The 1,153,433-nt window shown below is 46.2% G+C and overlaps 1 protein-coding gene and 2 long non-coding RNA genes across 7 annotated transcripts; 1 reads left to right on the top strand and 2 right to left on the bottom strand.

The window, feature by feature from the left end:
• Window positions 1–34,567: 34,567 nt before the first annotated feature.
• Window positions 34,568–52,650, bottom strand: LOC144784815 (uncharacterized). The gene is made up of 2 exons (XR_013601705.1): window positions 52,526–52,650; window positions 34,568–35,624 (listed from the first exon to the last, which is right to left on the bottom strand). It is a non-coding gene; the product is annotated as an uncharacterized LOC144784815 (long non-coding RNA).
• Window positions 52,650–641,647, top strand: DMAP1 (DNA methyltransferase 1 associated protein 1). 5 transcript variants are annotated; one of them, XM_078663550.1, is made up of 12 exons: window positions 52,650–52,724; window positions 126,432–126,483; window positions 156,517–156,626; window positions 157,055–157,146; window positions 164,904–165,099; window positions 195,331–195,489; window positions 219,008–219,175; window positions 276,554–276,739; window positions 317,438–317,509; window positions 381,114–381,186; window positions 381,848–382,125; window positions 477,643–478,598. In XM_078663550.1, the coding sequence occupies exons 3-12, from the start codon at window positions 156,525–156,527 to the stop codon at window positions 477,730–477,732; spliced, it is 1,416 nt and encodes a 471-aa protein (XP_078519676.1). In that variant the 5' UTR covers window positions 52,650–52,724; window positions 126,432–126,483; window positions 156,517–156,524; the 3' UTR covers window positions 477,733–478,598. The 5 variants fall into 5 exon arrangements, with proteins under 5 accessions (XP_078519676.1, XP_078519597.1, XP_078519829.1 ...); XM_078663471.1 differs by having other exon boundaries at window positions 52,682–52,794; XM_078663703.1 differs by lacking the exon at window positions 477,643–478,598 and adding an exon at window positions 641,090–641,647 and having other exon boundaries at window positions 52,691–52,794.
• On the bottom strand, window positions 297,367–378,031 carry LOC144784870 (uncharacterized). Its single transcript, XR_013601713.1, has 4 exons — window positions 377,333–378,031; window positions 371,841–371,961; window positions 298,116–298,191; window positions 297,367–297,598 (listed from the first exon to the last, which is right to left on the bottom strand). It is a non-coding gene; the product is annotated as an uncharacterized LOC144784870 (long non-coding RNA).
• Window positions 641,648–1,153,433: the final 511,786 nt, after the last annotated feature.

A 1,153,433-nucleotide genomic window follows, 5' to 3' on the forward strand; every position in this document is an offset into this window, starting at 1 on the left:
ACCAGGGGTGCACCTGCCACTTTGCATCTTAACCTACTGCAGTGGGAAGAGATCCTAGACTTGATTTTTTGTTGCGTTTGACCTACGTATAATTGGCTACATGGGCACCGAATGATGTAAATGACTCCAGTAGAATTACAGTTGGTATAGTGTTTAAGATTAAATGTTCGTCCCTCGTGGGCAAATGTTTTGGTCTGAATTGTAGTGTCACACGCAGTACACGCGCCGCATCTGTAATGGCCAATTACAGGGGGCAAGTTCCAGAGTGATGTTAAAGTTGGTTGGCTCACTGGTTCCAAGTACGAGTGGACCACCATGTCCCTTATGTTTTTGGCTCTCTTAAAGGAGTGGAGAGGCAGTTCTGTTTGGTTAATGACATCAGCAACCAAAGGCCAGTTTTGGTTAATAATCTTCTTTATGTCGTTGCTGCGCGTGGAAAAAGTCGTGACACAAATGACACGGTCAGTTGAGGCACGTGATGAGTTTTCTGGATTAAGTAGGGAATCTCGGGGATTATACCACGCCCGTTTTCTGGCTCGTTTAACCCTCCTGGTCGGGTACCCCGTGAACTTTTGTTTTTAATTCACTCCTTGGTATAGATAATAGGATGAATTGTCGTCCTTACCATGTACTAAAGCTAAAATATTTTCTCTCATAGACTGGCCCCTTCCTTCCCCCCCCGTGTGTGACGTCCTGATGAAGACCCCGTGAAAGGACTTTAATCAGCCTGCTGTTAGGGGTCGAAACGTCGACTTTTCTTTGTTGATATTCCGGCACACCCCCGATCAATCTAGCAATCAAATGTGCCTGGTGAATGTGATCTATTGACAATGTTGTGATTTTGGCCTGATAATTTGGCCTTTGCATTATAATTACCCTTACATTGTCACTAAACTTGCAATACTTTGGTTACCTTTTTATACTGTGTTAACTTTCTATTTTCTCATCACTCTTTTGAGCACTCCTTTCCCTTTCCCCTTGTTTCCCTTCCCCCTTCGGGGCTTGCTAAATATAAAATTTATGTATTGTTACTGTTATTGACAATCACGCAGTTTTTGGTAATAAATCACCATTACCAATCCAGAATTTTTTCTTAAATTTTTTTGTTTAATTGTTCTTAACCATGTTCTAGTGTATGCTATTGACAATACACCACCCTTACGGGGACCCTTCTACATATGTACCACATAGCGCCCAGGTCCCCGTGACTATATGGGTTTAACCCCCCTTTTTGTAAGAATGGTATTTGTGGGCATAGGGTTTCGTGGCGAGAGGCATTTGATGTGTCTTTCCATGCGAGCTAGGTGCTCAGACAGTTCGGCCATATACATCAGGTTCACTATTGAGAAAGTGGGGGAATTAATGATAGAGTTGGCCTATACATGCTGTTCAGGGCAAGGGGGTTGTGGGTCGTTGGGAATGTGCATAGTATTACTACATGTTTCATTCTTTGTGTGGACTATAGGGTGTGTGTTCAGAGTGCACCCTAGTGTTTTGGGGTATTGATTGGGTGGTGGCTGAAGGTAGGTTGGGGTTTTTGGGGGCAGGCCCCTCTGGATTCGTAGTTTGCTTGGGGAGGGGAGATCGGGAGAGGTAACCTGGTTAGTGGGTTGTTCATTTGGTTTTTGAGCTGAGGTCTAAAGCTGGTGATGGTGTTGGGTGTAGCTCTGGCAGATGTGATGTGGTTGGTAGAGTGGTCTGTTATGAGGGAGAGAAGGGTCTGGAAGAAGTCATGAAGGATATGGGTGGTAGGCACAAGGGAGCATGTTGTTAGGGTGGAGTGTCTGTTGGAGGTGTGGACTGAGTGTGAGCTTCTGGTGATTCTCGTGTGTGTTGTTCCCTGTGATGTGCCCTGGAGATCAGGTTGGGCTGTAGTTGGATCGTTAGCAGTATTGGAGGTGGAGTTGCATAGCATTGAGAATATGCATTCAAATGAGGTTATTATCATTGGCATTTATCATGACATTGCTGTATCTGTCTTTTGTTATTGCAGCATTTCCTTTGAAGGTGGTTGGGTTGGAAATCAGGAGTTTGTGCCCATGTGGGATGTTCGTGGCATTTGTAATTCGTAGGTGGTTTGCTAGATTTGTTTACCATTTGACCTGGCAGGTAGTGTAGAAGATTAAATCAGTTTTCTCTTGTCCCTTTGATGTGTTGTAGTAAAGGTCTGTTATGAGTGTTCCGGGTGTTGTTTGAGTAGTTTATGTTTGAAGATTTTTGTGGCGCTAGCTGAGAGGGGGGGTAAGTGATGGAGAAAGAGTATTGGGTGTGGGGTTTCAGGTTGTGAGTGTTTTGGGGAGAGGGTTTCTGTGGAGGTCTGCAAGTGCTGCCATGCAGTTTGTTGTCATCTTCTTAATTTTAACGGGGTCTCTCTTGGGCATCAAGACTAGTGACGAGAAATTGGAAAGTGGATCTCAGTGACTGAGATCCACCCCTCGTGGGTGGGGGTGAAGCACCTAACTTGGGGCTCTGTAGTTTAAGGATAGGGACCGATCTTATTGCTTGTGATGTGGGGTGTCTAATAGATTCCCTGTATTCTCCCTTAGGTTCTGGAGGCTCAAGTATTATGAATGCAGATTTTGTTTAGGGGGTGATAATGGTAAATTACCTATTGCTAATTTGTAGTTGGTAGGACCAACAGGATCAGTAATAGCGAGTGTCTTTTCGATGGGTCATTGACCTAGTAATGATTTGAGGTGGATAGGTACAGCAGGACTGTGAGGTAGTATTGGTATTGCAGAGAGGCAGACCACTCCAAGACCGCCACTGCTCTGTATGCAGTATTGAAGCCTCTTAAAGGGTCACAGGAACGTCACTTTTTGTGATAACCCATGGCGCAGGAGCCTGCTCCAAATTTACAAGGCAGCACTAAAACAAATTTTTTTGGGCTTAATCTGCCTCGTAAATATTGTTCCCTTTAACACCGTTTTCTGCATCAATGGGGTATTCAATGGGTGTTGCTTGGGGTGTTCCCAGCAACATCCATGGTTTTTTACACTGTCCCAGAATTGCGAGAAATCATAAATGTGAGACAGCGTCAAAAACATACACCTCCTCAGAGGAGTCGTAAGGGAGGCACAACGAGGAGAAACATCTTTATTTCTCCTTGTTTTTCGTGTTTCTATGTGTGCTACATTCAGCAGCACTCGTCCTGGCCTCTTCACAATGTTTTTAGATAGCAAGTAGATTGTGGCTGCGTGTTGCACCACTCACGTTCAGGTATCCACATGTAAGTCTGCAGCAGTTAAGTGGGAGGCTCTCACCGCTATTGAGACCATATGATTAGCTGGAGCTCTCGCAGCTCTGGGGCAATTAGAGTGAGCAGGAGGGTCTTTGCAGCCCCTCTCATTGCCAGACTCCAAAAGTTAGGACTGCGACCTTTCCGTCCCATGAAACTGTACCCACACTCACTGTTTGCAGGAGACCACAGTGTGTGACCCTGATCAGCAGGGGTCCTCTTGATGAGTGGGAGGGTCTTGTCATTCTGGGTGGTGTATAGCCACTGCACTGCTTCATCATGTGCTGCAGCAATCCTCTGCCAACTACCTCAGTCCCTCTGTAGCTGGTAACCAGGGGGCATATTACCAACGATTAGCGATATTTATCACTAACGAGGCTTAGCAACTAATTTTTTATCGCTAAGCATCGCCGGAAATTATCGCAAAGATAACTTGCTATTAGCAAGGTTTATCTCACAAGTGATAAAAATCCTTGCGCTAACTGCCAAATAAGAGATTATTGCTGGAAAACCAACGATAATCTCTCGAAGTTTGGCGTTAGCTTGATGATAGGGGCTCACAAACTTAGCCATGATATCCACCTTCCATAGAATATCATGGCTAAGTCAGGAAAATACCAGGTGTAAAAAAAGCAGTGCTAACCGCGGTTAGCGCTGCTTTTTTTATCACTAACAGGGTTAGTGAAATCCTTGGTAATAGGAGAAATGTCGCTGAACAACATTTCTCCTATTATTTTTCTCTGGAATGCCCCCTTTGCATCTCATTAAAGATGCAAGGGGAAGCTTAGAGAAAAAGGGTGCTAACATGGGAATTTGCGTGTTAGCACCCTGTTGCTGATAGGGAGATAATTTTATCTCTGCTTTCTTGGCTTTTAAAGCCAAAAAAGCGGAGATAAATCCCTTGATAATATGCCCCAAGGTGACATGTCCCGTCTTCAGCTCCTTGACGACACTTGGACTCTTTTCAAGCCACCCCGGTCTGGCACAGCCTGATCGTGCATCCGATTACTCAGGAGAGAAGCCCAATTGAACAGGGGTAAGATAGCCGGTACCTGGATTGCAGCCCCTCTTGGACAGCCGAACTTCTCATTCAGCCTACCAGGTATATGCAGTATATTTTATTCAAGCAGGGAGCACTCGACTCCGGTGAAGTGGGGTTCAGAAGTATGAGAACATGTGGATATAAAACTCCTTCTCCAATCCCTTCTGTGGGTGCTTTGTGAATCCAGAACGGTCCTCTTGTCTGGTAAGTGGACTTTGTGAATGAGGGAAATTTTGATGATGGATTGGTGGCTGGGGCATATCAGGTGTTGCACCAATGGTGACCCCGGCCCACTGGAGCTCCTAAAAACACCCCTGCTCCCTAGCTCATCTGTACCTCAAAAGGAATCTGCTTACAGTCCAACAGTGTGAATATCAATTAAAACCAGCATGTTCCAGGAGTATCCAAATCTCTTAAAACATCACCATACATTCCTATTATTTCTCTTACTCACAGTGTACATCTGCAACATTCGTTGATTTTCCCATCCGAGAGATCTCGAACGACCAAGTTTACCATGGACACCCTCATTCCTGATACGCAATGAATATGAGGCTTTGTTCTGCTCATTAAATCATCCATTCTTGCCAAGATTCCCTTTCTTAGGTCTCACTATCTCTGATACACAATACTTCTTTTTCTAGCTATGAAATCAAGAAAACACACCTGCATGGGAAAAGAACATGCAGAGCGAGGAAAAATACATTTCAGGTTTAGAAATAAAGGTCTAGTCAAGTTCAATTTAATTCATTATTTTCAATGTGCACTTCAAGTACATGATTATATGAGCATGCATAATGTCAAAATAAATGCAAAGTGTGAATACTGAATTCATGATTACATATGCAGTGTACTTTCAATAAATACAGTGTATCTTGAAATACAAGTGTAAATGTGAATGAGAACTAAAAATCTTCATGTGAAGCTAAACATTAGAGCACACGCGTATATAAGTCTCTATAGGCATATTTACAAGCCTCTAGCGCTGTCAGTGCGTCACTTTTTTAAAATACTGGTGGCGCACACTCTGGTGCTCCATATTTACAAAGCCACGAAAAGCCCCCCTGCACGGCTTTTCATGGCCTTGTAACTACGGCCCCGTTTCACGCAGCACTTTGCATGAAAGGGTGTGCCATGGGTATTGCTGTGGGTATTTACATGCAACACTCATGGATTCTGCCACATTCCCGGATTCACAACGTTTCGTCAGAATCCTAGGCCTCCCCAGGAGAGGTGTAAGGAGGCACAACAAGGAGAAATACTTTTATTTCTCCTTGCTTTGTCCTCTTTCTATGTGTGCCTCATTCTGTAGCACACATAGAAAGAGGAGAACACCTCTTGTTTTTGAGCAGGAGGGTGTCCCTTCCTGCACAAAAACAATCATCCCTGCAACGCAGGCCCTCTTGCACTATTGTGCAAGAGGGCCTGCATTGGTGCATGGCAGCCGATTGTGCGCCAGCGCTGGGGAAAGCTCAGGGATATGTCATGTTGTTGTAAATATGACACATCCCTGTGCTTTGAAAGTGATGCAGCGTGGCGCAGCCAAATGGCTTGCGGCACTACGCTGCTTTACTTTCTTGTAAATAAGGCCCCTAGTTTATACAGTGAGTACACCTCAGTAACATGTTTTCAGTGCTTCACTTAACATTAATAAAGTTAAGGAACACATTTCAAACCTTTTGCACTGGTTTTGTGACGCTAACCATCGCAAATTTTTTTTGTTGCTATTTTCTTTCCAGACAAAACTTGTTTTGCTCTGGAAAGCCCCCTCTAAGTAGCGCAAAGCAACGCAAAGCAGTGCTTTGCGTTACTTTGCGCCAAGGGGGCGTTACATGGGTGGTGCATGGGCGTTCCCATGCAACCACCCATGCCTTTTGACGCAAAACCATATTTACAAAGATTTGCACACATGGTTTTGCGCCAAAACTTAACGTCCCTTCAAAGGAGTCGCTCACCGCAGAAATGCTTTCATTTCTCTGTGCTTTTCCAACTGTGCATACATGCTGCATTGGGCAGCACATACGCAAAGTGGGAAAAGCTTTGCATCGTGCCTAGCATAGTATTTTGTACAGGAAGGGTACAGCACTAACGTGTGTGCATGGCGCATAGCAGCTGAAATCAGTGCCGGCCCAAGTGAAAGGGGAGGAGAGATGGCGCTCTCCTGCTCCCTACCTGTCGTACAAAGTAGTGCAGCTCGCAGGGGCTGCGCTGCGTAACTTTAAAAAAAATCTCCTACACAGATTATTCAGTGTCAGGTACACATAAAAAATGCTTCAGTGACATGTAGGGGTGGAGCCTAAATGACGCTGCACCAACAACACAAGAGAATAGACACGAATGTGCCGTATTGCCTTAAATACAGCGCATTCCTGTCTTTTCCCTGTCACGCCGTGCAACGCAGCACGGTGACAAGCTGCACTGCGTGCCGTGGCCATAAATAAGCCCCCAGGAGTCTACCCCCCTGAATCGGTCCTGTTGACACATCAAGATAATAGGGCTTCATTCATATTGAATACAGTAAAACTTTGCTTTTGTGTCTCTCCAGTATCAGTTACATACATCGCACAATTATTAATTTGCGGAATCTCTTTCCACTCAAACATGAATCCGCACTGGACATAGCTACATATCCTACACCTCTCCGCTCACAGCATCATCACCAAATGAATGGTAACATTTGTTGTGCTTTGAAGGTGCAGCAGTGTGACTGCATTATTTCGAGTTTGGCCTCAGCAGCCGCACGTGCTCCTGAGCTCAGAACCAAGGGCCCTCATTTATGAAAAGTGACGCATCGCTGCGTGAAAACAGCGATGCGTCACTTTTCACTGCGCACTCCTTGCGACATGAGTGATGCGTCATATTTAATGTATGGCGCATCATGTCGCAAGGAGTTACAGATACGTCAGTATTTCTGACGTATCTGTAAGCGCAAAAGTCACGCATTGCTGGGGTGTGTCACAAAAGTGACGCAACTCCAGCAATGCGTCCTATCACATGGGGAAAGCCCCATGTGAAAGGGCTTGCTTCAGTCTTATGCCTGCTGTGAGGCAGGCGCAAGATTTTGACGCAACAGCGTCCCAAAAGTGATGCAGTGAAATCTCATAGATTTCACTGCGTCACTATTACGAGGCTTTTTACGTGTGAACGCCCCTTTTGCATACATTATACCTGACGCAGGTATAATGTAGCGCAGGGGTTTAAAAAGTGACGCATCTACCTAGATGCGTCACTTTTTAAATATGGCGCAACAAGGCGCATTTTTTACGCAGCTGGTGCGTCACAAAAAGTGACGCACCGGCGGCGCAAAACTCACGCAAGGCCTCATAAATGAGGGCCAAGGAGCGGGATCCGGTTGACTCTGGAGCGGGAACAGAGGCCACAGCTGAGCCTGTGTTATGTTTCCAATCGAGTTCACGTCGCCTACTGCACATGCGCGCTACGCACAACGGCACAGCCACGTCCGTATAAAAATCGTCATACCCACAGTCCTTTTGTTGGGAATAGCATCATACCCACAATCCTTTGGCCCATATCTGCATACCCACAATGCATTTACCAGAGTTTCGCTATTTAATTAATTTTGTTTAGTATTTTATATTCTTAGTAAATGTGAGCTTGTCTTTAACAAAAGTATATATAGGAGTTACATTTGTCGCCCTACCTTTCTAAAGTATATATACTTCTGAGAAAACAGGCAATATCGCTCTTCAGAAAAACAAAATGGCCGACGCGCTTTCTGGCAAATCACTTGCACCCTGTGTGGCAGTGATATGTCTAGCGCACCGTTGAAATGTTTGGAGAATTGTTTGCATCTTTCCGCAGACAATCCATTTAATCGTCTGAAAAAATAGTTCTTGTTACATAATAGGTTGTTTTTCTAGTAAGAAATATTAGTCAGTGGTGTAGGTATTAAACAATTTTAATGTTATCAGAGCAGCGGACCCAAAGCCGGTTCCAGGGTTTTTGGGCCCCGGGCGAAGGCGAATGTGCGAGGCCTCTGTTTAACAACAAACATTTGCAATGCAATAGGTCTCGCATTTGTGATAGTTTGAGCTATTGGCATTGTAAAGGACAATGCCTTTTATTTATGTTTTGAATACCTGATAGCTATTCGTAAAAGAGGTGCAGTAACTGTCAGCCTTGCTTCTAGTAAGCAATGACTACAAGTACAAAGCGTTTGTTTACGCACCACTTGTTGTTGGTATGTTCCGATACTATAGTTTGTCTTTATATATAACGCCTTGACTATATATATTCAAAACAGTTAATGCTTGTGCACTCTTGGGAGTGAACTAATGTTAAAGAGCAGACGCACAAGAACAAATGTCACTTTCAGCCTGTCACCTCTAGTGTATAACACAGAGTACACAAGCAAAACTTTGAACAAATGTTCCAGTATTCAGTAATGTTAGCATCCATGTACCTTTTTCCAAACACAGGTGTGGCAGTTATTTTTTAAAAGCATTTAAGGGTGTTGCTCGCAAGTTCAAAAACAACCTTAAAATAAGTGAGACAATAAAAGCTATGCGCTTGTTATTTAGAGCCACCGTCATTTTTGTTGCCCTCTCTTCACTCACTCGAGGAAGTTGGCATGAATGAAAGAGGGGTGCTGTCTTGTGGCAATTGTTGTGGGACCCCCATTTGAAGGAGTGTTACTGTTAATATTGAGCCCAGGCCTTTAAGCGACATGTTAAAATACCATATTTACTTCCTTCTGTAGAACTCTTTTTAAATGCCTGTTACAAAAAAGAAATGCCTCTTGAAAGGCATTATTTAAACAGGATGTAGATCACAGATGCCATATAGTGATTAGGTAAAATATACAGCATAAGGCAGGCGATTTCTAGATGCCCCTAATTCAAAGTCGAGATAGTCTGAAAAACGGGGGTGAATTGATGTGAGGTCAAAAAGCACAGGCTCCAGTAGGGAGAAACAGGCCTTTGACTTATGAACACAAATTTCACGCCAGATATTTCAATGCTAGGCCTTACGGACTGCCCAATCTACACACTTGTAGTAGCTATGCTGGTTAACATAAACCTATTTCATATATCTTATATATTTTTTTTTTTTCTATAATGCCAATCAGATTGACTAAATGAATGGTGCCAGTTGAAAGGCTGTGTGTCTCTCTTCTAATTGGTTTTAGGATATATGTTTTAGGGGCATCTGAAAAGCTGCGTCTTTTTGTTCTTATTTACATTTTCAAATTGCACACCTTGCGTATGAAGCTAAACAAATTTTTTAAACATTACCCCTACATATGTACGGTTTGCAATTCAAAAATGTAAATAAGGACGAAAAGACACGCTGCTTTTCAGATGCGCTGTAACGCACATTTCCAAAAAAACAATTAGAAGAGAGACACACATTCTTTCAATGCGCACAAACGCACCCATAAACATGAAAGTTTAAAGAAACAAGCCAATACATTTTCATTAGGTATAAACATGGCGTAGAATGCAAAGGCTGTAATAGCTTAGCTGACAACAGAAAGACAACTGCCTTACAACTTGCAAAAAGTCACTGATAACATGTCTCTCTCTTTCATTTGCTAAACTCTTACAGTATTTTCATTATAGATCACATTTAGATCTAATGTAAAAGTATCGCTGCCTTTCAATTAGCACAAATGATCTGCGAAATGTGAGTGTAAAACTACAAGCAGATACACTTTTTCCATTCAACTTTGTGTTAGTGCCTTTGCAAAAAGTATCTGCTAGTTTATTTAAACTTTTACATTAAACATGCATCACGTTTTCATTTTTTCTATTACACGGTCACTTTTGATGCCAGAGACTAAAATGTACATAAAAAACACCAGATGTGGGTTTGTAAATACCAAACTTATTTACATCTTTTAAAGTAGGGTCCTGTCTTGGTGGGAAGCTTCCCATCCTGGGATTTATGGAAATTCACTGAATGTTGATGTTCCCAAATGCAGTTCAGGAGGGTGATAACAATCTTTACAGCTATGCTTCTCCTTTCACAACAGAACTAAAAACTATTCCGGCCTCTTCCATCTGTCAATCCTCCCTCCTGCTGGTAACTGTGGGGCATATTACCAACAACTAGCGATAATTATCGCTATGTTGGCTTAGCGGCAATATTCTTATCGCCGTGCTGCGGCGATTTTTATCGCTTAGGAACCTTGCTATTATCAACGTTTATCTCCTAAGCGATAAAAATCGGCAGAAATGCATGAATATCGCTGAAAAGTCAGCGATATTCATGCATTACCGAGCTAATGCTCTTAGCCATGTTATCCAGCCAATATTGGATAACATGGCAAAGAACTGCTCAGGGCAGGTGTTAGTTTTTGGAGATATTCGCGCTTAGCGCGAATATCTCCAAAATTGGTAATAGGAGATAGCGATGTTACCGACTGTTTCCAGTCGCTAACATCTTGGCACGCCCACTTTGCATTTCATTAGTAATAAATTTCACTGACATGCAAAGCGGGGCCCAAGATGGTCGCTATCTCCTACTAGCTGTCGCTAACTGGTGTTCATCGTTGACCTGTGTTTTGTGTTTTTTTAGCTTTAACGATGGAGCTACATTTTCGCCTTTAAGTAAACATGTTGAGCGACCCAGATATTATAATCAAGCGTCTTCCGCAGGATGCTCCGAGGGAAAGGGTTCAAGTTCCCCAAATGTGCTGAAATATCCAGAGGAGCGAAGAGACAGAAAGGCACAGGCAGACAGTAACAGAACAGAAAACAAGAACTAAAAGAGTCCCCGTCAGAACACATAAAGACCATAAAAACCAATAGCGGAATGAGACAGTAGTTAGTCCCTGCTGCCTGGGAGGAACTGAAAAGAAAAAGGAGGGACAAAGAGGCAGGACTGATCACTAGCAAGCAAGGATTTTAAAGGGCACTGAAACAAACAAATGAGATGCAGGGGGATGGCTTTAAGCCAACATGAGAAATTACTAAAGGTCTCGAATGCTCGACCTAAAAATGACGCCGTCAGGGCTCTGGAAGTTGCTTTGTGTTGACTTTTCCTGACCACAGTTCCTGCTCTCAGGCTCCCACAAGCACCTCTTTTACAGCTCATATCGTGCTGACGGTGTAAGAATTGCTTGGGGGCTCAGAGTTAAAATTGTGGGGGTGCTAAAGTGCTGGACCAAAGGCGTCCCGCTGTGCCTCTGAATGGGCAACAGGCCTAACTGCAGGACAAACCTGCAAAATGTGTTTCACTGCAGCTGTGACAAGAGGAAGTGTCTCCCTACCCTAGGCCTTTCCACACCATCCCTGAGAGGCCAGGGAGGGTGGTCCCTCCCATGGGCCCAAGTGTTACAAGACACCTATCTTTCAATTGGATTAGCAGGGCACATGTGGTGTGTTGCACTTCAGCGGGCCCCATGCTGGCAGGCTGAGTGCGAGACCCTGGGCAGCTGCACACACTACCCATGCCTTGCACCGGCCCTGAGCGGACACAACGAGCGTGAGGGTATCGATTCACTGCCAACAGACTTGATCAGGCGGCGGACTCCCCCAAGCCATATTTACTAACACTTGCTTGCGATTTGCAAAGCAATGTAACACAACGCAGCGCCTTGTGCTTCATGGCATTACATTTCATTCTGGGAGGGCTCTGTGGGTGAAGCATGTGCTTTCCCCTGTGTCCACCCATAGATTTCACGCAATCCAAGATTTACAATGGTTTCTATACCTGGGATTGCGTGAAATCAATATGTCCCCCAGAGGATGGCTAATGAGTAATAAAGTCTTTTTTTCTCATGTCCTCTTTCTGTGTGTGCTGCATTCTGTAGCACCCATAGAAACACAAACATGCCTTGAGAAACTTTTTTTTTGTGCTGGAGGGTATCGCTTGCAGCACAGAAAAAATTATGCTTGTAACGCACGGTGCAAGGGTGCCTACCTTGCGTAGCCACTGAGGTTCCGGTTAGCTTATGTGTGACATTTCCATGGTTGGTATGTGCTTTTGTGTGGCATTTCATTGCCTGATGTGTGACACTGTGAGTGACACTTTATCACAAATCAAGCAAAGTAGGTGTGGCTGTGTAATAAGGTTAATTTAGTAATTACTTTTTTTGTGCAACGTAAAGGCCTAGAAAAGCCCATGAACTCTTGAAATACAACTAATGTAGGAAAGTTTCTAGTCTTCCTCCTTCACTTCACTACCCTCGGAACATTGTGGCAACATGAAAAAAATACTTGTTGTTTGTTGACAGTAGTTTAGTTTGGTAATGCTGTATGTCTTGAGCAATATTAATTGTAAATATATACACACTGCCTGTTAGCTGTAACATTTCTCCATTGTTTGTCACACAGGATGAGAGCAAATGACAAGAAAACCTCCCTCTGTATGTACAATTGGGTAGTGCTGAATACAGCATTCTTCAGTTACGCATTCATGGTTACGCTAAATGTGATCTTAGTATTGCAGTGAGGGGTTTATTTTTACCATTGTTTAGTCAAAGAATGTACTGCCTAAACATATGTTTTACTTCAGTGTCACAGAGTATTAGTGGACTTAGGTAAGAAAGGAGATGCTATGACAAATGAAAGGACGTTGAAGTAGGAACGCTATTGGCTGAGTTGCTGGGAGTGCTTATCACATGTTTAGGCATTACATTACACTTTTTGTAAATCTGCGGCGGCTAAAAAATATGCCACGCTGCGCCATATTACAGAGTGACTCCTCTAGGCAGATACGTCGCTTTGTAAACACTATCGCTGCATTACACCTGCGACAGGGATAATGTATGCAGGGTGGGCGTTCCGGCTCAGAAAAGGCTTGTGGAAGTGTCGCAGTCACTGCAACACTTCTACTGCCTCACTGCATCAAATTCTCATGCCTGCTTAAAGCAGGCATAAGGAGCGATGGAAGCCTTTTCACATGGGGCTTGCCCCATATGAAATGACACATTGCTGAAGTTGTGTCTGTTTCCAGACACACTCTAACAATGCGCCATTTTTGCGCCGACAGATACATCAAGATTCGGGACATATCTGTCAATCCTTGCAACATGGAGTGCCGTACAGTAAATACGGCGCATCCATTTTGTCGCAAAGAAGGTACACTGGAAAGTGTAAAATGGCTATTTTACCGCCACAATGCAATACTTTCTTAAATGAGGCCCCAGGTCTTTGCAGTGCAGCAACCTGGCGCTAAGCCCAACTCTGCAGTCATCTGTTTGCTGTATGCGGGGTGAAACAGCTTTGCTCCTGATTGAACTCATTAATTAAGGTGCTACCATTTTTTAATAAATAACTGCTATATGCAGAATGATTTAACATGCAGTTTAAAAGAGAAAATTATATGCATTTTAAATGAGCAAGCTGCAATAGGCAGCCATAGCTATTAGTATACAGCACAGAAATGCAATAATACAAGTTTTCTTTAACTAGAAGTGAACGCAATATTGCAGAAAAAGGCTCAATAAAATGTAGAGACTTGACATGTTAGTTATACCTGCAGAATGTACGTATTTTAATAAATGTATTATTTTACAAAGCAATATATTATTTGCAACAATTACATTTCTGGTCATCACCATGCTTCACATAATGCTTGAATAGAATAGATGTACATTTTAGAACAGTATTTCTTCTTAGTGTAAATGAACTTCATTACTAAACAGTATTTTGCAAGGTGGTGTTTCGCTTCTTAAGCAAAGTTCATTGATTACACAGTGAAACATTTGACAGTAGGTGAAACTATGTTCGATGCCCATGGGAACAGAGGTTTATGAATAAGAAGCCACATACATAAGATGTCTGTAACAAACTTTGTGGCTTATTTATAAGCCCATTGCGCCACCAGTGCGCCGTTGGTGCGTACATTTTTTTGATGTACGAGCGGCGCAGAGTCCCTGCCCATATTTAGAAGGCCACATAAAGCCCCCCTGTGTGGATTTAATTGCCTTGTAAATATGGCCCCCTATCACGCATTACTCTGTGTGAAAGGGACGTTCCATGGGTATTGCTGTGGGTGTTCCCACATAGCGTCCATGGAACCTGATGCATTCCCAGACTTACAAGGTTTTGTAAACCTGTAAATACGTCCTATTCCTACTCCTCCCCAGGGAAGGCAGAAGGGAGACATAACGAGGAGAAATACCTTTATTTCTCCTCTTTTTTCCTTTTTCTAAGTGTGCTGCATTCTGCAGCACAAAAGAAAGAGGAAAATACCTCTCATGATTGCTTTTGTACAGGAAGATGCCCCTTGAAGATGCACCATGGCGCAAGGGTGCCTGCGTTAGCACTTGGAAGCCCATTGTGCACCAGCGCAGGGGAAAAGGACACAAATGAGCAGTATCTTGTAGATATAGCGCATTCCTGCCTTTTTCTTTTGATGCACAGCAGCATAGCAGGAAGGCTTACTGTGCAACAGTGCATCAAAATATTACAAATGAGGCCCCTAGATTCTCAACAACTAGGGATCTCACTTTCACTGCAGCTGAAATTAGGTAAGGTACGAAGTGACGATTTGAAGCCGTTAACAATGAAGAACATCTTAGTGAGTCATAGTGGCTCAAGAAGCCTAACGGCTGCCAGCTTAGTGGCCCAGACCTAATTTCCTTTGTCTCCAATGATAATAAATAACCCGATCAGAGCTATGACATCACTAACAATGACTGGCACCGAAGAAGAGAGGGGCTTATTTAAAGGTCCATTACGGCGCCTGGGCATCATTATTTTGGATGCATCGGTGGCTCAGTGTGCCTGGCCCCCTTTCACTTATTACTCTGCATGAAAGGGGCGTTTCATGGGTGTTGCTATGGGTGTTCTCACGCAACATCCATGGAACCTGACGCATTCCCAGATTTACAAGGTTTTGCAAACCTGGCACTGCATCAGATTCGTACACCTCCCCGGGAGAGGCGAAATGGAGGCGCAACAGGGACAAATACCTTTACTTCTCCTCGTTTTTCCTTTTTCTATGTGTGCTGCCTCTTCATGCACAAAACAATCACCCCTACAATGCAGACACCCTTGCACCATGGTGTAAGGGTGCCTGTGTTGGCACATGACAGCCCAAAGTACAGGAATACAAATTATTCCGGTTCAGGGAAGACATGGCGTGGCAGTTCGGTCTGGACTGTTCTCATGAGGCACAGGGTCAAGACTGATTTGCATATGGATATGTCTGAACTGGGGTGGCGTGGTGAGCAAAATAACTATGGATTAAACCCAGATCTGTGACTGGGGGTGAATGTTTGACAATGTTCAACATTCCATCCATCATCGTTTTGTGTTGCATGCGCCATATCTATACCTGCCCTTTTTCTTTTGTGTCACGGCAGCGCAGCAGGAAGGCGTGTTGTGCTGCTTTGCATCAAAATATTGTAAATGAGACCCTTTGTGCTAAAACTTTGCAAGCTGCATGTTATTCTGTTTGAAAGTGAGAGCTGAATTCGCTCTAAGAGGAACGTAGCTGTCTGAGGAGAAGGAAAGACCTGCTACACAGTTTTCAACAATATTTTTGTCTTTTATATCAGTGCATTTTCCCAATTAGTTTCAATCAATCAATGTTTTTTTTAAGTGCAACTACTTGCCCAAAAGGGTCTCAAGCTGCTGTGAGGGAGAGGGGCACTCGCAGCTCCTGGATGTTCATTCGATTCATCGAGGAGCCAGGTCTTGAGGTCCTTCAAGAATTTGGTGATTGGTGATATCTGTCAGAGGAGAAGAGGGAGGATGATCCATGCCTTGGCCACGAGGGAGGATGATGGAGAAAGTATATGTAAAGAAACTTGCTCGGATGCAGCCCTCTCGAAATAACATGTAACATTAATCAATATGTTTGTAAGTACTAATAATTACACCACACAAACTTTTAGTATCTAGGGAAAGCTTCCCTATGTGCTTTTACTAACAGTAACCAGAGGTTCCTAAAATGGCCGTCGAAAACGAGAGAACCTTTCTGCGAATGCTTCTACAAAATCTATGTAGTGTGACATATCTATGCTTTTGGTGGGAATTCTTCTCAGCTGCGCAGTAGTGCCTAAGATAACGCACATGCTTCTGCTCGAAATAAACTTTGTATGTTCTGCTTAACTATTAATGCTATCTATACTAATATAATAAAGAGAGAGCCCAAACCATTGAGGCGGGTAATCTCAGGAACCACAGCACCAATCACAACACCCAATACAGCGTTGGAAAGGGCAGTTGCAGCAGAAGGGCATAGGCTATGCAGACGCCCACCATATACATTTAAAAGGTAAAAGAACCATGCCAGCAAAGTAGTCCCTTGTGGGCGTGTCTGCATTGTGCTGTAGGTGTGTGCTGGGGGGCGTGATAATCGCTGGGGGCATTCCGTCACGAGTGTTGTTTTTTCTTCCAAGGTTCTATACATTCCTGCTCCCTTTAAATAGTAATTCAGTGGAGGTCCCATTCTTTTAGAACCACCCCAAGCACAGTTATGGGCAAAAATACAACTAAAAGGCCCTGCAAAGCATTATGGGATAAGATTAGCATCATTATTAGCATTCATGAAAGGGTTTCAATGTTTTTGAATTTTACTAATCAGGGACATCTTGGGACGACGAGGTGAACTGCAGCTTGATGTATCATATTTTAAATGCTATTGCATTTCCCTTATCAGGGACATCTAGGGACCATGAGGTGAACTGCAGCTTGATGTATAATATTTTAAATGCTATTGCATTTGCCTCATCGGGGACAACTGGGGACGACGAGGTGAACTGCAGCTCTTTGTAGAATTATTTGGATACTATAATATTCACTTCCCACTGCTAATCTCGTCCCATAATGCTTTGCAGGGGCTTGATCTCAAAATCATCACCTCTCTCACTGCTTGCTGGAAGCTAATTTCACTTTTGTGAAAGGACTATATGCATTTTAGCATGTAGAAATACTTGTTATTTTACCTTGAATATATGAGGTTTCTGTTTTAATAATTGGAAATCTGACGGAACGAAATATTGCGGATTTATTGTACCAAGTTTGTGCCAATTCCGCCCACCCCTACTTTAAATACCCCTGCACTCCATAATCATAACCCACCCTTACTCTATAAAATACCCCAACACCCTTAAACACTAACCCATCTTAACCCTATAAATATACCCTGTACCCCAAAACCCAAGCCTATCCCTAAACCCTAAAAATACCCCTGTACCCCAAAACCCAAACCTACCCCTGAACCCTAAAATACCACTGTACCCCAAAACCCAAACCTAGCCCATAACCCTTAAAATACCTCTGTACCCCAAAACCCAAACCTACCCCATAACCCTAAAAATACCCATGTACCCCAAAACCAGCCCAGAACCCTGAAATACCCCTGCATCCCAAAACCCAAACCTAGCCCATAGCCCTAAAAATACCCCTGTACCCCAAATACCAAACCTAGCCCTGAACCCTTAAAATACCCCTGTACCCCAAAACCCAAACCTACCCTTGAACCCTAAAAATACCCCTATACCCACACCTAGCCCTGAACCCTAAAAATACCCCTGTACCCCATAACCCAAAACTATATCTGAATCCTTAAAATACCCAAACACCCCAAAACATATACCTCAGTACCCCAAAACATATACCCCTATACCCATACTTGCCTTATCCAAACATTAAAAAAAAACATGCTTTTATCATTCATGCATTTACAACGAATTTCGTTGTAAATGTATGCATGGTAAAAGCATATAAAATGTAATGCCACGCGTTATAATGGCATTGCGGAGTCATGGTACTTTCGTAATGAAAGTATGCGGAGTGATGGTATGCGGAAAGAAAGTTGCGGAATAATGGGTGTTTACCCTCCCCATAAGTACATTGGTGGCACGGCGGCCCACATCTCCAGCAACATACTCATATTTTTTCACCACCGATTGGAAAAATGCACAGGTCTCTCTCATTGATGCCCAGCACCGACATACACTTTTAGACACACCTCCCACCACAAGTTCTAGAATTGCGAACTTTAGAGATGGGGAGCTACGTTCGAATCTCGGCATCAGCTCAACATCCTGTGATTCCAGGCAAATCGCTTTGTCTCCCCGTGCCTACCACAAATGAATGTGTTCTTCTGTAATGTAAATTGTGCTCATGCCATGTTGTCGAGTTCGCGCTATATAATATTGCAAGGAAAATAAAGTAGGGAAACTCGAGTTCACACACTACTGAACGCGCACTCTTAAGTGCATCAGCAGTGCACTATGAATCGGAGCGTTTCACAGGCCTGTCACAGATAAGAAATGCTATCAAAACGAAATCCTACGAAACAATATACTACTGGCCGGCAGCAATTCATACCCGGACAACGTTGGGACGGGCTGCTAGTAGTTAAAATAAAGTAATGGGGTTAGTGTAGAAGCAAGTCGTATACAGTACATTGTCTTTCTTTGACTTTATTAATAGTTCGTATTTGGGCCTGAAGTGTGTCTGAAAACTCCATTATGAAATCGCTGCATATGCGCCATCGAAAACTGAAATTCTTGAAGCCCTGTTATTGAACGGCAGCCAAATACCATCTTACCCGCGATGTGCCTGGGAATCTAACGTTGGGACCTGCAGAAAGGAAGAAATACTGACTGCATTTAATACATTGTGTATGAATTGAAACTAATATTGCTGGGTGGAATAAAAATCATGGGAAAGTAAACTATGTGCGGGAACATTGATCAATTACATTGAATAGAAATTATCTCATACTGGTATGGTGTGATGACCTCTCCTTGTCTTTCTGACCAATCAAATGAAGGGGATACGCGAATCTGCAACACTGGGGGCTGGTACATACCCTGGAAATTGGTATAACTAAGGTAGGCTTAGTCAGTTAGATTGTCCGACTTGACCTGTCACTGATCCAACGTATGCTGAAGGAGATCGTGGATGCCGCACACAGAGGGCTGATTGAGCACTCTGAAAGAAGAATCGGGAGATTCCTATTTTAGATGAATCTGTCATCTCGAAGGGGAATGAGAATAGCTGCAGAGAGGGGTGCGATCGAGCCCTCTGAAAGGAGAAGGAACACCCTCCTGTCCTGGTCTTCTTGATGCGCTGTACCATAGCCAGGGAGAGCTGGGCTGAGTGGAGGGATCTTTGTAGGCAGGTCCAATATTGTGGAGGGCTTTGTGGGCGTTTCAATGCTTTTCCCATTTTCTTGTTGGTTGTGGCTTTTGCTGCTGCTGTTTGTCTTGCCTTACTATTGATGATTGATTTTGACAGATTGCTACGGCAACCGTGTCCTGTTTTACTCCAAATACTGAGAAATGGCTGAGTTTCATGAACTACTCTTTATGGGGAGTTCTACTGCCTTGATCTGACCTTTGGACATTATGCTCTCATATCTCAGTCTTTTCTGTTGATTACAAACTCTTCATGGGTTCTACTGTCTTAAAATTCTGCTCCGGATCTTCAGAATAGGAAATCTTTCCTTTATGGAACAAGTTTGATGCACTATTTGATGATTTGTTCTAAACATTCTTTTTTGATGAGATGTCTGTAAACTTACTTGATTCTTTTGACTAACTTGAATAAAATAACAAAAAGATACCTTCTTACCTCTTTATGAGAAATAAAGCTTTTAAAATTATTCCAAACTCTCATCATTGACTGAACTTAAAACTAGTATTAATGCAATTTGTTTTGTGATGTTGAAATACCTCCTGATTCAAAATACAGTGGCAAAGATCCGTCACCTGAGGCAATTATCTGAAGAAACCAGCATGGGACCAGGCCGTAACCTTGTAAGTGGTAGTGAAAGGAAAGATTTAACCATATTTATTTAAATGTTGCCTCTCATCTATGATATCACTTCTTTAGGACGTCAGCCTACCTAGCCTGCCTGTTGCACCCTCTGTCTTGGGATGGCATCTGTGACACATTAGCATTGTAAGAAATCTGTAGGGGCTTATTTACAAGCCCATTGCGCTACCAGTATGTCACTTTTCCCCATATTAAAATTGATGTACCGGCGGCACAAGGGGCTTGTAGATAAGACCCATTAATGGAGGACAAGGCTGCGTGTGGGGCAGAGCCATTATAGGTGCAGCTTATAGAGTGGCTCTTGAGCCTATGGGTGTGAGTTATGTTATGTTATTTTAAAATAAATTTGTAAAGCGCACGTACACCGGAGTGGTTTCATGATGCTACTTTGATTGATACCCAAGTCCTGGAGTTATTCAAAAAGCCTGTTGGAATAGTCACGTTTTAAGAAGGCTTCTAAAGCCAGGGAGATTGGTGCAAAAGCGAATTTCAGAGGGGAGGGAGTTCCAGAACATGGAGGCCAAAAAAAGCAAACCTGGCACCACCAGTGCGCTTCAATTTAAAAGAGGGAATAGACAAAAGTTTCTTGTGGGCTTAGCGGAGATTGCGTGTGGGGGCGTACTTGTTAATCAAATTGTTCATGAATTTAGGGCTTCTTCCATTGAGTGACTTAAAAATAAGACACCCCTCCTTGAAGGCACAGTGCTGAACAACCAGAAGCCAATGAAGTTTACTTAGAAGAGGAGTGACATGATGGTGCCTATGTTGATGAACAATCAGACGTGCGGCCTGATTATTACACCAAGGCTCTTGGCCGAGAAAGATGGAGAGGGGGACTGGCCCAGTTCCCTGGGCCAGAAATGAGGGCCCCAGGGATTTTTGGAAATACCACCTGTTCAAACCAACTCGGTCTTATCCAGATTAAGTTTTAGATGGTTACTGTTCATCCACTGACTAATGAACAGCATGGTAGACTTAAAGGCATGGACCGACTCCGAGGAGATGCTGATGGAAAAGATACGTTGAAAATCATCAGCATAGTTAAATGTACAAACTTGACGCTCTTTCAGGGCTCCGACAAGAGGGAGAAGGTAAAGATTGAATTACAGGGGAGAAAGTGAGGAGCCCTGAGGGACTCCACAAGAAATTCTGATTCTAGGGGCAGTAAACTGGGCAGTACACACTGCTTGGGAGCGATTTTCCAAAAAGGAGCTGATCCAGCCCAGAGCAGGTCCCGAAATTCTCTCGTCCCTCACACGGTTGACCAAAAGATTATGGTCAACCGTGTCAAAGGCAGCGGAAAGATCAAGCAAGACAAGAGCTTGCGAGGAACCACCATCGACCTCACTGCGGAGAGTATGTAAGGATTATCACCTCTGTAGAATGAGCTGGGGGGAAACCTACTTAGTGGGGATCAAGAAATTCAGATTCCTCCAGGAAATCAATGAGACATCTCATAACATAGGCTTCCAAAACCTTATCTAGGTAAGGAAAAAGGGAGATTGGACGATAGTTTGTTAAAATTTGTAGATCAGTGCCCACCTTCTTCAAAAGGGGGACAACGATTGCCTCCTTGAAAGTTGCAGGGACGATGCCCTGGGACAGCGACTCATTTAAAAGATTGAGGGCAGGACTGGAGAGGGCAGTGAAAATTTCCTTCAAGACGCTAGGAGGGCAGCAATCAGTGGGGGAACCAGATTTAACTTTAGAGAGAAGGTCCACGAAGGTGTGCTCACAAATAGTAGGGAATTGAGTAAAGGTGCTATGATTTCGTGTGGCACAAGAGCTAAAATCCAGATTTTGGCAAATCGGAATACTGGACTTAATTTTTTTAATTATATCAATAAAGAAGAGATTCAATGAGTTGCAAAAGGTTTGGGAAGGGGTAGGCTTGATTGAGTTTGTGTCAGGGTTAGACAACTCATTCAAAATGGAGAAAATCTCCTTCGAACGATTAGTTGCAGACGGGATTTTAGAAGAAAAGTATGCCCCTTTGGTAGTCAAAATAGACTTTTTATATGTTTTCAAGGTGTTCAGGTAAGACCATTTGTCTTCAGATAGATAATTACATCTCCACTTTCTTTCCAATTGCCGCAAAGCTAGTTTTTGATTTGTCAGCTCAGTGGAGAACTATTTTCGAGCGTCATGGCGATGAGTGGCGTGGATCTTCCTGGGGGGTGCAAACTTATCCCTAGCAGCCAGTAACCAGGTAGTGAACTGTGCATCCGCCCAGTTAATAGAAGAGTTAACAGGAGGAATAGAGTTAGCAAGTGAATCAAGAAATGAGAATTTCTCAATCTTATTCCAGTTTCTGCGTTTGCCCCCTCCTAAACTGGGGGTTTTGGTTGAGAGATTATCGTGGATAGTGAATTTAATTGCACGGTGATCTGAACATGTACATGGTGAGACTGATACAGGGGACATAGTGATGTTAACTGTCCAGACCTGGTCAAGAATATGCCCCTTGATATGTGTGGCCGAGGACACCTGTTGTGTAAAGTTCAGTCCTGTGAATAGCTCGGAAAGTTCCGCCGATTGGGGGCCATCAGAAGTTTCATTGGCCCAATAATTAAAATCACCAATCAGCAGGACTTTCCCATAATTAGTGACTAAGGGGCATATTATCAAGAAACAGCGTTAAAATTATCGCTGTTTTAGCGACAGAAAACTGTAGCTAAAGCGGCGATAATGGGCTTGAGAATAGGCCCTTGAGGATTCCAATAGAGGCCCATGTTCTGGTGTTTTCTGCCGCTAAACCGGCGACAATTTTAACGATGTGCTTGATAATATGCCCCTCAATGCGCTACCTGTTCACCCAAAGAATGAGGGAAGAGGGGCATCCTCTGAGAAGGCCTATAGAGCAGGACGCCTAGGGGCAGCATCCGATTCTAATTCAAATTTTACCACCAGATTATCTATTACAGAAAGATCTAGCGGAGTTAGAACAGTACATTTTCAGTAATGGCGTGTGATGACAGATACACCTCTGCCAACTTTCCCCTGGGGACAGTTGGCTTGGAGCATGTGGTAATCAGGTGGTAGTGCAGCAAGGATGTCTGGTGATGGCTCCTGGGATGACCTGGTTTCAGTAAGCAGAAGGAGATCTGGCTGCTCGAATTTGAGCAACAAAAAAAATGTCAATCTGGTGCTTCACCATCGAGTGGGTGTTCATATATATATATTTTTTTTAACACACTTTTTTATTGATTTTCCAAACAGTACAACGTATGCAACCTACAGTTGTGACCACACAAGATCTCAGCACAAATTACTCTATTTCCACATCAACGAATGTAATCTTGGCTCTTCCACCCATTGTGAGCAACAATGCGTCAGACCAATACAATCAGAAGGTGCAATGTTCATATTACAGGTCTTGACATGTTTGATCAGTGCTCGACAGGCTTGCTCTCCTTTCTATCCAGTTTAACAAACAAGGTCTGAGCATTCTATAGTGTCCAACTAAACCCTCAGAATTCAAACACTGTCCCAACTACCCTCTAACGGGTGTTCATTTATATATAACAGAAAACTTCCGAGCACCGTTGCCCTCTTGAGTCTGGAGGAAACCAGTTCTATGGGTACCACAGATTTAAGGAAAAGCTGTTATGGATGCCAGAATCCCCTGTGTGTAGATCATTTAGCCAATTATGTCAGACTTGTATTGCAAAATCAGAGGGGCCCATATAAATTATCTGTTTGAAGGAACATGGCACCCTTTCAATACCACCATCTATGGTCCAATACTGTCCAACAAGAGGAGAATTGGTTTAGAACGAATAACGAGTAGCGGATAACGAATAAAAAGAAACACCCATCCTTCATGAAGAGTTCAACTTATAAAAGTGTGCAGTGATAATTCAAAAGTAATGCTTGTAGCAGCGCAACTTTGTCTGAAGAGAACAGATAAAGCTCAGTGCTGGAAATAATGTTACAAGTGTCACTAAAACACTAAGTAATATAGGTTTAAAAAGGGACAAATATAGTATAACAATAATGAAAATGGAGTTTTTTTTTGCAGTGTTACATAGCAAAACTTGACCCAAAAGTATTGGAGCACTTTACATGAGCACCAGTTCCATTACACAAGGCCACAATCATATTTTAAACGAAACAAAAGGGGATGATGGAAGGAGCGTTTGAGCAAATCAAACACTCACCCCCAGTCAACTGATCTGGGTTTAATCCATCACCATTCTTTAGCCCACTCAGCCACCCCAGTCCAGACATGGCCATATGCAAATCAGTCTGCCCCAGTGCCTCATGGGAACTGCCAAGCCACGTCTTCCCTGGACCAGAAACAAGCATCCTGGGACCGGTTTCGGATTCATAATCCTCATCAGCCAGGCATTCTTGAATCCAGTGGGCAAGGGACTCACATCTGAGCATACCCTGCCAAATTAGGGCGAACAAAGCGAAACAAAAGGGGATGATGGACGGAGCGTTTGAGCAAATTAAACACTCACCCCCAGTCAACTGATCTGGGTTTAATCCATCACCATTCTTTAGCCCACTCAGCCACCCCAGTTCAGACATGGCCATATGCAAATCAGTCTGACCCTGTGCCTCATGGGAACAGTCCAGCCCGAACTGCCAAGCCATGTCTTCCCTGGACCGGAAACAAGCATCCTGGGACCGGTTTCGGATTCATAATCCTCATCAGGCAGGCTATCTTGAATCAAGTGAGCAAGGGACTCACGTCTGAGCATACCCTGCCAATTTAGGGCGAACATAGTCAAACAAAAGGGGATGATGGACGGAACGTTTGAGCAAATCAAACACTCACCCCTAGTCAACTGATCTGGGTTTAATCCATCACTATTCTTTAGCCCACTCAGCCACCCCAGTTCAGACATGGCCATATGCAAATCAGTCTGACCCTGTGCCTCATGGGAACAGTTCAGCCCGAACTGCCAAGCCATGTCTTCCCTGGACCTGAAACAAGCATCCTGGTACCGGTTTCGGATTCATTATCCTCATCAGCAAGGCTAGCTTGAATCCAGTGGCCAAGTGAGCAAGGGACTCACGTCTGAGCATACACTGCCAACTTAGGGCGAACAAAGCGAAACAATGCTTGTTTCCAGTCCAGGGAGGACCTGGCTTAGCAGTTCGGGCTGGACTGTTCCCATGGGGAACAGGGTCAAGACAGATTTGCATATGGCTGGGTTCAAACTGGAAAGGCATGGTGAGCCAAAAAAACGATGGATTTAGGCCCAGATCTCTGTACTGGGGTGAATGTATGACATTGTTCTGCATTCTGTCCATCACCTGTTGTTTTTGCCACAATCATATTTTAGGAACAGGGAGATCGAGGGCCTTGTTTATGGGATTGGTAGCGCAGGTCAGAGAGGCAAGTAACCTTTCTGAGATGTCCTGCACCATAGAAAAAGGGGCAGGAATGCACTGTATTTATCCAATACGTTACATTCCTGTCCTTTCCCCCTACACTGACACTGTTTCAGTAGCCTACCACCAATGCAGGCACCCTTGCGACATGGCAGGAAAGATTGTCTTTGTGCAGGAAAGGGCATCTTCCTGCACAAAAACAATTAGTGGAGGTGCTTTCCTCCTTCCATGTGTGCTGCAGAATGAAGCACACAGAAAGAGGACAAAACAAGTAGAAAAAAAGATATTTCTCTTGTTACGCCTGCCCTGGGGAGGTGTAATATTTTGACCCATTCCCAGTTAACAAGTCCTTTCAAATCTGGGAATGCGTCAAACCCATTGGAGTTACATGGGAACACCCACCGCAACGCCCATGGAACGCCTCCCTTGCGTAGAGTTAGGCAACACAGCGATTTGGGCTTCATTGCCTTCCCCAGGATTTATGAGGCCTCTCAAAGCCACGCAATGTGGTTATGCATGGAATCATAAATCTGACTCATAGCCTTGCGTCGCTCATGGACCACCTTGCATGGTGCAAATGTGATGCAAGGTTCTAATAAATAAGTCCCTCAGTTATTTGCCCAGAATCACAGGTTGTTGAGTCGACAGCAAAACTTGAACATGGGTCTCCAGTTCCAAAGTTTCCAGCTATGGCCTTAAAGCTCCATAGCTAAAACTTATTGCACAAGAGTTTCGCTCTATTGACATGTTAATTATAATTATCATGCCAAAGATTATGTCTGCGGTAGAAACTGTGGGGCATATTACCAACAACTAGCAATATTTATCGCTAAATGGGCTTAGCAAGTATTTTTTTAACACCAAGCATCGCCGGATATTATCGCAGAGATAACGTGCTATTAGCAGCGTTTATCTCTAAAGCGGCGATAATCACATATCGCCCGCCTTGGTAATATGCCCCTGTATTCTCCTCCCTTTCATTTCCGCCACTCAACCTCCTTCATCAATCTGGGTAAAGAAGCCTGAACAATTATTTAATTTTCTGTTGTGTTGTGATGCTGCAGAAGAGTAAAAGTGTGTCATATCAAGCGCTTCGATACCTCGTCAGGGGTAGTAAGCACTATACAAATGCAATTACAATACAATACAATTCAATCTTTACAGATATTTCTGCTCTCTCCCCGTCATAAAATGTATTACAGCTGCCTTGCTACACTGTGCTACATGAAATATTATTAAATATTGAAATATGGCCCACAATTTTGGGAGCCAAAATGGCTTTATTTTAGGCGTCTCCCTATAAATTTGAAAATGTTGGCATGTATAGAAGAGTGTGTTGATGGAAAACTAGGATAAGGTGACCAGGCGTCCCGGGATAGCCAGACAGTCCTGGTTCACTATCAGTCCCTGCAAACTTTTGCAATTGTAGCACAACACCCAGTTTTCACCCAAACATTTTGGGGGGAGGGGGAATTGGAGTCTCATGTGTTCCAGACAGTGATGTATTAGTTAGCAGACGTTATGAGAAAGGAATGTAATTAACATGGATGTGAAATTTGTATTTACTAACCACAGTACCATTGCTTATTTTTTTCTATGCTATTGTCAATTAAGTCATCCCTAACCAATGCACAAGACACACAGACCACAGTATGGGTATTTCAGGAAAGACTTTGTGCAGTCTTTTCCTAATTATTTATACTCTCTGCCACTCCCGGCCTTGAACGTTGTGTGGATTACATCCGGGTGTCCTGGTTGCAAGGTAGTGGCCAGGTAGCTCACTACATACTGATATTCGTGACACCTTTCCTGGCTCACCCTGTATCACCACATTGTGCTCAATTGACAGCTGGCCACCAGTCTTTTTTGGAGCCACCATGCTTCACTTCTTGGTGGAGTAAGGCAGTTCTCCTCAGCAGCATTGTTGCCTTCACCTTTGCTCCGATTACCAGCCGCCATCTCCTTCTCACGTTCCAGATTCATATGGGGTGTGGAACTTCCGATCTGGACATCAAGCCTTTAGAAGCACCGTGCCCCCATGACCCAATTCCCATAAACGGGCTCCGTGTGGCCCGCTTGCTTTGTCATTGTTGCTTTTCGTCCGACCATGCATTCCACTCAGGTCATAGTTGGGCAGTGACCACTCAGGGTGTGCAAGAATGGTATCCCGCCTATGTCCTTTCACCATCATCGCCCATGGTCAGTATCTGATGGTGCAGTCAGGAGTTCCCCTATACTCTTAAGAAATGGGTAAGGGCAATCTCAGGACTTTATTCAAAGTTCGCGTAAAGCGTTCCCCATCTCCATTCTCCTGTGGCAACTGTGGAGTGAGGTGTCTGTGTTTTATCCCAAGATGTTTCAGAAATTCTATTCCTTGAAATGGTGGGCTGTTATCAGTCCGGATCTCCTCTGGAAGCCCAACCACTAAAATCTTGTCACGTGCAGGATGTACAATCTTGAAAGTAGTCGACTCCACTAATTCCACAACCGAGTAACTGATAGGCGCCCAACAGGAACATTTCCAAAATTCAAGCTAGCCTTTTGTCAAAGAATGTCATTCATCTCTTCTGTGATTACTGGCACTGAGGCTTCAGGACTGCTGGTTACCGGAGATGCCTAGCACCTTTGAACCAACTCATCCACTACTGATTCGGGACACCTTATCCCAGAGACAGCTTTTTGTTTTGGCAACCTCCATGCACCAGCTTGTCCACATGATGGAACAATTCTGATGGGGTGCCTATGTGGCACTCTCTCAGCACCGTCAGAGGTAGAACAGTGTTTGTACCTGATCCTCCATAGATGCATCAGCCTTTCCATTGTCCAATCCCCACAGCCCCCACTGGTTTGCAACAGATTCCAGGCTCCGTTTTGCAGAGTCTCCCTGACCTTTTTCAGCACTGCATCTCTTCCAGTGGCCCGACTGATATCCCTGAGACTCAGAGCCTTCGGTCATGCTCCTTGTATCACCAGCCGCATATATTCCTCCACAGCACCAGGGAGGCTGAGAAGGCCGGATTATGCCGCTACACTGAGCTAGCAGCTCGGCCCGGCAAGGCAGCTGCGCAGGTGGGCTGCGGTGGAGAGAAAACAGTGATGCGCTCCACAGGCTCCAGGTGGCGTGTGTGATCGGAAGCAGCCCAGGGCCCTCCTCATCGCCAAATGTGTTGGGTCCTCCAGGTGGGTCCCACAGCATCAATCAATACACAACGCACACGAACCACGGTCTGGGTATTGCAGGAAAGACCACGGGGCATATTACCAAGGGTGGCGATAGGCAATTATCGCCGGTTTAGCAGCCGTTTTCGGCCGCTAAGCGGCGATAATTCTATCGCTCTATTAGCAAGCTGTCGCTAACTGATGTTAGCGCCAGCTTTTAGGCGATAGCGAGCAGTTTGGGGCCGGCTTTGCATGTCAGCGATATTTATCGCTAATGACATGCAAAGTGGGCGTACCCAACCTGTTAGCGACTGAAAGCAGTCGCTAACATCATTATCGACTATTAGCAAGGCAGGTTGTCGCGATGGAAATATTCCCGCTATCACCAAAAACCAACACCTGCTCAGACCAGTTCCTAGCCATGTTATCCAATGGGAGGTGGATAACATGGCTAAGAGCATTTCGTCGCTAATGTGTGAATATCGCTATATTCTCAGCGATATTCACGCATTTCGCCGCAAATTTAAGCACAATGGAGAAAAACTTTGCTAACAGCATGTTTTCTCCGCTAACATATCCAGCGATAAAAAAATTGTCGCTAAATATCGCTACTTGTTGGTAATACGCCCCTACATTCCCCCTTTTCTCATTTATTTATACCCTCGGCCGTGCCTGGCCTTGATGATTGCTTGCATTACATCGGAGTGTCCTGGTCACAATGTAGTGGCTGGGTGTCCTACTACAAGATTTACAAAGACATGCAAGGGCTGGTGTTCACGGCTTTGTAAGAAAAAGTAAAGAAATGAAAGTATTGCAAAGCGTTGCATTACCACGTTTAGCAGAGGCGTTCCATGGGTAAAGGCTGGGCACTCATGCATCCACCCGTGGATTGTGACACAATTCCAGATTTAATAACGTCAGTAATCCTGGGAGTGTGTTAAAATGGTGTGCTTCCCTGACCTAGGTCTCCTTGTTCCTTTCTTTTCGATGCATGAAGCACTGAGCATCAAGCATAGTTACAGGAAAATGCATTTAAGGATTGTTTTTATGCAGGAAGGTACCCATTCCTGCACAAAAACAATCCATCCCATAACATAGGCCCCCTTGCACCATGGCGCAAAGCTGTCTGCGGGTTAGGCAGCGCACCAGCATTTGGAGACAGCACAAATGCACCATATCTTAGCAGATATAATGCATTTCTGCTGTCTCCTTTTCACGCAGCGCAACAAGTTGCCTTGCTGGGCTGCATTTTGAGAAAGCTTATTAAATCTGGTCCCAGGTGATGGAGCTGAATACCAAAGGGTATTTTTACTTACAATTCACGCAACACAGGGCAGCTGCTGCACTGCGTTGGTGAAAGGGAGATTGCAGAAATACATCAAATCAACTAAGATATGGCACATTTCTGCTGTCTCCTAGCACTGGTGCACTGTGTGCTGTCCAGCACCAACATAGGCACTCTTGCACCATAGGGAAAGGGTGCCGGTGTTACAGAAAGTTTTTGTGCAAGAAAGGATACCTTGCTGCACAAAAACAGTTCTTTTAAAAGGAAGTAAGAAGGTCAAATAAAAATACTTCTGTTTATGCCTGGTCCAGGAAGGGGCCTACCTGAGTCAGGTGTAACAAGGAGAAATAAAGATATTTCTCCTCGTTACGCATGGTTCAGGGAGGCATAGCACTTTGGCTCGTTCCCAGGTTGACACGTCTTTATAAATCTGGGAATGTGCTAAAATCCAAATCTGGTTAATTTATTTATTTATTTAATTTATATGGCGCGGGGTCTCTAAGCGCTGTCTGTCCAGATTACGTGATAAGATGTTACATTCACTTGAAACCAGCTGCGCACCTAAGATCTGCTCCATGCTTGTGTAAACAATACAGTTTTTAGTTTTTTCCTGAAGGAAAGTAGGTTACTTTCCTTCCTGAGCTCTGGGTCCAGTTTGTTCCAAAAAGCTGGGAGCGTGTTGGAAAACGCACGGCCCCCCACCGTGGTCAATTTGAAGCGGGATTGGGACAGAAGAGTGGCGTCCGACGAACGCAAAGTCCTACCCGGTGTGTAGGGGGATAATCGGGATTTCAGGTATTTTGGTGCTTTGCCATACCGAGCCTTGTGAGCGATACACAGTCCTTTGAAGACAATTCTCTGACGAATTGGAAGCCAGTGCAGCTCCTGCATCAGGGGAGAGGCATGAGCAGTCCTGGGTTTTTTGAATATCAGCCTAGCAGCATCATTCATCACTCCCTGTAGTTTGTCCAGCAGCCGCTGTGGCAAACCTAAATATAGGGAGTTCCCGTAGTCCAGCCTTGCCAGAATTGTGGCTGAAACCACGTGTCTCAAAGTAGGGAATGAGAGAAGGGCAGAGATCTTCCTTAGTTGTCTTAGGAGGCCTATGCAGGTGCCTACTACGGTGGTAACTTGTTTTTCCATGGACAATTTATTATCCACGTATAGGCCTAAGCTTTTAACCGCAACTGCCGGTTTTGGTGGTGCGCCCAGCTCTTTAGGCCAAAATTTCTCGCTCCAAGGGTTACCCGAGGTGGAGATGGGCAACACTTCCGTCTTATCCGGATTGACTTTCAGAGAGTTCTCGGACATCCAATTGACTGTGGTTTTCAGTATATCCTGTAGCCTAGTGGATGCTCCCGGACCATCATCCAACCGGATGATTATCTGGGTGTCATCGGCATAGTTATACACTAGGCAGTCCATCCTATTCAGGTTCCGGTGTTAACCTGGGCTTCTATGGGAATTCACAAGAGCATATTAATCCCATTATCGCCGCTTTATCGGCAGTTTCCTGCCGATAAAAGCGGCAATAATGCATCGCTTGATAATATGGCCCGTAGTTGCCCTGGCCCTGTTAGAAGGGGGAAAGAAAGCAAGTAGAATGGGGTTGACTTTTATTGCCTTTAATTATCAACATCACCAAGGGTGCTGTATTGGGTGAACGGCCTTGAAAAATCAGCTCTACAACAGGCGAGGTGCAATACAGCTATCTTCTAAGCTCTGTGCTTAGCTGCAGCGTTAAACTTAAACCGCAATATCCTTACACCATAAATCACGCAGCTCACTAACCACGGGAACTGAAAAGTGACATATGTTGAAGCACACATGGCGATATAAACTTCTGTTTGCCACATCGGTAGCTCGTGCCGCAGCAAAACGCGTCCTTTGCCGTGTACCCGTCTCCATGCAGAGCACATAGGTTATTTCCCTCAAATCACTATTATCAGTAGTGTGCTGCTGGGCACCTTCTAGTGTCTCAGCAGGCACTTGTTTTACCTGCCTTGAGGGCTGGACAAATTTGTACCCCTGGATACTACCTCACCGCGCCGGTAGCAACCTTGATGACTGTCTGTCTACAGGTGCTCCTTCCCTCCCATTTTTGCAGGCTCACTGGGCAAACTATAAACCCATACCAGCATAATACCTATTGGGGTACAGTTTACAGTGCATAAAGATTGTAATACGCACCACATAGAATTAGTAATCACCTTTTCTCTTTAATAATTTGAGTGTAGAAGAGATCTTTCTAGGTCCTGATGAGAAGCCAGGGGACGGTTTTGAAACATGTCAACACAGGAAGTACGGCCCATTGAAGCATCGTACCTCCCTCTCATTCCCTATTTTAACAATAACGGCCATAGGAACATTAAAATGTCCGCAGAGCCAGGTATTTTTTAATTATATACCACTTTCACCCACTTCTGACCCGTCCACTCACACTCCTACACCACACATAGTATTGTCCCATTACCAGTGCTCCCGCGTAGTGGTAGGTCATAGCACACCCGTCCCACAGCGGGGCAGGAAGACCCCAATGATGAAGCAGGCCACCAAGGGTCCTTTTAGTGGGTGAGGGGTATTTTAACAAAGCTGTGTGCTTTCAATCAGTGTAGAAGACACACAAAGTCTGGAGGAACACTTCTCTCTATTTCTTGATCGGTGGATCCCTTAGTTTGATACATATTGACTAGAGGAGGACATATCCACCTCTTATGCTCTGTAAGCATTACCTCTTCACTCACCCCTTAGGTTATTTGAGGTGTGACTGCTGCCTGCAGAGGTGACTGCTGATGCCACCAGCCACTTCTCTGTCAGATGCGGCAGTGCAGTGAGGAGAAGCCACACACTTGAGGGTGGTGGCCCAATGGTGCTCAATCAGGAGATCGGAGGCCCATGAAGTGTGCCTGCATATCATGTAGCCCAGAGGGACACTATTAGCCACTGCCGCAGATGTCCTGAGGCCGCACCTGACTGATGTGAGTGGGTTAACTGAACAGTACTGGAAAGAGACGGTGCAGCCTGGCTGGTGGTACTTTGCCATCTGTGTGGGCTTTGGACTGGTGATGTGACACTCCGCCAACAGTGCGACTGGGCCTGCATTTACCGCAGGTGTCCTAAGGCCGCACCTGCAACGAATGCCCCAAGCAATCTGCTGCATAGCTGCCAGCATGGGTCCGCAGCCTGAGTGCAGCTACCCTCGGCCTCAAAGAGGGATAGCTGCAGCGTCATCTAGTGGCTGTTCCGTGGCACCAGCATCCCCAGCCTTCATGCAGCAATTAAGAAAGGCTGTCATGACCACTGTAGTGCCACATGGCACATTATCGCACCGCTCCTGGACAATATCCCACACCGGCACCTACAGCCTAGCAGCACCCGAGAGAGCCAAACGGGCCCGCAGCACAAGGAAAACTGCAGTGTCCTCTCTGAAACCGCCCACAGTGCCACACCACACCCTGAGCTGCCAAACAAGGAAACAAAGACCCCGTACATAGTAAAACACAGAGAACAAGCCAAGTGCAACACATCCATAGAGTACTACCTGTCACCCACAAGAAAGAATGAGAGACTGCACAAGTGGACTGCCTATTTCCTAATGAGGAGAAGGACCAAATACCCAAAGCAAAGAAAGCCCTGCTAGACATCTAGCACGCCACCAGGACCACTGTGAGCAGCATGCTCAACCCCCAACAGCTGTCTGTTGCCAGAGCGTTCGCAAAGATGGTGCCACCCATCCCCTAGCAGTTGCCTGCCGCCTCCGCAAGGAAAGAAGAACAGGCATACAGAGAGCCAGCCAAGAGCACCCTCCAAGAGGAGGCACCCAGCATACCCCAGAGACGATAGGGGAGTAGAGGCCTAACACTGCCCGAATGCAGAGGGGAGAACCTCTTCACCAGCACTGCCATAAAACTATGTTGTTCATCGGCCGCTTATAGGCAGAAGCTCAGCCGCACATCCCCAAGTGGCAAGCTGCCACCACCGCAACACGGAGAAGAGAATGTGTCCTCCTACACAATGCCTCAAGATTGAGTTACCAGTGGCCCAATACAGGCAAGAGGAGAGTTGCACACTCCAAGTGGCAAGCCACTACCACAGCTCCATACTGCTTGCAGAAGTCTTTCCCAGAAGAGGGAACACCCGGAGTAGGAGTTTCAAGAATTTCCCTGGAGACAAGTGGATGGACGCCACCCAGGAGGGAGAAGAGAGGAGAACAACTGAAGTCTCGTCTGTATGGTCCAGAGACCATTGAAGGTAGAAAGGCCCTCTTAACCTATTTGGAAGATGGTGCATGCACTGCACACAGAGGAATAATTCAAAAGAAGAGTGACAATACCATCAACAGGAAGAACCGGACGAATACAGGTGCGCTGGAGAGAACAACAAGGAGAAGTATGAGGACTTGTACCACTACAAGCCAAGTGCACAATGTCAAATGAGAAATGAACTTGATGTGATGATTTACAAATCATCAGAGAGACGACTGAAAGAGCGTAAACATTTCCTATAAAATTAAGCATTACTAATGGCAAACCTACCTGGGCTTCAGACATAAATCTGCATTTAAAAGTGACACGCAGACATTTGATGCTGCAAAATGAAAATACGAGGCTTTGATATTCACAGGCTTTAGTCAGACGCTTTCTACTTAATAAATCATCTAAACAAACACACAATTAATTCATAGTTTGATTTAATGTGGCTAGTTTAGATTTTGTCCTCATGGGATTTTAATTTGCAAAAATGGTAAATGTGTGCAGTAGTAGAATATAGTTGGACTGAATTAAAACTTTTTTTAGTTTAAAATGCTTTATTGAATTGAAATACAAGATATAAAAAACAAAATATCATGTAACAGCAGAGGTCAGATGATAAGATATTCAGAAAAATTTGGAGGAGCTAGTAGGACAATATTATGATGGTAGAAGTATAAAATGATGACAAAATGTACTATCAAAGCTAATACCTGGACAAATGCAATTTTAAGGTTTTTATAAAAGAGGGAAGGAAAGGGAAAAAAGAGGAAAGAGGGAGAGACAGAAATGAGGAAGTAAGAAACAGCAGCTAACCAATCAATTACAGTATGAAAGAAGGATAACATAATCTTGTTAAAACAGTTCCTAACAGTGTGCATAAAAGGGAAGTCAAACAGGCGACCTGGAAAGAAAGATTGTGAGTGGTGACCAAAGAATGTCCTTTTTAATCAATAGGAGTGTAGAAGTAGCAAATGCACGATCCAGTCTGTGATGATGACATTGCAGGTTCCACGAGGCTTGATATGAAACTCTTAAAGTGTCCTTCCAATTGGTGGTGATAATCTGAAGAGTAATGGCTATAAACAAATCAATGAACTTACCAACGTTTCTCTGAGCGCCCCAAATAGGAGAAGAGCGGCCCAGAAAAACATGAACAACCTCAAAGGGAACATTAGTAGATAAAATCTCATTAAACTTTCTCCAGATAGGAGACCAAAAAGTCTTAACCATGCGACAGAGAAAGAACATATGGAAAAAATCACTGGTAGTGGGAGGACAGGACCAACATTTTGGAGTATCCAATCACTTGAACTTATGCAGCTCTGCTGGAGTGAGGAAAAGCCTATTGTAAAAATAATAGGGGGTATGTGTAGTACTTGCAGAGCTTAAGGAGGTATGAATCTTTATCCAAATAGAATTCCAAGTGAAAAGCGAAAATTCATGTGCAAGATTTTCCTCACAGAATAGTTCAGTTCTGGATTTGGTCCTAAGAACGAGTGAATGAGACTACATCTTGTATATGTGTGAGGCCTTAGATTGAGTAGACAAGTCCAGGGAGAGAGAAGGTGGCTGAAAACGTATTCCAAGGTAACTAGAACAGAAAAAAAAAGTTAAGAGAAAGATAAAAATATAAATAAACAAGCATTTGCAATGCAATAGGTCTCGCATTAGGAAATTTTGAGCTATTGGTATTGTAAATGACACATTTTTACGGGCTCGGCGACGTCACCACTTCGTCAGAAGTGGGGAGGAGCTGCGAGCCGTATTGTAGCGGGTTTCTGGCTCATGCTGGAAAGATTCTTCTTTGCTCGTGCATTTGCAGTGCTTTATTTTATAATCTGAATGGCGATTGGTCCTCCTCGCGGTGCTGTTTTATTAGTAGTCTTGATGCGATAGGGCACATGTAATGTTCGTCCGCCATTTTTGGCATTTTCTGTGCGGTTTCGCGCACGGCCGTCCATAAATATCAATTAGGAGGTGCTGTAATGGAATCCAGATGCTGTGGGCGCGTTCACCATTTTGCAGTGCGTTTGGTGGGCGCGTGCAAGCTCCAGCAGTTCCTAAGAGCGTATTCTTTTCAGTACCACCACCCCCACCAGTACTACAGCCACCAGTACTACCACTATCACCACCACCAGTACCACGACCACTAGTACTATCACTACCAGTACTACCACAACCAGTACCACCACCACCACCACCACCAGTACTACCACCACCACTACTACCACCACAACCACCACCACCAGTACTACCACCACCACCAGTACTACCACCACCACCAGTACTACCACCACCACCAGTACTACGGCCAGCAGTACCACCACCACCAATGCTACTGCTACCAGTGCTACCAGTACCACCACCACCACCAGTACTACCGTTACCAGTACTACCGTTACCAGTACCACCACCAGTACCACCACCACCAGTACCACCACCTCCAGTACCACCACCTCCAGTACCACCACCTCCAGTACCACCACCACTAGTACCACCAGTACCACCACCACCAGTACCACCAGTACCACCACCACCAGTACCACCACCACCAGTACCACCACCACTGCTACTGCTACCAGTACTACCACCACCACCAGTACCACGAATACCAGTACTACCACCACCAGTACTGCCACTACCAGTACTACCACCACCAGTACTGTCACCACCAGTACTATCACTACCAGTACTACCACAACCACTACCAGCACCACCACTACAACCACCACCAACAGTACTACCAGTACTACCGCCATCAGTACTACCACTACTGCAGCCACCAGTACTACCACTACCACCACCACTACCAGTACTACCACTACCAGTACTACCACTACCAGTACTACCACTACCAGTACCACTACCAGTACCACTACCAGTACTACCACCATCAGTACTACCAGTACTATAACCACCAGTACTACCACTACTACAGCCACCAGTACTACCACTACCACCACCACCAGTACTGCCAGTACCACCACCACCACCAGTACTACGGGCAGCAGTACCACCACCACCAGTACTACTGTTACCAGTACCACCACCACCAGTACTACCACCACCACCAGTACTACCACCACCAGTACTACCACCACCAGTACCAGTACCACCACCAGTACCACTACCACCAGTAATACGGCCAGCAGGACCACCACCAGTACTACCACCACCAGTACCACCACCACCACCACTATCAGTACCACCACTAGTACTACCAGTACTACCACCACCAGTACCACCACCACCAGTACCACCACCACCAGTACTTCCACTACCACCACCACCACCAGTACTACCACCACCAGTACAACCACTACTACAGCCACCAGTACTACCACTACTACAGCCACCAGTACTACCACTACTACAGCCATCAGTACTACCACTACTACAGCCACCAGTACTACAGCCACCAGTACTACAGCCACCAGTACTACCACTACTACAGCCACCAGTACTACCACTACTACCGCCACCAGTACTACGACCACCACCAGTACTACCACTACCAGTACTACCACTACCACCAGTACCACCATCACCAGTACCACCACTACCAGTACTACCACTACCACCAGTACCACCACCACCAGTACCACCACCACCAGTACCACCACCACCAGTACCACCACCACCACCAGTACCACCAGTACCACCACCACCAGTACCACCACCAGTACTACCAGTACTACAGCCACCAGTTCTACCACTAGCACCACCACCAGTACTACCACTACCAGTACTACCACTACCAGTACTACCACTACCAGTACTACCACTACCAGTACTACCACTACCAGTACTACCACTACCAGTACTACCAGTACTACCACTACCACTACCACTACCACCACCACCAGTAATACGGCCAGCAGTACCACCACCACTAGCACTACCACCACCAGTACTACCACTACCAGTACCACCACCTCCAGTACTACCACCACCACTAGTACTACCACTACCACCACCACCAGTACTACCACTACCACCACCACCACCACCACCAGTACTACCACTACCAGTACCACCACCAGTCCTACAAACATCAGTACTACCAACACCAGTACTACCACCACCACCACCACTACTACCACTACCAGTACTACCACCACCACCACCAGTACTACCACCATCAGTACTACCACCACCACCACTACCACCTCCAGTACTACCACTACTACGGCCACCAGTACTACAGCCACCAGTACTACCACTACTACCACCTCCAGTACTACCACTACTACTGCCACCACCAGTACCACAACCACCAGTACCACCACCACCAGTACCACCACCACTACCAGTACCAGTACTACCACTACCAGTACTACCACCACCACCAGTACTACCACCACCACCAGTACTACCACCACCACCAGTACCACCACCACCACCAGTACCACCACCACCACCAGTACCACCACCACCACCACCACCACCAGTACCAGTACCACCACCACCAGTACTACCACCACCAGTACCACCACCTACAGTACTACCACTACTACAATTACCAGTACCACCACCACCAGTACTACCACTACCACCACCAGTACTACCACCACCAGTACTACCAGTACTACCACCATCAGTACTACCAGTACCACCACCACCACCAGTACCACCACCACCAGTACCACCACCACCAGTACTACCACTACTACCACCATCAGTACTACCAGCACCAGTACTACCAGTACTACCAGCACCAGTAATACCACTACCGCCTCCAGTACTACCACGGCCACCAGTACTACCACTACTACAGCCACCACTACTACAGCCACCACTACTACAGCCACCAGTACTACCACTACTACAGCCACCAGTACTACCACTACTACAGCCACCAGTACTACAGCCACCAGTACTACAGCCACCAGTACTACCAGTACTACAGCCACCAGTACTACCACTACTACAGCCACCAGTACTACCACTACTACAGCCACCAGTACTACCACTACTACAGCCACCAGTACTACCACTACTACAGCCACCAGTAGTACAGCCACCAGTACTACCACTACTACAGCCACCAGTACTACCACTACTACAGCCACCAGTACTACCACTACTACCGCCACCAGTACTACCACCACCACCGCCACCAGTACTACCACCACCACCACCACCACCACCACCACCACCACTACTACCACCACCACCACCACCACCACCAGTACTACCACCACCACCACCACCAGTACTACCACCACCACCACCACCACCAGTACTACCACCACCACCACCACCACCACCAGTACTACCACCACCACCACCAGTACTACCACCACCACCAGTACTACCACCACCACCACTACCACCACCACCAGTACTACCACTACCACCACCAGTACTACCACTACCACCACCACCACCAGTACTACCACTACCACCACTACTACCACTACCACCAGTACCACCACCACCAGTACCACCACCACCAGTACCACCACCACCAGTACCACCACCACCAGTACCACCACCACCAGTACCACCACCACCAGTACCACCACCACCAGTACCACCACCACCAGTACCACCACCACCAGTACCACCACCACCAGTACTACCACTACCACCACTACTACCACTACCACCAGTACCACCACCACCAGTACCACCACCACCAGTACCACCACCACCAGTACCACCACCACCACCACCAGTACTACCACCACCACCACCACCAGTACTACCACCACCACCACCACCACCAGTACTACCACCACCACCACCAGTACTACCACTACCACCAGTACTACCACCACCACCAGTACTACCACCACCACCACCACCAGTACTACCACTACCACCACTACTACCACCACCACCAGTACCACCACCACCAGTACCACCACCACCAGTACCACCACCACCAGTACCACCACCAGTACTACCACTACCAGTACCACCACCGCCAGTACCACCACCAGTACTACCACCACCAGTACTACCACCACCAGTACTACCACCACCAGTACTACCACCACCAGTACCACCACCAGTAGTACCACTACCAGTACCACCACCACCAATACTACCACCACCACCAGTACGACCAGTACTACAGCCACCAGTACTACCACTACCACCACCACCAGTACTACCAGTACCACGACCACCAGTACTACCACTACCAGTACCACTACCACCACCACCAATACTACCACCACCAGTACTACCACTACTACCACCATCAGTACTACCACCACCAGTACTACCAGTACCACCACCACCACCATCAGTACTACCAGCACCAGTAATACCACTACCACCTCCAGTACTACCACTACTACAGCCACCAGTACTACCACTACTACAGCCACCAGTACTACCACTACTACAGCCACCAGTACTACCACTACTACAACCAGCAGTACTACCACTACTACAGCCAGCAGTACTACCACTACTACAGCCAGCAGTACTACCACTACTACAGCCAGCAGTACTACCACTACTACAGCCACCAGTACTACCACTCCTACAGCCACCAGTACTACAGCCACCAGTACTACCACTACTACTACCACTACTACAGCCACCAGTGCTACCACTACTACAGCCACCAGTACTACCACTACTACAGCCACCAGTACTACAGCCACCAGTACTACCACTACTACAGCCACCAGTACTACCACCACCACCAGTACTACCACCACCAGTACTACCACTACCACCACCAGTACTACCACTACCACCACCACCAGTACTACCACTACCACCACCACCAGTACTACCACTACCACCACCAGTACTACCACTACCACCACCACCAGTACTACCACTACCACCACCACCAGTACTACCACTACCACCAGTACTACCACTACCACCACCACCACTACTACCACCACCACCACCACTACTACCACCACCACCACTACCACCACCACCAGTACTACCACTACCACCACCACCAGTAGTACCACTACCACCAGTACTACCACTACTACCACTACCACCACCACCAGTACTACCACCACCACCACCAGTACTACCACCACCACCAGTACTACCACCACCACCACCACCACCAGTACTACCACCACCACCACCAGTACTACCACCACCACCACTACCACCACCACCAGTACTACCACTACCACCACCACCACCAGTACCACCACCACCAGTACCACCACCACCAGTACCACCACCACCAGTACCACCACCACCAGTACCACCACCACCAGCACCACCACCGCCAGTACCACCACCGCCAGTACCACCACCGCCAGTACCACCACCACCAGTACCACCACCACCAGTACCACCACCACCAGTACCACCACCACCAGTACTACCACCACCAGTACTGCCAGTACTACCACCAGTACTACCACCACCACCAGTACCACCACCGCCAGTACCACCACCAGTACTACCACCACCAGTACTACCACCACCAGTACTACCACCACCAGTACTACCACCACCAGTACTACCACCACCAGTACTACCACCACCAGTACCACCACCACCAGTACCACCACCACCAGTACCACCACTACTACCAGTACCACCACCACCACCAGTAGTACCACTACCAGTACCACCACCACCAATACTACCACTACCACCACCACCACCAGTACTACAGCCACCAGTACTACCACTACCACCACCAGTACTACCAGTAGCACGACCACCAGTACTACCACTACCACCACCACCACCACCACCACTACTACCACCACCAGTACCACCACCACCAGTACCACCACCACCAGTACCACCACCAGTACCACCACCACCAGTACCACCACCAATACTACCACTACCACCACCAGTACTACCAGTACTACAGCCACCAGTACCACCACCACCAGTACCACCACCACCAATACTACCACTACCACTACCCCCACCAGTACTACCAGTACTACAGCCACCAGTACTACCACTACCACCACCACCAGTACTACCAGTACCACGACCACCAGTACTACCAGTACCAGTACTACCACTACTACAGCCACCAGTACTACCACCACCACCAGTACTACCAGTACCACGACCACCAGTACTACCACTACCAGTACTACCAGTACCACTACCACCACCACCAGTACCACCACCACCAGTACCACCACTACCACCACCCCCACCAGTACTACCAGTACCACCACCACTAGCACTACCGGTACCACCACCAGTACCACCACCACTAGCACTACCGGTACCACCACCAGTACCACCACTACCAGTACCACCGCCACCAGTACCACCGCCACCAGTACCACCGCCACCAGTACCACCGCCACCAGTACCACCGCCACCAGTACCACCGCCACCAGTACCACCGCCACCAGTACCACCACTACTACAACCAGCAGTACCACCACTACTACAACCAGCAGTACTACCACTACTACAACCAGCAGTACTACCACTACTACAACCAGCAGTACTACCACTACTACAACCAGCAGTACTACCACTACTACAACCAGCAGTACTACCACTACTACAGCCACCAGTACTACCACTACTACAGCCACCAGTACTACCACTACTACAGCCACCAGTACTACCACTACTACAGCCACCAGTACTACCACTACTACAGCCACCAGTACTACCACTACTACAGCCACCAGTACTACCACTACTACAGCCACCAGTACTACCACTACTACAGCCACCAGTACTACCACTACTACAGCCACCAGTACTACCACTACTACAGCCACCAGTACTACCACTACCACCACCACCAGTACTACCGGTACCACTACCAGTACTACCACTACCAGTACTACCACTACCAGTACTACCACTACCAGTACTACCACTACCAGTACTACCACCACCACCACTACCAGTACCAGTACCAGTACTACCAGTACTACCACTACCACCACCAGTACTACAGGCACCAGTACTACCACTACCACCACCAGTACTACCACCACCACCAGTACTACCACCACCACCAGTACTACCACCACCACCACCACCTCCAGTACTACCACTACCAGTACCACCACCACCAGTACCAGTACTACCAGTAACACCACCACCAGTACTACCACTACCAGTACCACCACCACCAGTACTACCACTACCAGTACCACCACCACCAGTACCACCACTACTACCACCATCAGTACTACCAGTATTACAACCAGCAGTACAACCACTACTACAGCCATCAGTACTACCACTACTACAGCCACCAGTACTACCACTACTACAGCCACCAGTACTACCACTACCACCACCACCAGCACCACCACCACCACCACTACTACCACTACCACTACCACTACCACTACCACTACCACTACCACTACCACTACCACTACCACTACCAGTACCACCACCACCACCACCACCACCAGTACTACCACTACTACAGCCACCAGTACTACCACTACCACCACTACCACCACAACCAGTACTACCACTACCACCCTCACCAGTACTACCACCACCAGTACCACCACCACTACAGGCACCAGTACTACCACTAACACCACCACCAGTCACTGGCATTTAAAATGCCAATAGCTCAAGCTCTCACAACTGCGAGACCTCACAAGAAGGACATCACAGGCAGCAGCTGTGCAAGCTTCTTACACTCACAAGGAGACCACAGGCAGCAGAGGTGCAAGCTTCTCACACTCGCAAGAAGGACATCACAAGCAGCAGTGGTGCAAGCTTCCCTTACACACTCACAGCAGGTACTGTGCCAAGGCAGCGCAGCAGGTGTAGTACCACCAGTGTGGCGTACCTACCATTGTGCAGCAGGTGCAGTGGCACCAGTGCGCCTCATTGGTGTAACACACTCACCACTACACACACTCACCCCCACAGACTCACCATCACACACTCACCACTACACACACAACCACATACACAACAACACACCACCAGCCGTCACTGCACGCTATCACCAGGGCCAAACACCATCAGCCATCAATGCACACTTTCACAAACAACAAACACCACCAGGCGTACAACACCAGCCGTCAGTGCATCCTTTTACAAGGCGCACTCACCTGCAACCAACAGTGCACCCTTTCACCAAACACACACACCATCAGCCATCTGTGCACGCTTTTACTAACTACACACCAACCAGCCATCAGTGCACCCTTCCACAAGGCACACACACCTCCAGCTGGCAGTGCAGTACTTTACCAAGCACACACACCACCAGCCATCAGTGCACAATTTCTACAGGCAGTCACGGCCATCAGTACATGCATCGATTGTTACACATCCACAATTAAGTATTGTAGCAATCTCAGTATGGTACACTTTAGTTTTAAACATATTCATGTAAAAGCACAGCATGCCACCATTGCTACAATTACAATCTAACACACATAATTCCACTACACACCACATTAACACACTCCATAACACTTAGCAAAAATACATTACCATTTACAATGCCATTAGCTCAAACTCAAATAAATCCGAGCCCGATTGCATTTCTAATGCTGGTTTATTAATGTGTTGGTTTTGAAAATAGCGAAATTATTAGCTTTGTCATTTACAATGCCAATAGTTTAAATTTTGCAAATGTGAAACCTATAGCATTTGTAATGCAATAGGTGTTGTATTTACGTGACTTAGATGTATTGATATTACAAATAACAATGGTTTTTACATTTTTTAATAATTAATACTTAAATAAAAGCTATTGTAATTTATAATGGCAATAGCTTAAACTTTTGTAAATAATTTTTGTGAAGCTTTTGTTAATTGTATTTTATTGTGACGAAAATCCAAGCACAGAAGTGAAATAACATCTTTGTGACATTTGTAATAAAGCTTGAAACATTGAGAGAACATATTTGAACCAGTTGTTGATTGGTTGCACAGTTGATGCGGTGGTGGTGCGGAGTGATGTTGTGGCGGCGACGAGTGATGCTGTGGCGTTCAGTGATGCTGTGGTAGCGCCTAGTAATGTTGTATTTCCCCTGAGTGATGCTGTGGTGGTGCTGAGTGATGCTGTGGTTGTGCTGAAATGCTGTGGTGAAGCGATAGATAGAGGGCAGGGCGATAGATAGATAGAGTGAGGGAGGGCGATGGAGGGAGGGCGATAGATAACATCGAATTCTGGTCCGAAAATCTGTCCCATCTATATGAAGAATGCTGGCTCTTGGGGGATGTGCCGGATTCCTGGAGAAGCTCGCTTTTACACCCAATCCATAAGAAGGGGCCTAAATCAGATCCGTCCAACTACAGACGGATTGCCCTCTTGGACATCGAGGGCAATGCCTATGCTAGTGCAATACGGACGGACCTCGCAGATTGGGCACGTGAAGGTCTTTTGCCTTTCTGCCAAACTGGCTTCAGACCCGGGTCTTCGACCGTGGATAACATCACTGCACTCTCCTATTTGGCCTATCAAGCTCGCCTGCTTCATCGATTACACTGCCGCTTTCGGTGGGGTAGACCGTGCAATTTTATGGAGAAAGCTGGCACAATGGAACATCAATTCGACCCTGCTAAGAGCAATTCAGTCACTCTATCAAAAAACGTGGGTTAGAATTAAACTCTCGAGTGATTCCGCATCTGAGAAGATCGACACGGACCGAGGCCTAAAGCAAGGGTGCGTGTTGGCGCCACTGCTGTTCAATCTGTATACAGCAGATATGGAGACAGCCCTGTTGGGGGCAGCCCTAGCAACCCCAAGGATTGGGGGGGGGGGTCAAAATCCAGTTTATGCAGTACGCTGACTATCTGGTACTCCTGGATCACACTAAAATAGGACTACAAAAGATGCTGACCGCCCTGGCAACATACAACAACGAAACTGGTTGGTGACAAATCCTTCCAAATCAAAAATAGTTATTTTTGGGCACAACCCACATAAAAAACGAGCAAAATGGAATCTTTGTCATCTCTCCTTGGAAAGCACACAACGATATACCTACCTGGGAGTCTGCTACCACAAGTCAGGTCTCTCCGGCGCCCAGTTAAAGAAAATCCAAGGCAAAGGGAAAACCATCACTTATGCACTCTGCAAATTACAAGCTTCCTTACACAGCCCAACTACAACGGCCATTCGAAGAGTATTAAAGGCTAAACTAATGCCGGCCCTCAACTACGCTTAGCAAGCGTACCCGGGCAAACTCAACAAGGAACTTGAAAAAATTCATTGCAGAGCATACAAGAGAATATTTCATCTACCGAAGTGCACTAGAAACACCCTTATCCGCTTAGAATTCTCGCTCAACCAACAAAATCTGGAAGAGATCGCGGCCATAAGTAAATACTATTATCTTGCTACAGCCGCTAAAGATTAAGACACTTAAGCGCTTAGAGACCCCTGGGTTATAATGCGCTATATAAATCAAATAAATAAATAAATAAGGCAGGTTTGAAATATATCTTTATGGAGCCCGGGAATCCTTGGTCAGCTACCCTTACCGCGGCAAAAGTTCGCCTCAACCTGGTCACTGAGCTTTGGGACCCCGAACTAGTCAACTACACGGCGATTAAAAACGCAATCAAGAAACCAGTTCGGGCTCGCTCCCGCGAATTGGACTTTGAGTCATTAGCGATAAGAGACCTGCACGAGACCTTATGCCTGCCGCACATTGTGTATAATCCCAAACACCATCTCACGCAGGCTGTGGGCGGCACAGCTCTCCATAAGATTCTAGTCTACAGACTACACCCATCCAAGAGACACGGTCTAAGTTGATGGCCACTCAGGGCTTAAATGAATAGAGACTCCGTAGATGCACAGACTATTTCGCCAACACATTCCCGGTTTTAACTTTTGTAAAAAAAAAAAATTATACGTTTGTTTTAATGTAATGGTTTTGAGTAACCAAACAATAAAAGTTATTCATTCATTCAATTGTGGAACAATCTCCATTTTAAAGGGTGCGAGACGCCCCATCATACTAGGGGGTAGGGTGCTCCAATTGGCCAGATGTCCCTTGATTTTCCAGAGAAGAAGACTAATGTTGCTATCCCAGAACGCACTAGGGTCTCTATTTATGTACAACCCCAGGTATCTGAGTGACCCTTACATATCAGAGTTTCTGGGACGTCGAGGGTAAATCTGGCGGGGTGCCCAACAGTGGGATTATGGCTGACCTGCCCCAGCTTACTCTTAGACTAGATGAATATCTTTAGATCTCCAGCATGTGCATCAGACGTGGTGGGATTGATCGGTTTGAGTGCTTGATATATAACAGGACTCTGCCCACGTATTGAGAGATTCGATCTCCCACCACACCCTCTCATCTCAGTCCCCAAAGTTGGGCATTCATCCTGATCCATACTGCCAGGGGTTCTATTACTAGGGTGAATAAAAAGAGGAGAGGAGACAACCTTGCCGGCTGACATTGCGGCAGTGTACGGGCACACATTTTGAACAGGGAAGAGCCGGGATCTAAAATGAAAGTAACTGGAAACGTAAAATGTAACGTAACTAGAAAAATGTGTAAAGCGCTCTGATACCTGATTCGAGTCTAGTTCGCGCTATATAAAACTCTGCAAAATAAAAAAATAAAAAATCTCAAATTGTTCTGTATTGGGTGCCAGCTGCATATTCAGTGCCGAACTGTGCCCGTGAATTCTGCATTTGTGTTAGTCCTGCATTTAAGACGGAGTAGAAGAGCATTGGGCACAAAAATGCAAATACAACAACATGAATGGATGACCTCCTCAACACACGTGGCAGGCCAAATTGAGATAATTGGATGTGGAAAGGGGATTTCAAACAATGTTAGTCTTGAGATATCTGGTTGTGGAAATGGACTTTCAAACCCTTTATGAAAGATGTGGAACACTGGAAATGTGTCTCCCACTTTATTCCAGAAGTAGTTTACCGTGCCAGGTATGCAAGTCATAAATTGAAAGCGGTGCATTGGCATCACGTAAGGGGTGTCTGAAGCAAGAGTCCCCAATTTAAGCTTGGGAAGTACATGCTATGCAGAAATGAGTTTCTAATCTGAGACCAGGCCATTCAACTCAATAAACGTCCAGTTGTCTGTTTTTTAATGAAAATTCAGTGGAAATTTGTGTTTACGAGAGGCGACGGGGACAAACAACCACCAACTTCTTGTGCAGAGAAAAAAAATCTGCAAATTTCATTTTAGACATATAGTCTGAGGGGAAAGAGCGGCGGAAACCCACATGGACAGAACCCTCTGTGTTCCAGGGCGCGCGGCCGGGCCCTAGCTGCCCCAACTGGGCTGCGGCAGGAACCTTTAACAAGCCCAAGCTGCTCCAACTGGGCTGCGGCTGGAACCTTTAACAAGGAGCCTGCTCGCTCCCGAGGCAATACTCCAGGGGAGTGAACTCACGAGAAAAGGCGAGACATGCAGCCACCAGTAGCCATTTGCAGGCTACTTTTTTAAAAGGACACCAAGAAAAGCCAATGCAGAGCGTGGGAGGAGTTAGACCCCACAATTAAAGACAACAAATCGCCTAAAAGCGCATGCGCTGTAGGCTCGACCTAAAAAGGAATGACTTACAACAGAATCCTTATCAGGAAGTGCAACGAGAATAAGTAGCTCCGTACCTCCAGACTTACGCACTACCAGGGTGGAAATTCCGCACCCCTTTCGAAAGGGAAGTGTGGGAGGTCACTAGAGTACAAGGATTATGATAACTGTTTGGAGAGGAGAATCAGCAGTGTCAAGGAGCATCTCCTGAATCAAACAACAGTCCGGCAGTCATGGCCAGGAAAGTGATGACACATACGCTGAGGATGCTTACCTCAGCACCAGCCATGACACTGTGCCAGCAAATGCCCGATATGGAAAAGGTAAATCCATAGGAAACCCCCGAGAGCTGCCAGCAGCTCAGGCGAACAACAGCGAAGACTAGCCCATGAGACAGGGCTCGATTGGCCACAGCCATAAGTATAGACTCCGGTCTAATCTCGCACCTATCCAAAGACTCAAGCACTTTGTGGAGCATCAATTCCATAGTCGTATGAATCAATAAATGAATAGTCGTATGGTAATTCCTGTTATTTTAATTTTTTTCACATCAATAAAGATTGGAAGGGATACAGAGTGCCACCAGGCCTCTACCAAACAATATGTCACGCAAGCTCGGCCTGACTTTATAAATAAATGCTGGGAGTTTGCTTGTTGCCAATCGGTGATGCCAGCATATAGTATCCGTATGTATCATTGCCAGTGGTGTATGTGGGGCATGTGAGTGCCCTAGTATCAATGCCCAACTCTTTGCCAAGTCTTAAAGACAGCAGCCTCAAGCTGGACTCTCTTATCACCAATTTGAACACTTGGATCACTAATGCAATTGATGCATTAGCCCCCCTTAGACCTATAAAGACCTTTAGGGCCTCACCTGCAGCCCCCTGGTACTCTGACGAACTAAGTCAACAAAAACCGCTCTGTAAAATACTGGAAAGGCGCTGGAGATCTGGGTATTCCACAGAATGCAAATTGGCGTACCGTAAGGCCCTTAAAGACTACCGAAAACAAATCATTGGGCACAAAAGAGGTTTCTTAGCGGAGAAAATCAATAAAGCTAGCAATGCCCCACGAGAAATTTTTTCTATCGTTAGATCCTTCACTGACCCTCAGGCCCTGATTCGACAACAATGTACTTCTCAAGAGCTCCGTTCCCAGTTGTCCGAATTTTTTGAGGACAAGATTGCCCAGATACAGGCCTCATTCCCATCAGCGAGAACACCAATCACACTGAGAATTATACTGAAATCACTACGTCAGGTCCTATCCTCGCTGACTTTGATATTATATCGGAAGAGGCCTCCTTACAGGAGCTGCTAAGATGCAGATCTGGATCCCTGGCCAGTAAAACAATTTTAAGCCTTGGCCCCACTCATCAATCCCCACCTTAACACAATATGGAACGCTTCCCTCAGCACAGGCCATTACCCGAAAGAATGGAAACAGGCCTACCTTGTTCCCCTTTAAAAAAAAGCCAACTCCGACCCTGGTAATCCAGTTAATTACAGGCCAATATCCCTCCTCCCGGCCCCGGCTAAGATACTTGAACGGCTCGCCCATCAGCAAATTGCGAGTTTCATTGAGACCCATGACCTTTTTCACGATTCCCAACATGGTTTTCACAAAGGATACAGTACGGAGTCAGCCCTCATAGATATGGCGGACTCTGTACGATGGGCTCTAGATAGAGGATCGCGAGCGGTGTTGGTGCTGCTGGATTTATCAGCAGCATTCGACACCGTCTCTCACCCAATCCTACTGGATCGTCTGAAAACCAATGTCCTCAACTGGATCAGCTCCTTCTTATCAAACCGCACTCAACTAGTGCACCCCCCCCCTTTTAAGTCCTCCCCCAAGCCATTGAAATGGGGTGTTCCCCAGGGCTCTTCATTAAGCCCCCTACTTTTCAATGTTTATTTTCCCCAGTTAGCTGAGATGATTTCTAAAAACCGGCATCAAAACTACATCCTATGCTGATGATATTCAACTGCTTTTTACTTTTGATAACCCCTCCACTAACACTTTTGATCCCCTCAAATCCTGTATCCGAGACATTGCTCACTGGATGGATCGCAACTCTTTGAGATTGAATGCCACTAAGACGGAAGTGCTATTTTTAATCAACCTTCTCCTCTCTACCCTAACATCTGGTGGCCGGTTGATCTGAGCCTAGCCCCTATCCCTAAAGACTCAGTTAGGAACCTTGGAGTTCGCTGGGACCAACAGCTATCCTTGCGCTGTCAAGTCCAATTAGGTCATTCCAAATTTTTTTCCAAAGCTTTGCCACCACCGTTGATCAGATCAGGGATCTTTTGAGGAAAGGTGTGCAATTTGCCTGGTTGCTTGAGTGCAACGCTGCTTTTGATTCCATCAAGCAAGCAATAGGTAAGATGCCCACTCTTGGCCACTGTGATACCAAGAACAAGACTGTCCTAACAACCAACGCCAGCTTATATGGCCTTGGAGCAGTGCTCTCTCAAGTGGATTGTATTGAGGAGAAAGTTGTTGCATTCGCCTCTAGAACACTAAAGAAACCCGAACAACAGTACTCATGCATTGAGAGGGAGGCCATTGTGTGGGCAATAAAGCATAAATTCTACCTTTGGGGCATACCCTTCTTAGTAAGGTTAGACCATCGCCCTTTGGTTCAAGTGTTCTCGTATGCAGAGAGTGAAAGATTAACACCCAGACTTAAACGCAGGAGTGAAGGTTTGGAAGAATTTAATTTTCAAGTACCATATCTTCCGGGCTCTACCAACAAGACAGTGGACTGTTTATCAAGATTACCCATTGAAAGTCACAAAGACATTCTAGACAAGGAAACTGTTTGAATTTGCTGGGTTAAAGAGTCTGCCATTCAAGAACTTGAATGGGAACAAGCCTTGTCAGAAGACGTGTTGTTTCCTATTGTAGTTGATTTTGTTGTTAAGGGGTGGCCTGACTGCAAGAAACTAGACCCGAATGTATTGCCTTTCTGATCCGGTACAAAGGGGATGGTGATGGACGGAGCATCAGAACCAATCAAACACTCACACCCAGTCAAAAGATCTGGGTTTGATCCATCACCGTTCTTTAGCACACTCTGCAACCTACTTCTCTCATGATAATTTTAATTAAAATAAGGATATTTTTAGGCTGCAGGCTTACTAGTTGCTTACTCTACTAATCTACATAAAACTGCTGACATGTCTGAACTGGGGTGGCAGAGTGGGCTAAAGAACGGTGATGGATCAAACCCTGATCCTAAATAGGGCGTAAACCTCAATCACCACAGGCAACCAGGCCTTTCAATTACACAAATAGCAAACAAAATAAGAAACCAGCATTACAACGGCCACGTTATGTGAAGCATTTATCCTTATGCTTTGAAACGCATCCATGAAAACTGCCAGTGTTTTAGAAGATGTGTTGCTCTGCACACTACACAGCTTGGAGAACGTGAACAGGATTCAACAATAGAGCACACATCCATTTAGTAATGAAAGCTCACTACAAGTTGCAAGGACACAAGTAATGCTCAACAATATACAATATTCACATAAATAAATGTGTTTAGCCTTCTTTGATTGACAACTTTTCAGTAGATCGAAAACTGTTCCTTTTGGTCGAGAATCTTGAATACACGCAGGTGCATTTGGAACCAACATGGGAGAATATACGGGCAGTAATTTATTTTTCCTTACGGCGAAGAACTTGCTGGTAAAACACATTTTTTTAGGCTTTCTGCAATTTTCCACAACTTACACAGGCACGCACTACGTCACACATACACAAAAATACACATGCTCAAACACAAAAGGTGCATATTAAACAAGCAGGCATGCTGATACAAACATCAAACACACATCATAAACACACATTGCAACGCAGGCATTCATTATAACACGTACGAAGCACACACATGCAGGGAGCTGCGTCTGAATTTGCCCCCTTAATAAAAACTCGTGCTTTCCAAAAAATGAGGAAGCTGGTCTGGGACGGACATTGAGCAGCTGGGACCGAGAGCGGAGGATCGATGCTGCTCTTTTTTAACAGCTGCAGTACTTACCTGAGTATACGCTGGAATCGATGAAGGAAGTGGAGTTGGAAAAATAAAGAGACCGATGCCAATCCATCTGTCCCTTTAATGGCCATTGCACTCACGGCAGTCGTCGTTCTTGCCGCAGAACAATGACGTCACTTCCGGCGCTCCCGGATGTGTGTAGGCTTTTGCTAGAGGAATTCACCGGCTTCCGGTATATGAAAAGGTGAGAGTGCTGCTCTCCATTGAGGATCTGCGGTTCGCGTCCCAGCCAGCCGGCAGACTGATGGTTTACAGTAGGTGATTTTGGCATTGTGTTCGAGGCAGCTGTGCTTTTAAAAAATGCATTTTAGTATTGTGATGGAGTGAATTCGGCAGTCACCATGACGACAAAGCTTGTTTTCCTTTGCAAGACCTATTCCTCGGGCCATGAGCAGGTCTGTAGGTCTGTCCGCAGTTGTTTAAAGAGTCTAACAATCGGATTCCACTAAACTATGGGGCAGATTTATTTTAACTGGCGCATCCCCAGGGATGCGCCAGTTAATGTGCGCCACAGCTCCGCATGCGGCGCACCATGGGGCAAAACGGCACAGATGCGTGACGCATCTGTGCCGTAAAGGTGGCGCATCCCGCGACGCAGCTCCAGCAAGGCTCGGGGGTGCCCCATCTTCACAATGCTGCGTCAAGACCGACGCCTGCTTCAAGCAGGCGCAGGGTTTTGACGCAGCATTGGCCTGAAAGTGACTAGGTGAAATCTTATCTGCGCAGGAACGCCCCTCCCCCCCCCACCCCACTGCGCAGGAACGCCTCCTTATGGCGCAGGGCTTTACAACGTGACGCATTTCCTAGATGCGTCACGTTGTAAATAGGGCGCATTGTTTGCGCCGCCGTTGCGTCAAATAAAGTGACGCAATTGCGGCGCAAAGAGGCGCAAGGGCCTCATAAATCTGCCCCTATGTGTTTATGGAAATCCTCTAAGAAGGAAGTGCAGCCTGGGGGTACAGAAAGTATCATATCACAGCAGTGCCTCCCGGCATTCCGCATTCAAAAAAAGTTTTGGGGTATGTAGGGCTTTTGGATTTTAGGGCGTACATGGTCATTTTAGGGTTGAGGGTGGGTTAGTGTTTTGGGGGGCAGGTGTAATTTAAGGGTTTAGAACATGTTTGTGTTTGGGGTGCGAGGGTTAATTTTAGGGTGTGTTTGGGTTTTAGGGTACAAGGGTAGGGTTTAGGGTGTGTTTGTGTTTGGTGTGCAAGGGTTAATTTGGGGGTTCAGGGTGTGTTTGGGTTTTGGGGTGCAAGGGTTAATTTGGGGGTCCAGGGTGTGTTTGGGTTTTGGGGTGCCAGGGTTAGTGTTAGGGTTTAGGGTGTGTTTGGGTTTGGTGTGCAAGGGTTAATTTGGGGGTTCAGGGTGTGTTTGGGTTTTGGGGTGCCAGTTCTAATTTTAGGGTTTGGGGTGCAAGGGTTAATTTGGGGGTTCAGGGTGTTTTTGGGTTTTGGGGTGCCAGGGTTAATTTTAGGGTTTAGGGTGTGTTTGGGTTTGGGGTGCAAGGGTTAATTTGGGGGTTCAGGGTGTGTTTGGGTTTTGGGGTGCCAGGGTTAATTTTAGAGTTTAGGGTGTGTTTGGGTTTTGGGGTGCAAGGGTTAATTTAGGGTTTAGGGTGTGTTTGGGTTTTGGGGTGCAAGGGTTAATTTGGGGGTTCAGGGTGTGTTTGGGTTTTGGGGTGCCAGGGTTAATATTGGGGTTCAGGGTGTGTTTGGGTTTTGGGGTGCAAGGGTTAATTTGGGGATTCAGGGTGTGTTTGGGTTTTGGGGCTCCCAGCTGCAGGAGGTCAGAAGTTTACCTGCAATTCATTGTGCAATCATCCAACAGTTTGCATTTTTCTGGAAAACTGAAACCAAAGTGGTGGACGAGCTCTTTAAATAGACAAACAATTCCAATCACCAGACGCAAAAACATCTTATTGAAAACACAATAGTACCTTTGAAGTATTCAAATGCTTATTTTCAAATCACCCCAAAGTCATCAGGAACAATGTCATCTTGTAAAGTTATCGGAGAGTCATTTACAAGTCATCATCAGGAATAATGACACCTTCTGAAGTCAGCAGATACTAATTTTCAAGTCCTCCTTAAATCATCACGAATAATGACACCTACTAGAGTCATCAGGTACTCCTTTTCAAGTCATCTTTTAATCATCACGAATAATGACACCTACTAAAGTCATCAGATACTCATTTTCAAGTCATCCTCAAATCATCAGGCTGAGCTTCTGCAGCTTGATGATGACTTCAAGAGCTTGATGATGTCTGATGACGTTTAAATGACTTCTAAGGTAGTTGGATGATCATCCAATGACTCTGGGATGGCTTCTAAACTAATTCTGTTTGACCTGGGAAGGGTTAGGTCACAGCCCTGCTAAGTACCACGCATCAGGCTTTAGACTAACCTATTTGAGGGTGGTGGTCTACATCACCACACTGAAATGCAAAAGTCACGCATAATGGCTAATAGCGCCTCCTCAGCTGTTGAGCAGAGCGCTAGTAATAATGCACCAATGTCTCGGCATGTACATTTTTAGGTCGAGCATTCAAGACCTCTTGTATATTCTTTAGTATATACTTATATGTTAGTACTAGCAGCACGTCCCGACGTTGTCCGGGTATGAATTGCTGCTGCCAGTAGTATATTGTTTTGCAGGATTTCGTTTTGATAGCATTTCTTATCTGTGACAGGCCTGTGAAACGCTCCGATTCACAGTGCACTGTTGATGTTATTTTGATATAATACTCTCGGCCTTTGCTGCAGACCCCAGGTCTGAAACCATGCCTTATTATGTCATGGTAATTTGTAGAGTGCACATACACTGAACAACCTCTTAGTGCTGAGTAACTGTCTCAACACGGCTCAGGATACTTAGTAATAGGCTTGTTTAAAGAGCCAAGTCTAAGGCATCTGTCTGAACTTCCCATAATTTGTGGTGGTACTGAATTCCAAAGGCAGGGTGTTCCAGACATGAGGAGCAGTGACTGAGAACCTGACTACACCTGTCATATTCCTCTTCCATTGAGGCACCACTAAAAAGTGTAAATGGATGGATCAAGGGAATACTTATGAATCAGGGATTTAATAAAAGCTGGACTTTTCATGTGCAACGCTTTGAATATTGTGCAACATGTTTTGAGTGGATCTCTCTGCAGCCAGTGAAGGACTTTTTTCACATAAGAAATATGGCAATGTTTGGGGAGCTGATAGCCTGGTTTTGGATCAACTGAAGCCTCCGCTTAAGGTGTTTAGGAAGATCCAAATAAAGAGAATTGGCATTGTCAATTCTCAATATGACCAAAGCTATCATAACTTGGACCAAGTCTTCGGTAGTAAGGTATTTCTTGATCTTCTTAATTCTGGGAAGTTAGGAAAAGCAAAACAATATCACTGAGCCCGGTTGTAGGTTCAGAGATAGAGCCTCTTCAATAATGAAGCCAAGACTTTTTACCAACTGCTTTGGAGGGGAGGGGTCTACCTGGACAACTGCAGCCGTGAATTGCTGGCGACCCTGTATCATTTGAAATTAGTAAAGGGAAAGTGGATTACTTAAGAAGTGCCTGAAGCGGAGGGTGGTCCGCGTCTCTATTGGCCACGTGTGAAATAATGACACTTGTTGATTAAGCACGGCCCCGATTGAGTGTGCTCTGGACAGCCGTTGGAGAATAAGTTTTGGTTGAAATAGTAGTTTCCTATTCACCCTTGTCCTGAGGAGGCCAAGATCCCTGGAGGCTGAAACGCATCCGCGTCGACAGTTGATTCTCGACAAGAGAAGTTTGTTGATATTGTGTACCTGAGTATTTGTTTGGTTAAACACAAGTTTGAAGTTAAGTTCATATATTTCTCTTGAACCCATAGTGTTTCTACACCACTTCCTCTTAGTGGACTTCCTGATTGAATAGGGGGACACTGCCCGTGATTCTAATAATAATTCCTCTGGGGTGAAAATAGAATTGTTTTATGTACTTATTTTCTGACTTTTGTGACATATTTTATGCTGCTTGTGATTCCAAAATTGTAGATATAGGTTTGTCCTGTGTTTACAGATAAATATGTATATATGTACACTTGATATAATAAAGAATGTGATTTGGTTAAAAAATAGTACTATCAGTCTTGAAGTACAGATTACTACAAATAAAATTAGTAATCATGATGATGACCAGTTTTGTGATCATTGTATAGTAATGTGTTAAGTAAACTGTAGAATTGCTTTCTGTTAGTTTGGGAATTAACCAACCCCGACTTGTTTTGATTGTTGGTATTAATCCCTCCCAACTACTTTGTGCTCCTTTTGAAGCTTGGAGGGGAGGGAGGGCATCTCATTCGGTCAGAACAAAGGACTGCAAATGTTGATCTAAATTTCGGTGACTCCGATCTCTGTTTTGTCAGAATTTAGTTTCAGATGATTGCTGTTCATCCAATCACAGATGAACAGCATTGTATCTTGGACATTTAACTTCGAATTAGGTGTGCTATCAATCGTGAAGAGGAGTTGCATAATATAAGCATAACTACATTTTTTTTTACTTTTTTTGTTTTTGAGAGAGTGAACCCAGGAGCGTATATATAAATTAAAAAGAAGAGGTGAAAAAGAAGACCCACAATTCAATTGTCCTTCAGTAGAATTGAGGGGGTGAGGGGGTCTAACTGAGATCTGTCCTTCGGAAAAGAGATGATCCAGTTGATTGCTGAGTCCTGCAAAATTGTCAGGTAAAAGGTTATGGTCAACTGTGCCAAAGCCCGCTGACAGATCGAGGAGTACTAGCGCATGAGAGTTGTCTTTATCCACTTCCTCTCATATGCCATCTACTACCTAGAGCAGGGGTACTCAAAGTACGGCCCGCGGGCCAGTAGCGGCCCGGCAAGCCTTCAGTGGCATCCCGCGGAGCTTGAGACATCGCACCTGTGTGTGTGTTTTTTTTAACTTCAGTAAACACCTCTGTAGCAGCAGTGCGTCAGAGACACTGCTCTGTGGGGGCCTGGGCGATTCCAGCCACAGTCAAGAGTGGAGCTGCAGGGGCGCTAAGAGGTGAACAAAGCCTCATCAACAAACAAATGGTCGATTAAAGACGTGTGAAGTACTGGGGTGCCCGGGAGGCTGTGTCAGCCCATGCTGTATTAATTGTCAGTGCTCCACTGCGTAAATTTAAATCCGCCTTCGGCCTCTGTAGTCCACTATCAGACGCTCTTTACCCTTTGTCACACTCTTGGAGATTCCTGCTTTTTCACTTCGACATTTTTTCAGTCTTTCTTTTCCTCCTCCTTTCCCCTTTGTGGGTTTTCCCTCATTTGATTTTGGAACTGTCTGAAGAGGAAAAATAGGTGCCTGTCCCAAAAAACACTCCCCCCCCCCCCCCCTCCCCCCCCCCGCCCATCCAAAAAGAAACTACATGCTCAAATTAAGCACTGCTGCTGCCCATGTTATTTTAGTTATTATGTCTGTAATGGAAACTTGCACTGCTGCTTCTGGTAGTGAACTGGTGCGGTATGTGCAGGGACACTGGAATTATGCGGCAGGGAAGAAACAATTTATACTTCTTGGTTTACGATCTTACGTGGCAAGAAAAGGCACATCATGCGGTATAACGGAGCACATTTGGTGCTAGTGTTACTCATTATTTTGTCATTTTTACACATGAACAATATCAAGGAAAATATTTCACCTCATAAGTCCCAAGGCTGACACACAGGGGAGAGGGGGGAAAGGGGGAAGGGGGGAGGACAGCAGGAGCTGGGTGAGGTGGGAGGGCAGAGCAGGGAGTAAGAGCCCGGGTGAGGGAGGGGGGAGGGCAGAGCAGGGAGTGAGAGCCCGGGTGAGGGAGGTGGGAGGGCAGAGCAGGGAGTGAGAGCTGGGTGAGGTGGGAGGGCAGAGCAGGGAGTGAGAGCCCGGGTGAGGTGGGAGGGCGGAGCAGGGAGTGAGAGCCCGGGTGAGGGAGGTGGGAGGGCAGAGCAGGGAGTGAGAGCCCGGGTGAAGGAGGTGGGAGGGCAGAGGAGGGAGTGAGAGCCCTGGTGAGGGAGGTGGGAGGGCAGAGCAGGGAGTGAGAGCCCGGGTGAGGTGGGAGGGCAGAGCAGGGAGTGAGAGCCCGGGTGAGGGAGGTGGGAGGGCAGAGCAGGGAGTGAGAGCCCGGGTGAGGGAGGTGGGAGGGCAGAGCAGGGAGTGAGAGCTGGGTGAGGTGGGAGGGCAGAGCAGGGAGTGAGAGCCCGGGTGAGGTGGAAGGGCAGAGCAGGGAGTGGAGAGCCCGGGTGAGGGAGGTGGGAGGGCAGAGCAGGGAGTGAGAGCCCGGGTGAGGGAGGTAGGAGGGCAGAGGAGGGAGTGAGAGCCCTGGTGAGGGAGGTAGGAGGGCAGAGGAGAGAGTGAGAGCCCTGGTGAGGGAGGTGGGAGGGCAGAGCAGGGAGTGAGAGCCCGGGTGAGGTGGGAGGGCAGAGCAGGGAGTGAGAGCCCGGGTGAGGTAGGAGGGCAGAGCAGGGAGTGGAGAGCCCGGGTGAGGGAGGTGGGAGGGCAGAGCAGGGAGTGAGAGCCCGGGTGAGGGAGGTGGGAGGGCAGAGCAGGGAGTGAGAGCCCTGGTGAGGGAGGTGGGAGGGCAGAGCAGGGAGTGAGAGCCCTGTGAGGTGGGAGGGCAGAGTAGGGAGTGAGATCCCGGGTGAGGGAGGTGGGAGGGCAGAGCAGGGAGTGAGAGCCGGGTGAGGTGGGAGGGCAGCAGTGAGTGAGAGCCGGGTGAGGTGACGGAGGGCAGCAGGGAGTTAGAGCCGGGTGAGGTGACTGAGGGCAGCAGGGAGTGAGAGCTGGGTGAGGTGGGAGGGCCGCAGGGAGTGAGAGCCGGGTGAGGTGAGACCGATAGAGATAGAGACAGATAAAGACATATAGAGGCAGAGACAGCTAGAGACAGGGACAGACTGAGCTAGATAGGGTCAAAGACAGGGACAGACAGAGACAGATAGAGGCAGAGACAGATAGAGGTAGAGACATACAGCGATAGAGACAGACAGAGAGAGAGACAGACAGAGAGACAGAGGGAGAGAGGGAGACAGACAGAGGGAGACAGACAAAGGGAGGGAGACAGACAGAGGGAGGGAGACAGACAGAGGGAGAGAGGGAGACAGACAGAGGGAGAGAGGGAGACAGACAGAGGGAGAGAGGGAGACAGAGAGGGAGGGAGACAGACAGAGAGGGAGGGAGATAGAGGGAGATGGAAAGTGGGACACAGATAGAGGGATACAGACGGAGGGAAGGAAAGAGAGGGAGGGAGACAGAGAGAAAGAGAGGTAAGACAGAGAGAGACAGAGGGAGAGAGACAGAGGGAGACAGAGAAGGAGGGAGCGAGGGAGAGAGATAGGAGGGAGACAGAGAGAGGGAGGGAGAGAGATGTGTGTGTATGCTGGTCTGTTGGCTCAGTGGATGAATGCGTCAGTTGCAGGGGCCTGTGTTCAACTTCATGGTCACAGTTTTTTTCTTTGCTCCAGCCCCTTCCCCCTCCCCCACTGACCCCGCCTCCACAGGTGCGGCCCTCGGCCACAAACCACACTGTAAATTTGGCCCCTGAGAGAAAGTTTGTGAGTATCCATGACCTAGAGGATCACTTCCTATGTCGAGTGAGCTGAACAAAAACGTGCTTGGGATCAAAGAATTCTGAAGACTCTATAAAGGGGCAGAGATGACAAGCTACATGTGTCTCAAATAATTTTGCCAAATTGGGGAGGAGAGAGATTGGCTGATAGTTTTTCAGGTTGAGGGGGTCCTCACTTGCTTAACTACAAGCGCCTTTTTAAAGGAACTGGCGACTATGCCTTGATAGAAAGACAGATTAGGAAGAGGTAATGCCAGTCTGGAAAACCGGTAAATAACATTTTTAAAACTCTTGGAGGACAGCTGTTGTTTTTGAGCCTGATTTAGCTTTTGTCAGTAACTCTATTAAATCCACTTTACTGATTTCAGGGAAGGACGAAAGCCGACCAAGTCCTCCCTATCCTAAAAAAAACCTTCACTGGACCCAGCCTCTCCTGACAATTTCAGACCTATCTCCAACATCTCGCTATTAGCTAAAGTATTGGAGAAATGTGTACAACAGCAACTAAGCCGCCACATCAACAACTTCCACCTACTCGATGACTTTCAATCTGGATTCAGGCCGGGACACAGCACTGAAACCACTATGCTCCACATTGTTGAGGATGCGCTCCAAGCCCTAGACCAAGGCAAACCCTGCCTTCTTATACTCTTAGATCTATCCTCCGCCTTCGATACGGTCAACTATGACAAACTAATTGAACGCCTTAAACTCAAAATGGGCCTGGATGGTGTGGTCCTAGAATGGTTCCTCCATAACCGTTCTCAGAGATTCCTCATCAACGGCAACCTATCAGCTCCCACCCCGGTCTTGGTTGGATTCCCCCAAGGCTCAACCCTGTCCCCCACCCTCTTTAATCTTTACTTAGAGCCACTTACCAAAGTTCTTCGCACCGCCAACATCTCTTACCATATCTAGGCGGATGATACCCAAATATACATCAATAGCTCTTCTCTCGATGAGATCCTCTCTCTGAATGAGACCCTGAAACGGACTGTCCAATGGCTAGCCGCTAACCAACTCAAACTCAATGCAAAGAAAACTGAATTTCTCCTTATCTCCCCTTCAAAAGCCAGCCCGGAGATTCAGAAGTGGATCAAGGCCATCACCGCCCTAAACTGCCCGCCAACCATTGTGGACTCTGCCAAATCCCTGGGCATAATCCTTGACTGTAACCTGAATATGCAAGACCACATCAACGCGATGGCCAAAGCAGCCAGATTCCACCTGAGTTACATATGGAAGCTGAAACCTTTCATCGATGCTCCTGACCTAAAAATGACAGTTCAAGCTCTAGTCGTCTCTAGATTGGAATATGGGTGTTCCACCCTTACCGGTCTACACAAGATCTCTTTAGCACCTCTAAAAGCCTGCCTCAACGCAGCAGCCAGACTACTCACTGGCACCAGAAAATTCGACCGCATCTCTCCACACATGAAAGCGTTGAATTGGCTCTCGATAGAAGCCAGAATACACAAACTCCCCTGCCTATCTGGCACAGAAACTAGTGGTATCTGGAGGAAGCAGAAATTCCCCGTCCGCCAGAAACCTCTTACTCCAACCTACCTTTTTTCAGAAAAAAAGAATCTACAATAGGGCGTTCACTGGGGCCGCACCAAGAATTTGGAACGCTTTCCCACCCGACATCAGAAAAATCACTTCCCTTGCACCCTTCAAGAAGGAGGCGAAAACCTTCCTCATGGGTAAATTCCTCGTTTAATCCCTGCCCTCGCCCACCACATTTTGCCTGACGAATCTAAGACTATCACTCCAGAAAGAAGCTAAGACTATTGCCTCCTCCCCTGATCAACAATTATCCCGCAAAGAATATGAGGGAAGCTGTTTTTTACTGTTTCTAACTATGATTGTAATCATTTACATGTGGGAGTAAGGATAAGATGTGTTATTATTTCTCTGCATTTTATGTTGGTTTGTAGACCTTGTATACCATGTAACGCGCTCTGATATCCTCAAGGGTCAAGTTCGCGCTCTATAAAACACTAAAATAAATAAATAATACATAAATTACCTCCATTTCTATGTCGAATAGCAAAATATTATGCAGGGGATTAAAATGAATAATCTTTTTGATGGTCTCCATTTTTAAGATAAAGAATTGAAAGACTCGCAGAGATTTTGAGAGGGTGTGATGGGTAAAGTGATACCATCAGAATTTGAAAGTTCAGAGAACATTTTTAAAAATCTCTTTTGTATTTGTTTTGGCAATTCAAGATCTTCCAATTAAAAAACCTAGTTTTAGCTTGCCCGATCAATTGTTTATACTCTTTAAGATGTTGTATGAAGGTGTTATGAGATCAGGAGAGTAATTGTTGTGCCATTTTCATTAAATGTCAGAAAGTCAACAAAAAGGACATTTGGAGCGAAAAAGAAACAGTGTGATTTAAGGTACTTAGAGGTATTTATGTTTATATATTTGTTAGTACAGGATTCCAGCCTCTAACTCCTTAAATTGAATCCCCCCCTTGTGATATATATTTTCATTCGTTGTAGCACCACATTTCCAGTTGAGCTAATTTTAGTTCATCTGAAAATCATTTATTGGCATCATGAGCATTGCTGGCCTCCACTAGCCATTCTGTGATTGCTTCCTCAAAGTCATCTATATCTTTCTTAGATGATAGCAATACTTTTTCCACTAGTTGCAAAATAACATCAGATCAGTTCAAGACAAATTCCTGGATAAAATACCATGACAGCTCAGGGCTTATTGGAAGATGGGGTTTGACAATGATGAGGGGATCAGCCAATGATCTGAGCATACACAGGGTGCAATTCTTAGCAGGGCTTGTAAATTCCACTCGACCGCTCGCATTAGCGAGCTTAATTTAATGAGGGCGAGCTGTGTTTAGGTCCTACTCGCCCTTTCTGGAGAGTAGGAAGACAAACTAACTTTTGTCTTCTGTCTCTGAAAACGGAGCAAATGTGACAAGATAACAAGGTTTAAAGGCATTTTTATTACTCGCAAAGTGAATGAGCAATAAAGATGTCTTAAAATTTGGTTATCTTGTCACATTTACTCCGCTTTCAGAGACTGAGGTTAAGTAGGTTGCAGGTGGGTTGTGGAGATTTTTCATGGTTCTAGACCTGCAGGACTAGTACGATTCTTTTGGATTTTTCGAGCCCTGCTTAGGTTCCTCAAGGGGAAATTCTGTGGTCCAAATGTTATCCAGGGTAAAGCCTTTAAAATGCGTAGGCTGATATACCTGCTGTTCTAAGTTTAAATTACTGAGGGTATCGATGAGGTCAGCTGTTTGCTGCCCACCTTTTTCCCCGTTGGCCCTATAATTAAGATCACCAATTAGCAGTACATTGGCTTGGTGGATAAGGGTGAGATTGACTGTGCACACAATAATTTTCCTTTTCTTTGACGACACTCTTCTGTTGTTTAATAAGATTGACCAGGGGGACCAAGAGTGTCTTTTGCAAGACCCTCTCTCTCTATTTGTTGTTACCAAGGGTGAGATTGAGTCTGCTAGAATTTGAGGAAAATTTTGCTTGTAATCAGGAGGTCTATATAAGAGTGCGCATGTCAAGGAAATAGTAAGAAATTCAAGTTTAATTATCAAATTCCCCACTGATGGCAGGTTTAGTGAAGTCAATGCCCAGGGCATGTTGTTTGGGGTTAAGGATAACAGGTTTGCATGTTAATTTTGTCCTTAGGACAAGTAGGCCAATAGATCTGATATTGGGGGTCAGCTTTTTGATTTTGTCAATGCATGTCTTGTTTTGCTATGGGTTTTGTAAACCTTTTTGGGAGTTTCCAGGCTTTCACCATTATTAAAAACAAGCATTGGAAATGCAATAGGGCTCGCATTAGGAAAGTTTGAGCTATTGGTCTTATAAATGATTTTTTTTTATTTATGTGTTATATTTTAAAATAGCTAAATTAATAGCTTTGTCATTTACAATGCCAATAGTTATAACTTTTGCAAATGTGACACCTATAGCATTTGTAATGCAACATGTTTTGTATTTACGTGACTTAGATGTATTAATATTACAAATAACAATGGCTTTTAATTTTTTTAAATAATTAATACTTAAATAATTTATTTAATTTGTAATGGCAATAGCTTAAACTTTTGTAAATAACTTTTGTGAAGATTATGATCAGTGTTTTTTATTGTGACGAAAATCCAAGAACAAAAGTGAAATATTAACATCTTTTTGTGATTTGTAATAAAGCGTGAAAGCTTGAAAACAGCTTGAAACATTGAAAGAACATATTTGAACCAGTCATGCTGTGGTTGCGCTGAGTCATGCTGTGGTTGCGCTGAGTCATGGTGTGGTTGCGCTGAGTCATGGTGTGGTTGCGCTGAGTCATGGTGTGGTGGTGCTGAGTGATGCTGTGGTTGCGCTGAGTGATGCTGTGGTTGCGCTGAGTGGTGTGTGCATCGGTGGAGCTTAGTGGGTGCATTGGTGGAGCTGTTTGGTGTGTGCATTGGTGGAGCTTAGTTGGAGCATCGGTGGAGCTGTGTGGTGGGTGCATCAGTGGAGCTGTGTGGTGGGTGCATCGGTGGAGCTGTGTGGTGGGTGCATCGGTGGAGCTGTGTGGTGGGTGCATCGGTGGAGCTGTGTGGTGGGTGCATCGGTGGAGCTGTGTGGTGGGTGCATCGGTGGAGCTGTGTGGTGGGTGCCTCGGTGGAGCTGTGCGGTGGGGGCATCGGTGGAGCTGTGCGGTGGGGGCATCGGTGGAGCTGTGCGGTGGGGGCATCGGTGGAGCTGGGTGGTGGGGGCATCGGTGGAGCTGGGTGGTGGGTGCATCGGTGGAGCTGTGTGGTGGGGCATCGGTGGAGCTGTATGGTGGGTGCATCGGTGGAGCTGTGTCGGTTGAGCTGTGTGGTGGGGGCATCGGTGGAGCTGGGTGGTGGGTGCATCGGTGGAGCTGTGTCGGTGGAGCTGTGTGGTGGGGCATCGGTGGTGGTGGGTGCATCGGTGGAGCTGTGTTGGTGGAGCTGTGTGGTGGTTGCATCAGTGGAGCTGTGTGGTGTTGCATCAGTGGAGCTGTGTGGTGGGTGCATCGGTGGAGCTGTGTGGTGGGTGCATCGGTGGAGCTGTGTGGTGGGTGCATCGGTGGAGCTGTGTGGTGGGTGCATCGGTGGAGCTGTGTGGTGGGTGCCTCGGTGGAGCTGTGTGGTGGGTGCCTCGGTGGAGCTGTGTGGTGGGTGCATCAGTGGAGCTGTGTCGGTTGAGCTGTGTGGTAGGGGCATCGGTGGAGCTGTGTGGTGGTTGCATCAGTGGAGCTGTGTTGTGGGTGCATCAGTGGAGCTGTGTGGTGGGTGCATCGGTGGAGCTGTGTGGTGGGTGCATCGGTGGAGCTGTGTGGTGGGTGCATCGGTGGAGCTGTGTGGTGGGTGCATCGGTGGAGCTGTGTGGTGGGTGCACCGGTGGAGCTGGGTGGTGGGTGCATCGGTGGAGCTGGGTGGTGGGTGCATCGGTGGAGCTGGGTGTATCTGTAGAGCTGTGTGGTGGGTGCATCTGTGGAGCTGTGTGGTGGGTGCCTCGGTGGAGCTGTGTGGTGGGTGCCTCGGTGGAGCTGTGTGGTGGGTGCCTCGGTGGAGCTGTGTGGTGGGTGCCTCGGTGGAGCTGTGTGGTGGGTGCCTCGGTGGAGCTGTGTGGTGGGTGCATCGGTGGAGCTGTGTCGGTGGAGTTGGGTGGTGGTTGCATCGGTGGAGCTGGGTGGTGGGTGCATCGGTGGAGCTATGTGGTGGGTGCATCGGTGGATCTGTGTCGGTGGAGCTGGGTGGTGGGTGCCTTGGTGGAGCTGTATGGTGGGTGCCTCGGTGGAGCTGTGTGGTGGGTGTATCGGTGGAGCTGTGTCGGTGGAGCTGGGTGGTGAGTGCATTGGTGGAGCTGTGTGGTGGGTGCATCGATGATGCTGTGTGGTGGGTGCATCGGTGGAGCTGTGTGGTGGTTGCATCGGTGGAGCTATGTGGTGGGTGCATCAGTGGAGCTGTGTGGTGGGTGCCTCGGTGGAGCTGTATGGTGGGTGCCTCGGTGGAGCTGTGTGGTGGGTGCATCAGTGGAGCTGTGTCGGTTGAGCTGTGTGGTAGGGGCATCGGTGGAGCTGTGTGGTGGTTGCGTCAGTGGAGCTGTGTTGTGGGTGCATCGGTGGAGCTGTGTGGTGGGGGCATCGGTGGATCTGTGTCAGTGGAGCTAGGTGGTGGGTGCATCGGTGGAGCTGTGTCGGTGGAGCTGGGTGGTGGTTGCATCGGTGGAGCTGGGTGGTGGGTGCATCGGTGGAGCTGTGTGGTGGGTGCCTTGGTGGAGCTGTATGGTGGGTGCATCGGTGGAGCTGTGTCGGTTGAGATGTGTGGTGGGGGCATCGGTGGAGCTGGGTGGTGGGTGCATCGGTGGAGCTGTGTCGGTGGAGCTGTGTGGTGGGGCATCGGTGGAGCTGGGTGGTGGGTGCATCGGTGGAGCTGTGTTGGTGGAGCTGTGTGGTGTTGCATCAGTGGAGGTGTGTGGTGGGTGCATCGGTGGAGCTGTGTGGTGGGTGAATCGGTGGAGCTGTGTGGTGGGTGAATCGGTGGAGCTGTGTGGTGGGTGAATCGGTGGAGCTGTGTGGTGGGTGCCTCGGTGGAGTTTTGTGGTGGGTACATCGGTGGAGCTGTGTGGTGGGTGCCTCGGTGGAGCTTTGTGGTGAGTACATCGGTGCAGCTGTGCGGTGGGTGCATCGGTGGAGCTGTGCGGTGGGTGCATCAATGGAGCTGTGTGGTGGGTGCATCGATGGAGCTGTGTGGTGGGTGTATCGATGGAGCTGTGTGGTGGGGGCATTGGTGGATCTGTGTCGGTGGAGCTGGGTGGTGGGTGCCTTGGTGGAGCTGTGTGGTGGTTGCATCGGTGGAGCTGTGTGGTGGGTGCATCAGTGGAGCTGTGTGGTGGGTGCATCAGTGGAGCTGTATGGTGGGTGCCTCGGTGGAGCTGTGTGGTGGGTGCCTCGGTGGAGCTGTGTGGTGGGTGCATCGGTGGAGCTGTGTGGTGGGTGCATCAGTGGAGCTGTGTGGTGGGTGCCTCGGTGGAGCTGTGTGGTGGGTGCCTCGGTGGAGCTGTGTGGTGGGTGCATCGGTGGAGCTGTGTGGTGGGTGCATCAGTGGAGCTGTGTCAGTTGAGCTGTGTGGTAGGGGCATCGGTGGAGCTGTGTGGTGGTTGCATCGGTGGAGCTGTGTGGTGGGTGCATCGGTGGAGCTGGGTGGTGGGTGCATCGGTGGAGCTGGGTGGTGGGTGCATCGGTGGAGCTGGGTGGTGGGTGCATCGGTGGAGCTGGGTGGTGGGTGCATCGGTGGTGGAGCTGGGTGGTGGGTGCATCGGTGGAGCTGGGTGGTGGGTGCATCGGTGGAGCTGTGTGGTGGGTGCATCGGTGGAGCTGTGTGGTGGGTGCCTCGGTGGAGCTGTGTGGTGGGTGCCTCGGTGGAGCTGTGTGGTGGGTGCCTCGGTGGAGCTGTGTGGTGGGTGCCTCGGTGGAGCTGTGTGGTGGGTGCCTCGGTGGAGCTGGGCGGTGGGGGCATCGGTGGAGCTGTGTGGTGGGTGCATCGGTGGAGCTGTGTGGTGGGTGCATCGGTGGAGCTGTGTGGTGGGTGCATCGGTGGAGCTGTGTGGTGGGTGCATCGGTGGAGCTGTGTGGTGGGTGCATCGGTGGAGCTGTGTGGTGGGTGCATCGGTGGAGCTGTATGGTGGGTGCATGGATGGAGCTGTATGGTGGGGGCATCGGTGGAGCTGTGTGGTGGGTGCATCGGTGGAGCTGTGTGGTGGGTGCATCGGTGGAGCTGTGTGGCGGGTGCATGGATGGAGCTGTATGGTGGGTGCATCGGTGGAGCTGTCGGTTGAGCTGTGTGGTGGGTGCATCGGTGGAGCTGTGTGGTGGGTGCATCGGTGGAGCTGTGTGGTGGGTGCATCGGTGGAGCTGTGTCGGTTGAGCTGTGTGGTGGGGGCATCGGTGGAGCTGTGTGGTGGGTGCATCGGTGGAGCTGTGTGGTGGGTGCCTCGGTGGAGCTGTGTGGTGGGTGCCTCGGTGGAGCTTTGTGGTGGGTGCCTCGGTGGAGCTAGGCGGTGGGTGCATCGGTGGAGCTGTGTGGTGGGGGCATCGGTGGAGCTGTGTGGTGGGTGCATCGGTGGAGCTGTGTGGTGGGTGCATCGGTGGAGCTGTGTGGTGGGTGCATCGGTGGAGCTGTGTGGTGGGTGCATCGGTGGAGCTGTGTGGTGGGTGCATGGATGGAGCTGTATGGTGGGGGCATCGGTGGAGCTGTGTGGTGGGTGCATCGGTGGAGCTGTGTGGTGGGTGCATCGGTGGAGCTGTGTGGCGGGTGCATCGGTGGAGCTGTGTGGCGGGTGCATGGATGGAGCTGTATGGTGGGTGCATCGGTGGAGCTGTGTCGGTTGAGCTGTGTGGTGGGGGCATCGGTGGAGCTGTGTGGTGGGTGCATCGGTGGAGCTGTGTCGGTGGAGCTGTGTGGTGGGGCATCGGTGGAGCTGGGTGGTGGGTGCATCGGTGGAGCTGTGTTGGTGGAGCTGTGTGGTGGTTGCATCAGTGGAGGTGTGTGGTGGGTGCATCTGTGGAGCTGTGTGGTGGGTGCATCAGTGGAGCTGTGTCGGTTGAGCTGTGTGGTAGGGGCATCGGTGGAGCTGTGTGGTGGTTGCATCAGTGGAGCTGTGTGGTGGGTGCATCGGTGGAGCTGTGTGGTGGGTGCATCGGTGGAGCTGTGTGGTGGGTGCATCGGTGGAGCTGTGTGGTGGGTGCATCGGTGGAGCTGTGTGGTGGGTGCATCGGTGGAGCTGTGTGGTGGGTGCATCGGTGGAGCTGTGTGGTGGGTGCATCGGTGGAGCTGGGTGTATCTGTGGAGCTGTGTGGTGGGTGCATCGGTGGAGCTGTGTGGTGGGTGCATCGGTGGAGCTGTGTGGTGGGTGCATCGGTGGAGCTGTGTGGTGGGTGCATCGGTGGAGCTGTGTGGTGGGTGCATCGGTGGAGCTGTGTGGTGGGTGCATCGGTGGAGCTGTGTGGTGGGTGCATCGGTGGAGCTGTGTGGTGGGTGCCTCGGTGGAGCTGTGTAGTGGGTGTCTCGGTGGAGCTATGTGGTGGGTGTCTCGGTGGAGCTGTGTGGTGGGTGCCTTGGTGGAGCTGTGTGGTGGGTGCCTTGGTGGAGCTGTGTGGTGGGTGCCTTGGTGGAGCTGTGTGGTGGGTGCCTTGGTGGAGCTGTGTGGTGGGTGCCTTGGTGGAGCTGTGTGGTGGGTGCCTTGGTGGAGCTGTGTGGTGGGTGCCTTGGTGGAGCTGTGTGGTGGGTGCCTCGGTGGAGCTGTGTGGTGGGTGCATCGGTGAAGCTGTGTCGGTGGAGCTGGGTGGTGGGTGCCTTGGTGGAGCTGTGTGGTGGGTGCCTCGGTGGAGCTGTGTGGTGGGTGCATCGGTGGAGCTATGTGGTGGGTGCATCGGTGGATCTGTGTCGGTGGAGCTGGGTGGTGGGTGCCTTGGTGGAGCTGTATGGTGGGTGCCTCGGTGGAGCTGTGTGGTGGGTGCCTCAGTGGAGCTGTGTGGTGGGTGTATCGGTGGAGCTGTGTCGGTGGAGCTGGGTGGTGGGTGCATCGGTGGAGCTGGGTGGTGGGTGCATCGGTGGAGCTGTCAGTGGAGCTGTGTGGTGGCTGCATCAGTGGAGCTGTGTGGTGGGTGCATCGGTGAAGCTGTGTGGTGGGTCGTTCGCTGGAGCTGTCTGGTGGGTGCCTCGGTGGAGCTGCGTGGTGGGTGCATCGGTGGAGCTGTGTGGTGGGTGCATTGGTGGAGCTTATTTGGAGCATCGGTGGAGCTGTGTGGTGGGTGCATCGGTGGAGCTGTGTGGTGGGTGCATCAGTGGAGCGATGTGGTGGGTGCATCGGTGGAGCTGTGTCATTGGAGCTGGGTGGTGGGTGCATCGGTGGAGCTGGGTGGTGGGTGCATCGGTGGAGCTGTGTGGTGGGTGCATCGGTGGAGCTGTGTCGGTGGAGCTGGGTGGTGGTTGCATCGGTGGAGCTGGGTGGTGTGTGCATCGGTGGAGCTGTGTGGTGGGTGCATCGGTGGATCTGTGTCGGTGGAGCTGGGTGGTGGGTGCATCGGTGGAGCTGGGTGGTGGGTGCATCGGTGGAGCTGTGTGGTGGGTGTATCGGTGGAGCTGTGTGGTGGGTGCATCGGTTAAGCTGTGTGGTGGGTGCATCGGTGGAGCTGTGTGGTGGGTACATCGGTGGAGCTGTGTGGTGGGTGCCTCGGTGGAGCTTTGTGGTGGGTGCATCGGTGGAGCTGTGCGGTGGGTGCTTCGGTGGAGCTGTGCGGTGGGTGCTTCGGTGGAGCTGGGTGGTGGGGGCATCAGTGGAGCTGGGTGGTGGGGGCATCAGTGGAGCTGTGTGGTGGGTGCATCGATGGAGCTGTGTGGTGGGTGCATCGGTGGAGCTGTGTGGTGGGTGCCTTGGTGGAGGTGTATGGTGGGTGCATCGGTGGAGCTGTGTCGGTTGAGCTGTGTGGTGGGGGCATCGGTGGAGCTGGGTGGTGGGTGCATCGGTGGAGCTGTGTCGGTGGAGCTGTGTGGTGGGTGCATCGGTGGAGCTGTGTGGTGGGTGCATCGGTAGAGCTGTGTTGTGGGTGCCTCGTGGAGCTTTGTGGTGGGTGCATCGGTGGAGCTGTGCGGTGGGTGCATCGGTGGAGCTGTGAGGTGGGTGCTTCGATGGAGCTGTGTCGGTTGACATGTGTGGTGGGGGCATCGGTGGAGCTGGGTGGTGGGTGCATCGGTGGAGCTGTGTCGGTGGAGCTGTGTGGTGGGGCATCGGTGGAGCTGGGTGGTGGGTGCCTTGGTGGAGCTGTGTGGTGGGGGCATCGGTGGAGCTGTGTCGGTGGAGCTGGGTGGTGTTTGCATCGGTGGAGCTGTGTGGTGGGTGCATCGGTGGAGCTGTGTGGTGGGTGCATCGGTGGAGCTGTATGGTGGGTGCATCGGTGGAGCTGTGTCGGTTGAGATGTGTGGTGTGGGCATCGGTGGAGCTGGGTGGTGGGTGCATCGGTGGAGCTGTGTGGTGGGGCATCGGTGGAACTGGGTGGTGGGTGCATCAGTGGAGCTGTGTTGGTGGAGCTGTGTGGTGTTGCATCAGTGGAGGTGTGTGGTGGGTGCATCGGTGGAGCTGTGTGGTGGGTGCATCGGTGGAGCTGTGTGGTGGGTGCCTCGGTGGAGCTGTGTGGTGGGTGCCTCGGTGGAGCTGTGCGGTGGGTGCATCGGTGGAGCTGTGCGGTGGGTGCATCGGTGGAGCTGTGCGGTGGGTGCATCGATGGAGCTGTGTGGTGGGTGCATCGATGGAGCTGTGTGGTGGGGGCATCGGTGGATCTGTGTCGGTGGAGCTGGGTGGTGGGTGCCTTGGTGGAGCTGTGTGGTGGTTGCATCGGTGGAGCTGTGTGGTGGGTGCATCAGTGGAGCTGTGTGGTGGGTGCTTCGTGGAGCTGTATGGTGGGTGCCTCGGTGGAGCTGTGTGGTGGGTGCCTCGGTGGAGCTGTGTGGTGGGTGCATCGGTGGAGCTGTGTGGTGGGTGCATCGGTGGAGCTGTGTGGTGGGTGCCTCGGTGGAGCTGTGTGGTAGGTGCCTCGGTGGAGCTGTGTGGTGGTTGCATCGGTGGAGCTGTGTGGTGGGTGCATCAGTGGAGCTGTGTGGTGGGTGCTTCGTGGAGCTGTATGGTGGGTGCCTCGGTGGAGCTGTGTGGTGGGTGCATCAGTGGAGCTGTGTCAGTTGAGCCGGGTTGGTAGGGGCATCGGTGGAGCTGTGTGGTGGTTGCATCGGTGGAGCTGTGTCGGTGGAGCTGTGTGGTGGGTGCATCGGTGGAGCTGTGTGGTGGGTGCATCGGTGGAGCTGTGTGGTGGGTGCCTCGGTGGAGCTGTGTGGTGGGTGCCTCGGTGGAGCTGTGTGGTGGGTGCCTCGGTGGAGCTGTGTGGTGGGTGCCTCGGTGGAGCTGTGTGGTGGGTGCCTCGGTGGAGCTGTGTGGTGGGTGCCTCGGTGGAGCTGTGTGGTGGGTGCCTCGGTGGAGCTGTGTGGTGGGTGCCTCGGTGGAGCTGTGTGGTGGGTGCCTCGGTGGAGCTGTGTGGTGGGTGCATCGGTGGAGCTGTGTGGTGGGTGCATCGGTGGAGCTGTGTCGGTGGAGCTGGGTGGTGGTTGCATCGGTGGAGCTGTGTGGTGGGTGCATCGGTGGAGCTATGTGGTGGGTGCATCGGTGGATCGGTGTCGGTGGAGCTGGGTGGTGGGTGCCTTGGTGGAGCTGTATGGTGGGTGCCTCGGTGGAGCTGTGTGGTGGGTGCTTCGGTGGAGCTGTGTGGTGGGTGCATCGGGGGAGCTGTGTGGTGGGTGCATCGGTGGAGCTGTGTCGGTGGAGCTGTGTGGTGGGTGCATCGGTGGAGCTGTGTGGTGGGTGCATCAGTGGAGCTGTGTGGTGGGTGCATCGGTGGATCTGTGTCAGTGGAGCTGTGTGGTGAGTGCTTCGGTGGAGCTGTGTGGTGGGTGCTTCAGTGGAGCTGTGTGGTAGGTGCATCTGTGGAGCTGTGTGGTGGGTGCATCGGTGGAGCTGTGTGGTGGGTGCCTCGGTGGAGCTGTGTGGTGGGTGCCTCGGTGGAGCTGTGTGGTGGGTGCCTCGGTGGAGCTGTGTGGTGGGTGCATCGGTGGAGCTGTGTGGTGGGTGCATCGGTGGAGCTGTGTCGGTGGAGCTGGGTGCATCGGTTGTGCTGTGTGGTGGGTGCATCGGTGGATCTGTGTCGGTGGAGCTGGGTGGTGGGTGCCTTGGTGGAGCTGTATGGTGGGTGCCTCGGTGGAGCTGTGTGGTGGGTGCCTCGGTGGAGCTGTGTGGTGGGTGCATCGGTGGAGCTGTGTCGGTGGAGCTGGGTGGTGGGTGCATCGGTGGAGCTGTGTCGGTGGAGCTGTGTGGTGGGTGCATCGGTGGAGCTGTGTGGTGGGTGCATCGGTGAAGCTGTGTGGTGGGTCGTTCGCTGGAGCTGTCTGGTGGGTGCCTCGGTGGAGCTGCGTGGTGGGTGCATCGGTGGAGCTGTGTGGTGGGTGCATTGGTGGAGCTTATTTGGAGCATCGGTGGAGCTGTGTGTTGGGTGCATCGGTGGAGCTGTGTGGTGGGTGCATCAGTGGAGCGGTGTGGTGGGTGCATCGGTGGAGTTGTGTCATTGGAGCTGTGTGCTGGGTGCATCGGTGGAGCTGGGTGGTGGGTGCATCGGTGGAGCTGTGTCGGTGGAGCTGGGTGGTGGTTGCATCGGTGGAGCTGGGTGGTGTGTGCATCGGTGGAGCTGTGTGGTGGGTGCATCGGTGGATCTGTGTGGTGGGTGCATCGGTGGAGCTATGTGGTGGGTGCATCGGTGGATCTGTGTCGGTGGAGCTGGGTGGTGGGTGCCTTGGTGGAGCTGTATGGTGGGTGCCTCGGTGGAGCTGTGTGGTGGGTGCCTCAGTGGAGCTGTGTGGTGGGTGTATCGGTGGAGCTGTGTCGGTGGAGCTGGGTGGTGGGTGCATCGGTGGAGCTGGGTGGTGGGTGCATCGGTGGAGCTGTGTCAGTGGAGCTGTGTGGTGGCTGCATCAGTGGAGCTGTGTGGTGGGTGCCTCGGTGGAGCTGTGTGGTGGGTGCCTCGGTGGAGCTGTGTGGTGGGTGCCTCGGTGGAGCTGTGTGGTGGGTGCCTCGGTGGAGCTGTGTGGTGGGTGCATCGGTGGAGCTGTGTGGTGGGTGCTTCGGTGGAGCTGTGTGGTGGGTGCATCGGGGGAGCTGTGTGGTGGGTGCATCGGTGGAGCTGTGTCGGTGGAGCTGTGTGGTGGGTGCATCGGTGGAGCTGTGTGGTGGGTGCATCGGTGGAGCTGTGTGGTGGGTGCATCGGTGGATCTGTGTCGGTGGAGCTGTGTGGTGAGTGCTTCGGTGGAGCTGTGTGGTGGGTGCTTCAGTGGAGCTGTGTGGTAGGTGCATCTGTGGAGCTGTGTGGTGGGTGCATCGGTGGAGCTGTGTGGTGGGTGCCTCGGTGGAGCTGTGTGGTGGGTGCCTCGGTGGAGCTGTGTGGTGGGTGCCTCGGTGGAGCTGTGTGGTGGGTGCCTCGGTGGAGCTGTGTGGTGGGTGCATCGGTGGAGCTGTGTGGTGGGTGCATCGGTGGAGCTGTGTCGGTGGAGCTGGGTGCATCGGTTGTGCTGTGTGGTGGGTGCATCGGTGGATCTGTGTCGGTGGAGCTGGGTGGTGGGTGCCTTGGTGGAGCTGTATGGTGGGTGCCTCGGTGGACCTGTGTGGTGGGTGCCTCGGTGGAGCTGTGTGGTGGGTGCCTCGGTGGAGCTGTGTGGTGGGTGCATCGGTGGAGCTGTGTCGGTGGAGCTGGGTGGTGGTTGCATCGGTTGAGCTGGGTGGTGGGTGCATCGGTGGAGCTGTGTCGGTGGAGCTGTGTGGTGGGTGCATCGGTGGAGCTGTGTGGTGGGTGCATCGGTGAAGCTGTGTGGTGGGTCGTTCGGTGGAGCTGTGTGGTGGTTGCCTCGGTGGAGCCGCGTGGTGGGTGCATCGGTGGAGCTGTGTGGTGGGTGCATTGGTGGAGCTTAGTTGGAGCATCGGTGGAGCTGTGTGGTGGGTGCATCGGTGAAGCTGTGTGGTGGGTGCATTGGTGGAGCTTATTTGGAGCATCGGTGGAGCTGTGTTGGGTGCATCGGTGGAGCTGTGTGGTGGGGGCATCGGTGGAGCTGGGTGGTGGGGGCATCGGTGGAGCTGGGTGGTGGGGGCATCGGTGGAGCTGTGTGGTGGGTGCATCGATGGAGCTGTGTGGTGGGTCGTTCGCTGGAGCTGTCTGGTGGGTGCCTCGGTGGAGCTGCGTGGTGGGTGCATCGGTGGAGCTGTGTGGTGGGTGCATTGGTGGAGCTTATTTGGAGCATCGGTGGAGCTGTGTTGGGTGCATCGGTGGAGCTGTGTGGTGGGTGCATCAGTGGAGCGGTGTGGTGGGTGCTTCGGTGGAGCTGTGTCATTGGAGCTGTGTGCTGGGTGCATCGGTGGAGCTGGGTGGTGGGTGCATCGGTGGAGCTGTGTCGGTGGAGCTGGGTGGTGGTTGCATCGGTGGAGCTGGGTGGTGTGTGCATCGGTGGAGCTGTGTGGTGGGTGCATCGGTGGATCTGTGTCGGTGGAGCTGGGTGGTGGGTGCCTTGGTGGAGCTGTGTGGTGGGTGCCTTGGTGGAGCTGTATGGTGGGTGCCTTGGTGGAGCTGTATGGTGGGTGCCTCGGTGGAGCTGTGTGGTGGGTGCATCGGTGGAGCTGTGTGGTGGGTGCATCGGTGGAGCTGTGTCGGTGGAGCTGGGTGGTGGTTGCATCGGTGGAGCTGGGTGGTGGGTGCATCGGTGGAGCTTAGTGGGTGCATTGGTGGAGCTGTTTGGTGTGTGCATTGGTGGAGCTTAGTTGGAGCATCGGTGGAGCTGTGTGGTGGGTGTATCGGTGGAGCTGTGTGGTGGGTGTATCGGTGGAGCTGTGTGGTGGGTGCATCGGTGGAGCTGTGTGGTGGGTGCATCGGTGGAGCTGTGTGGTGGGTGCATCGGTGGAGCTGTGTGGTGGGTGCATCGGTGGAGCTGTGTGGTGGGTGCCTCGGTGGAGCTGTGTGGTGGGTGCCTCGGTGGAGCTGTGTGGTGGGTGCCTCGGTGGAGCTGTGTGGTTGGTGCATCGGTGGAGCTTTGTGGTGGGTGCATCGGTGGAGCTTTGTGGTGGGTGCATCGGTGGAGCTTTGCGGTGGGTGCATCGGTGGAGCTGTGCGGTGGGGGCATCGGTGGAGCTGGGTGGTGGGGGCATCGGTGGAGCTGTGTGGTGGGGGCATCGGTGGAGCTGTGTGGTGGGTGCATCGATGGAGCTGTGTGGTGGGTGCATCGGTGGAGCTGTGTGGTGGGTGCCTTGGTGGAGCTGTATGGTGGGTGCATCGGTGGAGCTGTGTCGGTTGAGCTGTGTGGTGGGGGCATCGGTGGAGCTGGGTGGTGGGTGCATCGGTGGAGCTGTGTCGGTGGAGCTGTGTGGTGGGGCATCGGTGGAGCTGTGTGGTGGGGCATCGGTGGAGCTGTGTGGTGGGTGCATCGGTGGAGCTGTGTGGTGGGTGCATCGGTGGAGCTGTGTTGTGGGTGCCTCGTGGAGCTTTGTGGTGGGTGCATCGGTGGAGCTGTGCGGTGGGTGCATCGGTGGAGCTGTGCGGTGGGTGCATCGGTGGAGCTGTGCGGTGGGTGCATCGGTGGAGCTGTGCGGTGGGTGCATCGATGGAGCTGTGCGGTGGGTGCATCGATGGAGCTGTGCGGCGGGTGCATGGATGGAGCTGTGTGGTGGGTGCATCGGTGGATCTGTGTCAGTGGAGCTGGGTGGTGGGTGCCTTGGTGGAGCTGTGTGGTGGGTGCATCGGTGGAGCTGTGTCGGTGGAGCTGTGTGGTGGTTGCATCGGTGAAGCTGGGTGGTGGGTGCATCGTTGGAGCTGTGTGGTGGGTGCCGTGGTGGAGCTGTATGGTGGGTGCATCGGTGGAGCTGTGTCGGTTGAGATGTGTGGTGGGGGCATCGGTGGAGCTGTGTCGGTGGAGCTGTGTGGTGGGGCATCGGTGGAGCTGGGTGGTGGGTGCATCGGTGGAGCTGTGTTGGTGGAGCTGTGTGGTGTTGCATCAGTGGAGGTGTGTGGTGGGTGCATCGGTGGAGCTGTGTGGTGGGTGCATCGGTGGAGCTGTGTGGTGGGTGCATCGGTGGAGCTGTGCGGTGGGTGCATCGGTGGAGCTGTGCGGTGGGTGCATCGGTGGAGCTGTGCGGTGGGTGCATCGGTGGAGCTGTGCGGTGGGTGCATCGGTGGAGCTGTGCGGTGGGTGCATCGATGGAGCTGTGCGGTGGGTGCATCGATGGAGCTGTGTGGTGGGTGTATCGATGGAGCCGTGTGGTGGGGCATCGGTGGATCTGTGTCGGTGGAGCTGGGTGGTGGGTGCCTCGGTGGAGCTGTGTGGTGGGTGCATCGGTGGAGCTGTGTGGTGGGTGCATCGGTGGAGCTGTGTGGTGGGTGCCTCGGAGCTGTGTGGTAGGTGCCTCGGTGGAGCTGTGTGGTGGTTGCATCGGTGGAGCTGTGTGGTGGGTGCATCAGTGGAGCTGTGTGGTGGGTGCTTCGTGGAGCTGTATGGTGGGTGCCTCGGTGGAGCTGTGTGGTGGGTGCATCAGTGGAGCTGTGTCAGTTGAGCTGTGTGGTAGGGGCATCGGTGGAGCTGTGTGGTGGTTGCATCGGTGGAGCTGTGTGGTGGTTGCATCGGTGGAGCTGTGTGGTGGGTGCATCGGTGGAGCTGTGTGGTGGGTGCATCGGTGGAGCTGTGTCGGTGGAGCTGTGTGGTGGGTGCATCGGTGGAGCTGTGTGGTGGGTGCATCGGTGGATCTGTGTCGGTGGAGCTGTGTGGTGGGTGCCTCGGTGGAGCTGTGTGGTGGGTGCCTCGGTGGAGCTGTGTGGTGGGTGCCTCGGTGGAGCTGTGTGGTGGGTGCCTCGGTGGAGCTGTGTGGTGGGTGCCTCGGTGGAGCTGTGTGGTGGGTGCCTCGGTGGAGCTGTGTGGTGGGTGCCTCGGTGGAGCTGTGTGGTGGGTGCCTCGGTGGAGCTGTGTGGTGGGTGCATCGGTGGATCTGTGTCGGTGGAGCTGGGTGGTGGGTGCCTTGGTGGAGCTGTGTGGTGGGTGCCTCGGTGGAGCTGTGTGGTGGGTGCCTCAGTGGAGCTGTGTGGTGGGTGTATCGGTGGAGCTGTGTCGGTGGAGCTGGGTGGTGGGTGCATCGGTGGAGCTGGGTGGTGGGTGCATCGGTGGAGCTGTGTCAGTGGAGCTGTGTGGTGGCTGCATCAGTGGAGCTGTGTGGTGGGTGCCTCGGTGGAGCTGTGTGGTGGGTGCCTCGGTGGAGCTGTGTGGTGGGTGCCTCGGTGGAGCTGTGTGGTGGGTGCCTCGGTGGAGCTGTGTGGTGGGTGCCTCGGTGGAGCTGTGTGGTGGGTGCCTCGGTGGAGCTGTGTGGTGGGTGCCTCGGTGGAGCTGTGTGGTGGGTGCCTCGGTGGAGCTGTGTGGTGGGTGCTTCGGTGGAGCTGTGTGGTGGGTGCATCGGGGGAGCTGTGTGGTGGGTGCATCGGTAGAGCTGTGTCGGTGGAGCTGTGTGGTGGGTGCATCGGTGGAGCTGTGTGGTGGGTGCATCGGTGGATCTGTGTCGGTGGAGCTGTGTGGTGGGTGCTTCGGTGGAGCTGTGTGGTGGGTGCTTCGGTGGAGCTGTGTGGTGGGTGCTTCGGTGGAGCTGTGTGGTAGGTGCATCTGTGGAGCTGTGTGGTGGGTGCATCGGTGGAGCTGTGTGGTGGGTGCATCGGTGGAGCTGTGTGGTGGGTGCCTAGGTGGAGCTGTGTGGTGGGTGCCTCGGTGGAGCTGTGTGGTGGGTGCCTCGGTGGAGCTGTGTGGTGGGTGCCTCGGTGGAGCTGTGTGGTGGGTGCCTCGGTGGAGCTGTGTGGTGGGTGCATCGGTGGAGCTGTGTGGTGGGTGCATCGGTGGAGCTGTCGGTGGAGCTGGGTGCATCGGTTGTGCTGTGTGGTGGGTGCATCGGTGGATCTGTGTCGGTGGAGCTGGGTGGTGGGTGCCTTGGTGGAGCTGTATGGTGGGTGCCTCGGTGGAGCTGTGTGGTGGGTGCCTCGGTGGAGCTGTGTGGTGGGTGCATCGGTGGAGCTGTGTCGGTGGAGCTGGGTGGTGGTTGCATCGGTGGAGCTGGGTGGTGGGTGCATCGGTGGAGCTGTGTCGGTGGAGCTGTGTGGTGGGTGCATCGGTGGAGCTGTGTGGTGGGTGCATCGGTGAAGCTGTGTGGTGGGTCGTTCGGTGGAGCTGTGTGGTGGTTGCCTCGGTGGAGCTGCGTGGTGGGTGCATCGGTGGAGCTGTGTGGTGGGTGCATTGGTGGAGCTTAGTTGGAGCATCGGTGGAGCTGTGTGGTGGGTGCCTCGGTGGAGCTGTGTGGTGGGTGCATCAGTGGAGCGGTGTGGTGGGTGCATAGGTGGAGCTTTGTCGTTGGAGCTGTGTGGTGGGTGCATCGGTGGAGCTGGGTGGTGGGTGCATCGGTCGAGCTGTGTAGTGGGTGCATCGGTAGAGCTGTGTCGGTGGAGCTGGGTGGTGGTTGCATCGGTGGAGCTGGGTGGTGGGTGTATCGGTGGAGCTGGGTGGTGGGTGCATCGGTGGAGCTGTGTCGGTGGAGCTGGGTGGTGGGTGCCTTGGTGGAGCTGTATGGTGGGTGCCTCGGTGGAGCTGTGTGGTGGGTGCATCGGTGGAGCTGTGTGGTGGGTGCATCGGTGGAGCTGTGTCGGTGGAGCTGGGTGGTGGTTGCATCGGTGGAGCTGGGTGGTGGGTGCATCGGTGGAGCTGTGTCGGTGGAGCTGTGTGGTGGCTGCATCGGTGGAGCTGTGTGGTGGGTGCATTGGTGAAGCTGTGTGGTGGGTGCCTCGGAGCTGCGTGGTGTGTGCATCGGTGGAGCTGCGTGGTGTGTGCATCGGTGGAGCTGCGTGGTGGGTGCATCGGTGGAGGTGGGTGCATCGGTGGATCTGTGTCAGTGGAGCTGGGTGGTGGGTGCCTTGGTGGAGCTGTGTAGATGGAGCTGTGTGGTGGCTGCATCTGTTGAGCTGTGTGGTGGGTGCATCTGTTGAGCTGTGTGGTGGGTGCTTTGGTTATTTTCTTTCTATTTTGTAAAGGAGTCAGGTAAACGGAGCTACCAGGGAATATACAGCAACTACCTTTTTGCACTCTAGGATCAAAATGTGCTATAAGGTGTCTGAAAGTTGGGATGTTGACGCTATACAAAGGACAGGACCTATACTAATATCCAGAGAATAAAACATTCAAGTCTTTTTAGCTTAAAGGCTAGCTCAAGCCCGGCTCATTCCTCCTTCGGGGAGTCAAAAAGCTCTAAAATGTATAGACGCAATATGCAGGCACTACGCAAAATACCAATAAATAAACAAATAAATATATAAATTAAGAAATGTGTCTAGCTTGTAAACAACGCCGCGTGGCATATCTAGCTTTCTTCAATCGCTGCAGGCTATGCAAGTGATAGGACGTGACTGGAGGGCTACATGTTGGTGCTATACAAAGCACCGATACCTACAATAGTAATATAATATAGTATACCAAAAAGTGAGTACTTGCTGCTCTGGAACGTCTAAGTGCTCTGAAGTTTTCGAACGGCAAATTGTTAGCCCTATACCAAATAGGAGCACACATTTGAAGAAAATACATTTTGATGTCTCCTCTGTGATAGTACAGCACTCCGCCTCTCTTACCTAACACTCACAGACAGCCACGCCAACACAGTCTGCGAGTTCCATTAGGGTTTTTGATAGAGGAAATATGTCGTTTTTATTTGTAACACATTTAGATATATGCCTGCATTTATTTCTACGAAGCCCTGCTTCTGGCAATCGAACAGTGTACATTTCAAGCCAACAATCGAAGCCATTGTAGAAAAAAACAAGCAGAGTCTGCGCTGCACATTATCAGTCTGTCATATTTTGCTAAAGCACTGAAATTTATAAGCAGCAATGTGCAGGAGGTGGTGTGGGGGTGTGGGAGGAAAACTGCAAGCCGCGAAGGGTGGCGAAGCCCTGAATTGTTTTGCAAACAAAGGGAGGGAGCGGAGACGACCACCTCTGTTTCTGAGCATCTGAATAATTAAGCACCGAGTCAGGGAAACCCTGACAGACTGTAAAACTGAAGCAGTGGAAGAGGACAAGTCCTGGTGGCGAAAGATGGGAGTCAACATTTGAGAAAACAAGTTAAACAAGTTTTAAAAGGAGACGAAACTGAAAGTACGGCCGGCGGGCTGGCCGGCCGTGAATAATTAGGAGGTGAGAAACGCGCTGGGAGGGCTGCCTTTGATGTGGTAATGGCAGGCAGGCAGGCGGCTGGTGGCATTGTGCACGCGCTTTTTAGGGCTTGCGCTTGCGCAATGACCTAAAAAGCACATGCACGGCAAGGAATCGCCAGTGGTGGTTAAAGTCTGGATAAGCCATAATAGAGCTTCGCCAGCTATGCGCAGAGGTGCATCAGCAGGCGAGCCCTAAAAACATTGACAAAAATCGATAATGTTTGGTCTCAAAATGCACACATTGACACAGTAGTCCCTGGCACTCAACAAAACTACTTTGTGTGCTGATATGCTCTTTGTTAAAGAATGGAAGCCAGTCGATGAATACGTGGACAGAGAGATAGAATTTTCTCAAAAACAAAAGGTCTTAGTTATCTCCAGACCTGTTTTGGGGCCCAATTTTGCTGCTGCTTAGACGCTGGCCCACTTCTGGTCTCTGTGGCATGTAGCTCCTCGCATAAAGATCAGCAAACTAACCCAATTGTCTATGTGCTTTTGCCCTTCTGCTGTCTGGCATGTGCAGAATGCCACCCAGCCTCTACCACTAAATGTTGCACACTGAAAACCGGAGAGCGGGGTGCGGCCCAAAGATATAAATAAAAGTGGAGTACGCTCATGGTTCACTTGGCGACCATCATAGGACATTGTATGTTTCCAGTTATTTAGACCAAAACTGTACCTTTAAAACGAAAGGATGCAGACCTCACAGCATGTAGCTCTGGTTGTGAAAGCCAGTGCGTCAACCTTGGTTGTTTTTACGCTCCCCCTTCTGTTCTCTGTGGAATTTAGCAGCTCATCACATGAAAGCCAGCACAAACGCACTAGTTATCTATGTGCTCTCACCCATGTGCTTTCTGTAGCATGTAGGTCCTCACTTGAAAAACAACACCCAAGCCCTGGAAGCCTGTAAAGAGGGGGAAATTCACAGAGGCGTTGAGTTCCTTTTAATAGAAGTTTATTGGCAAGAGCCCACAGGGTTGCCTCTGGTTTGCAGCCGCAAACTGACCTGTAGTAGCATTTGGAACCCACAGGGCGAATGAGCAGCTAGGGGCCATAAATCAAAGCACAATAATTCTTTTTGCAGGGTTATCCCATAACTTTTTGCTTCTTCCTCCTATTTTTGTCTTGACCTGCTGTTGTTTTAGGACTCTGGACACTTTACTACTGCTGATCAGTGCTAAAGTGCCTATGCTCTCTGTGTAAAATGTGTTATGGATTGGTGTTTCCACGATTGGCCTATTTGATTTATGTGTCAGTCCATAGGAAAGTGCACTGCGCGTGCCAGGGTCCATAAATCAAATGCTGTTGGTGGGCTGCAGCACTGGATTGTGCCACCCGCGCAAACAGCCCGTAAAGTGTAACTCTGGCCTTTCATTGCAGAGCCCATGTGCTGTCTGGGCCTGCCATGTCGACTTGGCAAGTACACCCACTTGTCGGTTCCTAAACCTTCCCTTTTTTACATGTTAGTCACCCCTAAGGTAGGCCCAAGGTACCCCTGTGGACAGGGTGCATTGTATGTGAAAGGTAGGACATGCCCTGGTGTGCGTTTCATGTCCTGATAGTGAATTACAGCCTCCTTCATTTTTCACTGTTGCAAGGCTCCCTGTTCCCCATAGGCCAGAGTGGGCAGCTGATTATAACATCTTATAATCCTAACTGACTCCGGGACATGGTAGAAATTTGAGTTTAGTATGCCTGAACTCAGAATGATGAAATACATCTTTTAGTGCAGTTGCTTTTAACATTCTGTGTTTGAAAATACCAATTTTAGAAAGTATGTATTTTCTTGCCTACCTATCCAGCTTGCCTCTGTGAGGTTGTGTATTGAGTTTCTGGTTTGTGAGTGACACAGGCTGGGGTGGCTCCAGGAGAGAGGGTGAGTCAGCACTTGGCTGAATAGACACATCTACATGTAAAGTGGTGGGAGGGGGAGCACCTGGGACCTGAATAGGGATGTGCCTGCCTTCCAAAATGCTGGCTCCACCTCCTGTGGTGCATCTGATGTCCCTGGCCTACACTGTCAAAGGAAAAGCAGGAGTCTTGTCAACAAAGTGCTCCAAGACTAACCAGAACTTATTTGGACTAGGTACAGGACCCTCTGACTTTAGAGGACAAAGGAATTGCTGGTATAAATATTGGGGCCCATACCCCAAGACTTTAGAACTCGCTGGTATCAAGGAATCTGCCAAGAAGAAGAGCTGGAAAAGCTGCCAGGAGGAGTACTGCCCCATTGCTGTGCTTTGTTGGGTTGGCCTGCGCGCTGCTGCTTCTGCCTTGGGCAGTGAAAGGACTGGATCGAACTTTCTTTACTTGTGCTGATTATCTCCAAGGGCCTGAAATTGAGCTGGCCTCCTGTTCAGGAGTCTCAAGGACTGCAAAGGCTTCACCAACCTCTGGGTATCACTCCTTGAACCGCTGTTTCAGTTGCCTCAGAGGAGAGGGAACCATAACCGACTCTGTCACCGACTCTGTCACCGACTCTGTCACCGACTCTGTCACCGACTCTGTCACCGACTCTGTCACCGACTCCGTCGCTGGCTTGGTGTCCTGAAGGCACCGCAGACCGCACCGTCCACATCTTGCACTGCAACACTGGTCTCACCGACGACAGCCGCCGCCGCCACCGAGCTGCTGCTTGCACCGTAACCTGTGGACACTGCAGCCCGCACCGCCTCGCTTCACTTCGCTGGTCTGATCTCACCGACATGGTCGCCGCTGGCTTGACACCCGTGACCGCCTTGTCACGCACAGCTGTCTGGCTTGGCCAATGCCAATTCCCGCCAACCGACCCTGTCGCCTGCATCGCAACCTGCCAGCACCGCGTCGAGCACCGCACGCCTTGGTCTCACTGATGCCGTCTGGACGATCGTCACCGAGCCTCTGACTGCACCGCATCGAGAGGACACAGCACCCTGCACCGCTTCCACTTAGCATCTTATCCGCGACGGACGCCACGACCGTCTCGCACCAGCGCGTAAACCGCAATGATAAAGGTACTGTTACCTAGTCTGTTCCCGCTGTTGCTCACCCGTACCGAAGCGGTCAGCTGGAACTGCGAGACTCTGTATTTTCAGCATTGCGGTAGGCTCGGACCGAGCTACCGACTCGTATGAACTGTGTTTTCAATGTATTTTTGCAATTTAAAGACATCTTGTGAACTATATATTTTTAAAGTACTGTATAGTGGATTTCTAATCGTATCTGGTCTTGTTTTAAGTATATAAAAATATTGGATATTTTTCTAAACTGGTGTGGTGTCCTTTTGTAATGCTTACACTGTGTTACTGTTGGTTATGTGCAAATGCTTTACACACTTCCTCTAAGATAAGCCTGCCCAACTAGAGACCCCCATTTCTAACACTCTTTAACACACATTGCTCAGGCGCGTGAACAAGCCCGAGTCATCAGATAGAATAACAACAACTTCATTACCTAAACACTGTTACATCTCCTTCCCCTTTACAAAAGAACAAGAACCGTAGTATACTTGCCTAATGAGGGAAATGTCTTTGTACTTGCAGGCATTGCAGCATTGCTTGACGTTCTACTTACAGTGTCCATCTCATTTTGTATTGTTTCCCCAATAGCTGAGCATTGATCCACCTCAACCTCCTGGGGCATATCTGCAACAGCAGAATGAGGTATAGTACACCCTGCCTTAGTGTTGTAAGGCCTGCTGTAGAGGTGACTTACCTATACCACATGTAGTGTTTTGCAGGCATGGCACACAGGGATGTCAACTCTTCATTTTTCTCTGCACCAAGACACGTAGGCTGTAGTGACAGTCTGCATGAGCTTGGTGAGGGGCGCTTATGGTGCCACAATTCATGCTGCAGCCCTTATGGACCCTCTTTAGTCACAATCCCTAGCTGCCAGAGTACCATTTACAAGGGACTTGCATGGAGCCTAAAGTGGTCCCAATTGTGTAACAAATGTTCAGTTAGGGAAAGAGCACCGGTGCTGGGAACCTGGAGAACACTGGTGCTGGGGACCTGGTTAGCAGAAAGCCAACACCATTTCAGTCAAAGTTGCATCTGCTGTTTGTGGGGGAAATGGGGTAGTGAACTTGTAGGACACTCCACATTCAGTCTGTGTTTCAGATAACCAGACATGAGGTTTGTACCTCTAACACCACCTCCTTAGGGAAAACCACTCTTGTAAAGATGACAATGACGACCCTTGCCCCTGCAGGAGCAGTAGTAGTGCCATGAGGAATTGTTTTAGGGTACCTCGTAGCAGGAGCACTACTACCAGCACAAATCTGTTCCCTTTTGAAGCTGAAGGGTCAAGGGGAGCGACAAAGTCCTTTCAAAGGGTACCCAACCACTGGAAGTAGAATTCAGGGGGCCTTTAGATGACCACCTGCATTGCCACTGACTTGGCAGGTGGCACGGAGTTTCCAAACTTCTTCACCTTTTGAGACATGTTTGGCCAGTAGAAGTGGCTGACTAGCTGCCTACTCCATGTTCTGCTCTGGTCAAGACGCCTAGTTCGGGGGATGTTATGCCAATATGATGATGATAATAAATTCTTTATTCGGAATTTCAGATTTAGAAATCCATAAAAGCAGTGTTAATACATACAATTTTTCATTTAAAAAGAATTTTCAGCATAAGATTTTTACGATACAATGAGTTTTAGTATGCAAAAATTATTTTTACAGTACAAATTAAATGCATTAGTTATATTGACAAGTTTTTCCTGTGCCTAAATATGCATTTCAAGAAGTTAAGAACATGATAGCAGGTGGTTTCTGTGTCTAGATACTGTAAGTATAACATAGCTGGACGACACTGCTTAAATCCCCAAGATTTTAACAAAGACAATAACCACAATTTACGGTGTTCTTTATAAAATTTACAGAACAAAGCTACATGTATAGTGGTTTGTACTGAAGTTTCGTCACAAGGACAGGGGGGTAGGGGCATGACCCAAGAGTTCCTTTTAGGAAAGGCTACTAGCCTATGAAATAAATTTAATCTGAATCTCGTCAGAAGGAAACGGTCAAATATGCTCATTTCAAGGTTTAAATAGGGCTGAATAGTAAGAGTAGTCTGGATCATTATAGCGTGTTGGACAGAAGGCTTGCCCGATTCGATAAGAAGTCTCAAATTATCTAAGTGACCCAGAGATTTCACTAATATTTTCCGGAGTGAGGTAATAAATCTCCAAACCTAGGTCAGTGAGAAAGTTCTTAATATAGGCTAGCCATTTTATTTTTTGAGAATGGTCCAATGCCATGGCGTCTGCCACTATCCTTTTTGTCAACACGTTTTTTTCCGAGGTCCAGATACGCCGCCATAGGAGCAGCGGCTGAATTCTTGCCAGATCCTCAAGATATGGGGTGCCTAGTTCTACATGGCACGCATATGTTGAGGATCTCTTTGGGGCCATCAGGAGAAACCTAAAAAAAGCGTTTTCTGCAGCCTGTAGGGCAGAAACATCTGTATGGCCCCAAACGCCAGCCCCATACAGTGCTGTTGACTGGCATTTAGCTCTGTATATTTTTAATAGTTCTAGGGGTGGGCGTTTGCCCAGTTTTTGTGTGAAGGAAACCAAGGCTGCTATGGCTCTCTTGAAACAATGTTTCCTGGCTTCAACTGCCGCCTTCCAAGACAGTTTATAGTCTATCGTAATGCCCAGGTAACCATAATCAGAAGTAAATTCTATTTTTTGTTTTTTTTAGCACTAAGTCTTTGGGCTGCTTCCTCCCTGTGCCTGCCGTCATAACAAAAGTCTTTGTCACATTTATGTGGAGATCAAGATTGCCCATAAACGAAGAATATCTACTGAGAACCTTCTGGAGTTCACGAGGGGTCCGTGCCAGCAGGACGGCGTCATCTGCGTGGAGTAGAGCGGGAATCGGGCGTTGTTTTGCCTGTGGGGGGTCCTGGGCACCCCTCAAAAGCTCGACCTCTAGGCTGTTAGTATAGAAGGAGAATAAGAAGGGCGCCAGGACGCATCCTTGGCTGAATCCACGCTACACTCTGAATGACGTCGATAGCTCGCCCTTTGTGCCAAAACGGACTCTCGCGGAAGGCTTAGAATACAACTCCCTCAAAAAGTTTTAAGAGTGGCGAATCTACCCCCATTTGAGACAGCACTGACCATGGTTTTTCGTGGGAGACACAGTCAAATGCGGCAGACAGATCCACATAGACCATGTAGAGTCTGTCTTGCTTTGCATGTAAGTATTTTCCCATGATAATGGAGAGGTTAAGGGCCTGTTCCACTGTCCCGAAGCCCTCCCGGAAACCAAATTGCAAATCAGAGAGAATGCATCTCTCCTCTACCCATTGCTGTAATCGCTCCAGTATTACCCTGCCTGCTATCTTGCCCAATGAATCCAACAGGGATATCGGGCTATAGCAGGCAGGGTCCTGGCGATTTCCCTTTTTAAAAATCGGGACCATCACAGACCTTGTCCAAGACTCCAAGAGTCCTTTCTTTGCGGCTGCCGTGCATACCCTGGTAAGGATGGGGGCCCAAAGGTCTGTGTTGTGTTTAAAAAGGTCTGCCGGGACTCCATCCGGGCCAGGGGCTTTTCCATTTTTAGTTGCTTTTAAGGCCAGAAGGATCCCCGGGGTTTCAAACTCTATTTGGATGGGATACATAACATCTGGAAGTGTTTCTCGTTCAACTTCTTGGTTTGTTGCCCGCTTTTGGAAGATTTTGGAAAAGTGGGATACCCATTCTGTCTCATCTATGGCTACTTCAATTTTTGAGGTCTTATCATCTGCCAAGAATGGGGTTCTCACTACTCTCCAAAATGCTTCACTGTTTCTTTCTTGGGCACTAGAGTGGAGTTCGTCCCATAGGGCCTGCTTTAGTTCCGCCTTTCTCTTCTTCCTTGTTACAAGGTACTCATTTCTTAGGATGGCAATTTGATGGGGATCTCTATCGTCTTTGTTTAGTGCTAATTTAAGTTTATTATGAGCCTGGGTGCAATCGTGATTGAACCAGCCTTTATCGCTCCGGGGTCGAGTACTTGGTCTTGCTGTAAGTAAAGTTTTTATTTTTTCCATAATTATGGAAAAATTGCTAAGTACCTCCTCGTCCCCCGTCGTTAAGTCTAGGCATTTCATAAACTGGGAGTAAGTGGCTTTTATCAACTCTTCTGTAAGTTCTCCGGGGTTTATCTTCCCCCATTTTATTGTAAAACCGTTTAATTGGCCCAGACTTAAGTTGTTCTGAGTCAGTGCCTTAGCTATTATTTGGGGTAAGGACCGTTGTTGGATTAAGTTCAATTCCAATTTAAGAACAGAATGATCGCTTAAAGTGTTTGGGATGACTTCAAAAAGTTTAACCCTAGTTTGAAGGCCTGCAGATATTAAGATGTAGTCGACCGTTGACGAAAACCCCCTTCCCACATAAGTTGGTTCTAGGTTATTCGTGCTACCGTCTGGGGTATTAACTATCTGGAGGTCCAGATCTGATAGAAGATCGTTCATTAAGATACCATATTTAGTATGGGAAAAGTGAAAGAGGGGATTACCCTCCTCGGTCATCATCCCAGCACAATTTTTCTCCAACTTCTTACAATAATGGAGGTTAAAGTCCCCCGCCCATATGAAGAAGACAGGACCCTTTTCACCTTTTTTTCCCTTAGGGTAGATAGTTTCTCATGTAGGTTTGCTATCGCCCTCAATAACTGTTGTTCCTCGAGATTATTATAGAAATTTATGAGGATAACTTGCTCATTTTTAGGTAGGGAAAGGCTAAGAATCTGAAAGTTATCGTCCAATTGGATTGTCGTTATTTTTATTTGCTGGATGGTATTAGCTATATGGATATTTAAACCTCCCTTTGGCCTGCCTTTGGGTCCTACCAGGGCTGGGGAGAAATACGTCTTAAAGCCTAGGAGGTGATGTTCTGTCGATGTCCATGTCTCCTGAAGGCAGACTATTTGGTGTCTACCCACAAGGTTCATGATGCTCCCATCTTCGATCTTTGGGCGTAGTCCGGCGATGTTCCAGGAGACTATGTCCAGATGTGAACAATCGCCCTCGGGGGTGTTCTCGCTTTGGGTGTCAGCACTTTGGGAGTTATGGGAGGTGTTAGACTTTTCTGGATTGTGGCACCCAGGGTCTGTTGGCTGTAGTAGTCAGTCTACTGACTCTAAGCCGCTGTACGTGTTTGTTAGTGGGATTCCATTCCAGCCCTCCCATCGTAGTGGTTCTCTATAATTCCCCCTCTGATATGGCTCTCTCCACTCGTCCCTTCCTCTTCCCCGATAGCAAGGACCCACTGTGTACCACGGTCCATCATTTGGGGAGGTACCATCCGACAATTTTGGCGGATAAAAAAAAGGAGAGGCGCTTTGTGCTGATTTCCCCCCCCCCCCCCCATTTAGACTAAATTCCTCCCCTGAGCAGATGTGCTCTACTATTCTGGGATCTTCAAAAGTGATAAGGATACAGTCTCCCTGTATTGTTTTTTTCCCATGGCCCACCCAGGGAGCTCTTCTAACCATCAGGATTCTTGCTGAACAATAGGGCGGAGGTGGGCGATTAATGCTGAGCCAATGTTGGATTTTATTTTTAAGCGACCAGTTAGGTTCGGAATTTTGATCCACCAGTTCTGGGACGCCAGTCATAATGACAACAAATGGACTTGCTTCTGGGGGAAGGGTAACTGGGCGTGTTACGGCCATTGGTTGTCTCTCCCTCTCACTGTTTGTTTGTGATTGTTTTGTTTTCGTAGCTATGTTTGTATTTTGGCGGGGGGTAGTGTTTGGTCTATGTGAGGGATTTTGTAATATATTTTCAATTGGTTTGTTCTTGACCACTGGGATATTTGTGGACTTGGCTACCGCTGCCAATGATGGAGTCAGATTTTTCGATTGGGGAGTGGGAGTTGAAGAAGGCAACTTGGCTACCGCTGCTTTATGTGGCTCCTGGATTATATTAGATTTTTGAGTTGGTTTCATCAGAGTTAAAAGATCGGCTATCGCTGTTTCCAACTTTGTTAGTCTAGCTTGGATGGGTGAGAAAGTTTGTTGTAGCAGGTCACTAATTTTTGTTAAGAGTTCGGTATTATAATTGTGGTCTAGCTCGTTTAGTTGTGGGGCGTTGGGTACTATTTCCAAGCTGGTAGAGGGTGTAGTATCATGAGTGTGGTGTATCATCACTATATGCCTATTCTGGTTTTCCAGCAGAGGGGGGCTAGGTGTGTTCTCTATGGTTTCCGTTACGGATGCTATTGTTTTATCTGTAGTTATAACATTAGCATCTACAGGTTTCTTTTTCTTTACTGCGCCCTCCCTCCTCCCTCTTGCCTGTCTTACCTCTTCCGGAGTGGGTTGGGGAGCTAAATCTGGAGTCTTCTCTAAGTCGGAATTTGATTGTGAATCCGAAAATTGTGAGACCGATAGGGCCACTGTGTTAGGAAGGCTCTGTCTTTTACTCCCGCCCTCACTCTGTTTTCCCTCACTATGGGAGACTGGCGTTCTTATATTTGCCAGGTGTCCCATAGAGGATCTTCTAGCCTCTAAGAGGTCTTGCGATACTCTACGTTCAATGAGTGAGATGCTCTGATCTATGAAAGAATTTGCTCTTGTGATGAAACTATCTATAGGACCGGTAAGTTGCCTATTTTTTTCTGCGGTTTTACTTCTGGTTCCCCTCGGAGACATGGTAGAAAATATAACAACGTTAATAATTAATTATAAGATCTTGACTATTACTAGTGGGGCTAAATCCCAGCAGGGGTTGGAGGTGTGGGCCGGCCCGGCCCTAATCGGCCTCTAACGGCCTAAAACGGCCCGCTCTTTGCCCGGTCTTCGCCCCGGGCTGCGTCCCGGGCTGCGGGAGGGTAGGGCTCTAATATAGGGGGACGGTAGGGGCGGTGGGCGGGACAGCAGGGAGAGCGGACCGGAAGCTGGGAGTCGGTCACGCAGGGACTCCTGGGATTTGGAGTCCCTGCAACACTCGCAGCCCCGCTGTGTGCCTGGCCCAGTTCTGAACTCCTTGGTTCCCTTTAGGAGAGATGTGCAGCCCCTTGCGCCACCAGGCGCTGCGGCGCCCGCGAAGCGGGTGCGGCGAGGTCCGGCGCTGGGAAGGGCGAAACTCTCCTCCTGCCGGTGTCTCCACAGAGTAGAAGGTAAAAATGTCCAGTGATCCCACGGTGGAAAGGCGGAGTTAGGTTATTTAAAAGAGTCCAAGGGGCGGTGGGCGGGACAGCAGGGAGAGCGGACCGGAAGCTGGGAGTCGGTCACGCAGGGACTCCTGGGATTTGGAGTCCCTGCAACACTCGCAGCCCCGCTGTGTGTCTGGCCCAGTTCTGAACTCCTTGGTTCCCTTTAGGAGAGATGTGCAGCCCCTTGCGCCACCAGGCGCTGCGGCGCCCGCGAAGCGGGTGCGGCGAGGTCCGGCGCTGGGAAGGGCGAAACTCTCCTCCTGCCGGTGTCTCCACAGAGTAGAAGGTAAAAATGTCCAGTGATCCCACCGTATGCCAATATGAGGAGAAACTCTGAACTGCTGAGGCACTACCACTCTCCTGGGGGCACCAGGTTTGAGGTCTCTAGCCTCAGTGTACAGGAGCCCTTCCTCCCAATAGGTCCTGTGAGAGCCGTTGACATCTCCCTTTTCCTATACAGCAGCTTGCTGTTGCATGCTTTCAAGAGTAGGCTAGATCTTCAGCCTTTGGAACAACTGTCTAGGGGGTCCCTCTTGCCCTAGGAACTTTGCCATGTAAGGCCTAGTTCCTGGGGTCTCAGTTCCCTCTGAGGCTGACCGGTCTTCTCCCTGAGGTCAGGAGACATGAGCTGATGGCTCTTCAGAAGTTGATTTCCCAGACTTCTTAACTTTCCTTTTGGAGGGTTTAGCCATTGTTTCAGGCTTCAACACTTCTTTTTCACCCTGGGCCTTGCACTGTGTCTGGGTTAATAGGCACACCCAGTCAGGGATTCCTAAAATGGCTACATGGGACCTAAGCTCGACCTCAGCCCAAGCAGAGGACTCCAGGTCATTCCCTAGCAGATATCCCATAGGAATTGCATACTATACCACCACCTGTTTGAGGCTAGGGCACGCCAAGGATCCCACCTGAAGACTTGCCAATCCAGTGCTAGCTGGAGAAGCACTAGGGGATCCTTTTTGAGACAGGTAAAGGAAAAAATGAGGCTGGTAGAGTCTCCAGTTCAGTGTCCAGTCTGTTTACTGTTGCTGCACCATTCCTTTTTGGGATCCCTATTCTTACCTTGGTTCCCAGTTTTTAGTTGTGAAGAGTATTGCGGGCCACTCTTCTGAGTAGGGTTTTAGGGGACTTTGAAGACTCCTTTACTTTTTTTTTAAATATATAACTCTTTTTATCTTAATGAAAAACAAACAAACATGGCAATAAGAGCAATACAGTAGGATATGTGTTCAAGGAGGAAGGAAAGTGCATTACAGTACAGTACAAAGAATCATTAGTGCTGGGGGGGCAGGGGAGAAGTCAGAGTAAAAAAACATAGAGGCTAAACAGTACTAGGAATGCCAGGGTCAGGGGGAAAGAGGAACATCCGGAATATCTACAAGGGGAGGTGTGCATATATCTCCACGGTAGGAGTTCCATTGACCCCAGATTTTCCCCCATTTCCTGGGTCTGCCTCGCGCCACATACACCGTCTTTTCTCTAAACATACACCAGTCCATGTTCTCCTTCCATACCGAGACCGCGGGCGGCCTCTGGGAACCCCACAACTGCGCAATGTCTCTCTTGGCAACCATATTCCCAAGGGTCGCCCACTGCGTCTGTGCCACATTATAGTCATTCGGTTCTCATACATTCAACAGACAACGCCTGGCCTCCGGCAACAGCGCGACACCCGTGACCTCCTCCATCACAGCATGCACTCGCTTCCAAAATACAACCACCTCCGAACACTCCCAAATTATATGTAGGAAAGTACCAAGTAAACCACAACCACGTTTACACAACCCATCCACAGAATAGCCCATACGAATCAGGCGAGGGCCAGTCACATAAACCCGATGGAGGATCTTAAGCTGGACGAGTCGGAGACGGGCCGAGATCGCGATCTCCTTAGGAGAGGATATCGCCGATTGCCAGTCCTCGTCATCCAACTCTAGACCGTCACTGGTCCAGACGTCCCTGAGCTGTGCAAGCAGGTCCGCTCGATCGTTGATCAGTTTCTTGTATATCAAAGAAATAGTGCTGTCGGGCACGTAGCCATCGAGCACCCAATCTTCAAGTGGGGATGATTCCGGGAAGTCAATACCCTCAGGAAAAACCGAGCTCAACGCGTGGTGAATCTGCGCATAGCGAAAGAATTCCCTGTCACTCAGCTTATATTCTACTTTCAACGCCTCAAAAGTCTTAATCCTGCCCTTGACCCAGAGATCGTTCACCCTACTAATACCAATCATATCCCACTTCTCGAATCCTTTCGTCTTCCACAGGTTACCCAATCTTTCAGACGCATAGAGCGGAGTCGCCCGGGTCAGTCGATCCCTCCATCCCATTGCCGCATTCGCGCAGTGCCACACTCGTACCGCTATCTTAGTAGGTCCCGAAAGTTTCCCCACCGCAGACTTCGAGTAAAGCGCCCTGTTATAATCCCCACCCGGTAGCAACCACTTGTCCATCTCAAAGGCAGGATTTAACGCTGGGCCATACATTCCATGATTGATCGCTCCCAGCTGAGAGGCCCAATAATATCGTCTGATATCCGGAAGTGCAATACCGCCGTCATACCAGGGAAGCGTCAGTTTAGCGAGGGCAATACGCGAACGCCCATCCCATATCCTCTGCAAACTCTCCACCTTCCGAAAGTAGCTCGCCGGAATTACGTCAAACGTGTTCTGAAACGCGTATAAAAACCGCGGTAAGGACATCATTTTGAAAAGAGCTGCACGCTCGAGGGGGGATAGCGGCAACCTGCGCCAGACCACAACGCCAGATTTTAACCGTTGGAGCGGAGAAAGCGGATTACGCTCGTAGCGAATCACGGGGTCCAAAGTTATTAAGACACCCAGATACTTGAATCCCATCTGCGTTACCTGGATGGGACACCCGCGCGGTAAAGGAGGGGGGTCACCCGAGAGCACATACACGCAGGACTTGGTCCAATTAATCACAAGGCCGGAGTTCCTTCCAAACAAGTTTAGCACATCAAACAATACAATCAACGATTTTCGAGGCGACGTGAGGTACAACAAAATGTCGTCTGCATAAAGCGATTTGCGATCCTCAAATTCCGGGGACCACTGAATACCCCTCATCGATGGCTCCCATCACAACCATTATTTTATACAAAACAAGGGAACCCAAAGGTATAGCACTAGGGACCTTGGGCAGTAACGTATTACAAAAAACAGGGGTCCCTAGTAGTTCAGGGATCTTTCGCAAAAATGATAGACATACGCTCAATAGTATGTATGACCTTTGTCCAGCCGGACAGGAATTTTAATTAAAGTGATAAGCAAGAATAAAGAGGATTTTTTACACAGTGGGTGCAGCCAGCAACCCACAGGGGACAAGACAAAACAGGGGGATGGGGTTAGAACGAACAAGGCGGTCTGTATACTAGTAGTTCAGTGAACAGACAAAAATACATTTTAGAAGCATCATTGTATACAATTTATACTTTTCATTTTACATATGACGCTAAAATGTCGACGGCGTTTCGATGCCTATTGTGAAATGAGTGGCATCATCTACAGGACAGAGAATAAAAACGCTTGTCTTGAAAATCTTTAGGCAATTTTTTGGCCTACACATATATATATACATACACATTTTCGGGAAAAAAGGGGGAGAAAAAATGAAAACAAAGGTAAGAACTAGCATTAGCATGTAACATATCTGACCATCCAAAACAAAAGTGTGTTTTCCATGTGCAACAGATGGCAATTAAAATCAAGTGTAGTCACATGCGATTTCCGGCGCAGTGGGGGGACTGGTGGGGACATTGCATGAAATAAAATGAACGAATTGTTTTTCAGTTACTGTGCCTAAGTATATACAAGAGAAACACGTGAAGTGAAATGACGCGTTTAGGATCATGGCGTTTCATGCCGTCAGTGCCGGGCGGGTCTGTGATGCGCAAATACGTCTCACTGCATTGAAATGAAAGGTGACGTGCAGGTTGTTTCAGAGTGCATGGTTGGCGCGGGCACCCGGGCAAGCTTATTTAAGATTCCGCGGTGAGGTCTCGAGTGAGATCAACATGCTGCGCGGTAGTGAACAAACGGTTAAATGACATGCTTATCGTGCGATTTACCAGATTTAGGTCCAAACATTGTTTATTTCCAGGGGGCGGTGCCCAATATCAGGGGACATATGGTGGGGTACTCCAATTATCTGAGCATTTTCCTGCCAAAAAGCGGGTAGAGAGGGGTAAATACGAGGGTTAAAGTGAAAATTGAATCGCATAATAAGTACACGCAATATAATTACCAAACCAGGGCAAGAAAGCCTCTTCATAGGAGACCGGACCGATCGTGTCTCACTAGGGAAAATAGTTGAAATTAATATATATTACAGTTACGGCTACTAAAGGGTTTTAAAGTTTCAGGAAGAGGCGAGAGAGCTACGCTTTAGCGAGTACTTACTTCCTGGTTGGGTTGCTCGATGGCAATTCTGGGCTCAGATGGGCGGGGATCGCTGGAGTGCTCGTGGGTGAAGTGAAGATAAAGTGGTGTTTGGAAATAGACAAGGGACTCAGCATGTGGTGTTTGGAAATAGACAAGGGACTCAGCATGGTCAGCACGGCGGCCATATTGGAGTGGCTTTCGGACAGTGTGGGGGACATTTTGGTGTGGGTAAGTGGTGAGTTTAAGTGACATTTATATTATGCAGAATATTTACATGGTTACGTATTTACAAAGATGCACAAAATAAAATCAAGAGACATTTGTATGTAGGAAGTAAGGATTACGATAAAATTCATTTGTTCACAGGAGGGATGCCCAATCTTCAAGGCGATTAAGTCCTGTATGGATACTGTTGGTACGCAATATCCAATAAAGTTCCTCCTTATTCAGTAATTGCGATACATCTGCTCCCCGAGGGGGTGGTTTTACCATGGTGATGATTGTCCAAGTTAAGTCATTTTCAGTATGGCCTTTGTCCTTAAAATGTTCAACGAGGGGAGCATTAGGGGTGTTGCATCGGATTCTGCTTCGGTGTTGTCCGATGCACAACTTTACCTTTTGGCTAGTTTGACCGACATATATCAACAAGCATGGACAAAATATGGCATACACTACATTGGAAGAATTACAATTAGTGAAGTGCTTTCTCTCAAAGGTGATTGTGTCGTAGGTAAATGTTTTTCCTTCAATGGTGAAGTCACATACTACACAGCTACCGCATTTAACATGGCCTGTTAGTGCCGGTAAACCCCATGCATCGTTGATTGTAGTTTTTAGGTTAGGTTGTGGTAGGGATGCCCTTACCAAGTGATCTTTTACGTTTTTTGCTCGCTTGAAGGCAAAAATAGGGTGCTCCAGATTTAATGTACCTTCGTTTAACACAGGCCAGTGTTTAAGGACACTTTTCCTTATGGCATTGGAAGCTGGGGTGAAGGTGGTCACGCACACAAGTCTATCCTGATTTTTCTTTTGTTTTGGTTCTAGCAAGGTTTCTCTGGGGCAGTACCAAGCCCTTTTGAGAGAACGCCGTACTAGCTTTTGCGGGTATCCCCTATTTCTGAGCTTATTGCTCAGGGTTCTGGCCTCCGAGAAATAGTCCTGTTTAAAATAGCAGTTTCTGCATATGCGGAGGAATTGTGAGAATGGGAGCGAGTCTCTGAGGGCCCGGGGATGGTGACTGCTATAGTTCAACAAGGTGTTTCGTTCAGTGGGTTTTCTGTGGAGGCTGGTGGTCAAGCGGCCCTCTGTGTGTTTGATTTCTAAGTCAAGGAAGGGTATCGAATCTTTGCTCGTGGCCAGTGTGTATTTCAAGCCGTTACTGTTGTTGTTTAACCAATGTAATAGGTGTGTTATCGATTCGAATGATTCGCTCCATATCATAAAGATATCATCAATGTATCGTTTCCACAGGGCAATGCCACTGTGGAAAGGATTTGATTCGGTCAATATACAGGATGTCTCTAGATTATCCATGTACAGAATAGCCAGGTTGGGGGCAAAAATAGCCCCCATAGATGTACCGCATACCTGTCCATAGAACTGTCCCTCGAAGAGAAAGAAATTTTTGGTAAGGCAAATCTCCAATAATTGGAGGATAAATAGAGACGGAACATTGTGTGGGCGCGGGCGTGTGTTGAGAACTTTTTCAATCACGCGTAGTGATTCGTATTGTGGAATGTTGGTATATAAAGATTTCACATCCAGCGTACACATGGTGCTGGATGTGGGATCAAAAGGGTATTCCTCAACCATATTAATCATTGACATGCTGTCTCTGATATAACACAAGGTCTCAGGGACAAATGGTTTGATAAAATAGTCAATATAGTGCCCGAGGGGCTCCAGGACAGAGCCGCACCCCGAGACTATTGGGCGACCAGGTGGAGATTCACAATTCTTGTGAATCTTGGGTAAGCAGTAGATAACTGGTACCCGGGGAGCCTTAGTATTAAGGAACTCATGTTCCTTCTTGGAAAGGTATCCCTGTTCTAGGGCATCATTAGTAACCTCGGAAATCAGTTTCTGTATTTCTTCTGTGGGATTACGTGGTAGTTTGCAGTAGTGTTCGGTATTAGCGAGTTGGCGATGGATCTCATTTTTGTAGTTATCCATCTCCTGAATCACAATACCCCCTCCCTTGTCAGCTGGTTTTATTACTTTCACTTTCACGGTTGCACCTACACACTATTTCTCCTTCCTAGCCAGGCATGTCTGACCACCCCCCCCTCTACACTCTCGGGTACATAAATAAAATTCTAGGAGGCCCATCACTCCTCTCTGATTCCTCTGAAACACCAACTGAGACGGGTACCACAGTAGTAGAGGAACTAGAGAAAATAAAGAAAAAGGAAGTAAGACTAACATTAATGATAAAACTCCTTACAGACTATCTCAAAGCCAACATAATACCAGTCGGTCTCCAAATTCGAAATATTCCGGGGGTCTTCACGGACAACTCGAAGTATTTAAACGGATTTAGCTACATTAGCACAACCTGTTCCAGGCACTGGATGGTGCTTGGAATTGATATCGCTACAGAGGAGCTGGAAAAAGTCATTGTTGAAATTCGTGACCTAGAACAACAACTTAAAGATAAGAACACCAATACTGACGCTAAGAAACTTCTCGAAAAAATAACCAAAACTATTGAGGAATTCCACAAACTTGAATTTAACAAGAAAGCCACCAAAGTCAAAAAAGACATTAAAAACTTCTCACAGGAAAGAGCATACCCTTACTTAAATAAGGAATATTATATCAACCGTTCATATAGTTGCCCTCAAAACCAAAGACCTTGGGGAAGGTTCAACAGAAAACAAAACTTTGTAGGTTTTTCTGACAGCTCGGGGGACTCATCTGAACAATCAGATCCAAGTGATAGCCCAGGTCCCTCCCATAGGAATTTTTTAGGGCGAGGCAGAGGCCAACCAGAACCCCCAGGGGCAGGGAGAGGCAAACAGCCACAGAGATGGCCCAATCGCCAGAATCCTTCAGGCGAACGGTTCACCCGTCGACAACACTACCAATGGTAGACGGTAGCCAAATTCCTGTTCCCCAAAATGATGAAATGTACCAATTTTTAATCTTGCCTCACATGAGCTTTCGGGTAATGAATTGTCATTACTCACAAAAGGTCTTTCATTTGTCCCAACTATTCGCCCTAACTTGATTGATGCTCAAACCGAGCTCTTAAGATTTTTCAGAAAGATCAGACTTCACAGTTTTTTCCTGTTTAACCCTACCCCCATTAAGCATTCGAACACTCCTTTTAAACCACCATCGAAATTTTCACCTACCGGCAGCATGGTCCCCCCGGAAATACCAACCTTTGAGAAACTTGTTCTCAACGACCTTGCCGCTTTAGAAAAACAAAAATCATTTATTCCGTACAATATCACAATTGAAGAAAAGAAAGCCCTGACCACCTTGAAAAATAACCCCTCCATTGTAATAAAACCAGCTGACAAGGGAGGGTGTATTGTGATTCAGGAGATGGATAACTACAAAAATGAGATCCATCGCCAACTCGCTAATACCGAACACTACTGCAAACTACCACGTAATCCCACAGAAGAAATACAGAAACTGATTTCCGAGGTTACTAATGATGCCCTAGAACAGGGATACCTTTCCAAGAAGGAACATGAGTTCCTTAATACTAAGGCTCCCCGGGTACCAGTTATCTACTGCTTACCCAAGATTCACAAGAATTGTGAATCTCCACCTGGTCGCCCAATAGTCTCGGGGTACGGCTCTGTCCTGGAGCCCCTCGGGCACTATATTGACTATTTTATCAAACCATTTGTCCCTGAGACCTTGTGTTATATCAGAGACAGCATGTCAATGATTAATATGGTTGAGGAATACCCTTTTGATCCCACATCCAGCACCATGTGTACGCTGGATGTGGAATCTTTATATACCAACATTCCACAATACGAATCACTACGCGTGATTGAAAAAGTTCTCAACACACGCCCGCGCCCACACAATGTTCCGTCTCTATTTATCCTCCAATTATTGGAGATTTGCCTTACCAAAAATGTCTTTCTCTTCGAGGGACAGTTCCATGGACAGGTACGCGGTACATCTATGGGGGCTATTTTTGCCCCCAACCTGGCTATTCTGTACATGGATAATCTAGAGACATCCTGTATATTGACCGAATCCAATCCTTTCCACAGTGGCATTGCCCTGTGGAAACGATACATTGATGATATCTTTATGATATGGAGCGAATCATTCGAATCGATAACACACCTATTACATTGGTTAAACAACAACAGTAACGGCTTGAAATACACACTGGCCACGAGCAAAGATTCGATACCCTTCCTTGACTTAGAAATCAAACACACAGAGGGCCGCTTGACCACCAGCCTCCACAGAAAACCCACTGAACGAAACACCTTGTTGAACTATAGCAGTCCCCATCCCCGGGCCCTCAGAGACTCGCTCCCATTCTCGCAATTCCTCTGCATACGCAGAAACTGCTATTTTAAACAGGACTATTTCTCTGAGGCCAGAACCCTGAGCAATAAGCTCAGAAATAGGGGATACCCGCGAAAGCTAGTACGGCGTTCTCTCAAAAGGGCTTGGTACTGCCCCAGAGAAACCTTGCTAGAACCAAAACAAAAGAAAAATCAGGATAGACTTGTGTGCGTGACCACCTTCACGCCAGCTTCCAATGCCATAAGGAAAAGTGTCCTTAAACACTGGCCTGTGTTAAACGCAGGTACATTAAATCTGGAGCACCCTATTTTTGCCTTCAAGCGAGCAAAAATCTTAAAAGATCACTTGGTAAGGGCATCCCTACCACAACCTAACCTAAAAACTACAATCAACGATGTATGGGGTTTACCGGCACTAACAGGCCATGTTAAATGCGGTAGCTGTGTAGTATGTGACTTCACCATTGAAGGAAAAACATTTACCTACGACACAATCACCTTTGAGAGAAAGCACTTCACTAATTGTAATTCTTCCAATGTAGTGTATGCCATGCTTGTTGATATATATCGGTCAAACTAGCCAAAAGGTAAAGTTGCGCATCGGACAACACCGAAGCAGAATCCGATGCAACACCCCTAATGCTCCCCTCGTTGAACATTTTAAGGACAAAGGCCATACTGAAAATGACTTAACTTGGACAATCATCACCATGGTAAAACCACCACCTCGGGGAGCAGATGTATCGCAATTACTGAATAAGGAGGAACTTCATTGGATATTGCGTACCAACAGTATCCATACAGGACTTAATCGCTTTGAAGATTGGGCATCCCTCCTATGAACAAATGAATTTTATCGTAATGCTTACTTCCTTTATACAAATGTCTCTTGATTTTATTTTGTGCATCTTTGTAAATACGTAACCATGTAAATATTCTGCATAATATAAATGTCACTTAAACTCACCACTTACTCACACCAAAATGTCCCCCACACTGTCCGAAACCCACTCCAATATGGCCGCCGTACTGACCATGCTGAGTCCCTTGTCTATTTCTAAACACCACATGCTGAGTCCCTTGTCTATTTCTAAACACCACTTTATCTTCACTTCACCCACGAGCACTCCAGCGATCCCCGCCCATCTGAGCCCAGAATTGCCATCGAGCAACCCAACCAGGAAGTAAGTACTCGCTAAAGCGTAGCTCTCTCGCCTCTTCCTGAAACTTTAAAACCCTTTAGTAGCTGTAACTGTAATATAAATTAATTTCAACTATTTTCCCTAGTGAGACACGATCGGTTCGGTCTCCTATGAAGAGGCTTTCTTGCCCTGGTTTGGTAATTATATTGCGTGTACTTTATTATGCGATTCAATTTTCACTTTAACCCTCGTATTTACCCCTCTCTACCTGCTTTTTGGCAGGAAAATGCTCAGATAATTGAGTACCCCACCATATGTCCCCTGATATTGGGCACCGCCCCCTGGAAATAAACAATGTTTGGACCTAAATCTGGTAAATCGCACGATAAGCATGTCATTTAACCGTTTGTTCACTACCGCGCAGCATGTTGATCTCACTCGAGACCTCACCGCGGAATCTTAAATAAGCTTGCCTGGGTGCCCGCGCCAACCGTGCACTCTGAAACAACCTGCACGTCACCTTTCATTTCAATGCAGTGAGACGTATTTGCGCATCACAGACCCGCCCGGCACTGACGGCATGAAACGCCATGATCCTAAACCGCGTCATTTCACTTCACGTGCTTCTCTTGTATATACTTAGACACAGTAACTGTAAAACAATTCGTTCATTTTATTTCATGCAATGTCCCCACCAGTCCCCCCACTGCGCCGGAAATCGCATGTGACTTCACTTGATTTTAATTGCCATCTGTTGCACATGGAAAACACACTTTTGTTTTGGATGGTCAGATATGTTACATGCTAATGCTAGTTCTTACCCTTGTTTTCATTTTTCCTCCCCCTTTTTTCCGAAAATTTGTATGTATATATATATATATATGTGTAGGCCAAAAAATTGCCTAAAGATTTTCAAGACAAGCGTTTTTATTCTCTGTCCTGAAGATGATGCCACTCATTTCACAATAGGCATCGAAACGTCGTCGACATTTTAGCGTCATATGTAAAATGAAAAGTGTATAAATTGTATACAATGATGCTTCTAAAATGTATTTTTGTCTGTTCACTGAACTACTAGTATACAGACCGCCGTGTTCGTTCTAACCCCATCCCCCTGTTTTGTCTTGTCCCCTGTGGGTTGCTGGCTGCACCCACTGTGTAAAAAATCCTCTTTATTCTTGCTTATCACTTTAATTAAAATTCCTGTCCGGCTGGACAAAGGTCATACATACTATTGAGCGTATGTCTATCATTTTTGCGAAAGATCCCTGAACTACTAGGGACCCCTGTTTTTTGTAATACATCCCATCACAACCAGGCAGCTAGAGGTTCCAAGGCAAGGGCAAAAAGAAGCGGAGACAACAGACATCCCTGCCGCGTACCCCTCCCGAGAACAAAGGGCTTAGAAACCCGACCATTCACGACAATCTGCGCCAGTGGTACCTCATACAAAAGTTTCACTCAGCCAATGAAACCAGGACCAAAGCCAAACTTCGCAAGGACAGCCCAAAGGTACGGCCATTACACTGTATCAAAGGCCATCGTAGCGTCTAGAAAAGCCAAGATAGCCGGCTCACTCAGTGACGCTGCTCTCGCGAGAACGCCATGCAAACGTCTCAAGTTCAGTGCTGTATTGCGATGCGGAATGAAACCGGTTTGGTCTGGATGAATCAAGTCACTGATTACCTTTATTAAGCGGTTGGCCAGCAACTTTGCGAGGATCTTAGGTTCCGCGTTCAGAATCGAAATGGGCCTGTAGGACGCACAGCAATCCCGAGGCTTCCCTTCCTTATGAATCACCACAATGGTCGCTAGACGCTGATCACGAGGAAGGGAGCCAATGTCTCGCGATTCCAGAAACATATCACGAAGATACAACGCCATTTTGTCAGGACACAGCTTGTAAAGCTCAATGGGGAGACCATTAGGGCCCATAGCTTTCCCCGAATGGACAGAACAAATAGCGAGTGTCACCTCGTCCACTGAAAGGGCTGCGTCCAGCAAGTCCCTGTCCGAATCTGACAGACAAGGCAACACAATGTCTCGCAACAGTAAATGGGAGTCTGCCTCAGGTCTAACGGAGACTGGGGAATACACATCTCGAAAATGCTCAGCAAAACTCTCAACAATCTCAACAGGGTCAGTTACTCGCACTCCATCAGTTTTCTCAATCACAGGAACAACACGACTCGCCCTCTCCTTTCTATCTAACCACGCAATCAGTTTCCCAGCCTTATCCCCCACATCATACAGCCGTCCCTGTTGCTCTCTTCTCATAACTTTAGCGACGTCTGTTACCAACGCCCTATAATCAAGTTGTTTGAGACTGAGGACATGAACCTTATCACGAGTAATAGGCAGCTCCAAATCCCCTTCCAGCTCAGCTATTTCGGTCTCGAGGCGGACCACCGCCTCATTTTTGCTTTTCTTGGCACCAGCAATTAACGATAGTGCCTGTCCACGGATAACCGTCTTAAATGCCTCCCACAGTGAAACAGAAGAGGACACAGACCCCTCGTTCTCAGCAAAATACTGATCCAGAGACTTGACCAACACGGATTTTGGGGTCACGGAGATACCGGGGATTAATCGGGGCCACCCGTCCCCCAGCACCCATCCTCGTGTCCATCAGGAGCCACAGTGGGGAGTGATCCGAAATACCTCGAGCCAGATGTCTAACCTTCCTAACTGACGAGGCCTGTGCTGCAGGCATCAAGACATAATCTAGTCTGGAGTGACTACCGTGGGCACCCGAATGGAAGGTGTATTGTGCCTGTCCCGGATGCATCAACCTCCAACAGTCTACCAGTCCCAGCGTCTCTAGAAAGCCGCTCAACCAAGACTGCGATCTCGTGAGGTCCCTGGGGGGATAGCAATCTTCTCTACCAGAGACGACAGAATTGAAATCTCCACCCATCACCAGGATGCCATCTGGAAGCCCCAGAACTACCCGCCCCAAATCAGCAAAAGTCATGGTCTGTAGACCAGGTGGGACATATACAGAAAGCAGTGACACAGTCTTCCCCTCCCACCTACCAGTGAGAGCAGCATAGCGCCCCCTGTCGTCAAGAACCAGTAGTGAACCCAGAATGTGCAGCAAGACGATATCCTCGCCGATTCCTGGCGTAACAAGTGTTCCCGATCAAGTGTGTCTCTTGCAATAACACTACATCTGGGGAGAGGCGTCTCAACAGTTGCATCACCACCCCATGTTTTTTCCTATCCCCCAACCCATTAACATTCCAACACAGTAGTTTCAACCCTCTACCCCCCCATCCCCAAAGAGAATGCAGAACCCACCCCATAGCGAACACAACACCCAGTTCCAGAAGTAAAACGATGCGTTGCCTTGAGAAGAAAAGAAACACACCCAAACACGCCCTCCCACCCCCCAACAGAAGCCCGTTACAACCCCCCCCATCCTGCACCCCTGCGTTAGACTCAAAAGCCACCCCAACTTGCAGTGTGCCTGTCGCCCTAACATTAAACTAGTCTACAAAAAGAAACAGGAAAGAGTCCCATCCCCCCCGCCACCCCTGGGTATCGCACCATAAGTCACGCGATTATAAAAGGCATTGAACCACAGCTGTATGTTATGCACAATGTTCGGAAACCGGAAACTACTTCTCATTCTTGCTCCGACGGGCCGCCTTCAGCTCCACCAGAATGCTCTGTGCGATCACGCCGCGTAGTCAATGTATCAAGCCAGTCACTCCCTCTCTCAGGGCGGTCAAAGAAAAACGTCCGATCCTCATATTCAATACGCAGCCGGGTAGGGAAAAGCATCGCGTATTTCAAATCCATGTCCCTCAGTCGGCGCTTCACCCCCTGAAACCCCATCCTTTGCTTCTGAACGAACTGGGTGAAGTCCGGATAGAAGCTCACCATAGTGTTCTCGTACTTCACAGGGCCACCTACCCGCGATGCCTGCAGGATAGTGTCTCTATCTCTAAAGTTGAAAATTCTGGCGATGATCGGCCGCGGAGGGGCACCCGGCTTCGGCTTCCCACCCGGCACTCTGTGCGCACGTTCCACCGCAAAGAATTGACTCAGACCTCTGGGTGATTTAGGATGAGGTCCTCCACAAGGAGATCTGCAGCGGGTTCTTCCGATTTTTCAGGGACCCCGATAATACGTACATTATTGCGTCCAGCCCGACTTTCAAAATCCTCCAGCCGACGGGCAAAGAGATCGTTGGAGGATCGTAAATTGCGAACCTACGTCTGTAGGTCGGACACATCAGTCTTGAGGCTGGAGTTCTTCAAATCTAGGGATTTGACCTTCTCGTTAGTCTTTGATAAGTCCGCTCTGATCAAGTTGATGTCGATGGCCACAGTGTCAAGCTTAAGGGCAAGAGTCTTCATACCAGCAATGTCGCCCATGACATCCTGTAGAGTTAAATCGACAAACGCGGTAGGGCCTTCACTTGCTTCTTCCAGTGTCTTACTCGCGACACCGGGGGACCCTTTGGACTGGGTATAACGATCCATAACATGCGTTTGAATAGTACCCCCCCCGGTGAGTGGTCTTGGTCTTTCGTTTCTCGCTGTCTGGTCTGCCCACCATATTTGGCACTGTGCCCCCAAGGGGCCTTCGGGACCTGGTAAAAATGGCTCCTAACGATTCACACACCGGAGTCCCCAAAAGCGAATTTCAGCAGTTATATCGCAGCTACCATAAACACGCGGCCGTCGGCACACGATGAATACACGGGGGTCCAGCTGCACCTCAGGCTACCAGATCAGTCTTAAGAAGGAAAAGGCCCAAGACCCAACAAGCATTGGAAATGCAATAGGTCTCGCATTAGAAAAGTTGTAGTTATTGGTCTTGTAAATGACATATTTTATTTATTTGTTGGTTTTTAAAATTGCTAAATTGATGGCTTTGTCATTTACAATGCCAATAGTTATAACTTTCGCGAATGTGACACCTATAGCATTTGGAATGCAACATGTTTTGTATTTACGTCACTTAGATGGCAGCTCTGGTCGTTAGGCCACATCTCTAGAGAGCAGGAGAGTGCAGCAGGGGAGAGAAGCACAGCAATGCAATAGGTCTCGCATTAGGAAAGTTTGAGCTATTGGTATTGTAAAGGACACATTTTTTATTTATGTGCTTGTTTTGAAAATAGCGAAATTAATAGCTTTGTTATTTACAATGGCAATAGTTTTATCTTTCGCAAATGTGACACCTATTGTAACACAATATGTGTTGTGAGGGTGAGTGAGGGGTTGAGGGTGAGTGAGGGTGAGGGGTTGAGGGTGAGTGAGGGTGAGGGGTTGAGGGTGAGGGGGTGAGTGAGGGTGAGGGTGAGGGGTTGAGGGTGAGTGAGGGTGAGGGGTTGAGGGTGAGTGAGGGGTTGAGGGTGAGTGAGGGTGAGGGGTTGAGGGTGAGTGAGGGTGAGGGGTTGAGGGTGAGTGAGGGTGAGTGAGGGTGAGGGGTTGAGGGTGGGTGAGGGTGAGTGAGGGTGAGGGTGAGTGAGGGTGAGGTTGAGGGTGAGGGGTTGAGGGTGAGGGGTTGAGGGTGAGTGAGAGTAAGGGTGAGTGAGGGGTTGAGGGTGAGTGAGGGGTTGAGGGTGAGTGAGGGGTTGAGGGTGAGTGGGGGTTGAGGGTGAGTGGGGGTTGAGGGTGAGTGAGGGTGAGGGGTTGAGGGTGAGTAAGGGTGAGGGTGAGTGAGGGTGAGGGTGAGGGTGAGTGAGGGTGAGGGTGAGGGTGAGTGAGGGTGAGGGTGAGTGAGGGTGAGTGAGGGTGGGTGAGGGTAAGTGAGGGTGAGTGAGGGTGAGTGAGGATGGGTGAGGGTGAGTGAGGGTGAGTGAGGGTGAGTGAGGGTGAGGGTGAGTGAGGGTGAGTGAGGGTGAGTGAGGGTGAGTGAGGGTGAGGGTGGTTGAGGGTGGGTGTGGGTGAGTGAGGGTGAGGGGTTGAGGGTGAGTGAGGGTGAGGGGTTGAGGGTGAGTGAGGGTGAGGGGTTGAGGGTGAGGGGTTGAGAGTGAGGGTGAGGGGTTGAGGGTGAGTGAGGGTGAGGGGTTGAGGGTGAGGGTGAGTGAGGGTGAGGGTGAGTGAGGGTGGGTGAGGGTGAGTGAGGGTGAGTGAGGGTGAGGGTGGGTGAGGGTGAGTGAGGGTGAGTGAGGGTGAGTGAGGGTTAGTGAGGGTGAGTGAGGGTGAGTGAGGGTGAGGGTGAGTGAGGGTGAGTGAGGGTGAGTGAGGGTGAGTGAGGGTGAGGGTGAGTGAGGGTGAGTGAGGGTGGGTGAGGGTGGGGGTGGGTGAGGGTGGGTGAGTGAGGGTGAGGGTGAGTGAGGGTGAGGGGTTGAGGGTGAGGGGTTGAGGGTGAGGAGGTGAGGGGTTGAGGGTGGGTGAGAGGTTGAGGGTGGGTGAGGGGTTGAGGGTGGGTGAGGGGTTGAGGGTGAGTGAGGGTGAGTGAGGGTGAGGGTGAGTGAGGGTGTGGGTGAGTGAGGGTGAGGGGTTGAGGGTGAGGGAGGGTGAGTGAGGGTGAGTGAGGGTGAGGGGTTGAGGGTGAGTGAGGGTGAGTGAGGTGAGGGTGAGGGGTTGAGGGTGGGTGAGAGGTTGAGGGTGGGTGAGGGGTTGAGGGTGGGTGAGGGGTTGAGGGTGAGTGAGAGTGAGGGTGAGGGGTTGAGGGTGAGTGAGGGTGAGTGAGGGTGAGTGAGGGTGAGGGGTTGAGGGTGAGGGGTTGAGGGTGAGGGGTTGAGGGTGAGGGGTTGAGGGTGAGGGTGAGTGAGGGTGAGTGAGGGTGAGTGAGAGTGAGGGTGAGGGTGAGTGAGGGTGAGTGAGGGTGGGTGAGGGTGGGTGAGTGAGGGTGAGGGTGAGTGAGGGTGAGGGGTTGAGGGTGAGGGGTTGAGGGTGAGGAGGTGAGGGTGAGGGGTTGAGGGTGGGTGAGAGGTTGAGGGTGGGTGAGGGGTTGAGGGTGGGTGAGGGGTTGAAGGTGGGTGAGGGTGAGTGAGGGTGAGTGAGGGTGTGGGTGAGTGAGGGAGGGTGAGTGAGGGTGAGTGAGGGTGAGGGGTTGAGGGTGAGTGAGGGTGAGTGAGGTGAGGGTGAGGGGTTGAGGGTGGGTGAGAGGTTGAGGGTGGGTGAGGGGTTGAGGGTGGGTGAGGGGTTGAGGGAGGGTGAGGGTGAGGGTGAGTGAGGGTGAGGGTTGAGGGTGAGTGAGGGTGAGTGAGGGTGAGTGAGGGTGAGGGGTTGAGGGTGAGTGAGGGTGAGGGGTTGAGGGTGAGGGGTTGAGGGTGAGGGTGAGTGAGGGTGAGGGTGAGTGAGGGTGAGGGTGAGTGAGGGTGAGGGTGAGTGAGGGTGAGGGTGAGTGAGGGTGAGGGTGAGGGGTTGAGGGAGGGTGAGTGAGGGTGAGTGAGGGTGAGGGGTTGAGGGTGAGTGAGGGTGAGTGAGGGTGAGGGTGAGTGAGGGTGAGGGGTTGAGGGTGAGTGAGGGTGAGTGAGGGTGAGGGGTTGAGGGTGAGTGAGGGTGAGGGGTTGAGGGTGAGTGAGGGTGAGGGGTTGAGGGTGAGTGAGGGTGAGGGTGAGTGAGGGTGAGGGGTTGAGGGTGAGTGAGGGGTTGAGGGTGAGGGGTTGAGGTGAGTGAGGGTGAGGGTGAGTGAGGGTGAGGGGTTGAGGGTGAGGGTGAGTGAGGGTGAAGTGAATGTACACACAAACTGTGCCTACAACAGTAAATGCATTCCTTTAGAGAACACACACTTAGAGTATACAAAACATGGCGCACACCTGCGGGCATAGTCACAAATAGGCACCCATACAGTCTGCGAGTACAGCAGACGCATGCACACAGCAGAAGGCAGCCTGCATAGAAAGACACGAGTGGAGCGCACACGCAGGGACATTCACAGCGTCCACATGCACAGAGCGGGGTCACAGCTGACGCGGCGCTCGTGCAGGATACAACACACATGATTGAAGAGAGAGACAACTTGGAGGAATGCTTGTAGGTGTGTGTGTAGACGATGAGGGTGTGAAGCAGCAGGAATTTAATCTCCTATTTTTTTATATGAAATGTTGAGTTGCCCATAAAACCGTGTCTTGTTAAAAGGGTTATAAAAATAGTTATGATTAAAATCCGTGACTCGCTCAGTTTTCTGATTGACATTGTATCAGCTGGGATAGATAGTCAAAGCTGTCTAGTAGAAACTTCCAGTAAATTAGTATCGGGAGAGGCGGCATAACATGTTTATTCGCTCTGCATAGGAGCTCTTTAGATGATGCAGTCTAATAAAAAAAATAGAGGTTTGCCAATGACATTTTGCTCCAAATTCAAAGATACAGCTAACTGCTGATTTACCTTAATCAGTGACACGGTGAAGCATGAACGCATGCGGTAATGACGGAAATGCAGTTCTTGACCTGAGTTACAGTTTCACGTTTCTTACTGGGGGTTGTTTTGCAACTTTACAGATTGGAATAATAATAATCCACTTTGCTGAACAATATAACATGTGAATTCACCACGAACCTATTGCAACTCGGTGTAAAAAGATAAAATCCCAAATCAAGACACAAGTATTGTTGCAAAAGGTGGTGTGAAGCAGCAGGAAAATACAGCACCAACCCTAACGAAAACGAGTCAAAAGAAACACGAGAGACGGCGGAGGGCATTGCTGTGGGGAGGGGGGAGGAGAAATGCGACACGGCGGGCAGGGGAGGGGGCGGAGCGGGTAAAAAAAAAACAAGACGGAGAGAAGGCAGAGAAGGGGAGGGGGGAGGAGAAATGCGACACGGCGGGCAGGGGAGGGGGCGGAGCGGGTAGAGCGGCATGTGGGTGTGAAGCAGCTGGGGCCTTTGAAGTGAAGCTAAGCTTCACTTCAAAAGGTGTGGGAGGAATGCGGCTGAGGGAACAGACGGCGATTTGGTGATGTGCACGCGCATTTTAGGTCAATGCGCAAGCGCATTGACCTAAAAGCCACGGGCACAGCACCAAATCGCCGCAGTTAGGTAAACTTTGTTTAAAGCCCTATAGTCTCGCTCTGCTCAATGCGCATGCGCATTGACAGGCGAGACCTAAAAACGAAACCGAAAGTCAACTCCAAGGCAGTGATCAGAGCCCCGCTGGCCGTTGTTGTTCAACTACTGCCTGGGCACTTTAGCAACTCGTGCTCCGGGTAACTCCATGGGGCGGGCCGCAAAAGTTCAAAGTGTCGTAGTTGCGGTTCCCGGAGTCCAAATCAATTTCTGAAAGCAGCTATTATATCAGCTGGGTTGCATCTTCAATAACCCGTCTTCGAAATCAGGATATAATTCAGGATAGTTGCGGGAGGTGGCGAGGGTCTCGGGAGCCCTGTGTTCACACGGCCCTCTCGGATGCACGCGAAGCTCCTCCCCCCAGACTCTTTACTTTTATCTTTTAGAATATTCACCCACTTTGCCCTGGGAGGTTTAGTAACCCTTTTCTTTTGGTCACCCCCCAATAGTTGCAATTGTGGTGACCCTAGCCTTGACCCAGTGGTCTGCCATCTTTACCAATTCTTGTGGAGAAATAGGACCTACGTCACCAAGTATTTATGCAACCTTAAAGAAACACAGTTACTGAACAGATGTTCTTTCATAATAAAATTATGCAGTTCATCATAGTATTGCAACTGACTGCCTTTGAACCAACCACCCAAGGCTTTTACTGAAAATCTACAAAATCAACCCAGGACTGACTTGAGGTTTTCGGAGTCCCCCTGAACATAATTCCGTACTCTTCAGTGGTGAGTACAAAGCCCTCAATCAAGGTACTACCCTTCTGTCTCTGCACTTACCAGAGAACAGTTCCCAAAGTAGGGAGCCCAATATTTCGGGCTGAGTCTTCTTGGGAAGGGTATGCCCAGACGTGGGTCCCGTGCTCACTACGCCACTGGAGTCAAGCTATCCAAGCTGATGACGACTGATAGCCAAAAACCTTTCTTAGGATGCTTGATTCCGGTTGATAAAGATCAATTTAAAATGGTCAGGCGATTTGCGTTAATTGTTTCCTAAGTTAAATTTGCCCGGCGTAAAACGCCTCTAATACCATACGAAGTTACTCAATAAAGAGGCAGGCGCTGGAGACTGGAAGACAGGAAACAAGTTTTATTCCGACGGAGTGGAACACATCAGATCGGACAACAAGGTATCGTCTCGAGGTGCTCTCTCAACCTCTCTGAGACCTGGTCTTTTATACACTGGTTCAAGACATGTGAACATCCTTTATTACAACAGGGACATTGTAGAGCATGAGAACGACATCACCGGTATCCCCCCAGTTCCGGCCCCTTCCAACACATGACAACAGTAGAGACCCTTTCCCATCAGATGATTGGGAGGGGCTATCACGCAGCTGAGTGTTCTGCCGGTCTCTTTGGAATGTGTGCGCCTGATCGAATCTCCGGGGGTGGGGATGTCATGATCAATAGTGGTCTCTTTCAGGAGAGGCGAGTGCATACAGTAGTGCGCAATAAATTGTATCCTCGGGCTAAAGGATGACCAGTGGTCAGTGCTGACGTGTAGGCTCAGAGGAAGGGTCATCAAAGGAGGGGTATTCATGGACGGAAAGGAGGTGCTGGTCAGGCGCGGGATGTGATTCCCTCCGACAGAGCTATGGGAGGGGAGGGTTCATGACTTGTGCATGTGAGCATGGGGGCAGCCAGGGTGCGCGGGGAAGGCTTGCAAGGTTCAGGGAAATGTGCTGACGGGCGATCGTGAACAGGGAGACCATGGCACCTAAAATGGCTGTCGTGTGTGTTCATACGTGAGTCTGCAAGATGGCGTAGATGATGTTCACTACACGAACTAAAATTCCACAGTCCTCCCTTTAACATGTCTCGCCAGCTTGTCAGTTTGGATCAATCCCCATGAGACCACGCACCTCTACCTCGTATAGAGGGCTCATGCGCTCAGGTTTAAAGTTCAAAGTCTTAGAGCACATACAGTTGGAAATAAGTGCACATAAAGGTGGTAAGCATTGAATACCTAAACAACATCCACATAGTATCATGATTGGTATCAATAAAAACGTGAACAGTCTCCATCCCCAGGTCTTTAAAGTGTCCCAGAACCAGCCTCCAAGCGACCATCCTTCCTGTTCCTGGTGAACCTCCGAGGACAGTCTGTGGAGGTGTTCGATCGCTTTATAGACTGAAGGTGAGTTATCTGGCACGTAGGTGCAACAGCTGGAGCCGATGACACGGCATGCACCTCCACGGTCGGCCAGAACCACATCTAAAACAAGACGGTTTTGAAGAGCCACCAGGCGGACTGCCTGAAGTTCAGCCGTGTTGTTGGCGAGGACGCCAGCGGTGATGTTGATGGTTGTTTCTAATGCTTGAGTTAGGTGTCGGATTGCGCGGCTATTGGCCATTGGTCCCCACAGAGGAACAAGTCCCTTTGCTGCATCCAGGAACTGTGCTCCGGTGGAGTCGGCCTGTTCAACATCTCCAGCGCGCTTTTGCCGGTGGTGGTTGGCTGGGGCCACATACGTGGGAGGAAGAATGAAGGCGATGTAGCACGTAACCTTACAGCCTTTTGGAAGCCACGTGTAAGCTTTGGTGCCACAAACAAAGTACATATTCGGGGAAGCAACAAAGGAAGGGGGGTCAGCTGAGGCCAATTGTTTGGTGATGCGGCAAGAACTGTGACCCACCAGCTGTGTTCCTTGTCCTTCGAGGCATACGAGTCCTGTGACATTGATGACGGACAGGGCCGCAGTCAGGGTGGCAGCCGTTTGTTTCCGCAGGTGAGAGAAGGTGGATCTGGCTGGATTGTGGAGCACTTGCATTTCGACCCTTTCTTTGGCAGGGATGTTCGTAAGGAAGGTTGAACCTGAAATTGCGGGACAAAAGGGCTTTCCTGTGTTGTTCAGCCAGAACCCATAGTAGAAGTGCGACACTGTCTGACCAGAAGCGGCGTTGTCCTTGTGGCTTTCTTGCATGAGGATCAACCAGGCGAGGCAGGAGCCGTGAACTGAGAAAGGTGAAGGAATAAAGGGGATGGAGTGTCCAGTAGCATGTGGGAGCAACCCACAGATCCAGCAGTTTGTGGCATTTGCAGCAAGGTTGTGCTGGTGTTCCAGAATTCCCTACGCCTTTCTCGAAGCTGAGGTGAAAGGGTGATCAGGTGGTGCTCTTTCACGGTGGTCGGCTGGACAGTGGTCGGCAACATTTGGTGAGCGGGCGTGCTTTCCTCCAGGATCCAGAAGGAAGTCATGAGGAGGAGGCAGAACAGAGAGATAACGAAGAAAGCGATTGTCTTTGATTTGTGCAATTTGGCAGTTTTTGGATTCCTATAGTGGGTATTTCCTGTTGCTTTCGATGTCTTCTTATCTGGCGCTTCCATCATCTTCTTATCTGGCGCTTCCATCATCTTCAAGGTGCTCGGTAGTGGGCAGAACCACAGACTTAGTTTAGCTTCTCTCCAGGTAACCCTTGGTTGCTTTGGGTCACCGTTCTGAGACTTTTAACCTAGTCGGTGGCCTACTTAGCCGAAGCTCCCTCCTTTCGACGTAGGAAATACCCTTCTCGAGATGGCACAGTGGGATCAGAGTGTTTTGAAAGTTCAAGTGCCTCGGTATCAGGATAACAGTTCAGTGATGGTCGGTCTTTGTTCAGGAGCTCTTCTTGGGTGCTGACGTTGTCTGTCGTGGCCAGGGTTGAGGAAACCTTTTTGCAGTGGTGGGCGTGCAGCCAGTGCTTCTTCTTCTCCACTTGAAGAGCTGTCCGAGTGGTGATCAGTACTTGCCAGGGGCCCGTCCACCGGGGTTCCAGACTCTTCGCTCGTTGGAAATTCCGGATTAGGACGTAGTCACCCGGTTGGATATCGTGACCGGGACCCCTGGAAGCATCGGGGATGGCCTGCTGCACCTGTTGATGAATGACAGACAATGTCTTAGTTAACTTGTACAAATAATCTGACAGCAGGACGTCGGGGACGTCATGAATGGAGGTTGGTTTGGGGGCAGTCCAGAGGTTCATAGGCCGCCCAAACACAACTTCGTAGGGGGTCAAGTGATGCTTAGTGGGGGTGGAGCGCATCGATAGTAATGCCAGTGGAAGGGCATCTGGCCACTTAAGTCCTGTGGTGGCCACTATTTTTGACAGTTTCAGTTTCAGTGTAGCGTTGTGTCGCTCAACCAGGCCAGCGGATTGGGGGTGGAAGACCGCATGGAACCTTTGTTTGACCCCCAACCCCTTCAGGATAAGTTGGATAACTTCAGCTATGAAGTGGGGGCCATTGTCGCTCCATAAAATTCGACAAAGGCCGTAGCGAGGGAAAAACTCCTTCAGTAGTACTTTGGCAGTAGTCATGGCAGTGTTATCACGGGTCGGATAGGCTTCCACCCATTTGCTGAAGGCACATACAATGACTAATACGTACTTCAAGCCTTGGCACCTCTCTAGCTGGATGTAATCCATCTGGAGGACCTCAAAGGGGTGGTCGGGGATCCCAAACCCTCCCCGGGGTACCACAGTTCCTTTCCCGGGGTTGTGTTGTAAGCAGATACGGCATTGTTGGACTAGGCGTTTGGCTGAGTCGGGGATCTTGCCGTTGTGCCAGACTTTGGAAATGAGTTCGATCATGGGGGCAGAACCTATGTGTGCAGGGGAGTGTGCCATTGTCAGTATGGGGATCAAGTATGCATCAGGCAGCAACCATTTGTTTGTGTCCTTTGTCCGCCAGCAGCCTTCATCGTCCCTCAGACCCACCCGTGCCCACTCAGTCAGTTCGTGTGGTGTGCTGGTCGATTGGATTTCCCTGATCGTTTCCCTGGCGTCGGTCCATTTTTCTGCCTCTGACCCTGTCACATATATGCGTGTCGTGGCCCTATTCTCAGCTGTGGTTCGGGCAGTGATGTCGGCTAGTGCGTTTCCCTGTCCAACTAAATCTGTCACCTTCTTGGGTGCCTGACATTTGATCACTGCTAATCGTGTGGGGAGAAGGACTGCTTCAATCAGGGCGGAGACTAAATCTCCGTGAAGGATGGGTGTGCCATGGGACGTCAGGAATCCCCTTTCCCTCCACAGGATCCCAAAATGATGAACCACTCCGAAGGCGTATTGGCTGTCCGTGTAAATGTTCGCCGTGGTTCCTGCTGCTATGATACATGCTCGTGTGAGGGCAATTAGTTCTGCTGCCTGTGCTGATCGTTGTATGATGCAAGCTGTTTCAACTACTGTTCGAGCAGTCGTTACCGCATAGGCAGCAGAAGTGGTGCCGTCTGGGAGTTTGATGCAGGAGCCATCTACCCATAGTTCTCCGTCAGGGTCTGTGAAAGCAATGTCTCGGAGGTCAACTCTACTCCTAGTCTGTTCGTCCGTGAGGGTCACACAGTCGTGTATAGGGGGCACATCGAGGTCATTTTCGGGCAAGGGTAACAGTGTAGCAGGATTCAATGTCGTGCATCTCTTCAGAGTGATGTGGGGCGCAAGTAAAGTCAATTCGTATCCTGTCAGTCGTGCACTAGTCAGATGTTGAGTCTTTGTCTGGTTCAAAAGCGTGTCAACTGCATGGGGTACTAATACTGTGAGAGGGTTCGAAAGGACAATTCCCTCACTCTGTCGGATAGAGACAGCAGCAGCGGCTACTGCTCGAAGACAGGCTGGTAGAGCTCTGGCGACTGGGTCAAGAGTGGCAGAGAAGTAGGCACAAGGGTGCTGTTTGGCGCCGATGGACTGGGTCAGAACGGACAATGCGCATCCCTCCCTTTCGTGAGTGTAGAGGGAGAAGGGTTTGGAGTAATCTGGTGTTCCTAGAACGGGTGCCGAGCAAAGGGCATCTCGAGTCCACGGGAGTGGGAACGGAACATCTTTGGCCAACAGGGAAAGTAGGGGTTTTATAATGAGACTGAAATTTGGTAGCCATTGTCGGCAGAAAGAAGTAAGGCCGACTAATGAACGGACTTGCTTCTGTGTTCTTGGAATAGGGGTGTCTAGGATGGTTTGGATTCGGTCGGGTGTAAGTTTTCTCCCTTCTTTGGACAGGAGATGACCTAGGTATGTTACTTGGGACTGACAGAACTGCAGTTTCTTTTTGGAGACTTTGTGGCCATTCTCCGCGAGAAAGTGCAAGAGTTGGATAGTGGCTGTGATTGCAAGTGGAGTGGTGTCGGCCGCCAAAAGGATATCATCGACATATTGGATCAACACCACTCCATCTGGTAGCTGGATGGCGTCCAGCTGCCTTTTGAGGGCCTGGCTGTAAATGCTGGGACTTTCAGTGTAGCCCAGGGGAGCTCTACAAAATCGGTATGAACGGTTTTTTAAAGTGAAGCCGAAGAGATAACGGCTGTCTGAATGGATGGGGATAGAGAAAAATGCATTTTTAAGATCTATAACGGTGAAGGTGGTGGCAGTGGACGGGATGAGTCAGAATGGTGGCGATGTCCGAGACTACAGGGTACTGTGGCACCAGCACTTTGTTGACTTCTCGTAGGTCGATGATGAAGCGGTACGCTTTCTCATCCCCCTCACCTTGCTTCTTAACAATGGGTAGGATAGGACTATTGCAGACATTACTAACCACTTCCTCTACCACTCCTGCATCTACCAAGGACTGAATAATCGCCACCAATGCCTTCTCGCCTTCGGGCGATATCCGGTACTGTGGGAGTGTCGTGGGTCTGTCCTCGTCCCTGCCCTCCAGTTTTGGGGCCATTTGCCATGTCCCTCGTCTCTTTATTTCTAATCAGTTCCCGAAGGGCTGGGCACTGAGACTTCCAATGTCCAAATTCTTTACAAAATGCACATTGGTTCTCATCAAGGTCGGTTCGTGGAGCGCCAGGGGCGGGGTTGCGGTCTCTAGGGGTCGAATTCCTAGGGGCATTCGACTGGTAGTTCCCCCTATACCGTTCCCTCCCTGTGGTCACTCCCTGTAGTTGTGCAATCATTACTCGTTCCTTTAGGTCCTTTTTCTTTTTCTCAGTTGCCCTTTCGTTCTCATTCTTTTGGTGTTCGTAATACTGAGCCATCTGAAGGATAGCTGCAGGTTTAGAGGCTCCCCAACTACTTTCGCTAATCTGTAACTTTTGGGAGACCTCTTGTGATAGCCCCTTTACGTAGTTCTGCACGAATAGGTGTTGTCCGGTTGCGGTGGTCATGTCTTGGCCACTGTAGTCTGAGAACACTGTTTCAAATCGTGAGAAGTATTCTGATACGTCCTCCTGAGGTTTCTGGCGGCAGGCCGTGACTATCGACCAGTCTACCTTCTTTTCTGGAACAAACGTTTTTAACTTCTGCACTATTTTGTCGGGGAGTTCCAGTATGTCTTTTAAAGGTTTCTTTCCGGGCTCTCGCTGCCTATCTAGTTCATCGAGTTTTGCCCAGGTGTGTCCGAACAGCTCCGCGTGGTCAGCTCTCCGGATTTGCTTCCACACGTCAGCCGGCAGACACAACCCGAAAAACAAATCCATGTCCACTAGAGTCATTATAGTTGAGCCCAAGGCTGTGCCTAATTCGGTATAGAATGCTGTAGGGTTTTTTCTTAAATCGGGCAGGGTTTGTCTAAAAGTTAAAATATCTTGCCGATCCCATGGTTGGTAAACCCAGTTGTACACAACCCTCCCTTTGGCATCTGCATGGTTGATATCATCGTTTGTTCCCTGACCTCTTGGGGGAACCCAATAGGGGGCGGCTTCTCTGATAGGCATCATAGTGTTGGCTGCTCCTAGTGAAGGCTCAATCGTCTCAGGGACTGTGAGCTTGACCTCTGGTTTCTGCTCCGCGAGGTGGCGGAAGACCTCAAGCGTTTGCATGAAAAGGTCCGTCACATCGCTTTCAGCCCCATCTCCGACATCAACCTTTCTATATAGAGCCGTCACTTTAGCAGGACCCTTAGTCTGGTACCTATCCTCATACGCGTTCAGGGTGTGGTAGCTGAACCGTAAAATAAAATGCCGTCTGTGACTACCGGCATGTGAGTTGTGTATATTCATCGTATATTCTTCACTCTCCTTCCGTTCTACCAGGGTTTTTGCTATTTGGTCGATTCCATCCCGCTCATCTTTGCTCAACCTATTTGGTCTGGCTGTTAACTGTTTGCCAGTCTCAAGTTCATCTGGTGTTGTTACCGATGCGGCTGGTGCGAAGACCGTAAGAGTCGGGGCACTAGCGCTAGGGTTACCCTCGACTGGATTCTGGACTGGTGAGTGTTGTGCTAGAGGCTGGCAGGGAGCATAAGGAGGAGGCATGTAGATCATTGGAGGACCGAGCAGTAACTCGTCATTTGCCCGTTGTTTAGAGGGCATCTCCGGGTAGAGCGTAGGAGTGGTCCTGACAGGGCATTGACCGGTCAGTCCTGATTCTTGCGTTTGTTTAACTTCCTCTCTTCTTCTTATTTCTTCATCTAGTTCTTTTGCGGCCAGATGGGCTGCTTTTCGTAATTCTTTCACTGTTTTTGCTTCCTCTCTTTTCCTGCGATGCTCTGCTTCTCTGCGCCACATGCCGATACTATCGAGCATATTGGGCGTTGCCTTATTTATTTTTACAGCTGTTTCTAGTGTTTTTATTTTATTTTCATCAAACGAACCTATCAGTGGCCACTGGCTTTCAGGATCCTTTTTTGTATATTTATGCCATAACTTACTATAAGCTATAGCGACTAGTCCTTGCTTAGTAAACCTGTCCTTATTAGGGGTGCCCTCCAGCGGAGCTGGATGGTTCATCTCCAATAAGCGGTCTGGGTTGACCCAACTATGAGCCAATGGGGAGAAGATAGGCATGACGGATTACCATGGGGGGGCCAAAGCCTGCACTACCTATCTTTTCACTATTTGCAAAGACTGGACAGAATATTCTATTCTACACTATTTGCAAACAGAGAATACCTCCCGAAAGACCCAATTCCAAACAGTCAATGTTTGGTCAAACAATCAATCAATGAGGAACGTAATAGGTACGACGTGTTAAAGGTTTGCGTTACCTACCCTTCACTCTCTGCAAAGGGAGAGAGAATATTCCTATTCTTCCCCGTTTGCAGGCAGAGAAGATCCCTAAGAGAACCAACTTCGAACAATTCAATGCTCGATTCAATCAATCAATCAATGGGGAGAAAAAAAGAATAGGCACGACGTGTTAAAGTTTTGCGTTGCCTACTCTCCCCTATCTGCAAAGACTAAACCGAGTATGGCGATTCTGTGTTTGTTTGCAAATAGAGAATTTCTCAGAGACAAATAAGTAATACTAGTATTATCAAACAATCAATCAATCAATTTCGCAATTTGTCGTGTGTCACGACCTTACCCGGACCGCATGGACAGTTTCTCGTCTTCCGCTTCCAGCGCCCGATCGTCCTCTACTCTCTGTTGCTATCGCGGCACTCCTGGTGGTTCCCAGTCAGGACCGTAGATCACTCGGGAGAGGTCTGCTCGGAATCAGTGAAGTTCAGATGATCGGCTGTCAGACGAGGGTCTATCGGACAGGAGCTCTTCCGATCGTTGCAGTCATTCACTCTGTCGTCGGGACCTCTCCCACTGGATCCACGTGTCGCTGATGGGCCCCGCGTTTGGGACGCCAATTGATAAAGATCAATTTAAAATGGTCAGGCGATTTGCATTAATTGTTTCCTAAGTTAAATTTGCCCGGCGTAAAACGCCTCTAATACCATACGAAGTTACTCAATAAAGAGGCAGGCGCTGGAGACTGGAAGACAGGAAACAAGTTTTATTCCGACGGAGTGGAACACATCAGATCGGACAACAAGGTATCGTCTCGAGGTGCTCTCTCAACCTCTCTGAGACCTGGTCTTTTATACACTGGTTCAAGACATGTGAACGTCCTTTATTACAACAGGGACATTGTAGAGCATGAGAACGACATCACCGGCATCCCCCCAGTTCCGGCCCCTTCCAACACATGACAACAGTAGAGACCCTTTCCCCTCAGATGATTGGGAGGGGCTATCACGCAGCTGAGTGTTCTGCCGGTCTCTTTGGAATGTGTGCGCCTGATCGAATCTCCGGGGGTGGGGATGTCATGATCAATAGTGGTCTCTTTCAGGAGAGGCGAGTGCATACAGTAGTGGGCAATAAACTGTATCCTCGGGATAAAGGATGACCAGTGGTCAGTGCTGACGTGTAGGCTCAGAGGAAGGGTCATCAAAGGAGGGGTATTCATGGACGGAAAGGAGGTGCTGGTCAGGCGCGGGGTGTGATTCCCTGCGACAGAGCTATGGGAGGGGAGGGTTCATGACTTGTGCATGTGAGCGCGGGGGCAGCCAGGGTGCGCGGGGAAGGCTTGCAAGGTTCATGGAAATGTGCTGACGGGCGATCGTGAACAGGGAGACCATGGCACCTAAAATGGCTATCGTGTGTGTTCATACGTGAGTCTGCAAGATGGCGTAGATGATGTTCACTACACGAACTAAAATTCCACACGGTCCAGGGAAAATGTGGTTTGGCAGTTCGGGCTGGACTATTCCCATGAGGCACAGTGTCAAGACTGATTTGCATATGGCCATGTCTGAACTTGGGTGGCGAGGTGAGCAAAATAACGATGGATTAAACCCAGATCTGTGACTGGGGGTGAATATTTTGCCAATGTGCAACTTTCCGTCCATCATCTTGTGTGTTTTGAGTCTTCTCATTCTACAGGCTCTCTCGAAAGCTGTAAACTTTTTGGTGATATTACCGTCTGTGTATTTGGAGACAATCCCTTTGGGGATTTTAGCGTCAAAGGTTTCCTCTCTATCCCTAGGTATTATTTTGCTGTCACCATTCATGGATGCTAAACCCATGTCAGCCCTTTTCCATTCTATGGCCAGTATCCTGTCCTCGAGAGCTAGTCTTTTGGTCAATCTCTCCAGAAGAGTTTCCTCCTTAGTGAGATCTTCATTGTACCTTGAGCAACCTGAGCTATTCTCAGTAGAGGCGGGGGCGGGCTCCTGCTACATTGGGTCGGTAGTTGGATACAGGTACCACAACCATTCTTTCGAGTTGAGGAGGATCATTTCCATCCTCGCTATCACTTTCCCAACTCTGATCTTCAGGGTTGGAAGGCTCATCTGTGGGAGGGGAGTATGAACTCTGCTAACAGCTTCTAAGCATTGCAGCAGAAGGGTATGAGCCAGTTTTAATCTGGTATCCCTTACAGAGGGTCCTTAACTGCGAGTATTTAAGTTGCTGGAAGGGTGTCAGGTGTGAGAAAGTGCCATCTTTCTGCATGGTTGCCCCCACTTTTTGCTGAATTGCTAATGCACTTTGACTGAGTGTGCCCAGAGCTCCTGCTAATCCGGTACCCAGGGCCTCTGTACTTTCTATAAAACTGCATTGAAGCATAAATGCCAATTGGCATCTCTGGCCACAGGTCAGCCCCTGGTAATGGTACCACAGGTACCCAGGGCACTGTGACCAGAGAAGGCTTCTAAGGGCTGCAGCACTTATTGTGCCCTTAGAGGTCCTGTATCATTACACTCACACACTGCCTATGCAGGCTGCATGATATGGTGCAGAACAAAGTGAAGTCGACATGGCACACATGCCATGCCTGCAACCCACTGCCCTGGCATAGGTCAGTCACCCCTCTGGCTGGGTGCACTATACCAGTGGTGAGGGTACAAGTGCATGAGCCCTGTGCCCCTACAGTGTCTCATTCCATTCTTAGATATTGTAAGTGCAGTGCTGCCATTAAGAGTATATGGTGCTGGGAGTTTTTCATTTTTCTAAAACCAGATTTTATTGGTATATAGTATATCAATAATTTACAGTATAAGCTTTGCCTATAGTATTTTCAGTTGTGCTGAGTTTGTCATTACGAACTCCACAGTACCATAATGGCTACACTGAACAGTTTGGTATCAAACTTCTTAGCAAATGAAACCCATGAAAAATACACACATAGGGCATCTTAGGGATGCTTCCTGAAAACGTACCTACCACTAGTGTCCAGACTGAGTGGCTGCTTTCAGCTGTCACCAGCAGACATGTTTCTGGACCCCCTGGGTCGAGAGCCTGCTGCTCTCTGTGGCTTGAAACAATACACATCCTGGGACGAGTTGCCAAGCCTCCCCCCCCCCCCCCCCCCCCAGGATGGGCAGGGTTCACGAAGGGGAAGCTTCAAAGTCTTGCCTCCTTTGTGAGCCTCCCCAGATCACTTGCTGCTTTCAGCAACTGGTCCCCACTGGTTCTGACCCCTACTTTGGGCAGGAGAACTGGCAGGAAAAACAAGTGAACAAGAGAGGTGTCCCCATTTCTGCTAAATCCAACCCTCAGATGGGGGAGGCGAGGGGAAGCCCAACTCCCAGTCCACGGCATCTTGAAGATGGGGGGATTCCGCCAAACAGGGACAGGCTCATGCTCCACTCCTACTGGAGGGTGGCATAATAGGGGGTGTACCCACCCCAGGGAAGGGACCCAATGGTCCCTACCTTTCACTTGTAACGCCTCTAAATCTAGTATTTAGGGGCACCCCTGAACCTTGCTTTCTCAGACAAGAAGAAACTACAAGAAGAATGACCGAACAGCCATACAGCAACTAACAAGAGGAAGATGCCCACTGACTTGGCCTCAGCCCTATCGGCCTGTCTCCCTGCCCGAACCTGCTCCTGCGAAATCCCAGTGTGTCCTGCAGCCAACAACCTCGAAAACCACAGAGGACCTGCCTGCCTTCAACTACAAAGGCCGGACACCCCGAATCTGCCCCACTCTGCATCCGCCGCCCACGGGCCGTGCTCGAGAGGGCAAACCCTGCGAGGAGATCACCCCAGCGATCCTGACCCGAGTCCCCGTGACCCGCCTCCAGCCAACGGCTGCAGTCTAAATCCAGAAGGCCCCCCCAACTACGACCAGGAGCTGGTAAGCAGATCTGACCCCAAAAGGCACCCCTGACATACTGAGCCAGCTTCTGACATCAGGTCAAGGTCCTTAACCACTTCCCCTGAGATACTCATTATTCTATTAAAGTTGGGACCTTTTAGGGGGTGAAAATCGAACAAAATTCAAACAAACTTCTGGTCCTAACTCTAGTAAATTATTAAATTCTAAAAAAACAAAAACTCTGGCTTAACCAAGGCCCTAATAGTTAATTTTAGACATTTAGAAACATCAATCATGCAATTTAACCAAAGGCAATATTTGGATTAGCTCATGTAGTCATTTATTGACCAAGTGGTATCAGCAAATGCAAAGTTGTAGACCTCAGTGCACTATGTAGAGAGTCTAGTGGATCCCCAATTGGTTTATAGCAGCTTAAGTAGATAGCACTAACTCTCTCATTTGTGGTAGTGTGGCTCAGCAGTTAGGCTTATCAGAGGGTATTGCAAAGCATTTGTTGTACTCACAGAGGCAATAAATGAGACACACACTTAAAGAATACATCTGGGACCAAATTAAAAACATAAAATGTATTTTTGTATATGTTGTAAAACCAAGAACTTCGTTTAAACTAAGTACTGTTTTTGTTATCAATTTTGACAGGTAAGTAAACTTTTGAAAGTTGTGCGCCCAATGCGATCCTATGAAAGGAAGTGTCATATATGCATAGAGGTAAGTACAGTCGGTTTCAGGGGTTCACCTTCTCTGTTTCAGGTTGTAATGGGCCCAGGTCGAAAGTCCTACCAGCAGTCTTCGGGGAAGGACCAGGTTTAGCCAGGAGCAGGGTGCTGGTGAGGTTGGTAGATGTGTGCTACGCAGAAGAGAGGCACCTGAAAAAAGGCTGCGCAGGGGATCTTGGGGACAAGTCTGAGAGCTCCCAAATGGGGGCTTGGGTTTAAAGGGTCTTGTAGCAGGTTTGCACAGCCCGTTCTTCGATACAGAGTAACTAGTTCGGCTGGGCTGGATGCGCAAAGGTGTTCCTCGCAGTTAGGGACTAACAGCTGGCAGGAGCAAAATCAGGGCAACTGGGTACTTACAAAGTGTGTCTCAGTGATGCCGATTTCCCTCCACGGCTGCTCGGTCATGGTGGTCTGGATTGGACTCTCAATGTTGTTGTTTGTTGCAGCGCTTACAGTACCCCGGAGATTGATGCTGCATGGCTCAGGTTAGTCTAAGGGAGACTGGAGACGATTTTTGAGGTCCTGCCAGGCATGGCCGTGGTAGATGTCCAGCTTTCAGGAAGAGTCACTGTTTCGAGTGTTAAGAGAGTTGTAATGAGGCAGGGTTTCTCTCCAGAAAGCCCATAGCTCTTCTGCTGCTTTCGCCAGGCAGTGACTCATCTTCATCACTCTTCATTCACTCACAAAAATGGTTTAATTGACAACTTATTTATTGATTACTAGCCAACATGCTTTCACGACACTACACAACAAATTGCGCTGGTCTGTTGATGGTTATCATGTCGCCAAACTCTTATTAGAAATGGAATCACTGAATATTACTCAATAATCAACAAAAGAATGACCATTCAATATTAGATCTTTTAAGGAATGAAAGTAATTCCTAAGCACATCATGTACTGCGTTACTGTGAAAGCTGTTTGTAAAGAACTGGTAACCTACAGATGAACCGCGATTTATAATTCATTCTAGTACTTGTAAGGACCCAACGAAGCAACTGTAGTGTTGTGAAACACGTTTTGGGCAGTAATAAATAAATAAGTAATCCATTAAAACTTTTTTTATGAGGGAGAATCTTAAAGTTTTGACTATTTTCATTGACTCAAACCCAGTCTGTCTCTTGTGCAGTTGGTCTGTTTAACAGAGACTCCTGAGAGTACCGCAGGTGTGCTCCTGAACTGGAGCCGATCACATTTGCTGAAGCAGCTGAAGTGTGCCTTAGCAGATTACGGTGTCAAGATCTCACTCGTAAGCCTGTGGTCACTTGGATGGACAGAGCCCAAATGGATTCTTCCACCGCAGCCATGGTACTTGTCGAGAGTGTGCTAGAGCAAAGTGATAAGCTGAATAAGAGACTTTTTGTCAAATTGTGTCAGAATGGCCATCTTACTGGTTAGCCCCTGGCACTTGCCAAACATGTGCTAGTGTGCTACGCCGCTGTAAGTGAAAATGCTGCCTTCTAGACAAATTGGTGCCTGAGTGAATGTATGGTTCCCTTAGACGTTGACCGGAGTGCACTGCTGAACTGTGAAGCCCTAAAAGTGGCACAACTGTTGCCACCTGGCCGGGAGACTAAAAAGGTGACTACATGACCTCTCTCTTTCCAGACCTTTTGATGATTGTTCCAATTTGTACAAACATCATGTATGTTGTTATTTTAAACAATGGATTTTCATGCTTGTGCTTCTGCCCTTCTCCCCCTGTCATGGCCTTTATTCACAACTTGGTTTCTAGTCTCTATGATATATAAGTGAAAAGTAACCACTTCTTGTGTACAGTGTGCGCTGCCTACCCCACCCACATCCTTTTGTTATCAGCATTGACTGGTGCACTCCTCAGAACCCAGCATGCAAGTTGAATGCACAGCGGACCAAGCATTTAACACTGGCGTGTTAAGTATACTTGGTTCCACCCACTAACAATTTGTGATACGGATCATGGGCGATATGACAGCATAGAATAATATTCTTGAGTTATTTAATCATTTTTTCCTCGCCTGGCCAGATCAATGACTACCTCACCCCCACATAGCACGGCCAGTGGTAGATTTCAACTTTAAACTCAGCTGTTGAACGTTTTAGGTTCTGGAGCAAAGGAGCAATTCACTTTATATCCATATTTGTGTCCCTTTCTAAGTCCAAAGTCTATCTTGTAGCCCTTGGCCTATGAACAAGAAGTTCCACCCCCTCTCTTGCTTTCTCTGAGACCTTTTTGTTATCTCTCCAAAGGGGCTGATTGGGTCATAAACTAGTGGGACTTCTAGTGACATAACTTCACATGGAGGATGTTGCCTGCTGGAGTTCAGTTAGGTGGTCTTTAGTTGTGGGAAGTAGACACATACTGTAAGTTTCTGGAGTTCAGTAAGGTGGTCTTTGGACTGTGGGACTTGTGTGCTGTAGGTGGCTGTAGTTCATATTCAGGTGGTCTTTGGTTGTAGGAAGTAGACATGTTCTGTATTGTCCGGAGTTCACATTCAGGTTGTCTTCGTTTGTGGGAAGTAGACATGAGCTGTTGCTATTCCACTGCCCAGTCTTGCTGCTGTTAATTGCATCAGGTGCGTTTTCCACCAGCATGGAGCAGAGTATTTAGGTAGGGAAACTTTTAATTTCATTAGCCATTGTAACCTCCCAAGATGCAAATCAAATCAGACGTCTTTGGCAGCTGACAAGTCCATGTATTGGTTATTTCAAATTTTTCTGTTAGCTGAGCCCTTTTCTGTAAATGTGGCAGCAAAATTGAGGGAAGAATCACTTTTGACACTTTTGATCTCTTAAGCCTTTGTGCCTTTCTTACATTCTTTCATTTACTTACAGGTGCCCTGGAACAGAGACTTGCGCAGTTCTCACTGAACTAAACCACATAAAGGTGAGTTTTGGACTCAAGGTAAATGGTGAGCGGGCAGTGAGCCTGTCCTAGTAAACTCAAAGCCTAGGTACATTTTCCTTTCTTATGTGGACTGATGCACCATTGTGTTGTGTGCCCCGTTGTGAAGATTCCTTTTCTTTTTTAAGTGCCCTCTGTTCAGCAGCGAGGCATTTTGAGAAAAAGTCAAAGCAGTGCCCCAAGTATTAAAGGCATTGTTATCGAAAGCTCTCCTTTTTAATGTGTTTGAAAGACCTTTGAATTTAGGCACTGGTACACAGATTAAGAGTATAGGCTTTATCCAGATTCCCGTAACATCGAGAGGGAACTGCCAGATAGCTCACAACGGTCACTTATAATACTGTTCCCTCACAGAATCCTCACGACACACGAAGCATGGAGAACTGTTCCACACCTTATGTCTCGTGAAGAAGACTTGAAGGAGTCTGAATGCAACACATCTCCCTTCTCATATTAACCATTAAAAGTAGTAAGCTAAGAGGCGAGTATAAAACAATAAAACAGAAACCGAAAGGAACAGATAAAACATCAAAGCAAAAACAAAAAAGAATATACATCTAAGAACACTCCCATGCGATATCTATACATACACATATGCCTTGAAAGTGTGTGCAGATAGGCATACACACATATATGCATAACATTAACATGAAATGTAAAAGTGCAAAAAATATAACATATCATTGCACAAAAGATCCTGCATTGCACGTAACACTGCACCTCAGGGATGGGTTCACTCCATGACATAATAATCATGACAAATCGGCTTCTGCCTAACTCTTGTAGACTGATGCACCGAATCACTTTCACTGTGCCTTTTACTTCTTCGTTCTCCTTGCCTCCTTTCATTCTGCATACCCTCTTCTCCCCCCACATAAACATCGTCAACAACGTCACCCTCCATTCTACTCCTCAACCTGCAGTCTACCATCATTTTCTGCACAGTTCGGCGTGTTAACCTTCACTCAGTAATGCAGTGTATGGGTAACTTTTTCACCTGTAACGAATCGGAGAATTTAGCCAACCCTCTGTCTTCTCTGCGTCCTTTCCTTACAACCACCCATCCACCCATGGCAAACCCTTTACCAACTCCATCAACATTCTCTGCCCAGTTTTGCCTTTCCACTCCTTTGGACACCAGCCCTCTTACTTTCCTTCCACACATAACCCCGAAAAGCACCTTTTCCGTGACACTGTTGATGGTGGTGTGATGAGCCAATACCAATTTCTCACTTCCCTGTTCAACTGATGACCCTATAGGTGCCCAGGGCATAGGGGCCACCAAGGCCTACCAGGGGCTGCAGCATATCTAGCAAGGTACAGTAGGAAAACACTTAGTGTAGGTAAGTGCACCACTTACACCTCACTAGCAGTCATGTCTGACACAGGAAAAGCCTCAGGGTCTACTCCTGTGACAGTTGACCTTACCCAGGCAACTTTCAGCTATGACAAACTAACCCGAAAGGACTTGGTTGCCTTGTGCAAATCAAGAGGGTTAAAAAGGGGCAGAAGTCCCACCTGCCAAATCCTGGTAGGCATCCTAGAGCAGGATGACTTAGAAAGGGCGAAGGAAGCTTCCCTAGAGACAGGAAATGGAGGGAACCCCCCTGTAACTGACCCCCCTCAGGAGGAAGATGAGGAAGAAGAAGAGGAGGAGGAGGACTCAGAAGTTGAAGACTTAGAAGATCAGGATCCGAGGGGTAGCCAGGTCCCAGTTGCCAGGCTTAGCCAGGCCAACTTAGACCTACTGGGGAATGGAGAGGGCCAGCACCTCCCCAGATCCCACCATGTTATTCTCCCAGGCAACAGAAGAGTGAGATCTCCCTCAGGGGACTCTCATATTTCTAGTGCCTCCAGAGAATCACAGAGAGGCATGACTGCTTCTCAAAAGCTAGAGCATAGGGCCAGAATGAGGGCTGTCAAACTCCAGATAGAGAGGGAGGAGGTAGCCTTGGCTCAAGCTAGACTTGCCTTGGCAAGAGAGCAGAAATTAAGTGGCTTAGATGCCACTGGTGGCAGCAAATTTCCAAGAGAAAAAGACAGGGGCTATGACAATAGAAACCTGACAAAAATTGTGCCCCCCTTCAAAGAAGGGGATGACATCCACAAATGGATGACTGCTCTTGAGAGAGCCTGCATGGTACAGCAGGTTCCTGAGGATCAGTGGGCAGCAATTTTATGGTACTCCTTTTCTGAGAAAGGGAGGGACAGGCTCCTCACAGTTAGACCTGAGGATGCCAAAAACTACTCTGTTTTGAAGAGTGCTCTTATTGAAGGGTTTGGCCTAACCACTGAGCAATACAGGTTGTTGTTCAGAGACACCCAAAAAGCACAGACTCAAGACTGGACTGATTTCGTTGAGTGTGCCACTAAGGCTTTGGAGGGTTGGTTGCAGGGAAGTAAAGTTTCAGACTATACAGGATTGTACAATCTTATGATGAGAGAACAGATCCTTAATAACTGTACAAACCAGCTGTTGCATCAATACCTTATTGACTCTGATCTGACCTCTCCCCAAGAATTGGGAAAGAAGGCGGACAAATGGGTCAGAACAAGGATTAAGCAGAAACCCCAGAAACAAGGTGGTGACCAGAAGAAAACAGACCAGAAGGGTGGTAATCAGAAAGATAAAGAAAAAGACCAGAAGTCTTCAGGCCCCCAAACTAATAGTAAGGAGGGTGGTTCCCAAAATGGAAACAAGAAGAAGAAGAACAAAGGTCCAAAGACACCTTGGTGTAATACCTGCAAATCAGTTTCACACTGGGGCAGTGAGTGCACCAAGGCAAATCCAGTCCCCACCACTCCAGCTCCTAAAGCAACTGCAACCCCAAGTACAGTAAGCAGTGGTGGAACACAGTCCAAGGGTGTAGCTGGGTTGACCCTGGGTATTGAAGTAGGATCTGGCCTAGTCAGAATCCCTACACAGGCAGTTCTCCTGTATGATGTGGACATTGAGTTGCCCACTGCAGTAAGCCCCAGTAACCTGGGCAAATACAGGCAGACTCCCTTAATTAATGAGAAACTGGCTCAGGCCTACAGGGACACATGTGCCAGTGTCACAATGGTGACACCTGACTTTGTGGACCCTGGACAGATTGTACTAGGTGAGAGTTACCTAGTGACCAATGCAAGCAACTGCACTACTTCCCATAGTGTAGCAGTTGTGAACTTCTCCTGGGGAGGGGTCCATGGCCTAAAGAAAGTTGTTGTGAGTGCAGACCTTCCAGTAGACTGTCTGTTAGGCAATGATCTTGAAAGCTCAGCATGGTCAGAAGTGGAGTACAGGACTCATGCAGAAATGCTAGGGATTTCAGAGCATGTCCTTGCCATGACAAGGGCTCAGGCTAAGAAGTGCCTTCCTGAACCAGTGGTGGATCTTGGAACAATAGACCAACCACAACCCAAGAGAAGGAGCAAGAGAGGAAAGGCTGAGCCTTCCACCTTGCCCCAGGTTGAGGATCAAGTTTCAGAGGAAACTGATTCTGCAGTCCAAGAGGAGACTGTCTCTGAGGAGCTTGAACCTGACCAGGTTGAGTTTCTGGGGACAGGGGGACCCTCAAGGGCAGACCTGAGGCAGGCTCAATTAGATTGCCCTTCCCTTGAACCCCTCAGACAGCAGGCTGCTGCTGAGGCTGCTGGGGATGCCCAAGGTACCCATACTGTGTATTGGGATGATGGACTCCTTTACTCAGAGGCTAGAGACCCCAAGCCTGGCATGACCAGGAGGTTGGTCATACCTCTGCAGTTTAGGGGGTTCCTTCTTACCTTGGCCCATGATATTCCCCTTGCAGGACACTTAGGCCAGAACAAGACGTGGGACAGGCTTGTTTCACACTTTCACTGGCCTCACATGTCAGAAAATGTCAAGGAGTTTTGTCGCTCCTGTGTCACTTGCCAAGCCAGTGGTAAGTCAGGTGGCACAACAAAGGCCCCCCTAATACCATTACCTGTGGTGGGAGTTCCCTTTGAAAGAGTTGGAATTGATATTGTGGGTCCAATGGACCCCCAAACAGCATCTGGGAACAGATTTATACTGGTGGTAGTGGATCATGCCACCAGGTATCCAGAGGCTATTCCCCTAAGGACCACCACAGCACCTGTGGTGGCAAAAGCCCTCATTGCAGTTTTCTCAAGAGTGGGCTTTCCAAAGGAGGTACTATCAGATAGAGGCACAAATTTTATGTCTAGCTATCTGAAAGCAATGTGGAAGGAATGTGGGGTAAACTATAAGTTTACCACCCCATATCATCCACAGTGCAATGGGCTTGTGGAGAGATTTAACAAGACCCTTAAAGGCATGATAAAAGGATTACCAGAGAAGCTCAGGCGGAAATGGGACATTCTTTTACCCTGCCTGCTCTTTGCTTACAGAGAGGTCCCACAGAAGGGGGTTGGCTACAGCCCTTTTGAACTTTTGTTTGGCCACCCTGTGAGGGGTCCATTGTGTTTGGTGAAGGAAGGATGGGAGTTACCTCTCAAACAACCCAAACTAGACATAGTGGACTATGTACTTGGTCTCCGCTCCAGGATGGCTGAGTACATGGAAAGAGCATCCAAAAACCTGGAGGCCAGCCAAGAATTACAGAAAGCTTGGCATGACCAAAAGGCTGTACTGGTAGAGTTCCAACCAGGACAGAAGGTGTGGGTACTGGAGCCAGTGGCTCCAGCAGCACTCCAGGACAAATGGAGTGGACCCTATCCTATCATTGAAAAGAAGGGAGAAGTCACCTACTTGGTGGACTTTGGAACACCCAGGAGCCCTCACAGGGTAATCCATGTGAATCGCTTGAAAGCCTTTGTAGACAGGGAGGACATGAGCTTGCTCATGGCCACAAATGGGGATCAGGAGGAAGAGAGTGACCCTCTCCCAGACCTGCTTTCTCAGAACCCTGATGATGGTTCAGTTGATGGAGTAGCCTTGGCAGGCAGCCTCACTGACCAGCAACAGATGGACTGCAGACAAGTTTTGCAGGCCCACAGGCATTTGTTTTCACTCACACCCAGCCAGACTGACTGGTGTACCCATGTAGTGGACACTGGTGACAGTCTGCCTGTGAAGAATAAGATCTACAGGCAACCTGACCATGTCAGGGATTGCATCAAGGCTGAGGTGCAAAAGATGTTGGAGCTTGGAGTGATTGAGCCATCAGAGAGCCCATGGGCCAGCCCAGTAGTCCTGGTGCCAAAACCTCATACCCAAGATGGAAAGAGAGAAATTAGGTTTTGCGTGGATTACAGGGGCCTCAATGCTGTCACTAGGACAGATGCTCACCCCATTCCAAGAGCAGATGAGCTCATTGACAGATTGGCTTCTGCCAAGTTTCTGAGCACATTCGATCTGACAGCTGGCTACTGGCAAATCAGACTAGCTGAGGAGTCAAAAGCCAAAACAGCATTCTCTACCCCTAGTGGTCATTATCAGTTTGTGGTAATGCCCTTTGGTTTGAAGAATGCACCTGCCACTTTCCAAAGGTTGGTGAACCAAGTCCTTACTGGGTTGGATGACTTTTGCGCAGCATATCTAGATGATATTGCTGTCTTTAGCTCCACCTGGGAGGATCACCTGATCCACCTGAAGAGAGTTTTGGAGGCCCTGCAGAAGGCAGGCCTAACTATCAAGGCCACTAAGTGCCAGATAGGGCAGAGTAAGGTTGTATACCTGGGCCACCTAGTAGGTGGAGGCCAGGTACAGCCACTGGAGAGCAAAATCCAGGCCATACAGGACTGGGCTCCTCCAGTTACCCAGACACAAGTCAGAGCCTTCTTGGGCCTGACTGGGTATTACAGGAAGTTTGTGAAGAACTATGGGTCTATAGTGACACCATTAAATGACTTGACATCCAAGAAGATGCCAAAAAAGGTTCAGTGGACAGTTAGCTGTCAGAAGGCATTTGATGACCTGAAGGCCATGTGCTCTGCACCTATCCTGAAGAGTCCTGACTACTCCAAACAGTTCATTGTACAGACAGATGCTTCTGAGTTGGGGGTGGGAGCTGTGCTCTCACAACTTAATCAAGATGGTCAAGACCAGCCTATTGCTTTCATTAGCAGAAGGCTGACCCATAGAGAGAAATGTTGGTCAGCCATTGAGAGGGAGGCCTTTGCTGTGGTTTGGGCATTAAAGAAGTTGAGGTCCTACTTGTTTGGAACTCACTTCCTGGTGCAGACAGACCATAAGCCCCTCTTATGGCTCAATCAGATGAAGGGTGAAAATCCCAAACTGCTCAGGTGGTCCATTTCCCTACAGGGGATGGACTTTACAGTGGAGCACCGCCCAGGGACTGACCATGGTAATGCAGATGGTCTCTCCCGGTACTTCCACTTAGAACATGAAGACTTATCTGGTCAAGGTTAGTTTAATGTCCCTGCGTTTGGGGGGGGGGGGTTGTGTAGGAAAGTAGGGTCTGCTATCCTATGGTCACCCCAAATTTTTGCTTCACTGGTTTTCGACTACTGAGGCTGTGGGCCTGCTGATCAGACCCCCAGCCTGCTGTTCTCTCACTAAATTACTGACACATGTGCTATAGGCACATACCACAATTGGAAATGGACTCCTTGTCAGCCCCTGTGTAATGCACTATAGGTGCCCAGGGCATAGGGGCCACCAAGGCCTACCAGGGGCTGCAGCATATCTTTTGCCACCCCTGGCTGGTTCTTAAATTGACACAACTGGCTGATCACTCAGCTGGGGTAAGGTGGTGTAATCACCCCTTGCTTAGATATAGTATACCTATATCTAAACCTATATCTGGACACATGTAAACCTGTGAGCCACTCCTATGGAAAGCCTCATCAATCCTGGAGGCAGAGTGCGTGGTTTTATGTGAGATGGAGCTCTAGCATGAGCTGAGCCTGTCTGCAGCTGTCGGGAACAACTCCCTAAGCTGTTTCAGGATAATGCCATACCATATACTCTTAAGTGCCTTATAATCCTCGCGGTTAAATAGCAACTTTGGTTTGGCTTTATCAAAACATGTCGTGTAAGGTGTCATACGATTTGGAATACTATCCCCTCGCCAGTTCTGGCGACGGGGATAGCATTCCACCCCTCTAGAGGGGTAGGACATGTTGCTTTACTTAAATGCGGTTAATTTCTCCAAAGACCTTAAGATCCACAAAATGGATGCCTCTGCCACAGACAAATGTCTGGACCCCTGCAGTTGACCGAAACTCGACCAAATGGGGCCTGGACAAAGGGTTTCCTGTCACAGGAGGGTGTCACCGCCCTCCAGACAGGAGATAGTGGATTGTAGCAGGGAGGTTTGAAAGAAACCAGACACTGCTTGGGGCGCACAAGGCTGCCCCTTGCATAATCCGGCCAAACCGGTTCTGGGGCACTCCAGCCCTCGTGCTAGGGCGGCCTGGATCAAAGGAAGGGGGTGTATCCACCCACTTCCTGGGTCCCACCCATAGGGGGGGACCTAGCAGGTAATCACGCCCCCCAGATTCGAATAAGAGTGGGAGCAGTGCCAATGCACATCAGATTTCCTGGAAGAAACATTAGAAACGAAACTCTGGACCCTTCGACCTCCATCTCAACGTGGAAGCCCGAAGAATCTCCCTTGTGGTCAAGGAGTGACCACCCTGCAGCAGCAGGCACCATCCAGCCCTCGACGTCTACTTAGTTGCAGTTCCCGCCGGAACTCGAGCGACTGAGATCGACGAGATCAAGCTTGCCTGCCTTCCAACAGCCCGATCCACAGTCCCTGCAGAGCTGAGACCCGTGGAGGCGACCGGAAGCGTGGGACACGCCATCTTGAATTGACCACGAGACGCTGACCGTGCAGCCCACGAGTGACCCTCGAAGCTGTGCACCGGGGTTTGAGAAGCCCCCACCCTGAGCTACTCCTGAGCCGAAGTTCAGCCCTCCACACTCGACGAGTGCTGCGTGGGGCCCTTCTGCTCCATTTGGCTCAACGCGTTGGCCCGGTCACTTGCCAGTTGGCTAGTGGTCCCTGTGCCTACGAAACTACGAAGAAGACTCGTGAATCTGGTTGCTCCAGATCCACACCAGCTCCCCTGAAAAGGAGCCCCCACTCTGACCTTCCTGGTTCGAGTGAGAAGCAATCTCCCGGTTCCGCGTGGATTGCTCTTGCCAAGTGTTGTTTGCTCCAAACTTGAAGCCGACAGCGCCGACGGTGAGAGCCTGCGTGGGACAGATCGTGACCTGCTCCTGGACGTCGCAGATGCCCCAGAGCCCACGTGACAGCGGAGAGAAGCTCCTCGACGACCACCTGATTGCGCCCGACATTGCCTGGTTCCGTCCTGGTTCCACCCTGGTCACTGCTGAGTGACCCAGACTCTGTCCCCTCTGCTTTCAGGTACCCTTCGACTTGAGTCCACCCTTGGACTCCACCGGACACTTCATCTTCAACCCGCCTGCAGCCCATTCAGCTTCAAGCACCAAGAGCCTGCGTGTCAAAACCCGACGCCACTTCAACCCTGTGCACCCACTTCCTGTGGGTGAGGTAACTTTGCTCCGCCGGTGTTCCCACACTGGTGCACATCTCTAGGGTCTGTGTGTTAAGTTTTGTTCCTCTAGGTTCAGCGGAAGTGTCCTTAAACTTTAACTTTACAACTTTTACGCACCATTGGTTAACATTGGTGCATGCGTGCGCTTTCCGCACATCTCCCGAATCCCGAGGGCCATTCCCGACTTCAGCATTGCTTGTCCTGACTGCTCCCAGCGATTCCCTAGGCCCTAGGCCTAACCACTGCTCGAGTGGCATCTCTTATACCACTTGTTTAGTATATGGTTTGAGTGGCCCCCTGCCCTCATCCATAATTGTGCAACTTTGTATGTTTAAACAGTGCTTTTGATTTAACGCTTGTGCCCCTTTATTCATAAAGAATACTGGGGATTGTTTTTAGTAATAAATACATATATTTTTATAATATATACTTGTGTGGTGTCCTTTCGTTTGGTACTACAGGATTGTATGTGGTAAAACAGCTCGCTTAACACGACCTCTTAAGTTAAGCCTTTAGGCTGCTTAGTCCATGCTACCCCTAGGATAGCTTGTCTAATAAGGTTGACTTACAACCAGACACCATAAGGGATTGTTTGGTCTGATAATAGGTGGTTCCAGAATTGGAAACATCACCTATCAGGCCAACTTCTCACAATGTGCATGATAAACAGTCTCTTGTTGCCCTTTCCAGTATTCTGACCTTACCCTGCGCTTGGTTGCCCTCATACCAGCAAGACCCTCATGTGCCAGATTTATTGTATGACTCCTTCACCCCTCTGGTGCAACCAATAGTTCCAAAAAACAATGGGAGAGGTAGGGAATTACAGGAACACTCTCTTGATCCCCAATAATATGACAATAAACAAAGGAAGAGAGGTTAATGTCTCTTGTAAGCCACTTAGATGGAGCCAAAAGACTCGAGAAGTTCACACCCTATTTGGGTTTGAAAAGAAAGCCCTCACACACCGACCTAGTCAGTGTCATGCTTCATCATCGGGCCCCACCGAAGAGACCTAATGCCTCTTCGGTGTGCTGCGACGCCAGGAGACTGCGGAGCTGGTATTGTGTGATGGGTGTGTTGAAGGGTTAAATTAAACTTAAAAGTGTCTAAAGGGTATCTAAAAAAAGTTTATTAATGATCCCTAGGACACAATAAAAAGAGTTCTATGTGTCTGAATTGTAAAGCCAAGGTAATGGATGGTTTAATTCAGAAATAACTTAGTCAACATGTTTCAGCCTTAGTGTTGGTTTAAATTTACCTAGGCATTCATCAGGACAATGTTAAACCCTGGCGGTATGGACTCTCTAATCGTCCACCCTAACCTGGGGACGTGAAAGTGAAAATGAAAAAAGTGTTTAAAGTGCATAAAAATTGGAAGAGCAATTGCTCATTCCGAAAAATCACTCCTAGTTATGGAGTGTCTTGGCACCTGTGGAACAAGAAGACGGACAGACATATAAGACAAACAAACAATTATTTGTAAAGCTATGCCATAGCGCCTTTCCGTTCAGGGTGCTCCAAGTAAGTGGCAGCAAATGTGTTCCCAGACTAACTACTAGAATTAAACACCATCCGCATACCCTCTAGGGATGATAAATCTAGTTCTGGGAAGTGTAGTGACGATAGTGATTTAAAAAAGCCGTGAATGGCTTGCAGGGGATTAAAATCACGTGGTGTAGGTGTTTCAGAGGATCAATGGACAAAGAGTCAGTGACCCACACACATCAGTTTGATATAAAGGAACATATCTCACTTTAAAGTTAGGCGCTATCTGCACCATGGGTCTCAGGAGGGGGGTTGGAGTGTCCCTGGCACATCCTAAGGAAAAAGAAAATAGGCTAGAAACATTCGGAATCGCGTTCAACTTAGCTTCATTGCGTGGTATTGTCCGATCGTCATTGCAGCATTACTCACGCCCTCAGCATTCGCAGCCCGCTTGTACACCTCGTACTTCCTCAACCGGACCCCGACGATGGAGAACGGGGCCGGTGGGGACGTTTAAAAAGGCTGAGTAACGTTGTTGGCGCTCTTCCGGGTGGGCGTGGCTGCACCTGAGCGAGGCCGGGGTGTGCTTCCCCGCGGGCGGGGTTTGACGAAAAAGAGGCTTGGTTGCGCTCGTGAGGCTTGACGAAAACGAGGCTTGGTTGCGCTCGTGTTCGTGTGGGAAATTGCATTGTGTCTCCAAAGGGAGGCTTGGATCAATGGGCCAATCAGTGATTTCGAGAATGTCAACAAGACGGCATGCAACAATCAAATGCCTCTTGGCTGTTCGAAATACAATCGTTTTTATCATGAATGGAAGTGATTTTGTCTGGGCTTCATTAATTTTGGTTCAGATCTGCAAATATCAGTGTAGGTGGGAGCGCAGAGTCAACATAATGTTCACTGAATGGTGGTATATATTCATAAGGATCCAAAGGTCCATTTGAAATGTTCAACAGCAGAATGTTAATTTGTTGTGCGCTACTGATCAGACGGGTCTTTTAGGTACTCATTTCTCATAAATTTCTCTTATTTAGAAAAAATATTTTTTGTAAGATTTTTTTCAGGAATTGTTCATGACCTAGTGTTCATTAATATGCGGGGGACCATCAGTTTAGTACTGTATTCCACGGAATATCATCATTGAGCCCAATGATGTTGGTACCTAGACGGTACACCCACCGCTGTTCTTTCTCAAAGAGCCTGCTAGTGATATTTGTGGTACCAGTGATTTTTTCAATTATTGTCCATTTCATATCATTTGGGGTATGGTTATGTTCCAAATAGTGTCGGCTCAGTTTAGTTGTAGCTTTTTTGCATCGGATATTACTCCGATGCTCACCAATGCGCTGTTTCGCTTTTCTTGTTGTCATTCCGATGTAACGTAAGGAACAGGGACATGTTATTAAGTATATCACATTGTTTGAGTTGCAGTTGGTGTGTGCAACTTGTGTCCAGATTTTTCCTGTTTCCAATGAAAGTGATTTTGAAGTTTCTGTTAGGTGACATATGCTACAGTCTGAGCAGGGATAATTCCCTGTAATGGGGGGAAGGCCCCATGCTGTAGTGACTGAGGGTGTATGAGGGTCATTCTTCTGTTTCGGGCGGGTGTGAACCAGGGCATCTCTTAAGCTCCGGCCTTTTTTGAAAGAAAACATTGGTTTTTCCCAGTCTTTTTTTGCTGATTTTATGATACTCCAATGCTTGTTTATGGTTTTTTTCATATAGTTTGACAGCCCATTAAATGTTGTCACACAAGTGAGTGGTACCAGGTCTTGGCTGTTGGTTTTTTCTTCTAGCAAGACTTCTCTCGGCTGATTTCTAGCTCTCTTAAAGCCCTTGTTAAGGATTGCAGGAGGATATCCTCTTGTCTTTTAGTTTTTCAGTTAGACTCGAGGCTTGTTCCTTGAAGTCAGTAATGCTACTACAATTACGCCTTAACCTAAGGTATTGCCCATAAGGCAGGTTCTCTTTTAGGGGGCGTGGATGAAAGCTGCTGAATTCTAATAGATTGTTCTTTGCTGTTGGTTTATGATGAGTTTTAGTGGTTAGACAAGTGCCAGATATCGTAATTAGTACATCCAGGAAGACAATGTCAGTTTTACTTGTGGTGTTGGTAAATCTTAAATTGTTGTCTAGGGTATTGATCCACATCAGAAAGGCTTCCAGATTACTCTCACTGCCTGTCCATAACAGCAAGATGTCGTCAATGTAACGTTTCCACAAAAGCATTGACGAGCCAAATTTCGCAGTTGGAGGAAGGATGTGTTGGGCTTCAAACTCCGCCACATATAGCCCAGCCACACTAGGGGCAAAGGTACTACCCATCGAAGTCCCTGAGCATTGAAGGAACAACTTGTCCTTGAAAGAGAAAAAATTCTCTTTGAGTGCTATTGTTGCACAATCAATAATGAATTTTTTCGGTGTTTGATATTTCCATTCAATTGAGTCCAGTGCCTTACCCAGGACTTTGATGGTATCGTCCTGGGGGATGCTTGTATATAAGCTTTCCACATCCAGGGTCACTAACGTGACTGAATTGACCTCGAATGTGATGTCTGCCAGGAGACGTAGTAGACTTTTAGTATCTCTCAGATAGGAAGGGGTTGTCTGTACCAAAGGCTTTAAGAATTGGTCACAGAACCTTGAAAGAGGTTCCAGAAGTGATCCAATGCCGGATACTATTGGGCGACCTGGTGGTGGTAGACGGTTCTTATGTAATTTGGGTAGTGTGTAAAAATATGGGATGATATTTTCATTGGTATTCAGAAATTCTGCTTCATTTTTAGAGATGTGTCCATTATCTTCAGCTTGTTTGACTAAAGCGGTAATCCTTTTAGTCAGGTCAGTAGAGGGATCAGTCATTAATGAGATATAATTCCTGTTGTCATTCAGAAGATCTTCACAGGTTTTTTCATAGTCACTTGTATTTTGTATGACAATACCACCGCCTTTATCGGCCGGTTTTATGGTTATTGAATTGTCATTTTGTAGAGCTTCTAGTGCCTTGTATTCCGCAGTCGTGAAATTCCCGAATACTTTGGGGTTCTGGCTGGCCTCCAAATCCTTAAACACTGCCTGTTCAAAAGCAGTGATGGCTGCTGGTACCGTATAAGGAGGAGGAGTAAATGTTGAATTGGGTCTCAGCCCAGTATCTCCTTTCCTATTCGCTTCGTTAGGGTCTGTTTTTCCTTCAAAAAATGCCTTTAATTTCAGTTTCCGAAAAAATCCGGCAAGTTCACAATGGAGTCTAAATTTGTCGGGTCTGGCTGTAGGGACGAAACCTAGGCCTTTTTCTAGAACCTGGTTCTCAATTGGTGACAGGACTCGTTTGGACAAGTTGGTTACTAAACTTACAGTCCGCTCGTTCCTGGTTGTTGGGCGCTGCTGCGCGTGTGGTTCGACACCGAGTCGTCCTCGGTCCAGGAGACTCTGTTGTTGTTGCCTCTCCTCCTGCCCCTTCCCCTCCGGCCGCTCTCTAAAAAAGGCGGTCTGTATTGGTTTTGGAATTGGATTGGGGGCATAAAAGCTGGATTCCAACCCATGAAAGGGTATTGGGGTTGATGGTAAGGGTAGGGGGCTGGGCCCATCTCCATTTGTGGTGGTTGCCAATGTTGATGGTAATTCGGGTTGCCAGGTCTCCCTCTGTTATTCCTATTCCCACGGTTCCCTCTTCTTCTTGTTTTCTGGGAGGAATCATTGCTCGATCCGCTGGTGTCGGAGGAGTTATCATCTGATTGATCTGATTTGTTTGTGTTTCTGACTGGGGGGACGAAAGTGGCTGCAGAGTAAGGATATACTGTTTCAAAAGCAAATTTTTTTAGATCTTTTTGGAATTTTGTAGCTTTTGATTGCATTAGATTGTCCTTATACTCGTTCATTTCTTTATTTATTTCGTCCAACCTTTTCTTATAGCCAGTTATTGTGGCTTTGAAGGTGGATTCAGTCTCTCTGATTTCAATCAATAATGCCTCAGATAATCTGAAAGCTGTTTTTATAATTAAGACCAACCAGTCACGCGTGCAATGCCATGCGATCATGGCCCAATCTTTTCTGAAGGTTGCATCATTGAGGAAGATGCGAGGGGCATTGGTGACTAGTAGGCCCCTCGGTGCTGTATTTGCAATGAGATATTGTTTCATGATAGTACCATGTAAGATCGTCCGAATATGTTCGCGCTTTTTTTCTGTGAGATTTTCCCATTCTGTGGTATTAGCTATGGCTTGGGAAATATGTGGGTCTGCAAATAGAGTAGGGTCGGACATTAGTTCCTCTATTTCAGATTCCGAGTATGTTAAGCCTAAGTTCGCCATGATGAGATCAGGGCAAAGAGGTAAAACAGGCAATGATACGAGATGAGTTATCTTGCCTGAAATAAAAACAGACTCTCACAGCTGTGCGCTGCTAAGGTACAAAAAACAATGGGAGAGGTAGGGAATTACAGGAACACTCTCTTGATCCCCAATAATATGACAATAAACAAAGGAAGAGAGGTTAATGTCTCTTGTAAGCCACTTAGATGGAGCCAAAAGACTCGAGAAGTTCACACCCTATTTGGGTTTGAAAAGAAAGCCCTCACACACCGACCTAGTCAGTGTCATGCTTCATCATCGGGCCCCACCGAAGAGACCTAATGCCTCTTCGGTGTGCTGCGACGCCAGGAAACTGCGGAGCTGGTATTGTGTGATGGGTGTGTTGAAGGGTTAAATTAAACTTAAGTGTCTAAAGGGTATCTAAAAAAAGTTTATTAATGATCCCTAGGACACAATAAAAAGAGTTCTATGTGTCTGAATTGTAAAGCCAAGGTAATGGATGGTTTAATTCAGAAATAACTTAGTCAACATGTTTCAGCCTTAGTGTTGGTTTAAATTTACCTAGGCATTCATCAGGACAATGTTAAACCCCGGCGGTATGGACTCTCTAATCGTCCACCCTAACCTGGGGACGTGAAAGTGAAAATGAAAAAAGTGTTTAAAGTGCATAAAAATTGGAAGAGCAATTGCTCATTCCGAAAAATCACTCCTAGTTATGGAGTGTCTTGGCACCTGTGGAACAAGAACACGGACAGACATATAAGACAAACAAACAATTATTTGTAAAGCTATGCCATAGCGCCTTTCCGTTGGAGCACCCTGAACGGAAAGGCGCTATGGCATAGCTTTACAAATAATTGTTTGTTTGTCTTATATGTCTGTCCGTCTTCTTGTTCCACAGGTGCCAAGACACTCCATAACTAGGAGTGATTTTTCGGAATGAGCAATTGCTCTTCCAATTTTTATGCACTTTAAACACTTTTTTCATTTTCACTTTCACGTCCCCAGGTTAGGGTGGACGATTAGAGAGTCCATACCGCCGGGGTTTAACATTGTCCTGATGAATGCCTAGGTAAATTTAAACCAACACTAAGGCTGAAACATGTTGACTAAGTTATTTCTGAATTAAACCATCCATTACCTTGGCTTTACAATTCAGACACATAGAACTCTTTTTATTGTGTCCTAGGGATCATTAATAAACTTTTTTTAGATACCCTTTAGACACTTTTAAGTTTAATTTAACCCTTCAACACACTCATCACACAATACCAGCTCCGCAGTCTCCTGGCGTCGCAGCACACCGAAGAGGCATTAGGTCTCTTCGGTGGGGCCCGATGATGAAGCATGACACTGACTAGGTCGGTGTGTGAGGGCTTTCTTTTCAAACCCAAATAGGGTGTGAACTTCTCGAGTCTTTTGGCTCCATCTAAGTGGCTTACAAGAGACATTAACCTCTCTTCCTTTGTTTATTGTCATATTATTGGGGATCAAGAGAGTGTTCCTGTAATTCCCTACCTCTCCCATTGTTTTTTGTACCTTAGCAGCGCACAGCTGTGAGAGTCTGTTTTTATTTCAGGCAAGATAACTCATCTCGTATCATTGCCTGTTTTACCTCTTTGCCCTGATCTCATCATGGCGAACTTAGGCTTAACATACTCGGAATCTGAAATAGAGGAACTAATGTCCGACCCTACTCTATTTGCAGACCCACATATTTCCCAAGCCATAGCTAATACCACAGAATGGGAAAATCTCACAGAAAAAAAGCGCGAACATATTCGGACGATCTTACATGGTACTATCATGAAACAATATCTCATTGCAAATACAGCACCGAGGGGCCTACTAGTCACCAATGCCCCTCGCATCTTCCTCAATGATGCAACCTTCAGAAAAGATTGGGCCATGATCGCATGGCATTGCACGCGTGACTGGCTGGTCTTAATTATAAAAACAGCTTTCAGATTATCTGAGGCATTATTGATTGAAATCAGAGAGACTGAATCCACCTTCAAAGCCACAATAACTGGCTATAAGAAAAGGTTGGACGAAATAAATAAAGAAATGAACGAGTATAAGGACAATCTAATGCAATCAAAAGCTACAAAATTCCAAAAAGATCTAAAAAAATTTGCTTTTGAAACAGTATATCCTTACTCTGCAGCCACTTTCGTCCCCCCTGTCAGAAACACAAACAAATCAGATCAATCAGATGATAACTCCTCCGACACCAGCGGATCGAGCAATGATTCCTCCCAGAAAACAAGAAGAAGAGGGAACCGTGGGAATAGGAATAACAGAGGGAGACCTGGCAACCCGAATTACCATCAACATTGGCAACCACCACAAATGGAGATGGGCCCAGCCCCCTACCCTTACCATCAACCCCAATACCCTTTCATGGGTTGGAATCCAGCTTTTATGCCCCCAATCCAATTCCAAAACCAATACAGACCGCCTTTTTTAGAGAGCGGCCGGAGGGGAAGGGGCAGGAGGAGAGGCAACAACAACAGAGTCTCCTGGACCGAGGACGACTCGGTGTCGAACCACACGCGCAGCAGCGCCCAAAAACCAGGAACGAGCGGACTGTAAGTTTAGTAACCAACTTGTCCAAACGAGTCCTGTCACCAATTGAGAACCAGGTTCTAGAAAAAGGCCTAGGTTTCGTCCCTACAGCCAGACCCGACAAATTTAGACTCCATTGTGAACTTGCCGGATTTTTTCGGAAACTGAAATTAAAGGCATTTTTTGAAGGAAAAACAGACCCTAACGAAGCGAATAGGAAAGGAGATACTGGGCTGAGACCCAATTCAACATTTACTCCTCCTCCTTATACGGTACCAGCAGCCATCACTGCTTTTGAACAGGCAGTGTTTAAGGATTTGGAGGCCAGCCAGAACCCCAAAGTATTCGGGAATTTCACGACTGCGGAATACAAGGCACTAGAAGCTCTACAAAATGACAATTCAATAACCATAAAACCGGCCGATAAAGGCGGTGGTATTGTCATACAAAATACAAGTGACTATGAAAAAACCTGTGAAGATCTTCTGAATGACAACAGGAATTATATCTCATTAATGACTGATCCCTCTACTGACCTGACTAAAAGGATTACCGCTTTAGTCAAACAAGCTGAAGATAATGGACACATCTCTAAAAATGAAGCAGAATTTCTGAATACCAATGAAAATATCATCCCATATTTTTACACACTACCCAAATTACATAAGAACCGTCTACCACCACCAGGTCGCCCAATAGTATCCGGCATTGGATCACTTCTGGAACCTCTTTCAAGGTTCTGTGACCAATTCTTAAAGCCTTTGGTACAGACAACCCCTTCCTATCTGAGAGATACTAAAAGTCTACTACGTCTCCTGGCAGACATCACATTCGAGGTCAATTCAGTCACGTTAGTGACCCTGGATGTGGAAAGCTTATATACAAGCATCCCCCAGGACGATACCATCAAAGTCCTGGGTAAGGCACTGGACTCAATTGAATGGAAATATCAAACACCGAAAAAATTCATTATTGATTGTGCAACAATAGCACTCAAAGAGAATTTTTTCTCTTTCAAGGACAAGTTGTTCCTTCAATACTCAGGGACTTCGATGGGTAGTACCTTTGCCCCTAGTGTGGCTGGGCTATATGTGGCGGAGTTTGAAGCCCAACACATCCTTCCTCCAACTGCGAAATTTGGCTCGTCAATGCTTTTGTGGAAACGTTACATTGACGACATCTTGCTGTTATGGACAGGCAGTGAGAGTAATCTGGAAGCCTTTCTGATGTGGATCAATACCCTAGACAACAATTTAAGATTTACCAACACCACAAGTAAAACTGACATTGTCTTCCTGGATGTACTAATTACGATATCTGGCACTTGTCTAACCACTAAAACTCATCATAAACCAACAGCAAAGAACAATCTATTAGAATTCAGCAGCTTTCATCCACGCCCCCTAAAAGAGAACCTGCCTTATGGGCAATACCTTAGGTTAAGGCGTAATTGTAGTAGCATTACTGACTTCAAGGAACAAGCCTCGAGTCTAACTGAAAAACTAAAAGACAGAGGATATCCTCCTGCAATCCTTAACAAGGGCTTTAAGAGAGCTAGAAATCAGCCGAGAGAAGTCTTGCTAGAAGAAAAAACCAACAGCCAAGACCTGGTACCACTCACTTGTGTGACAACATTTAATGGGCTGTCAAACTATATGAAAAAAACCATAAACAAGCATTGGAGTATCATAAAATCAGCAAAAAAAGACTGGGAAAAACCAATGTTTTCTTTCAAAAAAGGCCGGAGCTTAAGAGATGCCCTGGTTCACACCCGCCCGAAACAGAAGAATGACCCTCATACACCCTCAGTCACTACAGCATGGGGCCTTCCCCCCATTACAGGGCATTATCCCTGCTCAGACTGTAGCATATGTCACCTAACAGAAACTTCAAAATCCCTTTCATTGGAAACAGGAAAAATCTGGACACAAGTTGCACACACCAACTGCAACTCAAACAATGTGATATACTTAATAACATGTCCCTGTTCCTTACGTTACATCGGAATGACAACAAGAAAAGTGAAACAGCGCATTGGTGAGCATCGGAGTAATATCCGATGCAAAAAAGCTACAACTAAACTGAGCCGACACTATTTGGAACATAACCATACCCCAAATGATATGAAATGGACAATAATTGAAAAAATCACTGATACCACAAACATCACTAGCAGGCTCTTTGAGAAAGAACAACGGTGGGTGTACCGTCTAGGTACCAACATCATTGGGCTCAATGATGATATTCCGTGGAATACAGTACTAAACTGATGGTCCCCCGCATATTAATGAACACTAGGTCATGAACAATTCCTGAAAAAAATCTTACAAAAAATATTTTTTCTAAATAAGAGAAATTTATGAGAAATGAGTACCTAAAAGACCCGTCTGATCAGTAGCGCACAACAAATTAACATTCTGCTGTTGAACATTTCAAATGGACCTTTGGATCCTTATGAATATATACCACCATTCAGTGAACATTATGTTGACTCTGCGCTCCCACCTACACTGATATTTGCAGATCTGAACCAAAATTAATGAAGCCCAGACAAAATCACTTCCATTCATGATAAAAACGATTGTATTTCGAACATCCAAGAGGCATTTGATTGTTGCATGCCGTCTTGTTGACATTCTCGAAATCACTGATTGGCCCATTGATCCAAGCCTCCCTTTGGAGACACAATGCAATTTCCCACACGAACACGAGCGCAACCAAGCCTCGTTTTCGTCAAGCCTCACGAGCGCAACCAAGCCTCGTTTTCGTCAAACCCCGCCCGCGGGGAAGCACACCCCGGCCTCGCTCAGGTGCAGCCACGCCCACCCGGAAGAGCGCCAACAACGTTACTCAGCCTTTTTAAACGTCCCCACCGGCCCCGTTCTCCATCGTCGGGGTCCGGTTGAGGAAGCACGAGGTGTACAAGCGGGCTGCGAGTGCTGAGGGCGTGAGTAATGCTGCAATGACGATCGGACAATACCACGCAATGAAGCTAAGTTGAACGCGATTCCGAATGTTTCTAGCCTATTTTCTTTTTCCTTAGGATGTGCCAGGGACACTCCAACCCCCCTCCTGAGACCCATGGTGCAGATAGCGCCTAACTTTAAAGTGAGATATGTTCCTTTATATCAAACTGATGTGTGTGGGTCACTGACTCTTTGTCCATTGATCCTCTGAAACACCTACACCACGTGATTTTAATCCCCTGCAAGCCATTCACGGCTTTTTTAAATCACTATCGTCACTACACTTCCCAGAACTAGATTTATCATCCCTAGAGGGTATGCGGATGGTGTTTAATTCTAGTAGTTAGTCTGGGAACACATTTGCTGCCACTTACTTGGAGCACCCTGAACGGAAAGGCGCTATGGCATAGCTTTACAAATAATTGTTTGTTTGTCTTATATGTCTGTCCGTCTTCTTGTTCCACAGGTGCCAAGACACTCCATAACTAGGAGTGATTTTTCAGAATGAGCAATTGCTCTTCCAATTTTTATGCACTTTAAACACTTTTTTCATTTTCACTTTCACGTCCCCAGGTTAGGGTGGACGATTAGAGAGTCCATACCGCCGGGGTTTAACATTGTCCTGATGAATGCCTAGGTAAATTTAAACCAACACTAAGGCTGAAACATGTTGACTAAGTTATTTCTGAATTAAACCATCCATTACCTTGGCTTTACAATTCAGACACATAGAACTCTTTTTATTGTGTCCTAGGGATCATTAATAAACTTTTTTTAGATACCCTTTAGACACTTTTAAGTTTAATTTAACCCTTCAACACACCCATCACACAATACCAGCTCCGCAGTCTCCTGGTTTCGCAGCACACCGAAGAGGCATTAGGTCTCTTCGGTGGGGCCCGATGATGAAGCATGACACTGACTAGGTCGGTGTGTGAGGGCTTTCTTTTCAAACCCAAATAGGGTGTGAACTTCTCGAGTCTTTTGGCTCCATCTAAGTGGCTTGCAACCAATAGTTCACCTCTTAAAAACCATCTCACCAATGACAGACAACTCTGTATCAGCATTCCTGAACGACGCGGCCATATCAGATGCTTTAACCTTGGCTGGCCATCCCTTGAACAAATACTCCTTCCCCTCCTGTAATAATGCATCCTCCCTAACTGCCTGTACACACTCCAGGTGTGATATCCGACCCTCTGTGAGCACATCCACACTAGCCACATGCCAATGCTCCTCCTCCTCAACTCTCTCATTCTCATTTTTCACTAGTCATCTAGACAAACAGTCGGCAACTACATTTTTCCTACCTGGCACATACTCCATTCTGAAAGTATATTCGATTAATCTCAAAACCCACTTATTATTCCTCGACGAAACATGTCCTGTTCCTTTCCTTGTAAACACCCCCCACCAAGGGTCAATGGTCAGTGCAGATCACCAAGTCTGCCGCACACTAACTTTCGGAGGTGACACACACCCCACCAGCACGCCAAACCTTCACCTTCAATGATGGAATATGACAACTGTGACCACCTGAAAGGCCTTGAGGCATAGGCTATGGTCACTTCCTTTCCATCCCTTTGTTGGAGGAATACTGCTCCTAAACCTACACCACTCTCATCAGTACTTATAATGCATTATTTCTAGTGTCAAAAAGCATCAAGGCTGGAGCCAGTGCAATACATTTTTTTATAATGTCAAATTCCTTCTGACATTCCATATCCCATTTGAATATAAAAATTGTTGCCATGAGTTTCCTCATGGATACAATTTTGTCAGCAAACATAGGAGCGAAGCAAGACTAGTACTCTTCTGCTCCCAGAAATGACCTCAAATAGCCTTTGTTAAGAGAAGCTGGTGCCTCCTCAATGGCCCTTACCAACTTCAATTTGGGCGCCACCCCATTCTCACTCAACCAGTGTCCCAAATATTCTACGGCGTCCACTCCGATCTTGCACTTTTCCCGCCTAATTGTCAACCTACATTCCTGCAAAATCTTCAACACTCTTCACAAAACACCCCATCATGCTGTTCCACATCCCAACCAAAAACCTGGATGTCGTCTTGGAAGTAAGTCACCTTTTCTACATCCTTGAATAGTTTATGCAGGCCCTTTGAAATACTGCTGCAGCGGATGCCAGTTCAAACGGCATACGTTTGAACCGATGTACTCCTTCAGTGGTGACAAAGGATGTGAGAGGGCGTGGTACCGTATGCAGTTCGATCTTGTGATATGTTGATGGCAAATCCAGCGTAGGGAAAAATGTAGCTCGTTTAACTGTCATCGACATATCACCTATGTTGGGAAGGGGAGGTTGTTTGATCCAAATCCATTTGTTTAGGTCACGCAAATTCACGCACATCTGCAAATCCCCATGAATTTCTTTGGCTAAACCCACCAGAGGCAACCACTCAGAAGCTTTAATCTCTTCAATGACTGCATCTTGACATAACCTCAGCATTTCCTTCTTCAAGGGTTCTCTCATCACCATCGATATCCCTTGTGGTTTGTGCGCAATAGGACATACCCCTCCTTCAAGATAATTTTGTGTGCAAACCCCTTTAACAAACCTAACCTTTCATGGAGACCTGCTGGAAATTCACCCTCCCTCTTGGTCTCGCTCACCACGTCCACATTGGTCAAAGCCCCCAACACTTGGTCAGGATGATTGGGGTCTAATCTGATCTTAAGTTCTCTGTGCTGTGACCAACCCAACAAATTTGACCCATACTCAACCCCATACACTTTAGAAAGCGACCTTTCACCTTTAAACTCTAGCATACCCATCCAGTAACACACCAAATGAATGGACTCCTAAGCTACAAGCTTGATGTCAGGAGGAAATAGTTTTTTCCCCAGGAAATTTTCCTCCCCACTAATGTGTAACAGGCTCCAGAATCTGCCATAATGCACACCTACACCCCGTCGACAGTGATTCCACAAAATGGATGATCTCACCAGCGCAACTTCCACCTCGCTCACTTCTAGCAGAAATTGTTCCTGCAAACCTTGTTTCACTTTCTCATCATGCAACAAGGTAATACCTCTTGCCAGCAGAAAGATTGGTTTGATACCCATTTCCTTTACAAACCCTAGCAAAATGTCCCTTCATTTTACACCTTCTGCACACCTGACACACAGCCAGACATGTAGGATCAGTTGCTACATGCCCTCTCTGTGAGAAAGTGCAAACTTTCTTGCATGGTATGCCCCCACTTTTTGTTGAATTGCTGATGTGCTTTGACTGAGTGTTCCCTGGGCTCCTGCCAATCAGGTCCACAGGGCCTGTGTTCCTTCAGCCACTGGTAAATGGTACCCTAGGTACCCAGGGCACTGTGACCAGAGAAGACCCCTAAGGGCTGCAGCATGTATTGTGCCACCCTTAGGGGCCCTGTACCCTGACACACACACACCCTGCCTTTGCAGGCTGAGTATCTTGGGACACATTCCTGTGTGCCATGCCCACAAACACACTGCCCTGGCATACATCAGTCACCCCTCTAGCTGGGTGCACTATGCCAGTGGTGTGGGCACAGGTGCATGAGCCCTATGCCCCTACAGTACCCAGGGCCATTCCTGGGCACTGTAAGTGTAGTGATGCCATCATTAAGAGTATATGGTGCTGGGAGGTTGTCATTACGAACTCCACAGCACCATGATGGCTACACTGAAGACTGAGAATTTTGATATCAAACTTCTAAGCACATTAAACTCACACTAATGCCAGTGTGGGATTTAATGCCAAATGCACTACAGTGGGCATCTAAAGATGCCCCCTGAAATCTAACCAACTCCCAGTGTCCTGCCTGCGTGGCTGCCGCGGCTGCCACCACCATACATTTATTTTATTTTATTTTATTTTGAAAGTTTTATATAGCGCGAACAAGATCTTTGCAGATATCAGAGCGCTTTACAAGGGCATGGGGGTAAAAAATACAAAGTAATAAAGCGTATATACAGAGTAATATATGAGGTAGTTAGGTACAAGGTGCTAGTTACATAGGTGGGATAAAGGACATGAGGTAGGTAACAGGTGAGGTAGTGTCGGTACACAGTGTATAGACAGACAATTGCGTCAATAGTATAAAGTGCAATAATAAGGAGCATATACTTGCTTAAGCGTGTTTAGAATATTTAGAGTTTAAAGGAGGGTACAGTTGAGGTAGGTGTGAGCAGGGTGTATAGTCCCACAGGTGCGAGAGTAGTAAGGACCTGTAAGGACTAAGTAAGTAAGGACTAAGTACATGTTTCCGGACTCCTAGGTCGAGAGCTTGCCGCTCTCAGGGGCCTGAAACAATGCACATCTTGGGACGAGGAGCCAAGCCTTCTTCCCCAGGGTGGGCAGGGGAAGCTTCAAAGGCATGCCGCCTTTTGTGAGCTTCCCCAGGCCCCTTGCTGTACTCAGCAACTGGCCCCCACCAGATCTGACCCCCACTCTGGCGGGAAGGCAGGCGGGAAACCCTAGGTGAGGAAAGGGGGTGTGCCAGCCTGTGCTAAATCCACCCCTCAGGTGGGAGAGGCGAGGTGAAGCACAACTCCGGGCTACTACCATCTTGAGGATGGGGAGCCCTGCCCAATCCGAACTAGGCTCCTGCCCCCCTCCCACAAGAGAGGAGCAGGATAAGGGGGTGTATTCACCCCAGGACAGAGACCCATTGCTCTCTGCCCTTGCCCTACCTGTAACACCACTAAATTTAGTATTTAGGGGCACCCTGAACCTTCCTTCCTCAAATCCCTATCTCAAAACAAGAAGAAGAACAAGAAAACCTGCCGTGCAAAAAGGCAAGAGGACAACACTAACTGACTTGGCCCCAGAAACCTACAGGCCTGTTGATCCTTGAACCCGCCCGGCGTCTCCTGCAGACAGCAACCTCGTGCAGAACTCCCCACTAAGTTGCACAAAAAATGCTCTGCCAACAGAGACCTCCTATATTTTTGGGTGAAATAACAAGTATCTCTGTCTTTATATGCTAAAATGCATATATTCATTTCACAAAAGGGAACGTATTAATTTAGCAAGCAGTGAGAGAGGTGATGATTTTGTGATCCTCCTTAACCTAGGGAGAGAACCAAGCTGATGCCTTGGAAACAAAGGCAAATACAACAGTTGATGGACAGAATGTAGAACAATGTCATACATTCACCCCAGTATAGAGATCTGGGCCCAAATCCATAGTTTTTTTGCACTCCACACCACCCCAGTTCAGACATGGCCATATGCAAATCAGTCTTGACCATGTGCCTCATGGGAACGGTCCAGCCCGAACTGCTAAGCCATGTCTTTCCTGGACTGGAATCAAGCATCCTAGGACTGGTTTCTGGCTATCAGCCGTCATCAGCCAGGATAGCTTGATTCCAGTGGTGTGGAGAGCATGGGACTCACGTCTGAGCATACCCGTCCCACTCGGGGTGACAAATGCAAAAACAACAGTTGATGGACAGAATGCAGAACATTGTCATTCATTCACCCCAGTACAGAGATGTGGGCCTCACAAGTCAAATGCAAAAGCATTGAAATGATTACATCAAGCTGCAGTTCCACTAGTCGTTACTAGATGTCCCTCACAAGTCAAATGCAAAAGCATTGAAACCCTGAGCTGAGTACTAATACTAGAAATTCTACAAAGAGCTGAACTGCAGCTTCATGAAGGGGTTTCAATTCTTTTGTATTTGACTCGTGAGGGACATCTAGTAATGACTAGAGGAACTGCAGCTTGATTCAAATCTTTTGCATTTGACTCGTGAGGGACACCTAGTAACGACGAGTTGAACTGCAGCTCTTTGTAGAATTATGTTGATATTGGATACTATAATATTCACTGCCCACTGCTAATCTCATCCCATAATGCTTTGCAGGGCCTTTGGTTGGGATTGTATTTTTGCCCATAATAACTGTGCTTGTGGTGGTCCTAAGAGGATGAGACCACCACTGAATTGTTCAGTATTAAACTCTTTGTGTTCAAGGCATCTGCTTGGTCCTCCCCCTAGGTTAGGAGGGACCTCAAAATCAACACTTCTCTCATTGCCTGATTTTTTTCAATTTCAGAGTTCATGTTTGTGAGTTGGTTACATGCTGTTTAACATGTAAAGTTGTTTATCAAAGCATTTATGGGGTAAGTTTAGAAGCTGGCTACTCTCCTTGACTACGTGTTTGCTGCATACTCAGTCTGGGACTCCCAGACTGGGACTCCCATGAGCAGTGGTACTGCTAAAACCGCGACAACCCCTGGTGCCAGCCAGGAACCACGAATCCAGCACACTCTGCACCCGCCGAGCCTGGCCCGTGCCCGAGTGGACAAAGACACTGAGGACGTCGCCCCGGTGACTGTCACCCGGACTCCAGTGCCCAAAGACCCTCCTCGACAATCCTGATGACGCCTTCAACCTCACAACCAAGGGACCCCTCCATCCGCGACAAGCTGAGGGTAAGATTTCCCGATGTCCAAAGAGACACCTGCACCCGGTGCTCCACGGCCCCCTGTGCCCAACTCATGGGTGTCTATCTATCCTCTAAGATCCCGACTTACCTCTCGAAGCAGTGGTCACACCTGAAGAATTTCCATCCCCGAGCCTGCAGCCTTTGTTTAATTTCCAATTCTCCCATTGAATAACATTGGGTGCCCAAAAGCACCCTGCACCCAGCCGCTCGAGTGTCACTGGAAGTGCAGTAACTACCCTAGTCTACTCCCCACTTGCCCTGTGTAAGTGACCAGGAGCTCTGCTCCCTCAGCCTGCTTGGCCTGCCTGCTAGCAGCCACCACCTGAAGGCCCCCTATCCTCCATAGGATTACATTGGGCATACTCTCTCTGCACCCAGCTGCCCCTGTGTCGGTGAGGGTGTAACAACTTTACCTACCTGACCCTGGGAGACCCCTGAGTCTATGCCCAGAACCTTAACTATACCAGTCGAGTACTTACCCAAAAGCCGATAACTCATATTTCTTCCATAGGGTAACATTGATTGGTTTCACTTAGAAGAATTTCCAAGTGTGGAGTTTTGAAACTTTAAAATATTCATCTAAAATCAGCCGAACAACAAATTCCGATTTACTAACCTGTTATCAGGAGAGATCCCAGTGCTGTATCTTTCAGCCCTGTGGTACAAAAGGGGGTGGTGATGGACGGAGCATCTGAACCAATCAAACACTCGCACCCAGTCAACAGATCTGGGTTTAATCCATCACTGTTCTGCCACCCCAGTTCGGACATGGCCATATGCAAATCAGTCTGACCCTGTGCCTCATGGGAACAGTCCAGCCCGAACTGCCAAGCCATGCCTTCCCTGGACCGGAAACAAGCTTCCTAGGACAGGTTTCTGGCATTTCAGCAATCTTCAGCCAGGCTTTCTTGAATCCAGTGGCAAAGTGAGCAAGGGACTCATGTCTGAGCATACCCTGCCAACTTTCAGCCCAGCACTGAACCTGAAAAGTAATTATAACAGTGGTCTACTGTTAACTCAATTTTCCTCTATAGGAAACCATTGTCTGGTTTTCTCCAGAAAAGCTTCTAAGTGTCCAATTTCTAAAACTACAAATATTCCTTAGAAATTGCCTGTATGACTTAAAAGCATTATTTCAATTGTTTACAGGAGATACACCAGTGCTGGATCCAGGATCCAACACTGAGTAAGAAAAAGTAACAATAACATTACTTATCTGCTAAGTGAGTTTCCTCCCATAGGATAACATTGGTGATTCTATGTGAAAAAGTTTCGAAGTGTCAACTTTTAAAATACAATAAAATTCCTTAAAAATCACTGTAACCAAAACTCTTTTACTCAATTGTTTACAGGAGATGTCCCTGGACTGAATCTAGGATCCAGTCCTGTGGTTAGAAAAGTAATCTGCAAAGTAACTAATTGCATGTAACTAGAAATTCCCATTGAGCTCAATGTTATATTACGTTTGAAATTGTGTTGCCTAGTGCAACAACTGTAGCTATTGTATAGTCTATTGCCTATTTGAAAAGTATTTAACTAAAGTAACTCATTCTTAGAAAGTATATTTTGATACCTATTGTTGATTCTAAAATAAAACAACTATATATTTTCATACAAATAATTGGCCTAGAGTTCAGTTCTTGAGTGTGGGAGACCATTTGCTGACAGGGTGTACAGCAAATGCTTTACACTTTCCTCTGATACTGCCTTACTGCTCGACCAAGCTACTACTACGGAGAGTAAGGTTATATCTAACTTTAGCCTCTGCCAAACCTCTGGGGACTGGGGACTCTGTGCACACTGTGCCTTACTTTGGTCCAGTATATATAGAGCCACTTTCTTACACTCTCCACTCGCACTTGTAACTTATCAATGGCTTTCCTGCACCCCAACAGCTTTTCCTCTGAGAATCTGTCACTTCCTCTTCTCTCTAGATGTCTTATAAACAAAACTTTGAACCCCTTCCAGTCTCATCACATATCCAGCCGCCATCTCCTCATCCCTTCTTCCATGCTCTCTGACCTTTTATCAATTTCCTGAGCTTTTTGTAGAGTTGAGCCCTTCGTGTCCAACAACGTTTCTTAAACCCTTTTTTATCCTTTGATTTTTGCACTAATTGGTCTCGTAACATTTCGTCAAGCAACCTGTGTAATTGCAGGTAGGTGCTAACAACCTAAGCGCAGCTACAAAGTTGTCATACTCTCCTGGCATCTGCTTTCTTTTCAAGAGCTTATAGCGCTCCACCACCTCATTCTTTTTTTCCTAAAGTTTAGATCCAATTGCTGCATTGCTATCTCATTGTCGCCTCCATCTGAATCCTCATCACCTCCATCTGGTAGTGGTGACAAACGCTTTAAAATGCTTCTACCCCCAAACATTGCTTGAGCATGGCTAATTTCCGTGATGCAGAAAATACTTCACCACCCACAGCGTCCACATATGCCTGGAACCCTACCTTCCCGTCATCCTGTATTGTGCTTGGCTCCCCTGGCATGTACAAAAACAATGCTGGTGCCATTAGCCCTTCCATTGCCCCAATAAGATTGATACAACTAAAATAAAGATAAGAATTGAAATGCCCAATCTTAAAGAGGCCAAAAAGTAAGTGGACTTACACAGATGGTGTGTGCATCACCACGAATCGGCACCAAAAATGACAACCTGTTACACTGAAGCCAAAGTGTATCTGAGCCTTTACAAGTGGTGAATCCAAGCCTACTGATTGCCACGGGTACATATACTGCTGAAATGTCCCCGTGGTTTGGCAAACTTCACATTGTAAAGCATTGCGATCAGTCCAAAGCTTTCAAATGTCCATCAGGATTCGCCTTTGCACCATGCTTTCTAGTAGAATTACAGCTTGTTGCACTTCAGCCATCGGAGTGTGCGTCATTTCAAATGGCCCCTCGGCAACGCCACCATCAGCAAAGCTCTGTCTGTCAGAATTTGTAGTTAAAGTATGACTGCGGAAATCCTCATCTCCATTTCTGTCTATATGTCTCTATGTCTCCATGTCTTCTGTTGTCCAGAACCTTGATGTCCAGGTTCTGCTCTGAATGCTGTGCTTTGAGTTGGTTCAGAGGCTGCATGGGAAGCTCGTGTCTCTTGGTGGGCTGAATAAAGCAGAACATACTTGTCTCTGGTCTTGCCTGTGGCTTCATTTATAACATCTTCTCACACAGCAGCTGGGCTAGACGTTGTATTTAAAGTTCCAAAACTCAACATACATTGCACGCGAGTAAAATGGTATCCTGGTAGCAAGAAGGCACACAAAGCTAGGTGTGATAAGGTATAGTTTGCACATCTCTCTCTGCTTCCCTCATCGCATTCTTAGGACCACACAGTGCCTTTGGCTTCCATTTCCCATATCTCAATGGAAGTGGGAACTGCTGCTGGGTGACCCCAGAGGCACCAGGGAGAGCCTGACTCCTAATAGATGAGTCCTTGGCTTCCAAAGTGGTGCTCATTTTGAATCTTTCTACGGGGGAATTGGAGTTGTGGTTATCCAAGACTCAGCATTTACCCTTGATTTATACTTCAGTCTAATTACATTCTGTCACATTGGTATAATACTAGTTTATGTGGCCTTTTAGCAGCACGTTGTAAATAAAAGTGCCCTTGTTTATATACCTTACCAGAGCAATAATTAAAAATAAGCTGGATCTTTTGATTACCTTTTTGCTGGGGCATCTGAAGTGTAGTGAGAGACTCCATTCACCATTACTCTAATTACACCACTTTTTTTGTATGACTATTTTATTTCCTTTCCAGTCTAAAAAATGACGACGGGCTCAGATGTTCGCGATATTCTGGACCTTGGAGGTGGGGAATCAGAAACCACTGGAATCATCAACAAAAGGGACATTATAAATGCTGACAAGGTAAAGTGATTGCCCGGCATATGCAGCTTCTTTTTCCGCCACTTTGTGTTCACCTCAGCTTCAACTATACATACACAGCTGTTTGGGTGGACGTTTTCGTTATTTCTTTTCATAAGTCAGTTGTAGACATTTGTGTATACTGATCCCTGTTACTATTAACTTATTTAAATAACTTGTTTAGAAAAGTGATGAGTGCATGGTTAATCTCTGCTGTTGAAATGTTTGTGCACTGCAAGTTCCATGAGCTTGTGCACTGTCGTTGGGGCTTGATTGGTGTCAGTGATCTGCAGCAAAAGAAGTGCCTTCAGAAACTGCTTCATTTATCTTAATTCTTGGAGTGGTTTGTTAATCATCAGTTTATGTGACTTGTTGTGTAAGTTAGGTGATTGTGTGTTCTGGTCAAGTTTTTCATCTCTTTTCTTTTGTAGAAAAGATCAAAGAAATCCTCAGAAACGTTGACCTTCAAGAGGCCGGAAGGAATGCACAGAGAGGTTTATGCTCTTTTGTACTCTGACAACAAGTAAGTGTGAGCTACTCTGTTTTTAAAGGAATTCAGTGCATGTCTTTATGGTGAATGTATCCGTACAATGTAAAGTGGCACCATAGAAGCTTATTAGACTTAAGGCCTTATTCCGAGTTTAGCGGGCCATGGACTGCAGTGCCGGCGGTCTACTGCCGTATTATTGGTTGTGCAGATGGGCTTTGTGAAGGCCGTGGCTGAACCGCTGAGACCGCCAGCAGACCGCCGGGCTTGCGGTTGGGGAAAGGCAGTTGCCAAAGGGCGTCACAGACTGACTGACTGACTGAAATATTTATAAAGTGCACAATTGCAGAGGCGTCTTGGCGCTATGAGAATGTGAGAGGCGGAACCGCAAAGAAGATTAGAGTTACTTGAAGAGCCAGGTTTTTATATTTTTCCTAAAAAGCGTACGGCAGTTCTGAAGTTGAAATTGGATGGGGAGGGAATTCCCTAATTTAGCTGCTTGGAATGAAAAACATTTTCCTCCCCATCTTAATCTTTTTGTCCTCGGAAGATGTACCAGTCCAGTGTCAGTAGATATAAGACAACTCGATGGAACATAACGAGGAAATCGAGATTGTAAATCCATTGCCCCTTCTCCATAGAGGGCTTTATGAATTACGCAGAGGGCTTTAAACTCCACCCGCTGTCTCACTGGAAGCCAGTGAAGTTGCTTTATATTGGCAGAGGTGGGGTGGTGTTTAGGTAAATTAAGCAGTACTCGTGCTGCTGGATTTTGCAGTTATTGGAGTTTAATGAGCTGCCGTTTTCCAGCGCCTAGGTAGAGGGCATTACAATAGTCTATTCTAGATAGCACTAAAGCTCCTACCACCGTTTTCCTCCGAGAAAAAGGAATGAAAGGAAGAATCTTTCGTAGAACCCTCAACGTGAAGAAGCAGGCTGAAACACTTGGTTTATCTGAGAGGCAAGTGTTAAATATTTGTCGATCAGAAAACCAAGGTTCCGAGCCTTGGGCACCGGAGCCGGGCAAGTTCCGGCTTCGACGGGCCACCATGATTGGCTCCAAATTCTGACCAAATTTTATCATCTCAGTTTTTTCAGTATTGAGTTTTAAGAAGTTAGTATTCATCCAAGACATCAGTGATGTAATGCAATTGCAAAACCGTTTGGCTGTCATGTCCCCATGTTGCGTGACAGACCACTAGCTGCGTGTCATCAGTGTAGGGGAGTTGCACCTCCGTCCGTATTACGAGTTGCCTTTTTTAATGAGCTGATTACGGCGATTCGACCACCAGCTGTAAGTTTGTGCTACCAAAGGATTTAGGTCCGTACACACCCCTTTCTTGTTCTTCCAGCCTTCGACATGGATCCCTTTCTCCAGGTCCCCCTTCACAGCAGGATCTTCACCCCGAGGAATACGAACTTGTTTGCGGCGATCTACATGAGTCCTTTTCGTACCGTATAACCATTGTCAGGACGGTCTTCATACGGGCCGGAGTCCGGCAATAGGTACATGGTATTTTTTCACATGTATCATGCATGTGTGTGCATCTGAGACATATACAGTTGAAATGCACACAAAGGCATCAATATATTTGGAAAAAGTACTCACCACTGCCGCAAGATCTCTGCAGCTACACTGCCGGTGCCGTGGTCAACTCATAATACAGAGGTTTATAGACTGACAGCGCTGTAGGCTACAAGCGGACACAGTTTTCAGGCGGTCGGACCGCCAAACTCTGACTCAGGCCCTTAGACATGCATGTAAGTATTAACCTTTTTTGTTCATTTGTCTTTTTGAGCAAATTGTTTAAATCAGGGAGAGCAAAACTATTTGAAGTAACAAAAAAGAGCACATAAACACGGCATCAAAAGTGAGACTGCTAATAAAAATGCCCTTCTCAAAAATGTTCGGATGCAGTCAACCTTTGGTGAATAGACACAAAAAAACAAATCCTGCAAAGGAGAAAAAATTGCTGCAAAAGCCCAGAAAACAAAGCTGGAATGAAACGAGACCATATTGATGTATTTGGGCAATTTCAACGGGGCTACAGACATAAGGCACAACTGTGGAACTCTCACACTTGTCGCCAGGTGAAGTTTTACCACCTTCCTCCACACTTCTGAGTTCTCAAGTGTGGCTCAAATTGCCACCCTTGAATCTTGACAGGTGAGATGCTTTGGATCTGCCTGGGAGACAGCACAATTAAATGCAGACTACTCTGAGACTGGCGACTGCATTCTCCAAGTCAACTAAACTGCTATTCCTCTCAAGTGACTTGTGTATTTAAAATCCTTAAGCTCCTTAGCGGAGTGACAATGTTTTGTCGATACCTCTGCTCTGCATGGAGTAAAGTTGGTAAATGCAACTGAACAGGCTCGAGGGTTAGAACGGCCAAAATGGCCCAAGAAGCAGAGTCTGATTTGATAGCAAAGTGTGTTTACATCTAGCTTTTTTCAGTAGTAGTCCATTTCAGCAGGCTTAAACATTTTGCAAATGTATAGAGTTTCGCTAATCCCCCTTCACCCTAATCTTAATTTGTATTGCTTTATCAAAGCAAATGGTGATTATTTTTATTATTCCTTTTTTTCAACATGGTTATATTTGTAATGCATTGATAATCTATTATGAGCCTTGAATATGGCAGTCAGAATAATTTAGATTCCATTGGCAATTATACCTGCAACGATAATTGTCTGCTGATTCGGAGCCATATTACCTAAGATGATTATCTTGGTAAGTATCTACTGATATCGATGGTGGCAGCCGAGATCATTGCTTGCCAACTAAATATATGGAAAGGCGTATCTCAGTCCTGCAGTCCACAAGCAAGTCTGGAACGCGTTTCATTGGTGTCCGTCATACCATCTGGCATATGTGTCATACCATCCAAGACTTCTCATGCTAGCAAGGATCGTAGTGCTGTGAAGCTATTGGTTAACAAAAGTTAGCACCTAAAGAGCTTCACATCTAACCCTCTCCTTTACTCCGCGACCGCTTTGCTTTTCTGCCAGTTCCATATCGCTCTAAACTGTGGCTGTGATCAGCTTGAATGACCTCAAATGGGGTCAGATAACCACATTACTGACAATGGACTTCCGGAAATATTAACGTTTTATCCTTTTTTTCCACTGCTTTCAGTGGTTTTGTGTTCCCTCACCCTTTTGCATAGCATGCTTTTTGGGTGCAAATGCCATACATTTTTCTTGGCCTCACTACCCTGTCTTCTCCACGGTCCGAGCATTGGAGAAAAATACAAAGGGCACACAAAAGCCTGAAACTGAAAGTCAAATCATTGATGTTAGTGGCTTGGAAAACTCTTCGTGTGCTCTCTCTCCGTGATGTGTATTTGCACTTGCAGCCTAATGTAAAAAATAATACCTTGCCTTCCCGCATCAGAGCTATATTGTACGGGGTTTATTTTGCTTGCAAAGATTCTGAGGCCATTGGTCTTTTTTTAGTGTTTTTCTTTTTTAAGTAGTTGTTTTTTTAAAAGGTCTGCACATTTATTTGTGTATGTCGTAATTTCATGCGCTGAATGGGAGATCCAAATCTGCTCCCAAGCGAGATGTGATTCCCCCCAATCTCCCTGTGGAGAGTCAGGAGAACAAGGGGTCCTTGGTCGTTTCATTTGCCGTGGTATGTAGGATCCTGAGACTCCAGTGTTGAACGGTGGTACCCAGGGTGGCTACGGACCATTCATATTGCACTATTGTCTGCAGAGAGCATCTACAAATGGATCGGTGCACATCCGAAATCCCTTGGGGCAATACACTCCACTTATTTTTATTTATTGATTTAAATTCTGAGACTTGAGCGTTTGAAGTAACAGCACTATTACACCACTGTACAAATGATTGCATAGATAGTACATAAACAACAGATAGAGAGCGCAGTGAAATCATTGTGTTAATTAGCCCATTTCTCTCCACATCAGAGATCAACAATTCATTATAATATTCAATAATGTATCCTATGTCAGGATGTCCTGAACAGAATATCGTAACCAATATCGTGCCACACAAACATCTAGTCATAAATAACGATGCTAAAAATATAATCTACCTATACTTATAATGGTAATTACAAAAATATTGGAACAAAAATATTGTTGGTACCAATATTGTTACAAATACAAACCTATTGATTTTCATATTATATACAGTATAAAATAGTAAATCTAAAATATTTTAACGTCTAACATTAATGTAATGCAAAGTAAATGTTTTTCTTGATTTATATAAACATACTCCTAAACACACACATATACATATATATGAGGTAACTATTAATAAAAAATATATATTTTAATTTAAATTACATTTTTAAATTTGTTTTTTAATTTACTATTATAAAAAGCATATATATATATATATATATATATAGATATAGATATATATATAGATATATATATAGATATATATAGATATATATAGATATATATAGATATATCGTATGCAGGATAGAAACTTTATTAGTCCAATGGCCTCGAATTCTTACCCCTGGTAGTTACGTTCCTCGGCTTAGATTTTTTGAGGTTGGTTTGTTTTGTTAGAGCACGCGAGGATAGAGAGCATCCATTGGTCCACATTCACATGTATCGTATCCATGTGGACCCTTTATGTCTATTATTAAACAGCGCACAGAAGGAGTTAGTTCACAGAGGCATAAGGACAGTTCTTAGACATAGACACTGATAAATCGCAAAAGCTTGAGTGAATTGTAACTCATCCTTTAGATTCACTGCCGTTTATAATTTTATTTGTCTTATAATGATTAATCTAGTATTTTCTCAAACACTGAAAGTATTTCCTTTAACAACATGTATATATATTTTTGTGCACTGTCATTCAGTAATGAGCACCTTCTATGTCTATGATGTGTTTGGTTACCAAGGCAACAAAGAAAAAAGGAAATGGTGGTTGTTTGTATATATGTGTCACCCACAGAACTGTACTAGCAGTGATCAAGGTGGTCCTGCCGCCGAAAGGCGCCTGTCTTTTTTTAAATAAACATCTTGTATGCCAAATTACTCACGGAGTCGGTGCCTGCAAAATAAATATATATATATATATATATATATATATATATATATATATATATATATATATATATATATATATATATATATATATATATATATATATATATATATATATATATATATACATACATACACATCTTGTGTTAATAGTTTTTATGCTCCACAAATCTCGGTTAGGACTCAGCAAGACTGTCACGGGCGGTCCAAGTCGGGTTACCGAGAGTCCCAAATATTCATTCCTAAATTCTCTGTTTATCACAAAGTACCCGGACACTCCAATATGCTGCAGAAAGTCTTTAATGGCAGAGAAAATGACGCGTTTCGCCTTGAGAAAATATAATTATTAAACAATTTACATAACTAACAATTGATTAATTTATTATTAATTATTTAATCAATTATTACTTAATAAACTTTGCAGCGTAACCCATTACACAATTTACATAATCAACAATTAATACATGAATTATTCTTAACTTCCCATCCTGTAACCCTACAAATCTCACAACTTGCTACAGCACTATAAATTACTATTAACAATTAAATAAAAAATGATAAATCACTTAAAATTACAAACGATATTTAACATATAAAATTAGTATATGAACTAAAACACATAGGGCCCGATTCACAGAACTAACTTAAGACAAAATCCTAAACTTACTACCATTTTGGTATTCACAGAAGGCACTTACTCATTTTGGTATTCACAGAAGACACGTACTCATTTCGGTGTTCACAGAAGTTAAGACTCCTAACTTTAGGACTCCTAAATGCCTTCTGTGAATACCTAAAGTCTTAAAATGAGGATTTTTCTCAATTTAGTAGTAGTAAAGTTAGGACTCCTAACCATTTAAATTTTTTTTTTTTTTATTAATTGACAAATTTGACTGTTTATATTTTGATTGAAGATGTAGACTATACTGTTTAACTTTATCCAATCTCCAATTATCCTCTTTCCGGCTCTCCTCTCCTTGAGAGTTGTCTGTTAGCAGTTAGCGCGGGGATACACAGTTGTGTGCAACCATGCGCTTTATAAATGTCCTATTATTTTTATTATTATTAAAAACTAGCTGTGCCGTTGCATATTACAGGATACAGTCAATGTATTACAATATACAAAGGCAGTTTGTTGGAAAATAAATATATAAAAAATATAAAAATTGATACAGAAATTAGCATTTTAAAAACCTTGGAAATTCACTGAAAAAACCATAGGTTTCACACACATTAAATTTAGGAATTAGTACTTAACTTTGTAAAATCACTGAAAAAAACATAGATTTCACACACGTTGTAGTTAGGAATTAGCATTGCAAAAATCTTTAGAAATTCACAGAAAAACCATAGGTTTCACACACACCATAATTAGGAATTAGCATTTAAAAAACCTTGCAAATTCACTGAAAAAACCATAGGTTTCAGGCCTGATATATATTTATATATATACAAACATTCCTGAACCTCCTGATGCGGTGAAAAGGATCGAGCGCATTCCTCGTAGTGGCAACAGAAGAATATTTTTATTTCTCTCTGCTGCCTGCCATGACGCGTTTTGGCCGGTACAACGGCCTTGATCACATATATAGAGAAGAGATATAGAGAAGTGTGGCTCACCGGTTAGAAGCGGCAGACCCTGAAGCAGAGGTCGGCCCGGGACCAGGGTTCAATTCCCGACGCGGCAGGGTCTTGGGTCAATGTCCGCGGACTCGATAATTCTCGCTGAGGTGCCTACGCTAACCATGGGTCCCACTCTGCAACTCTGGGCAATAGCTTGCTTAATCTCCACAACGGCCCTAGCAACGCCAGGGAGCCTGGCTTCTACTTGGGGTGCCCTCTCATAGGGAAAGCCAGGACGGGTTCCCCCGCGGTATACAGCGCCAGGACACCACGTAACGAGGTAACAGTGCGCTTTACAAGTATACATACATTACATTACATTACATATAAAATCATTCCTGCTTTTACAACGGAATTTGGTGGAAAAGCAAGCGTGGTAAAGGCATACTCATTGTAAAAACTAAAAAACATGTGGTGATACGTAGTAACGGCATTCACATTATAACGAGCGCATTGGAACAGCATGCATTACTACTGAATGCATGGTTCCATAATACATCCTTTCAAACTCGATATACCCAATCTCAATGAGCTCAGTTTTCATTTTACCCATTATTCCACCAGCCCCTAACTGAGAAAGCAATAGCTGCCTCTATCGGTAGAAATGTTGGTCAGTCACACTGGCTCTGACAGCTGACATTGAGGACTCCTACTACCCATGTAGAGTCAGGTAGGTTCCGAGTGATGCTTGGATATCTCTGGGTTTAGATGTAAACGCCATCAAATTCCAGAATGCATCCAGTTGTTCATGACAATACACTGAGTCTCCAAGCCAGTTTTGACATACAAGCTTATTTGTTTGCATATCAGTGGAGAGCATGGGGAGGGCTTTCTGGAGACACACATTTATATCCAGAGCATCAATTCATAGAGGTAATATTTTGGAGTTGTGATACAGAAAAGGGTTGTGAGATGTTACTTGACAGATGTCGGGTGTAATCTTAGGAAAAACGTTGAGATGAGAGCAAAAACTCTGGAAGTAAAGACAGCAACAAAATGTAAGAGGGCCAGGATATGTTTGAAGTTATTTTGCAGCACGCGCAACGACAAAGCTCTACACTAATGTTACACCTTACAGACTCTGAAATGTAGGAATGTGTTTGAGTCTGTATTTGGCTTTTTAAAATACAGGGATGCTCCCCCACTGCTGCCGAGTGATACCACACATGGATACCGCACAGTGAAGGCGAAGCTAGGCTGCAAAAAGGTCCGTCCATGGAAGTGGATGCCCTTTGCCAACCCAGCGAGGAAGGATGGGGCCCTCTTCTACCACTGGAGGCGCGCTGCAGAAGAGGGCAAGGACTACCCCTTTGCTAGATTCAATAAGGTAAGTGAGCGTAAGGGATAATTTGATTATCAAAGCACAGCCTGGAAATTGCCCAGCTGCTTTTTCTGGCCTGGTGAACTTGCAAACAGCATCTCCTGCTGGATGTGAGTGAATGTTTTCATTAATAAAATGCAAGGGAATAGGTCTATGGTAGTTCAGATTGAGCCTTTTCTGTGGCTTATCCCAGCTCTTGAGAGATTCCATGCCTGTCTTCCAGTTGCTTGGAACAACTGTGTCCGGCTTAAGGATAAAGTGTTTATGAAGGTTTTAAAAATGCCCTCTTAGTTGTCTGGCCCCACCAGCCTTATGAGACTTCAATTCATTTACGTTGTTTTTTGCCTTCTTCTTCTTCAGTGTGTTCCACAAATCCTCCGTCGTCTTATTAATTATACTAGGGTGAGATAGCCTCAAAAGAACTGTATGTCTTCTATTGTGTGTGTGATTCAAGCTCCCGCTTGATTTATTTTGAGTAGAATTCTTTGAGAGCGCCTGTCCTTCAGACGTTGAATCGCAAGTGTCCTTAGTGACACTCTTCTTTCTCTTTTTTTGATTAATGTCTAATGCTCTTGCCAATAGTGTATGTGCTTTGTGTCCAAATCTGTATGACTCACTGTGCCTTGTAAATCCTTTCAGAGTAAGGGGAGGCCATCTGCCCCCTGGTTTGGGGAGGAATTGAAAAAACTGAAGCTTGATTGTAATCGGGCCGAGAGAATCTGGAGACAGAAATATTTAATTTAGGACAAAAAGGCCTGGAGAGCAAAAATATAGGAAGGTCATTAAAAGAACGAAGGCTGACTTCTTCGCCTCAGCGATACTCAGGGCCTCAAATAGTTCTCGTTGTATTTTTAAAATTCTCAATAGCCTGACCAAACCTGAGTGTTGTGAAAATGACATCCTGCCATCTCAGAGGCTCTGTGATTATCTTGCCAACTTCTTTCATGATAAAGTTGCCTCTATCATTGAAGAGTTGGGGAAGGCATCAGAGCCGTCGATAGTAAGAAATTGTTGGACCTGCGATAGGAAAGCCCAACACAAAGGGGGGTAGCTTGGCTTGAGTGACAAGGCGGTAGAAGGCTGTTGTGTTGACCAAATAATAACTCCCTGCACACCACACAAAAAGAAGGACACCACACCACTGTTATAGAAAAATACGTTTCGTTTATGTAAAAGTTCTCTGGGTTTGAAGTAAGTTCACTTAGGTAATCACATTCACATTTCTTGCATGGGTTTGATTAGCTGTGTACTGATTTCTCGGGAATAAATAGTTGGACTCTAATAAATAAATATACTGGATAAATATCAGGATTCAATACATTAGAATAAATATCAGCAATGACTGGAATAAATATCAGCAATGACTGGAATAAATATCAGCAATGACTGGAATAAATATCAGCAATGACTGGAATAAATATCAGCAATGACTGGACAGTTTCCTAGCAGGTTAGATACTGATCGTTTCACATAAATATCACAGGGTCATTCTGGTATCGCTGCCACCAATTAATCACTTTCAGGGTAAACACATTACGTTTGTCATTCAATGCGGAATGTGTGCTCTTACAGTTTTTGAAGTGTTGACGGGTTCGGGCTCTCAGGGCACAAGATACGCGTGATAATCCCTTAGTTGCACTCACAACTCATTGCGCGTATATCTGGAAGATAAAGGCATAAAATGACTATGGCAATTACACTCCGCGGCCATCCGGTTCAATGCTACTGCTGCCGGAGGAGTCTGTGCGCTTCTGTCAGCGCAGGCGGGGTTTCCGAAGGCGGCTCCAGTTCACGAGTCTTGGGACCGTCGAACGGGCTGCCGGAGGGGCCAAAACACCTGCGCGCACAGTTCAAAATGAGACCGCATCACAGTTCCACAACAACGCGGCAACTTCAGGGGTAGAGACGGACCTCACTTCGGCGGCGCCGGTAAGCGCTCCAGTCAGTATGGCACTTCTCCCAAGGGCGAAGGGGGGTTCCAGGGGCTCCGCGATCCTCCCTCCGAGCTCACTCACGGGGGGGGGTTCCCGCCCACACACCAGCTCCCAAGTCACTCGGGCAGGGCAGAGACAGTAATCTCGCCCAAATGAAGGCCAGCCTTTCCCCGCCCCAGCGCAGCACCTCACCTTCTATCCACAAACAGCCCGTCGACGGCGGTGGGTTCGGAGACGTCCGAACGCCCGCCAGGAGGCACTTAAGTTGAAGGTGGCACTTTTAAGAGTTGCAGTTGCGATCTCACCACTGGGGGGCGGGGAGGCTCTAACTATGGCCAAAGTCCCTGAGGGGCAATTGGGCACTCGCTGACCAGGCGCTGAAGGCTAGAGGTCACTGCTCACGCTTCTGACTGGAACGCCAGTCAGGGTCCACGCCAGCAACCTCTGCTGCTCTTCTGCCTGCGCTATCAGCTGCCTCAGGGGGTTAACAGGGCAGGTGTCAATCTGGGGTCAAGTCCTCTTCTTCTGGTGTTCTTTGATCATTCTTCACATGGCCGCCAGGGACTGGGCCTTTTATAGCCAGTGCCCTAGGATGCCAGCACGAGCCAGAAGGTTCTAGAACCTTCCCTGGCTATGTCAATGACATGGCCCTTTCAAGGTATCTTTTTGGTCATTAGGAGCCACCGTACTGGGCTTCCTAAGGCAGCCATTTTGTGTACTTGTAACTCCTGAGGGGATTCCTGTCAGGTTTGCAGGTTACACAAAGTGCGCCAAAACCTTCAAAGGGTCAGAGGTCAGAGGGGCTCCAATGGGAGTCACTCTCATAGGGGACAATGGTGTCCACCATTTTAGGGTTGACAACCCCAGTTGGTTATGCCACCGGTTCAGTCAGGCGCCTTGTACATAGGTGCCAGGAACTTGGTGAGCAACTGGGCATCAAAGAGCATCTAGCCCCATGGGACAACACACAAAAAGGTCCTGGTAGACAAAGAAAAAGCGACAAATTTTAAGAGGCACGGGGAAACAAAATAAATCATAGTGTGAGGGGACTCTCAGAAGCAGACAGGTCTAACAGAAATGAACAGCTGGTCCTCATCAAGGACAAAGGTGGACTGACAGGGAATGACAGTATGGTGGAGGCTGCCTTGGGGGCTCTCTCTGATTTTCCCCTCCTTCAGATTGAGGACTTTTACAAGTTAACGGACAGCATTGTGTCAAGCTCCCCCTTGGACCCACTGCCTTGTAAAATCTGGAAGGAATTCAGGGCAGAACTCTTCCCACTGCTGTGTAAGATCTGTAATCAGTCTCTTGCAGAAGGGGTGGTTCCTAGTCAGTGGAAGCAGGCGCTGGTAACGCCATTGCTTAAAAAAGCCTCCCTTGATCCCGAATGTCTAAAGAATTTTAGACCAATATCTCTTCTCCCTTTCCCGGCCAAGGTAGTGGAACGGGTAGTGAGTGGCACACTGTCCGCGCACTTAGAACAGGCTAAACATCTGGAGGAGGAGCAGTTCGGGTTTCGACCGGCTCATGGTACTGAGACGGCATTGGTGACCATAATGGACGAGCTTCGGAGGCGGACAGACAGGGGCCAGGCAGCAGTGTTGATTCTGCTGGACCTGTCTGCCGCCTTCGAGACGGTCAACCACAACATCCTTCTGAACCGGTTGAGTGAGGTGGGAGTCACGGGAGTGGCCCTTAGATGGTTTCACTCCTTTCTCTCAGGGAGACAGCAAGCGGTGTCCCTTCCTCCTTACCAATCTGCCTTTACTCATGTCTCACATGGGGTGCCTCCGGGCTCGGCCATCAGCCCCATTCTTTTTAATGTCTATTTGAGACCCTTGCTGACGATCATCAAGCGCTATAACATCTAAGTCATCAACTACGCTGATGATGCGCAACTTATTCTCTCCCTGGAGGGAGAGCAGGAGGGAGAGCAGTCCATCTCAGTAGAGGAGTTTCACAGATGTTTAGAAGACATGTCACAGTGGCTGAAGGAGAATTCTCTTCAGTTTAATATAGCAAAAACTGAGCTGATGCAATTTGAGACGCGTAGGAACACAGGAGGCCCCCTAAGTCCCACATGAACCTGTGGCCCCCAAAGTTTCCCAATCCCGGCCAGCCGGTTAAAACCGTTCGTAACTTGGGGGTAACATTTGACTGTAACTTCTCCCTGGAGGCGCACGTGGGGAAGGTGGTGAGCTGCTGCCTGGCGATTATTCGCTCTCTGAAGAAGATTTTTCCTCTTACCCCATCAAGCCGCCTCCTGATAGCACGGAGCACGATACTTAGTCGGGTGGACTATTGTAATGCTCTTCTCCTTGAGGCTCCCAAATTCCTGCTAGACAGGCTACAGCGGATGCAATCTGCCGCTGCTAAATTGGTATTAGGATGGTTAAGGAGGTCCTCCGCCTCTGGAGCACTGGCGGAGCTGCACTGGCTCCCCGTGACACAAAGAATTAAATTCAAATCTCTGTGCCTAGTATTTAAAGCCCTGCATGGAAAAGGACCGGTCTCTTTCCAGCACAAATTTGAATGGTACGTTCCGGGCAGAGCGCTCCGCTCATCGACAGGCATGTTAATAAAAGTCCCACGTTTTAAAAAAGTTAGAGCTGGTGGCAGATCATTTGGGGTGGCTGCGGCCAGGCTGTGGAACACTTTACCTTTTGAACTGAGGCAACACAAGGATCTTCTTGCTTTCAGAAAGAACCTTAAAACTTGGTTATTCCCTAAGAACTAGGCCTGTGCTTTAGCCCCCTTCTGTGTTGACATGGTCTCTGAGTTACTAGCGCCAAGATGCCTGTTAGGTGGTAGTGCGCTTTAGAAATTGTATAAATAAATAAATAAATACATTGAGTGACAGGAGGGTTTACTTGCACCTATATATTAGTAACATATTTATGTATCCCCTTACGTTTGTGACTTATCACAGAATTGCCCTTTTTCCTGTCTGCATATTTCTGTATTCTTACACCTTAAGGCAGGGGTCTTCAAACTGAGGGGTGGCCCCCCGAGGGGGGCCTCAGGTTATCCCAGGGGGCGGGGGAGTAGCAGGAGGGTGGGGGGGCACAAGGTTCTGTCCAAACAAAGCATTATGCTGATAGCAGTGCTTTGTTTTAATCGGTGGGAAAAAATGAGGGGCAGTCAACACTCTGTAATGGTCACTAGCTTGTTTTGTCCTTTGTATCATAGCTGGGAAAAATGGTAACAGAATGGAACACCACTGTTTAAATATATCTCTGGTTTAAAAAGCAGAGACATATTTAAACACTGCTGTTGGACCTGCGCGGGGCAAGCCCAGCACAAAGGGGGTAGCTTGGCACAAGTGACGAGGCAAGTGAAGGCTGTAGTGTTAAGCCGGCTTTGACCCAATAATAACCCCCTGTGCAGCCACACCAAAAAGGACACCACACCACTGCTGTAGAAAAATACGATTCCTTTATATAAAAATTTGTGAGGGAAAGTTCGATTTTAAAAGCACAAATTCATTTCCTTCAGTATTAATTTTAGGGACTCAGTTCAAGAATAAATATCATAAATAATCTCACAAATAAGTAGCATTAATAAATAGGATAGATTTCACAAATAAACATTGGTCAATGAATAGCGTTAATAAATAGTATAAATATCACGAATAAATATTGTTCAATATATAGAATAAATAGGATAACTATTACATTTGCACACAGAATCAATACTGGTTCGTTTTGGCTTATCAAACACTTGTATGTTCTGGTATCGCTGCCACCAATTAATTACTTCAAAGACCTTGCATTTGCCAAATGTTTCAATAAGGAAAGATTACTCTTACAGTTTGTGCTGATTAGAGCATACAGGTTTTCCTCTGAGTACCGAATTACTTTTGGGACTCTTTTGGGACCAACCAGGGTGTATGCGCGTGAATCTAAAAGGCAAGGAAACACAGTGAACACTTCATTTCGCTTTCGGCAGGATAAACCTGTGACCGGATGATGTCGGTGGATCTAGGGGCCCAGCAATGTCGATGCCCACCCTTTCAAAGGGGGTGCCAACGACGGGAAGTGGTTCCAGGGGAGCTTTCAGCTTCATCCCTGTTTTCCCACTGGCTTGGCATGACACGCACGACCGACAGTATGCGTCAGACGCCACCCACATTCGAGGCCAATAAAAGTGGGGGACAAGCCGGGCAAAAGTCTTGTCCTGACCCAAGTGTCCTGCCAAGGGAATCTCATGAGCCAACTCTAATAGGAAGGCTCGGTAACACTGTGGGACTACCAGGGCCCGTGACAATCCGTGCACTGGTGCCCTGGGTTCACTGTAGAGGAGACCATCCTCCCAGTAAACACGATAGTTCCCAGACTTGTTACCTGCTGCCTGAGCTTCAGCCTGTTGCCTCAGACCCTCGAGGGTGGGACATTCCCTCTGTCCCTTGCTTAGTTCCTCCCTGGATGGTCCCCCTTCCACTCGCCACTCAGCGGGGATAGGCAAGTCCCCCAACGGAACCATGTCCTCCTCTGCGGACTCCGGGTCCACCTCCACAGGTGGCCTATCCGTCTCACGGGGCATGGACATCGAGGCAAGCTCCTCCTGTCCTCGAGACGCTCCCTCATCAGCAGCTGGGTGGGCCATTGTTCCAGGCTCCAACCCACGCGACTTCTCCTCCCGAGCAGCCGCAGACCTGGTACTCACACAGGCCCAAGCAGGTGTGCCCAGCATCTCAGTATGAGTCCGGTATTCCACCTCCTTACAAGCATTGTGCTCCATATCATTACCCAGCAGACAATCAACTGGCACGGCGGGGCTTACGGCAACTCGAAGTGAACCTGCAACCCCTCCCCACTCAAAGGGAACCTCGGCTACAGGATAGTGGCCCATTCTGCCGTCAGCCATCGCGGCTGGATGAAGTACGCCTGGAATCACCTGCTCCGAGGACACCAGATGACTCCTTACCATAGTCATACTGGCTCCTGTATCTCTCAGAGCTTCCCCTCTATGGCCATTGATGGTGACCCACTGCCCATACTTGGTAGTATTCGAGGGCACCTGGATCTTTGGAACCATCTCCCGATCACCCAGGGATCTCCTCCCCGAGCGCTACACTAGCGACTCCCAGGGTCTTTCCTCCAGTGGGAGGGGGTGGCCTCTTTGGGCATTTCACGTCTCCCTTATAATGTCCAATACCACAGCACTCAAAGCAATGGATAACCCTTGGCTGCTGACTCTGGCCAGGATTAGGGTTCTTCTGCAGAATAGCCTTAGAATTGGAAAAGTGACTTTTCCCCTTAAAGTTATTTTGAGGGCCTTTGGAGAACTCCTGTTTCTTGTTATCTTCTCCCCCTTTCTTCTGAGGAGCGCCCTGTCCGGACTTCTGAGAATCTCCTCCCGTCCCCCTCGTAGACACTCGGGTACTTACCCAAATGTCTGCCTCCTCAGCAAGCTTACGGGGGCAAGTAAGTTTGCTGTCTACCAGGTGTTGCCTCAGCTCGGGAAGACATTTCTCGAGTAGATGTTCCTTGAGTATTAGGTTGTACAACCCTCGATAGTCTTCCACCTCACTACCTTGGACCCACCCATCTAGGGCTTTCTTGGCATAATCCAGGAAGTCAACCCAATTCTGTGAGCTCAGTTTGTGGCTGCCCCTGAACCTTTGCCGGTATTTCTCTGGGGTCAACCCAAACTTTCTGATGAGCGCCACCTTCATGGCGGGCTAGTCTACCTGCTCCTCCCGGCCTAGGGCCAATAGGGCATCCCTACCTGTCGGAGGCATGTACCGGTATAATCCACTACCCCAATGCTTCTCATGGATCCCATGGGCTCTTAAGGAGACCTCATAGGCTGTTAGCCACTTGGCTATGTCGTCTCCAGCGGTGTTCTTGCAAAGAAGAGAGTTTCCCAGAAACCAGAAAGGACCGGGTATGCAATAATCAGAAAAAAGTTTTCCTTTCTGTGTAATTAGGCTTTTGTATTAGTGACCAACAGGCCTACATGCATATTGAGTTACTTTTGTTTTTAGCCGTGACACTAAGAGTTCTAATTGCACCACACTAGTTTAGATTTGAATTTCTCAAAATTTATTTTCATAAAACATATTCATTCATCATTAAAAACATTTTGCGAATATCTTCGTACAGTGCTCTGGTACAAAATTAACACCTTTTTCTAACAATTCCGTATTACGGTATTCTAACACCGAGTCACTGATGGTTATGCATCAAACTTAAATATTAAATAAAACAAGAAATACACAAATTACTTGATGGGCATATTGTTTCAATATACATTTATAATAATCTCATAATAAAAACTAGGTCTCCAGCGGTGTAACTGTCGACTACATCCTTAGGTAAATGAGGCCTGGGCTCCCTGGCAAATTCCTTTGACTCGACACCCTGCGGAGCGATGTTGTGGGCCTGGAGGTCGAGTTCTCGTAGCTTGAACTCGTGTTCCATCCTTTTCCTTTCCATCTCCAGCTTGGACTCATGTTCCAACCTCCTCCCCTCCCTCCTTTCTTCCAACTCCATTTTTTCTATTTCCCACCTTAACAGTCTTTCGTCTCTCCTGTCAGCTAACTCGGTTTCTGACAACCCTCTCGATGACACACTGCTGCCCTCCCGTGAGGTTGCCTTGGGGCTGATTGACATCTCACCCACCCCCGGGGGACATTCCGCAGTCCTATCAATGACAGTACCTCTGTCCGATTCCTCCTCCTCCACCGTTCCCTCCGCGTGTGCTTCCACCCATGCTCGCAGACTAGTACGGAGCTCCTCTCTTTTGGCCCCTCGCCTGACAAACACTCCCCTCCCCTGACAGAAATCCTTGAGCTGTGCCACAGTATAGGTCTCCAGCTCTGACATTTCGAATCCATCTTGTCAGTGAAAAGTGTGGACAACCATCCCGAAGTAGGTGACCAGGATAAGAACTTTGAGGGTCACTTCCACCCACCTCCAGGAAAGAATTTGGAAAAAGCAAAACGTTGAATTTGAGGGCCGCTGGGAGAAAACTCCGGGTGTGTACCTGTGGTGCACCCTGAATTATTATGGGGTTCAAAACAAGCACGGCTCGCAATCCCACCCGCTGAGCACCAATTTTATGTTGGACCTGCGCGGGGCAAGCCCAGCACAAAGGGGGTAGCTTGGCACAAGTGACAAGGCAAGTGAAGGCTGTAGTGTTAAGCCGGCTTTGACCCAATAATAATCCCCTGTGCAGCCACACCAAAAAGGAGGACACCACACCACTGCTGTAGAAAAATACGATTCCTTTATATAAAAATTTGTGAGGGAAAGTTCGATTTTAAAAGCACAAATTCATTTCCTTCAGTATCAATTTCAGGGACTCAGTTCAAGAATAAATATCATAAATAATGTCACAAATAAGTAGCATTAATAAATAGGATAGATTTCACAAATAAACATTGGTCAATGAATAGCGTTAATAAATAGTATAAATATCACGAATAAATATTGTTCAATATATAGAATAAATAGGATAACTATTACATTTGCACACAGAATCAATACTGGTTCGTTTTGGCTTATCAAACACTTGTATGTTCTGGTATCGCTGCCACCAATTAATTACTTCAAAGACATTGCATTTGCCAAATGTTTCAATAAGGAAAGATTACTCTTACAGTTTGTGCTGATTAGGGCATACAGGTTTTCCTCTGAGTACCGAATTACTTTTGGGACTCTTTTGGGACCAACCAGGGTGTATGCGCGTGAATCTAAAAGGCAAGGAAACACAGTGAACACTTCATTTCGCTTTCGGCTGCCACCGGGGGGAGACCTCTGCTGTCGGTGGAGTCAATGTGCGCTTAGGGGCTTCCAGATGCTGTTAGTACTCGGGCCGCACCAGTTCAAAGTCTGTAGACTGACGAACGGGCTGCCGGCAGAGTCGCACAACCTTCGCGCTGTTCTAAGCAATGCCGGTTCACAGTTCCTTCCCAACGCTGCACCCCACCTCACAACGGCTGCAATTGGGGTACGATGTAGTCGGGCACAGTTCTCCTCTCGTCAGCGGCGGGGTTCCCAGGGGCTCCGTGGACCTCCCTCCGACTTCCTTCTTCGGGGTGGTTCCCGCCCACAGCTACAACTCCCGGGTCACAGAGGAGGGGCAGAGACGCTAGTCCCGCCCAAGGAAGGCCGGCCTTTCCCCGCCCCGGCGCACCACCTCACCTTCAATATGCGCAGGAAGCGCTCTACGCTGATGGGGCTCGGAGACGTCCGAGCTCCTCACTGGAGGCGCCTGTCACGAAGGGGGGCACTTCAGGGATCGCGGTCGCGGCGAACTTGCTCTCGCCTCGCGACTCGTGAAATCAGTCACGATTCACCACCGGGGGGGGGCGGAGAGGCACACGAATCTGGCCACAGTCTTTGGGGGCAATGAGGTACTCGCTGGGCAGGCGCTGTAGGTGCTAGATCACTTCTCACGTAGCTGACTGGAACGCCAGTCAGACACAACGCCAGCAACCCTTTGCTGCTCTACTGCCTGCGCTACCAGCCACCTCAGGGGTCAACAGGGCAGGTGTCAATCTGGTGTCAAGTCTGGAATCTAAAATGAATCTAAAATGGCCGCCAGGGACTGAGCCTTATATAGCCAGTGCCCTGGGGTGCTGGCACGAGCCAGAAGGTTCCAGAACCTTCTCTGGCTGTGACAATGACATGGCCCTTTGGAGGTGTATTTAGGCCACACAGAGCCACCGTACTGTGGTTCTAAAGCAGCCATTTTGTGTACCTGAGAGGAAATAAAGAAATTCTTGTCAGAAGAGCGCGCTAAACAAAGGGCGCCTAAACCTCCAAAGGTCAAAGTTCATGAAGGCTCCAATGGGAGTCACTCACATGAGAGAAAAGGGTGTCTACCATTTTAGGGCCAAATCTTTGGGTTGACAACCCCAGTTTGTAATGCCACCAGTTTCACCATGTCTTGTAAATAGGTGCCACAAACCCGGTGAGCAACTGGGCTTCAAGGAACATCTAACCCCATGAAACAACACATAAAAAGTCCTGGCAGACAAAGAAAAGCGACACATTTTGGGAGGTACAGGGGAACAAAAGAAATCATAATGGTGAGGGGACTCTCAGAAGCAGACAGGTCTAACAACTGCCCATTTAATAGAATATTTGTGAAAAATCTGAGGTGGACCAAAGAATTTTATTTCTTTACTGGGGGAAGGTAGGGGGTGCTGCATTAACATGTTTGAAGACCACTACCTTAAGGTCTACTGCCAACCAAGTCTCACTGAAGCCATATTTTTCTTATCTGTTGCTGCCATTGCTATTATTGCTTTTAAAACTACTTTCAGGGCTTTAGTGGTAATTTCTCTCACAAAAAATGTAGTACATCATTAACACTCAAGTAATCATTTAATGGTGGTGTTCAGCATATGCTGTGCCTTGACATTCACCTGTATCTGGATGCTCTGTCTGTCCTGGCAATCTCTCATGTCAGATGTGCGTGGGCTGCTATCACAATAACGTTTATATGGCCATTATGAACCTGTTGCATGAGGTTCTCTGTAATGAAGATCAAACGTATCCTTGAATAAGGATGATGGAGTTGAGAGTAGTAGGTATCATTACTACCTTTTGGGAGCATTTCTCTCCAGATGTTTGTCAATCTAGTGTTTCGAAACTGCTCTATCGTGTCTTGGAACATTTGCTGGTCTGCACATATTCTATTCCAGGATAGTGCTTTCTAGCATCATTTCCCTTGTTACATTTCTCCCAAGACAATTTCTCGCATTGCAGATCCCAACACCTTTCTCAGCACAACCTGGATAAAGCTATTTCAATTTCGATTAGAAGCATGTAGTATGTCTAACTTACAAACCTGCAACCCGGTCTGTACTTAACAAAGACACATTTGCCAGAACTATCTTGTAAGGTTTCTAGAATTATAACCCCCAACATATTGTGAAACAGTCTCATACTTGTCCTGTATTTTTCTGCGCTGAGGAGTGGACCTGCACTCTAGTGGGCTTTCGACTTAAATATGTTTGTGTAACCTGATATATTAAAATTTGTAAGGCAAAAAGTGCCTAGAAAAAGTAAAGCGCCATTGAAAAAAACCTGTTTACGTTTGACTGAGACCAGTTCAAGCTGACTATGATGAAGGGGAGATCAGATGCACAAAGTGGCCCCCTAGTTCAAAGTTTTTACCTTCTGACTTGGTCTACTTTTTTGGGCGTCAAAGACTTCCAGAGGGACATTGTCCAAGTCTGAAGCTGGCAAGAGGCCCTCGACGTTGGATATGCCATTGTTGATTCTGTTGCTTTTGCCGTCAAAAGCTATGACTGGGACAAAGTTGGACTTTGTGGCCGCTATGGTTGCTTAGCCTTTGGGATAGATTTTGTTCCTACCTCCAGTTTGTCCATGTTCAAGGTTTTGCCTTCAAACGTATTTACTTTTTTGTTTCTCACAAAAAATCAAGGGGGCAAGGCTGGTAGGAGTAACTGTATCCCTTTAGGTTAAGGTCCCACTATACCATTTTTTATTTTGCCAATAAACTCAGATCGGAATCCACCTGGTTTTCTTGTCCACCTTGAGTGTACACTTCCTGGGCAAACCAGAGCATCTCGTTCTAGTCCTACAGAAATGAAATACATGAACAAGTCCCCCTTTTTTTTGATTACTGGGAAAGTGGATTCTGGTTTCTTTGGCAGCCCCCAGGTGCTCAGGCCAAATTTCTAGACATTAGGTCTCTCAGTAGCTCGAGCCATGTAGGGTCCAGTCCTCTATGATCTACTGGGCTCTCAGGGATTAAAGGGTGGCTCTGCTTTTTGTGTCCCTGAGGCAGTCAGACAGGAGGTTGACCACCTGACCCATGAAGAGTTGTTCTAGTCCTCGGGTGGCAGCAGGAGTCCTGAGTCCTTTTCAACATCAGGATTTACATTTTTCATGCTTTATCTTCCCAGGCCCAGGAGTATTCTGAGGAGAAGGTAATGAAGGGCCAGTCTTATCCTTTGCAGTAGTCAGTGACTGGAGAAGTTTTCCTACCCAATCTCATCTACTTTCTCATGCCTCCAGCACTTCATCTTTGATTTACTGTAAAAAGTCCCAGAAGCACTAAATCCAACATTCGTAGCTCCTTTTTTCCACCAGAAGGAACCCTGGCAGTGTCAGTCACACCCCTATTTACAGGAGGTATCCTTCTTCTGGCAGGGCCAAGGACTCTTTTCTCCCTGCTGTTAGGAGCGGGTCTGTCTGGGTGGCCCTTGGGAGTGAAAGGAATCCGATCCTGCCAGCCCCATTTGGTGCCCCGAAGTCCCTCGAATGTTCTTTCCCCATCCCAGATGACTAACCCTTTAAATTGGCGACTTTTTGACATCACTTCTCTCTTCCTGTACCTACAGGTCAAGCTACTGTCCTCTGGAGTGTAGGGTTATTAACGTCTGCCTGAAATTTGTACTGGGGCTTTGGAGGTGAGAAGAGATGTAAAACAGTATCAGGCATCACAGATAAAAATTTTAATAAAGTTACTTTTCTACTAAAGTAACCAACATTGTTCTTTCAATATTATATTTTTGAGCAGTGGAAAATAACTTTGAATAATTCTCTAACATTTACCCAAGTCCTAAGATGGCTGCCACCACTTTCTGGTTGAATTGGTGGCAGCCAATAAGATCTCAGTTTCAGATCAATCAGATCCCAGCATGCGGGCCCCCCTACCTGGGCCGATTTCAGCCCTGGTGACACCATCCCCCAGGGCTCTGCACCATATTTAAGGGAGAGGGGAAGGCACATGGCCCCCCTCCCGAATGCTTGTCATCACTGGAGTCCCCATCCCATGGGCCAGGCTGCATTATTAAATGGGGGGGCACATGGCCCCCCTTTCTGGGCCCATTTCAGCCCCAGGTACCCCATCCCCTGTAGCCTAACCACATCTGCAAACAGGAGGTAAATCGCGTCCACCCCCTCTCCAAAAAAAAAACCTGAAAACAGTAATGGTCATTGGGACACCATCCCCTAGGGCAGAATCCGACTTTGTCCCGGGGTTTCCATCCTGAAACACTGCAGTTTTACTGCCCACGTGGGCAGAGAAACCGGTGTTTGCTCTTGCTTGGCAGCAGCAATTTCAAATCTCCTGCCAAGCGGGAACGAACTTCAAGTCTGTTCAGAACTGGCGGCAGCATGAAAAATGCTCATACACCCCTGGGATTCGATTTTTCATCTATTTCCCTGCCGGCAGTTAAGCTGGCAGGTAAACAAATGAAAACATTTCTCCTGCCTGCATCTATAGCCCCATATTCATCTGGGTCTGGTGGCTTAGCGGACTAACCATTTCACTCCTTTTAAAAAAAAAGAAAATTTTTAGACCTCTTGATGACGGGGTCAATCCTGGTGGCTCCATTTGTCCTTCTGTTCTTTGTTACCCATTAAGTTGAATAACAATAAACGTCTTTTATTCAGATGCCTCAAAGGGTGAACGTGCCCGTCACAAATACACGTGATATTTTCTCTGAAGGTGTGCACCACGGATCCCTTCTCTCCCCATTCTTTTCAACATCACCATAGAGTTGCTAACCTATATTCTTAGCAGATCTAACCTCTCCTATCACTCCTAAACAGATGACGCCCAGCTTGGTCTGAGAATCTCCTAGCCAGATGTCGTGCAAAGCTTGGCCAGTGTTTTTAATGATATCCAAACCTGGATACTTCATCACCAGTTGAATTTGCTGAAAACAAAGTTTTTCTGCTTTCTCCACCGAACTCTTTAGTCCTAATTTAGGCTCATCTTAACTCGCAACTGCAGCCGTTAGTTGTGGAAATGCAAATTCACCAGGCTTCCCTTATATAAGAATTTTGGTCCTCTAGCACACTATCAGTGCAATGGCAAAGGGGGCACAATTTCTACTTGAACTCCTAAATGGAATCAAATATTTTATTCCTGATACATATTTTAACCTGTTAATACAGTTTGTTATGATACTAAGACTCTATTATGGAAACATATTACTAATAATCAATTCCAAATCTAGATCTAGGTCCTCCGAAAGCAGATTTGTTTCCTGCTGCTTGGCTAGTTACCGGCATTAGAAAGTTTGACCAAACTTCATCGTTCTTGAACTCATTAAAGTGGTTATCCATTGAAGTGAGTAGCATCTTTAAGCAGGCATGCTTCACACACAAGGCTCTATTTCTGGCATTACCCTGGCATCTCACCAAAACGATTATCCATCGAAGGTGGACAGCGTATCTGGAGAAGCAGAGACGTCCTGATCTGTGAAACACTAAAATTATGAAAACAAGCCTCTCCAAAAGTCTTTCCCTGCTAGACGTACCTCTAAAGTTTGGAACTCCTCCTACCTACCTGCCATTAAATGTGAATGATCCTGCTTTGATCCACTTTGAAACTTCTCCTTTTTAGTTCATGTTTTAATGTCCTGTTTTATTTGCCCATCATAGTTAATCTCCTCTATTAGCCTCTTGTACAGCACAGTGCTGTACAGATATATCATTGTAGTACTATGTCATACTTAAGTATACACTTTATGAATTTGTATTTAGTTTGTTGTATAATTCCTCCAAACTGCTCTATGTAAAATGTCTGCCACTTTTCTGCACTGTATAAAAACCACTAACAAATGCATTAAATATTAAACGTGGTTCTCGTCTCATCTATTGCCAAGCACTCCTATGAATCATAAAAGAATTATGACTGACAAAGAAAGGGCAGGCCATGTTCATTTCTGAGATCTTTTCTAGAAAACCAGGTTCAACATTCAGTTGAATCGTTTTTGACAACTGCTATGGAAAGTCCTCTTTTCTTGATGCACCCTAGGTTCTCTCCTACATATCTTTGCCTCCCTGAAAAGTGGACCCCCTCTCAACCCCGCACCCTGTAACATTTTGAAAATGCAAACCTTGACAGTTGCCCCTTCCATTCTTGGGGTGATCAACGCCTCTCTAGCCACGGTTTTGGTCCCCCCAGAGTGGAAGAGATCTATGGTCAAAGCACTGATAAAGAAACCACATTTGGCCAATTATCGGCCCATTTCGCTCCTCCCTGGAGTAAGCAAAATTGCAGAAGAAATTGTGAATCATACACTGTCTGCGTTCCTTGAGTCCCATGATTTGCTCCATTCTTCACAAACAGGCTTCCGTCCTCGCCAAGGAACTGAAACCGCTCTGTTGGTGGAAGAAGCAAGAAAGATTCTTGACGCAGGAGGCTCATCCGTGATCATCCTTCTTGATTTGAGCGCAGCTTTTGATAGGGTGAACCATCAAATTCTGGTTCACCGTCTCAGGAAGGTAGGAGTGTCAGGCCATACTCTCTCCTAGCTTCAATCCTTCTTGGAAGGAAGGTTTTTTCAGGTGTTTGAAGAAGACATCACCCCGAATCCTTTACTTCCGCAGTGTGGAGTTCCGCAGGGCTCCTCCCTGAGCCCTACTCATTTTAATGTTTATATTGCTCCATTGGGGGATATTGTCGCCCCTTTTGGAATCCACATAGTCTCCTATGCTGACGACACGCAGCTGGTCGTAGCACTGAATCAAGCTGACCAGTCGCCCACAGACCTCCATTCTTGTTTGGAGGAAGTGGCCAAATGGATGAGCCTTTCCCACCTCCAACTCAACGGCAAAAAAAATGAGTGGATGACGTTGGGAAATCACTTAAACGTCAATCTCAAACCCCTTTGGCCAGCCAGCATGAGACTGGCCTGGCGCCAAAGCCTGAAATAAAAAGCTTAGGCATCGGGCTTGAGCAATATCTCCTTCAAAACCCACGCCAGGAAGACGGTCGCATCATGTTTCGGAAGGCATAAAATGCTCCGTAAAGTACTCCCCTTACTTTCTTAACCAGCAAAAAAACATTTTAATACAGACTTTAATCCTATCTAGGATAGTGTTTAGCAATGCGCTCTATCTGGGAGCCCCCACTTCAGTGGACGCTAGACTCCAGATTGTCCAGGACGTTGCAGCAAGATTGCTCACTTGCACTAGCCACCGCTGTTCTGCGAAGCCCATATTGCGCTCCCTGCACTGGCTTCCGGTGCAGGAGAAAATTAATTTCAAAGCTCTCTGTGTGTCCCATAAGTCTCTGGAAGGGAATGGACCTTATCTCATCAAAGCTCTGATCCGTCCATATAAAGCCTCCTGAAGTCTCCGCTCCAAACATGCTTCATCTGGCAGAAGTGCCCAGAATCAAGAGAGCCAGAAGCTGGGGTAGGCTCTTTTCATACAATGCCACCAAACTTTGGAATGTTCTCCTGCTTCACCTTCGCAGTGAACCCACCCATTCTATTTTCCGGAAGACCTGGCTTTTCCATTAGTCTCTGGTTTGCTCCCTCTGGTTTTTCCGCTCAGCGCTGGGATGCTCCCGAGTAGCCATGCTCTCTATAAAAAACCCATTCCATTCCAAGTAGTCAGAAGCCTCACCTTGAGCACTAATTTGCATTTGTTAATTTCAATAAGTGGTTCCCAGAAATTAAGATACTTCTGAAGAATGCACAGAAGAAAGGCATCCTCTGCTGTCTGCAAGAGTTGAGATTACCTTACAGAAGTTTGTGACTGTGACAGACATCAAACTTTCATTGTGTTCTTTCTCATGTAGTGGATTCTGTGTAGTTCGGATTCTGGGTGACTGGATGTCGTGGAATAGTAAGGCGGTATCTCATCTTTACGTGCCTCCCATGGCTATTCTCCTATATGGCCTCTCGCTTTCTATGCAGCCATTTTGAAGTTGCCTCAACTCTAGCAACATCTTTACAGCAGAATCTTAAAACTGTATACTTCTTTAAAAGAATTGTTATAAAAAGATGCAAACAATAGCTTTTTTAATCTTTTTCTTTTTAGAATAACATTTTATTGATTTTAACCATAAAGCTCCCACGGCCGGTACACCACAAATATAGAGGCAGTGTAGAAGCATGGTGTTAGACCCGTCTGCTTCTGAGAGTCCCCTCACCACTATGATTTCTTTTGTTCCCCTGTACCTCCCAAAATTTGTCGCTTTTTATTTGTCTACCAGGACTTTTTATGTGTTGTCTCATGGGGTTAGATGTTCCTTGACGCCCAGTTGCTCACAAGGTTTGTGGCACCTATTTACAAGGCGCCTGGCCCAAACCTGTGGCACTACAAACTGGGGTTGTCAACCTGTATAAATGGACCTAAAATGGTGGACACCCTTTTTCCTCATGTGAAGTGACTCCCATTGGAGCCTTCATGTACCCTGGCCTCTTGAGGTTTTGGCGCCCTTTTGTTTGGCGCGCATTTCTGACAGGAATTCCTTTATTTTCCTCAGGTACACAAAATGGGTGCTCTAGAACCCCAGTACGGTGGCTGTGAGAGTCCTAAATACCCCTCAAGAGTGCCATGTCATTGTCATAGCCAGAGAAGGTTCTAGAACCTTCTGGCTCGTGCCAGTACCCCAGGGCACTGGCTATATAAGGCCCAGTCCCTGGCGGCCATTTTGGAGAGAGTGAATGAAGGATTAGAAGAGTTTAGACTAGAGAAGAGATTCCAGACTTGACACCAGATTGACACCTGCCCTGTTGACCCCTGAGGTGGCTGGTAACGCAGGCAGTAGAGCAGCAAAGGGTTGCTGGCGTTGTCTGACTGGCGTTCCAGTCAGCTACGTGAGAAGTGACCTAGCGCCTACAGCGCCTGCCCAGCGAGTACCTCATTGCCCCCAAAGACTGTGGCCCGTTTCGTGTGCCTCTCCGCCCCCCGGTGGTGAACTGTGATCGACTTATCGAGTCGCGAGCCGAGAGCAAGTTCGCCGCGATCGTCAGCTGTGCCCCCTTCGCGACAGGTGCCTCTAGAGGGGAGCTCGGACGTCTCCGAGCCCCACCAGCGTAGAGCGCTTCCTGCGCAGATAGAAGGTGAGGTGGTGCGCCGGGGCGGGGAAAGGTCGGCCTTCGTTGGGCGGGACCAGCGTCTCTGCCACTCCCCAGTGACCCGGGAGCTGTAGCTGTGGGCGGGAACCCCCCTGTATGCGGAAGTCGGAGGGAGGTCCGTGGAGCCCCTGAGAGCCCCGTCTTAACGAGAGGAGTGCTGTGCCCGACTGAATCGTATCTTGACTACAGCCGATGTGAGGTGGGCCCGTTTCCTCATAGTGAATGCAGCGTTGTGAAGGAACTGTGAACCGGCATTTATTTGACTGTGCGCGAAGGTTGTGTGACCTCTCCGGCAGCCCGTTCGTCGGTCTAATGACTTTGAACTGGTGCCGCCTGTGCTCAAGTGGTGCTAAAGCCCGTAGGCGCGCATAGACTTCACCGGCAAAGCAGAGATCCTATCCCGGTGACCGCCGAGTGCAAATGATGTATTTACTGTGTTTCCTTGCCTTCTAGATATACGCGCATACGCCTTGAGTGATTATTAAAGAGTCCCAAACCTTATTTTGTGCTCAGAAAAGCCGTATACCTGGTAATTGAAAACAGCATAAACTGTAAGAGATATCTTTCCCATTTGAAACGTATTGCAGATGTAATGATTCTGAAGTATTTAATTGGTGGCAGCGATACCGGAAGAAACATGTGGTTGTTTATTTTAATGAACCGATATTTATTGTGATATTTATTGTGATATTTATTGTGATATTTATTGTGATATTTATTGTGATATTTATTGTGATATTTATTGTGATATTTATTGTGATATTTATTCTGATATTTATTCTGATATTTATTCTGATATTTATTCTGATATTTATTCTGATATTTATTCTGATATTTATTCTGATATTTATTCTGATACTCATTCCTGAAGTTATTCTATTTATTAATACTATTTATTACCAGAACTGTATGACCAAAAGAAATGTATATGTGCTTTCCCAGTCAACCCTATTTACAACAAAGAACTTTTATATAAAGGAATCGTATTTTTCTACAGCAGTGGTGTGGTGTCCTTCTTTTTGGTGTGGATGTACAAGGAGTTATTATTGGGTCAGAGCCGGCTTAACACTACAGCCTTCACTTGCCTTGTCACTTGAGCCAAGCTACCCCCTTTGTGCTGGGCTTGCCCATCGCAGGTCCAACATAAAATTGGTGCTCAGCGGGTGGGATTGCGAGCCGTGCTTGTTTTGAACCCCATAATAATTCAGTGTGCACCACAGGTACACACCCGGAGTTTTCTCCTAGCGGCCCTCAAATTCAACGTTTTGCTTTTTCCAAATTCTTTCCTGGAGGTGGGTGGAAGTGACCCTCAAAGTTCTTATCCTGGTCACCTACTTCGGGGTGGTGGTCCACACTTTTCACTGACAAGATGGAATTCGAAATGTCAGAGCTGGAGACCTATACTGTGGCACAGCTCAAGGATTTCTGTCAGGAGAGGGGAGTGTTTGTCAGGCGAGGGGCCAAAAGAGAGCAGCTCCGTACTAGTCTGCGAGCATGGGTGGAAGCACACACGGAGGGAACGGTGGAGGAGGAGGAATCGGACAGAGGTACTGTCATTGATAGGACTGCGGAATGTCCCCTGGGGTTGGGTGAGATGTCAATCAGCCCCAAGGCAACCTCACGGGAGGGCAGCAGTGTGTCATCGAGAGGGTTGTCAGAAACCGAGTTAGCTGACAGGAGAGAGGAAAGACTGTTAAGGTGGGAAATAGCAAAAATTGAGTTGGAAGAAAGGAGGGAGGGGAGAAGGATGGAACACGAGTTCAAGCTACGAGAACTCGAATTCCAGGCCCCTAACATCACTCCGAAGGGTGTCGAGTCAAAGGAATTTGCCAGGGAGCCCAGGCCCCATTTACCCAAGGACGTAGTCGCCAGTTATACCGCTGGAGACGACATAGCCAAGTGGCTGGCAGCCTATGAGGTCTCCTTAAGAGCCCATGGGATCCATGAGAAGCATTGGGGTGGTGGATTATACCGGTACATGCCTCCGACAGGTAGGGATGTCCTATTGGCCCTAGACCGGGAGGAACAGGTTAATTACCCCGCCATGAAGGTGGCGCTCATCAGGAAGTTTGGGTTGACTCCCGAGAAATACCGGCAAAGGTTTAGGGGCAGCCACAAGCTGAGCTCACAGAATTGGGTTGACTTCCTGCATTTTGCCAAGAAAGCCCTGGATGGGTGGGTCCAAGGTAATGAGGTGGAGGACTATCGAGGGTTGTACGACCTGATACTCAAGGAACATCTACTCGAGAAATGTCTTCCCGAGCTGAGGCAACACCTGGTAGACAGCAAACTTACTTGCCCCCGTAAGCTTGCTGAGGAGGCGGACATTTGGGCAAGTACCCGAGTGTCCACGAAGGGGACGGGACGAGATTCTCAGAATCCGGACAGGGCGCTCCCCAGAAGAAAGAGGGGGGAGATAACAAGAAGCAGGAGTTCTCCAAAGGCCCCCAAAATACCTTTAAGGGGAAAAGTTTCTTCTCCACTTCTAAGGCTAACCCGCAGAAGAACCCTAATCCTGGCCAGAGTCAGCAGCCAAGGGTTATCCATTGCTATGAGTGCGGTGGTATTGGACATTATAAGGGAGACGTGAAATGCCCAAAGAGACCACCCCCTCCCACTGGAGGAAAGGCCCCGGAAGTCGCTAGTGTAGCGCTCGGGGAGGAGATGCCCTTAGTTAAGGGGGGGCAGTGGGCGGGTGTCACCTTAGTGTCCCTGGGTGATCGGGAGGTGGTTCCAAAGATCCAGGTGCCCTCAAATACTACCAAGTATGGGCAATGGGTCACCATCAATGGCCATAGAGGGGAAGCTCTGAGAGATACAGGAGCCAGTATGACTATGGTAAGGAGTCATTTGGTGTCCTCAGAGCAGGTGATTCCAGACGTACTTCATCCAGCCGTGATGGCTGACGGCAGAATGGGCCACTATCCTGTGGCCGAGGTTCCCTTTGAGTGGGGAGGGGTTGCAGGTTCACTTCGAGTTGCCGTAAGCCCCGCCGTGCCAGTTGATTGTCTGCTGGGCAATGATATGGAGCACAATGCTTGGAAGGAGGTGGAATACCGGACTCATACTGAGATGCTGGGTACACCTGATTGGGCCTGTGTGAGTACCAGGTCTGCGGCAGCTCGGGAGGAGAAGTCGCATGGGTTGGAGCCTGGAACAATGGCCCACCCAGCTGCTGATGAGGGAACATTTAGAGGACAGGAGGAGCCTGCCTCGATGTCCATGCCCCGTGAGACGGATAGGCCACCTGTGGAGGTGGACCCGGAGTCCGCGGAGGAGGACATGGTTCCGTTGGAGGACTTGCCTATCCCCGCTGAGTGGCGAGTGGAAGGAGGACCATCCAGGGAGGAACTGAGCAAGGGACAAAGGGAATGTCCCACCCTCGAGGGTCTGAGGCAACAGGCTGAAGCCCAGGCAGCAGGTAACGAGTCTGGGAACTATCGTGTTTACTGGGAGAATGGTCTCCTCTACAGTGAACCCAGGGCGCCAGTGCACGGACTGTCACGGGCCCTGGTAGTCCCACAGTGTTACCGAGCCTTCCTATTAGAGTTGGCTCATGAGATTCCCTTGGCAGGACACTTGGGTCAGGACAAGACCTTTGCCCGGCTTGTCCCCCACTTTTATTGGCCTCGAATGAGGGTGGCGTCCGACACATACTGTCGGTCGTGCGTGTCATGCCAAGCCAGTGGGAAAACAGGGACGAAGGTGAAGGCTCCCCTGGAACCACTTCCCGTCGTTGGCACCCCCTTTGAAAGGGTGGGCATCGACATTGCTGGGCCCCTAGATCCACCTACATCATCCTGTCACAGGTTTATCCTGGTCCTGGTGGATCACGCCACAAGGTATCCAGAGGCAATTCCTCTGAGAACCATTACTGCACCAGTAGTGGCCAAGGCCCTGATGGGGATCTTTACCCGAGTGGGATTCCCCAAGAAAGTAGTGTCCGACAGGGGGACCAACTTCCTGTCAGCATATATGCGGGCCATGTGGAAGGAGTGTGGAGTGACTTACAGGTTCACCACTCCTTATCACCCACAGACCAATGGTCTTGTGGAAAGGTTCAACCAAACCTTGAAGGGTATGATCAGAAGTCTACCCGAAAGCCTGCGGAGGAAATGGGACGTCCTCCTACCCTGTTTGCTCTTTTCCTACAGGGAAGTGCCGCAAAAGGGAGTGGGCTTCAGCCCCTTCGAGCTCTTGTACGGGCACCCTGTACGTGGACCTCTCAGCCTGGTTAGGGACTCCTGGGAAAAGTCTCCCCGGAAAGTTCCCCAGGATGTGGTGAGCTACATGCTGGCCTTCCGAAGCCAAATGGCTAAGTTGTGGAAGCAAGCTTCTGACAACTTGGAAGCCAGTCAGGCAGTTATGAAAGCGTGGTATGACCACAACGCTCACCCAGTGGAGTTGGAGCCGGGCCAGAAGGTGTGGGTAATGGAGCCTGGGGAGCTGAGTGCCCTCCAGGATCGTTGGACAGGCCCCTACGAGGTATTGGAGAAGAAGGGCAAGTCTACCTATCTGGTGGACGTAAAGACCCCTCGGCATCCGCATCGGGTGTTACATGCCAATCGCCTCAAGCCCCACTACGAGAGGCCCAAAGTCATGTTGGTTATGGTGACTGACGGATCGGAGGAAGAGGACACAGAGCCTCTTCCCGACCTTTTTGCGTCTCAAGAAAAGGATGGGTCAGTGGAGGGAGTGAAACTCTCGCCAACCCTGACTCCTGAGCAGCAGGAGGAATGTCGCCAGGTCTTGGGGTCATTCGCTCCTCTGTTCTCCCTTGTCCCGGGTAAAACCCATCTGTGTACCCATGACGTGGACACAGGGGACAGCCCACCTGTGAAGTCAAAGTCTTACCGGCTGTCTGACAAGGTGAAGGCCAGCATCCAAAGCGAAGTAGCTAAGATGCTGGAGCTAGGAGTCATCGAACCTTCAAGAAGCCCTTGGTCTAGCCCGGTGGTGTTAGTTCCTAAAGCTGCCCCACCTGGCACCACACCAGAATTGAGATTCTGTGTGGACTACCGAGGACTAAATTCGGTAACCAAAACGGATGCTCATCCGATCCCTCGGGCGGATGAATTGATTGACCGGTTGGGAGCTGCCCAATATCTCAGTACCATTGACCTCACTGCAGGGTACTGGCAGATTCCCATGTCTAATGGAGCCAAGGAAAGGTCAGCCTTCTCCACACCTGATGGACACTACCAGTTTTGCGTCATGCCCTTTGGGCTCAAGAACGCTCCTGACACTTTTCAGCGGCTGGTGAACACGATCCTCACCGGGATAGAGTCATTCTCTGCTGCGTACTTGGATGACATAGCTGTCTTCAGTAGCAGCAGGGCGGATCACTTGCAGCACTTGCAAGCCGTTCTCCAGGCCCTGGAACGGGCTGGCTTGACGATCAAGGCCAGCAAATGTCAGATTGGACAGGGGTCGGTAGTGTACTTAGGACACTTGGTGGGCCGGGGAACGGTGCAGCCCCTTCAGGCGAAGATTGAGGCAATCATGGCCTGGAAACCCCCCAAGACCCAGACTGAGGTCTGAGCCTTCCTGGGCCTCACAGGTTACTACAGACGATTCGTGAAGGGGTATGGCACTATCGTGGCACCCCTTACAGAACTCACGGCCAAAAAGCAACCCAGGAGAGTCATTTGGACGGAGGCTTGCCAGCGAGCCTTCGACACTCTGAAACAAGCATTGTGTAAAGCTCCAGTCCTGAAGGCTCCAGATTTTTCAAAAGGGTTCATTGTCCAGACAGATGCATCCGACATTGGCATTGGGGCGGTGCTATTGCAACTCAATGAAGAGGGTCTGGATCAGCCCGTGGTCTTTCTGTCACGAAGACTGCTTCCCCGGGAACAGAGGTGGAGTACCATCGAGCGGGAAGCCTTTGCTGTGGTCTGGGCACTGAAGAAGCTGCGACCATATTTGTTTGGTTCACACTTCCTTGTTCAGACAAACCACCGACCCCTTCGTTGGCTCATGCAAATGAAGGGGGAAAATCCCAAACTGTTGAGGTGGTCTATCTCCCTACAGGGAATGGACTTTCGGGTGGAACACCGGCCCGGAGTTGACCACGCCAATGCAGACGGTCTCTCCAGGTATTTCCGCCTTAGTGTTGAGGACTCCCACGGGGTTGGGTAGCTCTCCCCACTTTCAGCTGGGGGGACGCGTGTTAGACCATTCTGCTTCTGAGAGTCCCCTCACCACTATGATTTCTTTTGTTCCCCTGTACCTCCCAAAATTTGTCGCTTTTTATTTGTCTACCAGGACTTTTTATGTGTTGTCTCATGGGGTTAGATGTTCCTTGACGCCCAGTTGCTCAAAAGGTTTGTGGCACCTATTTACAAGGCGCCTGGCCCAAACCTGTGGCACTACAAACTGGGGTTGTCAGCCTGTATAAATGGACCTAAAATGGTGGACACCCTTTTTCCTCATGTGAAGTGACTCCCATTGGAGCCTTCATGTACCCTGGCCTCTTAAGGTTTTGGCGCCCTTTTGTTTGGCGCGCATTTCTGACAGGAATTCCTTTATTTTCCTCAGGTACACAAAATGGCTGCTCTAGAACCCCAGTACGGTGGCTTTGAGAGTCCTAAATACCCCTCAAGAGTGCCATGTCATTGTCACAGCCAGTGAAGGTTCTAGAACCTTCTGGCTCGTGCCAGTACCCCAGGGCACTGGCTATATAAGGCCAAGTCCCTGGCGGCCATTTTGGAGAGATTGAATGAAGGATTAGAAGAGTTCAGACTAGAGAAGAGATTCCAGACTTGACACCAGATTGACACCTGCCCTGTTGACCCCTTAGGTGGCTGGTAACGCAGGCAGTAGAGCAGCAAAGGGTTGCTGGCGTTGTCTGACTGGCGTTCCAGTCAGCTACGTGAGAAGTGACCTAGCGCCTACAGCGCCTGCCCAGCGAGTACCTCATTGCCCCCAAAGACTGTGGCCCGTTTCGTGTGCCTCTCCGCCCGCTTCGTTGGGCGGGACCAGCGCTTGCCACTCCCCAGTGACCCGGGAGCTGTAGCTGTGGGCGGGAACCCCCCTGTATGCGGAAGTCGGAGGGAGGTCCGTGGAGCCCCTGAGAGCCCCGTCTTAACGAGAGGAGTGCTGTGCCCGACTGAATCGTATCTTGACTACAGCCGATGTGAGGTGGGCCCGTTTCCTCATAGTGAATGCAGCGTTGTGAAGGAACTGTGAACCGGCATTTATTTGACTGTGCGCGAAGATTGTGTGACCTCTCCGGCAGCCCGTTCGTCGGTCTAATGACTTTGAACTGGTGCCGCCTGTGCTCAAGTTGTTCTAAAGCCCGTAGGCGCGCATAGACTTCACCGGCAAAGCAGAGATCCTATCCCGGTTACCGCCGAGTGCAAATGATGTATTTACTGTGTTTCCTTGCCTTCTAGATATACGCGCATACGCCTTGAGTGATTATTAAAGAGTCCCAAACCTTATTTTGTGCTCAGAGAAGCCGTATACCTGGTCATTGAAAACAGCATAAACTGTAAGAGATATCTTTCCCATTTGAAACGTATTGCAGATGTAATGATTCTGAAGTATTTAATTGGTGGCAGCGATACCAGAAGAAACATGTGGTTGTTTATTTAAATGAACCAATATTTATTCTGATATTTATTCTGATATGTATTCTGATATTTATTCTGATATTTATTCTGACTATTTATTCTGATATTTATTCTGATACTCATTCCTGAAGTTATTCTATTTATTAATACTATTTATTACCAGAACTGTATGACCAAAAGAAATTTATATGTGCTTTCCCAGTCAACCCTATTTACAACAAAGAACTTTTATATAAAGGAATCATATTTTTCTACAGCAGTGGTGTGGTGTCCTTCTTTTTGGTGTGGATGTACAAGGAGTTATTATTGGGTCAGAGCCGGCTTAACACTGCAGCCTTCACTTGCCTTGTCACTTGAGCCAAGCTACCCCCTTTGTGCTGGGCTTGCCCATCGCAGGTCCAACACATGGCATTATATATCATGAAAGGAGTCAAATGTCCCCAGCTTGACACATGTAACAAAATTCAAAGAATGTCCCTGTAACCTGGCCCCATAGATTTATCTGTCCCAGCATCCATTGTAATCCACCCTGTAAGAACGAACCTGCCCATCCATGGATCATGGTCTAGCTGGGCACGGTTCTAGTAATATACCTCTGTGTGTCTCAGTCCCTTCATATTTGTAGTGTTCCAGGGGGCAGCCCCTCGCCAAGTATATAGGATAGCCATGCAGTTTTCCAGTCCCGTGGCTCATTACTAACAGGTGGGGCCCCAGGCTCTGCCAGGCCTGAGCTATGCTATGTTTGGTGACCATCAGGCCAAGCCAGAGCAGTGCCCTCTCATATCTATTTCCCTCTGTGCCCTGTGTAATGTGTACAAGAAAATTTTTTGGGTCCCTAGGTATTGGCCATCCTAGCAGTGTCTCCTAGGTACCAGACACACAATTCCCGACAAAGAGCAATGTCTCCAAGGTACCCGACAAAAGAGCAACGCAATGGCAAAATGTATGTTTGATGTCTCCATTAAGGTTGGCACACCACAGGCAGTTTTCTCCTGCAATCATCCCCATTTTGAACAGGTCAGCCCTGGTGAAGTGTGTGCGGAGTAGCCGTTTTAGTTGAATTAGACCAAACTCAGAAGGTATCACTGCCTCCCTTGCGGCCTCCACCGCCTAAATCCAGTCCTTGTCTTCAAGAGGTCTTGTTCCCACAGTGTAGGAAGCTAGCTCTGTATATGATATAGCCACTCTGTGGTGATACTGTGCGCAGAGTCCAGGTGTGGCCTCAATGTAAAACGCAAAGTGAGCTATTTGTGGTAGTGTGAGCGAACAGCCTTAGGCTTAACACAGAGGAGTGTAAGACTTTTATTGCACAACAGTGATCAATAAAGGAGACACGACTAAATAAGATGATCTAGACCAATTATAAAAAACAATACTATGTTTATATTTTATTTTAAGACCAAGGACTTCGCATCACAGTAAGTACAGTTCTCATTAAAATACTTTTCAGGTTTAGGTTTTAGTTTGACAGTGCAAATTTCAGAGTAGTTCAATATTATCTTGTGGAGGAAAAACAATTATGCGATGTAACAGTACGTATACCACTTACTGTTCCAGTCCAGTATTGGGGTGTTTCAGGCCAACACTGTCGGTTGTGGGTCACAGGGGGCACCCAAGGGGTGCGGGATTCAGTATCTACGCCGAAGCAGTCGATACTGGCACTGAGGTATACTCTTGCGATCCGCAGAGAGCAATGAAGAGGTCAGGTTTCAGCAGACCGTCAACACGGGTTCTGTCGCTGAAGGCTGGCAGCTGTCAATTGGATGGAGAAGTTCCGCCATCGTCTGACTGTCACCGAGAGGTCGCGGTTGGGCAGGCAGTGCAAGTGGGGCAGGAGGAGGCTGACGTGGCCACTTGCAGGAGGGTACAGGCTGTTGGGCACAGGTCTGGGCACAACTCATGTCGCGTGCCGAGATGATCCCTCGAGGTGTGGAGGCCGTACTTCTGGGTGGTGGTGTTGTTGTGACGGGGAAAATTCGCATTCACACAAGTGCGGATCCTTTACCGCTGCGCTTGTGGAGTTCTTTCATAGCAGTGGCATACACTGGAGACCAGAACCTCTAGTCTGTAGGGAGGTTCTTAGCACTTTGCTGATGGGTGAAAGGTCTCCGGAGTTACTTATAGGCCTCATAGAGGTTCTGGGAGACGGCAGGGCCAAGGATCAAACCGGTGGCAGGTGGCGAGGGTTTTTGCAGAGTTTTTCCTGCAGCGGCTCAGTTCTGGATCCATCAGCGGTCATTGCATTCTTTTGATCCATCTAATCTGGTATCCTGGTCTGGGGGGGCCATCTAAATACTAAATTTAGAAGGCGTTTTAGGAGAGTAGCAGGTAGGGCCAATGGGCACCGTACCTGGGGTGACTACACCCTGTTATGCTACCCTCCTGTGGGATGGGGCATGGACCTAGCCCTGATTGGGGAGTCTCCTTATCTTCAAGATGGTGGGGTCTGAAAGATGTGCTTCACCTTGTTTCCCCCACCTTAGGGGTGGGACTGGCAGAGGTAGGTACCAGGGTACACCTCCTATTCTTCAGAGTTTTTCCTGCCATAGTAAGGGGGTAAACCAGGGGTTGCCATATGCTGCTACTAGCAGAGGCTGCAGATCCCATTACAAAGGCAGCAGACCTTTGAAGCTTCCCTTTTAAAGCAGTGGCCCATCCTGAGGGAGGAGGTGTGCATTGTGTCTGGTCCCAGAGAGCAGAGGCTCTCCTCCCAGGGGTGCAGAAACATGTCTGTGTGTGGCAGACGGCCTATAGCCTGTCAGCGCCCACACCAGGGTCAGTAGGTTTTCAGGGGGTAGCTCTGAGGTGCTCGCTGAGTACATGTTTTAATAAATCACACTAATTTATTACAAGGAGCTGTTTGGTACCATAAAATTATGGTGTTCAGTGAAGCCATCATGGTGCTGTGGAACTCGAGTTGTCCTGTTTCCATCCCATGTACTCTCTATGGCAACCCTGGCACCTACAATATTAAGGACTAGACCTGAATACTGTAGGGCATATCTGCTCATCCACACCTGGGATATAGTGCACCCTGCCTTAGGACTGGTAAGGCCTTCTAGAGGAGTGACTTACCTAGATCTTAGGCAGTGCTAGCTGGCATGGCACACCTGCACAGTGCAATGTCTACTCGGTTATTCATTTTTTTACCTCACTGTGACATGCCAGCTGCAGAGGCAGTGGCGTGGTCCTAGTGAGGGGGCCCTACTCGGCCTTCAGGCCCTAAGACCCACAATACAACTTACTAAGGACTTAATGGTGGGCACAAGTACCAATTGAGGACATGTTTTTAGGGAAAGAACACTGGTACTCAGAACCTGGACAGCAAGGACCCAGCACTCTCCAATCAAAGTTTCACCAAAAGGTAGGCAAAAAGCGGGGGAGTACTGGAACAGAACCCTATTTTCTCACACACAGGACCCTCCCCTCCGGTCAGTAGGTTAGCTTGGTTGCAAAGCAGCATCTGATAAATGGCAGACCGTATCTTTTTAAAATATTGGAAGCGAATGAGGATTGCAGGGAGTAAAAATCATAAATTAAATTGTCAGAGAGAAGACACTGGTCTATTTGCTCTCCTTCACCCATCCGTACATGTGCCGATCAAAAATTGCTGGACCAAGCCACCCAAGGCATAGGCGTTTTCTACAGAAACTTTACATCGGCTTTACAGCTCCTCTAGGAAGGTTTTCATTCTTTTCCTGAATGAGCAGTACCAGCTTTTTTTATATGCAGGTAAGGATGACACCGGTGCCAATATATCCTCTACCGTGGCCTTTCTCATCTTTTTTGTCATCATTTCTCCTGCGCCTTCTCTCTTCTCTCCCTTCTTTGACCCCCCCTAATCTTTTTCAATACCCTTTACTTATTGTTGCTCTTTTCTCCTTCCATCTTTCTTCCTCCCTCCCATTTGCAGACTGTGCAGATCCCGGTCTATTCGGAGCAGGAGTACCAGCTGTACCTGCATGATGACGGCTGGACCAAGGCTGAGACGGATCATGTCTTCGACCTGTGCAGAAGGTTCGACCTGCGCTTCGCCGTCATCCATGACCGTTATGATCACCAGCAGTTTAAGGTGATGGAGCAATGGTGATGCTCTGCTTTGGGGTGCAGTAGGTTGTGAAATTGCTTGCTTTGCTTTTTTTCAATCATTAAATTGATTTTATAGCAAAATTACTTTCCTGCTTTCTAAAGTAAGTCTTCGAATTTTGCATAATTCAGATAAAACTCTAAACAGTTGGGCCCTGCTTGCCATCTTAAAACTTCCTAATTGTACTCTTGGTGTATCTGGACCTGTCAATGTCTCTGGACTGTGTTGTGAAAGAAATGACCAGGTAGTCGAATCTGCTTCGCCTTCTTTAGTGTCCAGCACATATTAATCAAAATGACAGTGACAAAACTGCATCACCTTACCTGAGTTGTGGCCCCCAGCATCAGCGCACGCTGTCAGAATGTATGTCTCAAAGAAAGTCAGTGCAAAAGTATATAAAAGTATTCATTGTCTTTATGAGAACGATTGCAGGTACTCAGCAGGGTAAAGATTCCAAACCAAACTCGCAGCGAACACTCTTTCTACAACCAGGGCTGTGCGGTGAGCTTTGCTTCCTGCATTTTGTTGAAACTGCTTTTTTGCCCCAGTCTGGCTGCACAGCTGGTGACTTCCTAGGCATTTACGTATTATTGTTTTTGCCTTAGAACAGGGGTTTTAAACCTTTTGTCTTCAGAAGCCCCACTTAATCATTAATGGAATCGAGGGACCCCCACTGACCCATTAGGCTTTGGTGAACCCGGACTAAGCAATGTTGATTAATTGACCTGCAAAACAAAACACAAAAATACAGAAGCTAGTATTCACTTTTAATGGGAAAGGGTTATCTAAATTCATTGGGGCCCACCCATTGTACATACTATAGTATTTATTATTCTCTTGCACTGCTCCCACACGTCAATCTGAGGACACCAACTTAATCTCATTTCAAATTCCTTCACATTTACAGAATATTGTAAAATATATAGATATACACATGCATACACTCTATAGGAAGCTGGCTCTGTATATACTATACCAGAGTGAGGTATAGTGTGCACAGAGTCCAGTGGACCCCCACAGGTAGGCAGAAGTAAAGTTAGATAGCACCGTTCTAACACAGTTTGAATTGCAATGGTAAATGTACTTTGATTTGATCACAATAGTGTTACTGATAATTCATTGGTGTTATTGATAATTCAATGCTTTTCAGGATACAGTACATATACTTTGAATGGGATTTTTAGTAAAATTACAGGTGTTACTTTTGAGATTACTTTTCTTACACAGTGTAGTATACCTTAATACTACACTCGAACATTTCCTGTAAACAGGTAAGTAAAATCGTTTTTGTTAGTTAGTACAATTTTAAAGTATTTCTTTAGGTTTTCCAACACCAAGCAGAAACTTTTCATAGAAAAACAGTCTGTTATCCTACGGAGGAAAATAGTGTTATCGGTTTAAAGGTAAGTACTTTGTTGTGGGAATTGGTGCTCTGGGGTAAGACTCGAGGTCCCCCAGGGTCAAGGATGCACTCTTGTTACACCATCAGCAGCTCTAGGGCGGCCAGATGCAGAGTGCTGAGGTACAATGTTATCCAATGGGGTTGGGGGCCTCCGGTTGGTGGCTGGTGACGAGCCAAGCTCCTGGACTTCAGCTCAGGGCAAATGGGGATTTAGGCCAGTACAAAAGTTGAACCCTCAGCGGCACTGAGGCGGCCGGGTGTAGAGTCCTCTTTTGGCATCGGGTGGCCTGTAACTTTCAATGGGGAGTCTCTGGTTTGCAAAAGCACTGCAGGCTCGGGGACGAAGTTCTTCTGGGTGCGACCACCACTTGGAGAGATGATTTGGAATGTTGGGGGTTGGTAAGGCACCATCGGTTGGGCCACCCAAGGCCGTGGGGCGTCGGGTGCAGGGGTGCCTAGGGTCGGATCTTCTTACAAGCTCCTGGTCGCAATTGGGGGGGGGGGGGGCCTTCCGGTTTGAAGCTGCAGGCATCAGCTGGAGGCTTGAGGCAGCTCAGGGGTTGCCGAATCTTGGGTCAGGATCGCCGGGGAGACCACCTCTTGGTGTTGAGCCACTAGAACCCAGGCTGTGGGCGATGGGTGCAGAGTGGTGTAAACTTGCGGAACCTTGCGAAGCTGGAGTCTGGTTTTTGAACAAATCCGATGTTCGCAGGAGGCAGAGTCTTTGGGATTGAAGGTAGGCAGGTCCTCCGTGTTTCTCAAGGTTGCTGGCTGCAGGCCACACCGGGATTTCGCTGGAGCAGGCTCGAGGCGGGGACAGGCCGGGAGGGCTGGGGCCAAGTCAGTGGACGTCGTCCTCTTTTTAGCTTTTTAATGGCTGTTCAGTTCTTCTACTTCTTTTCTTCTTGCAGGTTCTTGTCTGAGGAAGCAAGGTTCAGGGTTGCCCCTAAATACCCGATTTAGGGGCATTACAGGTAGGTAAAAGGTTTGGACCAATGGGTCCCTTCCCTGGGTGGGTACACCTCTTATTATGCCACCCTCCAGTGGGAGGGGAGCATAAGCCTTTCCTTGGTTGGCTGAGTCCCCTCATCTGCAAGATGGCGGGGACTGAGAGTTGTGCTTCACCTCGCCTTCCCTACTTGAGGGGTGGAGTTGGCAGAGGTGGGCACACCTCTCTTCCAAACTTGTTTTTCCCACCGTTCTCCCGCCCAAACTGGCTGGCAGAACCAGTGGGGACCAGTTGCTGAAAGCAGTAAGTAGCCCGAGAAATCTCACAAAGGCAGCAAGCCTTTGAAGCTTCCCCTCCGTGGACCTTGCTTATCCTGGGGGAGGAGGCTCTGCACCTCGTCCCAGGATGTGCATTGTTTCAGGCTCCCGAGAGCAGCAGGCTCTCGACCCAGGGGTCCAGAAACATGTCTGGTGGTGGCAGCTGAAAGCAGCCACTCAGCCGTGACACTTGTGGTAGGTCGTTTTTCAGGGGGCATCTCTAAGATGCCCTCTTTGTGCAATTTTCATTAAATCCCACACTGGCATCAGTGTGGGTTTAATGTGCTGAGAAGTTTGATACCAAACTTCTCAGTTTTCAGTGCAGCCACTATGGTGCTGTGGAGTTTGTAATGACAAACTCCCAGCACCATATACTCTTAATGGCAGCACTGCACTTACAATGTCTAAGAATGGATTTAGACACTGTAGGGGTACAGGGCTCATGCAGCTGTACCCTCATTACTGGTATAATGTGCCCAGGTAGAGGTGTGACTGATCTATGCCAGGGCAGGACGTTGTAGGCATTGTTCTGCACCAAAACATGCTGGCTGCAAAGGCAGCCTGCAAAGGCAGTGTGTGAGTGTAATGGTACAGGGCATCTAAGGTTGGCACAATAAGTACTGCAGCCCTTAGAGGTCTTCCTTGGTCCCAGTGCCCTGGGTAACTGTGGTACCATTTAACAGGGGCTGACCTGTGGCCAGAGATGCCAATTGGGTTTTATTTAAATGCAGGTTTAGGGAAAGAAAATAGGCCCTGGGACCTGATTGGCAGGAGCCCATCGCATACTTAGTCAAAGCACATCAGCAGTTCAGCAAAAAGTGGGGCTGCAATGCAGAAAGAGGGCATTTTCTCACAATTAGTATTACTGTAGTTAAGATCAAACATTGCATATATTTTTCTTATTAAAATGTGACTTTGCTTTCAGAGGTCGATACTGACCTTCGTTTAAAAGCAGTTTGGTTGTGACTGAAGTTCTCACTGCTCACAAAGGCAAGCTATGACACATCTATCCAACTCTCAGTGACAACCAAATTCCTGAATGCATAACAGCTAAATTACTGTTTCAACAGTACAGCTTTGCAATTTGCCCATGTATTACATAGTCTCTCCTCCCCACCTCCCCTAAGGCTTACTGCACTTTGCAGTCATTCCAGCACTGAGCTACTAATAGATTCACTGGCAGATGTAAGCCAGAGTTTCTGCAGTATCTAAGACCCTCATGAACAACTAGAAAACAGTGTCTTTTATCATCTTACGTGTTCAGTTTCCCCAAGATATATACACTGTATTATGTGAATTAGTTTAAGTTTCAAACTCCCAAGCTCTGAGGAACATCTCACTCTTTTTATTTATTTTCTATTTTTTTTATAAACACTTTTTTTTAAATTAGTTTTTATCATATAGCAGGCCCTAGTTCTCATCTTAGTTTTTTGTCCATGGGCGTTTGATAGTACACATCGGTACCAGTATCCCCTTCTTACTTTTTCCCTCATTGATGTAGCATGAGTAACTAAATACTCGATACACAAAAATAAATTAGTCTGGTCGTCAACCAAAGAAAAGTTCAATGCTCTCAATGATCTGGGGCAGTACAAATTTGGTGTGCCCCGACACGGATAGTCTTCACGTGGTTTCCATGTGCTTCATTTCTATCATAATGTGTCAACCTATCTAGTGCCACTAAAACCCTTCTTGCCCATTTGTTGTATATTTTTTTTGTAGCTGATTGCAATATCTTGTTTTGCTGCTAGCAGTGTATGGACGATTACAAAACAGTTTCTTGTGAGGCCTCCTTTAAGAGTGATGCATAAACCCAACAATATTACCAGTAAGACATTTGGTAACGGAAACCCCAGGCTCCTTCTTCCAAGACTTATCATGCTCTTCAATAAAACTTTCGGGACCGGACATGACCACCACATGTATAGTACTTCCGGCCCCTGCCCGCTTTTTCTCTCAAATTTGCAGTTTGTATTCGGGAACATACGTTGGAATTCATCCTGAGTCATGTACCATTTACACATTATCTTGTCTGAGTCACCTTATTCTCCAGGCGCTGTGCATATTTCTGAAGATAATGCCACAATTACTCCCATTGGTATTTCTTTTCCCCCTGTATTACCCCATGCAGCCGTAAAGGTCCACCTATAGGAATTAGAAGGTGTTAGTGCTTTATATGTGTTCATTCGAAGTCCTTTTGTAGATTTATAAGAGGGGAAGTAACTTTTCAGACTACTCTTGAAAGAAGGCTATAGTTGGTGTTCTGTGAGGTTTGCTCTTATGGTCATTCTGTGGGCCCAGACCTTCAGTTGCCCTTCAAAATCTACAGAGTTTGCTTAAGGGTTGCGTTCAGGTCGATATTGAGTCCAGCACAAAGCATTTAACGAGGCATGCATTTAAAGCAGTTTGGAATATACCTAGATATATTAAGTTTGCCACAGCTTAGGAAAAGCGCCAACACCAGAAAGCCGTTGTTTGTGCAGCACTCCATTGAAGGGTCATAGATGAACTTAAATCTGTGTATTCTCAGTTCCTGAGTGCATCTTCTTGCCAAGGTTTTATGTCACAAGGACAACCACAGAAATATCTACCTGTACATATATCTACTCCAAAATCCGGGCCGGCTCTAGGGTGGTGCGACTGGTGCCACCGCACCGGGTGCTGACTCTTTAAGGGGGCGCCGTGTTTGGAAGTATTTTACGGTTTTAAAAGCACCTGCTGCTACATTGCTGGCCCCCGGCAATTTTCATACAACAATAAAAATGTCAAGATAACCACAGTGATTAATGTACTTCCTGGAGAGAGAGAAGGAGTTTTGTCTAGCGGAAGTTTAAACTCATTTTTATGATAGCACAGAGGGTTAATGTGCCTGCCGCCAAGAATGTGAACCATGCACATCAGAAAGTGCATATAGTTTAAATAGGTCAGTGCGTTTGTCAGAGAATTCCTTTTGTTACTAGCAGTGTAAATGTTAAAATCCTTACATGGAATTGTGAGCTAATAACTGTCAAAGAGCTGCATGCAAAATCCAGTCTATAGATTAGAACATTATAATGTTTTCCTCGGTCTTTCATTATTCTAATGTTTCAAAAAGGGTTTATTTTGGTAAAAATAAAAAATCCTCATTATGAAATGTAACCCCAAACGATGGGGTTAAGTTTTAAATTCTGAGTCTGTGCTTCTCCAGACCAAGCACTCCTAAAGTATTCTGACACCCTACACTGGTATAGGAGGCTCTATATAACTAACTAGCAGCCCGTCCCGACGTTGTCCGGGTATGAATTGCTGCCGGATTTCGTTTTGATAGCATTTCTTATCTGTGACAGGCCTGTGAAACGCTCCGATTCACAGTGCACTGCTGATGCACTTAAGAGTGCGCGTTCAGTAGTGTGTGAACTCGAGTTTCCCTACTTTATTTTCCTTGCAATGTTATATAGCGCGAACTCGACAACATGGCATGAGCACAATTTACATTACAGAAGAACACATTCATTTGTGGTAGGCACGGGGAGACAAAAAGTAAAGTAAAGTAAAGTCCACATTTGTAAAGCGCACAATCACCCGTAAGGGTCTCTAGGCGCTGGGGGGCCGTCGGGGAGATTAAGCGAGCTATTGCCCAGAGTCACATGGTGCTGGGCTAACCTGCCGCCGGAGCCGGGGATCGAACCGTGATCCCCAGATTCCAGCGTCAGTCGCCCTGGCCGCGGCGCCACAAAGCGATTTGCCTGGAATCACAGGATGTTGAGCTCATGCCGAGATTCGAACGTAGCTCCCCATCTCTAAAGTTCGCAATTCTAGAACTTGTGGTGGGAAGTGTGTCTAAAAGTGTATGTCGGTGCTGGGCATCAATGAGCGAGACCTGTGCATTTTTCCAATCGGTGGTGAAAAAATATGAGTATGTTGCTGGAGATGTTGGCCGCCGTGCCACCAATGTACTTATGGGGGAGGGTAAACACCCATTATTCCGCAACTTTCTTTCCGCATACCATCACTCCGCATACTTTGATTACGAAAGTACCATGACTCCGCAATGCCATTATAACGCATGGCATTACATTTTATATGCTTTTACCACGCATACATTTACAACGAAATTCGTTGTAAATGCATGAATGATAAGAGCATGTTTTTTTAAAAATGTTTGGATAAGGCAAGTATGGGTATAGGGGTATATGTTTTGGGGTACTGAGGATTATGTTTTGGGGTGTTTGGGTATTTTAAGGGTTCAGATATAGTTTTGGGTTATGGGGTACAGGGGTATTTTTAGGGTTCACGGATAGGTTTAGGGGTATAGGGGTATTTTTAGGGTTCAGGGCTAGGTTTAGGTTTTGGGGTATAGGGGTATTTTTAGAGTTCAGGGCTAGGTTTGGGTTTTGGGGTACAGGGGTATTAGGGTTCAGGGCTAGGTTTGGGTTTTGGGATACAGGGGTATTTTAGGGTTCTGGGCTAGTTTTGGGGTACAGGGGTATTTTTAGGGTTCAGGGGTAGGTTTGGGTTTTGGGGTACAGGGGTATTTTAGGGGTTATGGGCTAAGTTTGGGTTTTGGGGCACAGGGGTATTTTAGGGTTCAGGGGTAGGTTTGGGTTTTGGGGTACAGGGGTATTTTTAGGGTTCAGGGGTAGTTTTGGGTTTAGAGGTACAGGGGTATTTATAGGGTTCAGGGCTAGCTTTAGGTTTTGGGGTACAGGGGTATTTTTAGGGTTTAGGGATAGGTTTGGGTTTTGGGGTACAGGGTATATTTATAGGGTTAAGATGGGTTAGTGTTTAAGGGTGTTGGGGTATTTTATAGAATATGGGTGGGTTATGATTATGGGGTACAGGGGTATTTAAAGTAGGGGTGGGCCGAATTGGCGCGTACTTGGTACAATACATCCGCAATATTTCGTTCCGTCAGATTTCCGATTATTAAAACAGAGACCTCATATATTCAAGGTAAAATAACCAGTATTTCTGCATGCTAAAATGCATATAGTCATTTCACAAAAGTGAAATTACCTTCCAGCAAGCAGTGAGAGAGGTGATGATTTTGAGATTAAGCCCCTGCAAAGCATTATGGGACGAGATTAGCAGTGGGAAGTGAATATTATAGTATCCAAATAATTCTACAAAGAGCTGCAGTTCACCTCTCGTCCCCAGTTGTCCCCGATGAGGCAAATGCAATAGCATTTAAAATATTACACATCAAGCTGCAGTTCACCTCGTCGTCTCTAGATGTCCCTGATGAGGCAAATGCAATAGCATTTAAAATATTATTCATCAAGCTGCAGTTCACCTCGTTGTCCCAAGATGTCCCTGATGAGTTAAATTTAAAAACATTGAAACCCTTTCATGAATGCTAATAATGATGCTAATCTTATCCCATAATGCTTTGCAGGGCCTTTTAGTTGTATTTTTGCCCATAACTGTGCTTGGGGTGGTTCTAAGAGAATGGGACCTCCACTGAATTACTATTTAAAGGGAGCAGGAATGTATAGAACCTGGGAAGAAAAAACAACACTCGTGACGGAATGCCCCCAGAGATTGTCACGCCCCCAGCACACACCCACAGCACAATGCATACACGCCCACAAGGGACTACTTGTCTTGCACGGTTCTTTTACCTTTTAAATGTATATGGTGGGTGTCTGCATAGCCTATGTCCTTCTGCTGCAACTGCCCTTTCCAACGCTGTATTGGGTGTTGTGATTGGTGCTGTGGTTCCTGAGATTACCCGCCTCAAACGTTTGGGCTCTCTCTTTATTATATTAGTATAGCTTAAATACATCTGAGAGAGAGTGGTTAGGGAGACTTAAAGGGGCACTGCGAAAGGATGGTAGTGAGGATGTCCGTGTGGGGCACCAACAAACGCTGTCGCACAGGGCACCACCAGTGCTAAAGCCGGTCCTGTCCAAAATATAATTAGTTCATAAATCTTTATTCAGCAAAGTTGCCATAAAAACACTTACAAATGAACTATATCAGTACAATATAATATTTCCAACCATGAAATCAAATAATTAAAATTTGTTACAATGCATAAAATGCATTTTATTAGCAGGATTTACATATTTGCATTCAAAATCTAAAACAAATGTTCACTAAAATGGAATAAAATACATATAATTATACACTAGCAGCACATGGTCATTACACGCCGGTACTTTTTCTTAGAGTTACATTATTCAAGAGGCTAGCTTTTGTTTGTCTAGTCCGCCACATATTTAACAGAAACGGGAAACAGCACATGCAATCGGTTGACAGATATTAGTTCTGTGCTAATATCTCTAGTCCCCAGCTTACGACAAAGCAGCAATGAGTACTTTTTCCTGTATCCATGATAATATGGACAAAAAATGACAACACGGTCGATTCATTTAATAAACCAGGGACAAAAGGGACAGACAGGACATACTTGAATCAGAATAGGTAATGCTGCAAAATTGCTGTAAATGAACGCATCTAAACTCCCAAACCAGAATTACTTGTAAAGAGCTTTAGTAATAAGGGGCTCAATCTCATCCAGAAATCCTCAAAGGAGTATACCTCTTTGAACTCGAGGAAAGCAATAGTGAGAAAACCCACCCTCCCATTCCTTGAGAGCACTGCATCCACAAAGTGCCTATGTAAACCCTGAAGGATGGACTTTGCAATCTCACATGCGATCTCAGGGGTAGACCAGAGATTCTCACATCCCAGCTCAGTAAGGAGACATTTTATAAACCATAGCCACAGGATCCTAGTTGCCCGAGGTAGTTTAAAAATCTTCTCCAGCACCAATCGGTATGACACAAAATTTGCAGATGCCCAACCCCTTCGCCGATACAGTAATGGGCAAAGACCCACTTTATTAGTAAGTGATACATGGTCTAGGTCTTACCGAAAGGGAATGAGAGGGGTGCTGATGGGGAGGTTAGTGAGAAGACGCAGGAACCGGTTCTCAACGAGCTCCATATTGCTTTCATTCACGTGGCCCCAAAGCTCCCCACCATGCAGTGACGTTGCACGGGCTTGCAGATTATACATTTGAAGGGCTGGGGAAGCTGGGCGAAATGTTGCTTGGGTTGGCCACTTTACTAATCTGTACACGTGCCATGGATATGGACCGTGATGCATGTGGAAATGTGGGGTTACCTGGCCTAGGAAAGGATACGCAGGGTAGGAACCTGGCTCCTTATGTGATATATCAGTAAGCAGATATACCATGGAAACAGTTCCACTGTTCCTTTATGTGAGAAAAACGGCTTGCTATGCAATCCCAAAGTGCTCTAATAGTGGGGTAGTGTGGTCGAGCAGCCTTAGGCTAAACACAGAGGCGTGCAATCCATTTGCAAAATACACATAATGATTAATAAAAGAGACACACAACTCAATATGGAGATTTACACCAATTTAGAAAACTATGTTTAGGCATCAGAGAAAAATTGTTCAGGTAAGTACGTTTTTAAATATAAATTCTTTTCACTTTAAAAAGTGCACACTTTGCAATGTCTGAGTTCTGCAGTGTTGTTCTATGGTAAGTAAGTAAGTAAATTTTATTATGTATAGTTAATTAATGTCGGGGAGGAACTTCCAGGAGATAGGTTGGACAGCGGGCCGTATAGACCGAGGGGAATTACATGCCTTACTGCTACCCAAAAGCAGGATTCCGCGTGAGTGCCACCCGCTGCTCCGCGTCGCCCTCCTGTGCTGGAGGAAGGCTCTGGCTTATACGTCCGCTGCACTGCCGTACGCGGACAACACACCACTGCTCGGCATCCCGACACCACAGGGACGACTCACTAGACATGCCCTTAGGGACTGGACGGCGAGTGGAATTGAAGGGGTGGGCAGCTTCTTTGGGGACGACCTCCTACTAGACCACCCTACTTTCGTGCAGGTGACCGGGGCGTCGGACAGACACTACTTACTACACGCCTCGATCTCTCACTACATTAGGACGACATGGGCGCCCCTACGCACCCGCCCACAGCAACACGAACTAGTACACCTAATGCACCTCATGGGGACTGGGGGACACTTGGTCCGATGGCTGTATACCGGGATCAGGGCCCAGGCTGCGATCTCCCTTGACACCCTAAGAGAGCTCTGGTCCCGGGATACTGGGGAGGAATTCACGGACACGACCTGGCAGGTGGCTCTGGAACACCCGAGGAGGGTCTCCAGAAAGGCTAGATTTAAATACATCCACGCCATGATCCTTCATAGGGCGTACCTTACTCCGAAGAGGTTACATAAAATGTTCCCCAATGCCTCCCATCAATGCCTGAGATGTAACACAGACGAGGCAGACCTCCTCCATATGCTCTGGTCATGCCCGAGACTGCGGGGATACTGGAATGAGGTGTGCCAGACGCTACGGGAGGTGACCCAGATTCAGGTACAGGATAGTGCGTTGTATTGCCTGCTAGGAGCCAGGCCTCGCCCTAAGAAGCTGAAGCCCAAACTGCGATTTATAGACTTGGCCCTGCTCATAGCAGTTCGAAAAATCACAATGCAGTGGAAATCCCTGGGAGCGCCTAGGGTGGAGCAATGGCGGACGGAAGTGGTGAAATGGGGTAGAGCAGAGGGAGCTGCCCTTAGAGAGGAGGAAGAAGGGGGGAGGAGGAAAATCCCCGTGGCACTGGACTGGGAGACTGTGCTCCTAGAATTGGAAGACATTGATCAACCTCAGTCCCAGGCCACATGAGCGTACTGGACCCCAGTGGAACTCTGATAACATGAGAATGGCGTTGGGATATGTAGGGGTTGGGTGATGACTGCATCATTGCAAAATCCTGTGAAGACGGAAACAGCAATGGGGAGCGTGGAACGCAGGGACAGAATGTTTAAGCACCAAAGTTATAGGGGTAGGGGGAGGGTTAGTTGGGGAGGGTAAGGGGAGGAGGGGGGCACCATGAGGAGGGCACGGAATTCATAACTGTTGGAAATGACGATAACCTTGGGAAACAAACGATTAAAGCTCTGAGTTTGTTGGTAGATTGGGGATGAAAAAAGAAAAACCGTGATGTATGTCATGCTACTGCCGATTATATAACATGCTGAACAAGTACAATCACGAATAAAGTTCTTAAAAAAAAAAAAGTATAGTTAATTAAAACCAGTACAATCGTTACATTTAAAACAATTTCTTAAAATGTGGTAAAAGAGTAGTCTGTGTAATCGTCCTTACCGAAGACCATACGGTGAGAGACCGAGGGTAGTTACCTAGCAGTGTTCCCTGAGCCGGGGTGGGCTAGGCATTTGTAGCCCAAAGTTCGTCCGTTAGGTTCCAGAACCAGTGGTTGCTGCAAGTTGTAGATTTGGTAGTCTTTGCTCTATAGTAGTCAGAAAAGTCAGTGTTGTTCTATGGAAGAAAGACTAGTTCTGCAAAGAGGTACAGCACATCAACTTACATGACCAATTTTTGATCTCTCTTGGCCTTTGATATCGAGGCTTTATATAGGGACCTGGCTTTCTGAATTAACATCCTATTCCCATCTTTAATTGCTTTAGGTTGGGCACGTCTTGCAGATACGCATGATTTCGTATACCAGGATACCTCTTTTGTCCTTTTGGGGAGGAACCTAGATTCGACCAGGAACATGTACATAAGAGAAGCAAACATTGAGTTGTGAATGGCATTAAGACTCGCTAGGGAGGCACAATCGCAAAGTGTTGCACCCATCGCTTGTACAGCTTCCTGCCCAGAAACGACCACCTCATAAATCTGCCTCCGTATATTGGGAGAGTCAACCACTATGCTCCATTTAAGCCTTCTCCAGTTCCTTTAAGGTATGAGCCTTCTATCAAATGGTTCGATGTTGGGACTAGATTTAATATAACTCAGTGTTTTCAGGGAAAGATCCAAAGCTTTGTTATTGCTGTCCTGCTGGGAGATCACCTCCATGCGATCATAAAAGGCCATAATTTAATATCCAACAGGATATAGTGTAGAAGGCTAGTGCTGCCCTGGCAATTAAGTGTGCCTCCCCACCTTGCCTTGCGCGCTTCCATTACAAGCTCGTAAGCCATTGCTCAATGTCAATGCATTTAACTGTAGAGCAGCAGCTGTCCACTTCTTAATGTGCGGGAGGGAAGGTGTCGGCACTGTCCATGCTTCATCTTCCTCACAGCTTACGGTGTCAAAATCAATACTAAGCGGCTTAAAATTGCAATTAAAAGCACCTGCCACAATTTTAAAATAACCAGAAGGGGAGACAACAAATGGGCATCAATCGAATCAATGATACCTAAGTTAGCCTTGCTATCCCGGGTCTTGCAAAAGACCTGATATATGCAATAAACTTCATCAGAAAGGTACTGCAGAATAACACACAGAACATCTGGGGATCTCCACGAGACTGGCCCAGCCTACCTCAACAGACGACTTTCCTTCTACATCCCTAACCACCAGCTCCGCTCCGCCGACCTCTCACTCGCCACCGTCCCACGCATCCGAAGAACAACCACTGGCGGGAGATCCTTCTCCCACCTCGCCGCCAAGACCTGGAATACCCTCTCACTGAGCCTAAGACAGACCCAAGACCTGCTGACCTTCAGGAGACTTCTCAAGACCTGGCTGTTCGATCAGTAGAGGCCCCCCTCTCCCCAGCACCTTGAGACCCTCACAGGTATGTAGCGGGCTCTACAAATGGTTGATTGATTGAATATCGATGACTTTAAGCATATCAAGTTTTTTTTTTTTTACCCAGACTATAAGACCCTCTGCGGTTCTGCTTTTCTCTGACGTAGCAGACTGGTCAAAACAAGCAAAACCAGCCTGACCATGTGGGGATATAGCCCATGTCTCCTGGGACATAATAGATGTCAAATTGATCATCAAACTTACTCCTGTTTGGACAAGAAAGTTTGTTCTTAATGGCCGCAAATTTCCGATAGACAATCTTTGTATAAGTAGAACCAATGGCCCACAGGATCATCAGTAGGTGTTGGACTATAAATATACTGAAGACCATTAACCACAGAGGGTCATACAAGATTCAAGCTGGGAACTTTGATTGGGAGTTCACCTTGGAAAAAGTTAAACCTATTGTGGCCTCATCAAACGTCCCACTAAGTGATAGAATACGCTCTTTAGAGGATGTTATTTTAGATCTTTCAGGCAAACTTAACATATTGTTTGCACATTCAGCACCTAACCAGCACTCTGCTTAGCTCCCTTTCAAATAGTAATTGTGTCGGCTCTGATGCCTCTTGTTGTAATGCTGTCTCCAGGCCTTTGTCATCTAATGGTGCATTTCCTACTACCAGTAATTAAGCCACATCTTCATTGGGGGTAGATAATATGAAAACCTTGAGAGCTGGATAATTAGGCAATAGTCAACGAAGGCCCGGAGGAATTAATAGCCCTGGAACTAGCCAGAGCCCCAAGTGACAACCTCGTACCAACGCGCCCTGCGTACTCTTGCTTGTGTGAACAAGCCTCTTGATTGTTGTCCCTATGTGGTGGTAATGACTGGAGTCCCGCTTCTTCCTCCATCTGGGGAGGAGTAGTTTTTACAGTTTAAAAAAAGTGTACCATTGGCTGACTCAACATACTGACTTTTCTATCTCCGAGTACAATGGCATTTAATAAGTGAAGAGATTTGGGTGGATTGGTTTCTCATCAAAGCATGTGGAAGGAGACTGTTATTGTAAATTGAAGACATCCGGGCTCAGCCCGGCATGTAATTCAAACAGGATGTAGCGTCCTCAAGTCAAAGAGCAGCTGTTAGTGTAGTTCCCTTTTACCTTTCTCTTTCAAACCTATTCCTGCCTGGCAACCGTTTTTTTCAGTTTCCCCCACAAACAGTTACCTTATCTTACCTGGAATGGAATGGAAAGACGATTTATAGAGCGCGATAGTTACCCTGAGGCGTCCTAGCGCTGACAGACACTGTGAGCGAAAGAGGTGGACCAGAAACCTAGTTGGGTTGTGAAAAAAGAAGGGTCTTTAGTAGTTTACGGAAGGCCAGTAGGTTGGGTTCTGCACGCAGGTAAAGGGGGAGGGAGTTCCAGAGCCTGGATGCATTATACGAGAAGGCACGACCTCCGCATCTAGCCTTCTTGATCTTAGGGACCGTCAGTAAAAATGAGGTTGATGATCTGAGCTGCCTAGCGGAAGAATATGGGGTCGCCAGGGAGCGATTGATGGGCGGGCCAGTTTCCCATATTACTCAGTGGATGGTGCATAGAGATTTGAATTCGATTCTTCGTCGGATTGGTAGCCAATGTAGGCTCCTTAATCCATCTCTAGCTGATGTTCGGCGGGTAATTTGGAGCAATGTGTGGGCCACACAGTTCTGCACAATCTGCAGTGTATTCAGGGTAGACTGGGGGGGGGCACCCAAATACAGGGCGTTTCCGAAGTCCAGTCTGGACAGGATAAGTCCCTGGATCATGATCTTCCTGGCCTCAGGCGGTAACACGGGAAGAATCTTCCGTATGACTCTGAGTAGGCCAAAGCACGTTGCTGAGAGTTTTGAGGCTTGGGAATTGAGATCTTTAACGAGCCATATGCCCAGGCTCTTGATTTCATCTTTGGGCAGCTGGGGGGGGGGGCCTAATGAGGAAGGCCAAAGAAGCTTGAGAGCCAGGGGGGAGGGGTTGCCCAGAAGCATTAGCTCGGTTTTGTCGCTGGTTAGTTTAAGATGTGACATTGTCATCCAGTTGGAGACCTCCTCCAGGCATGTTATCAGATTGCCGGGGTTGGATTCCAACTGGTTGAGGGACACCACCAGCTGGGTGTCGTCCGCGTAAGTGATGATTCGTACTCCAAACGTCCGGACGACCCTCGCTAGTGGCTCCATATAAACATTAAACTGTGTCGGGCTTAATGAGGAGCCCTGGGGGACACCGCAGACAAGAGGTTTGCTCGGTGAAGTGAAGTCGTCCTTGAACACTATAAGGAGCGGTCGGAGAGGAAAGATTCTAACCAGGATCTGGCCTTACCCGACACTCCGATGTTCGTCAATCGCGACAATAGTGTGCTGTGGTTGACAGTGTCGAAGGCGGCACTTAGGTCCAGGAGGATTATGGCTGCTGAGCCCCCCCTGTCCATGATCATCCGTGCCTCCTCCGTCACTGCCAACAGGGCGGTTTCGGTCCCATGTTTGGGCTGAAAACCTGTTTGTGAGTCATCGAGCAGGTGGTTAGCTTCAATGTACTCCATTAGAGCAGAGTTGACATGTTTTTCCAGCACTTTGCTTGCCCAGGGGAGGAGGGAAATTGGACGGCAATTTTTAGGATCAGTTTGGTCGAAGCTAGGTTTTTTCAGGAGAGCCTTGACCATCGCCTCTTTCCAGGGAGGTGGGACTGAGCCTGCAGTTATGGAGGTATTGAGTAAGTTCAGTAATGTTGGAAGGATGTTATCGTTTACCATCTCCAAGGTTCGCGGCGGTGCCGGGTCCTTGGGGGAGCCTGATTTTACCTGAGGGGCAATAAGGTTGAGTGTAGCCATATTGATCTGAGGAAAGACCTGCAAGGAGTGGGTGGAATGGGCCTCGGGAATGAAAGAGGTCTCTCCCTGCGTAGAAGCAGGGTGGGTTGGGAAAGAAGAATATATCAATTGGATTTTTTCAGAGAAATAGTTAGCTAGGTCGTTACAGCGGGATTGTGCATTCTGAGGATTAGGGGGCAGTTCTCACCGCTTTAAGAGTCTTTGCAATCCTATATATTTCTTTGGGTTTAGAGGCGGCAAGAGAAATTTCTCCGCAAAAAAGATGGCTTGAGCGGCCTTGATCTCCATTTTGTAGGACCTGATCGAGTCTCTATAAATGACTTTGCTGGCAGGAGAGAAGTCCAGTCTCCACCTCCTTTCTAGACTTCTACATTTGCTCTTGAGTTCCCGCAGTTCGGCAGAGTACCAGGGGGCAGTTTTTGTGGTCCGCTTAGCCTCCATCCTCCTCAGAGGGAGAATCGAGTCTAGGGAACTAATGATCCACCTGTTGAAGTTCTCATTTGCTAAGATGGGGGTCAGGATTGGAGGGATGTCTGGGTTTGTCCAGAGTGGATTGCCATTCATATACAGGGAGCTTGGACCAGTTTCTCCGTAGGGGTTAAATAGTTTGGTGCAGGGGTTGAGGGTTGGGGATGGTCCAGGTGAAAAGAATAAAATAGTGGTCAGACCACGGGATGGGTATGGGCCTACGAACTTCTAGGCCCGGACAGTTACTAAATATCGGGTCAAGAAGGTGGCCCTTAATGTGGGTGGGACTGTCCACTCTCTGGATGAGTTGTAGCGCCGCTAAGCTAGAGATTTGGTGGAGGGCGGAAGGGCTGGAAACATCATCCATATGGATATTGAGATCCCCCAGCAGGGTGAAATTAGCGGGCATAGCTGCTAGGTCAGCGACTGATGGGGGAAGAGTGTCTATAAAAGTCGTTGCCGTTCCTGGTGGGCGATATACTAGGATTCCAGAGAATGTATTAGTGGGGGATAGATCGAACACGAATCGTAAGCTTTCACAGCTCAGGATGGGGGGGTGGGAGGTCCGACACTGGTAGGAGTCTCTATGAATGATGGCAAGTCCCCCTCCATTCCCTGTCTTGCGATTTACATGGACAACTTGGATGCCCTTGTGTATTGGGATACATTAAAGCATTGGACTATACAACGTCTCCAATTCAAAGATATTCTTACAAAATTGGAGTATGATTTACATAAGTCGGACCAAAGTATCCAGTTTTATTTTTTAACCCATGTGTTGTTTTGTGACTATTATCTGCATGTATTATATTAGGATATATTGTTTATCCCTTTTTATTGTGAATTTTTAATGGTATAATAAATTGTATACTTTTTATAATTTCTGACTATTTCTACATCATCTTGTTTGCTGCCTAGAATGAAAGTACGAATTGACTAGTGTGTGGTATAGATGCAAGTTTCTTTGTCTGCTTAGAATTGGTCCAAAGGGGATGTTATTTTGTGACCCCTGTGGTAAGGCCTGGACCAGATCTGGTTCAGACTCATCAGTGAGCCACGTTTCAGTCAGGTAGACGACATCAAGGTCGAGCTCCTGAATGAGGAGGTGGATATCTAGGGCGTGCTTCACGAGGGATCTGCGGTTTAAAAGAAGCATCTTATACCTGTCCATATTGATGTTACTGGTGGAAGTAGGCTTTGCTTGGAAGCCACACGTGGGACAGGTAGAATAGGAGGCGTCTGGGTGCCAGAAATGGTCACATGAGATGGAGGGTTTGTCCCTAAATGCCTTAAGCTCCTTAGCGCTGTAGCTCCACCTTTCTGGTGTCCGGGACATAGGGGTTGTGGCCCCTAGGCCGTTCGGCCGCGGACGGGCGCAGACGGGCTTGCCTTTGGCGTGCCGGCGGCGCGGTCTCCGCATGGGCTGCATATATACTCTTAGGAGTCAGGGGGCGTGTCTCGCTCTCTCCCCGTTCCGCCCTCCACTCAAGCAGCCCTGGGCGGTGGTGGACCGGGGTCGGAGCGGGAGGCTGGCGGCGGAGGGGCTGAGATCTGGAAGGTAACTGAAGCTTAAATCTTAAAACTTAACTTAGACCTTGAGCGCGCAAAGGTCAAAGTGCCGGGATCTCTGGGTCAACTGTGCAATTCTAAAATGCGATTTCAATTTTTAACAATGACGGAAACAACAGAGATTTCAAAATAATTACGGAGACACACACAGCGCTCATGTAATCTGAGGCGCGGCGCGAAGCTATGGGCCTAATGTAGGGCAGCTGGATCAGGGGGCGTGTCTCGCTCTCTCCCCGTTCTGCCCTCCACTCAAGCAGCCCTGGGCTGTGGTGTACCGGGGTCGGAGCGGGAGGCTTGCGGCGGAGGGGCTGAGATCTGGAAGGTAACTGACCTTTGCGAGTTCAAGGTCTAAGTTTAAGATTTAAGCTTCAAAGTGCCGGGATCTCTGGGTCAATCTCTGGGTCAACAGTGCAATTCTAAAATGCGATTTCAATTTAAAAAAATGACGGAAACAACAAAGATTTCAATGTTAAAATAATTACGGAGACACACACACTTCCCGCATCAGGGTACAGCTACACACACAGCGCTCATGTAATTTGAGGCGCGGCGCAAAGCTATGGGCCTAATGTAGGGCAGCTGGATCAGGGGGCGTGTCTCGCTCTCTCCCTGTTCCGCCCTCCACTCAAGCAGCCCTGGGCTGTGGTGGACCGGGGTCGGAGTGGGAGGCTTGCGGCGGAGGGGCTGAGATCTGGAAGGTAACTGACCTTTGCGAGTTCAAGGTCTAAGTTAAGTTTTAAGATTTAAGCTTCAAAGTGCCGGGATCTCTGGGTCAACAGTGCAATTCTAAAATGCAATTTCAATTTTTAAAAATGACGGAAAAAACAGAGATTTCAATTTTAAAATAATTACGGAGACACACACACACTTCACCGCATCAGGGTACAGCCACACACCCAGCGCATCTGGCCTAGATAGTAACGATTAACACTGTCATTAAACAGGAATGGGCAGGATGTTAGTTTCTGGGCATTACCATCTGTCCTCCAACCAGGCTGCCCCTTCAGGACGATCTTCTCTCGCAGCTGCAGGGCAGAGTCTTGCACCCGGGTCTGTGCAATCTAAACCTCCCATGTGTGGACATAGAGTGGTGACACTTGACTGCATTCGATCTTCCTTTTTAAGTAGTAAATGTCACCCTTGTGGCAAAGCGTCCTTCTACATCGTCTGTTGACACTGTGACAAGTTTGTGGCTTGGTGTGGCGTTTGTAATACAGACCAGTTGCAGGTCTAACTGTCTGATGTCTTGTTATCTGGGTTATCTTTAGCCAGCAAGGACTTGCAGTGGGCACTATTAAAGGGTATGTCAGCCCTTTCAGCCTTTTTGTGTTTACTGGACCAACCTTCCTGTGAGAAGTTGGCCTGATATGCAGTGCTCACTGTTCTAGTGATCACTATGTATCAGTCCAAACAACCCTTATTGATGTTTGGTTGTAAGTCAACCTGATAGACCAGCTATCCTAGTAGCATGGACACGTGCAGTCTTTAGGCTAAACTCTAGAGGGCGTGTTAAGCCAGCTGTTTTACCATCACATATACCCCTTGAACACCAAGTGAAAGGACACCACACAAGTTGTTATGAAAATAAACGTATATTTATTTATAACAAGACTACCCTGGCTCTTTATGAGACAGGGAGCTAAGCACACAACAAAACTCTTAAGAAAATACTTGAAGTAGCACAATTTACACAAATGCCCGAGGGGCACGAAAAACCATATACTACAAAAGTGGAATGCGAAATTACTAGCAGGTAAGTACTACTCTCATAGACTTTAGAAACGCTAGGCCTACAATGCTAAACCCTTAGATTAGAAGCAGGGGGCCCAGGGACGTCGTGTGCAGAGTGGGAACTCTCACGCGTAAGGCGGGACAAAGTCTATGGATCCTAATAAAGGCAAAAGTTAGTGTTTTCGGGCGAACCTGACTAGGTAGGTCAAAAACGAAAGTGGATCTAGACACTTAGAGAGTTGGTCTACGCTGGAGCACCGGAGTACTCGGTTTACCTAGCCCAGGGGCTGCGGCTGCATAGGGTTCAAGTGGCGTCGGGAATCCTCGTTGACGACTCAGGAGCCTGAAGAAAGAAGTTGCTGGCAGGCGACCAGTGAAGAAGTTCGTGGTGATCCAAGCCTGGATCAGGGAAGAGGAAGACCTGTAAGCAGAGGGGACCAAGTTCTGAATCACTAGCCAGTGATTAGGTGGGCACCAGGATGGCACCGGACGAAGTCACCTCGACCAGGTGAGTGGGCGCTGCTGGGCTCTGCAGTCTCTCGGACCAGGAGGCGTTGTCGGCGACCCGGATGGAGGTGCGAGCTGTCCCACGAAGATATCTGCTGTCGACGTCGCTGGACCCAGGATTGGGGCAACAAGTCTTGGCAAACGCAAGCCCACGCGGTGGACTCAAAATGGCGTCTGGAGTGGACCAGGAGGGTCCGGGGTGCTCCTCTGTTGGAGGGGAGCAAGGGCCAGTCTGGAGCAACCAGACCAGCGGTGGTTGTCGTCGAAATTCGTCGTCAGAGGGCCACTAGCCAACGGCCAAGTGACCTGGACAACGCGGTGAGCAGCAAAAAGCAGAAGGGCCCCACGCAGATCTCGTGGATGCAAGGGGGCTGGACTTCGGTGCTGGAGCTGCTCAGGGCTGGGGCTTCTCTTACCCCAAAGCACTCGGTCGAGGGTCACTCGGTGGTCGTGCTGGGCAAGCGTCGTGCAGTCTTGAAGATGGCCGGTCCCTCGAGGTCTCGTCACACCCACGGGTCTCAGCTGAGCTGAAGATGTAGGTAGAGGTCAGAGGTGCCAGGGAAGCCGGTTCTCGTCGAGCTGGGCAGTCTTGATCCGGAGGAGAGACTTACAGCAGACCGCGATGCTTGGATGGTGCCTGCTGCTGCAGGGTGACTACTCCTTAGTCACAAGGGAGAAATCTTAGGAAGAAGTCTTGAGTTCCTTTCGTGGAAAGTAGTTTCAGGATTCAAAGATGATCTAGTTTGGAAGGGGGCCTGCTCCTGCCTTTATCCTGCAAAAGGGGGCTGGCACGCGACTAAGTCCTGCCCTATGGGTGGGACTAGGAAGGGGGGTGGTTACACCCCTCTCCCAGGCCGGGCTTTCCCCAGCTCAGGGGCTGGTGTGCCCCCAGAACTGGTTCTAGCCGGCCTATGCACAGTGAGCACCGGGGTGCCACTTGCAGTCACCTTCCTCTATAGCCCTGCCTACCTGGGATACACAAAATCCTGTCTGGGACGGTGCTGGCACCGCCCCTGGCAGGAAACCCTTTGTCCTTGCCTCCCGCGCTGGAAGGACTCCCAGCAGCAGGAGGGCAGACTTGTGTCTCGGTGGCAGCATCCATCTTGTGGAGCCGAGGCTATGTTCGTCTTTAACCGGGGTTACAGGTTACCAACATGTCTTCTCCCTCTAGAGGGGTGGAATGCTACCCCCGTCGCCAGAATTGGCGAGGGGGTAGTATTCCAAAGCGTATGACACCTTACACGACATGTTTTGATAATGTTATACCAAAGTTAGCATTTGACCGCGAGGTACATAATGCACTTAAGAGTATATGGTATAGCGTTATCATGGAACAGCTATTAGGACTTGGTTCCGCAAGCTGCAAACGGGCTCAGCTCATGCCAGAGCACCATTTCACATTATTCCAAGCACTCTGCCTTCAGAATTGTTAAGGCCTGCCATAGGAGTGACTGATAGGAATATATGTGTCCATTTTAGGGTTAGATATAGGAATACTATATCTAAAGCAAAGGGTGATTACACCACCTTGCCCCAGCTGTCAAGCAGCCAGTTGTGTCAGTCGTGGATGGCCAGCCAGGGGTGGCACAATACATGCTTCAGCCCCTGGTAGGCCCTGGGTGCACCTATGCCCTGGGTACCTAAGTTACACTGTACAGGGGCTGATAAGGTGACTCAGTATCCTATTAGGTATGTACCTAGGGTACATGGAATCCATTTTACAGAGAGAGCAGTGGGCCTGGGGTCCTGAATAGCAGGGCCTCAGGTCAACTAAGTCAGAAAACCAGCAAAACACCAGGGAAAAAGTTGGGGGCAACCATAGTCAGGGATCTACCTTCCTACACTTCCTTATTCAAATCACCTGTTGTGATGCAATTTCTAAAAGATTTAATACACGTTTCACCCTAAAAGCTTTGTGATGCCACAGTAGGACCTTAATTTGAACCTTACCTTTCTTTTTTGAACCCCTTTTGAGCAACTGCACAGCTGACTGCCACGTGTCCTGACCCTGAAGACTCTCTTATCTTGATAACCTCAGCGTGCTGTATGAGTGAGTTTCACGCTCTTCTCAGTCCAGCCCCTCCCGTACTACCTTCTTCCCATACAAATTGCTGCAGAGGACCAGAGCGGCATTTATATTGAACGTTTTTACGCCCTTTCATTTATACATTCCATCACACCTCGGATGTTCCTTGTTCCACCTCACCCCTCGAACATGAGACTCCATCACTTGCACCCTAGAAAACTGCTGAGCTAGCTTTTACATTGACCACACCGAAGACCATTGGGTGGACGATTAGCTGTTTGTGAGGTTCGCTGGGGCAAAGAATGGCAAGGGAGTGCAGAAAAAGTACTCTGCCACAGTTGATTGTCATCTGAATTAAGATCTGGTTCGCATTGGCCAGAAAACAGCTCCCAGAGATTGCGGGTTTTTTCCAACGGGGCAGAGGCTGCTACCACTGTGCTGGCATGCAGAGTTGCTGTCCTTGACCTCTACCAGAATGCAACTTTAGTGTCGGTACACACATTCCCACGAAGCACTACTACCTTGACATCCAGATCCAACAGGAAGGGCATTTTGGCCATTCAGGACATATTGCTCGGAGTAATTCCAGAGACCCACCACTGGGGAAGTTATAGCTTTTTGTATCCATTATAAAGGTGAGGTACTCTTTCTGGTGGATACCCTATCTTATTGCAGATTCCTCATCGCACTCCTATCTCCCCGTTCTATGGACTAGATTCTTTACCATCTAAAATGTTCCCAAACTAGAGCTCTGCACACTAGCATACATATTTGGTTCTTTGAGCTCTGCGCTAGAGGATGCAGACTGGTTAAAGAAAGGAACTGACATCCCTGCTGTTGGGGGACGCTTCAATGTGGTTTCAAACATACCTGGGGAAGAGTAGGGCTGACACAAAGTGGGCATGATTCCACCTACTGACACACAGGGTCTAGGTTGAAAATTCTACAGAATCCAGGCCTGACGCCTGATGATATTCTGATAGCGAGGAATCTGTGGTTCTTTACAATATACACCAGCAATCTTGATCTTCAGAGTGTGAAAAACAGATTTTCAATATTGTACTTTTATGCTTTGTTTCAAACCCTAACAATGTTTTACTTTTTTTGTCTCCATCAGAAAAGGTCAACAGAAGACTTAAAAGAGCGGTACTATGGGATATGTGCTAAGCTGGGGAACATACGTGCCACGCCAGGCTCTGATGTGAAGTTGCCAGTATTTGACGCTGGGCACGAGAGGCGGAGGAAGGAGCAACTAGAGAGGTTGTACACTAGAACTCCGGAGCAGGTAATAACCAAACCATTTTATTATTACATGATGGCAAGTACTTTCTTTGTGTTTGATTACTTAATCATTTGTCATTTACTTGACACACCATTGTTTCCCCCCCCCCCCCCCCGAGTCTCACTAAGCACCCATGAAAGAGTGTGTGTTCTCAGAAAGCATTCTTTTTCACAAGTACCAAAGGTTTCCCGGAGATAATAATAACGAAGGGCATACCTACTGTAATCACAACCACAGACTGATAGCTTCTCTGAGTTCTACTAACCTACTGTAACTATTTCCAAATAAATTGCGCTTAATTTAGAGACCTTAGAAGGATGGAATACTGAGTCAGTAAACTGGAGTGAAAACCAGTGTTCTACAGGTTATGTACAGATTTCATTTGCAAACTGTTTATGACTTGGGTAACGTACCTGCCTCTTTACAAGGAACAGTAAGTAAATGCACCTAAGAAGTGCTTTTCAAGAACCCAGCCTGAGCTGTAAGTGTTGTGAAGGCTCTGACTAGTTCAAATATTCCCTTCCTAAATCCAAGCGAGTGATTTTGAATCTGATGTTTTGCATCAAGGCTCCACAAACACATGAGCAAAAGATTTTATTCCAAATGCTGTAATTTGTCGTGCTTAAATCTGGGTTTCATACTCTAATTTTGCACGTTCATCCTCCTTTACGATCAAAAATATTTAAAAATGGCATGGCAATATTACTTCCTATTGCACCCCTTCATTTAGGAACAAGACGTTAAAGGAGCAAAGCTGATTCTCGCTATGTAGTAGTGTTAATTGTTTTTTTTAAATTGTTTACATTTTCAATATTGTTGCTCACTTTTAAATTGTTCCTTCGCCGCATTTTGTCCCAAATTGATTTCCTCGCTTCCCCGGTCCACCACTGACTCTGTCAGCTTGTTGTGGAGGGAAGATTATTAGTAGAGCACACCGGAAGTGACTGTGACTTCCTCCGTGCACCCTGTACCAATTAGGGGCCAGGCACTACAAAAGACTGCAGCCACGATCGCACTCTCTAGCTGAGAAACGAGTAAGAGAGGCGTGCTGCGCTTTAATCTGCTATTTTTAAATACATGTTTACATTTTCGATATTGGAGCTCACTTTTAAATGGTTCCTTCGCCGCATTTTGTCCGAAATTGATTTCCTCGCTTCCCCGGTCCACCACTGACTCTGTCAGCTTGTTGTGGAGGGAAGATTATTAGTAGAGCACACCGGAAGTGACTGTGACTTCCTCCGTGCACCCTGTACTAATTAGACGGACCCTCAGTAGTTAAAGAGCCCGGTGGGCCGGGAGCGGAGCGGACGAGCACAGCGGGCACGCCCTCAGCACGCCGAAGACTCACCAAAGACAAGCCCGTCTGCGCCCGTCCGCGCCAGACCGCTGCCAGACTATTGCCAGGCCCCCTCCATGCGATAAAAACCTTAAATAGCCATTACCAGAAATTCCCGCTCACAGCTACTTTCCCTGAACACCCCCATTAACTCTATTAACAGAGAAGTCTTCTCTCCATACGTTCCGCTGCCCTCTCCCAGCCACCTTAAGTGTTTATATGGAAATGTGCGTTCTCTCCCTAAGCATGGCCTTGAAATATGGGCACTACTAGATGAAGAATCACCAGATCTCTTTTTCATCACAGAGACCTGGCTCCAAGAAACGTCTTGCCCAGATTTAGCCACTGCTATACCTATGGGATACAGTATCTTAAGATTAGATAGGATGGCAAAAAGAGGAGGAGGTACGGCAATAATTTACAAATCATTCATAAAACTTCTGCCCATTGACGCACAGATCACTGAATGGGGTGAATTTCTTACCTTTTCCCTAGGCCTAAACGACAGTGAATCCTGGAAAGGAGTGCTCATCTACAGACCACCAGAAAATAAAACCCATTTTGCGACCCATCTAGTGGAAATTCTGGCTCCTCACGTCTTAGCATGTAAAAACTTCCTCTTAATAGGTGATTTTAACTATCACATAGAACGGCAGCAAGACCCTCATACCTCTGAATTAATGGACAACATCAAGGCAATGGACCTAACACTATTAGAAACAGGTCCGACCCACAAGGCCGGCCACACTTTAGACTTCCTATGCACCAACTCTCAGGCAGTTCAAATTATCGAACTCTACCCAATCCTATCCATATGATAATAAAATTTGACATTCGAGTCACTGTGTCTAAACCTATCCAATCTAAGAAGGTAAAAATTAGCAGGCCCTGGAGTAAAATTAACCCAGACTCCTTTGCTAACGTCTTTACGCCTCCCCCCATAACCCCTAACTCTGACCCAGATAAGGTGGTCTAGGATCTAGATAAAGCAATCAATATGGCACTGGATCACATTGCCCCTATACAGCAAATAAAATGCCCAAATACAAGATCCCCTTGGTTTACCCCAGCCCTTAAATTAATGAAACAGGCCATGAGATGCACTGAACGGAAATGGAGGAAAACGAAAGAGCCTCTGGATAAACAGCTCTACAAGGCGGCACATAAAGAATATATGAGCCATATAGCTACAGCAAAGAAAGCTTACCTAGGCACCAGAATAGAACTAGCTGGGAACTCGCATAAAGAACTCTATTCTATAGTAAAGGAATTTTCTAATCCTTCCTCCTGCCAACCACCTACATCGAGTCCCAAGAATGGGTCGATAGGCTCTCCACCTATTTTAAAGATAAAATTGACATAATTCATAAGGCCTTTCCTACTGAGATTGAACCTTTTAACATCAAGGACAATTACACATGTCCACCTAATCTGCCTACTTTGGAAGCTATATCCTTGCCAAAACCCCTTCTTGAATTCCACGTAGTAACGGTGGGAGAAGTCACAGATAAATTAAAGAAAATAAAATCTGGTTCCCCTAGTGATCCCGCATCTGCCCATACCCTGACAAAAGTAGCCCCTGCCATGATGACTGAAATAACGGCAATCTTTAATTTATCAATAGCCCAAGCCATCTTTCCTATGTCCTGGAAAGAAGCAACAGTAAGACCCATCCTAAAAAAGAACAATGCTGACCCTGAGAAACCAGTAAATTACCGTCCGATCTCCCTTTTGCCACTCTTAGGCAAAATAATGGAATCATTAATCAACACCCAATTAACCAAACATCTAGAGGACAACATGCTACTGGACACCACCCAATCGGGCTTTAGAGCTTGCCACAGCACCGAGACCGCTCTCCTGGAGGTTGTGGATAACATCCGGCTGTCCCTGGACGCCAAGCAATCAGCCAACCTGATTTTACTTGACCTGTCGGCGGCCTTCGACACCATCTCTCATAACATCCTTCTAAAGCGGTTAGCTGAGATTGGTGTCGAGGGTCAAGCTCTCAGATGGATTCAGAGCTATCTGACAGGGAGGCGGTCTAAGGTCTAAGGACACTCAACTCTACCTCAAGGTTGCCTCCACTCATGATCTCTCCATCCTAAGCTCCATTCTTGACTCCATCCAAAACTGGATGTCAACTCATCAATTGATTCTGAATCCCTCCAAAACTGAATTCCTCCTCTTCTCCTCCTCACTCTCCCCTCCCCCGGTTCAATCATGGATGGATGAGATGAATCTACTAAACAATAAACCCATCATTGTCGACAGCGCAAAATCCCTTGGTGTCATTCTAGACAAAAAACTCAATCTAACTCCCCACATCAATTCTATTGCAAAATCTGCTCGTTACCAACTGCGCCTTCTTTGGGGAATCCGATGCTTCTTCCCGGAGCAGGACCTTATAACCCTGGTGCAATCACTGGTCCTCTCCAGACTAGACTACTGCAATTCTCTTCTTACTGGCCTCCCTAAATCTCACCTGTCCCCACTTAAGTCTGTTTTCCATTCAGCAGCTCGCTTCATTTATGGGGCCAAAAGAAGCGATCACATCACACCGATGTTATCTACCCTCCGCTGGCTTCCCTTCGAGGATAGAGCTATCTACAAGACCGCTTGTATCACCCACAAAGCCTTGCACTCCTCCTCTCCTCGCTACCTGGCGAATAAACTGAAACTCTCTGGAGGCTCTAGACCTTCCTGCAATGCGGAAAATCTACTGCTTGAACCTCCCACTTTCAAGAAGGAGAGAACAATGGCCCAATCCTTTTCAGGCAACGCAGTGAGAATCTGGAACTCTTTTCAGCCTCAGCTCCTGACCACCGCCTCCTCCCAGGCCTTCAAAAGGGACCTCAAAGTTCTCCTCCTCCAGAGACACCTCCAAAAGTAATTCACGTCCTCATGTTATTTGGAGGAAGACTTCCCACTACTGAAAATTTCTACCTTCCATGACCATGGAAGTGCCTTCCCAGTGTGTTCTTGTGGTTGGAGTGTCTGCCTGTTTGTAGTATTTTTCATGTACTTGTGTTTGGTGCCCTTTTGTAACATGCACACACCACTTTGCCCTGGTAACACACGGTTTGCTACCTCTCACATGTTCTACCTTTGATACCTGCACAAGTGCCACCTTTGCCTACGTAACGCTTGTTTTTTGTGCATGAGTGTCTAGCACCTTTTGCAGTATTATACCTCAAATGATACTTTGTTTTCTCTTGTAACAGCACACTTGTCACTTTTTCCTCTTGTGCACCTTTTACTACCTCATGTATTTTTGGTTGCTCACAATTTTTACTACCTCATGTATTTTGTTTGCTCACAATTGTCACTATTACCTTATGTAACGTAACGTATGCTTTTGTAATCTGTTAGTGTGTAATGTTTCTCATTATGTTTCATTTCTGTTCCTATTGTGAAGCGCTCTGACGCCTTCGGGTAAAGTCCGTGCTATATTAAAATGCATAAATAAAATAAATAAATAAGGTCAAAATAGGCCCATTCTCGTCATCTTACGTGGACAATGACAAAGGTGTCCCGCAGGGTTCGATCCTAAGCCCTACTTTATTTAATATATATCTATCGCCTCTAGCTAAAGTAATCAAAGCACATGGCTTTGAGACGGTATCTTACGCCGACGATACCCAGATCCTGATAACCCTAGGACCAAACCACCTAGATGCCAAAGCAAGATTCCAACAGTGCATGATCTCCATTCAAGAATGGATGACGACCAACTACCTAATGCTAAATGCCGCAAAAACAGAAATTCTGCTATTCGGCAAGGCCAATAAAATCTGGACAGAAGAATGGTGGCCATCATCTCTAGGCCCCTGCCCAGCTCCAAAAAACTTAGCAAGGAATCTGGGCGTCATTATTGATGACAAACTTACCCTGTCTCAACACGTGAACAAAGTGGTTCACACCAGCATTGGGCTAATGAGAAGCCTGAGAAAAATCTTCAAGTGGATCCCACCCACTTCTCGGAAACCCCTTATTCAGGGCCTTATAATCAGTCGCCTTGATTATGGAAACGCACTTTTGGCTGAAGTGAACGAGGATCTCCTAACCAAACTCCAGACCTTGCAAAACTCTGCTGCAAGGTTAATTCCTGACCTCCCTCCCCGCACCCCTTCAGCTCCGTGCCTCAAGACTCTCCACTGGCTTCCAATAAGAAAACCCATCAAATTTAAGATCTGCTGCCTGGTGTATAAGTCCATCAATGGACAGGGACCAAAGTACCTTCAGAGAAAGCTCCAGGGCTACTGCCCTGAAAGGACTCTACGTTCATCAAATAAACATTTTTTGAAAGTCCCAAAGGTCAGGACTGTCAAACGGGGACAGAAGTTTTTCCAAAATAGGCCCCACCATTTGGAATTCTCTGCCACTATCTATTAGAACTGACCCTAATCACAAAACCTTCCGCAAGAATCTTAAAACCTGGCTCTTTTAATTCCGTTAGCTGCCACCTGTCTTGCTTCTTTAGTTTCAGCAAGCGCTCTGAGACCGAACGGTGACATATGCGCTATACAAAAATAAATACATAAACAAACAATGTTCCATTTCCATGTCATCTTCATTTTGTGATCGTAACATTTCTAACCATCTATGAATTGAAGCTTTGTTGAGATTTTCTATTTAGAGTCCAGCACTTAAGTTCTTCTTCCTCTGAATCGCCAGCAGTCCTCTAATGCGATGATTCTGAAAAATAACATGTTCGCCAGCAGATTTCTTTCCTTTACTTGTATGCCATTGAATGAGTATCCTTGTCTGAACAGCTGCTGCCCCACCCACCTCCAGGCTAGTTCAGACTGGCATCTTCAAGTTCTTCTCCTCTAACACTGTCCTAGTGAGATGTAGACATTGACATTTCAGATTTGTGGGGTCCTAAGATACTCATCCTTCCTTGTACAGGAACTCCAGTGAATAGGAACAATCTGCAATGATTCTTCTTCTGGCAATCTTTCAAGAGCCTATGGTAATCTGAGACCTGGAAGCCTACTTAGATTGCAAAATTTCTTCAACTTCAGGATTCTCTCTCATGTTCATAAATGTTTATAAATAGTAAGATATTTTAGTGCATGTGCTGGACACCCAGTACTATTTTGTTTATAAAAACTGCAGAAAAGTGAGCTCAGACACTTTGAAGTGGTGCAGATAATCTAGAAAAACGTAACCCTTTTTCACTCAAAAGAAACCTTAAAAAAAGGCAGTGGTGATGTGCAATTCTTGTTAAGTGAGCATAAAAGCAAGTAACAGTTTTTTGACCCTGCTGTGCCTAAAGGGGCAGAATCTTGAAAGTGGCACCTGTGCCCGCTAAATTAAATCTTACAGCTGTCCTGGACATTAAATGGAAAATCCCTCCATAGATGTTTCTATAGTGAAAAGGACCCCTAGGGCTGAACAATTGTTGGTACTTTACCTAAAATGTAACCCTATTGCTCTTAATGGTAGATCTAGGTCTGATTGTAAGTGCAGACATACGTACAATCGACCTTGCCACTCTACCGTATCGACTATTTTTGTAAAGGTTTGGCCAGATGGCCACTTATACATTATATGGTAGTAGTTGAAAGGAGCGATAGCGATCATAATTATCTCATTCTGTTGATGTTGGGTTCATTAGCTCAAGCCCCATGTACCAAAGGCCTCCTACAAGTGAGGTAGGTTGGGCTTTCCAATAAAAGAAAAACTATCAGGTGTGGATGGGTTGAAAAACACCCGGATGCCTTTAAAACGGTGGTAAGCAAGGCCAAAGAATTGCTAGTGATATTAGATGGACTTCTTCCAGTGGAGAGAGGCTGTGAGAAGTTGGCCTGATGTGCAGTGCTCACTATTCTAGTGATCACTATATATCAGTCCAAACAACCCTTATTGATGATTGGTTGTAAGTCAACCTTATAGACCAGCTATCCTAGTAGCATGGATACGAGCAGTCTAAGTGTGGTAAATAAATAAATATTACCGGATCTATTTTTCGGAATTAATCAATAAACAGGTAGCTCAATAAATAAGAGTCAAGATTCGAGGTAGCTGAAGTTTACAGGCTTTAATCAGGCATAAAGGACAGGAACAGGACAGCCTGTACGGGAATAGGATGGCAGCTGCCGGGGGCAGGAATAAGGCTGGCTTGGGGTAACTTTTAATAACCGTGCACAATATATATAGTTAAACAAGATACATTACATTCAATACAGTAGGCGTAGCAGTAGGCGTGGTTCCGTAGCAGTCGCGAAAGATAAGGGCAAAATGATGTAACAAGAAGGCGTGTACAGGGCGTATACATAGACATGTGATGTAAACGTAACAGAATATGTCATAAACGGGGCGGAAACATGGAGGAGGCTACCTGAGCAGCTGGGACCTCTAACCTAGTGGTGCGCGCAAATGGGCAATGACGTGTTACCAGGGAGAACTGGGGGCTATGACTTCTGTGCTAGAAGAGGAGACTAAAGTCTGGGGAGTCAGAGCGACATGTACCTAGGCATATCTAGTATCTGGTGTTTAGAGTACATGTTGATAGAATCCAAAAGTTATCAGGGTAAAGGCTAACAGACATTAAGACTGGTGCATGCATTATTCTACATGTAGTGCGTGTGCGAGGAATATTCTATGAATATTAATACAGTATTTCTCTTACATGGAGACATAAAGGCTAGACCATGACGGAAACTATTGATGCGATTCAGTAGCTTAGGAATGCAGAGAAGGAGGGCTGAACTGATAACTAGAAACATAACATACTCTTGGCAGACTGGGAGGCAGAGCCAGGCCGGGCCGGGCACTGCGTGGCAAGAAGTAAGCTAAGGGTCAGGGATGCAGGTGGGGGCTGTATCACTCCTCGGAGAGGGTTCAGGAGACAGGAGCTGAATCTGAGTCCGGGCCCTTTTGAGGCCTAGAAACGGGGACAATTCAATGAATTAACGTGCACACTGTAAAACGTGGCAACGTAGGTCAATACTCGTTGTTTTCACGAGAACTGGAAACTGGCATACTAGAGATGGACACAACTGTAATTGCGTCTTTAATCGATCAGAGGGGGATACATGCATATTAATCATGCACATATGGCATAGGATGGGGAACACGTAGGCACATATAACATGGCAAAATTTACTTTTCCACATTCCCTCCTTGTGCCCTACGTTTCCATCAGGAAACATCAATATTCATGATACCATCTATCATTTCATATAGCATCATTTGCTCGTCTCGAATTATCTTGGAACGGGACTTAGGACTAGGAATACAAGAGGTAGCGCACATGCCGCAAATCGCAGGGCCACATTGTATACAGAGGCAGCAACTGAATATGATCATTACTGCAATACCTAGGAATGACAATACTTTCCATCCCCAGGCAGATATGATACTCCAGAGCCAACCGGACCACGTCCAGGTGCCTGGATTCTGGTGTAACTGATGGGCAATCTTATGAAGTCTGGTTATAGCTGAATAAACAGACGGCACGTTATTAGGAATGAAAATGCAACAACTAGATCCGATGACTCTACATGCTCCTCCTCCATCGGCCAGTATGACGTCAAGAACGAGACGATTTTGGAGCACGACAAATCTCATAGCAGATTGCTCTTCGGTCAAGTTACCTAGAGCGGAAGTAGTCTCATTCACTACTGCTTCAAGGGTTCTGGTTAATCTACGTATTAACTTACTATTCTGGACAGGGCCTATAAAGAAGAAGAAACCTTTATTAAAGTCTTGATACTGTTCTAGAGTAGTTTCAGTTTGATCGACAATTGGGGACTCGATCTCCCTTCTATGTCTGACGTGTACTAGATGTGTGTTTCTGTGATAATCAGATGGGGCTAGAAAAACTGGTGGCAGCAGGAAGGCAATGTAACATGTTCCATCCCAATCGAGGGGCAGACGAACATATGCGGTCTGACCACAAACAAAATAAGAATGACGTGAGGCTTTGAAAATAGATTTCCCACTGTCACTATACTCGACAGTAGTAGTACAATCACTATGTCCTACATGTGCGGAACCATTCTTTCGGACACACAATTCGCCTTTGACTGGTAATACTGAAATAGCAGGTAAATCTGGAGTAGTATCGGACTGAACATTCAGGACCATAAAATTCGAAGAATAATTACCTAGATTGTATACTTCATTTTCTAGATCTAACCCTGTTCTATGGGGGAGACCTTGCTTGTCTGGAAAACATGTTCTATTCAGAAGGGACATATCATTTGAGGATGACGTTAACGTGGACCATGCTCCACACGAACCATTATGTGAAAACGGATAAGGAAAGAGTGGCAGAACTCCCTTCGGTGTCTGGAAAGGGGGAAGTCGACCACACACCCAACAATTAGTGGCATTGCTGGTCTGGTGTGAATAGTGTAACATTCTGATGAAGGTATTATTTCGCATAGCAAGACGATAGGATAGCTCGTGAGGAGGCAGATCACTAAATGTGTGCTCTACTGTAGCATTAGAAAACTTATTTACATGAGAAATTGGAAAACATAAATGTAATGCATAACTTGTGCAGGTAACCATTAAACTTAGAAACAATAGGAAACTTAGAATGATGATACATCGTATAGAGTTCTGACTAACTCTCTCACTATGGGGGTCTATCTCATACATGTCAGGGACCTGTCTAACCGTTTCACCCGAGAGGGACTTAGACAATTAAACTGGCTGACTTATTTTACTAGACCTCAACTTTGCTTTATACTCCTGCTGCGGAGTTTTCTCTAACAGAGGAACTTTCAGTTCCGAATCAAGTTCAGAGTCTGGTTTCAGGCAGTCTTTAAAAATGTCCTTTGAAAATGTTTTTTCACGAATTCCATGGAACTTCTTTATATGGGACAGATGGACCCACCCCTTGCGGCCCTCCAACTTCACAGCCGTGCGGGTGGTCAGAAGGACAAGTCGTGGCTCCTTCCAACGGGGCTCCAGTGGACTTGAACGATCAAAGTTCCTGACCAGTACTAGGTCACCTGGAATGACCTCATGCGGTTTCACTTCAGTATTGTCTGGAAATGCAGCGGCAACCTGTGAACGACAAGAGTGTAGGGCAGACATCAAGGAAGCTAGGTAATCTGTCAACATATTACTGGAAACATCTGTAATACTGCGGGGTCTAGGTGTACCCCACATGTTTGGGGGGCGGCCGAATACGACCTCATAAGGGGACAGACCTGATCTGCAATGTGCAACCATCCTCATGAAAAATAAAGCAACTGGCAGGGCAACTAGCCAGTCTACACCTTTCTCTTTACATGTCTTAGCAATACGGATTTTCAGGGTCTGATTATGTCTCTCTACGAGACCGGCTGCTTCAGGATGGCGCACACAATGGAACTTCCACTGGTACCCTAACAAAAGGGAAACATGTTTCATTAACTCGGATGAGAATGGCTGGCCGTTATCAGAATACACGACCCTAGGGAGTCCATAACGGGGAAAGAATTCACGAACCAACTGCCTGGCAGTGGTCGCGGCTGTATAATCTGGAACTGGATATGCTTCTGTCCACCTGGACAAAGCGCATACAACTACGAGGACATACTTGAAACCTCGACATCGCTCCATCTGAATATAATCCATCTGGAGGACTTCAAAAGGGTGGTCAGGAGGTTGGAATCCACCTTGTTCCACCGGGACACTTTTACCTGGATTGAACTGGCAACATATCATACAAGTACGGACTTTCTGCTTGGCTGCAACTCGTAAGTGCTTGTTGAACCAAAGGTTCTGTATACTGTCTAACATAGCTTTTTCTCCTAGATGTGCTGGACTATGTGCGGTATTAATAATGACTTGAACCATAGAGTCAGGGAGAAACCATGTGGCTTTTCCCTTCGTCACCCATCCCTGATCTGTCTGGACCCCTCCTTGTTCAGACCATTTCTTGATTTCTTCGGGAGTAGCATGTAACTGTATGTCTATGACATCTTGTGTAGGGTCCTTAACTGTCATACAAGTAGTCTGATCTAGAGTGAATGTCTGTGTCGTGTTAACTGGAATGTCTGGGGTCTGAGCTGTAAGCTTGGCTGTTCGATCGGCTAGATCGTTACCTTGGGAAATGATGTCAGTAACTTTCGTATGTGCCTTGCACTTCATGATAGCGATAGCTGTCGGCAAATGTATTGCATCTAACAGAGCTTGTATGAGGAGACCATGCTGAATCTTGGTTCCATGAGAAGTCATGAAACCTCTCTCCTGCCAGAGCACTCCGAAGTCGTGTACAACTCCGAATGCATAACGTGAATCTGTATATATGTTTACTTTCAGGTTCTTGGCACGTATGCAGGCTTGGGTCAGAGCGACTAGCTCTGCTGCTTGAGCAGACAGGGTGTCAATACGATGTGTTTCTATAACTTCAGTGTCAGTGGTCACTGCATACGCGGCTACTAGTTCTCCTGTACTAGTTCTCATACATGAACCGTCCACATAAAGTGTCAGGTCGGGATTAGGTAAAGCAATGTCTGTCAGGTCTTGTCTTAGCTTTGTCATAGTGTTAACAACTTCCACACAGTCATGTGTGGCAGGATTTGAAGTAACTGATGGTAACAGTGTAGCAGGATTTAGAATGTTGCAGCGTCTGATTTCTATGTGTGGCTGGAACAGTGTCAGTTCATAACCTGTTAAACGTGCAATTGTCAAGTGCTGAGTCTGTGTTCGGTTTAAAAGAACTTCCACGGAGTGTGGAACTTGTACTGTCAGAGAGTGTCCTAATACTATGGAATCACTTTGTCTGATGGCTAGAGCTGTGGCTGCAACTGACTTGAGGCATGCAGGCAAAGCCTGGGCTACTGGATCTAATGTGCTAGAAAAATAAGCACAGGGCTTGTACTGTCCTGCTTGATCTTGTGTGAGAACAGATAATGCAGTACCATCACATTCTGTGACAAAAAGTGTAAAAGGCTTACTGTAGTTCGGTGTTGCTAGAACAGGTGCTTGGCATAAGGCTTTCTTTAATTCATTAAAAACAAGTGTATGTTCAGATGTCCAAGGGAGAACAGTCGATACGGCTGCCTCCTGTGTCGTTAACTGTATCAGTGGCTTGGCTAGAAATGCATACTGAGGAATCCATTGTCTGCAATAAGAAGTGAGGCCAATAAAAGCTCGTACCTCCTTCTGTGTCTTGGGCTGTGGAAGACTCGCTATTAACTGGATACGGTCTGGTGTCAACTGCCTACCCCACTTGGACAGTAAGTGGCCTAAGTAGATCACTTGCTGGACACAGAACTGAAGTTTCGAAGGGGACACCTTGTGCCCCATCTCGGCTAGGAAATATAGAACTGTAAGTGACGCACGCTCGCAGTCACGTTCAGAACAGGCTGTGATCAGTAGATCATCGACATACTGGAGCAGGGCAGTGTCAGTTGGCATGTGAATATTGTCTAGTTGTCTCTTAAGTGCTTGACTGTAAATACTAGGACTTTCTGTGAAACCTTGAGGAGCTCGTGTGAATTTATAGCTCCTTCCATTTAAACAAAAACCGAAAAGGTACTGGCTGTCTGGATGAATCGGGACACTGAAAAATGCGTTCTTGAGGTCGATAACAGTGAAAAATGTAGCTTCAGAATCAATGGCTGTCAATAGGGATGAAATATCTGGGACTACTGGATACTGGGGTATGATACATTTATTAAGTTCTCGAAGGTCAATCACTAATCGATATACTGGAGGTGCATTTGGATCAGTACGTTTCATGACTGGAATGAAAGGAGAATTACATACATTGGAGTCAGTTTCTACAACCACTCCTTGAGCAATGAGTTCGTCAATAATTTTGGATAAGGCTGCTACAGCCTCAGGTGGCAATCTGTACTGTCTGATTCGTGGCAAAACTATACCTTGTTTGAGAGTCACACGATGCGGTGTGATTTGCATAAAACCTACATCAGTTGGACCTTGCGCCCATAAATGCTGCGGTACATTCGATAATCTCGGATCAAAATCACGTAATACATAGTGACCTTTAAAGTCACGCAAAAACAATCGGATTCCTTCTGGAGAGCAGCATATTACTGCACCTAATTCTTTCAATGTTTTAATGCCTAACAAATTTTCTGGACATGATTTCGTAAGTAATAAATCAGTAGTTCGGGACAATGGACCAACTTCTAGAGAAACTGGTTTTGAAATCTCGTTCACAATAGGCTTTCCTGAAAATCCAAGGGAAACATTTCTAGAGCCTGAGAGCGGAGCCCCTGGAACCTCGTCATGACTGATAGTAGTCCTACTTGCCCCTGTATCAATCAAAAACTTTCTGTCTTTCCCTAATACTTGACTGTGTACATAGGGACCCTCTTGATCTACAGGTATCTCGATGAGAGGCAAGCCTACCTCCCTCTCTAGGCTGTTTCATGAATACTGTTGATACTCTGGATACTCTGACTGGGCATATTGGTACATCTGCTGTGTAACATGCTGTGTTGCAGCGATAGGCTGCGGTGCTGGAACTGTCTGTTGTGCATTCTGCGGTGGCTGAGAAGTCTGTGAAACTTGTTCTTGTCTAGGCGGACGTGGTCTTTCTTTAGTCTTACCAGTTGCTATATTGTGTTTCAGAACTGCACACTCGTTTATAAAATGACCTGGCTGTTTACAATAATTGCATGTCCCTTTAACGGGAGCTGCAGGATGACTGGCTTGATTCGGACCCCTCTTCCGACTGTCTTGTGGAACAGATTGTGCAACTAATACTTTCATTTTCGTGTCTTTCATACGTCTCCTTTCGTGTTCTTGCTCTTCCCTGATTCTATTCTGGTGATACTGGAGCATTTGAAGCATTTGTGACGGGGTATTAGCTTGCCAGGTACTTTCGACTTTCAAAACTCGATTTTTAACTTGTGGACTTGAATTCTCGACTAGTTTAGTAACAAAAAGATGAGGGTATGACTCGCTACTCGTCTTCAGACCACTGTTAATAATAAAACATTTTTCGAATCTAGAATAAAAATCACTAGTGTCTTCATCCTGTTTCTGTTTACATGCTGAAATTGCATCCCAATCTTCCTTTTTCGTGGCTAGTAACCTTGGCAAAACTTGTATCAATAACTCGGGCAATTCTTTACATTTGTCCCCAAGACCGGTACCTGGTACTCGTATTTTATCTTCAGCTTCTAGAGCTGTCCAATCAATCTTTTTCTCTCCCACCTCCCATTCTTTTTCCTTGAGTTTTTCATATACCCCTGCGGGCAACAGGACCTTTAGCATTTTAATGATATCTGGATACGTGTATTCTCCCATACGGAGCATGTCTTTTAATTCTCGATGGAACCCTGCTGGGTCTTTGTCGTGACAGGGAATTAATTTCTTCATCTCTAAGAGTTCCATCTTTGTGATAGGGGTGTAAACAAATACTCGTTGCATTTCACCACCCGTTGTTCTAACTGGGTGTACTTCTCGTAACGGATGCTGTCTATCTATGTAAAATGGTCTACTTTCTGGAGGTGAGACGTGAACAAAATGCGGATTCAGAAACGTTCTATATTTGTGGCGCTGTTCTAGAATGACACTAATTAAATCTGTACCTAGACCTCTCCATCTATATTGGAGTAATTCGTTCAGAACATCATGTAATGGACCTGGATCAGAATGTTGTCCCTCATACAGTGTAATGAGGTGCTGGATCATGTACATACCCACCAGTCGCTGCTCGGCTGGGGGCAGTTTCAGAAACATTTGTGCCACTATTTCGTCTGGAAAAGTGGTAGAATCAGTAGTCCATCGGACTGCTGATCGGACTAGTTCTTGTTCATGCATGGTACTAAATTCACTATAACCGATTCGTGATTTCAGAATGTGATCGGTAGCTTGAAATACTTGCTCAAGAGAACCTGGTTCTGGTGCTGGAGGAGGAAAAACTTTCTTGTGTTCTAGACGTGAATGTCGGTCGGGAAGTCTAGTTCTACCTACATACGCTATTCTGGTGGGATTCTCGTCGTCTACCTCTTCAGTATCAGAGTTGTCTTCTTTCTCGGACACTTGTGCGGCTTTACGTTTCTCGTGTAACCTTATTATTTCCTTACGAATTTTCTTGTACATACTCTCTATACTACTTAGTGTCTTGTGTCTTCCCTCGGCTATATGATCACTCCACCTTGTCAGGACTTTAATTTCGGTCGGATCTTTATCTGGATAATCTTGTTCCCTTATTAAACAATTAATCAGAAACTTTAATAGCATGAGCTGAGTCTCGGCTTTCCTTTGAGACATGACTTCGCCAATACTTTCTGGATCTATTCCTGTACGGATGAAACGATATATTCTGTCTAGATCTTCTTTCATATTCGGTAGGGTGTCCAAATACTCGGTCACCCGTCTTACACGCAATGAATATATGACCATATTATCATCTCCTGGGACTGGATCATAACGGCATTCGATAAGAGCTCGTTTGATATCCGCAACGGACTGCTGTTTGGGCGTACGCTGTAACGCACGTTCATGTAACTCAAGTAACGTTACACGTTTGTGTTGGGGCGGGGTACGAGGAGGATCTCCCCCCGCGGCTCCTAAACTAGAATCATCGACGGGTACTGTACGGGCTGGCAGAGTGACTGATGTAGCGGGTACATGTACTATAGGCTGGACCGGGGGTACCGTAACAGGTGCTGTAACAGGTGCCCCGGTGGCTGGAGGAACAGGAATTACATTATTTACAGGAGCTGGCGGAGCAGGATTTGCATATTCTGGGACTGTGTCGTCCAAGTAGGACGAGAGAAAAATATCAGCTGCGGTTGGTTTGTGACGTAGCTTAATCGGAACTAATGGCGGCGGAAAATTACATGGTGCTTCCGGGGTTGCTTTCGGCAAGCCCTCGGCAAGAAGAGGATACATACCCTTAATGAGGGCATTTCTCTGTCTGTCTGACTGTTCGGCTTTAACTCGTTCACCTACTTCGATTAACTCCCTTTCTTGGGCTCTTTCTGAGGATTCTCTACTTAATTCTGACTTTCTGATTTCTTTTTCTGTTCTTTTATGAGATTCTTTGCGCCATAACTCGATGGCATCTTTCTGGGACTGTCTGGCTTTCTTTTTCCATAATGCTTCTTCTACTCGCATGATGCACTCGGCATCCCATGTACCTGATACGGGCCATCTATATTTCTCGCCTAATTCCTTGGTGTACTCCACCCATAAGTCTAGATATAATATGGCACTTATGCCATGCTTATGATACATAAAATGACCTGGACTGTCCCTAGGCGGGACAGGAACTGCTTCTTCTAGCAGACCTTTTCTAGTTTTTAACTGACGTAACTTTGAGAACAGAGGCGTAACTTAGGCTGGAGTCTGGACACAATACAATACACGATAAACACAATAATAACTGAAACAAATCACTCATACCACGACATTGAAAAACACATGGAATAACATTTAAAATAACAGTTCGGACAGAATATTACCTGAAATACTGAAAACAGAACACATGAATTTCTCGAGAACAGAACTGACTAGAATGACTAGATGTACTGCTAAAACAGCACGAAACTTACCGGTCCCATGAAGAGACACGTCAGGACCCGCATCCACCTAGGTGAACACTTCGTGTTGGATCTGTGTACCCAAACCCACGGACCAGAGACAAATTAATTGACCCTGTCTAGATACTACCCCAGCAACGGTACTCACCGGGCAGCAAGAACGGAAGGCCTCGGACTGGACTGGACTGCTACGACGACGGACGGACGAACTTCGGACTTCAGTTGCAGGTGGGCCTCCGGATACCTCGGACCTTGGACTCTCGGCTTGGGCTCTGGTCGGGACTCGCCGCGTTCCTCCACCGCCTCGTCTGGACGCTGGACCGCAACCTCCGTCTCCTCCGTGGGCCTGAGGGATACTTGAAGCAGAAATATCTGCACGTGCACGGTATGGTTCCGTCACGGCTGCAGAGGATCAGGGGGCTTACGTGGCTTCTCCGGCGCGTGGGGAAAGGGCAAGTTCCTGTTCGGGCGCCATTATGTGGTAAATAAATAAATATTACCGGATCTATTTTTCGGAATTAATCAATAAACAGGTAGCTCAATAAATAAGAGTCAAGATTCGAGGTAGCTGAAGTTTACAGGCTTTAATCAGGCATAAAGGACAGGAACAGGACAGCCTGTACGGGAATAGGATGGCAGCTGCCGGGGGCAGGAATAAGGCTGGCTTGGGGTAACTTTTAATAACCGTGCACAATATATATAGTTAAACAAGATACATTACATTCAATACAGTAGGCGTAGCAGTAGGCGTGGTTCCGTAGCAGTCGCGAAAGATAAGGGCAAAATGATGTAACAAGAAGGCGTGTACAGGGCGTATACATAGACATGTGATGTAAACGTAACAGAATATGTCATAAACGGGGCGGAAACATGGAGGAGGCTACCTGAGCAGCTGGGACCTCTAACCTAGTGGTGCGCGCAAATGGGCAATGACGTGTTACCAGGTAGAACTGGGGGCTATGACTTCTGTGCTAGAAGAGGAGACTAAAGTCTGGGGAGTCAGAGCGACATGTACCTAGGCATATCTAGTATCTGGTGTTTAGAGTACATGTTGATAGAATCCAAAAGTTATCAGGGTAAAGGCTAACAGACATTAAGACTGGTGCATGCATTATTCTACATGTAGTGCGTGTGCGAGGAATATTCTATGAATATTAATACAGTATTTCTCTTACATGGAGACATAAAGGCTAGACCATGACGGAAACTATTGATGCGATTCAGTAGCTTAGGAATGCAGAGAAGGAGGGCTGAACTGATAACTAGAAACATAACATACTCTTGGCAGACTGGGAGGCAGAGCCAGGCCGGGCCGGGCACTGCGTGGCAAGAAGTATTAGGGTCAGGGATGCAGGTGGGGGCTGTATCGCTCCTCGGAGAGGGTTCAGGAGACAGGAGCTGAATCTGAGTCCGGGCCCTTTTGAGGCCTAGAAACTGGGACAATTCAATGAATTAACGTGCACACTGTAAAACGTGGCAACGTAGGTCAATACTCGTTGTTTTCACGAGAACTGGAAACTGGCATACTAGAGATGGACACAACTGTAATTGCGTCTTTAATCGATCAGAGGGGGATACATGCATATTAATCATGCACATATGGCATAGGATGGGGAACACGTAGGCACATATAACATGGCAAAATGTACTTTTCCACATAAGGCTAAGACTCTAGAGGGCGTGTTAAGCCAGCTGTTTTACCATCACATTACCCCTTGAACACCCAGTGAAAGGACACCACACAAGTGTTATGAAAATAAACAGTGTATTTATTAGAATCACAACAACCCTGTACTCTTTATGAGGACAGGGTGCTAAGCACACAACAAAACTCTTACGAAAATACTTAAGTTAGCACGTTATACACAAATGCCCGAGGGGCACGAAAAACCATATACTCTAAAAGTGGAATGCGAATTACTAGCAGGTAAGTAACGATTCTCAGAGGCTTTGGGATCGCTAGGACTGGACTACTGAACCTTTAGATTACTAGCAGGAGGCCTAGGGAACTCGGGTGCAGAGTGTGCACTCTCACGCGGGATGCGGGACAAACTCTATGGAAGCTAGAATTCACAGAGTTAGTGTTCACGGGCGAACCCGACCTGGTAGGGAGAAAACGACAGTGGATCCTGACCCTGGAATAGTGAGGCTATGCTGGGACACCGAAGTGCCGAAGTTACCTAGCCCAGGGGCTGCAGCTGCATAGGTCTGAAAAGACGTCGGGAATCCTCGTTGCCGGACCAGGAGCCTGGAAGGAAGAAGTTGCTGGCAGGCGACCAGTGAAGAAAGTTCGATGGATCCAGCCTGGATCAAGGAAGAAGAAAACCTGAAAGCAGAGGGGACCAAGTTCTTGAATCACTAGCCAGTGATTAAGTGGGCACCAGGATGGCACCGGGCGAAGTCACCGCAGTCAGGTGAGTGGGCGCTGCTGGGCTCTGCAGTCTCTCGGACCAGGAGGCGTTGTCGGCGACCAGGATGGAGGTGCGAGCTGTCCCACGAAGGTTCTTGCTGTCGACGTCGCTGGACCCAGGATTGGGCAACAAGTCTTGGCAAATGCAAGGCCCACGCGGTGGACCTAAAATGGCGTCTTAGCCGGACCAGGAGGGTCCAGGGTACTTCTCCGATGGAGGGAAGCAAGGGCCAGTCTGGAGCAACCAGACTAGCAGTAGTATTGTCGTCGGGCGTCGTTCGGAAGGCCACAAGCCAGCGGGCTAGTAGCCAAACAACGCGGTGAGCAGCAAAAAGCAGAAGGGCCCCACGCCGATCGTGGAGATGCTGGGGGGCTGCTCTTCGGTGCTGGAACTGCTCAGGGTGGGGGCTTCTCGGACCCCAAAGCACTCACCAGGAAATTACTCGGTGGGCTTGCTGTGCAGAAGTCGTGCAGTCTTGGCGATGGCCGGTCCCTCGGTCTCGTCGCACCCACGGTTCTCAGCTGTGCTGTAGAGGTGGGTAGAGGTCAGAGGTGCCAGGGAAGCCGGGTCTCGTCGAGCTGGGCAGTCGTATTCCGGAGGAAGGACGTGCAGCAGACCGCAGTGTTCTTAGATGGTGCCTGCGGATGCAGGGTGACTACTCCTTAGCCACAAGGGAGAATCTTGAAGAAGAAGTCGTGAAGTCCTTTCGTGGAAAGTGGTATCTTGATTCCAAAGATGATCTGATTTGGAAGGGGGCCAGTCCCTACCTTTATCTGGGAAAAGGGGGCTGGCACGCGACTAAGTCCTGCCCTATGGGTGGGACCAGGAGGGGGGTGGTTACACCCACTTCCTTGGCGGGCTTTTCCCCAGCACAGGGTCTGGAGTGTCCCTGGAACTGGTTCAAGCCAGCCTATGCACAGTGAGCACCGGGGTGCCACGTGCAGTCACCTTCTTCTGTAGCCCTGCCTACCTACAATACACAAAACCCTGTCTGGGACGGTGCTGGCACCGCCCCTGGCAGGAAACCCTTTGTCCTTATCTCCTGCTCTGGGAGGACTCCCAGCAGCAGGAGGGCAGACTTGTGTCTCGGTGGCAGCATCCATTTTGTGGAGCTGAGGCTCTGTTTGACTTTAACCGGGTTTAGGGGTTACATGCATGTCGTGTCCCTCTAGAAGGGTGGAATGCTAACCCCGTCGCCAGAATTGGCGAGGGGTTAGTATTCCAAGTCGTATGACACCTTACTCGACATGTTTTGATAAAGCGATACCAGAGTTGGCATTTAACCGCGAGGATTATAATGCACTTAAGAGTATATGGTATGCGATATCATGGAGACGGCTAAGGGATAGATCCCGAAAGCCGCAGACAGGCTCAGCTCATGCCAGAGCACCATCTCACACGATTCCAAGCACTCTGCCTTCAGGATTGTTAAGGCCTGCCATAGGAGTGACTGATAGGAGATCTGTGTGTCCATTTTAGGGTTAGATATAGGTATACTATATCTAAAGCAAAGGGTGATTACACCACCTTGCCCCAGCTGTCAAGCAGCCAGTTGTGTCAGATTTGGACGGCCAGCCAGGGGTGGCATAATACATGCTGCAGCCCCTGGTAGGCCCTGGGTACACCTATGCCCTGGGTACCTAAGGTACACTGTACAGGGACTGATAAGGTGACTCAGTATCCAATTTAGATATGTACCTAAGGTACATGGAATCCATTTTACAGAGAGAGCAGTAGGCCTGGGGCCCTGAATAGCAGGGCCCCAGGTCAACTAAGTCAGAAAACCAGCAAAACACCAGGCAAAAAGTTGGGGGCAACCATAGTCAGGGATCTACCTTCCTACAGAGGCCCATACATGGGAAAGTTCCACGAAAGGTTTACCGATATAAGAGACACATTGATTCAGGGCACAAAGTGTACCCCCAAATCCTAGAAGGAAGAGCCATTCTATACCAAACCTGTAGGTTGGCCAGGACAGAGCTTCTGCCAGCTGCTAAGGCTAAATCCTAGCTTGTGAACTGTAGGGCGATTTATAAAAAAGAAGTGGCTATGGCCAAGAGTGATGGGCCAAGACGAGCTATGGGATGTGCTAACCTTAGCCGTGTGGTCTAAAGATAATGAATTCATGTGAAATTTGGATACCACCTTCGGCATGAAGTGTGGGTCAGTCCTCATCACAACCCTATCATTGTGTATTTGTATGTAGGGTTCTTGTAGCGTCAGTGCCTGAAGCTCGCTTACTCTGCGTAAGGACGTTATTGCAACCAGAAAAGCTGTTTTCATAGTTAGCATCTTTAGGGAGGCCTTGTGAAGTGGTTCAAAGGGTTCTTTCATGAGTTCCGTTAGGACTATGTTCAAGTTCCATGCAGGTGGCGGCACCCGCTTGGGTGGTGCGATCCTTTTCGCTCCTTCTAGGAATCTCTTCACCACCTGTGATGTGAAGAAACTCCTGCACGTTTCTCCCCTTGTGTAGGCGACTATCGCTGCCAAGTGAACTCTTAACGAGGATGAGCTAAGGTTCTTCTCCAGCAAGTGTGTCAGGTACTTTAGCACTGTGGAGTCCTTCTTCATTTTATTGTGAAGTCTCTCTTTTCTGCACCACATTGTGAATCTCTTCTATTTCGCAACGTAGCACTTCCGAGTGCTGGGCCTCCGTGCCTCCCGAAGGATCTTCAGGGTGCTTTCTGGCAGTCTCAAATGTGCGAACTCTATGTCCTCAGGAGCCACGCTACTAGGCTCAGGCTCTCTGGCTCTGGGTGTAGCACCTCTCCGTTCTGCATGGAGAGTAGGTCTTTTCTCTTGCCGAATCTGTGGGGCGCACACTGTGTCATCTCCATGATCTGCGAGTACCATGTCTGCCTGGCCCACTGTGGCGCGACCAGTATCAGGGTCATGTTGCTCGCTCTGCACTTGCTCAGCACTCTGTGCATCAGTGGTATCGGGGGAAAGGCGTAAGCAAATGTCCCGGATCAATCTATCCATAGGGCATTCCCCAGTGACCCCTTCTCGGGCTGTCTGGATGCGAACTTTTGGCATTTTGCATTCCGGCGTGTGGCAAACAGGTCCACTGATGGTGATCACCATCTGTCGAACAGCCACCTTGTCTCCTGAGCATTGAGCTCCCACTCGTGGGATGCCGATGTCTGTCTGCTGCGCCAATCTGCTTGTATGTTGTCCTTCCCTGGTAGGTGTATGGCTAGCAGGTCTATCTTGAGAGGGATGGCCCATCTCTATATCTCCTGCGCCAGCGTTGAAAGCGGGGCTGACTGTGTGCCCCCTGCTTGTTGATGTAGAACATCGCGGTGGTGTTGTCTGTTTGTAGCAACACCTTGTGTTTGTACAGTCTTGTTTGGAAAGCTTTCAGTGCAAGGAAGATTGTCTTCAATTCTAGGTAATTGATGTGCTTTGTCGCATCTGTTGGCGTCCACAGTCCCCTCACCTTGAGCTCCTCCATGTGAGCGCCCCATCCCTTCAGGGATGCGTCTGTGGTGATGGTCACTGTTGACGTTGGGGGCGTTGGAGGCTTTCCCCTTGTTATGTTCTCCATGGTCCACCATGTCATCTCCTTCTGCACTGCGTGCGTTACAACCACTAGATCCTCCCAACTGCCTGTAGCTTGTGACCATTGCTCCTGTAGCCATTCTTGAACGGGTCTCATTCGGTACCAGGTGGATGCATGATGCAATCATCCCCATGATCTTGCTCGCAGTCCTCACTGTCCGAGCTTGTCCCTTCCGGTAGAGGCGAATTTTCCTTCACCAGCGCCCTCGCCCTCTTCTCGCTGGGCAACACATTGCCCTGTAAGGTGTTGATCTGTGCTCCCAGGAAGATCTTCACTTGTTCCGGCTCCATTGATGATTTCTTCCAATGGATGGAGAACCCCAGGCTTATGAGCGTGCTCGTCACTGTATGTGCGTGCTGCTTGCATTTCTGGTATGAGTTTGCTTTCACCAGCCAGTCGTCCAGGTAAGGGTATACGTGTATTCCTTGCCTTCGAAGGTGCGCTGCGACTGCTACGAGGCACTTTGTGAAGACCCTTGGTGCTGATTTTAGCCTGAAGGCTAGTGTCGTGAACTGGTAGTTGCTTTCTCCGATGGTGAACCTGAGCATATGCTTGTGCTTTCTGTTCATTGGGATGTGCAGGTAGGCGTCCTTGAGGTCTATTGTGACCATGAAGTCCCCGATCTGCAATTGCGGGTGCACCTCTTGCAGGGAGGTCATTTTGAATTTTTGCTTTCTTATGAATTTGTTCAGGAACCTTAGGTCCAGAATGGGTCTCATTGTCTCGTCTACTTTTGGTACCAGGAAGTACGTTGAGTATATTCCTCTGTTTCTTTCCTTGAAGGGTACCCGTTCTATGGCCTGCTTCCGCAGGAGTTCCTTTGCTTCTTCCTGAAGACACTCTAGCTGCTTGCTTGCTAGTGGTTTTCTTTGTGGTTTTCTGCTTGTTGGCCTCCCCTCCAACTCTATGCAGTATCCGAATTGGATGATGTTGAGGATCCATTTGTCTGATGTGATTTCTCTCCATTCTTGGAGGTAAAATCTTAATCTTCCTCCCACTGGTGTTATGTGGTCATAGATGTCTAGCTTTTCTTGATCCCTCTGTACGTGCTGCCCCCTGGGATCTTTCCTGTGGGTGGGCACACGGAGTTTTTTGAAGTCACTTAGAAGCGGGCTGCTGTCCCCCTCTTCTATTCTGTCCACGTCCATTTCCTCTCCCTCGAAAGGACTGGCCTCTTTGTTGGTATTGCCAGGACTGCTTCTGCTGACCCTGCTGAGCCTGCGAGTCTGCCTGGTGCGTTTGTTGGAAAGCCTTGTGTGATGTACCTGGCTGGTTTCCACCTCTCCCGCCAGGTCTCCGTGTCGGGGGGGCCCCTTTTGTTGCCTCTGAACTGCAATGCTCCCATGGACCTTGCTGTTTCGTTATCCTTTTTTAGTTGACTGAGCTTCTCATCAACTGTTGTTCCGAAAAGCGTGTCGCCGTTGAACGGTGTGTTCAGGATGCTGTGTTGCACCTCTGGTTTGAAACTTGAAATCCTGAGCCAGGCGTGTCTTCTTTCAGTGACACCCATCATCATGAGAATGCTGGAGGTGTCCGCTCCATCCAGGGCCGTCTTAAGGCAAGAATTTGCCGCGTTCTCCCCTTCTTCAACCAGCTTTTCGGCCTTCTGCCTGGCATCCTGGGGCAGGTCCTTCACCAACTGCCCCAGCTCCTCCATGATCTGGTACATGTGCCTGTTTATCAAGGCGTTGGAATTAGCCATGCGCCAGTGGGTCGCGGCATTCCGTTCGATCCTTCTGCCCACCAGATCCATCCTTTTGCTCTCCTTATCCGGTGGTGGTCCAGAGGTAGTGGGTACGTTAGCCCTCTTCCTTGCTGTGGCCGTGATAATGGAGTCTGCGTGGCCCGCCCCCTGAATGTAGGGTGGGTCTTTTGAGGAATGTTTGTATTTCTTCTCTGTTCTGGGAGTTACTGCCTTGCATGTTGCGGGCTCCCTGAATGCATCCTTCCCCTGAGCCAAGACGCTCTCGAGCATTGGCAGGTACTGGCTCCTTGTTTGTGTGGGGAGCAATGTCTCTAGAAGGAAGTCTGCTTTCTGCTTCTCTTCGTCGAGCTTGAGTTTGAATGCCGCTGCGGCAGACCTTATCACCGAGTTGTAGGCCCCGATGTCGTCCGGCGGCGAGGGCCTCGAGGGATATGTGTCGACCGCCTCCTCCGGGCTGTCGGTGTCGACATCTAGGTAATCCACCTCCTGTAAGTCAGAGGGGGCCGACTCTGCGTCCGTCCTGCTGTCCTCTTCCTCCCCATAGTTGTAACTATCGTAGGGATGCTCGTCCTCTTCCTGGTCGTCGACCACCTCGACATCCGGGTGTTGTTCCTCGGCGACCTCGTCTTCCTCCTCGACCACCTCCACCACCGGTGGCTTGGTCTTGTGTGGGATCGTGAAGGCTTTCATCTTAGTGTCGAATTCTTTCTTCCGCTGCACGATGTTTTCCATTTCGGCCTCGAGGCGCCTTCTCTTTTTCTCCATCTCGGCCGCGTGTTCCGCGTCGAATGGTTCGGCCGCTCTTTTCGGCGGTTGGTTCAGCGCCGTGCTTTTCGGTGCCAAAGTTTTCGACGTCGACGTCGAACCGGATTTTGGGTCTCTGGTCGGCGTCGGTAGTTTAGGGTCCTTCTCCCTCGGCGTCGAACGATCCTTTTCGGGGACGATTTTCGATGACTTCTGCTGTTCAACAGCTCTCGGCGCCGGGGACTCCTTCTCAGAGGATCCGGTGGGCCTGTGAGTACTCGCGGACGCCAGGTGTTTTTGCGTCGGCGCTTTCGGGGCCTTGCCCTCGTTTTTTCGAGACTCAGAGTCTCTCGGGTTCTTGGGGGCCGGAGAGTCTCCTACCATATCAGAAGTCTTCGTGTAATCGGTCTCTACGACCGTGTAGCTGTCGTCTTCGGTGGCAGCGTTGTCCTCTTCCTCGGTAGACATCCCCAGATCGTAGAGGGACGGAGTCGGGGCCTTCCCCTGCAGGGTGGCGTGCGCTACCCTCTGTCTCTCTCTCACACGAAGGGTCTTCGGGGCGAAGGCGGAGCAGGTATTGCAGTCCTGGCTTTCATGATTTACCGGTAGACAAAGGTTGCATACCGGGTGCTGGTCCTTCTGTGCGTACTTGTGGTGGCAGTTACGGCAGAACTTGAACGGCGTGTTGTCCATCATCGAGCGCTCAGGGCCTCCCTGGTCGCGTGTTCGTCGACGTTCGTCGAAGATCTCGATGAATTCTCCTTCTCCTTTGCTGACTCCTCGTCGATGAAGTCCCCTGGAGTCTTCAGATGACTTTTCTTTGTAATTTCTGTATTTTTCTTTCTTCTTTCTCCAAAAATGTCTGGAGCCCAAATGGGAACGATCCAGACCCGACCGCGGAAAAAAAGAATCTGAAGATGGCACCCAAGAGTGTGAGCTTCCGCAGGAAGCATGCCGACGTCACCGGAAATACACCCAAGGAGGTGTGACGCCGACGCCCACCTGGGCTACAAAAAAAACAAAAAACAAAGAAAAGACTACGAATCCGGACCCAACCACAAGACCGCGGAATAATGCACAGCATAGTGAATCCAGAAAGATCTTCAAGCTGCAAAACTACACCGACAGGTAAGAAAACTATTAGTTTTGGAATACCCTGGCATTGAGAAGGAATGATGAGAGACAGCCAGTGGGATGCTTTGTGCAACCCCAGGACTGGGTATTGCACTTTAGTAATTTGTATTCTTGTAGTGCAGACCCTGCTTGGATGGACATTGATCCAGCATTGACAGCAAAAATTGAGAATCACAGTTCTACGGAATTTGAGGTTAGGGAACCGATAGATGCCATCAGGTCCGGTCTTCAAGGAAAATGTGGCAGACCCTGACAGGATCCCAAATGTCCAATAATCATTTATCAAATTCGATACTAAAGGGCATGTATATTCCACCCATTTGGCTCACAGCTGAAATTATCCCAGTCTGCAAGAAAGACCAGCATATCCCAAGTAATTACCGGCCAATTAATTAATAGGCGCCTCACAGATTTTCTACAGGCAAGTGCTAGTGCATCTCTTGGACTGGACCAAGGAGAAAAACATAATCTCGGAGTTTCAGTCAGGGTTTAGATGTGGCATTAGCACAGCTGATCAGATCTTCCAATTTAAATGTATTTTCTGGTAGACCGTAACAATTGAGGTTGACTTTTTGTTGGTTTCGTCAATCTCTGTGCTGCCTTTGATCCAGTCCCAAAAGCACTGCTATGGGGAGCCTTTGATGAGATGGGTATTGGAAAGTAGCCCTTTTTGACATGGTCACCCCCACTTTTGTGCCTGGTAACTGCTGTGAATTGGACTGGAAGTGCACTGGGTTCCTGCTAACCAAGTCCCCAGTGCCAGAGCTCTTTGCCGAAACAATTTGTTTCCCCCAATTGGAAAAACTTTAGCATCCTCTGTAAATCCCTGGTAAATGGTACCCATGGTACCTAGGGCCTAAGGTACTAAAGAGGGTCCCCAAGGGCAGCAGCACAGATTGTGCCACCCTAAGGGACCCCTCACCAAGCACATACAAGGCTGCCATTGCAGGCTGCGTGTCTTGGTGCAGACAAAAGTGAAAAAATGACCGGTCACTCGTCCATGTGTGCCATGTACCCTAACACTGCATGTAATATTTGTAAGCCACCCCTCCAGCAGGCCTGACAATCCTATGGCAGGGTGCTGGATATTACATGTGAGGGCATAGCTGCATAAGCAGATATGCCCCTGTGCTGGCCAGTCCTTTTACTGCCATTACAAGTGACCAGGGAAGCCTTTTTAAAACGTGCTGGACACTGCTGAAAACGAGTTCCAAAGCTACATGATGGCTTCACTAAAAATAGGGATGTTTGGTATCAAACATTTTGTATTGATAAACCCACACTGATTCCAGTGATGGATTTACCAATACATGCACCCAGAGAGCACCTTATAGGTGTCCCCTGAAAACCTACCAGCCTCTGGTGTGCTCCCTGACTGGTTTCTGCCAGAAGGCTACTCAAGACACTGTTCTGGCCGCGTAAGTTGAGAGCTTCTGGTCTGAGAAGACCAAAGAGCCAAAGCCTGACTGGGAAGAGGGTGTAACACTCCCTCCTACAGGATGACCTGCTGATTAGCCTTCCTCGGCGGCAAGCTTCAAAGAGCTGCCACCTTTGAAATGTGAATCTTACTCCCCCTCACAGGAGAGGAAGCTGACCCCTTGTCCAGAGCCACCTTTGGCACCAAGGCAGGCGGGGAAAATAGCTAGTCATGTAGGTGTGCTACCCAAGGATAGTCCCACCCCTAAGGTGGGCTAAACTGAGATGGACCAATTTTTCAGAAGTAGCCATTTAAAAAAAAAATTATTTTACAGAGTTTTATATAGTACGAGCTTGACCCGAATCGGGTATCAGAACGCTTTACATAGCACCAGTAGCATTACATGAGGACACATGAATTTTTAGGTCTCGTCTGGCGTTGCAGCGCAAAGAGCTGCTCGCTCGCGAGAGATTTTGTGGATGAGGGGTTTTCAGAAAGGGACTCGAAGCTCCACCCCTCATTTCCATTGGCTTGCGTCACCGTTTATGCTAAACGGTGGCATGCCATTGGAAATGAAGGTTTTTTGTTGACTACCTTTCGCCTCTGATCTGGACTGGGTCGCCTGCTTTGCTGCTGTCGCTAAGCAATTTCTTATCTTTATGGGGGCCAGCCATCTGTTTTCACTCAGCCCCGTGTATTTTTAAATTACGCTTTCAGTGAAAGCGCAATGCAAATATAAACAAGCGGCTGAATGAAATATTTTTTGGTGTATTTTAGTGCGAACATTTGCCCACAATCATTCACTGAAGGAATGTCGAAGCGATGCCGAGGCTCGAACACGGATCCCCAGCTCCGGAGTCTGCAGCTCTGGCTGCTAAGCCACGTCCTCTCTCACTGGGCACCCCTGTTGGAGTCGCTCTTTGTTTGCATTGAGCCACGCATGAGCAGCAGCTCGCTCTCCGCTTTTTGTTTCATTCCTCAGTGCTTTCCAAAAGCACCAGTTACGTTACACAATTACAGATTCATATGTTTTGTAGACACAAGGAGATTAGGATTGGATTGGATTAGAGTGGATTGGATTGGATGAGAGTGCAGTGGACTGGATTAGAATAGATTGGATTAGAGTTGAATGGAGTGGGTGAAGTGGAGTGGAGCGGATTGGAATGGAGTGGATTAGATTTGAGTGGGGTGAACTAGAGTGAAGTGGATTTGAGTGGAGTGGACTGGATTGCAGAGGAGTGTATTGGAGTGGAGTGACGTGGAGAGAAGGAAAAAATAAATACACACACAAGGAGTCATTCTTCCACAATTGCTATCAAGTACAAATTTCCCGGAACTCTGCAATCCAAAAGCACACATTAAAAAAATAATTGCAACCTTTGTAAAGTAAATTGTGCTCATGAAAATTGTTCCAGGCTGGGTTGAGTTTGCAGTACAAAAAAAGTATAAAACACTGCTGTGAGATAGTGCCTCTTTTGACATGGTTAGCTCCCACTTTGTGTCTGGTATTTGATGTGGTTTCGATTGTATTGCCATGGGTCCCTGCCAACCAGGTCCCCTGTTCTAGTGTCTTTTCCCTAAAACCTATTCACCGTTGGTACTTCTTCCCCCTGTAAGTCCCTATTAAGTGGTACCCTGTTTACCTTGGGCCTGTGAGTTGAAGAGGGTCCCCTGTGACCCCCTCAGTAGGACCATGCTAATGCCCTTGCATGCCCTGGTGAGGTGAAAAATGACAAAGTCAACATGACACCCTGCCTGAGTGCCATTCCAACCAGCACTGCCTGTAGGTATAGCTAAGTCACCCCTCTCAGGCATTGCAGCCCTAAGGCAGGGTGCACTATACCACAGGTGAGGGCATATCTGCATGAGTAGATATGCCCCAACATTACTTAAGTCCATTCTTAAATATTGTAAGTGCCAGAGAAGCCATAAAGAGTACATGGACTGGAAACTCGAACACTCGAGTTCCCCAGCACCATGATGGCTTCACTCAAACCAGGAGTGTTTGGAACCAAACAGCTCCTTGTAATAAATCCAATTTGATGCCAGTGTGAGATTATTAAAATTTGTCATCCGAGGGCACCTCAGAAGTGCCCCCTGAAACCCTATCAACCCTGGTGTGGACACTGATGGGCTTTAACCTCCTCCCCCAGGATGGGTCAGCGCTCGAAGGGGAAACTTCAAAGGCTTGCCGCCTTTAGAATGTGACCCTCCCAGCCTCTGCTGCAAGCAGCAGATGGCAGCCCCGGTTTACAACCTCACTTTGGGCAGGAAAACTTAGAAAGGCTAGGAGGTGTGCCCACCTTTCACAACTCCACCCCTCTGGTGGAGTAGGCAAAGTTAAGCACACTTTTCAGTTCTCTCCATCTTGAAGATGAGGGGACTCCTCCAATTAGAGCTAGGTCTATGCCTCCCTCCCACCGCAGGGTGGCATAATAGTAGGTGTAGTCCCTCCAGGTAAGGTGCCCGTTGCCCCTACGTACTACTCCCCTAGTGCCTCCTACATTAAGTATTTAGAGGGCTCCCCCAGACCTATCGGCTAAATCTGCGACGACCTAAGAAGAAAGAAGACATCTATGCAGAGAAGCCTGAAGAAGACGAATGACTTGTCCCCGATTCTACCAGCCTGGCTCCAGCTCTGAAGAACCTGCAACCAAAAGGAGCCCTGTCTTGCAGCCAGCGACCTCTGAAAATCCTGGGAGGACTGCTGCCTTCTACTACTGCCCATTGCCCAAGTCTGAATGGGTCACCTGTGCAGTGAAGTGTCTCCAGCGATCCTGACCTCATTTCCAGTGTTGGCTGACCTCTCCTGACCTCCACGGCTGCGCCGGCAGTGTGAATCCAGAGGCTCCTCTTGACCGCGGCCAGCTCTAGTAAGAAAATTCTAACGTCGAAAGGCACCCCTGCTCCCAAAGGCCCAGGGCCTTGGTGAGATGAACCAGCGGTTACCTTACGATCCCCCTACATCTCTACTTACCTATGCTGTCGTTGGTCTCCCTTCTGCAACGTTCAATGCCATGCGGCACCCTGTTTGTCGAAAGAAGAATCTCTATTGTGAAGCATTGGGTGCCCGATGCTGAAAATGCACCCCACACCTGGCCGCCCCTGTGCCGCTGGTGCTGTATGTTTGGTGCTGCTTTCTGGCCCCCCCCCCCGTGCTTAACCTAACCCCGAAAGCATGGCCCCTGTAACGATTTACTGACTTGCAAACATTGTTACTTCGATCACCCTCACTCTCCCTATTGAAACTCATTGGGCCAAAATCTGATTTTGACCTCTGCGCTCGGCCGCCCCTGTTCTGTTGGTGGTGCAGTTTTGGTACTCACCTGACCCTTGCTGACCTTTGGTTTCGAAGACTGGAACTGTAAGTGCAATACTTACCTGTTTAACAGCAATATTGTTTTCCCCATAGGATAACATTGAGCTTTTCAGAAATTATTCTGAATATCCACTTTTGAAAGTGAATAGTATTTATCTCTAAAAACGTACTTACCTTAGTGTGAAGATCTTGGTCTTCAAATAAAGTTCAATCAAAATATATTTTCCGAAAAAATTGGAGTGGATGTCCGTTTTGAGTTGTGTCCATTATTGGTCAATGTTGTTCAATAAAGGTCTTACACTCCTGTGTGTTAGGCCTATGGCTGCTCACCCACACTATCACTAATAGAGTACTTTGGGTTTTACATTGAGCCCTGTACACTATTGGGGAACCCCTGGACTCTGTGCACGGTATGACCACCTAGTGGCATACCATATACAGAGCCAGCTTCCTACGGCTGCTGAGTTAGAAGGTAGTTCAGTAGAATGCAGATTCAACCTAACCACTGACAGAGAAACTCCACTTTGTGAAGATGCATTTCTGTTCAACCATGAAATCTGTTTATATTATCCAGCAGCGACTGAAAGTTGTTAAGAAATCTGTACTTCTGGCAAAATAATAGAAGATAACATGCAATTATCCCCACTACAGGAAGATGATGCTTTGCTACAAATGTATGTTATGTTTGGAAATATACTCCTAGGATGAGATCTCTGCATATTTAAATTACAAACAATAGGAATGAAACCGTCTTCCTCATCTCTTATAATGCTTTATTGGTCTTGGCTGGACAGCAAATGCGCCGTCTCCAAGAGACATGTTGTATGGCTTCAGCCCTCCCATAGGCCTACCATTTGCTCGCTCCATCGTCTCTCTCATATCCTTTATCCTCCTTTGTCAATGGCATACATGCGTCATACCTCCTTTTGTGTTTAGCCCTCCCCCACAGCATGGACCAAGTGCATGTGTCTATCCACTGCTCCCGTTTTAGTAGCTACTTTTTGCTTTGTCTTTCAGCACTCCACCCTAGTGGTCGTGTTTTCTATCGCTCCGTCGCCTCTTTGACTCTTTCCCCTTTCCCTCCCACCCCTCCCCATTCCAAACCCAGCCAGATGGCCCTCATATCCGAACACGCTGCTTTATGTGCCAGGACATGGATTTTAAAGCAATGAACAATACCCCATGTCTTCCTTCCCTTGTGGCCTCCGGTACAACCTGACCGCTCATACAATCCACTCTGCTGTGTAATGAATTTTCAGTTATAGTCTATTATTTTCTTGTGTTCTTTTCATCTATCACAGTTAGGACGCAATTCTACCTCCGTGGATCTCAAATTGGTGACATCTACTCCCCGTTAATTATTTATTCTTGTTTGTTGCTTCTCCTGGTCTGTTTCTTCTTTTCTTGATGAAAAGCAGCGAGACTCCCAAGACTTTCAATGCCGCTTGGTGCAAACCACCTCTAATTCACCCTAAGATTAGCGATCAAAATAACAAGGCAGGCGCTGGACCTTGGAAGGCAAAGAACAGGTTTATTTCTCCAGAGGAGAACACATCACATCAGACAACGGGGCTATTGTCAGGAGGTGCTCTAACTGCATCTCTGTGGCATGGCCTTTTATATGCTTGTTAGTCAGTTTATTACATGGTCAAACATTCCTGGCATCAGTTTATTGCATAATCAAACATCCTTGGAATCCCGGCCTCAAGCTAGTTCCCACACAGACCCAGCAGCAATCTTCCCTCCACCCAGATCTAACAGATGATCGCTATCTCGCAGCTGGAAATTCCGACAGGATCTAAAAGTACGTGGGATAAGTCAGATCTACGGGTTCGTGTCTTTGATTAGATCAGGCCCCTTTGTTGGTGAAACAAGCCCTGCCGTGTGCGGGTAATAAACTATGTCCACAGGGGTTGGTTAGTGCCTGGGACCGGACTGAGTGGCCAGGTGCAGGGAATTGACTCCGGGGCATTGTTATGCTGACAAGGTTTTACGACCCTGGTCAGGGCTCGAGAAATCTGAAAAATGGTACTAGTCCTGCAGGTCTAGTAATTTTAAAAAACTCCTCGACCTAACAGTAACCTACTTGACCTCCGTCGCTGAAAGCGGAGCAAATGTGACAAGATAACAAGATTTAAAGGCATCGTTATTGCTCATTTACTTTGTGAGAAATAAAAAGGCCTTTAAATCTTGTTATCTTGTCACATTTGCTCCGTTTTCAAAGTCGGAGGACTAAAGTTAGTATGTTTTCCTACTCGTCAGAAAGGGCGAGTAGGACCTAAAAATAGCTCGACCTCATAAAATTTACCTCGCAAATGCGAGCGGTCGAGTGGATTTGTCGAGCCCTGCCTGGTACATGTGTTGAGGCTTGGTCAGAGCGCGGGGGGATGATAGCGAGGTTGGGGTGACTCACAGGTGACCAGCAGAGTATGAAATGGCCGCGATGTCTAAAATGGTTGCTGCTTACGCGCACGTAAAGGCCCTCACTAAGCAAGATGGTGCCGGCAATGTTCATATTTGTCGTTTTATTTTCGACAATCCTCCCTTTGAACATAGTCCCGCCAGCTTGCTAGTCTATTTCAATGTCCATAATGTCCTGTATCTCTCTATCGCTTATTACTCTCATCTTCGTGAGCTCAGTGTCCATAGTCTTAGGGTGCAAGTAGTTCAGGCAAATAGAGCACAAAAGTGGTATACAATGTATCCCCAAACAACAAACACATATTATGAATATTGGAACCAAGAGGATCATCATTATTTTCCAGCCCCATTCTTTTAAAATGCCCCAAAACCAGCTTCCAAGTGTCCAAGTCTCTGACTCCTGATGGATTTCTGACGCCAGCCTGTGGAGGTGTTCAATTGCCTTGAAAACAGAGGGTGAGTTGTTAGGGACGTAAGTACAGCAACTGGCTTCGATGATGCGGCATACTCCTCCACGATCCGCTAGTACCACATCTAGAACAATGCGGTTCTGTAAAGCCAGCTGTGTTGTTGGTGAGGATGCCAGCTGTGACGTTCAAGGCTGTTTCAACTGCTTGAGTTAGGTGCCGGATGGCTCGGCTGTTTGCCATCGGACCCCATAGCGGGACGAGTCCTTTTGCTGTGTCGAGGAACTGTGATGTGGCAGAGTCTGCTTGTTCTGTGTCTTTGGAACATCTTTCTCTATGGTGATCTGCAGGTGCTGTGTAGGTTGGCGGCAGAACAAAAGCGATGTAGCACGTGCCCCCCAGCCTTTTAGGAGCCAGGTGGAGGCTTTGGTACCACAGATCAAGTACATGTTGGATGATGCAACAAATCAAGGGTGGTCGGCAGTGTTCGGAGTCTTCATTATTTGGCAAGAGCTGTGACCCACGATCTTAGTCCCATGGCCTTCGATGCAGACAAGGCCTGAGACGTTCACCACAGATAGGGCCACTGTCAGAGTTGCGGCAGTTCGTTTCTTTAGATAGGAAAAGGTTGGTCTGGCGGGGTTGTTGTACACTTGCATTTCAAATTGTTCTTTGGCGGGAATGTTCATTGGAAAGGTTGCATTTGAAGTCAGAGGTCAGAAGGGAGCGGATGTTCTTCCCGTTTTGTTCAGCCAGAACTCATTGTAAATTTGTTTGATTGTCCCATCAGACGTGGCGTTGTCTTTGTAGCTCTCTTGCAGGAGCATTAACCAGGCGAGGCAAGATCCATGAACAGAAAAGGGTGAAGGGATGAAAGGAATGGAATGTTCAGTGGCATGAGGTAGCAACCCACAGATCCAATAGTTCGTGGCATTTGCGGCAAGATTGTGCTGGTGCAATAATTGTACGAAATAATTATTCCAGAATTCTTTGCGTCGTTCTCGGAGGCGTGGTGACAGTGACACCAGATAGTGTTCTTTCTTGGTGGTGGGTTGCAAGGTAGGTGACATTGTTCTGTAGGCAGGAGCACTCTATTCAATGATCCAGACAGTGACCATTAGCAAGAGACTGGCGAGCGATGCTGCTACAAGTGCTATTGTCTTTGTGCTGTGCAATTTGGCAGTTTTGGAGTCTTTTCGGCGGTTCTTCGGTCTTCCGGGTTCTTCCATCACCTTCAAGAGGCTGGACGACTGGCAGGACCACATACTTTCGTCTAGCGTTTCTCCCGGTAGCATTTGTAGTGTTAGCTACCGTTCTGAGACTTTTGACTCAGTTAGTGGCCTGCTTGTCGGAGCACTCTCCTTTCGTCAATCTCAAATTGTACCCTTTCTTTGATGGTACCGTGGGGTCGGGAAACTCTGCCAGTTCAAGTGTCTCTGTTAGTGGGTAGCAACTCAGGGCTGGTCGGTGTTTTGTCACGAGCTCTTCTTGGCGGTTCACTTCTTCGGGGGCCGTCAGTGTCGGAGATATCTTCTTACAGTGGTGCGCATGAAGCCAGTTTCTTTTTCCTTCCACTCGAAGGGCCGTTCGGGTGGTGATCAAGACTTGCGAGGGGCCCGTCCACCTGGGTTCCAGACTCTTCGACCTCTGAAAATGTCGCGTCAGCACGAAGTCCCCAGGCTTGATATCGTGTCCTGGGCCCCTGGATACGTCTGGTATGGCTTGCTGCACCTGTTGGTGGATAAGTGTTAGTTTGTTCGTTAATTTGTACAAATAGTCGGACATTAGTATGTCCGGGACATCATTAATGGAGGTTGTCTTTGGTGCCGCCCAAATGTTCATAGGCCTGCCGAAGACTACTTCGTAAGGGGTCAGTCGGTGTTTGGTTGGGGTGGAGCGCAGTGACCGCAATGCCAGTGGGAGGGCGTCGGGCCATTTCAACCCAATCATGGCGACTATTTTTGCTAACTTCAGTTTTAGTGTGGCGTTGTCTTTCTACCAGGCCCGCTGACTGGGGGTGGAAAACGGCATGGAACTTTTGCTTTACCCCCAACCCTTTCAGTATGTTCTGTATAACTTCTGCTACGAAGTGGGGGCCATTGTCACTCCATAAAATTCTACAAAGGCCATATCGAGGGAAGAACTCTTTTCAGTAATACCTTCGCAGTAGCTAAGGCGGTGTTGTCACGGGTGGGGTAGGCCTCCACCCATATGCTAAAGGTGCACACAATCACTAGTATGTATTTTAGACCATGGCACCTCTCTAGCTGGATGTAATCCATGTGGAGAACATCGAAGGGGTGATCAGGGACTCCAAACCCTCCCCGTGGTACTACGGTCCCTTCCCTGGGTTGTGTTGCAGGCATACTATGCATTGCTGTACTAGGCGTTTTGCTGATTCTGCTATCTTGCTGTTATGCCATACTCTGGTGATCAGTTCGGTCATGGGGACAGATCCTATGTGTGCTGGTAAATGTGCCATGGTCAATATGGGGATCAGATAGGCATTAGGTAGCAGCCATTTGTTTCCGTCTTTTGTCCTCCAGCAGCCTTCCTCGTCTCTCAGTCCCACACAAGCCCATTCAGCCAATTCGTCCTGTGTGCCTGTCGTTTGTATGTCCCTTACAGTCACTCTAGCGTCAGTCCATTGTTCTGCTTGTGACCTGGTCACGTACATTCGTGTCGTGGTTCTGTCTTGGGCTGTGGTTCGGGCGGTAATGTCGGCTAATGCGTTTCCCTGTCCAATGAGTTTGGTCACTTTCTTATGTGCCTGGCATTTATTCACTGCTAGCTGCTTGGGGACGAGGACTGCTTCTGTTAATGCGGAGACTAGATCTCCATGTAGGATGGGTGTGCCGTGTGAAGTCAGGAACCCTCTTTCTCTCCACAGGAGCCCAAAATGGTGAACCACCCTGAAGGCGTACTGGCTGTCGGTGTATATGTTTACTGTCGTACCTGCTGCTAGAATACATGCTCGTGTGAGGGCAATGAGCTCTGCTGCTTGGGCGGATCGTTGGGCAATGCGGGCTGTCTCTAGGATGGTTCGGGCTGTGGTGACGGCATATGCTGCTGAGGTGGTGCCATTGGGAAGTTTGATGCCCGAGCCGTCTACCCATAGTTTCCCATCTGGCTCTGAAAAGGCAGTGTCTCTGAGATCTACTCTCAGAGACACTGTTCGTCAGTGAGGGTCACACAATCATGCAGTGGAGTCACACCAGGGTCAGTTTCGGGTATAGGTAACAATGTGGATGGATTGAGAGTGGTGCATCGCTTCAGGGTGAGGTGTGGTGCAGGGTCAACTCGTAACCTGTCAGTCGTGCGCTAGTCAAGTGTTGGGTTTTTGTCTGGTTTAGTAGCGTGTCGACTGCATGGGGTACTAGCACAGTGATTGGATTGGAGAGCACTATTCCTTCGCTCTGGCGTATGGATACTGCTGCAGCTGCCACAGCGCGCAAGCACGCTGGCAACGCTCTGGCTACTGGGTCGAGGGTGGCAGAGAAATATGCACAAGGGCTATGTTTGTGACCAATTGATTGCGCTAAGACGGACAATGCACATCCCTCCCTTTCATGTGTATAGAGGAAGAATGGTTTGGAGTAGTCCGGGGTTCCTAGAGCAGGTGCTGAACAAGGGGCACCTCACAATTATTTGAATGCTGACTGGCATTCGGGTGAGGGGGTGTCTTTGGCTAGGAGGGAGAGAAGGAGTTTGAAAATGAGACTAAAGTTCGGTAACCACTGTCGGCAGAAGGAGGTGAGGCCTATCAGAGAGCGGACTTGCTTCTGATTCTAGGGAACGGGAGTGTCTAGAATTGCCTGGATCCTGTTGGGTGTGAGTTTCCTCCCTTCCTTCGATAAGAGGTGACCTAAATATGTTATCTGTGATTTGCAGAACTGCAATTTCTTTCGAGAAACTTTGTGGCCATTTTCTGCAAGGAATCGTAGGAGTTGGATGGTGGCTGTGACGGCTAGTGGAGTGGTGTCTGCTGCGAGAAGGATATTGTCTACATATTGTATCAACACCACCCCATCTGGTAATTGAATGGATTCTAACTGTCTTTTGAGCGCCTGTCTATAGATGCTCGGGCTCTCGGTGTACCCCTGGGGTGCTCGACAAAATCTATATGAGTGGGATCTTAGAGTGAATCCGAAAAGATAGCGACTGTCTTGGTGAATGGGTATGGAGAAGAAGGCATTTTTTAGATCAATAACGGTGAAAGTGGTAGCAGTTGACGGAATTAAGGTCAGGATGGTGGTGATGTCAGAAACTACTGGGTACTGTGGTACTACTATTTTGTTTATCTCCCGCATGTCGATGATGAAGCGGTAGGCTTTTCCATCTCCCTCTCCCTGTCTCTTTATGATCGGTAAAATAGGACTATTACAAACATTGCTCACTACCTCTTCTACCACTCCTGCCTCTACTAGTGACTGTATGAATTCGGTCAAGGCTTTCTCACCCTCTGGCGATATCTTATACTGGGGTATTTTCGGTAAGGTTGCGCCTTTTCGTATTGTCACATCTACTGGGTCAATCATCATTCGTCCTACGTCTGAGTCAGCCCTAGCCCACAGATGCGAGGGTGAGGTGTCTAGTAGGGATAGATATGTCTGTCTCCGAAATGGGATACATGTGTTGGGATGGATTATCTCTCGGGTGTTGGTGATTGTCATATAAGATGACTCGTACTCCGTCTGGCGAACATCTGATAGTCGCACGGAAATGCTTCAGTAGATCGAGACCCATAATGGCATCTGGAGTGGTGTAGGAGAGAAGGAACGTTGTGTCGATAACATTGTTTTCAAGTTTAAAGGGGATCGGTCTGGACAAAGGGTTGGTGGAGGCATACAGTCCAATCCTATTGAGGTTATTGTAGCAGGGATCATGTTCTCCTACAGAACTGTGCATAGAGACTTGGAACCTCAGTAAGTTAGGGTGTGCCAAAACTCACCTTAGTACCCAAAATCCCCTTACCTGACTAGCTACAGTGTCTTATTGGTCATTTCAAACTCCCAATATTTACACAAACCAGAACATGAACTTAGATTACCTCAGGTAACGTGGAACACATGCACACTCTTTCGTTATACAATCATTTCAATTCAAAACAAGGAGTAAATGAGGACGCAAGCATATTTGAAATGTTTATTTACTAATGCAGGGTCCTCAAGCACAGTATCTTAGATAATACCAGCAAACATATTATAAGAAGCAAAATAATCCGCATAGTTACTAGTCCATAGAATGCGAAAGGTGACAACATGCTAAAATGCTGAATTGAATCGGGTTTAACAGTACCTAATTTTCACCCTCCCTAACTAGCATATTATATTATATCTAAGAAGGTCTCATTGGGTTTTAGCAGGGCGGCCCCATACCTCAAGATCCTAGTGGTAAGGGATCACATCATCTTCCACCAGCTCTCTGCATGCGAAGCACCATCAAGTGTGTTTGGGTGCGCTGCGTGAAGCAATATAAAACGTGCCTAAAGCCAGAATTTGGCTGCCTCTGCATGTATGTTATGTCTAGGAAGGTGCGAAGATCAGACCTAAAAACAACCACTGTGTCGAGTTATCCTTGAAGGCTTCAGCACGCACTGTACAGACACAGTTCACTAAGCAAAGCTGATATCCGAGTAATAACATATTATTCTCGTGCGAATCAAAGCGCTCTACTAGGGTCAGAGCTAAAACAATAGTTTGAGTCGTGTGCAAAAGCAGCAGACAGGAAAAATGGCGTTTAAACTTCTAATAAGCTCATGCTAACTTAACACAGCATATTGGCAAAGCGTATCTATATGACATCCCCCCATGATCCGAGCACGGATAAGATAAGATAAGGGGCTCATTTTTGAAGTGCAGAGTTCAAGAACGTTAGTTCAAACTTGAGGAAGTGAGAAAAACATATTTTTGGCACTCAAAAATGCAAAACCGCACAATCTGGACAATTTGAGCAAAGTCAATAGGTCAGGGACATGAAAATTCTAATTACCCAAAAATTCGAAACAGACAAGAGTGTCGTTTGGATAGCGCACTACGTGTTGCTCCTGTGTCTACCAAAAATGGCGACTCTGTGCCCAGGACCTTTACGGTAACATAAGGGCCTTGCTGATCAACATAGAGCTCGACTGGATCCTTCCTATGCAAAGTCATAAATGTTGTCGTAATCTGTCTGTTGACACTGGTTCTGTCTAGGGCGGTCAAATGCGTTCACTCTTCCTGGCCTTCCTTCGCTAGCTTCACTTGCGTTCCCTCTCCCACGTCCTCTTCCTCTCTGTTCATTTGTTATTTCCCTTATCCCTCTGCCCCATCTAGCTCCTGATAAGGCTGGGCATTGGGATTTCCAGTGTCCGTATTCTTTGCAAAATGCGCATTGATCCTGTCCTAAATCCTGGCGTCATACATATTGTGTCAATGAGTCATTTCTAGGAGGCTGTACTCTAGGGACATTCTGTTGGTGTCCTCCTTTATATTGGTCCCGTCCTGTATTCACCCCTTGGAGTTGGGCTATCATTACTCTTTCCTTCAAGTCCTTCTTTTTCTTTTCTGTGGCTCTTTCATTCTCGTTTTTCTGATGTTCATAATACTGGGCCATTTGGAGAATAGCCGCTGGCTTAGAGGCTGCCCAACTACTTTCGCTAGTTTGTAATTTCTGTGATACCTCCTGCAGCAGTCCTTTGAAGTAATTTTGCACGACTAAGTGGTGTCCGGTCGCGGTGGACATGTCCTGTCCACTGTAATTGGAGAACACTGTTTCGAATCTCGAGAAATACTCAGAGACATCCTCTTGTGGTTTCTGGCGGCACCCTGTTACTATGGACCAGTCTATCTTTTCCTCTGGTATCAGTGTTTTTACCTTCTGCACTATTTTATCAGGGAGTCCATTATAGCTTTACCTGGTTTTTGGCCAGGATTCCGCTGTTTATCTAATGTGCTGAGTTGTTCCCAGGTATGACCGAGCAATTCTGTGTGGTCTATCCTCCTAATCTGCTTCCACACATCGGCTGGCAAACATAACTCGAAGAACAAGTCAATGTCGGCAATTGTCATTATTGTGGACCCCAGAGCAGTAACTAGTTCTGTGTAAAAGGCGGTGAGATTTTTTCACAAATCTGGAAGAGATTTACGTAACGTCAGGATGTCCTGTCTGTCCCATGGCTGATACACCCAATTGTAGACCACCCTTCCTTTAGCATCCTGGTGGTTTATGTCATCATTGTTCCCTTGTCCTCTAGGGGGGACCCAATAAGGGGCAGCTTCTTTTATTGGCATCATGGTATCCGGTTTTTCTGTCGGGGGTCCTTTCATTGTAGATGTCTTATCCTTAACTACCCGTCCTTGTTCTATGAGATGGCGGAATACCTCTAGTGTGTACAAGAAGAGTTCCGCTATATCACAGTTATTTTCATCTCCCGTATCTACCTTTCTATAAAGAGCCATTAGTCACTCAGGCCCTACCTCTTTGTACTTTTCCTCGTAAGCAGTGAGTGTGTGGTAACAGAGGTGTACAATGAAGTGTCGCTTATGGTTTTCGACATAGGAGTTGCATATATCAGTTATATACTCTTCGGTTTCTTTGCTATCTACGAGCGTTTTAACTATTTTATCGATACCTGCTCGTTCGTTTTTACTTAATCGTGGGATCCTCGGCAACCCTTTCTCTTTTGATTCAGCTTCTACTGACCCGCCTTTTGATGAGGCATTAGGCATAAGAGACTCTGTTGGTGCTGAGGATATGGGAGTCAAGGCAATGGTGCTGCCTTCAACTACGCTTTGGGATTCCTGACGTTGTATTACAGGATGGGTGGGGGCATAAGGAGGTGGCATGTAGATGATCGGAGGGCCTAATAACAAATCATCATCTACTTTCTGTTTAGTTGGCAACTCAGGGTAAAGAGTCGAAGGCGTTCTAACAGGGCACAGGCCTGATATTTTCGATTCTTGTTCATTTCTATCAGTCTCTCTTTCTTTTATGTCTTCTAACTTTTTACAAGCTTGGTGAGCTGCTTTTCGCATCTCTTTATCTAGTCTAGCTTCGTTTCTTCTCTTTAGTTGGGTTGCTTCTTTTTGCCACAGACCAAAGTTGTCAAGCATGGCTGGCGTAGCTTTCTTTTTGTGGAGCGCTATTTCTAAGATTTCTATTTTAGCGAGATCAAAAGATCCCGTCAGTGGACACTGATTTACCCGGTCTTTCTCGTGTATTTATGCCATTGTTTGCTATAATCAACGATGGCTACTCCATATTTAACATACAAGTCCTTGTTAGGGCTGCCTTCCGGCGGTGCTGGATGACTGACCTCTAACAAATGGTCCGGTCCAAAACAATCAAACAATTTTGAGAAGACCAGCATGACGTACAAGCGGTCAATATAAATATCTCAATAGGTCATGGACAAAGGTCCGCACTACCTGTCCTTCGCTGCCTGCAAAGAGGGAATATTCCTATTCTACGTTGTTTGCAAGCAGGGAATGTCTTAATTACTACCAATAACTTCAAAGAGCGGAATACTAGTATTCGAGCAAACAATTTCAATACAATCAGATAATCAGTTTTGTCGTATATCACAACCTTACCCGGACCGTTATGGACAGTTTCTTCATCGTCCCCTTCCAGCGCCCGTTTGTCCTCGAACTCCAAAAATGCGGCGTTCCTGTAAATTCCCAGTCAGGACCGCAGGTCACTCGAGAGAGGTCCGTTCAGAACCGGTGAAGTTCAGTTGATCGGCCGCCAGACGAGGATCTCTTTCAGGCAGGTGCACTTCCCGATCGTTTAGATGTTCACTCCGTCGTTAGGACCTCTCTCACCGGACCCACGTGTCGCTGATGGGCCCCGACGTTGGTGCGCCAATTGATAAAAAGCAGCGAGACTCCCAAGACTTTCGATGCCGCTTGGTGCAAACCACCTCTAATTCACCCTAAGATTAGCGATCAAAATAACGAGGCAGGCGCTGGAAATTGGAAGGCGAAGAACAGGTTTATTTCTCCACAGGAGAACACATCACATCAGACACCGGTGCTATTGTCAGGAGGTGCTCTAAGTGCATCTCCGTGGCATGGCCTATTATATGCTTTTTAGTCAGTTTATTATATGGTCAAACATTCCTGGCATCTGTTTATTGCATTGTCAAACATCCTTGGAATCCCCGCCTCAAGCTAGTTCCCACACAGACCCAGCAGCAATCTTCCCTCCCCCAGACCTAACAGATGATCGCTATCTCGCAGCTGGACATTCCGACAGGATCTAAAAGTACGTGGGATAAGTCAGATCTAAGGGTTCGTGTCTTTGATTAGATCAGGCCCCTTTGTTGGTAAAACAAGCCCTGCCGTGTGCGGGTAATAAACTATGTCCACAGGGGTTGGTTAGTGCCTGGGACCGGATTGAGTGGCCAGGTGCAGGGAAGTGACTCCGGGGCGTTGTCATGCTGACAAGGTTTTACGACCCTGGTACATGTGTTCAGGCTTGGTCAGAGCGCGGGGGGATGATAGCGAGGTTGGGGTGACTCACAGGTGACCAGCAGAGTTTGAAATGGCCGCGATGTCTAAAATGGTTGCTGCTTACGTGCACGTAAAGTCCCTCACTAAGCAAGATAGCGCCGGCAATGTTCATATTTGTCGTTTTATTTTCTACAGTCTTGCAGAGTATTAGACCGCACAGCCAGTGGCTTCATATTTAGGGACAATCCTTTTGGGGATTTTAGGATCATTAGATTGCTCTTTATCCTTATTGAGTAAATTGCTGCCACCATTGATGGGTGCTGGGCACATCCGGCTTCCCCACTTGAGGGGTGGAGTTGGCAGAGGTGTGCACATCTCTCTTGCTCACTTGTTTTTTCCTCCGGTTCTCCCGCCCAAAGTGGTGGTCAGAACCAATCGGGACCAGTTGCTGAAAGCAGCAAGTGGCCTGGGGAAGCTCACAAAGGCGGCATGCTTTTGAAGCTTCCCCTTCGTGAACCCTGCCCATCCTGGGGAGGAGGCTTGGCACCTCATCCCAGGATGTGCATTGTTTCAGGCCCCTGAGAGCAGTAGTCTCTCGACCCAGGGGTCCAGAAACATGTCTGGTGGTGGCAGCTGAAAGAAGCCACTCAGCCTGGACACTAGTGGTAGGTCGTTTTTCAGGGAGCATCTCTAAGATGCCCTCTGTGTGCATTTGTCATTAAATCCCACACTGGCATCAGTGTGGGTTTAATGTGCTGAGAAGTTTGATACCAAACTTCTCAGTGTTCAGTGCAGCCATTATTGTACAGTAGAGTTAGTAATGACAAGCTCCCAGCACTGCACTTACATATCTAATAATGGACTCAGACACTGTAGGGGTACAGGGCTCATGCACCAGTACCCTCACCACTGGTATAGGGCGCCCAGCTAGAGGGGTGACTGATTTATGCCAGGGCAGTGGGTTGAAGGCATGGCCCACAGGGACATGTGCCATGTCGACTCTTCACTTTGTTCTGCACCAAGACACTCAGCCTGCAAAGGCAGTGTGTGAGTGTAATGGTACAGGGCCTCTAAGGGTGGCACAATAAGTGCTGCAGCCCTTAGAGGTCTTTTCTGGTCACAGTGCCCTGGGTACCTGTGGTACCATTTACCAGGGGCTGACCTGTGGCCAGAGATGCCAATTGGGTTTGGTTTTTAATGCAGGTGTAGGGAAAGTACATAGGCCCTGGGCACCTGATTGGCAGGAGCCCAGGGCACATTCAGTCAAAGCACCTCAGCAGTTCAGCAAAAAGTGGGGGCTACCTTGCAAAAAGAGGGCGTTTTCTCGCACCCCCTCTAAAGTTTTCCTTGAATAGCCCCACCCTCAATATTTGGGTTGTCAAAATGTCACCATTTTCTCATAAGGCAGCTTTGGTGCTTGTCAAGGATTTTGCGTTATCCAGGATGGGGTATTCTACCTATAGAGACCCCCACACCCATGCACAAACATTCTCAGGAAATCAGAGCTGCGTGGGCGCACACAACATGGTCAGTAAATAGGCCTGGAATCAAACACACATTGTTAGTATACAGACTGGCGCCCATGCGTTCCCACGCTTTCTTAGTAAGGCTGGCCGGTGCTCAGGCAGCTATTCTCATTGTATAGGCTTGATGATGCTTGCACAGGCAGCATTTTCAGTATGCAGACCTGCACACACACACACTCTCTTATACTTAGGGAAAGAACTGAAGTGACCGCCATATGCTCAACATTTTTACATGACTTTCAGCCATGCTGCTATTCAGCATGCCTAGAAGACATTAACAACTTTAATAGCTCTCGGATTGCAAAGACCTATTGGCTTTACTAGTGCTTGTTGTCATCTGATGGGAGTTGTCAAACTCTGGTTGAAGTGCATGCTCCAGCCACCAGGAAATAAAAATTGCTACGCCACTTCACGGTCTGAGAACAGATGCAGGAGAGTGCAATGCTCCATCTTTTGACAGGAGAGTGTTTCAACTTGTATTGAAATGTGTGGCAAGGCTGAAGATGAAAACTGATTCGTTCTGAAATAAAGGATTCTGCAGTGCCCTCTGGAGCTGGACACACCATCAGCTGACATGCTAGTGGTCTGGTGGAAGGGCGGGGGGATTTTAGTCAGTCGGTATTGCCTTATGGCTTTGTTACACTGATGCAGGGCAGGGTGAGCCACCGGGGATCCCCAGAACCGTATTGGGTAAACATCATGCATGATATGAGCTACTTTATTTCAGCTTCCTCACCTATACCGTTCATGAAGCAAAACCACATGCAAATCCATTATATGCCCTGGGCAATCACAAATTGTAATCGACTGGCCATTTAGCCAAAGGGGGCTTGCCCGAACCAGCCAGTACCTGAAGCCGGCTGATCTGAAGTTATGTATAGGAGTGTGTTTGAGTGTGTTGTAGCGTGTGCATTGGTGACAATTGGTTATCCCAGACAGCTACAGCTATCTTTAGCTAGATCCAAAAGAAAAAAGGTTAGGCACCTGAATGCTCAACTGCTTCTATTCTCACACCTTAAACATCCCTATGCTTATGTATTCCTAGTTTGCTTCACAATGTGTGGAACACATCTCTGAACATCAGGTGCCATACCCAAAACCTATCATATGCGTTAAATTGCGACTACTAATCACGCATTCTGAATGTCTATGAGGAAAACAATACAAATCGGAGCATTTTACAGCTATGAATTGCTGTATAAAATCCATAGTCTGGTACAATACCTTCTTGTGACGATAGAAACTAACCAACTGATCATGTCCGCAGTATCTTGCTTTCAGAAAATGACAATACCTTTCCACTCAAACTGTTGTGCAATTGCCATTTCAGCTCATTGTCACTCCAACTCATAGGCCATGCAGTCCTACATTCACACTTCATTTCTAACTTTCCACTGAGGATGGCTGGGATGAAAGGTACGGTTTTATTTTAGCTATTCCATTTTCTCGTTTTTGAGGTTTTGTATTGGATCCCCAATGAAAACCTACCGAACTTTAAGTTCCCCTCAACTTTAGTTTTTTCATCGCATGGCGCCTGTCTGGACAGGTTTAATCAGAACCTTCGCTTCGGTCTACTTCTCTAAATTGTGTGCTATTGTTTTTGTGAACAGTTTATTTTCAGTGTTCAAAAGTGCAATCCGTCAGTAATTGCAAATCTATCCCGCTTTTTATCGATGGGGTTCATGATAGCACCTCGCCGGCATTGTCAGACTAATAGAGATTACTTGCCAGAGTTGAGGAAGATAGGTCCAAAGTTAGGGCAAATTTTAAACATATGGTTTAGCATACCTTTAGGCCCAGGTCCTCATGAGTTTTTAGAAGACTTCATTGTATCATCAAGTAAGTTTCCCTAGGCAGAATATTAAGGGCACCATTTGATTGTAAGCCTGCCATGTATGGCAATATGAAGATTCCATTTCTCTATGGAAATGTATTGGGCTCCTTGTGAAAATTAAAGGAGAGAGACTCACTGGCCAAATCGCAACATTAACGGGCATCTTTTCTTTTGGTGGTCTCCCACAGTGAGGTTAAGAGATGTCCCCAGTGCTTGTTTATTTAAAAAATTTTGCCTCAAAAGCTTCCTTACACTACCCATTACACATTTTTTGACAATGATCCTGTGAGCAATATTTGAACAGGGGTGTGGAATTTAATAAAATATCTACTTGTCCATGGGACAGGTAGCTTCATAAATCTACTTGTCCTGTAACTAAATCCACGTGTCCCTTTGGTGCCATGTAGTGCACCGTCAATTAATGTCAGCAATTCCATTATAAAAGCGCTCGGATAATAGTCTCTCTGGTTATGTCAGGCTCATATTATAGAAGGTTTTGAATACTAGTGATTTCTTTATTTTGCCTTTTTTTTGCAGATCTACCCATTCATCCTTTCATTCACCCACTGATATCTAGCATTCACCATTACATTGGCATCCATTCATTCTTTCATCAGACTTTCACCATTCTGTTTGTCCATCCATCCATCCATATTCAAACCTACCCAACCATATCCATCCATCTCAGCCATCGATTCATCCTTTTGCTCACCCATCCTTCCGTTCATCCATCAATGTACCCTTTCACTCATCCGTCAATTTAGCCTTTCACTTGTCCATCCTTTAGCTTACTAATCAATCCACCCTGCAACCCATCTATCTTTTCACCCCTTCCTTCAACACATCCATCATCCATCCACCATCCCCATCACTCATCCATCCTTTCACTCATTCATTCATCCATATAGCAAGCCACACTTACACATCTATCCACCCTTTCACCTACACATCCATTCATCCATCCTTTCACTCTCTCACCGTTACACGTTAATTATGGGCCTTTGACTGCTGAGCTGCAGACAGATGAGGCTCATCAAGAGCTGCACCCCCGCAGTAGCTGCTAAAGAGAGGGGTTCACAATGCCCCTGGCCAAACCTATCCTTCCCGCTCTAAATCTATCATTCAAACTCATCCATCCCTCTTTCCTTCCACTCATTAATCCATTGGCTCACTGGTTAGAGGCTGCAGGGCTGAGAGCAGAAGTCAGCCCGGGACCAGGGTTCAATTCCCGACGCGGCAGGGTCGTGGACCTTGGTCAGCGGACTCGATAATTCTCGCTTCGGTGCTTACTCTAATCAGGGGGTTCCAATCGGCAACTCTGGGCATTAGCTTGCCTAATCTCCACAACGGCCCCACCAATTCCGGGGATGCCTGGCTCCACCTTGGGGACTCCCAGCAAGGGACCATCCCACAGCGAAAGCCAGGACGGGTTCCCCAGAGTTATACAGCGCCGGGACGCCCCGTTGCTGGGGCAGCTGTGCGCTTTACAAGTATACTACATTTACATTTACATTTACATTCATCCTTTCGCTCATCAATCAATCAACTTTCACCCCCTCCATCCACCCTTTCACAGATACCCATCCTTTCATTCATCCCTCCATTCTTTTGTTCTTCCATCTTTCACCCCCTCCATCCTCCTTTTCACTCATCCATCCAGTGACCCTTTAACTCATTCCTCCATCCTTTTGCTCTTCCATCTTTCACCCCTCCATCCTTCTTTGCCTTCTTATCCATTCCCCTTTTCACTCATCCCTCATCCATCCTTTTGCTCTTCCATCTTTCATCCCAACCATACTCCTTTTTACTCATTTATGTATCCCTCCATCCACCATTTCACTCAACCATCCACCCTTCTACCCATCACCCAGCCATCAATCCACCCACTCAACCATTCATCCACCCACTCAACCATCCATTCATCCACTCTTTCTCTCATCCATCAATCCACCCTTTCATTCAACCATTCATCCTTTCACTCATCCATCCACTTTCACCCCATCCATTCATTCACCCTTGCACACATCCATCCATTCTTTCACTCATCCATCCGTTCACTCATCCATCCTTACATCCATCCTTTCACTCAGTCATCCACGTATATATCCTTTCACATCAGTTATGAACCTTTGTCTGGACCTGCAGAAAGAAGAGGCCCATCAAGAACTCTACAGCTACTGTAGCTGCTACAGCGGCTATTCAGAGGCCCCTGGTGCACGCATGAAGTGAGACGAGAGGCCCAGTGCCAGGACAGACATGAGATTCTGCCTGAGGACTGCATGCATGCCACATGGGGAAACTAATGAGCTTTATTGTAAGCTCTGGATGATGTAGGATATGAGAGGCCGAGGGGGGAGGTCAGGGCAGTCTGAGGGGGCAGCAGAGGGGGTTGGGGTGGGATTAGCAAATTCAGGCACCAGGTGAAACATAGTAAAGGACGGTTGTGCAAGAGCTGCATGAGAAGAGAAAGCATGGCGCTTTACTGTAGGCCCCCGGAGTCGAGGGTGTGGAGGGATCTTGGGGCCGGTTGAGGCCCAATGGGTGAAGCACAGAATAAAAGGCAGGGGGTCACAAGGTTCAAGTCCGAGCAGGAGCCAAGCGGCTGATAACATTACATTCCAGTGATGTGAGTGTTCTGGAGCTGCAGAAGCTCCATGTTCGTTTTGTGCTCGAAGAAAATGAAAGGACCAGGGGAGGGCCATGAGTCTGGGGGAGAAAGCAAAAAGACTCCGGTGCTGTAGTTGTTTTATACGAAGCTGCGACTTTGAGCTCAGCTCCATCATGTTGTTCTTATGCTCTTGAGAAATAAAAGTGCAGGCCCCAGCTTTTGCATTGACCCTTTCAGTGCCAATAAACTTTGCAGAGCTACGTTTTAACTGGCTGTGACCAACAGGGTTGAACAGCTGTGTATCAGATTACCGCAAGACTGACTACTTGTCCTTTGGACAAAATAGAAATTAAAACCTCTTGCCCTTGTAAGAAATCTAGATGTCTCGGGCGTCGGAAGATAGGAATTTCCCACCCCTGTTTGAACCATAAATGATGGTGACTTTCATGGTTTTCTGCAGTCCAAATTTTTCCCCTTTAGGTATAATTGAATAAATCTATTTGAGGGCAAAGACCCATACTGCTCCCAGGAAATTAGGACTCTGATAAAGAGACGACTCCAGATTGCCAAAGTACTTATAAGAAATTTACTTTGGGATCTAGATCATTTGTACTACAGTCAGAATACACCGCCTAATTACTATAATCTGTCACCTCTATCCATTTGATCAATTCTTATGCTAATATCTTAGGCCAACATATCTTTTTTTGTAACATCAGGGTATTATGGTATGTGGAGAAGTGTGGCTCACTGGTTAGAGGAGGCAGACCTGGAAGCAGAGGTCAGCCCGGGACCAGGGTTCAATTCCCGGCTCGGCGGGGTCTTGAGTCCTAAAATGTCCATGGACTCGACAATTCTCGCTCCGGTGCCTACTCGAATCACGGGTTCACACTCTGCGACTCTGGGCAATAGCTTGCTTAATCTCCACAACGGCCCCTCGCAGCGGGATGCCTGGCTTTCACCTTGCGGATACCCTGCTGGGGTTATCTCACAGGGGAATACCAGGACGGGTTCCCTAAGCAAGCGCTTAGAAACCGCTCGGTGATTTGCGCTATATACATTCCTGTACATTATGGGTCCCAATGTTCGCTCCCATTATAGTTGCAAAAGTATATCTCAGAGGAAGACCAGTCATGATATAATCTGGTACAGTGACATTGTTAATGTAGAACCTGGACCATTGAAGAGATCAATTTGATAGAGACTACTAGCCGCAGATTCCTTCACGTAGAATTATCCCAGGACGTGAGACTGGATCCGGAAACTTTTTTGCCACAGCATCCCTGCGCGCCGGACGACATCACGCGACTCCGCCCAGACATCTTCCACGCGTGTGACGTCAGCGAGGTCACATAAGACCCGCCCCAGTGCGCCTACGTCAGTGTTTTCCTTTTCTGCATGCAACGCGGATCCCTTGCTAAGGGCCTGTTTCGGGCCCTTTTTTCTCCATTTCTTTGGTGGAACAGTGTGCAAATGCCTTCGGGCTACAAAACTTGTACATTTTGAGGGCGTCTTATGTCGGCGATGGACCCGCACCAAATTTGTATGTGGTGTGTGGTGTTCGGCGGACGGCTTCAGATACAGCTGTGGTCGTCGTCCTCGCCCTTCTCCGATGTCACGTGAGCGTCGATCCCCAGTGGGTAAGTGTCGCAGATTGTCCCCGGAGGCTGGTCTTCGGCCTTCCGGAGGCGTAGACTCTCCACGGGTGATGCTGCCCGCTTGTCGTCCTATCCACCGTTTCCCGGTGTGGGGGTGTCGAGAGTCCAAATGGAGACATACGCGGCGGCTTTGCAGGCCTTGCTGGCGGCTTCACCTCCTTCCCCTCCTGGGGCGTCGGCGGACCCCTCGCCTTGCGCAGGGTCCTCAGCGGCACCGCCGGTGGCTCCGGTGCCGACTGATTCGGATCCAGGCTTGCAGGATGTGGTGCTGTTGGGGTGCGGCACCTCCTTTCACCGCAAACTCCTGCGCGAGTCCCTGTGGTGTCGCAGGAGGTCGCCGGGGCTCGGGTCGCATCCCCGAGCCCCTCTCGGTCCTTGACAAGGTGGTCCTGTTTATGGCCGAGGTGACGCCGCTACGGCGCCGGCAGCAGCTGGACTGTGCGGAGCCACATGGGTTGGTGAACCCTCCTCGTCCCGCTCCAGGTCGAGGCTGGGTGCGGACCCCTTGTCCCTCTCCGGGCCCCTCTCGTCCCTCCCCACATGCGGCTGCCTAGACGGAGGACGAGTCGGAGGTTGCATCTTCCCTGGCACCACCACGTGGGTTGCTGTTCTGGCTGGCAGGTTGTTCTCCACCTGGAGTGGGTTTGCCTTCTTTTCCCTCGCTTCCTTGGGTTATCTAGGCTCTTCTTCTTCTCCCTCGCTTCCTGTCTTGGTGTTGGGTGGAAGCTGTGTTGCCTTGTGAGGCAGTGGGGTGCTTCGGCCTCTCCGACCTTGCCCTTGGCTCTTCTTCTGCCCTCTTCTCCCTCCTACATCCTTTGTGGTCAGTGGGAGTCTGCTTGGGGGGTTCCCCTTGCCTGGCAGGGATGAGGTTCTAATTGGTTCACAGATCTGCTTTCCTGTGGGGCCTTCAGTTCTGTATTGGCTCGTGGGGTCCTTTCGCAGACCCTCTTCGCTGGGGTATTGCTAGGGTATCTATTCTACGTGAAGGAATCTGCGGCTAGTAGTCTCTATCAGATGTACGAGTTACTTACCTTCGGTAACAGTGTATCTGGTAGGGACGATTCTAGCCACAGATTCCTTCACGGCCCGCCCTTCCTCCCCTATTCTGCGAGGACCCTTAGGTTGGTCTTCGGTACTCGCCTCCCGGTGGGGGGCTGTATTTCCTGTGAGGGCCTCCTTGGTTCTGGCGGGTGGCCCCATTTGAGGGCGGTTCATTCCTCCTTGGTTCTTGGAGGATGGGGTTCTGGTGTTTCGGTGCCCTGCTGCTGTGGCTACTCCAGGCTTGGGGAAGATTATTTCTTATCCCTGTCCTTCCCTCTCCTCCCTTCCTTCAAGTGCTATCCCCTGATTAAGGGTCATCTGGCCATGTCTTGCCCTTGTGGGTGGTTGCCCTTTATGTTGGGGTGGCTTGGATGTTTGTTGTCCCTGTCTGTGGTGGGACTGGTCCCCTTCCTTGCTCAGGTTGGGGGTGGTGGGTCTCCTCCGTGTACCATTGTCCTTACGCATGTTCCTTGCCTCCGGGCGCAGGGGTGGGAGACTGTCTATGTACTGGCAGGGTGGTTGCGCAGGGCTCTGCTCTTCTTCTTCTTTCCCTGCCTTGGGTTCTGTGGTGTGACACTACTGTGGGTGGAGTTGTTAGTCAAAATTTCAGCTTTCCGCACACTGTTCCCATGCTTCCACAGTTTACTATCTGGTAGTTCCGTGTTGTGGTGCGGAAAAGTTCTCTGAAGAAAACTGACATAGGCGCGCTGGGGCGGGTCTTATGCGACCTCGCTGACGTCACGTGCGCAGACGACGCCAGGGCGGAGTCGAGTGATGTCTTCCTGCCCCCAGCGCGCAGGGATGCTGTGGCAGAAAGGTTTCCGGATCCAGTCTCACGCCTGTGGAAAATTCTATTGGACGGAATCTGCGGCTAGAATCGTCTCTACCAGATACACCTTTACCGAAGGTAAGTAACTCGTACTTCTGGTGCATTATTGGTTCCATTATAAGAAATATGGGTGACACAAGCTAGAGAGTATTGCAGCTTGATTCATTAAGTTGCCGTAAGTGCAAAGAGAATAATTGCTGCATAAGATGGCAACCTCTGTTATTGGTGGATTGTTTGGTATATTGTGTGGTTGGGAGGTGTCCGAGCCCTTTCAGAGGGCCACAGGCATGCAAGGGTGACTGGACCCAACCGTGGTGGTTGAGGCCTTTTGTTCCTGATGTCCTGGGCCCAACCTGTTATGGATCCTGCTCAACATGGCCAAGTACCATTTCTGCACTTGACTCTCAGTGGTAGCTGTGGTTGAGTTAAGGTTCCTTTGGGCTGAATGTAGATACAGGTCTGTGAACAAGACTCAGAACTCAAAATGCAAACAATACGAACAATAAATCAATGCTCAACCAAATACTTCCTTTTATGAGAAAAGTAGTATTTTATTTAAAACTCTGCACATGCAAAGAAGTACGACATTTAGAACCAACAACACAATCCCCCTTGAGGTTGTGGCTCTAGTATTTGTCAAGCAAAACCCTTTTCCCCCCTCCTTCGTGTAACGTGTTTAGATTTTTTTCCCGATTCATTGGTGACTGCATCCAGGGAATACGATCTATTTGGCTATACTCAAGTGTTCTTCCTTTGACTCATTAGAAATTAGTCAATAGTGTTTGTGGTGCCGCAGCGACATTACCAGCGAGTCCCCCGGGGCCCTACTGACGCAGTTCATGCCTTACATGCACCTGCAGCATGAAAGGGATCCGTGCGCTTCTGCAGAAAAGTGGCATTGTTCCCATACCACGTGGCAGCACCTGTCGTTGCAGGTCCTCTCCTGAGCGGTGCTGCTGGAGTTCTTTCTGTTGTTGGAGCAGCTCGCTGCTAGCAAAAACACGTTAAGTTTACTTTTCCCACCGGGAGGGGCGGGAGTCGAGTGGAATTCAATTGGGGAGATGAGGGTGGATGGAGGGGGAATCCTTTTTGTAGCTCCCAACTAGAGCCAACGAGTGTGCAAAGTCATCCATGGCATCTCCAGCAGTCCTCCGTGTTCAGTTGGGGCAGTTCCCTCGCAGTGCAGATCCTATCCGCTGATTGTAGTCTATCATTCAGTCGGCGGCACGAATCCTTAGCCAATGTTGTTAGTAGCAGCCTATTCTGGCATACAGGATTTATTGGGGTACGTGGTAATGCAGGTGTAGGCTCCTCCAGCACAAGCACTGTGGCCCAGATGGCCACAAGTCCTGACACTCCTCGAAGTGGTAACTTTACAGGTGATCCCCTCTGGCATAGAGGGTCAGCACAGCAGTATGGGTGTAGCAAGACCAGCACGGTACTCAGCTCATGGCTCAGTCTATGGCAACCCTCTCCTGGCATACAGGGATTGCCAAAAACAATCCTGCACACAATCTACATTCCAATCTGTGCACAGCTGAATCCTCACACATCCCGCACGGAGTCCTATTAGTAGGGCTCCCCAGTGGACCTTGCTCACTGTTCTTAGCAAGCAGGCAGGCACTGTTGCTCCAGACTCCACGGCAGTGATTTTGGTTTCCTAGGATGATGTCCAGTACCCAGTAGGGAGACTAGCAGGCCATGGCCCCCAGTCCTGGTCACGGGTGGGCGTGTTGCAGAGCTTCCCCTTCCCACACAGCCTGTCTGGCTGCTTGGCAGATTACACATTTTTCGGGACTCAACCTCCCCTTCTTATTGTCCTTTTCCTGATACCAAATGTGATTTAATTTCTGTGTCTTTGAAGTTTTATGTTGGGGTTCTGCTTTATTTGAAGTGTACACTTCTCATTTTCTTCTTTCTTCCTGTAAGAGGTTTGTTCAGGCTGGCACATGTTGGAAGCTGATTGTCCTCAACACCGTTCATGGGAGTGCCCAGAGTTCACACCTGGATGTCAGCCACAGTGATATGTGCTTCAAAAGGTTAATCCCAGACCCCCAGTCCTACTCTGTATGACACAGTTGTCAGCCCCATCTCCCTTCCTGAGATGTCTGGCCCCTTCCTTGTGATTGATCACTGAATCAAAGAGCTGTCTTTTTCTCACAGGAATGCAGGAACACACTTCTGTCTTGTGGGGAGGGGGGGGGTTGCTCTTCTCTTCGTGGCAGGAAAGAGACTATAGAGAGGTTCATACACCCAGGCATACCATAGAGCGAGTGAAGTCAGCGCTCTATTTGCACAGAGGACATATGGCAGCTGCAGCATGGACACACCTGTAGCGCGCCAAAGGAAATCCCGTCTGCACCTGTCTGGCTGGGAACAGGGGCCTGGAACCCTGCCAGTCACAACTCTAAAACCCAAGGAGGCAAAAGATATAGTACAAAAGTACTCACACAAATGAGGCCGGTCGGCACTCCACAGTGTGCACACATATTCGCACCGGAAAACCTGGAAGGAAGAAAGACCACTTGCACCCACTGCAAACTCAGGGTGAGTGAGGTGACCTCTCACATAAACCGGTCCTCATTAGAAACAGAAGGGAAAGTAAGGTGGAAAATGGAGCTAATAAACTGCAGATATATTCCAGGACATAAAACTGAGATCAGGCTACTAATTGAGAAGGAACAACTAGACGTTTTATGTTTGACCGAGACCTGGCTCAAAGTCTGCTCCACACCAGACCTAGTCACGGCCTTTCCCCAGGGATTTAACGTCAGAAGATAGGGTGGGAAAAGTTGGGGGGGAGTGGGCATCATGTATAAAGATACTTATAGCTGCAGAGTCTCACCTAAGCCCCTACTCTAGTACGAAACAATACTATTTAGCATCAGGCTATCCCCCACCCAAACCTTCTCAGGAATGCTCATTTATTGCCCACCAGGACCCTGTAACACTTTTCTGGAGCATTTGCTTGATCTCATAGCAGAGTGTATCACTAGCAAAGGTGCCATGATCTTACGAGGCGACTTCAATATTCACCTAGATGAACACAACAACTCCGCCACCAACAGATTAACCCAAGATATGGAAGCCATGCAACTTAAACAGCTGGTTCAATCAGCTACACATGATAAAGGTCACACAATAGATGCATTCTTTACTAACGACCCCAAGTTAAAGCAACTCCCATACCAGTTCCCTGGTCAGACCATTTCTTTATCCCTCTGTCTCTGGCCAAAACGCAAATACAAAATATAGGGGGCAACATTCCGAAACTGGGCAGGAAGTGGCCCAGAACTATACCAGATAACATGATTGAGTCCCTAGAAAGGCAAATCCCGATATCAGGGGATGTAGAGTACGCAGACATGCTCTGGGCCAAATGGCTCAATGACGTGGCAGAACACTGGAGCAAACAAAGAAAGGACAGTGACCAACTGCACACAGAGAAAGTCAGCATGGTTCAACAGCCATCTCGCATCTCTGAAAAAAGCATGCAACAAAAATTGAAAGGAACTGGCGAAAAACATATGACACAACCATCAAAGAACAATATAAGAAAGCAATCAGACATTACTACAATGAAATTAAATTAGCCCAAGCCAGATATTTCCAGGAAAAAAATAAATTCGACCACCCACTCTTCTAGGGAACTCTGTGGTTAAAACCCTCACATCCATCGAACTAGATGTCTCTCTGCAATCCTCATCAAAGGAGAGATGTAATGAACTAGCAGTCTTCTTTAAAAAATAAACTAGAAAATATCTACAATTCCATGCAAGGGAACAGAGATTACCCAGACCCGCAAAAACAAACTAAGGATCCAGCTGGTCACGTTGCGGGACCCACACTAACGCACTTTCCAGTGCTAAGCGAATAAACCAAAAGTAAAATCTTACGATACATTAAATCAGGCTAGCCTTCCAAACTAAGAGGCCAATCCTTTGGGCGCCCCCAGTCCGTGTAACTGGCCTATTTCGTGGCGCACATATGTGATCGATGTCAGTCTATGACAAAAAATCAATATTTGGGATCCAGGTAACTGTATAGTTGGGCACTCTGGGTCGGAGCACACAATACTCATCATGCAGAGGACTTTGCCGTTCCAACAGGAGCCCCGAGGTGGAGATGCATATCTGAAAGCAATTGCCATCCTGTTTGGTTCCAAACAGGTTAGCATTTAATTGCCTGCAACTATTATTGAAAGAGTGTGAAAATAATCTACTATATCTTGACAGTATAGAAATTGGTTTCTTGCCAAGTAATAGCTGGCAAATAAATGTTGCATACCAAAGCTCAAAAATTACATTGGCTTGATTCAGAATTGTACATACGCAGTGCCTATATATTAACGCTATTTATCTCTATTTGATGTGTGGACAGTGGGAGAACAGATTAACTGATCATAGCCAAAACCCACTTAGTCCTCTAAGAATAGTAATCTTGCTCATTCCCAAGTGGTGTGCTTGCATAGTCTGTTTTTCTCCACTGATCCAGTTATCTTTATTCTTGTCTCCTGCAGGTGACAGAAGAAGAATACCTCATCCAAGAACTACGGAAAATAGAAAGTAGGAAGAAAGAACGGGAGAAGAAAGCCCAGGACTTGCAGAAGCTCATCACAGCAGCCGACACCACCACTGAAATGAGGCGAGCAGAGAGAAAAGCCTCTAAAAAGAAGCTTCCACAGAAAAGGGAGTTGGAGAAGCCGGTAAAATTCATGTTCTTAAAGTTTATTTTCATATATTTGGGTGTATTATTCAGGGCCAGTTCTGTGTTAAGGTAACTTGATGATGCTGTCTTAAATAGCTTGTATAATTGGTGCAAGAGTTACTTCGGTAGAGAACGAAACCTACTAGAGAACCAGAATCCATGCACTGCCATGGTCACCTCCACTTTTTGCCACTCGTACTGATGTTTTTCAACTTATGTGCACTGAGTCTCTGTTAACTAAGCCCTTGTGCCAGTGCTCTTTCCCTAAATAAGGTAAACTGTACTAATTGTAAACCAATTGCCTATACTTTGGCACCCCTCTAAGTCCCTAGTAAGTGGTACCCCGGTATCTACGGCATGGGTATGAATGAGGGTCCCTAAGGGCTGCAGCATGTATTATGCCACCCTAGTGGACCCCCATACCAATTGCATGCAGCTTGCCATTGCAGACTGCGTATCTTGGTGCATACCATGAGTGAGGATATGACATGGCACATTCACTGTGTGCCATACCAAAGTCACTGCATTTAATATATTTAAGTCAACCCTACAGCAGGCACTGTAGCCCTAAGGCAGAGGTCTTCAAACTTTTGGATGCCGAGACCCTCCTGTCAAAATTTCCAGGCTTCAGGACCCCCTCCTGACCAAAATTTCTAGAACTTGACACTCCTCTTCACAGACAACCAAAAACGCCCCCGTTCCCATGGCAAATCATTTTTACGGTGGGGAAATATTATTAAACCGTGTTTAGCAAACTAAAGGTTTGTGGGTGATTGTAGTTTAGAGTCACAGGTTTACTACACAGCTCAAACAAAAAGTCTCCAAAAAGAATTGCCCAAAAATCCACAACAGTACTTTATTTTTCCTAAATGAAACATAGTTTGACAAACTTTATAACACATTTTTGAACTAATGGGATGGGTGTGCCTGTTTTTCTCCGCAGAGATTGTCAATTTGTGGATGTATCTTTGCTACAGCCATCCTCAGGTTGTGCTCCACCTCAAGCCTTGAACGGTACTTAGTCTTTAATACTGCCAATGCTGAGAAACCAATCTCGCATAAATATGACGAACTAAAAGGCAGAATAGTCTTGACTGCAATTTTTGACAAACAAGAATGTTCCTCAGACATTTTCAGCCAAAATTCCGCCAATGGGATTTTGCTGACTTGCATTTTGAGAACGCGATCACTATGGACCTCAATCAGGTCTTCCTGAAGGTGCACTGGGAGATGAGTACCTGCATCCACTAGAAAAGGTTGGAAGACCCAGTCCTTGTCATGATCAATGTCCTCAAGAAAGTACTTGGCTAAACCACCCCTGAGAGAAGTCAAGTGATTTGTTATGACCTCAGCAGCACTTTCAAGTTCATAACCTGTGTCCTCAACAGCTTCTGATAAACATGGGAATGCCTCCAGCAGGCCATCTTTGATTAGTCTTTTCCACAACTCTAGCTTCTTTTTGAAAGCAGATATTTTTTTGCACATTGTGAAAGATGTACTTTCAGCTCCTTGCAAAGACAAATTCAAGGAATTTAATTTATCAAAGATGTCTGCAAGGTATGCTAAAAGCTCAAGCCAACGGGGATTACACAACTGTTCTGCTTTGTATGGATCCAAATCTAGAAGGAATTGCCGTACTTCATTTCGTAATTCAAAAATATGATTCAGAACCTTCCCTCTGGATAGCCATCGGACTTCAGTATGGAAAAGCAAACCATTATGATCAGCTCCCATTTCTGCTCACAAAATTGCAAACAGACGTGCTCTAGTGGGGTGAGCCTTTATGAAATTAACAATTTTCACAGCACAATCCAACACATCCCCAAGTTCTCTATCCATGTTACGGACTGCAAGGGCTTCCCGGTGTATCATACAGTGGGTCCATAGAATGAGGAGCCACTTTTAACACTTTGGCTTTTAGGCCTACCCTAGCCCCACACATGGAAGGAGCACCATCTGTACAGATCCCAACACAGCTGTCCCATTTTAAGCCCTTGGAGCACAGGAAGTCATTGAGAATGTCAAACAGGGTTGATGCTGTTGCCTGTCCCCTGATTGGTTTACAGAATAAAAAATCTTCCAATATTACAGTTTTGTGGCAGTATCTGACATAAGCAATTAAATGAGCGTCCTTAGATAAGTCAGTCGCTTCATCCAATTGCAAATAAAACAAACTGGATTTAAAGCAAGGAGTTGTCTGTGGATATCCTCAGACATGTCAGAGATTCTGCGGCAAATTGTGGTGTCTGAGAGTGGTACCATTTTCAACTTCTCTGCCGCTTTTTCACCAAGCATTGTTCTGGCCACATCAAGCATTGCTGGGAGAATCACTTTTTCCCCATCTGTAAAGGGCTTTTTGTTTTTGGCAATGTGGTACGCCACTTGGTAAGATGCTTTCAAGGCATTTGTTGGCGTGGAGACCACATTTTTCACAGTGATTTTTGATGGATGATGTCTTCCAGCTTTCTGGCGAAAAAATCTGTATTCTTTCCTACCAGTGACCCGTGTTTGGTTTCCAAGTGGCGCTTTAATTTGTTTGGTTTTAGACTTTCATTAGCCAAGGTCATGCCACAAACCACACACTGTAGCTTTATTTCACCATTTATGGTGACGCTGGTGAATCCAAGGTCCAGGTAGGAGGCATCATACTTCCTAATTTTTGCAGCTCTTTTCTCTACGTCTGTTTCGGCCTTTCGTTTTATTGAGCTACCATCTTTTGGCAGCAGGAAACGATCCATGGCAAATGTGTGTTTGATCTATGATACAAAATTTCAAAGTCCAACATTAATAATGACCACAGACTTGCTGCTGTATGGTTGTCATTTAAAAAAAAAACTCTTTTGCATTTTCATAAGATGTGTAAAAAATCTTATTTTATCTAAAATGCGAATAAGACATGCGGTTTCTTCCACGTGCTTAAAAAAAGAAATTGCAGATTGTGCTGGCTTCCATTACGTGAGATGGCGTTGTGGGCCGTTACCAAGGTTCTCTTTCCCTTGAGTGCGCACACATTGATAGCAATAGGTAACATGGGTGGACAAAATGCCAGCCTTGCGGTGCTTGCTTAGAAACCCTACCAGACAAGTGTAGGCTGTTGTATACATAAATATTTAAAAAACACAGAACTAAATCTGCAACTGATTTACTAACTTGCAAGCAGTGTAGCTCTAGGCATCCCCTGTCTCCATTGGAAAGCATTGGGCCGAACTCCGATTTTGACCTTGGAGCCCGGCGGCCCCTGTGCCGCTGGTGGTGCAGTTTTGGTACTTACCTGACCCCTGGCCCTTGCTGTCTTCTGGCTCCAAAGACTGAAATTGTAAGTTCGGTACTCATCGGTTTAACCACAGTATTGTTTTGCTCATAGGATAACATTGGAAAGTGTCGGTTTTTTCAAAGTGAAAAGTATTTTTGATTAAAAACGTTCTTACCGTATTATGATGATCTCGGTTTTAAAAAAAAAATTACCAACAAAGTATAATTTGATAATATTGGTCTGGATCTCCTTATTAGGTCTCGCCTAGGCAGCGCACATGGGCTGTCTCTCCGAGACATCAAGTGAACAGTATCAGTGGTGAAACTCCGCCTATTACCCGGTAATTTGTCCTGCCGCTTGCCATTAGTAAACTCTGGCATTGCTTTTTTTAGCAGCCTTATTACTAGCAGTAGATCTGATGCTTCACTTCCGTTGATTCCGGAAGCAGCACGGCCTAACTTCAGTTTTCATCCGCTTTCGTGCTTCTGTTTTCCTTTTGGGACTACTTTTTTTAAATTGTAGCTTTCTACCCGCGCGGTCTTTTCTGCCTGTTGCTGCTTCTTTTATTTTTTTTTGGTTTGTTGTGAGGCCGGGGGTCCCTCAGCTGCACTGAGCCTGCCCAAGCGCACCACAACTCCTGCTGGAGCCACTTTGCTTGACAACCTTCGCTGCCTACAGACGCCACGTATCTCGTTGCAGCTTAAGGCCGTGGGATCCCTGTGCTAAATTGAGCCGGTGTGACTCTTGTCTCGGAAGCACCATTTTGCTGCGTGAATCTTTCTGGATTCACTATGCTGTGCATATTCCGCAATCTGGTGGTTGGGTCCGGAATCGTAGTCTTTTTTTAAAAAAAACAATTCGTAGCCCAGGTGGGCGGCGACGTCCCACCATTTGGTGTACCTTCGGTGGCGTCGGCATGCTTCCGGCGGAAGCTACCACCCTTGGGCGCCATCTTCAGATTCTTTTTTCCGCCGTTGGGTCTGGATCGTCGCGTGAAGCTCCAGAAGTTTTGGAGGAGAAAAGGAGGAAATACAGAAAGTCTTCGACGGTAAAGATCTGAGAAGATCGGGAGAAGAGGACCATCAGAGAGGAGACGACGAAGGAAGGAAAAAACTTCGAGATCTTCGACGTCCCTGGAGGAATGCGCACACAGGGGGCCCCCTGAGCGCAGGGATGTACAAGACACCCTTTAAATTCTGCAAAAACTGCCACCATAAGTTCGCGCAGAAGGACCAGCACCCGGTCTGCAACCTCTGCCTGCCAATCGACCACGAAAGCAGAGACTGCAACGCCTGCTCCGTCTTCAAGCCGAAGACACTCCGAGTTAGAGAGAGACAGAGGACAGCCCACTACACGATGCAGGGCAAGGGCCAGGCCCCGACGCTTTACGAACTGGGCCTCTTCACCGACGACGAGGACAACATCATCGAAGGGCCAGATGACTTCACGGTCGCAGAGACCGATAAGAAAGCGCCCGAGAAGGTAGGAGAGTCTACGACCCCGAAAACCCCCACAGGGTCTCGAAAGCCAGAGGCAGACTCTCGAAAGTCAGAGCCCAGAGCCTCGAAAGGAGCACCGACGCCGAAAACTTCGACAACCGAAGCTGCATCCTCCGAAAAGCCCAGCGGATCCTTCGAGAAGGACTCCCGGAGGCCGAAGACCAGCGAAAAGCATAGGCCATCGAAGCAGGCCCCCGAAAAAGGGACTTCGACTTCGAAGGAAAAGGAGCTGAAGAGAGATTCGCCGACGCCGAAAAGAGCGGCCGACACGCTCGACGACGAGCAGGCTGCAGAGATGCAGAGAAAGAAAAGAAGGCTCGAGGCCGAAATGGAGAATATCCTTCAGCGAAAGAAGGACTTCGACGAAAAGATGAGAAGTTACAGGATCCCCTCGAAGCCGGCACCGACCGTCGCTGAGGTACAGGAGCACGAGGAGTTCGACGTGGAAGAGACGCCGAAAACTCCGGACCCCTCGGAGCACGAAGAGGAAGAAGACCTCTACTACACTGAAGGGAATTACGGGGAGCAGCAGTCAAGCTATGGCTCAGGTTCCTCGACGGCCCAAGACCTGGAATGGCAGGACATCGAGGCCGAAAACCCGGAGGAGGCTGTGGAGACATACCCCTCGAGGCCTTCGCCACCGGATGACATTGGGGCATACAATGAGGTGGTCAGGAAGGCGGCAGCAGCCTATGGAGTTAAGCTGGAAGAGGAGAAGCCAAAAGCAGATTTCCTGCTGGAGACATTGCTCCCCACACAGACAAGAAGTCCGTTCTTGCCCATGCTAAAGAGTGTCACAAACCAGGAGAAGGAAGCCTTCAAGGACCCGCCTACATGCAGATCAGTAACGCCGAGGACGGAGAAAAAATACAAATTCTACTCCCAGGACCCAGCTTACATCAAGGGATCCGTCACAGCAGACTCAATAATCGCTGCAACGGCCAGAAAAAGGGCAAACGTCCCAACAACATCTGGACCTCCACCTGACAAGGAAAGCAGGAGGATGGATCTAACTGGCAGGAAAATAGAGAGGAACGCCGCAACGCACTGGCGGATGGCGAACGCCAACGCCCTCCTGAATAGACATCAATACCAGCATTGGGATGAGATGGGCCAATTGCTCAAGCACCTCCCGGAACAATACCGTGAGAGGGCATCACACCTTGTGGAAGAGGGGAAAAGCATCACTAACTCGTGCGTCAAGACAGCCTTGGATGGGGCAGAAACAGCCAGCAGACTGATGGCTATAGGCATCACAGAGAGAAGGCAAGCCTGGCTCAGGATCTCAGGCTTCAAGGCTGAGGTTCAGAACAACATCCTGAACACACCCTTCAACGGTGAAACACTGTTCGGAGCCCCAGTTGATGAGAAGCTCACCCAACTGAAAAAGGACAACGAGACGGCAAGGTCCATGGGGGCCCTGCAATTCAGGGGGATGAGAAGGGGCACTCCTACACGGAGGCCGAACAGCAGGGGTGGAAGCCAACAAGGGCAATCACACCAGGCTTTCCACCAGGGACAACAGGGTGACAACCAAAGTCACCAGGGCCAGCAGAGGCAAAACTGGAATTACCAGAGCAGGGGCCAGTCCTTTCGGTCAAGAGGAAATGGACGGGGCCGGAGAAGAAGAGGCGGTGAACAACCCCCCTCAAAGTGACTTCACACGGAAAAAGGTGCTCTCCCACCCGAACCCTCCGGGGGAGGAGCACGGGAAAACAAAAAGGAGAGGGCTACACAGACAAGACACAAAGGAACATGTGACGCCAGTAGGAGGAAGATTGAGATTTTTTCTCCTGGAGTGGAGAAAAATAACAACAGACAAGTGGATACTCAACATTATGTAGTTCGGATACTGCATAGAGTTGGAAAAGAGACCACCAAACAGAAAGCAAAGAAAAGAGAGCACTCGGGAAGAGAGCTGCGATTACTCCAAGAGGAAGCTCAAGAACTCCTCCTCAAAGCGGCCATCAAACGGGTTCCGTTCAAAGAACAAAACAAGGGAGTGTACTCAAACTACTTCCTGGTGCCAAAAGTGGACGAAAGTCTAAGACCCATCCTGGACCTACGGTTCCTAAACAAATACGTAAAGACACAAAAATTCAAAATGACGTCCCTACAAGAGGTCATCCCACAGATAAAGGCCGGGGACTTCTTGTCCACCATAGACCTAAAAGATGCGTACCTGCACATCCCCATGAACAGGCAGCACAAGCACATGCTATGATGCACAGTGAACAAGGATCACTACCAATTCACGACCCTGGCATTCGGCCTAAATTCCGCACCAAGGGTGTTCACCAAATGCCTCGCGGCAGTGGCCGCACATCTAAGAAGAAAGGGGATACACGTGTACCCCTACCTCGACGATTGGCTCGTAAAAGCAAGCTCTTACAGGACATGCAAAGATCATGCAGAACAGGTCACAAGAACGCTAGCAAGCCTGGGTTTCTCCATACACTGGGGAAAATGCTCAATGGAACCAGAGCAAGTGAAAATCTTCCTGTGAGCCCAAATCGACACCGTCCAATGCAGGGTGTTACCGAGCGAAAAGAGGACGCTCAGCCTACTGAGGGAGAAAGGTCACTACCAGAAGGGGCGAGCTCTGACAGTGAGGACTGTGAGCAAGATTTTGGGGATGATGGCGTCATGCATACACCTGGTCCCCAATGTACGCCTACAGATGAGACCACTCCAAGAGTGGCTGCAACAGCAATGGTCACAAGCTACAGGAAGTTGGGAGGATCTAGTGGTTGTGACGCACAGAGTGCAGAAAGAAATAAGGTGGTGGACCAAGGAAAGGATAACAGTAGGGAAACCTCTAACACCACCGGACCCAACAGTGACCATCACCACAGACGCATCCCAGAAGGGATGGGGCGCACACATGAACAAGCTCAGAGTGAGGGGTCTGTGGAGCCCTAGAGATGCGGTCAGACATATCAATTACCTGGAATTGAAAACCGTGTGGCTAGCCCTCAAGGCCTTTCAGAAACACCTGTACAACCAGAAGGTGCTGATACAAACAGACAACACCACAACGATGTTCTACATAAACAAACAGGGGGGAACTAAATCGTTCCCTCTGTCAAGCTTGGCACAGGAAATCTGGAGATGGGCTATACCACTAAAAATAGACCTGCTAGCCATTCACCTGCCAGGGAAGGACAATGTGGAAGCAGATTGGCTCAGCAGGCAGACTTCAGCGTCCCACGAGTGGGAACTCAATATTCAGGAAACTGAGAGACTATTCAGGAAGTGGGGCACACCAACAATAGACCTGTTTGCAACACGCCGGAATGCAAAATGCCAATACTTTGCATCCAGGCAACCAGAGGCACTATCACAGGGGAATGCTCTATGGATAAGCTGGTCAAAAACATTTGCCTACGCTTTTCCCCCGATACCACTGATCCCCAGGGTTCTCAACAAATGCATGACGAGCAACATGACGCTCATCCTGGTAGTACCACAATGGGCCAGGCAGACGTGGTACTCTCAGATAATGGAGATGGCGCAGGGCCCACCCCACAAGTTCTCAAAAAGAAGAGACCTACTCCCCATGGAAAACGGGGAAGTTCTACACCCAGAGCGGAGAGCCTCAACCTCTCAGCCTGGCTCCTGAGGACTTAGAGTTCGCACATCTAAAACTACCAGAGAGCACCCTGCGGGTGCTGCGTGAGGCAAGAAGGCCCAGCACACGCAAGTGCTATGGGGAAAAATGGAAAAGATTCACTCAATGGTGTTGCAAGAAAAAACTCCATAGAAAACTGACCAGGGAATATACGGTGCTAAGGTACCTCACGCACCTAATTAAAGCTAAGCTAAGCTCATTCTCGCTGAGGGTGCACCTGGCAGCGATTGTGGCATACACAAGAGGAGAAACAGGGAGAAGCTTCTTTACATCCCAAGTCATAAAAAGATTCCTGGAAGGGGCAAAAAGGATAGCGCCACCAAAGAGAATGCCGCCACCGGCCTGGAACTTAAATGTGGTACTGACTGAGCTCATGAAAGCACCTTTCGAACCCATCCACAAAGCATCACTGCAAATGCTAACCATGAAAACAGCTTTTCTAGTAGCTATCACCTCGCTACGAAGGGTGAGCGAACTGCAGGCCCTCACACTGCAGGAACCCTACATCCAGATACAGTGACAGGGTCGTGATGAGAACAGACCCACACTCCATGCCAAAGGTGGTGTCAAGGTTCCACATGAATCGGAGTATTCAGATCCCTAGCTTCTTCCAAAACCCCACTACAAGCGCTGAGAGGTCGCTCCACACTCTAGGCGCAAGAAGGGCTGTGATGCACTACATTGAAAGGACGAAGGGACCCAGGAAAACAAAACAGTTCTTCGTATCCTTCGCAAACAGTTACATGGGCAAACCAGTGACTAAAAACACCATAGCCCGATGGATCGCACAGACAATACAATTCTGCCACAAACAAGCGGGCCAGGAACTAACCGGAGGGGCGCAAGCCCACTCCACCAGGAAGAAAGGAGCAACAATTGCCTTTCTGGCCAACACACCAATTCAGGACATATGCCTGGCGGCAACATGAGCTTCAGTGCGCACGTTCACTAAGCACTATTGCGTGGATGTACAAATGAACAAAGAAGCACAAGTAGGACAAAAGGTTCTTCAACATATATTCAACAACCAACGCTCATCTTCCACCCAGCCGCCACAAAAGTAACAAAACCGCTACAAAATCTATGCACAGCATAGTGAATCCAGAAAGATTCACGCTGCAAAACTAATAGTTTCTTACCTGTCTGTGTAGTTTTACAGCTTGAAGATCTTTCTGGATTCACTAGTGAACCCGCCCACCTCCGCCAGAAAGATGAGGCTGGAGAGGAAGGTGGAAACACATAGAAAAGAAAGCAAGTTCAAGCTAAAATACGTGGAAAGAATTACGTTGAAAAAAGGATTAACTAACATAGCCATGGATTCACTACAAACACAGAAAAGGAAAAAAGAGACAGAAAAAAAAGAATCCGAAGATGGCGCCCAAGGGTGGTAGCTTCCGCCGGAAGCATGCCGATGTCACCGAAGGTACACCAAATGGTGGGACGTTGTCGCCCACCTGGGCTACGAAAAAAAAAAAAGAGAAAAAAGACTACGATTCCGGACCCAACCACCAGATTGCGGAATATGCACAGCATAGTGAATCCAGAAAGATCTTCAAGCTGCAAAACTACACCAACAGGTAAGAAACTATTCGTTATTTTTTTTTTTTTAAGCTTGCACTTATTACGCATTTCCAGTACCTTGATTGGCTGCGTGGAAAGTCTATGTGGAATAAAAACAATAAAGTTACAACCATGGCGCCACGAAAAACGACTGCAGCACAGTCCGAGACTCCTTGTGAGACACCATCAGTGTCGGGGCAGGCAGGGAGGGCTGGGGGCTGCACAGTGGCTGGCCTGCGCTGCGGTAGAGATCGCTGTGGCAGACTGTCAGAGCCCGATACTTTGTTTATGGTATCGGCATTGTGAGGATGTCAGGCCGGACTCTTTGTGCCATTTGCATTCAGCGTGAAACTGACAACATCGAGGTATTACTCTTCTCCTCTGGGACTGCACCCGATGAGACAAGGTGGCGCCACACAGCACAGCTGACTGTGTGTGCATCTCTGCAGGAGGCACTACGGGTGCCGTGCAGGATGTTTTTGTGGCACCAGTTAGCAGGAAGAGCAGAAACCTATGGCACTTCCTTTGCTCCCGACCCCCTAGCACTCACGGACCTGTGTGTGCAGTGGAGTCAGAGTCTTGTCTAAGCGCAATGCAGGAGCCACGCACTCGCTGAAAAGGGCCAGCCTGACCTGCCGCACCGCCGTTCAGTCTTAGAAGTTGAAATGCTGCGGAGTGAATCGGAGGGATCATGGCGATAATTGAGCTACTGCCATATGCCGTAAGAGACAGCCAGTGTGAAACTGGATGGATAACATTTGTTGGATTATTGGCAAATCCATTAAACCATTATTTTTCGTGTTGCGGCGCCTACCGTAGGCAGAGAGCTTGTGGTGCTGATATCCTGTTGTCCACGTTGCGCCTCATTGGTTTTGCACTCTCTATATGCTACCAGCCATTGAAAGGCTTTTCAGTCCGCATGACTGATACCAGACTGCATGCTTTATAATTTTCCAAAATCCTGCCGGAAAACAACATGCGGTGGGTTTCCAAACCTTTGAAACTGCTGCCAACCAGAGTGAGACATCCTTAGGGGAGGAGACTTGCCTCAGACTCTGCATCTTGAAGGTCCAAGAAACGTGGCAGCTGAAGAGGTTTAAACAAAGCTTGGCCGAAGCGCTCAGTTTGGAGACACTCAAGCACTTGTGAAATGGGAGCAGGCAGGTTAGTCACGCTGTGCCCTGTGTTTATTTGATATCAGCAACATGGGCTTAACTGCATTAGGTTAACACAAATGTAATGGCATGGATGTGTAAGACGTGCTCAATAAAAATTTCTTTACCTTTACATTTCTGGGCACATTTTAACACTTTCCATGGCAAATTGTATTCTACCAAAAACAGATTGTAAGGGAATGCCTGCTTGTACTTCATTTCCTCCTTCTGCGGCTATGGTTCTATCGCAAACATTTCATTTGGTCTTTGCAATGGAGCATTGGAAACATTTGGAAAAATTATACGTGCAGCCATGTAAAACTCCTACCTGTGTTTCTTGTTGGGGGGATTCTAGTAAGAGACGTTGCACATAATGTTCCACTCTTTCAGTGGTTCACTAGAACACGTCCTTTATGAATGTTCTCTCTCCACGAGCGACTGACAGTTTCTTCCTGTTTGTCTTACAAGTTTTGATGTTGTTAATATAGGCATTGTAACTAACCGTAGAGCACTGCATGTCCACTGGATGAAACACTTGTTCGTTGTCCATGCCTTGCTGCTATACTCCTGCTCCTGTAGGTTATAAGATGCTTGCTCTGCTCGCTGTCTGAGGGTTTCTGCTGTTCTTGGCCTCCCATTCCACTTGAGGCATTGTCTATATGTGGCTTATAAACACCCTACTCTTATCACGCTTGAGTGCACTGGCCCTATCTACAGCTGTCTCTTCAGTTTTATCCTTCAGACAAGTTTTTCCTTGCATACTGCAGCCCTTTGCAAACGTTTAGCACTATTGCTATTACATTTCTGACTGCTTCAATGTGATGTTGGTACCCTGAACGGATGCTTCATTGGCATCAGTATACCTTCCATTTCAGGGAATCGAGCAGGTCCCACATATTTTAGTGCTTCCCATTGACAAACAGCTGTAATTTCTAATATTTTTCTCTTTCCATGTACGTCATTTTTCTTGCAGAAACAAGAAATTGTCACTCATAGTCGTTGAATGTTACTCAATCAAATCAAAAATTACTTTATTCGTTTTCAATTAAGAAAAAACATAAAAGTACATATATATAGACCAAATACATTCATGATGTTTGATACAAATTTAAAAAACGAATCAATCCATATAAAATAGCTTAAAATACAGAAATATTAAGAAAAAAAAGCAATCAAATTGTACAGTTGAAAACAGTAGAAAAGTGCAACAAACTTCTATTACAAATTACTCCTGTGTCTAATACAATATTTCAGGAATTTAACAATGTTTAGCACCAAGCAATCTGAGTCCATACGTTGTAGGGCAATGAAGGCAGGACGACATTGACGTGAGCCTAAGACTTTTAAAATTGGAATTAACCGCATGCGTGCGGCCGTTTTTCCCGCGGTATGCGGCAATTTGCGAATTACCGCGTTACATAACGAGCTCAGCTCGTCATCAGCATGGAAGGGGTTAACCAACGCTTTCTTGGTTCTGCATAGAATTTACAAAAGAGGGTCAGATGGATTAGGGATTGCGTTGAGACATCATCACAGGGGTAAAGAGATAACAGTTTTGACCAGTCATTAGTTTTGGGAAAGGTTACCAATCGATGAAAAATATTGAACCTAAAGCGGGGCAACAGAAACCTATCATAACCATTCAGATTACCGATTAAATAAGGATAAATGGCCAAGGTATCAATAGTGAATGTTGAACTGAGTTTTTATTGACTTCAGAGGCCACGCGCAAATCTTCCAAATGACTCTGGCATCGGTTTTTCAACCCTTTTCTCTATAGGTCTGAGATTAGTGGAGGGTTATAATAGTATTTTACTAGACCCAAATCCTGCAAAAACTTCTTGACATATAGGAGCCAACAAATCTTAGCTGATTTATCGAGTGCAAGGCAGTCTTTCACAAGGCTTTGAGTAAAAACGAACTTAGAAGATGACCAAGGGCGATGCCACAATAGAATTGACTGCATTTTTATAATATCGGTGATATAGGGTAAGCCTAGTTCTAGTGGGCAGCCGAATGTCGAGGTACCTTGAGGGACAGCAAGGAGGAACCTCAAAAAACTGTTCTCCACTTTTTGAGGGGCTTCCACCTGTACGTAGCCCCACACCCCTGCTCCATAAATGGTAATTCCTTTTGCCTGATAAAAAAGGATCATCTCAGCCGGGGTCTTTTACCTAGCCTCTGTGAAACACTTACTAGCGCCGAGGTAGACCTTAAAAATAGTAGATTTCTGGCCTCAATAGCTTTTCTCCAAGTACTTTTGTCATCTATTAAAATTCCAAGATAGGGGTAAGTATTCGTATTCTCCACCTTGGTATTGTTAATAAAAATGTCTCTCCTTTTTTTGTGTCTTGGCCCTGCGTTCATTATAAAAGTTTTTTTAATATTGATTTTTAAGTCCAATTTAGACATGTAGGTATTGTATCGATTGAGTGAGCATTGGAGTTCCAGGGGAGTACGTGCAATGATCACAGCGTCGTCCGCATAGAGGAGAGCTGGTATCGGGCGATTTTGAAGTAAGGGAAGGTCCTGGCACCCCTCCAACATGGCTGCTTCAAAGCCGTTTGTATAGAGTGTAAAAAGGAAGGGGGCCAGGACACATCCCTGCCTGACACCCCTCTCAACCCTAAACGGCGCTGTCAGCTCCCCTCCAGCTCCAAATCCCACCCTGGCTGTGGCGTTGGAGTACATTTCACGCAGGAAGTTGACTAAGGAGAGATCAATACCCATATCTGTTAAAATGCCCCACAATTTCGAATGGCTTACGCAATCTACGTATGCCATGTGAAGTCTCCCACCCTCCGCGTTAACATATTTACCCATTAAAAGAGTTAAGTTTAAGACTTGCGGAGTTGTGCCCATACCTTCCCTAAACCCGTACTGGAGATCTGACAAGATCTTATTATCGTCAGCCCAGTGTTGAAGACGCTGAAGAATAATGCGACCAATAACTACAGTCCAGTAACGAGATGGGTCGATAACAGGATGGGCTTTGGCGATCACCTTTTTAGGTCTCGCCTGTCAATGCGCTTGCGCATTGAGCTTGCGAGCATATAGGGGCTTAACGAGAGCTTAACCATCGGGCGATTTGAAGCTGTGCCCGTGAAAAGGAAGCTCAATGCGCCAGCGCATTGATCTAAAAAGCGTGTTCACATGAAAGCCAGGCTTCGGGTTGCACACTTCACTGTAAATCTGCTTCAAAGGTAAATCTGCTTCAAAGGCACAGACGGCACTTCACACGGCTGTGTGCGTCTCAGGACAAACATCGGAAGTTTCACACCTCCGTGTTTGTTTCCTCACATCATGTGTTCCTCGCCTGTCTTTCTTTCGGATGAGAAAGAAAATCTCATGTTTAACCGAACACGTCTGGCCAGGCTCCTTCACGCGCGAAACCCTCCTCCCCTGCCCCCTGCTTGTTTTCCCTCTGGCTTTAATCTAACCTGCTGCATGCCAGTGCAAAGTTCACGCTGGATAAACACTTCTCCCGGCAGTGGCCCCCCTCGAATGCTGACAGCTTAAGAGCTTTGCTGTCACGCCGCCTGCCCCCAGCACGCCCCCTGCCCCTCCAAGCCTTCTAGTCCTTCTCACTAACAAGGAGAGCATTACCACAGCCCGAACCACGAAAATCAAAATGTTTAATGTGTTGTTACTGTTGCTACTATAAACGTGCTTTCCTTTAACTATTTTCAAACAGACATTGGTCACACTGCCAGGATCCCTCAGTATTGCATTCCTCTCACCTCACCTTTGTAGCACGAGTCGAGGACTCATTCCGTAGCACACCCTCCCCCGCACCCTCCCGCCGCACCTAACATCGTCCCAGCGGTCTCATTGGTTCATTCCCTTGTTCTAATTTTTGCGTTTTTTGGAACTTTACTTGTGTTATTTTAAATCCTTTTTTTCGTGCTTCATGACCACTTTAGTTGGCCATTATTTACCGAGACCTTGTAATTCCTGCTTGGTTGCTGACTCCGTGAATAACAAGTCGCCGACTTTGATTCCCCTAACAATTTCTTTGCTGGCAGCAGTCTTTTACTATGTGTGTCTAGTGACCGTGCTTTATTTTATCTGTGGCTTAATCTGCTTGTATCCCTTTAAGCCATCATCGTCCCTATTTTTAACATTTAAAATGTCCATAGGCATGCGTTAAAATTGTTTAGTTATTGAGGGCTGTGTGGGCTCCTAAACTGTAATTCGTAAGACTACATTTGCGAGCTGACCCTTGGAAAACAGCTCAAATAGGACAGCCATTTGAGTAAATATATGCGCAATTACAGTGGCGTTCTGCAGGGAACGTCTGAATCGGAGACAGCAGCATTTCCAGCCCCAGAGATGCATTTTTGAGGGCGGACAGCTGCTCTGATCCCCGGTCAAATGCTCGGCCTCTTTCTCTCCCATTAAGTGGTCTGCTACAAATCCTTCTCTGCCCTGCAAACATGTCTTTCTCCCCCTCACCCTCACAACCCCACACCCTCCCAACCCCACAACCCACACCCTCACAACCCCACACCCTCACGCCCCCTCACCCCCTTTACCCTCATACCCCCTCACCAACCTTCATTCACCCTCACACCCCTTCACCCTCACACCCCCTCACCCTCACACCCCCTCACCCTCACACCCCCTCACCCTCAAAACCCTCTCACCCTCACACCCCCTCACGCTACTACCCCCTCACCCTCACACCCCCTCACGCTACTACCCCCCTCACCCCCCTCACCCTCACCCCCTCACCCTTTCACCCTCACACCCCCTCTCATCCTCACACCCCCTCTCATCCTCACACCCCCTCTCATCCTCAGACACCCTCACTCACCCTCACACACCCTCACCCTCACACCCTCTCACCCTCACACCCCCTCACCCTCACACCCCCTCACCCATCCACACACCCTCACTCACCCTCACACCCCCTCACAACTCTCTCATCCTCACACACCCTCACTCACCCTCACCCTCACACCCCCTCACACCCCCTCACACCCTCACACCCCCTCACACACCCTCATTCTCACTCACCCTCACTCACCCTCACTCACCCTCACACACCCTCACCAGCATAGCATAACAAAACAAAGCATAGATTAACAATACACAGCATAGCATAACAACAAAAAAGCATAGGATAGCAAAACATAGCATAACAAAGCATAGCATAACAAAAGACAACAAAACATAGCGGAACAAAACATAGCATAACATAACAAAACATAGCATAACATAACAAAACATAGCATAACAAAACACAACAAAACTTAGCATAGCAAAACATATAATAGCATAGCATAACATAACAAAACATAGCATACCAAACACAACAAAGCATAGCATAACAAAGCATAACCTAGCAAAACAAAGCATAGCATAATACAACACAACATAGCATAGCAAAGCATAGAATAGCAAAACATAGCATAGCATAACAAAACATAGCATAGCATAACAAAACACAGCATAGCATAGCATAACAAATCAAAAGCATAGGATAGCAAAACATAGCATAGCATAACAAAACATAGGAAAGCAAAATAAAACATAGCATAGCATACAGCACCACTCAGCACCACCACAGCATCACTCAGGGGCACCACAACATCACTATGCGCTACCACAGCATCACTGAACGCCACAGCATCACTCGTTCGCCATCACAACATCACTCAGCGCCACCACAGCATCAATCCATTCAACAACAACTGGTTCAAATATGTTCTCTGAATGTTTCAAGCTTTATTACAAATGTAACAAAAAAAATTTAATATTTCACTTCTGTTATTGGATTTTCGTCACAATAAAATACACTGAACATAATCTTCACAAAAGTTATTTGCAAAAGTGTAAGCTATTGCCATTAGAAATTACAATAACTTTTATTTAAGTATTAATTAATTGGAAAAATTAAAAGCCGTTGTTATTTGTAATATCAATACATGTAAGTCACGTAAATACAACACATATTGCATTACAAATGCTATCGGTGTCACATTTGCGAAAGTTATAACTATTGGCATTGTAAATGACAAAGCTATTAATTTCGCTATTCTCAAAAACAAAACATAAATAAAAAATGTGTCATTTACAATACCAATAGCTCAAACTTTCCTAATGTGAGACCTATTGCATTGCAAATGCTTGTTTAAATACAGGGACCAAGATGGAAACTGACCAAGGATCTAACAAACCTACTGTACAGGTTGCTTCCAGAACCGTTAGCAGAATTGGCGTCCAAAGGTCCATATTATATTTAAAAAGGTCAACCGGGGCCCCATCAGGACCTGGTGCCTTGCCTCCTTTGCTTGCCATTAAGGCAAATTTAATATCAGACTGGGTGAAGTCTAAAGAAACAGGAGTAAATGGGAGTTTAATGCAAGAGCTGTTCAGCCCCAATTGGTTCTGAACTGTGAGTACACTGTCAGTTAATCTGAAAATCTGGAAGAAATGTTCCACCCAAGATGATTCATCGATGGCTATGCCTATTTTATCAGTTTCCCTGAGTCCTGTCAAGAAAGGGGATTTTATTATCTTCCAGAAAGCAATATTGTCTTTCATTTAACAGCTTTTATGAAGTTCAACCCATAATTCCTGTTTAAGTTCAGCTTTCCTACCTTTAATTGTGGAATGATACATTTTTCTAAGTCAAATCATTTCCCCCTTTTCTCTTATTGAGTTTTGAAGGGCAGTTTTTAGATTAAAAAGTGCTTTGGTACAGGCGCTATTAAACCAGCCCTTTGATTTATGCTTATTCCCTTTAGGGATGATGCGTAAAGCTTCCTTGACTGATTTTGTTATGACCGTGAAGTTGTCTAAAATCTCTTGGGGAGAAGAGGTGTCATCCAAGCATATTTGGATGGCATTCATGGAATTCTTCACAACTTCCTTAGTTATCTTAGCCGGATCAACATGGTCCCACTTTAGCGAGTATCCATTTAATCTGTTCAGGACCAAGTTTGCTTCACCGTATGTTCCCATTCGTTTAGTCTTTCCTTGCCCAGAGGGTAAAGAATGTGTAATAGAATTGGGAAAATGATCACTAAAGGCGTTAATGTGAGTTTTGAAGTTCAAAATAATGGATGCAGACTTGCTTGACAGAAAAATGAAATCTATACAAGTAGTAGCTCCTCTACTGTTAAAGGTCGGGGACAATGGTACTATGGGGGCCACTAATTCATTCGCCAGAGCAAGTTCTAAGATAAATATGGTGTCATTTAGACAATTCCCACTCTGAGTATGTGGAAAAGGGGTCAAGTTGTTCATACTCTCATCTTTTATGCCACATGTTGTGGTATCATTGTGGCCACAAGGGGATAGGTTAAAATCACCACCCCAGATGACAGAAACACTTTTCCTATGATGTTTGTTATTAAGTTCCATGAGGATGTAGCGAATCTCCTTTAGAATGGCGATCAGCTGGGTTTTTTGCAAATTTTTATAAAAATTAACTAGGATAACAATATCCAGTTTGTCTATATCAAGAGTGATTATTTGAAAGTTTGCATCCAGTTTCAAGGGAGTAATTTCCCGGATTGAGAGTAGATTGGAGATGTACACCATCAGGCCTCCTTTTGCTCGTCCTGAGAGTGAAGGAGTCGTGGGTGAAAAGTAAGTTTAATAACCAGTTAAATGAATAGATGATACAGCCCACGTCTCTTGAAGGCAGAGAATGCTAAAGTTCCGCGAGAAGGTAAGCCACTCTTCGTAATTGACCTTTGATCGAAGGCCAGCAATGTTCCAAAATACTATACAGAGTGGTAACCCCCTTGGGGTACTTTCCTCGGTGGAACTTAGAAGTGCAGGTACCCCTGCTCTAACTATAGGAGGGTCATTTACTGTAGTACCTGGACTTAAGAGAACGTTATTTTTTGAACCCAGACTCTCTAGTGCGGAGCTGTTACCAAGATTAACTAAAGGAGATAATTGCTCCATCTCTACTAGGGCCATATTAGAATTCGAATGAAGGATATGATAGAGCTAAGACCCTCTCCTCCACCATTTGAGACAAACTAAAGGGATTTCCTAAATAAGACTTGCTTGAACTTTTCTCTGGGCTAAACGTACTTCTTGTTGGGTGAATTGATTGTCATTCCACCGCGTCCAGGGAGGAGAGTGCTTCAAACATGTTTGCTGTTAAGATTGAGCCATTCCCTACTACTCTAGGCTGGGAAGGAGGTTTATAGAAGAAGCCCAGAGGGAGGGAAGAAATGATTGTACTTTGAGAGAAAGATTCCTCCCTGGACTTTAAAAGGAACCGGACCAGTTGCGGTCGGCATAAGTTAATAACAATACAGTCGCCCGGGATGGTCTTTACAGAAGCACCAACCCACCCAGCTCTTCGGACCATCAGGATTTCATTTATTCTTTGGGGCCTAAAGTTCCTAAATTTGAACAGCCAATCGCCACTTTGTTGTGGAGTGTTAGCCATGATTCGGTCTGTCCTTGATTTAATTCCGGGACCCCAGTAAGAATTACTACATATGGGCAGGAGGCCGGAGATAAACTTAAGGTATATGGATTAGGGTTCAACGTTGTCATGTGGGAGTAAGTTGATCTATCTTGCCGGAATCTGCTCTCTGCTCCCTCGTTATTGGATTCCTTTGGTTTTGCGGCCTCAACTGCCCGTGATGTTGGAATGGGCACATGAGACTCTCTTGGCCTCCCACACTCTATCCTGGTTTAAAGGCCGGGATTCCTCCATAAGGGAGGAACTAATACCCTTTGTACCATGGCAGGGCTGGATTTTATCCATAAGATTTCTAATGGTCCCTACCACCTCATTTAATTGTGCTACTTTTTTCTCCAAACGGTCAAATCTGTCATCGAAAAGAAAACTTATCTGGGTCATCATTGAATTAAACTGTGAGTCAAGGATCCCTCTAACAATATTTTTAAAAACTACCTGATTTCGTGTTGCAGACTCCTTTGGGTTGGGATTGGGGATGACTACTTCTTCCCGAGTACTAAGAGGATTTGGATTTACATCTGAATGTGCCATTGCTTGAACAGGGACTCGGGGACTAGGACTGGAATCTCCTGTGTTCCTACAATCCATACCTCCCTTAGCACCCTTCTGTCTAGGTTTTAATATTTTCCCTTTGGCCATTTTAGTTTGTTTCCGGGTTCTCGGTCTAGTCCCTAAGGTCAGCCTGTTTTCGGCATCCCCTTCTTGATTCGTTGTCGCCGAAGGTAGATTAGCCAAAGAGGAATTACTATTGCTACATTGAATGGTAATTCTGGGTGTCAGGGGAATGTTGGTTTCTTCTCTAGTCAATGGGAACTGAGTTGGAGGGATCAAGGGATAGACGCCGTTCTGTGAGCTGATTCTCATAGCTGATAGAAGGGTAAATGTGCCGTCAAGGGAATTCGTTTAAAAAGTGTTTAGTGATTTAAAGCTAACTTGATAGGATTAATTAATAAATCCTGAATAAACTAAATTCATCAACATTAATTGAACCAACCATAAATCAAAAACATAAAACATGAAACACAAACACAAAGGTGTATTGAAAAAAGAATTTATCAAAAGTTCAGTGGTCAAAATTTTGTATACAGAAAATTAAATTGGAGATATTTAGGTTTGTAGGTACAAAGCAAATTAATTGTGAGAAGACTCAACAAAACCTAAATCCACCTATCTAAAATCAATATGAAATAAAACAGAGAATAGATGAGGTGATAGTCGACGTTTCGGTCTCTTAGATGATACTTTGTGAGACCATCTTCAAGACAGAAGTAATGTTTTTACTGTATAAAAGACCAGCGTAATCTGAAAATATAAATATTTACAATTACAAATCCATATTTAATATATACATTATAATAACACCTTTGTGAACTGACAATTTACACTGACTGAAAACAAAACTCTTACAAGACTCTTTACACTAACTGAAAACAAGACTCTTACAAACATAAAAAATTTACACAGATTCAAATGAAATAACTTTACACAAATAGTCTAACTCGACATTTAAAGCAACCCAATATGTGTGATTCTACACATGACAATTTTAGTACCTAAGAAAAAAGGAGGTTAGTTGCAGTCATTAGGACGTTCATATTTATTGAGGTCATTTATTCAGATTTACTTTGCAACATTTCAATGAGATATCTTATCTATTTCAAAATGCACTTTACGCGTTATTTCAGACCGTTATAAAACAAGTCTCATCAACGTTTAACATTTCAAAACAGATGACAATTTATAGTTGCTCATCTCTATATATAGTGCATTTATAGAGTGAATCAATACGAATGTTTTATATTGGAGGTACTTAGTTTACCTTAGTCAGTGAGAAGAGAGCCTTACATGCATCTAGTTGTGCTTTTCAGATCAAGGCGGTTTTTTCTTTGCAGCCCCTAGAGGAACCATACACTAAGTCAGAGACACAGCTAAACAAAGTTCTTAGCCATCGTTATGGACTAGCCTTTACAATTGCCTTGGATCAATATAATAGTTATCTGTCAACCGATGTAGTAGCTGATGACACTGTGTACCTGTCTGTACTGTGCAAAAATTGCAGAATAATTGCTTAAAGCATCCTGTACATGACCAAATATGATAAAATAAGTATTTCTATCTTTATATGCTAAAGCGCATATGGTACTTTCACAATGGTGAAACTGAAAATTTAGCAAGCAGTGGGAGATGTGATGATTTTAGGGATCCTCCCTAACCTATGGAGAGTACCAAACAGATGCCTTGAAAACAAAAAAGCACATCTTATTGAACAATTTAGTTGTGGTCCCATCCTCTTAGGACAAACCCAAACACAGTTATTGGCAAAAAAACATTCCCAACCAAAGGCCCTGCAAAGCATTATGGGATGAGATTAGCAGTGGGCAGTGAATATTATATAGTATACAATATCAAAATAATTCTACAAAGAGCTGCAGTTCAACTGGTGGTTACTAGATGTCCCTAGCAAGTCAAATGCAAATTATTGATGAAAGGGTTTCAATGCTTTGCATTTTACTCGTGAGGGACATCTAGGAACGACCAGTGGAACTGCAGCTTGATGTAAGAATAATTTCAATGCTTTGAAATGCTTTCCTACGAGGGAACGCCCACCCTGCGACAGAACGCCCACATGAAACCTGACGCAGGTTTCATGTGGCGCAGGGCTTTGCAACGCGACGCAACACGTTGTAAATAGGTCGCAGGGATGCGCCACGTTTCCGCGCTATTGCGTGACGCAACGGCAGCGTAAACGTGGCGCAAGTCCAACATAAATCTGCCCCTTTATGTAACTGGCCTGCGGCTGAAAAAACAGACTGCCGCGGTCAGAAAAAAAATGTATTAAGTGTTTCTGACATTAATTCTGGGTATGGTGGGCCATAAATATGTAGGGGGGCAACACCCCAGCGCCCTCAAAGAGGAACCGCCCCTGGTTTTACATTGAGCCCCGCATACTTTTGGGGAACCCTTGGACTCTGTGCATGGTATAACCACCTATTAATAATATCGTATACAGTGGCAGCTTCCTACACACCTAGATTGACTCGGCACGTCATTTCTGGAACAGTTATTGTGGCGCTGCACAGCACCACCTGGTAGAGCATAGGGGTACTGCTCAAATATTTCCACATCCAGTCTTACGGCTGGGAAGTATTAACAAGCATTTGCATTTGCGAGAGTTTAAACTATTGGCATTGTCAATTACAATGCTTTTTATTTATTAGTTTTGCTAATTAATACATAAATAGAAGACATTGTCATTTACAATGCCAATAGCTCAAACTCTTGTGAGCGAAGATGAAGCAAACCAGCAGTAAGTAATGGGTGGAGATCTAAGCCCCCTTTAAGGTAATAAAATGTCTTACAAGCCCCAGGCAAGACCTAAAAAGAGAACAAACAGAAGACTTTGTGCCCCTAGTGATACAGATTACATTTCCAAAAGTGATAAAATTAGAAGAGACTACAAAATCCTCATTGGAAGACGGCTGCGTACCAATATCAAAGTCCATTTTCTGTCAGACTCAAAAATAAGTGTGCTGCTATAGTGCACATGCACACTCGCCGCTCTTCTGCCTTTATCATTTCAAGGTTAAACTGAGTTACCTCATCATATGAAGTCCATTTGCTGTCCCGTGTTCCTCTGTCTAAAGAACTCTGAAGCCCTCATTGTATCACTAAATTTGGTTATGAGAATTCCTGCTATTTATAGCGCTTAGTGGCACACACCCACATCCGCCTTTCTCTACCTCATAGGTTGTGGTTAGTACTTACGTATTTTAAACCACGTTGCTCAAGGGTGGCGCTTCTGTCGAGGTGCTTTACATTATAAAAAACCAAACATCTGCAGCCATACTTCTAAGGATTAATGCTCCCGTGCGTTGCTGACTGCAACAGATAATAAACTAGCCCAATCCTCCCTTGAATAAAACCCAAACTAACAACCTACTAAAAATAGCCCAAATGACAGTCGACATCAAAAATTGTTAATAAACTAAACAATATAAACAATGAAGCGGGAGGCATGGTGCAAGACGTACCCCTAGTACAAGGTAAACTGTATGTTCGAGGCATGTGGGCTGCTAAATTCATATCTATAGCATAGATCGCCGCCTAGTGTTGGGTCCGGATGATTGCACGTTGTTGTCCTGGAAGAGTCTTCGAGGTATCCCGAGATAGGTGGCTCCTCCCCTGGACTACAGTGCGCATGGGCATCGACTCCATCCCCAGATTGTTTTTTTCCGCCATTGGGTTCGGATGTGATTTCGACATCTCCTGTTCGGAATCGATAAAACAACTCTTTAAGGCCAAAAGGCCTTCCTTGCTTCGTCGGTATTGTTCGCGTTCGGTCTCGTGTATATGGAATTCTGAGGAGTTGAGTGACTTTTCGGTCATCGAGGCCCTGTCGACGCAGCAAGACCTTGACGATACGACGATGGAACGGAGTCCGTTCGAGAACTGTCCCGTGTGCGGTTCGAAGTACCCGCACATCGACGTCCATCCTGTGTGCAACAAGTGCCTGTCGCCGGAACACGACGAGGCCAACTGTATGGCCTGTTCGAGATTCAGATCAAAGAAGTCGATCAAGCTTCGGCGCGTGGCGCGCCTCGAGGCCCAGCGATCGGCGCCGGTGGACATCTTCGAAGACCCCGAGGCAGACGAGCAAGAGCTTTACCTGCAAATTTCACCACCATCGACGGAGGTCGAGGCCGTCTACGGAGCAGACGTTGAAGGCCAGGACCTGGATGAATACGTCCAGGAGGTAGGGGACGTCGAAGAAATATATGGGGCCATGGAAGATAGCTCAGAGGAAGAGCTATGCCCCGTTCGTACTCTCACAAAGGCTCAGGTCACGGGATCGCCACACGGCCTTACCCACGACCTTACACCTCGCTCCACGGCCCCGCCTTCCGGCCCGGCTACGGACGATTCAGCGGAGCCGCCATTACCGAAATCGAAACCGAAAGTGAAACCATCGGTGTCGACGAAACCTAAGATGGACGACGCGCCATCGAAACCGAAGACGTCTGCTCCGCCATCGACGCCGTCGCCTTCGGAGGCCTCGAAGCCAAGGAAGGCTGTCGAACAGGCACGGGCGAAGAAGGTCGTCGAGTCTAAGTCAAAGTCGACTGTCGGACCGGCTTCAGGCATCACTACCGCGCCGACTGCCAAAAGGCCCGTCGAGTCGAAGTCGGCAAAGGGCACCGAGCCGAAGTCTGGAGTCCCCGCGCAAAAGGCTAAAGCTGTCGAGCCGAAGAGAGCGGTATCCACGCCTGTGGCCGTGGAAGGCGGCCGAAGCGCAGTTGTCGAAGACGCACCTGCGACTCCGGCGGATCCCCAAAGGTCATCGACGCTCGGGTCTTCCCCTGGAGGTGGCCCGAAATCGTCGGTCGGGTCGACGAAGCCATCCGCTTCGTTTACGAAGCAAGTCTCGGACTCCCTCAAACGGATCAGGGAGAAGGGGTTGACGTCGGAGCCGAAAACGCCCTCGGTACCGAAGTCGTTGGTCCCGCCGAAGAAGACTTCAATGCCGATCCTCTATACTCTACCACCGAAGGTGGCGCCGAAGGCCTTTGCACCTCGATCGGTGCCCAGGGAGTCGGACGGGTCGGGTCAAACTCAACTGACTGGAGGGTTTGGTCGCCGACCTTTATCAGAGGACCAGTCGGAACATTTAATCGACGCCGACACGGGAAAATTAACGCTCTACAAGAGGAAAATTACTTCATAGCCCTTGGAGTCGTTTGTAATCCCTCTGAAGAAGAAAAGGCCGGCGCCAGAGACACCGGAGCTTGTTGAACGCATTACTCCACACCCTAGGAGAAGTCCTACCCCTTCACCCGCTGGCTCAGAGGGTGATGAGGGTGCACAAGAAGAAGAGTATAGTTTTCCTCAGAACACAGACCCCGACGAGCAACAGGACTCGTGGATGGACTCTGGTGATCATGGGGACCAGCAAGCAGTCCATGACCCACAAGTTTATGGTGTAAAAACTTCTCCAACTGATGACTCTGCGGCATTTAATGCCTTGATTGAACGGGCAGCTGCAAACCATAAGGTTGAAATGCATGCAGACCCTGTGGACGTTGACTTTTTGTTCGACACTTTCTCTACTGCCGAAAAAACTGTGAAAACACTTCCAATGCTCAAGGGGGTCCTCAAGCATGCCACAGACATTTTCAAGGAACCCACGAGAGCGAGGGTTGTGAACCCCAGAATAGAGAAGAAATACAGACCGGCACCTGGCGACCCTACTTACATAAGGGGACAGTTGCCTTTGGACTCTTTGGTGGTATCTAATGCCCGCAAGAGGGCGAACTCCCAAACAACGGGTGAATCTCCTCCCCCGGACAAAGAGTCGAAAGTGCTGGGAAGCGGGTGGCAGCACAGGCAGCCAACATCTGGCGCATATCTAACACACAAGCTCTGTTGGCCAGATATGATAGGGCGCACTATGACACCTTAGAGCAGCTCTTACAACACCTTCCAGATCAGTTTAAGGAGGGAGCTGAGATGCTTATTCAGGAGGGCAAGCTCATCTCCAACGCTGCGATTAAATGTGCGCTCGACGTTGCAGATACGGCAGCGCGAGCAATTAACACTAGCGTAATGTTGAGGCGTCAAGCGTGGCTCCGCATCTCAGGGTTCAAGCCAGAGATACAAACAACTATCCTCAACCAGCCAGTTAATCCAGATAGACTATTTGGCCCAGAGGTTGACACCACCCTCGAGAAAATCAAAAAAGATACTGAGACGGCTAAATCCATGGGTGCACTTCAGTCTCAGCAATTCAGAGGGAACACTTTTCGTCGCTCAAGCACTAGAGGTGTTACCAGAGGACACTTGGCGCAGCAGACGCAATTCAACAAAGGTGGGGCGCAGTCCTCGTACCCCAAACAGGGTAGAGGAGGTTACCGTTGAAACAACGCCAAGGGCAGGGGCAGAGGCAACAACCGTTCCCGTTCCTCTGCCGCCAACAAACAGTGACTTCCTGTCACTGCCCCCCGACCATCCAACACCTGTCGGGGGGAGACTCCAACGGTTCCTGCCAGTCTGGACGTCCATCACCACGGACAGGTGGGTAAGGAAACTTATCCAGTACGGTTATTGTTTGGAGTTAACGTCCACTCCTCCCAACATACCCCCAGGCACCGTCCTATGTCAGCAGAGCACTTGCACTTATTGCAGCAGGAGGTTATTGTGATGCTGCAAAAAGGCGCAATAGAGCTCGTGCCACTGGAGGAAGAAGGCACAGGGGTGTACTCCCTGTACTTCTTAATCCCCAAAAAGGACGGCTCACTCAGACCGATCCTGGACCTCAGGCCACTAAACCACTACATTCTTTCAGAACACTTCCACATGTTGACTCTGCAGCAGGTTCTTCCATTGCTAAATCAGGGGGACTTCTTCGCAACCTTGGACCTCGAGGATGCTTATTTTTACATACCGCTCCATCCATCCCACAGGAAGTACCTCAGGTTCACCATCCAAAACAGGCATTACCAGTTCAAGGTCCTGCCCTTTGGAGTGACCACTGCCCCCAGAGTGTTCACCAAGTGTCTGGCGACAGTAGCAGCGCACCTCAGGAGGCAAAACATACACGTCTACCCTTACCTAAACGACTGGCTCGTTCAAGCCAAGTCGGCACAGCAGTGCGCCGCAGACATGTCCCACACCATTCACCTCCTTCACAGTCTGGGGTTCTCATTAAACTATCCAAAGTCGCACCTTCAGCCAGCCCATGTAAGGCAGTATTTGGGCGCAACAATAAATTCTCTGGCTGCTACAGCTCAGCCAAGCCCAGCAAGGATCGACAACATACAGTCGCTCATCCAAAGGTTCAGACCGCAACACTCCCTTCCAGCGAGGGTGTACCTGCAGTTGATAGGCATGACAGCCCCCTGCATCTTCATAGTCCCGCACGCACGGTTGCATATGCGTCCGCTTCAGGAATGCTTGACACGTCAGTGGACTCAGGCTCACGGACAGTTGAGAGACCTAGTGTTGGTGACCGGTCGGGCATACAACTCTCTGCATTGGTGGAACCCACACAACCTTTGCAAGGGACAACCGTTCCAAGAGCCTGTGCCACAGATCATCCTGACGACGGACGCGTCTCTCCAGGGATGGGGAGCTCATGTGCTACACTACATGGTGCAGGGACTATGGACGGCACAACAAAGGAAGATGCACATCAACTACCTAGAAATGATGGCAATCTTCCTGGCACTCAAATCCTTCAAAGTACATCTCTGCAACAAAGTCGTGTTGATCCGGACGGACAACATGACAGCCATGTACTACATCCAAAAGCAGGGAGGAACACACTCTCCACAGTTGTCTCATCTGGCTCAGAGCATGTGGAAGTGGGCCATTCAAAGGAACGTCTTCCTCATGGCGGAACACCTCCCGGGCAAGGACAATCAGATGGCGGATCTGCTCAGCAGGTTCAGCCACCAGATGCACGAGTGGGAGTTACATCCATCAGTACTCCGCCCGTACTTCCAGCAGTGGGGTCATCCAGACATAGACCTGTTTGCCACAAGGGAAACGCAAAATGCCAAAGCTTTGCTGCCAGGTTCCCTCATCCACAGTCGCAGGGCAATGCGATATGGATGAACTGGTCAGGCAAATTTGCGTACGCTTTTCCCCCAGCACCTCTCATTCCGCTGGTGGCAAAAAAGCTAAAGCAACACTCGATGACGCTCATCCTGGTTGCTCCAACTTGGGCACGCCAACCATAGTACACCACGTTTCTAGAACTCTCCGTGGTACCGCATCAAAGACTGCGCCTCACACCCAGGCTCTTGACGCAGAACCATGGCGACATTCAGCATCCAGATCCGCAACAGCTCAATCTGGCGATCTGGCTCCTGAGGTCTTAGAGTTTGGCTACCTTAATTTGCCTCCTGAATGCATGGACATCATCTGGGAGGCAAGAAAGCCCACTACCAGAGCCTGCTATGCAGCAAAATGGAAGCGGTTTGTCATTTACTGTACAGAACACAATATCAACCCGTTAGATGCATCCATTCCTAACATCATCTGCTATTTGTTACATCTTTACAAATGCAATCTAGTATATGCTTCCATTCGGATACACTTATCCGCCATAGCGGCTTATCTTCAAAACAGGCAGCATCTCTGTTTTCAGGGTGCCTGCCATTAAAGCCTTCCTGGAAGGGCTCAAACGGGTCATCCCTCCCAGGACCCCACCAGCTCCTGTATGGAATCTCAATGTGGTCCTCACCAGGTTGATGGGCCCACCTTTTGAGCCTCTACATTCATGTGAGATTCAATTCTTAACATGGAAGGTGGCTTTTCTCATTGCCATCACGTCTCTAAGACGTGTTAGTGAGCTACAGGCGCTCACGCTACAAGAGCCATTTATACAAATTCATTCAAACAGGGTGGTGCTCCGCACTAACCCCAACTTTCTTCCTAAGGTGGTGTCGCAGTTTCATGTCAATCAAACCATTGAACTGCCCGCATTCTTTCCAAACCCAGAAACAGTAGCAGAAAGAATGTTCCATACGCTGGACGTCAAAAGGGCGTTAATGTACTACATTGACAGAACGAAAGATTTTAGAAAGACACAACAGCTCTTTGTTGCCTTCTCAGCCCAGCACAAAGGCAACCCCATTTCCAAAGCAGGAATAGCCAGGTGGATCGTTAAGTGTATTCAGATTTGCTATCCGAAAGCGAAGCGCACTTTAACGATCCCACCCCGGGCACACTCCACACGCAAGTTGGGGGCCTCCATGGCATTCCTGGGTAACATTCCTTTGGAAGACATTTGTAGAGCAGCCACATGGTCTACACCACATACGTTTACCAAACATTACTGTGTAGATGTGCATTCCAAACAGCAGGCAGCTGTAGGACAGGCTGTTCTTAAAACACTTTTTCAGACTTCTGCAGCTGCCGTTAATGGAGGGACTGCTATGTATTCTATGCTATAGATATGAATTTAGCAGCCCACATGCCTCGAACTGAATATGCTACTTACCAGTATGCATCTGTTCTTGGCATGTAGGGCTGCTAACATTCATATCGCCCGCCCTCCTCCCCGGCGCCCGTAGCGGCTGCAGACTTTTCTTGCATTCAATCATTAGCATGGACATCGCTTACGCTATTACACTCCATCTTTGCCACAATGGCTAAAAACAATCTGGGGATGGAGTCGATGCCCATGCGCACTGTAGTCCAGGGGAGGAGCCACCTATCTCGGGATACCTCGAAGACTCTCCCAGGACCACAACGTGCAATCATCCGGACCCAACACTAGGCGGCGATCAATGCTATAGATATGAATGTTAGCAGCCCTACATGCCAAGAACAGATGCATACTGGTAAGTAGCATATTCATTAAATGTAATCCGCTATTGTGCTTAAACTGTACACGGGCAAACAGAAACAGGGCAGGAAACCAATAAAGAAGTAGTCCCCCCCCCAAAGAACAGATTTAGAACTGTAGTGTGATGAGACAGGTCTGAGTCTGTGCTGCATGGGAGGACCGGAAGAGAAAAAGGAGGGACAAAGTGGCAAGCAAGGATTTTTGAAGGACACGGACATAGACAAATGAAAAACAAAAGCAAGCAATGGGTGGAATTGGAACTCCACAAAGCAATTATTACAGGCCGCTAAGCGTCAGCTCAAGCACTGCCCAGGCTCGACCTAAAAAGGTGTGGACTCTGCGGTTAGATGGAGACTCCACCAGGAGGATAGTTACCGAAGTTACAGACATTTTTTAATCGGCCACACTAGAATTGGGGCCTAGAACTCTTCAGCTACTGTCATCTGATTCCAATTGGTGTTTTTAAAGACAGAGAATCAGTGTTTTATTTGAAAGGTATATTTTCACTGCTTTATACAGTGTTCTGATTTGTAGGTTCTTCAACCCACGTTTGATTTGAATTCTTGCCAGAGGTTCATTACCTTCTCACAGTGCCAGTTCTTGCTTTCAGAGTTCTAATCGGAGATCTGTACAGTATTCCTCCACACACTGCTGAGTCATATAAAGCAATTCAAAAAAATTACCTTGATCTGGGATTAAAGAGGCCACCCCTTTTACATAAAGTGAGCTTTGTTCATAAGCCACGTTTATCATCGATATTAGAGGGAAGTTTGTAGTGCAGCACAGTAACAGCATAAAAGAGTAGCAGTCACAGCAGTGAGTTAGGGCCTATAGTAGAGTTTGGTGGACAGGATATCCTGTGCGCTATATTGCAAGTGCCATTGGATATAATGCACTTGTAATGCGGCAGATGGGATATCCGTCATGTTTGTGGCGGATTAACCCATCCGCCGGACTCTAAATCAGACCCTTAGTTAGTAGCCAGCAGGATGTATGCATTATTTTACAACTTTTTGCCTAATGATCCTTTTTTTTGGAGATGCTCCCAACAAAAGCCAATCTTCAGCTAGTCTAATTACTACTGGGAACCTGCTTCTTTGTAGCTACGCATGCAGTACTAAACAAGCTTTGACAAGGCAGACTGCACCGACGTTCCACACATCATCCTGCCATTCTTTCTGCTCTCATTTTTAGGTTTCGACCTGGCCGTAGCACGCAGTGCTCCGCCCAGGTGAAAACGTTTGTTAACAGTATGGATGTTCGTCCCGCCTCTGTTTCCCATTGGCTAGCTCCATAAATGGAGGCTAGCCATTGGAACAGAGATCTGTCCGTCAATTGCGGAGCAGATTCGGGGGCGTTCCGGCCATTTTTACTCATCCTGCCCCTTTGGACACGTCAGTGCGGCGGTGGGCGGGGTTTATTTTTCTGTTCGTCGAGGTTTATTTTCGTCATTCCGCGGCCGACCGCCGCCGGAGGAAGTCCAGGTCCAGGTGAGTGCTTTCCGTGTGTTCCCGCACCCCCCTCCCGCTGTCCGTCTTCCCGTTCCTGCCCCCCCCTGCTGTTCGTGTCCCCGTTCCCGCCCCCCTCCCGCTGTCCGTGTGCCTGCCCGCCCCCCACCTGCTGTCCGTGTGCCTCCCGCTAGATTTTTTTTGTCCCGATGTTGCATGTATTTTACTGTTCGAACAATTGCATGCTATAGTTATTGCTTGGGATGTTTGTGTTTGAAGAGCGAGCTAGAGAAATGGGTTGAAACCTGAATGTTGTAGTGGGAGTTGTGGCCATTTGGGGACTGGTGTGATCGTCGGGCTGCTTTGGTTCCACTAGCGGGTCACATCACAACTGCTATAGTGTGTGAGTTAAAGTCTAGACTTCGATCAGACTGGTACCTTCAGTGGACACATGGGGTGGGGAAGGGTGGGCGGTTCACAGAAGCGTGCAGATCATTGGATCCGCCTCTGGTAAGTAACATGAACTAGCGCATATTGCCATCAAAAGATCCCACTTCTTGAGGGCGCTTCTGTCGCTATTGCATTTTCATTCCGCATTCCAAAATGCTAGGACTTTTACCCCCACATCGAAAAGGTAACATTAAATCTCACCCCATTAACTTTACAGCTGCTGGCCTGGCTTCCAAAGTCCACGTATGACTCGCTGCTCCAGTGTAGGATTTTTCTTTGCATTCTGGGACTCGTAGTCCCGGAGGCTGAGGTCTAACCCACATCGAGGCCAAATTTGGTTTCACAACTTCACTTCACGACCTGGAAGCGGACCTTGGCACACACCATTAGCAGAATAGTATTCTCGATACAGTTGCTCATAGCAAGCGAGGGGTCGCACAACAGCTGTATGTGTGACAGACAGCATGAGTGACATCAGAGCGAGAGTGACATCAGAACGAGAGTGACAGAAGAGTGAGAGTGACTGTATGAGTGCCAGCATGAGTGTGAGTGCCAGCATGAGTGTGAGTGCCAGCATGAGTGTGAGTTGTTGGTTCTGGGATGAAATTAATTAAGGCTTCCTTGAAGGCTCCGTTGTTTGAGGATATTATGTATCGCAAAAGAAATGAGCAGGAAATTATAAGTGAAGGGAAACACATTTCACGGATCTTATCAGTACTAGGAAAGATTCACATTTAGTAAAGTCTTCCATTTTGCCCGTTCTTCTATATTTGAAAACACCAACGATCTCACCCGCTGTCTACACATGAGGGATCCCGAGTGTGTGCATGTGTGACTGCTCCAGTGTGTGCGTGCATGTGACTACTCCAGAGTGTGTGTGTGTGTGACTGCTCCTGGGTGTGTGTGTGACTGCTCCAGGGTGTGTGTGTGTGACTGCTCCAGGGTGTGTGTGTATGTGACTGCTCCTGTGTGTGTGTGTGTGTGTGTGTGTATGTGACTGCTCCAGAGTGTGTGTGTGTGTGTATGTGACTGCTCCAGAGTGTTGTGTGTGTATGTGACTGCTCCAGAGTGTGTGTGTGTGTTCCCGCCCCCCGCTGTTCGTGTCCCCGTTCCCGCCCCCTCGCTGTTCGTGTCCCCGTTCCCGCCCCCTCCCGCTGTCCGTGTGCCTCCCGCTAGGTTGTACCTTTTTTTATTTTGCTTCTTTATTATTTCATTTATCTTAGGAGTTCTTATTCTGTGTTTTGTGTCAGTGAACGCCCTCTTAGGTATTTGCTGGAGCCATTAGAAGGCTAGTTGTAGACATTAGCTATCTGTGTTAATTGCTTGTTAGATGAGGTCTCAGTGAGATATGTTCAAGGGCTGAAAGGTTTAATTTCTTAAGGTGCCTGTAGGTGACATAGTTTCGTGTCACTTCTGCTGGGGCTTTTCAAGTTGCAAAGTTGTTATGTAAAGAGAAGATGTGATGGTCACACCAGATTAAGTTCATGTTTCTTCTTATTGTGATTAATCCCGGCATGCCAAAGATTACGTGTGGGTCAAGCCACATAGAAATTTTCTTGCCACGTCAGTATGGTCATACCAAATGTTCGTTGCCTAAGACAGAGACAGATGTTGCTTATTGTTGGTTCTGGGATGAAATTAATTAAGGCTTCCTTGAAAGCTCCGTTGTTTGAGGATATTATGTATCGCAGAAGAAATGAGCAGGAAATTATAAGTGGAGGGAAACGCATTTCACGGATCTTATCAGTACTAGGAAAGATTCACATTTAGTAAAGTCTTCCATTTTGCCCGTTCTTCTATATTTGAAAACACCAACGATCTCACCCGCTGTCTACACATGAGGGATCCCGAGTGTGTGCGTGTGTGACTGCTCCAGTGTGTGCGTGTGTGACTGCTCCAGTGTGTGCGTGCATGTGACTGCTCCAGAGTGTGTGTGTGTGACTGCTCCTGGGTGTGTGTGTGTGTGTGTGTGTATGTGACTGCTCCAGTGTGTGTGTGTGTGTGTGTATGTGACTGCTCCAGAGTGTGTGTGTGTGTGTGTATGTGACTGCTCCAGAGTGTGTGTGTGTGTGTGTGTATGTGACTGCTCCAGTGTGTGTGTGTGTGTGTGTGTGTGTGTGTGTGTGTGTGTGTGTGTGTGTGTGTGACTGCTCCAGTGGGTGTGTGTATGTGACTGCTCTGGTTGTGTGTGTGTGGGGGGCTCTGGGTGTGTGGGGGGCTCTGGGTGTGTGGGGGGCTCTGGGTGTGTGGGGGGTTCTGGGTGTGTGTGGCTGGCTCTGGGTGTGTGTGGCTGGCTCTGGGTGTGTGTGGCTGGCTCTGGGTGTGTGTGGCTGGCTCTGGGTGTGTGTGGCTGGCTCTGGGTGTGTGTGGGGGGCTCTCGGTGTGTGTGTGGGTGGTAGTAATTGCTGTCTGCTGATCTCGTCCGTAGGGTGCAATAGTTCTCACATTTGCGAGAGATTAAGCTATTGGCAATGTAAATGACAATGCCATTTATTTATCTGTTTTCAAAACCAACACATAAATACAAATTTTGTCATTTACAATGCCAATAGCTCTAACTTCTCCAAAGGTGAAACCGTTGCATTGTAAATGCTTGTTAATACTTGCAAGAGCAAAACCATTTTGGTTGCAGAAAACCTTTTTTAGGCTTATTTAAAGAGAGTGGTGTCTTCAAATCGGCTTAAACCTCCTCTCACACATTTTCACTTTTGTTCTTGTAAGAGAATGTTACTTCAAGGAAGGAACATGTAAATGTTGGCAGTGTGCAAGAGCTGCTTAAAGCATTTTAGAGCGGAGTTAATATCTTCTTCCCAGGGCTAGAGAATGTTTTGGTTGTTGGCTCAGCCCAGCCAGGTTTAGTTCCAAGCCGTTCATTTTTGAGTGTCGTATTGTGCTTTTGTTTTAACCGTAGACTGGCACTTTTCACAATTGTTCTTCCAGGTTAATCTATTGGTAATGTTTTATTAAAGATTATGGGGAAAATGATGTACTCCTCTGTAGCTATTTTATTGCAATACCTGCATTATTACATTACATCATCTCCTTGGGATTACCCACTAATAAATGAGCTTGAAGAGAGTGATGTGAATTTCTTAAGACGTGAAATGTGCTTTATTTGTTTGACAGATCTGTCACTCAGACTCCCCTCTTGCATTCAGAATTCCTCATTATTCCACTGCGGTTGAAATGTCACTACTGGAATAACCATTACTGGCTCACCTGTTATTTCAGCAACACTTATTCTTCAGCTTTTTAAAGTACTAATTTATATATATTAGATAAAGGAAAAATAGTAAAGCAATCGCTAAAAAAGCCAGGAAATGGTAACCAAAAATCTACAAAAATCAACTGGAAAAAATTAAACCCAATGGCTAAGCTAGAGGGAACATACATTTTGGATGTATGACGTTACAACGCATACATTTACATAGCTGTACTTTACATCGTGGTTTTTGCAACGCAAGTCGTTACGACTACTTGCGTTGGAGGGCGCTTGTGAGAAAGTGGCTCTATATATACTGGACCAAAGTAAGGTACAGTGTGTATAGAGTCAACAATCCCCAGAGGTATAACAGATGTTAAAGTCAGGTGTGACCTTACTCTATAAAATGGTAGCTTGGTCGAGCAGTTGGGCAGTACCAGAGGACAGTGTAAAGCATTTGTTGTACACACTCAGTCAGCAAAAGATTTCACACACTCATGGACTGAACTCCAGGCCAATTGTTTTTATATCAAAATATATAGTTGTTTTATTTTTAGAACCAACAGGTATCAAAATATACTTTTCTCAATATGAGTGATCTCAGATAAGTACTTTGCAGAAAGTCAATAGACTTTGTAAACACCATAGGCACAGTGGTTGCAGTAGGCAACACAATTCTAAGCACAGTGTAACATTGAGCTCAATGGGGTTTTCTACATAAATGCAGTTGATTACTTTATACATTACTTTTGTAACTCCAGGACTGGATCTTAGATTCAGTCCTGGGGTCTAAGCTGAAAACAGTTTAGTAAAAACGTTTGGTTATTGCAGTGTTTTTTAAAGAATATAAAGGTATTTTAAAAGTTGTCACAGGTAAAGTAGGTTCTCGTTACTTTTGTAATCCAGGACTGGACTCCTAGGTTCAGTACTGGGGTCTCTACCTAAGACAGGTAAGTAATTACGTTTTAGTAGTTGGTATGATTTTTAAGGAATATTTGTAATTTTCAAAAGTAGAAGAAATTTCACAGAAAAACAGTCATTGGATTCCTATGGAGGAAATTTAGGTTACTAGTAAACACGGTTATGATTACTCTTGCGGTTCAGTACTGGGCTAAAAGGTACAGTACTGGCTTCTCTCATGATCACAGGTGAGTACTTCGAAATTCGTTATTTGGCTGATTTTAGATGAATATTTTAAAGTTTCAAAACTTCACACTTAGAAGATTTTTTCGAGTCAAACCAGTCAATGTTATCCTACGGCAGGAAAGTGAGTCATCGGTTTTCAGGTGAGTACTCGACTGGTGAAGTTAAGGTTCTGGTCTTAGACTCAGGGGTCCCCCAGGGTCAGGTAGGTACACTTGGTACACCCGCATCGGCACAGGGGCGGCCAGGTGCAGAGGTAGTTAGGCCCAATGTTATCCAATGAGAGGCAGGGGACCTTCCGTTGGTGGCTGCTGGCTAGCAGGCCACGTGGCGGTGGAAGCTGGGCTCCTGGTTTACATGCTCAGGGCAAATTGGGAAGGAGGATAGGGTACAGGTTGCACTGCCAGGGGCACTCGGGCGGCTGGGTGCAGGGTGCTTTTGAGCCGACGGCGCTTAATGTTATTCAGTGACGATCTTGAAAAGGGAACAAAGGCTGTAGGCTCTGGGACGGAGGACCTTCTGGAGCGACCAACACTTCGCGAGATAAGTTGGGATCTTGGAGGATAGGTAGGCACCCAGGAGTTGGGCACAGGGGGCCGTGTATCGCCGGGTGTAGGGGTGTCTTTTGAGGTCGGAAATCTTACCTCCCGCTGGTCGGGGTCCTTTGTCCTGATGCTGCAGGCGTCGTCGGGGTCATCGAGGAGGGTCCTTGGACACTGGATTCCAAGTCAGAATCGCCGGGGGGGGGGGGGCGTCCTCAGGGTCTTTATACACTCCAGCACAGGCCAGGCTTGGCGGGTGCAGTGTGTGCAGGGATGGCGGTTCCGGGCTGATGCCATGGCTTGTTACTTGCTTTGAGCAGTACCACTGCTCGTGGGAGACCCAGGTAGTCAGAGTTACAAGGCAGTCAGATCCTTCGGGGTTTTTGAGGTTGCTGACCACTGAAGACGCCAGGGTTTAGCAGGAGCAGGAGCAGGTTCGAGGGTCGATAGGCCGGTAGGGCTGGGGCCAAATCAGTTGGTGTCTTCCTCTTTTTTAGCAGCTGCACGGCAGGTCTTCTTGTTCTTCTTTCTTGTTTCGGAATCTGGATCTGTGGAAATAGGTTCAGGGTGCCCCATAAAAGTAAATTTAGGGGCGTTACAGGTAGGGCAAGGGCAGGGACCAATGGGTCCCTGTCCTGGGGTGGGTAACCCCCTAACCTGCTCCTCTCCTGTGGGTGGAGGGGGGGGGGGGGGCAGAAGCCTAGCTGTGATTGGGCAGGGCTCCTCATCTTCAAGATGGCCGGAGCCCGGGGTTGTGCATCACCTCGCCTCTCCCACCTGAGGGGTGGAGTTGGCAGAGGCTGGCACACCCCCCCGTCTGACGTAGGGTTTCCCGCCAGAGTGGTGGTCGGAACTGGTCCCAGGATGTGCATTGTTGCAGGCCCAGGAGAGCGGGAGCTCTCCACCCAGGGGTCCAGCAACATGTCTGCTGTGTGGCAGCCTCTCAGACAAGACGTGGATTGTAGGTTAGGTATTAGGGGGCATCTCTAAGATGCCCTCTGTGGTGCATTTTACTTTAAATTCCACTCTGGCATCAGTGTGGGTTTAATGTGCTGAGATGTTTGATATGAAACTTGTAAACCTTCAGTGTAGCCATTATGGTGCTGTGGAGTTCGTAATGACAACCTCCCAGCACCATATACTCTTAATGGCATCACTGCACTTACAGTGCCCAGGAATGGCCCTGGGTACTGTAGGGCCACCGGGCTCATGCACCTGTGCCCACACCACTGGCATAGGGCACCCAGCTAGAGGGGTGGCTGATGTATGCCAGGGCAGTGGGTTTGTGGGCATGGCACACAGGGATGTGTGCCATGTCTACTCTTTTAGTTCTGCACCAGGACACTCAGCCTGCAAAGGCAGTGTGTGTGTGCCAGGGTACATGGCCCCTAAGGGTGGCACAATAAGTGCTGCAGCCCTTAGGGGTCTTCTCTGGTCACAATGCCCTGGATACCTAGGGTACCATTTACTAGGGGCTGGCATGTGGCCAGAAATGCCAGTTGGGTTTAAGCTTCAGGATAGTTTTTAGGGAAGGAACACAGGCCCTGGGTACCTGATTGGCAGGGACCCAGGGCACACCAAAGAAAAATGCATCCGGTATCAGGCAAAAAGTGGGGGGGTACTGAAACAGAAACTCACTTTCTCACAGCGCTGGAGTTAGGAGTAGTATAATTTACTATTCCAACTCCAGTCTACGTACAGTAAGGAAGGTGTTGGATAGTAAATTATACTATTCCTTGTCCTAGAGCACCATCCAGCGCAAGCCGTTGTAACGACTTGCTTTATGTTTCCCATTTAGTACTTCTAACTACCTGTGGAAGATCGTATGGCTTGAGTAATGGTCAGTCTCTGTAACAGAGTCTTAGTGATATCTGCACCGGAGCTTAGGAGTTAATTGAACATACAGTCTGATTTGCCTCTTGTCTCCTATGTATGAATGGTCCCCTCGATATTGTGAACCTCACTTGGCTTGTTTGTTTGTGCCCCCGCTTAAGTGATCTTAATACTCAATTACAGGCCTTTTGGGGTGAACGTCACAATCTCAGTGTAGGTATTTGTTACTTGCAGACTCTGGGAGTATAAGCATATGTTGACCTGAGTTTATCATCTAGTACATTATTATGTAGGGAGAAGAGGAAGGGTGCCAGACTACTCCCTAGCCAAACTTTTCACCGTATATTAAAAGATGGTGTGAGTTCTCCGTTGAACTCAAACCCAACTTTGGCAGTTAGATATTTTAGACAGGTGAGCTAGCAGCGTAATTATCGCTTTGGGGCCCCTAATAGGCCAATACATTACCACAGTTGTTGGTGGTTGACTAAATCAGATGCGCAACTTAGATCTATTGGCCACATGTGCAGCTAGCCCTCTTTCGCCTAGGTGTATTTCCTATCAAAGGGTTTAGATTACGTGATTGCTCAACCATCCCTAGGCCTTTCCTAAATCCATATTGGGCACTTGTTATAATCCCATTTTCCAAAGCCTTATTTTTCAATCACTCTAACATGACCCCTCCCCTCCACCCAATAATTTGGCTGAGGTGTCAAGCACTGAAATTGGACGATAAAATGTTGGGTCTTTCCTTGATCCCTTCTTAAATATGGGGATTATTAGTGAATTGGCCATAGATGGGGGTATGTTGCCTGCTCCTGCTGCGTTTAGTACCTTGGTCACCAGGGTGGCTCAAAGATTTACTTCAGACTTATAAGAGTCTCTTGTTAACCTGTCTGAACCCGTGAGCTTCCCCTTTGGGCTTTTATTATTGCCCTTACCACCTCGTCCAAAGTAAAAACCACGGTGGTTGACATGATGGACCCAGCATTTCCAATCCCTTCTTCTGCCTCTTTTGTGTGAGAAAACTGTTCCTAAATTATCCACCCCTTGTGCAGGGTCATTAGAGGATTACAGGTCGGGTCGTCCCTCTTACAGAAAAAACGCGAGTCCCAAATAATATGCAACTCTTTTTTTCTGTTATTTATTGCCTTGTTGTACCGAGTCTTTCTTCCCAGACAGCCTAGGCCTCAAAACTAATAGATTTATGAGTTCCTTTCACGCCTGTGATGTTAAACCAGCCTTTGCTTCCCCTCCTTTTGACCTTAGACCTTATGCTCAGTATTTGACTTCTCAAGTTTGATATGATATATGGGCCTCCGTTGTCTCGTCAGAATTGCATTCGAAGGCCAGCCCTGGCATAAGAGTCCATGTTCCTGGCCACCAGATCCATTTTTATTTTTTTACACAGAGAGATAGATAACAGCTCATTTCATTTTAATGCCATCTATACCTGCACGGGTTATAGTGTCAATTTTGCCTGAATCTGGGACTAGAAGTAAACTAATCCTTAATTGGAGTTATTCTGTCACCATCTGTAGTGAGAAGGTGGTCTGCTACTATTGCAACCTCTCCCTATAAAGGTTGGGGCTGTAGGTGGTAATTTGGCATGCAGGGGTCTACTATTTTTAGATTATATTTTACCAATAGAACATTTAATGCTGAACCATATGCACAGTGTTTGAAGTGACCCTTGTCATTTGCCCTGTTGTCCAAAAGGCCTCACACCCGTTTTGATGAAATGGGGTAGACAGTATAGTTAAACTCCCCAGCCCTTGCTATAAAGTCTGTTTTATTGAAATATGGCACTACATCCAACCAAGATAAAAATGTTAATTAAAAGAAAACTGTGGAAAGTTTTGGTTTCAAAATTAAATCATTTTCTGTGTTTAGTGACATTTTCTGGAATACATATAAAAATGTTACTTACTTTTTAAAAATGTCTAATCATTTGACTCCCAAATTTAATATTTCTTTCATTTACTGTTGAGCATATAGAGTTGTCTCTTCATTAGGCTTGAAAGGAACAGTCTCTGTAGGGCCTTGAGTCAGAATGTGTGCATTTTTCCTGTTCCATGGGTTTTAGTCATTCGCACAGGTTGTTTTTGGATCTCAGTTGCAGTTGCAGTTGCTTGCTTATGTATCCCCTTTATCTATCTCCATTCCATTTTCTTTCAGTCCCTTCCCGAGACTGCAGGCATTAAGTTCCCAGACTTCAAATCTGCTGGTGTCACACTTCGCAGTCAGAGGGTAAGTCCCTTTTAAAAAAAAAACATTTATTGGCATTTAAAATGGTTACATACATCACATCAATCATTGCAGAGGGTAAGTCCCTTTATCAGGAGTAATGCTTATTGTATTTAGTTTTCTGTAGTTGTTTGGGAAAAAAGCGAGACAGCTGTGTGATTTTTGTGTTCATGTTTGCGTTTCTAATGGCAGGTTGTGATGAGCAGTGAAGAGGCCTGCAAAGAGACACAAGTTACTAATATTTTCTAAGAAATTACCTAGCCCACTGCAGTTGTGGCACTATCATCTGATACTCATTGATTGTCATCTACAGTTTAAAACAAATATTAGTTTCCATCTTAAGTGAATAATCGGTTACTCAAAGGTTTTGCTGTCAGCTAATTTATCATATTTCCCCTGACTATAGGTGTATTTAGGCATCAAAGCACTGTTGCTGGTAGTAGCCCCAGTTGATTATGAAGGCAAGGGCTTCGATCTTCTTAGACGGTATACAAGTGATAGAAAGAACTACAATTAATCATAACTTGTCATTATACTGTACACAATATTGCATTTCCTTTAGATAATCTGTATAGATGATCTGTACCATTATACAAATCGACTATCTAAATGTGAATTGGCCTTATACCCACGAATGTAGGCCAGTTTCTTAAATACCAAGCACCCCCACTCTTATGATAAAGTTATGTAACTCCAGCCCAGTTTTGGCCTTGTTGAGCCTACGCAGTGAAATATGGCATCAGTCGTATGGCACAGCGACTTCATAACTCACATTTTGGCATTCGTCTGCAGCTGATGATAAGAAATGCTACATATTTAAGTGTAATTGAAGTAGATTGGAGGTAATGATTTTCTATGTTATACAAATGTTTCGATTCTTTTTTTTAATGTAAAATAATGAGTGCTCTAAAAGCACCAGTTTGTTTCAAGAGAGAACTTGTACTTTAGAGGATGCCTAACCTGTCATCTTGTCTTAACGCTTGCTGTCTTAGAGGGCCTCCCATCGAGACAGCCCTTGGATAGGTAACATTCTAATTTTTCTGTTGGGAAAGGATGCTTCAAGAGAGACAAACACTTGCTCCTACCCCCTTCTCTCGTTTTTATATCGCCCAACATCATCTCCAACTTAACCTCGACTATTGTCATCTATCAGTCTTAAAGATGAATTGACACTGTGAGATACATTTTCTTAAATTCTTAAATTTGACAGCGGTCACAATATTATTATTGTGACCGCTGTCAAATTTAAGAATTATGGCAAAATGAAATGTAACTGCTGCCTTTTGAGCGCCATTAATTTGATTTTGGTGACCAACTCAACTGAGGTGTGGTTTTGGGCTTGGCATACAACTGTAAATTGTGCAAACAAAGTACCCTCATCTACCTGAAGGCGCTCCGGGATTGTGAAGCAAAGTTGTACATCCCGAACATTGACAGGAGTCACAGACCTTGCTTAATTCCTTTTACAAGTCAAGTGTGCAGATTGTTCCTGAGACATTTCTACTTTGCTGTCGAGGTAATCCGGTAAGCGGAACTGAAGTTTAAGAAGAAGCATAACAAGTTGAAGCGGGACTCTACCTCGTCCTGCTTGTCTCTGTCTAAAGCGAAGTCAAGAGTGCCAGCAGATATTGCCCCCAGTCGTAGAGACTATTCTGCCACTGGTCCCAATATTCCCTGAATTTCTTGGACCGTTGGTGATGTTACAGCAAGTCGAGGATGGTAAAGAGACCATGGTGCATATTTTTATCATTCTTCTAGCTTAGTTGCGCCTTCGAGCTCCAATGATCAGATCAGCACTTGTCTCCATTCGGGTTACTGCTGGCAGATGCGCCCTCTGTGCCACTCTGCATCTTGATCAGACTGAGTCTACTGACTCTGTCGCCTTTCTTGACTCTTTACACCTGGCCAATCTTTCCCAATGGGTTAAGTATCCTACCGACCAAGGAGGTCACACCTTGGATACTATTTGCTCTAATTTCCCTCTAATGGTGGAGAGGCCGAGACCGGTCACCTGATCAGATCACTTGCCATTATTTTTTCATGGGATATTAAGCACCGTTCACGTCCAGTTAATTGCCATCGTAACCCGTCTTCGAGGAAACTGGACCCTGTGCAGCTTAGTAGTTCTTTGTTCGGCCTCACGGCCCTCCTTTTTAGGGGACCTGGAGGAAGTTTTTGACTTAGTTCGCTGCCTGGATCTCTAACTCGGTCTCCACTATTTTGGCTCCGTGTCAGCCCAGGTTAAGGAGAGATTCCCCCTCCAAGTCCTGGTTCACGTCTGAGCTTAAGTCCCTGAAACATGCGTGTAAAGTGTTGGAGAGAGCATGGCGTTTTGAGGGCTATGGTCTCTTGGATAAATATGCTTTACAAACCAAACAAAAATTTTATTACACGGCTATTGGATTGGCCAAAGACCAGTACTACTCGGCTCGCATCGATCGGGCTAATACCAATGCAAAATAAATCTTGCTATTGTACAGAATTTCCTGGCACCTACAGGGCTCGAAAAATCAGAAAAATGGTACTAGTCCTGCAGGACTAGTACCTTAAAAAATGTCCTCGACCTAACTGCAACCTACTTGACCTCCGTCTGTGAAAGCGGAGCAAATGTGGCAAGATAAGATTTAAAGGCAGCTTTATTGCTCATTAACTTTGTGAGCAATAAAAATGCCTTTAAATTTTGTTATCTCGTCACAGTTGCCCCGTTTTCACAGACCGAGGACAAAAGTTGGTTTGTTTTCCTACTCGCCAGAAAGAATTTTCAAGCCCTGACCTAGCGCCCAGGTGATCGGGGCTCCAGCGTCGGAGACCTGGTGCAATACTTTGGCTAAATTCTTAAAGGATTAAATCATTCGTATCTAAGAGACTTTTTCTGCTCCGTCTAGGAAGCCTTTTGGTGGGCTGCGGGTCAGCCGAAGGCTGGCTCCGCCCCCACGTTTCTCTGGTTCAATGAGGTGGATATGTCCAGCTCCCTCAGGATCTTGATGGCACTTAAGTCAGGTTCACCTAATGACCCATGTGCTGCTAGGCTTCCGTTGGATGTGGCTGACACTATCATTGTTGAAGTGAATTTAATGGTTAACCAGTCATCCGAGAGGCGCATTTTCCAAAGTTATGGAAGCAGGCTCTTATTCTGCCTCTCCTTAAAAAGCCGTCTCTCGATCCTTTGCTCCCTGAGAACTACCGCCCTATTTCGCTCTTACCTAGTTTGGCTAAGGTTTCGATAAAGTCGTTTCCTCCCAACTTACTAACTATGTTGAGACATCTGGCTTGCTCCACCTGGCACAGTCTGTCTTCGGTGCTTCTTATAGCACAGAGTCTGCTCTGCTCGAGGTGTCGGAGGCTATCCGGGAGTGTTTGGATGCCGGCGGAAGAGCCGCATTGGTTATGCTGGATCTCTCGGCGGCATTCGATACTGTGCCCCACTCTTTGCTCCTCGATCGCTTGTCAGAGATAGGCATCTCCGGTTCAGCCCTGCGGTGGACCAGGTCCTTCTTGGAAGACCAGACACAGCGGGTATGGCTCCCTCCCTGTTCCACAGAGCCGATGCAGGTAACCACCGGGGTGCCGCAGGGGTCATCACTTAGCCATCTATCTGACTCCGCTGGTCTATCTTGCGGAGTCACTAGAGGCTAAAGTGATGGCCCACGCTGACGACACCCAGCTCCTGTTTTCATGGAGCAGGGAGGAGGACTCGTTTGTGGCGACCCAACATTGTTTATCTTCAGTTTTCCAGTGGCTGGCTAATGCTCAGCTGAAATGTAATGAAGGGAAATCGGAAGTTCTCCTTTATGGCTTGCTCGCTTTGGATTTTAAAGAAAGGCTTTGCCCCCTGGGTTTCCCTGTTCTATGGCAGACAAAAGTGCCGCAAAACATCTGGGCATCTGGTTCGACGACAATCTGAACTTCTCTACACAAATCAAGAAGCTGGCAGGCACATGCTTTGGCACCTTGAAAATCCTGAGGAAGTTTCTTCCCTTTTTGCCAGGCAATGCCAGAGAAACTGTGGTCCGGGCTCTCATCCTGTCCCATTTGGACTATGGCAATGCGCTACTGGTGGGCAGCCCGGGCTACCTCATTAAGAAATTGCAGGTTGTTCAAGACTGCCTCTTGGATTGACATCCAGGCACAGTGTGCACCTCCATTTGCGTTCCCTGCACTGGCTTCCAGTCGACTCGTGGCTGAAGTTTAAGATGCTGACCATCGCTCATAAGGCCCTTCATGGGCTTGGCCTCATCTACCTGCAGAGGAGGTTTACTTTTTACACATCAGAAAGACAGCTGCGCTCATCCGCCCAGCGGCCATTTCAGACCCCTAGGTTCAACCGCCAAAGACTGGGTGGTGTCTCGTTTGTGCGAAAAGCCCGTTTGGCTTGGAACTCGTTGCCCTTGGTTTTCAGGTGTATCCAGGACCCATTGCTTATTTAAGAAAAAAAAAGAAAACGTTGCTTTTCTAGTTGCTGTTTTGTACTCATTTTGGTCCTTTCCTTTTGTTAGCGCTGGGACACTTTCGAGTAGCTGCGCGCTGTATAAATTAAATATAACATAGCATAACTTGAGCACCTGGAACCCATTTCATATTCCACATCAACTCTGTAGTCGACTTTCATTCCGGCTCTAAGACCTGCACTGGTCCCTTCTTCATAGACTTCGAACTCCAGCCAACCTTGAGCCGCATTCACCTGGACCCTCACCATGGTCCTGCTTTGATTCAACTCCAGTCCTCCTGGCTCCTGTACGATCTGATCCTAACAAAATATTCCCTTTGCCACAGAGCCATCCATCAGAGTTTACCTCTACCCGATAAGGGAAATGGTGATTATGGGGATGATCGTCCCTCACATTGAGACCATATTCTATATATAGACTTACAGGAGTCCAGTAAGCTTGACATACAGTTGATTTCGCCCTTTGGACCCATTTGGAAAGTGCTTCATTTTCCGTAGGGATTAGACAAGCAGCTGAGGTCCTGGACCTACAGTTGCCTTCTGTTTAAGTCAGGACAAATGTCCATCCTCATCTGAGCGCTACTGGTGTTGTTAAAGTCACTTGGGCTAAGCTTTGCTCTGACTCCCTTTAAACAGACAGGTCGCCAGACACTACGGGCCGGTGCCTTATAGCCCACATGTTCTTTTGCAGCATCCTACTCCTGAGAGTTTGGCGTTCCAGGCTTCCACTAGCAAAGTGAATCTAAACGCATTCCCCAAGACTCCTATAGACAGGGAATCGAAAATGATTGAGTAATTCATGAAGTGAATGTTTTCTTTGGCCAGGTGATACAGAGGTTAGCCAGTGCAGTCTAATTATTAAGCTATTAAATTTGGCCAGCGAGATCTTGTTGACCGTCCTGGGAGAGTTCAGGGCCTCCTTGGCCCAAACCATTGTAGACAGCCCGTATGAAGCCAAATACATACAGGCAGGCCTGAGCACTACCTATCACTCGGGCAAAAAGTCTGCACTAGTGTGGTGCTCCGTTGTCCTGGACAAATTCGATTTGTAGACTTTTCTGGGGCCATGTTCCCATCCCTCATGGATATGCCTTTTGATGGGTTTCATCTATTTGGTAAAAAGGCTGTCTCTGCCCATGAACGATTTAAGGAAGTAGGGCCACCACGCATTCCTTGGGCCTTTGCACCTCTACCAGACAGTTCTCTCATCAGTTTCAACCCTTCTGGTGGCATAAGCGGGCTATGCAGTGGGATCTGATGTCTCAGTGGGCCCAACAGCAGGGAACGTTTTGGATGTCTTTCAGGTTTTGGAGACTGCGGGACTGCAGCCTAACCAACCGCAGACCCCTCCCCTTCGCCACCCAGAGCCAATGATGGTTTCCGATGTGTCACTGCTACCGTAGGTCGGGGGTGGGTGTCCTTTGCAGAGATGGCAATTAGAGGATTCTGTCTCTGGTGGAAACCCTGCTCTGTTTTAATCTGTTGGAGTTGGGGGTCATTTCGCCGGGCACTGAAGGCCTTACTGCCATCCATACAGGGAAACCTAGTGCAAGTTTATATACAACACCAGTGGCATTTGGTACTGTAAGAAGCAATCAGAATGGGGTCCTGTAACTAGAGGCACGCCACCTCTGGAGTTGGCTTGAGTGTCAAGGAATCTCCCTAATTGTGAACCCCCTGATGGGATCTTTAAATGCCAGGGTTGACAAGCTCAGTTGGTGATGCCTGGCAGATCACTAATGGCGGTTGCACAGGTGGAGCAGGGCATCTTTCAACAGTGGGGAGCCCTGGCAGGATCTTTTTGCCAATGTCAAGAATGCCAGTAGCAAAACTTCTGCATGTTGCATTTCTCAAGAACGCTATCACTAGGAGATGTATCAGGCTAGAGGGGAGCATGGAACTGCTGCACACCTTTCCGCCCCGGACTGTCCCACTCCGAGTTCTGAAGGTCAGGAACGACCGGCCCAAAGTCATCATAGTAACTCTGGGGCCATGAGAGTGTGGTACCGGGAACTTCTTGGAATGAGCATCTGTCCTTCGATCAGGGAACTGCTGTTGGTGAATAGTCTGTTGCAACACGAGGCCAGGATTCTGCACCCAAATCGTCCCAATCTGCACCTCTACATATGGAGATTGAGAGGAGGCAGTTGACTGAGTTTGATCTACCACCTGAGGTTGTGGATGTCATCTGTCCTTGTTTAAATCACCTGTTGTGATGCAGTTTATTAATGGTTTGACATGCATATTCCAGTCCAAACTGTTAGTAATGCCACTGTGGGATTTTAAGCTGCTCCTCCCGTTACTCATGCTATGTGGAGTGTTCTGAGACTCATGACTGTCCTCTTCACTTTAGCTTGTTTTGTGAGTGAACTTCAGCCTCTCAGTGCATCATTCACTCTACACCACCTTTTTTCCAGACCAACAGGTGTTAATGACCAGGGTAGCATTTCTGACTAAATTTATGACTCCTGTTCATGTTGGACAATCCATCACCCTTCTGTGTTCTTTGCTCCGCCTCACCTCTCGGAGGAGATAGTCCATTATTTGAACTCCGAAATGAACTTTTAGCATTTAGATCAATCGCACCAAAGACTATCGGGTGAAATCGCATCAAAGACTATCAGGTGTATGATCAGCTTTCTGTGGCTTCACCAGGGCAAAGGATGGCACTAGTGTGTTGGTATTCAGATGTTCTTGACATCTGTCTAACTACCTATAACCACAAGAGTAGAGGGGGAGATAAACTAGCGCGCGTCCTCCCAGAGCTCTAAAGAAAAACACAAAAAGATTGGTCTCTACTTAGGAAGAGTTAATAACCAACAATACCTAGGGATAATATCCTTTAGGAGCCACAGCATCTTTTTCATCATCTGTCTAACTGAGACATGGGCATCAATGCACACCTTAATGAAGCCCTACTGTCTTGACCGCCGGTTCTGAAGGGAAGGACATTTTTGTCCATTCAGTCCTGCAGGCCATTTTATTCTGACTCCACTCCAAAGACCTTCCACTGCTTTGGTAACTCTTCTAAAGGTGAGGAATCTGTGATTAGAATTATCCTTTGAAAGAATACATTAACCTTCAGTAATGCTATTTTTGGTGGATACTCTGCCTAATTGTAGAATCCACAGTGCCCACCTTCTTCTCTCTTCTGTTGAGTGGTCTAGTTTTACACACTAGAATTGACAGTTGTTTTGCAGCGTGAATCCTTTTCTGGATTCACGTGCTGTGCATTATTCCACCATATAGTTGTTGGGTCTGAAATAGTCTTTGTTTGTTTACAAAAAATGTTTATTTTTCATGTTTTGGGCTTTGTCAACCATCATTTGGTGCCAGGTACGTTCCCTGTGTGATGTCAGACTGCGCCCTGGAGGTCGTTGTGCGTGGTAGCCATCTTCAAATTCTTTTTTCCGCCGTTGGGTCTGGAAGCAAGACTGGACGCTCCGAAAATCTTTCTGGAAAAAACCCGAAAAGAAGAAAAAAAGTTGAAAATTCGAGTGGACTCCACCGTCTAGCGACACCGCAACCTGAGAGAAGAACAGAACTCCGAGATCGACATCAAAGACAGCAAGGGTCGACAAATGGTGAGGTAGGGGACATGGAAAATACCCCCGTTTAAATCTGTCCCGAGTGCCACCACAAGTTTGCACAACGCAACCCACACGATGTGTGCAACCTCTGCCTGCCCAAAGACTATAAGGACAGGGACTGTGAGGCCTGCATGGTGTTCCAGCCAAAAACACTCAGGACACACTGATAGCAGAGAGAGGCCCACTACGCAACGATGTCACAGACTCAAAAGAAAATGTTCCTGAAGGTCCTAGGCCTTTCCAGTGATGAAGAGGACCAGGGAGGTCCAGCAGAATCGACTCACAAAGGATTGGACGTCGAAATTCTGGAAGGAGACTCCCAAAAAAACACACGCCCACAAGAAGTCGGGCTATTCAGGGAAGAAGACGGATAAGGTAAGACACCATACACATCCGTTGCAACCGAAGGGTCACAAGAGCACGGCTCAGCCTAAGGCATCCCCGAGGCCAAAGAAAAAGGCGATCAAAGGCCAGCCGAGGTCCAAAGAACCCCACGGAATCCTAACAATGGACACAGTCGAGGAGAAAACGCATAAGACGCCGAAGACAAGGGTCAAATACGAACCCCCGAAGGGTAGTGCGATGCCGTAGAAACCAGAGGCAACTGCAAACAAGACAAGAAATTCTCCGGTCTCCAGTTCCCAGAGAGCCCTCGAAGCCTAGAAAAAGAGAAAATTACTTGAAGCTGAAATGGCGACGCTCCTCCAGGAGAAGAAGGAGTTTGGCGCTCTTCAAAAAGACTGATGAATTTCAAAAGCCCCAGCCACCGAAGCGGATAATTTTGACGCCGAAAGGGCAAAAGACGCCAAAGGGGAAGAAGAGGAGATTTTCCAATCCCCCGAACCTCACGAGGAAGAACTCGAGGAGTACATAAACGCTCCTGAAGAGGAGGAAGCAGCTGAAAATGTCAAGAACACAAGAAATGACCTTGACACCGAAAGTGCAGAAGAGGAGATCTGCTGCTATCTTTCGAAGGCCTCACAAGCAGATGATATAGCCTTCTACAACGGCCTACTTAAAAGGGCAGCAGACACTTTCGGAGTCCCCCTCGATGAGGAGAAGGAAGACGCGTGTTTTCTTTTAGAAACATTAGCCCCAGCCAACAAGGGGACACAATACCTGCCAATGCTGCCAAGCATTCTAGACCAAGGCAAAGAAGCCTTTAAGGAACCAGCTTCAAGCAAAGGGGTAACGCCAAGAGTCAAGAAGAAGTACAAAGCCTCCTCCAAGGACCCTAAGTATATTCAAGGGAACACTGTGCCTGACTCCATCATCGTCACCACGGCCAGGAGAAGAGCAAATGCCCTCTCCAACAGTGGATCTCCCCCAGAGAAAGAAAGCAAACAAATGGATATGGTGGGCAGGAAGATGGAAAAAGAGACGCAGTGGCACATTGCAAACTCTAATGCCCTGCTGAACAGGCACAGACTCCAACAATGGGATGACATTGAGGAACTCCTCAACATGTTCCCCAAGGAGGACAAGAAAAGAGCTAACTCTATTGTGCAGGAAGGCAAAAACATTGAAAACACATTCCTTAAATCTGCACTAGATGCAGCAGACACTGCCAGCAAACAAATGTGCACAGACACCACCCTAAGAAGGCTGATACGACTGGTCGCGAGTTCGCATCAAGGTCAAATGGCCACATGACTGATGGGCCGCTCTGATGCACATACTTTTTGACATTATGAAATGCTCTGGATGAAGACGTGGCTCTATACCATTGGACTTTCATGGTTATTATATCCTTGAGGGTTTATCATTACCCTCGGAGAATTGTTGGGACCAATGGGTCGAATCGAACATTTCGGGCCATTTTTGGCTCATCCTTTTTGAATTTGATCTTAACAGTCCATAGGTGATTACAGGAGATATATGTGCCAGAACTTGGGGCACATCTGAGATGTATTGATGTAACAGATGCAACCTTCCTTGTGGATTTATATAAAGACTGTGTGAAGGCTCGTGTGCCAGAACTCGGGGCACCGCTGGTTCTCTCTGATGAAATAGATGCAACCTTCATTGTTTATCTATATAAAGGTTGTGTGAAGCCCTGACGAAGTTCCATTGGAACAAAACGTGTTGGCAGAGGCTTATTAAAAAAAAAGAAAAAGATTGGAATAATAAAGAACTTAATAACTGGAGATGTTGGAAGTTCTCAGAATTTTGCTTCTTTGTGCACCGTCCCTTTTCGAAAACACCCTACGAAGGCATGCCTGGCTTAGAATTTCAGATTTTAAGCAGGAGGTTCAAACCCCCATCATCAACAGGCCTTTCACAGACGAGGCACTATACGTACATCCAACAAGATTCCTGATCAAATATGAATCTTCGCTTGCCCTTAAAGATAAAGAAGGACCGACATACAACTAATCTAAAAAGAAGATCAAACCTGTTTTTATAAAAAATTCGTCTGTCCTGAGGAAGGTGTCATAATACTACAAACAGCACCGAAACGAGTCGACAAAGGACTGTTTTATATTTAATTTTATTTTAATAATTGAATGTTTGGTTTATGTATTATATCGTGACCTGAGCATAAATCTTGTTTAACGACAGGAGGACCAGTGACTCTGATTTAATAAACCGTAAATCGGGATTGTTAGAACAGTGTGTATATATGTACCAGAGCACAGGATCCTGATCACAAAGTAACATGAATGCTATATAAAATTGTGGTTTTAAATATAATGAAAATGTTTTAATCAAAATAAAATTTGAGAACTGGATAGTGAACATTTGTGTGGTGTAACATTGAATGGATTGTGCTATAATGTGATTTCGTAACTGATTATGTTCTATGGTGTAGGCCATTTGGTCACCAACTAAAAGTATAATAGCACAGAAAGGAAATTTTTGTTCTATCCAATTGACTCTTGGACAGACAAAGACCAGTGAGCGGCAGAATATCACAATACCTACAACAGTGGTGAAAAATCACCACTGACAATCGGATATTACATTTGGTAAAATACGGGTATTGCATAGAACTAACGGAAATACCTCCTGCAAATCTACCTAAAATAAGGAAGTTCTTCAAATCAGAACTCATACAGCTAAATGCAGAAATCAAAGACCTTCTCCAAAAACAAGCAGTAGAATTGGTACCAAGATAAGTTTTTTCATAGAAAACTACTCACCGTATTTCCTGGTTCCCAAACGAGACTTCTCACTAAGACCAATCCTGGACCAAAGGTTAATAAACAAATTCATTTTAACACAACATTTCAAAATGACTACTCACCAAGAGATAATCCCACAAATTCAAAAAGCAAAAATATACCTCAAGCACGTCTATTTACCCATACCTATGAAAAAGAACCACCAAAAATATCTCAGGTTTCTACTCAAGGGAACACACTACCAGTTCAGAGTACTGCCTTTCGGAATAAAATCAGCACCACAGGTCTTTAACAAGTGCCTAGCCACAGTCGCGACACAAATGCAAAAGGATGGAATGCATGTCTACTCCTACCTGGACGACTAGCTCGTAAAGGCAAGCACAAAACAAAAATGTCTCAGTCATATACAAACAGAAATCCACACGCTACAAAGACTAGGATTCTCAATAAATCGCAAGAAATCCTCCACAAAGCCAGAAAGAGAAAACATTCCTAGGTGCAAGGATAGACTCAAAGAACGTGTGGGCTTATGTGACGCTGAAAAGGATACACGCTATCAAACAAGAAACCTTCCTCTATCGGAACGGTCAATATCTGACAGTGATGAGTCATGAAACTTATGGACATGATGGCGTCATGCATCCCGCTCATCCCTCACATATGCGCCCCTTCCAGGAATGACTTACCAACAGCTGGTCTCAAGCCACAGGGAGTTGGGAGGATCTAGTGGTTGTTAGGCACAAGCTATAAGCAGAGATACAGTGGTAGGCATCCAACAACATAACACAGGTCTCACCTTTTAAGAACTTAATTCCTTCTGTGACAAGAACTACAGACGCATTCTTCAACTGATACAGAGCGCACTTCAAACAACTGAAAGTACCAGGTCAATGGAACGACCAAGATTCCATAAAACACATCAATTACTTGGAAAAGAAAAGCGTATTCCTGGCATTGAAAGCATTCCAAAAACACATTAAAAAAGGACAGTCTTGATTCAGAGGGACAACACCACCACTATGTTCTACCTAAACAAACAGGGAGATACAAAATAATTTCCGCTAAGCAAACTAGCACGGCAGATCAGGCAATGGGCAGTCCTCAAGGAATCAATCTGCAAACAATAATTCTATCGGGAGTGTACAACACAACAGCAGATCTTCTGAGCAGGCAAAACAGCTGCTCCGACGAGTGGGAATTGAAGCGCAAAACAATACAATACAACTTCAAACTTTGGGGAACCCCAGTTATAGACCAGCTTGCAACAATACAGAACAAAAAATGCCAGTACTTTGCCTCAACGTTTCCTCACCACCTATCAAAGGGGAATGCCCTGTCACTAAATTGGTCAGGGACATTTGCATACGCTTTTTCACCAATACCACAAATCCAAAGAGTGCAAGAAGTAGCAAGATATCCGGGGACAAACCTAATATTCATTGCCCCTCAATGGCCAAGACAGACCTGGTATTCAAGTCTGCTAGAACTGTCTAGGGGACAAATCAAAATCAGAGCAGTAAGGACCTGTTGACAATGCAACAGAGCCAAATCTTTTATCCGGAACCGTAAGGGTGTTTTAAATTTCACTCGCCTCCCTTGACAGCGGGCAGATTACTTACCTTCCCCTGTGGGTGTGGCCGATTTACGGGCCGTCATCTGCGGGGACTGACAGGGATAGGGTAGCGGCCATCTTAGTGAGGGCTCGCAGTGCACGGCGCTCGGACGACGGCATAAAAACAGCGGAAGCACGTGAGCGGACTACTGCTTGCACTAACTCCTGAGGCTTGAGCCGGGAGGTTTACATTTTAATATTGCTAATTGTTTTTAACCTTCCTAAATATTTTTCCCGTGTGTCCTTTCCCCCTCCCTTTGACTTTGGACTGAATGCGCGCTGCTTTCATTAAGGCAAGAACTGCAGAAAGAATTCCCTCACATCGTGTGTATGCGCCAGACAAAGTAAGGGTGTTTTAAATTTCACTTGCCTCCCTTGACAGCGGGCAGATTACTTACCTTCCCCTGTGGGTGTGGCCGATTTACGGGCCGTCATCTGCGGGGACTGACAGGGATAGGGTAGCGGCCACCTTAGTGAGGGCTCGCAGTGCACGGCGCTCGGACGTCGGCATAAAAACATACGTCAATGGCTCCGCGCAGCGGACGCGCATTGCGGGCGCGTCGTTCGCGCGCCGGAGTCGCGCCAGAGTTCAGCCCGTCTGCGCCCGTCCGCGAACGACCGGGGCGCGGGGCAGGACTCTATGGCTCGACCCCTCAAACAACTGCGGCAGCTCTACGAAGTAATAGACATCGAATTCAGTATTCGGAAACAGACCTCCTTACACTAGGGAATATCCCCAGCAAAACCTGCCTTCACACGATAGACCCTGATTTTATACCTTCATCCTGCAATCTATGCAATCAGCTACTTCCTACGATAAGTAAAACTTCAGGAAGGAAAGCCAATTTGAAGATGATATTGCTAAACTGTAGGTCCATGACGAAACACAAAATGGAAATCCACGACCTACTAATAAACAAAGACCTGGATGCCATGTTTCTTACAGAAACATGGCTAGAAGAGTCATCCTCCCCTGATATTCTAGAAGCTATACCTCCCAAGTACAGTCTTCTAAGAATTGACAGACAAAAGCAACGCGGGGCGGACTTGCACTCATCTGCAAGGCCGAGCTAGAATGCACATTAACTAAAACTACCATAAGTAACAGTGAATGCGGTATTTTCACAATAAAAACAGAACCTACCACCACGATCACTGGTCTACTCATCTACCGGCCTCCAGGAAATGCGGTATCTTTCTGTAGCCAGCTTATTGAATCAGCCACCCAGCTTGCAGTCAGACACAAAAATTTAATTATTTTAGGTGACCTTAATCTTCATTTTGAAGATATGAATTCCAATGAAGCACAACTTCTAGCGGCCGCACTTAATTCTTTAGAGTTACAACTTCTTTCTACAATCCCTACACACCAGCAGGGACATCTCTTAGACCCGATTTTTGGAAATTGGGATGGTATTAAGATCTCACCCCCAATCCCTTTAATCTGGTCTGACCATAGTATGGTGCCATTTGAGATAATAAGAAATTCTACAAAAACTCTATCCACAAAGCTCCCCTTTCACAAACGCCGTAACTGGAAAAAATTCACCCCTGAACTTTTTACAAATATGCTAGCTGAGCAATCCCCAATAACAGGTGACTCCCTGCAAGAGGTTTGGGGTAACTACGAACTATGGTTAGAAAAAGCGCTTAACAAAATCGCTCCCTGGACCACCAAACCTCCAGCTAGACAAACCAAAACCGCCCCATGGTTTACATGGCTCAGAACAGCCAAAGCCCAGTGCAAATTAATAGAGCGTAAATGGCAAAAAAATTATGCTCCTGACCTTAAAGAGAGCTACAGAACTAAACTAAGAAAGTATCAGAAAATGGTTAGAGCAGAGAAAAGCCACAACTACAAAAATAGAGTTGAGGAAGCAGACAATCCTACTAAAGAGTTGTTCTGTATCTATAGAGAACTTACTACCCCCACACGTCTAGATACCCAAGACACATACACTGCTGAGATATGTGATCAAATCGCAGACTTTTTTGTAGAAAAAGTAGACCGAATTCATGCAACTTTTGTGAACAAGCCAACTCTCGTAAACAGCAACGCAGACTCTAAAAACATTCAAATGCGCAAATCCTCACTCACCAAGTTCACTACCCCAGATAAACAAGATTTACTGAAAATCATCAATGGTATTCACTCTGGCTCCCCTACCGATGTATGCTCTCCGGAACATTGTAAGGGAGTTATGGAAAACTCATTGATTGATTATATGAGTTATATGATTACTTTATCCTTCCAGGAAAGTTATGTTCCAGAAACTTGGAAAACTGCTCAGATGATGCCTTTAAAAAAAAACAACAATATTCACATTTCCCAATTTTCAAATCTGCGGCCCATCTCACTCCTCCCGTTCTGCGCCAAAATCATAGAAAAAGTGGCTAATATACAACTTATGGAGTATTTGGAGAAAGAAGCTCTTCTTCATCCTTCCCAGTCAGGATTCAGATCAGGCTACTCCACGGAGTCGGCAATCCTATACTCAACCGAATGCATCCGGAAGATGGTGGACGAGGGCGAGATGGCAGCGTTGGTCCTATTGGACCTCAGTGCAGCATTTGACACCGTGCTGCACTCAACGCTGCTGTCTCGTCTCTCGGACATGGGAGTAAAAGGCCCGGCACTTGCTTGGTTTCAGTCCTTTCTGACTAACAGATCGTTCCAGCTGCACTGCCCACCCTTCAGATCATCTCCACGCACTGTGAGCCATGGGGTTCCACAGGGCTCTAGCCTGAGCCCCACTTTATTTAATATCTATATGGAGCCCCTGGCACACATTGTGGAGAGATTTGGGGTGGGCATTGTCAGCTATGCTGACGACACCCAGTTGGTGTTCAAATTAACCCCGAATTCAAAAGAACTTGCCACCAATTTTTCGAACTGCATGTCGGCGGTATCTACCTGGATGAACAACAACTATCTCCGTTTGAATGGAGATAAGACAGAGATTCTGGTGGTGGGGAGAGAGACCTCTGTATGGTCTCAGGCATGGTGGCCCAGCGAACTGGGCAAACCACCTACTCCCGTAGAGACGGTCAAAAATCTGGGTGTCATGCTGGACTCAGACCTCTCCGGTAAAACCCAAGTTAATAAAATAACGGGAAAATGCTTGGGCATCTTAAAAATTCTTCTCAAAATACTAGACCTCCTTCCCATTGAAGCTAGGAAAACCATAGTCCATGCTCTAATAACACCACATTTGGACTATGGCAATACCCTCTTGATAGGTCTTAGCCAGAAGGGCCTTCACCAACTACAATGTGTACAGAACACAGCAGCCCGACTGGTGCTCGGTCTCCCAAAAAGAACATCGACCAAAAACGCTCTATGTAAACTCCATTGGCTTCCGATTAAAGAGAGGATAAAATTCAAGACTCTTTGCTATGCCCACCGCATCGCTCAGAACAAAGGCCCCGAATATCTGAAAAGTCTTCTCACCATACACCGGCCGATTAGAGATCTCAGATCATCAGGTACGATGTTATTTAAACTTCCCCGAATTACAAGAGCTAAAATAGGAGGTAAATCCTTCCGACATCTGGCCACAAAGTACTGGAACGCTCTTCCACTCCAACTGCGGATGGAATCTTCCGAAATGAGATTCAGGGCAAAATTGAAAACTCATTTGTTTCCCTAGCCTGTATTCCCTCTGCTGAGCTCCATATCATTACTCCTCTTGGTTTAGTTTGTATTTGCAGTTAGCGCGGGGACACACAGCATTGTGCAGCCAGGCGCTTAACAAATGCCTTATTATTATTATTATTAACCAACAACACTACACTTAGCAGCTTGGCACCTGAATACGTAGAGTTTGGTCACTTCAACCTGCCTCAACAAACAGTGGAAAAACTACAAGGAAATGCTATGCTGCAAAATGGAAGCGATGGACCATTTGGTGCACAGCTAACAGTCAAATGAACTTAATTAAAACACAAGAACCAGTGATCATATATCTTACTCATCTCCTACACAGTCACATCATCTACTCCAGCACAAAGGTGCATCTAGCTGCCATCATAGCGTACACCAGAGGAAAAACATGCAAATGTTTCTTCTCAAGTCCTGTCATAAAATGATCCCTAGAAGGATCTAAAAGAATTGCTTCCCCTAGAACGGCTCCAGTTCCCATGTGGAGTCTAAATACAGTTCTCACGCAACTTATGGCAAAGCTTTTTGAGCCCATGCATAAGGCAGAACTCAAATACATCACGTTAAAAACTGCTTTTCTCATTGCCATTACGTCCTTACGAAGAGTAAGTGAGTTACAAGCATTAACCATACAAGAGCCATACATGCACATCTACAAGGACAAAGTTATTTTAAATACAAACCCACAGTTCCTAAGAAAAGTTGTATCCAAATATCACTTAAATCAAAGTATTCGCCTTCCGGGTTTCTTCAAAAACCCACAAGCAAAAGGGGAAAAAAGCTTCTATACCCTGGATTGAAGGAGAGCACTACTGTATTGCCTACAGAAAACAGAACAGACCAGCAGGACCAAAGAGTTGTTTGTTGCCTATGCACATACTAACCCAGGAACGCCACAAAGGCAGGAATCCCACGATGGATAGTCCAAACTATCCACTATGCTATACCACCGCTAACAAAGCATTAACGGTACAACCAACCGCTCACTCCACTAGGAAAAAGGGAGAGACTCAGACATTTATGGCCAATGTGCCCATAGACACTATATGTGCAGCATCTACATGCACATAATCACACACCTTCACCAAATATTATTGTGCAGACATACAAATGAATAAAGAAGCACAAATAGGACAGAAAGTACTTTAACACTTGTTCGCAAAGTTTTCCTCTCACCACAGCCTCCCCAAGATGGGAGAAACCGCTACATAATCTGATGCACAGCATGTGAATCCAGAAAAGGATTTACGCTGCAAAACAATATGGTTACTTACCAGTAGGAGTAGTTTTGCAGCTTGAATTTATTTTCTGAATTCACATGCGACCCACCCGGCCTCCCTTTCAAGGAATACAAACATGTGGGGAAACAAGTTATAGTAATTATCTATTGAACCCTCTAAAGGACTACAGACAAAAAAAACAGAGTAAAAAAAATCCAAAGATGGCTACCACGCACGACCTCCAGGGCGCCGTCTGACATCACACAGGGAACGTACCTGGCACCCAATGGTGGTCGACAACTCCCAAAACGAGGAGAAAAAACCCAACAAAAAACCAAACAAACACTATTCCGGACCCAACCACTAGATGGCAGAATAATTCACAGCACGTGAATCAAGAAAATTCTTCAAGCTGAAAAACTACTCCTACTGGTAAGTAGCCATTTTGTTTTGTGGTTTGCGTCCAAGTGTGCAGAAAGTCAAGCAAGAAACTGACGTCCATTCGCAGGAGCCATGCTTGTATGTAGTTTCGCTCCATCACTTCCGGGGTGGAACATGGCCAATGTGGCACCCATGAGCACTGCTTTAAAAAATGTATAGTCTAGTCTGGCGATTAGAAGCCTTTCTAAAGGTAAGGAATCTGCAGTTAGAGAGAGTAACCATGAGAAAGAGTGTTTCCTAAGGTAAGTAACTAGTTCCTCAAATATTGTAGTATTTCCACCCGCCCTACATTTAATATGGTTGGGGTGGCCTATTGATAATGTTTCCTTGCCTCAGAACTAGAGTACTTATCCTTCTGCATGTCTAGTCTGATCAAATGTTGAATATTTTTTCTTCTCCTCTTTTATGCTTTTAAGATTCTCCTGCATGTAGTTTTACAGAGGTCCACTCAGAGCTTCATGCTTTTTAATGTATGTAATGACTCCAACCAGGCTAAACGCATCGTTTCGCTTTTTTTTAGTTATGCTTATGATAGTCAAAAGTATCCACCACCAGAACTAGTTTTTAAGATTGCTTAGACAGGCAAGTGGATAAACGTTGATTAACTCAGACCACATGGATGTACTTACTCTAGTTGGCAGTCATCAGTGATGTGCACAGTAGACCAAGCAAATGTATAGCATTCCAGGTTTCCCTTTGTCGGATTAGAATGTAGGGCTAGCCCAGAGGTCGATCACCTAACAGCATATCATTTCTATTCTTAAATTCCATTTATGTTTCTAAAACATTTGCATCAGAAAAGTATCCAAAAGGTCAAAAACAAATATCTTAGAAAAGAGTCTTATCCTGTGTTCTCAACCTTCAGATGCCAATTAAATAAGTAACATGCATATTTCTAAATGACAATTGTAATAGCGATTGGAAACCCCTCCTAGTTACCAGCCCCCGCGGTGACCAAAACAACGGATGCTCCCACAAGGGTTGGGGAGCACACATGGACAGTCTCAAAGTCAGGAGACTCTATGCCCCAGGGGACCCTGTCAAGCATCTCAACCCGCTGGAATTCCAAATCTTCTTCTTAGCACTAAAAGCCTTCGAAGCACACATAAGAAAATCAGCCGTGTTGATCCAGACGAACAACATAACAACAATGTTCTACCTCAAGAAGCAAGGGGGAACAAGGTTGTTCCAGTTCTCGCAGCTATCATAGGAGATATGGAAATGGGCACAACAACGTAACACCACTATTGGCAATACACCTCCCTGAACAACAAAACATCAAACCAGATAGACTAAGCAGTAAACCAAATGCTTCCCACAGAACTAAAACATGAGGTGCTGTATAACGTCTTCAGGAGATGGGGCACACCAATCACAAACTCGCAGACAAAAAAAAGCAAAGCACCAAAACTTCGCTAACAGATAACCACCCCACCAGTCCAAGGGGAATGCCCAGGCAATAATCTGGTCAGGGACATTTTGATACACCTTTCCACCGACTCCCCTGATACCAAGAGTTCTGGATAAATTTGAACAGCCAGAGTTGACGCTCCCACTCATGGCCTTGCAGTGGGCCAGACAGATTTGGTTCACAGATCTACTAATTAAGTCCAACGGACAGATCATACTCCTGAGAGTTTTACAAGATTTACAAACTATTCAAAACGTGATTGTATGTCACCCAGAGGCAGTCTTGTTCAACATAGCATCATAGCTCCTGAATACCTCGAGTTTTGACATCTAATGGTGACACCCCCCACCCCAAGCCATTCCACCCCCTCCAACCTTCTAGAGAGCAGCCTGATCTTCTCGTCATTGAAGGTGCACAATGCGGCTATAGCTGCATACTCCAGAGGAACAACAGGAAATAGCTTCTTCATACTCCTGGTGATGAAGCAATTTCTAGCGGGGTCAAAGAAGGTAGCACCACCATGAATGACACAGACACCAATGTGGACTTAAACTTTGTACTCGCATAGTTGATAACAGAACCTTTTGAGCTTAAGCAAAAGGCATAAATAAATCATTGCACAGAGTGAGCGTACTGCAAGCGCGCACTAGCCTGGAGCCATACCTACAAATCCACAAGGACCTGGTGGTATTAAGAACAAACCCCCAGATCCTACCAAAGGTAGTATTACAATTCCACATCAACCTGAGTATCTGACAACCGGTATTCTTCCTGAATCCAAAAACCCAGGCCGCTTTACATCTTGGTCATGCAGAGAGCACTCATGAAATACTTACAGGAGACAAAGACACTGAGAAAGAGGAAGTTACTTTTCATTTTGTTTGCCAGGGTAACCAAGTGCGTCCCAGTAACGAAGGGTACCATTGCCCGATGGATAGTAGAAACAATCCAAACCTGCTACGCACAGTCAGACAAACCTTTGCCTACATGGCCTGGAGCGCATTCCAATAGAAGAAAGTGAGCAACCGTAGCCTTCCGAGCAAAATTACACATCTGCATTGCCGCGGCATGGTCATCCACACAGACCTTCACAAAACACTACTATGTATACATGAAGATAAATGAGAACAGAGAATGCTACAACGCATATTTGCAAACTCAAGCACACTTGAAATCCCCCCACACCCACCACACCCTAGGAGACAAATACTGCAAAAAAAATAAATGCACAGCATGTGAATCCAGAAAAGGATTCGTGCTGCACAACAAAATGGTTACTTAACAGTAGGAGTTGTTTTGCGGCTTGATGATTTTTCGGGATTCATATGCTTGGGTCGGTAATCTGGTTTCTTTAATTTTTTTTTTTCTTCCTTTTGGGCATCAGCAACCATCATTTGGTGATAAGGCCTTCCCTGTGTGAGATCAAACCACTTTTGCAGCGTGAATCTTTCTGGATTCACTATGCTGTGCATATTCCGCTATCTGGTGGTTGGGTCCGGAATCGTAGTCTTTTTTTCTCTCTTTTTTTTTTTTCTTCGTAGCCCAGGTGGGCGTCGACCTCCCACCATTTGGTGTACCTTCGGTGACGTTGGCATGCTTCCGGCGGAAGCAACACCCTTGGGCGCCATCTTCAGATTCTAGTTTCCGCCGTTGGGTCTGGATCGTCTCGTGAAGCTCCAGAAGTTTTATAGGAGAAAAGGAGGAAATACAGAAAGTCTTCGACGGTAAAGATCTGAGAAGATCGGGAGAAGAGAACCATCAGAGGAGACGACGAAGGAAGGAAAAAACTTCGAGATCTTCGACGTCCCTGGAGGAATGCGCACACAGGGGGCCCCCTGAGCGCAGGGATGTACAAGACACCCTTTAAATTCTGCAAAAACTGCCACCACAAGTTCGCGCAGAAGGACCAGCACCCGGTCTGCAACCTCTGCCTGCCAATCGACCACGAAGGCAGAGACTGCAGCGCCTGCTCCGTCTTCAAGCCGAAGACACTCCGAGTTCGAGAGAAACAGAGGACAGCCCACTACACGATGCAGGGCAAGGGCCAGGCCCGACGCTTTACGAACTGGGCCTCTCCACCGACTACGAGGACAACATCGCCGAAGGGCCAGATGACTTCACGGTCGCAGAGACCGATAAGAAAACGCCTGACAAGGTAGGAGAGTCTACGACCCCGAAAACCCCCACAGGGTCTCGAAAGTCAGAGCCCAGAGCCTCGAAAGGAGCACCGGCGCCGAAAACTTCGACGACCAAAGCTGCATCCTCTGAAAAAGAGCCCAGCGGATCCTTTGGGAAGGACTCCCGGAGGCCGAAGACCAGCGAAAAGCATAGGTCATCGAAGCAGGCCCCCGAAAAAGGGCCTTCGACTTCGACTTCCAAGGAAAAGGAGCCGAAGAGAGTTTCGACGTCGACGACGCCGCCGAAAAGAGCGGCCGAAACGCTCGACGACGAGCAGGCCGCAGAGATGCAGAGAAAGAAAAGAAGGCTCAAGGCCGAAATGGAGAATATCCTTCAGAGAAAGAAGGACTTCCACGAAAAGATGAGAAGTTACAGGATCCCCTCGAAGCCGGCACCGACCGTCGCTGAGGTACAGGAGCACGAGGAGTTCGACGTCGAAGAGACGCCGAAAACTCCGGACCCCTCGTAGCACGAAGAGGAAGAAGACCTCTACTACACTGAAGGGGATTACGGGGAGCAGCAGTCAAGCTATGGCTCCGGTTCCTCGACGGCCCAGGACCTGGAATGGCAGGACATCGAGGCCGAAAACCCGGAGGAGGCTGTGGAGACATACCCCTCGAGGCCTTCGGCACCGGATGACATTGGGGCATACAATGAGGTGGTCAGGAAGGCGGCAGCAGCCTATAAAGTTAAGCTGGAAGAGGAGAAGCCAAAAGCAGATTTCCTGCTGGAGACATTGCTCCCCACACAGACAAGAAGCCAGTTCTTGCCCATGCTAAAGAGTGTCACAGACCAGGGGAAGGAAGCCTTCAAGGACCCGGCTACATGCAGATCAGTAACGGCGAGGACGGAGAAGAAATACAAATTCTCCTCCCAGGACCCAGCTTACATCAAGGGATCCGTCACAGCAGACTCAATAATCGCTGCAGCGGCTAGAAAAAGGGCAAACGTCCCAACAACATCTGGACCTCCACCTGACAAGGAAAGCAGGAGGATGGATCTAACTGGCAGGAAAATAGAGAGGAACGCCGCAACGCACTGGCGGATGGCGAACTCCCAACGCCCTCCTGAATAGACATCAATACCAGCATTGGGATGAGATGGGCCAATTGCTCAAGCACCTCCCGGAACAATACCGTGAGAGGGCATCACCCCTTGTGGAAGAGGGGAAAAGCATCGCTAACTCGTGCCTCAAAACAGCCTTGGATGGGGCAGAAACAGCCAGCAGACTGATGGCTATAGGCATCACAGAGAGAAGGCAAGCCTGGCTCAGGATCTCAGGCTTCAAGGCTGAGGTTCAGAACAACATCCTGAACACACCCTTCAACGGTGAAACACTGTTCGGAGCCCCAGTTGATGAGAAGCTCACCCAACTGAAGAAGGACAACGAGACAGCAAGGTCCATGGGGGCCCTGCAATTCAGGGGGTTGAGAAGGGGCACTCCTACATGGAGGCCGAACGGCAGGGGTGGAAGCCAACAAGGGCGATCACACCAGGCTTTCCAGCAGGGACAACAGGGTGACAACCAAAGTCACCAGGGCCAGCAGAGACAAAACTGGAATTACCAGAGCAGGGGCCAGTCCTTTCGGTTAAGAGGAAATGGACGGGCCAGTGAAGAAGAGGCAGTGAACAACCCCCCTCAAAGTGACTTCACACGGAAAAAGGTGCTCTCGCACCCGAACCCTCCGGGGGAGGAGCACGGGAAAACAAAAAGGAGAGGGCCACACGGACAAGACACAAAGGAACATGTGACACCAGTAGGAGGAAGATTGAGATTTTTTCTCCAGGAGTGGAGAAAAATAACAGACAAGTGGATACTCAACATTATGCAGTTCGGATACTGCATAGAGTTGGAAAAGAGACCACCAAACAGAAAGCCAAAGAAAAGAGAGCACTCTGGAAGAGAGCTGCGATTACTCCAAGAGGATGCTCAAGAACTCCTCCTCAAAGCGGCCATCGAACGGGTTCCGTTCAAAGAACAAAACAAGGGAGTGTACTCAAACTACTTCCTGGTGCCAAAAGTGGACGAAAGTCTAAGACCCATCCTGGACCTACGGTTCCTAAACAAATACGTAAAGACTCAAAAATTCAAAATGACGTCCCTACAAGAGGTCATCCCACAGATAAAGGCCGGGGACTTCTTGTCCACCATAGACCTAAAAGATGCGTACCTGCACATCCCCATGAACAGGCAGCACAAGCACATGCTAAGATTCACAGTGAACAAGGATCAGTACCAACTCACGACCCTGGCATTCGGCCTAAAGTCCGCACCAAGGGTGTTCACCAAATGCCTTGCGGCAGTGGCCGCACATCTAAGAAGAAAGGGGATACACGTGTACCCCTACCTCGACGATTGGCTTGTGAATGCAAGCTCTTACAGGACATGCAAAGATCATGCAGAACAGGTCACAAGAACGCTAGCAAGCCTGGGTTTTTCCATACACTGGGGAAAATGCTCAATGGAACCAGAGCAAGTGAAAATCTTCCTGGGAGCTCAAATCGACACCGTCCAATGCAGGGTGTTACCGAGCGAAAAGAGGACGCTCAGCCTACTGAGGGAGAAACGTCACTACCAGAAGGGGCTAGCTCTGACAGTGAGGACTGTGAGCAAGATCTTGGGGATGATGGCGTCATGCATACACCTGGTCCCCAATGTACGCCTACAGATGAGACCACTCCAAGAGTGGCTGCAACAGCAATGGTCACAAGCTACAGGAAGTTGGGAGGATCTAGTGGTTGTAACGCACAGGGTGCAGGAAGAAATAAGGTGGTGGACCAAGGAAAGAATAACAGTAGGGAAACCTCTAACACCACCGGACCCAACAGTGACCATCACCACAGACGCATCCCAGAAGGGATGGGGCGCACACATGAACAATCTCAGAGTGGGGTCTGTGGAGCCCTACAGATGCGGTCAGACACATCAATTACCTGGAATTGAAAACAGTGTTGCTAGCCCTCAAGGCCTTTCAGAAACACCTGTACAACCAGAAGGTGCTGATACAGACAACACCACAACGATGTTTTACATAAACAGGGGGGAACTCAATCATTCCCTCTGTCAAGCTTGGCACAGGAAATCTGGAGATGGGCTATACCACTAAAAATAGACCTGCTAGCCGTTCACCTGCCAGGGAAGGACAATGTGGAAGCGGATTGGCTCAGCAGGCAGACTTCAGCGTCCCACGAGTGGGAACTCAATATTCAGGAAACAGAGAGACTATTCAGGAGGTGGGGCACACCAACTATAGACCTGTTTGCAACACGCCGGAATGCAAAATGCCAATGCTTTGCATCCAGGCAACCAGAGGAACTATCACAGGGGAATGCCCTATGGATAAGCTGGTCAAAAACATTTGCCTACGCTTTTCCCCCGATACCACTGATCCCCAGGGTTCTCAACAAATTCATGACGAGCAACATGACGCTCATCCTGGTGGCACCACAATGGGCCAGGCAGACGTGGTACTCTCAGATAATGGAGATGGCGCAGGGCCCACCCCACAAGTTCTCAAAAAGAAGAGACCTACTCCCCATGGAAAACGGGGAAGTTCTACACCCAAAGCCGGAGAGCCTCAACCTCTCAGCCTGGCTCCTGAGGACTTAGAGTTCGCACATCTAAAACTACCAGAGAGCACCCTGCGGGTGCTGCGTGAGGCAAGAAGGGCCATCACACGCAAGTGCTAAGGGGAAAAATGGAAAAGATTCACTCAATGGTGTTGCAAGAAAAAACTCCATAGAAAACTGACCAGGGAATCTACGGTGCTAAGGTACCTCACACACCTAATTAAAGCTCAGCTAAGCTCATCCTCGCTGAGGGTGCACCTGGCAGTGTTTGTGGCATACACAAGAGGAGAAACAGGGAGAAGCTTCTTTACATCCCAAGTCGTAAAAAGATTCCTGGAAGGGGCAAAAAGGATAGCGCCACCAAAGAGAATGCCGCCACCGGCCTGGAACCTAAATGTGGTACTGACGGAGCTCATGAAAGCACCTTTCAAACCCATCCACAAAGCATCACTGCAAATGCTAACAATGAAAACAGCTTTTCTAGTAGCTATCACCTCGCTACGAAGGGTGAGCGAACTGCAGGCACTCACACTGCAGGAACCCTACATCCAAATACACAGAGACGGTCGAGATGAGAACAGACCCACATTTCATGCCAAAGGTGGTGTCGAGGTTCCACATGAATCAGAGTATTCAGATCCCTAGCTTCTTCCAAAACCCCACTACAAGCGCTGAGAGGTCGCTCCACACTCTAGACGCAAGAAGGGCTGTGATGCACTACATTGAAAGGACGAAGGGACACAGGAAAACGAAACAGTTCTTCGTATCCTTCGCAAACAGTTACATGGGCAAACCAGTGACTAAAAACACCATAGCCCGAGGGATCGCACAGACAATACAATTCTGCCACAAACAAGCGGGCCAGGAACTAACAGGAGGGGCGCAGGCCCACTCCACCAGGAAGAAAGGAGCAACAATTGACTTTCTGGCCAACACACCAATTCAGGACATATGCCTGGCGGCAACATGGGCTTCAGTGCACACGTTCATTAAGCAGTATTGCGTGGATGTACAAATGAACAAAGAAGCACAAGTAGGACAAAAGCTGCTTCAACATATATTCAACAACCAATGCTCATCTTCCACCCAGCCGCCACAAAAGTACAAAAACCGCTACAAAATCTATGCACAGCATACTGAATCCAAAAAGATTCACGCTGCAAAACGAATAGTTTCTTACCTGTCGGTGTAGTTTTGCAGCTTGAAGATCTTTCTGGATTCACTAGCGAACCCACCCACCTCCGCCAGAAAGATGAGGCTGGAGAAGAGGTGGAAACACATAGAAAAGAAAGCAAGTTCAAGCTAAAATACGTGAAAAGAATTCCATTGAAAAAAGGATTAACTAACATAGCCATGGATTCACTACAAACACAGAAAAGAAAAAAGAGACAGAATAAAGAATCCGAAGATGGCGCCCAAGGGTGGTAGATTCCGCCGGAAGCATGCCGACGTCACCGAAGGTACACCAAATGGTGGGACGTCGACGCCCACCTGGGCTACGAAAAAAAAAAAAGAGAAAAAAGACTACGATTCCGACCGAACCACCAGATTGCGGAATATGCACAGCATAGTGAATCCAGAAGGATCTTCAAGCTGCAAAACTACACCGACAGGTAAGAAACTATTCGTTCCTGTCCTTGTGCATATTTTTTTTTTTAAATAAGCCTTAGATGACTTTTCATTGCTGGAGAGATGTCCACCGCAGAGGAAAACTGGAAGGTCCCCATCCAAAAAGACCAGCAAAGAATGCAGCAGGACAGCTAGGGAAGACGCCTCTTTCCCTGTGACCCAGCCATCTACTCAAATCAACCCCTCCCAACAAGGAGTGATACAGCTTTTATATTAATTGAACCAAGGATCATTGTGTGAACGATCAGCTCTGTTGGATTAGGTGGACAAAGAAGGTGAAGGCAGTGCAGAAAAGAACTAACCCCCCCTAAATCATTCTCTGCATCAAAATCTACTATGTCCGGACTAAGATGCAGACCCCAGAAGGTTGCAGGCTTATTCCACCAGAACCAAGGTTGCTACCACAGTGTTGACAAGCAGAGTGCCTGTTCTGGACATTTCGTGGGCTACTAAGTGGCTTAATTTCATATGTTCATGAAGGACTACTGCCTGGACAGCCAGGTGTGGAAAAGTCAGCCCATAACGCACCGGATGCCCAGGCTGCTGGCGCAAGACGCCTCTTAGTTCCCATCTTGAAATAATTACCCAATAAAGAGACGGGCGCTGGAAGCAGGAAGACAAGGAAAAAGGTTTATTTCTCATGAGGAGAGCCTGTCATTTGGGACACTCGCATAGTGTCTTCGGGAGGGGCTCTAACAAGTTTCTCTGAGGCTTCGTCTTTTATACACAGGTTTGTGGCACACAGGCATCCTTTATTACAATCAAGACATTGTGAAGTACGATGATATTCCAACACGTGGCTACAGTAGGGGCCCTTATCCTCCATACAATAGGAGGGGGCTGTCATGCAGCTGAGTGTTCTGCTGATTCCTTTGGAATGTGTGCTCCTGATCGAATCTCAGGGGGTGGGGAGGTCGTGATCAATAGTGGCTCTTTTTAAGAGAGGCGAGTGCATACAGTAGTGGGCAATAAACTGTATCCTCAGGCTAAGGGGTGACCAGCGGTCCATGTAGACAATTAGGTTAGGAGGAAGAGGTCATCAAAGGAGGGGTATTCATGGAGGGAAAGGAGGTGTTGGTCAGGCGCGGGGTGCGATTTTCAGAGACAGAGTCATGCGGGAGGGGAGGGCTCATGACTTGTGCATGTGAGAGCGGGGGCGGTCAGGGAGCATGGGGGAAGCTTGCAGGGTCAGGGAAGTGTGCCGACGATCGATCGTGAACAAGGAGACCATGATACCTAGAATGGCTGTCGTGTATGTGTGTGCATGGGTCTATGCTAGCGGGATAACACAGTCAGTGTTTTAGCGATATCCGTTCTGCTTACAACAAGGGGTACTGTGAACACAAATGAACGCCGCTTATGTACATACACATTGCTATAGCACCTTTCGAACCCATCCACAAAGCATCACTGCAAATGCTAACAATGAAAACCGCTTTTCTAGTAGCTATCGCCTCGCTACGAAGGGTGAGCGAACTGCAGGCACTCACACTGCAGGAACCCTACATCCAAATACACAGAGACGGTCGAGATGAGAACAGACCCACATTTCATGCCAAAGGTGGTGTCGAGGTTCCACATGAATCAGAGTATTCAGATGCCTAGCTTCTTCCAAAACCCCACTACAAGCGCTGAGAGGTCGCTCCACACTCTAGACGCAAGAAGGGCTGTGATGCACTACATTGAAAGGACGAAGGGACACAGGAAAATGAAACAGTTCTTCGTATCCTTCGCAAACAGTTACATGGGCAAACCAGTGACTAAAAACACCATAGCGCCGAGGGATCGCACAGACAATACAATTCTGCCACAAACAAGCGGGCCAGGAACTAACAGGAGGGGCGCAGGCCCACTCCACCAGGAAGAAAGGAGCAACAATTGCCTTTCTGGCCAACACACCAATTCAGGACATATGCCTGGCGGCAACATGGGCTTCAGTGCACACGTTCATTAAGCACTATTGCGTGGATGTACAAATGAACAAAGAAGCACAAGTAGGACAAAAGGTGCTTCAACATATATTCAACAACCAATGCTCATCTTCCACCCAGCCGCCACAAAAGTAACGAAACCGCTACAAAATCTATGCACAGCATACTGAATCCAAAAAGATTCACGCTGCAAAACGAATAGTTTCTTACCTGTCGGTGTAGTTTTGCAGCTTGAAGATCTTTCTGGATTCACTAGCGAACCCACCCACCTCCGCCAGAAAGATGAGGCTGGAGAAGAGGTGGAAACACATAGAAAAGAAAGCAAGTTCAAGCTAAAATACGTGAAAAGAATTCCATTGAAAAAAGGATTAACTAACATAGCCATGGATTCACTACAAACACAGAAAAGAAAAAAGAGACAGAAAAAAGAATCCGAAGATGGCGCCCAAGGGTGGTAGGTTCCGCCGGAAGCATGCCGACGTCACCGAAGGTACACCAAATGGTGGGACGTCGACGCCCACCTGGGCTACGAAAAAAAAAAAAAGAGAAAAAAGACTACGATTCCGACCGAACCACCAGATTGCGGAATATGCACAGCATAGTGAATCCAGAAGGATCTTCAAGCTGCAAAACTACACCGACAGGTAAGAAACTATTCGTTCCTGTCCTTGTGCATATTTTTTTTCTAAATAAGCCTGAGATGACTTTTCATTGCTTGAGAGATGTCCACCGCAGAGGAAAACTGGAAGGTCCCATCCAAAAAGATCAGCAAAGAATGCAGCAGGACAGCTAGGGAAGACGCCTCTTTCCCTGTGACCCAGCCATCTACTCAAATCAACCCCTCCCAACAAGGAGTGATACAGCTTTTATATTAATTGAACCAAGGATCATTGTGTGAACGATCAGCTCTGTTGGATTAGGTGGACAAAGAAGGTGAAGGCAGTGCAGAAAAGAACTAACCCCCCTAAATCATTCTCTGCATCAAAATCTACTATGTCCGGACTAAGATGCAGACCCCCGAAGGTTGCAGGCTTATTCCACCAGAACCAAGGTTGCTACCACAGTGTTGACAAGCAGAGTGCCTGTTCTGGACATTTCGTGGGCTACTAAGTGGCTTAATTTCATATGTTCATGAAGGACTACTGCCTGGACAGCCAGGTCCATAGAGAAAGATACTTAACCCGCTCTGTCTTGCAGGACTTTTTGGCCTGAGCCAGTTTAGACTCCCCACCTGGAAGGTATAGCATTGGTATCTATTCAAAGGGGGCTCTTTCTGCTGCATACTTCATTTAATTGCAGATTCCTTGCACATTTCCTAACCTCTCTTGAATTTAATTGGACTTGTTTACCATCTAAAAAGGTCCCAAGTCTAGAGATCTGAACACTGGTCAGTGTCAATCTGCTTTTGAGCTCTGCGTTTACGGGTAGAGACAGGCTAGAAAGCAGCTGATGTCATCGCATATGGGTGGTGCTTACATGGGGTCTGCACTCTGCACATCACTACCGGCATGCAGTGGTAATGCTTAAATGTTTTCAAATCTAGTCCGATGCCTGGGACATAGGTAAAGTAAAAAACAATATGCAGTTCGAAAGAGTATCCACCAGAAAGCGCATCATCAAAGGTAACTTGTTCTACCAGACACTTGCACTCTTGTTTTATAAACACATGCTTAGCTCTTACTTCTCTCACCTCCACACAGCTGCCATCCCCTGACCCCGACATGAAATCTTTTGTAAAGGCTATTTTCGTTTGACGTAGGCAAACTCTGTGTGCTCCAATAAGCAGAGGGTGAAGATGAAATAGGAAGCATACTGTGTTTAAATATGCAATAATGCAGCTTGTAAGCCGAACATGGTGGGCACACTTTTGGACAGCTCCACGCGGCACGCCACCCACCATCCCCAATCCTCCTGTCATCCTTTGCAGGGCGCTGTCTTGTAAATTACAGATTGAATGCCCTTTGACTGTCACAGTATATCAGAGAGGGTCGAGCCTGGCCGTCATCTGGGCTGCCGACAGAGCTATGCGTGGTAATCCGAGGCAGTGTGGCCTGGTGCACTGTGAGGTTCGGCATCTGAGTACGGGGGATGATGCCCTGTCCGCGGAGTGTGACCATTCCTGAGGTGCCCCTGACCCCCTTGCGGACACTGGGAGTACAGGGAGGGATTGTCCATCTGGAAAGCTCCTGTTGAAGTCTTGCGGAGGCTGGATGCTGGTGGGCTGTGACTTGGGCTGTCTTCGTTAGGGCCAGGCCCCTGTGAGGGGTTGAGCGCAGCACCATTGCTGAGGAGTGCAGCCGCCCCTGAGGAGCCACTCTTGCCTACAGCATAATTCGGCGGCAGTTACAACCATCCAACTGCTGTGGGGCACATCCCCGCCGCCCCCGGTATAGCTAGCAGTGAGCGGTGACTGAGGGGTGGAGTGCCTTACAGCTGCCTGGGCCTGGGGTGCTGAGAGGGGCTATTAAATGTTTACCCCCAGATTGGGCCTTGTGCGTGCTTGGGGAGACGGCTTGATGCAGATAGGGGAGCTGAAAATTACTGGCCGCGCCCTAGGGGAGCAGCGGGCACCTCACCGGCTAGCGGGCAATCGCCGGCACCCCAGATGTCTGGACCAGACTCTCGTAAGTGACCTTATACAGAGCGCATATTACTGGGTATGATTTGATACTTACCTACGTGTATTGGTCCGGGGGATCCTTGTCAAAATAAAGCAGGAAAAAGTCCTGAAACAAGCTAAAATGATGGGTGTTTATATCCTGACACTGCAGGAGACGCGTCTGTAAGAAAGTGCCCTCGTTTTGCATGATTGCTCCCACTACTTGCCAAACTGTTGATGTCCTTTGACAGAGTGTGCCCTGGGCTCCTGCCAACCAGGTACCCAGGGCCTATGTTCTTTCCCTAAACTGCATTGATACAAAACCCTATTGGCACTCTTTGGCCACATGTCCGTTCCTCATAAATGGTACCATAGGTACCAAGGGCACTGTGGCCAGGAAAGGCCTCTAAGGGCTGCAGCACTTATTGTGACACCCTTAGAGGCCATGTACCTTTACACATACACACTGCCCTTGCTGGCTGGGTGTTTTGGTGCAGAACAAAGTGAAGAGTTGACATGGCACACTGTGCCATGCCTACAAGCCACAGCCCTGGCACAGGTAAGCCACCCCTCTGGCAGGGTGCCCTATACTAGTGGTAAGGGTACAGGTGCATGAGCCCTGTACCCCTACTGTGTTTAAGCTGATTCTTAGACGGTGTAAGTGCAGTACTGCCATTAAGAGCATATGGTACTGGACGTTTGTCATTAAGAACTCCACAGCACCATGATTGCTTTACTGAAAAATGGGAAGTTTGGTATCAAACTTCTCAGCACATTAAAGCCCCTCTGATGCCAGTGTGGGATTTAATTAAAATTCACTCAGAGGGCATCTTAGAGATGCCCCCTGAAAAACTACCTAACTCTAGTGTCCTGGCGGAGTGGCTTCTCGCCATCTGCCACCACCAGACATGTTTCTGGACCCCTGGGGTGAAAGCTTGCTGCTACTGGGCGTCTGAAACAATGCACATCCTGGGATGAGATGCCAAGCCTCCTTCGCCAGGATGGGCAGAGTCCACAAAGGGAAGCTTCAAAGGCTTGCGGCAACTGGCCCCCACCGGTTCTGATCTCCACTTTCGGCGTGAGAACTGGCGGGAAAACCAAGTGAGGAAAAGAGGCGTGCCGTCTTTTGCCTAATCAACCCCCTCAGGTGGGGGAGGCGAGGTGAAGCTCAACTCTCAGTCCCCGCCATCTTGCAGATGGGGGAACCCAGCCAACCAGAGAGAGGCATATACCCCCTTGTGAGAAGTTGGCCTGATATGCAGTGCTCACTATTCTAGTGATCACTATGTATCAGTCCAAACAACCCTTATTGATGATTGGTTGTAAGTCAACCTTATAGACCAGCTATCCTAGTAGCATGGATACGAGCAGTCTAAGGCTAAGACTCTAGAGGGCGTGTTAAGCCAGCTGTTTTACCATCACATTACCCCTTGAACACCCAGTGAAAGGACACCACACAAGTTGTTATGAAAATAAAGTGTATTTATTTATAACAAGACTACCCTGATCTCTTTATGAGTCAGGGAGCTAAGCACACAACAAAACTCTTACGAAAATACTTTAAGTCGCACAATTTACACAAATGCCCTAGGGGCACGAAAAACCATATACACAGTAAGTGGAATGCGAACTGGCTAGCAGGTAAGTAATACGTTTCTAGACTTAGGAATCGCTAGGCCTACAATTCTAAACACTGGGAATAGATGCAGGAGGCCTGTGGACGTCGTGTGCAGAGTGGGAACTCTCACGCGTAAGGCGGGAAAAAGTCTATGGGAGCTAGCAGTTGCAAAGTTACTGTTCTCGGGCGAACCCGACTAGGTGGGTCGAAAACAAGAGTGGATCCGAACACTAGGAGTGTTGGACTGTGCTGGAGCACCGGAGTACTCGGTTTACCTAGCCCAGGGGCTGCGGCTGCATAGGGTTGAAGTCACGTCGGAAACCCTCGTTGTCGAACCAGGAGCCTGAAGTGGAAGTTGCTGGCAGGCGGCCAGTGAAGAAAAGTTAGTGGTGATCCAAGCCTGGATCAGGGAAGAAGAAAACCTGAAAGCAGAGGGGACTAAGTTCTGAATCACTAGCCAGTGATTAGATGGGCACCAGAGTGGCACCGGGCGAAGTCACCTCGACCAGGTGAGTGGGCGCTGCTGGGCTCTGCAGTCTCTCGGACCAGGAGGCGTTGTCGGCGACCAGGATGGAGGTGCGAGCTGTCCCACGAAGGTCTCTGCTGTCGACGTCGCTGGACCCAGGATTGGGCAACAAGTCTTGGCAAATGCAAGGCCCACGCGGTGGACCTAAAATGGCGTCTTGAGTGGACCAGGAGGGTCCAGGGTGCTCCTCTGATGGAGGGGAGCACGGCTAGTCTGGAGCAACCAGACCAGCAGTGTTAGTTGTCGTAGAGCGTCGTGAGGGGGTCACTAGCCAACGGGCAAGCGACCTGGACAATGCGGTGAGCAGCAAAAAGCAGAAGGGCCCCACGCAGATCTCGTGGATGCAGGGGGGCTGAACTTCGGTGCTGGAGCTGCTCAGGGTCGGGCTTCTCTTACCCCAAAGCACTCAGTCGAGGGTCACTCTGGAGTCGTGCTGGACAAGCGTCGTGCAGTTCTGAAGATGGCCGGTCCCTCGAGGTCTCGTCGCACCCACGGATCACAGCTGGGCTGATGATGTGGGTTGAGGTCAGAGGTGCCAGGGAAGCCGGTTCTCGTCGTGCTGGAGCAGTCTTGATCCGAAGGAGAGACTGGCAACAAACCGCGAAGCTTGGTTGGTGCCTGCTGCTGCAGGGTGACTACTCCTTAGCCACATGGGAGAAATCTTGGGGAGAGTCTTGAGTTCTTCTTGAAGAAGGTCGGTTCAGGATTCAAAGATTGATCTAATTTGGAAGGGGGCCAGTTCCTACCTTTATCCTGAAAAAAGGGGCTGGCACGCGACTAAGTCCTGCCCTATGGGTGGGACTAGGAGGGGGGTGGTTACACCCCTCTCCTTTGGCGGGCTTTCCCCAGGCCAGGGGCTGGAGTGCCCCTGGAACTGGTTTCAGCCGGCCTATGCACAGTGAGCACCGGGGTGCCACTTGCATTCACCTTCCTCTAAAGCCCTGCCTACCTAGGATACACAAAATCCTGTCTGGGACGGTGCTAGCACCGCCCCTGGCAGGAAACCCTTTGTCCTTGCCTCCTGCTCTGGGAGGACTCCCAGCAGCAGGAGGGCAGACTTGTGTCTCGGTGGCAGCATCCATTTTGTGGATGCTAAGGCTCTGTCTGACTTTAACCGGGGTTACAGGTTACACACATGTCGTGTCCCTCTATAAGGGTGGAATGCTAACCCCGTCGCCAGAATTGGCGAGGGGTTAGTATTCCAATTCGTATGACACCTTACTCGACATGTTTTGATAAAGCGATACCAGAGTTGGCATATAACCGCGAGGATTATAATGCACTTAAGAGTATATGGTATGCGATATCATGGAGACGGCTAAGGGATGGATCCCGAAAGACGCAGACAGGCTCAGCTCATGCCAGAGCACAATCTCACACGATTCCAAGCACTCTGCCTTCAGGATTGTTAAGGACTGCCATAGGAGTGACTGATAGGAGATCTGTGTGTCCATTTAGGTTTAGATATAGGAATACTATATCTACAGCAGAGGGTGAGTACACCACTCTGCCCCAGCTGTCAAGCAGCCAGTTGTGTCGGATTTAGTTAGCCAGCCCAGGGGTGGCATAATACATGCTGCAGCCCCTGGGAGACTTCTGGGTGCACCTCAGCCCTGGGTACAGGGACTTGAGAGGGCCCAGTGCCAATTCAGTACCTGGGTACAATTTGGATTGAGAGAGAACAGCTAGGCTGTGGGTCTGATTAGCAGGCCCACAGCCAGGGAAAGTCGTAAACCAGTGAAGCAAAAAGCAAAAATCTGGGTGATCATAGGATTGCAGACCCTACTCTCCTACACCCCTCCCACTGGAGGGTGGCATAATATTTTATTTATTTAGTATATTTATAGAGCGCAGACCTGTCACCCAGAGGGCATCCTGGCGCTTTGATCATAGAACCATGCACTTTGACTGAGATAATCGCTCAAACATTATTTAGGGAATAAATGCGTTTTTAAAGCCTTCCTGAACGGAAGATAGTCATTGTGACTCCTTAAAGAGAGTGGGAGGGAGTTCCATAATTTCGCTGCAGCCACACTAAAAGAGCGGCCACCCATCCTCACTCTTTGAAACCTTGGCACCACCAAGAGGTGAGCCGACGAAGACCGCAAGAGCCGTGGGGCCGAGTACCAAGCAAACATATTTTGCAGAGGGATAGGGCCCAAAAGGTGTACAGCTCTAAACACCAAGCATGCCGCTTTGAACTGAACCCGCAGGTCTACCGGAAGCCAGTGCAGATCTCGTAATGCAAGAGTGGAAGAGCTGGACCTGGGCCGGGAAAGGGCCAGCTTAGCGGCCATGTTCTGCACCCGCTGAAGCTTCCCTATCAAATTTTTTGGGGCCCCCAGAAGAAGTCCGTTGCAGTAGTCAAGACGACTTAGTATGGTCCCACAGACTACTTCCGGCCTAGCTTGGACAGGGAGAAGAGGCAGGACTTTATGTAGCATGCGTAGCAGCATCATATACGTTCCAGTGGTTTTATTGACGTGTATGTCAAGTTGTAGATTAGGGCCAAACATTACCCCCAGGTTGCGTGCTGACTCCGATGCCAGCACTGGTTCGGGAAAGGTGCTGGGCCAAAAGTTCTCGGGGAGTGCCCGCGGAATACGATCAGTAGAGCAATGGAGTACCTCTGTCTTCGAGCTATTGAATTGCAGAGAGTTAGCTCGTAGCCAGTCCGCTGTGGCCGCCATGCAGCGATGGAAGGTGCCAAGCGAGACCGCATTGTTCCCTTCCAAGGAGAAGACCAGCTGGGTGTCGTCGGCATAATTGAATGCCGAGACACCGAAGGATTTTATTAGCTGGACTAAAGGGCGGAGGTACAGGTTGAACAGTATCGGGCTGATGGCCGAGCCCTGGGGAACCCCCCTGTCCTATTCTCCTTGGCTCAGAGCTGAAAGGCGGGAGTGAGACCAACTGTTGCCTACCGCCAAGATAGGAAATCAGCCAGTCTCTAGCCCCCTCGGTGACCCCGCACTCCTCCAGCCTCCGGACCAGGGTCCGATGGCAGACCGTATCGAACGCGGCCGACAAGTCGAGCAGCACTAAAAAGGCTGCCCGACCACTGTCGACACGCGAACGCAGATTGTCCAGTACGGTCACCAGCGCGGACTCCGTCCCGTGACCAGGGCGGAAGCCAAACTGGGCCTCGAACCACCCGATGTTCTCCAGGAAGCCAGAGAGAGAGCGAGTTACCCACTTTTCCAGGATCTTGATCGGAAAAGGGAGCAAGGAGATCGACCTGTAGTTGGAGAAACAGGCCGGATCCAAGGTTGGCTTTTTTAGCAGAGGTGACACCACTGCTAACTTCCAGCATTCTGGCACCGATGCCAATTCCAAGGATTGGAGGCAGATCGAAGACAGAGGCAGAAAATGTTCTGCGTGAAAGGCCTTCCAGAACTTGGGGGGCAGCGGATCAAGCGGAGACCCCGAGGACACCGAATGAGCAACCTTACAAAATTCCTCAAAGGAAGGAGGGGGGAAAAAGCTCAGCCGGGGTAGCCTCGGTAAATTGGCAGAGGCTCCCGGCCCAAGGGCGGCGATAACCGTCTGAGCTCCCACACCGATCGGCGGTGGTCGACTCGGTGAACTGCCCGGAGCTCCCGGCCCCGGGTTGGCAACACTAGTACAAAATCGGCTAGACAGGTCAGCCGCCACTCCCAGGCTAGCATCCGCAGATACGGGATGTGTTAAGCCCTCCAGTATCATAGCGGTCTTCTCCTCGAAGGCAAGAGCCAACGAGTCGCACAGAGCCTGTGACGCCCGGACCGAGTTAGCCGCACAAACCGGATGTGACAGGTCCTTGACAATTTTGAACAGGGCTTGGGATTTATTAGGCGCCTGCCGCAGGGAAGTTTGTATAAAAGTCGCCTTGGCCTGCTTGATCTGATCCTTATAGCCTCTCAGTGCGAGTCTAAACAAGACTTTAGCCGAGGGGGAGTACTCCCTTCTCCACGCTCTCTCTGCCCGTTTACAGCTCAGCTTCAAGTGTTGTAGCTCCTCCGTAAACCAAGGAAAAGCCCGGTTCACCCTCACTCTTGCCCTACGAAGGGGCACAATCTTGTCGAGCGACTCGGTGATGGACCGGCACAAGGAGGAGTAGCTTTCTTCCACTGAATTCCTCAGGCAGAAGTTGGCAGATATTAAGGAGGGCAGAGGGGATAAGCTGAGCAGTCGGGACCAAGGTCGCCCCAAATGCGAGAGTCCTACCCCAGCGGCCTCGGAGGAGTGGTCCCCTAAGCATAGGGAGAAGACCACAAGCGCGTGGTCGGTCCAGCATTGGGCTAAGATGTCATTAATCACTGCCGAATGAACGCCCGCAAAAATAAGATCCAAAACATGACCGCCCCTATGAGTCGCGGAACAGACCAGTTGTTGCAGTTGGATGTCAGCAAGGGCTTGACAGAGTGAAGTAAACGCTCCGTCTAAAGGACCCCCCTGCCATAGATTAAAGTCACCCAGAACTAGCAGGTTCGAATGGGTGTTTGAAAGGTCATATACTAAGTCAAGGAACTCTGGCAGGGAAGAGGCCGAGCCCGGCGGCCGATAGCACAGCACCCCGGATATCAGTGTTCTCTCCAGGTTTCTGAAGGAAAAACCCATGAGCTCAAAGCCCGAGACTTCGCTGATTTTAAGCTGGAAAACATCCAGCTGTTCGCGGTAAATGATACCGATTCCGCCGCCTAGATTCTTTGGCCGAGGAGTATGGATAATTTTAAAGCCCGGGGGACAGGCCAAACCTAGTTCAACTAGGCAGTCCTCGCGAGTCCACGTTTCCGTTAAAAACAACACGTCCAGCCCAGATGACTCAACCAAAAAGGCGATCTCCGTGTGGTGCTTGCAGAGCGACCGAACATTAAGCAGTCCACATGACAGTGACTGAAGCGGAGATAGAGCAGTGGGTTTCTGTGTTGAGGAATCATGGGACGGTGTCAGAGCCCGCAAGTCTGACTGAGAATAGACCAAACGGGGAGAGTGCGAGTGGCCAGAGGTAGCGGCCCTATGCGCGTCCGTTGCACGAACGGGCGCAAACGGGCTTACCTCTGGCGCACCCGCCAGGCCGAGAGGTCACGTGGGTCCTGGCAGGGCGAGTGGCTCTCCCTCACCAAAGATGGCGCTCCCTCAAGAGAAACCTTCCCCCAATCCAAAATGGCGCTCTCAGAAGTGGCGCGATGAGTATACAGTGCCCCCGAGTCCCTTCTACCCCACAAAGTGTGGGTGTGCAGGCGTTTAAATGCGGGTAAGTTTCTCCCTCAATTCCCACTAAGCGGTACAACAAAGGAAAATAAAACAGAGCAAGCGCTCGGCGCTAATCAAGAGTAATAGTTTTAAAAGAGATTTAAAAGCAGGTGAAGCGTTTCATATACAGCGCGAGTGCAGGAACTAATAATAGGGGGTGTCCCCACCCCAAGGAAGGGACCCATTGTTCCCGGCCTTTACTTACCTGTAACACCCCTTACTCTAGTATTTATGGGCAACCCGAACCTTGTCTCCTCAAACAAGAACCGACCTGAAGAAGGCCCGAAGAAGCTAGGGCGCTAGGTGGCGCACGAGCAGAATGGCCGTACTGTATTGAGGCTCCTGCAGCTCGGGGAACTAATCCGTAAAAATATCCTGCCCAAATGGTCCTACTCGATGAATAATTGAAGTGCTGTAACGCTTATCTCCTTGTACCTGCCTACAGCGAGTTTGGTGCTGGAAGGTGACTCCCAACTACCACAACGAAGGTGATGAGAAACCCCCGCCGTCGGCGACCTGCCCGCCTGGAGCTGCTTCTGGGCTGACCCCGCTACGCAAGCACCGCTGCGCCCACGTGGAAACTAGGCGTCTTAGCGGCATAAGCCCACGGCTCCAGAACACAGTACATTCGGGGTGAGTCTCGCTAGCAGCCCCTCCTCTGAGCCCATTAATACGCCACTCCCAGTGCAAACCTGCCATTGAGGGAGCCGCACGAAATCCAACGTGCCGCCGCGACTCTCGCGGTTACTACCTCTCCCGTCAGCACCGTGCCACCATCTTCAGCAGGGGCATTACTGCGGCGATGTTGCTACAACCCATACGGCCCTTCAGCCACGGCCCTGACACGGCCGGTAATAACGGGAACCGACCTCCACACCCCTTGGGTACAGTAGGAGATCGTAAGTACACACACACACACAATGTAGCACTAGCCGCCACATACGTGGTGAAGGAATCCGCGCTGAGGGCCCTATCCCCCCCTGGGAGTTGCAAAAAGCACTGGGAAACCACAGCATTGACTGCCCCAGCACTGTGAGGGTTGAGGAGGGGATTGAAGAACAGTCACCACAGAACAATAACGGACATCACTGCCCCCTGCGACACCATAGCCCAAGCATCAAAAGGCGCGGTGCTACACAAACATTGCTCTAAGACCTATCGAGGCCTACACTACAACCCAGAAAGACGGGGCGCAGCGGCAGGTGGCGGCGACAGCCACGGAACAATCCAACCACATTATGCCTTCTATAACGCGGAGTCCCAGGCGAACCAGAGAGGCATATAGCTGCTAACTGGCAAGGCCACACAGAAAGACGGTAAATATAGGGAAAGCAGATCCGAAACAGCCAAAACTGGTGTTCGATGCCAGTAGAGGCAGCCGCGCACAGCAAGGCGAACTCGGAGCAGCTGACACACCTATTTCAGGCCCAACTAACACACCTGAAGAAGACTTAAAAGCGATACTCCTGGAAGTGCATCAGGGCCTCACAACAATAGCCGAAAAAATGGACGCAATGTCCACCCGAATGCACGCCATTGTGCACAAACTTGAAGGCCACAAAGAACGCATCAAAGAAGCAGAGAAGCGTATCTCTGACACTTCCCAGCTCCAGCACATGTGGAACACATGGATAAATTGCTTAAGGTTTTCGCGGCGAAAAATGAAGATTTAGAAGCACGCAGTAGAAGGAATAACATACGGGTCCTGGGCATTCCCGAGAGCACCAACACTGGGAAGATGGTAGAGTATGTCGAGCGACTCCTGCGTGATACAATCGGTGCTGAATCCTTCTTGTCTAAATTCATCGTCAAACGCGCACACAGATCACTAGGTGCTAGACCCCCTCCGGGAAGCACACCACGCTCAATCATTGCTCGGTTTCTAAATTACAGAGACCGGGACACTGCTCTCAAAGCAGCCCGGGAGAAGCACCAGTTGACCTTCGATGGCAATCAATTCACTATATACCCGGATTTTACTGCAATCGTGCAGGAAGAGTGACGCAAGTTCATGCCGGCCAAAAAGAAACTCCGTGAGGCACAAATTGAGTATGCGCTCCTCTACCCAGCGTGTCTGCGAGTCACTCACCAAGGAAAACAGACATTCTTCACTAAGCCACAACAGGTGGACGATTTCCTGAAACGACTCAAGCATCGCAACAATTCCTCAACCATGCCGGATTCACCAAACAGATCCAGATCACTGACCACTGACTAGCTGCTGCCGGAGGTGTGGCGCGCCCAAATACAGAAACGAAGGAGAAAGAGTACAGACACATAGGCGGCTGACAGCGAAAACTGAACACTTTGGACACAAGCCACTTGGCGGCAAGATCTAGTTGGGCGACAGAACCAATCGCCTTATGGCGAACACCAGATAAGTGACAATATGAAGGACCACGGGACACTAAGGTACCCAGGCACCCTTGCCCTCTCAGAGCTGAGACATTCCATTGTTCGGTCTCTCTGAGGACGAGGAGTATACTTGCATGGCCCTAGGAGTTCCCCCCGAGGGCGCTCCCCCTTTGTTTTGAGCTGCGGACTGATATGTAGCCTGTTCTTGAAGTTCTGGGGGGTTAGGGAAGGGGGGAGGGACACACCAACCTGCCATGTTTGGGATGCTTCAGTGGGGGGCGGGGGGGAGGGGGCACAGGGTTGTTTTCTAAGTTTATATCCAACGAAAAGGCCACATGTGATGGAAAAATTGTATTTGCACTGTTTTTATCTTCCTCGCAGGCATAGAATAGCTCCCATAATGCTTGTTATAAATTACCGATAATTATGGCTAACCTAGCGTCAATTCCAAATTTGCAAATTGGAATATCCAGGGCTTGGGTGATCCAAGAAAGCAATGCCAAGTCCTGGCATATTTAGACAGACATCAGATACACATAGCAATGCTTCAAGAGACCCACATCAATCCCAAACAGAACAACACATTCGCAAATAAGTGGGCAGAACACAGTGCGTGGGGCAGACTGAGCAAAGACTCCATCATCTAAGCCTGCTTCTACGGTCCTGATGTAGACTCCCATGACTAAGATTGCAGTTAGGATTAACCCTGGGCATAGTACTACGCAAAGCATGCAAAGTTTGCAAGAGCAGCATTATCAACAATGCTCACAAATGACATGCTATAAAATTACAAAAAACACGGTTGATGGACAGAATGCAGAACAATGTCATACATTCACCCCAGTACAAGGATCTGGGCCTAAATCCATTGTTTATTTGCACTCCACACCACCATGGGTTAGATACTGGCTATATGCAAATCCGCTCTGACCCTGTGCCTCATGGGAACAGTCCAGTCCGAACTACCAAGCCATGTCTTTCCCAGACCGGAATCAAGCATCCAAGGACCGGTTTCTGGCTATCAGCCTTCATCAGCCTGGATAGCTTGACTCCAGTGGTGTGGAGAGCCTGGGACTCACGTCTGAGCATACCCAGCCCAATCGGGGTGTCCATCCACTGTTTTTTTTTCAATTCGTTACTAGATGTCCCTCATGAGTCAAATGCAAATGCATTGAAATTATTCTTACATCAAGCTGCAGTTCCACTAGTCGTTACTAGATGTCCCTCACGAGTCAAATACAAAAGCATTGAAACCCTTTCATGAAGCTTATGCATTTGACTCGTGAGGGACATCTAGTAACAACTAGTGGAACTGCAGCTTGATGTAAGAATAATTTCAATGCATTTGCATTTGACGCGTGAGGCACATCTAGTAACACTAGTTGAACTGCAGCTCTTAGTAGAATTATTTTGATATTGGATACTATAATATTCACTGCCTACTGCTAATCTCGTCCCATAATGCTTTGCAGGGCCTTTGGTTGGGATTGTTTTTTTGCCAATAACTGTGCTTGTGGTGGTCCTAAGAGGATGGGACCACCACCGAATCATTCAATAAGATTTGCTTTTTGTTTTCAAGGCATCTGCTTGGTTCTCTCCCTAGGTGAAGGTGGATCTCAAATTCATCACTTCTTTCACTGCGTATTAATTTATCATTCACTTTTGTGAAAGTGCTAAATGCTCTGGGTGTGCAAAATGCAATTTTCAATTATTGCACAGTGCAGAAAAGTACACAGTGCCATCAGCTACACACTACGCAAAGTTTAGTACTACGCAAAGTTCCTACGCCAACTACGCCCAGGGTTAGTTAGGTAACACCCACCTCTTATGGGGAGGCGACTTCAATGTTGCTCCAGACTCTACCGTAGACAGATCCAACCCCGCACCACATCACTACACTAGCTCACAAAGAACTCTGCAGGGCATTACAATGTCTAATAGTCTAATAGACGCCTGGCTCCATCTCCATCCAAATGTTATAAAGGGTACACACTATGTGACCCAATTTGCGTCATGGGCCCGCATAGACCATTTTCTGTTTACACGAGGAATGGGCCCCCTGGTATCAAGTGTCACGCACTTAGCGAGAACATACTCCGACCACGCCCCCATAAGACTAGCCATTAAGCTTCCAGGATACGATGCTCCGCTCAGGACTTGGTGGCTTCAGCCCCTAGCACTGCTTGATGCGGTGTTCCACGAAGAACTAGGCCAAGAAATACAAGAATTCCTACAGAGAAATAAAGGCTCAGTAGACAGCGTGGAAACCGTCTGTGAGGCCTTCAAGGTCACGATTAGGGGCTTCTGTATTTCCAAAAGCTCAGGCGTACTACGGGACTTTCAGGGCTCTTTGAAAAAGTTAGAGACTGAAATCAAGCATCTTGAGACGCAACTAGCCACCAGCACTGATAGGCAGGTCCAGCGAGAGCTCTGTGTGCAAATTAACTGAGTATACCGACACTGCTAACAGGGAAGCGAAACTTAGAAGCAAACACTGGGTCGCCAGACGGTATGGAGAGGGGGAGCGACCTGGGAAGTCACTGATACTGATACATAAACCCCGTTTTTCCAACCATGTACTAGAAATCGCAGGGCCTGGGACACTACATATCGGGACACTGCTGACATACTCGTACATTCTCCACACACTACTCCTCCCTGTACACATCACAGCGACATGACAAACTAGACCTAAACGCCTATCTAGAGGATATAGCATTGGGACGGTTGGGTGATACCCAACGAGAATTTCTAAGCACCCCCTTTAAGCGGTAGGAAATACGGGAAGCCATAATGCACACACAATCGGGGAAAGCCCCTGTCTCAGATGGGCTCCCAATAGAATTTTATAAAACATATATAGATTACCTAGCTCCCATCCTCAAAGAGGTGTATTGAGACGCGTTGGACAATGGTATACTTCCCCTATCTATGAGGGAGGCCCACATCACCTCACTACTGAAACCTGGGAAATCTGCTCTTTGCTGTGACTTACAGGTCACTCTCTCTCATCAATTGTGACACCAAAATCCTGTCCAAAGTCATAGCTAATAGACTGAACTTGCTCATGGACAAGCTGTCCCTCCCTGACTAGGTGGGCTTCATTACCGGCAGAGCGACCACACATAATCTCTACACGTTCTTCGTGATTCTTCACAACGTAGTCCCTGATCTACCACTCGCTGCGGTATTTCTAGACGCTACTTAAGCGTTTGATTCTGTTAAATGGGCTTATTTAACAGGAATCCTACAGCGAATGGGCTTTCCCCCCACTGTTTATCTCCTTGATAAGGTTGCTATACAACCTCCCAGTAACTAAAGTCTGTGTCAATGGGGAATCTCTCGCCGGCCTTTCACATCTCGAGAAGCACTCAGCAGGGCTGACTACTTTCCCCCCTACTTTTTGCCCTGGCAATAGAACCCTTAGCAGCCAAGCTGCGACATACCAGGACAAAGCATTACACTGTAATCTACAGAAAATTCTATTATCTCTGTATGCAGATGATATTACCTTATATGTCTGCGACCTGTAAACAAACCTTAATTCACTCCTCCGTGAATTCATCGTGTTTGGGAAACTATCAGGGATTCACATCAACTGGGGTAAGTCGCAAATTTTCCCCCTCACCGCAGCGGCCACACCATTTCCCCTAGACTTCCCGCTAGAGTGGTGTCACTCTGAGATGCGCTACCTCGGGATCCGAATCCCTAGAGACAGGGAAGAGCTCATGCGCTCAAACTATGGCAGAGCCTTGAGTCACATCACAGACGTCACCCGATGGGTTTCTCTGCCTCTCTCGGTGCGGGAAGTGCATCCCTGATTAAAATGGTGGTTCTCCCACAGTTGCTATTCTTGTTTATCAACATAACTTATAATCCCGTGTGACATTTCTTCACAGCCCTACATACGGAAATGATCAGACTTGTATGGGGGGGGGCAAACAGCCTTGCTTAAAATGGAGCATACGTACCAGGCCTTATGCGCAGGGAGGCTTTGATGTACCGGATTTTGAGCTTTATTATACCTGTGGCCAAACTCACTATGCATATTATTGGTTTCATCCTCCCTGATACATGCAACAAATGGCGGCGGAGCATTGGCTGGCTGACCCTGTACCTCTAGAAGGCACATTATGTGACCCTCCGTCACTACGAGACAAGACACCAACTACTGTCACCTGCACGGTCAACGCCTGGCATCGTATATTAAGCTTACCACAATGTCCTGTGCTCTCTTCCCCACTACTACCCCTGATATATCACCCCCGCATGCAACTCCTACAGGAAAAAGGGTTCCACAAGCTCACACATGGGGCGACCCCTACCATAATGGACAGTTTCGGACACTACCTCACATATTCCGGGAAGACCAGCCATACCCTTTAGACGTCTTCCTATACGTTTGGCTGCAGCAGGGCCTCCTCTCTGTCACATCAGAGTTTCCACACAAGCCCCCTACACTAGCCCCTTTGCATCGGGTGCTACAAGCCACACCCGCAGGGCACATGGTCTCCATTCTCTAGCACACAATACATACCACATAAGAGCTGTCACCATGCCCATCCAGAACACACTGGGACTCAAAGCTTGGTTATGGGCTCACGGATAACCAATGGACATACTGTTGCATGCAAACAGAACAAATCTCTGCAAGCAATACATTGCGTATCACACACTACAAATTTCTACATTGCTTGTATTATGCTCCAGTAAAAATACACAAATATAAGTTAAAAGACACTGATCAGTGCACACGCTGTAACGCTCTGCAGGCCGGTTTACTTCACTTACCCTGGGAATGCCCCGAAGTGTATACTAGGAGCAAGTGTTCAATGCCTTTGATCAAATGACGATGTTGTTCCTGAAGCGTACCCCCCCTGGTCGCCCTGCTTGGTTACAGAAAACCTATCGTTAAACCATATCGCAAATACCTTGACATTGCCTTACTAATGGCCAAGCCCCGTGTCGCATGCCGATGGGGTAGAGGGCGAGCACCAAAATTCAAGGAATGACTCACCAATTAATTATATTGCCAGGAGCAACTGACTCATTACGCAGACTTACTCCCCAGGGCTTCACTTCCCAGGGATATATGATACCCCCTAAAAACCTACCTTCTTACGCATCCCTCATACACGGATGAGTCCGAGCCTTACGCTTAGGTGTCACATGTAAATACTTACCTGATGGTATATTCTTCTCACATCTCCGACCCTTGGTTTAACCACATTTCCAATCCCGCTTTGGCGCTGCTATTGGTGCATTTGCTAACGTATTGATGATGCTTGTAGGTGCACAGTGGCTAGTAATCACATACAATGTGCAGATGTGTATAATGCATGTAATGCCGAACAATGTACACGAGTTCGGAATGTAATGTTGTACTGAAAGGATCACTGCCGCAACAGCTTTTACCTAGACGCTAATACTTTTCACCAAGAGACTTGCCTGCGAGGAATTGGTGTATTGTCATATGTTTATTAATCACATGCCTGCCCGCATTCTATGAAATTGTGATTGAATGATTTCATTGTGGTAATAACCAATGAAAACCGTTTAAAAAAAAAAAAGAACTGAAGAAGCTAGGCTGAACTAAGAAGAGGAGGATGCCCACTGACTTGGCCCCAGCCCTACTGGCCTGTCCGCACCTTAAACCTGCTCCAGCGAAATCCCGGTGTGTCCTGCAGCCAGCAGCCCTGAAGAGCCCTAAGGACCTGCCCTGCTTTCCAAGACTTTGTCTCCCGTGAGCACCGGATTAGCTCATCCACAGACTCTAGCTCCGGCCAAATCTGCGAGTCTGCACCCGATGCCCACAACCCAAGTATGAGTGTCCCAGCACCGCAAGGAGGCCTAATCGGCGAACCTGACGTGCGATCTGGTGATCTCTGACCTGCCTCAAATCTCCAATTGACGCATGCTGCCTCTTTCTGGAGGATCCCCCGACCTCGACTGGAGCTGGTAAGAAAACCTGATGCCTAACGACACCTTCACCCGACGGCCCACAGGCCTGGGTCGCCAAACCGAAGGTGTCACAGCATCCCCAGGCATCCTAACTTACCTCTCCAACCGATGGGCACCTCCAGAAGATCTTCGTCCCCGAGCCCGCAGTGTTCGGTGCAATTGGAGAATCCCCATTGACATCAAAAGGCACCCAACGCCAAAATAGCACCCTGCACCAAGCCGCCGCTGTGGGGGCACCTTGTGTGCTAAACCAAATCCCACTATGCCCTGAGCCTAACACCAGGAGCTTTGCCTTCACAGGCTTGTGGCCTGCAAGTGAGCAGCCACCAACCAATGGCCCCCTATCCCCCATTGGATAGCATTGGGCCTCAGCACCTGGCTGCGCTAGTGCCGCTAAGGGTGCTTGAAGAGTGCATCCTTGACCCTGACTCTAGGGAACCCTGGTGCTAACCCCAGAATACCAACTTCCACAACAAAGTACTTACCTGTGAACCGATACCTCCATTTCCTTCCGTAGGATGGCATTGACTGCTTTTCTTTGGAAAAATCTTTTAAGTGTGGAGTTGGGTTGTCTGAAAACTTGAAAATTAGAAAATATCGAAAAACTGTATTACTTACCATTTGTCTAGGAGATGTCCCAGTGTGATATCTAGGCAGATCACACTGGTTAGCAAAAGTAACTTAAAAGCTAATCCAATAAGTAATGTGCACAGTAATCTGTAAAGTAACTAATAACTAATTTCGAAGTGTTGACTTACTTGTAACTAAACCAACTGCATTTGAACCTGCATTCAACTGTATTTCACTGCATAAAAACTTGCAAAGTATTATTTCACTTACCTGCACCATGCGTGGCTTGGTTCTAAAAATAGAATAACTAAATAATATTTTTATACAAACAAATTGGTCTTAGTTCAGTCTGAGTGTGTGAAATCATTGAGTGTGTACAACAAATGCTTAACACTACCCGCTGATCAAGCCTTACTGCTCACCCACACTACCACAAACGAGGGCTCTCCAACTGCTGTCACAACACCACTGAGAACCTTCTTCTACCCTGGGTGGCGGAGATTGTCCGCCCCCCTTGGCCTGGATTCGCGGAGCTGAGGCCCACGGACCGACGGCTCCCAGGAGGGGACTGCAGTGGACTTGGTTTGCCTGGCGGTCCCTGAGGCTGGAGTGGAGTGCTGCGGGGCTTGACCCGGCCGCCCGGACCGCGATGCGCCCTACCCCTACGGCTGGTGGCTTGCCTGGGCGCACCATCGTCTCATGAGCGGAACACCACGCTGCGGTCCAGTCTGGGGTAAGTCGGCCATCTCATTGGGTGGCGCCTCCTCCTCCCCCCACAGCCCCCTCCCCCTTACCCACCCCCCTCCAGGAGGTTTAGATGGGGGGTGTTTGGTGTTGACGGGCCGAGCGTGGGGGCGCGGTTTGGCCACTATATCGGGTGGCGAGGGTGCTGACTGGGGAACCCATTCCTTACCTAGCGCGTGTTGGCTGGCCTGTCTGGAGATTATGGGGAAGCCCCGCGCCCTTCAAGCCCCCGGCCCCACAACCCAAACAACAATGGAACAGTTTGCGAAGTCGGATCGGGGCCCCAGCGGCGGATTGCCGGGTGGCTCTGGCGTAGCCGGGGGTGACCTCTCGACCATCTTACAGGCGATCAGCATGTCCCAGGCATCCGTACAAAAGCAAGATAGGGGAAGTGCGGATAGACATGGCCTTAATTCGTAGTGGACCTCCGCAAGGCCACAGAACGCATCACCGAGGCGGAGTCCCGTATCTCCATGGTGGAAGACGACGTAAGCATCCTCAAGTCCCAGGTGGCCCGTCTTCAGTCGCAGACCTCTGAGCTACACCGTAGGGCCGAAGATGCAGAAAATAGAGCGCGCCAAAACAACCTGGGCCTCCTGGGTTTCCCGGAGGGAGTTGAGAAGGACCGCGTCGCCACCTTTATGGAGACCTGGATCTGCTCCTGGATGCCTAAGGAGAAACTCTCCCCCTGGTTTGCGGTAGAGCGAGCCCATCTCGTCCCATCATCCTTAGGATTTTGAACTTCTGCAACAGGGACGCCATACTGGGAGCGGCCAGGGAGCTGGGGCCGTTGCACTACCAGGACTCTAGAATCATGGTTTTTCCAGACTACACCAGGGAGGTCCAGTCACAACGTCGCTCTTACGACGAAGTCAAACAAAAACTCAGGGCGATGGGCTCCTCTACCCGGTCCGGCTCAGTTATCTTCCAAAATAAGACCTTTTTCTTCGATTCCCCACAGGCCTCGTGGACCTGGCTCATGGAGGAGCGGCCCCTCCTTCCGGGAGCGACTCTTTCTCCTTCCCGGAGGGCCCCGGGACGGCAGGGCCAGCCCACGCCGGAGCCCCGACGACGCAGGACCGGGTCCCGGAGGAGAGGCGGCCGTCGGGGTGGGGGTTTATGGTCGCCGGAGGCACGGTCCCAGCACTCGCCGATCCAGACCAGGGGGCAGGGATCCACTCCCCCACCGCTGGCTTCCTCCTTGATCGACCTGGGCAGCGTCCCTGAACCCAGTGCAACTCCGAGACATCCCATGTCTGACTCTGACCTGTCGGGGACCCCTGTGATCCGCGGCTCTGATGTGGAGACCTGTTCATGACCCACACTGCCTCCGATACCTGGGGCTCCACACCTGGGCTCTTCATCATTGTGACTCCCTCTGACTCCCCGACCAAGCTCTTACTGAGCTCACTTGACTGGTTTGGTGGGGTACTACCCTTTGATGAAATCCTGGGTTTCGGCACTCTAGTTAACATATACCTGTTCCTTTTTCTCTGACCTTGCTGTTAGCATTTCATCCGAACACAAGGAGAGGGGTCTGACTCAGCCATGTCCCATTTTTGTGGTAGCTAACCGTTTTAGTTCAGCTGTTTACCTTCCTGTGAGGTGCCATGATAGGAATTGTTTAGGGCGACAGATGCTTCTCTTGACGAAGTGTAGGGTGTGGGGAGTTGGGGGGGCGAGGGAGGGGGGAGGAGACCGTTGTCTCTTAGGAGTTTGTTATTTTTAGCCGCCCACGGGCCGCTGTGTTTCGTTCCTATTGGTAGCCACATGTTTTTCTTCCTTCCTCAGCTGGCGCACACACCGTTACCTCCTCTAACTATGTCCTTGAGCCCCGGATCTGGGTGGAGCTTCCCCTCCGACCGTACATGGCTTTCCGTATGCACCCGCATCACATTAAGTCTCATCTTCATACATGCCTCACGCCTATAACAGACGCCCCCACATTCTCTCCTGGAATGTAAATGGCCTTTTGGACCGCATCAAACGTACTGCTGTGCTTCGTGCGGCCCACCGCCACATGCCTGACGCTTTGCTTCTCCAGGAAACGCACCTTCTGGGCTCACAATGCCATTTTTAGCCCGCTATGGGTGTGACTGAGTCTGGCACTCCAGCTTTGCCCGGGGTTCCCGGGGGGTGGCCATTCCCCTTAGATGGGGGCTTCCCTTTACCTTGGTTACCGCCGACTCTATGTGGCTTTGTCTGGGATGATTGAGGGGAATCCCGTGAACCTCCTGTGCACCTATGTCCCCCAACGCTCTTGGCACCCACCCTTCGGTGCCTCACGCAGGTGATCTCCTCCCTTCCCCAGGGCCTTACTGTCGTCAGAGGGGACTTCAATGCTGTCTTGCAGCCCTCCCGGGATGTGACGGGCACTCCGTCAGCACAACGGTTGGCCTCCGCGAAGAACCTTGTAGGATGGGCTCCGGCTGTGGGTCTCTGCGACGTCTGGAGGGTGTGGAATCCCCGAAGGGAACAATACACACACACTTCGCTCACCATACCCATTCCCGCATAGATCTTGTCCTAATGCCCGCCACAGATTGCCAACTGGTGTCGGGGGCGGAGATCCTGCCCAGGCGAATCTCCGACGATTACCCCATCTCTCTCCGCATTGGGTCCCCCACTGCAGGCCCTGGGGCAGTCTGGCGACGAAAGTGCTTGGTTCTCGCAGGACTCCGCATTGGTGGAGTCTCTTGGCCAGGAACTGCGTCACTGCTTCTCCACTAACACAGGCTCGGTCCCTTCGCAGGGAATGCTCTGGGAGGCTGGTAATGCGGTGGTTCGAGGGTTGGCCAGGGGGCTAGTCCACGCCAAACGCGCGGACCAAGTCGCACAGCTGGTGCAATTAGAGTACCGGGCTGTCCAGCTGGAACGCGCTCAGCTGACCAATGGTACTAACGACTACTCTAGGCAGCTGGCGTTGGTCCGAGACGAGATTCGGCGGATCTTCCTGGAGTCGGCCAAAATGCTCTGGCGCTCCTCGGTGGCGCATATCTACGGCTGGGGGGACAAAAATTGTAAACTTCTCCACAACCTGGTGTAATACCCCAGGGCCAACCGTATCATCCCGGAGACCCGGATGGTCACAGGGACCCGTCAAGTGGCATCGTCGGCCATCGCACAAACTTTTGCGCACTACTATGCGGACTTATACGCAGCGCGTCCTCCCGGAGCCTCCCTAGCTGGACTGTTGGAGGAGTCCAGAACCCACCTCCCATGTCTCTCCCGAGAAACCGCTGATACCCTGGACGCCCTCTCACCCCAGAAGAAATTCATGGGGCCATCTCCTTGCTGCACACTGGTAAGACGCCTGGACCCGACGGGTTCCCCCAGGAATATTACGCTACATTCCGAGATGACCTGGTCCCCCATTTGACGGAGCTATTCCGCCAGGTGGTCGATGTAGGGTCCTTCCCGTCTGAATCTGATGTGGCAACCATTGTGGTCTTCCCGAAGACACAGCCGCCCTCCCTGGACTTCTCTGACTACCGCCCAATCTTGTTGATTAACACAGAAATCAAAATCTTCGCCACTGCAATAGCTCAGCGACTCCGACCCCTCCTGCATGGTCCACCCTGATCAATGTGGGTTCATGCCTGCCAGGGGCACCAGCCACTGTATTCGCCGCCTCCACCTGGTGCTGGCCCATCGTCATCGGCTGTCCCCATACCTGGAGTTGCTTCTCGTGGACTTTGAGAAAGCCTTTGACACGGTGGACTGGGGGTACCTGGGTGATGTTCTGGAGAGAATGGGATTCGGCCTTCCCTTCCACCGCCTGATCAGGGTTATATATAATAGCCCTAGAGCCCGGGTACTTGTTAACGGTGAGCTTTCCGGACCATTTCCAATCCGGAGAGGCACCCGTCAGGGTTGCCCACTCTCACCACTCTTATTCGCACTAGTGTTGGAGCCCCTGGCGGTGTTAATCTGGCAGAACTCCCTTATCCAGGGTTGGGCCTGGGATCAGAGCCAGGTTGATAAAATTGCTTTATACGCGGACGATGTCCTGCTCTACCTGGCGGATCCGCAGCATCCCGGCCCTAGATCCCTAGCGGCCCTCTCGGCGTTTGAGCAGGCCTCGGTACTTCGTCTTAACCTGACGAAATCCACCTTGGTCCCCCTACATCCCTCTACGGCGTGTTTTGACTGGCAGGCGGTGATTCCCCTCCGGAGGCAATCATTCAAATACCTGGGCGTGTGGGTAACCCTCCACCCAGTGCTGGAATGGGCCCTCAACGTTGCCCCCCTGGTCGCTCGAATGAAAACCGACCTTAGGAACTGGCAATCCCTCCCCCTCAACCCTCTGGGCAGGAGCGCCTTTTTTAAAATGATGATTCTCCCCCGCTTTCTATACATTCTGCAGAATACCACGGTCCACCTTTCGGGTGGCTGCTTTCGGGAACTGGACGGCACACTCACCTGATTTCTATGGGGAGGTGGGCGATTGCGAATGTCTCTGTCTAACTGTCGCTTTCCCCCCTTTGACGGAGGCCTGGGATTCACCAATCTCCGTCTCTATTTGGCCACAAGGCTTATCGTGATCCATGACTGGTTTGCGGGTGGCTGGTCCGACCCACCCTAGCGGGTGGAACTCAGTACCTTGGACTTCGCGCAGATCCAGGGATTCCTCTACGGCTCCCCGGGGTCGCAGGCCTTGCCCCCAGTCACCAGGACGGTGTTCACGGCCTGGCGTGCGGCCCTTCGTCACGTGAGATGAGATCGGATGCTAACTAGATAAACACCGTTATGGCATGGTGCCTGGCTGAGGGAGGTCTCGTCCTTGGGGGGGTTTCCGTCGCTGGGATTTCGCTCCTTGGGGACGTGTGGGTGGTGGACCACATGCGCTCCTTTTCTGACCTACAACACAGGCATGCCCTTATTCACTCCCAGTTCTACAAATATTTACAACTCAGTCATGCTCTCCACATACATCTCCCAACACCCACCTCTCTCCCCGAATTTAGTCCTCTGGAAGCCCAGGTAATGATGAGGAACTTAGGGAGGGGGGTGTGTCCCATATATATCGAGCTCTGGTAAATAATTTCCCTACATCCCTTGACCGGCTAAAGGAGCGGTGGGAGGGGTGGGTCCTTTAGAAGAGGCGGACTGGTGAGACGCCCTTATGGCACCCAAAACCCTGACTACATCATCTAAGTTACGTCTGGTCCAGCTTTACTATCTCCACACGGCGTACCTCATCCCGGCGTGTCTCTTCCGAGCCGGCATGAGAGCCTCCCCGGCTTGTGCGCGCTGTGCCTGTACTCCAGCAGACTTCTACCACATGGTATGGCTGTGCCCAGCCTTGGAAACGTTCTGGAGGTGGGTGGAACTCGAGCTCACATGGGCCCTGGGGTGGGAGGTCCCCCACGACCCAAGGCACTTGCTGTTGGGGGTGTTTGATGGCCTAGATGGCTCTAGGGCCGACAAGCGTTTCCTGGGGACAGCTGTGGCGGTGGCGAAGCGGGACATAGTAGCCGTTTGGTCCCAAGCTGCGGACCCGACGCTGCGGAAATGGAGGAGGGGCGTAGATTGGTGCGGGGTACAGGAGGAGTCTCTCTTTGAGGCCCGGGACTACCCGGACCTATTTGGTAAAGTGTGGGGCAAATGGTTTGGCTTATTACCATCTTGAAGATCCTAGTCTTGCTATGTCAATGTGTTATGTGGAAGTTAAAGTAACCACTCAGGGGGGACCTAATATGTCTGTGTTGTCGCCAAGGAGGGGAAGTGTTTTAACTGTGATGTGTGACTTGCTACCAATGAACTTGTTTGTTCCAGAAATTTCAATAAAAATTGATTATCAAAAAAAAAAACATTCAATTCTGGCAGCTGGGACTATCTGTTCACTCTCCTTCCAAGGTTGAACCTGGGTCCCCGTTTCCTTTCTTATGTGCGGCTCTGGTATACAGACCTTTCAGCAGCAGTGCAGTTTGCAGGGGCTTTATCTGAATCGTTTCCGGCGAGAGAGGTACGAGGCAGAGGTGTCCCCTGTCGCCTCTGTTATTCCCGCTGGCCATGGTGCCACTGGCTACCTGGAATTATTTTGAGAAGAAAAGTAGTGAAAACTAATTAGTCAAGTGCCAAAAAACCTAGGAAACACACTTCAATTTACATACAAAGTGACATGAAACCGTGATTAACTGAGACCAAACCTGATTCATATATCAAACATATTTTTAAGAATTTATTTGTCTTTTTATCTTTTTGTTTTGAGTGGATAATGTTAAATAGTTAAAAATGTAATACAAAGGTGAAATACATAAAGAACATAAATACATAAGGAACAAATAATGTCACAATGCAAAAGATATATACAAAAACAGAAAGGAACACCAAATGACTATTGATTTGTAATTGGTGGGCTGATGAAGTTAGCAAAGCGGTGGATGTAAACTCAAAGCGCGTTTCGGCTATTGCCTTCTTCAGGAGTCCGTCATTTGCAACAGGACAAAAAATATTAAATACACACTAAAAAACAAAAAGAATCAATGTCACAATCTAAATTATAATATTGTAATATACAAATCTAGTTCTTAAAATCCTAGGTCTAGGTCACCTTAATGAAATTCATTTTTATATACATGGATACAGTGAGAGGCTGGATTTATTCTGACAAAGTTTATACCAATCAAATTATTCTTATTTGTTCATAACGGCACAATTCAATTATTGTATACATTTTTATGTCTATTTCATAGATTTATAGCCACTGGCTGCCTGGGTCAGGGTGGATGCACCGCTGAGGGGCTTCGAGTGTGGTGAAGGGCTGTCCAACAGGACTGCTCTTCATGCCAACGATGTACTGTTTTTCCTTACTAGCCCTGAACTTCAGGACCCCAAATCATATGGGCGTCTTCAGGGAGACCTCGGGCCTCTACATGAATATCTCAAAATCCATTACATTTCCTGTTGACTGAAAGGGGTCGGCAGAGTGGGCACTGGGATTGACTGTGGCAAGTGGAGTTTTCAAATATTTGTGGATGTATATTTACCCGACCCTGCTCTGAGGTGGTCTCGCAATCTGCAAACCGCATTGACAAGAGTCAGGGAGAATCTGGTCGCTCTTACTTCTGTTGCTGACAGGTAGGTGAGCCTTTTTGTTTTATTTTTTTTAATGGTCTCCCTCCTAGGCTGCTTTCTCAGATTCAAAATTACCCCTTTGTCATTCCTTGGTTCTGGTTTCGACAAGTGGACGCCACTTTGAGTGGCTTCCTGTGTGGAAGTTGGGCCGCCCTAGTTGCCCAAGGCCCTGCTTTCAAACGTCGTACTGTGGTGGCATTGCCACGGCTGACGTACATTCCTATTATTCTGTGTCTCATCTCTTGATTCTGAACAGCTCTTGGTATGGTCAGGGCAGCGACTCAGCTTATACGGTAGAGCAGTGAGCGATGGGCGGCACCCCTGTATTGGAATATTTGTATGGCGGAAGGGGGGCATGCTCTCATCTGCTGTCTACGCAGTGGTGTTCAATGTAAAGAGGGGTTCACTGCAGCAGATGGCCTAGTGGAAGAAACTAATAGAATGGTCGTCACTAAGGCAGGGTAGTATGCTCAAACAGGTGATACAGCTGAAGGGCTTTCGGCAATGGGATACCATAGGCATCTCTACGTTGGGAGACGTGATGCGAGGCCCTGTCCTGAGATGCTTTCAGGAGCTGCAGTCAGGTTATCAACTACATCGTAGCCAGTTTCATTGTCACTTGGAGCTCAGTCATGCCTTCACCCCTTTTATTCGTGGCCTTACTTACCTCCCTCAATTTTTCCCCTTAGAGGGAAAACTTCTCCTGGGAGACTTGGAGACTCACAAATTGACAAAAGTGTACCAGTTGTTCTTCACAGATAGGTCCACTACATTGCCCTCCCTCCGAGCGGCATGGGAAACTGATCTGGGTGAATTAGACAATGATTGGACAGAGGCACTGGGGGCACCATGTGTTGCAGCCATTTCAGCACGACTTCCATTGATACAATTAAAATACCTTCATAGAGCATATTACACAAGACGTCGCCTGTGGCATATGGAAGTGATTGGATCCCGACATATCTTGGGTGCTAGATGGAGGAGGTTACATTCCTACACACGGTGTGGAGCTGCACGGCTCTAACCGGGTTCTGGCGAGGTGTGACTTTGTCCTCTCCTGGACTATTCCCTTAGACCCCAAAATGATTTTTCTTCATATAGCAGAAGGTAAGGGAGGGAACAGATAAAAGCAATGTGAGAAGTTGGCCTGATATGCAGTGCTCACTATTCTAGTGATCACTATGTATCAGTCCAGACAACCCTTATTGATGATTGGTTGTAAGTCAACCTTGTAGGCCAGCTATCCTAGTAGCATGGATACGAGCAGTCTAAGGCTAAGACTCTAGAGGGCGTGTTAAGCCAGCTGTTTTACCATCACATTACCCCTTGAACACCAAGTGAAAGGACACCACACAAGTTGTTATCAAAAATAAAGTATATTTATTTATAACAGGACTACCCCGGCTCTTTATGAGACAGGGAGCTAAGCACACAACAAACCTCTTAAAGAAATACTGAAAGTCGCACAATTTACACAAATGCCCGAGGGGCTGAAAAACCATATACACAAGAAGTGGAATGCGAATTACTAGCAGGTAAGTAACTATTCTCATAGACTTTAGAATCGCTAGGCCTACAATACTAAACACTTAGATTAGGAGCAGGAGGCCTGTGGACGTCGTGTGCAGAGTGGGAACTCTCACGCGTAAGGCGGGAAAAAGTCTATGGAGGCTAGTAAAGACAAAGTTACTGTTCTCGGGCGAACCCGACTAGGTGGGTCGAAAACAAGAGTGTATCCGAACACTTAGGGTGTTGGACTATGCTGGAGCACCGGAGTACTCAGTTTACCTAGCCAGGGGCCTCGGCTGCATAGGGTTCAAGTTGCGTCGGAAACCCTCATGTCGAACCAGGAGCCTGAAGAAAAGAAGTTGCTGGCAGGCGGCCAGTGAAGAAGTTCGTGGAGATCCAAGCCTGGATCAGGGAAGAAGACCTGTAAGCAGAGGGGACCAAGTTCTGAATCACTAGCCAGTGATTAGGTGGGCACCAGAGTGGCACCGGCCGAAGTCACCTCGACCAGGTGAGTGGGCGCTGCTGGGCTCTGCAGTCTCTCGGACCAGGAGGCGTTGTCGGCGACCAGGATGGAGGTGCGAGCTGTCCCACGAAGGTGTCTGCTGTCGACGTCGCTGGACCCAGGATTGGGCAACAAGTCTTGGCAAATGCAAGGCCCACGCGGTGGACCTAAAATGGCGTCTTGAGTGGACCAGGAGGGTCCGGGGTGCTCCTCTGTTGAAGGGGAGCACGGGCTAGTCTGGAGCAACCAGACCAGCAGTGTTAGTTGAGCGTCGTAGAGCGTCGTGAGGGGGCCACTAGCCAACGGGCAAGTGACCGGGACAACGCGGTGAGCAGCAAAAAGCAGAAGGGACCCACGCAGATCTCGTGGATGCAGGGGGGCTGAACTTCGGTGCTGGAGCTGCTCAGGGTCGGGCTTCTCTTACCCCAAAGCACTCAGTCGAGGGTCACTCGGGAGTCGTGCTGGACAAGCGTCGTTCAGTCTTTAAAGATGGCCGGTCCCTCGAGGTCTCGTCACACCCACGGATCACAGCTGGGCTGATGATGCAGGTTGAGGTCAGAGGTGCCAGGGAAGCCGGTTCTCGTCGTGCTGGGCAGTCTTGATCCGGAGGAGAGACTTACAGCAGACCGCGATGCTTGGTTGGTGCCTGCTGCTGCAGGGTGACTACTCCTTAGTCACAAGGGAGAAATCTTGAGAAGAGTCTTGAGTTCTTCGTGTAGAAGGTCGGTTCAGGATTCAAAGATTGATCTAATGTGGAAGGGGGCCTGCTCCTACCTTTATCCTGCAAAAGGGGGCTGGCACGCGACTAAGTCCTGCCCTATGGGTGGGACTAGGAGGGGGGTGGTTACACCCCTCTCCTTTGGCGGGCTTTTCCCCAGCCCAGGGTCTGGTGTGCCCCTGGAACTGGTTCAAGCCGGCCTATGCACAGTGAGCACCGGGGTGCCACTTGCAGTCACCTTCCTCTAAAGCCCTGCCTACCTAGGATACACAAAATCCTGTCTGGGACGGTGCTGGCACCGCCCCTGACCGGAAACCCTTTGTCCTTGCCTCCTGCGCTGGGAGGACTCCCAGCAACAGGAGGGCAGACTTGTGTCTCGGTGGCAGCATCCATTTTGTGGAGCTAAGGCTCTGTCTGACTTTAACCGGGGTTACAGGTTACCAACATATCGTGTCCCTCTAGAAGGGTGGAATGCTAACCCCGTCGCCAGAATTGGCGAGGGGTTAGTATTCCAATTCGTATGACACCTTACTCGACATGTTTTGATAAAGCGATACCAGAGTTGGCATATAACCGCGAGGATTATAATGCACTTAAGAGTATATGGTATGCGATATCATGGAAACGGCTACGGGATAGATCCCGAAAGCCGCAGACAGGCTCAGCTCATGCCAGAGCACCATCTCACACGATTCCAAGCACTCTGCCTTCAGGATTGTCAAGGCCTGCCATAGGAGTGACTGATAGGAGATCTGTGTGCCCATTTAGGGTTAGATATAGGTATACTATATCTAAAGCAAAGGGTGAGTACACCACTTTGCCCCAGCTGTCAAGCAGCCAGTTGTGTCTGTTTAGTTAGTCAGCCCAGGGGTGGCATAATACATGCTGCAGCCCCTGGGAGACTTCTGGGTGCACCTCAGCCCTGGGTACAGGGACTTAGAGAGGGCCCAGCGCCAATTCAGTACCTGGGTACAATTTGGAGTAGAGAGAACAGCTAGGCTTGTGGGTCTGATTAGCAGGCCCACAGCCAGGAAAGTCGTAAACCAGTGAAGCAAAAACCAAAAATCTGGGTGATCATAGGATTGCAGACCCTACTCTCCTACAAGCAATATCTCCTGTTCCTGGTTGTGACCCTGGCGAAAAGGGACATAACCAGGGAATGGAAGGCGGAAGCCCCACCATCCCTCGCAGCACGAAATAAAGAAACAGACTACTGCAAGCACATTAGGGGCAAAAGTGTGGGGATACAAGGCTGGTGTATGAAGAGCTTCTTTACTGTGTGTCTTCTCCAATCCTTGCTTTTTAGGTCTCGCCTGGAAATCGCATCCGAAGGATGCGTCCAGGCTGGAGACTTATAGCGAGCTGACACGGGGGAATGACGGACAAAAAATTGTCACGCGCTTCTCCCCGGCTGGATTCAGCTGCTTGCACGCGCACCAACATTCACGCATGCGCACATCACAGCCACACGCATACACAGCACTCACGCATGCGCACATACACAGGCACACCCCCCGTCGCCGCCGCCGCACCTACACGCATACACAGAGACCCCTCCACACACACCAGCCCCTCTCCTCCCGGCTCCACTCACCGGTGTCTGGCGGGCGCTCCCCGGGTCTCCAGGCTCCTTCCCTTCCTCCGCAGCTGCAGGCTCTCTCTCCACATGGGAGCCCCGCCTCCTCAGTGCGCCCGCTTCGCCCCGCGGGTCTTCACCCGGTCCCCCATCTCGGGACCGGGACTTTAAGGGAAACAGTATCCAGGGCTCCTTCCTGGTCACGGGAGCCCCGGGGCCGCAAAGCTCACGCCACTTCCTGCTGCCGGCTCCTCTTCCTGCACGTCAGGTCCCGGGCCAGCAGCCAATCAGAGCGCGGCCCGGGAATGACGTCACAGAGGTGTCCCGCAGTACCGCCCCCGGCCTGCCTGACTTCCTGGTCGCAGGACAATTCTACTGCTGAACTGGGTGACGAGCCCACAATCACACACCTCTCTGAGCGCTTCGCGCACAGCAGTCACGAACTGGAGCCTGGAGGTCCGATGATTAATGGGCCTGCCTCTGCGCAGGCCGCAGGCACATGATTACCCCGCCCACCCCTCGAGCTGAAGGCAGCCAGGTCTGTACCGTCTCTGTGTGGCACGCATCCATCACTGATTGTGGCCTGCCAATGTGGGTGGACCAGGGGGGCTGCCCGTGATTCGTGTAGCATGCATCTCAGGAGCGGCAAGCAAAGAACTGGTCGGTGCCCGATCGTGCAGCCTGCTTCTGTTGCGGAGGTTCTTCAGGTGCCAGTGTATTCAGGTATGATTAATTTCATTTTGAAGTCCGCTTTTCCTCATCTGCCGTTGTCAGCTGCCCCGTCTCTTTCTGTCTCTCTCGCTGAAACGGTGCTTCGTTCCCTTGTGAAATGGATCCAAAAAAGAAAGAAAAACGAAAAACTTTTGTTGGAAGTGTTTCTGACATTTTCCAAAGTGCAGCCTCGGGCCTCCTGCTCCTTGATGACCTTACTTTGGTTGAGGCCACATTTCTTACACAAGTTTGCACCACAGGCAGACAACAGATGGAACAGATGAAGTAGCTAGGAAAAAAGTCTATACATGTATTCCACTGCCTGACATCCACCCATCTGTACCCATATGTTTCAACCTCTGTCCTTCTGATCATCTTATTTGCACTCTCAGGGTTCAAAATACAATCAATAAATAACTAAAGCATTACAGATCGTTCACAAAGTGGCCAGATTAGTTTTATTAACACCCAAACACAGTAGTGCTACTTTACAGGGTTTGCCAGCGAAGCACTGCTTTTTGTTTTCTCCTCTTTCTTTGAACAGCATTGTTTTCCCTGGGTGATGAGATGCACCATTCCTGGAGGTACTGCAATACCTGGTTGATGGGTGGAGTGGAAACCGATTAATGTGATCCTTATCCGCTTTTTTCCTTATTTTAGTTTATAAAATGCGTACCACGGCTCAGTGTTTTTAGGAATGTAGTCTTTGTAAACCATACTGCTCACGGTTAATAGGATATAATCCATGGACCATGATACTGGTCCCTCCCGAGATCTGTAGTGGTGCTTAAAGTTTCAGTAAAAAAAACTCTTGATTTCTGGATAATTAGTATAAAAGTGTTAAGGTAGCCATGTTGTTCTACTTACATTTCACATGCTTTACTTAATCTTGCATCCATATGAGGGTTTGCTTTTTCCAGGAAGGTACTTTTTTTTCCAGGCAGCATATCACTCTTGTGCATAATTTGAATTGAGCTGCCTCCAGTTATATATAGCCGGGCACAACTGGGTTGTAGCTGAAGGCAGTGTGGGTGTCTCAGTGGGATAGTATGGTGTGAAACAAATGTAAAGGGTGTATTTTTATTGTTCCTCTTGTTGAGTGCTTCATTAATATTTTAATGTAGCAAATTAAAAACACAACCGCTAAATTCAAGAAATTCAGACGGACGGAAAAGATCTCCAGGTGTTTTCAGGTTTGCAGCCGGCATGTAGAAGCAGCAATTACTGAGCAAGGAGCAGTAGAAATCTGGTTAGAGCCACTTCAGTCTGCCCTGGCCGGGGGGACCAGTTACACAGAAAATACCACTTTGTTTAGGATCAGTGCGAGCTCGCCAATAACAGCGGCTTTCCAGTAAGAACTGGACGCCGTGGGAAGCTTCTTGAATCCACCACGGTGACGCAGGCACATAAGTGACTGTGGTCTCCTTTCGTGTGCTAGAAATTAAAAAGATTTACTAAGGGATACCACAAATTGCCCGGAGTTCCACTGGGAAGGGCGTGAGGACAGGGGTCATAGGCGCAAAAGGGGGTGGGGCCAAATAGAGTCAGCCTGTTGTTCGCTGTTAAATTGCAAGTATGTTGTTTTGGAAAAAGTGTCCACAAATAATTTGAAACATGAAAAAATATGATTGTTAGGATGTTCTGGCCCGAGGCCCTCCTTCAGTTTTCAGCCCCCCCCCCACCCCATCCGTTTGCAAATAGAATGTACATATAAAAATTATTTGGGCACATCATTAAAATGTTTAACTTTTCTACAAGAAATATTGTATATGTACTTTTTTATGCAAAGAAAATGTAAATACTGCATAAATGACTTTTCTACAACACATATTTTATATGTACCTTTTTATGCAAAGAAAATTAAAATAGTGCATAAATAAAAATAAAAACATTGCCATTTACAGTACTAGTAGCTCAAACTTAAATAATGCGAGACCTATTGCATTGCAAATGCTTGTTACATTTCCTGCTGGTCTTGTGAGAGTATTGTTCTTTCACTTTCTGTTTTTTTGTGTGTAGGAAGAGAGGGGTCAACTGTGTACTTTTTCCTTCTTTTATGTTTGTGATTATGACATATTCTTTGTACCTTGTTAGCCTAAGTGCTGTGTCCTTTTTTTCATAAACTACAGTAACATTTCATATTAAAAACAATATGCAATAATGCAAGTGTTAGGACTGGAATTGCTTACACCTGAATGTAGTTCCTTGTACTAACTATTCTGGTGACAGAATGCGCTCGCAGGGGAATGCTTTCCCAATCTTGGATGGTCTGCATTGTCTCCTTTGCTTTACATACAGGAACTGATGTGCCCTCTTCAGTTCCTAGCTTTTTTATTAATCATGTACCCTACCACTCGTCTGACCTACTCTTTCCATCCTGTAACCAAACCCACCCTTCTCTTCCCCATCCCATGGACTCACATCATGTTCTCTTCCATTCTGCACTTTGAGTAATGTGCCCATCATATGCCTTTTATTCTGTTTTATTCTCTTATCCTGTACACTGTCCTTTCAATGTTTTCCTCATGTTGTGTTTCCTACTATGTATTTTATCCTCATGTGCGCTCTCTCTCCCTGTGTTTGCAGCAGCCCCATGGTCACACCCATGCTGTGCTCAATCACATTCTTCATTCTCCTTTCTTGTGCCTGCCCCAACAGAAGGGACCTAAACTCACTCTTCCATCTCGTGCTCTTCACATCATGTGCTCTCGTATCCTGTATTCTCACAATATGTGCATAACCATTCTAGGCTCTCAATTCTAGTGTTTTTTATTTATTTAATTAGACCTACATTCATCCTTTCCTCATGCTTCCTTGCTGCTTTCTTCTTCTACCAGCCTTTCTTCTTCTGTGCTCTTAACTTCCTCTCTTCTGCTTGGCATTTAATGTGTTTTTTTCTCACTCTCTCTCTCCGTTGTCTCTTTATTTCTGTGATTTCTCTCTCTCGCTAATATGCACTCCAGCAATCTCCCCGCTGTCTTTTAGAGTTGAGAACAGAAAAGAAAGCCCCTTTCCTTTTTAAATGGAATCCTTAAGAATACAGGCTAACTCTGGCTGCCTCTCCTGTTTTTATCTTTGTATTCTGTAGATGAAGCTGCCAAGTTCAGTAGGACAGAAGAAGATTAAAGCCCTTGAGCAGATGTTAACGGAATTGGGAGTAGGTAAGTAAAAACATGAAAAAAATGCGCAAGAAAGACGTGCATAAAATGGACAAATATGGAGATCTTGGGGGTAAAAATAATATGGTATTTTAAAAAGAAACTACAGTCATATTACAGGAATTATTTGGAAAGTTACTGGTATTTTTTTACAATTAAGTTCAAGGTAAAAACGACGCAAAGGTGTGATTGTATCTGTCCAAAAAGAGATGCAAGGCAGAATCTTGACTTGATAGAATTTGTCATTGGAGTCACATATAGTTGCAAGGCTTGAAATTTAGAGGAAGGAAAGTCAGTGGCTCACGTACATTTATGGGATCATAGGAATTTAGTGAACTCTACAGTCACTTGAGGTATAGAGCAGCTGAAGGAGGGATCACGTTTGTGTGCAACAAGTTTGGCAGTGGTGGGCGTACATGGAGATGATCCTTAAGGAAAGGATATCCCTGCTTATAGGGATGAAAGATTGTTTTTGTCTTCCTTAAAACTGATCTGCCTCTCAGGGGATGGTCAATCTTATAAAGCTCTAGAACAGACACAGCATGGTTGATTAATGTCTCTGCTGTTGAGATAGGGATGTAAAGTGCTTATTAGTAACCACCCTTGAGAACTAACCATTTGCTCTGTTAGTTAATAATCCTACTGTTACTTTGCTCCCCTCCAGATCTGATCCCAATGCCTACAGAGGAAATTGTTCACATGTATAACGAATTGCGAAGTGATCTGGTGTTGCTTTATGAGCTGAAGCAGGCCTATGCCAACTGTGAATACGAGCTGCAGATGCTTCGTCACCGTCATGAAGCCCTTGCCAAAACTGGAGGCAGATCTACTCCTGGTGGGGAGAGCACTGGAGTCGACGGTCACGTCCCCATGGACGAGTCAAAGGGAGAACTGAAAGATCAAATTATTGACGTGGTAGGAGCACCCCTTACCCCAAACTCTGTAAGTACACACCTATTGTTTCAAGCTTTCCTGATCCCGGGGTGCGGGTGTATTGAGAAAGGGGTCAAACATTTCAGCTCAGCCAAGTCTGCATTCCAGATCTAGAAAGCAGCATATTTCTTACATGATATTATATAATGCAAACTTTAATTCACTGTGTACAAGTTTATTGTAAAATGATAGCAATTAATACTCCAATATCAGAGCATGTCTAAAAGAAAAATTACAAATCCAGTATGTTCGAGGCATGTGTGCCGTAGATACACATGCTTTGCATAAGTCCCCTATCTAGTGTTGGACTCTGATGATTGCTAGTTATTTTTGTTCCAAGACATTTTCTTTGAGTCGCAAGACTGTGTGACTCCTTCTCATTGTGATACTGCGCACGTCATCAACTCCATTTCCAGATTCTTTTTTTCCACCAATGGGTTCAGATGTAATCTCTAGCACTCCAGTTATGAGACTCTTTCAGGCTTCCTTTGGTTCTGTAGTTGATCTCCACTCGACGGTATTGTCTTTATCGCGTAGTTTTATTTTGTTTCGAGCGATCACCCTTCTGAGCACTCGCTTCCTCGGCCCATGGGCCATATCCAACTGGGCCTTTTCTTTCTTCTACAGTCCTTCAGAGAATGACCTGCTAATGGAACAAACTCTGTTCTGCTTCTATCCTAAGTGTCGCTCTAAATACCCCCATACCGACCAACACTCCGTTTACAACCTATTCCTCTTGCCGGATCATTGAGAGGAAAGCTGTGAGGCCTGTAAGTCATTTCGATCATAAAAGACCCTTTGAGATAGACACCAAGAGATGCAGCATGAGCAAACGGACGATGTACCGGACATTTTCAGTTAACCACAGGAGGAAGACAAGAAAGCATCAGCATCAGCAGCACAATTTGTTATCAATACACTATTCGATTCACAGTCCGATTCCAACCAGGACTCAGCCACCCTTCAGCCAGCACAGAAGCATTGAACTGTTAGTACTTTTACCCTTGATCCAAAGCCCAAAACATTGTCTCTGTACGAAAGGACTGCTTACGGTCCACACTGAAAAAACTGACTCTGAAGCCAACCCATGGGCTTGTCTCTGAAAGTTCCACGTACAGCTGGGGCCTCTACCTCCTCGACCTCTGGTTCTACAACTCCTCAACCATTAGTTTCATCTCTGAAACAAAAAATAATATTTCAGATCCAACCGCAGCTGTATCTAAATCCAAACATCCTTTGTCCTAGAGTTCACTTTCGGACCGACATTTCCACCGGAGTTATTGTATTGTATTGTATTTAATATTTATACCTCGCATCTGTCACCCTACGGGTATCCTGGCGCCAGAAAGGAAAATTCAGATGGAAAAACAATACAGAAATGTTTGTGTCAGATGGAAACGACAGTCAATACTGTTTGATGAGCCTGAAAATAGGTCTTTAGGTTTTAGCAAAGAGCCATGTCTTTAGACTTTCTAAATTCAAGCAGGGTATCGGTCAGTCTAATATTTTGAGGCAGTTCGTTCCACAGCCTTGATGCCGAAGTACAGAAAGCTCTACCACCTAGCCTTGACTTCCTAATCCTGGTGGTTACTGCCAGCCCCAAGCTGGCGGAGCGCAGAGACCTGGCTGGTGTGTACCAGGTGAGCCTTTCCTGTAATGGGATAGGTCCCGTGTTGTGTAATGCTCTGTAGACAATGCAGAGAGACTTAAAAGCAACTCTACTCCCAATTGGCAACCAGTGTAGTTCTCTAAGTGCCAATGTGGTGGAAGAACTACGGGGTCTGTTTAGAGCCAGCTTAGCCGCCATGGACTGGACTCTCTGGCGCCCCTGTAAGATGTAAAGAGGAGCTCCCAGGTATAGGGAGTTACAGTAGTCCAGTCTTGCCATGATCACACTTCTGACCACTAGTGGTCTAGTCGCATCAGGCAGAAGAGGCAAGATCTGTCTGAGCGCTCTCAGTAGGCCGCAGCAAACACTGATGGTTTTATTTGTCTGTGAGGTCAATTGGAGATCGTCATCCAGCATAACTCCCAGGTTACGCACGGTCTTCACTGGGATACAGGGCTCTGCTCCCGGTGCGAGCCTAATCTCACAGGACGGCTGCTGGCTCATTTTCGGTGTTTGGCAATAGACTACCTCAGTCTTCCCCTCGTTAAATTGGAGAGTTTATTTTCAGCCACTTGGAGACCTTACTCATACAGTTCTGGAAGGTCTCCATGGTCACTGCCTGCTTTCCCTCTAAGGAGAACACCAATTGGGTGTCATCGGCGTAGTTAACCAGATCAATCCCATATGACTTTATCATAGGGATCAGAGGCTGTAGATACAAATTAAAAAGAATCGGGCTAATCGAGAACCCTGTGGTACTCCGTGGCCAACCCGAGACTTGGGGGAGGTAAATGGGGCCAGGGTCACTACCTGCTGCCTGCCCATCAGATAGGATTGGAGCCACTTTAAGGCCCTGCCCTTCACGCCCAGTTTCTCCAGTCTGTGCACCAGGACTGCATGTACAGCACCGTGTCGAATGCGGCCGACATATCCAACAGTACTAGTACTGAGGAGATGCCACTGTCAGCTCGCATTCGAAGAGTGTCCAACACGGTCGCCAGTGCAGTTTCCGTTCCATGTCCTGGGCGGAAGCCAAACTGATCCTTATCCAATAGGCAATTATCTTCCAAGTAGCCTGATAAGGACCTACTGACTAATTTTTCTACAATCTTTATCTGGTAGGGCAGGAGCAATATAGGTCTGAAGTGTGCTGGAATTGTGGGGTCTAATGAAGACTTTTTAAGCAGGGGAGTGACCACTGCCTGCTTCCATACCTCCGGCACTACGCCTTCCTCCAAAGACTGGTAACAAATCTGGTACAACCGGGGAAACAGCTCTGGCCCATATTCCTTCCAGATCTTATGTGGAAGGGGATCTAGCGGGGACCCTGATGACACACTTTGTGCCAGGCTGAGGAAAAGCTCCATTGTCAGAGGGGTAAACCTTTCCAAGGACGATGAAATTGTGGGCGAATCTTCCTCCGCCAGCTGGTCTTCTATATCCTTACTGCCATCTCTACCCTCCTCCAGCCCCCCCACAATTTTAGCGATCTTTTGCTCAAAATAGGTGGCGATCTCGTTGCACAGCTCTTGGGTTGCAACCACTTTATTGCTCATGCATGCAGGTTGTGAGAGGTCCCTGATGATGTTAAAGAGTGTTTTAGTGCTATTGGGAGATTGAAGGATAGTGGTGGCATAGAAGAGTGCTTTGGTTTTAGCTATAGCCCTTTTATATTCTGCCTGCTGTATTTTCAGAAGTTTTTTGTCTAACTCTGAATAGCATTTTCGCCATTTTCTTTCTGCCAGTCGGCATTGATATCGCAGGGTTTTCAGCTCCTCATTGAACCAAGGGGCAGACGGCTTTCTTTTGTTCTTAACCTTTTTCAGGGGGGCGTGTCTATCCAGGGTACTTAAAATATGATTACAGTATTTCTGGTAGTTTAGATCTATTGACCTCTCTGGGTCATAGGGTGTTTCATTTATAAAAGTGGGTTTTGTATTGTCCATTGACAGATTAGCCCAATTTCTCCCCCTCCTATAGGTTACCGGGTCCTTACTTCCATTCCCTTCAATTGGTAGGGAGATCTGAAAATAAACCAGGGAGTGATCAGTCCAACACTGAGGTAAGATATCAATCATCTTAGTCTCAGTTTGGTTTGCAAAGATTAGGTCTAGGATATTTCCGCCTGAGTGCGTGGGTTTTGGTACGAGCTGTTCAAGGCCCCAGTAACCGCATATATCCTGTAGTCCCTTCAGATGATTTCCTAGGGACCCATTATCCCAAAGGTTAAAATCTCCCAGGATCAGTAGTCTAGCGTGGGTCAGAGCCAAGGCAGCAATGGAATCAAACAGCGCCTGATATTGTGTATCCGCACCGGGCGGCCTGTAACAAATTGTTCCGGTCAGGATTCTTCCCTTGGGTTCTTGCAAAGAGAACCCCAATAGTTCTATCCCCGCTATCTCATCAATCTGTAAAGGGGAGAAGTCCCATTTATTCTTATGAATGACCCCAAGTCCCCCGACCCTTCCTTTCGGCCTCGGTTTGTGGAACAGGTTATACCCTTCCGGGCATGCAAAGCCTAGTTCAACCGAGGTATCTGCACGAGTCCAGGTCTCAGTGATAAAAGGACATCTAAGTCCATGTCCGTTAACAAACTTGCCACCTCCTGATGGTGTTTGACCAAAGATCCGCTATTTATCAGACCGCAGTGAAGATTTCTAGGGTTTGGTGAATGTGTAGATGGAGGTGTTCCCCATATCCCTTTTCTTATGTTAATTAGTTCATCCCTGGAGTACTTTATTCCATCAGCATTTCTAGCCCCTGGCCCGTCCGAGGCACGGACGGGCACAGACGGGCTTTCCTCTGGCGCTCCGCTGCGTGCGTGCGCTGCGCGCTTGCATGCTGGTCCCCTAAATAGTGTGTGGCGAGAAAGCGCGGCAACACTAGAACGCTACCCCCCGACATGTCCAGGGAGCGTCTCTGGCCTCCCACACCTAAGATGGTGGTAGGAAGACTGAGGAGTCACCAAGTGGTGAGTGGTGCTTCTTGAGCTCAATTATAGTGCAAGCAATACGATCGTAAATGGAAAGTGCAGTGTTTTTAAAATAATTATTAAATCAGATGTCAGCACACAGATAATTTTAAAAGCGAGTCGAAAATCACTCCGGTATTACGATAATTTTAAAAGTAGGCAGCAATCAACACAGCTTGTCCCTGTAGCAGCTAACAGCGTGCTGTTCCTATTCTGTGTTCAGCACAAGTCAACTGGTCCCCTAAATAGAGTTTGCCAAGAAAGCGCGGCAACACTAGAACGCTACCCCAGACAAATCCAGGGAGCGTCTCTGGCCTCACACACCTAAGATGGTGGTCGGAAGTAGGAAGACTGAGGAGTCACCAAGTGGTGAGTGGTGCTTCTTGAGCTCAATTATAGTGCAAGCAATACGATCGTAAATGGAAAGTGCAGTGTTTTTAAAATAATTATTAAATCAGATGTCAGCACACAGATAATTTTAAAAGCGAGTCGAAAATCACTCAGGTATTACGATAATTTTAAAAGTAGGCAGCAATCAACACAGCTTGTCCCTGTAGCAGCTAACAGCGTGCTATTCCTATCCTCTTTGTAATGTGGGAACGGCTCCATCTGAGGCAGAAAACGCTCCAAATTGAGCCTGGGACAAAGAAAATAGTTAATCAACCAGCAAAATCTCACTCTTCTAGGAAACAGTTATATTTCCAAGAGCCTTTGGACATTCCTCTACAGCCTTCAAAGAAGAAAAGAGTGATGCTGCCACTAGCCCTTTGCACATTCATATTCCACTTTCACCTAACCATAAATACCACCCCTACCTTCCACTCCACCACCTCACTCACCACAACTATCTGCGGCCAGTGGCATGTCTCCTCACTCACCTATAGTAGAGGATAATAATGATATACCACAGAACATACATCCTGGCAATCCACAAGTGGATAGAGACTCTGATCTCTATCCCATTCGACCATCACCACCTGATGATGCCTCTGCGTATCAGTATCTAATAAAAGGGCAGCAGCTTTCCATCAAGTACCTTTACAAAGGGACACAATCGAATAGGATTTCCTTTTTCAAACCTCATCTAATCTTCAACGGGGCTCCCAAAATCTTTAAAATCATGGCACATCACACAGAGGATATTTTTAAAGAACCTGTCATGGCTAGAATCATAAAACCACGCATTGACAAAAAGTATAAAGCTGCACCCTCAGATCCTACAAATATTCGAGGTCAGTTAACCCCAGACTCTCTAGTAGTGTCTAATGCACGAAAAAGGGCAAACTCCCAAACATCAGGAGATGCACCTCCCCCAGAAAACAAATGTAAACTAATAGATGCTTCTAGAAAACATGTAGCTGCACAATCAGCCAGCCATGGGTGTAAGCCAAGAGTCCGGCTCTATTAGCTAGATATGATAGAACTCACTGAGACGAAATGGGTGGGGCTCCTCCAACACCTCCCAGAAGAACACAGTAAAAGGGGGCAGGAATCTGTTGATGAGGGAAAACTCATTACCAATAACTTTATAAAATGTGCTCTAGATGCAGCTGACACTGCAGCTAGAGGTATAAATAATAACATCCTATTACATAGGCATCCATTGCTACGTGTCTCAGGATTTAAGCCTGAGGTACTACAGGCAATTTTAAAACTCCCATTTGACACAGCCCTTGAGAAAATGACACTGAGGTCGCCAAATCAGTGGGGTCCCTCCAAACAAGCACCTACTGTGGTTCATTTTGTAGGCCCAACTATTAACAAGTTGCAAGGTCTGCCTACTCAGACAACACAGGGTCAGCATATAAAAACAAGGAACAATCCTCTACTCCTAACAAATTCTACAGTGGTTCTTACAGAGGAAACAATTTTAAAGGAAGAGGTCGTGGAAATAATACCCGTACCTCAAAATGACTTCCTTACCATTCTCCCAGACCTTTTAACACAGGTAGAGGGTTGTCTTCAAAATTTTCTCTCAATATTGAAATCCATCACAACAGGTGTTAGATATGTTCCAACATGATTTCTGTCTGGAGCTCATTACAACTCCTCCAAATATACCACAGACACAAACTATCAATACCACCCTAAAATCTGCTACAACAGGAAATAACTGCTGTATTACAAAAAGGAACAATATAATTATTTCAAAAACAGTATTCGGTAACAGGAGTCTACGCTCTCTATAGTTTGTTATTCCCCAAAAATGATGGGTCGCTACAACCCATTCTCGACCACAGACCACTGAATCATTACTTCATATCAGAACAGTTCGATATAATCACTCTTCAGGAGATAATTCCTTTACTACAGAAGAGATTTCAAGGCTGCCTTAGACGTAAAGGACACCCACCTCCATATACCTATCCATTCTGCGCACAGATAATATCTAATGTTTCAATCCCAAGGAAACCATCGTCAATTTAAAGTTCTTTCCTTTCGAATTACCACAGCACCATGGATTTTCACAAAATGTCTAGCTGTAGTAGCAGCACATCTCCTCAGACAAAACATCCATTTCTTATTATATTTAGACGACTGGTCGACAAAAACAAACCGCCTCAGCCTTTGCAAACAAAATGCACAACAAACCCTAAATTTACTACATCAATTTGGTTTCATGATCAACCTACAAAAATCACATCTACAACCAGCTACCATACATCCGTATCTAGGAGCCATGCTCAACACACAATCCGCGTTGGCATACCCAAATACAGTCAGAATGAACAGCATAGTAACATTAATTTAACGGATTCAAACTGGGGCTCAAATCCCAGCCAAAACATTTCTACGACTTCTGGACATTATGATTTCAATAGCTCCTCATGCCAGACTACACAAGACCTCTCCTGGAATGTCTCTCCCATCAATGGACCCAGTCACTGTGTCAACTTCACGATTTAGTGCTGGTAGACAGCCACACACATCGCTCTCTGTAATGGTGGAATCCACAGAAGTTATCTATGGGGTAACTGTTTCAAGTCCCAGTTCTACAAATAATTCTAACAGCAGGTGCTTCCCTAAGTGGTTGGGGAGCTCATATACAAAATCTCACAATTCACGGTGTGTGGGATTCCAAACACAAGGATCTCCATATCAATCCCCGATAGCTGCAAGCTGTTCCCCTGGCAGTGAAAGCCTTCCTGCCTAACCTAAAACACAAAATTGTCCTTATTCGAACACCCTATCTCCAATTATCTCGATTAGCACGGAAAGTATGTAGCATAGCAATACATCACAACATTCATCTCCTAGCAGAACATGTCCTAGGGACAAGCAATCGAGTTGCAGACTTTCTAAGCAGGACGCAGCAACAAGTCCGCACACGGGAACTCAACTCCACAGTCCTCCTACCATACTTTCAAAGATGGGGGTTTTCACATGTGGTTCTGTTTACAACCCTAGAAAATACAAAATGCCTGAACTTTGCAAGCAGGTACCCGCGCCAACAGTCCCATGGGAAACGCTTTATGGATGAACTGGTCCGGGATATTTGCATAAGCTTTTTCTCCACTCCCACTACTTCCATTTGTGGTAAAGAAACCCAAACATCTCTTACAATGATACTTATAGCACCAACATGGGCTCGCCAACCATTGTTTTCATCACTGTTGGAGCTTTCACTAGTCCCACATGAGAAGCTTCACCTCACCTCGGACCTTTTCACACAGAGCAAAGGAACACTTAGACACCCAAATCCCAAGGAAATGAACCTTGCAATATGGCTCCTGAAGTCTTAGAATATGGGTACTTAAACTTACCACATCAATGTATGGGCATTCTCAAAGAAGCTTGCAAACCTACCACAAGGTAATGTTATGTGGCTAAATGGAAACGATTTGTTATTTACTGCCAGAAACAAAACATCAACCACCTCAATGCAAAAGTACTGGCAATCATTACTTAATTATTGCATTTGTAAATCACAGTGTTGGTTTATACTTCTATGCGATTACACCTTGCAGCTATTGCAGCCTATATGCAAAATAGATAACACTTGTCATTATTTAAAATAACTGTTATCAAAGCTTTTATAGAGGGACATACAATAATCATTCCTCCCAGACTTCCACCTGCACTAGCATGGAACTTAAACATGATACTGACATGACTTATGGGGCCTCCATTCGTACCACTCCACTCCACTCTTGTCAATTGCAATATTGTAAGAAAACGGCTCTGTATATACTACACCATAATGAGGTATAGTGTGTATAGAGTCCAAGTGACCCCAGAGGTAGGCAGAGGTTAAATTTAGATTGAACCTTACTCTCTAATTGTGGTAGAGCGGTCGAGCAGTAAGGCAGTATCAGAGGACAGTGTTAAGCATTTGATGTCAGCAAATTAATTCACACACTCCATAACTGAACACTAGGCCAATTGTGCTTGTATAAAAATATATACTGTTTTATTTTTTGAACCAAACAAGCTTGCACAGGTAAGCATTAAATACTTTTCAGTAATAAGTTACTGGATATAGAACAGTTTGAAAATGCAATAGAAATTGTACTTTGTTTGGTTTACAGGGGATGCAGTAAGCTGGAACACTTAGCAAATACAGTACATTGAAATGAATAGGCTTTTTCAGTGAATTTCAGATAAGTTACTTTTTACATTACTTTTCTAAATCAGTGCTGGATACCTAGATTCAGCACTGGGACATTTCCTGGAAACAGGTAAGTAATTACGTTTAGTTATTCAAATGTTTTTTTAAGAGTATATTTAGATTTCAAAACTCCACACTTGGAAACTTTTTGGAGCAGTACATTGAAATAAATAGGCTTTTCCCAGTAAATTGCAGGTAAGTTACTTTTCACGTTGCTTTTCTTACTCAGTGCTGGATACCTAGATTCAGCACTGGAACATTTCCTGCAAACAGGTAAGTAAACACGTTTTGTTTATTTGTGTGATATTTAAAGAATATTTTTATATTTCAAAAATCCACACCAAAACTTTTTGGAGAAAAAGTGGAAATGTTATCCTATGAAGGGAAAACAGGTTAACGGTTCACAGGTAAGTGATCGACTGTGGGAGTTAAGTTTCTGGGGTTAGACTCAGGGGTCCCCCAGGGTCAGTCATGCACTGTTGTTGCACCCTTAGCGGCACTAGGGCGGCTGAGTGTTGAGGCCCAATGTTATCCAATGGGGGATAGCGGTCCTCCGGTTGGTGGCTGTTGGAAAGTAAGCCACTGGGTTGTGGGAGAAAAGCTCCTAGCTTTAAGGTCAGGGCAAATGGGGAAAGAAAGTAGCACAAAAGTTGCACCCTCAGCGGCACTGGGGTGGCCGGGTGCAGAGTGCTGTTTTGACATTGGGCACCCTGTTGTTCTCTATGGAGAACCTCCGGTTTTCAAAAGCACTGCAGGCAGCGATACGAAGGACTTCTGGGTGCGACCACAACTTGGAGAGGTAATTTGGGAAGTTAAGGGTTGGTTAGACACAGTCGGTTTGGGCACTCAAGGCAGTGGGGTGTCGGGTTCATTGGTGCTTTTTGAGGTCGGATCTTCTTACCAGATCCTTGTTGCGGTTAGGGAGGCCTTCTGGATTTAGGCTGCAGGCGTCGGCTGGAGGCTTGAGGCAGGTCAGGGGTCACCGGATTTCGGGTTAGGGTCACCGCGGTGACCTCCTCGTGGTGTTTTTCCACTTGAGCTCGGGCCGGGTTCGCGGGTGCAGAGTGGACTGGTTTGAGCAAATCCGGTGCCTGTCCCTGGTTGGCTGGGTCCCCCCATCCTCAAGATGGCGGGGACTCGAGGTTGTGCTTCACCTCGTCTCCTCCACCTGAGGGGTGGAGTTGGCAGAGGTAGGCACACCTCTTTCCCTCACTTGTTTTTCCCGCCGGTTCTCCCTTACAAAGTGGGGTGTAGAACCAGTGGGGACCAATTGTTGAAAGCAGCAATTGGTCTGGAGAGGCTCACAAAGGCAGCATGCCTATGAAGCTTCTCCTTCGTGAACCCTTGGCTCCTCGTCCCAGGATGTGCATTGTTTCAGGCCCCGTAAATCAGCAGGGCTCGACTCAGGGGTTCAGAAACATGTCTGTTGGTGGCAGCCACTCAGTCGGGTCACTAGAAGTTGGTTGAGTTTCAGGGGGCATCTCTAAGATGCCCTCTGTTGTAAATTTTACAATAAATCCCACACTGACATCAGTGTGGGTTTAATGTGCTGACAAGTTTAATACCAAACTTCCCAGTTTTCAGTGTAGCCATTATGGTGTTGTAGAGTACGTAATGACAAACTCCCAGCACCATATATTCTTAATGGCAGCACTGCACTTACAGTGCCCAGGATTGGACTTGGCCACAGTAGGGGTAGAGAGCTGCAGCCCTAAGGGTGGCACAATAAGTGCTGCAGCCCTTAGAGGCCTTCTCTTGTCACAGTGCCCTAGGTGCCTGTGGTGCCATTTACCAGGGGCTGACATGTGGCCAGAGATGCCAAATGGGTTTTAGGCTTTAATTCAGTTTAAGGGAAGGAACATAGGCCCTGGGTACCTGATTAGCAGGACCCCAGGGCACACTCAGTCAAAGAACATCAGCAATTCAGCGAAAGAGGGCACATTCTCACAAATATTTATCCTGGAAACTGTCCTTTTTAATTGCCATTACTTCACTTAGGAGAGTTAGTGAAATGCAGGCCTTAACCCTTAACCACTTGGAAGCTCATCATATTCTGCTGCTGCGCTGGGATTTACAAAAACCCATTATTCATGACGAGCTGGGCTCGTCATGAGCGTGCTGGGAGGCTACTGCATGACGAGCCCAGCTCGTCATGAGCGTCGAAGGGGTTAAGGAACATTTCTTCCAACTGCACAGGGACAAGGTAGTACTTAGAACAAACCTTATATTCCTTCCAAACGTAGTGTCCAACTTTCTTATTATTTAATTAATAGAATTACCTGTTTTCTTTCCGCAACCAGACTTGGTTGCGGAGAGAGATTTACATACTTTAAATGTTAAAAGAGCTCTAATGTATTATATTGACAGGACCAAAACATTCAAAAAGACTAAATACATTTTTTTTGCCTTCACACCTCCTCACATAGAAAAGGCAATTTCTAAATCTGGGATTTCAATATGGATAGTCAAATGCATCCCTTCTTCCTATGCTAAAGCTAAAAGTCTTTTACCTGTTCCATTTAAAGCTCACTCCACTAGGAAAGTAGGAGGTTGTATGGCCTTTTTCGAGAACATTCCTATTGCTGATATTTGCAAAGCAGCAACATTTTCTTTTTTTTTTTTCTTCAAGAAACCTTTATTAGCATCAAATTCAGTGTCGTTACAAATGCATTGGCAAGCATAAATTACGTGGCTACCTGGAGCTCAACAAGTCCTCAATCAAAAGATGTTACACAGCCATGTTAACCGGCATCCCGGGGGCCCGGTGGCATTATGCAAAGGTCACGACTCCGCATAATTGATATGAGCTCCCCCACGAAGGCAACACTCTACGCAGCACGACAACTGATTACACATTGATAACAACTCAAAGGAAAGGTCTCTTGCCATGTTAGGTCAACAGTGGAACAAGAACGTCCAGAAACCCCCCCTAACCCCAATCCCAAACTCTACCCACCCACCCTTGTGTGTTCCGTGGAGTGTCAAGTCTGTCCACACTAGGATAAACGTGGTGTGTGAAAACCATGTCCCGTACCACCCCTTATCCCATACCCCCTACTCTGAAACTTGGTCCTGGAGATCCACCACCTCAGACGTGTCAGAACTACCTTCCTCCCCCTCCCGCAAATATTCCTTATAGAGGTCCCAGAAGTTTTTCGGTCTACTTCTAGGTGGCAACAACTCACTATACAGCTCAGTTTGGGTACAGCAAAACCGCAGATCCCTCTTCCATCTGGCTACGGTGGGCAGCGGTCCGCGCATCCAGCAGGATGCCACTACTCTCCTGGCAATCAATAACGCCAGATCGGCCAGTCGGCGAAGGGAAGGCGGGAGTGGCTTAGAAAAGCCTAGTAGCGCCAGTGCCGGTGTCCTGGGGAGCGTTACGCCTAGTATCTGATCAAGCTCCGCAAACACCTCATTCCAGAATGCTAGCACGCCGGGGCAGAGCCACGCCATGTGTAAAAAGTCGGCAACCTGAGTGCGACAGCGTTCACATTCCGCCGAGGGCCGTAGGCCATAGCGGTGCAGTCGCTCGGGAGTATAGTACACCCTGTGGAGATACTTAAAATGCACCAGCCTGTGCCTGCCATTAAGCGAGATCTTACGGGTGCTGGAGCAGCAGTATCGCCACATGCCATCATCTATGGGCGATTGTAGATCCTCCTGCCATGCCTCTCTGGCTTTAGACGGCATTAGTCTCTGGTGTGACACACCTAACTTGTTGACAGACGAGAGTAGTTTAGCCGGAGATTTAGTTTTAATAATATAGGACAGTTCTGGGATCTCCTCAGGTTCCTGCATAGCCAGGCCAAATTCTTCCCGATAAGCCGAGCGCAGTCTGTGGAACTGGAATTGCTGAAGCAGTGTGGGGCTCGCAGTCTGCTGATCTAGCTGACCCCAGGATTTAAGTGTGCCCTCCGCAAATAGGTCCTCCATCTTCTCCAGGCCCAAAGAGCGAAGGGATTCTACCACTCCCTTCTCCCTCAGGGGTCTCAACCACAACGCCCATCCGATCGGCATCAGGGGTGAATATAACCTATCACAGTTACGGGCACGCACCAGTGCATGCCATGCGTGGTTAGTCGCCCTAAGGGAGTCAAGACGCCCGACCGATCGATTCAATGGGAGGCCGATCGTTGCCAGAAGAGGGAGCGGGTCTGCAAAGAGTCGCTCCAGGAGCAAGTGCGGCGTACGCGCGTCCCCGTGAACCCAAGAGTGCAAGTGGGCTGCCTGCGCGACACGGTAGTAACGTTCCATGTCTGGGGCCCCCAGGCCCCCCATGTCGCAGGGGAGAATCAATGTCGCCCACCGTATTCTGGGCTGTTTGCCGGCCCAGGCCAGCCGAATGAGGACCTGCGTGAGCTGGTGAAAGAAAGCTCTCGAGAGCACCACTGGTAGATTCGTGAACAGAAACAGAAACCGGGGTAGAATAATCATCTTCATAATGGCAATTCTGCCCAGTAGGGACAGCGGGAGCCTGCACCAAGTATCCACGTCCTCAACTAGCTTGGCAAAGGCCACGCCGTAGTTATCACGGACAAGGATTTCCGGGTCAGTGTGCAGTTGTATGCCCAGGTATCGTACCGAGTCCGTAGTCCACCGCAGTGGGTACTCCATGGTGAAGGGTTGTGTCACAGGAGTGAGGGGGAATGCGATAGACTTGTCCCAGTTCACTCGCAGCCCTGAGAGTGAGCCAAAGCGGACCACCTCCCGGAGGACTGATGTCAGGTTAGACTCTGGGTCTCGTACGTACAGTAAGGTGTCATCAGCGTACGTGGATATCCCTATCTTATAGGTGGGGAAACTGATCCCCTCCAGACTGTGGTACTCCCGGATGGCGCAAGCCAATGGCTCCGCGACCAGCGCATAAAGAAGCGGCGACAGGGGGCAGCCTTGCCGCGTCCCTCTACCGATATGTATCGGTGCCGTCACTCTATCCCCCAGTCTGAGTCTGGCCGCCGGTCGGTGATACAGCGCTCCAATCCTCTGCAAAAATGGTTCGCCCAGGCCCAATTTCCGAAGTACCCGGATCATAAACGGCCATTCGACAGAGTCGAACGCTTTTTCCATATCCAGGAAAATCGCCAACGCGCTATTCTCCTGCCGCACATGCTGCATGGTGCCCAGGACCGTACGAATATTGTACGTCAGATTTCTACATGGGACGAACCCAGACTGTTCAGGGGCCACCAGGTCCGGGACTAGGAGGGCCAGCCGATTGGCCAGTACCTTCGCGTATATTTTGGCATCTACATTTAGCAGACTAAGGGGTCTATACGAACTGCACATATTCAGTGGCTTCCCCGGTTTCGGAATGGTGACTAGCAACGCCTCCCGCATAGTGTGTGGCATTTCCCCATCCTCGCAGATCTCGTCGAAGAGGGTGACCAAGTGGGGGAGTAGAATTCCTGAGAAGGCTTTGTAGAAGCCTACCGTGAGCCCGTCAGAGCCCGGTGCACTACCCGCTCTCATGCCTGCCAAGGCATCCAGAGTTTCGTCCTCGTGAAAGGGGGCCATAAGGAACTCCCTATCGGAATCTCGCAAGAAGGGCATTGCTATATGTCCTAGATAATCGTCAATGGCGTCCTCCGCCCCTTGGGATTTGGATCGATAGAGGTCCGCATAATATTGACGAAAGGTCGTTAGAATTTGCTCCTCATCTGTGACCACGTCCCCCTCCGGGGTGGACAGTTCGTCCACGATTAGAGGTTTGCGTGAACCCCGAACCATACGGGCCAGAAGGGCGCCCGGCCTGTCCCCTTCTCCATAGACACGGGCCGTGGCATATTTCCCCATGTATAGGACCTCCCTATCCGCCAGCTCCTGGTACTCTGCTAACACAGGGGCGAGCTCCGAACCAATGTCGGAACCAGGGTCTCTGAGCTGTTTAGCCACTAAGTCTGCCAAGTTGGCTTCCATCGAGGTTAACTCTCGCCTAATAGTGCGTAGTGTACTGGAGTGTTTGGACATGGCCATGCCTCTAATGAAGACTTTAAACGACTCCCACACCGTGGAAAAGTGGTCTACTGAACCCAGATTCGTAGCAAAGAATCCCTCAATATCCTCCGCCAGTCCGCCCCTAAACACCTCATCCAACAGGGCGAAGGGGGGAAACCTCCAAGTAAATGCTGGGATACCCCTCCGGGCTGTGGTGATATGAATTAGTACTGGAGAGTGGTCAGAGAGGGTGCGTGGTAGCACCTCGCATCTGCCAATACTACGCTGAACCGAAGACGTCGCCAACCAGTAGTCTATACGAGTGTGGACATTATGGAAGGCCGAGTAGTGTGTGAAGCCTCCGATTGTGGGGTGCTTCTCCCTCCAAACGTCAACCAAGTCAAGTTTGATTAATTCGGCTCTCATATAGGCAGCAGAAGCGACCGGCCTCCGGGCAGGGCCTGTGGAGCGGTCTTTCTCAGGGTCAAAAACAAAGTTGAAATCACCCCCCCATAACATCCCAGGTTGTGTGTGCTTCCTACAGAGTGCGGACAGGGCAACATAGAAGTCAGGATTGTCATAATTAGGACCGTAAACATTAACAACTAAAAGGTCTAGTCCCTTACCCACACATCTGGCTAAGGCATACCGCCCCTCAGTGTCCACCGCCACCGGAATCAATTTCAGTTGCGAGGACGGGCTAACCCAGGTCAGCACCCCCCGGGAGTGTGTTGTGAAGCCAGACGCCACTATGTGTCCCGCCAGTCCCCGCGTCTGTAACATCCTACTGTGAATAGGCAAGTGGGTTTCCTGTAGAAGGGCTAGGTCAACCCTATGGCGGTGCAGGTAACTAAGGACTTTCCTCAACTTGCGGTGATCATTTAGGCCCCGTACATTCCATGTCAACATTTTGAGATTGTGTGGGGCGCTGGTGGGATCAGTCAAGGCGGCATTCGACATTGCAATTGTGACTGATCCATCGGTAGTCTAAAGATAGCTTGAGTAGTGTTCCCCTGAGCAGGGGCACCCACCGGGAGCACCGGAGAGGCAGCAAAACACAGCATCACACATTGCCCCTCCCTGGAGCTCAGACACCACAACCCATGAGCAACCCCACAACTTTGAACACACAAGTACCCTCCCCGTGCACCACCCTTACTCAACACACACAACAGTCCCAACAGGCGAACCAGTAAACTGCCTCCCACCCACCCACAGCCGACTATCGCCAACCAGGTCATACAGGTCCCTTCACCACCCAACCTCCCCCCCTTGCTCAACAATGAATTCTACAACACCCCAAAGAGCCCCCAAGGGGGCCAAAAGCGTAAGGGCAGAGGAACCTAGCCGGCCAACGGCGCAGCAGGAATACCAAGGCTTGTGACCCCTTGCGTGCTCCCACCTCGCCCCCCGCCCAATGGCAGTTAACCCTGCCAGCTCTAGTCTTTTCAGTCAGATAATGACAGATCCCCATGTGGAGAGGCCTACCCCGGGTCTGCCCCCAGCCGGTTGAGTATCCCTCCGCCATACCACAGCACATACAAACTACCCCGGTGGTAACCAGATGGATCTCACCCCAGACACCTGCCACAATGGGCCCACTCCGTCCGTGTCCCAGCTCTCGAGCAGCTCAGCTCCATCAGTTCCGCAACATATCCCACATGTCCGGCTACTCCTGTTCCTCCAAGGAGGACGAGGCATCCACGTCATCCCGCTGACTCCTCTGACTATTGCGGTTGTCCTTCTCCCATTCCTTTAAGGATTTCTTGAGTTCCGCGGGATCGGTGAAAAAGTGAGAGTGGCCTTGCCTGTTGATGCGAAGCCTCGCAGGATACAGCATGGCGTAGTCGAGCCCCAGGTCTTTCAGCTGCTTCTTGTAGGGGGCAAAACGCTTCCTTTCCTCCTGCACCCTCGCCGTGAAGTCCGGGAAGAGGGAGATGTTCATGCCCTCGAACTGTAGCTGTCCCTTCTCTCTGGCTAGTCGCAGTGCCAAGTCTCTATCACGATAATTTAATAGCTTCGCTATGATTGGTCGTGGCGGGAGACCTGGTTGTGGTTTCGGCCCCAGAGTGCGATGGGCCCTTTCTATAATGAACATAGGGGAGAAGACATCTTCCCCTAAAAGGGTCTGAAGGAGTTTCTCCACAAACAGCTCCATTTTACCGGTGCTAGTGGATTCCGCCACTCCCGTGATGCGTAGGTTAGATCGCCGCGAGCGCGCCTCCAAATCTTCTGTCTTATCCTGTATGACTTGGAGCAGTCGCCCAAACTGCCTGCGGTCCTTATCCCACTCCGTTTGCGCCTCTTCCGCCTCTGTAAGCCGTCGTTCCGCCATGTCCAGCCTCTCCGCGTGCTTGTCCACTCTCTCGGACATGCGGTCCATCCGATACGTCAGTGCATCGATTTTAGTACTGATCTCTGACATGCTGCCTTGCAGGCCTTTCTCCATGTTCCCTAGCATGACACGTATCTCCGAACATAGAGAGTTCTCGGATGTTGTAGGGCGTGGAGAGGTGGCTGGAGTCGCCCCCTCGGCCCCCTTCGCCTTCCTCTGGTCGAACGACAGCTTGGGCTGTGTTCTGTCACCTTTCCCCATGGTGGTTCTAGTGGACACACAGCTGTCAGGCCCTGAGATGCGCAGTCCACTACTCGTGGTGTGTGGTCAGGTTCAGTAGGGAGCACAGCAGCGCGGGATCCCCCTGTCCAGTGGGGCATGCAGCAGGACTGTTGCCCAAGATGGCGGCAGCTCGCTCCGGGATGCAGATATGGCCCGCCGCAGGAAACCACCTCTAACAGTGCCCCCAGTAGTCTCCGCGTTTGGTGGTCAGCTAGTTTGCCGTAGTGTTGGGGAGTAGGTCACTCACCGCTCCTCCGATGTCCCTTCTCTATGCGGTGCGTGGCGCCGGGATTCGGCGGATGGTGCGTCTCGCCATCGGGGAAGCAAATGTCCACAGAGCCCCCTCTAGTCCGTGTGCACTCCGTGCAGTCACCCGCTGCCTCTGGAAATTATCGTCACCGGACAGGAGCCGACCCGCTCCACTGTCCCACAGCGCTGGTCGCAAGTGAGTCGTCCGACCGGGCGCCCTTGCAGATGATCGGGACCCCCTCGGTCTCCCACGCCGCACGCACTGCGACGCAACCCGGGCTGCCGTCCAGGACAGGTCGGGGATCGCGGCCTGGGTGTTTCCGCTCCGTCCGCCTCGGCGTCAAGGTTTGCCGCGTCGGATCTCCGTCCGGCAAAGGGGCCGCCGACTGACCGGAGCCCCGTCCAAAGATCTGCCTCTGTTGTAAATGTCGGTAGGGCAGTATCAGGATGGTTTTTCAGGATTTTGGCGGGTTGCCGGTGAGGAGCTCCGCACTCGCGCGTTTTACATGGACGCCGGCTAGCTCCGCCCCAGCAGCAACATTTTCCACTCCACACACATTCACAAAACATTATTGTGTGGATGTATTTGCACGCAAACAAGCCAATGTTGGTCAGGCAGTACTTAAAACTCTTTTTTAAACACCTGCAAACCCCACAAGTTAACCACTGCCTAGGGAGAAACCTGTCTCTTGCCTTAGCCCACCCTAAAAGCCCACTGCCCCCTCGCTCCCTGTGGAGAAATTGGTGGATTAACCCAGAAAACCAACTGGAGGCCAGGGAGCTAGATAGAAAAGTGGTAGGTGTGGCCTATCCCGACACCAGGCAGTACCCCACCCCTAAAGTCCCATAAAGTCTTTCTGCCCTCCTCCCTGGCTCCTCCATCCCCATGGCAAGTGAGAGGAAAGTTTGATTCTTTTAGGGGTAACATATGAGATGGCAAAGAGCAGGTAAATTCCAATTTTCATCCATTCCTATCACCTTGTTGGGCCCCTGAAGAAGGTTATCTTTTTATCTGAGGATGTGTGGGCTCGCTGGGTGGTAGGACTTTTCTGGATTCCCATAGATTTTATAACTTTCCCTCATAGAAATAACAGTAACAAGTATTGTTTTATTCAAATGTTGAGGCTTGCATGTCATTCTAGGTAAGAAAAGGTAGCCGAATCCACTCAAAGCACACCACCCTGGACTCCCCTTTGTGCCTATTTTTCAGCAATGTCAGAATTTAATAGATCCATATCTCGCCTGCTTCGTCGTCGAGGATTCCAGCGAAGAAGTTTTCGACGTTGAGTCCACCGTCGACGACAATGCCGTAGACGAGGACGATACTGTCGACGAGCCAACCGTCGACGGGTCAATCGTAGACGACGATGCCGTTGATGACCTCACCGTCGACTATCATTATTCCCTCGTCAGCGAGTCCACCGTCGACGACGACTTCAACCATGACGTCAACGACCACATCGTCGCCGATGTCTTTTCCGTCGATGACAACCATGATTACAACGTCGACGATGCCAACTGTTGCAGCGATTTTGGCGGAATATGAGTCGCTTTCAACATATATTTCTGTTACTTTAAGGTGTAAAAAACCCACGCCTTTGCAATTTACGCCTATTTTGAGTTCTAAATGGTCATCTACCAGGCAATTTTATCATGATGTGTCCCACATTTCACCTTTGCCTCCCAGCCATTATTTGGAGGAATCTGAAGACCATGATGATCCTTATGGGCTAGCATGTGATCCGTCATAGCTCAGGATAAAGTATCCAGAGGAGGATGAAGAAGAAGAGTACTATGAACCATGTGAGTCGTTGAGAGGACCACAAGAAGTTTTTCATCAAGAACCAATGGTTCAAATGCCAGCAGCTTTGCTACAAGACCTTACAGCAATGCTTAAGGACTATAACAGTCATTTTCCTCTGCCCCCACCTCCTCCGCAGCAAGTTTCTGCTCCTGTAGAGATAGAAACTGTTACACCTGCAACAGCAGTTTCTGAACCCCAGGTGACAATACCTTCACAACTGTTGCAAGATGATGATGATAACTGGGTAGCAGAGGACGGAGAGATTCCTAATTCGCCCACTACCGTGGATGATTGGGACGAATATCTGATCCCAGATCCAGCTTCACCGATTCCACCGGCTGCAGACTCACCTCCTGAGGACATAGGAGGGTTTCATGCCATTATGGAGAGAGCATCAACAAGATTTCATCTGACTATGCCAGTGCAAAAGACTAAATGTTTTTTGTATGATATTAAAGACCTGACCAGAAAGACCACACGTTCTATTCCCATAATTGATCAGATATGGGAAGAGGGAGTAAAGATCATGAAAACTCCATTCTCTATTCCTGCAATTCTGCCTCGGATTGATAAAAAGTACAAGGCGCCGGATGATGCCCCTGCCTGCCTTACAGGTCACCGTAAGGCAGACTCTGTAATTTCTCAGGCAGCGCAAAGAAAATCCCGGAATCCTTCCACTCCTATAACAGCCTCTCCTGAAACGGATGGGAGGCGCCTGGATAACATAGGAAAACCTTTTACAACCATGGCAGGCGCTACTGTCTGAGCTACAAACTGTTTAGCCATTTTGAGCAGATATGACGGTCAATTGTGGTCAGATAGGTCGGCATATATGGAATATTTGCCTGAGGACAAAAAGATAGAGGCAAGGAAGATCCTTATGGAAGGAGAAAGATCGGCTTCTTAAATCATAGATATTTCTATGGATATAGCGTCTCTTGGCTTTCATCAACTCGCCGGAGCAGCTACGTTAAGGCTGGCTGAAATCCAATAATTTTCGCCCTGAAATCCAAACTAAGATTCTTGATATGCCTTTTGATTGCAACCTCCTTTTTGGAAAACATATAGATGACGCTCTACAAGATATAAAAAAGGACACAGATACTGCAAGATCGTTGGGTTCTTCACAGTATCGTAAAATGCCCTTTCGTGGAGCAAGGGGTAGAGGATCCTACTCCTTTTGTGGAGGCTACCAAAGTATCTGCAACAAGGTAACCAGGGTCGTTACGAATACAATTATCAACAGCAACAAAAAAACTACAGGAATCCTCCAGCAGCGGCCTATAGGCAACAAGGAAAGAGACGTCCATCTCAGGGCAGAGATTCTGCCAGAAGGCAGTGACAATCCTATTGCGCCTGCACCAAATTTGCCACTACAATTCAAAATTCCCCAAATTTCACAGTATTTCGACAATTGGAAGAAAATAACCAAGGACAAATGGGTATTGGATAACGTAAACTTTGGTCACACCCTGGAGTTCACAAAATGTCCCCCTCCTCATTTATTTATTTTTCAAATTTGTAAAGCGCATCATATACCCGTAGGTGTCTTTGCGCTATGACTCATACGTGCCTCAGAGCGATCAGCGTGCAATTTAAAAGGTGATAACAAAAAGGAACTACTGGTCAAACAACCAGGTCTTCAACAGTTTCCTAAACTGTAACAGTGTGGGTGTAGATCTAATCGCGACAGGAAGCGTGTTCCAGAGTCTGGCTGCGGTGTTAGTGAAGCATCTATCTCCCCAAGTGACAGCTTTGGTCCTGGGTACCACTAGTTGGTATGAATTTATGGATCTCAGTTGTCGGGTGGGGCGGTAAAAAGTGAGTTTCTGTTTAAGAAACTTCGGTCCTAGCTGATGGAGGGCTTTGAAGGTGAGACACAAAGTTTTAAATGTAATCCTATTTTTGACCGTCAGCCAGTGATAATTCCTGATTACTTGTTTAATCGGCTTGAATTTGGGGGTCCCGGATAACAATCTTGCCGCCGCATTTTGAATCAATTGTAACTTGGCGACCACCCGAGCTTGAGCATTAGCCAGTAAACCATTACAATAATCCAAGGATGACAGTACCAGTGAACTCACCACAGTTTTCCCAGCCTTTTCTGGAAGAAATGGAATTATCTTTCTTAAGAGTTTAAGTTTAAAAAAGACTGAGGATGCTGCTTGATTGGCATGATTAACGAAATTTAATTTCTCATCAAAAATGACTCCAAGATTTATAACTTTCTGAACTGGAGTTGGTAAAGTTCCGAGTGATGGAGGCCACCAAATTGATGACCACATAGATGACAATTTGCCAAAAATGATCACCTCCGTTTTCTCGGAGTTCAGCCGTAAACAGTTACATGCCATCCACTCCTTAATTACCAGCATGCCTTCTTGAAACTCGGCCGCCACCCTATCTCCATCATTATTGATGGTCAGCACCAACTGGGTATCGTCGGCGTATGTGGTAAGGCTCATCTGGTAGAACTTAATAACCCTAGCTAAGTCCGACACATAGATGTTAAAAAGTGTCGGACTTAGGGATGAGCCTTGAGGAACTCCACAAGGAAGCGCCAAATCAGCTCATCTGAATGACCCCAGTGTTACCGCCTGGGTTCTGTCTGACAGAAAGGAGGCGAGCAAAGCTCGAGCCTTGGAGTGGATGCCTAACTCCCCGACACGGTCAATCAAGATGGAGTGATTGACCGCGTCGAAGGCCGCAGATAGATCCAGCAGAACCAAAACCGCGTGCCACCCTGATCTCCAATGATTCTGATGTCGTCAGCGGCCTTAATGAGCGCAGTCTCTGTACCGTGCATTTTCCGAAAGCCAAACTGAGAATCATCGAGCAGGGCGTTATGTTCAATATATTCTGAAAGTTGATCATTCATTACTTTCTCAGCCACCTTGGCTAAGAAAGGCAGGCTGGCGATGGGCCTGTAGTTTTTCAATGACTTTGTCCAAGCCAGTCTTTTTAAGTAGTGGTTTTAATAACGTATTCTTTAACCTACTAGGAAAGACCCCGGATTTGAACATCTCATTACAAATTTGGGAAACGATAACACTGATTAAGTCAATAACTGGGGGAAAGATCTTGGGAGGGCAAAGGATCAAGTGCTGAGCCTGTTTTGATAAGCTTAATGATATCAATAATTTGGTCCTCATATACTTCTTCAAATTGGGTGAATGAGCACTTCGAGTTGTATATTAGGGGAACTAAGTACAGAATCCGTAGGTTTGTTGGTCACTGAAAATTCAGTATAGATATCGTTTACTTTTGAGAAGAAGAAATTTGCCAGGGCGTCGCAAAACATCTGAGAGGGCGGAGGGGCAAGATCGGGTGATTTTCCAGCCAGTGATTTCACCACCTCAAACAGTTGTCTACTGGAGTTTCTTGCACTGTCAATTTGTTCCCCATAAAATTTCTTTTTGGCCTCGATGATCATTTTTTTATATATGACCAATGTCTGTTTATATAGTATTTTGCTTTCGCTGTCATAGGCTCTTCGCCACGTTCTTTCATAATTCCTGCAGATTTGTTTTTGCTTTCTTAACATTTCAGTAGACCGAGGTGCGGAAGGCACCTTCCTATTTCTGGAAATAGTTTTAAAGGGGACCAGTGTCTCCACAGCCTTACCTAGCCAATCCGAAAATTGCTGCACAGCTATATTGGAGTCGGCAGCAATGGTCGGCCAGGTATCAATTAGAAAAGCCCTTCGAGTCGCATTGTCAATATCCTTCCAGACTCTGAAAGGTTCTTGATATAAAGGAGTTTGTATAAGTGTATGGGCTTGGGTAATGGAGATGTTGCTCATAATGGCAAAGTGATCGGACCAAGTAAGGGGCAGTATATCATTTACTGTTATCTCCTTTAAATTAGAAAAAATGGCGTCTAATGTGTGACCAGCCTCATGCGTAGATCTTGTTACCAGCTGGGTTAATCCTAGCGTAGCAAAGTCGGCCAAGAGAGAGAGGGTTTCGGTATCTTCCCGTTTTTCCAAATGGAAATTTAGATCCCCCAGGACCATAAAGGTATCTTCAATGGCCAGGAGTTCCATCAGTGACATAAAGGAGGACAAAAATTCAGAACGTGCCCCCGGAGGTCTATAGATAAGTACTCCTTTGAGATTATATGAGGGAGTAAGCTTAATGGCAAAGTGTAGGGCTTCACATGTTTTGGAAGGTATAGAAGAGATTCTAACCTGGAAACAATTACGGGTGATAATTGCCAGTCCCCCGCCTTTTTTCCCTTGTCTATCTTGCCGGTGTACCGTAAATCCATTGGGCACAGCCACCACTAGATCAGGATCAGATGTGTCATCCATCCATGTCTCTGTGATAAAAAGCAGATCTATTTTCTGAATCAGGTCAGCAATCTCCTGCCTATGCCTTCCCAAAGAGCGGGCATTAATAAGAGAAATAGTGATATTCTTGAGCTTGTTATTATGTGTTTGTAATGATGAAGATTTAGAATCAATGAGAGGTACAAAGGATTGGCAGCCAGGGCAGCATGTGTCACTCCCTCCGTTGATGTTGCCAGGAACGTACTCAGAGCAATCAGGCCCACGTAAGTGTCTTAGATGATATAAGTCCGCTCCCGAGTATCTAATTGATTCCCGTATTGCAGAGCCAGGGTTCGTGGGGCTAGGCGCGGGTCTGGCGCGGACGGGCGCAGACGGGCTTGCCTTTGGCGCGCCGCCGGCGCGCCCGCTGCGCGGACGAGATGACATTCCCTTTTATCGAATGCTGAGGAGGGTGGGAGGCGGCCAGCTACTGGAGCGCCGCCCTTTCTTCCCCCAGTATGGCGGCTGCTTACCCTGCAATCCCGGCGTTAGCACGTAGTCTGCTGCGCTGAGGACAGCATGGGGAAGCGGCGATTTCACCAAGTAAGGCTCGCAATATGCTTAAAAATGCTCAAAGTTTTAAATAAAAAGGCACAAATAAAAGTAAAATGCACACTTTTAAAAGGACAAAATGAGCCCCCGGCTTCCGCCTCAGGGGAGAGACCACTGATTAAGTCAGCGCGCTTCACGCTATGGCAATGTTTAAATAGCCTAGGAGGGCGGGAGGCGGCCAGCTACTGGAGCGCCACCCTTTCTTCCCCCAGTATGGCGGCTGCTCACCGTGCAATCCCGGCGTCAGTACGTAGTCTGCTGCGCTGAGGACAGCGTGGGGAAGCGGCGATTTCACCAAGTAAGGCTCGCAATAGGCTTAAAAATGCTCAACGTTGGGGGCGTGGCCAAGATGGCGAGGTGAGCGGACGCACTCTCCGCGAGCTCCTCCGACCTCTGAGCCATGAAATCGCGCTAATCTCCCCCCGGTTAGTGGCGGTTCAGTGGCAGAGTCAATTATCCACAGACGACCCATCGCTGGACAGCTGCCCTGCAGGCGATTTGTGACCGGAGGGCTCAGGGGAGCGGCGGCCCCTGACACGGGGCCTTGACGAGGCTCTCACCGCGAAGTGAAGCGGAGGACATCGGGCCCAACGCAGAGAGACGCCGGGCGCCCCACGCAGCCCGACACCTAGACACCAACCCCGACGGACTCCCGAGCGAAGTTCGGAGTGGGAGTGACGACCAGGGGCGTTTGGCGGAGTTGAAGCCGGGGGTCCCCGCCGGGCCGGAAGCCCTCACGCGAGACCGGGGATGCGGCCTACCACCGGAGCTTCCAGACGCCCACCCACAGGTCAGGCCGTCACGAAGCGACCATTCAGCGCACCACTGGCGGAGGTGAGGGACACTGCAGCGAACGTTCATTGAGGACATTCGAGTGGATCACCCAGCGATAACGTCTGGCGGCGGAGGTGGCCCCGGAGCCCGGCCATCGCGGTGCTCGGGGACTGGGCGTTTGTCCTCCCTGAGCGCAAGTGGAGGACGATCCGCAGCGGCCCCAGGGCTGACTCAGCGAGCTGAGGGTCCCAAGGCTCAACAGAAGACCGGAAAGAACCAGTAAGGCCTTCACGCGAGGCCGGGGACGCGGCCAACAACGAGTGCGGAACGAGCCCCCATCCCGACCTGACCGATCGCCACCCCCGAGGGAGGACGGGAACCCACGGTGGTACGGAGAGTTACGGAGGCTGCACCCTTCGGAGCACAGGCCCACGCCGACCGGTAAGGCCGAGCTACGTACCGGTGGGGGAAGAGATACGGCGAACACCCAGGGGGACACTATTGATATAACTAACAAGACGGTATCGGAGGGCTAAAGGGACATTTAAAGACCCGTCTAAGTTCTATCCCCTTGAAGGAACAACATGAACAACAAACAAACTTAGAGGTCTAAATCAGAAACCTGATCTGAATATCTTTCAAAATACCTTCATGTCTAGAAAAGTACATCAAGATAAAGAAGTGGCTAACAGTTATGAACAACAGACCAGATCGCCAAGAAAAGGGCCACCTGTAATTGCTAATCAAAACCCATTATGGATTCCCATCAATAACTTGTATGGATCAATGTTTTCATTTGGTAATCCTGCCAGGGTATTCTGTCTCTTGATCATTGAGACATACGGCATAGCCCCATCGTTGGCATGGGGGTAATGACCTACAATTACTAGATTAGACCAAATGATGATGATCTGATGGGAAAGTGCAGTGCAAAAAATATAAAGATGAATGTGATGGTTAAAACAGGATAGGGAGCTTTAACAAAAATTACTTTATTGGGCATAAGCCCCTTCCTTGTTAAAAACAAGAACAGTGCAACAACATAAACGCAGTTTAAACAAATAGCTGCGAGAGGACCAACATGTTTCAGCCTATTATGGGAAGAAACCCAATGCTTTCGTCAGGGTCTCTGTTCTCAAAGAATGCTACTGCCAATTTAGTGAGAAACGTGTGAAAAAATTATAATAAAAAACACACAAGTGAATTAATAACAGTAAAGGATATATTTCTCCTACATCTGTTTCAATTCCTCCTTGGCACCTGGTGTGATCCAGTGTGCCCGGGGAAAGGACCTCATCTCTTCCTGGACCTGGCTCAGGTAAATGTGAGACCCCGCTCTGTCCGTCGTTGTCCCAAACGGTGACTGAGTCAGGGGGAGGCCCACTATTGATACCCCGGGGGCCTACTCACCCGAGGTCGACTCCAGAGCGGACACTTCGATGATCCCAACGAGCAGAGACTGAAGGACTCGCTGCGGTAGGGTAGACCACTGTTGAGAGGGGACCGTTGCGGCGTTGGGGTGCCACAAGACATCGATTGGAGGCCTCAGCCCGCAAGGAAGACAACTCCGAGGGCCCCAACTGAACCGACGTAGTCCCCCTAGCAGCGGATGGCAACCGAAGAGGTCTGGTGACCCTGCAGGGAAGGAGGTCGGTCTACGGGAGAGGCAAGTTACACCGCGAGGAGTGGGGACGCTGACCTTCCCGGTCACTAACCTACGCGAGGCCGTCGATCGCCCCGGTTGGGCCCCTCACAAGCGCCAACACCTCCACGATGGCGGGCAACAGAGGGCCGAAGAAGGGGGACCGAACACTGCCCGAGATGTTAAATAGGGGAACCTTGAAACCTGATAAAGGACGTCACTCGCCAGGCCCCTCGAGAAATCCGCTAGAAGCGGAGGACAAGGAGCCTCCGGTCACCAGATCCTTCCTCTAATCTCTATTCAGCTCCTTACGGGATGACTTTCAGGCGCTTAAACAGGAAGTGGCCGGAGAAGTCAGAGAAGTGCGGCGTGAGGTGGACGACTTTGGCGAAAGGGTAGCTACCATGGAGGGAGCTGGTCACACCAGAGACGAGGAGATTGAACACTTGCAGCAGGAGGTGCTCCGTCTCCGGGATCAACAATTGGATCTCCAAGCACACGAGGATCTTGAGAACCGGTCCTGTCGGAACAACATACGGGTCCGGGGAGTACCATCCAAGGAAGACGGTGAGGACGTTACAAGCTACCTGCAGAGCATGTTCAGAGAGGTGCTGGGAGAATCGGAAGACTTTCCCATCCGAATAGACAGGCCGCATAGAGTGGGCCTAGCGAGGCGGGCCTCTGCGCCACCACCGGACATCCTGGCCTTCCTGCCGGACTATCCGCTTAAGGAGCGCATCATCCGTGAAGCAAGGAAACACCAGTCATTCTGCTTTCGTGGACACACGATTGCACTTTTTCAGGACTTGTCTACAATTACGCTTCAAAAGCGCAGGACATTCAAGATTGCGACAGACTTTCTGAGAAGCCATGCAACGCAGTACTCATGGGGGCATCCTTTCCGGCTTATCTTCCGATGGAACGGCACCTTGCATCAACTGCGCTCCCTTCAGGACACGTGTGAGGTTCAAGGCATCACCGCATCAGACGAAGATCCACCTACGCCGCGTCGCAGGCGCATCACCAGGAACGGCTGGCAGCGGATCCCGGACCGCAGATCTTCTGCCTCATCCACTCGCCCAGACTCACCCACCGTCCGGTCCGGCATGGAAAGAGCCGTGCAGGAGGCAACCAGCGGCGCAGCCACCAACACCGTGGCGCTGACAGCTTAAGATACCTCCGGGGGGAGAGTGATACAGCCTTTCCATGACGCAGGTTTGGGGGTGCCGGGGGGGGGGAGGGGGCGGACGGGAGTGCAGTGGCCGGACGTCCCTACAGTAACTTCCTACAGTCTTGTCCTTGAGGGACCGGACTGGGACTATGAGAACTTTGGACCTGTTGAGGGGAGGGGGAGGAGGGGGGGACTGTTGGGGTTGGTTTTGATGCTTTGGGGTCTAGGGGTTGTTGACGGGAAGGGGGTTCAGGGGGAGTTGGGGGGGGAAGGGTGGGGGGCTCGTCGGGGTTTGTCCAGTGCACTATGCAGGTTCTGATAGTTCCAATGGCGCTCGAGCACCTTGCCTCGCTCGAATGGGGGCTTATTGCTTTCATCTATTCATTCTCCTATGCCTTCTGACACTTTTAAGGTAGTAACCCTGAATGTCAGGGGTCTGAACAATCCGGTCAAAAGAAGAGCAGTGCTGTCTCTCCTGGAGAAAACGCATGCGGACGTGTGCCTCCTCCAGGAGACACACCTGCTAACGCAAGACACGCATAGGCTACGCTCACATAAATTCCCGACGCAATTCTTCTCTTCCTGTTCCACTAAGACGGCGGGGGTGGCGATTCTGGTAGCTAGACACTTCAAGGGGGACATCCTTCACAAAGGTCGGCTGTTAGCGTACCGGTTCAGGATCGGAGGGGTTACTTATACGATTGGGTCCCTGTACAGCCCTAATGAACAGCAAGAACGCTTCCTGCAATCAGCCATCGTGGAGGTTACCGCCTCGCAGGATAAACACATTGTCCTCGGCGGAGACTTTAATATGGTGTTTGACTCGGCCTTGGACAGATCGGCGCAGCGTTCTCTGCAAGTCGGGGAATTCTCCGCTGGGTGCAAGGCACAGCTGTCGGAGGTGGACTTACTTGATCTCTGGCGACACATGCACCCCACAGACAAGGAATACTCCTACTATTCCCACGCGCACAAGACGTATGCGAGACTGGACCATCTCTTGGTCACATCCCCAGTACGGGCACTGGTCTCGGAGTCAGATATGGGTGTGCTGTCACTGTCGGACCATGCCCTGGTGTCGGCCACTCTGTGCCTGCCACCGGTGACTGCGCCTCCTAAAATCTGGCGCCTCCGTGATACCCTGCTTCACAGGAAGGTGGTGGTGGACCGCATTGAGGGCGCGATCCGGGAGTATTTGATCGACAACGATAACGCAGACACCACCCGCGCAACGCAATGGGCGGCCTTGAAGGCAGGACTCAGGGGGGAATTCTTAGCAATCTCCTCGGCCGAAAACAAAGAACGTCAGGCCAAGAGGGAGGAACTCACCCAGAGGGTCCGCGAGCTTGAGCAGATGCATCGCAGGACAGGGGCCCCTAGAATCTGGCGGCAACTCAAGGAAGCGAGGAAACTCCTGGCGGCCCTAGATTTGGATCGCGCGGAGTATGCAGCACTTCGCTTGCGTCATACCTATTATACCAGTGGCGACCGTTGTGGCAGATTGCTAGCCAACAGACTCAGAGTGGCACACCAAAGTCAACTGGTGAAGGAGCTCTCCGACCCTTCGGGTGCATTGGTGACGGAGGACGCCCACATAGCGGATGAGTTCCGTAGGTTCTATGCGGACCTCTACGCTGGTGACTACCCGGATGATATAGCGACATCCGCATATCTGGCCTCGGTCACTCTTCCCTCCCTGGCTCCCTCACAAGCGGAACACTTGGATAGGGATATCCGTATAGAGGAGGTGATTTCGGCCATCGCCAGGCTTAAGCACGGCAAAGCGCCATGACCGGATGGGTATACCTCGCTTTTTTACAAAACATTTTGCACTACACTGGCCCCGATTCTCACTCGCCTTTTTAACTCCTTCGCTGCTCCAGGAGCCATTCCTCCCGATCTCCTGCAGCCCTCCATAACGGTTATACCCAAACCGGGGAAGGACCGGAAACATTGCGGATCGTACAGGCCGATATCCCTTTTGAACGTGGATTTGAAACTGTACACCGGGATCCTAGCGGCCCGCCTAGCTCCCCACTTGCCCAGTCTCATTGACCCAGATCAGGCCGGTTTTGTCCCGGGGAGGCAGACGGTGGACAACACCAAGAGAATTGTTCATCTCCTGGAAAAGGCGTCCCGGATCCCAGGGGAAAGAATGCTGTTAGCGGTGGATGCCGAAAAGGCGTTCGACCGGGTGCATTGGCCCTATCTTGAACAGATCCTGATGAAGGCGGGTATAGGAGACCAATTCCGATCCATGATTCTTAATTGCTACAGGCTGCCGACTGCGGTGGTTTGTGTGAATGGTTATAACTCGAGGAGCTTCAACATTGAGAGGGGCACCAGACAGGGGTGCCCACTCTCGCCCCTGCTCTTTGCCCTATACATGGAGCCCTTTGCCCAACGGGTCCGTGACAACCCAATGGTGACGGGGGTGCGGTTTGGAGGATTCACACACGCTATAAGCCTATACGCGGATGATGTCATACTATCGCTTGACGAACCTCGGGCGGCCCTACCGGCATGCATTGAGGAGCTGACCTCCTTTGGTGCAGTTGCGGGTTTTAAAATGAATATGGGGAAGTCAGTGGCTTTGGACGTCTCCCTCACGCCGACCACTAGGGCTCACTTACAAGACCAATTCCCCATGCTTTATTCGTCAGAGGCGGTGCCCTACCTAGGGATTCAGCTGGCCCCCACCTTGCCAGCTATGGTGACGGCTAACTACATGGCGCTCGGCGCCAAGATAAGGGAGGAATTGGGGCGCTGGAATCGCGGCACTCTCTCCTGGTTAGGCAGGATAGCCGCTGTCAAGATGACAGTCCTGCCCCAGGTGCTTTACTTGTTCCGGGCATTACCACTCCAGCCTCCAGTCGGGTGGATCCCGCAATTACAAGCGGACCTCTCGCGCTTTATCTGGCACGGCAAAAAACCCAGAATGCGCAGGGCTCTCTCTGTTAGCCCCAGAGGCGGGAGGACTAGGAATACCGGACCTCCGTAAGTACTTCCAAGCAGCTCAGTTACGCTATTTGGTGGAATGGAGCAGATGGGAGTCTGATAAACACTGGCTCTTCCAGGACCAGGCAGTGGCGGGCCGGCCCCTCCAGGAAATCCCATTTCTACGTCGATCACACCGGCCCAGGAATCTGTATGCTTCCTTTGTCACGAGAGTGCCCCTGCGGGTCTGGGACACTATCAACCTTGCATTCAATCTCACCTCGTTCCCGTCGCCACTTACACCATTGGTTGACAACCCAGACTTTGCCCCGGGGATGGAGAAGGGTGCCTTCGCGCACTGGAGACCGGCGGGGTGCCGCACTCTGTCACTTGTACGGTCCAGAGGGGGTTATCCCCTTCCAGCAATTTCGGCAGGAATTCTCACTCCCTGAGGCTGAGCGGCATCGCTATCTGCAAGCTCGTCACTTGGCACTTCAGCCACAGGTACGGGAAACGTCCGACAGACAATTTCTCCCGTTCGAGAAATGGCTTATGACACGAACGTCCGACTCGAAATTAATCACAGACCTCTATAAAATGCTACAGCCACCCTCCTCGCACTTCTACAACCCAGGGAGGGAACGTTGGGAACGGGAGCTGGGTAGGTCATTGAGCCACAAGGAATGGGAGCAGATATCCTACAGGGCAAGGCACTCGGCATACCACATGGGCCTCACTGAGACGCTGACAAAGGTTTCTACCTACTGGTATTACACACCGGAACGGGTTCACGAATTTGATCGTAGCAAAGAGGATACCTGTTGGAGGGGGTGCGGGCACACTGACTCACATCCTATGGGACTGTCCTCTTTTAGAACCATGTTGGAAGGAGGTGCTGGATGAAATTGACACCCACTTTGGCATAGAATTGCCGCGTTTTCCCGCGTACACCCTGTTAGGACTCCCGAATAGACTGATGTACCCACTTAGATCACGCAGGGGCAGACAAATAGCCATTGCTCTGGGATCAGCGGTTCAGAATATTCTGATACACTGGCGCACGGCCACAGTACCTTCTATCACGGATTTGCTCCACAGATTATGGCATGTGCTTGGCATAGAGAAACTATCGCTCACAGTGGCTGGGGACATTGAGCAATTTACTGATATCTGGCAGCCATTCCATTCCCTACTGCTCACAGAATTCAGAGAGCTCACATGTCCCAGGTATCTCCGTCTTCTGTGGCTCATGGGCCCAGCACCATCGACCTCTGGTCCTGACTAGATTGGGGACATACACCCACCCGTGTGAGACGAATGAAGTGGAGATTTTGGGGAGGGCCTGTGCACTGGACAAGGGGAGGGGGAGGACGGGGTCCTGGGGGGTGGGATGTTGGGGTGTTGGGAGGGAGTTTGAAATGGGAATGTTACTATCTGTCACAACGATGCTTGCCATTTAATGCCGCAACGGACTGGCCCATGGAAGATCTGCACAGATGTCGACGCGCTGGGGCACAGCTTTGTCCGTATTGATACGATGCATCATACCTTTGTAAATTTCTCATGTATGTTGTGGCAAATAAAATTATCTTAAACCTAAAAATTCTCAAAGTTTTAAATAAAAAGGCACAAATAAAAGTAAAATGCACACTTTTAAAATGACGCAATGAGCCCCCGGCTTCCGCCTCAGGGGAGAGACCACAGATTAAGTCCACCTCTAAAGAAAAATCTACCACATCTTTCTCTGCCACCTGAGTTTAGGAAGGCTAGCTTTCTTTTGAGCTTTAGAAAAAACTTGAAAACCTGGTTGTTCCAGTGAGGGGAGTCGGTCGGGGTTCTGCTCATGGTTCTAGCGCCGAGACACCAATTTTGGTATTTGTGCGCTTTATAAATATCATTATCATTCTCATCTTCACAGGAAAGAGGTGAAAGCTATGCTCTCAAAAGGGGCAAAGAGAGAGTTCCTCATTCTCAAATAGGAAAGGGATTCTATTCTCGCTTTTTCCTGATAAAGAAAAAGTCAGGAGATTGGAGGCCAATCTTAGACTTGCGAATGTTGAACAAGTACTTTCAGAAGAAATCCTTTTGCATGGTAACATTACAGGAGATTCTTCAACTTCTAGATCATGCGGATTTCATGAAAACCCTGGACCTCCAGGATGCATTCTTTCATATCCCAAGCATCGAAGATTTCTAAGATTCACGGTGGCAGGTGCACACTTCCAGTTCAGAGTTCTTCCCTTTGGCCTACGTTCGGCTCCACGAGTCTTTACAAACTTCTTAGCTCCGGTAGCAGCGCATCTCAGGCTGCAAGGTGTCCAACTATTCCCATACTTGGACGACTGGCTAATAAAGGCTCCATCCTTTTGCAAGGCTTCTATTGCAACAACAAAATGCCTGCAAGTATTTAATTCGCTGGGTCAATCACTAAATGCCCAAAAGTCAAGCCTTTTTCCGTCTCAAGTAGTACAATTTCTGGGAGCAAAATTGGACACTCTTCAAGACAAGGCATTCTTGTCCGCAGACAGGATATCTCGCCTTCTCTCTCTGGCATCAGAACTTCTAAAAAGAAAGTCTGCTTCAGTGAGAATGATCAAATATTTCCTGGGGATTTTATCGTCAGCAATCCTGTTAGTACCTCAAGCAAGGTTGAAAATGAGGCCACTTCAAGAGGAGCTGGACAACCAGTGGCTCCAAATCTCGGGGTCGTTCGACGACATAGTGCAAGTGACTCCAGTTATAAAAGACGCTTTCTTGGTGGCGGAATTTCAAGAATGTCTCAAAAGGGCTCGCTTTTCAACCTACAATTCCGGATTATGTCATCACTACAGATGCTTCCCTAGAAGGTTGGGGAGCCCAGCTTCAGGTTCTCAGCATAAGGGAGAAGTGGTCTTCAGCAATGACGAGAATGCACATCAATTTTCTGGAACTCCGAGCAATTTCACTAGCCCTGCAATCTTTTCTTCCCCGACTGCAAGGATCAACAGTTCTCATCAGGACCGACAACACCACTTGTATGTATTATCTAAACAAGCAGGGTGGTACAAGGTCTCACATTCTGTCCCAAGAGGCTCAGAACATCTGGAAGTGGCTTCTCGTGCACAAAATATCAATCAAGGTGGAGCATCTACCAGGAGCACAGAACACCTGGGCAGATTCTCTCAGCAGAACAACAAAGTCTTGTCACGAATGGGAACTGGATCAATCTGTGCTGGACAGCATCTTTTAGAAGTGGGGCAAACCAAATCTGTATCTCTTAGCCACCAAAAGCAACCGGAAGTGCCTTTTCTTCGCAAGCTGGGAACCGGAGAGGGGTTCCTGGGGGAACGCATTCATGATGAGGTGGTCGGGAATCTTTGCTTACCCATTCCCTCCCTTTCCTCTAATTCCAATTACACAAAATGAAGAAGGAACCATGTTGCATGATCCTGATTGCACAGAAATGGCTGCGTCAACACTGGTTCACGGAACTTCGCCTTCACTCCATTCAAGCCATTCCGCCTGCCGATACAGCTGAATCTGCTATCAATGAGCGAAGGGCATATTCTTCACCCTTGCCCAGCTCAACTGCAACTCCATGCGTGGTTCCTGGACTCATAGATTTCCAGGAAGTAGATCTTACTCAGGAATGCAGAGACATTTTAGACAGAGCAAGAGTCTCTACTACATTGTGGACCTATGCTCTAAAATGGAAAAGATTCTGTCACTGGTGCTCTAATAATAATTCACATCCATTGGAATGTTCTCCTGATAAGGTGCTGCCTTATTTGTTGTCACTCTCTAAGTCTGGTCTAAAATTTGCTTCGGTTAAATTGCATTTAGCCGCTATATCTACATACAGATGGTCTTCAGGGATGACGTCACTTTGTTCTAATAGTCTCATTAAGCAGTTCCTGAAGGGACTTTTCAGAACTTTTCCTCCTATTAAAGCTCCTCCTCCAGAATGGTGACTAAATGTAGTTCTACAGCAGCTCATGAAATATCCATTTGAACCCATTCATAAGACTGATATTAAATATCTCTCGTGGAAGACTGCTTTTCTGTTGGCGCTCACCTCTTCCCGAAGAGTCAGTGAATTACAGGCTTTCACTATACGACAACCATATTTGAAATTCACTAATGATTACGTCTTTTTGAGAACTAATCCCACATTCATACCTAAAGTTCCAACTTCATTTCATCTCAATGAGCTTGTAGTGTTGCGGACATTCTTCTCCAATCCGTTGTCTGCGGCGGAGAAGAAGTAATTGCATACTTAGGATGTTAAAAGATACCTAAAGTTCTACATATCTCGAACTGTGTCCTTCAGAAAATCTGATCAGTTATTTCTCTCGTATGGTTGCCCCAAAAAAGGATCAGCTATCTCAAAAGCTACCATCTCAAAGAAGATTGCATCTGCTATTCAGTTCTGCCAGTGCAAAGCAGGACATCCATTGTCAAGCAAACCAAAAGCTCATTCTACCAGGCCAATGTCCTCTTCTACGGCATTGTTTGCTGGGGCGTCCTTGGACAAGATTTGCCGAGCCGCAACCTGGAAGAGTGTACATACTTTTACTCGTCATTATTGCTTGGATCTGGCAACAGAAGCTGAATCAGCAGTTGGACAAGCAGTACTACGAAACCTTTTTAGATAAGGTAAGCCTAATGGCAAAAATGTGTTGTGACTAATGTTGTTAAAGTTTTCTATATGATATGACCATTATTGTGTATGAGTATGACTTGCTCTTTCTCACAATATAGAAATGTTTGTGAATGTTGCATTGGTTTGACATGGTATCTCTTGCTTTTCTTATGATACCCACCATCCACTATGCATATAAGTGTTATTTACTGCTAGCTACTCTGATTCTAAGCATGTGAATCTATGAAAGATACCCCAATACTGGATAAGAAAACGAGTTACTTACCTGTAACTTCAGTTATCCAGTATTCGTATCTTTCATAGATTCACATGCGACCCACCCTCCTCCCCGGAAAGGCTTACCTTATCATAATGATATACTACTATCACTTGTGCTACGAAAATCTGAGGGTTAGTTCTAGAGGGTGCTGCTGCCTGATTGGCTAGTTTCCAAGTTTGGTTCTTTTTACAAAAAAGACTGAGATAGACTATTGTAGTGACTTTTTCTTACACTGTAGCCTACGGTATAATGTTATTAAGACTATAATGTATATATTTTATGGTACCACGAGACTCCCACCTCGTCGGCGGGGATGATTCTAAGCACGTGAATCTATGAAAGATACCAATACTGGATAACTGAAGTTACAGGTAACTCTTTTTCTTCTCACACGCTCCCCCCTCCACCCCCAAATGAAAGATGATCAAACTAACCATTCCCTGGAGAGTCTAAGTGGAAGAACCTGGAAAGGCCCTCTGCGTTGGCAGTCCGAGGTCTGTGTGCCATTATAAAGTCCATTCCCTGTAGGGATATGGACCACCTTAGCAATTTGCGATTTTCGTCTTTCATCTGTTGTAATCACCTAAGAGGCCTTTGGTCTGTCTAAACTAGGAAGTGAGTGCCAAACAGGTTTGCCCTCAACGCTTTCAGGGCCCGACTACAGCAAAGGCTTCCTTCTCTATGGCACTCCAACTCTGCTGTCTGGGGTGTAGTCTCCCGCTTATGAAAGCAACAGGTCCTTCATGATTTGTTTGAGCTAGGACTGCACCTACCCCATGCTCAGGGGCATCTGTTTGCACAATGAACTGCTTGGAGTAATCTGGAGCTTTCTGGACGTGGGTGGAACACATTGCATCCTTCAACGTGTCAAAAGCCTTTTGACAGCTCACTTTCTTGGGCATCTTCTTGGAGGTAAGTCCTGAGAGGAGGATCACTATGGACCCACAATCCTTCACAAATCTCCTGTAATACCCAGTCAAGCCAAGAATTGCCCTGATTTGGGTCTGGGTTTTTGGAGCTGAACTTGGCCCCCACCTACCAGGTGGACAAAGTGTACAACCCTTCCCTACCCTATCTGGCACTTGCTTGCCTTTATAGTGAGACCTGCACCTCTCAGAGCCTCAAGGATCTTCCCCAGGTGGATCAGGTGATCCTGCCAGGTGGAGCTCTAGACAGCAATATCCTCCAGATAAGCTGCACTATAGGAATCCTATCCAGCAAGGACTTTGTTCACCAACCTCTGGAAGGTGGCAGGGGCATTCTTTAATCCAAAGGGCATAACAGTACATTAGAAGTGCCCACTTGGATTGGAGAATACCGATTTTTCTTTTGCTCCAGAGCTCAGACCTATCAGCTAGTACTCTGATGTGAGATCAAAGGTACTCCGATACTTGGTTGCCCCATACCGGTCAGTCAGGTCATCTGCTCTAGGAATTAGATATGAATCTGTTTTTTGTCACAGCTTGGAGGCCCCTATAGTCCGCACAAAACTTAATGTTCGAGGCATATGAGCTGCAGATTACACACTATGCATAGATTGCCACCAAGTGTTGAGCCTGGATGTTTGCAGTTTGTTTTGTTGTAGAAAAGTCTTTCGGAGTCACAGGATAGGCGACTTCTGCTTAGGATGATACTGCGCATGGGCATCTGCTCCATCTCCAGATAGTTTTTTTCTGCCACCGGGCTCGGATATGTTTTCAGCGCACCGTGTTGGAACAGATTTCCTTCGGCGCGCAATCCTCACCAAACTACAAAACTTAGTTTCGAACGCTTTGCAGTCGACGCTACTCTTCAAACATCGAGGATCTCGATTCCGGTCGTCGTCGACGGCCTTCGGGCCTACCTAGGCCTCAACTCCAGCTCATGGAAAGGACGCCATTTAAGAAGTGTCCTCAATGTGGATCGAAGTTTCCCCACACCGACCTGCACGAGGTGTGTAACCTCTGTCTCTCTCCGGAGCACGAGGGGAAAGACTGTCCAGCTTGTGCCTCTTTCTGCTCCAAAAAGACTATCCGGGACCGAAGAGCGAGGAGAATAATGGCTCAAAGATCTTCAGCTCCGATTCCGGACGACATCTTCGAGGAGGGCGTCCGCAGCTCCGAGGCAGAAACAGAAGATTCCGACGTCGAGGACATCACTCCAGCGCAGCGGGTCATAAGTAAGAACGTCGACCCCCGACCCCTCCTCGACACAGAAGGCCCGGTCACACCCTTGCGTTCCAGCTCGGGTGCACACTGGTTAACTGCTTCTACTGCCCCACCTTCGGGCCCGGCTAAGAAGCTAACCAAGCCTTCAGGCGACTCGAGCCGACCTTCACACGGTGCCGGCGCACACACATCGGCACCGAAAAAGACAACTGCCCCGGCATCCAAGCCATCGGCGCCGAAGCACACCACTACTCCTTCGGCACCGAACCGAACCGAGGCAGGAACCAAGCAAGCACGCTTCGGTTTCCAAGACACCACCGGAACCGAAAAAATCATCGGATCCGAAAAGGTCCTCAGATCCAAAAACCGTACCGGAACCGAAAAAACACTCTGAACCGAAAAAAGCCTCGGACCCTAAAAAGACGTCTGCCTCCCCAGTAAAAGACATTGCCAAAAAAACAAAACCGGCCATCTAAGTGCACAAGACTTCCTCCGCACCAAAATATCAACCCCCGGCAGTGGATTTATCCTACCCAGACCCTGCTCAAAAGAACAAGTCACTGGACAACTAGTTTTGGCTCCAAAAAAGCGGCCACCGGACACACCAGCTCCAGCTCCGCATTCAAAGGAGGAGGATATGGCTACCTCTCCCTTAAGACCGCCTTCCCCTTCTCTTTCGCCTGTACCATCACCACCACCACACCATTCTCCAGCATCCCCTATCACACCACATAGGGATGATAGCTCTGATGATATAGGGGGTAACACACCAGATCCAACAACGCCCATAGGATCCCCAGACCCGTGGGACGATTATACCACCCCGATGTCCCAAATGTCCCTCAGGATGACATTTACCCCACAAGACCTTCCCCACCAGAAGACACTATAGGGTTTAATTAATTAATCCACAGGGCTGCACATTATCATGGGTACATATTTATACAGACCCTGTTGAGGAAGACTTCCTGATGGATACATTCGATCATGCACAAAGATCTTCATCCATCTTGCCCATGATCAAAGGAGTTATCAAGCATGCTCCTGAAGTCTTCAAAGACCCAGTCAGAACTCGGGTCATTAACCTTAGGATAGAGAAAAAATATAAACATCCGGTGAGGCTGCACCACCAGATAAAGAGTCTAAGCTACTTGACGCTTCAGGCAAAAAAACAGCGTCTCAAGCAGCAAACATGTGGCGTATCGCCAATACACAGGCACTGCTAGCCAGATATGACAGGGCACATTACGATGAGCTAGAGTCACTAATGAGGAACCTCCCACACAAGTACAAGGATAGAGCAAACATGCTCATCGAGGGAGGGAAAAACATCACAAACTCCTCTATTAGGTGTGCCCTTAATGTAGCGGACACGGCCTCTAGGGCAGTTAACACCAGCGTCTTGCTACGCAGACACGCCTGGCTGCGCATATCAGGGTTCAAACCCGAGGTACAAAGCGCCATTCTTAACCAACCCTTTGACGCACCACACCTATTTGGACCCGAGTTAGATGTATCATTAGAGAAAATGAAGAAAGATACAGACATTGCCAAATCTATGGGAGCCCTGCAGTCGCAGGCTCCCAGACGTTCATTTAGTCGCTCAAACTATCGAGGTGCCACCAGGGGATACACTTCAGACACCGCTACTACCTCGTACAAAGCCCCTACAGTCTACCTACATTAAAGGCTACCAAAGGAATGGGTACAGGGGTAACAATAACAAAGGCAGAGGCAAAAATAACAACTCACGCTCTACCTCTACCCCTGCCCAATGACTCCCTTCCCCTTCCTTTGCCCCATTCCACTCCTGTCGGGGGAAGACTTCAACAGTACCTGCCAGCCTGGGAAAACATCACATGAGACAGGTGGGTGCTCCAAATAATTCAATCAGGTTATTGTCTGGAACTAACATCTACCCCCCCAAACATACCACCCAAGCAACGTCCAATGTCACAGGAACATTTAACATTGCTCAGACAGGAGGTAATATCTCTCCTGCAGAAAAATGCAATAGAAATAGTACCAGAGCATCAGAAAAACAAAGGAGTATATTCACTATATTTCCTAATACCAAAGAAGGACGGATCTCGAAGAACCATCCTAGACCTCCGACCTCTAAACCTTTACATACAGTCAGATCATTTTCATATGGTCACACTACAACAAGTCCTCCCATTACTGGTATTAAACGACTTCCTTGTCACTCTAGATCTCAAGGACGCCTACTTTCATATTTCCATCCACGCAGCACACAGAAAATATCTCAGATTTGTGCTAGACGGACAACAATACCAGTTCAAAGTGCTCCCATTCGGGGTCACAACAGCGCCAAGGGTGTTTACCAAATGCCTAGCAGTAGTAGCAGCACACCTAACAAGATAGCACATTCACGTCTTCCCATATCTGGACGACTGGCTCATAAAAGCCAGCTCATACAGATAGTGTGTGCAAAACACTCAGGTTACTGTTCAACTGCTTCACAACTTGGGATTCACTGTAACTCACGTCAATTCCCATCTGCACCCCTCGCACATAAAACAATATCTCGGTGCTACAATAAACACCCAATTAACACTATCTTATCCGTCTCAGCCAGGATAACAAGTGTACAAATTCTCCTAACAAAATTCAAACCACAACACACGCTACCAGCTCGAGTGTCCATGCAACTCAAAGGAATGATGGCATCTTGCATATCTGTAGTACCTCACGCAAGATTGCAAATGCGTCCACTTCAAGAGTGCCTAGCACGCCAATGGAACCAGGCTCAGGGTCACTTAACAGACCTAGTGTTGGTAGACGGTCGGACTCATCGTTCTCTGCAATGGTGGAACACCAAAAACCTTTCCAAGGGACAACAGTTTCTAGAGCCAGTTCCCCAAGTAGTCATGACAGCGGACGCATCGCTCTCCGGCTGGGGAGCCCATCTACTGCATCACACCATGCAGGGCAGGTGGACTCCGCAACAAAAGTTACTCCATATAAATCATTTTGAGATGCTAGCCGGGTTTCTAGCTCTGAAAGCATTTCAAACTCAATTGTCAAGCACAGTTGTCTTAGTCCGCACAGACAATATGACAGTTATGTACTACATAAACAAACAAGGAGACACACACTCTCTGCAGCTCTCTCAGTTAGCACAGCAGATATGGAGATGGGCTATACCGCTAAAGATCTTCCTCTTAGCCCAACACTTCCCAGGGGTACAAAGCACTATCGCAGATCTGCTAAGTCGACAAACACAGCAGATCCACGAGTGGGAACTTCATCCACAAGTCCTTCATCCCTTCTTCCAAATGTGGGGAGAGATAGAGCTCTTCGCTACCCACAAAAACGCAAAATGCCCAAACTTTGCCGCCAGATACCCACACCCATTGTCCAAGGGCAATGCGATATGGATGAACTGGTCAAGACTATTTGCGTACGCTTTTCCTCCTCTCCCACTACTTCCGTTAGTGGTGCGCAAACTACAACAACATTCCCTGACACTCATTCTAGTCGCTCCAACTTGGGCAGACAGCCGTGGTACACCACGCTGCTGCAAATGTCTGTGGTGCCACATCAAAAACTAAATCTATCTCCACGCCTATTAACGCAGAACCATGGAGAGATCAGACACCCGGACCCAGCTCAGCTCAACCTAGCGATCTGGCTCCCGAGGTCATAGTTTGGTTACCTCAACCTTCCTCCAGAATGCATGTACATCATTAAAGAAGCTAAACGTCCCACTACCAGAGCATGTTATGCTGCTAAGTGGAAACGCTTTGTCATATACTGCCAAAACAACCAAATAGATCCCTTAGATGTGTCTATCCAACACATCATAGGATATCTACTACACCTTCAAAAGTGTAACTTAGCCTATACATCTATCAGTCTGCACCTTGCTTCCATTGCAGCATACTTACAAAACAGACAACATCTGTCTCTTTTTAGAGTACCAGCTATTAAAGCTTTCATGGAAGGACTCAAAAGAACAATTCCTCCCAGAACGCCACCAGCACCAGTGTGGAACCTGAACATTGTTCTTACAAGGTTAATGGGTCCTCCCTTTCAACCATTACATAAATGTGAATTGCAATTCCTAACTTGGAATGTAGCTTTCCTGGTAGCAATTACTTCTCTTAGAAGGGTTAGTGAACTACAAGTATTAACCAATCAAGAACCCTTTTTGCAAATGCATCATAACAAAGTGGTTCTTCGTACCAATCCAAAATTCCTACCTAAAGTCATTTCACCATTCCATCTAAATCAATCCGTTGAGCTTCCCGTATTCTTGCAGCCTCAAACAGTCGCAGAAAGGGCTCTACACACCTTAGACGTTAACAGAGCTCTGCTGTACTATATCGAAAGACCACAATCGTTTCGTAAAACAAAACAACTTTTTGTGTCTTTTTCGCCGCCACATTAAGGCAACCCTATTAAATTAAATGCATACAAATTTGTTACCAAAAAGCAAAACGCACGTTAACAATTCCTCCAAAAGCCCACTCAACAAGAAAAATAGGGGCTTCAATGGCATTCTTAGGGAACATCCCCTTAGATGACATATGCAGAGCAGCTACATGGCTTACACCGCACACATTCACAAAGCATTATTGTGTAGATGTGCAAACTAAACAACAAGCCACTGTGGACCAGGCTGTATTTAAAACACTGTTTCAAACAACTGCAACAGATACTGGTGGTCGCCGCTAGGTATGGGTCCTACTATACAATCTATGCATAGTGTGTAATCTGCAGCTCATATGCCTCGAACAGAAAATGCTACTTACCAGTATGCATCTGTTCTTGGCATGTAGAGCTGCAGAGTTACACACGCCTCCCCGGCTACCTTTATCTGTTCCAGTATTATCTTAATTAGATACAAACCACATGGACATCACTACTTCTTGTACAGCTCCATCACTTCCCTAATGGCGAAAAACAATCTGGGATGGAGCCGATGCCCATGCGCAGTATCATCCTAAAGAGGAGTCACATATCCCGTGACTCCGAAAGACTTTTCTACAACAAAACAAACTGCAAACATCCGGGCCCAACACTAGGTGGCCATCTATGCATAGGGTGTAACTCTGCAGCTCTACATGCCAAGAACAGATGCATGCTGGTAAGTAGCATTTTCCTTCTTTCTCTCGGAGCAAGGTTGGGGGACTAAAACAGCTGGGCTGGCCCTGGGGCTCTCTGAGGGGTTAATGACGCCCAATTCCAGCATCTTGCTTACTTCCTCTTGGAAGCTCTCGGACATGATCAGACTGCCTGTAAATTTTGTTTTTGACAGGTATGCTGTCAATAGTGCCCACATCATGGATATTTATTTATTTGCAGAGTTTTATATAGCGTTGGCTAGACCCGGAGGTATCAGAGCGCTTTACATGAGTTACAGGATTACAAAAATTACAGTTACATGAGATTACAAAATAACAAAAGGCATTAGCGTGTTGCATAGCCAAACAGACTTCTTATGGGGAATGGAAGGTAGAGGGGGAAAGGTAAACCGTGGAAAGGAATGCAAATGGAGTCAGGCAGACCAGAAGGGGGAAAGTACTTCAGGGAACAAAGCAGTCGAAGTGAAAGACAGACTAAACTATGAATAACCGTTATGTCCGATGTCCGGCTGGGTAAGTGATGGCCGCAGGGGTGAAACAGAGCCACCAGAGAGCGCTCCACCTGGCAACGGTCAATGGTACTCTGCCTCTGCGGTAAGTACAGACAGTTTCAGTTTTCGCCCAAGGGGCAACATCATAGTTTATTCGAAGGCATCGGTCCAGAGGAAACTAGGATGCATCATCTGCCTTGTCCTCCAGCTAGCCCCATGGGAGGAGAGGAGGAAGAGACAAATCCAAAGTTAGGAGATCTTTCCCATTCCCGGGAGCAGAGGTGAGTGTTGATTTGTGCAGGAAAGACCTTCAGTTGTTCCATAGAAGCCTGGAGGTCCCCCTTGTAACTCTGTGCGCAACTCCAATTTAAGTTCTTTCAGGGAAGCCAGTAGGTCTTCCTTGGTCAGTGCCATGCTGGCTCCGGTGGACTCCTGCTCACGTACTTGTTCCTTCTCTGTGGAATGAGGAATTGGGATACCTTTTTTGGTGGGATAGATGTACTTTCCAGTCCCCGCTAGTAGTCACCCGACCCCGCTGCTTACTTAGGCATCTGGGATTTGTAGCGCTTCTCTGTTGGAGGCCCTGTTGTGCACCTTCGCGCTCCTCTGGCATGTTAGAAAACCCCCTACATGGATCAGATAACCCCAGCGGCGGCCATCTTAGAGTCAGGCACTGGCCACAGCTCTAACTGCTCCTCACGTTGGGCCTACTCACTGCTCCACTGCGGACCCCAGGGCTTCCCGGTTGTGACCTTTCTCCTATCTGGTGACTCCCTGGCCTCCAGTGTCAATTGCTACCCCCATAGGTGACCCAGCACCTCTTACTCCGGGGTCGTTATTATTGTGCCTCAGTCTCTTTTGGTGTACACCAGCTAGTCTGACCAGGGGTTAGAGAGAAGAGCTCAGCATACTGACTTGGGACTTTCCTGCATTCAGATTGCTGTTGGTCAGTGAGAGTGTCTGACAAAACCACTCCATCAAAAGACCATCTTTGGGATTGCTGGAGAGGAGATCAGAGAGAGGGTCACTGTTAGCTTCCAGTCCCTCATCTATAACCATGAGCATGGTCACAGCAGCTCTGCCATAATAGGGCTTCAGGCGTTTGACATTTATCACCCCTTTGGGGTGCTTGCAACTGCCAAGGCGCACAAGATAGGTGACCTCCCCCTTTCTTTCAAGGGCAGTGTTGGGCCCACTCCACTTATCCTGGAGGGCTTTAGGGGCCACAGGGTCCAATACCCATAACTTCTGCCCTGATTTCAAATCAACCATGGCAGCCCTTTGGCCATACCACTGCTTTTGAAGCTCTTGGCTGACCTAAGGGTTTTGACTTGCTTTCTCCATGTGCTCAGCCATCCTGGAACGAAGGCCAAGCACATACTCCATTATTAACACAATCCTGGGCACACGTATAGAATCAAAAGTTAATACACTTGTGTACAATGATGTAGTCCACACCGGTGTTTTCATACGGGATGTTTTATGCAAAGATGTTCATGTGAAAAACAACGCCAGCCGACACGTGTTTCCTCAACAGGTCAATGCCTGTGACTCTTCAGGGCTGGGAAACAATATGGCGTGAGAGAATATATGTCCGTTATCAAAATGCAGAAATGACAACAAAATAAGGAAATGCACACATGAAGGTACCTAATGTGAGGTGGCTAATGTAACACCCTACTTACAGTGCAAACCCTATGGAGACCTGCGAACTTCAGAGGAAGAACTAACAAAATATAAAAGATCACATGTTATGATGTACAGTTGGATGAGAACATGGTTTATGAAGTTTTTAATTCGCTTGGAAGGCATACAAAAGTAGTTATTCGCAAGGAATGTAGAAAATGGGCAGGGTATAATGAGTGATTCACCTGGCCAGCATACAAAAAGTAGTGCTTCTCAGGGAATATGTAGGCATAATAGAATGGCATTCAAAAAACACTAGCGGCGGTAAACAAGTACGGTCTCAAACTTATTAGTAACCCGTAATGAGGTGCAAGAGTGCGCGCATGGGTGCGAAAACTGTGACAATCAAAATCAATGAATGTTTAGAAGCAATTTAAACAGAGTTCTGGGACCAGCATGACAAAATGGAAAGTGGCTGTCTATATGGTCTGTTATTGAAGTACTTATTTGTCTATAAGCGGAGAACATTCCTAGTGATAGTGAGTGCACGGGTGCGGTGAATGTGACAAACGAGATAAGAAGACGTTCCAATGATCAGGGACCAGCATTATGCAAAAACCATATATGCGATTAAATGTCCAGTAAGTCTGGAGATAAAGTTCATAAATGTCTTACAGGCAGAACAATTTATGGTAACACAAGGCTAAATGACCATAATCACAAACTACGCATGAGCTAGAGAGGGTAGGATAAAAAGTGAATTTCACGTATGAGAGTAAAGTGTGGTAAGCTTGGGTGACCGGAGCGGGTAATATTCGAGTGACAAGGAGGCAGCCTACCTTTAGAGCGCGTGGTGCGAGTATCTGGGGGTAAAGAGGAAAAGAAAGAAAACCTGTAGTCAGTGAAGGGGGTATGACATGTGTCTGACCAATAATACATTTCACCGAGAGGAGGTGGGCACACTTACTCAAAGACCGGTGATAATTCCAACCCGGTTAGCGGGTTATCGAAAGCCGAGTGTGGCCGTCTGGTAATGGGGTAAAGGGAGGAATACGGACGGGTTCGTCCGTAGTGGAGTGGAGCCTGTAATTACAAATGAAGCCGGGTATCGGTATGGGCGAGGGTTGGAGAAGGCAATCCTAGATGGTATCACCTCACCATTCTACTAGTAGGTGCTGAAATACCTGGCGGTTCAGGGTCCACGTCGTTGCTCTTCTCTCACCGAAGGAGTCTGTCGGAGGGCGAGATACGGGGCCGGAAGTGTGTTTTAAATGGAAACTAACGCGAAGCAACTAGACCGCTGACTGAAGTTTTTCAGAAAATATACTTTAGTCTTTTAAAAGTCAACACAGTGTAATTTTCAAACAATTCAGTGTTATCCTATGGCGGAAAACAGCAATGCAGGTTTACGGATAAGCACCCAATTTAGAGTTCCATGGTATCTGAGTCATACGGGCTTTAATTAAGTTGCTCGAGCCAATGGACATCGTGTTCCATCACCTACTAAGGTTCAGGAAGGGATATTCAACATTTCATTAACATCATACAATATATATAGTAGAACTGTACAGTTGCATTGAATACAGTAGGCGTAACGAGTGAAAAAGAGAAAGATATGAACATATGGGCGTAAAAGAAGGCGTGCACAGGGCGTGCACGGAGGTGTGTGATGTAGACGTCACAGAAGTGTCATAGGTGGGTGGACACATGGAGGGGGTTTCATGGGCAGCTGGAACCTTTAACCTACTGGTGCGCGCAAAACGAGTCATGACGTGTAACTGGGGAGAGCTGGGGGGCGCTGACTTCTAGCACTAGTAGAGGAGACTGAAGTCTGGGATGTCAGAACGACCTGTGCCTATAACATATCTGATATCTTGTGTTTGGAGTACATGTTGCTTGATTCTGAAAGCCATCAGGGCAAAGGCTGCTTGTGACTAAAGGCTAGTGTATGCATATATTTCTTTATGTATTGCGTGGGCTATGGATCTTCTATGGATACTAATTCAGTAAATCACTTGCATGGAGACCGAAAGACTGGACTGTAGACGGATATGTTTATCCTGTTCGTTAGCTAGGAATGTGAAGCCGGGGAGCTGAACAGATAACTGTAGGCATAATATATTCTTGGCAGGCAGGCCAGGCCGAGCCGGGCACCGCGTTGCTTGGCAGGAAGTAAGGGAAGGGTCAGGAATGCAGGCAGGACTGTATCTCTCGAAACGTTTCAGGAGGCTTGAGGCCTGGATCTTGTGTCCGGGCCCTGTGGAGCCTTGGAAACGGGTGCATCTCGATGATTTAACGTGCACCATGTAAAGACGTTTGCAACATAGGCCTAAAAGCCTAATTCACGTTGCTTTCACGGAGGACTGGATAACTGACATACTAACGTTGGACGCAACTGCAAATGCGTCTTTATTTTCGGCCATGGAGGGAAAATGCATGGAGATCATGCAACATATACTACATGATGGGGAACACGTAGGGGACACATAGCAGGGCAACATTCAATTTTCCACATTCCCTCCTTGTTCCCTACGTTCCCTTCAGGAAACATCAATATTCATGAGGCCATCTATCTGTTCATACAGCATCATTTGCTCGTCTTTTTTCACTTGGATATGGGATCGTGGACGTGGAATACAGGCTGTGGCGCACAAGCCGCAAATCGCTGGGCCACATTGTAAACAGAGACAACAACTGAATATGATCATTACTACTATTCCCAGGAATGACAGTACTCTCCATCCCCATGCAGATATTACACTCCAGAGCCAGCCGGACCAAGTCCAGGTGCCTGGATTCTGGTGTAGCTGATGAGCTATTTTATGAAGTCTTGTTATTGCTGAATACACAGACGGTGCGTTATTAGGAATGAAAACGCAACAACTAGATCCGATGACTCTACAAGCTCCGCCCCTATCGGCCAAGATGACGTCAAGAACAAGGCGGTTCTGAAGAACAACAAATCTCATAGCAGACTGTTCTTCTGTTAAGTTACCTAGGGCGGAAGTAGTCTCATTCACTACTGCTTCAAGGGTTCTGGTTAACCTGCGTATTAATTTACTATTCTGGACAGGACCTATGAAGAAGAAGAAACCTTTATTGAAATCCGTATACTGTTCCAATGTAGTTTCAGTCTGATCGATAACTGGGGACTCAATCTCCCTCCTATGTCTGACGTGTACTAGATGGGTATTTCGGTAATAATCAGATGGGGCTAGGAAAACTGGTGGCAGTAGGAATGCAAAGTAACATGTTCCATCCCAATCTAGGGGCAAACGTACATAAGCGGTCTGACCACATATAAAATAGGAATGACGTGAAGCTTTGAAAGTAGACTTCCCTTTGTCACTGTATTCGACCACAGTAGTACAATCACTGTGTCCTAGGTGTACTGAACCATTCTTTCTAACACATAATTCACCTTTCACTGGTAGAACTGTTATAGAAGGCAAGTCTGGATTAGTCTCGGACATTCAAAACCATGAGGTTAGAGGAAAAATTACCTAGATCATACACTTCATTTTCTAGATCTATCCCTGTCCTTTGGGGAAGACCGTCCTTGTCTGGGAAAAAGGTTTTATTCATAACTGTATTCAGAAGGGAAACTGTGGACTTATCGTCTAAAGATGACGTCAATGTAAACCATGCTCCACACGAACCATTGTGTGAAAACGGATAGGGAAAGAGTGGCAGAGCTCCCTTCAGTGTCTGGTAAGGGGGGAGTCGGCCACATACCCAGCAATTAGTGGCATTGCTGGTCTGATGCGAATAGTGTAACATACGAATAAAAGTATTGTTGCGCATTGCAAGTCGATAAGATAACTCGTGAGGGGGTAGTTCACTAAATGTGTGCTCTACAGTATCATTAGAGGAAAGGTGTAAATGTGAACCGAGAGGAGGAAAAAATACATGTAACATACAACTTATACATGTGATCGTAAGACTCGGAATAAACATAAACAATAATGTAACGATGCATCTGCTTCGGAGATTTTTACAATATTTCATTTTCTTGAAGTTCCGTCTATCTCTCTCACTCTGTGGGTCTATCTCATACATGTCAGAAACCTGTCTAACCGATTCACCCGAGGGGGACTTAAACAATTAAACGCTGTCTGACTTACTAGACATCAGTTTGAGTTTATACTCCTGCTGCGGAGTTTTCTCTAACAGGGGGAGTTTAGAGTCAGTGTCGGGGCAATCCTTGATAAAAGTCTTTGGACACGGTCCATGGAAGCGCTTGATATGACTGGAATGGAGCCAGCCTTTTCTTCCTTCTAGTTTTACGGCGGTCCTTGTGGTCATCAGAACGAGTTTTGGCTCCTTCCAGCGGGGCTCCAGAGGGCTTGAACGATCAAAATTGCGAACCAGGACTAGATCTCCAGGAACGACCTCGTGCGGTTTCACCTGGGTGTTGTCCGGGAAGGCAGCCGCGACCTGTGAACGACAAGAGAGTAGTGCAGACATCAAGGAAGCCAGGTAATCTGTCAGCATGTTACTGTCAACATCGGTGATTTTACGAGGCATAGGTGTACCCCACATGTTTGGGGGACGACCGAAAACAATTTCATAGGGTGACAAACCAGATCTAGAGTGGGCGACCATTCGCATATAGAAAAGGGCAACCGGCAGGGCTACCATCCAATCTACACCTTTTTCTGCACAGACCTTCGCTAATCGTGTTTTCAGAGTTTGATTGTGTCGCTCGACGAGGCCAGCTGCCTCGGGGTGTCGTACGCAGTGGAATTTCCACTGGTACCCTAACAGAAGTGATACCTGTTTCATGAGTTCGGACGAGAATGGCTGTCCATTATCTGAATACACGACACGGGGCAAACCATATCGAGGGAAAAACTCACGAACCAGCTGCTTGGCAGTGGTCACGGCAGTATAATCTGAGACTGGATATGCTTCTGTCCATCTGGACAGAGCGCATACAACTACGAGGACATACTTGAATCCTCGACATCGATCCATCTGTATATAATCCATCTGGAGGACTTCAAAAGGATGGTTAGGAGGATGAAATCCACCTTGTTCCACGGGGACACCTTTACCTGGATTGAACTGACAACAGATCATGCAGGTACGCACTTTCTGCTTCGCTGCTGCTCGTAAATGCTTGTTAAACCAGAGGTTCTGGATGCTGTCTAACATGGCTTTTTCTCCTAAGTGTGCCGGACTATGTGCTGTATTAATGACGACTTGAACCATAGAGTCGGGGAGAAACCATGTGGCTTTTCCCTTCGTCAACCATCCCTAATCTGTCCGGACCCCTCCTTGTTCAGTCCATTTCCTGATTTCGTCCGGAGTCGCATGTGTCTGTATGTCTAGTACATCTTGTGTAGGATCCTTGACTGTCATGCAAGTCGTCAGGACTGAAACGTCTGTCTTTGTCGTGTCAGCTGGATTGTCTGGAGTCTGAGCTGTAAGCTTGGCTGTTCGATCTGCCAGGTCGTTACCCTGGGAAATGGTGTCAGTGACTCTAGTATGTGCTTTGCACTTCATGATTGCTATAGCTGTAGGTAAATGTATTGCTTCTAACAGAGCTTGAATGAGGGGGCCATGCTGAATCTTGGCTCCATGAGAGGTCATAAAACCTCTTTCTTGCCAGAGGACTCCAAAGTCGTGAACGACTCCGAATGCATAACGTGAATCTGTATATATGTTTACTTTCAGGTTCTTGGCTCGTAGGCAGGCTTGGGTCAGAGCGATGAGCTCTGCTGCTTGGGCAGACAGGGTGTCAATACGATGTGTTTCTATAACTTCAGTTTCAGTAGTCGCTGCATATGCTGCCACTAACTCTCCTGTACTTGTTCTCATACATGAACCATCCACATAAAGTGTCAGGTCTGGGTCAGGTAATGCAATGTCCGTCAAGTCTTGTCTTGGCTTCGTCATGGTGTTAATAACTTCCACACAGTCATGTGTTGTAGGGTTTGAGGTAATCGAGGGTAACAGTGTAGCAGGGTTTAATATGTTGCAGCGTCTGATCTCTATGTGTGGCTGAAACAGTGTCAGTTCATATCCTGTCAATCGTGCTATGGTCAAGTGCTGAGTCTGTGTTCGGTTTAAAAGAATCTCCACGGAGTGTGGAACCTGTACTGTCAGGGGGTGTCCTAACACTATGGAATCACTTTGTCTGATAGCTAGAGCTGTGGCTGCGACTGATTTAAGGCACGCAGGCAAAGCCTGGGCCACTGGATCTAATGTGCTAGAAAAATAAGCACAAGGCTTGTGCTGTCCTGCTTGCTCTTGTGTGAGAACAGATAATGCTGTACCATCGCGTTCAGTGACAAAAAGTGTAAAAGGTTTGCTGTAGCATGGCGTCGCCAAGACAGGTGCTTGACATAAAGCTTTCTTTAATTCGTTGAAAACAAGTGTATGTTCCTGGGTCCAAGGGAGGACAGTCGATGTCGCTGCCTCCTGTGTTGTCAACTGTATCAGTGGCTTGGCTAGATATGCGTACTGAGGGATCCATTGTCTGCAGTAAGAAGTGAGGCCGATAAAAGCTCGTACCTCCTTCTGTTTCTTGGGCTGTGGAAGATGTGCAATTAACTGGATACGGTCAGGTGTCAGCTGTCTACCCCTCTTGGACAGCAAGTGACCAAGGTACACCACTTGCTGGACACAGAATTGCAGTTTCGAAGGGGACACCTTGTGCCCCATTTCTGCCAGAAAATACAAGACTGTCAGTGATGCACGTTCGCAGTCACGTTCAGTACGGGCTGTAACCAATAGGTCATCAACGTACTGGAGCAGGGCAGTGTCAGTTGGCATGTGAATACTATCTAGTTGTCTTTTCAGTGCTTGACTGTAAATACTAGGACTTTCTGTGAACCCTTGAGGTGCACGTGTAAATTTATAGCTACGTCCATTTAAACAGAATCCGAAAAGAAACTGGCTGTCTGGATGGATGGGGACACTAAAGAAGGCGTTCTTAAGATCGATGACAGTAAAGAACGCAGCTTCGGAATCAATGGCAGTCAATAGGGAAGAGATATCTGGAACCACTGGGTACTGGGGTATGATACATTTATTAAGTTCTCGAAGGTCAATCACTAGTCTGTAGACTGGAGGTGCATTTGGGTCAGTACGTTTAAGGATCGGAATGATAGGGGAATTACATACATTGGAGTCAGTTTCTACAACCACTCCTTGAGCAATGAGCTCGTCAATGATTTTCGATAAGGCTGCTACAGCCTCAGGTGGCAACTTGTATTGTCGGATTCGGGGTAGCACAATTCCTTGTTTCAGAGTGACACGGTATGGTGTAATGTGCATATAACCTACATCAGTAGGACCTTGCGCCCATAAATGCTGCGGTACATTCAGTAATCTTGGATCAAAATCTCTTAACACATAATGTCCTTTAAAATCACGTAAAAACAATCTCACTCCTTCCGGAGAACAACAAATCACTGCTCCTAGTTCTTTCAATGTTTTAATACCAAGTAAGTTTTCTGGACATGATTTCGTAAGTAACAAGTCTGTAGTTCAGGACAATGGACCAACTTCTAGGGAAACTGGTTTCGATATTTCGTTAACAATAGGCTTTCCTGAAAATCCCAGGGAAACATTTCTTGAGCCTGAGAGAGGGGCCCCTGGAACCTCGTCATGACTGATGGTAGTTCTACTTGCTCCTGTATCAATCAGAAATTTTCTGTCTTTCCCTAATACCTGGCTGTGTACATAGGGACCCTCTTGATCTACAGGAACCTCGATAAGAGGCAAGCCAACCTCCCTCTCTAGGCTGTTTCATGAATACTGCTGATAATCTGGATAATCTGACTGTGCGTACTGGTACATCTGCTGTGTAACGTGTTGTGTGGCAGCTATAGGCTGCGGTACTGCTACTGTCTGTTGTGCGTTCTGCGGTGGTTGCGCGTTTTGTGGAACATGTTCCTGTCTAGGAGGACGCGGTCTTTCTTTCGTCTTACCAGTAGCTATGTTGTGTTTCAGAACGGCACATTCGTTTATATAGTGACCTGGCTGTTTACAGTAATTGCATGTCCCTTTTACAGGAGCGGCAGAATGACTGGTCTGAGTCGTAACCCTCTTCTGACTATCCATCGGAACAGACTGTGCAACTAGTACTTTCATTTTCGTGTCTTTCATACGTCTCTTTTCGTGTTCTTGCTCTTCTCTGATTCGGTTCTGGTGGTACTGTAACATTTGTAACATTTGGGACGGGGTATTAGCTTGCCAGGTACTCTCAACTTTCAGTACTCGATTTTTAACTTGTGGTAAAGAATTCTCTACTAATTTGGTAACAAAAAGATGTGGATACGATTCACTACTTGTTTTCAAGCCGCTATTAATAATGAAACATTTCTCAAATCTGGAATAAAAATCACTAGTGTCTTCGTCTTGTTTCTGTTTACAGGCTGAGATGGCATCCCAGTCTTCCTTTTTCGTGGTTAGTAATCTTGGCAAGACTTGTATTAACAACTCGGGCAATGCTTTGGCTTTTTCCCCGAGACCAGTACCAGGAACTCGTGTTTTATCTTCGTTCTCTAATTCTGTCCAGTCAATCTTTTTCTCCCCCACCTCCCATTCTTTTTCTTTAAGTTTTTCATATATGCCCGCAGGCAACAGGACCTTTAACATTTTAATGATATCGGGATACGTGTATTCTCCCATGCGGAGCATGTCTTTTAATTCACGGTGGAACCCTGCTGGATCTTTATCGTGACAGGGCACTAACTTTTTCATTTCCAGTAGTTCTATTTTCGTTAAAGGGGTGTAAACAAATACTCGTTCGAGCTCACCTCCCGTTGTCTGAACAGGATGGACTTCTCGCAAGGGATTCTGTCTGTCTATGTAAAATGTCTTCCTTACTGGGGGTGGAACAGGAACGAAATGTGGAGTCAGGAACGTTCTGTATTTGTGGCGTTGTTCTAAGATGACATTAATCAAATCGGTACCTAGGCCTTTCCATCTGTTTAGGAGTAACTCGTCCAATACATTATATAGGGGACCTGGGTCAGAATGCTGACTTTCATACAGTGTAATGAGGTGTTGGATCATGTACATATCCACCAGTCGCTGTTCGTCTGGGGAAAGATTCAGAAACGTTTGGGCCACTACTTCGTCTTGAAATGTGCTAGAATTACTAGTCCATTGAACTGCTGATCGGGCTAGTTCCTGTTCATGCATGGTACTAAGCTCACTGTAACCTATTCATTGTTTCAGAACTCTATTGGTAGCTTGGAATAAATGCTCAAGAGAACACTGTTCTGGTACGGGAGGAAGAAAAGTTTTCTTACATTCTAGGCGTGTGGGTCTGTCAAAAGGTCTCGCCCTACCTACGTACGCTATTCTATCTGGGTTCTCTGTGTGTACATCTTCGTCTGAGGTGTCATTCTCTTTCTCGGTTTCTCTCGTTGCTCTCTCCCTTTCGTGTATGCCTAGAATTTCTTTACGAATCTTTCTATACATGGATTCTATACAACCTTGTTTACTGTGTTTTCCGTCTGCTATGTTGTCACTCCATTTTATCAGGGCTTTCATCTCGTCCTTGTTTTTACCTGGCTGATCTTGTTCTCTTATTAAACAATTTATCAAAAACTGCAAGATCATATTTTGAGTCTCGACTTTCCTGTGTGCCATAGCCTCGTGAATACTTTCTGGTCTTTCCCCTGTTCTGATGAAATGATATATGTTGTCTAAATGTTCCCTCATTTCTGGTAAGATAGTCAAATAGTTTGTAACTCGTCGCAGACGTATGGAATATAATATCATCTGATCTTCGCCTGGCACTGGGTCATATCTACAATCAGTAAGGTATTGTTTGAGGGCTGTATATGTAGCTACTTTTGGCGTGCGCTGTAATGCTGCGTCTCTCAGCGTTATTCGTTTTACTTGAGGCGGGGTGATAGGGACACCCCCCACTGCTCCTCCTGAAATAGGATCATCAACTAATACTGGGTGTGCCGTCGCTGTTGGTACTGTGACTGGTAAAGTAGGCATACGTAATGTAGGTTGGTCCTGGGTTATTGGCGGATTAAAAGGATTTCCGGAACCAGTGGCTGGAGGAGCAGTAATCGCGTTAGTAACAGGGTTGTGAGGTTGGGCAGGCGGAGGAAGATGCGTATTTGCATATTCTGGGACAGTGTCGTCTAAATAGGAAGAAAGAAAAATTTCAGCTGCGGTCGGTTTATGACGTAGCGTAGTCGGGACCAATGGTGGCAGTAAATTACAGGGTGCTTCCGGGGTCGCCTTGGGCAGGCCCTCGGCGAGAAGGGGATACATGCCTTTAATAAGGGCATTTCTTTGTCTGTCTAACTGTTCTGCTCTAACTCGCTCACCCTCTTCTAGTAGTTCCCTTTCTTGGGCTTTTTCTGATGCTTCCCTACTTAGTTCTGCTTTCCTGATATCTTTTTCTGTTCTTTTATGCGATTCTTTACGCCACAATTCTATGGCGTCTTTCTGGGATTGTCTGGCTTTCATTTTCCATAATGCTTCCTCTACTCTCATGATGCACTCAGCATCCCAGGTTCCTGAAACAGGCCATCTATATTTCTCTTCCAGATTTTTGGTATAGTCTACCCATAAGTCTAAGTACAGTATGGCATCTAAGCCATGTTTATGATACATGAAATGTCCGGGACTGTCCCTAGGTGGGACGGGAACTGATTCTTCGAGTATCCCTTTTCTGGTTCCTATCTGACGTAACTTTGAAAACAGAGGCATATTTGAACGTACTTGAACTTGAACACAATGAACACAGTAATGAATAGCAAACAATCATTCATACCACGACATCAAACACATTAAAAACAGTTCGAACAGATACTACCTAGTACATCGAAAACATAATACTGGAAATCTCGAGAGACTATACTAGAAAACAGAATTACTGGATGCACTGCTAAGACAGTACAGAACATACCGGTCTCATAAAGAGACACTTCATACCGTCTCCACCTAGGTGAACACGTCTGGACCGGATCTGTGTACCCAGACCCGTCTGACCGGGCACAAATTAATGAACCCGTCTAGATGCGTTCCCAGCAATGGTACTCACCGGGAAGCAGAACTGAAGGCCTCGGAAACTCGACACTGGACTGGACTGCTACGACGTCTGGTTACTGCTACGCACTACGCATGCGCTTCGGGCTTCGGAAACAGGTGGGCCTCCGGATACCTCGGACCTTGCTCTCTCGGCTTGGGCTCTGGTCGGGACTCTCCGCATTCCTCACCGCCTCGTCTGGATGCTGGACCGCAGTCTCCGACTCCTCCGTGGGCCTGAGGGAGTTTTAGCAGGAAAACCCGCAGGTGCGCAGAAGGGGTCCGTCACGGCTGTAGAAGGGGTCAGGGGGCCTGCGTTACATCGCCGGCGCGTGGGGAAGGGGACGTCCCTACTCGGGCGCCATTATGTGGTAAATAATAATTACCGGGGCTATTTTTCTATGCATTAAATGATCATAAGAACAGTTAATAAATGAGAGGCAGAGTCTGTGGTATCTGAGTCATACGGGCTTTAATTAAGTTGCTCGAGCCAATGGACATCGTGTTCCATCACCTACTAAGGTTCAGGAAGGGATATTCAACATTTCATTAACATCATACAATATATATAGTAGAACTGTACAGTTGCATTGAATACAGTAGGCGTAACAAGTGAAAAAGAGAAAGATATGAACATATGGGCGTAAAAGAAGGCGTGCACAGGGCGTGCACGGAGGTGTGTGATGTAGACGTCACAGAAGTGTCATAGGTGGGTGGACACATGGAGGGGGTTTCATGGGCAGCTGGAACCTTTAACCTACTGGTGCGCGCAAAACGAGTCATGACGTGTAACTGGGGAGAGCTGGGGGGCGCTGACTTCTAGCACTAGTAGAGGAGACTGAAGTCTGGGATGTCAGAACGACCTGTACCTATAACATATCTGATATCTTGTGTTTGGAGCACATGTTGCTTGATTCTGAAAGCCATCAGGGCAAAGGCTGCTTGTGACTAAAGGCTAGTGTATGCATATATTTCTTTATGTATTGCGTGGGCTATGGATCTTCTATGGATACTAATTCAGTAAATCACTTGCATGGAGACCGAAAGACTGGACTGTAGACGGATATGTTTATCCTGTTCGTTAGCTAGGAATGTGAAGCCGGGGAGCTGAACAGATAACTGTAGGCATAATATATTCTTGGCAGGCAGGCCGAGCCGGGCACCGCGTTGCTTGGCAGGAAGTAAGGGAAGGGTCAGGAATGCAGGCGGGACTGTATCTCTCGAAACGTTTCAGGAGGCTTGAGGCCTGGATCTTGTGTCCGGGCCCTGTGGAGCCTTGGAAACGGGTGCATCTCGATGATTTAACGTGCACCATGTAAAGACGTTTGCAACATAGGCCTAAAAGCCTAATTCACGTTGCTTTCACGGAGGACTGGATAACTGACATACTAACGTTGGACGCAACTGCAAATGCGTCTTTATTTTCGGCCATGGAGGGAAAATGCATGGAGATCATGCAACATATACTACATGATGGGGAACACGTAGGGGACACATAGCAGGGCAACATTCAATTTTCCACATTCCCTCCTTGTTCCCTACGTTCCCTTCAGGAAACATCAATATTCATGAGGCCATCTATCTGTTCATACAGCATCATTTGCTCGTCTTTTTTCACTTGGATATGGGATCGTGGACGTGGAATACAGGCTGTGGCGCACAAGCCGCAAATCGCTGGGCCACATTGTAAACAGAGACAACAACTGAATATGATCATTACTACTATTCCCAGGAATGACAGTACTCTCCATCCCCATGCAGATATTACACTCCAGAGCCAGCCGGACCAAGTCCAGGTGCCTGGATTCTGGTGTAGCTGATGAGCTATTTTATGAAGTCTTGTTATTGCTGAATACACAGACGGTGCGTTATTAGGAATGAAAACGCAACAACTAGATCCGATGACTCTACAAGCTCCGCCCCTATCGGCCAAGATGACGTCAAGAACAAGGCGGTTCTGAAGAACAACAAATCTCATAGCAGACACTGTTCTTCTGTTAAGTTACCTAGGGCGGAAGTAGTCTCATTCACTACTGCTTCAAGGGTTCTGGTTAACCTGCGTATTAATTTACTATTCTGGACGGGACCTATGAAGAAGAAGAAACCTTGATTGAAATCCGTATACTGTTCCAATGTAGTTTCAGTCTGATCGATAACTGGGGACTCAATCTCCCTCCTATGTCTGACGTGTACTAGATGGGTATTTCGGTAATAATCAGATGGGGCTAGGAAAACTGGTGGCAGTAGGAATGCAATGTAACATGTTCCATCCCAATCTAGGGGCAAACGTACATAAGCGGTCTGACCACATATAAAATAGGAATGACGTGAAGCTTTGAAAGTAGACTTCCCTTTGTCACTGTATTCGACCACAGTAGTACAATCACTGTGTCCTAGGTGTACTGAACCATTCTTTCTAACACATAATTCACCTTTCACTGGTAGAACTGTTATAGAAGGCAAGTCTGGATTAGTCTCGGACTGAACATTCAAAACCATGAGGTTAGAGGAAAAATTACCTAGATCATACACTTCATTTTCTAGATCTATCCCTGTCCTTTGGGGAAGACCGTCCTTGTCTGGGAAACAGGTTTTATTCATAACTGTATTCAGAAGGGAAACTGTGGACTTATCGTCTAATGATGACGTCAATGTAAACCATGCTCCACACGAACCATTGTGTGAAAACGGATAGGGAAAGAGTGGCAGAGCTCCCTTCAGTGTCTGGTAAGGGGGGAGTCGGCCACATACCCAGCAATTAGTGGCATTGCTGGTCTGATGCGAATAGTGTAACATACGAATAAAAGTATTGTTGCGCATTGCAAGTCGATAAGATAACTCGTGAGGGGGTAGTTCACTAAATGTGTGCTCTACAGTATCATTAGAGGAAAGGTGTAAATGTGAACCGAGAGGAGGAAAAAATACATGTAACATACAACTTATACATGTGATCGTAAGACTCAGAATAAACATAAACAATAATGTAACGATGCATCTGCTTCGGAGATTTTTACAATATTTCATTTTCTTGAAGTTCCGTCTATCTCTCTCACTCTGTGGGTCTATCTCATACATGTCAGAAACCTGTCTAACCGATTCACCCGAGGGGGACTTAAACAATTAAACGCTGTCTGACTTACTAGACCTCAGTTTGAGTTTATACTCCTGCTGCGGAGTTTTCTCTAACAGGGGGAGTTTAGAGTCAGTGTCGGGGCAATCCTTGATAAAAGTCTTTGGACACGGTCCATGGAAGCGCTTGATATGACTGGAATGGAGCCAGCCTTTTCTTCCTTCTAGTTTTACGGCGGTCCTTGTGGTCATCAGAACGAGTTTTGGCTCCTTCCAGCGGGGCTCCAGAGGGCTTGAACGATCAAAATTGCGAACCAGGACTAGATCTCCAGGAACGACCTTGTGCGGTTTCACCTGGGTGTTGTCCGGGAAGGCAGCCGCGACCTGTGAACGACAAGAGAGTAGTGCAGACATCAAGGAAGCCAGGTAATCTGTCAGCATGTTACTGTCAACATCGGTGATTTTACGAGGCATAGGTGTACCCCACATGTTTGGGGGACGACCGAAAACAATTTCATAGGGTGACAAACCAGATCTAGAGTGGGCGACCATTCGCATATAGAAAAGGGCAACCGGCAGGGCTACCATCCAATCTACACCTTTTTCTGCACAGACCTTCGCTAATCGTGTTTTCAGAGTTTGATTGTGTCGCTCGACGAGGCCAGCTGCCTCGGGGTGTCGTACGCAGTGGAATTTCCACTGGTACCCTAACAGAAGTGATACCTGTTTCATGAGTTCGGACGAGAATGGCTGTCCATTATCTGAATACACGACACGGGGCAAACCATATCGAGGGAAAAACTCCCGAACCAGCTGCTTGGCAGTGGTCACGGCAGTATAATCTGAGACTGGATATGCTTCTGTCCATCTGGACAGAGCGCATACAACTACGAGGACATACTTGAATCCTCGACATCGATCCATCTGTATATAATCCATCTGGAGGACTTCAAAAGGATGGTCAGGAGGATGAAATCCACCTTGTTCCACGGGGACACCTTTACCTGGATTGAACTGACAACAGATCATGCAGGTACGCACTTTCTGCTTCGCTGCTGCTCGTAAATGCTTGTTAAACCAGAGGTTCTGGATGCTGTCTAACATGGCTTTTTCTCCTAAGTGTGCCGGACTATGTGCTGTATTAATGACGACTTGAACCATAGAGTCGGGGAGAAACCATGTGGCTTTTCCCTTCGTCAACCATCCCTGATCTGTCCGGACCCCTCCTTGTTCAGTCCATTTCCTGATTTCGTCCGGAGTCGCATGTGTCTGTATGTCTAGTACATCTTGTGTAGGATCCTTGACTGTCATGCAAGTCGTCAGGACTGAAACGTCTGTCTTTGTCGTGTCAGCTGGATTGTCTGGAGTCTGAGCTGTAAGCTTGGCTGTTCGATCTGCCAGGTCGTTACCCTGGGAAATGGTGTCAGTGACTCTAGTATGTGCTTTGCACTTCATGATTGCTATAGCTGTAGGTAAATGTATTGCTTCTAACAGAGCTTGAATGAGGGGGCCATGCTGAATCTTGGCTCCATGAGAGGTCATAAAACCTCTTTCTTGCCAGAGGACTCCAAAGTCGTGAACGACTCCGAATGCATAACGTGAATCTGTATATATGTTTACTTTCAGGTTCTTGGCTCGTAGGCAGGCTTGGGTCAGAGCGATGAGCTCTGCTGCTTGGGCAGACAGGGTGTCAATACGATGTGTTTCTATAACTTAAGTTTCAGTAGTCACTGCATATGCTGCCACTAACTCTCCTGTACTTGTTCTCATACATGAACCATCCACATAAAGTGTCAGGTCTGGGTCAGGTAATGCAATGTCCGTCAAGTCTTGTCTTGGCTTCGTCATGGTGTTAATAACTTCCACACAGTCATGTGTTGTAGGGTTTGAGGTAATCGAGGGTAACAGTGTAGCAGGGTTTAATATGTTGCAGCGTCTGATCTCTATGTGTGGCTGAAACAGTGTCAGTTCATATCCTGTCAATCGTGCTATGGTCAAGTGCTGAGTCTGTGTTCGGTTTAAAAGAATCTCCACGGAGTGTGGAACCTGTACTGTCAGGGGGTGTCCTAACACTATGGAATCACTTTGTCTGATAGCTAGAGCTGTGGCTGCGACTGATTTAAGGCACGCAGGCAAAGCCTGGGCCACTGGATCTAATGTGCTAGAAAAATAAGCACAAGGCTTGTGCTGTCCTGCTTGCTCTTGTGTGAGAACAGATAATGCTGTACCATCGCGTTCAGTGACAAAAAGTGTAAAAGGTTTGCTGTAGCATGGCGTCGCCAAGACAGGTGCTTGACATAAAGCTTTCTTTAATTCGTTGAAAACAAGTGTATGTTCCTGGGTCCAAGGGAGGACAGTCGATGTCGCTGCCTCCTGTGTTGTCAACTGTATCAGTGGCTTGGCTAGATATGCGTACTGAGGGATCCATTGTCTGCAGTAAGAAGTGAGGCCGATAAAAGCTCGTACCTGCCTCTGTTTCTTGGGCTGTGGAAGATGTGCAATTAACTGGATACGGTCAGGTGTCAGCTGTCTACCCCTCTTGGACAGCAAGTGACCAAGGTACACCACTTGCTGGACACAGAATTGCAGTTTCGAAGGGGACACCTTGTGCCCCATTTCTGCCAGAAAATACAAGACTGTCAGTGATGCACGTTCGCAGTCACGTTCAGTACGGGCTGTAACCAATAGGTCATCAACGTACTGGAGCAGGGCAGTGTCCGTTGGCATGTGAATACTATCTAGTTGTCTTTTCAGTGCTTGACTGTAAATACTAGGACTTTCTGTGAACCCTTGAGGTGCACGTGTAAATTTATAGCTACGTCCATTTAAACAGAATCCGAAAAGAAACTGGCTGTCCGGATGGATGGGGACACTAAAGAAGGCGTTCTTAAGATCGATGACAGTAAAGAACGCAGCTTCGGAATCAATGGCAGTCAATAGGGAAGAGATATCTGGAACCACTGGGTACTGGGGTATGATACATTTATTAAGTTCTCGAAGGTCAATCACTAGTCTGTAGACTGGAGGTGCATTTGGGTCAGTACATTTAAGGATCGGAATGATAGGGGAATTACATACATTGGAGTCAGTTTCTACAACCACTCCTTGAGCAATGAGCTTGTCAATGATTTTCGATAAGGCTGCTACAGCCTCAGGTGGCAACTTGTATTGTCGGATTCGGGGTAGCACAATTCCTTGTTTCAGAGTGACACGGTATGGTGTAATGTGCATATAACCTACATCAGTAGGACCTTGCGCCCATAAATGCTGCGGTACATTCAGTAATCTTGGATCAAAATCTCTTAACACATAATGTCCTTTAAAATCACGTAAAAACAATCTCACTCCTTCCGGAGAACAACAAATCACTGCTCCTAGTTCTTTCAATGTTTTAATACCAAGTAAGTTTTCTGGACATGATTTCGTAAGTAACAAGTCTGTAGTTCGGGACAATGGACCAACTTCTAGGGAAACTGGTTTCGATATTTCGTTAACAATAGGCTTTCCTGAAAATCCCAGGGAAACATTTCTTGAGCCTGAGAGAGGGGCCCCTGGAACCTCGTCATGACTGATGGTAGTTCTACTTGCTCCTGTATCAATCAGAAATTTTCTGTCTTTCCCTAATACCTGGCTGTGTACATAGGGACCCTCTTGATCTACAGGAACCTCGATAAGAGGCAAGCCAACCTCCCTCTCTAGGCTGTTTCATGAATACTGCTGATAATCTGGATAATCTGACTGTGCGTACTGGTACATCTGCTGTGTAACGTGTTGTGTGGCAGCTATAGGCTGCGGTACTGCTACTGTCTGTTGTGCGTTCTGCGGTGGTTGCGCGTTTTGTGGAACATGTTCCTGTCTAGGAGGACGCGGTCTTTCTTTCGTCTTACCAGTAGCTATGTTGTGTTTCAGAACGGCACATTCGTTTATATAGTGACCTGGCTGTTTACAGTAATTGCATGTCCCTTTTACAGGAGCCGCAGAATGACTGGTCTGAGTCGTACCCCTCTTCTGACTATCCATCGGAACAGACTGTGCAACTAGTACTTTCATTTTCGTGTCTTTCATACGTCTCTTTTCGTGTTCTTGCTCTTCTCTGATTCGGTTCTGGTGGTACTGTAACATTTGTAACATTTGGGACGGGGTATTAGCTTGCCAGGTACTCTCAACTTTCAGTACTCGATTTTTAACTTGTGGTAAAGAATTCTCTACTAATTTGGTAACAAAAAGATGTGGATACGATTCACTACTTGTTTTCAAGCCGCTATTAATAATGAAACTTTTCTCAAATCTGGAATAAAAATCACTAGTGTCTTCGTCTTGTTTCTGTTTACAGGCTGAGATGGCATCCCAGACTTCCTTTTTCGTGGTTAGTAATCTTGGCAAGACTTGTATTAACAACTCGGGCAATGCTTTGGCTTTTTCCCCGAGACCAGTACCAGGAACTCGTGTTTTATCTTCGTTCTCTAATTCTGTCCAGTCAATCTTTTTCTCCCCCACCTCCCATTCTTTTTCTTTAAGTTTTTCATATATGCCCGCAGGCAACAGGACCTTTAACATTTTAATGATATCGGGATACGTGTAATCTCCCATGCGGAGCATGTCTTTTAATTCACGGTGGAACCCTGCTGGATCTTTATCGTGACAGGGCACTAACTTTTTCATTTCCAGTAGTTCTATTTTCGTTAAAGGGGTGTAAACAAATACTCGTTCGAGCTCACCTCCCGTTGTCCGAACAGGATGGACTTCTCGCAAGGGATTCTGTCTGTCTATGTAAAATGTCTTCCTTACTGGGGGTGGAACAGGAACGAAATGTGGAGTCAGGAACGTTCTGTATTTGTGGCGTTGTTCTAAGATGACATTAATCAAATCGGTACCTAGGCCTTTCCATCTGTTTAGGAGTAACTCGTCCAATACATTATATAGGGGACCTGGGTCAGAATGCTGACTTTCATACAGTGTAATGAGGTGTTGGATCATGTACATATCCACCAGTCGCTGTTCGTCTGGGGAAAGATTCAGAAACGTTTGGGCCACTACTTCGTCTTGAAATGTGCTAGAATTACTAGTCCATTGAACTGCTGATCGGGCTAGTTCCTGTTCATGCATGGTACTAAGCTCACTGTAACCTATTCGTTGTTTCAGAACTCTATTGGTAGCTTGGAATAAATGCTCAAGAGAACACTGTTCTGGTACGGGAGGAAGAAAAGTTTTCTTACATTCTAGGCGTGTGGGTCTGTCAAAAGGTCTCGCCCTACCTACGTACGCTATTCTATCTGGGTTCTCTGTGTCTACATCTTCGTCTGAGGTGTCATTCTCTTTCTCGGTTTCTCTCGTTGCTCTCTCCCTTTCGTGTATGCCTAGAATTTCTTTACGAATCTTTCTATACATGGATTCTATACAACCTTGTTTACTGTGTTTTCCGTCTGCTATGTTGTCACTCCATTTTATCAGGGCTTTCATCTCGTCCTTGTTTTTACCTGGCTGATCTTGTTCTCTTATTAAACAATTTATCAAAAACTGCAAGATCGTATTTTGAGTCTCGACTTTCCTGTGTGCCATAGCCTCGTGAATACTTTCTGGTCTTTCCCCTGTTCTGATGAAATGATATATGTTGTCTAAATGTTCCCTCATTTCTGGTAAGATAGTCAAATAGTTTGTAACTCGTCGCAGACGTATGGAATATAATATCATCTGATCTTCGCCTGGCACTGGGTCATATCTACAATCAGTAAGGTATTGTTTGAGGGCTGTATATGTAGCTACTTTTGGCGTGCGCTGTAATGCTGCGTCTCTCAGCGTTATTCGTTTTACTTGAGGCGGGGTGATAGGGACACCCCCCACTGCTCCTCCTGAAATAGGATCATCAACTAATACTGGGTGTGCCGTCGCTGTTGGTACTGTGACTGGTAAAGTAGGCATACGTAATGTAGGTTGGTCCTGGGTTATTGGCGGATTAAAAGGATTTCCGGAACCAGTGGCTGGAGGAGCAGTAATCGCGTTAGTAACAGGGTTGTGAGGTTGGGCAGGCGGAGGAAGATGCGTATTTGCATATTCTGGGACAGTGTCGTCTAAATAGGAAGAAAGAAAAATTTCAGCTGCGGTCGGTTTATGACGTAGCGTAGTCGGGACCAATGTTGGCGGTAAATTACAGGGTGCTTCCGGGGTCGCCTTGGGCAGGCCCTCGGCGAGAAGGGGATACATGCCTTTAATAAGGGCATTTCTTGGTCTGTCTAACTGTTCTGCTCTAACTCGCTCACCCTCTTCTAGTAGTTCCCTTTCTTGGGCTTTTTCTGATGCTTCCCTACTTAGTTCTGCTTTCCTGATATCTTTTTCTGTTCTTTTATGCGATTCTTTACGCCACAATTCTATGGCGTCTTTCTGGGATTGTCTGGCTTTCATTTTCCATAATGCTTCCTCTACTCTCATGATGCACTCAGCATCCCAGGTTCCTGAAACAGGCCATCTATATTTCTCTTCCAGATTTTTGGTATAGTCTACCCATAAGTCTAAGTACAGTATGGCATCTAAGCCATGTTTATGATACATGAAATGTCCGGGACTGTCCCTAGGTGGGACGGGAACTGATTCTTCGAGTATCCCTTTTCTGGTTCCTATCTGACGTAACTTTGAAAACAGAGGCATATTTGAACGTACTTGAACTTGAACACAGTAATGAATAGCAAACAATCATTCATACCACGACATCAAACACATTAAAAACAGTTCGAACAGATACTACCTAGTACATCGAAAACATAATACTGGAAATCTCGAGAGACTATACTAGAAAACAGAATTACTGGATGCACTGCTAAGACAGTACAGAACATACCGGTCTCATAAAGAGACACTTCATACCGTCTCCACCTAGGTGAACACGTCTGGACCGGATCTGTGTACCCAGACCCGTCTGACCGGGCACAAATTAATGAACCCGTCTAGATGCGTTCCCAGCAATGGTACTCACCGGGAAGCAGAACTGAAGGCCTCGGAAACTCGACACTGGACTGGACTGCTACGACGTCTGGTTACTGCTACGCACTACGCATGCGCTTCGGGCTTTGGAAACAGGTGGGCCTCCGGATACCTCGGGCCTTGCTCTCTCGGCTTGGGCTCTGGTCGGGACTCTCCGCATTCCTCACCGCCTCGTCTGGATGCTGGACCGCAGTCTCCGTCTCGTCCGTGGGCCTGGGGGAGTTTTAGCAGGAAAACCCGCAGGTGCGCAGAAGGGGTCCGTCACGGCTGTAGAAGGGGTCAGGGGGCCTGCGTTACATCGCCGGCGCGTGGGGAAGGGGACGTCCCTATTCGGGCGCCATTATGTGGTAAATAATAATTACCGGGGCTATTTTTCTATGCATTAAATGATCATAAGAACAGCTCAATAAATGAGAGGCAGAGTCCGTGGTATCTGAGTCATACGGGCTTTAATTAAGTGGCTCGAGCCAATGGACATCGTGTTCCATCACCTACTAAGGTTCAGGAAGGGATATTCAACATTTCATTAACATCATACAATATATATAGTAGAACTGTACAGTTGCATTGAATACAGTAAGCGTAACAAGTGAAAAAGAGAAAGATAAGAACATATGGGCGTAAAAGAAGGCGTGCACAGGGCGTGCACGGAGGTGTGTGATGTAGACGTCACAGAAGTGTCATAGGTGGGTGGACACATGGAGGGGGTTTCATGGGCAGCTGGAACTTTTAACCTACTGGTGCGCGCAAAACGAGTCATGACGTGTAACTGGGGAGAGCTGGGGGGCGCTGACTTCTAGCACTAGTAGAGGAGACTGAAGTCTGGGATGTCAGAACGACCTGTACCTATAACATATCTGATATCTTGTGTTTGGAGTACATGTTGCTTGATTCTGAAAGCCATCAGGGCAAAGGCTGCTTGTGACTAAAGGCTAGTTTATGCATATATTTCTTTATGTATTGCGTGGGCTATGGATCTTCTATGGATACTAATTCAGTAAATCACTTGCATGGAGACAGAAAGACTGGACTGTAGACGGATATGTTTATCCTGTTCGTTAGCTAGGAATGTGAAGCCGGGGAGCTGAACAGATAACTGTAGGCATAATATATTCTTGGCAGGCAGGCCAGGCCGAGCCGGGCACCGCGTTGCTTGGCAGGAAGTAAGGGAAGGGTCAGGGATGCAGGCGGGACTGTATCTCTCGAAACGTTTCAGGAGGCTTGAGGCCTGGATCTTGTGTCCGGGCCCTGTGGAGCCTTGGAAACTGGTGCATCTCGATGATTTAACGTGCACCATGTAAAGACGTTTGCAACATAGGCCTAAAAGCCTAATTCACGTTGCTTTCACGGAGGACTGGATAACTGACATACTAACGTTGGACGCAACTGCAAATGCGTCTTTATTTTCGGCCATGGAGGGAAAATGCATGGAGATCATGCAACATATACTACATGATGGGGAACACGTAGGGGACACATAGCAGGGCAAAATTCAATTTTCCACACATTCTTCAGGCGTTAAGATCAGTACAGGGCAAGGTTCAGGTAAGCATAAAGTCCGCTTATCCAGCAGCACCCAGGCATCCGGTGCAGGAGTCAAATTCGAAGCTGGGCCCAGTGCGTTTTCAGTGAAGATTGGGGGTGCTCAGAGCCACACAGCTTGCAGATAGGTAAATCGGTTCTCACCCTAATCCCTTCTGTGGCACTTCCCTGTAGGCAAAAAGTAGGCATGGAAGAAGGACATCCCATCTCCTTCTTAGTCTTTCAGGGAGTCCATCAAATGCCTTTCAATGTCTGGTTGAACCAGGCCATTGGTTTGTGGGTGGTATGGGTAGTGATCCTATGTGTCACTCCACACTCCTCCCACATGTGTTTTAAGTATGCAGGCATGAAGTTTGTACCTCAGTCTGATAATACCTCCTTAAGAAACCAACCCTGGTGAAGATAGCTAGGAGGGCCTTTGCCACTACTGGAGCAGTAGTGGTCCTTAGGGGAATAGCTTCAGGATACCTGATGGCATGATCCACTCCCACCAGAATATATCTGACTTAGCAGGTGACACAGGACTGACAATACTCCTTCACCTTCTGGGGCATTCCTGGCCAGTAGAAGTGATTGACTGGCCTACTCCATGTTTTATCCTGACCAAGGGACCCAGCTAAGGGGATATCATGGGCCAAAGTAAGGAGAACCCCCCTAAAACTCTAAGGTAGTACCACTCTCCTGGTTGCACCAGGTTTGGGGTTTCTGGCCTCAGTGTAAAGGAGTCCCTCCTCCTAGTAGGCCCTGTGGGTGCCACTGATCACTTTTTTTCCTGTGCAGCAGCTTGCTGCCTCAGGCTCTCAAGAGTGGGACATGTTTCTTGCTCCGGCAAAGATTCATCCTAGAGCCCCCCACTCCCCCGCCCCCTGGCCTAGGTGATCTTCCTTGTAAGATCCAGCCTCTTCAGCTCCAGTTCCCTCTGAGGATAATAAGTCTTGTTCCTGAGAAGAGGGATTTTGACTTCAGATCTGTTTAGAAACTGGTCCCCAAGTCTTCTTGCACTTTCCCTTGGAGGGGTGCTCCACTCTTTCAGGATCCAGCAACTCTTTTTCACTTTTAGCTCTGCTCTGTTTTCAGGTTGTCACAAAACTGCATTCTGAGAGACCTAACTTGCTTGTATGGGTCCTCAGTTTAACTTCTGCCCAAGGGGAATTCCCTAAATCATTTCCAACTATACAGTATACAGGAATGGTGGGGACACAACCACTTCCTTCTTTCCAACTACTCCACCCCCGTCAAAAGAAAGATGACATTGGATGGATCTTTGTGACATTTTCCGCATTGGTGACTGAATAGGTCCTTCCATTCAGGTACTGATCTGAGTAATCCAGTTGCTGGGTCACCTTGGTGACACTAGTACCAGTATCTCTCAGGACCTCTATTCTAGTCCCATTAATCAAGGGGAACTACCTGCATGTTTGCATAATAGTGGGCCAGCCAGCTCAGGATAAGTCTACCCCTCCCTCAAAGACTAATGTTGCCTCAGTGAGGTCATTGAAATGATGAGGCTACCCTGGGATCCAATTTGGACATTAGCAACTGTAGTTTGGCTAGTTGCATTTGTCCTATTTTTACAGCTAAGGTCTCTAGTTCAGTGTCCTAAATCCTTACAGTTGTGACACTAAGCCTTGTTGGGATCCCAGTTCTTCTACTGATACCCATCTTTTGGCTGTGAAGAGTCAGTGGGCCCACCCTCCTGAGCAGATATTTGAGGGCCTGAAGAAGACTCTTTATTTTTAGGATTAACCTCCTTCCCTTGATCCAGTGGTCTCCCTTCTTCCCCAGTTCTTGGGGAGAAAGTGGACCTAGGTCTACCATGAATTGAAGTAGTTTCTCTTGGTGACTATTACTAAAAAAGTGCTCCTTCATTATTAAATTATACAACCCTTCAAAGTCATGTACATTGTTACCATCTAACCAATCTCTTAGTATTTTCACCGAGTAGTCTGCAAAGTCTACCCAGGTCTGGCTCTGGGTTTTTCGAACCTCTCTGAATCTGATCCTATACTTTTCAGTGCTATAGCCAAAACCCTCTGTGCAGGGTAGCTTTCATGAGGTCATAGGATGTAGCATCTTTCTCATTGAGATTCAGGAGACACTCCCTGCCCCTACTTGAGAACATTTCCCACAGGATAGCACTCCACAGCGTCCTGTGGACCTGTCTCCCAAGAGCAGCCTCTCTCAAATGCAGTGAACCACTTAGTGATATCACCACACTCAAAGAATTTAGGTACAATCCCTTTGGGGATTTTAGAGTCAAAAGATTCTACCTACCTATTTTTAGGTCTCGCGACCTGTCAATGCGCATGCGCATTGAGCGGAGCGAGACTATAGGGGCTCAAACAGACTTTAACTAACTGGCGATTTGATGCTGTGCCCGTGCGCTTTTAGGTCAATGCGCTTGCGCATTGACCTAAAATGCGCGTGCACAGCATCAAATCGCCAGCCATCTGTTCCCCAGCAGCTCTTCCCGCTGCGCCCCACAAGCTTCCCCCAGCGTGCGCTCTGCCTCAGCCGCACTCCTCCCACACCTTTGAAGTGAAGCTTCACTTCAAAGGCCCCTGCTGCTTCACACTGCGTCTCTCCCTCATCGCCCCTCTCCCCGCTCCGCCCCCTGCTGCGGCCGTGTCGCATTTCTCCTCCCCCCTCCCCACAGCAATGCCCTCCGTCTTGTTATCTTTTTTCCTCTCCCTCAAACCTATCTCGGTATAACTTTTCCAGCTGTTGTAAATATTTCCCTTTCAACGGCTTTTAAGACTTCTTAAACGTTATTTTTATTTAGAGGGAAGTTTTCTGGGAATGAATTGAGCCATACTTTTGGATCTAGCTTTTTCTGCCTTGTCTGAGCAGCACAAAATTATTTATTTTTGCAGATTTGCACTTTTGACCTTCCCTTTGAGCTGGTGTGTACTTCGGGACCTAGCACGCCAACAGAAACCATTCCTTCCAGTTAGCACATACACCATCATAATAAACTGAAGAGGGCAGTCTGAGAATGGGCATCCCACACTCCACTCACTGGGGGGTCCTCGGCCTGCACTTAATTCTATTGAACCGAACACCCCCATGAGCAGTGTTTACCCTGCGTTGGTGTTTTTGAAGGGCACAGTGCTCTGCACATTCAACAAACAGCTCCTCTAATGGCACTGTACATGGTGTGCTACATCAGGTTGCTCGATTAAAATGCACATAAACACACAACTGCCAGACGAATGCTTTTAAACATGTTTCCCCTCAGTTTGCGATGGCCTCTATAAAGGATATTTTCAGCTGCAGTGCCCATCAAAGAGTTTCACTTGTGATCCTTTTAAGACTATTAACAGCACTTTAATGACATAGTGCTCGGTTTATTAGGTAGAAGCATGCTGTATTCAAAACATAAAGCTCTGCCCACTCTCAGCACATATTTGTCATTAGCTTGTCATTGTCCTTTGGAAACTGTGGCTTTTCATTGGTTAATGGGCTTAGTAGTCCCTCCTTAGTACAGCCTTGTCTCATTTTGTAACTTCCCATCAGAACACCACCTGTTACATGTGCTACTTGGTATACTTTAATTACAGCCTCTGAGCACTGATTTGGTTAAATGTTTTTATCCTGCTTGCTGTTGCAGGCAGGACACCTCTTCCATCAACGCTTTATTTATTTTTTCATAGCACGGCACGCTGATGCAGTGGTGGCCGTGCCTTTAGTTTACTATTTGCTGCCTGGAAGCGGCCGCATATATATATTTTTTAGGTTTCGGCTACCGTCCCACTGCGTGAGCAGTGGGTGGGCGGAGCCGAAATCTTTTGTCTCTACATATGGGCTTTGGTCCCGCCTTGTCTTCCATTGGCTAGCTCCATAAATGGAGGCTAGCCATTGGGAGGCAGAGGCTGTCAATCGCGTTTTCTCTCGAAAACGCGATTCGGGGGCGTTTCTGGTGCTTTTTTTAAGCCCCGCCCCTTTGTCCCGGGCCGCGCTGCGATTGGCTGCCGGCCCGGGACACCCCCGTGACGTCATTCCCGGGCCGCGCTGTGATTGGCTGCCGGCCCGGGACACCCCGTGACGTCAGCCAATCACAGCGCGGCCGGGACCCTCCTTGAACAGTGTGAAATGGGCTGTGTCTGTGGTAAGGCTGGGCTGTGCCGGCGCTGCACAGAGTGGCGCGTTACTGGTTCTGTACGGAGACTGTGGTATGTCTAATGACTGGGACACTTTCCATGTGGCGTGTACCGATGTACAGGACCAGAGGCTTCGCATTCCCATCGAACCGAGCATTGATGGGAAGTGGGGGGGAGGGAGAAGGTGCCGACATAGCCCCAGCCACGCCCCTCCCCTCGGTGCTGGTGGGTTCTGCCTGTGGAGGATGTGCGGATGGTATTTGCTGCCGGGGGCCCCTCCCCTGCCTTCCTGTCCATGCCTCACGGCTGGGAGCGTGTCTTGCTGTGTCACCGAGGCGTTCCTGTAACTTCCTCAGGGCGCACAGACCGTGTGATCGCAGCCTGCACTGGACACACTGGGGTGCACCTCCCAATGAGAGTGAACCCCGAGACGGACAAGGGCCGGGACTGGAGTATGACAACGAGGCAGCGCGCCCCCTTGTGAGAGGGGCTGGAGATTGACCCCAGAAGAGTGCCTGGAGTCCCCTGCGCCCCCATCGCTGCATCCACCTCCCAGGACAGAGCTGCAGCGTGCCCGACCCCCCCTCCCCCGTCTGAGCCTGCAGTGTGCCCCCCAGGACAGACCCGGAGGATGCTGAGTTCCTTGCTTCGGCAAAACCACTGCATCAGCAGGGGTGTCAAGTAAGTGTCTCCAGAGTAGAATGCCGGTTTTAGGCTCACCGTGTACTCACTTTTCAAAGGTGCATGTTCTGTCTCGGGGTACACCTCCTTTCACATGGCTCTTTCAGCATACGTGTGCCAACTTTTTATTCTCCTTTGCCTGTCCCCGGTGGCACGGCTATGTAGTATGTACAGTGAGACTACATTTACCTCAGATTGTTTCTTGCATTTGTCTGTCTGGTCTCGTGGTGTTTTAAACGACCTGGGAGGTCTCCCGCAGCTGAAAAGATGCGCCGCCACATCACAAAGACAACAACACTTTTCATGGGACTTGGAGGGCCATACTTCTGATTGGAGACACGAAACTACAAGTCCCAGAATGCAAAGAGTTAGACTTGGCTAAAACGCGACGACCAATTGTTTGAAGGTGTCACACACATGACGGGCATGTCTTGGGCCTCTTCCACTTGACCAAGGTGTATAAGCCTTTGCATCTCACCTGTGGTCAAGGTTCAATTTGACCACAGGTCTCCATGAATGCTTTTTTTTCGTCGTAGGCTTTACATTTCCTTAACAACTTCCTGGTATCGCACCTGCGAACACCCCGTTCAGCGTGCGCAGGGCACGAGCTTCTCTTGTAAGCCGAGGCCTCGCGGCCCCTCTCTCCGGCGGGTCTGAACGTGTCTCCTCCAGCCAGAGGCAGTGTGCCTCTGCCTCCCTTGGCAGTGCACGCAGGGAGGGGTGCATGGATGCGCGAGGCTCGGCCTGGCCCATGTGAGGACATGGGGGTGGGCGGGTTTGCCTCGCGCGGGGCCAGTTGCAGGATAGGAGTGAGGCCTTGAGGGTACGTTCTCCAGACTATGGGTCTTGGGGGAAGATGGCGGGGTGGGAATGTTGACCTTCCTGGACTCTACCTGACCAGGTGAAACTTGAAGTGAGTGGAGGGGCTGGAGAGTGTATCTCGCCCCCTCCCCCCCCAAGAGGGGGGGGGGACCCACCTCCCGTTATACACACTAAGGCTTTGCCCTGTGGCCCCTGGTGGGCTGTTAAAAGGAGTGGTGGTAGTGACGCCCAGGGGCAGGGGTCGCCTTTCATGCAATCCCTCTGGTGCAAAAGGACTGGGCCTGGCCAGCCTCAGGCAGGGGCGAGGGACTGTTGAAAGGAGGTCCTCCTCCTGGAATCCCCAGCACTTCGGCCCGGAGGCATGGGCCTGCCCACCTGCCTCCCAGACAGATGCAGCATTTGGCACGTGTGACACATTCACCATGTACGGCTTTTTAGGCGCCATCTGCCTTGTCACTTTGTGCCGCCCCCCCAAGCATAACAAATAGATACATATATACACACCTGCCTTTTATTTAGCCCGGTTCATCAATTGGTCTGTTCAAGTGTCATTCACATTTTTCTCCTGCCCTCCACAGCATATATAGTATCGGGCAGTTGTTCAGCCCTCTTCCTACACTGGTTGTCTTGCACTCTGTGACACATTTCGCATGGCCCCGTGTGCACAACCGCATGAAAAGCAGTGCAGTTTCAGGGCCTGGCTGGTGTACCTGGGTCACCCCTTTACTATTACTTTATTTTAGTGTTTTTGTAATTGTTTTGCATTATAAATATGCTTGTACTGAATAAATGCTAAACAATGCAATGTCTTGGCGTTGCCAGTGCTTGTTTGAGTTGTGTGGGCCTGTGGGTAGAACCACCTCCAGTCCCGGGAATGATGCATCACACTGAGCAAGTCCGGAAGAGAGGCCTGCCCCTGCCAGTGTGCACGCCTGGCCCTGTGGCCTGGAGATTCCTGACAGTGCAGGTGCACGTGCCAGGAATGTGAGAGGGGAGGGCTCAGAGCGGGCAGGCCAGGGGGCAATACGCTGACAGTTATTGACGGGCGGCACTTTACGGCCGGGATGAGCTATTGACTTTTGGAACTGGGAAACTTGAAAGCTGTGCTGCTGTGCACACTTGCTTTGTGTGTTGTGCCTGTTATTCTTAAGATACATTTTAGGTAACAGAGATCTGAAGTTTTCTACGTCCATTCTCGAGTAGCTCATACAGTCCTGATTTTTTCACAACATAATTTTATTGTTGACAGCCTGAGCCAATATAACAAAGGCCTTATAGGGCACCCAGAGTATGTACGCAGGGTAAATTACATGAAGGTCGACTTTTCCAACAACAATGAAGGATGGATTGCACACTAAATATATTGCAGGAAAAAATAGGAAGTGAAAAGAATAAGAAAGAGAGAAAATAAACAACATTGCCACAATACCTCCGTTCAACAAATACAATTCTGAATATAGGGGGAAAAGTTTGCCACCCATAGTTACATCTAACAGTAGCACTACTTAAATGTTGGTCGACTGGTGTCATAGCAGTGGTTCCTCAGCGTTGGGCGCACCGTCCTGATTTTTAGCTCTACAAAGTGCGAGCTGTCTGGTTGTGGAAGACCTATTGCGGACCATACCAGAAACTTACAGTGGGCTTAGAGCCCTCCCATTGCTTTACATAGGTTGGCTTAATTGTCACTTTCATGTGCTTACTTCTTAATTAAAGGCCTGCCTTCCCCTTCTTCTATTTGTTCTTCCCCTGGAGCATATCCCCTTTACCATGATTTAGATTTTAAGGGTTATACCCTTTCACTGCTTATATTTAGGGAACTATTAGGTTTCGCCTGGCGTCCGCTGCGCAGCAGCGTTCGCGCAGGCGAAAACTTTGGTGCCTTTGTCACGCCTCTAACTTCCATTGGCTAGCTCCATAAATGGAGGCTAGCCATTGGAAGTGAGATCTGTCCGTCATGGTCCGAGGCGATTCGCGGGCGTTCCGGCGAGGTTTTTCTCATCCTGCCCCTTTTCTCACGTCATGCGGCTGTGGGCGTGTTTTTTTTTTTCTCCCGTGATGTTTTCGTCTTTTTTGGAAGTGCCTTTAGCCGGAGTGGTCAGCGAGATTTACGTTGCCAGGAAGTTGTTGTTATTTTCGATCAGGTAAGCAGCATTTTGTTTATAATTTGGCTCAGTGTTGTGAATGTTTGTGTGTGCACAGTATGCTTGTAACAGATATTTTTTTTATTTGAGATTTATTTTGGCTCGTCTTTTAGTCTCGTGTATCCCGTCTTATGTCGTCTCCCCTTTGTGTGTCTCGTTGCTGTGTTTGTGCGTGTATCCTGTCTCGTCTATCCCGTCTCATGTTGTCTGTTTGTTTTTAAATTTTTAGGTTTCGCCTCCGTGTGCCTGTTAACCCGTCCCCCCTCCCGCTGTCCGTGAGCCCGTTCGCCCGCCCCCCCTCCCGCTGTCCGCGGGCCCGTCCTACCCCAATGAAAAGGTAGCAAATGCGGCCACTTCGCATTGAAGCGGGAAGCAGGAAAGAAAGGGAGTTGTTTGACTTGGTGTCTGTTGTGGCAGCTGCTGGCTACCATCAGCCCCGCAGAGCTGCAGTTGTAAGCGTGAGACCCGTTGACGAAGGGGCACTGGACCTCTCTTCCGGTGGTCCTCGCTTGGTACAGTGATGGTGCTCACAAGACGCTCAGACGCAATAGCATCTTTCTGCCTGGCTGGTCTCCCTCGCCGAGCAGTGCCTAGATTCCGTTCGGCACGGCTGATTAGCTGACCACCAGCCAATACGAAGAGGCTCCTGCAAATAGTATCCAATAGCGCACGGTTCAGGAAGGGTGCACATCAGAGCAGCCGAGCACACCAGCAGGGGCTTATTTACGCCAGGACCAATGGGCATGAGGGGTCAACTTCACCTCCATTAGTGCCAATGTTTTATTACAAATGTATGTGAGGGGGCCCATTTTCTTCCTTAAACTAGTGCCCATGAAGCTCTTTCTACATCACTGCCCACACACCCTTGTTGACAGTCTGCCAGCCCTTCTTTCCATTTCATGGATTGCCACTTCCGGAAGCCCCACCGTCCATGATGCCTCCATCAAGCCAGGGGCCCGGGTAGAACAGTGACCCTGCAGACAGAGACTCCAGGTTCAAGTGCCACCTGGCCCAGTCTCAATCCGTGTACACAGACCACAAGGATCGGACTGGCCCGATTGGCTGGTCTGACAGATCAGTATAAGGGCCGTTTTTTTTTTTAGAAGTTTGTAGGCCTATTTATGTCGTGATGGGTACGTTTTTAGCGATGATCCCCTGCTATTACAACACACATTGGCCGCAGACAACACAGATGCATGCATGGAGCCTACCATATTTTTTTAAAGAACAGCCCAACGTTGCTTTCCTTCAATTTGTGATTTTGTGTACACACTTCTTATATTCTTTCAATGTGACAGTCGAAAGCATTTAAAGTGATTTTCAGTCCGTAGAATAGACTGCACTTTTTTTGTAATGTTTAGGTTAGCACTGTTGTGGTTCTGCTACAGTAGTTGGTAAAAAGAGGTTGTACATTTTGTATATTGCCTATTCCTTCTGCATTTTCATTTGTTATACTTTTTAGTTTTCGCCTGGCGTGTGTGCGTGTGGGGGACTCTGGGTGGGTGTGTGCGGCTCTGGGTGGGTGTGTGTGTGTGTGGGGGGGGCTCTGGGTGTGTGTGTGTGTGGGGGGGCTCTGTGTGGGGGGGCTCTGGGTGTGTGGGGGGCTCTGGGTGTGTGGGGGGCTCTGGGTGTGTGTGGGGCTCTGGGTGTGTGTGGGGCTCTGGGTGTGTGTGTGGCTCTGGGTGTGTGTGTGGCTCTGGGTGTGTGTGTGTGGCTCTGGGTGTGTGGTAGTAATTGCTGTCTGCTGAGCTCGTCCGAAGGGTACAATAGGTCTCACATTGCGAGAGATTAAGCTAATGGCAATGTAAATGACAAAACCAACACATAAATACAAATTTTGTCATTTACAATGCCAAAAGCTCTAACTTTTCCAAAGGCGAAACCATTGCATTGTAAATGCTTGTTTTAAATATTTTTCCGCTTTCATTTGACAAACCGATGCTTTTTTTTGTAAACCACCCCATACTGTGCTTTCACTTTAATGGCGACCTCACCACTTTTTTTTTAGATGCGGCTCATCTCTTTTTTTTAAAACAAGCATTGAAAATGCAATAGGTCGCGCCTTTGAAGTTAAAGCCATTTGCATTGCTAATGGTATTGTATAGCAAAGCAAATGGCTTTAACTTAATGAAAGGCGAGACCTATTGCATTTTTAATGCTTGTTTTATGTGCTACCACCACAGGGGTCCTAAATCCATCTCAGGTCTCTCTTTTTCTATGGATAGGAGTTTAGCCTCTAAGGATATCCCCCTAGCCAGTTTCTGAATATCTGCATCTGCAATCTCTCCCTCATCTGGGATACTACTGGAGTCACTCCCACCAGTGGTGTTGCTATCTGAGTGGCTAGTGATGGAGTCAGAGTCCTCCTCCACCACTTGGGAATCCTCTTCCCCATTGGGGAAAGTTTGACATGCCATGGCCTTGTCATTCTCTGCTAGCAACTGCTGGAGAAAGGTGCTCGAGGCATATGGGCTGCAGATGGTACATTTATGAATAGATCGCCATCTGGTGTTGGGCTCGGATGATTGCACTTGTTTTTCTCTTGGAGAAGTCTTTCTCGTCACGAGATCGATGACTCCTCCTTTGGGTGTTAGTGCGCATGGGCATCGGCTCCATCCTTAGATTGTTTTTTTCCGCCATCGGGTTCGGATGAGTATCGAAGCGCTCCGGATCGACTTCGACAAAAAAAGTTATATTCGGCGCGTATTCCCTTTCCATTTCGACGGTATTATCATCAAACGCGACTACACTTCCATTTCGACGCGTTTTGACGTCAACAACAAGATTTCCAACTGCTACGACGACGAGACCAGGAGGCCCGTCTCGACGTAGTGCAGCCCGGAGTCCATGGAAAGGACTCCATTTAAAAAATGTCCAACGTGTGGTGCTAAGTTTCCACACAAGGACCTACACGAGGTGTGCAACCTCTGCTTGTCCCCTGAACACGAATCCAGGGACTGTGAAGCCTGCGCGTCATTCTCCTCCAAGTCGACGATTAGAAACCGTCGAGCCCGAAGACACGAGGTATCGAGAATGCAGTCACAGGCAATCCCGGAGCTGTTCGAGGACCAGCACCCCGAAGAGGAGGAAGAAGAGGAGGACGAGGCAGGGTCAGAAGCGGACGAGTCCGACGTCGAGGAAATCGACGTTCATCAAACCGTGAGTGACGACGTCCCTTTACCAAAGAACCGACCCCGCACGGTGTCGACCCCGCCTCCGAGCCCGGTCAGACAACCGAAAAAAGTTTCCGACGCCCCGCCTTCGGGCCCGGCAACGAAACCGAAACACTCGGTATCCCACCATGGTAGATCCGAAAAGCGGCCCACCTCGACATCGACACCGAAGCTCCATACAAAGGAAAGCTCGAAGTCGAAACATTCCATGTCGAAACCGAAACATGCTTCGACGTCGAAGACATCCTCGACACCGAAAATATCGGATTCGAATAAACTTTCGGTGCCGAAAAGACAAATGGACAGAAGAAAAAGCACCTTTCGGAACCAAAAACTTCGGTACCGACACAGGAGCATCAAACAGATCCCAAACAAAAGACTTTGTTTATTGATCCTCAAACTAGCAAGGTAGTGACAGAACTACCTAAAAAGAGGAAGAACGACCAGTTGGACGACAAAACTCCTCCTCCTAAGAAGAGAACAATGGGGACGAATACAACTCCTCCCCTTTCTCCACAGCCTAGAGACACACCCTCTTCTCCTCTTCCTCACACTCTGCCAACTACTCCTTTCACACCACGCCCATCTACACCTATAACAGATGTAGAAAGTGACACAGGAGAGGAAGAACATCCTAGGGATGATGAAGACACGGTCCCAGAGGATGCAGACCCATGGGAAGATTATAATGTAGGGTCAGATAATGATAACGACCCTGAACTGTATCCCTCAAAACCTTCACCACCTGATGATAATACATGTTTTGCACAACTAATTAATAGGGCAGCAAAACACCACAAGGTAGAACTACATGCAGAACATCAAATAGAGGATTTCCTGTTAGAAACACTACCTGCTGCACAAAGAACATCAGGAACACTACCAATGCTTAAGGGCCTCCTCAATCACACATCAGAAATATTCAAAGACCCGGTGAGGGCTAGGGTATTAAACCCAAGAATTGATAAAAAATATAAGGCAGCTTCAAAAGACCCAATATTTATCAAGGGACAAATTCCTCTGGACTCACTAGTGGTCACAAACGCTCGTAAGAGAGCAAACTCTTTAACTACAGGAGAAGCTCCGACTCCTGACAAAGAGTCTAAGCTAATAGATGCCTCCGGCAAGAGAGTAGCATCCCAGGCGGCAAACAGCTGGCACATAGCTAATACGCAAGCGCTACTTGCACGGTATGACAGAGCTCATTATGATGAATTAGAAAAACTCATCATGCATCTCCCTAAAGAACATCAAAAGAAGGCAGATCAACTCATACAAGAGGGAAAGATAATAACTAATACTTCCATTAAGTGCGCCCTAGACGCAGCAGACACTGCAGCAAGATCCATAAACACAAGCATCATGCTAAGAAGACATGCATGGCTCAGAGTTTCAGGGTTCAAACAAGAGGTACAAACATCATTATTGAACCAACCTTTTGATGAGAAAACACTTTTCGGCTCAGGGACAGATGAGGCCTTAGAAAAGATGAAAAAATTCGGAAACGGCTAAATCAATGGGAGCATTGCAACAGCCAACTCAAAGAGGTTCCTTTCGTAGGTCCACCTATAGAGGAGGATCCAAAAATACAGGTACAAGCCAGCAACCAACCTCTTTTACACCAACATCACCCAGAGGTAATTCTAGAGGCAGTTACAGAGGTAACAACAACAAGGGTAGAGGTCGCGGAAACAACAGCAACCGCAACAATCCAACCCCAAAGCAGTGACTTCATACAGCTCCCCCCAGACCATATAACACCGGTCGGGGGACGCCTATCACAGTTCCTACCTGTCTGGGAAAACATCACATCAGACAGGTGGGTGAGACAAATTATCCAACATGGTTATTGCCTGGAATTTACAGCTACCCCACCAAACATCCCCCCCAAACAGCGTCCAATGAGCCAAGATCACCTAACACTGTTAAAACAAGAAGTACTATCCCTACTAGGAAAGCATGCCATAGAGAAGGTTCCACAACACCAACAAGGAACAGGAGTATACTCCCTATACTTCCTAATCCCCAAAAAAGACAGGTCTCTAAGGCCAATACTAGACCTCAGACCTCTAAATGCATACATAAATTCGGAACATTTCCACATGGTCACGCTCCAACAAGTACTTCCTTTACTGAAGAAAGGGGACTTTCTTTCTAGACTGGATCTAAAAGACGCTTACTTTCATATCCCTATTCACAAAGCCCACAGGAAATACCTCAGGTTTGTGGTAGAAGGACAACATTATCAATTCAAAGTCCTTCCATTTGGGGTCACAACGGCACCAAGAGTGTTCACAAAATGCCTAGCAGTGGTTGCAGCTCACCTAAGAAGACAACAAATACATGTCTTCCCTTACTTGAACGACTGGCTAATAAAGGCCAAGTCACAAGAAGAATGTCTTCAGAACACACAAAAGACAATTCAACTGCTGCATCAGCTAGGGTTTACGGTGAACTACACAAAGTCCCACCTGCAACCAAGCAAGGTTCAACAATATCTAGGGGCTACTATAGACACAGAAAAAGCCAAACTATACCCCAATCCAGTCAGGATCCAAACAATGCTTACAGTCATTCAAAAATTTCAACCACAACACTCACTAACAGCGCGAGTGGTCATGCAGCTATTAGGGATGATGTTATCCTGCATACTGCTAATACCATATGCCAAACTACAAATGCGTCCGCTGCAAGAATGCTTAGCGACACAGTGGAATCAGGCTCAAGGACAGATTACAGATCTGGTGTTGGTAGACGACCGCACACACCGCTCTCTGAAGTGGTGGAACACAACAAACATTGCCAAGGGGCGGTCGTTCCTAGAACCAATTCCACAGGTGATAACAGCGGATGCATCGCTCACTGGATGGGGAGCGCATATGGACAAATATACAGTACAGGGAAGATGGAGTGTGCAGGAAAAAAGACTGCACATCAATCATCTAGAACTACTAGCAGTGTTTCTAGCATTGAAAGCCTTTCAAATGCACGTTATCAACAAAGCAGTCCTGATCAGAACAGACAACATGACAGCAATGTATTATATTCAAAAACAGGGGGGGGACGCACTCTCTCCAACTATCCAGACTAGCGCAGGAACTCTGGAGATGGGCCATTCCTCAAAACATCTATCTATTAGCCGAACACCTACCAGGAGTTCAAAATCAGATAGCAGACATCTTAAGCAGACAGTCAGAACAAATACACGAATGGGAACTGCACCACCAAATACTGCAGCCATTCTTCCAAAGATGGGGACAACCAGAGATAGATCTCTTTGCCACTCATCAGAACGCAAAATGCCAAAGCTTCGCATCCAGGTACCCACACCACCTGTCTCAGGGCAATGCGTTATGGATAAATTGGTCCAACAAATTTGCATACGCTTTTCCCCCTCTCCCACTAATCCCATTAGTGGTCCGAAAGCTGCAACAACACTCAATGACCATGATACTAGTAGCACCCACGTGGGCACGACAGCCGTGGTTCACCACGCTCCTGCAACTCTCACAGGTGCCACACCAAAAGCTAAGAATTTTACCCATGCACCTTACACAGAACCATGGAGAAATAATGCACCCAGATCCCAAACAACTGAACCTAGCGATCTGGCTCCTAAAATCCTAGAATTTGGATACTTAGATCTACCCCCAAACTGTATGGAGATCATTAAGCAGGCGAGACGTCCCACCACCAGAGCATGCTACGCAGCGAAGTGGAAAAGGTTTGCTGTATACTGGACAAGTAATAACATCAACCCTCTGGACGTATCAACAAAAGATATTATTTGCTATTTACTACACTTACAGCAATGTAATCTTGCTTACACATCTATCAGAGTACATCTAGCAGCTATAGCAGCGTACCTACAAAACAGGCAACACCTATCCCTGTTTAGAGTGCCAGCAATAAAAGCCTTCATGGAAGGCCTTAAAAGAGTCATTCCACCAAGATTACCACCTTCCCCGGTCTGGAACCTCAACCTAGTACTCACCAGACTAATGGGACCACCTTTCGAACCTATGCATAGGTGTGAAATACAATTCCTTTCATGGAAGGTGGCCTTCCTTATAGCCATTACCTCCCTCAGGAGAGCAAGCGAATTACAGGCATTGACAATACAAGAACCATTCCTACAGTTACACCAGAATAAAGTGGTTCTTAGAACAAACCCAAAGTTCTTGCCTAAAGTAATTTCAGCATTTCACATCAATCAACCAGTGGAACTACCAGTCTTTTTCCCCAAAACCACAGACGGTAGCAGAAAGGGCCCTACATACATTAGATGTCAAAAGGGCAATATTGTACTACATAGAAAGGACACAAAACTTCAGGAAAACGAAACAACTATTTGTAGCGTTTTCCCCAACACATAAGGGCAATCCTATCTCTAAAGCGGGCATTGCCAGATGGATTGTAAGATGTATACAAATATGTTACATAAAAGCAAAGAGAACATTAGCTGTTCCTCCTGGAGCTCATTCTACACGTAAGCTAGGAGCATCTATGGCATTCTTAGGAAACATTCCCCTAGATGACATATGCAAAGCAGCAACTTGGTCTACACCACATACCTTCACAAAACACTACTGTGTTGATGTGCAGGCTACACAACAAGCCAGAGTGGGCCAAGCTGTATTAAAAACTTAATTTCAAACGGTTGCGACAGACACGGGTGACCACCGCTAGGGAGGTAACTGCTGTATAATCTATTCATAAATGTACCATCTGCAGCCCATATGCCTCGAACGGAATATGCTACTTACCAGTATGCATCTGTTCTTGGCATAGAGGGCTGCAGAGTGGTACATGCCCTCCCTGCCTCCCCGGAAATCTGTGTCTGTCCCAACATTATCTTATTTAGATACACTTACATGGGCATCTCTTTCTGTATTCTATTACACTACTCCATCTAACCCTACTATGGCAAAACAATCTAAGGATGGAGCCGATGCCCCTGCGCACTAACACCCAAAGGAGGAGTCCTCGATCTCGTGACGACAAAGACTTCTCCAAGAGAAAAACACGTGCAATCATCCGAGCCCAACACCAGATGGCGATCTATTCATAAATGTACCACTCTGCAGCCCTCTATGCCAAGAACAGATGCATACTGGTAAGTAGCATATTCCTTTTGTGGGTTTAGGGCCCATGGCAAATGTTCATGCTGTGCGCAGGTCTTTGAGTTGGGTCACTCTCTGATGTGCATAGGGGACCAGGTGGAGCTCCTGTCCGGTTCCTGGAGTATCAGTAATGATTTTTAAAGTAGTTGGGCTCTTTTAAAGACTTCTAAAAATGCAAAAGGACTTATAAGGCCTAACTTCTTTACACATTTTTTATTTGAAATCAGCGGGGGACTTAACCAGGGCCCTTACACTAGTTTAAATACATTTGGAAAAAATCCCAAATTGGAAAAATATTTTAGCTAATATACATTCGTCTTTTAAAAGTCAACACAGTGTAATTTTCAAACTATTCAGTGTTATCCTATGGAGGAAAACAGCAATGCAGGTTTACGGATAAGCACCCAACTTACAGTTCCAGTCTTCAGGGGTTAAGATCAGTACAGGGCAAGGTTCAGATAAGCATAAAGTTTGCATCTCCAGCAGCACCCAGGCATCCGGTGCAGGAGTCAAATTCGGATCTGGGCCTAGTGCGTTTTCAATGGAGATTGGGGGTGCTCAGAGCCACACAGCTTGCAGGTAGGTATATCGGTTGCATAGGCCAAGCTTTGGGGGTTCGAGCAAGCACAAGGGGGGCTACAAGAAAGCACCAAACATACACTATTAGCAGCAAAGGGGCAGTTGGGTTCAGGGTGCTAATAAATAACCCTGGTCAATGAACTCCACTCCGCTAGCGGAGGTTGTGGAGATTTGGTAACTATGCATTTCATTGAAAACTTATGAATTCCAACTCTGCTACGTAGTGGAGTTAGCTACTGCACCCACTATCTTTGATAAAACAACTTTACTGTTACATGCTAAAAATCATATAACCAATTCACAAAAGTGAACTTTGGAAAATAGCAGGCAATGAGAGAGGTGATGGTTTTGGTGTCACCCCTAACCTAGGGGAGGGCACACAGATGACCTGAACACTAAGAGCATATCATGCTGAACGATTTGGTGGTGGTCCCATCCTCCTAGGACCACCCCAAGCAAAGATATGCCCACAAATGCAATGCCAACCAAAGGTCTGCAAAGCATTATTGGGTGAGATTCTGGAGTTTAGTGAATATTATAGTATTAGCTCTCAGCTGAGCCTGAGAGCCTGCGCCTTGAGAAATGTTTTGATATTGCATACAATAATATTCACTGCACTCTAGAATATCGTCCCATATTGCTTTGCAGGGCCTTTGGTTGGGATTGTTTTTTTGCCCATAACTGTGCTTGGGATGGTCCTAGGAGGATGGGACCACCACCCAATCATTTCAGCATGATGTGATCTTTGTGTTCAAGGCATCTGCTTGGTCCTCTCCCTAGGTTAGGGAGGACCCCAAAATCATCACCTCTCTCACTGCTTGCTATATTTTTATTTTCACTTTTGTGAGATGACTATATGCATTTTAGCATGTAAAGATAGAATTATTTATTGTTTAACTAAAGCCACTGCTTGGTACATGTTCAGTTTCATGAGATGACTATATGTATTATAGCATGTAAAAATAGTTATTTGTTGTTTTACTAAAGGTATGTGAGATTTCAGTTTTATAAATACTTAATACACATAACACAGAGTTCATGCAAAAACCCTACAGTAAGCTACTGCACCCACAACCCTTGGTAAAACAACTTTACCTTTACATGCTAAAAATCATATAACGAATTCACAAAAGTGAGGTTTGAAAAATATCAGACCATGAGAGGTGATGATTTTGGGGTACCACTAACCTAGGGGGAGGAGCAAGCAGGTGCCTTGAACACAAGGAGCATATCATACTCCATGATTGTGTTGGTCCCATCCTCTTAGGACCACCCCAAGCAAAGTTATGGGCACAAATACAATGCCATTCAAAGGCCCAGCAAAGCATTATGGAGCACGATTCTACAGTTTATGGAATATTATAGTATTAGCTCTCAGCGGAGTCTGGAGAGCCTGCCCCTTGACGAATGTTTTGATATTGTATACTATAATATTCACTGCACTCTAGAATCTTGTCCCATAATGCTTTGCAGGGTCTTTGGTTGGGATTGGAATGTTTGCCCCTAACTGTGCTTGGGATGGTCCTAGGAGGTTGGAACCACCACCAATCATTCAGCATGATGTGCTCTTTGTGTTCAAGGCATCTGCTTGGTTCTCTCCCTAGGTTAGTGATGACACCAAAATCATCACCTCTCTCACTGCTTGCTGTATTTTCATTTTCATTTCTGTGAGATGACTATGCTTTTTTTGCATGTAATGATAGTTACTTGTTTTATTAAGGGTATATGAGGTATCTATTTTATTAATTGGTGTGAGACATTGCGGAACGAAGTTCACTGAGTTTTTGATCAATTCCACAGAATTCCGTGTAGTGGTACTCTGCCAACTACGCCCACCCTTACTAATAAAGTGTCTGGGGGGCCAATACTTTTCAATGGAAGATCTCGATTTGTCAAACAGGCTGCAAGCGTCGCACAGATGGCTGCAGAAAGGAGACCAGCAACATCAGAGGTAAGTTGAGGGGTTGAGGATCGCAGGGGCACTGTCTGATTAGCTCGCCAACGACTTTTCGGGTGCAGGGGAGTCCTTTGATGTCGGATTCTTCTTACCGGAGTTGGTCGCGGTCGGGGTGGGCCCTCTGGATTTACTCTGCAGGTAGCTTTGTGGAGTCCAGGAGAGGTCAGCCATTGCAGGACTTAGGGTCAGAATCAGAGGGGGACCTGTTTTGGGTCAGTGGGGCACCTGGATACAGGCCGGATGCGTCTGGTGCAGAGTGGGCAGGACTCACGGATCCAGAAGGCACTGTAGTCCTTTGTGTAGGTTTCTTGGGGACAAAGCCACTGTCCTTGGGAGTCTCTGCCATTTGTCGAAGGGCCGGCAATCTTCCTCTGGTTCTGGAAGTTGCTGGCTGCAGGATAGGAGTTGCTTCTTCGCAGGGTCTTTGAAGCTGGAGACAGGCCGGTAAGGCTGGGGCCAAATAAGTAGCTGTCTTCAGTCTTCACTCCCGGATGTCATCTTCATCCTTCTTAGGTCAGCAGGAACAGATTTTCAAGTCTGAAGTTGCCACCTAAATACTACATTTATGGATGTATTAAGGGAGTAGCAGGTAGGGCCAATGGGAACCTTACCTGGGGTGACTCAAGTGGGAGGGGGCATAGACCTAGACCTGATCAGAGGGGTCTCTCTATCTTCAAGATGGCGGGGACTGAAAGATGTGCTTCACTTCACCTGTTCTCCTATGTTTTCCTGCCCAAAGTGGGGTTAAAACCAGGGCTGTCATCTGCTTTTAGCAGCAGAGGCTGGGGGGTCGCATTACATTATTGGCTTCCCCCTCGTACACTGTGCCCGTCCTGAGTAGGAGGTGTTGCGTCTCGGCCCAGGATGGGCATTGTTTCTGGTTCCAGAGAGCGGAAGCTCTCGACCCAGGGGTCCGGAAACTTGTCTGATGGTGGCAAGCTGTCTACCACGTCAGGGTTGATAGGTTTTCAGGGGCACCTCTGAGGTGCCCTCAGGGTACATGGTTCAATAAATCCCACACTGGCATCAGTGTGGGTGTATTTAAAGGAGTAGTTTGGTACCAAACACTACTGGAGCTGTGCAAGAGAAATAGTACAAACCAAAGTTATTTCACTTTGTAAATATATATTTGTATTTTATTTTTTATCATATACAAAAACACCCAGTAGATGTTGCAAACATTAACAACAAATACATTGAGGACATTTACTTCGTACATGGTTTTTCAAGCAGCAGTAATTCTGTTTTTGAATGACCACACAGTTGGAAGAAGGCATTGCATCATACACCGAATCATCAACCTATTTGCCTACAAAATGTTCCATACCTGGTGATTAAGAGCCCTCTCTCTCTCAAGTCATTTGTGGTTCTAAAGTTGCGGAGAGGCCTTCAAGTCCCTCTTGCAGGTCCAGTCCATGGTGATCTATCCAGCTTCCCCACATCTTGAGGAAATTCCAGGGGAAACCCCAGCTGTGATTTGTGACCCTTTTGGTAGCTATGTAGAGGTCCATTACCCTCCTCCGTTCATGATTAGTGGGTGTTTTCTGTTGCCTCGGCCCCACACCCCCACCCCTAATGCCCAATAATACATATTTGGGGTCTGTCAGAAGCATTACTTCGAGGATAGCACTAAGTTCTGTTGGAATCTTAGACCAGTAGGTCTGAATGTGGGATCACCCCCATATTGTGTGTAGACAATTGCTTCTTAGTTACTCAAGCATGTCGGGTCTGCCGCCCTTCCCATGGTGTGTAATCTGTATCAACCATAGTAAATCCTGTGTAAAATTTTATACTGGATCAGGCGCAGTCAGGACTTAATAGCTCCCTTTCTGGTGTGATCTAAATTCACTATGTTCCAGGATATCTCTAAACGTTGAAACCCCAGTCAAGTTCCATGACTCGAAGTCTCGCAGTTTGCCTATTTCTTTAAACCAGTAACCCCTCCACATCGGAGTTTCTCTTGTACTTTTGCGGAACTAGCCAGTTGTTCTCGATGCTCTCTCATACCTCCAGGGTCACCTGTGTTGCTGGAAGCAATCTCTTTGGCCACCATATCGGTAGTGTAGGTGCGAACAGGGCTTTATAAGAGCCCTTTCCAATCTATAGGTAGGGTGATCGCGAGGTGCGTGGGTCCAGGGATTAATGTGGATTGGGTGTGCTGCTCAATGTTAAGCTTCAGTTTCGGGGAGGGCAACCCACTATTATATTGATTGCGTTGTAGGGTCCTAAGAGCTATCCTTGGATGTCTGCCCTTCCATAATAAAGACCTTATATCTCCATCAAGACACGTGAACGTGGCCGTGCAGGGAATACAACAGCTGCCGGAGGGTGACTATTTTAAATAGTGCAGCGCACCTCAACGGCGAGCGGGGAGGTCCTGCCAGTATTCAGCATCCTTTCGGAAGGTAGACCGTATACCCCCTACACTACGAGTGTGGCATACTTCCCTATTTGGTGTCAAGAATATCCTTTAATATGTAAAACCATCAGGCACATCGGTCGTGTCTTTGCCGTGGTGGCAGGCCTCCGGTTGATCCTGGGGTGACTAGCAGGGATTTGTCCCAGTTAATTGTGTATCCCAAATGCTTACCATACTCTTCCAGAGTCTGAAAGAAAAGTAGGATAGTCTTTGCGGGTTCCGTCATGTATAACAGAAGATCATCCCCACAGAGGGAAATCTTTTTCTCTACAGAATCATTGGGGGAGATTCAGAAACCTTTAATCTCAGGGTGAGTCCATATTTTGCGGGGCAGGGATTCAACTGTAAGGGCAAAGAGGACGGAGTACAGGGGAGGACCCGCCACGTCCCTCTTCTTATCGTAATTTCTGAGGTTAGCATCCCATTTTCTTTCAGGGCTGCAACTGGATCAGACACAGGACTGCCACCCATTTCCTAAATCTGGGTCCGAATCCAAACTTCAGCAACGTCTGCTTTAGAAACTCCTAGTGGACCTCATAAAATGCTATCTCAGCGTCCAGCGACAAGAAAACATGGGGAGACTCTTGGCTTTTCACCAGTGCCATCCAGTTGTGTGTGTGTGATGTAGATTCAACCTAGTAGTTCAACCTGGCATGAAGCCAGACTGGTTATTGTGGATGAGGGGGATATCACCTGCAACAAGCTTGATGCTAGGACAGTTGCCAGTAATTTAACTTCAATGTTTAGTTGCGAAATTTGGCAACTGGGTCCACATCTCTCTTACGGCTTACCCTCTTTGTGCATAGCCACAATTGTGGCCTTCCAGTGTTCAGGGCAGGCGAGCCCCAGATTCACCCAATTCACTAAAGAGGTTTGGTAAATGAGGCCCCACAAGGTCCAAGCATAATTTGTAGGACTCAGCCTGGATTCCATTTGGTACCAGGTTCTTCCCCATCTGTAACTTAGATATGGCAACCCGCACCTCATTAAGGGTGCTGTTGGTTTCCAGAGCTTCCACTGTGTCTGCCTCTTGCACTGGAGTAGGAATAGCTTCCGAATATCTGGCAACATCTGAGCGATCACTTAGAGGACTCGCTGCATAGAAGGACTCATAATATTTAGCAATGACTTGAGAAATCTGTGAATTTGTCCTATGAACCCCCCTCATCATCCAGTATGGCCTGTACCCAACATGCTTCCATTTCTTTTTTGCTGAGTCATGCAAGTAGTTTACCCGCTTTGTCCCCTACTTCATATAATCTATGTAGTGTCTCCGTCATGTGTTTTCTAGCAGTGTCCTGTGCCAGGTCGCAGTATTCTATGCATGTTTCGAGCCATGCGTGTTTTGGGTCCAACTGAAGGATCTGCTGCTCTAGGTCCTCTAATGCCCTGACCTCTCGCCATTTCTTTTGGGAGATCAGGTTTTGGGCACTGTTTTCAGAACAGTCTTGTGCGCCTCTGACAGTGTAACACAGTATGAGACCAAGCCCTCCTTTTCAGCCAAATAAAGTTTGGTGTCCACTCGGAGACCCTGATCAACCTCTTTATCCTGTAGGTCCCAGACATTCAACTTCCACCCCCAGCCCGGTGTCTAGGTCTAAAACCCAATCTAAAGAGGGGTGGGGGGGGGGGGTGATCCGACAGGCCCTAGGCCAAGTAATCTGCCTGAGATACTTCTCCTACTTTGCCCTCAGGAACAAAGACATGGTCCAGTCGGGAGTATGCCCTGTGTACCCCCGGAAAAGTATGACTATTGACAGGAATTTGCGTGTTTATGTCACCATATGTCAGACAACCCCGATGTATGCACAAAATGAGCTAGCGGGATGTCCTGTAGGGTACTGTCTGATGTAGCTGATCTATCAAGGGTTACATGCTGCAATACACTACCTCCTGTTGTCCCCAATTTCCCATGACCCCTTCAGATCTGCACTGAGCGCAAGTCCAACAGTGAGCCACAGTGGAGAAGTGTGGCTCAATGGTTAGAGCGGCAGACCCTGATGGTGGAGAAGTGTGGCTCAATGGTTAGAGCGGCAGACCCTGATGCAGAGGTCTAGCCGGGACCAGGGTTCAATTCCACGCCTCGGCGGGTCTTGGGCTAAAAAATTCCACGGACCTGATAATTCTCTCTTTGGTGCCTATTCCAATCATGGAGTGCCACTCTGCAACTCTGGGCAATAGCTTGCTTAATCTCCACAACGGCCCCCACAACGCTAAGGATGCCTGGCCTCCACCTTGGGGGTGCCCAGGAGTGGACACCTCAAAGGGAAAGCCAGGATGGGTTCCACAGCGGTATTCGTACAAGGGCCTTGAGACCCTTGCGGGTGAGTAGTGCGCTATACAAGTATCAATTTTACAGTGAGGGGGGCACCCCCTCCCCAGGAGCCGGACCTCTAACCAGCTCTTTATAAATATTTGTAACTCCTAGGTACATTTGTTCATGTCGCAAAGATCGTAGGGGGTGATTTTCGCTCTCAGATATGGGTGTGTGTTTAAAGGGGCCCTTCCCTGACCAACGTCAGGTTATTTGATGCAGGGAGACACCTGAATTGTGGGCTAGTCCAGTGGACCCCACTTCAGATATAATTTAGAAAAATGTACATCTGATCTACTGTTTGATGTATAGTTCAGAAACATAGTGCAGATTATTTTCAGACACCTGGTAATAATCTGATATTGGTTGACCGTCTCAGATAATAATCATTATAAAAAAAAACAATGCAAGAGAATAAAACACAGCATTGCCTAAATCTGTGATCAGAATGAAATTCCTCAAATGATGTGCTGCCATGCACGTCAGCATGTTCTGCACAGCCAAGCAGCATTTCCCCTTGTGAGCATGATGATCATGCAAGCCTGCGCTGAGTTCTCCCGTTAAATTTGCTAGTAGATGTTGGTGATGGCCACCTCCCCAGAGTGCACCCCTCTTTATAAGGGAGACTGCTTTCCTCTCTCTCCACCAAGGGTATGTCAAAGCTTAACATAGTGGCATCATTATCTTTAATCATGGCACAGGCCATTTCGCTTATATCTCTCTTTGGTGAAGTGAGAGATTGCATCTCCCCACAGGAAAAGTCTATGCATTCCCCATGTAAATGTGATAATTTGATTTAATAATTTCTGGGCTATGCATGAATGACTGTTGTGTCAACAGTGTGTGGGTTTCACTGTATGTGAATGGAGTTCATGGATAAGGCTCAGCAGTGTGAGGCTGTCCCAAAGGCCAGAGGTCACTCCAGCTGGCTGCCCAGATGAAGCATCAAATAGCACTTGAAAAAAGGGTGAATCTGCTCCGTCCTGACCATCCTCTGCCCCTGGGATACATATGCTTACTCCTCCTTGGGTTGTGTTGAGAATTCCAGACTTCCACCACTGACCTGGGCTCCCATCTCTTTAGCTTGAGGGTGTCTCTGTGGTTCCCAAATATTGGAAACTTCATTATAGGTCTTTAAGAGCTTGTAGCAGCATCTCAGTTTGAGCCTCTGGGACCTACCCCCGTCCAGCCCAGTAGTCTATTTGTCACTGGATTCTCCAGTGCCCATCGTGGGTGCCTCTAAATCTGTGGTTGCTCCTTATTTCAGAAAAACCTCTAGTATGACTAGTATGTTTTGAGACTCAAGCCGCACATCCTAAGAGACACATGGAGACCTGGCCCACTTTCAGCTGCGGTCCCCTTGCTTTGCTCGGAGACTACTGGATTTAAACATAATTGACTGACATCTTTCCAGGTCATTGCCAAGGAGAATTTGTACGTAGTCAAACAGGCTCTGGTATTGCGCATATTTTAGGATCTTTGTTTTGTGACAGGTGTCTAGGACACATTTCACAACCCTTGCCTCATTGTCCTCAGAATGTAACTGCATACAAACACTGCAGCACCTTTCATTTTAGTCTTTGAAGTAACTCTTTAAAACACAAAACTTCGTTTTGCGCAGCCGCAGACTCCTCAAAAGACCTGAGTTTTCACAGAAAGACACAAGCACAGCCGAATCATCCCCACTATGTAACATTGGCCAAAAAGACAGTGTTAATTAAATTAAAATCTAACACCTTGAACTTAGCTTTAAAATGATTTAGTGTTTTTTTTTCTCTGGCCCAGACGTTTCAGTAAATTTAAATTTAACGTATTGCCTTTTATTTAATGTATACAACTCATAGTATCTCTTTGAGAAGTTTTAACTACTCAACTTCGTTGCCCATAGAGAATCGAAGACTAACACTATCCATATAGAGTGCAACTGTTTTGTGGCTGTACAACACCAATAGTAAATAACATTAAATGTTGCAGTGGAAATCCAGTGTTTCTGATTGTCCCTGGTACCCAAACCCTCACATGGCATTTAATTTCTTATCTTTTAATCTTTGCTTAGGCACTTCTTCTCCTTCGGCCCCCAAAACTTCCTAATGTAAATTGTCAAATTATTTTGACGCATGGTTACCGTTAAAGAGTAATGTCAAACCTTGCTTGAGTAAGGAACATGCAAGTAACAAGCAACACCGACTGCTTAATAACGTATTGCTATCCTTGTATTAAGAATATCTTTTCATTTTTCACCCATTCCATGCTTAGAATGGCACTGAAGCATTTAAAATTAAACTTGATGCCTAATTGTAGGCTATGGGAATGCTCATCTCTGGTAGTCTTTCCAGGTCAGATACGTTATAATTGATTTTGATTTGATGAAGTTACAGATTCAGATGTTTGGCTAATTTGAAAGATTCTTTGGGGAGAGGAGTTGGCCTAACGGCTAGGGCGGTCTTCCTCGAATCTGGGTAACTGGGTTCGTGTATCGGAAACAACGCTGAACATCCTGTGATTCTGGGCAAATCACTTAATCTCCCTGTGCCTAACAAAAAATGAATGTGCCATCATGTAACGCAACTGGTGCCATGTAAAGCGCCCTGATACCTGATGCCTTCGGGTCAAGTTTGCGTTCTATAAAACTCCGTAAAATAAAAAAATCTTTATTTTGCCTGATACTTTAGAAAGGCAGTCTCATTTATTTTCTATGGTTCCTCTTATTTTGACAGATGTCAACAGCACACTGGGGCTCTATTCCATACTTCATGCTCCTCTAGAACTCAGTCTATTCTGTCAAAAAAGTTCAGAAACAATGTCAGTTTAGCTGATAAGAGACCTGCAGGAAAGGGCTAAATTAACAATGAAAAAGGTTAAGCCCTGCTTTGCTTAAGGGAAACACTTTTCTGGTTAATTGTTTGTGTGTGCACTAAGTCAGCAGTTGACTAATCACGCCTTTTTTAGGCACCTGTCTCTGAACATTGAGAAACAAAAGAAAGTAGGATCATCACCTAGGAGCTCTTATACATTATAAATCTACATAACCTTTCAGCAACCATTTATATGGAATATGGGCCTTGTTGGCGGTGTAGGCTGGTATGTATCTAAAGCTTCATATCTACACTTGGGTTGGAGGGTGAATACCCCGCAGTAGTGCTTGATAGTGGGTATCTCGAGCTTCAAGTATTGGATAAATCCATGGGAGCTAGTCTATGTAAATGCATCCAGAGGCCCAGCAGTTAAGCAAGTGGATATGTCCTACAACGGCCAGTGCATCCAACCTGGGTTTAGGAGGCAGAGATAAAGCAAAGTCAAGCAAATTATGTGATTAGAGACACAGGTGGGATCTCATAACCTGCTTGGTCAAATGTAGTATTCTTCCCATCTAATGCTTTCCCTGTAACGAAACTGATGACGTAGGTCTGCCTGGTTGTGGCTACATTCACAGCTCCCAGAAGTCGTTCCACCTCTGGTGTAGTCTCAAAAATGACATTTAATATTGATGTCAAAATAATCTATCCACAGATACCAACATGAGTCTTTTTTCATTCTACTGAAGTATGTGATGAAAGGAGACCCCCATGATCATGTTTTCATTCTGGACGAAGTGAAGGAATGCATCGAGTTATTGAAATCCTACCACTAATGCGGACTATAGATTTACCAAGGTTGATGGTACCATACCTATGATATGCTTTATTAAGACGTTTTATTGACTATTGCAGCCTTCGAGGATCCCTCTGGTTTGTCTTCCCCAAAGATTCTCTCCTGTGTGCCACAGTTGGTGATCAGTGCCCCAGGCAGTTAAAAACTGTATTTCTCCCTTATTTTCTGAACTATTAGTATGAGTGTGCGAGAGGTTGTTCATACAAGGGGGCTTGCTTGTATGTGCATGCCTACATGAAATGTATCCTTGATAGGCGCATTCAATCCTTTGCTCCCTTTACTATTCTTTGATATTTTATTCTTTCAAGGAGTAGTCAATTGGGGAAATGCTTCACATGACAGATTTTGCTGCCAACTTCACAGGAAAATATTCAGGAGAACCTGAGTATTCCAGCTTATGAGCGGGTGGGATTTAGCTGCAAAAGCTCTTTGAATATGGCAGGTCCTTTATGGGAATACACGGTGATCTGTGGCTCTTGTCTCTGGCAGAGTAAAGGAACAAAAGCAGATTCCTCCAGAATGAACCAGCAGCTGAACTTGCAGATCCGTTTTGAAGATCCCATGGGACAGAGGCGGTAAGAAATTGGTGATGGACGCAAACTCTCCGGAGGCTCCCAAGAACTCCTGATGACACCAGGTTTGGTTTGGCGGTAGCATCTCATGCTCTGGAAAGTCAATTGAAGGCTGGAGGTGTTGCAAAGAGGGAGACCGTATTCTCAAAGAAGATCTGGTCCAGAGTGCTTTAACATGAGGCCCTTTCTGGACCTTATCCAGCATTAAAGGAAGAGACCTCTGTAATGAGGGGTTGTGTAGTGCAAAGTGAAGATCCCTCTGTGTTGGCTTGACATGGAAACTTGAGAAAAATGATACTTCTAGTAGGAGCAACCTGTGCCTTATTCAGCAGCAGGACCGTAGAACCAATCAGGATGCTCCAGAAGGCAACCTCAAACCCTCCTCCTAACTACCTCTGCAACCTCCAAAATAACTTTAAAGAGCAAAAGCCAGGGTGCGATCCCTTGCTGCCTAGTCCCTGCACTGCCAATTCATGGTGTCTCCAGCCATTTAACCAGATATTAAACACCTTTTGTAGAATAAAGAAAATAACCTACTTGTTTTAGAAACATTGTGGTCCTATTTTCCATTTGCGGTGAGACTTCAAATCCTGGAATTTGCAGTCTCTTTAATACTTTGCTTGAATTTTTCTGACCTGATTCTGTCAGAAGAGCGTACTCTAAAGACTTTTAACACTTTCATCCAAAAAGCTTGATATTTTGGCTTGATAGACACTTTTTAATATTGTTGATGTTATGAAGAAGATTGCCTTTGTTTTTGCTGTTTGATGTATCTCACTCTCCTCTTACTCTCTACCTCCTGGCATACTATGCCAGTTGACTGTATCATTCTTATCCAGTGAATAAATTACAGTATTTTATTTAGATTTTTAACTGTCTCGAATTCCATTTTATTTATTTATATTTTCACTGTTTAAAATGCACTAATCTTCTGTTCTGCACCCCTGCTCTTGTAAAGCGTTGTCTTTGGCTCAGTTGAGCCATCACTAAACACTGACAGTGTCTACAAGGAAGTTCTTTTCCCGAAACTGAGATACATTTTGAATCTATAAGGTGTGTTTGAGAACTGTTAGGCTACGTAATAAATATATTTAGTTAGAAATCCATGCAGTTGTAAAGTTTTGATTAGGAAAGACAGTAAATTAGAAAACATTTACTTTGAAATTCGAACTTTGACCACTTCCACAACTTAACTTACCACAACTTGGCTCTGGCACCCAAACTGGCTGGACTGGATTTGGAAAAGTTTAGTGTGGCTTGCTGAGGCAGTCACAAATCAAGTTAATGGCTAGGGTGAATTTATGACCAGGTTGTGGTGTAAAAAAAAGAAGCAGCAGCCGTAATATGTTTTCCCCGAGCTTTTTTTAAATTAAATGTTTTCTAGCTAAATTAAAACTCTTTTTACAATTTAAAAGTAAATATTCCTTACTACATGTTTCCAACTGCATTTATTGCAAATAGTGCTTTTGAACCTATAATCCAAATCCAGCTGTTCCTCCAAAGTTTTCTGTTCTTAGAGAGTACAGAAAACGCTAGACCTATTGATGATCCATCTGTCCTGGTAAGAGACATCCTCAGAGGTGTTATCCTCTGTTGTCTACTCTCTTAGTATTAATTTCTTTGGAGAGCAGATCTTATGGTTCGTCCTCTGCCATGAAGTGTATAATGAGAAATTAATTTACATTTAGTGATGTTTACATGGTTTGTAGGCAGTGCGGCTGTCCACCATGAACTTCCCCCTAGTGCTTTTGACACACGCAATTTGCAGCCTATAGAATTTTTGTAAGAAATTAAGTTGCTGATTGACTGGAGTTTGAACTCTAGTCAAGCTGCACCCACAGTTTTAGTCAGGGTATGACACAAGCAACCCCAAATTAACCACCCGTGCTCAACCCCCTGGTGGCTTGGCACAGAGCAGTCAGGCTTAATTTAGAGGCTATGTGTTAAGTATTTGTGCAACATTTAATGCCGCACGAAAAGATACTGCACCGTGTTAGAAAAATATAGCTGAATATAATAAATATAACAAGACCAACACGTAAAAAAAGCAATTAATAGAACCAGAATTTTTAAGTTTTTAAAGAAAATAGTGCCAAAATGCGTAAAGCGACAACTGTGGAAAGCTGGTACTGCCGGACTGGGACAAAGTCACAAGTTTAGGCCAACTGCAATGGAGCTCGGGCTGACTGCAGGCATCCAGTTGAGCCAGCACAACAGAGTACCTTCAATCCTGGTTTGTAGAGCTTTGTGTGGATCTGTGTTAAAGATGCCTTGTGCAGTCAAGGTGATGCTGTCGGTTCTGACATGCAGCGCAGCTGAGGTGCAAGGTCCTGTAGCATCGAGGTAGTTGATCCTGATGACACGCAAAGTCCTGTGTCCGGTGTGGTTGTCGAGGCTGCCAACTACGAGAGTTACGTGGGCCTGCACTAAGGATGCGTCACAGAGCAGTGGTTCCAAATGCGATGCAGGCTATGGTGGCAGTGCAAGTCTTTGACGGGTCTAATCCATGCAGCTGCGGAGATGCTTCAATTTTGGTCAGGGTTGCGCAGCAGAGGAGATGTGTTGGTTCCACTGGACCCACAGAGGATGGTAAAGCACTTTAATCCCACTTCAAAGGGCCCAGAACTGGGTTGGCACCACTTGATAGGGTAGGGTCACAGATGGCAGAGTCCAGGTGCAAATGCAGCATAGTTTGAAGCCTGTTAAGTCCCTGAGATTTCAAATCAGGTGGTCAGCCTACTCGCTCTTGGAGTCACTCTGGGTGCTTGGTTAAAGAATTGTAGGTCCAATCCTTCTCACCCAGGCAAGACGGTAGCAGGTAGGCACCGCAAAGCAGGAGTTCAGCCAAATGCAGTCTAGCAGAGTGGCGGTTGTTTAGCTGCACTCCGTCTTCCTGGCAGAGTATCCAAAGGTCTAGAAGTGTACTGCCGTGGTGGTGTCTTAGGTCCTTCTTCTATACACATTTGTACCTTTGAAGAGGGGAGAAACTTGTGCTTTTGAAGTGCACAGATGCCCTTCTGACTCGAGACTAACTACAGTGGCAATGCTGTCCTTTGTGTGGAGACAGGACCCAGCCTACTCAGGTGTGAGGCTGACCACTGCTCCTCTCTCCCATCCTGCCAGTGATGGCCCATCCAGTTACACCTAAGCTCCCATTGTATGTTACTGTCTAGGAGGAGTACACAAAGCACAACTACACCCCAAATGACTAAGGCGTGAAAATGCTACGTTGTAAAAATGGCTATTTCAGAATTTCAATTTAAAATCCGACTTCACCTTACGTTAGAATTTTAAGCTTCGATTCCAAAGACTTCAAACATGATCCAGTTATCTCGTCCCATATGGAAATACACTTATAAAATGTAATAAAGCAACTACAATGTTATCCTATAGGAGACATAAGCCTTGCAGTAGTGAAATATGACTTTATTTATTTATTTATTTAAGGTCTTCTATAGCGCAGGAATCGACCCATAGGGTATCTCCGCGCTTATGGTTTTCCAAGATGCCAGATCAGAAACATAAACATAGGGAGGCCAGGATATTAGATGGCTGGAAACAGATGAGTTTTTAAAGCTTTCTTTAAGGTCTGTATATTAGTAATTTGTCTTAGGGCAAGGGGCAAATTGTTCCATAAAGTGGGACCCTTAAAAGACAGGGCACGGCCCCCTTGTCTTGCCTTCTTGATCCGAGGGACTTGGAACAATAGTGAGTTACTGGAGCGCAATGAACGGGTAGGAATATACAGCTGAAATAATTCAGCCAGATATTTAGGGCCAGATCCCTGGAGGCATCTATGGATTATACAGAACACTTTAAACTTGATTCTCTGGCGAATAGGCAACCAGTGGAGTTTACACAAAAGAGGGTGTGAAGAAGACCTGAGGGGGGGGCGCCCAGAATTAGTCTGGCCGCAGTATTCTGGACCACCTGCAAACGACTCAACTGCTCTTCATTGACGGAGAGCAGTAAACCGTTGCAGTAGTCCAATCTACTGACGACCAGTGTCTGGACCAGTGTTTTCCTGTAGCAGTCATCCAGGTGCGGGAACACACGTCTCAGGAGCCCAATGGTCCTGAAACATGTTCTCGCCACCAGACTCACATGTTCCTTGTACTAAGAGGAAGGGGTCCCAGCCCTGTCAAACAATTCATAAAGAAAATTCAATTAAAGAATCACACAAAGACTGAATCAGTCCACATTGTTTTAATCACAATGGGAGATAGCGATACATATCATACTTTTTAGACAATAGATACTATGTTGAACAGTGCCCCAGTTTGGGAGAGGGGGGGGTTGTGGGTGATATCAAGTGAGGAAAAAGTGATAGGGAAAGGATGACGTCGACAACCATTTGTTTTCTATGCCAACTCCATGTCCTAATTCTTCATTTGATTGAACTTTTATGGAGTATGACATTTGTAAATACAGCAGTGTGAACCTTGAAGTCCTTTTTGTACAGAATATGTAACTCTTTATATTGTTCACTTCCAATTGATTGATTATTCTGTCACGTCATCCTTTCCCTATCACTTTTTCCTCACTTGATATCACCCACAACCCCCCCCTCTCCCAAACTGGGGCACTGTTCAACATAGTATCTATTGTCTAAAAAGTATGATATGTATCGCTATCTCCCATTGTGATTAAAACAATGTGGACTGATTCAGTCTTTGTGTGATTCTATAATTGAATTTTCTTTATGAATTGTTTGACAGGACTGGGACCCCTTCCTCTTAGTACATAGTTCACCCAGGTCCAGTAACTATAGTTGGGTACAACCCTTATTTTCATACACCTCACATGTTCCTTGAGCAATAGCACCTGGTCCAGTCGCACCCCCAAATTTTTTACTGTCTGCTTAGGGAGAGGAGCAGATCCTAGATCCGGGGGGCACCACTCAGGAGACCACAAGAGTGGGGCTTCTCCAAAAAGCACGACCTCCGTCTTGCTTACATTACATTGCAGGCAGTTGGAGGCCATCCAGTCCGATACTGCTCTCATACCTGTGGCAAATGCCTGTTTGATTGCCGGTGTCAGGGTATGAAAGGGAAACAAAAGCAGAGTATCGTCAGCGTACGATATTGGAGTGAACCCATATTCTCTCACAATATCCGCCAGGGGGGCCACATAAACGTTAAAAAGTGTAGGGCTTAGGCATGAGCCCTGTGGAACCCCCTTAGTGAGCTCCCTAAAGATTGATTGATGGGAGCCCAACCTGACGGTTTGTGACCGACCCGAAAGAAAGCTTTTTAGCCAGGCCAGAGCCGAGCCGCCTATTCCCACCTTCCGCAGACGACCGAGAAAATGTCATGCGAAACCGTATCAAAGGCAGCGGATAAGTCCAACAGCACCAAGATCATGGAGCCTCCTCTATCCTGTGCCATCCTGATAGTATTGGTCACGGAGAGGAGGGCCGACTCGGTGCTGTGGTTTGGTCTGAACCCAGATTGAGAATGGTCCAGACCACCCGCTGCCTCGATAAACTTGGAAAGATGGATATTCACATGTTTCTCGGTCATCTTGCTGATATGAGGAAGTAAGGAAATAGGACGAAGATTGGAAAGGTCCGACCATGGGAGGGCTGCATTCTTTCGAATAGGGTTCACTACCGCTCTCTTCCATTCAACAGGCACATGACCTTCTCTAAGAGAGAGATTGATCACAGTTTGGATTCCAGGTAGGAGCAGATTCCCAAGAGAGCCCACCATTTTCGCTGGCAGAAGATCCGAGGGAGAACCTGTTTTGATTTGACTGGCCAGAAGAGTAGCATCAGAGAGATTAATCTCTGGAAATGTGGTAAATGAGATACTGGTACCCACTAAAGGCAGAGATGGAATAGATGAGATGGCTATTGTCGGGGAGGGAAAGGTGGTATTTCTCCCGACAATCCCTGACTGCTTAATCTTCTCGTAGATAAGGTTTTAGTTTTTCACAACCAGGACATGTCAAACTTAAAAGTACACTTCCAGCTTCACTTCACCATGCTCCTGGGGCTGTCCAGTGTCTACCTTAGGTGTTACTTATATGCATGAAAAAACAAGTTTGATGGGCTTGGCACAGGTTTATTTTACTAGCTTAAAACGGCACACACAGGTTCTGCAATTTCAGGTGCTGAAGTGGGTTGCCCAATCAGTGCTGCAGACCCCTTGGTAGCACTTAATTAAGGCTCCCGGTTTTCCGTTTAAACGGATTTCTACATTTAAATACAGACAGAAAACCGTTTTTTTTCCTGTATTTATAAATAAAGACAGAAAAATACTGACAAACTCGCTACATGGTATCTATTCATGTCTGGGGTGCTCAGGGCCTGTGGACAGAAATCTGAAACTGCTGCCAGGATCTCCTGAAGACTCTGCCCTCTACATCACCCTGGCCTCCCTGTCTGGCCTAAGCAGTCCTCTGCCGAGGAAGACTGATTTGTTTCTATGACCCAGACAGCAACAGGCCATAGCGCTTATCGACTTTTATGAATACACTCACTTGCTGTTTAGGCTGGAATGAACTGGGTCTTTCTCTAGACTCAGCGCCTGTGTAGATAGCTGTGGCTGCAGGTGGCAGAGGTGGAAAGGGAGGGAACACCATGGGTAAGTGGTCAGGGGACCCCGGGACATTCAGAACTCTCAGTAACTTTACCATTCCTTTTTGGGGGGGGGAGTTCTCAAGGAGTGCAAACACTATCAATATATCACCTCGAGTGAATTATGACATCACAGATGGTTTGCTGTGACATCACAGTAACTCTACCATTAATGTTCAGCTTAAGTGTGGGGCATGTCAGCACTTCTCCGGACCAGTCCCCATACCTTTTTGCCCTTTAGTTTTTGGGGCTCACGTCCCTGCTTCCTCTTTTTTTTACCTGCACTGTGAACACTACTGGCTCACCCTGATTGAGGAAATGCATCTTTCTGTCTCCTGACATCACTTGTGCTCTTGGTCCTTGGACTTGCTGCCTGTTTTCCTCCCTTCGAGCGATCTCTGCCCCAGCCACTCAGCCAGTTTAAAGCCAAAGGTATGTGTCCTTGTGCAGTGTACCTGCTGCACAGAGGCGTAACTAGAGTCAAATTTCATGGGGGGAGGGGGCGGCTAACAAAAATTTCAGGGGGGGGCTCATACTTCCAGCAATAGGCAGAGTGGAGGTACAGCCCGGCTCGAAGAAGCGGTGAGAAAGCATCAAATCTTCATTAACAAGTAAATGCCCTTTTAAAAGACCTGTGAAGTACTCGGTCTCGGCCTGGCTGACACACAACGAGAGGGGGAGGGGAGGGGGGGAGGGGTTAAAGCACTTTGAGCCCTAAGGGTGTTGGTCGTCTGCTGCTGCACAGGGTCGATTGTTGTGATTTCCCCATTGCCACCTGGCCATCAATTTGCAGCCTTTTTTTGCAGTCATTGTGTTCAGATATTTGATGTGGGGGAGCTACTGAAAACTCAGGACTGAAGCCTGGCTCAGCTCGAGGTCTTTTTGGAACCTCAAGTGCACCCTCCCTTTTCCCATGGTGGATGACGGAGTAACAAATGCCTTGTGCCAACACTGATTACTCAGGGTCCTGTCCCGAGCCATTCAAAAGCTGTTTAAGCAATAGGGGATTTATATTCGACACCTCTCTGGAATCATCACAAAAAAATCCATTCTTACTTCGAGTCCTATGCAGTGTCGTCCCTCTACTGGCATTCTTAATACCTTCACACTGTCGCCAATAAGGGGCGGCTTCAAGGCATAGGCAAGCAGGGCTCTCATTTGGTGGTCAAGCCTATTAAACAGGTTTCATGGGTAGCACTCTTATTTATCCTGAAGTGAGTAACCAGACTCGAGTCTCAGTGCCTGCTCACCATCCCGTGATTCTGGGCAAATCAGTTAATTTGCCGGTGCGTGTAAAAATGTAATGTGACCTTGTGTAATGAAACTGGTGCCCCTGTAAAGCACTCCAATACCTTCGGTGCGAGCTCGCGCTATACAAAACTAGAAAAATATGCACCACGCCAAACAATTGTTATTTTCTTGACAAAAAAAAAACTCTCCCGAAGCAAAAGGTAACCAACTATTCAAGATGAGCGTGTAGTAATGGGAGGAATGAAAGTAGAATTTTAGTCTGGGTGTCGACTTCACCGTCCCGTGATTCTGGGCAAATCAATTAAAGTGAAATGCGTACATGTAATGGGTACAGGCGGCAAGAGGCCATGGATTAAATTTGCTCTAAGTGAAGGTTGTTAACAGTTTATAAAGATGTAGATCAGAAGTCCTAAGCGAGGTCAAGCTGTGCTGACCATATGAATAGCTGAGACACAGGGACTCCCTCAGCAGCAGCAGTGCTCTGAATAGTTCGCACTACTGTCTAGAGATCAGACTGCACAAAGATAAAAACAAACCAGAAAGTGCCTTAATGTCCTCAAACTCTATTGAAATGCACATGTGCTTGTACTACAATGGCAAAGTTTTAAGATAAATGTATTGTGTTTACTTAATTTGTAATATATATATATATAATCTATATATATATCTATATATCTACACCTATAACAAGCGAGTCAGGGTGCGCGTTGTCTATTTAAATAAATGTGAAAAAATACTAGCTTCAGCTTCTTCCTTTGCATGAGACAAAAATAAATGTGGATAAATACAGATAAAAAGACCACAAAAAAAATGGATAAATACAGACGGAAATGTTTAAAAAAAATCCCATAAAACTGGGAGCCCTACACTTAATTTACAGGCCCAGGCACATGTATTGCACTTCACCAAGACTTATAAGTAAATAAAATATGGCAAGGTTCTATAAGCCAATGTTACCATGTTGTGAGCAGAGAGCACAAGCATTTTAGCACTGGTTAGGAGTTGTAAAGTGCGCCGAGTTCTAAGGCCACAAAACAAAGTCAGCAAAAACAGGAGGTCTTAAGGCATAAGGTTAGGAGGAAATCACGCCACGGATGCCAGGTCTAATAATAATGTTTTAAACTTTGGTTCAGAGGTCATCACCTTGAGGATTGATAAGCAAAATGCAGACAGAGTATTAAGCAAACACTGATAATAGCACTATATTCTAAAACAATGTGGTTTATTGCACCCTTGATATTGACAGCAAGTAACTCTCCATATGTGCAAGGAAGATAGCACGCATCTTAGAGCAGTCACTTTGTTCCCCCGTCCTACTCGGACTCCGCCTTTCACATTTTGTAGACCACTCTTCCAGGTGTCAATTGAGACAGTTCACAAGTGCCATTATAGAGAGCACAAGTTTCTCCTTTAGCATTTGGTGCACATGTTCACTCTCAAACTTGATTCTCTCACCCCCAAAATGACCAGACTCCTTATTTAAAACAATGAATTTCTCAACAAGTGGTTTAAATTGTTCAATTTGAAAGGAAATGAGCTTATTGGTGGCAATGCGATTTTTGTTTTCTAAACCATTCCATGTGTGGAAATAGAGTGTGTAAGTAACATTTGGCTACAAGGTTTTTTTCCTAACCTATCCCACAAAGAAAAATAATCAGGAAGTTGGAACGATGAGCCGTTTTTCAGCATTTCAGGTGTGGAATGTTGGATCCTACATGTAAGCGAGCAGAGTCTTAAACAGTGGAGGCCTCAAAGGTAAAACCGTCAATACTAATGAAGAAAAATAATTGTAGATGAAAAATCGCCCTTACCCATGGAAATTGAAGTTTGAGCGCTCCAGCAACTGTTGTAGGAGCTGCTCCGGTGGACGCATTGCCCATGGTTAAGTGCTGGCCTGGTGTTGAGTCAAGATGGCCAACAGTCATAAGAAGGTGGTCTAGTGTGGCACAATTATTGCAATTCACCGATTTCGTACAGTAAGTCACAACTGCTCATCCCGGAATTAATGCCATTGCATGTAATGATGATCAAAGAGCAATTAGGTAAAGGAGAGGAGTAACCACTTCAGTGAATGTTACACAACATTATGCTTGTGCTGCTCATAAAATAAATATGTCTTGCCTGATGCTGTGTAGGTGTAGGTCTGTCTTCCTATGCATTTCTTTAATCACGCTTTGACAGTGCTTTGCACAGTTTGTCACAGTAGGGATCAGCACCCACATAAATCTTTTGCTCAATGGTCAAATATAATGCTTGATATATATTTGGTAGCTCAGCCTATCTTTATCTTCCTGGCTCAATCGGGTTCCTTGAAGGAAGTGAGCTTTTTCCCTTCCATGCCTTTCAAGAGGTGTAGTATACAAGCTATTTACCTAGATACATTGTACTACTACTTGTAGTAATCTGCACTCTTTTATAGTATTTTTATTGTAATTTAGATAACAACATATTCCATCTCTTTTGAGAATAATTCTCTTTCAGTCCACACAGACCCGTGTTCCCCAGCGTAATATATTGCACCTAAGCAATGCATTATAACTTCAAGGTGATTGTTAAGCCAATCTAGAGAGGCCTCTTAGGCATTGCTATAAATGCTTACCCTACTTTTAATCTGTCTGTCTGTACCAGCTGGTTTACTCTTACCGAGTTATGGCCATCAATTAGTATTCTCTTCCTGTTAATCTGTGGGCTCTCTTTAACCTTCCTGTCATTTCCTCTTCTCTGGTACTCACCACCTCAACTCATTCCCGATTTGTTCATGAGTGGTAACTTATAGCTTTTGTCAACCCAACTATCTTGCTATGCTACTCGCTTCTCTTGTCAGCCTCTGACCTCCATATTCACTTTTGGGAACCCTCTTTTCCAAGATAGCTCTGATACTCGTTGCAAGGTTGTAGGCCGCTCATTGCCGCATCACTTTTAAGGATGATCTCACCTTCCTCAATTTCTTTAATTTGTAAATTTGTTTCCTTCCTCAAATATCTCAAATATCCAGTTGTTTCTTATTTTTCAAATTAAATGGTTGGTTCATCTTAATGTCCACAGTGATACTAACACAAAGAAGGTATTACATGTGTTCAGATACTTACGTACATTTTCCTCTTCTGTCCCTTTTCGATATTTAAGTTTGTTGTTTCAGCTGGACAGATTTTCCAAGTCCTTGCACTTGTTCTTTAGCGCCATCAGCGTTTTATCCATACATTGTATTTGTACAGGACACTCAGTGACCACATCTGAGTGCCAGAGCAACCCAGGCAACAAACACCTTGACAAGAGTTGCACCAAATCAGTAAAACCAACAAATTGTCATTGCATACTTTAATACGGAGAATTGAACTGGCGACTGTGAAAGGGACGACCATCTACTGCTTTAATACCGAACACAGATCATCGCTTGAGTCCATAAGAAGATCATCTGATGCGGAGAACCACCAGATAAAGCTGGCTCACTGAATGCAAAACTCTGATAGGTTCGCACCTGTTCAATAAATCAGCTTGCTCCTAACACTTCATTTCAACACTAGTCGAAATATTATACTGCGTTCTTGACTTTAAAGGAAGCAAGCGTAAAGCACTGTTAAGTTCAGTCTCAGGCTCCCATTTGGTACAGCCAAGATCAGCCCAGCATTGAGTTGCCTGCAAGCATGCCATGTATGCTTCTGGTTGATTACACTTCTCCATAGAAGTCTTATGAAGAAGTTTCTTAGTAGCTTTTTCATTGAAGTGTGTTCTCTTTTCTTTGCATTGAAGCCCCATTTTTGTCGTACCGCCACAATGGTGCGGCACAGTCCATTTTGCATCTCAGACATGGCTTTGTCAGGTCTGACTCTACACCTTTTAGTGCACTGGTCTACTTTTGTCATCTCTGTTGTGCTTCTTTCTTAAGATGGAAGAAGAAACACCGTTCCTCATGTTAAACGGGTTCCTGAAGTGAATGATGCTTGAAGTTATAATCTCACTTTTCAGGTGTTTTTCTTTCATGCTTTTTTGGTGGCATCTGTGTGCACGACTTACACGCTGGTGTTGTTCTGTAGGCCTACCGTTAAGGAAACTGTTTTTTGTAGCACGTGTCAAAGCTCCTTCAAAATACCACCTCAACTGTTATTACCTGAAGCCTTTGTATGTGTTAGTATTGCAGCAATTCATTCACAATATTTAGTCAGGTATAAAAATGTATCGGCGGAGCCGCTCACAATTCATTCCTAACAATAGGTGCCAACTTCACAAATCAATGCCATTTAAACACCTTGCCTACTTTGGGAATTCATATACCTTTTATATTTCTTCTTTTCTATCTCCTAACACTAGCCTTTATCCCTTGAAGCCTCTACATTTTTGCCCCACTTTCAGGCACATTGAAAATAAGCTCTACTATACACATGTTGGTCTTAGTAAGAGGACGAAGGCCACAAGTACTGCCCCCCAAAAGTCCTAGAATCCACTTGCCCCAGCTATGTAACTGGTCCCCTATCTCCTCCTATAATCCTGGCTTGCCCTTTTCTTGTTCTTTCTTTAAAAAATGTCAAGTGTCAAACATAAGATGTTACACTTTCCAGGTATTATCAGGAAGAGAAGTGTAACAATGGGTGTTTGGTAGTTTACTTACATACCATACTCTCCTTAGTCAAGGCAAATTCGAAGGCCATTCTGTTTTTCTGAACCATTCCACTCATCGAGATCATGTCTATGGTAATGTTAGAAAGAGTGGCAGAGGTGTCATTAATATACCATTTTTTAATCAACTGGAATTGCTTTTTGTATCTATACCACTTTTAAAACTACACAGTTTGGAGAGGTCATTGCTGAAAAATTGTCCAAAGTATTTTCTCCTGCATCTCTCCTCTGACTTTAAATATGAATGTTTTTCAATTGTCTTGTATGATCTATTTGTGAGGACACCATAGCTAAATAACAGGAGTCTCTAAACCCCCATTGTAACGAAAAGTAAGCTCTTTTCCAGCATACATAGTACATATCCCTGTAATTCCCTACCTTGTTATAATGCATAAAATTCTCAGGCATGTTAAAAATGTGCGTGCATTTACTCTCGTCTACAATTATGGTTCCCTTGCAGGTTGTGCAATGCACTCTTGCTCTTTCACACCATCAATTTAGAGCTAGGTATGTTAGTAAGAAAGCATTTTCTCTAGATACTGCTTCAGTGTGAAATCGCAACACCCCCTCTTGTAGGTGCAACTTTTATCTTGATTTTCATATTCTGGCAAGTCCTATGTTTGAGGCATGTTTGGCTATAGATATACATGCTTAGCATACTCTTGCAATCTAGTGTTGGTTACGGATGTTTCAAGTCGTTTTTCTTCTAAGAAGTATTTCGAATCACAAGGTAAGGTGCCTCCTCCTCTTGGTAATAGTGCGCATGGGCATCGACTCGATTGTTAGATTGTTTTCTTTCCGCCATCCGGTTTGACCTGTATTACAGCGCTCTGGTTTGAGACCATTTTTGGAATCCTCTTGATGCGTAATTCACTCTACCCTCATCTGTACTGTTTCAAACTCGTTTTCCATCCCTCACATTTTGAAAATCGGAAGGCTCTCTACTCTATCGATAATACTCTGCTGATAACTTCAGACCAATCTCATTGCTTCCAATTCTGTCGAAAATCCTGGAGAGGCATATTAATACGCAACTAACTCACCTTGTGGAAAGCACGGGATTTCTCCATCCTTCCCAGTCAGGCTTTAGAGCGCATCATTCGACCGAAACTACACTCCTGGGAGTTACCGAAAGTCTGAGACACAGTGTTGATCGTGGAGAAACATCTGCCCTCATTCTTTTGGACTTGAGCGCGGCGTTCGACACTGTGTCCCATTCTATTCTCCTTACGACTCTTCGGTCCCTGGGTGTAGAAGGCGCTGCACTAGCCTGGATAGCCTCTTTTTTAAGTGACCGCACTTTTCAGGTGATTTCGGCCTCTGCTTCATCTAAGATCTGTCCATCGGCGTACGGCGTGCCTCAGGGGTCTATAATTAGTCCTCTATTATTCAACATCTATGTAAGACCCCTGGCCACCATCATGGAGGAAGCCGGACTCACTTTATACTCCTACGCCGATGACACACAGATCATCTTCTCTCTCTCTAACACAGAGGGCACAGATACCTCTGTCTTGAGAGAAGGCCTGGTTCGTGTCTCTAGGTGGATGAAGAATAATTTCTTGAAACTTAACGGTGACAAGACCGAGGTTGTGATACTTGGCAGGGGTAAGGAGCTCTGGGGCCCCCACCAATGGCCCAATGATATGGGACCTACCCCTCAGCCTGTAACTGTAGTTCGCAATCTCGGGTTCCTCATTGATGAGAAATTTACGATGAGACAGCAGGCTGTAAAGGTAGCCGCTATTTGTTTCGCCACCCTGAGATGGCTTCAAAAAATTCTCTGGATGTTGCCCCCTTCCACACAAAGAACGGTAGTCCAGGCGTTGGTTGTTTCCCGCCTGGACTACGGCAACGTTCTATATCTCGGAGCTGATCTGACAACCATAAAAAAACTCCAGGTTGTTCAGAACGCAGCTGCTCGGCTGCTTCGCAACGTCCCCAGGAGGATATCCGCCTCTCCAGCTCTTCTCGACCTACATTGGCTTAGAGTCCCGGAGAGAATCAAGTTCAAGGCCCTTTGCCATGTTTTTAAAATTAAGCAAGGCTCTGCCCCTAAATACCTTCAGGGCCTTATTCAGGCCTATAAACCTAATCGTGTCCTCAGATCTTCAGGGAACGGTGATTATTCCATCCCCAGATTTAGGCTAGCTAGAATGGGAGGGCGCTCTTTTGCCTATCTGGGGCCTAAACTCTGGAATGCTCTTCCCATGACCCTGAAGACAGAAACCAATCTTTTTCGCTTCCGTAAAGGGCTTAAAACCTGGCTCTTCCAACAGTAAATTGGAGCTTCCTTTTGGCATACTCAGCATACAAATTCTTCTTCAGTCTGTCCCTTAGCGCCGGGAAACCCACTGCGGGTAGCTGTGCGCTTTATACGCTTAAATAAATAAATAAAATAAATAAATGATCTGGACTCCATTTCGATTCTGCCCTCTGTGCCATTCCAAGTACACGCGTACTGACCTTCACAAGGTCTGCAATCTGTGTTTATCTCCCGAGCACAAAGAAGATTGTGAGGCATGTCAGTCGTTTCAATCCAAAAAGATCTTGTGGAACCTTCGGACTTGACGCAGAGAGATGCAGAGACGTGAGATCACCTAATCGCTTCGGTCAGTGAGATATCGAACCAAAAGAAGATGCCAAAGAGGAAAGAGCATTTTCAATTCAAGATTTGGACTCTGACTTAGAGAATGATTTGAAGTCACATGATCTTCCACCAGGTCAAGGTGCAGTGAGTGCTCAAATCCCTCACCTGCCACACAAAAATCTTCAGTTCCTATTAAACAAAAGGCTTCCGGGCTACTATTGCCATCTAGTCATGGTAGCCACAGAGAATCCGATTCGGCTGCCTCGCCTTCCGGCTCAGCACCAAGCTGAGTTAACACGTCTTTGGTTTCCACTGCTCTGGTTTCCAAAAGTGAAATCAAGTTCAGCTCCGAAACCTTTTGCACCATAACAGAAATCCACTCCCTCAACACTTTTGAAGCCAATTTTAGAGACATTGTAGGAAAAACCGAACATACTGGCCGCATTATCACAAAGATTGCTTCAGTGCCTTCTAAGAGGTAAACCTCATTTCAACGAGATATTGAACTTACAGTGCCTTTAAAAAAGAGGAAAAAGGACAAAGCTACCAGTCCCTTGCACCAGTCCCTTGCACCCTTTTCCTCCTTTCTCTTCGCACCATATACCACCACCTCCATCACTTGCCCCTAACTCACCACACATTCCCATAAATATTGCACCTCTGGGATCTCCACACAGACCCAGATATAGGAGATGATGACAATTATGGAGGACCTCCACCACCAGACCCCTGGCAGGATTAAGATATTGACCTTCCAGGGCACACATATCCAGACTTCTATCCTGCCAAACCCTCGCCTCCGAATGATACTTCGTCATATCAGGAGCTTATAGCTAGGGCAGCAGTATACCATGGGGCTACATTACATAAAGAATCTATGGAGGAAGATTTTTATTCAAGACACTATGTACTACACATAGAACATCTCAATCTCTTACTATACTGAAAGGCATGATGTGCCATGCAGCTGATATTTTTAAACACCAACTACTGTTGATGCACCACCTCATGATTAAGAATCTAAACTTATAGATGTGTGAGGTACAGGAGTTGCTGCACAATCTGCCAGTCATTTACGGATTGCAAATACACAATGACTGTTGGCCATGTATGATAGAGCTCACATGAATGATATGGAGAAACTACTTCAATATCTCCCAGAAGAGCATAGAAAGAAGGGACAATAATTAGTGCAGGAAGGAAAAATAATTTCCAACTCCTCCATCAGATGCCCACTGGAATCAGCTGATACCGCCGTCAGAGGCATCAATACAAGTGTCCTCCTATAGGAGCATGCCTGGTTGTATATCTCTCGATTTAAGTAAGACTTTATTAAATGTCCCTTTTGATAAGGAGCATCTCTTCGGCCCACAGGTCCATGAGGCCTTAGAGAAATGAAAAAAGATAAGAAGTTGCTAAATCTATGGGGACGCTTGAAACACCTAATAATAGAGACTTCTTTTGTCACTCCTGTTATATACCAGGTTCCAAAACCACTTCCACAGATGCCTCCATATCTTTCTACAGGCCAAAAACTCAATCCTCTCCATCTAGAGGATTTCTCAGAGGCAATTACAAGGATAACAACTCCAAAGGTGCACAAACTCGTAATGCCCCATCCGGCAACAACAGTGACTCACATATTATTGCCCCGATCCTCCTAAAGATTCTTCCCACCTGGCAGTCAATAACATCAGGCAGGTGGGTGTTGGACATTATCCAACATGGTTATTTCCCTGTGTTATCAGCAATCCTCACAATATTCCACCTCACACCCACAGGCTCTTTCTCTAACAACAACTGCTCAAACAGGAAGTGCAGGTACTGTTACTCAAAGGAGCTATAGAGCCAGTTTCAATACAACATAAAGGGTTAGGGGTTTACTCCCTGTACTTCCTCATTCCCAAAAAGGGAGGCCTATTTAGATTTAAGGCCTCTAAATCACTACATACTGTCAAAACACTGCCAAATGGTTACACTTCAACAAGTGCTTCCAGTTCTACAACAAGGCAACTTCATGGCAACATTAGACTTAAAGGGCACATACTTTCACATCCTCATTCACTCAGCACATCGCAAATATCTCAGATTTGTCTTAGCAGGAAAACATTATCAATTCCAAGTCCTTCCATTTCGAATCACTTTTGCACGCAGAGTGTTCACCAAAGGCTTCGCAGTGGTAGCAGCTCATTTACAAAGACAAAACATTTGGGCCTTCCTAAAGCTAGACGACTGGCTTATCAAAGCTAATAAACAACTTCTATGTTGTCAACACACTCCGATTACTATAAATCTTTTGCATCAGCTCGGATTCACTATCAATACTCAAAAATCCTATCTTTAACCCTCACAGCTGCAACCATATCAGGAGGAAATGCTCAACACCCAAGTAGGGCTAGCCTGTCCAAAAGCAGCCAGGATTCATCATTAGGTCTCGACTAGGCAGCGCATGCACTGTCTTATCGAGAGATGCTGAATACAGTATTGTGGGGGGAAGCTCTGCCCACTTTCCGTCTGTTTTTCATTGGCTTCAATCTTAAATGCCTTTTGATTTGTTTTCAGGTTGTTAGTCCCTCCTCCTGACGGCCATGTTTTCATTTATATTTTATTTCCTTCCCTGGCTATTGGCCCCTTTACTCCAAAACTATTTTTGCCCCTGTGTCCCCCCCACCCTCTCCCGCAGTCTTTGACTCACCCCCCCTTCTTGCCTTCCTGGACCCCCACCCTTCCATTTCCAATACAATAGGTTTCGCGTAAAAACGCGTCCTATTGCATTAAGGAATGCTTGTTTGGCGTGTGATTGGTGGGTCAATTCGCAGTCTTTGTCTCGCATGCGCGTGATTTCTTACATTGTGCGCATGCGTGACAAAACAGTGGCATTTTCACAATTCGCAATGGGAGGCAGAGGCAGCACAGGAGGCGAAGCGGTTTCCTGCAGCCTTCTGAGAGCCGAGAGAACAATGGTGAGGCGAATTACAAGCAGGCGCTGCCTCATACCTCTTTCGAGTTAGTCCTGGCTCCTTCCAGTCCTGAAATTACCTCTATGTGGCAGGACTATAGGCAGTATGGCACCATAAAGGTGATGGTTGCCTGCTTCGATCACGAGTACTGGTGTCGCTGTCTTCTACCTATGAAATTGTGTGCCTTGATTTAACGGCAGAGGGCGAATAAAGCATGGACATCGCCCACGTACCAGTGCCACCACAATCCCCTCCCAGGTGCGCTTCCGTGAGAGCCTTCTGTGGTGGCGTGGGACGATACAGCTTGTTCTGTTGCTCAGGATGCTGGCACTGACTCAGTACAAAGAGGATGTGGGCAAGTGGAGCGATACAAGAGAGCAGCTCTCCTCCTGGCACTTGGATTCTACCAGAACGACATGTAGGCAGGGCACGAGAGAGGATGTGGGGATTACTTTCCTTCTCTAAATAGATTAGTTCCGAACAATGGTTTAAGTAATGAATCTGTAAACGTCTGTAATATCCTAATGGGTTATTGGTGTCCATAATCCAGCTACAGCCTTTGGCATGCAAGATAGGACATATGTTTCATGTCTAGGCCTGGGCGTAGTTTGCAAAGCAGCACTACTACTGAGTTTGGTAGCTGATGACACGGTGTATTTGTCTACACTGTGAAGAAAATGCAAAATAATTGCAAATGGCTTCCTGCACAGTACCAGTTATGATAAATTAAGAATCTTGATCTTTATATGCTAAAGTGCATATAGTACCTTCACAAAAGTGAAACTGATAAATTAGTAAGCAGTGAGAGAGGTGATGATTTTGGGATCCTCCCTAACCTGGGGGGGGTAACCAAATAGATGCCTTGAAAACAAAAAAGCACATCTATTTGAACAATTTGGTGGTGGTCCCATCCTCTTAGGACCACCACAAGCACAGTTATTGGCAAAAAACATTCCCAACCAAAGGCCCTTCAGAGCATTATGGGATGGGATTAGCAGTGGGCAGCGAATATTATATAGTATCCAATATCAAAATAATTCTACAAAGAGCTGCAGTTCAACTGGTGATTACTAGATGTCCCTTACGAGTCAAATGCAAATGCTTGATGAAAGGGTTTCAATGGTTTTGCATTTGACTCGTGAGGGACATCTAGTAACGACTAGTGGAACTGCAGCTTGATGTAAGAATAATTCCAATGCTTTGCATTTGACTCGTGAGGGAGATCTAGTAAGGACTAGGTGAACTGCAGCTTTTAGTAGAATTATTTTGATATTGGATACTATAATATTCACTGCCCACTGCTAATCTCGTCCCATAATGCTGAGCAGGGCCTTTGGTTGGGATTGGTTTTTTTTGCCAATAACTGTGCTTGGGGTGGTCCTAAGAGGATGGGACCACCACTGAAGTTCAACAAAATGTGCTTTTTGTTTATGCTCTGTGTTCAAGGCATCTGCTTGGTCCTCCCCCTAGGTTAGGGGGAACCCCAAAATCATCAGCTCTCTTAGTGCCTAATGTTTTCATAGTTAAAGTTCACTTTTGTGTATTGGTTATATGCTTTTAAGCATGTTGAATTGCTTTTTCAAAGCATCTGAGGATGTTGTTGATTTAGCTGCTAGCATGAAATTGTAGTGCAAATTATTACAAACTTTGCATGCTCCTAGCATAGTATTATGTCCAGGGTTAATCACGTCACGCTGTGCATCCTGTCATTCAAGCTTGCAAGCCTGTGCACCTGCAAATACAGGAGCGGATTTTGGCGTACTCCATCAGTCCGCTTATTAACCCATTGCATGCTGATGACGGCCCCCAGCCGGCATGCACTACAGTGCTCGTGTGCTGATGACGGCTGGGGGCCGTCATGACCGCACCCGCGATCGGAATGTGCCGCACAGGCGCAGAATCGCGGCAGCATGCAAGGGGTTAAGTAGCTATAGCCTAAAGGTATCATGAATGACTAGTATACGCAGTCCGCTAACCTCTTTGCCTAAGCGACCGACGGGATCGCTCTACTAGAGAGAGCATTTGTTAAAAAAAAAAAAATTGACTTTGCTGTGTAATCTTACCCGAGCCTAACCTTTGTGATCACTCAAACTGGCTTTTTGAAATATAGCACTAACTTGCTCCATAAATATTGAAGCGCTTTACATGCAAGCCGCATACGTTATAGAAGGACGCATACATTTTAAGTAGGCGCATAGAGATTAATTTATTCAGGATGCCTGAGTGGGTGGAGTCAAGGCTGTTCTTGTTACCTCTGTGACTCCGGTTTCCGCGCTTTCTCGTCTATTGCTTGTCAACCCCGCCTCGCTGGTTTTCAGTGGTGGCTGCTCTGTCTTCACAAGGGTCGGGTAAACTATGATTTCGCCGCTGGACCTGGAAAAGACTTCTCAGTTGTTTGAGCGTGTTTCATCGTGAGAAGTTGATTGGAAAAATGTTAAATATGCCACAACCCTCCGAATTTCAGCAAGGTATTCCAGAAGCCAGCTGAGTCCTCTCATTTCGACCTCACTGGCAGAACTGGCAGAGTTGTGCTTCTCACTCCTGAATGTCAAAACAATTATACTTCTCGTCCCTCCCTCGTTGCTCCCCTCACCCTCCAGTTTCATCATCGCTCCAATGCTGCTGTCTTCTTCCTCCAGGCCTCTCCTCCCTCCTCTTCTGCTCTCTTCTCTCTACAGGCCTCTCATCCCTCCCTTGTTGCTCTCCTCTCTCTCCGGGCCTCTCGTCCCTCCCTCGTTGCTCTTCTCTCCCTCCAGGCTTCTGGTCCCTCCCTCGTTGCTCTGCTCCCCTCTGCCTCTGCTTAATTTGAGCCGATGGTTGAAGCAACTGGGATAATATGCTGCAAAGAAAAGGCTAGACCGATTGCATTGCAAATGCTTGTTTTTAAATGGTGCTACCATAATTTCAAGCCAATCAATACTTAACAGTCAAAATATTTATGCGTTTTCTGAGAATTATGGCATAATGCATTGCCATAGTGCCTCACGCAGCACTAAACATTCGTCCCCTACAGGAATGCTTAGCATGACAGTGGACGATCACGTGTTGTTAGATAACTGCACTTATCACTCTCTGCAGTGGTGGAAACACAAAACCTGTTAAAAGGGGGGCTTTTCATCAACCCTATTCCACATGTCGTGCTATCGGCAGATTCATCCCTCACAGGGTGGGGTGCTCACCTGCATGATCTAACAGTTCAGGGACACCAAACACCAGAATCTCCAAAATCATCAACTACCTAGAGCTTCAAACTGTTTACCTATCGTTGAAAGCATTTCTACCTCACCTCATAGGCAAGGTTGTCCTAGTCCGGATGGACAATGTGACAGCCATGCACTATGTATAACATGCATTTGCAATGTAATAGATCTTGCATTATTAAAGTTTGAGCTATTGCTAAATAATGCAACACCAATAGCTCAAACTTTAATAATGCAAGACATATTGCATTGGAAATGCTTGTTGAGAATTGTCCCTTGTTAATGGATTTCCCTATTCTTAAATATAAAGTTCATTAAAGCATGGTACACGGACCCCAAACTATGTAATAAGCAACTAATGAGACCAATAAAATACAAATTAAAATTTGAGTAATTAACATCTCAGATAAGTGGACATAATTAACATTTACGTTAGATAAATTATTTGGATGGAGTGAGAAGGCCATGTGATAAAAGTTGTACTCCATGACAAGACACCGCAAAAAAATGCATACAGTGAATCACCTTATCGGATCACGAGTGTGCAAACTTATGCAGTAAAAGGAATGTTATAGGAGGAAAAGAGCCAGGTCTGTTGGACTGTGTTCACCGTGCACTGTCCTTGAAATGACACCTGTGAGGCCTGGCTGCTCCTGTTAGTAACTCTCGACAGCCACTGCGCTGGTGGAGGCCGGGGTCTGATGCAGGGAACCAGGCCTGCAATGATCTTTGGATGCAGAAAGACCATGCTCTGGCTTTTTTCCCGCCAAAAATGGCTTAGTGGTGTCCTCTGTATCCAGGGAGGAAAGGGGCGTGAGCTCTGCTCTCTGGGTACACAGAAGGTTATCCTCTAAAAAAATAAAAATGTTGAACCTGCGAACATGAGAGCTGGTGATTGGCCCTGCGGACCAGGGCGGCCAGGATGGGTTCAGCAGGCACAGATTCTGCATGGGCACTGACAGTGCGATGCTCAGCTGTCAGCTGCTAGGGAGTCCAAGTCCACCCTCTGTTTGTATCGTTTTGACCTTGGAAAGCTGGCTGTCATCCCAGGGACTGAGGCCCAGGCCTTGCCGTCTTTTACCGAAAAAACATATAAATGTACTGGTTTTCGGCTCCGATCTTCTGGTGTATGGGACAAAAGGGGAAGATAATTAGTAATCAATCAAAAAAACTGCAAAAAAAGTCTGATGTATGTGTTGTTTTGTGTCAGAGCCCTGCTCTTGTGCGAGTGCAGCATGCGCACAGTCCTGGGCAGCCCTGGTTTCTCTATTCTGGGCTCCCATCGTCCATGGGTTGGAATGTTTGTCTTGGCACAAACTTTTATAGTGGTGACAGAAGTCCCAATATACAGCGTAAATGGAAATGTGTTCCCACATGGACACACGTTGGTGGCATAATGCCAAGTAATGCCTCACTGGAATCCGGTGTGGTACCACAAGATTGGAAACTGGCTATGGTAAAGGCCTTGCTAAAAAAAAAAAACCTTAATCCCGACGATTTTTCAAATTACCGCCCAATTTCTCTCCTTCCCGGCATCAGTAAGCTTACTGAAAAATGGGTAAATAAACAGCTAGCATCATACCTAGAGACCTATGATCTGCTACACCCTACCCAAACGGGATTCCGAAGGGGACAAGGGACCGAGACAGCCTTGTTAAGAGTGGTCGAGGATTCCAGGAGGATTTTGGACGCAGGTGGCAGCGCGGCCATCATCCTCCTGGACCTCAGTGCCGCATTTGACACGGTTAATCATCGTGTCCTTCTGGCTCGCCTCGTGAGGATTGGAGTCATGGGTAAGGCCCTCGAATGGCTTCGGTCCTTCCTTAGTGACAGAGTCTTCAGGGTCTTCTCGGATACCAACTGCTCCCTCCCGTGCCATTGCAGTGTACCACAGGGTTCCTCCCTTAGCCCCACACTGTTTAACATATATATGGCACCTTTAGCGGAGGTTGTAGCCCCTTTTGGAATCCAGCTGATAAGCTATGCTGACGATACTCAGTTAGTAGTCTCGCTAAATCGAGCGGACCACCCCCCAAACAATCTCTGTAGCTGCCTGGAGGCGGTGGCAAAATGGATGGATGCGTCCCATCTGAAATTGAATGGGGGGAAAACTGAGCTAATGCTGCTGGGAAGGAAGGCCACTTTTAACAACACCATCCTGTGGCCTCCCTGTATGGGTCCTGGGCCCACTCCAAAATCTGAAATAAAAACCCTTGGCTTCTGGCTTGACACGGAACTGTCTCTCAAAATCCAGGCAAGAAAGACAGTAGCCACTTGCTTTGGTCTAACCAAAACAATCCGGAAAATCCTCCCCCAGTTACCAGAAGCTGCAAAAAAACCCATAGTCCAGTCCCTCATTTTATCAAGGCTGGACTATGAAAATGCACTTTATCTGGGCGCCCCCATTTCAGTCATACGACAACTTCAGATCGCCCAGAACTCCGCAGCAAGATTACTTACCGGAACCAGTCACCGCATATCAGCTGCACCATGACTTAGGACCTTGCACTGGCTCCCCATAAAGGAGCGGGTACATTTTAAATCCCTTTGTCTGGTCCACAAAACTTTTTATGGGAATGGCCCTCCCATCTTAAAAGACATGGTTATACCATACATACTATCTAGGGATCTCCGCTCAAAACAACAAAACCTCCTCACAATCCCCAGGACCTACAGAGCTCGAACAGGGGACCGCCTGTTCTCGCGTAACGCGGCTAGGCTGTGGAATGCCCTCCCTCTTCCACTTCGTTTAGAGCCCAGTCTGACTGTTTTCCGGAAAAAGATAAAAACTATTCTGTTCCCCAATACATAGATAAACTCGTCTAGTTTACGTCAGATCCCTACTTCCTCTCACTTTTTTCTTTCTGGTTAACTATCAAGCGCTGGGATGCTCTCGAGTAGCCATGCGCTATAGAAGAACCTTTTCAATTCAATTCAATGACGTAGCATTTACTCCACCCTGTCATCCGGTCCGCCTTCAGGGAGCCTTGCACTGAACTTCAGTCACAAAAAGCGCTTGATGAGATCTTTGGTGTTGTGAAGGTTCATACGCTGTCACTGATCCATCTGTGCACAGCGCCTACCACAGCCCAATAGGCGCTGGCTCTCAGGGGCTAAGGGGAGGGCAGTGGTCGCCTGTGTCCGGCCTGGCTCATTCTGGCCCTTGTGACTTACACCCACACTTTGGTGTAGTATCTCCGTTCCTGCTGTTACCGGATCGAGACAAAGTCTGTTCTCCCTGGTGGTAATCTAGGAGTGTCTCCAGGGTTGGATTGGGATTAGAAAGTGGCCCAGGCACGATTAAAAATAACGGAGAAGGCATTTTTAGCACAAAACTAAAAAAAATGGATATTAAGTTTAGATGCGATTTCAGCAGTGATGAGTAAAAAGTAAACTACTTTTTTTTCTGCCTGTTAAAAAGACGAGTTCGGACAAAAATTGTAACTTGCCTTCAAAATGAAATGATCAGTAGTATTGATTTCAATTTGTTTTAGTTGCATTTAGGAGAGCAAGTCGTGAACACTTATGGGCACTATTAGTAATTGTATGTTAGGATCACGACAAGAGAGAGACTTATTACTAACAAGCAGCCCACCTCTCTTGCCTTCTTTCATTTAGTTGCTTCGCTGTAAAATTGACCCAAAAAAGCAGAAGCCCGCGAGTGGTGCGCGCGCACCACAGCGAGCCGTGGTTTCAATTATCGCACCCGTGTCTGGGCACGATAATTGAAACCACATGGCCTATTGGTGTCTAGTACGCGCACCAAGTGCGTAATAGACACCAATAGGCCATAGGCGGAGCAATGCTGTCTTTTATAAAAAGACGGACGCAAAGGACAACCGTGAAGCACAAAAGGAAAAGCACACGCACGAGCGTGTGCGATTCCTTGGTCAGTGCTGAAACCCAATTTTTCAGCTACTAAACGTCTCGCGCTGCGCGAGCACTGCTGCGCACTGCAACGAATAGGCGAGAGACCTAAAACAGAAGGGGACACACTCTCTACAGCTGTCATGCCTCTCTCATTTGGCGTTGGGCAATACACCACAAAATCAATTTGTTAGTGAGACACCTCCCAGGAACAGAAAACAACTTTTCTGACCTCCTCAGCAGTATGTGCCAAACAGGAACTCCACACCTAAGTCCTCCTCCCATACTTGAACAAATGGGGGTTTCTCAGATAGACCTCTTTGTGACAGCAGAGAATGTAAAATGCCCAAACTTTGCCTCCGGGCATCCACACCCTCTATCCAAAGGTCATGCCCTATGGATGAATTGGTCAGGAATATTTGTCTACTCTTTTCCGTCTCTCCTTCTATTTTTGGTTCGGAAGCTCAGGCAGATGTCTCTCACCCTCAGTCTAGTAGCTCCCACATGGGCTTGTTAACCATGGTTCACCACACTTCTCGAACATTCAGTAGTTCCACACAAAAGGCTTCACATCTACCCAAACCTTTTCACTCAGAATCATGGTGAAATCAGACACCCAAATCCAAAGGTGCTAATCCTGGCGATTTGGCTCCTGAAGCCATAGAATTCGGATATCTAAATCTACCTGCAGAATGCATGGCCATTCTTAAGGAAGCACATAAACATACCATTAGAGCTTGATTTGCAGCTAAGTGAAAAATATGTATTTACTATAATAACCAAAAAATTGATCCACTCAATGCATCTATCTTTAGTGGAGTAGTGTGGCTCACTGGTTAGAGGCGGCAGGCCTGAGAGCAGAAGTCAGCCTGGGACCAGGGTTCAATTCCCGACGCGGCAGGGTCGTGGACCTTGGTCAGCGGACTCGAAAATTCTCGCTTCGGTGCTTACTCTAATCAGGGGTTCCACTCGGCAACTCTGGGCATTAGCTTGCCTAATCTCCACAACGGCCCCACCAATTCCGGGGATGCCTGGCTCCACCTTGGGGACTCCCAGCAAGGGACCATCCCACAGGGAAAGCCAGGACGGGTTCCCCAGAGTTATACAGCGCCGGGACGCCCCGTTGCTGGGGCAGCTGTGCGCTTTACAAGTATACTACATTTACATTTACATTTACAAAACATTATTTGTTACCTCTTGCATTTGCAACACCCCAGCCTTACTTACACTTCCATACGTCTACATCTTGCGGCAGTGGCTGCCTATGTTCAAATTAGACAACATTTATCTTTTGTGCCAGTTATTAAGGCTTTCATGGAAGGCCTTAAAAGAGTGATACCACCAGGGGTCCCACTAGCATGGAATCTCAATATTGTTCTTACAAGGGGCGTGGCTTGGCTGCCGAGCGGAATGGCTGCCTGAAACCGCAGCTCCGCCGATCGGGCTAATTAATCCGTCACTCATAGACAATTCTGGTGTTTTGGCTCGGACCGCTCAACCCCAGGAGTAAGTGGGAGATATTCAGGTTAACTGGCGAAAATCCAGGGTCTGTGGAAGGAGCTGGTGCGGTGATAGACCCGGCCCGCTGTGCACCGCGGAGAGGCCTGGTGCGCTGAACGAAGCCGGGGGCTGGCGTGCGACCCAGCCCCGGGGGTGAGCTGTGTCGGAGGAAGGCGGGCCGCCGACCCGGACGACCCTGCGATCCCAACTTACGTGTGAACACCCTGCCGCCGATGTGAACACACGCTCAAGGGGGTCGCAAGCACTGCGGACATTGAGTTGACGTATTCCTGCAGAAGTGCTGGGCGGAATCTGCAACGTACCGAAGGGACAGCGGAAACACAGCGGACGCGCGGTAAGAGGACGCCCGCATACTACGGATGCGGTGGGGCCTCGACCTGCGCTAGGTTAATACCTGCAGCAAAATAGGACATTACGGCCATACTTAGCGAGACACTCCTGTATACGCTGTTGCCTCGTGGTGCGGGCCTGCAATCGGGGGGACACGGCGCGAGCCGCCATGTTGGATGGGGCAGTGGCGATAATAACGGACGCCCGCAAAACCAGTGAAGGGGTCTAAACGAGGAGCAGATCGGCACAAAAGGGGCCCTCTGACAAAGTCTGTGAGTGGAATGCTGGATGCTGCAGATGGGCTGTGAGTGCTGTCCTCCCCCCATGGCTGGTGCGCGATAAAGGAGAGCATCGGTGGCGGGGTGTGCAAGTGCAGGCACAAGGTGCATAGAGAGAAGAGGAAGGAAGGCATTCTGACAAACGGGGGCCCCTTGAGCAGTGGATCTGACAACATATGAGGCTCAGACAGCACCAGAGGCGAAAGGCGCGAAAGTCCATATTGGCTTGGGCCCAGGCTACTGTGGGGGCGGATCCCTGTGTGCGACAGAGGCCACGGGCAATATCCAACGCATACCAGTAAGTGGCATCGCTGAACTTGAAGTGGCAGTGTCTGCGTTGCGTTGCTGTCAGGTGGATTACTCAAGGCAAAGACACCATACTTCGACTAGCCCACGACTGCGGCTGGAGACTACTACGGGATTATTGCGCCCCAGTGCCGGCGGGCGTGCCCCCCTGGCAGTTGCTGACGACTAACCATATCGCTGCATAACACAGGCTTCCAGTGCGGGGAGACTCAGTGGTGATTCACAGCAGGGAAGGAGATGTGCGCTGCAAAGAACATGAAACACCTGCATCGGGGGCGCAGGGGGAAGCTGCCATGGGTAAGCCAGACACAAGGCAGCCGCAGATCACATTCGACAAATCTAAACAGAAGACAACTGGTCAGGACCAACAAGACGATGAAACATTGCGAGAGGAACGGAGCGGTTCGCAAGCAGTTGACATCAAATCTATGTTCCAAGAGTTAAAAGCAAGCCTGCAGGGTATAGATACCAAAATGGACGCCCTGGCTGCACGTGTGGACAGCATCACGAAGAGAATGGATAAACAAGAAGGGAGAGTAGGAGTGCTGGAAACACGTGTGACCGAAACAGAAGAAAGCCAAACAGGCTTAGATAAAAAAAAGTACGCGGAATGGACAAGGTCCTGGCGCTAATCCAACAAAAGAATGAGGATTTGGAGGCGCGCTCGAGGCGCAACAACGTCCGCATCACGGGTGTGGCAGAATCGACAGACATTGCGAACATGGAGCTGTATGTTGAGCAGATGATGAAGGACCTCTTTGGAACAGGACTATCGCCAATGTTCCTCATTGAGAGGGCGCACAGGACATTGGGACCCAGGCCCAAACCGGGTGCACCGCCAAGGCCCATCATTGCGCGCGTCCTCAATTATAGAGACCGTGACACGATGCTCCGAATCGTGAGAGACACGGCGGATGTGCAGTATAAAGGCAACAAAATCGCCATATACCCGGACTTCACTCTACAGGTACAAGCTGCCCCCAGAGAATTCATGCCGGCAAAGAAAATCTTCCAACAGATTGGGACAAAATATTCGTTGATATACCCTGCGAAGCTGAGGGTACAGGGCCCGGACAGACCAGCCTTCTTTGTAGATGCTAAAGCGGCACTGCAGTACGCAAAACAGCTGGCCAGAGACCACAAGACCCGGAATCGGCGGACAGGCTAAGTGACATTGAATGATTTGGGATGCTCAGGTTCAGAAATTGTAATGTCTATAATCTGAAATTGCTATGCTAGAGCCTATGTCCAAACCTAGAATGTTATGGGTTACTTGGCCGTTGCTGACGGCGAATGTGCGTGCACACGCTTGAGGGTACGGGGGTCCTAGAGCTGAAACATTCAGGACAGCGCCCGATCACCCGGTCATGAGTACGGGGATAGTGTGAGGCCAACACTGCGTACCCCAGGGGATGATTCCCGTTAACTGGTTCTTGAGAATGACTTTGTATATAGTTCTTGCAGGTGGGGAGGCGACTGGGGGGATAATTGCACAACCTAATTGGGGGGTTGGAGCGGGTGGGGAAGTTCTGAATTTAAGGGTTTGTTTAGAAGCGAGGTATTAGGGGGAATGGCTGGGAACGTGGATCCAGATACTGTAAGGTCTGGGTCACTCGGTAAGAAACAAATTCACTCATTGTACGGTGTTCGGTGAGTATGTTGTGGCCCACTGGGCCGTTACCCGATAGCACATTACTCATGTGGAAGAAGGAGCGTGGGAAGAGGTACAACCTGCGGACATTGTTGTGTGCTGTCGTACTTGTGCATATCTCGGATAAGTTTAGTCTGTTGTTAGAACATCTTATTTCTGTGCCCCTGCAACTGTGAAGCACATAAATTGTCTTACCTGGAATGTGCGGGGCATGAATGACAGGCGAAAATCCAGATTGGTACAGGCCTTTCTACTAAGAAAGGAGACAGACATATGCCTATTGCAGGAGACCCACTTGACTGCCAATGCTACACAGCTACTCAGACATAATAGATGGGGAAAAATAGTGCATGCTCCCTATTCAAATTATTCGAAAGGGGTGGCGGTGCTGATCAGAAGGGGACTACAATGGAAAACCCATGAGGAAGTTAAGGATATTGAGGGCAGATTCATACTGTTGGTGGGGACGCTGTGTGGTATGAGAGTAGTGCTGGTGAATGTATATGGCCCGAATGATGACAACCCTGATTTTTATAGAAATTTATGGCACAAGATACAGGCCTGTGGCCCAGCAGCAATTCTCTGGGGGGGAGATTACAATGTTGTACTTACGGACACGCTAGACAGAGGGGGCAACTAGAGAACACCACCCTAGGGCGGCGGAAGCACTAGGAGAAATCATACGGGATGCAGAATTGGTAGACTCCTGGAGGGCGCTGCATCCCGTGGATCGCGCGGGCACATGCATCACAGCACATAGAGCAGCATGGTCCAGGCTGGATTACTGGACTATTGTCCAGAGACATTCACACTTTGGCGCTTGAGGTGACACACTTGCCCAGGTCGTTATCTGACCACGCCCCGTCCATATAACATTGGCCACGCCATCACAATATGTTCAACCATTCAGTTGGAGGTTCCCCTCCCGTGCACTACGGGACCAGGTTTTTAAACAAGAGCTGAGAGAGAAATTGGAAGAGTACTTTGAGATTAATGAGGGCACAGTGGATTCGCCAGGCATGCTCTGGGAGGCTTGTAAAGTGGTGACGAGAGGTAACTGTATGGCGCTGAACACAGGGGTGTTACGATCCATACGGGACACCCTGGGTAAACTAGAAGCAGAATTAGCCAAGCTGGAATCTGCTCTAATGGAGGCACCCACGGACGGCACACGAGCAGATTTTATAATGAAACTCACTCAGTATCAGGAAGAGGCGGACAGGGAAGTGGCGTTTCTGTCCAAAGATAGACAAGCTAGACGGTATGGTGAAGGTGCCCGCGCTGGGCGTACACTGGCGAACATGCTGCTAGCGCCTAGGGGGACGGACTATATCATGGAAATCAGGGGAGTAGAGGGTGATCTGGTTAGGGAACCCCCAGCCATACTGGACACTATGACGGAATATTATAGGACTTTATATACCTCCAAGGTGACGCCAGATGATCGGGCACTGACTGATTATCTCGATACGATAGCCCTGGCGTGGTTCAATTATGGAGCTAGACAATACATTCACTGTTCACACAAGACGACATCAGAGAGATCATAGCTAGCTTACCGCCAGAAAAGGCCCCAGGCCCCGATGGGTTGACGGTGGCCTTCTATAAGGAGTACGCAGACATTTTGATACCGAGGCTGCACAAAGTGTTTGAGGAAGCTCTAGAATCGGGCATACTCCCACAGTCGATGCGTGAAGCAATGATCATTACGCTGCTTAAACCGGATAAGGACCTTACTAATCCAGATTCCTACCGCCCGCTTTCATTAATAAATCTTGATGCTAAGATTTATGCGAAATTACTCGCAGAACGGCTTAAACACATGATGCCCCAGATAGCACTGTCAGACCAGTCAGGATTCGTGACAGGTAGATCCACTTCGCACAATTTAAGGGTACTATTTGGGCTTCTACCCTACCTAGACCCTAAGATACAGGCCACAGCCGCATTATTAGGTGCGACGAAAGCATTTGACTCTCTAGAGTGGAAATTTCTGCTGACAATTTTTACCCGAATGGGATTCAGTCCGCTGTTCGCGAGGCGGATTGGCATACTGTACAATAGTCCGACTGCCAGATTACGAGTGAATAGGCAGGTCTCCGCTCCTATTGATATAACTAGAGGGACTAGACAGGGCTGCCCCCTGTCGCCATTACTCTTCGCTATTGCGACGGAACCACTGGCGGCGCGCATGAGACAACACCACACGCAGCGTAGCTTTGGTTTCACGTCGCGTGGACTGCTCATATCCATGTATGGAGATGACATAACCATATGCATGATGAACCCGGCGGAGAATTTTGATCCACTGATGAGAGAAATGGTGAGATATAGTGGCCTCACTGGCATAAATATAAACTGGTCGAAATCGGTGATGTTGCCCCTGACTGATGGTAAAAACAAATGCCATACCGAATTCCCAATAGATTGGGTTACTGATGATGTCAAATACTTGGGTATAAAGATAAGTCGCACAATTCAGGATATATGGCTGTCCAACTTCGGAGTGGCCATGGAGTGGCTAGAAAGCAATGTCAAGAAATGGAAAAAGCTGCCATTGTCGTTGACAGGCCGTATAGCTATCACAAAAATGGTGGTGCTGCCCAAACTGCTTTATCTATTTGTCAACATCCCCTTGCCGCTCACAGTGGCGTTTTTTCGCCGACTAAGATCTGCCATTATTGAGCTGGTCTGGGCGGGCAGGCAACCCAGAGTTGCCTGGAACCTCCTGACACTTCCCTTCCACCAAGCGGGTCTGGCAGCCCCGGACTTTGAGCTTTATGAATACAGTGCCCAGGCCCAATACATACATTACTGGCAACACCCGATCCCCTACCAACCTCACGTGGCAATAGAGAGAGACGTGGCGGCGCCCTGCCCACTAAAGACAGCCATGTACCAGAGGCACAGACGTATACATGAGGACATCGATACCGTGGTGGTGGTGCGTTGGGCCTGGACGAACATAGCGAAACGGGCAGGCTTAATTTATGCTCCGAGTATGCCGTTGGAAAGTAATCCATTCCTGGGTCCACTGATGGACGCGGTGGTAGCAAAGAGGGCGCACAGCTGTGGCCTGAAGGTGGCCAGCGACTTATACCCAGATGACACTTTCCTAACACTACAATCTATGATCGCATCGGAAGTGCCCACGGCCTCAGAGCTACTACTCTATTATCAACTGAGGGTGGCGTGCAAACACAGATATCCTATGTTCCCTGCAGCGCGTGCGACATTGTCGGCTCTGGAGGACGTCCTTTCGAATAGCTCCTCTCGTAAGCTAATAACACGCATATACAGAGTCACACAGAACACAGCACCTGTTACACATGCTGACTCGAGGTCGCAGTGGGAGGTAGAAGCTGGCATTAGTATCACGGAGAGGCAGTGGACATTCTGCTGCACTCAACTTGAACACTTATCTCCTAACTACAGATTGCGGTTGATACACTTTAATTATCTACACAGGACATACCGCACACCCAAACAGTTATTTAAAATGGGATTGCAGACTGATGCGACTTGCTGGAGATGTGGGAGCACAAGGCTACGTTTTACCACCTAGCATGGGTATGTGGACCAGTACATAGGTTTTGGGTGGCGGTCTTCCAAAAAATAGGGCAGATAGTGGGAATGGCACTAGACCCGGATCCGCTTGTGGCCCTCCTAGGATTTGTGTTGGGGGTGCCCAGTGCGTCCCGGAAGCTGGTAGCTTTTCTGTTACTGCTGGCCAAGCGGCAGGTAGCGGTTCCCTGGAAACGAAAAGCTCAGCCAAAATTATCAGGCTGGGTGGGTTCAGCGGTGTACTGCAAGGACCAACTGTCTAATTACAGGGATTTAATGCTGCACCGTTCAAGGCCGGTAGACATTTGGCAGCCTTTGGTGGACTGGCTGGCGGGGGCGGAAACAGATGAAAGTGTATAAGTGGCGGCCGCGCTGTGACATGGCGATGTTGGAGGTGTATTGTGCCACGGGGGGGAATTGTGGATGGGGTTGTCAAGAAGTAGCCGTACTACGGAGGAAGATGTGTGGACGGGCGGATGCAGTGATTCACCGGCAGTAGTGCTGGGGTGGAATGTCTGCGGTATGTAGGTGGTTGTAGTCCCTAGCGAGAAAAGCAAAAACCACGGACATAGTGAGATCGAACATTGACATTTGCACTAGTCCTTGACCACCGTCCTATGCTAATCGCTTGTAAGTGTTTTGTTGGTTAATAAATTACATATGAATGCTGGACTCTTGCTCAAGTGTACGGAACCGACCCGCAATTAGCGGTGTAACGCTATGAAGACAAGCTGCCTGCCTCCGGGTTGTTCGCTGAATAGCAGTGTACAACTTGATGAATATAATAAAGATTTTTGAAATAAAAAAACAAACAAAAAAAAACAATATTGTTCTTACAAGACTTATTGGTCCATCTTTTGAACCATTACACAATTGACCCCTTCAATTTCTTTCTTGGAAGATGACTTTCTTCATTGCTATCAACTCACTAAGTTGTGTTAGTGAGCTCCAGGGACTAACTTTAGAAGGGTGGTTCTTCATACGAACCCAAAATTTCTTCAAAAGGTAATATCTCCTTCCCACATTAATTAATCGGTTGAGCTACCGGTTTTGTTTCCTCAACCAGATTATGTGGCTGAAAGGGCTCTTCATACACTATTTGTTTAAGGAGCATTAATGTGGTAGAGTGATAGGACAAAATATTTTCTCTAAACAACTCTTTGTTGCGTTTGCTCCCCCTCAGGCATCCCTAGATGGGTTGTTAAATACATCCAGACATGTTATCTCTAAGCCAAAAGGACTTTGTCTATACCCCTTAGAGCACACTTTGCTCGTGAAATAGGGTCATCTCTGGCTTTCTTTGGGAACATTCCCATAGCTGACATCTCTAAAGCAGCTACATGGTCTACACCCCACACATTTACTAAGCATTATCGTGTAGATGTTTTAGCATGCCAACAAGCTAATGTAGGACAGGCAGTGCTACATAAACTTTTTCAAACAACTGCAACGTCCACTACTTTGCCACTGCTTTTTGAAGGGCACTTCTATACAGTCGATGTAAGGCCACACATGCCTCAAACGGATTATGTCACTTACCCTGTAAGCATCTATTCTTGGCATGTAGTGCCAGAGATGCTCATGCCCCCACGCCACTCCTCCGAACACCTATGGTTGTTGCAGTTCTAATCTATATTTTCATATACATGGACATCTCTTTACTTACACTTACTTATACTCCATTCTCATCCTCTTGCGGGAAAATAATCTAATATTAGAGTTAATGCCTATGTGCACTATTACCAAGAGGAGAAGTCGCCTTACCTCAAGACTTGAAAGACTTCTTCAAAGAAAAACAACTTGCAAACATCCGAAACCAACACTAGATAGCAAGAGTATACAAAGCATGTGAATCATCAGCACTGCATGCCAAGAACAGATTCTTACTGGATAAGTAACATATTCCTTATGCTTCATACCATATACATTGCATATTCTTAAGCACTGCAAATTTAATTTCTTTCAATTTCTCATCATCCCTTTAAATTCAGGACCTCTAGTGAAAGGTTCCAGGCACCTGTACGTGAGAAAAGAAAGCTAAGGGACACATGACTTTGAAAAGAAAGACCTTGGTTCGGGTTACACGTACATTTTTTATTACACAAATGGGGAATAATATTATTTAAATAAAAATTGGCATACAAGTAGATGGAATATGACCCTATCTGGTGCTAAGGTAAGTAAAAATGTTTTTAAATGCATGTTGTATGCGTGCTTGAGGATGAGTGTATGTTTATGGGAGAGAGATAGTGTAAATGTGTGTGTGTAAGCATATGTGTTAATCACAGTAAAGGTCAAATGGCATGTACTGTCACTTGTGACCAGTGCCTCGCAAGACACTTCTGGAGTAGGCACACATGTAGTCTGGCTTGTGGCACCATTGCTATGCAGGACACCATCATACCCTGGAGATTCCTTACAGTTTTTCCATGTATTCATGTCTGTAATATGGCACTGGGACTAAGAGATTTAATTATTTTCCCGATTTTCTTTACAAGGCCATGCTTATTTCCCTCCCCAAGCCTGATAAGGACCTCACCGCACTGGGCTTGTACAGACCGTTAGCTCAATTAAACACAGCAGCTTTCTGGGTTCATCAGGAAAATTTCTAATAACTTGCTAACCAAGGAGGGGGCGTGGCTTCTCTAGGCAGCGAAATGGCTGCACGTTAGCACGGCTCCGCCGGCCAAGCCCAGTAAATCCGGCAAATATCCACAAAACACGCTGAATGCGTAGTACCGCACACGGCAAAAAGAGCAGGACTCAAGCAAGCCGCATCGGTGCAAGTCCGACGGCTGTACTCCCACGGAGCCACGTTTTGCGATGGTGTGCATCCTGGACCGGTGAGAGGCCCGGGCGACTGTGACGACCGGGGCCTCGCGTGGTTGACGGCCCCGTGGCACGGACTGACATGGGCAGCGACCGCGGGCCGAACAGGAGGGTGCTGTATTCCGCTGCTGCTGTGGGGGCTCTGGAGACGGCCGTGGACCGTACCGCACTCACCTGAGGTTGAAAGCGGCTGCGCTTGGGTCCCGCTGCAACTACGTTCAGGGAGAAGAACTATGGGCGTGGCCTAAAGCCGCGGCTGAGGAGACCCGACGCCGATAGAGAATCCGGGAAACTAGCGCCCGTGCACCCGGGGGCTCTCTGCTGCATTAAGGGAGTGAGTTGGAGTGCAAATTATCTGCGTGGCTGCCATTTTGTGGAAGGGCTGAGCTGCCCGATGCAGTGATCGAGGTGCTGCCGTTGCCAGATGCCCCTAGATGTGAGTAGTGCAGCAGGTGGGAGTCAACCACGGGACCTCCTAGGTGCTCAGTGGCGCTTTGAACTCTTGTGCAGACAGCTGGGGGTTGAAATACTTAGCGGAGGCGCATGGAAGGAGCGGTGGTCTCTTGCGCAGTTCTGCAGCACATGCACATTGCTTAAGACCTAGCTGGGGTATACCTGCGGCGCTACACGAATCACGCAGTATACCTCTGAAATGGGCACAGGTGCACGTATTATACCAAGAAACTGAATTTGGCGGCGACTGTGCCTGATATCTCTGTAACATTGAAAGCTGCTCAGGCCCTGCACATCTTGGGACCAGCTCTTGACCCTATTTCAGCGTTCCTCAATGGTTCTGCTTGGGGCTGCGGCTGGGCTCAGGGGCCCAGGAGGCCACGAAGGCGGGAAGAACTCGACTCTGCTGCCATTGTAGAGGTGGGAGCGCTGTGTGGGAACCCAGAGACAGGCGCACTGACACAGCCCCCAAAACCGTGTTGCCTAAGGGGGCAGGGCGTCACAGAACTGTGGCTGGAGCCGACTCTACGAGATTTTGGAGTTGGTGCGGGTGAGAGGAGCAATGCGCAGGATGTCCCTACTAGATAGGTGCTGTGAGAAAGATTGGGGATCAGGCTGCTTAGGTGAGTTGATGGCGAAGACACACCAGTGCACATAAACTCAGACGACTGCGAGGGTCTGCCACATTGCGCTCTCCCAGGACTGCTGGCGCAGGGTATAATCAATAGGAACGACGATTGCACGGCAGCAACCGACACTCCACAAACATGGGGAAGCCAGATACGAGCCAGCCTCGGATTAACTTTGACAAAAAATCAGGAAAACCGACTGAGACTGACACGGGCGGTCGCGACCCTGCGGTGGGTGCGTCCGCAAGTCAGCCACCAGCGGATAACATCCGATCAATGTTCCAAGAACTGAAAACCAGCCTTCAGGGCATAGACTCCAAAATGGATACGCTTGCAGAACATATGGATAGACTCAGTCAACAGATGGATAAGCAGGAGGGACGTGTGAGAGTACTGGAGACGAGAGTGACGGAGACTGAGGAGGGGCAAACCGACATGGATAATAAATTGAGAGGTATGGACAAAGTGCTGGCTGTGATCCAACAAAAGAACGACGATTTGGAAGCAAGATTGAGAAGGAACAACATACGGCTAACGGGAATTTCTGAAACAACCAACATTCAAAACGTGGAGCAATATATAGAAACTATGATGAGGGACCTATAGGAGGACTCCCTTTTGTTGATTACTGATCACTGACTGATTACTGTTATGGGTAAAGGGTGGGAGGGTTGCACAACCTGTTTGGGGGGTTGGTGTGGGTGGGGGGATGGGTATTTTCCTAAATTTGTCTGAACTGCCAAGTACTGTCACATTTTGCACATATGATGAGTCTGCCATGCATTGTCATACACTCATGTTTAAAGGGAGGTGACGCTTGGTTGCATCTGCATGCGCTGACGAACCCTAACATCGAGCAACCCGGTAGTAGGTATGTGACGAGCCCACATCTCTGCGAATAGATATGCCACAACAACCAATTATGAACTCACCAACATGCCTTACTTGGAATGTTAGAGGACTAAATGATCACAGAAAGATGAGACCCGTCCACTCCTATCTCACAAGACATATGGTGGATATATGTTTCATGCAGGAGACACATTTGACAAGCGCGTCAGCGGGGATGCTTAAAAACAAACGATGGGAGGTGGTAGTAGAGGCTGGCTATTCCAATTACTCCAGGGGAGTAGCGATACTCATGCGCAGGGGACTACACTGGCATACACACAACACAATCGTAGATAGGGAGGGCAGATATAATATTGCAGGGAGAGCTATGTCACACTCCGGTGGCACTGATAAACACATCTAAAAGAGACACGTTAGTGATGCATTCCTTACCTTAGAATATCCCCAGGCGTCAGACTGGATCTGGAATTTTTTTGCGTAGCAGTACCCTTGCGCGTCGGTAGGCATCGTCTGCGGCTCCGCGTCCGTCGTCTGCGTCGTGGGCGCCGTGATGACGTCGTCGAAGTACTTAGACGCCACCTCCGCGTGCTAACGTCAGTTCTTCTTTTTTCCACGCCAGCAGCGCAGATCTGGAAAAAGTGGTACCTTAGTCTTTTTTGACTAAACTTTTTGGTCTCTTTTGATCATTCTTTTTCGAAGTCTTCGACTCCGAACGGTGCCGGTAGGGATGCCAGGTTTTAAACCCAGTGAGGATTGCGACCGGCTGATGTCGGTCACCGACCCTCACCGTCGGTGTCTCCACTGTCTCGGCGTCAACCACGACGACAAGACCTGTTCCGACTGCCGGGCCCTGACTTTGAAGGCTAGGCGGTCCCGCAAGCGGCTCGAACTCCGGCAGTCGGCCCCGCGCCAGGAACGGTCCCGGTCCGGACGGAGGTCGAGGGACCGGTTGCGGGAGAGGAGCCATCGGAGCTCCGGGAGTCGACATCACTCCTCAGGGTCGAAGTCGTCAGGTAAGCACAAGAAGTCGAAGAGACGTCATCGCTCTTCCGACTCCACCCGACGCTCGGGCGACGCGGCTGGGGGTTCAGGTGGCACTGCCCACGCGGCTCTGTCGGAGTCGCAGGCGTCGCGTCCGGCCCCATACCCTCCAGTCCCTGGGCCGCGCGCGCGCGCAACACCAGAGGAGATCGAGCGGTTCCTCATGGCCATGAGGTCCCTCACTCCCCCGACGGGCTCCGCGACGCCTTCGGGCCTAGCGGACCCGTCTGGGGGCCCTAGCGGGTCGGGGGCTTTGGCCCCGACGCCGCCGGGTGTTTCGGCCCCGGCGCCGCAGGCCCCCACTGGATCCGGTTCCGGATCGTCGCCGCTGGACTTGATGACCTCCCCGGCGCCGGTCCCTCAGGTGTCACCCCTGGGGCCGTCTTCGGGCGGCGCGCCCCCGATGCCTCCCTGGACCCGGTTCCGGCGCCATCATTTGTTAACCCTGAGTACCAGGAGATGGGTGATGAGGAGTATTGGGAGGGGTCTGAGGACCCTCTAACACGTGAATGTCAGTCCCAGGAGGACTGGACAGGTGGACTTGGGGATGCCAGTGGTCTGGACACTTCGCCGGACACTGGCTTTGTCTCACCTCCTACCGTGGCTACGGAGGAGGGGGCAACCTACAGTGTGGTGTTGACGAGGGCGGCCAAGGCCTTGGGCCTTGAGCTCCCCGTCGCGGCCGTGAGGACTAACCTCCTCACTGAGGTCCTTAAACCGCAGTCACACTCGACCGAGCCTCTGCTGCCGTTTAATGAGGCCTTAACCGACGTTCTTATGGAACTTGGTCCTGGCCCGCTACAGGTTCGCCCGTAGACAGGAACGTGGCCAGACGCCACCGCTCGGCCCCGGGCGACCCTTGTTTCCTGTCCACCCACCCCACCCCTGAGAGCCTGGTGATCCAGGCCTCCAATTCCCAAACCGCACTCCCGTCGGCCCGCCTGACAGGGAATCCAAGAGGTATGAGCAATACGGCAAAAAGGTATTCTCCTCCCTGAGTCTGGGACTGCGGTCTTCCAACACCGCATGCCTCTTGGGCCGCTATACCCACTCTCTGTGGGATACGGTTGCGGACGTGCTGCCAGAATGCCCGTTGGAGGTACGGGCTAAACTCGGCCAAGCCCTTGTGGAAGGCCGAGATGCGGCACGTTATTCTATCCGGTGTGGACTGGATACCACCGACTCTCTAAGCAGAGCGATGGCAACGACGGTGGCGATTCGTCGCCATGCCTGGTTGAGATCCGCCAACTTCTCGGCTGATGTCCAGAACACACTCATGGACATGCCGTTTGATGGCCGTCGCCTTTTCGGCGACAAGGCAGACCATGCGCTTGAGCGCTTTGAGGACTCCAGGGCTACGGCCAAGTCCTTGGGCCTCTCGGCCCGCGCCAGCAATCGGCTGCCTTTCACTCCTTTCACGGAAGGGGTGTACCCACACGTGCTGCCAGCCACGCCCCGCAGAGGCTTCTGGTCTCCGGCGGAGTTCCGGCCTTATCAACCTTTTGAAGCTCCGGGCGATTCGTCTAGCACTGAAGGCATTCCTCCCCTCTGTCCGGGGGAGTGTAGTGCAGGTGTTCATGGACAACATCACCGCCATGTGGTACTGCAACAAGCAGGGCGGGGTGGGGTCGTGGACCCTTTCCCAGGAGGCTCTGCGTCTCTGGCAGTGGCTGGAACGCAAGGCGTGACCCTGGTGGCTCAACACCTGGCCGATTCTCTGAACGCCAGGGCGGACGAGCTCAGCCGTCGGTGCATGATGGATCACGAATGGCGTCTGAACTCGGGCGTGGCGCAAGGCCTCTTTCAGCAGTGGGGAGAGCCTTGGTTAGATCTATTCGCCACCGAAGAGAACGCGCAATGTCATCTGTTCTGCGCGTTGGAATTTCCAAGGCGGCACTCGCTCGGAGACGGTTTTCGTCGCGAGTGGAGATGCGGTCTATTGTACGCCTTTCCGCCTATACCACTTCTGCCCAGAGTGCTGAAGAAGATCAAGCGCGACCGGGCCCATGTCATCCTTGTGGCTCCGGACTGGGCACGAAGGTACTGGTATCCAGAGCTACTCAGTATGTCAGTCGATCCCCCTGTTCGTCTGCCTCTTCAGGAGGACCTTCTGTCGCAGCAGCAGGAGACGGTCCTCCACCCGAACCAATCCAGTCTCCACCTCCATGCTTGGAGGTTGAGCGGCGACAGTTGAGGCCATTTGACTTGCCTCCTGAAGTCTGTAATGTAATTCTGGCAGGCAGGCGTCACTCCACAAAGTCGGTATACGCCTGCAGGTGGAACAGATTTGTGGCATGGTGCACAGCAAAGGCTGTGGATCCTCTTGCTGCCCCTCTCTCTGAGGTTCTTCTCTTACTTCTTTCTCTTGCCCAGCAGGGCTCTGCTCTGGGCACTATCAAGGGCTACCTTTCTGCCCTTTCAGCTTTTCTGAGGCTGCCTGATCAACCTTCTTTGTTCAAGTCCCCTATTGTAAATCGATTCCTGAAGGGTATCACACACACGTTCCCTTCTGTTCCGTTTGTGATGCCTCAGTGGGACTTGAACCTTGTTCTTACATTTCTGATGTGCGCTCCCTTTGAGCCTCTTCACAACTGTCCTCTCCGTCTTCTCACTTTGAAGACTGCTTTCCTGGTTGCCATCACCTCTGCCAGGAGAGTGAGTGAGCTCCAGGCCCTTTCATGTACTCCTCCTTTCCTTTCTGTCCACCCGGACAAGGTTGTGTTGCGTACTAAGCCATCTTTCCTGCCCACGGTTGTCACGGCCTTCCACATCGGGCAGTCTATCACCTTGCCCACCTTCTTTCCGCAACCGCATCCCTCTAAAGAGGAAGAGCGGCTCCACCGTCTGGACCCAAAACGTGCGCTTTCATTCTATTTGGATCGCACACGCCAGTTCCGGGTGGATGACCAACTCTTTGTTGGTTACGTGGGCGCTAAGAAGGGGAAAGCGGTGCACAAGAGGACCATCTCTCGATGGATCATCTTGTGTATCCAGGCATGTTACTCCTTGGCTAAAAAGGAGCCCCCGTTGGATTGCGGGCTCATTCCACCCGAGCCACGGCGACTACAACTGCCCTGGGCCGGGGAGTGCCCTTACAAGACACTACTGCCTGGACAGCCAAGTCCGGAGGGATGGCTTCCTTGGCCGTTTTGTCCTCCAGGACTTTCTGGTGTGATTATTGGTTCGCAGACCCACCACCGGGGTTGGTATTGCTGGGGTATCTATTCTAAGGTAAGGAATCTATCACTAACGTGTCTCTTTCAGATGCACAAGTTACTACTTGTGTAACGATATATCTGTAAGAGACATTAGTTAGTGATAGATTCCTTACCGACCCACCCATCCTCCCCGTTCTGCGAACCGATATCTAGGGTTAGAGTTATCCCCTTTCTTGGCCCTAGTTTCAATGGCACCAGTGTTGGTTTTTAACATGGCTCAGCGCTTCTGGCGCGGAAAAGCTGTGTCTAAGAACTGACGTCAGCACGCGGAGGCGGTGTCTAGGTACTCCGACGACGTCATCACGGCGCCGGATGCGGAGCCGCAGACGACGCCTACCGACGCGCAAGGGTACTGCTACGCAAAAAAATTCCGGATCCAGTCTGACGCCTGGGGATATTCTAAGGTAAGGAATCTATCACTAACTAATGTCTCTTACAGATATATCGTTACACAAGTAGTAACTTGTGCTTATGGCCCAAACACAGATAATCCGGACTTTTTGCAACACATATGGCAGAGGATACAGACATTGGGACATACTGCGATTCTGTGGGGGGGAAAGACTTCAACGTAGTCCTATCGACGCAGACAGACAGAGTTCATCCCGTGCACATCACCCGAAGGCAGCAGCAATGCTACACGACATTATAGAGGACCTTCTATTAATAGACTCCTGGAGGGCATTTCACCCATCAGTCAGAGCAGGTACCTGTGTTACACACCATCGGAATGCGTGGTCACGCCTGGACTACTGGTTGGTTTCCAATGACCTCCAGACCTGGCTGGCAGATGCCACACACCATTCTCGCACTTTCCCAGATCATGCGCCAGCTCAGATACAGCTGCGTATACCTCCCACATACGCCCAGCCATTTGCCTGAAGATTCTCTTCTAGAGCCCTTTTGGACCCGGTCTTTCACGAAGAGTTGAGGAATAAGATCACGGAATATTTCACGCTGAATTGAGGGCACAGTAGACTCACCGGTAACGCTCTGCGAAGCCTTTAACGCGGTCCCAAAAGTAGACTGCATAGCGCTTAAATCGGGCATCCTAAAACATATACGCAACACACTGAGTAGGCTTGAGCGAGAAATAAAAAAGCTGGAACTATCGCAACTGCTTGGCTCGTCCCCAGAGATCACAGCAAAGTTGAGAACTGAACTAACGGAATTCCAAGACAAACAGAGAGGGAAATGGCATATCTAAATAAGCATGCTCAGGCCAGGCGATACGGTGACAGTGAGTGACAGGGGAAAACACTAGCAGGACTACTCAGTAAGCCTAGAGGGTCGACTTACATAACTGAATTACAGACAGACCGTGGGGGAATAGCTAGAACACCACCTGACATATTGTGTGAAATTACCAAGTTCTATAATCGACTATATACCTCTCAGACGGATCCATTGCAGGCGGACATAGTGGAATATTTGGATATTTGGTTTAACAATGGTGCCCGAGAATACATGGAGTTGCCAATCACTGCGGACGTCATTAGGTAAGTCATAAATAGCATGCCGGCAGATAAAACCCCAGGAGCGGACGGCCTAACGGGAGCATTTTACAAAGAATATGCGGATATCCTAGCCCCAAATTATTACAGGTATACTTTGAAACAATGGAAACTTGTGTACTCCCTCCGACACTTCGGGAGGCCACTATAATAACCATATTGAATCCGGACAAAGATCCGACTAAGCCGGATTCGTATCGTGCGCTATCCCTGATAAACTTAGATGCAAACATATACGCCAAGTTACTAGCGAATAAGCTACAGCCTATGCTACCGCAGATAGCCTTGCCAGACCAGTCAGGATTCATTCCTGGCCGCTCCACTGCCCATAACCTGAGAACGATTTTTGGCATACTCCACTATCTGGCCCCTCATGTACAGGCCACAGCGGCGCTCTTGGGCGCCACTAAAGCGTTTGTCTCCCTGGAGTGGAAGTTCCTCTTTACCTTATTGACCCGTCTAGCCCTCAGCCCCATAATCATCAGACAGATCCAACTACAAAACACGAACCCGACAGTGAGGGTTAAGATAAATGGGCAGATATCTGAGCCCTTTAACATCACTAGAGGAACGAGGCAGGACTGCCCGCTGTCGCCATTATTGTTCGCCATAGCCACGGAGCCTCTTGCGGCCAAGCTCCGGCAATATCATACCCAGAAAACCATTGGGTTTACATCCAGGGGACTTTTAATATCGATTTATGCGGACAACATGACTATCTACCAGACCAATCCTAGAGACAACTTCGACGAAGTGATGAGGGAACTGACACGATATGGCAGACTGACTGGGATCCAGATTAACTGGAAGAAATCTGTGATGTTGCTGCTCACGGACATCACAGTCCCGTTTGACTCTGAATATCCGATACAATGGGCAGAAGGGGAAACGAGATATCTAGGTATCCAAATCAGTAGATCTCTGCAGGAAATCTGGATGGCAAATATCGGCAAAACAATGGACTGGCTGGAGAGCAAGATAGCAAGATGGAAGGGTCTCCCGTTGTCCTTGACAGGGCGCATAGCCATTACTAAAATGGTGGTCCTGCCCAAATTTTTATACTTATTCGTGAACATTTCAATGCCACTGTACGCCCACTTTTTTAAACGACTTCGATCAAACATATTGGAACTAATGTGGGTGGGTAAGCAACCCCGAATATCTTGGAAAATACTGACATCGCCGTTCAAGCAGGGTGGGTTGGGCGCTCCAGACTCTGAGCTATACGCCTATAGTGCACAAGTGCCGTTCCTGCACTTTCGGCATCACCCTACACCATTCCATCAACATGTGGCAATAGAAATAGACATAATTGCACCACTCCCACTTAACACGGCCATATTCAAACCATATAAACGTCCACAACAGGAAATAGACACGGTGGAGGCGGTAAGATGGGCGTGGAGGGGAATTGCGAAGGAGGCACGACAGGAGGTGCTTTATGCGCCACCTATGCCCATAGATAGATAATCCACTACTGAACCCCCTCTTAGAGAAAGCAGTTAAGATGAGGGCAAAATCGCACAAGCTAGAGAAAGGGAGTGCCTTATTTCCAGACTGGGAATTTTTAACACCAACGCAGATGTGCGATTCACAGACGCCCACCGCATCCGATATGCTCTTATACTACCAGATCAGGGCAGCATGCAGGTCCAGGTATAAGGAATTTCCAAGTGCGCCGCCTTCCCTACGTGCGCTGGAGAATGTTTTATTGAATCCATCACCCCGCAAACTTATCACACGTATCTACAGCATAACACAGGTAGAATCTCCAATTACTTATGCTACTTCAAAAGCGGACTGGGAAAAAGACGCTGATTTTACAATTACTGATAAACAGTGGCAGTTCTGCTGCTCTCAGCTGGAACACCTTTTGCCGAATTATAGATGCTTATCCACTTTAACTTTTTGCTTAGATTATATCGCACGCCATCACAGCTGCATCGTATGGGCTTACACCCAGATGCAAGGTGTTGGAGATGCGGAGCTCAGAGCGCCACTTTTACTCACTTGGCCTGGGATTGTGGACCTATGGCACAATACTGGACAGACATATTTAGGCATGTGGGACTTGTAATAAATGCACCATTACTGGCAACGCTGTTGTTGGCTTTGCTAGGGTATGTACGGGAAATCAGAAAGAACACCGTAAGCTCACGGCCATGATGCTGCTGCTTGCGAAAAGACAGGTAGCCATCCACTGGAATAAACCGAACCCCCTGAGATAGTTGAATGGGTCAGGGCTGTTATGTACGGTAAGGATCAATTATCGGTCTTTTGGGAACTAATACCAAGTAGATCTAGGCCGGTTTACATATGGGAACCCTTTGCTAACTGGTTGCGGTTGGGTGGAGCGGATCACCAGAAGGACTAGGCTACGAGAGGTGGCAGAACAGACCCGTATGGCTAGACACCAATGGCAATATGTTTAGATATGGGACATGGACGTGTCACTTCGCATCGATTAAATGGGATGTAAACTGTTGATTGTGCACAGGTTGGTTGGGTGTGGTTGACGTGGCAGACTGATTGACTATTAATTGAAGGGGCTTGCCTCTTACTTTGATAAAATGGCAGTTGGGGGAGGGTAAAGGGGTTAAACTTGTTCTAATGTAAAGAAGAAATTGACTATGTTACAGTTTGTTTTCCAGGCTAGGGAGTATAATGGTCGAAATTCGCTGCCTGCCCTCTGGGATGTTGGCAATACAAGCTGTGTGCTTTAATCAGGATGAATCAGCCGCCGGCCTCAGGGTTGTAGCGAATGGAGGTGTAACCTGTGAAATATGCAATAAAATGTTGTTTTTTTTTTAAACTTGCTAACCAAGGAACTTGGTGGCTGGCCATCAGAGCAGCTATAAAGCTCAGACGGCTGTCTGACTCCTGGCCGCCATTGTCCCCTTCTAGAACTTTCATAAGCTAAAATTCATAAAATAAATTTATCAGGGATTTTCCTCAGCTGGTTATATTTATAGGTTGTCATCACTCCCTGCTATAATCTCCCTGCTATAATCTCTGCTCATCAAGCCTTGGAAGAAGATGAGAAATAGGAATTCACACTGCTTAATGGTTTCATTTGCAACATGACAAAAACTGCTGAATACAACTATGTACTCTACAGAACAGGATAACATTTTACTTTTTTGATGGTTGCATCAGTTTGGGAAAATCTACAAAGACTACAACAGATTCAGAACCCTGCTGCCAGACTACTCTTACATAAAATGTCACAAGCCCACACCTCCCCTGCCTTGAAGGCCCTACATTGGTTTCCCATTACCAGTAGATCCACATTAAAACATCTTTGTCTCGCCCGCAAAGCGATACATGGAACAGGACTGCTCTTCATCGGCACAGGAACCTCCGCTCTAGATTGGCACCTCGCGCCAACATCCCACCATACAAGAAAAAATCATAGGTGGCACATCCTTCTCTGTTCAAGTGGCCAAACTATTGAACTCTTCACTCCCAAATTTAAGACCTACTGATAACTACCTTATCTTCCAGAAGACTACTCAAGAGTTGACTCTTTCCCACATAACCACCATACTTAAACATAAATATACAGCATATCCCTGTGTATATAAGCACTAGCAGCCCGTCCAGACGTTGTCTGGGTATGAATTGCTGCTGCCAGTAGTATATTGTAGGATTTCGTTTTAATAGCATTTCTTATCTGTGACAGGCCTGTGAAACGCTCCGATTCACAGTGCACTGCTGATGCACTTAAGAGTGCGCGTTCAGTAGTGTGTGAACTCGAGTTTCCCTACTTTATTTTTCCTTGCAATATTATATAGCGCGAACTCGACAACATGGCATGAGCACAATTTACATTACAGAAGAACACATTCATTTGTGGTAGGCACGAGGAGACAAAGCGATTTGCCTGGAATCACAGGATGTTGAGCTGATGCCGAGAACGTAGCTCCCCAGCTCTAATGTTCGCAATTCTAGAACTTGTGGCGGGAGGTGTGTCTAAAAGTGTATGTTGGTGCTGCCCATCAATGAGAGAGACCTGTACATTTTTCAAATCGGTGGTGAAAAAATATGAGTATGTTGCTGGAGATGTGGGCCGCCGTGCCACCAATGTACTTACCGGGGGAGGGTAAACACCCATTATTCTCAACTTTCTTTCCGCAAACCATCACTCCGCATACTTTCATTACGAAAGTACCATGACTCCGCAATGCCATTATAACACATGGCATTACATTTTATATGCTTTTACCACGCATACATTTACAACGAAATTGTAAATGCATGAATGGTAAATGCATGTTTTTTTTAAATGTTTGGATAAGGTACGTATGGGTATAGGGGTATATGTTTTGGGGTACTGAGGTATATGTTTTGGGGTGTTTGGGTATTTTAAGGGTTCAGATATAGTTTTGGATTAAGGGGTACAGGGGTAGTTTTAGGGTTTAGGGATAGGTATGGGTTTTGGGGTACAGGGGTATTTTTAGGGTTCAGGGCTAGGTTTGGGTTTTGGGGTATAGGGGTATTTTTAGGGTTCAGGGCTAGGTTTGGGTTTTGGGGTACAGGGGTATTTTTAGGGTTCAGGGCTAGGTTTGGGTTTTGGGGTACAGGGGTATTTTAGGGTTCAGGGGTGGGTTTTGGGGTACAGGGGTATTTTTAGGGTTCAGGGGTAGGTTTGGGTTTTGGGGTACAGAGGTAGTTTTTAGGGTTTAGGGCTAGGTTTGGGTTTTGGGGTACAGGGGTATTTTTAGGGTTTAGGGATAGGTTTGGGTTTTGGGGTACAGGGTATATTTATAGGGTTAAGATGGGTTAGTGTTTAAGGGTGTTGTGGTATTTTAAGGAGTAAGGGTGGGTTATGATTATGGGGTGCAGGGGTATTTAAAGGGAGCAGGGTGGACACCCGGAGCTGCAATGTACAGAACCTGGGAAGAAAAAACAATGAAATATTGGGCACACCGCTCGCTTTTTTTTTCTTCGTAATCCCGCGTCCCGCACACACCCACGCCCACAGCACACGATATGAGACATGGTATGAAGGGCGGAACGTACAACACGCCCCCAGCGTTTGTCACGCCCCCAGCACACGCCTACAGCACAACGCAGACATGCCCACAAGGGACTACTTTGCTGGCACGGTTCATTTACCTTTTAAATGTATATGGTAGGCGTCTGCAAAGCCTATGTCCTTCTGCTGCAACTGCCTTTTCCAACGCTGTATTGGGTGTTGTGATTGGTGCTGTGGTTCCTGAGATTACCCGCCTCAAAGGTTTGGGCTCTCTCTTTATTATATTAGTATGGATTTATTTGGTCTATATATGTGTACCTACATATGTGTATTGCTTTGTATAAACGTGTATAATAATTATGTTTATAAATATATAGATATTCATTAGTTCTACCTAAAAATTTGCATATTACTTATGGTTATATTAGTATATGTTTATCATGTGTATATAGATCACTGCATAAATAGGTACATCTTTATCATAACTATTTACCTACAATTGCTTCACTATTGAATTACTAAACAAAAAATATATAAAAACAAACAAATTTACTTAAAGTACAGCAACACTTGAAAGTCTGAGTTTATTAAATACAACTTAAATCTAGATATATGACTTTCCTTAAACATATATACCTTCCACGTACGTATGTATCTTTATATTTATTACTTTACTTTTAATTCAGCATCTCCAATGCACTACCCTATATCTCACCCTATACCTCTTGAAATATATATTCTACTTCCACTCACTGACTCATCTCAAATCTCATTCTACTATCGCCCAAATGTACTCCACTATTTCTCACCATATACCTCTCTCAATACATCCGCTACTTCCAATCTGACTCATCACAAACCCCATTCTACTATGATCCCCATCAAATTACCCTTTTTAGACTCTTCCCTCCTCTACCCCTACTTGCATCATCTCATGCCTTTTTTACTATTCAGATCTCCCAAACAAGCCTTTTTATACTCTTGCGTCTGACTCTTGCCCCCCACTTCCCCTTTGCTCATCCCAAACCTCATCCTACAGCTATGAGCTCCAAAACACACTTTCTAGACCTTTCACTTTTCTATCCATCCACTATTCTTTTCAATACAACTTACAGACTCACATGTGTACTGCTCAAATTGATTTCATATTACCCTATACTAATTCCCCAGTTATCTTGTTTGGCTTTCGGAGTAGCGTGCTGCCTGCCTAAAAGCACTACGACGCCTCATCAGTGGTAGTAAGCGATTTATAAATGCAAACCCTTCACTCTTCTATCCCTCCACTCTCCTTTTTCAATCCAAATAAGAAACTCACATGTCCACCGCTCAAATTAATCTCATATCTCCATATACTAATTCACCACTGATCATCTTTGGGTTCCGGAGTATCATGCTCCTTGTCGAAAAAACGGTTCAACACCTCATCAGGGGTAGTATGCGCTATATAAATGCAATTACAATTAGCAACTCCCTTTGCTAGAGAGGCAAGCAGGCATATGAGTACACACCCAGCAATTTGATACATTCATAGTAAGTCTGGGCCAGCTTTTTATGGCGATAGGTGCACATGTCGTTCTCATCAGTTTCTTAGATTTTTTGTGGCATCATTGGAACGGAAAACCTACCTACTGGATAAATCATTTGCATCACTAAAGCCAGCATCGGCCCAATTTTGCAAGTAGCAAAACCCTATGATGAACAGGATTATCTTCTGCTTGTGAACCCTTATTTCTCTCATATTTGATAGTATAATGCCTTATTATTCTGGCTACTAGTGATTCGGTTGCCCCCCTCACTTGCTGGTACTTGCAGCTGTTTTTGTTTGTAACAATCTGTTTCAGGGGGTCTTTACCACCCTCCTCTGGTGCTCTCACCTACTTTGTGTGTGATTAAGGCACACAAGTCAGCAGCTTCTCACTTTTCACAGCAATGTCCGTAACCTCGAGGACCTGATGAGGTCCTTGTCACTTTGCCTGCAAACAATTTTTCCAGACAAGATTCTTTACTAGAACCCAGTCGCCTGGTTCCAGGCTTTGACTTGTATCAATTGATGGAGTTGGGTCAGCTTGCTTGACCTGGCAGGACACATTTCACCACATCAAATAATAGCTTGCAATACTACATAATCAAGTCATCAGTTATTGACAGTAGCACAGCACTCGAAACCAGGCACTTCCAATATGGACCTAGGGCCCGATGTAGGTCGGTCGGTAACGGCCGAAAATCGGTATTTTCGGCCGTTACCGACCGGTATTGCAGGAATGGTATGTAGGGCCCTTAATTTTACAGATTCGGTAAATTTACCGATCGGTAAATTTACCGATTCTGTAAAATACCGAATCGGTATTTTTACCGATTCGGTAAATTTGAGATGTAGGTGGGACTCTTCTGAGTCCCACATGCCTTACAAAATCGGTATTTTACCATCAAATCCAATTTGATGGTAAAATACAGATTCCGGTGTGCATGCACATGTGTGCATGCACACCTCTGCCATATGACAGGCAGACCTGCCCTTGGGGCATGTATGCCTGCCACATGGCACCCGAGCCTGTTTTGGGGTTGCCAGAGGGTGTCAAAGTGACACCCCCTGCACCCTTGTGAAATTCGGTATTTACCGATTTGGTAAATACCGAATCGGTAATGCCCATTCATTCCTATGGGCTTCAAAGCCCATAGGAATGAATGGGCATTACCGATCGGTATTTACCGAATCGGTAATTACCGATTTTTATCCAATTCGGTATTCCAGAAACATCTGGAATACCTACATACCCACCCCTCTGATTTACCGATTCATAATTACCGAATCGGTAAAATTCGGTAATTATGAATCGGTAAATCAATCCTACCTACATCGGGCCCCTAATGTGGTGAAAATCCTGTCTTTCTGTTTGGGGTGCCACGTATACTCATAAGCACCAGATTCAGGACAATGCGCCACTTCAAGGTGGTGGACGTGCACAATTTTGTCAGATTCCGTTGATCACACCATTCAGTCTCTCTACCAGGCCTGAATATTGTAGTGATATGCACAATGTAATCTCTAAGTGATGCCTACAGCCTTGCAGATTAGTTTCATGATTTCATTCTTAAAATATCTGCCCTGATCACTCTTTCTGTACTTTGGTGCTCTATGCCATGGAATGTGTTCTTTGAGTAACAGTTTTGCTACACTCATTGCATCACACCAATTTTGAGAACACACAAACCAAGGTCAGTAGATATCAGTAGCTCTGACTAGGATGTAGCTCAAAGAAATCAATTTGCAGTCTCAAAATGGTACATATTCAAAAGGGAAATGACTCATGGTAACCAGTACTTTCCCTATTTTATTCTTTTGGCACTCCAAAGTATAAGCAATAGTCGTGATCACACTTTGGAAACTTTTAATTACACCATATCTTCTAGAATTTGTCTATCATTGCATCTGTTTCTGGGTGTGTTGCCTCATGGAAAAACGAAAGTATTTGACCGCCAGGAGTTCGGTAACACCTCTTTTTCCTCTGAGTCTACCCACCCTGCCTTCTTCATTGCATCTGCAATCCTTTTACACCCATTCCTGCTTTTCTTTCTGTTCTGGATCCTCTTGTGCATTCCTGACTTCTTCCATTGTTGTATAGGCACATTGGGGATTGTGACTGCTATAATCTGGGTAGTGCGTACTGTGGACTCATCGAGTGCATAAAACCTTGCCTCCCCATCTTAAAACTTATTTCTTCTTGAAATCTCATCTAATCCTCCCTGATAAGCAAACGGCCATCTGGGTTGGCAGTTGCTGCACTCAGAATAGATTTAATACTCTGGGCCATTCCATATGAGAGTACCAGCAGAAGCCATAAAAAACCTCTGCGACCAAAGCTGATTGTAGCCATGCACTACCCCAAACACATTGTGGGAGTCTGTAGAAAGTGTCACATTTACATTTCTTGCTCAACACCAAGCCCTCGTGAGGGCTATCGATTACTTGCGCTGAGTTCAACTTTGCTGAACAGGAAGTTTATTTTTTCAATGGCAGAAACAGCATATGTGGCTCTTAGTATGCCAACGTTGTCCTTTAAACATGAGCTGTCTACAATGAACACATTGGAACAACATTTCAAATGTTCCTCTTTAATATCTGGTTGAGGTTTGATATAGAACTCTGTCACGTGGATACATTCAAGTTGATCTTTTTGATCCTACTTGGAAGGTAAAGGCAATAGCACAGCAACATTCCAAACCACAGACCATTCAACAAGCATAGTGGGAGTAGCATGCAATGTTATTTCATAACAGATAAGTCGGGCATCAGTCAAAGGTTGTAACTTAGATCAAAAAAGCAAAACCTCAACTTAATTAGGTACATAAAATGTCACAGAAAACACGCAAACAGCAATTTTCAGATTGTTCTATGGCCACCCACGCCCTCGTCACCAGTCGTTTGGACTATGGAAACACTCTGTACGCCGGCATCACTATCAAACTACGTAAGAAACTTCAACTAATCCAGAACGCAGCCGCACGTCTCATCCTGAACATTCCTCGCCACCACCACATCTCCGGACACCTGAAGAAACTCCACTGGCTCCCAGTCAGCAAGAGGATCACCTTCAGACTCCTCACCCACGCACACAAAGCCCTTCACAACCTCGGACCTAAACTCATCAACCACCGCATCTCCTTCCACATTCCCCCTCGCACCCTACATTCAACCGGACAAGCCCTGGCAGCTGTGCCTCGAATCCGCAGAGCCACCGCCGTAGGCAGGTCCTTCTCCTACCTGGCAGCGAAGACCTGGAACTCTCTACCCAGCCACCTCCGCGCCACACAGGACCACCTCTCCTTCAGAAGGCGCAGCTCAAGACCTGGCTCTTTGAGCACTGACTACCCCCCCCCACCGCCCAGCCCAGCGCCTTTAGACCCCTACGGGTGAGTAGTGCGCTTTACAAATGAAATGATTGATTGATTGAAAACTGTACAATTATTTCCCCAATTGGCAATACCTTTAGCACTCCCTTTAAGTCCCTAGTAAATTGTATCCCTGGTACGAGGGCATGGAGGTTCAAATGGATCCCTAAGGGCTGTAGTACAAATTGTGCCACCCTATGGGACCCCCTCACCAAACACATACAGACTGCCACTACAGGCTGCATATCTTGGTGCGGACAAAAGCAAAAACATGACATGGCACACATCCTTGGGTGCCATGCCTACAGACACAACATGCAGTATAGGTAGGTAATTACTACAGCAGGCCTTACAGCCCTAAGGCAGGGTGCACTGTACTACATGTGTGGACATATCTTCATGAGCAGATACGCCCCTGGACTGGTCCCTTCAATTGCTGCCAGTACAAGTGACCAGGGAAGCCATTTTAAGTACATGTGCTGGTCCCTGGTGAAAACGAGTTCCTCAGCTACATTATGTTTTCACTGAAACCCCTGTTAATGAAATTATTAATACAAACACCCTTAGGGCACCTTAGAGGTGCCCCCTGAAAACCTACCAACAACTGGTTTGCTGACTGACTGGTCCTAGCCAGCTTGAAACCACAATAGTTTCTGACCCCCTAGTGGGAGTGCCTTTGCTCTCAGGAGATCTAATAGAGACATCTAGCCGCAGATTCCTTACCTTTGAATTTCCCAGGCTTAAGACTGGATCTGGAAGATGTTTCTTTGAGCAGTTGCCCCTGCATGCCGGTAGGTGGTGTCGGTTGGCTCCGCTTGGTGTCGTCCACACCAGAAATGATGTCCGCGTCGCCTATATCGGCACCACCTCAGCGCATTGTTTGTTCTTTTCTTTCCACTCCAGTCAAGTGCTGATCCCTGAAGAGGGCTACCCTCTGTCACTTTTTGAAAGGACCTTTTGACTTTTTTTTTACCCATTTTTTGTCGGTGTGTAGAAAGTCATGTCTAGGAAGACTTCAGGGTTTAAACCATGGCGCCGTCGCTGCAGAAGTTGAGGTTCCCTTTGAAAGGGTAGGGGTTTACATTGTTGGCCCCCAGAGCATTAGGGAACAGGTTTATATTGGTGGGAGTGGGCTATGTTACCAGGTACCCTGAAGCTATTCCTCTAAGGACTGTCACTGCTCCTGCAGTTGCCGGGACCCTCGAGTATCTTTACAAGAGTGTGCTTTCCTAATGAGGTGGTGTCAGACAGATATCATAACTTCATACCTGGTTACCTAAAAGCCATGTGGGGTGAGTGTGGAGTGATGTACATGTTTACCACCCCATATCACCCACGAACATGTGGTTTAGTTGAGAGGTTCAACAAAACCTAGTGGGGCTCCTTGAACACTCAGAAGGAGATGGGATGTCCTTTTGCTATGTCTGCTTTTCGCTTACAGAGAAGTACCACAGAAGGGAGTTGTATTTCCCCCTTTGAAATTCTGTTTGGTCATCCTGTTAGAACAAGACAGTGAGCCTCTTCCTGACCTCTTCTCCCACAATCAAGAAGATGGGTCAGTTGATGGAGTGGTCTTTTCAGACTCCCTCTCTGCCCAAAGCAAGCTGACTGCAGGCAAGTCCTTGAGCAGTATGCTGAGCTATTTTCACTCACTCCTGGCCAGACTAACTGGAGTGTTCATGCTATGGACACTGGTGACAGTATGCCTATACATTCTACACACAATCTGACCAAGTGAAGGAAAGCATAAGAGTTGAAGTCCGCAAGATGCTGGAGTTAGGCATGATCAAGCCCTCTGAGAGTCCCTGGGCATCCCAGTGGTCTTAGTTCTTAAACCTCATATCAAGGGTGGTAAAACAGAACTGCAGTTTTGTGTGGACTATAACGGTCTTAATGCTGTCACTAAGACAGATGCACACCCTACCCCAAGGGCAGACAAACTTATTGATAGGCCAAGGGCAGCCAGTTTCTCAGTACTTTTGATTTGACATCGGGGTACTGGCATATTCGTCTGTCCCCAGGAGCAAAATAGAAATCTGCATTCTCGACCTCAGATGGGCATTAGCCATGTACTGTTATGCCATTTGGTCTAAAGACTGCCCCTACCACATTCCAAAGGTTGGTGAACAAAGTCCTTGCTGGGTTGGAGTCTTTTAGACCAACATTTCTTGATGATATTGCTGCCTGTAGCTCCACTTGGCAGGATGCACCTGACCCACCTTGAAAATTTCATTGAGGGTCTGCAGAGTGCAGGCCTCACTATCAAGGTAAGCAAGTGCCAGATAGGGCAGGGCTCTGTTGTATGGGCCACCTTGGAGGTGGAGGCAAGTTGACCGCTTACAACCCAAAACAAGAATGCAGTTACCAGGGCCCTCGTCAGTATCTTTACAAGAATTTGCTTTCCTAATGAGGTGGTGTCAGACAGATATCATAACTTCATATCTGGTTACCTAAAAGCCATGTGGGGTGAGTGTGGAATGATGTTCATGTTTACCACCCCATATCACCCACAAACATAAGATTTAGTTGAGAGGTACAACAAAACCTTGAAAGGTATGATCCTGGTGGGGCTTCTTAAAAAACACAGAAGGAGATGTGTTGCCCTTTTGCTGTGTCTGCTTTTCACTTAAAGAGAAGTTCCACAGAAGGGAATGGGATTTCTCCCTTTGAAATTCTGTTTGGTCATCCTGTGAGAAGAAGAGAGTCAGCCTCTCTCTGACCTCTTCTTCCACAGTCAAAAAGATGGGTCAGTTGATGGAGTGGTCTTTTCAGACCCCCTCTCTGCCCAACAGCAAGCTGACCGCAGGCAAGAAGAGCAGTATGCTAAGCTATTTTCCCTCACTCCTGGCCAGACTAACTGGAAAGTTCATACTATGGACACTGTTGACAGTATGCCTGTATAAAGTAAACTAAACACACAGCCTGACCAAGTGAAGGAAAGCATAAGGGTTGAAGTCAGCAAGATGCTGGAGTTAGGGGTGATTGAGTCCTCTGAGAGTCCCTCGGCCAGCCCAGTGGTCTTATTCCCCAAACCTCAAATCAAGGGTGTTAAAATAGAACTGCAGTTTTGTGTGGACTATAACGGTCTTAATGCTGTCACTATGACAGATGCACACCCTATCCCAAGGGCAGACAGACCTATTGACAGGCAAAGGGCAGCCAGTCTCTTAGTACTTTTAATTTGACATCAGGGTACTGGCTTATTCGCCTGCTCCCCAGGAGCGAAATAGAAATTCGCATTCTCGACCTCAGATGGGCATTAGCAGTTTACTGTTATGCCATTTGGACTAAAGACTGCCCCTACCACCTTCCAAAGGTTGGTGAACAAAGTCCTTGCTGGGTTGGAGTCTTCTAGACCAACATATCTTGATGATATTGTTGTCTATAGCTCCACTTGGCAGGATCCACCTGATCCACCTAGGAAAGTTCCTTGAGGCGCTGCAGAGTGCAGGCCTCACTATCAAGGTAAGTAAGTGCCAGATAGGGCAGGGCTCTGTTGTATCCTTGGGCCACCTTGTGGGTAGAGGCCAAGTTCAACCCCTACAACTGAAGATCCAGACAGTTGTGGACTGGGTAGCTCAAACCAACCAGCCTGAATTAAGGGTATTCCTTGGCTTGACTGTGTACTATAGGAGGCTTGTGAAGTGGGGTGGTACTATTGTGGCACCCCTCATGGAATTGACCTCCAAGAACATGCCAGAGAAGGTCAACTGGACTGTGAGCCGTCAAAAGGCTTTTAACACTTTGAAGAAAGCAATGTGCTCACTCATTCTAAATGCTCCAGATTATTCTAGGCAGTTCATAGTGCACACAGATGCCTCTGAACATGTGATACGAATGGTTCTGTGGGTAAGACCAATGATGATGGCCATGAACAAACTGCTGTTTTCATTGAGAGCAAACTATTTGCTGTGGTTTGGTCCCTGAAGATGTTGAGACTATACTAATTTGGCTCTCACTTCCTTGCTCAAACTGACCACATGCCTCTCAAATGGCTGATACAAATGAAAGGTGAAAACCCCAAACTGTTGAGGTGGTCCATTTCCCTACAGGGTATGGACTTTGCAGTGGATCACAGGCATCGGAGTGGCATGCCAGTGCAGATGGCCTTTCCAGGTATTTCCACTTAGATGATGAAGATTCTCTTGGGAAAGGTTTAGTCTCATTCTCTTTCATTGGGGGGAGAGGAGGTTGTGTAGAAAAGTGCCCACTTTTTGACATGGTCAACCCTATTTTCTGGCTAGTATTTTCGATTTTGACTTGAAGTACACCTGGTTCCTGCCAACCAGGTCCCCAATGCCAGATATATTTCCTAAAACTGTAGAATTGTTTTGACAATTGACAATACCTTTAGAACTTCCTAGATGGTACCCCTAGTACCCAGGGCAAGGAAGCTAAAAAGGGTCCTTAAGGGCTGCAGCACAAAGTGTGCCATCATAAGGTGTGGAAATGTGCCTTTTTAGGGGCACACCAGTGCAGGGTTCACCCTTCTCTTTGTCCCACGTGCCCTTAGACCAACAAAATAGAGATTGACACTGAAGCTGAAATTCAAAATAACAAGTTTATTCACTCATGAGTGAGACCACGTCTATACAACACCCTCAAGTGTTTCAGGAGGTAGTGGCTTGAATACACCGACCATGGGCTTTTATACTGAGTGTTCTGCACTGGTAAGCATGTAGTTACAAATAGAAGGTACAGGCCTACACAGGAATAAATACAGACAAACATGGGCAAATGGGAAATCACTTAGTCAGCATGGGAGGGGGGGGGAGGAGTGCTTATGGCAGCACTAAGAGATTGACAGTTGTGTAGTGTAGTTCCTATATTCCCAATGGGCTCTGCGCATTGGAATAACATAAACGATAGTTTAGACGTAGGACTGAGGTCGACTAGGTCTCTATTGAATATGTTAGACTTAATTGTGTGTGCCAGCTAGCTCAGAGGTCACTAGAAACTTTCTCGAGTAAACAAGAAGGTGTTAACTTTCCTGAATAGACAAGAAGGGATTAGCTTCTGACAACCATATAACATGACAACTTTGTTCCCCCTGAAATAAGGAATATCTCCAGAGTCGCAGAAACAATAGATATTAGTCAATCGTGCATGCTTCGTTTCACCAGAAATGCAGAGAAAATAGAGAGACGGGCGTTTTCAATAAAAAGGGTTATTTATTGAGCAGTCTTCTTTCTCATGCAAGAGAAGTGGATTGCCACAATTGCAATAATTGTTATAAAGTAAAGTGCGTACAGTAAAAGGAGTATTATGAAATAATACTGTAAAAGCATTTATATGGTTTCTAAGCCATAAGATACTTAAAATGGATAAAATACATACAATGATAAAATGATGACTAAACGTACTCAACTGGTGTTTCTAAGATACGCCTACCCCAGTGTACCTAACCTAAGCCTAGTACAGGGACGGAGTAGATGAGTTACAGTTTTTGCCAGGAATCTGAATCAAGAATTCTCTAAGGGTCTAATCAGCTCCGTACCTTGGGTATAGAATGAAGGAGGTCTTGTATCTCTCTCTCAGGACTCAATCTCCCAGTAACCCGTGAGGGTAGCAGGGAAACACTGGAGCTGGATTTCTCGGCAGGAGAAAAGACAGCGTCACTCTCAGTGCGTCAGCAGGAAGGGTCGGCTTCCTTTGGCACTTGTATCAGCTGGACGTCAGGCAAGTAGATTGCCGATCTGCTCCAAACCACTGTGTGTTGCTTAAGGCAGATGTTGGTATATTTATACCTGGAAGGTGCCGAGTTTGAAGTAAGGTTGGACCTAAGACGTCACTAAGAACTGGCAGTTCTTTCAGGACTCTCAGGAGTTCTAGGACAAATCAAAAAAGAAGCAATGGGAATTCCCGGGCTGCGGGAGGCTTGGTTTGTTTAAAGAACGCGTTGTACTTTCTAGGAGTCTATGGGAGTAGCCTTGCCGTATTTGGACTGCATTGGCTATGACTTAATATGGATATGATTCTTATGCCTTTATAAGGATATGATTTGTTATAACCACGTAAGGGCATAAATCGGGAATATCTAATTAGGGTCCTAGATACATTCACAACACCCACTCCACGTATAATGTCCATCATTACTAAATACTAAGCAATACTAAACATATAACGATGCATGTGTTTTTCAGCCCACCCCAAAATACATAGTAAGCATTTGAAATGGTGTATACACGAAAAATGAGTATAATACTGTACGTTTTTGTAAGCAGTGGTGTCATTCAGATAATGCATATTTTGTAATGTTGACTGAATGAATCACGAAATTTACATTTATGAAATGGCTCTTAATATAGAAGAGAAGGTCGAGACCATTTCATCACATATTTATACAAGACTGTACATGTGCTAGTGTCAAGATGCCAGTAATCCACAGGAGCCGATGCTGGTCCCAACGCCCCTCCACCTCAGTAGCCGCCCAACAATAAATGTTGAAGCAACCCCTAAAGCAGACGGGAAAGGGGAAGTGGAGAAAACAATAAAAGAGAGAGAGACAGACAGCCTCTTGCGATGGATGTTGTACTTCTGCTGGTTCCGTCAGGCTCTTGTGTTTGCGCCCTGTAGGAAAAAACACATGTACTACACCAACGACCAAATTTGTATACACTCAACTAATACTAGGAATCAAGTCTTACCCCAGAACCAAAGGCTATTGCTGCTCTCTCTGTATTGAAGTTTTGCATTCAGAATCTGTAGTACTGTAACACATAACACACCATGTATTAGCACATACCCATAACAGTTTTAGCCTGATTCAGACACGAATATTAAAGTTTCTAAATACCTGTCACAGATTCTGTTGTCATTTATAATTTCTTCAACTGGTGGGAACTTCCAACACTGCCCTAGTTAATTAGTTTATTTACACTAAGGAGTACTAGGAAGTCCTAACTATGAGTAACTAAGAGGAGGCGCTAGGGGGCGCACAGCGGGGTGGCCGGATAGAACCACGGCTCCGCCGGACGACCGATAACGATCGGACTGTTTACCGGACTGTTTACCGGCTTAATCCTCGGTGTTCTGCATGAAAAACATTAGTGAAGATGTCGGAACACATCGGGCATCTGGTGGGCTAAGAGACGGACAACAAATATGAACACGGCGTGAATAATCGGAAATTTATCGGCGGCAATCGCATCCCCGAGTCCTAAGATGGCGGACGGCGCGATCACGATCGGTCTCTCTGCTCCGGTAGCGAAGTAAGTGTGAGGCATACGCTGCGCAAGTCGCATTTAGCCAAATACATCTCGCTGTTGTCTGATGAGGCCCATGGAGCAGCGTGCGTAATACCCAAAAAACAAAGTATATACTGCGAGGCAATTCTACTCACAAACATCTTCCCAAGACAAGATGGCGGCGCCCATTGCACTATATAACTGTAATCCCGATCGTACAGGCTCGAGCTTCACAACGCGGATCTCTGCATCGGTCCGATCAGCAACCAATGTACCTTGTGCATTTCCGAGTCCAAATAATCGGCAGTTGAGACCGTAGAACTATGACGCTCGGCACATCGGAAATGGCGCCAACAAACAAACTGTGAGTGTGGGTGAGCAGAGTTTCTAGCGCGCACTGGGGTTTGACATGTGACCCCACACCTATATCTCATATTCTCTTCCAGAAGCGTTGTGTCTCTTGCTCACAAGTGCGACAGGCTCCGCTGCAACCAGTGCACTGCTAATTATCGTACACATGCAGTGGCAACTGCGCAATAACGTTGAGTCCTCGAGGTGTTCCAGACTCCTGACACCATCGCATATATTGATGCACCTGTGACTAACGCGCTGCTTCCAACGCCATACTGTAATCTCGCCCTGCTCCTTTTGCTGCTATTGGCACCTACTACCACTCAACAAGCGGGCTGGTGATCAAGTAATTATGCCAATGGTGAGGCCCTGATGCCCTGGCGCATCACATCACTCATCCACAATATCTCACATATGCATGGTAGCCCCAGCATCATACCTCACGCAAAATTGTGCAGCGAGTATAGCTGATACCTTCGCATCACCCTGTGCACTGGGTTCAGAGATCGCATCCACTCAGGACAGAGGGCTTAAGCACGAGGGCGTCCACCAGATCCACACGATCCTCCTCGCAGCCAGCAAAACCACTGCCGACTCGGACAGGGATGATGGTTAGACCGGAGAAGCAACAACAGAAAATCAATTTCGAGGCCAGAAAAACCCCATAGAAATCGGAACAGATGGCTGAAGGTGGAGAACAGCCTGAGTCGACGCCCACATCTAACATGGAGAAGATACTCCAGGCGATCCAATCCAACCTACAAGATATTAATGGGAAACTGGATCATTTAACATGCAGAATGGATGGCATGTCGGACAAATTTGAAAAACATGGCGAACGCCTGGACTCGGCCGAATCTAGAATATCGGAAGTTGAAGATGACTCGAGAGCCACCTCGACCAAATGTGCGGGTATGGAACGGGTGCTTGAAGTAATTCGAGTGAAGGAGGAGGAATTGGAAGCGCGTTCTAGACGCAACAACGTCCGCATCACAGGAATACCAGAATCGACAAACACGGGTCGAATGGAACTGTTTGTAGAAAAACTATGCTCCGAATTATTCGGCCCGAGGCCCTTTCTAACGTCTTCATTGTGGAGAGGGCTCACAGATCCCTAGTGCCACGTCCTCCTCCAGGGGCCACTCCAAGGCCCATAGTAGCTCGGATATTAAACTACCGTGACAGAGATACCATCCTCAGATTGGCACGCGAGAAGGGTCCCATCACATATCAAGGGAACAGGCTGGAGTTCTATCCTGATCATACTGTCGCAGTCCAACAGGCTAGGAGAGAATTTGCATCGGTGAAAGCCAAGCTACGAGAACTACATGTTGAATACTCGATGTTATACCCGGCGCGACTGCGCGTAACTTGGGAAGGTAAAGCAGTTATCCTGTCCACGCCGAAAACCGCGCTGGAGTTCGTTAAAAAGGCAGAAAAACAGGCAAAAGCCAGAGCACGAGATGACCAACAAGCGACCTCGGATTAAGTTTCACCATTCCAGCATATAGATGACTACCTATCAAACGGTAAGGTTGAACTACTGGCAGTTATGTGAGAGGTAACGGACTTTGTGCGAACTTCTGGGAAGTGTCGGACTATGTCTCACACTGTGGGACGCAACCATCCAGGTGGGTCCGTCACTGACCCAAGACACTAAATGACACTGCACGGTCCCAAAGACAAATGCATAATGCTTTACTATAAGTTTTGGATTATTAGTACCATAAGGGGGTGTATCGCACATAACGGCCCTCTGCTCTATTCATAATGCCTATGATGCACAAGACCCCTAGTGTTGGGTTGTTATATATGTTGAACAGTCAGTACATGTACAGAGACGTTGTTTCTTTCTCATATCTATTCCCTGTCCCATGCACGTTGTTTCGTAGTTAGCAGGTTCCACATCTGTTCTTTTACATACGCCGATCACAAATTATTGGACAATACAGAATTTGCTAGCCCCCACGGTAATAGTTAGATAAAGATTTTTAAGAAACGCACAAACAAAGAATTTCTTCTGCTCGTGCAGGTATTTTATTTAAACCTGTTTCAATTTTTTATCAAATTTGTTTTTTTCATGGAAGAGAAAGGTACTTATTAACCACATTTATACATATTTACAACAATTAACCGACAAACATATATACAATTATAAACAATTATTGTGCAATCTTCTTTTACAAAAGCTACGTCTTCACAAATATTAATTCTTTGTGAAATATTCCTCACTTGTGATTACCAAAGAATGAAAACAAGAAAAAGCAACCCAATCATTGCAAGGGGAAGATCAAAAACAATAAGTCATGTGATCAGAAATGAATTCCTGTTCCCTTTGTTTAAGTGCCGACGCGTTTCGAATCTGAAGATAAATGACAGATTCTCTTCAGGGCGCTTTCATTGGGGGTAATCTTAGTCTATGGACAACGCGGTCCCGCGGGTCCAATGTATGTGACGATGGTTGACAACGTTAGGAATCCATACGGAGTGGAAGATTTAACAGAGCGAATCAAAACGCAGCTGAGTGTATCGTGCAGCATGCTGGATCACAGTTTCAACCGGTGATATAAACATAGCCGAATTTTACGAGGCCCGCGAAAAACAACAACTCTCTGTGCAGCAAAAGAAAACAGCGCAGGAGTTTGAAATCCCTGTGCGAGTACGGAGGACATCTCCAACAAAATCCAGAAATTAGAAAAAAAGAAACCTCCACGTTCCCAACACCAATAGAGGTCCACAGTCACAGCAAAAGGACCCAAGGAGTCATAAGCTTCGTCACATACATTGGACCCGCGGGACCGCGTTGTCCATAGACTAAGATTACCCCCAATGAAAGCGCCCTGAAGAGAATCTGTCATTTATCTTCAGATTCGAAACGCGTCGGCACTTAAACAAAGGGAACAGGAATTCATTTCTGATCACATGACTTATTGTTTTTGATCTTCCCCTTGCAATGATTGGGTTGCTTTTTCTTGTTTTCATTCTTTGGTAATCACAAGTGAGGAATATTTCACAAAGAATTAATATTTGTGAAGACGTAGCTTTTGTAAAAGAAGATTGCACAATAATTGTTTATAATTGTATATATGTTTGTCGGTTAATTGTTGTAAATATGTATAAATGTGGTTAATAAGTACCTTTCTCTTCCATGAAAAAAACAAATTTGATAAAAAATTGAAACAGGTTTAAATAAAATACCTGCACGAGCAGAAGAAATTCTTTGTTTGTGCGTTTCTTAAAAATCTTTATCTAACTATTACCGTGGGGGCTAGCAAATTCTGTATTGTCCACATTTAACTGGTCCAGCTTCCCCTGCATCCCAGGACCACACTCCCCTTTTTTCACAGATCACAAATTATTGGCATAACATCACGTCTGCCTAGGTACATGTGAAGTATACCAAAATCTGCTGTTTCATTTTTGTGATGTTATCATGATGTAAAATGTGCCTTATTGCTGTTGATCAAATTACACCCTCTGCTACGTTTTGATTAACCGTATTAATGCTAGAGGCAGTCCAACAGACGTGAGGTGATACTTTCAAGCCCAGTTCGTGTGTTGTTGGGGAAGACTGATAACTTGATACCGTTCAAACTTTGGTATAGTTGGGGCAGTATTACACACCAACGGGTTCCACATAGCTCAAATTCACGTGATGTATTACTGTTGATATTGCCAATATACATCTCTGTGTAACTGCGCCTTGTTGGTTGAGGGAATTTGTCTCTTCATTGCTTTTCCTCAATTGATCCACATATTTTGTTTGACACCTTGGGTTTAACGTTGGGTTGTAAGATCATTACACCATAACGCAACCTGGCACTCAATCAAGAGGGGCCGGGTAATACACAGTCACAACACTTATGTAATTCTAGATTGCATTAGCGTCGTCCACATCCATTAAGTTGGATGCAGAGTTGTGCCCCGAGCGGACCTCCGAAAGGGAGTTCCCCACTAAAGTTTTGTTCAAATGGGAGGAGCATCTACTCTTTCCAGGGTTAATAGTGGTTATTTCAAGGGTAAATGGCTTCGGCATGGTTGGGTTGCTGAAGTGGGTGGGGGGAGGCTGGGGGGTAAGTTTGTTACTGTTATGAGACCAACTAACTTGAACTACACCAGCGGATTATATGTACAAGGACTGTGGACTACTGGGTTGTACGCACCCCTACACGCTTTTTGTCAATGCACTCGTGCTAATGTTTGTAGAAGAATGTTGGCATTTCTATGCTCACCTTTCCGATGTCTCGGATAACCATCAAGTCAGGCAAACAGCACATTAACCTTGTCACATGGAATGTCAGAGGCCTCACGAAACCACAGAAAATACGACAAATATTCGCATATTTGACTAGGTGGGATGTGGATGTAGCACTAATACAGGAACGCACATTGCACCTAACTCTCATCAATCACTGGGCAAGAGATGGGCAGAATCATCCTACTCAGCACACTACTCCTCCTACTCTAGAGGGGTGATAACACTTATTCGCAAGGGTACCAACTTCACGCAACAACAGGTTATACAAGACCCGAACGGTAGATACGTCGTAGTGACTGGCATGCTGAGAGGGCAGAAACTCACGATAGTAAATGTATATGGTCCAAACACGGACGCGCCTGAATTTATTCAGGAACTATGGGAAATCCTCCAATCTCACAGAGACTCACACATATTTTGCGGGGGTGACTGGAATGTGGTATTGGATGATACCTTGGACAGATCCCCTAACTCCACAGAACCTCACAAGCAAACTCTAAGCTCCATAACATGCAAACTGACTTAGCCTTAACGGATCTTTGGAGACACAAATACCCCGGGACCTCGGGGGCAACACACTTAGCTGCTGCCCATAATAGCTGGTCGCGGTTGGACTTCTGGCTTGGCTCTGTTAACATGGCGCTGTGGGCTCAAGATGTCCAGATACTACCTAGATCCTTATCGGACCACAATCCAGTTCTCCTTAAACTCACTCTACCACACTACACTCCTCCTCCCTTTCAATGGAGATTCAATTCTCGTGCCCTCACAGACACAATTTATGCACACACCATACTCAAGGCGATCAAGGAGTACTTCCAGATGAACGAACCAGTGGTGGAAGACCCATGTCTACTCTGGGAAGCTTTCAAAGCGAATATTCGTGGTGTGTGTATGGGCACTACGGTGGGAATCCTGCGTGACATCAGGCAACAAATACGACGTTGTGAAACGTGGATGAGAGAGATAGAATCGAACTATGAAACCACGCAGAACGTTACTCTGCTAGCAGAATTACGCTTATTACAAACAGAACACCAGAACTTTGTGGAAGATGAGATAAAATACATGGACAAAAAACACAAGGCCAAAGCGTTTGGAGAGGGAGGTAGACCGGGCACGGTTTGAGCGGCTAAAATATGTGAGGGCAAAGACTCAACACCCATTTTAAAGATCAAATCGGGCGAGAACGAGGTTAAAACACAATCGTCCGATATTCTAGACTGTTTTGTAGACACGTACGGGTCATTATACAAATCTCGTCCCATTGCTCCCGCGGAAGAGATTTTACAGTATTTGGATGACGTTACCATCGCGTGGCTATCTGATGGTCAGAGGGAGTACCTCGCGGCTCAAATTCGGTAGAGGAGATCACCGAGGTGATTAAATCACTGCCCAATAATAAAGCTCCTGGCCCAGACGGGTACACAAATGTATTTTACAAGCAATATGTTGATATTCTAGCCCCACACCTGGCAGCAATGTACGGCTCAGCCTTTGATCAGGAAATACTCCCCCTCACACTTAGGGAGGCGATCATCATTGCATTGCTCAAACCCCACAAAGACCCAGATCTTTGCGATTCCTACAGACCGCTATCCCTAATTAACGTTGACTCCGAGATATTAGCCAAGAGTCTTGCAGTCAGACTCACACCTCTGATGAATAATCTGGTACTCCTGGATCAGGCAGGCTTCATATCTACACGTTCCACTGCACACAACACAAGAACGCTTTTCGCCCTCTCTCATTATTTACAACCATCCACAAAGGCAGTTGCGATAATGCTTGATGCCGCTAAGGCATTCGATTCCATCGAGTGGAGTTACTTAATAACTATTCTCCATCGTATGGGATTCCCTAGAAGGTTCATTCAGTGGGTGACGCTGATTTATACCAAACCTTGTGCTAGAGTCCGTATAAATGGTTATGTCTCCGACAGCTTTGAGATAGAGGGCATCCCTGTCTGGTCCCACGTTCTATCACCCCTGTTGTTCGCTCTGGCCCTCGAACCACTAGCATGCAGGTTCAGGCAGAAATACAAGACATCAGCACTGCGTTTCTCATCTAGACCACTACACATTTCTCTATACGCTGATGATATGCTAGTCTACATGCGTGCACCCGAAATACACCTCAGCCCACTAATGAGAGAGTATGTAAAATTTGAGGGACACTCGGGTCTGGCCATAAACTGGTCTAAATCCTACATAATCCCACTCACTGATCTGGCCACCCCCGTGACCTCGGAATACCCACTGCAGTGGCAGGAAGACCCGATACGTTATCTGGGGGTCATGTTCCCCAGAGATCCAGAGGTCGTGATTAGAACGAATTATGGGACGACAATTTCCAAGCTGGAGGATAAGGTGCGTCGATGGATACAGCTACCACTGTCCTTAGCTGATCGCATTGCGATAGTTAAAATGAATATTTTACCCAAACTACTATACCTGTTTAATAACATTCCTATTACCCCCCCCCCCCCCGACGGAAATGTTTCGTAGGATTAAATCACTAACATTGCAACTAATTTGGGCGGGCAAACAAGCACGCTTAGAACTACAGACCTTGACCCTCCCGTACCTGAAAGGAGGATTTGGTGTACCAGATTTTTTCTTATACTATCTATGTGCACAAGCGCAATATGCCGCCTACTGGTACCACGAAGTACCATACCTCACCATACAGCAATAGAGGGGGACGACGCAGCCCCAGTTCCCCTCACCTCAATTCTTACCCACAGACGGCCGCCATTGCACGCACAAGATATAAATCCAGTGGACACTACTATCAATGCATGGCACAAGTTGTGCCATATCACACACAAAACGCCTCTATACGCTTCAGCACTGCCACTATCACACCATCAGGCACTATCGGTCACCAATGAAAAGGTAGGGATGTCTTTATTACAACGGGTGGGAATGGTGCATCTAGGTGATCTCTTTCATGACCACAAATTCCTTGATATCCCTGACCTAACTTATATACAAAACAAATCTCAGTTGTTTCATTTTACCTACTATAGGCTGATACGGGCTATGAGAGAACACTATCCTTCCTTCCCCGATGAACCAGCGAGTTTGGCTGCCTTACAGCTGATCATCACATCCCAAGACACGTCACATCTAGTCTCACGACTATACGCAGCAGTACAGGCAGAACTACCACACACAACTGAGAAAGCCATGGAGAGATGGAACGTGGGGCTGGATTCCCCGCTGACAGTGCAAGAATGGCAACAGACATGTTCCCTGATCAGTATCCTCACTCCTAATGGTAACCTAAGAATAATACATTATAAATGTATTCACCAGGCATACTATACACCTGCACGCATGTTGAAGTTTGGTCTGCATGACGATGATAGATGCAAAAGATGTGGTAGTGAGGGAGCAGATTTTTTGCATTTGGCTTGGTTTTGTTTCGACATCCATTTATATTGGGTGGAGGTATTCCGCAAGCTTTCCATAATGCTGGATTCGGAAATTGAATGCAATATAAGGGTTGGCTTACTGGGTATAACCTCACAATTTAAATCCACCAAACGAAAGCCAAAAGACAAATCGCCCAATGCTGGAACGGTTCCCTGAAACCGACCATACCGAGATGGTTAAAGGACATGGCTGGCTGTAGAGATAGACTACTTACATATGAGGAAGATCTTCCCGCACACTCTAGACCCAAAGACTTTTGGTGTTATCTAACAGATTACCTGGTCACTCTGGTGGATGTTTCAGAGGAAGAGCCGGCGAACAACACACTGACACGAGTGAGGTGGTTGTATAGTTGGGTGCGGTCCTCAGTGCCCCAGACACAATACTACGATTGTTACTATTCACATTCTTTGTGTACCATCCGTCACAATCTGCTGGTCTCAGTTAAGGGTTTTAAATGTTTGTTTTCAGGTCACACCATGTACACCTTCAAAGTTTAAAATCAAGACTCCAGTGTATGTTTTACGCCGCCGGACCGCAGGTGTCGGCTGATGGGCTGTGTAATAACAATTTAATGTCACGTCATACTCATGTTTATAGCCGGCCTCAGGGATGTAGGCTCCTGGCGGTGTACTTCTTCTTCTTTGCTTTAATAAAGGTCTTGAAAATAAAAAAAATAAAAAAATAAAAACTATGAGTAACTAAAACTGCACTATAGGAGTTAGACTCACTCCATATGAAATAGGGAATAGGTATTAAACTTGCTTAGTTCTCTTTTGCGAGCATAAAATAAATACGTTCTGTTCGCACAGAAGACTAGACTCTGGAGCGTTATGCAGGGAACTGTTCGCACACAATGAATCCACGACATATTGGAATTTCCGTAGGAGAAATGTTTGCCGTCACAAACTAGACAATGAGTTCTCTTACTTGAATTCCCACGTTGCGCATGCGATACTTGTAAAGACTAAACCTGCAGGATACTTGAAGAAACGTCGAACTCTGAAAAGACACTGCTGCTCGCTGTCAGGATACAGTTGAAGTGCGCAGTTGAGAATCAAAGCGCGTGCCTCATGCAGCTGCAAGCTGCGATGCCTTAAACACTAGAGCGGCAACCTTTAAACTTGCCGCGGCGCAGAGCGCACTCCATTTTCCGATCATGAGCACCTATACTGAGCAAACACCGTCTGAGAAAAGAAACGGACACTACATGTTGTCTTTTCCAACGTCTATATTTTAAAGGTGCTTTTCTCAGAAGGTTTTTCTTGGATATTTGCTTTTCCGTTTTAACTGTAGCCAGAGCGGTCTTGACAGTACCTCCCTCCAAAATGGGTTCCCCCAAATTGGGTTTCTTTGGATATGCCTTGTGATAATTTTTTATCAATCTCGGAGCATGTACATTCGTGGATGGCTCCCAAGATCTTTCCTCTGGTCCAAAGCCTTTCCATTCCACCAAGTAGTACAGTCTCTTTTTTACTATTTTTGAATCTAAAATCCTGCTGACTTCAAATTCTTCACCTGACTCCAACCTTATGGGTGAAGGAGTTTCTTTGAGTCTTGCATTTTCTGGGTTCTTTTTTAGAAGTGAAACATGAAAGGTTGAGTGGATCTTTAAAGTTTTAGAGAGCTTAAGTTTCACTGCCACTGAATTTATGATTTTTGACACCTTAAATGGACCTATGAATCTTGGCTGAAACTTTCTATTCCCCTTTAACTTTAAATGTTTAGTGGATAACCATACCTGATCACCCACTGCAAAACTTGGTCCTACCCTTCTTTTCTTGTCTGCCTGTTTTTATATGACTCTATGGCCTTACTCAAATTCTTCTGAGCCTGATTGTAAGATGCCCTCAATTCTGTCATAACCTTAGTGATTTCTGGTACGGTTTCATCTGTTCTACTCACAACCAGATTTGGGTGTCTACCTGAATTTAGATAGAATGGTGAATAGCCAGTGGAATCGTGCACCGCATTATTGTAAGCAAATTCCGCTGTCCACAACAAACCCGACCAGTTGCCCTCCTGTTCCAACAGATAGAGTCTAAGATATTGTTCTAATTCCTGGTTTACTCTCTCTGTTTGGCCGTCTGTTTCAGGATGGAAACTGGTAGAATATCGTGTGTCCACTCCCAGGTTGTGCATAAATTTCTTCCAAAATTTTGATAGGAATTGTGACCCTCTATCAGATATAATAACCTTTGGGATCCCATGTACACGTACTATGTGTTGGTTAAAGATCTGCACTAACTGCGGGGCTGTGGGCACAGATTTTAATGGAATGAAATGTCCCATTTTAGAAAACGAGTCAATCAGCACTAAAATGACAGTATTACCCAAACTAGCTGGAAGATCGACTATCAGATCCAATGTCACCGTGTGCCAAGGATCTGGTGGATTGGGCAACGGTTGCAACAATCCCTGAGGGGCTCTTCGACTAGGTTTACTCTTAATACACAGTTCACAGGTCGATACATACTGTCCTATCTGAGCTGCCATGCCCTGCCACCAGAAATGCCTCTTGACCAATTCCAAAGTTTTCTTAACTCCTCGATGACCTGCTAGACGATCATCATGACAACTTCTTATGGCCTTTTCTTGCATTTCCTTAGTAGGCAAGTACAATTTGTTTTCGTAAAATGGTAGACCGCCTTCTACAGTTTTCTTTACATCTGAATCAGCCCAATTCTTTAGTTCATCGGTGTGATTTTTTTAGGATATCCTCAGTGAACTCTTGTAGATGGATTGCTCCTATTATTTTGCTCAAAGGAATAATTGGTTCTGGAATTGAAGGCCTAGTTCCTACTGAAGCATTCATTCTAGAAAGAGCATCGGCTTTGCCATTTTTAGCTCCTGGTTTATAAGTAATCACAAAGTCAAACTTAGAAAAATATAGAGACCACCTTAGTTGTCGAGGTGTGAGCGTTTTTGCAGATTTCAAAAATTGTAAATTTCTATGGTCGGTAAACACGGTCACACAAATAGTGACGCCAATCCTGAAAGGCCTCTTTGACTGCCAACAATTCCTTGTCCGCAATTGAGTAATTACATTCGGGTTCCGATAATTTCCTAGACCGATAAGCCACAGGATGAAGTTGTCCGGTAAGTTTGTCTCTTTGTGACAAAATTCCACCTGTAGCAAAGTCAGAAGCATCAGTTTCCACAAAAAATTCTTGATCAGGATCTGGATGCATCAAAACTGGAGCGGTCACAAAAGCCTTTTTTAGAGTTTGAAAAGCCATCTCAGCTTCCTGGGACCATTCAAATTTCTTTCCTTTTTTCAGCAAATGGGTTATTGGTGAAACCTTATCTGAGAAGTTGGGTATAAATCTTCGATAGAAATTAGCGAATCCGATGAAGCTTTGTATCTCTTTTCAGGCTTTTCGGCGAGGCCCAATCTTGAATGGCCTGAACCTTGGAATCATCCATTTCAACCCCATCTGCCGACAGAACGAAACCCAAAAATTCCACTCGTTCCGCATGAAATGAGCATTTTTCCAACTTTACATACAATTGATTCTCTAGCAATCTTTTCAATACGGCCCTTACATGTACAACATGTTCCTCTATGCAATTGGAGAAGATCAAGATGTCATCTATATACACAACTGCCACCCGATCCAAGAATTCTCGTAAGACATCATTGACTAGATGCTGACAAGCTGCTGGGGCATTACTCAATCCATAAGGCATCACCTGATATTCGAACAGCCCATACTTAGTTCTAAATGCTGTCTTCCATTCGTCACCCTCGGCAACCCTTACCAGATGATACGCTCCACGAAGGTCGAGTTTTGTATAGATTTTGGCCCCCTTTACTTGGTCTAAAAGTTGTGAAATTAATGGCAGTGGATATCTGTTCTTCACTGTAACTTGATTCAGGGCCCTGTAATCGATACAAGTTCGAAGAGTTCCATCTTTTTTTGGCCGGAAAAACAAAGGGGAGGACACCGGTGATTGGGATGGTCTGATAAATCCAATTTTTTTATATTCCTCCAAATATTCTTTAAGATAAAGATTCTCATTTTCTGTTAATGCGTAGATGCAACTGCATGGTAATGTCGCTCCCGGTTTCAACTCTATTTTGCAGTCATATTCCCTATGAGGAGGTAATTTTTCGGCATTCTTTTTATCGAATACATCAACAAGATCATGGTACTCTTTCGGAATTGATTGGGTTTCGACTACACAAATGTTTGCGCTAAGCAGTGCAAGCGTAGAAGCTGGAGATTCCACCATCTTAGGTTTGACTCCAGAGAAACAGTTTAAACGACAATGTTCAGAGTTCATATTCATAGTACGACGCTCCCAATCAATGGTGGGGTTGTGCTCCGACAACCACGGTAATCCCAAAATCAATTGAAATTGGGGGGCATCAATGAGATTAAATCTTATAAATTCCCGATGACCCTGCAATCCCATCAGCTCCAAAGTCTCAGTTTCTTCTACAATGGGACCAGAGGTAAGATTTGTACCATCAACCGCCTTTACAACTTCAGGATTTTTCTTCTTAATGGAGTTAATGGCCATTTCTTTGGCGTAACTCAAGTCGCAGAAATTCCCCGTGGCCCCCGAGTCAATCATTACTGAAACTCCTTTAATCTCATGTGAACCAAATTTCACTGTAAAAGAGACGGTGAGATGGGGAGCCGACGATTGTAAAGTGTTGATCAATTGTTGATGTTCTCGAGTTGACTCTTTGTTACATCCCACCAGGGCAACTCCTTCTACTGGTGGGATCTGTCTTTTAAACCTGAATTGAATTTTGTTTTTTTAGGACACTCTTTCACGAAATGACCTGAAGCGCCACAATAAAGACATAATTGATTATTTCTCTGCTTCTCCTTCTCCTTCTCCTCTTTGGACAGTGGCCCTCTTATCGATCCAATTTGCATTGGTTCATCAACGGTACTCACATCAGTTTTGTTACTTTCAGTTTTTATACGATCTAGGCGAGGAATGTATGGTTTAAAATCCTTTCTCTTCTCGGATCGCCTTTCATGCAATCGATGATCAATTTGAAGAACCAAATCAATTAACTCTGAAATCTCTTGTGGTCTCTTAGGAATCTACGCCAAAGCGTCTTTTAAGTCATCTTTAAGGCCTCGATAAAATATAGCAGAGCGCTTCTCATTAGGCCAGTCTGTCTCTACAATCAATCTGTTAAATTGACCTATATAAGCGATGAGGTCGCGATTCCCTTGTTTAATATCCAAGAGTTCATTATCAGTAGCTTGATTTGCAGTTCTTCGGTCAAAGATTCTCAGGAACTCCTTTTTGAATAACTCAAAGTTGTACAATGCGGGGTTATTTTGAGTGATCAAGGGCATGGACCAGGCAGCGGCATCACCACTCATATACGACAGCATGAAAGCGACTCTAACTTCATCTTCTTTAAACACCACTGACCTACACAAGAAATGCAACGAACATTGGGTAAGAAAGATTTGGGCCTTATTAGGATCCCCACTGAACCTTTCCGGATTAGCCAGGGGAACTACCGGAGCCACTGAATGTATGACCTGTGTAGCAGTTTCTGCCGCTGAACTGTTAATAGAACTTAATCTAGGCAGAGGAGTAGCCTCCGCCATGAACCTTTCCATTTGTAATTTTACTTGATGGGTTTCTTGTTGGGAGCATTTTATTTCGTCGCTAAGGGCTCTGTTCTCCTCAGCTGATTGTGATAACTGATTTTGTAATCCCTCTAAAATCCCTGCTAAAGACTTCAGATCCAACCCCTCAGCCATATCGACTCAGGTGGAACAAATGGCACTTCAATCTGTCAAGATGCCAGTAATCCACAGGAGCCGATGCTGGTCCCAACGCCCCTCCACCTCAGTAGCCGCCCAACAATAAATGTTGAAGCAACCCCTAAAGCAGACGGGAAAGGGGGAGTGGAGAAAACAATAAAAGAGAGAGAGAGAGACAGCCTCTTGCGATGGATGTTGTACTTCTGCTGGTTCCGTCAGGCTCTTGTGTTTGCGCCCTGTAGGAAAAAACACATGTACTACACCAACGACCAAATTTGTATACACTCAACTAATACTAGGAATCAAGTCTTACCCCAGAACCAAAGGCTATTGCTGCTCTCTCTGTATTGAAGTTTTGCATTCAGAATCTGTAGTACTGTAACACATAACACATCATGTATTAGCACATACCCATAACAGTTTTAGCCTGATTCAGACACGAATATTAAAGTTTCTAAATACCTGTCACAGATTCTGTTGTCATTTATAATTTCTTCAACTGGTGGGAACTTCCAACACTGCTGTAGTTAATTAGTTTATTTACACTAAGGAGTACTAGGAAGTCCTAACTATGAGTAACTAAAACTGCACTATAGGAGTTAGACTCACTCCATATGAAATAGAGAATAGGTATTAAACTTGCTTAGTTCTCTTTTGCGAGCATAAAATAAATACGTTCTGTTCGCACAGAAGACTAGACTCTGGAGCGTTATGAAGGGAATGGTTCGCACACAATGAATCCAGGACGTATTGGAATTTCCGTAGGAGAAATGTTCGCCGTCACTAACTAGACAATGAGTTCTCTTACTTGAATTCCCACGTTGCGCATGCGATACTTGTAAAGACTAAACCTGCAGGATACTTGAAGAAACGTCGAACTCTGAAAAGACACTGCTGCTCGCTGTCAGGATACAGTTGAAGTGCGCAGTTGAGAATCAAAGCGCGCGCCTCATGCAGCTTCAAGCTGCGATGCCTTAAACACTAGAGCGGCAACCTTTAAACTTGCCGCGGCGCAGAGCGCACTCCATTTTCCGATCATGAGCACCTATACTGAGCAAACACCGTCTGAGAAAAGAAACGTACACTACATGTTGTCTTTTCCAACGTCTATATTTTAAAGGTGCTTTTCTCAGAAGGTTTTTCTTGGATATTTGCTTGTCCATTTTAACTGTAAGTAAGTAAAACTGAGTTGATGTTTTTGGGCAACGCCAGTCCCTCCATCATTGCCAGCTGCTGGCCCCGGTCTCTTGGCGACCCTCCATCTCCCAAGAAGGAGATCAAGTCCTTGGGAGTATGGTTGGAGGAAGATATGTCCTTCAGGACTCACGCCAGAAAGACCGCGGGGGTTTGCTTCGGTTTACTGAAGTCAGCCCGAAAGGTACTCCCACTGCTTCCGGATCCAGCTAAGAAGCTTTTGATGCGGGGTTTAATCCTTTCTAGGCTTGACTTTGGTAATGCCCTGTTTCTTGGTGCCCCTGAAGCTACCTTTAAAACCCTCCAACAGGTGCAAAATGCAGCTGCCAGAGTCTTGATGGAGATCCCTAGAAGGCAGTCCGCTGCCCCGGCCCTAAAAGCACTTCACTGGCTCCCCGTTAAGGAGCGGGTGAAATTTAAGGCGTTGTGTACGGCCCATAAAATTTTACATGGCAAAGGCCCCCCCATCCTTGTTAATATGGCCCGTCCCTATAAACCTCCACGCCTTTTGCGCTCAGACCAGCAACATCTCTTGCAATCTGCGAGAGTCAGAAGAGCTCGGACGGGGGGCAGGCGTTTCTCGGTTCAGGTGGCATCTCTGTGGAACTCTCTGCCCCTTAAGATTCGCTCAGAGCACAAGATCCTAATATTTAGGAAACTTTTTAAAACCTACCTGTTTCCACAGTAGTGAGTTTTCGAGTTCCTCCTTCTTTGGTCTGTTGCGCCGGGATGCCCCCGGGTAAGCTGAGCGCATTACAAATTTCATATAATAATAATAATAACTGTAGCCAGAGCGGTCTTGACAGCTAGAGGCTAAGTCGAAATATTGTCTCTAGATAACACTAGATCGCTGGAATTTATTACCCTTGTCTTTAATGGGACATTAAAGACAAGGGTAATAAATTCCAGCGATCTAAAAGAGACCCAACCTTTTTTAACGGAGGTGAAACATTCAGCGAATACAGTACTTCCAAATTGTCCGATATGAATATTCCCAGATATCTCTTTGGGCATGTGTTGTATATCTGCCTGAATTCTGGTACTAAAGTGTCTACAGTGCAGTTGGCTAAGATAATTTTCGTTTTGTTGAGATTAATCGTGCAGCCCCCTAATTTTTGGAAGTCAGAATTTTCTTTTAAATTTCAATTGACTTGAGGGTTTAGAATCTAAAAAAAGGGCAATATCATCCGCGTATAATTTTATATTTGTCATACCAACTACTGGGGCTGTGTCGGTCCCTATCCCTAATTACAATCGCCAAAGGTTCAATAAATAACGCAAATAAAATTGGCGACAGGGGGCATCCTTGTCGCGTGCCTCTAGTGACCTGACATGTCCCAATATTAGTATTATTAATGATAATCTGTGCCCTAGAATTCATATAAAGTTGTTTTAAAAGAGAGATAAAAACAATCGGGAAATTAAAACTGTGCAAAATAGCAAAAAGGCAGTCCCATGACACTAGATCGAAGGCTTTCTCCGCGTCTAAAAGCCAGATTTGAGCCCTCACCTTGTTAGTCTTGAAATAATCTAGTGCCTCCAAAAGAAATTTTGTATTTGAATGAAGATGCCTGCCTGCAATAAAACCACACTATTTTGTTCAATCGGTTTGCTAAAAGTTTTGTAAACATTTTATAGTCTGTATTTAAAAGACTTATGGGTCTGTACGAATTTATATTTTCCTTGTCCTTTCCTTTTTTTAAAATGCTAACCACCACCGCAGAATGGAAAGAGTGCGCGTGGAGGTCCTCCTTGAAGTAAGTAGTTGACTAAAAGCAGAAGTTCTTTACGCAGGGTTCCTCCAAATTTTTTTAAAGAATTCCATAGGAAGACCATCATCACCATTAGCCTTACCATTGGGGAAGGAGCCAATCACCTCATCTAAGTCTGACATTGAGAAGTCCTCTATGAGGCATTTCTTGCCCCATCATCTAATTTAGGTATTGCGAGTAGCTCTAAAAATTCCCCAATGAAATCAGATGTAACAACTCACCAATGGAGGCTGTGGTCTTAGCATGTAATTTAGTGATGGGGTCAGTTAGTTGGTCTATCTTATTTCGGGCCTGCTTTTCTTTGGCTTGCCAGGCCAAGAGCTTCCCTGTGTATTCACTCTCCTCATATATCTTTTGGGCATAGAGATTACTATTAGTCTCGCCTAAGTCATAATAAAAATCCTTCATCCTACACTTTGCCTCAGACAGCTTTTGCCCAGAGAGCGTTGATCTAACCTTGTAGTGTTCTTGGGTTGCCTGCATAAGTTCAATTTGTAGATTAGTTTTCTCCTTTCTTGCCTTCTGCTTTGGTATTTCTTTAGATGTAATTAACCCCCGCAGAGTGGCCTTAAATGCGTCCCAGGTCGTATTTAATGGGGCTGTACCTCTATTCTGTGCAAAAAGCTGCTCAATATTTTCTTCAATATCTATACACCATTGTGGGTCTAGGAGGTTCAGTTTGTTAAAAAACATTCTTCTTAAAGGCCTTGCTTCTTGTAGCCCCAATTTTACCTCCATACAGAGTGCCGCATGGTCCGAGAAAGCATTTGGTAGATGGGTATAATTATGTAGCTCTAAATCATGAGATGTTAAAAAAAATCTAACCTAGATGCAGAGTTGTACTTTGCTGAATGGCATGAATATTCTCGTTTGAGGGGATTAGAGAATCGCCAGTAATCCATGACGTCAAGGTCGAGTTTGCAGCTTTGGATGGCCAAGGCAACTTGGGGGTTATTCTGGCGGCGATCTTTTTTGGAGGAGTCCAATAAAGGATTTTGTAGAAGATTAAAATCTCCCCCCCATATTATTGGCCCAGGAAGACCTGTTATAGCATGCTTTAACTGTAAGATTGGCAGAGGGTCATCTAGAATTGGTGCATAGATTGTGGCGAAAATTATGTTTGCATTATTTAATTTACCATGTGCAACTGCCCATCTACCTCTGGGGTCTATAAGTGTCCCTTCCAGAATGAAACCTACATGTCTTCCTATTAGTATACATACTCCTCTCTGTGCCAGCCCAGCTGTTGAGGATATCTTGTGGCCAACCCAGCTCTTAAAATTTTTATCTGACTCAGCCTGATCTCTATAATGGGTCTCTTGTAAATAGATAACATCTGGGATAAGATTTTGTAGCCAACACTCGATAGCATTATTTTTGCGAACATTGTTCAGACCATTTACATTAAAAGAAATAAACTTCAACATACTATTTGTTCTTCAAAGTATTAAAACATCTATAAGAACAGAAAGTAATAAATAAATATATCCAGGGGAGTTTTAAGCCTCAGCCTGTGCAAATGAGCAATGGGCAGCATACATATATGATAGCAGCAATTGATCATAAAAGAACTACAGCATATTATTTGTTCTGAACCTCTCCCTGTGCAAAATAAGCAAAAAAGCAGCACAGATATGTAGTAGAAACAAAAAATCAACATTATATTATTCTAAACCTCTCTTTGTGCAAATATGCAAATGAGCAGCACAATTATACAATAGCAGCAAAGCGTATTGGTCTAAACCTCCCCTTGTGCAAGTACGCAAATAAGCAACGCAATTGTATAATAGCAACAAAGCAGGAGAGAAAAAGCAACAGCTCAATAATTCGTCTTCACTAAAAATGCTAACATTTTACAGACCATTTGTCTTAAAAGCGATAAACTTCAACATACTATTCATTCTTCAAAATATTGAAACGTATACAAGAAGAATAAATAATAAATAAATATATTCTGGAGAGTTTTAAACCTCATCCTGTGCAAATGGGCAGTAAGCAGCGTAAGTATATGATAACAGCAAATGATCATAGAAGAACTGCAGCATATTATTTGTTCTATACCTTTCCTTGTGCAAAAAAAGCGAATAAGCAGCACAGATGTATAATAGAGACAAAAAAAATCAAAAAGAGCAACACCATGTTGTTCTAAACCTCTCCTTATGCAAATAAGCAGATGAGCAGATAATCAGCACAATTGTACAATAGCAGCAAAACGTATAGTTCTAGACCTCTCCTTGTGCAAATACGCAAATAAGCAGCGCAATTGTATGATCGCAACAAAGCAGAAAAGAAAAGAACGAAAACATATTAATTGGTCTTTAAAGTGACAGGTGCAAAATATCAAAATTGAATTGCCCTTTTGTGCAAAAAAGCCTTTTAGATATAACATTGTCCGTATCATAGCTGTGTTAGTATTAAAACAGATAATTCTTCAATATATGAACTCTCTTTTTTCCCCCTGTGACACCCTCCTTCACCCCCCTTACCCCCCCCCCCCCCTAGAGTGGACGGTAACCCCCCATGTCCCACTTCCGTCCATCTCTGATATTTCTTCTTTTTGGATGCCATTTCATTGCATCCTTGTGTGCTTCCTGTCTCCACCGTGGGCCCACCGTTAAAGTAATTGAAAACTTAGCAGCGAATTATGCTCCAAGACCTTCAAGGAAACACTGAGCTTCATGCAGGACCGTGAAAATAAAAAATTTCCCTTTGGCCAACATTTTAAGTTTTGATTGCTGTACTATCATGGCTTGAGCTCCCTTGCTTTTAAAAGAGTCAATCAATTTAACAAAGTCCCTGCGTCTATGGGCAGATGCCGCCGACATATCAGAAAAAATCTGAAAGTTATTCGCCCCCTCCGCATTGAGTGTTTTCTTAGAAAATGCAGTATTTAGAATTTTCTCTTTTACCCTGAAATCTGAAAAATTGAGCAAAATTGTATGGGGATATTTCAAGTTATTCGGTTTATGCAACGGGACTCTGTGCATCCTTGTGATCGTCAGGTCGCCTTGGAGCTCAGGTATGGCTTTTTTCAAGAGGGACTCTGACCATTTAACTACATCCTTGTCTTCCAGTCCCTCTGGTATGCCTACTAGCCGTAGGTTGGACCTCCTGTTATAATTTTCAAGGTCTTGCATTTTTTCCGCTAGTTGAATTTTCTCTCTGTTGGCCATTAAAGATCTTTCTGCATTGCCTTTAGGGAGTCCTCTAAGGACGAAATCCGAGCTTCAGCTTCGGAGACTCTCAAGGGGAGATTCCCAAGGCACTCCTCCATTTTCGTGAGCCTACTTTGCAGCTGGGAAATTTCCTGAGCCTGGGAGTTTTTAAAATCTCTTAATTCCTGAAGGATAGTTGCAAGCATATCTTCAATAGAATTCACTTTTGTGGCATTTGGAAGAAAAGACAAGACGCCCTCCTGGGAGACCTGAGATGCTTGTGGACTTGAGTCTTGGCTTGGAGCTTTCGTAATTCGCTTGTGGCTTGGGCTTGTAATCAGCTGAGCCGGAGGGTGGGAGAAGGTCTGGGGCAGTGCGACGCAAGGGGAAACCCTGGTTGATGCAGTTAGTGCTGCCGAGATTGGTTCTTCTGAGACTACCGCCGCCCCTTGCGCTGTCACTGGTATCTCAGGCGTTAAAAGGCTATTTATTTTCCCTCCAGCGTTAGAGACATCTCGCTCCAGCATGCCGCTTGCCCCCTCTTGGTTGATCTCTCCCCGTGCGGGAGTACTCGAAAGTTGCCCCTGTTGGAGAAGGGGTTTAGAGAAAAGAGGGTATTGCTTGGGGGTTGATTGACTCTCAGAACCCTTTGCTAGAGGCATGTTATCAGCCTTGACCACTTTGTTCACCCGGCCTGTCTTCGTTCCCTTGTCCTTCCTATCCACCTCTCCTTTCTCACCGACAGCTAGCAGACTCAATTCTGCTGAAAGTTCAGACAAAGTCAAACTCTCTGCGCCTTCATCCTCCTCGCCCTCCTCCTGGTCGTCTTCGTTGTCTTCATCAACTTGCTTTCTTAAGACATTATATTTATTTTTTCTGTACATCTCGACAGTTTCCGTTGCTTTTTGTTTCAGGGCGTTTTTGTTGTTGAGTTTTCCTTCTATTTTTTTTCTCTCCCTTGGCTGCTGGTGGGGGTCTAATCACTGTTGGCGACTTTATTAGCTCCCTCCCCAATTCCGGCTTGGCTTGCTTGCCCTTTACTCTTGCCGCCATAGCTGCGTGTGGTTTCTTGAGCTTGAGCTCACAATTTCGTCAAATAACAAAATACACTGGGTTTCTCAGTTCGTGCGAAACACCCCCTGCTTATTGTCCGAATTTTAACACACAGGGGAGAGGGGGGTGAAAATATAACCCGGAAAAGTTCTGCCAGAGGTCTTGCTCACCTCAGCCTCCCTTCAGACCGCACAGGTCAGCTCCCTCACTTCTCCACAGTCCGATTCCTATCTCCCCCTTCGCTTGACCTTGACTCAAGCAACTCTGAACTCCCGAAGCATAGGGAGAGTAGCGAGGCTCTGCGACGAGGGTCAGCGTGTAGCTCGTCCCAGGCGCAGCTCGGCGTGCTCAAGCAGAGCAGGTGTGGAGGGAGAATTAGGCGCAGGCAGAGTGGAGCCCTGAGTACCGCAGCGCTCCGACTTCACAAAATCCGACGTCCCGGAATCCGGCGTCGACCGCCGAACCCGCAGTCACAGCGGCGGGGCAGACTCGGGCATCAGATCCCCAGTGGGCAACAGCGAGGCGTCGTGATATTCCACCCGGTAATTTTCAGCGGAGCCCCGGCGTCTAGCAGAGATCCAGCGCTGCAGTCAAGGGCGGAGCCACGAGAGAACAGCAAGCACAGCGGCGGCGTACGTGGGTTCACGTCAGCCATTCATCCTGCAGGATAACACATCGACTTAAAGAAATCTTGAACTAATGGGGATATTACAGGAGCTCAACCGGGCCATAGATTTCGTAATCCGCTCAACCGGGCCATAGATTTCGTAATCAGTATTGTCCCATGCTACACCACCAGGTCTAGGAATGGCTGTGATGTTCACTGATGATAGTTCTCTTTTTTCAATGTGAGAGAATCTGTGAGGTTTTAGAACCAAGTTGATGTTCTGACTTACTGTGTCCATTTTACTGTATTTTCCATCAATCATTCTTCCCAAGCTTAAAACTAAGATGAGCCAGAGCAGGAGGAAAAGTACACCTAACACAATCCACAGTTCAATCCAGGGTGAAATCAGATATGTTTCGCCAAGTTGATGAAAGAGTTCTGTAATTTTGTCTTTGAACGTTTTTTTGTTTGCTGGCTTGTCTCCATGTTCACTTGGATCATCAGAAAAGTTGATAAAGTAACTAGATGCAGTTCTGTCAATTGTTGGAATTGCTTCCGGATTTTCATTAATCTTTGGATTTGCTTCTTACTTTGCCATATTATTATAGTCAGAGGCTACATCATTGTAGACAGGTGTTTCTTGACGAACTATTGCAATTTGGGTTTCAAGAGGCACAAGTTCCATGGCTTTGTTGCATAGTCCTTTTTTTTTCACTGCAGGTTTATCAAATGTGATTAGTCTTTCAGTTTGAACCTCTTGGATCGTAGCAAGGTTTGGTCTTCTGCTACTTCTTGGGAGTCCACTGGGCCTACTACTTATTATTGGCCACATCGATGTGGTTTTACCAGGTCGATTGATACAACTCGGTTCTCCTTTTTACCAGCAAGGGGCGGTAGTACGACTGATCTTGTTCCGCTGATAGCTAAGACAGGTACTGCTTTTCTGTAAGAAGGCCCAAATTCCTTCTTCACTGCGATCTTTTCTCTGACCAGATCCCCAATCTTTGGAATCCAGACAGGTCTTGCTGGGACAGGTGGTTTTTCTTCAGTGGCCGTTGGCTTTAGCTTTGTGTTACTTAGACTTCTTCTTGTTTCATTCAAGTCCCGTAAAACAGCCAAACGATCTTTGATATCAAAAGCTTTTTGTTCCACCACTGAAGTCTGACAATCGAGATCTTCGATTATCATTCTTGTACCAAACAAAAGTTCATATGGAGTGATTCCCCCCAGAGAATTTCTTGGCAGATTGTTAAGACTACGTTGGACACTTATTAGATGTTTGACCCACCCATCACCCGAACCTAATACCCTCGCTGTTATAGATTGCTTTAAAGTAAAGTAAAGTAAAGTAAAGTCCACATTTGTAAAGCGCACAATCACCCGTAAGGGTCTCTAGGCGCTGGGGGCCGTCGGGAAGATTAAGCGAGCTATTGCCCAGAGTCACATGGTGCTGGGCTAACCTGCCGCCGGAGCCGGGGATCGAACCGTGGTCCCCAGATTCCAGCGTCAGTCGCCCTGGCCGCGGCGCCACACCTTTCCCGCTTTATGTCACGGTTTTTTCTCTCCACTACTGCATTTCCCTCAGGATGGAATGGACTAGAGTACCGCAATGCAATGCCCATGCTGGCCATGGCCTCCTTGTAAGCTCGAGAGCTAAACGCAGGACCCTGGTCAGAGTGTAGCATGCCAATTGCGTATGTGCCGATAAAGACTCGCAAATCTTTTTATAACAGTTCTGGCGTCAGCCGAGCGCTGGGGCCACATCCAAATGAATCTCGTCTTAATATTTATGGGAACGCATTTGTCCGGTCGGACGCCTGCGTGTAGATAGTCTAATGCTGTCTAATAGAGGTGTTGTTAAAACCAGGTCAGGGACAATCAATATTTGCCCGGCGGTATCGCCTCTTTAACCCACGAAATATTAATCAATGAAGAGGCAGGCGCTGGAGACTGGAAAGCAGGAAACAAGGTTTATTCTCTCCGGAGGAGAATTCATCAGTTCAGACAGCCAGTATCGTCACGAGGTGCTCTAACCGCATCTCTGAGGCCTGGCCTCTTATACACAGTTTCATCATCTTTATTGCAGGTAACATATTCTTGTTATGCTTTGAAGTATGAAAGGACATCCTCTGAATCTCCCCTTCAGGCCCGTTCCCACACACATTTACAGTTGAAGTCCCCACCCCGGTCACAACAGGTGATGATTATCGCGCAGCTGGACATTCCGCCGATTCACGGAATGTGGGGGTTTGATCGGATCTCATAGGGTGGGGGCTTTGATCAACTCAAGGGTCCTTTGATGAGGGAAGCTTCCTACTGTACGGGGGGGGGGCCATAAACAGTATCCGCAGAGCTAGGTGGCGGCCTGGGAACGAGGAAGACAAACGGGCACACAGGAAAAGGGGGTTTGTATCAAAGGGCCTGGGACCATGAAAGGAATGGAGGGAGGTGTCGCGCTGGGAACAGGATGGGGTTCTGAGGCAGAGCTGCGCTGAAGAGGGGTTTATGACCCAAGGCAGGTGCGAGCGGGGGGGGGTTGTCAGCGTGCGGGCTTTGTGAGGGCGAAGGGCTATGCTGGGGGCCAGTGGCGTGCAGAGGGTGGTTCTGATCGAGGCACCTAAAATGGCGGGTGCGCACGACAAAAAGTGTGGCATCAGGGGAAAAGGCAAGATGGCGCAGATAATGTTTACCAAACCGTACTAATTTTCCACAGTCCTCCCTTTAACATATCCAAGACATCTTGCTGGCCTATTTCCTATCCATGTCTACTGTGGGGGTCATAGGTAAGGGAGTAGGAACCCAGGTGAAGGAGCTATAAACATTACAGTTAAAATCTTTCGTCTTAGGAGGCGGGTCTATCGATAAAACTCGTTTGCAGGAAAGTCATAGTAATGCAATGTCGGACAAAAACGATTCTGTAGTGAGAGCATTGAGTACATTTCATAGATACTTATAGTCGTTCGGAATGTAAACTGATAGGTCATTACATATGTAAGTTCTGTTCATATTTGGTTGGAGCATAATCAATACAATGGTGGCTGGGAGAGAAATGAGACCTAATAGAAACGATAATTAAGGGTGTCATTGTTCGGAGTTAGTGAGTTCTCAGCATTCTTTGTCGTCTTCTGTTGGCACTGTGGAGCACCGGCGGTGGAGCTATGGGTCCACCTCTATTCTAGGTCCCGCGTTGCAGGGCATGACGTTTTCCTCGCTTTTCTGGTCAAAAAGGTCCTTTTCGCCCTGTGTCCTTTTGAGTTGATTGTCAAAAAGTTCAGGTGGCAGAAATGTGTGTGTGAGTAGTCCTTAGGGTAGGTCGGAGAAAAAAGGGGGATGGAGCAGGGCCAGATCGGGAACAGACCGGGGGGGGCGGAAAATTCCAGGTAGGCGGGCTCATGACCGAGTTCAGAGAGCGGGGACTTTTCGGCACACGTTGAACATCGAGCAGGGGCATCAGGTCAGCCCTTTCCTCTCACTTTGTCGGAAACAGTGCCTTGTCCTGCAACTCCTTACTGTCGCGGTCTCGCCTTGGCCAATGTCGCAGATGTTCCACGGTCTGTAGTCAGGCCGCGTGCTCCCACATCCGGTCTCTTTCTCCTCCGACAGTGGTACCCTTAAATGAGTTTGAAAAGACAGTCTTTAGAGAATTGGCAGAGGAAGGTAATCACATAAGTCTATTTCTCTCCCAGCTCCAAGCAATGAGAAACATCCGTTACATTGGGGTTCATAACCAACATATAAATAATTGATGATGGGCTTGTCGGATTTCCTATAACTTTCCTTCGTAACTATTTCTTTGGTGTTTGTTGGTGTTAGTCATTGTCGTGGTACGAGATCTGGTACCTTTTTATTGCATTTTGTTTATTACAGTTACGTCAGTTCTTCTGGTAGAGACCCACCTTCCTAGTACGAGTCTTGCAAAGCTATACCGTTCTTCAGGGCTTTATATTTTATGAAAAAAGTGCAACGTGCTATCACCATGGTCTGATAGGTATCTTTCTGAGGGATGAACATAGGCTAAACATTTTTCATTCTATCAATGCATCCTGCCTTTCAGCTAAACATTTTACTCTCAACAGGGTTCATTGCAACGATTTCTTCACTTCGGTCTAATCTTAACCTTGCAAACATCATTCTAGTTCCTACATAGCCTCTTACAACCTGACTACTTAATTAAATACCGGGGTTTTATGGAAAACAACTAGGGACATAGCAAACTGTGATAAGGGACTATCGTCCTGCTTTGTGTCATAAGGGCGTTATTTAGCAGAAGGCCACAGTTCAGTTGGTAAGCGTTCAGTGATATTTCTCGAATTCTAAACTCTGTAGCTTGCTTATCAACAAATCATTTCTAGGGACAACGGCTGGCTAACCTGCGTTAGTCGTAAGTCGACCCATCTCTTGCAACCGGGGGTAAGGGACATATTTTAAAATCTTGTCTGGGGCAGCTGATACAAAACTGGGGGCGTTCGGGGAAGATGGGGATGTTTCGATCACCTTTTCTGTTTGGGGATTTGCGACGATTCGGGACGGGGAAGGTCGCGTTATCTGAGGCATTTTTTTATAATAGAAGCCGCTGACATGTAGTTCCCTTATTACGGGTCAGATTAGGGAACCTCAGTCGTCTTACCTGTCCTTTCCCTTATGGCCAATTCTCGGTTTCATCAATTTGTAGCAGAAAGGAGAGGTAGTGACACGGTCTCAGGGTGATTTTATTTAAGACAAATTTTGTGCAAATACTTGCGGTATTTGGAGCCAATTGGGTGGTGCACTAGGGGTGGCGGTTTGCCAATTTAGGTGCTAGTCGTTCGGAAGAGTGAGAGAGAGAGAGAGAGAGAGAGAGAGAGAGAGAGAGAGAGAGAGAGAGAGAGAGATGTGCAACAATAGGCTAAATAGTACACGTGCGATATTGGGGGTGGCAGTGTATTAAGGTAGGCTATTCAGCGCATTACACAACATAAGACATTACGGGTCTGTGTTAGAATTTTGAAAGCATGCAGTTTGGGACGGACGAGCATTAGGCCGGGTACAGGGGACATGCATTGAGAAAAAAAGGGCACCATTGTGTCGCACTTCTTGCATTCTTGGTCCTTTGACCAGTTGAGTCAACGCTTCAGTCACACGAAAACATTCTCTCATAGTTTCAGACATACGTGACCTGTGTCCATTCACGCAACACGGATTAAGGGTGGTCGTTTTTCATCATGTCATACAACTTATTGGCTCTTTCGTTACAAGAGCAGTTTGTGGGTGTGCTTAGGTGCCACCTGGCAGCGTTAGTCCGCTTCGTGTATCAGACATGGCGAGGCTTCAGATCTTCACCATACCTCGGTCGTGATTCCAATGTAACCTGTAGAGGGAGGAAAAGAGGGGAAGGGAGGGGGACAACATTCGAGCATATCAAATGCATGGGTACGAAAGTCTTTTACTTACCTCATACTAGTCTTATCTCCTCGGGATAGAATCCCTGGGTTTTTTTTGTTTCTGAAGCCAGGGGGGGCAGTGTGTCCTTATAGGTCGTGTGTAGGGAATTGTAAAAAGAATCAGAGGCACTTAGTGAGGTATCTAGTTGGTAGATGTATCTAGCTATCGGGATCCTTAAATCTTTTTCACTGCTGTGATGTTCTAAGGCTCATCAGTTCTTCGGCCAACTCTGTTCCCTAGTACCTTTTGAGTGCCGTACCTTTATAACATTCTATCATTTACACCGCTTCACTTTACCCATCCTCGGAAGTCGAGGTCCTTCTCCATGCGTTAGTTCCTGAGCCAGTCGCATATTTGGAGGCAGAGTATCGTGTCTTAGATTCGATCCTTCCTCCGGGGCTGGGCAACCATCTTCTAATAACCTTAAAGAGAGAGCAAAGCAGGGTGCACAGAAAAACTCTCCCGCTGATCCCACATTTAAAAAAGCATGCAATACCCGTTCATAGTTTGGAAAACCTTTATTTGCACAATCGTTCAGCATGTAGATATGAGGGTGCAATCGTATTTGGCCGGACACGGCGATGGCTGAAGTACGTACAGTAAGGGGGCTATTTTGCAGCATTAAAAACATTAAAAAGGTTTTATTTAGTCATTTTGCAGGAAACTAAAAAGGTCTATCAAAAGGTGAGGGATCAAGGGGCATTTATTTCATAATTGGAAGCACAGTCAGACTAGTTGCAATCAGATTTCCTATATGCATACCGTGGGCGTGTGTCACCAGCGAGGTGATGTATCGGCTACAATAATATCATAATAAATCGTACATTGAAAACAACATTTTTCACGGGGTTCTTTTACATGTTCGTCGAGTGAACCCTCCCTCGTTTTCATCAAGTGTACAAAGGATCACATATATATATATCTCAGAACATTCGAGTCTTTTTAGCAAAAAAAAAAAACACCACGAGGCGTTCGTAAGTTCTCATTGATACCGGCGCCATTTTGGGCGGGGCCGGGTTAGTCCGGAAGTAGCATCAGGGAAAATGTTTCCTACAATCGGCGGTTGGACCAGAGTCCTTTTCGGCAGTTCAGAAACTCGTGCTAACAGAAGGGGTGGCTATGCCGTGGTTATTTTGTTAGCGACCAAGGCAGTTGTTCCTCACCGGAAGCCTGCAGGGGCCGAGGGCTCCGGGGACTTTTGTAGAATCTTCAAGGCTGTGGAGATGCTGTCGGAGGTGGGGGCTCGTGCCCCGGTGGGCAAGCGTCCGAGTTACATTGCTGGTCAAAGTTACTCTAGCGGCCTAGACCCGCCTTCCAGGGGGCCCAGACGCCATTTTGAGGCCCTGCAGCAGCCGCCCTTCGTCGAGTCTGCAAGAGTGGAAGAGACCTTTTGGGGTGAAAGAAATGAAACTCCGTGTTGTGGAAGCAGGACATTCGGCTAGGGTGCAGCTGTGGTGCCCCCACCTGGGGGGCGAGGGGGACTCGTTCGCGCCGTCTCCCTCTCCCGGTGCTCTCCACGCTGCCCTCTTTCATGGGCATGCATGATGGCCACTCTACATCCCGTGCTCCACAAGTCCCATGTCCTGTGCTGCGGAAGTATGGCCGCCTGCAGTGCATGTCCCGTGCTCCGGAAGTATGGCCACCTGCGGCGTATGTCCTGTACTGCGGAAGTATGGCCACCGTTGCATGTTCTGTGCTGCGAAAATATGGGCGCCACCATTGCATGTTCGGTGCTGCGCAGGTATGGGCGCCACCGCTGCATGTTCTGTGCTGCGCAGGTATGGGCGCGGCTGTTGTATGTTCGGTGCTGCGTAGGTATGGGCGCCACCGCTGGAGGATTTCGGCGCCAGGCCGGGGGCTGGGAAACCTCCTATCCGGGGAGGTGGGAGAGGCCCGTTCGCGTCGCCTCTCCCTCCCAGCCCACCCTGTACCAATTTCAGCAGAGGTATTTGTGATGGCCGGACCGTGGCTGGGAAGCCTCCTATCCGAGGAGGTGGGAGAGGCCCGTCCGCGTCGCCTCTCCCTCCCAGCCCACCCCACGAAGAAGAGGATGGGACAGCCATTTCATGCCGGGCCCATGGTGCCTCCTGGACATCCCACTGGCGATTCGATCGACGGTTGTCAGCAGGCCCGCCCCACACGTGCTGTGTGGTTCACCTTCCGGATGGGCGTGACCGGTGACCTGCGGCATTTCGGGAACTTCCGGAGTGGGGGTAGGTATTTTGTTTGGACAGGCATGTCTGGGTAATGGGGGGGTTGTCTATGCATGCCTGTAATTGCTCCTTTCTTTTTACAGAGCGGGGGGGGGCAGCAGAGAGTAATCAGTCCCATTGCACTCGAAGTTTGAGTTCATTAATGGAATGTATACTAATCTGTCCGAGACTACTCTGTGTATTGTTTCTGTACGTTATCCGAAAAGGGTGGATTTTTTTTGTGATAGGGAACAGTAGCGGTAGCACGGGGTTCGTCACCGGGTAATTTAGAGCTAGACTGGGTTTCTTGTCTTAGCGTTGTTCGATCTACGAGGACTCGAACATGTCGCTGAAATCGGCCTGGTGAAATCTGTGCCATCGGGCATAATCAAACGTGGTGGTTCTGTCTGGCCTGTCCATGTCAGTCTGATTCATCTTGGTCTCGCGCCTTTTCCCTTTCTGCCGGCCTGTTATTCCTGTCGGCCCTCTGCTCCTACTCTCGCTCAGTAGAGTCGGGCATTGGGCTTTCCAGTGCCCGGCATATTTACAAAAAGCACATTGGTTTTGCCCTAAGTCTGGTCGTCCTGTGCGTAGTGTCGGGGGATTACTTTCGGGTTGTTGTGTCCTGGGGTTGTCCTGTCGATATATTCCCTTACCTACTCTGTCCTCGTCTCTTTTCTTTCGTTGCATTGCTTCTTTGCGCCACATACCGAGACTGTCGAGCATAATAGTCGTTGTCTTGTTATTACGAAGGGCTATTTCTAACGTTTCTATTTTATCAAGATCGAAGGATCCTATCAGTGGCCACTGTTTCTCTTGATTTTCTTTGGTATACCTGTGCCATAGCTTACCATAGGCTATGGTAACTAATCCATAGTTTATGAACATGTCTTTATTAGGGGTGCCTTCCAGCGGAGCTAGATGGTCCACCTCTAATAAACGGTCCGGGCTGAACCAACTACCAACCAGTGGGGAGAAGACAGACATGACGGCTCACAACGAGGGACAAAAAGTCAGCACTGCCTATCTTATCACTGCGTGCAAAGACTAGACAGAATATTTCTATTCTACGTTGTTTGCAGAAAGTGAATACCTCATGAACCAATATCAAATAAACAATAAACGATCAGTGGGGAGAATAAGTAGGCCCGCAAAGGTCTGCGTCCTCTACCCTTTCACTATCTGCAAAGGGGAACCTGTTCTTTTCCTGTTTGCAGACAGAGAATCTCCAGAAAACAATCCGCGAACAGTAGTTCGGGGTAAAAACCATTAATCAGTGTGGGAGAGGGAAATCTCCCGAAAACAAATCATCAATATTAGTGGGGGAGAAAGATAGGCACGCTGGCTGCGTTACCTATCCTTCACTGTTTGCAAAGAGAAAGAGCCTATTGTTTCTCCGTGTGCAGACAGTGAATCTCCAAATAGGTCAACAAAGAGTAATACTAGTATTTTCCGGTCAATTAAACAATTATTTCGCAATTCGTCGTGTTTACACGACCTTACCCGGACCGTATGGACAGTTTCCTATCTTCCGAATCCAGCGCCCGATCGTCCTCTTTTCCTATTCCTCGCGGCACTCCTGATGGTTCCCAGTCAGGACCGTAGATCACTCGAGAGAGGTCTGTTCGGAACTAGTGAAGTTCGGATGATCGGCTGCCAGACGAGGGTCTATTGGGCAAGAGCTCTCCCGATCGTTGCAGTCGTTCACTCTGTCGTCAGGACCTCTCCCACTGGATCCACGTGTCGCTGATGGGCCCCACGCTTGGGACGCCAATTGTTAAAACCAGGTCAGGGACAATCAATATTTGCCCGGCGGTATCGCCTCTTTAACCCACGAAATATTAATCAATGAAGAGGCAGGCGCTGGAGACTGGAAAGCAGGAAACAAGGTTTATTCTCTCCGGAGGAGAACACATCAGTTCAGACAGCCAGTATCGTCACGAGGTGCTCTAACCGCATCTCTGAGGCCTGGCCTCTTATACACAGTTTCATCATCTTTATTGCAGGTAACATATTCTTGTTATGCTTTGAAGTATGAAAGGACATCCTCTGAATCTCCCCTTCAGGCCCGTTCCCACACACATTTACAGTTGAAGTCCCCACCCCGGTCACAACAGGTGATGATTATCGCGCAGCTGGACATTCCGCCGATTCACGGAATGTGGGGGTTTGATCGGATCTCATAGGGTGGGGGCTTTGATCAACTCAAGGGTCCTTTGATGAGGGAAGCTTCCTACTGTACGGGGGGGGCCATAAACAGTATCCGCAGAGCTAGGTTGCGGCCTGGGAACGAGGAAGACAAACGGGCACACAGGAAAAGGGGGTTTGTATCAAAGGGCCTGGGACCATGAAAGGAATGGAGGGAGGTGTCGCGCTGGGAACAGGATGGGGTTCTGAGGCAGAGCTGCGCTGAAGAGGGGTTTATGACCCAAGGCAGGTGCGAGCGGGGCGGGGGGGTTGTCAGCGTGCGGGCTTTGTGAGGGCGAAGGGCTATGCTGGGGGCCAGTGGCGTGCAGAGGGTGGTTCTGATCGAGGCACCTAAAATGGCGGGTGCGCACGACAAAAAGTGTGGCATCAGGGGAAAAGGCAAGATGGCGCAGATAATGTTTACCAAACCGTACTAATTTTCCACAGTGTCTGGGCTGTTCTTACTGTGCTATGGTCAGATATTTGGTCCGGCTCATAACTGCGATCTCTATTGCAGTACTGACAATCCATTGCAAAGTTATAAACTTGCACGCTCATTCCCGGCCACCAGTATTCTGATTGCAATTCTATTAGAGATTTCAGGATCTCTTGGTGCCTCAGACCCATTCCCATGTGTGCTTCTTGAATCAAGTAAGCCCTCCGGTTCGTGTTTGGAATTACTCTATCCAGGGATTTGAGCAAACAGAACAGAGTTCGCATCAATTATGTATGTATTTCCGAGTGGATAGTTTAGAGGTAACGCAGCATAATTGCCTTCCATTGAGGCTTTGACTGCTAGTAGCGTTTCTCCATCTATTTGTTTTTGAACGTTTTTTGTAGCTACAGAAGCCGGTTGAAGAGCTGCCGCTGTGGCTCTGTTAGCCAATGAATTCCCTGCAACGTGAACGCCATCACGTTGATGACTCAGTGTATGTATCACGTGAGTCTTTTGTAGTTCTTTCTTCAAAAGAACTACTTGTTCCCAAAGTTTTTTATATTTTGTTGTGCCACCTTTCTCATCTTTGTAACCGTTTTTAATCCAGGTCTGTATGGAATTATTGTATGATTCGACGCAGTAATGCGAATCGCACACTATTAGTGTGGGGAATTCGCGATCTGCATGTTCAAGCGCCATCTTCAAATTTCGTAGTTCTCTTCGCTGAGCTGTACATTTTTTGAGTGATTCAGTTTTAGTGACCATCGGTCTGAATTTACCCAAGCGCCAGCGACCTTTAACAATCTTGTGCGCTGCATTGTAAACTTTTTTATCCACAACGTAGTGTTGTGCAAATCTGTCTGTGTAGATTACACAGCTGTACTGTTCCAGAGGCAGAATTTTGATCGGCAGAGAACATTCTTTTTCATATTCTAGATGTTCTAGCTTTTTCATTTTGGGATCAAATGCGTGTATCACGTCAGTTGTATCAAGAGAATTAAACCATTGTATCCATTTCGAATCTAATGCCATTGCATTTGTAATGCTCGGTCTTGTTACTGCTTCAAGGGCTGATACTGCTGTTAAAACAGATATCCTTCTCCCATGAGCTGGGGCTTTTTCTTTTGCTACAGCCGTTTGAACCGTAGTTAGAATTTTTTCAGTAGAACTGAATTTCATTTCAGCTTGTGTGTACAAGTGTGATTTGTAAGCTATTGGTACCGTTTCTCCCTCATTAGAGGACAGGTATGTAAATCCGCATCTTCCGGGGATGACTCGGATTACAAGGTTGCGTTCGCTTGCGCGTGTTTGCAGTTTTGTTTTAGTTAACATATCTGTTTGTAATGATCTTAAAATTTCTGTGTGTTTCTGAGTCCAATTAATTGGTTTGAAATCAGGTTTTATTAATTCGTAGAGTGGTTTGACCCTCTCTGCATAATTTAGAATGTATGTTCTTCCGAAGTTCAGGAAACCTAGAATTGATTGCAAGTTTTTCAGCGTTTTTGGAACTTGGAGTACTGCACACTTCTCTAAGAAGTTGTCTGCTGAGGGGGAGGAGCCAAGCTCGCGAGCGTAATGGTCGCCTTGTAGCTCGGCTCCGTCAGCCCTCTGGCCTGACTCGCATATCCTGTTGCATATCCTGCCCAGAGACGACATAATTCCAAAGAAATAGCAACGCAACGTTTCGCTCTTACTCACCGTTTGGCCTGGAGACTCCGGCGTGCTGCGGTTCCGAAGTTGTGCCCCCCGAAGGGACCTGGGCCTTCGTGGTGTTGAGACCGGGGCCTCGCCTATCGGATCCGGCCTGGCGTTGTGGTGACCGTCGGCCCCGGCCGAGAGACTGCGCCACTGGTGAGAGCCGTTGTGAGAACATCCCGGTGACCCTGATCCGGGCCCGCCTTGACGGCCGTGAGGCTGGTGCGGGGCGCGGTGCTCCGTGGACTGATCGTGTGAAGGGGTCCCCCTGCCGCTGCTCCGTCCATCGACCCTGGACCCTCGTCCTCGGACTCTGTTTGAGAGGAGTGCCAGCGATACTGCAGACGGCCCCCCGCCTCGGGCGAATCTCCTTTTTTCACCGAGGCTGCCATTGCTGGGACCCCCCGGAAATCTGTAAAGGCCCACATTTGTGAACTGTTCCGAGAATCGCGGAGGGTGGTGAGGAGGCTGAATTCACAAAATGGCTGCCGACGACCTGTGCTGTGGGTCTCCTCGTGATGACGGACTTGGGTTGCTGGACTGCACGGGGGCCTGGACGTGTGTGCGTGAGCCTACGATTCGAGACGTTCTTGATGCCTTACGATCCTTACGCGCGGCCCTGGCCCCCGGTGCTCCGGGAGACTCGATTCGTTCCACCGCCATCTTGGGTGAACGCTCCTTCATGGTCCCCTCTTGTCTCAGTGACGCCACTGCCTCGCCTCCCTCGGTCGCTACGAGGGTTACTGTCGCTATCCATCGACGGGTTTGCTGGCCGGTGGATTTGGAACCTCCTGCTCTTCGATGTTTGGAGTTTGGGGACTTGGGTGTCGTGCGGGGATCGATCCTCCCCGGGTGCCTGAGAACAATGGTGGATCGCTGCCTGTTTTTGCCTTGATGAGGTCGTGTTTCTATTTTGCAGAGAAACCCCCGCTTTTCCTAACGGCGAGACTGAACTCCTGTCTATTATTGCCCTTGTTGCTATTGTTGAGACATTTGAACTGCCTATTTGAACTTTTGCCCACTTGCTTATTGATTGCCCTCCCTGGCCTACGTTTTGCTCGTATTTTTTTTCATTTGTGTGCTTGCCTCGCATCATGTTGCTTACTTTACACTGTCCTGTGGTGGGTGGTAATTGTGGTTAGGAAGGGACTGGGGTGAGATGCACGGCTCCCGGTGGTTTATTGGTGTACAGATCTGTGGCGAAGTTGCTCATATTTCTACTGCTGTGGGAGACCCCCCTGTACGTTTTTGGGCGCTCGAGATTGTGTCGTTCTGGTTCACATGTAATATGATCGTATGGTTGGGTGGAGGGCTGTGGCCGACCGTATTTGTTTCTGCCCTTTTGCTCCTCCCTCCCATTTATTTCTTTTGTTTTCATGTTCTTTTTTTTTGTCTCTATATTCTTCTTCTCTCTTGTCTCTACTACATTTCGGGTTCTGGTTTAGGGCGACAGGCGCGCTGTTAGGAGGGTAGGCCGTAGCCTTCTGCAGGGGTGCTGGGTGGGATGGGTGGGTTGGGTCTTATTTGATGTTTTATTTTCCTCAGTTCTATGGCCCTTTTGTATCTCTTTATTGGAGTGCCGCGTCTGTCCTTGCCTTCCGTGGTATGATTGGGGTGGGGTCTGTAATGTCGCTGTTCTTCTTTTTGTAGATCTGCTGCTTTCCATTGCGACTCCCATGCCCTCCTCGTTGCTGATATTACTGCTCTTTTATGTGTTCCTTGCTACGGGGCGCTTGTTTAGGCGCGGCATTCTTCTCTTTCAGTCTGTGTTTTCCTTTCCCTCTCTTCTTTCCTCTTCCCCCCCCCTCTCCCTCCCTTTTTCCTTCTCTCCCAAGGTCAGTATGACGGGTTATACTTGGTGTTGTCGCTATTCCGGCCCCTTTGTTCTGTTTCCGATGTGCTACTGGGTGGTGGGGTTGCAAATTTGTTCTTAATTATATACTGACTTGTGTTCACTGCCCTGTTTTTATACCGATATATACAGTATTGACATTCCTGCATAGCTGCCCTTTAGCCTTTCTGTTACCAATGGTTTGATTTGGGAATCCGGATTCCTCTATATTGTTGCCGAGCCTGTCATGCTCCTTATCGCCCTATTATAAAAAATAACCTTCTTTGCTCCTGTTTGCTGGCCGTTTGGATCCTCTCTCCTCCCCCCTTTTTAAGATTGTATTGCTTACGTTCCTCTATGATTGATTCTGTAACTTCATTCTGGACTTCTTGACTACTTTCACGTATTATGGCCAGCCAGTTTGGTTGTAGGCCCAGATTTGTATATCCTGTCTATACCAATAAAGGTTTACAAAAAAAAAAAAAAAAAAGAAGTTGTCTGCTAGGCTTTTGCCTTCACTTGATAACTCATATCCTAAAAAAAGGATAGTCTGGTGGGCAATTCGTGACTTTTTAAAGTTAAATTTGTACCCTTCAGATGCAAACCCAAGTATGATGGTGTTCACTCTTTTCAAGTGTGTCTCCAGGTCATCATCTGTGAGATAATGTCATCGACATAGGATAATGCCTCATCATCATACATTTGTAGTAACTCTGTTACCCTGGCTGAAAATAATCCTGGGCTATTCTTAAATCCCTGTGGGAGTCGACAAAATTGTGTTTAGGCCCCCATGCTGGAGAAAGCGGTCAAATACCTGCTTTCTGGTGCAATGTTTTGACAGAAAAAAACATTTGAAATATCTAATGTCGTTTTATATTTTTTGCGCACAATATTATTCATTAGTGCTGCACTGTGTGAGTTTTGTACTGCAACTGTTTTGCAACAAGTGTTTAGGTGTCTGTAGTCCAAAACTAGACACTATGAATTGTCTGGTTTGGAGACAGGAAACAAATGATTGTTCATTTGTGAGGTGCATGTTTCAATCACCCCCTGATACTCAAGTTGATCTAAGATCTCCCTGACTTGTTTTCAGCTTCTTGCTTAACAGGATGCTGGCTCTGTGCAGTAGGTTGATTTTTTTACTGGATTTTATGGTGAGGAGAATCCTCATCCCATCCTACATGATTTTTATATAATGCAGGGGTTTGGGCCACTGCCCATTTTCTTGCATATGTGTATTTTTTATGAATTGGAATGTGATTTGAGAAGACAGGCATAATCATTACTTCGCCATGTGGGCACTCCCTAACAAACTCTGGTGGCCAGTCTTTCTCTGCTAGAAGGATATCATAGCCTTTAGATAGATTCTCCCAAAAGAGACCTCTTATTTTCCTAGTTTTGTCCCCTTCTATACGTAATGTTATTTCATATAGTTTATGGGGCACGCTAACTCTGGTATCTGAAAGAGACACGTTAGTGATAGATTCCTTACCTTAGAATAAACCCAGGCGTCAGACTGGATCCGGAATTTTTTTGCGTAGCAGTACCCTTGCTCGTCGGTAGGCGTCGTCTGCGGCTCCGCGTCCGTCGTCGGCATCGTGGGCGCCGTGATGACGACGTCGGAGTACTTAGATGCCGCCTCCGTGTGCTGACGTCAGTTCTTATTTTTTCCGCGTCCGCAGCGCAGATCCGGAAAAAGTGGTACCTTAGTCTTTTTAGACTAAACTTTTTGGTCTCTTTTGATCATTCTTTTTCGAAGTCTTCGACCCCGAACGGTGCCGGTAGGGATGCCAGGTTTTAAGCCCTGTGACGACAAGACCTGTTCCGACTGCCGGGCCCTGACTTTGAAGGCTAGGCGGTCCCGCAAGCGGCTCGAACTCCGGCAGTCGGCCCCGCACCAGGAACGGTCCCGGTCCGGACGGAGGTCGAGGGACCGGTCGCGGGAGAGGAGCCATCGGAGCTCCGGGAGTCGACATCACTGCTCAGGGTCGAAGTCGTCAGGTAAGCACAAGAAGTCGAAGAGACGTCATCGCTCCTCTGATTCCCCTCAACGCTCGCGCGACGCGGCCGGGGGTTCAGGTGGCACCGCCCCTCGCGGCTCCGTCGGAGTCGCAGGCGTCGCGTCCGGCTCCATACCCTCCGGTCCCTGGGCCGCGCGTGACGCCGGAGGAGATCGAGAGGTTCCTCATGGCCATGAGGTCCCTCACTCCCCCGACGGGCTCCGCGACGCCTTCGTGCCTAGGGGACCCGTCTGGGGGCCCTAGCTGGTCGGTGGCTTCAGCCCCGATGCCGCTGGGTGCTTCGGGCCCGGCGCCGCAGGCCCCCGCTGGATCTGGTTCCGGATCCGGATCGTCTTCGGGCGATGCCGCCTTCGATGCCTCCGTCGACCCGGTTCCGGCGCCGGAACGGCGCCGCTTTCGACGCCGTTCGGAGAGTTCACTTTTCATGAACCGGCCCCATCATTTGTTAACCCTGAGTACCAGGAGATGGGTGATCAGGAGTATTGGGAGGGGTCTGAGGACCCTCTGACACATGAATGTCAGTCCCAGGAGGACTGGACAGGTGGACTTGGGGATGCCAGTGGTCTGGACACCTCGTCGGACACTGGCTTTGTCTCACCTCCTACCGTGGCTACGGAGGAGGGGGCAACCTACAGTGTGGTGTTGACGAGGGCGGCCAAGGGCTTGGTCCTTGAGCTCCCCGTCGTGGCCGTGAGGACTAACCTCACTGAGGTCCTTAACCACTTGGCTGCTAAGGGTCTTCAACGAGCTCCATTGACTTTCCATTGAAATCAATGGAAAGTCCATGACGAGTTACCCTTGTCATTAGCGCTGAAGTGGTTAAACCGCAGTCATGCTCGACCGAGCCTCTGCTGCCTTTTAATGAGGCCTTAACCGACGTTCTTTTGGGCACTTGGTCCTGGCCCGCTACAGGTTCGCCTGTAGACAGGAATGTGGCTAGACGCCACCGCCCGGCCCCGGGCGACCCTTGTTTCCTGTCCACCCACCCCACCCCTGAGAGCTTGGTGATCCAGGCCTCCAATTCCCAAACCGCATTCCTGTTGGCCCCGCCTGACAGGGAATCCAAGAGGTATGAGCAATACGGCAAAAAGGTATTCTCCTCCGTGAGTCTGGGACTGCGGTCTTCCAACACCGCATGCCTCTTGGGCCCCTACACCTACTCTCCGTGGGATATGGTCGCGGACGTGCTGCCAGAATGCCCGTTGGAGGTACTGGCTAAACTCGGCCAAGCCCTTGTGGAAGGCCGAGATGCGGCACGTTATTCTATCCGATGTGGACTGGATACCAGCGACTCTATGGGCAGAGCGATGGCAACGACGGTGGCGATTCGTCGCCACGTTTGGTTGAGATCCGCCAACTTCTCAGCTGATGTCCAGAACAAACTCATGGACAAGCCGTTTGATGGCCGTTGCCTTTTCGGCGACTAGGCAGACCATGCGCTTGAGCGCTTTAAGGACTCCAGGGCTACGGCCAAGTCCTTGGGCCTCTCGGCCCCGTGCCAGAAATCGGCTGCCTTTCACTCCTTTCGTGGCCACGCGGTGGCGGCCGTGGAAACTGCCGTGGCGGCGGTCGGGGACAACGGTGAGGTCAGTCCACACCTTCCCCCGCAGCATCCATCTCAAAACCCTCCTAGTCCATGCTTTCAGGCCCATGTGACGCCAGTGGGGGGCAGGGTTCGCCATCACCTCCTCCACTGGTGCACTGTCACGTCGGACAGGTGGATGCTGCAAATCATCCGAAGGGGCTACTCCCTCCCCTTCGAGGTGACCCCTCCAGCCTTGCCACCGCAGAACCACCGCGTATCGGGGTATCATTTGCGGCTTCTGCAGGAGGAAGTTACGGCCCTCTTGACCAAGGGGGCCATCGAGCGCGTTCCTGGGCCAGAAGTAGGGTGTGGTTGCTACTCCCACTACTTTATGGTACCCAAGAAGTGCAAAGGGGGCCTACGCCCTATCTTGGACCTAAGGAACGTCAACGGCTTCCTCCGGAAGGAGAAGTTCAAGATGCTTACACTGGCTCAGGTCTTAGCTGCCCTGGACCCAGGAGACTGTATGGTAGCGTTGGACTTGCAGGACACTTATTTCCACATCCCCGTCCTGCCGGCCAACGGGTGCTACCTGCGGTTCACGGTTGCCCACGAGCACTTTCAGTTTACCGTGCTCCCCTTCGGCTTTACCAGCGCCCCACGGGTGTTCACAAAGGTGATGGCGGTGGTCGCAGCTCATCTCCGCAGGTTAGGGGTTTCAGTCTTCCGCTACCTCGATGACTGGTTGTTGAAGGCCAGCTCGCCCCCGACAGTCGTCAGCCACCGCCAGACAACGGCAGACCTCCTGCACCAGCTGGGGCTCTCCATCAATGTGCCGAAGTCACACCTGTGCCCCTCTCGGAAGCTCCTCTTCATCGGAGCGGTTCTCGACTCGGCGCGGTTTCGGGTTTACCCTCCCGAACAGCGGGTCCGGGATATTCAGGCTCTGATTCCACTATTTCAGCCTTTATCCCGGGTCTCGGTCAGGTTGACGCTGCGGCTTCTGGGGCTGATGGCCTCCTGCATCCTTCTGGTGCATCACGCCAGGTGGCGGATGCGGGCTCTGCAGTGGGACCTGAAGTTTCAGTGGCCCAGCATCAGGGCAACCTGTCCGACCACGTCCTGATCTCGGAGGGCACTGCGAGACAGCTGCAGTGGTGGCTCACGGACAGCGATTGGGTCAGCGCAAGATCCCTCTCCCTTCCCCAACCGGAGCACGTAGTTGTGATGGATGCGTCCCTCCAGGGCTGGGGAGGCCACATGGGAGAGGCGGAGATCAGAGGCCTCTGGTCTCTGGCGGAGTCCTGGCTCCATATCAACCTTTTGGAGCTGAGGGCGATTCGTCTAGCACTGAAGGCATTCCTCCCCTCTGTCCGGGGGAGTGTAGTGCAGGTGTTCACGGACAACACCACCGCCATGTGGTACTGCAACAAACAGGGCGGGGTGGGGTCGTGGACCCTTTGCCAGGAGGCTCTGCGCTTCTGGCAGTGGCTGGAACGCCAGGGCGTGACCCTGGTGGCTCAATACCTGGCAGGTTCTCTGAACGCCAGGGCGGACGAGCTAAGCCGTCGGTGCATGATGGATCACGAATGGCGCCTGAACTCGGACGTGGCGTAAGGCCTCCTTCAGCAGTGGGGAGAGCCTTGGTTAGATCTATTCGCCACCGAAGAGAACGGGCAATGTCATCTGTTCTGCGCGTTGGAATTTCCAAGGCGGCACTCGCTCGGAGACGCTTTTCGTCGCGAGTGGAGTTGCGGTCTATTGTACACCTTTCCGCCTATACCACTTCTGCCCAGAGTGCCGAAGAAGATCAAGCGCGACCGGGCCCAAGTCATCCTTGTGGCTCCGGACTGGGCACAAGGTACTGGTATCCAGAGCTACTCAGTATGTCAGTCGATCCCCCGGTTCGTCTGACTCTTCAGGAGGACCTTCTGTCGCAGCAGCAGGGGACGGTCCTCCACCCGAACCTGTCCAGTCTCCACCTCCATGCTTGAAGGTTGAGCGGCGACAGTTGAGGCCATTTGACTTGCCTCCTGAAGTCTGTAATGTCATTCTGGCAGCCAGGCGTCCCTCCACAAAGTCGGTATACGCCTGCAGGTGGAACAGATTTGTGGCATGGTGCACAGCAAAGGCTGTGGATCCTCTTGCTGCCCCTCTCTCTGAGGTTCTTCTCTTCCTTCTTTCTCTTGCCCAGCAGGGCTCTGCTCTGGGCACTATCAAGGGCTACCTTTCTGCCCTTTCAGCCTTTCTGAGGCTGCCTGATCAACCTTCTTTGTTCAAGTCCCCTATTGTAAATCAATTTCTGAAGGGTATCACACACACGTTCCCGCCTGTTCCGTTTGTGATGCCTCAGTGGAACTTGTACCTTGTTCTTACATTTCTGATGTGAGCTCCCTTTGAGCCTCTTCACAACTGTCCTCTCCGTCTTCTCACTTTGAAGACTGCTTTCCTGGTTGCCATCACCTCTGCCAGGAGAGTGAGTGAGCTCCAGGCCCTTTCATGTACTCCTCCTTTCCATTCTGTCCATCCGGACAAGGTTGTGTTGTGTACTAAGCCATCTTTCCTGCCCAAGGTTGTCACGGCCTTCCACATCGGGTAGTCTATCACCTTGCCCACCTTCTTCCCGCCACCGCATCCCTCTAAAGAGGAAGAGCGGCTCCACCGTCTGGACCCAAAACGTGCGCCTTCATTCTATTTGGATCGCACACGCCAGTTCCGGGTGGATGACCAACTCTTTGTTGGTTACGTGGGCGCTAAGAAGGGGAAAGCGGTGCACAAGAGGACCATCTCTCGGTGGATCATCTTGTGCATCAAGGCATGTTACTCCTTGGCTAAAAAGGAGCCACCTGTGCCCTTACAAGACATCTGTCAGGCAGCTACATGGGCATCGCTGCACACGTTTGCAAGACACTACTGCCTGGACAGCCAAGTCCGGAGGGATGGCTTCTTTGACCGTTCTGTCCTCCAGGACTTTCTGGTGTGATTATTGGTTCGCAGACCCACCACCGGGGTTGGTATTGCTGGGGTATCTATTCTAAGGTAAGGAATCTATCACTAACGTGTCTCTTTCAGATGCACAAGTTACTACTTGTGTAACGATATATCTGTAAGAGACATTAGTTAGTGATAGATTCCTTACCGACCCACCCATCCTCCCCGTTCTGCGAACCGATATCTAGGGTTAAGGTCATCCCCTTTCAGGGCCCTAGTTTCAATGGCACCAGTGTTGGTTTTTTAACATGGCTCAGCGCTTCTGGCGTGGAAAAGCTGTGTCTAAGAACTGACGTCAGCACGCGGAGGCGGCGTCTAAGTACTCCGACGACGTCATCACGGCGCCCACGACGACGGACGCGGAGCCGCAGACGACGCCTACCGACGCGCAAGGGTACTGCTACACAAAAAATTTCCGGATCCAGTCTGACGCCTGGGGATATTCTAAGGTATGGAATCTATCACTAACTAATGTCTCTTACAGATATATCGTTACACAAGTAGTAACTTGTGCGTCTGCAGTTTCCACCTGAATGTATTCATTCATGTCCACTGTCTCCAGAAGATTCTTCAGGATCTTGCGAGCTATGGTCACTTCTGCTGCGCTGTCTAGCATTGGTTGGGCCCACTCTCCGTTCTTGAGTTGTGTCCTCAGGATCCTCGGCATGTTTTACTTTAATGCTTGCTACCTTCTTTTTGGTAAATTGTAATTTTTTACTTTGATGAGCAGGTTTTTTGTCTTTGGACTTGACGCGCTCTTCTTTATGTTCTGGCCGTCCTCTTCTTTCCAATTTCTGTGAGGAAGTCTGAAAAGATCGAGAGGGACGTGTATCAATATCTTGATATCTGTCAGGTTTTCTTAAATTGTCCCTATTTCTAAGGTTATATCTTTTTTCAGAGGGCTCCCGTTGTGGAGACTTGCCCCCCCCTTTCTGGAGATCTATCTCTTCGTTGGGGAGACCTTCCTCTGGTCTGAAAATGTTTTTCTCTGGGACTGGTCTGCTTATAACCCTCCGACTTCTTTTTTGTAGTAATTAAATTATTTTTAATGAAAGTTTTTCCAGGATTTTCAGTTAGTTGGGGTTTTAGTGGTTTCCCACCGAAACTATCGCTACCTACTTCTTCATAGGATTTTTCAATTATTCTGGCAAGTTCAAAAGGTTGGTCTGCTATATCTCTTTCTTTCAATTTTTGGTGGATCGCCACAGATGATGCTCCTCCTTTTATGTTGGCTAGTAGTATAGTCGAGACTTGCTTAAAGTCTTTCAGTAATTTCATACCTAGAGTTAAAGCAGGTTCTGGACCGTATTCATTTTGAATCTGTATTAGTACGTCTGGTATAACCGCCATAGAGCGAACACCATGTGTTTTTGTGTAAATTGAAGCAAAGACTGTTCCCCAAGTGTCACAGTCCTCCACATGTGGTGCAATCCCCATTGGTAGGCAGATTGTCAGAATTCTGTGTTTTTCGTGAGGTGTTGTATCAGGAAATACTGCCTCTATCTGAGTAATTTTTTGAGCTAACCAGAATGGAATTTGTTCCCGTTTTGCGGGTATTTTACCAATGCATGATTGTATATTCTGCGGTGTAATTTTATTTGTGTTCCCCTGGTGAGGAGTGTGCTGTGGAATTTTTATTGCTGGTTGGACTGTTAGAGTCCGCATGACATATTGTACCAATTGTCTATGTATTTTAATTAGTTGTTTTAGCTGAACTAACAGTTCTCTGCCTGACATTTTTTCAATGTCAGGATGTGGTGTATAGCTGACTAGAACCGGCCATGTGGCTCCTGGTCTACCTCGTGGACCGAGCCTGGTTATGTGATTTTGATGTTTTAGGGCGCCATTAAACCAGAGCTCATGCACTTGGTAAGTTAGTGGAATTTCAACTTCCTCGAAAGGGGCGTATTCCTCTGGAGGTTCCTTTATAGAAGTGGAACTCGCGTGTCACAGCATTTGCTGCTGGAAAATTAATCCATGAATAGAATACCTCTGTCTGCCGGTATTCATGTGCCTCGACAACAAATATGACTGTACCACCTCTTGATGATACTCTATTTTCTATAAGTTTTATAGTTAAGGTTTTCCTTATATTTACCGGGATGACTATTGCATCCGGGTCATATTGTTGGAGAGTTGTGTCTTCCGCTAAAAGTTGAGTTGCTATTCGAGCTCTCTCCCTTTCTTCGTCACTTTCCGTCATTTTACTGACTGAAAGTTTGCAGATCAAGTTTCAAGCAAACAAAGATTAGGTGCACAATATTTTGGAACACTGTATCCTTCAACGTTGACTAAACCGAAAAGTAATACATAGGAATCTCTTCCTACTAAGTTTTGGCGGATATGAACCCTTTACCCACTCCAGACGTCTATTGGAGTTTTTACGGAAAAAGGGGTCTGTGTGAAAAACACGACTGAGTTACTCTAGTATCTAGCGTTAAATTATCGCCTGACCAAACGTTGGGCGCCATGTAGTGTAGTTCCTATATTCCCAATAGGCTCTGCGCATTGGAATAACATAAACGATAGTTTAGACGTAGGACTGAGGTCGACTAGGTCTCTATTGAATATGTTAGACTTAATTGTGTGTGCCAGCTAGCTCAGAGGTCACTAGAAACTTTCTCGAGTAAACGAGAAGGTGTTAACTTTCCTGCATAGACAAGAAGAGATTAGCTTCTGACAACCATATAACATGACAACTTTGTTCCCCCTGAAATAAGGAATATCTCCAGAGTCTCAGAAACAATAGATATTAGTCAATCGCGCATGCTTCGTTTCACCAGAAATGCAGAGAAAATAGAGAGACGGGCATTTTCAATAAAAGGGTTATTTTTTTAACAGTCTTCTTTCTCATGCAAGAGAAGTGGATTGCCACAATTGCAATACTTATCATAAATTAAAGTGCCTACAGTAAAAGGAGTATTATGAAATAATACTGTAAAAGCATTTATATGGTTTCTAAGCCATAAGATACTTAAAATGGATAAAATACATACAATGATAAAATGATGACTAAACGTACTCAACTGGTGTTTCTAAGATACGCCTACCCCAGTGTACCTAACCTAAGCCTAGTACAGGGAAGGAGTAGATGAGTTACAGTTTTTGCCAAGAATCTGAATCAAGAATTCTCTAAGGGTCTTATCAGCTCCGTGCCTTGGGCATAGAATGAAGGAGGTCTCTCAGGACTCGATCTCCCAGTAACCCGCGAGGGTAGCAGGGAAACACTGGAGCTGAATTTCTCAGCAGGAGAAAAGACAGCGTCTCTCTCAGTGCGTCAGCAGGGAGGGTCGGCTTCCTTCGTCACTCGTATCAGCTGGGCGTCAGGCAAGTAGATAGCCGATCTGCTCCAAACCACCGTGTGTTGCTTAAGGCAGATGTTGGTATATTTATACCTGGAAGGTGCCGAGTTTGACGTAAGGTTGGACATAAGACGTCAATAAGAAATGGCAGTTCTTTCAGGACTCTCTGGAGTTCTAGGACAAATCAAAACAGAAGCAGGGGGATTTCCCGGGCTGCTGGAGGCTTTTTTGTTTAAAGAACGCGTTGTATTTTCTAGGAGTCTATGGGAGTAGCCTTGCCCTATTTGGACTGCATTGGCTATGACTTAACATGGATATGATTCTTATGCCTTTATAAGGATATGATTTGTTATAACCACATCAGGGCATAAATCGGGAATATCTAATTAGGGTCCTATATACATTCACAACAGTTGAGTCTGAGACCAGGTGTTCTGTCAGCCACAAACTCCTAAGCATGCATATTGCTTTTAGTTGAGTCAGGAAGTTAACTAAAATAGACCGCACAGGCAGGGAAAAAGACGAGCAGCAGAGGATGGAAGAATTACATAGCTGACAAAATGGATGCCACAAACAAGATGGTTTCAGCTTATCGTAACAGAGATCATTATAGATTTCCACAGACGGCCCTTTTAGCATATGCTGAAGATATCTTCCTATACTTTTGAGGGAGTACGGAAAACATTGTGCACATCTATCTGCATTAATTCAGTAGTTTCTTGGTCCATTGCCAAGCGAGCATTTACATTTGTGACATTTTGTTTAGTCGGTATACATGAGGTACAAGTAGAAATACATAGAGAACAGAGCATCTGGCCACATTGTATACAGAGGCAGCAAATAAAGAGAGTAGCAAGAAATACACATGCGGCTGACAATAATTTCCAGCCCCATACAGTAAACATAGTCCATAGCCAGTCAAAGTCTATGTCCCTGAATCCTGATGGATTTCAGTGGCTATTTTATGCAGCTTGGAAATAGCTTAAAAAACTGAAGGGGTGTGGTCAATCAATCAATCAATCAATCAGAGCATTTGTATAGCGCACTACTCACCTGGAGGGTCTCAAGGCGCTGGGGGGGGGTGGGTCTGCTACTGCTCGAACAGCCAGGTCTTGAGCTGCTTCCTGAAGGCGAGGTGGTCCTGGGTCAGGCGGAGGTGGGTCGGAAGGGAGTTCCAAGTCTTGGCGGCCAGGTAGGAGAAGGACCTTCCTCCTGTGGTGGCTCTTCGGATGCGGGGGACGGCGGCGAGGGCGTGGCTGGTCGATCGAAGCTGGCGCGTGGGAGCGTAGAAGTTGAGGCGGCTGTTGAGGTATCCTGGTCCTTGGTTGTGTAGGGCTTTGTGTGCGTGGGTGAGGAGCCGGAAGGTGATTCTCTTGTTGACCGGGAGCCAGTGCAGGTCTCTCAGGTGTCCGGAGATGTGGCTGTGGCGGGGGATGTCCAGGATGAGTCGTGCTGAGGTGTTCTGGATCCGCTGGAGTCTCTTCTGGAGTTTGGCGGTGGTTCCGGCGTAGAGGGAGTTGCCCTAGTCCAGACGGCTGGTGACGAGGGCCTGGGTGACCGTCTTCCTGGTCTCGGTGGGGATCCATCGGAAGATCTTGCGTAGCATTCGCAGGATGTGGAAGCACGACGAGGAGACGGCGTTGACTTGTCTGGTCATGGAGAGGGAGGAGTCCAGGATGAAGCCCAGGTTGCGTGCGTGGTCTTTTGGTTTGGGTGCGCTGCCCAGGGCGGGGGGCCACCAGGAGTCGTCCCAGGCGGAGGGTGAGGATCCCAGGATGAGGACTTCCGTCTTGTCTGAGTTCAGTTTCAGGCGGCTGTTCGACATCCATTTGGCTACTTCTGTCATCCCTTCGTGCAGGTTGGCTCTGGCGGTGGCGGGGTCGTTAGTGAGGGAGAGGATCAGCTGGGTGTCGTCGGCGTAGGAGATGATGTTCAGGTTGTGCTGGCGTGCGATGGCTGCGAGGGGGCTCATGTAGACGTTGAAGAGAGTTGGGCTGAGCGAGTAGCCTTGAGGAACGCCGCAGATGACTTCGGTGGCCTCGGATCTGAACGGGGGAGGCGGACTCTCTGTGTCCTTCCGGTGAGGAAGGAGGTGATCCACTCCAGTGCCTTCTCCTGGATTCCGACGTTGCTGAGGCGCTGTACTAGGGTGCGGTGGCAGACAGTGTCGAAGGCCGCGGAGAGGTCCAGGAGGATGAGGGCCGCTGTTTCTCCGTTGTCGAGCAGGGCTCGGATGTCATCTGTGGCTGCGATCAGGGCGGTCTCGGTGCTGTGGTTGGCCCGGAAGCCAGACTGCGAGAGGTCGAGGGAGCCGTTCGTCTCGAGGAAGGCGGCCAGTTGCTTGTTGACGGTCTTCTCGATGACTTTGGCCGGAAACGGGAGCAGCGAGATGGGGCGGTAATTCTTGAGGTCGGTAGGGTCTGCTGATGGTTTCCTGAGTAGAGCGCTGAGTTCGGCGTGCTTCCAGCTCTCCGGGAAGGTGGCGATGTCGAAGGAGGTGTTGATGATGTCCCGCAGGTGGGGTGCAATGACAGCGTCGGCCTTGTTGAAGACGTGGTGAGGGCAGGGGTCTGTCGGAGATCCGGAGTGGATGGAGTTCATCGTGCGGATGGTGTCTTCGGTGCTGATCGGGGTCCAGGCGCGGAGGGTGGTGGTGGGGGGCGGTGGTTCGGTCGTGGCGTGCGTTGGTTGAGTGCTGAAGCTGTTGTGTATGTCCGCGATCTTGTTGTGGAAGTAGGAGGCGAGGGAGTTGCAGAGGTCTTGCGAAGGGGTGATGTCGTTGTTTCCGGCGTTGGGGTTGGAGAGCTCTTTCACGATGTTGAAGAGTTCCTTGCTGTTGTGTGCGTTGTTGTCCAGTCGTTCCTTGAATGCGGTTTTCTTGGTGGCGCGGATCAGCTGGTGGTGTTTTCGGGTGGCGAGCTTGAGGGCAGTCATGTTGTCCGGTGTTGGGTCTGTGCGCCAGGTTTTCTCGAGTGCTCTGCAGTTCTTCTTGGAGCTCTTGAGTTCGTCGTTGAACCATGGGGCTTTCTTGCTGCCGGGTCTGCTCGGCGGGGTCTTCAGCGGGGCGAGTTCGTCTGCGCAGTCGCTGATCCATTTCGTGAGGTTGGTGGCTGCTTGACTGGGGTTCGTTGTGCTGGTGGGAGGGTTCTTGCTCAAGGACGTAGTGAGCTGGTCTGCAGTGATCTTGTTCCAGCTTCTGCGGGGAGCCTGTTGCTGGTGATGGTGGAGCGTGGTCCTTCTGAAGCTGAAGTGGACGCAGCTGTGGTCCGTCCATTGGAGTCCCGTGGCGTGGCTGAAGGCGATGTCCTTGCTGGAAGAGAAGATCGGGTCGAGTGTGTGTCCGGCGTAGTGGGTGGGGGTGGTCACCAGCTGCTTGAGTCCCAGGTTTGCGAGGTTGTCCAGCAGGGTGGTGGTGTTGCGGTCGTTGTTGTTCTCCAGGTGGAAGTTGAGGTCCCCGAGGAGGATGTAGTCGGCTGAGGGGAGGGCGAGCGGGCTGATGAAGTCGGCGATGTTCTCGCTGAATTGTGTGCGTGGTCCCGGGGGTCTGTAGATGAGGGTGCCTCTGAGGGTGGTCTTGGGGTTGACGTGGATCTGGAAGTGCAGGTGTTCGGCGGGTGCGATGGTGTCGTCGGTGTTGGTCGTGATGCGGACGGTGTTCCTGTGGATGATGGCGATGCCTCCTCCTGTCTGGTTGACGCGGTCCCTCCGGATGATCTTGTAGCCGTCCGGGATGGCGATGTCGGGCGCTGAGGAGGCGTTCATCCAGGTTTCCGTGAGGAAGGCGACGTCTGGGTCTGTGGTGTCGAGCAGGTTCCAGAGCTCGACGGCGTGTCTGTGGACGGAGCGGGTGTTGAGCAGGATGCACTTCAGGTGGTTGCTGCTGGTGTTCTGCTTGGTGGACGCTGGTGCAGTGCAGGTCCGGATGCAGGAGAACTTGCAGGACTGGCAGATGAAGGGTCCGTGGGTGCGTCTCAGGGTGGCTCGGTAGCATCCAGGGGTTCGGCCGGCGTTGAGTGCGTTGAGGGTGGCGGCGTCGTACGTCCGGCGGGTGGGCTGGGGTCTGCGAGGGCCAGGGGTCCTGGCGCTGGGCGCGGTCCAGGCGCGGACGGGCGTAGACGGGCTTACCTTTGGCGCACCTTCGGCGCTCAATCGGTGCTCCCGCTGCGCGCGGTCGCTCTGGGGGCGTCATAAGAAGGGAGCAGTGAGGGCGTGTCAGCTGGGAGGCGGGAGCGTCTTAGCCAATCGGCTGGCGGGGGGGGCGGGTCTGCAGGCAGCGGCGGTGGGAAAACCGGGTGCGGGCTTCACTGGCGGCCCTGCGGCGGCTGGGGCGCCGGGAGCAGGCGACGATGGAGGTCGGGCGGCACAGGCAGCAGGAGGGCGCAGGAGCAGGAGCGAGGATCGTGGGGCGACCAGGCCGGTGAGGGCGCAGTGGTTGCTCCTGAGCGGGAGATGAGGGTCCCCTTAAGAAGGGAGCAGTGAGGGCGGGTCAGCTGGGAGGCGGGAGCGTCTTAGCCAATCGGCTGGCGGGGGGGCGGGTCTGCAGGCAGCGGCGGCGGGAAAACCGGGTGCTGGCTTCTCTGGCGGCCCTGCGGCGGCTGGGGCGCCGGGAGCAGGCGACGATGGAGGTCGGGCGGCACAGGCAGCAGGAGGGCGCAGGAGCAGGAGCGAGGATCGTGGGGCGACCAGCTGCTCTCATTGATGCAGCATGCTCCACCACTGTGTGCCAGGTAGACATCGAGGACCATCCTATGTTGGAGCACCACGATTCTTGCAATTTGTAGTTCTTCTGTGGTATTTCCAAGTGCCATGGGTGTCTGATTGGTTTCAGCCTCCACAACACGTGTCAAGCGCCTTATCTTTCTGCTGTTTAAGGCCGCACCAACAAAGAAAAATAGCCCCAAATTAAAGTCAACGTACTGCTGCAGTGGAGTATCAGTTTGATCCACTTCATCATTGTTTATTGTCCTCTTGAATCAGTTCTTAGAAATGTCATTATACAGTTTATAGTCTTTATGGTAGGTTGCAGGTGCCAGAAACACAGGTGGTAGCAAAAAGGATACAACGCAGCTACCTGACCACCCAATAGTGTGTGGTAATAACCTTTATTTCCACAAATGAAAAAATTGTTATGTGGGGACAAAAAACAACTATTGTTTATTCCAGTAATGTTCAATGTTATAGTAGAGTCACTTTTTCCCACAGGGATACTGCCAATACTTCTCACACAAAGGTCATGCTCGACCTCTAGTAACAGCTGTAACAGGAAGGTCCATTACCCTTGATAGTTCAAGTGTTAGGGAAAACATAGCGCACAGAGGAATTTCCTCGACGATACTCCTTCATTTCCCATACAGTTCCTTTAGCTTGTGGATCTCCTTCCTCATCAGGGTAACAAGCTCTATTTAACTGAAAGTTTAGTCCTCCTACATCAGCATAAGTAATCTTAGCAACTTCAGAGGCCCACAACAATGCAAACCAGGCTCTACAGGAGCAATTGTGTGAAAATTGCAAAGGAATGAAAGACATTCCTCCCTTTTTCTGATGAGCTGGCATCATTCCACACACCCAACAGTTGGTAATGTTTGTAGCATTATGGGTGTGATACAACATTTGAATTAACGTATTGTTGAGATGAAACATTCCATGCTTCTGCTCATGATAAGAAAGAGTGAAATGGTGGTGTTCAATGGGGACAGAAGTAGTAGCAGTCAGTGGTTTTTGAGCAGGAGCTACTCCCTCTACAACCCATGTTATTTTAGCAATGAGAACAACAATATAAGTGAGTCCAATAATGAACATACTCTTTTGAACACAAACTCTTGCAGCAGTTTGGTTTTTCTCCTAAGGCATGTTCATCTCGTTGTTGAACTTCAAAACAGATAGTGCCCTAAGGTCCTGGGCATACGTTGGTTTCTTCACTGAGGTTGAGATGAGCAGTCACTATAAGGCCACCTCCCTTTGTATTCAGTCTTTAACCACCCAGGAATCAAACAGTCTTTTTCAGCAACAAAGTGTTTTTCTTCCGGGGTCGCAGCTGATATCGAGATGCACCAGGGATCGTGTGGTACAAGAAGACTTCTTCAGGTCTTTCAGGTGATGTAGCTTGTCCTTTCTCGGTGTCCATGATATCGCGTTGATCTGCCAACACAGCTGGGCTCAAGAGGTCCTTTAACACCTTCCGACAGTGTGCCGCGTGTACCCAGTTCTTCCGGTTGGTCACTCAAACCGCAGTCCTGGTAGCCAAGAGCACCTGCTCAGGGCCTCACCATCTGGGTGCTAGGATGCTGGCTCTCTGGAAGGATTTCGTCAGCACCCAATCTCCAGGGCGCAAGGAGTGGCCCTCACCTAGCGACCTGTCTGGAAGAGTCTCCTGAACCTGTTGATAAATAGAAGACAAACTGTCAGTCAACTGAGACAAGTAGTTATTCATCAATACATGGGGTACATCATGTATGGGGCTTGGCTTAGGAATCCCCCAAATATTCATTGGCTTTCCAAAAGCCACCCCATACGGTGTGAGGCCAGATCGTGTATGTGGTACTGATCTAACGGTTAGCAATGCCAAGGGCAGTGCAACAGGCCATTTCAAAGATGTGGAAGCCTGTATTTTGGCCAGTTTTAGTTTGAGGGTAGAGTTTTAACGGTCACTAGTCCTGCTGATTGTGGGTGAAAAGCAGCATGAAACTTCTGCTTAATTCCCAACCCTTTCATGACATACTCAACAACTTGCCCAATAAAATGGGGTCCAATGTCACTCCACAAAACTCGACAAATGCCGAATCTGGGGGGAAACTCCTTTTGGAGCACCTTTGCTGTAGTAAGAGCAGTATTATATTTTGTGGAGTATGCCTCCACCCATTTACTAAAGGCACAAACCACTACCAAGACATACTTCAGATTATTACAGCGTTCAAGCTGGAAATAATCAATTTGCAGAACCTCAAAAGGTGCAGTAGGTATTGCAAACCCTCCTGCTGGAGTTCGGGTTCCCTTTCCAGAATTATACTGACGACAAATCAGACAGGACTAGACTAGTTTCTTAGCTATACCGACAATCTCTGGATGATCCCAAACTTGCATAAGGACACACTGCGGACCTTCTCTTCTGCCACGACGCTGTGAGGCACTGGGTCTCACCTTCTTTGCAGGACTACCAGTATTTCCCTTTGGAACTCGCGGTACCCGCTCCGCGGGTCCCGCATCGCGTGGGAGGCACCTCTCAAGACCCTTCGTCTGTGGAGGGGTTTTGGTTAAAGGTCACCTGCAGGGCTGCGAGCAGGCGGAGGCGCAGGACTACTGGTCCCAGAAGCGCCCGCCTGCCCTGATTCAAGCCACCTGGGCAGCTCTCCCTGCAGGCTCCTCCCCCATTGGAGCGAAGAAAAGCGCTCTGTGCTAGATTCCTGGTGGGACACACAGCGGACCTTCTCTTCTGCCACGACGCTGTGATGCACTGGGTCTCACCTTCTTTGCAGGACTACCAGTATTTCCCTTTGGAACTCGCGGTACCCGCTCCGCGGGTCCCGCATCGCGTGGGAGGCACCTCTCAAGACCCTTCGTCTGTGGAGGGGTTTTGGTTAAAGGTCACCTGCAGGGCTGCGAGCAGGCGGAGGCGCAGGACTACTGGTCCCAGAAGCGCCCGCCTGCCCTGATTCAAGCCACCTGGGCAGCTCTCCCTGCAGGCTCCTCCCCCATTGGAGCAAAGAAAAGCGCTCTGTGCTAGATTCCTGGTGGGACACACAGCGGACCTTCTCTTCTTCCACGACGCTGTGAGGCACTGGGTCTCACCTTCTTTGCTGGACTACCAGTATTTCCCTTTGGAACTCGCGGTACCCGCTCCGCGGGTCCCGCATCGCGTGGGAGGCACCTCTCAAGACCCTTCGTCTGTGGAGGGGTTTTGGTTAAAGGTCACCTGCAGGGCTGCGAGCAGGCGGAGGCGCAGGACTACTGGTCCCAGAAGCGCCCGCCTGCCCTGATTCAAGCCACCTGGGCAGCTCTCCCTGCAGGCTCCTCCCCCCCACTATCTCACGTTACAAAGTAAGCACACAAGTACCGCTGCGCGGGAGTGCGCCGGGAGAAGCCCGGGAGAAGCCCGGGACAAGGGCGGGACCGTCTGTGGCCGTCCGGGGCCGCAGGAGGCCGGGCTGGGCCAGGGTATTGACACTTCCTCTTTTATGCTGATGTTATTTTTTTTATTATTTATTCTCTTGTTGGTTGCCCACTGTTTCGCCGCTGTTAGCAGTGTATTAAGGTATTAGTAACGGTTAGATAACAGATTTTGTTTTTCTTCTTTTGATATGAGTCACTCAGCCCCCCCTGGTGTGGGCATCCTTGCACTTGGCCCACTCGATAAATTTTTCAAAAAAAACACCAAGGAAGTAGATAGGGATCTCCTCCTTGCTGAGAGAAGAGCTGAGCGACGACGCTCAATTGAGCAACTGAAGAAAATCCAACTGCCCACCTCCTCAGACTCAAACCTCACTCAGGTTACGAATGCCCGAGGGTTGAGCTCTATTGAGGATGATGGTACAGACATTAACCAAATTCCCAGTATATTTAGGTTTCCAATCATTTCGCCACCATGTGTTAGTGCAACTAGTGGTGACCAGTTAGTTTGCATTCCTATTGATCATTCGAGCTTTGTTGATGCAAACATTCCCGATAGTCAAGTTAAGGACCTCGGTCCATGTCCCACGTTGCCCAACTCATCACTGGTTTGCATTGAACCCGGTGAGAACTTACCCTTGAGGAGTGTGGGTGACGTCGCTACTAAGTCCGATGATGTAAAGAGGGTGGTGCGTTCCCCACCGAGAAAAAGAAGGAGAAAGGGTGGGGTAAAAAGGAAAGGCCAAAATCGCCAGATATTATTATCACCCCCACCTATTGTTATCCCTGATCAACTGATCCCTCCTCATGTAGAGTTACCGACGCCAGAATTACAAAACTTGCCTACTCCTGATTTAGTTACTGAAGGGTTTTATGAGGTGTCTTGTGCCATCATAGAGAAGCTCATTAAATCATACATGTTACCTTTGCTGGAGCGTGTTAGGATTATGAGTGAAAAATTGGATCGCCTACTGGTGTCCTCTGAGTTAACACAACCCTCTACCTCAGCCAAGGGCAAGGGCCCATCCACTAATCCACAAAGTACCACACACAAGGCAGGTAATACAAATACCACTACCAGTCAACACCCCAATAGTAAATGCAGCCACTATCTCAAATAAAGTATCGGCTCTGGCTGTTAAACCCCCAAGACCAGCTAGTACGGCCAATGCGAATCCCAGGGTGGTTGTTAACAAACCTCCCCCACAGGGAGCAGTGCAACAACTAAAGAAAGGGGAGGGCAAATCTGCTTCATCTAATAGTAATCCCCACAAACCCCCATCACGGAGGCATAATGTGGACTTACCACCGGATTCCATGAATTTTGTCATAGTAATGACGGGTGTGCCACCAGTCTCGGAAGGGGATCGGGAAAACAATGAAAGCCTAAAAAATAAAGTAATCTTCTGGCTAAAAACAAATAGACTCCTTCCTGCACATCTCAATGGGGACATTGTTTCGGTCAGAAGATGTCAATGGGTGGGGGTTTGCCCAAAGGATATAGAGGGAGACATAGTGATGATCAACTTTAGGGATAATAGAGTAGTATCCCACATCTCAGATTGGTTTGTAGGAAAACATGAGGGAGGGGTTTCCACCAGGAACCTAAGTTATTTTTATCCTGAGACCCTGATTAATCCAACCGAACAACCCCATGTTAAAAACACCAAAACTTTCCTCAAATGGTCCAACTTTACATCTAGTTTTCATGGACCCCAAACTAACCCTGAGGAACGATACAGATCCTACACCCAATCTAGCTACAACTGTCCTCCTCAAACACCTGGCTGGGCTAAAATTAAACCCCAACCTCCTGGCCCCCCAGCCTTATCGAACTATCCTGTTCCTAATAAACCTCTGTACCCCTTAGTTCCTTTCACTCCTGCTTTTCCTCAGTTTCAACAGCTCCCTAACTTTTACCCAGCATATCATCATCCACCTAGTCTAAATCCCAAAGACCACTGGAGCATCCCATTGAGGAACCTTTATGACCCCTTATCAGGGTTATCGACAAATGATTGACCAGTAGTGTTGTCGTGTATTTCTATAGGTTCTGAATCAGTCCCCCTATTCCTGACCCTATTCTGGTTAAACTAACTATCAAGTTAACTAACAGTCAGCCCATGAGGCATGAAAACCCCCATGATGCAGATACCGTTATCTGACGCAGTCACACTACGGCACAGGAACGTGTTATCTGATTAGGTCATAACGCTTGAGATCTAATTAGACAAGCGACATTCCTCCAGCCCCTGATAAGGCATACGACGTTCTCATAACAAATCAAACCTATGACAACCTGGATAATCCGTGCGGCCATTGTTTTGATTTCACAGAGAACTTTTGCAAAAGAATGTGCTAACGAGCAAGTCGTATGACATCTTTATTGACGTACCTATGTCCATCCTTACGTCAATCTCGGCACCTTTAAGGTATAAATATTGCCGACCTTGCCCTATGCAAACACACGCGTGGTGACAAGACGGAGCAGCCATACTTGCCGAAGCCGAGAGCAGAAGCAGACCCCGCTGGCAGCAGCCCCGCCTTCCTGACGCGCTGAGAGACGCGCTGCTATCTCAAGCCGAGAGACCCAGCACCGGCGCTTCCGGGTAGCCCTCGCAGGCAGCCTGGAATATCGAGAGCAGAGAAAGAGATACCATTCCTCATCCATCCTAAATTCCAGGTACAGAACTGAATAACCCCTCACAGAGAATTCTTTAGTTATTCACTTGGCAAAAACAAACTTAACTTAAACTGTAACTTTCTATTCCCGCCCACGCATTAGACTTAGGTCAGGTACACGGGGTAGGCGTATTTAGAAACACCAGTTGAGCACGTTTAGTCAAATGTATATGTGTATGTAAATATATCTTAATCATTTTAAACATCATATGGCTCAGAAACCATATCAATGTTTTTACAGTATTATTTTATACTATTGCTTTTAATGTATGCACTTTACTTAACTATAAGTATTGCAATAATATCGATCCATTTCTCTTGTACGAGAAAAGAGACTGATCAATAAATAACACCTTTTTATTGAACACGCCCGTCTCTTCCTTTTCTCTACATTCTGATGAGACTAAGAATGCACGTACTGACTGAGTAAAATAATTGCCTTGTGCTCACACGACTCTCGAGATTGACTCTTGATTAGGGGAGAGCAAAGTTGTCATGTTCTATGGTTGTCAGAAACTAAATCCCTTCTTGTCTAATCAGGGAAGTTAATCCTTCCTTGAACATTCGAGAAAGTTTCTAGCGAACTCTGAGCTTAGCTGGCAAACCCAAAAATTAAGTCTAGTATCGACAGTAGTAGACCTAGTTAACGTCTGGCCTAGGCCTTTACTGCTGTAGGTACTATTCCAATGCGCAGAGCCTATTGGGAAAATAGGAGCTACACTACATGGCGCCCAACGCGTTTGGAAAGGGCGATAAAACTAACGTAAGACATTTAGAGTAACTCAGTCGTGCTTTCTCACTCAGACCCCTTTTCCCACATACTCCAAAGACGTCTGGAGTGGGTGAAAGGTAATATCCTCCAAAACCTCGCAGGAGGGAACTCCTATGTATGGTTCTTGGTCTAGTCAACGTTGAAGGATAAACAGTGTTCCAAAATATTGTGCATCTAATCTCTGTTTCCATAAAGAAACCTGATCTGCAAATAAACATAATACCATCCTGTCTGTAAAATGGGAGACAGTGATGAAGAAAGAGAGGCAGTTAGATTAGCAGCTGAAATAGCAGCAGCTGATAATACAGCACTCACAGCAGACCCGGATATAATACTCATCCAGGTCGCCAAAAGGAGATCTATAACTCTAAAACTTGTAGAAAATGGACTGACACCTAGAGGTGGTACAGTCATATTCGTAATTGAGGCACACGAATATCGGCAGACAGAGGTATATTATACATGGATACATTTTCCAGCAGCAAATGCTGTAACAAAGTACTTCCACTATTACAAAGTAGAGGAACCTCCTGAAACATACACTCCTTTCGAGGAGGTGGAAGTACCACTCAAATTCCAAGAGCATTTGCTCTTATTTGATGGCGCCCTAAAGCATAATAATCACATTACAAGGCTCGGTCCTTTAGGAAGACCAGGAGCAACGTGGCCGGTCTTAGCCGGATACACACCACATCCAGACATCGACGAGATGCCTGCACCACAGCTATTAACACAGCTGAAACAATTACTAAAAATTCATAGACAATTAGTTCAGTATGTAATGCGGACTTCAACAATTCAGCCAGCGATTAAACACCACAGAACATCCAATCCTGCCTAGGTAAAGTTCCAGCTAAACGGGAACAAATACCATTCTGGTTGGCACAGAAAATCACCCAAATAGAGGCGGTGTTTCCTGACACCACCCCATTAGAAATACACAGGATTCTAACTATATGTCTCCCAATGGGAATCGCACCACACATTGAGGACTGTGACACTTGGGGTACAGTCTTCGCTTCCATCTATACAAAAACGCACGGTGTCCCATCCATTTCGGTGATACCAGATGTGCTAAAACAAATTCAAGATGAATACGGTCCAGAACCTGCTTTAACTCTTGGTATGAAATTACTGAAAGACTTCAAGCAGGTCTCGGCTATATTACTAGCCAACATAAAAGGTGAAGCAGCAAACGTGGCGATCCGCCAGAGGTTAAAAGAGACAGATATAGCAGACCAACCAGCTGAAATTGCCAGAATCATAGAAAAATCCTATGAAGAACTAGGCAGAGATAGTCTAGGTGGAATACCAGTAAAACTGCAACTGACTACAAGTCCAGAAAAAATATTTTTTAATAATAATAATTCACCAAAAAAGAACTGGGATGGAAACAAACAATCCAATCCTAAAGAAAAGAAATTCCAGTCCAGAGGAAGGTCTCCTAGGCGAAGAGAGAAATCTCCAAACCAAAGACAGAGGTCACCGCAGAGTGACCCCTCTGGGAATAGATATAACCTTAGAAATAGGGATAATATTAAAAAACCTGATAGATATCAAGACATTGATACACGTCCCTCTCAATCTTTTCAGAATTCCTCGCAGAAATCGGAAAGAAGAGGACGATCAGAAGAGCACGCCAAGTCCAAAGACAAGGAACCTGCTCAGCTAAAAAAGAAATTACAATTTCCAAAAAAGAAGGTAGCCAGTATCAAGGTAGTTAACAATGCCGAGAATACTGAGGACACAACTGAAAAACGGAGAGTGGGCTCAGACAATGCTAGACAGCGCAGCAGAGGTGAGCATAGCTCGCAAAGTCCTTATGAATCATCTGGAGACAGTGGACACGAATGAATACCTTCAAGTGGAAACTGCAGATACCAGAGTTAGCAAGCCCCACAAGATATACGAGATAACATTACGTATAGAGGGAGATAAGACTAGGAAAATAAGGGGACTATTTTGGGATAACCTCTCCAAAGGCTATGACATCCTTCTAGCTGAAAACGACTGGCCACCAGAGTTTGTCAGGGAGTGCCCTCATGGCGAAGAAGTAATTATGCCTGCCTTCTCGAATCAAATCCCGATTCATAAAAAATATACACTTGCTAGAAAGTGGGCAGTGGCCTTAGCACCTGCTTTATATAAAAATCACGTAGGATGGGATGAGGATTCTCCTCCTCACAAAATCCAGTTAAAATCACAACCAACTGCACAAAGGCAGTACCCAATTAAGCAAGAACCTAAAAAACAAGTAAATGAAATACTAGATCAGCTAGAATACCAGGGGGTGATTGAAACTTGCACCTCACAAATGAACAATCCTTTGTTTCCGGTCTCCAAACCAGACAATTCATATCGTCTAGTTTTGGATTACCGACACCTTAACACATGTTGCAAAACTTTTGCAGTGCAAAACTCACACAGTGCTGCACTAATGAATAACATAGTGCGCAAAAAATACAAAACAACCTTGGACATCTCCAATGGATTCTTTTGTCAAAATATAGCACCAGAGAGCAGATATTTAACTGCATTCTCAGTAAATGGCACTCAAAAACAATTCTGTCGGTTAGCCCAGGGGTACAAGAACAGCCCGGGGGTATTCTCAGCGAGAGTAACAGAATTACTACAACTATATGATGATGAAGCATTATCTTATGTTGATGACATTTACTTAACAGATGATGACTTGGAGACTCACTTGAAAAGGGTGAACACCATAATACTTGGGTTCGCTGCAGAGGGTTACAAATTCAACTTCAAAAAATCCAGAATTGCCCATCTAAAAGTTCTATACGAAGGATATGAATTATCAAGTATAGCCTGGTTGACAATTTTTTGAGAACAAGAAGAATTAAAAAATCTAAAATATAAAAAGAAGTATCCTCTGCCAATCGACATTCTGCCTCTACGACATTACGCCTGTGTAATCTATACAGACGGACATGCTCAACCCTCCGTTTGGGGAGAACAAGCATACAACCCCACATGTGAGATTACAAAAGAAGTGTGGCGCGGAGGTAAATTAAAACCTCTATTAACAAAATCACACTCAGTAGAAACCAATTCAGAAAAACAAACTGAAATAATCGCATTGAAAATGGCGCTAGATAATGCGGATCGCGAATTCCCGACACTTATAGTGTCAGATTCATATTACTGCGTCAAATCATATAACAGCGATTTGCAGACATGGATTCAGAACGGTTACAAAGATGACACAGATGCACCAATAAAGCAGAGACTGCTCTGGGAACAAGTAGCTCTTTTGAAAAAAGAACTACCAAAGACTCACGTGACTCACTCACTGAGTCATCAACGTGATGGCGTTCACGTTGTAGGGAATTCATTGGCTGAAGCAGCCGCAGCGGCAGCCACTAAACCGGCTCCCGTAGATCGAAAAAAGCGTACATTAAAATACATTGACGGTGAAACATTGCTGGCGGTGAAAACGTCATCAAAAGGCGACGGCTCAGCGTTACCGATCAACTATCCACTCAATTATACATACATAATCGATGCAAACTCCGTCCCTTTTGCTCGAATCCCTGGAGTGGGGGATAGAGTGATTCCAAACATGGACAGGAGAAGCTTGTTAATCGCAGACGCACATATGGGTGAGGGTCTTGGACACCTCAAACTAAAAGATTCTCTGGAAGATTTACAATCACGGTACTGGTGGCCAGGCATGAGCCTACATCATACCATGTTTGTAAAAAACTGCCCAAACTGCAACAGAAATCGCAGTGGGGAGAGAAAAAATAAAATACGGTGGAATCTGACTGCAGATAACATCACCACTAAAAAGAATGGCTTGCGATTAACATATACAGGCTAGTTTCCACTTATAATGTAGATCCTCAGCACTCGGCTGACGTCCGGACTGTTATACAAAGATTTGCGAGTCTAAATGGCATATACGCTAAGAGCATGCTACGTTCGACCATTTCTTTCACTCAGGCAATCCAGCCTGGGGGGGAAACATGGCCAAATGAGCACAGCCCAGCGGGAATCTTCTCACTTCCTTCCTGAGGGTATGGGATGGTGTAAAGAAAAAACCAAGGCAGAAAGCAATCTATAATAGAAAGGATATTAGGTTCGGGAGCTGGGTGGGTCATACATCTAATAAGTGTCCAACGTAGTCTAAATAACTTGCCAAGAAATTCTCTGAAGGGATTCAGTCCGTACGAATTATTATTCGGAACTAGGATGTTGATCTCTGACCTTGATAGTCAGACTTCAGTGGTAATAGAAAAAACCTTTGATGTCAAAGACCGTTTGGCTATTTTGCAGGACTTAAACAAAACAAGAAAAGACCTGAGCAACATACAGTTGAAACAACAGCCAACAACCACTGAAGAATCACCACCTGTCCCAGCAAGACCTGTCTGGATTCCAAAAGTCGGGGATCTAGTCAGGGAGAAGATCGCGGTAAAGAAGGAATTTGGGCCTTCTTACAGAAAAGCAGTTCCTGTCTTGTCTGTCAACGGGACAAGATCAGTTGTACTACCGCCACTTGCTGGAAAAAAGGAGAACCGAGTTGTATCCATCGACCTGGTAAAACCACAACATGTGGCCGATAACAAACAGTAGGCCAAGTGGACTCCCAATAAGTAGCAGAACACCAAGGTTTGCTACCAGTACAGAGGTCCTATCAAAGAGGCTCATCACATTCGAAACGCCTACAGAAGAACAACAAGGACTATGCAACAATGCAATAGAACTCAGACCTCTGAAAACCCAAATAAAAACATTTAGCAGAGACACACCAATCTACAATGAAGTACCGAGTGACAATGCAAGAAACAAAAATCCTGAACCAATTGGAACAATTGACAGAACTGCATCCGGTTACTTCATCAACTTCGATGATTCCTCTGAAGGCTTCAGTGAATCAAAGACACAGCCATCATCAAAATCCTTTAAAGACAAAGCTAAGGAACTTTTGAAACAACTGAAAGAAACATATCTGGTTTCTCCATGGATTGAATTTTGGGTGGGTTTTGGTGCATTTATCCTCATACTTTGGCTCATCATGGTATTTACTTTGGGACGCTTCATTGAGGGAAAATATGCTAAAATGGACACAGCAAGTCAGAACATCAACTTGGTCCTCAAACCACACACATCTTCGCACGTCGAGAAAAGAGAACTTTCTTCAGAACTTTCTTCAGCCAACTTCACAGCAATTCCAATACCTGGTGGGGTAGCCTGGGACAACACTGACTATGAAATTTATGGTCCGGTCGAGATCCTGAAATATCCACACCAAATCAAGATCTCCTTGAGTGACTTTGCAAAACCAAACTCATTTGCTGATGATTGGGACTTTGAAAGTATTAACAACATGATGTCTGACTTAAGTAATGTCTGCTAAATTTACAAAACATGATTATTTGCAAGGTTCTACAAATTATGATAGTATGTATTGCTATAACCATTATGGTAACCATTTCTTGCATAAATCTGCACAACCTAGAAATGTTTTAAATTATAATCAATGGGAACATTGTGCAACACCTCCAAAAGGGAGTTCAAGAACCGTTTATGGCAAATATTCATACTTTCAAGGTTTTAACACAAGTAATGCTGAAACATTTTATTACAAATTGTCAAACAAGACAGGGATGAAAACCATGATAACCAACACAAAATTGATATATTCAGATTCATTCTTTGAAAAAATGAATACTTTTGGATTTGATTATTGGGACAAAAATGTTGATTTGAAAAGTGTTTGGGGTACAAAAGAATGGCAAGTACAGGGTTTAGAAGCTTTGTTTAGAGCCTGCATGATCCCAGAACAAATGATATTTTTAAATGACACTGTTCAACAAACCACCTGTCTTGGCTTAGCAAAAATCAAAGATTTAAATAACCCGTCTATTCCAAAGCCAACAATGTTTAGCAATAACTCTGATACAGATGAAGAAATAGACATAAACCATATACTTAACCAAAACAGAACACATCCTGATTGGAAACAATGGTTGATCTGGCCCACAGATACAAATAACTGTCAAGATAGATTCCTGAATAAAACACAGGGTTTCAAAATGACCAGGCCAGACCCTAGATATCCTCAAAGACATCACCCAGGGATAATAACAACCTACAGTGTGGGCAAATTATGCCTTCAATGGCTACAAACTTCTACACTGCCTGAAATTAAGCAACACCTAACTTTACTTACTGATGGTGCTGACTTGCGTGATTTCATAAAGGGACCACGCAAACAGCGTCAAAAGCGTTTCATAGCAGCCTCTGTATATGCAGCATACAATGAGGCCTGGAAGGTTACTCAAATTGAAACAGCAGAGAGAATACGTGAAATTGATCGTATTAATTTGGAAAAATCACTTTCTGTAGTGGACAATGGGTTAATGACTCTGTCCTCCAGAATATTTTCATTGGACAGCATTGTGTCTTCAGCAATCGATATATTATCGCAAGACTTACTGTTATTACAACATGGTCAGTCACAATTGCGTTCTATTGTACAGCTTGGCTGGACGTTACAAAATCTGCGTTCAGGCTATGTGCCTTGGCGTTTAATCAACACAACGTCACTATTCCAAATCTTTAACCTTACTGATAGACAAATGGGTGTGGCGCAAAAGGGTGCTGATTATACAATCTTGAGCATTGAAAAACTAGAAAGATTACCAATGACAATGTCAGAACGACCTGTCAGTGAATGGATAATACACGGAATCATAAATATTCCAATCTCAACCTTCAGGTTTCAATACTGCCAAAAATATATACAGGCTGGCATGTACGAGAAATTGGGAAAGGGGTACCTTAAAACAACTTGGAACCTGCCCTATTAACATGCATGTGTCAGTAATAAAGGACAGAAAGTGTTTCTTAGTGGCAACAATTGTGCTATGTCACTAAGCGGCACGCTTCTGTGTAACGGTATTAGTTTGCACGGAGCCTGTAAAGGGAATTCATACAACCTTTCATGTCACCAGCAAGGCGCACCTGCAACTGAAATAGAACCATTCTTTCAAAGACTCTATAATGGGAGTTACATTCTTATTGTAGACCGCAGATGTTGTAGTCTTATGCCCGGGACTCCTTATCTAGTCACTACAACGGCGAAGGTCAAGTGCTGTGGACGTTCTTTGTTCCCCAGCTCCTTTCCAGACAGGGAGGCAAGGGCATGGCCCAATTTGAAAATTACTTCTATTCGAATAGACACTTTAAGCAGAATGAAAACAGTGCTTCTTCAGACGCCTACAAGGCTCACGTCATCAAAAGAAACGTATGATCTACAAGTCGCAAGGACGACTGCAGAGATACATACATTATTATCAACTAATTCCCCCGTACATTTCGCGGAAATCCTGAGCGAAATCTTAAATATTTCTGATACCACAGGGGTCTCAAAGGTATTTAAGACAGTATTTTCGATGGCATTAACACCATTCAAAGCCATACTGGGTATTTTCCCAGATTTCGTCCATTCGATTTTTGGCGGACTTCCCCTGATCCTGGGACTAATTGCAGGAATCCTATTCCTAGTCCTTATTTTTCGTTATGGCAACCCATGTCACAGAACAAACTCTCGCGACAATGGAAGATACGATCCTAGCCATTGGATACCGGGACCGGATATCAAAAATCCTGGGACTCTCCCGGCTTAGAGACCTAAACATGACTTGGTTCCTATAATTTCGACCAATGTGGCAAAGGTGTGTTTTACCTGTACTAAGGTGTCTGCTATGCGGAGAAGAATGCGTGTTAGACACCTGTCTGACGCTACAATCGGATGCGCCGGTGGATGCAGACACACTGTTGGTTCCTACCAAGGTTCACGCTTTGTGCTGCCCTCAAAGGCTGCCAATCCTGATGACGGCATTCCTGGAATCTTCACCACTACGATTGAAGAGTAGTGAAGTTCAAGATGAAAGCAACATCGAACAGGTACGACCTTCTGTCAGCAATGCAAATCAGAATGTCAATGGAGACAATCATGCGCACGAATGCATGGTTACCCCTATTTCCGACTTAGTGGAACTTTCCCATGAAGCTGTTGACAGTTTTTTCGAAAGCCTGAATGATATGATGTTCTCTCCAGAACAGAAATAGAGACTTTTGAGTAAACTCGCACACGGCGTTCCCTGAATTCGGCCTTCAACTTTTAAAAATAAAGTCACATGAACAATTACAATCCAGTTCACGGACAGCGATTTTTTCAGTAAGCCCCTAAAATATTTTTCTATATATTTTTTTCCGGGACACTGATCTTCTGCTTAAAGTAAGAAACTATTCCTAGAGAACTAAGATTTCTATTTTTAGATACTTTATATAGACTTTAGCTGCCCGCTGGTATGTTCACAAGTATTTTATTATGTGATGAAATGGTCTCGAACTTCCTTTCTGTATAGCCATATTAAGAGCCATTTCATGTGTATTTCTCATATACCAAAAAGCAATAATGCATAACAATGCGTGTTTACCTTTGCATTTAATTCATAGCTGAAGTGCATACAATATATATGACTGCAATTTTTCAGTATATTTGAAAATTTCAAAATGCATTTATGTATTTTGGGGTGGTAAGGTATACACTATACTCTATAGTATGTTGTACTATGTTATACTATGCATAGATTAGTAGATATGACCATAGTTAGCGTGGAGTGGGTGTCGTGTATTTCTATAGGTTCTGAATCAGTCCCCCTATTCCTGACCCTATTCTGGTTAAACTAACTATCAAGTTAACTAACAGTCAGCCCATGAGGCATGAAAACCGCCATGATGCAGATACCGTTATCTGACGCAGTCACACTACGGCACAGGAACGTGTTATCTGATTAGGTCATAACGCTTGAGATCTAATTAGACAAGCGACATTCCTCCAGCCCCTGATAAGGCATACGACGTTCTCATAACAAATCAAACCTATGACAACCTGGATAATCCGTGCGGCCATTGTTTTGATTTCACAGAGAACTTTTGCAAAAGAATGTGCTAACGAGCAAGTCGTATGACATCTTTATTGACGTACCTATGTCCATCCTTACGTCAATCTCGGCACCTTTAAGGTATAAATATTGCCGACCTTGCCCTATGCAAACACACGCGTGGTGACAAGACGGAGCAGCCATACTTGCCGAAGCCGAGAGCAGAAGCAGACCCCGCTGGCAGCAGCCCCGCCTTCCTGACGCGCTGAGAGACGCGCTGCTATCTCAAGCCGAGAGACCCAGCACCGGCGATTCCGGGTAGCCCTTGCAGGCAGCCTGGAATATCGAGAGCAGAGAAAGAGATACCATTCCTCATCCATCCTAAATTCCAGGTACAGAACTGAATAACCCCTCACAGAGAATTCTTTAGTTATTCACTTGGCAAAAACAAACTTAACTTAAACTGTAACTTTCTATTCCCGCCCACGCATTAGACTTAGGTCAGGTACACGGGGTAGGCGTATTTAGAAACACCAGTTGAGCACGTTTAGTCAAATGTATATGTGTATGTAAATATATCTTAATCATTTTAAACATCATATGGCTCAGAAACCATATCAATGTTTTTACAGTATTATTTTATACTATTGCTTTTAATGTATGCACTTTACTTAACTATAAGTATTGCAATAATATCGATCCATTTCTCTTGTACGAGAAAAGAGACTGATCAATAAATAACACCTTTTTATTGAACACGCCCGTCTCTTCCTTTTCTCTACATTCTGATGAGACTAAGAATGCACGTACTGACTGAGTAAAATAATTGCCTTGTGCTCACACGACTCTCGAGATTGACTCTTGATTAGGGGAGAGCAAAGTTGTCATGTTCTATGGTTGTCAGAAACTAAATCCCTTCTTGTCTAATCAGGGAAGTTAATCCTTCCTTGAACATTCGAGAAAGTTTCTAGCGAACTCTGAGCTTAGCTGGCAAACCCAAAAATTAAGTCTAGTATCGACAGTAGTAGACCTAGTTAACGTCTGGCCTAGGCCTTTACTGCTGTAGGTACTATTCCAATGCGCAGAGCCTATTGGGAAAATAGGAGCTACACTACAGTGTCGATAAGAGATGATGTATCTAATTCTGATTATATGGGTGGGGGGGTTGATTTGATTAATTCACCAATCATTACTGGAAGTTCTGATGAATAACCTTGTAACTGTACGGAGGGGGGCACGGCTAACCCAGTGGAGTTAAACACACTGGACATAACATTAACCCCTTTGCCTATAATGAACATCACTAGAGTGGGTGCAAACCCAGAGCCAAGTTTTCAGGCCAGGTCAGTGGGTTCGATAATGCCAGGTATGATCTTAGCTGCCCCTGTGCCTGAAGCTCCCCTTCGCCAGTTTAACGATTCCCACCCCATTGAGATTACCAACCTGTGTGATCAAGTGCATAACAGGGGTACCGTTATGGGTTGTTGGAACATCGCAGGTATTGAATCTCGTACATGTATTCCTGATTGGGTTGAGTTCATCTCTCAAGGAGATATTTGGTGTTTTCAGGAGACTTGGGCAATTCTTCCAGTGCATCTCCAAGGTTTCCTGAATTTTAACAAACCCGCGACCAAAGGTTTAAGAGGTCGGGCTATGGGTGGCCTCACAACATGGGTTCGCCAAGCTGCAGGTGTAACTGTCAAAGAAATTTTTATTGATTGCCCAGACTTATTGATAGTTAGTATTCGAACATGCAGTGGGTTGGATATAATGTTGATTAATGTATATGCTAGGGGAATCACGGGTGGCAGAGTTTCACACACCCTTACTTGTTTAGATGATTTTTTAAGCTCCACCATAAATTCCGGTCATGTAGTGGTGATGGGAGACCTTAATACCTGCTTTGAACCATTAAGTAAAGATGATGGTTTACTAACCGAAGCAGAGGATCTGACCTGGGGGATCCCACAACTCGACCTACCCCCGATTAATAAATGGTCTCAAGCAGCTACATATATTAAAGGTCTTTCTTTGAACTGGGGGCTTCAAGCACTCAATGGTCGTGCTAGCTCGGACAGGATGGGCAAACATACTTTTTTTAATGGTAGACACAGTAGTCGCATTGACTACATTTTAGTTGATATTAAAATGTGGCCTGTGGTTTTGGATATGATTGTCAAACCACGCCAAGAAAGTGACCATGAACCTTTGGTGGCAGAATTGAAGGATTTTAGTTTTGTAGGGACGGTCGTACGACCGCCTAATCCTGTCCAGGAGGCGATAGTACTTACGAACGATATGAGGAGGGTGCGCTGGCCAAAGGTTTCGGTAGACGTGGAAGCATGCAAAAAGATCAGAGCTTTGGTCTCAAACTCCCTGGTAGAAATAGAAAAGTGTGATAACCAGGAAGTGCTGAATTTAAATATCACAGACATTCATGCTAGCCTGTTTCTGTCCCTAAAATCTTTGTTTGTTAAGTATGTCGCAAATAAAGGGAGAGGGAAGGGCAAGAAACCACTAAATTGGTTTAATGAAGCCTGCAGAAAGTCCCATGCAGATCTGTTTAAGGCTCTAAAATCAAAGAACCCTGCCATAATCAAAGCAAGTAGGAAGGCTTTTAATGAAGCCAAACGTCATGCCAAAGCTGCTTGGGATGATGAGCGCTGGACATCTCTAGCCGAGGCCTGTGGCTCCAGGAACTTACAGCAGTTCTGGCACCTCCTTAGGTGGGGTAGCTCATATGATGATCGCCCAAGCCCCGCTTCTGTCGAACCACAAAAATGGGTGTCCCACTTTGTGGAACAATTTAGTTGTCGCAACACAGCGCATGTTTCTATTAGCTGGCCACTATCTCTTGACACACTTGTGTTTACGGCTAATGAAGTCGAAGCAGTTCTGAAAGCAATCCCTAGGGGAAAAGCGCCTGGTCCAGACTGTATCCCAGCGGATATATTTCTGCAGGATCATGACCTCTGGGTACCTTACCTGGTGCGCTTGGTAAATGCATTGGCAGCGGACGCCAGAGTACCCGATTCCTGGGCTGGTGCTGAAATATTGCCTATCTTTAAGAAGGGCGATCGGTCGGTTCCATCCAACTACCGGCCGATCAGTCTAATAGACGCGGTACAGAAGATCATAACCCGTCTTGTGCTCACTAGGATCCAGGCATGGATAGAGGAGTTTGATATCCTCACCCCCCTACAAGCTGGGTTTAGATCCCACGTGAGCACCTTGGATCAGGCATTCCGATTCATGCTTTTGCATTGGAAGACAGTCACCCTGGGTAAAGGCAACCTGTACGCGGCCTTCGTGGATCTAAGGTCAGCGTTTGACCTGGTCCCGAGGGCAGGCTTATGGAAATCCCTATTGGATATGGGTATGCCCCCCATCTTGGTACATCTCATTGTGAACCTTCATGCCCAGACCTTTGCATATGTGCGATGGGGAAAACCGGGTGAGGTGACGGAGAACTTTTCAGTGGCTAAAGGTGTCAGGCAAGGCTGTGTCTTGGCACCTACCTTGTTTTCCCTATATATCAACGGGGTTACCAAATACTATGACAACTTTTCCACGGATGCCCCAAGTTTGGCTGGAGCGAAAATCCCCCTGCTCATGTTCGCTGATGATACTCTCCTGATTTCACGAACAAGGCAGGGTTTGCAGAAAGCTCTGTTAAGATTCGAGGAGTTCTGCAGCGAACATGAGCTGGTGGTGAACGTCTCCAAAACCAAATTTATGGTTTTAAGAGGGCATAGACAAGTAAATGCCAGGGTCTCCATGGGGGATATCCCCCTGGAGCAGACAAAACATTTCACTTACCTGGGAGTCACCTTTAGTGAGACTTTGAGCTGGACACATCAGATCGAGCTCATGACCCTGAAGCATCAGCAGTTGGGTGGGGCCTTGATTAAGGAACACAAAGGGTCATTTACAAGGCCAATGTCCCCCCTCCTTAAGATCTACGGTGGCAAGATTCTATCAGCAGTTTTATATGGAGCGGAACTGTGGGGTGGTAGTAACCTGGACCCACTAAGACATGCTCAAAATAAATTCATCAGAATGACAACAGGTCTGCCCCAGTCAACTCCATTAATCCCCCTTCTTTACGATCTGGGGTGCCAACCGGTAGAGGACCTAGCAAGACTTCGCCCCCTAACATTCTGGCGTCGTCTTTGGACAACGCCGGAACTTCATCACTATGCTAAAGCTTGCTTGGAGGTAAAGAACAGCCCCGGTGCCACAAATATTAGCTGGTTCAGAGACCTTAAGGCTACCCTAACAGCTTTGGGGTATGGTGACCTGTGGTCCACACCGGAAACAGCTAAATTCCCCCCAAAAAAGGTTTTCAAACACAGTTACTGGGAATGGGTGCTACATAACAGGTACTCTAAAACGAGTTCAAATAGCCTTACAGGCCTGTTTATGGTTTTTAAGGACAAGCCCAAGCTGGAAGGGTATTGGGATCTAATAACAAAACCCGCGGATCGCAAATTATTCTTCCAATTCAGATGCGGCTCGCTTCCCCTTGGGGACTTTACCAAAAAGTGGGGTGTAGATAGGTCGGGGTTCTGTCCCAAGTGCCACGGTACTGGGGAAAACCTGAGTCATCTTTTATATGTGTGCCCACTATATTCCGCCCCCAGAGCCAAATGGCTTAGGCCGGTATGCAGAAATTTGGGCACAAGATCGGCTGGGGAAGCAAACAGACTGTTAATGACCAGTTTGGATCCTCTGATAGTAGTGGGTGTGGCCAAATTTTTGAGGTGGGCCTGGCTGATTAGAAGTAGGCTCATTAAAAGTAATCTAACGGGGTCTTGAGGTTGTGTCTCCTGGAATGGAGTCCTGTATTTTGTTGCATTCATGCGTTTCTGTAATTTTGTATATATATGCAAGAAGCTGATTAGTACGTCAATGCTTTAATACTTGTTTTAATTGTTCATATGTTTAAATGTATTTTATGTCTTTTATGATGAACTAATCGAATAAAGACTTCTTGAACTGAACTGCATAAGTTGCTTTGCTATTGAGGATGCTCCAACATGTGCCGGCCCATGTGCCATGTGAATCATAGGATGTAAATAGACTGAGGGTAGCTTCCATTTGGTAATTTCTTTATTCCTCCAACAGCCCTCATCGTCCAATGCTCCCTCCTTGGACCATTGGTCAAATTCATCGACAGAGGTAGATTGTTGCATGTCCAGCACCTATTGTTTGGCATCTTGCCAACGTTCAGTCTGCGACTTAACTACATGCATAGATGTAGTTGTTGCATTGCAGTCTCACGAGCTGTGTAATCTGCAAAGGCATTGCCTGCTCCAATTTTGTCAGTCACTTTCTTGTGTGCGCTACACTTAACTATTGTCACTTTCTTAGGATATGTCAAGGCAGTAAGAAGATTATGTACTAATTCCCCTTGCACTATTTGTGTCCCATGTGGAGTAAGAAAGCCTCTTTCCTTCCAGAGTTGCCCAAAATCATGCATAACTCCAAAAGCATGTCAACTGTCGGTGTAGATGTTAACAAGTAGATCTGTACTAAGCTCACATGCTTTCATCAGTGTTATCAACTCGGCTGCATGAGCCGACTTCTGTGGGAAGCGAGCTGTCTCAACTACTGTCTGAAGTGTTGTAATTGCATAAGCGATACAAAAGGGGATGATGGACGGAGCGCTTGAACAAATCAAACACTCACCCCCAGTCAACTGATCTGGGTTTAATCCATCACCATTCTTTAGTTCACTTAGCCACCCCAGTTCAGACATGGCTATATGCAAATCAGTCTGACCCTGTGCCTCGTGGGAACAGTCCAGCCCGAACTGCCAAGCAGGGTATGCTCAGACGCGAGTCCCTTGTTCACTTGGCCACTGGATTCAAGATAGCCTGGCTGATGAGGATTATGAATCCGAAACTGGTCCCAGGATGCTTGTTTCCGGTCCAGGGAAGACATGGCTTGGCAGTTCGGGCTGGACTGTTCCCATGGGGCACAGGGTCAGACTGATTTGCATATAGCCATGTCTGAACTGGGGTGGCTGAGTGAACTAAAGAATGGTGATGGATTAAACCCAGATCAGTTGACTGGGGGTGAGTGTTTGATTTGTTCAAACGCTCCGTCCATCATCCCCTTTTGTATCGCTTTGTTCGCCCTAAGTATGGCAGGGTATGCTCAGACGTGAGTCCCTTGTTCACTTGGCCACTGTATTCAAGATAGCCTGGCTGATGAGGATTATGAATCCGAAACCGGTCCCAGGATGCTTGTTGCGGTCCATGGAAGACATGGCTTGGCAGTTCGGGCTGGACTGTTCCCATGGGGCACAGGGTCAGACTGATTTTCATATAGCCATGTCTGAACTGGGGTGGCTGAGTGAACTAAAGAATGGTGATGGATTAAATCCAGATCAGTTGACTGGGGGTGAGTGTTTGATTTGTTCAAACGCTCCGTCCATCATCCCCTTTTGTATCGCTTTGTAATTGCATAAGCAGCAGATGTCGTGCCAGCAGGCAACTTCAGGCAAGAGCTATGTAGAGGCCTAGTATAAACCAGGTCTGACCGGGAGCTCAACCCTATGTCCCGAAGGTTTCAAAACTTTTTTTGTTATTAAACGTAATTACTTCAATTTTTGGAGAAAAATGATTAAACACATGATTATGTGCAAAATGTTACTCATTTAGTTCAACATTATAAACACGAATGAAAACAAAATATGTTAGGTACAAAACGTCATGAAAAACATGATTTTCCCAACTTGACAATCAAAATATATTCTATTATGACATGCAAAAACAGTTTAAGTAAACAAAAAATAATATAACATTTCCCAATGCATTTCGGGTCATATTCGACCTTTCTTCAGGGGAATATTCAGACGTAGAAACTAATCCGAATTTGTTAATCTGTGTAATTCACATCAGTTCCGTGAACGGCCACTGCAAAATTAATAGAAAGTAATGTATCTCTACTAAACATAGTTACATGTAAGTTAATACATATGACGTTGATACATATGAGATTGCATATAGAATTAACACTAATCCCACTGAGCACAGACAGGAAGAGAATATATGTGTGTTTTAATAAAACGTTGAGAACGTGAAATACAGAAGAAACCAAACTACCATCACCCTTGTGGGAGAAAATCCTAATAACAAAATACAAAGACTAGGTGCCTAACATGTGAATCTAAAAAATATGAAAAATATGAAAGAAATTTGTTTTCTAGGTACCTGACTGTAGTAGTCCTAAATCCGTGTTTTTGGATTTAGACAGGTCATCAAAAATAATCCAGTCTGTAAATATTGAAAAATAATGAATAACGATTCTAGTGTTTCTTGTTAGAGTAGTCTGTTAAAGAAACTGGTTTCTAATCTTACCACGTCAACATTCGTCATGGCGTATCCCAAAGTTCTCAATATAGTTGTTCGAACGAGCAATGTCTGGTAATAAAAATTGCACAATGTCAAAACTCCTGAGTGGGATTGGAGAGCTTAAAAGTAGTATAGCTCAAGCGCCATTAAGGCGCGAACGCCTACCTTACTGCTAACGTGTACCGCGATCTCTGATCTCCCCCGGTGTTTTCAAACGAACAATGTCTAGTGAAAAGAAAATGCCGCAATGTAAGGAATCGGATTAAGGAGTTTATAGCGTAGTATAAGTCAGACGCCATGAAGGCGCGAGCGCCTACCTTGCTGCTAACGCGTTCCGCGATCTCTGACCTCCCAATGACTTCCGGTGTAAACTTCCGGTGTGAGACTGCGTCTTAAAGTAAAGGGACGTATTCAACAAAAAACGTAAGGCCAGCCCTAGAGGATTGCCTCCGGGTGAAAATACAATGTGTGTAAAGTACTAATATATGAAGAATAATTAACACGTATTCAGAGAGACGATTCAAGAACAGTGAAAAAGATAATAAGAAAAGTAAAAGGATGTAGTGTCAATTCTGTACAATAGTCAATGAAGAAACAGTTCTAAAAATGCAATAGATGTAAACAACCTATGCGTATTTGCTGTATGGAACAATCCAAGTACAAGGTCTAATATGTAATACATGTTATAAACCTCATAGAAAACACACCATCTCGTACTGATCATTGAGCCCACCCGGTATTAGTGTACCAAGTTGTTTTATCCAAAATGTCTCTCTGCGGGCCATAGCCACGTTATGATCCATACCCTTATGTTTCTCATCCACTTCTAGAATAGTGTATCTGAGTTGTGGTATGGTGTGACTGAATTTTAACCAATGAGTTGCTAGGCAGGATGTTGTGGACCTGTTGCGTATGGTGCTTTTATGCTCGATAATTCGAGTCTTCACTTTCCGGGAAGTTCTACCCACGTAGGTGAGTCCACAAGGACAAACTATTGCGTAAATTACCCCAGTGGTATTACAATCTCCATTGAATTTCAGTTGGATTTCTTTACCAGTGTGAGGGTGTGTGTACTTTTTGCTCACCATCGTGTTGTTACATTGCCCACAATTGTGGCACTTCCCCATGCCCTTGTACTCAGTCTTTGCGTGATGGCATGGATTCTTTAGTATTTCTCTAATGTTCTTGGATCTAGTGTGTGCAATAATTGGAAAGTTTTTGAATAAATTAGAAAAGTCTGGTTCGTTGGCTATCATTTCCCAACGTTTCTTTAGGATCTGTTTTATTCTTTGTGATTGTGTGGAGTGCCTCATCACAAACACTATCCGATCATTAGCAGATTTTTCCGTTTTTTTCAATAGCAAACTCCTGTCCATCGTGGAAACCTTTTGTACTGAAGTTGCTAATATTTCTGGTGGGTAACCTCTAGCGATGTATTTTTCTACCAGTTCTTCGATCAAAAGGTTGCAGTTTATTGGGTCTGAAGAAATCCGTTTAATTCTAATTAATTGGGAAGTAGGTAAGTGGTCTTTCAAGTTTTTGGGGTGGGCGCTCGTATAATGTAGCGCATTATTTACATCTGTGGGTTTATGAAAAACAGTAGTAGCAATGCCTTCTGGTGATTTGCTTATTTCAATGTCCAAAAATTGTATTTTCTGTTCTTGGATGTTATGGGTGAATTTTATCCTCGGGTTACGGTCGTTTAGTTCTCTAATTGATTCTTCCAACTCCATTTTGGTGCCTCGCCAAATTATCAAAATGTCATCAATGAATCGTAAAAATAGAACCAGATTTTCCGTCCACCTGATGTTGGATAAAATGAACTGTTGCTCAAAGTACCCCATAAAAGTATTGGCGTATGCCGGTGCTCCTGAGAATCCCATGGATGTTCCTGTCCGTTGCAGAAAGAATTTTGATTTCCAGGAAAAGTAACTGTGGTACAGTGAAAAGTGTAAAAGTTCTAGTAGAAAAATCCCTAGTTGATGGTCAAAATCCGATTGTAACAATCTCCATTCAATGGCTTCCAGACCTTCTGTATGTGCGATTGATGTATAGAGTGCGACCACATCAATGGTGCACAGTAGTGTATTTTCTCCAATAAGATTGTTGACTGCTCTTAATTTCATTAAACAATCCGTAGTGTCTTTCAGGTATGTGTCCCACGTTTGAACCAGTGGTTGTAAATGATGATCAATGAACCGGCCTATAGGTTCATGGATAGAACCGCATCCTGCCACGATGGGTCTAAAAGGTGTATCATGGGTGTTCTTATGTATCTTGGGCAGCAAGTGTATGTGTGGCACTTGTGGTGTGTTAGTTCTGAGGTATTTGCCCGTGTTGGCATTGATAATGCCAGATTTCTCCGCTCGACTGATAATTTCATCCAATATTTTACTGAATTCATGTGTAGGATCCTGATCCAATGGTATGTATGTTTCAACCTCCAAAACGTGCTCATCTACTTTTCGATCATAAAAAGTGGTGTCCATCATCACCAATGCACCGCCCTTGTCTGCCGGTTGGAATGTGATTGACGTGTCTTGTTTAAGGTCATTAAGAATTCTCTTTTGTTTCTTAGATAGATTCTGTTTCTTAGGTGTTTCATATTTTATTGCCTCTAGATCTTTTTTCACTAGAATTTCGAAGTTGTCCAATATCTTGTGTGAAATGGGGGACATGAACTTGCTTTTAGGTTTGAATTTATCATAAGTTCTTGTAGTCCCATCCGTCATTGTGGTGGAAAAAAACCATTTCAGTCGTAATTTCCGTAGAAATTTGAAGAGGGCTATCTCCGTTTCTAAGCCATTGGATACATAAGTTGGTACAAAGGATGTCCCTTTGTTTAGTACTCTCTCTTCATCTAGTGTTAGTTTCCTACTAGAAATGTTCACTACTAGGGCACTTTTTTTGTGACTTGTCTCTGTGGTCGTCCTGTCTCCGTAGTTTTTTTTGTGACCTTGTCCCCTGCGAGTGCGGCTGTTCTTGTTTCTGTGGACTGGTCTGGTGGGTGGATTGCTGCTTGACCCTCCGCTAAAAAAGAAGGTTGTAGGTTCTGCGAGGTGCCTGATGTTGTTGCTTCATATGGTACAGTGCACGCCGCGGTTGGCGCTGGTAGTCTTTGTAATGATAGGTCTTCGTCTGCTACCACACTCTCCTCTGATGAGGTGTTCCTAGGAGTCTTACTGGTAAACCTTCTATGTGCATAGGCTTCCGCCCATGTGTAAACCTCATCTAATTTATAATCAATCGTATCCCTACGAAATTTACGGATCTTGCGGTCATGGACCTCCTTAGCATGAACATCTAGTCTGGTGTTAATGTCTTCAAGTATCTTCGTCCAATCTTCTTCTGGGATGTTCTTGGACAGTTCTTGTTGAAGTTTAAAAATGTCTTCTTTCAAATCATTCAATATTTGTGACAATTCTTCAATAATCAATAATATGAGATCTAATGAACATTTGTTCAGAATTGCTTGCCATTTGATTATGAATGCTTTATTAAATTTGAACAACATCGGTTTAAGGGCAATTCGTAGTCCCCTTGGTATTCTCTTGACCTTGTGATACTCAATTAGAGTTGTTGCGTGAAGTCGTTGATTTACTTCCTTTCGCATGGTGTATTCAAGTTGTTTTAACATCTGAGTGGTTGTGCCCTTAGACGTACTGAATGTGCGTACTTGTTCGATTTAAAGAATAAATGGAAGCTGCTTCATCTGTGCCATAAACCTTAATTTCTGCTTGGTTTAAAGTAAGATTAGCTATTTCTTGAAAGGAAGCCATTATCAATTATAATGTGGGTGCTGGTCTAGTGTGGGGCTGTGGTTAAACTGCTATGTAAGAATCTAGCCTGCACACCCTTTTTTTCTCCAAAATTGTATGTTTTTAGTGAAGTTTTATCTGTATCGGGAACTACCCAGTGGTAAGTTGAGCCCACAACTGATATGAAACTGCTATGTAGAGGCCTAGTATAAACCAGGTCTGACCGGGAGCTCAACCCTATGTCCCGAAGGTTTCTAAACTTTTTTTGTTATTAAACGTAATTACTTCAATTTTTTGAGAAAAATGATTAAACACGTGATTATGTGCAAAATGTTACTCATTTAGTTCAACATTATAAACACGAATGAAAACAAAATATGTTAGGTACAAAACGTCATGAAAAACATGATTTTCCCAACTTGACAATCAAAATATATTCTATTATGACATGCAAAAACAGTTTAAGTAAACAAAAAATAATATAACATTTCCCAATGCATTTCGGGTCATATTCGACCCTTCTTCAGGGGAATATTCAGACGTAGAAACTAATCCGAATTTGTTAATCTGTGTAATTCACATCAGTTCCGTGAACGGGCACTGCAAAATTAATAGAAAGTAATGTATCTCTACTAAACATAGTTACATGTAAGTTAATACATATGACGTTGATACATATGAGATTGCATATAGAATTAACACTAATCCCACTGAGCACAGACAGGAAGAGAATATATTTGTGTTTTAATAAAACGTTGAGAACGTGAAATACAGAAGAAACCAAACTACCATCACCCTTGTGGGAGAAAATCCTAATAACAAAATACAAAGACTAGGTGCCTAACATGTGAATCTAAAAAATATGAAAAATATGAAAGAAATGTGTTTTCTAGGTACCTGACTGTAGTAGTCCTAAATCCGTGTTTTTGGATTTAGACAGGTCATCAAAAATAATCCAGTCTGTAAATATTGAAAAATAATGAATAACTATTCTAGTGTTTCTTGTTAGAGTAGTCTGTTAAAGAAACTGGTTTCTAATCTTACCACGTCAACATTCGTCATGGCGTATCCCAAAGTTCTCAATATAGTTGTTCGAACGAGCAATGTCTGGTAATAAAAATTGCACAATGTCAAAACTCCTGAGTGGGATTGGAGAGCTTAAAAGTAGTATAGCTCAAGCGCCATTAAGGCGCGAACGCCTACCTTACTGCTAACGTGTACCGCGATCTCTGATCTCCCCCGGTGTTTTCAAACGAACAATGTCTAGTGAAAAGAAAATGCCGCAATGTAAGAAATCGGATTAAGGAGTTTATAGCGTAGTATAAGTCAGACGCCATGAAGGCGCAAGCGCCTACCTTGCTGCTAACGCGTTCCGCGATCTCTGACCTCCCAATGACTTCCGGTGTAAACTTCCGGTGTGAGACTGCGTCTTAAAGTTAAGGGACGTATTCAACAAAAAACGTAAGGCCAGCCCTAGAGGATTGCCTCCGGTTGAAAATACAATGTGTGTAAACTACTAATATATGAAGAATAATTAACGCGTATTCAGAGAGACGATTCAAGAACAGTGAAAAAGATAATAAGAAAAGTAAAAGGATGTAGTGTCAATTCTGTACAATAGTCAATGAAGAAACAGTTCTAAAAATGCAATAGATGTAAACAACCTATGCGTATTTGCTGTATGGAACAATCCAAGTACAAGGTCTAATATGTAATAAATGTTATAAACCTCATAGAAAACACACCATCTCGTACTGATCATTGAGCCCACCCGGTATTAGTGTACCAAGTTTTTTTATCCAAAATGTCTCTCTGCGGGCCATAGCCACGTTATGATCCATACCCTTATGTTTCTCAACCACTTCTAGAATAGTGTATCTGAGTTGTGGTATGGTGTGACTGAATTTTAACCAATGAGTTGCTAGGCAGGATGTTGTGGACCTGTTGCGTATGGTGCTTTTATGCTCGATAATTCGAGTCTTCACTTTCCGGGAAGTTCTACCCACGTAGGTGAGTCCACAAGGACAAACTATTGCGTAAATTACCCCAGTGGTATTACAATCTCCATTGAATTTCAGTTGGATTTCTTTACCAGTGTGAGGGTGTGTGTACTTTTTGCTCACCATCGTGTTGTTACATTGCCCACAATTGTGGCACTTCCCCATGCCCTTGTACTCAGTCTTTGCGTGATGGCATGGATTCTTTAGTATTTCTCTAATGTTCTTGGATCTAGTGTGTGCAATAATTGGAAAGTTTTTGAATAAATTAGAAAAGTCTGGTTCGTTGGCTATCATTTCCCAACGTTTCTTTAGGATCTGTTTTATTCTTTGTGATTGTGTGGAGTGCCTCATCACAAACACTATCCGATCATTAGCAGATTTTTCCGTTTTTTTTTCAATAGCAAACTCCTGTCCATCGTGGAAACCTTTTGTACTGAAGTTGCTAATATTTCTGGTGGGTAACCTCTAGCGATGTATTTTTCTACCTGTTCTTCGATCAAAAGGTTGCAGTTTATTGGGTCAGGAAGAATAGGGCTATTTTGAATGTTATAATGTTATAAGGGACTTCTTTTACAACTCCTACTCTGATCAAATCCTGAACAATATGTATTAATGCTTCTTCGCCAACCCGATATATTTTATATTGGGGCAGTCGAGGCAATGAAGCACCTTCCATCACTTGAATATGTACTGGTGGAATAACCATTTGTTCTACATCAGTATCTGATGCAGCCCACAAAGTACTAGGTAACGATGTCAGAGCAACATCCTCTTTAATGAGACAAGACCTCTCAACCATTGGATAGTTATTTAAAATAACATGCACACCTTCTGGGGAACAACGTATTGTAACATGGAAATGATACCCACAATGTTATCCGGCGTGTTAGGGGAATGCAAAAATGGACATGCTGCAGTCAATTTATCAAGACTAAATGCAAGTAACTGTGACAGTGGGCTAAGTGTACCTCCTGTATCAAATAGAAACTAATCAGTAGAGCCCAAGACATTTGCATCAACATAAGGACCTTTCTGATCGATTGGCACCTCAACCGGTTCCTTACCCCATCCTAGGCATTCCTATGCATAATTAGAATCCCCAAGACCATCCATCAAATAATCAGACATGTGATATTGATTTTGTCTATCGAAGGTATTAGAATAATTTGGGTTGGGTTCAGCTGCCTCAAAAGATACAATTTTCTATTCCTCCCCTTTGTCCGGAAATCCCTGGGAGTCCTCTCATGCTTCCTCTACCTTGTTGATACTGCTGACCTCGCAAAAGGGACTCTCAGAACGCCAATGTCCATTCTCTTTACAATAAGCACACTGATCAAAAGACAAAGTTCCTCAAGAGAAAGGGGGTACACCAGAGGTATATACTGCACGTCCACCTCTACCACTACCTCTGAATGGTGGACCATAGACTTGAGCCAACATAACTTTCGTTTTTAAATCCTTAACCTTTTTATCCTCCTTGCTTTTTGCTTCCAATTCCTGACGCTCATAATACTGGGCCATAGTCAAAACGGAGACTGGGGAAGACATAGTCCATGAACTCTTGCTGGCCGTTAGGCGACTAGCTATTTCTGGCGACAAATTTGCTGACGAACAGATGCTTACCTGTGTCATCTGTTAATGACTGCCCACTAAAGTCATAAAATGTCTCTTCAAATCGTGTAAAGAAATCAGAAACTCACTCATCCGCTTTCTGTTTACAAGACGCTAACGTTGTCCAATCTATTTTCTTAGGGGGTGTAAGAGTTTTTAACTTAGTTACAATAGCTTTGGGAAGATCTATTATCACCTGTTGTGGTTTCTGCTCAGGTTCTCTAGCCACGTCTAAATGCACCCACATATCACCATAAGCTGCAATATCGTCTACCTTCCGAATTGTTCTCCACATATCAGGGGGCAAAATAAGTACAAAAAACATATCGATATCTGGCAGTTCATAGTGCAGGAACTAATAGCTCCTTCCACTTCTTCATAAAAAGCCGCCTGATTTTTTCGTCGGTCAGGCAAAGCAGATTTAAGAGCCATAGCATCTGCTCTACTCCAAGGTGTATAAACCCAATTATAAATAAAATATCCCTTTGCATCATCTGAAGTTATATCCTCACTTGTTCCCGCACCTTTCAGAGGAACATACAGAGGCGCTGCTTCACGCATTGGTTTCACAGTAACTACAGTATCACTAGTGCCTTTATCGGCCCCTGCAGCTCCGTCTTGTTGCGCCGGAGACTGAACTGTTTGTTCAGTGTAGCTTTGCTAGCTGCTTTTTTCTCCTCTCGCAGACGGAATGCGTCAGTTTGCATTTTAACCACTCGCCTAATTAGATCAGGCACCTGTGAAGGGAGAAAGGTGCCATCACTTAATTGTTTATAATCAGAATTTATATCAGAGGGCTCTAGATCACCAGAATGTTTTCTAAAACTGAGTATTACTTCCCAATAAACGTCTCTACAAAATATACCTGCTCTAAATCTATCCACTGCTGAACCATTGCTATGAGTTCTGGAGAGGAAGCATTCCCACAAGCTGCTTTACGAGCAGCGAATCTAAGAGTGGCCTTGCATTCAGTAGTTAAAGTAGAACGAGTCAGGCGCCCCTCTTGCTTAACTATATCTTTCTCATCTGAAGACAAATGCTCCTCGTCAGAAGCCTGATTCTCAGGGGCATTAGGGAATTTATACGTGGGTAGAGGTCTATCTAACAAGATGGAATCATCTTGAGGTTTATTATTTATTTTATTTAAATTTTTTTATTTTAAAGGTTTTGTATAGTGATGGCTAGACCCGGAGGTATCAGAGAGCTTTACATAAGCATCAGATCATAGTTACAGTTTACATCGTTACAAAGGTTACAAAGTTATTAGAGCATGGCAACATAGTTACTTGTAAGGTCGAGATAAACAATAAGCACAAATACATAAGGGGAAAAGCAGGTAATGGGAAAAATTCAGGGGATTGGGAAGGAGCTGGGGAAGTAGACAGGTAAGGAAGGAGGGAAAGAGGAGGGGAGGGTGAAGGACACCACATGGAAAGAGGAGGGGGAAGGGCGACGGGGACACAAACCAGTAGACGAGTCAAAGCAATGTCCAAAGTCCAGTAAGCTGTGATCCCAGGGGAAGTGGTATCACTTCCCTATCTCTGTTGCGGGAGGCTCCCTTTACGCAGTGGACTCTCTCAGAGGGGTCTCTGAGACTCCAAGGCCTACATACTGGATCCTTCCCCAAAAAGGGGAGAGGGAGTGCTTTGGCAAGGGGTGCCATACCATACCTCATCTGTGAGTGGCTCCCTTTTTTATACTCGCTGAGACTCCAAAGTATAAATATTGGATCTTTCCCCAACAAGGGGAGGAGTACTTAGTCAAAGGGCACAATGGACGGGGGGCTAGGCAGACTAGCAGGCAAGGTGAGAGATTCAGGGGAGAGGGGATAGGAGCTAGGAACTAGGGAGGTAGACAAAGAGAGAAAGAGTACTAAATGTGAACAAATATATATTAATGAGTTATTATATAGCGCTGTCTAGACCCGAAGGAATCAGAGCGCTTTACATGAGGAACAATAATGTTGCAATTTAAAAGTTACATAAGTATCAAGAAAAGCATTTAAAGAACATAGGGGACAAGGTGAATGGAGCAATGAAGGGTAAGGGGATAGGGTAAAGGGGTAAGGAAGATAGGACGTAGAGACGAGGGGAAAATCTGCCCAAAGTTCGGCTGAGTAGGTGACGGCGGGGGGGGGGTGGACCCACAACCCATCTCCTCTTTAGCTATGTGGTAGTTCCACCGGGCATCAGTGAAATCGCTAGGTTCCACAGTCTGGGGTAAGTTCCGCAGGTTCCAAGTCCTGATGTGTAGGCAGGTTAGGGGATAGGTTCAAGGTCATGTCCAATTGTTGTCCCAGGGAAGTAAAATAACATGTAGGGGACCACTATGGAAGCCATCATTGGGGTCAGGCAGGGGACTGTACTGTACACTGGTACACTGGTGGCCATCCTAAGGTCAGGCATCTGGCAGTTAAAGTCAATATCCAGGACAGCGGCCGCCAGAGAATAACAAATCCAGCGTGCACACACCATCACACGCACAGACATGCACAAGCACACACAAATGTGAGCACACACTCTCATATGCGCACGGACTCACACACACAAGCTTTGTGGGGCGCCTAATAGGGTACTGGCCAGTTACCTCTAAACGACGCTCCCTTTCCTCTTTTTCTTTTATTTCCTTTATTTCCTTATTTTTTTAATTCTAACACTTTTTTATATATCGTTTTTTGCTGTTCTTTTTCTGCTATAGCTTCTTCTTTCCTCACTCTCTCATGCACTTCTTTCTCCCACATTCGTACACAATCAAACGTATCTTGTCAAGTTTTCTTCTTAAATAAATACTGCTCTAAATATTGTATCTTTTTAAAGTCAAATGACCCAGTCACAGGCCATCGTTAATCAGGATCCTTTTTCGTATATTTGTTACACAGTGTACTATACATTATGGAAGAAATACTGTATTTAATGTACATATGCCTATTAGGTGTCCCCTCCGGGGGACCCGGCTGACTTCTTTCTAAATCCATTTTGGTACCTCCAAGACAGAAACACAACCTACGAAGTGTGCTAGGAGCAGGCATGCTGCCACATTATAGTAAAATATTACTTGTCCCAGATATATCAAAGTAAGAGAAAAATCTCCACATTACCTACCATTAACTATTGCAGTAGGTAAACAAACAAACAAAACCAGAATCTTGGCCAAGCAAGTCCCAAATCAAGAGTGCCGCTTCAGCGTCCTTACCAAACAAGTCTCCAACCGCCAATCTCTTAGTCTACCTAATGGTCACAAAAACATGGGCACCAAAGGAAATCTTAGTGGAGACAAAAGCAAACAGTGGAAAGAAGGGGCAGCTTCATAAAATGCTGGCACAAGATCAGAAACGCAGAGCTGGGCACCCTAAATTCCCACCTCTGGACTGAACTGCAAAGACGCGAACGATCAAACGCTAGAGAGTACCTGATGGAATCTCTACAAAATTTGGAGCTGACTGGCCTCTGGAACAGCCCAGTAGACCACAAACAATTTAAAAAGCTGGTAACAAAAGTAACTAAAATAACATCATTACTGGAAGATAAAGAAACTCTGGCAAAAAGGGCACACGGATGGATAGTCTTAAACAACTATAAAACTCTAAAGCCTCAAGAGTACTTAGACCAAGGATTTAAACAAAAGATTAAAGAAAAATTCCTAAAGCTGCGGTTAGGCATTCTCCCAATTCTCCCTCATCTGGCTCCATGGAAGAGGACTCAGGACGACCAAATTTGCCGACTCTGCAAAACAGGCCCCGAAGATCTAGTCCACACAATATGTATTTGTCCCAGCTTAACGGACCTAAGGAGAACACTATTACGTGCAATATGGAACCAGAAGGGGAATAGATCCTGCCGACAGGCAGTCAAACTGTGCTTCAATCCACAAGAGACCCAATTAAACTGCAGAATTACAAAATACCTTGACGCAGTGGCAAAAAGAATTAATGAAGCACAAAAAGACGTAAATGTGCAATAGCCAGTCATTACCCCCAGCAACTATGAGCCCATGATCCAAACGAAGCACATTAACTGACTCATGGACAATATGTACTACGCAAATAATTTTAAATGTTTGATAACCAATTTTTTATGCATTTTAAATTGTGAGTTTTAATTAACTGTGCAATAAAAAAAATTACCAAAATTTAGTGGAGACCGGCCACCACCTGGAGGGTCAATATCGGGAAAACCAGAAAAACACTTTGGTCTGCAAAGACAAGGGTCTCCTCATGCAGGACATCTCCTCAGCAAGAGTCCATTCTTCCGTCAAGACCACTCCTTCGGGCGTCCGCATCTCCGATGAGCCCCACCAGTCGGGCGCCAAAACTGTGGAAATGTGCCTTTTTAGGAGCACACTGGTGCCGGGTTCACCCTTCTCTTTGTCCATGGGTACTTAGACCAACAAAATAGAGATTGACACTGAAGCTGAAATTCAAAATAACAAGTTGATTCACTCATGAGTGAGACCACGTCCATACAAGCTTATGCTAACAGAGATTATTTGCGTTTTTCACAAAGGGACCCCTCACCAAACACATACTGACTTCTACTGCGGGCTGCGTATCTTGGTGCAGGCATAAGCGAAAACACGCCATGGCACACATCCATAAGTGCCATGCCCACAGACACTGCATGCAATATAAGTAAGTCACCCCTATAGTAGGCCTTACAGCCTTAAGGCAGGGTTCACTATACAACATGTGTGGACATATCTTCATGAACAGATATGCCCCTGTGCTGGTCACTTTAGTTGCTGCCAGGACAAGTGACCAGAGAAGCCATTTTAATTACATGTGCTGGACACTGATGAAAACGAGTTCCCCCAGCTACATGATGGCTTTACTGAAACCAGAGATGTTTGGTATTAAATATCTTGTAATAATAAGCCCTCACTGGTTCCAGTGATGGATGTATTAATACATTCACCAAGAGGGCACGTTGGAGGTGTCCCCTGAAAACCTACTAACTATTAGTGTTCTGAGTGACTGGTCCTAGCGAGCAAGCTACCACAGATGAGTTTCTGATGCCCAGGAGTGAAGGCCTTTGCTCTCATGAGGTCCGAAACAAAACCTGTCCGGCAGACACCCCCTCCTAAAGGATGTTCTGCGAATTAGGATTCCACGGCAAAGAGCCCACCGCCTTTAGTATGCGAATGTGGCTATCCTCACAAGAGAGTATACCAACCCACCCTTAACCAAGCACCATATGGCGCCTGGACAGGTGGGAAAATTAGTAGTTAGAGAGGTGTGTTCACGTTCAGGCTAGTTCCACCCCTAAGATGAATGCAAAATTGCATGATGGCACAATTAGGAACTCAGGGACAGGGTTATGCTGAGGTACTGGGTTTTCTTAAGAACCGGCACAGAACCGATAACCCAGCGGTGTCAGGGTACACCCAGAGACCTCGAGTTCTTCCTGATTCAGACCTACAGAAACTCAGAGTCTTCTAGGTGAAGTCAAGGATCGATTTTATTGGCTGCAACCAAGGTAACAAGTGTCCTAGAAGTACAACACACAGGGAGTATATACTCAGGAGACTGCTCAAATTGACAAAGTCAGGCTTCTCTTTTTATACACAATTTTAAGCTTCAGGCAAACATTCTTGGTTGTAAAGTAAATCGTTAACATATTTCCAATACAAAGAAAAAGCAGAGTCATGATGACATGTCCATATTTCACTTTGTGCTGCCTACAACAAATCACTCGGCAGGGCCCAACATTTCATCAGATATCGGTGGACCCCCAATAAAACCGGACATCTCCCCATCATAAAGAAAATGAAGAGAAAGGAGTGGAGACAGATGTGAGTGAGATACGGCAGGTGTGTGTGCTGAAATGGTTTTATGGCTGGTTGAGCTTTGATGTTATCTTGTTCGGCCACTGGGAGGGGAACTGACCTAACGAGTTCGGCCTGGGGCAATGGTTCCAACTTGTATAGGTCAACGAAAAGTCGATTAAGGAGTATGTGTCCTTGTAGAATTGAATTCAGCTGGATTAAGGCCTATGAAAAGGGCAACACACAAGATGGCTGCAGTATATAAAATGGAAGCCAAGGGTTCTGAACGGAAATGACGATTTTGAGGTGAAATCGTCACTCGAATGTGCTGAAAATATATGTACATGTTGTGCTCGTCATTCTCGGTCTTTTGATACCAAATTCGTCATACTTCGACGAAGTTTTGGTTCTCGAGTCCACAACGATTACGAATCCAGAATTTACAGAACCACAATACCCACTTCCCAGAGGAAATGGACAGCTAGGGGGCTTAGTGACCCCCAGGGGTCAGTAGGCCATTGGCTGCTACTCTGCGTTCCCCAAACTCCTCTACATCTAGTATTTAGGGGAGTCCCTGGCACCAGGAAATCAGATCCTGCTGACCTGAACAAAGAAGACAGACGTAAAGAGACGCAAGAAGCAAGAACAGAAGATCAACAACTGATTTGGCACCAAACCTGCCGGCCTGTCTGCTGTCCTTAACAATTGTTCCAAATACTTGTCCTACAGCTGCTTTGTCTCCAAAAGCCTGGGAAAACTGACAGCACTTCACCCATGAACCAGGAACTCATGTAGAGCTATTTCTATTACCAAACCTACTTACCTGATCGTATTAATTCTGGTCCCTAAATATATATATATAAAGATACTTGTTATTTTTTATAAATTGGTGTGGCTTTCCTTATTGAGTTTTGTCTCACATTTATTGACTGTGTGATTATTGCAGATATCTAACCCTCCTCTCTGATAAGCCTAAGGCTGCTCAAACACACTACCCCATAGAAGAGCACCTTGGGATTGCTGGAGCAAGCCACTGTTCACTTATAAGGGAATACCTGGACTCTTTGCATAGTATACCTCATTTTGGTATACGATATATAAAGAGCCACTTTGTCATAAAAATTTAAAAAGATCAAGAAATCCAAGCACGGTCCCACTACATCCCGCTACTAAAGCCATTCAGAGACACACAACGCCCTAGGTACCTCAAGGCCATGAATTATATCTCCCACCCTGGAAGGTGATGTCACAACAGATACTTGAATTTACAGGGGCCATGGACCGAATCTTCTGCATCAGAATGGACCCCCTGACATGCCATCAGGCCACAAGGATCCGAGGTGGCTTCCAGTTGGTCTACCGCTAGTGAATCTGATGCAGACTGTGCCACTTGACCTCATTGCAATGTCGACTCTAGCTTCTGATACCTCTTAGAGTACCACAGCACAAGCACCGATTTCAGTGCCTGTCCCACAGACGCCAGAGGTGAAAGCATTTGGCCTGTGGCACTCAGAAGCAAATCCAGAGTGACTCCAATCGACTTTGCAATGACCTAGAATATACTCACTTGCTGATACCAATTATTGAGTTGCTTTCACGTCCTTTTCACAAATATGCTGAAGATAAGGACAATGACAGCCCAAATAATTATATTGGAAGTTCTAATATCTGTTATCTTGGCTACTATCATTTCAAGACCGGTTATTGCCAACTCTTTCTACCTAGGGCTTCCTGTCGCAACCATTCAAAGGCTACAAGCCTTTCAGAACGAGGAGGTAAGAATCATTTTTAAATTGCCAAAAAGGTCCCATGCAATACCTGTCCTCAAACAACTTCATTGACTCCCGATAAAACCGAGAGTTCAGTTTCAGACCTGCTGTATTATATATAAAGTCCTCAACAATCTAGCCCTAGATTTCCTGAATTAGAACATTAGAAATGTGTTATGTGCTGCGTGATGAGATCATATTTAAACACATGAGAAAGAATCCCACAGGTGTATACACTCACCATCCATCTTCACTCAAACTCTCCAGAAGAATTTAGAACCAGTGTACCTTGTCCACGGATCTGCATCTGATAGAGACATCTAGCCACAGATTGCTTAACTTTGAATTCTCCCCAGGCGCCAGTTAAGGAATCTGCGACTAGACTGAGTCTCTACCAGATATTACATTATAGAAAGTAAGTAACATTTACATTAGTGCAATGCAGTGGTTTGATTGGTTGCCTCACTACTATGAAAATACTATAGCATGCAACTGGGATACTATTGTCTTGATGAATTATTTAGCCCAATAGGACATAAGATCTCGTTCATGAAACTTCCTCCTTGCTTTCAAAGAACTACTATGTGTAGGTGCATGCTATTTACCAATGTATCCAAGTGGAGGCCGCAAGCATATATTTTAATGTTAGGAAAATATCCAACTTTATGGTGTACCTTCCACATCTGACAGGAGCACAGCAACTTGGCTGTCAAAGCAACATTTCAGAAATAAATCTCAATACTAGGATTGTACCTTGGAAGCAAAGTTTTTATTCAGCTGAATGACGCTTCAAGCTCAGTGCCTCCAGTAATGTCTGCCACAAAAACTCTATACACAGCTAGATATAAGTTCCTTCAGCAATGAGAATGTATGTAATCGTTTGGTTCTCAAGCAATGAAGACAGCTGTGCATTCATTAAAAATGTAACAACTACTTCCTGATACAACTGATAAGATTAGCAAAACAGTGCATTTTTCCCACCGTGGATACATTGTTGAGCAACAGTTGCCCAGGCAATGCGAGAACATTGTGTTTCATTCCGTAGGCCTCCCATGACTACTGTAACCAAGCTCTGTAAAATACTGCCTGTAATCTGAGGTTTCTGAGGTTTTTGTGCTAGTGCTGCTGCACTGCGTTCATGTGATGCAAACAAGTTGGAGTAAGTCAGGTATCATAATGTTTTGTTCTACGCGCTGCCATGTGTGGCTGTAGATACACATGCTTTGCATTCTCCTGCCATCAAGTGTTGGACTTGGGCATTATAAGTTGTTTTTCTTCAAAGAAACTTTGAGACACAGGATACTGCTCAACTCCTCTCTTAGTCCATAATGCGCCTGGGCACTGACTTTGCCTTTAGATTCTTTTTTTTCCGCTGTTGGGTTCAGATCTGTATAGCTATGGCTCCGAGCCCGACGCATTTGTTCATAGTGATTTTTGGCCCTGCTTCAATTTGGTGGTTTCAGCGAGAAAAACATCAAGTTTTGCTATCTTAACTTTGAAAGCACAGGATCGGTTCAACATTGTTTACAAATGAGGACTTGGCCTCAGAAAATGTTCGCAGATGGACTGTACTCCTCTCCAAATCATCCTGTCTTGTAATGTGGACAGACTTCCACAAGGTCTGTAGCCTCTGTCTTTGTCCTGAGCACTAGGAGTTAACATGCACTTTATGTCTCGCCTTTTGGTGGAAGACGCCATTGCAGAACCAGAGGGAAGGTACTGGGTATACCTAAAAATACAATGTTGGTCGTTATTGGACACTACAGACATTTCTGGAGAATAGGACCACTTCAGAGTCAAAGAAAAGGAAGCAGGACCCTCCGGTACACAGACAGCCAAACACGTACCCAGTCCATAGACGTTACCTTCGAATCACCAAAGTCTCACCCCTACAGACACTTTCTAAAGTGCCTACTAATAAATGCTCAATCGCTTTCTAAAAACAAGCACCACATCTACCACCAACTCACTGACATACACCCTGACTTGCTCTTCATAACTGAATCATGTTTAGGACATGACATGGTTCTAGTGTTGCTTGAAGCCGTTCCTCCAGACTCAAACAATCATAGGAAATTAGAAAAGAAGGTGGACTAGCTGTTTTATTCAAGCAAGCAATAAATCTCATCAAAGCTGATGACATTTCCGTACCAGGTTGTGAGGCCTTCCTCACCAGATCCAACCCCATTCCAACTTGCTCCTCTAACTTCCTTCTCCTTTACAGACCACCATCCATTTAGGCAACACTCCCAGACACATTTCTAGACACAGGTACGAACCCTATAACACTACACTCCAACCTATCAATTCTTGTTGAAATATACATTTGGTTTGACAAACCCAATATGCTCCATCCAAAAGCTATCATCACTCGCCTAGTCACACTGAACCTACATCAAATCGTACTCAAACCCACACACATTGAGGGACTCATCATTGATTTCATTTTTGCAAGTCCAGAACTAGTTACCTTTCAAACGATTACTCTAGTCAAATGGTCACACCACTTGGTAACTTTCTGATATAAAACGAAAACACACCTAAGACCACCTTAACTGCATCCACCGATCAAATTCCATTTTGAGTACTTATAAACACAGCTAACATTCAACAAGAATCTAAACACCATAAATTCAGTTCAAAATCTTTAGTGGCTACAGAAAGCTTTCGATAACCTAACACCACTAAGAACAACTGTAAGAAGCTGGCTCTTTATGTGATATGTCAAAAACGTGTTATACCATGTACAGAGTCCAGGGATTCTATTACAGTGAACAGGGGCTTGCTATGTTATCCCAAAAAGCTCTATTAGGGAGTAGTGTGGCCGAGGAGCCTTACTCTTAAACCAGAGGAGTGAGAGACATCTGCAAATACACACAATGATAAATAAATGACACACTACTCAAGAAGCAGATCCACACCAATGTATAAAAAATATCAAGCAGTTTTATATATGTTTAGGCATCAGAGAAAAATTGTTTCTGGTATGTATGCTTATCAATATAAGTTCTTTTCACTTTAGAAATTGGACCCAATGCAATATTTGAGTTCTGCAAGGTTATCCTATGGAAGGAAAAGAAAGTTCTGCAAACAGGTGCAGCAGAGTGACTTGGTACCAGTCTTCAGGACTTAAGGTGAATGGTGGGTAAGGTCCAAGGCAGCACCAACTGTACACCACCAGCGGCACGAATGCGGGTGGTTTAGGGTGCATAATGACATCGGAGCACAATATGTTTCTATGGAGATCAGTCACTGCAAAAAGAGGCTGCAGACCCTTTCTCCTCTTCTCCACGGCGCAGGGGCAATGGTTGCAGAGGTGTCCTTAGGCTTTGGGTTTTCTTACCAGAAGCAGTTGTGGTACAGGTGTCTTCCGTGTAGAGGCTGCAGACAACCAAGAGTCCAGGAGGGGTAAAACCACGATGAATTCGAGCTCTGGGGGACTAGGGAGCCTTGTAGGCACCTGTGACCCACTTCAACTCTGGTGCAGTAGTTGTTTCAGGTGTCAGGTTTGACGGTTCCAGAGGCCTCAGATTCTTTGCTGTTGGAGTTTCTGCAGAATGCAGGGAACAGGTTCGCTGTTTCACGAGAGGTCTTCGTTCCTGGGTGAAGTGCCGGCATGTCTCTCTGGCTTAGTGGACTCAGCAGCTGCAGGACAAGTTGGTTTTTGGTGCAATGAGCGAAGGCTGCAGGCAGGCCGGCATGGTTGGCACCTAGTCATTTGCTGTTTCTTCTGTTCTTGCAGGGGTGCAACTCTTCTCGACCGTCCTCCTCTTCAGGTCAGCAGGTTCTGAGTATCTGGTGCCAGGGACTCCCCTAAATACTCAATCTAGGAGTGTTATGGGAGTGTAGGGTAGTAGCAAATGAGCTACTGACCCTTGAAGTCACTATGCCCCCTATATGACCATTTACTGTGGGAAGTGGGCATAACCCTGTCCCAGAATTCTAAGTATGCCATCACAAAGCCGGCTACTTCTGAAAATTTATGTTCACCTCACAGTAGCCCAGCTTAGGGGTGGTATTAGCCTGGGTATGGCACGCCTACCTGACTAGCTAATTTTCCTGTTTGTCCAGGTGCCAAGAGGGTCCTAGGAAAAGTAGCGCCAGATTCGCATTCCAAAGGCGGTAGTTCTTTTAAGTTGCTGCCCAAGTAAGGCGAATCAGCAGGTCACCCTGTGGGAGGGAATGTTACATGCTCTTCCCAGACAAGCTTTTGTCCAGGGCCTCCTGAGAGCAGAAACTCACACCCTAGGAGGTCAGAATAGTGTCTCGGGTGGCAGGCTGGCAGAAACCAATTAGCAAGCAAACCAGAGATTGGTAGATTTCCAGGTGGACATCTAAGTTGCCCTCTGGGTGCATGTATTGGTAAATCCATCAGAATCAGTGTCGGTTATACATACAATACAAGATGTTTGGTACCAAACATTCCTATTATCAGTGAAGCCATCATGTAGCTGAGGAACTCGTTTAAACCAGTATCCAGCACATCTTAAAATGACTTCCCTGGCTGGCAGTAATAGGACTGACTAGCACAGGGGCATATCTGCTCATGCAGGTCTTCCCTCACATGTATAATACAGCACCCTGACTTAGGGCTGTCAGGACTGCTGTAGGGGTGACTTAAAATATGTCACGCAGTGTTAGGGCACATGGCATACAGGGATGTGTGACATTTTGTGTTTTCACTTTGGTGTGCAATGGCAGTCTTGCATGTGCTTGGTGAGGGGTATCTTAGGTGGCACAATTTCTACTGCAGCCTTTAGGGACCCTCTTTAGTACTGCAGTCCCTAGGTGCCAGGGTACCATTTATTTGGGACTTACAGACGGTGCTAATGGTTTTGCCTATTGAGGGAACAATTATAGAGTTTTGGGAACAAGCTCTGGCCCTGGGGACCTGGCTAGCAGGAACCCAGTGCACTTTCAGTCAAAATCACATCATTTACCAGGCAAAAAGTGTGGGTGACCATGCCAAAAAGGGTCACTTTCCTACAACAACAAAACAGGACAAAAGACAAAAAAACACCTTGGAGAAATACAGAACTAAAAACATAAACCCACAAATTAGAAAGCTGAAGCATACCTGGTTGACAACAAACAGCAATCAAGAAAAACGTCACCTGCGCAAACTAGAATATACAAGTCAACAATCAAAAAATCTAAAAAACTGTACTATTCAGACAGAAGTCAAAATGTTACATGTGCAAATAAAGAGTTGTATACATTCTGACCAATTTTTGTGAACCTAAATGCACTGAAGGAACTCATCCCATTACTCAAGTATTCACATACAAACTGGCAAATCATTTCACAACCAAAACAGACATATTGGACTCCTGTTTAAAACAAAGGAAAACCACCAGCGCTAACCATCCCGTCAAAAAGTAGGCTAACCCAGCCTCTGCATTTCTTCTGTCAAATGTCACAAAGTGAATTTATGGATCTGGTCAAAGCACGCAGGCCTGCCGGCTGCCTTTCTGATTCTTGCCACTACAAAGCTCCAAGAACATTCTTTTAACTACTTCTGCTACCAAACCTGTAAGAAGAATCATCAATAATTATTTGACTATGGGAATCTTTCCAGAAGACCTAAAAAAAGACATACATATTCTCATAATTAAAGAAAACTACCTGGACCCACATGACCCCGTCAACTTTAGAACAATTACAACCTTTTCTGGGCATACTGATAGAAATAGCAGCATTCGCCCAGATGTCACAATTCATTGAAGATAACTCCATGCTTTCAGACTACCAACCGGATTCCACCCAGAATCTGCCCTTATCTCCATCTGGGATGACCTTAAAAACACAGTAGACCCCAACGGGGTGCTGCACTACTTATCTTTGACCTCTCATCTGCCTTTGAAACACTGGACCATGACACTCTATAAAGCCGGCTGTCAGGATTGAGAGCAGCGCAAGAACACGCAAGCGCCACTAACCTTACTCTGAGAGCCAGCAGAGACGATAGACGATATTCCTTCCGACTCCGCACTACACAAGCCCCAACACTGGAATATAACCACTGTTTGAGCCTGTACGGAGAGGGGCCGGGAGGTAGATGGACATCGGGGGATAGGTACTTCTAGTGACGGCTGGTCGCTACACCATGAGGTTACTGGTACTGGGACACTGCAGGTAGAGGAGGAGACAGAGAGTAAGAGGTTAGTACCGTGGAGGTAACTATGTAAACCAAAAACCCCCCTTTCTTTCAAATGCGGACTCACCAGTTTAACCACCCCATGTATCCTAGAAGGAAATCCAAACATGCGCAGGCACACGAATTCAAGATTCACCAGAAGTATGGAGAAGTTAACTTCACTCCTCGACCTACCGCGAAGTAGGCACAATGTACCTCTATAGAACTACAAAGAACAAGCGTTCTCCTCGCCGCGCCTCCAAGAACCACAATACCTCTTGCGGAACTGAGTAGGCCAAGTAAAATGATAAAGTCAGCAACCACTGACAGAGAACACAGCGCTCCCCCACAATGTAAACAAGAAATGGCGGCAGTCTTGAGTCTGCTTGAAACGGAAAGAAAAAGGTACAAACAAAATAGGAGGCGAGCCCGCACTCCTCAGGAATACTTGCACGACTAGATAGGACTGGAAACAGAAACCTTCCGGGATCCTCTGACCACGCAGGCTCTTGCTCGGCGTCGTGCAGAACCGGGCAAATACTGACCACGCAGGCTCTTGGTCGGCGTCGTGCAGAACCGGGCAAATACTGACCACGCAGGCTCTTGGTCGGCGTCGTGCAGACCCGGGCAAATACTGACCACGCAGGCTCATCCGCTATGAGACATGACAGAACACAATTGACAAGCACCGTTCTGTCCGGAGGTGGGGCTTATGTAAGGTCCTCCCATTGAGTCAGCCCCCAGCGCCGGATGGCCTTCTGGGACTTGTAGTTCATCCGCAAAGGATTCGCAATACGGAATCTTTTGCATTTGGCCTTGTCGATGGTAGCGATCGCTACACCGGCATAGAGGAGACTACTCTCGACTGCATCACATCCTACCTTCAAAACTGAACAAATGTCATCCATTCTCCCCCTTTCTCATTTAAACTGTAATTCACAAAAGTAGGGGTCCCTCAAGGCTCTATCATCTCAACCATGCTTTTCAGCATCTACATAAAGTCATGACCGGCAATGATCAATGAATTTCAGACTACATGCTATAATCATGCAGATTAGACACGAATACTCCTTAAACTATAAAGCTCCAAAGACATTGGAAACTCTCAAATCTTCAGTTGCATCGAGCCGTTGGTCAGTGGATGACATGGTGTCATCTCCAATTGAATGCTTTCAAAACTGAAATACTCACATGACGCTACTTGAAAAGTTTTTACCGATTTGACGCCACCGCCTAAAGTATCTTAAGGAAGTAAGAAACCTTGGGATTGCCATGAACTCCAAGTTATCAACGAATGCCCAAGTGGACAAATTAGCACGATCAATCTTCATTACCATGAAAACTCTGTGCCACATCTTCCGTCACCTTGCATTTCCACGCACGGTCCAGGCTACTATCTCTTGCACTGTCTAAATTTGATTACGCAAATGGCCTATACCACAGTTCATCTTTATCAATGATGAAAAGACTACAACGGATTCAGAACTCTGTTGCCAAACTACTCCTACATGTAGACACAATCCCGCAACTCCCCTGCCTTGAGGGCCCTACATTGGTTATCGGTTGCCAAAAGATCCTCATTCAAGCTGCTTAGTATCGCCCACAAAGCAATACATGGAACTTGACCACTTTTCATCAGGAATGAACCTCCACTTAAGATTGGCAGCTCGCCTCAAAATCCCACCATAAAGAAAATAAACATAGGTGGTATATCTTTCTCTGTTCAAACAGCCAAACTATGGAATTTAATCATTCATTCCCCCAAATATAAGATCCACAAATAAGTATCTTTCCTTCAGAAGACTACTCAAGAGTTTACTCTTTTTTACATAATTGCCATACTCTTTACAGCATATCTATTGTATTTGTAAACATTTATAATTTTATTATATGTATCTAAATATGTGTATTTCTGTGTGCAAATATGTATAACTGGTTTTAAAATATATAGATATTCTTTAGGTTGGCTTAAGAAATGTATATATTACTTATTGTTAAATATATATAGATGTATTATTCTATGCTTAATATGTTTATAGTATTTACAGAAGACAGTGGTCCTTGTAAAGAGTAATTTAACCACAAGAAAATAAATATGGAATGAAATCAATTCTATATAGTTACTATCCAACCGGACAGTAAGATTTAATCAGTCATCATTGTAAGTATCAAGCGAAAACACAATTTACAGTGGTCCTGTATCCAAAAACATAAAAGTGAGGAAAATTGTGAAAAAATAACAAAACGGAATAACAGAACAATCAGGCAAGACAAAAAGGTTTGTTTGTAAATATGAAAGGTGAAACAATCGTGATAATCAACACAACCGTTACACATTGCATAAAAATAAGATAGCGTGCACGGTGTTTAGGAAGTCGACGACGTTTCGATCCTGTTTACAAAAATAATGGGATCATCATCAGGACGGATCAAATAGTTGCCTGAAAGACATACAGCCTCTACAACTAAATACATATTTTAAAAGAAGGGGAGAGAGAAAATAAGGAAGAAAGAAAACACAAAATTGAGAGTATGGTAATCCCTAGGGAAGCCTCCCTTTAAGCAAAGTACAGACGGCGCAGTGAATCCTATTGGAAGTAAGAAAACGTGGGTAGTGCGGCAGTGATTACGCCCTGACACGGTGGTAGTACTAGACACATTGATGGTGTTTGGTAGTGAGAAACCGTAGACACTGCGGTGGTGATTACACCCTGTTGCAGTGGGATTTCTAAACACACAGGTGAGAAAGCATGCAACGGTGATCACTCCCTGACGCGGAAGGAAAACTTAACCTAATGGCTGGACTTACCACTATGGTTCTGGTAAGGAGACTGGATAAGGGAACCACGAGGGCCTCTGTAACAAGGATTTGCATCGGGACGCGTCTACAAGACTGCGTGGCAATCACTCAGCGGAGTGAAGCTGAAAGGTAAAGAGAGAATTAGAGGATGAAGGCTGAGACAAGGCAACCAACCTCGTATGGAGCAACTCTTGCCTAAGGAGCTGCTTGAAGTCGGAGAGGCTCAATGGCTAATGTGACAAGGAAATCACATGTTGTATGTCCGGAGTAGCAAACTGGATGTCGGCTTACTTCCTTCAACTTTATGGGGGGAAAACGGAGGTGATGATATTTGGATCAGAGGCAGCTAAATGGAACAGTAACTGCTGGCCTCAATCCTTAGGATGCTGTCCTGTCCCGAGTGAAAAGGCCAAGAATTTGGGAGCTTTGATGGACATGGAACTTAGCTTTATGGCCCAAGTGAATCGAACCATCTCCACATGTTCCTTGCTTATAAGGATGTTTAAAAAAATCTTCCTGTTCATCCAGTGTCCGGCTAGGAACCAGATAGCGCTGGCTCTAGTACTGGACAGATTATACAACTGTAATATCCTTTACCTGGCGGCTAGTAAGGGTTTACAACATAAACTCCAGGTGATGCAGAATGCACTGGTAAGACTCTTTTTGGACATTCCCAAAAGACAGTCAGCCAAAAAGCGACTAGAACACCTACACTGGCTTCCCATTGAACAACGTATCAGTTTTAAACCACTGTGTATGGTCCATAAGTCATTACATGCCTTCTATCTTCAGAGACTGAAGACCATGTTCAAATGGTACTCCCCAGGCCGACTACTTTGCTTCTCTCATCAAATGCAACTTCTGGTTCCAAGAACCAGGAAGAAGAAGTGGGGGGACAGGGCTTTCTCAGTGCAAGCGTGTGAGCTCTGGAACTCCCTACCCCTCGCACTTAGATCTATTCCTCTTCTGCTCCCATTCAGAAAAGCCCTTAAGACCTAGCTGTTCTCAGGTAAACGGTGAGCTGAAGTTTCTCTATTCTTCTTCTGGACGATGTGTTATCTGCGGTCTATCTCTAGCGCCTTGATGCAGTCGGGTGACTGTTGTGCTATATAAATATCAAAATCAAATCAAAATCAAATCAAACATGGGGATCTCTGTGGAATATGGGAACAGGGTGAGACCTGAGCGGTCTTACCTTAGTTTTGCATTCGCAAGCAGCTTTAGAAACTGTTGGTCCAGGAGCGGTCTCACGGTGTCTAAAATGAGCTCAGCGGCTCAATATATAGAAGGGTGCCGAGATGTGGGGGAACGGACGCTCGTTGCCGGTAAGAGGAAGGCGCTGTTTACATTTATTGAAGATAACTCCATACTTTCAGAATACCAAACCGGATTCCACCTGGAATCTGCCCTTATCTCCATCTGGGATGACCTTAAAAACACAGTAGACCGTAACAGGGTGCTGCACTACTTCTCTTTGACTTCTCAGCTGCCTTTGACACTGTGGGCCACAACACCTTAGAATTCCCCCAGGCGTCAGACTGGATCCGGTGTTTTTTTTTCCATCAGTCGTACCCTTGCACGTCGGTAGGCATCGTCGTGCGACTCTGCGAGCGCCGTTGGCATAGTCGCCGCCGAGATGACGTCGCTGGAGACACTCGCCGATGTCAGTTCTTTTTTGTTACGCGCCAGCAAGCACAGATCCCGGAAGAGCACGTACCCCCAGTCACTTTTTTGACTGAGTTTTCAGAGGCTTTTTACCTAATTTTTCCTGAGTTGTTCTACTCTTGGTGTCATAGGGATGCCCGGTGTCATGAACTGTGGGGACTGTCACCGCATTATGTCGGTGACGGACCAGCACCGCGTGTGTCTCTACTGCCTGGGGCGCGACCACGACTCTGCGCCGCTCAAGGTCCCGGTTCCGTGGGAAGTCGAGGGACCGGTCGGGGAGCCGTCACCATCGCTCCTCTGGATCTAAGTCTTCGCACTCGGGGTCAGGTAAGTCGAAGCATTCCAAGAAGAAGTCGAAGAAGCGTTGTCGCTCTTAACTTCCCTTTGCCCGTCACGGCTGAGGGTACTGGTTGTGCCACCCCTGCGGCACCCGGGAGTCTCCGATGTCGCCACCGGCCTACCCGCCCTTCCCGGGTCCGTCGGCGACGCCTGCACTGGTGCATGATTTTCTGGCTGCCATTGTCCGACTCTCTGGGCCACCTGGCCCCGCCGGTGTGTCTTTGAGTACCAAGCTACTTTGTATCACCCACAAAGCAATACATAGAGCAGGATCACTTTTTATCAGGAATAAAAATCACTAAAAACATCAAACAAAGAAACCTCCGCTCAAGATTGGCACCTTGCCTGAAAACCCCAGCATACAAGACAGAAACTATGGGTGGGTACATCTTTCTCTGTTTAAGCAGACAAACGATGGAATATTACCCCCCAACAATGCATTACTTATGGTTATGGTACACAAATACACTATTTTAATCTTAACATGTCTATAGCTCACTGCATAGTTTTCATGGTATTTGATTAGATGCTTGTGGGTCTCTAATTTACTTATCTATCACAAAATGTAAATATGATCTTAACACTTCTATCTTGCATTATTGAGGAAAACATAAAAATAAAATATAAAACATTTAAAAATAAAATATGCAGATAAAATAGCTTTTATGTACAGCAAGTCCTGAAAGTCTAAATTTCAAACTTTCTATCGATACTTGCATATATGAAACTTTATGCAATGCAATTTTATACTTGGTATTTTCCTTATACATGTATACCCTTTCTATGTAGTTCTGTATCAATATATTTATTACTTTACTCCTACTTATTCTCAGGTATCGCTTCTGTTCTTGGTGTAGTGGTTCTCTACATCCGCCCGCCCCGGGATGCCTTCGGGTCGTCATGCTCTTTATAAATCCCCAAGCATAGCATAACATAGCGTACTGTAGAAAAAAAGAAAAACAAATGTCAACTCCCTCAAATGCACTACTCTATGTCTCACCCTATACCTCTCTCAATATATTCTCTACATATACTCTGACTCACCTGTAACTTCATTCTACTACTATGATCTCCCTATGAACTTTTCTTGACTCTTCCCTCCTCTATTCCTCCTGTGACTCCTCTCAATTCTCAGTTTACTACTATGATCACACTAATAACACTTGGCCCGATTCACAGAACTAACTTAAGATAAAATCCTAAACTTACTACCATTTTGGTTTTCACAGAAGGCAGTTACTCATTTTGGTATTCACAGAAGACCCTTACTCATTTCGGTATTCCCAGAAGTTAGGAGTCCTAACTTTAGGACTCCTAAATGCCTTATGTGAATACCGAAAGTCTTAAAGTTCCTTCCTCTAATATCCCTCCAACATAAAAAAATTATAGGTCAGGCCTTGATAGGCTCGCGTCTTGACTACGCGAACGCCCTTTATCTAGGCCTCCCGAAATATCTTCTAGCTCGTTTGCAGGTCGTGCAAAACTCCGCCGCTAGAGCCATCTTTGGACTGCCACGAAGGGCTCGCGCGTCGGAGTTGCTTGAGAGACTTCATTGGCTTCCGATTGCTAAAAGAGTCACCTTTAAGATCCTGACTCTGGCCTTTAAAGCTCTCCACTTGACCGGTCCTAAATATCTCCGGAAGCGGATGGCTTTTTACGCTCCAAGGAGGTCCTTGAGGTCCGCATTGCAGGCCAAAGCAACTGTTCCCATCATTAAACGTGCTCGTACTGGAGGCTGCTCTTTCCGGTATTTGGCCCCGTGCTGTTGGAACGAGCTTCCTTTTGCTTTGAGAACTACTTCTAACCTGCTTGCTTTTCGAAAGGACCTGAAGACGTGGCTTTTCGCCCAGTAATTTCTTTGCTGCCAGGTGGAGGGCATTGTGTTATGTACTTTCCTTCTATTTCTCTCTTTGCCAAAGTGCCGGGACACTCCATGGAGTAGCCGCGCGCTATAGAAGAGCCCTTTTTAACATAACATAACATAACATTAAAGTTAGGATTTTTCTCAGTTTAAGAGTAGTAAAGTTAGGAGTCCTAACTTTCAGACTTCTAAATGCCTTCTGTGAATACCGAAAGTCTTAAAGTTAGTATTTTTCTCAGTTTAGGAGTAGTAAAGTTAGGACTCCTAACTTTAGGACTCCTAAATGCCTTCTGTGAATACCGAAAGTTTAAAGTTAGGATTTTTCTCAGTTTAGGAGTTGTAAAGTTAGGACTCCTAACTTTAGGACTCCTAAACAGAAAAAAATCCTAACGTTAAGACTTTTGTTATTCACAGAAGGCATTTAGGAGTCCTAAAGTTAGGACTCCTAACTTCTGTGAATACCGAAATCAGTAAGTGTCTTCTGTGAATACCAAAATGAGTAAGTGCCGTCTGTGAATACCTAAATGGTAGTAAGTTTGAGATTTTGTCTTAAGTTCGTTCTGTGAATCGGGCCCACTACCGTCCCTCCTCTATCCCATTCAATCAAAGTAACAGACTCACATGTCCACCATTCAAATTAACAATTTATATTTCACTATACTACTCCACCACTAATCCTTTGCGTTCTGGAGTAGCGTGGTACTTGCCAAAAAGAGCTTAAATGCCTGGTCGGGGGTAGTAAGCACTATATAAATACAATTAAAATACAATACAGAACTTACAGTTCTGCAGAATATGTAAAACAAAGTGTTTTTAGAGAGCGAGTGAGCAGTTGTACCTGTCTGAAATCCTATTTTACTTACGTGTTGTCATTTAGTGTGCATGGTTGTTTTTTACCTTAACCTATTGATTACTAAATGTACAGACAGGAACGGCTTCCCGTCACACGCTCTCTCTCTGTATTTAAATATATATATATATATATGTACACAAACACACACATTTACATACGTATATTAAACATATAGGATTTTAGCCATTATTCATTTTGAAAACAGGAATTTTCTCATTCAATTTAAAATGTTTGAACTAAATAAATAACTACATCAAAAGCCCAGAATATGTTCTCTAATGGAAACTATACCAATTGTGATTTCAAGACTTTTTTAAGTTGGGCAAAATTTGTAAAATTGCTTCTGTATAGCGCTAGTGATTCAGTTTTTGTGTAACACTTGACAACTGTGGAAGTTGCAAAGAAGCTTGCACCTATGGGATGAGCACTCACTTCTAAATGGCAGAAAAAAGGCAGTGATTTCACCAATGAAGAGTCATTGAGTTTAGCTTTAGATTAAAAAAGAGATGTACAGATCCAATCGTTTTAGCCTTCTGTGAAACATTTGCTATTGTTCAACCCTAGAGACTTGGAAAATAGTTTAACAGCATAGTATTCTGGTAAACTGAGTCAACTCTACAGAATAGATAGTGAAAAATAGTTTGACTTGGGAAACCAGACTGGTACCCTATAATGGGTTCATAAGTTATAAGGGGCCCAGGCAGTAAGATGCGTGACTGTGTGGATGAAACCGAGACTTTTCATATGGTTCATAATGTTGGTGAAGGTAGTAGAAAAAAAAGGCCTTCTTTAGAAACAATGCATTGAGTTGATGGAGCTTTGTCCCTACAGCACAGCATCCCTGAAAAGCAGTACAAGATGAGATATCTTAGAAAACTCCAAAACAAAAGGGTTTGTGCGTGGCCATAATCCTAGGTGACCTCAAAATATTGTGATATCAGCTTCACAATGTGAAGTGCAATAGAAATATCAACATGCAGAGAGAGGTGTAACCAGACAGGGTGAAACAGTTAGGAGGTGGACAGTCAAAATGGTGCATAGTTTAAACCACAGGATCCTTAAGAAGCAGATCAATAATTTTAACATGCAACCTCGAAAGGAGGGATGTGAGATATTGTACGATAAAGACACTTCCCTGCCTGAAGGGAACTAAAATATTCAGAAGAAAAGTACTTCCAAATTGTGACATCAGGGAGGCAAGGCACTCTCTATGCATGAATATTGTTATATATGTCTACTTACTGAGTCCGTAGCAGGTAAATGGAGTACCAAGCAGTTGGGGTGCACACCAGAGTGATACAGAAATTTAAAAAAGGTTTGGGTTGAAACATGGAATAATATTATTGAGTAGAGAACTGTAATACTGAAGACCACATAGGTCTATATATTAAAAGCAGGTAGAAGGTATATGTCTAGAATGACCCAAGTGATTCTTATCTGTTGTCAATTATTTTGTTGTATGTATACTTACCTCATCTTTATTTCAATCTAGAGAAAGCGAAGGGAATCTGCCTCCAGTTCGTCTTCTATTAAGAAGGTTAAAAAACCTTGAAGTCTGGCACCAAGTCAGGGAGCTCCTGCTACAGACTTTTTGCACGACTAGCTCACTGCCCTACAGCATCGGATTTCCATTGCTAACATACTTTGGATCCATCATGGGTGGAAGGGTTTGTTCGAGATGAGCGTAATAGACTTCTTTGAAAGTGGTAGATGGTGTGTTCTTTGTTAAGAAGAGAGACCATCCACCTAGGCTGAAAAAACAAGAAGAGACCTTTGATCTATCTATTTATACTGCCCATCTGGATAACCCTGGGCAGAAGCTTGATGTCTTGCACTTGGATGAAGATTGATAAAAACAAACTTTCACTGCTGAGCACTCTGGAAAGGGAAGCTTGTCTCCCAATCGAGGATGGGAGCAGAAGACAGTGCTGTATCTGTAAGCGGCACATCTCAAAATATGTTCCAGATCTGCAATGGTCTAAATCACCATTACTGTTCAACAATAGTATTGTGATTCTCAAAAATAAATGTGTTTTCTTTGTGTTTCTGCCTTCTTTGCACTGTTTCTGTGCGCATCTACACATCTGCTGAAATTTCCATGACACTCTCCCCTATGAACATCTGACTTGTGATGTACTGAACAGTTGTCTAAACACCCAAGATAGAAGTTTCCGCACTCTCACCTTATATTCTCAATGTTTTGTTTATGCAGGAAGTTTTAAAAGGTCACTATCTTTAGGCATAATCTACATAATACTCTTTTGAGTAACATGTGCTGTATCACAACTAGATTCAAAAGCTTCCCTAACAGGCGGTATCACTCTCCTTGCTGTAAAATCCAGCACTTCCAATACATACATCAGTTGACTCATCTAGTGCACACTTTACCTTCTGTATTTGCAGTGCAAGAGCACACCAGTATACAGTGTTTGGCACAGTAAAGATCGCAAGTACCATGGTGCAGTCATAGCCCAGCACATCCCTGGATTTATTCAGGGTATCATCTTTAATTAAAACACATATATTAAGCTGGTTCACTGCACCAGGGACTTTGCACTGGTGGAAAAACATAGGCCAGCAACAAAGAAAAAAAAACTTACCTTAGCATGAGTATCTGTTCAGTTCTTCAGTATTAGGGTGTCTTTCATAGATTCACATGCTTGAATATTCCCCGTCGTCGAAGTGGGAGTCCCACGGTAAATAAAATAGCAATAACATACTAATAACATATGTATGTAAATACATAACACATAAAATATATACTAGAAAAATATAGTAAATACCCTCAAACAATTCCTACATAGGAATACATGGTAGAGAGAGAGAACACTTGTAACACATTCCTGTAATTATGTTAGTCCAAACTACAGCCAATCAGGCGCCAGCACCCTTCCAGAAACTTCTCCTCAGAGCTCAGTCCCTCAGATGTTCTACCACACGTTGTGTGAAGGGAGTCTCCCTGAGCTCTGCTCAGTTTTCTCAACTTCTTCAAGTTTGCTGTGTTTTCAGTATGTCTTCAAGTAAGAAGTCTTTATTTAGACCTTGTTCTTCTTGTGGGAAATTATGTCTTTACCCTGAGGACCCCCACAAGAAGTGCATTTATTGTCTTTATCCCGACCATGAGGTTGGTAAATGCAAGTTTTGCAGAACTTTCTCTACAAAGACTCGTAAGGACAGAGAAGGCCGTCTCCTCCTTTGGCTTCAGAGACTTAAGGATAAGGATTCGGCACTGTCGGATGCAGAAAGCCTGCTATCTGGACCTTCAAAAGCAGCCTCCAAACGTAGTAGTGTGCAGGATATGCCTTCTCCATTTCTGAAAAAGAAGAAACTTTCACTGACTGTGGCTCCTGTGGTGTCCTCACCACCTCCTACTACGTCTACGCCCACGAGACCTGGCTCTCAGGCGTCTTCTGCTGCTTCCCATCATGGTTCTGCTCCGAAACATATTTCTTCGTCGACGGGAGCTTCGACGATCGTCCCGACGACGAGATCTGCCGTCTCCAGATCGTCAATGGCGACAGTGACGATGACATCAGCCTCCGGATCGTCGACGACGGCAACATCAACGTCTTCCATGTCGACGAAGGTATCACTTAGCTTTAAGACTGTCCCGTCAACGATACCTATTGCTTCGTCATCTACGAAGAAATCTGCTTCGTCATCAGCAAAATCATCGTCGACGAAAGTTCTAAAGAAATCTTCTTTGTCGTCGGTCCCGTCGACAACTACTCCGTCGACGGCGGCTTCATCAATGATGACGACTTCGTCGACGACCTTACTGTCTACAATGGTTCCGTGGGTCCTTCTGCAGTGACTCCGTTGACGCCTGAGCCACCATCGTCTTCGGCACCGTCGACGACGGTTCCATCTTCTTTTGCTTCCTTACTTTTGGTGCCGTTTTCTTCCACCGGGTCTGGCTCCTCCACCGTCGACCCCTTGCGCCAACGTCGTAAGCGGCCAGTTGACCAGCTGTCCATCCCAGATCCACAGCCTCCCTCGCCCATGTTTGCCACGGGCTCTGAGAAGGACTCTGGCTCTGACAATGATGTGGATGATTCCTTCAGAGTGGCAGGCAGTCCTTCGGATTTAATTATCAAGTGCCAGGACTATGGTGATGATGATGACGACCAATATTCTCAGGCAGAGGAACATTCTGTGCCGGTTCCAACTGCGACACTGCCTCTGTCGCTTATCTCAAATGTCCAACATATGTTGGATGACTACAAACGGAGTTTCTCGCCCTCTCAGCAGGGTTCGCCTATGCCTCATGCACCTGCGGCTGCGGCGGCTCCTGTCGCTGTTCCACCACCACAGCCACCAACGCCTTCTCCTCAGGTTCAGACGTCAGTTAAAATACACACTACGGTGTACCCTGATGACGATGACGACGTCCTTCCAGAACGTGAAGATGGAGAAGTTCACGATGACGATGATGATGACACCACCCATATGGCCGAGTGGGACGTCTGTCAAATCCAGATGCCTTCACCTCCTCCGGTGGAGCTCGGAGATTCTCCTCCGGTGGACATTGCAAGTTTCCATCAGCTGATGGATAGAGCGGCCCAGCACTTTAAGCTGCCAAGAGTCCAGAGGGAGGAGGACTGTTTCCTCTATGATTTTAAAAATCAACTGTTCAAGCAAGTCCACACTATACCCATCATAGATTTCATTTGGACTGTAGGGGTGAAAATAATGCAAACTCCAAATTCATTGCCAGCACAACAGCCTCGCCTTGAGAAAAAATATAAGGCGCCCTTCGGATCTCCAGCGTGCCTTGTTGCTCAACCAAAGCCTGACTCAGTGGTCACCCAAGCAGCACAACGTCGTTCACGTAATCCGACTTCTCCAATTACGGCTCCTCCGGATCGGGAGGGTCGCCGCCTGGACGCTATTGGACGCAAATTTTCCACAATGGCATCCACTACGGTGAGGGCGACTAATGCTTTAGCCATCTTAGGCCGCTACGACCGCCAGATGTGGTCGGACTTGTCTGCCCTGGTGGCCCTCATCCCAGAAGCTTTCAAGGAGGAAGCCTTAAAAATTCTTCAGGACGGAGAGAGAACATCAGAGGAAATTATTGACTGCGCAGTTGACATTGCTTGCACTGGCTTTCGTCAGCTTGCTGGGGCAGCGTCTTGTGGAGGCAGGGTTTGTTACGGTCCACCTCTACCGCCAGGAGGTACAGGCAAAAATCCTTGATATGCCGTATGACGGCGAGTCGCTTTTTGGGGCGCATGTCGATGAAGCATTACAGTCCATTAAGAAGGACACTGATACTGCTCGCTCATTGGGGACTTTTACAGTTTTGAAAGCAACCTTTTCGTGGTGCAGGCGGAGGTGGCACCTCCTCAACTTTTCGTGGAGGAAACACTCAATATCGCTCCTACCACCAGGGTAATCACTGTTACTCCTCCAACCAACAGCAGTCCACCCGGTAGTAGTCTTCCAAATCCTACAGGGGAAAATCTTTATATAGAGGATCCACTCCCAAACGACAATGACTTGTTTATCCCCCCCCCAGGGTTGGAAGTCGAATCTCCCTGTTCTTTTCTCAGTGGTCCTCCATCACCTCGGACTGCTGGGTTCTGGATATTGTGGAGAAGGACCATGCTCTAGAGTTCGTCAAGATTCCTCCTCTCACTCCACCGCCTGGCCCGCCTCCTCCCTACCTCAAGGAGCTTTTCCATCAAGTTAGTCTTCTAATCCAAAAAGGTGCAGTCGAAGTGGTTCCCAAGTCTCAGAGGGGAAAGGGATTTTATTCCCGTTTTTTCCTAATACTCAAGAAGACAGGAGACTGGCGACCGATCCTGGATTTGCGAGCACTCAACAGATATCTCAAGAGCCAATCCTTCCGCATGCTTACACTAGTAGAGATTTTGCGTCTTTTCTCCATGGGCGACTTCATAACCACCATCGACCTCCAGGATGCTTACTTCCATGTTCCAATTCTTCCACGGCATCGGAAGTACTTGCACTTCCAGGTGGGACGGCGAGATTTCCAGTTCAAGGTGTTGCCTTTCGGCCTCCGATCCGCCCCTCGTGTCTTCATGAAAGTATTGGCTCCAGTGGTGGCTTATCTGCGTCTCCAGGGCGTCCAGATCTTTCCATACCTGGACGACTGCCTCCTCAAGTCACAGTCTCGCAACCAGCTGCTTCAAGACACTCGCCTTTGCCAGGACGTGTTTCGCTCTCTCGGCCTCGCCATCAATGCCGACAAGTCCCAGATCGACCTGGCTCCCCGCATGAATTTTCTGGGAGCCGCTTTAGACACAGCGCTTGCAAAGGCATTCGTGTCACAAGAGCGTCAACAAAAAATACTCCACTTGGTGTCTCTGATTCGGGCAAAATAGTCCGTTTCAGTCCGGATCTTAAAGTCATTTCTGGGGATGGCATCGTCTTGCATTGCACTGATCCCAAATTGCAGGCTGTGGACTCGCCCAATTCAGAAGGAATTGGTTGTACAGTGGCGTCAGGTCACCGGTTCTTTCAACGACCTCGTCAGTGTCACCGCTCGCATGAGAGCAGCTCTCCAGTGGTGGGCGCAACCATCCAACCTTGCAACAGGGACTTCTTTCCTCTCCACCACTCCAGAACTCACGCTAACAACGGACGCCTCCTTAGAAGACTGGGGCGCTCACCTTCAAGGCCTCTCCATCAAAGGCAAATGGTCTCTGCTTCAGCGTTCTTGGCACATCAACAGGCTGGAGTTCATGGCCATTTTTCTGGCACTCAAGTCGTTCCATCCTGTGATTCAAGGAGAGTCGGTGCTCATTCAGACGGACAATACCACCAGTATGCACTATGTCAACAAGCAGGGCGGAACCAGGTCTCCACTCTTGTCTCGGCTGGCTCAGTCGATCTGAGATTGGGCAATCCTTCATCAAGTTACCCTGACTGCAGTGCATCTACCAGGCATCTCCAACATCCTTGCGGATTCCCTCAGCAGATCTACGTCATCGACCCACGAGTGGGAGTTGCATCAACCAACTCTCGACCTCGTTTTTCAACGGTGGGGTCGTCCGTCTCTGGATCTCTTTGCAACCCCAGAGAACCGGAAATGCCCATCTTACGCAAGTTGGCATCCCCACCACGGGTCGTGCGGGAATGCCCTTTTGATGAATTGGTGCGATCTATTCGCCTATGCTTTTCCTCTGATTCCGCTGGTGCCTCGTGTGCTGTGGAAGATGCGGAGACAGCCGTGCCACATTCTCCTGATCGCCCCCAGATGGCCTCGACAGGCATGGTTCTCGGAGTTGCTTCTTCTGTCCCAGTGTGAGCCCATCCTCCTCCATCCTCGAGCGGACCTCCTCACGATGGACAAGGGTCAGATTTGCCATCCGAACCTCTCCTCTCTGCAATTGTCGGCCTGGAACCTGAGCACCTTGAATTTGCGCATTTAAATATTTCACCGGAATGCAGAGACATTCACGCTCAGGCCAGAGCTCCGTCTACCATTAAGATCTACAAGCTCAAATGGAAGAGGTTCTGTCATTGGTGCGCGGCTGCTAATATCCATTCTATTCATTCCACTCCAGACCAGCTACTTCCGTTCTTTTTGCACCTGGCTCAATCTTTCCCATGCTACTTTGAGAGTTTTCTTGTTGGCCATCGCTCGTTTCCAGCAGGATGGCTCCTCCTCTCTCTGCTCTTCCAGAGTTATTCGTCAGTTTTTCAAAGGACTGTTCCGGAAGTTCCCACCTCTTCGGCATCCTCCTCCTACTTGGCATCTCAATGTCGTCTTGGCCCAACTGACGAAGGCACCATTCGAGCCTATCCATAGGGCGGACTTAAAGTTTCTGACCTGGAAGGTAGCCCTTCTCCTTGCTCTGACATCATCCTGTCAAGTGAGTGATCTTCACGCTTGCACTATTAAACTTCCTTTTCTCCAATTCAAATATGACTGTGTGGTGCTTCGCACCAACCCAACCTTTTTACCAAAGGTGCCTACGGATTTCCATCTTAATAAACCTGTTTTCTTAAAAACCTTCTTTGCCGATCCTCAATGTCCGGCAGTGCAACGATTGCACTCTTTGGACATTTAAAAATGCCTTAAATTTTATATCAACAGGACAGCCCCCTTTTGCAGGTCCGATCAACTGTTCATTGCCTATGGACCCATGCGTAAAGGGAGCCCTGTTACCAAGCCAACTATTGCACGTTGGATTTCTTCGGACATTATCTTCTGCCATCAGCAAGCCTCTACAATCTTCAGTGAGGGCTCATTCCACCAGGGCGATGTCATCCTCTACCGCCCTGATTGCTGGTGTGCCGCTTCATCAGATCTGCCGAGCAGCCACGTGGTCCAACAGGCACACGTTCACGAAACACAACTGCCTGGATGCCATCAACGAGGCGGATACAGCAGTGGGACAGGCAGTGCTTCGTCATCTTTTTAACTAAGGTGAGCCTCTGTCTTCCCTCCTCCATTATGGTTTTATATGATTGCTATCAGTACTTGCATGACTGTATTATTGTCTCATTGACTTTCTTCCATGCTGGTGCATAGCAATTCGGGCCTCTTCGGCTGTTACTGCTCTCTATTCTATTCAAGCATGTGAATCTATGAAAGACACCCTAATCCTGGAGAAGAACAATTGTTACCTGTAAACAGGTGGTTCTCCAGTATTGGTGTCTTTCATAGATTCACATGCGATGCCACCCACCTCCCCTCAGAGGCTCGCTTCTCCTCATCGACTCTTTTATCACTCTTGTGCTACGAAAATCTGAGGGACTGAGCTCTGAGGAGAGGGTTCTGGAAAGGTGCTGGCGCCTGATTGGCTGTAGTTTGGACTAACATAATGACAGGAATGTGTTACAAGTGTTTTCTCTCTCTACCATGTATTCCTATGTAGGAATTGTTTTTGGGCATTTACTATATTTTTCTAGTATATATTTTATGTGTTATGTATTTACATACATATGTTATTAGTATGTTATTGCTATTTTATTTACCGTGGGACTCCCACTTCGACGACGGGTAATATTCAAGCATGTGAATCTATGAAAGACACCAATACTGGATAACCACCTGTATACAGGTAAGTAACAATTGTTCTTATCTATCAGTAGCCGGCACCTAAATGATCGATTTGAAAGAGTCTCTGTGCAAAGCCAGGTTGTTTAACTGGGTGGAACTTGTATACCCTTGACCAAATAACATGGCTGCTAGCATTTGGCTTGATTTTTAAGATTTTGCAGGACTTTTCTCCTCTAGGTGGACTGATGATCTTTATGACCCTTGAGGATAATTCTATGTCTACTGTATGGGAACTTGAAGATAAAAGGCACCTTGAGAATGTTCAAATCATGAGCGGATCCCTACTGTAGAATGCAACATGCTACATCTTCAAGAACATCTCCCCGCTCTGTCTTGAATGCTGTACTAGTGGGAGACAGCCATATGAATCAAGCTGGGTCAGAGTCCAAGGTGGTTATGTGGTAAGGGTCCATCCCCAGAAACGCCTGATAGTAATTTACCAACAACAACCCCTTTTACAGGGTATATATTAGAACAGTGTTGCCACAGTTACCTTGAAGGCTCATTGCTTAGCTTCCATCTCTTTTTTTACTGTTCAGTGAATCAGATGTTTTAAATGCCTGATGTAATGCTTGAATTCAGTATAGACCTTATCTCAACTTTTAGTCCAACGTCATCAGCTTGTGTCTATGCTGTGCTAACTGTATTTGTGGCATAACTGGTTTTAGAACTGGCATACAAAATGTTGCAGGTCAGATGCAGATTAATTATTGAGGGGATAATGACCATCTGTGTCATATTCTAGCACAGGAACTTTCCAAAGACACCCTTCCTTAGAGGATCAGGCGATCCCCAAGCAAGGATCCACCCACTAGATACAAGGGGTTGAAGAGCAGCGACTTTTGCTCCCCCACTGTGTATTATGGCCATATTCAGTCTTTGGTGGGGGGTAGCAGAAAGCCCACTATGAACAAGGGGTGGAGACTGCCCCGTAGCAGTTAAATCAATAGCATCCTCAGATATTTTAGATAAGCCATTTTACATGCTATAAAGCATATAAACAATCCACAAAAAGTGATCTTTTTCAATGAAAACATTAGGTAATGAGAGAGGTGATGATTTTGGGGTCCCCCCTAACCTTGGGAGACTACCAAGCAGATGCATTTAAACAAAAAGCACATCCTATTGAACGATTTGGGGATGGTCCCATCCGCTTAGGACCACCCCAAGCAGAGTTATTGGCAAAACAACAGTCCCAACCAAAGGCCCTACAAAACATCATGGGATGAGATTAGGCCTGGGCACGTTAGTCTGCACTGAGAAAAACTTGCAAAGTAATTACAAATAGCATCCAGCATAGTGCCACATATAATGCAACAAGTATCTCTTGCTTTGTATGCTAAAGTGCACGTAGTACTTAGGCAACAGTGATTTTGTAAAATGAGCAAACAGTGAGAGAGGTGATGATTTTGGGATCCTCCCTAACCTAGGGGGAGTATCAAACAGATGCCTTGAAAACAAAAAAGCACATCTTATTGAACGATTTGGTGGTGGTCCAATCCTCTTAGCACCACCCCAAGTACAGTTATTGGCAAAAAAATCTTCCCAACAACAGGCCCTGCAAAGCATTATGGGATGAGATTAGTAGTGGGCAGTGAATATTATATAGTAACCAATATCAAAATAATTCTACAAAGAGCTGCAGTTCAACTGGTGGTTACTAGATGTCCCTCACAAGTCAAATGCAAATGCTTGATGAAAGGGTTTCAATGGTTTTGCATTTGACTCGTGAGGGACATCTAGTAATGACTAGTGGAACTGCAGCATTATGTAAGAATAATTTCAATGCTTTGAACTTGACTCGTGAGGGACATTTAGTAACGACTAGGTGAACTGCAGCTCTTTGTTGAATTATTTTGATATTGGATACTATAATATTCACTGGCCACTGCTAATCTCGTCGGATAATGCTTTGCAGGGCCTTTGGTTGGGATTGTTTTTTTTGCCAATAACTGTGCTTGCGGTGGTCCTAAGAGGATGGGACCACCACTGAAGTTCAACAAAATGTGCTTTTTGTTTATGCTCTTTGTGTTCAAGGCACCTCCTTGGTCCTCCCCCTAGGTTAGGGGGGAGGGGGGAGAAGGTAGAAGGTAAAATCATCAGCTCTCTCATTGCCTAATGTTTTCATTGTAAAAGTTCACTTTAGTGAACTGGTTAAGTACTTTTAAGCATGTAAAGAAATTTTTACAAAGCATCTGTTATGTTATGTTATGTTATGTTATCCGGATTTATAAAGCGCACAGATGCCCCAGCAAAGGGGCGTCCTGGCGCTAGACAGAACAAAACCGGACAAAAGGTGGAAAACACAACACAGCAGCAGAACTAAGGGCCTAGGGGAAAAAGAAAGGTTTTAACAGCCTTCCTAAACACAAGAAGCTCATCAATGGCACGAATGTGGACCGGCAAGGAATTCCATAACTTGGCGGCGAGGACTCGGAAAGATCGACCGCCAGTCCTGGATCTCTTGAAACGAGGAACTATGGCAAGGTGTAAAGCAGAGGACCTCAGAGAACGAGCTGGAACATAAGGGGAGATAAGTTGCTGCAGAATCTGAGGTGAAGAAAATTTTAAAATTTTAAAAGTCAATATCAGGGATTTAAACTTTATTCTCTGAGCCACCGGAAGCCAATGGAGATTAAAGATGGTTTGTCTAGCTGAGCAGAATCTGGGTAAGCCGACCAGAGCCCTGGCGGCAGCGTTTTGGACGCGTTGGAGGCGAGAGAGCTCGGCCTGATTGACTCCAAGAAAAAGGGAGCTAGCATAATCCAATTTAGACAGGATCATGGCTTGCACAATCAAGTGTCGAGTGGGAGCGTCAAAATATTTGAAAGTGGACCGAAGCTGACGCAAAATCCCAAAACAGGAAGCAGCAGTCTTGTTGGTGTGAGTGCAAAAGCTCAATTGGGAGTCAAACCAAACCCCAAGGTTTTTCACTTCAGAAACGGGGGTAGGGGTAGGACCGAGCTCAGATGGCCACCAGCTATCGCCCCACAAATGAGTTTGTTTCCCCACAATGAGCACCTCGGTTTTCTTGGCGTTCAATTGCAGGAAGTTATCATTCATCCAGTGGGCAACAGATATAAGTCCCTCACGGAACTTAGCTGCCTCGAGATCGGAAGCTCCACTAATCGCAACCGCCAGCTGTGTGTCGTCTGCGTAGGACACGATGGAGAGGTTCCCACGCAAGGCGACAGCAGCTAGCGGCTGAACATAAAGATTAAATAGGGTGGGGCTCAAAGCCGAACCCTGTGGAACTCCCTGGGCACTCGCATGTGGTTTGGATTCAAAGGGGGGAGTGATGACCCTAAAGGAGCGATCAGATAAAAAAGATCTGAACCATTGAAGAGCCAGCTTATCCACCCCAGCCTCAACCAGACGTTGTAATAAAATGTCATGGGAGACAGTGTCGAAAGCGGCACTTAAGTCAAGAAGCACAAGTGCCGCCGTCTGACCTGAATCCATCAGCATGCGAAGATGTTCCGCCATATACAAGAGAGCAGTCTCAGTGCTGTGACCGGGTCTGAAACCGTTCTGCGAAGGATCTAATATTTTCGCAGTATGTAGATGTTTTGCTAGGATGTTATTAACATGAACCTCGGTCAGTTTAGCGGCCCACGGGAGGAGAGAGAGATGGGGCGGTAGTTTTCCGCTTTTTTGGGGTCTAGAGCAGGTTTTTTCAAGACAGGAATTACCTGCGCCTGTTTCCAGGGACCGGGTACGGAGCCCGAGGACAGGGACAAATTAATGAGCTCACAAAGCGGGGGAAGGCCGATAGAAGAAGATTCCCTGAATTGTAATGGCCGCAGAGGATCTTTCGGGGAACCAGATTTCACCCTGATCACAAGATTGTCAAACTCCTCCGTAGAGAGCTCCGGAAGGTAGGATAACGAGATGGTGGTTTTAGGAGTAGCTGTGTTACCCTGCCGGGAGCCTGTGGGGCTGGAGAAGGCTTGATAAATACCTTCCACCTTATTAATAAAAAAGGCGGCCAAGTCCTCACAGTGGGAGGCAGAGCAAATCTCAGCAGTAGAAGATCTGCAAGCGGAGAGATCTTTCAGTGCTTTAAAAATGAGTTTACTAGGGTTGGTACTAGCACTGAACTCACGAGAGAAGTAAGAAGCCCGGGCCCTGCAGATGGCTCTGTGATATATCTTGATGGTAGCAAGGTACAAAGCTTTCCTGATCGGGTCATATGACTTGCGCCAAGCTCTTTCGGCTTGTTTGCAAGATCTTTTTAAAAGCCGAAGAGCATCGTCATACCAGGGACTGGAATGGCTGCGCTGTTGTTTAGTCAGAGTGGGAGGAATCAGCTTGTCCAATGCATTGGTGAGCCAGCTGCAGAACAGATTATAACCAGACTCCACATCAGTGAAAGGGGCCAAGGGAAACTTGCCTAAAAGCGAATGAAAATCATTAAGTTTCAGCTTTTTCCACGGGCGCCTAAGAGTGGCAGGAGTAGAGGCGGCAGCAGGGGGGACTTTAAGTAGAAGATGACATTCAATGAGATGGTGGTCAGTCCAGGCCATAGGTCTAGGAGGTAGAACCTTGGCCGAGGTAAGGGAGGTGAAAAATGGGTCAAGGATGTGACCACCAGTATGAGTGCCCAGGTGGACTAATTGAGAGAGTTGGAGAGCCTCCAAATCGGCACAAGTGCTGCTAGCCACAGAAGGACCAGGAGAATCAAAATGCAAATTCAGATCCCCGATAATATTAAAATTAGCAGTTTTCAGGGCCAAAGAGCTAACTACATCAGGAAGGGCGGCCCTGAAGGCAGCATCAGGGCCAGGGGGTCGATAAATAAGTAAACCGGAAAAGGAAAAGTGCGGATTAACTGAAACCGAAAAATATGCGCTTTCACACCCCACAATATCCATGGCCTTCCAAGTAAAGGGATATGTAGTTTTAACAGCGGCTGCAATACCACCCCCTCTAGAGTCACGGTTAAGAGTATAGATAGTATACTCTGGGGGGAGTGCTAATTTGATAGCGACCGAAGCGTCGCTATGGAGCCAAGTTTCAGACATAAAAAATATGTCAGGATCCTCAGTAAGTAGGTCATACACGTCAAGATGGTGCTTGACTAAAGATCGAACATTGAGATGATAGATCTTAAAGATAGTAGGCTCGGATGACAAACGGGGAGGAGGGCAAAAAGTGGAGATCGGGGTAGGCGTAGGAAGTGTGAAAGCACAGTCAGGGCACCTAAAAGGCCCACACAGAGGATGGTAAGAGTTCGCCGAACAAGGGGCAAGGTTAGGACGAAGGTGAAGAAGGTCGGTTTTAGAATACATGTCTAATAAGCAGACCAGATAAAACAACACACGTACCGACCAGGTGACAGAGCCCAGCCCTAGCGCTTCCTTAGCGCAGACGGGCGCAGACGGGCAGGACTCTGGCGCGACTCAGGCGCAGAGAAGGCGCGACCCGCTGCGCGTTACCGCTGCGCGATGAGGCGAGGTTTAAGTAGGGCGGGCGGAGGAGGGCCGCAAGGCTAGAGCGCTCGGTCCGGCGCCTCTAGACGGCGCGTCCTCACCAAAGATGGCGCCTGTAGAAGTACCGGCGAGCTAGGAGCCACAGAACCCAGACCCGCAAAACAGCGGTGTGGGACACAATTTAAATGCAAGTAGCGGCCGGGGGTCCCTATTAAAATCAGGGAAGAAAATAAATAAAATAAAGCAAATAGCAAAACGGGAATTATTTAAAAAGCGCGAAGCGCTATGCAACAAAGTGATGCAGCGTGCGAGGCTCCGCCACGCTGTTTGTCCAGAAAGAGTTCTGGCGAGCAGGCGATGACCAGCCTTAAGTAGGGCGGGCGGAGGAGGGCCGCAAGGCTAGAGCGCTCGGTCCGGCGCCTCTAGACGGCGCGTCGCCTCTAGACGGCGCGTCCTCACCAAAGATGGCGCCTGTAGAAGTACCGGCGAGCTAGGAGCCACAGAACCCAGACCCGCAAAACAGCGGTGTGGGACACAATTTAAATGCAAGTAAGGGCCGGGGGTCCCTATTAAAATCAGGGAAGAAAATAAATAAAATAAAGCAAATAGTAAAACGGGAATTATTTAAAAAGCGCGAAGCGCTATGCAACAAAGTGATGCAGCGTGCGAGGCTCCGCCACGCTGTTTGTCCAGCAAGAGTTCTGGCGAGCAGGCGATGACCAGCCTTAAGTAGGGCGGGCGGAGGAGGGCCGCAAGGCTAGAGCGCTCGGTCCGGCGCCTCTAGACGGCGCGTCCTCACCAAAGATGGCGCCTGTAGAAGTACCGGCGAGCTAGGAGCCACAGAACCCAGACCCGCAAAACAGCGGTGTGGGACACAATTTAAATGCAAGTAAGGGCCGGGGGTCCCTATTAAAATCAGGGAAGAAAATAAATAAAATAAAGCAAATAGTAAAACGGGAATTATTTAAAAAGCGCGAAGCGCTATGCAACAAAGTGATGCAGCGTGCGAGGCTCCGCCACGCTGTTTGTCCAGCAAGAGTTCTGAGGATGTTGTTGATTTAGTTGCTATATATGGGCCTGATTAACAGAACTAACGTAAGACAAAATCCTAAACGTACTACTTTTGGTATTCACAGAAGTTGGGATATTGTCTTAAGTTTGTCTTAAGACAGACTTAAGACAGACTTAAGTTAGGATTTTGTCTTAAGTCTGTCTTAAGTTTGTCTTAAGACAAACTTAAGACAAAATCCTAACTTCTGTGAATACCAAAAGTAGTAAGTTTAGGATTTTGTCTTCAGTTAGTTCTGTGAATCGGCCCCTATGTGAATAAGCACATTTTATGTACTGTGCAATTTGCAAAGTGTGAAAGGGGCACAAAGTTTGCATGCTCTAGCATAGTATTATGCCAAGGGTTAGATGAGATTAGCAGTGGGCAGTGAATATTATATAGTATCCAATATCAAAATAATTCTTCAAATAGTTGCAGTTCAACTGGTGGTTACTAGATCTCCCTCATGAGTCAAATGCAAAGCATTGAAATTATTCTTACATCAAACTGTAGTTCCACTAGTCATTACTTGATGTTCCTCACAAGTCAAATGCAAAACCATTGAAACCCTTTCATCAAGCATTTACATTTGACTCGTGAGGGACATCTAGTAACCACCAGTTGAACTGCAGCTCTTTGTAGAATTATTATGATATTGGATACCATACAATATTCACTGCCCACTGCTAATCTCGTTCCATAATGCTTTGCAGGGCCTTTGGTTAGGATTGTTTTTTTGCCAATAACTGTGCTTAGGGTGGCCCAAAGAGGAAGGAACCACCCCCGAATCATTCAATAAGATGTGCTTTTTGTGTTTAAGGAATCTGCTTGGTACTCTTCCTAGGTTAGGGAGGATCCCAAATCATCACCTCTCTCACCGCTTACTAATTTTTCAGTTTCTTTTTTGTGAAAGTACTATTTATTTTATCATAAATGGCGCTGTGCAGGATTCCATTTGCAATTACTTCACAGTGCAGACAAGTACACAGTGCTATCAGTTAGTGTAGTTCAATGCCCTGGATTAATAAAAATGCTCCCTCCACATAACTACCTGGTTTTGCAAGGGGTTCATCTGCTGTTTTAGTAATGGACTCAGTGAGCACCTTGGTAAACCTAGCAAACTCAGACAGTTCTGAAAACTAGACGCCTGGGGGAGTTCAGAGAGGTTTCGCATGCGGATCCCCCAACGTTTTCTTTCCCAGGACACCCTGCAAACATCAAATTTAGCTAAAAACCTCCCATTTTCCTCATATTTCTGTGGCAGAAAGTTGTTGGATCACTGGGCCAACATAAATTTCCTACCACCCAGCGATCCCCAAAGTCTCCCAATAAAAATGTTACCTCACATGTGTGGGTGGGCAAAGTGCCTGTTACAGGATAGGGCCCAAAACGTAGGGCCCGATTCACAGAATGAACTTAAGACTCAATCCTAAACTTACTACTATTTTGGTATTCACAGAATGAACTTACTACTTTTGGTATTCACAGAAGTTAGGATTTTGTCTTAAGTTTGTCTTAAGACAAACTTAAGACAAAATCCTAAGTTCTGTGAATGCCAAAAGTAGTAAGTGCATTCTGTGAATACCAAAATAGTAGTAAGTTTAGGATTGAGTCTTAAATTCATTCTGTCAATCTGGCCCGTATTGTGGAGACATCAAAATTATCCATCACAAAATTACCTAGTTTTGCGAGGGTGACACCAACATTTTTGGTCCCCGGCTTGCGGCCACAAATTTCCTACCACCCGGCCTTCCCCCAGATCTCCCAATAAAAATGCTACCTCACTTGTTTGGGTGTGCCAATTGCCCGCGACAGGGAAGGGCCCAAAATGTATTGTGGAGGCATCAAAAATGATCGATCACAAAATAACCTGGTTTTGCAAGGGGGTATCTGCGGTTTAGGTCCCTGACTCAAAAACCATCTAGCGAAATCTAACAAACCCAGACATTTCTGAAATGTAAACAACTGGGGAGTCCAAGGATGTGTGGCTTGCGTGGATGCCCCAAGGTTTTCTTACCCAGAATCCCCTGCAAACCTCAAATTGGACTTAAAAAAAAAAAAGAATTCTCACATATCTGTGTGGGATTACCACGCTGACACACATTTCCTACCACCCAGTATTCCCCTCGGTCTCCTGAGTAAAAGGTTACCTCACTTGTGTAGGTGGGCCAAGTACCTGTGACAGGAAAGGGCCCAAAACGTATTGTGGAGACATCAGAATTATCTATCACAAAACAACCTAGGGGGCAGATTTACAAGCCCCTTGTGCCTCTTTTGCGCCGCCGTTGCGTCACTTTTGTGACGCAGAAGCGGCGCAAAAGTGCGCCATGGTGCGGGGTATTAACAACGTGACGCATCCGGGAGATGCGTCACGTTGTAAAACCCTGCACCATAAGGAGGCGTTCCTGCGCAGGGCGGGGCGTTCCTGCACAGGAACGCCTCCTAAAAGTGGCTGAGTGAAATCTACAAGATTTCACTCAGTCACTTTTAGGCCAATGCTGCGTCAAAACCCTGCGCCTGCTTGAAGCAGGCGTAAGGCTTGAGGCAGCATTGAAAGAATAGGCCCCCCAGAGCATTGCTGGAGCTGCGTCGCGCTTGTGACGCAACTCCAGCAATGCGCCGCGTTTACGGCACTGATGCGTGACGCATCTGTGCCGTTTTGGCCCCATGGTGCGCCACATTGTAAATGCGGCGCATCATGGGTGGCGGAGCTGCAGCGCCCAATTACTGGCACATCCCTGCTTATTTGCAGGGATGCGCCAGTAATTGTAAATCTGCCCCCTAGTTTTTAAGCCTGAGCAATGAATTCCGCTACGCTAGCGATACTACGCATTTGATTAAAAACACTCAACTCTGTTATGCAATGGAGTTATCTACTATATCCACAACCCTTTGGTTAAACAACTTTACTTTTACATGCTCAAAAGCATATAACCAATTCACAAAAGTGAGTTTTAAAAAATATTAGTCAATTAGAGAGGTGATGATTTCGGGGTCCCCCCTAACCTAGGGGGAGGACCAAGCAGGTGCCTTGAACACAAAGAGCATATCATGCTCAATAATTATGGTAGTCCCATCCTCTTCAACCACCCCAAGCAAAGTTATGGGCAAAAATACAATTCCAACCAAAGGCCTAGCGAAGCATTATAGGGCGAGATTCTAGATTTTAGTGAATATTATAGTATTAGCTCTCTGCTGAGCCCCAGAGCCTGCCCCTTGAGGAATGTTTTAATATTGCATACTATAATATTCACTGCACTCTAGAATATCGTCCCATAATGCTTTGCAGGGCCTTTGGATTGAATTGTATTTTTGGGCGATGAAAGCAAAACCAAAGGGGATGATGTACGGAGTGTTGAACATTGCAAGCACTCCAAGTCAAATAGTGCTTTATTCGAGTAATTACTCATAAAAGCAAAAATACACACAAAATATTAAAATTGAATTAAATTTACAGTCAATCACAATGACACAGCACTATTGAATCAATAAAATACACTCGGTTAAAAAATTACATTACAATACTTATCAAATGATTAAAAAGAGATTAATACATTTGTTAGAATTTTGTAAAGTTATAAGACGTTGGCGATCTAAAAAACTATTAAAAAAGTCAAGGAATCAAATTGTAATGTATTTACTATGGGAACTGTATCGATATTCCTGTTTCTGACCCTTGTCTGGTTAATAAATCACTAGTGGCCATACAACGGCACAGAAACCCGTTTTCTGATTAGGTCATAGCGCATGCTATCACATTAGGCAAGCACTATCCCTCCAGCCCCCCTAGAAAGCATACCGAGTTCTCAAAACAAATCAAACCTCCAGCAACCTGGGAAATCCCCCGCGGCTATTGTTTTGATTTAGCCAAGAACTCCAGTAAAGAATGTAAGAACGACCAGTTCTTATCACATCCTTATTGACGTATTTATGTCCATCCTTACATCAATCTCAGCACCTTTCAGGTATAAATAATACCGACATTGCCCTAAGCAAACACATGGTGGTGACGAGATTGGAGCAGCGCGACTTGCCGAGGAGCCCAGCTGATGCAGAAAAAGCCCACGGACGCTGCCCCTCCCTTTTGACGCGCTGAGAGAGAGACGCTACCTTTTCTCTTGCCGAGAAATCCAGCTCCGGCGTTTCCAGCCGCCCTCGCAGGCAGCTGGGATATCAAGTCCTGAGATACCAACCCTCCAGCCTTCTGAATCTCAGGTACTGAACTGAATAACCCCTTACAGAGAATTCTTGAGTCAGACCATTGGCAAAGCAAACTTAACTTAAACTGCTACTTATCTACTCCCGCCCACGTATTAGGCTTAGGTCAGGTACACTGGGGTAGGCGTAGTTAGAAGCACCAGTTGAGTACGATTAGTCAATGTATATATGTATGTATCTATTTTATCCATTTTAAAGTATCATATGGCTAAGAAACCATATCAATGCTTTTACAGTATTATTTTATAATCCTGCTTTTACTGTATGCACTTTACTTAACCTTAAGTATTGCAATAATAGTGATTCATTTCTCTTGTATGAGAAAAGAGACTGATCAATAAATAACACTTTTTTATTGTACACGCCCGTCTCTTCCTTTTCTCTACAATCTGGTGAAACTAAGAATGCACGTACTGACTGAGTAAAATAAGTTGTCTTTTGTTTTCACACGACTCTAGAGATATACTCTTGTTTAGGGGGAGCAAAGTTGTCATGTTCTATGGTGGTCAGAAACGAAATCCCTTCTTGTCTATCCAGGGAGGTTAAACTCCTCCTTGCCTATTCGAGAAAGTTTCTAGTGAACTCTGAGCTAGCTGGCACACATAACTTTAAGTCTAATATCAGTAGAAGACCTAGTTAACCACAGTCCTACGTCTATACTATTGAAGATATTATTCCAATGCGCAGAGCCTATTGGGAAAATAGGAACTACACTACATGGCGCCCAACTGTTTGGATAGGCGATAAATCTAACGCAAGACATTAAAGTAACTCAGTCGTGCTTTTTCACACAGACCCTTTTCTCCCATAAAACTCCAAAGACGTCTGGAGTGGGTGAAAGGTTAAATCCGCCAAACTTCGTAGGAGGAGACTCCTATGTATGAATCTTGGTCTATTCAACGTTGAAGGATACACTGTTCCAAAATATTGTGCATCTAATCTTTGTTTCCGTAGAAACCTGATCTGCAAATAAACAAAATAACCTTCCTGTCAGTAAAATGTCAGACAGTGAAGAAGGAAGGGAGACAGCCAGAGTAGCAGCTCAACTCCTAGCGGATGACAATAGTCTCCTACAGCAAGACCCGGAGGCAATACTAATCCCGGTCAACATAAGAAAAACTATAACTTTAAAACTTATAGAAAATGGACTGACACCGAGAGGTGGTACAGTAATATTCGTAATTGAGGCACACGAATATCGGCAGACAGAGGTATTCTACTCATGGATAAACTTTCCAGCAGCAAACACTGTAACAAAGGAGTTCCACTACTACAAAATAGAGGAACCTCCGAATGAGTACACTACTTTCGAGGAAGTGGAGATATCACTCAAATACCAAGAGCACCTGCTCTGGTTTAATGGCGCCATAAAACATAATAATCACATCACCAGGCTCGGTCCACTAGGTAGACCAGGAGCAACGTGGCCGGTCCTAGCCGGATACACACCACATCCAGACATTGAAGAAATGTCTGCACTAGATCTTTTAGCACAGCTAAAACAACTAATTAAAATACACAGACAATTAGTCCAATATGTAATGCGGACTTCAACAGTCCAACCAGCTATTAAAATTCCACAGCTGACCCCTCATCAGGGGAACACAAATAAAATTACACCGCAAAACGGGAACAAATTCCATTCTGGTTAGCACAAAAAATCACTCAAATAGAGGCGGTATTTCCAGATACCACCCCTGCTGAGAAACACAGAATTCTGACTATCTGTCTTCCAATGGGAATCGCACCACATGTGGGGGACTGTGACACTTGGGGTACAGTCTTTGCTTCCGTTTACACAAAAACACATGGTTTTCCATTCATGTCAGTAATACCAGATGTGCTAAAACAAATTCAAGATGAATACGGTCCAGAACCGGCCCTAACTCTGGGTATGAAATTACTGAAAGACTTCAAGCAGGTCTCGGCAATATTACTAGCCAATATAAAGGGAGAAGCAGCAAATGTGGCGATCCGCCAGAGGTTGAAAGAGACAGATATAGCAGACCAACCATTTGAAATTGCCAGAATCATAGAAAAATCCTATGAAGAACTAGGAAGAGATAGTTTGGGTGGAATACCGGTGAAACCCCAACTAATAGAAAATCCTGAAAAGGTATTTATTAAAAATAATCTAAACACTCAAAAAAAGAGCTGGGATGGAAATAAACAATCCACTCCAAAGGAAAAAAGATTCCAAACCAGAGGAAGGTCTCCTCGGCGGAGAGAAAGATCTCCGGACCAAGGACACAAGTCTCCCCAAAGGGAGCCCTCTGGGAAAAAATACAACCTTAGAAATAGGGATAATATAAAGAAACCTGATAGATATCAAGATATTGATACACGTTCCTCTCGATCTTTTCAGACTTCCTCGCAGAAATCGGAAAGAAGAGGACGATCAGAACACAGGGAAGAGCACGTCAAGTCCAAAGACAAGGAACCTGCTCATCAAAATAAAAAATTACAATTTCCAAAGAAGAAGGTAGCCAGTATTAAAGTAATCAACCATGCCAAGAATACTGAGGACACAGCTGAAAAAACGGAGAATGGGCTCAGACAATGCTAGACAGCGCAGCAGAAGTGAGCATAGCTCGCAAGATCCTGATGAATCCACTGGAGACAGTGGACACGAATGAATACATTCAGGTGGAAACTGCAGATATCAGAGTTAGCAAACCTCATAAAATATATGAAATAACATTGCGTATAGAGGGGGATAAGACTAGGAAAATAAGGGGTCTATTTTGGGATAATCTCTCCAAGTCCTTCTAGCTGAAAAAGACTGGCCGCCAGAGTTTGTCAGGGAGTGCCCTCATGGCGAAGAAATAATTATGCCTGCCTTCTCAAATCATATTCCAATACATAAAAAATATACACTTGCAAGAAAGTGGGCAGTAGCCCAAGCTCCTGCATTATATAAAAACCATGTGGGATGGGATGAGGTCTCTCCTCCTCACAAAATCCAGTTAAAATCACAACCTACTGCACAGAGGCAGTACCCAATTAAGCAAGAAGCAAAAAAGCAGGTACAAGAGATCCTAGATCAACTTGAATACCAGGGGGTGATTGAAACTTGCACCTCACAAATGAACAATCCTTTGTTTCCTGTCTCCAAACCAGATGATTCATATCGTCTTGTTTTGGACTACAGACACTTGAACTCATGTTGCAAAACTTTTGCAGTGCAAAACTCACACAGTGCAGCGCTAATGAATAACATAGTGCGCAAAAAACACAAAACACCATTAGACATCTCTAATGGATTCTTTTGTCAAAATATAGCACCAGAAAGCAGATATTTGACCGCGTTCTCAATAAACGGCTCGCAAAAAAAATTCTGTCGTTTACCACAGGGGTTCAAGAACAGCCCAGGATTATTCTCAGCGAGAGTAACAGAGTTACTACAAATATATGATGATGAGGCATTATCTTATGTCGATGACATCTATCTAACAGATGATGACTTGGATACTCACTTGAAAAGAGTGAACACCATAATACTTGGGTTCGCAGCAGAGGGTTACAAATTCAACTTTAAAAAGTCAAGAATTGCCCATCTAACTGTCCTGTTTTTAGGATATGAACTATCAAGTGAAGGCAAAAGCCTGGCTGACAATTTCCTAGAGAAATGTGCTGTAATCCAAGCACCCAGAACACTAAAAAACTTACAATCAATTCTAGGTTTCCTACATTTCGGAAGAAATTACATTATAAATTATGCAGAGGGGGTCAAACCCCTCTATGATCTAATAAAACCAGATTTTAAAAGAATCAACTGGACTCAAAAACACACAGAAATTTTGAGATCTTTACAAACAGACATGTTAGTTAAAACAAAACTACAAACACGCGACAACACACGCAACCTTGTTATTCGAGTCATCCCAGGAAGATGCGGATTCACATACCTGACCTCTAATGAGGGAGAAACGGTACCAATAACATACAAATCACACTTGTACACAAAAGCTGAAATGAAATTTAGTCCAACGGAAAAAATTCTAACCGCGGTACAAACTGCTGTAGCAAAAGAAAGAGCTCTAGCACAAGGTAAACGAATAATCATCGTGACACCAATACCAGCCCTGGAGGCGGTAACAAAGGCAAGCATTCCGAATGCTAAAGCCCTACATCCGAGATGGATACAGTGGGCCAATTCCCTTGCTGCAACAGACGTGGTACACAAATTTGATCCTAATTTAAAAACACAAGAATTTCTCCAATATGAATTTGAATGTCCTCTACCGACTGAAATTCTGCCTCTAGAACATTACGGCTGTATAATATACACGGACGGATCAGCACAACCCGCAGTAGGGGGTAAACAAGCTTACAGTGCTGCGTGCGCGATTGTTAAAGGTCGCTGGCACAAAGGAAAATTAATACCACTGGTCACTAAAACGCAATCTCTAGGAGATTGTACAGCTCAGTGAGCAGAACTACTAGCATTTAAGACGGCGCTTGAAAATACCGATCGAGAATTCCCCACACTCATAGTGTGCGATTCGTATTATTGCGTTCAATCTTACAATGAATACTTGCATATCTGGGTTCAGAACGGTTTTAAAGATGCAAAAGGTGGCACAATCAAGCATAAAATGCTTTGGGAACAAGTAGTTATTTTACAAAAAGAACTACAAAAGACTCACGTGATACATACACTGAGTCATCAACGTGATGGCGTTCACGTTGCAGGGAATTCATTGACAGCGAAATATTACAGGCTGTCTGCGCTACGGTAAAAGGTGCGATAGAAACACTCCCGAAAGGCTTTCCAGTAAAGTACTCATACATAACTGATGCGAATAACGTTCCATTCGCTCGAATCCCTGGAGTGGGGGATAGGGCTATTCCAAACATGGACCATAGGTTAGGACTCATTATAGCGGCACACGAAGGGCTTGCTTCTGTACATGCTGGCGTTTCAGCCACAGTATCATTATTAAAAAAGAGATACTGGTGGCCGAGAATGAGAAGACAAACTAGGAACTATGTTCTAGAATGTGAAATATGTCAAAAAGTGAAGGTATCAACAGTGAAACGACCAGCCCAGACGCCCCTTCTAATCTCAGATAAACCATTAGCCTGTGTTTACCTGGACCACTGCGGTCCCTTACAAAGGGATGGTAACTATAAATATATCATGGTCGCAGTGGATTCATGCACGAGATTCATATGGATATGGCCCCAGCGATCGGCTGACGCTAGAACTGTTATAAAAGATTTGCGAGTCTTTATCGGCACATACGCAATTGGCATGCTGCATTCTGACCAGGGTCCTGCTTTTAGCTCTCGAGTTTATAAGGAGGCCATGACCAGCATGGGCATTGCATTGCGGTACTCTTGTCCCTTTCATCCTGAGGGAAACGGAATCGTGGAAAGAAAAAACCGTGACATAAAGCAATCTATAACAGCAAAGGTATTAGGTTCGGGAGCTGGGTGGGTCAAACATTTAATAAGTGTCCAACGTAGTCTTAATAATCTGCCAAGAAATTCTCTGAGAGGTCTCAGTCCGTACGAACTATTGTTTGGGACTAGAATGTTAGTCCAGGACCTTGATAGTCAGACTTCAGTGGTTAAAGAAAAATGCTTTGATATCAAAGATCGTTTGGCTATTTTGCAGGACTTAAATGAAACAAGAAAAGACCTGAGCAACATAAAGTTGAAACAACAGCCAACAACCACTGAAGAGAAACCACCTGTCCCAGCAAGGCCTGTCTGGATTCCAAAGATCGGGGATCTGGTCAGAGAGAAGATCGCGGTAAAGAAGGAATTTGGGCCTTCTTACAGAAAAGCAGTTCCTGTCTTGTCTGTCAACGGGACAAGATCAGTAGTACTACCGCCCCTTGCTGGTAAAAAGGAGAACCGAGTTGTATCCATCGACCTGGTTAAACCACAATCATGTGGCCGATAACAAGTAGTAGGCCAAGTGGACTCCCAAGAAGTAGCAGAACACCAAAGTTTGCTACAACCACAGAGGTTCAAACTGAAAGACTAATCACACCTGATAAACCTACAGTGATTCAACAAGGACTATGCAATAAAGCAATGGAATTAAAACCTCTTAAAACCCAAATCAAAGCTTTACATCAAGAAATTCCATTCTACAGTGATGTAACCACAGACTATTCAGTTGAAACAAAACAAATTCCTAAAGCAAAAAGGAACACAGAAGCAATTGGAACAATTGACAGAACAGCATCCGGCTACTTCATCAACTTCGATGATTTTTCTGAGGATCCAAGTGAACCAGAAGTACAGCCGACAACAAAAACATTTAAAGACAAAGCAAAGGAACTTTTTCATCAACTCAAAGAAACCTATCTGATTTCTCCATGGATTGAAATTTGGGTGGCACTAGGTGCATTTGTCCTCATACTTTGGCTCATCATGGTACTATGCTTGGGACATTTCATTGAGGGAAAATATGCTAAAATGGACACAGCAAGCCAGAATATCAACTTGGTCCTTAAACCTCACACGTCTTCACACGTCGAGAAAAGAGAACTTTCTTCAGTAAACTTCACAGCCAATCCTATACCCGGCGGGGTAGCATGGGACAATACTGAATACGAAATATATGGCCCGGTTGAGATCCTGAAGTATCCACACCAATTTAAGATTTCATTGAGTGACTTTGTAAAACCAAGCACATTTGCTGATGATTGGGACTTTGAAAGTATTAATGATATGATGTCTGATCTAGTGATGTCAGCTACATTTACAGAACATGATTATTTGCAAGGTTCATCTAATTATGATGAGATGTTGTGCTACAACCACTATGGTAACCATTATCTGAATAAATCTTCTCAACCTAGAAATGTTTTAAATTATAACCAATGGGAACATTGTGCAACTCCACCAAAAGGCAGTTCAAAAACATTTTATGATAAATATTCATACTTTTCAGGGTTTAACACAAGTAATGCAGAAACATTCTATTTCAAATTGTTAAATAAGACAGGAGTGAAAACCATGCTTACAAACACAAAATTGATATATTCGGACTCATTTTTTGAAAAAATGAATACATTTGGTTTTGAGTTCTGGAACAATAACATTGATACGAAAACGATCTGGGGCACAAAAGATTGGCAAGTGCAAGGTATAGAATCATTATTTAGAGCCTGCATGATCCCAGAACAAATTATATTTTTGAATGACACGATTCAACAGACTACCTGTCTTGGCCTAGCCAAAATCAAAGACTTAAATAAACCGTCTATTCCAAAGCCAACAACGGACAGTAATAGCACTACGGATGTTGAGATAGACGTAACCCATATTTTAAACCAAAACAGAACACATCCTGATTGGAAACAATGGTTGATCTGGCCCACAGACACAAATAACTGTCAAGACAGATTCCTGAACAAAATACAGGGGTTCACATTGACCAGGCCAGACCCTAGATACTCCCAGAGACAACATCCAGGGATTGTAACTACTTACAGTGTGGGAAAACTCTGCCTTCAATGGCTACATACATCCACACTGGCAGAAATTAAGCAACACCTAACTTTACTTAAAGAAGGTGCTGACTTGCGTGATTTCATTATGGGACCACGCAAACAGCGTCAAAAACGTTTCATAGCGGCCTCTATATATGCAGCTTATAACGAAGCTTGGAAAGAAACTCAAATTGAGACAGCAGAAAAAATACAGGAAATTGACCGTATTAATTTGGAAAAATCACTTTCTGTTGTGGAAAATGGGTTAATGACTCTGTCTTCCAGAATATATTCACTGGACAGTATTGTGTCTTCAGCAATCGATATATTAGAGCAAGACTTACTGATGTTACAACACGGTCAGTCTCAATTACGTTCTATTGTACAGCTTGGCTGGACGTTACAAAATCTGCGTTCAGGCTATGTGCCTTGGCGTTTAATCAACACAACGTCACTATTTAATATCTTTAACCTTACTGATAAACAAATCAGTTTGGCACAGAAGGGTGCTGACTATACAATTCTGAGCATTGAAAAACTTGAGAGATTACCATTGACAATGTCAGAACGACCTGTCATTGAATGGATAATCCATGGGATAATAAATATTCCGATAACAACTTTCCAGTTTCAATACTGCCAAAAATATATACAGGCAGGCCAGTATGAAAGGTTGGGTAAAGGATACATTAAGTTAACATGGAACTTGCCCTATACACACACATGTGTCAGTAATAAAGGTCAGAGTGTATTTCTTAGTGGCAATAATTGTGCGAGATCACCAAGTGGTATACTTCTGTGTCAGGGTATAAGTTTGCATGGGGCCTGTGAAGGGACTTCAAATAACCTTTCATGTCACCAGTTAGGCACACCTGCAACACAAATAGAACCATTCTTTAGAAGACTTTCGAACGGGAGTTACATTCTAATTGTAGATCACAGATGTTGCAGCCTGCTGCCAGGAAAACCTTATCTCGTATGCCTGACTACCAGGGTCATGTGCTGTGAAAGGGTATTGTTCCCGAATGATGCTCCAGACAGGGAGGCAAGGTTATGGCCCAGTTTGAAAATCTCTTCTATTCGAATTGATACTTTAAGCAGAATGAAGACTGTGCTCCTACAGACGCCAACCCAGTTGACGTCATCAAAAGAAACGTATGATCTCCAAGTTGCAAGGACAACGGCAGAGATTCATTCACTGTTATCAACAAATAGCCCCCTACACTTCGCAGAAATACTAAACGAAATCTTAAATATTTCTGATACAAGTGGTATCGCAAGTGTATTTAAGACAGTTTTTGCAGGAGCTTTGACCCCATTCAAAGCCATCCTGGGTATTTTTCCTAACTTCGTCCATTCCATCTTTGGCGGACTTCCTCTCCTGTTGGGACTAGTAGCAGGCGTCCTATTTTTGCTACTTTTGCTTCGCTATGGCAAACCGTGTCACAGACATGACTCCAGCAACAATGGAAGAAACGATCCTAGCTATTCGCTACCGGGACCGCATAACTAAAGTCCTTGGAATAGCACGGCTACGAGATTTAAATATGACCTGGTTTCTTTCATTCAGACCCTTGTGGCAGAATTGTGTTATGCCTGTATTAAGGTGCATGCTATGCGGCGAAGAATGCGTGTTGGACACCTGTCTCACACTACAATCAGAAGTACCATTGGATGCAGAGACTTTGTTGAGTCCAGTTAAGGCTCAAGCATTGTGCTGTCCCCAGCGGCTACCTATCCTGATGACGGCATTCGTGGAGACTTCACCACTACGATTGAAGGGTAGTGAAGTACAAGATGAAAGCAGCATCGATCAGGTACGACCTTCTGTCAGCTATGCTGATCAAACCATCACTGAAAGCAATCATGCTCATGACTGCAAGGTAGCGTCATTTTCCAACCTAGTAGAACTCCCACCAGAAGCTGTTGACTGTTTTTTCGAACATCTTAATGATATGATGTTTTCACCAGAACAAAAGGAATGACTTTAAGCAACGTGCACACAGCGTTCCCTGAACTCTGAATTTGGCCTTCAAACTTTGATAACAAAGCCACTAAGAATTTTTTCCAGTTTTTTGCAAGAAAAGTAGAACTTTTTTTCCAAAACCAAAATATTTACATTTTTTTTTTGGGCACTTATCTTCTGCTTAAAGTAAAACTATTCTTAGAGAACAGAAAACTTCTATTTTTAGGTAACTCTAGAAAACGTTACCTCGACCTCTAGGTCGTTTATAAGTAGAATTATATTTTATGTGATGAAGTGGTCTCGCAAATTTTCTTCTGTATTAAGAGCCATTTCATGTGTTATTTTCGCAAATCATTCATGCTGATATAATAATGTGCATCCTCTTTGAAAGATTACACTGCTTAAATGCATACAGTAGCTATACTCATTTTCATGTATTGCGCAAAACCATTTTTTAGGTACAAATTAATGTATTTTGGGGTGGTTTCGTGTACACTTACACTATTAAGTTATGTTTACTATGCTTAGGTTAGTAAATATGGACATAGATTCCGTGGAGTGGGTGTAATGTATTTACTATGGGAACTGTATCGATATTCCTGTTTCTGACCCTTGTCCGGTTAATAAATCACTAGTGGCCATACAACGGCACAGAAACCCGTTTTCTGATTAGGTCATAGCGCATGCTATCACATTAGGCAAGCACTATCCCTCCAGCCCCCCTAGAAAGCATACCGAGTTCTCAAAACAAACCAAACCTCCAGCAACCTGGGAAATCCCCCGCAGCTATTGTTTTGATTTAGCCAAGAACTCCAGTAAAGAATGTAAAAACGGCCAGTTCTTATGACATCCTTATTGACGTATTTATGTCCATCCTTACGTCAATCTCGGCACCTTTCAGGTATAAATAATACCGACATTGCCCTAAGCAAACACACGGTGGTGACAAGATTGGAGCAGCGCGACTTGCCGAGGAGCCCAGCTAATGCAGAAAAAGCCCACGGACGCTGCCCCTCCCTTTTGACGCGCTGAGAGAGAGACGCTGCCTTTTCTCTTGCCGAGAAATCCAGCTCCGGCGTTTCCAGCCGCCCTCGCAGGCAGCTGGGATATCAAGTCCTGAGATAGAGATACCAACCCTCCAGCCTTCTAAATCCCAGGTACTGAACTGAATAACCCCTTACAGAGAATTCTTGAGTCAGACCCTTGGCAAAGCAAACTTAACTTAAACTGCTACTTATCTACTCCCGCCCACGTATTAGGCTTAGGTCAGGTACACTGGGGTAGGCGTAGTTAGAAGCACCAGTTGAGTACGATTAGTCAATGTATATATGTATGTATCTATTTTATCCATTTTAAAGTATCATATGGCTAAGAAACCATATCAATGCTTTTACAGTATTATTTTATAAACCTGCTTTTACTGTATGCACTTTACTTAACCTTAAGTATTGCAATAATAGCGATTCATTTCTCTTGTATGAGAAAAGAGACTGATCAATAAATAACACCTTTTTATTGAACACGCCCGTCTCTTCCTTTTCTCTACAATCTGGTGAAACTAAGAATGCACGTACTGACTGAGTAAAATAAGTTGTCTTTTGTTTTCACACGACTCTAGAGATATACTCTTGTTTAGGGGGAGCAAAGTTGTCATGTTCTATGGTTGTCAGAAACTAAATCCCTTCTTGTCTATCCAGGGAGGTTAAACTCCTCCTTGCCTATTTGAGAAAGTTTCTAGTGAACTCTGAGCTAGCTGGCACACATAACTTTAAGTCTAATATCGTCAGTAGAAGACCTAGTTAACCATAGTCCTACGTCTATACTATTGAAGATATTATTCCAATGCGCAGAGCCTATTGGGAAAATAGGAACTACACTACAAAATATTACAGACAAAGAATAGTTATCTAACCAGCAGTCTCTGGCTGAATACAAAAACATTAAATGGTTAAAAAAGCAGTAATAAATTCATGGGGACAGATTTTTCAGACAGAGAATAGTTAGTTAACTAGCAGTCTCTGTCTGATCGCCCACGCCCAACTAGCATATTTTGCTGTGGCTATAAAAATCCAGGTAAGGGAGCTCGTGCATATAATACGCATGGCTACAGAACTACAAGTGGTCCCAAGGTTCCTGCACATAGGTGCTAACCAAGCACGCCTAGGTGTACAATAGGCTTTACAAGAAAACAAGAAGTGACCCAGTGTTTCCTTCCCCGTTCCACAGGCTGGGCAGATGTCACTTCCCCCTGCGCCCCATTTAACAGTCAATGCTCTTATAGGGAGCGCTCCAGCTCTTAGTTGAAATAGGAGCTTCCTATCACCCGGCTTTGAGACAATATCCCAGTATGCCTCCAAAGCAGGATACAGTTTGGCCTTGAGGAACCACATAGACATAGACCCAATGTTAGATCTGCTCAAACTCTTGTTAACATTTTCCCAGAAAATATTTTTTAGGGCAGACTTTGTGGGGAATAATGCACCAGCTGGGTCCAGCCATAAAGAACTCAACCCAAGCTCAAACAGTATTGCTTTTAGTGAATTAAGCCAACTAATCCTATGGAAGCCATCAGCCTTGATGACATCCATAAAACCTTCGGCATAATGTGAGAGCTCGGGAGTAGTCCAGAGTCTACGCCAGTACAGGATAGGGCGTAAGCTGGCCAGATCCTTAATTTGTTTCCTGCCGAGGTCATATCGTAGAGGCAACAACGGAGTGCTTTTAGGTGTACCAGTGAGTACCCGTTGAAATGTATTTTCTGAGGCTTGCAGGGAGTTCAGATTCTCAAAGCCCCACATCTCTGCACCATAAAGTGCGGACCCAATTGCCTTAGCTTCGTAAACTAGCAAAGCTGGCTTAACTGGTTTAGTCAGGGACTTCCTATGTTCAGAGTTGATGGCGCCCGCTAGTTGCTTGTGTCGCAAAATAGCAGTATTTAAGTGTTGGCTCCACCTATTATTGTCAGCAATTTGGATACCCAAGTATGTAAATGAGTTAACTAACTCTAGTGGCCGACCACTCATCACAATTTTGGACTTAAAGCTGCGATGCGGCTTAAAGATCATGAGTTTAGTTTTAGCAGCGTTCACCTCAAGTCCATGTTCCCCACAAAAGTTCTCAAAGATCGACAGAGCACGCTGCAAACCACTGGGGGTTTTAGATAGAATGAGCGTGTCATCCGCAAACATTATTATGGGGATTTTTAGACCTGAAAGGGAAGGAGCATCAACTGGCGCAGGTACCATACGGGAGACAACACCGTTTATGAACAAAGTGAACAAGGTTGGAGCCATTGAGCACCCTTGTCTGACTCCTCGCTCGACGGGAAAGTCAGCTGTGACCATCCCATGGCCGTCCCACTGGATTTTAGCAAAATTGTGCTTGTGGAGGCGTATTATCAGGGTTAGTAATTCCTCCGGGACCTCCAGACTCTGTAAAACTTGCCACAATTTGGCCCGCGGCACCAGGTCGAAGGCAGCCCGCAGATTGACAAAAGCCGCATACAGGCTGCCTCCTCCCAGCACCACGGTCTTCCACTGTAGCAATTGGAAGCGAAACACTTGGTCCACCGTGCTTGTTGCCCTTCGAAATCCCGCTTGGAAGGGTGATAGGATGTTATTATCCTCTGCCCATTCAAGGAGCCTATTTACAACCACACGAACGACTATTTTTTGCACAGTATCAATGAGGCTGATAGGCCTATGATTACATGGCTGAGCACGATCACCCTTTTTGAACACAGGGATGATCACTGCTCCTCTCCATGAAGCAGGGACCTCAGCTCCCTTAGCAATAAAATTAATAAGCAAATGGATATATTTGCACCAACGATCTCTATCATTTATAAAAATATCGGCGGGGACCCCGTCTAAGCCGGGAGCACGCCCTCTGTTTACTGCGGTAATAGCAGACATAATCTCTTTGTAGGTAAAAAGATTACCTTGGGAAAAGGTCATAATAAAACTATCCTCACCTGTAGCCTGAGTATTTAGAGTATATTGTGAACTAAAAAAATCTACCAGGCCTCTTGTGGTACGTTGTTATTTGGCGATTCTTCAAATCTCTCACTGCCCCATTTAACAATATTCCAGAACCCTCTGGAATCCTTCCTATCGCTAGCCTTTTTCAATTTGCACCAATGTTGCTCGTCCCAATCTCTCTTGGCTTTTACTATGCATGCTTTGTAAGCCTTCCTGGCAAGACAGATGGACATAGGCTCTCTCCTCTCGATGGCATGGCCAAGGACTAATCGGGCCTCCCTGCACTCAGTATTATACCATCTTGCACCTTTACGGACCATTGCCCCATTTCGCTTAACAGGTTTTAAAAAGTGCGTCCTGATCTTGGCGAAGAGGGTGTCATGAATATTGACCACATCCCCTATGCCAGAAGCAGAGTCATTAATCAATTCCATAGCTGAAATGGCTTGGTCGGTTTCGTAATTAATAGTGTCAATGGCCTGTTGATTGTTGACTACAGTATCCCATCTAAGCCTGCGCATATCATTCACTGGGATAATCAGGGGTGGAACAAGAGCATTCGTACAGGTAGAATTTGTCTCCGCAGCCCACCATTTATGTGTCACGCATAAGGGGTTGTGGTCACTTTCTGATCTCTCAACAACCTCCATATCACAGAGGGTTGGCCACAACGACAAACTACAAATTACATAGTCAATTCTACTTTTATGTCTCCCATTATCAAAAGTCATAGAGCCGTTTTTATCCCGTAATGTTCTTCCGTTCAAAGCTCTCAGACCTTTTTCGAGACACATTGCATTCAGGGCTATTATGGCCTCAGTCCAACGAGTAACTGGCTTCAGTTGTAACTCAGCGATACCCCAGTGAGAGTCCTCTTCAGCTCCGGTGGAGGCCTCTCCCGAAACCAAAGGCTCAAACATCCGATTAAGGTCGCCTGCTATAACAATGTTATTCACGTGTGAATGTGCATCAAGGAAGTTGTCCAATGCTGCTAATACTTCGGATCGACCACCCTTAGCACTCCTAGCATATATGTTATAGATATCAAGTGACCCTAGAGTATCAGTAGTTATCCTGATCAACTGTATATCATTATGGCTAGTCACTATATTTTTAATTGTGAATTTTAGGGACTGTCGGATCCAAATGGTGAGCCCCCCCATTGGTCTACCTTTTGGGCCCTTTAACGCTGGCACGGAGAAATTCAGGTATCCTAACACAAAGACAGGATCACATGCCCAAGTTTCCTGAAAAATGCATATATCGAATAGGGTAACGAAGCCAAGCCAGTCCCCACAATCTAGTTTAGAGGACAGCCCAGCCAAGTTCCAGGAGATTAGGTTAGCTACCCCAGTCACACAACCAACTAGCGCTTCAGATGTAAGGTTCTGGATACTAGTCTCGCCTGCTACTATCGCTACTGGGTTAGTCATCATCCCATTACTGTGGCAATTGACATTCTGGGCAGCCAAGCTAAGTAAGCTCTGATCAATCATAACCGAAGGTACTATACTTTTGCCCTCATGAAGTCAGTCACAATCATTTAAATTAGAAAAAGCTGAAAACCTATTTTCCAAATTTAGTCCCCACTCTGTGGGCTGCGCTACCCTCCTTCCTTTTGTTGAAACCACATTCCACTTCGTTCTTAGCATACCCCGATTAGAAACCCTCCCACTGCGATGGTAAAAACAGTCTAAGGTGAGTGGGATGATCTCGGTGGATCTTCGCTGTGGGGGTAGGAGATTGAGCAGTATGTTGGATAATACCTCTGGATCTGAGAAGTGTAAAACAACACAATCACCCCGGAATCTTTTTGCACTGTTTCCTATCCACTCCACTCTCCTGGCCTTGACTAGTTCTTCTGCCAGCTGTTGCTTACCCCAGGGAGTTATCACCATATTATTTGTCAGCCAATGTAAGGCTTTAGACAACAAGGATGAGGTAGTTTCATCCTGCCCTGGAGCCAAAATAGGGACGTTAGCTAGAACCAAGACCAAAGGAGAAGCCTCGACTATCAGCTCAACCGAGCCATTCGCAGGCTCCGGAACAGAAGATACAACTGGAGGGACAGCTTTCTCTTGCACACCATCCAATGAGGATACCAGGGGAGCCACCAGGTGGTCAAATAGAGGGAAGACCCCTCCGCCCACCTGCATGGAGGGGCCCTTCTTTAGCTCAACCCTGTTAGCAACCTCATCAGGCAGTTTACCTACTTCAGCTAAGGTGTTATTCAGTAAATCCCCTAAACGATTGACCTCTTTAGTGAGCTTCTCTATTCTACCTACCAATGGCTTTACAATTCCCTGTATCTTTGTGTCTATCATGCCCAACAGGTTCTTAAATTGTTCTTTAGTTAGAGACATACAAACATCGTCTATTGATCCATCGGCCTCCGCCAAGGTCTTACTAGGAGGGGAAGCAGGCTTTTTCCGACTTGATCTTAACCCTCCTCGCTTAGGCAGGCCCTTTCTGGCACCCCTAGTGGTGCGTGGCACAGGCACTGGAGTGGGGGCTTTTTCCTCAGATAAATGTTGTTCAACCTCCTCCTCATTATCACTGTCTAACGCCACACAATCTAACTGAATCGTTGTGACGTTATCAGCGTGATCAGGTATAGCAGCTACACTGCTACTAGTGCTGTCTAACTCAGGGAATTGGGGCAGATCTGGTATCGGCAAAATCGGTGTAGTTGATGTAGGTGATACACCCAGCCTAAGTGAGGATCGCCGTTCGCTGTTGATTTTGGCAACTACCTGGACTAGATAGTTGTCCATAGTGTTTTTAACAGGGGATTTCTTTTTAGAAGACATAGTACACCATAAACCAGTGAACAAAACCCTCCCAAACCTTTTTATGAATACGTCAGCAAGAAAGTCACAAGCCCTCAGTGCAACTCATCCACAATTGGTCTGGAACGGTATGGATAAAGTCCTGGATAACCCCCGGCAATAACAATGTCTCACCTCGAGAGTTCGGACAGAGTATCTGGCCCAGTCCAGTGTCTGCCAGTCTCGGACTGTCTTAGACTGTCCGCCCTTAGTCCGGGCTTCGTCCGGCACGTCCCGTGCGCGTCCTCGCGGGACGAGGGACCTGCCGGTGCTTTAAGCGCCACCTGGCGCGCTGTTTGCTGGCGTCGTCGCCTGGAGGCTGCTGGGAAATGTAGTTTTCGACCGGCGGAGCCAAGCCCGGCCGGTCGATTGCTGGAACGATGTAGCGGAGCAAAGCCCGGCCGCTGGACAGGTAGGTAGTGCCTCGAGATATCAGGCTCCCAGATTAAAAATGAAGAACGGGGAACTCGGCCCCTGCCGGTGCTTTAAGCGCCACCTGGCGCTTTTTGCTGGCGTCGTCGCCTGGAGGCTGCTGGGAAATGTAGTTTTCGACCGGCGGAGCCAAGCCCGGCCGGTCGATTGCTGGAACGATGTGGCGGAGCAAAGCCCGGCCGCTGGACAGGTAGGTAGTGCCTCGAGATGTCAGGCTCCCAGATTAAAAATGAAGCAAGCACTCATCCCCAGGCAACTGATCTGGGTTTAATCCTTCATCATTCTTTAGCTCACTCCACCACCCCAGTTCCGACATGGCCATATGCAAATCTGTTTGACCATGTGCCTCATGGGAACAGTCCGCAAAAAACACAGTTGATGGACAGAATGTAGAACAATGTCATACATTCACCCCAGTACAAGGATCTGGGCCTAAATCCATCGTTTTTTTGCACTCCACACCACCCTGGGTGAGACACTGGCTGTATGCAAATCAGCTCTGACCCTGTGCCTCATGGGAACAGTCCAGTCCGAACTACCAAGCCATGTCTTTCCCAGACCGGAAACAAGCATCCAAGGACCGGTTTCTGGCTATCAGCCTTCATCAGCCTGGATAGCTTGACTCCAGTGGTGTGGAGAGCCTGGGACTCACGTCTGAGCATACCCAGCCCACTCGGGAACAGTCCAGCCCGAACTGCCAAGCCATGTCTTCCCTGGACCGGAAACAAGCATACTGGGACCCATTTATTGTATTTTTCCCCATAACTGTGCTTGGGGTGGTCCTAGGAGGAGAGGACCACCACCATATCATCTTAGCATGATGTGCTCTTTGTGTTCAAGGCATCTGCTTGGTCCTCTCCTTAGGTTAGGAGGTCCAGACCGAACTGCCAAGCCATGTCTTCCCTGGACCGGAAACAAACATACTGGGACCGGTTTCTTTTAATTTTTCCCCATTGCTGTGCTTGGGGTGGTCCTTGAAAGATAGGACCATCACCATATCATTTCAGCATGATGCACTCTTTGTGTTCAAGGCATCTGCTTGGTCCTCTCCCTAAGATAGGAAGGACCCCAATTATTTAATTAAAGGCACTCTACTATATTCTCATTAGAACTTTATGTATATTAACATTAACCCTGGGCCTAGCTAACAAAGCATGCAAATTACTTGTAGTACAGTACAAAATCTGTGCTTATTCAAGTTGCAACTAAATCAACAACATCCTCAGATGCTTTGTAAACGCAATTTTACATGCTAAATAGCATATTAACAATTCACAAAAGTGAACTTTTACAATGAAAACATTAGGCAATGAGAGAGCTGATGATTTTGCCCCCCCCCCCAACCTAGGGGAGGACCAAGTAGATGCCTTGAACACAAAGAGCATAAACAAAAAGCAAATTTTGTTGAACTTCAGTTGTGGTCCCATCCTCTTAGGACCACCCCAAGTCTTTACTAGATGTCCCTCAGGAGTCAAATGCAAAGCATTGAAATTATTCTTGCATCAAGCTGCAGTTCCACTACTCATTACTAGATGTCCCTCACGAGTCAAATGCAAAACAATTGAAACCCTTTCATCAAGCATTTGTATTTGACTTGTGAGGGACATCTAGTAACCACCAGTTGAACTGCAGCTCTTTGTAGAATTCTTTTGATATTGGACACTATATAATATTCACTGCCCACTGCTAATTTCATTCCATAATGCTTTACAGGGCCTGTGGTTGGGAATGGATTTTTCCAATAACTGTCCTTGGGGAGGTCCTAAGAGGATGGGACCACCACCAAACCGTTCAATAAGATGTGCTTTTTTGTTTTTAAGGCATCTGTTTGGTACTCCCCCCACTTTTGTGAAAGTACTATATGCACTTTAGCATACAAACCAGAGATACTTGTTTTATCATATCTTGCACTGTGCAGGATGCCATTTGCAATCATTTTGCAATTTTTTTCACAGTGCAGACAAGTACACAGTGTCATCAGCTGTGCTGCTATGCAAGCTAGCCCAGGCCTAATTAACATGCAAATATAAATATTTTTTATTTTAACTAAAGGTATGTGAGATTTCTGTTTAAAACTTTTATTAAAACAGAACAACAGAGTTTATCCAAAATTTCAGGAATGGGTTACTGCACCCACATTCCATTGATTTGATAAAACAATTGTACCTTCCCATGCTACAAAGCATATAATCAATTCACAAAGTGAGCTTTGAAAAATATCAGTCAATGAGAGAGGTGATGATTTTGCCCCTCCCCCCAACTTAGGGGGAGGACCAACCAGGTGCCTTGCACACAAAGAGCATATCATGCTCAATTATTGTGGTGGTCCCATCCTCCTAGGACCACCCCAAACAAAGTTATGGGCAAAAATACAATGCCAACCAAACTCCTAGCAAAGCATTATGGGCAAGAGTCTAGAGTTTAGTGAATATTATAGTATTAGCTCTCAGCTGAGACTGAGAGCCTACCCCTTGAGGAATGTTTTGATATTGGATACTATAATATTCACTGCACCCTAGAAGATTGTCCGATAATGCTTTGCAGGGCCTTTGGTTAGGATTTGGTTGGGATTGTATTTTTTTGCCCATAACTGAGCTTGGGGTGGTCCTAGGAGGATGGGACCACCACCAATCGTTCAGCATGATGTGCTCCATGTGTTCAAGGCATCTGCTTGGTTCTCTCCCTTGGTTAGCGAGGACATCAAAATCATCACCTCTCACTGCTTGCTGTATTTTCATTTTCCCTTTTGTGAGATGATTATATGCATTGTGAGCTACTTATGAGGTTGCTGTTTTATAAATTGTGGTGAGATGGTACGGAGTTGCGGAGACGAAATCACTGAGTTTCTTGATCAATTCTGCAGACTTCCATTTAATGGTACTGTGCCAACTACGGCCACCCTGACTGGTTTTGCAAGGGGAACGTTGGGTAGTACTAAATGTGTGTGTCTGCCCAGTGATCCCACAACTTTCCCACATAGTAATGTGAGGAAAATTAGATTTTTTGGGAGTATAAATTGAGGTTGCAGGGGATTCTTGGTAGGAAAACTTTGGGGATCCAAGCAAGCCACACCTCCCTGGACTTCTCCAGGTAACTAGTTTTCAGAAATCGCCGGATTCAGTACTTTTCCTCAGATGGCCACTGAGCTCGAGACCCAAAACGCAGGTGCCCCCCTTGCAAAATCAGGTTGTTTTGTGATAATTATGATGTCTCACAAAACGTTTTGGGCCTTTCCCTGTTGTGGGTACTTAACCCACTCACACAAGTGAGGTAGCCTTTTTATCGGGAGACCTGTGGGAACGCTGGCTGGTAGTACATTTTGGACCCAACAACTTTCCCACAGAGAATTTCTTTTTTCTTTAAATATGAGGTTTGCGGGGGATACTTGGTAGGAGAACGTTGAGAGATCCATGCAAGCCACTCATCCTTGACTCCCCCGGGTGTCTAGTATTCAGGAATGTCTGAGTTTGGTAGGTTTCTCTAGATACCCGCCGAGCCTGGGACAAAAAACGCAGGTGACTCCCTCGTAAAACCAAGTCTTTTCTGTAATCGATAATTTAGAAGTCTCCAAAGTAAGTTTTGGGTCATTTACTGTCGCAGGCACTAGGCCTACCCACACAAGTGAGGTACCATTTTTATCGGGAGACTTGGGTGAACACTGTGTGATTTGAAGTGTGTGGCTCTTCGCAGATTCCAGAACTTTCAATCACAGAAACGTGAGGAAAATGTGTTTTTCTTTTTTACACAAATATTGATGTTTACTAAGGATTTTGGGTATTAGAACCTGGTGTGAGCCACACAAGTCACTGCATCCTGGATACCCCTGGGTGTCTAGTTTTAAAAAATTTACATTTGCTAGATTTCCCTAGGTGTTGGCTGAGCTAGACACATTGCAAAAGAAGGGTCCGTTTTTTAATGGAAAAATTTGAAATAAACATATACACACGGGTTGAGGCAATGAGACCTGCACCTGTTGCAGTCCGTGACTTTGTAATATGACGATGGTGCCCAAGAAACCAAGGAATACAACCCTGTCTATTCCTTTAAGGGAAAACCCTTAACTACAGAACAAGAAATGTGGAATCAGCACCCATCAAAAAGTCTCTTCAATAGTCTTTTAGAAACCTTTAGTAAATTTGACAGAATTCACTCCAAATGAACAGGTCCGGACTTGCGAATAATTGCTTTTCAATTCTTTATTGTGGTATTCAATCAGTAGAAAAAATGATCCAGTATCAAAGTAGATTTCTCTTTTTTAGCCAACGCGTTTCGTCTCAAGAATGAGACTTCTTCAGGGCTAAAGATAAAACACATAGAATATTACAAATCCACATATATATATATATACAGACATAAAATATTTACAATGACAAACGAAAAGATTTCCATATTGACATGATATATACATACATACTTAAAACCAAGTTGGGTCAATCCGAGTTATTCCATAATCAGGATGAATTACATTCTACTATTATTCAAAGCGCTATCGATATTTATATAAAAAATTGAGAAGTTTTTACACTAAACTTCATTTTTAACTAAACATTGGACATCAGAGAAGAGATTTCAATAGAAAATGGTCGAATAGTATTCGCCTTTCAGGAAAACCATGAACAATGAAACAAATTCAAAACATGAGTACCATCATACCTCTAGAAAATTGTCTTTAAGGACCTATTTAAAACAGGAAATGTTCATGATTCAAGCACAATATAGAAGATCTGAAAATATACATAAATAATATTTAAACCAATGATGTTAATTCATACTTTTAGATGACACCAAAATATGTGCAAGCAGATGTATCACAAGACAATTCAGTCAAAAAAGTTCCACCACTTTAATATGACATAACGATGGCTAACACAATTCCTTCATTTGTAGATCACAAAAGCATAGATTCAACCAAGCATAATGAGATGTTACCCCAAGATGGTACTGACTCCTGATTACAAAATCTAAAAAGTACCCTCGAATCTTTAACAAGCAATGGTAAAGTGGTTTTAGTATGGAACAATACTGCTTAAGTATAAGCAAAAACATGCATAATTATGTATAAACGCAATTCCATAACTATAACTATTTAAAAAACGGTCTTGGCATATTTGTTTTTACTAAAAATTTGAGAAATAATCCTGATTGTCAAAGACAAAAAGTAAAGTAAAATAATGTGATTACGAAACATATTTTAAAAGAGGGTACCTGTCAATTCAGATATGTATCCTGAAGAGACTAAAAAGAAGAAAAGACAGATTTGTAGCATTTTAGTTAAAAAAAACTCTAAGTGTAAACAAATGACTTAGTATATGTCCTATTCCTATGAGCTATTCTTTCTGGAGTAATATATATTAAATGGACTGACATTTGAGTACTAATGTGCTGGTTGGATATTTGTACCGATCATTCAGAAAATCCAAATCGTATCCAAATTATCAAAAGCCCAGCTGCGCTGTCAGACATCTTGAAATGTCATTCAAAGTAACATTATCAGGATCTTATTAAGTGGACTCTATAAAAATGCCCCACTATATACGAGAAAACATAATATTATGAGGAGATATCTTTATATTAAATTTAACCTGAACAAGACTAGAAGTACAAGTCTGTTCTGAAATATTTAAGCAGAGCCTGCGGCCAAACTCACCAGAAAGACGGCATGGTAGCCTGAGAACCTTGATCAACAAACGCGGAGCGGCAACTGAAAAAAGACATCAGGGCCACTCACTTATATAAACGGCTTAATTGAATAATTGGTACAACCTGTGTGCTCAAATATGCCTATCGGTTACCGGAAGTGTGTTCTAGTAAGTCGAAAACCTTAGTTAGTTCGGCGGCCATCTTGCACTGTCTACTTTCAAAGACGTACTCTATTTTTTACTCATGAGCCAAATCTCATCCGTAGTATTTATACTAAACAGCAAAGTATAAGTATAAATGTGCGATTCTAAAAATTATAACGTAGAAAGCATAAAAAAAGGAGAAAATTTGATTAATAAAAAATTCCTATTTGCAATAATTAAAAAAGTGTATAGATCACATTTGACCAGAATTCAATCCATAATAGACCTTAAATTGGTCAAATACTACGTTCCTAAGAAAATATGAAGATATGAGATCGGAAGTAGAAAACGTGATCGGCCACATTGCAGGATCTTATTGATCGTAAAGTTTATTTAAACACGAATTTAAATATTGGGGGGAATATGTCAGTGAGTATTATGGACAAAATGATAATAAGAGACCTGAGATAATATAGTTCTAATATTAAGAAGACCACCATTCGTAATTATGAGCACCAAGTCACTTGCAGTCGCAATCTTGGAACATCTAAGAAGTGGAAAAACTTAAAGTGTATATGAGGGGATATTGATTCTCCCGTTATATTTAAGGTCAAATATAGAGGCCATTTCGAGCTCTCACATGATATGCTAAGTGAAAAGGAATTTCATGAAAATAGATGCAACATTTGCATTTTAGATTTGAACTCCAGCAAATTTGTTAGGAAAAAGAAGAAAGATTATAAACACACAAATAAATACATCCAAATTGAGCCATAGCACAAAATCTTAATTGCCAATACATGTAGTTCATAACACATGTTTCCAGATTCATTAAGTACATTCAGAATCTTAGGCGTAAGATTTAATAATGGATGACAGAGTCAAATTCTGTCAATAAATTCACAAGAAATGATGTAATTCATTATTTTGATTCAATCCATACTGTACACTCCTCAGGCGACAAATCCATACAGATTCTAATCGTCTGAGGTTCTGTTCCCCATTTCCACCTCTAATATTAGCTTTCTGATGATCAATTGCATGGAATTTAACGGTCCTTTCATTGGGGTGCTCTGTACAAATATGATTGGCCATTGGATATTTTAAATCTCCATTTTTTATAGCTCTTAGATGTTCTTGTATACGTATCTTCAGACATCGAATACTACTACCTACATATGTCTTATCACATGAACATTGTATAACATATATAGTAAAAGTAGTATTGAAATTAATGAAATCTCTGATTTCAAAATTTTTAGAGCCATTGTATGAGAAATGAGTGATCTTATTTATGCCAAGCTTGCAGACACAACAACCCCCACATACGAAAAAGCCTTTTGGTCGTTCTGGAAACCAGATTTTATTTTTCTGAGGGGTAGATTTAACATAACTAGGACACAATTTATCTTTTAAAGTGGCTCCTCTCTTGTATACTAACTTAGGTCTGACTGATACTATATCGTTGGGGATACTCTCTGATCTAAGAAGGTGCCAGTTCTTACGAAGAATGTTGAATACGTGACTACTGTAAGAATTGTATTTGGTGATAAAAGGAACATGTGCTAGTTGTGTTGGCTTGATCTTTTTTGTTTTGGAGGAACTCAGAGTTTGTGTCCTATCTAGAGTGCGAGCCCGCACTTCTGCTTTGTTGAGATGATTGGTATCATATCCCCTTTGTTTGAAATTCTGTTTGATTTGGGATAGATTCCTTGTGAAGTCACAATCCCTACTGCAATTACGTCTTGCACGTACCATTTCACCATAAGGGATTGCCCTAATGGTGGACTGGGGGTGTGCACTGGTGGCATGCAGCACACTGTTACATGCAGTGGGTTTCTTAAAAAGATCACTATGGATTTTACCTTCATGGACATATAGCTTTAGATCTAAGAAATCAATTTCATCAGCGGAATACTTTTTAGATTTTGTAATCAGGAGTCAGTACCATCTTGGGGTAACATCTCATTATGCTTGGTTGAATCTATGCTTTTGTGATCAACAAATGAAGGAATTGTGTTAGCCATCGTTATGTCATATTAAAGTGGTGGAACTTTTTTGACTGAATTGTCTTGTGATACATCTGCTTGCACATATTTTGGTGTCATGTAAAAGTATGAATTAACATCATTGGTTTAAATATTATTTATGTATATTTTCAGATCTTCTACATTGTGCTCGAATCATGAAAATTTCCTGTTTTAAATAGGTCCTTAAAGACAATTTTCTAGAGGTATGATGGTACTCATGTTTTGAATTTGTTCCATTGTTCATGGTTTTCCTGAGAGGCGAATACTATTCGACCATTTTCTATTGAAATCTCTTCTCTGATGCCCAATGTTTAGTTAAAAATGAAGTTTAGTGTAGAAACTTCTCAATTCATTCAATCGGTAATTTTACCGATTCGGTAACTTCGGGATGTAGGTGGGACTCTTCAGAGTCCCTAAGGCCTTACAGATTCGGTATTTTACCACCCAATCCAATTGGGTGGTAAAATACCGAATCCAGGTGTGCATGCACATGTGTGCATGCACACCTATGCCATGTGACAGACAGACATGCCCTTAGGGCACACATGCCAGTATTTGGGGTGCTAGAGGGTGTCAAAGTGACACCCCCTGCACCCTAGGAATCAATGGGCATTACCGAATCGGTGTTTACCGATTCGGTAAATACCGATTTTTACAGAATCGGTAATTCAATTACCGATTTTACCTACATGTCACACCTTCATATTTACCGATTCATAAATACCGAATCTGTAAAATTCGGTATTTATGAATCGGTAAATACGAATTACCTACATCTGGCCCCTAGTCACACACACTGATAACACAACATGTTGTGCAGCATTTCCATATTGGATAATGTGTTCACTTTCAAACAGAGGATATGGAGATTTTCTTACGAAGACACAAGGGTAGGTCCCAATGCATGCGCCCAGCAGTTTTTACATAGTCGCTTTAAATCTGAAACATTGACTAAACATTCCAATTGTATTAGTAATAACAGAAACTCGTGTTCGGCCACATTTACACTATGACAATAGTGTTTATTGTGTGATTGCCTAAAATCATTACAAAAATGCTTAAAATCATAGAGCTATTGTACCAAAAAAATAACCCTTTCAAAACATTCTTTAAAAGTAGTATTGATATGTAAATACATGTACATAATGTCACAATCTCTTAATTATTACCAAGTACAAAAATCCGAGGCATCCTTGGTGGCAATAAGAGGGGAAGCATTTCATTAAAGTGCTGAGTGCAGTGCCCAAAACCATAGAGCTATTGTACATTTACACTATAATATAGATCATGTTCTCAGCTGCTGTGGACACTTAAATGTGTGCTTTATGTTAGTTTATGCTAATTACAGCAAGCTTCTTAGGAAGCAAATGTAGCCCATAAGAAAGACGGAACATAACTTAGAACAGTGCAAGAAATTCTATTTTAACAACAGTATGTAAGATAATTTGTGAAAAGCATTAACAATAAATCTGTCAAATTGCTAGACTTCTAGATGATTTCTTAAAGTCAGCTAGGAATTGTGTGAAATACAGCTCTCTAGTTATCTCTTTCTCTGCAGTTAAAAGTACTAAATTGCTTTTTCATCCATGACCCATAGTCCGTCTAAGTGGAGTGAATACCTGAGTAACACAAGAAAATGAACTTTCACATGATGCTGTTGAAGCAGCAAATGATACAGCTATCTCATAGAGTCTATATAAGTGTGGAAATCCATCTCGGTACTCAAACAGAAAGAGAAGCATGTCTAAAACATCATTACTTTGCTGTGCATTTTTCAAAATTACAGGCTTTGTCATATCAATTTCACTTTTAATATTATCAGAAGTATGTGAACATTAAATAATTGCAGAGAGTACTGATTTCTCCAAGAAATTATCACTGGTGGGAGTCAAAGCAGTTAACAATTTATATAGATTCACATTAATTTCACTGAAGCTCTTTGCCAGTTCTCCAATGGCGTTGTCAATTATCATCACTGAGTGCTTGGAGATTTTCCACTACTGTGGATATCAACATAACTGATTTACTTGTGTCCATGTTTTTTCTTGAAGAAGTAAATTAGCTAGTTGTAGAAGAGAGAGTACTTTTTGTACAACCAAACTAACAAAACATAGATCTTTCCTTCTAAACCGGGCTAGCAAACCTCCGGCCTCAGTTGTAACATCGGACTTAAAATCATCAGATTTACTGACAGATTCCAACAGCTCAGTGAGCTCATCTGTGATGCTAAGAACAGCATTAGTGGTTTCCAAATGGCCTGTCCACCAGTGCTCCAGGAGGCGATGACGTTTGGCACCTTCATATATTGCTGCCACTGTGCCCTTATGAGTAAAATTATAAAGTGGACCACATAAGTAAAAAAGAAAACTGGTGAACATATAGAATTGTTTTATGATGCTTTTGTTGTAAAAGTGCCTGTACACCTCCTTTATGACAGACATGATGGATGCCCCATCATAACACTGACTAATATTTTGTGGATCCAATCCAACAGCAATGAGGTGTTCTAAAATAGTGTCTGTAATGGATAAAGCATCAAACCTTTTCAGTGCAGTTAAACCAATAAATCGTTCTCTTGCTTTGCCTTGATAAATGTACCTTATAATAATGGAAAGGTTCTCAATGCCCAGAGTCAGGAGTTTTATAATATTTTAGAGTAAATCCAGATGAGGAATTTACTTCTGTAATAATTTTGTGAACTACTAAAGATGCCATAATGGTTATGATTTCATTCTGCTTGTCAGGTGAAATATATTTTGCATTGGCAGGATACTAGATGCTAATGAATTCAACTGTGTGTCTTCTAGAAGAGTGTACTGAAATAAGTTCAGGAACAAACCTTCATTCTCCTTGCCTAAAGTTTCATTTTTCCCCCCTTATACCAAGCTTGTTTACTGTAATAAATTGCCTGACATCAAAAATGGACTTGAGATAATAGCGATTTTTCCGGTTGGTGTATAGCAGGTCTGTGATATACAAACCTTTCTGGACTCAGACTTCTCACTCTTTCCATGCTGTCATTATTTGAAGAGTTTTATATAGCGCTGGCTAGACCCAGAGGTATCAGAGTGCTTTACATGAGGAACATTGAGTTGCAAGATACAAATTACATCTGTTACCAGAGCATAGTAAAAACACAGGCAAAAAACAATTTTAAAGTTGTTCGTCTGAGGGAGGGGCAGATAAGGACACACAGCGGGGCGACAAGGAGAACTGTGCCCAATGTACGGCTGGGTAGGTGACGGTCGAGGGGCAAAACCAGGGCCAATCTCCTCTATAGCTGTCTAGCAGCTCCACTGGGCATCATCCATGTTGTTTAGGTCTCCGAGGTCAGGGATAACAAGAATAACAGTTTTGAATAGTTACATTTAGTTATAGTAGACAAACCTATAAGGACCAGTCCCCAATGGAGGATGGATGAAAATGGGGAGGGGAGTAGAAACAAGGGGATGGGAAGTGATCAGTTCTGGCAGACCGGCAGGGGAAGACAGGTACCTCATGGGAGCCCAAAAAGATTAGAGTAAGCTGACCCAAATCCAGGTGGGGTCACATAGTCACTAAGTCCAGTGCCAAATTCAATCACTGTGTTGGGTCAGCTCGGTAATTTGGGGGACCGCAAGGTGGGGGTGAAAATAAGGGAGCCTAATTGGTGTCCATTAATGTCTGATGGGAAGCGAGCATCCTAGAGCTGGCCATCCAGGGGCAATGGACAGGCAGGCGACCAGGGGCGTGGACTGGCAGCAAGCAGTGATCCAGGAAGCAGTCGAGGCCAACAATGTGGTGGGCCCAGAGTAAGAGTCACAACAACCTCTGCACAAAATGGCAGCCCCCAGCTCAACAGAAAATGAAAGCCAAAGAACAGCTCCAACCTCGCCCACAACCAAGCACATCCTGTGTAGTCTATTATGTGCACCATCTTCACCACCACGTTCACGTTGCCCCTAGGAACAGCGTTGATGCCCTCTCCCCACCAGGACGTACACCCAGCCATCACCGACGTGGGGGAGGCAGTCTTCAGCACCCACAGGCTCAGTTAGCTGCTCCACGTCACATAGCAACCCATGCAGCAATCCCCAGGCAGCACGTCCAGCGGGCCACAAGTACTGCTCGGTCCCTCCTCACCTTCTCCAGCAGCTCCAACACGGTCACCACACTCCACATTGCACAGCAGACGTAGGCCCCCAGTCAGTGCCAGCTCCTCGCAGAGTCCACCAGTCTCAGCCCCAGCTCCTCTAGTGCCCGCAGCGGTTGCTACGCCCCCAGCCAGGATCACACGCACAACTCCGGTCAGGAGGAAGTGGGGGGGGGCTCACCGCTCACCTCTCCTGTCATGAACGGGTCCAGCAGCTCCATTGCAGCTCCTTTTGGCAACCATGCCCCACTAGCGGTTGGAGGCTCCCGTACTCCTGTCTCACGTTGGCCACAGCCACGGTGTTCTTGCCAAATTTGAGAAAGCAGGAAGGTTAATAAAGCAATTGTGAAAGTGCAGTTATTACATTAATAGATGGCATAACATAGGTGGCTGCTTATTCAGTATAACCACAGCGTTTCATACATTTCGTCCTATTACACTCAGGTGCTGAATTCAGACTATAAGACTTTCATGAAAATCTCAGCTCTAAGAGTAGTAGAAGTTGCACAGCAGTTGGGAAACAGCATTCACAAAGTATTGGGAACCACGCCTTACCTTTACCATTAGAACGCATGTGACTATCACGCATGTCTTTCCGCACAGATGATATTGTTAAGGTGAAACAAAATGTACTTAATATGCCATTTGATCAGGAAAATCTGTGTAGTCTCCAAATAGAACAAACACTACAAAACTTTTAAAAACAGAGATAACGATGCATTTCTGAGTACCTCAATCAGTACAATACATTTTGCCTGAATATTCAGGATCAATATTACTCCAAAGCAGAAAGTCATGTATGTGCATATATATTCTGTGCATTGCACAAAAATAATAGACGTGCAATGTCTATCTAATGAAGTGTGCACCCGTGAGTAAATATCCTATGCAGAAAGAAAGAACTTCAGGTTTAAATTCGATCTCAAGACTCCTGTGCCAGTTATCAGTCAAGCAGCACTTCTGGTGTGGTTGCCAGCCTGCCAGAGGTACCCCCGGGTATGCCACAGCACTTCTCAAAATACCAGCGGATCAAGGATGAGCAAGGATGCAACAAGGTCAGTATTGTTCCTTGTGAAAAAAGATAGCTCCCAGCGTCAGGCTAATGTTCAGATGTCACCAGCGGCCCAGTGGGGTCCTGAGTGGCCTTTCTGGAGGCAGATGGGTATACATTATCTCCCTTTTATCAACAGGCAGAGGTGTCACTCCCTTTCTCTCGCTGGGCTGACCAGTGAATGTGTGCATACTAAGTAGGGACAGGGGGCCTGAGCAGAAGTGGCCTCGCTTGTTTTCAGGTGTTAATAAAACATCGCCGAAGCAGTGTTTTGTGGAAAGGCAATATGCAAATGTGCCAGGGCTGATTTCTGATCCCAATCCAACCCTGGCTGGGCCCTGGGGGGTTGGGCCACTCCTGCACCTAGTCTGGTTGCTTCAGGTCCTTGCACTGCTGGCTGCAAAGATGCAAATTCCCCCCGTCTCACTACCCGGCCACTGGTGCAGTGTATCCCTGGTGGCAAACTACATCAACTACCAACAGGGGGCACTGCATCACGTTTACCAGCCATACTGGGTATCAGAAGCCAGCAGAGAGGTTAGTGGGGGACAGTACGGCAGAGAGAGTCAGTGGCAGCTGGAGGCTCCTGATGGTTAGAGTGGTGGAGGCAGGGAGAAGGGGGTCCCGAGAAGGGCAGGGTGTGTTTAGAGTGTTGTGTATATCCTCAGGCCTGTGGTGAAGTTGGCTCAGCAAACCACGAGGCAGGCACACCAATCGCTGGTATTGTAATAACTGTTGTGTGCTGGAACCCCAGCAGCTTAATGCGTAATACTCAGGACCAATCAAACGCTCCCCAATCCAGAGGTGAGGAGACCCTTAACCCTGCCCATGCACAGCTACCAAGTTTTCCACCGGCCCATATGTGACATTTCCATATTTTTCGGTGTGCTTATGTATGACATTGGACGATGTTTATCGCAAACTGAGCAAAGTATTTATGCCCTGAACCCTTCTCTTGCCCTTCATGTGTGTTGTGAGAGTTGTGAGAGGGCTTCAGTGCCAGGTGTCCATTCCAGGTGAGTGGAGCAAGCAGCCTTTCAAGGACATTGACGTGACCCAGCCTGCTGTGTGACTCTGTGCTGGTAAAATCGCCTCGTTGCACTTGCTATGCTATAAAATTAGCGTTTTAAGCTCATGAATGATCAGCTGCAGCTGCAGTGCCTGCCTGCCCTCTGTTACTGAGAACTGCAGTCACAAAGTCTACCTCCAGTTAGTGCCCTTCCATTTCTGGTGCTTTGAGGCCGTTTTAAGATCTTCTTAGAGTTTCTCATTACTCAAATGGGTGTAATTTCTGATATTTGTATGTTTCCCTGGTCTTCGTTGCTTGATTTTGCTTGTGTGAAAGTGTCACTCAAAGTCGTCGAAATGACACTCATAATCACACTGGAGTTATGAACATTTCACACTTAGCAATCTGAAACCTTGGCAGTTGTGCAACCTTTACCCATAGACGCCTGAACCCTGAATATCCCACCCCTTCATCTGTGGTGGGCTGGACTCAAGAAAACACAATGCAACTCAATTTCCCACCTCTTTAATGCTTGTTTGATAGTCTTTTGTTCTGGAGTGACCATAGGTGACATTTAGTGCTCAACATAACACGAACAGTAAATAAATAACTTATGAAAATGTTGTGAATGTTTAAGCAATAGCGAGAGCGATAGTATACTTATGGGGGGTTGATTTTGAAGGGTAAGAACGTGCAAAAGTTATGATGGGAATATGTAAAAAGCCCTTCTGTGGCTGCAAACTTGCAATTCACACAATCACAGGGTTTACGACTGCAATGTACAAGGGCCCGATTCACAGAACTAACTTAAGACAAAATCCTAAACTTACTACTTTTGGTATTCACAGAAGTTAGGATTTTGTCTTAAGTTTATCTTAATACAGACTTAAGACAGACTTAAGTTAGGATTTTGTCTTAAGTCTGTCTTAAGTCTGTCTTAAGACAAACTTAAGACAAAATCCTAACTTCTGTGAATACCAAAAGTAGTAAGTTTAGGATTTTGTCTTAAATTAGTTCTGTGAATCGGGCCCCAAGTGCCTTATTAAGTTGGCTTTTTTCACAACTGAGGGCTTTTGCAACCCTATCTGATATGCAAATAGAATGAGTACGAAAGGTGGCTCACCCTCCTATTTGCGATTCAGCCAATTATGTATTGATGTCACCTCAACTGCCGCTGCAAATATTTATATTTATAAAGTGCTTAAAGCAATAGATATCTGGGCACCGAGATTTCCTTCAGCAATCCTTGTTATTGCGTTTAACCTCAATTTCTTTAGAGCACTGTGCTACCTTTTACGATCATGTGGTACCCGACCTCACTGAGAGGCTGTGAGTGAGAGCCACGGATAGAATGTGCTAGGCAGGGAGCGACTGTAAAACCATGGAATGGAGTGCATTATCCAGGCCTGTCAACTTGAAGATTTACCTGCTCAGTTGAAAGAGAGGCTTGGAATTGTACGAGTACCATTCATAGTGTACCTTCTGCATAATGTCCGTGCTGACGTCACATTGCACTGACATAGCTCAAGGTAAATAAAGCTCCAATTTCCCTTTAAGTCGTCTGTACTAAATCAGTGTGCTTAATAAGGCGGGCGGGAAAACGGACTAACAACTGACTGAACCGAGCGTTTTATGCAGATATTCCATCGGGTGTTAGGAATGTGGATGAGTGGGCAAGTCAGGTGCAGTTTGCGTATTATAGAGGCGCAGGCATCAGACATAGACTTACCCACTGAATTCCTGGGGCCTTATTTATGAAGGCCTTGCGCCACCGGTGCGTCACTTTTAAAATGGGAAAAAGTGACGCACCGGCGGCACAAGGCCTTCATAAATAAGGCCCCTGGGTCTACTATCATATCAGTGACTGCATTGCCCCTGAATGTAAATCCATACACTGCCATGGCAGTTCCTACATTACCTCAGTATCTAGAACACCACAGTAGCACCGGAATCCACAATAGGTAAGTATGAGCAGCAAAATTGTCATTTCAGTAAACAGACTAAAACATTATGTAAAGACCCATCTCAATGCAAGTGCCATTTCCAACATGCGACCCCCATATCCTCCTGTGCTTGATATAGCGAGGGCCTAGTCCAGCTGTAGCTTTGAAGATAAAACATAGGGCTTTAACTTGGATATGTTTTTCAGTAATGAGCCAGTGTAGGTCACGTAGGACAGGCGAAGTCACCACAAATATCAAGAAAGAAATAGCTTCTTCTTTTTTTCTGGCAGGGTGGGAATGTGTTTTTCAACTCTGGTCACGGCCGGAAACAGCATTCTTTCTTTGGAATATGACATTTTTACACCAGGGCAGTCATTTCTACATGAATCATCTGAGGCTGATTGAAAGTCCGAGGCACGTCGAGAAAATGGAAGATAAAATATACATGAATTTCTATCACCCCCGGCCCGCACCGCCTAGTGACGCCACTGCTGTCATTGCCACCAGCATCAGCCAGGCCCGGCCAAAACCGGCAGCTGGGACTTCAATGCCGCCCCTCACGACGGCCCATTCCCTTGACAACATCTTCTCCCGGGACCAACTTCCCGTCGTGTGATTTAAGAGCCCACCCTCGTCTAACCCTTTCTCCAATTCTTTTTTTTTTCAGTTGAAACCATTTTTTTCCGAATGTGAATCGCTGCATTGGATAAATTGAGTTATCATTTTTATGCTAAGGCAGATACGCAATCGGCGGCCTGAGTCACGCCCTCCGCGCGCATTCAAAATGGAACACCTAGGTGGCCGAATGGGACCCCCTGACCTCATATCCTGTTCCTTTCTCCCTCCGTGGCTGCCAGCCTCCCTTATAAAAAGAGAGAGTAGGGGATAATTGACAAGAAACATGGCCCACGGACAATGTAACAACAGCCCTCGGCCAGCGAGAAATGTATCCTAGTTTTCTAGGTGAACTTTCTCCCATCAATCTTTCCTTTAACCTCCATGTTAGTGGAAGCAATTGGAACACCCTCTCCCCACCCCTTAGCAAATGCTTTCTTTTGACTGCAGACAAAAAAGGGGGTCTCGGGACGCTGAGGTAAAATCTGGGTGGTATAGTGCTCGGGCACAATAGTATCACTGTTCGCATGGCAATGGGTTGTGCTTTACAACAGGGGAGGTGAGAGGCTGAATGGGCCGATGATGTGAAACAATTCCCGCGATTCAGGCCTACTGAGGCGTCGTCTGTTCCTGGGGGAATTGAACAGAATAGGGCGGCTAAGGCCAGAAAAGATCGAAATACGTTTACTTTACTAGAAAGAAAAAAAATGCCCCTAAACAATGAAAAACTTCTGCGGGATTCTTAAACGAATTCTGTATTATCATTACTTAAACTTTTTGGGGGTCGTCAAAGCGGAAGGGTCGTGTGGCTAAATGTGTGCCGCTTCTTTGTGTGTGTGGGGGGGGTCAGAATGGACCCCAATTGCCTGCTTTTCTAGGGTTCTCTCTGCAAACGTGTGTAGTAGTGAAAAGTGACAGGCTAGTGAGACTGTGAGTACAGTGACAATGCGGGCCCACTTCAGCCCCCCTGAAGGGGGTATTATGGCGAGGGGAAATATTTGCGCTCTGGAGATGACACTCTCCATTTTGTTAATGGCTCTCCTCGGGAGCTGATAATCGCCTCCCCGCTCTCTGGTCAGTTGTGCGCCGCTGTCCTCCAGTGTCAATGGGACACTGGAGAAGGCTCCCCGCTTCGCCTCGCAAACCAAGACAATCGCATTGTGCGTTCACCTACTTGAGAGGCGGGAAAGGTGAACACGAGGGTGTGCAGCGCCGTAAATTACAATTAAAACAAAAAGCCACGCGGAGGGTCAGCCTCCCATAAATCAGGCTTCTTTAACTTGTTCATTTGGGTCCTTTTGGAAAGCACATGCAGGCCTTTGAGAGCCGTGGCTGCTCGCGCGAGGCCATGCGTCTTGGTCACGGTAGTGCCTGACGTGTCTGGCGACTGGACCCTTGGAATGCCGCAGCCCATATTGAGCGTTATTTTCCATCTCAGTGCGTCCACGCCACCAGCGGCTGTGCGTTGCTCCAGACAGGTGGCCAGCATGAGAAAGGGTGTCACCAGAAGGACCCATGAAAGACAAAATCGCCATTGGACAATTAGGTTGCATTTGATCCGGAGTTTTATTTCCCCAAAAGCCTGGAGGCTTGTTGGAAGCAGGACCTACCAATATTGAAATGTTTACAGAGGCGCCATAGATCTCCCACATGATTGAATTGATTAAATTACACACTTGACTTGAACACAACAGTGGCGCTGCGGCAGCCAGCACAAGCACAGCATATGTTTTAAAATTCTATTACAGGACCGGAGGCTTCAGATTATGCTTCTCATTCTTCACTGTAAATCTCACAGCAGCCAATGAAAATGCGTGTTTTCATTAAATAACAGTAAACAAACTACATTTCCCATCATGACATGTATAGAGGCACGCCCCCATAGTCCATAAGAACCCCTTTGCATGCAGCCATCTTCCTCTTTCTTTGCTGCTCACAGCGAGATAAGTGCACTTGTTCCCTCTATCTGCTGTTTAGCAATCGTGTTTCACTGTTTTAGAACTGTTTATGCATGTTTTTGCTTTAATTGGAGGTCTATACCTGTAGTGTAGTTCCTATTATCCCAATAGGCTCTGCGCATTGGAATAATACCTTCAATAGTATAGGCCTAGACCAGACGTTAACTAGGTCTTCTATTGTCGATATTAGACTTAAAGTTTTGAGTTTGCCAGCTAGCTCAGAGTTCACTAGAAACTTTCTCGAATAGGCAAGGAGGAGTTGAACCTCCCTGGATAGACAAGAAGGGATTTAGTTTCTGACAACCATAGAACATGACAACTTTGCTCTCCCCTAATCAAGAGTGTATCTCTAGAGTCGTGTGAAAACAAAAGACAACTTATTTTACTCAGTCAGTACGTGCATTCTTAGTTTCACCAGATTGTAGAGAAAAGGAAGAGACGGGCGTGTTCAATAAAAGATGTTATTTATTGATCAGTCTCTTTTCTCGTACAAGAGAAATGGATCGATATTATCGCAATACTTATGGTTAAGTAAAGTGCATACAATAAAAGCAGAATTATGAAATAATACTGTAAAAGCATTGATATGGTTTCTAAGCCATATGCTAGTTAAAATGGATAAAATAGATACATACATATATACATTTGACTAATCGTACTCAACTGGTGCTTCTAACTACGCCTACCCCGGTGTACCTGACCTAAGCCTAATACGTGGGCGGGAATAGAAAGTAGCAGTTTAAGTTAAGTTTGTTTTGCCAAGTGACTGACTCAAGAATTCTCTGCAAAGGGTTATTCAGTTCTGTACCTGAGATCTAGGATGGTTGAGGGATGGTATCTCTCGTCTTTGGTCTCGATATTCCAGGCTGCCTGCAAGGGCTGCTTGGAAGCGCCGGAGCTGGATTTCTCGGCAGGAGAAAGCAGCGTCTCGTTCTCAGCGCGTCAGGAAGGCGGGGCAGCGCCAGCGGGGTCCGCTCTGTGCTGGCCTCTTCAGCAAGTCTCGCTGCTCCGATCTCGTCACCACCGCGTGTGTTTGCTTAAGGCAATATCGGTAATATTTATACCTGTAAGGTGCCGAGATTGACGTAAGGATGGACATAGATACGTCAATAAGGATGTCATACGAACTGGTCGTTAGCACATTCTTTTACTGAAGTTCTCTGAGAAATCAAAACAATGGCCGCAGGGATTTTCCCAGGTTGTCATAGGTTTGATTTGTTTTGAGAACTCCGTATGCCTTATCAGGGGCTGGAGGAATATTGCTTGCCTAATTAGATGGCAAGCGTTATGACCTAATCAGATAACGCGTTCCTGTGCCGTGGTGTGGCTTAATCAGATAACGGTTTCTGCATCATGGGATAGCTGCTAGTTAATTTGTTAACCAGAACAGGGTCAGGAATAGGGGGATCGATACAGAACCTATAGGAATACATCACACCCACTCCACGCTAACTATGGCCATATTTACGAATCTAGGCATAGTAAAACATACTGCAGAGTATCGTGTATACCTTACCACCCCAAAATACATATAATGCATTTCGAAATTATGTAATATACGGAAAAAAATAGTCACATGTACTATATGCACTCAAGCTGTAGAATAATGCTAAATTAATCACGCATATGTATACATTATTATTAATTGAATATGAGAATTACACATGAAATGGCTCTTAATACAGAAGAAAAAGTTCGAGACCACTTCATCACAGATCAAAATATTTATGAACATACCAGCGGGCAGCTAATGTCTATAAATTTACTAAAAATAGAAATTTAGTTCTCTAAGAATAGTTTCTACTTTAAGCAGAAGATAAGTGTCCCGAAAAATTGTAAAAATATTTTGGGGCTGCTGAAAAATTGCTGTCCGTGAACTGGAGGGAAAATTGTTCATGCTACTTTATTATTAAAGTTGAAGGCCAAATTCAAGGTGTTGGGAACGCCGTGTGCTAGCTTGCTCAAAAGTCGTTATTTCTGCTCTGGTGAGAACATCATATCATTGAGACTGTCGAAAAAGCTGTCAACAGCTTCCTGTGAAAGTTCCACTAACTCGGAAAAAGATGTAACCATGCATTCATGTGCATGATTGTCTCCATTGACGTTTTGATTAGTATTGCTGACAGAAGGTCGTACCTGATCGATGCTGCTTTCATCTTGAACTTCACTACCCCTCAATCGTAGTGGTGAAGTTTCCACGAATGCCGTCATCAGGATTGGCAGCCGTTGAGGGCAGCACAATGCATGAGGCGTTACCGGACCCAACAATGTTTCTGCATCCATTGGCGCATCCGATTGTAGCATCAGACAGGTGTCCAACACGCATTCTTCTCCGCACAGCATGCACCTTAATACAGGTAAAACACATCGATGCCACATTGGTCGAAATGAAAGAAACCAAGTCATGTTTAGGTCTCTAAGCCGGGATAGTCCCAGGATTTTTGATATCCGGTCCCGGTATCCAATGGCTTGGATTGTTTCTTCCCTTGTCGCAGGTGTTTTGTCTGTGACATGGTTTGCCATAACGAAATATAAGGACCAAGAATAGGATTCCTGCAATTAGTCCCAAAATGAGGGGAAGTCCGCCAAAAATCGAATGGACAAAGTCTGGAAAAATACCCAGTATGGCTTTGAATGGTGTTAATGCCCCTGAAAACAATGTCTTAAATACATTTGAGACTCCACTGGTATCAGAAATATTTAAGATTTCATTCAGGATTTCTGCAAAATGTATGGGGGAATTAGTTGATAACAATGAGTGAATCTCTGCAGTCGTCCTTGCGACTAGGAGATCATACGTTTCTTTTGATGACGTGAGCCTGGTCGGCGTCTGAAGAAGCACTGTTTTCATTCTGCTTAAAGTATCAATTCGAATAGAAGTAATTTTCAAGTTGGGCCAAGTCCTTGCCTCCCTGTCTGGAAAGGAGCTGGGGAACAATAAGCGTCCACAGCACATGACCTTCGCAGTCGTACTTATGAGATAAGGAACCCCGGGCAGTAAACTACAACATCTGCGATCCACAATTAGAATGTAACTCCCGTTATAGAGTCTTTTAAAGAATGGTTCTATCTGTGTTGCAGGTGTGCCTAGCTGGTGACATGAAAGGTTATTTGAGTTCCCTTCACAGGCTCCATGCAAACTAATTCCATTACACAGAAGTGTACCGCTTAGTGACATTGCACAATTATTGCCACTAAGAAACACTTTCTGTCCTTTATTACTGACACATGCATGTGAATAGGGCAAGTTCCATGTTGACTTAATGTACCCTTTTCCCAATTTTTCGTACATGCCAGCCTGTATATATTTTTGGCAGTATTGAAACCTGAAAGTAGATATTGGAATATTAATTATCCCATGTATTATCCATTCAATGACAGGTCGTTCTGACATTGTCAATGGTAATCTCTCGAGTTTCTCAATGCTCAGGATTGTATAATCAGCACCCTTCTGTGCCATACTGATTTGTTTATCAGTAAGGTTAAAGATATTGAATAGTGACGTTGTGTTGATTAAACGCCAAGGCACATAGCCTGAACGCAGATTTTGTAACGTCCATCCAAGCTGTACAATAGAACGCAATTGAGACTGACCGTGTTGTAACAACAGTAAGTCTTGCGATATTATGTCGATTGCTGAAGACACAATGCTGTCCAATGAAAAGATTCTGGAGGACAGAGTCATTAACCCATTGTCCACTACAGAAACTGATTTTTCCAAATGAATACGGTCAATTTCCCGTATACTTTCTGCTGTCTCAATTTGAGTTATCTTCCAGGCCTCGTTGTAAGCTGCATATATAGAGGCTGCTATGAAGCGTTTTTGACGCTGTTTGCGCGGTCCCATAATGAAATCACGCAAGTCAGCACCATCAGTAAGTAAAGTTAGGTGTTGCTTAATTTCTGTCAGTGTGGAAGTTTGTAGCCATTGAAGGCAGAGTTTGCCCACACTGTAGGTGGTAATTATCCCTGGGTGTTGTCTTTGGGAATATCTAGGGTCTGGCCTGGTCAATGTGAACCCTTGTGTTTTGTTCAGGAATCTGTCTTGACAGTTATTAGTATCTGTGGGCCAGATTAACCATTGTTTCCAATCAGGATGTGTTCTGTTTTGGTTTAATACATAGTTTACGTCTATCTCTTCATCTGTAGAGCTATTGCTGTTCATTGTTGGCTTTGGAATAGACGGTTTATTTAAGTCTTTGATTTTGGCTAAGCCAAGACAGGTAGGTTGTTGAATAGTGTCATTCAAAAATACAATTTGTTCCGGGATCATGCAGGCTCTAAACAATGATTCTATACCTTGTACTTGCCATTCTTTTGTACCCCAAACACTTTTTACTTCAACATTTTTGTCCCAATAATCAAAACCAAATGTATTCATTTGTTCAAAAAACGAGTCAGAATATATCAATTTCGTGTTTGTAAGCATGGTTTTTGTTCCTGTCTTATTTGACAATTTGAAATAAAATGTTTCAGCATTACTTGTGTTGAACCCTGAAAAATATGAATATTTGTCATAAAAGGTTCTTGAGCTTCCTTTTGGAGGGGTTGCACAATGTTCCCATTGATTATAATTTAAAACATTTCTAGGTTGTGCCGATTTATGTAAAAAATGGTTACCATAGTGGTTGTAACAGTACATACTATCATAATTAGACGAACCCTGCAAATAATCATGTTTGGTAAATTTAGCAGACATCACTAGGTCAGACATCATATCATTAATACTTTCAAAGTCCCAATCATCAGCAAATGAGCTTGGTTTTACAAAGTCACTCAACGAGATCTTGATTTGGTGTGGATATTTCAGGATTTCAACCGGATCATAAACTTCATAGTCAGTATTGTCCCATGCTACCCCACCCGGTATAGGATTGGCTGTGAAGTTGACTGAAGAAAGTTCTCTTTTCTCGACGTGTGAAGACATGTGTGGCTTGAGGATCAAGTTGATTTTCTGGCTTGCTGTGTCCATTTTAGCATATTTTCCCTCAATGAAGCGTCCCAAGCATAGTACCATGATGAGCCAAAGTATGAGGATAAATACACCAAAGGCCACCCAAATTTCAATCCATGGAAAAATCAGATAGGTTTCTTTCAGTTGTTTCAAAAGTTCCTTAGCTTTATCTTTAAAGGTTTTTGTTGATGGCTGTGTCTTTGATTCACTGAGGTCTTCAGAGGAATCATTGAAGTTTATGAAGTAGCCGGATGCTGTTCTGTCAATTGTTCCAATTGCTTCAGGATTACTGTTTCTTGCAGCTTCAGCATATTCATTTGTTACTTCATTGTAGGTTGGTGTGTCTCTACTAAATGTTTTTATTTGGGTTTTTAGAGGTCTGAGTTCCAATGCATTGTTGCATAGTCCTTGTTGTTGTTCTGTAGGCGTTTTGAATGTGATTAGCCTCTTAGTTAGGACCTCTGTATTTGTAGCAAACCTTGGTGTTCTACTACTTATCGGGAGTCCACTTGCCCTACTGTTTGTTATCGGCCACATGATTGTGGTTTTACCAGGTCGATGGATACAACTCGGTTCTCCTTTTTACCAGCAAGCGGCGGTAGTACTACTGATCTTGTCCCGTTGATAGACAAGACAGGAACTGCTTTTCTGTAAGAAGGCCCAAATTCCTTCTTTACCGCGATCTTTTCTCTGACTAGATCCCCGACTTTTGGAATCCAGACAGGTCTTGCTGGGACAGGTGGTGTTTCTTCAGTGGTTGTTGGCTGCTGTTTCAACTTTATGTTGCTCAGGTCTTTTCTTGTTTCGTTTAAGTCCTGCAAAATAGCCAAACGATCTTTGATATCAAAGCTTTTTTCTTTCACCACTGAAGTCTGACTGTCAAGATCTAAGACCATCATCCTAGTCCCAAACAACAATTCGTACGGACTGAATCCCTTCAGAGAATTTCTTGGCAGGTTGTTTAGACTACGTTGGACACTTATTAGATGTTTGACCCACCCAGCTCCCGAACCTAATACCTTCGCTGTTATAGATTGCTTTATGTCACGGTTTTTTCTTTCTACAATTCCGTTACCCTCAGGATGAAATGGACAAGAATACCGCAATGCAATGCCCATGCTGGTCATGGCCTCCTTATAAGCTCTAGAGCTAAAAGCAGGACCCTGGTCAGAATGCAGCATGCCAATTGCGTATGTGCCGATAAAGACTCGCAAATCTTTTATAACAGTTCTGGCGTCAGCCGATCGCTGGGGCCACATCCATATGAATCTCGTGCATGAATCCACTGCAACCAAGATATATTTATAGTTACCATCCCTTTGTAAGGGACCACAGTGGTCCAGGTAAACACAGGCTAATGGTTTATCCGAGATTAGAAGGGCGTCTGCGCTGGTCGTCTCACTGTTGATACTTTCATTTTTTGACATATTTCACATTCTAGAACATAGTTTCGTGTTTGTCTTCTCATTTGTGGCCACCAGTATCTCTGTTTTAATAACGATACTGTGGCTGAGACGCCAGCATGTACAGAAGCAAGCCCTTCGTGTGCCGCTATGATTAGTCCTAACCTATGTTCCGTGTTTGGAATTGCCCTATCCCCCACTCCAGGGATTCGAGCAAACGGAACATTGTTTGCATCAGTTATGTATGAGTACTTCACTGGAAAGCCTTTCGGGAGTGTTTCTATCGAATCTTTTTCTTTAGCGCTGACAGCTTGTAATATATCGCTGTCTATTTTTGTTTTTGACTGTGTGATGGCAGCTACGGAAGCCGTTTGCACAGCTGCCTTCGCGGCCTCATCGGCCAATGAATTCCCTGCAACGTGAACGCCATCACGTTGATGACTCAGTGTATGTATCACGTGAGTCTTTGGTAGTTCTTTCTGTAAAAGAACTACTTGTTCCCAGAGCATTTTATGCTTGATTGTGCCTCCTTTTGCATCCTTAAAACCATTCTGAAGCCAGATCTGCAAGTATTCATTGTAAGACTGAACGCAATAATACGAATCGCACACTATGAGTGTGGGGAATTCTCGATCGGTATTTTCAAGCGCCATCTTGAATGCCAGTAGTTCAGCTCGCTGAGCTGTACAATCTCCTAGAGATTGTGTTTTAGTGATTGCGGGTTTAAATTTCCCTTCGTGCCAGCGACCTTTAACAATCGCGCACGCAGCACTGTAAGCTTGTTTACCCCCCACTGCGGGTTGTGCTGATCCGTCTGTATATATTATACAGCCGTAATGTTCTAGAGGCAGAATTTCGGTCGGCGGAGGACATTCGAATTCGTATTGGAGAAATTCTTGTGTTTTTAAGTTGGGATCAAATTCATATACCACGTCTGTTGCAGCAAGAGAATTAGCCCACTGTATCCACCTTGGATGTAGTGATTTAGCATTCGGAATGCTTGCCTTTGTTACCGCCTCTAGGGCTGGTATCGGTGTCACGATTATTATTCGTTTACCTTGTGCCAGGGCTCGTTCTTTTGCTATAGCTGTCTGTGTTGCAGTAAGAATTTTTTCCGTTGGGCTAAATTTCATTTCAGCTTTAGTGTACAAGTGTGATTTGAATGCAATTGGTACCTTTTCTCCCTCATTAGAGGTCAGGTATGTGAATCCGCATCTTCCTGGGATGACTCGAATCACAAGATTGCGTGTGTTATCACGTGTTTCTAATTTTGTTTTAATTAACATGTCTGTTTGTAAGGATCTCAGAATTTCTGTGTGTATTTGAGTCCAATTGGTTCTTTTAAAATCTGGTTTTATTAGATCATAAAGGGGTTTGACCCTTTCTGCGTAATTTGCAATGTAGGTTCTTCCGAAATTTAGGAAGCCTAGAATTGACTGTAAGTTTTTTAGTGTTCTAGGTGCTTGGAGTACGGCACATTTCTCTAGGAAATTGTCAGCCAGACTTTTACCTTCACTTGATAATTCATATCCTAAGAACAGGACTGTTAGATGGGCAATTCTAGATTTTTTAAAGTTGAATTTGTAACCCTCTGCTGCGAACCCAAGTATTATGGTGTTCACCCTCTTCAAGTGAGTATCCAAGTCATCATCTGTTAGGTATATGTCGTCGACATACGATAATGCTTCGTCATCATAGGTTTGTAGTAACTCTGTTACTCTCGCTGAGAATAATCCTGGGCTGTTCTTGTACCCCTGGGGTAACCGACAGAATTGTTTTTGAGCGCCATTTATTGAGAACGCGGACAAGTATCTGCTCTCTGGTGCTATATTTTGACAAAAGAATCCATTAGAGATGTCTAATGTTGTTTTATATTTTTTGCGCACTATGTTATTCATTAGTGCAGCACTATGCGAGTTTTGCACTGCAAAAGCTTTGCAACATGAGTTAAGGTGTCTGTAATCCAAAACTAGACGATATGAATTGTCTGGTTTGGAGACCGGAAACAAAGGGTTGTTCATTTGTGAGGTGCAAGTTTCAATCACCCCCTGGTATTCTAGTTGATCTAGGATTTCTTTTACCTGTTTTTTAGCTTCTTGCTTGATTGGATACTGTCTCTGTGCAGTAGGTTGTGATTTTAACTGGATTTTGTGAGGAGGAGAGTCCTCATCCCATCCTACATGATTTTTATATAAAGCAGGAGCTTGAGCTACTGCCCACTTTCTAGCAAGTGTGTATTTTTTATGAATTGGAATATTATTTGAGAAGGCAGGCATAATTATTTCTTCGCCATGTGGGCACTCCCTGACAAACTCTGGTGGCCAGTCTTTTTCAGCTAGAAGGATGTCATAGCCCTTGGAGAGATTATCCCAAAATAGGCCCCTTATTTTTCTAGTCTTATCCCCTTCTATACGTAAAGTTATTTCATATATTTTGTGAGGTTTGCTAACTCTGGTGTCTGCAGTTTCCACTTGAAGGTATTCATTCGTGTCCACTGTCTCCAGATGATTCATAAGGACTTTGCGAGCTATGCTCACTTCTGCTGCGCTGTCTAGCATTGTCTGAGCCCATTCTCCGTTTTTCAGTTGTGTCCTCAGTATTCTCGGCATTGTTGATTACTTTAATACTGGCTACCTTCTTTTTTGGAAATTGTAATTTCTTATTTAGATGAGCAGGTTCCTTTTCTTTGGACTTGACGTGCTCTTCCCTGTGTTCTGATCGTCCTCTTCTTTCCGATTTCTGCGAGGAAGTCTGAAAAGATTGAGAGGGACGTGTATCAATTTCTTGATATCTCTCAGGCTTCTTTATATTATCCCTATTTCTAAGGTTGTATTTTTTCCCAGAGGGCTCACTTTGGGGAGACCTGCGTCCTTGGTTCGGAGATCTTTCTCTCCGCCGAGGAGACCTTCCTCTGGACTGGAATTTCTTTTCTTTAGGATTGGATTGTTTGTTTCCATCCCAGCTCTTTTTTTGTGTTGTTAAATTATTTTAAAAAAATACTTTTTCAGGACTTTCAATCAGTTGGGGTTTTACTGGTATTCCACCTAAACTATCTCTACCTTGTTCCTCATAGGATTTTTCTATAATTCTGGCAATTTCAGCTGGTTGGTCTGCTATATCTGTTTCTTTTAACCTTTGGTGGATCGCCACGTTTGCTGCTTCTCCCTTTATGTTGGCTAATAGTATTGCTGAGACCTGCTTGAAGTCTTTTAGTAATTTCATACCAAGAGTTAAAGCGGGTTCTGGACCGTATTCATCTTGAATTTGTTTTAGCACATCTGGTATTGATGAAGCAAAGCTTCGCATATTTGCGGCTTGCCGAAGTCAAGAACCTCGTTTATGTGTAATACGGTAACAAGTGTATGTTTTACTAACATTTATGTTTAGTTTGGATAAGGATCGTGAAGCTTGCACATGTGTTTTACTAAAATAATTTACTCGAGTCATCTAAAATGGCCGCTGCTTGTATTTTGGTTACTGCGCATGCGTCAGCCACACTCACGTGTCCTGACGCGTCTGCAGAAGTGGAGGGAAAGTTATGCGCATGCGTAATCCATAGCTGTGCCCATCATGTGGTACTGCTCGTGCCACTGCTCATGTGTCTGTATCAATGTAGCTAACATTTAAAACGCATACGTTTATTTCGTGATGATGAGTGAAAAGTACAAACCCTGTGATGTGTTTTCATGATGACATTATTATGCATTAATTTGTTTTCGCTTACTTTTCATGTACCGCGGGGAATGGGGGTCTGAGTGCGAGGAGAGCCATATTGGAGGTCCCTTCTGCGCCTGCGCGAATTCGGCAGCACAGGGGACCTTGACTGATGGAACATAGCCAGTTGGCAGCGATGGGCGAGATGCTCCTGAGAAAGTCACCTCTGCCCTGCGAGAACAGCGAATGTGGCTCCTTATATGTTACAATGTAATTGTATTGCTGCTTGCCGTGTAGTCTCTCATGGGAACCCCTATCTCACTAGGCGGTACCAAAATATGTTAATGTGGCATACAAATAGACTGTTATGATTGGTGTGTTACCCAAATCCTACCTTAGGACCAATCGAAATTGAGGGATACTGACACTTTGCAACATTGGGGGGTGGTACACTGTCCCCAAACTGTATATCTACCCTGGGTTCACCTAGTGAACCGTCCGACTTGTCTGGTTTAGCTGACCTGTCACTGACCCATCGTACTCAATAGGTGACTGAAGATACAGAGCGCTGCGAAGCACTCTGTCCGAATTTGACCATAGACTAAGGTTCTACTGAACCTTAAAGTGCTGGCGAAGCACTTAGCTGGGAGTTCGCTGACCCAATCGGGGTCTTGATCGATAGCTGCAGAGCGGGTGGAGCGCAGGCGTTGCTTCCGAACTGTGGGTTCCGGTCCTGTCCTGAAGGGGTCCTGTCCTGAGGGTTTGCTGTCCTGTCCTGAGGGTCCTGTCCTGATTCCTAAACCGAGGGTATCCTGTCCTATCCGGGGTGTCCATTCTGCACCTGCTGTCCTTTGAGGGGTATCCTTCCTTGAGGGTTTCCTGTCCTTAAACTGACCCGTGGCCAGGGTTTGGTTTCCACACCTTTCTAGGTAAATATTGCTCTGAACCTCTTAAAATCTTGCACCTTCTGAATTTCTAACTTTTGCTTTAATAAAGTTCATCATTGCATATGTTATATTTTTCCATGTCTTTCCGCAACTATTGAAAGTCAATTGCATTTTTCCAAAGTTTGTTCCTATGTCTTCTCACTTGTTAGAAATTATATTTTGCATTGCAGTTTGTCATTTCCTGATATGGTCTAGAACTTCATTGCCTAGATTGTTCAAAGGCCCATTCACCTTAAGTGAAGCGTGTTACTCTTTATAGGCCCTCCTATAGTTACCCATGCATAAAAACTGTCCATGCTTAAACATTTCTGAGATTATATAGTATTTTTCCATTTGCATTCCATATTACATTTGAATGATTACCCTGACTTTATTTCTTTATGCCTATATAATTTACGTTATCTTGGTTATTGATTGCCTTATTTTACTGTACCTCATGCACGAAACTAATGAACTTTAGATAAACATTTTAAAACTTTTCAGTTGTCCGTGGTCATTTCAACAGTATTTTGAATGTTATTGGTTGGGTTTGTATTTTGCTGCCTTTCCTTTTACAGCTAGCTCCCTGATTCATTGTGGTCATTAGGTACCCGCATCGGTGGATGGTAAGTCGGGTGCACTGAAAAATAATAATAGGGAACACACACACAAATTGGTAGAGCTCGTGAAGTCACCTGATCGATGTATATGGTGATTTGAAAGTATATGGGCCCGGAAGCCGGAAAACGGCGAAACTATTTGGTCGGGTGGCCTCGCGCGCTCTATCAGTTTTACTGGTAGCCAGAGGATGGTTAGGGACTAGTTGAGAGTAAGGCAGGGATTAGTTGGACTAGTTGAGTCGGAAGCTGCTAGTATATTGATGCTGCTAGAAGAGTGGCTGTTCTAAGAGACCTGATCATTCTCTTGTGAATACGCTGCTGAAACTCATGAATTTTTGTATTGTTATTATTCTTGTTCTTATATTGTTATATGTACTAATCCATGCATTTGTAAACCGTATTGTTTCTTGTTGTCCGAACTCCCCGGTGAATAGAATCCATTGTCCTGAGGTCACAGGCTCGAGGAAAGTTAGGTGCAGGTTAGGATAACCGGGAAGCACTAACTAGGGTTTTCTGAATACATGTGTGAATAAATGACAGTAACGGGGTTCATTGGCAAAATTCCCATAGTGGCGTAACCTAGTAAGGGTCACATCGGAAGAGTAGCAGGTTCCTCGGAGCTAGCGTGAAAGCAGAGGGGTCCGCTGGGAAACCTTAAACTCAGAATATATCCCGGAAAGAAGTGGATGAGTTTAGGGGAATAACAGGTTCACCGATGCTAAAGTGAAGGGTAGGCGGAAGAGATCTGCCCGCAGCAAGTGAAAAGTAAATGGAAGTAGTTTACTTGCAGTAAAACAATCTTTCTCTGTCTAGACACTTGAGCACTGTGGCGAATGTGTATTTGTTGTAAAATAACCAAGCACTGAGCACTTTAAAAGAAAGAAAGTTTCCGTTACCTTGTGAAGGGAGGGAGTCAGTCGCAAAGCGCCTCTGACGTCACTCTGTGCCGCGCTGGGATTGGTAGAAGCAGCGGGCGGGTAGCGGAGCTGAGTTTGTAAAGGAGGGGTGAGCGCCAGAACGTGGGAACTGTCTCACGAAGGGGCCGAGAATATTCAGAGACGCGCACCCATTGGTCGCACGGATTTCCGAAGCGCATTCTGATTGGAGGTAGTTTGTAAACAAAGTTTAGCGTAGAGGTCGTATGTGGCACTCGCAGACTACAGGAACTCGACCTGATCCAAGGCACCTAGGGTTTGAAAGGGATCAGTGGAAGACTAATAGATACGATATCATGTACGGAACCAAGAGAAAATTGTCCCTTGTAAGTAAGGTGAAAAATTATTTCAAAACGGACAAACCGATTAAATCTAGAGAAGGTGTTCTTGTCCCACCACCTAATACTCCTGCCTCATTCATGATGTTTGACCGAGGGTACAATACCTGTGTGTGGTTGGAGAATTGGGTGAAGTACACGAAAGATGACGGAGTATTGGCTTTTCCGTTAGATGGTACTTTCAATGGTAGGATCGTATTTAATTTAAGGACTCGGATGAATGAACTGCATCCCAGACCGAGACTAACGCAGTATGAGGCATTAGAGGAATGGGAGATTGAGGCTTTTGAAAGAGAAAGACCCCGAATGGACAAGGGTTTGACCAAGTGGTACCCCCGACTGAAACAGGAGTCCAGGGATAAAAGGATGAAACAGTGGAGGCAGAGCATGATTGTTGAGGGTCTGTTTCCCATGATGCCGGCATGTCATAACCCTGCAGCGGGTGAGAAAAGTACTTAAAAGTGTAAGCAATGGGGGGCCCCGGGGGAATCAGATGATGAATTGATAGATGACATCTGTACCAGAAGTCCGCCACCTTATAATGAGGGAACCCGACCTTCCAGTGTAGGAGATGCTCCCCGACGCCACTTCCTCAAGGAAGAAGACAGGTCCCTAGGACTGGGAGGGGGTGGTCACGGGTTACCCTACTTGGAAAAACCCGAACCGACGGAAACAAGGGATATATATCCCAAAGTGCCCGTAAGTCAGGAAGAAAAATATTCACGCACAAAAATGTTCCTTCCCAGACCCCTGTATGAAAAGGAAGAGAAACCATTGAATTCAGGACTGCCTTTTGTTCAGCCTCCATATGAGGAAGAACGCAGGTCCTTTAATACTGGAACTTTATTCCCGAAACCAAATTATGGTGGAGGACCAAGTGAAACGCATCCCACTGCCCCGAGTTTTACTCCTCCCTTGACCCCACGGATATTACATGACACAACTTTAAGAAGGATACTAGTGGAAAAGGAGCAAGAGGCTCTAGCTAGACAAAGGACAGAAATAATTCAGAAAATCTCCCAGTTAAATACCAGTCCTGAGGCATTGACTATTCCAGTAACTATTGGACCAGTGGTCCCGTTATACGGAAATGGTCAGGGAAATCCGATTACTCCAGTTATGACCCCAGTCATGGCACCCCCGAGACAGGAACCGATAATCATAGATGATCAGTCCAGTGAGTGCGAGTCTGAAGTTGCGTTCTTGGACTTGCCAAACAAACAGACCGGAAAGGGAATGCAGCAGAGGCATAACCCTTTTAATACAAAAGAAATTAAATTAGAGTCAGCAACAGGTACTAGGAATGTCTCTCTGGTAACTCCGGATGAAATTGAGAGTTGGAGTCGTGAATTAGAAAAACAAACTCCGCAAACGAAACCTTTAGACCTCTACAAGCTGAGGGTAGAAATAGAAGAATTAATGGCAGGAAATGTGGGGTTGGATCGATTGAATACCTACTCTGAAGAAGAATTGTCGTTTATATGTAAAAGCTTTACAAGGAACACCAGAGTGCTCCACGAAAAACTGACCGAAACAGCAGTTAGTATGGGGGTAGATATCTCAAAATCCAAGCCCTTACAGAAACCGTACAGAGCAGACTTCTCAGACAAAGATATAGAGCACCTGAATGTGGCGGGGAAAAAGTTGCAGATTAAAGAATTAATGGGGGTACTGCAGAAATGGGGAGATGTGGAAAGATGGAGAAGCAGGTGGGCGAAAAAGAGGGAAGAGGCTCGCTCCCGACAAGTGACTCCTGAATTTGCTTTAAGGGAGGTAGAAAAACCTGAGCAGTTATGCCCCATGCGCGAAGTTCCAGGAGGGAAATATGTGCATGTCCCCTGGTCTAGACAGGATATTGTGTCCTTTACGAACGATTTTCCAAAATTACGAGAGAAACCAGTAGACTGGTACCGGCAGGTGGAGAGGTTCGTGAAGGTACAGAAATGTCTGTGGAAAGACCTGGATGGGTTTTTCGACATTGTGGTTCCGGTAGATTTATGGACCCAGTGTAAAATAGCCATAGACTGGCCTACTGAAGAGTACCCAAGAAATAAGGAAACAGGGGAGCCATTAAAGGATGTCATGCGGAAATATGAGCAGGTAATTCAGCATTTGAAAGAAAAGGTGCCCGCAAAGGAAACTGATTGGACAAAAATAGATAGAACAACACAGGAAAGGGACGAGACAGTGCACTCCTTCTATGAGAGGTTATTGCAGGTATTTAAAACTTACAGTGGTATTGATAACATCGATTTGAAGGACATGACGCATTTTATTTACAGGTTTGTAAATGGTTTAAGACCTGAAATTTGTCAGTGGATAAAAGATAATAAAATCTGCTGGCATACAAAGAAAATGGATGAGGTTCTGCGGTACGCTAAGTACTGCGAGGACGAGATGGCAGAAAAGAAAAAGGCCCTTAAGGAAAAAGTGATGTGGGCTCAGGTGAAGCTCGCAGAACAGCAGGAAAAACAATTGAGTAACATGGTTAAGAATGCTGAGAACAAAAGTCCTGGGGGAGGGGGTGGAGGAAAGCCCCGGCCAAAATTTAGCAGGGAAGAGGCTATGAAGAAATTTCCCTGCCATCAGTGCGGCGAAATTGGACACTGGCGAAACGAGTGTCCCCAATTATTAGATGATAATGCAAAAACTCCTGATTTAACTCCACAGACGCAGAAAGAAAGACCAAGAAAGACTCAACCCCAGGTAAAAACAGTTCAGGTGCCTCGAGCACCCAAGCAAGTATACAGGGGAAAACAGGCAGAGGGTGAGGAGATAGAAGTTTGGGAAAGCGGGGAGAACAGAAATACAGCAACTTCGCAGTATCTGCTAAATGATACCTTCCTTTGTAATGATCAGGACTGACGGGGCCTGAGAGGGGAGGACGAGGAGTGCGTACTTGGCGCTTCCTTGCCGGTAGACCAGTCTGGACCATACATTGAAGGAAAGGTTGACGGAAATGATGTCACCTTTCTGTTGGACACTGGCGCTACCCGTTCTACTGTAAGAACAGTGGACGTTCCAAACCTACCCCTCTCGGGAGAAAATATCCAAGTAGTGGGTGTATCTAATCAATTGATTAGTACTCCTGTTACCGAACCAATGGAGATTTCAATTGGAAATTTTAAACAAATGCATAGATTTGTCGTCTGTGACACCAGTCCAGTGAATCTACTGGGTCGTGATTTGCTGTGCAAAATGAACTGTACCATCTTTTGCACACCAAAGGGTGTTGAAATACAGACCCCAGATGAAGATGGCATTTATAAACTATTGTTACTCAGACCTGACTCAGAAATTAAAAGATTGACCCTGCAGGACTTGCCCCAAGAACTCCAGGAAGCGGTAAAGCCAGAGGTGTGGGATTTCACTGGAAAAGATGTGGGACTAATGAAAGATGTGGACCCCATACAGATAGCCATCAAGGACAATGCAGTATATCCTAACACTAAGCCCTACCGAATGAATGCTGAAGTGAAAGCAGGTGTCACTCTGGAAATACAAAAATTATTAGAAGGAGACATCATACAGGAAGTGATGAGCAGCCCATGCAACTCACCGATTATGGGCATCAAGAAGCCTAGTGGCAAGTATAGGGTAGTGCAAGACCTAAGAAAGGTAAACAAAATTGTAGTTCCTTGCTGCCCTATTGTCCCGAACCCAGCAGTGATATTGTACCAGATTCCTTGGGATGCTGAGTGGTTCACTGTGATTGATTTGTGTCATGCATTCTTTTCAATACCCCTGCACCCCGACAGCAAATTTCTTTTCTCATTTGCCTTCGAAGGTCACGTGTATTGCTGGAACAGGGTCCCTCAGGGGTATACAGAGAGCCCCTCTATCTTTAATCAGATCTTGAAGAAATGTCTAGAGACTTTGATCTTACCTGGGAACTCGGTCTAAGTACAGTACATAGACGACCTTCTACTGGCGTCTAAAAGTCATAGGGACTGTGTAGTTGACACCATTGCCCTCCTAAATCATCTATGTGAGAAAGGGCATAAAGTGGCCCCTGACAAACTACAGTTCTGTGCAAAATCAGTAAAATATTTAGGACACCAAATAGAAAAGGGTGTCAGAAAAGTCACATCAGAAAGAGTGAGAATAATTCAAAAGATGCAGTTGCCCCGTACTCAAAAAGATGTCAGAATGTTCCTGGGTGTACTAGGCTACTGTAGGCAGTGGATTCTGGGATTTGCAGCCTTAGCCAGGCCTTTGATAAAAATGACCACGAGAGGAATGCCAGATATTGTAGAGTGGGACGATGAAAGCCTAATGGCTTTCACAAGACTGAAAAACTGTCTGTGTACAGCCCCTGCGCTGGGAATGCCTGATTATTCCAAAGAATTTGCCTTATTCTGTGACACTCGCGATAATTGCGCATTGTCAGTCCTGACTCAAGAACATGGCACGACCAGAAGGCCTGTGGCCTATTTCTCTGCCACTTTGGACCCAGTAGCTGCTGGGTTACCAGGATGTCTAAAAGCAGTAGCTGCTACCTGTGCAAGTTTAGAACAAAGTGAGTCCATTGTCATGGGACATCCTGTGACTGTGTATGTTTCCCATGGAGTGGTAATTCTATTGACCAGAACTAAAACGCAGTATCTCACCCCTAGTCGGCTGACTAAATACGAGAGGATTCTTGTGGGTGCAGCAAATGTAAGCATTGTTAGGTGCGGTATTCTGAACCCTGCCACTTTACTCCCCGACCCCTTGGAAATGGAAGGTGGGGAAGATGATGAACATGATTGCATTGATCTGACAGAGTTCAGTACTAAACCACGCCCAGACATAAAAGAAACGCCATTGCCTGAACATGATAAAGAACTGTTTGTAGATGGTTCCTGTCTAAGACATGAACTAGGAGGCCTGAGTGCTGCTTATGCAGTAGTCTCTTTAACAAAAATTGAAGAAGCAGGTTACCTATATAACATCAAGTCTGCACAAGTAGCCGAATTGATTGCTATGATAAAAGCTTGCAAAATTGGGAAGAACTTACGCATAACAGTGTATACTGACAGTCAGTACTGTTATGGAGTTGTGCATGACTTTGGCCAATTGTGGCTACAGAGGGAATTCATGACTTCCTCAGGTACTCCCATTCGGAATGCAAAGGTTGTTCATGACCTTTTGGAGGCCATCCAGTTACCCAAGGAACTGGCAGTGGTAAAATGTGCTGCTCATAAGAAGAGCATGGACAAAGTATCACTGGGAAACGATTATGCTGATCGAGTGGCCCAATGGTGCGCCCGAGATCACTATATCGTTAATCCTAAACGAGGGGGGATCGGAGCCAGCTGCCAACTTCAGGTGTTTGAGGAAGTGCCTACTTGGGATGAAGTGAGAGAGTGGCAGGAGTCGGCTCCTTGGCAAGAAAGAGAGAAATGGAAGGAGGATGGGTGTAGACCGAGACGTGTGGATGGTGTGATTTTGGGCCCAACTGGTATGCCTGTGTTACCCCGACACTTGCTTGGCACAATGGCAAGATTAATACACGAAGGATCACACATTGGTAGGGATGCCATGATTCTGGTATTTCAACAGACTTGGTACAGTAAAAAGTTCAGGAAGGTAGCAGAGTCCCTCTGCCAGAGGTGCCTGTCATGTCAACAGATGAACCCAGGCAAGAGGACAATGGTTGAACTGAGCAAAATTGGGAGATCAGGGGGTCCCTTTGTAAAGATACAGATTGATTTCATCACCATGCCCCGTTGTGAAGGAAAGCGATATGTCCTTGTCATTGTTTGCGTATTTTCAAAATGGGTAGAAGCTTACCCTACTCCCCAAAGTGACGCATTGACAGTAGCGAAGTGTTTACTAAAAGAACTGATACCTAGATTCGGGATACCATACATTATTGAATCAGATAAGGGTGGACATTTCCAGAATGAAATACTGGCTGAACTCTGTAAGGCCTTTGGAATAAGGCAAAAACTCCATTGTGCATACCACCCAGAGGCTTCTGGAATAGTGGAACAAGTAAATGGAACTATCAAAAACAGACTAGCAAAGCTGACAGATGCTACTGGCATGACCTGGGTGAAGGCCCTGCCCCTGGTCCTGATGGGACTGAGAAGTGTTCCTGACCGCAAGACAGGCCTAAGTCCCCATGAAATCATTATGGGAAGAGTGATGAGACAAGCATGGGTGCCAGGAAGCAAACTGTTGAGTATTACTGATGATTTGGTGCTTGAATACTGCAGAAGATTGGGTGACCAAGTGCGTTCTATCTCTCGCCAGATTGGAGACGACGGCATCCTCAATCCAACGACTCCTCTCCACAGCTTGGTTCCAGGAGACTGGGTCAAAATAAAGAAGCACACTCGATCAAACTGTCTGGCACCAAGGTGGGGAAAGAAACGTCAGGTAATCCTGGTAACAACCACTGCAGTGAAGGTTGCAGGTGTTCCCCAGTGGATCCACGCTGGACACACCCAGAAGGTATTACCAGACAAAGAATTTGCAGAAGAAGGGCAACCAGCAGAGGACTCTGCAGGAGCCGGACCAGAAGCAGCTGACAACGAGCAGCCCAGCACCAGTTCGGCTGCAGGAACAGCAGACGTTGGCCCAGGAGTAGTTGACTACGAACTGCCAAGAATCCAGCCTGCTGAAGAAGTCCAGGAAACTGAGCCAGGAGTAGCTGAAGACGAGCTGCCAAGCATATGGCCAGAAGAATGGATACCGATGATTGATCTGACCGAAGATCCTATCAGAACAAGAGAACGACTTTGTGAAGGAAGAGAGTGGACTAGTCAGGAAAAGCAAGGCACAGGCGAAGAACCTCAGCCGCTTGAGATTCACATCAAAACTGAGGAAGGAGAAGGTCAGACAGGGACAGAACAGGTGTTCGATACACCACCGCTAACTCCTGATGCGGATAAGGGACAGCTTAGAAATAGAGTGATAGTTCGAGCAGAAGAAAATCAAGAGATCGAAGTGCTTGAACAGGATCAGATAGGGTTAGAAGAACGGGTTCAGGAAACAGAAACAGAAACAGAAACAGAGACAATCGAAAGCCAAAAACAAAATATTCCTGAACAAGGCCAGATTAGTAACCAGGCAGAAGAATTTGATGCTAGCCCTGGAACTAGCCAGATAGGGCAAGAAGAAGAAGAAAGTGAAGCAGAATTGCCACAAGCGAAAGAGAACAAGAGAATAAGAGAAGAAAGTGAAGTCCAAGTACCCACTAAGAGACTAAAGAAAAGAAACAACCTTGAGCCTAGGTTTATAAAGCGATTAAGGCTAAGGATAAAGACAGTGGAAGAAAAACGTGCAGAAGCAAGGAGAAGTGCACGGATAGCAGAGCAAGAAGAAAACTCTTCCAAAAGAAGGAGTGAACGAATAAAAAGACAAAACAAAAAGTACAAGTCTCCTGAATGGACACTCGTTTTGGAAGAACTTGAAGATCTTGATATAACTGACGTAAGCGACGGAGAGCCCGTCCCTGAGTACTCTGCGGAAGAAGAAGACGAACCACCGTGAATTTGCACAAAGTAAGCTAGCGGTGTAAGGACACAAAGAGGGGTCGAGAAACTTCTTCTGAGCCGAAATGTCTGATTCAACTGTGAATGGTAGACCGAGTTGCAGTTGTTGCAAGACGTGCTGCAAGGTGTGTATATGTAGTATAGTAGTACTGATAGTAATCTGGATAGGACTAACAATCTTTATACCCTTCACTGTAAGTAAAGATACTAACATTGTCCCTACTGAAATTGTAAATACGGACAGTGAGGAGTTGACAACACAGAGTGTAGCAAGACATGAGAGAGCACTGAGACAAACAAAACGAGACTTAGAAGCATCAGATGAGGGAGGACTACACTATCATGGAATTAAGAACAGGACACACTTAAATGTTTTTGCAAACTTGTTAATACACTATGTAGAGACTATGGAAATTGAAGATTGTTATGTCTGCATGAAGCTACCTACCTCTGTGGCTGAAGGCGTGACATACCATCACCTGCCATTGACATATGGAATTTCTTGTAGCATTTTAGCTAGTTTATTTTACAAAAGAGGACCGTTACAGTACTATTACTCTAATAATGACGTGATCTTTTCTGAACTTCCTATACGTGGGAACTTGAATCCTGTACATACCAAAAGTGACACCATAAGATATATGGGAGACTACTTTCTGACTATAGGTAACATTGACATAGCTGATGCACACAGAGATAACTTGACTTGTTCTTTGCGTGAACAGGAAAAGATGTTCCTGAACATGGCAGAGAAAAGAAGAATTAAAATACAAAAGAAGGCTAATGACGAAAGTCAGAAAAAGCCAAAGTGGGCAGAGAACATGGAAGGCACCTCAAATGGTGGGGCGGGACCTGCTCTGTTGCTGGATTTTGAAAAGAAAGGCAAGCTATGTCTTCACCGCGAGAAGACTAGCTATTATAATAATGTTTTCATTGGTTCCAGTGAATGCGAACATAATTACAAGGTAATTGGAGGTTGGGGTTTCAAAAATGGGTCAGAGCCTGTGTTTCCTGGTATTTATTATATTTGTGGGGACAAGGCTTATTTCAAATTGCCGGATCACTGGTATGGAAGCTGCTATTTTGGCATTGTCTTCCCGAAAATATACCATGTGAATGGAAAAGCTGGAAACAATGAAGATACTAATGGCTTAGTGCGTAGTAAAAGAGAAAGTATAGGTGAAATTATGGGTAGTATTTTCAGTGCACTGATACCTGGAGTGGGAGTGGTTCTGAACACTCACAGAATTTGCAAATTGTCTACTATAGTGGATGTGCTGTCTACTGAAACAGCTCATGGATTTCTGCTGGTCAATACCGAAATGGTTGCGATCAGATCAATGGTTTTACAGAATCGACTTGCTCTTGACACCTTATTAGCGAAAGAGGGCGGAGTCTGCCGGATGTTGAAGGCGCAACATTGTTGCACTTATATTCCGGATAAAAGTGTACAGATCAAAAGATATGTGAAAAACATTACTAATTTGACAAAGGAACTCAAACCACTCGAGGTTGATAGTGCCTGGAAGAGGCTGGTAGATGGTCTCTCAAATGTAGGTCATTGGCTTGCTAGCGTAGGTAAAAGCTTATTGTTCAAGATACTGATGCCAATTGGTATTATAGGTCTTATTATATTTCTCATTTTTATCTGTTGTAAATGCCGCAAGCACACCAAGAAGCACGAGGTAAATGCAAGAGGGTTGAAACGGAGTGTGGATGAGATTGAATTAGAGGAAGTGAATGATCAGATATACAAAAAGGTGAAGACTTCTCACCCTACTAGAACTGAGAGAGAAAAGTTAGAACGACTGCTGGAAGAAATAGAACTTTATAAAGTGTGAAAGAAAGTTGGCATCTGGTTCCATTTTTGTGATGATAGTAAATATCATCAAAGAGGGGATTGATGAAGCAAAGCTTCGCATATTTGCGGCTTGCCGAAGTCAAGAACCTCGTTTATGTGTAATACGGTAACAAGTGTATGTTTTACTAACATTTATGTTTAGTTTGGATAAGGATCGTGAAGCTTGCACATGTGTTTTACTAAAATAATTTACTCGAGTCATCTAAAATGGCCGCTGCTTGTATTTTGGTTACTGCGCATGCGTCAGCCACACTCACGTGTCCTGACGCGTCTGCAGAAGTGGAGGGAAAGTTATGCGCATGCGTAATCCATAGCTGTGCCCATCATGTGGTACTGCTCGTGCCACTGCTCATGTGTCTGTATCAATGTAGCTAACATTTAAAACGCATAAGTTTATTTCGTGATGATGAGTGAAAAGTACAAACCCTGTGATGTGTTTTCATGATGACATTATTATGCATTAATTTGTTTTCGCTTACTTTTCATGTACCGCGGGGAATGGGGGTCTGAGTGCGAGGAGAGCCATATTGGAGGTCCCTTCTGCGCCTGCGCGAATTCGGCAGCACAGGGGACCTTGACTGATGGAACATAGCCAGTTGGCAGCGATGGGCGAGATGCTCCTGAGAAAGTCACCTCTGCCCTGCGAGAACAGCGAATGTGGCTCCTTATATGTTACAATGTAATTGTATTGCTGCTTGCCGTGTAGTCTCTCATGGGAACCCCTATCTCACTAGGCGGTACCAAAATATGTTAATGTGGCATACAAATAGACTGTTATGATTGGTGTGTTACCCAAATCCTACCTTAGGACCAATCGAAATTGAGGGATTCTGACACTTTGCAACATTGGGGGGTGGTACACTGTCCCCAAACTGTATATCTACCCTGGGTTCACCTAGTGAACCGTCCGACTTGTCTGGTTTAGCTGACCTGTCACTGACCCATCGTACTCAATAGGTGACTGAAGATACAGAGCGCTGCGAAGCACTCTGTCCGAATTTGACCATAGACTAAGGTTCTACTGAACCTTAAAGTGCTGGCGAAGCACTTAGCTGGGAGTTCGCTGACCCAATCGGGGTCTTGATCGATAGCTGCAGAGCGGGTGGAGCGCAGGCGTTGCTTCCGAACTGTGGGTTCCGGTCCTGTCCTGAAGGGGTCCTGTCCTGAGGGTTTGCTGTCCTGTCCTGAGGGTCCTGTCCTGATTCCTAAACCGAGGGTATCCTGTCCTATCCAGGGTGTCCATTCTGCACCTGCTGTCCTTTGAGGGGTATCCTTCCTTGAGGGTTTCCTGTCCTTAAACTGACCCGTGGCCAGGGTTTGGTTTCCACACCTTTCTAGGTAAATATTGCTCTGAACCTCTTAAAATCTTGCACCTTCTGAATTTCTAACTTTTGCTTTAATAAAGTTCATCATTGCATATGTTATATTTTTCCATGTCTTTCCGCAACTATTGAAAGTCAATTGCATTTTTCCAAAGTTTGTTGCTATGTCTTCTCACTTGTTAGAAATTATATTTTGCATTGCAGTTTGTCATTTCCTGATATGGTCTAGAACTTCATTGCCTAGATTGTTCAAAGGCCCATTCACCTTAAGTGAAGCGTGTTACTCTTTATAGGCCCTCCTATAGTTACCCATGCATAAAAACTGTCCATGCTTAAACATTTCTGAGATTATATAGTATTTTTCCATTTGCATTCCATATTACATTTGAATGATTACCCTGACTTTATTTCTTTATGCCTATATAATTTACGTTATCTTGGTTATTGATTGCCTTATTTTACTGTACCTCATGCACGAAACTAATGAACTTTAGATAAACATTTTAAAACTTTTCAGTTGTCCGTGGTCATTTCAACAGTATTTTGAATGTTATTGGTTGGGTTTGTATTTTGCTGCCTTTCCTTTTACAGCTAGCTCCCTGATTCATTGTGGTCATTAGGTACCCGCATCGGTGGATGGTAAGTCGGGTGCACTGAAAAATAATAATAGGGAACACACACACAAATTGGTAGAGCTCGTGAAGTCACCTGATCGATGTATATGGTGATTTGAAAGTATATGGGCCCGGAAGCCGGAAAACGGCGAAACTATTTGGTCGGGTGGCCTCGCGCGCTCTATCAGTATTACCGAGATGGATGGAACACCATGCGTTTTTGTGTAAATGGAAGCAAAGACTGTACCCCAAGTGTCACAGTCCTCCACGTGTGGTGCGATTCCCATTGGAAGACAGATAGTCAGAATCCTGTGTTTTTCTAACGGGGTGGTGTCTGGAAACACCGCCTCTATTTGGGTGATTTTTTGTGCTAACCAGAATGGTATTTGTTCCCGTTAGCTGGTACTTTACCTAGGCAGGACTGTATGTTCTGTGGTGTAATTTTATTTGTGTTCCCCTGATGAGGGGTCAGCTGTGGAATTTTAATTGCTGGTTGGATTGTTGAAGTCCGCATTACATATTGGACTAATTGTCTATGTACTTTTATTAATTGTTTTAGTTGTATTAAAAGATCTACTGCAGACATTCTTTCGATGTCTGGATGTGGTGTGTATCCGGCTAGGACCGGCCACGTTGCTCCTGGTCTACCTAATGGACCGAGCCTGGTGATGTGATTATTATGTTTTAGGGCGCCATTAAACAAGAGCAGGTGCTCTTGGAATTTAAGTGGTACTTCCACCTCCTCGAAAGGAGTGTACTCATTAGGAGGTTCCTCTGTTTTGTAATAGTGGAAGTGCTTTGTTACAGCGTTTGCTGCTGGAAAGTGTATCCATGAATAGAATACCTCTGTCTGCCGATATTCGTGTGCCTATATTACGAATATGACTGTGCCACCTCTAGGTGTCAGTCCATTTTCTATAAGTTTTAAAGTTACAGATTTTCTTATGTTGACCGGGATGAGTATTATATCCGTGTCTGCTTCTTGCATAGTATTATCAGCTGCTACGAGTTCAGCTGCTATTCTAGCTGCCTCTCTTTCTCCTTCACTGTCTGACATTGTACTGTCCAGAAGGTTATTCCGTTTGTTTGCAGATCAGGTTTCTTATGGAAACAAAGATTAGATGCACAATATTTTGAAACAGTGTATCCTTCAACGTTGATTGAACCAAGAACCATACATAGGAGTTTCCTCCTGCGAGGTTTGGCGGATATTACCTTTCACCCACTCCAGAAGTCTTTGGAGTATTATGGGAAAAAAGGGGTCTGAGTGAAAAAGCACGACTGAGTTACTCTAATGTCTTGCGTTAGTTTTATCGCCTTTCCAAACGTTTGGGCGCCATGTAGTGTAGTTCCTATTATCCCAATATGCTCTGCGCATTGGAATAATACCTTCAATAGTATAGGCCTAGACCAGACGTTAACTAGGTCTTCTATTGTCGATATTAGACTTAAAGTTTTGGGTTTGCCAGCTAGCTCAGAGTTCACTAGAAACTTTCTCGAATAGGCAAGGAGGAGTTGAACCTCCCTGGATAGACAAGAAGGGATTTAGTTTCTGACAACCATAGAACATGACAACTTTGCTCTCCCCTAATCAAGAGTGCATCTCTAGAGTCGTGTGAAAACAAAAGACAACTTATTTTACTCAGTCAGTACGTGCATTCTTAGTTTCACCAGATTGTAGAGAAAAGGAAGAGACGGGCGTGTTCAATAAAAGATGTTATTTATTGATCAGTCTCTTTTCTCGTACAAGAGAAATGGATCGATATTATTGCAATACTTATGGTTAAGTAAAGTGCATACAATAAAAGCAGAATTATGAAATAATACTGTAAAAGCATTGATATGGTTTCTAAGCCATATGCTAGTTAAAATGGATAAAATAGATACATACATATATACATTTGACTAATCGTACTCAACTGGTGCTTCTAACTACGCCTACCCCGGTGTACCTGACCTAAGCCTAATACGTGGGCGGGAATAGAAAGTAGCAGTTTAAGTTAAGTTTGTTTTGCCAAGTGACTGACTCAAGAATTCTCTGCAAAGGGTTATTCAGTTCTGTACCTGAGATCTAGGATGGTTGAGGGATGGTATCTCTCGTCTTTGGTCTCGATATTCCAGGCTGCCTGCAAGGGCTGCTTGGAAGCGCCGGAGCTGGATTTCTCGGCAGGAGAAAGCAGCGTCTTGTTCTCAGCGCGTCAGGAAGGCGGGGCAGCGCCAGCGGGGTCCGCTCTGTGCTGGCCTCTTCGGCAAGTCTCGCTGCTCCGATCTCGTCACCACCGCGTGTGTTTGCTTAAGGCAATATCGGTAATATTTATACCTGTAAGGTGCCGAGATTGACGTAAGGATGGACATAGATACGTCAATAAGGATGTCATACGAACTGGTCGTTAGCACATTCTTTTACTGAAGTTCTCTGAGAAATCAAAACAATGGCCGCAGGGATTTTCCCAGGTTGTCATAGGTTTGATTTGTTTTGAGAACTCCGTATGCCTTATCAGGGGCTGGAGGAATATTGCTTGCCTAATTAGATGGCAAGCGTTATGACCTAATCAGATAACGCGTTCCTGTGCCGTGGTGTGGCTTAATCAGATAACGGTTTCTGCATCATGGGATAGCTGCTAGTTAATTTGTTAACCAGAACAGGGTCAGGAATAGGGGGATCGATACAGAACCTATAGGAATAAATCACATACCAACTTTTATAACATTGAGGGATTGAGTTTAACAGGCGAGCGCTTGCCGATGTGCGCGTCGCTCTGGCCTGCTTTAATTATTTAATTATTTATTTATTTGCTTTCTTCGTACGCTAAAGCATTCCTATGTGGCCTAGATTCACGCGATTTGGCGTGCGCAAGTAACGGTCGTTGACCGGGGGCAGACCGATACCTTTGTCTGTGGTGAGCCATTGAGGGATTGAGTTTAACAGGCGAGCGCTTGCCGATGTGCGCGTCGCTCTGGCCTGCTTTAATTATTTAATTATTTATTTATTTGCTTTCTTCGTACGCTAAAGCATTCCTATGTGGCCTAGATTCACGCGATTTGGCGTGCGCAAGTAACGGTCGTTGACCGGGGGCAGACCGATACCTTTGTCTGTGGTGAGCCGTTGTCCCCGGGATTGTCAGACTTCCCCTCATGTTAGCGCGCTCCACGCACATGCGCAAGGGCTTCCCTGATCGCCCTATGACGCGTAGCGGACCGGGTGGCTCTCGGCGTACACGCGCTCCCCAGCGCGCTGAATTGGGCTCCTTTTGGGCGTTTTTTCAGGCGCATTTGGGCGGCGCGCGCTACGCGCGAATATCCAAATAGTTTTCAGCACATATAGGGACGGTCTTCGCTCTGCCCCTACGATCGCCTGGTGAAGGTAGTAAAATACTGGCCTGAATTGAGTGAGCACACGCTCAAAGGATCTTTGGTTTGGCCTGGGTCTCTGACCCATCGGATTACAGCTTTGCTGAGGGGGTTATTTCTGGTGATTGATCTTAGTGTGCATTGGGGCTGACCCCCCATTACCCTCCTTGTGGCCAATTAAGGGCTTACCAGACCCTATTCAAATATATCTCAGATACCTATAGAGGTTTATCGCCACCCCGATAATGGCTGAATGGGAGCAGTACCCTGAGGAGTATGCTGAGGAGGAGACATATGAAGGACAGCAGGAAGCTGTTTTCGAGGACAATTTAGTTAATGCATTGGACGCCTCGGTCCAGTCCTCAGTGAACAAAGCTATGGAGACCACGGTCCCACAAACAGTCCAACAAGCTCTAGCAGCAGCCTTACGCCCTATTAGAAAGCAGCTTGAGGGCTTTACGAAAAGGCACGGCTACGATAAAAAAACGCAGAAAAAGAAGGCGGAGGCATCTACATCTGCTCAGGCCTCGTCTGACTCTGCGACTTGGCCACACGCACAAGCACTATCTGCTTTACCTGCCGGCAAGACAGCTGATCACTCCTATTCGGAGGGCAAGGCCAAAGCTAAAAGTAGGGCCCACGCCGACACGGATACTGACACTGCAACCACTAATACAGACACAGACACTGATACTTCGGAGGAACCTCCTCCCCCTAAGAAGGCTAGACCATCTCAGCCGTCTGGAGTGGTACCTACAAACCCCCCATTCACCTTCGACCTGTCTGATATCATGCACCCCAGATCCTCGGACTGGGTGCCTCGCACCGCAGTCTCTGCATATCTGCATGAGAACCTTAGGAAGAGTTTTCCAAGAGAGGTGCGCAATCGCCTAAAATCGGAGTGTCCACGACCGGAGATCCCGGACAAGGTGGGGGAAACGCCAAAGATAGATGCTAGCCTCTTGACCTTTATCCGCAAATTTTCTAAGGACCCTAAGCGCGGTCTTCACCGAGCATGGAGAGGATGCCAGGACAATATGCTGGATGTGGTGGGCCCCTTGGCCAAAATTCTAGAGATGGCCTTAGCGGCCAAAGAATCCTCTACCCCAGTTGATCCGGATATTTTGGCAGGATGCACCCAGAGAACCATATGCCTCATTGGCAATGCCAACTGTGCCATATCTTCAGAAAGGAGAAAATATCTCTTGATCAAGATGGATAGTAACCTGACCGAGTTGGCAGATGTGGAACCGGGACCCCTAGCAGCGGGTCAGCTCTTTGGCGACAAGTTCGTAAAGGACGTCTCTAAGTACGTCGGAACTTTCGCGGCTTTGGGCAAGGCGCAGACAGGGATCCAGAGAGCTCTTAGCCAGGGTGTTTTTAACAGGGCCGGACGAGGCGGTGGTCGCTCGTCAGGCCGTGGAGGTCCCCAAGGCCCCCAAAGAGGAGATTATGGTCGTGGACGAGGAAACTACGACTCTTCCATAGGCGGGACCTTCTACCCATCTCGCCAGAGGTTCAACAGGGGACGGTACCAGTCGAATAACAACAGAGTGAACTTCAAGGTTCAGCATAACACAGGTGTGCGTTTCTGACCTTTCTCTTCTACCATTGGGGGGTCGTACTCAACACTGTCTGTGGCAGTGGCAGGATTTAACGCAGGACGCCTGGGTGTTACAGACAGTGCAGGGTTTTCACTTAGAGTTTTACTCTCAGCCTGTTCAATCAGGTACGCCTGCAGATCTCCATTTTACCCAACAAGATCGCAATTTTATCGAGGCGGAGATTGTTGGGTTGCTGCAGAAGTTAGCAATAGCACCAGTCTCCCAAGGGCCTCGCGGCTTCTGCAGCAACATCTTTATTGTGCAAAAGAAGGGAGGTGGGAACAGACTTGTTCTGAACCTCAAGGATTTCAATCAATTTCTAGTATACAATCACTTCAAATTGGAAGGCATCCATCTTTTAACGGACTTGTTCAGGAAGGGGACTGGATGGTCAGGTTGGACCTCAAGGACGCTTACCTCTCCATCCCCATCTTCCCTCCGCAACGCAGGTACCTACAGTTCAGGTGGAACGGCCAATGGTATTAATATTTGGCTCTGCCTTTCAGGCTCTCCTCAGCTCCTTGGTGTTTCACCAAGATAATGAAGCCGATTGTGGCTCATCTACGGGAGAGAGGGATATGTCTTATAATTTATCTGGACGACATCCTGATAATGGCACAGGGTCAACAGGTTCTTCTGCTGCACCTCGCTCTTACGACGACGCTGCTTCAAACATTAGGATTTGTCATCAATCCAAAGAAATCAGTGATCATTCCTACTCAGGTAATAGATTTCCTGGGTTTCACGATAGATTCCACGTCGGCCCAGCTGTGCCTTCCAAAGGCAAAACTGAAGGATCTCAAGAAGGAAATCCGGAAGTTGTTGAGCAACCAGACAGTAACTCTCAGGGCGATTGCCAGAGTAGTAGGGATTTTGGCCTCATCTGTCCAAGCGATATTCCAGGGCCCTCTTCACTACAGAGCCCTGCAAAGGCTAAAGATCAGACACCTTCAGAGGGGACTGTCCTATTCGGACGTCATCCCTCTATCAGAGGAAGTACGAACCGATTTGCAATGGTAGCTAGGCCACGTAGACGCCTGGAACGGCAGAGCAGTTTTTGGCTCCCAACCAGAAGTCATAATCGAGTCAGATGCCAGCCAGTGGGGCTGGGGGGCGCGCTGCGGAGACATCTCCACAGGTGGCAGATGGTCTCCACAAGAGCTTGCCCTGCATATAAATTGCTTGGAACTGCTCGCAGAGCTGTTCGCCGTGCGGACGTTATCCCCGAGGCAGACCTCTTGTTGTATCCTCCTGCGCATGGACAATGTGTCAGCAGTGAGGTACATCAACAAGTTGGGCGGCACAAGGTCGTCGCTTCTTGTGCAGATAGCCAAGGATTTTTGGCATTATTGCCTGACTAATCAAATATCGGTAATGGCGGAATATCTTCCGGGTCAGTCCAATCAGGTAGCGGATTGGAACTCGAGGTACCTCAAGGACCACAGCGACTGGAAGTTGCTTCCAGAGGTCTTTCAGTGGATACACAGAATTTGGGGCCCATTCCAAATGGACCTCTTGGCCTCCAGGTTAACATACCAACTCCCGCGGTTCTTCAGCTGGAGGCCGGACCCGTTGGCGAAAGCGACCGATGCCTTTCTTCAGGATTGGTTGAAGGCAATTCAATATGCCTTTCCCCCTTCATGCTGATACCCAGAGTATGTCGCAGGTGATCAGACAACGGGCAGAGAAAGTTATGGTGACGCCATGGTGGACGTCACCATAACGTGGTTCCCCAAGTTATTGCAATGGAGTTGCGACCTCCCCAGACTCTTCCCGGAGTCGAAATTGCTATTGCTGGGCCATCATCAGGAACGACACCCACTGATAGTGGAAGGCAGGCTTTAGCTGATGGCTTGGAGGCTTTCAGGGAACAGTGGCAACTGCCAGGGGTTTCGAGCAGGACTTCCGATTTTATCAGGCAGGCCTGGGCACCATCCACAAGAAAACGGTATTCCTCGGCCTGGAAAAACTGGGTGGATTGGTGCGTGGAAGACACTTGGATACCGTGGGGGCAGACTTACCCAACGTGTTGAATTTTTTATCGGATAAAGCAGCGGAAGGATTGGCTTATAGATCAGTGAACAATTTCCCGTCCGCCATTTCAGCGGGCCATGTCCGGATAGACGGGAAACCGGTAGGCATGCACCCAGTGGTGTGCAAGTTGCTTAAAGGTATTCGGGTGGCCAACCCACCGAAACCCAAATACACAGGTTTGTGGGATGTTTCACTAGTTCTCGCTTTGTTTAACGGATGGCCAGTCAACACGCTTTTAACTAGGAAACAATTATCGGCCAAGCTGGCCATGCTACTTTGCCTTTCAGCATGCAGACGTTCGCCGGACGTGCGAGCTCTCGACGTTGCAGGTAGAGTATTTACTCCGGAAGGAGTTTCTTTTACCATTACAGGGCGAACCAAAACAATGTCACGTCATATTAGTTATAATGCTTTTAATGATAATGAGAAATTATGTGTGGTACGATGTTTGAAGACATATGAGGAATGCACAAAGGCCATTAGGCTTCAGGGATGTTCACAATTGTTAATTGCATTGCAAAAACCTTTTAAAGCTGTGGCGGCCGCCACCATTGCCAGATGGCTTCGTTATGTTATGAAAGAAGCTGGCATTGATATCACCATTTTCGGTGCTCATTCTATAAGAGGCACTATGGCGTCAAAATCTTTTACGTTGGGTTCTAGCATTCAGGACATTATGCGTAGCGCAGACTGGTCCTCAGAATCTACTTTTAAGACTTATTATTATAAGCCGGTGGGGGAGATAACCTCTGTTGTTTTCAATGAGCGTTAAACTAGCATAACCTGAAGCCTCCGGTCCTGTAATAGAATCAAAAATTAGCTAGCATTCGCGCCAAGAATTTTCAATTCTATTAAGGACACGGAGGCGAGGATTATCCCACCCGGCTTGGTTATGTGTAACAGCTTGCCCACCCAGTTGTTTTCGGTGGTTACGGTTTCATCTCCTTTCTTTCAGGATCAGAAAAGAAATCTGACTAAACGCAGAAGACTGCCAGGATATTCAACCTGAGGAGGACGTTCTTTCTTCCATGTTGGAGGAGTTATGATCTTATTCAAGTTATTTTGGACTTGTTCGCTACAAAGAAAGAGGAAGATGGCTGCACGCAAAGGGGTTCTTATGGACTATGGGGGCGTACCTAAATACATGTCATGATGGGAAATGTAGTTTGTTTACTGTTATTTAATGAAAACACGCATTTTCATTGGCTGCTGTGAGATTTACAGTGAAGAATGAGAAGCATAATCCTCGCCTCCGTGTCCTTAATAGAATTGAAAGTTCTAGGCGCGAATGCTAGCTAATTTTTGATTCATACATTTTGCAATTTGCTATTTGCACACAACATCAGAGTCAACTTAGAGAAGAGCAGCACTGCACCTACTTTATTCTTAAATAATCTTCAAAGTTCTCAATCTCTGTGATTTCTGTCTGAATCAGTATCTCGACGACGACTCGAGTGAAGAAGTATGAGTATCGGACGCCTGCTGTGCAGGTGGCGACTAGCAATGACTAGAGCCCCCGCCCCCCTACACTAGAAACTCAACTAACTAGTGAAAAAAACGTCACGCCGCGCGTCCCGAATCATGGTCAATCACTGCATGGCTTCACATGCTGAAGTCACACAGTGATTGGCCATGATATGCAGTGCTCAGCCAGTGTGCCACCACCCACGCGCGGCATCCAATAATAGATTGCCTGCCCTTCTGCGCGGTGGGTCAGCCAATCCTGGCGCTGCATGCAGCGCTAGGATTGGCAAGGGGGGCACACAGACTACTCGCCCTGGCGCGCCTTTGAACCCCCGGGCCCGGCTACAGCAGCACCCCCCTGCCCTTCGGTCCGTCTCTAAAGGGGAACTTGACTGCCAGGTTAGTAACGAACATGCTCAGCCAAGTTACAGGCCAAAAATCGTCATGCCCAGACAGTACTGCTGCTGGTGCTGGCCTGCTGCAGAAGACTGTCACTCAGACCAGCCAGCCCCACCCCCTGCGCACTCCTTATTTCATCGGGTGTGTCCCGAAGCGCTGCGCTGCGGCGGCAGCGGCGCTTTATTATTTCAATTTGAATTGCTGCTTTTGTCACGGCGGTGCGTCCAGAGGCAGTGGGGCAATGCCCCTACGCCCCAATGGACGCATCGCGGCTGGTCAGTAGTAGTGTGAACAGAACAAGCCTTTGTTTGAGTGCCCCACTCGAACATGTGGGTTCAGTACTTTCACTACTTCCCTTTTTGGCTTTCTATGAACAAATGCATCCATAATTATAACATAAAAAGCAAATCGGTAAATGAGACATCACAAACTATTGGCATGCTCCATAAATAATATACCCTGAACTGTAAATTCACTAATTATCTCGTTTCTTCAGCTGAACCTATAGTTTTGAGATTTGCTATTGTCCAACTGCCTTTGACTCTGTGCCATCATCACTAGGTCACAACACAACTATTGTCTGTATCAATATACTTTAATAACTTCCACTTTCCGCTCTTCCTTCCCTCCGACATCAGGTCTCATGTAGCTCAATCTCAATAAGTTGAGTGGAGTTTTATGCATATCAATGCATTCTACATTTTTGTAGCTGGATGTTCTCTCCTCTGTTCTATATTAGGACGATGGAGAGATGGGAAATACACATAACACAATTTGTTTACTCAGTAACCCTTACCATTATGCATGTTTAACTATATCTGGAGTCTCTATCATGCCTGTGAGTGACATTCTCTCTCTCACAGCATCCACTCTTTATATCCACTCTCTTCTTTGACCTCATCTCTCCAGGAGAGCCACTAGTACCATTTTGTTTCCTTTTACCTCCACCTGGGATGGAAGGCTTACAGGTAGGAGTGGAGCTACGGGGATCCAGTTTTTTTTATTTACCTTCGTGTTCTCTGTGCTTTTGGCCAAGCCCTCCGGGAGTCGGGCTATTTAAGCATGACAACTGCGCAGACTGTAGTTGTAATTCCAGCCACTCCCTCGAGGGCTGGACACACTTGCACCCCCACCCCCATCCATCACGGGTGCCACGAGTGACGTGGCCCTGACAATAAAAGGGCCCTGGATGCACGTGCTCGAGGCTAGTTATCGCAATACCTCTCATGGTGTCTGTGTGCATCGTTTGCATGATGTGGGCTTAAGGCCTAACATCACACTGGCGACGAGGCGGGTCCGACCTCGTGTGCCTGCTGCCAGGTGTTTCTTCGTTCCTCATGGGGAGGAAATGTGCCCATAGATATCATGCCCCCACTACCCTGAGGCACGAGCTCGGCACCGTTATGGAGTGACTACTGGCTGTCCTCTAACACCTTTGATTCCGGTCGGAAAGGAGAGAAAGCACAACCTCCCAGCACCGGGGTAGGCGACGTTTTTGATGTCCCTCAACCACATCCCTGGCATCTATCCCGCGGACAGGGGCAGCCTGAGCGTCGAACGGCTGGGGACATAGCGGACCAGTAACATGCTGCAAAGATATGCCCCCTGGTTCGGTTCCGAAGGCACCCACGTAGGTGAAAAGAGTGGATCACCCCAGGACACCCCGGCGGAGTGCAAGCCTCAGTGACTTCCGTCGCTGTAGAGTGTCCGACGACAGCAACGCAGGAGAGCAGCCAGAACGCCCAAGGTAGGGCTGGAATCGTCCCGCAAGAGAATGGTGCAGCGCCGCACAGCACGGCCACAGGAGTGAGGGAGGGGGCGATAGTGGAAGGAGCGGCGCAGAGAACAAGGGTCATGCCCCCTCACCTGCGCGGGCAGTTAAAGGCCATCTCACCCGATACTTGCTGCTTCAAGGAGAGAAGCCGTAGCGGAAGTGCTGCCTTCCGAGTCTTCGCCCCTAAGCCGCAATGGGCCTGCCAGGAAACAGCCCAGAAAGTGCTCTTGCCTTTGCCGTGAGAGGCGGCCTATCTTCGGCAACACGCCTGTAATGCCAAAGACGAGTACTGCTGCAGAGAAGTTTGCGCAGCGCCACCTGCTGGTCCCGCACTGCATGGGCAACCCGGCCAGGCGAGAGAGCTGCATAAAACAGACTTTGCCCAGAACGAAGCCGCTTCACCGCACCAGCCCTCCGTTGGCCGTCCTAAGCACCAAGAAGCGCAAATGAGAAGCGACCTGCCTGGATCTCCTGATTTGCACTGTGCAGTACCGCGAGAAGAGGGAAGGCATTCCCACGCCCTAGGAGCCTTATATCTATTAAAGCGCAGTCCACAACGAGCTGAGAACACGTCAGCTGCCACAGGCTCGGATATAGACCCAGCGCCGACGTCAGCAGCATAGTTGGAAGACACAACAGCACCACCGCCACCTAGTCACCATGGAGCAACATCGCGCCACTCACAGAGGCCCTCCCAGTTAGCCCACAAGGAGAGTTCCTCAGTGACAGGGGAGCAGGCGCTGGGAGAAAAGGAGCCAGCAGTGCCTGGTGCGTGGAGGGTCAGTAGCCACCAATGAGAAGAGGTTACTACGTGTAACAACGCTGCAAGGCAAAGTGCAAACCCCTAGCCTCTGTCCTACACAGAGAAAAGTAGAGGGGTTATTGACTGAGAACCAGCTGGATATACTAGTGCAACCCACAGGACACCAGAGAAAGGAAACACCCAGCCACACCAGGACAGCTGCTAGTTGATTCACCCCCAAGACAGCCAGAACCAGTGCAAGTGCACAAAGCACCCTCTGGTGAAAGCCGCAAGACACTTTGCTACCTCTTGCAATCACCCTAGCCAAACTCGCAAACAGATACACAGACACAAAGTACTGCTCTGCCTCTTCGAGAGAGAGTGACCACAGGAGCATCACAGAGCCCAAGCTGCTCAGTCACGCAGCAAACCCTGAGAATGCAGCTATCCGCACACGAAGTCTGCAAAGACCGTGCAAATGGGGTGTAGACCCCAATAGGCGCCTGGTGCCACTACAAGCGAAGAAACTGCACCACTGCAAGCAAGAAGCCCAAAAATGGTGCATGTCCAGAAACAAGAAAAGTGGCCAAGAGCAGCAAAGCTTAAAAAGACAGCCAGCCTCACACGAGATACAAGAAAAACGGGCAGAGAAAATGCAAACCCCAGTGGCTATCTTTCGCCACCGCAAGCCAGAACATCACACCACCCACTCCAAACAGGCACACCAAGTGCCAGAAGAAGACGGAGGACACCACGTCAGAAGCGCGCAGGAGGCAGCGCCAGTGAACCTGATGCACAAGAAAGTGCCCAGGAGACAGAGACATCTCCACAAAGAAGCACTGCTGAACGCAGGTAGTGGAGCATCCACGTCTCATCGAAGCCCCGCAGTGAGCCAAAGGCAACACAAAGTGTCCTCCCTCTCACCGCCTCAGGACGGAGTCGGCAGTAACCCGCAACAGGCAAGAGAGGAGTCGCAGGCTCCATGTGGCAGGCCATCACAGCAACAAGCGCTCCGACAACCGACAACACGTACCTGGACGTCACATCGCCCAGCAAGCAAAGAGCCCATCACATCAATTGACCAGTCCGGACAACCAAGCCTAAATGAAGGCGGAAGCCGGCACCACCTCGAGATCCAAACGCACGCCCTCGAAGGAGGAAGAGAGTGACAGCACTGCCACCCTGAAATCAGATGAACACAGGCTGGTCGAATAGACCAACAAAGGGAGAAAAACGAGGACTCGTACAGCAAGCCAGGAGCACACCCTGACTCACCCGGCAGCCACCAAGGCGGACCGACGGTCCTGGTGGCAGCACCAAGGATAACCACACGTAAGCTGCAGCAAGTGCGAACCGAGTCTCATCCCAATGCGTCCCCAGGTGAGCGTCAACCGGCGTCCCTGGATACAGCCTCACGGGAGAGCCGAACATAATCCACAGCAAGCGCACACTGTGTATCATCCCAACACTTCCCCAGGCGACCGTCCACCCCAGAGTGTCAACAGTCTAATTCAAACGGCATCCCTGCTACTGACTGCAGATGCCATTGGTGAAGATCGGTATTGAGTGTCGTTTCCTCACACCGCCTCAAGACGGAGTCAGCAGTGGCCCCAAGCCAGGCAAGAGAGGATCCACACACTCTATGTGTCACGCCATCACTTAAACTCAACCTCAGCAAGGCGGAGGCACAGTGCTGCCAAGAACCTCCTGACATCCAACTCTCCCAGCAAGTCACCACCACCTGTCATCCTGAGTCACCAGCTGAAAAAAGAGACCAGAGGCTACCTGTGACCCGGGCACACCCTAGAACCGCGGTAGCGAGAGTAAGCATCGACCAAGACATCTCCACCCTAGAGGGTTGCGCGTGCGACCAAGTAACGGCTCCTCAGTGGTCCAGCAGCTGCCCCCAGTCGGCATACAAGAGGCCCCAGTGTAGCCTTCCTACAGTCCCGCTGCAACCCCGGCAATGGGCCTCTCCAGGCGGGAGAGTGAAAAGAGACTTTACCCCACCGACGGGTCATCGGTTACAGCGACAGAGACAAGTTATCAGGCAACACCTCCATGAACTCCATCCATGCTCATGACGCATCCCATTGAAACAACTGTTTGAATTCACCACGGACCATCACCGATGTCGACAAAAGGGAAGTCCTGCAAGACATGTCATCTCAAGTGAACTGTTGCTATACAGCGGACATCTCCAAGCCAGCGGTACAAAAGGGGGTGGTGATGGACGGAGCATCTGAATCAATCAAACACTCACACCCAGTCAAAAGATCTGGGTTTAATCCATCACCGTTCTTTAGCCCACTCCGCCACCCCAGTTCAGACACGGCTACATGCAAATCAGTCTGACCCTGTGCCTCATGGGAACAGTCCAGCCCGAACTGCCAAGCCATGCCTTCCCTGGACCGGAAACAAGCTTCCGAGGACCGGTTTCTGGCATTCCAGCCGTCTTCAGCCCTGCGTTCCCAAATCCAGTGGCAAAGTGAGCAAGGGACTCACGTCTGAGCATACCCTGCCACACTTATGGTTGCCAAAAGCGGTACAAAAGGGGGTGGTGATGGACGGAGCATCTGAATCAATCAAACACTCACACCCAGTCAAAAGATCTGGGTTTAATCCATCACCGTTCTTTAGCCCACTCCGCCACCCCAGTTCAGACACGGCTACATGCAAATCAGTCTGACCCTGTGCCTCATGGGAACAGTCCAGCCCGAACTGCCAAGCCATGCCTTCCCTGGACCGGAAACAAGCTTCCGAGGACCGGTTTCCGGCATTCCAGCCGTCTTCAGCCCGGCATGCCCGAATCCAGTGGCTAAGTGAGCAAGGGACTCACGTCTGAGCATACCCTGCCACACTTATGGTGGCCAAAAGCGGTACAAAAGGGGGTGGTGATGGACGGAGCATCTGAATCAATCAAACACTCACACCCAGTCAAAAGATCTGGGTTTAATCCATCACCGTTCTTTAGCCCACTCCGCCACCCCAGTTCAGACACGGCTACATGCAAATCAGTCTGACCCTGTGCCTCATGGGAACAGTCCAGCCCGAACTGCCAAGCCATGCCTTCCCTGGACCGGAAACAAGCTTCCGAGGACCGGTTTCCGGCATTCCAGCCGTCTTCAGCCCGGCTTGCCCGAATCCAGTGGCAAAGTGAGCAAGGAACTCACGTCTGAGCATACCCTGCCACACTTATGGTTGCCAAAAGCGGTACAAAAGGGGGTGGTGATGGACGGAGCATCTGAATCAATCAAACACTCTTCAAGCCAGCGGTCATGTCCTGAACCCTTCAGGTTAAACTACGAGTGCCAACCGAGAAGGTCCTGCTGCAGGCAGAGTCATCAGCCCACGTCCGGCGTCTTCCTGCCACCTGTCTCAGAAGACTGATGGAACCTGTGGTGTTTTTAGTTAACTGGTTTGTCCCCACAGGTTGGACCAACATTTTATTTGTTCTTTAATAAAGTTGGGAAGGAATGTAGTGTCCTGCGGGAGACATTCTAGTGTTCAGCAGGAAGCTGTAATTCCAGCCACTCCCTCCAGGGCTGGACACACTTGCACCCCCACACCCATCCATCACGGGTGCCACGAGTGACGTGGCCCGACAATAAAAGGGCCCGGGTGCACGTGCTCGAGGCTAGTAATCGCACTAACTCTCATGGTGTCTGTGTGCATCATTTGCATGATGTGGGCTTAAGGCCCAATATCACATGGACACAGCAGATTCCTCACTGCAAGGTCCTCACTTGAGCTACTGGGAGTGACTCTTACCTCTTTGCATTCTGTTCCTTGCAGCGCACCCCGTGCAAGGAGTTGCCTGGCTCCTGTCCCAGTTGGCAGCCATCTTAGGTCGGCCCGCCGGTTTTATTCAGTTTATGTTTTCCTTTTTGCACTTTTATTTTTTAGCTGTGCCATTTTGTTTCTTTGTACTTTCCTCTGGTAGGGGAGCCCGCCAGGTAGGCGTGGAGCTATGGGGCTACAGTTTCTTTTTATTTGCCCTCCTTGTTCTCTGTGCTTTTGGCTAAGCCCTCCCTAAGGCAGGCTATTTAAGCAAGACACCTGCATGGACGTGGCAAAAAGACACATCAAAGGCAAGCCTGTCTGTGCCTGGATGGTGCCAAGAGCCAGGACCCCTGCTGGTCTGGAGTCAGCTGTCATGCGCTACATGACCAAGGAGATTCTTCAACTCGCTCCTATCATTGATGAGCACTGCATACACTGTGTCCTAAAGTGGAAAAGGCTGTGGTAAGTGTGGGTTTGCTTTTGCGTATCCAACTTGCTGTGGTTCTATGGGAAGTAAAATAGGTTCTACCCCTATCACAGCACAATGCTATCTATTGAACTGTTGTTCTCTTCCGAAGCATAAATCAGAGATTTATGACTCCCTGTCAGAGGCGATCTTTCTAGTGGAAACCTGGCTTACGGCATCATTGTCCACTGATATACTTGAATCCATTCCACTATGCTATTTTGAGGTGGGACTGACCTTCCCAAAGGGGAGAAGGGATTGCGGTGATTTTAAATGGCATATCCTGTTTACCTTCTCTGAAGTAGAGACTGATGGCGTGAGGTGACTTTCTTTTCACATACTTTATTTAGCCACTGTACTTTAGCTGCCTTTCTGACTTATCATCCGCCTGGCTAAGTTGCACCTTTTGCCACTGCCTTAGTGGATATTTTACCTGCCTATGCCTTATGTTATTCAAATTTTGTAATTGTGGGTGATCTCACTTTACATTTTGAAGATCCCACATGTATGGTTGCGTCTCCTGTTGAGGACTTAGGTATGTTACTATTTACTCAATTGATTCAGGCCCCTGGTCACAGATATGGCCATGCCTTTGACCCCGTATTTCTAAACTCCACTTGCATTAGTACGGTCCCTTTTCAGGTCTCCATGGCTGTGTCAATCTCTAATCCACCTGTAGACCATCACTAGAAAACTTGAAAATGGGCCATAGAGACTTCCTCCGGTCAATGCTCAACGACCGCCCTGGGGTACCGACGGAGAGAGCGGGCCCCCTTCCCTCAGTAGTTACCAGGTAGAGGTGAGGGTGACACCCAATCGATATGGGTAACTGGTAAAATCTTCCACTACTACTTAGTTGGACATTATCGGTGGAGTATATGAAATGTTTCATTTGACATTCATCACGGTATAGTTTTTTCACTTTTTTGATATTAGCAGCAGCTTTATATATTTCTTGCTTGTCTAGTCCTGAAGAATGCCCCGATACCAATAGATCCTTGTGAGGGCAGAAACATGTCGACCTAATTACATTGCTTAACATTTCAAATGTTGGCACACTGCTTTTTAAACATGACAAGGGCACTCTGGTAATAAAATTGGTATAGAGCTCCCTTAGTTATTTTTAACACACTTTTTCGTATCATTTAGCGCTGCATGTTTCTTTTTCTTGTGGTAGAAACCCTCTTCACATAGCATGAATATATGCCGATGGGTTCTATGTTGTACTCCGTGGAGTCATCAGCCATCCTCTAGTCTCTCAATCAGCGAAGGGTATCTCAGTCAATTCCATAGATTGAGTTCCCTAGCGAGAGGAGGCCAGACCGAAATGATGAAACCTCACAATCTGTGAATGATGGGTTCTGGCAACAGAGTTTCTCCTCTCCATTAGAGGTGGTTGTTGTCTTAACCTGTTGACATATTTTCATTCATGCCTTTCCTGACTCACTTTCCACCTTTTTGTCTAGACCCGAGGTGTTGTGTGGTATTTATTACTTCCACCACTTTGACAGCGGCTTTGAATACTAATCGCCCCCTGCTTAGAGATGGTATTCATTTAGCGAACTCGCAGGTTGGAACCTGGATCTGCAAAGCCTTGAATGACATTGCGCCCATGAGAAGCTATAATGTCATTTGCTCTAAGCCTTCGGCAGAGTGGTTCATCGTTGAACTTTCCATGAAGAAGTCCTGTAAACGCCTTGAACATCTATGACACAGGAACTACAACACTTTTAGATAAAGCTAACTATCTCAAGTCCCTTGAAGAATATCACAAATAAATTAGGTACACACGAAGTCTGTATTTTGCTCAGAAGATTGAGCTTGCTAGAAACTTCACAAGAGATTTTTTAGATCGTAAAATCTCTTTCATCTTTGGACCGTGTCTCTGCTGCGACCACTGCAATCAGATTGCGCAATGTTCTGAGAAGATCACTAAGACCTATACCTCCTTCCCAAAAGGATTTAGATAGTCTCTGATTCCAGCTACCTTGTCTCTACCACCTGACTTTAAGAGTGGGCTTCTTAGCATAAATACCCTGTCTTTAAGAAGAACTTTGTGTTGTAGTTGCTAAAGTAAAATCTGGCTTTCCTCTGTACCCTGCTCCCTCTATGAGGCTGCAAAGTAGTATGGAGGCAATTCTACCTGTTCTATGTGAATTGCTCAACCAATCTTTTACAACTTTCCGATTCCTTCTAAATGGAAACAAGCCGCAGTTCTAGAAAAACATGTAACCAGCAGCTGATGAAATACATTGAGGAGGAAGAGCTCTTGCATAAGACCCAATCAGGGCTCCGTCCCCAATACAGCACCGACTCTGCGTTGTTGCTTGATCTCGGACGGCATTGTCGGCCGCCACTTAGCACGGGGTCCTCTGTTGGCGAACTCTGGGTTCAGAGTTCATGCAGAGGACGGTTCATACCTTTCATGAGTATATGAAGATACCTTTCTCACTCAGAACCCTCAGGTATCATTGTTGTATAACTCCTATATATCCCTATATCGTGTTAAGTTAGCATAGGTACGTTTGAGATTTAAACGCCATTTTTCCTTTCTTGCAACTTCTGCACACGACCCTCATTTGTTGACTTAGCTTTCAACCTAGTAGTTTGCCGTGGTGAATGTGAGAATAATATATTATTGCTCTGATATCTGCTTTGTTTAATAAAACATGTCTGCACGGAGAGTGCTGAAGTTTCAGGAGCAACACGATATGGAATTGTTATGAGGTCTGATCTCCACGCCTTCATAGTCATAACACAAGTGCAGCCTTTGCCAACTTGGGCTTGAGGCGGGATTGATATTGCTTTGCACGAGAATTGTTAACACACTTGATGCGGTGCACATGCAGAGAGAGCTGGTGTATGCTGATGTGATTCCTTCATGCTAGGACACTAAGGTATGGGCCCGCCCTAAAACAACCCAAAGAGACCTTCTTAGATAATAATATAATATATGTGTTAGGGAGGGTGAGATATAAGTGTTGTTAACTCTTATTCATTACAGCATGTTAACATGCTGTCACCATTCGCTTTTTATGTCTTAGTAACTATGCTGATAATTTTGCTACTGATAATAAGTATACTTGTATTATCAAAGATACTGCGCCTGAGAAGACGGCATTAGTAAATAAACATTTCAAATGCACATGTGTCTTCTTTACTCCATGTTCTGGTTTGTAATGATAATATAACGAAAGAGTGTTCATGAGTCCCACGTACCCTGAGGTACTGTAAGTTCATGTTCTGGTTTGTCTAAACATTGGGTGTTTGATATGTCCAATGAGACACTGTAGCTAGCTCGGTAAGGGGTGAGTTGGTTGCTAAGGTAAGTTTTGGGACACCCTAATTTGCCGAGGTTCCACTCCTCTGTGCACAGTTCTGTGTGAGTACAGAAACCCTGCAACATGGCGCCCAACGTTTTCGGTGGTCTTATATCATGACACTCGAGTGGTTTATCGTTCATGCCTTAACCCCTTCACGTCCGTTTCCGGAAAACGGGGTGTCGGTGAAACCTACCTATTTTTTGAAGTAGGTCTTTATTCAAGCTTGATTCTTTCTTAAACGGTTTCTTTGAATTACTACCCAGTTGTGCTACAAAGTATTCTTTGTGTTTTCTTATTTCCAATACTGTAATGGCGGCAGCGGTGGCTATTGCGCAGCATAGTCGCGTAGCGGTACGCAACCATCTTCAGACGTACCAAGTCCCAGTAGATGGGATGGCTGTGATTTTCGTGGTATGTGCGGATCCGGCGTTTCCTTACGAGTTGTTTTACTCTTGGGTTACGTTTCCGGCTGTGGACGCTAATTCTGGTTTGTTCCACTCCTACACCGCCTCGGATGTCCCGGCTGAATATACGCCGTACAGGGCATTGGAAATACCTATTGATCGTTGGCAGCATCGAGTTTGGTTTGATGGCGCCCTCCCCCACTCTATGTCCCCTGCGAGGTTAGGTCCACTCTCAATTCCAGGTACTAATTGGCCTGCGTTGGGTGGCTTTACCCCGCACCCGAATCACGGGGCTTGCACCCTGGCTGAAATTCGCAGGCTGCATGTAGTTTCCATTTCCGTGATTCGTGCTTTAGTGCAATACATCGGTCGACATCTTCCTGGTGGTCCCCAGGGGGGTGCGGCCGCTCCCATGGAACGTGGCGGTATGCGTCTCAATCCAGTGATGGTAAATTCGGTTTTTGGTGCGCGTCCTGTTGACAACGATGACTTCCCATTCTGGCTAGCAGAGAAGTTTGATCAACTGGAGGCGGTTTTTCCGAATTCTACTCCTGCTGATAAACTTAGAATGTTACCGATTACTCTGCCGAAGGATATTACTCCTGAACTTGCTGACTGTGACAGCTGGGGAAAAACATTTGCGGCAGTTTATACAAGGTGTTTCGGCACCCCGTCTATGACTGCCCTGCCTGAAATCGTTAGACGTGCCCAGCCCAGGTCCAAGAAACAAAATTGGCCTAAAAAACAGACACAGGGGAAGCAGACAACGCAGACTCAGGGTAATTTTCCTGCAATACAAGCTCCTGCGCCACCCGAAAAAGTTTATGATTTGCGCGACCGCGCGATGATTATATCGCCTGATCGTTTTCAGGGTTCTGATCAACGCTCTCCTCGTTCCTTTCAGGACACATCGGCTCCCAAGACCGGTGGAGGAGGAGGGGGTGGACGTGGACGTGGTGGCCAACAAGGACGTGGTCAGTCCCGCCAGACGGACGGCGCAGTGAAGCAGGAGGATTCTTCGCCTAGGCGTCCGCAGTTTGCGAAAAAGAAAGTCGCAGCCTTAACAGCGCATCGATATGCCACAGATAGTGAGAACGCGGCTTCGGAATCTGACGTGGGCTCTGACCTTGCTGGACAGCGCGGCGGAGATAACCATAGTCAGAGAGGCGCTGCGTCCACTACTGAGGGTGACAGCGACTGATGTCTACGTTGTGATAGAAACAGCGGATACGAGACTTGCTCCCCCTGAAAGACTATATGAAATTGTCCTGTTAATTGAAGGTGACATACAGCGTACCGTTAAAGGTGTATTTTGGGAGAATCTGTCTTCTACATATGATATTTTACTTTCGGAGGCTGACTGGCCCCCACCTTTTGTGCTCGCGGCGCCGCGAGGGGAGGAGGTAATCCTACCCAGTTTCGCGAACACTGTCTCGAAAGAGCATGCGCAGCATTTTGCAGAAGAGTGGGCTCGGGCTCTCGCGCCGGCTCTGTACCGTAACCAATGTGGTTGGGATAAATTGTCGCCTTGCCACGAAATTCCGTTGCGGTCTCAGCCGCAGCCTCAACCTCAATATCCCATTCGGCGTGAAGCAAAATCTTCCGTCGCGGAAATCCTTGAACAATTGGAATATCAGGGAGTTGTTGAAACGTGTGTGTCACCGATGAATAATCCCCTTTTTACTGTGAATAAACCTGACGGATCATATCGTTTGGTTTTGGATTACCGGCATTTAAACTCGCATTGCCGTAACTGTGCAGTACAGAATACCCACGGCTCTGCCCTAGTGGATAGTCTCGTGCGTAAGCGTTTCAAGACAACGCTTGACATATCCAATGGTTTTTATGCCCACAGATTGGACAGCTTTAGCTCCCAATGGACCAGTTTTACAAGCGCTGGAGTCCAAAAGCAATTCCGGCGTCTTCCAATGGGCTACAAGAATAGTCCTGGTGTATTTACCGCTCGAATTGTCTCTATTCTGGAGGCACTCGACCCTGATGCTTTTTCGTATGTGGATGACATATATCTCACAGACGACGATATTTGGGAGCATCTGTGTCGAGTAAATTCTCTTGTTTGCAACTTCGCAGACATGGGTTACAAATTCAACTTTGCAAAATCGCACATTGCTGAACACACAGTGTTGTTTTTGGGCTATGAGCTCAACAATGAAGGTAGAGGTTTGGCTCCTCACTTCTTGGAGAAGTGCGCACAATTACGCGCACCAACAACTCTGAAAAAATTACAATCCTTACTGGGCTTTTTGAATTTCGGCAGAACTTACATTCCGGAATATGCCCAGCGTATCAAGCCTTTGTATGCTTTGATACAACCAACTTTCTCAAAATCATGCTGGCTGCCTGAGCATTCAGCCATTTTGCAATCCTTGCAGGCTGATCTGCTCGCTTCTAAATATTTACTGACTCGTGATAACCACACCAACCTGGTCATAAGAATAATTCCTGGGACGGTGGGTTTCACTTACCTCACTTTTAATGAAGGTGACACAGTACCTATTGCTTACAAGTCACACTTGTACACCTCGGCTGAGATGCGGTTTCCCACCATAGAAAAGGTTTTAACTGCTGTACAGATGGCTATTCTAAAGGAACGAGCTCTGTCACAGGGGAAACGCATGCTAGTGGTAACACCCTGTCCTCATTTGGAGGCAGTCACGAAAGCGAGTGTACCAAATTCAAAAGCTTTGCACCCTCGGTGGATTCAGTGGGCTGCGTCATTGTCATCCTCGGATGTCATGTTTATTTTTGACGCTTCCTTACGGTCGCAGGAGTACTTGCAGTATGAATTCGTTCATCCTGCTCCTCTGGCGATGCGACCTTTGGAGGACTTCCATTGCATCATTTACACTGATGGGTCGGCGCAGGTTGCGCATGGCTCTAAACATGCCTACGTTTCCGCATGCGCCATTGTGGTCGGTGCTATGTTGAATGATGAGTTCATTTCCAGGGAGGTACACACGTTGCCCCTGGGCGATTGCACCGCACAATTGGCAGAGCTTCGTGCTCTCTTACTAGCTTTGGAGTACGCAGATCCAAGTGTTACTACTCTAATTGTAAGTGATTCTTACTACTGTGTCCAGTCTTACAATGAAAACTTGTTCTTTTGGATTCAAAATGATTTTCATGATTCCAAGGGTAGCACAATAAAACATAAAATGATCTGGGTTCGAGTGGCAGAGCTTAAGGCTATGTTGCCACTCGTTTATGTGATTCATACTCTCGGTCATCAGCGCGTGGGAGTTCACGCTGTTGGCAACTCGCTTGCTGATGAAGCAGCGAAATCAGCAGTATCTACATACTTAGTTGCAGCAGTTACTAGGTCGAAAACCAAGATTGATAGCGACATCTTGGCAGCGATTGCTGCCTCTGAGAAGGGAAGTAAACATCCTTCGGGATTCCCTTCGAAGTATAAATACCACTTAAGTCCCGAAAAGGTTCCTTTTGTGACAATTCCTGATGTTGGGGAACGGCTGATTCCCAACTCTGATCGCAGAACAGACTTGATTACAGCGGCTCATGAAGGTGTGGCGTCTGCGCATGCGGGCGTCTCAGCCACTGTAACGCAACTACAACAACGTTTCTGGTGGCGGGGACTGTACAAACAGACGCGTGATTATGTCCTTCTTTGTGACATATGCCAGCAGATTAAACCTTCAACTGCTACGCGTCCGCCTCAGACTCAGTTGTACATTTCTAATAAACCACTAGGCTGTGTTTATTTAGATCACTGCGGTCCATTTTCATCTGATACTGCGTATAAATACATCTTAGTAGCAGTTGACTCATGCACACGCTTTGTGTGGTTATGGCCACATCGCAGCGCTGATTCCCGGACTGTCATCAGAGATTTGCGTATCTTTATAGGGATTTTTGCCTGTGGTACCTTCCATTCGGATCAGGGTCCGGCTTTCGCCTCTAAGGCGTATAAGGATGCCATGACTTCGATGGGGGTCCAAGTCAAGTTTTCGTCACCCTACAGACCCGAGGGTAATAGTGTAGTTGAACGAATGAACCGTGATTTAAAGCAATCTTTGACAGCCCGAGTTATAGGCACTGGCAGAAATTGGCTGGCTCACCTCTATGGCGTGCAGCGTGCTCTTAATAATCTCCCTAGAAGGTCTCTGGGTGGGCGGACCCCATACGAAATGCTCTTTGGCATCAAGATGTTCGTCCCTGACCTTGACGGTCTAGACTCGGTGGTTCGCGCCACTTCCTTTGACGCAGATGAACATTGCAATGTTTTACAGAATCTACAAAAGACGAGAGACACTCTTGCAAAGGAACATTTGCCCTCCACATCGGATGATGCGTTGCAGATCCCGGTAGTTGGCTGGCTACCCCAAGTTGGAGAACTGGTTCGAGAGAAGATCGACAACAAGAAAGAGTTTGGTCCCTCCTATCGAGCTCCGGTCCCAGTGCTTGGAGTGAAGGGCACAAGAACAGTCATTTTACCACCACTTCCAGGTCGTAAGGAAAACAGGTTTATTTCTATTGACAATGTCAAGATACACAGAGTGGCCGATTCTTCTTAGCATGACACCGGCTGTTTCCTGTCCTTCCATTGTGAGAAATTCAATTATGCCCACTGCTTCTAATAATGAACCTGAGGTGGCCATCGAATTACCTGCTGTTTCCACTCCATTATTGAATACTTTACCAGGAACTAACCTTGATGAGACAGACTATACATACCCCACTGATTTGTCCATGCCTGACCTGCAAGCTCGTTTAGCCACGGAATCCAGATTTTCATTTGACTCTGCTTCCCTTGCCTCGAAAAAACCCTCTAAAATTGCATTATATACTAGCCTGTTTAAAAAACATTTTTTGATACCTCCTTGGATATACATTTGGCTGGTCCTTTTTTCAGTTTACCTTTTTATGTCAATTGGTTTTGTGTTTTATTTTTTTCGAATTATGAATGGACACTATGTCCAGGAGAGAACTTGCATTACTCATTTGAATGGAACTTTGGCCCCACTTTCCTCTTCACATTCTACACACAGATTAAAAAGAGACTTGACTTTGGTTAACATCACAGCGTGGCCTGTTCTGGATGGAATCGCGTGGGATGCAGTTCGTTTTCAGATTCATGGTCCAACGGAAGTCGTTAATGTCCCTAATGTACTAAGAGTTAATATGGGGGATGTGGTGAAACAAAACATTCGTTCTGATGATTGGGATGTTAATGCTGTGGAAAGTTTGTTTTCTGATTTGAAATATTATGCTGCTTTTGATGCTGAGGATTTATATTTAGAATCTGCTAATTATGGTGAATTGTTCTGTTACCAACATTATGGCAATCACTTCTTACACAAGACATCTTCCCGAAGGGATGCGGTTAATTTTACTCAGTGGGAACATTGCCCAGCACCAACACAAGGGAGTTCAGAAACGTTTCTTAAAAAGTATACTTATTTCACTGACTTTAATCAGTCCAATCCGGAGTCCTTTTATTTTAAATTTCACAAACAGCCACTGTCCAAGGTTCGACTTACAAATACAAAATTGTTATATTCAAAGGCCTTCCTGGATCAATTAGTTACTGGAGGGTATGAGTTATGGAAGGATACCATAGACCTTAAATCAGTTTGGGGCTCAAGGGCCTGGCAGGTACAAGGCACTGAGGCTTTGCACCGTGCATGTCTCATCCCAAATCATATGTGGTTTTTAAATGAAACCATTTCCCAGACCACGTGCTTTGGATTGGCTACATCTAAAAGGTTAAACACCCCGTCTTTCCCGGAGTTGGAGGAATATGAGAATTGGAGTAATTTTACTAAATTGTCCATTAGAGATATACAGGCTCTGCTTCTGAATTCCTCCTTTAACATTTCCGGTATGACTCCCAAGGGTTGGCTGCTTTGGCACCGTAGTGCTGATTCTTGCCAAAAAAGATTTTTAAATATAACTGACGGGTTTAAGACTGTTAGATCTGATCCCCGTTTTGATTTGAGTCATACTGTCACCTCTTACTCTGTTGGCAAGTTGTGTCAAGCTTGGCTGAAACATTCAACTTTACCTGCGGTTAAGTATCACCTTTCCAAACTGAATGCAGACGTGGATTTGAATGATTTCATTAAGGGCCCAGCTAGTGGCAGGTCGAAAAGGTGGTTATATGGTGTTTACAATGAAATTTGGAAACTCTCACAGATTGAGGCTGCTTCACGCCTTAGGGCTATTGATCAGGCAAATCTTGAGAAAGTGCTTGCAGTGGTTGACAATAGCATTAACGTGCTTTCCTCTAGAATTTACACATTTGATAATATTGTGTCGTCTGTTGTTGATATTGTGCATGATGAAGTGTCTGTATTATACCATGGTCAAAATCAATTACGTTCAATCATGCAGTTTGCATGGACACTACAGACTCTAAAAATGGGTAAAGTTCCCTGGGGATACATGAACGTTTCCTCTTTATTTGCACCATTTAATTTGACAGACAAACAACGCTTGCTTTCAATGCGTGATGCTTCCTTTTCTATGCTCCATATTGAAAGATTGGAATCTTTACCTTTTTCTGTGGCAGAGACCACTGCTGCTACGTGGCTTATCCACGGTTTAATAACGCTGCCTTTTGCTTTATATAAGTTTTCAAATTGTATGAAATATGTGCCAATAGGTCGTTTTGAACCCTTAGGTAGCGGTTTTCTTCATGAGGTCTGGTCACTCCCATACACATACAGATGTTTCAAGGATGAACAAGAGGTTTATCTAACAGGGGATGAGTGTACTGAGACGCCAGATCATTCTTTAATGTGCAGACACATACAGTTACACGGTTCATGTAACAAGGACCGACCGAATATGGCTTGCGTTTTACAGGGCACGCCAGTTCCTGCTATCATCCCCACGTTTAAATTGTTAGAGAATGGTAGTTATTTAATGCTCAATAATGAAAACTGCTGTGGTTTACTTAAAGGTATAGCTTTCATAGTAACGGTTAGTGAGCGAGTTATTTGCTGCAGAAATGTTCTTTATCCTCCCACACGTGAACATAGGGAGTCTTCCATTTGGCCACAGATACCGACCTTGGGAGCAGAATTCAGCGGCATGGCTAGAATAAGAGCTCTATTGTCCCAGAAAGAGGTGGCCTTGAGCTCGGCCCGTGAAACTTTCATGCTTCACATTGCTAACACCCGCACGGAGGTTCAGGCTCTTTTAAACACTGATTTGCCCTTGCATTTCGGAGCCATGGTCCGTTCTATCTTTAACGCATCCTCCACAACGGGCCTAGCACATTTTTTTAAAGTTGTTAGCGGTGGTCTCGTGACTTCCTTTGAGAAGATTTTTGGAGTCATCCCTGCTTTCTTCCATTCTATTTTTTCATCCTTGTTTGGAGGGTTCCCGTTTTTGCTTGCATTAGCGGCTGGCGCATTGGTGGTTTTCTGCCTTTTTAAATATGGATGCCCTTCCTGTGCAAGACCACGCACAGCTACTACTGACGCGGTTTCGCAACCGCATGCTTGATTACTATGGCACACTGCCGTTAGCGACTCTAAGCACGGCGTTTGGATTATCTTTTCGGTTCTCCTATTTCACCTGTGTCCAGCCTGTATTTCGCTGTCTGACCTGTGATTTCCTTTGGGCCATTGATTTGTGTCTCTGCGGACCAGCATCTTCTGACGTCGATTTTGATCAACTGATGAGTCCTATCATTGCTCACGAGTTGGTTTGTTCTGACGAAAGGGTTATGGCCTTGGCGGTGGCACATGGACTAATGGGTCCCTGGGATGTGTTGTCGGCAGCGCAAAATTTCTTGGAACTAAGTTTTCTTGAGAACCCACCAAGCTGTCCTCTGATGGTTATAGAGGATCCGGTGCTGGAAGATCACGTATGTTCCTTTCATCTTTTAAATTGGATGGCTGAACTGTTTTCTGATGAGGACAGTGACTTCCTCCTGGAGGCTGTTGCAGCTTACTTTTCATATACGGTCTTATCATAGACACTGCCTCAAATTGACATGCTGATTGATAGCATTTCCTTGATTTTATTGACTTTTGGTCAAGAGATTTTATTTTTTGCTTGCCTATTGGCTTGAGCCACAGTATATTTGTGGGCTATTTTTTTTAGCATTAATTTTTATATTCATGCTCGTTTATAAATGGATTCTGCTCTCATGTGATGGCACTTCTGTTACCTTATTTAGTCCGTTCTCGGATCATGGGGGGGTGTTGTATAACTCCTATATATCCCTATATCGTGTTAAGTTAGCATAGGTACGTTTGAGATTTAAACGCCATTTTTCCTTTCTTGCAACTTCTGCACACGACCCTCATTTGTTGACTTAGCTTTCAACCTAGTAGTTTGCCGTGGTGAATGTGAGAATAATATATTATTGCTCTGATATCTGCTTTGTTTAATAAAACATGTCTGCACGGAGAGTGCTGAAGTTTCAGGAGCAACACGATATGGAATTGTTATGAGGTCTGATCTCCACGCCTTCATAGTCATAACACAAGTGCAGCCTTTGCCAACTTGGGCTTGAGGCGGGATTGATATTGCTTTGCACGAGAATTGTTAACACACTTGATGCGGTGCACATGCAGAGAGAGCTGGTGTATGCTGATGTGATTCCTTCATGCTAGGACACTAAGGTATGGGCCCGCCCTAAAACAACCCAAAGAGACCTTCTTAGATAATAATATAATATATGTGTTAGGGAGGGTGAGATATAAGTGTTGTTAACTCTTATTCATTACAGCATGTTAACATGCTGTCACCATTCGCTTTTTATGTCTTAGTAACTATGCTGATAATTTTGCTACTGATAATAAGTATACTTGTATTATCAAAGATACTGCGCCTGAGAAGACGGCATTAGTAAATAAACATTTCAAATGCACATGTGTCTTCTTTACTCCATGTTCTGGTTTGTAATGATAATATAACGAAAGAGTGTTCATGAGTCCCACGTACCCTGAGGTACTGTAAGTTCATGTTCTGGTTTGTCTAAACATTGGGTGTTTGATATGTCCAATGAGACACTGTAGCTAGCTCGGTAAGGGGTGAGTTGGTTGCTAAGGTAAGTTTTGGGACACCCTAATTTGCCGAGGTTCCACTCCTCTGTGCACAGTTCTGTGTGAGTACAGAAACCCTGCAACATCATTTGATTGCAGCAGAACACCTGATCTTCATTCAGGTACTCACATCGTTGTGCCTACATTACTTTTCGTTCTTTCGACTTGATTACGGAATTTAGACATTACTAACAGTGGGATTGTGATTAACTTCTCTTGGATGCAGTTAACTGTGGTGTCGTTATTTGCAAGACTGATCGCAACTATGGGTATGTAGTGTAACTTGCATGACATTATTGTACTCCATGGAAATCAGCAACCTAGTGGGTAATGATTAGAAAAAATGGTTAGGGGTTCTGCCCACCTTACCCTCCTGTACCTGAGCAGGAGACATCCAAGGATGAAAAAGTAACAACAAAAAGGTACTAAAGGGATCAATCTGCTTTTAATTCTCAAACAAGAAACAATTAATTATCTTGTGATACGCGAAATATAGGCAGCATAGGTATATATAAATTCATATACACATATGTGAGCAAACAGCCGGAGAGGAACAATATAAAAAAATGATAATCTATGTACAACACATCACATTTACAATATGTACAAATACACAAAACACTATACAATACTCAACACACTTCTCTGTACCCTAGAGAAAAAATATATACACCAATTTACATATGTACCTCCTCTCAATATAGGGTGGAGTATACACCAAGACGGTAGTCCCAAACACAAAAGACACCAGGGGGTAACTTATCAACCCAGCCTACATTTGTGTTGGTGTGCCTCGGAAAAAATCCATCTTCCTTAGATTTTTACAAGGGACTCCGTTCTAGTTCTAGTGGGTAATGGTCCATTGTCGATTCCTTATTTCTTCCTCTGCAGTATATCGTCCACATTCAACGCATCCAAGAGGTTACAACAATCCAACTTGCTAGTATAATATATGGTCCATGTTCTTTTCCTTTACAGGTATTACCACTAGGTATAATATAGCTATAGTAATATTGTTCAGGGAGTGTTTCCAACGTAGTGATCTTTGTGCTTTGTCATTTCAGATCTCCCTCCTCGCTGTTCCCTTCCTTTCCCTCCATCACTTGATCTTCCTAGTGACCTGTGCCATAATGGCTGTGGTAGATCAAGAGGTGGAACCCTTTTGTGCATCAACCAATCCTGAGGACTTGCGAAGTAACAGAATATTCAACCCAAGGTATCTAGTCCCCCCGGTCGGTTGGTGTAGGAAATGGCCACTTTAGAGGATGTAATGGCGGCTCTGGCCACTCTGCAGGTAGAATTAACCACTTCTCGACAGGAAACGGCTGATCTGAGGGCTAGGTTGGATGGGTTACAAACGAACCCATTCAACATGGGAAAAGAGACGGGGCCTTCTGGCGCCATGGTGGTTGAACTACCCATCTCATTCCTTTAGCTACCCCAGAAAGGTATCATAGAGATTCTAGTACAGTACAAGTGTTTTTGACTCAAGTGTTATTACACTTCTCATGTAAGCCGAAGTCTTTTCCGACCAATCAGGCGAGAGAAGCATTCCTCATTTCGTATCTAGCAGGAGATGCTGCGCAATGGGCAGTACCCTTGGTTAATAGGAATGACCCTCTTTTGCATGACTGGGACGCCTTTCGTGAGGAATTCGTTAAGGTATTTAACAGAAGGGCTGATTCATACACTGCAGACAAAGAATTGTTGGATTTGCGGCAAGGCAGCAAGGAACTACTGGTATATTTGAATGCTTTCAGACGTCTTGTAGTTGAAATGAAATGGCCTGAAGCCAAGCAAGCTGCCTTGTTTCACCAGGGTTTAAGGGATGAACTAAAAGATGTTATTGCCCAGATCGATCGCAGCCTGCTACTTGTGAGGATTTGATCAATCTGGTAATACGCCTGGATCATCGAATGAATGAACGAAAAGGTGACAACAAGAGGAAGGATAAAAATACACCTTCTTTTGGATCAGGGTCTTCCAACTCACATCAAGCTGCAAGGTCTGAGCCTGTGGATATAGGAACCGTAAGGGCGGCATTGACCAGCCTGGAGAAAGAGACACGCCACAAACAAGGGCTCTGCTTGTATTGTAGCAACAGAGGACACTTTGTGAGGGAATGTCCAGTAAAATCCAGATTCAACAGGTTTTGTGCTGGCAAGATGGCAACGGCTGCTGTAGACAAGGTGACAGAAAACTAGATGACTCCAAGAATCAGGAAGGGGATACCTGAGTGCTGCAAACATCCCTTCTTTATGTTATAAGGCCTTGCTGAACAACATCACTTGTATATCGAAGTCAGTCTGCTGATACATGACGAATGGATTACAATGAATGCAATGGTAGATTCTGGTGCCACCGGCTTCTTCATGGATTGGGACGGGGCCAAGAGGTTAGGTATTGGTTTGATCCCTAAAGACGTACCAGAGGAGGTCTACGCAGTTGATGGGAGAAGACTGGTGACTGGGCCTATAGGATACCACACTTGCTTTATGGGTCACTTAATGCTTTATGGGTGCCTTCACCAAGAGACAACTACTTTCAATATCATCAAGGCACCTCAATATGGGATCATTTTGGGGTTACCTTGGCTACAGAAGCACAACCCTGAAATCAATTGGGTCACCAAGACGGTCACGATGAACTCTCAGTACTGCAAAGAGCATTGTGGTAGGTACATTGTGAATCCTGCCAGAGCATTGGCATGTGGGCTACGGATTACCACTGCAGCCAAAAAGAATGTGCAGTTGCCGGGTGTGTATCAAAAGTATGAGGGGGTGTTTGACAATGTGCAAGCGGAAGTGCATTGGCAGTACGATTGTCAAATTGATCTTGTCCCGGGTGCTGTGATTTCTATCGGGAGGCTGTACGCCTTAACAGAACCAGAAAACCTCCACCTGAGAGAATACTTGGACAAACTACTCGAACTAGGATTTATCTGTCCATCTAAATACCCCGCCGCCTCACCGCTTTTTTTTTATACCGAAGGCCAATGGAGAGCTCAGGTCTTGTGTGGACTTCAGAGCCCTGAACGCAGTCACCGTAAAAAAACGGTATCCCTTACCACTCATTAGTGTTCTACTGGAACAGGTCAAGAACGCCAGGATATACACAAAGCTCGATCTCAAGGGGGCCTATCATTTGGTAAGAATGAGGAGTGGGGACGAGTGGAAGACGGCTTTCAAGACCAGATACGGCTTATTTGAGTATTTAGTCATGCCGTTCGGGCTCTGCAATGCCCCTACGGCCTTTCAATTTTTTCTCATCAACGTGCTCCGGGAGATTTTGGACCTTTACATCGTTGTGTATATAGACAACATCCTTGTTTATTCTAAGACTGAAGAGGAGCACATCCATCATGTAACACCTGTACTACGGATCCTTCAGGAAAACCACTTGTCCTGTATCTGAGCAAGTGTGACTTTCATGTGACCATGGTTGAGTTTTTGGGAGTCATGCTAAGCCCTTCCGGGCAGGAGATGGCTAAGCGTCAAGGCAGTCCAGGATTACCCCCCTCCCAAAAACATCAGGGATGTGCAATGCTTTCTTGGTTTTGCCAATTTTTACCGGCGCTTCATTGCCCAATTCTCCAAGATGGTGGTACCCATCACGCGTTTGCTGAAGAAGTAACAGAGGTTCAACTGGACTCTTGAGGTCAGGCTGCTTTCGTTGCTTTGAAGAGGGCTTTAGTGTCCGCTCCAATATTGTCTCACCCGGATCCAGAGAGACCTTACATCGTGGAAGCTGATGCCTCGGAAGCAGCTTTGGGAGCTGTCTTGACGCAAAGACATCCCTCCTCGGGGAAATTGCATCCAGTGGCGTTTTTCTCTAGAAAACTCAACGAGCCTGAGCAGAACTACCATATTGCTGAGAAGGAACTGCTGGCGGTTAAGGAAGCCTTCACTGAATGGAGGCATTTCCTGATGGGAGCCAGTCATGTGGTTACAGTATTTATGGACCGCAGGAACCTTCAATTCATGACTGTGGCGAAACATCTTACCCCCCGCCAGTTCCGATAGATGCTCTTCTTTTCTGGGTTCCAGTTCGTCATCACATATCGTCCTGGAGTGGAGAACAGGAAAGCAAATGCCTTATCCTGACATTCCTCTGCTACATCCACGATTCCTTCGCCGGCCAGTGCCATTATCGACCCCGCAAGGGTTGTGGGAGTGATGCAGCCTGGAGCTTTCCTTCAGGGCATATTGAAGGGGGTGCGATCCTTCGCATGGAGGACTTGGTTACGGAGCCATAGGGAATGGCAGTTGAAGGATGGGTTCCCTCTAAATAACAACCGTTTGCTGGTGCCGACGACGAAACTACAGAAACAAGCTTTCCAATGGTGCCATGAGTCACCCAATGCTGGCCATTTCGGAGTGGAAAAGACTTTTGAATTAATCAATAGGCAGTTCTGGTGGCCTTCCCTTCGGAAGGATGTGAAGGCTTGGGTTTCAGCTTGTGTGACGTGCGCTGCTATGAAGACGGACAATCGTAAGCTGCAGGGTTTGCTTTGCCCTCTTCCTACCCCTTCCAGGCCGTGGGAGAATATCTCTTTGGATTTTGTTGTCAGTCTGCCGTTGGACCAGGGGCAGACTGCGATCTTGGTGGTGGTGGACTATCTCACCAAGATGGGACATTTCATTGCGTGCAAGCAGGTGCCTACAGCTGGCCAGCTGGCAAAACTGCTGATGATACATGTGGTCAGACTGCATGGGTTACCCAGCATCATAGTGTCAGACAGGGGTTCCCAATTTACTGCCCAGTTCTGGAAGACATGGTGTTCTTCCTTGCATGTCACGTCTGCGTTGTCTACTAGTTACCACCCGCAGACGGACCGTCAGACCGAGCATCTTAACCAGACTCTGAAGCAGCATCTGCGTTGTTACGTGGATAACAGTAAGGAACAATGGGTGGATTGTCTCTGGATGGCGGAGATTGCCTACAACAATGCGACACATGGTTCCACGAGGGTGTCTCCGTTTTACAGCAACCATGGCCATCATCCGAGATACCTTCCTTTTCTCCATCCAATTAGTGATGAAAACATTCCTGAATTGGCAAGAAGGGTGAAACATATCAAGAACACTTTGAGGGAAGCACGGGAACGCCTGTTGAAGGCCAAGATAGTTTACAAAGCATCGGCGGACAAACACAGGAGGCCTGGTCCTTTGTATCATGTGGGTGACTCATTCTGGTTGTCTACAAGGGACGTGCGGTTCCGTAAGCATAGTGTGTTTCATCCCAAGTACATTGGTCCTTATCTGATAGAGAAACGCATTCGCCCTGTTAATATGTGTCTCAAACTGCATTCACACATGCGCATACACCCTGTGTTCCATGTTTCTTTGCTGAAACCTTCCTGTTCCTCTGTGAGGAGGTTGCCCCCGCCTCTTTTGATCAATGAGGAACTGGAGTAGGAGGTGGATGGGATTAAGGACTCCAAGTGGCGGGGTCGCCGATTGTGGTATCTGGTTGCTTGGGAAAGGGTATGGTGTGGAGGAGAACTCTTGGGAACCCGCTTTGGGAGTACATGCTCCTAAACTGGTGGCCTCTTTTCACAGGAAGTATCCGCGGAAAGCGGGGCCCTTGTTGCGCTCTCCCTGAAGGGGGATGTACTGTCATAGGTGATATCCTCGAGCGCAGCCAAGCACTGTTTCACAAGCCTCAGTAATAGGAAGGGCTTGATACTGTCCCGGACTGCATTTCCCAGAGGGCCTGGCTTCCTGCTGTGACGAGACGTCCTACCCATAAAATCATGTGAGCAACCAGGAAGAGCGTTGGATATTCTTCCTACTGGTTCCTTGTTACTGAAGAGCTGCTTCGTGGTTACCTTCGGCTTAGGTAAGCCCACATCCTGGTTTCTTAGTTGCACTTTACTGAGAGGGATGCCGCCTGACTTTCAGCAAATCCTTTTGGTTCCTGCTTGATATTTGCGTGTCCTCCGTTGGTGAGCCCTATTTACTGGCGCTCGTGCGGAGGACGCTTTTTTACTTCAGTCGGCATTTTCAGCTACCGCATATTGCACTTTGTTTTCCCAGTGTTTGTGTCCTCCGCTGGAAGAACCGCTTCTCTGGCGCTCGTGCGGAGGACGATACTCGACATACGACGGCATGGCTTGCCGCCGCATAGTGCATTTCTGTTCTTTTGGCTATTGTGTCCTCCATTGGATGAGCAGCTGTACCGGCGCTCGTGCGGAGGACGTTTACTGATCTCGGACGGCATTGTCAGCCGCCACTTAGCACGGGGTACTCTGTTGGCGAACTCTGGGTTCAGAGTTCATGCAGAGGACGGTTCAAACCTTTCATGAGTATATGAAGATACCGTTCTCACTCGGAACCCTCAGGTATCATTTGATTGCAGCAGAACACCTGATCTTCATTCAGGTACTCACATCTTTGTGCCTACATTACTGTTTGTTCTTTCGACTTGATTATGGAATTTAGACATTACTAACAGTGAGATTGTGATTAACTTCTCTTGGATGCAGTTAACCGTGGTGTCGTTATTTGCAAGACTGATAGCAACGATGGGTATGTAGTGTAACTTGATGACATCATTGTACTCCATGGAAATCAGCAACCTAGTGGGGAATGGTCCATTGTCGATTCCTTATTTCTTCCTCTGCAGTATATCGTCCTCATTCAACGCATCCAGAGGGTACAACAATCCAACCTGCTAGTATAATATATGGTTCAAGTTCTTTTCCTTTACAGGTATTACCACTAGGGATCTTATAGCTATAGTAATATTGTTCAGGGAGTGTTTCCAACGTAGTGATCTTTGTGCTTTGTCATTTCAGATCTCCCTCCTCGCTGTCCCCTTCCTTTCTCTCCCTCACTTGATCCTCCTAGTGACCTGTGCCATAATGGCATTCAGGCTGTGGTAGATCAAGAGGTGGAACCCTTTTGTGCATCAACCGATCCTGAGGACTTGCGAAGTAACAGGTATCTAGTGTTGCCGGGGTCTGTTTTGGCACCCTAAAGATGATACACAAGATCCTGGGGTTTCTTCCCAACACGGCCAGGAAGACAGTAGTCCAAGCTCTTTTGGTCCCAAGACTAGACTATTGTAATGTGCTCTATCTTGGGTCCACCCTAGGTAGGTTGAGAATGCTTAAAAAAGTACAGAATTCTGCAGCACAGATGGTATTGAATATTCCTAGATACTCTTCTGCGGGCACACTCCACTGGCTTCCAATTAGGAAGAGTTTCTTTAAAAGTATTATGCTTTTGCCATAAAATCTTGAACCTGAAGGGCCCTCTCCGTCTCGAGTTACCTACAATGGCATTCAGGACTAACCGCCTGACAGAGGCCCTTCAGCTGGCAGCAAGCTCTTCGGAGCCCCTGCTGCTGTTTATTGAAGCCCACATGGACATCCTTTTGAGCACCTGGTCCAGACCCAACACAGGGGCTCATGTGGACAGTATGATTGCCCGAAGCCACTGCACTGGACCCCACTTTCCTCTTCCAACACCCCACCCCTGAGAACTTGGTGGTTCAAGCCTCCACTTCTAAAGGCACCATACCTATCGCACGACCAGATAGGGAATCCAAAAAGCTGGACCACCTTGGGAAGAAACTGTTTTCTTCTGCCAGCTTGGGACTGCGGTCGGTAAACACAGAATGTCTGTTGGACCGTTCCACCCACTCTGTGTAGGATACGGTGGCGCAGTGCTGAATCAGTGTCCAGAGAAGGCCTGGGCCGTACTCTCCCGTGCAGTTGCTGAAGATAGAGACGCAGCAGAGTTTACCATCCGCTGTAGGCTGGATACTGCCGATGCACTTGGCAGGACGATTTCCACGCCATTAGCTCTTTGGCGCTACGCCTGGTTGCATTCAACTGGTTTTTCCGGGGATGTCCAATCGACACTTATAGACATGCCCTTTGATGGCCATCGGTGACAAGGCAGACAACGCGCTAGAGCGCTTTAAGGACTCTCGGGCAACGGCCATGTCCTGGGCCTCTCTACCACCTGCCCTGCGCATTCTGCCTTTCGCCCCTTTAATGGCTATGAAAGGGGTGCCCCACTAAGTTCCGCCTAGAGCTACAGGCTGGTACAAGCTGTTCAGCCCCAGTGCGGCCGGGGATGTGGGAACCACCAAAGTGGTTCTGGGGGCCAGCGGCGGGCCAGTCCACCACAGCCCCCTCTGCAGCAGCCTCCAAACTCTCCTAGTCCAACCTTTCAGGGCCAAGAAACGTCAGTGGGCGGCAGGATCCCCCATCACCCCCCCACTGGCGCACTATCACATTGGACAGGTGGGTTTTGCAAATAGTCCAAAGGGGCTACTCCCTCCCCTTCGAAACTATCCCTTCCTCCATGCCACCTCAGTACCATCGCATGTCGGAGGATCATCTGGCCCTTCTCCCACATGAAGTATTGGCACTCTTGGCCAAGGGTGCCATCGAGTGCGTTCCTGCCCCAGAAGTAGGTTGTGCTTCCTATTCCCACTACTTTCTGGTACCCAAAAAGGACAAAGGCCTGCGTCCTATCTTGGATATCAGGAACATCAACCGCTTCCTCTGGAAGGAGAAGCTCAAGATGTTGGCGCTCGCTCAGTTCTTGTCTGTCCTCGACCCTGGAGACTGGATGGTAGCATTGAACTTGCAGGACGCTTACTTTCACATCCCCGTCCTGCCGGCCCATTGGCGTTACCTGCCGTTCACGGTAGGCCACGAGCATTTTCAGTTTACCGTGTTCCCCTTCGGCCTTACCAGCGGCCCTTGGGTGTTCACGAAAGAGATTGCGGTGGTGGCAGCTCTTCTGCCCAGATCAGGGGTTTCAGTATACCCCTATCTCGACAACTAGATGTTGAAGGCGGGCTCTCTCCAGGCTGTCGTCTCCCACCTCCAGACTACAACCGACCGACCTGCATTCACTGGGGTTCTCCATCAAGATGCCGAATTCACACCAGACTCCCTCTCAGAAGCTCCTCTTCATCTGGGCGGTTCTGGGCACAACGCTGTTTCCGGTTTATCCTCCTGAACAGCAAGTACAGGATATTCGGGCTATGATTCTTATCTTTCTGCCCCTAACCCAGGTTTCGGTCAGGCTGATCCTGAGACTGCTGGGCCTCATGGCGTCCTGCATCCTGCTTGTCGATCATGCTAGATGGCATATGCGGGCTCTGCAGTGGGACCTGAAGTTCCAGTGGGCGCAACATCAGGGGAATCTGTCAGATTACGTCCAGTTCTTGGCGGGCACTGCACGACAACTGCAGTGGTGGCTCACGAACCAGGGTTGGGTCAATGGCAGATCCCTTTCCCTTCCCCAAACAGAACGCACAGTGGTGGCAGACGCATCCCTTCTGGGATAGGACGACCACATGGGAGAGGCAGAGATCAGAGGCCTCTGGTCTCCGGCGGAGTCCGGGCTCCACATCAACCTTTTGGAGCTTCCGGTGATCCGTCTTGCACTCTAAGCCTTCCTTCCCTCTGTCCGGGTAGGAGTAGTGCAGGTGTTAACGGACAACACCACCTTCTATGTGATACTGCAACGTACAAGGTGTGGTGGGGTCGTGGATCCTATGTCCCCCGCCACCTCTGGACATGGCTGAAACAACAGGGCATATCCCTGATGGTTCAACACCTGGCAGGTTCACTAAATGCTAGGGTGGACGAACTCAGCCACAGGTGCATGATGGATCATGAATGGCGTCTACACTCAGAGGTGGTGCAAGGTCTCTTACAGCAGTGGGGAGAGCCTTGGGGTTAGATCTATTCGCAACCAAAGAGAACATGCAATGTCAGCAATTCTGCGCATTGGAATTTCCTAGGCGGCACTCGCTAGGCAACGCTTTTCGGCACGAGTGGAGTTGCAGTATTCTATACGCCTTTCCACCTATACCACGTCTGCCCAGAATGCTGAAGAAGATCAAGCGCGACCAGGCCCAAGTCATTCTTGTGGCTCCGGATTTGGGCATGAAGAGTCTGGTATCCCGAGCTGCTCAACATGGCCATCGATCCTCCGATCAGACTGCCGCTTCGGGAGGATCTTCTGTCGCAGCAGCAGGGGACGGTCCTAAACCCGAACCTGTCCAGCCTCCACCTCCTTGCGTGGAGATTAAGTGACCTGCCTCCCGAAGTCTGTGATGTAATGTTGGAAGCCAGGCGTCCCTCCACTAAGACGGTATATGCCTGCAGATGGAATACATTTGTGGCATGGCACACAGCAAATGCTGTGGATCCCCTTTCTGCCCTTTTTTCTGAGGTTCTCTTGTTCCTCCTATCTTTGGCCCAGCAGGGCTCTGCTCTGGGCACTCTTAAGGGGTACTTTTTGGCCGTTTCAGCCTCCCTCAGGCTCCCTCATCAGCCTTCTTTTTTCAAGTTCCCTGTTGTAAATAGATTTCTTAAGGGCATTACTCATCTTTTTCCTCTTGTTCCCTTCGTAATGCCCCAGTGGGACTTGAACTTGGTTCTGACATATCTTATGTGCGCTCCCTTTAAGCCACTAAATATTTGTCCTCTAAGACCTTCCCACTTTGAAAACTGCTTTTCTCGTGGCCATCACCTATGCACGCAGGGTGAGTGAGCTACAATCTCTGTCTTCCAAGCCTCCCTTTCTGGCTGTCCATCCGGACAAAGTCGTCCTTAGAACTAGACCTTCCTTTCTGCCCAAGGTGGTTACTTCTTTCCACATTGGCCAAACAATCACTTCACCCACCTTCTTTCTGCCTCCGCATCCTTCAAAAGAGGAAGAGAGGCCCCACTGTCTGGATCCAAAACATGCGCTTTCTTTCTATTTGGGTCGCACAAAACAATTCCGGGTGGACGACCAACTCTTTGTGGGTTACATGGGTGCTAAGAAAGGTCGGGTTGTGCACAAACGGACCATCTCCAGGTGGGTAATTTTGTGCATCAAAGTCTGCTATTCTTTTGCTAAGAAGGAGCCTCCAGTGCGCCCATTCCACCAGGACAACGACAGATACTACTGCTTTGGGGCGAGGAGTCCTCCTAAATTACATCTGTCAGGCAGCTATGTGGGCATCGCTGCACACGTTTACGAGACACTACTGCCTGAACAGCCAAGTCCGGAGAGACGGCTTCTTTGGCCGTTCTGTTCTCCAGGACCTTCTGATGTGATTGTTGGTATTGCTGGGGTATCTATTCTAAGGTAAGGAATCTATCACTAACGTGTCTCTTTCAGATGCACAAGTTACTACTTGTGTAACGATATATCTATAAGAAACATAGGTTAGTTATAGATTCGTTACCGCCCCACCCATCCTCCCCATTCTGCGAACTGACTTCTAGGGTTAAGGAGATCCTTTCAGGGACCTAGTTTTGTGCACCAGTGGTCAGGGTCTTGCATGGCTCTGCGCTTCTGGCATGGAAAGCCGTGTACAGAACTCACGTCAGCGCGTTAGGGCGCCGTCTATGTAGCTACCTCAATGTCATCCCGGTGACCACGACGCCGGCAACGGATGCGGAGTCGACTGACGTCACCTTCTGACACGCAGGGGTACTGCTGATGAAAACCTTTCCTGATCCAGTCTGACGCCTGGGGGTAATTCTAAGGTAAGGAATCTATAACTAACCTATGTTTCCTACAGATATATCGTTACCAAAGGTAAGTAACTTGTTCTTCAGCCTCATTGGCCTAACATTGACAGACTACCCCTCATGGCTGCATTATCTCCATGACCATCTGGTCAAGCAGTGTGACACTAGGACCCTTGACATTGCCTCGGCATCACTGGCACCCACCGCCGGCGCCTCCCCGATTCTTATTCCCGACATCATAGAGCTGGTCGAGCGTCCTATGCACGGCTCCCTGCCATTCAACCTGCACGATTCTAAAGGGTTAGGGAGAGATGAAGAGGATTGGGAGGGGGAGTAGGTTCCCTTAGAAATCCCACACCCACAAGATATGGACTAGTTCAAGAAACTGAGTGATGCTAGTGGTTTCAACATCTCCCCAGACTCTGGTATGCTGTCTTCACCTATCCTGGCTAAGGAGGAGGGGGCGTCATTTGCTATGGTGGTGCGTAGGGCTGCAGAGGTCCTCGATGGCGGTCGAGACTTACCGTCTTGACAGAGATCCTGCAGCCTCGGGTCTCCAGCTCCGAACCCTTACTGCCCTCTTATGAGGCCTTAACGAACGTCCTTTTGGGCATCTTGTCCAAACCCAGCACGGGTGCTTCTGTGAATAGGACAATTGCCCGCCGCCATCGCCCTGTCCTGGGCGACTCAGTTTTCCTCACCATCCACCACACCCCACAAAGCTTGATGGTCGGGGGCGTGGCTAACCTGCCACGATGGCGGTCGGCTCCCGATAGTGCTCCGGAGGTGCCCGGGGTCTGAATCCTGCTGCTGGACTCCGATGGGAGCCCGGTTCTGTACACAAGTGAGGCGGAGTGATGTGAGCGTCTCCTGAACCGGACTGAAGACCCGGGAGCTTTCGCTGTCTTCCACACGATGGTGGTTGTCGAGTGCGGCCTGCCGCGGCCTTCTGCCGTCATCAACCGGGCGCTCAAGTATAATAGGAAACGAGCGACGGCCCGGCCTGCCTGACCGGAAGTGCACAGGGAAGCTGCCGGAGTGGAACCCTTTACCCAGGTGGCGACCCGAGACTGCCATCCCGCCCTGCGAAGGCACAACATCGGGTCGGCTGGCGGGCCGTGTGGCCCCGGAACGGACTGCGACGCGTCTGCGTCTGCTCAAGAGCTCGGCATTACCCCTGAGAACGACGGTGTTTTCCCGAATACTGACGGCGCCTGGGACGCCGGACTGACGATGCGGGAAGTGGTGGTGAGATCTGGAGGGGGGATGCGGATTTCTGTTCCTTCGTTTAAGGTCCCCCCCCCCCGCACGCAGGATCCCGTCCGGACGACCTCGGCCTGGCCGGCCGCCCCGACCGCTGATAGTAAGGATTCTTAATTACAGGGATCGGGATTTCCTATTACAAAAAGCTCGTGAGAAATCGACCATTCAATTCGAAAACCACAAGATATCCCTGTATCCGGATTATACTGCTCTGGTCCAAAAGCAACACTCGTCATTCCAACTGATGAAGAGAAGACTGGAGAAGGCCGGCCTGAAGTATGCTCTTTTATTCCCAGCACGCTTGAAGGTGATCCACTCCCAAAAAACACACTTTTTTGAAAGCCCTTTAGATGTCGAGGAATGGCTAGATGTGATGGACCTGAAAGATGTCCTGGACTCTACCCATGAACAGTGAGATCGGATGCCGGAGGACGACCTGAGCCAGGCAGTGAGAGGATCCCTCGGCTCCGGTGGAAGGGGCGGACGACCTGGCCCATCGCCACAACAACAGAAGAAAGACCAACTAGGGGCGTTGGCGGCAGTAGGAGCCTTCCGAGAGGACACAGATAAGGGAAGCGGACTAGTCTGGTGCGCTTTTGGCCAGATTGGTGCGTGATCAGCCAGATCCACCGACTGTTACTCAAATACGTGACCCGACAGGTGCCTTGGTTCGCACGCAAACGGAAGTAAATCAAGCCTTTTGTGCCCACCTACGTCGCCTCTATGCATCCAGGGGCCTCGAAGACCCTGTGCAAATAACTGACTTTCTGAATGATCTTGTATTCCCAGTACTGTCGGAAGACACACAAAAGTCACTGGAGGGCCTGATTACGCAGCATGAGATAAGGGTGGCAATAAAGAGCCTCAATCATAATAAAACACCCTGCATAGACGGGTTACCTGTGGAATTTTACTCGACCTATGCAGATATCCTGGTACCTGTCCTTGAGAAGGTATACAAAATAGCATTTGTGGAAGGGCAGCTACCCGATTCTACCATGCAAGCACTGGTCACCTCTATACTTAAACCTGATAGAGATATTCTAGACATGGCCAATTACAGACCTCTCTCTTTACTTTCGACGGAGTACAAGATCCTCAGTAAGGCCTTAGCCTTGCGTGTTCAACCCCTTCTTAATACACTGATTCATCCAGATCAGTGTGGATTTCTTCCTGGGCGTAGTACCTCATTGAATACGCTTAGACTACATACCCTTATGTCGGAGTCGCCTCCGGACCTTTCAAGGGCCGGCTGTATAGCGCTTGACTTGAAACAAGCATTCGACTCTTTGTCCTGGTCTTTCATGTTTGCATCGCTGCAACGCTTCGGCTTTCCAGACGCCCTTATGCGTTGGATACGTTTGCTGTATGCCAACCCTACGGCTCGGGCACGCACAGGCAGGTATGTTTCTGACCACTATACAGTGCATAGAGGCACTCGACAGGGGTGCCCCTTATACCCGATTTTATTTGTTTTAGCGCTAGAACCTCTTGCACTGGCGCTCAGAGGTTCATTTGAACAGTCAGGTATTCCGGTGGGATGGGTATACCATCTGATATCCATCTACGCTGACGACATATTATTATATTTCAGTGATTTAGAAGCGAACCACGCGGCAGTCTACCAGGTCTTCCAGCAATTTGAGACATTATCGGGTCTGGCAATTAATCCTGACAATCGGTAGGATTCTTTTTCCAGGAAGGATTGCGCCCCTTACATATCCCTTTTGGAACATATTTGATTCCGGTGGCCCCTGTGTCATTTAAATATTTGGGTATACAAATATATAGAAAGACTGATGATCAAATTGATGGGAACATCAAGAGGGCGATTATGTGACTCCGTGGTAGCGTAGGGTTCTGGACTTCACTGCCACTATCTGTAATGGGGAGAATCGCTCTTTTGAAAATGATTATGCTCCCCCGCCTATTATATTATTTTGTGAACATACCTGTGATTCTCCCGCAACACATTTTTAACTCCATTAACACTCTCCTGATTAGCCTGATATGGGGCACTGGGCGACGACGTATCAGTCTGCGGAAACTTCAAGTGGGTACCACGATGGGAGGGCTAGGAGTGCCGGATTTCAGGGGCTATTATTACGGTAGTCAACTGCAATGGCTATCGTATTGGACAGCGGGTAAGAACCTGAACGAGATTGCCTTTACGAAGGAACGCCTCGACCTGTTGCTGCCAAAAACTCGGATCCCCCCGCATTGTTCTCCCCTTTTACACGCGGATTTAACATGTTGGCAGAAAGCACTAGCCTATACGTCCACGATACCCCCTTACGCGGTGAACATTCCATTGCTAGGTATCCCGACACCGCAGGGTAGACTCACACGCAACGCACTGCAGACTTGGGCGGACAACGGGGTAGAGGATATAGGAGCCTTTTTTGGAGATGACACACTATTGGATCATAACACCTTCCTACAGATCACAGGGGCCCCACCAAGATTGTATTTCCTGTTTGCCGCGGTTTCACATTATATTAAAAACACATGGGAACCTCAAAGAACAAAATCCACGCAACACACATTAGTTCACTTGCTGTACTATATATGTGAAGGGGGTCATTTGGTACATTGGCTTTACACCGGAATCAGGGAACATGCTGCACTACCACTTACGGCCCTTAGGGCGACCTGGACACAGGATCATGGCTCAGATCTGTCGGATAAGACTTGGCAGTTGTTATTAGAGCACCCAAGAAGAGTCTCTCATAACGCAAAATTCAGGTTTATCCAGACGATGGTGCTCCACAGAGTGTATCTAACACCCACACGACTACATCATATGTTCCCTGACTCCCCACACTGCTGCCCATGCTATCACGGTGATAAAGCCGACTTTATTTACATGCTGTGGTCCTGTCCCCGACTGTCGGGTTATTGGGTAGGGATATGTCAGACGCTACACACGATCACTCAAATGACCATTCCGACGGATGCCCCGTACTGTCTAGTGGGATTGCGTAGGAGATCTAAAGCACTGAAGGTCAAACTGAAATTCTTGGACCTCGCCTTGGTTTTGGCGATTAGATGCATTACAATGAGGTGGAAATCCCTCAGACCCCCCAGGAGTTCTGCATGGCAATCGGACCTAGTGCAGTGGAGTAAGGCGAGGGAGCGGCTTTACGGAGGGAGGAAGAGAAAGGATATAGGAAACAACCCATAGCACTGGAGTGGGATGGGATGGTATTGCAGCTGGAGGGAATAGATTTAATTGCCCCTCGCGTGGATGATTCTCAATAGTCTGCTTAGAGTAGAAGACGATGGTCAAGGGACTGCCCCCTCCACGGAAAGGTGCATGCATAATGATGTTCTATAGTAGCAGCTTATTGCCTGCTGGAGATATGCCCTAAGTGTATTGTCAGTTCCAACCAGAAGCGACCAGGAGAGGGTGGGTTATGGGAGGGGGGACTGTTAGAAGAAAAGTTTCATATTTTAATAATTCCTATTGTTTTGGTCTGTAATGCCTCACACGTATGATATCTAAGAGAAAAATTATCAGTGAAATATTAGTGGAAATTCCCTGGATTTCCATGAACTTGGAATTGTATCTCAATGAGAAATCTGAGGCACATTAGACATTCCAATAAAGGTGTGTTAGGAAAAAAGTGGAAAAATGACTGTGATATGTCAAAGATCTGAGATGTATGTATATTTCACTGTGCAGTCACCAATAAAGAATTAAAAAAACAAACAAAGCTTGGTGGTCCAGGCTTCCGCTTCCTGTGGCCACTTCATGTGCTGCGTTCCCTTCCACATCCCCAGGCAGAGAATCAAAGAGACTGGAGAGTTTTGGAAAGAAAATGTTCTCCTCTGCCAGTCTGGCATTGTGGTCAGTGAACACTGCATGCCTTTTGGGCCATTATTCCCATTCAATATGGGACACGGTTTCACTAGTGCTGCCTAGTGTCTCGGAAGAGGACAGGGCTCTACTCTTCCAAGCTATTTCAGACTGGAGAGCTGCAGCAAAGTTCGCCATCAGATGTGGCTTGGACACGACAAACTAGGCAGAGCAATTTCCACGACGGCGGGCTTTCGTCGCCAGCCTGGCTGAGAACGTCTGGTTTTTCGGGGGATGTCCAAGCTAAGCTCATGGACATGCCCTTCAATGGCTTCTGTCTCTTATGAGACAAAGCAGATGCCACCCTTTTTTTCTATTACTCACGGGCCACAGCCAAGTCCTTGGGCCTCACCACAACTCCCTTGACATCGTTCATTTTGCGGCTATGGAAGGGGCTACCAATTGCACCAACCCTATTCCAGCCAGAGGGCCCGTAGGCTCAGCAGCCTCTGCGGCCGTGGGCGTGGTTCACCCCAACCCCGTGGGTCGGGAGGCCAGAAGTCGAGCCAAGCCACGATCCCTTCCAACACCGCATACCCTTTGTAGTCTGATTCCACAGGATCATTTATGGCCAGCCGGTGGCAGAGTACACCATCATCTCCACCACTGGCAGAACATCACATCAGACAGGTGGGTGTTGCAAATAGTCTGAAGGTGCTACTCCCTCCCCTTCAAGACTACCCTTCCATCTATGCCTCCAGTGTGCGATTGTCTGACGGAGGATCACCTTGCCCATGGGCCTCCTACTTCCTAACTACTGGTAGTCTAGTGTAGCCCCAGCGATTCCCTAGGCCCTAGGCCTTCTCTTTGTCCGTGACGTGGTTCTTATACCACTTTCTTAAAATATGGTTTGCCTTGCCCCTAGGGCTCGACTGTATTTTGTGCAACTTAACGTATACTGATTAAGTAACTTGTTATGTCCTTGTGCCTATGACCTCATAAAGAGTTCAGAGGGGTTGTGTTAGAAATAAATACATATATATTTTATATGTAACCTGTGTGGTGTCCTTTCATTTGGTATTCAAGAGGTTACATATGGTAAAACAGCTGGCTTTACATGCCCTCTGAGTTTTAGCCTAAGACTGCTTTGTCCATGCTACCACTAGTATAGCTGGTCTATAAGGTTGACTTACAACCAATCACCATAAGGGTTGTTTGGACTGATACAAGGTGCCCACTAGAATAGTGGACATCATATATCAGGCCAACTTCTCACATTGGTGTGCTTCGGTTGGGCTAAGAGCTTGCTGTTGTTTTACCACTTGTAATCTTGAGATATCATTTGAAAGATCACATTAGGTACCTATAGGTACATATAAACAAGTCTCATAATACTTAAGTTCTACTGAACTTAGTTGTTGTAGAGGAAAGGGCTTAGCACACCCTGACTACAACTCCTAGAGAGGTTCTAGTAGGAAAACACTTAGTGTAGGTAGGTGCAACTCCACACCTCACTAGCTCATGTCTCTGAGAGTAGACCCCAGTGGTTCTCTCTCAGTGGAGGTAGATCCTTTAAGGATACCTTCTAGATATGATACCCTAACCTTCCAAGAATTGAGGCACTTGTGCACTTCAAGAAGGTTAAAGCAGGGTTCAAACCCTACCCTCAAATACCTGATTGAGCTCATGGAAGAATATGATGCTCAAAATACACCTAGTGCATGTCCTTCAGGTAATACAGATGAGGACCTACCCTCAACAGATGATGCCCCTGACCCCACTGTCCAAGATGAGGAAGATGGGATAGAGGAGGAGATTTCTGGGGATGAGGTAGACAGCCAGGTCCTAGTTAGGAGACTTAGCCAGGCTAACCTAAGCATACATGGGAGTCAGCATGGGCAGCCCCCATACAAACCCCCAAGTGGGCTTAACCAGAGGTACAGGAGAGTAAGATCCCACTCCAGGGAATCTATCCAATCTAGTGCTTCACATGGCTCTAATGCCTCTGCTCAGAGGGGAATGACTTCTCCTCAGAGAAGAGAACATCAGGCCAGAATGAAAGAAGTCAATCTGAGGATTGAGAGGGAAGAAATTGCCCTCGCCAAAGAGAGACTTGCTCTTGCAAGAGAGCAAAAGTTAAGTGGGTTAGAACCCACTGGTGGCAGCAATATCCCTAAGGATAAAGACAGGTCCTATGACAATAGAAACCTGAGCAAGATTGTCCCTCCCTACAAGTGTGGGGATGACATCCACAAATGGATAACTGCTTTGGAGAGAGCTTGCAAAGTACAGCAGGTACCCCAAAGTCAGTTGGCAGCTATCTTGTGGCTCTCCTTTTCAGAAAAAGGTAGAGATAAGCTCCTCACAGTTAGTGATGAGGATGCTAACAATTACACTGTCCTGAAGAGTGCTCTGATTGATGGGTTTGGCCTAACCACTGAACAATACAGATTGATGTTCAGAGATACCCAGAAGACACAGACTCAGGACTGGACTGATTTTGTTGATTGTGCCACTAAGGCTCTGGAAGGCTGATTATTGGGAAGTAAAGTTAAGGACTATACAGGATTGTATAATTTGATCATGAGAGAGCAAATACTTAACAATTGTCAGAACAAGTTATTGCATCAACACCTGATTGACTCTGATATGACCTCTCCCCAAGAATTGGGAAAGAAGGCAGACAAATGGGTCAGAACCAGGGTTAAGCAGAAAAACCAGAAACAGGGCGGTGATCAGAAAAAGGCAGACCAGAAGGGTAATGATCAGAAACAAAAAGACCAGAAGTCTTCACCAGGCCCCCAAAAGGCTCAGGGGGAGGGTGGTTCCAAAAAGAACAAAAAAAAACCAAGAAGGCCAAAAGAAACCTGGGAGCAACTACTGTAAGACAGGTACTCACTGGTATAGTGAGTGCACCAAAAAGGATGCAGATTCAACCACCATTGCCCCTAAGGCAACTGTTCCCCCTAGTCCAGCTGTTAGTGGTGGTTCCCAGCAAAAGGGTGTAATAGGGTTGACCCTGGGAACTGAGATGGATTCTGGCCTAGTCAGAATACCAATTCAGGCTGTTCTAGTCTGTGATGGGGACATAGCAATGTCCTCTACTGTAAGTCCCAGTAATCTGAGCAAGTACAGACAGACACATTTCATCAATGATAAAATGGCTCAGGCCTACAGGGACACATGTGTCAGTGTCACAATGGTGACACCTGACTTTGTGGACCCTGGACAGATCGTACTAGGTGAGAATTACCTAATGACCAGTGCTAGCAATGCCACTACCTCCCATAGTATGGCAATTGTTAACTTCTCCTAGGAGGGGTAACTGGCCTCAAAAGAGTTGTTGTGAGTTCAGACCTTCTTATTGAGTGTCTGTTGGGAAATGATCTTGAAACCTCAGTTTGGTCTGAGGTGGCGTATAGGACCCATGCAGAAATGCTGGGATTATCCACACATGTCCTTGCTGTGACCAGGTCACAGGCCAAAAAGTGCTTAACCGAACAGGTGCTGGATCCTGGAACAATGGACCAGACACCATCCAAGAGAAAGAGCAGTAGGGTTAAGTCAGTGCCTTCCCCCTTGCCTCAGGTTGAGGATCAGCCCTCCCAGGAGGATGATTTTGAGATCCAAGAAGGAACTGTCCTAGAAGAACTTGAACCTGACCAGGTTGAGTTTCTTGGGACAGAAGGACCTTCAAGGGCATATCTGAGGCAGGCACAGTTAGACTGCCCCTCTCTTGTACCCCTCAGACAGCAGGCTGCTGCTGAGGCTGCTGGGAATGCTCAAGGTACCCATAGAGTCTATTGGGATGATGGGCTTCTGTACTCAGTGGGTAGAGACCCCAAGCCTGGTGCTTCCAGGAGGTTGGTTATACCTTTGAGCTTCAGAGGCTTCCTTCTTACCTTAGCCCATGATATTCCCTTAGCAGGACACTTGGGCCAGAACAAGACTTGGGACAGGCTTGTCCCTCACTTTCACTGGCCCCATATGTCAGAGGATGCAAAGGAGTTTTGTCGCTCCTGTGTTACCTGCCAAGCCAGTGGCAAATCAGGTGACACAACGAAGGCCCCCCCTTATACCACTACCTGTGGTGGGGGTTTCCTTTGAGAGAGTGGGGATAGACATTGTAGGACCAATGGACCCCCAAACAGCATCTGGGCACAGATTTATACTGGTGGTAGTGGATAATGCCACCAGGCATCCAGAAGCTATTCCACTTAGGACCACAACATCTCCTGTTGTGGCAAGAGCCCTCTTGGGAGTGTTCTCAAGGTTGGGCTTCCCTAAGGAGGTTGTCTCAGACAGAAGTGCAAACTTCATGTCTGGATATTTGACTGCTATGTGGAAGTGTGGAGTGAACTACAAATTCACCACACCCTATCACCCTATCACCCACAATGCAATGGTCTTGTGGAAAGGTTCAACAAGACCTTAAACAGGATGATAAAGGGTTTACCTGAAAAGCTTAGGCGAAGATGGGACATCATTCTACCCTGCCTTTTGTTCGCCTACAGAGAGGTCTCACAGAAGGGGGTTGGCTACAGCCATTTTGAGCTTCTGTTTGGGCATCCTGTAAGAGGACCCCTTAGTCTTGTGGAAGGATGGGAGTTACCTCTCAAAAAGCCTAAGCATGACTTAGTGGACTATGTACTTGGTCTCCGCTCCAGGATGGCTGAGTAAATGAAAAAGGCTACTTAAAACCTGGAGGCTAGCCAAGAACTTCAAAAAGCTTGGCATGACCAATAGGCTGTGCTGACTATGTACTAGCCAGGACAGAAAGTGTGGGTGTTGGAGCCAGTGGCCCCAGCAGCGCTCCAAGACAAATGGTCTGGACCCCACACAATTGTTGAGTAGAAGGGAGAAGTCACCTACTTGGTGGACCTTGGGACTCCCAGAAGCCCCCACAGGGTGCTTCATGTCAACAGACTGAAGGCATATGTTGACAGGGCAGACATGGGCTTGCTCATGGCTACAGATGAGGGACATGAGGAATAGAGTGACCCTCTCCCAGACCTGTTTTCTCAGACCCCTGATGATGGTTCAGTAGATGGAGTAGCCTTGGCAGGCAGCCTCTCTGACCAGCAGCAACAGGACTGCAGACAAGTTCTACAGTCTTTTAGACATATGTTTTCCCTGACCCCAAGTCAGACAAGCTGGTGCACCCGTGAGGTGGACACTGGTGACAGTCTGCCTGTGAAGAGTAAAATCTACAGGCAACCTGACCATGGCATGGACTGTATCAGGACTGAGGTCCAAAAGATGTTGGAACTGGGAGTTATTGAGCCCTCAGAGAGCCCTTGGGCCAGTCCAGTAGTCCTTGTGCCAAAACCTCACACCCAAGATGGTAAGAGAGAGATGAGGTTTTGTGTGGATTACAGAGGTCTCAATGCTGTCACTAGGACAGATGCCCATCCAATACCTAGGGCAGATGAGATCATTGACAGATTGGCTTCTGCCAAGTTTTTGAGCACATTTGACCAGGCTACTGGCAAATCAGACTAGCTGAGGATGCAAAAGCCAAAACTGCATTTTCGACCCCAGGAGGACATTATCAATTTTGGTAATGCCCTTTGGTTTGAAGAATGCGTCTGCCACTTTTTAAAGGTTGGTGAATCAAGTCCTCACAGGTCTGGATGATTATTGTGCAGCTTATCTGGATGATATTGCTGTCTTTAGCTCCACCTGGGAAGATCACCTGGTCCCCCTGAGGAATGTTTTAGAGGCCCTGCAAAGGCAGGACTCACTATCAAGGCCACTAAGTGCCAGATAGTGCAGGTCCACCTGGTAGGTGGGGGTCAGGTTCAACCACCGGAGAGCAAGATCCAAACCATCAAAGACTGGACTCCTCCAACCACCCAGACACAGGTCAGAGCTTTCTTGGGCCTGTCTGGATACTACAGGAAGTTTGTTAAGAATTATGGGTCCATTGTGACACCACTTAATGACTTGACCTAAAAGAAGATGCCAAAAAAAGTTCAGTGGACAGTTAGCTGTCAAAAGGCATTTGATGATCTGAAGCAGGCCATGTGCACTGCACCTATTCTGAAAAGTCCAGATTACTCCAAGGAGTTCATAGTCCAAACAGATGCTTCTGAGTTGGGCGTGGGAGCTGTACTTTCACAACTAAATATAGATTGTCAAAACCACCCCATTGCTTTCTTAAGCAGAAGGCTGACCCCTAGAGAGAAACGTTGGTCAGCTATTGAGAGGGAGGCCTTTGCTGTGGTTTGGGCCCTGAAGAAGCTGAGGCCATACTTGTTTGGTACTCACTTCAAGATTCAGACCGACCATAAGCCCCTCCTATGGCTAAATCAGATGAAGGGTGAAAATTCCAAACTGTTTAGGTGGTCCATTTCCCTACAGGGGAAGGACTTTACAGTGGAACATAGACCTGGGACTGACCATGCCAATGCAGATGGACTCTCCAGATATTTCCATTTATTTATTTTATTTTATTTATGAGATTTATTGAGCGCACAAATACCCTGAGGTGTCTCGGCGCTTGGGTAGAGTGATAACTTGATAGATGATTATTGATTGAAAAGCCAGGTTTTTAATTGTTTGCGGAAGGGTATTAAAGATGTGGTGATTTTTATTTGGTGCGGCAAAGAATTCCAAAGTTTGGCAGTAGTAATTGGGAATGATCTGTCACCCCAGGTAGATTTCTTAGTTTTTGTAACCTCTAGGAGGTTAGCCGTGGAGGATCGTAGTGTACGTGCTTGTCTGTAGGGACATAGAAATTCAGAAAAGCAGGTCCTGTTGCATGGATGGTTTTGAAAGCTATGCATAAGGCTTTAAATTTAATTATATGTCTCACCGGTAACCAGTGAAGTTGTCTAATGGTTTTAGAAATTGGTTTGAACTTGGGTATTCCTGTGATTAATCTAGCAGCTGCGTTCTGTACCAGCTGTAGTTTGTTTAATACTTTTTCTTTAGCATTGACAAGGAGTGCATTACAGTAGTCAATGCGGGACATGACCAGGGTACTAGCTAAGGTTTTCATTGTACTTGTGGGAAGATAGGGCAGGAGTTTCCTGATCATTCTTATTGTAAAGAACACAGAAGAAACCACTGTGTTGGCATGATGCGCAAATGACAATTTGTTGTTGAAAATCACCCCTAAGTTTCTAACCTTGGTGACCGGGGTGGGAGGAAATCCAAGATCTTGTGGCCACCAAGTGGGGGACCAATTAGGAGCGAGATTCCTGAAGACCATTACCTCGGGTTTTATCCGAGTTTAGTTTAAGGCAATTCTCGGTCATCCAGTTGCTGATTGCAAGCATTCCCTGTTGGAAATTGGCGGCTATTTTCAGTCCGTTGTTGTTAACCTCCAGGACAAGCTGTGTATCATCGGCGTATGAGGTTACCGCTAGACGAAGAGCTTTAATGATCCTCACCAAGTCAGCCACGTAGATGTTAAAAAGTGTTGGACTTAGCGAGGATCCCTGGGGACACCACAGGGAAGAACAAATGGTGGAAATGAAAAGTTACCAAACGCCACGGACTGTTCCCGGTTGGTTAGGAAGGAGGAGAGAAGGGAGATGGCATTTTTTGATACTCCTTTTGCCGTGACATGGTCGATCAAAGTGATATGATCGACCGTGTCAAAGGCCGCGGAGAGGTCAAGCAGTATGAGCAACGCAGCACCTCCACCGTCCAGGATCATCCTGATTTCATCGGATGCTTTAATCAAAGCAGTTTCTGTGCCATGTACCTTAGAACATGAAGACTCAACTGGTCAAGGTTAGTCTAATGTCCCTACGTTTGGGGGGGGGGGGGAGTTGTGTAGGAGAGTAGGGTCTGCTTCCTATGGTCACCCCCACTTTTTTGCTTTGCTTTACTGGTTTTTCAACTTAGATGTGGCTGTGGGCCTGCTTATCAGACCCACAGCAAGTGATGCTCTCTCTCTAAATTCATACCATGTACTTTAGGTACATACACAATTGGGAATTGGTTCACCTTATATAGTGTATTATAGGTACCCAGGGCATAGGTGCATTCAAGGCCTACCAGGGGCTGCAGCATGAATTATGCCACCCCTGGCTGGCCACTCACATTGACACGACTGGCTGATCACTCAGCTGGGACAAGGTCGTGTAATCATCCCTTGCTCAGGTATAGTATTCCTATATCTAACTTTATACAGAGACACATATGCACCTATAAGTCACTCCTATGGCAGGCCTTAACAATCCTGAAGGCAGAGTGCTTGGTTTTATGTGAGATGGTGCTCTAGCATGAGCTGAGCCTGTCTGAAGCTTTCGGAACCATGTCCTTATAGCTGTTCTATGATATAGCCTGACCATATACTCTTAAGTGTATTATAATCCTCGCGGTTAATGCTAACTTTGGTTTGGCTGTATCCAAACATGTCGTGTAAGGTGTCATACGCTTTGGAATACTACCCCCTCGCCAATTCTGGCGACGGGGGTAGCATTCCACCCTTCTAGAGGGAGAAGACATGTTGTTCCTGATGATCCCGGTTAAAGTTAACCATAGCCCCAGCGTCACAAAACCTCCTGCTGCTGGGAGTCCTTCCAGTCAGGGAGGCTTGGACAATAGGTTTCCTGCCTGGGGAGGTGCCAGCACCACCCCAGACAGGCCTTAGTGTATTGGGACAGGGAGGGCTGAAAGAAATGAGACACTGCCTGGGGCACACAAGGTGCTCCATGCATACTCCAGTTCAAACCGGTTGCTGGGGCACTCCAGCCCCAGCTCTGGCGCAAAACTGGACAAAGGGAAATGGGTGTAACCACCCCCTTCCCTGGTCCCACAATAGGAGGGACCTAGCAGGTAAACCAGGCCCTTTTATTGGTATAAAGCTAGGAGCTGAGTCTTAGGACTTTAGATTTATCCTGACTGAAACTTGAAATGAAACTTTGGACCTTCGACATTCTGCTTGAAGCTAGAACACTGAAGAATCTCCCTTGTGGCCAAGGAGTGACCACCCTGTGCAAACAGGCACCATCAGCGATCAACGGCTTGCTTTGTCGACGTTCGCGCCGGAACACGAGCACAGAGCCTGACAAGACCCAGACTTCCAGACGTCTTTGACCCTTTTCCACATCTACAGCAGAGCTGAGATCCGTGGAGGCGACAAGAGAAGTGGGACCGGACAGCTTGGAAAACCTGCGAATTGCTACTTGTGCAGCTTCTGAGGCACCCTCGAAGTTGTGCATTGGGGATTGAAAAGCCCCAACCCCAAGCACCATCTGCACTGAAGATCAGCCCTCCACACTCCACGAGTTCTGCGTGGGGCCCTTCTGCATTTTCCTGCTCGACGAGTTGTCTGTGTGCTGGCCCACTGGCTAGTAGCCTCTGTGACGACCACCCTTTGAATCTTCACCACTGGTCTGGTTGCTCCAGACTGGCCCCTGCTTCCCTGCCAAGGAGAAGCACCTCAGACCTTGCTGGTCTGCATCAGAAGCCATCTTCGATTCCTGCGTGGGTTGCTTTTGCTAAGGCTTGTTGACTCCAATCCGGAAGTCGACTCCTCCATCAGCGAGATCCTTCGTGGGACAGTCCGTATCCAGCTCTCACTGGCTAGTGACCCAGACTCTGTCCCCTCTGCTTTCAGGTAATCTTCATCCTCTATCCACCCTTGGATCCACCCGGACATCTTCCTCCTGGTCGCCTGCAGCATCTTCTTACAGGTCTTCATAGGATCCACCGACGAAACCCGACACATCTTGACACCTATGCACCCGTCTCCCGTGGGTGAGGTAAAGCGAGTACTTCGGTGCTCCTGTGGGTATTGACTATCCAAGTGTCTATGTTTTTAGTTGCTTCCTCCTAGTTCAACCAGAAGTGTCCTAAATCCACTAACTTCTGATTTCTAAGTTCCCATTGACTTTTATGGTAGTAACCCGCATATGTGTAGAGACACTGCACGCGCCTCCCATGGCCCTCCTACTTCCTAACTACTGATAGTCTAGTGTAACCCCAGCGATTCCCTAGGCCCTAGGCCTTCTCTTTGTCCGTGACGTCGTTCTTATACCACTCTCTTAATATATGGTTTGCTTCGCCCCTGGGGCTCGACTGTATTTTGTGCAACTTAAACATATGCTGATTAAGTAACTTGTTATGTGCTTGTGCCTCTGACCTCATAAACAGTTCAGAGGGGTTGTGTTAGAAAGAAATACATATATATTTTAATAAATAACCTGTGTGGTGTCCTTTCATTTGGTATTCAAGGGGTTACATATGGTAAAACAGCTGGCTTTACATGCCCTCTGAGTTTTAGCCTAAAACTGCTTTGTCCATGCTACCACTAGGATAGCTAGTCTATAAGGTTGACTTACAACAAATCACCATAAGGGTTGTTTGGACTGATACAAGCTGCCCACTAGAATAGTGGACATCATATATCAGGCCAACTTCTCACAAGGCCTGGGATTGGCAGACTTACCAATGGATAACCGCTGTACTGAGCAATCCGGTGCTCGGTATCTACACGATAAAGAGTGAAGAAAGACCTTAGATGGGAGGTATAGATTGTGTGGCACATTGGAAGTGTGACTGCATGGGGTGAAAAATGCGCATTTAATGGACAAGCATGTATATAGTTATGAGCAACATAGGAAAATTAAAAAAATTAAAATTACTATAAAATGCATAAAACAAAGAGGATTACAAGGGATTACATATCCATTGTTCACTGTGTTCTGCTCATTATGAAAAGACATAGTAGCGTAATCACCTTAAATGCGCACTGTCACTTAACTGGGTTCCCGTTCTCACTTGGGACACAATGCACTAATGTTTTTTGATTTTCAATTCATGTTTATATTGCTTTTGGTCCAAAAATGTATAAAAATGTTACATGAATTCTCCTGTGTTAGTGTTTCTTTCGTCTTCTGTCACTGAGGTACCCTCTAAAATATTGCAATTTTGCCTCCTTCATTACAAAGGTATCTTATCAATCCACAGGAACTGTTGTTTTTCCTTATATAACTATTACCCTGGTTCTATAGTGAGTAGCGTTCCCCTGTTTTCCTTCCTTGCTTATGAAGAGCGGCGTCTCTGAAGAGAACCCACAATGTCAGCAGTTCTGCGTGTTGGAGTTTCCAATGCGGCTCTTGCTCAGCAACGCTTTTCATTGTGAGTGGAGCTCAGGCCTCCTATACGCCTTTCTGCCCATACCCATCCTGCTCAGAGGGCTCAGAAGATCAGGAGCGACTGGGCACACGTCATTCGGGTGGCTCCAGACTGGGTACAGAGTTTGGTATCCCGAACTTCTAGACATGAGCATCGATCCTCCAATCAGGTTGCCCCTTCGGGAGGCACTTCTGAAGCAGCAGCAGGGGCGGGTTCTGCACCTGAACATGTTCACTCTCCGCCTCCATGCTTGGAGATTGAGTGCCAACAGTTGACAGCCTTTGACCTTCCTCACAAAGTCTGCATAGTTATTCTGGCATCCAGACGTCCTTCTACAAAATCGGTCTACACCTGCCGATGGAACAAATTTTGTAACTATTGTACAGAAAGGTCTATTATCCCCTTGTCTGCCTCTCTGGCAGATAACTTCCTGTTTATCCTTTCTTTGGCCCAACAGGGCTCTGCCTTGGGCACTTTGAATGGCTACCTTTTGGCCCTCTCGGCTTTGCTTCGGCTTCCAGATCAGCCTTCAGTTTGTAAGTCCGCTCTGGTGTAGAGGTTTCTGAAGAGGTTTCCCCTTTTATTATGCCACAATGGGACCTTAATTTGGTCCTCACCTTCTTAATGTGTGCACCGTTTGAGCCGATGCACAACTGTCCTCTACGGTTGCTCACCATCAAAATGGCATTCTTGATGGCAATAACCTCTGGTAAGAGGGTGAGTGAACTACTGTCATCACAGACTCCTTACCTGACAGTTTTTTCCAGAAAAAGTGGTACTGAGAACTAGGGCGTCCTTTCTGCCCAAGGTTGTAACTCCCTTTCATCTGGGACAGTCAGTTACTTTACCCACTTTCCATGCACCACCACATCCTTCCTAGGAAGAGGAGCCTCTCCACCGCCTGGACCCAAAAAGAGCGTTATCGTTCTACCTTGATCGTACTAAAGAGTTCCGGGTGAATGACCAACTCTTTATAGGATACGTGGGAGCAAAGAAGGGGCGATCTGTTCAAAAGAGGACCATCTCCCATTGGGTCATTCTCTTTATAAAAATATGTTACGCCTTGGCAAAGAAACAGCCTCCTGAAGGCCTTAGGGCCCATTCCACCAGGGCGAAGGCAGCCACCACAGCTCTCCAGCGTGGGGTTCCGATTATGCCAAGCTGCCACATGGGTGTCTCAGAACACGTTTGCCAGACACTACTGCCTGGATTCTCAGGTTTGCAGAGAGGGCCTGTTTGGCCGCTCTGTTCTGCAGAATTTCCTGGTCTAAAACTTTTCCACAGTCCCTCCTCTGGGGAAGGTATTGCTTGGATCAAAGTTAATGAATCTGCTGCTAGATGTCTCTACCAGATGGACAAGTTACTTACCTTCGGTAACGCTGTATCTGGTAGAGACATAATCTAGCTGCTGTTTCCTTACCGACCCACCCATCTGCCTTGCATGCACAATTGTTTTTAGTGTCAGGGATGTTCCCCCTTCAGGACCCTAGCTGTTCTCATTTAACACACCATGGTCAGTCACTTCATGGCTCCACGTTTCTGGCGTGAAAAGTCGTGAAAAGTACTGACGTCAGCGCGCCAGAGTGGCGGTTACATTGACGACGTGGACGTCACGACAACGACGAACACGACGCCAATGACGTCATGCTGAGTCGACCGATGCCACCTACAGGGGTACTGCTAAGAAAAATCTTCTGGATCCAGCCTGACACCGGGAAGTTTAAAAGTAAGGAATCTAAGGCTAGATCATGTCTCTACCAGATAAGACATTACCGAAGGTAAGTAACTTATCCTATAAGGCCAAAAGAGCGAAGTCACCTATATATGCACCCAGGATCTGTAACATCTCCTTTGATATTTGGACTGCTCTGAGATTCCTATAATTCAGAAAGAATGTGAAGACACTTATCTTCTCAGAGCACCATAATCTATGTAGTCAGGTACCCACTGCCTCTCTGCCTTACTATAAAAATTATAAATTTGTACCTTCTGTTCCTTGATCCATCACTTTCTAGCTATGTTATTATGAGACCATTATATAAATGCACGGTGTGTGTGTGCATGTGTATGCACACACACATATATATGTATGTATATGTGTGTGTGTGTGTGTATATATATATCTATATATATAGATATATATAAATAAATGACAGTTGTCGATGGGAATGTGGATAATTGAGCCGCCTATTTTGCAGCAAAAACTTAATTCCCTAATTCATGGTTCCTGGCAGCATGAATTTCAATTGATGGGAGATAAACAGTTATTTTACTGCCAGTGGAAATGTATCCAAAATGTCTTTGGGTGGAATCGGCTTTGTGGCCTGTGATTGCAAGGCGACACACATTTCGCATTTTATTATCATACTACTTAGTCTTAAACATTTAATTGATTGGTTTGAAATTCCTTAACGGACAAATGAAAAGTTAATTATTTAATGAGCGCGAGTAGTATAGGTTGTACACTAATCGTCTCCATGTATTTTTTGACAGGTGGCCACGCCCCCTTGGTCACGCCCCTAAAATATGTTTACAAATGTTTTTGTTTTTTTTAAACCCCAAAAATGTTTAAAAATATATATATAAAAAAATATATATATATATAAAAAAATATATTTTTTTAAAACCGTATAAAACGATAAGTTAGGATTTGTGAATCATGGCATATAAAATGATACGTCGATGAAATCAAAAGCGCAAAAAATGTCCAAACATGCCGGGGTATGTCTTGTTTTAGAGTTTTTTATGGGGCTCCGTAAGCCGGATATAGGGAATGTAGCTACGAATTACAATGATATTTCATAAATTTCATATCATCACATTAGAATGATAATGAATTTTAGATAAAAACTGCTTTCATTAAATGTAAAAAATCAAAACTCAGAGAAGTTTTATTTTGGGGTAGTATTTGCAATTTAATTGAAATCATGTTTTACATAACAGAAAATCACATTTTATGTAATTACAGTTTTATTATATGGAATTACGTATACTTGACAGCATTTTAGTGACAATAGAAAAATTGAAAGGAATTCCAGCTTATGATTAATGAGGTAACAGAAGTTATCAAATACATTATGCTCAGGGGCATATAAATCACAGTATCAAAAGCGAACAAAATCGGAAGTTACATAAAAAAAAGGAATCACATTTTTTTTTGGAAATAGATAATCACAATAGCTATAATACAATTATAATGTATAGAAAACACATATTCCAGCTTTTGATTAATGAGGTATTGGTAGTTATGAAATACAATATGATCTGTGTCATATAAGTCACAGTATCAACAGCAATCAGTTCAAAACTTTTATTCGATTAACTTGAGATAATCATAAAAAGTGCATCATACAAAATACAGTTTATATAAAATCACATTATTACATTACAAAATTACAGGTTTAAGGACATTACATGAAATCTGAAAAGGATTTAAATCAAATAGGCTACTAACACTGAGACGTTTGGCCTATTTTGCTACGAGTCAATAAACAGGATTTTTAAAAAAGGGCAACATTCTTAGCCACATATTGTGAATCTAACAGCTGAAGTGCCAAAAATGCTGGGCGACATGTCCTCAACCTCATTTGGCGCAAGAGTGGAATAATCCAACGCTTGCGTGCTTGCTTATAGTAACGACAAAACAAAGTAAGATGAATAGTCGATTGGGGAGAGTCTTGGTCGCATGGGCATTTACTTAATTCATGGGACCAATTGGACACAGTTGGAAAAGTGCCAAGACGAAAAAGTAAATTAAATCGAAACCTGGTCAGTAAATATTTTTCATAATTAGATAATTAAAAAGTAAGATAAGGCTGGATACCAGCAGAAACTTGGACCATCAGCACTTGCACATTTGTTTGCTTTGTTACTTCAAGGGAAAGGCGCAATTCCCTTAGATGGTTAAGACATAGGTTTTTCAAAGTACTTCTATTAATGTCAACCATCGTAGAGGGGTCAGTGAAGTATTGCGGGCAATTCAGGTCCTGTAGAAAATTAAAAACATACAGTAACCATGGAATTTTTTTCCAGCAAACCATATTTAGACAGTCAGAGATCAGGGAGCGTGTTAGATGACATTGTGGCTTGTTCCAGATACGGTGCCATAAAAGAATTGGGTGGCATTTGATATTGTCAGTAAGATAGTCAATACCAAGCTCGATATGGCTACCGTAGATTGGGGCACTGCATGGAAGTGCCAGTAGGTATTTTAGGAAGCCATTTTGGACTTTTTGTAAATTGTCTGTGGGTACATAGCCCCAGACTCCTGCACCATATGTTGCTATGCTATGACATTTAGCTTGATACATTTTTAGCAATTCAGATGGGGCAGGTTTACCCAGCTTCCTAGAAAAGGAGACAAGCGCCGAGGTCGCTCTCTGATAGAGGAGCTTCCTACTTGCCGTTCCTCTTTTCCAGGATAGTTGGTCGTCAACCAGCAACCCTAGGTAAGGATATTCTCTAGCTCGTTCCAATCTGGTTTGCTCGATGTAAAGGGGTTTTGGGTTCTTAACCGTGGGTCCTGTATACATGACAAAGGTTTTGCTCTCGTTTACTTTTAGCCCCAGAGAGAGCATGAATTGGCAATATTTGTCAAGCTGTTTTTGTAGTTGTACTAGAGTTCTAGCTAGGATTACGGAATCGTCAGCATAAAGTAATGCTGGGATAGGGTGATGGCTGATGGTAGGTAGGTCCTGGCTCTCTTCCAACATGGCTGTTTCCAGCCCGTTTGTATATAGGTTGTACAAGAAAGGAGCCAGGACACAGCCCTGCCTAACGCCTCTAGTGACTGAAAAAGATGGTGAGAGTTCACCGCCAATCCCATACCTTACACAGGCCGTGGCGTCTGAGTAAAGCTCACGTAAGAACTTAATAAGTGAGGGGTCCACACCCAGACCTTCTAAGATGGACCACAACTTGGCATGGATTACGCAGTGAAACGCCGCGCTGAGGTTGACGTAGACCAGGTAAAGATTACCCCTTTTTGCCCCCACGTACTTGCCTACTAGGAGAGTTAAGTTGAGGGCCTGTTCCACAGTACCAAGCCCCTCCCGGAAGCCGTATTGCAGGTCGGTCATGATGTTGTTCTTAGACGCCCAGTCCTGGAGGCGCTCCAGGATCAGGCGTCCCGCGACCTTCCCCATGGAATCCAGGAGGGAAATGGGCCTGTAACAGGCTGGTTTATTGCGGTCACCCTTTTTAAAGATTGGAAGAAGTATAGAAGAGGATCAGGAATCTAGTAGGCCGATTTTTGATACTGCCGCCATCACCTTGGTGACGATGGGAGACCATAGTTCTATGTTAGTAACAAAAATATCAAGAGGAACTCCATCGGGGCCAGGAGCCTTACCCGTTTTAGAGGAGGATAATACATGTATAATCTCACTTAGGCTGAAATGTAGATCTATTGGGTAAACCTGCATCCTGGGGGGGAATCGGCTGTCATCGTGGCCTGCGTAGTGGAGACTGAAGGGGGACCACTAAAGATCTTTGAAAAGTGGGACACCCATTCGTCTGCAGTCACTGCCACGTCCAGGTGCTGGTGGGAATTTACGTCAGCCAAGAAGGGGGATTTGACTACATGCCAAAACTGGGAGCTGTCCTTGCTTCGGCAGCTCGCGTGTAATTGGGCCCATAGTTTCTTCTTTTGTTCCTTTTTACAGTTATTTAGGGCCTGCTTATACTCTAATCGAAGTTTGGCTATTTCCCTTTGATCTCTAACAGGATTGTGGGTTGCCTTTTTTAAGGCGGATAGAGCTTTACAACAGACCGTGTTGAACCATCTTAGAGAGAACTGATTGCTCGGTCTGTGGTGACGGAACAACTCGGCCTGTATAATATTTAGGATCTCTTGGAAACTAGATATAACCAGCTCGGATGAAGATTCATCCGCCAGGTAGGTGTTTATCGAAGGGAGTGCCCTTGATATGATTTTAGTAGAAATTATTGTAGGGTCTATCTTGGACCATTTTACAGAAAATCCATTAGTTCTGTCCATGGCCAAAGAGTTCTGGGTCAGTAAGCTCTTTCTGTTTGAGTGGGCGTCAACCATATCTAACTTAAAGGTGATACTATTTGGAAAATGATCACCAAAGGACTCGGTGCCAGTGTTAAATTTAAGAAGTTTGCCCTTTAAAGTATATGAACATAAAATAAAATCTATAATAGTTAAAAAGCCCCTGCCGTGGAAAGTGGGTCTAAAGTCTTCAGGGGGGTCTACGAGTTCGTTTGCGTACATCAATTCTAATAGGGTGAGACTATCGTTAAAAGATTCGCCTAGTTGGGAGTGCGAAAAGTGGGTCAAGGGGCAGTCTTCTTCGTCCAGAAGCCCACAGATGCCTTTCTTATAGTTAGTACACAATGGGACATTGAAATCCCCCCCATATTACATTATAGACAAGCGATGATTGCTTAGATCGCTGCTCGTTTACAAAGAATGAGATATCAGTTGCAATTTTCACACAATCTGCAGGGGATAGATTATTATAGAAATTAATAAAACAGTATGACGTACAACTATTAAAGTTAACCGTTATAATTTGATAGTTTACAGTGGTATGGAGAACTGTGATATTCTTGACAGCCAAGTTGTTTGAAATATACACTGCTAGGCCTCCCTTGGATCTACCATGAGTAGTAGTACTTGCCGGGGAATGAAATGTTTTGTAGCCTTGTATGTGTAATAGGTCGGATGTCCAGGTTTCTTGGAGACAAATTATCTGGTGGGTTTGTACAAAGTCCAACCATGATTTAAGAATAATCTTTGTGCGAAGACCTGCTACGTTCCAGAATAATACAGATAGTGACGGAGTGGGAGGATTTAAGATGTTGTCACCTGAACTTCCTGGTTGCGGTAAAATAAGAGGAGGGATACAATTAGCTTCAGGGATAGGGGGTGAATGGAGTACAAAGCTTATTTGAGTAGATACTTCTGCTACCATAGATGTAATATCATTGTGAGGCAATGGAAAGGGACTAGAAGGCGGAATTAGGGATGGTGAGAATTTGGATGAGGTAAGTGGTAGTGGGCCGGGAGGAGGGGAATTCGTATTATCCTGGATGTTAATAGGTGATGGTCAATCCACCATCTCCAGACAGTCATATCTGTTGTATGTAGGAACTCCTCTCCATCCAAAAGATGGCGCAGCGTCTCTACCCCCCTGCCCTGCCCAATCTAGCCAATCAGATCTTCTATTCCAATTTCCTACCTGGATCCAGTTCCAATCTGGGCCTGTCACAAAACGGTTAGCTGGCGGATAAAAGAAAGATAAGCGTTTGGTTCCTATTCCATCTTGAGTTGGGTGGGAGCCCCAGGAACAAATATGTTCGACTGCTTGTGGATCTTCAAAATTAATGATAACACAATCTCCGTGGATTGTTTTTGTCTCTTTGCCTACCCACGGGACCCTGCGGACCGTGGTGACTCTATTGTTGGAATAGGGGGGAGGGGGCCTATTGGCTGACAACCAATGTAGCACTTTATTTTTTAATGACCAGCCTGATTCTTCTGCGTTAAAATTTAACTCAGGAACCCCAGTCATGATGACAACAAACGGGGAGGCTTCCGGAGGGAGATGGTAGGGACGACTGACTTTCCGCTTGATGTTATAGGCGGCGTTTTTGGATGCTGGAGTCTTAACTAAATTTAGTGCGTGGGTTGCAGCACGCGTTGGACCAGGGGCTAGAGATGAGTCTGGGACTGATGGTGTGTCCGGGCCCTTCTTTGCGGCTGGAGTTGGTATCGTTTGCTGCACTCCCATACTTGGTGGTTTCTGGTGAACTACTGCTGTGGTAGTTATGGTTTTGGGAACTTGACGAATCGTTGTTGGCCCTATATTAATAGGGTTGGGGTTGAGGGTCTGAACCACAGGGGGAGTGGGAGTTGGAATCTTATGGGTTTTGAATTCTAGAGTTAACACTTCTAGAGATTTTTCTAATTTAGCCAAAGATAACGCTATGGGTTGCGTATATAACTTAATTAGTGCCTCTATACTTTGCAGTAAATGAATATCTTGGGTGCAAGGGCCGTACCCTCTGTCCTCGTTGTCAATAAGAGTGATATTAGGCATGTTAGACGAGAGGTTAATAATGTCTGAGGTGATGGAATGGGCCTCTTGCTGAGGTAATGAAGGTTGGTTGGTGACAGGAATTGAAGATGAAAATTGTGTGGTGGATTGAATCTGGGTTTCCGGAGGAGGCCGGGGAATGTTTTTGTGGACCATATTCTTTTTCCCTTTTGTCCCTCCGTTTTTCTTTGATATAGCACCCTCCCGGAGACCCCGAGTATAAGAGTCCTCCCCGCTAGGATTAGTAAAAAGAGTCGGGGTTCTCTCAAGTGATAGACGGGTTTGGGGTGAAGGGGGCTGGGATAGCTGGGTGGTTGAGAGGTCAATGGACACCGATAGGTCCACAGTACCAGGGACGGAGTGGGAATCCAGTTGTGCGCTAGGATCAAGGTTGCGCAACGGAGTTCTAGCTGCTGCCAGTAGACCCAATGAGGAACGTTTGGCTGCAGCCAGATCCTGGGAGACCCGTCTTTCCAGTATGAGGGCACCCTTATTGACAGCGTCATTGGCTCGTGCAATAAAGTGATCGATCGTATGGGCAACATGGGATGTCTTAGTGCTTCTTGTGGTTCTAGGCGACATACTTAAAATAAAGGTACACAAAAATGGAAAGAAACAGTATACTACTCCGAGACACAACAGAGCAACAGTAGTAAACACTCAGCATAAAGGGGTGGAATTTAAACGATAAAATGTCAGTGGGGTGGCCCAGTCCAGTCTTACCCGGTCTTTAACGGGCTTAAACGGGCCCGCCCTTGGCCTGGGCTTCGCCCCGTGCTCCGACCCGCGCGCGTCCCGCGTCGCGGGGAGGAGCGCGTCACTAATGACCGTGAGAGCGGTGGGCGTGGGCGCCGGGGGAAGAGGCACCAGCTGAGCTAGTTTGGGGTTGCTGGTCCTCGCAGTCCTCCGGACGGTGTAGTTCAACTGTTTGCCCCTAAGCCTCTACCCACAGCGCTCTCAGCTGGGAGCAGTGAGTACCTCTGCCGATTGCAGAAGGCGCTCCCACCAGCGAGTGCGGGCGTGTGGGGAGGCGTGCTGATCCACAGAGCGCAGGGAAGAGTTCGAACAGCAGGTCCTCGGGTCAGAAATCCAAAGTGAGCGGCCATAAAATCATAAAATGAGGTACATAAAAAATTAAGAAACCAAAAAGCATATTATCAGCACCCAGTAATACGCGGTATGGCCACCAGGCATAAAATCATACAAAACTACAAGGTTTGATAAAAATGAGGTAGCTACATAAAACAATATTTAGTCACCACAGTAAAGAACACAGATCTCTATTATAAATCCAGGGTGCTATTCAGACAACCAAGGCAATCTCTTGAACAGTTTTCTTTTTTTTGGCGGGAGTGCTTGGACAGGGGTTGTTATAGGGTCAAGAGCATTATCAGCGATAACTTGGTAGGCATGCGAGGGTGCTCTATGAGGGGCATGTGAAAATGATGATGCAGGGGGAGAAGGAATAACAAAAGGTTCAATGGTGTTGTTCTTTAAATCTTCTAAGTAGATATGATGACCACCGTTGCCTGCCACCGATGTTGGAATGTTCAGTTCTACTAGGCTCTGCATGAAGGCATCCCAACCGACAGGTACTTTATTGTTAGCGAAATAGTGTGTTTGGGTGGTGCCTCTGACCAAATCCTGCAGATTTGAATCGCGTATAACATTACCTTTATAATGAAGTTCCCCCTTATCATTCCAGGAAGTGATGTCTTTATTTTGATGAATTTTATTAAGAAGTAATTCGGCTTTCTTTTTGTGCCGGGGGTTAACATTGTCAGGGACTTCATTAACTGGATTAAAGGCAGGTGATTCTGGTTCTCTAATGGGAGAAACATGTGGCTCTTGACTTTCAGGCATGAATAAAGTCAGGCCCTCTTTTTCCATTTTACCATGATGGACAAAGTTCAGATACTTTTGAAGGATAGCGGTATAAAGCTTGGCCTTTTCATGCACCGGTAAATCGCTATGCTGAAGAATTTCACGCATCTCGACGTCCAAAAGATCGGTGGATGATTTTCTAATGTCAGTATCTGCGCTTGGGGGACTTCGCATTCTGTCTAACTGATGTTTAGGAACGAGATACATTTTTTCAATGTGCGCCATCACCCATGGCACAGCAGGCCTGAGAGAAGTGGAATAGCAATGCCTAGCAGTGACCCAATGAAGCCCCCAGACTGCTTGACAAGACTTTTTTTAGTTTTAAAAGAGATCCTTTTATTGCTCAGTTTTTTAACAAGATTACCTTTCTTTTTAAGCACTCGGATCTGCTGAGGACTCAGAGGAACATTGCCCTTCAAGGTATTAAGGGCTATCTCCGAAATCGCTGCTACTAAATCGTCAGACGCCGAGCATAGATGAGCTTTACTTTGTTATGGGGATGATGAAACCAAGTGTCTGAAAAGAGCTAGATTGCGCGCTATCCGGCTGGACATGGTCATGAGAGTGTTGGCGCTCTAAATTGGGGAGATACTTTCTATTTATCTTCTTTTTATAGAGTGGTAGGACTTTTATAAGCAACAGGAAGATCCGGTCGGAAAAGCCTGGTGCTTAATCTTTAATCCTCCAGCGTTCCGGCATTTAAATCTACAAAAAGATACCCATAGGGGCTCTGAGTGGCATCCTCAAAGGCTTCTAGAAAGAAACTAGAGCGACCCGGGTACACCTGTCTTGCTAGAGTAGGTATTTGAAGCTTGAAAAGCACCATGTACTTGGTGTTCAGAACGATGGTTCGTGAGCTCTTACCTTGGCAGAACATGTTTTGCACAATGTATAAAATGCTAAGATTCCGATGGTGAAAATACTGAGTAAAAGCTTTTTCAATTTCATCGCTGGCACAAGCAGAGGCCATTAGATCATCTACAATTAACATATTAACACTAGTGGGTGGAAATAAAATGTCATCATTTAAGGTGTTGGGAGTCCCTCGACAAATTTGAGGTGTGGAAGCTTTTGCGAGAGTTCTTGATAGAGCCGCTGCCAACAGGAATAGGCCCACACTATGTTGGTGGGTGGCTGCGTCATCATTTGATAAGCATTTTCCAAAAGTTTTTTTTTACAAAATAACTTTTACCAAAATTGGAAGGACCTGCGAGGATGCATGAGAACCGATGTTGTAATCTAATATCCATACTTTAAACAACCTTTAATAAACTATGCACCCCAAAGCAGAAAGTCTATTCTCGCTAGACTGTGTTTACACAGAGGCAGGATGACTCTTAAAAGCTGTATGGTAGGGTTTTATAGTCATCTTTAAGAATGCGCTTAGCATATACAACACAACGGTTTTCGAAGAGGGCATGTCTCAATTTCCCAAGTTTTTTAATTCTTACAATGCAGGGGTGTTGCACTACTAAGCTCTCATCTTCTGGAACACATTCACCTCTTTCGGTGTGCCTAGCATATTGAGTGACCAGCTCTTTTAAGTTTTGAAAATTTACTTTTTCACGGTTCTGAACATTGAGGGTGATCCCCTTCACCTTCAAGCAGATTTTACTGTCTGATAAGCGGTAACAGTAGGTTTTGGGTCCGGCGTAGACAAACTCTGTGATGTGTTCATTGAAAGGTGTTTCGCTAGTGAGTTCCCCCAGATAGTCACCCAACGGGGGGTTAACATCACCCTCTTTGCTCACGAAAATCACATAGTCTATGTCGTGGTAAAGACATTGGTCTTGAAGCAACTCCAGGAGCTTGTAAAACTCTAATCTAGCATAAGCATTGGTGAAACTGGCAATAAAAATTTTAGCGTTGCAAGAAGGCGGGTAATGTTCTTTGGTATACCGCCAACACGCACAAGCGGTATCATCATCGATGAATTCGCAAGATGACACCTCGCAGTAGGTAGTAAAAAAGTACTTATCAAATTCATCCGGCTCAGTCACTAGAGTAGTTTCTGAACGGTCTTCTCTCTGCCCCAGTTTTCCCCATAGAGAATTGAGAAACAGTTTAGCAATCTGTCTTTTAGTGGGGTTCACATGGATTTTATTAGAGCGCAAATGAATACCCTCTTTCTGAAAATATTCCCTTCGGTACTTCTGTTTCTCCTCATTATCGGTGCACCACTGGAGATAACCTGAAGCTTCGTGTTTGTTTCTAAGGTGCAAATTGATGTAGTCGGTGAACAAACCATGAGAAACATTTTCAAAATGCCATATCTCATAAATGCGATCTATCACATAGCCTTTTTTCAGAGCTACATCCACTTCTACAGTGCACCAGGTGCCGGTCAGAGCACGTTCAGCATCTGAGTGATCACACTGGGAGGTCAGTCTAGCTTCTGTGCATGAGCGGCACAGGGTAAATAGTAGTTTCCCCTCAAATATGTAAGAAAGCACCGGAAAAAAAAGTCTTCTAGGTGGGTGAATTCTACATCTGATTAGACCGAAATACCTTTGGGTGTCTCCAAAATCTTTATAAAGGATCTAAGGATGTCCTACAGGGTAGACTTTTGTCTTGTTTACAAAAGGGTATAAGCCGGTAAAATCAGAGTCAAAAATATTTTCATCACCAGAGGCCTTTCGATAAAGAGTAAAGGCGTTAGTTCGACATCCGTAGAGTGAATCACGCGGTTTCAAGGGCTCGGGTAAGTCACGATCCTTTAATAAACGTCTGCAGCTCTAGATTTTAACTGCTCATGCCACGAGTGTTCCAAAATACTTCTCATGTTGAAGCCTCGTCTTTTTAAAACTCCTGTTTAATAGTTGTGCGGTTAAGCAACTGACCTGTCATCTTGTTAAAATCGTTTCTTGCATAGCAAATTGGGCAGCCGTGAAAAAGCAACTATTAAATTCAAAGGCTGTAGGGACCTCATCAATATTGGCATAACCATCTAAAAAATAGGACCCAATATTTAGCTCCCTGCCTCTCAAAGCGTGACGGATGGTGATTTTTTCACTGTATTCCAAATACATCAACCACTGAATAGCTGGTGTTGAGAATCCCTTTTGCGGTCTGTGATAATTATCATGAGGTAGCAACGCTAATGTGTAAGGTTTTAAAAAACAAAATCTGAACATCGCCAAGCAGACTGAAGCCAAAGTGATGTTCTGAAATGGGCCAATGAAGTCATCATAGGCGTATTCATCGGCCTGATCCGGGTTCACCAAGATTTGTTTCCTAGACATGGCGATAACGCCTTCTCTAAAGCGGATACAGCCCTCTCTTAAAATGTTCACATCTTGTTGACAGTAATGAGACAGCTCCTTCTGGAAATCAAACACCTGACCTTTGTTTGATTCATACCAGGACAGGAATTCAATTTTCTCAGATGGTGACATATAGTTTACACCATAAAATTCTTCAGAGGGCATACCACCAACGTAGTTCTGGTTCTGCAAAGTGTTAAAGTAATGTGGGAAATGACCTTTCGACTCTTGGAAACCCATGGCCTGAGGAAGTTTACTGAGTTTCATGGACAGGAAGTTTATAGGGTCTATAAACATGATATTGAGTACTTTTGTTGTAACGCACATGAGTTTTCTGCCCTGAGTGATCAGTGACATTGCCACCTTTTCATACACTAAAGCTTTCACTAGAAAATAACAGTCATATCCTTTAGAGAAATGTGCAAGAAAACTATAGTTTTTAAATCGGGGTGTAATGAATGTGTTGATAAAATCTTTGACGCATGTAGGACATGAAAACTTCCAAGTAGGCTCACCATTAATATGTCTGGCAAAAATATAATTTGGCTTGTGAATTATATTTTCCTGACAGCACTCCATATGGTAGAATATAAAATCATTCGTTTTGGTTGGCGGTTTGAGTCTACTCATAAAGCAGAGATGGGAATCAAATGAAAACACCCGGGCTTTACAGACACCGTATTCAAGGCCTTCACATTCATGACTTTCGGGGCCATAGAGACTGCATGAATCACACAACTTTTTGCTGAGACAGTTCACTTTCCCCGTCGCGGCTAATGCCCGATGCCGCTCTAAACACACCGTAGAATGACAAAATAGTCGACACTGCGGACACCTTTGAAAATCATTGGCAAGGTCATGGCAATCGTTCGTAATGCATGCTTTGCAGAAGTCTGCGCACGAGTGATTGTATTTGTGGGTATAGGCTGAATGGCAATATTCACAGTAGTACCTAGCGCCGAGGATTTCTTTTTATATCTTTCACATCATAAAAATGGTTTTCATGTAAAAGAACAAACTGAATTTTAGATTTGGTGGCGGTTCCGCTGGTGAAATAACACCAGGCGCCTTCTTGGTATAATAATTTAATCGTTACACCCAAGTAATTTTCAAATGATTCTATGTCGCGCAGACATCCGTATCTGGGGGATGTTTAGAGCCTCATGCATTAACTGAGCCTGCTCCGTCAACGTTCTATCCGTAGATTGGCATGATCCAATAACCCGGCCAAACAGTCAGCCAGGCACAAATTTCCAGCTGTGTTGTTTAAATCAAGCAACCAGCGACATTTCTTTTAAATGATCTTATTAAACAATACAGAATTCAGACCCCGTCTGGCACCGCCACCCCTACTTTTTATCACAGTCCCAACGAGTGTTAAACTTTGTAACCCCAGAATCTCTGCATTGCTATTCATCATGTCAACCATTTTGTTTAAGAAATTGGAGGCGTCTAGGTCATGATGTGGTAGCCTGCGAGTGTAAAAAGAGTTAGCCAGACCGCCGCAGCTCAGGCGAATTTGTACATAATAGTTGGGACCGATGTCCGGGGCCATTTGGTCGAGCAGTTGTTGGATAGGGTTAATAACCGGTTCTAGGGCTAGTCTAATAGAATCTATGAGGTGAAGATTGACAAAACGAAATTCTTCATAAAATTTGAAAGCTCTACATTTTTTGATAACTCTTTGATATTGGCGTACGCTTTCTAAAAACACAGGCGCGGTGTTGTTACTGACGCTGGAAATATCGTTAGCGCCAATGGCTCTCTGAGGCGGCTGCTCTAACTGCATGGGGCTCGGTGGTAAATAGCCGTCATGGGTTTGAATATTACGGCGTATATTTCTAAAATGGTTTTTGACTTTTTTTAGGTCTTTGGCTAAACAATTTCTGACTACTTTAGCAGCTAACAATTTCCCTTTACGTTTGGCGCTTGCAGTTTCAGACCTTCTTGGTGAACTATGCTCTTTGGGTGGCATTATCAGTTTTCTGAGTCAAGACTCAAGGAATCAAGGTTGGCTTGGGCATCGGCTAAAATAGTAGCGAGCGCAGTCTGAGTATTTTGAATCACCTCCTCTACAGCTAGTTTGACATCTGTTATGCTCCCGATATGTTAGGAAGCACCCTGTGCACGTAGATCATGGATGAACTGACCGGTGCAGAGTTCAAGCCTAATCCCTCGAGGGTATTTATTATGGTAAAATCTGCATAAATCGTATGAAGTACAGCTGCTTCGGTGGGGAGTGAAGCTTTAACCGCTGCAGCAGCAGCCCCACTACGGGGGTCAAGTGATGTCTTTAACTCAATGTTAAGTGATTTTTTTTTACACTTAGGACAGCGTCTATGGCCCTTGAAGAGGCCGGGGATTCGAGCTGATTTTGAGCGGTTACTAAAGTAGCTGAAATTGATTTCTGTAAATTCTGTTGTATACGTACAATGCCTGCTTTGATGCTTTCAATGGATTGTATCTGAGCTACGGTATCACGATTACTTGCAGCGGAAATAATAGCTTCGCAAATAGGTGCTGTGTTCAGAGTGTTTCTCCTGAGGTTAGTTATTAAAGGTAAAATATCCTGGCATGCTGATGTCGCGGATGTAATGTTTAGGGCTGGTGTGGGGTCATGTCTAGGAGCTTGTAGCGCGGCTGTGGACTCATCGGTTGCTGCAGCGCTGGTGGCAATTTCACTATTTAAATTATGGTCAATAGCACCAGGGGCAACCCTTACTGGAGGGTTGCTGATGCCTGGTCCTCCTACTGTAACATCTGTGTGACAACCCCCTTGTGATTGTGGGTTCTAGGAATGTTCACTGTGTACAGCCGACCCTGCTTTTGATTTGTTTTGTTGAACAGGTACATTTGCGTTTTACCCCCAACTTTCGTCATCGTCAAGCAATGAAATTATATCTAGTTCATCGTGGGGGGTGACGGTGTTTGATGATTGGTTGTGCGAGTTCTTTGTTCGTTGAGAGTGAGACTTAGGGGTAGGAGTAGGTGGGGGGTGCACTAATACAGGCATTGCGCTGCAAGGGTGCGATGTGACACCTAGAATCTGTTCTGAAATTCAGCCGGGGAGAACACAACCAGGGTTAGGAGTCTTTAAATTTGAAACCTGAAAGGTCTGTAGGGTAGCAGAATTGTTATCTGTAGCATCTGCTTTCCTATTGTGCTTTTGAACACCCTTTTCTTTACAGACATAGCGTCTCTTTCTCAAAACACCATTTACAGACACTGGTGGAAACTTATGAAATGCAGTCACCCCAACAGCACTACCCCCAACATCCCCCGCTGTGTTTGCGGTACCCCGCTCTGCCTCGCTTCTTTGCGCTTCTGACCTTTGCTTTTCAGTTGTCAAATTAGCAGCTTTTCAAGCCACAGCTTGACCCGGCATACTTGCCTCAGGATATACAGTGACATTATTTAAGACCACTGTGGGATTATTAAATGATGACCGGTAAAAACAAGTAGGTAGACTAGTCATCGACTTAAAAACACGGATCAATGCGCAGACAGTCTTTGAGGTAGGGGCTAGTGCAAATTCTAAACACAACACGTGGCACATCATTTTTCCTACTGCTTAAAACGCCAGCTCCTGTAACATTACTACAAACCCTTTTGACGGAGAAGCAAAAGACTTAATTAGAACCACATGTTAGAACATTGCCCGGGGCTCGAGTCTCATTTGTCTTACTTTGACAGCCTGGGCCGGTAAAGCTGACCTCCCGAACAAAAAAGCATTTAACCTTTGAGAGAGAATCCTATTAGAGGCGCATATTCAAAGGAGCTAGAGGCTTATATAAAAAACAACAAAACACTTCTTACCAACAATTCTTGTTCCTAAGACATGATGTTCATAAATGAAAGCTGTGCTCAGTCGGCAAGGGCTGAAATCTTTCAGGTTTTTCAGCTTTTCAAGCGCCTGACGTGGTGGAAGAATGAAGGAGTCACCGGCACCGTTGGTTGGAGCGTCGTAGCTTTCCTGACAGCTTCAGCTAGAATGTTCTCACAGACCTCACATTTTAAGTCTAAAAACTGGTGGTATCCCACCACAATTCACAATGCTACGTGTGTCTTCATGCGTTAAGAATTAAACGGTACACCCCTCTAACACTCAGTCCTTATCCGTTAGAAATATTGCTACCAGTACCGACCCCTTTGATCTTTACCGTCTGTTTTGACTATCAAATTAAGCGGGCGTTGATGTTTACTCAGATACATCAGTAGAGTGTCAGCTGCAAATACACCTAAAAATGAATGTTTAGCAGTCTCCTCGTTGGCGAGAAAACATTCGAGTTGCGACGTATTCATCACATATAGTCGATTAGCCCCTCTCTCCTATGGTTGATCTGTATAACATTCTGAAACAAGGTATAAATCAGGAGGTTTATGGTAGACGGCAAAGCGGCGCTAAAGCGGAGCTCCAGACGCACGTTGCCTGATGTTTGTATCGAAAAATGACCGCCTTTAGCTTCGTTGTCGGGGCTAAGATGGAAAGCCAACAAAGAATAGCCTTTAATGTACTCTATCCGGTCCACAAAGAAGGGTCGGTTCGATGCGTACTTCCCAACAACCTGCAGCACGCCCAAATATTCGCTAGCCACGCCGCCAGTTTCAAACAAAGGCATGTATGGTTTTGCAGGTATAGCTTGACCGTCTACAGAGAGACTGCTGTGAGATATATTATAATGCTTAAAATTAAAAGGGTTTCTTCCATATTCACCGCTAAAGGCTGCGTTATCGACCAGCGCTACAATTACAGTTCTTGGCAAAAATCTGAAGAAAATATTTTCTGTATTCGATAGTAGAGCGCTGGCCGGGATGCTGAACACCTTAAGCTTCACTCTTTCAATGGGGTACTTGGCATTACTGGTTAACAGAGACTCGGCGTGAGCTAAACGCACCACAGGGCTCACTTTGACCCGTTTCACAAATAGCGAGGCCGATAAGATATGCACTTTGTAATTTTCAGGGTCTCCGCACATTAAGCAAAATGTGTCTTTATTTCGAATAAGTTTAATCTTCACATCCAGACCGTTAAGCATTAATTTGTCTTCGAAAAAGAAATCGCTATGTAATTGCCCAATCAGTTCCACTTTACGACTTCGGGCTGTAAAGCTAGCTCTACTCTTAAACTCTGCATTAGCACCATTTAAAGTCGTGTCCTTACCTGCGGTGTATGTGTAGAAGAGGCCTGCTGAAAGTTGGCGTTTCAAAGCGTGGTCCCCATAGTTAAGTACAGTCTCTAAATATCTTGCCACCTCCGATCGTTCCTCCCCTTGCTTGGTTCCCTCTCAGTCCCTCTGCTTGTCACTCAATGACTTTTTCATTGACAAGATTGTGAAGATTAAAGCTAACATTCCCACTGTGCCTCAACCCAGTCTCACCCATCCCCTCACTCCTCCCTCGTCCTCCTTTGTTCTTTTCCCCCCTATTTCCCCTGATTTATTTCTTAAATATCTGCTCAAAGTTATGTCTGGCTCTCCCGTGGACTGTGCACCGGCACGCATTCTTAAAACTCTTTTCACTAACTGCCCTGCCCCCCCTCTCGCTCTACTTAATTCTTCTTTGGCTCTTGGCTCTGTCCCTTTATCTTTCAAATCTGCAATCGTTCTCCCCATTCTAAAAAAAACTGGTCTGGATCCCTCTCTCCCCTCTAATTTTCGACCTATCTCCCTTCTTCCCTACCTCGGCAAGATCCTTGAGGCCCATGTCACCTCTTGCCTCTCCTCGTATATCGAGGAGAATGGCCTCTTGGCATCCCATCAGGCGGGCTTCCGCCCGGCCACTCTACGGAGGCAGTGGTCCTCGCGGTTCTGGATGAACTCAAGGGGAAAGCCGACTCCAACCTTCCCCAAGCCTTGGTCCTTCTCGATCTGTCCGCTGCGTTTGACACGGTTGACCACTCCATTCTTCTCGACCGTGTCAGCGCAGCGGGCATTCGGGGCGCGGCCTTTTCCTGGCTCGCGTCCTTCCTTCGGGATAGGTCCCAGGCTGTTCACCTTTCCGGTTTCTCTGCCCCTCCCCGCCCGTCACCTGTGGTGTGCCCCAAGGTACCTCCCTTTCCCCCCTTCTCTTCAATCTTTATATCCATCCTCTCATCTCCTCCCTTCTTGTGCTCTGGGTCTCTGTGTACAATTACGCCGATGACCTCCAGCTCGTCTTCGATCTCTCTTCTTCTCCGGACTCTCTTCCTAAATTTTGTTCCACCTTAATTTTCATTTCCGAGTGGATGAGTGCTAACCATCTTAAGCTCAACCCTGACAAGACGGAACTTGTCCTCACTGGTGGTCCCTCTAACCCTTGGTCCCCTGCACACTGGCCCCTCTCTTTTGGCCCCCCCTCACCTGCCTCCTCTGTTCGTACCCTTGGTATTAAAGTCAGTCATGACTTATCCATGCACAGTCAGATCAGCTCCGTCGTGTCCTCCTGTTTTCTATCCCTCCGCCTCATCCGGAAAATCTCGCGATTCTTCTCCACCGACGCACTCAAAACCATAGTCATGGCTTTAGTCACCTCCCGCCTTGACTATGGGAATGGCCTGTACGTGGGCATACCTGCCTACGAAACCCGCCGGCTTCAGGCCATCCAAAATCAGGCTGCCCGCCTCATTCTGTCCCTCCCCAAATCCTCCCATATCACTCCCGCTCTCAAATCTCTTCACTGGCTTCCTATTCGTTTTAGATCCTTCTTCAAACTGGCTTGCTTAGCCTTTCAGGCTCATTCTCGCTCTGCCCCCTCTTTCATCACTTCTCTCATCTCCTCTCACGCCCCTAGCCGCACCCTTCGCTCTTCCTCCCTCTCTCTCTTGCACATCCCCCGCTTTCGCAAATCCAGAACGGGAGGCACTCGGTTTTCGGTCCTGGCCCCCCAGTTCTGGAACAGCCTCCCACTTTCTATTCGTTCTATCCCCATTTACACTCACTTCCGCAAGGCCCTCAAAACTTTCCTCTTTTCTCAGGCATTCCCTTCTTAGTTCCCCTGGTTTCCCTCTGTGAGCTCTGATCAGGTCCCCAGCGCCAGGAAGCCGCTTGGCCGCAGTGCGCTTTATCAAATAGTTTTTTCATTTAATTTAATTTCAAATAAGCCCTGTATGGATACGAGTTGTTTGACTGGCTGATGAATCGGTCGCCGAGACTCACATCCAATTGGTTAAAGAGTGATGCTGTTGGGTATGGTGAAAACGCCACACAGGCAGCTGCGTCCAGATCAGAACCGTCGGCGTTAGTAATTTTGCACGAAAGATAAATCAGCGTGGCTGAAAGGTCCAGGTACGATTCAGAAAAGGGGGTGGTGATGAACAGAGTGTCTGAATTAAGCAGACCACTCTTACCCAGTCCAAAGATCAGGGCTTGATCCATCACCGTTATTTAGCTCACTGCCCCATCCCAGCTCAGAACCTGGCTATATGCAAATTAGTCTGTCCCTGGCCCAGTGCATCATGGGAACAGGACAGACCAAACTACCAAGCCAATTCTTCACCAGAAAGGAGACAAGCTTCCGGGGACCGGTTTCTGGCATTTAAGCCGTCGTCGGCCCGGCTTGCTTGAATCCTGATGGAGCAGTGAGCAAGGGACTCATGTCTGAGCATACCCTGCCACACCTATAGTGGCCAAAAACGATTCAGAAAAGGGGGTGGTGATGAACAGAGTGTCTGAATTAAGCAGACCACTCTTACCCAGTCCAAAGATCAGGGCTTGATCCATCACCGTTATTTAGCTCACTGCCCCATCCCAGCTCAGAACCTGGCTATATGCAAATTAGTCTGTCCCTGGCCCAGTGCATCATGGGAACAGGACAGACCAAACTACCAAGCCAATTCTTCACCAGAAAGGAGACAAGCTTCCGGGGACCGGTTTCTGGCATTTCAGCCGTCGTCGGCCCGGCTTGCTTGAATCCTGATGGAGCAGTGAGCAAGGGACTCATGTCTGAGCATACCCTGCCACACCTATAGTGGCCAAAAACAATTCAGAAAAGGGGGTGGTGATGAACAGAGTGTCTGAATTAAGCAGACCACTCTTACCCAGTCCAAAGATCAGGGCTTGATCCATCACCGTTATTTAGCTCACTGCCCCATCCCAGCTCAGAACCTGGCTATATGCAAATTAGTCTGTCCCTGGCCCAGTGCATCATGGGAACAGGACAGACCAAACTACCAAGCCAATTCTTCACCAGAAAGGAGACAAGCTTCCGGGGACCGGTTTCTGGCATTTCAGCCGTCGTCGGCCCGGCTTGCTTGAATCCTGATGGAGCAGTGAGCAAGGGACTCATGTCTGAGCATACCCTGCCACACCTATAGTGGCCAAAAACGATTCAGAAAAGGGGGTGGTGATGAACAGAGTGTCTGAATTAAGCAGACCACTCTTACCCAGTCCAAAGATCAGGGCTTGATCCATCACCGTTATTTAGCTCACTGCCCCATCCCAGCTCAGAACCTGGCTATATGCAAATTAGTCTGTCCCTGGCCCAGTGCATCATGGGAACAGGACAGACCAAACTACCAAGCCAATTCTTCACCAGAAAGGAGACAAGCTTCCGGGGACCGGTTTCTGGCATTTCAGCTGTCGTCGGCCCGGCTTGCTTGAATCCTGATGGAGCAGTGAGCAAGGGACTCATGTCTGAGCATACCCTGCCACACCTATAGTGGCCAAAAACGATTCAGAAAAGGGGGTGGTGATGAACAGAGTGTCTGAATTAAGCAGACCACTCTTACCCAGTCCAAAGATCAGGGCTTGATCCATCACCGTTATTTAGCTCACTGCCCCATCCCAGCTCAGAATCTGGCTATATGCAAATTAGTCTGTCCCTGGCCCAGTGCATCATGGGAACAGGACAGACCAAACTACCAAGCCAATTCTTCACCAGAAAGGAGACAAGCTTCCGGGGACCGGTTTCTGGCATTTCAGCCATCGTCGGCCCGGCTTGCTTGAATCCTGATGGAGCAGTGAGCAAGGGACTCATGTCTGAGCATACCCTGCCACACCTATAGTGGCCAAAAACGATTCAGAAAGGCCCTGATCTCTTGACTGGGTGAGAGTACTCTGCTTAATTCAGAGACTCTGTCCATCACCACCCCTTGTTGTAAATAATTTTGTCCACCCTAAGCGTGGAAGGGTATACTCAGATGTGAGTCCCTTGCTCATTGCACCATCAGGATTCAAGCAAGCCGGGCCGAAGACGGCTGTAATGCCAGAAACCGGTCCCGGGAAGCTTGTTTCCTTCCCAGTGTAAGAATTGGCTTTTGTAGTCTGGTCTGCCCTGTTCCCATGATGCACTGGGCCAGGGCCAGACTAATTTGCATACAGCCAGGTTCTGAAACTGGGATGGTGCAATGAGCTAAAAAACGGTGTTGGATCTAGCCCTGATCTCTTGACTGGGTGAGAGTACTCTGCTTAATTCAGAGACTCTGTCCATCACCACCCCTTGTTGTAAATAATTTTGTCCACCCTAAGCGTGGAAGGGTATACTCAGATGTGAGTCCCTTGCTCATTGCACCATCAGGATTCAAGCAAGCCGGGCCGAAGACGGCTGTAATGCCAGAAACCGGTCCCCGGAAGCTTGTTTCCTTCCCAGTGTAAGAATTGGCTTTTGTAGTCTGGTCTGCCCTGTTCCCATGATGCACTGGGCCAGGGACCGACTAAATTGCATACAGCCAGGTTCTGAAACTGGGATGGTGCAATGAGCTAAAAAACGGTGTTGGATCCAGCCCTGATCTCTTGACTGGGTGAGAGTACTCTGCTTAATTCAGAGACTCTGTCCATCACCACCCCTTGTTGTAAATAATTTTGTCCACCCTAAGCGTGGAAGGGTATACACAGATGTGAGTCCCTTGTCATTGCACCATCAGGATTCAAGCAAGCCGGGCCGAAGACGGCTGTAATGCCAGAAACCGGTCCCCGGAAGCTTGTTTCCTTCCCAGTGTAAGAATTGGCTTTTGTAGTCTGGTCTGCCCTGTTCCCATGATGCACTGGGCCAGGGACAGACTAATTTGCATACAGCCAGGTTCTGAAACTGGGATGGTGCAATGAGCTAAAAAACGGTGTTGGATCTAGCCCTGATCTCTTGACTGGGTGAGAGTACTCTGCTTAATTCAGAGACTCTGTCCATCACCACCCCTTGTTGTAAATAATTTTGTCCACCCTAAGCGTGGAAGGGTATACTCAGATGTGAGTCCCTTGCTCATTGCACCATCAGGATTCAAGCAAGCCGGGCGGAAGACGGCTGTAATGCCAGAAACTGGTCCCCGGAAGCTTGTTTCCTTCCCAGTGTAAGAATTGGCTTTTGTAGTCTGGTCTGCCCTGTTCCCATGATGCACTGGGCCAGGGACAGACTAATTTGCATACAGCCAGGTTCTGAAACTGGGATGGTGCAATGAGCTAAAAAACGGTGTTGGATCTAGCCCTGATCTCTTGACTGGGTGAGAGTACTCTGCTTAATTCAGAGACTCTGTCCATCACCACCCCTTGTTGTAAATAATTTTGTCCACCCTAAGCGTGGAAGGGTATACTCAGATGTGAGTCCCTTGCTCATTGCACCATCAGGATTCAAGCAAGCCGGGCCGAAGACGGCTGTAATGCCAGAAACCGGTCCCCGGAAGCTTGTTTCCTTCCCAGTGTAAGAATTGGCTTTTGTAGTCTGGTCTGCCCTGTTCCCATGATGCACTGGGCCAGGGACAGACTAATTTGCATACAGCCAGGTTCTGAAACTGGGATGGTGCAATGAGCTAAAAAACGGTGTTGGATCTAGCCCTGATCTCTTGACTGGGTGAGAGTACTCTGCTTAATTCAGAGACTCTGTCCATCACCACCCCTTGTTGTAAATAATTTTGTCCACCCTAAGCGTGGAAGGGTATACTCAGATGTGAGTCCCTTGCTCATTGCACCATCAGGATTCATGCAAGCCGGGCCGAAGACGGCTGTAATGCCAGAAACCGGTCCCCGGAAGCTTGTTTCCTTCCCAGTGTAAGAATTGGCTTTTGTAGTCTGGTCTGCCCTGTTCCCATGATGCACTGGGCCAGGGACAGACTCATTTGCATACAGCCAAGTTCTGAAACTGGGATGGTGCAATGAGCTAAAAAACGGTGTTGGATCTAGCCCTGATCTCTTGACTGGGTGAGAGTACTCTGCTTAATTCAGAGACTCTGTCCATCACCACCCCTTGTTGTAAATAATATGAAAGGTCCAGGTAGTCATCCGACCGTGCTATGAAGAACTCTAAGGGGGCGGTGTCTCACAGGGTCAAAAGTGGAGGTACTTCAACGTATAGAGAACTTTCACTGCTGGTTTGCATTGGTGGTACTTGGAATAAGTCCAACTCAGACTTTGCGCATTCCAGGGAACCACAGGGGACGGAGGCCATGGTCCGATTTAAAATATGTTGCCCTTAGAGACTCGTTTTTCTGCGTCTACTCCGGGTCTTAAGCGCTCTCTTTTGAGCCGGTCGACGGCGCTTCACATCGCTTTAAAGGAACGCTGGTGGGTCCCTTAGTGACACCCCCCTTTTTCTCTTCCTGCCTCTTTCAAGATAGATTAAACCCGAGCCTTCTTGACCCATTTTGTTGAACCTTTTCATCACAGCACCCTAAACGCACCCTACAACGTCTCTGGCAATATTTGATGCCGCGGTTTTCACATGCGGTTTTGCCAGTTGGAATCCTCTTCTTAAAAGTGGCACCGCTTTTCTGAAAAGACTTCTGAATATACCACCAATACCCGCCCCATACATAATAGGAGCCCCGTGGAACCCCGGGAGCCCGAGCCGGCTTGTGCTGTATAGTAATCCCTATAGAGCGATGCATCGCCGTAATTTTCAGGTAAAATCATTATTCTAGTACACTTCACTGCGTCGCTGACGAAAATGAAGCTTCTCTATGACTTTACCCACTTTAAATCTTATATTAGCATTTAAATCGTCCTTCAGTTCCAAAGTTATCATGTGGAAATGTTTTTTCCTGATCGCAACATAGTCTCTTTTGGTGTAAATGATGTTTATCATGCTATTATTTCTGCCTGTGATTGAAAAATCCACTGTGTACATCGTGAAGGCTCTGTCTGTTGCTGATGAGTGGTGAACGTTAGGCGTCAACCCAAGCACCCGCCCCAGTTTTTCACGCACCAAAATACTGTAGTCTTGCACATTCCTGAACTGTACTTTTCTAAGTTGTGGCTCATACGTTAATCTAAAGTCTATAAGTTCTCCGATGTTAACGATGGATTTATTCATTACGTCTACAATATCTCGTATGTTGTCATAGTGACCCGGTTGGAAAGAAAGTTCATGGGCGCTTTACTTCTTGTGTACCACTGTAAATCTAACATCCTCGGTTTCAAAAGTATCCCACGTGTACGGGTACTGAATTTCTGTTAGGGCTACCTCCCACTCGCCTTGTAGATGTATAGGTTTTGCTAGTTTCATTGTAAAATTTGAAATTTTGTTATAAGGGAAAGTGTCCAGAGAAGCGTTACTCGGGAGCGTCAGATAAAAAGGTCTGACCTCCATGGTGCTTCCAAGGTACCTAAATGCTTATACCGGCTGTTGTAGACTTTGTGTATCCTTTAATTCACTCTCAGGAACCCAACTATTACATTTATCAGGCCAACCCCTCCATTTAACTAGGCACTGTCTTCTTGCACCGCTCCCCTTCTTTGCCAAAACTTTCTCAATACGGGACACACAATCTTGATCCTTTTTTATTTTTTGTAGCTCTTCTTTGTAAAAACATCCTTCGACCTCCTCCCCTCATAGTCTTTTAAGTTGAAAACTGTAACACCTGAATGCGTGGAAATTGCGATTTTCATATTTACATGTCTAGAGAATCTGGATTTCATTAAAGACACGGAGGCTGACATTATGCAAAGTCTTTTATTGCAGACCCAAGCAGCCGCATACATCACAATAGACTAAGCTCAAAAACAGAACAATGGCAACACATAAAGCCCATGAGACAGCAATAATCTGCCTCTTTTAAATGAACAGTCCAAGAAAGGAAGAACTTCAGAACTTGTAAAATCCAGGTCAAACACGAATGAAGAAGAGTGAAAACGATGAGTAAATGGATGGTGGAAGGAAATCCAACGAAGATAATGAAGAGAAGCAGGAATCAAGGATTTTCTGAAAAAAGAAATCAAAAAATAAGTTCCGGAGAACAAAATTGCATAAAGGCAATACAACAAAAGAATACATTACAATCAAATGTAATAAACAACAAAGCAGTATAGCAAAATATTGCATTTAGAGAAAAAATATTACAAACGACAATATTAATTATAACACTCACCACCACCAGAGGGTGGGAGGGAGGGATAATGTCAGCCTCCGTGTCTTTAATGAAATCCAGATTCTCTAGACATGTAAATATGAGAATCGCAATTTCATAACAAGACCGGAGGCTACATTATGCATGTTGGTAGCTCTCTAAAACAACATTAGACATGTGCTCAATAGGTTTACAATAATGACGAGCAAATGTACTTGCATTAGACCAATCCGCAGCCTTAAGAATGTCATCTAACTTACCTCCAGACCAAAGAGACTTACTGGCCATAGCGCCCCTTAAGGAATGAGCTTGAAATTTATTTAAGTCAACACCAGCAAGACTCATAGCAGTTTTGATCCACCTAGCGATAGAAGTGGAGGAAATACCTTTATGGGGTTTAACAAAAGAAATTAGCAATCGGGAGACACCCTGAGGACGGAGAAGAACCATCCTTCGATCATATTCCTTCATGCATTCAACAACGCAGAGTTTAGGGCAAAGGTCAAAACGAGGATAAAAAATAGAATCAGACATATTCTTCGTCCTCCTAAAAATATCAAATTTAACACCAAAGACATTGTAAGAACGTCTTGAAATTTCAAGAGCTTTGACGTCAGAAGCTCTCCTGCAAGAAATCAGACACAACAAGGTGGCTAATTTAATAGAAAGATTTTTTCTGTTCAGAAATGAGTTAGGAGGCCAATTGTTGAAGAGATCAAGAACCAAATTGACATCCCAAAGGGTCTCATATTTGGCTTTAGGGAGTCTCTTTAAACGGATACTTTTCATAACTCTACAGACAATAACATTTTTACCAATTGTTTTTCCATTGATGAGAACATGACCAGCAGATATAGCAGATCTATAACAATTAATAGATCTATAACTCAGCCCTCTATCAAACTGTTCAACCAGGAAGTTGACTATGTCAACAATAGGGGCCTCCAAGGGATCCAGGTCCCTTTCCAGGCACCAACGTACCCATATTCTCCAGATACTATTGTATCTGTAGTGTGTGCCAGGAGCCCAAGATTCCTTGAGGAGGGTTGAAGCCGACTCCGAAAGTCCTGAGATTTCATTAGATCTCCTGACACCTTCCAGGCAAGAAGGGATAAACTCTCGTTCAGAATAAGGGGGTGAATTCGACCGTCTATGTCGGTGAGAAGATCTCCCAGGGAAGGAATCAAGAAGGGGACACTGCAAGTCAGTTCCAGAACGGTTGGGAACCACGCTTGAGAGGTCCAGAAAGGAGTTATCAAAACGAGGCAAGATTGTTCTCGTCTCACTTTCTGAAGGACCCTCTGAATCATCGCAAAGGGGGGAAAGGCATATCCCCGGACGTCTTTCCAAGATTGTAGGAAGGCATTGACTGCCAGAGCACCCGGGCCGGGCATCCAGCAGAAGTACTTTGGGATCTGAGAAGTTAATCTGCTTGCGAATAAATCTACATCCAGAGGACCCCAGATCTTGTTCAGGGTGCTGAAAACAGAAGCATTCAGTTTCCAATCGCTGTAATCGATAAGGAATCTCGAATTCCAATCCGCTGAGAAGTTTGCTTCTCCTGGAATATATTCTGCCTTGAGGGATATCTTGTGTTCCAGACAAAACATCCAGAGCTTTTTGGCTAGGTTAGACAAGTCCAAGGACTTTGTTCCGCCTAGACGGTTGATATAAGCTACAGCCGATATATTGTCCATCTTCAGAAGAACGGACCTCCCCTGAAGGGAGTGCCTGAAACTCATAAGGGCATATAAACCGGCAGTCAACTCTAGGAAGTTTATGTGATGACGAGATTCTTCTTGAGACCAAAGGCCACCCGTGTTCTGATTGAGAAAACAGGCTCCCCAGCCATGAAGGCTGGCGTCTGATTCCAAGACAAATTCTGGCTTGGAGCCAAAGATTGCTTTGCCATTCCAGGCTTCTAAATTGTCTAACCACCAATTCAATTCTGAGCGGGCTTCTAGATCAAAAGAAATCCGGTCTTCGTACCAAAGTCCGGACCTCAGAGCCCTCACTTTGATCCTTTGAAGGGCTCGATAATTGAGTGGTCCAGGGAAAATAGCCTGAATGGAGGACGATAGAAGGCCCAAGAGTCTCGCAAGCCCCCTCAGAGAAAAATCCTGATGTCTCAGAACATATCTTATCTCCTTTTTTATTTTGGAAACTTTTTTGAGGAAAGAAGAAGAAGACAGCGTATCGTGACCACGGTGAAACCTAAGAACTCGATCGACATTGCTGGAGTCAAAGAAGATTTTTCTTTGTTTATGATGAATCCCAGGTTCTCCAGAAGATTCATAGTGAAATTCAAATCCCGAACCAGTTGGAGAGTATCTTGAGACATAATAATGATGTCGTCGAGGTAAATAATCAGACGAATCCCTCTTGATCTTATATGAGACACAACCGCTCTCATCACTTTGGTGAAACACCAAGGGGCGGAAGAGAGTCCGAAAGGAAGAGCTTGGAACTGATACAAGCGATCTTACCAAATGAATTGAAGAAAGGGTTGATGAGCCTCGCCCATGGGGACAGTGAAGGAGGCATCTTTCAGGTCCAGTTTGACCAACCAATCTTTCTCCAAGAGAAGATCCCTGAGAAGATGGATGCCCTCCATCTTGAAATGCCTGTAAGTCAGAAACTTGTTTAGATCTCGCAAGTTGATGACAGGTCTCCAACCTTTTCCCTTTTTTTCCACCAAGAAAAGGTTGCTTATAAATCCCAACTGATCGAATGGGACTTCTAAGATTGCGGCTTTCTGAATCATAGAAGAGATCTCTTCCTCTACAATTTTTTCTTGCTCCAAAGACATGTGAATCTTCCTGGGAAAGGAAGTTTGAACAGGAGGATGAATGAAGTCTATCATAAAACCTTTTATGGTATTTAAAACCCAAGGGCCCGATTCACAGAATGAATTTAAGACTCAATCCTAAACTTCTAAGATTGCGCCTTTCTGAATCATAGAAGAGATCTCTTCCTCTACAATTGTTTCTTGCTCCAAATACATGTGAATCTTCCTGGGAAAGGAAGTTCGAACAGGAGGATGAATGAAGTCTATCATAAAACCTTTTATGGTATTTAAAACCCAAGGGCCCGATTCACAGAATGAACTTAAGACTCAATCCTAAACTTACTACTATTTTGGTATTCACAGAATGCACTTACTACTTTTGGTATTCACAGAAGTTAGGATTTTGTCTTAAGTCTGTCTTAAGTCTGTCTTAAGTTTGTCTTAAGACAAAATCCTAACTTCTGTGAATACCAAAAGCAGTAAATTCATTCTGTGAATGCCAAAAGTAGTAAATGCATTCTGTGAATACCAAAATAGTAGTAAGTTTAGGATTGAGTCTTAAGTTCATTCTGTTAATCGGGCCCCAAGAGTCCTGAATAATCAGTTTCCAATTCATTGAAAAATGTTTAAGTCTTCCGCCCACTTTTAGTGGAAAAGAAGGAGAAGGAAGAAAAAACAACACTCACCTGAGGGTGTGTTAGAATTGCTCGATCAGCGGGATCTGTAGCCTCTGCCTCTGCCTTGGCCTCTTCCCCTTTGTGGGTAGAACTGCGGGGTATTGAACTGTTGCTGTTGGTATCCTCTTCCAAAGCCACGACCTCTTGAGAAGGGCCTTTGATTGTATGGCCGGAAGATTGGCCTCGTCTTCCGGGCCGACCAAAGAGGTTATTGTTATTAAAAACCTTGCGCATATTTTGCTGCACCTTATCAAGATCGGTAAATGTGGAAACGTATTTTCCAAGAGATTTAATTAGGTCCTCCCCGAATAGAAGCTCTTTAGGATTTTTTGAGGGTTCTTTATCGGCCAGATCTCCTAATTTTGGATTTATCCTAGTAAGGACAACCCTACGTCTCTCAGAATTAAAAGAAGCGTTAGCATTCCCCAGGAGGATAATAGCCCTCTGGCTCCAACCTCTTATCATTTCGGTGTCCAAAGGAGTACCGTTGATGTGAGACTCCTCTGCCGAGTCCAAGATTCTGGCCAGAGGCCCCAGAACATCCAGGAGACGATCCTGGCATCCCGTAAAGGATTTCTCTACCCCTTTCCTTGGGTCACGCCCAAGTTTGAACAAAAACTTTATAAGCTCTGGGTCCAAATTAGGTGTATAACAAACCTTGTCCTTCAAAGAAGGCCTTGAGCATTCAGCTCTGAGAACATTCCGAGTCCCCCTGTCAAGGAGATTCCTGAGCCACTTTTTAATACATTTTGACACATGATCTTGAGGCACCCAGTCTGAACTCCTGGGATGTTTAAGGTTTTGTGGCGAAAGCATCTCCTCCCCCAATGGGTCGAGGATCGCGCTTTTGAAGGAGGAAGGGAGATCATCCGTAAACTCATCAAAACCCTCTTGATCATCGTTAAGATCAAATACATATTCATCAACGAATTCAGAGGAATTAACGGATATGCCATCGTCTATATCAAAAGTTGTGCCGCCAAGGACACCCTGGGTATTAAAGGCGTGAGGGCCTCCACTGTTAGATGAGGTGCCAAGACCTCCATTGTCTGTCGAGGTGCCAAGACCTCCCGAATGGTTGCTATCAAGGTGATTAGTCTTTTTAAGCCTTTTACCTCTTTGGTTCCCATTAAATTGAGGGTGGGGATGAGTGACATCCTCCAAAGGGAGTGGACGTTTGGAACCCATTAACTCAGACAAGCTTTCCATCATGCAGGATTCAACCTCCATGTGGAGCATAGCTTTAAATGACCCTTTATCCAGACCTGGAGTAGGGGCCCCATCAGAATCTGATTCTGACATAACAGTGGCAGAGTAAAGGTGAATCGAGGGTGAGAAACAGGTAGGGAAACAAATAGCCTCTTGAAATTGTAAAGGCTAGAAAGTACAAACATCAGGAAAAACAGTAAATGTCAGTGTAAAGGGACGCCCCTTCCCTCCCGGGCTCAGCGCTACAGTAGGAACGCCCATACGGGCGGCATCACTAACCTGCCGCCAAAACCGGCTACCCCTCTCTCTGTCTCCCTGCAGGCGCCGACAGCATCACCGGAACACAGCGGACCGGAAGCGACCGGGATTGACCCCGGAAGCGCGCCGGCTACCGACGGACCGGAAGTGACCCCGCCTGACCCCGGAAGCTGTTTACCAGGAACCCGGTCGGATGATAGAAAAGCCAGCGACGCCGGGGAGACAGGGTTCCCAGCGGTGGACTCGTGGCAGGAGTTGGCGAGACGCGGAGGACCGACAGCGGAGTCTGTAGGAGAGAGGACGAGGCGAGAGAAGGAGGAAGAGGAAGACGTTTGGTGCGAGGACTGGTGGCAACCTCAGGAGGCGGCTGGAAAGCGGCCGTAACTCGGATGAGAGTTACGGCGGGGCACGTGAGTAAACTGTTACCATTCTCCGTGTTTCCCCCTCCCCGTGTAGATAGTGTAATTAGTGTAAATCTGTACCGCATGCAAAGAAGTCACGCACACTCCACTGTATATTATAAACACCCTCCACTGTACATTATCGCCCACCCAACACCCCCCTTTTTCACCCTGTCCCTGCATCCTGTCTTATCTTTCCCGTCTTCCCCTGCCCTACCGCCCTCCCTCACGGTCTATTTCCGCCCTCACACTCCCGGTGCCGGTGTCAGTCGACCAAGTTCCGTGTCTATTGGAACTAACTGCCCTGTGTCTCTTTCCATTATCTCCGAGGGACGCCCAAGGCCCGCAACCCGGAAGAAGCACACCAGCCCTGCTGTGGACATCCTGCCTGTGTTCTCACCTGCGGACCCTCCTCACTAGGAACCATCCCGACCCACAAGGACTGTGTTTAAACACCGCGCCCAAAGAGATTGACTTTGTTATACTTAATAAAACTCAAGCTAACCATAGCACAATACATCCGGCCTCCACGCCTGTTATTCCGGCCCGCACACCCCCACACTCCACAAGTGGTGTCAGAAGTGGGATCGCCAGGAAGTATGGAGGCCGCCGTCAAACAGCTGGCAGAAGGCCAGGAACTGCTCGGCAAGCTGATGGAGCGGTTCCTCAAAACCGCCGAAGACGACCGGGGACAGTTGCACGACGTCCTGAAGGGGCAGGGCACGGCCCAGGACCAAGCACTAGAGAAGCTAACGACCGTCATGGGACAGCAAAGACCCATGGCCTCTCTTCCCTCTGTAGTCCTACAAAAATATGTGGCTGGCGAGGATCCCGACTTTTTCTTCACCAATTTTGAACGCCTCGCACAGGCCGCTGCCTGGCCCGCGGATTGTTGGGGTCATTATCTCGGTCCCCTGCTGACCGGTGAATTGCAAGCAGCATATCAGCAAGCAAACATACAGGGACAAACCCCATATGCTGACATCAAGAGGTGCATATTGGAACGTCTGGGAATAGACGATGAAACATACAGGGTGCGGCTCCGTCAGGCCAAGGAGGGACCGCAAGAAAATCCCAGGGCGTTGTCATACCGTATACAAGACTTGGCCGACCGATGGCTAAAGCCGGAGTCTTCCAGCAAGGCAGAAATAATGTCCAAGATCTACCTCGAACAATACCTAGCTTCCCTGCATCCCACCACACAGAAGTGGGTCCGCCAACACGCCCGGTTGACTCTTGACAGCGCTGTCGAAATAGCCAGTGCCTACAATCGAGCCCAGGAATCCCAGCGGGCGAAGGAAGAACACCCCACCCACCTACCCCGTGGCAACCCTCTCCGACCAACAAGACCCCCTCCGGTGGTCCGGAAACCAGAGCCAGCCCCTTTGATGCCCTACCCTGTCATACCGAGACCACCACATCCGGGTCCACAATGTTATCACTGTGGTGGATACGGGCACATAGCCCGCATATGCCCCCAGAAGGAGGAACCCATGGAGATAGGAGTAACCAGGAATTATGTGTGTCTCACCACAGAAACAACCCCTCCACCCTTCCGATGTCCGGTACAAATCGAAGGTCACAGAATGATGGTGCTCGCAGACACAGGGTGTCGCCATAGTGTTCTACGTCCACAAGAACTACCCCATGCAGTGGGACCCGTGACAGGATCGGTGGCCATCAAGTGCGTCCACGGAGACACGAAAAGCTATCCAACGGCACAAGTACAGGTGCAGCATCCAACCGACTCAGGAACCCTGCTGACAGTCGGGTTGATACCCAACTTACCCGAACAGGCTATTCTGGGGAGCGACTACAGCGGTCTACCCCTTCTCCTACAGGACACCACAGAGTCCCTGAAGAAATGGTGGGCCCATTCTCCCATGACACCCCTGCTTCAAGGGAGAATCACAAACCCCTAAAGACCAAAGCCCAGAGAAAAAAAGAGAAGAGGGGATTCGCCCTGGCCTGCCCCACACAGGTAGACCCTCATCCGTGGGAAACCGACCGAGAATTCCGTGCAACTCAGCAAGAGGATCCCGTACTGCAGGAAGCCTGGGGTCGTGCGCTACCCAACGAAGACCCCTTACAAGTAGGTCCTCACTTCTTCATAAGGAATGGACTTTTGTATCGGAAGGGGGGAACCCAGGCTCCCTCTCAATTGGTTATCCCGGGGTTGTTTCAAGAGAAGGTGCTGTTTCTGGCACACAGCCATCTGCTGGGAGGACATTTCAGTGACGTAAAGACGGGAGAGGCGATTTTGGAGAAGTTTTACTGGCCAGGCGTGTATGCCCAGATCAAACGTTACTGTCGGGAATGCCCGGTGTGCCAAAAGACCAGCCGGTACCGGCCACCGCGAGCACCCCTCCAACCCCTCCCTCTGATTGATGTCCCCTTCACCAGGGTCGGTATGGACATTATAGGCCCCCTGTTACCCTCCAAAAGCGGCTGTAGGTATGCCTTGGTGCTAGTGGATTACGCCACGCGATTCCCGGAAGCGGTGCCTCTCCGGCAACCAACCACCCAGAACATTGCTAAGGCTCTCCTTTCCATTTTTTCTAGGGTGGGCTTTCCACGGGAGATCTTGACCGATCAAGGCACGCCCTTTGTCTCCTCTCTTATGCGCCACGTCTGTTCTACTCTGGGGATTAAACAGATAAGGACTTCCGCCTACCACCCCCAGACAGACGGCTTGGTGGAACGTTATAACGCCACGCTAAAGACCACCTTGAAAAAACTTTTGGGCCTCGAAAGCAGAAGGTGGGAGGAGATGCTTCCATTGGCCCTCTTTGCCATTCGGTGCAAAGCACAAAGCAGCACGGGTTATTCACCCTACGAACTGCTGTATGGTCGGGCCCCCCGGACTCTTTTGGACATGGCTCGTGAGGCCTGGGAAGCCGAGCCAGACCGGACCCGTCCTCTCCCCGAATATGTCAACAACCTGAAAACGCATTTAGGTGAAATCAGAGAGATTGTAAGACAGAACCTGCTGGCCGCCCAAACGTCACAAAAACAACAATACGACAAGGGAACCAAACCCCGGTCCTTCGTTCCCGGGGACCTAGTACTGTTGCTCCTTCCTTCCTCGGACCATAAGTTACTGGGGAAATGGCAGGGTCCGTTCACGGTCACAAGACAAGTGACTCCGGTCACGTACGAAGTCCAAACGGATGTCAACCGGGGGTCCGCCCAAATATACCACATCAACCTCTTAAAGAAATGGGAGGGGCCCCGTCCCGTTTTGTCTGGTGTTAGCCCCCTCCCGTTCGAGTGCTGCTTTGATGAAGGGTTATCGGAGTGCATGAAACAGGACCTGTGCCAGTCCTTGTCACCAGTGCAAGCAGTGTTTTCAACCTTGCCAGGACACACCACGGTAGTGGAGCACGCCATCCATACGGAACCCGGGAGAGTGGTCAGACAACGACCATACCGTGTCCCGGAAGCCCGTAGGGCAATCATAAAAGAGGAAACCAATCAGATGCTGAGAATGGGCATCATAGAGCCCTCCTGCAGCAGCTGGAACTCGCCCATCGTCTTGGTCCCAAAACCCGATGGCTCCACCAGATTTTGTATTGACTTCAGGGAGGTGAACAAGATCTCAGCCTTCGACTCATACCCCCTTCCACGTGTCGACGAGATGGTCGAACGCATCGGCAGGGCCAAATATATAAGTACCCTTGATCTCTGCAAGGGATACTGGCAGATCCCCTTGAGAGCAGAAGACAAGCACAAGACCGCCTTTTCCACCCCCGAGGGCTTGTTCCAGTTTAAAGTTATGCCCTTCGGCCTTCACGGCGCTCCGGCGACATTTCAAAGGGCCATGAACCAGGTCCTACAACCCCACTCCCGCTACTCAGGCGCTTACCTAGACGACATAGTCATCTATAGCGATACCTGGGAACAACACCTGTCCCATGTGCGGTCGATTGTCACCTCCCTAGGGGCCGCCGGCTTCACCATCAACCCCGCCAAGACCACATTGGCGGCCCAGAGTGTGAAGTATTTAGGGTACCTACTAGGTGAGGGGCACATCCGTCCACAGGACAGTAAGATCAAGGTTATCCAAGCCATACCTTTTCCCCAAACCCGTAGAGACCTCCGTGCCTTCCTGGGGATGTTGGGTTACTACAGGAGGTTTATTCCCAACTTCTCCCATACAGCAGCCCCCCTGACGGATCTCCTGAAGAAAACAACGAAAACGGAAGAAATCCTCAAACACCCAACCCCCATGTTGTTGCATGCCTTTCACCTCCTCAAACGTTCCCTAATAACCGAGCCAGTACTGATGAGTCCAGACTATACACAGCCCTTCATACTGCAAACCGACGCGTCTGACCAGGGTTTGGGGGCGGTGCTGTCCCAAAACGACGCAGAGGGAGCGGAAAAACCTATCCTATACCTCAGTAGTAAACTGTTTCCCCGAGAGAACAACTATTCAGTGATTGAAAAGGAGGCACTCACCATTAAATGGGCAGTAGAAAGCCTCCGATATTACCTGGAGGGGCGGGAATTCATACTATACACAGATCACGCCCCTCTGGAATGGATGGCACGGAACCGGGGTAATAATGATCGGGTACTCAGGTGGTTTCTCTCTCTCCAACCCTATCGCTTTCGAACACTGCACCGAAAAGGGCGAGAGCAGGGCAATGCAGACTACCTCTCCCGGTATCCCCCTTCCCCAACCCCTACAAGAAACAATCCCAGGGAAAGGGGATGTAAAGGGACGCCCCTTCCCTCCCGGGCTCAGCGCTACAGTAGGAACGCCCATACGGGCGGCATCACTAACCTGCCGCCAAAACCGGCTACCCCTCTCTCTGTCTCCCTGCAGGCGCCGACAGCATCACCGGAACACAGCGGACCGGAAGCGACCGGGATTGACCCCGGAAGCGCGCCGGCTACCGACGGACCGGAAGTGACCCCGCCTGACCCCAGAAGCTGTTTACCAGGAACCCGGTCGGATGATAGAAAAGCCAGCGACGCCGGGGAGACAGGGTTCCCAGCGGTGGACTCGTGGCAGGAGTTGGCGAGACGCGGAGGACCGACAGCGGAGTCTGTAGGAGAGAGGACGAGGCGAGAGAAGGAGGAAGAGGAAGACGTTTGGTGCGAGGACTGGTGGCAACCTCAGGAGGCGGATGGAAAGCGGCCGTAACTCGGATGAGAGTTACGGCGGGGCACGTGAGTAAACTGTTACCATTCTCCGTGTTTCCCCCTCCCCGTGTAGATAGTGTAATTAGTGTAAATCTGTACCGCATGCAAAGAAGTCACGCACACACCACTGTATATTATAAACACCCTCCACTGTACATTATCGCCCACCCAACACCCCCCTTTTTCACCCTGTCCCTGCATCCTGTCTTATCTTTCCCGTCTTCCCCTGCCCTACCGCCCTCCCTCACGGTCTATTTCCGCCCTCACACTCCCGGTGCCGGTGTCAGTCGACCAAGTTCCGTGTCTATTGGAACTAACTGCCCTGTGTCTCTTTCCATTATCTCCGAGGGACGCCCAAGGCCCGCAACCCGGAAGAAGCACACCAGCCCGGCTGTGGACATCCTGCCTGTGTTCTCACCTGCGGACCCTCCTCACTAGGAACCATCCCGACCCACAAGGACTGTGTTTAAACACCGCGCCCAAAGAGATTGACTTTGTTATACTTAATAAAACTCAAGCTAACCATAGCACAATACATCCGGCCTCCACGCCTGTTATTCCGGCCCGCACACCCCCACACTCCACAGTCAGAAAGAAGTTCTGAGAGGTAGGACTCCCTATGAAAAAGGGTGGGGTTTTTTTCTCCAAAAGTCGTCTTAAAAGTGGCTTAAATCGAAGTTAAATGTTGATAAAGGGCTAAAGGCAGGTAAAAGCAGCTGATCGCGTTGGTAAACTGCTCGAGCACGAGCAGGATCATCTGTCATCATGGAAACACCCTTTGTGAATGCATCGGGTCGAGGACAGGCCCTGTGTAACAATAACACGCAGCACGTGTGTTGCCTGTGGCCTTTCCTCTAATATACCAAAAACCAAAAAGGGGGGCAACCGCGTATAGCGGATAGAGAAGGTGGACGTCGGAGTGTCATGAGGAGAGAAGCAGGGCATCCAGAAGGTACACGCTATCCGAAAGAAGAGTGTGTCAAAAAGCCAGAGGCAAGCACAACAATGTCTGCGCAGTAAGGGTATGTGGGCGCTAACGATTGCCGCGCCGGGGGGGGTTGTCACTGAGCAGGAGACATGGATTTGAGTCGGGTCCAGACTGATGCTCACATGCCGCCCGCGTCACTCTTGCCGATCGAAATGAGAGCGGGGGAGAAGGAGAGCGCTCATCGCCCGAACAAATAGGTCGGTAAAAACCGGGAAGAACGGGGTCACAGACAGCTCAAGCTAGGACGAAGGGAAAAGAGAAAAAATCTCCATAAATTGGAGATCAGTAGGAAAGGGGGTGGAAAGGGTGGGGAGTAAGCCACACTTCAAAGAAACACACCCTGAAAGAAAGGATGTTAGAACAATCTAACATAAGTAAATATCAAACATGTCATAAGTAAAAAGGTTATAAGCAAACAAGATATATTGTAAGCAAACAGGATAACAATTTCTATGTAACGCAAGAAAGAAAGTTGTCAACTTATCTGCTTGGAGCCGCATTTAAAAGAGGCAGATTATTGCTGTCTCATGGGCTTTATGTGTTGCCATTGTTCTGTTTTAGAGCTTAGTCTATTGTGATGTATGCGGCTGCTTGGGTCTGCAATAAAAGACTTTGCATAATGTAGCCTCCGGTCTTGTTATGAAATCTTGTCTACCACAAAGATCTCATCTGTAAAAGTCTGCTCATACCCCTTTTGAAATACCCCCTTGCATCTAGATACCCTAACATGATCACCTTTTTTGAACGTGCTTTTTGAAACAGGATTGTTGTTGAACGCGGAATCGTACACAGTTCTCCAAATTTTCAACTCATTTTGCTGGGTTACTTCTACCGGGGCCGTCTTAATGGTTCTATGATAGCTATGATTGTAGCTTTCAATAAAATCTTGTAAACAATCTATATAACGAAATGTTTTGTACACTGTAAAATACCGCCAAATTCGAGCCTTGAGAGTTCTGTTGAATATTTCTACAATCGCTGCCTTAACTTCGTTGTTTGTGACAAAATGTTTAACCCCATACTGCTTCAGCAGAGCTTTTAGCGTCTTGTTTTCAAACTCTTTTCCTCTGTCTGTTTGTAACTTTTTAGGGATTCTTCCGCTGCTGACAATGTAATCAAACGCTTTTGTGACCGACCTCCCTGATTTTTCCTTCAAACCAACTGCAAGTGCATACTTTGACAGTACGTCTATCACAGTTGATATAAATTTGACACCATCATTAACCGCTGCATGTTCACGGACATCTAGAAGGTCAGCTTGCCATTGAGGATTTAAGCCGCTGACTAAAACACAACGTCTTTGAAAGCGCTTTCTGGATCCCTTATGTAGCATGTAGGTATCTGCGCCTGATACGTACCTGTGTTCTTTTAAATGCGTCGTTGTGGATTTTGCTCTCCTTGTACAAGGCGTCTACCCCGCCAAAACTACCAACCTTCGAGGGGTTATAATAAACTCTTTTGAAAAGCTTCTGCATCGTCGCACTTCTTGAACTTCTTGAACTAAAATACTGCAACCCCTACTACCTCGCCACTATTCTATTAATTCACGTTTGTTTTATTTATTATTTTTCTTTATCATATAATCAGGACTAGAAGCCGGTTTATGCTGCAATAGTAGATTATTTAATAAAACATGAATTAAACAGCGTATGATTTAAACTGTGTAATATAGGAATGTACAACGCTATAAACGATAATAACAACAAATACATAGATATGTAACACAATGCTCTCAAAAACTCATGACGTATCTTGATTTTGTGCTAGCTGTGTACGGTATCAGTCTTCTTCGATCTTCCCCACGCCCCCTCATGAAGGCTCGACAATACAAATTGGATATTTTATTCCGTAATGCCGAGGTGCAAGATGTCCGTGTTATATAATTGTTGGTGCAGTCTTCAAACACGTCATCAACGTCCAAGAAGTATTTGCTCTTTTCAACGTTGTAAAAGCCTCTAGGTTTCTGACTCAGCTCTTTTTCAAACTCTTCAATGACTTCACATCGCTTGTTACGGCATAGCGAGGTCGGGCGAAACACAGGTGTGGGGTACGGCATCTTTGCTCTGATCAGAAAATAAAAAGCATCTTCCACGCATTTAGCGCACGGCCGCTCCACGATCTCGACCATGTGTCGAAACAAACTTTCCTGCAAAAGAAAAACACACATATATAATAGTAGCGAACACTAGCATCAACATTTTTTTCATTTACTCTTCATTAATAAATGTAATCTTCCGCAGTTTTAAACTCCTACAAAGATACTGGATCATAAAATATCTACGATAATTCTTCCTCAGATGCTGTTTCATTATCGATCTTATGTCTTCATCACCCGCCTCATACATACTTTTAACATTCTCCGACGGGGACTGTACTTTTTAACAGACTTTAAAACATTCATAATCATCTTTATACAATCGGCGAGTAGAAACATTTCTTTCACGCCAAAGACCTCGCCCAACTCGACCATTATTTTTTGGGGGTCCAGCTTACAACATAGTTTACGTATCAACCTATCTTCATATTCACAACCCATCGTGAGACAGTCGTGATACAACTGACTCGGGTCATCAATTTTACAACCTTCGCAATTGTCGTACCACCCCGCCTTTAAGCACAATTTTATGATCGCAGCTATCGCGGTCAAAAGTGTGTGATACTGTTCCGGGCCCCAACTTTCACCACGCCAAAGTTGTACAATTGCATCTAGGTGCTTACAGCTGCAGTTTTTATGCGTAACGGCAAGTTTTTTCTGTCTTGAGCAGCAGAGACATGAAAAACGTAGCGATGGATGTGTAACTTCTATAGTCGTGCTAGCGGTTTTGTCGCCTGGGACTCTTTCTCCTCTCTTTTGCTGATAAAAAGAAAAAAGATTTTTCGACCTCAACCTTCCTCATAACTACACGCCTCATCATCACACTCTTAAACGGCCCAAAGCTTTGCTGAAAAATCGCGGTTCGTACATACTTTTCGTTTTCCAACATCTCACTTTTCTTCTTGAGCATCCGTTGATTTCTCCGGCTCGTTTACAGATTCTTCTCCGGAATCCATCTCTGTACAGTCGCTAGAGTCCTCAGGTTCAGGCTCTTGCAGGTAAATACCCTCATCTTCTTCACTCGGCTCCGATCTTCCTCCGCCGTCTGTAGCATCAGGGGTATTGTTCGGTCTTTTACCAACATGCCCAGCCGCCTCTTCACCAGCGCCGGTCTCAGGGTTTATATTCAGCAGCGCCATCTCCGCGATGCCTGTCTCTGTCTTTTTATTCAGCAGTGTCGACGCCATCTCAGCCGTAGTATCCTCAGGCTTTGTTGGAGCACGATTTTCCTTATCACTATCGGCGAGTTCGGCGGCAGCATCTGCCGCGATTGTGGCTTCCTTCAGCATCGCTGTTATAGTTTCTCCAAGGGGTCCAGCTTCCACGCTGCTGCAAGACATTCTCAAAGTTGTCTTAAAGCTCGAGTTTTCTTCGTCGGAAAAAAGCAGGGGTTTCTTTACCCACTGTCCTCGGAATGCTGGCTAATATCCTCTGTGAACATACTAGACACGCCCCCGGTATGATTGTAGAGTCATATTTCACACTACAACCACTTCTTAGCAATCCCCCACCATGCTTGGTCATTTTATGCGCTTTTGATTTCATCAAAGTATCATTTTATACGCTAAAACATAATACGGATAAAACAGAGGTACTGTTTTTAATCAAGCAAACCCCATGCCACCCACCACCTGGTGGCCAGCAGAACTTAATCCACCACCCTCTCCGGTAAAAACGACTCGCAACCTTGGAGTTCAATTCGACAATGAATTATCTTTCAAAACCCAAATCCAGAAAGTCACTTCGTCATGATTTGGTAAACTACACATGCTAAAAAAGATCTCCCCCTTTCTCCCCATTGAGGCTATGAAGACAGTGACCCACGCCTTGATCACTTCACACCTGGACTACGCGAACAGTCTGTATCTAGGACTCCCTGCCTACCTACTACACAGGCTGCAGATCGTGCAGAACGCCGCAGCTAGGCTGATCTGTAATGTCCCCTACCGCCACTCCATTTCACCCCATCTTAGGAAGTTGCATTGGCTCCCAATCACTGCTCGCGTCAGATTCAAGGCCCTCATACTAGTCTTTAGGGCTCTGAATGGTAAAGGCCCCAGATACCTTAGACAGCGATTGAAATTAGTCCATTCGTCTCTCAACCTCAGATCTAACCACCTCTGGCTCTTACTCCCCCCAGATTCCGCCTTGCAACGAAGGGTGGCAGAGCATTTGCAGTAGTTGTATAAAAAATGTGGAACTCCCTACCCATCAGTCTCCATCTCATTGACACTGAATCCCAATTCAGGGGCAAATTAAAGACCTTTCTATTCTCTGGCTGCTAATTCCTCCCTCCTGTCGTTCGCAATCCTCAGCGTCGGGACACACCCGTTGGGGGTAGCCGCGCGCTCAATAAATGTCAATATTAATAATAATAATAATAATATGCCATGATACGCAAATCCTAACTTATCGTTTTATACAAGGTTTTTAATAAAATATTTATATATATATATATATATATATATATATATATATATATATATATATGAGGTATGTAAAGCTCCAAAGGTCCGCAAGTACAGCAGGTGAAGCCACACGAACAAACAGGAACCAGCAAGACCCTGGATGGTGCAATATTTTGTTTATTTAAGTTTTAAGCCCAGCACCAGTCCGCCATGACGCGTTTCGGCTAGAGATAGCCTTGCTCACATGACGACGTCATGGGGGCTGACCACCCATTTAAAGTGCAACAGTGCCATCACATGTCATGGAAAAGGAAAAAATACTATTTCCATTTTTTCACAGGGTTGATTACTGCATAAATGCCGTTATTTGCACAGAAAATACAAATCAGTAATTTAAAAATTATCTGTAAAATACATATTCCAAACCTGAATGTAAAACCTCAGTGACCAAATGTCATTGTGTAAGTTAATGGCAACACTATATCAATATACAGTAAAAAAACCTCTAAAATAAGTATAAAAGTTAAAACCTATAAATATTAACACATAAATATTGCCATTTAAAAATCCATCAGAATAAAGCACCCTTCGTATGTTGAATGGGGCAACAGTGGATAAATGCAAAAGGATAACAAATAATCCTAATTGTCACACATTCATATCTGATCAAATGAAATAATGCCCAAGTGGGCTATACACTGGCACTGAGGTAGATGATAAAATTGAATATGTGCAAATACGCGTAATTAGTGCAAACATGTCATGATGGCAATAAAGTGCTACCAGAAAAATGTGCAAAATTGTTAAATCAATAAAGTTAAGAAAACAGTTACAAAAAAAGGTCAGGAGGGGTCCAGGATGAATGTTAGAATTTCATTACCCTGGCCTAATCTCAAAATTACAGGACAATCACAGTACTGGTATGAAAGTGCAATGTGCATGTCACAGGATGAGCAGTTACTATAGATAGGTGTGGCAGTCCTCCCCAGTGTTGAGCCCTTGCGGTGTTTTAGTATCTAGTAAGATAATGTAACGGGTCTCTAGCTTTCGCAACAGGGACTCTCTGTCGCCTCCCCTCCTCTGGGGAGGAACACAATCTATCACAAAATACTTGAGCAAGGAAGCATCTTTTCCATGAGTCTTCTCAAAATGCCTGGCTACAGTGTATGAGGGATCAGCATTGATGATCGCTCGCAGATGCTGTAGGATGCGTTTGTGGACTTGTGGCCTTGTACTCCCCACATATCTTAGCCCGCAAGGGCATTCTAAAACATAAACTGCAAATTCAGATTTGCAGTTTAGTTTTTGCTTGATTTTAATAGGAAACGGGGAAAGTGGCGTGCTCACTTCAAACTTACTGGTGCCATTTTTGCATGCTTTACAAGTAAAACGTTTCAGGAAGCCCTTGCTTTCGTCTAACCAGGATCCCATAACCACCTCTGGGCTGCTTGAGACCAAGCTATCTTGCATTGACCGGGCTTTACGATACTAGGGCATTTGGGCATGACAGGGCCAAAGACAGGATCACTAGATATGAGGGACCAATTGTCCTTAATTATTTTATGAATACTTTTATGTTGATTACTGTATCCAATAATCAACCTAGTCTCCTCACAAGATCTATTAGCGGGAGACTCCACCTGTTTAACTCCTGTGCCCAGGAGTACTGTCCTGTCCATTCTGTTGGCTCTCTGTGTGGCACTGTCTATAGTTTCTGGTTTGTAACCCCTTTGGAGGAATCGGGCCCTACATTGGGATTGTGCCAGCCGGCATTCTTCCTCACTGCTGCAAATTCTCCTGACACGGAGCATCTCCCCATAGGGGATACTCCGTATCAGGTGTGCTGGATGATGGCTACCAGCATGCAGCAGTGTGTTACCCGCTGTGGGCTTGCGGTACAACTTAGTATGGAGGCTACCATCCTGGACGAAGATTTCCACATCCAGGAAAACAATGGATTGAGTGCTAACACTGCTGGTAAACTGAATATTGAGATTGTTAACATTCAGTTTTTTTATAAAGTCTCTCACTTCAATCTCGGTGCCATCCCATATAAGAAACAAATCATCAATATACCTTAACCAGAGTTTCACTTTGGTATTCATTGTGGCAGCATACTCAGACATGAGGACCTGCTCCTCCCAGTACCCCATGTGCAGACAGGCGTAGCTGGGAGAGAAGCAGGCCCCCATTGCCACTCCCCTGGTCTGTAAGAATAGTTGTTTGGCAAACAAGAAGACATTATTCTCTAAGCAAATTGAGATCATATCTAACAACATTTTCGAATGTTCCTGGAAGCAACCCTCTCTCTTTCCAAGGAAATGTTGAGTAGCTTTGAGTCCATCTTGATGGAATATACTGGTGTATAGTGAGGTAACGTCCATGGACACCAAAATGTAGTTTGAATTCCATCTAAAATCAATAAGTCTTCTAAGTAAGTCACTTGTGTCTAGGATGAAGGATGGCAGTCCTTTTACATATTCTTGTAGAAAAAAGTCAATGTATTTGCTCATGTTTTCCAACATGCTGTTACAGGCAGAGATGTATATATATATATTCTGCTCACAATTTCCGTTCTCTCTTTTAGGAAACACAGCACTCAGGAGGGTAAATCAAAATCCACAGGTTTATTATTTAGGAACCACACAAACGCGTTTCGGCGTACTGCCTTCGTCAGTGTCGATGACACTATGTGTTCAACATGCTAATAAAGTTTCTTAACATTGATGGATACAGACAAAGGACAAAACCTCTCTGAAAGACTACAGGCGCCATCTTCAAGAGTGCATAGATGATAAAGCATTGCCTACACGATGTTGTTATATTACTCCTGCAGATAGGTTGTTACTGCCTGTAATCAGAGGGTACATATTATTTAACATATTCAAATATTAAGTTATTCAGCCGTGTATCGGCAAAGGTCCTATGTCATTCGGTCCCCATTGGTCATTTCATATATCACACTTAAACCGAGCAAAACAATGTGATTCAACTGATCCAAGAAAATTCAGAGAATCACAAGTTAATGAAATGTTTCAAAAAGCAAAAAACACAAAACAGAAAACATAAGTTAAAATGATTTTCTCAGTTTCTATATCCATGTAGCAGAGCCCTACTAACATGGGTATAGATTTCAAATTCCTTATGAATCTTTTCATAAACGGAAACCTCCAGCCGTCATCCCCCAAGAGAAGTTAATGTCCACAATAGTACATATATGCTTTATATCAACAGCCTGTCATATCCAAATCTGTCAATTCATTACAGTTACACCAGATATGTCGTATTTCTAATGCTGGATTAAAAATATAAACATTGAATTTAAATGAAAGTAGGAATATTCAGAGTTTGCCCCTAATCCCATATTTCAATCCTCATTTGCCTAAATGAACCGCCATCTCCTCCCCGCTATTCATGCCCCTGGGGTGTTTGGTAGCTAGATCAATAATGTACCTAGACTCGAGTCTTCGGAGCCTTCTCAGTCTGTCTCCACCCCTGATGTTTGATGGAACCATATCCAAGCCAAAGTATTGCAGCTTGCGTCTGTCCCTATTGTGCATCTCAGAGAAATGGCGGGCCACCGGGTACGCTGGATCTGCTTTTTCAATGGCCCTGAGATGTTCTAAAATCCTCATTTTAGGTTGATTGTTTGTACTGCCAATGTAGCGTAAGCCACATGGACAGATCAGACAATAAACTGCGTACGGGGTGCTGCAGGTGATGAATTTTTTGATATATGTCATTCGCCCCATATCTGGTATCTCATATGAGAGGACTCTCCTGCTGCCTGCGCAAGCCTTACACCGGCCGCAGGGAAAGAATCCCTTCATTTCCCGCAGTGTATTACTCTTAGGTGCGGGCCCTTCTAAATGACTGGTTACAAGCATGTCTCCTAATGACCTAGCTCTACTAAAGGTCAACAGGGGATATGCTGGCCCAGATCTCTGTACTGGGGTGAATGTATGACATTGTTCTGCATTCTGTCCATCAACTGTTGGTTTTGCATTTGTCACCCCGAGTGGGATGGGTATGCTCAGACGTGAGTCCCATGCTCTCCACACAACTGGAGTCAAGCTATCCTGGCTGAAGACGGCTGATAGCCAGAAACCGGTCCTAGGATGCTTGATTCGGGTCCAGGAAAGACATGGCTTGGCAGTTCGGGCTGGACTGTTCCCATGAGGCACAGGGTCAAGGCTGATTTGCATATGGCCATGTTTGAACTGGGGTGGTGTGGAGTGCAAAAAAACGATGCATTTAGGCCCAGATCTCTGTACTGGGGTGAATGTATGACATTGTTCTGCATTCTGTCCATCAACTGTTGGTTTGGCAAATCATTCTGCAGCACACTGTCTGTTTGGAGGATGTGCCAGTTTTTTTTCAGCATTGTTCTTAAATCATTATCCCCCGTGGAAAAGGGAGTGATTATTCTGAATTTGCTTTTACTCCTATCTTCCTCACTTTCAGGATGTCTCTTGGGTGGTTTAGCAATAACTAATTCCCTCCTCGGAATCTTTCTCACCTTCTTTAAGGCATTTTGCAGTAACGTCTCGCCATATCCTCTCACTGCGAAACGTGCTATTCAATCCGCAGCAGCCACCTCAAAATCCTTGTCTCTTGAGCTATTCCTACGGAGTGTCAATAACTCCCCATACGGAATGCTCTTCACTACCTGGGGCGGGTGACTACTGCTGGCAAAGAGTGTTGAATTGCCAGCAGTTATATATATAATACGTATTGTCACGTGACCACAGCATACAAATACCAGGATGCATCAACGTGAGGCGGCACAGTGATTTGGCTTCAGCACTTCTTTTGTTTGTGTTGAGTAACGAGATGCTCTGTCCTTGCCAGCAGAGGTGACCCTGCAGGGCTGGGGGCACCCGACGACGGAGTTCAGTTCCAGTGGTACAAATGGGGGGCATGGCCCACTTGCCTCTGTGCAGAATAAAAGATTAGCCAAAGGAGGTGAGAAAGGGAGAAGGGAGAGGTTTCCTCTCGCTGGGAATCACGGAATTCACTTGTTTGAAAGACACTATTGTGATAGCTTTGCACATCTTGTCAAGTGAATTCAGTCTGCGCTAGTAGTATAGGTTGTACACTACTCGTCACCATGTATTTTTGACAGGTGGCCATGCCCCCTTGGCCACGCCCCTAAAAACAAAATGTTAAAAAAATCTTTACATTTGTATGCTGTGGTCACGTGGCAATACGTATTATATATACACACAGACATTACTGGTTGTAACTAAATATATAGATATATGTATGTGTGCATATACACACACATATATTTAGAGTGGGAGTTGGACTCTATGTATTACCGGTTGCAAGCATCGGTTACCGGCACGCCCTCTCGGTCTCTCGGTCTGGAGCATCGCGCCTGGCCTGCATTCTCTGGATGTAGTATTGAATATACAGTGTATCGCCCCACCAGCCGGATAGAACTTTCACCATGACAAATCTGCCATATAGGGAGAGAGATAGCAGTATTTTACTGCGATAAAGGTGACAAAATAAATACCATCATGTTTCTCCCATTGAAGACTGCCGTGGCAAATTGATAACCGTGGCCAACAATATTGGGACATCACAAGGCGTACCAGTGTAGCAATTACTGAATTCTCACCTGCTGCGGGATGCGCAAAACCCGGCATGGACCAGCTTTTGGAGCAGCGCAGTCAGTGATCATGGAGGATGGTCTAAGAACTTTCTCCAATGGGAGTGGACTTCTATTGATTTAAACTGGCCCCTAGGTGGAACGTTTTTTCGTTACGGCGGAACAGGCACTGAGGAAAGCCGCAAGGCTGAAACGCATCTGCCCAGCGTTTCACCATTTCATAATTTCCATGCAATGCGCTTCTCATTTTGGCAATTAATTCTTCTCTTTGACACCAAGCATGTGTCTGACCTGTTTGTAAGAGAGTGGTAGTTGGACTATATATATATAGGAGATCTAAACGCGTCTTTTTTGTTTGCCTGAATAAATCTGCAAAACTTTCACTTGCATACCTGGTGTGACTCGTCATTTCTGCACGGATCGGCATGAATTTTCGTCGAATATATAAATATATATATATCTATATATATATATATATATATATATATAGATATATATATATATATATATATATTTTAAATGTATTTATTTATTTATTTACAACCGGTACTAGTTCCAAAGAAGGCAATGATTGACATAGACACTGAGGCATGCTAGTGTTATTTGGCTTTGCACAAATCTTTCACCTCATATTTGACTACAGCAGAAAGGAGTTTAAAGATTACTTGGATGAAAACCTGTATGTGTGCCTCCTCATTTTTTTACTGTGTCTATCTTTCATGGAACTGCAGGTATGAATTATGTCTGTTGCTTATCTGTCACCTCTGTTTTCTACTTAGTAGTCACCGTACACATCTCTCTCACAGGCCCCTGTCCCTCACACTGTTGGTTACCTCTCCCTTGATTTATACCTCTTTTGTCTCATTTTCCTCCTACTACAGACGATTTTACTCTTCCACTTTCTCTGGCTACAAAAAACTGACTACCTACTCCTTGTTTTGATTAAAATGATTTAGTTTATAAGGTGGAATGATCTCTCTCTCTTATGCCCTCATTCCACTCTCCTGTCAGATCTACCACTTTTATTCAGCCTTTCTTGAAGTGCTATAGAAGCAACCAATATAATGCACCACGTCTCATTATCTGCATGTATCAGTAACTGACATGTCTGGAATGTCTGATTCCAGACAGAACGAAGTGTGAGACGGGAGACATATTCGGATCAGATAATAAATACAGCGCGGGGATGGGAGATTTAAAAGATCTTGGAATCTTTTCCAGAACCTGCCACACTTATCAATGCAAATCTCCTTGGGACATTGATCAGGAAACCTGAGAGGAAGAAAATCGAATTTTGAATTTAAGGGCCAGATGTAGGTGGCCCTATACCAGTCGGTAACGGCTGAAAATACCGAATTTTGCCCGTTACCGACCGATATTGGGCATTTGGGATGTAGGTGGCCTAAATTGCAAATTCCGTAATTTACCGATTCGGTATTTTAAGGAATCAGTAAATTACAGATTCCTTAAAATACCGAATTTGCAATGTAGGGAGCACTCAAATGAGTGCTTTTCCCATTTTAGGATTCGTTATTTACCACCAACTATAAGTTGGTGGTAAATAACAAATACCTTCGAAAATGCAAATCTGTGCATTTTCGAAGGTGCCATGTGGCACACATACATGCCCTTAGGGCATGTATGTGTGCCACATGTGCACCCATGCACAATTGAGGGGTGCAACAGGGTGTCAAAGTGACACCATGCCACCCATCAATGTTTTCCCCCTTTTACCGAATCGCGATTCGGTAATTACCAAATCTTACCGATTCAGTAATTTTTAACGAAAAATTATCTACATCCCATTGACCTATTCTTAACCCCTTAAGTGCGGCGAACGTTTAGCGGCCGTCGCGTGCACTACCTCGGTAGTGCTACGCACGTCCGCTGAACGTTCCAGCCACGCCCGCGCAATAGAACGTTCCGCACTGTGGTGGAACGTTCGACCCACGGAAGGTGTTAAATACTGAATCGGTAAAATTCGGTATTTAAGAATAGGTAAGTTCTAGCATCTGGCCCTCAATGTTATCCAGCTGGCAGGAACACAACCTTAAACCTATTAATTAAGTATCCGGTTGGCAAGATATTGAATTCCGTTTTTAAACAAACCCTTTGAATTGAACATTGGAATACTACAACCACGAACACACAGTGGGCCCGATTCACAGAATGAGCTTAAGACTCAATCCTAAACTTACTACTATTTTGGTATTCACAGAATGCACTTACTACTTTTGGCATTCACAGAATGAACTTACTACTTTTGGTATTCACACAAGTTAGGATTTTGTCTTAAGTCAGTCTTAAATCTGTCTTAAGTTTGTCTTAAGACAAACTTAAGACAAAATCCTAACTTCTATGAATACGAAAAGTAGTAAGTTCATTCTGTGAATGCCGAAAGTAGTAAGTGCATTCTGTGAATACCAAAATAGTAGTAAGTTTAGGATTGAGTCTTAAGTTCATTCTGAGAATCGGGCCCGGACTGTCTACTACTCCACATGTCCCCAGTGGGGATGGTTAACCTGTACAGCACAAAACAGATGAATCCTTAGAATGCACTCCTAGACTTGCATAAAGGAAATTAGGGTGAAGCAGATATATTCCCTCATTTCTGAATATCTAGACTCATGGAACCTATTCATGATCAAACTTTAGTGCCGCGCCCTCGCGCTGCCTTTCAAATGACTGAAACTTTACATTTATGGCTCATAAACTTCAAGATGAGCAATACTAAGTGGAGCCCTCATGGATGGTCCAATTCTTAAAGTCTTGCTTTAATGAATAGAAATAACTTTACAAAAGGCCATGAACAAATACATTAACTGAATTGACGCAGGCATATACAGATGACCTGGAAAATAAAAAGAGGAGAATTCAACTAAGTTCAAATGAAATGCTGAAAAAGCTGCTCAATACCAAGCAGTGCCTTAACATATAATAATAATAATCCACATTTGTAAAGTGCGACAATCACCTGTAAGGGTCTCTAGGCGCTGGGGGCCGTCGGGAATATTAAGCGAGCTATTGCCCAGAGTCACATGGTGCTGGGCTAACCTGCCACTGGTGCCGGGGATTGAACCGTGATCCCCAGATTCCAGCGTCAGTCGCCCTAGCCGCGGCGCCACACCTCTCCATATAATGCACTGAGAAGTCTAGAAATATGTAGTAAAGCATGAATTTGCTCAGCCCATGAAGGATTTACTGCAGGCTGCTCCAACAAGCAGCTTGTTAGCTACTGGTAGTTCCCCAGCTACTTATAGGTAGCCCTCTTGTAGCAGTCCAGCCTCTTAATTTAGAAGGTTTCCGTGGATTAGTTAATGCAACAGAAAAGCGTGTATTGGAGACAAAACTCTGTATATTTTCAGAACTCATAAACTGATGTTTGGAGCAAAATTACTGAATTTGCTAAATATATTTAGGGCTGATATTTGAGTGAAAATTCATGTAGCATTTGGGAGACTTACTACTAACATAATTACCATAGTTCTACGGGCATTGGAGCTTTGGTTGTTACATATTATCCTTGTGGAGGCATTCCACATTGACAATACCTTTGCTGCATTACCACTGGAAACTGTGCTTGATGAACTGAGGGGATCACTGCTGACAATCTTGCATATTGTGGCCACAAATTAAATCTTGTCTGATGTGGTTACTATGACGCCACAGCTGCACATAAAACAACTCGCCGCAATTTGGTGGTGTGTGTTTCCAGAATGAGAGCACTTTGGGGCTAAGAGGCATCTCCTTGTCCACGCCGAAGGTGACCAGGGGCGCGTAGACCAACGCTCGACCGACCTTCCTGCAGTCAGGGACTGCATGTCCCAGGAGGCCACGGCTGTCCTCACCTGTACCTGCTAGTGAGCCCCGCCTGACGCCACAGCTGCGCATAAAACAAAAGCACACTTTGGTGGTGTGTGTTTCCAGAACAAGAGCACTTTGGGGGCTAAGAGGCATCTCCTTGTCCGCGCCAAAGGTGACCAGGGGCGCGTAGACCAACGCTGGACCGACCTTCCTGCAGTCAGGGACTGCATGTGCCAGGAGGCCACGGCTGCCCTCACCTGTACCTGCTAGTGAGCCCCGCCTACCGTCGCAGCTATTATATAATCAGTTACTTTCTTCGCTACGCTGGAGCGCGCGGGAGCGTCCCGGGAGAAGCCCGGGACAAGGGCGGGCCGTCTGTGGCCGTCCGGGGCCGAAAGAGGCCGGGCTGGGCCACCCCTTTAACTTTCCAACCACTATTTTACTCACTGTAAGGTATTGTACCCCGTAACGACATTGTATTTACTTCCCCGTGGTACTTGATTGTTCTTGCGGGATTTTCCTTCAGCTGCAGTTGTTAACATCTTACATGCCAATGTCTACTTGGTCAAGGAAGGGTGGGGGGGGAGGTTGTGTCAGTGGCACGCTCAATCAGTTCATTACTCGAGCATACTCGGTTCTCGAGAAGGAAATCGCTATTACCGAGCGTCGTCTTTCTCTAGAGCCACTGAACCGCAAGCGCTCTTCCTTGGGGCCGTTGGCGTCGGCTGCTTCTCCTGCCAACACTCATGGGCGCCCACATGGCGTCATCATCGGAAATATGTTGACCAGTCCCTGTAGTGTTGAAGCTAACGTGGAGAGGGCTATTGTGCTAGATTCACCAAACCAGTTGGATCTTCCAACTGTACCGGAGACGGCAGTTGCTTCCAATAGGGTACACGAGGGTACCAGCAGTATTATGCAACTTCAGGGAATTCCAGCGCACTCAAAGATGGCGAGTACGAGAATGGTATCCACTAAAAGAAAAAGAGTCGGTAGCGGGCTGAGGGGGGGATGTCTTAAAATTGCAAAGAAGTTGAAACTAAAAACACATAGCATACATGGAAAAGCATTGGGCTTAGGGAGATCAGAGAAACACTTACAGACCCCAGCAAGCAGTGAACTAACACTTGCTAATCCCCCTGAGTTGCCAACCACTTGCCCGAAGCCACTTTCCCCCCTCAGGCCCTGCAAATGACACTCTCCTTATTACTCATATCGAGCATATTGTGAAGTCACTTATACTCCCGGTTCTCAAGAGGGTAAAAGTACTGTCAGAAAGGCTGCATAGATTTGAACAAGGCACACTAGACAACTTTTTTTCCCTAAAGGCCTTAATCAAATTATACTCTAGAAATAGCCAGGACGCATCAGAACACAAGCAAAACCCACTGGTAGCTCCCACACACACAGGCGAGACGGCATCTGTAACTTCTAAAGAAATCTCTGGGCCCTCGATTAGAACGAATCCTCCAGTGATAGTCAATACAATTCAGCAAGGTAGAAAGCCTATAAATCCAATATTGGCCAAAAGGGCAATGGGACTCCCCGAAAGTGCACATGTACAGAGCCGGGAAGGTGATCGCAGTCAAAGTAAAGTAACGAGGCAGGGTAGCGATCAACCTGCATTATCCCAAAAGTCTGACACGGTAGCTACTAATGACACCAATTCTATCCACATAAACCTGCCACCTGAATGTTTGCCTTATGTAGTTTTGTTAACTGGAGTTCCACAGCTGAAGTCGGGTACATTGGAATCTTACCATGAACTAAAAAACAAAACTACACATTGGTTAAACAATAATAGACCTCTTCCAAGTCAACTTGATGGCCAGGTCCTTTTTGTAAGAAGGGTTAATTGGATTGGTAACAGGACTAAGGATACTCCCGGTGATTGCATCCTTGTAAATTTTAGTGATGCTCGGGTCGCAAGGTTCATTTGTAACCAACAGAATGGGCATGATGGTAGTGGAATTGGCACATATGATTTGGGACACTTCCACTTGCAATCTGCTTATCCGCAACATAGGCAGAGCAGTTGTTTTCAAATTTGGGGGGGGGGGGCAAGGCGATTTATTCAGCAACAATTGCTATATCCACCAAACCCCTGTTTTTAATAGAGGCCTAGAATGTTATGGGATAGATGGTGGATATTGACAAGATGATTACTTACTTTTTAATCCCCCATCCTATACCATTGATAAGAATAGGCCCAAGAGGTTCAGGACGCCTGTTGAACCATATGGGACTTCCCTAACCCTTGTTAACCCTCCTCTTTATGATGTCGCTAGCCCTATAAAAAAGCTAGTGCCTGAACTTCTAATTGCAGAGAACATCTGCTGGAGCCCTGAGATAGAGGGATTAGCTAAAAAGCCCAAATCTCAGATTGGAATGACCGGTGACCAGGTTATCCAGGATGGTTCAAATGATACCTGCATGACCCTAGTAGATCAATCTATTGTTTTGTGTGATACCCTTACGCTGCATGCACTCACCCCGTCGCTCTCGGTAATTGAGACTGTAGGGGAGCAAATTAATTTATCCACCGCACCATCATATGTATTCCAGGAGCTAGCTGTGGTCGATACCACCATGAAGATTATTAGCTGGAATATAGCGGGTATTTCCAAAAAATTAGATCTTCCAGAATGGAATACCCTGGTTGAGTCGTATTTGATTTGCATTTTCCAGGAGACCTGGAGTTTGGAGCCCAATCATAAGGTCGGCTATACTACTTATTTTTTGCCAGCAGTATCCCCAATATCTGGGAGAGGTCGCCCTTTAGGTGGGCTTTTAATATGGGTCAGTATTTCCCTGGAATGCAGCATTTCACAAAAGCAATGCAATTCACCAGATATCCTAAGGATCTCAGTGAGAGGGCCACATAGAGGGAGAACTCTAGAAATATTCAATATATATGGTAGGGGCACCAAAGGTGGCTCTTTATCCACCACAGTCACATTACTGGAGAATGTCATGATGGTATGCACGTTTTAGTTGCGGGGGACTTTAATTGTACATTTGAGCCCCTTGCGGCAGAGGATATTTTAGATCTTACCGAGGACGATGCTAGGAGGGGTATACCTATACTTACAATCCAACCAATAAAAAGATGGTCGCAACGGGCCTAAGATCAGCAAATGGCAGAACTGTCTCAGATCCTTCCGGGGCCCATACGTACAACAGGTTTAACCATTCTTCAAGGATTGATTATATTCTCCTTGATTTTAAGCTTTGGCACTTCTTGCAGGATATGGAAATTCTACCAACCATAGATAATGACCACAACCTGCTTTCTTTGAGTTTGCATCACCTGTGGCCAAGCGAACATGGCCCTGTTGCACTAAGCAAAATAATGTCAACCTCAAAAGTTTGCCCATCGAACTGTGGGAGGCGCCTGAAATGGTGCAAAGTCGCCCTGGATGAAGAGACCGTCCAGTCCATAGGGGCCCTTTTGACAGCTACACAGATTAAGCTGGACACAACTGTTTTAGACTGTTGTGATCCCTCAAGGGTGACGGTGGCATTTCAGGACACCACTGAAGCGGTGGTTAACCTATTCTTAGTACAAATTGGAGGTGGGGCTCAGAGAGAGCCTCAGAGGCTTAAGGCCAAACAGGGGCGGTACACAACAAAATGCCGAAACAAGAAATCTGCATTAATTAAGGCAGTCAAGTCTAAGTCACAAGCTCTGATCCAGCTGGCTAGGAAAGAGTATAAGTTGTCTGTAATAGAAGCTAAAAAGGAGTGGGAGGACCAGTATTGGCAAACACTTAAGGAGGCCAGCGATGGGAGGGATGGGGGTAGATTCTGGAATACCATAAGATCCAAGAATAGTCCTGCTAGTGATCTCATTACGTGTAACATTACTGGCCAAATGTGGTTCGAGCACTTTTCAAAACTGTACACATGTCAGCAGGGAGGTGTTAATGAGTTCTCTCCCCACAGTTTTCAGGTACCCTTAGGAGAACCTGATAGTTACCCTTTTACAGTCAAAGAAGTGGAAAATGTGATTAGTCACATTGTGCCACAAAAGGCAGCTGGTCCAGATGGCATCCCCGGGTATTTGCTTCGTTTTGATCTGCCCAAATGGGGAAAGCTTATTCATACTTTATTCATTGCTATCGATAATGGTGCCGCAATCCCTGAATCATGGAAGGGGGCTGAGGTCGTCCCAATTTTTAAAAAGGGGCGCAGGGACGACCCCTCCAACTATCGCCCTATAAGCTTAATCGACTTTACCCAGAAGGTTGACGGGAAGGTGTTACTTGAAAGAATCTTGCAATGGACTGATGAAAACGAGATTCTCTCAGATTACCAAGCGGGATTTAGGGCTGGCACTGGGACAATAGAGCAGGCATTTAGATTATTATTAATTTACTGGAAAGTGGTTCTTATAGGCAAAGGCAGTCTTTACCTCGCGTTTATTGATCTAAAGACTGCCTTTGACCTGGTGCCTCGGGAATTCTTATTAGGAGTGCTGTCCAATATGGGGATTCCTTCCAACATTTTGTCAATCCTAGTGAGGCTCCATGAAGGCAATTTTGCCCAAGTGAGGTGGGGCACTCAGGGGCAGGAGACAAATAGAATCCCAATGGAGAAAGGTGTCTGCCAGGGATGTGTTCTTGCTCCCACTCTCTTTTCACTATATGTGAATGGTGTGGTCGAGCACTTGCTGGAAAATCCATCTGATGCACCATCCCTGGCGGGTGAGCGAATTCCAACCCTCTTATTCGCTGATGATATGCTTTTAATATCAAAGTCCCCTATGGGCCTCCTGAGTCTCTTAGATAATTTTCAGTCCTTTCGTACTCAAAGAGGGCTTGTAATAAATACAGACAAGACAAAATATTTGGTGTTGAACCCCCCGAAAAATCTTGGGCGACCCCCAGTCCTAAAAGAGTGGAAAGAGTCACTGTATTCGATTACTTAGGTATATGAATTTCTGACACCATGCAGTGGAACCCTCATCTATACAAAATGTTATTAAGCCACAAAAGGGTAGTGGGGCGCTCCTTAAGGAACTGCGCTCCTCTTCAACCAGACCCATCGCCCCGGTCATCGATATCTATAAGGCGAGGGGAGTCAGTTCCGCCCTCTATGGGGCGGAACTGTGGGGTACTTGCAATATGGAACAGCTGTTAAGATCAGAAAATAAATTCTTAAAGGATTTATTGAACTCCCGCAGAGCACCCCATTGGTACATTTGCTACTTGATTTAGGATGTCACTCGATTAAAGATCTGGTAAAAGTCCGGCCGCTACTGTTATGGGCCCGGCTGTGGCGAGTGCCAGAACTAGCAAAATATGCAGAGGGGCTGGCAGAAGTAATGTCGATGACGGGATGGCACAAAATTAAATGGCTTAATGATGTAAAATTTCTACTTGGTGAATTGGGCCTCAATGAAGCCTGGGTAAACAGGTCTTTCCCCCCTAAGGCAACATTGAAGAATCTTTATGGAGATGGGTCGCAACTAGAAATAGCACTGATCCAAAGCTTGGTAGATTAACAGAAGACTTCTTAAGGTTTAAGGATGTGGCATTCCGGGAACCCTACCTTGATATTATTCAGAAACCCGCTGATAGGGCTTTGTATTTTAGATTTAGGGTCGGAGTGCTCCCAGTGCGCGAATTAACTGCCCGCTGGAAAGCCCCATTCCAAACACCACCCTTTTGCCCTATCTGTAAGTCCAGAACAGAATCTATTGCACATATTCTGTTCGCATGTCCAGCTTATGCGTCACCGAGGAAGTGCTGGCTTAAACCACTATGTAGATTATTGGGAACTAGACATCACAATGAGGCGTTGCGTGTCCTGATGTCTGACACTCGGTCGCTGTACGTATGTGGTATGTGGTCTGTCAAACTTTTTATCATGGGCTTGGGCCAATATATCTAAAAGGCTTAAAGAAAATGTATAATCTGTGATCTTAAAGAAAATGTATCATTTGTGATTCTAATTTGTAAATTGTGATTTTACCTTTTTATCTCTGTGTTCCTTTTCTTGTTTTTACCACTGATTTTAGCTTTGATGTTATCTGTGTATCAAATTCTTTTTTTTTTCCTAAGGTACAAATGTAATGTATTTTATAATGCAATGCTTTTAAGATATGTTTTTTATCTAAATAAAGCCTTATACCACTAGTAGCCATGGAAGATGTTCATTGAACTTAAGTAGCTCCTATTACAGAAAAGGTTGGAGACCCCTGATTCACAGGATGGAGTTCAATCTTGTTACTAGTGCTCTTTTATTTTTACTTTCTTTCTTCTGTAACATAATAATGCACAAATTCAAAGAACAAAACCTTCAGATAAACAAAACCTTGACAGTGCTGTACTTCAAGAAATATTATATTTCTGTCATGCACATCATGGCTTTGTTACCCCTGCAGGGGAGCGAGGAATCACAACTACTACGGCCCTAATAGACATGCCTTCCCCAGAGTTCAGCATATGTAAGTGGACAGGTAGGGTAATTTCCTAACCGTAATGGACCTGCCCCCCTGCCTCGTGTTAGAAACATAAGGGACAATCAGGAAACACTGGTGGTTAGATCTTAGTGTCCTATCCTGGCGGTACAGGCTAAGCCGCTGCTTGAGGTAGTCGGGCCCTTACCTTGGATGGCACGGAAAACGAAGGTGAGGACCTTGAATTCAATCCTCCTGGCTTCTGGGAGCAAGTGGAGCTGTCTGAGATGAGGGGAAATGTGCAGGCGCATAGGGTGAGCCTTGCCGCCTCAATCTGCACTGTCTGGAGCCTTTTGATCAGGTTCCCCGGCATCCCCAGATAAAGACCATTGGCATAGTCAAGATGGGATGTCACAAGGGCATGAACCATGATCCTGTGGCTCTCTTCTAGCAGGAAGGCTAGAATGGAGAGGTGTGGCGCCGCGGCCAGGGCGACTGACGCTGGAATCTGGGGATCACGGTTCGATCCCCGGCTCCGGCGGCAGGTTAGCCCACCACCATGCGACTCTGGGCAATAGCTTGCTTAATCTTCCCGACGGCCCCCAGCGCCTAGAGACCCTAACGGGTGATTGTGCGCTATACAAATGTGGATTATTATTAAATGTTCTGATCGATCTCATTTTTCCTAAGCATGTTGCCAAGATTTGCCTGACTGTGCAGTGAGGGCCAGGTCCTTTTCCCATCTGACTCCAAGGTTTTTAACCAAGTCCTTGGGTGAGGGCAGGAGCCCAGCTCCCCAGGCCACTAACGGCATGGTGGAGGAGGTGCGGCTTGATAAAAATATAAGACCTCCGTCTTATCGGCATTCAATTTCAAGCAGTTTTCATTCATCCATCCTGCAATGTCTGTTAGGCAGTCTTTAAAAGAAGCAAAGGCCGCCGTTGAATGTTCTTTGAAGGAGAACACCAACTGGGTGTCATCTGCTTAAGAGACTGCCTTGACCCCTCTCCTGGAAATGAGGGCCGCCAGCAGAGCCAGGTAGATATTAAAGAGCAACTGGCATAAGGTTGAGCCTTGGGGCGTCCACATCTAAGGGCCCCACTGTTGTGCGGAAGGCCCTCCCAGATGCATCCGGAGGCGAACATTACAACGACTCGTATTGGGAGCTGGTTAAACTAAACAACGCAGTACGATGCACAAACCCCTTTACTTACCAGACAATATGGTCACTCCGATTCCGTCCTCATTGTCCAAACGAAAAGCCCCCAGAAACGCAGAAAGGAGTAGTCCGGAGGCATTTTCATGTCCGATTCCAAACGTCGAAGTACGATGCGTACTTCCCGTGCACTGAATCCGCTGCTACAACCAACACGTCAGAGCAGCCGGAAGGGGAGTATTTCAGCTCCGACTCATGCCACAACACGATTCGTGCGAACGAGACAGTGCAGCCATGAATCTGGTCGTGCATTGCATCGCCATACTCTACTTCTTTGAGCACTACTACAACTGCAACAAACGCGTTCGTCGCAGAAGGTAAGTCTGACATCTACACATAAAGAATAACGTAAAAAAGACGCTGAAGACAATACAACAGAAAGCAGGATCGCAAGCATAGCCAAAAGGGGTGGAGAATATTACTTGCATTGTAATGTCAAATTGGTGGTTTGGGGGGCAAATGTGGGTTGTGCAAATACCCACATCAATGTAGAGTCAATATGCGGGTTGGGCAAATACCCACAGCAATGTAGAGTCAACATGGGGTGTGGCAAATACCCATAGGAGTGTAGAGTCAATATGTGGGTTGGGCAAATACCCACAGCAATGTAGAATCAATAGGTGGGGTGGAAAATACCTACAGCACTGTAGAGTCAATAGAGAAGTGGCAAATACCTACCACAAAGTAGAGTCAATTAGGGGGTGGCAAATACCTACAGCAATGTAGAGTCAATAGGGAGGCAAATACCTACAGCAATGTAGAGCCAATATGTGGGTTGGGCAAGTATCCACAGCAATGGAGAGTCAATGTGGGTTGAGCAAATACCCACAGTAATGTAGAGTCAATATCTGGGTTGGATAAATATCCCACAGCAATGTAGTCAATAGGGGTGGCAAATACCTACAGCAATGTAGAATCAATAGGTGGGGTGGAAAATACCTACAGCACTGTAGAGTCAATAGAGAAGTAGCAAATACCTACCACAAAGTAGAGTCAACTAGGGGGTGGCAAATACCTACAGCAATGTAGAGTCAATAGGGAGGCAAATACCTACAGCAATGTAGAGTCAATATGTGGGTTGGGCAAGTATCCACAGCAATGGAGAGTCAATGTGGGCTGAGCAAATACCCACAGTAATGTAGAGTCAATATCTGGGTTGGATAAATATCCCACAGCAATGTAGTCAATAGGGGTGGCAAATACCTACAGCAATGTAGTGTCAATAGGGGGTGGCAAATATCTACAGCAATGTAGAGTCAATTGGGGGGTAGCAAATACCTACAGCAATGTAGAGTTAATATGTGGGTTGGGCAAATACCCACAGCAATGGAGAGCCAATGTGGGTTGGGCAAATACCCACCGCAATGTAAAGTCAATATGTGAGTTGGGCAAATATCCACAGCAATGTAGAGTCAATATGGGTGGCAAATACCTACAGCACTGTAGAGTCAATAGGGACGTGGCAAATACCCACAGCAATGTAGAGTCAATGTGTGGGTTGTGTCAGGATGTGACATGGCGCACCTGCTCTACGGGCCGTACTTTTTGCTTAATTTCTTTATAGTGAACTACATGTCCCAGAATGCCATGGTGGGAGGAGCCACATGGTATTTAGGGAGGCTGCGCGCATAACACAGCGTGCGTAATTCTGCTTGCGTGGGGAAAACTTCTGTGCGTCCTGAAGCTGTGCCTTTCTCCCCCTTCAGCTACTGGTTGGAGTTTTCGAGCCATTCTTGACCGTTTGGAGAAATTCTGTCTCTCTCTCCGTTCCGGACTGGAAGTGCCGGTACCCGAGTGCCATTGGAGGCATTGTTGTGGAGAGAGAGAGTGTCTGCTGCCTAAACCTTCCTGTTCCCGGTAAGTCAGTGCACAGAGACTTTCTGAGGCAGAGAACTTGTGCAGTGATTTTGGATTCCGGATTTTCCCTCAATTTCGCTAATGGAGTAATTGGCTCAAAATCTCTTTCCTCAACTGCTTGAACTGTTGTTTTCCTGAGATACCGATATTTAAGCATCTCTCCTTCGAACAATAACTTTCTCTATTTTTTCTCAGTGGATTACATTTGTGATTTTGATTCGCTTATTATTTGAAAGGAATTAAAACATTCAGGGTATGTATGAGTGAGATAGGGGAATTAGTTAAACCATGCATGAGTGGTGGATATGGAATAACCTGTGTGCTTTATGTTCTAGGTGAATCCTTCTGTGCAAAATTAATCGTTCTCAGGGTAGTGAGGGATAAAAGGAATACCGAGGCAGATGGGGTTTTTATTACAGGTACTAGTTTTCTTCTAGTGAGACCTATTGAGAGTAGCCATGATATTAGGTATGTATTAATCAATGTGTTTTTGATTACAGGTTTCCTTTTCCCCGCTGTCCCCACCCTATTTCCTTTCCCTCACTCGATCGCCTTAATACTCTGTAACATTAGTGTTGGAGTTGGGGATGTCGAGGGGTGGACCCCTTTGAGCATCGGCCAGATCCGGAGGAGTTCCTGTGGTCTTGACAGGTTGGGCAAATAGACACAGCAATGTAGAAGCAAATCTGTGGTTGGGGGAAATACATCATACGTGTAGATGCATATCCGGTGTTGCGGTGAAATACCCCCATACGTGTAGATGCATATCTGAGGTTGGGATGAAATACCCCCATACGTGTAAATCCATCTCTGGTGTTGCAGTGAAATACTGGGGACTGATATGCAAACAAGACAGACAAACCAGCTACCGCAGATCAAGGACTGTATGTGTGTGGGGAAGCCGTCTTAGCCTGGGATGACACACATGATGGGGGGCTGGCACCCATAGACCCCCATGGGTGTTGACATCCAATCAGAAAGTGTTCAGCATACCCTTGAATTGCCATGATGGGATTTGCGCATTGGTCTATGGGCAGGTGCACCAGGGTCACCTGTGGGCCATGGTTTGCTGGGCCTTCCTATACCACACTGTTAGATTTGTGGGTCTCTAGTTGGCACAGGGAGGTACTTGTGACAAATAGGGACCCTTGCCTCTAGGCAGGGTAAGGGGGTACACTCCTAAAATAACCCCTGCTCACCCCTTTGGTAGCTTGGCACTACGAGCAGACATGCTTATCTCAGAGGCAGTGTGTAAAGCATTTGTGACCACATACAGTAATCACGTGACAACAGTACAGATGGACACCACACAGGTTTTATATGAAAAATCAGTATTCTTTATATAGACAACACAAGACCACAAACACCAAAAATCCACAATATTGTACTTTAAATGGTAGTTTTAGCTTAGTTCTCTTTAGTTCTTAAAATGCGACCCTTTGAGTCAATGTACCTTACGATGCGTCACACTTCCACAACGAAAGTGTTGCAGTGATGGAAATGCAGCAAAGTTCCTGTGCAAAGAAATAAAGACGTGAAGTTCTTCCAGATGCGGCACGCTTTTCTGATGATGCGAGAAGTCTTGATTTGATGTGTCAGCGGCAGCGGTGACACCCTTGTTCCGCGATGCGACGACAACAGCTTCGGCTGCGACACTTTTCTCAGACGTTGCGAGACGCTTCCGCACAATGCGACAACTACAGCGGCGACATCTAAGATGCGACAACAGCAGCTCCGACGGTGGAACGCTTCTCCGTGGATGCGAGGCACTTTTCTTGATGCGGTGCAATACGACAACTTCAGCGGCGACATCCAAGATGCAACGGCAGCAGCAGCGACGGCGACACGCTTCTCCTTTGTTGCGAGACGCTTCTCTTGATGCGGTGCAATACGACAGCTACAGTGGCGACATCCAAGATGCGACGGCAGCAGCAGCGACGGCGACACGCTTCCTTTTCGTTGCGAGACGCTTCTCTCGATGTGGTGCAATACGACAGCTACGGCGGCGACAACCAAGATGTGACGGCGACACGCTTCTTCCTCTTGAGTCGTACTTCCAGCTCCTTGCGACACGTAGTCCCTCAGAAGGCCCAAAACATCAGCAGGCACTTACCAAGGCACTCTGGGGAGCTGGGAGTTGAAGTCTGTTGTCCCCGAGACTTCAGCAGGAGGCAAGCTCTGTTCCAAGCCCTTGGAGAACCTTACAAGTTGATGAAAGTACACAAAGTCCTTTCTCTTTTCTTTGGCAGTCAAGCAACCACTGCAGGCCAATCCCCCAAGCAGCACTAATGCTTAGGGATAGTCTCTCCTCAGTTTCTTCAGGTTCCTCTCCTCAGCAAAGGTTTCTTCTTGTTGTCCAAAAGTGATCTAATGTCTTGGGATCAAGGTCCCAATATTTATACCCCCAAATCCTTTGTCCTCTGAGGGCAGGGGGGTCTTTGCCCAGTCTAAACCAGTTCTGGAGCACTCTGTTTACATGACTCCTTCTTTCCTTTCACAGTGCAGGGCAGAAACCTTAGACGTCCTGCATGGGGTGGAGCCAGCACTGGGGGGGGGGGCACAGTCCTATTCAGGTCCCAGGTGAAACTCCTCCCTTCCATCTAGATGCAGATCTCTCTATTCACCACTGGGTGGACTCACCCTGTCTCCTGGAATCCCCGAGCCCTGTCACTCAAACTCCAGACAAGGGATACACAACCTTGCAGAGGCAGGCTTTGATAATTAGACAGGAAAATACCAACTTTCTAAAAGTGGTATTTTCAAACACAGAATGTTAAAACCAACTTCACTAAAAGATGTATTTTATCATTCTGAGTTCAGGCATACTAAACTCGAATTTCTACCATGTTCCCTGAGTCAGTTAGGATTATAAAATATAATAATCTAACTGCCCATTCTGGCCTATGGAGAACAGGTAGCCTTGCAATACTGAAAAATGAAAATGGCTGTAATTCACTATTAGGACATGCCACACACACCAGGGCATGTCCTACCTTATACTTACTATGTACCCTGCCCTTGGGCCTACCATAGGGGTGTCTGATATGAAGAAAAGGGACGGTTTAGGGACTGGCAAGTGGGTGCACATGCCCAGTCAACATGGCAGTACCAGACTGCACACAGTCTCTGCAATGGCAGACCTGAGACACACTTTTACAGACTGCTTCTGTGGGTGGCACAACCAGTGCTGCAAGCCCACTAGAAGCATTTGGTTTACAAGCCCTGGGCACACTCAGTGCACTGTACTAGTGTCTGACAAGTAAACCAAATCAGCCAATCATGGAGTCACTAATCCATACATCAATTTATAAAAGGGAAAGCATATGCACTTTAGCACTAATCAGCAGTGGTAAAGTGCCCAGAGTAATAAAACAGCCAACAACTGGTCAGAAAAAATAGAGGAGGAAAGCAAAAACTTCAGGGATGACCCTGCAAAAAGGGTCAAGTCCAACACAACCCCCTTCTAGCCAAAACGCAGGGTAGACCAATCACTACCTTGATGGGCTTCACTGCTTTGGGCGATAGAACATGGACCTGGCCCGCAACAGCAGGGGCCTATTTCAGTTCTACGCCAGTATGAACCTATTTCAATTTCTCTGTCCATACTCTCAGGGCTCAGAACCCTTCTCCTCACCTGTGGACACCAACTGTGCTGCATCTAACCATAACTTCCTCACAGGTGTGTCCCAACAGACAGACAGTAAGCCACCGTGGCCACTGACAGTAGTCAGTGATGAGACCCAGGCCGTATGCCTCTCAGGGCTCTCAAACCTCTGTGACGTCCGAGAGCGGGGGGAAACTTCTGTGCGTCTAACCCCAGGTGCTTGGCTCCCTTTGTCCGCTCTCCCTCCTGTCAGGTATGACATCCTGACACTGAACCACCAGCCCTAGGCCTGTACCCAGCGCTGGACCAGAGACTGGGCTGGGCTCCTCCACATCCAGTCCTCCTCCTCCTTGGGGCTCTGTACCCCCCGCCCCACCTGGAGCGGTACCCCCTTCCAGAATTATCAGGGTGCCTGTAGCAGGTGTCCTGCACAATTTGCCCACCATGTCAGGGATTCTATCCTGCAACTGGGCTTCCAAGTCAAGGGGGACACCCTGAATCTGGCCCTCCAACCTAGGGTCTAAACCCTCCAGTTGAGGCGACAAATCCCTCCCTCTGCACCCCCTTCCAGAGCACTGCACCCTCCCAACTGGAGTGGTACCCCTATAAGTTACCTCCGCCAGGACACTGATTACAGTTGCCCCCTCCTCCAGGTCAGACAACACCTGAACCTATCTTCCCACCCAGGGACCAAACCCTGCCGTTGAACACTTGCCTTGGGAGCACATATGCTCCCCCCGAGGGTGACACATAACTCATGTGTCGTGTGACAGTCTGCCTGGGGCAGATCTCCCGACCCCTTGTCCATCTGACAGTGCGCGAAGATCCCTCAGGACAGAAGTGGTGTCACCATTGTCATTCACTGGTGACGCAGCCCTTCTGACCCACTGTTTCCTCCACTGGGGATTCTTTCCCCCTCTCACCCCTCTGTCTGGACCTCTGTACCCTCCCAACTGGAGCGGCACTGCCAGACACTAGAACTGATGGAGGCCTGCTTACAGATACTCCCAGTTCACCAGACACTAGGGGATCCCCCTCAACTGGCGGCCCATCAGGATTGCCTAGGCTCCCCACCTGGCGTTCCCCTAAAGAACCACCCAGGCCCTGAGACTGGGTTTTGGGCACCTTGGGACATTTAGCCCCACACTCACTCCTTCTCCACTGAGACAGGACATGAGTCCCTACAACCTTCCCACTACACTGGGACCTAGCTGAGCTACACGGAACCACTTTCACCACTCTGGGTTGGAAGATACATGAGTCACTCCCTACAGGGTCATTCCCCAATGCCTCTCCAGACCCTCTGGAATCCACCAAAAGGTCTGCCTCCAATGTGAGCTCCCTGGGGTCAGAGAACTCACTGTTGTGTGGCGTTTTAGGCCCTGAGTGGATTTTCCCTAAATCATGCCCTTATAAAGGTACAAATCACATTGCCCTAATATAGGCATAGAAATCAAACCCTTATTTAGGCATAGCACATGCAACCCAAATACAGGCATGGCTACTTCCACCCGTACAAAACGTCACAACGATTTCTTGGAAAATCGCTTGAGCAGTCAGGGAACTTCTCCTTGCTACAATATTGATTTCTCCAAGAACTCATGTACTTTGCAAAGAACGACTATTCCCTAGAGATTCTTTCCTGACGTTATTATGCCCGACTTTACGTCAAACTATGGCATTTCTAGACACCTTCAAGTTATAAATATACCTTCACTTGCTCTAGCAAGAGACAACGGTGGTACAGAGCAGTTTGTCTATCTACTTGCCGGACGCAGCTCACTACAGCAAGTGCCAAAGGAAGCCGACCCCCCCAGCTGATGCACTGATCAGAGGCTGCCTTTCTCCTACCGAGAATCCAGCTCTAGCGTTTCCAAGCTCCCCTTGCAGGGTGTTGGGAAATCGAGTCCCGAGACAGAGATACCAGACCTCCTTCATTCTAAACTAAGGTATGGAGCTGATTCAAACCTAAGAGAAATCTTGGATAGATTCTTGGCAAATAAAACTAAAACCTATGCTACACAATACTTACTTCTTCCCGCGTACTAGACCTAGGTTAGGTACATTGGGGTAGGCGTATTTTAGAAGCACCAGTTGAATATTTTTAGTCAATGTATTTATGTATGTATTTATATATGGCTTAGAAACCATACAATGATTTTACAGTATTATTTTATATTATTGTTTACGCTGTACTCATTATACTTTGCAGTCTGCATAACGATTTTAGCAGTTCACTTCTCTTGCATGAGAAAGAAGACTGTTCAATAAACGCCCGTCTCTCTATTTCTCTGCAAACTCTGTAGAAACCAAGCATGCACGATTGACTGAGTGAAACACTTATCTCTTGTTTCCGCGACTCTAGAGATATATTTCTTATTCTTGGGAAACAAAGTTGTCATGTTTATGCGGTTGTCAGAAACGAATCCCTTCTTGTGAATTCGAGAAAGTTTCTAGGGACCTCTGAGCTAGCTGGCACTCACTAGTTTAGTATATTCGATAGAGACCTAGTCGATCTAAGTCCTACGTCAAATCTATAGGATATACTATTCCAAAGGGTACAGCCCATTGGGAATATAGGAACTACACTACATGGCGCCCAACGTTTGGTAAGGCACTAATTTAACGCTAGATACTAAAGTAACTCAGTCGTGCTTTTCTCAGAGACCTTTTTCCATAATACTCCACTGCCCTGCTGATCCACTCCTCTCATTGAGAACTGGTGGTGGCGCTGGAGAGCACTGAACAGAGAGCATCGAGTTGCGGAGTTGCAGGAGAGTTTGGTGGAAGAGGAGCGGAGTCGAGCGGCAGAGGTATATGCGTCAACCGGCATACGGCATATGGAACGGATCAGAACGGAACGGAACGGAGGTAGTGGTGGGGCGGCAGTGGGTCAGAATTGTGGACCGCTGATCCCGTCGTTCCGCACCCTTTACCCCTCCATCAAGCCGCCCGCTGCTCAAGCTCCCGCTCCCGCTCTCGCCCTCCACAGGTGCGCTGTGACTGGAGCGCTGGAGCGCCGGGGATCCCACAGGTGAGCTCAGTCAGCGAGACTGCAGTGTGACTGGAGCGCTGGGGTCCCGTAGCGCTGGTCTGCAAGTGTGCTTCAGAGCAGCTACTGAGTTTAGGAAACACTGAGGCCGAGGCCCTCTGAGTGACGTCTAGCTGAGAGAACTGTGGGCTATAACGGAGTCGGAGTGATGCCTCATAGTGCCCCATAGTGCCCCATAGTGCCCATAGTGCCTTGCATAGGCGGCCCCTGCTTACACAAGGATTGTACCAGGAACCGATTGGAAAAGTATTGGTTGAGGAAAGCGGAGGCTGGCCAAGAAGGCGCAGTGAGTGTGCTGATAGCAATATTTTCATAACGGATGCCATATTAGCTACAGCTGGGTAAAGGTGCAGAGCTGCGGGGGTAAGAAGCCTAGGAGGCAAGAGTGCGCTGAGGGCTTCTGCATACTAATCCCGCTGATATTATAATTCCTATATTGTTCTTCCTACCCGCCCTTGTTCCCGCTCGTTCCCTCCCTGACGGCAGCTGTTCATTACTTACAGGGCAGACAGGCTTGGGAGGGTGAGCATATCAATGGTAAACGGGAACCAGAGTCGCGTAGTAAAGTTAAATGGTAACCATTGGGTTATGCCTCCCCCATATTTCCCCCACATTTTCCCCACGATTTCCCCACGATTACCCCCACGATAAACTTTGACATTGGTCTTTGATATTTGAGAGGTCAACCCAGAATAGCTATTGAAAGAAGACAAAGAAGATTCAGGGGGCTGGAGGGATATCATTGGTGGAACGCAGGTTGTATGCAGGAGGGAGCAGGCGTGAGCGCGGAGGTACGCGCTGGGAAAACAACGCCGCTGCAAATCGAAGTACACCATATCAGACGGGTGGTGGTAGATCGTAAGGGGTTGAATGCGGGCGTGAGCGCTGCAGAAAAAAAGCGCTGTTATAACAACGCCGCTGCAACAAATATAAAGGAATTATGCGCTCTGGCAAAGTGAGAACATCTGGATTAACTATTAGACGTACACAGAAAATACAGCAAGCGAAAGCTATAAAAGGGGTTAAAGCAAACATTGAAGGAGGAAATCAAACTTTAATTTCCCCAATAGCCAGAATGTCCGCGAAATCAAGAAAAATCCCGGACAAGTTTGAATTCCTGATAGATCCAGCTGGTGCTCTTATTACTATGCAAAGGGGTTTGGAAAATGCTAAACTACAAACTCCAATAAAGCCAACGAGTTCTGAGAAATACAATGGGCAAGTTATGCAAAGTACCCCTCAAAACGGAGATTTTAACACCCAAAAGAAGGATCATGAATACCAAATTACAGACCAGGATATGCTAAATGTAACCTTTCCTCCCAATACAAAACAACTGGAGGATTTAGAAGTATTGGATAAGCAAGATATACAAGATATACTAAATAAAAGTAGCATGATTGAATCAAAATTATCAGTAATTTCTATAGAAATAAATGTGGAAATCTATACTAAATATAATAAAGAGAGAGCCCAAACCTTTGAGGCGGGTAATCTCAGGACCCACAGCACTAATCACAACACCCAATACAGCGTTGGAAAGGGCAGTTGCAGCAGAAGGACATAGGCTATGCAGACGCCCACCATATACATTTAAAAGGTACAAGAACCGTGCCAGCAAAGTAGTCCCTTGTGGGCGTGTCTGCATTGTGCTGTGGGCGTGTGCTGGGGGCGTGACAATCTCTGGGGGCATTCCGTCACGAGTGTTGTTTTTTCTTCCCAGGTTCTATACATTGCTGCTCCCTTTAAATAGTAATTCAGTGGAGGTCCCATTCTCTTAGAACCACCCCAAGCACAGTTATGGGCAAAAATACAACTAAAAGGCCCTGCAAAGCATTATGGGATAAGATTAGCATAATTATTAGCATTCATGAAGGGATTTCAAGGTTTTTGAATTTTACTCATCAGGGACATCTTGGGACAACGAGGTGAACTGCAGCTTGATGTATAATATTTTAAATGCTATTGCATTTGCCTCATCAGGGACATCTAGGGACGACGAGGTGAACTGCAGCTTGATGTGTAATATTTTAAATGCTATTGCATTTGCCTCATCGGGGACAACTGGGGACAACAGGTGAACTGCAGCTCTTTGTAGAATTATTTGGATACTATAATATTCACTTCCCACTGCTAATCCCGTCCCATAATGCTTTGCAGGGGCTTGATCTCAAAATCATCACCTCTCTCACTGCTTGCTGGAAGCTAATTTCACTTTTGTGAAATGACTATATGCATTTTAGCATGTAGAAATACTTGGTATTTTACCTTGAATATATGAGGTTTCTGTTTTAATAATTGGAAATCTGACGGAACGAAATATTGCGGATTTATTGTACACAGTTTGCGCCAATTCCGCCCACCCCTACTTTAAATACCCCTGCACCCCATAATCATAACCCACCCTTACTCCATAAAATACCCCAACACCCTTAAACACTAACCCATCTTAACCCTATAAATATACCCTATACCCCAAAACCCAAACCTATCCCTAAACCCTAAAAATACCCATGTGCCCCAAAACCCAAACCTAGCCCTGAACCCTATAAATACCCATGTACCTCTAAACCCAAACCTACCCCTGAACCCTAAAAATACCCCTGTACCCCAAAACCCAAACCTAACCCTGAACCCTAAAATACCCCTGTACCCCAGAACCCAAACCTAGCCCATAACCCTTAAAATACCCCTGTACCCCAAACCCCAAACCTACCCCTGAACCCTAAAAATACCCCTGTACCCCAAAACCCAAACCTAGCCCAGAACCCTAAAATACCCCTGTATCCCAAGACCCAAACCTAGCCCTGAACCCTAAAAATACCCCTGTACCCCAAAACCCAAACCTAGCCCTGAACCCTTAAAATACCCCTGTACCCCAAAACCCAAACCTACCCCTGAACCCTAAAAATACCCCTATACCCCAAAACCCAAACCTAGCCCTGAACCCTAAAAATACCCCTGCACCCCATAACCCAAAACTATATCTGAACACTTAAAATACCCAAACACCCCAAAACATATACCTCAGTACCCCAAAACATATACCCCTATACCCATACTTGCCTTATCCAAACATTTTTAAAAAAACATGCTTTTATCATTCATGCATTTACAACGAATTTCGTTGTAAATTTATGTGTGGTAAAAGCATATAAAATGTAATGCCATGCGTTATAATGGCATTGCAAAGTCATGGTACTTTTGTAATGAAAGTATGCGGAGTGATGGTATGCGGAAAGAAAGTTGCGGAATAATTGATTTATTTTATTTATTTATTTTCGAAATTTTTATAGCGCAATACCCTGGGGTGTCTCGGCGCTGTGGAGCTACTTAAAACAGTCATCATCTTATTGGTCGAACAACCAAGTTTTTAAGAGCCTGCGAAAGCTCATCAGGTTAGGGGCAAGCTTGATGGCCAGTGGCAAAAGGTTCCAGAGTTTTGGAGTGGCCACCAGAAAGCGCCTGTCTCCCCAAGTGGCAGTTCTTGTACGCGGTACAGAAAGGAGACAGGTGTTAGCCGATCTTAACTGTCTCTTGGGAGTATAAAGCTGGAAAGCTTCCACAAGGAACCTGGGTCCTATGCCATGTATAGCCTTATATGCAATGCATAGGGCCTTGAATTTGATGCGGCTCTCGATTCTCAACCAGTGAAGGTGGCGAATGGCAGGGGTGGTGGGCTTGCGGCGAGGGATGTTTAGGAGAATCCTTGCAGCCGCATTCTGGATAGACTGCAGCTTCGTTAGAACACGCTTCTGAGTATGTAACAATAACGCGTTGCCGTAGTCTATTTTTGAAAACACTAAGGTGGAGACCAGAGTTTTCCCAGCTGAGGTAGGGAGGTAAGGCAGTATTTTCTTGATTTTTTTCAATATAAAAAAAGCTGAGGAGACAACCTTGTTAGTGTGGAGGTCAAAGGACAGCTTACTGTCAAATATCACTCCCAGGTTTCTGGCCTTTTCCACTGGACCAGGTGGAGGACCCAGCTTTTCAGGCCACCAGATAGACGACCATTCAGGGGAGAGCCTGCCGAAGGTCATAATCTCGGTCTTGTCCGAGTTAAGCCTCAGACAATTCGAGGCCATCCAGGTGCTGACCTCAAGCATGGCACTTTGGAAGTTGGCTGCCACAGTAGGGCCATTCTTATGGATAGCCAGAACCAGTTGGGTATCATCTGCGTATGATGTAAGCCGTACCCCATGGGCCTTTATTACCCTCGCCAAGTCCGCTACATAAATGTTAAACAGCAAGGGACTTAGCGAGGAGCCCTGTGGGACTCCACAAGGGAGCGCAGTGATAGGGGAGTAGAAGTCTCCCAACCTAACTGTCTGGGTACGGTTTTCCAGGAAAGATGTAATAAGATCCCTGGCCAGACCATTAATCCCCAGAGCTGTGACACGGTCGACCAGAATGGTATGGTCGACCGTGTCAAAGGCTGCTGATAGATCCAAAAGGATCAAGACAGCCGCCCCACCCTGGTCCATAATCGCCCTGATCTCATCAGAAGCCTTTATCAGGGCGGTCTCAGTTCCGTGCCCTTTCCTGAACCCAAACTGCATTTCGTCGAGGAGTTGGTGAACCTCGACGGGTGTTTACCCTCCCCGTAAGTACATTGGTGGCACGGCGGCCCACATCTCCAGCAACATACTCATATTTTTTCACCACCGATTGGAAAAATGAACCGGTCTCTCCCATTGATGCCCAGCACCGACATACACTTTTAGACACACCTCCCACCACAAGTTCTAGAATTGCGAACTTTAGAGATGGGGAGCTACGTTCGAATCTCGGCATCAGCTCAACATCCTGTGATTCCAGGCAAATCGCTTTGTCTCCCCGTGCCTACCACAAATGAATGTGTTCTTCTGTAATGTAAATTGTGCTCATGCCATGTTGTCAAGTTCGCGCTATATAATATTGCAAGGAAAATAAAGTTGGGAAACTCGAGTTCACACACTACTGAACGCGCACTCTTAAGTGCATCAGGAGTGCACTGTGAATCGGAGCGTTTCACAGGCCTGTCACAGATAAGAAATGCTATCAAAACGAAATCCTACGAAACAATATACTACTGGCCGGCAGCAATTCATACCCGGACAACGTCGGGACGGGCTGCTAGTACTAATATAATAAAGACAGAGCCCAAACCTTTGAGGCGGGTAATCTCAGGAACCACAGCACCAATCACAACACCCAGTACAGCGTTGGAAAGGGCAGTTGCAGCAGAAGGACATAGGCTATGCAGACGCCCACCATATACATTTAAACGGTAAAAGAACCGTGCCAGCAAAGTAGTCCCTTGTGGGCGTGTCCGCTTTGTGCTGTGGGTGTGTGCTGGGGGCGTGACAAACGCTGGGGGCGTGTGGTACGTTCCGCCCTTCATGCCATGTCTCATATCGTGTGCTGTGGGTGTGGGCTGGGGGCGTGGGCGTGTGTGGGGCGCGGGATTACGGAAAAAACAAGCGAACGTTTTGCCCAATATTTCATTGTTTTTTCTTCCCAGGTTCTGTACATTCCAGCTCCGGGTGTCCACCCTGCTCCCTTTAAATACCCCTGCACCCCATAATAATAACCCACTCTTACTCCTTAAAATACCCCAACACCCTTGAACACTAACCCATCTTAACCCTATAAATATACCCTGTACCCCAAAACCCAAACCTTTCCCTAAACCCTAAAAATACCCCTGTACCCCAAAACTCAAACCTAGCCCTGAACCCTATAAATGCCCCTGTACCTCAAAACCAAAACCTACCCCTGAACCCTAAAAATAACCCTGTACCCCAAAACCCGCACCTAGCTTGAACCCTAAAAATACCCCTGTACCCCAAAACCCAAACCTACCCCTGAACACTAAAATACCCCTGTACCCCAAAACCCAAACCTAGCCCTGAACCCTTAAAATACCCCTGTACCCCAAAACCCAAACCTACCCCTAAAAATACCCCTGTACCCCAAAACTCAAACATAGCCCTGAACCATAAAAATAACCCTGTACCCCAAAACACAAACCTACCCCTGAACCCTAAAATACCCCTGTACCCCAAAGCCCAAACCCAGCCCTGAACCCTAAAAATACCCCTGTACCCCAAAACCCAAACCTAGCCATGAACCCTTAAAATACCTGTGTACCCCAAAACCCAAACCTACCCCTGAACCCTAAAAATACCCCTATACCCATAATCCAAACCCAGCCCTGAACCTTAAAAATACCCCTGTACCCCAAAACCCATACCCATCCCTAAACCCTAAAACTACCCCTGTACCCCATAACCCGAAACTATATCTGAACTCTTAAAATATCCAAACACCCCAAAACATATACCCCAGTACCCCAAAACATATACCCCTATACCCATACTTACCTTATCCAAACATTAAAAAAAAACATGCTTTTACCATTCATGCATTCACAACTAATTTCGTTGTAAATGTATGCGTGGTAAAAGTATATAAAATGTAATGCCATGCGTTATAATGGTATTGCGGAGTCATGGTACTTTCGTAATGAAAGTATGCGGAGTGATGGTAGGCGGAAAGAAAGTTGCGGAATAATGGGTCTTTACCCCCCCGGTAAGTACATTGGTGGCACGGAGGCCCACATCTCCAGAACATACTCATATTTTTTCACCACCGATTTGAAAAATGCACAGGTCTCTCTAATTGATGGCCAGCACCGACATACACTTTTAGACACACCTCCCGCCACAAGTTATATAATTGCAAACTTTAGAGCTGGGGAGCTACGTTCGAATCTCGGCATCAGCTCAACATCCTGTGATTCCAGGCAAATCGCTTTGTCTCCCCGTGCCTACCACAAATGAATGTGTTCTTCCGTAATGTAAATTGTGCTCATGCCATGTTGTCGAGTTTGCGGTATATAATATTGCAAGGAAAAATAAAGTAGGGAAACTCGATTTCACACACTACTGAACGCGCACTCTTAAGTGCATCAGCAGTGCACTGTGAATCGGAGCGTTTCACAGGCCTGTCACAGATAAGAAATGCTATCAAAACGAAATCCTACAAAACAATATACTACTGGCCGGCAGCAATTCATACCCGGACAACATCGGGACGGGCTGCTAGTTATGAATAAACCTCAATCATCACTTGATGAAAATAAGACTATACCAAATAGTACACAATGTTACAATACTGGGAATTCTAAAAAATAAGAAAACGAAAGGCTTAGAATATGGCAAGGTAACAAAACAATTGAATATTTACTCCCAAAAGGAAACACCTTGCTTACAACAGATTGTGCACCTCCAACTGAACAACTTAATGGAAGGGCAACCCAATGCAAATTAGAAGGAGTACAAAACCCAGATATTGGAATAAATTGGGATATTTTCTATCAAACATCGACACTAACATTAGAAGCACTAAAATATCAATCCAACAAGATGGACATTCAGATTGATCTCCTTACAAGGGTGGCAAATTCAGTTGCGGGGATAGATAATAAACTTGCAACGCTCAATAGTCTGATAGTTAGAGTCCAAAATGACAAAAAAAAACTGCCATAGAATGTATCTGCACCCCACTTATGGATAAGTTAGTAGCTATACCAGAGGTTTTGCATACTATAATAGAAGACACTAAAAAGGCTATTAAAAAAGAAAACGGCCGGGAAGATAATACAAGAAAATATAAACGCGAAAAGATTGAGAAAAGGATAAAAAGAACTCTATGGCAATTGCTGATAACGAAGAAATATCATCAGTGAAGAAATCCCAGAAAAAAGTACATTTACAGGATGATAGAGATGTGTCAATAGAAATACAAGTAATGGATCAAACACATGATGAAACAACTAGTACTGTAACAAGGGTAGAGTATGAATGCAAAGAACAGGCCTCAAATGGTTATATTATGTCAAAACGTCAAAGAAAAAACTACGTAAAGCAAGAAAAAAATAAAAAAGCTAACAACTATGCGTATGAAGACGCTACAAAAACTGATGATACAACAAAAAAACATGGATTGCAATGAGAAAAATCAAACGAGGAAGAAAAAACCCCTCCAAAAACTAAGAATGAGGCTAAAAAATTATTCCCTATATTCGTACAAGAACCAATATTGGAACAAACATCTAATGAAGATGCTAAAATAATACTAAAAAGGGTGGGGAAAAAACTGATGACTATAACTAATTCACCACTGGCTACATAAAAAATAAGGGAAAAAGATGAAGTCCCGGAGGACAATTCGAAAATTTACAATATAAATGGAACAAATGACAGTATGCCATTAAAAGTAACGATAAAAGCATCCCAGCAACAAGATCAAAACCACAATGGGAATACAGAAACGTGTTTTAAAAACAGCATGAATGATACAGTAAGAAGGATTATACATAGAACAGTAGAGCCGAAAACCAAATTACCGTACTGGAATCATCTTGTGATTGAAAATCGGGAAGGAGAAAAACTAATTACACATAGAACAAACTACACTCTGGAGGTACCTTGCAAAGAAAACCTATTACAACGGAGAAAGTACAGCTAATATTTAAACCTGAAAATGAATCCAGAGGGAGAACTGACATACTAAATAGAGGGAACATCCTTAGACTATTTAAATGAATTCCAGCATTAGACAACATTAAGAACGATGATATTAACTCCATTGAATTCATTGCAGATAAGGATAGTACTCAAGAATTGACATTAATTACATTAAAATCTATGTTAATAGCAGAGCAAATACTAAAAGAGTTTACAACATTTAAAGCCTGGGGAATTCACATTACTAAGCAGGCACTGAAAGTCTATCCTACTCCATTTATAAACGAGATAAATCATGTCCTAACTGAAAAAAATACCAAACAAAAAGGAACAGTGCTAAGGAATGCCCGGGGTAGATCTATTAACACACCAAGAGTGGCATTATCATCTAGCATAATAGAAACCACTTCAGGAATAAATGAAAAATGGATTGCACAGGCTCTACATAGCAATGTAGAACAATGAAGGAATAACATTACAATCCCCCGAGAAAAGATAACTGAGATAACAATGTGTTCATGGAACATAAATGAAGTAGGGACAAAGCTCTCTAATACACATATAAGCTCTATACCCTCCCCATGTCACATCCTATTCCTCCAGGAAACCTGGGAAACACACCCTTTTATAATGGAGGGTTATGTAGGATATTATGAAAATGCAAACAAACCTCATAATTATGGTCGTCCATGTGGGGGGCTAGAAACCTTTATTTCGAGTAGCATACAGGCTGATCATGAGCAACTGGTATCTAATAGTAAAAACATCCTCATAGTCAAACTGAATTATAAAACAACTGAACAAAAGAAGAGGTCATTAATTATGATCAATGTATATATCCACCCAACAAAAATAAGTAGAGTAACCATATGTGCAACTCTTAACAGTATTTTGGTGGAACAAATGTTGGAGAATCCATTAGCGGACTATGTGATGACTGGGGATTTTAACCTTAACTTACTAGTACCATTAATAAGGGATGATTTTACACAAACACAAGACCATCAGTGGTTAATTCCTCAACAGCAGGACCCAGGTGTCATGACTAACCAGGCACGTAACAAAATTGCTGTAACATTCATTAAGGATATAGAAGCGCTGGGACTGCGAATCCTTAATGGCAGATTTAAAGAGGATATTCCCCCAGCATATACGTACATTTCACATAATGCAAGCACTAGGATTGATTACACAATGGTCTCACTTAACTTATTCCAAAATATAAACTCATATAGGTTACTTAAAGTTGGAGATAGTGACCATTGTCAACAGATGATAACTACCAATGTTAAAAGCAACATTAATCAACCATACCATACTGTGTCGGGGTATACTGGAACGATAAATTATAAAAAACTTATCTGGACTAATCTGAATAAAGATAGGATGAACGAACAAATCCAGAACATTATAGAGAGATGCTTCAATGAAAACCAAATGGAAACAGCAGTTGAACAGTGGGTGGAATTTACTAAGAAAATAGTGAAACCTCAGACTCAAGATATATCAAACAAAAGGAATACAAAAGAAAAACGAGAAGAAAAGGACTCATACATAAATCTCCCGTACACAATAACGAAGTTAAAAAGAACTCGCAATAGGATAAGAAGACAAATAAAAAATACAACTGCTAAAGAGGAAATTCTAATCAAACTAAAAATATTAAATCAACACCTTAGGAAACTAATATGGAATGAAAAATATCAAGCGAAACAGGAAATGTGGTCAAAATTATATCATGCAAGCAAACAAACAAATGTAAGAGAATTTTGGAAAATCATAAACACATTAGTAAGGCCGAACAAATTGGTAGTTTCATCAACTTTAACTGAGAAAGAATAGGTTACATATCTAGGAAAACATCTAAATCGTAATAAAGCAACATCAAACATCACGAAAATACAACTACCTATTATTCCTAGTGATGAGATGCAAGAACAATTTGAAATATAAAAAGATCAACTAGTAAAAATTATAAAGAAGCAGAAAAATGGGGCACCAGGTCCCAACGGGATACCGTTTGCCCTTTATAAAGAAAACCCAGACCTATGGTCGAGCTACTTGGTAAAGGTATTTAAAGAAGTCATAGAGTCAGGTAATATCCCTGAGTCTTGGCGAGTATCCTTAATCTCCCCAATATATAAAAAAGGAAACTGGGCGCTTGCAGAAAACTATAGACGTATCACCCTCCAAGATACAGATGCCAAGTTGTTTGCTGGAGCACTATTAAATAAACTAAATGAATGGGTAATAGAAAACAAGGAGGCATATTATCTACACAGGCGATAAAATTATCGCTGCTTTTATCGGCAGAAAACTGCTGCAAAAGCGGCTTTAGCGGCAGTTTTCTGCCGCAAAAGCGGCTTTAGCGGCAGTTTTCTGCCGATAAAAGCAGCGATAATTTTATCGCCGGTGGTGATAATATGCCCCAAGATCTTGCCATTGAATCAAACTGGCTTTATTAAGGGGCAAGAAAAAACACGGTAACTGTTTCTGTTTGAGCGCACAGCGTGTAAAGGAATATCACAATGCAAATGAGTAAGGGTGGTGCTCCAGGTGAGGCGAGTCGGTTACCACGACAAGATCAAAGAGCTAAAATTAGCTCAAACAAAGCAATTGTTTACACTGAGCAACTCAAAGTCCACAAATTAGTTTCGCAATACTAGTGGTTTTTATTTTCTGTTCTTGAAGTGTTTCAATTCACATCTTCATAGATAACATTCTTGAATAATTTCTTCAATTCACATGCAGCCAACACGTGTTTCGTCTGGTCGTATATGACCCAAGACTTCCTCAGGGCTGCAACCCAAACAAAGTATAGCAACCATTAAATTTTAAACCATCATAATTCATGGCAAAACATTGTAATATTTGCTAAATAGAGATAGTAAAAGCTTCTCTATTCTTCAGCTTATTATTTATAGTGCCCACATGGCGAAGAAATAATCATGCTAGCCGTCTCCAACCACATTCCAATTCATAAAAAATATACCTATGCCAGGCTACTTCATTATACAAAAACCATGTAGGATGGGATGAGGATTCTCCTCACCATAAAATCCAGTTAAGACATCAACCAACTGCGCAACGTAAGTATCCAGTTAAGCAAGAAGCTAAAAAACAGGTCAGGGAGATCTTAGATCAACTTGAATACCAAGGAGTGATTCAAACATGCACTTCATCCATGAACAATCCTTTGTTTCCTGTGTCCAAACCAGAGTTATTTTCAGCCAAGGTAACAGAGTTACTACAAACGTATGCTGATGAGACATTATCTTATGTTGATGACATCTATCTAACAGACGATGATTTGGACAGGCACTTGAACAGAGTGAACACCATTAAACTTGGGTTCGCCTCTGAAGGGTATAAATTCAATTTAAAAAAATCAAGAATTGCCCACCTCAAAGTCCTTTTTCTTGGATATGAGTTATCAAGTGAAGGCAAAAGCCTTGCAGCAAACTTTCTAGAGAAATGTGCGCTGCTCTAGCCTCCAAAAACGCTGAAAAACTTAGTCAATTCTAGGTTTCCTAAACTTCGGAAGAACATACATTCTAAATTACGCAGAAAGGGTTAAACCTCTCTACAAATTATTCAAACCTGATTTCAGAACAGTTAATTGGACTCAAAAACACACAGAAATTTTGCGTTCAGTCCAGACAGACATGTTGGCAACAACACATTTACAAACACGCGTAACCGTACGCAACTTAGTCATCCAAATCATTCCAGGAAGATACGGATTCATGTACTTAACCTTTAACGAAGGAGAAAAAGTACCAATAGCTTATAAATCACACTAGTACACACAAGCAGAAATGAAATTCACTTCTACAGAAACAATTCTGACAGCGGTACAAAGTACAGTAGCAAAAGAGAGAGCCCTCGCACAGGGTAATCGCATAATGGTTTTTACTTCTGTACCTGCCTTAGAGGCAGTGACGAAAGTGAGCATTCCAAATGCAAAAGCTTTACATCCAAGATGGATACAATGGGTTAATTCTCTTGCTGCAACAGACGTTGAATACATTTTTGACCCCTATTTGAAAACACAAGAATTTCTACAATACGAACAAGAATGCCCTCTGCCTACTGAGATTCTGCCTCTTGAATAGAATGAATGTATAATTTATACAGATGGATCAGCACAACCCGCAATTGGGGGTAAACAAGCTTATAGTGCTGCGTGCGCGATCGTTAAAGGTCGCTGGCGAGATGGTAAATTCCGACCTATGATCACTAAAACTCAATCTTTAGGAGATTGTACAGCACAGCGAGCTGAACTACAAACATTCAAGATGGCGCTTGAACATATGGACTGCGAATTCCCCACTCTCATAGTGTGCGATTCCTATTACTGCGTTCAATCTTACAATGAATACTTGCAGAATTGTGTTCAAAACGGTTTCAAAGATGCAAAAGGTGGCACAATCAAGCATAAATTGCTTTGGGAGCAAGTAGTTCTATTACAAAAGGAACTACAAAAGACTCACGTGATACATACACTGAGTCATCAGCGTGATGGCATTCACGTTGCAGAGAATTCATTGACTAATGAAGCTGCAAAGGCAGCTGTGTAAACGGCTTCCGTAGCTGCAATCACTCGCTCAAAAACGAAAATAGACGGTGAAATAATGCTAGCTGGAAATGCGATAAGCAAAGGCAGCGGTACAGCGTTACCTCAAAACTATCCACTCAAATATGCATACATAATTGACGCAAACTCTGTTCCTTTTGCTCGAATTCCTGGAGCAGGGGATAGAGTTATTCAAACAGGAAACCTAGAGTAGCTTTGATTCACGAACCACATATGGGAGAGGGTCTGATACATCAGGGGATCTTAAAGAGTATACTAAAATTAAAACACAGGTACTGGTGGCCAGGGATGAATGGTCACATTCACAAATTTGCAATAAACTGCAATATCTGCAACAGAGATTGCAGCCTAGAACGCCACCAGATTCCTGACTATAGCATAGCCAGCCCAGTACAGACACCTTTGTTAGACAGCATTAGATTTTCTACACACAGACGTCCCTGTGGACAAATGCGGCCCCACAAATATTAAGACAAGATGTATTTGGATGTGGCCTCAGCGCTCGGCAGACACTCGAACTGTTATAAAAGATTTTCGAGTCTTTTTTCTGTACATACGCAGTCGGCACGCTACATTCTGACCAGGGTCCTGCGTTTAGCTCTCGAGCTTACAAGGAGGGGGCGATGCATTGCGGTATTCTAGTCCATTCCATCCTGAGGGAAATTCAGTAGTGGAGACAATAAAACGGGACATAAAGCAATTTATAATTCAACAGCTAGGGTATTAGGCTCAGGTGACAGGTGGGTCAAACATCTAATAAGTGTCCAACGTAGTCTTAACAATCTGCCAAGAAGTTCTCTAGGGGGTATCACTCCATATGAAATGCTTTTTGGAACTAGAATGATTGTTCACAACCTCGATCGTCACACTTTGATATCAAAGATTGTTTGGCTGTTTTACAGGACATAAATGAAATAAGAAAAAGCCAAAGCAAAGTGTTACTGAAGCCTATGACCACTGAAGAAAAACCACCCGTCCCAGCAAGGCCTGTCTGGATTCCAAAGATTGGGTATCTAGTCAGAGAAAAGATCGCGGAAAGAAGGAATTTGGGCCTTCTTACAAAAAAGCCGTACCTGTCCTAGAAATCCAAGGATCAAGAACAGTGATACTTCTGCCCCTTGCTGGTAAAAAGAAGAACAGGTTCGTGTCCATCAACCTGGTCAAACCACACCATGTGGCCAATCATAAGTAGTAGGCCAAGTGGACTCCAAAGATGTAGCAGAAGCCCGAATCTGGTTACTATCCAAGGGGTTCAAACTGAGAGACTCATCACCTTTGAAGAATCTACAGTGCGAAAAGAAGGACTTTGTAACAAAGCCATGGAACTTGTACCTCTTGAGATCCAAATAACAGTTCGTCAAGAAACGCCAGTCTACAATGAAATAGCAACTGACTATTCAAATGTAACAAGTGATCAAGTGGTTCCAGTGTCTTCAACGAATCCTGATGCAATCCCTACAATTGACAGAACTGCCTCTGGCTATTTTATTAACTTTGATACGCTTTCCGAGGACCCCAGCGAACCTGAAACAACGCCAGTAAAAAGAACTTTTAAAGAACAATTAATAGAACTTCTTCATCTCCTGGAAAAGACTTATCTAGTTTCACCATGGGCTGAACTTTGGATTGTGATGGGTGTACTTTTTCTTCTACTTTGGTTGACTCTTGTATTTACTTTGGGAATGCTGATAAATAGAAGCTATGTTAAAAAGGACACAGCAAGTAAGAACATCAACTTACTCCTCAAGCCACACAAATCATCTCATCGTGAACAAAGAGACTTGTCATCAGTGAACATCACAGCCGTTCCTATACCTGGTGGTATAGCTTGGGACAGAACTGATTGCCACATCTTTGGTCCTGCAGAGCTGTTGGAGATTCTTCACCAATTCAAGGTTTCCTTGAGTGACTTTGTTTCATCTAGTACCTTTTCTGTTGATTGGGACTTTGAGACTGTTAATAATATGATGTCAGACTTAGGAATGTCTGCAAAATTTACAAATCATGAATATTTAGAAGGTTCATCTGATTATGAACAAATATACTGTTATAATCACTATGGTCATCATTTCTTGCACAAATCTGCCAACCCTAGACATTTACTAAAATTTAACCAATGGAAACATTGTCCTACGCCACCAAAGGGTAGCTCAAAAACATTTTATGACAAATTTCCGTACTTTTCAGGTTTTAATGTTTCAAACGCTGAAACATTTTACTTCAAAAATGTTAATAAGACAGGAATGAAAAGTATGCTGACTAATACTAAACAAATGTATTCTGCGGCCTTTTACGCTCAGCTGTCTGCATTAGGATTTGACTTACTTAAAAGACAGCATTGAGACAAAAACTGTCTGGGGCACAAAAGACTGGCACGTGCAGGGATTAGAAGCCTTATTTAGAGCCTGCATCATCTTGTCTTGGGTAAGCCAAGATAAAAGATTTAAACAAACCATCCATACCTACACCTACACCTGATAGTAACAACACTACAGAGGGGGTGGTCGATGTACATACTATTTTTCTTGAAAACAGAACTGATCCTAATTGAAAAAAATGGTTAATCTGGCCCACAGACACAAACAACTGTCAAGATAGATTCCTGAAAAAGACACAATGGTTCACATTCACTAGGCCAAATCCAAGATATGTCCAGAGACAGCATTCTGGAATAGTAACATCATACAGTATAGGGAAACTGTGCCTTAAGTGACTATAGAAATTGATACTAAAGGAAGTAAAACAACACTTATCTTTACTTAAAGATGGTGTTGATCTAAGGGACTTTTTACACCAACCTACTAAACAGCATCATAAATGTTTTATATAGGCCGGTATCTATGCTGCTTATTATGAAGCATGGAAAATAACGCAAGCAGAGACTGCAGAACGAATACGAGAAATTGATTGTATTAATTTAGAGAAAACTCTCTTTGTAGTTGATAATGGGTTAACGACTCTGTCATCCAGAATATATTCTTTGGACAGCATAGTATCCTCTGCCATAGACATAATGGAACAGGACTTGGTCATGTTGCAACATGGTCAGTCACAATTGCGTTCTATGATGCTATTGGGCTGGACGTTACAAAACCTTTGTTCAGGCTATGTGCCTTGGCGTCTAATCAACACCACGTCATTGTTTTCTGAATTTAACCTTACAGATAAACAAATCGCTTGGGCACAAAGGGGAGCAGACTATACGGTGCTGAGCATTGACAACTGGAAAGATTATGATTGACTGTTTCTGAGAAACCAGGCAACAGAATGGATAATACACGGTACAATCACTCTGCAGTTACAATTTTCCATTTTCAGTATTGCTTAAAACATATACCAGCGGGCGTGTATAAAAGGTTGGGTAAAGAATACATCAGGACATCCTGGGATTTACCTTATACACACAGATGTTGGAGTGGGGGGAAAGAAGTGTTTCTTAGCGGTAAAAAATTTGAAAACGCACTAAGTGGTTCTCTCCTATGTCAGGGTATTAATTTACACGGGGCCTGTGATGGGTCCACAAACAAGTTATCCTGCCCCTGCAAGGTTCACCAGCTGCGGTGATTGATCCAATTTTCGGACACCTTTCTAATGGAAGTTATTTAATGTTGAATGATCATAGCTGCTGTGGCATGTTGCCAGGTTTAGCCTGTCTCGTAACTGTGTCAGGCAGGGTCACTTGTTGTATGTAAGTATTGTTTCCAAAAACGAAGACAGACTGGGAGTCACCGTTATGGCCTTCACTGAACATCTCTTCTGTACCAATTGATACTTTAAGCAGAATGAAAGCTATTCTTTTACAAAAAACTGTGCCATTGACCTCGGCCAAAGAAACGTATGATCTGCAGGTCGCAAGGACCTCAGCAGAGATACATGCCCTTTTAACTACAAATTGCCCTAAACATTTCTCAGAAATGTTAGGTCGTATCTTAAACATGTCTGATACGAGTGGTATTGTACATGTATTTAAGACAATTTTTTCGGGACTGTTACACCCTTTGAAGCAGTCCTTGGCATATTTCCAAACTTCGTGCACTCTGTGTTCGGAGGACTGCCTCGCATTTTGGGACTCGCAGCAGGGATACTATTTTTGCTCCTTCTGCTCTAATATGGCAAGCCAACTCACTTTCGACAACGAGATCACCTTAGAGAACACCCTCCTGGCAATGAAGTGTCATGAGCGCATGATACATATACTGGGATTATCTCACCTGAGAGATTTGAATACCACATGGTTTCTATCATTCAGACCAATCTGGCAAGATTGCGGGGCATATTATCAAGGGGGTTTATCTCCGCTTTTTTGGTTTTAAAAGCCAAGAAAGCGGAGATAAAATTATCTCCCTATTACCTAGCTGTCGCTAACAAAAGTTAGCGACAGCTAGTAGGAGATAGCGACAATCTTGGGCCCCACTTTGCATGTCAGTGATATTTATCACTAATGACATGCAAAGTGGGCGTGCCAAGATGTTAGCGACTGGAAACAGTCGCTAACATCGCTATCTCCTATTACCAACTTTTGGAGATATTCGCGCTAAGCGCGAATATCTCCAAAAGCTAACACCTGCCCTGAGCAGTTCTTAGCCATGTTATCCAATGGGAGGTGGATAACATGGCTAAGAGCATTAGCTCGGTAATGCATGAATATCTCTGACTTTTCAGCGATATTTATGCATTGCGGCCGTTTTTTATCGCATTTGCGATAAACCTTGGTAATACCAAGGTTTATCTGCGATAAAAATCGCCGCAGCTCTGCGGTAACTTTTTGTCTCTAACCAAGCAATAGCGATAATTATCGCTATTGCTTGGTAATATGCCCCTGCATCTTACCTGTTCTGCGATGCCTGCTATGTGGAAAAGAATGTGTGTTAGACATGTGTCTTACCCTACCATCAGTCCTGCCAACGGTTGTTGATACTTTGCTTGGACTAGTAACGGCTCATGCACAGTGTTGTCCCCAGTGGCTACCAATCCTGATGACGGTATTCGTTGAGATCTCACAGACGCAACATGCTGACGGTGAGATACGTGATGCAACAGGCACACAGGTACCATCTACTTCGACCATTGCTAATGCGACTGACACTGATGGCGATGGTTCTCATTTATGTGCGGTTAATATTTTTATTGAGGTAGTCCAACTTTCACCTACAGCAGTAGACGAATTCTTTACCAGCTTAGAAGATTTGATGGTTCCCCCAAACAATAACACTGACTTTTGAAGTTGTCACACAGTGTTCCGAGAGAGTCTGAATTCAACCTTCATTTTTCAAAACAGGCATCTGAACTTTGGAACTCTAATTTTTCTATGAGTAAAACTTTTGTTTTTCCAAATTTATATTTTTCTTTTTGGCACAAAGTAATCTGCTTAAAGTAGAACTATTCATAGAGAACTAGAAATTCTCTGAAAGACTTCACAAAAAGACAATATTTGATCTTGTCCACATGCAAACAGTTTTTATAATCTACCATGGAATGGTCTCGACTTTTTTCTTCTGTAATTAAGAGCCCCTTCATGAATGTATTTTCGTGATTCATTCGGTTAGCATTTCATATGACAAACTATATGCTTTGAATGAAACGTTGCTTTTAAATGCGTACAGCACAAGTGCTTTTTTCATGTACAACCAATACCAATGCATTTGTATGTATTTTGGATGGGTTTTTAACATGTCATATTTAGATATGTTTACAGTGTCTAGAACTTAGTAATGTCGTACATAATAAAGTGGAGTGGGTGTTGTGTGGCGTTTTAGACTCCGAGTGAATTTTCCCCGAGTCATGGCCTTATATAGGTGCAAATTACTTTGCCCTAATATAGGCATAGAAATCAAACCCTTATTTAGGCATAGCACATGCAACCCAAATACAGGCATGGCTACTTCCACCCGTACAAAACGTCACAACGATATCTTGGAAAATCGGCTTAAGCAGTCAGGGAACTTCCCCTTGCTTGAATATTGATTTCTCCAAGAACTCATGTACTTTGCAAAGAACGACTATTCCCTAGAGGTTCTTTCCTGGCGTTATTATGCCCGACTTTACACCAAACTATGGCATTCCTAGACACCTTCAAGGTATAAATATACCATCACTTGCTCTAGCAAGAGACAACCGTGGTACGGATCAGTTCAACTATCTACTTGCCCGACGCAGCTCGCTACAGCAAATGCCGAAGGAAGCCGACCCTCCAGCTGATGCACTGATCAGAGGCTGCCTTTCTCCTACCGAGAATCCAGCTCCAGTGTTTCCAAGCTCCCCTTGCGGGGTGTTTGGAAATTGAGTCCCGAGACAGAGATACCTGACCTCCTTCATTCTAAACTAAGGTATGGAGCTGATTCGAACCTAAGAGAAATCTTGGATAGATTCTTGGCAAATAAAACTAAAAGCTACGCTACACAATACCTACTTCTTCCCGCGTACTAGACTTAGGTTAGGTACATTGCGGTAGGCGTATTTTAGAAGCACCAGTTGAGCCTTTTTAGTAGATGTATTTATGTATGTATTTTTATATGGCTTAGAAACCATACAATGCTTTTACAGTATTATTTTATATTACTGTTTACGCTGTACGCATTATATTTTGCAGTCTCCATAACGATAGTAGCAGTTCACTTCTCTTGCATGAGAAAGAAGACTGTTCAACAAACCCTTTTTATTGAAAACGCCCGTCTCTCTATTTCTCTGAAAACTCTGTAGAAACGAAGCATGCAACATTGACTGAGTGAAATACTTATCTATTGTTTCCGTGACTCTAGAGATATATTTCTTATTCTTGGGAAACAAAGTTGTCATGTTTATGCAGTTGTCAGAAACTAATCCCTTCTTATGAATTCGAGAAAGTTTCTAGTGACCTCTGAGCTAGCTGGCACTCACTATTAAGTTTAGAATATCTGATAGAGACCTAGTCGACCTCAGTCCTACGTCTAATCTATAGGATATACTATTCCAATGCGCAGAGCCTATTGGGAATATAGGAACTACACTACCTCACTCTCCAACAGGTGTTGGCATTGCTCTGCAAAACAGGGACTTACAATATGCTCTGCCACAATTGGATGACACAGCCCCCTACAAGGGTTAACAAACTATCCTTCACCTCTCCATCCAGTGCCTCGCACATGTACTCCCCACCACTCTCCTGAGATTGACAAGACAGTATCTGACTGTCTCTGGCATTCAACCCACACTTTCTGGGCGGTCTTCACACTCACATACCAGGACTTCAACCGTGGGGGAACCCCTCTCCCTGCACCTCTTATCTAGAGTCAGTAGAGTGTCCCTCCCACCACTAGGACCATGAAATCCTGGGCCAGTTTCTCCATTCTCCTCAGGGACGCTACGCACTACTGGAGCTACCTCATGTCCCTGAACCTCCTGGTGTATGTTAACCCCGGATCACTGAAATAATATCGACTACCAAAATATCGACTACCCAAAATATCGAGGAAAAAATATCTACAACCAAAATATCGAGTTTGTATGTACAAACAGGTAAGTACAAAAATATCGAGTACAAAATATCGTTTACAAAAATATCGTAAAAAATATCGACTTTACTAAAAACAATGTTTAATTACATTAATATAAAAAATTAATTACTAAAATATAATTAACAATACTTAAAATAACTTTTAATAATTAAATAATTAATGAAAGTAAAAAAATAATATTTTTTAATCATATTTCTTAAAACATATATATATATATAGTAACAAAATTTAATTAAATAATAGGCAATATTGTATATGTACCCCAAAAACCCAAAAATGACCCTGAACCCTAAAAATACCCCTTTACCCAAAAACTAAAAACTGACCCTGAACCCTAAAAATACCCCTTTACCCAAAAAATAAAAACTGACCCTGAACCCTAAAAATACCCCTTTACCCAAAAACTAAAAACTGACCCTGAACCCTAAAAATACCCCTTTACCCAAAAACTAAAAACTGACCCTGAACCCTAAAAATACCCCTTTACCCAAAAACTAAAAACTGACCCTGAACCCTAAAAATACCCCTTTACCCAAAAACCCAAAACTGACCCTGAACCCTAAAAATACCCCTTTACCCAAAAACTAAAAACTGACCCTGAACCCTAAAAATACCCCTTTACCCAAAAACTGAAAACTGACCCTGAACCCTAAAAATACCCCTTTACCCAAACACTAAAAACTGACCCTGAACCCTAAAAATACCCCTTTACCCAAAAACTAAAAACTGACCCTGAACCCTAAAAATACCCCTTTACCCAAAAACTAAAAACTGACCCTGAACCCTAAAAATACCCCTTTACCCAAAAACCCAAAACTGACCCTGAACCCTAAAAATACCCCTTTACCCAAAAACTAAAAACTGACCCTGAACCCTAAAAATACCCCTTTAATTTAACATAATTAGCAATTAATCAATTAAATTAAATTAATTACCAATTACATTTTAATTAATTAACAAATATTTTTTAATTAACAATTAATTAAATATTACTACCAATTATTAAATTGACATATTTAATTAATTATAATTAAATTACTTCCCACCCTATTCCCCTATAAACCCACAACCCGCTACAGAAAATACATTATTTTAATTTACATAATTAGCAATTAATCAATTAAATTAAATTAATTACCAATTAAATTTTAAATAATTAACATATATTATTTAATTACCAATTAATTAATTATTACTACCAAATAATACATTTACATATTTAATTAATTATAATTAAATTACTTCCCACCCTATTCCCCTATAAACCCACAACCCGCTACAGAATAAAATTACACAATAATTAAAAAAAATCATTAATTAAAAAGAATTATAAAATAAAATGACACTTTTCACACATATTATAACATAAAAACACTATAAATAATTAAATATTATTTACAAAACTATATTGTTTACTATCTAGATTATATACTTGGATATTTTCACTGTCTATATTATTTACAGTCGATATTACTTCACTTACCTTAAAAACGATATTTTGGCTGTCGATATTCTGTCTAGTCGATATTTTCTCCAAACGATATTTAAAACTCGATATTCTGTCCAAACGATATTTTGGAGTCGATATTATGTCTGTGCACCGTTAACCCCCTCCTTCAAATCAGGCGCTACATCTCTGGTTGTATGTACTGCTCCCTCAGCACTAGATACCTCCTTTTTGCTGCCACCATCTGAGCTGGACTCCACCTCCAACTCAGCAAAGCTCACTTTCTGAGCTGCCCACTTTTTCTTTTCAGCCAAGGCTCGCTCAATTTCCTTGCACTCCCGGTCTAGCTGTCTCAGCCTCCGGTCACGAGCACAAATCCGATTCCTCTCTTCGCGAGCCAATATTTCCCACAATATTTCCTCCTCAGGGCCACTGCCCTCTTGGTATTCTGGCTGGGGATCCTTCCCCTCATACTCCTCCTCAGAGTCATCTGTTAGTGGTGCTTCCCAGTGTAACACCTCATAGCTATACAAGGCTGCCTAAGGACACTGCCTTGTGGATCTCCCTCTCCTTGCAAAATACTTTTAGCTCCCTTATCTTGTAGATGTACAGGTGACAAAAGTTGACTTCCATTTTGACAAGGTCCAACAGGTGCAAGAACTAAACAGAGTTCCAAAAACCAAATTCCAAAGGGAAACAGGGAAAAATAGTATGTGGTTGCGTTTTGGTCTGCGCTCACTAGTAGTGTTCACCAATCACTGCACATGAGTCACAAATGCAAGTCCAGATTGCTCACCGCTGACCACCAATGTTTTGGGGGTCTCTAGTACGCACAGGTAGGTACTTGTGACAAATAGGGGCTCTTGCCTCTAGTCAGGGTAAGGGGGTACAATCCTAAAATAACCCCTTGGTAGATTGGCACGAGCAGACAGGCTTATCTCAGAGGCAGTGTGTAAAGCATTTGTGACCACATACAGTAATCACGTGACAACAGTACAGATGGACACCACACAGGTTTTATTTCAAAAATAAGTATTCTTTATATAGACTTAACACAAGACCACAAACGCCAAAAATCCACAATACTGTACTTAAAATGGTAGTTTTAGCTTAATTCTCTTTAGTTCCTAAAATGCGACACTTTGAGTCAATGTACCTTACGATGCATCACGCTCAGACATGAGTCCCTTGTTCACTTGGCCACTGGATTCAAGATAGCTTGGCTGATGAGGATTATGAATCCGAAACCGGTCCCAGGATGCTTGTTTCCGGTCCAGGGAAGACATGGCTTGGCAGTTCGGGCTGGACTGTTCCCACAAGGCACAGGGTCAGACTGATTTGCATATAGCCATGTCTGAACTGGGGTGGCTGAGTGAACTAAAGAATGGTGATGGATTAAACCCAGATCAGTTTACTGGGGGTGAGTGTTTGATTTGTTCAAACGCTCCGTCCATCATCCTCTTTTGTATCGCTTTGTTCGCCCTAAGTGTGGCAGGGTATGCTCAGACGTGTGTCCCTTGTTCACTTGGCCACTGGATTCAAAATAGCCTGGCTGATGAGGGTTATGAATGCGAATCCGAAACCGGTCCCAGGATGCTTATTTCCGGTCCAGAGAAGACATGGCTTGGCAGTTCGGGCTGGACTGTTCCCACAAGGTACAGGGTCAGACTGATTTGCATATAGCCATGTCTGAACTGGGGTGGCTGAGTGAACTAAAGAATGGTGATGGATTAAACCCAGATCAGTTGACTGGGGGTGAGTGTTTGATTTGTTCAAACGCTCCGTCCATCATCCCCTTTTGTATTGCTTTGTTCACCCTAAGTGTGGCAGGGTATGCTCAGACGTGAGTCCCTTGTTCACTTGGCCACTGGATTCAAGATAGCCTTGCTGATGAGGATTATGAATCCGAAACCGGTCCCAGGATGCTTGTTTCCCGTCCAGGGAAGACATGGCATGGCAGTTTGGGCTGGACTTTTCCCACAAGGCACAGGGTCAGACTGATTTGCATATAGCCATGTTTGAACTGGGGTGGCTGAGTGAACTAAAGAATGGTGATGGATTAAACCCAGATCAGTTGACTGGGGGTGAGTGTTTGATTTGTTCAAACGCTCCGTCCATCATCCCCTTTTGTATCGCTTTGTTCGCCCTTAGTGTGGCAGGGTATGCTCAGACGTGAGTCCCTTGTTCACTTGGCGACTGGATTCAAGATAGCCTGGCTGATGAGGATTATGAATCCGAAACTCGTCCCAGAATGCTTGTTTCCGGTCCAGGGAAGACATGGCTTGGCAGTTCGGGCTGGACTGTTCCCACAAGGCACAGGGTCAGACTGATTTGCATATAGCCATGTCTGAACTGGGGTGGCTGAGTGAACTAAAGAATGGTGATGGATTAAACCCAGATCAGTTGACTGGGGGTGAGTGTTTGATTTGTTCAAACGCTCCGTCCATCATCCCCTTTTGTATCGCTTTGTTCGTCCTAAGTGTGGCAGGGTATGCTCCGAAGTGAGTCACTTGTTCACTTGGCCACTGGATTCAAGATAGCCTGGCTGATGAGGATTATGAATCCGAAACCGGTTCCAGGATGCTTGTTTCCGGTCCAGGGAAGACATGGCTTGGCAGTTCGGGCTGGACTGTTCCCGCAAGGCACAGGGTCAGACTGATTTGCATATAGCCATGTCTGAACTGGGGTGGCTGAGTGAACTAAAGAATGGTGATGGATTAAACCCAGATCAGTTGACAGGGGGTGAGTGTTTGATTTGTTCAAACGCTCCGTCCATCATCCCCTTTTGTATCGCTTTGTTCGCCCTAAGTGTGTCAGGGTATGCTCAGACGTGAGTCCCTTGTTCACTTGGGCACTGGATTCAAGATAGCCTGGCTGATGAGGATTATGAATGCGAAACCGGTCCCAGGATGCTTGTTTCTGGTCCAGGGAAGACATGGCTTGGCAGTTCGGGCTGGACTGTTCCCACAAGGCACAGGGTCAGACTGATTTGCATATAGCCATGTCTGAACTGGGGTGGCTGAGAGAACTAAAGAATGGTGATGGATTAAACCCAGATCAGTTGACTGGGGGTGAGTGTTTGATTTGTTCAAACGCTCCGTCCATCATCCCCTTTTGTATCGCTTTGTTCGCCCTAAGTGTGGCAGGGTATGCTCAGACGTGAGTCCCTTGTTCACTTGGCCACTGAATTCAAGATAGCCTGGCTGATGAGGATTATGAATCCGAAACCGGTCCCAGGATGCTTGTTTCCAGTCCAGGGAAGACATGGCTTGGCAGTTCGGGCTGAACTGTTCCCACAAGGCACAGGGTCAGACTGATTTGCATATAGACATGTCTGAACTGGGGTGGCTGAGTGAACTAAAGAATGGTGATGGATTAAACCCAGATCAGTTGACTAGGGGTGAGTGTTTGATTTGTTCAAACGCTCCGTCCATCATCCCCTTTTGTATCGCAGAGTAATAAAACAGCCAACAACAGGTCAGAAAAAATAGAGGAGGAAGGCAAAAATTTCAGGGATGACCCTGCAAAAAGGGCCCAGTCCAACACACACCAATGCACCCTTACACAGTCCGCACGAGGCCACTGAAGCATTAGGCCACGATTTCCATGGATCACAGCTGTTCTGTAAATAAAGGCTGGGGGACAGCCTTTCGGACATAACCACCATGGTGCACTGCCCTACATGCCTTGACAGAGGTAGTGTCATCTCGACCACACAAACATCACTTTCAGGTCATGGCAGGTGCAGGGAGTTTGCTTTGAATGTAGGGTCCTTGCAGGAAGGCAAGTCACAACTGGACAATCTGACCTACTACATATCACACCCTTGATCAGCAGCAGTGTTCATTTTACTACAAAATCTTTCACCGGTAAAAGCACAGAGGCCAGGTTCAAGAGTTAATCACAGATTGTGCAGTAATTACTTTCTGAGGCCCTGTGCATCATTGTGATCACAATCCAAACATGGTTCAATAGCATGTTGTCTCCAAAACTGCCCAGAGGTATACCCAGCAGACTCTATCGAACGCCTTAGCTGCGTCCAATGTGACCACAGCCAAGGGATCCGATCTTTGTATAGCTAGAGCTATGTTGCCAATCAGGAGGTGAGTCTGATCTTCAATATGCCTTCCTGCCACGAACCCCTTCTGGTCTGTATGAATCAGCCTAGGAGCCAGTTTGGCCAATCTCCCAGCTAGAACACCCATAAAGATCTTATAATCGGCATTCAGCAAGGAGATTGGCCGGTAAGAGTCTGCCCGTATGGGGTCCTTGCCTGGCTTCAAGATTTAAACTATTATTGCCTCTTTCCATGAGTTGGGCACTCTGCCTACAGGGGAATAGACTGAATTAAAGATTGTTTCTCAGCATAGGGGACAGTTCTTCTGCTGGGTGTTTATACACTTCACTCGGAAGTGAATCCGAACCTGCAGCTTTTTAATTTTTTTATTTCTTGATCTGCTCAGTTATCTCGTTTAGGGTGATGGGGGCATCTAGACTGATCCGGCCCTCTTCAGACAATGTTGGTAATATTTTGTCGCTCAGCCATATATGTATATTTTCAGGGGATGGAGCAATATTTTCTTTATATAAATCTGTGAAGAGTGAGAGGAGGCAGGTCGGCATATCCTCATCTTTGCTCGATATGTCTCCATTGCTATTTACGATTAGTTCTTTATTATCGTTTTTAATTCGATCTGCTCTGGCTTTTCATGCTACTAATGCTCCAGCCTTCTCCCCATACTCAAAATTTTCCATTTTCCTGGAATCCCACTGGGCTTTACATTTTGCTTCTAGTTTTCCCCATACTGCTATCTTGCTTCTTCCAATTCCTGCAGATTTTGCAAAAGTGATTCTGAGTCTTCACTATTCAGGCTAAATCTGTCTAGTTCTAACTTCCTAATTTTCCCCTCAATGTCCTTCAACATCTCAGCCTCTGCCCTGTTCTTAGAACAGATGATACCGTGTAGTCTCCCCCTTAAACAGGCCTTATAGGCGTCCCAGATAAAATCCCAAGTTGAAGACCCGATATTCTGTGGAAAGAATTCTAGAGAGAATGACTTAATGGATTCAATTACGTCTGTATCAAGAAGCATTGTTCTTTTCAACGTCCATCTGGACTGGGCCTGCTTACTACTGCTCAGGAGGACGAACTGTAGGGGAGCGTGGTCTGAGAGATGGCTAGGCTTAACAAGTATTTCCTTGATGTTGACAAATGATTGTCTATCTGTGAAGACATAATGTATCCTGGAAGAATGCCCGAATTTCTTGCTGTAAAAAGTGAAACCCTGTCGGGAACCTTCTTTAGCTGTACAGACATTGACTAAATCTAAGTCATGAATCAGATTTAATAACGTTCTACGAATCTTAGGGGCCCCTATATAGTGGCTCACGTTAGACCTATCATTTATGGGGTTCAATAATACATTAAAATCTCCAGCTAGAATGTATGGTGGAGACTCCAACGTCAACATCGATTGTATTTTAATTAAATATGAGGCATCGTCAATGTTGGGGCCATAAAATGAAGCACAAGTTATGTCTACGTTATTTAATGTCATTTTGACAACTAACCATCTCCCTGATGTGTCTGTTTGGGTCCCCTTGATAGAACAAGAAATGCCTTGTTTCACCAGTATTGCTACCCCTCTATCATGTGAGGTCTGATGAGACACAGTAAAGTATTTTATCCAATGTACTGTGGAGAAAATTAGCCGACTTTATATCAGACTAAGATGGGTCTCCTGTAATAGACATATTTGAGCACTCGACAGTTCCAAATACTTAAGGATTCATTAAGACTCTACAAAATTGCTACAGAGGTGCCTCTGCGCGGATCCTCCTCAATGGCTTATTAACATCTAGCCTCAGCATACAGCGTGGAACTAGACAGGGGTGCCCTATCTCTTCGTTATTATTTAACCTATATATCGAACCCTTAGCTCAAGCTATAAGGTTAAAAGAATCAATTGTTCCATTCCAGTCCGGGGCTTATAGTTCTAAATTGGCCTTATATGCAGATGACTTGATCCTATATACAAGCGATCCAGCTGCGGTGATTCCTCAGATTGAGGAGTTGCTGGTAGAATTCGGGTCTATGTCATGCTATGAGGTCAACGGATCAAAAACTGAGATCATGTTGTGGAATTTGGATCAATGGAGGGGCATAGTGAGCTCCGAGTACAGATACTTAGGAATTTAAATTGTGAAGGATTTGGACAAAATCCTCCAGCTAAACCTAAGCAGGGTTACTAGAGAAATTGACCGTCTAATCAACCTTGTGAAAATGGTCATTCTCCCCAACTTACCTATCAATTTTCTACCATACCTCTACCCTTCCCAAAAAAGAGCATAGGTAGGGTGCAGAGCAAGATAGGAAGCATTGTATGGGGGGACAAAGGGGTTCGTTTGACCTGGAATAAGCTTAGATGTAGACTGCTTAAGGGAGGACTTGCTCTTCCCGATGTCAATCTGTATGTAGTTGCATTCCAGTTTAAGAGCGTTCGGATGCTACTCATTAAACCAGATGGGTCATCTTGGGGCAGTGTGTTGGGTGAGATGGTGAGAGCGGAAGGAGGTGGTGGAGGAGAGGCCTTCCTGAATAAATTTGGCTCCCCGAGATTTTTCAAGCGGGTACGCCTGAAGGTTCTAACGGCAGCCCTGGAGGTGTGGTATAGGGTAAGGATTAGCTTGGGGATCGGTTATTACACAGATCTTGCTCCTATTTGGGATTCGCCCGGAACCCCGGATTGTCTAAGAGATACCCTAGCGGTGCCGATAAAGAGGGCTGGAATCCCTACGTGGTCAGAATTTTTGTGAATGTACAGTGCTGGTACTCTTTTGGGAAGGGGTTGGAGACACTCTGTTGGGAATCTTCAAGACCAGAGTGGAGGTAAATCTCCCCCTGATCCTATTTGGGGACGATGGCCTATTCTGTCAGACTGCTTCATGGCAAGACAAAGGTCTGTTGCTATATATGATCCTATTGGCAAGGAGAGAAATCTGCAGGAGATGGAAAGATCCTCTTCCCCCGAAAAGAGAGGACTGGCTCAAAGCAGCTTTCGCCATGGCCAGGCTGGAGTATGAGGCTGTAGAGGATAAGCTATCTAACATCTGGCATCCTCTAATGAGTTGGGGACGAAATCTAAGACTTATCTAGTTGGTCCAATAATTACACCATGTCCCCGTACAAAAAGGGGAAGGTCAGGTGACCCAAGTGAATGTGGGAAGCCTTGTGGTGCCCAGATAGAGTATAACGGTACAAAAGGGGGTGGTCCATCACCACCCCCTTTTGTACCGCTTTTGGCCGCCATAAGTGTGGCAGGGTATGCTCAGACGTGAGTCCCTTGCTCACTTTGCCACTGGATTCAAGCAAGCCGGGCTGAAGACGGCTGGAATGCCAGAAACCGGTCCTCGGAAGCTTGTTTCCGGTCCAGGGAAGACATGGCTTGGCAGTTCGCGCTGGACTGTTCCCATGAGGCACAGGGTCATACTGATTTGCATATAGCCATGTCTGAACTGGGGTGGCAGAGTGGGCTAAAGAACGGTGATGGATTAAACCCAGATCTTTTGACTGGGTGTGAGTGTTTAATTGATTCAGATGCTCCGTCCATCACCACCCCCTTTTATGCCGCAGATAGAGTATAAGGCTGCAAAAGATCCACAACGACTTGACAATGTGAGATGAGGACTAAAAATAAAAAAGAAATAAAAAACAATTAAATAGCATGTTGTATATGTATAATGAGGGGATGTCATCCTCAGGTAGGTACAGTTAGCACGCTAAATACTAAAGTAATCACACATTTGACTCTGGACCAGGAATTGCAATAACCACACATATGTGTGTATCAAAAAGTGAATTCATAGGTCCACCACAACACACACAGAAGCAACTCTAATGTCCCAACAAAAGTATGACATTGTGATGCATCTGTGTACAGTAAAGGACAGAGGATATCAGCACAGACAACACACATGTCCACAGACACAGCCACTCAGTAAATACTGTGTTCAGTGTCCAACTACAACAACACAGAAGTGCTTGTGTCACAGTTGTCATTGAAATATTTCTAGTCAAAAACAATATTGGTTTTGAAAGAAGCATGGGCCAACAACAATGTAGGATACAGTCCCCATGTGTGGACTGGTGCCGCTGTACATAAATACCAATCTGCATGTGTATACAGGCATCTTTTGAGAATGTCATTCGCAGCCAATCTCCATCTAGCCCCTCAATCTGTAATGTATGCCATAAAAAGAAATCCCATTTTGAATGTGCAGATTGTGTCCCCCATAGTAGTAGGAGTACACATGAGTCACAGGATGTAAGATCCACAAGCAGTGTTGGTTTGTCTAGTGCACAGCTTATTGTGTAAGATAAGCTGCCAGAATGGGTTTGGATGCTGGGGTAGTACCTCAATATGTGGCTCAAAAACTCAAGTGACAAAGTCATCCTGCAACACGGAAATTTGGGTACATCTTGTGAGGATGAAAGACGTGCAGAATTAAGTCTGCTTTGTCCACATTTGGTTCTGAAACAATGTCCGAAAATCTATTGAAACATAAAGGAGACTTTCAACAAACACATATTTCCATCAAGCCATGAGTCAATATTTAATGTGCACAATGAGAGCTCCTATGGACACACACAAGATTGACCCTTGCTAAATCAGATCAGAGGTAACAAGTATTTTGAGAATGCAAAAACTCATGGAACTGGTTCTACTGTTCCAGTGTCAAATGAGTGTTTGTTCACAGTGCAATGCGTTTCTCAGCACAACCAGAGACATCATCACAATGACACCATCTCCCTTGGTGTCACCATACCTCAGACATTCAAAGTCATAATGCCTGCAAACACCATGCATGTGTAGTGCACTGGCAAGTGTGGGTATGTGTACCTGAGGTAGTCTTACCCCAGGTGGAACAACAACACACATTCATTACTTGGACATTGATACAATACAATACAATACAACAGCATTTGTACAGTGCGCTACATACCCGTGAGGGTCTCAAGGCACTAGGAGGGGGTCCTCAAGGCGCATGGGGGGTGGGTCTGCTACTGATCGAAGAGCCAGGTCTTGAGAAGTCTTCTGAAGGCCAGCGTGTCGTGGGTCTGTCGTAGGTCGGTAGGGAGAGTGTTCCAGGGCTTGGCGGCGAGATAGGAGAAGGATTTGCTGCCGCCGGTGGTTTTCCTGATGTGAGGGACTGTGGCGAGGGTAAGGCTGGCCGAGCGGAGGCTGCGGGTGGGGGGTGTAGAAGCTGAGTCGGTCGCTGAGGTATGCTGGTCTGGCATTGTGGAGGGCCTTGTGTGCGTGGATGAGGAGTTTGAAGGTGATCCTCTTGTCGACGGGGAGCCAGTGCAGGTCTCTCAGGTGGGGGGTGATGTGGCTGCGTCGTGGGATGTCGAGGATCAGTCGGTCCGCGGCGTTGTGGATGCGTTGGAGCCAACTCAGAGCTTGGTTGTTGTTCCTGCGTAGAGGGCGTTCCCGTAGTCCAGTCTGCTGGTGACGAGGGCGTGGGTGACGGTCTTTCTTGTGTCGGAGGGGATCCATTTGAAAATTCTGCGGAGCATACGGAGGGTGTTGAAGTAGGACGAGGAGACTGCGTTGACTTGCTTGGTCATGGCGAGGGCAGAGTCGAGGATGATCCCTAGGTTGCGTGCGTGGTCGGTGGGATTCTGGGGCTGCTCCCAGTGATGTAGGCCACCAGGAGTCGTTTCAGGCTGAGGGGGTGGAGACGAGGATGAGGGCCTCCGTCTTGTCTGAGTTCAGCTTCAGTCTGTTGTGCTTCATCCATTCGGTGACGGCCTCATTCCTATGTGGAGGTTGGCTTGGGCGGTGCGGGGGTATTCGGTGAGGGGTATGATCAGCTGGGTGTCGTCGGCGTAGGAGATGATGTTGAGGTTATGTTGTTGTGCTACGTGGGTGAGTGGTGCCATGTATGTGTTGAACAGTGTCGGGCTGAGGGAGGATCCCTGTGGGACGCCGCAGATGATCTCGGTGGTCTTGGAGCGGAAGGGTGGGACGCGGACGCTCTGGGTTCTGCCGGAGGGGAAGGATGTGGTCCAGGCCAGGGCCTTCTCTTGGATTCCGGCGTCATGGAGGCATGCTGTTAGGGTGCGGTGGCAGACCGTGTCGAAGGCTGCTGATAGGTCCACAAGGATGAGGGCGGCTTTTTCTCCTTTGTCCATCAGGGTCCTGATGTCATCGGTGGCGGCGATGAGGGCGGTCTCGGTGCTGTGGTTGCTGTGGAATCCGGACTGGGATGGGTCCAGGATGTTGTTGTCTTCAAGGTAGCGGGTCAGCTGTCTGTTGACAATCTTCTCCATGACTTTCGCTGGAAGGGGAGCAGGGAGATGGGCCAGAAGTTCTTGAGGTCCTTGGGGTCCGCCTTGGGTTTCTTCAGTGGGGCGTTGATCTCGGCGTGCTTCCAGCTTTTCAGAAAGGTAGCTGTCTCGAAGGAGGCGTTGATTGTTTTCCAGAGGTGGGGTGCGATGGCTGTGCTGGCTTTGTTGAAAACGTGGAGGGGGCAAGGGTCTGAAGGGGATCCGGAGTGGATGGCGTTCATGGTCTTGATGGCGTCTTCGTCGCTGACGTTGGACCAGGTGGTCAGTCGACTGGTACGGGTGGAGGTTGCAGGGGTGGTGGTCTCGGTGGTAGGAGTGGGGGTGTGGGTGTTGAAGCTGTCGTGGATGTTGGTGATCTTGCGGTGAAAAAAGGTGGCCAGTGAGTCGCACAGGTCTTGTGAAGGTGGGATGTCGTTGGTGTTAGAGCTGGGGTTGGAGAGTTCTTTCACGATGCTGAAGAGCTCTTTGGAGTTGCGCGTGTTGTTGTCTAGGCGGTCTTTGAAGGCGGTCCTCTTGGCGGTCCTGATGAGTTGGTGGTATCTGCGGGTGGCGTTCTTGTTGGCTTTGTAGCTGTCTGGTGTACAGTCGCGGAGCCATTTCTTCTCCAGCTTCCGACAGGTCAGGTGTGGTTGGAGGTCCGGAGGTCTTCGGTGAACCATGCGGTTTTCTTGTTGTTGTGATTGGTTGTGGAGGTCTTGAGTGGGGCGAGGGTGTCGGCGCAGTCGTTGATCCACTGTTTGAGGTTGATGGCGATGGTGTTGGGGTTGGTGGGGTCAGCGGGTGGTCTCAGGGCAAGGGTGGTGGTCAGTTGGTCCTCGGTGATTTTGCCACTTCAGCGGCGCGGCAACTGTTGGGTGCGGTGGTGTGTGGTGGGTTTCCTGAAGGTGAAGTGGACGCATCTATGGTCGGTCCAGTGGGGTTCGGTGGTGTGGTTGAAGGAGACGTGGGAACTTGCAGAACGTGTGTCTGTCGGCGTGGGAGGGTGTCGTCATGAGCTGTTTGAGTCCAAGGTTGGCGAGGTTGTTGATCAGGGCGGTGGAGTTGGTGTTGTTGTTGTCCTCGAGGTGGAAGTTCAGGTCCCTGAGGAGTATGTAGTCCGTGGAGGCGAGGGCGTGGGTGCTGATAAGGTCGGTGATGGCGTCGCTAAACTGTGGTCGTGGTCCGGGTGGTCTGTAGACGAGTGTTCCTCTGAGGGTGGTGTTGGGGTCTGTGTGGATCTGGAAGTGCATGTGCTCGGTGGTGGTGAGGGTGTCGTTGGTGTTGGTCGAGACTCTGAGGGTGTCTTTGTGGATGATGGTGATTCCTCCTCCCACTCCGTTGGTGCGGTCTCTGCGGGAGATTTTGTAGCCCTCCGGGATGGCTGTGGCGATTTCTGGAGCTGAGGTGGCATTCAGACAGGTCTCCGTCAGGAAGGCAACGTCCGGGGTGGTTGAGTCTAGGAGGTCCCAGAGTTCGATGCCGTGCTTGCGAGCGGAGCGGGTGTTGAGGAGGATGCATCGGAGGTGGTTGGGCTCCCTGGTTGATGGTTTGGCAGGCCGGATGCTGATGAAGCTGCAGTTCCGGCAGGTGAAGGGCCCTTCGGTGTGCTTCGGGGTGGCCCGGTAGGAGGTGTGATCTCCCCCGGCGTTGAGTGCTTGGAGGGTGCTGGAGTCATAGTGCAGTCTGGTCTTGCGTCGGCTTCGGGGTCCACGGGTCCTGGTGCTGGGCGCGGTCCAGACGAGGACGGGTGCAGACGGGCTTGCCTTTGGCGCGCCTGCTGCGCACGTCCGCTGCGCGTCCGGGCAGTGGTAGCCATAAGAGGCGGGGAGGGAGGGAGGAGAGGCTGGGAGGCGGGAGGGGGCGGCGACGGGGCTTGGCACAGTGGACACAGAAAGCAAGAGGGGGGGTGCTAAGGGGAACCACAAAGGCGAGCAGAGGCAAAAAGGAATACAAGCAGAGTACGGCAAACAAGTGGCAAATACGAAAGTAGCAGCAGTTAAGTAGAGTTACGTGGGAAGCAGACCGCAAGGCAGATCTGGGTACAGGTGACTCAAGCCCAGGTCAGAGCGGCAGCAGCAGCGGGGGAAGCATGCACAGGTGGTGCTGTGGCGGCGGGAGCGGCCGGATCCTTGAGCAGGGTTGAAGGTCACCCTGTCTAGTCGCCAGCGGCCGCCTTAAGAGGCGAGGAGGGAGGGAGGAGCAGCTAGTAGGCGGGAGCGGGGCGGCGAGGTGGCATGGCCGCGGGTGAGGCGGCGGGAAAGTGGATACCAGAAAGCAAGAAGGGGAGTGAGGAGGGGGTGCTAAGGGGAACCACGAAGGCGAACAGAGGCAAAAAGGAATACACGCAGAGTACGGCAAACAAGTGGCAAATACGAAAGTAGCAGCAGTTAAGTTGAGTTACGTGGGAAGCAGACCGCAGGGCAGATCTGGGTACAGGTGGCTCGAGCCCAGGTCAGAGTGGCAGCAGCAGCGGGGGAAGCACACACAGGTGGTGCTGTGGGGGCGGGAGCGGCCCGATCCTTGAGCAGGGTCGAAGGTCACCTGATGGGGGCTGTACCCCTCAAAGGAATGGACTGCCGTCCATTGTTCAACTTTCATGACATTGCAAATGTAGCAATTACCACATCCATCCCAGTTCACTTTCCAAGGCCAATAACAATAATGACCTATTAATGAGTACAAATATCTGCAAAGGGTGAAATGCCACACATGCCAACACACAACTCAGAAAAGGCAAGGCTAGGTTGAGGCAACGTTTCCAGTGATGCCAATAGGTCTTGATTATGACAGTGTACTCAAAGTTGACATTCACACAATCAGTCATGAAAATCCATCGGCAGACAGCAAGCTGCAGACAACACATTCCACAAAAACGCCCCTAATTGAGTCGTTAAGTCCATTTTTAGAATCAAGCGTGACAGGCCCTGATTATACAATTTTGGGAGATTTTAATTTGCATCTAGAGAAAACCTCTGACCCTAAGATAGCATCATTTATGGATGCAATGTCAGATTTCGATCTGGAACAAAAGGTACACCTAGATACCCATAACGCTGGCCACACACTGGATGGTATATTTACCTCATGTCAGAGCTTAAATAAAATTGATATTCTCATGGTCCCATGGTCGGACCACAAGTTAGTCCTGTTTATACTAGAAATTAAAGAAGATACAGGGAGACCCGTGGAAACCCGGATTGGTCCAGGGTTAACCATCAGGAATTTGTTGATATACTCCGAACATCTTATCCTATATTTGATGGAAACTGCAATATAGCCTGTAAACTATTTAACAAATGGTTAGATACTGCAGTTAAACTCACAGTCCCACAAAAAAAAGTTACCTTTAAAAGAAAAACCCCCTCACAGCCATGGTTCTCGGAAGCACTGAAGGCACAAAAACAGAAGTGTAGAAGAGCTGAGAAAAAATGGAGTGCCAATTATGACACCCAGCTCAGACAAGAATATAAAGCTGCTTTAGCCAGTTATAAAAAACTAATAATAGCAGAAAAAAGTATATATTTCGTTCAGAAAATTAATGAGTCAACAAACTCTAGTAAAGTCCTCTTTGATACTGTTAAAAAACTATCAAAATTTGAAAATAAAAACTCAGAAGAAATGTCATCAGACTTCTGTAACACATTAGGTGAATTCTTCGTTAGCAAAGTATCTTCAGTCTATGACTCCTTTAAAAATCACAACACGGAGAGGGCAGACCAGGATACCCTACACCCAATAAATTTGGCGGAACAATCAGTTCAACCTATATTGTTCCATTTCACCCCTCCTACTGTAGCTCAGATCCAGAAAGAGGTGCTCACCACTAACTCAGGTAGCCCAATGGACCCCTGTCCGCTAAAATAATGCAAATCTGCTCAGAACAGCTGAGCCTGGTGTTAGAAAAACTATTTTTCCAAATTATCAAAACCAACATCTTTCCAGATGATTGGGAAATGATATCGATCAGGCCGCTACTAAAAAAAACAAACCTAGACTGTGAAATCCCAAACAATTATAGACCAGTAGCCAGGATCCCTTTTGCCGCAAAAATTATCGAGAAACTGTTAAACAAACAGTTATCCCGATATCTGATGGACGGTGACTGGCTGGACCATTCTCAGTTCGGTTTTCGCAAGGGACACAGAACGGAGACTGCGCTACTCACAGCAGTGGAGGAAATTAGGCAAGTGTTGGACAATGGAGTGAAGGCCGCCTTAGTGCTACTTGACCTATTGGCGGCCTTCGATACGGTCAGCCACGAGATCCTCCTAACCCGACTAAAAACAGCAGGAATACATGACTCAGCATGTACCCTCATTGCTTCCTACCTAGAGAACAGAACTTTCTTGGTAGAATCAGGAGGAGCTAAATCCAATGTATTCAACCTGCCATGTGGGGTCCCGCAGGGCTCCTCGATGAGCCCCACTCTTTTTAATCTATATGTGGCCCCTCTTGCTGAAATAATAAGGAACTGTCGATTCACTCCAATATCCTATGCTGACGATACTCTAATCGTGGTATCAATCAGTAAGGATGTGGAGGACACAGCAGAAAAATTTCAACATTGCATGGTACAAGTCAGCCAATGGATGAAAAGAAACTGCCTAAAACTTAACGGGGACAAGAGTGAGGTCATGATATTAGGAGGTAACACAAATATATGGTCTCCCTCCTGGTGGCCCAAAAATATGGGAAGATGCCCAGATCCATCAGAAAAAGTGAGGAACCTGGGAATCATTCTAGACACCAATCTCTCATTGAAGCCCAAGCCAGCAAACTGGCATCAACACTCTGGTATATCCTAAAAATGATAAAAAAAATATTACCTTATCTACCACAGGATTCGCGTAAGACTAGAGTCAAGACTGGACTACGGGAACGGCCTTTTTGCTGGAGCCAGGATGAAAATCCTAGCCAAACTTCAACGCCTCCAGAATGCAGCAGCCAGGCTTGTATTAGGCATACCTAAGTTTGAGCCAATTAGCCACAAACTAAATACCCTGCACTGGCTACCAATTGCAAAAAGGGTACAATTGAAATCAGTGTGCCTGGCATACAAGGCTATTAACGGAACTGCATCACAATTCCTGAAGTCACATCTAAAACTTTATGAGCCAAATAGACTTCTCAGATCTGGCCAAAAGAGACTCATCGGGATCTCGAGATTCAGAAGAGAAAATTGGGGCGGAAGAAGCTTCCTTGTACATACAGCAAGAACCTGGAATCAGCTGCCTCTTGCCATAAAAATCAGTCCATCCTTGAAATCTTTTAGAAAGGAGGTTAAAACCTGGCTGTTCTCCGCATAGCTCTAATCAACATCTTCAAGAGACAAGGGTATATCTTAGCGCCAAGACGCCTTCGGGCATTCGCGCGCTCTATAAATTGATAAATCAAATCAATCAAATCAAATCAAATCTTCATATCTACTCTGGCAACTGTATTTGACTACTTACATTCGCAACATCTACATATATGTACTAATCAACATGTGGCCTGCATGAACTATACTTGTGCAAGTATGGCCCCTCTCACATTCACCCCAAAGTACATGCTCACATTTCAAAACTAGCAAACACACAAGCATGTCATAATCTACCTCTGCTGCAGCTAGTTAGAAAAACATGTTTGCCCCGCAAGCTAGAACCTTGTACTCAAAATGTTCAAACACAATTGTCACAAGCTCACTCATGTGCTGCCCTTCTCACATACACACTTACAATCACAACACCACTCTTCACTATGTACACAACAACTTGCATATACATGACATGCACACTATGTCAATTGTAAATTGCAATAATATCGATCCATTTCTCTTGTATGAGAAAAGAGACTGATCAATAAATAACATCTTTTTATTGAACACGCCCGTCTCTTCCTTTTCTCTACAATCTGATGAGACTAAGAATGCACGTACTGACTGAGTAAAATAAATTGCCTTTTGTTCACACGACTCTCGAGATACACTCTTGATTAGGGGAGAGCAAAGTTGTCATGTTCTATGGTTGTCAGAAACTAAATCCCTTCTTGTCTAATCAGGGAAGTTAATTCCTTCCTGAACATTCGAGAAAGTTTCTAGTGAACTCTGAGCTAGCTGGCAAACCCAAAACTTTAAGTCTAATATCGACAGTAGTAGACCTAGTTAACGTCTGGTCTAGGCCTATACTATTGAAGGTATTATTCCAATGCGCAGAGCCTATTGGGATAATAGGAACTACACTACAGCTTGTACTCCTGACCTCATCAGCAGACCACAAACTTTACATGTAAAAATGAACACGCTCTTCACCATGAGAACCCTCAGCAATATATTTGGAATGCACTCATATTACAACGTGCAGCATCACTGCCCACTCTGACATGCAAACTTAATACATCACCACATCTCACAACAAGATACTTACATTGCTCAATGGATATGTCCTCAGTCAGTCACATATCATCACACACCCACCCTACCCTGCTTAAGTTACACAGATTGTCACATGCATGCACAGATGCAATAACAGCATACAACAACTATATGACACTACTCATTTCACCTTTCTGCACATTAAAGTACACAACTGGGGTATACCCTTCACATACACGTGTCACACTATGGCACAGTTATATTTCATATAGGTACCCTAATATAGGCTCAGATAACATCATAACCCTTCACCTATATACTCCCCTACATTACATACATAACGGTTCTTAGGGACTGACCTTTTACGTAGATATGACACTGCACACAGAACGTGGGATTTTTCTGGTAATAGCCTGATATATTAAGCATGTGGATTCTTGAAAACACAGCTGGACTACCATCTCCTGTATAATATCTATGTACAAAGTTGATTCCCAACATCATCTTAAGTCCGACAAAGTAAGACAGCGAGGTAGAACCCATGGGGAGACCTATGGGTATATATACATCACATCTTGATAAGACAAGCAGAGGAGAGCAGGAATTCCCGGCCGACACACTGACTCGAGGCGCTGAGGTTTCTGCATGCAGACACTCCAGCTAGCATTGGTCTAAATCCCTTGCGGGGTGTCCAACCCAAGACCAAGACGGGGTCCCACAGAGTCTCACTTGAGGTAATGTGGTTGACTTTATCCTAGAGGGATTCTTGGCTTAACACCTACACACATGCCAGGAGTACACACTATTACACACTATCATTATCATGTATTTTATCTACTTGTATGTATTCATGATGATTCTTGCAAGATTATAGAGCTCTACCATCCTTTTACTTTCATAGTGCTTATAATCATGTATATCTGTTACTGTCTAGTGGTTGTTGTAGCTCATCTATTTTACACTAGAATAATGATTGTTCAATAAATGCATATTGGAAAACGTCCAGACCATTTATCCTGTGTATCTCTCTTAGACTAAGTGAGCACGAGTGACTGAGCGAAAAGTCGCACACTGTTTCCACGGTCCTGCGGAATCAGGGTTGTCATGTTCGATGGTTGCCAAAAACTATTCTCTCCTTGGTAAGAGGCGATTCTAGTGGTACTGTGAGCTAGCTGATACAGAAGGCCAACATACCCGGTGGGGATGTTTAGTATGAGTCTGACAGCAGTCTTACAGTGTATGTTGTCCGAACACACAGATCCTATATAGGTTTCATAGGAACTACACAAACATAGTGCCGACAACGTTGGTTGGGTACTTATTTAGCAGTCAAAACTGAGTAGCTCAGTCATGCTAATCTAGACCCCCTATTCACATTTCCCCAGAGACGTCTGGAGTGGGACGGTACAAAACTCTGTCGCAGCTGAGTAGGAAAAATCCTACTTATTGGCTGTTTTATTGGCTGTTGGTTAATCAAGCTTGATAGAAACATTGTTCCTAAATTGCGCATAACACCTTATCTTAGTTCCCTTGGCAAGCTCTTCTTTACTAAAACAATGACTGAGCCAGAAAATAACGTTGCACATGAATTGCAGCTCTCAGCAGAAGAGGAAGATGCAGATGCAATTCACATTGCAGAACATTTTAGAAATGCTGTATCCATAAAACTAGGTGCACATGGTTTAACAGCAAGGGGTGGACTGGTTGCTTTCGTGATTGAGGCATACTAATCATTTAGAACAGAGATATTCTCTTCATGGGTCACATTCCTGGGTGCAAATGCAAGAACAAAAACATTTCATTACTACACAGAAGGTGAAATACCGGACGAATATTGTCCCTATGAGGACATTGAATTCCACTAACTTACTAGGAACACTATACTGGTTTAAAGGCGCCCTCCGCTATATACAAGAAATAGAGTAAGACTCAGTCCGCTCTGAATAGAAAGAGCGACGTGGCCAGTACTAGCGGCCTACACATCACATCTTGACTTTGAAACGATGCCAGGAAGAGACTTACTCACACTTCATAAAGAACTAATAACACTGTACAGAAATATGACACAATTCGGGATGAGGACACTCACAGTACAGCCAGCAACGGCTACAACAACGAGTCCAGTTCAAAATACAGCAACTAAAATCACACCACGAACATTACATGCAGTAATGGACAAAATGCGGGCAAAATGTGAACAAATGCCATTATGGGTAGCTAAAAAAATAACACAGCTAGAAGCAGTATTCCCAAATACAGTGGATAACCAACATCCCACCTCAGACAAAACTGCTGGCTGTGCTGCACCTCTTGGTCTCTGGTACCCTCCAACCAACAACCGCCTGAGTCAGAGGAGTTACACAGCCAGCCAATCCAAGTCCCTCACAACGGTCATGGATGACACCATTAGCTTGGTACTTCACCCACACTGCGCAGGAACAGCCGAAGACCAAGCGATGCATCTACGCCACAACTGGCTTCCTGCACATATTATGGGGCAATTGACTGCACACATGCCGTACTTGTGCCCCATGGCAACACTGCACACATTAACCGCAACAGAACGCGCACATATTTCATCTATGTGCCGGCAATAGTGGACCACCGGGGAATCTCCACCAACGTTGATGCCGGCAACCCAGGCAGTGTGCATGAGTCCAACATCTTCCGACAGTCCATCATCAACCAGCCCTACCAGGATGGCACCCACAGAAATGCACTGCTCATTGGCAAGTACCAAAAGACCATCCCACACACTTTTTTTTCCAATGTTTTTATTGAATTTTAAATCATCAAACCGCAAACGAAAATGCAAAAAGATAAAGTTACAGATCACATAGACCAAAATCAGTTTTGAAAGGCAAAAATGTTGATACATGACATAGTGACGAGCAGGGAGGGGGGAATAAAGCATGAATGACACCACTGCAGAAGAATTTAGTTACACGCTGGACATTATACAACAATGAGCATTGTAGAGAGATGGTCATACATCACATGACAGTGCCAAATTATCTGCAAGAATACACTAGGGCATTAAACATAAAATAATGACAACAATAATACTTTAACCGTCTTCAGAAGTTTGCTGTGTCAGGCGATATTGGGCAAATAGACCCCAAAAGCTTTTCGGGCGGTTACAAGGCGGGAGCATTTCATTATAAACATCTGATTGGGTGGTACAATAAATCATGTCACGTTCCCACTCTGCAACAGTAGGTACAGGACCCCTCATCTATCGCATCGCCAGTCTATGCTTAGCTAACAGGAGTCCCATCGCCGGGAGTTTACGTACATTTTTCCGGAGATGATTAGAATACCCTAGAAGCGCCAGCAAGGGATTCGGAGCAAGGGTGTGCCCAATTATGTCATTCAACATCTGAAACATCTTACCCCAGTAGGCTTCCACCTCAGGGCATTGCCAGGCCAGATGAAAAAACCCAGCCCCCAACATATCACAGCACTCACAGTTATCAGAATCACGTAAACCATATCTAAAGAGGCGTAGTGGGAATAATAAACTCTATTAAAAAATGTAAAGTGTGCCAACCTATGACGACCATAAATGGAAATCTTCCGAGTGACTTTGCAGCAACAGGACCATACTTCGTCCGTGATAGGGACGCCTATATCCGACTGCCTGGCCTGTCTAACACTACTGAGAGCAGAAGTCTTAGTAGCTAAGGCTGAGGCATCAGGGGCCCGATTCACAGAACTAACTTAAGACAAATTCCTAAACTTACTACTTTTGGTATTCACAGAAGTTAGGATTTTGTCTTAAGACAGACTCCTAACTTTAGGACTCCTAAATGCCTTCTGTGAATACAGAAAGTCTTAAAAACAGGATTTTTCTCAATTTAGTAGTAGTAAAGAGTCCTAAAGTTAGGAGTCCTAACTTTACTACTACTAAATTGAGAAAAATCCTAACTTTAAGACTTTCGGTATTCACAGAAGGCATTTAGGAGTCCTAAAGTTAGGAGTCCTAACTGTGCTACTACTAAATTGAGAAAAATCCTAACTTTAAGACTTTCGGTATTCACAGAAGGCATTTAGGAGCCCTAAAGTTAGGAGTCCTAACTTTACTACTACTAAATTGAAAAAATCCTAACTTTAAGACTTTCGGTATTCACAGAAGGCATTTAGGAGTCCTAAAGTTAGGACTCCTAACTTCTGTGAATACCGAAATGAGTAAGTGTCTTCTGTGAATACCAAAATGAGTAATTGCTTTCTGTGAATACCTAATTGGTAGTAAGTTTAGGATTTTGTCTTAAGTTCGTTCTGTGAATCGGGCCAGATATCAGCTTACCAGGGACTTGTGTGCTCAAAAGTGTAGTCAGAGGTGGGATGTCAATTGGCTCTAGGAGCTCGGCCCCAAGTACAGCTTGCATAGCATGCCAAGCTCTAAAAAAATTGAATTTTGTCAGTGCCGATTGTGAATTGTCAGCGCCAGCCACGTCTTCCCATGTGCCCACTGATGGAGCGAGATAGTAAACAAAATTTTGTTTAAACTCGCGAAGTCACATTTCCATAACATGAATAATAAAATTAATGATTTGTGATGTGTTGTGATAATATAACCTAGATTAAACTTTACACATGGGGGACTAACATGTGTGCTCATAAACGTGCATAAGTGTTGCATCTTTTTGTTCGTGCAAATTAATAAAATAATTTATTGTTTTCGTTTTTGTCATTACTAACTGCAGCAAACCTAAAAGAAGCATGTGCTTATTTTGCTTTTCCTTGTCTATGTGATGTCATTTCTACTATTCTAGGTGCATATAAGTTTCATGGATTTATGAAGATTGGTAGATATAAACGCTGCTTTATTTGTTTGCATTTGCTAGGTAACATTTGACTAATTCGGGTGGGTTAATTAATTAGTAAACCTAGGGTGGATACAGAATCAACATTATTTCTTACATTAATACTTTTCTTGTTTTTGTTTATTACTAGAAAGCATAAGTTGCCTGCTTTTAGGCCTAGTTTGCTCGAGTTTACTAAAGCTGAAATTTACTTCTGCAAAAGTCACGAGATGCCCATTCTGAAATAAAGTGTTCGTCAAAGCTGCATTCACAAAGCAAAAACTGATGTGCTGTCATCATTCTGTCGGACGTGGCCAAGGTCGGAAATGTGATAAAGGACAATTTTGTCAGCTCTAACTTGGCACCCACGGAAGTAAATCGAACGCTGCGAGAACATTAATTTACAATTGTTGCAAACCGAGGAAGCTCCTGGTTGCATTCGGAAAGGACAATGGTTCTTAAGAAATGTGACCTAATGGAAGTTTTGAAATGTGGGTGACATGTCACTTGTCACTCTCAACCAATGGGACTTCGTGGATTTATGAAAACTTTCCTTTGCTTAGATTAGCTAGCATAGAAAGGTATAAAAAGTCATGCCCTTAGGGATGGGCTGGCTGCTGCTTTCTGACTTTCCGATGAGGGTGAAGTGCTGTCGGACTTTGCGTGGAGCACGTAAGAATCCTCAAAGAACTTTACTTTAATTTCCATTTATTTAGCTTAGCTAGGGACTTAGGTTTTAGAAATGCTAAACTTTTAAATACTTACTTAAACTTTGATTCACTTGCTTAATTTGTAATTTTTCATGATTCTTTACAAACATGCTTGCTTTAATGCTAATAAATTACGTTTATAAAACTACATTTTGAAATACCATAATTTAGTAAATAAAATCTTACTTTTGACAAACAAGCTGGTCTTGATTATTCAGAAGTGCAGGTTACTATTAGCTAGATCACGTCGCCAATGGTGGTCAATTATATAGTTAGGATTTGTTATAATGACAACTTTCTTACTGCAAATGTATAAATTTGTATATATTTTGTAAATAAGGTGTATATAGATTTGATCTGACCACCTGATTCAGTAGGCCCAAATATGTCAGGTTTATAAATGGGTCCATGAGTTAGTGTATAATTTTGTTTATAGGTTATGAAGTTGGGTAGCGTTGTTTATGGCATATTTCCTATAGGCCGCTGGATCAATTCTCTGGTAGCAGAAATTGATGGTTGCTAAGGGTAACCAAGGTAATATGTTGGTTGCTAAGGGTTACTAAGGTGTTATGGTATGGAAATAGGATCGATGTTTTAACACATGTTGAGTTTGTTTTTCGTGCTATCTGTAAGCTATACCGGTATAGATTGTGTGACGAGAAATTAGTCACGCAAGTCATCTGTTCTGTTTGCAGTGATATCGCCGAGTATCACAAGTGGTATCGCCGTGTACCATAGTGTTGTCGCCGTGCAGCACAGTGTTAGGGCTAGGTATGAATCTTGTATAGTGAGGGTTTTCTAAGAAATTAGAGCAGCATGAGAATAGGGACAAAGCGCCTTCCATAAAACTCACTGTGATAAGAGTATTAGTTATATCCGAGCTTGAGTGAAGGGTAAAGTAGCGTCGGTGCATGATTATCTATAAACAGGTTAGAGTCCTGTACGGGTACATGTTTTATATCTAACAACAGGTGAGAGCCCTGTACGGATAACGTCGTTATTTTGCTAACGGTGCATGATTTCTATAAACAGGTGAGAGTCCTGTACGGATTTCATGTGTGTTTGAAATTAGGGAATTTTCCGTGTGAAAGTGCGAGTTTGAATTGTAATTTATGTTCAAGTGGAACTCTTAGAACTGTCACTTCGCGGTGCGTTCAGAGGAAAACGAGTTCATAATTTTACGTGTTAGAAGGGTGGGGTAAGTGTTACTCTACTGACAATTGAAAATTATCCTTAGTGTGAATAGCGCCGACTATTCCGAAGTGTGGATACTTGAATGCATGTAAACTATCCTAAATAGTGAAACAAACAGATGAGTCCTTATTGTCATTGTTAAGAATTAATTTACACTGAAAAGTGTTCTTAAAATGGTGCTGTGAAAAGATTTTGTGAAGGAGGGGTAAGCGCCAGGAGTGAGAAACGAGAAACCGCAGCTGCTGCGTACGTCACAGAGCCGCGCTGGGATTGGGTGACCTACGTCACAGACTTTATTCTGATTGGCTCTTGAGTCTCTGACGACCTGTAAGCTAATTGGTTCTTCAGGAAAACTCCAATTTTATTGGTTGAGCAGAAAAGTGACGTAGCTCAACTGTCATTGGCTTGTTGGTGTGTTTCGCGCACGGATTGGTTGTTTTGTGGAACATCCCGGAAATATTTTACGAACGATTTTGTGAATTAGATTTAACTCTTAAAAATGAGTTATCATTTTAAACATGTTGAGAAAAAGCCAACATTATTTCAGAAATTTAAAAATTTATTTTCGCCTGACAAGAAAATCGAAACGCGAGGTGGTAAATTACTTCATAAGTATAAAACACCTGCAGCGTACATGGAAGGTGAATATGGATATCATACTGTTTTATGGTTTGATAGCTGGAAACGATATACAAAGGATGACGGTGTTTTAACTTGGCCTGATGATGGTTCATTTAATGTAAAAGTCTTGAGAAATTTACGAGAGAAAATGAATGCTCTTATTCCAAAACCGAGACCAACTCAATTTGAAGCTTTAGTTGAGTGGGAAGATGAGATGTATCAACTACAAAGAGAAGCTAGTGGAATTAAAAGACCTTCTAAAACTCCAGCTTGGAGAAGAGATACTCATGAAGATAGATTGCGAATGTGGAGGCAGGGAAACATGAGTGAAGGATTGTATTTAATTCAGGAAATGGTTATGGGTACTCCTACTGGGAAATCTATAGAAAGTGAATCTGAAGATGCAGTTATGGAAGAAATATATACTACAGCTAGAAAGAATCAGCCTTTGAGACCTCCTAGATCGTGGTCTACTCCGGTGGTTTCTACTGAAACTTCACCGAGTGCACCTCCAATTAATGAAGCTCCTAAACTTTATCCAAATAATTGTGAAATCATTGAAACTCCTAGAAGGCCAGAATTTGATAATGTTCGAAATGAAGGTAGACATTTTACAATGGCTCCAAGAGCAAGGGAAGCTCCAAAAGATTATACAAGAGAGACAAGAAATGTTGAAACTGTCGATTCTGCTGAATATTTAAGATCTAAGGAAGAATTAATTAGAAGAATGACAAAAGGCATGGAAGCTGTGACAGTTCCAGTAACGATTGGTCCTGTTCAGCCTGTATTTGACCAAAGAGAAACAAGCAAGACAGGATTAACTATTCCTTTAAATGCAGAAATTCAAAAGGTTGCCGAAAAATTTTATTCAGACCTATCTGAAATAAACTCTTCTAGATCGAGAATGCCTGATTTAACCTTTAATGAGGATTTATCTCCAAAAACACCAATGGGTGCTATATCAGATGTAGGGAGTCCTGAAGTCAGGGTGACCACACCAAAACTTGATGTGGCCAAATTAAAAGCAAATATCGAAGAATTAATAATTGGAACTATTGGTCCAGATAGTTTAAATTACTATCGAGATGATGAACTATTGTTCATTTGCAAAAGCATTCAGTGGAAAACAAAGAATAAGTATGATCAATTAGAGGATCTAGCAGCCGAACTAGAAATCGATGTGAGTAAACAAAAGAATTTTGCAAAGCATTACAGACTAGACTTTTCAGAAAGTGATATTGAGAGTTTAAACTCAATGGGAAGAATACTACATATAAAAGATTTGATTGTTTACATCAAAAAGCTGGGAGAACTCAATAAGTGGAGAGTGAAATGGACGAAAAAGAAGGAAGATGAAAGATTGGAGAAAATGTCAAAACAATTTCCAATGAGAGAGATAGCAGGTGGAGGATATGTTCATGTCCCTTGGTCGAGACAGGACATACTGTTGTTTACAAATGACTTTCCGAAATTGAGGGAGAAACCAGTAGAGTGGTATAGACAAGTGGATAGGTTTATTAAAGTCTCAAAAGTTCTGTGGATTGATTAAGATGGATTTTTCGACATTGTCGTTCCATCAGATCTTTGGACAGAATGCAAGATATCAATAAGTTGGCCAAAAACAGAACCTGAGCGAATCAAAGAAACAGGTGCTCCAAATCCACTTGTAATGGATTTTTACGAAAAGGTGATTGTTTGGATGAAAAACAAAATTCCACCCAAAGAAGTTGATTGGGTTAAAATAGAAAGGACAAATCAGGAAACAAAAGAATCTGTTCATTCTTTTTATGAGAGGCTACTGTTAATTTTTAAACAATACAGTGGCTATGAAAAACTAGATGAAAAAGATATGAGTCATTTTGTCTATAGATTTGTTTATGGACTAAAACCTGAAATTGCAGATATGATCAGGAATAGCATTGTAGGATGGCAATCACTTTCTGTAGATGATATTCTGAGAAAAGCTAAATATTGTAGTGATGAATTGGAAGTGAGACAAAAGAAGCTCAAGGAGAAAGCCATGTGGGCTCAGGTAAAAGTGGCTGAGCAACAGATTGCCAGCATGGGAAATAAGAACACAAATTTTGTTCAAACTGGAAATACTAACCAGATTCAAGGAAAGCTTAAAGGTAATATTTTTCCGAAGAAATTTAGCCCAAAGATTGAGGAGTTGAAACAAAGATTACCTTGTTTTAATTGTGGCGAAATTGGACATTGGAGAGACGAGTGTCCTAAACCTCCTAGAAACTTAAAGAATCCCTTATTGAATCCACAGATGCAGAATGGTGTTGACCTGCAGCAACAGCTACAGATGCAACAGGGGTTAAACGAGTTAAACATTCAGCGACAGTTGCAGCAACAGCAACAGGTGAATAACCGTCAGGATCAAGTGCCACAACCACCTTTTCCGAATTGTGGGGGAGTTCAAAAATATAATCCAAACGTGGGATTTCAGGGAAATGAACAGGTAATAAAACCGCAAAAACAGCAAAAGCAGCAAAGAGTACAAATGCAAAATGCTTCACAACAATTTTTATTAACAGAGAGTCAAGACAGTGATTCTGATGATTATTGCTGACGGTGCCCGGGAGAGGAGGAAGAGTGTGTTGTTGGAGCCACTCTTGAGGTTGACCAGTCTGGTCCATTTGTAAACGGGAAAGTTAATGATGTAGACATCACTTTTCTAGTGGACACTGGTGCTACCCGTTCTACTGTTAGATCAGTGGAAATTGAAAACCTACCTCTCTCTGGGGATACCATCCAAGTTGTTGGAGTAAGTAATCAGCAAATTAAAACTGACTTAACTGATCCAGTTCCAGTCGAAATTGGAAATTACAGAGACAAACACAGATTTGTGGTTTGTAATAGTAGTCCAGTGAATCTATTAGGCAGGGACATTCTATGTAAAATGAATTGCAGAATATATTGTTCTCCTGATGGAGTTGAATTACAAACAATGGAGGAAGATGGTTTGTACAGGATGACAATGATGATGATGGAAGCAGAAGAAACAAAATTGTTTCCTACATTAGAAAAGAAAGATTTACCTGAGGAACTCAGAGAAACAGTGAAATCTGAAATATGGGATTTTACTGGAAATGAAATGGGTCTGATGAAAAACATAGATCCAGTAAAAATTACATTGAAACAGGGAATAGAATTTCCAAACATTCCACAGTATAAAATGAAAACAGAAACAATTGAAGGGATTACACCTATAATTGAAAAATTCATCAAACAAGGTGTATTAAAGGAAATGGAGAGTAGTCCTTGTAATTCACCAATTATGGGAGTTAAAAAGTCAAATGGAACATTTAGAATCGTACAAGATTTGAGAAAGATTAATCAAATTTTCGTTCCATGTTGTCCTGTGGTTCCAAATCCAGCAGTAATTCTGTACCAAATTCCACATGATGCTGAATGGTATACTGTCATTGATCTTTGCAATGCATTCTTTACAGTTCCTTTGCATCCAGACAGTTATGAAATCTTTGCTTTCAGATTCCAAGGTAGGACCCTCGGATGGTGTAGAATCCCTCAGGGCTATACAGAGAGTCCTTCAATCTTCAATGAATTGTTAAAAAGATCTTTAGAAAACCTAGACTTACCTGGTAGGTCTACGTTGGTGCAGTATATCGATGATCTGTTGATAGCTGCTAAGACAAGAGAAAATTGTGTAACTGACACAATAATACTGTTGAATCGCCTTGCAGAAGAGGGACATAAAGTGTCCCCAGCAAAACTACAGTTTTGCAAACAAGAAGTAAAATATCTTGGTCACAGAATTGCAAAGGGAAAGAGACAAGTAACAATTGAGAGAATAAAAATGATTCAAGCAATGTTACCTCCAAGAACACAGAGACAGGTCAGAATGTTCTTGGGAATGGTTGGTTACTGTCGACAATGGATAAGTGGATTCTCAGTAATTGCGAAACCACTACAAAGACTGACAAAGTCAGATGTAAAAGATCCAATTATTCTCAATGATGCTGAGATGGAATCTTTTGAGAACCTGAAAAAGAGCTTATGCCAAGCTCCTGCTTTAGGTATGCCAAATTATGAGAAAGATTTTGAACTATATTGCAGTGAAAGAGAAGGATGTGCATTATCAGTGTTGATTCAGAGACATGGAAATCTAAAGAAACCTATTGCATACTTCTCTGCAGTTCTTGATCCCATTGCAAAAGCATTACCAGGTTGCTTGAAAGCAGTTGCAGCTACAAGTATTAGTCTTGAACAAAGTGAAGGAATCATTATGGGATTTCCTGTGAAAGTTTTTGTGCCTCATTCAGTTGAAATATTGCTGACAAGAGGTAAAACTCAGCATTTGACAAGTAGCAGATTGACAAAGTATGAGAAAATCATACTAGGAGCAGATAATGTTTCGATTTCAAGATGTTTAAATCTGAATCCTTCTACATTACTGCCTGATTCTGAAATCATTGATGACATTGAGACAGAACATGAGTGTTTAGATGTCATGGAATTCTGCACTAAACCAAGAAAAGACATCAAAGATAGACCTTTGTCTGAATCGGATTTTGTCTACTTTGTAGATGGCTCATGTTTAAGATCCGAAGGAGGTGTCTTGAAAGCTTCATATTCAGTTTGTACAGTTGCAGATGTTGAAGAAGCATCATGTCTTGAAGGAGTTCGTTCAGCACAGGTGGCTGAATTGATTGCTTTAATTCGTGCATGTGAAATATCGAAAGATATAAGAGTTACCATCATTACTGATAGTCAGTATGGATATGGAGTTGTGCATGATTATGGACAACTCTGGTCACAGAGAGGATATATGACATCAGCAGGGTCACCGATTAAAAATGCAGTTTTCATTAGGAGATTAATTGAAGCAATACAATTGCCGAAAGAAATCGCTATTGTTAAATGTGCAGCGCACACAAAAGGAGTGGATTATATCTCCAAAGGCAATGCCTTTGCAGATGAAACGGCTAAATACTGTGCAAGAAAAGGTTATGCATACAATCGGGAAAGGAGTAAAGAAACTGATTCAAATTCATTAATGCTAACAACAGTTGTAGAAACATGGCATGAGATTAGAGATTTACAAAACGAAGCAGATGATGAAGAGAAAGATCAGTGGTTAAGATCAGATTGTAGACCACGTGATGAAGATGGAGTGTGGGTTTACAAAGATCGCAGAGTGGTCTTACCAAATTGCTTGATTGCTGATATGGCCAGATTATATCATGGTCCAGCACATCTTGGAAGAGATTCTATGATTAGACTTTTCCGAGAAACATGGTTCAATACTAAATTCAGAACAATTGCAGAATCTTTTTGTCAAAGGTGTTTGTCATGCCAACAAATGAATCCAAACAGAAAATCAGTGGTGGGGACAGGAATAATTGGTCGAGAGGGTGGTCCCTTTACCAGGTTACAGATGGACGTCATTGAAATGCCCTTACACAATTGTTTAAAATATGTTCTAGTAATTGTTTGTTTATTTTCAAGATGGGTAGAGGCTTTTCCTACACGACATTGTGATTCAATTACAGTAGCAAAACTGATGCTCAGAGAAATCATCCCAAGGTACGGTTTTCCAGTCACTATTGAGAGTGATGGAGGAAGCCATTTTGATAACAAACTGATGAAGTTAATTTGTGAAGCTTTGAGCATTGAGCAGAAGATACACTGTGCATACAGACCAGAGGCATCTGGGGTAGTTGAACAGATTAATGGAACAATTAAAAACAGAATTGGAAAAATGTGTCTTGAAACAGGTGTAAAATGGACTGATGCTCTTCCACTTGTTTTGATGTCATTAAGAAGTACACCAGATAAAAAGACAGGTTTGAGTCCTCATGAAATTATAATGGGAAGAGTTATGAGGCAAGCTTTTGTACCTGTAGGTAAACTATTGAGCATAAATGACAGTGCTATTTTGGACTACTGTAAAAGGTTATCTGATATGGTGACTTCTGTGTCTAATCAGGTGGGAACTGAAGCACAATCAGATGAAAAAGTTTTGACACATGATCTGAGGCCTGGTGATTGGGTCAGAACAAAAGTACATCGGAGAAGAAATTGTCTAGCTCCTAGATGGCAGAAGCCTAGGCAAATAATTTTGATCACTACTAATGCTGTAAAATGCAGAGGATTGAAACGTTGGATTCATCCGAGTCATACTATTCCAGTACCAACTCCTGAGAGTTCTGATGTTGAAAGTGATACTACAGACGATTCTGATTCTGAAGCAGAAGGTGAAACAGAAGGTGAAATAAATCCAGATTCTGAAGATCGACAAGAAAGTCGACATCTGGAACCTGTGCCAGTGAATGGAAATTTGACAAGAAAAGACTTAGAAATCATTGAAATAGATTCTGAAGGTGAAGAGAATCTGTTAAAAGGAAAGATAACTGAGGATTCGGTTGTCTCCATCGAAGATAGAGAAGCAGAACAAAAAGAAGTTTCAGACCAGGAGAGTATCGAAAGGCAGAAAACAAGCTCTGGAGTAAGGAACAGAAATCCAAAATCTGGGAAGTTGGGGGTAATTGAAGAAGAGGAGGAAGACGAATTACCAAGTACCAGTGTTGGAAAACAAAGTGGTGTTCCTGAAGGAGTGAAATTGCCGAATAGAGAAGTTCCTGAGTCAATTGAAATTTCAGACTACGAAACTGAAGAAAGTGACGTGGATGGTGAAAGTGAAAACAGAAAGAAAAGGACTTGGAAGTCAGAATCAAATAATTCCGAACCAAGGAAGAAGTACGTGAGAAAAGCAGACCACTGGCCTGGTGGAAGATTGAGAGTCAGGTTGATCAAGAAACCAAAAGAGCAAGTTGAAGAAATCAGTAGTCAAAAGAGTCCTGGAAAGGAAGTTGGAGTTGGAAGGAAAATTGAAGTGGTGTCGAGAAAAGGGAAAAGAATAGTAAGACCAAACCAGAAATACAAGTCTCCTGAGTGGACTTATTTAGTAATTCCACCTGTTATTGACATTTATGGTAGTAGTGAAGAAGAAGACGAAATCGAGGAAATTAGTGACAATGATTGAAGTACAGAAATTTTAATTTGGCAAAAGGCTGAAGAAACTTTGTTAGTTGACACAAGGTCGAAGAAAAACTGTTTAGTTGAAGAAAACTTATGTATGACATAAGGTCGAAGAAATCTTGTTTAGGGTTTTAAAAAAAAAAATAAAAAAAATATTTTAAAAGGGGGGTGTAAATATAAATTTAGATTTTAAAATTTTTGTTTTATTTTGTTTTATTTTGAGGCTAAACTAACCAAAAATGCCTTATGTTAAAGAGAGCACTTCAAGGTGTTCTGTTTTTAAGAGATGCTGTAAGATGACTCTGGTGTGTCTGCTCATTTTAATTCTGCTCTGGTTAGTTTTAGCTGTGATTATCCCTTTAGAGATGAACAGAGAATTACACAAAGTTAACATAACAAGCAAAGCTTTGGTTAGCCAAACTAAACATAGTGCATCTGCAAAAGTTATTGATCATCAGCCTAACATTCAACAAGATAAATCAATTAGTGATTTTTCAAGCAATACATTCACAAAGCTTTTGAGTGAATATGTAAAGGTAATGGATGCAAAAGACTGCTACGTCTGCGTCAAGTTACCTGCTTCTGTTTCTGAGGGAGTAACATATAATATGCTTCCTCTTACTTATGGTGTAACATGTAGTGTGTTAACTAGCTTATTTTATCAAACTGGACGCTTAGAATTTTACTATTCAGATTTTGACGAGATTTTCGCAAATATAAAGATTGAAAATGCTTTAAATAAACATAAGAAAGCCAAACAAATGAGAGAATTTTTCCTTGTTACTAATGAACTCACTTATGAGTATGCTTACAAGAATAATCTAACTTGCAAATTAAGTGCTGAAGGAAAGAAATTTTTGAATATGGTTGAGGAGAGGAGAGCAATTTACAAGAGGAATGAATTAGTCAAGCAGACTAAGTCAAGATTCTGGCAGAAAGAGGATGAGAAGTTAAATGGCAAAATGCTTGAAAATGTTGCTATTCACATAGATAAACCAGTTAGTGGAAAGCTTTGCATTAGAAGAGATAATACACTTTTTGATAATTATTTTGTAGGTGCAAGTAACTGTGAAGATACTTATCAGATTATGGGAGGTTGGGGATTTAAAGGTGGAAAGGATCCAATCTTTCCTGGGATTTATTTTGTTTGTGGTGACAAAGCCTACTACAACCTTCCAGACCACTGGTATGGAACTTGTTATGTGGGAATTGTTTTTCCTAAAGTATTTCATGTCGATAGAGATTCAGAAGGATTGTTTAAAATTCATAATTATGTAAATAGAGTCAAAAGAGAAACTTTCACTGAAGTTTTGGGAGATATTTTTCAAGCAGTAATACCTTTTGTTGGTATAACCCTAAATGCAGGGAGAATCAGAAAATTGTCCACTATAGTTGATAGATTGTCAACTGACACAGCTGATGGATTCCAATTAGTGAATGTTGAAGTAATTGCAATTAGATCCATGGTAATTCAAGATCGCCTTGCTTTAGACATACTCCTAGCAAAAGAGGGAGGAGTCTGTGGCATTTTGCATGTGCAACATTGTTGCACTTATATACCTGATGAAAGTAAGAACATTGAGATGTACATTAAGAACATTACACAGATGCATTCTGAGATAATTCCTTTAGAAGAAGATGATTTTACAGGGAAACTTTCAAAAAGATTTCAAGCAATTAAAAATTGGTTTCATGACATTGGAAGTTCAATTCTTGGCAAGATTTTGGCACCTTTGATTATAATAATATTCATTTTTATTTTGACCAAAATAGGTTGTTTGTTACATAAAAGAAAGAAGCAGTTGAAAGAAAAGAAAAGGATCTATAAACTTAGAAAAGAAGAAGAAAGAGAGATTGAGTTACAGGAGTTACACAGAGAACGCTATGCAAATTCCGAGGATTTTGCAGATACTGGTTTTTAGAATTACTAACTCAAATGAATTTGAATCATTTTCTCGGAAGTTTAAATTACCAAATTTTGGGTGGTGGTGTGGTGATTTGTTAATCACCAGATGAGGGAGTTGATGGAGCGAGATAGTAAACAAAATTTTGTTTAAACTCGCGAAGTCACATTTCCATAACATGAATAATAAAATTAATGATTTGTGATGTGTTGTGATAATATAACCTAGATTAAACTTTACACATGGGGGGACTAACATGTGTGCTCATAAACGTGCATAAGTGTTGCATCTTTTTGTTCGTGCAAAATAATAAAATAATTTATTGTTTTCGTTTTTGTCATTACTAACTGCAGCAAACCTAAAAGAAGCATGTGCTTATTTTGCTTTTCCTTGTCTATGTGATGTCATTTCTACTATTCTAGGTGCATATAAGTTTCATGGATTTATGAAGATTGGTAGATATAAACGCTGCTTTATTTGTTTGCATTTGCTAGGTAACATTTGACGAATTCGGGTGAGTTAATTAATTAGTAAACCTAGGGTGGATACAGAATCAACATTATTTCTTACATTAATACTTTTCTTGTTTTTGTTTATTACTAGAAAGCATAAGTTGCCTGCTTTTGGGCCTAGTTTGCTCGAGTTTACTAAAGCTGAAATTTACTTCTGCAAAAGTCACGAGATGCCCATTCTGAAATAAAGTGTTCGTCAAAGCTGCATTCACAAAGCAAAAACTGATGTGCTGTCATCATTCTATCGGACGTGGCCAAGGTCGGAAATGTGATAAAGGACAATTTTGTCAGCTCTAACTTGGCACCCACGGAAGTAAATCGAACGCTGCGAGAACATTAATTTACAATTGTTGCAAACCGAGGAAGCTCCAGGTTGCATTCGGAAAGGACAATGGTTCTTAAGAAATGTGACCTAATGGAAGTTTTGAAATGTGGGTGACATGTCACTTGTCACTCTCAACCAATGGGACTTCGTGGATTTATGAAAACTTTCCTTCGCTTAGATTAGCTAGCATAGAAAGGTATAAAAAGTCATGCCCTTAGGGATGGGCTGGCTGCTGCTTTCTGACTTTCCGATGAGGGTGAAGTGCTGTCGGACTTTGCGTGGAGCACGTAAGAATCCTCAAAGAACTTTACTTTAATTTCCATTTATTTAGCTTAGCTAGGGACTTAGGTTTTAGAAATGCTAAACTTTTAAATACTTACTTAAACTTTGATTCACTTGCTTAATTTGTAATTTTTCATGATTCTTTACAAACATGCTTGCTTTAATGCTAATAAATTACGTTTATAAAACTACATTTTGAAATACCATAATTTAGTAAATAAAATCTTACTTTTGACAAACAAGCTGGTCTTGATTATTCAGAAGTGCAGGTTACTATTAGCTAGATCACGTCGCCAATGGTGGTCAATTATATAGTTAGGATTTGTTATAATGACAACTTTCTTACTGCAAATGTATAAATTTGTATATATTTTGTAAATAAGGTGTATATAGATTTGATCTGACCACCTGATTCAGTAGGCCCAAATATGTCAGGTTTATAAATGGGTCCATGAGTTAGTGTATAATTTTGTTTATAGGTTATGAAGTTGGGTAGCGTTGTTTATGGCATATTTCCTATAGGCCGCTGGATCACCACTCGCCCGTGTTTAAACAAATCCCCAATTGTATTTATGTGCAAACTATTTAGGGAGTCTAGGGTCCCCTTCTCCAAGCTGAGCGCGAACCATTGGCACCACTTCACCCGCAACCGAGGCCAATACAAATGTGCACCATTGTACATTCTAAGAAGTGCATTCCACGCATGAAAAGTGGAGTTGATCGAGTCAAGTATTCCAAAATGTATTGTGGGCGCCTGAGTTAAAAAGCGCGGCAATGCGTACTGGGCAGCAGCGGCCTTTTCAATCTGGAGATGAGGCAAATCATGTGGGCCTTGCACCCATCTATATGCGTGAGAGGCCTGCGCGACCCTGTAATAAAGTTCAAGATTCAAGGCACCCAATCCTCCAGCCGTGTACGATAGCATGAGAGTATCCAAGGCGACTTCAGAGGACTTACCCGCCCATGCAAGCTTAGTCATCAGAGACCGAAGTTCTCGAGACAGGTGCTGAGGCACCACTATAGGAATATTGACAAAAAGAAAGAGCAGGCGAGGGAGCACTACCATCTTCATTAATGAGACCCTACCGGCCAAGGACAATGGGAGCCAGATCCATCTATCTATATCATCACCGAGCTTATCAATCACCCTACCGTAATTAGCCTTAATTACGACTACTGCATCTGAGTGCACTTGAATGCCCAGATAACACACCGGGTCGGACTTACATTGTAGTGGGAAGTCAAGAGGTAACTGCACCGTGGCTGGTGTCAATGGGAATATTATGGACTTATCCCAGTTAATCCTAAAACCAAACAGAACCCCAAAACGCAGAACCTCACGTATAACAGGAGCCAGATGGATCTCGGGATCGCAGAAATTCAAGAGTGTATCGTCAGCATAGGCTGATGTGATTAGATTTTAGTTAGGAAAGCGAAGCTCTCTGTGACCATGATATGCCCGGAGTAGGGGTTCAGCAGCCACTGCATATAATAACGGGGATAAAGGGCACCCTTGTCGGGTGCCTCTGGAGATTTGGAATGGGACTGAGACATCTTCACCCATACGAACTCGGGCTATTGAGGAGTTATATAGCACCAAGATCAATTGCAGAAAGACCTCACCGACTCCCATTCGACGCAACACTGCATGCATGAACTTCCATTCCATCGAATCGAACGCCTTTTCGGCATCTAAAAAGATCGCAGATGTCTTAACCTCTGACCGAATATGTTGCAGGGCACCAAACACCGTGCGGAGATTATACGAGAGCGTGAGTCCTGGTATAACAACAGCTTGCTCAGGCCTGATCAGTTGAGGAAGTAGCGGGGATAGACGATTAGCCAGAATTTTCGCACAGATTTTGGTGTCTACGTTGAGTAGTGAGAGCGGGCGATAAGAGGGGCACTTCTGGGAGTCCTTATCCGGTTTAAACAAAGTGATGAACAGCGCCTTGCGCATAGAAGAAGGCATTATACCATCCGCAGCTATCTAGTGAAATAAAGTTATTAGATGCTGGATCAGGAGATCACAAAAACACTTATAGAAGGTGACCGTGAGACATCCAGCCCGGGGGTCCGGCCCTCTCGCATCGAGCCCAGAGCTAGCTGAATCTCTGAAACCTCAATTGGACACATCAAGAATTTGCGTTGCCAGTTCTGTAGCCAGGGAAGTTGAATATATTACAAGTAGTGTGCTATGTCATCATCGCTGGGGGAAAGCTTGGAGCAATAAAGCTCCTGATAATAGGAGCGAAACTGATAGTTAATTTAAGTTTGTTCTGTCAGGACTGCACCTTCATTGATTATCATTTTGGTACTGCACCCAGAGTCCATGTTGTGGCGAGCCATCGCCTCTAGCACCGAACCCTTCTGGCCGAAGCATACTTGCCCATATGCTTGACCTCATTGTCAGCTTCCTCATGAAAGTTAACCAACGTGGCTTTGAGTTGCTCATGCAAATCGGGGTAATTTCTGAGTGACAATTGAGCCTCCAGATCAGACAGACGGGTCTCTAGCAAAGCAAGACGTCCTCGAATAGTTAATTTAAGTTTGTTCTGTCAGGACTGCACCTTCATTGATTATCATTTTGGTACTGCACCCAGAGTCCATGTTGTGGCGAGCCATCGCCTCTAGCACCGAACCCGGAAGGTCAGCCTCACCATCAATTCTGGCCGAAGCATACTTGCCCATATGCTTGACCTCATTGTCAGCTTCCTCATGAAGTTAGCCAACGTGGCTTTGAGTTGCTCACGCAAATCGGGGTAATTTCTGAGTGACAATTGAGCATCCAGATCAGACAGACGGGTCTCTAGCAAAGCAAGACGTCCTCGAATGGCCTGGAAAACACCCGCATGTTTGTTAATGGCAACACCTCTTATGAAAACCATGAACGCCTCCCAAACCGTGGCAAAGGAGTCAACCGATCCCATATTAATATCGAAGAACTCAGAGATCGCGTCACGCAACTCGGAATTAAAGACTGAATCCAATCTATACTAATATAATAAAGAGAGAGCCCAAACCTTTGAGGCGGGTAATTTCAGGAACCACAGCACCAATCACAACACCCAATACAGCGTTGGAAAGGGCAGTTGCAGCAGAAGGACATAGGCTATGCAGACGCCCACCATATACATATAAAAGGTAAAAGAACCGTGCCAGCAAAGTAGTCCCTTGTGGGCGTGTCTGCGATGTGCTGTGGGCCTGACAAACGCTGGGGGCGTGTGGTACGTTCCGCCCTTCAAGCCATGTCTCATATCATGTGCTGTGGGTGTGTGCTGGGGGCGTGGGCGTGTGCGGGGCGCGGGATTACGGAAAGAAAATAGCGAACGTTGTGACCAATATTTCATTGTTTTTTCTTCCTAGGTTATGTACATTCCAGCTTCGGGTGTGCTCGCCCTGCGCTTCCAGTGACGTGCACCTGCTTTGCTGTATGGAGGTCAGGCATGGCGCTATTCCCAAGGGCCGGAAGGAGCGCAAACAGGGGCCATTGTGCAGGAAATGTAATCTTGCCTTAACTTCCGGTGACGCCTGAAGCGCACACTGGAGATTTTACACTTCTGTTGCGCACAGGCCTCACGCCACGCACATCCGGACACAAGGCCCACCTCCACGGAAATAGCAAGAAAGGGACTATCCCTCCCCCGGGAATATGTGATGATATTCCGCAAACCAACATCCTGCATACCATCACTCCGCAATTTTTATAACTCGGGACTATTACTCCGCAAAGACATCGGGCCTGATTCACAGAATGAACTTAAGACTCAATCCTAAACTTACTACTATTTTGGCATTCACAGAATGAACTTACTACTTTTGGTATATGGTCCGGGATGCCCGCCACCCCTTCCACGACCAATCCCAATGGTAGGAGACAGACACAGTTTGAACTTTTGGAAGGCAGGGGGGCCTCGTGACCCCCCCTGCCGTATTTATTAAAATATGAAACAAAATGTAAAACTTTAAATAAAAAGGTTACATTTATCATGTACAAAATTCAACTTTCATTACACTTGATGAAGACAGGTATCGAGGCTAACTTTAACAAATCTCTAATACAAAGATTTTCCTAGCCGAGTCTAACATCATGACATCGTGCATTGCATACGAATTTTGTACATCCTATCGTTAAGGGCCAACGGCAAGGTCTTAACCGGTGTCAGATCCCTATCACCAAATTTCCGCCCTCTCGTAGTGGCGCATGCGCAGAGGGCTTTACCCTCGTAGCCAACCGTAACTTCCCTTGTCATGGGGGCCCCCTTCCACTCGACGCCATCTTAAGGTCGTCCAAGTTCCCGTGCGGGGTAACCGTAAGAAGGACAGCGTGGACTCCCCCCCTTTCCCCGCACTCTTTTCCGCCGCAGCGGATATCCGGTCCCCGGGATATTCATGGGAGGGGCATATAGCTGTATCCCCCTGGGAGGGGCCTATGGCCGTCTCCCCCTGGGCGATCCCATCCGTAATGGGTGCCGCCCCCCCGTGGGAGGGGCGAATGGCCGGCTCCCCCCGGGCGCTCCCATCCATAATGGGTGGCGCCCCCACTAGGGACCTTGAAATCACTGCTCACCGATCATGACCTTACCGCCCGACCGAAGACTAATAAATACGACAGTTAATAACCTACTAATGGAGAAAAAGAAAAACCTATGCAAAATTTATATCCCAGCTGTGAATACAGAAAGTCTTAAAAACAGGATTTTTCTCAATTTAGTAGTAGTAAAGAGTCCTAAAGTTAGGAGTCCTAACTTTACTACTACTAAATTGAGAAAAATCCTAACTTTAAGACTTTCGGTATTCACAGAAGGCATTTAGGAGTCCTAAAGTTAGGAGTCCTAACTGTACTACTACTAAATTGAGAAAAATCCTAACTTTAAGACTTTCGGTATTCACAGAAGGCATTTAGGAGCCCTAAAGTTAGGAGTCCTAACTTTACTACTACTAAATTGAAAAAATCCTAACTTTAAGACTTTCGGTATTCACAGAAGGCATTTAGGAGTCCTAAAGTTAGGACTCCTAACTTCTGTGAATACCGAAATGAGTAAGTGTCTTCTGTGAATACCAAAATGAGTAAGTGCTTTCTGTGAATACCTAATTGGTAGTAAGTTTAGGATTTTGTCTTAAGTTCGTTCTGTGAATCGGGCCAGATATCAGCTTACCAGGGACTTGTGTGCTCAAAAGTGTAGTCAGAGGTGGGATGTCAATTGGCTCTAGGAGCTCGGCCCCAAGTACAGCTTGCATAGCATGCCAAGCTCTAAAAAAAATGAATTTTGTCAGTGCCGATTGTGAATTGTCAGCGCCAGCCACGTCTTCCCATGTGCCCACTCGCCCGTGTTTAAACAAATCCCCAATTGTATTTATGTGCAAACTATTTAGGGAGTCTAGGGTCCCCTTCTCCAAGCTGAGCGCGAACCATTGGCACCACTTCACCCGCAACCGAGGCCAATACAAATGTGCACCATTGTACATTCTAAGAAGTGCATTCCACGCATGAAAAGTGGAGTTGATCGAGTCAAGTATTCCAAAATGTATTGTGGGCGCCTGAGTTAAAAAGCGCGGCAATGCGTACTGGGCAGCAGCGGCCTTTTCAATCTGGAGATGAGGCAAATCATGTGGGCCATGGACCCATCTATATGCGTGAGAGGCCTGCGCGACCCTGTAATAAAGTTCAAGATTCAAGGCACCCAATCCTCCAGCCGTGTACGATAGCATGAGAGTATCCAAGGCGACTTCAGAGGACTTACCCGCCCATGCAAGCTTAGTCATCAGAGACCGAAGTTCTCGAGACAGGTGCTGAGGCACCACTATAGGAATATTGACAAAAAGAAAGAGCAGGCGAGGGAGCACTACCATCTTCATTAATGAGACCCTACCGGCCAAGGACAATGGGAGCCAGATCCATCTATCTATATCATCACCGAGCTTATCAATCACCCTACCGTAATTAGCCTTAATTACGACTACTGCATCTGAGTGCACTTGAATGCCCAGATAACACACCGGGTCGGACTTACATTGTAGTGGGAAGTCAAGCGGTAACTGCACCGTGGCTGGTGTCAATGGGAATATTATGGACTTATCCCAGTTAATCCTAAAACCAAACAGAACCCCAAAACGGAGAACCTCACGTATAACAGGAGCCAGATGGATCTCGGGATCGCAGAAATTCAAGAGTGTATCGTCAGCATAGGCTGATGTGATTAGATATTAGTTAGGAAAGCGAAGCTCTCTGTGACCATGATATGCCCGGAATAGGGGTTCAGCAGCCACTGCATATAATAACGGGGATAAAGGGCACCCTTGTCGGGTGCCTCTGGAGATTTGGAATGGGACTGAGACATCTTCACCCATACGAACTCGGGCTATTGAGGAGTTATATAGCACCAAGATCAATTGCAGAAAGACCTCACCGACTCCCATTCGACGCAACACTGCATGCATGAACTTCCATTCCATCGAATCGAACGCCTTTTCGGCATCTAAAAAGATCGCAGATGTCTTAACCTCTGACCGAATATGTTGCAGGGCACCAAACACCGTGCGGAGATTATACGAGAGCGTGAGTCCTGGTATAACAACAGCTTGCTCAGGCCTGATCAGTTGAGGAAGTAGCGGGGATAGACGATTAGCCAGAATTTTCGCACAGATTTTGGTGTCTACGTTGAGTAGTGAGAGCGGGCGATAAGAGGGGCACTTCTGGGAGTCCTTATCCGGTTTAAACAAAGTGATGAACAGCGCCTTGCGCATAGAAGAAGGCATTATACCATCCGCAGCTATCTAGTGAAATAAAGTTATTAGATGCTGGATCAGAAGATCACAAAAACACTTATAGAAGGTGACCGTGAGACATCCAGCCCGGGGGTCCGGCCCTCTCGCATCGAGCCCAGAGCTAGCCGAATCTCTGAAACCTCAATTGGACACATCAAGAATTTGCGTTGCCAGTTCTGTAGCCAGGGAAGTTGAATATATTACAAGTAATGTGCTATGTCATCATCGCTGGGGGAAAGCTTGGAGCAATAAAGCTCCTGATAATAGGAGCGAAACTGATAGTTAATTTAAGTTTGCTCTGTCAGGACTGCACCTTCATTGATTATCATTTTGGTACTGCACCCAGAGTCCATGTTGTGGCGAGCCATCGCCTCTAGCACCGAACCCGGAAGGTCAGCCTCACCATCAATTCTGGCCGAAGCATACTTGCCCATATGCTTGACCTCATTGTCAGCTTCCTCATGAAAGTTAGCCAACGTGGCTTTGAGTTGCTCACGCAAATCGGGGTAATTTCTGAGTGACAATTGAGCCTCCAGATCAGACAGACGGGTCTCTAGCAAAGCAAGACGTCCTCGAATGGCCTGGAAAACACCCGCATGTTTGTTAATGGCAACACCTCTTATGAAAACCATGAACGCCTCCCAAACCGTGGCAAAGGAGTCAACCGATCCCACATTAATATCGAAGAACTCAGAGATCGCGTCACGCAACTCGGAATTAAAGACTGAATCCAATCTATACTAATATAATAAAGAGAGAGCCCAAACCTTTGAGGCGGGTAATTTCAGGAACCACAGCACCAATCACAACACCCAATACAGCGTTGGAAAGGGCAGTTGCAGCAGAAGGACATAGGCTATGCAGACGCCCACCATATACATATAAAAGGTAAAAGAACCGTGCCAGCAAAGTAGTCCCTTGTGGGCGTGTCTGCGATGTGCTGTGGGCCTGACAAACGCTGGGGGCGTGTGGTACGTTCCGCCCTTCAAGCCATGTCTCATATCATGTGCTGTGGGTGTGTGCTGGGGGCGTGGGCGTGTGCGGGGCGCGGGATTACGGAAAGAAAATAGCGAACGTTGTGACCAATATTTCATTGTTTTTTCTTCCTAGGTTATGTACATTCCAGCTTCGGGTGTGCTCGCCCTGCGCTTCCAGTGACGTGCACCTGCTTTGCTGTATGGAGGTCAGGCATGGCGCTATTCCCAAGGGCCGGAAGGAGCGCAAACAGGGGCCATTGTGCAGGAAATGTAATCTTGCCTTAACTTCCGGTGACGCCTGAAGCGCACACTGGAGATTTTACACTTCTGTTGCGCACAGGCCTCGCGCCACGCACATCCGGACACAAGGCCCACCTCCACGGAAATAGCAAGAAAGGGACTATCCCTCCCCCGGGAATATGTGATGATATTCCGCAAACCAACATCCTGCATACCATCACTCCGCAATTTTTATAACTCGGGACTATTACTCCGCAAAGACATCGGGCCTGATTCACAGAATGAACATAAGACTCAATCCTAAACTTACTACTATTTTGGTATTCACAGTATGCACTTACTACTTTTGGCATTCACAGAATGAACTTACTACTTTTGGTATATGGTCCGGGATGCCCGCCACCCCTTCCACGACCAATCCCAATGGTAGGAGACAGACACAGTTTGAACTTTTGGAAGGCAGGGGGGCCTCGCGACCCCCCCGGCCGTATTTATTAAAATATGAAACAAAATGTAAAACTTTAAATAAAAAGGTTACATTTATCATGTACAAAATTCAACTTTCATTACACTTGATGAAGACAGGTATCGAGGCTAACTTTAACAAATCTCTAATACAAAGATTTTCCTAGCCGAGTCTAACATCATGACATCGTGCATTGCATACGAATTTTGTACATCCTATCGTTAAGGGCCAACGGCAAGGTCTTAACCGGTGTCAGATCCCTATCACCAAATTTCCGCCCTCTCGTAGTGGCGCATGCGCAGAGGGCTTTACCCTCGTAGCCAACCGTAACTTCCCTTGTCATGGGGGCCCCCTTCCACTCGACGCCATCTTAAGGTCGTCCAAGTTCCCGTACGGGGTAACCGTAAGAAGGACAGCGTGGACTCCCCCCCTTTCCCCGCACTCTTTTCCGCCGCAGCGGATATCCGGTCCCCGGGAAATTCGTGGGAGGGGCATATAGCTTTCTCCCCCTGGGAGGGGCCTATGGCCGTCTCCCCCTGGGCGATCCCATCCGTAATGGGTGCCGCCCCCCCGTGGGCGGGGCGAATGGCCGGCTCCCCCCGGGTGCTCCCATCCATAATGGGTGGCGCCCCCACTAGGGACCTTGAAATCACTGCTCACCGATCATGACCTTACCGCCCGACCGAAGACTAATAAATACGACAGTTAATAACCTACTAATGGAGAAAAAGAAAAACCTATGCAAAATTTATATCCCAGCTGTGAATACAGAAAGTCTTAAAAACAGGATTTTTCTCAATTTAGTAGTAGTAAAGAGTCCTAAAGTTAGGAGTCCTAACTTTACTACTACTAAATTGAGAAAAATCCTAACTTTAAGACTTTCGGTATTCACAGAAGGCATTTAGGAGTCCTAAAGTTAGGAGTCCTAACTGTACTACTACTAAATTGAGAAAAATCCTAACTTTAAGACTTTCGGTATTCACAGAAGGCATTTAGGAGCCCTAAAGTTAGGAGTCCTAACTTTACTACTACTAAATTGAAAAAATCCTAACTTTAAGACTTTCGGTATTCACAGAAGGCATTTAGGAGTCCTAAAGTTAGGACTCCTAACTTCTGTGAATATCGAAATGAGTAAGTGTCTTCTGTGAATACCAAAATGAGTAAGTGCTTTCTGTGAATACCTAATTGGTAGTAAGTTTAGGATTTTGTCTTAAGTTCGTTCTGTGAATCGGGCCAGATATCAGCTTACCAGGGACTTGTGTGCTCAAAAGTGTAGTCAGAGGTGGGATGTCAATTGGCTCTAGGAGCTCGGCCCCAAGTACAGCTTGCATAGCATGCCAAGCTCTAAAAAAAATGAATTTTGTCAGTGCCGATTGTGAATTGTCAGCGCCAGCCACGTCTTCCCATGTGCCCACTCGCCCGTGTTTAAACAAATCCCCAATTGTATTTATGTGCAAACTATTTAGGGAGTCTAGGGTCCCCTTCTCCAAGCTGAGCGCGAACCATTGGCACCACTTCACCCGCAACCGAGGCCAATACAAATGTGCACCATTGTACATTCTAAGAAGTGCATTCCACGCATGAAAAGTGGAGTTGATCGAGTCAAGTATTCCAAAATGTATTGTGGGCGCCTGAGTTAAAAAGCGCGGCAATGCGTACTGGGCAGCAGCGGCCTTTTCAATCTGGAGATGAGGCAAATCATGTGGGCCATGCACCCATCTATATGCGTGAGAGGCCTGCGCGACCCTGTAATAAAGTTCAAGATTCAAGGCACCCAATCCTCCAGCCGTGTACTATAGCATGAGAGTATCCAAGGCGACTTCAGAGAACTTACCCGCCCATGCAAGCTTAGTCATCAGAGACCGAAGTTCTCGAGACAGGTGCTGAGGCACCACTATAGGAATATTGACAAAAAGAAAGAGCAGGCGAGGGAGCACTACCATCTTCATTAATGAGACCCTACCGGCCAAGGACAATGGGAGCCAGATCCATCTATCTATATCATCACCGAGCTTATCAATCACCCTACCGTAATTAGCCTTAATTACGACTACTGCATCTGAGTGCACTTGAATGCCCAGATAACACACCGGGTCGGACTTACATTGTAGTGGGAAGTCAAGCGGTAACTGCACCGTGGCTGGTGTCAATGGGAATATTATGGACTTATCCCAGTTAATCCTAAAACCAAACAGAACCCCAAAACGCAGAACCTCACGTATAACAGGAGCCAGATGGATCTCGGGATCGCAGAAATTCAAGAGTGTATCGTCAGCATAGGCTGATGTGATTAGATTTTAGTTAGGAAAGCGAAGCTCTCTGTGACCATGATATGCCCGGAGTAGGGGTTCAGCAGCCACTGCATATAATAACGGGGATAAAGGGCACCCTTGTCGGGTGCCTCTGGAGATTTGGAATGGGACTGAGACATCTTCACCCATACGAACTCGGGCTATTGAGGAGTTATATAGCACCAAGATCAATTGCAGAAAGACCTCACCGACTCCCATTCGACGCAACACTGCATGCATGAACTTCCATTCCATCGAATCGAACGCCTTTTCGGCATCTAAAAAGATCGCAGATGTCTTAACCTCTGACCGAATATGTTGCAGGGCACCAAACACCGTGCGGAGATTATACGAGAGCGTGAGTCCTGGTATAACAACAGCTTGCTCAGGCCTGATCAGTTGAGGAAGTAGCGGGGATAGACGATTAGCCAGAATTTTCGCACAGATTTTGGTGTCTACGTTGAGTAGTGAGAGCGGGCGATATGAGGGGCACTTCTGGGAGTCCTTATCCGGTTTAAACAAAGTGATGAACAGCGCCTTGCGCATAGAAGAAGGCATTATACCATCCACAGCTATCTAGTGAAATAAAGTTATTAGATGCTGGATCAGAAGATCACAAAAACACTTATAGAAGGTGACCGTGAGACATCCAGCCCGGGGGTCCGGCCCTCTCGCATCGAGCCCAGAGCTAGCCGAATCTCTGAAACCTCAATTGGACACATCAAGAATTTGCGTTGCCAGTTCTGTAGCCAGGGAAGTTGAATATATTACAAGTAATGTGCTATGTCATCATCGCTGGGGGAAAGCTTGGAGCAATAAAGCTCCTGATAATAGGAGCGAAACTGATAGTTAATTTAAGTTTGTTCTGTCAGGACTGCACCTTCATTGATTATCATTTTGGTACTGCACCCAGAGTCCATGTTGTGGCGAGCCATCGCCTTTAGCACCGAACCCGGAAGGTCAGCCTCACCATCAATTCTGGCCGAAGCATACTTGCCCATATGCTTGACCTCATTGTCAGCTTCCTCATGAAAGTTAGCCAACGTGGCTTTGAGTTGCTCATGCAAATCGGGGTAATTTCTGAGTGACAATTGAGCCTCCAGATCAGACAGACGGGTCTCTAGCAAAGCAAGACGTCCTGGAATGGCCTGGAAAACACCCGCATGTTTGTTAATGGCAACACCTCTTATGAAAACCATGAACGCCTCCCAAACCGTGGCAAAGGAGTCAACCGATCCCACATTAATATCGAAGAACTCAGAGATCGCGTCACGCAACTCGGAATTAAAGACTGAATCCAATCTATACTAATATAATAAAGAGAGAGCCCAAACCTTTGAGGCGGGTAATTTCAGGAACCACAGCACCAATCACAACACCCAATACAGCTTTGGAAAGGGCAGTTGCAGCAGAAGGACATAGGCTATGCAGACGCCCACCATATACATATAAAAGGTAAAAGAACCGTGCCAGCAAAGTAGTCCCTTGTGGGCGTGTCTGCGATGTGCTGTGGGCCTGACAAACGCTGGGGGCGTGTGGTACGTTCCGCCCTTCAAGCCATGTCTCATATCATGTGCTGTGGGTGTGTGCTGGGGGCGTGGGCATGTGCGGGGCGCGGGATTACGGAAAGAAAATAGCGAACGTTGTGACCAATATTTCATTGTTTTTTCTTCCTAGGTTATGTACATTCCAGCTTCGGGTGTGCTCGCCCTGCGCTTCCAGTGACGTGCACCTGCTTTGCTGTATGGAGGTCAGGCATGGCGCTATTCCCAAGGGCCGGAAGGAGCGCAAACAGGGGCCATTGTGCAGGAAATGTAATCTTGCCTTAACTTCCGGTGACGCCTGAAGCGCACACTGGAGATTTTACACTTCTGTTGCGCACAGGCCTCGCGCCACGCACATCCGGACACAAGGCCCACCTCCACGGAAATAGCAAGAAAGGGACTATCCCTCCCCCGGGAATATGTGATGATATTCCGCAAACCAACATCCTGCATACCATCACTCCGCAATTTTTATAACTCGGGACTATTACTCCGCAAAGACATCGGGCCTGATTCACAGAATGAACTTAAGACTCAATCCTAAACTTACTACTATTTTGGTATTCACAGTATGCACTTACTACTTTTGGCATTCACAGAATGAACTTACTACTTTTGGTATATGGTCCGGGATGCCCGCCACCCCTTCCACGACCAATCCCAATGGTAGGAGACAGACACAGTTTGAACTTTTGGAAGGCAGGGGGGCCTCGCGACCCCCCCGGCCGTATTTATTAAAATATGAAACAAAATGTAAAACTTTAAATAAAAAGGTTACCTTTATCATGTACAAAATTCAACTTTCATTACACTTGATGAAGACAGGTATCGAGGCTAACTTTAACAAATCTCTAATACAAAGATTTTCCTAGCCGAGTCTAACATCATGACATCGTGCATTGCATACGAATTTTGTACATCCTATCGTTAAGGGCCAACGGCAAGGTCTTAACCGGTGTCAGATCCCTATCACCAAATTTCCGCCCTCTCGTAGTGGCGCATGCGCAGAGGGCTTTACCCTCGTAGCCAACCGTAACTTCCCTTGTCATGGGGGCCCCCTTCCACTCGACGCCATCTTAAGGTCGTCCAAGTTCCCGTGCGGGGTAACCGTAAGAAGGACAGCGTGGACTCCCCCCCTTTCCCCGCACTCTTTTCCGCCGCAGCGGATATCCGGTCCCCGGGAAATTCGTGGGAGGGGCATATAGCTGTATCCCCCTGGGAGGGGCCTATGGCCGTCTCCCCCTGGGCGATCCCATCCGTAATGGGTGCCGCCCCCCCGTGGGAGGGGCGAATGGCCGGCTCCCCCCGGGCGCTCCCATCCATAATGGGTGGCGCCCCCACTAGGGACCTTGAAATCACTGCTCACCGATCATGACCTTACCGCCCGACCGAAGACTAATAAATACGACGGTTAATAACCTACTAATGGAGAAAAAGAAAAACCTATGCAAAATTTATATCCCAGCTGTGAATACAGAAAGTCTTAAAAACAGGATTTTTCTCAATTTAGTAGTAGTAAAGAGTCCTAAAGTTAGGAGTCCTAACTTTACTACTACTAAATTGAGAAAAATCCTAACTTTAAGACTTTCGGTATTCACAGAAGGCATTTAGGAGTCCTAAAGTTAGGAGTCCTAACTGTACTACTACTAAATTGAGAAAAATCCTAACTTTAAGACTTTCGGTATTCACAGAAGGCATTTAGGAGCCCTAAAGTTAGGAGTCCTAACTTTACTACTACTAAATTGAAAAAATCCTAACTTTAAGACTTTCGGTATTCACAGAAGGCATTTAGGAGTCCTAAAGTTAGGACTCCTAACTTCTGTGAATACCGAAATGAGTAAGTGTCTTCTGTGAATACCAAAATGAGTAAGTGCTTTCTGTGAATACCTAATTGGTAGTAAGTTTAGGATTTTGTCTTAAGTTCGTTCTGTGAATCGGGCCAGATATCAGCTTACCAGGGACTTGTGTGCTCAAAAGTGTAGTCAGAGGTGGGATGTCAATTGGCTCTAGGAGCTCGGCCCCAAGTACAGCTTGCATAGCATGCCAAGCTCTAAAAAAAATGAATTTTGTCAGTGCCGATTGTGAATTGTCAGCGCCAGCCACGTCTTCCCATGTGCCCACTCGCCCGTGTTTAAACAAATCCCCAATTGTATTTATGTGCAAACTATTTAGGGAGTCTAGGGTCCCCTTCTCCAAGCTGAGCGCGAACCATTGGCACCACTTAACCCGCAACCGAGGCCAATACAAATGTGCACCATTGTACATTCTAAGAAGTGCATTCCACGCATGAAAAGTGGAGTTGATCGAGTCAAGTATTCCAAAATGTATTGTGGGCGCCTGAGTTAAAAAGCGCGGCAATGCGTACTGGGCAGCAGCGGCCTTTTTAATCTGGAGATGAGGCAAATCATGTGGGCCATGCACCCATCTATATGCGTGAGAGGCCTGCGCGACCCTGTAATAAAGTTCAAGATTCAAGGCACCCAATCCTCCAGCCGTGTACGATAGCATGAGAGTATCCAAGGCGACTTCAGAGGACTTACCCGCCCATGCAAGCTTAGTCATCAGAGACCGAAGTTCTCGAGACAGGTGCTGAGGCACCACTATAGGAATATTGACAAAAAGAAAGAGCAGGCGAGGGAGCACTACCATCTTCATTAATGAGACCCTACCGGCCAAGGACAATGGGAGCCAGATCCATCTATCTATATCATCACCGAGCTTATCAATCACCCTACCGTAATTAGCCTTAATTACGACTACTGCATCTGAGTGCACTTGAATGCCCAGATAACACACCGGGTCGGACTTACATTGTAGTGGGAAGTCAAGCGGTAACTGCACCGTGGCTGGTGTCAATGGGAATATTATGGACTTATCCCAGTTAATCCTAAAACCAAACAGAACCCCAAAACGCAGAACCTCACGTATAACAGGAGCCAGATGGATCTCGGGATCGCAGAAATTCAAGAGTGTATCGTCAGCATAGGCTGATGTGATTAGATTTTAGTTAGGAAAGCGAAGCTCTCTGTGACCATGATATGCCCGGAGTAGGGGTTCAGCAGCCACTGCATATAATAACGGGGATAAAGGGCACCCTTGTCGGGTGCCTCTGGAGATTTGGAATGGGACTGAGACATCTTCACGCATACGAACTCGGGCTATTGAGGAGTTATATAGCACCAAGATCAATTGCAGAAAGACCTCACCGACTCCCATTCGACGCAACACTGCATGCATGAACTTCCATTCCATCGAATCGAACGCCTTTTCGGCATCTAAAAAGATCGCAGCTGTCTTAACCTCTGACCGAATATGTTGCAGGGCACCAAACACCGTGCGGAGATTATACGAGAGCGTGAGTCCTGGTATAACAACAGCTTGCTCAGGCCTGATCAGTTGAGGAAGTAGCGGGGATAGACGATTAGCCAGAATTTTCGCACAGATTTTGGTGTCTACGTTGAGTAGTGAGAGCAGGCGATAAGAGGGGCACTTCTGGGAGTCCTTATCCGGTTTAAACAAAGTGATGAACAGCGCCTTGCGCATAGAAGAAGGCATTATACCATCCGCAGCTATCTAGTGAAATAAAGTTATTAGATGCTGGATCAGAAGATCACAAAAACACTTATAGAAGGTGACCGTGAGACATCCAGCCCGGGGGTCCGGCCCTCTCGCATCGAGCCCAGAGCTAGCCGAATCTCTGAAACCTCAATTGGACACATCAAGAATTTGCGTTGCCAGTTCTGTAGCCAGGGAAGTTGAATATATTACAAGTAATGTGCTATGTCATCATCGTTGGGGGAAAGCTTGGAGCAATAAAGCTCCTGATAATAGGAGCGAAACTGATAGTTAATTTAAGTTTGTTCTGTCAGGACTGCACCTTCATTGATTATCATTTTGGTACTGCACCCAGAGTCCATGTTGTGGCGAGCCATCGCCTCTAGCACCGAACCCGGAAGGTCAGCCTCACCATCAATTCTGGCCGAAGCATACTTGCCCATATGCTTGACCTCATTGTCAGCTTCCTCATGAAAGTTAGCCAACGTGGCTTTGAGTTGCTCACGCAAATCGGGGTAATTTCTGAGTGACAATTGAGCCTCCAGATCAGACAGACGGGTCTCTAGCAAAGCAAGACGTCCTCGAATAGTTAATTTAAGTTTGTTCTGTCAGGACTGCACCTTCATTGATTATCATTTTGGTACTGCACCCAGAGTCCATGTTGTGGCGAGCCATCGCCTCTAGCACCGAACCCGGAAGGTCAGCCTCACCATCAATTCTGGCCGAAGCATACTTGCCCATATGCTTGACCTCATTGTCAGCTTCCTCATGAAAGTTAGCCAACGTGGCTTTGAGTTGCTCACGCAAATCGGGGTAATTTCTGAGTGACAATTGAGCCTCCAGATCAGACAGACGGGTCTCTAGCAAAGCAAGACGTCCTCGAATGGCCTGGAAAACACCCGCATGTTTGTTAATGGCAACACCTCTTATGAAAACCATGAACGCCTCCCAAACCGTGGCAAAGGAGTCAATCGATCCCACATTAATATCGAAGAACTCAGAGATCGCGTCACGCAACTCGGAATTAAAGACTGAATCCAATCTATACTAATATAATAAAGAGAGAGCCCAAACCTTTGAGGCGGGTAATTTCAGGAACCACAGCACCAATCACAACACCCAATACAGCGTTGGAAAGGGCAGTTGCAGCAGAAGGACATAGGCTATGCAGACGCCCACCATATACATATAAAAGGTAAAAGAACCATGCCAGCAAAGTAGTCCCTTGTGGGCGTGTCTGCGATGTGCTGTGGGCCTGACAAACGCTGGGGGCGTGTGGTACGTTCCGCCCTTCAAGCCATGTCTCATATCGTGTGCTGTGGGTGTGTGCTGGGGGCGTGGGCGTGTGCGGGGCGCGGGATTACGGAAAGAAAATAGCGAACGTTGTGACCAATATTTCATTGTTTTTTCTTCCTAGGTTATGTACATTCCAGCTTCGGGTGTGCTCGCCCTGCGCTTCCAGTGACGTGCACCTGCTTTGCTGTATGGAGGTCAGGCATGGCGCTATTCCCAAGGGCCGGAAGGAGCGCAAACAGGGGCCATTGTGCAGGAAATGTAATCTTGCCTTAACTTCCGGTGACGCCTGAAGCGCACACTGGAGATTTTACACTTCTGTTGCGCACAGGCCTCGCGCCACGCACATCCGGACACAAGGCCCACCTCCACGGAAATAGCAAGAAAGGGACTATCCCTCCCCCGGGAATATGTGATGATATTCCGCAAACCAACATCCTGCATACCATCACTCCGCAATTTTTATAACTCGGGACTATTACTCCGCAAAGACATCGGGCCTGATTCACAGAATGAACTTAAGACTCAATCCTAAACTTACTACTATTTTGGTATTCACAGTATGCACTTACTACTTTTGGCATTCACAGAATGAATTTACTACTTTTGGTATATGGTCCGGGATGCACGCCACCCCTTCCACGACCAATCCCAATGGTAGGAGACAGACACAGTTTGAACTTTTGGAAGGCAGGGGGGCCTCGCGACCCCCCCGGCCGTATTTATTAAAATATGAAACAAAATGTAAAACTTTAAATAAAAAGGTTACATTTATCATGTACAAAATTCAACTTTCATTACACTTGATGAAGACAGGTATCGAGGCTAACTTTAGCAAATCTCTAATACAAAGATTTTCCTAGCCGAGTCTAACATCATGACATCGTGCATTGCATACGAATTTTGTACATCCTATCGTTAAGGGCCAACGGCAAGGTCTTAACCGGTGTCAGATCCCTATCACCAAATTTCCGCCCTCTCGTAGTGGCGCATGCGCAGAGGGCTTTACCCTCGTAGCCAACCGTAACTTCCCTTGTCATGGGGGCCCCCTTCCACTCGACGCCATCTTAAGGTCGTCCAAGTTCCCGTGCGGGGTAACCGTAAGAAGGACAGCGTGGACTCCCCCCCTTTCCCCGCACCCTTTTCCGCCGCAGCGGATATCCGGTCCCCGGGAAATTCGTGGGAGGGGCATATAGCTGTCTCCCCCTGGGAGGGGCCTATGGCCGTCTCCCCCTGGGCGATCCCATCCGTAATGGGTGCCGCCCCCCCCGTGGGAGGGGCGAATGGCCGGCTCCCCCCGGGCGCTCCCATCCATAATGGGTGGCGCCCCCACTAGGGACCTTGAAATCACTGCTCACCGATCATGACCTTACCGCCCGACCGAAGACTAATAAATACGACAGTTAATAACCTACTAATGGAGAAAAAGAAAAACCTATGCAAAATTTATATCCCAGCTAGGTATATTCGTCACTGCTCCCCCGTCCTTGTAGAGCGGAAGTCCCCAACATACTATAAACGTTGCTACAAAGGAGAAAAGGTCCTATCATACAGTTTATTACAGTTCTACAAAGGAAAAAAGGCCTATAGACAAGTAGTCAGTTGCATAGACAATCTTGAAATCAATCTACAATGGGAGGAAAAGGCTTAGACACGACGTTTCTGCGTCCCAATCAAATGCTGATCACCACTTTGTTTACTCCCAAACTTCTGCAACAGGGGCTGGTGGGTGGGTCAAAAAACTGCTGCTTGTTCCCTTGAGGGCTCACGAGCGACGAGTGGTGCAGCCTTCAGAGTGCGGGAACAAGAGGACGCCTGCCTGGGCCCCGCGCCTTTTAACTTTCAACGGGTAGGCGGGGCGGCATCCCCCTTCCGCCCAAAAGGTGCACGGACTTCCAGGCGGGGTTAGGACAACCCTCTTAGGCGGCGGGGGCGTGCTCCGACCACGCCACTTTGGGCATACCGGCTGGGGACACGCCCCCCCCCCCCGCCTGCAAAGGTTTCCCGGGCGGTCAGGGCACCGAGCCATACGTTCGGGGTGACCGAGAGGTCTCCCCTTTCCATTCACAGAAGTTAGGATTTTGTCTTAAGTCTGTCTTAAGTCTGTCTTAAGTTTGTCTTAAGACAAACTTAAGACAAAATCCTAACTTCTGTGAATACCAAAAGTAGTAAATTCATTCTGTGAATGCCAAAAGTAGTAAGTGCATTCTGTGAATACCAAAATAGTAGTAAGTTTCGGAGTCTTAAATTCATTCTGTGAATCAGGCCCATCATTTCTAAAACGTTTACAACGCATATGACTTTAACACGCATGCCATTATAACGCAAATGCATGTGTGGTAAAGTCATATACATTGTAAAAGTACATTATTAAAACATTAAATATATGTTTGTAAATATATATATTTATATATATATATATATATATACATATACTAGCAGCCCGTCCCGACGTTGTCCTGGTATGAATTGCTGCCGGCCAGTAGTATATTGTTTTGTAGGATTTTGTTTTGATAGCATTTCTTATCTGTGACAGGCCTGTGAAACGGTCCGATTCACAGTGCACTGCTGATGCACTTAAGAGTGCGCGTTCAGTAGTGTGTGAACTCGAGTTTCCCTAATTTTCTTTCCCTTGCAATATTATATGGCGCGAACTCGACAACATGGCATGAGCACAATTTACATTACAGAAGAACACATTCATTTGTGGTAGACACGGGGAGACAAAGTGATTTGCCTGGAATCACCGGATGTTGAGCTGATGCCGAGATTTGAACGTAGCTCCCCAGCTCTAAAGTTCGCAATTCTAGAACTTGTGGCGGGAGGTGTGTCTAAAAGTGTATGTCGGTGCTGGCCATCAATGAGAGAGACCTGTGCAGTTTTCAACTGGGTGGCGAAAAAATATGAATATGTTGCTGGAGATGTGGGCCGCCGTGCCACCAATGTACTTACCGGGGGGAGGGTAAACACCCATTATTCCGCAACTTTCTTTCCGCATACCATCACTCCGCATACTTTCATTACGAAAGTACCATGACTCCGCAATGCCATGATAACGCATGGTATTACATTTTATAGGCTTTTACCAAGCCTACATTTACAACGAAATACGTTGTAAATGCATCAATGATAAAAGCATGTTTTTTTTAAATGTTTGGATAAGGTAAGTATGGGTATAAGGGGTATATGTTTTGGGGTACTGAGGTATATGTTTTGGGGTGTTTGGGTATGTTAAGGGTTCAGATATAGTTTTGGGTTATGGGGTGCAGGGGTAGTTTTAGGTTTAGGGATAGGTATGGGTTTTGGGGTACAGGGGTATTTTTAGGGTTCAGGGCGAGGTTTGGGTTTCGGGCAGCATACGTACACCTCACGGTGAAGACCGGTGCAAGGCATCAGGGGCCGTTTCATGAGACTCCACCATGATGTCAATGGGGAATCCAGATAGAAACACGTCACATGGGGAAGGCTTTACGGTCCTGACCTGGAACGTCAATGGCCTTGGCTGTAAGATCAAAAGGGATCTGGTTAACCCTACCGGTTACTCCTACAGGAAACGCACCTGAAGGGTGCGAAATGTGCCTTCCTAGCGAGAGGGCAATATATGGTCCTGGCTCACGCTAGGTTTACCTCGGGATCCAGGGGGGTTGCGATACTGATAAAAAAATGCCCACCAATGAAAGTAGCACAAGTCTGGACTGACCCACGGGGTACCTATGTGGGAGTACGCGGGGTATGGAGAAGGAAGGAATACACATTTATCTCCGCCTACGCTCCGCCCAAATTGCAGGCGGATACGCTGAGGGGAGTGTCTGACATTATTCTTAATACATCAGACACGGTGCAGATTCTGGGGTGGGACTTCAATGATGTAATGAGCCCATCGATTGATAGGACGGGAGTTCGAGACAGACCCACGACCCTGACTCCGTTAGCCAAAACCATGACTACCCTTGGCCTCCTAGACGTGTGGAGATGGTTGCACCCAACTGCTCAAACGTTCTCCTTCTTCTCTGGAGCGCATAAAGTATACTCCCGCCTGGACTATATTTTCATGACGAGACAGGCCCTACAGTTGTCAGATTCAGCGTAGTACTGTGCCCGAGGGGTGTCAGACCACTCGCCGCTGATGATAGATGTGGGCAGGAGGAGACGAGTCGGACCTAGAATTCTTAGGCTCTCGGCCTGGGACTTACAGGGCCCGCAGCTCCTAAAGGGACTGCGAGCCGATGTTAAGGTATACTTAGCAGAAAACACGGGGTCCGTAGACTCCAAGGTTGTCCTATGGGAGGCGCTTAAAGTGGTGCTTAGAGACAGGGCACATTGTAGATTAGCTGATGCTAGGAAGAAGGGACAGGCGGAGGTCCAAGCACTGGAGACGCAAATATTGAAATTGGAGACAGAACATCACCGAACTAAAGACCCAGGAACCCTGAGACAATTGGCTGATGGGCAAGCCCAGTATAAACAATTAGTGACAGGGGAGGCCAAGACACAGGCACTGGCTACCCTACATCGCATGGGTGATAAGTCCGGAAAGCTCTTGGCTTGGTTAAGTAGGAAAGAGAGGGATGAGAGATGGGTGGAAAGAGTAAGGGTTGGTCCGGATACATGGGCCTGTACTGATGCTGAGATAGCGGACGCTTTCGCTGACTACTATGGGACCTTTTATGTGGCCCGTGATCTGGGGTCCAGGGAAGACGCGTTGAAATATATAGCAACTATCGATATCCTGAAGCTCGAGGAGGCAGACTGCGAGGACTTAGAGGCCGGGATTACGGAGGAAGAGGTCAGGGTAGCACTGACGAAACTTCATGCAGGTAAGGCCCCAGGCCCCAATGGATTCCCCGCGGAGTTCTTCAAGAAGATGGCAGACCTTTTGACCAGGCACCTTTTAGGCATGTTTCGGGATGCCGAGAAGGAGGGCCAATTCCCTTTGGACCTCAGACAAGCCACGATTGTCCCAATCTATAAGGCAGGAAAGCCCGCAGAAGACTGCGCGTCTTACCGCCCCATCTCCTTGCTGAATGTTGAAGCAAAGCTTTATGCAACAGTTCTGACTCTTCGCTTGCGGCGAGTCATACCACACCTGGTACATATGGACCAGACAGGGTTCATCCCGGAAAGGGCGACTAGATATAATCTCCGTAGGACACATAACTGGCTCTGTGAAGTTGTAGGTAGGACGGAGCCCCATTGGTTCCTGTCCCTGGACGCTGAAAAGGCGTTTGATGCAGTACATTGGCCCTTCTTGGAGGGCGTCCTGGAGCATATGGGCTTGGGCCCAAGTTCAGACGAAAAGTTTGCCTACTCTACTCAGGCCCTAGTGCACGAGTCAGGGTAAATGGTACGACATCCAGGGCCTTTGCCATACGAAGGGGAACTCGGCAAGGTTGTCCCTTATCGCCCCTTCTGTTCGCCCTATCTATAGAGGTCATGGCGTGCGCGATTAGGCAGAACCCCAGGGTGACGGGATTCCGAGCGGGGCAGACAGGGCCACAGGAGGAGAAACTGTCCCTATATGCTGATGATGTGTTGTTGTATGTGACACAGCCGGAGACAACAATACCGGCGCTCTTCAGTGAACTGGACCAGTACGGGGCTAGATCTGGATATCAAATTAATTGGCACAAGTCGACACTTTACGACCCCCGGGGATGGACAGAGTGGCCTTAGTTACCAGAAAGATTGCAGACGACAAGTGAGGGATTTCTATACCTAGGGATATTTATAACGACAGGAACATCTCCTATGACCGCAACATTAACCATATTGTTAGTAATTTTAAAATAGATGCAAGTATGTAGTATAGTGTTTATAATAGAATGTTTATCATGTGAGAATTCCCTCTGGAATTCTCATAGTTAATTCTGTGTAGAATGTTTTCTCTACAATGTTCTGTGCTTGGTTTGTATACCTTTAAAATAGGGTTTGTTATGTTACATATTGATAGATCAGTTGTAAGCAGTTGCATTGCTGATCTTCAAGAAGGTGGATGCTCCAATAAATACCTCTTCACTCAAACTTGGATTTACTTGAGTATCTTTTCCTGATGGACCCTTACTACATATTGGCGACGTTTGGGATTTCTTTTTAATGTGTTTGGAGCATCTACTGATCGATTTTTTGAAGTTTTATTTCATTTTCATCCATTTTCACGTTATGGATAATGAAATTTAAATTTTGGATTCTGGACTTCCTTGCAGTGCACTCAGGTATTTTTTAATTTATGGCTGTTGCAGAATTTGCGTATTTACAAGCAAAATTTGACTATTTGTTGAATTTTCAATGAAAAATATGAATGCCGTTATCTTCAGGAGAAGAATTGTGCATTTCATTTGAATACGCTTACTTTATACTCGATATTTAAAGCATGCAGAATTGCTTTTTATCCTATTGAGGCGCACCTGATTGGAATTATTGCTGTGTGCGGACTTTGTCTACAGCTATAATTTTTGAAACTGTCCCTGCTACTGGAGCGGCATGAGTGGAACCGCATGACTGGAAATTGCCTCATTTTTCTCAAATTTGATCGTAGCTTGTATTGGGAACTGAACTAAGAATAGCTATTTTTGAGAGCCTTGATCGCTGTTATTCTACGCTCACAGTTGGACTCTGTGTCTTTATTCAACAAGAAACATACCGTGTAGCTCTCATCTTGTGGAACTTGGAACCCGTGTGTTCGCCGAACTTCAAGCTTCACCCACGATCTTCCAGCTACGTTCTTGATGCGTCGCGGTGACGCGCACACCTATTTTACGTGGTGTCGTCATCACGCTTGGGCGGCCATTTTGTTGATTATTTTGGTTGCTTAGCGACCACTCGAAAATGTATATTAGCGCTAGCACTGCCTTTTACTGATTGAAAATTTATTAACGCTGATACTGCCTATTTCTACTTCTTTTTAACCAAAGAATATTCGTAAAGGGTAATTTTTTTTGATTTCCAATAAATACCTCTTCACTCAAACTTGGATTTACTTGAGTATCTTTTCCTGATGGACCCTTACTACAAAGTAGATGGCAACTGCTTCCCCTGACGATTCTTGGAAGTGCGGCCATGTTCAAAATGGTCTCATTACCGAGATTTCTGTACCAATTTCAGAATGAAAACTTCCTGGTGCAGCCCAAGACTTTTCGAGAAATTCATGCGGAACTGCGGTCCTATTTGTGGTTAGGGAAGCATCCCAGGGTTACGTTGGCGACCCTACAGAGAAACCAGTACGATGGGGGTTCTCGCTCCCCGACCTGGAGGCCTATTACTGGGCGGAACACCTGGCACCCGTCAATGAATGGGTACATGAACCGGCCACACACCCCACTTATGCATTAGAAAGGCACACTATGGGCACGCACAATGGCTTACACTACATATATGAGGGGAAGGGACATGCCAGGCTGTTACCGGCCACTAGAGTTACACTGGGAGCATGGAAGAGGGCCTCGGCAGCTACAGGATGGACACATTGACCCTCGAGGCAGACCCCGATCTGGGACTGCTCTTGGTTGAAAGAACTAGGGGGCATATTATCAAGGGGGTTTATCTCCGCTTTTTTGGCTTTAAAAGCCAAGAAAGCGGAATTAAATTATCTCCCTATTACCTAGCTGTCGCTAACACCAGTTAGCGACAGCTAGTAGGAGATAGCGACCATCTTGGTCCCCACTTTGCATGTCAGTGATATTTATCACTAATGACATGCAAAGTGGGCGTGCCAAGATGTTAGCAACTGGAAACAGTCGCTAACATCGCTATCTCCTATAACCAACTTTTGGAGATATTCGCGCTAAGCACGAATATCTCCAAAAGCTAACACCTGCCCTGAGCAGTTCATAGCCATGTTATCCAATGGGAGGTGGATAACATGGCTAAGAGCATTAGCTCGGTAATGGATGAATATCGCTGACTTTTCAGCGATATTCATGCATTGCGGCCGTTTTTTATCGCATTTGCGATAAACCTTGGTAATACCAAGATTTATCTGCGATAAAAATCGCCACAACTCAGCGGTAAAATTTTGTCTCTAACCAAGCAATAGCGATAATTATCGCTATTGCTTGGTAATATGCCCCTTAGTAAGTTAAGAGGCTTCCGGAGCTGGGACGACATAGGTATTTCCTCCTTAGGGGATGTAGTCAAGAGCGGGACCTTGAAGTCATTTCAGTCACTACAGGCGGAATTTGGGCTACACCGCTCACAGTTTTTCAAATACATACAATTCAGATGCTTGGTGGGCGGAAAGGACACTACAGGAGGCGCTCCCTGAATATGCCCCTCTGGAAGGCCGCCTGTTGCAGGAAAAGATCCCCGAGAAGGCTGTCTCCTTGACGTATAAGTCAATCATGAATAATAAACCAGATGGGCTGCAGGGCCTTCGGGCAGTTTGGGAGACAGAAGTGGGGGAAATGGATGATGTAGACTGGGGGTAGTCTTAATGCACCCTAGGGAGGTAGCGATTAAGTCGCGACTCCGCTTGATACAATTTAAGATACTACACAGGGTATACTTTGACAAAGTACGGCTCTTTAAGATGGGGAGAGTGTCTGACCCTAGCTGCCTGCGCTGTGGAATTGCAACTGGAGATTTCTTACATATAATATGGTCGTGCTCACACATACAAACCTATTGGGGGGAGGTCACCGCTGAACTGGGTGAGGTACTAGAGATGGATATCCCACTGGACCCAAAACTCATCCTCCTGGGGATGTCCAATGATGTGGACCTCGCCCGTCCACTGCTGATCTTTTTAGCTCTAGCACTGGTGGTAGCCAAGAGGGACATAGCCAGGAAATGGGGGGCACCGGATACCCCCAAGATAGGAGAATGGAGGAGGGGAATGGACTTGTACATGGCGGCCGAAAGGGTCACATATAGGGCGCGAGGGTGCCCGAAGAAGTTTCGTAAAGTATGGGGCAAATGGAGACGTTACCATGGTTTGGATGGAGGACTATGAGAGATGCCGCTTGTATAAAACTACGATGCATGCGCAAGAGAGAGCCGTCTGGGTTCAAGGGAATGTACATTATGGAACTGATGATCTGCTATTAATACATGTGTATTTGACCATTACTGGGAGGGACCTAAATTTTGTTGGAATATGTGGGAGGGGTGTGGTGGGGGGTGCGGGGCCTTTGACTTGACAGTGATATGCCTGTTCTGTACATGCTTCTCTTATGCTGAAAATAATAAAAATGTTTCTAAAAAAAAGAAAGTGCACATAGTGTGAGCCCCATCTAGAGCCCCACATCCCACCCCGCTCACCATAGATAGAAAAGGACCTGTGATCTTTGAAAAAAACAGACATTAAGCTTAAATAACATTTCCACCCCCAGCACACCCAACTTTGCAAAGGGGAGTATCAGCCTTCCCCAATACTACAAAAACAAACTACCATGACAGGAGATGTTACCCAGCAATACAAACTATTCCTGCCCACCACCACATCACTGCACACTAATCATAAAGCTTCATAAGTAGTTACACATCTCAATAAGGAAATTTTATAAAGCAATTTTATATGCTACAAAGCATATAACCAATCCACAAAAGTGAACTTTTTGAATGAAAATATTAGGCAATGAGAGAGGTGATTATTTTGGGGTCCCCCCTAACCTAGTGGGAGGACCAAGAAGATGCCTTGATCACAAAGAGCATAAACAAAAAGCACATCTTGTTGAACTTCGGTGGTGGTCCCATGCTCTTAGGACCACCCCAAGCACAGTTATTGGCAAAAAAAACAATCCCAACCAAAGGCCCTGCAAAGCATTATGGGACGAAATTAGCAGTAGGCAGTGAATATTATAGTATCCAATATCAAAATAATTCTACAAAGAGCTGCAGTTCAACTAGTTGTTACTAGATGTTCCTCATGAGTCAAATGCAAAGTTATTGAAATTATTCTTACATCAAGCTGCAGTTCCACTAGTCGTTACTAGATGTCCCTCACGAGTCAAATGCAAACGCGTCATGACTCGTGAGGAACATCTAGTAACGGTTGTTGACTACAGTCATATTTGAGGTGGGTGCTAGAGGGCCATGGGAGGGTCAAAGGTGTGGGTAAAACCAAAGGGCCTCATTTATGAGGTTTTGACCTAGAGCAGTTCCACAAGGAATCTTGCTGCCCTGCCCTATATCGAAAGAAAAGGGCAGGATTTTGCAGTATCTATAAGATAAAGTGCATTCCTGTCCTTTTCCCGGCGCACACGGCTGATTGATTTTGTGTAGGAAGGGTCACCTTCCTGCACAAAATCAATAGATTCTGGCAATTTCCTCTTTCTATGTGAGCTGCAGAATGCAGCACATATAGAAAAAGGAAAAACGAAGGAGAAATGAAAACATTTCTCCTTGTTGTGCCTCCCTAATGCCACCCCTGGGGTAGCATTACATTCTAAGGCATTCCCAGGTTTCCAATTTCTTGTAAAGCCACGTAAAGGAGCACATGCACCTCCGGAACGAGTGACTTTCTGGTGCTGCAAGCAGGCTCATAAATGTGACCCAAAATAATTTTTTAGGGTAGCTACATATAAAAAAAACTGCCAGCTTAAATGAAAAACAAATAAATATAAAAAGTTGTTACTCAGTGGGAAATGCATTACAATATATTATGAAACCTTTACTAGGTATTCCACTGCAGAGGTCTGTGTGTAACCAGAGAGCCACAAAATTCAATCTTGGTTGGCACAGTGGAGAATAGTGACTTATGTATTTTTAGTGCTACGAGGTCACAGTCTGTGACAGAAAGCACTGTGAATATGTAAGTCATTATTATAGTTGCATTACACACAGTATAAGATAGATTGTACAAAATGCGCAAAAGGTTTTACAATAAAATGCTGCTTCCAAAATATATATACTAATAGTAATACCCAGACTGAACTTTATGCTATGGGGCATATTATCAAGCAGGGTGTTAAAATTATCGCAGTTTTAGCGGCAGAAAACTGCCGCTAAAGCGGCTATAATGGGCTTGATAATATGCCCTTGAGAATTCCAATAGAAGCCCATGTTCACATCAGAACATGGGTTTCTATTGGAATTCACAAGGCCATATTATCAAGCCCATTATCGCCACTTTAGCGGCATTTTTCTGCCGCTAAAACTGCGATAATTTTTAACGCCCTACTTGATAATATGCACCTATGTTTTTTAACATAACTGTCCCTGCAACTCCTCCTCAGCGATAGTAAGCGACATGTAAATACAAGCAGGCACTTCACAGCTCAAATTTTAACGCTTTACACTACCACTCAAAAGAATATTTATTTGTCATTACAATTAAAGCCAACTCCCAAGTATCTATATATGGATTTATCTACATGCAAGTAACACACAGTTTGAAAGGTGGGTGTGGATAAATGTCTGCTCGCTTTGACAGGTCCAGACAACTCTTGTTAACGTTTCAGCATAAATAACATGCTCACCCCCAAATCTGAGTCTTAAAAGCAATTCTTTTCACTGTAAAGTGTAGAATATTGCTAGTCCTCCCAAAAATTCACCATTAGCCAAAAAGAGTCTCATTCACCACACGTAGGGGCTTATTTACAAGGCCCATGCGCCACTTTTACGTCATTTTTCCCATGTTAAGAATTACGCAAAAGTGGCGCAACGGCCTTGTAAATCTACCCCGTAGTGTAAATGATTCCCTTTAGACTGGCGGCTATTTTGTGAAAGGCACATAATGTCGTACGCTTAAAACAACTGAAAGTTTCCTCTTGAAAGGTAGCGTAAGTTGAATTGGCTCATCAGTAAACCAACATATTACAGCGATAGGGAACAACGTCATCACTCTTTAAGTATATAACAATATTCACATAAGTTGAAATACATTTTAGAGGTACTGTTTAAAAAAAACTAATATGGTAAATAAGGGGCAGATTTACAATAACTGGCGCATCCCTGCATATCAGCAGGGATGCACCAGTTATTGTGCACCATGCCTCCGCCACCATGGATGCGCCGCATTTACAATGCGGCACACCATGGGGCAAAAACGGCACAGATGCGTCACGCATCTGTGCCATAAAAGCGGCGCATTGCTGGTGTTGCGTCGCAAGTGCGACTCAGCTCCAGCCAATGCTCTGGGGGTCCCTATTCTCATAATGCTGCCTCAATCCTTACGCCTGCTTCAAGCAAGCGCAGGGTTTTGACGGAGCATGGGCCCATAAGTGACTGAGTGAAATCTTGTAGATTTCACTCAGCCACTTTTAGGAGGCGTTCCTGCACTGGAACGCCCCACCTGCGCAGGACCGCCTCCTTCTGGCGCAGGGCTTTACAACGGTATGCAACGTTTACCACGCAATTTTTACAACGCACTACCATTACAACGAAACTTTTACAACGCAAAAACTTTTACAACGCATACCTTTACAACGCATGTTTTTACAACGCAGATACCTTTACAACGCATACCATTACAACGTAAGTATTGGTAAGTATATCATTATTTTTAAAATGTTATATGTTTTGGTGTTTGGGTAAAGGGGTATTTTTAGGGTTCAGGGTCAGTTTTCAGTTTTTGGGTAAAGGGGTATTTTTAGGGTTCAGGGTCAGTTTTCAGTTTTTGGGTAAAGGGGTATTTTTAGGGTTCAGTGTCAGTTTTCAGTTTTTGGGTAAAGGGGTATTTTTAGGGTTCAGGGTCAGTTTTCAGTTTTTGGGTAAAGGGGTATTTTTAGGGTTCAGGGTCAGTTTTCAGTTTTTGGGTAAAGGGGTATTTTTAGGGTTCAGGGTCAGTTTTTAGTTTTTGGGTAAAGGGGTATTTTTAGGGTTCAGGGTCAGTTTTGGGTTTTTGGGGTAATGGGGTATTTTTAGGGTTCAGGGTCAGTTTTCAGTTTTTGGGTAAAGGGGTATTTTTAGGGTTCAGGGTCAGGTTTGGGTTTTTGGGGTACAGGGGTATTTTTTATAAATAAAATAAAATTACATTTAAATTAAATTAATTAAATAAAATTAAATAAAATTAAATTATATTACAATATTTTTAATTAATTTAAATTAAAAAAATTATTATATACTTACCAATACTTACGTTGTAATGGTATGCGTTGTAAAGGTATATGCGTTGTAAAGGTATGCGTTGTAAAAGTTTTTGCGTTGTAAAAGTTTTGTTGTAATGGTATGCGTTGTAAAAGTATGCGTTGTAACGTCATACATCCCTTTACAACGTGTAAGTACCCCGCACCATGGCGCATATTTTGCGCCGCCGCTGCGTCACAAAAGTGACGCAATATCGGCGTAAAAGGGGCGCAAGGGGCTTGTAAATCTGCCCCTAAGTCTTTTTATACCACAACTTACCGAGTACTCGTTGTACTCGACCTAAAATCCTAAAATATAAGACCTGTGGACCGAATAGGTTGTAACAATAATAAGGTAGTTATTTTAAACATAACCTGGAAATAACCACAGTCGCGGGGAAAGTTTTAAATCTTTATCTAAAATAATTTTGTATCATCATAAACCAAACCAGTGTGATCAATTAATTTTCAAGGAGGAAGAAATCAATACTTAGCAGGAATGTATAAAAATTAACAGCAAGATAAATTTCAGACATGAGTACCTGGGAAGGGAGAGAGAGGGGGATGGCACAAGGACATACCACACAGATTATATTTACCTAGAATGGTGTGAAGACCAACCCTGGCCACGGGCTGGGACAAAAGACAGGCTCCCGACTGTTCGGTGCCAAGGGACCGGACAGGTGCAGTCAGGACAGGTACCCTCGACTAGTGCAACGCCAGCATGGCACCCCTTCCTCAAACGGCAATTAGTTTACCCCGAATTGGGTAATCGATAATTTCCCCAGCAACACCCCGATTCTTCTGACAGAGTGCTCCGCTAGCACCTCTGCTCTCGATCTCCTATAGCAGTCATTGGGTCAGTGACAGGCAAGCTACTCGGACCAGTCGGCAATTTCTCTATCTAAACCTACCTTAGTTATACTTTTCCCTGGGCAGTGTACCACCCCCATATGCTGCAAAAATGTGTATCCTCTTCATTGTGATTCGGCAGAAAGACATGGGGAGGTCATCACATCATACCAGTGTTAGGTCACATTGCATGTATTTCAACTAATTCTGGTTACCGCCCATAATTTATTGTCCCATGCATCTTTATTCCTTCCAACAGCATTTAGTTCATAACTTTGTTATGTTATGTTATGTTATGTTAAAATTTGTTTTATATAGCGCTAAGCTACTCCGAGGAGTGTCCCGGCACTAGAAAAAAAAACAAAGCGGTACAGAGCGTAGGAGCCAGACAGAGAAGAAACTACTGGACAAATAGCCAAGATTTGAGGTTCTTCCTAAATACCAGAAGGTTGACATTAGTCCTCAAAGACAGAGGCAAGGCATTCCACAGCAGTGGCACCAAGCGTTGGAAAGAACGGCCGCCACACCGGGCCCGCCTGATAGTGGGAACAGTGGCCAGGGCGATAGAAGCTGACCTGAGTGCCCTCGAAGGCTGATAGAACTCCAACCGTTTACTGATGTAATGGGCGCCAGTACCGTTAAGTGCCTTGAAAGCCAGAGTAAGCGCTTTAAAGATGATGCGCTTTCTGATAGGCAGCCAGTGCAAAGTTTTTAAAATATCACTTGCACTCGATCTCCTATGGAGGCCAAAGATGGCCCACGCTGCCGAGTTTTGAACAATTTGGAGACGCGTTAGGAGGAAGTCCGGGAGGCCAAGGTAAAGCACTGTGATTCTTCTGTGATCCGGAGACAGAAAGGGCAGGAATTTCCTGAGCATTTTCAGGAGGCCAAAGCATTGACCCACTAGGCCGAGCACCTGCGGTTTCAATGACAGATCTGCATCAACCTGCACTCCCAGATTCTTGGCTACTACTGAGGCTGCAGAAGGGGGAAACATGGCCTCCGGCCACCAGGACTTCCAATTCGGGTCCGAAGGACACCCGAAGAAAAGCACCTCCAACTTATCGGAGTTGCACTTAAGGCTGTTCCGCTGAAACCATTGGAATACATCCTCGAGACACCCGCGGATGCTCTCCCCATCGAAGTCCGAGTTTCTGTCACATGCGAAGAGAAGCTGAGTGTCGTCAGCATATGACACGATCCGGGCTCCACGTGACTCCGCCAGTGCCGCCAGAGGGGCCATATAGATGTTAAAAAGAGTCGGGCTCAAAATCGAGCCCTGGGGAACTCCGACCTCCAGTGACCGCACCGTGGCAGAGAAAGGTGGAACCCAGACCGTTTGTTGGCGGTCCGCTAGAAAAGACTCGAACCAACTATACACCGTCCCCGTCAGACCAATCTCCCGAAGTCTTAGAAGGAGACGGCCATGGGGGACGGTGTCAAAAGCCGCCGACAAATCAAGCATTACCAGCATTGCTTTGCCTCCAGAGTCCAGGATTTATTTAATGGACTCTGTGACTTCCAGCACCGCCGTCTCGGTACTCATATTGGACCGGAAGCCCGACTGTGACTGGTGCAGGATGTTATTAGCCTCCAGAAAGTTAGAGAGGGTTTGGTGAGCGTGTTTCTCCGCAATCTTCGCAAAAGCCGGCAAAAGGGAGATAGGCCTATAGTTGGCATGGGCCAAGGGGTCCAAATTGGGCTTCTTCAGGAGTGGCAAAATGACGGCTTATTTCCAGGCCTGAGGAACCACCTCTGAGCTCAGGGAAAGGTTAAGCAGTGGATTAACTAAGGGGTTAATGACTTGAGTGATTTTGGCGCAAAATTTAGCCGGACAAGGATCCAAAGGGGAACCGGACTTAAGTTTCATGAGAAGTTCAAGAGAGGCTTGTAAAGGGAGGGGAGGAAAACTGGAAAGAGTCGGAATCTCCTCAGCAGGAATCTGTGGTGGTGTCTCCACTTCCTGAACAACCGCCGCGCCCTGAGATGAAAAGGAGGCCTGGATGGTTATAATTTTCTTGGCAAAAAAGTCGGCTAGCTCCGAAACCCAGCTTTCAGAGTGAGAGCTCTTCAGCATACACAAAGAAGAAGAGGCAAATTCTTTCACGACCAGGAAGATTTCTTTACACTAGTTAGACGCTGCCTCTATTCTTCTTGCAAAATAGGAATTTTTTTCCAGAGTGATATCGCGGTGGTATTCCTTGATGGATTCACTGTATAACTCCTTAGCAGCCAGATCGTATTGTCGCCGCCAAGCTCTTTCTACTTTTTTGCAATGCCGCCGCTTCTCCGCCAAGGCATGAGAAAACCAAGGGGCAGATGCCCGAGACGAGTTCTTATGGTCCGCACAGACCGGTGCGAGTTCGTCTAATCGCTGAACAAGCCATGTCTGCAGATGTTCGAGATCGGTCTCCAAAGTACCTGACCGCAGGCACGGATGAAGGAGTAGCGCCAGCGCCAGCATGTTAGGAGAGACCAAATGGAGAGCTCTGGAGTTCTGCACAGGACGAACTAAACCCCTCCGAGATGTTCTGTCAGTGAGGGTGATTTGAAAATTCACTAAATAGTGATCAGACCATAAAACAGGTAAAGGGGCGGAGGTGATTAACGGGACAGTGGAGAATACTTGGTCAAGCATATGGCCCTTGATATGGGTGGGGGTGGTAAGACACGGAAGGAGACCCAGCGAAATGGCAGTATCACTGAGTTTAATGGTGTCTGCCGCCTCCTCCATATCCATATGAATATTAAAGTCGCCCAAAAGCAAACAGTGCTGTGTCTTAATGCATAGGGCAGGGATCACAGAGTGAAGCTCTTCATGGAAAGAGCCCATGGGACCTGGAGGTCTATAGACCAAAAGGCCGGAATAAGATTGATACGGGGACAGTGCCAACGAGAAACCCAGGGTTTCACACCCCTGAATATCGTCAGTGGGAGTGATAGAACAAGCCACGCGCTGATCCACTATCAATGCCACAACACCGCCCCTACCTTTAATACTGTCCTTTCTAAAAATCACATAGTCAGGAGGGAGGGCCGTGGCTAAGTCGGGGGCCGACCAATCCCCTAACCACATTTCAGTCAGGAAAAGACAGGTAGGCTTGGTGCCAGACAACAAATTATAGATATCTAGAGCATGTTTTCCCAGCGACCTAGTGTTAAGAAGTAAAAAGTTGCTCATGTCAGGGATTGATTGCGAAGTAGAGATGGAACCATTATTTGGAAGCCATCTACAGTTGGAACAACGCCTATTGACCCGACGACAAACAGGAAATACAATGCAACAATTTTTACCCTTATTCCTAAGCGCCAAGAGCTCATCGCGGGGGTATGTAATCATTTTCCTCCCGGACATGATCGCCTCGATCCAACTCGACAGCTCCAGTCCCAGTCCGCCTCCGGGACGCTGACGGGTGCAGACGGGCTCTCCTTAGGCGCTCCTTTGGCGCGGGACAGGCGCGTCCGCTGAACGCGTCCGCTGCGCGGAGCCACCCCGTCTAAATTTATAGTCCCGCCCGTGAGTGCGCAAGCCTTCCACACCTAAGATGGCCGCAGTGCTAGTGCGCAGCCTCCCCATCCCTCACTGCCCCTCAGCTCGTAATCAGCTGAGAAGGGAGCGCCCAGATCAAGTCGGCAACAGGGTAGCAGAAAGAACCGGCGCGATAACGAAGGGAAACAGGTAGGTGCTCGTCAGCCCCCAGGAGTTGGAACCGAGCGCACTGCCTGCGAATAAAGTGATAGGAAGATCTCCCGGCTTTTCGCCTCAGGAGAGAAAGATAGGGCGAGATACAATATATTGCATCTTCATCCTGTTCTGGGGTCGAGAGGGCAAATTCCCAGGGGCATCATGGGTAAGACGGTTCTTGGCGGTGATTCAATGCCAGTGCTTCAGCAATTTTGAAGTCAATGCGCAGCTTTTTCCAAGATGGAGTTTTTATCGCAATTCAGGCCCAAGTACGAGCTAACAGTGAAATCAAAAAGAAACATATTACAATACAAATATAAATGAATGCAATGTATACCACTTATCTCTACTATAACCCCATTACTTTATTTTAACTTTAGCATTAACACGGGAATAATTCCCCCGCGGTGCGGGCAGAGGAGGGGCCGCGTGTGGTGCCGCAGTACTCATCACGAGTCCAGCTCGTCATGCTGCACAGTGGAGCTGTGCTCATTATGAGCTGGACTTGTCATGACTCCGCCCACTCCTTTAGAACACCCGCACAGGCAGGAAATTAGTCGCGCATGGGAGGCGCCGCAGCAGCATGACGAGTCCAGCTCGGCATGAGCACATGACCACCGTGCAGCATGACGAGCTGGACTTCGTCATGAGCACGGAAGGGGTGAATGGTTAAGCAGAACGAACAAGTTTATGTTTGCACAAAGCATAAGCATTAGCATGTGAGGTTTGAAGATGCCATATTTGGCACTAGTGCGCAGTAGCAAAAATTTCCCACCAAATTTCATATACGTCATACCACGCAAGTGTGATAGACGCAGGTGCAGTAACATTCCAGCTTAAAAGCAGTCATTTTAGTGCATTCGGGTTACTGTTAGTAAAAGCACATAGGCGAGCTTCCCCTAGAAACTAAAATGTCGTGTTTTTGCAAGTATTAATTTAAGACAGACATGTTGGTTAATACGTTAAGGTTATTTCGAGAAGATTGAATTCAAGCAAGTTTCTTTATGTATGAAACCTTGCTCCATCAAGACCTCTGGGGAATAATGTACAAACGATGCAGTTCCACGGGCGGTCGACAGAGGGATCTGTTCCTGATTGCTTACGAATACACACTGCAGCTGCATCCAAGTGAAGCTTGCAAAAGACAACGTGGGGGAGACCCTGTGTTTTTTTTTGTGTTTGAAAAGCTTTATTTATAATAATAATGATAACAAGTGACATCAGGAAGGAGGATATAAAATATACAATTCAAATAAGAAATATAACAATCCTCATGACAAGCTATAGAGCTAAAAGCATTTTATGGTATTTTGAAAAGGAAAAGGGGCAGGAGGAGAAGGAAAGGGGGGGATAAAATAAAATGAAACCAAAAATATTGCTATAAAAAATAACGGCAAAGGCAAAAAACCACACAAGCAAATATCATAGAATGAGATGGGATATGCAAAAACATTATCATAAAAAGGGCAAGTAAAACAGTATAGAAATATACAAGGAGGAGAGAGTAAAATCATTCAAGGGGGTTTAACATTTTCGGAATTGATAGGAAAGTTTTGCTTTTGAGCTAAATGATCTAGTTATACAGTAAGAGGCAACCAGTAGAGGTCAACATTACGAGGTGGTTTACAGGAGGAAGCGAATGAGACATCAAGTCTATAGAAATGACATAAAGAGTTTCATCAATGTTGTATGGAAACACTTGTAGGAGATTTCCAATTAGAGGATATATGTTGAAAGGCAAGTGCAAACAAAAGGTTGAAGAGACCCTGAGAGTATGAGGGTAAAGTTAGTGTATCTGAGAGACTGCCAAGAAAAAGAACAGGGAGTGAGTATGGAACAGAAAGAGAGAAAAACACGGGAAATGCAAGACCAAACCTGTCTCCAAAAAGTGGAACCTGTAGGACAGAAAAAGAACATATGTAGAAGATTAGCTTTAGGTGATTTACAAGTCCAACAAGTAGAGTCAGAGGAAGCTAAGAAGTGAGAAAAGGAAAGGAGAAAGATAAAGTCTGTGATAAAGAAAAAAGAGAGATTGAGTGAGGGATGCAGAACAAGAAATCTTCAAGGATTTGGACCAGATTTTATCCCAGAGGGAAATGGGCCAAGTACATCCTAAATCAGCCTCCCAGGAAAGTTCCACTTTGGATTTGAGAAGCTCCGGATTAGGTGAAGAAAAGAATTTATAGATAAGAGATGCTTTAGGAAGAGTATGGAGCAGTGTCAAAAGAAGAGAAGAAGGGGAAGGGATGGAAGTTGATGAAGGAATAGAATATTAACGATCAAGAATAAGTTCCATAAGAAGAGTGTATTTCTGCAGGAAAGAACGAGGACAATGAAATTGAAGTTGAAAATGCGGGAAAGAACAAGGCATTACACCATCAAAGAGTTGACGGATCCAGATAATACCCTTAAGTCTCCACGAGGTCCAGTTGATAGGCCTATTTTTTACAAGAAGAGGGGAATTATAGCACAGGGGTAAATGTAGAAAGGATTCATGAGACATAGATGCAGGAGAGAATAACGGTTTAAGAAGAGAGGAAGTATGTTTAAACAAGAAAAAGGAATCATAAGGGGATTTAGATTAGAAACGTATGAATTTGTCAAAGGAAAAGGGCGATAAAAAGGAGTGCTCAATAGAAAGCCAAATAGGAGAAAGGGGAGGAGAGTCCAAGGAGAGCCAACGTGAAGCTTGCCGAAAAAAAAAAAGGATTTATGATATAGACGAAAATCTGGGAAATTAACACCACCATTTGATTTAGGTCTTCGAAGAGATAGAAGAGAAATTCTAGACTTTTTATTTTTCCAAAGAAATTTAGAGATAGAAGAGTCAAGACTTTTGAAATAGAGAGTAGAATGAATGAATGAAGGCAATCATATAACGCGCAACGTAGCCCAAAGGGCATCAAGGCGCCTAACAAATGATGTAACATATCATATGAGCCGAGTACCAGATTACAGATAGGCCTCTGCAAAGAACCAAGACTGGGGACATCAAGAACAAATCTAACTGCCGCATTTTGGACAATCTGCAAGCGGTGTATCAGGCCCTTATTGATGCCCGAATAGAGCGCGTTGCAGTAGTCTAATCTTGATGACACCAGGGCAACCATGATCTGCTTTCAAGCTTCAGGGAAAGATAGTGAGTTATTTTCCTCAAAATCCTGATCACACAGTTCTATTTACCTGCCGGTCCATAGCGAGCGAGGTGTCAATCAGCACGCCCAGATTCCGGGCGAATTTCGAGGGCAGTGGGCAGACTCCCAGGGATAGAGGCCACCAGTCGCTTGACCAAATGTCCTGATCTCCTCCGAAGATTAGGACCTCCGTTTTCTCTCCGTTTAACTTGAGTGAATTCAGAACCATCCACTGTGAAACTGCCTCCATGCAGTTCCTGAAGTTATGGGCGGAGGTACTCACCGAGTGAGAGAGAAACCATAATTTGGGTGTCGTCAGTATATGACAACACCTCCAACTCGAAAGATCTTACTAACCTGGCAAGTGGGGCCACATAGATGTTAAAAAGTGTGGGGCTCAGGGCCGACCCCTGCGGAACCCCACACTGCACAGGTTTAGCGGGGGACATGTACTCTCCCAACTTAACCTTCTGCTCCCTCTGGTTCAGAAAGGAGGTCAGGAGGCTCAGCGCTGGGCCCTCCACCCCTACCTCCCTGAGGCGAATTACCAAAGTAGAGGGGGACAGAGTGTCGAAAGCTGCTGTCAGGTCGAGCAGGACCAGAAGAGTAGTCTGGCCTCTGTCGACCTTCGAGTGGATGTTATTTACGACCACCGTAAGAGCTGACTCTGTGCTGTGGAACCTTCGGAAACCATGTTGAGAAGGATCCAGCAGGCCCAAGGTATCTAGGAAAGCAGTCAGATGTTGGTTGAGATGTGTCTCAAGCATCTTTGCTGGGGCCGGCAACAGCGATATTGGGCGAAAGTTCTTTAGTATCTCAGGATCTAGAGTAGACTTTTTCAGCAAAGGCTTAACCACAGCCATTTTCCAAGAAGAGTGAAAGAGTAGGGATATGTACAGGCAGCATGGAGAGAGTATAGATAAGAATAGGAGCAATCATCATCTTAATAGTATCTAGTCGACCCCACCAAGAAAGAAAAAGATGATTCCAAGAAGAAAATAATTGATCAATTCGGGAGAGAACAGCAGACGTATTTAGTTTAACAGAGGAAGAAATAGAATTAGAAAACCAGATCCCAAGATATTTAATCTTAGTATTATTCCAGGTAAAACCAGTGGAAGAAAAGAAATGAGGGAGACAGAACTTATTCAAAGGGAGAATTTCTGTTTTATCTGAGTTGATCTTATAAGAGAAAATGTTTCAAATTCGGACAATAAAGGAGGGACAGACGATTCAGGATTTGAAATAAGTAAAAGGATGTCATCAGCATATGCAGAAATTTTTAATTGATGTTCACCATAGGGAAAACCAGAAATGGAAGTATTCTGGCGAATGGAGGACAAGAAGGGTTCAAGGGCCAAAACAAAAAGAAGTGGAGAAAGAGGGCAACCTTGACAAACTCCTCTTTGAAGAGTGAATGAAGAAGATAGATGACCATTCACAAGAACATAAGCTTTGGGTGAAAAATATAATAAGGAAATGGAAGAAATAAATTTGGAGCCAAAGCCATGCCATTTAAGTGAAGCAAATAAAAAGGACCAGTCTACTCTGTCAAAAGTTTTTTAGCATCGACAGAAATAGCAGCCATAAGGTTCTGAGAAATAAGGGGCTTTGTTTAAAACGTTCAGAAAAAGACGTGAATTATCAGAAGTAAGCCTTCCTTTAATAAACCTGCATTGTTCTTTACCAATAAGATGGGACATAAAGGAATCCAAACGCAAAGCAAGTAATTTGGCGAAAAGTTTATTATCAACATTAACTAATGAAATGGGATGATAATTTTTACAAAATTTAGGAAACACGCCCATCTTTCGGGATGAGACAAATGGTGGCATCTTGAAAGGTACCTGCAGCTATACCAGAAGAAGAAAAGGATTGAAAAAGTAATAAGAGTTTGGGTAATAAAAGGTCAGAAAAATGCAAATAAAACTCCATCGGAAAGCCATCGGGACCAGGAGTTTTACCCTTAGTAAGAGAAGACAGAACCGTAGACAGTTCATGAAGGGAAAGATCAAGATCAAGGGATGATAAATTAAGGTGAGACGTAGAAGGTTTAGGTTATCAAAGTAAGAATGGAGCATAGAAGAAGTAGGAGGGGATTCTGGAGTATAAAGTTGTTGATAAAAGAGTTGGAATTGTTCAAGAATTTGCTCATTAGTGTGGAGAAGAACATTGTCAGAGGAAAAAATAGATTCAATGAAGGTACGTTCCTTACGAGATTTGAGATAGTTAGCTAAAAGCTTCCTAGATTTGTTACGACCTCCGTAATAACGCGCACTGCTACGGAGAAGAATTGAGGAGGCATTGTCCGTAGTAAATTTATTAAAGGAAATCTTCGCACGTAAAAGTTCAGGTGATAGTTGTGCTTTATCTTTCCTAGGCAATCTGCAAATAAAGAATTTAGGAAAATCATTTTTTTGTTTATCTCACTAAATAAAGGTGTATATGTTTATCTGTAGACACCGCCTTTCTACTGCCGTGCTCATTGAAGCTATAAAGATATGAAGGGTGACTCTGCCATTACGTATCGTTTGTGATGCCTATTTTGACATAGATGGTTGAGGAGGATAGTGAGCAGCTTCATCAGGTAATTGTCGCAGTACAGCTCTCAGGTTATTTTTTTTACCTTTTTAAATTTAAGAAATACGATGGCGTGTTCTGTTTACCAAAATGAGATGTATATGTTTATCTTTGGACACCGCCTTTCTACTTCCGTTTTTACTGAAGCTAGAGAGAGGAAAGGTAACACTGCCAATATATATTGTTTGCGGTGCAGATACTGATACAGATGGTTGAGGAAGATAGTGAGCGGCGTTATCAGGTAACTGTCGCGATGTAGCTTTTAAGTTCAACATTTGCAGATTTAGGAGACAAGAATTTTTGTTCCTTTCACTAAAACGAAGTGCATATGTTTATCTCTAGACACCGCCTTTCTACTCCCGAACTAGAGAGACGAAATTGTAGACTGTCACTTCATATCTTTTGCGCTGCCTTCTAAATTATCAGTTAAACAAACACATGTGGTTTACCATTCGCAACTCCGATTTTTATAAAAAATACTTACTTAATTAAAAAATTATTCATGGTCCTGAATTAACCTTACGGCTCTCTAAATAGAGGAAGGGTAATGCGGACACTAACAGATTACGAGTTTTTGTAAATTATTGATTACAGCGGTGGTAAACCTCAGAAGTCAGCATACCTGTCACGCTGTAGATGGGGTATGAGTTCTTTATTAAAAAGTAAGCCTTCATACACCATATAAGAACATATCATGCTGTATATGGTGTACGAGTTCTTCGAGCACCAGATAATAACATATGTCTGTCAATTAAGAAAAATTGTTGTATTAAAGTTTTCCTTCTATTTATTAATAGGAGACACCCTATAGAAATACAAGTTTCTGCCCTTCTTATCAATCAAAAACTGATATACCCATTGCAGATCCATGCACATTGTTGAGAGAGTGACTCTATCGATATAAAGGTATCCTTATATCTGTATCTAATTCATTTTTTTAACTACTGCGCTATGCCATGATTTAACAAATAAATGCTTAGCAACCTAATATAAACAACAAGCTTTAGTCATAAACAAGAAGACAAATCATCAATTGTAATGTATTATGACTGTAGTTATATCAGTAACAACCTAACAATATACTTACATGCCCCCGGTAGTAAATATGGGCATTAAATGGAACACTGTGGAGTATTTGTGTTGGAAATTCATTATGGAGTAAGCACCAATTTTTAGAGGTCGATTTCTGTTATAGATAACATGTATAGAAATGCTAATGATATAAATATAAACATGGTATATTGAGTATGTTATTTAATTAAATGTCAATTTATGAAGAGATAGGATGCACAGAGTTGTTTTTTGAATATGTATATTCTGTATACTTTGTTAACAATTTATTATGTAATTTTTATTTATTAGATTTTATTGTGGCTTTTTCCTGAAGAAGGTGTTTTCCTTACGCCGAAACGCGCGGCGAAAGAATAAATTAGTGCCACATTTTCTTAAATTTTTTTGATTGTTATGATACATATATTACATATTGCTAATTAATTTTGTCGTTGTGTATACAATTGTTTTTAACTGATAAATATATTGTGTATATCCTTATTTAAGGATTTTTTATTACTTATAAAAATCAAAAAGTGTAACCTGTCCCTCCTCTCCATAGTTTGTTGTTATTATTATAACTGTGAAATTTTTCGTTATAATGGGCTTTTTATGACACATTGTTTTCTTAGTCAGGTTGACTGTCATATATAGATTGGTGCAGTTCTTTATTTGCAGATTGCCTAGGAAAGATAAAGCACAACTGATATTTCTCTGTCCTAGGAATCATTGAATATATGGTTCAGGGGTTCCTTGTTATTTACAAAAAAAAGTTCAGGGGACATACACGTATCAGAAGAGGTGTAGAATTGATGTTCTAATTTTTTAATATATGCGAGAGAGGACTTAAGTTTTTGGAGAAATTCTTTTTTTCCTAGAAACAAAATCAATAATAAATCCTCTTGCCGTAGCTTTAAAAGAGTCCCAGAGAATATGAGGAGGAGTGTCAGGAGTAGAATTAGTTTGAAAGAAGTCAACAGTAAAAGTACGAAATGAAGAAAGAAAATTAGGGTCAGTAAGAAGAGCAAAGTTGAAGCGCCATCGAGAGGGCTTGGGACGAGGAGGAAGTAGATCAATATCCGTTATAACAGGAGCATGATCTGAAATAACAATAGGCTCAATAGAGGAAGATGAGACATTCTGAGCGAGAGATTGAGAGAGAAAGATATAATCTAACCTAGAAGAAGAAGCATGAGGGTATGAGAAAAAGGAATAGTCTAGAGCAGTGGTTCCCAAACTTTTGACTCCTGAGGACCCCCATTGAGTCACCACTGGAAGCCGGGGACCCCCAAGCAATGTGTATGAGTTAAATTTCAAACATTAACCCCTTGCGCGCTCGTGACGGAACCATTCCGTCACGAGCCACGGTGGGGCTGTGCTGGTGACGGAATGGTTCCGTCACAGCCCAGCCGCGGCGGCGCTGATTTCGCACCTGCGCGGCGCGTTCTACTGAGCCGGCGGGGCCGTGACGGAACCATTCCGTCAGAAGCGCAGCGCCACCGCGGCTCGTGACGGAGTGATTCTGCCACGACCAAGGGGTTAAAACAGTAATACGAAAAAATATATATGTGTGCACACAAAACAAATACTCAAAGTACTAAGGATTTTGGGGCCAGATGTACGACCATTTCATTTAGCGCCTCGCAATTGGCGACACATTGCGAGTGGCAAATTGGGAGTCGCTAAATGAAATGTACAACAGTTTGTTTAACACTGTTTGGGATTCCCCATGGGGTCGCAAATTGCGAGGTTCATTAATATTAATGAGCCTCTCGCAATTTGCAGGCCATTGGGAATGCCAGCCCTCCCAGCGATGGTGGCCTGCTGGGCTCTGCAGGTCACCATGTCTCGGACTGCTTTTAAATGAAGCAGTTTAAAAAAAAAATGCAGCCTGTTTAGCAGGCATTTAAAAAAAAAAAAAAAAAAGGTTTTCGTTTCAATTTCTAAGGGCAGGCAGAGGTCCCTGGGACCACTGCCTGACCTTAAAAAATAATTTTGCATGCGACCCCTTCCCATTTGCGAATGCATTACCATCTTCTTGAAGTAGGTGGTAATTGTGACTGTTTTGCGAACGCAAAACATTTGTACATGGTTTTGAGACTCGCTATTTGGAAGGGAATGCCCCTTCCAAATAGCAAGTTGCAAAACCTATTTAGAGAGACGCAAACAAATTGCGACTCGTGAAATAGGCTATGTACATGGCCCAATAGGTTTTTGCATGTGCAAACGGGTTCGCGAACTCGTTCGCGCATATAAAAACAGATCGTACATCTGGCCCTTAGTATTTTATATTGAAGTAATGTAATGTAATGTAACCCCTGCTGAAAAAAGTGGGTGCTGATCCAACTACACCGGGCAACTATCGCCCTATTTCCCTGCTGCCAGCAATGGCGAAAGTTGCGGAGAAACTTGCGTTTCGCCAGTTGAAACCTTTGTTGAGTCCTCAGAGGCCCTTCACCCTGCCCAGTCGGGCTTTCGTGCAGCCCATAGCACGGAGATAGCCCTTGTTGAGATCTCAGAGGCCATCAGACAGTGTTTGGACAGTGGCGGCAGAGCGGCGCTAATATTATTGGACCTCTCCGCTGCGTTTGATACTGTCCCGCACTCTCTTCTTCTGGCACATCTGGCTAAGATAGGTGTGGTGGGTCCGGCATTGAAATGGGTAGGATCCTTTTTGTCTGATAGATCTCAACAGGTTTGGCTTCCTCCATTCTCTTCTTTGGCCAAACCACTCACGACAGGGGTACCCCAGGGATCCACGCTGAGCCCCCTGCATTTTAACGTATATCTCACTCCACTTATAGTGTTGGCGGAACAGCTTGGGGCCAAAATTATGGCGTATGCGGATGATACGCAATTATTATTTACCTGGCCCGATGCTGCCCTTGGCACGGAGGTCATTCGCTCTTGCTTGTCTTCAGTTTTCAGTTGGTTAGCGGCAGCGCAACTGAAGTGTAACGAAGATAAAACTGAAATCCTGCTATATGGGCAGTTCCCCCCAAACTTTAGAGAACTCCTGTGGCCTGCGGATTTTCCCCAACCTTGCTCAGTGCACATCCCTGCAAAGAACCTAGGTGTATGGTTTGGGGAGGATCTGAGGTTCGAAGCACATATAAAGAAACTTACGGGCATGTGCTTTGGGTCTCTTAAGGCTATGAGGAAGTTCTTTCCGTATCTTCCTTCCGCAGCTAGAGAGTCTGTCGCGAGAGCTCTTATACTCTCACGGCTTCACTATGCCAATTCTCTCTTCAGTGGGATTCCAGCTTTTTTGGTTTCCCGTTTGCAGGTCATTCAAAACGCTACAGCGAGACTACTTTGTAATGTGCCGAGCAGGGAAAGTGCTAGAAGCCATTTGAAGCAACTACACTGGCTACCAGTCTCTCAACGAATCACTTTTAAAATATTGACATTGGCATTTAAGGCAGTTAATGAGCTGGGGCCTTCGTATCTGAAGAAAAGATTTAGACGCTATGTCCCCAACCGTGCTCTTCGATCAGCTGATCAGAGTCTGCTGGAGGTTCCGCGCTTTCAGCGGGTACGACTTGGTGGTCGGTCTATCGACGTTCTTGCCGCGTCCGCCTGGAATACTTTACCACTTTCTTTGAGATCTATCCAGAATTTTGTCCCTTTCAAGAAGGCCCTGAAAACCCATCTTTTTAGGTTTGCTTATTAGTTTAACTCCAATCTCTTTTATCTGACCACATGCCTGTTTTTCCTACCGCGCCAGGACACTCTGGTAGTAACGGAGCGCGTTATAAAACAGCTAAATAAAATAAATAAATAAATAAATAAATAAATAAGTAATAGCCCCTCTGTCACATGTATTTCATTTGTTTTGTAGCATCTCTCATATAATTGTAGGATGTCAGAGCACTTAACATCACACACATATAGAGACATTGAATCATACATGTAAATCAGCGTGTATATAAAATGTTTAAAGAGTGCTTGGTCTGGAAAAGCACAAACTCAGGATTCAGAGCATAACACAGTGGCTAGCATTGACTTTACCATTAAAAATGTATTCCCACCCAAATATATCTTTTTAGCAGCATCAGGATAATGAATAACTGGGACAAAATATAAGTTATTAACTGGTACCATACAGTTTGCAAGCAGCTCTTTGATGACAGTTTATGGGTCCCTCTGCTAGATTACAATTGTCACTTACGAAGTGCACAGTAACAAAGGAACCTCTGTGACAAAAGCAGTGACCACATACCTAGGCACATAAAATGCTGCTTTATAAGATGCATGTTACACATTCTTTGCAGTAGGCACATTGACCCTCTGTGCTACATTAGTTAAATCAAAGCTGCCACTGAACAAAACTCTCCTCGCTCTCCAGCAGGTACATTAATCACTGGCATTCTCTTGACACTTTTATTGTTGCTGGAAAGCTGCTAATTATACAAGAAATGTTTCTGTGCTTTTAAAACTGTTGCCTACGGACCCCCTGGGAATGTGTCACGGACCCCTGGGGGTCCGCGGACCACAGTTTGGGAAACACTGGTCTAGAGTGTCTGGATGCGTGAGTCTCCAAGAGTCGGAGAGATTTGCTTGAAGGATAGTGTTCAAAAACTGCTTATGAGGTTTGTGGGGAATGAAACGCACAGTGGATTTGCGATCGAGAAATGGATCAATAACCTGATTGCAATCTCCACCTAAAAGAAAAAGGTCATCTTTGTGTTGAATACTTTTGCTTGTGATTAAAGGCTACAACAAACAATCAGATTGAGTAGGACCATAAATATTAAAAACAGTTATGGAAATAGAGTTAATTAGCAATTTAACCCATTTCCATCTCCCTTCCGAATCTTTTTCCTCCAATAACACTTTACATTTCAACTTTTTATGAACTAAAATAGCAACTCCATTTTTCTTATTGGGAGAGGGAGAAAATAAAACTTAAGAGATTCAAGTTCATCAAGGTGGGTCTCCTGTAAAAGAGCAATATCAGGGGTATAGGAGGACAAATGAGAAAGTACTCTCTGCCGCTTGATGGGGTTAACAAAACCTTTTACATTCCATGAAATAACTCTTTGTAAACAGGATAAATATGATAACATAAAATTTTGCAAAAAGATATATAAACAACAGAACGCCGAAGAGAAAAATGCAGGTGAAATAGGAATAAGGGGCCCGATTCACAGAACGAACTTAAGACAAAATCCTAAACTTACTACTTTTGGTATTCACAGAAGTTAGGATTTTGTCTTAAGACAGACTTAAGACAGACTTAAGACAGACTTAAGTTATGATTCTGTCTTAAGTCTGTCTTAAGTCTGTCTTAAGACAAAATCCTAACTTCTGTGAATACCAAAAGTAGTAAGTTTAGGAATTTGTCTTAAGTTAGTTCTGTGAATCGGCCCAAGAACATCAAAAAGTACAAAAATGCATGCAAACATGAAAGAACCGATTGATGAAAGAGACAAAATGAGCAAGAATAAAGAATAAAAACCAAGTAACAGGGAAAAAGGGAAGGAAGGAAGGAAAAGGAGAAGCAGAAAAGGATGACTGAAATTAACACACCTGAGGGAACAAATACAAGGAAGGTGGGGAAATGTCGACACTCAACAAGACGAACCAGGCGAGGGGTGGAAATCCAAACCACACCAGGACAAAGGAAATGAAAATGCCACACATAGGGACTCAGAAAGGGCCATCAGGAACCTATGTTGGGAGAGAAAAAAGACAAATAACAATTGGGAAGTGACATTGTCGGCATACAAGGCGAAATACTCTACATAACAAACAAAATAATCAAATAAAGAACATATGCAGTAAGAAAGGAGATAAGAATAACTAGAAAAGATCAAGAGGGAGAAATTGAAAATGGAACAACAGCATCATACTATAAGGAGGAATCAAACATGGACAAAGCGAATAAATAAAATGAAATGATCAGCCACTAGAAGAATTCGAGGTATCCATGGCGCCACCGGAGTGAAGATAAGGAAAGTTTCTGAGTTCTCCAGGATCTTGAAAGGTCCAAGTCTTGTTTTGGTAAGTAACTTTGAAAATACAAGGATGAAACAACCCATATCGAGCACCGAGAGATCGTAGAGGTGCACGAAGATTCAGAAACTCCTTTCTTCTGGATGCCGTAGCATTGGAGACATCTTGAGATAAGAACACTCTCTGACCTATCCATGAAATTTGACGTTTGGATCTGGCTGCAGAAAGAACTGAAAGGAGATCCGTAAATTTCAAAAAGAGAATAATAACACCTCTTGGCTTCGGGGACTCAGATGAACGTGGACCAAGTCTATGGGCTCTCTGAATACTAATAGAGGTGTTTGGAGATATATATAATAGCTTAGGAATGAAGGAAGTGAAGAAAGTGACAGGGTCATCTCCTTACAGAGATTCTGGTAAACCATAAATGCGAAGATTGTTCCTTCTATTCCTCTTTTCCAAGTCCTCGGTGTGTTGCTGGAGAGCAAGAACTGACTTTTCCAGAGAAGTGATGCATTGAGAATTAGATTGCACAACCGAAACTTGTTGCTCAACAGAAGTAATTCTGTTATCCATCGACGTCCCATTCTCTTTCAAAATTTGCATATCTTTGTTAGTTTCTTCAACAAAGGGCCGAAGGGCACGCATCTCATCTAAAAGTAACTCCATTGAAATTGGAGAAGTGGGTTTATCCGGTGAGGGAGGGTCTTGTTTTAGACGATTAGAAGAAGTAGTTGGAGGAGAAGATTTATTTGATGCAGACTGGGATGAAGAAGAACGATGCGGGGGAAGACTAGCCATTTGATCCACCATTGCAGAGACACCAGAAGGAGTTGAAATGGAGGACTCTCGATGAGGTCTAAAGGGGACAAAAACAAACTTTGGCTGTCGTAATTTGCCCATACACAAACGTTGAGTGGAGTGTCTGCCTCGCAAGTGAATTATTGCAAAATACAGAGATAGAGCTTCCCTGTAATGATGAAAAAAGAGTTCCGTTGGCTGGTAAAGCTAATTTACACAGTCGAACTGCTGTTGACGATAAAGAGAGGAATACTGCATGTGCAATACACTACAATTGTTGTGAAACAGTCACTTGACCGTGATGATGTGAAAGAAGCAGGAGTCCTAGAGCATTAGAAGGTTGAAGCCATTGCAAAACAACTAATTGCATACTCGCTTCCTGGGTAGGTTAATAAATGAGGACAGCAGTTGAAAAAATAATGAGAGCCACAGAGGAGGTTAGCATGAAGAGAGGGATGAGACTGTAGAGCAGCTCGCACTGTGAGGTGAGGACATTCAGTAAAAAGCGGTTATGACAAGCTGAAAGAAAGTAATCACTGGTAACAAATAGATAGGGCGCTGTCAGAAGATTATTGAAGGCAAAGTATTGCATTAGAGGAAGTTCATAGGTATTAGAGTTCTGCAGCATGAAGGGTCGTGAAAAACGCTGTTCTGAAGCCCAAACAGGATGTATAAGGCAGATGGAGAAGATAAAGCAAAAGCAGCCTGCCAATATCCAGAGATTCATAGCCACTCCCTTACTGGGGACGGTGCAGAAAGAATTCACATGCTGTTATCCTTAAGCGAGGGCACAACGGTACAGCCATAACTAATGTTGACATTACAGACCTCCATATTTCCTGAGGAAAGCTGCTTGAGTGGAGATGAAGCAAAGGCATGCTAGCCTTTAAAACGAGAACAGTCCACATCTGAAGCTCGCATGACAAGGGAGTAAAACATAGCCAAAAGTCTTACTGCAACCTTGGAGTGAAGCGCTCGTTCTGTGAGGAAAGAGCGCGCCGTGAAATGGCGGCCGCGGGAGGTTCCGAAGATGAGAAGCGCTGGCAATAAATAACGCGCTGTCAGAAATCCAATTAAACGAGCGCGTTAGAATTTTTCGCGGCATGCAGGCTCACGGAGACGTTGTGGAGCCGCCAGAAACCACGAAGAAGAGGTCCGCAGCCATCTTGCATGGTGTTGTGGCCACGCCGAGACCCTGTGGTTCTAACTCTCTAAAGCTTCATTCATGCAGTCCACAGTGCCTAACACATTGATGCCATAAAAAACTGCTGTAGTGGTGTGAGTAGATGAACACATGTCAGACACAATTAAAGTATGGGAATAGTGATCCCGAGGCTAGTGTGGGAGAAGGGGCCCAGGTCAGTGAATGTGGAGGGAAGGATCAAAGTTGTGCTAAAGTGAATGCAGATAGCTTGAAAAAAGAAAAATTTAACATAAACAAATTGTTGAAAAATGCACTCTTTTAGTTATAAAAACTCAGCTGATTGCAACCACTGCAGATGTCTTTGTAGCCAGAGATGCAAAAAGATCAGGTGATGGACAGAATGATAAACAAATCAAACATGGCATGAAGAGCAAAACAAGGATGGATTTTGTAATGTTGTGAGGCATTTGCGAGGCCTACTCTTCCCGCCTAGGGGGACCTGCACAGGTAATGCCCCCTCCCCCCACCCACCCGGTGCGTAAGTACCCCCACAAGACGTAACACGTGTGCCCAGTTTGTGTCCCTGTCAGGCACCAAGCCTTCCACCACGTGTGTTGCTCTTCTTCAGCCAACACTACAGATTTAGGCCAATATCTCTGTAAAGGGGGTGAATGTTTGACATTGTTCAGCATTTCGTCTTTCAATTGTTCTTGAGTTTGTCACCCAAGTGGGATGGGTATACCCAGACTTGGGTCCTGTGCTCACCATGCCACTGAAGTTTAGCAAGCCTGGCTGATTAGATGTGATACACCGAAACCAGTCCCAGGATGCTTGTTTTTGGTCCACGGAGTGCCTGACCTGGTAGTTCAGGTTACTTATGACGAGTCCAGCTCATCATGCTACTCAGTGGAGCTGTGCTCATGACGAGCTGGACTCGTCATGGCTCCGCCCACTCCTTTAGAACGCCCGCACAGGCGGGGAATTAGCCACGCATGGTAGGCGCCGCGGCAGCTTGACAAGTCCAGCTCGTCATGAGCACACAACCACCGTGCAGCATGACAAGCTGGAATCGTCATGAGCACAAAAGGGCTTAATGGTTAAGCATAACGAACAAGTTTAACTTTGCGCAAAGCATAAGCATTAGCATGTGAGGTTTGAAGTGGCCATATTTGGCACTAGTGCGCAGAAGAAAAAGTTTCCCACCAAATTACAGATACGTCATACCAGGTGAGTGTGATAGACGCATGCGCAGTAAAGTTCCAGCGTAACAGTGGCCATTTTAGTGCATTCGGGTTACTGTTAGTAAAAGCACATAAAATGTTGTGTTTTTGCAAGTATTAATTTAAGACAGACATGTTATATACATATACGTTGTGGGTCGTGGGCTTCAGCGGAACAGAATAACAAGCGGGGAGGCCAGATATAGTGAGCTATGGCTAGCTGGTTTTATTTTCTCCAAGTACAAGAGATGATATGCAGTCTCTGGGTTAGGGGGAACTTTCTCCTCGAGGGTGTCCGGAATGTGTAGCACGTCAGACAGAAGGGTACTGTGGGTCTATTCCCTCTGCTGGGCTGAGGTCGTCAGGGCGGTGCTCTCTCTCTCTCTGCTGGGCTGTGTCGTCTGGTCCCGTATGATGCACCGATGGGCCTCGGAGGTATATGGAAGAGAGAAAGTACAGGGCCGTTAGTCCTTGACGCTCACGGACTACCGTGTACTACCACCGACACCGGGAGGTGAGGATACGGAAATGCGAAAGTGAGGAAGGGGCGGAAGGGTGGGTGGAAGAGACAGACGATAGGGGGGACTGGGAAGATTAGGGTGTTCTAGGTGAGGGAGGGGGGTGACCTTTATATCTATATACAGAGTGACAGTGCCTATGGGTGTGCTGTTCTATACACTATTAACAACTATATTTACAAGGGACACACGGAGACTGATGATGGTTACTCAAGTGGCCCGCCGCAACTCTCCTGCGAGTCGCGGCCGCTCTCCAGCCACCTCCTGAGGACTCCACCAGTCTTCAGACCAAACGTCGTCGTCCTCCTCCTCTTCCTCGACTCGACTCTCCGACTCTGCTACGCTCGTACGCCGCTCCGGTTCCTCCCTTGCTGCCTCCTGCCACGAGTCCGCTGGTTGGAACCTCCTCCCTTGTGGACCGTCGGCTTTTCTATCTTCCGGGTCGAAGTGGGGGCTGGAACTTCCGGGGTCAGGGTGAACTGGTTCCGGTGTCTTAGGTGTTGTGACCGGTTCCTGTCGTACCTGCATGGGAAGAGAGAGGGGAGAAATCCTGGGGAGCTGGAACAAGGTGCAATCGGGGTTAGACCCGCAGGATCCCGCGCGAGGATGCTTCCCCGCTGAGGTAGGGACCGTGACTTTTCCACATCCCCTTTCCCTAGCTGTCTTTCTTGTAGGGGTAGTAGAGTTAGGGAATCGGGAGAGGTAATCGGTATTCCCCTGTTCTGCACCTTTCCTATGTTCGGTTTTGAACCGATAGGGTTGTAGGGAAAGGAACCACCTGAGGACGCGATCATTGTGGCCCCGGTTGCGGGCCATCCATTCCAGGGGGGCATGGTCCGTGTATAACACAAATTCACGTCCCTCGAGGTTATAGCGGAGACTTTCCACTGCCCATTTTATTGCCAGAGCCTCTTTCTCGACACAGGCATAGTTCATTTCCCTAGGGTAGAGTTTACGGCTTAGGTACAATATAGGTCGTTCGTTCCCTTGTGGATCTTTCTGAGACAAGACAGCCCCCAACCCTTGGTCGGATGCATCGGTTTGTAAAATGAAAGGTTGGGTATAGTCTGGACTAATAAGGACGGGACTGGACAATAGGGCCTGTTTCAGTTGCTCAAACGCTCGCAACAACAGAAGAGAGGGATGGTGTAGTTCCTCCTCAGTTTTGGTTGTCTTCTTCAGTAGATCAGTCAAGGGAACAGCAGTTTGAGAAAAGTTAGGTATGAACCGTCTGTAGTAGCCCAAAAGTCAGAGAAAGGCCCTGAGTTCTTTCTTGGTTTGCGGAAAAGGGATAGACTGAATGGCCTTTATTTTGTTGTCTTGTGGACGGATGAGGCCTTCGCCTAAGAGATAACCCAAATATTTGACGCTTTGGGCGGCTAGGGTAGTTTTGGCTGGATTAATGGTGAAGCCATTGTTTCCTAGAGAGGACACAACCGCATGGAGATGGCACAAATGTTGTTCCCAGGTGTCACTATGAATTACTATGTCGTCCAAATATGCCCCCGCATATCGGGAATGGGGCTGTAGGACCTGATTCATGGCCCTCTGAAAAGTTGCTGGTGCTCCGTGGAGCCCAAAAGGCATCACACGGAACTGAAACAAGCCATCAGGTGTAGAGAAAGCGTTTTTTCTTTTATCATCCTCTCTAAGGGGTATCTGCCAGTACCCCGTACATAAATCAAGAGTGCTTCTGTACTTTGCTGGGCCTATTCGTTCCACCATCTCATCCACCCGCGGGAGGGGATAGGCATCAAATCTGGAAACCTTGTTTACCTCGCGAAAATCTATACAGAAACTAACCGAGCCGTCAGGCTTGGGGACCAGGACTATCGGCGAGTTCCAACTACTGACCGACGGCTCGATTATGCCCATTTGCAGCATTTGTTCTGTCTCTTTTTTTATGATGGCTCGGCGGGCCTCCGGGACACGATAGGTCCGTTGTCTTACTGTTACTCCGGGATCAGTCTGAATAGCGTGTTCCACTATGTTGGTGTGTACGGGAAGGGAGGAGAAGACATCCTGTACAGGGGACAACACTCGTCTCAGATCCTGTTTTAACATGATAGGCAGGTCCGGGTCTAGGCATCACTCAAAGGGTAGGTTTGTAAGGACTTGGTTACCCGACAGGACGGGTTGGGGACCCTCCCATTTCTTCAGGAGGTTAATGTGGTATATCTGGCGGACCCCTCGAGCAGTGTCTGTCTCTATTTCATAGGTAACAGGAGTCACTTGTCGGATGACGGAGAATGGGCCCTGCCACTGACCTAAGAGTTTGTGATCAGAGGACGGCAGGAGCAACAGAACCAAATCTCCTGCCACAAAGGAGCGGTTTTTGGCTCCTTTGTCATACTGTTGTTTCTGTGTGTTTTGGGCGTTTTCCAGGTTCTGCCGCACAATGTCTCTGACTTGGGCTAGGTGGGTTTTCAGATTGTTGACATACTCGGGTAAGGGTCTGGTTCGATCGGGTTCTGCTTCCCAGGCTTCGCGAGCCATATCCAACAATGTTCGTGGAGGTCTCCCATACAGCAACTCGTATGGTGAGTAACCGGTGCTGCTTTGGGTTTTACACCGGATGGCGAATAGAGCAAGAGGCAACATCTCTTCCCACCTCCTGCTTTCCAAACCTAACAGTTTTTTGAGGGTGGCTTTCAACGTGGCGTTGTAGCGTTCCACCAACCCATCGGTATGTGGGTGGTACGCTGAGGTTCTTATTTGTTTAATGCCCAACTGAGAGCATACCTGGCGCATCAGGGAGGACGCGAAAGGGGTCCCTTGATCCGTTAAGATCTACCGGGGAAACCCAACACGAGCAAAAATAGACACCAGTGCTTTCGCTATGTTTTGGGTGGTTGGTTGTTTTAGGGCGACAGCCTCCGGGAAGCGTGTAGCATAATCGACCAAGACTAAAGCGTATCTACAGCCGCTCCTAGAAGGCAACATCGGACCTATAAGGTCCATCCCTACTCGACTAAAGGGGACGTCGATAAGGGGAAGAGGACGGAGGGGTACCTTAGGCGGTCGGTAACGGCTGTTCTTTTGGCAGACGGAGCATTCTTTACAGTACCATTTGATTTGGCTATATACTCCAGGCCAGTAGAATTTCTCAAGGATTGCCTGTCCTGTCTTTTCTTCCCCGAAATGTCCACCCAGGAGATGGCTATGGGCCAAAAACAACACTTTGTCCCGAAACGGGCCGGGGATGATTAGTTGTGGGCTTTGGTGAGGCCCGGCCTTCCGGTATAACAGTCCTTTAGAACGAAAGAAGTAAGGACCTACATGTATCGGGTCCTCGTTGTCTAGGGCCCGTTCCCAGGCGTCCTGCAGTACGGGATCTTCCTGCTGTGCTGCGCTAAATTCGCGATCGGTTTCCCAGGGATGTTGTACCTCTTGTACGGGGTATGCTTCAACATGACCTCTTCTCTCCTTTTTCTTTTGGTTTTTGGATTTGAAGGGCTTAGGCGAGGAGGCTCTTGAGGGTTGGTTTTGTGCAAACGGCGCTTCCTTCTACCATTTTTCCAGGGAACACGTAGTATCGTGCAGAAGGAGGGGGAGACCACTATAGTCGCTACCCAGTATTGCTTGCTCTGGCAGGTTTGGTATCAGCCCCACATTTAGCAGGCTTCCTTGGTCGGTAGTATTCTGTACTCTCACTCGGGCGGTGGGGTAGCTTTTGGTGTCTCCATGCACACATTTGATGGCCACGGTCCCCGTGATGGGGCCAACAGACTTTGGCATATCCTGGGGACGTAAGACGCTGTGTCTACATCCGGTGTCAGCTAGGGCCATCAGTGGATGGTCATTAATCTTTACCGGACAACGAAACGGTGGCGGAGTTGCTTCTGCCGTGAGACATACATAATTCCGGGATACAGCCACTTCCATGGGTTCCTCCTTTTGTGGACAATGACGGGCGATATGACCAAAACCTCCACAGTGGAAACATTGAGGTCCGGATGGGTTTGGTCTAGGCATTACGGGATATGGTAAAAAGGGGACCGGATCTGGTTTTCTGGCGACTGGGGTTCTTTGGGGCCGGTGGTGGCTACCATGTGGCCCCCGAGGAAGTTGTTTGTCCTTTACTTTCTGTACTTCCTGTGCTTTACTGTATGCACTGGCTATTTCTACAGCACTGTCCAGGTTTAGGCGGGCATGTTGCCGCACCACCTTTGGGTGGCCGGATGGAGCGAGGCGAGGAATTGTTCGAGTTTGATTTTAGCAATTATGTCCTCCTTGGTGGACGTGGCGGGTTTCAACCAACGGGTTGTTAAGTCCTGAATATGGTAGGACATCGCCCTCGGGGTTTCTTGCGGTCCCTCACGGACTTGTCATAGGCGTACCCTGTAGGAGTCCTCATCTATCCCTAAGCGTTCTATGATGCAGGCCTTAATGTCACTGTACGGGGTTTGCCCTTGTATGTTGGCCTGTTGATAGGCTGCCTGTAATTCTTCGGTCAGCAGGGGTCCCAAGTAGTGTCCCCAGCGGTCAGCTGGCCAATTGGCTGCCTGTGCCAGACGTTCGAAGTTCGTAAAAAAGAAGTCGGGATCCTCGCCCGTCACATATTTCTGTAGGACTACCGACGGTAGGGGAGCCATGGGTCTCTGTTGTCCCATTGCCTCCGTGAGTTTTCCGAGTGCCTGGTCTTGAGCTGTGCCTTGTCCCTTCAGTACGTCGTGTAGTTGTCCTCGATCATCCTCAGCGGTTTTCATGAACCGCTCCATCATTTGTCCTAGTTGTTCTTGGCATTCCGCCAGCTTCTTGACAGCGGCCTCCATGCCTCCGGGAGATCCCACTTCTGACACCACCTGTGGGTCGTGGGCTTCAGCGGACCAAAATAACAAGCGGGAAGGCCAGATATAGTGAGCTATGGCTAGCTGGTTTTATTTTCTCCAAGTACAAGAGATGATATGCAGTCTCTGGGTTAGGGGAAACTTTCTCCTCGAGGGTGTCCGGAATGTGTAGCACGTCAGACAGAAGGGTACTGTGGGTCTATTCCCTCTGCTGGGCTGAGGTTGTCAGGGCGGTGCTCTCTCTCTCTCTGCTGGGCTGGGTCGTCTGGTCCCGTATGATGCACCGATGGGCCTCGGAGGTATATGGAAGAGAGAAAGTACAGGGCGTTAGTCCTTGACGCTCACGGACTACCGTGTACTACCACCGACACCGGGAGGTGAGGATACGGAAATGAGGAAGTGAGGAAGGGGCGGAAGGGTGGGTGGAAGAGACAGACGATAGGGGGGACGGGGAAGATTAGGGTGTTCTAGGTGAGGGAGGGGGGTGACCTTTATATCTATATACAGAGTGACAGTGCTTATGGGTGTGCTGTTCTATACACTATTAACAACTATATTTACAAGGGACACACGGAGACTGATGATGGTTACTCACGTGGCCCGCCGCAACTCTCCTGCGAGTCGCGGCCGCTCTCCTGCCACCTCCTGAGGACTCCACCAGTCTTCAGACCAAACATCGTCGTCGTCCTCCTCTTCCTCGACTCGACTCTCCGACTCTGCTCCGCTCGTACGCCGCTCCGGTTCCTCCCTTGCTGCCTCCTGCCACGAGTCCGCTGGTTGGAACCTCCTCCCTTGTGGACCGTCGGCTTTTCTATCTTCCGGGTCGAAGTGGGGGCTGGAACTTCCGGGGTCAGGGTGAACTGCTTCCGGTGTCTTAGGTGTTGTGACCGGTTCCTGTCGTACCTGCAGGGGAAGAGAGAGGGGAGAAATCCTGGGGAGCTGGAACAAGGTGCAATCGGGGTTAGACCCGCAGGATCCCGCGCGAGGATGCTTCCCCGCTGAGGTAGGGACCGTGACTTTTCCACATACGTATATATATTCACCCAAACAAAAAAGAAAAGAAGGATAAACTGTCATGCCTTGCAAGCAAGTTATCAATGCAGCTGGTTGATTTTTGCTGGTGATTTTAATACAAATATTATAGGGGCTTACTTGAAAAAAGAAGTATGTAAAAAGCTGCAAGAGGCTGGAAAAGAAAAGTACGAATTGGAAAACCTTGGTTTACACTTTCTGAATGGAAAAACGAAGGGAGATCAGCCCGCCGGCATTACCTTCTCAAGTGGGAAAAAACAATCCACAATAGATTATACAATGGTAAGCAACAACCTACTCCATTTAGTTGAATCATTTCATATTCAATCCCGTCCTGAAAGTGATCAGTATCCACAAGTATTTGCCTTGCATGCGAACCTGTGTCAGAAAAAAATCACCACAACTTTAACAGAAATGCCTGTTATATATCATTTAAGTAAGCTAAAATGGCGTGGTAAAACACTGGATTAGTTATGGACGTAGTTTATAAATACATCGACGACAGCAGCTCGCTGACCATCCAAACATTGGAAGAGGCATGGGAAACATTAGAGAAACTGTTAGTTAACAATTTTCCGGTACTCCAAGAACGCCAAGGACCGCAAAGAAGAATGCATGACCCTTGGAATAACTTTCAACTCCGTGATGAAAAAAGGGAGATAGCAAGGGAGGTGAGAAAAAGTACTGTCGCTGTAAGAGCGGGAAAAATTGTAAACAATGACGACATCAAAGAAATGAGGAAGAAATACAAGGAGAAGTGCAGGGATGCAAAAAAGGTACATATGGAAAAAATCTGGGAACAATTACTCTGGGCAAGTAAATTGTCAAACAGCTGCGAATTTTGGGAGATTTTATTTAAATTAATTAAGGGAGCAAGAAGGTATCAAATGGCAGGAATAAGCGAGGCAGATTGGGTACAACATATTGAAAATCTGTACAATCATATAATGTTTGATAAGCAACTTAGGCTGGAAAGCGGCATGGAAATCTTGCAGGAGGAAAAGCAAAGGGCACTAACTAAACCTCTATTTTTCTTGAAGAACATGCAAACTAAAGATGATCTTAAAGAATTATGACCCAACGGCTCCAATTCCTTAACCAATAGCACACAACTAAAAGAAGTAATAAGAAAACTGAAAAAAGAGCCAGGGCTCACCGGAGTTCATATTCTAAGCCACTGGTTGCAGGTGGGGTCAACTGGCGCTCATTTTGGGACTGGCACGTATCATCAGACTTTCATCCAAATAGAGAAAACACAAAAGGGACAAAACTGTTAGAGGAAATGAATATACATATTATAAAACAAAACACACTTAAAAAAAAACCATAGTGGCATAAGCACAACAAAAGTGGTTAAGCGCGATTAGCAGTGTTAGCTCCAAAATAGCTAACACTGCTGTTGTTTATGTGCTGGAAGTGTAGTGTAGTTCCTATATTCCCAATAGGCTCTGCACATTGGAATAACATAAACGATAGTTTAGACGTTGGACTGAAGTCGACTAGGTCTCTATTGAATATGTTAGACTTAATTTGTGAATGCCAGCTAGCTCAGAGGTCACTAGAAACGTTCTCGAATACACAAGAAGGGATTAGTTTCTGACAACCGCATAAACATGACAACTTTGTTCCCCAAGAATAAGGAATATATCTCCAGAGTTGCGGAAACAATAGATGGCTATTTCACTCAGTCAATCGTGCATGCTTCGTTTCACCAGAAGTGCAGAGAAATAGAGAGACTGGCGTTTTCAATAAAAGTGGTTATTTATTGAGGAGTCTTCTTTCTCATGCAAGAGAAGTGAATTGCTACAATTGCAATGCTTGTCATAAAGTAAAGTGTGTACAGTAAAAAGAGTATTATGAAATAATACTGTAAAAGCATGATATGGGGCCCGATTCACAAAACTAACTTAAGACAAAATCCTAAACTTACTACTTTTGGTATTCACAGAAGTTAGGATTTTGTCTTAAAACAGATTTAAGACAGACTTAAGACAGACTTAAGTTAGGATTCTGTCTTAAGTCTGTCTTAAGTCTGTCTTAAGTCTGTCTTAAGACAAAATCCTAACTTCTGTGAATACCAAAAGTAGTAAGTTTAGGAATTTGTCTTAAGTTAGTTCTGTGAATCGGGCCCATGGTTTCTAAGCCATACGGTACTTAAAATGGATAAAATACATACAATGACAAATAATGACTAAACGTACTCAACTGGTGCTTCTAAGATACGCCTAACCCGGTGTACCTAACCTAAGCCTAGTACATGGGAAGGAGAAAGTGAGGAGTAGTTTAAAGTTAAATAGTTTCTGCCAAGAATCTATCCAAGAATTCTCTAAGGGCCTGATTCACAGAATGAACTTAAGACTCAATCCTAAACTTACTACTATTTTGGTATTCACAGAATGCACTTACTACTTTTGACATTCACAGAATGAACTTACTACTTTTGGTATTCACAGAAGTTAGGATTTTGTCTTAAGTTTGTCTTAAGACAGACTTATGACAGACTTAAGACAAACTTAAGACAGACTTAAGACAAAATCCTAACTTCTGTGAATACCAAAAGTAGTAAGTTCATTCTGTGAATGCCAAAAGTAGTAAGTGCATTCTGTGAATACCAAAATAGTAGTAAGTTTAGGATTGAGTCTTAAATTCATTCTGTGAATCGGGCCCTAAGGGTCTAATCAGCTCCGTACCTTGTTTAGAGAATGTAGGAGGTCTTGTATCTCTCTCTCAGGACTCGATCTCCCAGCAACCCGCAAGGGTAGCGGGAAACACTGGAGCTGGATTTCTCTGCAGGACAAAAGACAGCGTCTCTCTCAGTGCGTCAGTCGGAGGGTCGGCATCCTTCGGCACTTGGTACAGCAGGGCGTCGGGCAAGTAGTTAGTCGATCTGCTCCAAACCACCGTCTGGCAGATGCATCAAGCAAATTACCTCCCGCTAAAATACCGAATCGGTAAAACAGGCCGATACCGAACGCAAAACCAGAAAATGCAATGCATCAACCCCAAATCGGTAAAAATTAAAGAATCGCTAAAAATATCCCCTCAGTAAATTACCGAATCGCTAATCAGACAATCGGAAATAACGAACACCAAAGCTGACCTCGGAAATACCGAATCGCTAATAAAGAATCGCAATGGAATGCATGAAAAATCGCTAATACCGAAAAATGCCAAAATCGCTATTTAGCATTAGCAAAATAAGGGGAATCTCAAACTGGAGGTAACGTTATTTGAAGGATAGAAAAAAAAAAATTCCAGGTGCTGACAATCAGTAACCCTCCACAAATGCCCTGGGAAACCCCACAAGTCTTCCAAAATGGCTGCCCTCTACGTGCTTGCTAGGAGGAGGAGGATCAACGCCCAGGCTAAGCGCAGGAGGATGATCCAGGACAGGGTCTTCAGGGTGCGCATCACATTGCTGGGGCAGACCGAGGAACAGGTGTACGAAAAGTACAGACTCAACCGTGCCATGATCATGCGCCTAATAGCAGATCTGGAACCATTACTGCCGCACGAGACCCGTAGGACCAACGCCATACCAGCCCATGTCCAGGTCCTATGCTGCCTGCACCTGCTGGCGTCTGGAAGCTTCCAGGGGGTAATAGCTGAGACCGGAGGCGTGTCGCAAAGCGCATTATCACACTTCTTCCACCGGTTCCTAGAGTCCATGCTGACATTCATACATCGCCACATCACCTTCCCCACAATGTAAACGAAGAGGTAGGATAGGAATTCGGCCATGGAAAAGTGCAGATATCCCGCGGTTTATGGATATTCTGACCTCCTCCCCACCTACAGGTTCTGATAGCCCGGATGTATTATCCGCCCAGTTCCAAGAGTGGATCCAGAACGCGGCTAATCAGGTGGCCCCGGAGAAATTTATTTTCTCTAACAGAACTTCTCCTTCGGCAAAATGGTTCACTGAGGAGCTTAGGCTACATCGACAACATTGCAGGAACTTGGAGAGGCGGTGGCGCAAGCAGTATTGCCCCGTAGCCAAGCAATCCTACAAAGATGCGCTTGCAATCTATAAAAAGGCCATCGCTGTTCAAAAAAGTGCTTTCTTCTCTACTCAAATTGAGACCGCTCATAATTCAGCCAGAGAGCTGTTTTCGGTGGTAAACACTCTGTCCAACCCCCCTTCAGGACCTGTAATTGAACCCTCACAAACATTATGTGACTCTTTGGATATGTTCTTTTCTACTAAGGTTGCTGACATCTATTCATCTTTTACCGGAAACCCCAGAGGGGAGAACAGGGAGGCAAGCCATCAAGCTAACAGTGGAATGCCACCTTCCGCTCCTTTCATCCAGTCACTATTGACCAGGTTAGCAGGCTTATTGCCACCACCAAGGCAGGCTCCCCTCTCGACCCCTGTCCTCCGATGGTGATGAACGCCATAAATGAGGCAATTTCCTCTCCTCTCACAGACATATGCAATGCCATGTTTCAAACTGGCATATATCCAGACGGCTGGAAGAATGCGGTTATAAAACCCTTGCTTAAAAAACAATCTCTGGACCCTGCAGTCTCGGCCAATTATAGACCAATTGCGGGCCTTCCTTTTCCGGCAAAAATTTGTGAAGCTTTAATGAACCAACAGCTTTCTGAGTTCGTCGACTCCCACAATCTTTTAGACGATACTCAGTTCGGGTTCAGAAAGGGCCATGGGACCGAGACTGCACTAATAAAAGCATCTGATGAAATTAGATCCATCATGGACCAAGGAGGAGCGGCAGTCCTTATTCTTTTGGATTTGTCCGCGGCCTTCGACACGGTCGATCATGCCATCTTGATCGACCATGTCACAGCCCTGGGGATTGTCGACTTGGCTGGAGATCTTATTTAATCTTTCCTGAACAGTCGCACGCAGACAGTGAAATTAGGTAATTTTTACTCTCCTGTCTCCGCAATCCCCTGTGGGGTCCCCCAGGGCTCCTCGCTAAGTCCGACGCTGTTTAACATCTATGTAGCGGACTTAGCGAGGGTAATAAAAACCCATGGGTTGCGTCTGACATCTTATGCAGACGACAACCAACTAGTCCTGGCGGTGCATAAGGATGGTCCAGTGGTGGCAGCAAAATTCCAAGAAGCAATGCTGGTCGTTTGCTCCTGGATGTCAACAAATTGTCTGAAACTTAATTCGGATAAGACCGAGGTTATGACCTTTGGCAACCTATCCCCGGAATGGTCACCCATCTGGTGGCCAAGCCAGATGGGCCCCCCGCCTGTCCCAGTTGCCAAGGTCAGAAACCTGGGAGTTATTTTTGACAATAAGCAGGTCTTTACCCATCATGTAAACAAGGTAGTATCATCTGCCTTTTATGTCCTGAAGAAAATCAGGAAACTCATGCCCTATCTTCCAGCATCAGCAGGGAAAACTCTCATTACTACCTTGGTATTCTCGAAGATGGACTACGGGAATGCCCTCTTTCTGAACACTCAAAAACAAGTCCTAATGAAACTCCAGTCCATACAGAATGCGGCAGCCAGAATTCTGCTCGGTATTCCCCGACGCCATCCGACAACTACAGCCATTCGACAGCTTCACTGGCTAAAAGTGGAAAACCGTATTAAATTCAAGGCATTATGTATTGCCTATAAAGCCGTACACAATATAGGACCCAGGTTTCTGAGAGAGGCCTTTAAACTGCACACCCCAAAGAGACAGCTCAGATCTGCAAACATTTGCATGCTCTCAGTCCCTCGAACCAAAACAGTGATCTGGGGAGACAGGCGTTTCATGGTAGCAACACCCAAGCTATGGAACACCCTCCCTCTGATCATTAAAACCGCCCCCAACTTGGTAGGTTTCCGTAAGCTCCTTAAAACCTGGTTATTTGACCAGTAAGCTGGTGGGTATTGGTCCTTATCTGAGTAATCATATGCGCCGAGATACCCACGGGTAATTGTCGCGCAATAAAAATCTCAAATAAAATAAATAAATAAATAAATAAACCCCCCAGCAGCTGACCCACACCAAACGGGAGTTCTACCAGGTGGCACAATTCCCCCATGTGATCGGGTGTGTTGACTGCACGCATGTCCCCATCTGTCCTCCATCAGCCACCGAATACATATTCCGCAACCGGAAGTCATATCATTCTATTAATGTGCAGGTCGTGTGCAATGCTAAGTACATCATTACGGACCTTGTAGCCCAATTCCCCGGGAGCACACACGACGCTTACATATTCCGTCACAGTGGCATCCACAGGCGCCGGATCAACACCTACTAGGTACATATTGATGAATCATCGTTTACTCCCTCCCCACATGTATCATTGCATTCATGCTGATGACCATTCTCTCCCCATCCTGCAGGTGACAGCGCTTACGCATTGCGTGAGTATCTACTCACTCCCTACCTCAACCCAGCAACACCTCAAGAGCAGCGCTACAACAGAGCACACATAAGCACAAGGAATGTGGTGGAGCGTACATTCGGCATCCTCAAGAGTCGCTTCCGAATACTGCACAAGACAGGAGGTGCCTTGCAGTATGACCCAGTGACCTGCTGCCAGATCATAGCTGTCTGTGCCATCCTGCACAACATCGCCACCCGCAGGGGGACACCCATAGAGGTGGACGGAGAGGATGAACTACGTGCACAGCAACCCCCCCTACACCAACAGGCGCATGTGCCCAACACAGCAGAAGGGCAACGGAGGCGGACATACATCACATGGCATCATTTCTGAGACAGGTAAGAGAGTGCCTTGACAACATGATCTGGTTTGCAAGGGTTTAATGGTCATGAACACCTGACTGGTGCAGAAATATGTAACTCAAACATGATGCAGCTGCAGTAAAAGTTCAACTAAAATAGTCCCTTGTCAACACGAGTGCTGCTTGTGGCACTATAGTTGGCCCATGGTTACGTCACCATGGATAGTGAGACATTGCCACATGTCTACTTGCGTTTGCCACGTACCCCCATTCTCCTGTCCCGTGACTCCTCCGCATCTCCACGATGGGTGTCAGTGGCTGTTGCGCTGCGCACACTGCGCCTCCTCCCGCTGGTCTCCGGCAGGGAGACGCTGCTCACACTGGAGGCTGCCTCACTCCCCTCATCCACTCCCACACTGCTGACACTGGCTGTTCCAGACTGCAGATGCTCCACTGCAGTGGTCACTCTCTCGAAGGCCCTTGCCACATCCCCACAATAATGCCCTAGGTCCATTTGCAGGGACACGGACCTGTGTGATAGCACAGCTGTGCTGTTGCACAGCATGGGGATGGCCCTATTGGTGGAATTTACAGCAAGCATGATCTGCCTGTGCCTCCGGCGCTCACTTTGTTGGCCTGTGACTACAGCACGTGTCAGTTCCTGCAGGCTAAGCTTGATGTCATTGTTGCCCGCAGCTACGACTGTGGTGTGCTCACGCACAGCATCAGTCATGTTTCCTAATTTGTTACACAGTTTTGTCATGGTGAGTTTAATTGCACCCATGTGTCTCCCCTGCAGGCGCTGGACACGCAGCATCCGGGTCTCAACTACGCCGTACCCTTTGGCCAGATCCTCTGGTCTTGCTGCTGCCCTACCCAGGGGCACGGCCCTCTGTCTGACATGCAGACGTGCTGCTGTTTGGGTGGTTGGAGTGACGACAGCCTGGCGTGGGACATTTTGGGCTGCTGTACTCTGCTCCGACGCCATCTGCCCTGCGGCTCTGCTGAGTTGTCCGCACTGGTGGTGGTGGTGGTGTCTTTGTCCGCATGGATGGCGGTGGTGGTGGTGGTGTCTTTGTCCGCATGGATGGCGGTGGTGGTGGTGGTGGGGTCTTTGTCCGCATGGATGGCGGTGGTGGAGGTGGTGTCCGCGGTGGTGGTGAAGGGTAGGACATGGCTTCATGTCCCTGTGAGCACTCCGCATCGGTCACCACTGGTGTCTCAGAGATGACGAGGCGGCCACTGTCGTCAGAATCCATGGGGGATGCATCTGTGTGTGAAACAGTGCATAGTTAATATTTAGTTATTGTATGTGGATATTGCATTATGTTCTCTGTATAAAGTACATTTTTGGACAGACATTTGGCCCTTTGCTGCTGTTTTCATTTAATTCGCCTCTGGGGTCAGACATGCACTCATTCATGTATTGACTACAACTCCCATGGTGCAACACTGTGGTGAGGGTATGTGTTTTAGGCACGGCTACATGTGCACTGGGTCTGGCATGGGGGGATTGACTACACGCTGCATTGCTACGCTGCCATGAATCTTACCTTGTCCTCCTTCCGCAGCACCAGAGGTGTCCAGTTGTGTGACCCCCACAACAGCTTCAGGTTCTATAGTAGACTCCACTAGGTCCTCCAGGGCTGTGTTCGGTGTCACATTGGATGTGCCCCCACCTGTGCCTGCTGCATCCTTGACCCTCTGAGCGATCCTCTCCTTGGCCCTTTTACGCAGGCCATACCAGCGTTTTTTTAAATCGTCAATGCTGCGGTGGGTGACTCCGCAAGCATTGACCTTGTCCTTGATGCGCAGCCACATCTTTCTTTTTTCCGCCTCTGGTACCTTCAGGGACAGCTTCCCAAAAAGTTTGTCATTATTGCTGGTTACACACTCAATCAGGATTTCAAGTTCCTTATCAGAGAACTTGTGCTTTCTCTTCCTGTGTGTGTCCTTTCCCTGCTGGGGGGCCTTCTTCTCCATCTTACACTGCTTGCCTCGTCCTGGTTGCTGCTGGTTCAGTCTGGCTCCTCAGCTCCTGTGCTCTGCCTCCTCCTCTGAGCTCCTCGGGCACTGAATGGAGCATGGGCTGTCCTACTTCCTGGTTGTGATGTCATCAGCCTGCTTCCGATGCGTCGCGTCTTTTTACCGATTTCGCAATTACCGAATTCGTTATTTGCTAATTTGGTATTGCTAATGGTGTCTCGCTATTGTACTTTCGCCAATTTATACTGATTTTTACTGATTCGGTAATTAATACCGATTTCATTGATTTGCATGTCCTTATTAGCGATTCCTTATTTTTCGCTAATAAGGATATGGAATACCGAATTTTGATGCATATGCCCCCGTGTCTTTTGCTAGGGCAGATGCAGGTATATTTATACCTGGAAGGTGCAGAGTTTGACGTAAGGTTGGACATAATAACGTCATTAGGAACTCGCAGTTCTTTCTGAACTCCCGGAGTTCTAGGACAAATCAATACAGAAGCAGGGGGAAGTCCCGGACTGCTGAAGGTAGATTTTTCCAAGAACTCGTTGTGGATTCTAGGAACTTGTGGAAGTAGCCCTGCCGTATTTGGACTGCATTGGCTATGTCTAAATATGGATATGATTCTTATGCCTATATAAGGATATGATGTGTTATAACTATATAAGGGCATAAATCGGGAAAATTACACTAGAGTCCTAGATTCGTTCACAACACCCACTCCACATAAAATGTCCATCATTACTAAATACTAAGCAAGTAAAACATATATAAGCATGTGTTTTCCATCCCACCCCAAAAATACATAAAATGCATTTGAAATGGTATGTACACGAAAAATGAGTATTGCACTGTACGTTTTCTAAGCAGTGGTATCATTCAAACAATGCATATAGATTACATTTGAACTGCTGACTGAATCAATCACGAAAGTTACATTTATGAAATGGCTCTTAATACAGAAGAGAAGGTCGAGACCATTTCATCACATATTTATACAAGACTGTACATGTGCTAGAGGCTAAGTTCAAATATTGTCTCTAGACTTTCAAAATAGAAATCTTGGGGCATATTACCAACAACTAGCGATAATTATCGCTATGTTGACTTAGCGGCAATAATTTTATCGCCGTCCTGCGGCGATTTTTATCGCTTAGGAACCTTGCTATTATCAAGGTTTATCTCCTAAGCGATAAAAAACAGCCGAAATGCATGAATATCGCTGAAAAGTCAGCGATATTCATGCATTACCGAGCTAATGCTCTTAGCCATGTTATCCACCTACCATTGGATAACATGGCTAAGAACTGCTCAGGGGCAGGTTTTAGCTTTTGGAGATATTCGCGCTTAGCGCGAATATCTCCAAAAGTTGGTAATAGGAGATAGCGATGTTAGCGACTGTTTCGAGTCGCTAACATCTTGGCACGCCCACTTTGCATGTCATTAGTGATAAATTTCACTGACATGCAAAGCGGGGTCCAAGATGGTCGCTATCTCCTACTAGCTGTCGCTAACTGGTGTTAGCGACAGCTAGGCAATAGGGAGATAATTTTATCTCCGCTTTCTTGGCTTTTAACCCCTTCAGTGCTAATGACAAGGGTAACTCGTCATGGAGTTTCCATTGATTTCAATGGAAATTACATGGGAATCAACAAATAGGCTTAGCATCCAAGTGGTTAAAGCCAAACAAGCGGAGATAAACTCCCTTGATAATATACCACCAAGTTCTCTAAGAATAGTTCTACTTTAAGCAGATTACCCTGTGCCAAAAAGGTAAATATTTTGGGGAGAAAAAAAATAATTTCCGTTGTAGTAAAAAATAGTTCAAGAATGTTTAGAAGTTGTGTTTATCAAAACTGAAGGCCGAATTCAAAGTTCAGGGAACGCTGTGTGCTAGTTTTTTCAAAAGTTATTCTTGTTGTAAGGAGAAAACATTAACTCAGATAGGCTGGCAAAGTATTCGTCTACAACAGTAGGTTAAAGTTGGACCATGTCCGAAAAAGTAGAAATAGTGCATATGTGAGATGCATTGCCATCAGCGTTGTCTAGATCAGGAATGGTCATAGAAGGTTGTACCTGTGTGCTGCTTTCATCTCGTACCTCACCGCCAGCATGTTGCTGTGAGGTCTCAACGAATGCCGTCATCAGAATAGGTAGCTGCTGGGGACAACACGTTGCATGAGCCATTACCGATCCAAGCAAAGTATCGACATTCTTCGGTACTGCTGATGGGAGTGTGAGACAGATGTCTAACACGCATTCTTCTCCGCAGAGCAGGCATCGTAGAACAGGTAAGATGCAATTTTGCCAGATTAGTCTGAATGATAGAAACCATGTGGTATTCAGATCTCTTAGCCGAGCCAAGCCGAGGACTTTTGTAATCCTATCTCGGTACCGCATTGCCAGGAGCATTTGTTCCATGGTAATCTGGGTATTGCTTGTGACTGGACTTGCCATATCGGAGCAGAAGGAACAAAAATAGAATTCCTGCTACGAGTCCCAAGATGAGAGGCAGGCCGCCGAACACAGAGTGCACAAAATTCGGGAAGATGCTCAGGACTGCTTCAACGGGTGATAATAGTCCCGAAAAAATTGTCTTAAATACATGTGCGATGTCGCTGGTATCAGACATGTTTAAGATTTGACCTAACATTTCTACGAAATGCACGGGGCAATTTGTTGATAATAATGCATGTATCTCTGCTGAAGTCCTTGCGACTTGCAGATCATACGTCTCTCTAGACGAGGTCAAAGGCACAGTTTTTTGCAAAAGAATGGATTTTATTCTGCTTAAAGTATCAATTCGAATAGAAGAGATATTCAGTGAAGGACATAGCGTTGCCTCCTTGTCTGGCTTGCTGTTTGGATACAATACTTGCATACAACAAGTGACCCTGGATGTAACACTAACGAGATAGGTCGTTCCTGGCAACATGCCACAACAGCTGTGGTCACTTAACCTAACGTAACTACCGTTGGAAAGTTGCCTGAAAAAAGGTTCTATTTGTGTGGCCGGGGTGCCGCGCAAGTGGCAAGAAAGGTCATTAGATGAACCTTCACAGGCTCCATGTAAGTTAATTCCTTGACACAGAAGTGTACCACTTAGTGAGTTTTTACAATTGTATCCACTAAGAAATACCTCTTTTTCCCCCCACTCCAACATTTATGAGTGTAAGGTAAGCTCCAGGTTGACTTGATGTACCCATTACCCAACTTTTCATACAGGCCCGCTGGTATATGCTTCAGGCAACATTAAAACTGGAATGTTGTTACTGGTATCGTGATGGTGCCATGTATTATCCATTCAATGACAGGCTTCTCGGAAACTGTCAATGGTAATCTCTCGAGTTTTTCAATGCTCAGCACCGTATAGTCTGCTCCTCTTTGTGCCAAAGAGATTTGTTTATCTGTTAAGTTAAAGATAGAAAACAATGACGTCGTGTTAATTAGGCGCCAGGGCACATAGCCTGAATGGAGATTTTGTAACGTCCAGCCTAATTGTACAATAGAACGTAATTGGGACTGGCCATGTTGTAACATTAGCATATCCTGTTCTATTATATCGATTGCAGATGATACAATGCTGTCCAAAGAATAAATTCTGGAGGACAGAGCCGTTAACCCATTGTCCACTACAGATAGGGTTTTTTCCAAATTAATACGGTCAATTTCTCGTATTTTTTCAGCAGTTTCAATTTGCATTACTTTCCGAGCCTCGTTGTAAGCTGCATATATACCGGCGTATATGAAATGTTTTTGACGCTGTTTGCGAGGTCCCAATCAGAAATCTCGGAAGTCAGCACCTTCTTTAAGTAAGGTCAAGTGTTGCTTAATTTCAGGACGTGTGGATTTCTGTAGCCATTCGAGGCATAGTTTTCCTACACTGTATGTTATGTTATATTATGTTATGTTATAGAGAGTTTTATATCGCGCGCAATTACTCTGGAGTATCCTGGCGCGAGCTCGTGCAAGTTGGCAGGGTGACAGAGAGGGGGAAATCAGGATGTTATATTAAAAAGATGTGTTTTTAAAGCTTTTTTTAAAAGACATAAGTCCTGAATAGCGCAAAGTTTCAGGGGGAGAGCATTCCAGGCTCTAGCTGTTATCACAGAAATGGACTGTCCACCCAGCTGGGCACGCTGAAAGCAAGGAAGGACCATCCGACACAGATTGGCTGAACTGAGACAACGATTGGGGACACACATGGAGAAACGCTTTCTCAAGTAGTGGGGTCCTTGGTCATACGTAGCTCTGAAAGAGAGAACCAGGGATTTAAACAGAATCTGTTGTGCCACAGACAACCAGTGTAGACTTCGTAAATGATGACGGACGCTAGACCTCCTCGAGATGTCAAAAAGGAGTCTAGCCGCTGCATTCTGAATGACCTGGAGACGCTTAATCAGGTAAGCTGGAATACCAATGAACAAAGCATTAGCGTAGTCTAACCGAGATAGAATCAGGGCACGTTACACCGTCTCTTTGGCTTCCTTCGGGAGTAGAGGAAATAATCTATGAAGGGCTTTTAAAGTGCCAAAGCAGATGCCTGTCAGGTTTTTTATATGGTCTTCAACTTTAAGATTTTCGCTAAACCATACACCCAAGTTTTTTGCCGGGCAGCCATTGGAATTGGGGTAGGGAACGTCCGGAGGCCACAGAAGTTCCCTAAAATTACTGGGAAAATCACCGTAGAGGAGACTTTCTGATTTTTCCTCATTGCACTTCAATTGGGCAAGTGCGAGCCAACGGAAGACCGATGAGAGACAGAGCTGAGCAGCAGAGGTGTCCAGATTATCACCTGGCCAAGTAAACAGAAGCTGGGTGTCGTCAGCGTAGGCAATTATTTTTGCCCCATGTTGCTCAGCCAGGTAAATCAGAGGGGTCACATTAACATTAAACAGCAGGGGGCTGAGAGTGGACCCCTGAGGCACCCCAGTGGCGAGTGTCTTAAAAGAGGACGCATGGGGCGGCATCCACACCTGCTGGGTACGTTCATTCAGAAATGACGTCAGCCACTCTAAAGCGGAGCCAGTAATGCCAATAACAGACAGCCTGGCGAGGAGGAGACGATGGGGCACCGTATGGAAAGGCGGCAGAGAGGCGTTATTATCCCTGGATGTTGTCTCTGGGACTATCTAGGGTCTGGCCTGTTCTGTTTGAAACCCTGGGATTTGTTCAGGAATCTATCTTGACAGTTATTAGTGTCTCTGGGCCAGATCAACCATTTTTTCCAATCAGGATTTGTTCTGTTTTGGTATAAAATATGGGATACGTCTATCTCCTCATCTGTAGTGCCGTTACTATCAGGTATAGGCTTTGGTATAGACGGTTTGTTTAAATCCTTTATCTTGGCTAGGCCAAGACAGGTTGTTTGTTGAATGGTGTCATTCAGGAACATTATTTGTTCTGGGATCATGCAGGCTCTGAATAAAGATTCTAAACCTTGTACCTGCCAGTCTTTTGTACCCCAGACTGTTTTTGTCTCAATGTTGTCTTTCCAAAATTCAAAGCCAAATGAAGACAACTGTTCATAAAATTTTGCAGAATATATCTGTTTTGTATTGGTCAACATATTTTTCTTCCCCGTCTTATTCACATTTTTTAAATAAAATGTTTCTGGATCTGTGGTATTAAACCCTGAGAAGTATGGGAATTTCTCATAAAATGTTTTTGAGCTGCCTTTTGGCGGAGTTGGGCAATGTTCCCATTGATTATAAGTAAAAACATTTCTAGGATTCGCAGATTTATGTAAATAGTGGTGACCAGAATGATTAAAACAGTACATTTGTTCATAATTTGATGAACCTTCTAAATAATCGGGGGCCCGATTCACAGAATGAACTTAAGACTCAATCCTAAACTTACTACTATTTTGGTATTCACAGAATGCACTTACTACTTTTGGCATTCACAGAATGAACTTACTACAATTGGTATTCACAGAAGTTAGGATATTGTCTCAAGTTTGTCTTAAGACAGACTTAAGACAGACTTAAGACAGACTTAAGACAAAATCCTAACTTCTGTGAATACCAAAAGTAGTAAGTACATTCTGTGAATGCCAAAAGTTGTAAGTGCATTCTGTGAATACCAAAATAGTAGTAAGTTTAGGATTGAATCTTAAGTTTATTCTGTAAATCGGGCCCTGACATGGGGCCCGATTCACAGAACTAACTTAAGACAAAATCCTAAACTTACTACCATTTTGGTATTCACAGAAGGCACGTACTCATTTTGGTATTCACAGAAGACACTTAGGGCCCGATTCACAGAATGAACTTAAGACTCAATCGTAAACTTACTACTATTTTGGTATTCACAGAATGCACTTACTACTTTTGGCATTCACAGAATGAACTTACTACTTTTGGTATTCACAGAAGTTAGGATTTTGTCTTAAGTTTGTCTTAAGACAAACTTAAGACAGACTTAAGACGGACTTAAGAGAGACTTAAGACAGACTTAAGACAAAATCCTAACTTCTGTGAATACCAAAAGTAGTAAGGCTCATTCTGTGAATAATAAAAGTAGTAAGTACATTCGGTGAATACCGAAATAGTAGTAATTTTAGGATTGAGTCTTAAGTTCATTCTGTGAATCGGGCCCCCACTCATTTCGGTATTCACAGAAGTTAGGAGTCCTAACTTTAGGACTCCTAAATGCCTTCTGTGATACTTAAAATGAGGATTTTTCTCAGTTTAGTAGTAGTAAAGTTAGGAGTCTTAACTTTAGTACTCCTAAACTGAGAAAAATCCTAATTTTAAGACTTTCCGTATTCACAGAAGGCATTTAGGAGTCCTAAAGTTAGGAGTCCTAACTTTACTACTACTAAACTGAAAGAAATCCTATTTTTAAGACTTTCGGTATTCACAGAAGGCATTTAGGAGTCCTAAAGTTTGGAGTCCTAACTTTACTACTACTAAATTGAGAAATATCCTCATTTTAAGACTTTCGGTATTCACAAAAGGCATTTAGGAGTCCTAAAGTTAGGAGTCCTAACTTTACTACTACTAAACTGAGAAAAATCCTAATTTTAAGACTTTCGGTATTCACAGAAGGCATTTAGGAGTCCTAAAGTTTGGAGTCCTAACTTTACTACTACTAAATTGAGAAAAATCCTAATTTTAAGACTTTCGGTATTCACAGTATGCATTTAGGAGTCCTAAAGTTAGGAGTCCTAACTTTACTACTACTAAATTAAGAAAAATCCTCATTTTAAGACTTTCGGTATTCACAGAAGGCATTTAGGAGTCCTACCTTTACTACTACTAAACTGAGAAAATCCTAATTTTAAGACTTTCGGTATTCACGGCAGGCATTTAGTAGTCCTAAAGTTAGGAGTCCTAACTTTACTACTACTAAATTGAGAATAATCCTAATTTTAAGACTTTCGGTATTCACAGAAGGCATTTTGGAGTCCTAAAGTTAGGACCCCTAACTTCTGTGAATACCGAAATGAGTAAGTGCCTTCTGTGAATATGAAAATGGTAGTAAGTTTAGGATTTTGTCTTAAGTTAGTACTGTGAATCGGGCCCTGAGGCTTTAGAACCAAGTTGACTTTCTGACTTGCTGTGTCCATTGTACTGTATTTTCCATCAATCATTCTTCCCAAGCTTAAAACCAAACTGAGCCAGAGCAGGAGGAAAAGTACACCTAACACAATCCACAATTCAATCCATGGTGAAATCAGATATGTTTCTCCAAGTTGTTGAAAGAGTTCTGTAATTTTTTCTTTGAAAGTTTTGTTTGCTGGCTTTTCTTCATGTTCACTGGGATCTTCAGAAAAGTCATCGAAATTGATAAAATAGCCAGATGCAGTTCTGTCAATTGTTGGAATCGCATCAGGATTGTTATTAATCTTTGGATTTGTTTCTTCTTTTGTCATATTTGTATAGTCAGATGCTACATCATTGTAGACAGGTGTTTCTTGACAAACTGTTGCAATTTGGGTTTCAAGAGGCACAAGTTCCATGGCTTTGTTGCACAGTCCTTCTTTATTCACTGCAGGTTTATCAAATGTGATTAGTCTCTCAGTTAGAACCTCTTGAATTGTAGCAAGGTTTGGTCTTCTGCTACATCTTGGGAGTCCACTGGGAGTACTACTTATTATTGGCCACATGATTGTGGTTTTACCAGGTCGATTGATACAAGTATGTTCTCCTTTTTACCAGCATGGGGCGGTATTACTACTGATCTTGTTCCGAGGATTGCTAAGACAGGTACTGCTTTTCTGTAAGAAGGCCTAAATTCCTACTTCACCGCAATCTTTTCTCTGACCAGATCCCCAATCTTTGGAATCCAGACAGGTCTTGCTGGGACAGGTGGTTTTTCTTCAGTGGCCGTTGGCTTGTGCTTTGTGTTACTTAGACTTCTTGTTTCATTTAAGTCCTGTAAAACAGCCAAACGATCTTTGATATCCAAGGTTTTTTGTTCCACCACTGAAGTATGACTATCGAGGTCTTCTATTATTCCACCCAGAGAATGTCTTGGCAGATTATTAAGACTACGTTGGATACTTATTAGATGTTTGACCCACCCATCACCTCAACATAATACCCTCGCTGTTATAGATTGCTTTATGTCACGGTTTTTTCTCTCCACTACCGCATTACCCTCAGGATGGAAGGGGCTAGAGTACCGCAATGCAATGCCCAAGCTGGCCATGGCCTCCTTGTAAGCTCGAGAGCTAAACGCAGGACCCCGGTCAGAATGTAGTGTGCCAATTGCGTATGTGCCGATAAAGACTCGCAGAATTTTAATAACAGTTCTGGCGTCAGCCGAGCGCTGGGGCCACATCCAAATGAATCTTGTGCAGGAATCCACTGCAACCATGATATATTTATAGTTGCCATCCCTTTGTAAGGGACCACAGTGGTCCAGGTAAACACATGCTAATGGTTTATCTGAGTTTAGAAGGGGCGTTAGCGCAGGTCGTTTCACTGTCGATACCTTAATTTTTTGGCATATTTCACATTCTAGAACATAGACATATTACGAAGATGTGCGTTAAAAAAACGCACATCGCACATTTCCCTATCGCCGGCTATTGCCGGATTTTATCACTGTGTTAGCGTGTCATTATCAACACGCAACACGTAGGCGATATTAAATCCGGCGATAGGGAACATTAGCGTGTGAAAACAAGCGTTGTTGTCATGTGCTAATGTGTGCCTTGATAATATGGGGGGGTGGATTCAGCTTTATGATCCATACCCCCACGTATCAATGCCTAACACCTGATCAGAGCAGGCGCTGGGAGGCTCCGATAAACAAGTTTATCGCAGGTCTCCTTCTCCCAATCCCTGCCTTGGTAATAGGGTGTTACCACCTCTAACCACATTTTACATGTGGTTGGACGTGGGAACGCCCACCTTGCATGTCACTAGCAATGTTTCTCGCTGACATGCAAAGTGGGCTTGAGGCAGGCGTTAGAATGCCCTTGTTAATAGGGCGCTAGAAGTATCGCCGCTTTCTCGACATCAATTCGCCGAAAAAGCGGCGATACTTCACCTTGGTAATATGGCCCACAGTTTCTAGTCTGTTTCCTCATGCGCAGCCACCAATATCTCTGTTTTAGTAACGATACTGTGGCGGAAACACCTGCGTGTGCAGAGGCGAGCCCTTCATGTGCTGCTAAGATTAGTCCTAACCTATGTTCCATGTTTGGAATTGCCCTATCCCCCACTCCAGGGATTACAGCAAAAGGAACAGTATTTGCATCAGTTTTGTATGAGTACTTTACTGGAAAGCCTTTCGGGAGTGTCTTACCACTGTTTTTTACTGAAGCAGTGACAGCTTGCATTATCTCGCTGTCTATTATTGTTTTTGACCGGGTGATAGCAGCTACAGAAGCCGTTTGCACAGCTGACTTCGCGGCTTCATCAGCCAATGAATTCCCTGCAACGTGGGCGCCATCACGTTGATGACTCAGCGTATGGATCACGTGAGTCTTTTGTAGTTCTTTCTGTAAAAGAACTATTTGTTGCCAAAGCCTTTTATGCTTAATTGTGCCACCTTTCGCATCTTTGAAACCGTTTTGAACCCAGTTCTGCAAGTATTCATTGTAAGACTGGACGCAGTAATACGAATCGCACACTATTAGTGTGGGGAATTCGCAGCCATCTTGAAAGCCTGTCGTTCAGCTCTTTGAGCTGTACAGTCTCCGAGTGATTGAGTTTTAGTGACCAGAGGTCTGAATTTACCTTCGTGCCAACGACCGTTGACAATCACGCACGCAGCACTATAGGCTTGTTTATCCCCAACTGCGGGCTGAGCTGATCCGTCTGTATATATTATACAGTCGTAATATTCCAGAGGCAGAATTTCGGTCGGCAGAGGACATTCATACTCGTATTGGAGAAATTCTTGTGATTTTAAGTTAGGATCAAATTCGTATACTACGTCTGATGCAGCAAGAGAATTAACCCATTGTATCCATCTTGGATGTAAAGCTTTAGCATTTGGAATGCTTGCTGTTGTCACTGCCTCCAGGGCAGGTACAGGTGTAACGATTATTATACGTTTACCCTGTGTGGGGGCTCTTTCTTTTGCTACAGCAGTTTGAACAGCTGTCAGAATTTTCTCAGTAGAACTGAATTTCATTTCAGCTTTTGTGTACAAGTTTGTAAGCTATTGGTACCGTTTCTCCCTCATTAGAGGTCAGGTACGTGAATCCGCATCTTCCGGGGATGCCTTGGATTACAAGGTTTTGTTGGTTTAAGCGTGTTTGCAGCTTTGTTTTAGTTAACATGTCTGTTTGTATCGAATGTAAAATTTCTGTGTGTTTTTGTGTCCAATTACTTGGTTTGAAATCAGGTTTAATTAGTTCGTAGTGAGGTTTAACCCTCTCTGCGTAATTCAGAATGTATGTTCTTCCAAAATTCAAGAAAGAATTGATTGTAAGTTTTTCAGCGTTTTTGGAGCTTGGAGCACCGCACACTTCTCTAAGAAGTTATCTGCCAGGCTTTTGCCTTCACTTAATAACTCATATCCTAGAAATAGGACAGTGAGGTGGGCAATCCGTGATTTTTTAAAGTTGAATTTGTACCCTTCAGATGCGAACCCAAGTATAATGGTGTTCACTCTTTCCAAGTGCCTGTCCAAATCATCGTCTGTTAGATAGATGTCATCGACATAAGATAATGCCTCATCATCATACATTTGTAGTAACTCTGTTACTCTTGCTGAAAATAACCCTGGGCTGTTCTTGAATCCCTGGGGGAGACGACAAAATTGCTGTTGGGCCCCCATACTTGAGAAAGCGGTCAAATACCTACTTTCTGGTGCAATGTTTTGACAGAAGAAAACGTTTGAAATATCTAGTGTAGTTTTATATTTTTTGCGCACTATGTTATTCATAAGTGCTGCACTGTGTGAATTTTGTACTGCAAATGTTTTGCAACATGAGTTTAAGTGTCTGTAGTCCAATACTAGACGATATGAATTGTCTGGTTTGGAGACAGGAAACAAAGGATTGTTCATTTGTGAGGTGCATGTTTCAATCACCCCCCTGGTACTCAAGTTGATCTAAGATCTCCCTGACTTGTTTTTTAGCTTCTTGCTTTACAGTATACTGCCTTTGTACAGTGGGTTGATTTTTTAACTGGATTTTATGGTGAGAATAATCCTCATCCCATCCTACATGATTTTTATATAATGCAGGAACTTGGGCCACTGCCTATTTTCTAGCATATGTGCATTTTCTATGAATTGGAATGTGATTTGAGAAGGCAGGCATAATCATTTCTTCGCCATGTGGGCACTCTCTAACAAATTCTGGTGGCCAGTCTTTCTCAGCTAGAAGGATATAATAGCCTTTTGATAGCTACTCCCAAAAGAGAGATTTTATTTTCCTAGTTATGGCCCCTTCTATACGTAGTGTTATTTCATATAATTTATGGGGTACACTGATTATGGTGTATGCAGTTTCCACCTGAATGTATTCATTCGTGTCCACTGTCTCCAGAAGATTCATCAGGATCTTGCGAGCTATGGTCACTTCTGCTGCACTGTCTGACATTGCAAAAAACAACAAGTGATGGACTGAATGTGGATCAATGTCACACACTCCCCCAGTCAAAAGATCTGGGCCCAAATCCATCGTTTTTTTGCACTCCACACCAACCTGGGTTAGATAATGGCTTTATGCAAATCAGCTCTGACCCTGTTGCCCCATGGGAACAGTCCAGTCCAAACTACAACAGCCATATCTTTCCCAGACCGGAATCAAGCATCCGAGGACCGGACCGGTTTCGATGTAACACCTCTCTTCAGCCCGGCTAGCTTGACTCCAAGTGGTGTGGAGTGCCTGGGACCCACGTCTGGGCATCCCCAGCGCACTTAGGGCGGCAATTGCAAAAAACAACAAGTGATGGACTGAATGTGGATCAATGTCACACACTCCCCCAGTCAAAAGATCTGGGCCCAAATCCATCGTTTTTTTGCACTCCACACCACCCTGGGTTAGATAATGGCTTTATGCAAATCAGCTCTGACCCTGTTGCCCCATGGGAACAGTCCAGTCCGAACTACAACAGCCATATCTTTCCCAGACCGGAATCAAGCATCCGAGGACCGGACTGGGGGAGTGTGTGACATTAATTTAATTTCTGGCGGATCGCCACAGATGCTGCTTCTCCTCTTATGTTGGCTAGTAGTATAGCAGAGACTTGCTTAAAGTCTTTCAGTAATTTCATACCTAGATTTAAAGCAGGCTCTGGACCATATTCATTTTGAATCTGTCTCAGTACGTCTGGTATAACCGCCATAGACGGAACACCATGTGTTTTTGTGTAGATTGTAGCAAAGACTGTTCCCCAAGTGTCACAGTCTTCCACATGTGGTGCAATCCCCATTGGTAAACAGATTGTCAGAATTCTGTGTTTTTCACGAGGTGTACTATCAGGGAATACTGCCTCTATTTGAGTAATATTTTGAGCTAACCAGAACGGAATTTGTTCCCGTTTTGCGGGTAATTTACCAATGACTGATTGTATAGTATGTGGTGTCATTTTGTTTGTATTCCCTGGTGAGGGGTGTGCTGTGGAATTTTTATTGCTGGTTGTACTGTTAAGGTCCGCATGACATATTGAACCAATTGTCTATGTATTTTAATTAATTGTTTCAACTGAATCAACAGCTCTCTATCTGACATGCTCTCGATGTCTGGATGTGGTGTATAACCAGCTAATACCGGCCATGTAGCTCCTGGTCTACCTAGTGCACCGAGCCTGGTAATGTCATTGAGATGTTTTAGGGTGACATTAAACCAGAGCTGATGCTGCTGGTAAGTTAGTGAATTTCAACGTCCTCGAAAGGAACGTATTCCATTGGAGGTTACTCTGCTTTGTAGTAGTGGAACTCCTTTGTCACAGCAATTGCTGCTGGAAAAGTTATCCATGAATAGAATACCTCTGTCTGCCGATACTCATGTGCCTCTATCACAAAGATAACTGCACCACCTCTCGATGATACTCCATTGTTTATAAGTTTGTAAGTTACACTCTTTCTTACATTTATTGGGATGATTACTGCATCCGGAACGTTTTGTTGGAGACTTGTGTTGTCCGCTAATAGTTGAGCTGCCAAAGCATCTCTTTCATCGTCACTTCCCGTCATTTTGTTGACCGAAAGTTTGCAGAGCAAGTGTCAAGGAAACAAATATTAGATGCACAATATTTTGAAACACTGTATCCTTCAACGTTGAACAAACCAAAAACTAATACATAGGATTCTCGTCCTACTTAGTTCTGGTGGATATTATGCCCTTTCACCCAGTCCAGACGTCTATTGGAGTTTTTACGGAAAAAGGGGTCTGTGTGAAAAGCACGACTGAGTTACTCTAGTATCTAGCGTTAAATTATCGCCTTACCAAAAGTTAGGCGCCATGTAGTGTAGTTCCTATATTCCCAATAGGCTCTGCGCATTGGAATAAAATAAACGATAGTTTAGAAGTAGAACTGAAGTCGACTAGGTCTCTTTTGAATAGTTTAGACTTAATTTGTGAATGCCAGCTAGCTCAGAGGTCACTAGAAACGTTCTCGAATACACAAGAAGGGATTCGTTTCTGACAACCGCATAAACATGACAACTTTGTTCCCCAAGAATAAGGAATATATCTCCAGAGTCGCGGAAACAATAGATGGCTATTTCACTCAGTCAATCTGCATGCTTCGTTTCACCAGAAGTGCAGAGAAATAGAGAGACGGGCGTTTTCAATAAAAGTGGTTATTTATTGGGCATTCTTCTTTCTCATGCAAGATAAGTGAATTGCTACAATTGCAACACTCGTCATAAAGTAAAGTGCGTACAGTAAAAAGAGTATTATGAAATAATACTGTTAAAGCATGATATGGTTTCTAAGCCATACGGTACTTAAAATGGATAAAATACATAGAATGATAAATAATGACTAAACGCACTCAACTGGTGCTTCTAAGATACGCCTACCCCGGTGTACCTAACCTAAGCCTAGTGCATGGGAAGGAGTAAGTGAGGAGTAGTTTAAAGTTAAATAGTTTCTGCCAAGAATCCATCCAAGAATTCTCTAAGGGTCTAATCAGGGTCTAATCAGCTCTGTACCTTTTTTATAGAATGTAGGAGGTCTTGTATCTCTATCTCTTTCTCAGGACTCGATCTCCCAGCAACCCGCAAGGGTAGCCCGGAAACACTGGAGCTGGATTTCTCGGCATGAGAAAAGACAGCGTCTCTCTCAGTGCGTCAGCGGGAGGGTCGGCTTCCTTCAGCACTTGCTACAGCAGGACGTCGGGCAAGTAGTTAGTCGATCTGCTCCAAACCACTGGGTCTTTTGCTAGGGCAGATGCGGGTATATTTATACCTGGAAGGTGCCGAGTTTGACGTAAGGTTGGACATAATAACGTCATTAAGAACTCGCAGTTCTTTCTGAACTCCCGGAGTTCTAGGACAAATCAATACAGAAGCAGGGGGAAGTCCCGGACTGCTGAAGGTTGGTTTTTCCAAGAACTCTTCGCCGATTCTAGGAACTTGTGGAAGTAGCCCTGCCGTATTTGGACTGCATTGGCTATGTCTAAATATGGATATGATTCTCATGCCTATATAAGGATATGATGTGTTATAACTATATAAGGGCATAAATCGGGAAAATTACACTAGAGTCCTAGATTCGTCCACAACAGAAGGACATAAACAATCATTCATGGCGTTTTGCTGTTTCTATGTGTGCTGCAGATTGTAATACAGAATGCAGCACACATACAAACAGCAAACACTAGGAGAACCTAAACATTTCTCCTCTTTTTGCCATGTTAAGACCCGGTTTTCCATGGTCTTAATATTGGCGCTGCCCCATATTTACGCCACCCTTGTAAATATGGGGCAGTGTCAAAATCAATGGGTGTTGCGGTAGAACTCCCACCGCAACACCCATTGCCCACACTTTTCAGAAGTATAGCGTGAAAGGGTGGCTTATTTACAAGGCGGCCCTAAGCCATGTTAAATGGCATCACGCCAACTTGTAAATAAAGTGAAGCCACTATCCGCACAGGAACGTCTTTAAAAGTGACATTCCTGTGGCAATAAGAGCTTGTAAAAATGCCCCTAAGTCTATTAAAAAAGAAAATTATTCATGTAAGTCTAGTAAATGCATCGGAGGTATGCCGATATAGACTAAAGGATTGTGGGTAGGATGCATTTCTTCACACAGGATTGTGGGTATGACAATTTATACAGATGTGGTACATGCGGATGCTCAATGTGATCTCGTGGCTCTCCTCTAAACATAGACATTGGGCTCTCATATGGTTTCTGTTCCCGCTCCCGAGCAGAACAGATCCTGCTCCTTTGTTCTGAACTCAAAGAGCACTTGCGGCTGCTGAGGCCAAGATCTGGGGTCCCAGGATCCGGCTCCTCTGTGGTTAGTGATGGGAAATAATTTGCAAAGGTTGCCGTCCCACGACAGCTCATAGAGGGCCTACTGCTGGAATTGTGCAGTAATCGGCACATACATGTATGAGTAAAATAAGCCATACCTGCCAACAGGGTTGGATTGGGATTACAAATTGGCCTGGGCACGCTAAAAAAAAGTGGCCCACATTTGCATATTGCCTTGCAAAACACTGCTTCAGCGAAGTTTTATAACAAAAAAATGGGGGGGAAAGAAAATGCACGGATTAGTTTACACTGGTGAAACACACTGGGATACAAGTGTGGCCACTTTTGCTCCGGCCTCCTGCCCCCACTCAATATGCATGTGTTAATGGGCCGGCCCCAGCGAGATAAAGGGAGTGACAACTCTTCCCTTTGATAAAAGGGAAGTAATTGAGGCCCATCTGCCTCCAGAAAGGCCACTCAGGCACTCACTGGGCCGCTGGCAGTATCCGAGCAAACCAGAAACCGCCAAATCGCCATCAGACTGCTCAAAAAAGCGGCCCACAGCTGGGACAGGACACAGGCCCCTCGGGCATTGCCTGAGTGCCCGCGTTACCAATCCAACGCTGCCTGCTAACTCACATGGTGTGACACAGCCCCCGTCACATGGTCAGCCAATAACACACAGTGACGGTGAAAACAAGCTGAAAACCACTGTAGATATTTTCCAAACTGCCGATGTCCATTCAGGACATCTGCACCAGCCTCAGCATTTATTGGAGGGGTGGGGTTCAAAAGTGCCTTGTAGGTACTTCTCTGCATGTGGCCATGCCATTTCAAGGCCCGCCCTCTCATCACATGCTGAGATGGTTCTTCAAGTTGGCAGGTATGAAGCACATTTATTTATGCTGCCGAGTACAAGGATGCATGAGCCATCTCTGCTAACAATCCCTTCCCTTCTTCCCTACAAGATGCTATTACATTATATATATAACTGGAATCTCAGGCTTGAGTATAGAGCCTTTTATGAAGACTTGGCTATTCCCACTCCACTGTGTCACACCTTAGACCATGGGTACTCACAAACTTTCTCTCGGGGGCCAAATTTACAGTGTGGTTTGTGCCTGAGGGCCGTTCCAGTGGGGGCGGGGACAGTGGGGGAGGGAGCGGGGCTAGAGCAACAAAAAAAACCTGTGACCATGAGGTTGAACAGAGGTCCCTGAAGCGGATGCCTTCGTCCACTGAGCCACCCGACCCGGCATACATACATCTCTCTCTCTCTCTCTCTCTCCCTCTCTCTCCCTCTGTCAACCTCTCTCTCCCTCTCTCTCCCTCCATCTCTCCCTATTTCTCCCTCTGTCTCACTCCCTCTCACTCCCTCTCTCTCCCTCCCTGACTCCCTCTGTCTCACTCACTCTGACTGTCTCACTCCCTCTCTCTCTCTCTGTCTCCCTCTCTCTCTCTCTCGGTCTCCCTCTCTCTCCTTCCCTCTCCCTCTCTGTCTCCCTCTCTCTCCTTCCCTCTCTCTCTCTGTCTCCCTCACTCTGTCTCCCTCTCTCTGTCGCCCTCCTCACTCTGTCGCCCTCCTCACTCTGTCGCCCTCGTAAATCTGACACTCTCCTCCCTCTGTCGTCGTCCATCCTCCCTCCCTCTGTCTGCCTACCTTTCCAACCCTTCCTTACTCTCTCTCAGTCTGCCTCCCTTTCCCTCCCTCCCTCACTCTCCCTCCCTCTCCCTCCCTTTCCCTCCCTCACTCTCCCTCCCCATTCCTTTCCCTCCCTCCCTCGCTCTCCCTCTGTCTGCCTCCCTTTCCCTCCCTCCCTCGCTCTCTCTCCCTCCCTCCCTCTCCCTCTGTCTGTGTCTGCCTCCCTTTCTGTCCCTCCCTCGCTCTCCCTCCTTTTCCCTCCCTTTCCCTCCCTCGCTCTCCCTCTGTCTGCCTCCCTTTCTCTCCCTCCCTCGTTCTCCCTCCCTCTCCCTGCCTTTTGATCCCTCGCTCTCCCTCCCCCTCCCTTTACCTCCCTCCTTGTCTCCCTCCCTCCACCTCCCTCCCTCGCTCTACCTGTCTGCCTCCCTTTCCCTCCCTCCCTCGCTCTCCCTCTGTCTGCCTCCCTTTCCCTCCCTCCCTCCCTCGCTCTCTCTCCCTCCCTCCCTCTCCCTCTGTCTGTGTCTGCCTCCCTTTCTGTCCCTCCCTCCCTCGCTCTCCCTCTGTCTGTGTCTGCCTCCCTTTCACTCCCTCCCTCGCTTTCCCTCTGTCTGCCTCCCTTTCCCTCCCTCCCTCGCTCTCCCTCCCTCTCCCTCCCTTTCCCTCCCTCGATCTCTCTCCCTTTCCCTCCCTCCCTCACTGTCTGCCTCCCTTTCCCTCCCTCCCTTGCTCTCCCTCGCTCTCCCTCCCTTTCCCTCCCTCTCTGTCTCCCTCTCTCCCCTCCCTCCCTCTGTCTGCCTCCCTTTCCCTCCCTCCCTCGCTCTCCCTCCCTCTACCTCCCTTTCCCTCCCTCTGTCTGTGTCTGCCTTCCTTTCCCTCCCTCACTCTCCCTCCCTCCTCCCTCCCTTTCCCTCATTCCCTCGCTCTCCCTCCCTCTCCCTCCCTTTCACTCCCTCCCTCGCTCTCCCTGTCTCCCTCCCTCTACCTCCCTCTGTCATCCTCTTCATCTCACCCTGCTTGTGTGTGCCCGGGCTGAGACAGCTTCCTGGCACACACACACACAGTTGCACCCGAGCACTTCACAGGTCTTTAAAAGACCATTTGTATGTTAATGAGGCTTTTGTATTTTACCTCTTAGCGCCCCTGCAGCTGCACTCTGGCTATCACTGGAATGCCTGGGCCCCCACAGAGCAGCAGAGTCTCCCAGAGTCGTGGCGCGCAGTGTTTTTCGACATTCTTTAATTTTTTATTTTTTATTAACATGGGTAAATTGTCTGCAACGTCTGCGGGCTGCCAGGGAAGGCTTGCCGGGCCACTGGCGGCCCGCAGGCCGTACTATGAGTAGACCAATCGAACACATGTTCCTTTTATTGACTGGAAACCAACCAATCAAGAGTTTTGAAGTTTGCTGAAGGCGGCACAGCAAGGGCTGCACGTGCCGTCAGGGAGAAATTCCTTTGCTGCCGGGGGTGACATCATAGTGGAAGAAATCAAACAGCAGCTACTGCTAAAGTCCTCTCGGATCAAGGATCTTGTACCTAGAAGACAAGGAGAGTAAGTGAGGGCCCGTAGGGGAAGTGGGTTGCAGGACACATGCCACGACCAGCGCTACCTGACTGCCATGTTTTATCTTGCTCCCTCAGGCTCTGCAGTGATCAAGCAGTTGCCCATAGGTCTGCGCGACAGGCTCGCGGAAATGGGAGCGATGGACTTGCAAGTACAAAGTACAGGCTTCCTCCATACCATCCACAGACAGATTTGCAATCCGGGGGGTGAGATCAATGGATATTGAGTCTGAATACTGCATGCAAATTACACCCATCACCAATAACACATTCTTTCTGTCACACAGCAGTTCCATGCTCCATTTATGTTGACAGTTCATATTAATGCCCTGCTTTCTTGCTTACAACAGCACTAAGCTACATCCCACCACAACGAGGTTACTGCTGCCAGGCAGCAAGTGCAGTGTTAGCGCTCATTAACTAAGTTAAGCAGTCGCCTCATTTGTGAAGTGACAGTGACTAAAAGGCTCCAGTCGGTGGAGGCAGGATCATACTTTTAATTTCAATTTCCTGCCGCAGACAGCCTTGGCCGCCAGGAATTACTACTAAAAGAATGTAGTGGTGATGTAATTCAGGTTTTGCATGTTTGTTACATATCATAGAATGTATTACATATCATAGAATGTATTCCTTTAAATGTATGGAGTCTTCTTCAGTGTAGGGTTCGATGGGCTGCTTCAGTTGCTTGTCGGGCTCAGGATTGAAGAGGCACTCCTCCTGTGGGTGAAGTACTTTGAATAAACCTACTTGAGTTAATATTCGTGGTCTCCTGGATTATATGTAGTCTTTCTTGTTTTCGGTTTCTATTTTTGACAAATTCTGGTGGTTTTTTTTCAGTGTTTTCAAGTGATTTCAATACCTTAAAAAAACAGTGATTATCAGTGGTTACACATTTTCGACCATAAAAAACAACGAAAACAGTGTTTTTCCGGGGTTTATGGAAAGTGTTGCTTTTATTATTGCTTGCTTTCTGCACTGATTGTGCATGGTATATAGACAGTGTACATATGAAGTCCAAATACATTTTTGCAAATCAAACTTATTGCAGTAACATACTTTTTCAGTGAGTCTTTGTTCATGTGCGCTCGCTCTTTCCTTCACATGTAAAAGTTTTTCTGTTAATAGGCCCTCTCAACATTGGCACTTGAGACGGGCAACACCAAAACAGCCAGTTCATAATTTGCTAACTCTGGCCACTGACATAGCTTTCCCTGCCAATACTGGTACACTTGACCAAAGCGGCCGCTACTGGCTCTGGCCCGCAGTTAACTGCCATTCGCTCCTACCATCTTGTCTCTTAAGACATGCTAGCCCATTCGCTCCCCATGCACCCTTGTCATCTAACAGGTGATTTGGCCGACGACTTAGCTCTTTTTCAGTCCTGGCACACGCAACGTTTGGAGGAGCTAGCACCTCTCTCTACCCGCTCGAAAAGAAATTCTCGTGCCTTTGCGCCATGGTTTACTCCTGCATTGCACGATAGCAGAAGGCTCTGTAAGAAAGCCGAGAGAGCCTGGCGTAAAAGTTATGATGCTTTTTCAAAAGCTATATATAGGAACTCATAAAAACCTACCATAAAGACATTACCATCGAGGAAAAATCCTATTTCGCCAAAAGAATTGAATCGGCTGCTAATATCAGTAAGGACATTTTTACAATAGTTAAGGAATTCTCCTCCCCCACTACTCAAATGTTTAAATTTTCTCCTTTGGAACTCTGGATTGAACAATTGGCCAGTTTTTTTGCTAACAAAATTAAAAGCATTCAGGCCTCATTCACGCCAATTTGTTCAATAAGTGATTCCGACCTTAACTTCCCTGCACCTCCTTCCCTTCCCGAGAGCCATACGCTCTCGATTTTTCCTCCACTTTCCCTACAAGTATCATTGGAATTATTATTAAAGTTAAAGTCCGGCTCCCCGTCGGATCCATGTCCTGCGAAATTTCTTGCCAAGATGGCACATATCATCAATCCCATTATTAATCCTGTACTCAACTCCTCTCTTAAAACTGGTATTGTTCCTAGTGCATGGAAAAAGGCTCATATTCTTCCCTTACTCAAAAAACCTAATTTAGATCCCCTTGCCCATTCCAGTTATAGGCCTATCTCGCTGCTCCCTGCTTTTGCCAAGATTGTGGAAAAACATGTCCATACTTCCCTCACGAATTTTCTTGAAACCCATAATATCCTTCATAACACTCAATCTGGGTTCCGCTCTAATCTGAGCACCGAGACGGCTCTACTTGAAGTCACTGAGTCCATTCAGGAGGTTCTGGACAATGGAGGGAAGGCGATGCTGGTTTTACACGACCTTTCTGCGGCATTTGATACCGTCCCCCACAACCGTCTTCTTTTAAGACTCCAGGAGATTGGTATGAGTGGGACGGTAATCAGCTGGTTCGAGTCCTTTTTATCTGGCCGCCAACAATCAATCTGGGCTCCCCCGTTCACAGCTTCCATTCCACCGCTGGAGGTTGGGGTCCCTCAGGGGGTCGAGTCCTATGGGGCCCAGATTATTTCTTATGCCGATGATAAGCAGCTTTTATTTACTTGCCATAAACACATAGGGGCATATTACCAACAACTATCGCTATGTTGGTTTAGCGGCGATATTTTTATCGCCAAGCTGCGGCGATTTTTATCGCTTAGGAACCTTGCTATTATTAAGGTTTATCTCCTAAGCGATAAAAATCGGCCGAAATGCATGAATATCGTTGAAAAGTCCGCGATATTCATGCATTACCGAGCAATGCTCTTAGCCATGTTATCCACCTACCATTGGATAACATGGCTAAGAACTGCTCAGGGGCAGGTGTTAGCTTTTGGAGATATTCGCACTTAGCGCGAATATCTCCAAAAGTTGGTAATAGGAGATAGCGATGTTAGCGACTCTTTCCAGTCGCTAACATCTTGGCACGCCCACTTTGCATGTCATTAGTGATAAATATCACTGACATGCAAAGTGGGGCCCAAGATGGTCGCTATCTCCTACTAGCTGTCGCTAACTGGTGTTAGTGACAGCTAGGTAATAGGGTGATAATTTTATCTCTGCTTTCTTGGCTTTTAAAGCCAAAAAAGCCGGGATAAACCCCCTTGATAATATGCCCCATAGACTTTGACGGTGACAACATCATGAGCTGCCTCGCAGCTGTTTTTTCTTGGTTTCAATTGAATCAGCTTAGATGTAACTCTGATAAATCAGAGGTCCTCTTTTTCGGCTGCCCCCTCCAACGCCAACTGGAAATCCTGGTGGCCTTCTGATATGTATCCTCCATCGTCGGCTACTTCTGTGGCGAAAAATCTTGGTGTCAAAATCGACAATTGTCTCACCTTCAAACTCCATATTCTTAGTGTAGTAGGCCAATGCTATGGCCTTCTGAAAACTCTTAGGAAATTTCTTCCCCTTCTTTCACATGCCCATAGGAGGATCATTGTTCAGGCTTTGATTGGCCCCCGGCTGGATTATGCCAACATTCTCTATCTAGGCCTCCCGGAATATCTACACAACCCACCTGCAATCCATACAAAATTCGGCAGCAAGGGCCATATTTGGCCTTAGCCGATGGTCCAACACCTCTGCTCTTTTAAACTCGCTACATTGGCTCCCGGTGTGCAAACGCATTTATTTTAAGACACTTATCACAGCGTTTAAATCTCTTCATGGCATCAGGCCTTTTATCTAAGGAGAAGTGTGCGTTTCTATTTTCCTGCTCGATCCTTGCGCTCTGCTTCAGAAGCGCTGGCCATTGTCCCTGTAACTAAACAAGCCCGCATTGGGGGATGCTCATATAGATTCTTGGCGCCTGAATTATGGAACAATCTGCCACTATCCCTCAGGAAGCTAGATAACCTGTTCTCCTTTAGGAAGGAGCTCAAGACCTGGTTGTTTGGACAGTAGTTTCCGTGCTTCCTTTTGCTCAGCCCCAGCAGGTCCTTATAGTGCCGGGACAGCCTGAGTAGCTGAGCGCTTTATAAGACCACTCTTAACATAACATAACATAACATAAGATAACATAACATAAATAACATAACATAACATAACATAACATAACATTGTAAAATAAAATCTCCTGAATTGCTCTTCAACATTGCTTTGCTTACCAAGTGGCAAACACTCTAACATGGAACATGTTGCAGTTCCAAAGTCACTAAAGATGATGCCTAGCGTACTCTCAAGGAGATATTTCACATGTACACCAATTATGCTGAACACTTGACATTAAACTGTTTTTTCAGACTCTAATTTTTTATTATGTCCACTACAACAGTTAAGGTTTCCTGTAAAATCTAAGAATGTAGTACAGTATACTTTTTCACATTACTCTCAATATGAGACCAAAGATCCTCACATTTCTTGCCTTTGGCATCATCACTCTGCAAAATTCTTTAAATGGTTTTCACATTAATAATACAGCATTCAGAGCCCCTTGGACTGAGAACCATCAGCTAAGTGACACATTTGGAATGAGTCTTTCTTTGATGCCACACAAAGCACAAAATGAGAAATATTTGTGTTTTAGTTCCTGTGCATAACAAAACAGTGCACCAGAATGGACTAAAAAGTTAATAGAATTCTTCATTAACCCTGAAGATTGTAAATATGCTTTCAGCATACCATCTAACAAGTGGCAAGGATCTCTTGCAGGGAACAACTTCAGCTCAGTTATCGATTGTGTCAGGTCATCATACAACTTTTTCATATACGTAGCTGAATCACTGCAAATACAAACAAAATCACTCCAATCTTTGTTGAACTTGGAAAGAACCTTATAGCAGAAGCATTCCAAGTGACACTGCGCTCCATGCTTTCCAAAAGTCTGGTTGTCACTATACCTTGCATTGAATGTTTAAAGTCTGAGGTGTTGGCAATTCACCTACTATCAATACTAACTCACTAGAAACTGGGGGCTGATGTATCAAGGGTTTTACCCATTTGCTGTGGATAAATGTGATGGCACATATTGGGAATTTGTTTTTATAAAACCAGCCATTTTACCTATCAGTGAAAGACTCAAAAGCAGCCAAAATATCAAATGTGATTTTGATAGTTCCTGATTCTCTACAGTTTATAAAATAATTGAACAAGACCTAAAACATGCTTCTTTAGACCAAAGAATGCACTTACTACTTTGGTATTCACAGAATGAACTTATTACTTTTGGTTTTCACAGAAGTTAGGATTTTGTCTTATGTTTGTCTTAAAACAAACTTAAGACAGACTTAAGAAAGACTTAAGTTAGGATTTTGTCTTAAGTCTGTCTTAACCACGGGGGGAACCAACTGGGTTCCACCAAGCTGCACAGCCATGTAAGGCATATATGAATCCAATGTATTAAATTCCATTAATGTTTGTCCACTTTTTTTCTTTATTTTAAACCATATCATTTTCAACCTTTATGTTTAAACTCTGTATTCAATTCATTATATTCATATCCCTGATTAGCGTTGAGATTCACAAAGGCTCAGGAGCGATAATAGGTTCCATGTCATGATTTTATTACAAAAGCCCAATGCATTTCGGAAAAGATTCCCTTCGTCAGGGGCATCTAGAAAATACAAACACATATGTTTAACCCATCTTTATCAACATAATTATTACACCAAAAAATCCATTTATTATACTAAAGGTAATGTTATCAATGAACTTTGAAGATGAAGATTGGTCTGTCAGCTAAACACAGTAGAAAGGGAGCTTTGATCTATCGTCACCCAGGCCCCATAAAAGGTGTCTCTAAACAGCTAGTGGAAGCACTCGCTCCGCATGTTTGCCTAGATAAAGATTTTCTGTTAGTTGGTGATTTTAATATTCACAGTGAGGTTGGAAATAATATTGATGCCCAATCCTTCCTGACTGATTTATCATTAATAGGACTGAAACAGCGTAATAGTGGACCTACGCATGTGGCAGGTCACACTTTAGACTTGATTCTTTCTAACTTCTCTGGTATTGAATGCAACATACCTACAATTGGACAGATCATTTTGTGCTTGAGTTTTCAATGCCGGAGATGGCTACATGTTCGAACCCCCCTGTACAAATTCTGCTTAAACGAAGACAATGGCATAAATTAACTGATGAACAATTAAAAAAATTATATGTTCCTCCCTTTTTCCCAGCCACTGGCGATATTAATACTGCACTTTTAAATCTGGATACTGCTATCAATATGGTGGTGCAGAAGATTGCTCCGATAAAAACATTTAAAAAGTGTCGGGCTAGGAAACAGGAGGTTTGGTTTTCAGAAGAACTGCGAAACCTTAAGCGCATAGCTAGGAAAGCCGAAAAGAGATGGAGAAAATCACACTTAGAGGAAGACAAAATCAATCATTTGATGGCTATAAACATCTATCATAAAGCCATTCGGTGTGCACGTAAGAACTATGTCACCTCGCAATTAGAGGCAGCAGGCAATGATTCGAAAGTACTGAGATTGTAAACACCTTTTTAAAACCTGTGGCGTGTGAAAGTGCAGAGATGGCATCCCAACATCTTTGCAATGACATCTCAAGTTTCTTTACAAAGAAAATTGATGACATTTATGATAAGATAGAAACACTTGCCCTAGCTAGAACTAGCCAGGATGATCATATACTGGTGCAAACTGTGTCCAATCCCAACACCTTTGATAAATTTCCTGAGATCTCCCTGTTAGAGGTTGAGAAGCTGCTTAATAGCATAAAAAGTGGAAGCCCGTCTGACTTATTACCAGCCAGGTTAATGGGACCATTAGGGAGAACACTTGGTCCTGATATTCAGAGCCTGGTAAATCTCTCTCTAACAACAGGAAGAGTTCCACGGGACTGGAAAAGGGCCTTAGTTAGACCAATTAGAAAGAACACCTCCTCTTCTTGGACCAATTTGTCGAACCTTAGGCCGATTTCTTTGCAACCTTTTATGGGGAAAATCATCGAAAAGCACACAAATAAACACCTGTCTAACTTCCTGGAACAATCTGGAAGTCTTGATCCCTCACAGTCAGGTTTCAGGCCTAAATATAGTACTGAAACAGCTTTGCTGTCGATAACAGACGATCTCCGCATGTACCAGGACAGCGGTTATTCTGTTGTCCTGGTGCTGCTGGATTTATCGGCAGCGTTCGATACTATTTCACACAACATCTTGATCGAACGTCTGACTGTGAAGGGAATCATCGGTAGGGCGCTGGGATGGATCAAGAGCTTCCTTTCCGACCGGACCCAATGTGTCACCATGAGTGAGTTTAAGTCGGAAGAGGTAAAGATCACCAAGGGGGTCCCTCAGGGATCCTGTTTGAGCCCGACCCTTTTTAACGCCTATGTGGCCCCCTTGGCAGATATAACCAGAGCCTTTGGTTTCCACCCAGTGTCCTACGCTGATGATACTCAGCTGCTCTTCCCCTTTAAACAACTAACACCGGAGGTTATACAATCTTTCTCCGAGGGGATGACAGCAGTATCTCGGTGGATGTCTGCCAACTTTCTTCAATGCAACGTTGGTAGGACCGAGGTGATGCTTTTCGGTGAAGCCAAGGTTCTTTGTTCTCCTGACTGGTGGCCTCTGGACCTGGGCCCAATCCCTGAACCCAAGCTAATAATCAAGAACCTGGGAGTACGGTTGGTACCGGAATTGACCATGAAACAACATAGTAACAACATTGTGGGATCCTGTTTCCATATGATAGGTCTCCTCCGTAGGATTTTCCCTTTCCTCCCAGACTCCATCAGAAGAACTTTGGTTCAGGCTCCAGTGATCAGCCGTCTTGATTATTGCAATGGTCTCCTTGCAGGTGCAAATGAAGAGGTATTGGACCGTTTGCAAGTAGTGCAGAACACAGCAGCCAGGCTTGTTCTTAATGCTCCCCCAAGATCGCCATCCAAACCCTTGCTAAATAAACTTCACTGGTTGTCCATACATCAGCGAGTGAAGTTTAAGACCTGCTGTATTATACATAAAGGTCTACATGACCTTGGGCCGGATTATCTGGCAAAAATATTTACACCATATGTCCCCATCCGTACCCTTAGGTCTAGTGAACAGCAGTTTTTGAGTGTACCTAAAGTCAGCAGAGCCAGATTGGGTGGTAGGGCCTTGTCTGTGGTGGGCCTGATGCTGTGGAATGCGCTCCCTCTGTTATTGAGGCAATGTTCTGACCATTTCCTTTTTAGGAAACAATTGAAAACTTTTTTATTTAGTCAAAATTAATTAAAATTAGTTTCTTTGGTTGAGAACCAAATATCTGTGAGAGGTTTATCTATAAAGCTCTAATACTACTGTTTCTAAGTTTACTTGCCGGCTGTCTCAAGCGCGGAGATACTTCTGCGGAAGTCTATTCCTAGCGCTATACAAACCTGTAAATAAATAAATAAATAAATAAACTGTGACGCTACGCGACAATCTGGCCTGTTCTCCAAGAGTTTGCATCAATACTCTGCAGAGAATCCCTTCCTTAACATCAACATACTGCCTATAATCCCTTCTATAACGCCCGTGTTGTCTCTTAAGTGTTAAATAAAGCGCAGTTGCACAGATTGAATTCAACCCCTTAAGCTTAAAGTTTAGTGACACCTATTCATTAGCCCAGCTGCTATTCTAAGAGCGCTCAAGCTTACCATGACATTCAGTTCATCCTGTTGTTAGAGTGAAGTTTCCAAAGGTTCCAACTCATTTTTTAAAAAGACAGACAGAGAACTAAGTTCCATCACGTCATTTTTCCATTTCCTGGCTTGCCAAAGCATGCGCGTCCCGGTCAGATACTAACTTGATCACCCAATTTAAATAGCTATTTTATACATCTCCGCCCTCGTTAACTACTGGCAGGTGGTAGGTGACGTATACCAAGAGCTTCACTGCTACTAACAACGGACTTTTTTCTTTGCATGTGACCCTCCCCCTTTCTTTTGATTTTCGTCAATATAACTACATGTCCCATGGTGCAGTATGCCCCGTCCCTCGGATCACGGTCTCTATTGCAGTCCCCAAAGTCTGTCTTAAGGCAAACTTAAGACAAAATCCTAACTTCTGTGAATACCAAAAGTAGTAAGTTAATTCTGTGAATGCCAAAAGTAGTAAGTGCATTCTGTGAATACCAAAATAGTAGTAAATTTAGGATTGAGTCTTAAATTTATTCTGTGAATCGGGCCCAAAGAAAGGATTCTTAGTTGTAAAAATCCTTCATTTTCGGAAGTTATAGATTTAGCTTTAAGCATCGAAAGAGCTATAATTTCGACCAAGGTGATGATGACAATTCAACTCTTAAGGTGAATGGTATTTCTGAAGAGAATGAGGATGATGGTTTATATGCAGTTGGGGGAAAAGATAAATCCTCGAAACCTGCTCAAACGAAAACTCAAAACTATTGGTATAGGTGTGGTTCTAAATTTTATATAGGGAATTTTAAAGGCTGTCCAGCTTTAAGCAAATGTTGCTCTATTTGTAAAAACATAGGTCATTTTCAGAAAGTTTGTAAATTTCAAAAGAAATCGGTAAAGGTAAACTGTGTGGACACGGATGAATGCTCAGAGTCTTTTGACAATCTTTTATTGACTCTTGATTCTGAGGAGGAACTGATTCTGATTAAAGGTCCTTTATGTGATCCTACTATTAATGAGATTGAACTTCAAGTGATGGCGGACTCGGGTTAGCCTATCACCATTCTCCGTGACACAACATTTTATGAAAAATGGGGAAAAGAAGTTAATTTGTTACAAACAGATGTGAACCCTAAAGCATTTGGAGAGAAGGATATTGACATGTTAGGGTTCTTCGTGGGCAATTTGCAAGTATTAAAGAGAACAAGTTGTACTAAAATGTATGTGGCAATCAAAGGGAAAAACATCGTAGGTTGGAAGGACTTAGCAAAAATGGGTTTGTATTTGGTACCTGGTGATGATAAGCCTATAAAAGTAAGAGAGTTGCCTATTTGCTATGTGGATGATGCAAAAATTGATCGTTTAGATCTGATAAAGGAATTAAAAAAAAATTTTAATGATAAAATTAGTTTGGTGAAGGTCGTTGAACACAGGATTAGATTAATACCTGGTGCAACGTCTGTGGCACATAAAGTCCATCCAGTACCTTTGAGCGTAAGAGGAGCGATAAAAAAATGCTGGATGATTTGTGTTCTCATGAGATTATTCAACCCACTGAGTCTTCGCAATGGGTTGCCCCCATATTCGTCACACGGAAAAAAAACAATGAGATTAGGTTATGTGCGGATCTCAGGGGTCTTAATAAAAACATTAAAGTGGACTTCCCAGGATCCATGAGCTTTTGGCAAATTTAGGAGGAGCTAAATGGTGTTCTATATTAGACTTAAAGTCTGCATACCACCAGATTCCTTTGTCAAAAGAATCTCAAGAGCTCACAACCTTTGTTACCCCATTTGGTGCTTTTACATTTCTAAGGCTTCCTTTTGGGTTAGCATCGGCAGCCAGCATCTTTCAAAGACTTATGGACACCTTGTTTTAAAGATCTTAATGGTGTTCAAGCTTATTTGGATGACATTTTAATTTTTGACAATAGTCTAGATGCGCATAATATTCTTTTGAGAAAAGTGTTGTCTGTTTTAGGAGAACGAGGCATGACAGTAAGAGAAGATAAATGCAAATTTGGCATCACTGAGTTAGAGTACTTGCGTCACACAATTTCGGAAACAGGCATTAAACCAAAATTCTCTGTGGTAAGAGGCCTGAAAGAGGCAAAACCTCCCTGCGACGAAGACTCTCTACGTTCATTTTTGGATCTAGCTGAATATTATGCTAAGTTTGTGGTTAACTATGCGCAAGTGGTGGAACCACGCCGCATGTTGCTTAAAAAGGGACAGAAATTTGTTTGGTCCAGAGATCTTGAGGATACGTTTGGCAAAGTTAAGGAGTTAATCATCTCAGCTCAGGCTCTTCATGCTTTTAGAGTTGATTTCACTTCTATCATTTCTGTGGGTGAAAGCATGAATGGCTTAGGGTCGGTATTAAGTCAAGAAGTTGATGGCGAAGAGTAAACAGTGGCTTTTGCCTTGAGGTCACTTAAACAATTTGAACGACATCATAGTACTATTGAGTGGGAGGTGTTGGCCTGTGTTTGGGCGGCTCAAAAATTTGAAATGTATATTTGGGGATGCAAATTTGTGATTTTGTCAGATCATAAGCCTTTTTCTTTTATTTTCAGCAAAGTTGCAGGGAATAAGAATCTGTCTCCAAGGCTAACTAGACTTGTGTCTAAACTTCAAGAATATAATTTCATGTTGAAACACATTGCTGGAGGAAAACATTTCCGTGCGGACTGTTTGTCCAGAATGTTAATGGAAAGGGATGATGAAGATGATTTGACAAAGGAGGATGTGGAGTGTGTAACTGTGATTGATGCTATTGATGAGTGGAGTTCAATGATTTCAGAAAAAGAATGCAGAGAAGCTAGTTCAAAAGATTCCATTTGATCTAAAGCAATGGAATTTTCCTCTACAATTTGGCCTGATGTAAGAAATGTATCTGGTGAGTTGAGAAATTTCACTCCAGTAGCTGATGAACTTTCAGTAAAATATGATATCTTGTTAAGGGGCGATAAATGTGTGCCTCCAAATCATCTAAGGAATATCATTGTGAAAATGGCTCACAGAGGTCATTTAGGTGTTACAAAAACTTGTATGAGAATTAAGTAACATTACTGGTGGCTAGGTTTAGATGCTCAGGTCAGATCAATGGTGAATAGCTGTGAGGAATGTTTATTGCCAGACAAGCATTGGAAAACTTACAATTCTCGTTTACATCCTACTCAATTTCCAGGTTCGGCATGGACAAAAGTGGGACTGGATTTCTCTGGTCCCTATAATGTTTTGCCTGAAGGAATGAGATATCCATTTATAAGCTTTATTTCGATTTAAAAATGCATAACAAAAGTCATCACAAAACATACATAAAGACCAGGTTAAAATATACATCAAATCAGATCAACAATCTTGATTATATCGTGGACATTAATAAGCACCATTAAGTCAATCTATACTAATATAATAAAGAGAGAACCCAAACCTTTGAGCCGGGTAATCTCAGGAACCACAGCACCAATCACAACACCCAATACAGCGTTGGAAAGGGAAGTTGCAGCAGACGGACATAGGCTATGCAGGCGCCCACCATATACATTTAAAAGGTAAAAGAACCATGGCAGCAAAGTAGTCCCTTGTGGGCGTGTCTGCATTGTGCTGTGGGTGTGTGCTGGGGGAGTGACAATCGCTGGGGGCATTCCGTCACGAGTGTTGGTTTTTCTTCCAAGGTTCTATACATTCCTGCTCCCTTTAAATTGTAATTCAGTGGAGGTCCCATTCTCTTAGAACCACCCCAAGCACAGTTATGAGCAAAAATACAACTAGAAGGCCCTGCAAAGCATTATGGGATAAGATTACCATCATTATTAGCATTCATGAAAGGGTTTCAATGTTTTTGAATTTTACTCATCAGGGACATCTTGGGACGACGAGTTGAACTGCAGCTTGATGTATAATATTTTAAATGCTATTGCATTTGCCTCATCAGGGACATCTAGGGACGGCGAGGTGAACTGCAGCTTGATGTATAATATTTTAAATGCTATTGCATTTGCCTCATCTGGGACAACTGTGGTCTGCAGCTCTTTGCAGAATTATTTGGATAATATAATATTCACTTTGCACTGCTAATCTCGTCCCATAATGCTTTGCAGGGGCTTGATCTCAAAATCATCACCTCTCTGACTGCTTGCTGGAAGCTAATTTCACTTTTGTGAAATGACTATATGCATTTTAGCATGTAGAAATACTTGTTATTTTACCTTGAATATATGAGGTTTCTGTTTTAATAATTGGAAATCTGACGGAACGAAATATTGCGGATTTATTGTACCAAATTCGCGCCAATTCCACCCACCCCTACTTTAAATACCCCTGCACCCCATAATCATAACCCACCCTTACTCTCTAAAATACCCCAACACCCTTAAACACTAACCCATCTTAACCCTATAAATATACCCTGTACCCCAAAACTCAAATCTATCCCTAAACCCTAAAAATACCTCTGTACTCCGAAACCCAAACATAGCCCTGAACCCTATAAATACCCCTGTACCTCAAAACCTAAACCTACCCCTGAACCCTAAAATACCCCTGTACCCCAAAACCCAAACCTAGCCCATAACCCTTAAAATACCCCTGTACCCCAAAACCCAAAACTACCACTGAACCCTAAAAATACCCCCGTACCCCAAAACCCAAACCTAGCCCAGAACCCTAAAATAGCCCTGTATCCCACAACCCAAACCTAGCCCTGAACCCTAAAAATACGCCTGTACCCCAAAACCCAAACCTAGCCCTGAACCCTTAAAATACCCCTGTACCCCAAAACCCAAACCTACCCCTGAACGCTAAAAATACCCCTATACGCCAAAACCGAAACCAAGCCCTGAACCCGAAAAATACCCCTGTACCCCATAACCCAAAACTATATCTGAATCCTTAAAATACCCAAACACCCCAAAACATATACCTCAGTACCCCAAAACATATACCCCTATACCCATACTTGCCTTATCCAAACATTTAAAAAAAACATGCTTTTATCATTCATGCATTTACAACGAATTTTGTTGTAAATGTATGCGTGGTAAAAGCATATAAAATGTAATGCCATGCGTTATAATAGCATTGCGGAGTCATGGTACTTTCGTAATGAAAGTATGCGGAGTGATGGTATGCGGAAAGAAAGTTGCGGAATAATGGGTGTTTACCCTCCCCCGTAAGTACATTGGTGGCACGGCAGCCCACATCTCCAGCAACATACCCATATTTTTTCACCACCGATTGGAAAAATGCACAGGTCTCTCTCATTGATGCCCAGCACCGACATACACTTTTAGACACACCTCCCACCACAAGTTCTAGAATTGCGAACTTTAGAGATGGGGAGCTACGTTCGAATCTCGGCATCAGCTCAACATCCTGTGATTCCAGGCAAATCGCTTTGTATCCCCGTGCCTACCACAAATGAATGTGTTCTTCTGTAATGTAAATTGTGCTCATGCCATGTTGTCGAGTTCGCGCTATATAATATTGCAAGGAAAATAAAGTAGGGAAACTCGAGTTCACACACTACTGAACGCGCACTCTTAAGTGCATCAGCAGTGCACTGTGAATCGGAGCGGCTCACAGGCCTGTCACAGATGAGAAATGCTATCAGAACAAAATCCTACGAAACAATATACTACTGGCCGGCAGCAATTCATACCCGCACAACGTCGGGACGGGCTGCTAGTAAATAGTATAAAAAGGCTAAAACCCTCCCATGACAGAGGCCAGGTTTTATAAAGAGCACCACTTCTAAACACTAAAATTCATATAACAAATAAAATGCATAAAGGATAAATAGCGAGGAGATTTATCTTTTCCTCCCCTCTTTCCAGTGGATCACCCAGACCCAGCCGAGGAACTTAGCTATAGCAATCACAGTGGGGCCATCTACTGCTGTTTTAAGTAATCTAAATGCCTCACTGTTTTACCTGGTACCCAACAGTGAACAAATTGGTTTCAACCAACATCGCCTCGGATTTCTATAAGCTGGGCATGCAAAAAGAATATGGGCCACAGATTCTGCCCTCTCTGGACAAAACGGACAGTTGCTATTAGTTACATCCGAGTTAGACCACTTCAGAGTAAAAACCTTAGTGAGTAATGTTCCCACTCTGAACTGGTGGAATAATTTTCTATCACGTGTTGATGTGATTAAGTCCCAGTATTGTTCAAATATTGGTTCAAATTTAATTTCGAGAAAGGTACTAGAGAGGGAGGGGGTACTGGATGCTGAGGACCGCCTAAGATATATCATATGCCAATAAGCTGCCTTTAGCTCGGATTTACTGGGATATATACTTCCAGCGGGACAAGTCCACGGCCAGCTCAACCCCAGCTCACAGAAAATGTTTTTAACACTCCTAAACAACTCTATTTTGTTATTGACATCCAACTCCCTAACTTCCAACACAGCTAAAGCATAGTTGGCTAGCTCGGGAGTCACCCAGAGTGAAAGATCTTAAAAATTAGTTTTGACCCACCACTAAAGAATCCAGATTTACGTGACCCCACAACTCAGCACCATAGAGAATGGAGGCACCAATTTCAGTTTTATAGATCTGCAGTACTGGGGCAATGGGTTTGGTATAGGAGCATCTGTGTTCATTAAGCAACACACCCGAGAGTTGGGCGCGTCTTACCGTATGGCAGTCTATTTGCGGCTTCCAGCTCTGCTTTTTATGTCTATGATTACCCCTAAATATGAAAAATGTGATGTTTGCTCAAGGGCATCTTCCTCCATCCTGACATCACCGATGACTTTGTGAGAGTTCTGGAAGACCATAAACTTTGTTTTGTCCACGTTGACAACAAGTACATGATCTACACAGAACTCCTCAAACCTTAAGAGGGCACGTTGTAGGCCCTGTCTTTTTTTTTGTTGAGAAAATGAGGGTGTCATCGGCGGTGCACAGACATAATATCGACTCCAAAATATCGTTTGGACATAATATCGACTCCAAAATATCGTTTGGACAAAATATCGACAGGGCAGAATATAGACAGCCAAAATATCGTTTTTAAGGTAAGTGAAGTAATATCGACTGTAAATAATATAGAAAGTGAAAATATGTAAGTATATAATATAGATAGTAAAAAAAAATGTTTTTATTTTTAGGGTTCAGGGTCAGTTTTGGGTTTTTGGGTAAAGGGGTATTTTTAGGGTTCAGGGTCAGTTTTGGGTTTTTGGGTAAAGGGGTATTTTTAGGGTTCAGGGTCAGTTTTCAGTTTTTGGGTAAAGGGGTATTTTTAGGGTTCAGGGTCAGTTTTCAGTTTTTGGGTAAAGGGGTATTTTTAGGGTTCAGGGTCAGTTTTCAGTTTTTGGGTAAAGGGGTATTTTTAGGGTTTAGGGTCAGTTTTCAGTTTTTGGGTAAAGGGGAATTTTTAGGGTTCAGGGTCAGTTTTGGGTTTTTGGGTAAAGGGGTATTTTTAGGGTTCAGGGTCAGTTTTCAGTTTTTGGGTATTATTTTATTATATTTTGTTACTATATATATATGTTTTAATAAATATGAAATAAAAAAATATTTATTTAACTTTCATTAATTATTTAATTATTATAAGTTAATTTAAGTAATTTTAAGTATATTTTAGTAATTAATTATTAATATTAATTTAATTTAACACTGTTTTTAGTAAATACGATATTTTTTACAACTATATTTTTGTAAACGATATTTTTAACTCGAGCTTTTTGTACTTACCTGTTTGTAGATAGAAACTCGATATTTTGACTGTCGATATTTTATCAACGATATTTTTGATGGTCGATATTCTGTCCCTCGATATTATTTCAGTGATCCGTCATCGGCGAACATCAGGAGGGGAATCCTTGAGCCGGCATGAGTAGTATAATTATCAAAATATTTCAAGACCCCATTAATATAAATTAAAAACAGGGTGAATGCAAGGACGCACCCCTGCCTTACTCCCTTCTCAACCGAAAACGTTTCAGTTGTACTAGCTGCCATATCCCATCTAACCTGGGCGTAATTATCCGTATGCAATTTATTATCATAACCTAAAATGTCCAGTGGCATACCCAACTTTTAAAAAACAAGCCAGAGCTTAGAGCGTGGAACTTGGTCAAAGGCGGACCTAAGGTCCACAAAAGCGGCATAGATCGAGCCTCTCCCCAGGGTGACAGTGCACCAGAAAATAAGAATAAACCTTAGGACCTGGTCCACTGTACTAATACATTGTCAAAACCCTGCTTGTAAATCAGATAGGATATGGCATTCCTCCATCCATGCCTGCATTCTACCTAAGATCACCCTGGCAGTTACCTTTTGAATGCAATCGATCAGGCTTATAGGCCTGTAGTTTCCTGGTTGGGAGCGATCCCCCTTTTTAAAAATAGGAAGGATTAATGCACCTGCCCAGGGACTAGGAATTGCTGCTCCCTTATGGATAGCATTCATTAATAGTTGAATACACGTTGCCCAGGACTCCAGGTTCTGCAGAAAAAGGTCTGCTGGAATGCAGTCAAGACCGGAAGCCCTACCCCTAGGGACCTGGAGAAGAGCGGTTTCTACTTCATTTTAAGTAATGCAAAGGGACGGGGGAGAAGAGGCAAAACAAAAGTGACTTGGGCACAGAAGTCGCTGGCAGATTGGCCTTTAAAATGACAGACCCACTGATCTGTGGGAACATGTCTGGGGTCCCCACTCCCCCATTTCACCAGATGCCAAAATCTTGTCATATCTCTCCCAGAGCAAGCATTGAGTAGATCAGCCCAATGTGCTTCGTCCCAATCCCTTTTAGCTTTAGATTTAGCTGTTTTATATGCCTCCCTCTAATGGTAGCCTGTCCTTTACTCCTGACTGCTGTCGCCAACGTCCTATAAGCTTGGCAACAGTTTGAGTTATACCAGACTGCGGCCTTGGAATTGCATGATACAGACCCTTTCTTATTTCTCACCCGAAGAAAACATTTAAGTTGATTAAAAAGATGGTTATGCACCTGGCCAACTTTTTCCAAGTGCACTCCAATTTCAATATCTGCCTGTAGAGCAGCTATAGTATTAACTACTAAACTGCTCATATTCTTTAACTTCTCTGGATTGAGTGCCACCCTAGCCCAATTGAGACGTCTTGTATCATTGGATAAATGGCCGTCTACAAAATCTGGACGAGGTGGTAGCTCTACAACTGAATTTGATTCTGAGGTCTTCAACGAGACTAAAAGAGGATTATGATCGCTTTCTCGCCGTGCTACCACCACCATATCTAACAATTTTGACCACAGCTCCTTATTTATAATAAAATAGTCTATACGACTAGAGCGGTGCCCACTAAAATATGTTGGCATCCCTAATTTATCAGATTTCGTGCGGCCATTTGCTGCTCGCAACCCATGTTCCAGGCAAAATACTTTGAGTTGGAGTGCTGCACTAGTCCACCTTTTAATGGGTGGGAGATCGAGCGGTGGAATCAACCATTGCTCGTCCTTTTCCCGACTAAAATTCAGATCCTCACAATCAAGTGGTTCATATGTACAATTGAAATCCCCAGCTATTATAGTATTACAATGACCTTCGTGATTCGTTAAAAAAGCATCCAATAATGCTACTATATTAGAAGCCTTCCTGCCTTGCTGCCCCTGGAATAAACATTAATAAATAGAACATCTGGGGAGTTACATTCTGTGAATCGGGCCCTGAATTATCAGAGTCACTTACCAGGTAACAATGTCACTGACTAAGTCCATAAACACGCCAGTTAGCGGTTAAAAGGGGGGTGGCCCTGCCCTGCCTTCTCCTGGCTACGATGGGCACGGACTGGATGCTGGGCGTGCTTTTAAGTGCTGCCTGGTGCTTAGCGATGATGGAGGACAGCTGTGGGCCACAGGAGCGCCGGGGATGCAGGGAGTTGTGGTCCTTGACCATCCGCGTTGCCACCAGCAGAACGGTCAGCCCAGAGAGTGCTCCACTAAAGCCCCCAAAGATCAGCACACTTGGCCCGGTATGTACAAGAACACAAAGATGCCACCAAAGAGCAGGTACCCGTGCCCCTGGATGCTGGGCGTGCTTTTTAGCGCCTCCTGGCGCTTAGCGATGATAGAGGACAGCCTTGGGTCACAGGAGCACCGGGGATGCTGGGAGTTATGGTCCTTGACCATCCGCGTCGCCACCAGCGGAACGGTCAGCCCAGAGAGTGCTCCACTAAAGCCCCCAAGATCAGCACACTTGGCCCGGTATGTACAAGAAAACAAAGATGCTGCCAAAGAGCAGGGACCCGATATCTAATTTTGGCAATAGACTACTTTTCTAAGTGGATGTTTTATACATTTTTGGGTGCTCCAAACTCTGATAATACCATTTCATTTTTAAAAAGAGTATTTTTATTAGAAGGGGCCCCTCGTGTGCTGGTAACAGATAATGGAACGCATTTTGTATCAGAGAAAATGCATACGTTTTTAGATTTGCAGGATATTAAACAACTTAAAGTTGCACTTTACTCTCCTTCCTCTAATGGATTGGTGGAACGTGGTAATAAAATTATGAAAGAAGGTATTCAAACAGCCATTGCTTCTGGTCTGGATGTGGGAAAGTTTCTGGAAGAGAACATTTGGAACTATAATACTTCCCACATTGTACAACCCAGGTCAAACCTTTTTAATTGTTGAGAGGTAGAAAGGTGCATTCTACTCTATTTCCTTCTTGGTTAGACAGGAGGAACCCTAGTGAAAAGGGGTATGACAAGGAAACATTGTCAAATACGGTTAAGCAAAAGCAAGATCTGATGAAAAATTATTTTGATAAAAGAAATAGTTTGAAGGATGTGGACATTTCAATTGGTGACGATTAAAAAACCTTTTACGGTTTCTAAGGGCAATTCAGTTTTCTCAAATCCAGTTCAAGTTGTCAAAGTTAGCAAAGGGGCTGTGTTTTTGGGGGAGAAAGGTTGGTGGAATTTAAGACAATTGGTAAAAATGTCTGATGATCAGGCCATTTTAGTTAGTAAAGTGAAAAATAGATTAAGTCATGAAAATTGTGGATGGACACATTGGTTACAATCTGAAGACAAGAATAACAGTCAACTCCACAACAACGAAAAATCAGGTATTACCAATCCATCTATTCCTAAAGCCGTAGCGGTAGAGTTAGAAAAGCTCCAGCGAGATACAATGAATTAATTTCATATTGATTAATTCAAATTTGTTCATTTTATGAAAAAGGGGAAGTTGATGTAGTGGTAATGTAATTCAGGTTTTGCATGTTTGTTACGTATCATAGAATGCATTACATATCATAGAATGTATTCCTTTAAATGTATGGATTCTTCTTCAGTGTAGGGTTCGATGGGCTGCTTCAGTTGCTTGTCGAGCTCCGGACTGAAGAGGCACTCCTCCTGTGTGTGAAGTACTTTGAATAAACCTACTTGAATTAATATTCGTGGTCTCCTGGATTATATGCTATTCATCTTCTACGCAGAACGAAATGAAAAGACAAGGGGGCATATTACCAACAAGTAGCGATATTTATCGCTAAATAGGCTTAGCGACTATTTTTTTATCGCTGCCTATCGCTGGGTATGTTAGCGGAGAAAATATGCTATTAGCAACGTTTTTCTCCATTGTGCTAAAATATCCAGCGATAGCGGAGAAATGCGTGAATATCGCTGAGAACACAGCGATATTCACGCATTAGCAACTAAATGCTCTTAGCCATGTTATCCACCTCCCATTGGATAACATGGCCAAGAACTAGTCTGGGCAGGTGTTAGTATTTGGAGATATTCGCGCTTAGCGCGAATATTTCCAACGCTACGCCTGCCTTGCTAATAGGCGAAAGCGAAGTTAGCGACTGCTTTCAGTCACTAACTGGTTGGGTATGCCCACTTTGCATGTCATTAGCGATAAACATCGCTGACATGCAAAGCGGGCCCCAAACCTCTCGCTATCGCCTAAAAGCTGTCGCTAACATCAGTTAGCGACAGCTTGCTAATAGTGCGATAGAATTATCGCCGCTTAGCGGCTGAAACGGCCGCTAAATCGGCGATAATTGCCTATCGCCCCCCTTGGTAATATGCCCCAAGGAGTGTCATCCAGCACCTCCTCGACACGTGCTATTTTTGGGGCCGATACACAGAACTAACTTTAGACAAAATCCTAAACTTACTACTTTTGGTATTCACAGAAGTTAGGATTTTGTCTAAGTTTGTCTTAAGACAAACTTAAGACAAACTTAAGACAAAATCGTAACTTCTGTGAATACCAAAAGTAGTAAGTTTAGGATTTTGTCTTAAGTTAGTTCTGTGAATCGGGCGCTTTATTTTTTATTTTACAGAGTTTTATATAGTGCGAACTTGACCCGAAGGTATCGGGTGGGTATCAGAGCGCTTTGCATAGCACCAGTTGCGTTACATGAGGAATGTAAAAAAAGGGAGTGACCCCACTGACCAAGAGACAGGGTACAGAAAGTTCAGGTAAAGAGAAACTCTCTTGGAACTGATGGGATTTACAACATATCATTAATTCCCACTGAAGTCTTTTAGAACCAAACATATCTTTAAGGATCTCACATAAACCCAAAATGTGGGCCCCAAAAAACAATTACAAGCACATTGGTGAACAACTAATGAGTTGATAAAAATAAAATTTTATTACAAAGATTATTTCTAGAAACATATAACAATACAATGATGTGATGAAGAATCACAGTTAAAAAATGCAAATTACAGTGCATAAGAGACAGTAAAGTATGTGAAGGACATTCAAATCATCATGTAATGGTTATTTCATAAGAATCAATCAGTTTAAAAAAAATCCAACAATAAATATTGAGATTGGATATAGAAAGTTCTATCAATATAACCTAAATGAACAAAAAGGGGCGTTGATGCGTTTCGGTGGCAATAGATTATTCAGAAATCACCTTCATCAGGACTAGAATGATAACAGTTTCTCTTAATGTCTTCTTTCTGGTGCAAATTCTCGTAACCTGTGTGGTAAGAGAAAAATGCGCTGTTATTCTCCAATTCAATAAGGAGACGTTACATGAGGGCACATTAATTTTTTTGTTATGCACGGGGAGATTAAGTGATTTGCCCAGAATTCCAGAATGTTCAGCGTCATTGCTGAGACTCGAATTCGGGTTCTCCAGATTCAAGGTCGACTGCCCTAGCCGTTAGGCCAACACCTCTCCCCTCCGGTATACCACCTTTACAACGAAACATTTACCACGCACTACCATTACAACGCGGGCATTACAAGGCATACCATTACAACGCATTGCGCTGGGGGGCGCTCTAGGATAGGGAATAGGTTAATTTACTATCCAATAACCTTCCCTAGTGTCCACGGGGACTGGAGTTGGAATAGTAAATTACACTATTCACTATCCAGCACCCCAAAGCGCTATGCGTTGTAATGGTATGCGTGGTAAAAACCGCGTTGTAATGGTATGCGTGGTAAAAGTATGCGTTGTAACGTCATACATCCCTCCCCTCCGCTAACTTTGCCCTGCTCTTGGGGGTCTCTGAGGGGTCCCTGGGGGCTCGGCTGGGTCAAGTGTCTAAAGACACAGGATATGGCACTTAGGAGAGCGGGACCCACACCCTGTGCTGTTATGAGCAGCACTATAAAACACATTAAATATTTGTGACAGAGGGACTATGGAGAGATAAGGGGCACTGTTGGCCAGTGGTTATGAGGGAAGTCTTGGACAACGAGGTCATGGCACCAAAAATGATTGCTGCATGGGCGCCATCTGCTGTTCTTGAGTGAGTGAGTAAGTAATGTTTGTCACTGTGCTGTTTTAGATTGATAGTTTTGTCAAGTTGAAAAGGTGTTGTTATGGTTCTTGACTGTATGTTTGTATGAACTTTAATACCACATTGCATATTTGAAAATGCAAGTGACAATCTATGACAGTATTTAAGTAGACGGAGTAAAAGTATGCTAATTATGTGGGTTGGGTGGAGTAGGCGGAGCTTTGGGCAGTGGGTGTTGTACATTTTCATTGGAACATTGGAATTGAAAAGCATTGGAATTGTTTTTCAAATGTTGGCAACTATGTGACAGAGATTCCATGTTCAAGGGGAAATTTACCATATACTACACACACCCCTTTTATACACAATAAACTAAAAGGATGAAAATGATACCTAACTATAAGCATGCAAATAATACATTTTCAAAAATATACTACCTCTCCCCCTTCTTTAAACACAATGCTGAAAGTAAGCAAAAATACAGAAGATAAAAACTGTGAAAATAAACTTAGTCTATTACATACACATTTCCATTTAGTATGCATAAAGTTACCAACTTTAATTGCACACAAAACATAAACAAATCTTAGTTTGTTTAATCACCCTTCCTGACCGGCTGTGTCTGATTACTTGATCGCTGGCACCGTCAGTTATATCTACCACATCCTCACCATTCACATCTTCCCTACGCACCTCATCCAAACCTTGTATCTCAATACCATTCGCACTGTTGCCATCCCCCTTCTGTTGCTAATCACCAGTGACCTCCAAGCACCAATTTCTCATCACTCTTTGCTCAACCACTTCTTCATCATGTACATTTTTGACATTAGTCCAGGGCTTGACAATAGCTGATTGACTCGTATGGTAAATACTATCATCATCAGGGAATGAAGGCCGTCGCCGAGTGGATGAGGAGCAGCCGTCTGAAACTGAACTCGGACAAGACGGAGATCCTCATCCTAGGTCCCACCCCCTCAGCTCAAATTCCCAATTAATATGCCATTTATTTGCCAATTGTATGATGGCTTTTACCACTCTAGTAACTCTTAACAACAGCATTTTCCCTAGGATGATATAATGCCGTAAAGTTTTGTTCAACACCTGCATGTTCCACAAAAGACATCACCTCCTCTGACTTAAACTGGACTTCATTATCTGTCAACATATACACAGGAAAACCTCTGAGAAAGATTTCCTCCAAAAATGTAATTACAGTGCCGATGCCCACCTTGTCTACCACTTCCAATTCAATCCATCTGATGAATAAATCCACCAACACAATTACATACCTGCATTTCCCATCCTACCATGTCACAGGTCCCGTAATATCTAATGCTACCTCCTCCCAGGATACATTGGGACAACCAATTTAGGATAACAGGGTATTGAGAGTTCTCAATGTTTTGTCAGCATTTTCACATGCTACACAAGTTCTCACAAACCTTTTAACCTCAAGATACACTGGCGGACACCTGGGCCTGATTCCCAGAATGAACTTAAGACTCAATCCTAAACTTACTACTATTTTGGTATTCATAGAATGCACTTACTACTTTTGGCATTCACAGAATGAACTTACTACTTTTGGTATTCACAGAAGTTAGGATTTGTCTTAAGTTTGTCTTAAGACAGACTTAAGACAGACTTAAGACAGACTTAAGACAAACTTAAGACAGTCAGTCAGTCAAATAAACTTTATTCGAATTGAAATAACAATTCATAAAAGTGTACAAATACAAATCACAGTTTAAAATATCCTATATTTCATTCTAATTTAAACATTGCTAAGGTTTGACTTCTTTTAAAAGAGTAAAAAGGATAAAACAGTACAGACAGTTAAAATAAGTTATGATTATAAAAAGAGAAACATTTCACTGACTCTTATTATCCCATGACGATAGACTTTCTCACTCAAGTTAGCAATAGAGGCTTTAAAATTTGTCGTCGTGAATGGCTATATAAAGTGCAGAACAAAGTGCAGTGTATGTTTGATTGAAATGATATGTCATCACAGGGACACAGCCTTTTTCCCCTCGCCCAGTCATTGCAGGTCGGGAATGATATGAGTCTATAAAAGGTTTCCAAGCGGAAGTAAGTCAGGAGCCTGCGGTGATGTAGGGGGTGTTCTAATGCAAGATACAACTGGAGACCCCTCTGAGATGTCACTTCATCGTGGCTCATGACCGATTTTTTTGTCCTTACGCCCTTCCACCTTTGTGATTCCAGGTGTTCCAGCAACGTCTTTTTCAGTGTAGATCGCGAGAGAGATTCCAATGAGGCTGGGTCCGTAAAGTATTCAGGATGACCAAGCTCACCTACAAAGTTCTTAATGTAGATAAGCCATTTGATGTTTTTCAACCCGTCACAGTTCAAGCAGTCCTCTATAATAAATCTATTCAATTCTGTGGCAGGATTGGTCCAAACATTGTGCCAAAGTAAGACTGGGGCAAGCTTTATGGTATCCATAATAAAATTGAGGGCAACTTCGGCATGTAATACATATATTGGGGTGCTCCTTGGTGTAGCAGTTATGAATCGGAGGAACCTGTTCTCAATTCGCTGGATCTCCTCCAATTGCTGCCAGCCCCAAATACCGGCCCCATAGGTCCCAATAGCCACACATTTCGATTTGAATATTCGGAGAAGCTCCATTACTGGCCTATTTTCTATTTTTTTCGCCAAATTCATAAGAGCCCCGACTGCTCTGTTAAAAGCCACAGCCCGTGCTTTCACGGCCGGCTTCCAAGTGCCTTGTCTATCGAAGTGGACCCCCAGATAGCAAAAGATGTCGGCTAACTCCACCTTCCTATTATTTAGAACAATTGGGCATGGTTGTCTATGTTTTTTTGAACCACACGACATAGTGAATGTCTTCGAGACGTTTACACATAACCCTCTAGCGTTCATAAAATTAGTGAAGGTGTGTACGGCTTTCTGGAGTCCTACCTTAGTCTGTGAAAGAATGGCCGCATCGTCAGCGTAAAGTAAGATAGGAATGGGTTTGCCCTGGATTACAGGGTAATCATAGTACTGCTGTGTTAGGCAAAGACCCACTCCCTTAATATATAAGTTAAAAAGCAGGGGGGCCAAGATGCAGCCCTGCCTTACCCCTCTGCTAATCTTAAAAAGATCTGTACATTCCCCCCTCTGACCATATCTAACTCGGGCGCCTGCCTCCACATAGAGTTCTCTGATGTATACAATTATTTTATTGTCCAGCCCAATGTCCCTCAACGTCTGCCAAAGACTGTCGTGCAAAACGCAATCAAAAGCAGAGCTGAGGTCCACATAGGTCACATACTGATTTGTTTTCCTTGCGTGGATATATTTTGAAATGATTAGTGAAAGATTTAGCCCCTGCTCAATTGTCCCCCGCCCGCCCCTAAACCCATACTGAAAGGGAGACAACACATTCTGTCCCTCCACCCAGTCCTGAATGCGAGCAAGAATGACCCTGCCTGCCAGCTTCATAAAGCCATCTAACAGAGAGATGGGACGGTAGCAGGCAGGGTCATTCCTGTCCCCCTTCTTGTATATCGGGACTAAGATCGCCTCCTCCCAAGTTGGGATAAAGCCTCTTTTTGTCATACAATTCAAAACTCTAGTGAGTAGAGGAGCCCACAGGTCTGGGTACATTTTAAAAACATCAATACGGACGGAGTCGGGCCTGGTGCTTTCGAGGCTGAACTCTCCCTTAGGGCCTTATTTACTTCCTCTAGTTTGAATTGAATGTCTAGGGGAAACGGGGAGTCCTCTTCTTCTGACTGTGTTTCACAAGCTGTTACAGGCAGAGCTTTATTGCTATACAGGGCCTCGAAGTGGGATACCCACTCCCTGGCCGTGATAGCATTATCTAAGCGAGGAAGACAGACTTAAGTTAGGATTTTGTCTTAAGTCTGTCTTAAGTCTGTCTTAAGTCTGTCTTAAGTTTGTCTTAAGTCTGTCTTAAGTCTGTCTTAAGTCTGTCTTGAGACAAACTTAAGACAAAATCCTAACTTCTCTGAATACTAAAAGTAGTAAGTTCATTCTGGGAATGCCAAAAGTAGTAAGTGCCTTCTGTGAATACTAAAATAGTAGTACGTTTAGGATTGAGTCTTAAGTTCATTCTGTGAATCGAGCCCCAATACAACATCTCAATGTTGCATTTGGTCCTCGTAAAACCTGAATGTCCTTCATGACCCCAAAAAATCAACTTATTGTGAACAGCACTGGGGGGAACAACTCGCCCTTCAAATGAATTCATCACAAACACTTAGCTCGTCTCTCACCTCCCAAAAAGCTTTCAGATAATCATTCCACTCCTTCCTGCATAGCATTCCCCAGCGATTCATAATCCTGTTCTTCACTTCCATTAATGTTTCATCCTTGAAGTATGCCTCTATCCATTCTTTCTTGTCACAAATACCAGCAACAGAGCACTCACTCCATGGATCTTGGTCAAAGTCCTTTAGCGGTAACAACATTCTACTAAGAAAATCAGCAGTTACATTCTTGATGGCAGGTAAATAGTGGACTTCATACACAACATCCTGTAATATCATGGATAAACAAGCAATCCTCGCTGATGTTCTGGACAACCCTTCCATTGTCAATACTTTAATCAGTGGCTTGTGGTCCGAACGTAATGTAAACTTCCTTCCACAAATACATTTTTGATAATGTTCTTTGGCCCACACACATGTTAATGTCTCTCTGTCACGGAGTACTTTTCTTCCATAGGTGACAAAGAGCGAGATACAAATGCAATAACGCCCTCCTTACCCGGATCAGCCTTTGGGACAAAACACTCTCCAACCACAAACTGCTGGAATCCGTGGTGACTAAAGTGTCTACCAAGAGATTTAAACCTTGTAAAGTGGGAGCATTCACAATGGCTTGTTTCATTACTTCAAAGGATCGCTGCAATCTTCATTCCATCCAATTGGAAGTTGTGTTTCAATAATGACCTAACGTGATGCGTTTTGTGTGAAAAATTCTCCACAAATTTTTCATAAAACTCAATTAAACCAAGCTATGATGATAATTCTTCCTAATTTCTAAGAGAAGGAGCATTAACAATGGCTTCCACCAACTATTGTTTTTTGACTGATGCCACCATTAGTAATCTCATAACCTAGATATGTAATTTTATTTTATGCAAATTTGCATTTTGAACTCTTAGCAGCCAAACCTTTATCCTTTACCATGCCCAGAACCTTCCTCAAGGCCTCATCATGGTGATGTTTATTCTTACCCATCACCAGAATGTCGCCCTGAAATGAAACAACTTCAAGTATCTGTCCAAATAATTGGGACATTGGCCTTTGAAATACAGCGGCAGCTGATGCCAGTCAAAACAGCATGCGTTTGAACTGGAAGCAACCAAAGGGTGTACAGAATGTGGTAAAATGTCTACTCTCTGGTTCCAATACCACTTAATGATAAGCCGTTGATAAGTCTAGTGTGGGAAACCACTTAGCTTGCCTGGTCAACATTAGCATTTTGTCAATTCTTGGTAATAGAAACTCATCAATTATAATGTTACCATTCAACCTGCGCACGTCTACACATAGAGCGACCTTGTCGTTGGGCTTCCCTACAACCAACAACAGAGGAATTCATTCAGAGGCCTCCACTGGCTCAATAATGTTCAGATCCAAAACATGTTCTATCTCTTTCTTCACTTTATCCTTCGCTGTGAATGGCATGTATGGCATGTTAAATGCCTTACGCATTTTGGGGGTAGCTTCCTCTTTAAATCGTATTCAATGGGAAAAACCCTCGAGCTTTCCCGTTCTGCCATCTAACACAGAGGGAAATTCATGTGATGCTCACTCTCTAGTGTTCCCATTCTCACAAGCTACCAACACTTGCTCTTTGATGTTAGGGTCCAGAATTATCTTAAGAATTTTCTGATCCTTCCACCCCGGGACTGAAGGAACTTCTTTAGCAATGTACAGTTTGCATGAAGCGTGTCTGTCCTTACATCTAAATACGAATTGTCAGTAACCGACCAAACCCCAGTGTATTTTTCTGGAGAAATATCTGGTGGTTCCAATCGCCCAACAATTTGCCCAACAAACTGCGGGGCATATTACCAAGCAATAGCGATAATTATCGCTATTGCTTGGTTAGAGACAAAAATGTACCGCCGACCTGCGGCGATTTTTATCGCAGATAAACCTTGGTATTACCAAGGTATATCGCAAATGCGATAAAAATTGGCCGCAATGCATGAATATCGCTGAAAAGTCAGCGATATTCATGCATTACCGAGCTAATGCTCTTAGCCATGTTATCCACCTCCCATTGGATAACATGGCTAAGAACTGCTCAAGGCAGGTGTTAGCTTTTGGAGATATTCGCGCTTAGCGCGAATATCTCCAAAAGTTGGTAATAGGAGGTAGCGATGTTAGCGACTGTTTCCAGTCGCTAACATCTTGGCACGCCCACTTTGCATGTCATTAGTGATAAATTTCTCTGACATGCAAAGTGGGGCCCAAGATGGTCGCTATCTCCTACTAGCTGTCGCTAACTGGTGTTAGCGACAGCTAGGTAATAGGGAGATAATTTTATCTCCGCTTTCTTGGCTTTTAAAGCCAAAAAAGCGGAGATAAACCCCCTTGATAATATGCCCCTGCTTCTCCCAAACTGCTTCAGCAACAACAGCTACTTGTAATCTGACCTCACTGAAAGTTACCCAGAGGGGTTTGAGGTCCCCCTCCCTAGAAATGTTCACAACAACTTTCTGTGTGATACTTTTTGCACTCACAACCTCATCACTCATGTCTGACGAGTCTCCTTCATTATTTTCCTTCACACCTGCTACTTTGTGAGACATTAAACCTTTCTTTTTTCTGTTTTCTTTTACACGACCCTTGTGAAATGCACAAATATGCCACACTACAAACATTCTGCAGACTTGGTGGGACATCTTTCAAATCTTGCTGAATGTGACAAGCTCCCACCATTAAAACAAATAATATTAGTGCTTTTCTCATCTTCAACACTGTTTCCTTTTTTCCCTTCCTTTGGTCTTTGTGCCTGTCATTATTCATTCTATTTCTATTCTTATGCATGTTATCTGAAAACTTCCCTACCACTTCAGCATTACCCTTTTCCTGCAACAGTGTAGACTTGGAGCAAAGATCTAACAGTTCCACTTTTTTACCATATCTATTCTCTCCCTAAGGTTATTTTCTACTTCGCCCCATACCTTGTCTTGAATAGCCTTGTTTTTCGTGTACATGACAATTTGGTCACGCACTAGCTCATCATGGAAGTTTCCAAATGTGCACCTACTAGCAAGATGCTTGAAAGCTGCAACATAATCTTCAATACAGTAAGCATGTCTTGTAACAGCCATGCACACAGACGGTGTGAAGTGACCATCCAAGTCCATCATAGCACTCTTAAATACATAAATGCCACCCCCAGCTCTCTCTGGTTTCTGTAACTGATTGTCAATGTGTAATCCTTCTAACCCTAATCAGTACATAAGACGTCTTTTTTTTCTGCAGAAAATACACTAATGATGTCCTGTAATTTAGAAATATAATTTTTAAAAAAATGTTACTGGGAACCTCAGACTACCACATGGACATGGATGGACGATTGTCACATCCTTTCTGACCTACAAGCAGGTTTCCGAAGATGTTTCAGTACAGTGGACCAGGTGTTAAGGTTCATCCTCATTTATTGGCGTACTGTTACTCTGGGGAGAGGTTCTATCTATGCAGCTTTCGTGGACATCAGGTCTGCATTTGACCTAGTTCCGCATTCCAAGCTGTGGCACAGCCTTCTAAACTTGGGTATGCCACTGGAAATCTTGGCTTTTGTTGTCAAATTGTGCACAGACAACTTCGCCCAGGTAAGGTGGGACAAGGCAGGCCATACCACCGAACTTCGTTTTTTTAACTATCCTTCCACTTGAGGTTTTGACAATATTATCATCAGGAACAACCTTTGCAGTAGTGGATAACTCCAATGAATTTTCCTTCAATTGTGACTCAGAATCAGGTACAGGAATACCATCAGAAATTACTGACTCTTCATTCACAATATCAGAAATAGCATCATGAGAAACACCAGGTAGACTATTACCAGAAAAATCTAATTTCTGACTGCTACCAGGTGTATCCCACCACCAAGACGTAGTGTTATTGTAAACATTTTCAGCAGCATTGTCATCACCATGGGATACTGGTGCAAGACGGCTAAAATGCCAAACTTTGCCATTTTGTAACAAAGCAGGGTTGTTCATAACTTTGACAACCAATCTAGGCTCACTAAATGTACTCTCGCCTTTAGTAACCTTCCTAGCATTCTTTACACGAACCCATTGACCTCAACACAACTTTACTTGCTTAGCTCCATGTTTAGAATCATAGTATATTTTGTTCTTCAATTGAGAATCTTTGATGGAGTCTCTAATTTTAGGTATGTCACAACTGGTCATCCCACTTTTATTTAACCAACCAGGATTGAGTTTTGAATGGGGAATCCTACCTCTCATTAATGCAAATGGACTTTGACCCGTGGAACTATGAATGGTACTTCTGTAAGCCCACAGCAATTTTTTTTATTCACCATCCCAAGATAAGTTACTTCTATTTGTTAGTTGTAGAACCCCTTTAATACTACGGTTAGCTCTCTCAACTATACCATTTCCACTGGGATGGTAAAGAGCAGTGAATCTTTGTTGTACACCAGAAGCAAATAAATAATTCTTCATCTCAAGTGACTTGAATTGTACACCGTTGTCAGACAAAATAAATTTGGGAAAACCTTCTCGTAAGAAAATTTCATCAAGAAATTTAATAACCGTTTTAGTATTGATTACATTAACAACACTGATTTCTAACCACCGTGAAAAAGTATCAATCAACACTAAAATATACTTCTGCATTCCATCTTGCCAAATTACTGGTCCCATGAAATTGAAAGTTTTAAGTGTCTTATCAGAAACCTCACACTTTACACATGATCTCACACACCTTTCAACTTTCAACTTCTTCACCCATTTTTGGCCACCAGTACAATTCTTTTATACGTAACTTTGTGCGGGTAATTCCAGAATGTCCCTCATGGCAAAGATCAATAATTTTCTTCCTAAGATCTCTTGATGGTACAATCCTATCGCCACGAACAACTAGCATATCTGAGAGACTGAGTTCATCCCGAACTTCCCAGAAACCTCTTAAATCATCATTGACAATATTTGTTATCCATCCCACTCCAACCTTTAATGATTAGCTCTTTTAACACAAGCAGAATCTGATCAGTATTTTCAGCATCAAGCCACTCATCCTTAGTAAAACTACTTAGGGTACTGTCAAAAGAAATATGAGCCACAGAGAAATCATTCCATGAGTTCTTGTCTAATTCAATTAATGGCAAGGACTTACGGCTCAAAAAATCAGCAGTGAAGTTTTTAGTACCAGGTACATACTGTATTTCATACTAGCAGCCCGTCCCGACGTTGTCCGGGTATGAATTGCTGCCGGCCAGTAGTATATTGTTTTGTAGGATTTCGTTTTGATAGCATTTCGTATCTGTGAATGGCCTGTGAAACGCTCCGATTCACAATGCACTGCTGATGCACGTTCAGTAGTGTGTGAACTCGAGTTTCCCTACTTTATTTTTCCTTGCAATATTATATAGCGCGAACTCGACAACATGGCATGAGCACAATTTACATTACAAAAGAACACATTCATTTGTGGTAGGCACGGGGAGACAAAGTGATTTGCCTGGAATCACAGGATGTTGAGCTGATGCCGAGATTCGAACGTAGCTCCCCAGCTCTAAAGTTCGCAATTCTAGAACTTGTGGCGGGAGGTCTAAAAGTGTATGTCGGTGCTGGCCATCAATGAGAGAGATCTGTGCATTTTTCAAATGGGTGGTGAAAAAATATGAGTATGTTGCAGGAGATGTGTGCCACCAATGTACTTACCGGGGGAGGGTAAACACCCATTATTCCGCAACTTTCTTTTCGCATACCATCACTCTGCATACTTTCATTACGAAAGTACCATGACTCCGCAAAGCCATTATAAAGCATGGCATTACATTTTATATGCTTTTACCACGCATACATTTACAACGAAATTTGTTGTAAATGCATGAATGGTAAAAGCATGTTTTTTAAAATGTTTGGATAAGGTAAGTATGGGTATAGGGGTATATGTTTTGGGGTACTGAAGTATATGTTTTGGGGTGTTTGGGTATTTTAAGGGTTCAGATATAGTGTTGGGTTATGGGGTACAGGGGTAGTTTTAGGGATTAGGGCTAGGTTTGGGTTTTGGGGTATAGGGGTATTTTTAGGGTTCAGGGGTAGGTTTGGGTTTTGGGGTACAGGGGTATTAAAAGGGTTCAGGGCTAGGTTTGGGTTTTGGGGTACAGGGGTAGTTTTAGGGTTTAGGGCTAGGTTTGGATTTTGGAGTATAGGGGTATTTTTAGGGTTCAGGTGTAGGTTTGTGTTTGGGGGTACAGGGGTATTAAAAGGGTTCAGGGCTAGGTTTGGGTTTTGGGGTACAGGGGTAGTTTTAGGGTTTAGGGCTAGGTTTGGATTTGGGGGTATAGGGGTATTTTTAGGGTTCAGGTGTAGGTTTGTGTTTTGGGGTACAGGGGTATTAAAAGGGTTCAGGGCTAGGTTTGGGTTTTGGGGTACAGGGGTATTTTAGGGTTCAGAGGTAGGTTTGGGTTTTGGGGTACAGGGTTATTTTTAGGGTTCAGGGGTAGGTTTGAGTTTTGGGGTATAGTGGTATTTTTAGGGTTCAGGGCTAGGTTTGGGTTTTGGGGTACAGGGGTATTTTTAGGGTTATGGGGTAGGTTTGGGTTTTGGGGTACAGGGTATATTTATAGGGTTAAGATGGGTTAGTGTTTAAGGGTGTTGGGGTATTTTAGGGAGTAAGGGTGGGTTATGATTATGGGGTGCAGGGGTATTTAAAGGGAGCAGGGTGGGATTAGCACACGATATGAGACATGGCATGAAGGGCGGAACGTACCACACGCCCCCAGCGTTTGTCACGCCCCCAGCACACGCCCACAGCACAACACAGACAGGCCCACAAGGGACTACTTTGCTGGCACGGTTCTTTTACCTTTTAAGTGTATATGGTGGGCGTCTGAATAGCCTATGCCCTTCTGCTGCAACTGCCCTTTCCAACGCTGTATTGGGTGCTGTGATTGGTGCTGTGGTTCCTGAGATTACCGCCTCGAAGGTTTGGGCTCTCTCTTTATTATTTTGGTGTGGATATGAAATCATGCAACCTCATAGACAATCTTGCTATCCTAGCCATGGCATTAGTGAGACCATCAGTTGTCAGTAACTTAGTTAAAGGTTTGTGGTCACAGCGAACTACAAATTTCCTGCCCCACAAAAACTTTCTAAAGTGTTTCAATGCCCACACAACAGCAAGCGTTTCTCTCTCAACCACAGAATATCGTTCCTCCGTAGGAGTGTGTGAACGAGATGCAAATGCTATAATCATTTCTTTGTTGCTGTCATCATTTTGGGTTAAAACACTACCTAGACCTTTGCTACTGGCATCGGTTATGTTATGTTAAATGCGATTTATAAAGCGCACTGACACCGAAGCTTCCTAGCGGTGATAGACAGAGCAGAAGAGGGGGGGAGCATAGGAGACAAAGTTCTAACCAAGGATGGGGAAAAGGTGGGTGTTAGAACCTGAGATGCCAGGTCACCTAGGGTAGCCTGGCCTAGGGGTAAGACATGCAATTTCTAGAGGCACAGTGTGAAGGTTGCAGACCACCCAAGAATAAATCCACGCAATAGCACACAAAAACAACACTACACCAAAGTATAGGAAAATAAGTACTGCTTTATAAAAAATAATATATATCTTGGCTCTTTTGTTTTCAGAATACACCACTTAATACATTTCAAGTTGTCTTGGAATTAGCAAGTACTTCCTTTAAACTGCGAAGCAATTTATCAGCTAGTTTCAACAATACAGTACAATTGTCATTAAATCAGTAATAACACTCTCAGAATGGTTAACTTAGATTAATTATCAACCTTAACAGTGCATTTAATCAGACTCCAGAAGCTGTTGGATAGGCTTACTATGCAGTGCACTATATTTATCTCTCTCAGTACCAGTAACTTCCTCTTCCTAGCACACAGTCAAAGAGGGTCTCCTTAAGTTCCTACCTACTTTAAGCTAAACAGCTGTGGAAATGACCAATGTTTGAATTATTCCTTGTTTAGCTCTAGCGTCAATCTCCCCCTTCAGAACACCTCCTTACTTGTTTTAGGCCAGGCGGTGATAGTTTTACTGCGCCAGAGGGTGAGGGAAATCAGTGAACAGGACAAAAGGGAGCCACGTGCTGGCGAGGTACACCAGCCCCTGGGCCCCTCAGCTCTCCGCTGCGTGACACTAGCGACTATTGAGGCAGATTTCCCCAGATCTCTTTAGCCCCTTTCAGGCTTCTCAGACCTCCCCTCCCGCTCGCGCCAGCCTCACTTGTGGGGCGCTTGAGCAGGGGAGAGAAGATCTTGATTGCCGCTGTCGCCGTAGGACTCCCGGCGCTCCTCCTCCGCTTTTCCTCATGCTGGCAGGGGACGCGCTAGTCTCTTGGGCATGCGCGAGGCGCTCCTCTCTCCTCAGCTGCCGCTCCCGCCTCCACTGATCCGGCTCCGCCTCACGGAGCCCGGAAGCGCCACTGAGCATGCGCGGGAAGCGTGTGTCTCACTGCCTGAGACCGCGCTGTTCGTCCGGCGCTGCTCTCCTCCTCCGCCCACTCGGAAATTGACAAGGGCTTCCCCGGGCCCGCTCCTCACCTCAGAGCCCTCAGATACAGCTCCACATCGACGCCGCTTGCCCAGCACCGACACAGGAACAGAACGGCTAGCTGTATGACCGTCTCTGCTCCCTCAGCACTCACACGCCGATCCAAATGTAGGACAGCTCGTGGTTCCACTGCCTCCGCTTCCCCAGCCCTCGTTGTCACAGGTAGGAGGAGGGACACGGGGGGGTTATGGCACCAGGGGGGCGCGAGTCCAGCAGTCGGGCAGCACTTGAATAACAAGCTGAGCAAGGGGGGGAGGCACCAGGATAAGCCCCTTTTCGTGGGAGTTTCTTACTGCAACAGTCTCTCTAGAATCGTTCTGCTGGGCAGAGGACTGCACACCGCAGCACTGCAGTCTCCTTCTCCTGAAGACTTCCCCTGTATAATTTAGACAAGGGGCAAGCTAGGCGCCCAGGGTCTCCAGGAACCCTCAACAGCGGGGCCAGGACAAGTAACCAAAAGGGGAGTAGTGGGGTGGATCAATAAGGCAGCTTCCCAGTCCAGGAGGTCAACCCTGAGTCTAAACTCTTCCCACCCTTAGCTACAGCCTGTCCTCCAGCTGACTTCCACAGGTAGACAAAATGGCTGCCCCGCATTCCGCCTTTTATAGGCTGCCCTTCAGTGGTCCAGAATGGACCAGAAGGTTCTGGAATGCCCTATGCTGGTCTATGGGTGATTTCTGGACTTGGCAGTTAGGGCAGTTGGTAGCCACCATTTTGTGGCTCCAACTTTCCCTGTCAGAACAGGCCTCTGGGCCTGAGGTAAAAGATTATGGGGGGAAAAAGAACACCTATCCCCTTGACCAACACCTATAAGAAGTAGTAGACACAAAAATATTAAGGGTATGAGGGGCAAAAAGGGGACAAAATAAAGAATAATGAGGAGGGACTACGGAAAAAATCCAGACAGGTCTAACACGCGTCCCCCCCAGCTGAAAGTGGGGAGAACTACCCAGCCCCTTGGGAGTCCTCTTCACTAAGGCGGAAATACCTGGAGAGACCGTCTGCATTGGCGTGGTCCACTCCAGGCCGGTGTTCCACCTGGAAGTCCATTCCCTGTAGGGAGATGGACCACCTCAACAGCTTGGGATTTTCCCCCTTCATTTGCATCAGCCAACGAAGGGGGCGGTGGTCAGTCTGAACCAGGAAGTGCGAGCCAAAGAGGTATGGCCGCAGCTTCTTCAGAGCCCACACCACCGCAAAAGCTTCCCTCTCAATTGCACTCCACTTCCGTTCCCGGGGAAGCAGTCTCCTGGATAAGAAGACTACAGGCTGATCCAGGCCCTCTTCATTTAGTTGCGATAACACTGCCCCAATGCAATGTTCGGATGCATCTGTTTGGACAATGAACTCCTTGGAGAAATCGGGAGCCTTCAGGACCGGTGCTTCACACATTGCCTGCTTCAATTTTTCAAAGGCTTGCTGACAAGCCTTTGTCCAAACTACCCGTCGAGATTGTTTCTTGGAGGTGAGCTCTGTGAGGGGCGCTACAATAGTGCCATACCCCTTCACAAAGCGACGGTAGTAACCTGTGAGGCCCAGGAAAGCTCGGACCTCAGTCTGTGTCTTGGGGGGTTCCCAGGCCATGATTGCCTCAATATTCGCCTGCAGGGGCTGCACTGACCCCCTACCCACCAAGTGTCCAAGGTACACAACCGACCCCTGCCCAATCTGACATTTGCTGGCTTTGATGGTCAATCCAGCTTGTTTCAGGGCCTGGAGAACTGCTTGCAAATGTTGCAAATGGTCCTCCCAACTGCTACTGAAGACAGCAATGTCATCCAGGTAAGCAGCAGAGAAACTCTCCATTCCAGAGAGGACCTGGTTCACCAGCCGCTGAAATGTGGCAGGGGCGTTCTTGAGCCCAAAGGGCATCACACAGAACTGGAAGTGTCCCTCAGGCATGGAGAAGGCTGACCTTTCCTTTGATCCATCTGTCAAGGAGATCTGCCAGTACCCTGAAGTGAGGTCAAAGGTACTTAGGTATTGGGCAGCTCCTAGCCGGTCAATTAACTCATCCGCCCTAGGGATTGGATGAGCATCAGTCTTTGTAACTGAGTTCAGTCCTCGGTAATCCACACAGAACCTCAGTTCTGGTGTGGTGCCCGATGGGGCGGCTTTTGGGACTAGCACCACCGGATTGGACCAAGGGCTGCTGGAAGGTTCTATCACTCCTAGCTCTAACATCTTGGCAACTTCGCCATGGATGCTAGCCTTCACCTTGTCCGACAGCCTGTAGGTCTTGGACTTCACTGGGGGGCTGTCTCCTGTGTCCACATCATGGGTACACAGGTGGGTTCTTCCCGGGACAAGGGAGAACAGCGAAGAGTACTGCCCCAATACCTGGCGGCAATCCTCTCGTTGCTCAGGAGTTAGGGATGGGGAGAGAATCACTCCCTCCACCGACCCATCCTTCTCTTGACATGAAAAGAGATCTGGGAGAGGCTTGCTTTCTGCTTCCTCAGCACCATCAGTCACCAACATCAGGATGACCTCTGGCCTCTCATGGTGGGGTTTGAGGCGATTGGCATGCAGCACCCGTAAGGGCTGCCGCGGGGTCTTAAGATCCACCAAGTAAGTGGCCTTACCCTTCTTCTCCAACACCTCAAATGGGCCTGTCCAACGATCTTGAAGGGCACTTAGCTCTCCAGGTTCCATCACCCATACTTTCTGGCCAGGCTCCAACTCCACCGGGTGAGCATTTTGGTCGTACCATTCCTTCATGACTGCCTGACTGGCCTCCAAGTTGTCAGCAGCCTGCTTCCACAACTTGGCCATCTGGCTTCTGAAGGCCAGCATGTAGCTCACCACATCCTGGGGAGGTTTTCTGGGAGACTTCTCCCATCCATCCTTCACCAGGCTGAGAGGCCCACGCACAGGGTGCCCATACAACAATTCAAAAGGGCTGAAGCCCACTCCTTTCTGCGGCACCTCTCTGTAAGAGAACAGCAAGCAAGGTAGGAGGACGTCCCACTTCCTCCGTAAGCTCTCCGGCAGACTTCTTATCATGCCCTTCAGGGTCTTATTAAACCTCTCAACCAGTCCATTGGACTGGGGGTGATAAGGAGTGGTGAACCGGTAGGTCACCCCACACTCCTTCCACATTGTCCGCATGTAAGCTGACAGGAAGTTAGTCCCCCTGTCGGACACAACCTCCTTGGGGAATCCTACCCGGGTAAAGATTCCCATCAGGGCCCTAGCCACCACAGGTGCAGTAACAGTCCTCAGAGGGATGGCCTCTGGGTACCGTGTGGCATGATCCACCAGAACCAGGATAAACCTGTGACCAGCTGTTGTTGGTGGATCCAATGGCCCTACAATGTCGATGCCCACCCTTTCAAAGGGGGTGCTAACGACTGGAAGTGGTTCCAGGGGAGCCTTTAGCTTCACCCCTGTTTTCCCACTGGCCTGGCAGGATACACATGTCCTACAGTGTGTGTTGGACGCCACTTTCATCTGAGGCCAGTAAAAGTGGAGGACAAGCCGTGCAAAGGTCTTGTCCTGGCCTAAGTGTCCTGCCAGTGGTATCGCATGAGCCAATTCCAGCAGAAAGGCTCGGTATTGCTGCGGGACCACCAAGGCCCTTGATGAGCCAGGTAGAGGTACCTTAGGTTCACTGTAGAGGAGGCCATCCTCCCAGTAAATATGGTGGTGTCCCGTAGCATCACCTGCTGCCTGGGCTTCAGCCTGACGCCTCAGTCCCTCAAGGGTAGGGCACTCCCTCTGCCCCTTACAGAATTCCTCTCTGGTAGGACCTCCCTCCACATGCCATTCAGCAGGGATGGGTAAATCCTCCAGAGAGTCTACTCCCCCCTCCATGGACTCCTGGCCTACCACCGCAGGTGGCCGATCTGTCACATGGGGCGTGGAAGCCGAAGCAGGCTGTCCCTGTCTCCGATTCTGTCCCTTTTTGGCAGCGGGTTGGGCCATTGCTCCAGGCTCCAACCCAGGCGAACTCCCTCTCCGGGCAGTCGCAGACCGTGTGCTTACACAGGCCCAGTCAGGTGTACCCAGCATCGCAGAATGCGTCCGGTATTCCACCTCTCTCCAAGTGTTGTGCTCCATGTCATTCCCCAACAGACAATCAACTGGCACGGCAGGGCATACGGCAACTCGAAGTGAACCTGCAACCCCTTCCCACTCAAAGGGAACCTCAGCCACTGGATAGTGGCCCATTCTGCCGTCAGCCATCGCGGCGGGGTGGAGTACATTAGGAACAACCTGCTCTGGAGACACCAGTTGACTTCTCACCATAGTCATACTGGCTCCTGTATCTCTCAGAGCCTCCCCTCTTTGGCCATTGATGGTAACCCATTGCCCATACTTTGTAGTATTTGGGGGCACCTGGATCTTTGGTACCATCTCCCGCTCTCCCAGGGACACTAAGGTGACACCCGCCCACTCACCCCCCTTATCTAAGGGCAACTCCTCCCCGAGCGCTACACTAGCTACTCCCGGTGACTTTCCTCCGGTGGGAGGGGGTGGTCTCTTTGGGCATTTGACATCTCCCTTATAATGTCCAACACCACCACATTCAAAACAGTGGAGAACCCTTGGCTGCTGGCTTTGGCCAGGATTAGGGTTTCTGGGCGGGTTTGCCCTAGGGGTGAAACCTGCTCCCTTACCTTGGAAATTATTTTGGGGACCTTTGGAGAACTCCTTCTTTTTATCTCCTCCCTCCTTCTTCTGGGGGGCGCCCTGTCTGGCTTTTTGAGAATCCCCTCCAGTCCCCTTGGAGGACACCCGGGTACTTGCCCAAGTGTCCGCCTCCTCTGCAAGCTTCCGGGGATCGGTCAGCTTGCTGTCCACCAGGTGTTGGCGCAACTCGGGAAAACATTTCTCGAGGAGGTGTTCTTTCAAAAATAGATTGTACAGCCCCTCATAATCTTTCACCTCGCTGCCCTTGACCCAACCCTCAAAAGCTTTCTTGGCGTAGTCTAAAAAGTCTACCCAATTCTGGGTACTCAGTTTGTGACTTCCCCTGAATTTCTGTCTGTACCTTTCAGGGGTAAGTCCAAACTTTTTCACCAGTGCCACCTTCATTGCAGGGTAGTGGGTTTGCTCATCCTGCTCCAGAGCCAACAAGGTGTCTCTGCCAGCAGGTGGCATGTATTTATACAGCCCACCTCCCCAGTGAGTTTCTAAGATCCCATGAGCCCTTAAAGAAACTTCGTAGGCGGCCAACCATTTGGCAATGTCATCACCTGGGGTGTAACTAGCGATGACATCTTTGGGTAAATAGGGTCTGGATTCCCTGGTGTCCACTTTCTTTTCGCTGCCACCATTATCTGGATTGGGAGGCCTTTGTATTAAGGCTTGTAGGTCCATCTCTTTGATGGTTCGCTCATGGGCTAACCTCCTTTCCTCCCTTTCCATATCCATCCTAGCTAATTCCAACTTCATTCTCCTCTCCTCCCTCCTATCTTCTAGCTCGGCTTCAGATAAACCCCTGTCTGAGACGCTGCTGCTTGCCCTTGAAGGTATCCTGGGACCTGTCAGCAGATTCCCACTTCCCACTTGGTTCAACAATGCAGCCTCAGTGACAGTGTCCCCGTCACCCTCTTCAGTTTCTGGTTCCTCCCTTAAATGAGCTTCCACCCATGCCCTTATGCTTGTCAGCAACTCTCCTTTCTTGGCACCTTTATTAAAAAATACCCCTTGATGCTGACACCAATCTCTGAGTTGGGCCACAGTATTGGCTTCCAACTCTTTAAAATTTAATTCCATCTTTCACTATGGGATAGAATCAACTCACAGGAGAAAACCAAGAAGTGACCTGAGGTTAACCTCCACCCACCACCAGAAATAAATTTAGAAAAAACAAAATTCAAATTAGGAGGGCCGCAAGGAGAAAACTCCTGGTGTAGGTCAGTGTATTGCGTTGAATTACTAGTGAGTAGCTGCAACCAAGTCAGTATCCCACCGCTAGGCACCAAATGTTAGAACCTGAGATGCCAGGTCACCTAGGGTAGCCTGGCCTAGGGGTAAGACATGCAATTTCTAGAGGCACAGTGTGAAGGTTGCAGACCACCCAAGAATAAATCCACGCAATAGCACACAAAAACAACACTACACCAAAGTATAGGAAAATAAGTACTGCTTTATAAAAATAATATATATCTTGGCTCTTTTGTTTTCAGAATACACCACTTAATACATTTCAAGTTGTCTTGGAATTAGCAAGTACTTCCTTTAAACTGCGAAGCAATTTATCAGCTAGTTTCAACAATACAGTACAATTGTCATTAAATCAGTAATAACACTCTCACAATGGTTAACTTAGATTAATTATCAACCTTAACAGTGCATTTAATCAGACTCCAGAAGCTGTTGGATAGGCTTACTATGCAGTGCACTATATTTATCTCTCTCAGTACCAGTAACTTCCTCTTCCTAGCACACAGTCAAAGAGGGTCTCCTTAAGTTCCTACCTACTTTAAGCTAAACAGCTGTGGAAATGACCAATGTTTGAATTATTCCTTGTTTAGCTCTAGCGTCAATCTCCCCCTTCAGAACACCTCCTTACTTGTTTTAGGCCAGGCGGTGATAGTTTTACTGCGCCAGAGGGTGAGGGAAATCAGTGAACAGGACAAAAGGGAGCCACGTGCTGGCGAGGTACACCAGCCCCTGGGCCCCTCAGCTCTCCGCTGCGTGACACTAGCGACTATTGAGGCAGATTTCCCCAGATCTCTTTAGCCCCTTTCAGGCTTCTCAGACCTCCCCTCCCGCTCGCGCCAGCCTCACTTGTGGGGCGCTTGAGCAGGGGAGAGAAGCTCTTGATTGCCGCTGTCGCCGTAGGACTCCCGGCGCTCCTCCTCCGCTTTTCCTCACGCTGGCAGGGGACGCGCTAGTCTCTTGGGCATGCGCGAGGCGCTCCTCTCTCCTCAGCTGCCGCTCCCGCCTCCACTGATCTGGCTCCGCCTCACGGAGCCCGGCGGCGCCACTGAGCATGCGCGGGAAGCGTGTGTCTCACTGCCTGAGACCGCGCTGTTCGTCCGGCGCTGCTCTCCTCCTCCGCCCACTCGGAAATTGACAAGGGCTTCCCCGGGCCCGCTCCTCACCTCAGAGCCCTCAGATACAGCTCCACATCGACGCCGCTTGCCCAGCACCGACACAGGAACAGAACGGCTAGCTGTATGACCGTCTCTGCTCCCTCAGCACTCACACGCCGATCCAAATGTAGGACAGCTCGTGGTTCCACTGCCTCCGCTTCCCCAGCCCTCGTTGTCACAGGTAGGAGGAGGGACACGGGGGTTATGGCACCAGGGGGGCGCGAGTCCAGCAGTCGGGCAGCACTTGAATAACTTGCTGAGCAAGGGGGGGAGGCACCAGGATAAGCCCCTTTTCGTGGGAGTTTCTTACTGCAACAGTCTCTCTAGAATCGTTCTGCTGGGCAGAGGACTGCACACCGCAGCACTGCAGACTCCTTCTCCTGAAGACTTCCCCTGTATAATTTAGACAAGGGGCAAGCTAGGCGCCCAGGGTCTCCAGGAACCCTCAACAGCGGGGCCAGGACAAGTAACCAAAAGGGGAGTAGTGGGGTGGATCAATAAGGCAGCTTCCCAGTCCAGGAGGTCAACCCTGAGTCTAACCTCTTCCCACCCTTAGCTACAGCCTGTCCTCCAGCTGACTTCCACAGGTAGACAAAATGGCTGCCCCGCATTCCGCCTTTTATAGGCTGCCCTTCAGTGGTCCAGAATGGACCAGAAGGTTCTGGAATGCCCTATGCTGGTCTATGGGTGATTTCTGGACTTGGCAGTTAGGGCAGTTGGTAGCCACCATTTTGTGGCTCCAACTTTCCCTGTCAGAACAGGCCTCTGGGCCTGAGGTAAATGATTATGGGGGAAAAAGAACACCTATCCCCTGGACCAACACCTATAAGAAGTAGTAGACACAAAAATATTAAGGGTATGAGGGGCAAAAAGGGGACAAAATAAAGAATAATGAGGAGGGACTACGCAAAAAATCCAGACAGGTCTAACAGTGGGTTTTTAACATTTTTCTGAAGTTCAAGAGGGAAGGGGAGGATTTAATTGGGAGAGGAAGGAGGTTCCAAAGCACAGGGGATAGATAAGAGAGACGACGGCCGCCGAATCTCTTAGTTTTACTCTTGGGAGTGACCAGCAAATCACGGTGAGCTGATCGGAGATTGCGTGTAGGACAGTGAGGGCGAATGAGGGATTTGAGGAAGGCGGGGCCAGGGCAGTGAAGTGCTTTGAAGGTGAGGCATGCCACCTTAAAGGCGGCCCTTCGATCAACTGGAAGCCAATGACAATGGTTTTAGCACAGGGGTCAAAGCCTTGTAGGCTAGGTGCTTGAGCAATAGCTTTCTTAATCTTAATTTGCAGTTTTTTTGTAAAAAAAACGGGGGGGGGATTGTGGGCTTGAGGGGAATGTTATTATTGACCTTATGCAAGGAAGAAATAAGGGGGCATTAAGCTGATATATGCAGAATTAATAAGGCTAAAACAAGACTATTTAACTGAACAGGAGACAAAGGGGTTTGAGCGAGTGGGAACTGCTCTGGGTATACTTCTGAGGTCTTTAGAGCTGGGTCAGGCGATTCTATGCTCTGCTGGGCTTCAGGCACAGCACTATAGAACTGTGGGGCATATTATCAAGGACCGGTGTTAAAATTATCGCCGTTTTATCGGCAGGAAACTGCCGATAAAACGGCGATAATGGGCTTGATAATACGCCCTTGTTAATTCCCATAGAAGCCCATGTTAACATCAGAACATGGGCTTCTATGGGAATTAACAAGGGCGTATTATCAAGCCGATTATCGCCGTTTATCGGCAGTTTGCTGTTGATAAAACGGCGATAATTTTAACACCGGTCCTTGATAATATGCCCCTGTGTTTTCGTTGTATTACACCCCGGACAGAATTGCTTAGTGGCGCGGGTCATCAGGGGTAACCTGTCCAAGGTGTGGGGGGAGGGGGGGTTGATGCGGATCTGGTTCATAAGTTTGTATCCTGCCCCCATTTGCAAGGGTTACTGAAACAAATTGAGGAATACCTGAATTGGTCACTTGGGATCAAAATTAAACTAACCCATGAATTAGTTCTGTTAGGAGTCAGCATTATGACCCAAGTGGAGAATATATATCGGTTTCTATTTGTCGCTATGACTGTTTTAAGGATTGCATGGTTAGATCCTCTACCCCCCCATATTTCAGCAATGGTTGGCCCGCCTACTCTCTATATATACAATAGAAAGAGCAATTTATGATAGAAAGGGTAGGAAATAGAAGCTACTGGGTCAATACATTTGGGCTCCTTTAATAAAATGGAAAGAAAAAGAATGATTAATGTAGGCTAGGGAAGAATTTAAGGATGGTAATATTAGTTCTCAAATACTGCTGTGTCTTGTCGCTTTCTCTGATTTTTGTTGCATCTCATATGTCTAAGATACAGTTCTGTGCTCTATGGAGCAGTGTATAGATTTACAATCACTAAGTTGAGTAGTCTTTTTTATGTTTAGCTATGGCTGCTCCTTCACTCTGTTTGTCTGATGTATATATATGCTGATATGCTTGCGGGGGAGGGGGGAATATATGAAAAATATCCATAAAGATTTTTTTTTTAAAGATTTTTTTTTATTTTAGACCTCTAGGGGAAGATTTACAAGCCCCTTGCACCTCTTTTACGCCGCCGTGGCGCTACTTTTGTGATGCAGGGGCGGCACAAAAGATGCACCATGGTACGGGGTATTTACAATGTGACGCATCTGGGAGATGCGTCACGTTGTAAAGCCCTGCGCCATAAGGAGGCGTTCCGGCGCAGGGGGGGCGCTCCTGCGCAGGAACGCCTCTTAAAAGTGGCTGAGTGAAATCTACAAGATTTCACTCAGTCACTTTTAAGCCAATGCTGCGTCAAACCCCTGCGCCTCCTTGAAGTAGGCGTAAGGCTTGACGCAGCATTGGAAGAATAGGCCCTCAGAGCATTGCTAGAGCTGCGTCGTGCTTGCGACGCAACTCCAGCAATGTGCCGCCTTGACGGCACAGATGCGTGACGCATCTGTGCCGTTTTTGCCCCAAGGTGCGCCGCATTGTAAATGCGGCGCTTCATGGGTGGCGGAGCTGCGGTGCACAATTACTGGTGCATCCCTGCTAATTTGCAGGGATGCGCCAGTAATTGTAAATCTGCCCCCTAGATTTTAATTACACTGTTTATCTTTTAAAACGCAGTGCTCTTCTTTTCTATTGTAATGGTTTTGAGTAACCACGCAAATAAAATGTATTCATTCATTCATTAATTCATTCATTAGTACAGAATTAGATGTAGAGTAAGGTCTTCTCTACAGAGCCCCACCAAAAGCAGCTTCCTTGCTGCTCAGCCCATTCTCTCAACTGACACTCTCACACACAGACATACCAACATTCCAAGAACATCAACACTGGCTGAGCAGCAAGGCAGAGAAGCAGGGAAGGTGCCATACACTCAATACCAGTTTACTCCAGAGGGACACAAAAAGGCAGCTCTTTAACGGCAGTTGAGGCAGGCAGAAGACAGAGAAACGAAGCAGGGACTGGCCCCATGGTGTTGAGGGCGAACGGTTGGAGGTCACTAGTGGGGCTCTCGGTGTGACTCTTAGGGGCAGATTTACAAGCCCCTAGCGCGTCTCTTACGCCGCCGTTGCGTCACTTTTGTGACGCAGCGGCGGCGCAAAAGATGCGCCATGGTGTGGGGTATTTACAACGTGACGCATCTGGGAGATGCGTCACGTTGTAAAGCCCTGCGCCAGAAGGAGGCGTTCCTGCGCAGGGAGGGGCGTTCAGGCGCAGGAATGCCTTCTAAAAGTGGCTGAGTGAAATCTACAAGATTTCACTCAGTCACTTTGGGGCCCATGCTGCGTCAAAACCCTGCGCCTGCTTGAAGCAGGCGTAAGGATTGACGCAGCATTACCAAGATAGGGCCCCCCAGGGCATTGCTTGAGCTGCGTCGCGCTTGCGTCAAAACTCCAGCAATGCGTCACTTTTATGGCACAGATGCGTGACGCATCTGTGCCGTTTTTGCCCCATGGTGCGCCGCATTGTAAATGCGGCGCATCCATGTGGCGGAGGCATGGCGCATAATAAGTGGCGCATCCATGCTGATATGCAGGGATGCGCCACTTATTGTAAATATGCCCCTTACAGTATATCCATTCATATCCCTTCCTTATGTATATAGAGATAACTCTAATCACTAGTATATGCAGTAGACCTTTGTACTCTCTACCATTCCTATGTGACTCTTAAAGTATATCCATTTGTATCCCTTCCCTAAGTATATAGAGATAACTATAATCACCAATCTCTTCTTTTTGTGACTTTACATCTTGTACATTTGCAAATGTTTTTCTGTGTGAATCTCTTATGTAACACATTTAGGGGCATATTATCAAGGGGCTTTACCTCCGCTTTTTTGGCTTTAAAAGCCAAGAAAGCGGAGATAAAATTATCTCCCTATTACCAAGCTGTCGCTAACACCAGTTAGCGACAGCTAATAGGAGATAGTGACCATCTTGGGCCCCGCTTTGCATGTCAGTGATATTTATCACTAATGACATGCAAAGTGGGTGTGCCAAGATGTTAGCGACTGAAAACAGTCGCTAACATCGCTATCTTCTATTACCAACTTTTGGAGATATTCGCGCTAAGCGCGAATATCTCCAAAAGCTAACACCAGCCCTGAGCAGTTCTTAGCCATGTTAACCAATGGGAGGTGGATAACATGGCTAAGAGCATTTGCTCGATAATGCATGAATATCGCTGACTTTTCAGCGATATTCATGCATTGCGGCCGTTTTTTATCGCATTTGCGATAAACCTTGCTAATAGCAAGGTTTATCTGCGATAAAAATCGCCGATTTGCGGCGATAATTTTTGTCTCTAAACAAGTTAGAGACAAAAATGATCTCTATTGGTTGGTAATATGCCCCTTAATCCTTATTCCTTATGTTTTGCAACTGGTTCTTATGGAAAGCGCTCTAACACCTTCGGGTAAAGTTCGCGCTATATAAAATTGCATTAAATAAAAAAAATACAAAAATTATCTTGAAGTGGTTGAATTAGGTGGCAGTAGCATACGAGGTTATTCCAATAGTCGCCAATTGTAATAAAATGATGGGGCATATTACCAACGTTTAGCAATATTTATCGCTAACGATGCTTAGCAACAAATTTTTTAACGCTAAGCATCGGCGGAAATTATCGCAGAGATAACTTGCCATTAGCAAGGTTTATCTCAGAAGTGATAAAAATCCTCGCGCTAACTGCCAATTGAGAGATTATCGCTGGAAAACCAACGATAATCTGTCGAAGTTTGGCGTTAGCTTGATGATAGGGGCTCACAAACTTAGCCATGATATCCACCTTCCATAGGATATCATGGCTAAGTCAGGAAAATACCAGGGGCCTCATTTATGAAAAGTGACGCATCGCTGCGTGAAAACAGCGATGCGTCACTTTTCAATGCGCACTCCTTGCGACACCAATGATGCGTCATATTTAATGTATGACGCATCATGTCGCAAGGAGTTACAGATACGTCAGTATTCCTGACGTATCTGTAAGCGCAAAAGTGACGCATTGCTGGAGTGTGTCACAAAAGTGACGCATTCCAGCAATGCGTCCTTTCACATGGGGAAAGCCCCATGTGAAAGGGCCTGCGTCAGTCTTACGCCTGCTGTGAGGCAGGCGCAAGATTTTGACGCAACGGCGTCCTAAAAGTGACGCAGTGAAATCTCATAGATTTCACTGCGTCATTTCTACGACCCTTCCTTGCGTCAATACGCCCCCCTTGCTTACATTATACCTGGCGCAGGTATAATGGGGCGCAGGGGTTTACAAAGTGACGCATCTACCTAGATGCGTCACTTTGTAAATATGGTGCAACAAGGCACATTATTTACGCTGCTGGTGCATCACAAAAAGTGACGCACCGGCGGCGTTAAAGTGAGGCACGGCCTCATAAATGAGGCCCCAGGTGTAAAAAAGCAGTGCTAATTGCGGTTAGCTCTGCTTTTTTTTATCACTAACAGGGTTAGCGAAATCCTTGATAATAGGAGAAATGTCGCTCAACAACATTTCTCCTATTATTTTTCTCTGGCACGCCCCCTTTGCATCTAATTAGAGATGCAAGGGGAAGCGTAGAGAAAAAGGGTGCTAACATGCAAATTTGCGTGTTAGCACCCTGTTGCTGATAGGGAGATAATTTTATCTCCGCTTTCTTGGCTTTTAAAGCCAAAAAAGCGGAGATAAATCCCTTGATAATATGCCCTGATGTTTCTTCAATCGAGGTATTTTCAGGAAGGTTTATTTAGGAGATAAGTTATATAAGGAAGAGCAGCCTGTATGGTTCTCATCCCTTCCAGCAACTGACTACAGCTTTCTTTCTAACGTTCTAAGGGGCATATTATCAAGGGGGTTTATCTCCGCTTTTTTGGCTTTAAAAGCCAAGAAAGCGGAGATTAAATTATCTCCCTATTACCTAGCTACCAGTTAGCGACAGCTAGTAGGAGATAGCGACCATCTTGGGCCCCACTTTGCATGTCAGTGATATTTATCACTAATGATATGCAAAGTGGGCGTGCCAAGATGTTAGCGACTGGAAACAGTCGCTAACATCGCTATCTCCTATTACCAACTTTTGGAGATATTCGCACTAAGCGCGAATATCTCCAAAAGCTAACACCTGCCCTGAGCAGTTCTTAGCCATGTTATCCAATGGGAGGTGGATAACATGGCTAAGAGCATTAGCTCGGTAATGCATGAATATCGCTGACTTTTCAGCGATATTCATGCATTGCGGCCGTTTTTTATCGCATTTGCTATAAACCTTGGTAATACCAAGGTTTATCTGCGATAAAAATCGCCGCAGCTTAGCGGTACAATTTTGTCTCTAACCAAGCAATAGCGATAATTATCGCTATTGCTTGGTAATATGCCCCTAAATCCCAAGGGCCTCATTTATGAGAAATGACGCATCGCTGCGTGAAAGCAGCGATGCGTCACTTCTCAGAGCGCACTCCTTGCGACATACCTGATGGGTCATATTTAATGTATGACACATCATGTCGCAAGGAGTTACAGATACGTCAGTATTTCTGACGTATCTGTAAGTGCAAAAGTGACGCATTGCTGGAGTGTGTCACAAAAGTGACGCAACTCCAGGAATGCTTCCTTTCACATGGGGAAAGCCCCATGAGAAAGGGCTTGCGTCAGTCTTACTCCTGCTGTGAGGCAGGCGCAAGATTTTGACGCAACAGCGTCCTAAAAGTGACGCAGTGAAATCTCATAGATTTCACTGCGTCACTATTACGAGGCTTTTTGCAGGGGAACGCCCCCTCTGCTTACATTATACCTGACGCAGGTATAATGTAGCGCAGGGGTTTACAAAGTGACGCATCTGCTTAGATGCGTCACTTTGTAAATAGTGCGCAACAGGAGGCATGTTTTACGCCACCGATGCGTCATAAAAAGTGACGCATCGGAAGCGCAAAACTGACGCAAGGCCCCAACATTCTAAAATACACTCATAATGGCAGAGGATCGTATTACACAGATATGAGGAAAAGCAATCTAAATGGCCGCACGTTGCGTGAGGACATCGCCAAATGCAGTGAAAAATAGCCTGGTCCAAAATGGTGTCCCGTTAGCGTGTACGTGCTGACGCCACCAGGAACAAGATGAAGGCAAAGAAGGTCACCTTAAAGTTGCTAAGCAAGGAAGATCGTGCGCGAGCGAGAACAGCTTGGGAGCAGAGGTAGCTGAACCGCTAGAATAAGTGGGGAAAAAACACAGGGGTATATTACCAACCAATAGAGATAATTTTTGTCTCTAACTTGTTTAGAGACAAAAATTATCGCCGCACATCGGCGATTTTTATCGCAGATAAACCTTGCTATTAGCAAGGTTTATCGCAAATGCGATAAAAAACGGCCGCAATGCATGAATATCGCTGAAAAGTCAGCGATATTCATGCATTATCGAGCAAATGCTCTTAGCCATGTTATCCACCTCCCATTGGTTAACATGGCTAAGAACTGCTCAGGGCAGGTGTTAGCTTTTGGAGATATTCGCGCTTAGCTCAAATATCTCCAAAAGTTGGTAATAGGAGATAGCGATGTTAGCGACTGTTTTCAGTCGCTAACATCTTGGCACGCCCACTTTGCATGTCATTAGTGATAAATATCACTGACATGCAAAGCGGGGCCCAAGATGGTCACTATCTCCTATTAGCTGTCGCTAACTGGTGTTAGCGACAGCTTGGTAATAGGGAGATAATTTTATCTCCGCTTTCTTGGCTTTTAAAGCCAAAAATGCGGAGATAAAGCCCCTTGATAATATACCCCACAATACCTCAATGGTGGTGAATGACGAGGGGAAATCTGTGCCTCACCAACCGGACCTCACAGGAACAGAAGCATGATAATCTTCCCCGCAAGGCGGGAAGAGATGGTCTTCTTTGACCTTGTGCTCACAACATTACACTCGCATTATCCAGATGGGGTATCTTTGCTTTGCCAGTGCTTGTTTTCTTTTGGAGTTTATACGTGTCCGCGCAGCTAAATCACACGAAATGTTCTCTGCAGTACATTTAGTACTGGCTTGTGTTTCTTCTCCATTTTTATGAGCAGATGTACTGAAAACTATTAAATAACAAACCCTGCGATAAACAGCTGCTTCGAGAAGTCAATTCTTAAACCGGTATCAAAATCTGCAGTTGGTTAAATCTTTAATAAGTATCTATTAAATTAAATGATCTCCGTTTTGACGAAGACCTTCCAAAAATTTCCTGATCTCTTTTCAGTCGCCACACGAAGTGCGACTAAATCAAAGATTCAGCGGTATAGTATGTGCTATTATAGTAATAGATATCCTTCTGTGCTCTGAGATTTGATTCGACTCTTATGACTGTTAGAGCAACTAAGTCTACGGAGTTTGTGTGAAAGAATGTAAAAGTATGTTTCATGTGAACAGTAGAACGATGATATTACAATCTGATTAATGCCAAGTATAATTTGTTTTGTTAGATGCAAGGATTGTCATCTTTGCAATGCATTATGGTAAACCGGCTGTCCATTCAGAGTCTGTCACATTGAACGGAAGTGCCATCCTAACAGCGTCGCGTAAGGAAAACAAGCACTTGCAATGTAACAGGTGTCAGAGCTATTGGCATTGTAAATCATAATGTGTTTTTTTTAGTTTATTTGTTTGCAGCACAGTACTTGCCTACTGCTGTGGTAGTCTGAGGTTCCCAGTAACAAAAGATTGCCTACCAGTTTTAAGAAAACGTAATGACGATCCATCAAACCACCGCTTGGCTTTATAGAGGTGACTGATGGAGCAGTATGCGAGGGTGCTGGCCTGCCCTCTCTCCCTCGTGCACCTCCGTTCCCGGACTTCGGACTGGCTGCATGCGGACAGCCAAGACATTGGATAAGGATCCCGGAAGCTGACAGTGCCTGGCTCTGGAAGGGTCAGGCAAATGCAGACATGCCAACCCTCCCGATTCTGTGAGACTACCGATTTCAAGGCTAGTCTCCCGCTTCCCGATTCCTGCAAGCAGAAACCCGATTCTATGGCAGGACCGGAGGCTTCGGATTATGCCTTTCTTCCTTCGCTTTATTGCACAAACAGCTGCAAGAAAAAACTACAAACAACTACATTTCCCATGAGCAGCAGGGAAAGAAAAAGAGTCACAATGATAGTCCTTCGTCGCTATCCAGGCTCCGGCAGCTCCCATCATGCCTTGCAACTGGTTCCTCCCCCTCTTTCTTCTCTGCTCAGCAGCAAGTTAAGTGGCTTTTTCTTTCTCTCTGTCGTATTTGGGACTGTGTGGGTAGTGTTCGTGTTTTGGGCAGGCGCTGACCTGATTTCTTTCCTACAGAGTCCCCTGTGGTTCGCGGGACGCTTTTAGCGCTCCTCACGCGGCCTACTCCCTGTAGTGTAGTGCGGTGTGTGCTTCCCGCCGCTAGAGGGGCGAGTTTTTCCTCAGGGTTAACGGTGCCCCTGCCTCCCGGCTTGACACCCTGCGGGGTCGCAATTGTAGGTTTCCCCTTGTGTTGAACACCCTGTTGGGTTGTAGTTCTTTATCTGAACACCCTGCGGGGTCGTAATTGGTACCGGCTTGCTGGTGCTGGGAACGCTTGCCGGGTTGGCGCCCTGTGAACTAGAGGGCTGCAGCGTTCCCTGGGCTTTGCCCGTGAATTGTGTGCCTTAGTGCCCCCCTTATTTTCTGGGTTCCCTCCCAGGCTACATTTGGTTCCTGTTAAGGGCCACGTTATTGGCTGTGCAGCAGATCCCTTCTTGCCGGAGCCTAATTTCACTCATAATGCAAGGGGATCAGGAGCAGTTTCCAGAGGGCGATCCTCTCAGCTACGGGCCTTGGTACGATGATTTCTACCAGGCCGTGGATGACTCCATTTATAGAGCGGTTGACCAAGCTATAATGCCCTTGGAACAACGCCTCACGGCTCGGTTGGATGAAGCTTACTCCAAGTTGGCGGCTCTGATTCCTAGGCCGGCGCTGGCCCCGGACCCTGCATCCTCCCCCGCGCCCCCTCCCCCCAAGAAGCCCTGTGCCGAGGGGGTTGACGCAGAAGCTTTTGCACGGGTCAGGAACGCCTTCATGGCGCATGAGGGATCCCAACCTACCACGGTCCCCGCAGAGGTTCCCCCCCGACCCCGCGCACTATGCCGCCTGATCTACAGGACGATGGGAATTCCCCGGACACTGATGAGGAGGCCTGCTCCTCAAGGTCGTGGCTTCCATCTAAGGCCGCTTCTTCGGAAGCTCTGTCGGACATGTTGGATCCGGACGACATTGTCCACCCCCGGTCCCTGGTGACAAAGTAGCCCGGTATGTGGCCGGTCGCTTGCGCAAGCCCGTGGAGAAGGACGCTCGGAGCCATCTTCGGGCGGAGTGCCCGCGGCCTACCCTAGAGGGCAAAGTTGCCATGACGCCTGACATCGACCCCAAAATGGCGACGTTCTTAGCGAAGTTTGTCAGGGCTCCTCGCAAAGGGATTGACAGGTCCTGGCGCACGTGCCAGGACAAGTTACTGGACGCGGTGGGCCCGCTCAGCAAAATACTGGACATGGCCGAGGAGGCCAAGGTCTCAGGGGATCAGATTTCCCCGGAGGTCCTCTCCAACTGGGCCCAGAGGGCCATTATTTTCATTGAAAATGCAAATTGTGCCCTCTCTACTGAGAGGAGGAGGTCACTACTGATTAAAATCGACCCTATGTTGGGTGACCTCGCTTCTTCAGAAGCTGGTGCGGTGGCTCAAGGGGGGCTGTTCGGGGACCCCTTCATTAAGGAACTCGGAAAGTTGGTGGCCACGTTTACTTCTTTGGACAGGGCGCAGTCCAACATTAAAAAGGTTTTTGCCCCCCGGGTTTTTGACGGGGCCGGACGTGGCAGGGGCCGCTCGTTCGGCCGCGGCAACCCCTCTGATCGAGGGCAAGGCTCCGGTCGTGGACGAGCACAGGATGGTGCCCGCTTCAACAACTTCTACCCCACCCGGGGTCAGCAGTTTCAGCAGTTTCGGGGCCGTGGCGGCCAGAGACGACAACCTCAAGGTGTTGGAAGAGGTGAGTGTGCTGCCTTCAGCGAGCTTGCGGGTTGGGGGTGCTTAGCGCAATTTCTCCCGGCATGGGCCTCCTTGACCAACGATGCTTGGGTGCTGCAGACGGTCCAGGGCTTCCGAATGGAGTTTCATGGCCGTCCTTTTCAGCATCGGCGTCCCCTCCCCATTACCTTTTCACAGCGCGATGCAGATTTGGTGCGCGACGAGGTGTCCGCCCTCCTCCACAAAGGGGCGATTTGCTGCGCGCAGGAACACCCCGAAGGTTTCCTCAGCAATCTATTTTTGGTCGACAAGGTCGATGGTGGCCGTCGACCAGTCATCAACCTGAAAGAATTCAACGAATGGCTGGTCTACCGCCATTTCAAAATGGAGGGAATCCACCTCCTGCGGGATGTTTTGCGCCCGTCAGATTGGAAGGTAAGACTCGACTTGAAAGACGCCTACTTGGCGGTTCCCATCTTTCCCCCTCACCGTCGTTTCCTTCAATTCAGATGGGACGGTCTAGTCTACGAGTTCACCACGCTACCTTTTGGGCTATCCTCAGCGCCGTGGTGCTTCACAAAGGTGCTGCGCCCGGTCGTCGAGGCCTTGCGAGCTCGAAGTATCCGGATGATCGTTTATCTGGACGACATGCTCTTCATGGACCAGTTTCCGAGGCGCCTTTCGTCACAGCTTCAGATGGCCGTCAATCTGCTCCAAGATCTGGGGTTTGTTATCAACGAGAAGAAATCTCTTCTGGTTCCCACTCAAAGCGCCGCATTTTTGGGTTTCACTGTGGACTCGGTGTCAGCCATGTTGAGCCTTCCGGCTCGAAAGATGGCGAAGATCCGACACGAGTTGCGTCAGATGCTGGCGAAATCTCACACGTCGTTGCGCCATTTGCGCGCTTCGTGGGCCTCCTGTCTTCTTCGATTCAGGCCATCTTCCCGGGTCCCCATCATTATCGGGCCATGCAGCGCCTGAAGGCGTACCACCTACGGAAGGGTCTGACCTACTCCCAGTTGATCCCTCTGTCGGAGGAGTTGAGGGACGAGATGAGGTGGTGGCTGACGCACATGGAAGCCTGGAATGGCCGTGCGATTTTCGGCCCGGAGCCGGACATAGTTATCGAGTCGAACGCCAGTCGCTCCGGTTGTGGAGCCAGGTGTGGAGATTTTTCCACGGGAGGAGCCTGGTCTGCCCTAGAACAGTCCTTGCATATCAACTGTTTGGAATTGCTAGCGGGCTCCTTTGCGGTCAGGTGCTGGACCAAGGACAGGGTTCAATCTTGCGTGCTCCTCCGGATGGACAACGTATCGGCAGTCCGGTATATCAACCACCTGGGTGGAACGAGGTCCAAGATGTTAGCGGACCTTGCCAAGGACTTTTGCCATTTTTGCCTCGACCGCCAGGTGTCGGTCACAGCAGAGTATCTGCCGGGTCGTCAGAACGAAGTAGCCGATTGGCACTCCCGGCACCTGCTGGACGCCAGTGTTTGGAAGCTGGATCCTCTGGTGTTCTCCTGGCTGGCGGACAGATGGGGCCCCTTCTCGGTGGACCTGTTCGCGTCTCGTCTGGATTATCAACTTCCGAGATTCTTCAGTTGGCGTCCGGATCCGCTGGCAGAAGCAACGGATGCTTTCCTCCAGGACTGGTCGGAGGAGCAGGGGTATGCGTTTCCCCCGTTCTCAATGATAACGCGCGTGTCAGCGTTGCTTCGCTGTCAGTCGCAGAGGTAGTTCTGATCACCCCAGGGTGGAGGTCTCAAGTGTGGTTTCCAGTTCTTCTGGAACTTTCCTTGGATTCTCCAATCCTACTCCCCCACTCTCCTCACATTCTGCTCAGTCCGGAAGGAGTTCCCCACCGGTTAGTCCAGGAGGGGTCCCTTCGGCTGATGGCTTGGCGGATCTCCGGCGTCGCTGGACGCTCACAGGCCTTTCGGGACAGGCAGAAAATCTGCTCTCCAAGGCATGGGCTGATAGCACAACAAAGAGATATCGATCAGCCTGGCATAGATGGTGTCGTTGGTGTGTGCGACAGGGTTTTGATCCCGTGGGGGCTGACGTAGTTCAGGTTCTGAATTTCTTGGCTGGTTTGGCGGAAGATGGCCTTGCTTACAGGTCGATTAATACATTCCGTTCCGCTATCTCGGCCGGGCAAGACCTGGTTCAGGGTTCCCCGGTTGGAGAGCACCCTTTGGTGTGTCTCCTTTTGAGAGGGATTCGCCTTTCGTTGCCTCCTGAACCGCGTTATTCCGTCCTTTGGGATGTGAATAGGGTTCTGAACTTGTTTTTGTCCCGGCAACCAAATCGGTTTTTGTCTCGCAAGGAGCTCACGGCTAAGTTAGCTATGCTGTTGTGCCTGGTCTCTTGCAGGCGAGTTTCGGATGTAAGAGCATTGGACATCTCTGCTAGAGTTTTCTCCCCGGACGGGGTCTCCTTCACGGTGAGTAGACGGACTAAGTCCCTTTCGAGAGTGATCTCGTACCCAGCATTCCAAGATTCCCCTAAACTGTGCGTTGTGCAGTGCCTCCGTGCATATGAATGTTTGACTGAAGACACTCGCCCTCCGGGCGAACGACAATTACTTATTGCCATACGCAAGCCGTACAAGGCGGTTTCTTCCCCAACTATAGCCCGGTGGGTGCGTTGGGTGATGCAGGAGGCGGGGATTGATACCAAGCAGTTTGGTGCCCATTCAGCGAGAGGGGCGGTGGCCTCTAAAGCTTTTGCCCTTGGGGCTAGGTTGGAGGATCTCATGAGAGCGGCAGATTGGTCCTCGGACTCCACGTTCAAGAAGTTTTATTTTAAGCCAGTGTTGGAGGTTGCTCGGCTGGTGGTCGACAAGCTTTGAAATGGCATAATCCGAATCCTCCGGTCCTGCCATAGAATGAGAATTTGCCTAGCCTTGGTGCTGGTAAGTTCCAATTCTATTAAGAACTCGGGGGCGAGGATTATCCCCCCAATGACTTCAAGGAAGTGGACCCTCCCCGTGTAGACTGTAAGTAATGCGTTTATGACATTTTACGGCTGGCTATGTTTGATATCCATTGCTGATGTTCTTGGGCATGCATTTTGCGTTTCTGATGGCCGTTTGGAGTCTGACACTGCGTATTTTGCAGGTAATGCCGGCAATAAACAGGATGCTTGAGGTGTCTGGAGCGTACGCTTCGCGCGAAGAAAGAGGAGGAGGAACCAGTTGCAAGGCATGATGGGAGCTGCCGGAGCCTGGATAGCGACGAAGGACTATCATTGTGACTCTTTTTCTTTCCCTGCTGCTCATGGAAAATGTAGTTGTTTGTAGTTTTTTCTTGCTGCTGTTTGTGCAATAAAGCGAAGGAAGAAAGGCATAATCCTCGCCTCCGAGTCCTTAATAGAATTGGAACTTACCAGCACCAAGGCTAGGCAAATTCTCATTCTTTGGGGTTTCAGCTGACAGGGCTTGGTATCGTGTAAAGTGCTAATTCTTCCAGTAATAGTCAGAGTGGCCATGCAGGGGCTCTAGAAGGGGTGAAAAACTAACAAAGCTTCATTAACAAGGGAATGGTCTTTTAAAGACCTGTGAAGTACTGGGGTGGGGAGGGGGGTGTCGGGCGGCTGTGTGTGTGCATGGAAAGCCTGTTTCAACCTGGGCTGTCACACAGGGGGGTGGGGTGTGGGGGAGGGAGGGGGGAGAATGCACTGCCAGCAACCTGCCAGCCCAGTGTACAACACTTGCATCACCCTCTCTCTGCCTGCCATTGCACTCCATACTTCTGAAAGGTAAGAAAAAAACGTACATTTGCCTTTCAAATGTCCAATCCTGCAGCAGCACACTTCCAAAGCTCATACATGACAGTAACCGATCAAGGCCCCATTCTCCCGATTTTGTTTTTAAAAACTCCCTCTTTGCTCTTCTGAAATGTTGGCATGTATGCAAATGCCAAAGTGGAAGAGCCATGCAATACCAGGTGCCCAAGAGAGTTCTGGTGTCTGTTGGGCCTGGTCCCAGCACTCGATTAGTGCCCCACAAGCCCCAGCCGCGTCTGGCCTGCTGGCAGTGTTGCGATGGAGGAGATGAACAGAGAGCACAGGGACACAATGGCGTCTATGTCCTCGGTATTACAGTTATGGCGTGATGTACAACCCTTACCCTGGCCACCGCTGGCAGCAGGGCACTGACTGTGATGTACAACCCTTACCCTGGCCAGAGTTGGCAGCAGGGCCCTGACCGTGATGTATAACCCTTACCCTGGCCACCGCTGGCAGCAGGGCCCTGACCGTGATGTACAACCCTTACCCAGGCCACAGCTGGTAGCGGGGCCCTGACCGTGATGCACAACCCTTACCCTGGCCACCGCAGGCAGCAAGGCCCTGACCGTAATGTACAACCCTCACCCAGGCCACCGCTGGTAGCGGGGCCCTGACCGTGATGTACAACCCTTACCCTGGCCACCGCTGGCAGCAGGACCCTGCCCCTGATGTACAACCCTTACCCTGGCCAGAGTTGGCAGCAGGGCCCTGACCGTGATGTACAACCCTTACCCTGCCCACCGCTGGCAGCAGGGCACTGACTGTGATGTACAACCCTTACCCTGGCCAGAGTTGGCAGCAGGGCCCTGACCGTGATGTATAACCCTTACCCTGGCCACCGCTGGCAGCAGGGCCCTGACCGTGATGTGCAACCCTTACCCAGGCCACCGCTGGTAGCGGGGCCCTGACCGTGATGCACAACCCTTACCCTGGCCACCGCTGGCAGCAAGGCCCTGACCGTAATGTACAACCCTTACCCAGGCCACCGCTGGTAGCGGGGCCCTGACCGTGATGTACAACCCTTACCCTGGCCACCGCTGGCAGCAGGACCCTGCCCCTGATGTACAACCCTTACCCTGGCCAGAGTTGGCAGCAGGGCCCTGACCGTGATGTACAACCCTTACCCTGGCAAGAGTTGGCAACAGGGCCCTGCCCGTGATGTACAACCCTTACCCTGGGCAGAGTTAGCAATAATTAGATTATCGCAGGCTATCTCTGCTTTTTATCGCCCTGGTAGCGCGTAATTAACAACGCGTTACTCCAGGGCGATAACAATTCCAGAGATAGCAAGGTTATCTCCCTTTTGCAGGGAACAACGCTGGATTTCCAGCGATATTCACGCATTGAGCCGCTATCGCCGGATATTTTATCGCATTTGAGATAAACGTTACTAATAGCACATTATCTCTGCGATAATATCCGGCGATGAGCGGCGATAAAAAAAATGCGCTCAGCTCATTTAGCGATAAATATCGCTATTTGTTGCTAATATGCCCCCAGGTTTTCTAAGCCACAAATTACTTAATATAGCTGTCTCCCTCCTGTAATTGCCTCTGTTTCATTGCAAATAGATGGGAAAATAGATCCCAACATTTTATTTTTAAAATCTATGGGGCATATTAGCAACGGCCAGCGATAATCATCGCTGGCCGTGCTTAGCAATAATTCGATTATCGCAGACTATCTCTGCTTTTTATCGCCCTGGTAGCACGTAAATAACAACACGTTACTCCAGGGCGATAAAAATTCCATGAATAGCGAGGTTATCTCCCTTTTGCAGGGAACATCACCGGTTTTCCAGCGATGTTTCCTGCAAAAGGGCGATAACCTTGCTGATAAGACCCACAGGGTCGTATCAGCACAATCCACCCCCTATGTTATGGGTAGCTATGTCAAGAATTTAGCAGACGTTAGTTTTTGGAGAAAACAGCAGTTTTCTCCAAAAACTAACGTCTGCTAAAATGCTAGGGCATCCTTGCTGATAGCGCTAAGCCGTGCTATTGATGTCCTGACCTGTAGTGTATCTCAGGAACGCCCACTTTGCATCTCATTAGAGGTGCAAAGGTAGGCGCAGTGCAAAAGGGTGCTAACATCATTAATGCTAGATATCAAAAAAGGGTTTTTTGTATCAGAAGCTAATCAGCATGAAATACGGGGTTTTTTGTGAGACATTGGATAAAAAGTTGGATTCCTTAACGGAGAGAACCAAAGTACTCAAGATTCAAGAAAACCGTTGAGGAACTAAAAAAGGATCTTGCGACTAATAAAATGGAGCTCCAAACTTTGCGTAGAGAGGAGCAGGGTCACCAGGAAAAATTGGAACAATTAGAGAATAATTCTAGACGGAACAATTGGAGGATTCTAAATATTCCTGAAGGAAGTGAGAGGGATGATTTAAAATTATATGTGGTGACTCTCATCAAAGCTGCAGTTCAGCTAGATGAGAGCGAGTCCGACATCCTAAAAGACATACAAAGAATACACAAAGACCCATTTCGAAAAGCGCCGGGTAGAGTGAAGCCAAGAAAGATCCTTATCAATTTTCAGACATATGCACTGAAAGAAAAAAATCTTACATCTGCATTAAAGTTAAAATCATTGAAAGGCCCAGATTATACATTTGAAATAAGATCAGACCTATCACAAGCGACTTTAGACAGACAGTGAATATAATAAAGAGAGAGCACAAACCTTTGAGGCGGGTAATCTCAGGAACCACAGCACCAATCACAACACCCAATACAGCGTTGGAAAGGGCAGTTGCAGCAGAAGGACATAGGCTATGCAGACGCCCACCATATACATTTAAAAGGTAAAAGAACCGTGCCAGCAAAGTAGTCCCTTGTGGGCGTATCTGCATTGTGCTGTGGGTGTGTGCTGCGGGCGTGACAATCTCAAGGGGCATTCCGTCACGAGTGTTGTTTTTTCTTCCCAGGTTCTTTACATTCCTGCTCCCTTTAAATACTAATTCAGTGGAGGTCCCATTCTCTTAGAACCACCCCAAGCACAGTTATGGGCAAAAATACAACTAAAAGGCCCTGCAAAGCATTATGGGATAAGATTAGCATAATTATTAGCATTCATGAAAGGGTTTCAATGTTTTTAAATTTGCCTCATCAGGGACATCTTGGGACGACGAGGTGAACTGCAGCTTGATGTATAATATTTTAAATGCTATTGCATTTGCCTCATCAGGGACATCTAGGGACGGCGAGGTGAACTGCAGCTTGATGTATAATATTTTAAATGCTATTGCTATTTCTGTTTTAGACAATAAAACCTCCCTGACGCTTTTCCCTCCCATCACTCATACAGAGCTTCTTACTCTCTGTACTCATATTAAAACAGGATCCCCTAATGACCTGGTACCGGCTAAAATGGTCGGCCCTTTGATCCCTTTATTAGGTCCCCATATTCTGGAAATGGTAAACATCTCCCTCAAAACAGGCCAAGTCCCAGCAGATTGGAAAAAGGCAGTGGTGAACCCAATAAGAAAGAAGGCTTCATCCCCCTGGACAGACCTATCCAACCTGCGTCCCATCTCCCTCCTACCTTACCTAGGCAAGATCACGGAGAAGCACGTGAACACCTATCTCTCGAAACACCTTGAAGCGACGGAAGGCCTGGACCATTCCCAATCTGGGTTCAGGCCTAACCACAGCACAGAATCAGCACTTCAGACAGTGACCAATAACATCAAAATGGCACTGGATGATGGTTGCTCTATGGTTCTGGTGCTGTTGGACCTTTCCGCCGCTTTTGATACGGTGTCTCACAAGGTGCTTCTCCATCGCCTGAAGGAGGTAGGAATAGAGGGAGAGGCTTTGGCATGGTTGGAGAGTTTTCTGTCCGGGCGTTCCCAAGAGGTTAGGCTGGGCTCCCACAAGTCCACCTATCGGGAGCTCAATAAGGGGGTGCCACAGGGCTCCTGTTTGAGCCCGACACTCTTCAACATATATGTGGCCCCCCTTGCCAACCTAGCAAGATCTTTCGGGTTCACCCCTGTATCCTACGCTGACGATACCCAACTTCTTTTTCCCTTCAAAACTCTCACACCTGCAATAAAAAAATCTTTTGCAGAGGGGATGAGAGCCATTGCAGACTGGATGTCATCGAATTGTCTGCAGTGCAATGTCGGGAAAACAGAGGTTGTGTTGTTCGGCCAAGCAACAACACACTGGTCCTCTGACTGGTGGCCTCTGGAACTTGGCCCTGTTCCTACCCCCAAGGTTAAGGTCAAGAACCTGGGAGTTATGTTTGACCAACAACTCATTTTTAAGGACCATGTCAATCAAGTAGCCGGCACCTGCTTCCGGGCTATAGGGATGCTCAGACGTGTCTTTCCCTATCTCCCGGATCACCACAGGAAAACCCTGGTGCAGGCTCTTGTTATTAGTAGGATCGACTACTGCAACGGATTGCTCCAAGGAGCTAATGAAGAGCAAATCAAGAAATTGCAGGTCATTCAAAACACGGCCGCAAGGATTATCATGAATGCTCCTCCTAGGACTCCATCCTGTCCCCTATTGTCTCAGCTTCACTGGCTCCCTGTGAAGAAGCGTGTTCATTTTAAGACCCTGTGTATCATACACAAGAGTCTAATGGGGATGGGCCCGAAGTACTTTATAGATATTTTCAAGCCTTACACCCCAGGACGCTCTTTGCGCTCTAGCGACCAACTTTTACTTAAAGTACCCAGAATTAAGAAGGCCAGGCAAGGTGGACGTGCACTGGCCCACACTGGACCTGTCCTATGGAACTCACTGCCGCTCGAACTAAGGTCAATTACCAACCACATGATGTTTAGGAAAAACCTCAAGACCCTTCTGTTCCCCAGCTACTAACTGCCCTCCCATCTTTGGACACAGTTTCTTACTCTCTCAATACTCGCAGCTATAGCGCGGAGATACCCCTTCGGGGGTCTAGTCTGGCGCTTTATAAGCATATAAAATAAATAAATAAATAAATAAATAAATAAATTGCATTTGCCTCATCAGGGACATCTAGGGACGGCGATGTGAACTGCAGCTTGATGTCTAATATTTTAAATGCTATTGCATTTGCCTCATTGGGGACAACTGGGGACGACGAGGTGAACGGCAGCTCTTTGTAGAATTATTTGGATACTATCATATTCACTTCCCACTGCTAATCTCGTCCCATAATGCCTTGCAGGGGCTTGATCCCAAAATCATCACCTCTCTCACTGCTTGCTGGAAGCTAATTTCACTTTGGTGAAATGACTATATGCATTTTAGCATGTAGAAATACTTGTTATTTTACCTTGAATATATGAGGTTTCTGTTTTAATAATTGGAAATCTGACGGAACGAAATATTGCGGATTTATTGTACTAAGTTTGTGCCAATTCCGCCCACCCCTACTTTAAATACCCCTGCACCTCATAATCATAACCCACCCTTACTCTATAAAATACCCCAACACCCTTAAACACTAACTCATCTTAACCCTATAAATATACCCTGTACCTCAAAACCCAAACCTACCCCTGAACCCTAACAATACCCCTGTACCCCAAAACCCAAACCTAGCCCTGAACCCTATAAATACCCCTGTACCTCTAAACCCAAACCTACCCTGAACCCTAAAAATACCCCTGTACCCCAAAACCCAAACCTACCCCTGAACCCTAAAATACCCCTGTACCCCAAAACCCAAACCTAGCTATGTCAAGAATTTAGCAGACGTTAGTTTTTGGAGAAAACAGCAGTTTTCTCCAAAAACTAACGTCTGCTAAAATGCTAGGGCATCCTTGCTGATAGCGCTAAGCCGTGCTATTGATGTCCTGACCTGTAGTGTATGTCAGGAACGCCCACTTTGCATCTCATTAGAGGTGCAAAGGTAGGCGCAGTGCAAAAGGGTGCTAACATCATTAATGCTAGATATCAAAAAAGGGTTTTTTGTATCAGAAGCTAATCAGCATGAAATACGGGGTTTTTTGTGAGACATTGGATAAAAAGTTGGATTCCTTAACGGAGAGAACCAAAGTACTCAAGATTCAAGAAAACCGTTGAGGAACTAAAAAAGGATCTTGCGACTAATAAAATGGAGCTCCAAACTTTGCGTAGAGAGGAGCAGGGTCACCAGGAAAAATTGGAACAATTAGAGAATAATTCTAGACGGAACAATTGGAGGATTCTAAATATTCCTGAAGGAAGTGAGAGGGATGATTTAAAATTATATGTGGTGACTCTCATCAAAGCTGCAGTTCAGCTAGATGAGAGCGAGTCCGACATCCTAAAAGACATACAAAGAATACACAAAGACCCATTTCGAAAAGCGCCGGGTAGAGTGAAGCCAAGAAAGATCCTTATCAATTTTCAGACATATGCACTGAAAGAAAAAAATCTTACATCTGCATTAAAGTTAAAATCATTGAAAGGCCCAGATTATACATTTGAAATAAGATCAGACCTATCACAAGCGACTTTAGACAGACAGTGAATATAATAAAGAGAGAGCACAAACCTTTGAGGCGGGTAATCTCAGGAACCACAGCACCAATCACAACACCCAATACAGCGTTGGAAAGGGCAGTTGCAGCAGAAGGACATAGGCTATGCAGACGCCCACCATATACATTTAAAAGGTAAAAGAACCGTGCCAGCAAAGTAGTCCCTTGTGGGCGTATCTGCATTGTGCTGTGGGTGTGTGCTGCGGGCGTGACAATCTCAAGGGGCATTCCGTCACGAGTGTTGTTTTTTCTTCCCAGGTTCTTTACATTCCTGCTCCCTTTAAATACTAATTCAGTGGAGGTCCCATTCTCTTAGAACCACCCCAAGCACAGTTATGGGCAAAAATACAACTAAAAGGCCCTGCAAAGCATTATGGGATAAGATTAGCATAATTATTAGCATTCATGAAAGGGTTTCAATGTTTTTAAATTTGCCTCATCAGGGACATCTTGGGACGACGAGGTGAACTGCAGCTTGATGTATAATATTTTAAATGCTATTGCATTTGCCTCATCAGGGACATCTAGGGACGGCGAGGTGAACTGCAGCTTGATGTATAATATTTTAAATGCTATTGCATTTGCCTCATCAGGGACATCTAGGGACGGCGATGTGAACTGCAGCTTGATGTCTAATATTTTAAATGCTATTGCATTTGCCTCATTGGGGACAACTGGGGACGACGAGGTGAACGGCAGCTCTTTGTAGAATTATTTGGATACTATCATATTCACTTCCCACTGCTAATCTCGTCCCATAATGCCTTGCAGGGGCTTGATCCCAAAATCATCACCTCTCTCACTGCTTGCTGGAAGCTAATTTCACTTTGGTGAAATGACTATATGCATTTTAGCATGTAGAAATACTTGTTATTTTACCTTGAATATATGAGGTTTCTGTTTTAATAATTGGAAATCTGACGGAACGAAATATTGCGGATTTATTGTACTAAGTTTGTGCCAATTCCGCCCACCCCTACTTTAAATACCCCTGCACCTCATAATCATAACCCACCCTTACTCTATAAAATACCCCAACACCCTTAAACACTAACTCATCTTAACCCTATAAATATACCCTGTACCTCAAAACCCAAACCTACCCCTGAACCCTAACAATACCCCTGTACCCCAAAACCCAAACCTAGCCCTGAACCCTATAAATACCCCTGTACCTCTAAACCCAAACCTACCCTGAACCCTAAAAATACCCCTGTACCCCAAAACCCAAACCTACCCCTGAACCCTAAAATACCCCTGTACCCCAAAACCCAAACCTAGCCCATAACCCTTAAAATACCCGTGTACCCCAAACCCCAAGCCTACCCTGAACCCTAAAAATACCCTGTACCCCAAAACCCAAACTTAGCCCAGAACCCTAAAATACCCCTGTATCCCAAAACCCAAACCTAGCCCTGAACCCTAAAAATACCCCTGTACCCCAAAACCCAAACCTAGCCCTGAACCCTTAAAATACCCCTGTACCCCAAAACCCCAACCTAGCCCTGAACCCTAAAAATACCCCTATACCCCAAAACCCAAAACTATATCTGAACACTTAAAATACCCAAACACCCCAAAACATATACCTCAGTACCCCAAAACATATACCCCTATACCCATACTTGCCTTATCCAAACATTTTTAAAAAACATGCTTTTATCATTCATGCATTCGTTGAAAATGTATGCGTGGTAAAAGCATATAAAATGTAATGCCATGCGTTATAATGGCATTGCGGAGTCATGGTACTTTCGTAATGAAAGTATGCGGAGTGATGGTATGCGGAAAGAAAGTTGGGGAATAATGGGTGTTTACCCTCCCCCGTAAGTACATTGGTGTCACAGCGGCCCACATCTCCAGCAACATACTTTTTCACCACCGATTGGAATCAAGTTACAACTAGTAACAAAACCCATTGGAATCAAGGAAGTAGCATTTGATACTGGCACTGTAGGAACTGGGGTCACCAGTTCCCCGGGGGTAGCCTGGCACGAGCAGGTAGGCACCCGAAAGCTTAGGTGTTAAGTGACTACACAGCATACACTCACTGAGACAATAAAAGGCACGCAATGACTCACGCCACTCCAGTGTGTTTGATTAAAAATCAAATAACTTTGATATAAGATTAAGGTTCAGGAGTAGAAAATCACAGTATCAATTAGTCACTAAAGCATTTCATAGGAGGGGAGAAAAGGGGGCAGTTCAATATCCAATTTAACATGTGACCATGACATTTCATTAGAAAATTAGCATTTCATTGGTTAACAATCAACATTTCATGAAAGGATTCAGCATCTCATTAAACAGGAGAAAAAATCTCAGTAGGTATGGAGAAATCACCATGTCATCAAGTAAGTAACCTGTTCCGTAGGTCACGCAGTTAACCTCTCACCCAACAAGGGTGAACATTACCTAAAACTCCCTAGCAGGAATAAACAGTGCATTTAATGAGGATAAAACCTAGCATTAGATGTAAAGCATTTTATCAGTAGCAGGAAAACTTCATTAGCCAGGTTACACCATGAATAAACAGATCCTTAAGTAGGAATCAACATTTCACTAGAAATCAGACAGGAATAATAACATTTCATTAATCCTAAATAACCATTTCCTTTACCATATGTGGGGAATTCCAGCAGGCAGGAACAAGCAGTGCCTAAGGTAAAAGGAGCATAGATACACTAGGCATCAAGAATCAACGTTCCATTTAGGTAAAACATTTCGTTAGCCACAACATTAGGTTGGAATAACTCTTTTCCTGTACCAGGAGTAAAACATTTCATGCAGAATAACCAGGTCATCAGGCCACACCAATCATGGCATTAGGCAGGGATAAACAACCCTGTCATCTGGTAAAGGCGAACACTTCCTCACGTCAGAATAGAACTTTCTACATGCACTCAGGAAGACCCAAGACATTAGAGCTCAGACACCATCACATTAGGTAAGACCCAAACATTTCCTAATCAGGAGTAAATAGGTCATTAGAAAGTAAAACATGTCCTCAATCAGAGGCAACACCCCATAAGGTAAACATGACAATTTCATCAACAATGCAGCATCTCTTAATAATCATTTGCCTGCAGGAGTAAAGGGATGTGATTCTTTAATCACCACAGCATATCGCAATAACCCTGTCAGGAAAGAAAATAGCGGTGCCCTACACTGCAGCAAACATTCCAGTAGGTAACCGTAGGCATTCAGGGATTGCAGCACTAACCAGGAGCTCTACCTGTTCATTAAAGGTAAAACATTCAATTAGCAGAAGGTGACATTTCGTTAGTTAATGGTAGGTACTCATAAACCATTGCATTAAATAAGCAATGAGCCCTTCACCCCACAATAAACGTTTCCTTAAACAAGAGCAAAGCATTAATCCCAGCTGCAGTAAGTCATTCTATGCAGCAGTAAAACCTTTCATCAGGAACATCTATCTCCATATGCAGGCAATCATTTCATTAGACCAGAGGGTATTTCATTAACCATTTGGCAGAGCATCTCTCTTCAAGGCAAAAATAACCAGGGCCTAGGGTAGATGAGCATTTCATGGAATCAGAAATAAACGTGCCCTTAAATGGGACCACCCATTTTATTATAGCTCCACAGGCATTTAGTGACTGTTCTTTCAAGCAGATCAAACACGTGGAGGCCTAATTAAGCCTGGAACCTTACCCCAGGCAGGGGTTAACTTAATCCAGCCCCAGGTCTGGGAGCCTTCCGGAGTCTTAGTCCCGTTCAGTGGGGGGGATTCTTTGGGGGCTAGTTAGGGCCAACGGGGCCCAATAACAGTTTTCCCAATCTCACCGGGCCAGCAAGGCCCAACTTCAACTTACTCCCCGGGAGGGGCGAACTCGGGGCCTTCTCCGGCCTTCCGCCCACCTCCCCGGGGTTTGCTCACTCTCCGGGCAGTATTCCGGGCCAACAGGCCCAGCTCAGTTTTCCCCGAGGGGAGCAGCGAGCACAGGACCTCCTCGAGTCCTCCGCCCTCCCCCGGGCTTTACCTGACGTCTTTGGCTCCCGTGGGAGCCCTTGTGAAGATGCGCCGCCGGGCGTTGAATCGTGCTCTTCTTACGAGCCCTCCAGTGGATTGGGGCTAGTCAGGGGAGGCCTGCACTACTCCTGCGCTCTTCTCGGGGCCTCCCCGCAGCCCCGATGTTGCTCCGGTCCTCTTAGGGGTCTCCTTTGTGGCCCCATGCCGGGGACCAATCAGCGACTGCTGTGAGGGGGCGCGCCCGCGACCGCCAATGGCAACGCGGCTCGCGGGGCGTCCCAGCCCTCCTCCAATCGCCCGCAATGCAGGGTGATGACGCGGCAGGCGTCTCTCGCACCACGTGACGGGGGAGCTGCCGGCTTCGGCCTAACGTGGCCTCAAGGAATGTTGCGGCGGCCCTCTCCTCCTCCTGGGTGACAAAAGCGGCACCGGCACCAACAAGAGAGCGCCGGGCCGCAGCGACAAGCAAAAGGCCTCATGAGCCCCCGGGCAGCGGCGGTGATTACGTCCCTCAGCCAAGCGGCGGCGGCCCTCTCCTGGCACCGGGGGCCGCCTGGGGGCAAAACACAGCGCTCTTCAAAGGGCGTAGCAGGTGAGCGATCGAGGGGCAATCACGGCGCTTGCAGGATCAGCGCTTCACGGAGCTCCGCAGCGCTTCAGGCATGGGGGAGCAAAACAGTACAGGCCACAGCAGCTCGTGGCAGACCAGCGCCTGAGGCAGTTATAACGCTGGTAAGGCAGCTTCTTTAATTGCGCTTATCAAAGGGCACTGCAGTGCAGTCAGATGTAGTAAATGAGGCAATTCATGCAGGACAGGCCACACGACAGTGTCAGAATAGCGCAGGGACCCAGGTGAAGGCAGGGGGGGCGCAGGTGCAGCACACTCCAGTACCTGGTGAATCCCCAGTAGTCCTGAAGCAGTTAGAATTCCTCTTCTTGGCGCTTGGTGGTTTTTGCGCCCTTGTAAATATCAGTTCCTTGTTACTTGAAGAAGGGGTTGAGTTGGAGACTGCAGGCAGGCTTCCTCTGCAGGTCACTGTAGATGGACCCTGGGGTTCCCTAGCGCCGGGCCAGATCAGGGGGCTAGTCTAGGACACCTCACCCAGCTTAAGAGGCAGCACCTAAATCCTGTCACTCCCAGTAGCATAGGTTCCTAACTGGGCCCTCCCGCCTAAAACTCCTGCGTGGGTTCCCCAGGTCAGTGATGCCCCAACTGACTGGAAAGTTTTCCCTCCCTTGCTTATATAGGCCCAGGTCAGGTGACCACCCTCTAAGGTGGCTAAACTAGGCCCCGCCCTTATTCTAGAAGGTGCCAGGAGCTTCCCTACTCTAACTGTGGGCAGGCAAGGCAGGCTGGAATGGCAACATTGTTTGGAGTCCCTGCCAGCTCCTGGCAACTAGAATGCGCCTTAACAAGACCACACTGCAGTCACAGGGGCCTATGGAAGCCATGTTGAAGGTAGAGCACCTGTACCTAACATTGGTTTTAATAATACACAGGGCATTACAACCTTGCAGGGCCTATACAATTACATTATAAAAGGGGACATCTTGAATTCGGGGAAGCAAAAAGCAAAAAAAATTCTGTGAAAAGGGCCAAGTCCAACAGGCACCTTATGGAGACCATGGACGGAGAGTTCACGCTGGCTGAGGAACTGTGGGGAACATACTTGCTGAGGGAGCAACGGCAGAATATTTGGGAAGTATCTATGTGCACACTTTACCTCACTGTTAAATCTGCTTTTTTAAGAAGGAACCACAGGCCATATTATCAAGACCGGCGATAACATTATCACTGCTTTAGAGGCAGGAAATTGCCGCTAAAGCGGCGATAAGGGGCTTGATAATATGTCCTTGTGAATTCCCATAGAAGCCCAGGTCCACACAAGACATCTGCTGTTTTATGCCATGCTACTGGCAAGAAGAGAGATCTGTCGTAAATGGGTGAGCAACATATCTCCGCAGCATTCTGAATGGTTGGAATCCCTTGTCCAGGATGGATTTATTAGGAAAAAAAGCTAAGAAGAAAGATTTCTGGAAATTGTTGTTGGCATGGATGGAGTCCCCAGATAGGACAGTGTAGAACTTGAAGGGTATTGTGGATCAAGAACATAGTTATGTCCAATGATTATACCAGCATTTCTACTCTGGTCTACTAAAGAGTTTTTTCCTCGACATTCCAAATTCTAAAGCAGCGTCGGTGTATGCCCTTACGCCGAGTGAGAGATATAGCCGCTCGAAGGAATATGCCCATTGTAGTAAGCTCAACAGTGGTCAGTATCTTTCTCAGTTAAAGGGCTGAAAAATCTGGACATAGAAACCTTCTAAGGTGAATGAGGACAAAAAAAACTAAAAAACATTGAAAATAGTCTGTGTATGTGATTGTATGTGTAATGTAAACATAACTAAATGACAGTGTCCAACCTGTGACAGTGGTGGACATGACAGAGTATGTGAGATGATGTGCATATCAGGTGTCACACATCTCTTGCTTTACATGTTCCTATTCTGTCAACCTGTTGCACATGTAATTGTTCACAGAAACACTAAAGTACCATAATCTTTCTGTGGATCCTTTGAATATTTAATGTTTGCTAACATTCATGAAGTCAGACACTAGTGAGTTGTACTCTACCCCACTATAATTGCTATGTCACCATAACTTGGTAACGTCTGTGTAGGGTACTGAAGCTGTGAGAAGTATCTAAGGGCATATTTTTAAATTGAAATCTGTTTTTGAATGATCTGTAGCTTCAGTTGTGTTCACATTTCATGTTCTGTTTGTCTCTAAACATGTTGCTTTGTACATTGTGACCTGACATCAAATGCGTTTACACTCTACACATTGGTATCGCAGACGACCGGCTGTCCACAGGCCCTTTCCAGACCTGGAAACCATGGAAGAATGTGACACCATGAGAAGTACAGCTTCACAAGGCCAATTATTGAACAGTTGACTGTATAGTTGTCACCTCATCTGAAGCCTGGTCGGCCATATGCAACTGCACTGACGCCTAAAGTGAAGGTTTTTTTTTTGTTAAAAATTTTTCTTTTATTTAATTTTCAGGTTAAACACACAGCATCAGTGGCATCATTACACATGAACTTCAGGACATATTGCTTGTATCTGCAGTCTAGGTCTCCCTAGGATCTACAGGTTTTTATAACTGATAGCAGTACATGACAATCATTACTTTTTAGCTTTTTGTCAAATCCTATGTTTCCTTTTTGTTTTTTGTTGAATAAGTACTCTATCTTACCACATTTGCAGGTTCTTTTTTGCTTAAACATTATACAACTGTATAAGAACCCTCCCACCCCCCAACCCCCTTCCCCCGCCATACCCCGCCCAACCCCTCCCTTGCAGCCGGGTCCATAAAAAAGTAGAAAAAAGATAAGGTCTGAGTCACATACTCCCTATGGTAGGTCACAGTGTGTCCCCTCATCCTGAACTGGAGCCTCCCCCCGCCCAGTGGGCACTGACTCCAAACCGTCCTGGGTGTCTCGTCCCACAACCTCCTGGAACATTGCCCTCCAAGCCAACAAGACCTCAGGTAGTTTGCCATCCCTCCTAGTATTCCACATGTGCCCTTCCTCTGCCAGTGCCCACTCCCGTAGATCCGCCCTCCATTTCTGCAGCGTCGGGCCCTGTGGGGACAACCAATGAATTGCAATACGACGCCGGGCTGTGACAAGGACTAACATTAGGAACCGCCTGCTTACCCTCCGTTTAGGATCCCGGGGGATCAATCCTAGGAGGCAGGCACGCGGTTCCAGGTCTACGATCCATCCCATCACCCTCGCCAGAACCTCCAAAACCAACACCCAATAAGACTGGAGCACACGGCACATCCACACCACGTGTATAAAATCCGCCCGTACACTGCGACATCTCGAGCAGCGGGAGTCTCTGGTATTATCCATGGCCTGGAGCCGCTTGGGCGAGAGGTAAGTCATGTGTATAATATTATACTGGATTTGCTTAAAGTGGTTGCTCATTGACCCCTTCCGCACACCTTCATGTATTTTTTCCCATTCTCGGGGGGTAATCTCCTGCGGACACACCTGCTGCCACTTATCTTCTACTCTCAGGGGCCGCAACTTTTTATCCTCTCCTAATGCCTTGTATAGGTGAGTCACAAACATATGGCCCTCCGCCATCACCAACATAGTGACCAGAGTGCGGGTGTGCACCGGAGGCTCCGGGAACGAAGGCCAGAGCTGCCATGCCGTTGCCGCTTGTTTAGCGTATTGGAGAATTTGCCCCGGTCCCAGCTCAAAGGAAGTCACCGCCTCCTGATAGGTGATAAATTTATCGTCCGGATAAAGGTCAGCCAGCATTAGTCAGCCCCCCTCCTTCCACTTGTCAGTGGACATGACCTGTTCTATCCGGGCAAAGGGAGGTATCAGCCAGAAATCCATGTCAAGGGCGAACGGTCTGTTGCGAATCAAGCGCTGCACTACTCGATCCCAGATCGTGGCCACCAACGGCGCTAGCGGGGGGCCTTGGTCTCGTTGCCCCCCCTGCCAGAGCAGCGCTCCCAACTGCCCACTCCCATAAGTACCTGCCAGCAAGGACCTCTACCAGGAGGGGTCCATATCCAGCCATGCAATAGCATGTTGCAGTTGTGAGGCAAAGCAATAGAGTTCCAGATCCAGGACTTCTAAACCCCCGGCGCCCCATCTACGCTTCAGGACCTCTAGACTCACCCTACACCGCTTCCCGTTCCAAAAGAGGAGAACTAATAGGGAATCCAGGTCTCGAAAGACCCGGTGCGGCAACTCATAAAAGGACCCTTGCATCGTGTATAGACAGCGCAGGAGGACCACCATTTTGATTAGGGCGATCTTCCCCATCAAGGAGAGCTTAAGGGTATTCCAGAAGGTGATGCTCCCCTTCAGGCCCCGGATTATCCTAGCCATGTTGCCTAAAGGGAAGGTTATGGCAGTTTTACATTTCTTTGCCACTGGTACATTTCAATACACAGTGGCAACATCTGGTGGGATGTCAAAATCATGTTCAGCAGTGGTCTGTGAGATGTTTTGGGGGCATTGCTGCATTCCATGTGCCAATGCATGAAGTTCCCAACACCTAGAGAATTGGCAGACATCAAGGGGGAATTCTATGCATTGGGACGGATCCCCCATATAATTGGCTCCATTGATGGCACCCACTTTGGGTTGGTGCCACCACCACAGGCTAACAAGGTTGTGTATTGCAACCACAAACATTACCACTCGATTAATGTCCAGGTGGTATATTTGGTTGACATGTCCATCTTCCACGTCTGTGCACGTTTCCCTGGATCTGCACATGATTCGTACATCACGAGTAACAGTGCCAGCCCCCGTTTGATGTACCAGCTACAATCTGACAGTGCCTGGCTTGTTGGTAGGTGATGTGGCATGTGTGTGCTGTGTTGTGTATAGATTGTATGTCAGATAATGCTCTGTCACCAAAAACGTAATCTATTTTCTGTTTTCAATGTAGGAGACTCTGGGTACCCCAAGCTCCCTTTGTTACTGACACCACTCCGTAACCCAGTCACCCCTGCCAAAATGCGGTATAATGAGGCACATGGTAGGAACCGGTGAGTCATTGAGCAGGCTTTTGGCCTCCTGAAGACAACATTCCAGACGGGAGGAGCCCTATATTATGCACCATTGAAGGTGTGCAACATTATCATAGCTTGCTACAAGCTCCACAACCTTGCTATACGGAGTGAAATTCCACTTATACAGGACGATGGAGACCAGCAGCTGCCAGCGAGGGAGGATCCTGGACTGGGACATGACAACAGTGGGGATGATGATGATAACGTGGATTTGAGACAACAGCTCATCAACAACTACTTCACATGAGTGTAGGTATGCAATGAAAGTAAGGGACTAGCAACAAGTGTTTGATGATGTGTTGGTGATGCACAATGTATATGTATGTTTGTGAGTGTATGAAAATTGCCATGATGTTAGTTGTATACGTTTTTGTGAGATGGAAAAGTTGAGATGTACAGTGTTACCGTGAATCATAGCTAGTGTCTACACTGAAAATATTGTGTTTCAGATGACATTGTTTGCTAAATTGAACAGGCTTAGTCCTGTGTTTCTAACTCTGTTCTATGTTTCTCCTTACCAGTGTCATTTGATGTGCCAACCATGCGAGTTGTGACCTCACCAGGCCCTGATTCTATGACTTTTTTGTAAATCCATGGCACACACTTTCGTTTGGACTGATGGACATTTTTCTTCACTTTAGAGCATGTTCTTACTGTGTGATGTCCTTTGAAATTGGGTTAATGCACCAGGTTGTATGAGTAAAATAAACCTAGGCTACACAGTGATTTGTGCCTTGTCTGTTTTTACACATTCAAACGTTATTTTGAAACTAAACATGCTCCATGATGCACTGTTTTAATAAAAAGGTTTGTTTAGTATGTTCATAAATGGTGCTAGTATTTTAAGCAATAGGCTAGCATTGCATCTGTAACATGTCCTATGGTTTGTACCTAGGCAGTGAACTCCGCTCCGTTTGCAGAGATTTGTTATCTACGCATTCCCTCTAAAACACAGAATTTACATAGCCAAGTACTAAACTGCACCCACAAATGCTTTGATAAAACACCTTCAGATGCTAAAAAGCATATAACCAATTCATAAAAATAAACTTTGAAAATGAAAAATATCAGGCAGTGAGAGACGTGATGATTTTGGGGTCCCCCCCTAACCTAGGGGAAGGACCAAGCAGATGCCTTGAACACAAAGAGCATATCATGCTGAACGATTCAGTGGTGGTCCCATCCTTTTAGGACCACCCCAACGACAGTTCCGGGCAAAAATACAATCCCAACCAAAAGCCCTGCAGAGCAGTATGGGACGAGATTAGCAGTGGGCAGTGAATATTATAGTATCCAAATTGGAGAAAGTTCACCATCTCATCTGATGACAATTCTCATAACCAACGTGTTCAAAGGAAACGTCGAGATCCTGTGTGGTATAAGGATTACAAATTCGACATGTAATATGATTTGAATATTATAGAAAGTTTATTCTGTTTTCTTTGTATTTTCCATTTGGTCTTATCTTATTTTTGTTTAGGATGTTTTCTTGCTTAACCTTGTAATCGTTTATTATTTGTATTTTCTGCATTTTATTGTTATATGTGTTTTTGAATATTTTTACGAAGGGAAATGTATGGTGTTGTGCTGTCATTTCTGGAATCAAGAACACTGCCGGGTTCGGGTTTCCAGAGGTGACAGTTTAGACCCAGGTTTCAGTATCAGACGTGCTTTACCATCGAGTGAAATAAATACTTATAATTTCACTTACCATCCGACTGGACGTTCTCTGTCATTTCAATAATCCTCACCCCCAGGTACAAAAACAAGGGTCAGCACGGCATCTTGAACATGAGCAATATACTCCGCCTTTTTAAACACCTGCCAACCCTAGATCAAATACAAACGGGAGTCATAGAATGGGCGAAATTCCTGAGTATGAAGGGGGACACACATGGTGACTCAACAGTGGTGGGTCTAAGGCATATAGAAATTCAACCAGCTATTACAAACAATGCTATTCAACTTGCCGAATGGGGCATCGATGTCCAGACCGTACCGCTTCCAAAATATCCTCATGTCCCAGCACCGGATAACAGAGCAAAGGCCCCATGGTCAATCTTGCATGGGACAAATAGCTTGGGTGCTTTAGGCAAAATTCAGAGAGCCCCCAAGGTCCCAACGGGTATCAGGATTTCCTGCCAAAACAACCACCGGGTCATCAGGGCAGGCTCCTCTGTCCTTAATCAACCAGGAAGGATAAATGGGAGGAGCCAGCATACCTAACATTAGAGAATCCAGGCTGGAAAGCGAAGGGACAAAGCAAAGAGCAGTCCAAGAAGAGAAATTAGCCATAATCTCCTGGAACATAGCAGGAATAAGCAAAATCAGTGGCAATGAAAATCTGAAGCAGTTTCTGGAAACTGCCGACGTACTCTGCCTCCAAGAGACCTGGGCCCTGTCCAGCACCTCATTGGCAGAGCACTACGAACACTTCCTTCCAGCCATAAAAGAGAATCTATTCGGCCGACCGGCTGGTGGTCTATCAGTTTTTATAAAGCACAAAAGGGCTCTTGAAGCTAAAGCTATCAACTTAAACACAACGGGCCCGATTCACAGAACTAACTTAAGACAAAATCCTAAACTTACTACTTTTGGTATTCATAGAAGTTAGGATTTTGTCTTAAGTTTGTCTTAAGACAGACTTAAAACAGACTTAAGACAGACTTAAGTTAGGATTTTGTCTTAAATCTGTCTTAAGTCTGTCTTAAGACAAACTTAAGACAAAATCCTAACTTCTGTGAATACCAAAAGTAGTAAGTTTAGGATTTTGTCTTACGTTAGTTCTGTGAATCGGGCCCAACAGGATTGCAAGCACTACAAATCAGAGGCTTGCATATTAACTCACATCCTATTAAAACCAGAACCCGGGCTTCTATGGGAATTCACAAGGGCATATCATCAAGCCCATTATCGCCGCTTTAGCGGCAGTTTCCAGCCAATAAAAGCGGCGATAATGTATTGCCATTTCTTGATAATATGGCCCTAGAAGACCTCTTGTGTAAATATAAATCTCACCAGGTTATCCTAGCGGGGATTTCAATCTGAGGGATCTGAACATTAACAAATCCCCTCCCCCGAGTTCTGACAGGGCAGCACCCTTGATTAACTTCATCAGCAACCATAAGCTGACCTCAACTCATGAACGGAAAAAAGCATATTCGAACACTTGGGACCCTCTTCCTACTTTCAGAGACATCTCAAGAATTGACTACATCATGATCAGCGAAGCACTGGCGGCCAGCTTGAATTACTTTGAAGAGGAAGATCACAGGCCACTGAGAGCAGTCTTCCTGATGACAGTTCCGACAGCTCTATACCACCAAACCATTGGAGCATCAAAAGGGGATGAACAACACAGTGTCCTGAGGAGGATCAAATGGTCGGTCAAGATAGATAACACGCTACAAACATGGCTGGAAGAAAAACAGGAAGGCATTCTGCCTACGCCGGTATCACCCATAATAGCCTGGGAAGATATCATGGATGACCCACAAGAAAAGCTTGGGAACCCCCAGACAAAACACATCAGACCCAAAGGACAACCAAGAGGGGGTAGCGTAGGGCCAAATAAAGCCATACAAGTTTGTAAATGCCTCCCGCGTAAGGCCCTAGTAAAAAAGAAAAGAGGGGGCGGCGTTTTGGAGGGTCTGTCGGTCACCTCACTGAGGGCAGCACTAAGAAAGAAAATTTGGGAACATAAAAACGCCATCACGGAAAGGGAATGGTCAGAAGTCTTCGCCCTAATAAAATGGAAGAACCCAGCCCACCTGTGGAGACATATAAATCAACTGAGCAGCAGAGGAATCTCAAGAGAGAACGGAGTAGCAGAAATGGCCTGGCTGATTTACGTCAAAAGCTTTATGCAATTACCACTGCCAATAAAGACAGCCCTGAAGGGGCCAGTGACAAAGAGGGCCCAGACCGGCAATCAAACGTCGTTCCAGAAGACACAAAAGTGGGCCCAGACCGGCAAATAAACATCATTCCAGGAGACATGAAAGTCAGCCAACACAACTGGCCTGAGGGTAATAGAACGCCGGTGGAAACATATGGCGGAACACCAGCCAAGCTAAATCCCCATACAGTCAGTAAGATCATTAAGAACATGAAGAATGAAGGGGCCCCCGGACCAAATGGAATTCCAGCACCGGTCCTTAAAAAGGCCCCCGACTTCTGGGCAGGTTTCCTAACTCCTTTATACAACCATACATTCCAATCAGCAACAACCCCCGATTCCTGGCGAGGCTCCATTTTGGTCCTTATTTTAAAAAAAGGAGACTGCTTAAAACCATCAAATTATAGGCTCATTGCCCTGCTTGACCTTGAAGCCAAGGCTTACGCTCGCCTTCTTCTAAATGACTTGGAGGGGTTGGCAGAAGAGAATAGCATTATACCATCCTATCAAACTGGCTTTAGATCACAGGCATTGACCATGGATAACGTACTGGCATTGGCCTACTTATCCACCCAGGCTCCCATGAAGAACCATCCCCCACTCTGTTGCTTCTTGGATTACAGCACAGCCTTCGATAAAGTGGTGCGCAAAAGACTATGGTGGAAGCTAGAAAACTGGGGCATCCCACCGAACCTACTTAAGGCAATAAGACACCTGGGTAAGAGTCAAAACCAGTGCCAGCACGGTGTCCTCGAAAATTAACACAGAGAATGGGCTGAAACAATGTTGCGTGTTGGCTCCCATTCTTTTCAATCTATACACGGCGGATCTGGGGTGATGCCCTAAAAGGAGCTAGCCAAGACTAGGAAACACGAGGCTGACGGTGCTTCAATACGCTGACAATAACGCCATAATGGATCATACAAAGGTGGGTCCACATAGAGCCCTAACTGCATTAAATCACTTTAATAACATTAATAATCTGACAGTAAACCAAGGAAAGACCAAGGTTGTTATCTTTGGGATTTACCATCAGAAAAAGAAAGCCCAATGGCATTTGGGCAACTTGCAAATCAAAACGGTGGAGTCATACAACTGCCCATTTGAAACATCAAAGAACCAAAGCTAACATGGTCATATTTTTACTCAAGAAACTAAACCATCACCAATATTGATAGCTATGAAAACAAAACTGCTACCAGCAACAACCACCAGGCTTTCCCCAGATCACATGCCTGCCTAAATACTAATCCTGGCAAACTGCCCTAAATCAACAACATCCTCAGATGCTTTGATTAAGAAGATTTACATGCTAAACAGCATATAACCAATTCACAATAGTGAGCTTTTTGAAAGAAAACACTAGGCAATGAGAGAGGTGATGATTTTGGGGTCCCCCCTAACCTAGGGGGAGGACCAAGGATATGCCTTGAACACAAAGAGCATAAACAAAAAGCACATCTTGTTGAACTTCGGTGGTGGTCACATCCTCTAAGGACCACCCCAAGCACAGTTATTGGCAAAAAAACAATCCCAACCAAAGGCCCTGCAAAGCATTATGGGACGAGATTAGCAGTGGGCAGTGAATATTATAGTATCCAATATCAAAATAATTCTACAAAGAGCTGCAGTTCAACTGGTCATTAGTCCCTCACGAGTCAAATGAAAATGCATTGAAATTATTCTTACATCAAGCTGCAGTTCCAATAGTCGTTACTAGATGTCCCTCATTAGTCAAATGCAAAATCATTGAAACCCTTTCATCAAGAATTTGGATTTGACTTGCACTAGATCCCAAAATCATCACCTCTCTCACTGCTTGCTAATTTTTCAGTTTCACTTTTGTGAAAGTATTATATGCTTTATAGCACATAAAGCTAAAGATATTTATGTTATTGTTACTGGCACCCACTGTGCAAGATGCTGTTTGTAATTATTTCACAGTGCAGACAAATACAGTGCTATCAACTACGCAACACAGTACTACTACACCCAGGGTTACTAAATACAGTGCAATCTAAAGCTCATAAAACAGTGTTCCAAATCCCAAGGTCAGCAAGGAACGCAAGGCTAAGGCTGGAGTAAGGAGTGGCGAGGCCAGACTTGATGTGCCTGGAAGACATCATAAAACTCTATCTCAGGATCTTTAGGGCTCCAGCTAATTCCCTAAAACACCAATTAAGATCAATCTTCGAAGAGCCTTGCATGCCCTGGCACTCCGCCCTTGATAAAGTGATCAAAACATTGCGTACAGTGGAAGAAAGCATATTGAGGCCGGTGATCCCCCTGAACACATGTAAAAAGTGATGAACTAACAAGTGTGCGAAATCTCATTTGACCTGGACTGTAAATCCCTCCGTTCAAGTTCACTCTTAGATCTGCTGAATACACAGCAGGCAAAGCCCAGGCTTACCTAAGTGACGCTATCACACCATCAGCTCGAAGCAAAATTTTGTTCATGAGACTAATCACCTTAGGAATCGCGGATTTTAATCCTGCGTAGGCTCGTAGAGGGGGAAGCCACTAAATGCAAGAGGGAATCGTGGCTCCACCTTCTATGTTGTTGCCCCAATCTTTTCAAGGAACGAAGGCGATTACTGCGTCCGATTTACTCCATCAACGGAACAAAATCCTGTAGCGAAGTGTCAGCCATGTGTTTTTCCAAGTCTAGCACGATGACCCTAGCTAGACTGGGGAAATTTATCCATCATATCAGGACTGCCCTAAAACTGGCAAATTAACAAAAGAAAACGCTGGAGAAGTACATTACAAAACCAGCGCAAGGGTGTTGAGGTGGCCTTGACTGTGCATCAATGCTTGCCTGCACTCCCAGTATCCTCTCCAGGAAAACCCCCCTCATTGTTAATGGTTTAGAGGCCAAGGGGAATGAAACATAGCTCTATAATGCCACCCATATAACAACACGGGATTCCGGACGTCCACCAAAGCCTCACCTCCATAAACACAAACTCTGGGGAAGATTGACTGGTGGAATTTGGGAGGGGAGACAAACTTCTTTTTTTAATCAAAATATATTTTAAACTCCTGTCCCAATTCACAGTTTTTAATTATCTGTTCTAGCTGTTCTAGCTGCAACATGATGAGCACTTTTACTGTAATGATTTTAATTAATTGTACAGTTAATAAATAAAAAAAATAAAAACATTCATATGGTGTACTCAACAAAAAAACATTTAGATGAGTGCAGATCGGAGTTGGTATTGTTTGTAGATGAGGTATTCAAAAGTAGATTCACAGTTATTTGAGCCCATAGTCTAACTTAGATCTTCCAGCCAATGTGGGAAACTTCAGTGACAGTAGTTCCTTGGCACACAATGGAGCATATCAGGAGCAGATAGTCAGTTCCTGGGGGTGATGGGTGATGCGTGGCCATTAGTCTCTCCCCGTTTCTTCTTTGGATGACCAACTCCACGTTTTTAGGGGGGCCCTCAGGTGCAGGCAGCAACGGTGCAGGGTGCTCTCCGCCAAAGTCCACATCCATCCCTGTGGCTGGTGCAGTTGTTGTTGCACTGGATGTGGTAGGCACACAGGGAGGTGTGGAGATGTTGGTGGCAATCTGGCGGAGGTAGGTGACAACGTACCTGTACACTGCAGTCTAATCATCCATTTTGTCCATAAACCGGACCAGTTTTTTGATTTGGTCTGCCTATTGCTGTTGCATGGTCCTGAGGATCCTTATGTCCTGGCCCGTCTGTCCTTATGAATTCTCATATGCATGGAGGATTCTGGAGAGGGGTTGGGTCTCCACATCAGCAGCACCACCTGCATGATGGTGCCGGTCCCCACGACCATTCCCACCAACACTCCCCACCTGAGCAGGACCAGTTGGTGCTGGTACCGTCGACATGGAGCCTCCTTCATTGTTGGGATTGGTGTTGTTGTTGGGCAACTCAAGAGTGCCCAGTGTTGCTATGCTATTGATGCTGTCCTGGGCTGCTGTGTCTGTACGGGTATGGGTCAGCTGGGTGTTGGCAGCTGAGGTGTGACTGATCACAGAGATTCCGGATGTTGCCGACACTGGTGCTGTAGGATGACCATACCTTAAGGGCCAGGTCTGTCGTCGCTTTCCAAAGAATGATGATAGTCATCAACGCCGGAGGGCTCCTGGTCGATCGGAGTCTGGGCCTGGCTGTCCTGGGTGGTTCCAGTGGTGACTCAGCTGACCCTGTAGGTCCAAACATAACACAATGACTGCTGTGAATGTCCACTGCCCCTCAAATCATACACATTACATAGGCTACAGATGCTCATAATGAGTTACTTTAGATTGGACTCATTCATCCATGATGCAGGTCTATGTTTTGGGACGACTATGTTTTTGTGACAAGAGGTATGTGCATGTATGTGCATTAATGGGCATGTTGTGTTTAGTTTACATTACATGTTGGAAGACATTCACTAGTCCCTGATACCCTGTGAATGACACAGGTGTGTTTAGGTTGTCTATATCTTTACTTTCACAGTGAGATACATACATTTTCTCTCCCTATGTGGGTACTTTATTGTGCCTGTCTTCTGGTCTTAGTGCATGTCTTTCGCAGTCACATTGGTGTGGCTGCCTACACACTCACATTCTGTTAAATAGCCAGAAATGTATGGGACTTGAGTAAGGGAGGAGCTTCTTGTATCATCTCATTCTACACATGTGAAAGGCTGTGAGTAGTAAACGTATGTGACCGTTTAACTTTGTGGCTACAGAGATCCATGCACTTTGTACATTGGCTTCATGATCAAATGATTTCACAAACTCAGCATTGTGCCATTTTCTGGCGAAGAACTATGATAAACTGATGTTTGAGTGCTTCTTCTCCATTTGTGAAAATGACACCCCTGCTCCCACCAAGCCCCACCAGGCCACCAGGAAAGGTGTTGTCCAGACAATGTTTGTAAGTGTATTTGAAATATATTTTTCTATGTTGGTTGGTCTTTGTAGCACATAGGCAAATATGACAGTTGTGATAGGTTCAGACAGCATTCTCCAGTGCCTGCCATTTTGCTTGTACACATGAACTCACTGTGAAATAGACAAAGCCCACGATGAAGAGGTTGTGCTGTGTGTGTAGGAGTGTTTGCTGTTCTTCCAAGTCACATCAGCGCCAGTCTTACAGACACCTTCCTGCCCAGGATAAAGAGGCCAACAGGACATAAGCTTACATCACAGTGTGTCAGAATGTCCCTGCCCACTGACTGGCAGTGGGAACTGGTGTCTGACTTGAAGACAACTTCCCTCATGCCTTTTGCTCCATACAGCAGGCCCCAGTCTCTGACATTTCATAGTTGGATGTCCACTCAGTGTCAGGTAACCATGGTTCTTAGTGGTCTTGTATGGCTGTGTGTGAGGAGGAGTGTTTGCAATGGCCAGACATCTCATCAGGCCCTGTATTGCACACACTCTTTCCTGCGTGTAAAAACACCACCCCCGGAAATATGTTTTCCTGCGAGTGAGTGTATATGTACTGACAAAGATAGCTGACACTGGTGCCTGGTGTTAAACATGAATCTAAATCCCAAAAGGCATTGTGGCAAGTACACCATGCACCAGTGTCAGGCATCTTGCTGTTGCACTTCCAGTCACTGTCAGGTAAGCATAGGCCCAGATGAAGTGGTTATACGTGGTGAGTATAGTAGTGTTTACCATTACTCCGGCTCACACCAGGCTCTGTCCTTTACACACTCTTCCCAGCCAGAGACAACTGACCTCATGTCAGAATAGTTTTGTGAGAGTTATTGCTAATGCATTATCAATATGGGCTACACTTGTGCCTGGCCTCTGATTTGGCTTGGCAGTTTGAGCTGGACTGTTCCCATGAGACACAGGGTCAAGACTGATTTGCACTGGGGTGGCATGGTGAGCAAAAGAATGGTGGATTTAACCCAGATCTCTTGACTGGGGGTGAATGTTTTGATTTGTTCTGCATTCCGTTCATCAATTGTGTGTCTTTTGCCTCAGATTTGGCCACACATCCCAACAGTGCCTTGTGGTCCACACAGCAGTCCCCAGTGTCATCTATCGTAGCAGTACATATCATCTATCTTAGCAGTACATATCCACTCACTGTCAGGTAAACTTAATTACAGGGGGCTGTTTGTTGTGGGTGGATAGAGTGTGTGTAAAACAGGGCCTGCTGGAATATGTAGTCAGGTCTCACACTCCTCCTCCCACCCATCCTAAACATCCCACAAGGAACCACTTACCTGATAGTGAGTGCAAATGTACTTACAAACTGGCGGACACTGGTGCCTGTTTGACTTTGGCTGCAACACACAACAAGGCTTTGTGCTCCAGACACCACACAGCAGTGTCAGCTACTTTGCTAGTCCACTTTCCCTCAATGTGAGGTAAGCATAGGCCCAGAGTAGTTAGCATGGATGGGTGTGAGGATGAGCATTTGCAATGGCTACAAGTCACATCAAGCCTCGTCCCCCACACACTTTCCCTGCAAGCGGCAAAACCCTACCTGTAACTCAGCTTCTCTGACAGTGAGTATGAATGTACTTGCAAGTTGTCTGACACTGATGACTGGTGCCTATGTTTCCACAACATCCATCAGGGCGTAGGTGTCCATACAGAAGTCCCCAGTGTCAGCCATTTCATCAGGAGATTTCCAGTCACTCCCAGGTAAGCATAGTTGTTGGTGGCCTGCTTGTGCTATTTGGGAGGAGTGTTTGCCCTGACTCCATCTCTCATCAGGCTCTGTCCTCCACACACCTTCCTAACCATCCTAAATATCTTACCCGTGACTCTACTTTCCTGAAAGTGAGTGGCAATGTGCTTCCGAGATGTCTGACACTTGTGACTGGTGTCTGATTTGTCCACAATTCACCAACAGTGCCTTGAGCTCCAAACAGCAGTCTGCATGGCCAGTCATCTCGCCAGTGCATTCTCATTGACTGTCAGGGAAGATCAATTCTTTGTGGTATTGTTGGGCTGTGTGTGAGGGTGAGTGTTTGCACTGACTTCAACTTCCATCATGCCCTGTCCTACACACACGTTCCCAGCCAGCAGACAGCAGACCTGTGACTTTGCTATCCTTGATGGTGAATGGAAATGTACTATCAAGATGGCTGACACTGGGGACTGGTGTGAGGAGCACAAGGCCATGATGGGAGTTGTGGTGAATTCTGACACCATGCTCAAGTGTCAGACATCTTGCAAGTACACTTCCTATCATTGTCAGGACAACTCTCTTCCTGGTGGCCGGATGGGGCCGTGTGGGGAGGTGTGTGTAGGATAGAGCATGATAGAAGATGTTGTCAGTGCAAACAGTCCTCCTCCCACAGTACACAACCATGTCATCTGGGACTTTGGGTACCTGACAGTGAATGGGAATCTAATATCAAGATGTCTGCCGCTGTGAAATACATGTGGATTTTGAAGGGGGACATGGTCATCTTCACTTACTCTAGACCTTCTTTTCACTTTCTACACGGGTAACACACACCCCACTAATAGGTCAGCAATTCTACGTTCAGGTAAAAAAAAAAGCATAATCCTGGATACAGCAATTGAGCCGATATATGTGCCTAACTTAGATTCCATAATATATATCCCTTTTTTTTTCTAGATGTCCCTAATACTTTAGGTCCTGAAGAGACCCTATATCCAGAATAGGGTCAAAATGCCGTCGACAGTAAAGAAGGAAGCGAACCACTGAAATTGCACTCTATGATTGTATAGGGGCTATATATCTGTAAAAAACTGAGAATTAGTCGCTTTCTACAAAATAATGCTTTTGAAACCTTGTAAACAGTATTACACAACATCACATATACATGTTTTAGGTTCATATTTCACTTGGGACACCTTACACAACTGTGACATTTAATTTTATGAGTATACTAGCAGCCCGCCCCAGCGTTGCCCGGGGCAGAAGGGGGCTGGGGGCAGCATTTCAGGCTTGCGTGCACCTTACCTCAGCGCTTGCTCCCAGTCGCACAAACTCAGTCCCACGCTCCAGTCCGCCTCACTTCACCGCCCCCCACTACTCTCACTTAAATGTCTGCACCAAATGTGAAAGCCGTTTTAAAACCTATCATTTATTTTGCTATCCCGCTCCAGTCCGCCTCACTTCACCGCCCCCACTACACCAAGCCAGTCTACACGCCCTGCTGCAGTCCGCTATCCCGCTCCATTCCGCCTCACTTACCGCTCCTCCCCGCGTACTTCACCGATCTTCCCCGCGTTTCACATACCTCATGGCGCTGCAGTCTTGCTACGTTCTCCACTCCTCCATGCGCTGTTGTCCTCCATTCCGCTCCAGTCCGCCTTACTTCACCGCTCTTCCCCACGGTTCGCGTACCTCATTCCCTCCAGTCTGGCTAAATTTTCCACTCCTCCCCGCGCTGTTGTCCGCTCCTCCTCGCGTTCCTGTCCTCCGATGATGTCAGCACGCACGTTGTTAGCACACACGGCCGGAGCTACTTCTTAGGGACTACTTTTTTTATTGTTTATTTTTTAAATAATGTTTTTTTTTTATAGCCTATGTCCATCTACTGGACCCCCCCCATTCCAACGCTGTATTGGGTGGTGCGATTGGTGGTGTACTTTTCGAGTTTACCTGGCTCAAAGGACACAGTTCACTCTTTATAATAGTAGTATAGATAGATAAAGGTTTTTGAAAGAAACATGTACCAATAGAATTATTTATTGTTTAACTAAAGGCACTGCTTACTATATTTTCATTTTTGTAAGATGGCTATATGTATTTTAGCATGTAACGATAACTATTTATTTTTTATTAACTAAAAGCATGTCAGATTTCTGTTTATAACTTTTTTTAAAACACAACAAAAACTCTGGAATAGGCTACTTTAGCCACATTCCACGGTTAAAACATTTTTATTTGTACATACTACAAAACATATAACTAATTCACAAAAGTGTGCATTGAAAAATAACAGTCAGTGAGAGAGGTCATCATTTTGGGGTTCCCCCTAACCTAGGGGGAGGACCAAGCAGGTGCCTTGAACACAAAGAGCATATCATGCTCAATGATTATGATGGTCCCATCCTAGGACCACCCCAAGCAAAGTTATGGGCAAAAGTATAATGTCAACCAAAGGCCCAGCAAAGCATTATGGGGCGGGATTCGAGAGTTTAGTAAATAATATAGTATTAGCTTCCAGCTGAGCCTGAGAGCCTGCTCCTTGGGGAATGTTTTGATATTGGATACTATAATATTCACTGCACCCTAGAATATTAGTATCCAAATAATTCTACAAAGAGCTGCAGTTCACCTCGTCGTCCCCAGTTGTCCCCGATGAGGCAAATGCAATAGCATTTAAAATATTACACATCAAGCTGCAGTTCACCTCGTTGTCCCTGATGAGGCAAATGCAATAGCATTTAAAATATTATACATCAAGCTGCAGTTCACCTCGCCGTCCCTAGATGTCCCTGATGAGGCAAATGCAATAGCATTTAAATATTATACATCAAGCTGCAGTTCACCTCGTGGTCCCTAGATGTCCCTGATGAGGCAAATGCAATAGCATTTAAAATATTACACATCAAGCTGCAGTTCACCTCGTTGTCCCTGATGAGGCAAATGCAATAGCATTTAAAATATTATACATCAAGCTGCAGTTCACCTCGCCGTCCCTAGATGTCCCTGATGAGGCAAATGCAATAGCATTTAAAATATTATACATCAAGCTGCAGTTCACCTCGTCGTCCCAAGATGTCCCTGATGAGTACAATTCAAAAACATTGAAACCCTTTCATGAATGCTAAAAATTATGCTAATCTTATCCCTTAATGCTTTGCAGGGCCTTTTAGTTGTATTTTTGCCCATAACTGTGCTTGGGGTGGTTCTAAGAGAATGGGACCTCCACTGAATTACTATTTAAAGGGAGCAGGAATGTATAGAACCTGGGAAGAAAAAACAACACTCGTGATGGAATGCCCCCAGCGATTGTCACGCCCCCAGCACACACCCACAGCACAATGCAGACACGCCCACAAGGGACTACTTTGCTGGCACTGTTCTTTCACCTTTTAAATGTATATGGTGGGCGTCTGCATAGCCTATGTCCTTCTGCTGCAACTGCCCTTTCCAACGCTGTATTGGGTGTTGTGATTGGTGCTGTGGTTCCTGAGATTACCCGCCTCAAAGGTTTGGGTTCTCTCTTTATTATATTAGTATAGATATTTGAGTAATTGTCTATAATGGATTACTTGATACAACTATTGAGCTACGTGCCCAGTGTTTGTGGTTCTTCGGTCTGGATGAGGTGGCCGATCTCAGAGAGGCCGTTTTATCCAGTGCAGACGTCAGCCACTCATTGAAACCAAAGGTGGTTGTCAGCGAATTGAGGCCTTGATCTGGCAAAAATTGGTCCCAGGGTTTCAGTGGTGACTTCCTTGGTCGTGAGGGAAAACCAAAAAGGGACCAAAAAAAAGTCCATCAGGTAATTTGCAGCGGCTTATCGGCCCTCAGCTCTCACAGATTAGAGCATATGAGGTCTAAAATGTGACCGGCCTTACGAGTGGGGGATGTCAACAGCTGGACTAATTTACTGCCAGTGAGTACTGTTGTAAAATGCGCACTGTGGAGGCAATGGGGGTCATCGAACTGAAGGCTAAGATCCCCCAACACCATGAAATTTGGGCAATGCAGTCTACTAGTTTCGGCGTATGATTGTGTTGGCAGTCTGGTGTCCTATAGAGCAGTAGCCCCAAAAGGAGGGGACTATTTTAATACTAAAGATAACTCCTTCGATGTTGCCCATCTGGCCCAGGTTGGAAGTGGCAATCTCCCAAGAATCCTTGTAGACATTGGCCACCCCACCCCCACATCTATCGCCACCCCTGTTGGCACACACTATGCGATAGCCTGAGGGAATCGGCAAGGCCCCATCCGAGTTTGCTTCATCGCAGTGAGGAACATTATATCTCAATCATTTTCCTCTAGGGATTGGCAATCATCGGATGCATGCTTAGGTAGGGATCTGCAGTTGATAAGGCATGCTTTTATCTCAATAGGTCTGGAGGAAGCTATGTTCTACATCAGTTTCCTTAGACTCTGCCCAAGTGTTAAAATGAAAGTCACAGGCCGTGCAACAAAACACCAGGTCCCCTCCCCCAATGTTGGCGAGTGGCCTACCTGTACATGTTTCCCTTCATAAAATCATCAGCTCATCGTGCCCCAATCTTTGAATCCTACTGCTGTCCTTTTGGGCAGCATGGCTGCTGCTGGCCACGATTCGGACATGGATGGGCGCATACAGGCTTGCTTTCTGCATGCCAGCAGCTCGCCTGCAGTGCGGGTCTGCTCCGCGTCTCTGTGGCGAAGTAATACCGGCCAGGAGTAATGTAAATGTAAATGTACAGGAATTTAAATGTACAGGAATTTATATAGCGCAAATCACCGAGCGGTTTCTAAGCGCTTGCTTAGGGAACCCGTCCTGGTATTCCCCTGTGAGATAACCCCAGCAGGGTATCCGCAAGGTGAAAGCCAGGCATCCCGCCGCGAGGGGCCGTTGTGGAGATTAAGCAAGCTATTGCCCAGAGTCTCAGAGTGTGAACCCGTGAATCGAGTAGGCACCGGAGCGAGAATTGTCGAGTCCATGGACATTTTAGGACTCAAGACCCCGCCGAGCCGGGAATTGAACCCTGGTCCCGGGCTGACCTCTGCTTCCAGGTCTGCCTCCTCTAACCAGTGAGTAAACTGCTAACCCTCCCAAAATGGCGTCAGAGAATATCCTACTGGAGCGAAGAAAAAATGGGGCTCCAAACAGGATGTCTCCACGTCAGAGGAGCACCCGCAGTTCGGTCTGCCATGGCAAGGGTAAGTTTTAAAAATTGCAAATAAGTAAAGTGTCCTCAAGTGCGGCGTCAAGCTATTAGCACAATTGAAAACATTCAAAACATTTAACAACTTGGGCATTCTCCTACCTCTTACTGTGCACCCTGCAACACTCAGTAGTGCACACAGAAGAATACATTTCCGGCGTCAAGCTATTGACATAGGCACGATTAAAAACGTTATGCATGCACATGAAATATTTGGAAAGTATTAAAGTATATCTAAATATAGGGGCTTATTTAGAAGCTGCAATTTTACTATGGGGGGCAGTCTGGTATAGTGCCTTGAAGCAATGAAGTGTTTACTATTTTATTCCAGAGTGGAAGATGGGAAGTTTTATTCTCATTGAAGAGAGCGGATCACTGAAGTGGTTGGAATGGTTTCAGTGTCGACTGGATTTTTAGAATGGTAATTTTATCAAGAGAATTGAATGAGCTCCACAAGGCATTATTTTTTATGGTGAGAACAGGACACTCATACCCCAAGGGTGGGGGTGCTGATGTGAGAGAGACACCGGTTGGAGATCCCCTGCATATTGTAAATCACTTTCAATCTTTCCCAGAAATGAGGTAGCCAGGTCTTCACAGTCAGGCTGCATCTTAGACCCTGGTAGAGGGTTAGGTTGCCTGTTTTATTTCAATTTAACCAGTTAAAACATTTTTTTAAATCTGTTCCTGACATCATCCAGCGGATTCCTTAAAAAGTTTGCTTTTGCGCTACGTCTGCATCTGTTGTAAGGGCTTCTCTGAGATCTCAGGTGCTTCAGGTGTTCAAGAGAGGGGGAGAATCTCCAAGGTCCTTCTGCTAGTCAGGGAGATTAGGGGAGTTATTGTCCAGAGTCGCATGATGGTGAGCTGATCTGCCGCCAGGGATCGAACAATAAACTCCTTGGAGAAGTCAGGACAGGAGCCCTAAGCATGGGAGCTGGGCACATGGCTTGCTTCAAGGACTCACATGCAGTTTGGCATGCCTCTGTCCAAATCACATTCCTAGGCAGCTTCTTTGAAGTGAACTCAGTCAAGTGGGAAACAAGCGCGAAATCCCTTGACAAATCTCCTACTGTACCCAGTGAGGCCCAAGAAGGCTTTCACCTTATTCTGGGTGTTGGCGGGCAGCCAGGCCATGATGGTTTTCGTCTTGGCCTGACGGGGTGTCACCTTCCACCTCCCACTACCTGTCCCAAGTACACCACTGACCCCTGCTCTATCTGGCACATACTTGTTTGGATAGTTAGGCCTGCCTGTTGTAGAGCCGGAAGCACTTCTTGGTTGTTAAAAAGGTGGCCCTTCCAGCATTTACTGAAGACAGCTATGTCATCCAGATAGGCAGCACAGAAAGCCTCTATACAAACAAGAAACTGGTTCATCAGCCCCTGGAAGGTGGCAGGGACATTCTTTAATCCAAAGGGCATCTCCCTAAACTGATAGTGGCCCCCTGGAGTGGAGAAGGCGGGCTTCTCCTTTGCTCCCGCTGTTAGGGCGATCTGCCAGTACCTTGATGTAGGATCAAAGGTACTTAGGGGCATATTACCAACAACTAGCGAAAATGATCGTTCAATATGCTTAGCGACAATTTTCCTATCGCCAAGCATCGCCGGATTTTATTGCTGAAATGACGTGCTATTAGCAACGTTTATCTCAAAAGCGATAACATTTCCGGCGATATCGGCGAAATCCGTGAATATCGCTGAGAATACAGGAATATTCACGCATTATCACTAACAGGGTCTTAGCCATTATATCCACCTCCCATTGTATATAATAGCAAAGAACTAGTCTGAGCAGGTGTTAGTTTTTGGAGATATTCGCACTGAGAGCGAATATTTCCATCACTATGCCTGCCTTGCTAATAGGCGATAGCGATTTTAGCGACTGTTTTCAGTCGCTAACAGTTTGGGTACGCCCACTTTGCATGTCATTAGCGATAAATATCGCTAGCATGCAAAGCGGGCCCCAAACCGCTCGCTTTCGCATCAAAGCTGTCGGTAACATCAGTTAGCGATAGCTTGCTAATAGGGCGAAGGAATTATCGAAAATCCAATATCGCCAGCCTTGGTAATATGCCCCTTAGATACTAGGAAGCCCCTAAGCGGTCACTTAGCTCATCAGCCCAGGGCATGGAGTGAGCATCTGTCTTAGTCTCAGAATTGAGCCCTCTATAATCCACACAGAACCTCTGTTCAGGTGTGGTGCTTGGTGGGGCAGTTTTTGGTACCAGACCCACAGGACTTGACCAGGGGCTGCTGGCGGGTTTTTCACCCCCAACTCCAGCATTTCAGACACTTGAGCCTTAAAGCTGGACCTCACCTTATCTGACAACCTACAAGATTTATTTTTAACAGGGAAGTTGTCTCCTGTGTCCACATCATGAATAAGGGAGAACGGAGAGGAGTGCTGTCCCCACACTTGGTGGCAGTCTATCTGTTGTTCAACCAATCAATCAATCAGTATTTGTATAGCACAACTAATCACCCATGAGGGTATCCAGGCGCTAGGTAGCAGGGCTAAGTTGAAAAGCCAGGTCTTGAGTCTCTTTCTTAAATCCTCCAGCAACAGTAATGTCTGTAGATGGAGGGGGGAGGCTGCTTCAGAGCTTAGCAGAGAGGTAGGAAATGGAACTGCCTCTGCTGTGGCTTCGGCGGATGCACTGGGTCTCTGAAAGGGTGAGGGTGGCAAAGCTGAGGTCTCTGGTTGGTGGCAGTTCTGGTGGCGGTTGATGTATGCTGGTCCTAGATCGTGGAGGACTTTGCAGGTGAGTTTCAATATTCTGAATTGGCATCTTTTTTGGAACTGGAGCCAGTGTAGGTTCCTAAGGTGTGGGGTGATGTGGGTCTGTTTGGGCAGGTTGAGGATGAGTCTGGACCCTAAGTTCTGTATCGTCTATAGTCTCTTCATGAGCTCGGTGGTGGTTCCTGCGTACTGTGCATTGCCATAGTCAAGTCAGCTGGTGATTAGGGCTTGAGGGACGGTTTTCCTCGCAGTGATGGGGAGCCATTTCAAGATTCCTCGGAGCATGCGGAGGGCGTGGAAGCATGCAGAGGAGACTGCGTTGATCTGTCTCTTCATGGTGAGTTTGCTGTACAGGATGATGTTGAGGTTGCGGCCATGATCTGTTGGTGTGGGAGTGGGTCCAAGGCCAAGAGGCCATCAGGTGTCGTTCCATGGGAATGCCATGTTGCCAAAGATTAGCACTTCAGTCTTGTCATTGTTGAGCTTCAGACAGTTGATCTTCATCCAGTCGGCCACATTCTTCGTGAAGTTGTAGAAGTTAGTATTCATGCTGGTGGGGTCTGCTGAGAGCGGGAGGATGAGCTTAGTGTCGTCCGTGTTGGATATGATGTTGAGGTCATGGGTTTTGACTTCTGAGTTACAATGGGAGAAAGGATTTCTTCCTTCACAGACTCATATTTCTCAGGGAGAGGTTCACTCTCCTCTGCCTCCTTGCCATCTGTCACCAGCAGCATGGTGACCTCAGACCTCTAAAAGTGGGGTTTGGGTCGATCAACATGCAGCACCCTGTGGGGTTGCCTAGGGGTCTTGAGATCCTCAAGGTAGGTGGTCTCACCCTTTTTCTCAGTCACATCATATAGGCCAGTCCAGCAGTCCAGGAGAGCTCTGTGCTCCACTTGTTCCATTACTCACACTTTCTGACCAGCCTAAAAATCCACAGTGGTAGAAATTTTGTCATACCACTCCTTCATGACAGCCTGGCTTGCTTCTAGGTTGGAAGAAGCTTGCTTCAATAACTTAGCCATTTGGCTCCTGAAGGTCAGCATGTGGCTCACTACATCCTGGGTAAGCTCGGTGCCCAAACAGAAGCTTGAAGGTCACGCCCTTCTGTGGTACCTTCCCGTAGGCATGCAATAGGCACGGTAAGAGGATTTCCCACTTATTCCTCAAGACCTCAGGTAGACCTCTAATCATGTCTTCATGGGTCCTGTAGACAATGGCAGCTCCTCCATTAAGGCGCAGAAGCATCACCCAACTAACTAAAATGCCTCCAGATGAAAAATAAAAGGGTAATAGACATTATTAACATTTTATTTTTCAATAACTCTGCAAACCCGCATCCCAAGCCAAGTGTCAGGGCCGGGTGGGACAGCTGCTGAGTGGCAGATGCAGAGAGGAGTGATAGGCTGGGCACTTTAAGTTTAAAGTGTGCATGTCTCTTTGGCTGGCTGTCTGGCAACAGCTAGCCAGACATGTCACTTAAAACCTTTCATCTCAGCTGGGTTTGGAGCAAGCACAGGCCTCCAGTGCCCTTTGGAGCACCGATTGAGCACGCTCCATCCAGTCCCGGTACTTTTCTCATGCTGGTTAACAGCATTAGAGCAGTGCCAGGATTGGTTAGGAGAGTTGGCTGGGCCCACGCTGGATGAGAGAAAAACACCAGGAATAAAGCTAGGACAAGCAGCAAGATAAGTGACTGTTATGTCCTTCTTCTAATGTATTTTATATGTGTATGTATGCCCTAAATCGCCAACAAGCATAACGTTACAGTTTTTGAGTTTAAGATGCTTTATTGATAGGATAAAAACAATGTAAAACATCAGTACAAAGTATTAGCAATAAAAAATAAATAAAAATAACAACTTGGAATGCAGCACAAAAGTGCAATAACCCGTGAAATAAAAAGGAAAAACTGTACTTAGTAACAGGAGCATTTTGGAGAGAAGATTTTAACAGAAGAAAGAAAAGAAGAAGAAAGAAAAGGAGAAAAGAAGAGAAAGAAAATGGGGTAGAGGAAAGAAAAAAGAAGATCAAAAGAGAAAAAGAACTTCAATGATAAAATCACAGCAAAAAAGATATGCAACAATTAAGTAATACAATCAATAGTAAGTAGTGAGGGGTAACCATAATAAGTCTCTTTTGATTAACAAGGAGGTGGAGTTGGCATAAGCTCTGTCCATTCTGTGATGACACAATAAATTCCACCAAACTTGATAAGATAATTTTGAGGCGTCCTTCCAGTTCACTGTAATGCATTGAAAAGTAATAGCTAAAAAGAGGTTGATAAAGGGGGCTACCTCTTTATGATTGTCAAAAACTGGAGAGAGACTACCCAGGAACACATGGTGAAAATGAAAGGGAACATCTAATTGGAGGATGTCATTGAGCTTATTCCAAACAGTGTTCCAAAAAGTATTAGTCATAGGACAATAGGGAAACAAGTGAAGTATATCTGCCTTATCGTGAGAACAAGACCAACATTTAGGGGAATCTATCAAATGAAAACGGTGAAGGTCGCAGGGAGTGAAAAAAAGTCTGTTAAAAAAATAATATAAGGTTTGTGTTGTACTGGCAGAACGGGAGGTAGTGTGAATCCTGGACCAAAGTAATTCCCAAGTATGCTCAAGTTCAAGTTCAAAAGACCTTTATTCGAATTTCATAAAATTCATAAAAGTACCGCAATTAAAAACAACAAATCATTACAATGTACATCCATACAGAAAGTTTTTAAAATTTAAAAATTAACATGCTTTGGAATTCCTTACAGTTCAGCTCCAGTAAGACTAATTTGTGATTTCAGGGATTTTCCATCATTTTACTCACTCGTATAGTCAGTCTTAAAAAAGTGCTGGTGTGAAAAATTAGTTAATCAGAATCCAGGGAGACCAACATTCTATGCGACTCATTAAGTGTGAGTGGTCTATGTTTCTTAAAATAAGTAGTTAAAAACCATTTAATATACCTAAGGTAAAATTTGCAAAAGAATAGGAAGTGCAAATCATCCTGGGAACTGACACCATCACAGGGGCACGGATTGGAATCCGTGCTATGTCGATACCCCAAAGGAAAAGACAACAAAAATGTCACTGTACCCGCCCTTAAGCGAAACAGAAGTGATCTCTCCCAGCTGTCATAGGTAGGGAGAGATAGGGCGGGAGGGGTTGTCTACACAGTTCATTCCCTAAATATTTTGCGACAGTTGATTTCTGCGATTCTCTTCCTATCCGTTCAGTATTGTAAAGTGCGTACAGTGCATTTTTAACCTCGGCTTTATCCTTGGATTCAATTAACGTAGGGTCAGGGAATAAATTGCCGCTGTCCACTGCACTCAGTGTTTTAAAAACTTCTAAGAGCCAAGGAATCGCCATTCCGTGGTCACAATTTAAACAGTCTTTCATGATGTTTTGGGTAAGTGCGGCAGCGCTATTCCTCCAGACTTTAATCCAAAAGAGTGCCGGTCTGGCTCTAATAAAATCACTTATATATGGAAGGTTTAATTCACTGTGGCAGATATAATCAGAGGATGAAACAACGGAGAAACAGCGGCCCTCATCCTCCTGGACCTCTCCGCGGCCTTCGGCACTGTCTGCCACCGTACCCTAGTACAGCGCCTCAGCAACGTCGGAATCCAGGAGAAGGCACTGGAGTGGATCATCTCCTTCCTTGCCGGAAGTACACAGAGAGTCCGCCTCCCCCCATTCAGATCTGAGGCCACCGAAGTCATCTGCGGCGTTCCACAAGGCTCCTCGCTCAGCCCAACGCTCTTTAACGTCTACATGAGCCCCCTCGCAGCCATCGCACGCCAGCACAACCTCAACATCATCTCCTACGCCGACGACACCCAGCTGATCCTCTCTCTCACCAACGACCCCGCCACCGCCAGAGCCAACCTCCACGAAGGGATGAAAGAGGTAGCCGAATGGATGAAGAACAGTCGCCTGAAACTGAACACGGACAAGACGGAAGTTCTCATCCTGGGATCCTCACCCTCCACCTGGGACGACTCCTGGTGGCCCCCCGCCCTAGGCAGCGCACCCAAACCAACAGACCACGCACGCAACCTAGGCTTCATTCTGGACTCCTCCCTCTCCATGACCAGACAAGTCAACGCCGTCTCCTCGTCGTGCTTCAACATCCTGCGCATGCTACGCAAGATCTTCCGGTTGATCCCCACGAGACCAGGAAGACGGTCACCCAGGCCCTCGTCACCAGCCGTCTGGACTACGGCAACTCCCTCTACGCAGGAACCACCGCCAAACTCCAGAAGAGACTTCAGCGGATCCAGAACGCCTCAGCACGACTCATCCTGGACATCCCCCGTCGCAGCCACATCTCCGAACACCTGAGAGACCTGCACTGGCTCCCGGTCAACAAGAGAATCACCTTCCGTCTCCTCACCCACGCTCACAAAGCCCTACACAACCAAGGACCAGGATACCTCAACAGCCGCCTCAACTTCTACGCTCCCAAACGCCAGCTTCGATCGACCGCCCACGCCCTCGCCGCCGTCCCTCGAATCCGAAGAGCCACCACTGGGGGACGGTCCTTCTCCTACCTCACCGCCAAGACATGGAACTCCCTCCCGACCCACCTCCGCATGACCCAGGACCACCTCGCCTTCAGGAAGCAGCTCAAGACCTGGCTGTTCGAGCAGTAGCGGACCCCCCTCCCCTAGCGCCTTGAGACCCTCCGGGTGAGTAGTGCGCTATATAAATGCTCTGATTGATTGATTGATTGATCGGGCGCCCAATATTTTCCTACAGAAGTGGCTTTCCTCCCGTTGGATACTATGGCTGCTTCCCGACCCCCAGACCTCCGCTCCATATGAGGCAACAGGTGAGCACTGCAATCTAAAAAATGTTAAAATAGCTTTAGTGGCACCAATTTTCTTTGGGCGAGGAAGACTCAAGACAGAATCGGTGGCTTTCGAGAACTTGCTCGTGGCGTGGGCCAAATGCCCACTCCACGAGCTGTTCGCAGCGAAAACCAACCCTAAATAAGGAAATGTAAAAACAGATTCAAGTTTATCTTTACCTATCTGTATAGTGTTGAGCTTCCTTTTGCCGGGACCACAAGACATAATAAAAGATTTTTTTAAATTAACCCTCAAATCAAGACCGTCCATAAAATGAACAAAGCTATGTACAAGCAGACGGAGGGCATTTGGTGTGCGGGCCATAAGCACCGCATCGTCTGCATATAAAAGCACTGATAAGGGTTTCCCTAGGATTGATGCAACGTCCGTGGTGACTTTTTTCAGGCAATTTGATAGACCATTAATATAAATGATGAACAACAGGGGTGCTAAAACGCACCCCTGTCTTACCCCCCTGCCTATGTCAATGGCTCCTGAGACTTCACCACCCATCCCAACTCTGACCCGTGCTTTCAGGTCAGTGTGAAGATAGGCGAGAAATCTAACAAGGGTGTCATCTAGGCCATTTTGTGATAGGATTGTTCAGAGTTTGGATCTATTCACTAGATTGAAAGCGGATGAAAGATCCATAAAAGCAAGGTAGGTAGGGGACGATCGAGCAATGCTATACTTATCAATTATTAATTTCAGATTCAAGCATTGCTCCACTGTTCCTACCCCACTCCGGAATACCATCTGACATGAATCCAGGAAGTCTGTGTCTTCAGTCCATTCAAGTACTCTATTGTAAATTATACGTCCCAAAATTTTTAGGGTGTTGTCCAAAAGGGAGATGGGGCGATAATTAGCTGGCTCTGTCCTATCTCCCTTTTTAAAAATTGGGACGAAAATACTAGTTGCCCATGTGGCCGGCATAGCCGCTGTTGGCAGACTATTAAAAACGTTAAGGAGAATTGGCGCCCATAGATCCGCATTATATTTAATAATGTCTATGGGCAGACCATAGGGGCCAGGCGCCTTATTGCCCAGGCTCTCTTTTATAGCTATCTCAACTTCGTGGGCTTCAATCTGTAGGCCGCCCAATTGTCCTAAGTTTAAAATAGGCGGCTCCTCTATTGGAGCTGTATAAATTTTGGAGAAGTGGGTCTCCCATACACTGCTGATTATATTGCAGCTAATGGGAGTAAGCTTCTTACCCATTTCTCTTGTTTTCCTAACAGCGGCCCAAAAAGGACCGCTGCCACCCAGATTTGCGCTGATCACCAGCGATTCCCACTGTTCAGAGAGTAGCATTGCCTTTCTATCTGCTATTTTGGCTTTGTAATACTTCCTGGCTAACTGAACGGTTACTTTGCACCTGGTTTTAGCATTAAGTGCCTTTCTTAATTCCCTATTCGCAGAAGAGCAGACTGAGTCGAACCACCTTGGATCTTTACCTTCCTTAGGTAATGGGACTGACAAAAGAGTTTTTATAGTAGAACACAGTACTTCAAAATCAGCGATTATGGTATCATAATTACCACTCGTAGACAGGCAAGACTTAATCAAATGCGGGTATAAAGTTTGAACACTATCTAAAATTGCCCCACAGTCAACTCCCCTCCATTTTAGCTGTAGGCCGTCAATTGAGGGTGTAATGTCCCTTGCACCATTCAAATTCATAAAAACAGGACTAGGTGCGAGATTCAAAGTTACTATCAATGGATTATGATCACTGAAAGATGTTACCGTCACTGTAGTCTTTACTATACAATCTATTAAGTGGAGCTGCTATCCCCACTAATAAACGTGGGGGGAACTAGGACTATAACCTGTTCTCATGGCGTCATCAAGGGCAAATTCAGTTAATATATTAGCTAATTCAATGCCCCTGCGTTCCGCTTGGTCTCGGGAAGTCCCATCCTCAATCCCATATCTCATTGTTAGTTTATCATTAAAATCACCCCCTATTAGAATTCCTGACTCTGTATCTGATAAATAAAGTGCATTCCAATTTACTTAAAGCCTTTGACAGTGCCAGAAAATTCTTATTCGGTACATGATAAAAATCATTGTTATAAAAATTAATTAAATAAATCCTGGTCTTTGACTTTAGCTTATATTCAAGGATTTGAATATTAGGATTATCACTGGATAAGTCTCTAATTGAACCACCAGCCAAGATCTTAATCCCAGTGAACAAGCCTCCCACTGCTCTACCAAAGCTAGGTTTGGGTGATGTTATACTAAAGCAGTGGTAACCTTCTTTATCTAATTCCCAACAGCCCATGTCTCTTGGAACATAAGAATATCCATACCGTCAATTATCTCCGCCCATGCGGGGTCTGAAAGCCTAGATTCCAGGCCTGCCACATTCAAGCTGAGAATTGATAACCCATGGGTACTATAATGCTTAGTGGGCTTACTCTCAACACTCCTCGGCATATCCTTAATAGTATTGACAACCAGATGGGGCACTGTTAGTATTCATATCTGTCGCTAGGCTATCCTGATTTAAACATTCTTCAGTTATTACTAAGTGTCCCTCATGTCTGTTATTTGTAACTTGACTACTGGTATTGCTACTATCAGCAATTTTATCCAGTCAGTCCTGCTCATCTAAATTTGAAAAATATTCAAACCGATTATGAGTGGGGATGTTAAATAGTGGCCTAGCTTCACTCATCGGTATAAATTGATTAGGAGTGAATGCTGGATATTGCCTTTCTCTATGGTCACAGTGGGGCATAGTTGGAAATTGCGGATAGTGCAGAGAATGGGTTGGCGTTTGGGCCTGATGACGCCAGGGCTGGGCATTCTGATAGTTAAAATCTAAGTTCTGGGAAAAAAGCGGGGATTTAATCCTTGCTCCGAAATTCAAATCCTGGTGTGAAATGGCGAAATTATTTGCCATAGTTTGTTTAAGGGGTATCAAGTGTCTATAAAAATAGCCTAATGGAAGGAGGGTAGTGTTAAATTCCCAAGGTGAGGGTAATGGTGCGCTAGCCAATGTTTTTTCCGCCCATTGGGGTTTTTTAAAGTTTATTGTTACACAGTCCCCCTCAAACTTTCTCCTCAGTGGGCCTATCCAGCCCACTCTCTGAGTGTGGATGATCTCCCTTGCCCCTTCGATAGGAAAATTACAATTTGCAATTAACCAGTGTAAGGTTTTGTTTTTAAGGGATATAGGGGTTTCTTCTTGGTCCTTCCTTAATTTTGAAACATTAACTAGGACCAACATGTATGCCCCACACTCAGGTGGTAGATTAATACGTAGTGGAATCTGCCTAATGGTTTTTGGGGGAGGCTGAACCATAAGGGAATCATTTGAAGGTTTATGGGATTGACTCATAGAAATCCCCTTCAGTTGTTTGGTATTTTGGTCCTTCCTTGGCTCCAAAGCCACATTAGTAATACTGGGGTTAGCTACTGGCTGATTAACGATGGTCCCTTTATCTAAAGCTAGCGGGGGTTTGAGTGTTGTATTTGTAATTATAGTTGGCGCTTGAGGGTTTTTTGGTTTAGTGCCTGAAAGTGTTGTGGAACTTGATGTAGCTCCCACACCATTGGGAGCACCATCTCTGGATATATTCTTAATGGGAATACTTAATTCTGCTAATTGTTTTTCTATGTGAGTGAGCCTACTTTCTATGGGTGACAAATAGATACTAAGTAGTTCACCCATTCTTTCCAGCATGTGGTCCTTTGCAGTGTTGGCAGTATTAGCATCAGAATTTCCATCCATGCCTATCATCCCCTCTTGATGCGCCTCACTATCTACCTCAATAGTCTCCTTTGTCCTGTTCGTACTTAAGTGGGGGCTAGAGTTAGCACCTTTCCTAGTCTTTCTTTTAGGCATACTATGTTTTCTAGCCTTGGACGTACGGGACTTTAATACATGTTGTGCTTGTTTTCGAATAGCACCCTCCCGTCTACCTCTTAGTTACCTCGTGCTGACTAAAGATATTTCATCTGGGGTATGATTAATAGTTAAGTTGGGAGTTTTCTCCAAATCCGTGCTTATATCTGTATCAGAATCTATCAGTGGAATTGAGGCAGATAGATTTACCTCATTTGGTATAGTATGGATATCAGCACGTGCATCAATTAAAGGTCTAATGTTACTAGGCCTGGCCTGGGTGGGTGTAGGTGTGGTTGCCAGTGCAATAAGACCATGGGTTGAACGTTTAGCTTGGGCTAGGTCTCGTGAAACCCTACGTTCCAAAAGTAAAATACCCTGGTATATAGCATCATTGGCTCTGGTAATAAAGTTATCTATAGGACCAATCACTGAAGCACCCCCAGCTGCCGTTTTACTGCGACTGCCCCTTGGAGACATGTTGAGACAATGTGAATATGCTAATTAGTTCACAATATAAATCCTGATGACTATCCTATCCGGCAAATCAATAAATAAAATGCAAATAATGTAAGGGGCCGTACACCATATAGTTCTGTGATGTTTAAAAGGAGCGAATCTGTTGCACAAATGTCAATATGTTGGCCCTCTCAGTGCATATATACAAGGAGAATGTAAGTATGCCTTGTTTCATCCACAAAGCCAAACAGTCAGTGGTGGTTAAAGTAGCTTAAATGAAGATGTAAGAGGGGTGTACCCGACCCGACCTCCTCTGGCCTCTGACGGCCTAAGACGGCCCGCCCTCTGCCCGGGCTCAGCCCGGCGCCGCCCGCGCGCGTCCCGCGAGCGGGTAGTCTCTCGCACTTTTAGCGCCACCAGGCGTGCAGTGGGAAGCGTAGTTTTTCCCCTACTCGGCGGCCGCGCACAGGTCCAAAGTGCGGCGGCGGCGAGGGGAAGATGCTGGCAACAGGCTCCCAAAACAACGAGGTAAGGACCCCCAAACACCAAGGGCTCGATGTGATGCCTTCCCCGCTCCGCCGGTAGTCTTGCACCCTTTTAGCGCCACCAGGCGTGCAGTGGGCGTGGTCCCGTCCTGCTTCCTGGTGCCGAGAATGCTGGGAAGCGTAGTTTTTCCCCTACTCGGCGGCCACGCACAGGTCCAAAGTGCGGCGGCGGCGAGGGGAAGATGCTGGCAACAGGCTCCCAAAACAACGAGGTAAGGACCCCCAAACACCAAGGGCTCGATGTGATGCCTTCCCCGCTCCGCCGGTAGTCTCTCGCGCTTTTAGCGCCACCAGGGGTGCAGTGGGCGTGGTCCCGTCCGGCTTCCTGGTGCTGGGAAAGCTGGGAAGCGTAGTTTTTCCCCTATTCGGCGGCCGCGCACAGGTCCAAAGTGCGGCGGCGGCGAGGGGAAGATGCTGGCAACAGGCTCCCAAAACAACGAGGTAAGGACCCCCAAACAACAAGGGCTCGATGTGATGCCTTCCCCGCTCCGCCGGTAGTCTCTCGCGCTTTTAGCGCCACCAGGCGTGCAGTGGGCGTGGTCCCGTCCGGCTTCCTGGTGCCGGGAATGCTGGGAAGCGTAGTTTTTCCCCTACTCGGCGGCCGCGCACAGGTCCAAAGTGCGGCGGCGGCTAGGGGAAGATGCTGGCAACAGGCTCCCAAAACAACGAGGTGAGGACCCCCAAACACCAAGGGCTCGATGTGATGCCTTCCCCGCTCCGCCGGTAGTCTCTCGCGCTTTTAGCGCCACCAGGCGTGCAGTGGGCGTGGTCCCGTCCCGCTTCCTGTTGCCGGGAATGCTGGGAAGCATAGTTTTTCCCCTACTCGGCGGCCGCGCACAGGTCCAAAGTGCGGCGGCGGCGAGGGGAAGATGCTGGCAACAGGCTCCCAAAACAACGAGGTAAGGACCCCCAAACACCAAGGGCTCGATGTGATACCTTCCCCACAAGTATGCATATGAAGATCGAGGCTTAAATGTTTTTCCAATTGCAATTCTAAAGGGGATTTAACTCTAGTAAACTGGGGGTGAGAAAGAAGTTTGTATATAGTAGCTGCCTTAAATTGAGTGGAAAAATCAATATTGATTGGGGGTTGAGATAACTGGTCAGGAGAAGTAGAGGGATTGGAGTGAGTGGGAGCATAATAACGAGTGAGGGTATCAATGAGTGAAGGATAATGAGATGCATAATGTGAGGAAATATGATAAAGAGATTGAAGAGCAGTAAAGGGCATAAGAACACCATCTTTCATCAAGTGGAGTGGTGTGGCTCACAGGTTAGAGGCGGCAGACCCGGAAGCAGAGAACGGCCCGGGACCAGGGTTCAATTCCCGACGCGGCAGGGTTGTGGACCAGGGTCAGCGGACTCGACAATTCTCGCCTCAGCGCCTACTCTAACCAGGGATCACACTCGGCAACTCTGGGCATTAAGCTTGCATCATCTCTAAAAGGGCCCCCCACAGACGCAGGGGATGCCTGGTTTCACCTTGGAGATACCCAGAAGGGACCATCTCATAGGGAAAGCCAGGACGGGTTCCCCAGCGGTCTCCAGCGCCGGGACGCTTACGGGCAGCTGTGCGCTTTACAAATCCAACACATTTACATTTACACAAGTGTTGAGGGGTAAAAATACCCTTATCAATCCATTCCTTCCAAAACAAGGGGCAATTATTGATCTCAAAATGTTTATTAATAACGTTACAGTTTTAAAGTGAAACATTTTAACTTTGAAATGGTAATGTAGTGAATGTCAGCATGAATTTAGGTAATATCGAATGCATGCACCCACCACCCATTTGCCCACCCCACCAATCTCCATTACTGTCAGCCACCACTGCCTGTTGAACCTCACAACAAGCCCATTGGTTTGCGGATGTTAAGGGGTGGAGAATTTTGTAGGTATCCCCCACTCCTTCTACATTGACTGAATATTTGCAGGCATGAAGGGCCCGATTCACAGAACTAACTTAAGACAAACTCCTAAACTTACTACTTTTGGTATTCACAGAGGTTAGGATTTTGTCTTAAGACAGACTTAAGTTAGGATTCTGTCTTAAGTCTGTCTTAAGTCTGTCTTAAGACAAAATCCTAACTTCTGTGAATACCAAAAGTAGTACGTTTTGGAATTTGTCTTAAGTTAGTTCTGTGAATCGGGCCCACTGTGTGTGCCTCTGTCAGACCCAACATCCTTGGAGAAATCCACTCGGGTAAAAATCACCATTAGGGCCTTTGCCTCTGCAAGGGCAGTCATGGTTCTCAGAGGGATTACCTCTAGATATCTAGTGGCATGTTCCACCAGAACAAGGATTAACCTGTTGCCTGAATCTGTCTGGGGATTCACAGACCTACAATGTCATAGCCCATCCTCTCACAGGGTGTCCCAATAACTGTTATTTGGTTAAGGAGAGCTTTAGGCCTTTGCCCTGACTTCCCACTAGTGTGGCAGGTCACACACATCCTACAGATACTATCTGAGTCAGTCTTGTTCCTTGGCCAATAAAAGTGTGGGACAATCTTTGCGAAGGTCTTGTCTTGGCCCAGGTGTCCTGCCAGGGGAATGTTGTGAGCCAGCAATAGTAGGAAGGCTGTGTAGCATTACGGGACCACCAGAACCTTTGTTGTCCCATTTACATGAACCTTAGGCTCACTGTAAAGGAGGCAGACCTCCCAGTAAATGTGGTGACTAAAAGAGGCATCACCTGTTGCTTGGGCTTCAGCCTGTCGCCTAAGTCTCTCATGGGTTGGACACTCTCTATGTGCCCTACAGAACTCTTCCTTGGTGGGTGCTCCTTCTACATACCATCTAGAAATGACAGGCGGGCCACCAAGGGGAGTAATGCCCTCCTCAGTGGACTCCAGGGTGGCCAACGCAGGTGCCCCTTCCATCCCACTGGAAGTACATTCAGGGTTTCCCACTTCCCTTGCCTTTCCCCTTTTTAGCGGCTGGCTAGGCCATTGTTCCCGGCTCCAGCCCCTTTTGACTCCAATCTTGGGCAGCTGTGTCGAAGCACAGATCCACCTAGGTAATCCTTTTTCAAAAATGTGTTTTATTGGGTTTGCAGCATGGTTACATTACCAGTGCTGCATGTATATATGAAGGCATGACAGTGAAACACAACACAGCTACAGTGGTAAACAGCTTTTTATATTGTTCCAATTCACAATATCCATAATGTCATGACATAGCATGTGTCAGTGTGGGTGAAACACTTGTAGCAGGGATTCTGCTCCTACACAGAACTGTGCACAGAGACTTGGAACCTCAGTGAATTAGGGGTGTGCCAAAAACTCACCTTAGTATCCAAAATCCCCTACCAGACTAGTAATCAGTGTCTCATTGGTTCTTACAAATCCCCAATGTTTAGACAACCCAGAACATGGACTTAGAACACCTCAGGTAACGTGGAACACATGAACACTCTTTCATTATACCAACATATCAGTCCAGAACGAGGAGTAAATGAAGACACGTGCAAGTTTGACATATTTATTTCTAATGCAGTGTTCTGAAGCGCAGTATCTTAGCTAATACAAGCAAATATATTATAAGTAACAAAGTGATCAGCATAGTTACAATTCCATAAAATACAAAGGGCAAAAGCATGTTAAAATGCTAAAGGGAAAAGGTCTAAATAGAACCTAAGTTTACCCTCCTTTGCTAGTGTATTATATTATATCTAAGAAGGTCTCTTTGGGTTTAGAAGGGCGGGCCCATACCTCTGGGTCTTAGCAGAAGCAGATCACATCATCTCCTGCACCAACTCTCTGCATACGAATCTCCATCAAGTGTGTTATCATGCGCTCTGCAGTGCATTATTAATCCCGCCTAAACCCAGAGTTGGCCACAGCTGCATATATGTTATGTCTAGACCGTGCGCCAATCAACCTGAACAACAAGCCCTGTGTTGAAATAACCTTGAAGGCCTCGGCACTCACTGTACAGACATAGCTTGCCAAGCAAGACTGATATTATAAGCAAATATATTATTCTCGTGTGAAGCAAAATATTCTACTAGGCAAAAAGCTTTAATAACAAAATGTGCCGTGTGCAGAGGCTGCAGAAAAGGAAAATGGCGTTTAAACTTCTAATAAGCTTATGCTGACATAACACAGTGTGAAGGCAAAACTATAACCACGTGACACCCTCTTTTTTGATCCGAGCACGGATAGAATAGGTAATGGGGCAAAATTAGGAATGCAGAGTTCAAGATCGATAGGTCAAACGCAAGAGTTCAATTTGGCACTTCAACAAGTGAGATAAAAATAAACATAATTTAGAAACAAAAGAAAAAAAATGAAGGAAAAAATCAAATCTTGGACATTTGACAAAGTCAGTATGCCAGGACTCAAAAAAATTAAAAAGCCTCCAACAGGAAGTCATTGTTCTCGTCCGAAAATAGTTCGGCCATCCAATTTAACAATGGGAAAGAACATACATGTTCCTCAGTTACCGGAGCCTCTAGCATCATCGGAGGACAACTTGGTGGGTTTTCGAGAAAGCTGTCAGCCAAGTAATCTTGTGCCGCTGCGAACACATTCCAACGACCCAGTATTCCATGCATCGCTGCAAAGGCCATAATCCCTCCGTCAGAACAAAACAATTGATGAGCACCTAAGGGGCTCATAAATTGATTATATTCCGCATCGGGAGACGCCGTAGTGCATAGACACAAATCCAGGGCCCATTCGAAGTCGCAACTCAGGCAATGAAAGACAGGCTGGACGCATGTAAAGAAGGAAAATCGAAATGATAATCCATAAACTGCACTCAATGTAGCAAGAGGCAGCGCTCCACAGTATTCAAGCATCCGGGCACGAAGGAGCCCCAGCCGGGACAGCTCGTCTTGCAACACAGGATGTGCATCCATTTTGAAACAAACAAAAGAGTAATAGCACGCCAGCACCAATAGCCAGTACTAACGGAAATCCACCAAACAGGCTGGAAAAAATAGAATGAAAGAAAGCCGGAATGACCCCAAAAATCATTTGGAAGGAGGACACCAGGCCACCGCTCACAACTTTAAAAAAAATGAGCCATCCCCGATGTGGAGGATGCATTGAAGATTGTGTGAATTAACTCACCGAAATGCAAAGGCAGATCAGTATTTAATTTAATAAGGCATGCACCTCCGTGCGGGTGTTAGCCACGTGAAGGACAAATGTTTCACGAGCAGATGTGAGGGCAACTTCTTTTTGGGACAATAGAGCTCTTATGCGACTCATCTTATTGAACTCTGCTTTCAAGGTCGGAATCTTAGGCCAGATGGAAACATTCAGTTTCCCATGTGGGGGTGGATACATTACATTCTTGCAGCAAACCACACGCTCACTGACGGTAACGACATAAGCAATACCTTTTATTAACCCACAGCAATCTTCATTGTTTAAAAGTAAATAACTCCCATTTGCCAGTAATGTGAATGTGGTAACGATTGCAGGAACGGGGGTACCTTTCAAAATACAGGCCAAATATGGCTTGTTCTGATTACGATAAGTCTACACAATAATGAGTGATCCGGTGTTTCAGTGCATTCTTCACCATTTATGTCAGGCTCTGCTTTCTGGCCTCTTCGGGGCTGTGCTAATATGCCTATAACCTCCCCTATGAACTACCTCAGAGTCCGAAATGTAATCACAGACAACTAAGTAAGTCCAACCGGGGAGGGAAAGGAAGGGGACAGCGGGGAGGGAGATCTGCAACGACAAATAACAGGCGTTTAGAAACACCCCTCCCTTAACTCTCAATGGAAACCCCCCCTTCAGTGTCCCTTAAAGTAACAACCTCAAAAGACCCTTCTTCATACCTGAAAAGGAAAATACTAATGGTCGATTCATAGGAGACAAGAAGTGAGGAGGCACCAGAGAATCTACCCAACTGTAAGAAAGTAGCAGAAAAGAAACTCAATGACAACCTTGCACACTAAGGGAATCAGGTTATGATCTATGAGGTTTCTCACACATACCAAAACTCAAACATAAACACTCTTCAATGGGGTAGTTGCAATCCCTCTGAAGCGGTACCCCTCATGTGTCTCCTGTTCAGGATATACAAGATAAACAACGTTGTGCAGTTAAATCCAAAAGTAATTATCTCAGAAACAGTTATCACAACACTGTTTTGAATAAGCGGCTGTGTGTTTTCGTATTGGTGTTCAGGGCACACCTGTATCCAGAGCACAGTTCACCGCTGTTCAAGAGCTACCCCTGCTGTAGTAACCAAAGTCATGCAAATGCGGCCAATCCCCCCGATAATCACCAAAGTTAAATGCACCCTGGTAAACGGGGTAGCGTTAGCAGGTATGTCTCACTAAGTTCGCCGCCAAAGTAAGTAGGCAAGGTTCTCTCAGCCGAGAGGGAAGAATCAGTATACCACCCAGGATCCGTAGCCTGTAATCCACAAGTAACACAGCGATATCCCATGGAAATCGGAACTCCGTGTTTGAAACAAGGTCAAAACTCTTACCGCATTCTCAAGTACTAACCGACTGCTGGAATACGGGAACAAATAATCGGCACCGCCGACTCCGGGGAATTTGCCTTTATTTCCTGGGTTACACGCGCAACGCGCGTCATCAGCGTGACGTGCCGCATTGCCTCATGGGGCTTGTTGTCTTGAGCATGCACGTCAGCCGGATCACCGCACGATCCCATGCACAACCTGACAATTTAAATAAACTTCCTTTCCCTCTCAAAGGCACCTATATGTAAAAGGAAGCGACCAAGCTTCATGGAGATACGAACTTCCAAGAGGCTCGTATCTACCAATGACAAAGTACTTCATACATTGACGAGACGGAAAAAATAAAACACAAAATCAATTAACATAAAAAGGCAAATCTAAAAAAGAACCAGCCAAATATAAGTCCAAGTGGGAATCAAAAAATGTTTTTTAAATAGTCTTGCTAAAACAGCAATTCAAGAAGGCTTTTTTGATGTGTGGGAATCAGTGTCAAATGAAAATCTGGATTCTGTAGCCCAGCAAGTTTGCAAATCAGACATCGATGAGTCAGTTGGGTAAGTGCGTTCAGTTTCATCATGTTGAGTACCAGGCAGTGTACTCAATAAAGGACTGGAAACAGCAGGCAACTCGAGAGCAACATCAAGCATTGGATTGGAAACTCGGGACAAAACAGAGGGGCATATTACCAACAACTAGCGATAATTTTTGTCTCTAACTTGTTTAGAGACAAAAATTATCGCCGCACATCGGCGATTTTTATCGCAGATAAACCTTGCTATTAGCAAGGTTTATCGCAAATGCGATAAAAAACGGCCGCAATGCTTGAATATCGCTGAAAAGTCAGCGATATTCATGCATTATCGAGCAAATGCTCTTAGCCATGTTATCCACCTCCCATTGGATAACATGGTGAAGAACTGCTCAGGGCAGGTGTTAGCTTTTGGAGATATTCGCGCTTAGCGCGAATATCTCCAAAAGTTGGTAATAGGAGATAGCAATGTTAGCGACTGTTTCCAGTCGCTAACATCTTGGCACGCCCACTTTGCATGTCATTAGTGATAAATATCACTGACATGCAAAGCGGGGCCCAAGATGGTCGCTATCTCCTATTAGCTGTCACTAACTGGTGTTAGCGACAGCTTGGTAATAGGGAGATAATTTTATCTCCGCTTTCTTGGCTTTTAAAGCCAAAAAAGCGGAGATAAACCCCCTTGATAATATGCCCCAGAATTCCTCAAAATCGAAGGACATGAGACTGCCGGTGTCATACTAAGAAGAATCGGCCACTCTGTGGGGCATATTATCAAGCCTGGGCGATAACATTATCGCCGCTTTATTGGCCGAAAACGGCCGATAAAGCGGCGATAATGGGCTTGATAATATGCTCTATGAATTCCAATCGAAGCCCATGTTAGATGTGAACACATCTAACATGGGCTTCGATTGGAATTCCATAGAGCATATTATCAAGCCCATTATCGCTGCTTTATCGGCCGTTTTCGGCCGATAAAGCTGCGATAATTTTATCGCCCAGGCTTGATAATATGCACCTGTGTATCTTGACATTGTCAATGGAGATATACCTGTTCTCCTTACGATCTGGAAGTGGTGGTAAAATGACTGTTCTTGTGCCCTTCACACCAAGCACTGGAACCGGAGCTCGATAAGAGGGACCAAGGGGCATATTACCAACCAATAGAGATAATTTTTGTCTCTAACTTGTTTAGAGACAAAAATTATCGCCGCAAATCGGCGATTTTTATCGCAGATAAACCTTGCTATTAGCAAGGTTTATCGCAAATGCGATAAAAAACTGCCGCAATGCATGAATATCGCTGAAAAGTCCGCGATATTCAGGCAATATCGAGCAAATGCTCTTAGCCATGTTATCCACCTCCCATTTGATAACATGGCTAAGAACTGCTCCTGGGTAGGTGTTAGCTTTTGGAGATATTCGCGCTTAGCGCGAATATCTCCAAAAGTTGGTAATAGGAGATAGCGATGTTAGCGACTGTTTCCAGTCGCTAACCTCTTGGCACGCCCACTTTGCATGTCATTAGTGATAAATATCACTGACATGCAAAGCGGGGCCCAAGATGGTCACTATCTCCTATTAGCTGTTGCTAACTGGTGTTAGCGACAGCTTGGTTATAGGGAGATAATTTTAGCTCCGCTTTCTTGGCTTTTAAAGCCAAAAAAGCAGAGATAAAGCCCCTTGATAATATGCCCCGCTATTTGTTGATAATATGCCCCCAAATTCTTTCTTGTTCTCGATCTTCTCACGAACCAGTTCTCCAACTTGGGTTAGCCAGCCAACTACCGGGATCAGCAACGCTTCATCCGAGGTGGAGGGCAAATGTTCCTTTGCAAGACTGTCTTTTGTCTTGGTCGATGGGAAAACATGGCGGCCGCTACCTAGTGCGGCGCGCTCGTCCCGACGGAGTCTCTAGCTGAGATGCCCTGACCGACTAAGTAAACGCATCGGTCGTAGTGTACCTGTTTAAGGAGACTTCTGGCGGCTTGTAGGAGACGGAATCAGAGCTGTGCGAGGAAACTCCGCTGCTGATCGGCGGATCAGCGGCTTGGCAGCTCCGTGGTCGGCAGCCCAGAGACGCCGGCATACACCAGAACGCCGCGGTCGTGGCCGGAGCAGCTGATGTGTTGGGGGCGGGTTCTCCTTCCTGCGCCCTACCGCTGGAGAGAGGCAGCCGTGGAGCTGCGAAGAAGTCGGAGGGCTGCTACACACAGCTTTTCTTCGAGGAGAGTAACCTCGCCAGCAGCGAATACATGGTGTGGTAAGGAGGATCACCAGGGAGGGAGCCAGTTGAAGGGAGAAAAACATCCTACACTAGATTCAGGTATTGTTGATAATCAGGACTCTAGCTCTAGTCAGAATATTGAAAAAGGTTTTCACCCAGTCCCTACTCCAAATTTGTTTAGTTTTAAGGGAAATTTGCAAGTTCTCCCCTGTGTAGCTCCTGCCCAGGTAAACAGCAAAGTACTGCCTCAGGAAAAGAATTTAGGAGCAAAGAAGGGATTTACCGCTGGAACCCTGGGGAAACGAAAGGCGAAGGGAAAAGGGAAAGGGAGTAACAAGGATAATGATTTAGGAGGCTTTGCGAAAATTGGGGATATAGGCCAGTCGCAAGAACTTGAAAGAAGCCCTGGGAAACAAACTGTCACAGAGTCAGAGACAGAAACTGAGCTAGAATCAACACAATCTCTGGCCCTAAGAGTGCCGAGGAGAGGCAAGAGACATCAGCCACTGTACACTAGCCCGAAGGAACTACCCCATGAGGAGAGTCAGAATAAGGGCAACTCCAAAAAGATCAAAGCCTCCCGGATTACACCCTCATTGAAGTCCTACTTTAAGGTCCTGCCTCAGGTTCTTAACATAAATCAAGAATCTCAAGAATCTCAAGGACTGTATAATACGCAAAACACACTTACCCCAATTGAAGTTTCTGATTCGACCCTTGTACTTAGCAACCTCGGGGAGACAGCAGTGGAGGCAACGGTGACGGCGGAGCAGGCAGGTGGCGTAAAGATGGGCGATCTAGCAAAGCAGGCTACAAATATGACGCCCCCAGTAGAGCACCCAGTCGCTAACCCAGTTGAGACAGGAAGCGCAGCAAAAGACACTGGGCCCGATTCACAGAACTAACTTAAGACAAAATCCTGAACTTACTACTTTTGGTATTCACAGAAGTTAGGATTTTGTCTTAAGACAGACTTAAGACAGACTTAAAACAGATTTGAGACAGGCTTAAGTTAGGATTCTGTCTTAAGTCTGTCTTAAGTCTGTCTTAAGACAAAATCCTAACTTCTGTGAATACCAAAAGTAGTAAGTTTAGGATTTTGTCTTAAGTCAGTTCTGTGAATCAGCCCCCCAGATCTATGCTCAGGGGGGAATGAAGAAGATGATGGCGATGACACCCTCCAACATATACTTCTTAGTATGAGGAAGGAGATTAGGAACTGGTTTGAGGAGTCAAAAAAATGCTTTGAGGAATCAAGATAAAATCAGTCTGAGATCCGAACTATGTGTGAGAATCTGGAGACCAAAGTAGACGGGCTCTTTCTGAGAACTGGAAGCCTAGAGAATACTGTTGGCGAACTCAAAGTAAAACTGGATCATGCAGAAACTAAGATCGTTGCGATATTCTTCTCCTGATGCTATGAAGTGGGACAGCTACAACTGCGACACCCTCCTTTGGAGTTGCGACGGCAGCAGCAGCAACGGAGACACGCTTCCTCTTTGTTGTGGCACGCTTCTCTCCGATGAGGTGCAGTGCGACAGTTCCAGCGGCGACACCCTCCTTCAGAGTTACCACAGCAGGCCCAGCAACGGCAACACACTTCTTCTCGTTGAGTTGTGCTTCCAGCACCTTGCGACACGCAGTTCCTCAGAAGGCCCAAAACAACAGCAGGCACTTCCAAAGAACTCTGGGGAGCTGAGGGGTTGAAGTCTGTTGTCCCTGAGACATCAGCAGGAGGCAAGCTCTTTTCCAAGCCCTTGGAGATCCTGGAGAAGTTGAAAGTAAAGTACACAAAGTTCCTTTCTCCTTCCTTTGGCAGTAAGGCAACCACTGCAGGCCAATCCCCCAAGCAGCACTTCAGCTTGGGAATAGTCTTACCTCCGTTTCTTCAGGTTCCCCTTCTCGGTAAAGGTTTCTTCTTGTAGTCTAAAAGTGATCTAATTTCTTGGGATCAGGGTTCTGATATTTATACCGCAAAATCCTTTGTTCTCTGAGGGAGAGGGACCTTTGCCCAGTAGAAAACCAGTTCTGAAGCACTCTGTATACCAGAATTCTCCTTTCCATTCACAGTTCAGGGCAGGCACATCACACGAGGTGGAGTCAGCATTGTGGACGGCAAGTACAGCCTTGGAGCACTTTGTTTATAGGACTCCTTCTCTTCTTTCAGTGTGCAGGGCAGAGACATCAGCCGCTCCCCAGAGGGTGAAGCCAGCATTGTGGAAGGCAGGCACAGCCCTATTCAAGGTTCATGTGCAACTCCTCCCTCCCATCTAGATGCAGATCTCTCTATTCACCACTGGGTCACTCAGCCTGTCTCTTGGAATCCCCAGCCCTGTCACTCACGAAACCAGACAAAGGAATACACAACCTAGCAGAGGCAGGTTTGAATGGTTAGACAAGCAAATACCTACTTTCTAAAAGTGGTATTTGCAAACACAGAATGTTAAAACCAACCTCACTAAAATATGTATTTTATCATTCTGAGTTCAGGCATACTAAACTCGAATTTCTACCATGTTCTCTGAGACAGTGAGGATTATAACATGTAATAACTCTAACAGCCCATTCTGGCCTATGGAGAACAGCTTGTAATAGTGAAAACCAAAAATGGCTGTAATTCACTATTAGGACATGTCACACACACCAGGGCTTGTCCTACCTTATACTTACAATGCACAGTGCCCTTGGGCCTACCATAGGGGTGACTGATATGAAGAAAAGGGAAGGTTTAGGGACTGGGAAGTGGGTGCACTTGCCCAGTCAGCATGACAGTACCAGACTGCGTGCAGGCTCTGCAATAGCAGACCTTAGACACATTTTACATGGCTGCTTCTGTGGGTGGCACAACCAGTGCTATAGGCCCACCAGCAGCATTTGGATTTACACGTCCTGGGCACACTCAGTGCACTAGACTAGGGTCTGACAAGTAAACCAAATAGCCAAACATGGAACCACTGATTAATACATCAATTTACAATAGGGAGCACTTGCACTGTGGCACTGGATAGCAGTGGCATTGTGCCCAAAGCATCTAACACCAGCAAAAATACATGAGTCAACAGCAAAAATGGAAGGGAGACCCACGCCAATGGTGCCAGGTCTAACACGTGTCCCCTCCAGCTGAAATGTGGGGAGAACTACCCTAACTCCTGGGAGTTCTCATCACTAAGGCGGAAAAATCTGGACAGACCCTCAGCGTTGGCGTGTTCTGTACCAGGGCGGTGTTCCACCGTAAAGGCCATACCCTGTAGGGAAATAGACCACCTCAACAGCTTTGGATTCTCACCCCTCATCTGCATCAACCATCTGAGTGGCCTGTGGTCTATCTGAACCCGGAAGTGAGTCCCAAAGGTATGGTCTCAACTTCTTCAGTGCCCAGACCACAGCAAATGCCTCACACTTAATAGCACTCCACCTCTGTTCCCGTGGAAGTAGCCTTCTACTGATAAATGCTACAGGTTGATCTAGGCCCTCCTCATTCATCTGTGACAGAACAGCCCACACACCATGCTCTGAAGCGTCTGTCTGAACGATAAACTCACCTGAAAAGTTGGGTGCCCGGAGCACGGGCGCCGTGCATATGGCAGCTTTCAGGACCTCAAAAGCTTTCTGACAGGTGTCAGTCCAGATCACCTTTTTGCCTGCTTCCAGGAAGTCAGCTCTGTCAAGGGTGCAACAATGTTGCTATATCCCTTGACATATCCTCCTGTAATACCCGGTGGGACCTAGGAAGGCTCTCACCTTTTCTGGGTTTTGGGCGGTTCCCAAGCCAGGATGGTGTCAATCTTGGGTTGTAGGGGCGCCACCTGGCCGCTCCCAACTTGGTGTCCCAAGTACACCACGGAACCGATCTAACACTTACTCGCCTTCATCATGACACCTGCCTTCCTCAGCGCCAACAGCACTTCCCAGAGGTGGCGCAGATGTTCTTCCCAACTGGCGCTAAACACTGCGATGTCATCCAGGTAGGCACCACTGAATTCCTCCAGTCCAACCAACACCTGGTTGACCAACCTTTGAAAGGTGTCAGGGCAACTGGAAATGACCATCTGGTGTGGAGAATGCTGACCTCTCCTTTGCCCCATCAGTCAAGGTGATCTGTCAGTACCCAGGCGTTATGTCAAATGTGCTGAGGTACCGTGCAGCCCCTAGCCGATCAATGAACTCATCAGCCCTGGGGATGCGGTGCGCATCAGTCTTTGTGACTGAATTGAGCTCTCTGTAGTTCACACAGAACCGGAGTTCGGCTGTGGCACCCGGCGCTGCAGCCTTCGGAACCAAGACCACTGGGCGGTCACATCCTTGGGAATATACACGCTACTTTCTGTATGTACTGACGGTATACTGCCAACGGAGGGAGTAACTTCTAAACTTTTGGTCTTAAACTCCAACTCCCTCAAAACTTTTTCATGCTCAAACTGCATTTTCTTTTCCTCAATATCTAATCTTCTATTTTCTAATTCCAGTTGCCTATTCACCTTGAACTTGGTCATCTCCATTTCATGCCTTCTTGATCTCTCTCTGTCCTCCAACTCCTCTGGAGACAGACTTTTACCAGAACCAACGCTACCTGCGGGGGAAGGTACTATCCTTCCTCCTGAGCCCACGGGCGCTTCCTGTTTCACAATTGCCAGGTCATCCTCCTCAATCTTAGGAGTTTTCCTTGCTTCTACCCAGGCCCTCAGCGCCTTGTAGAATTCTTCCTTCACTCTGAACCCAGAGGTGGAAACATTTAACTTTTTGCAAAAGAACTTCAGGTGTGCAACTTTGCAGCTTTCCAATTTCTCTTCTTCCCATTCAAGATCAACAGAGGCTACGGATTCTGCTATCTCCACTACAGCTGAATCAGGCATCTTTCAAAAATAGAACACAAATCCAAAAAGGAATCTACCAAAAAGTATTTTAGGACTCCTAAATGCCTTCTGTGAATACCGAAACTCTTAAATTTAGGATTTTTCTCAATTTATCAGTAGTAAAGTTAGGACTCCTAACTTTAGGGCTCCTAAATGCCTACTGTGAATACCGAAAGTCTTAACATTAGGATTTTTCTCAATTTAGTAGTAGTAAAGTTAGGACTCCTAACTTTAGGACTCCTAAATGCCTTCTGTGAATACAGAAAGTCTTACAATTAGGATTTTTCTCAGTTTAGTAGTAGTAAAGTTGAGAAAAATCCTATTTTTAAGACTTTTGATATTCACAGAAGGCATTTAGGAGTCCTAAAGTTAGGAGTCCTAACTTTACTACTACTAAACTGAGAAAAATCCTAATTTTAAGACTTTCGGTATTCACAGAAGGCATTTAGGAGTCCGAAAGTTAGGAGTCCTAACTTCTGTGAATACCGAAATGAGTAAGTGTCTTCTGTGAATACCAAAATGAAATACGGCCTGATTCATCAAGCCGAAATCGGCTCGCAAAGGGCCAGATTCTGAGAATCTGGCCCTTTGCGAGCGCTATTTTTGCATTTGGGATTCATCATCCTAAATGCAAAAATCGGTAATAGCGATTCCGCTATTTTGCGAGGAATTACATTTAAGGAATCTCTATTTGAGATTCCTTAAATGCAATTCATAATCCATTTAAAAATTGCGAATTCGCAATTTCGGCCCGCTATTTACCGCGAGGTCAAACCTCGTGGTAAATAGCGAAAACTTAGAAAAATGCTTTTAAAAGCATTTTTCTAAGTTGCATGTTGCACACACATGTCCTTTGGACATGTGTGTGCGCAACACCTGTTTCAATTTGCATTTAAGGGGTGCTACAGGGTGTCCTTTGGACACCCCTGGCACCCTTTAAATCGCTATCTTATTTGCGATTAGCTAATTGCTAATCGCAAATCAGGAATACTCCCCATTCATTCCTATGGGCCTTTTGGCCCATAGGAATGAATGGGGAGTTAATCCTTATTTGCGATTAGCAATTTGCTAATCGCAAATAAAGAACATGTAGGAATCGCAATATTTTTCGCAATTCCTACATGAATACCGTTTTGCAAGTCTTTAATAGCGATTCCTTATGAATCGCTATTAAAGACTCGCAAAACAGGTCTTTGATGAATCAGGCTGTAAGTGCCTTCTGTGAATACCAAAATGAGTAAGTGCCTTCTGTGAATACCAAAATGGAGTAAGTTTAGGATTTTGTCTTAAGTTAGTTCTGTGAATCGGGCCCTAAGTAGTGTTCACCAGTCACTGTACATGAGTCACAAATGCAAATCCAGAACACCTTCCGCTGACCAACAATGTTAGATTTGGGGGTCTCTAGATGGCACAGGTGGTACTTGTGACAAATACGGACCCTTGCCTTTAGTCAGGATAAGGGGATTACACTCATAAAATAACCCCTGCTCCCCCCCTTGGTAGCTTGGCACGAGGGGACAGGCTTAATCTCAGAGGCATTGTGTGTTAAGCATTTGTGACCACATACAGTGACCCAGTGACAACACTACAAATGGACACCACACAGGTTTTATATAAAAAATAAGTATACTTTATATAGAGTTACCACAAGACCATAAACGACAAAAATACACAATACTGTTACGTTAAGATGGTAGATTAAGTTTAGTTCAGTTCTTAGATGCGACACTTTGCGTCAATGTACCTTAGGTTGCATTGCGCTTCCATGACAAGCAATGTCGCAGCGATGGGAATGCGGAAAAGTTCAGATACAAAGAAATAAAGACGTGAAGATCTTCCAGATGCTGCACGCTTCTTGGGGATGCGAGAAGTTCTCAGTTCGATGCGTGGACTGCAGCGGCGACACCCTGACGATGCGACGGCAGCAGCTCCAGCGGCAAAACTCTTCTCCCACAATGCGTGAAGCTCCTGCTCGGTGCGACAACTACAGCGGCGACATCCAATATGCGATGGCAGCAGCTCTGACGGCGGCGCGCTTCTCGGGGATGCGAGGTGCTCTTCTTCGGTGTGGTGCAGTGCAATAGTTCCAGTGGCAACACCCTCCTTTGGAGTTCCGACGGCAGGCACAGCAACGGCGACACGCTCCGACCTCGTTGCGAGATTCTTCTCTAGGGGTGGGCAGAATTTTCGAAATCCACTTTTGCAAACTATTGCAAAATTTTTAAAAATCTCCGCAAACACGTGGATATATCGCGAAGACACGGAAGTTTTTTTTCCCGCCCGTTCGCGATATTTTCTGCATGATCGCGTCTCACCAACTTACCTATGCGGCCGCTCAAGGGCGCGGCCATCTTGTTTCCACTTGTCCCTGTTCTGGGTCGCGCAATGCAGGTGTTAGGAATTAGAAGCCTTGACATGTGGGATTGCATGAAAACCGGTATTTAGCCCCTAACCCTAAACCTAAGGTCATAACAAATTAGTGACGCTCCCTAGCGTGAGTAAAGAGGCGCGGCAGAACGTAGCCGTTGCTTGGCTTACTGTTCCGGTATCACGCCCCCCTCTCCACTTCCTGGTTCCTGATCGTGTCCTCTGTGGCGTGCTACAGATCTCTCTGGGCGTTCTGGAGATTTTTCCTGCCTGCTGTGAGCTGGCGCCTCTTCCTGCAACATCCCGCTATCCTTGTGCGCTGTGAGAAAGTTCGTGCCGGTCTTCGGCATTTCTCTCTTTTCGCTCGAGCACGCTCTTGCGACTACCCTGCCTTTCCTCACGCATTTTGCGGGCATTCTGCTCGTTTCATTGCCTTTTCCCTCCAGCCTTGTAGCACTTAACCTTTATGTTTTCCCTGTTGTTTTTTACCTTCTGAGAGAGAGCGCTCCGCCCTGGTCTTCGCTTGTGGCCGGGTGTCTCTCCTCCTGAGTGTGTGACTGCTCCGCTGTTCATTCCCCTTCACAGCCGGTCGGTACACCTCACTCCTTTTATTGTTTGTTCTTTATGTGTCTGTTGTGTGAGTCCTTCGTGAGTTCCTTACTACCTGGCCTGTTTTTGAGACTCCTGAATTCCCTCTTTACTGAACTCATCGATAAGGCGAGCCTGACCTACAGTTGGGGTAAGAATACCTGGTACAACCGCGCATGTCAATGTTTTATTAGTTGCTGTATTATCTAAAAGAGTGTACATTACACAGTGCAACTTGGTTTTGCTTCCTAGCCTGGACCACCACCTGAGACTCCTCCTGCTGCAAGCTGACCCCCTCGTATGAGGAGAGTGGCGGACACTCCTTGGGTTATTCCCTCATACTTTTAGGGGACAGTAGACAGGAGTGTGTTCAATATCGCATTCTTGCTTCTGTATCCTGGAGGTGGAGGGATTCTTCTTCGTTCCAGCGGAAATTGGTCATTCTGCTAACAGAAAGCCAAGCCACGAAATATCTTTCCCCCGAGCGAAGATGAATACCGACCCTTCTTTGGGCGCTCCCGACCTTATCCTCCAGGCCCATACCCTGGAGGACCTCACTGCTGCATTAGTGGCCCTTCAGTCAGAAGTAGGTAGATTGGGGGTAGAAAACCAAAGACTACAGGCAAGTCAAGTCAAGTCAATAAATTTATATAGCGCGCTACATACCCAGAGGGTCTCAAGGTGCTTGAATAAGGGTGGGGAATTACTTGTCAAATATCCACGTTTTAAGTTGCTTTCTGAATGCTAGGTGGTTCTGAGTAAGGCGGAGGTGAGTGGGAAGTGAGTTCCAGGTTTTAGCTGCCAGGTAGGAGAAGGATCTACCTCCCATGGTGGTTTTGTTGATGCGAGGTACAGAGGCAAGGGCTTGGTTGGAGGATCGTAGCTGGCGGGAGGGGGTGTAGAAGGACAGTCGTGTGTTGAGGCATTCGGGTCCAATTTCGTAGAGTGCTTTGTGTGCGTGGGTTAGGAGGCGGAAAGTAATCCTCTTATTGACGGGGAGCCAGTGAAGGTTTTTCAGGTGACCAGAGATGTGTTCTTTACGCGGGATGTCCAATATGAGCCTGGCTGAGGCGTTCTGGATGCGTTGGAGTTTTTTCTGGAGTTTGGCAGTGGTACCGGCGTAGAGGGTGTTTCCGTAGTCCAGTCGGCTCGTGACCAGAGCGTGGGTGACTGTTTTTCTAGTTTCGGTGGGGATCCAGCGAAAAGTTTTTTTGAGCATGCGAAGAATATTGAAGCAAGATGAAGAAACGGCGTTGACTTGTTTGTTCATCGAGAGTGATGAATCCAGGATGATGCCCAGGTTCCGTGCGTGGTCCGTTGGGATGGGTGCTTTTCCAAGGGCCTCTGGCCAACAAGAGTTATCCCAGGCGGAGGGGGAGGTGCCTAGGATGAGGTGCCTAGGATGAGGACTTCTGTTTTCTGTGAGGCAGAGGTGCATCAGTTAAGAGCAGCTGATAGAGAGACAGGTACTATCCCTAAATCCCGCAAAAGTTACATACATCCAGCCAGATTCACCCTAGGCCCTTCTGAGACAGAAAAAGGGGCTAGCGGTGATTCCGCCGTGTCTCCGGTCCAAGTCACTGTGCACACTCCTAGCCCTGTTCCTTTAGCAATGCCTGAAAGATTCACAGGGGATAGCACAAAATATAATGTGTTTATGAATCAATGCCAACTTCAGTTCTTATGCAAAGCTGCCTCGTTTCCCGATGATTCTGCCAAAGTGGCCTTCATAATTTCTTATCTTTCTGGGAATGCAGCTGAATGGGCCGTACCTATGGTACAGAATAATGATCCTTTGTTATACGATCTTGCTCAATTTCAAGAGAAGATGAGAAGCCTCTTCGCTAAACATACATATATGCAAGCCAGTGATTCTGCTTTACTAAATCTTAAACAGGGTCCAAAGACCTCTTGTCTTACATCACTAATTTTAATCGTCTGGTTTCTGAAACTCATTGGCCAGAAGATAAGAGAACCTCCTTGTTTTACCGTGGGTTATGTGATGAGTTAAAAGACCTACTCTCACAAATAGTGAACCCACCGGAAGACTGTGCCTCCTTTATTGATTTAGTTGTAAAATTGGATCATCGATTGCATGAGAGGAAAGGAGAAAAGAACCGCAACAATGTACCCAGAATTGTATTGACCAGAGCAGAGAAACCCCTACCAAGAGATACCCCCGAACCCATGCAAATAGGGGGAATACGAGGACCTTTATCCTCAGAAGAAAAGGATAAGAGAAGAAAGCTGAACCTATGCTTGTATTGTGGTAAAGGGGGCCATTATGCTAAAGAATGTCCCGTTCGCCCTAAGACACCAAGACTATCAGCCAACAGCCTTTCAAGTTCGGAAAACTAGAAAGCTTGAGGAATAGAGAGATCAATTCCTCAAGCTTCACACCCCAGCAGATCTCTACCAACAAGCTGTTACCACACCCCATGGCAAAACATTTTACGTTACCCATCACCCTCACTTACTTGAGTCAAAAACAATACAACATGTCTATTCTCTTAGATTCCGGAGCTACTGGAAACTTCTTTGACATAAAACTCGCTCAACAACTGGGTCTGTCTTTTGTTGCTAAACACCAACCTGAATCCATATGGGCTGTAGATGGGTCCGAGTTATCCTCTGGGTTGATAAGTTATCAAACCTCCCCAATGGTCAGAGTGTTTAATAACGGTCATTCTGAGAGTATCATTTTTGATTTAATAGATGCTCCAAATTTTGGTGCCATTTTGGGAGTTCCATGGTTACAGGTACACAACCCGTTAATAGACTGGGGAAAAAAACTGTTACCTTGATATCCCCTTACTGTAAAGCTCATTGTTACCAAGAAGCCATAGAACCAGAACTCCCGTTATATTGTGCTGTTCAAACAGGAACTGATCTGAGAATACCTGACCAGTACGTGGATTATCAAGGCGTCTTTAGTGAACAAGAAGCTACCAAGTTACCTCCGCATAGAAGCTATGATTGTCGCATCGACTTAATACCTGGCGCAGACTTGCCCTGCAGTCGGATTTATTCCCTGACTCCCTCAGAAACAGATTATCTGAAAGATTATTTAGATGACATGCTTACCAAAGGATTTATCAGACCCTCTGCTTCACCAGTGTCATCCCCTCTGTTTTTCATTGATAAGAAGGAAGGTGGGCTCAGGGCATGCCTGGATTACCGAGCATTGAACAAAATCACTATAAAAAACAAATACCCTCTTCCTCTTATTCCGGTCCTCCTTGACCAGATTAAAGGAGCAAAAATCTTCAACAAAATCGATCTCAGAGGTGCTTACCATTTGATCCGCGTCAAACAAGGCGATGAATGGAAAACCGCCTTTCGCACCAAATTTGGTCTTTATGAATATTGCGTCATGCCGTTCGGGCTGTGTAACGCACCTGCGGCGTTTCAATATTTTATAAATGACATTTTGAGGGAATACATCGATATTTTCGTCATCGTCTACATCGACGACATTCTTATATTCTCTCAGAATGAAACCGATCATGTGGAGCATGTCCGAAAGATCTTAACCAAATTGCAGGAAAACCACTTGTTTGGCAAACTGGATAAGAGTGTGTTTCACGCTACAGAAGTGGACTTCCTGGGCTTCAAAATCCAACCTAGTGGCCTTCAGATGGATCCCAAGAAGGTGGAGGCTTTGGTGAAATGGAAGAGTCCTACCTCCATCAGAGAAATACAGTCTTTTCTAGGTTTCGCCAATTTCTATCGGCGCTTTATCGACCACTTTTCTGAGTCTGTTTCCCCGATAACAAAACTTTTGAAGAAAGGGGTGCCTTTTGTATGGTCGGCCGACGCTGAACGAGCTTTCTGTGACCTAAAAAACAAGTTCACCACTGCTCCCATCCTTCATCATGCTGAAAACACCGAACCATTTTTTGTGGAGGCGGATGCTTCTCAATATGCTGTAGGGGGCATCCTTTCCCAGCGAGACACCGAGACAGGCCAGATGCATCCTATAGCATATTTCTCAAAAACCTTATTACCTGCTGAGAGAAATTATACTATAGGGGAAAGAGAACTGTTGCCCATCAAGCTATCATTTCAGGAGTGGAGACATCATTTGTTAGGATCCCCCCATGTAGTCACCATTTATTCAGACCATAAGAACCTTCAGTTCTTTAAATCTGCAAGAGTTCTCACGCCAAGGCAAATGAGGTGGCTGTTATTCTTTAGTGAATACGATTTTCTGATCACCTATCGACCTGGGGCGCAGCAGGGAAAAGCTGATGCCTTGTCACGTTTTGGCCATGAAAAGAGTACAGACCAAGAACAACCTCTTCCTATTATTCCTGAGAACAAGATAATTGGGGTGGGAGAAAAAGACTACAAACTCCTTGAAGATATCAAGGAACATCTCCTAGTCATGCCACCGAAAGACTGGTTGCATAATCCCCTACATACTATCAGAGAAGGGTTGTATTATCATGAAGACAAATTGTATGTCCCTACTTCCTCTCTGCAACAAAAAGCCATAGAATGGTGTCATAGTAGCACTTTGGCCGGACATCCTGGTGGTCGCAAAACGAATGAGCTGTGTCACAGATGGTTTTGGTGGGAATCTATGACCAAAGACGTGTTAGCTTATGTACAAGCTTGCGCCACCTGTGCTTGCCAAAAAGCTTCTCATTGCGCACCTACAGGACTCTTAAGACAGCTAGCCATCTCCCCTTCACCATGGCACTCCATAAGTATGGATTTTATGACAGATTTGCCCTCCTGTCAAGGTTACACCACGATTTAAGTAGTAGTGGATCTGTTGTCTAAAATGGGACATTTCATTCCTCTGAAAAAGGTGCCTTCCTCTAAAGAACTAGCCTCTATCTTCTTGGACAACATAGTAAAGTTACATGGGTTACCCACAGTCATTATCTCTGATAGAGGTCCCCAGTTTGTCTCAAAGTTCTGGCAGGGGCTGTGTTCCATTCTGGGTATTGATCACCGACTTTCTACTGCTTATCACCCCCAAACCGATGGGCAAACAGAAAGAACCAATCAGACCTTAGAACAGTTCCTGCGTTGTTTGTTAACCTCCATTCCATCTACTTGGGTTCAAGCGCTACCTTTAGCTGAATTCGCTTACAACAATTCTAGTCACTCCGCTACACACGTCTCCCCTTTTTTCTTTTTGCATGCACAACACCCTAGAATGAAACCTATTGTGTTACAACAGAAGGAATCTTCTGTGCCAGCACTAGACGAACACCACGCCCATATCCAGGAAGTATGGGAATCAGCAAAGACAGAGCTAGGTAAAGCCAAAGAAGCAATGAAAAAAACAAGCTGATAAACACCGTAGAACAGAGCCCATGTACACAATAGGAGAGAAGGTGTGGTTGTCCACTAGAAACCTTAGGTTGGAAGGTTCGAAAAAATTCCAACCTAGATTCATAGGACCTTTTCCTATAGAAAAGATCATATCCCCTGTCACCCTGAAACTGCAATTACCTCCATGCATGAAAATACATCCCGTGTTCCACAGCTCATTGATCAAGAAATATCTACCCTCCATTGTCCCTGAAATTCCTCCTCCACCTGTACCAATCGATGGAGAAGCTGAATACGAAGTACGTAAAATTCTGGATTCCAGGAAATCCAGAGGCAGACTCCAGTACTTCATAGATTGGGTAGGATACCTCCCAGAAGACAGATCATGGGAGCCTGCTGAAAACATTCATGCAGCCAGATTAATCAGACAATTTCACAGACTCCATCCCTCCAAGCCTGGTCCTGGGAATAGGCCTTTGAGGAGGGGTACTGTTAGCAATTAGAAGCCTTGACATGTGGGATTGCATGAAAACCGGTATTTAGCCCCTAACCCTAAACCTAAGGTCATAACAAATTAGTGACGCTCCCTAGCGTGAGTAAAGAGGCGCGGCAGAACGTAGCCGTTGCTTGGCTTACTGTTCCGGTACCACTCCCCCCTCTCCACTTCCTGGTTCCGGATCGCGTCCTCTGTAGCGTGCTACAGATCTCTCTGGGCGTTCTGGAGATTTTTCCTGCCTGCCGTGAGCTGGCGCCTCTTCCTGCAACATCCCGCTGTGAGAAAGTTTGTGCCGGTCTTCGGCATTTCTCTCTTTTCGCTCGAGCACGCTCTTGCGACTACCCTGCCTTTCCTCACGCATTTTGCGGGCATTCTGCTCGTTTCATTTCCCTTTCCCTCCAGCCTTGTAGCACTTAACAACCTTTATGTTTTCCCTGTTGTTTTTTACCTTCTGAGAGAGAGCGCTCCGCCCTGGTCTTCCCTTGGGGCCGGGTGTCTCTCCTCCTGAGTGTGTGACTGCTCCGCTGTTCATTCCCCTTCACAGCCGGTCGGTACACCTCACTCCTTTTATTGTTTGTTCTTTATGTGTCTGGTGTGTGAGTCCTTCGTGAGTTCCTTACTACCTGGCCTGTTTTTGAGACTCCTGAATTCCCTCTTTACTGAACTCATCGATAAGGCGAGCCTGACCTACAGTTGGGGTAAGACTACCTGGTACAACCACGCATGTCAATGTTTTATTAGTGGCTGTATTATCTAAAAGAGTGTACATTACACAGTGCAACTTGGTTTTGTTTCCTAGCCTGGACCACCACCTGAGACTCCTCCTGCTGCAAGCTGACCCCCTCGTATGAGGAGAGTGGCGGACACTCCTTGGGTTATTCCCTCATACTTTTAGGGGACAGTAGACAGGAGTGTGTTCAATATCGCATTCTTGCTTCTGTGTCCTGGAGGTGGAGGGATTCTTCTTCGTTCCCGCGGAAATTGGTCATTCTGCTAACAGCAGGTTTGCGGTACATATTTCCTGTTCGGGAACGCTTTTACATGTTCGCGATGGTTTTTGCGTGCTCAGGGAGAAATATCACGCAAACCTGCGCATGTGGTCACAATGGGCGCGGCCATCTTGTTTTTCACTCTATTGATATGGTTCTGGGGCCTGATTTTCAATCCTCCCTCTATCTTTCCAATCCTTTGTTTCTAGACACTTTTTTTTAATCTCTTTTATTTGTTATCTCTCTTACTATTTTTCTGCTTCTATATTTTTATTATCTCTCTTACTATTTTTCTGCTTCTATATTTTTGGTTTTGTCTACTTTTTGTGTGTTGTTTAGCTACTTTTTCACTCTTTTTCTATTGCCTGCTATTTTCATTTCCTTTACTTACTTTTTAAATTTGTGCTATCTTTTCTTTCCCGCCCCATCTCACTCTCCCCAGAACCATGTCGAAGGGTAGGGCTCGCCGCCGCCGCCAGAGCCGCAAACGCTTTTCTTGCGGAAGGCGGTATCCACAAGGGATGCAGGCACGGGCCTTATTTGGGGAGGAGGAGTTGGCTGCAATCATTTTCTTTGCGCAGCGCCACCTTCCCTCAACTCTGGCAGCAGATGGCAGGCCCGGGTCCGGGCTCCGGGAGCGTCGGCAGCAGTGCGGGAAGGTGCGCCTGGCAGTATTCCGCTGCTCTGGGGTCCGGCGCACCCAGGCCCAGTTGACGCACAGGTGGTCCGTCATCCTGGACCGAGAGCAGGACCTGCAGGACCTGCTAGGAGTGGAGGTCCTGGGTCTTGGTGATTAACTATTTAATTATTACCACTTTGTGTCTGTTCTTCTTCTCTGTGTTATATAATTATATTGCGAATATCTTTTTTTTTTTTCCAACCAGCTAGAATGCTGCTGCTAACATTACAGGTTAATTACGTTTAAAAGTCTCCTGTGATTGTTATGACACAGGTGCTCTTCTGCGCTACTACTAATCTTACTAGTTTGCAACTTTGCATTTGCGCTCGCTTAGCGTGATTATGTATGAGTTTATTTTAGAGAAATTAGGTTACGTAATGCTATAGTGGCTCAGGGCCCGATTCATAGAACTAACTGAAGACAAAATCCTAAACTTGCTACCATTTTCGTATTCACAGAAGGCACTTACTCATTTTGGTATTCACAGAAGACACTTACTCATTTTGGTATTCACAGAAGTTAGGAGGAGTCCTAACTTTAGGACTCCTAAATGCCTTCTGTGAATACTGAAAGTCTTAAAATTAGGATTTTTCTTAATTTAATAGTAGTGAAGTTAGGACTCCTAACTTTAGGACTCCTAAATGCCTTCTGTGAATACCGAAAGTCTTAAAATTAGGATTTTTCTCAATTTAGTAGTAGTAAAGTTAGGACTCCTAACTTTAGGACTCCTAAATGCCTTCTGTGAAAACCGAAAGTCTTAAAATTAGGATTTTCCTCAGTTTAGTAGTAGTAAAGTTGAGAAAAATCCTATTTTTAAGACTTTTGGTATTCACAGAAGGCATTTAGGAGTCCGAAAGTTAGGACTCCTAACTTTACTACTACTAAATTGAGAAAAATCCTAATTTTAAGACTTTCGGTATTCGCAGAAGGCATTTAGGAGTCCTAAAGTTAGGAGTCCTAACTTTACTACTACTAAATTGAGAAAAATCTTAATTTTAAGACTTTCGGTATGCACAGAAGGCATTTAGGAGTCCTAAAGTTAGGACTCCTTAATTCTGTGAATACCGAAATGAGTAAGTGCCTTCTGCGAACACCGAAATGAGTAAGTGCCTTCCGTGAATACCAAATGGTAGTAAGTTTAGGATTTGGTCTTAAGTTAGTTCTGTAAATCGGGCCCTCAGTACTTACTTTGTCCTGTAACTAAGAGATAGGGGCGGATTGATGCATAGGTTTAGTTACTTTGTATGAGTTTGTAATTTTTTTAGTGGTAGGCGTGATGCCCCTCTGTTACGTCACATGCTGCTAGTACCATAGTCTTTATTAGAACCTTTTCTAGTTTGTTCAATGAGTGGTAATAGGCTTAGCACTAGCAGAACATCAGCATCAATCAAGTAACCACAAATTTTATGTATACAAAAATGTAGACGTGTCCTCCATTTATTTGACCATATGCATTGTTGAGGACTAAAAGAAGTGGAAATGCATACTTAATGTACTATTGGCTCCCCTGGAATAGGTGGGCTAGGTCAGGTGGTACATCGTACTTAGGCTTAGTTAGTATTCTGGAATCAGAATGGAAGACTAGATTAGTGTTGATAAATAGTAAGTAGTCGATCAGCGAATCCCCCAATACTACTTGTTGACCAGATGAAATCAGATTGGTCAATTTAGTTATTGCAATTGTTGTTTACATAAGTGTTTTTTGACCTTTCTTTAAAAGTATTTTATTTGTTTGACACTATCCATCAATGTTTGTCTCTTTCTTATATCTTTCCTGTTCAGCACCCAGGGGCAGGCATACAGGGGCACAGTCGGCGGGACAAGAACAGCAAGAGGAGGACACCAATGCAGGCTCTTCTTCTGGCCCTAGTAAGTCTTTTTATTTTTAATAATAATTCTTATTCCATAACTTTTACTGCACCACATTTTTCCCGAACTATTGTTTCCATTTCCTAATGCTATTTTTTACCAACAATTATCCTTCGATCTGTACTGTTTCGAAAATCTTGTTATCCCTGCCTCTGCTATGATGACTCTCTGTACTACTACTACTATTAGTCTGTCTTTACTGTAGTAGCTAAGCTTACCCAGATGGCCACTCTTTATTTAAAAGGTTTTAAATAATATTCAGATTCACCAGTAGCTCTAGCCATTGAGTCCAGTCCTTTCGGTCGTCCTCTTGTACTACTTCTAGTCTTATTGATCTTGAGTCTTTGTTAATCTTGAGGCTTTGACAATTCACACCAACAAATGTTCAACCATATTTACTATTTTGATATGATAGGACATACTACTACTGTTGTAGGGATTTTGCACATCCAGACCTTTGCACAAGAAAATAGGATGTTGGTGATAGGAAGTTGGACCTTCCGCAAAACACCTCAATCAGAAGTTCAGAGCCCACCACAGTCCCCTGCACGACTAGTTATAGTAGTGTCTTTTCATACCTATTAGCTCTCCGAACCCTTCCCCCAAGATACCCAACAAGTAGACAACCCAGAATATAACAAACTCAACGTCTAAGTTGTGGAAGCAATGCACATGCACACCCTTCCTTTCGCTCGCTCACTCGTGTAAGTCCACACCAAATACCACCAAGTCTATGTAAGTTCATCATTTTTATTTTGAATTGACACGCTCTGTATGTTATAATGCAGCACCAACAGGAAAATCAATACCATTAAACCAATAAACATTGTTACACTTACTTACAGTTAGGAAGTAAATCATGATAACTGAACAGTGGTGGAAGCACCACCATCCCCTAGGTAGGAACATAGTTTATATAAATTTATAAATAAAGATCTCTGAGTGAATTCTGGGAACCCCTCACCTTAGAAGAACCTAGTACTATTAGTTGTTGCATCATAAGCTCTGCAAAGCTCTGGTTCGTAGAAGGGAATCTTCCATCTGTAATGCGAAAAATGAAATGGTGCGCGTTAGTATATTGCAAGCATTTTTCAGCCGTGCCAAAAAGTGTAGCATTTATGGATACGCAATATGGACTAACAGTACACCAGAACTTCATAAAAAGTGGCTTGTTAATGTTTTGGTTGACCGCTTGTACGCAGCGCCTAGACAGTAGCAGTATGAGGTCATGTGGGCTCAAAGGTGTCTTATACAACAAGCTGCAAGGTAACGTCACATGTGCAAAAATAAAAGACACATAGGTAAAATGGTTGCGTGGCTCGGGCTAACTAAGCAAAGGCTAGAATGACCCTAGGGTCCATATATAACTACTAGTGTCTACTCTACTACTACCTGATTTGTACTAGTGATGTATGTTGTATACTATTAACTCATTTTTCAATCGTGCTACTGACCAATAGGGGGAGGTGTATGTGACACCTACAAAATGTGTAATGTTTTCTAGGCGCACTACCAACCATAATTTCAGGGGCCAGCAGGGGAGGCGACGCGGAGGGAGAGGATGCGGCAGTTGCCGATACTGACGAAGCGGTAGGGGGAATGCCAGCACCAGTGGCGGGCGGTGGTAAGTTAGATTCATAATCCTTAACTATTGACATTACACTCACTGCAAGGGTGTACTGTATGTCTACTGTACTGTTGAGACTTAGGGCCCCATTAGTATGGCGGGCGGATTGACCCAGAGGCAAAACTCCCACTATCCCTATAGAAAAGACCCCGTCATTACTGGCTGGGGGGTCTGCGGAGGATAGAAACCATCTGCCGATTTTCCGCACAGTCGACAAGTCGACTGGGCGGAAAAGGGTTCAATATGGTGGCGTTATCTGAAACACACCGCCAGCCATATAATCTGCATTTTGGAATGCCTTTCCATGGAAAGGCATGCGGAGTATGCTTGGGGGAGGGGCTCGTTGCGGGCCCCCATGGAGGGTACCTATGCCTTTCAAAGCACACCGTGGCAGGCTTCGTGCAGTGCCTGTCACATTATGCTTAGAAAAGCACATGTATTTTTAGCATTACGGCTGGCGCCCGCCATCCTAATGATGCCCTAAGTAAGTAAGAGTTGTTGTGAACGTTTGAAGAGTGAAGAAAGACACCCTTTAATTGGCATTAGGGGCGGGAGTATTGAGTAACCAATGGCCTTATCTATCTGTGATTTCAACTCCCCTTTGAAAGTTTTATGGAGAAGACTAAAAGTCAGATCAGATCACCTGGTGTTGAACTAAAAAGTCAAAGATGGGTGGAAGGAAGAAGCACAGGCGAGATTTAATATTTATTATGACTGACAGAGAGAAGTATACGTGTGATGCAAGCATGCAAATTGCAGGATTTTTTTTAGGCATTCAACCAACCATGCATAAGATTCTGTAGAAGGCTAAAAGTCAGATCAGATCACGTGGTGTTGAACTAAAAAGGTCAAAAACGGGTGGAAGGAAGAAGCACGGGCGAGATTTCATATTTATTATGATGCTGGACTTGTCGGCGGCCTTTGACACCGTACCCCACAGTGGTCTCTTCTCAAGGCTTAGTGAGATCGGTCTGCGGGGGGCGGTGTTCAGCTGGTTCAAGTCCTTTCTAGCAGGCTGGCGTCAGACGGTCTGGGCCCCTCCTTTCTCTGCCGTGGTGCCGCCATTAGAGGTAGGAGTCCCTCAGGGCTCAATTTTGAGCCCTACCCTTTTCAACATATATATGGCCTCCTTGGCAGCACTGGCAGAGCCATTTGGTGCCCAGATCGTGTCTTACGCTGACGATACCCAGCTCCTTTTTACCTGTGGAAAGGGGTCTGACTTCAACGGGGAGAGTATCAGAAGTTGCCGTGGGGCTGTATTTGATTGGTTCCAGCTTAATAGCCTCAAGTGCACCTCTGACAAATCCGAGGTACTTTTCTTTGGCTGCCCTTCCGACCCAAGATGGCAGTCCTGGTGGCCTTCGGCCATGTTTCCTCCTTCGGCTGCTTCATCTATGGCCAAGAACCTTGGAGTAAAGATCGACACCGACCTCTCCCTGAAGCCTCAGGTCCTCGGTCTAGCAGGTAAATGCTTCGGCCTTCTTAAGATGCTGAGGAAATTTCTCCCTTTGCTTTCCCAAGCCCATATAAAAACTACTGTTCAGGCATTAATTGGCTCTCTCTTGGACTATGCCAACGTGCTTTATCTTGGACTTCCGGAATATCTTATGTCACGCTTGCAAATAGTCCAAAATTCTGCTGCCCGAACCATCTTTGGCCTCCATCGTAGAGCTAGAGCCTCGGATCTCTTGAAAACTCTTCATTGGCTCCCAATTCGGAAGCGAATTGTGTTTAAAGCGCTTACACTTGCCTTTAAAGCTCTGCATGACATTGGTGCTAAATATATCAGAAGGCGGCTGACTTTTTACCAGCCTTCTAGATCACTTAGGTCAGCTTCTCTGGCCTTGGCTTCTGTCCCCTGTATTAGGAGAGCGCGCATTGGAGGCCGCTCCTTTAGACGCCTGGCGCCACAGTTGTGGAACACTCTGCTCCTGTCTCTGAGAAGGAACACTAATCTGTTAGCCTTCAAGAAAGATCTTAAGTCGTGGCTATTTGTTCAGTAGTCTTGTCATCCTATGCCTTTTCCTTCTCTGGCTTGGGTTTGAAATGCCAGGACACTCCCAGGAGTAGCTGAGCGCTATATAAATCCTATTTTAACATAACATAACATTATGACTGACAGAGAGAAGGATAAGTGTGATGTAAGCATTTGTGGTATGTATCTATCCTCCCACTTGCTTGGGCTTTAACATTAGCAGGATTTGTTTCAGGCATTCAACCAACCATGCATCAGATTCTTTACTATCAGCCCCCTTTGCAAATGTTAAAGCCCAAGAAAGTGGGAGGATAGATACATACCACAAATGTTATGTACTGTGCTTTATAGTGGTACCATGGCACTATGTGTATAATTAACTTGTCTTACTGTTTTTCTAAGAGTCTATTTTACAATTGTATTCTTTTTTCTTTTTGATATACAGCTACTCCTTCCACACCTGACCGGAAGGAGTTGGCCCCCAAGACACGGCGCCGCAAGCTGGAGGCAATCCAGCGAGAATATTGGCGGCTGGTGGTCTTGGAAGAGGAGGAGGAGGAGACTGCAGCACTTGAAGCCTCCTCCAGTGCCTCGGGCCCCAGCCACCGCCCTCCAGCAGGACAGCACCACGGTCTGGCAGCCGGCGCCGCCCACCGCCACATTGCCATCTCTGGTGCCCCCCCACTGTGGCTGCAACTGCTGCGCTCTAAAGCGCCGCATCACCCGACTAGAGGAGCAAGTGCGTGTCCTCCAATCCCGCCACACATAGAGTCCCTGCCAATTGCCCCTTTTTTAATTCTTGTTTTGGTGGATGGGAATTGGGCATTGGGGTTTTGGACATTTGGACTTTCTCAATAGGGGCATTGGTTGGGGTTAGGGAGGGGGGGTGGGTCAGCTTTGTGGGTTTTTTGACATAGTTTATTTTTGTTAGGGTATTAAATCTATATTGCTACTTTACATGCAATGTTGATAATGCTTTGTAGGTAGGGTTACTGTTTTACATCACACTTTTTCCTTGCTTTTGCAGGTCCGCCCATAGCCAGTGTTTGATTTAAATAATTGGCTGTAAGACACAAACAGATAGATGCGACACCCCTCACTGATTGAGTTGCCCTACTAGTACTTTCAGTCTCTCTCTTCAAGTCTATGCATTCTTTATCTGGACTCAAAGGGGTTTGTGAATAAATTGAAAACATATCCATTATTAATTATGCCTCTCCCAAATTTCTCTTACCTTTGCTTGATGTTTAACTTAGGCACAGCAATAGCTGCATGGTGATGATGGTTTCTTTTTTCTAACATGCCATGATTGGGGCGGTGGTGGTAGTAGTAGTAGTAGTAGACACTGGCAGGGCAGCAGCATTTGCAAAAAAAGAAAATGAGACAGTCAGTTGACTTTGAGAGACTGTTCGAGGAGTAGTCGAATGAAGTACAGTACAGAACCTACCGAGCAACAATAATATGCAACAATATTTTACAACAAAACATAATGGGGATAGCCTACTAGACAGAGTTACAAACTATTGTGTCGAGTCACTTGACTAGGCCTACAGCGTAACAGTTAGTGGTGTGTTTGAGGATGACAACAAATCCAATCAATGCTGGCAATTAATGCGGAGGTATATGTTCCTTTGTAAAAGAAAATCACCTCTAAAATATAATATACTGGTCATGCCTGGGCAAGCACAAGAAGATTATTGCTCTGCCTGAAAATTGAAGACAGTACTGTTGCTTTTGCCACATCCGCCCAAGAAAGCGTGTGATTAATTATTGGTGTACATTTAATTTAGTCACAACTCAATAAGTCACACAGTTCGGGGGAAGAGGGTTCGGGTTTGTTAAATGGATGAGAAGGGGGGGTTTGGGGAAAGGTTTGAAAATGAAAAACAGACAGTACGCATGGACAAACACCAAACAACAAACTCTGTAGACTGCCATATCACTATCAATATGTTAAGGGAGAAAAAGGAAGTGCATGCATGATGATGATTGATTGATAAGGAGATCCGGATTACATACACTGCTTGTTCTGTTGTTCCGGGCTTAATACTTTTACAGATAGCAAATAAAAATTTTAAATATTGGTAGGGATGAATCATAAACAGAGAGCAAACCTAATGATAATAACAACAACAAGAAGAACACACTATTGTAAAGATTGTAGACAAAAAATGAATCAAAATATTTAAAAGATGATGAAAGTTGACACTGTTACTGTGTTATCCTGGTCAAAAATGTGGACTGGATTTGCATCTCGGCATTCCTCTTGGTCCTCCTCTTGTCCATCAATCTTGAGTGTCGCCAGTCGCCACTGCCCGCCTGGAAAATGTAGATGTATTGGTAAGGTAAGTGTGCATTCTAATGTTTTCCCAAGTATAGGGCAAGGCCAGGCCTGTAATTGTAGATGGAAAAACAAAAGGGATATTGAGAAACAAAGTTGAAAGAAATGCAGAAGTTACGGTGTATTTCAACGAGAACACTTTCCGAGGCGGCATGTATGCAACATCTCTACTCTAGTCTGTTTCCAGCATTGACCTTCAACAATAACAGGACAGAGCAAGCCCATAGTGACGGCACGTCGCTTAGCACATCCTCCGTTTACAGTACTTTTTTTGAAAGAGTTGGACAAAGCACATATCCAAACATAGCAGTTTACAATTTAAGTTAGTAAACCGCCACACTCAACTCCACTTCTACACAGACATTTGGGTTTGCTGTGGTTGTTGTTGACGTGTTTACCTTTTATGCCACTCATGAAACATCCTCTTGACTTGTTATTATTCCATCAATCATCTCCGATACTTGTACTGACTGACTGTGAAGATCGGCCTGCAGCAGAAGTAAAATTTTGTTATTACACAACAAGAGTAGAAATATTATTGACTAGAGTCACTCTTCAGTGTGTACAGTAAGACTACTAGTACCCTTTGACTTCACTTCATGCACAACAAACAAACAACAAAAACACAAACACCAATCACTCAGAGTCAGGTGTTCAATGCATGACATTCATTTTCATTACCTGTTCCTTCTCATCTTAAGTTAACGGGCGCCTTTTTCGCCATCATCATCATGGACGGTGCTGTTGTCATACCCAGTGTGCAGATTGAGTCCCCTTCTTGTATTCAATATAAAGCAATGTATCAAGCTGCAGTAGAAGTACAAATTTATTATTAAAAATATTTGAAGAAGGGGAAAATTGTCTTGAGTTACTATTAGTGTGTACTGTAGAAAAATGATTAGTGCACGATGACATAAGTAACTTCATGTACAACGAACAACAACAAAATCACTCAGTCTGCAACTCTGCTTCCAATGCATGGCATCAATCATTACCTGTTCCATCTCATTTTCAGTAAATGGGTGGTCTCTCTCGGCTCTGAAAGGAGGATAGCTATAGAAGTCATCATCAAGTTCCACTTCTTTAGGCGGGACTAGGAAAGTTTTCGTTTTTTCTTCTCCTTTCCATCATCCAATCATCGTGAGGGCTATGGATATAGGGAGATTCAGTTTGATGGAGCGGAGGAGCTAGATTCGGAGGACTGTACTGTGAAATGCAGATACCTGAAACTTGTATATTGATTGAAATAAGAAGAGTAGAAGACGGTGGTAATGGATTTGTTGTGATACAAAGTTTGTAACCAGAACGACAGTCAGATACACAAATAAAGGAAAATAAGGGAGGAAGACAGTAAGTGCAAGCCTAATTGTCAGGTAAGTATAGCTCGTCCTCAAACTCTGGGGGTTCAGCCAGTAGTAGGTAATCATATGACACACTACTTCCGTCACCTGAGCCGCTGTCCTCATCTTCCTCCCTTGCTTCATGTATTGTGTAATTCGGTGGTATGAAGTGCTGATTCATTTTGATCATTGTTAACCTCTCCACGTTTTTGGGCGAGAGACTGGTCATTCTCACTGTCACAATGGAACCAGCAGCACTGAAAACACGTTCGGAAGAGACTCTTGCGACAGGGCAAGCCAGATAGCTTATCGCCAGCCTGCTGAGCAGTGGTCATTCAGCCCTTTTCCTATACTGCAATGGGTTTTGATCAATGTACACCTCTGTTGGGTCGTCCAGAAAGGCCTGGACCATCCGCTCAATGTTCAGGGGTGCTGCTGCTAACCTTTTGGGCTCTTTTCTCTGTGCATCAGCACTGTGCTTATTAATGCCTAACTGTAAATACCAATCGTGTCACGATTCTACTGGGCCTAATGACCTAGTTATTGTTGCTGTTGTTGATAGTGATGGTGAGTGTTGTGATCCAAACGCACTGCCCTCAGCCTCCAAAGTTGCACTTGATGCCACATGCCCTGCTGCAGTACTTCTTGTGGGTTGATCTAGCAGGCTTTTAAGTAGCAGCCGTTCACTTTCCAACTTAATCGCTGCCACAGCTATCCAAGTTTTGTAGCGGGCAGCATCCATCTCTGAAAAAGAAATGAATGTCTTCAGTCCCAATTTTGCCCGTGGATCCAGAATATTGGCAGAAATGAAATGTTCTTGTGACAAAATCTTATTGTGCACCCTTGTATTCTCAGATAAGCGATGGGCTAAGCTCTCCACCTAGTCATAGGCTTCCTTTTTCTCCTCTACAAATTGGTATGATTCAGACACCTTCAGCTGATGCTCTAGCATTTGCAATAATGGCATAGCTTGGCCCATTGTCCAGCCCTCCTTGCTGACTTCATGTGTGAAGACCCAGTCAAAAGGACGAAGCATCTCAGTCAGGCATTTAACTAGGCACCATTGGTCCATCTGAAGGGTCATGTGTTTCACAGTAGCATCCCCTCTTCGCATGACATATTCATTGAGTGGCCTGTACTGCTCAAACAGACGATCATGCCTGTAATAAGTAGAGTTCCAACGTGTTGCCACCTCCTGGATGAGTGCTTTGACTGGCATGTTATATTCAAGTTGAATGATCCTCAGCTGTTTCTGAGCTTTAAAAGAATGGCTGAAATGAGTGCATATTCTTCGGCAGGTGGTCATTAAGTTGCTGACTATGGGTTCTTTGTTTAGAAAGTCTTGAACTATAATATTTATTCAGTGCGCCAAACACGGAACCGTGAAATAGGAACCGATTTTGCCTTAAGTACATTACAGAAGCTTGTCTCCTTTCTGGTGAAGAATTGGCTTGGTAGTTTGGTCTGCCCTGTTCCCATGATGCACTGGGCCAGGGACAGACTAATTTGCATATAGCCAGGTTCTGAGCTGGGATGGGGCAGTGAGCTAAATAACGGTGATGGATCAAGCCCTGATCTTTGGACTGGGTAAGAGTGGTCTGCTTAATTCAGACACTCTGTTCATCACCACCCCCTTTTCTGAATCGTTAAGTACATTACTGCCATTATCTGTGGCAACAAAACCAATACTAATCCCTCTTGGGCCATTCAAAAACCCTGCTGCGAAACTCGTCCAAAATGTTTAGAGTAGTATGAGATTTCTCCATGGCCAACATGGCTACAGTTGCATGTTTCCGAGTAGCTTTAAAAATCTCAGCTGTGTCAACAACACCTCGTTCAGATAGCTTATCTCTAACCCCCACAAAAGAGACCCAGTGTGCAGTGATGCACATGTAATATGCGGCTTGGCAACTGGTTCACATGTCTGTTGTCAGGTGGATATTGTGAACAGCACTCTGCTGCTAAGCTTGTCCAATCAATTCCCGCACATCATGATGTAGTGCCGGACCAGCAATTCTTACGAAATAGGACCGACTGGGAACCTTCCATTTAGGGCAGATGGCTGACACCAATTCAAGGAAACCTACCCCTTGCACAAATGAAAAAGGGAGAAGGTCCAGTGCTAACATTTTAGCCAGCTACGCATTGTACAACGTGCCATTGGGTGGTTGCGTTGGAACTGCCCCTCCAACTTAAGCATGCTCTCAATGGTTGGCAGGATTACTTTCCTTTATGGTGCTGTTGTTTTCATTAACCCACTTAGGCTGAATGACGCTGTTTGTCTCATTGCAGTACTCAGTCGCCTTGGTGTCTCAGGCTGACTCTGAGTATGGCGGTGCCACTCAGATGTTACTGAGGAGGATGTGGGCGGTACCACTGGGATAGGGCTAGAAATGCCTCCCTCTTATTCACCTTCCACCGCAATAATATCGTCCCCTGACTCTTCATGCCCAACTTCGGTGGGTTGAGTTTTTTTACCTTGTTTTAAGTGAAGTAGGTGATTCTCCCTCACGATAGTGTGGTGTATTCTGAGATGACTTGCTTGGCCTCCGGTACCATAGTTTGTACCAAGCTTACCATGCCGAACACCTGTGCGACAAATTGAGCATATAGCAATGTTCTCCTCTCTGGTGCTAACAGAAAATAATTCCCAAACTGGGGAGAAGACTTTCTGGCACTGCTGGACGTGCCGCTTTCAATACCAGATGAACTGGAGGGTGTGCTTGGAATGTGACTCTGTGCAGCTACACTGTGACTTTTACTACCACCACTACCTACTGAGATGGTTGAGCTGGATGTAGTAGAACCCTGCCGGGCCTTTGAAAATATGGCAGCTGGAGTTCGTGGTGGTGTAACTTGTGTTGGTGGTATCCGTGATACATCCCGCTCAGTAGCAGCCTTTCTGGATAGGGTGAGAATGTTGTTCTCCATCCCCTTTGGGGCGGGAGTGATGTGCGTGATGACTGGCTCGTATGACTCTTTATCAACATCATCCCCCTCTTGTACATCTACCTCCATAACTGTAAGTTTTTCTGGAACCTTCCTTTTCAGAAGCATTGTCTTGTGGCGTGCGTCACTCTCAGACTGAGCTGGTGGCTGCCAAGTGGCATCACGGTCATCAGAAGCGGGGCTTGAAGAAGAAGAAGATGGACTAAGCCTCCTTTTCCTTGCTGGTGGCCTGAAAGACAATAGATCTTCTGAAACAGTGGTTTGCTTAACTTTGTCTGCAGGAAGCTCGATTTCCTGAAATGCCCCTATTTTCCTCATTGTTTCGCCCCCCTCTTTTAAACGTGTTATGTTATTATGATGCAGCTCTCCTTTACTAAAAGCGCCGGGATACTCTTTTTGAGTCGCCGTGCGCTATACAAAAGATTAAATAACATAACATAACATAACATTTTAGGAGCAACAACTACTATTGTGGGCTGTTCTTGCGGTTGCTGCTGTTCTTGCGGCTGCTGCTGTTCTTGCGGCTGCTGCTGTTGTTGCGGCGGCTGCTGCTGTTGTGGCTGCTGCTGCTGTTGCGGCTGCTGCAGCTGTTGTTGTGGTGGCTGCTGCAGTTGTGGCGGCTGCTGCTGTTGTTGCGGCAGTACACTTATCTGCTGAGTTTCGCCTGCGTTGATTGTGTTCTACCTTGCGATAATGACATTTGAATATTGCTGCTCATTAGTAGACTGGCTACCTCTGCGACACTCAAGGGCTTGGGCCTAGGTTGGTGGGGTTGGACCGCTGGTGCGGAGGTGGCGCTCCCAGCTTGGTTTCCAGACAACGCTGCTGCAGGCGTAACTTTATCGGTCCCCAAAAAAACATTGGCCGGCACACCAGTCGTGGTTAATGGCACTTCCTTTTTCTGTTCCTTCTTCTCACCGGCAACTTTCTGTCACGACCGTATGCTCCTCAGAATCAAAACGATGCTCTATTGGGTCCACCTCCAGATCTCCTCACACTCTGACTGTATGATACACAGAGTATAAAGGTGATCAGGCGAGGGATAAAAGAAATAGGGAGGGGACAGCAGTGGAAAGGTGGCGACCTGTAACAAAAAGCACAAGATTAATACAGTGCATATACTCTGGCCACTCTCATTAATCTCTCACTAAATTCAGAGCAATACCTTCTAAGTTCTTCCTTGAGGCGTCTTCCTTAACTTCCAGTAAGATGCTTCTCTTACGTTGAGGAATATGCTATCCACGTAGAAACACAAGAACCAGCTGTAATTGACCACCTATCACCAAAAAGACCAGTCAATGTTAACATTCATTCATGTACTCATACTTACTTCTAAACCCCAAGTATTCCACAAAATAAGGTGAGAAAATGAGGAAACAAAAATAGCCCTTATCGCTCCGGAAAACCAACGAGCAGTGAGTAGGCAACAATACTACAGTTATAATTCCAAACCGGAATAGATCACAGTCTTGTAATCCTAGGGCAAACAAAAGGAAAGTGCTAGTCCCGAAATCTTGATCCAGGAACTAAATGCATGGTATTACATCCAAGATACCATAACGTTTCCCATAGGGAAGAAAGGCAAGAAAACAATGTCAAAAAACTTCCTACCCGGCCGGATAACTGTTTATAACTCTCTGAACAGGCGTCGCCTCCCTTCTGCTCAGCCGAGCAATTCTCAGGAAGAAATGTTCCCCTCGTCGCAGCCGCGACCGGAGAGGAGGGAAAACCCCAGGAGCCCAAATGAAGCCCTGCCGCTGCCGGGAGCGAGGAAGGCACCTGAACACCCCACCGCAGCCACGTGCAGGGGAGCTGGAACGAAGCAACCAAGGAAATGCGTCCTCACTCGCCGAGTGAGACGCGTGAAGACTGGGAACTCTCCGGGGGTAAAACCGGAGCCGTGGGCAAAGTAATCCAAGGTACAGCGAAGGACAGAGCAGTCGCTCTGCACCAGGAAATGAATTCAGTATCACGTACGGCGCTCCAATGCGCTGAGCGTGAATTTAAACGATGGTATCACTTCCCAGAAGGCCTTCTGGGAATTGTAGTTTGAGCACAATCCTTTCAGTTCTCGGCGAGTGATGCAGCGCCCTGATCAAACCTTGACAGTACATCCCCCTCCCATGCGCCTCCTAGCACCAGGTTTACCAGGATGGCGAGCGCACCGCACGAGGAGCATGCACATCTGAACAAGGTTCCCAAGAATCATCCTCACTGGAACAACCCTTCCAGGACACCAGATACCACAGGAGACCACTGCGGAATTTGGAATCCATGATGCGCCGAACTTCGTATTCCACCTGTCCATCCCTCATCACAGGAGGTGCAGCCATCCGGCGAGCACACCGAGCAGGTTTCAAGAGGCTACAATGGAACACAGGATGTATTCTCAAGGTGACTGGCAGTTTCAGTTTATAAGCCACAGGATTGATTCTACGTAACACAAGGTAGGGACCGATGAATCGGGGATGGAAAATGCTGCGATAACAAAAGCGTATGTTTTTGGTGCTAAGCCATACCTGATCTCCCACTTGATAAGTGGGACCCACTTGTCGACGTAGATCAGCCCATTTCTTAAATGATGCCTTTACCATGTTCAAGTTCTTTTGGATGCGTTCGTGGATCAGTAGAAGGTGTTTAACTTATGCCATCACAGTAGGCTGATTCTTAACGTCACTCGGAATGGATATAGGCAGTGTGCGAGCATGAAACCCTGTGTTAGCCCTGAATGGTGTTTCTTTTATCGAGCTGTGCCAGGCGTTGTTATAAGACAGTTAAGCCAACCAAAGCAAAGATGCCCATGACTCAGACGCTTCTTTGGAATAACACAGCAAATACTTTTTTAGGGTTTTGTTCAGTCTCTCCGTCTGCCCATCTGTCTGCGGATGGAAACTGGTTGACAGAGCAGCCTCCACTTGTAGAGCTTTACACCAAGTACGCCAGAACCTGGCAATGAATTGAGGACCCCTATCAGACACAATGACCCTGGGTTGGCCATGCAACCGCACCACATTATGCAATAGTAACTGGACGGTCTGATTTGACGTCGGGAGATTCTTACAAGGAATAAAATGGCACATTTTTGTTAGGCTGTCCACTACAACTAGGATGGCATCACATCCTTGATCCTTTGGTAAACCAAGAACGAGGTCAAGGCTGATTGTTTGCCACAGTTCTGATGGAGTGGGTAATGGTAACAGATGACCTCTGCTCATGTTATTGTCTCCCTTTGCTCTAGCACATGTCTCACATTGCGTCACCCATTGGTTCACATCCTTGGACATACCGTCCCACCAAAACTGATGTTGCACCAAGTGCAACGTCTTCTTCAGGCCCGGGTGACCCGCCATCAAAGCACCATGGCACCAATTGAACGCCTTCAGTCGCAGGTCATGGGTTGGCAGATACAACTTGTCATCAACCATAGGCACCCCGTGTTTGATACTCCTGCGAACATTTAGTTCCTTCCACAGAAGCCATTGGTTTTGGGTCCGAAAGGCTTTAACCTGATCCAAGAAGTGATCCACTGTGATGGCGCATAAGACCTTTTCAGGACTCACTATAGCCTCTGATTGTTCCGGCAGACAAGGCCAGACAAGCTTGCAGGCCTAGGCTTCAAAATGGCCACCAGCCAAATGGCCAGGCCCAACAACATCAGAAAGCCCACCCCAAAAAAACACACTTCCCAACTCAATCCAATGCCATCCACGCCCTTAATGATGTCTAAATTCAACAGACCACACAAAAACACTTGATTAATAAAGCTGTGGCTACTTGCTCTGAGCGTACTGGATGAAAGCAGCCTCTTGGCAGACAAGGCAAGACAAGCTTGCAGGCCTAGGCTTCTAAATGGCCACCAGCCACATGGCCAGGCCCAACAACAGAAAGCCCACCCCAAAAAAACACATTTCCCAACTCAATTAGTCAATCAAGCTTTATTCGACAGTTTGTCATAAAAGCATAATCCAATACATCAACCCCCCAATAAAAGCAGATAAAATCAAATAAATTAAGGAGCATCTCTCGGTTAAAAATACATCTATATAACATTTTTAAAACAATGGGCTAAAATCAGTAATAACACATGGAAACCCAGCTCATAATAGTAACGAAGTGGAGCAGTGCAATGTTGGTAGTTTAGGGGCTGTGATCATACGTAAGTTCATATATATACAAATCTTTATAAGAAATGAAAACATATACACTATACACATTATTCATGATGCCACCGTAGCTTTAGCTCTTGTAATCCATGCCCAGCCTAAATATTTGCATACAGCGATATTAAGTGGCAGCCATGTTTCAGTGTGGATCAATCTTAACGCCTCAACACACTTCCTTGTCCCCAGGAGTCGACAAATGGGGGCCAGCCATAATCGTATCGGGACAATGTAGGCGGGCAAGCAAATAACAAGTGAGCCACAGACTCAGGTGTTTCCTTACAGCTAGGGCAAAGAGTGTCCGTTGAAGCCTCCCACCCTGAGGTAAACAATTTGACTGGAAGCATACCTACTCTCATTTGGAACAGGAGCTTTGTATCTAGTTGCTTTGTAATGGCATCCCAGTAGGATTCAAAGTTTTGGACTGGTTTAACCATAAGGAATTGACCCGTCAGAGTCAGAGGGTCACTACTCCTATATGTATTGACATCCACCCACACCCAATATATTTCCTTCATTTTTTCTCTGGACGGGAACCAGGCATTCTCAGTGTTCTCCCATATATCCACCAGCCCAATATTTAACAAAAGTGATCTAGCCTGCTGTAACCAAGAGATCTTTTTAGGACGATCACAATGTATCAAATCTTTAAAGCCCTCAGCATAGTGTGTCAGATCCGGGGTTATCCAGAGTCTCCACCAGTACAGCAGGGGGCGTAATCTAGCACTATCCGTTAGTGCCTTCCTTCCTAAATCATGAAGCATGGGCTTTACCGGGTTGTTTGCGGAAGATTCACTAGTTTTCTAAGGAAACTATTCTCAGCTACAGCCAATTTAGACAAGTTATTGAAGCCCCAAAGTTCTGACCCATATAAAACTGCACTAACAACTTTCATATTATAGATGGTCAGAGGAGGGCTTACTGGCTTAGTAAAGGATGCATTAAATTCAGACAATATGGTACCCGCTAACTGGCGGTGTTTTAATGTGGCCATGTCTAGATGCTTACCCCAATTCATATTATCCTGAATAATAACACCTAGATATGTGAAATCTTTCACCTTCTCCAAGGGGCGGTTATTCAATTGCATTACTTCTCCTGAGGATCTTTGCGGGTTGAAAGTCATGTATTTTGTTTTAGTGATGTTTATCTCAAGACCCCTCTTGTGACAAAATTCCTCAAAGGTTATTACTGTTCGCTGTAAACCACTTGGAGTTTTTGCCATCAAGAGGGTGTCATCTGCGAACATAAGAATCGGAATTCTTACGCCCGCCAATTTAGGGGCATCTGTTGGAGTGTCCTCCAGGAATTTTGTGACCCCGTTTATAAAGATAGAAAACAGAGTGGGGGCCATTACACAACCTTGTCTCACCCCCCTGCCCACTCCAAATGCGGTAGTAACCTGACCCTGACTTCCCCACCTAATCTTTGCATAAGTGACCTCATGAAGTCTAGCTACCAGAGATAGTAAATCTTGGGGCATCTTTAAATCAGACAGAACTCTCCACAATCTCTTTCGAGACACTAGACCAATGCTGCCCTTAGATCTACAAAGGCAGCAAACGGGCTGCCTTTTTCCAGGACCACCGTTTTCCAATAAAGGAGAGTAAAGCGGAATGTCTGATCAATAGTACTTACGCCTGAGCGGAAGCCTGCTTGAAAGAGAGATAAGATATCCTGCTCGCTAAGCCAATCCTGAATTTTGTCTAAAACAAGGCGACCCATAATCTTTTGGGTAGAGTCGATTAGACTTATTGGTCTGTAATTTCCTGGCATAGGCATATCACCCTTTTTAAATATTGGAATTATCACAGCACCTTTCCAAGACTCGGGTATCGGAGCTCCCATGGCAATTTCGTTCGTTAGGAGTAAGATATAACGGCTCCATGTTGTTCTATCATGGAGAAAAATATCAGCTGGAATGCCGTCAGGGGCTGACGCTTTACCTCCCTGCATGGTATCCAGTGCAGTATCGACGTCCGCTTTTGTAATGGCAGGACAGTCGTAATAGACCCATATTGTGATTCAAAGTCCTTTACCCATTGATCTTGGCTTACGTAATTGATTGGTTCTACATGGGTCCCGTCTCTGCCCCATTTTACTACATCCTAGAAGAGTTTCTGATTTTTATTTTCACACACGCTTTTAAGTTCCTGCCACCTTTTTTCATCCCAGGAATTCTTTGCCGTCTCCTGGGCTTTCTTGTAATTATACCCAGCAGACCAAACTGAAGGCATGTCACCACCCTTAATAGCTTTCCCCAGGGAACTAAGGGCCTCATTGCATTCCTTATTAAACCAGATACTTCCCTTTTTCCGGCTGGTACCATTATTTTTGTCAATCTTAAAGAAATAGGTTTGAAGTTGTCTAAAGAACTCCGTATGAAATCTACTAACCTCCTCGGGGAAAGCCCGCTTAACAAAAGTTTCTCCATCTCCAAGGTTGCATTAGCTGCATCCGCTGCCAGTATCCCTAGAACTTCAGGTTTTAGTAGGAGGATTGCCCATTTCAGGCGCCTCATATTATTTGATGGAATTAGATCAAGGGTTAACAGCACCCCTTCAGAGGGAGGTGTAACTTGGCCTGCTCTAATTTCAAAGACCACAACTAATGGGTCATGATCGCTTTCAATGCGAGCAACAAAGCTCATATCCCTTAGTGTGTGCCATAGCTGACAGTTAATTAGAACATAATCAATACGGCTTTGGCTAATACCGTGGTTAAATGTGGGCACACCATCTCTGTCTGACTTAGTCCTGCCATTCGTGGCCCTCAAACCTTTCTCCATACAGAGTGAATTCATCTGGATTATAGCTTCTGTCTATTTTTTTTACAGACGTTCAATTTAATTTCGAGATACTCCACAATTCATCTTCAAGATCGTAAAAATTCGAGTTCCCATTTAAAAGGGGTTCAAAAGTCATGTTAAAGTCTCCTGCTAATATTACTTCTATGCCCCTTGAATGCTGGTCAAGCAGTGAGTCTCGGGCTACAAGTACATCCGACTTCTTTCCCTTGGTGCCCCTCGCATAGATGTTATACACATCGAGCCTTTTGCCCTCACCCCATCTTAAGCTGAGTACTAATATATCCTTACTTTGAGACTCTAAAACCTGCACCACAAAGCCAATATCTTGGCAGACTCATAGACCGCCTGATGGCCGGCCTTTACCACCCGCAATAGCGTATACATATAAATTCAGATAGCCTGTACAATAGATCGGTTCAATTGCCCAAGTTTCTTGAAACAGGCACACATCATACCCAAAGATGAAGGACTGCCATTCAGGGGAGCTAATCTTAGACCCCAAGCCAGCTATGTTCCATGACAGGACAGACAAAGAGGGTGTTAGTGTCCTCACTGCGGGCAATACAGGCAGGGCGTTTGGCGGGCCATTAGATATACCACTACCTCTCTTATCCATCGTTATCCTTGCCTCAAGGGGAGTGGGACTCAAGGGGATATGAGAGTCAATTAGACCCGGGACTTCCATCAATGGCAATAGACTGTTAGGTACCGACATAGAGCGCAGATTGGTTATCTCCTCTCTTGGCTGCTGAATTAACTCACAGCAATTTACACCAGAATGCTTAGCTCTCTGTGGTACTATATGAAGTCAATCATTAAGATTAGGATTTGAAGTACCTACTGGAGGGGGTACACCTAACTCTGCAGAAGTGCCAGAGACAGAAGGGGAATGTCTGAATTGTATCCGAGAATAGTCTGGGAACGATGTTCGAAACTCCAAAGCTAGCAAGTTCTCAACCATGTCCTGGTCCTTCAGTGTTAATTCAATAGAGTCAAGAGCATTCCCTGGGAAAGAGAGTCTTTGTGCTCTAAGTATGTCTTCTCTAATAAGAGAACGACATCCCCTGACATGTCGAATCCAGTGAATTGCCTTGTTTGTAAGTGAATCCCAATTTCTCTTGTACTCCCACTAACATATTTGGGGACATTAAACATAAAAATCGTTGGGGGTTGCTGCGCCTCTCGTCCCAGGAGAACACTTTGACCATGACAGCTATGTGTTGTTGTCGCAGACCCTACACACGCCAGTAAGTGCCTAGATAGTTTCTGTAATATGTCCGGTTTTGCAGTAGTTGCATAGGTGATGTCACCCAATGGTATTGGATCTTTGCTAAAACTATTTGTACCTACACTAGTCCTGCTAACTTGTTGGTGAACCGATATCTTTGGCCGGGTACCTGTAGAGATTAAGGCAGTTTGACCTCCCTGGGTAGGTCTTTGATTAAGTTGCTCCGACTGGTTTACTCTGTGATTGCAACTTCTTGCACAGGGCGACGACCTAAGAGATAGAGTCTCAATTTTTAAAGATAAGTCTTCCAATTTCTGACTTATAAAAGTAACTTCCTCTTTTAACTCGACTAAGAGAATATGCAACCCCTGTAGTTTGGCAGTATTATGTATTTAGGATGGTAAGGTAGTGCCACCTGGTATGACCACAGGGTTAGTTGTGGTCTCATCTACCCTTTCTTGCTCCACCAAGTCTATAAGAGGTGAAAACCTGTTTGTGCAAGTGACCCTTATATTGTCTTCCATAGGGGGACCAGCCTTACTTTCTCTTGGAGTAGTACCTTTCCTACCCTGGCCATCTTTTCAGGGCTCTACCTTATCTCCCCTACTCGTTTTATGAAACATTACAGGAATTATTACTTGTTGGGCTAGGGTGTTTTTCACTACAGGGGGGGAACTCTGGTTTGTGTCTTTACTAAGAATTTGGGTGGATGTTTCACAGGATAGAATGTCCTCGCATTCGCTTATCAGCGAGTCTATCCTATCCAGGGTGCAACTATTTGCTGTTTGCTTAGACTTTGGAGATTTCCTCACCCTTTTCCCCTTGCAGTCTCTACCACTCTGCCCCCCTCCCGCAGCTCCACTGGTCCCATCCATGGTTTTTCTTTTCCCCATACTTGACTTAGCCCATATATTGATAATATAACAGTCTTGATTTCCTCAGACAGTCAAATATGGGCAGGAAAGTGGAGAAACAAATAAAATGATCCAGTACAGTTTCAAATCGTAGGGAATTATGGATGGACTCACTCGGTTCGGGGGATACAGTGCTGAAAATGTTCGCTGGCACTCTGTCATCCAGATGCCAGGATTTACGCCCAGGCCTATTCTTCTCCTGATGTGGTGCAGTGCGACTGCCACAGCAGCAACACCTTCCTTCGGAGTTGCGACAGCAGCAGCAGCGATGGCGACACTCTTCCTCTTTGTTGTGGCACGCTTCTCTCCGATGAATGGCAGTGCGACAGATCCAGATGCCAGGATGCAAACCAGGAGCCCTGGCCCAGCCCAGCCTCCTCCGGGCAAGGACGTGCCCGCCCTTGGCCCGGGGCTTCGCCCGCGCGCATCCCGCGCTGCGGGAGTCTGGTGGCCAAGATATCGCACCTCCAGGCACGCTGCGTGATGTCAGGGAGAGGCAAGGGATGCTGGGACGTGTAGTTCTGGTGGGCCGTTCCCCTCACGGCCGCTACCGGTGTCGGTGGTTTTCCTGTAGCGCCCGCTGACTGCTGCTGTTGCCCACACAGTGCGATCAGGTACGGCCCCTTGCTACACCCCCAAACTCTTATTCTGCTTCTCTGGGCGCCCCGCGCTGCCTGAGGCTGGTGGCCAAGATATCGCACCGCCAGGCGTGCTGCGCGACGTCAGGGAGAGGCAAGGGATGCTGGGACGTAAAGTTCCGGGGGGCCTTTCCCCTCATGGCTGTTACCGGTGCCGGTGGTTTTCCTGCAGCGCCCGCTGGCTGCTGCTGTTGCCCACACAATGCGAACAGGTATGGCCCCTTGCTACACCCCCGAACTCTGATTCCGCTTCTCTGGGCCTCCCACGCTGCGGGAGGCTGGTGGCAAACTCAATCCAATGCCATCCAGGCTCTAAATGATGCTTGAAAATGAAATACATTCAAAAAACACCAAAGGAACAGTTGCTTCATCATGCACACACTCATGAGGCCATGACTAGCTCGGGCCTACTACTGACTACTAGTCTACTACCCAGTACCCACAACATTTTAAAAAAAAGGAATGATAGTTACCAAAATTAAATTGTTGTTGCAACAACTGCAATGCCCCAATTAAAAAGACACAACAACAACCACTTACTTGTAAAATATCCAATTCAAAAATCCTCAAATCCAATTGCAATGATGCAGCAGACAAAAAGAGTGATCTTTCCAGCTCAAAATCCAAAGGCAGAATGAGCAGGAGATGGACAAAGCACTGGGAGGAGCCTGCTGGGCAGGAGCAGGAAGCTGGAGATTCTGTGGCACTTCCTCCCTCTCCCCAACTTTTTAAAAAAGGACTCCTTGCACAAAAAAGGACAGCCAAATGTCAATCTGAGGTGTTTTTTTCATCCAAGTCATCAGAAGGTTTCATGCTGCTACAGCTGATATTCTTCTCCAAATTGAAATTTTTTCATGTTCGAGTTCTCGAGCTTCACATGTAGGATGTCGGATGTCGATGGTGCGTACAAAATGACATGATCGCGTTCTCTCGCTCCCTGTCGCGTTGGATATGACGTGTTCGGGGTCTCTCGCTCCTTGTCGCGTTTGATATGACGTGCTCGCGTCCTCATGCTCTCACTCGCAGTGGAGAATGATGTGTTCGGGTTCTCTCGCTCCTTGTCGTGTTTGATATGACGTGTCCACGTCCTCAGGCTCTCGCTAGCGGTGGAGAATGACGTGTTGGAGATCTCATACTCTCGCGGTGCATGATCGCGAGAAGAATGGCATGATCGCGAGACAAATGACGTGATCGCTGGCGCAAACTCTCGCGAGATAGCTAAAATGACTACCAACAATCCAAAATCTCGTGGAGAACGCCACCGGATCAGGAAAACTTGTCGGCGAACTCGGCAAATCATGGTAACGCGATCGCGTGTGCGAGAACGTATTTTTACAGCGCAAACGTATTGCGGAAATTTTGACATTTTCGCGCTCTCCGTGGAAAATCTCAAATTATCACAATTTCTGCGAGCGGAACTGAATTTACGCCCAGGCCTATTCTTCTCCTGATGTGGTGCAGTGCGACTGCCACAGCAGCAACACCTTCCTTCGGAGTTGCGACAGCAGCAGCAACGATGGCGACACTCTTCCTCTTTGTTGTGGCACGCTTCTCTCCGATGAATTGCAGTGCGACAGTTCCAGCGGTGACACCCTCCTTCGGAGTTGCGACGGCAGGCCCAGCGACGGCGACGTGCTTCTTCTCGTTGAGTCCCGCTTCTAGCTCCTTGCGACACGCAGTTCCTCAGAAGGCCCAAAACAGCAGCAGACACTTCCAAAGAACTCAGGGGAGCTGGGGGGGTTGAGGTCTATTGTCCCTGAGACTTCAGCAGGAGGCAAGCTCTTTTCCAAGCCCTTGGAGATCCTTGACAAGTTGAAAGTAAAGTACACAAAGTGATCGAATTTATTGGGATCAGGGTCCCAATATTTATACCCGAAAATCCTTTGTTCTCTGAGGGGAGAAGGGCCTTTGCCCAGTCCAAACCAGTTCTGAAGCACTCTGTTTACCAGACTTCTCCTTTCCTTTCACAGTGCAGGGCATGCACATCAGACGCCCCACAGGAGGTGGAAGGCAAGTGGAAGGAAAGTACAGTCCTGGAGCACTTTGTTTACAGGACTCCTTCTCTTCTTTCGGTGTGCGGGGCAGAGACATCAGCCAGGGGGTGGAGCCAGCATTGTGGAAGACATGCACAGCCCTATTCAAGGTTCAGGTGCAACTCCTCCATCCCATCTAGATGCAGATCTCTCTATTCTCCACTGGGTGACTCAGCCTGTCTCTTGGAATCACCCAGCCCTGTCACTCACAAAACCAGACAAAGGAATACACAACCTAGCAGAGGCAGGTTTGAATGGTTAGAGAAGCAAATACCTACTTTCTAAAAGTGGTACTTGCAAACACAGAATGTTAAAACCAACCTCACTAAAAGATGTATTTTATCATTCTGAGTACAGGCATACTAACCTCGAATTTCTACCACTCTACCATGTTCTCTGAGACAGTTCTGGCCCATGGAAAACAGGTAACCTTGCAATAGTGAAAAACGAAAATGTCTATAATTCACTATTAGGACATGTCACATACACCAGGGCTTGTCCGACCTTATACTTACAATGCACCCTGCCCTTGGGTGTACCATAGGAATCTCTGACAGAATATCGACGGACAGAATGTCGACCTACAAGACATCGACGCTGGAATATCGAAGGCAAGTATATCGACACCCTATCTACAACATGGAAAGTACAAAAATATTGAAACCAAAATATCGATGTTAAAAATATCGTAATTAAAAATATTTTTTTTCTGTAAAAAAACAAAAAAGTTAAATAAAGTAAATAATACTTATAAATAAAATAAACATATTTAAACATATTTATTAATGCTTAACAGTAATACATAATACATATTTAATAATAAAACTTTAATTAAAAATAAACATAAAATATATAATATATACTTACTTAATAATATATTTTTATTAATTATTTTAATTAATTATAAATTATTAAACAATACTATACATTACAAATACATCTACACACATAAAATATTAACATCAATAAAAATAAATAATAATATTTAATAAAGTAACAAAATTAAATATACTTTCGATATTTTTACAGTTAATTAATTACAACATTATCTAAAATAATACCAAAAATATTAAATACATAAATAAATAAAATTACTATTTAAACTACAGCGTAGAATGTAAAATTACTATTCCCACTCCAAAAAATTAAACAGTAGGGAAAGCGTTAAATAGCATAGGGGTAGCAATTACTATTCCCACTCCAGAGAATGCAACAGTAGGGAAAGCGTTGGATAGCGTAGGAGTAAAAATTACTATTCCCACTCCAGAGAGTGCAACAATAGGGAAAGCGTTGGATAGCGGGAGGGTAAAAATAACTATTCCAACTCCAGTGAGTGCAACAGTAGGGAAAGCGTTGGATAGCCTAGGGATAAAATTACTATTCCCACTCCAGAGAGTGCAACAGTAGGGAAAGCGTTGGATAGCGTAGGGGTAAACATTACTATTCCCATTCCAGAGAGTGCAACAGTAGGGAAAGCGTTGGATAGCGGGTGGGTAAAAATAACTATTCCAACTCCAGTGAGTGCAACAGTACGGAAAGCGTTGGATAGCGTAGGGGTAAAACTTACTATTCCCACTCAAGAGAATGCAACAGTAGGGAAAGCGTTGGATAGCGTAGGGGTAAAAATTACTATTTCCACTCCAGAGAGTGCAACAGTAGGGAAAGCGTTGGATAGCGTAGGGGTAAAAATTACTATTCCAACTCCAGAGGGTGCAACAGTAGGGAAAGCGTTGGATAGCGTAGGGATAAAATTACTATTCCAAATCCAGAGGGTACAACAGTAGGGAAAACGTGGATAGCGTAGGGGTAAAAATTACTATTTCAACTCCAGAGGGTGCAACAGTAGGGAAAACATAGGATAGCGTAGGGATAAAAATAACTATTCCAACTCCAGAGTGTGTAACAGTAAGGAAAGCATTGGATAGAGTAGGGGTAAAAATTACTATTCCAACTCCAGAGGGTGCAGCAGTAGGGAAAGCGTTGGATTGCGTAGGGGTAAAAATTACTATTCCAACTCCAGAGGGTGCAACAGTAGGGAAAGCATTGGATAGCGTAGGGGTAAAAATTACTATTCCAACTCCAGAGGGTGCAGCAGTAGGGAAAGCGTTGGATTGCGTAGGGGTAAAAATTACTATTCAAACTCCAGAGGGTGCAACAGTAGGGAAAACGTTGGATAGCATAGAATTTAAATATAACATACTTATAAACAATTTTTATATTTAAAATAATGTATAATTAAATTATTAAATAAATCTACATCATTTACAAACAATTAATAATTTTTAAAAGCAATTACATTTGAATAATTAATTAACAATTAATTAACAACAAATACCAATAAATATTAATTATTACATATTACTCACCGAATAATAAATATTAAACAATAAAATATTTTTTATTACAAAACAATATTATTTAAAATTAATTCATAATGAAAAATTATTAAACAATAACATTATTTTTATACCAAACAATACCTTTTTATAAAACATTGATTACCAATTAATTACAAATATTTTCCAATTAATAAGAAATAATTACCAATTAAAAATATTAATTGCCAATTAACAAAATTATTTACCAATTAAAAAATTGATTACCGATTAAAAAAATTATTTCCCAATTACAAACATGAATTACCAATTAAAAAAATTAGTTAACAATTAAAAACATTAATTACCAATTAAAAAAATAAATGACCCATTAAAATAATTAATTACCAATTAATAATTAATTATAAATAAAATAATTATCCATAACAAAACAAGTATAAATCATTAATTAATTACAATTAAATTACTTCCCACCCAATTCCCCTGTAAACCCACAACCCGCTACAGAAAAAACCCCAAAAATTATTTATAATTAATTTATAATTCCTAAAAATTAATAATTAATTTAGTATATTTAAATTACTTCCCACCCTATTCCCCTATAAACCCACAACCCGCTCCGGTACTGAAACATAAAATGTACTTAAAAATAACATTATTAATATATAAAAATAATACACATATAATTAAATACAATTAAAATACTTAACAAAAACATATTACACATACATAATTAAAAACATTAAAATAATACAAATATCGATATTAGTAACATCGAAATTAGTTACATCGATATATATGCTATTGATATTACTAACTTCGATATTACTTACATCGATATAAATAATTTCGACATTACTTACCTTAGGGTCAAATTCTGGCCAACGATATTCTTGACATCGAAATTCTGTACCTTCGATATTTCCAGCTCGATATTTGTGTAGGTCGACAATTAGGAATCGATATTTAGACTGTGTACCGTACCATAGGGGTGGCTGATATGAAGAAAAGGGAAGGTTTAGGGACTGGGAAGTGGGTGTACTTGCCCAGTCAGCATGACAGTACCAGACTGCACGCAGGCTCTGCAATGGCCGACCTTAGACATATTTTACAAGGCTGCTTCTGTGGGTGGCACAACAAGTGCTGCAGGTCCACCAGCAGGATTTTGAATTACACGCCCTGGGCACACTCAGTGCACTAGAATAGGATCTGGCAAGTAAACCAAATAGCCAAACATGGAACCACTGATTAATACATCAATTTACAATAGGGAGCACTTGCACTGTGGCAATGGATAGCAGTGGCACCGTGCCCAAAGCATCTAACACCAGCAAAAATACATGAGGTAACAGCAAAAATGGAAAGTAGACCCACACCAATGGTGCCAGGTCTAACAGTATCAAATATCAAAATAATTCCACAAAGAGCTGCAGCTCAACTAGTCGTTACTAAGTATCCCTCACGGGAAACAACGTTTACATAGCGGATTTTACTCCGCAATACAATCACAATGCGGTTGATATAACGACCGCCTTGATACCATGCAGTGCCATTACTACGCAAGTCATTACATCGACCTTCAGTAGGTGGCAGTATAACACAAGGAATAGTATTGTTTACTATTCCAACACATTCCCTACTGTTACATAGGATGGAGTTGGAATCGTAAATTATACATTTGTAACGTATGTAATGTAATGACTTGCATAGTAATGGCATTGCGTGGTAACAACACGGTCGTTGTAACGACCATGATGTTATTGCATTGCAGAGTAAAATCCGCGATGTAAAGATATTCATCCCTCACGAATCAAATGCAAAAGCATTGAAATTATTACATCAAGCTGCAGTTCAACTAGTCATTGGTAGGTGTCCCTCAAGTCAAATGCTTTTGCTTTTCACACACGAGGGACATCTAGTAATGACTAGTGGAACTGCAGCTTGATGTAATCATTTCAATGCTTTTGCATTTGACTCATGAGTGACACCTAGTAACGACTAGATGAACTGCAGCTCCTTGTAGAATTATTTAGATATTGGATACTATAATAGTCACTGCCAACTGCTAATTTTGTCCCATAATGCTTTGCAGGGCCTTTGTTTAGGATTGTATTTTTGCCCATAACTGTGCTTGCGGTGGTCCTAAGAGGATGGGACCACCACCGAATCGTTAAACAAGATGTGCTCTTTGTTTTCAATGCATATGCTTGGTTCTCTCCCTAGGTTAGAGAGGATCACAAAATCATCACCTCTCTAAGTTGTCATATTTGTGAAATGTCTAAATGCATTTCCGCATGTAAATATAGAGATACTTGTTATTTTACCAAAAGAATATGAGGTTACTGTTTTCTTAATTTGGAGTCTAACAAAGCAAAATTTGCAAATCTATAGAGTTTTTGTTTGCCTTTGTGGAATTCTGCATAGTAGTACTCTGCCAAGTATGCCCACTCTCAATTCTGCTCATACTACTTTTTCGTTTCTTCCTGGCTAGCCTTGAGGTTCGCCTGAGAGAATTTCCTGAATCAGGAGGTTTGGTTTCTGAGTGAGTTCCCTGAAGCGGGCAGTTTGATTTCAGAAGGCCAGCATGTAGCTAAACAAATCCTGGGGGGTTTTCCTGGGAGTGGCCTCCCAGCCTTCCTTCACCAAGCTTAGAGGTCCTCGCACACGCTGACCGTACAGAAGCTCAAAGGGACTGAACCCGAGAGACTTCTGGGGTACGGTGAAAGGACGTCCCACTTATGCCTCATGGGTTTGGTGAGACTCTTGATCATGCCCTTCAAGGTCTGGTTGACATTTTGTTCCAGACCATTACCTTGGGGGTGATAAGGGGTGGTGTACTTGTAAGTAACACCACACTTCTTCCACAGGGATGTCATATACTTTGAGATGAAGTTTGTTTCCCTGTCAGAAACCACCTCTCTGGGGAACCCCACGTGGGAAAAGATCCTCATTAACGCCTGGCCCACCACTGGCGCCGTCGTTGTCCTGAGAGGAATTGCCTCTGGGTACCGGGTGGCAGGGTCCACAAAGACCAGGATGTACCTGCTGCCCATGGCTGTCTTGGGATCCAGTGGTCCCACAATGTCCATCCCTACCTGCTGTATTATAACGTCGATTGAGTTAAGCGTTAGCAAAAGACATCGAGTTTTGGCTGTTATCTTGACGTTTGATGGCATCCATTTTGTATTCACGGCAGCCATTTTGTTTGCCACACATTGCCTCGTGTCGACCATGTGCGTTGTCCTACCTTTCTGCTCATGGCCTTTGAATCTGCCCGGCAACAGTCTAATAATAGCATCTCTGTGTTTTGCCGCTGACCGTTAGGGTCCACATCTGCTAATGGTTAGCCCTAGATTGGAATGTGTTAGCCGAGACCCCACGACTGTTAACTCCTCCCACTGATCGATTGTGCTTCTCGATATTGCCTTGTATGGACATAAAATGTGCTTTTGTGCCTCGTACCGCCTTCTCTTGAGCCCCTGTGTAGGTATAAATAAACCATGTGTCCGGTAGCCCTTTGTGCTACTTCTCATAGTGCCGAAGGGTACTGTCTGAACTTTAGCACCACCTCATGAGGTGTAATAAATTCTATGTTTTGCAATTCCAGTTTCCGTGCCAACTTTTCCTTTGGGTCTGAGGACTTCGTGCGCAGAAGGGCGAACCCCTTGCACTAGCGGGCCAGGCTGAGGCCTGTACGACAAATTGGCGCCGGCACGTGGGGCTCATCGACGACTCGGATGCTCGAAGGATTGGTCATGACGAAGGTTCGGAACTTCGCTGAGGTCGCGATCACTACCAGATAAGACCCATGTCTTGGTATCCGAGGTGTTCCTTCCTTGCTTTCCGATCCGACCATCCGGGTGGCGCGGTCCTCGACTGAGATCTCTTCTGTGGGTCTGCCGTGCAGTGACCATTTGGTCGAATTTAGAACTTGGCAGTTGGAACCTAGACAGCCTACGATTGGTAAGAGTCGCTTTGCAGCACTTGTCGCTTGTTGTAGGTTTTGGCATTTTGAGGCTCCCGTATTGGTAAGGCAGTTTTAGGAACGCTTGCCCGAGCACTTTGTATTTGGATAGACTTGTCTACTTTGGTTTTGTTTGGGTCCTATGTTTAAGCAATATATGGATTGCAGTTCATATAGGCAGGCGATGCACGGAGCTTTTCTCCGCCTTTCCTATGTATAGCGCATCGTACTAAGAAAGTACCTTAAGCGCTCTTTACCTATGGTAGTGTATATCTTGCACTATTTTTGAAGCATGCCTGTTTGCCGCTCACTTCGAAAGATGTGCTGCTTGTTTGGTGGCGCCAGTTTACGACTTGAAGAATCACAGCCGGCTCCCCCCGAGGGGACTCCTAATCGAGATATGTATGTGAAGTTTGGTACTTCTGCCATAATGTAAGCACATTGTGGCACAAGTACACTAAAAAGGATCCTGAGTTACGTTGGCCATTGTATGGGTCGTTTGATGCGCGAAAGGTTGAATATGTGGAGCTATGTTTGTTTGAGCGGAAGTCTAGACGTGATATGTTTGAGTGTTTGCGAATGTGGGAAAAAGAAGTACGACAACAGGAGAAACGTGAGAAAGCGTTGATTGAGAAAGAGCAGCGAAAGACTGTGTATGAGAAAGCGCTGGAGTTACCAAAGAAAGAAACAAAAGAAATACAGGAACGAGAGGACAAAGAAGGAAGGTTACAGATATCTGGCCAATATCCTGTCCGGCAGCCTCTCTATCCTGTCCTTAATAAACCACAAGATGATTTTTGTTATTAGATCGACTCCACCTCCGTATCTCGATCCGTCTGCTCCGTCCGGGGATGACGAGGATTCCGACACGGAACGACAGAAAACGCGGGATTCCCGATCTTTGCTGTCTGTAGAACGATCGGCTGAAATCAGACAGGTTGCCTGTCAAGCATTGCGTAGCACACATTCTGCTACCGATCTTTTAGCTACTATACAGAATTGGTCAGAAAAAGAGCAGATGTATTTCACTGCATCATTTGCCGATGAAGTCATTGAAATGTTTCGGAAATATTCTGACGTTTTAGAACCTGTTGATATTGCAGCTGAGCATAAACAAATACGTGATGGTCTTCTTGTTTTTTCCCAGGCACCCGATTTCATTAGACGACTGGCTAAAATACGAGACGAGGCGAGACGTCTGCAGGAGCAGAAAAAGGCTGCAGACGCCGTTCCACAGACTAATTCATCCGGAGTGGCACAACGTCCTATCTACGTGCCAGATAAGATGATACCAGTTGTCATGAAACGCATGTGGGAAGCCGCGCCTTTGTATGTTCCTCCTAAAGGAACGGGTGGTAATGATGATAAAAATGTTGCCGATGCAGAGGGGTATTTCATTTATAATTGGGTATACACTCCTTGGAATAGAGCAGATGTAATGGCACTTAAAAATGCGTTACCTGATCCGCGTAAAAATCCAGCTGCCTTTTATGAAGAGGTCGAGGGTGCTTTAAATTCTTGTGTTATGACCTTATGTGATATAGATTTGTTTTTCGGTCTTATTTTACCCCCAGATATGTGGAGGACCGTTCGTAAAATTAATGATCGCGCTGTTTTTAGCACCAAGTGGAAGGAAATAGAGCGCATAGATGCGGATAGGGAGCCCGCCCAAAAAGCACATAGGCTGATATTAGATCTTTCTGCAGCCATTTTAACTAAACTTAAAACGGTTATTCCCCCTAAAAAGATTGATTGGACTGTTTTAGCGTCCTGTAAACAAAAAGCAGATGAATCAGTTTCTGATTTCTTTACTCGCTTTGAGGAAGCCTTCCATGATTTTAGCGGCCAGTCTCTCACTGATGATACCGGCAGGCACCTGTTTGTCGATAAATATGTTTCAAATTTGTTGCCTAGTATAGCGAGTCGATTAAAAGCTAGTGAAAGTTCTTGGACTACGTCCTCTCCGGCCTCTGTGTTGACGATGGCTCAGTATTATGAGCGACAGGAGGCGGAGGCGAAGGGGACTGAGGACAAGAAGTCAAAAGAGTTCAAAACAAAAGTTATGTTGGCCCAGGTGTATGGTCCGCCTTCTAGAGGCTACGATAGGGGCCCTGACAGAAATTATGGTAGAGGTGGTCAAACATCTTCCAATACTTCCTCTGGCCATTCAAACATAGCTCTGAATCAATGTGTATATTGCAAACAGTACGGACATTGGGCGCGAGACTGCCCGGTGCTTCAAGCTCAACGAGAAGCTCGGGAGCGGGGCCAAGGAGGGTCTGTCTCAGGTTACTCAGCGCCTCGCGGTAATACGAACGATCAATTCAGATCAGATATGAATTCGCGTCTACAACAAAGACAGAATACATTTGATAAACGAAATCAATGTCAAGTATCTGATTATGCCCCTTCTGGTCCGTACGATTCGGCTCATGCATAGGATTGCCTAGGGTGGGGTAAGGAATCAGTTGAAGTTCCAGTAGATCAGACGGGTCCCTATGTTACAGCACATGTTTTGGGCTCTACTGATCGGTTTCTGGTCGATACAGGAGCTACACGTAGCGCTTTGTCTAAACAATTGGTTCCGAGGGCTCCCCTGTCTGGCACAACTATTACTTCGATAGGTTTCGATGGAACACCTCCCCTTAGCCCATTGTCCCAGCCACTTTAATTTTCTGTTGATAAATTTGATTCTCCATGCCCGTTTTTGCTTTCCCCGAAAATTCCAGATAACATTTTTGGCCTTGATATGTTAAAACATTTTAGAGCTACGATTCAATGTTTTCCTGAAGGGGTACGTGTCATCCTAAATGATAATTACATTGAATCTGATAGAATTTGTTTGCTTAAAGAAGATGCTGCATTAGCTTCACTCCCTACATCCTTATGAGCTACCTCAGACACTGATGTGGGTCGGATGGTTATCCCTCCGATCCAGATTAGTGTCAAGGAGGGAGCTGTGTTACCTCGTTTGCCACAATATCGTATTTCACAGGAGGGAGAGGAAGCACTCATACGAATTGTACATGATTTGATACAAGTTGGGGTTGTTGAGGAGCTCCCATACAATGTTTGCAACAGCCCGATTCTTCCGATTTTGAAGAAAGATTCAGATACACGAATTTACAGGTTCATTATTGATTTGAGGGAGGTGAATAAGATAGTGATACCACAATACCCTGTGGTTTCAGACATTACAACACTTCTTACTTTAGTCCCTCCGACTGCCACCACGTTTACTGTAATCGATCTGAAAAATGCTTTCTTTTTGATCCCTATTCATTCTGATAGCCGATATTTGTTCGGTTTCACTTTGAATAATCGATCGTATCGATTCTGTAGAGTTCCCCAAGGTTACATTGAAAGTCCGAGTATTTACAGCCAAGCATTGAAAAGGGAACTTGGGGGCATATTACCAACGTTAAGCGATATTTATCGCTAACGATGCTTAGCAACACATTTTTTAACGCTAAGCATCGTCAGAAATTATCGCAGATAAACCTTGGTATTACCAAGGTTTATCGCAAATGCGATAAAAAACGGCCGCAATCTATGAATATCGCCGAAAAGTCAGCGTTATTCATGCATTACTGAGCTAATGCTCTTAGCCATGTTATCCACCTCCCATAGGATAACATGGCTAAGAACTGCTCAGGGCAGGTGTTAGCTTTTGGAGATATTCGTGCTTAGCGCGAATATCTCCAAAAGTTGGTAATAGAAGATAGCGATGTTAGCGACTGTTTCCAGTCGCTAACATCTTGGCACGCCCACTTTGCATGTCATTAGTGATAAATATCACTGACATGCAAAGTGGGGCCCAAGATGGTCGCTATCTCCTACTAGCTGTCACTAACTGGTGTTAGCGACAGCTAGGTAATAGGGAGATAATTTTATCTCCGCTTTCTTGGCTTTCAAAGCCAAAAAAGCAGAGATAAACCCCCTTGATAATATGCCCCTTGATTCTTTTGTACTGATCGAAGGTGTGGCTCTCATACAATATGTCGACGACATCTTGTTGGCAGCCGACACCCCAGAGCAGTGTGAAAAATGTACTTTGTCTTTGCTTTATTTTCTTGCTTTACATCATCACAAAGTCTCTCGAAAGAAGTTGCAATATTGTAGACCAAAGGTAACCTACTTAGGTCACCTTTTGTCTAAGGAGGGACGTGCATTGACATCAGATCGTATACAAGCCATTTTAGATACGCCAGTTCCTACCACACAGAAAGGAGTACGTACATTTTTGGGTCTCACTTCTTTTTGTAGACAGTGGAGTTTGGGATTTTCACACATTTTTAAGCCTTTGTTAGCACTTTTGACGAAAGATACCCCTGTACCCCTCCCATGGACAGATGAATGTGAAAATGCTTTTCGACAGTTACGACAAGCCCTTTGTTCAGCACCAGTGTTAGGCACACCAGATTACACGAAGATTTTCACACTTTACGTGCACGAAAAAGATGGATGTGCATTGTCAGTGTTGGTCCAGTTACACGGCGATAAGCAGCGCCCGTGTGCATATTTCTCCGCAGTTCTTGACCCTGTTGCTAGAGCATTACCTGGATGCTTTCGTTCAGTTGCAGCAACAGCGGTATCAATTTGACAGAGTGAGGTAATAGTGTTGTCACACAAATTGTTAGTGTTAGTACCACATGCTGTTGATGCCCTTTTGAATCAGACAAAGACGCAGCACTTGACTAGCGCTCATCTTACAGGATATGAATTGACACTGTTAGCCCCCCACATTACATTGAAGAGATGTGCAACTTTGAACCCAGCTACTTTGTTGCCATATCCGGTGACTCAGCCTCAGTCACAAGAAACGCACGATTGCATTTTTCTGAATGAGGAACAGACAAAGGGTCGCATTGATTTACAGGATACGCCCCTTCCAGATGTAGATGGTGAATTGTGGGTTGATGGGTCTTGTTTGAAATTACCGGATGGTACGACCTCAGCCGCATATGCAATCACCACACTTGAGACGATAGTGGAGACAGCTCGCATACCACAGAAATCGGCCCAAGCAGCTTAGTTGATAGCGCTGACACGAGCGTGTGAGCTCAGGGCTGGTTTGTGTGTGAATGTTTACACAGATAGCCGCTATGCTTTTGGAGTAGCGCATGATTTTGGCCTATTCTGGAAGGAAAGAGGCTTTCTTACGTCTCATGGAATGCAGATAATGCACGGGGATTTAGTGTTAGGGGTGTTACCGGTCGTCTTAATTAGGTTCTGTCTCAATACAGACTCTGGGTACCACTTGGGAATCAGAAGGGTTAATTTGGTTCTGTGGGTACATTTAGTTTATTAGTGTAATGTAAAAGCTTATTTAGAATTCATTTTTGTAATGTTAATTTTTGTAATTGCATTTGGCAATGCTTGTTTGTTTATTTATCTTGAGATGAGCAAGTTTCAGAATGTGCGCTCTTTGGAGACAGGCTCGTGTCTGCCCTCGCGCTTGGAGATGTGAGGTGACAGGCTCGCGCAGTGGCTCGTGGCAGAAGCTATAAATATGCGCTTCTGCCAACTGTCAGTCGCTTTGTCTTTCGTTGTGCCTAGCGAGAGCTTCTGCTCCGCGTAGGATCCTTCCTTCAGTCCCAGTATTCCGCAATACATGCGTGTTAGATCCAAGTCCCTTTAGCCTGTTCTTAGAAAACCCGTGTATTTACGTTTCTGAAGCCCTGGCTGTCAGCGTCGGTGATAAACGACTTCTGTGGAAGACGACGCGACCGGACTCCGGAGCTTCCCTGAGGCAGCCGGGAGGTTTGTTTACCCGCTCCTTCACTGCGGGCAGTTCGAGACTCCTGGCAGCGCTGCTCTGCTTAACTGAAAAGAAAAGACAGTAAGAAATTTCTTTTTGATAAAAGCCACGGACAAATAGACTAAACGCTAATGTGGCAAGGATTAATTTAAAGGAAATTCTTAAAACGCTTTAAAAAGGAAATTACTCGAAGTGTAAAGCAAACCAGGAAACAAGCCTTGGCAAAGGCAAGTGTTTAGTAAGGTTGAGTTGGCACTACTAATCCACAAGAGTAGCGCTTGTGAAACAAAGTGATACAAAATGTGTTTTGAAAGAGACTAATGTTAGTAGCTGCATAGAGCCAAATATTGTACAATTTTAAGTGCTCTGAAAGCAGATAATAGAGACAAAACAAGCCTTGATAAAGGCAAATGTGTAAAATAGGCAAATCAAATTTGTATGAGTAATTCTGTGATATGTTGGTTAAATAACAGAGTTATGTAAGAAGGGTTGGCATATTCACAAGGTCAGGCAGGAATAATAACCTTAGATAGCAGAGTGAATTTAGATAGGCTGTTATTTCCTGTCTTCCTACTGCAGAATCCTCTTACAGAAGAAGTAACTAAAGACTCAGGTATGACCCTGCATGAAGTTCCTAAGTTCAGTTAAAACTAATCCAATTAATCTAATTAGTTTGTTTTAGCAAGAGTGTTACACTATTCTGACAAGTTTTGTTTATTTGAAGGTGTCAAGATTAGAGCCAGAGGTTAAACTTAAAAACTCCTGTAAAGTGTGAACAAGGGCCAGACGGATTAATGGTCAGTAAGCACAATGTCAGTTGATTATGTAAGTTAAGCCAGAAGTCAACAGCTGAGTAATTGTTGTTAATATTGCATCACAGTGTAGCGTGAAAGCAGCGCAGAACATTCCTTAAGAAAAGGTCTTCGGCCTGGAGCACTTCCTAGAGAGAGACACAAGCAACCGAAGATTTAATCTTGTATAATGTGTTGTGCGTCTCTCTGTCCACTTCCCCTTTCCCTGGGGGAGAAGTCAGTCCAGTCAGTGTCCAAGTCCTGATTGGGTTGGTTGATCCTTGAGGGAGTTGGGAGTTCGCAGCTCAAGAGGAAACGTCAGAAGAGTCTCGCAGGACTCCTCAACATTTAGTGCACAATCTCCTGACTGCATTGACATTGCCGAAGAAGGGGAGGAGCCAAGCCGGCGACCGAGATGGCCGCTTGGGCTCTCAGCTCCGTCGGTCGCCTTCTCCTTCCACGAAATCCTGCTACTAATCCTGCGCCTGGGACACGATCCCGCATCGGTGAAGTGAACCGGTGCCTGGCAGTGTGATTCCGGTTGAAATATCGGCTTGCTCATGGAATTATTGTCGTCGTGAAGATTGCGGCCTGACCAACTAAGAAACCGGGACCTCTAGTGGTGGAGAGGCCGGCTGCAAGCTCAACAACATCGGCCATAAATGGCCAAGACGGACCGGTTGACCCGGATGGGAGAACTGATTTGCCCGATTTCAACGGTGAATATCACGTTTGCGCAGCGCTACCAGCGAGACAGGGGAACACTATTCTAAGCGCTGCCTGACTGCCCTAGTTGATGCTCCGGATGGTGGCCGTGACAAAAACCGACAACTGATCCACCCGCCTGATGCAAATCTATCCCTGATGCTGCCGGGGGTGGCCCGGAATTCCATCGGGCCGTACACTGGCTGCGGCAGGGAGTCAGATCGGTGGGATCTCCCCTTGGCATCGATGGTGGAGAGCGGCCACGGTTTGTGCATTGGTGCCGGACGGTGTTCCGATTCAACCCGGCTTCGATTCTCCGAGGGGGTTTGATTGGCTCGAATACCACCCCGGTAAGGATTATCCTTCTTGGAGGGTCTCGGGCAGTGGTGACAATTGCTACTACCGGAAGCGGGGAGATGGAATATACGCCTGGGGCCGTCATGGCGGCTATCGCAGACTTGCACTCCTTCATGAATCGGAGACTGCTAGACCTTGAGCATAAATTGGATGCTGTTGTGTCTGAGATGGGGCTCAAGACTATGTACTCCGTTGTTCTAGATGGTGATCCTACGGTTCTAGACCCAAACGATTTGCAATCATCGGTTGTCCGAACTTCCTTGTCGCATGAAGTGCGGGGTCTTGCTGATAGCGAGTTAATTGGTCTGAGGTGCTTGGCTGCGGGTTTTACTTTTCCCCTGGACTTTGTGTTCTCCATCAGAAAACAGCGCCGAACATCCTCATTTGTGACATGGGACATCGGGGACAGCTGGGCCGTGCCTGTACTGCGGCTTTCAGCTTCCATTCGGATGGGCCTCAAAGGATATGTCCGGTTGTTTGGCCCTCTGGCAGTGACAGCGGATTGTCCGGGAGATCTCACTGCTCTGGATCGAACTGGCCAAGGTTGACCAACTTCTGCCTATACGGACTGCATTGCTGGGATCGGTGCTGATTTAGGACTTCGCTTTATATTGTTCCTTTGCGGGAGGTGGGCTAGGTGATTATTGGTTTCCCCCTAATTTGGCGATTTTGCATTATCCTTACTAGGTGTGATAACATATGGGGGGCGCGTAGTGGTGGGGGGAGGGGGCAGGAGCTGGGAGGTCCTCCTCCACTTATATGTTTTATTGTTTTCTCTCTTTCTTCTCTTTTATTTCTTTCCTCGGGGGGGGTTGTTATTTTAGTTTATTTTGTTCTATGGTCCCTTTCTCTTTCTCTTTGGGTAGGGTTGGCTGTATCTTCTTCTTTTCTCCTTTTCTCTCTTCGAGCATCTGCACTTGCCTCTACTTAATTGTTTCGGACGGGTGGTTTTCCGAATGATGTTTTTGTTAACTTGCTTGCCATTGTTTGCTTTCTACTCCTGGCCTGCCTTGGGCAGGCGTAGTGTGTGTTTTAAGCCTTATTGCTCATCATTAATTCTCGATTGCATGTAGGTGTACTTATATAGAGCAAACCTGTCACCCAAGGGGCATCCTGGCGCTTGCTTAGGGAACACGTCCTGGTATTCCCCTGTGAGAAACCCCGGCAGGGTGTCCACAAGGTGAAAGTCAGGCATCCCGTCGCGAGGGGCCGTTGTGGAGATTAAGCAAGCTATTGCCCAGAGTCGCAGAGTGTGAACCCGTGAGTCGAGGAGGCACCGGGGCGAGAATTATCGAGTCCGTGGAATTTTTTTAGCCCAAGACCCGCCGAGGCGGGGAATTGAACCCTGGTCCAGGACCGATCTCAGCTTCCGGGTCTGCCGCCTCTAACCCCTGAGCCACACTTCTCCACAGGAGGGATATGCTCCTCCCGTCTCTTCTGGTATATCGTATAGTGTGATGCCTCTGATGATATAGCCGCTGCTACTGCTTCCATATTATAAAATGAAACCTCTATTATCCTTGTGCTACGCAGTGCCTGCAACCGTGTATTCTGAATACATAGTGATTCCTTTTTGAACTATAGACCACTGTATTGCTCCTGTTTACATCTCCTGATTTACGGCCGCCCTCTGTGGTTGTAGGCCTGCGCCTGTATTGATTTGAGTGCTTCAATAAAGGTTTTTCAAAAAAAAAAAAAAAGACATTGCCGAAGAAAATTGCTACAGTGAAGTGCAGTGCACATAAGAAAGTCACAGACAAGATTGGTCAAGGAAATGCCTTTGTAGATCGTATAGCACGTGAGACGTGCCATGCAGAGAAATACCACTTCTATGTATGTGGTGAAGTCGCAAGCTGAAAGATGGCACGATACTAGACAGGAAGTGCGAGAAATACAGAAGACAGCTTCTGATAAGGAACGTGAACAATGGTCTAAAGAAGGAGAGTTAGATGATGAAGGTTGCTGGAGAAACACGCAAATGGATCGATGGAAGCTGCCTATAGCTTTCGTGCAACCCATGGTTCAGATGGCTCATGGCGTGGCACATGTTGGAGCTCTTGCTATGACAAAAATGCTTACGCAAGTTTGGGAGCATCCTGAGATTGCCAACACAGCTAAGAGAGTAGTACAATCTTGCTTGATTTGCTTACAATATAATCCTGGAAAGGGGACACGAGCTCCATCTGGAGGTTTTGTTACACCGACTGCACCTTTTGAAGTCTTGCAAATGGACTACATTCAACTTGAGCGGTGTAATAATTTGAAGTATGTCCTAGTGGTGGTTTGTACCTTCAGTAAATGGATTGAGGCATACCCTACGAAAGATAATACGGCTATTACTACTGCTAAGGTGCTACTGAAGGAGTTCTTCCCGAGGTTCGGTGTTTGCAGACTTTTATGGAGTGATAACGGACCTCATTTTATTGGGGAAGTTATTAAGTATGTCCTGAAGGGATTAGGCATTAAGCAAAAGTTTCATGCTGAGTTCCATCCACAGTCTGCAGGATTGGTGGAAAGGTATAATGGCACTCTCAAGCTCAAGATTGCGAAAATCCAAGCCTCCACGAAGTTGACGTGGCCAGATGTGCTGCCGTTGGCACTATTGTCCATTAGATCGGTGCCACATTCTCGAACGGGTCTTACCCCGTACGAGGTGGTGTTTGGGCGGCCGGATGAATATCTGGGGAGTTCCGAAGCCAAGATATGTGCATGATGTACCTTGTGTTTTAATGAATGACTATTTGGCACAATTAACTGACAGCTTGGTTTCTATTCACCAACAGGTTCGAGAAGCGCTCCCGGATAAATCCCAAGGTGAGGGCCATGGTCTCCGTCCTGGTGACCTAGTGATGATCAATTCATTTGAGAGATCGAACAGCTTGGAGCCGAGGTGGCGTGGACCAGAGCAAGTCCTCCTGGCAACGAGGATGGCAGTCCGGACAACCAACAGGCGCAATTGGATTCATGGTATCCATTGCCGCAAAGTGTCGCCGACCTTGGTGGAACCTGCTGTTTTGACTGATCATCGAGATATTCTAGCTACGGAGAAAGGCCCTGCTGTATCACCTGACGGATCTGCGGAGTTCTTCCCGGACCAGACGACTTCTGGAGTAGCACACTATGATTTGAGATCGAAGAGAAGAAAGATTTGAAAGGTTTTTTGTTGCGAGACTGGTTGAGCAACTGCTCTGGGTAGTAAACGGAGAGCCGATATGACAAGGGAGGGGGATCAGCCCTGCGTAGTGTAGTGACACCTGTCTTGATCTGTGGCGAAGAAACCAACAGCTGCCCAGGGTAAAGAGCTCATTGACTATTTTTATTTTTTATTTTTTAGTTTGAAGAAGACTTTTGAGACTATGAATACTACTAAGAAAAGAATTTTGGGAGTATCGAGTGTTTTTGTTGTATTAATAGTTATTGCATTAACTACTTGGTTGATCGAGATGGCTATCCCTGCTCGAATTTTTTTTATGGTTCCCACTACTCCGATTCCGGAAGAGCATCAGCATTTCACTCTTCCCTATCATGAGCATAAGCATCGGGAATCTTACGTGAATAACACATTCATTCAAATGCTACATCACACTCAGGATGCCACAAATACTACGAATTGCTGGATTTGTGGTATGCTTCCGGCTCATCAGAAGAATGGTGGAACGCCTTTTATTCCACTTCCTTTTTCGCATAATGGTTCTTGTCGAGCCTGTTACACTCTTCTCTTTTCAAACAGGAAACCTACTGTAGGAGGACTTCTTTTCGGCTTGAATAAAGAGTGTTATCAAGATGAACATGGTTATCCGCAAGCGAATGGAACTATTTGGGAGTGGGAAGAATATCGACCGGACAATGCCTCTACGCCTTATGTTTTCACTCATACGAGAGACTCTACCACGAATAATGAATCTGTGATTACTGTAACACGAACCAGAGCGAACTTGTGCGTGCAAAGTACTGGACGAATTCCAGTAGGGACCAGCGAATGTGTTGTAGTGTTAAATATAGATGTAATAAACGATAGTACATTTTTAGCTTCGCATAACACATATCTAGTATGTGGAAGTCATGGTTATCATAGGCTACCTATAGGGTGGTCTGGTGTTTGCTATGTATCTTTTCTATTACCACCTGTTTTTCTTGCACCTGCTTCTTATCACCGAGATTTCAAGTTGTTCCAAAAAATTTCTATGAATCGAAATAAACGAACAATTCGAGTTGATGATATTGACCAAACAGATACTAGTCTGCAGCAATATGTTGATTTTAATTTAGGCCTGTTCCCGTTTGTAGGTGCTGCCTTAAACAGCAGGAAAATACGACATTTAACTAGAGTAGTGGAAGCTGTCACCAATGAAACTACTGTAGCACTTGGCAATATTACTGAGGAACTACAAATTGCTAGAATTGTAACTCTTCAGAACCGCATGGTTTTAGATGTTATGTTAGCAGATAGAGGAGGAGCATGTCAAGTTATCGGAAGTAGTTGTTGCGTGTACATACCTGATAATTCGCCTTCTGTTTATGAAGCAATTCTTAAACTGCATAAAATAGCTTCTGATATTCATGAGAAAAATGGTACCTGGACATTTGCGGGATGGTTTTGGGCTCTGATTTCTGCTTGGGGTTGGGAACTATTAACTATCCTGCGTGTTGCAATTGCATTGATTTTCACCTGTTGCATATGTATACACTGTGGTCCAATGCTATGTTCTATGTGCATAACTGCCTGCATACCGTCCAGACGAAATGCCGTAAAAGCGCAACAATTAGTGGACAAGGAAGTGACCAATATAATGTGCATAGACATATGAGATGAATGCAGATTATCCTAGAAAAGCACATGTCTTTAGCTAACGCTAAAAGGGTTGTCTGTTGTATTATAACGTCGATTGAGTTGAGCGTTAGCAAAAGACATCGAGTTTTGGCTGTTATCTTGACGTTTGATGGCATCCATTTTGTATTCACGGCAGCCATTTTGTTTGCCACACATTGCCTCGTGTCGACCATGTGCGTTGTCCTACCTTTCTGCTCATGGCCTTTGAATCTGCCCGGCAACAGTCTAATAATAGCATCTCTGTGTTTTGCCGCTGACTGTTAGGGTCCACATCTGCTAATGGTTAGCCCTAGATTGGAAAGTGTTAGCCGAGACCCCACGACTGTTAACTCCTCCCACTGATCGATTGTGCTTCTCGATATTGCCTTGTATGGACATAAAATGTGCTTTAGTGGCTTGTACCGCCTTCTCTTGAGCCCCTGTGTGGGTATAAATAAACCATGTGTCCGGTAGCCCTTTGTGCTACTTCTCATAGTGCCGAAGGGTACTGTCTGAACTTTAGCACCACCTCATGAGGTGTAATAAATTCTATGTTTTGCAATTCCAGTTTCCGTGCCAACTTTTCCTTTGGGTCTGAGGACTTCGTGCGCAGAAGGGCGAACCCCTTGCACTAGCGGGCCAGGCTGAGGCCTGTACGACATACCCTTTCAAAGGGTGTCCCAAAAACAGGGAATGATTGTAGAGGAGCTTTGACCTTCCTCCCACTCATGCCACTTGCCTGGCAAGTTTGGCAAGACCAACAATGCACATCCGACTGCGTTCGCATTTGAGGCCAGAAGAAGTGGGTGACTGACAAGCCTGTCAAAGGTCTTGTCCTGCCCCAAATGTCCTGCCAAAGGCACATCGTGAGCCAGACCCAGTAAGAAGGTCCAAGTCAAGCCAAAATAGTTTATTGCATATGATTACTTAAAAATCGTTACAAGTTACACTTTAAGAATATATTAAACTTAATCTTCCATTAACTACTGCATATAAGCAATGAACTAGGCGATATCTAAAATCTGAATAACATTAAAAAGTGCGTAAAATGTCAATTAACCAATGATCTGCGACAGTTCAATATATTCACAACTTTCCAAAGTGCTAAAGTGATTGAAATTGTCCAAAGGTTAGAATATTTGAAATAAATGTCCATAAAATGCCAAACTTTACAATAAGGCATGGTTAGCTGCCATTTTTCTTTATTGTTCCGGTTAGCCTGTGGCTTAGGGCTTCCTACCACTTGCAATTTGGGCTAGTGAAACTGCCCTTATTCCTACTTAGTTGGTGACCTCTAAATC

This window comes from Lissotriton helveticus, chromosome 1_1 (genome assembly GCF_964261635.1).
Source record: "Lissotriton helveticus chromosome 1_1, aLisHel1.1, whole genome shotgun sequence".
NCBI lineage: Eukaryota > Metazoa > Chordata > Amphibia > Caudata > Salamandridae > Lissotriton > Lissotriton helveticus.

Coding starts and splice junctions, on each gene's coding strand:
- DMAP1 (XM_078663550.1), top strand. CDS start 156,525: ATGACGACGGGCTCAGATGTTCGCGATATTCTGGACCTTGGAGGTGGG. Junction 165,100..195,330: donor CCTTTGCTAGATTCAATAAG/GTAAGTGAGCGT, acceptor TCCCATTTGCAG/ACTGTGCAGATCCCGGTCTA. Junction 219,176..276,553: donor ACACTAGAACTCCGGAGCAG/GTAATAACCAAA, acceptor TGTCTCCTGCAG/GTGACAGAAGAAGAATACCT.